Genomic DNA, 1,153,433 nt, shown 5'->3' on the forward strand with positions numbered 1-1,153,433 from the left:
TAAAACATGAATGTTTTACGTGGTCTGTCTTCTTGATGCCTGCTTGTCATTGGGAGATGGACGCCGAAACCTTCTGGAATTTCTTTGTTTAACTTTAGTTAGTTATGTTACAAAATATATATGTTAAACATATATATTGTTATATTGCTAAGCATCCTGGCTGCAACATACTTGTAGATACATCTTAACATTCAGTAAAGGTGTAAGCTTTTTACCAGAAGCTGGGAATGGGAGACAAGGAGTGGATCACTTGATAATTACACTGCTCTACAGCCAAAATGCTTCTGAAATAAATGTAGTCAAACTTTACTAATTCTGGATCTCTGAGAAGGAAAATGATGCTTAAAATTGTAGATTGGCTCTAGTTTTCAAGATATGCTATTGGGTCAGTATATACGACCCTTGACTTGGGAATGGCGGAGGATAAGTGAGTTATAAAGGGAAGGGATCTCAATTTAAACCAGAAATGACTAAAATACATCTTTGACTGGATCTATGAATAAATCTATGACTGGGTTTGGACAGTACTTGCTTTTTAGGCAAAACAATGAATGATGCAATCTGAAGCTGGTATTGCGTCATACATATGAATTGCATGATGTTATTCCTAGAAGTCATGGATGATGCAATCGTAATGAAGCTTACATCACTCTGCTGATTAAATTGCCCTATATCAGCTCTAGAAATCATACAGTGTTGTACTCTCTTATTTGTCAGTGTTTGATTTTGCAAAGGGACACATTTCTGTTTAGCCAAAGTGAGTGTACTTGTGTGAACAGTGCAGATAACTTCTGCTATGTTTGTGGTGAAGTGACTTTTGCAACACAAAAGCGCAGTATAACCACTATGGTTAAGAAAGCCTATCACCTTTATTTTGGCTGCAAAATTGGAGATCAGGACAAGAGGTGGGCCCCACACATATGCTGCAACACTTGTGCAACAAATCTTCGCCAGTGGTTGAACAGGAAAAGGAAATCTATGCCTTTTGCAGTGCCAATGATTTGGAGAGAGCCAACAGATCATACCAGCAATTGTTACTTCTGCATGGTGCCTCCAGTTGGGAAAGCTGTGTCAAAGAAGAAAAAGTGGACTGTGCATTATCCAAACATTCCATCAGCTATACGCCCAGTACCCCACGGAGAAGGACTGCCGGTTCCTGATGCACCAGAATCATTCTCACTTGAGTCAGACGAGGAAGAGGAAGAGGATGAAACTTCTGGTCCTGAACCATCAATGTCACAGGACCCACATTTTCTCCCATCCTCCTCCTCTAAACCACACCTCATAACACAAGGTGAACTGAATGACCTTGTCGGGGATTTGGATCTACCAAGAGAAAGGCAGAAATGTTGGGCTCCAGACTACAGCAGGGGAATCTCCTGGCAGGTGATGTTAGGGTTTCCATGTTCCGTGACTGTCAAAAGGATCTTGTCCCATTCTTCTTCATGGAAGGTGATCTTGTAGCCTGCAACAACATCGATGGTGTGATGGCAGCCCTCAACATCGTTCACGATCCAGATGAGTGGAGACTGTTCATTGATTCATCAAAGACGAGTCTTAAAGCTGTTTTACTGCATAATGGCAATGTTTTGCCATCAATTCCAGTTGGTCATGCAGTCCATATGAAGGAAACCTATGACAACATGAAACAACTTTTGAGGTGCATAAACTATGACCAACATCAGTGGCAGCTTTGTGGCAATTTGAAGGTTGTTGCTCTCTTGCTTGGTCTGCAGACTGGATACACAAAGTACTGCTGTTTTCTCTGCGAATGGGATAGTCACTACATCAAGAAAGATTGGCCACTCCCACAGTCATTGGAGCCTGGGAGGAAAAGTGTTCAGCATCCACCACTTGTTGAATCAAGGAAGATTTTATTACCACCCTTACACATCAAGCTGGGTCTGATGAAGAACTTTGTCAAGGCCATTGACAAAACACAAGCAGCTTTCAAGTACCTCCGTGGAAAATTTCCAAGGTTAAGTGAAGCTAAGATAAAGGAAGGTGTCTTTGTTGGTTCTCAGATTTGTGAACTTCTTCGAGATGATGTATTCGACCATGCACTGCGTGGCAAGGAAAAGACAGCACGGAAAGCCTTCCAGTTAGTGGCAATAAATTTTCTCAAAAACAACAAGGCAGACAACTACAGGTTGTTGGTAGAAAACCTCCTCAAGGCATACAAAAGCCTTGGTTGCAACATGTCACTAAAGATACATTGTTTGCACTCTCATCTAGATTTTTTTCCACCGAACTGCGGAGCAGTGAGCGACGAGCACGGCGAGCGATTTCACCAGGACATTGCAACAATGGAGAAACACTATCAGGGCAAATTGAGCCTATCAATGCTTGCAGACTATTGCTGGACAGTGACAAGAGATGCTCCATTTAATGAATACAAGAGACAAGCCAAGAAGTGCCGAGTAGACACTGAATAGGACTAAACTATGTACATAATAGTTTTTTGCCCTTTGTGTCATAATACATTTTATTTATATAACCCTTTTGCTGATTTTTAAAGTGTTACATAAACAGGACAGGTGAAATATTATCATGTAAAGCAACCAAACACACATGAAAAGACCTAGGTTTACAATTTATGATTAAAACTCTACTATCTACACAATATACATAGACATAAAGTGTAAAAACTTAAATATCTTAGAAACAGTAGCCAATCAGTTGTTTTAATTGTCATATTTAAATTCAGCACATCAAAATACATAATAAATAGCACATCTTATCTCTGAAGCAGACGACTTCTCAAAAATTGTAGACCAGTATTACCTGTTCTGTTCATTCCCTCTGGGCACCTGGCATTGGCCACTGTCGGAAGACTGGATAATGGGATAGATGGTCCTTTGTTCTGATCCAGTATGGCTGTTCTTATGAAAACAAGTTTGCAATCTCCCCTATAGTGGGGCCACAGATCTAAAATACTTTCTCTGTAAAGTGGTACCTGAGCACTTTCAAAGTTAAAATTAAATAAAGTGTAATATCAGACAAGTAGTAGGGTTTCCTTTCCCTTCTTTACTCAAAAGGAGACAGTGATATTTCTTGCTTTTGTTTTTAAAATGAGTAAGACTAAAATATTAGGAGAAAGCAAGTTTGAAGTGCATTTTGTCTTTGTATGGAAGGTAGTGATGTTATTGGTCTTTCATAGCCCTAGCGGGAAGAAACCGATTCCATAAATTTTGTCCCAGCCCCAAAGAAAGTACTGTCTTCTGCATTTGTGACATCAGAATCAGTGCTTTGCGTTGTGGGGGCATAACCCATTTTATGGTGTGCATTGGATGGGGAGCAAAGAAGGTTTTAGGCCATCCTCTCACCATCTTGATTCCAGGCTGTTGCAGGGACTGAAAAGGACTCCAGTGTAAAAATTAGACAACCCAAGATGATACTCTATGATATGGCAGCCTCCTATTTGCCACCTGTGGCTTGCAGCACACATCAGGATGGCCACAGCAGCAGGTAGTGATCCTGATCCCTCCCATCCCCTGCACGTTCCCCATGGCACAGCTTGTGGAGCAGTTTATGGCTGCCCAATACAGTGCCTGATCTGGGAAGGACCAGTGCTACCATTAAGGCAAACTATGGCGCCAAGATTTGGGGGCGCAAAAAAGCGGTGCTCCCCAATTTATTTTACAGTGTTCCTATGCCCCCTCCCTGCGCACGGTCGCCACTCCACTTCTCCTGCCTCCCAGGGTTGCAGCGCCAATCAGCTGTTTGACACTGCAAGCCTGGGAGGGGAGGAGAATTAGAGCGGGGGTGGTGTGCTCGGGGAGGAGGCAGAGCAGAGGTGAGCTGGGGTGGGAACCTGCCGCACGGCTCTCCAGGCCGGGGGGATGGGGAGCTCCCACGGGGGGGTGCCTCAAGGCTGGGGGGGGCGGGGAGCTGCCGCAGGGCTCGGGGGTGGGGGAAGCGCGAAACTTCCTTGCACCGGCCCTGGATCTGGGGATATTTCCCCCAAAGCCCTTTGTGGGCAGTGTACAGCCCCTCTGTGACATCAGAATGGGGGATATAGGGACTGGAGCACGTGCATAATATCCTTCCCCTGATTTTATCCTTGCAATAGTCAATTTCTTTGTTCCTGAGAAGCAGAGTTTGTGGGGAGTAGTTCAAGGTAAGCAGCTCATTGAAGTTGATAAATTTTCTTATACTGTATTTTATGGTTACAGTGAGACTAGTAATATCTGTAGGGATGTGAAATGCTGGGGACCTGTCAAAGATCCATAATTTTGGGTCAGGTGACAACCCCCCTACATTTGACAGCTTTCTCAAGGTAGGACAGGTCAGCAATACTTTGCAACTTAGTTAAGGAATCTCTGATTATATTTTAAAGTATTAATTTCCCTGGTAAAATCCTTTATTCATTTAAAAATTCTATTTTTAGCTTTGGTTTCACACTTATAACACAGCTGGATCCAGTAATATAACTTTCAAAAAGTTCAAGACTTAATTGAATATAAAACATTTTACAAATCAATAACAAAGTGATTGGGAACAAAAATTAATGCAACCATTTAATTAAAAGTTATGATGCTTTCAGTGCTTACTATGCTTTCATGTTTATTGATGTTTTGCCAGATCTTTTATACATCTATAATCATCAAGTTAGAAGAATAAGTAAAGAGAGCTTCCCCCCCCCACACCATTATTCCACTTAAAAAAAAAAAAATCTAGGCCCTATCAACACTAAGCAAAAAGGTGTAGTAACAAGTCGTGATGCCTTGAACTTGTTTGACACTTCAGGGTTTAAGCCAATCTCTGACTATTAGAGATTATGAGGAAACGTCTAAGGGGGTGGGGACAGGGAGGAGAAGGCGGAGGGGATTATCCCACATCTGGCTGTTGATGAGTATCTTTCACCTTCCTCTGAAATATCTGGTTCTGGCCTCTGTCAGAGAGCAGATACTGAGTTAGGTTCAGATCTGTGGTCCATCTAAGTACCTAAAATAGAATCATAGATCCAGCATAACAATTCCTATTCAAACCCTGCTTTTTAAATATTATTTATTAAATGAACAAGCAGTATTAAAATCAATTAAAAATGACATCTACATCCTTTGGTAAATTTCACCGCTAGCCTAAAGGGCCTAAGTAGCAGACAGCTAACTGGTGTAGTGAACCCTCCACTGCTGGAAGGAAGGTCAGATATAATAATGGATACAAGGACAGAGGAATTTCTAGTAAGACTTTCTTAATGACAAGATTTGCATATAGATGTCGTATGACATGATCATGGGTTGGATTCTAATATCCATACTCGTGAGAGTCTGTGAAAACACTTGAGGAGTAGTTTCATAGGATTTAAAGCTAAAAGGGACCATTATGATCTTCTAGTCTGACCTCCAGCCTTCATCAATCCTGGAGCTTCTGGTTGAGCTATAGCAGAGATTTTGTGGGGGAAAAAAGTCCAATCTTAATTTAAAGTCTTCAAATGATTGAGAAACCATCACATCCCTAGATAGTAAAGTGCTACTCAGTGAGAATAAGAGTATCAGAGCCTGCCCCAATATTAAAGAGGAAGGATACAGAACCTTGCTATTTGTAAGATTATAATTCAAGCTGCACATAAAGGGGTTTCATTGATTATGGACTATGATAAATACAGAGGTGAGATTCCTCAAAGAATAATCAGAATTATTACTAGAAATTAAATATGGATTCCACTTTTAATCATTAGAAAGCTTATAAAAAACATACTCGGGACTGTCACAGGGCGATGACTCATTGGCGCAGCACCTCCTGCTAGTCGTCCAGGGAATTAGCTCACCAGCCTCCAGAGCAACCTTTGAAGGCCAGTGTCTCACCTTGCTGCTGGACCCGGTGTCCCTCCTGGACCCTGATGCCCCTTCTCTTGGGTTTCTGCCCCCTGCAATACCCCGCAGTCTCGCAGGGACTCCCCTCCCCAGTGAACCCCCAACCTCCTATCCCCACCTCGCCTTAGTCTTTGGCTACTGCCAGTCACCGTCTAGCCCCCATTCACTGGGGCGGACTGCAGTATAATTGCCACTCATCATTGGCAAGGAGGGTTTGTACCTGCTGTCTCTGCCTACCCTGAGGCTGCCCCTCTGCAACCGCAGTACCTTTCTGGCCTTTATCAAGGCCTGCAGCCTGGGGAGTTTCCAGGCTGGAGCTCCCCAGCTCCTCTAGCCTTTCCCCAGCCCTGCTCCATTCAGGTACCCTGTTCAGCTCCCAAGCAGTCAGGCCGCAGCCAGCACATCCGTTGCCCACGTCGCTTCTCGCCACCCCCATTGGCCCGGGACAGCGAACTGCGGCCAGTGGGGGCCGCGATCGGCTGAACCTGCCGCATCAGCAGGTAAATAAAACTGGCCCGGCCTGCCAGGGTGCTTACCCTGGCGACCCACATGCCAAATGTTGCCGACCCCTGCTCTACAGCTAGAGAGAGACTCTATCTGAGCTCCAGGCCCAAAGCCTTTTATAGGGCCAGCTATGGCCTGATTGGGGCGTGGCCCCAGTTGAGCCTGTTTCCTCAATCAGCCTAGGTTTTTTTCTCTCAGCCCCACCCCTCTCCCAGGGCTGGCTGTAATCCTTTTAAAGCCGGAGCGGATGACCACCCTGCTATAGGGATATTATCAAGTGGTTGGGGGTCAATGAGAACTTTTTTTTATGCGGGAATTTCTGAGACAATCCATTGTATATATATTACCTAAAATACACAAAATCATTGACTACCCCACCAGGGAGCCCTGTAGTAGACACTCATACTTCCATACATGTTTTTAGAAAATAACCAATAATCCGGTTATTTTCTAACCAACTGGTTATTTTTAAGACAACTGGGGTATCATTTACCATAGCTTCTCAGTGATCTGTAGTATTACTGATATTCTTGATTAATGTTATTTGTTTACTTTGTGTGTAAGGAGTCTTTATGCCTACTTCATGCTGATGGCATTAATGTGATTAATCTTTTTTTAAAAAATATAATAAGCACTGTGCTATTCCATATCTTGAATACCTAACTTAGTTCATCCAAATGATGCTGAATATAATGATTTCTGGTGTTTATCTTCAGAAAGAGGTACTGCTATGAGCTCCAGCATAGCACTTTCATGTTCTAATCTATTTAGGGATTATTTATAATAGAATTGTTTATCCTATATAATTATGTTTAAAACCTGTGTTTAAATAGTTCCATTATACAGAGGATTGTTTTAATATGGAAATCAGAATTTGATTTTGTGCATGTTGTAGCTGCACTGACTAGTATTATCTCTATAATAGTAGCAAGATAGCATGCGAGTTGGATTATGGGATTCACATGTTGAAATGTCCACATCCTTTATTACATGTGGAAGAGTTCACCAGCCTTTGACTCTAGACATTACTGAACAAACTGTGATTAGGAAGGATGTATAAAATCACCAGTTGTGAGGCATTTTATAGATTCTATTAAAAAAGAAACACCATTGATGGAGAGCTAATATTTTTAGATCAAATAGATGAGATAGAATTAACAGACCTAATCAAAGAGAGGCTTTCTGAATTTTTTATTTGAAAACTTTGTCACCTCCTAGATTGAAAGGTTTTAATTAGAAGGAAAATATTAAATTTATATGATGCCATAGTACTCATTTTATAGCAATAGTCCAATGCAAAATATATTTAATTAGATTCTTGACCCTTCTCAAATCCCCCTTGTGCTGCTCCAGAGACACAAAGCATATTTAAAGTTGTCTGTGAGGCAATGCATCAGTGCAATGACACCCCCTCTGGCCAAGTGTGGCACAACCCCTAGGGCTCACATAGCCTAGTGGGACTGTCAGTCTCTTCCTGGTGCCCAGGATTCTGAAAACCCTTTCTTCACTCACATGTCCGTCAGGGGCTTAGTAGGGGAACCCAGGCCACTGGATTCCAGCTCCACTGGATTCCAGCTCAGGGCCCTCGAGCTCAATAAATAGGATCAGAATTCTACAACTCTGACAATGCCCTGAGATTCCCCTGGACCGCTGCAGGCTCTAAAGCCTATCGGTCAGTTTGTCACCTCCTGGGCTGTTGTCTTTGGGCAGCTCCTTAGTAGCTTGCTGGCAGGAGTTCTTTTCTCCAGCCTGCTCACTCCTCTGGTAGCCACCCCACCCTCTGCCTCTCAACTCTTTTATCCTCCCAGCTGCTGTTAAGCTTCCAATCAGCAGTGGCTGGCAGTGCCTGTATTAGCCTGTTGGTCACTGGGCCAACATGGGGTACATATACCCCATGACATTGCCTAAAAGCGGAAGTTGAGGATTCTTCTAACATGCTGAGTCATGTCATTGGCGGCAGAACACAAGTTAAATATTAGTGTTATACAAATCCTCATCTATTTAGGATGTTCTTTCAATTAAATATAGGCCAGGATTACATATGCCTCTCTTCATACTGAGATGACTATGCTAGTGAAGCATCATTGATATTACAGTGCAGTGAAAAATAGATAGAGTTCTTAAAACTCGCTGGGAATTAATTTAGTTTAACTTGGTAAAATAAACTCCTTTAATGTGATTTCATCATTCTGCAGCAAATTCAAGAACTCTGCTGTGGGTCCTACTCACTGTCACAATCTGTCATTAAAAATATACTGCCGTTTCAAAATCTTCCCATCTGATCCAACTTACCAAAAATGCTTTAGATTCTGTAACAATTAAGCCCCACTACACATAGAAAACGCAAAGTAAGTCACTCATCACCAAATCAATCTTTAGATTTGTTTTTGAAGAAAAATTATAAGAAACTTGCAAGGATTGTAGAAACATAAATCTGTGGGGAGTTAAATGTAGAAGAGGTTCTTGCCTGAGAAAATTCCTGCTCATAAAACACAAGTGATGTTGACAGCCGCCAGCACATGTTATTAGCTAAATCCAGTAGGTGGATTTGCACATGTAGGGAAAAGCTGTACATTGGTTTACAAGCAGTATTGAAAGAGATGTGAGTGATCAAATGGCCTCCTGCTTTGGTGCAAGAACTGCCCAGGCAAGCTATGTCGTCCTAAAACATAGCAAAGGAGTGTGTGGCTTTCTGGAAAGAGAGAAATGGCTGACCCAAATTCCAGTGTGCAGCTTCTGCTTTTATGGCAGCAAAAGCTTCACTTACCCTATAAGCTCCTTGGGATGGGGATCATCTTTTTGTTACTAGGGTGTATAGTGTCTTGCAGTATGGGGCCATGATCCCTGATGGGGGCTCCTAGACCAGTACCACACTACAAATAAATAGGTCTCCTGCTCCAAATATCAATCACACTCTGTACTGTTACCTCAACTGTACACAGACTTTTGCCAACAGGTCATGATACAGCAGTGTCTATGATAGTGAAGCATCATTGATATTTTGCACTAATTTTGCATGCACAATGCTGCCAACAAAGATTAACACATTTTTATACTGCAATAATATGCATAGCTCTCTAGAGATTTGGTTTGGACTGTGGCTCTACCTTCCTTTTTGTTACTACATCAGTCTTGCTTAGGACTAAAGAGGCATCACGTATTGCTAATGAAATCAAGAGGGATATCTGAAAATGACTATGGACAGTCCACCACTTATCATATATTTATTGTGACAGGGAGCTTAGCCAGGGATTGACAGCTATACATATTATCCAGTTCCACTGAAGATAAAGTAAAGGTGACTTTTTATAATTGAAGAACTATATTATATATATATATATATATATATATGTCATAACTATAAAGGGAAGGGTAACAGCTGTCCTGTGTACAGTACTATAAAATCCCTCCTGGCCAGAGACTCCAAAATCCTTTTCCCTGTAAAGGGTTAAGAAGCTCAGGTAACTTGGCTGGCATCTGACCTAAAGGACCAATAAGGGGACAAGATACTTTCAAATCTTGGGGGGGGGAGGCTGTTGTTTGTGTTCTTTGTTTGGGAGTGTGTTCGTTCTCGGGACTGAGAGGGACCAGACATCAATCCAGGTTCTCCACATCTTTCTAAACAAGTCTCTCCTATTTCAAACTTGTAAGTAAATAGCCAGGCAAGGCGTGTTAGTTTTCCTTTGTTTTTCTCAACTTGTAAATCTACCTTTTACTAGAGTGTTTATCTTTGTTTGCTGTACTTTGAACCTGAGACTAGAGGGGAGTCCTCTGAGCTCTTTAAGTTTGATTACCCTGTAAGGTTAATTTCCATACTGATTTTACAGAGATGATTTTTACTTTTTTTCTTTAATTAAAAGCCTTCTTTTTAAGAACCTGATTGATTTTTCCTTGTTTTAAGATCCAAGGGGTTTGGATCTTGATTCACCAGGAGTTGGTGGAAGGAAGGAGGGGGGATGGTTAATTTCTCCCTGTTGGTAGAGCCCAAGGGGTTTGGATCTGTACTCACCAGGGAATTGGTGAAAGGTTTCTCAGGGCTTCCCAGGGAGGGAAAAATTGGGAAATGGTGGCAGCGGAACCAGAGCTAAGCTGGTAGTTAAGCTTAGAAGTTTTCATGCAGACCCCTACATTTGTACCCTAAAGTTCAAAGTGGGGATCCAGCCTTGACAATATATAAAGGCAGAAATACTATATTGAGAAAGAGTGGCAAAGGCAAAATGAAAGTAAAAAGTATTGCTGTATAATGTACTGTAAGTGAACCAGACAAAGTAATTTTCTGAGTGAAACAATTACAGTTGCTGAAACTTAAACATATATAATTAAGTGGATAATCAAAAATATTTTCCCCTTTGTAACCCTGTTTCACATGTGACCAATTTTAATGTTAGCATTTATCAATTGCAAAAAAATGTTTTTTTTTTAATTTTTGTTTGATTTTGGAAAAAGAGCTTTAGCAAAATTATCCAAAAAGTTGTGACAAAATATGTAAGGTACCAATCTCGCAACTGATGGCATACAGGCAGACTGCAGCAACTCATTGTCAATACATGGTGGCTCATTGAAATTAGTGAGGCTTCCACGCAGTGTCATCACTTCAACCAAGCACAGTCACTCATCATCAAGGAAGGGGAGCTGTCTGAAACTCAGCTTGGGAAAGATCCAAGTGATGAAGTTGTTTTCAGACAACTAGTTCTATGAAGTTCTTGCAGCTACTAGAAGCACAAGTAGATAGTGGCAGCCAGTAGAAATTTTTTGCTGGCTAGGATGCTGCAACCAGTGCTAACCATTATAGACCTGGCTGCTGTGATCCATGCTTTCATAGTCTCTCACATTGCTCCAGCTAGTCCAGAATGCAACCACCAGCATGATAAGTAACACTCACAGGCAGAAACATGTATTTTGGTACTTACTCTGGCTCTTTGTTGAGCATCAAGTCCTGTACAAGACCACGGTGCCAATCTTCAAACCCTTCACCAATCAAGACATGAGCTACTTTAGGGACTGCCTTTTCATGACCTTGACAACTGCCATCCTCAGGAGCAGTGGAGTTAACCACATCTAAAAACTCAGACTCATGGAAGCTGGCAACAGAGGTCTTTCAAAAATAGTCACCAGGCTATGTAACTCTCTTCAAGAGATCAGCATGACCTCAAATCTTGCCACCTGCAGATGAAAGTACAAGTCCCATCTCTTCATCTTAGCTTTCCCAGAACAGTAGGTAAACATACACAAAAACCTTCATAGCTAAACACAGCACCTTACCTGCCACAGGGTAGAAAGGAGTGACTGCCAACAAATTACCTGTTTTGGGGTTTTGTAAGGTTCTATGATACCATAGTCCATGAAGGATAGAAACAATAAGACAGAGGGAGGGATAGAAATGATAAGACAGATCTGGCCTCTTGTTTTCAGTTTCTGAATGTACACTAGGACTATTAACAGTTATGTTCTCTGTAAAGGGCAAACAGCACACATCTAGACTTCACAATGAGTGATTTGGACAGTTACCTATTATCAAGCTACCCCACAGACAACCAAGGCATCCTATGTTCTATCTTTAGTCAGACATGATCTCAGATGAAATTAAGAATAGCGGTCATGCACCTGTGATAAGACACATTCCTATTACAAGACTGGGATAATGAGTTCTCATCATCTATGAAAAGCACCATTATCTGGTGACTAAACAGCACATTACCAGTGATATAAAAAATTACCCAAATGAACTCATGCTAATTTAGCCTGAAAAGGTTATTGTCAAGTGTATTTCAGATGGGAAGGCCTTTTAAAGGCTTTTAAAAGGAAACAAATTATATTTGTGAATTCTTACAAAGACCTGCTGCAATAATCTCTAACTAAGCTCTGGATAAAATGAGGCAGATTCTCCATCCTGCCCAAAATCTGCTCATGTGCAGCAGAGAGCTGAAGGCTGCAGGGTGTCACATACCCCACCTTGTCATCAGTTAAAGCTGCAGGGCAATACAATAGTTCCAACTTACATCACCACATTCCTCCAGGATATCATGATACACTCCTGGCACATTCCAGAGTACAACCCAGATCAGTGAGGGGTTATGTTGTCACCACCTATCCTGCAACCTGGGGTGCCTCACAATTCTTTGCTGTTGTAGCTCCCAACCTGGACCATTCATAAACAGCAAGCAGTTCACACCTTCAGTGTCTGAATATATTTGTAGTCCTGGTCTAGCAACTCTGACCCAAGCAGCCTGTCAGCATCACACAACCTTGGTTACTAATTGCAGGGTGACCCCAGGGCACTCCTAGTCCCAAATTTTCCCCTCAAAAGTGTGTCCTGCCCTGCCCAGTCCTCCCCTGGATAGTTCAGATATTACATGTCTGTTGCCCCTTTGAGGGCTCAATATCCAACAGCATGCTACTTTAAATGGAGTACCAAACAGCTCAGTTTAAAAAACACAACACTGGATTAGTTTAGATTAAAAAATAAAACATGTTTATTTAACTAGATTAATAGATTTTATAGATTTTAAGTCAGTTCAAATACACAGAAATGGCTACAAGAGAAAAAGATACAACTTTTTCTAGTAGCTAAAACTTAAAGTAGACTTGGTTCAAAGTAAAATCCTTACCACATGTTCCCAGCAACATGGCTAACCAAATTTGTATGTCAGGATCCCTACAAAAGTCAAAAGGCTTGTTCCTTTTTCTTCTCCAGGTGAAAGAGATAGGCACCTTGGAGTGTTTTGATCCTCACCTGTATAGTCCAGTCACCCTGCGAAGTGGATTCTTCTGAGGATTACCCCTCAAAGCAAAGTTTATTCAATCAGTAAAGAAGACAACATGAAGTCTGGTGGTGAAGGTGGCTCCACATACTTTCTTCTCCCATTTGTATGCTGAAAAGCAGGTTAGCCTTATCTCCAGCTCCTTCCCCCTCTTGCTGACCCAAGTGCCCTGTTTACTACTTATATGTAAACATACATTCCTTTGTTTAGGACAGATCTGTTTCACAACTTTTGCCCAGAAAAGGCTGTGTGGGTTTGAACATGTGCTAACATATTAAAGGATGAATTCATAACTTTACATATAATGTTGCTACATACATTTCTGCAAGATATATTTGATCAGCAAATTATTGGTTTTCAAAAGATACCTCACAAGACACATTTTGTACAATGATTATTAAAATGATGTGTAGGGTGCGAATATAGGGATGCTTTCTCTCACAACTCCCCATAGTAAAGTGGTCACAAAGGGGTTGTCTGAGTTACTCAGGGTATTCTGCGTTACAGCCATGCTCCACCCCTCCCTTACTTTCTGTTTTAGTAACCATGTGTGTCCCCTACACACATCCATTTGTATAAAATTGAATAAAGCACCACAGTCACAGCCTGCAGTACTCTAAGTAAAGTGTTAAAGAGACCACTCAGTGCACAAGAAACACAAACTCCCTCTTTCTCCTTACAGCAGAGATGTGAGGGCAGCTGGCCCAGGAGGCAATAATGCATCCTCTGCCAGCTTTCTACCAGTGAAGAATTTCCCTCTGCAAGGGGAATTATCCACTGGCATCTCCACCCACTCTAAAGCCACTTTGTTCTGCATACGAACAGAGTAAAATGGCCTTAGTGGACCTGAGAATCTAGGCTGAGAACTTTAACTTTCCATTATTTGTGATTCTCATAGGACCATATAAGAGTTTTGTTGTTTCAATTTATATTTATTCACCACCAATAAAACCCCCAGTATAGTCACAGGGTCAAATTCTGCCCTTATGTACATGCTTGCAAATCCCATTGTAGCACAACTAGGTTACCGTTTATCAAGCCCTGCACATCCTCCAATGTTTCTTACTGGAAAATATTTCTCTTAAATTAATTTTCCAACTGCTCTATGCATTTTTTTCAACATTTTTTCCCCAATAAAACACCACTTATCACAAGGAAGAAGCTAAGGAGTTGTGTCAGACAAGCTCTGCTCAGCAGCTCCAAACAATTCAGGCAATTAGCAGAGTTCCCATTATTCTTTGGGCCTGGGGCATGCACTTTAGCATAGCCGCCAGCTTTTGAAATGGGAAACTTGTACTGGTAGTATGCAGATGGCAGAAAGATGAGCTAAGTCTCACTCTGGCTAAGCCAGGGGCTGCTGTGCTGTAGTTTTCTCAATTAGAAGTTGCTGTTACACTACAGAGTAGTACTTCTACCTGTCCCAGGTATTTACAAAAATTAAGGAAGATTGGTATGAGGTGCATTGCTGAAAACACACACACACTACATGCCCACAGTGTATAATGAAAGTCCTGTGTCTCAAATGATGCCAATTCTGGTCATTACTAAAATAGGATTGAAAATGAAACTTATTCAGTAAGACAAAACTGTCACAATTCATAATTATTTCTTAGGTGCCAAGAGAGCACTTGATATGTATTGTCCTGTACCAAAAGACATTGCGATGGGCCCAAGGAAGATAAAGGAATACAGAACCCGGACTTCAGAAAAGCAGACTGACTCCCTCAGGGAATTGATGGGCAGGATCCCCTGGGAGAATAACATGATGGGGAAAGGAGTCCAGGAGAGCTGGCTGTATTTTAAAGAATCCTTATTGAGGTTGCAGGAACAAACCATCCCGATGTGTAGAAAGAATAGTAAATATGGCAGGCGACCAGCTTGGCTTAACAGTGAAATTCTTGCTGATCGTAAACATGCTCTAATAAATTTGTTAGTCTCTAAGGTGCCACAAGTACTCCTGTTCTTTTTGCGGATACAGACTAACACGGCTGCTACTCTGAAACAAAAAAGAAGATTACAAGAAGGGAAGAGTGGACAAATGACCAGGGAGGAGTATAAAAATATTGCTCAGGCAGGCAGGAGTGAAATCAGGAAGGCCAAATCATACTTTGCTAGCAAGAGATGTTTAGAATAACAAGAAGGGTTTCTTCAGGTATGTTAGCAACAAGAAGAAAGTCAAGGAAAGTGTGGGCTCCTTACTGAATGAGGAAGGCAACCTAGTGACAGAGGATGTGGAAAAAGCTAATGTACTCAATGCTTTTTTTGCCTCTGTCTTCACGAACAAGGTCAGCTCCCAGACTACTGCACTGGGCAGCACAGCATGGGGAGGAGGTGAACAGCCCTCTCTGAAGAAAGAAGTGGTTCAGGACTATTTAGAAAAGCTGGACGAGCACAAGTCCATGGGGCCGGATGCGCTGCATCCGAGGGTGCCTAAGGAGTTGGCAGATGTGATTGCAGAGCCATTGGCCATTATCTTTGAAAACTCATGGTGATCAGGGGAGGTCCTGGATGACTGGAAAAAGGCTAATGTAGTGCCCATCTTTAAAAAAGGGAAGAAGGAAAATCCGGAGAACTACAGGCCATTCAGCCTCACCTCAGTACCTGGAAAAATCATGGAGCAGGCTCTCAAGGAATCAATTCTGAAGCACTTAGAGGAGAGGAAAGTGATCAGGAACAGTCAGCATGGATTCACCAAGGGCAAGTCATGCCTGACTAACCTAATTGCCTTCTATGATGAGATAACTGGCTCTGTGGATGAGGGGAAAGCAGTGGAAGTGTTATTTCTTGACTTTAGCAAAGCTTTTGATACAGTCTCCCACAGTATTCTTGACGACAAGTTAAAGAAGTATGGGCTGGATGAATGGACTATAAGGTGGATAGAAAGCTGGCTAGATTGTCGGGCTCAATGGATAGTGATCAATGGCTCCATGTCTAGTTAGCAGCTAGTATCAAGCGGAATGCCCCAAGGGTCGGTCCTGGGGCCGGTTTTGTTCAATATCTTCATTAATGATCTGGAGGATGGTGTGGACTGCACCCTCCGTAGGTTTGAGGATGACACTAAACTGGGAGGAGTGGTAGATACGCTGGAGGGTAGGGATAGGATACAGAGGGACCTAGACATATTAGATGACTGGGCCAAAAGAAACCCGATGAGGTTCAACAAGGACAAGTGCAGAGTCCTGCACTTAGGACGGAAGAATCCCATGCACTGCTGCAAACTAGGGACTGAATGGCTAGACAGCAGTTCTGCAGAAAAGGACCTAGGTGTTACAGTGGACGAGAAGCTGGATATGAGTTGACAGTGTGCCTTTGTTCCCAAGAATGTTGATGGCATCTTGGGCTGTATAAGTAGAGGCATTACCAGCAGATCGAGGGACGTAATCATTCCCCTCTATTCGACATTGGTGAGGCCTCATCTGGAGTACTGTGTCCAGTTTTGGGTCCCACACTACAATAAGGATGTGGAAAAATTGGAAAGAGTCCAGTGGAGGGCAACAGAAATTATTAGAGGGCTGGAGCACATGACTTATGAGGAGAAGCTGAGGGAACTGGGATTGTTTAGTCTGCAGAAAGAAGAATGAGGGGGGATTAAAAAAAATTAATGGAGATATCCTATCTCCTAGAACTGGAAGGGACCTTGAAAGGTCATTGAGTCCAGCTCCCTGCCTTTACTAGCAGGAGCAAGTAGTGATTTTGCCCCAGATCCCTAAGTGGCCCCCTCAAGGATTGAACTCATAGCCCTGGGTTTAGCAGGCCAATACTCAAACCACTGAGCTCTCCCTGCCCCCAAATCCCCCCAGATTTGATAGCTGCTTTCAACTACCTGAAAGGGGGTTCCAAAGACGATGGATCTATACTGTTCTCAGTGGTACCAGATGACAGAACAAGGGAGGTTTAGGTTGGATATTAGGAAAAACTTTTTCACTAGGAGGGTGATGAAGCACTGGAATGGATTGCCTGAGGAGGTGGTTGAATCTCCTTCCTTAGAGGTTTTTAAGGTCAGGCTTGACAAAGCCCTGGCTGGGATGATTTAATTGGGGATTGGTCCTGCTTTGAGCAGGAGGTTGGATTAGATGACCTCCTGAGGTCCCTTCCAATCCTGATATTCTATGATTCCATGAAAGGCCCTCTCCCTAAACGGGAAGAAAAAGCAAAAGGAAAAAAAAAAGCCACTTGTCCTTTTTAGGCATCAATGCCATTGACTCTCTAGGTATGAAGAACAGCTGAATTACAAAGAGCAATTCAACACTACTTCCACTGCACAAATTCTCTAACAGTTTGTTTTCATTTTGGCAGGAAGTGTGTACACAGTGTCTGATATAAAGGGCGGGGGGGACTGGGATTTATTAAGGAATGTTACAAGACTTCACTACACTGAAATCTTGTTATATTCCATTGAATATCCTTTGAAAGAAAACATACCAAATTCAGATTTGGCCTAATTTCAGTGTTGTTACAACTAGGGTAAATTTTGTCCAATGTTTCCTCCTTGTGGAATCTAGTTCACACATTGTTCACATATCCCCAGTTAGTGAAGTGCTCTGAGTTTGTCCAGTTGCTGTAGGTGCATTTTTGATATGTAACTTAATGGCAGAGTAGGTGGAAAGCCATATATTTTGCCACAGAAATTATAAATACAGGATCAAGTCCTGCTCTCTTTACTTCCAGAAGTGAGCTTTTCGTTATCAAAGAAATTACTTTCATGAGTAAGGCAAGAGGATTTGACTGGCATTTAGAGTAGACCCTGCATTCTTTACACATTAGATTTTCCATAATTTTATCTGAGTAAGGACAGAAGAATCAAACCTTTATTAAGATGATTCTGGTTTTCATTTAGCTGCTTTTGCTGTTCAGATGTTTTATGATACCCTCTAAAAATGTCTTTTGCTGTTCACAGCTAAATAATTTAGGGGCACAAGAATTTGTGGTTTCAGAAGAATGTATTCTTTGCAAATATCTGGGAACATCTAATGATCAGATCCCAATTCGCCAAAGACAAATGAAGTGTGTTAGTCACATCTTCAGATACTGCTAAAAAGAATTCTGCCAGACTAGAACAAAATGTGCTATCCATTTTCATGAATTATACTAAAACTCATTGATTTTTAAACAAATAATGTATTTTATATTAAAATTGGCAGTTCTGATAGGGGTTGTTTTTATTTGAGAAAACATATTCTGTGCAAGGTTCATAAGACTCACATTTTAGTGATGTACATCCTGTACTTGGTAAAAGCTTTTTCAATTTCATCATTCCATAGACATCTACCATTCTTCTGTTACTATAAGTAAAATCCTGCCAAAAGTCAATCTTCTGAATTGCTTTTAAATTCACTGTAATGTAAATTTGGACATAACACTTTCTTCTCCCCACCACTACCACCAAAATAGTCGGTCTATATGGAATCTGATTGGCTTCACCTGAAGTCTGGCAGAATTTGAACAGGAAATAAATTGGAGGTGAGATGGATAGGGTTTTATCCAGTTACATGATTTTGTGCTCATCAATTGTCCACAAATTGTTTATTTGCTGCTGGAAATTACAGTAGCTGGGCTTGAAGCAGAGTCAGAGTCACAAGTGTCTGATGTCACTTTTTATGTCCAGATAAATAAAGTTGTTATACTGAAGAAAAATTATCAAGTGCTTTTGTACTGAAATTACTACTAGTTTACCTTAGGTAACTGACAATCAGAACACTGTCAGAACAGCAACAGATCCAAAATCATGGGCCCCTTTTTCTTAAAAATTCAGAAAAATGGCATTTGCGCTGGTGAATAGGGTAATCATAAGGTTATGAAAAGGCTTATGCCAAATCTTTTTTTATATATTTCCACATTTTAGAATACTAGCTGTTCTAGCAGATGCCTGAGTTCATTGCGATAATAGCCTGGCTTTGCAATTGGATACAGACCCACAGGAAGTTTGAGAGAAGCCATTTTCTCTGTATCTCCTGCATCAAGAAATCTCCCTAAATCCAAACATCTTTTAAACACCAAGGACCAAATTCTTACAATGTTAACTTCATTAAGAGTCCAACTCAAAATCCTTCTGAAATCAATGGAAAGAAACGCATTAACATCTCAAAAATAAGTATGTTTTTACTTTGGGACTTTTGTGAAGTAAGATGCTAAACAAGTTTTAATAAGAGATTTGCCCTGATTTAACAGTGTAGTTAGCACCTTGCTCTGTTTCTTCTAGTGCCTTAACAAGTAACATGCCAATGGATAGTCACTAGCATGATGTCTAGAAGAGTTTTAGCAGTTAAAAATGAAGAAAAAAGTGATGGTTAACCAGGAAATATCTTTATTATTATATATCAATATTGTTCATGTCTCTATGTGTTCATGGTTGACTATTTGCTAAGGTGTTATTAGCTCAAAAGGGGAACTAAGTAGGAGGAACCAATGGAACAAAATAGGAGAAGCAACACAATTGACTAGATAAGGAGAATTCCAAAAAACTCATCACAAGTCAATAGACATATGATACTAGTCAGCTCTGTGTTCTTGGGGAACCAGGGCACAGTATGCAGCCTGTCCAACTCATGAAGGAAACACCCCCTTCCCCCCAGCCTCTGATTGAACCAAAACCAATCAGAAGAAAGACTTACAGAAAGCAATGAAAAGGTAGTGGGAGACACCTAGACCCCTCTGGACAAGGGTGACAGGATTAAGGCAACTCCCCTAGCCTCATGTGCATCAAAGATGGGACAGGGAGGCATCTCCATTAGCATACAGAATGGAGAATAGAGATTCAAAGGCAAGAACCACATTGGACTCTGGGACCAGAAAAGCAGGGAAGCACTGCATGACAGGATCTCTGCTCCAGATGTTAATGAAACTATGCCTGCACACACCCAGCTCAGCAGTTATCAGACCAATCCTAGTAACGAATCCTTAATTGGTATGCAAAATACTGAAGCTGCCTAATTCCATTGTGAGCTCCCTTGAAGGAACTATCAAATGATCAGTTCCTATTGTCTAGCCTAAAGAAAACCCTTGAATCATCAAAAACAACAAGGAGTCTGGTGGCACCTTAAAGACTAACAGATTTATTTGGGCATAAGCTTTCGAGGGTAAAACCCTGAAGAAGTGAGGTTTTTACCCACGAAAGCTTATGCCCAAATAAATCTGTTAGTCTTTAAGGTGCCACCAGACTCCTTGTTGTTTTTGTAGATACAGACTAACATGGCTACCCCCGATCCTTGAATCATCAGTTTACCCATAAACAAATCTAGTGTTCTCCCTTGAACCATCGTTGTTTCCCTACCAAAAAAACCTCTACCCACGCACAAGTAAGTGTTCTGATGCATGGATCTAAACTCTGCATCAGTTCCACTGGGACTCCATCTTCTCCTGACTGATCATGCTGTGGGGGTCTGCAGCGCTCAGGACCCTGAGCTACCACCATCACCTGGGAATCCCAACCAGTTCAAGCTTCATGGAGTGGTGAGACCCCAGCTCGCTCTCTCTCTCTCTCTCTCTCTCTCTCTCTCTCTCTCTGGTTTCTTTTCTACCTCAGGTATAATTTTCTAACCCTGACTTGTTTGATAAGGTATAGTTTTCTACATATGACTTTTGTAACCTTTAATAATGTAACTTATGTTGGTTTAGGCTCTTCTTGTGTGGTTATCACTATTATTCAATAAATAACTTTTATGGTTAAGCTGGTTGCTTCCCTCCCTCCCTTTCTGATCTTTACTTTTTTGTGTTTTTGGTTTCCCCATTTACTCTGCAGCAACACTCCTCTTACCTAAGCTAAAGATCCCTGTAACGACCAAACTACTGTGGGGTTTTCTCATCAAGTGGGTTACTACAAACAATTGTAGCGTGAAAGTGGGAATAGGGACGTGCTGAACCTATGACATACGAGGGTGGCAGCTTGGTAGTGCTGCTTGATCCAGTCTGCTGAGTCCAGGGGCATATAAGGGTGGCAGCCCAGAGGTGCTGTTCGACCCAGCCTGCTCAGGCTTACTCAATTCCGGTGTGGTACCTGTGGCATACAAGTGTGGCAGCTTGGAAATACTGCTTGACGAAGCCCACTGAGCCCAGGGACATATAAGGGGTCAGCTTGAGAATGCTGATTGACCCGGTCCACTCAGACTTGCTGTGTGTGTGTGTGTGTGTGTGTGTGTGTGTACGTGGCATGTGCACATCTGATTCTGGGTCTGGGGGAACCCAGCCCTGGGGAACCTAGGTCCTGCAGGATAGCTCCATTGGGAGGGGACTTGAAGAAGAGAGAAGAGCTCCATATGAACACACAAGTGACACAAGCAGTACATTGATAGAATTACAGAACCCTCCCCCACCCAGAAGAGTAACCCTAATAAATGAGCATACCCCAAAATAACAGGCAAATCTGGTAACACATAGTAATAGTTGTGATGAGGGAACTTCTCTGTTGGAACCCTGGTCACATAGCTGTTTTGTCAAGGCTGAGAATGTGAGATCAGAAGAAACTGATCAGTTAAAAGATCCTCCCTGTAGAAAGGGAAGGAGAAAGTTGTCAGCAGCTGCAGGTTAACAGAGAGGCATGGTCTGCAGAAAGCAGGCTACAACTTTCCCCCCCAAGAGAATGGAAAGCACCAAGGCTAAGTCATGTGTTCTGAATTAATTCCATCCCACAGAGAAGTGGAGGCATGGGCCTCTCATTTTAAAAAGATGCACTGGAAGGACAGGAAAAGGGTGTCAGAAGGTGTAGCCTACTGCAGGACCATGACAACAGTTATCAGAATTTATCAAGAAAGTCCACAAATTATATAGAGAAAATAAATCCATTTAGTTGGAAGAATATTCCCAATTGATTAGTACAAATGGTACATTCTCTACATTAGTCATTTGAAAGCCTCTATTAAAAATATATAAACCTGAACAAATCGCCAAAGGAAATGCATGAAAGTACAGTGCACGATATGGGAACATTAATTTTCATATCTGAAAGCACAGATTTTCTATGCACTGCATTTTTATTAGACATGAACAATATGGTACATTGACTTTGGGAGTAATCTATTCTGCTTACTACAGTTCTTTCTGACATGAAAGTTTACCCTAAAACATTAGGGCATTATTTATTTTACTTCTTCATGTCCACATGTGTGTGCACGCGCATTCCCCTTCCCTGCCTCAAAACTAATATTAAGAATATGGCTGTCCATATAGTTGGGGCCTTTCGGCACATCCTCTCTAGCTGCTGCACAGATAAATTTTGCAGATTTGAAATTTGTTTTCATTCAAAATCAGAATGAAAAAAAATTGAAATTTCCCATGAAATTAACTTTTCAAAAGATTTAATTTGAGGCCAATCAAAACATTTAATTAAAAAAACACATTTAATTCTGAAAACATTTGAATTAAAAAAAAAACACATTTAATTCAATTTTGACTTTTGATGTTTAATTCTGACAGTCATTTTGTTTTCTTTTTCTAAATTAAATTTTGTCAAAATGGAAATATTCCCACAGAACATTTCAATTTTGATAAATCACGATTTTCCAACAAAAAATTGTTCCATCAGAAAATTTTCCAAGCACTTTAGTGCCAGCTCTTAATAAACTCTGGTTAGGGCCTTATCACCAAATCTATCTAGATACATATTTGGCCCACCGACATCATCACAGCTTGTAAGCACCTATCAAATACTGAAAAACACAAACAGCAATGTCTCTTGTACTTTCTTCCCAGTTTGTCGAAAGACTAACTTGGATTGGTTTATATTTTTTGTATGTTTCTTTTGTATGCGGGCACACAGAACTTATTGAGAGAAAGTTAAGTCAAGGAAGTGGTGTTTTGAAATTAATTCAGAAACTAGTTAGTTCCATGGCCATGCTTATCTCTTGCAAGACTGAGATCCATAGCTCAGATCTAGTTCCTGTGACAGTTTCTCTCATATTGGTTGAGATTCATTTTTTCAGTGAAATACAGTTGTTGTGAGAAGTCCTGGTAGAAGAGGAAAAGATGATTCTCAGGTAGCTACAGAAATTTCCATGGAAGGCTTTGAATACATTGCCAGAGATTTCAGTGAGCCCGTGCAGAGAGTGGGGTACTAGTGCTCTGCCTGCCTCTCTCCACACGAAAAAGAGGAGGGAAAAAAATCACTAAATCCATTTAATTAATTAATGGTTAGATTATGCATTTTTTTTTTTGCATCCCTGAGTAAGGGATTGTGCATAACTTCACTACCTCAGGAGCAGCTCTGGGAGTCACTGTGCCTCAGAGTGGATGACATGGTTGTGATGGTTTCTCCCAAGGTGTCACCAGGAACTGACGTACCACTGAGCCCTCTGACTCGCCAGCCTGGGCTCCCTCTCACACTGCACCGGTGTGACAAGCTGCAGACCCGCTCCCAGTCCTACACTTCCACTAGCATTCACACAGGTAGGAACACGACCAGCGGCAGGCTCTACATGCAGGCTCTCTGACCAGCCATTGCATGAACCAATAATAGAGAGGTTACAGCCAAGATAAACCCCAGCTCAACAGGCACGCACTCCAGAACTGTACCCCCGCCTCTTTCCTATGCAAAGTCCAGCTCCAAGATGGAGTTTTGGAGTCACATGGGCAAGTCACATTTCCATGCATGACTCAGAACTTACAGGGTAGCAGCCATGGTTCACATGCTTCCTTGAACGTCCTCATGTGGATTGGAGCATTCCAAGATTCATTGTTCCTTAAGTGCTTCTTGATTGGGCACTTAACTTTGCAAATTCCTTTCTAAAGAAGGTTTCAGAGTAACAGCCGTGTTAGTCTGTATCCGCAAAAAGAAGAACACCTTAGAGACTAACAAATTTATTAGAGCATAAGCTTTCGGGGACTACAGCCCACTTCTTCGGATGCATATGCATATGTTAGTCTCTAAGGTGCCACAAGTACTCCTGTTCTTCTTTTTTCTAAAGAAGCTGACCAAATGCCTTGCAAAGCTTACTTAGAAATCAAACAAGTATACAGCCAATATTCATAACTTCAAGTACAAAAATGATACATGCATGCAAATAGGAGGAAAGTATTCAGTAGATCATAACCTTTACAGAGATATGTTACATGGCATATGTAGCATAAAACAGATTCCAGTTATGTCATTTATACATTCATAAGCATATTTCCATAAAGCCTTGGGGGTGGGGGGGGGCACTGTCACAGCTCCTCACTCCTCTGCGTACCAGTCAGGCTTCTCCCCCCCAACCCTTTACTACCTGGGCTCCAAGAGGGGGAGTACTGAGAACATTGGAGAGAGTCTTTGTATTCTCAGATCTTTCCCACAGCAGCCCCTGGCAGCCAGGAGCAGCAATTGCAGGGGAAGTCCTGCTCAGTCCCAGGATGGAGAATGAACAGTTGCTCTGTGGGGATGTAACATATGCAGTCTGGCTGGCACTTAGGTGCTGTGAAGAGATGGAGTATCCTCAATGCAGATGGAACAGTCTGGCAAGGTTTTATTGTGCATATGTGAACTGAGATTTTTCAGAGGCTCATGACTTGGCTACATTTGATCAGATTTTCACAGGAATGGCGCATCCTTGACAGGACCACTCCTCTGACAAATTTCAAGTTCCTGGTTCAAAGTATAGAGATGCCAGCGTTTCTCAATAAGATGGCTGTACATTTTTTTTAAACAACAAACAAAACAATGTATTTTTCCCTAATCTCATTCTGAGAACTGGCTGAACCATTTTTGCTGAAATTTTAAAAAGAAAAATCATCCTGAGGAACATAACCATTGTGAAAAATTTCAGCCCAAACTATTAAGCGGGGATCGGCAACTTTCGGCCCGCGGCCCGCCAGGGTAAGCTCCCTGCCATGTTTACCTGCCATGTCCACAGGTTCGGCCAATTGCGGCTCCCATTGGCCACGGTTCGCTGCTCCTGGCCAATGGGGGCTGTGGGAAGCGGCGCGGGCTGAGTGATGTGCTGGCCGCCACTTCCCATATGCCCCATTGGCATACAGCGGCGAACCGCAGTCAGTGGGAGCTGCGATCAGCCGAACCTGTGGATGCAGCAGGTAAACAAACTGGTCCGGCCCACCAGGAGGCTTACCGTGGTGGGCCGCCGGCCAAAGGTTGCCGATCCCTGTGTTAGAGTTTGACAATGTTCTAGACAACCAAAAGTAGGGTCTGATAATAGAAAGTGGTGGGCAACCTTTATTGAATAATAATTTGGAATTACATAAAAGGATTTATTAATTAGTGGCAAATTCCATTTCCAGCATGTATTGTACTGTAATGCTTCACATCCAATTCTGGACTGCTCCCAGCTTTAACAAGTTCACTTTGGTCTTTGTTTCTTTTAAATAAATGTGTTTAAGTAGGGCATGTTTAGAAATCTGTCAGATTTCTAATTATTTCTCTGAAAACTCTACTTTTTGAATATACATATGTTTTTAAAATATTGTGAATATCAATATGAAAAAAATCTATGAGCAGTTGGTAGGAAGTGTTAAATTTAAGATCTAAATGGAAAAAAATGTTTGCTAGGAAGAGAGAACAGGCTCATCATTAATTCCACACTTATTTCCCTTAACTTCAACTCTAAATATCAATTTTAAAAAATGTTTTTGCCTTTTTAATTTTTCAGAACATCACTACATATTAAGAGCTAGGAAATGAGTATTCTAAGACAACCATCATAACAATAATAAATTATCAAATGCTTGGGTTTCTGAAGAACAGCTTTTAATATGAATGATTATAAGTAGTAGCTCGGCTTTTTCCAAGCCTTGATAATGACATCTGTTTAATGTATCTCCTAAACTTATCATTTCCTTATGAATGCAAAGTCTGTATTTAAAAAAGAGCAGGAAAAGGCTGCAAATCTTTATGGGCCTGATTCTGCTCTCTGACAAGTGTGTAAATGAGGAGTCACTCCACTGAAATCAACGCTTTACACTAGAGTAAAACTGATGTAAATAAAATTAGATTGAAGTTCTAAGGGCTTTTTAAGTGACTCAGTTAAAGTACATTGCATCTTCTGATTTACAGTATTCATCTATAGGAGAAAAACAGAAATATGTCACCAAGAGATTTCCCAAATCTTTATTGTGTGTGCCAAAATGCAGATTTTTTTTTTTTTTTAAATGGGGAGGAGAGTCATTTCTTCAGCACAAAATTGCCCTGTTATATGATTACACCTTTCTGCCAATTGCACTCAGCTAGAGTGATGCTTCTCAGAAAGCTACATCTTTTTTTTATTTTTAGTACATCATACCAGATCTCATCAATTGCAATCACATGATAAAACAGTAATAGCAGAATTTCCTGATAAATTTCCAATCTCACACTGGATTCAGGAATGACTATTTTGAGTATTCATGTGTTATTGTCAGGTGATTTTTTTGTGTATTAGAAATGTGTTACATCATCACACCTGGATTTCATCTGGTTCTAATATCCTTCAGACATTTAATTTTCACTGTGAGGAATCATCATCATAATTCAGCAAGATGATCACCTACAGCTCGGATGGCTCTATACATCACCAAAAGGAGCCAAGAGAAGGTCCAGAAATACAATGACCTACATTCATGAATTCAATCCAATCATAGGAACATAGCAATTGCCATACTGGATCAAGCCCAAGGTACAGTTAGTCCAGTATCCCATCTCTAACGGTAGCTAGAGCAAGATGCTTCAGAGGAAGGTGTAAAATCTCTACAGTGGCAGATGTGGGATAATCTCCCCACCCTCCAATCTCTAATAGTTAGAGATTGGTTTTAACCCTGCAGCACAAGGTTCAATCCCACAAGAATTCATGGAAGAATTGACTGCAATCATGTCCATTGTCTATGATTTTTCCTCCTGCCATTTCATGGTTGTAAAAGAGCAGAGGATGTCTAGGACCCCAATTAACACAGATTGTCAGATCTACTTTCTTGAGGGACACCTTACACCCATCTGAAAGAACTCAATCTGAGCAACACTAAAAAATTGACCACTTAATGCTACAATTGGCATAAACTAACAACCACGGTTTAACTTCCTTTTTCTAAGCAAGCTAATCACGAAGTTAATCACACACACACAAAAGGATGTCACTACTGGTCAGCTGCCACATCATGGATTCTGCTCACTCAGACTTCAAGCCAAAGCATGACACCAAGACAGCACTTGTTATTCTGGTAAACAACCTCCCTCTGCCCACTGAAAAACTCACATTGGAAGAAAACTCAGCCAACTGTGTGTTTAGCAAAACAGGTCAGAATGGATCCATCACTGTGGCGGCCCTACTCCAACAGTGCACTGAATATAGAGTTTAGCTCAGAGTCTCTATCCCGATAATCAAAATCCTCAACATGGGATTCACTGTAGCTACATTCATGAAAACATTCCATGTTTTCCAAGTTCTAAATGCAATGGCAATCCTCCTTTTTTGAGTGCGCAACTTGAGATATCTTAAAGGAACTTGATTTTCTAAAAGAGTGGAGTGCCTTCCCTCTACAGCTTGGGCCCATTTTAAGGAGTCTTGAGTTGGGCTCCCAAAATCAGTAGCCACTTTTGAAAATGTTGGCTGAAAGTTGATTTTATCCTGGGGAAAAACATAGCACACACAAAAGTTGGAGAGTTTCTTTTCCTCTAAGTTGATGGAACTATGTGTACATATTGTACTGTTGCCCTTTTGTGAACTGAGCAGCTAGTGAAAGTGTGAGACTCCAGGAATATTCCAGTCTGGTATTTTCTTTGATGCAGTCTTGAGTATTTACAAGGAATAGCCACTTCCTGCTTCTCTGAATGTATCAAGAGCCAGGAACAAAAGGAAGCAGTTTCTTGGGTCACAGCCACAAGACTCCTTAGCCAGCAAATCCGAAGGTGCGCTCGCAAACCTTTTCCAGGGACACACTGTGCTCACTGGCTTTCTTGGTATTTTGCCTCTGCTTCCCTCTCTGTTCTTGTCTGTTCTCACCTTCTGTCTGTTCTTTCTTCCCTCACACGCTTTACCTAAAATAATACTCAGAAAAAAGACCTTTCCTCCACACAGTGCAAAATTCCTGGGCAGCCTCTATTAGGCCTTACTTTAGGTAGGGCCACTTAATGGTCTCACAACTATCTTAAGTGAAGGGCACATTCACACACACCAATTTCAATGAAGTTTTAACTCAGCCCATAAAAAGGTTCAACCAACACAACTATGTATACCTGCTTTTTGCCCAGCGAGATCTTAATGCCAAAGTGTACAGAGAAAATAATGTAATTTAAAGGTAAAATAAAAAAGGAGTTAAACATTTATTTGCAGTATGAAACTACGGTATTAAACAAGTAGTTTTCACAAAAACAACAAGGAGTCTGGTGGCACCTTAAAGACTAACAGATTTATTTGGGCATACGTTTTCGTGTGTAAAAACCTCACTTCTTCGGATGCATAGAGTGAAAGTTACAGATGCAGGCATTATATACTGACACATGGAGAGCAGGGAGTTACTTCGCAAGTGGAGAACCAGTATTAACAGGGCCAATTCAATCAGGGTGGATGTAGTCCATTCCCAATAATGGATGAGGAGGTGTCAATTCCAGGAGAGGAAAAGCTGCTTCTGTAATGAGCCAGCCACTCCCAGTCCCTATTCAAGCCCAGATTAATGGTGTTAAATTTGCAAATGAATTTTAGTTCCGCTGTTTATCTTTGAAGTCTGTTTCTGAAGTTTTTTTGTTCAATGATAGTGACTTTTAAATCTGTAATAGAATGACCAGGGAGATTGAAGTGTTCACTTACTGGCTTTTGTATGTTACCATTCCTGGTGTCCGATTTGTGTCCATTTATTCTTTTGTGGAGGGCCTGTCCGGTTTGGCCAATGTACATGGCAGAGGGGCATTGCTGGCACATGATGGCATACATAACATTAGTGGATATGCAGGTGAATGAGCCCTTGATGGTGTGGCTGATGTGGTTGGGTCCTCTGATGGTGTCGCCAGAGTAGATATGGGGACAGAGTAGGCAACGAGGTTTGCTACAGGGATTGGTTCACGTGTTCTAAATAGTAATCCAAAAGTGTCTTATGTTTCTTCAAACTTTACCTTTTAATAGTACTTTAATAATATAAATATTAAACTTCCTACGCTTGAAGGTGGAGCTTAAGTGGTTCTAACAATGTGTGGAAGAAATAATCCATTATGGGTTTAACTAACAACCTTAGATTTTAAATCTCTTTACTGGGAGAGTTACCTGATTTATGAAAACTATGGAGTAGCATTAGTAAAAATGATAATGTTCTTATTGGTGATTATCTGAGTCAGGTACATCAATCATTAAGACAGTCTGGAGAGAGAGCGCACGCACATGTGCACTCTTAAGAGCAGGTATAATCATCGTCAGAGTGTTTCATGCTATATCATATCTCTCTCCCTCCCTCCATATATGTTATCCTTTTAAGAAAATTGTCTCTCACTCAACACAAGCTTTTCTGCTCCCCCTCAGTCCTTAATGTAAAGTAAATGAATACATTAGCTTGGGGAAAAGATAAACTATGGGCCCTTTTCTGAACAATCCACATTGGACTATTAGTCAGTGTATTAACAAGGTGGGCCTCTTTTAATAGAATATTTCTTTTGTTTTCATCATATTATTAAAAGGCAGCCAAAACTAGAACTGGGTAATTTTTCTCGTGCATTTTCACCCTCTTCCTGACAATGACTTCTCTGTCAATGGATTGTGAAAGATATTTAGATTATTTTCCAGATCCGCATGGAAGTGTACATACACTATAATTTTTAAACAATGTAGACATGTGTGCACAATGCCCTTTACCATGCACACCTCTGACAATGACCACTAGGTCTAAAGCGGGCAGGTGCAGGAGGCGAGAATGCATGATTGGTCTTATTGTGATGCAGGTGGATTTTTTGTTTGTTTTCCCTTTCCCTTGCAGGCACCTTGGTTTACAGTGTAGGTTACTCCATCTCAGAGTCTGAAGCAATTTTTCTGCACCCTCTGACCTGCTACACAGACAATGAAGCTTCTACAGAATAAGGAACAGCAGTCGCAGAGCAAGGGCATGCACTTTTTACCTCAGAACATCGCTTTGTTTCCTGGGCATGGATAAACTTTGGGAATTGTGCAAATGGTGCATGTGGTTCTCTGCATGCTTGCATAGAATGGATTTAGACTCACTCCATGGAGTGCAGCAAAAGCTAAATGGAAGTATTTTGACACTGACCAGCATCTGTGCATCAGCAGCTGAACAACTGTCTATAAAAGTAGCCCCTAAGTCACTTTTCTTGCAGTTTCCGGCACCAAATGTGCATCTGCATGGTTCTGTAACTAGCAAAGAAAATTATGTTGAAACAGTCTCTGTGATGTCAAACAGAGCTCAGATTTCAGTGTTGATATCTGAACTCTTTACCAGTGTGTCAGTTAAAACATCAATCATAGGATGAGAAATCTAAGTTGCTATTTTCCAAAGAAGAATTATAGCCATTTAACCCCAAGCACAAAGGGTAGTTAGGAACCCAGTTCCCATTTGTAGTGTTCAGCAATCACTTAGTAATTAATATTCTTGCCAGATACATGGTTTATTCTGAATCTTGTTCCAATTTGATAGATCTGAAAATCCCCCCAAGTGACTGACATGAGTTTCTAGCAGTGCTGGCATTCTTGTATTCCATGGAACACATCATCAGCAGCTGACAACCCATGCTTCACTATTGCCATTCTGTAATTTAACAGTGCTAAATACAGATCAGAGTCTGACTCTACAGACTTTCAGTAGGCGCTTATTAGTCTGACACAATCTTTCACTAACCCATTGGATTGGGGATAACGGAGACTAGAGGTTACATGTCTAAACCTATTCTTCACTGTAAACTACTGAAACTGTGACCTATTGTCAAACATTACTATGCCAGGTATACCTCGTCTAGAAAACATAGATTTACCAGGGATTGGCAACCTTTGGCCCGTGGCCTGCCAGGGTAAGCCCCCTGGTAGGCCGGGCCAGTTTGTTTACCTGCTGCATCCGCAGGTTCACCCGATTGCGGCTCCCACTGGCTGCGGTTCACCGCTCCAGGCCAATGGAGGCTGAGGGAAGCGGTGGCCAGCACATCCCTCGGCCTGCGCCGCTTCCTGCAGCCCCCATTGGCCTGGAGCGGTGAACCGCAGCCAGTGGGAGCCGCAATCGGGTGAACCTGCGGATGCAGCAGGTAAACAAACTGGCCCGGCCCGCCAGGGTGCTTACCCTAGTGGGCCGCGGGCCAAAGGTTGCCGATCCCTGGATTTACTATGCACAATCATCTGCTTAGCTGTATCATCTTCTAGGAAGGGTCTCAGGGAAGTGAGAAGTCCTTGGAGGCATCTGTGGACAACTTAGTTTTGTGCTTACTGTCATAGTACTTCAGGACAATGGTCTCTTAATCAGGGGCGTCGGAACAGGGAGGGCCACTTTTTACTGGCAATAAGGATGAGTGACAGAGAGAGTGGGCGGGAAGAGTCAGTGTGGGAGCGGGGCCTTGGGGGAAGGGATGGTACAGGGGCAGGGCCATGGTGGCTCCCTCACTGTTGAATGCTTCCACCACTCCTGCTCTTAATTAACTATTTCAGTTTCCCAAATTCTTCACTAAAATTTACAACATGTCCATTGGACATCTTTTAACTGTAATGTTCTCTGGGTGCTGGTTCAGACAGCTAGATTAGGCACAGATTTCTCTACATAATTCACCATTTCAAGGAATTTTTGAATCTCTTCCTTGTCTGTTGAGGCAGGTACACTGGTGATGGTTTCACCCTTCCTGTGATCTATCTATATACCTTTCTGTGTTAAACTTATCTGTCAGATATGTTATTTCCATTGCACATAAGTTTCATTTAGCTTTAACCCAGCAGCTTTGGTTCTTTCCAAAACTCCTTGGAGCCCCTGGTCACGCTCGCCTTGAGCTGGTCAGGGGAAGGGGGGAGTAGAAGTCAAATCTAAACCTTAGTACCCTCTAGACCATCAAACATTTGTTGCATTTTCCAGTGAAACATTTCAGGATCTGAACACAGCTCAAATGGCAGTCTACAAATTAAGTGTCTCCCAAAAGAGGTTGTTGAATGTGCACGGTGGTGTGGTCTGTTTTTGTAAGGGCGCCTGCCAGAACTCTACTGATGCTTCAAAAATAGAAAAATATTTGCCATCAGCCATGTCCCAAAAAATGTCTCCCCTATAGGTAGTAGAAAGTGTTCCCTTTTTATAGATTTGATTTTATGGGTCTATACATAAGCAAAGATTTCCATCTTTTTTTCCTACACTGTCCAAGTTTATCCACTTTGTCAGTTTTTCTACTCACTCACTATGATTCCTAGAGCAATGGGTCTATCTAGCTCCAATTTTAGTCTCTTCCTCAGGGCAAGTTTCCTAGAGGTGTGAATTGTGGGATAGTTGGGCTCTCTGTTCTATTCTGCACTGTGAGTTTCCCTATCTCCTGAAAGTCATCCTCAAACTCGCTCAGTTGCTTTGGTTCCCTATCCCTCCAGTGAGTGTATCTTCCTGATGGGATGAAGGACTTGACACACTTTTTTAAACACAATAATGGGCACTCTTTCTTTTACAAAATTATTTCTTTTCCAATATTTTTACCCCCTACATTTAGTTCACATGCTTCCTTAGTAGGGATTAACTCACCACTGTAAGCCCTGAGTTTTACCTATTTATTTTCTACCTGTGGCTTTTCTTTTAGTGTTACTAACAGCGTTTCTGGCAACATGTGTACTTGTGCACCTGTGTCCCATTTAAAGGAACAGATGTTCCATTGGCTTTCAGATTGATACTCCATTCACCTTGTGCTGAAATAATATCCATTGCACTAATGAAAAAGTAATCTGAGCTTGTGGTGCTGTCGTCTTCCTCTTTGTCCACACTCTGCTAGTGGTTGCATAGTCTTGCAAAAGGCAGTTCTTATATCTTTTCTCACATGCTGGGCATTGTCTTAGCTTGTGCTGGCTGCCACAGCAAGTGCAGCTCCAGGTGCTGTTTTTGCTGGACTCTGACTTTGAGCTCAATAGGTCTCTTTCTTCTGCCTCAGGTCTCTTTTCTTGTACTATTTTGGCTTCTCTATCATGTCTCCAGTATGAAAGCACTGTCTATCCTTCTTAGGGTTGCCAATTTTAGGTGGGCATATTCCTGGAGGTTTCATCACATGACAATCTTTAATTAAAGATTAATCTTAATTCCTGGAGATTCCAGGGCATTCTTGGGGGGTTGGCAACCCTAACCCTCCATAAGCTTCATTCTGGACTGGGTGACTTCCATTACTTGTTCCATAGTGATCTGGGTCATCATCAGGAACTTGCTCCCAAAATTGCAAGACTGGCTGTTCAGCCTCACCTCTGGCTCTGTTACAATCTCTTTTACCGTTTCATATTCCTTTTGTACCCGACAATTAAAACACACATTTTTCAGGAGTCTAATTTTTACATGGAGCGCTGTACTCCTCAAAATTTCTGTAATAGTTTCATAGTTAGCCTCCTCCGCATGAACTAACTAAAAACTATTAAACACATCAAGTGCTTCAAAACCAGCCACTATCCAAAAAAGGCCACCTTACTCTTACTGGCACACATTGCATGAAGTTTCAGAATAAAGCACTGTTTGAACTTCCTCCAGTTATCTTCCACATTTCCAGAGAGTTGCAGCTCTTGGAGCTCTTAACTTCTCTATTCTTCTGCTCGGGGTATTTTTCTCCAGTTCTTCTTGTTCCTGGTGCCATGCAGTGTTCTGTGACCACTCAGTGACTAAGGCACTCACAAGAGATCTACTTTATTTAGTATCTGGTTCCACATAGCTGTGCCTAATAACAAGAGCTTCACCTTCCCACCGATATTTTCTTGCTGGAAAGCTCAGCTCTTAAAGGCACAGCCCCCAACACCACACCATTGACTCTCAAAGTGAATTAGGTAATCAAATTCCATTTGTGCCTTTGAAAATGCCTCCCCCATACACTTTTTGTGACTCTACTCCTTAGACCAGTGTTTCTGAATCTGACAGTGCCAGACTAGTCTGGGAGAAGAAAAACAAGGAGAATGGGGTGAGCAGCATGCTACTATTCCCTACTGCAAATGTACTCCTGTGCAGGGGTGCTGGTCGCTGGAACAATTTGTATAGTGGGGGTGCTAAGAGCTATTGAACCAATGTTGTGTGAACCCAATATATAATGGAAACCACTTTAAGCCAGGTGGTGCAGCAGCACCCCCAACACCCATGCTCCTGTGAGCAGCTTGTAGAAATCCAGCAGTCTCTCTTGCGGTCACTAGTACAGCTGACCATAGGAGAAGCCATACATATAAGGGCTACAGGCTGCAACTCTAACCAGTTTTGAGTATCTGCTCTCACAACATGCATCTTGAGAGCATATAGGCAGTTGAGCATATAAAAAGGTTTTATAGCAAGACTAATGGGGTGGCAGCATTAAAGTACATGGAGGGGAATATAAGAGTCACCCCAGGCTAGGAAGCAAGTCTCTTGCCCCCCAACACACACATACTGTAATGACTGCCTGTATATGGCTCCAATAAGGACATAGTGAAGAGGGAATCTCTCTTAGGCCCAGAGGAAATTAAGGAGCTTCAGAGGAGACCCTGTAGGTAAACTCAGAGCAGTTAAACTCAGAGAAGGTGTTTAGGTTCAAGTTTTTGAGTTACCGATAAAGCCACACCCTATGAAGGGGGTGATTCTGCAGCTAACTCGACGTCTGAAAGTTCTCATGGATCTGGCATAGGGACTCAGACTGTTTACAAAGATCACCCATTTGGTTTTGTAATTGATATGTCCATTGGGTGGCTCTCTGAAAATGAAAATCATACCCTTTTAGAGACATGGGCAGATTCACTGTTTATATGCCAATGCAGACTCCCGGGGGCAGAAACTCCAGCTGGGAAAGCTTGAGGCACGGCAAAGCAGTTGCAGCGTCAGTTGCACTTGGCTGTGAGGAACATTCTAGAGAAGACAGGTACATGTCCAAAAGTTGGTAATGCAGGACACACAGAGGGCAGAACCAGTGGGGGATATAGTAGTCCAGTGCATTCCCTCTGTAGCCTTTACTGTGGCATTGCTGTGGGTCCCCACTGTAAGTGAAATCTTCTACCCCACCTGCCCCCCAAAACAAAATTCTATAGAGTATGGTAACAAAACTTTTCTTGCAGAAAATCCCCTATGGGGCACAGAGGGCCTCCATGATGTAGGGATGTATAGCTTTGACCAACCTACAAGCCCTAGGGAAACTAGTCCATCATGTGCAAGAAATGGCTCTGCAGATTGAAAAAGTTCTAAAACTTCCTCTCTGCTATATTCTAATGTAGGTCACCTGAGTAAATCTGGCGACATGACAAACAGAAAAGCTGGCAACGTGTGAAAAATCCTGTTATACCCTTGCAGGGGTATAAACACCTCAGTTATACCCCAGCAAAGTGGTACAAAACACAGACATTTATACTTGACATTTCTCCCTCCCTTTGCACAGGCATATTTGCCAGGTGCAAGGCAGTGGATAATCAGGCCCCGCAGTGTTTGCGAAGTAAGTTCACTATAGCAGATCATTAGACTGACTGAAATGAGTATCTTCTTAATCACTGAATGCAGTATGTTCTTCATTGTGTTGGCTCCTTAATTACATTACACCAAATAACCTCAAAAAGTAACACATGCTATCAGTACCCTGCTAATATACAAATCGGAGCAAGGAATTATTTCCACATAATGTTCAAGTGTTTTGTCCTCTGTTTGTGTGATGCACAAAAACATATCCCTCTCATCCTCCATTCCCATTTATTGATGGTGCCACACTCTCCCTTCATGAAGACAAAAATCCATCAGCACAGTTAGTAAGAACATTAGAGCACATAGGAGGTGCCAGGAATCTGGAAGCTGGTAAGTGAGTATAAAAGGTCCTCTTTGTCATGCCTCACAGCTGCCAAGATAGGTACTGGTAGGAGAGTGGCTATGGAAATAGGATATAATTAATATGGCAGTGACTATATCTTAGGTAAGCATCTGAGTATGCCCAGTGTGAATCACATGGTTCCAGAAGCATGACCCAAACAGTTATGCAGTTGAAATTACTACACCTTCTCTCCTGACAAACCTGACTCCTGAGTATGGACTTTACTCCAATTTCTCTAAATGTTGCCTAAATCAATTTTTTTTAAAACAACCCCTAACCCATGGGGTTGGTAATCACAGACCAGCACCATATGTTGTTAGAAGGCAACATTTGCATAGAATTTCTTCCAGTGATCATATAAATGTGTGATTTGAAATGTCACCCTCAAGGTGTAACTACCGGTATGTACAACCACTGCAAGGCAACAAAGTTCTGAAAATCTCTCTCTCACTCACACCCTTCCCTCCACCAGATGCTCGGGGTGGGGGGGAAGACACCTTTAGTAATGAAAATAATCACCACAGAGTAAGGAATAAAAAACAAACTCAAGATCAAGAAACAATATGCAAATCTAAATAAACCATCCAAACAAAAACAAATCTCCTGATAGAGATGTCACTATTCTAGCTCAGTTCATTTCATTACAACTATAAACAGGGAGAAAAACTGCACACACAAAGAGAGAGAGATTGAGATTAAAAGAAATACATATTAAAAGCAAGCAACCAAACCTACATCAAAGAAGAAAATTGCCATGCATTGCAGAGAATCTGAAAACTTGTACAACTTAAAGAAAGTTGGGGGTGAAGGGAAAAGCAATTCTTCCATTTGGCATTCCATCACAGATGCCAATTTTACTTTTTTTAAAAAAAATAATGAAATGAGATGTTCCTAGTGGAACAGCATATTAAATATCCAAAGACCTCAATAAAAAGCCAACATATTAAAAAACTCCAAATATTTTGAAATATGTTTACTATCTCTTTAAATTGTTAATAAAAATGTACCACTTTTGTTATGTGTGTTTTATTTAAAGCTTGTGTGTGCCAGCCAGTTTTGTGGGTACTACTTTACTCTCAATAGCCCTATTTAGTTCAGTGAGACCACTCACAGAGGAAGTTGAGGTTTTCTAAAGTGTGGTGTGTGCTCTTGATAAAAAAAGGGAATTTTCCAGCTGTTATGGTTGATATATATATATTGGAAGCGTGACCCTAGTGTGTAACTGATGAAGTGATTTTTGCCTGAGTTTTCAGAGAGCCTAAAACAATAGCTATGAAACATGTGAACTGCCTCATTTATTTCAATGGGTGGTGAATCAATTGCCAATTATGATATATTAAAAGTCAACATTGTTAACCATTTCACTGTTCAAAGCAGGTAAAACAGAAGGGTAAGTATTTTGTGAAGATCACACATATACATTAGGAACATAAGTATTACCATATTGGTTAAGGACTGTGGTCTAATCAGTCCAGGAACCTGTCTCAAATGGAAATCTTCTCTTACCCCCTAATAATTAGAGACCAATGTAAGCCTTGATGGAGGAGGTTTTATTTTCTAGACATTGGAAAATTTAGGACAGAGTCCAGGAACTTAAACTCATAACTCTGCTAGACACTAAAAATCATGGACTGAACAGAGACATTGGATTCATGGCTTATTACAACAATCTGTAACCCACTAACCCCTGGTTCTTGTCCTATGTCTGCAGAGGCATTAATGGGCCACTCTACCTGGAATAGTCCCTTAGAATATGTGCTAACTAATGGTAAACAATTTGTTCCACCTTACCTTTATCTGTGATGCTCCACATACCTTTCTCAGACCTGACAAAGAGCTTGCTGTGGCTCCAATGCTGGTCTCTCTCACCAACAGAAGTTGATCCAATAAAAGATATTACCTCACCCACCCTTTCTAATATCCGGGGACTGACACAAATTCAACTACACTATGTAAAGGGAACATAGAACACACATGGGAAATAAAAAAGGGTAAGCACCTACAAGACGATAGGCAGTAAGTGATAGACTGGTGGCCACATAAATGTTTGCATTCAATATAATATTCTACATACTGCATGGTCTCCACCCAATCATGGAGAAAATGTCAGTGGAAAATGTGAAGAGAGATTTCTGCACAGTGATGTTGGAGGACAAGCCACCAAGTAGGAAATTATTTTCATATTCTTGGGCTGTCATAGTTTCAGCTGGATGGAATTTCTGGATGGAAATTCAAGTGAAAATGACTGAAATGCATCAGTTACACATTTCTGCATCCACATGACAGTAGGAAAGTATCTTGACAGACTGAAGGAAATAGAAATGTCTAAAATAATGACAACTGCCACAAACAAGTCTGTTGTGTATTTTTATGTTTGGAAATGTTGTGCCCAGTCCTACAACCATTAAATCATACTAGGCTCATGTGATAGTTCCATTTACTGGCCAAGTTAAGTGAGGTCTTCCGTAACTAAATGACATTTCTGTTTCTCCATTAGTCAAGCTGAAAGGAGGAAATGGGGGTGGCAGGGCCATTCTTAGGCATACACAGCTGCGTAGGGCACCCGGAAATTTGGGGCACCCTGGGTCTTAATGTCCATGATCCTATCTCTTCCTATCCCTGCTCTGACCCTTCCTGCAGGCTCCCACCACAGCTGGCTGCTGCAGTCTGGGGAGTCTTCCTTGGAGGGGGGAGGGGGGGCGGGGAGAAATCTAGTACTTAAAAGTGAAAAAGCCTTCCAGACCCATTAGCACAACATTGAAACTGTTAAAGAGCCATTCAAGTGGTAACAAAGCCATTTAAACAGGCATTTGTCAACCCCCAGGTATATACTGTCAGTTACTGAATTTACCAACAGAAACAGTTGTGCATTACTGTAATATTTACTCAGAACATGTTAGTCTACATGTTAACATCTTCCAACATAATAATACCCCTCATTTTAGCTCTGCCCATCCTCCTAAAACAGTTAAAAATGTTAACACCCTGAGTGACTTGTCCTCCAGACAGAAGGAAGGGGGGAAGAAGGGGGGAGATAGAATGTGTGCACAAAAAGCCCCAGGCATGGGGTAGAGAATGGGGACTCTGGTAGAGAAGGAAGGGAGAGAGCAGAGCACAAGCACTGACTTTTGTTTTGCCAGTGAGTTCTTTTGAAGAGGTGTGTGTGTTTGGGGGCAAAGGGACTCCGCCACTTTTTGGGGGGGGAACGCTATTTTCAGCATATTTATACACTTCTTTCATATTCTAGTTATTGAATGTGTGTCTATCATTGGTATCTTTACTATTTTAATAATGATTACATTGTTATGAACTACAGAAATACATTATCATGAATTACAATATATTAAAATCATTGCAATCACCAATGTCTTCACTAACGGTACAGTTTAAAGACATTACGTCTCACTGTAGCTTTTTGGATAACTGTCAGCAATCTTATTTACATCTAGTTCCCTGGTATGGTCTTGATGCATTAAGGTTAAGGACAGCTACATTATTCAGTTGTGTCTGTCCCATTGATGACTGGAGATAATTTTTAAGTCTTCTGAACCTGGAGAATGAGTTACTCCTGAGGGCATTCTTCACCAAAACATTAAAAAATTCTGCAAATATTTATTTGTCAAATAGATGTGGCGGCTCCAGCATGGCACTGAGGAGCATAAGCCACTGTGGGCACAGAGGTGGGAGATCACTGTGCAGCTCCCCCTCCCCTTTCTGGGACATGGACTTAGCAGTGAGGCTGCACCCAACCCTGACACAGTGCAAGGAGTGGACCTGCCCCAGAAATACCCCAGGGCCCAGCCCCTCTGTGCCAGGTGCACCAGGTGTGGGCAGGTAGTCTCAGCCATGCAGGATCCAAATGTGGAGGGTCTTAGTGTGGGGGGATACAGGTGTGGGTTGAGAGGGTTCTGTTGGGGGCAATCTGGGTGTGGGTGGCTCAGTGGGGAAATCTGGATGCACAGAGGCTTGTTGGGGGGTTCTGGGTGCAATGTTAATGGCGCAAAGTAGAAGCCACCAACTGGGTCTTCCCCAGTCTCCTCCCCCACCCCACAGTGATTTCCCTTTCTGTTGGCTGCCCTGGGCACCCAAAACATACTGCCAGGCAGTGATTTCCCTACACCCCCCCTGAATTTTCCCAACACCCCCCCCAGTTTTGTGAACTAGTTACATGCTAATTTTAGTGACTGTTTGGAAATTTGAATTGAAATTGAAACATTAATACACACTTTAAAAGCATATACAGTGTATGATAAAATACATGTATCTGAAAAAGTATAATAGATTTGAAAAGTATGAACAGACTCAACAGTTGAAAAAGTGAAGAACTCTCTCACCACATTAAAAAACTTTGCATACGTGGCTGATGAATGCACCGATGCAAATGGGCATCAAGTATTAAGTCATTGTGTATGTTATCTTGATGTCAGGGGTAGGCCAGTAGATGCATTTCTAGATGTTCAAGTTATAGAAGACACATTGGCTGCATCTGTGACAACCTACATCTTAGAAGAGTTAAATGCTTGTCAATTGGACCCCAAACAGATGGCTGCTTGTGCATTTGATGGAGCTGCAAACTTCTCTCGAAGACCTGGTAGAGTACAAGCTTTGCTCAGAGAAAAGTGTAACCCTAATCTCTCCTATACACACTGCAGAGGCCATCTACTCCAACTAGCACTAGTATGAGTTGCAGAATCTTCAAAAAACATTAAAAAAGCTATACATTTAATGTCTTCATTATATTCTTTTTTCAGCAAGAGTCCAAAAAGACTGAATATCTTGGAAAATATAGAAGATACACTGGGACTGAAGTTCATATTAGTCCAACCTGGAAAAACCCACTGGCTTTCTCATGAGCGATCCTTGGCTGTTGTCTTAAAATTACTCCAGCCGTTATTACTGGCTTTGGAAAGTATCTACCAAGACGGGATAGATCTAAGTAGTGAGACTGGTGGATTACTTTTGCTACTACGTTCAGAGAAGACTATTGCCATTCTCTCTCTTGTAAGTCTACTGTTGAAACCACTTGGGTCACTAAACAATGCCATCCAGGCATCTGCTACAACAGTAGTAGATCTTTGTCCAACAATAGAAGCTACATTTGGATCAATCAGAGATCTATCAATTGAAAAAGTACTGGAAGAAGCAAAGACTTCAGCCCAGAAGTTGACTAATGAAGGCATTTATATTGAATCCTTAAGTGAAGGAGTGTTTGTTAAGATAACTGAAAAAGTACACAGACTTGATTCTTTAAAATCTGCAACAGTGACTTCTAGATTTTACTCAACCTCTCCATAGGTTTTACAGATGACTGTCCTATAAAACACCAACAGTTGAGTGGAGTGAGACACTACCAGCACTGGGGCTGCCATGTGATTAGGACAGAATGGAGAATTTGACTATCATACGACGAATGAATTAAGATTTGACTTCAACTTCTTTTTTATCATCACTAATGGCTCAACCCGATCTTTGTGTTCTGTTTCCTGGGATGAAAGAAGTAGGAATTCATCTCTTGCTACTCCCAGTCACAACAGCTACAGTTGAGCGTTCTTTTTCATCATTGAATAGAATTTTGTGTTCTGTAAGAAATCACCTTCTGTCTGATCATGTGAATGAACTAATGAGCATATCAACTGAAAGAATGGAAATACCGGACACATGAGAAGCCACCAAAGATGAACACTTTGCATTCAAGAAGTTAATTAACAGAGTTGTGCAAAATTATAACAAGAAACCAAGAAGGATGTAGACGTAGTGCTTCATAGAAGGTTTGAATAGCCAACTTTAATTTGTGTGATGATTTTAAAACGTGAGTTAAATCTAATAAATGCTCATGAAACATTTTCCAGCTTTTACTATGGTGCCATACAGCCCACTTTCACCCTCACAGTCTCACTCCTCATCGGTCCTGACACCCCCCAATTTCAATTCCTGGGGAAGCCACTGCTGCCGGGTAGGGTCACATGACCACTCTTGTGGCTTCCCTTTGCTTCCCCAGCAGAAAGTATTTTTTCTTCAGGGACGCAAAGAAATATGCATGGGACATAAACTCTGTGCATGTGTAGTGGCAGAGAATTCCTCCAGAAGTAATGAGTAAGGCTACATTTTAGTCATGGAAAAAGAAGAACAGGAGTACTTGTGGCACCTTAGAGACTAACAAATTTATTAGAGCATAAGCTTTCGTGGACTACAGCCCACTTCTTTGGATGCATATAGAATGGAACATATATTGAGGAGATATATATACACACATACAGAGAGCATAAACAGGTGGGAGTTGTCTTACCAACTCTGAGAGGCCAATTAATTAAGAGAAAAAAAACTTCTGAAGTGATAATCAAGCTAGCCCAGTACAGACAGTTTGATAAGAAGTGTGAGAATACTTACAAGGGGAGATAGATTCAATGTTTGTAATGGCTCAGCCATTCCCAGTCCAAGCTCTAAGATATAACCGCATTTGCTCCAATCCCTCGGATAGAGACAAGCTCCTACAAGATCTCTATCAAGCATTCTTAAAACTACAATACCCACCTGCTGAAGTGAAAAAACAGATTGACAGAGCCAGACGAGTACCCAGAAGTCACCTCCTACAAGACAGGCCCAACAAAGAAAATAACAGAACACCACTAGCTGTCACCTTCAGCCCCCAACTAAAACCTCTCCAGCGCATCATCAGAGATCTACAACCTATCCTGAAAGATGATCCTTTACTCTCACAGATCTTGGGAGACAGACCTGTCCTCGCTTACAGACAACCCCCCAACCTAAAGCAAATACTCACCAGCAACCACACATCACTGAACAAAACCACTAACCCAGGAACCTATCCTTGTAACAAACCCCGATGCCAACTCTGTCCACATATCTATTCAAGTGACATCATCATAGGACCTAATCACATCAGCCATACCATCAGGGGCTTGTTTACCTGCACATCTACCAATGTGATATATGCCATCATGTGCCAGCAATGCCCCTCTGCCATGTACATTGGCCAAACCGGACAGTCTCTACGCAAAAGATTAATGGACACAAATCTGACATCAGGAATCAAAATACTCAAAAATCAGTGGGAGAACACTTTAACCTGTCTGGTCATTCAGTGACAGACCTGCGGGTGGCTATATTACAACAGAAAAACTTCAAAAACAGACTCCAACGAGAGACTGCAGAGCTAGAATTGATATGCAAACTAGACACAATCAACTCCGCTTTGAATAAGGACTGGGAATGGCTGAGCCATTACAAACATTGAATCTATCTCCCCTTGTAAGTATTCTCACACTTCTTATCAAACTGTCTGTACTGGGCTAGCTTGATTATCACTTCAAAAGTTTTTTTTCTCTTAATTAATTGGCCTCTCAGAGTTGGTAAGACAACTCCCACCTGTTTTATGCTCTCTGTATGTGTGTATATATATCTCCTCAATATATGTTCCATTCTATATGCATCCGAAGAAGTGGGCTGTAGTCCACGAAAGCTTATGCTCTAATAAATTTGTTAGTCTCTAAGGTGCCACAAGTACTCCTGTTCTTCTTTTTGCAGATACAGACTAACACGGCTGCTACTCTGAAACCTGTCATTTTAGTCATGGGTATTTTTTGTAAGAGTCATGGACAGGTCATGGGCAGTAAACAAAAAATTATGGCCCGTGACCTGTCCATAACTTTTACAATATACCCCGACTAAAACTTGGCGGGGGAGAGGGACACAGCCCTGGGGGTGCCATGGGTACTGGGGGTGCGGAAGCCCGGGGAGGTGCTGAGATGTCGTTTGTGAGGGATGGCATGGCAGGGCTGGGGCAGGGTCCCTACTGGCTCCTAGGACGTGGCGACCTCCAGCTCCTCACTCTACCTACTGCCTCCACTCTGCCCCAAGTCCCAGTTCTGCAGCTCCCATTGGCTGGGAACCAAGGCCAATGGGAGCTGCGGGGGCGGCACCTGCAGGTGGAGGCGGCACATGGAGTTAGGAGCGGAGGGAGGGGAGCCTCTGTCGCCCTTCTAGGGAGGCCCCCCCAGGTAAGCATCTCCCCACAACCCAATCCCCAGCCCTAAGCCCCCCCCCCCCCCCAAACTCCTGCTGGGGGGGGTAGGAGGGCCTGAGACTGCCCCAGCAGCAGCCAGTGCGACTGGCCCAGGGGCTGCCTGAGCTGCTCCCGGGCCAGTCGCACGGGCTGCTACAGAAGTCACAGAATCCGTGACTTCTGTGAGAAAACACAGAGCCTTAGTATAATGAGTGTTCCACAGTTCAGGATTCTACAGGCACAGTGAGAAGGATTCTTATAAATTTGCAGTACTCTGGAACACTGCAAATGACTCCAAGTTCTCTTTCTTGATGGATAACAACGAATTTAGACCCCATCATTTTGTATGTATAGTTGAGATTGTATTTTGCTATGTGCATTATTTTGCATTAAACATTGAATTTCATCTCACACTTTGTTTTCAAGTCACCCAGTTTTAGGAGATCCCTTTGTCACATTGTGCAGTCAGCTTTGAACTTAACTATCTTAAACAATTTTGTATAATCTGTAAATTTTGACACCTCACTCTTTACCCCTTTTTCAAAAACATTTATGAATGTTGCACTGCACTGGTCCCAGTATGGGCCCCTAAGGGACACTACTATTTACTTATCTCCATTCTGAAAATGGACCAGTTATTCCTACCTTTGTTTCCTATCTTTCACCTGGAGTGCCTGGCAATACTTTCAGGATCATCTAACCATCCTTAATTTAATTTAATGACAAGACTTCTGCTATCTTAATCACCCTGCCTCTGTTTATAAACAAACTCCCTGCCCCAAAGGCAGAAGCTGTTAGCCGCACAGAACTTATCACATTCCACACTCAAGCTCTGTCTGGGACTAGGCCAACTTGGGATGGGGCCAGGAATCACTATGGCTCATGGGTGCTGAGCACCCCTATTTTTTTTCTGTGAGTCCTTGAGCCCTAGAGCACCCATGGAGTTGGCGCCTATGGAGCAGAGCCATTGGAATGAGGGAAGAATGGTATGGGGAACAAAGAACTCACATGATGGAGAAGGAAAGAATGGTAGAGATGAGAGGAAGTGAGGAATGAGAGGGAGCAACCCCTGGAAGTGGGGCATATGGGGGACCATGGAATGTGGTGGAAGGGGGAGCCTGGGTGGGCTGATGGGGCACACAGAGCCCTGCAATTGGGGAGAAATAGGGCATCCCAGAAGGTGGGGGGGATTGCAGGGAGATTTTGCATCCCCTGAAATAGGGGGAAATGGGAGGGTGGCATGCAGGGAGAGTGTTTGGAAGGGCAGATGGAATGGAGGAATGCAAGGAGCTCCTGACTGATTCAATTCACTCAATCTGCAGCAGCAGCAGCAACAAAAGCGTGACCATCTTTCAACTGGACAGTCACGTGAGTTAGGACTAATCACATGAGAAAGGGTTGCAGTATCCAGCTATAGTTTGTAAAAATGAAAATAGTGAAACATACGGAATAACAATGTGTGCAATAACTAATTTTTTTTGAGAGAGGGAGCTGTAACAGTATGGGCAGTGTACTGAAAAAAGAGAGCATTGGATGGACAAAAAGGATCATTCCATGAATATATGTATTCTTATCTCAATACCAGACATGTTATTTCCCATTCACAGTATGAGTCATTTGCACTCTATATACTGGAAACATGGCCAGTTGACTGCTCGCAGAAAAGAAAAAATGTTGGCTACCAATGACTGTTTATTACCTACAACAAAAATGCAGTAACAAAAATTTATTTGTTCACTGTTTAGAAGTTTGTATAAGCACACATTGGCTAATTATTATTTACATAGCATTAATGATGGCTCTTTACTGACAAATAAAGTCCCTGCCCAATAGTAATACACTAAAGTAAACATTATAACAAATGTGTTTCAGTGTGGATCGACAAAAACAACAACGTTTAAACATGAAACAATTGTACTTAGAACCAAATTCCATCATGGTATGTGGGGGGGAGCTACCATGGAAGCTGGCTTCAGGCTTCTGAGCACATTACTTCGGCGCAGATCCCCAGCATAGTTTTATCCAATGGTGCTATACCTGTTTACACCAGCTACTACTCTAGCTCTTTATTCCTTAAATTCTGCATCTAGATTTAAAAAAAAACAAAAACAAAAAACGTATTAAACCAAAGCCTACTTTGAGCTACAGAGCTCTGTTAATGTGACACTCATCCCTTTTGCAGGTGCTATAGAAATAATAAATAGTTATAACAGGTTCTATAAGCCTCTCTGAAGAAAGGATGACTAGTTATTCTATTTACGAAATCAGAATTCCTTGCTTCCCACTGCACTACTACATAACTATTAAGAAGGTTAAACCACTGTCAAAATGTTAGTGACATTAAAAAAATAAAAAGCCTCTTGAGACAGCAAGACCTATTTATAAAAATTCCATATGGTTGCTTGTGCTACATAACTGCACCCTAGTGGCTAGGTTTTGGCAGATTAGCTGAGTTACAGGGTAATCGCTTAGTGAGTCTGAAAGCAAAGTGAGGCTTGCACAGATTACTGTAAACAATGAAATACAGTATGCTTTCCTCTAGGTGTCCACTGTATGTATAACTCCATTAGCATTTACTCAGGTCAAGTATCTGATTAAGAATTACAATGAGATAATTTGCTTATTGCAAATATTGCTTGTTTTGTCTGACATCATTTAAATGTAAAATACAGTACTCTGTTTTACTGCACTGATTTGATTGTTCATGTTTATTGAAAAACTAAAAAGCAACTATTATGACGTAACCCACTCGTCAGTGTGTATTACCTTACTGGCACAGAGATTGATCCAAAGAGGATGGCAGTCTGTTACAGCTCTCACCTTGTAAGCTTAATTCTAACTCAAACTGTACTAACTTCTGCTCTTATTTCTGCAATTCAAAGTGTCAGTCAAGGTGGTGGCCATCACATAAGAAAGTGAATTACCAACTAGTATTCAAAGTGAAAAAAGAGTTTCTTACTTCAATAGCATGGTCCAAATCAAATTCCCTCAGATTAGTATTAAAACCATATTTGACATGATACATTTTCCCATACAAATATACCTTCAGTTTGAATAATTTCTTTTTGTTCTTTAATCTAAAAGAATGCATAAAAGTCTCCGTGAGAGAGAGAGAGAGAGAGAGAGAGAGAGAGAGAGAGAGAGAAAACACACATCTGTTTTCTGGCAGTCTGTATTGGCGTTCAACTAACAAAATGGCTGCTGAATTTTACTCACAGAAAGAGTGCAAGAAGTCTAGATTTGCAGCACAGCAAACACAAAAGAAATCCAGGTTCACAACTACATACTTGACTCTCCCTGCATTGTAAATGCAGGATGAAACTGTTAATGCCTAATTTTATCAGCAATTTTAGATCCCTTGCCCGCCCCCTCCCCATACCATGCACACACCCGTTGTTTGATTGTTTGCTTTATGGCATTGCTGTGTTTATTAACAGCCATTTGAAAGAGTGAGACCAACATTTTCAGAGGGGAGTCCCTAAAGTTAGGCATCTAAACCCATCATTAGGCATAAATAGATTACCTTAATTCCAGAGGTGCTGAGCTGTGTGTGCTCTGCGCCTCTGGAAATTAAGCCACCTATTTAGTGATTAAATATGGATTTTGGTTTCTAAATGTAGTTATGTTAATAAAATTAAACCTGAAATCATTACCAATTAGGGCACAAATCCCTCTGAGAGCCAGACAGTTTCAAATTTGTGAAGAATCACTCAATTGACAATAAAATATGTCAGTGTTTTATAAAACACTTAGATTTCATCAGAATGATTATGGTCATTTGTACTGCAGAAGGGCACAGATCTTGGCTACAAACCCACGTAACCTATTTATTCCCAAAAGCAGTAAGGCTGCTCAAACTCTTAGATGTGAAGTTCTAACACAGAAAGCTGAATGCAGGTGAAGATTTTGAGTAAATGGGTCTATCCACCCCAGTCACTTCTCCATCTAATTAATCAGACTGAAATAGCCTGGATTCCCTTCTGTGCCAGCCTCCAACTGGCAGCTGAATGCAGATAACCAGCTGGTAGAGTTTGTAAGTATGTGATTCTTTTCTATTAGAAAAGTCATTTGTAAAAATGTCTCTTTAAGAGGCTCAAGACATAGAGGTCAGAATTAAAAGCAACAAATTTCCCCTCCCTCATTTTAGTACTGTTAAATTCCAATCCAATGATCCAATCACAAAATCTTCTGCCACATCTGCATCTGGCAGAGCTACACTAATTTACACCAGAAAAGGATGTGACAGAAATTTTTGTGATTGGACCTTAACAGTACTGAGGCAGGGGACGGGAAAACTGCTGTCTTAATTCTGACTTCTACTCTTAGTTCTGGACCTTTCTGAAGATAGTACTAAGAGAGGAAAGCAGGAAGGGGAAGCTACATCTTTAATTCTGATCTGTACTCTTGTTAGTGAAACAGCTGAAATCAAGGTAGTTACTCTGAGGATCTGGCACCCCAGTACTATAATCTCCAATATCAAAACCTCGTTTTAATTAGAATCCCAGTGGGGTAAGCATCCAGCAAAATAGTTTTCAAAAAATGGCAAACAGAAAACCTTTAAAAAGAACAGGAGTACTTGTGGAACCTTAGAGACTAACAAATTTATTAGAGCATAAGCTTTCGTGGGCTACAACCCACTTCTTTGGATGCATATAGAATGGAACATATATTGAGGAGATATATATACACACATACAGAGATCATGAACAGGTGGGAGTTGTCTTACCAACTCTGAAAGGCCAATTAAGTAGGAGAAAAAAAACTTTTGAAGTGATAATCAAGATAGCTCAGTACAGACAGTCTGAAAAAATTTTTTTTCTCCTACTTAATTGGCCTCTGGAACCTAATGATCTCATGGAATCCTCCAGAGACAAGACTATGCCATCTGTGTGGTGGCCATGCTCCTACATGCTGCCATTTGACTCCCACCCGGTGCTCCCTCAGTAACTAGCCAATGGAGACTGAAACAGGACGGGGAGCACTCACTGCACAGGCCAAGCAGGGAACTCTTGCTCTACTTTTGGCAGAGAGGGGGAGCTAAGTTTTCTCCCATCTTTGTCATCAGTTCCCTATCAGTATGGCTCTGGAGCTATATTGGTAAGTAGAGCTGGGCTGACAAATGGGTGGGGGTGGGAAGAATAGACGGTGAAAAGGCAACACCTCAAGATATTTTGAAGTTCTTCTCAATCTACGCATTTCAAAAATGAATTATTTTTTTATTCATTTAAAAACTTACATAAATTTTATCAAACATTTTAGATTTTGAACATTTTTGCTAATCCAGTTCTCCCCACACGCTTGCCCCTAGATTCCACACATCCTTCTTTTGCTAGTGAAAAAAATAACTACAAATAACTATGTAAAGGGATCACTTCAGTCACCGTTGAAATGCAGACTCCACTAGGAAGAGCTGTAACTCAGCATCTGTTCACAGAAACAGAAGGTAGCAATTTAGAGGAAGTGAAAAAACACTTTATCCAGCTGAACTGGCACAGGGTATTTAGGGAGACAAAAATGGAGTAACCAATTATCCCTAATTGAATTTGGCCAAGCTACCAAGGGTTAACTAACATCTATACTCTTAGGAGAGAGCCATGAGAGCTTAAATGACTATGTGAGGCATATTTTCCATTTTGTGTGTCATTCAACTGGTGGCATCACCAAGTCCACAGTGCTCCTTAGCACAAGACTGGGGCAATGGTTCAGCAATGATTCAGAGAAGAGTGCCACCTACTGAATCACCAACACCACTTTCTACAGTACTCAGATGTTCCTTGGAATTAGTACTAGTAAGTCCTTTATCCTCACTGAAGACAGCCTCTAAAGGGGACATGAGTACACACAAATCAGCACGTTCATTAAACAAATAGCCCCATTGAGCTCACGTCATGGACTCAACATGGCTCCATTATAGTAACATGAGTAGGGCCCTATCAAATTCATGGTTGTGAAAAAAAACGTGTAATGGATTGTGAAATCGGTTATTGGAGAGGGGGGCACATCACCCCCTTAGGGGTCAGGATCCAATAGGTTACAACAGCATGGAATTTCAGATGTGAACATCTGAAACAGTGAAATTGACCATTTAAAAAATCTTATGACCGTGAAATTGACCAAAATGGTCAGTGAATTTGGTAGGGCCTTAAACATGACTCATGGATCTGAAAATGTGGGTTTATCTTCAGCACAAGTAGTCAGTGTGAAATATTTGACAAAGAAGTCTCAGTTCTGCAGGGACAGAAAGAGAACATTCAAAAGACCTGAATAACATTCCCAGACTCTGAAGTGATTGTATGGAACACTGGAGGTTTTGGTACATTTTATTTTCTGTCACCCCCTGGAGTTGCCTTGTCCTTTACCATTTTGCTCCTTATTGTGATTTCATTTCACTTATTCTTCTCTTTCCAAAATTCCCACATCACCTTTTCTTCCAAGAGGGGAGAACGGAGGGGGCGGAGTGGCACTTGCCTGTAAATAAAAACTACTCAAGAACTGATAGGTAATTTTCACCTAATTTAAGCAAAATTAATTTACAGAGACTACAGTAGGCCTTTACATCAGGGCAATGATCAAGATTAAATTAAACAGCCAAAAATATATATATGTCAAGTATGCCTTGAATTCAAACTCTCTGATGAACAGGAAATATTTTAATATTTTCCCTTCTTTAAAAATTAATGTCAATTTGATTGAAGTGAGACTGGTTGTAGCCAGATTCCACAAGTGTTATCCAAACCACTCATTCTGTCATTTCCCCTAAATTCTGACCTGTATGACCTCTATTCCCTTCGTAGGCCTCTCACAAGCAGAGAATGTTTTATGAATTGAATTATTTTCCCCAAGGAGAGCTTGTTTGAGAGACCCGCCTGCTCAGGAAGCAAACTGCAATCTGTTACCTTGCCTACTGGAGGATATTCCATTTATCAGTAGGCACAGCTAAGATCAACCAAAGTTGCACACAGCATTGAATTCATTGTCTGTTTGCAATCTGTAGGAAGTGTGACATCCATATCTTCAGCTTGTTAAATACCACAGATGAGTAGCTTATCCCTGTGCTTTGAACAGTTGTCTGACTGGCTATCTATCTATATAATGCCAAGGAATAAACAATGACTATTTCCTTCAAAAAAAGCTGGCTCCAGCTGAACAGCTACAAGGACATTCCTAGTAGAAAGAGCTGGCAGAAAAGTTCTCTACTTTAAACTGTAAGCGTCTGATGCCCAGGAAGAATATAGAACAGCTACACAGTGTGTGGAATTTAGTTCTTTTATATCTATGTTATCTACAAACACAAAATTCACTACATATGGAAGCCTCTATTTTGGGGTCTGACTGCGCTGCACTTGAGACAGGACCTAAGTGGTAGGGGTCAAAGGTGGCATTACACCACCTATGCATTCCTCTGATCCTGGATGTTTCTCTAAATTGTGATCAGTTGAGCATTGGGATACCCTTACTTGTCCTCTGCATTTGGGATTGCCATGTAAAGAGGTGGCATAGGATATAACCAGGGCCGCTCCAGGGTTTTGGCCGCCCCAAGCAGCCAAAACAAAACAAACAAAAAAACAAAAAAACCCCAAAAGCCGCAATCGCGATCTGCGGCGGCAATTCGGCGGGAGGTCCTTCGCTCCCAGGCAGAGTGAGGGACCATCCGCTGAATTGCCGCTGAATACCTGGACGTGCCCGCCCCGCTCCGGAGCGGCTGCCCCAAGCACCTGCTTGAGAAGCTGGTGCCTGGAGCCGGCCCTGGATATAACTAGCTATCACAACTCTATCTGAGGATACCCCTAATCCTTAGATAATCAGTTAAATTGGCTTTATAACTCCTTAGCATCAACTGAGTGGTTCAAATGGGCCACTGCATGGCCAAGGACATGATCACAGTTTTAAAATGAAAAGAGAAATGTAATTTTAATTTTTGTTGGATTTTTCAACTTTTTTTAATTCATTCTTTGAATATGTTAATTTCCCTATTACTTTTTTAATTTGAAACTGGAAAAAGCTGAAGTGTATTTAATACATAGACATACATACATACAGTGGGTAACTGAAAAAGTTCACTCAATTTTTAAATGTTACTGGTTTCAGCAATATTCCCTATACTTAATGAGGAATATCACTAGACCGAATAATCTCTAGAACTGGAGAAAACTGTTTAAGGGTGCTGATGCTGTAGATACAATAAATATACGTAGTATGCATACATTCTGAAAACAAACAAAAAAATTTTAACTGCTAGGTGCAGATTCTGAGGTGCATTGATTGCATTGTTAAAGAGTTACAAACGCCCACTCTATGCACACCATTAAATAAGGCAAGAATCTTGTGGGGGGAAAAATAGTATGTGATCATGAAATTAAGGATTGTATCATAATGCATACAAACCAGGGACCACTCTGTTGGCCTAGTAAGTAATATATCTTCGCTTGCATTGCACTATGATTATCGTTTGCCCTCATCTCAATATAGCAGACCCTAAATATCTTTTCCTTCTGTGTTAATCTGACCGTAAACCTTTATGTTCAGATGACCTCTGATAGGTAAAGCAAGAAGGGAGGAAGCTAGAGTTCTGGTGGCAGAAGTTATGACCAAGCTGATTGTGAACATAGCATAAAGTTTTCTGAAATCGTGTGTTATGTGCAGTATTGGGGACTGTGCCTTGAAGAGCTGAGTTTTTCAGAGGCAGTGTGTGTGTGTGTGTGTGTGTGTGTGTGTACAGAATAAAGCAAATCTGTTGCAAGAACCTTAAGCACCGAGTGATCACCCTCCACATGGCCATGATAGTTTTCTCATATGGTGGGAACAGTGAAGAACTAAACTGATCTGCATATTTGATAGCTTAGTGAGTCTGGGCTACCTCTGCTCAGATGCAAAGTTGAGTGTTTTCCAATGAGATTGGCACATACCTCAGACAAAACTGAGTCCATTTGGGTCAAACACCATCATCTCTTTATCGTGGCCAATTCCACTCACTCAGGTGCTGGAGAAAATGGAAAAATGTCAGACTATGATTCACAATTTAGACCAAAATCTTTCATGTTTGGGGAGACCCACCCAGTTTTAGTGGAAATGGTTCATGCTTCACTGAAGGAGAATAGGATGTCAGCAGATCTTAAGCAAGTTGTGGTAGGAACTTACTCAGGAAGTCCTCTCCTAGTGCTGCTAATTTTGCCATGTAGTGCTTTGAGGTAGCTTGTGCAGCCTTCACTATGTAGATGATATTCTTTAGGTCTCTTTCATCATATCTGCCTGAGTAATCTCTCAGTTTTTGTTGTGTCGATCTGAGGATCAATCCAAGTGAGACACAGGTGATGCTATAATATAGAGACGGAGATGGGGAGAGGGTATTACCTGCCTTTTTTCATTAAGTTTCACAACATCAAGGTTCTACTGCATTCATGGCTAATATCAGCAATGGTCAAGATTCCCACCCCTCATTTACATTACGCCAGTGTAGGAGATTGTGATGACCCTATCCTTTCCAATATAGATCACATCACAGTGAATGATACCTTTGTCATCACTTCCAGAGTATATCGGGGTATTCATTTGGAAAAACACTAGAAAGGTTCATCTAGCAAAGTTTGTAGCTGCCTGGTTATTTAAGGCTTCTCTACCTGGGGCTATCTGGGAAAATTAAATAAAGGAGATTATGACATCTGTTCGCAATAGTCTACAATGGCTTCCAATTCATTTCTGAATGCAATTCAGGGCATTGAACTCAGCCTATAACACATTCTATGGTTTGGATTCTAGTTACCATAGAGACAAATTCTCTTTCTGTGATGCTATGGAATGTGAAATAGGCTGCAGCATTCATATTAACAACAACCAGGTTTTAACAGAGAGGGAGCTAACTGAGAATTTTCATTAATTGAGTTCTTGATTCTGGAATTCTCTCCTCACTGGTTTGATAGAGTTTGAATCTGCTGACCTTGACGGTATTGACAAAGGTTTGTGTCTGAAGTAGACAGGTAGGAAAGTTTAAGTTCACTTTGTGAGGGGTTTGACAGAACCCAGAATTACAGCTAGTTGAAAGTCACAATTTCCCTTCTGCTGCAAGTTCTAAACTTGGGGGGAGGTGGAAGAGGGGGCGAGAAGAGGGAGATTCCATTTTGGAATGAAAAAAAGAAATTATGAAATTGCTCATGAAAGGGAAATTCCAAAAATATTTTCAAAAATTTCAAAGTAAAATTCCCCCTTGGGGCTCCAAGGCTCCTGGCTCCACTGCAGCCCCCAGGGCTTCCAGGCTCCCAACTCCATGGCAGGCTCCCTGTGGCAGACCTGGAAACTTGGACCCAGAAAGATTTCAGGCTCCTGAAACCCTGGGTCCCCAATCCTGAGAAAGTCTTCTGACAGGCTGCCCTGGAAACAGGGACACTGGAATCACTGAGTTCCCAACTTGAGTCAAGCTGCTGAGGAGCTGGGTGGGTAAGCTGACAAGAAACCAAGCAGGTTTCTGATGAAGATCTGCTTGGCAGGTAAGTTTTGAAACCTGTCTATGCTCCGTTGGAATATTAATCAAAATCAGCATGCTCCTGCAAAAATGTTTTGATTTCAATTACAGTAATTGGTATTTTTTGACAGAAATGTTCAGTCAGAAAGTTTCTGACCAGCTCTACCCAGAATTTACTGTCATTAGAATTGACCCCAATTAGAGGTTGATAGTGGATCTTCCACCAACTGTTTATACATAACCCTGATAATTAGCAGAGAGATTAAAAATAAAACTAGGAAATCAGCATTAAAGCCTAGCTTGCAAAAAAGAAAACCTTGATTAAATATAGAGAGGTAACAGATTTATAATGAATAGAAGGATATGCTTCTTTATACAACATATAATTATCCTGCAGAACTCACACTATTAATACAAACAAACAAGGGTACAACACATTAATGTATATGAATAAAAATAGAGTTTTATACTGCCTAGGATAAAGCTAAAAGTTATCAAAGCTCACACTTAAATCAGGAGCTACTTATGAACTATTTATTACTACAAAAAGGAGCTACAATGCCAATCCTGGGGGAAAAAAAAAAACAGGCATAATTTTGCTCATGTGAGTAGCCCAATTGACTTAAATGGACCTACTTACATGAGCAGTCCTAGCAGAATTGGGTCCTATTAATAAATAAAATAATAAAAAAAATCATTTCTAGCTCAGTCGTAGAATTCAATAGTATTTAATATGATCTATATCAGGAACTCCATCGTATTCCAAACCATCTCAACACAATAAGCCTATTCTTTGTAGATATACTACAAAAAACCTCAAAACCTTACCCATACTTATCCTTCATTAGAAATCAGCTTCCCATAATATTGGTTATATAGCCACCTCACAAAAATGATTTACTTATCTATTAAAATATAGTAATGTAAAAGTTTTCCATTTTCATGTTTAAAACATTGACAGACCTTAAATATATTAAAATGTATTGTGCAATGCCATCATTTAATATGAAAAAGCTCCAAGTTGAAAAAGAACAACTTTATACATTATAAATTAGGTGTGCAATAGTTTATATTAAATCTATAATCCTGGGTGAATTCGTTAGTTGATTCCTCCTTCCCTGTTGTACTTTTGGAAAACTGAGTCTCCTCTGTCCCAACAACAACAAAAAACTTTTGCTTTTTATATAGTTCACCTGTATATTTTGCTAAAAGAGTTCTAGCTTTTGCTGGAAGTTTCAATAAAATTCACAAAATAGCATCAAGAGTTTTCAAATTGTTGCTCTGAGTTTGTACATCTGTATGAGTATGTAACTTTAAGAGGTGGTGCACATAAAGGTACACTGGTTTAAGTAAAGGTGTGCTTTTCAACCAATTTAGTAATCTCATTATAGTCCACTGTGTGGATACTCAACCAGTATTGAGGTGTGATTTCTAAAACTAAACTAACGTGTATCAAATTAATTGGTCCATGAAGACCCTGCTGGTGCACAGTCTAGGTTCCCTGATATGCTTTAACATACATCACACTAGGGAACCTTTAGTGCACATCAGCAGGGTCTTCGTGGACCAATTAATGTGCAACACCTTAGTGAGCTTTAAAAATCATATCCCCAGAGTGTGCACTATCACATCATGTAGGCAAGCCCTATAAGCAGTTTTAAACCATTATAAGTGTGATCACACAGGGATTTGCATCAGTTTCACTAAATCTGTTTTTAAATTAACTTTAGTTAAACTGGAGCAACCTCTGTGCGTAGAAGACCCCTATGATGATTTAGTGAAAAGTGTTACATTGTTAGATGGAGTTTCACTGGCAAAGACAAGGGGAGAAATTTGCACTATGCCTGGCTCTAGTCCATAGTATTCATAACTCAATTTCATAAGCATTAAGAATTGGTTGGAAAACAAAACAAAAAATTGCCCAGGAGATCCTGAATAGCCCTCTCCTCCTCCTCCCAAGTTTATTCTAAACGTGGGAAGGCATGGAGGAGTGCCCTCCTAGACCATATTAGGGCTCCTTAGAGAAACCAATAGCACAGCCAGACACAAAGCTGGTTTATGATTGATCAGAAAGTTCAAATCTGCTGCAAAAATCTACCTCGACGCCTCAATGTGACGCAGCAGTGACCCTGGCTGTTCGAAAGCGATGGTAGCGGAGTGTATTCTCCAGCAGGTCTAACCATGCTATTAAGGTGTCGGACTGTCAGCCCAGCAAGAAGGTTGCTTCCTCCGTGGAGGGGCGTATAATCCCTCTTTCTGAGGCTGTAAGCTAGCTAAGTTGAGGAGGTAAACGCGCCACTGACAGCCCAGACAGCAGGTGGCTTAAAATAATGGCTAAAACAACACGGAAAACCAAGTCTCAGTTCTCCACACGTCCCTTGATCCCCACTCCAGAGGCAGTGATGCATTCGATCGACCAGAGGCTAAAAAGAATCTCAGGTGCCAGGTTGCCAAAAGGAAACCGGACAACTCTCTCAGTGTGCACTTATAACTGCAGAACATTGAGGAGGGAGGAATCGATAAACCATCTCATGGAGGAAAAGGCAAAGACAGCCTGCGATGTGCTGGGTGTTTTCCAAACACGACGAAAGATGGAGATGGAGGTCAGTTGGAGGGATGGAAGCATGGTCATTCTAGAGAAAGGACAAGGCACGAGGACAGTTGGAGGAGTCGGATTCATCATAAACAAGGAATGGTCTTCGAAATCATCTCATGCCATTTGAAGTCATCACGTTTCGGGGTGCTTTACCTCCGATTTAACCAAAACAGCACCCTCAAAATCATCCAGCTCTACGCTCCCACAAGTGCATGTGAAGGTGATGATGTGGAATAATTCTATCAGGAGCTGGAGGAAACCCTCACTCAGAGTTCCACATATACAATTGCAATGGGAGATTTTAACGACAAGGTTGGGAGAGGGAGAGAAGGCGAAAAGTTCATAGGAAGGTACGGTATTGGAGAACGAAACACGCGAGAACGACTAGCTATATTGGCAGAGACAAGGAGAATGTTCATTGGTAACACCTGGTTCCAAAAGAAGGCCAACAGAAGATGGACTTGGATTGCACCAAACATGAAGACAAAGAATGAAATTGATTACTTTCTGATCGATAGATGATGCATTGTGCAGGATATTTCAGTAGTACCATCATTTAACATCAGTAGTGATCATTGCCTACTGAGAGCCAGACTCACGTTCACTGTGAAGGTGGAGAAAAAGGCGCTGTGTATGGCAAACAGAAGGCACCAACCAGTAGCTTTCAACGAGGAAATCCTGAAGGAAAACATTTCCAGGGAAGACTGGAGCCTCCTAGATGACTGCGATGACGATTATGAGAACTTCAGCAAGAGAGTGGAATGGTGCGTGAAATCAGCTGAGTGTGAAAGACCAAAAAGAGCTAGTGGAAGAATCTCGGAGAATACAAAGACCTTATTGGAGAAGAGGAGGAAAATGAAAAGAAATGGCAGTGACAGGCTTGAGTACTCCCTTTTCTGCAAGCTCATATGAATGAGGCTGAAGGAAGACTTCGAGAATTTTCGAACCGAAAAGCTCCTAAAGGCTGCTGAAGATTGTAAAAGTCTCAAAAAATGCAAACAGGAACTGGCGCTGTACAGGTCATCATTATCGGCTTTGAAGAACAAGGATGGAGAATCAGTAACCGATCAAACAGAGATGGAGGCAATCTGCAGGGATTTCTATACCCAGCTCTTTGCATCCCGTATAGACATCCCAATGCCATCACTGCAACAAATCGATGAACACATACTCCCGGTTCTCATCAGCGAAGTCCATCACGCAGTCCATCAAATGAAAGAGGGGAAGGCTCCAGGAAAGATGGTCTGACAGCAGAAGTGCTTAAGGCGGGAGGTCAGGAACTCTGGAAAGCTCTCGCCCAAAGGTTCAGCTGTTACCTGGAAATCCAGAAGATACCGTCCAGTTGGAAAGAGTCCAATATCATCTTGCTGCATAAGAAAGGCGATCGAGAAAATCTAAAGAACTATCACCTGATCTGCCTGCTTTTGCATGTCTATAAGTTGTTCACCAAAATAATAACAAATTGACTGTCATGAAACCTGAATGAACAGCAACCTAGAGAGCAGGCTGATTTTCAAAGAAATTACAGCACGATAGACCACATCTTCACTCTAAACCAACTACTAGAGCGTTCAAGGGAACAAGCTGCCTTTATGCATTGCCTTTGTGGACTACAAGAAGGCGTTTGATAGCATGGAGACTAACGCCGTTCTTGAAGTTCTTTCAGAACAGGGCATCAACGCAAAATATATCACATTATTAAAGGAAGCAAACTCTGGCTGCAGCACGGATATATCACTGTTCGATACTCCTCTCCGAATCCCCATCGAGAAAGGTGTGAAACAAGGAGATACAGTTTCACCATAATTATTCACAGCATGGCTTGAATAGGTCTTTCGACGAGCAGACCTGAAAGGCAGGATTAATATCAACGGCGAGCGGCTAAACTATCTCAGATTTGCAGATGATGTAGTGCTGATAGCTGAAAATACAGTCCAGCTTGAGAGAATGCTTAAAGAACTGAACGCAAAAAGTAGTCAAGTCGGATTAAAAATGAACCAGTCAAAAACGAAATATGAGATCAGATGTTCTGCCAAGAACCCAAATAACTCTTGGAGGAGAGCAGATCCAAGAGGTCGACAAATACGTTTATTTGGGCCAGTAAGTCAACATGCGCCACGATCAAAAAGGCGAACTGTCACGCAGAAAAAAAGCTGGATGGTGCGCATTCAACAACATCAGGGACATCCTCCAAGGATGGATCAGCAAAACAGCTCATGCAAATCTTTTTAACTCGACTGGGCTTCCAGCGATGCTATATGGCAGCGAAACATGGTCGCTGACGAAGACTGAAGAACATCAACTGTCTGTCACACAGAGGGCAATGGAAAGAACATTTCTGGGCATTTCGCTCTGTGATCGCATCTCCAATGAAATAATTAGGCAGCAGTCTGGAGTCCAAGATGTTGTTGTTGAAAGCAGGCTCAGCAAAATGCAGTGGACGGGACATGTGGCCCGACTCAGTGACAACAGATGGACTGCAGCTATATCTGAGTGGTATCCGTGAGAACTGAAACGGCCACGTGGTCGGCCTCCAAAGAGGTGGGATGATTTCTTAACAATGAGATATGGACAAACATGGCGAAGGATGGCCAGAGCGAGAGAAGATTGGAAGACGTGTTGTGATCGGCTCAGTCTCAACTGATGAAGGACCGACAGTCTACACAGTCTACGCAGAAAGTTCAAAGAGGCCCTGGAACACAGCCAGGGAAATTCCTAGCAAACTCATTCAAAAGGCCACTTGTGACAATATGTATGTGACCACATTCGGTTACCTTGAGATGCTTTAAAAACACAAAGGCTGTCCAACAGCGTTATTCACTAAAATAAGATATCATACAGTGCATCCCATGGAGTCTTCTTATTTCTTTCACTTCAGTTCGAATACTCTTTCTTTATTCCCCTTCAAGCTAACTTCCCCAGCTGATGAGTAAGTCACTCTACTCACCACTGCTTACACACACTACTTGCCTCATAGAATAGAAATCATTGTTTACTTACAAAGCTGAAATAGCAAAACCTCTGCACCCGTAAGATAGCTCAACAGCTGACTAAATGCTCACATTTTTTATCTTGATTTTTTGCTTAATGAAAAAAAAAAAAAAAGATTAAAAAAAACAAAAACAATCAGTGTCTGGCTGGTAGTCGGCTTTTCTTCAAATGAGCTATAGGGAAAGAGAAAGCCACCTCTGTTGAGCTGAAGATACTCTGCCCATACTCAAGAGACGTCCGTGTAGGTGTCTGGACTAGATGATCTCTTTGAGGTCCCTTCCAGAAATACATTTCTATGAATAAGAGTGATTTATTGGGGAAAAAATGTATTTTTCCCCCTATTTTTATGCCACCAAGTATCCTGAGTATCAGTCAATGAACTGTTGCTGAGCATTAATACATACAGTTCAGTTCTGCTCTCCCCTTTTACTGTTTCACTGTTGATGAGTTGATGGTTCATTCTACTTCAGATGCTGTAAGGTTTATAATATAGGACTTGCAACATGGGATGGAATCTACAAATTTAAATTATTCCAGTGTTTTAGGATTGTGTATTTAATATATAAAATATTTAAAGTCTATCAGCCACAAAACCAAGAACTCTCTTTGCACAACTAAAAACTAATGCAGCGTCATAAGAGAAAAAAAAAATAGTGAACATACTTTCCCCTCAATCAAGTGCTGAGATATACTAATGAAGAGATATCAAGGCACCCAGGAAAGACACACAAGTCTTATCTCTCTCCAGTAGAAGATAGACAAACAATGAACATCTGCCCTTTATAATTAAAATGGTCTCATTTCTTAGAAATTATACATACACACACTATATATAAATCAATCAATCAATCACCAGACATGAAAGCTAAGGCCTGAGAAATGCAATTCCTCATAAATGTAGTACTTCAGGTACCGTATGATACCTATAGGGATAATTATTAAAATAACTAAAGATTTCTTAACCAAACTTAAGTTAACAATATATTTGTTCTATGGTTTGTGGCTAGTAAATAAAAGGTCCCAATCAGCAAGTAAAAGAAGGCCATGAGAATAAGTAGTATTACCTATGGTGTGGGAAGGATGTATGGTTCAAAAAGTAACTAATAAAGTAAAGAGCTACAGTAACAAGACAAAGAAAAGTTTCAGAGTAACAGCCGTGTTAGTCTGTATCCGCAAAAAGAAGAACAGGAGTACTTGTGGCACCTTAGAGACTAACAAATTTATTAGAGCATAAGCTTTCGTGGACTACAGCCCACATGCATCCGAAGAAGTGGGCTGTAGTCCACGAAAGCTTATGCTCTAATAAATTTGTTAGTCTCTAAGGTGCCACAAGTACTCCTGTTCTTCTTTTTTCTTAAGACAAAGAAAAATAGTCTTAAAAGAAACGAAGCACAAACCTTCCCACTTTTCTTCTGGGGGAGGAGATAGGGAGGAAAGGCCTTTGGGAAGAAAGGAGGTTATGAATCTCGCCTGGATTAAGACTGGAAATAAGAGTGAATCATCTCAAATTGTCTTTTTTAGCTGAAGACAGTAATTGTCAAAGACATAACTTGATTGTTAAAGGGTATAAAAAGCAAACTCTTAAAGATTCCTTGCTAATACCTGCCTGATCATGTTTGAGGCGACCAGTATGCATCTAAGCACCCCCTGGGTTTACCTGGTTTGTAAGTATCATCACTAAATACCCAGTACCTATAAATGTTGTATTACTGTTTGGATATAGTAAATTGCTTATTATTTCAGCTTTATAGGCATGTTTAGAGCAATTGTTTAAATACTATTTGGCTTTTGGATTTAATAAAAAATAATTATGATTAAATGAGTGTCTGGTGGTTTCCCATGTTAATAATGTGAAATATTAATAATTCCAACAGTAGACAATACCAGTTAAGCTTTACCTTTCAAAACTGCAGCGTGCATCTGGAGATTAAAATGAGTAAATTATAAAATTAGTAACACAATCTAACAATTTTATATCAAAACCCCACTTCAGGGACATATGTGCAATATTGGGGAATGCATAATTGGGCCTTAATATATTATGTACAAGAAAATACAGTAAAGTTATATTAAGATTGCAAAGTCAAGCACTAAAAAGTTAGGAAATGCCAGAATTAAGATTCCCTGTACATCCTATTCTGTGCACAGAGGAAAGTCTTTCCTGTTGATTTCAAAGGGCTTGGGATCAGAACATGAATGAGGCAGGGGTTCTGTGGAACAAATGTATGTGGTCCTGTAATTAAAGACAGTATCACATAACACAAGCACAAGGGGCTCAATTACCAGGCTGGGTGCTCAACACTTTCTGAACATACTTTAAACCAAGCCAAACTGGTCATCCAAAGTTAGAGGCACCAAAAATTAAAGCACACTTTTGAATATGTTGGCTAAATCACATTGGATCTATATCAGTATGAATGTGTCGATGCAGTATACAATTTATAATTTCAGCTGGTAAAATGTGAACTTATGACTAATACTGTTTTAGAACTCTAAATAAATTATATATTGAAACTGTTCCTACAGTCTTCATATATATGCAAGTCCAAATGAAGTTCATGTGAGTTTTAAAGATCAGCAGAATAAGATTTGATGGATAGCTAAAACCTGAAATTTCTTTTGACAGTATGTGCCATTGCTTGTATGGGTTACTTTATCTTCAGAGTCAGTGCTTATATTGATTGTAGAGTGTATAAAGCATATATAGGTTCAGAGAAGTAATTGACATTTAATAGCTAGATATTAAATACATAAAGCAAAGGAGAGAATTATATCCATACCCTGGATAGGCATAATGTAATTCCCAGACTGGATTTTAAAGATTACTTGACCTATAGAAGTCAAATGAAAGAATGTATTTTTTCCTGCAGAAACTGATATTTATACATTTAGAGAGGATAAAACATAATAAACTTAAAGGTTCATTGCATAACCTCCCAAAAGAATCTTTGTCCCTCTAAAATGCAGTGCAACTTGCAAACTGCTATTAACTGCAACTACATCAGTTTTAGGAGACACTTTGTTGCCCAGTGAACTTACCTCTATTATATTCACTGTTTTGCATTATATTCTGCTTTATTATATTCAGCAGTAACGTACGGAACTTACAGGCCTGTATCCTGTAAGACATTGGCTTCAGCGGTTAGCATGAAGCTTTGCCATAAATAAATTTAGGTAACCCATAAGTTTTGGGAAACTGGAATTAGAACGTAAGTGTAAATTTCGTCCATAAAGCGATCAGTCAAACACAGAAACACGAACACCAGATTCTTGAAGGTTTTGGACAGAACATCCAACCGCAAGAGTGCCATGGCAATGAACTGACATATGATAATGGGGTGAAATCATAAATATATAACCTATAGAAAAAGGACATCTTAAAATTGGTAAGGGGAGGAAATACAAATAAAGAGGACATGATAATTTCAGCATTATATATTATAAAAGTGGCATCCCAGGGTGGGGGAAGCAGGGGGAAGAGAGAGAGAGAGAGAGATGTAGCCCTTGTGAGGGGACAGAATGATGGCCCACTGGTGAAGATGAGGAAGGTGATGGTGATGAGGAAGATAATGGCTAACATTTCAGGTTGTTCTGCAAGGGATGGTGTCAGTATGGATGTTCAGACGTACTTTCTGTATTATCTCTATCTACCTTACTGAGTTAGAGTGTGTGTGACTTTGCTAAATGTATTAGCAAATTATTTATTTGTAAATATAAGAGTTCCTATAGCATGAGTATTGCACCTGTGCGCATCGGGGTTCCCAACTATATAATAATTTTAATTCTGGACCTCATCTTGGGACAAGAACCTTGTGATGGGTTTCCCCCCAGGGTCCCACCTGGAGCAGGGGTAACACTGATCCCCCTGATCCACCAGCCTGGGCTCCCTCTCACATTACTGCTGTGACAAGCTGCAAAGCCCTCCAGCTTGCACTTTCACCAGCATGAATACAGTTTGGAAGACACCCAGATGCAGTTACATGCAGGTTCTCTGACTAGCCCCTGCATAGGAAGGCTACAGCTAAGGCAACTCCCAAATCCTCAGGCACACACCCCGTCTGGAATATAAACCAAAAATTATGCCATTTTGTGCTGCACAGGGAACTGCACAGCATAAGCTCATAAAATTTGCCCCCTCCCTCAACGTGGAGAGGAATATGCAACAGTCTTTGCCCGAGTCGTGATTCCCACACACTTCACTTCACTCCAGCTCACTGGTTTAGATAAAGCAAAAACAAGTTTATTAACTAAGCTCAATATACCAAATAGGGTGAGAATCTGCTATTCATATCCAGCCTAAGAGATGATACAAGCATTCTTAAGGGGCAAGCTGCACTTGCTTTAGGCTTGGAATCCCCAGCTATTTCATTCACAGGTTAGAAATCCTCTTTGGCCTGGGTCCAGCACTTCCTCCGGTTCAGTCTTGTTCCTCAGGTGTTTCCAGGAGTCTTCTTGGGTGGGGAGTGAAGAACACCAGATGTCACTCCCTGACTTATATAGCTTTTGCAGATGGCGGGAATCCTTTGTTCTCAAAGTTTGGGCCCCAGACCAGTCTGTGGAAAAATACTGACATCCCAAGATCGAGTCCAGAGATGTGTGGTCTCATCACATGTCCTTGTAGAATCATAGCAGCCATTACTTGGAGGCTGTCTGTAGCATTTTCAGGAAGTCTCCTCATGTGGGAGATAAGCTTCTCCCAACGCCTACTGTTTTTTCTCCTAATGGCCCATTGCCTTGAATAGGTGCTTCCCCACCCACTATCTAGACTGAAAGCATCTTGTCTAGTGGGCATTACCCAGATGTAACTACATTTGAAATACAGATACATAGTCAATATTCATAACTTCAGATACAAAAATGATATATGCATACAAATAGGATAATCATTCAGCAAATCATAACTTTTCCAATGACACCTCACATGACTTATCTTGCATAAAATACATTATAATTATGATATAATTATATCATAATATCACTGGGAAGAATATGGGGTGCAGTGTCAAAAACCTGTCTACCCCTAAAGTGATAAGTGGGAATTCTTATTCATAAGCTATAGATCAGGTTACAACTTTTTAATGCAGTTCCAATGATGATAAGATTACATAAAGAAGGTGACCTTGGAAAGTCAGATTAATGCGTTTAGGGCAGAGATCCTGTCTTCTTTTGTATTCTTCCTCTCTACAGCACCTGATGCATTAATTAGAAACAAGCAAGTAAATATTAATTCTATAACGTTTTTCTTTAATCTAATAGCCAATGTTGCAGTTATATGGTAATGAAAGATATTAACCAAAGGAAAAAATATTGGGATGTGTCAAATCTCACGTCAGAGGGGAAAAAAAAGTTAGCTTCTCCTCAGGAAACAGACTGAAATGGTACTAAAAAGTATTTTCTTTAGAGAATGCATGCCAGATAGAATATATAGGAATTTGGGTTAGTACATTCAACATAAGTATTTTCAGTGAGTGTTATGGTTTGTGTGCCTGCATGAGTTTGATGATTTTGAGAATTTATTAGTTTATTATGTATGCATGCCTGTCCTATATTTTGTTTTTATCTCATCATGAGAGCTGGAGTCTATAATGTTTCACAGTGACTGGCTGATATCTTAAAAGCAATTGGAGAAAAGAAGCTTATTGTCACTCATGTTAGAGCCAAACACATAGCCAGCAGGCACAGCGAGACTAAAGCGATCAAGAATGACTTCAGAGACATGTTCTTTTATTCACTTCCTGGCACAAGTATGTGATCTTTCTGGAAAGTCTACCTCTGAGTTCCAAAAGAATAAGTGAGAAGTAAATGCAATAAGGTAAGATTCCTGGGTACAGCTGGACAAAGTTTTTTTTGGACATAGCTTATTCACCCAATAAAAATCCAGTTTCAGCCAACCCAGAATTATTCATGAATTCACCATGTGCATAAGTGTAACCCCCACACCTCCTGGGTGTAGTGTTCTGTCCCATCTAGTGGCTGGCTGGCTGGCGGGCGGGGAAAGAGACAGACAGACCCACCTTTTAGCTCATGTGGTAGCGGCTCACGTATTAAGCGCCAGAGGTCCCAGGTTCAATCCCCCCTGCCCATCAACAACTGGGGTCTGTCGGCATTACAAGTTGGGGTGCGTACAGGATTTCAACTGGGAAGTCTCTGAAGCTCAGGATGCACTTCCTTAGCTAGGGGAAGTGTGTAACCCACACACCTCCTGGGTGTGGTGTTCTGTCCCATCTAGTGGCACTGAGACCACAGAGAGAGAGAGAGAGAGAGAGAGAGTTAAATGAGTCTGCTCGACAGCCCTAGTTAAGAGCCAGTTGGCTTTTGGATCAAATTGTAGAGGCTCATGCACTAAACTCCAGAGGGCCCTAGTTTGATCCTGCCCATTGACGACTGGGGTCTGGTGGTGTTACACATGTACACACACAAAACACCCTTAGATTCACAAAGGGATTACATACTTTCACAAAATAGCAAAAGAAGCAACTACTGGTAGTGCCCTCCCCCCCTCCTTATAATCTCAAGGCACTCATCTGGGATGTAGGAGATCGACATTCTGGAACAGGGATTTGAATTTAGCTTTTTAGCTGAGTGCTCTAATCACTGGAATAAATGTTATAAGGAGCCACTACAACCACAATTCCCTCCTTCATTTTAAGATTCTAGTCCTTTAAAATGTTTTGTTCCAAGCACGTTTAGTTTAAGAAAAAAACATTTTAATTGACCCAAAATGGACTTTCTGAAAAAATTCAGATTTGATTAGAGTCAAGCTGAACATTTTGTTTTGATTTTTTTGGAACTGCCACCTAACTGAGAATGCAGCATAATTGTATCCATTTCGGTCCAGGATATTAGAGACACAAGGATGGGGAGGTAATGTTTTTTATTGGATCAACTTCTGTTGGTGAGACAGACAAGCTCTATATGGCTTGAAAGCTTGTCTCTAACCAACAGAAGTTGTTCCAATAAAAGATATTACCTCACCCACCTTATGTCTACCAAACTGAGAAGTCAGTTATTCACCCAGCTCTACTTTTGGCTGAAGGGCAGAATATGGATATGATTGGTTTCAAGGGGTCCTCTTCTCTTTGTGATCCAGGTCTCAATCCTACAACAGATCACATGGAGCGCCTTTGAATTCAATAGGACAATATAAGGGTTCCCAGCTATAATATACTGTAACATAAGCTCTCTTGCTTTAACCACTAACTGACTATGTTATGAAGAAGCTTCCTGTAAAAAGAATCACCATCACTTCCTCAGTGCCCCCTTGAAGCTCAGTGTGGCTCTGCTGAGGCTGCCTCAGTTTCCCCCTCAATGAGGTAACAATGAGGTAACATCCCCCCATTTCCTATAGCTGTCAAGTTGCATATGTAAGCAGAGGACTGGTCCCACTATTGTGGGGAACTTTCCTGGCTTACACACTACCCCGGTGAAGTGGGCTAGCGAAAGCATCTGAGTCCTTGCTTCCACTTCCTTTACCCAGAGACCTGCCTGACCTCAAGGGTTCCCCTTCCACTCTCTTGTGTGTCAAAGTCCTTGTAACCCCAACAAGGCTGGGCCCACGATTCCTGGGGGGGGATGTGGGGCTTGACCCCCCCCCAACCTTGTTGTGGTCACTTAGGGCAGGGGTTAGGGTGTCCCCACTCCGGGGTGCTCTCTCTGCACTGGTTGCTTTCCTGCCCCAATGATCATTACATACAGTTCAAAGCAAATACAATTTATTAAACAGTAATCAATTTAAAAAAACATGGACAAAAATGGGAAGTTAAAGGAAAACACATAACTCCGCTCTGTGGCATGGGGACGTCACAAACAGCATCTCTGGGATGTAAGGGTAGTTCAGTCTGTTCCTCACAAGTCCCAGGCCCTGGCTGTGCTGCCGGGATGCTGCGGGTTGGAGACGTGCTCTGGCGGTGGCCACACGCTCTCAGGCTCTAGGTTCCCAGCGTCGCCCCTGCCCAGGTTACGCGCCCCCCCCCCCCCCAAGTCTGGCCTGCAGAGCCTCTTGGCTGGGGGCATCTCCTTGTGCTGCGCGTGCCGCCCAGGACCTCCCTCACTCTCCCCAGCTGCTCACCACACCCGGCTCCAGCTCCACCACTCTGCCTCAGCATGGCTGCTGCTGCTGCTTTGCCTCCAGCTCCCTGGGCTGCTTCTCTGGCTCTGATTGCTACAGCTCTGCTCCCAGCACAGGTCTGCTCTGTGGGCTGCTTTTGTGACTCTGCTCCCAGCTCTGACCTGCTTCCTGGGCTGCTTTTCTGGCCCATCTGGCTGGCATAGCTCTGTTCCCCAGCTCAGTTTCGGCCCCTGCTCTCTCCTTAGCTCAGCCCCACTCTGTCCGATCCAGTCAATTCCAGCTTACATGGAGGATGGGACCCCCCCCCGGCCTCCTGACTCCCTGATTAGTCTGCCCGCCCTGTCAATCAGGCTGACCTGGAGCATTGACCTGTCCCCATTGTTCCTGGGGACTGTCACTCTCAGGATCCTGATTTCCCATCGACCCTTCCCCTTATTTTTGGTATTGGGAGCTAGCCAACACCCCCACTGAGTTTTAGTTAAGTGCCTGTTAGGAGTGGGTAATCTGTTTTATCTAAACAGTAAGTCCTATGCCAACTTTCACCTCATCTTTTGGTGGCAGAAACTCAACCTGCTGCCACCGCCAGCTGTAGTTTACCTTCCAAGAATGCCTGGGGGCCCTGGCCCTTCTGATAAGCTCCTAATATCACACTATCTGGGGTTGCCTAGGCCTGGACACTTCTGAGCAGAAACTTTAGATGTGCAGAATTCAAATGGGGCCACAAAGTAGTACTAACTCACTTTAGTACTGGTTGCTGATAAAAGCAGTGTGGAGGAAATTAGGGTAGTAGAGCCTGCTACTCAACTGTGTTGCATCTGTGTGTATTGAGGGCAGATAGGATGGTGCAAAACTTTCACCTCAAGTACTAAATGAGTCCTCTGGACAAGAATTATGGAACCTTCCACCCAGAACAGGACGGATGAGGGAAGTGAAGGACTGTGGTGACTCCCCTAAAGACCAAGTACCAAAAAGAACTGTTACACCTCTCTTGAATCCAGTTGGAGGACCAACACCTTGAACAACAGTGGCAGAGAGGGAAAAAGTAGGGGGGCACTAATAAAAATGTTCTGGTACTTCTCTGAGCCAAACCAAACCTAAAAGGCAAAGTTTGTTCCTGTGACAGTTTGGTAAAGGACTAAAACCCTATCTTTTATACAGTATGTCATAACAGAAGTTGACTGACCTAAAATAGTCCAAATCCAGCTGTGTCTGACATGTATACAAATCCCTTGATCTCCATGGAGCTGCATTAGTGTAAAAGAGCTGAATTTGGCACATTCTACGAACATAAAGCCATTTATCATTCCAGGCATGGCAAAATACTATTCCATCTGTAGCTATGCGGTGCTGAAACAAAACTCCATTCTTTTAAATGAGTTCACTTCTCTGAAGAAGCATCATGGAGGGCACCTTGAACTTAATGGCAGTTTGGTTGTGCTTGGAAAGTGTGAAGAAAGTGTGAGTCTCTGAGCTAATATAGCTCAAAGATTAATTTCTAGCACTAATGATTTTGTGAACCAGCCTTTAGAAATCATATCAATTAGTTGTGAAGTCGTCCCAACCATGCTCTCCCCTCCCCCTTTTGAGACTGTGTGAGGACTTATTTTTATTAATGTACATTCTAGTAAGTGGATCAATAAATTCTTTGTTAATAGTATATTTGTGTCAATTTCTCTACATTGCATCATTTTCAAGAGACTTAATCTTAACAGTAATACAGTGGTTAAGGACTTGTTCCATCTTTCAAAAAAATTGCTGAACCATTCAAACCTACACTCTTCCCTGCTTTTTGTTCGCTGGTGGGAAGGGAGCAGAGAACATTTTGATGGACTATATTTCATACAATATTGTCTACTGTACTTTTTATTTAGAATTACACTAGGGTTGGCCCTGCCTCAGCGCAGGGGATGGAGTGGGTTACCTATCACGGTCCTTTCAGCTTTACATTTTTGTGATTCTGAAGTGTTTTTAATTTTGTTTCTCATCTTAAACGTTTCCATAATGTAAATCTGTCCAGCTATGTAATGATACTTACATATGTGTTCATGTACATCTATGCAGAGTATATGCAACCTGAACATAATTCAGAAGTCACTCACATAAGCGCTAGGAGGCAGCGCTCATTGCCATGTACTAATAAAAATGGTTGAAGTATATATTTCACTCTCCTTAGGTTACAGTTAGCCAAGGATGTAATGTGGGCAGCATTTGGATGGTCAATACACTTTAGAAATCACAGGGTTATTGTGTGGTACTACCCATTTGGGAAACACCAGTAGTCACATTATCACTGAACCTTTTTTCCCCATATACAGTGGAATAGGTTTCAAGGGCTATTCTGGATTGGGTTCCTGCAGAAGTGGCCACTTTGCACCATTTCCTGGCTCATGAATGCCTTGATTAAGCTGGTGATGGATATTCATGGTTTCAGAAAATTAGGTATAGAACCTACAGGTCCAATAATAGCTAATCATCTTGAGACTGACTCAGTCATTCTGGCATTTTAAATGGAAAGTCCATGGGCCAACAGATCCTGCTGATGACAAACCACTTGCTCCTGTATGCTCTTATTCCATTTCTTTGGCATCTTGATTTATGGATCTCTAGACTAAAGGACAGGTTAATTTACTCCCCCTATAAGATGGGCAAGAGACTAACCCATAGTTGTGTCTGGTAAAAGTACATACTCAAAGGCAGAGCTGAACAGAACTTACCCTCATGTAGTGCAACCTAAAAATATATTATGGACTAATTCTCTCTGAGGAAGAAAAAGATGGAACAGCTGACCTCCAGGTAAATGCACAAATTCATGGGGAAACTAGACCAGGCAAGTTAGGGGTGCTGACCCAGTAAACGCAAAGGCTTGTGCCTTGTAACATTAATAATAAAAATAATAGCCACTTACAGTGAACTCAGGCTTACACTAGTGAAATACATTTTCTGCTGAAGTGTAAAGGAAATCCTCAAATATTGCAATATGCAATCACACAGTTATTGTGAATGTCTGCTTATAAAAAAATGGTCTGTGAAGAAAATCACTATTACGAATGAGTCCAATCGTACTTTCCAAATGAGAATATCTACAGCAGGAAAGAGGGTGGATACAGATGCTGCTGCTTATATATCACTTATCTAGTAACATCCCTCCGACCCCCCCCCCCTTCTTTTTGGAATTTGAAAATAAAATGAAAGACAGTGTTGTACTACCCTTTGGGGAGGAAAAAAAATAAAGTGCAGGGTGGATTGGGATTTTGGGCTTGGAGTATGAAACAACAAGAAAACATAAGAAAAAACAGGCCAAAGAGAAGGATTAAAAAGTGAATCACAGAAATGCAATGAATTTACCCAGTTTCAGATGCTGATGAATGGGATCTGTAATGAATGAGGCAGTTTTTCATACAGCTAATTTTCGCAAACACTCAAAAATGTTTAGGATTGGAGTAAATGGAGTTACATCAACTTACTCCAGCTGAAGCTCTGGTCCTACATTTTAGTTTTGCTATTACTAAAGGCCACTTGGATGACCATAAGCAATGGGGGACCTGGTTTTCTGGTCCACTAATGCCATTTTGCTCAAAGTAAGCAGCGCAAAGTGGTCTTAAACTGGCCAGAGATAGCCACTGGAGATTTATCCCTGTGCAGAGCAACTGATCACTGGCTTTGCCACCTCCTGCATCTGATGTCCACTGCCTACCTTGCCATAAGGGGAGTACTGGGGGCAAGCGTGGGTGGAACAGAGAAAAGAAGAGAGCACAACTATACCTGAACCTAAACTCACATAAATTAAGGATGCTCCTATGAAATTGGCACCCTGTAGCCCCCTTCCATTTGGAAAGATATGGTGGCCATTAATGCAGTTTGAATGCAGAGAGGTTAGGGGTTCAAATTTACAGTGGATCAAGGCTTGTATTTTCACATGAATTTTTACACCTGACGCCTTTGCCTTACCACAGTCACATGCACAAAGTTAGATTTCTAAATACCATTTATATAGGCATTTGCAGAAACTGCATGTAGAATGAAAACATATAAAAGCATATAGCTCTAGACTTTAAAAATTCCACCTCTCCATTGATGGTGAGTTTTTTGTTCACCCCCTTCCTGTATTTTAAGGCTTCAGGACTGTGTGCAAATGTAGCATCTTTTTGTACGTTGAACTCAGACCTCCTTCAAACATATTTTCCCCCCAGTCATTCTGTACTTGTATTTAGTTTTCTATTCAGAGAATTACTTTTTAACTACATTCTCTTTTTCCACAATGAACAAAAAATACTTTTGTCCCAAATCATTAGCAGTAATGGCATGGTTAAACCCCACAGATCTCTAAGTTCTGACAGAGTCACATCCTCTGCTCTGATCTTTCTGCAACAGCTTGATGACCTGGTATAAAATGTGATTTTTTTTGTTTGTTTTTTTTAATTTCCATAGACTGATGGGAAACAGAAATCAATCATTTAATACTATAAATTATTCTGTAATAAGTGAATATATTTCAATACATTTCAGCTGAATGCATTTCAAAGGAAAGAAAATTCCCTCTTTTTATTCAAGTTTGAAAGGGGAATAATGTGAAGAATTTGTGAGATACAGAAATTGGAAATGATGACCAAAAAAATCCAGAATAGGCAAATATTTATAAACTTAGGGTAGGTCTACACTACCCGGTAGTTCGGCAGCAAGCAAATCGAACTTCTGGGTTCGACTTATCACGTCTTGTCTGGACGAGATAAGTCGAACCCGGAAGTGCTCGCCATTGACTGCGGTACTCCAGCTCGGTGAGAAGAGTACTGCAAAGTCGACGGGGGAGCCTGCCTGCCGCATCTGGACCGGGGTTAATTCGAACTAAGTTACTTCAAACTTCAGCTACGTTATTCACGTAGCTGAAGTTGCGTACCTTAGTTCGAATTGGGGGGTTAGTGTAGACCAGGCCTTAGATAGCTTAGAAAATGTGCCAATTTTTTGCCATGAGTACTCTGTTGTTTCAGTACAGGCTTCCCCTGAGCAGATTATCAAATGATTTGTTTGTTAGGAGATGTGTACTAATGCCTAAAAAAGGCCTGATGAAATTACCAAAATGCACTTACATAGGCAGATGTGAATGCAAGTTTCTGAGCAAGGAGAGTGTAGGGACAGTGTGGCATCTAGCTTCCTTACTGAATTTCCATAAGCCACATTTGTATTTATTTATATAATCACTACTTTAATTCAAAACAAAGAAAAAAGGAAATACTATCATATGGTCTACCCTATTAGATACTGTTCCTGGTATATTCAAGCAAAACAGTTCCACTTGGCTAGACAAATGGAGGAAAAAAAGATTAAGTTGATGTGAAGATTTTAAGCCTCAGGGGGTGTCTTGTCCTGCTGATTGTGTATCACAGCAGTAAAGTAAAACTCTAGGCTTCACAGTATATAGTCGTAAAATAGCTTTGAGAAAACTGAATAAGGAATAATGAGTGGAGACATACACCTACTGTAAAAATAATAGACTAGATTCATTCATTGTCTGTCCATTGAGCTGAGTTACAATATCGATATGAATAAATACAAGCTGGAAATCATGACCTTCAACTCCATACAACGATGGCAAGTTAGATAAATAAAGATAAATTAGGGCTCTGCAGTGATTCAAGTTACTACCCATTCACCTCTGAAGGCCTGAATCAAGTTTCACTCAGTTTACAAATTGAATAAATCATGTGGACTCAATTCCAGTCCGTTTCCATAAAAGACATTTTCCCATTTCATAAGAATGTGTGTGTGTGAAAAGTTGGTACCCTCCATTTCCGATTAAATATCACTTTTCATACTCCTCACACCCTCCAATTCTATGTGCTGCCTCTGGCAAACATAGCTCTCATTCCTTGCTATTTATCTCCCTCTACTTCGTCCATTCTGTTTCTTCCATTCCAGCCCACTTCCCTCTCCCCACTTTGTTGCATTTTTATGTACTTCTTATGAAGTGAAACTTCCAGATCCCCATATTGAGGTGCCAGGGAGTAGCATTCAGAGATCAGGAAATTTGGCCATTTCATTTGGTTATCAAGAGTATTTCCACTTAGTTTAACTGCAGTGTTCCAACCTAGTGCTGAAAAACCGTTAACTAATTAACATTAAAATATTCCCCATATTAAAACAAAAGGCCAGATATGACAATGGGCATAACATATCACAAGAAATATTTTTTTTAAAAGATAGGTTGGACAGAAGTTTCTCCAAATGAATAGTTACTAGAGATGAACAAGCTTGGAAATGTTAATGTTTCCAAACTTTTGGGTCGACATGAAGCTCAATTAAAAAAATCAAACATCTCTTTAAAATTTAGGATTGGGATTTTAGCATCCAGAGCTCTTTTAAGCCAGCAGCAAATGTGATGTTTAGGAGAAGTTTCTAGTAAACATCTGCAAACCTAACTCATTATCCTCCCTCAAAACCCTCCTTAAAGCTTTCCTTTGCCAGGAAGTCTACAAAAAAACTTGACCTTGGATAGGGTGTTAGAGTGCTGAGACCACTGCCTATCATTCTGACCAGTATTGTCTCATTGTTTCCTTTTACTCCTTATGTGTCTGTACTCCTCTGTTGCCTTATACTTAGATTGTAACTCCTTGTGTCGGGGTCTGTCTTGCTCTGTGTTTGCATAGCACCTAGCACAATGGGAGTGCTGGTCCATGATTGGGGCTCGGCGGTGCATGATAATTCAAATTAATAATAATGACTTCATTAGTATGAAAGATGAAGTCACAATACAATGCTCTGACTACTGTTGATTGAATATTTTCCATTGTCAGACTCACCATCCTGGAGCATTTCCTTGTAAAAAGACGGTGTTACAGCCCCTGTGCTTCACTTTCTTCCCCCAGACTTCTAGGTAACAATGTCCAAACTCAAAGGAATGAAAACTCTCATCTTTCCCAGGCTTAATACTCCACTGATTATTTGCCTCTTTCCTGAGCTCTTCAGAGTTCTTCCTCATCCTGTTACAGAGTGTGGCCTCTCAGGGCTTTCTCCCTAGAGGCCCAGCTCCACCCAAGCTGCTAACCCTCAGAGCTTGTTCCCAGGAGTCTCTCTTCTCCCAGGTCTGCCTTAAGAGTCTCCTTCTAAGCATGGCCCTCTCCCTCCAGGGGCAGTTCCAGGATACAAGCTCCTTCCTACAGGCTTCTCTCCTCTGTGGCTCCTTTCCTACAGTGTGAAAACTCTCAGCTGACTCTCTCCTGTATTTCTTCCCACTATTGCCCTGCAGTCCTTTCTTGACAGGAATCATCCAGTCTTGTTCTCCCCAGCTGAATCAAAGCCTTAATTACCTCTCCCCCCTCCAGGTACCACAGAATGGGTTAATTGGGCTCACTGGCTCCCCTTTACCCTATCACTGCTACCATGGGGTGTAGTACACCCCATAACATCCATCTAAATGGGTTATTGAAAAAAAAACATTTTAAACTTTTTGGGGGGGCGAGGTGCAAATAGTGCCTGGACTCCCCAGAAAATTTCATGTATTTTCTCAAAAAAACCTGATCACCCTTTTGCTGAAAATTTTCAACCAAAAAGAAATCTGTTTTTGATTTTTCATTGAAAAGTCAATATGGATGACCCCCACACACACCCACCCTCACACACAAATATTCTGACCACGTATACCTCTGACATCACAGAGCTAACTGCATACTCATAAAATAAGGGAAGGTTTAGTGGACTAAAATGAGATTAGTCCCCCATCCCTCACAGAGCTAAGATTTTGGCAATATTTGAAACCCCCTCCCCCAACACCAAGTGAGCAGAATCCTCCACAGAATTTCCCCCAATGGGAATGGCCCTTGAACAAAGATCCAGTAACCAGGATGGAGAGACTCAGCAACAGAGGCTGCCAGAAGCACTCAGGGTCATTTAAAAAAAAAGTATTTAACTGCACTAGCTGGATTTTCAAGAGTACTTAGGCACCTAATTCATATTGTATTTAAGTACCTACATGCTTTTGAAAACCCCAGTAGATGCCTATATGTATCTTAAGGTGCCTATATACTTAAAAAAAAAAATCTGTCCTTCAGACACTTGATGATGAACAGCAGTATAAAATCCTCAGATAAAATAGATAGGGACATCAAGGGCTAGTTAACACATTCCCTCTGCCAAATCCTCCCAGGAATACCATGTGACCTGTAGCCCGCCACAGAAATTCCCAGAGCAAGTGATGCTTTAAAATTTCTCTTATCCCAACATCCACCAGACAGCAGAGACTCAGCTCTCTGGGATTTTAATGCATGAGACCCCAAAAAACAGAACCATCAGACAATGTCATTTAAAAATATTATTGTACTAATTTCTATGGTGCCTTTTGTTGTAGCAGCAAGGTTTAATTGCAGAGATTAAAACAGAAAGGAATAACACTGGAAATACTACTTACAGTCTGAGCTAATAGAGGAAGTGTAGGAACTAACATAACATTATATACATTATTTACCTAAAATAGTGGGCTGGATTTTAAAGATAAATCTGAAAGTTACAGAATTTACTTGGGATTCTTAAGCTTTGAACAACTGCACTAGTTTTATTTTTCTGAGTTATATAAACGATCATAGCAACTATATCTGAGAAAATGTAATTTTAAAAATTACATAATAGTCAATCATTGTAAACTGAAAATAATAGACTCCATCCAGAGATTTAAAAAAAGATAAAGGGAGTGAGCATGAGCCAAGAAATTCATTTCAGATAAAGTTTCACAGATTTTAAGACATTTCCCTCAGCCCCACTATTTTATCTGATTTCACCTGCCTGACTTTCAGGTATGTCCAAATTTTGAATGTATCAAAATTGCATATATTGAATGAAAAGATAGATATGGTTTTAAAAGATAGAGGCACACAAGATAATTTGATGTTTGTTTAAAATTAGCAAATGCTTACCCAAAAGAAGAAGAGTCCAAATATCATCCCAATCCCAACTGGTTATCCAAAATGCAGCTCAGCGCCACAGAATTTTGCTGTACCGTATCACCATCACTCCAGGTAAAAGCCTGACAAACAGATAATTTTACTTAGTGCTCTGAAGGTAAATTGATTTGGATTTTGTTGGACCAATTGGTGAAATTAATTCCAGAATAGAGGGCTCTATAGAAAATGCCAGAAAACAAGGGATAGGCAAATCTTATTAATGACATGGACAGACATCAAGCCCACCACATTCTCTGGCTGCTTCCCTGAACAACTGACACCATTATAGTCTTTCATGGATTGATCCTCAACTAGCTTGCTTAAAGTTCCTCTTTCTGCTAGGCACTTGGAAATAGATCACCACCACAGAGACAAGCACATTCTCTGTACACTATCCAGGTTTGAAGCCTAACTGAAAGGTGCCAAGGAATCCAAGGATTTTTGATAATGACTCAGTTACCTGACCGTTGCTTTTTTCAAGTTGGCAGGATAGCGACAGAGCTATTGTTAGCAAAATCAAAGTAGAGAGATTATTTCATCAGCAGTAGCTTAAAAGCAGTTACTGAATGAAACTAACATATTTTTTTTCCCCATAGGAAATCATTAATTACCTCCACCAACAATGGATTCAACATGAACATGGACCTGTGTTGCAGCTGTGAACTCAAAGCTCTCTCAGTCACTCTAGCACTTCAGTAAGTGAAACTGGCTAACACTCAGTGACAGTAAAGTCATTTCTCCCCTCCAGATACAGATTTGCCCCTCCAGAAACAGCCAATCAATTTAGAATCAGAATCACCTTATACATTAAATCTGACCAAAAGGAGCCCTCAGCAGGAAATACAAGATCTCTATACAAAGATAACCTGAGAGAAGATTATATGAGAGAACATTTGGGACTGTAATAATGGTCAAAGACAGTAAAAAAATCAAAATGGTCCCTTTGGTGCAGTGGCCCACTAGTAGTACAGTGCTATGAAACTGCCTTTAGAGCTATCAGTATCCTCAGGTAGACAGGTGAAACAAATACTCCATTTCAATAAGCACAATTATCTTACCACTCCTCTGCTATACCTGCTGCTAGTTTTTTTCATTCAAAGTGGATAGGTTTTAACACTTAATAATGCTCAGGTTGCTCCAAACCCTAGACTTATGTTTGCACAATGGGAACCATAGATGATATTTTGTTCATAAAATATTTGCCGTAAGGAAACTTCAAACCTACAGCTGTGATTTCTTAAAATACAATTCATTTCATGATGAAATTTAATTAGTTTTGGAAGGAAGAAGATGACGTTTATAAAAGGTTACATCAGCCAATCAGGGAACAAAGACAACAGCATGTGACTTAGGTGGCCAATCACAAAGCTTGCCTAGTGAATTCTGATGCCTCTGGCTCTTAGTAGTTCTGAAATGCAGGTAAACACCAAGCGGAGAAGCTTTCAAAAGTACAAAAGGCAGTCAGGGACCTATTTCCCACTGAAAGTTAGTGGCAATTGTGTATCCAACTCCCATTTGTGCCTGTGGAAATCTTCCCTCACCTCCATGTGTTTGCAAAAATCAGGGCTTTAGAATTTTAAACTGCAAGTGCTAATTGTTTAGTAATTAAAATGTTAGTTACTGGATGATTAGAACTTTAATTGCTAAGTGGCTGCTGGAGATCTAGTCCATAACAAGACGGATTATATATCTGTCAATTACAATTTCTAAGAAACTCAGAAATTAGTTTATACGTAAGTGTATGTGTATACTTGAGTGCAAATGTTTGTGAAATTTGGAGCGTTTGATATTCTGAGAACATATGGACCTATAGCTCATGAGAAGCAACATATAATTTTCAAACAAGGTAATTTCTGATTACTTACCATCTGAAAGTCTTTAATTGGAAATTTTAGAAAATCTGTTGTAAAATTATACCCTAATCTATTTTAAACACACAAATTTGGAAAGAAATCACTAGCTGCAAGCAATAGTTAGATAGCATTAAAAACAAGGCTTATAATGAAAGTCTAAATTCAGCTTCATCTAGTATCTCCATAGTTGGCATAACCCTGGATAATCCTTCCATCTTAATCCATACATTCACTGGCTACACTGTGAAAAACCAGCAAAATAAACATGATCTATTCACTCTGAAAACTGACCAAAAATACATCCTGTTTTATCCAATTGAAAGAGAAAAGTGAGGTCTTATTCCTACAAACTGTAAGTCTCAGATTCTGTCCTCAAAGTCAGAAATGAAAACATAAAAAAATGAATTATAATAAATACCTCTCACATAAAACAGCACTTTTGAGCTTCAAAGCACTGTACAAAGATTAAATTTCAGACTCAAGGGTTCAATGAAAGGCCACAAAGCTGCATGAGAAAATGGTGGCAAAGGCAAAGATAGTCAATAATTTAGTAAAGAGTTTAAACACTCTCTGGCAGGAGAACTAATTATTTGGAGAAATAGTTCTACTCCAAGATAAAAGAATTGTTTCAACTGAGTCTAAAATTTAAAGAGAAGCAAACGCGAAATGATGATGTATCTTCATTAGATTATTTTGATAGTTTAACCCTTTTATGAATTGGTGCCAGTTGGAGAAAAATATGTGGAAACATTTAAATCAGAAAAATACACTTTTAGCATGCACATGCACTTTTAGCACGCACTGCTGATATGCCCAGTATTTTTAAATAAGACTGGTATAGTTCATTTTGGTCATCTGAACTCATTTTGGATTGAAACAGATACACATCAGGATATTTTTAATTAATATTAATTAGAACTTGTATAGTTGTTGTGCCCAAATTCCCCAGTCAGGGATCAGAGGTGATGGGGAGGGCATTGTGCTAGGCACTATAGACACATGATTTAAAAGATGGTTCTTGCTCTCTAATCTAAATAATCATTCTTTAAAAATGTGTTTTAAAAGCTATGAAGTCCATAGGGCTAGCTGGTCTTTACTATATTCACTGCCTTGCCTTCATAATATTTATCTGCTTTCATTATATTCAGATGTAAGTCAAGAAACCTACAGTATGCTATATCCTGTAAGATATTAGATGAAGAGTAAGCTAGCATAAGTGTGGTTAGGTAGGCTGTAACTCTTGGCATAGGTCAGGGCTCCCCAAACTTGGTTCATGGCTTGTTCAGGGTAAGCCCCTGGTGGGCCATGAGATACTTCATTTACCTGCAGGTACGGCTGCTTGCAGCTTCCAGTGGCCACAGTTCTCCATTCCCAGTAACCAAATCTGTCCTTAGACCCTGAAGCTCAGACTGCTCACGTAAATAATTAGCATGGAGACATTCCTCTCTTAACAACCTTGTTTTCCCAACAAGCTGGTCAAGCACAGCCACTTGGTTATAGGGCTGTTCAACTTTCTTAACAGCTTTTACTCCATCTGAGACCTTCTCAAAGCAGTCCACACTGGATCTTCAAAAGGAAAGTCAGTGGATCCATTCACCACAGAAAATTTCTGGCTGTTAGGAACTGAAACTTTCTTGATTAAATCACTTCCACACCCTTCAGTTGCAGCAAACTTGATTTGCATACAGGACATCAGAATTCAATTCCTATCTCAGCTATAGGTTTCCTCTATGACCTCGGGCAAGTAATTTAGTTGGCCCTGTTCCTCAGTTCCCTACCTGCCAAATAGGAATGAGATTTCTCTACCTCAGAGGGATGTTGTGAGAATTAAACGTATTAGTGATTGTGAGGCATTAACATGCTATGGTGATGAGGGTCATCTAAGCACCTAGACAGAAGAGTTGGGGCATAGCTAATAGATCCAATGATATGTGTCCCCCCAGCCATTGCCCCACCAAAGAGCTGGGGTGCAGAAGTAGCAAGGGCTATTACAAGGCTGTAGTAGCAGCCAATGGCTAAACCGTTGTTACACTCTTGGAGGGAGTGTACTTCATTCTGCTCCTGGAAAATTCACAGCCTCTCTACCAGGTGCACATTTGGCTCTCCTTCCCTTTGCTATGTGTTTTGTTTGTTTTTTGAACACTGGACATTGACACAACTGGGGTATTTTATGACCTTTGTTAAGGTCAGCAAAGGACTCCAAACATACAGCAGAGGATTCTTTCTGTGGTTCTGAAGACTGTCATCCACAGCTTTTATAGGATGCAGCAGCTGTATTTTTTTCACTCTGGTACCTTTCTGAGACACCTTACCCAGGACAGAGGTAGAAACAGAACATGCAGACTACTGTTTGTGTGACTGAAGACTCATGGGCTGGAGTAAGTGAAGTCACTATACATTTATATTGTATTGCTGTATATCTTTTTCAGATTTGGTTACCTAAAATTTGACATTAAATCTATATTTAGACACCTAAATGGCCTGATTTTCAGAGTTGCTCAGCACTCACTGCACTGCTCCAGTTGACTGGATTGGAAACACAGCTTCTTTTATGTGTACCAGTGTAGCAGAGCTCCACCTGCTTCATAGTTCCTCTGTTTCCAACTCCTTCCTTTCAAATGAGCCAAGGAAGAGACTCAAGTTTCTCCACAGCTGCTTCTCCCCTTTCCCAGCGTGAATATAAACTGGTGGAACAGAAGGCAGTTGAGTAATGTGTTCAGCTCCCAGGAGGCAGAAAGGGAGAGGAAGCAGAGTTTAGAACAAGTTGGAATTCCATCATTCAAGGAGGGAGGTAAAACCAAAGAGCAGCTTGGACTCTGCTCCCCAGTTCATGTTGTAACTAGCTAAGAGTGAAAGAAGCAACTTGGACATCACTTTTCCCAGTCATGCTCCTTTCACATTGGCCAGCTGGACAACAAAGCTCAGCCCACTCCCCACTCCCCCTACACCAGAGAGCAGAGCAACTCCTTGGCTTCTTTCAGCTCCATGGGTAGCGATTCCTCAGTGTCCTGCCCGACTCTAGACATCATCAACAAGGCGCAAGCCAAAGAGCTGTTCTTCCTCGCCTCAATACAGAAATAGAAAGGTGGGGGAGGAGAGAGAAAAAAAGTGCTGAAAGGTATTGAGAAGGGAAGAACAAAGGGAAGAGGGTGATCAGAAGAGATTGAGTCAAACAAAAAATCACGGTTTAGTAGTTCCACTAAGGTGGGGAGGAGGCAGATTATTAAGCAATCCAATATGACAATTTTGACACCAGTTTCAGTATTTGGATACTGCACCCAAAGATGCACTGACCAGAAAACTAGACAAACATACATACTTTAAAAAGAAGTCAGCTTTAATATAGAGAAAAAAGAGAAGAAGAAGATGGATAATATTGACATACCATCCTCTATAGAAATCTTTATTCAGGATGGGGGGTGGGGGAGAAAATTCTTTCAGAGACACCAACTAACAAAAATGATCATCAACATGACAGAAACTTCATCAAAATATATATTTTAGTCAGAAAACGGAATTGATGTCTTCCTGAGAAAAAATGAAAAAGCTAATACAAAACAGAAATCCACTAAGTGGGATAAGATGTTTCTCTGAGTACCTTACAACAAATTTCAAGAAAAATAAATATAGAAAATAACCGCTTCAACAGAACTAGCATATAGCAGAAGCATATAGCTATCTCATTTCTTTATAATTAGAAAAAAAACATGTAAGCCTCTGACACGCCAATCATATTAAAAGATACTTTAAATTTAAAGACATAACCTCAATCTCTTCAGCAAGTAGTGCTTTCAATCTAACCAGAGAAACAGTGAAAGTTAGTCAAAAGGAATTAAAAAGTGGGGAAGAATGATTCTGATGAACACACAGAAAATACCAAAAAAAATGTTAAACAGCATGCTACGGAAAAAGAATTATCTTGTTGTTGACAAACAGGCCAAGAAAACAAGAGATTTAACTTTGAGTCTTGGGTCTATCACTTAAGGTTTTTGGGTGGATTTGGGCAAGTCACTTAATTTCTCTGGGCCTCAGTTTCCCATCTATAACATGAGGATAAGAAATAACACCTACATCTCAGGGAACTGCAAGATATAAATGACAGATGTATTTAAAATGATTTGCGATCATCAGCTGGGGCCATGGTTCCTACAGAAGTGCAAAGTGATTTTATTACTAATAATATAGTATGGTGAGCCATCCCATCAGAACAGAATGTGACAAACATTTATCATTTCTTTTTTGGAATAAATGTAAGATGAATAAAGATGACAAAAATGCTAAGATGTTCAGACTGAACAAGAGGATTTCTAGAACACTGCTATGACACACAAAATGCACGCCAGGAGTCAATACAATAAAGTTGCAACATGAAAGAAATGAGAACCCCACAAGATGTCTTGAAATCATAGAATATAGTAAATTGAGATGAGAAATCATGATACTACCAGACTTGCCCTTCTCAACAAACTACAAAAGAAAAAGTGAATACCAATAATGCAGATATAAGACATAACCCTTTAGGACTGAACACACATTCCAAAAATTGTGATGCTTACTTAAATCTCTCTATATAAACTAAAATAAGGGTAGTGGGAGGGCGAGGTGCACATACTACAACTCTAAGGACACGTCTTCACTACCCGCCGGATCGGCGGATAGTGATCGATCTATCGGGGATCGATTTATCGTGTCTAGTGTAGATGCGATAAAATCGATCCCCGATCGCTCTGCCGTGGACTGCGGAACTCCACTGCAGCGAGAGGCGGAAGCAGAGTTGACAGGGGAGTGGCAGCGGTTGACTCGCCGCCGTCCTCACAGCCAGGTATGTCGACCTAAAATACACAACTTCAGCTACGCGAATAGCGTAGCTGAAGTTGAGTATCTTAGGTTGACACTCCCCCCCCCCCCCTTAGTGTAGACCTAGCCATCGATAGGACAGCCAGAGTCAAATCTTCCTCTATATACTGGTAGCTTTGTGCCACTCTCGTGGTATAGAACTGCTACAATGGTTATATCCCAAACTCTCCCCAGGCTTTTATGCTAGGGGCATTCCCCAGGGTCTGGCTGGAGTGTCCCTACATCCCTATGATCCCCAGCTTAGGTACCCCAAACATATGGCAAAAGGCAAAACAGCCTTCAGACCCAGTATTGAGTGGTCCCAGAGCTAGTAGAGCAAAGGTTGATTAAAGTTAAATTTGCACCAAACAGCTCCTGAGGGCACGTCAAGACAGACAAGGGAATAATAAAGGCCTGTCCTGGAGCACTCCATCTGAGATGTAGGCCAATACTTCCTGTCCCCAGGAAGTGCTGCATATTGCTGGCTAAGGTCAGTACAAAAGGAAAGACTGAAGACCACTAAGGGGTTGGAGAAATTAAAAGCCAAAAGTTGCACTCTCCCAGTGGTCTGCACTTTTTTGGGACATTAGTATATTGCACATATTAGTACAGTTATGGTTTAATACTCAGCACCAATAGGGTTACCATACGTCCGGATTTTCCCGGACATGTCCGGCTTTTGGGGGCTCAAATCCCCGTCCGGGGGGAAATCCCCAAAAGCCGGGCATGTCCGGGAAAATCGGGAGGCTCGGCCGGGGCCTCTTTGTGCGGGGCCGGGGGCATGGTGCCGGGCCGGGCCCGCGGGGCCGGGAGCCGGCCCGTGGGGCTGGGAGCTGGGAACCAGCCCGCGGGGCTGGGAGCCGGGCCGGGGTCGGGGAGCCGGGCCCGCGGGGCTGGGAGCCGGGAGCCGCCGGCCCGCGGGGCGGGGAGCCGGGCCGGGGTCGGGGAGCCGGGAGCCGGCCCGCGGCGCTGGAAGCCGGGAGCCGGCCCGCGGTCGGGGAGCCGGCCCGCAGGGCTGGGAGCCGGGCCGGGGAGCTGGGAGCCGGGAGCCGGGAGCCGGCCCGCGGGGCTGGGAGCCGGGCCAGGCCCGCGGGGCTGGGAGCCGGGAGCCGCCGGCCCGCGGGGCGGGGAGCCGGGCCGGGGTCGGGGAGCCGGGAGCCGGCCCGCGGCGCTGGAAGCCGGGAGCCGGCCCGCGGTTGGGGAGCCGACCCGCGGGGCTGGGAGCCGGCCCGGGGTCGGGGAGCCGGGAGCCGGGCCGGGGTCGGGGAGCCGGGAGCCGGGCCGGGGTCGGGGAGCCGAGAGCCGGCCCGCGGGGCTGGGAGCCGGGCCGGGGTCGGGGAGCCGGGAGCCGGCCCGGGGTCGGGGAGCCAGGCCGGGGTCGGGGGGCTGGGAGCCAGGAGCCGGCCCGGGGGGCTGGGAGCCGGGCCGCGGGGCTGGGAGCCGGGAGCCGCCGGCCCGGGAGCCGGGAGCCGCCGGCCCGCGGGGCGGGGAGCCGGGCCGGGGTCGGGGAGCCGGGAGCCGGCCCGCGGCGCTGGAAGCCGGGAGCCGGCCCGCGGTTGGGGAGCCGGCCCGCGGGGCTGGGAGCCGGGCCGGGGTCGGGGGGCTGGGAGCCAGGAGCCGGCCCGGGGGGCTGGGAGCCGGGCCGCGGGGCTGGGAGCCGGGAGCCGCCGGCCCGCGGGGCGGGGAGCCGGCCCGGGGTCGGGGAGCCGGGAGCCGGCCCGCGGCGCTGGAAGCCGGGAGCCGGCCCGCGGTTGGGGAGCCGGCCCGCGGGGCTGGGAGCCGGCCCGGGGTCGGGGAGCCGGGAGCCGGGCCGGGGTCGGGGAGCCGAGAGCCGGGAGCCGGCCCGCGGGGCTGGGAGCCGGGCCGGGGTCGGGGAGCTGGGAGCCGGCCCGCGGCGCTGGGAGCCGGGCCGGGGTCAGGGGGCTGGGAGCCAGGAGCCGGCCCGGGGGGCTGGGAGCCGGGGGTGGTCGGCCAGGGCCCGAGCCGACCCAGGCTGGTGCCGCCGGGGGCCAGCCTGGGCCGCGCCTCCTCCCCCCCACACTCCCTCTTACCTGCTTCAGGCTTCAAGCAGGGGAGGGGGCGGAGACTTTGGGAGGGGGCGGAGTTGGGGCGTGGGCGTGGGCGGGGTTGGGGGCGGGGCCGGGGCCCCCGGGAGTGTCCTCCATTAGGAGGCACAAAATATGGTAACCCTAAGCACCAACTCTGGCCAGATTTTCAAATGGGTTTATCTGGCCATAGATGCAACATGGGAGCTGAGCTCTTTTGAAAATCTGTTTTGGTTGTTGGTGTTCAGTAATTGCAAATATAGCCTGAAGCTACTGTTAGTGAGAAAGGCATCACTGGTGTCCACTTATCCTCATTTACACTTTCAGGCAAATTCCGATCTATTGTAAGTACAGCTCCATTGACTACAAACAGAATGGTGCCCACTTCCATTACATCTGAACTTGGCTAATTGCTTGTATAATTTTTATTGCTCAAGGATAAGTGTACTTAAAAAGTTGAAAATATTTTTTTTAAATGTGAGCAAAGACCTTTGAGTAATTTGAATGAGAAAAATCAAACAGAACAATACAAGATATCTCAAATTTTCAATAGCGCATTACTGTGTGTTATTTCCTGCTATTATCTGAAAAGATTCATAATGAAATAATCATCATGAAAAATTGAAGGTCTATTTGTTTATCAGTTTGGAGAAATGTAACAAAAAAGTCTCTGGAGTTTTGCTTATAGTGAAAAGCCATCTTTTATCTGTGTACAATTGATCTTTGCTTAGGAAAAAAATGACTGTGTGTGTCGTGGCAGAGGGTGAGCTAAAAGGGCAGAGTATAAATTTCACTTTCTGTTTTGGCAATTTGAACCAACGTCTTTGTAATCAGCTCCACTCAGATTCTCAAACAGAGGCTATTGGGGAGGTGGGCCTTTGTAGACAAATCTGGCAAATGAAATCAGGGTATAAAGATACCATCTCTGGAAAAAGACATTGTTTTCTGTGGATAAGTGTTTTCCCCAGAGGTTTTTTTGTTTGTTTGTTTTGTTTTTCCATTTTGAAATTAGAAGTGAACTAAGATTCTCTTGCACTAGATCTTTCCTGTTAGTAGAGTCAAATGAAAAAGGTGAGACTAGGGAACTGTGACAGCAATACCATGCAAAAGTGTAAAAAGCAGAGCAGTAGTCCAACAAAGGAAGGGAGGGATCACAAGTACTTCTAACACCATTTAACAAGTCTCATGAGATTTTATGTTGAAGAAGTAGGAGCAATTGCAGTGGTAGTAGTAGAGGTGAGTCAGCTGATGTAGTGGCAGCATAAGTAGAGCAGACACACAGAATTAGATCTTGCCCAATTTTCCGTTCCTTTTTAATCAACTAATTTGAGTTTGTGCCAGGCGTCCTGTCAAGATAATAGGCTGTATTCTTACTAAACAGAAAGTTTGGCTCCTGGACTGGAGTTTTGTTAACTGTGAATACAACCTGTTTGGGAAGTTAATTAGATGCTCCATTCTTCTGCTAGAGAAAGGGAGACTGAGGACACAAGTATGTAGTTTTTTTCACAATTTAATTAAAGTTCTCCTTAATTCAAACAATTTACCACAGCTGCAATAACTAACTCTGGAGACAAACAAAAGAAAGGAGACAAGAGAAAAACAATTGGCAGGAGAAGGGGGAAAGGAAGCAAAACAAGAAGTAATTTGAATCTTATCTGGTTCTCCTCTGACCCTTTTCCCATCTCCCTTCCCCCCGCCCCGGGTTGTGGAATAGCCAAAAAGGTGTTAGGTCCTGAAAGGCATATAAGACATACTAAAAGAAATTCAGCATGTCCTTGTGACTTAGACTAACATCTTATAAAAATGAGTTGTTACAAGAAATATTATAAATCATCTTATTAAATAGATACCCATTTTGTCTGAGTCACACTGTGCTGAGAGAGCTTCATCCTCCCATCGCTTCCCCACCAACCCCTAGCTTGAATTTCTAAACTATTTTTCTAGTTCTGATTCTTTCTTCTTCTGGGAGTATCCATTTTCTCCCCTAATTGAAGGTTAAAACATTCTTTTAAACACTCTTTAACACCAATCAATTGGCTACCTGCTCTGCAAAGAGCCAGACTTCTGGGAATCAAGGAGTCTTTTCTCTGGAAGACAGGTCACTGCATTACCTGTAGACTTCTATTCCAAAGCAGTTCTTACTGACACTTTATAGTGTTTTGATGAAGATAGCCCATTCTCTCTTAAATCAAGAAAAGATTCCAGGAACTGGTTATTCCTATTTCAATATAGGGAAGTGGCTTCTTATGACAAATAACAGGGGGTAGCCATGTTAGTCTGTATCTACAAAAACAACAAGGAGTCTGGTGGCACCTTAAAGACTAACAGATTTATGTGGGCATAAGCTTTCGTGAGTAAAAACCTCACTTCTTCGGATGCATCCGAAGAAGTGAGGTTTTTACTCACGAAAGCTTATGACCACATAAATCTGTTAGTCTTTAAGGTGCCACCAGACTCCTTGTTGTTTATGACAAATAACACACCCTTTTTAATAATTGATATAGATAACAGACATAGGTACATATGCACACACAAATCCCTGTTGACACAAGGTCTAAGAAAATATCCAAAATGTTTTAATAAAGAAGAGCTCCACACAGTGAAGCTTCTAAAATTCTGTGGAGTCAAGCTCAGTGCTTAGAGAGGCCAAGTAAATTAATCAGTTCTACCAAGTCCCAGTGCAGTTCGGCACAACACTGACGCTAACCCCTTCCTGCTGAACAGCCATCACAACCCCCTCCCTCTTTGGCAGTTTCACTTGGGCATGACTGCGCAACCCATTGTTCAGTGTGTGTTACACATCCATTGGAAGTAAGAGTATTATAGTTCCCAGCTACAAGATCTAGTTAGTTAGTTCAAGTAGTAGATGCTAGTGTTTTCAGCTTTGGAGGTTCACAGTTCAATCCCAGTTACAAACAAGAGGGCTGTCTTCAAAAAGCACATTAAAACTGATATTTCAGCTTTTCTCTCAACCTACTCACTATCAATGGGTTACTTGTCTTGCCATTTACTGAATCTGGATTCCCAAATACAGCCCATTGTAATTCTAGCGAGGTTTGGAACGTGGCTCTTTTACAAACGTATTTAGCCCTGTTAACAAAATCCTCTTCTTTCAGTCAGTGCAAGCACTATCAGCAGAAGCTCATTCTGATTTCAGCCTAATACAATGACTTTCAGGTTATGACTAAGCCAAAAATCTTCCAGTAAATTTAGCTCATATTTAATTCTGAGAATCAACTCATATGCGTCCCTTACGTGCACCAATCCAGCACATACCTGTCCTATGGCATTTCCCAGTGCTAATTACCACCTGCCTCTCCATCTTTGTGTTGTATGGTAGTTTATTGAATTGCTTTCTACTGCTAGAACATCAGCCTTTGGACTATGAACTCTCAAGAGCAGAGAATCTGCTACATGTTTTGCACGGATTGCCCCAGAGCTCAAACAGTGCTAGGATCAATGTTCATGCTGCAACAGCTCTTTTGGCCAGTATAACAAAGCAGTCAATACTGGCACTATGTGCCTTGCTTTAATGCATTTGGGTCTGTTCCTGTTTTAATGCCAACACAAACCTAAAGCAAATCTCAGGGATGGCTTTAAGGGAATTACAGGAAGGAGAGCACTGTGCAGCACAAAGTTAATCTCACTGCTCTCTAGGCCTTCCACCTTTCTGCTCCAGGTAGGGACAATAACACAGGCTGGTGCTGGAAGAACCTTATTAATCCACTCTATCATTAGTCCATGTGAAGCAGCAAAAGGTCAAATACTCAGCCTCTATCCACTGCTCAGCATGGTCAAGAAGAGGAGAAATCAAATTGAATAAGTACCCCTCCCCGCCAGGACACTAGTGGCCGGATAAGCCAAATGTGAAAATGTTATCAATAGAATAATAAGATACTTGCCAAAAACAAAAGCAAATCAGACTGATAGTCCAGCTGTTGTTAGAGGTGTAAAATAATTGGGCACAAGCATTTTTCTTTCTCTGATGCAAACTCTGACAGCAATCCATACTGATAGGAAGTGACAAAATAATGCAGAATGAATACTGGGATGAAAAGGAATATTACCGCAAATTTTTTGAATTAATTTTATTTGTCTGCCACCTTGTGGTGGACTTTCTTCCCAAAAAAGCATCTGAGTGAAACAGAATATCAAGCTTATACTGTTTAATAATGGAGTACAGGTTTGCCCAGACAGTAAATTTAAAACTGATATGAAGAAAAGGTTTGAAAAAAACCAACAACCCACAATTAGCCGGTGGAATTCATTGCCACAAGACGTCATTGAGGACAAGAGTTTATTAGAATTTTTTAAAAATTGAATCATTAGAATGTCCACACTTATCAGAATCATAGAAATGTAGGGCTGAAAGGGAACTCAAGGGCTCATCTAGTCAGATCCTTGTACTAGGGTATGGCCAATATACCTAGGCCATCCTTATTCTTAAAAATTTCCACAGACAGAGATTCCACAACCTCCCTTGGAAGCCTATTCCAATGCTTGACTATCTTTATAGTTAGAATGTTGTTCCTAGTATTTAACTTAAATTGCCCTTGCTGCAGATTAAGCCCATTATTACATCTCCACCATCAATGGACATGGAGAACAATTGATTATTGTCCTCTTGCTAACAGTCTTCAAATCTGTCAAGAGGTGTTACAAGATCCTCCCTTAGTCTTCTTTTCTCAAGATTAAGACCAGTTTTTTTTAACCTTTTGTCATGTGTCAGGTTTTCTAAACTTTTTCTCAGATTTGTAGCTCTCCTCTAGTCCCTCTTCAATTTGTCGACATCTTTTTTGAAGCATGGAGCCCACAACTGGACCCAGTACTCCAGTTCAGGCCTCACCAGCACTGAGTGGGACAATTACCTGCCATGTCTTACATATAGCATTATAACCCCAGATCCTGTTCAACACTACTGCCTAGCCCAGGGGTCAGCAACGTTTGGCACGCGGCTCGCCAGGGTAAGCACCCTGGCAGGCCGGGCCAGTTTATTTACCTGCTGATGCGGCGGGTTCGGCTGATCGTGGCCCCCACTGGCCGCGGTTCACCGTCCCAGGCCAATGGGGGCTGCGAGAAGCGACGTGGGGGAGGGATGTGCTGGCCACGGCTTCCCGCCACCCCCATTGGCCCGGGACGGTGAACCGCAGCCATTGGGGGCCGCGATCGGCCGAACCCACCGCGTCAGCAGGTAAGTAAACTGGCCTGGCCTGCCAGGGTGCTTACCCTGGTGAGCCACATGCCAAACGTGGCCAACCCCTGACCTAGCCAGTCATTCCCCATTTTGTAGCTCTGCATTTGATTTTTACTTTGTAAGCGTAGTACTTTGCACTTGTCTTTACTGAATTCCATCTTGTTGATTTCAGACCAATTCTCCAATTAGTTAAGGTCATTTTGAATCCTTATCCTGTCCTCTAAAATGCTAGCAACCACAACCAGGTTGGTGTCATCCTCTAAGCATACTCTCCACTCCATTTTCAAGTCATTAATGAAAATATTGAATAGTACCAGAACCAGGACAGATCCCTGTAGAATCCACTATATATGTCCTCCCTGTTTCACAGTGAACCATTGATATTACTCCAAGTTTGATCTTTTAGTATGCACTCAACTTGTAATAATTTCATCTAGACCACATTTCTCTAGTTTTCTTATGAGAATGTCATGTGGGACTAGGTCAAAAGCCTTAATAAAGATATTATGTCTATAACTTCCCCCGATCCACTAGGTCAGTAATCCAGGCAAAAAACGAAATTAGGTGTTTGACAAATCCATGCTGGCTATTCCTTATAATCTATTACAAGTACTTACAAATTGATAGTTTAATACTTTGTTCCAATATCTTTCCCCATATCAAAGTTAAGATGACTGCTCTATGATTCCCAGCCTCCTCTTTGTTTTCAGTTTTAAAGATGGGTATTATGTTTGCCCTTCCCCAGTTTTCCAGGTTCTTACCCATCGAGTTCAAAGATAATCACTAACAGTTTTGAAATTGTTTCTGCTAGTTCCTTAAGTACCTAGGGTGAATTTCATCAGGCCACGTCAACTTCTAACTTATCTAAATATTCTTTAAACTGTTTTTTCCTCTATTCTGACTTTTTATTCCTTATGCCTCATCATTACTATTGTGTTGAGTACCTGGTTGGCATTACACTTTTCAGTGAAGACAAAAGCAAAATAGGCATTAAACACCTCTGTCTTCTGGTGTTGTCAGTTATTATCTCTCTTTCCCTACTACATAGAGGATCTACACTTTCCTTAGTCTATTTTTGTTATTAAAATATTTATAGAACTTCTTATTGCCTTTTATTTCCCTTGCTAGGTGTAACTTATTTTGTGCCTTAGCCTTTCTGATTTTGTCCCTACATACTTTTGCTAATCTTTTGTACTCATCCTTAGCAATTTCTCAATGTTTCCACATTTATAGAATCCTTTTTTTGATCTTCAGGTCATTAAAGAGCTACTGATGGAGCCATCTTAGACTCTTATTTTTCTTCCTATCTTTCCTTCAGATCAGTATAGTTTGCTGTTGCAACTTTAATATTGTCTCCTTGACAAACTGCCAGTTCTTCTGAAATCCTTTATCCCTTTCATTTTCTTCCCACAGGCTCTTACCTACCAGTTTTCTCTGACTTTGTTAAAAGTCTGCTTTTTTTGAAGTTCTTTCTCCTTATTCTGCTGCTCTCACCCCTTGTGTTCCTCACAGCCATGTAATCTATCATTTCATTATCACTTTTAACCAAACTGACTTCCACCTTCAGATTCACAACCAATTCCTCCTTTAGTCAATCTCAAATCTAAAATTGTTGTCACTTGATTATATCCTCCACCTTCTGAAACAAGAAATTGTCTCCAATACATTCCAAATACATATTGGACATTTTGCATTGTGCTGCATTACTTTTTGAACAAATGTCTGGGTAGTTAAAGTTCCCCATTATTACCTCTTGTGTTTTAGAAATTTCTGTTATTTGTTCCAGAAATGCCTCATCTTCCTGATTAGGTAGTCTATAGGAGACTGCTACCATTACATCACCCTTGTTCTTTTCCCCATGTATCTGTCAACTATCTGCCTCACACCTCCTTCTGGATCTCACAATAAGTGTATTTATTCTTGATGCAACGCTGCCTCCCTTTCCCCCCCCCCCACCTGTCTTTTCTGAACAAGGTTCTTGCATCTTTCTCTCAGGCATCTGGTATTGGCCACTATTGCAGACAGGATATCTGACTAAATGGATACTGATGTAGTCTAGCATGGCAATTTTTACATTCTCCTGTAGAAGCCCTCTCTCTCTAGGCCCAAGGCAGTCCAGTCAAACTAGTAGAGAGTAGTGTTGTGTTCTCTGGGGGGACTAATATTTAGCTTTGTAGGCTTATACTTTGATAGGAAACTGTGTCAAAGCTACTATCTATTTTAATGCTACCCTCTCCCCCACATCCTCTTTTCTGCATAACGGATATTATGTCAAAAAGGGAGACATTCACTTACTAATTGGGTTCAGATTATATAAACCCTCACCACTTTTCTGTGATTTAGAGTATACTATTAAATCTCTTTGGAGAGGGTATGATTGGGACAAAAAGTGGAGCGTGTTATTCTCATTTTTCCTGTGAATCTTAATTTAGTCTTTGGAATAAACTCTGGTTTTAACCACAGAGCTATGACCTTGGTTTATAGGACAAGATGGCTTTTCAGTCAATAGTGACTGTAACTCTCATTCTTTGGAGCATGTAATGGCAACTAAGAATGCCACATTTAGAGAAAGAAAGAAAAAAAGACTAATGCTCCTTTCAGTGGTTCAGTTGGTTTGTAAGCGAGGAGCTATTGGGCCATACTCTGACTCCAATTAGAATACTGTATCTTCAGTTGCCTTCACAAAAAATTCTTAGATGCCATTATGTTAACTAAGGGAATGAGATAGAGGCACTCTGTATTCAATAAAAGCCATACTGAACCATATATACAGCTAATAGTTCTATGTAGATAATCAAAATTTATTCCAAAATCTATGGGACCTTGGGCAAGTCATTTAGGCCTAGTCTATACACAGTTAAATCTGTGCAAATCCCAATGAAGGGGCTATTAAATCTATTTAAACCTAGCTTTATATCAATTTGTCTTAAGTCAATTCCTTACCAACTTAAGTTAAATTGATGCAAGGCACTCAATAGTATACACACATGGGGGTTGCACCAATTTAACTACATTAGTTTATAAATCAATTAAGTTGGTATATCCAAAAAGGCTGAAGAATGTGTCTACATTATGGATACTTCACAAGCATAGCAAGGAAGTATAGAGTCAAATATAGTAAAAATCTTAAATGAATGAAATTGTACCATACAATTTCTATGGTTAAAAAATCCATGTATGAATAAGAAGAAATTAGTAGCAAAATTATTACAGACCACCCACCCCAGGCCCTGACCCCACTCCAACCCTTCCCCCAAGCCCTCACCCCTACCCCACCTCCTCCCCCTGCCTCTTCCTGCCCCTGCTCATCCCCCTCTCTCCCCCCAGTGCCTCCTGCGTACTGCTGAACAGCTGATCGTAGCAAGCAGGAAGCACTAGGAGGAAGGAGGAGCAGCTGGTTGGTGGGGTCGCCGGCAGGAGGGAGGGTGGGCTTGAGGGGAGGAGCTGATCCACGGGGCTGCAGGAGGGTGCTGAGCACCCACTATTTTTTTCCATTAGTGCTCCAGCCCCAGAGTACCAATGGAGTTGGTGCCTATGGTGGTGGTGATTGTGAAATTCCCAGGGAGATTAGAGAGGCTATAAAAATAGAAAATTCAATAACAAAGAATTTCAACTATTGCCATATTGACTAGGTACATGTCACCTCAAGACAGGATGCAGAGGTAGCATTTCTAGATACCATAAATGACTGCTTCTTGGAGCAGCTAGTCCTGGAACCCACAAGGGGACAGGCAATTCTTGATTTAGTCCTAAGTGGAGCACAGAATTTGGTTCAAGAGGTGAATTAGCTGAACCACTCAGTAATAGCAACAATAATATAATTAAATTTGACATCCTGGGGGCGGGGTGGTGGTGGAGGAGAGAAACACCAAAAAAGCCCACCAGAGTAATATTTAACTTCCAAAAAGAGAACTACAAAAAAATAAGGAATCTAGTTAAATGGAAATTAAATGGTAGTCACAAAAGTGAAATGCCTGCAAGCTGTATGGGAACTTGTTTTTAAAAACACCATAATAGAGGCTCAAATCAAATGTTTACCCCAAATTAAAAAATGTAGTAAGAGGAACAAAGTGCCACTATGGCTAAACAACAAAAGTAAAAGTGGTTAGAGGCCAAAAGACATACTTTAAAAAGTGGACATCAAATCCTACTGAGAAAAATAGAAAGGAGCATAGATTTTGGCTAGTGATGTGTAAAAGTATAAGTAGACAGGTCAGAAAAGTATTTAAAGAGCAACTAGCAAAATACTCAAAAAAACTAACAAAACCTTTTTTAAGTACAACAGAAGCAGGAAGCCTGCAAACAATCAGTAGGGCCACTGAACAATCAAAATGCTAAAGGAGCACTCAAGGAAGTTAAAGCCATTGCAGAGATCCAAGTGAACTCTTTGCCTTGGTGTTCACTGCAAAGGATGTGAGGGAGATTCCCACACCTGAGCCATTCTTTATAGGTGACATATCTGAGGAACTGTGCCAGATTGAAGTGTTAATATAGGAGGTTTTGGAACAAATTGATATATTAAACAGTAATAAGTCACCAGGACCCGATGGTCTTCACCCAAGAGTTCTGAAATATGAAACTCAAATATGAAATTGCAGAACTACTAACTTTGGTATATAACCTATCACTTAAATCAGCCTTGGTACTGGATGACTGGAGGATAGCTAATGTGATGCCATTTTTTTTAAAAGGCCCCAGAAGTGATCCTGGCAATTACAGGCCAGTAAGCCTACCTTCAATACCAGCCAATTTGGTTGAAACTGTAGTAAAGAACATAATTATCAGACACATAGATGAACATGATTCATTGAGGAAGAGTCAACACAGCTTTTGTAAAGAGAAATCATGTCTTACCAATCTTTGAGGGTGTCAACAAACATGTGGACAAGTGTGATCCAGTGGATATAGTGTACGTGGACTTTCAGAAAGCCTTTGACAAGTTCCCTCACCAAAGGCTCTTAAGCAGTCATGGAATAAGAGGGAAGGTCCTCTCATGGACCAGTAACAGGTTAATAGGAAGGGAAACAAGGATAAGAATAAATTATCAGTTTTCAGATTGGAGAGGTAAATAGTGGTGTCCTCTAAGGATATGTACTGGGACTAATTCTGTTCAACACGTTCATGAATGATCTGGAAAAAATGGGTAAACAGTGAGGTGGAATATTTCAAGACAATACAAAATTACTCAAGAGAGTTAAGTCCAAAGCAGACTATGAAGAGTTATAACTCCATAGTGTAGATGTAGTCTATACTGAAGGAAGTGGTTTTTCTACTTTGTTGGAACACCGCCCCCGAACAAAATTAGCTATAGTGATAGAAGAAGTGTTCCATAGACACAGTTGGGTCTACACTGGGGATTTGCTCTGCATCGCTATGTTGGTCAGGGTGTGTTTATTTCAGACATCTGACCTATATCTACCTACACTGTATATGCAGATCAAGACATAGTAACTACTACAACTCAAGAAGAGTCCCAATACTCTTTTGCACATCTCCAAATGACCTATTACTAGAGGATGGCATCAAAATTTATATTTAGTTTTCCAAAAATATTTTTACAACAGATTTTCATGGGTTTATGCAACACATCTTCCCAGGATGGTGTTCTTTAAAGGTAGCTGAGTGTGAATGGTAAAGTAGAAAAGTTTATGCACTATATCGGACTTTCTACCTAAAGTTTGTGTGTTTAAAATGTTAATTTAAAATGGCAGAGTATCAGATAGGAGATAATGAAGAAAAAAAGCAACATTTTAACTGTTTCCCCACCAATTAAACCTAATGGGCATATACAAGTTCTCTATTTCTTTTTGTGGATGGAATTAATGAACTGCATTATTAGGAATGGATGTATGATTAGTGACATAGAAAAGTTCTGACTGGCCAGTCACAATGTGGCTTTGTTCTAGAGCTGCACAAATAACCTGCAACAAATAAAATATTCAACATCAGTCTTTTCTACTCACAGGACGTCTGAGAAAAAAATCACAATATCTTTACATTTCTTAATATATACTTATTCAAGGAATATGTTTGATTGTTTTACTCTTGTGATTTATCATGAATATTCAAAATTTAGTTTGTGTTGCTTAATTGTGGCTAGTCAAATAGTCACATAGTATTTATATTTCCAACTGAGAAATGTGCAGTGCAAATACTTGTACACAAATTTAAAATTTCCAGGTATACTCACTACTTTAATATTAGGTTTTCACACACATTTTAAAATAATCTGATCACACAAATGTTCATGGAAAGCAAGCTTAAGTAGGATAGTAACATGGGTGAAGCAATTTAGTGTAATATGTTTGTATTTTTCATCCAACACTACTTTGGGTAATCACCTTCCCCTTATATATACCACCATTAGGATTTCAATAGACCCTCAAAACATCAAAAAAATCCACCAAAACAAAATCTGGGATAATATCCAAATTAGCCATTAATTCTCCTCTAGTATGATGCTTACTTTTGGTTGTACAACTGTGTTCTGGGCATAAATTACTCAACTCTGCCTCTTAGTAACATCCTACAGATTCTGTTGAGATTCAAATTCTGTAGTGAGTGATATGAATATATTTAAATGGCAAATCTTGGAATGTTGAATAAATGCAATTGCTGATTTAACACCTGGTGCCTGCATTCCAGATGATGACTAGGACAATTTAAGAACTAAGTTTTATTGAACGGAAATGTTCACATCCTACATTAATTTCCTTCCATAAACAGTAACAGTGTCAGAAATACAAGGTAAGAAAATACAGCAGAGTCAACACAGGTCAGGATACAGGAGATAATAAACACACACATAGGGTGAAATCTTGACACTACTCAGGTCAATGGGAGTTTTCCCACTGATTTCAATGCAACCAAGATTTCACCTACTATTCTTACAAAAGTTATATCAATGATTTGTTTTTAAATCAATTCATTCCACTTGCTCAATGTGTTTTCCAAGAATTCAGCTATTTACCTGATGGAGGGTGCAAGTCTCGTTACTTCTAAATGCTGACAGAGATTGGCAAGGAGAGAGGCACCAACTCTTGGTGATCTCAAGGTAAAGGGTTTAATCATAGGAAATACTATGTGATAATTTGCATATACAGATGTTAATGTGGCAGGTTCTTTTACAGTTCTCTCAATTCATACTTCTAAAATGCTTCCAATGTAGCCTGTGCATACATCAGTGTCTTTGGAGGGCATGCTATTACGATAACTGGTTCATTGAGGTTTTTAAGTGAATCATTAAAAAAGATCTATAATTGCATAAGAATTTCAAAATTGAAACACAATGATGCTTACAAGCCCCTGGCCAAAGCACTGCCATCATATCCCTTCCTATCTTCCTTTCCTATCTTTGCATTCTGTCTTATTTGCATTCATTTGACTGTCCTGATTTGTGTTCATGTCTTCCTACTCTTTGTACCCCGGAAACCTTGTTGGTCACTGCTACATTAAGCAAGTGTATACCTTACAAAAGTAATATATGTGGGGCACATTAAGGCCAAAGTAATTTCTCCTGCTGTATCTGTGTATTAAAAGCAAGTATAAAAAAAGTGAACTGTACAATGATTTGATCTCATATGTGGGGGCAGTCATTGGTTACTGCAAGGTTTTGCCACATGATGTGAATTAACTTCTCTATAGTGTACTTAATGATTCATTCCAAACCCATCCTACTGGATCCTTAGCAGTACTCTCAGAGACAAATGTTTGCTTAATCATGCCTGCTATCTTTCCTAAGGCTTAACAGTTTTTAATGGTTTCTTTAACATGACGAATAATTTTTATTTTTCCCCGCAGGCTTTCCATTTTTATGCCTTTTCTCTTGGAGAAGATTTAAAGTTCGGTAAAAATCATTTGCATTAATTACTTCGTTTATCTATTACCTTATCTCTCCTAGCTCCAAGATGTTGTTTTGCAAGTATCAACTTTCAGTGTTAGCTTCAACTATAGCATGATTCTTTAGCATCAATTCAGATGCAGAAAAAGGTTATTAAAAATAAGATATGTAAATATGTTTGTGACCTTAGACATTTATATTTTCTAGTATTGTTTGTGCTCAATCCAAGTCCATGATACTCAGAGTAAAATATTGGTGATTTAGAGGCAAGGTCACTGGAACCATCAATAAGAGCAAAGCTACAGTAACAAAGAAAATGTATCAGATTATCTTAGCATAAGGATAAAATGAAAAAAGAAGAGCCGATGCTCTTATTGGAACTATACAGTTAAAATATTCCTTCTTTTGAAAGTTTCTAATAACTCAAACTATTTATATACTGTGGCAGAGCTCCGACCTTGTCCTTGTGGGTCCCTCGCTTCCAGGCAGCTTATGCTAGCCTCAGATGCTCAATGTAGCCCTTCTCTCTCTAGGGCCAGGGTTTCAGTCTACTGAGCCCTTTTCATCATAAGCCAGCAAGGAGGCTGGTGAGAGAACTCCCACAGTCTCTGTTGTCCCTACGGGCTTATTCAAGAACAGTTTAGCCTCCTGTCCTGACAGAAGCCTGACTTCCCCTCCCAGGATGTGTTTCTGTAGTGGCGGGTTGGGGGAAACCAGGGCCCGCTCTCTACTCCAGGTTCCAGCCCAGGGACCCTAGTGGCAGCAGCTGTTGGTAGCCGACCTTTCACCGCCAGAACTGCTACACTTCCCTGGGCCACTTCCCCACAGCTTTCCCACTTCTCTCTCTTAACATCTTCTTCACCCTTACCTTAGGGCTCCCTTTCCAGTGGCTTGAGGGTGTCTTCAATACTCTGCCCTTCAGCTGCACTTCCTCTCCTCTGGCTCCCTGGCTCTCCCTGACCTGACCAGAGTGAGCCCTTTTACAATATCAGAGGGGTCTTACTTAGAGTCAGTTGTTCACATTAGCTTAACGGCCTCACCTGACTCTTTGCATGCTAATTGGAATCATGTGTCCACCCTAGCCTGGAGCAGCCCCTGCTCTCGTCAGTCAGGGAACGGAAAACTGCTTATCCATTGGCCAGTATATCTGCCTTCTACTACTCTGCTGTACCCAACTGGCCTGGGTCTATCACAAAACATACTTAAAACAGAGATTCAGCTTCTATTTTGTATGAAGTGAAAATGCAACCTAACCTCAACGGTGGAGTCACAACCAGACACACACACAGAGATATCTAGGATGGGATTTCCTGAAGCACTCAGCATCGGTCTAACTCTGCCCCCACTGAAGCCAATGCGAGTTTTACAGTTATCTTCTAAGAGGAGAGATTAAGGCCTGTAACAGGAACTGGGAGTATTATTAGAACTAAGGAGAAGAGGTAATAAATGAACAGTCACCTCCCATTCTTAAAGCACAGCTAATTCTTGCAGCTTCCCTAACATTCAACAGGGAAAAACAGACATGTCCAAGTCTGTTGTGGCTGGATAGTTCAGCAACTCCATACTATGTGTAGAGATAGTGTGTTTGTGGGGTTTGGATTTTCCCAATGGGCAGTTTTTTTATCCTGGACAGATTAACTAGTTGAATTGCTAGTAGAGCTGTCAATTAATCAGTTAACTCACACGATTAACTCGAAAAAATTAATCACAATTTAAAAGATAATCATGATTAATCGCATTGTTAAACAATAGAATACCAATAGAAATTTATTAAATATTTTGGATACTTTTCTATGTTTTTATATATATTGTATTTTGTGTTTTAATTGAAATCAACGTGTATATTATTCTTGATTACAAATATTTGCACTGTGAAAGATAAACAAAAGAAATAGTATTTTTCAGTTCACCTCATACACGTATTGTAGTGCAATTTCTGTCATGATAGTGCAACTTACAAATATAGACTTTTTTTGTTACACAGTTGCACTCAAAAACAAAACAATGTAAAACTTCAGAGCCTACAAGTCCACTCAGTCCTACTTCTTGTTCAGCCAATCGCTAAGACAAACAAGTTTGTTTACATTTATAGGAGATAATGCTGCCCTCTTCTTATTTCCAGTGTCAACAGAAAGTGATAACAGGCACTTGCATGGCACTTTTGTAGCCAGCATTGCAAGATATTTATGTGCCAGATATGCTAAACATTCGTAGCCCCTTCATGCTTTGGCCACCATTCCAGAGGACATGCTTCCATGCTGATGACCCTCATTAAAAGAATATTGTGTTAATTAAATTTGTGACTGAAATCCTTGGGGGAGAATTTTATGTCTCCCGCTCTGTTTTACCTGCATTCTGCCATATATTTTATGTTATAGCAGTCTCGGATGATGACCCAGCACATGTTGTTCATGTTAAGAACACTTTCTCTGCAGATTTGACAAAAAAGGTACCAATGTGAGATTTCAAAAGATAGCTACAGAACTCAACCCAAGGTTTAAGAATCTGAAGTGCCTTCCAAAATCTAAGAGAGACGAGGTGTGGAGCATGCTTTCAAAAGTCTTAAAAGAGCAACACTCCGATGGGGAAACTATAGAACCTGAACCACCAATAAAGAAAATCAACCTTCTTCTGGTGGCATGTGACTCAGATAATGAAAATGAACATGTGTTGGTCCACTCTGCTTTGGATTGTTATCGATCAGAACCAGTCATCAGCATGGATGCATGTCCCCTGGAATGGTGCTTGAAACATGACAGGACATATGAATCTTTAGCGTATGTGGCACATAACTATTTTGTGACACCAGCTGCAACAGTGCCATGATAATGCCTGTTCTCATTTTCAGGTGACATTGTAAACAAGAAGAGGGCAGCATTATTTCCTGCAAATGTAAACAAACTTGTTTTGTCTGAGCGATTGGCTGAACAAGAAGTAAGACTGAGTGGACTGCAGGCTCTAAAGTTTTACATTGTTTTATTTTTGAATGCAGTTATTTTCTGTACATAATTCTACATTTGTAAGTTCAATTTTCATGATAAAGAGATTGCACTACAGTACTTGTATTAGGTAAATTGAAAAATACTATTTCTTTTGTTTTTTACAGTCCAAATACTTGTAATAAAAAATAAATAGAAAGTGAGTATTGTACACTTTGCATTCTGTGTTGTAATTGAAATCAATATATTTGAAAATGTAGAAAACATCCAAAATATTTATTATTGTTTAACAGTGTGATTAATCGTGATGCCTTTTTGTAATCACTTGACAGCCCTAATTGCTAGCATCCATGGAATAGACAGTCACAAAATATTTCAGCTGGATAAAACTCTAAACAGAAAAGTAATTGCATCTGGAAGTTTCACATATAATTGTCCCTGCTGTAATATTAATCCAAATTTCAAATACTAAAGAGGTTGATGTTTTACATGTTAAAGGCAAAACAGTAACCTGAGTAAACATGTCTTTAAAAAGTTTTATTTGTACAATGCTTACAGTGTGAAACTTTTAAAACTATATCAACCTTACTTGCAGTATAAGAAACATATTACTATCCCCAACACACATAGTTGGCTGTATGCTCAAGGAAAGAGTAAGGATGGTCCAGTGGTTAGGGTGCCATTCAGACTCAGGGAGACACAGCTACAATTCCATGTTCCACCTGGCTATGCTTACACAGCTGCTGGGAACAAGTCTCACCTTCTGGATCAATAGACCTCAGACTCAGACTTTAAGGCCAGAAGGGACAGTCATGATTATCTAGTCTGATCTCCTGCACATTGCAGATCACAGAACCTCACCCACCCACTCCTGCAGTAGGCCCATGATCTCTGGGCGAGTTACTGATGTCCTCAAATCTTGATTTAAAAGACTTCAACTTACAGAGAATTTACCATTTAGTCTAGCTCAAACCAGCAAGTGACTCATACCCCACACTGCAGAGGAAGTCAAAAAGAACCCAGGGTTTCTGCCCATCTGACCTGGGGGGAAATTCTTTCCCTGGGGTATCAGGGCTCACGCCAGCATGCTAAACATAGTAATGTGTATGTTCCAGCTTCAGAGCCTGAGCTCCAGCCCAAGCCAAACATGCATGTTGCTATTTTTAGTGCGCTAGCCTGAGCGCCAGTAGCATGAACCTGCCAAACCAAGCTGCAGCACTCACTCCCAGCAGCTGTGTAGACGTATCCACAAAGACTTCCTGGGTTACCTTGGTCTCTCTGTGCCTCAGTTCCCCATCTGTAAAATAGGGATAATAACACTTCCCTACCACAGAGGGGGTATTCTGAGAAATAAGATTGTAAGGCATGTGGCTACAACAGTAGTGGGGTAACTGGAGATAGCTAGCTATGCACAGAGATTTATCTTGGCTTTTTATTATTTTATTAAGGAACCTACTCTTGATAATAAGGGACTATTAGCACTGAGCTCACTCAGGCATATAGAAGCGCTAGGCATATTTTACAATGTACCTCTGTCTGGACCATTAACAATTCTAGTGTTGAAGCTCTAGGTGTCTCCTGAGCAGAGGTTAATTACCAACTAAATAGTGCCAAAGTTTGGGGGTTTTGTGACATGAAGAAATAAAGCCAAGAGAGAGAGAGAGAACAAGTGAAAATGATTTTGATTATCTGCAGTGCTGAAAGCTCCCCCCACACTCACTGCATTGCCTACTCAGTCTGTCTTAGGAGGGTTTCGAAGTCTCAGTTAAGATAAGATACAAAGTCAAAGCTTATTATGCAATGTATGCAAAAATCTCTGCATGTCACAGTATGGAAAGACTAAACACTTTTATGTTCAGTTTTCTTTACTGAGCACTTGTATTACAGTCATATGAGTGGGTTAGTGATCAATAGATATTTAAAAAGTATTTTTTCAGCATTTTTGAATATACAGTACAAGATCTAGTATCACTTCATCAGATAAACAACATCTAAGCAAAGAGCTAACAATTATTCAAGGAAACCTAAACTCCAAAAAATGTGTGGCATATGTGAGATCAAACACTGTTCATATTCTTTAAGTATTAAGTTCATGTAGGCATCCTGAAGTGTCTTTGGAGTGAAATTGTGCTGGAATTTCAATGTGTAGATATATGCACACTGATGGATGCATATAATAGGTGTGTATTTGACTGTGATAGAGTATGGAATGTATTTTTACTTAGACTGGAGATGTAACTTAATAGATTGGATTTATATAGTTCAAGAAGAGGTCCCAGATTTCCCTGAATTTCTCTACTATGTCTTGTAGATGGTGATGAAACATCACTGATTTTTTTTGTATATATTGTTGGATAACATTAATGTGCAATAGGCTTAATAGGATGAAATTTAGAAATGTAACAATAGGTAAAGATTTACACTGCACACAACTTCAAACCAGGGATATACCTCAGCAAGCTGGCATAATGAAAGATACATTGGATGATATATTTTAAGATGTTCTATCCAACAGAAATTATAATATGTATTTCCATTTATCTTGCAGTAGAGGGATGCCTTGAGTAGCAACTCTGAAGTCCCTTGGCTAATATGTAAGTTTATCATGACTGAAGAAATTTCTTTTCATAGGATTTAGAAGCAGTAGGAAATAAAAGAAAAAAGGAGGGAGTTTTGACTAAAGGCAAATAATTAGTGCAGTTGTATTTTCCAGCTCTACCTGTGAGGGAAAGGCTAGTGATTGTAATGCCGAGGAGATTGTTGTGAAAGTAAATAATAGAAGTGCTGGTAAAGATCAGGATTATAATGACTGTATATACAAAAGAATAAATCACCTTTAATAGTTACTTGTTGTAAGGTAACTATACATAATAAAAAGTAAAGTGGGCCAGAGAGGTACCTAGCCTGCCAGCATTTCAATGGGATGTGCTTGGTCATCCAGTTAGAGTTTTGTACATTTAGCATAATTTAAGTCTCATTTTTTGCATTTATAAATCCAAATATTTCCATTAAAAATAAAACATGCTTCATCAAAAAGTATAGCAGAATATGGAATTTAGAGAAAGATAATTAGTTTTCCAAGCACTTAAATTAACTTGCTAATCCTAACAGCCCTGAGGGGTAGATAAGCATCACAATCTCCTATTATATGGATGAGGTAACTAAGACTCAAGCGAAGTAAAGTAAAGTAACTTCCTGCAGAGGGAGCCTGAGTCAGAGCTGGAATTAGAACTGGAGCTCAGTGAACGCAGAAATAAGTATTTACATATTGTTGTTAATAAAATCAGCCAATTGACTTAGTCCGTTTTGGCAATCACTGCACATTTGGGAGTGTGATGTCTATTTGCAAGGATTTTTTCCCCTTTTTTTGGAAAGCAAAAGCTTCACAAACATTAGCACAAGATATATTTGCCTCAGAAGTGCTCCTACAACCATTTGGAAAGCTCTTTGTGGGCAAGGAGCTGGAATATAGGGAGTGATTGAGATTACTGAAGAGAAGGAAAATATTTTTGAGTTAAATAAATTAGCAACAGTACCAAGGAGGTGGTAGGAAACAGGATAGTGGGTAGTTTGCAATCATCACCACCACCACCAGGAGAGGAGGCAGCATTTTGATGGGTTATGCATGTGTGTCTGGAAGACATCTAAACAAGGAAAAGGGATAATGATCTCCCTAGGACCTACAGCCTCTAAAACATCTGGGAAGAGGTCAATGGGAAGGGGTTTGTGATGTACTGCACGCTGATGGGCCAGCATTGTCACCAACCTGAGCACAGAGGGCTGCTTGTGCCTCCAAATGACTATCATGGTGATGGTGAATGGAAAGCAGCAAAGTCAGTGGAGGGAAAGGCAGTAACAGCCAGGGCAGATCTACACTACTAAGGGCTGGTCCACACTAAGCCCCCAGTTCGAACTAAGATATGCAACTTCAGCTACATGAATAACGTAGCTGAAGTCGAAGCATCTTAGTTTGAACTTAAAGGTACTTACCATGGGTCCACACGCGGCAGGCAGGCTCCCCCATCAACTCCGCCTACTCCTCTCGCAGAGCAGGATTACCGGTGTCAACAGCGAGCACTTCCGGGATCGATTTATCGCGTCTAGACAAGACGCAATAAATCGATCCCAGAAGATCGATTGCTTGCCGCCGAACCAGTGGGTAAGTATAGACGTACCCTAATTTACAACGGCACAGTTACACTGATGCAGCTGTGCCACTGTAGCATGTCTGGTGAAGATGCTCTAAGCTAACGGGAGCTCTCTCATCAGCTTAACACCACCACCTCTGCGTGGTAGCTATGTCAGTGGGAGAAGCTCTCCTGCAAACATAGCACTGTCCACACTGGGGGTTAGGTCGATATAACTATGTCAGTCAGGGATATGGATTTTTCACACCCCTGAGCAACATAGTTATACAGAAGTAATGATATAGTGTGGACCAAGCCCAAGAAGAAGAATGGGGAGAAGTGCAGCAGCAAGAAATTAGAAGTTAGTCTAATAAAAGATAATACCTCATCTCATGGGGGGATGGGAGGGGTGTCCACTGAGATTGCTCAATCAGGGCAAACTACAAAGAATGGGGCAGATAATTCCCAAAACTGGTGGTTATTCAATAACTAGATTCACCAAAGCGGCAGCAAAATAGCTTCTATAATACCTTATTTGTTATCCAGAAGCCCAAAACACAGGTCCCTTAAAGCAAATCAACCTTGAGCCTCCACCCAGACAGCCAAGTCAAATACAAAGACGATTACCAAAACATCTACCAATCCCAAAAGATCAGACACATTACCCACCAGGTCAATTAATATTTCAAATCTTACCCAAGTGTACACATACAGCCAATTATTATTAACTAAACTAAAATGTGTTAAAAAGAAAAGAGCATTGTGGTTAAAAGATCACTATTCATACAGATATGAACAAAGTTCTTAGGTCAGTTTCATAGTAGAGATGGTCAGCTGCTGAGTTGCAAAAAGTTCCTTCAGAATCAATTCTGTAGGTGACAGCCCAAATAGGCAGTTCATATATATAGTTTGTTTTCATTCTTCCATGAGAATTAGAAGGCTCAATCAGGCTGGAGCGGGAGACCTAAGTCTTGTGACTCAAGCTTCCTCTGACCAAGTTTGAAGCAGATCTGAGATAACAAGATCAGGTCCTAGAGTTCTTTAATAGATCTTCTGCAGACTATCAGTGGCCTCTTGATATCATGTATTCCTTGGGTGAAGAATGGGTAATATACAGTGTGGCTTTGAAGTAAACCTATTTCCTACTTATATGCAGGTAATTAGTTGCATTCATCAGCATAAGGTAATTATCCATTAAGTAGTTCATAGAAATTGTAGTAAAAACTTCAAAGAGAAATTTAGACAATGATATTACACCCAAGTTTAGTCTAAAATGTTAATATTCCCTTTTGATCTCTGAATAAATCGAATATAGTAACAGACAGGAACCATCTGGTTACATTGTTACCCTCTAACAAGATATCAGTAAACACAGACAAATACAATCAGTATCTTCTTCTAATTCTCTAACAGTACAAGTTTACATTTCAAAGCTCTAGTCTATGTAACATGCCTTTGTTAGCTATTTAAAAGGAATGGCCCTAATTACCATGTATATACTTTTCTAATAGGTCTTTAAAGGTTGAATTTGAGTCATTTAGCCTGCTAGTTGCTTAAACCTTTCTGGCTCAGTGTCACAGCTTGTAGATTGATGCATACATTAAATCTCACTTATAACATCTGTATCCCATGTATTACAGTAATATTTAAGTGTTTGCTCTGTAACTGTAAAATCCCATCATCAGGAGAGAAGTATTACCAAGTGCAAAATGCTAGTTTGCCACAAGATGTGTTATCTCTTGCCCAACACAAGAAGACCCATAGACACCAGACAAACCATTGTGGAATATCAGAGGGCAAAAGACTTTGTTGATTGATTCCACACACACCTACTAAGAGAAGACATGCATGTGGACTTGTTCCATCAGCTTGAACTCTGGGGAAGGGGAATAAAAATCCCTAATGAGAAGAGACTATCTTTATGCTGCTTAGACGCTGATCAGCAAAACATCCTCAGTGCTTGGCCTAGGTTAGCCCTGAAGGACATAGAGCTTGCTTATTATAGAAACTTCTATTACCTTCTGAAATCTAACTCATTTATGTGTGTATATTTACTTGCTTTAACCTTGTAAACAACTCGTTTCTTTTTCTTAGTTAACAAATCTTTAGTTACTATATTATAGGATTGGCTACAAGTGTTGTCTGTGGTATAGGAGCTAAAATGCAATTGACCTGAAGTGAGACTGGTCCTTTGGGACTAGGACTAGTCTGAATATTGTTGTGATTTTCGGTGTAAGGGACCATATTTGACAAAGGCAAGCTTGCTAGGTGGCAAGATAGACTGGAGTATCCAAAGGGACTGTCTGTGACTCCATGGTTATGCTGTTCTAGTGCCCCAGGAGTTTACACTAGATACTTGGATGGTGGAATCTAAGTACAGCATTTACAACCAATTTGGGGGTTGGCCCTGTTCTCTACAGTCTGCCCTGAGGTTGGTACTTATGCTCTTGAGCCACTCCAGACAGATTAACAAATCATACTGAAACACTACAACTCCATATTCTTCATAGAGACATTGTTAAGATATGATTATGGCATAACTATGATGTATTTTATACAAGATAGGTCATGTGACATACCATTGAAAAAATATGATTTACTGACTATGATTATCCTATTGTATGCATGTATCAATTTTGTATCTGAAGTTAGGAATATTGTCTATGCATCTATTACAAATGTGTTTACACCTGGGAAAAGCCCAGTAGGCAAAATGCAATCAGTCTAGATGACTGGCTGGGCAGGGCCATTAGGGAGAACAATAGGTCTTGGAAGATGCTAATCTCCCACCAGGGAGCCTTCCTGGGCACCCTCAAACAGCCTCTGAGTCATGGCTGCGGTGGCCCTACAGGGACATATGACCAAGTCACCTGATACTGGACTCCATCACAATGCTAGTGTTTTTCCACTGACCAGGCCTGGGAATCAAACTGGGAGACAAAGGGTTCCCGCTAAAACTATTTAAGGCAGGGGAGTGACATCATCATGGTAGATTCTTCACTGACTCCCCACCAAAGAAAGAAGACTTCTGGAAACACTGGAAAAAACAAAGAAAGACTGAACTGAGGCTAGAGGGTTGTCTAGCCTGTGAAAAGAATAACTGGAGTTTTAAGCAACAAGCAAGTACAGCTTGCCTTCAAGAATCTCTGCAATCTGCCTAAAACAACATTTAGGGTGAGAATTTGCTACACATATCCAATTTTTTTAGTATATTAAGCTTAGATTGCATGTTTGTTTTATTTGCTAGGTAATGAGCTTTATTCTGTTTACTATCCCTTATAATCACTTGAAATCTTATGTAGTTAATAAACTTGTTTTTGTTTTGTCTAAAATCAGTGTGTGTGGAAATCATAACTTGGGGGCAGAAAACTGTATATATTCCTCTCCACATTGAGGGAGGGCGAGAATTCCCGTACAGTGCCAGCCATTATAATTTTGTGTTTACCCTCCAAAGGGGGGTATGAACTTGAGTACTGGGCAGTTCCTTAGCTGAATTTCTGCAGCCGGGTGGGTCCCTACCTGTATGTGTGCTGGTAAAGTGCAGTCTGAAGCCTGAAGGAGGGTCTTTGCAGGCTGCACAGTAGCACAGTATTAAGGGAACCGAGGCTGGTGAGTCAGGCGGGCTCAATGGCACTTCAGGGGGAACCCATCACACATACCCTTTGCAAATGGGCAGAGATTGTGGTGAAAGTGATAGATATTGAACAATGATAAATTCAATAAATACAAGAAATACACATGAAACATGTTTGTATATCAGGCAGACCACTTAAGATAGCAGTAAGAAACTATTCCAAAAGCCAAGGCAAGAGATCTGGCACTAACAGAGAGTGAACACAAGTAGGGATACAATATGTCAGCACATCTTTTGCATATAGCAGTGTGCATGCACCAATGAACCATTATTGTGATGACTTACAGTGACATGAGATGTAGACTAATGGGTCCAATCTACACACTTGACAAATACATGAAGTAATATGTAGTGCTGCACGTGGTTTGGGGAAAATGTACAACAGGTCCCTAAATCTCTTGGTCAGAGCCCTGCCATACAAGCAATTAAATGAGGAAGAAAAGTATCTGGCTGAAACCTTCACAATTAATATCACTTTTACTTACACACTCAATAGAATGTGACAAGAGAAGAGTGAACATATAGTCTGCTGGACAGACAATTAATTTACATTATACAGGCACTTTTAGGGGATAACTCAATATTATTAAATTTGGGATCTATGTACAGTACATGCCCAGAAGCCTCTTTGTGTAATAGAGGACAAGGCAAAGATTTAAAATGCTAGCCCTCTTAATCTTCCCATAATGTTCCCAGAGCTCTCTCTCCGCACTTCACCTTCTCCCTGAAGGAATCAGAGCCACAATGGTTTTCTCAAGGACCCCTTCTTATTTATCAGTTTACCTATTGCACTCATGAATTAGAAACAGTACCATGTGACTATACAGTACAAACACAAAGTTCACAAATGTGGACATTTCTGAAAGAATCTTTAAGCTTTTTTTTTCTTTTTTTAATAATACAAACAAGGGATTCACCAAATAGTTGTAAAGAAAGAACAAATTCATGAATATCATGAGTAGCTGGCAGCTAATTCATAAAACAGAAAAAGGCACAACAATTGCCAAACAAATAATTTGTTGCCAGTTGTTCACTCAGCACTAATTAGAACTCAAGTTCTTGGCTTCTGGTCCTGTGCTCAGACTTCTGCTCTCTCTTTACCACCCACAGGGGTCTATTATTCCCTTTAATGAATACCCATAAATCTCATCAGATTTAATGGGTTTTATACAGTACTGCATATGCATCAAGTGGAGGATAAATGTCTCTAGTTGCACTCTCTGATAACCATAATTGTTTAGTATCTTAATGAGCTAATGTTACTAAAAAGGCAAAAATCATTGGGTGTTTTTCCATGTCCTTCAGTGGGATTTTTCACTTGAAATGATAGATTTCAAATGTCATTTGTACATGATTGCTGGTAAATATTAAGGGCCAAATTCTGCCTATGTGCAGTAGGATTGGGGATGGCAACAAACTCACCTCCCCCACATTAACTGTGGAAGGGCCACACAGAACTGCAGTCCCTGTCTTCAGGCAAAAGCATGAACTGATCCACCTCATTCCTCCACCCACATCCACACCAGAGCACACAGACAGGGTGAGGGATGAAGATGAGCAAAGGTTATGCTTGGACTGCGGCACAGAGGGCAGGGGGAGAAGACTGAATCTAAGAAAAGGATTGAGATGCTGGCAGACCAGGTGCCAGCCCAAGCCAAAGCCTGGGCCTCACTGAATGTTGATAAATGCATAGTTGGACACCAATCTGGTTCACCTTAAAATAGATAGTGTTATAACAATGTGTTTAGACTATGGAATGCTTGTAAGTTGCTGCATGCATTAATTTCACTTATAACTTCTATATCCCCTGCTATAAGGTAACATAAGTGTTTGCTCTAACACTATAATGTTTGTTCTGAAACTATGTAACTCACCAACTGGGGATGGGGGTGGGGGCAACCTAATGCAAAGTGCTGGATTCCTACAAATGGTGTTCTCCTGCCCATGAGGAAGAGTTATTGAATCCAAATGGGCCATTGTGGAACAAAGCTTTTGTTAATTTCTTCCCCCACACCCAGGGGCGCCTCTATATTTTTTGCCGCCCCAAGCACGCTGGTCATTTTTTGCGGATGATCTGCTGGTACCCGCCGCCGAATTGTTGCCGAAACCGCGGGACCTCCCGCAGGCATGCAGCCAAAGGCTGCCTGACTGCCGCCCTCATGGTGATCTGCACGCCGCCCCCCGCGGCTTGCCGCCCCAGGCATGCGCTTGCTGTGCTGGTGCCTGGAGCCGCCCAGCCCACAGCCCTGAAGAGGGTATGTGCCCAAGCTCTTGTCTTATTACAGATTGAATGCTGGGGAAGGGAATAAAAATGCCTGTTAAGGAGAAATTATTCCTTTTGTGGTTGAACTCTGAGGGTTGAGAATTTGTAAGCATATGCAAAGACTTCCCAAGTGTTTTGCCTAGGTTAGCCTTAAAGGATCTATAGAGTCTCCTTGCTACAGAAGTTATTACCTTTGGAAACCTGACTGTACGTGTATGCTTACCTTAACCTTGTAAACAACTCATTTGTTTTTCCTAGTTAATAAATCCTAAATTTACTATAGGATTGTCTACAAACATTGGTTTCAGATCTGCATTTGACCTGGGATAAGTGACTGGTCCTTTGGGACCATCTGCCCTAAGGTTGGCACTCAGTTGTGAACCACCCCAGGAAACATGGCAAGGATGAAGTAGCAAGCACCTCCCTGCACGCTGGGGAGTTTAGGGAAGCAGATGTCTCCCTACATTCCCGCTGGGTCAGTACTGCTCCATGCTACCTGCACATTTCACAGTCTAGCCCTAGGAAAGAACATGAGTTGCCAGACATTATGCTTGGCTAAATCTTACATTTTGTAAAGTTTGCCTGAGTACAGCAATTGTTTACTGAGGGTGCAGATTCACTGTTAATAGGCAAGATATGAAAGCTTGGCTAACAGATGTTTTCTATTTCCATTTCAGTGGCCTTTTGGGCTTAAGGTGCACTATTCAGCACTTAAGCAAAAACTTTTCACAGTAAAAGAGCAGAACAAGTAGGAAACTCCACTCTCTCAATGTAATTTTAAACTCTTTCTGTCTGGAATGCCACTCTTTCCCCCAAGCTCATTGGATGTGTTTGTTTTAACTATTAGGTGAAGATTTTCAGAAATTGGGTGCCTAGTGGTAGGCTCTCAAGCCCATATTTAGGTACCTAAGTAAAACTCCAGTGATTTTCACAGGTTCTGAGCATCCACTAAATTAATGAGGAGTCTGGTGGCACCTTAAGGACTAACAGGTTATTTGGGCATAAACTTTTGTGGGGGAAAAAAACACTTCTTCAGACCCCGTATCTGTAATTTTCACTACATGCATCTGAAGAAGTTTTTTTTTTACCCGCAAAAGCCTATGCCCAAATAAATCTGTTAGTCTTTAAGGTGCCACCAGACTCCTCTTTGTTTTTGTGGATACAGACTAACACGGCTACCCCTTTGATACTTGGCACTAAATTAATGTAAATGTAAAATTGTGTCTGCTCAGTACATTGGGACAATTATTATGCCTAAAAATGGATTTAAAAGCATAGTTTTAGGCCTACAGTTTAAAACAAATATTGACCTTAACCTCATCTAAATCCTCATCAGTTGTAAATGGAAAGTTCATTCTGCCTCTGAAGAAGTGAATGTCTAATGCTGGCCATTATAAAGATGCATACAACTGATTTCTGGGATTCTCGTCAATACAGTGGAATTATTGTAGATTGGCTCCTAGGAGGAAGGCACTTAACCTTCATTAAGTACAATCCAGTAATCACATGTGATATTTTCAAAACTGTCTAGGAGATTTAGATATATGATTTCCATTAGAACTAGTAGCAGCTACTAAATGTCCTAGAACAGCTTTGAAATCTCATATCTCAGACACTCATCTAAATGGATGGTAGAGATGAGACAAACAGGATTATTTATATTATAACAGATAGCCACTATTTGGTAATCTAGGTTCTTCTACTGTGCCCATCACTGTGCTAACTGTCTATTTTTACAATATTCACATTCACTAATTAACAAGGAAAGAGAAAATAATGCAGAATAATTTTTATTTTAGAATTGTAGTTAAGTCAGAATCATAGGAAATTGTTAATTCACAGCAAACAATAGTTGCCAGTAAAATATCAAAACACTTACCAAATAGTTACTATAAATCAGAGCAACAGACTTTGCACCCTATCCTGTTGAGTATACCAGATACTACTGTGTGGTAACTGTTGGCAGGAGTTGACTTTTAATAGGGACTACTATCGTTATATACATAAATCTTTTAAATGTACAAAATTAGAAGTGTAGGCAACAATTTGTCATTTAAAGAGGTTAATAGCGGCTGACAAAAATAAACATTTGATGAGATGTTAGATTTGGCTATATAAATTATTGATTCTTGGCTGAGTGAAATGAAGTCCTACTCTCAACTCTATGTCAATTCTGTTTGTCTGTACATAATGCAATAACTGTTGAAAGCTGCATCCGATCACCTCCAAAAGTTCAGGAAATGTTCTAAATCTAAGTCCTATTCATTTTTGTGAAAAATTGAAAATGGGAAAACCCTGATTTCCACTGAAGTCATTCAAGAGGCTCATGTGAAGTAGTGACTTCAGGGTTAAAGTGAGATGTTTTAGTTGGGGTGAGGGTTAGTGGGACCCTCACTCCACCCCAGCTAGCTTCTCCCTTTAACTAGGCCCCCTCCTCCTTTCCCCACCCTTTGGTCATAACCTTATTGATTTTGGTGAAAGATATCAGAAAAGTCTTATTTTAAAGCATGTCAAGCTTTTCCGGGTTTTCACTACAGCCAAAGTTCAGATCAGAGTGGTGGTGTGGCTGCTGAGTGTTAAGCTTGGCCTACATAAGCAATGAAGTGTGTGACCATCTATCACAAATAATGCTTCCTATGCATCAAAAACAATGCTTCTGATGAGGTGATAGCTTTGGCTATGCAAATATTGGTTGTGTATTAAAAAAGATAAATCAATAATGAGCTTGATTCTGTAGCCCTTGTGGATCAGATTCTGTGGACACAGAGTTGGGAGTAGTGTACAAGGAACCTTCTGTCCCCACACTCTGAATAGCCTGCCTAAGGGCCAGAGGGACTGTATGCTTCCTTCCATACACCAGTTCCATTCCTGGACTAGTGTGGAAGAGGATGGATCTTGTCCCTACATACCAGGGGCACACAGCACCCCACAGAAAAGAGGAAAGTGAGTACAAGATAAAGCCATGGCCACCACTGGCCCATGGAGTGAGACCAGTGAACAGAAAGGAGCCCGTTGCACATGCAGGATGGAAGGTGAAGCAGCTGTCATGTTCCCCTTAGATGCTGACCAGGTCAGGGAGACACACTGCCTCTGAGACAGAATGCCTCCAGATGCTCTCTCCTGTGACTCTGCACTGCCCATCACTCTGGGCGGTGACTAATACTGCCTACCTTTGAGTAACTGGGAGATTTGCCTGACTGGGACTACAGGATCTGGCCCAATTTCATTGAAATAAGAACATGTGCTATTTTAATATATTCATTTATTTTACTACATTTCTCTGAGTAAACGCTCATCTACATTTATAAGCAAACAGTGCAGTAGTATACAGTGGCTGTCATTAAACTGTTGACATTTAACATTTGAAAGTCCCGAGCTTTACCATAATATTAAAAGGTATTCCTTAAGCGTTAAATGTCAGCTGTGTATTGTGATTGCTTAAAAATGCCCAAATACCATGAAAAACACTGATTGATTATTTCAAAATTACAACTGAATGTAAAACAATGCAAAAGTTAATTGACTTTGCATTTTCAACAAGTACTATGCCAAGTAATTATTATTTATCTAACAACGGTTTCAATGCAAATTGATCGTGAATATTTGCTATTAATTTGAAGTCATTGCAAAATCCAAACAACAATTACTTTGCACAATTACTACAGAAGATGCAAGGAAAATCATTTCAGTTTTGGTTTACACATTCAATTAGTGACAACACAAACATTGCTACTTGTAGTCTATCACTGGCAAATTGCCACGTTAAAAAAAAAGTTAGTATATGCACATTCTCACAAAACAGGCTGCATCAATAATCTGTATATAGGCTCTCACATGGAACACTGCTCTGTGGAACTCCCAGGAATTACCTTGTGAAAGCAGCCTGAACTGGGAGACCCAGGTGTGCTTCCCCCATTCAATAGGGCCACCAGACCATGGAGTACAAGTAGATTATGAGAAAATAAATCCTACTCAGAGATGAAGTACAAATAAAATATTCATCGTGTCCCTCTAGGGGAATGTATCCACTCAGTAATCTCTTATGCAGAGTCTCAGTGCATCTGTAATATGCTGTTTTTTAGACTAGCAGGCTTATGCCATTAGTTATTTTCCTCTATTTATAAATAAGAAATCAAACTCCCACTATATAAAAATATAGTTTCCTTGATTTTTTTTAAATAAAGTCTGATTTCTCTATTTTTAGAGAAAAAAACTGCAATTGAAGAATTTTAGGGAACATTAGACTATGTTTACTGAGAGACTGATTCAGAATAAAGGCATATTCTTCAGCAAAAATAGAGCAGTTTACAAGTGTGGTAGTTAATGGTTATAATCTTACATTTATTGTATTTACCAGTTTTCATCTCCAAGGATCTCTGAGTCATTCACAAAACTTAAATATATGAGAATCACTTCATCCACCGTTAAAGAGGAAAATCTATTGTGTGAAATGCAGCAACTAACACAGCACAGCTATACCAAATAGTAATTTACAGCAGGAAGTGAAAAATGCCTTATGCACTTGAAACTGCAGAGCATTTAGATGTACAGAACATAGTTACCCGGGTTGGCAGTTGACTAGGATACCAGGGCTAAGACCCTTACTCTTACAGGAAGTGCCACCTGGTTAGGACCTTTTCTCACCATGCTGTGATATCACTCCCTACAGTTCCTAAGTATTACTAGACTAGTTTCCTATCCCGCTGTCCCACTCTGACCCTGCTTAGCTTGAGGGAGCTGGCAGGATGAAAGTACATACCATAACTGCAATTTTCACATTAACTTCTTTAATGCCTCTGTTTACATCCTACCCACACTACAGTTAAGTCAATTTGAAAAAAAAGAAAAACCTCATAGACGCATGTTTTCTAACACCAACTTCCACATTCAACAGCAGTGAAGAGTTAGTTTTTTGTATATTGTATTCTAGCCATCACCTAAACTCCCCAAAGAAAGAAGAGAGTTAACCCCTTGTCTCCTGAATCACAAGAAAAGACAACCTTCTTGACACCTTTAGCGTTCTTCCAGTTCTGGACAATGCCTTTTGGTTTACAGGAACAGCTGCAATGTTCAGTGACCAAGTGCTCAAGCCACACATACAATGGCATACTGCCAATGTAGTGTTATATTGCAACCAACATGTGCCATCCTCCAGTCCCTGGCTGAGGTGGGCCTCATGACCAATCCAGCCAGATACAAGTTAACCAAACAAGGAGTTACTTACATGGAAGGAGGCCAACTTAGGCTGCTAATTAGTGAAGTGCAGGCATTAGAGACATGTCCAGTCTCTCAAATGAAGAATCAAGTAAGATGCTTTCTTGGACTACCTGACTATTACAAGCTGTTTTGCCACCATCACAGGCTCTCCAATGGACCTGAGAAACAGTGGTAGTCCAAAGAAGGTGCGCTGGAATGATAAGAAGGCCAGTCCTCTTCAATTCAGATTTTTCAAAGTAGTTTACATTATAAACATCTGAGATGTAGTCCTGAGTGCTATACTGCTAGAAGAGGTGAATGGTAAGGAGCACCCAGATATGTACCTTGGTAGGAGCTATTCCCCTGGAAGAAGGCCCATTATGTGATTGAAAAGGAACCAATAGCAGTCAAATGGGCCATAGAATCATTAAGATACTATTTGGTATGTAATGCCATTTCCCTCACTACAGACCATGTTCCCCTGAATGGCTAAACACAATGATAGAGACTCTTACGCCTTATGCTCCAACCCTATAATTTTATGTTACAACACAGGGACAGAGCAAAAGTAAAGGAGTTGGGATAGGGTGGGGAGATCCAAGCTCCATCTTGAGAGGCAGGTATGTGGTGGAGGAGATCCCCACCCCAGTCAGTGAGGGTTTAAAGAGCTCCTCTGGGCAAAATCTGCCCCAGCCTGGTGCACCTGTGAGGCCTGCCAAGCCTGAAGATGGGCAAGCACTTAAAAGGGAGGATCCCTGCTCAATGCAGGGCAGCATACTGAAGGAGCAGGAATGCAACTCAGAGTTTACTTGTCCCTGGAAGCAGGAGTTGCTGACTGGCTTAAAGGCCTTGGCTGCACAAGCCCTCTCAGAAACAAGAAGGTCTAGTACTTCCCCCTCCCATCTTGACTTCCTGAAGGCCTAGGAATCTACTTTTTATGGTCTGCACAAGCATATTTAATCTTTGGTTTGGATTGCTATGACTCCCATCCTCTCCCCCCTGCAAAGGGGCAGATGCCCTGAATGGCACAGATGTAAGGCTGTGCCTCTGACTACAAGACAGAAGTAGTGCCCACCATCTCCCCAAGGGGACACTAGAGACTTATCACCCACTACATGGCCAATGATCCCTACTGATTGGAGGTTACAGTAGGAGCTACCAGAGCTTCAGGGATTCAGTAACACTTATGAAATAGTTCTGCAACCTGAAAAAGGAAGAGTGGGAGGAGAATTCCCCCAACTCTCACATAATACCTCTTAACTGACCTTGGCTACTCAGGCTTGGTTAGGTGTGGGGCTGGGAAGTTTTGGCCCATAGAATTCTGCTTTAATAAAATATGAACAAGGTCCTGTTTCTCAGCTGATTTAATGCTGTTGATTACTTGGAAATTTTCTGAGATTTCTTGCTTTGTTATTCTTTAGCCAAGCTCAGTATGTCAAAAATATCTTTTTGAATGAGTTGCCTTTTTTCTTGCTGCTGTAATTCAAATGTGTTGAACTAACCAGAAGTGTTTGACAGCCTGTCCCCCAACTATTAGTAAATACAGTACTCATTTGGATGCAAGTTACTTTTTAATACAAAAACAAGGAGGAGTCTGGTGACACCTTAAAGACTAACAAATTTAAGGTGCCATTGGACTCCTCCTTGTTTTTGTGGATACAGACTAATATGGCTACCCCCTAATACTTTTTAATACTGTATGCTAAAGCAGGGGTCGGCAACGTTCCGCACGTGGCTCACCAGGGTAAGCACCCTAGCGGGCTGGGCCAGTTTATTTACCTGCTGACGCAGCAGGTTCAGCCGGTCGCAGCCCCCACTCGCCACAGTTCGCCATCCCGGGCCAATAGGGGCGGCGGGAAGCCATGGCCAGAACATCCCTCAGCCCGTGCTGCTTCCTGCCGCCCCCATTGGCCCAGGACAGTGAACCGCGGCCAGTGGGGGCTGCGACCGGCTGAACCTGCCGCGTCAGCAGGTAAATAAACTGGCCCAGTCTGCCAGGGTGCTTACCCTGGCGAGCCGCATGCCAAACGTTGCCGACCCCTGTGCTAAAGTCTCTTGCACACTGCAGCATATTAGGTTCTGTAGCTAATCTGAATCACATCATATCAGAGCAGCACTACCCCGCCCTTTTATAAGGACTAAGGGATGGGTAAATTCTCATTCTGACCTGAAACAAGCAAAACATTGGACAATGTCACATTAAAGTAACTTTTAAAGAGGGACAGTATCATATTAAGTAAAAGATCCGACATTGCCTGAATCTCCTTGTAGCTTGCAAGAAAGAAAGAAAGAAAGAAAGAAAGAAATCAGTTAATGCACTTACAGTATTGTGATCTGACTCACTCCATGCCATAATGAGAACTGACTTTTAATCATAATAGAAGGGGTGAAAGGCTGCATGCATATTTTATCAGATAGGGATTTAGTTCATTGGCAGCATTATGGGAAAAGATTTGACTTGGGGGTTGAATTCCTTCTGGTTGCCGCAAGTGAGGCCTACCAGACCAAGGAGAAAAGAAAGAAGCTTGTCAAGCTGAATCCATGTCTATATTCTATTCAGATCACTCACACTGTTTCTCTGAACCCTACATAAACAGTGTGCCAGTGTGGCTGTTCTTGTAAAATCTGAAGAGTACTAAAACCTGGAAGTCAAGCTAGACATGCTGTAAATAATGGATAGTTAAACATCTACTATTTTTTTAAAGCAGATATCCTAATAAAATGGAGATTTGATTTAAGTTAATCATGCCTACTTGAGTAGACAAATAGGCTCAGGGGCTTGTGATCATATTGACTTATTTTTCGATCTCTAACTTGTAACCTCTGACTATGTCTCAGGCACACACAAATTATTTATATTGTTGTAATACACAAAGGCTCCAATCAGATATTGAGGCCTCTAGTGATAAATGGGCCACATATACTCTAAACTGTGAGCACAATTTTAAGAAATATGTGAAAGTTCATAATCTATTGCAATAACCTATAGCAAGTATTGATGGAAAGCAGGTCAAGCTTTTTTCAAAAATAATGTTATAAACAGGTGCAAGAGAACCAGACAGAGACCAAATTAGTCCAAACAAAAAAAGGCCATATTGATATAATTCAAGGACTAAATTGAAATCATGCTTGGTATAAACAGAAGATGTGGAACTGGAAACTGATGAACCAAAACTGGTGTCGGATGACAGGCCTAATGGTGGACAAAATAATGTGGGCATGGGCTATTTCATCCATCGCTCCCTTCGCGGGTCTTATACAAAAGAATGGATGAAGGCTACGGGAGCAAACTTCATCATCATGGCTGCCACTCTCACCATTTCCTGGGATCCAGAGCCTTTGTCATTCTGCTCCTGAGAGATGTCTTACCAGACCAGGCCACAGAAAGGGACTCTGATAGCAATGCCACTTCTACCAGCTCCAGCTGAATTCTAAATGCCACCTGGCTGTGATGTTGTGCAGTCTATATGGTTTTATAAAAATATGATAATAAGTGAATATAATGTAACTGGAATATGCTTCATGCAAAAGGTCTGTTGTAAGGTATCATTACAAAGTTTATAATCTACTGAGTGTGATCATCCTATTTGTATAAATGTACCACTCTTGTATCTGGAACTAGAAATATGAAATATAACTCTGAGGGCCTATTGCAATTATGCAAAGTGTGGGCCATTAATGGTTTAGAATCTTGATGACTCCCATTAACCAGGACCATTGTCTGCAGATGGCTGGGTTTTACCTGTGACTCTTCCTGTATAAGTGTGTGCTGGCAAGTGGGTAATGAAGTCTTGCAGTGATATGTGATCATGTCACCGGAACTGGAATCCATCTTTAACCTAGTGCTTTTCTGATGAGGGGGGTGGGTGGAAACCCAGAGGGACAAAGGGTTCCTGCCTTATGCAAAAGATATATAAAGGGGTGGAACAGAACAAAGGTTGAAAGCCATCATGAAGAATCCCCTAGCTACCACCTGAGCTGGAACAAGAGCTGTACCACGGGAAGGAATTGTGCCCAAACCTAAAAGGTGTCCAGTCTGAGGAAAAAACTTACTGAAGCATCTCAGAGGGTGAGATTATCTGTATTCAGTTTGATTAGACATAGATTTGTTCATTTCATTTTATTTTGCTTGGTGACTTACTGTGTTCTGTCTTTTACTACTTGGAACAACTTAAATCCTACTTTCTGTTTTTAATAAAAGCACTTTTTACTTCTTAATTAACTCAGAGTATGTATTAATACCTGGGGGAGCAAACAACTGTGCATATCTCTCTATCAGTGTTATAGAGGGCGAACTATTTATGAGTTTACCCTCCATAAGCTTTATAAGGGTAAAACGGATTTATTTGGGTTTAGACCCCATTGGGAGTTGGGCATCTGAGTGCTAAAGACAAGCACACTTCTGTGAGCTGTTTTCAGGTAAACCTGCAGCTTTGGGGCAAGTAATTCAGACCCTGGGTCTTTGTTGGAGCAGACAGGAGTGTCTGGCTCAGCAAGACAGGATGCTGGAGTCCTGAGCTGGCAGGGAAAACAGGGATAGAAGTGGTCTTGGCACATCAGGTGGCAGCTCTCAAGGGGGTTTCTGTGATCCAACCCGTCACACTGGCATGAAATGAAATTGGACTTTAACAGCATCAGTAGTAAAAGCTCCAGCCCATCTCAACTAATATCTTCTCTTTTATCCAAAAAGACAGTTATTACCATGCTTGTTACCATCTAAGAGACTGTCAAACAAGGGTCCGGGGTGGGGGATCTCCATCTAAAACTCTCTCCAACTAAAGGGAAAGGGAACAAGAAATGTTGTTAAAACAAAGGCTTTATTTAATGCTTTAACTGTTTTCCCTTCTTTTCTGTATCTTTAATAAAAGGTTAATAAGATTTTTAAATTATGTTTATGCCATGGTACTAATCAGGCTGAGGTCTCTGTATACCAAACCTTGTTTAACATTTGACAGTGTCTGGGATATGTTAACACCTTTTGTCCCTTTATTTCATCTAAATTAACACAACATGCCTCAGTGTGCACATACATGGTCCCTGCTCCTTTCCCGTTTCATAAGCAAAAACAATGGGTGGGAAAGGACATACACTAGAATAAAGGGTTCCCTTCCTGTCATCCTTCCCTCAGAGAAATGAAGGAGGAAAGAGATGGATGCAGAACTGTGCTCTGAAGAACAAACGAGCTCTTTTGGACCCGTCAGAGGAGTGATTTTAGGAAACTAGAGCCTTAAGATCATCCAGCTTCCAGCTCAGACAATTAAATCTAAGTTGCCAGCTTGAGCCCCTTAGCTGACCTTAACTGTCATGCTAGTACATGATGGGTTTCAATGTAATAAACATGTGCCTGGGAGGCAATTAGATTTTCTCTCTATTGAAATCAAGCTCAAGATTAAACTTGCTTTACAGGCACTGATTTCCTGCTGTAGTCCATCAATCCAAATAAAGTATGCTAGCTCCATCTGTTTTTATGAGCACAGAGAAAGCGTTCTGTACTTAAGAAGAGGGCATTCTGTTTACCAGAAAATAGTCTGACAAAGCAGGTATCTTGACAACCTACACATCTCCAGCTGTTAGAGCATTTCATGGGGATTTGAATTATGACACCACCATTGATACCCCTTTTGACTTTCCTGTGAATCTGCGTCATGTCAAACGCTGTATCTGAACTGATTCTAATTCAAGCTGTCACACCACTGCTTAAGTTAATTCCAGGCATTGTACACTACCCATCACAGGAATGCTCTCAGCAACCAGGAATCAAAACAGAAAACAACATTCACCTGGTTTGTTATATTTCAGAACCAAATCTACACAGAGCCTCCCCCAGAGAGGTACCAGGAGGATGTTCAACCTTTAATCTTGTTTTATTCTACTTGGTTCCTCAGGTTTTTCCTATAAATTGAGTGATATATGAAAGTACATGAAATTGGACAGAAGACACACTTAAGTGGTGTTCAAGTTTCATTTCTTAATGGGGATTGTGCTCTTCTGTGAATCTGACAAATGAGAGTCAGTCAGTCTCCCTCTCACACGCACACCCCGTCCCTCCCAGTTTCATTTCCTCTAAGAAGGCTTGAAATCTTGGGAAACAGTTTCTACCATTCACTGTTGATATCACTAGAACACAGCAGGTCCGAAGGAAGCACCTGAGTATTTTAGTGGCTTTTACCAGAAGCGATGTGTCAAAGAACAAATGTACCAAAAACATTTATTAAAGTAACTGTCCAATTTCTACAACAGAAAGTTTAACATCCTTTTACCATACACCACCTGCAAATATCTTCTTATTCTCTCTCTCTCTCTCTCTCTCTCTCTCTCTCTGGATTCATATGTATAGGGAAGACATAATGACTTAGGTTTGATATGATATTTATCTTCACAAATGATGAGACTAATAAGTCACCAGTGACATTGCAAAAAGTGAATTCTAAAGTCTCTTCACAAGTGAAGATAAATGATATATCTGACCTAAACCAGTATATTTTACATAAAATACCTAATAAGTCTCACTCTCAACATAGCTAGATTTGAGGTCAATGACCAAGCCTACGTTACATTTGAAATCCACCAGCCTGGGGGGAAAAAAGTTAGATTCACCAGCCAAATAAGGTTATCACTCACAGTTGAAATAACCTTAGCATGTTGTCACACCATGTAACCACATGTCCTTATGAAACATGAGAGCAACAGAGTGAGTGAAATGGGAATGGTTTGTGGTGCTATAAGAAATAGAACATTATTTATAAAGCCTCATCTCTGTTTTACTCTGTTGTGGTCCATACCTATCAAATACACACAGAGGGCTGTCATAGTTTTGGGGTCACTGACCCTCTGGCCCCTTCAAGGCCTCCTCATGAGTACTCCCCCCCCAGGTCTAAGGCAGCCACCCCTGTCTGAGGTGTTCCTCTCTCTCCAAACCAGATAGGGCATGAGGGATTGCAACCTCCTTACACTGTGATCACCTTAGGAAGCCTGAGGATACTTCAGCACTTGCAGTCCTGTTATCTCCCAGGGTCATGGCAGGGTTAACCAGTGTTCAGTCAGCCTTCATCAAGCAAAGTATTTATTTAAAACAAAAGCATTACACAGGAAGAGCCACATATTTTGTCATATAAATCAATTATCAATACAAAAAAAATCAATAAATCAAAGTTTCTCACTTCACCATCCTGCCTTTCACATAGGACCTACAGGCAGATGCAGGGGAGCATTCGTTGCAACCTGTGCTCTCCCTTATCTACCTCTTATTCTATTTTGTTAGTTACTTTCCTGAAACTTTAAAAAAACTATCACAGATTTTGGGAAGTATATGTAATATCAGTTTAACGTTATAATCCACATTATGGAATCAGTTTAGTGTCTGTATAACTCAGGGAGTGGCAAACCGCGGCCAGTGGGAGCCGTGATCGGCTGAACTTGTGGACGTGGCAAGTAAACAAACCGGCCCTGCCCGCCAGGGGGCTTGCCAAAGGTTCCCGATCCTTGGTATAACTAAAACCCAAAGTTCAATTCCAGTCCTAGCCTCCTTTTGACACTTCCTCCAACTTTCTCAAGAGGGGTAGTAGGACTTCAGTTGAGTCTGAAATTTGTCACATTTAACATCTGCCCTCAGGAAAATTAGTTTTAGAAAATTTGAGGCCAATTGTGTTAAAAATGTCAATGTTATGTGAATGGACAATCCTAACTTCAGCCCCATATATGTGTGTGATCAGGGCCGGCTCCAGCATTTCTGCAGCCCCAAGCAAAAAAAAAAAAAAAAAAAATTCCAATTGCGATCAGCGGCGGCAATTGGGAAAAAAAAAAAGCTGCAATCAGCGGCGGCAGTTCAGTGGCAGGTCCTTCGCTCCTAGAAGGAGTGAGGGACCTGCCGCCCCGAATTGCCGCAGCTGCCGCCCCTCTCCCTGGCCACCCCAAGCAACTGCTTGTTAAGCTGGTGCCTGGAGCCGGCCCTGTGTGTGATATTACTATCTTTAAGTACAAGATCCCAGATTATTTCTCAGAAAAGATGAAACCAGGCAATATTTGCATGATAGTGAGTCCTCAATGCTTTATAAACATGCTGCCTCAGTGTTCTATGTACAATATCTTCTATGGAATTACACAGTATTTACTATTAACTTACCACATTACTTCTACAGAGAAATCCGCAAACAATAACTAATTCTTTATGATATCCCTTCAGTCTAAGTACTATCTTCATTACATAGATGAGAAACTGAAGCAGTGAGTGAGGGTAAGCAATTTGGCCAAGGTCAGAGAAGAACCATGGTTTTATTACCTGGATTAAAACTAGGAATGCTTGGCTTCCAGGCAAATGCTTCACTCACTAGAGCACATTGCCTCTCTTACAACTAAAAATCAGACTTTGTACATCATGAACTCAACAGGGTGTATTTAAGTGGCCTCTATGACTCTGTCAATAGTCCAGAATTTAAATTTTGTTCAAGTAAGCTTTTATAAGATTTAAGATCAATACAAATATGTGTCTTTAAGAAACATAAAAATCAAAAACAAAATATTGGCCCCACAGTATTTCCAAAAGACATGGCAGTACTGTCTTAGGGCAACAGAGGCAGAAAATGAAACCAGCTTTAAACTGACTGTAAACAACAATAAAAATTACTAGTTCATATTCCTTACCAAAGCTAAGAGAAATGAAAATAGTACAAAAATGAGAACGAAAGCAGACTTTAAAACATATATATTTCAGTTCTATTCACAGGGTACTGTTAACTTTCTTAATAAAAAAAAAAATTATAGTGGTCCTCCTAAGGGTCTCCCATTAAGTGCAGTTCTCCAGCTCATCGAGGGAAGGTGGTGGAAGAATTGCAAGGGTGGAGTTAAAATTGACATTGGAAATTCCATATTGCCACCCCCAGGTGTTCAAAACTCCTGTAATAGGCCCCTCAAAAATCATAGAATTCGTTAAAATAATTTGTCTTCTGTTTTTTGTGACTATTAGGATATGTTCTGGTCATGTTTTCATCCACAAGGGTAGAAACTCAATCATCTGATTATAGGAGCTAGGGCCATATTAAAAACACCAAAATATCACAAGACTCTTAATAAAACAACAAGAGGTGGCAACACTGGGCATTTATCTATGAATTTTGTAGATTTCTTTTGTTTAGCTTTCTTTCTAATTATCATAGGTCCCATCCTGCAGCAGCAACTCCTAACATGCACCTTGGTCTTCTGCAGAGTCAAGGAGATTCTGCACATGTGCCAGGGTCTATACTAGCAGATCCCATTGCACATCTATGTCTTTAACTATATTGATTTTTATGTTCTCTACTTTCACAAGGGAATCTCCTCTTTAGTCATGGCATTATTTCTAACTAATGTTTTATTTTATCCTTTTTATTTTATGCTAGGGGAACAAAACCTATCATGTTACCCCACCTCCTCTGGATAAGTAATACTTTGGAAGTATTTGAGGAGATTTTCAAGCTCGGAGCACTTATCTTGGATTCAGTTACTGGGAGAGCAAGGACCTAACTGATATATCTGACATTGTCAGGTAATTGATTTTCCTGGCTACCATACACTTCCCCAGTCTCTCACTGAAAACAAACATCTGAGAGCTTCAAGAACACCAGTAAGGACCTTCTAGCCTACTTCTTATTTTGAAGTGAAGTTAACACTCCTGAGACATACCAGATTTTCAGTACTAGAAAATGAAGCCTTTTTTTAATCCTCCAAATTGTTACATTATGAATATTCTCCATGTCCCACCAATATATTAAATACTGGAAGTTAGTTGTGTCTATGTTTCATTCCATGGACAGCTCTGAAGACTAAAGTTCTCTCTCTCTCCAAAGAGAAGGTAGAACATATGCCTCAACCCTGATCTTTAGGTACTACTTCTAGAGAGTAGTTAAGTCTTCACACTGATTCATTTTCTGACCTCTGACACTGCAGGTAATTATGCTATTTAGTAACAATTATGATTGTTTTTATGATCTGTGCACTTGTAGGAATTAGACTGAGACTACTTATATACAGTAACTCCTCACTTAACGTTGTAGTTATGTTCCTGGAAAATGCAACTTTAAGTGAAATGATGTTAAAGGAATCCAATTTTCCCATAAGATTTAATGTAAATGCGGGGGGTTAGGTTCCAAGGAATTTTTGGGAGGGCAGACAAAAGGCATTATATACTGTACAGTACTGTACTGTGGTGGGGAGGTGCCCCTGACTTACCCCTGGGGCTCAGGGCAGGGGGTGCAGGGTCTGGGAGGGAGTTAGGGTGCGGGAGGGCACTGCTTCTTTCCGGCCGCTGGCTGTGCGGCTGCCCCTGCTCCTCCTTAGTCCTCCAGCCTGTGCTCGCAGGGCCACATTCTGAAAGGAGCTTTAGAGCTGCAGGCCAGGGCCCCAGGGCCCCCTTAGCCCAGGGCCCTGCAGCCCCTAAAGCCCCTGTTTTTCCAGGCAGGGCCGGTGCAACCTATTAGGCGACCTAGGCAGTCACCTAGGATGCTAGCATTTGGGAGGCGGCATTTTCTTCAGCGGCGACCACGGCAGCCGGAGCTTCGGCCGCCCCGGTCGTCATCGGCATTTAGGCGGAGGGAGCTGGGCAGGGGGGCACAGGGAGGGCCGCCTGTAGCAAGTGGGGGGGGAGGTGGCACGCAGGGGAACTCCCCACCCCAGCTCACCTCTGCTCCACCTCCTCCCCTGAGCACGCCATCCCGCTCTGCTTCTCTCCCTCCCATGCTTGCAGCGCCAAACAGCTGATTGGCGCCGCAAGCCTGGGAGGCGGAAGAAGTGGAGCAGCAATGGCGTGCTTGGGGAGGGGGTGGAGCAGAGGTGAGCTGGGGTGGGGAGCTGCCGCATGGCTCCCCGGGCGAGGGGGGAGCTGCCAAGGGGAGAGGCGCCTCAGGGCAGAGGGGGGGTGGGGAGCTGCTGCAGGGGAGGTGCCTCAGGGCAGAGAAGGAGTGGGGAGCTGCCGCAGGGCTTGGGGAGGGGGTGGAGCAGAGGTGAGCTGGGGTGGGGAGCTGCCACACAGCTCCCCAGGCCGGGGGTGGGTGGGGAGCTGCCACGGGGGTGGAGGGGGGTGGGGAGCTGCCGCGGGGGGGGGGGGGGGGCACCTCAGGGTGGGAGGGGAGCTGCCGCAGGGCTCGGGGAGCGGGGAGGGCTCAAGGTGGAAGTTTCACCTAGAGCGCGAAACATCCTTGCACCAGCCCTGGTAGCCGTGCCTGCCGGGGGCGGGGGGGGCTTCCCCACTCGCTCGCTCGTTCCCTCCCTCCCAGGAAGTCCTAAGCACCGCCAAAACAGCTGTTTGGTGATAGGGGAAGTGCTGGGAGGGAGGGAAGAAGGGAGGGAGAGGAGGCAGAGAAGAGGAACTTGTGCAATGCTCCCTTGTAAAGTCAGCCAAACGACATTATAAGGGAACATGGCACAACTTTAAATGAGCAGTGATGTAACTTCGAAACAATGTTAAGCAGGAGGACGTTAAGTGAGGAGTTACTGTACGTCATATGGGCCACAAAACCTATAACTGTTTCATTAAATCTATCTTTGACTTTCTCTCTCCCCCGCCACCCCAAATCACCTATTACAGTTTATCTTATGGGGTTCTTTTGTGGCACTACTTTTTAATAAGTACTTTTGTTTGGGGGCAAACTTCACTTAATTACTTGCCTGAATAAATAGATTAAAAGAACAGTGGCAAAATATCTACTCTATTTTTTTTAAATTCTCATTATTTAAACTAATTCCTTAGAAAACTGAATCTAAAGTATATTTCTTTATATAGTCCTTTGTTTGCCCACTCATCATTGTATGCATACATTTGCTTTGCTACTGAAGGGTTGCTGATGAATGTGAGATTGCTGCTATGGATTAGAGTTTTCAGGGGGTCTTTTTAAGAGCTGAAGTACTTGGTGCATTTTACTGATGTTAATTAACAATAATTTCAGTTGCAAGTCTAGTGAGTCATTTAGTCCAGCCCCAGCACAGTAGTATGATTGATTTCATTGTTTCCACACAACCCTAATATGTGGGTGTTTAGTCTAGCCTTGAACAATTTTATTGTTGACAATTCCATAACCTTCCTTGGCAGCTTGTTCAATTGCCATACTTAGTCAAAGCTTTTTCCCTAATACTTAACCTAAAATTTCCCCGCTGAAGAGGAATTACATAGAATTTATAAACACTTAAAACAATCTATGTAAGTCATATCGTGACTCTAATAACCTTACCAGTAAGTAATTCTTTACTAGACATTTTTTGACTTGGAGTGATTTTTTCCTCCTACTGCTCCATAATAAAATAATTATGTAATTAGTAATATGTGTCATTTTTGTACTTATAAAATGCTTGTATCTGTACTTACAAAAGGCATTTAATTAGCTTTCAGCTAAATAGTTTTGACCCATATGGTCTCATGATTAGATGCCTCAATTCTTGTCAGCCACTTACACTTACAGTAGATTGTTTCAGTCTAACTCATTTCCAAAGTTTCTTATTGCTTGACTGCATTTAAAGAATAATTTTTATAGGTGAGAGATTACTGCAGTACATGTTACATCATATATTATTGGGCATCACAAAATGGCATTATATGGGGTCTTACAAGTTTTATTTATCTTAATATATACAGTTATTTCTTGATGAAATGCTCATGTGATTAACTTCTTTTTAGCTACTGAAGATGTCAGCAATAGTTTATTATATCTAAATTTCTCTGTGACCAAACTTATTTCACAATTGCACCGGCTGCAGACAGATCATACCAACAGACATTGATTAAAACATCACTCGCTACCGAAACATTACCCAGGGTCACAAATCCTGAAAAGGTAAAAAGAAGCAAATGACAGTGTAACATTACCCAGGTTACAATCAGGACAGTTGAATAGCTGTGTCCCCTCAGTTCTCCAACCTGGGGTGCCTTATATACAGCTTTGCTGTAAGAGCTACCAATCCTGGTCTGCTTACACACAGCCTCCAGCATGCAATTTACTCCCAGTTATGTGAGTGTTATAACCAGCCACTCATGTATTATATTGCAGAGTAACACCAGCAAGTTCCCAGTCACAGACTTTCATCCAGAAATATACATCTTGTACTGCCCAGCTGCTTCTTCGTCAAGATGTAGCTTTTCACCCACATCTTCTATCCTGACAAAGAATGGCCTTTTTAACCAGATGATAGTCCATTTGATTGTTCTGACACCTGGCTGAGGCGTTGACTAGACTTTTGTCTCTAGGGAATTGTTTTTTGGCTGTCTCCCTTCCTCCCCCAACTTGGAACGTGTCTTTAACATCATATAACTTTATCTGCAATGTTGCCTCACATTTTACCAGAATAATAATGATCAGCAAGTTATGAGTTTTCATAATGATATCTCACAAGGCATACTTTAAATAAAATTTATCATAGTCCTATAAAAGGGGTGAACATAGGGGTACAGACTGTCTCAGATAGGAACTGGACAAGATCCCAGAACAAACTGGAAACTGAAGCTCCCTAAGAAGTGGAAGTTCAAGGAGCAAAGAGAGATCATTCAGCTCCCCTGAAATCCAGTGGTTAGCAGATAAAAGCAACTTTCTTGCTCTGATCATTCTTTTGTCATGTGCAAATATCTGTGTAACTCATTGGCAAAGTATCCCATCCCCCTGTAGTGCTGGTCTCCACATAGGATGACAACCTGTTACTACTATCAGCTACTGAGCTCAAGTGGCAGCGGTCTGTGCAGTGGATCTAAAGATTCCAACCCTTCTGAAGACCCAGGGAGGCGTCAATATGGCATACGGTGAAATTTGTTTGTTTATTTATTTCAGTTTTCTTTTTAAAACACCCAGGGAAACAGGTTTTTGAAAATGTTAAAAACATTAAGGTTGCAAAGTCAAGCACTCCAAACTAAGAAAATGCCAGAATTAAGATTAAGTGTGCTGCCTTAATTCATCCCCCTGGTGCCTACGCATTGTGATACAGACTTTAATTACATCCTCATAGATTATTTCTCCTGCAGGACCCCTGGCTCAGTCAAGGGGATAATCAGGACTGTGTAGTGAAGGGTTGAGTGAATGATGTAAGGGTTGAGTTGGTTGGAAAATGGAATTTCCATCCTGTGGGCAATTCTGATAATTCAGAGTTTGTTTTTGTCCTAAATCAGTAGGAAAAGTAAAAACCTGAAATAATTTGATTCAGATTCAGACATTACTGAAATGAAACATTTCAATGTCAAAACATTGTTAAATTTATTTATATTATTCCATTATAAAAGTCTAAATGAAATTATACTCCATTACAGTTTTAAATTGTTAAGAAACTTTCTCATCAAAAATATTTTCAAAATAGACATGATCCCACAAAACATTTGGATTTCAGTGAAGCAGTATTTTCCAATAAAAAACTTTTCAGTTGGGGAAAAAAAAACATTCATTTTGTAGCTCTAGACAGGAGATTGCAGGGAAAAAAGCATGGCCTCATGCTTAAGGCAACTGAATGCTGGCCTGGATAAATGGATTCTATCCCAGCTTCTGCCACAGAGTTCCTTTGTGATGCTGGGCAAGTCACTTAAATTAAACTTGTCATAGGTGGCCAGCAACTGAGTGTTGCTCATTTTCTAGGTGACTGACTTGATACTTTGCAGAAGTTTTGAACACTCACAACTGCAACAGAAATCAATGGGAGCTGTGCTTTGAACAATAAATAACTTTATAACGCTAGTTACTCTGAAAAAATAGGTCTAGGCATCAAATTGGGCACTCGACATTTCTAGATACTTTTGACCTTAATTTATCTGTGCTTTGTTCTGCATGGGGATAATACCCACCCATCTCACAAGGGTGTTGTCAAAATAAAACATTTATATTTGTGAAGCACACAGACACTATAGTGATGAGCACCATTGAAAAGCCAATGAGGATACTAATAATTCTGTCGTCAGACCAGGGTTTGAATAGTGTGCAGTACATAAGGCCTGAGGCCAGACATTGAGCTAACAGAAAGCAAAGTATTGAACAGCTGCTCATTTAGTGAGCACCATCCATCCTGTTCACTAAATGAATGATGCTGGGGTCCTGTGGAAAAAAAAATTGTTTGTGATCATGTAATTATAGACTGTATCATAATGCATACACACAACGGGAGATAATTAAGTTTTCTCTGACAACCTAAATTCAGACATTTAACTTTCTGAGTGCTTGACTTTGCAACATTAATATACTGTTACATAATTTTTTGTGTATAATATGTTTTATGTGGAGAAGTATGATTTAATAAATTCACTAAGTTAAGTTTTGTGTCAATTTTTTCCACCTTCATTTTCTTCTCTCATTTCTTTAACTCTTCTTCTTCTTCAGTGTCCAGCCCAGTCTAGCCATCTTGATATTTCTCTCCTATTTCTTCTCATTTCTGTCTGTTTATGGTCACTCCCTCTCCTTACAAAAGCAGCATCACCTTATCTCATTCTCTTTCACACTAATTAGCCCCACTGCAGTGTGGTATACCAGTCCCCTGGGTGTTTGGTAGGGTGAACAGATTTTGTAGGGACAACATCTCCTTTGTTCTCTGAAGTCTCAGCTATGTCTCCCAATATTGCCCACCGCAATCACAAATCAGCCATCAAAAATTCATGAGATTGGCCTACAAATCATGACTTGTTCAAAAAGCTTTGGTTTCTCTATTTATTTGCCTTGCTATTTTTGAGTCTGTAGGTCATACTCTGGGGACAATTTCAAGTTTTTTTCCACAACTGTGAGAACTAGAAGATTACTTGACAAAAGAAGAGGAGGTAGGAATCTTACTTAATCACTTAAATCATGGAACTACGGCTTTAAGAAGATATCAAACACAACAAGACTTGAGATAAGACCGTGAGAGCTGGCAACATTGGTCTTTTTCCTCCTTCCTGTATTCCAGTTTTCTCTACATAGTCTCCCCATTTCTTTTGTTTATTTTGCTCAAACTCTGATATTTAGCACTTATGCAACACCTAACAAACGTTATCTAAGTAGCAAGTAAGTGTTATTAGATTCACTTTACAGATGGGAAGAACTGCGAAAAAAAGTTAACTGATTTACCAAGACCACATCTGTAATCAGTGTCAGTGCAAGATTAGAATGTAGGAATTACTAGCTTTCACTTCCTGTTTAGCCCTATACTGCTCATCAGTATTAGGTTTCTCGTCCTTGTGGCTAGAGGCTATATTAACTGCTCAGCATAGGATCTGGCTCAGTTGTAGAAAACTGGCTTGCAGCCAGAAGGGAGCAAGTATGTGGTGGCTCTAGTTTTATATGCGGCATGCCGTAGGGAACTGGATTCTACAAATTAATCAGGGGACTCACAGACATGAGTTCCACCCCGAGCCCTAAAGGCCAGCCTTGAACAGCTGTATGTGTGGAAAAGGAGGGTGGAGGAGACAAGCAGGACAAGAATAACCTATGATTTTTAAGGAGGGGGTGGAAAATATCACTGACAAGTTTCAATCCTAGAGACTGGTTTATATTTTCAAGTGACTGGTTGACATTAAGCATCAAGGCTCTCTTTGCAATACAAAAGGTCTAGAAACATACTTCAAAAAATAGAATCTGACTGAATATTAGAATAGAATATTTTATGAGCTCCTGAAATCTGGAGGTTCCATGGCCATAGTTTATAGGCCACAGAGGCTGCTGCTTACTTCTATGTGCAATTGCAGTTTTTACATGGACAGATGAGTTTGCACACACATAAAACTGAGTCCAGCTGACAGTTTGGCCCTAAAAGATGCCATTTGACCATCAAATGATTGAAGAGTAAGAATAACCTCCAACAGATTAAATACAAACCAAAATGTTACTTACTAGCATTCCGGCCTTGGACTAAAGAATATCTGAGACATTCAAAGGTAAGAATGGTGACATATTTAGATTATTAATATCATTAATATTTTGGATATTTGCTTAAGAGAGTGCATATAGGAGAAAAGGTAATAATGGGGGTGGGCATACAGTACCAGGATAATTACACTGGGACCAACGTGAATGGGAGTAAAATAAACATGAAGTATCAAGCAAGAATAGGGTTTGTACAACACTCAACAATAAACTGAATAACAGAGGCAGAGTGGGAAGTTATAAGTAATTCTTCCCAGGTTTTTGTCACACAGTGGGACAAATAGTAAAATCTTATATTCTTCCGCAGATTAGTCATAGGCCTAGATTTGTTCTAAGATTGTATGCATCAGTATTTTATAACTCTGATTTCCTGTATACAGTTATTTTGCCTCCTCGTTATTATTTCAGGTGCCTAAGGAACCCAATAAGATCTTCATTTTGCCAGTCATACAAACAAATAAAACAGAGATAGTCTGTGAGGTGGTGTAATCCCCACTGGTAGTGAAAGTGTTAACTGGAGCCAAAGAGCAATTTGTGTGCACCTGGACAGTGGTCTTCACTCAATTTAGGATTATCTAAAGAGGGGCTGGGTGGCTGAATTATGGATGAGTAGGGCTATAGGAAGGAGACAGGAGAGTGAAGGGAAGAGAGTAGGCCTTAGTATCAGTATCCTTTTCTGAGCAGAAAGCTCTGCTAGAGGGTTAGGAGAGATATAGGGAGATCATAGGGGCAGAGCAAACTCCTTTGGTTAGCCTTGGTAAAAGGGTAAGATCCTATGGAGGCAGACTGGGGATTGGGTTTCTGGAAGAGAGAGATACATGCAGAGAGAACTTAGGGTGAAGTAAGCAGGAACTGTGTCTCTAGGAAGAAAGCGTTTCTCAGTACAGGAGCTGGAAATAACTCTGACCAAGCTGGGAAGGGGTGAAGAGTCTGTGGTGGAATGAGTACCTCGGGAAAAGGGCCTAGAGGTAGGCTGATGTAGGTAGTGGCCTAAGAAGTCTGAAGGGATAGATCTTATCTGCTTGCTATGTGACTGCTGGGTTGGAACCTAGAGTAGAAGGAGGAAATGGGTTTCTCTACTGGCTTACTGAGGGAGATAGCATGAAAACATCCTGATAATGAGTCCAGGATTGGCTGAATGACCTGATGTTGGGTCATTGAACTGTTTTGTGGGACTTTATTATAGTATTGCCAACTTGAAGAGATAAAAAATCATGATTTTTTTATATTGTTTTTTAAGTTTGTTTCTTGATTTTTGAACTCCCTCTGCCCATCCCCAGGGTGTGTGCATGTGACAATTAGCGTTGCCCACTGTCTCACATATTCTGGAAAAGGTGATTTTGGCCCCTGCTGCAGGAGCATTCACCCCCACGTCTGCCCACCTCCTGCCCAGCAATTAAACTTGTCCTCTAGTCCCCCATCAGTTCTGTTCCCACCCAACCCTCCTCAGTTCATCCCCCTGTCAATTCAGTCCTATAGCTCCATCAGTTCAAGTCCCCTATCCCATCACCCCCAATGCCCTCAGTTCACCCTCCCAGCAGTCAGCCCATCTGCTCAGCACCCACCATCAATACACCCTCCCACCCCATCATCCCCCACTCTCCTCACTTCAGCCCTCCTGCAGCCCCCAGACCATAGTTCAGCCCTCCCAGCCTCACTTCTACTTCTCTTAGGGTTTTTTACCCTCTCCAGGCCTGGGGGGTAATGCAGTGGGGTCCCCTCTCGCACTTCCCAGGCTGGCAGGGGAGCAGCCATCCAGGGCTGAAAGCCAGATCCCCAATGTGCCCGGGGCTGACAGCCAAGCCCATGAAGAGGGGCTTCTGCTGTCAGTCCCAGGCAGCCAGGCTTGCACTGTCAGCCCCGTAAGGAGGAGACGGAGGAGGCTGACAGCAATTTCTAAGTAAAATTAAGCCTCACTCATAATAGAGCTCTCAAATGGCAGAGTTTGAGGTTTTTTTCAGCCCCTAATAGGCCAGGGGTTAATGCACTCATCTGGGGTGTGGGAGACCCAGGTTTGAATTCTCATTCTGCCTGATTTGAAGAAGTGACTTGAACCTGACTCTTCCACATCCTAGCTGAGTGGCCGGACAACCAGGTTACTGAGTCAAGCCCTGGCATGTTCTCTCTCCCCCAGTGAATATTTAGTTACTTATGCAAACTGGAACAGTTTCAACAGGAGCAATTGAGGAACACCCACCCAAGAATACCCAATACCCAGGTGGTTAGGGGCACTTACCTGCAATGTCGGAGACCTGGGTTAAAGTCCCTGCTTCAAATCAGGCAGAGCAGGGACTTGAAAACAGATCTACCACACTTCAGGTGAATACCCTAGCCACTGGGCTATTGGCCATAATGAGATGTGGGGGGTGTGTGTCATTTCTCTCTCTGGCTTCCAAGCCACCTTCACCCCATGAGATAGGGTTTCGTTGCCTAACTCCATGAGAGGATTCATGAATGAACCCTGAGTGAAGAGAAGTACCTGTGCCTAGAGGCCCAGATCAATGAGAGCTAGATGCCGAAATATCTTTGTGGATCTGGGCCCTGAGACCCACTCCTTTCTTCTGCATTTCACTCTTGGTTCGCTTAGATGGCTCCCTGGTCAGCATACTAGCTTTTGAAAATCCCCACCTAACTTTCCACCATACAATGCACAGGGTCCCTGGACATTTAACCTGCGGCTGTGAATTTCACTGGGCAGCGGAGTCCCTAGAAGTTAGGTTTTTCAACAGTTAATATTGACACGATTAAATCCTTTTGTGGTGTTAGTCCTGCATTGCAACGTCTTAATATCCTTTGTGAATCTATCCCTGAGTGCGTCCCAAGATTACTACCAGAAAAGAAGGTTAGTTATGCATGTAGTAGGTAATGCATGCTAATGTGTGTGAGAGAGTGGTTATATTTATCAGTTCATAGTCACTTATTCACATATCTAAACAGCCCTGTACCTTTGAGAGTTTTTGAGTTTAGGAAGAGGAATTTGATTTTTCTGGGCAAGAATTAATCAGCAAAGTTGACTATCTCATTCAACCCAGAGAGAATTGGTATATAGAGTTCTGTTTAAGGATGATTTGCTGTTTGTCACATAAAGAAACAATATAGCTTACAATGTGCCCAGTGAGAGCTAGGAAGGATTGTGGGGAAAAAATCAATAATCAAACAAGTAACTAAAGAGACATGTGCCAAACATCCCCCTGATAATCATCTTGTATGGGCTATATACCTTTCCTCTACATGTACATTTAGATCATAAACTTATTAGAGCATGGTCTGTATCTTCCTGAGTGCTTAGAAAGCATCTAGCACACTATTTCTACTGATTTTATCTAATCTATCTATCTATCTATCTATCTATATCACTACATCAAGAGAACATTAAGGCTATAAAAGTCAAGCACACAGAAGTTAGGAAATGCCAGAACTAAAGTTGCCTGTACAGCCTTAATTTGGCTTCCTTGTGCATATTCATTATAACTAGGATATGTGAATAAATGAATATTTTGTTTGGATTCATGCCCCAAAACATTTTTTTTTTTTCAATTTGTGGTCAACCTGAAACAAAAAATGTTTCAGAAAACAGAAATGTCACATTTTTGTTTTGATATCAAGGTTTTAAAAAACATTTATAGATGGTTTCTTAAATAAAATTAAGGGAAACTCCATAATCAAAGGTCAAAATGGCTTGGTTCAGCATTTCTAATTTTGTTTTTTGTACCAAAACAATTTGCTGAAATCGATCTGTATTCATGAATTGTTTTGGTCAATCCAACCTGCATTTTTGGCCCTCCAAAAAACTATCATGGATTTCACTCAGCTCTAATTATGATACTCTTTAATTACATGATCATAGTATCTTTTTCCACAGGACCCCTGTCTCATTGAGTGCTTGGGATGTTTGGTGCTCATTTAATGGGTAGATGTTTAATATTTCCTTTTAATGTGCTGCATCACCCATAAGATCTCTTGTCTTGAACAAGTGAACAAAGGGACTGCTTGGTAGAGAAGCAACTAGAATTAGGGGAAGGTGTTTTGTAGGCAGAGAGAATTGATCTTGAAAGAAGAAGGCAATTAAAGGATTATAGGCAGAAGCAAAAAAGAATAGCATCAGGAAGACAGATTAAAGATTAAGTGACAAAGTAGAAAAGAGACCACAGATTCAGAAAAAAACAGCAAAGGAGGAACTGAGGAGGGCTGTATGCATTGGCATGTCAGAACCATCATGCTGCCAAAATGAACTCCTAGTGGAGATAAACCTTGTTTGCATATCCAAAGCAGTCTTTACACCAGGGAACATCTGAGAAAAATAAATCTTTTAAAACAAAACAAAACAAAAAACAGAAGGTAGTGGGTATTGAGAAATGGAGGGGCTTGCTTAGAGTGTATATCCACCCCCCTCTAGCGGCAAACTAAGATGTTCAAAGTACAGGTATAGGATCTGGTTGCAGATGATAGGACTATTTATCATCCGCAAGGTGCTATCACAATTGCAGTCTACCAGTACTTTGGAGGCTTGGAAAAGAAAAGATTCCACTCCCCCACTGTCACCGTGCCTCAGTGGGTCACAGCTGAGAATACCAGATTCGGGAGAAACTGCTGAGAAATAGGGAAGACACACCCCAAAACTGGTGGTTATTCTTCATTAGTTATACTAAGCCAGTAACAAACATAAACTTATGTCTCACCACACCGGTTAACAAGAAGTCAAAAATGAAGTCTCAGGCATTCCAATACTCATTTCACCACCCAGACTCTAGAATTTATGATGAGTTGTTATTTAAAATCAATGTAATCAAACAAAGAGTTCTTCTGATCTCAAGAGATCAGCTGCATAGGTGGCTCAATATATAACTCAGATCTTACCCAATAATAACAGTGCTGTCACTCTTTCAGTATCTAATATCTAAAGGTTTATTTATAGGGTTAAAGAAATCATACACCTACAATCATTCCAAAGTTCTTGTATCAGGTTTGTAGCCATAATGGAATAAACAGTTACCTTGTAAAGTCTCTGGTAACTTCCAAAAGATTGGAAAGTCCTCGGTCCATTGTTTGGAATGCTCCGTTTAATGTAAGTCCATAGTCCAGAGATCAGAGCAGGAAAGAGGCTAAATGGAGATGTTTCCAGAGTCTTTTATACCTTTTCCCATCTGGAGGGGATGTCTCAGTCTTAGTTTGTGGAAAATTACAGGCACAAGATGGAGCCCAGTGTCACATGAGCAAGTCACATACACTTACATGCTTTGATGATTCAGAGGAGCAGCCATGTGAAGGCTAATTCCCCACTCTGGCACTTCAAGTGCAGAAGGTGGGAGCCCGCAAGGATTCTAAAAATGAATACTGGCAACTCCATAGAATCATAGAATATCAGGGTGGGAAGGGACCTCAGGAGGTCATCTAGTCCAACCGCTTGCTCAAAGCAGGACCAATCCCCAACTAAATCATCCCAGCCAGGGCTTTGTCAAGCCTGACCTTAAAAACCTCTAAGGAAGGCGATTCCACCATCTCTTTAGGTAACCCATTCCAGTGTTCACTACCCTCCCAGTGAAAAAGTTTTTCTTAATATCCAACCTAAACCTCCCCCACTGCAAATTGAGACCATTACTCCTTGTTCTGTCATCTGCTACCACTGAGAACAGCCTAGATCCATCCTTTTTGGAACCCCCTTTCAGGTAGTTGAAAGCAGCTATTAAATCCCCCCTAATTCTTCTCTTCTGCAGACTTAATAATCCCAGTTCCCTCAGCCTCTCCTCATAAGTCTTGTTGCCTTCTGCTGGACTCTTTCCAATTTTTCCACATCCTTATTGTAGTGTGGGGACCAAAACTGAACAAAGTACTCCAGATGAGGCCTCACCAATGTCGAATAGAGGGGAATGATCACGTCCCTCAATCTGCTGGCAATGTCCCTACTTATAGAGCCCAAAATGCCATTAGCCTTCTTGGCAACAAGGGCACACTGTCGACTCATATCCAGCTTCTTGTCCACTGTAACCCATAGGTCCTTTTCTGCAGAACTGCTGCCTAGCCATTCAGTCCCTAGTCTGTAGCAGTGCATGGGATTCTTCCGTCCTAAGTGCAGGACTCTGCACTTGTCTTTGTTGAACCTCATCAGATTTCTTTTGGCCCAATCCTCTAATTTGTCTAGGTCCTTCTGTATGCTATCCCTACCCTCCGTGTATCTACCTCTCCTCCCAGTTTAGTGTCATCTGCAAACTTGCTGAGGGTGCAGTCCACGCCATCCTCCAGATCATTAATGAAGATATTGAACAAAACCGGCCCCAGGACCAACCCTAGGGGCTCTCCGCTTGATACCATCTGCCAACTAGACATGGAGCCATTGATCACTACCCGTTGAGCCCGATGATCTATCCAGCTTTTGATCCAGCTTATAGTCCATTCATCCAGCCCATACTTCTTTAACTTGCCGGCAAGAATACTGTGGGAGACTGTATCAAAAGCTTTGCTAAAGTCAAGGAATAACACATCCACCGCTTTCCCCTCATCCACAGAGTCAGTTATCTCCACATAGAAGGCAATTAGGTTAGTCAGTCATGACATGCCCTTGGTAAATCCATGTTGACTGTTCCTGATCACTTTCCTCTCCTCTAAGTGTTTCAGAATTGATTCCTTGAGGACCTGCTCCATGATTTTTCTAGGAACTGAGGTGAGGCTGACTGGCCGGTAGTTCCCCGGATCCTCCTTCTTCCCTCTTTTAAAAATGTGCAGTAAATTAGCCTTTTTCCAGTCATCCGGGACCTCCTCCGATAGCCATGAGTTTTCAAAGATAATGGCCAATGGCTCTGCAATCACATCCGCCATCTCCTTTAGCACCCTCGGATGCAGCACATCCGGCCCCATGGACTTGTGCTCGTCCAGCTTTTCTAAATAGTCCTGAACCACTTCTTTCTTCAGAGAGGGTTGCCTTCCTCATTCAGTAAGGGGCCCACATTTTCCTTAACTTTCTTCTTGTTGCTAACGTACCTGAAGAAACCCTTCTTGTTACTCTTAACATCCCTTGCTAGCTGCAACTCCAAGTGTGATTTGGCCTTCATGATTTCACTCCTCTGAGCCTGAGCAATATTTTTATACTGCTCCCTGGTCATTTTCCAATCTTCCACTTCTTGTAAGCTTCTTTTTTGTGTTTATGATCAGCAAGGATTTCACTGTTAAGCCAAGCTGGTCGCCTGCCATATTTACTATTCTTTCTACACTTCGGGATGGTTTGTTCCTGCAACCTCAATAAGGATTCTTTAAAATACAGCCAGCTCTCCTGGATTCCTGGATTCCTTTCCCCCTCGTTGCTAGATTTTAAAAGAGCAACTACATGGATTAAGCACCAAAAATAGCTTTCTTGAGGTCCAGCTTAAAGGTTGCAAGCAAAGTAAAGCACCTGGGGTTAGCACAGAGGAATCCACAAGCCATAATGAAATAAAAGGGATAAACCTAATCGCGTCTTCCTAGACATTTCCTGATCTACTTACATATCTGGGGTTTTAAATTAGTAGTTTCTAGTTATGATACTGATGATTTTTTCATACCTGGCCCAAGCTTCTTACCACATAGCTGCTGCCCTGTCTGTCTCTCCCCAGAAGAACAACAACAGAGAAACAAAAGAGGAATCTTTTTTCAATTTTAAAAATTTTAAAAATTTCTAGCCTTCCCATTGGCTCTTTTGGCCAGGTACCCACTCACTTCTTTTTACCTATGCATGGCAGTGAGACTTTTTAAACCTTTACAGGTAGAGCAATTAGAGAACAGCTACTAAGAGGGATTTTATAGCTATTGACTGGCTGGGTGTCTATTAAAGGGAGCTACCCCCCTCCCTTCATTTATCACAATCCATTACCAATATTTTAGCTAAAGTGTCCACAGGAAAGCTCATCAGATGGGGACAAACTTCTTCTATGACCCATTGTGAGAGCTAAGTATTCTTTGATGGGCCACCAACTTGAACAGTTCATTCACAATGTGCTGTCTGGCTTCAATGTAGATTGTACCTGGTGGGTGTTACTAAGGAATATAGCACATATGTAGGATGCCAGTACATAGTCAATATCTATAACTTCAGATACAAATATGACACATGCATATACACAGGATAATCATACTCAGGAAATAATAACTTTTCCATTGACACCTTACATGATGTACTTTATACAAGGTTTGTTGCAATTATCTAAAATGGCAATATTAATTATATACATTTTCAATCCAATCATACAGCATCACACCCACCACCATGCCCAATGACAAAAATGCTAGTTCAGAACAAAGCTGGGTGAAGTGCCATCGTTCCTTATTGCAGCTCCTGTCTCTTTGCTTCCTTGCTTCTGCTGTGCTGCCATAGAATGTGTAGGTGTGCTAACAAAGCCTTATGGATCAGAATGTATCAGCAAGAGGAAACTCAGCAAAGGGTGCCTTTATTTAGAAACAAACATATCCAGACAGTGACCAGCTGGAACCCTGCCAGATTTGTTTTAATGAGTTATAACATTTTTCCTCTTCAAACTGGGAGGCTTTTGTTCCTACTTTATTACAAAGTGCTTTGACCCCATGATCCAATGCTGTTTAAGATCCAAAAGCAGTTTAGTGCTTAGTTTTCTCCAGAATTTATTGCAGAGTAGTTCCCTTGAAAGTACTTGCTACCAATATAGATGCAAGGTAAAAATGTTTAAGGTAACAACAGAGTCTTTCATCTGAAGAAGTGAGGTTCTTACCCACGAAAGCTTATGCTCCCAATACTTCTGTTAGTCTCAAAGGTGCCACAGGACCCTCTTGCTTTTTACAGAGTCTTTCAGAATATTTCCATTGAATTGAAAGCACTTGTAGAAAGATGCACTTGAGGTAACCAATAAAGTGTAAAGTCCGCTGGGCTAGGAAGATCTGGAAAATGGCCAAAAAGGAAATCTCTGTAGTGAAAAGTAAAGACTCAGTTAATCCAGAGATTAATTCATATATTTTGCTTTGCTACAATAAACTGTTGGCTTTGGACAATTTAAAACCTTAGTGTCTGAAGAGAAGAAAGCCCTAGAACAGGGGTCGGCAACGTTTGGCACGCGGCTCGCCAGGGTAAGCACCCTGGAGGGCCGGGCCAGTTTTAATTACCTGCTGACGTGGCAGGTTCGGCCGATCGCGGCCCCCACTGGCCGCGGTTTGCCGTCCCGGGCCAATGGGTGCGGTGGGAAGCGGCGCGGGCGAGCAATGTGCTGGCCACGGCTTCTCGCCGCCCCCATTGGCCCAGGACGGCAAACCGTGGCCAGTGGGGACCGCGATAGGCCGAACCTGCTGCGTCAGCAGGTAAATAAAACTGGCCCGGCCCGCTAGGGTGCTTACCCTGGCGAGCCGCTTGCCGAACGTTGCCAACCCCTGCTCTAGAAGAAAGGAAGCCTTGTGCAATACCTGCCTAATAAGCTTAAGAATTTTGCATAACACGTCTTCTAGTGTTAAAGCCCTGAAGTAGGAACCTCACTACACAATTCCCTTACATTTCATGTTCCATTAATTGCCCCTCTCACCTCTGGTTGTACCAATTTCTCATCCTCCCCCGTTTGCTAATTCTCTGACCACTACTTTTAGTCCCTTCCTCCTCCATTACTCCCTCAGCTCCCTTGTCTTGGTCCTTTAGTCCTTTTCTTCCTTTGTATCCGGGGCTGGCTGTATGGGTGGGAGATGTGAGTGCCATGGTCAGGGGGCACTGTGGTCAAGAGGCAAGGAGCAGGGTGGGCCTGGTGTACGAGGCCACAAAAGGGAACTTTGGATGTCCAGGAAGACAGGGGGATCAGGGGCAATGGGTGGGGAGTCCAGAGAGGCAGTGGGTGCCAGGGAGTGTTGGTAGGGAGGCAGCACGGCCTGGGGGAGATGAGGGTGGTGGATGGGGAGGCAGCAGGGGCAATGGGGGGATGGATGAAGAGGGAGGGGGGGAAGGAACACCAAAATACAAGTTAGCCCAGGGTGCCATTTTCCCTAAGGTCAGCCCTGTTCATATTCCTTCACATCTTCCCACAGTATCTCATTTCTGCAGCTCCCATCTCTTGGACTTTGCCCCCAGTTGGTCAGCCAAGAAATACAGATGATCAACAGTGGAGAACAGATCCAAGAAGCAAGTTTACCTCTATGGCCTTCTCATAGTAGTAATATTCACTACTCTTGGCATAGAGCAGAGAAAAATGAAAGTTTAGACACAGTTTATGAGACCTTCAGTGCGCCCTGCATATGTAACAGGAGATTCTAATCACTAAATCTAAATTACAAAGAACAGTCAATGTGTTAAAATAGCACTGAAATTCTTCTTTAATATAATAAAGAAGAATGAACGGTTAAGGAGCTGCCATTTTAACCTTTTGATGCAGAAAGTATCTCAGCAGAGGAAAGAATGGAAAATCAGACTGTACACATTTCACACTATTTTAGTTGGCTGTTAAATTAATCTTTTAAAAAAATACACTGGAAACAGAGCTTTCAACGGCTTTGAAAACTTCTATGTTCCTTCATAAGTCTATCTGCTGAGGAACAGTCCCAATCAAGCAGCTAATGCAAAGAGCTTTAGTTCAGAAGGTTAAATATTGCCGCACCTGGTATTGCACAGGCTCATATCCGGCCTCCACAATAGAATGAGGAAATCACTGCCTTTGCTGGAAGAAGTTGTTATTATCCTAAGCCATATCTCTGATATTAGACATTTTAACACATCCCCCGCCCCCCGCAGATAAGGTAGTCTTTCAAATAGAAAATTGTTCCGCTAACATAAATGTAATTGACTTGAATGGGACTGGGATTATTCAGGAATAGATACATTTTCCTTTAGGGTTGGAATGTACATTTAAAAAAATACAGATAGAGGTTTCTACCCTACTAAATGATAGCATGCAGAAATACTATATTTAATCACTTAATTTCTCACCACCTTTTCTAACCTGACTTCCTTATCAGAACTTTACTCCATCCACTTTGTAATTAATGAATTGCCTCCCAGACAAATTTGACCTGCAAGCTCTATCTTTCAAAATAGTTAAAGTTTTACAGAGCAGGCAATGGTTGCTGAATATATTCTTGCTTCTATTTTCTGATAGCATAGCAACCTAAGAAGTCATGTTACTGAACTTAAAGATGGGCTGATGCACCAGTGTCTGAACCAAGATCCTGATGCTGGCAAAATTAGTATGCAGGTTCAGCTTCATATCAAAACCTGAGAGTACCATGGATCCAAATTCAAACCCAGCATCCTATTCAAAATGGCAGAAACCTTATGATGAAATCAGTTCTCAAATGATTTCCACCAGTTCTTACTCTGAATCTTTTTGCAGCTCATACACCCATCCCCCATCAATTTCTTCCCCTGTTACTCAGTCTCATTACTGCTGTCTTCTAGAAGGGGGCCCACATACCTGTCCTCCCATACCTGTCAACATCAAAGCAAAAAAGCAGTAGATAGGCGGGGTACCCAGTTTATTGCCTTGAGTGCAGTGTTATTGATTACCTGCCTCATAGGCAGGTCGCATATATGTGCATATGGTGCAAGCAACGCATGGCCCTCAGAGATAGAGTACAGGCTCTTGAGGCCAGAGTGGCTGAACTAGAGATGCAAAGAAAGAGCAGTATATAGAGTGGAGACTTTCAGGGCATAGCAGAGCAGTCCCAGCACTTGGCCAACAGATCCTGGGCAATTAAGGAGGTTGAAAGTCTCAGGGCAGGAGACCATCAAGCTGGAACAGTGGGAAATAATCCCATAGTTGGGACCCACATTCCAGATGATGTCATGATATCCTGTTGTACTAACTATATTCCTCCAGGATCTGGAACCTCAGTTATTAGGAAGAGAAAGACAATAATCGTGGGGGATTCAACTGTCAGCCACTGATAGTTGGGTTTGTGATGACCAAGATCTCCATGTTTAGTGTCATCTGCAAACTTGCTGAGGGTGCAGTTCATGCCATCCTCCAGATCATTAATGAAGATATTGAACAAAACCGGCCCCAGAACCTACCCTTTGGGCACTCCACTTAATACCGGCTGCCAACTAGACATGGAGCCATTGATCACTATCCATTGAGCCCAACGATCTAGCCAGCTTTCTATCCACCTTATAGTCCATTCATCCAGCCCATACTTCTTTAATTTGCTGGAAAGAATTTAGTTGGTGTTGGTCCTGCTTTGAGCAGGGGATTGGACTAGATGACCACCTGAGGTCTCTTCCAACCCTAATATTCTATGATTCTATATCCATTTTGTCTTCATTCCTGCTTCTTACCTCCAGAATAACTTTTCTACAAACTGAAGCACTGAACAAAGGACTGAATGACCATCCAAGCTGTGGATGTGTTCCAGCAGGACTTTCAAGCCAGCAAACTCACCAATACTGCTAAAAGCCTCATATATGGACTTTGAAGTCTTTGTATATATGTGACTGCTTTGCTATTTAACAACTCTCTTCTTGTTCTTTCTTTTTTCTTTATGATAAACCTTTAGTTTTAGACTCTAAAGGATTGGCTGGCAGCGTGGTATTTTGGGTAAGATCCAACTAATATTGACCTGACAATGTGGCTGGCTCTTTGGGGTTCAGAAGAACATTTTGTATAGTAAGAAGAGTTTTTAAATAGCTCCTCACCTTAATGCAGCTAGGTACTGGTTGGGAGCCAGATAACTGGAATGCAATAAAGGGAGTTGTGTGACTTTCTTGATAACCAGTGTGGGGGATCAGGAGCACAGTTTGTGACTGGCTGAAGAGTGTAACTTGAGTGTTACCCACCAGTTTTGGGAGTGTCAGCTGATCACAGAATATCAGGATTAGAAGGGACCTGAGGAGGTCATCTAGTCCAACCCCCTGCTCAAAGTAGGACCAATCCCCAGATCCCTAAATGGTCCCCTGCAGGATTGAACTCACAACCTGGGGTTTAGCAAACCAATGCTCAAACCACTGAGCTATCCTCAGCCTGACCTTAGCATTTCCAGTGAGGGGTGCCCTAGGCACAGCAGGTCACAGAATGTCATTTGGGAGACAGGAAGGGCCCTGGGTGCAATTTGGGGTCAACCTGTTTTCACTCAAATTCTAGAGGTTCAGCATGTAGTACTCAGCATGCTCAGGGGCCTCTCTGCATGCTCAGTAAAGATCTTTCCTAATACTCTGCCTGCCTGCTGCATCACTTTCTGCTAACAAAAGAGGTGACTAACTTAACTCCAGTGGTGCCTCTTCTTTCCCCATCCCTTCCACATGTGGAGCTGAACCTCCATTAGGAACCTCTCAGTGTTATTCAGAAGTCTGGAGTTGCAGGAACAGAGAGGAAGTGGGCGGAACCAATGCCATTTTTCCACAGGAGGAAAAGCAGAAAGAGCCCCACAGGTTTAGGGTAGGATCTGCTCCTTCTTCTGTTCTCCCAACACTTATGTAAGCATACAGAAGTCCCCCATAAGTACCCCCCGCAGTTTCTCCCCCTCCCCCCACACACACATCATGGGTCAATCAGTTTTTTTAAAGGGTTCTTTTCATTTACCTTCTGGTTACTTAGTTTGCACTTGCTGCATGGATTTTCAAGCTTTTCTCTGCAATCATGAGGGCTAGAAGCTCTTTTAAAAATAAATAAAAGTTGAGATTCTCATGCAGTCTCTTGATTCAGAAGCTGGGGCTTTAAGAAATCCAATAACAATCATCAGTTGGCAACATGTGTGGCAATCTTTACCGAGGGTGTCTGCACCTTCAATCCCAGTGGGTAGCATCAGTCCTACTGAAAATTATGGGAAATGGTAGCTATTTTGAGCAAAAGAAATTCTTGAACATAATGGAAAAGATGGGGGGAGGAGGATGAATCAGTAATTACTTTGCTTAATTATAACCTAACTTATTCAAAAGCACATTCATCACTGGCTTACAATGAGTTTTAACCATATGGGAAGTGTGCAGGATAATGAACTAGCTATTTGTTAGCAAAAGGAGGCTGAAAAAGGTGAGATTCTAGCGGAAACAAAATTAAAAGTAGTAATGCCATGCCCTAATGTTAAAAATCACAAGTCTGACTTAAAATTCATGAGATTTAAAAAAAATAATGATTTGGGCATTATTTGCCTTTTTTCTTTTACTTGCCTGGTATCTGAGCATTTCAGATGCATTTGGGTCACATTTTCCAGTATTTCTCTGCAGTCATTTGGGCTAGGATTTTTTTTTAAATGAAAGCTGAAATTCCTCTCTTTGAGAGCTGGGTCTTTAAATAAAAACTCTAATATCACAAGACTCTCGACAAAATCGTGAGTTGGCCACACTATGGCTGTCACAATTTTTTAATGGTTTAAACTCATGAACTAATTAACAGACAAGCTTGCAAATTACAGAAAATTATATCTTTCCCCACAGATTATGTACTGTGAATTCATGGAAGAAGTATTGCCAACTAGAGCTTATTGGGACTTCTTGGTGAATTGTTTTTTGTCAAAAAATGCTGATTTCTTGAAATCAAAACTGTTTGTGAAATAAGGTCTGGCTTTTCTAATTTCCCAGCTTGAACAAATTTCAGGAAAAAGTTGACATTTTCAAAATGAAATATTCTGGCTTTCCAGTTTGAAACAATTTTTCATTTAGAAACTTAAGCTAATTAGATTGAAAAAGGTCAAAATCAAAATAAAACATTTTGCTCCAAAATGGAAAAATAAAACTGGTTTTGATGTGCAAATATTTTTGAAATTGTACTTTTCATTCTGATTCAAAATTTCAGGGGGGGTGGATGATTTTGAATTCATGAAAATAGTCACCAGATGAGAAAAGTTTCCCTCCTAGCTGTATTGCTAAGGAATTCCTATGTCGTGAGTCAGGCCCCCAAGGTCATGTGATTGCCTTAAATACTGAAAAACTAAAAAAATTGTACTCTTGGAGTTCTCTTTATTTGCTTTCTGGGGTTTGAACCTTTAGAGTTCATGTATTCAAGCTCTACTCTGCAACCAGGAGGGATGGAAACTTACTTTATTTTTAAATGAGAGCTGAGATTCTAGTGGTTCACATGATGATAGTCTCTAAGGCTTTAAAAAAAATACCACTATCTTAAGACTCATGCTCACGATAAAATCATGAAAGTTGGTAACAGTGCAGAAAATATACTTTATTCTTCATACAAAACAAAGAGGATGAATTCTTGCTTTAAGTGGAAAAATTGAGCCTAGCTTTAAAAGAGAAGCACTTATCATACCATTCTGGATTCCCTTAAATGTTGTCTGAATGAGTGCTTAAGGTTTTTTTTAGATAGATAGATAGATAGATAGATAGATATTCTCTACTTTGTATATAAATATATATTGGATTGTTTGAAAGTTATAAAGTAGAGAAAACTAACAATACTAATCAGAACACTCTTGAACAGTAGCACCCTGTAGCAAAAGAACAAACAGTATGTGCCAGAATGCTAGCTGAACATGAAGACCCTCTTTGAACTACATGTCCTAATGCCTAGTAATACTTACAGTAATAACATTAATGACATTCTTATCATTCTAAACATTACCATTGCTGTCTCCATTTTGCCTGCCACTAGTTCCTTGTACAAGTGACAGGTGCTGCCAGCAGCCTCTTACCATGGTATATTTGTTGGAAGCTATAACTGGTGTAGTTAAGTCTGCTAGGTATGCTGCTTTAGAGAAGACTTTGGAACAGAACGATGAAATAATTTTCTATTTAGCTTTCCTATTACAAATGGTAATGGAGACAACCAAATGTTTACTATATTATATACATAATGATCTGTCTCATTCATTAATGATTTGAATTTACCAAGAAATACTTGTGAATTTGCTGAGACACTAAGGCAATAAGAGTCTAATAACTACTTTGGTATATTGATAGATATTTAATGCATTTAAAATCAAAACAGCAAACTATTAAAATAACAGGTTTGCGACAGGCTTTTGAAGGGAACTGATACAATGGCACATGTTTTGAAGCATATAAAGAGTTACTGAGAGTTTTACAGCAGTACAAATAACATTTTTTTATCATATTTGAGTTGCTTGGCCTTGGGTACTATTGCATTAGGTGGTGCAATGAGCAAAGAAAACAGGTCAGTCTTTTGTTCTATTATGGTACATGTACTGTTCTGCTTGGCCTTTCAGGGTCTGTTACCTGTCTCCAACGTCTTTGAAACAAGAGGCATTGCAAATCTGGAGAGTTCATTTGCAGGGCATGTTGCAGGGTTGGAGAAGTACATAAACTTGTCAGTCTCTGGTCTCTGTATTATGAACATATCAATATTAAGCAGCTACAGTGCACATCCAAGTTAGTAACCATCTTGAACGAACAGAAAAAATGCACCTGTCTTCTCCCTGTGAGAGCACCAAATTGTCTGTACTTGCTTTCTAAAGCTATGTGGCCCCGATGATGCATTTTAAACAGAAAATAGGTTTGCAGTTACACAGTACCTTTTCCTATGTGGGGAATGTTGATCCCAGCAATAACCAGTGTTACATGGAGAGAGAAATGAAAACCAGTGCACTTCCTTGTTCACTGTGCAGACACCATAGTTCTGCTTTGTTCATAAGCTGCTGTATGGATGCTAGGCAGTTGAGGATGCTTTCTTCTGCTGTACTGATACTATTCTAAGCTTTAGATCCTCACATAGGAGTGTTTCTGACCTCAGGAACTGTCCATACAAGAGACATGCTATCTGAGCAACTCTGCGTCTGAGGATTTTCCCGTTGTGGAGTACAGCTGTCCTTGGTCCAACGCAAAATTTTTGTGTAATACTGAACTATTTGATGCTTGTTCCCAATGCCCCTAAAATGTGTTGTGTGTGTGTGTAACTTTATATTACTATAGCAGTGTCTCTCAAGCTGGGCGTGGGTAGCAGAGGCGAGGATCAGAGCCGGGGGAGAAAGCTGCAGGATTCACGCTTCAAACAGGTAAAATGGCAGGTGGCTCCTTGAAAGCCACATGCCTCTCCTCCCTGCTGCTGCTGTGGCATTTAATGTAGATGGCTACAGGAATAGTTCTCATCTATGGGGCTGCAGTCTCAGGCAGCAACCTGCTGGTCCCAGCTTCGGTTTTCAGCACTCAACTCAGCTGGAACTGTCATGGCTCCCCGTCAGTTTTTAGACTTCTAGTGGCTAATGGAACATGGAGGGGGACCCAGAGTTACCAGAGAGGGGATGAGGAGGAGTATGAAGAAGAAACTATAGAAACAAAAAGGAAAGGAGCAAATAGACCAAGAGAGAAGGGAAAAAAGACAAGAAGGTAAATCAAAAGAAGTGAGAAAATAGACAGGAAAAAAGGAGAGATCGTGACAACTGTCAGCACATAGCGCACACTGGTTTGGGAATGACCCATCTGCCACTCCAAACCAAGAGGGGATCCAGTAGAGTGAAAAATGTTGAAAACTACTACATTAGGGTAAACATTATAGGACCATTGTTATCATAGAATCTAGTACTGCAAACTTTTACTCATGAGTAGTTTTAACATAAAGGATTCCATTAAGGTAAGCAAGTACTATTCACATAAGTAAGGGTTGCGGCATAAGGTCTTGAAAGAAAAGCATCTCTGGGGGGGTAGCAGAGTGGTTCCCATTAAGAGAGAACCCATGATAGTGCTCACTTGCTTTTTTAAATAAGGTGCCAGGTTATTCCTGTTTCCATTGTCATCTCAGTCAGTGACTCCAAACCTTGACTTTCTGATCATTACAAGGGTACACTTCAAGGAAAAGGGCTCAAGCCTAGTTTATTGTAGTCCATATCAATGCCTAAGCTCTCATTGGAAGCCTGTGGAAGAAGAAAGTGGTGGTAGGAGATCTTATCTTTAAATGTTCTATATTGGAGTGATATGTTCGACTACAGTCCAATTTAACTCCTACATAAGTGACAAGCAGCTGGAGACAAAGTGTATCCTCAACACAAACTGTAAGGGGTCGATTGGCAAAGCAATTGTTCAGATGAACATTTGTGGCCACCATCTTAGACTCCTTTAATGTAAGTCTCCACTGACAAAGGTAAGTGGCCAGAGCATTCATCTCCTGGCTGATTGACCCTTTGATATAATGCAGATCATTACCCACATCAGCGAAACAGATGTCATCTACCTATACCTACTTATCAGCTTTAGTTGTTGAAAGGGAGAGGAGCTAGAATTGATCCTTGTGGGAGTCTGTTACAGAGACTTCTAAGCTAGAAGACTGTCTCCAGCTTGCAAGATGAAGCACCAATGTGTTACTATTTCCATAATGAATAACACCATGGGTATACAGGAAATAGTTGGCAACAACTTGGCAGTCAGCCCCACATGCGAAGCAGTGTCATATGCAGCTGACAGATCCAGCAGATGGGCGCCAACTTTCTTGCCATTCTCCAAGACATCTTCAATGTCTTCAGTTAGGCAAATGAGTTGATCTTAGGTACACCCATCCTTGTCTAAAACCAGCCTGAACAAAAGGCATTTGTGGTTTGATAACCTCATTGATGTATATCAGAATCAGTATCTCCATAAGCTTGGATGTGACACATTGGAAAAAGATGGGTTGATAGCTCTTGGGTACATGTAATGGTTTTCCTGGTATAGTAATGGCTACTACCTTAGCCCTGCATCAGATTTTTGGGGTGCAGTTGTCCTGGAAACATTGACTGAGGAAGTTAAACGGCCAGTTTTGGAGCCTGGGTGAAATAGGAACTCTATATGGATATAATCCAGGCCTGGAGCCTTTCCTGTTCTCTCAAATAAATAAAAACAATAGAACTCTGTAGAAGTAGAAGAAGGACATTGTGAAAGAATGACAACTTTGATACATTTCACATATTACATGTAGTTTATGCTAAAGGCACTACAGTAATAGAAGTACTCAGCATGTACTGTATCCTGCACGCTTATGTTCCTGTGATGTAGAAGTGACTTGGGAGTCATATTCACTGCTGGCATAAGCAGGTACAACCTAAGTGAAGTCAGCAGATCTGACTTCACACATTCTAGGCAGTAGTAAACGTGGCCTGTGTTTTGTTTTGGGGTTTTTTGTTTTTGTTTTTTCCCAGTAGCCAAAAGACAATGAAGGTTAGAAAAATGTACACATTAGTAACCTGGAATCTGTAAAGATGGGAAGATAGAGTACATAAGTTGGTAGTATACACAGAATATTATCCCTCCTGTAGTTTATTCCCTTTCTTAGATGATAAGCATAATAAATTTATGCAAAGAAATGTTACACTTGTTCTTAACAAAATTGCTTTCTAATGGAAGGAGGAGCTTGCTTTTTCTTTCAGGTGCAATAAACTCCCTGACTGAGTCAATGCACCTATTCCTTCCTTCCACAGCCATGATTTTAGTTAGTAGGAACAGTGAAAATATGATTGCAATATTTTCAAATGTTTTTATTTTTCTAAAAACTAATCAAAATTAGAGATTGTGAAACACACGATTAGCTCCAAATTGACTCAAACTTTAGTCATAAACTGTAAACTGGTAAGAATTTGGTTTGAGTTTTTTGAGTCAAGTAGCTATGCTTACGAAAACAGAAATCTGGTCTTCATGAAGCCATTAGAAAATATCAAACTATGGCAGGTATTATGTAAGATAGACATCACAAAGACTCAGAAGAATTTTGAAATGCAAATAGCCAAGGATACAACACCAAGAAATTCTTTAACAATACCAAGGCAGAAAGCCTGAGATAAATGCTGGGTCCAATACAGTGGTGTAGCCACAGGTGGGCCTGGGTGGGCTGCGGCCCACACCACTTAGCATCCAGGTCCACCAAAATCTGCGCAGGGGTGTAGTGCTGCCATGGTGGCCCAGAACATCACTCAGGCACCTGAAATCCAGGACAGAGCTATGTGCCCACCCTTCAGAAAGCTACACTCCAGCAGCTCTGCCTGGCCATTTTCTGAGCCACCCCATGCATGTGCCCCACTCGGCAGGTGAAGCCTTGTGTCTGGGGCAGCAGGGGTAGGAACAGAGCGTGGTGTCTGGGGAGAAGCTGAGCTAGCACAGTCTGTCATTGCCAGTCCACCCGAAAGTCGGGACCCACCCACATTTCCACTCGTAGCTACACTACTGCTCCGATGAACCATCAGGGAGAAAAGAGTGCCGATAAACAGGAAAAGGATGTTGCAGAGAAGCCAAATGACTGCTTTGTATCAATGGTAGAGATACTACCTTAGACCTAATCATTTCAAGCAAAGATGACACAGAATGGTCAGAGATGCTGGAACAAATTGGTAAACTAAAGTGTAAAAAGTCACCAGTATTAGCTGGTATTCTGCCCACGGTTCCGAAAGAGTTTCACAATCAGCTGAGCTGTTAACAAAGTATGCAATTTCTCATTAAAATCAACTCTAATACTGGCAGACTGATACATAGCAAATGTTGTACCTATCTTCAAAAGAGATTCTAGGATAATCCAAGGAATTATCTACCAATAGATCTTATTTCAGTACCAGGAATACTGGCTGAAACAAAATTTACAGTCAAAAGATATTAATCAGTAGTCTAAAGGACCAGGCTCTGGACTGGGCCTCAGGACACCCTTGATCTAGTCTCAGCTTTGCTACTGACTGATTGTATGATTTTGGGCAAGTCATTTTCTCTTAGTTTCTGTCTTGCTTATATAGATTGTAAATGCATCAGGGCAGGGACTGTCTCTTATGTATTGGAACTGTGCCTAGCACAATGGGGCCCCAATCTTGGTTGTGGCCTCTTGGTGCTTCTGTAATATAAATAATATCCCTTAGATTTGATACATCTTTATCCTTTATATAAGAGAACCATGAGTGAGAGTTCATAAAGAATAATGTTTGCTAAATGAACTTGATTGTTCTTCTTGACAGAATTACAAAATATGTGTGTGGAAGGAATGAAATAGATATAATAGACCAGATTTTCTAAGCTAGACAGCTGCAACTACATGAATACAAATTTGAAGGCTAAGCAACCATATGTGTGAAAATAGCAGATTTGCACGTGTATAAGTAGATAGTTGTATGCATAAATTAGGCCCACACGAAACTACAAGTACAAATACAAGCACCTAGGTTTGAAAGTCTAGCCCAGCGTAATTGGAATTTTATAAAGCATTTGATTCTAGGTCTTCAGAAAAACTCACTTGAAAAAATATTACAAAATAGCTTAGGTAAGAGAAGCATTGTTTAGGAGAACTGGGTAAAAGCAAAAACAATGAGTGCCTATTTCAATATCAAAATGGAGTGAGGTGTCTGGTTTTAGGGATTGATTCTGCATCCTTTGAAGTGAATGCTAAAGCCTTCAGTCGTATAGGACTAGGCACTTCCAAATCTATTAACAAAGGTGCTATGTAAAAGAGAATAAACATAATACTAATGAAATTCACGGGTATTAACTGAGAAGAGTTGCATATACTAATTACTACAAAAAAGATCAGACTGAAAGAACAGAGACGTAAGCAGCAAATAACAAATACAAGCTAATACACCTGAGGAAAAATTAGCTAAGACACGCATTCAATGGGAAGGAGAGAATAGGAAGGAGTAGCCTAACACAGATCCAGAATGATAGTGGACAGTACAGCTGGCTGCATAATCAAAATACTAATGATCAATCATTCCATAAGAAAATGTCAACATTTGCATCTATTGTTGTTCTAAATTAATTATTCGACCAGCTCTAGTGAACAGCAATTTTCATATGAATTTGTTATAGCAGCAAAAATGACCAACAAGATTGGGGGCTGCATACATAGCCCGTGCATCACAGAGCAGAGACTCTCTGTAGAGCTGTGGTTTGACTACACCTGGAAATACTGCATGACATTCTGGGTATGTATTACTTGCAGACTAAAATTCAGAGAAAAATGTTATCATAGATTGGGGGGTTAATTTCTGAGATGCGATTAGAGCTAAGGGCCTGATCCAGTGCCCATTGATGACAATAGAAAGGCTATCTCTCTCTCTCTCTCTCTCTCTCCCTCTGAGTGTGTGTGTGTGTGTGAGAGAGAGATATGCATTAAAATATTACTGCAAAAATAAGCAAAATATTTTGAAATACAGAATAATTAAACTTCCATTTGATTTGTTGATGACAACCCAGAAAGGCAGAAACATGGAGTTAAAACCTTCCATCCATCTATAACCTGCCCTATTCTGCCTATTCATTTTAGAACATACCAGACAGCACATGGCATCATGTCACACACTGAACACAGACAAGTGCAATAGTTAGGCAGAACAGAATAAGAGAGAACTCGATTTCTTTGCTTTCTGTGATTATAAATCTGCCCCTTACCTCTTCTTTCACAGTAATCTTTGTTTACGCATCTGTAGTGAAACTTGGAGTAACAGACGCTTGCTTCTTTTACAATGACATTCTCTTCACAAGCACAGCTCTGCATCACTGATACTTGAATGTGATTAACTGAATTAAACTGCCCAGGACTAAAACATGGTATAAAAGCATGCTTATGGAATTTTATTTTAAATATCAAAAGTCACGTAATATTAATAATTGTCTTGTGTGAGATATCACCATATGTTGAACAAATATGCTATGGACAAATGACAAATTAATAAGAAAAAGATTCTGTAAGAAACATATGTTGCTATTGTATTAATGTGTGGGATTTTTGTTGGAAAGTAATGTATATGAATTTCTAAAGTGAGTCAGATGCAGGCCCTCTCAGAGGTCCAGAGAGGCCAGGGCCACTTCCAGCTTTTGAGGCCTCTAGCTATAATAAAAATAAAAAATGACGATACATGAAAACAAAATAAGGCACCAAAAAAAAGAGTGATACATAATTTGAATATTTTTTTATTTAACAAATGCTTTTCTAGCCGTTTTCTGTGCAAAAGCACTAATTATTGAGGAAAAATCTAGCTTTTGTGCAATGTCACAGTTAATATTAAGCATGGCAAGCCCATTCAAATGCTCTTGTGCCATGAGAACCAATATATTTGTATTAATATTTATGAACATTTTTAACTCTTGAATATGACAAAAATCTATATCAGTTAACCAAAAAATTATGTCTTTTACCAAATCACATCTCTTTTTGCTTAAATTTAAGCTGAGAGTGTGTGTCACATTTTGGTCCGATGCGAATGTGCATAAAAACAAGTTGCAAAACTTATCAAATGCCAAAAAATTAACAAGTGTCTAAATTTGAGGCCCCCATTGAGCTTGAGGCCCAGGTTGAATAGCTCTCCTGCCCCTGCCTCTGATTGACCCTGGTCACAGGGGGATGGACGTATTCTTTATATATTGAATATGTGGGGGGAGGGGCAAAGAAAGGAGTCCTTGGTTTACAGTAACTCCTCACCCACAAAAGTCACAAACATTATGCAGAACATTCATAGGCAACAACCAGTGAAAAAAACATTCCCCCTTGGTTATCACAGAATCTCTAATACAATACCCTGCCTCACTGTAACAACTATCTTTAACCCTTCAGGATGTATTAGGTACAGCATGTTCAGCAACATTGTCAGCCATAGGCGCCAACTTTCCCACTTTCCCCTGGGTGTTCAACCCCCACTCTGCTCCCGGTACTGCCCCCACTCCACTCCTTCCCTGCGGCCCCGCCCATGCCCTGCTCCCATTGCAACCTCTTCCCCAAAGTCCCCGCCCCCTCCCTGGCCCTATTCCAACTCCTTCCCCAAATCCCTGCCCCTGCCCCACGTCTTCCTCCCCTAAGCGCGCCATGTTCCCACTCCTCTCCCCCATCCCAGCACACTGCCAAACAGCTGTTTGGCGGCAGCCAGGCAGAAAACACTGGGAGGTAGGCAGAGAAGCGGGGACATGGTGCACTCAGGGGGAAAGGGGGCTGTGGCGTGGGGGGTAAGGGGAGCTTGGCTGCCAGTGGGTGCAGAGCACCCACTAATTTTTCCCCGTGGGTGCTCCAGCCCCAGATCATATATGCCGACTCCTTGCCCCACCACCCAGCTCACCTCCGCCTCCTCCTCTGAGCGCGCTGTGTGCCCGCTTTTCCCCCTTAGCTCCCAGCGCTTGCTGCCACAGAACAGCTGGGAAGAGGCTGAGCCAGGGCAGGGATTTGGGGAAGGGGTCCAATATGGGCAAGGAGGGGGCAGAGTTCGGGCGGGGACTTTGGGGAAGGGGTAGGAATGGGGGTGGGGCAGGGGTAGGGCAGGGGTGGAGTTGGGATGGGTCCGGGGGCGGAGGGAGCATGAGCACCCACCTGTGCCAGGGAAAGTTGGCACCTATGCCCCGGAGCACCCACAGAGTCAGCGCCTATGCTGTCAGCCAGAAATATCCCATTGCTTTTGGCACATGGACTTTTAAATTCTTCCTACACTAGCTGATATGAAGATGTATACTGAATCCCTAAGCATCGTCCCCAAGTGTTTGATTGGTATGTATACCAATCAGTTATGGCAGGTCGGGCTACAAATCCTGTCTCAAGAAAAGCAATGACCATAGGCTGCTGTGAGGTACCTCAATCAGCAACCACTACCATGGGGGCTATTCCCATTTAGAATCAACAGCAGACCCTGGACATAAGCCTGGGAAGTTTATGGATCTTTTGCAGGTCCGTTGCTGAAGAAGCACATTAGAGCAGATAAAGAATTTAGAAGCGTTTCATGTCCTACCCCATTGCCTGAATTTTGCAGTCAACAAGATTAATTCTACAGGCCATTAGTATACATGTGGATTATTGCCATTGGGTATGTTGGAAATAAAAAACACTGTTTCATTTACAAATGCCCTTTTCTGTGCAATTAAAATTTCATAAAGATATTTAGCATATCATTTTAGTAACTGAATCACCATAAAAGACCTTAATATTTCCTTTAGACTATTTACTTTCTGGGATATACAATCTACAAAATGAAAAGAATTTAGACAATAGATGGAAGCTGTTATTGTCCATCTTGGTAAATGTACTTTTGTAATTAGTATGTTTACCAAATTCTGTGTACTCAATAGCCCATTTAAATAATACATCTGTTATAACTATAAAGGGAAGGGTAATAGCTGTCCTGTGTACAGTAGTATAAATCCCTCCTGGCCAGAGACTCCAAAATCCTTTTCCCTGTAAAGGGTTAAGAAGCTCAGGTAACCTGGCTGGCATCTGACCTAAAGGACCAATAAGGGGACAAGATACTTTCAAATCTTGGGGGGGGAAGGCTTTTGTTTGTGTTCTTTGTTTGGGAGTGTGTTCGTTCTCGGGGACTGAGAGGGACCAGACATCAATCCAGGTTCTCCACATCTTTCTAAGCAAGTCTCTCCTATTTCAAACTTGTAAGTAAATAGCCAGGCAAGGCGTGTTAGTTTTCCTTTGTTTTCTCAACTTGTAAATGTACCTTTTACTAGAGTGTTTCTCTTTGTTTGCTGTACTTTGAACCTGAGACTAGAGGGGAGTCCTCTGAGCTCTTTAAGTTTGATTACCCTGTAAGGTTGATTTCCATACTGATTTTACAGAGATGATTTTTACCTTTTTCTTTAATTAAAAACCTTCTTTTTAAGAACCTGATTGATTTTTCCTTGTTTTAGATCCAAAGGGGTTTTGGATCTTGATTCACCAGGAGTTGGTGGGAGGAAGGAGGGGGGATGGTTAATTTCTCCCTGTTGTAGATCCCAGGGGGGGGTTGGAACTGATTCACCAGGAGTTGGTGGGAGGAAGGAGGGGAATGGTTAATTTCTCCTTGTTTTAAGATCCAAGGGGTTTTGGATTTGTTTTCACCAGGGATTTGGTGAGGGTTTTTTCAAGGCTTCCCAGGGAGGGAATCCATTGAAATGGTGGCAGCCGAACCAGAGCTAAGCTGGTAGTTAAGCTTAGAAGTTTTTCACGCAGGCCCCTACATTTGTACCCTAAAGTTCAAAGTGGGGATCTCAGTCCTGACAACATCTAACAAAATTCATATTTAACCAGCTAAACAGACTTTTATAAATGGCTCCACATATATTCAGCCATTCTGAATCATGTATTTATTTTTCAGACATTAAGACTAGAATAGCTGCTATTGAATAATGTCTGTTGTATAACTGTGTGTGTGTAAGTTAATGTACTTTAATGTCAAGCAAAAGAGAGAAATACCATGCAAAACACTCAAACAAAACAAAACAATAACTGCAAGGTCATTAGACTTATATGTGAAGCTTGAAATCCTATAAATTTTGAATTTGCTGTTTTTTGTAGTATTCAACAAAGTTTTAATGCTATTGAAATGTAGGATTTTGTCTAGATTGGGTCAAGGTAAAATACTGTTTGACTTCATCAAGTACATTCATAGAGCATAAAAGCTATCACTCAGGTATATCAGGCTAGATTATTTTACCTTTAGAAAAGTCACAAGCTTTTAGGGATCATGGTTCAATGTACAGGTCTTCTGCGAAGGACAGAAAAGTTCTACTTATTTGGCAACGATAGCTTGAAAAGTGTCTTTCTTAGCAGCTAATTGTTTGATTTTTTTTTCTCAACGGTTTAGTTCCTGTCTTTTAATATTCTGAAGAAAGTGTAATGTAGCTGATTTGCCACTTAGTTATCAAAGGTGTGCATACAAATATCACTGTGCAAACACATACCAGAACTAAAACCTTCCTCTGAAAGTGGACCTATCTAGAAGACAACTCCCTTGCTATTTCCCCTGAGATATATCTTGTAAGTACTCTTGCCTCTTCTCTTGTAACATCCATTAATGTCATCAGGAATTACACACCTACACATATGGGGTAAAAGAACCTACTGCTACAGAACCATGGAAGCAAATCTCAATGCACGATCTTCCTTGTACACTGTATACTCAAAAGAGATAAAATCTAATTGAAAATATGATGAAAATCTTCAGTCTCGGTCCATTTTTCCCTTCAATGTCTTCTACCCTTGACCCTTCAAATTATAATCAACCCCTTATGTCTCCCATCCTCAAAAATTACCCTTGGTCCAACCTCTCCTCTTCTCCTTTCTTCCCTCCCCTTTTAAACTCACAGAACACACTATTAACAATTTTCGCCTCAAGCTCCTCTCCTCCATCTCCATTCTGGATCCCTTTCCTTCTAGCTTCTTCACTACAATGAAAGAGCTCCCCCCAATAGTTTCTAATAACCTTTTCTGAAGGTCTGTATTCCACTTCAGTCCTCCTTAATCTCTCTGCTTTTGACATCGTGGAGCAAATTCCTTCTTGAAATCTTGTACTCCCTTGACTCTGTAATTCTCACTTGGTTTTCCTCCAGCTTCTATGATCATTCTTTCATTGGGTCCTCCTCTTTCGTCCCTCTGGACTGTCCATGGAAGTCCGGCAGGGTTCTATCTTCAGGCCCCCTTTCTTCTCCCTTTATATCCTCTCTGGAAGATCTCATATGCTCACACAGTTTGAACTACCATCTCTTTTGCTGATAACTCAAGGATCTACTTTTTTTTTTCATTTCTAACCAGTCTACCTCTACTTGATTCCATCTGTCTGCCTGTCTTTCTGCCATTCCTCCTGGTGTCAGCTTAAACCCATCGAGGCTAAAAGTGAACACCTTACATTTGAGTTCATTAGGATTTGAAGGCACTTGGCACATCAAAGACATGTTCCCCCTGAAGTTGAAAACTTGGAGATGCACAAAACACAAGCTGGACTTAGCTACCATTTTGTGAGCTATACAAGAGAAATCTGATTCAGAGAGTGCTTGGAACCTCTCACAACTAGTATACAGTCACACTGAGAGCTGAGTAAATATTTTTTTTTTTTTGGTTCAGTGGCTGGTCCAAAAAATCTGTTTCAAAATTAAACTGAATTGCAAAACAAAAACAAATGTTTAGAATGTTAATTTGAAAGCAACATTTAAAAATGAAAATGTCAATTCAATTTGATGTTTTCAAAACCAATCACTGACATTTCTGAAATGTTTGGTTTTTTTTTTTTTCATGGCACTGAAACTACTTGTGAAATCTGACCTGAACCTGCAAAGTTTTGTACCCTGAAATATGCACTTTTCTGCAAATGTACTATACTCCAACAAAAGTTCACCTAGATCTACTCTCAAGTTATCTATTTTAAAATAAAGAGCAGAATTCAGCTATGTATTCCTTTTTGCTAAAGTCTCACAATTAAACACCATTGTTACAGAGTGGAAGAATTTTCCCATTGCTCAAGCCAGTTACCAGAATCTGGAATCCTGTAGCGAGCTGAAGGTTAATTACTGCTGAGAAGCTGAAGTAGGTATAGTGACATCCTTAACTACAAGGGAGGTGACAGCAGTGGGCATGGAGGCCCTGTGGGAATGTTACCGGAAGATTTAGTTTAATAATCCTATAACAATGATGTTGCCTAAAATCACTACTTTTAATTTAAAACCTTTCCTTTGTAACTATCTAAACTGGTAACCAAATTGTTGACCTACCCTAAAGGAGTTGACCGGAAAAACTGCAGCTAGCTAGCTTTCCCTTGAAAGGACACAGATACAGCCCTCCAACCAAGAATAGACAAGTAACTTTCAGCTAGCTCCGTTCCTGATGGGCAGCTCCTCCCACTCCATAGACTTCTATGGGGCTACAATGTATCTCTATGTGACTTTGCTGAATCATACCCAGAACTGGAGCAATCCTACCTCCCGATTGCATCATCCCCATACATTCCTATGGGCTCCCATGTATTCCTATGGGGTTTCTCTTAACTGACCTGTGAATGACCCCTAGCTACTTCCTGTCTGGAAACCCCTATGTATCTCTATGGGCTCCAATGTATTTCTATGGAGTTTTGCTTACTCATTCTCCATAGTAAGGCAAATTACCTTCCCATAGGGCGCCATTACTGAATTTTCTAATTTAAGCTATTACTAATTTCTTTTTAATTAAGGCTTTATTCTTAAAACTAATCACTACTCTAAGCATGTCAAAGGGTTCTGATACCATCACCACTCTTTTATGTCCAATTAAGCAAGTTATAAATTTCACAAATTTAAACCCCTTCATGAGGTTTTCTGCAGACCTTCAATTTAAAGTGTTATAAGACATTTCAGGCAACTGAGGCAAAATTTCTTGCCACCGGAAAGACCTTGAGGCAAGACTGGGAAGAAGGCTAAGATTGGGTTTTCCATAAGATTATTTTTAAATGCCCTTTCTGTTAATAAAAGTGTCTATTATAGGTGTGTAGATTTGGAAATAGGTGTGGATTCCACCTGCCTACACCTGCTTTCCGGAAACAACCTTCTTATCAGTCTTTCAAGTCCATTGAGGGCATTTGTCCAAGAGACATCTGAGATGGTAGTATGCAATTTTGTTTACATATCGTCTTAAAATAACACTTGCATCGGGATGTGGTTCAAGTGTGCTGAGTCATATTTTGCAAAAAGTAACTGAGACAGCTTTGATACACTCTTTGCACTGGATGCCCATTAATGTCTTGGACCTCTTTAGAGGCGTGGAATAATTAAGGGAAGATTCTAGAATGTTATCTGTTTCTAAATAGTTCTCAGTTTCAGCATCTCCTTAAATGCTATATTTGTTCCTCCTTTGTTGATTGTCAGTTTATTTGAAAATGTAAACAATGTTGGAGTGTTGGTATAAAAGTAGCTCATGTTTATACTTCACTTTTCTAATTCATATTATTTGTGGTCCCCCAGGATTATTTCAGGATAATCTTATAACATATGCAAAATAGTTATTTGTACTGGAAGAATTTTTTTAAAGGCTTTAAGTTTAAATCAGCAACAACATACACATGCTATTTTGAAGTTTTTTTAAAAAAATATAGGCTTTTAATATTTATCAATCTTTCTTGTTTCAAAGGATGCTAATAAGTAGGAAAAGTTGTTGTATATGTGCTTGCTGTGGCATAAGGGCTGCATAATTTATATACCACATAAATCATTCATTATATATTACTATGCCTATTTTGTGAATAGATCAGGTTTCTTGCAAGTATAGGGCTCAATTTTGCCACCTTTTACTACCACTCAGTAATGTCTTATTTTTCAGATAATCTCATTCATTCCCATGAGAATCTTACACAAAATTGATAACTGCAACTAAACTATCTTGGTCAGGTGCTATCATTGGCTTTCATGGTGACTTACTTAAGATTGTTGGTGACCCACATCACTGGCATGTGAAGGAAAATGGAAGATTAAACCGTGTTCCATGACTAAGTTGGTCATCACTCCTTCAGAGGAAAATGTATCATCGGAAGACACTATTCTGCCATCTCATCCCCGGATGTCCAACCATTGACAATCAGGGGCTCTGTGTAGGACCCCCTGAGAGGAGAGGGGAGTAACTAGTCATTTTACTTTGTTCTCTGGATAGGCCTTTCAGTATCTATAAAAGGAGAGGCACACACGGGCCAGTGACTTTTACCATATGGCCTTGGGACTCTAGAAAGGTTATTTTGGCCATTAAATGAATTCTTTGTCGTTTACAAATACAAAAAAGATCTTAGTGAGATTATTTGTGTCAGACAGGGTTGGTAGGATCAGACCCATGTTCGGTGTTATGATGAAAATAATCACCACAAATTGGCTACAAAGGAATAGAGTACAAAAGTGTGTTCTTTATATCTGCTCTTAGCTAAAGATACAAATATCATTGGAAAATCAGACAAAGCTTTGCATTGTTTTCTATTTAAGTTCTTTAAGTATTTTCACTAACTCCCCGACAGGATACTGTTGGAGACTATTTTGTATGTGTTGGGGCTAAGCAGGCATCACAAATGGCACAGCCATGGAAGGTTCTTGTACATTCATGCATGTTGTGGAATGTAAATGAGGACGGGCTAGGGATGGTGCCATGACTGCCAAATTTATGTTGATTAAGTAATCCCAACATATCAACCTAGATAAACATATCAATCTCAAAACAATTCCCAGAGCATTTATCAACATTCTAGAAGGGCATATCAAATGGGGTCCCGCAAATATCAGTTATGATCTGGTTCTGTTCGATATTTTCATTAATGATTTAGATAATGGCATAGAGCAGGGGTCGGCAACGTTTGGCATGCGGCTCGCCAGGGTAAGCACCCTGGCGGGCCGGGCCAGTTTATTTACCTGCTGACGCGGCAGGTTCGGCCAATCGGAGCCCCCACTGGCTGTGGTTCACCATCCCAGGCCAATGGGGGCGGCGAGAAGCCACGGCCAGCACATCGCTCGCCCGCGCTGCTTCCTGCCGCCCCCATTGGCCTGGGACGGCAAACCGTGGCCAGTGGGGGCTGCGATCGGCCGAACCTGCTGCGTCAGCAGGTAAATAAACTGGCACGGCCCGGTGCTTACCCTGGCGAGCCGCGTGCCAGACGTTGCCGATCCCTGGCATAGAGAATACACATAAATTTTGCAGACAATACCAAGCTGGGAGGGGCTGCAAGTGCTTTCGAGGATAGGATCAAAATTCAAAAAGCTCCAGATGAAGTGGAGAAATGGTCTGAAGTAAATAGGATGAAATTCAATAAGGACAAATGTAAAGTACTCCACTTAGGAAGAAACAATCAGTTACACACATACAAAATGGGAAAAAACTGCCTAGGAAGGAGTACTGGGAAAGGGATCAGGGGGTCATAATGGGTCACAATCTAAATATGAATCAACAGTGTAACACTGTTGCAAAAAAAGCAAACATCATTCCTGGATGTATTAGCAGGAGTGTTGTAAGCAAGACACAAGAAGTAATTCTTCCACTCTACTCCATGCTCAAAAGGCCTCAAAAGTAGTACTGTGTCCAGTTCTGGGCACCACATTTCCGGAAAGATGTCTACAAGTTGGAGAAGGTCCAGAAAAGAGCAACAGAAATGATTAAAGGTCTAGAAAACATGACCTATGAGGGAAGATTGAAAAAATTGGGTTTGTTTAGTCTGGAAAAGAGAAGACTGAGGGGGTCATGATAAAAGTTTTTATGTAAACATAAAAGGTTATTACAAGGAGGAGGGAGAAAAATTGTTCCCTTTAACCTCTGAGGATAGGAGAAGAAGCAATGGGCTTAAACTGCAGCAAGAGCAGTTTAGACTGGACATTAGAAAAAATTTCCTACCTATCAGGGTGGTTAAGCATAGGAATAAATTTGCCTAGGGAGGCTTTGAAATCTCCATCATTGGAGATTTTTAAGAGCAGGTTAGACAAACACCTGTTAGCGATGGTCTAGATAATACTTGGTCCTGCCTTTAGGGCAGGGGACTGGACTAGAAGACCTCTTGAAGTCCCTTCCAGTCCTTTGAACCTATGATCATGGAAATGCCATGAACAGGCATGACTACTATGTTGGACTATATATTGGGCAGCAGCCCCTCACTGTGGATTGTGGGACTGGATTTTGACCTCCCTCAACCCACCCACACTCAGGGTCCATATGAGGTCAGATGAATTGAACCCACACATAAATGTTACCATCAAGTCTCATACTGGAATGGCATTGCTGCCTCTAATCTTTTTTCAGTCTCCGACATGACTTACTTTGGCAATAATTATTAACACCCTGTCTTAGTCGCACTTTGCTACCAGTTGAATCATTGTGACGTGAAGAACAATTTATGTCTCTGGTATATTTAATACTGTATTGGTCAATGACAAATCAGAGCATTACACAGAATTTTAAATTAATAATGGTTGGTGGGACATTTAAAAGTTGTAAAATGTTTTAATTCTCTAAAATTTAAAGAGTATAAGGATGTTAATCTGCAAACAATAGGCATGGTTTTGTTGTTTTTTATCATTACATAGGAAGTACCCACATACATACATATGTGCACACAGAAACATACCATATACTTTGCTAGATAGGTTCACTTCCTTTCCTGGTCTATCTGTCCCCAGTTAACAGTGGTTAAGACTCTTGCAGAGATAAAGTGCACAACACCTGAAAAACAGTTTGCTTTGCTCAACAACAGTCCTGTCCAGATACACCATTGAGTCCAGTTAAGGGCTCCTTCACCTGAAGGACAATAATGGTAACACACTGTGTGGAAAGGTGGGTTCCAGATTAAGGAACAGATGATGTTGCTAAAATACAGAAAAAGGATTTCTTGGGACTTCTTGGGACTTGGGGTTTCTTCGAGGGATCACTACAGAGACAGAACCAACTTCTTGTGGGGGAAATGTAGTACTTTAGAACTCCACATTTTGTGAGTTTCTACAGGTTGATCTATGTTGTGCTTAACACTGTTTATTTTGTATTTTAATTTGCTTGCATTAGTCTTGCCTCATTAAAGGCTTTCAGCTTAAATTTTCATGGAAAGTGACCATCAGAGCCAATTTAAAAAAAAAAAATAACAACCTGTATCAGTTATCCTTTGAGATTATTAGAGTGCACTTCCTCCAGAGGAGGAGGGATGTGTGTGTTCATGCATAACTCACTAAGAAGGAATTTGTTTTGCATGAAACATACAGCTAAAAACTCAAAATTTCTCCCATGAACAGCAAAGGAATTTTTAACTCTCTAAAGCCCTGTGGGGAAAAAGCCATATTCCTCTATCAGTTACACACATGCACCCCATGAATTTCAATGGGGATATGCAGGCTTAACTAAGGACAAAATGTGGCCCACTGTGTAGATTCTGATATGATGCTAGACTCATCCTAGGATCTATACTGCTGAAAGCTGGTATAAGCTCTGACAGAGGTCTGTGGTAGTGGAAATATCTGCTGGGGGAGTTTGTGGTGTCAAAAAAGCTATCACAACCACACTTCAGAGACGTCACAGGGGAGCAAATGCCACCCAGAAAGTACACATCACTGGACAAGAAAGGGGTGTAGGTAGAGCAGCTAGGTGATGTGCTGATTTTAGCACTTCCTTCGGTAGCGTTCAATGGCTGTGCTCCTGTGAAGTCTGGCTGTAACTTCAATGTACATCCCCCATAGGTGAAACTCCAAGGGAGTGTGCTGACAGTACCATTATATTCCCTGTGTGAGGGGAAATTCCCCAAGGAGAGTTCAGGAAAAATCAGCTGTTACTAAATGTAAATTCCACCTCCTGACACCAACTTCAGAAGATCTGATTAGGAAAAAAAAATCGTTTTTTTTGTTTTTTTTTTAAGGTTATGTAAGGAAAGCATTTTGTATTAAAATAAAGGAAGGAAAATGACTTCTCAGACTTACACTGAAACTGGAGGGAATGAAAAAATGATTCAACTATATTCAACGTAATCTTGTTTATTTTTTTTTCATTACACTTTTTCATCAACTGCATATGTGTTAGCACTTACATTGACATACCTGTCAGTCTTGGCAGCCCATTACTAACGTTTCTTAGAATGAAACTCCCCAGTGCACCTAACAGGATATGCCACCCACATGTATCAAATGGTGGGGAAAATTGATCGGACCAGCACTGAAAGGGGGACAGTCCCAGTAGCAAGGGAGGGAGACGCTCACCAGTGAACAAGAGACAGCTCCTCCCCCTGGGAATCTGTGGCACCCATTGGTCAGCTATGAGAGACAGAAGCTGATTGGCCACTGATCCCCTGCTCCCAGGATTTAGCACAGTGCAGGAGCCATGTGCAGTCTTTTTTGGCTCCCTTCAATCAGCCCAGCCAGGTCCCCCCGCAACCTCAGAAAGGGAACCCATCCTGACAAATGCTGTAGGTCTGGCTGATTGCCTGTTTAAGGTGTCAGCAGGGATTTTTTTCTCCAATGGGCCAGCTGGCAGAGTACCAGGGAGACTTTTACTTTCCTCACAGCACCTTCAAGCCACAGTGGATTGAGTAGGAAGGTGCTTAGTGCCTAACTGAGGTACTGGGGTGGAGCTGTTTATTCGTCACGACTTGTGCCAGTTTCCAGTCTGCTTAAGAGAAGGGGCGGCTCCAGGCACTAGTGCAGCAAGCGTGTGCCTGGGGCAGCAAGCCGCGGGGGGGAGAGGGGTGGCGTGCCGGTCGCCATGAGGGCAGCAGTCAGGCTGCCTTCGGCGGCATGCCTGCGAGAGATCCGCCCGTCCCGCGGTTTCGGCGGCAATTTGGCGGTGGGGACGCCGAAGGCGCGGGACCGGTGGACCTCCAACAGGCATGCCACCAAAGACTGCCTGACTGCCGTGCTTGGGGTGGCAAACTACATAGAGCCACCCCTGCTTAAGAGAATAAAATGAAGAGTTCCCAGAGGTCAAACACTTGGGATTTTGTTGTTGAGACCTGGGCTGATGTGATAGGGTGAGACCTAATGGCTCTTGTGGGCCAAGGCCCCCACCCTGCTGCTCCCTCTGTCCCCCTCATGGGATGGGGTGGGAGAGAGCTAGGACTCAGAGAGAGCTGAGTCCTGGGTGGGTAGGCTGAGCAGAGCCTACCCCATGTTATGGGTTATCTGGTAAGGAACCCTGTAACCCTGGCACTAGTTATGGGTTATATGGTTAAGAGCTCTGCAACCTCTTCCCTCCCCCATGACCAATTACATGCCTGGTTGAGGAGAGTATGGGTGATGGGAGAGCAGAGACCCTTCCCATGTTAAATTTTAATAAAAGTTGCAGCCTGCCATTTAATTCCATGTGTGCATCTGACCTCATTTTGCTGCTATGTCCACATTAATCAGACTTGCAGCTGCTTCTCTTAAAGTTCATTTTCAGAACTTACCAAATAGGGTTTCGTTCTGTGTTGTGATGTTCCAGAAACATACAGTAACAACACCCTTCATTACACTCGTCTTTATCTAGTTTGCTAGTCTGTTAGCCTGCTGAGCTGTCACAGAGGCCCCCACTACGAAGATTTTGAAATGATACTTTTTCTGACAATGAAAGAACATTTTTTCTCATTACATGGAGCCATAACTACATATTACTCATGTCAATGCTGTCATTTATTGACAGTGTTGAACTGCTAGCAGTATGGTTAACACAGTGAGGTACAGTAACTACAGTAGCTAGACAGGATGACATTTTCCCCATGGAGATTTTATTGCATTCAGATTTTTATGGACTGGATTGGAAATAAGGCACATACTGTTACTTGGGTTTTTACTGAATCCAAAGCTCTTGGTAACTTTACTCTTTGAGAGGTGGTGTCAGGAAATAAATCAATGGGGACACAGAATGTCTGTCTGATAGATTGGTGGCACAAGCAGCACAACACAAGAGTGCTTTCACGTACAACTTCCACTTTAATTAGTCTCAAGCAAATACACACATAAGTAACAGATTAGAGCCCCCCCAAATCAACAGTTACCCCAAAAGTCTGGAAGGGTCTTCGAGTGAGTCATCAACAGATTTTCAGTTACCAGCCTTCCGTCTGCTGCTGGGGATCTTGAGAGGTGTCTACGAAGAGTCCACCCAACTCAGACCTTGTCCCCTTTTTATTCTTGTAAGTGCCACATAGCTTGTCAATCAAAAATAACCGCAGAGCAAGCAGTTTGTTAAGCAAGAAGTTTCAAGGCATTATACAGATGTGTTTTTGCAGGATCTGCAGTCTCATGAATCCTGACAAATGGGACCAGAAGTTAAATATAGCTAGACTTCCTGGCTTTCAAAACCGCAAACTTCAGCAGTTTAAAAGAAAACTCAACAGGATGGTGCAGGATAATCCTCAATTCTCATGGTCATTCCCCCTCCTCTTCTGGCCTGCCTAGCTATGCTAAGGTTGGTTCCAAGGCCTTCTAGCTTATCTGCTTGCGGCAATTAATAGTCTAGTTAATGGCAGTGGCCTAGGCACTTTACTAGGCTGTTAAAATATCCCCTTACAAAACTGATTTCCTAAAACTTCAGAGGTCAGCTAGTTGCATGATATCTCACAGAATTCACAACTTATTTAAACCCTGTAACAGTTGGGAAACTTTAATTCCTTATTGGTCTTTAACAGATTGTTACCACTATATATAGCATTCCACTATTCATGAATTTGAATTTCAATGGGATTGTTGGCTTAAATCAAGATCATTCTAGGCCACAAATTAGAATGAATGTCCATGATCATCAGAATAATATTATATCCTTTAGTCTGAATTCAGAAGATGAATCCCATGATCTGATGTTCCAGAAGGAGTAAGATTTTCTAAATCAAGAGGCCTTCTGGCAACCTTTTTTAGGATCATGAAATACTCATACATACGACAAAAGTACAGTTTTTCAATGCAGGTAAGTGTTGTATTTGCTAGTGTAAGCAGGGTATGAATGAGGTTTCCCCTGACATCTAGTGATGAGCTGAGGGAAAAGACTTTAGGAACAGACCATGTTTGCATAGACACACCTACTCTGCCTACATACACAGCATGATGGAGCTGCTTGGCCAAAATTATCATTGTTTGCTGGTGTTGGGTTACAAATCAGTTTAGTATTGATCACAGGTCTAATAAAATGTTGTTATTCTTATTGTATGAGTAAAGGGCAGCAGAAGTTTACATAGACAACCCTGATTGAGGGGGTCATCCTAAACTGAAATTTACTAACTAAGCAGAGGGTAGGGATGCCAAATCTGAGTGAAAGAGTTTCCCACCGGGGGCTTGGCCTAAAGAGTCTTAGACTCCATTTGACTTTCTCCTTTCCAGTGTTTAAAGACAGAGCTAATTAGACTGAATTGAGAGTCATTTTGTTTCTGTTCAGTGATTACCAGAATGAATCACTGATAAGCAGGTCAAGGGGCTACACATTAGACCTAGTTTCACGGCAGTGGTGAAAGAAAAGACAATGCAGAGGCAGTACCAGCAATGAGTTTCATTGCTACACAGTGAAATCACTAAAGACCTGTGGAGCCTCACGACATTGTATTGCAGAAGTGGCAGTGAATGTCCAGCAGCAGCAGTAGCACGTGACAAGCAGCCACAGAGAAAACCAGTGGTAACAATAGCAAACAGCCAGTTGCAGAAGTGGCTAGACTTTGCTTGGCACCCTCTCCCTTTTCTGGGGTAAGAGGTGAACCCCTTCGAACACATATCTGAACTCTCGGTCTTCGCTAACCAGTGACAGCCAACTGTGAGTGGGGTGCAATGGAGAGAGGGGACTGATGTGTTAAAGGGACTTTCCCACCACAGGGTGGGAAACAAAGGCAAAGGACACTGCCCAATGCACTGTGGGTCACGTTTTGGCTTATAGTTGCATGCTTTTGAAGTGGTTGTGGTGTTTTCACAAACTAATGCTTGGTTCCCTTTCCCTTTTATTAAAATTCCTTTTTTGTCATACAGAGATTCAGTGCTTGTGAGTGGGTAAGTATTGCCTCTTACGGGTGCCCAGAGGTGGGATTGAGTTTTCCCAGATACTAGGTGGGGGCTCAAGACATTTATGTTTTGTGCTGTTAAAAGCAACCCCTGAACTCGGACCTTGTTGCTGCCTACACCACCTGACAGAAGAATTACACTAGATTAGATAAACAGCAGAGTGGAGGATTCTTTCCCGTAACTGCATTCACTTTGAGAAAAAGAGCAGCAGTAATAGTTTCTTCACCTATTTGACTTTTTTAAAATCACTCTAGGCACTGTTTATCATATTGAACACTTGATCCATAGAACTGTACATTCCTGGTAAACACAGAACTACATTCATTAGCTATCTTTTTTTTTAATGAAACAAAAACAAAAACAAAACCCCTATGATATTCTAGCTGTCCCAGAAGAAATGGTCAGGGTACCAGAGCAATGTTTTGAAAAACAAGGCTCTCCTGTAAAATCAAGACCTATAGTATCTTTTGAGAAGGAACATACTGATTCTTTAACCTTTTTATAGCTGTGAGTAAGGCTGAAGAATAGCATTCATAGCCTCTTATCAATCACTTCCTCAATCTGCTGTTTAAGACAATGAACCAGAAGGAATACCTACTCAAGGGAACTCCAAAGATATCACACATCATCTCACTGTAAAATAAATGTTTAAAGCTAACACCTAATTGAAAAAATGATAAATTCAATAAAAATATATATTCAGGTATATTGATAGTGACCTTTAGGGATATGAACTATGTTTATTTATCGGAAAAAATGTAAGAGACAATTTTTTCTCAGGATAGAGTCCCCCATCCTATATGTATGGTCTGCATTATTTGTCCCAGCTGTATATATTTACATTTAGTTGTATTAAAATGTATAGTTTGTTTGCACCCAGTTCACCAAGTGATCCAGATCTCGCTGTATTAGTGTCCTGTCCTCTTCATTATTTCCAAGCTCCCAATTTTGTGTCATCTGCAAATTTTATCTGTGATAATTTTATACTTTCTTCCAGCCACTAATAAAAAAAGTTAAATAGCACAGGGCCTAAAATCAGTCCCTGTTAGACTCCACTATTAAAAAATGCCCCTCCAATCGATGATTCTGCATTTAGTTACAGTCTAAGACCTATCAGTTAGCTAGCTTAATGTGTGCTGTGTTAACTTTATATCTTTCTAGGTTTTTAATCAAAATGTCATGCAGTACCAAGTCAAATGCCTTACAGATGTCTATTACACCAACACCATTACCATTATCAACCAAACTTGTAACCTCATCAAAAAAAGATATCAGGTTAGTCTGACAGAATCTATTTTCCATAAACCCATGTTGATTGGCATAAATTATATTACCCTCCTTTAATTCTTTATTAATTGAATCCTGTATCAGCTACTCCAATATGGTAATAGTGGCCATAGACGGATACACATTTGAACAGTACTGAGTCCATTCAGTAGAGGGCACTGCTAGTACACAAATCTGTTAATTTACATTTTGAACCAGGAAAGGCCAGATTTTCAAAGATATTTAGGTGCCTAATTCCCATTGATTTCCATGGGAGTAAGTGCTTAAATAGCTGTGAAAGTCTGGCCTGCCATGCCTTGAAAAGGCTTGCAATGGAGCTAAAAGCATACATCCAACTTATGTTGTTGTTGCTTCACTTTTATATCCATTTTCTTCTTGTTGTACCTCTTTGCCGAAAGCTGAAGAGAGCACGCCAATTTTTGGAACCACTGTAATATTTTACTTTCAAAGAAAATAGAACTGCCACTGTATTTACAATGTAAAATGCTTAAATAGGAACAAATGCCCAACACATTTGTCACAAACTCAATAAAATAGAATGGCCAATTTCTGGGCTCACTCACATCCATCTCATCCCTACTGAAATCAATGGAGTTGCGCAGGTCCAATAAAAGGATAATGTGTGCCAATATATATCCACTCATACAAGGCCTCTCAGTCTCGGCACATGTTCTGCTTTTTCAGAGTTAGATAACCCAATTACAAACTAAATGGGCATGTCAAACAGAGTGCTGAGGTGGTACGGGCTCCTGCTGTTATTTGTGTCCCTCACGTAGCTGTCTGTCTTTCACATGCTGTTTCTCCAGCAGCAGAGTTATCAGCTCAGAGCACTGACAGCTTGACTCTGGCAGCTCTAGGACTGAAATACTGAGTCTTTAAAGATCTCTTTCTAGGGGCAGCATCTAGGTCATTTAGTAGCTTCAGTCTGAAGCCACACAAATGCCTCTGGCACCATGCTAAGTTATAGCAATGTACCTGTCTCTTCTCAGTTCTCACTGTCAGTCATTTACATCTAGTAATTTGTTTAAGAAATCCTGCTGAAATTGCATCTGAGGGCATTTTGAAAAGCTCTCTTAAACAGCTAAAAACAAATTAAATGCCTAGGATAGAGAGGAATTGTATTTGAGTAGTTGAACCCCTACAAAGATTCAGAAAGCATAAAAAAAATGGGCTTATAACAAGTTTAGTGATTCTGTGTTGTGTTCTTCATAACAGGTAAAGACTACTGTATACCATCAAGCTATTCACATTTTAAAGGGGATTGATAACCGTAACAGAATATTATGAGTATGTTGCAATGTCATCAGATCCCTAAGAGGTTGTATAGCCCTGCTCCCCTCAGATATCAATGATGGACTGGCTGCTTTGTGCTATTCTTTATGCTGCAGAGAGCTCGTGCATGGACATGCGTGATTTTTAAGCCTGCTTTCTGGTGTATGTCTGCCAGTGGATGGATGAGGATGTTCCAATTTGTAAATTATAAGAGAGAGGAAAAATAAAACAGGAATACTTAATAGCTGCAAAGTAGGGTGATGCAGCAAATAGCTGCCAAATGGCCACATATATGCATACCTTCAAATCCCACTTCTTGTACCTTGAGTGAATGTATCGTCTCACTTAAATGCAAGAGAGAAATGAAGTCAAGCTTATATCCTCATTTTAGTGCACAAACCCATCAGCAAAACAAGAGTTGTGGTCCTTCCCCTCCCCCAAATACTGAGCACCAAACTTAAAGACCTAAGGAGTATCTATCAAAGAGATCAGTTGTCCTCTTTTAAAAGTAGTAATTCAAGCCTTTTTTTCTCCTTTATAGCCACCTAGTTGCTATTATACTTCCTCAGTGTCAGGCCACCTTTTATAGGAACCTTTCCATTTAAATTTGCCAGGCAAAAAGGAGCAGTCCTATATTAGTTATTTGGTACCTGACTGCTGCATCTGCCTTCCTTTTAAAGCTGGCAGGTTGTTTCCCCTTTTCTTATAACTCAAGTTTTGCACATCCTCACAAGAGGAATCATGGCACAACTGTTCTTCCCCAGGTCAGTATCACAATCTATTCCAACATACTCCCACTTTTCTAAAAGTGCTTCTGGTCGCAGCAATGGGGTATATAGGGATGAGTATCTTCCATGTGTGAAGGAAGCAGCTTTATGCATCCAGGGTTCTCAAGAACAAATGTCACTTTGAACCCACTCATACTCTCATTGCAATCAATGGTAGTTTTGTCATTGATTTAAATGGAAGCATTCATACATTTTTGTCATTGATTTAAATGGAAGCAGAACTGGCCCCATTGTCTTCCACTGTATACACCTTTAAACACCAAGCCAATGTAGGATTAGCCCCTCAGTCCCTGAATAGTATCTAGAAAGGGCTAAGGTATGAAATTAAACACTAGTGAAGAGGGCCTTCATTGTTCACTCACTCTCCCATTACTCTTCTAGAAAATTAAATGTGAATGGGTGAAAGAGACATTAATTATTTTCTAAATAACTTTAAAACTGCACCTCTGGTTATTTTAACATGGTCAGTACATTTTTAGCAAACACACTTGTTTATCAACATTCCAGTTTTACATGTATAGATAAGTCTTATTTTTATATAAAATCTGATAATTAGTGAAGTTATAATTACAATGTTGGAGGGAAATTGTATAATAATTAAGGTTGAGCTGTCCTTTAAATTCATTTCCATAACATTTAAATGCATTCATTAATTCCAGACATAACTGGGAAGCAAGCCATTAATGCAACAGTTCTGAATGTTTATCAAATTACCTCCAATCATCACTGTATCTTGATGATGCCTGGCAATCCGGTGTATGGACATCAATGAAATACTAATTATGAATTACTAATTGTAATCACTCCACAAATCCTAAAAAAGAAGCATCACTGTTTAAATTAAATTAAGTTAATTTTATTGACTTAATTATTGAAGGATGAACTGTTTCAAGCCGTAAAAGTCTGAACTGACATTTTAAATTACTGCCACACATATAATTAATGCCAATTCTTCTAAAAGCAAAGACCACAAACAAATAGATGTTGAAGATAATAGGTCACACAAATTAACACATGCTTGCTCACCAGCTGTTGAAAAATAGGGAACTTGTTTTAAAAGTATTCATACATTTTTAATTTTTCTATATTAGTTACTTCTGAGTTTTCATATAAAAAATGTTCTCAAGTTGCTTTCTGGGCAAGCATGCCTTATTTTCTACATAGGTAAACAACCTATATTGTCAGTCAGAAGTTATATACATTAACAGTAAGGCAGTTCTCAGTGTCTTTAGTGACAGCTAACCCTAAGGTGATGCATTTGATCCTAAATCTTCTCATCCATAAAACCTAGATCATAATAATTTTAATGAGTATTTTGAGTTAAAAGAGGTATTTAAATAGCAAGTATAAAAATATTAATAAAGCACTACCAGTGCACATATCATCATATGGGGAGCATAGACTAACAAATGTTCGTGGCCACCTGCTCACCTTTATTTGAGAACATATGCTAATGATTTAAATATTGCAGGATTAGTGTGTTAATTGTTTCATCCCTTGCAATCCATCAAGAGAGCCCTATGTCTACATTAAGAACATTGAGGATATAACAGAAATATGTTGCTATCAGTTAGAATAAAAGGTACAGAGGCCAGATCGGTATTGGCCCACAGTGAGGACAATGCAGAACCACACTCTATGAGGCATGATTTCTCCTGGAGCTCACAAGCATGTATGATGAATGCACCACCTGTTCTCAGGGTAAATCATGCTCCCCCAGTTCTACTGGTCATTGCAGAGGGGAGCTGCGCCATAGCCCTGCCTCCTCCACAACTTTTGCTAGCCCATGTGCTGGGACCTGAGTCACCCACCCTATGCATTTGGCTAAGGAACGGCCACAATCTGATCCATGGAGTATACAGGATTAATCTATATGTATATAAGAGACACTGAAATGGAAAAGTGAGACTCAAACAGCCACAGCTATTGAAGCAACACTGACCAAAGTCCAGACAGAGTATATGTAAAATTCTGGTGCCACTGCATCACGGGTAGTTTTGTGATTGACTTCAGTAGGGCCAGAAATTTACCCTGAGTGCTGTTGCAGGATGAAATAATATATCCCATATGTAAATAATCACAGACAAACAGATATTTTCTCTAAAAGAACATTGTCAAGAGTTCTGCTGCTCTTATGTAAACTGGTGTAAATCTAGAATAATTCCAACACAATAGAGTTACAGTCACATAAAACTGGAATAAATGAGAAGAGTTCATTTTTGGAAAAAAAAAACCCTGTCATACTTGAACACTCTTGGGTCACAAATCCTTATTAAAAATAAATATTCTGACCTGCTATTGGTAATATATTTGTTTATTAAAATTGAAGTAACTTTAAATATCTAATTTACTTTTCACCATTCATGAAGTTTGAGACTCTTTATTGTAACTTTTTTCTTGGAACTTATTGTAATAATCTTCAAAATGTACTACTTGCTTCCTCCAGAAATGGCCTTCAGTCCATTCATAATTAGCTACTGGACTAATCTTCCATTGTCTTTCTTATTGCCACATCATACTCTGTTTTCACCTTCATTCTCTGCCAATGCATTTAGAGATCAAAGTGAAATGTTTCTGTCGTCTACAGTCTTCTTACCTCTATACCAGTTTAGTGACAATATTGGGTACAGAAGGACAATTAAAGTGAATGGAGTTATGCTAGGAGAGAATTTGGCCCCGAATGGATAATTAACAGATCACTGTGATCTATCCACAAGTTGTTACTGGTTTCCCAAACATTCCTTTGTTTTCTCTGTATTATGCATTTTTCTACCTGGTCAAATCCTGATGGATGAAGCTTTCAAGGGAAACTGAGTTTAGCTGATTCCAGAGTTTGTTTCAAACCCAACTGAAAACTACTTTTTTCAACTTTTATCAGTTTGTTTTGTTTCCATTCTGCAAATGGCTGTCTGCTTGACATTTCTTTTTTATGAAGTACCATAAAACATGGAAACAATGCTCTAAAAGTTAAGTAATACAATAAATTAGGAAAAATTACAAGACTGGATTACATCTATGGCCATTACTAGATGAAAAAAGAAAAGAAAAGAAAAGAAAAGAAAAGAAAAGAAAAGAAAAGAAAAGAAAAGAAAAGAAAAGAAAAGTACCATTCCAATTTAACTACCCTTATAGTTAGAAAGTTTTTCCTAATAGCTGACCTAAATCTCCCTTGCTGCAGATTAAGTCCATTACTTCTTCCACTACCCTTCAATGGACATAGAGAACAATTTATCACAGTCCTCTTTATCAGAGGGGTCCTCTTTATAACAGCCTTGAATATATTTGAAGACTGTTATCAGGTTCTTCCTCACTCTTCTTTTCTCAAGACTAAAATATGTGTTTTTTTAAATCTTTTCCTCATAGGGAAGACTATCTAAATCTTTTATCATTTTTGTTGCTCTCCTTTAGACTTTCTCCAATTTATCCACATCTTCCCTGAAGTGTGAGACCCAGTATTGGACACAGTACACCTGAGGCCTTCACCAGTGCTGAGTAGAGCGCAACGGTTACCTCCCGTGTCTTACATACAGCACTTCTGTTATTGCACGCCATTGATTGCATGGAGGTTTCGAACTGATAGGTACCTTGACAGCTCAGGAAAAAAAAAAAAAATGTCAGCTGCCAAGGTTGCTAATGGGTGGATTCTGGGTGATTCTTAATGTGACATGGAAGCCCAGTGTCAGCAACTACTTTGTGTCAGCAACTCATCAGGCCTGTCATACTCAGAACACTTAACGCACTGTGGTCATGATATGGACCAAAAAGTTGGCATGCATTGAAAAACTAATAACTTATTGATCATTTTCTTTTGTGATGTATGCACAGGATGTGTAAACAGAGTTATAAGTATGTGCTACAATTATGTATGTGTTTGGCAAGCAATGCATAAGTACAATCTGTCTTAGACAAAGGAATATATATTTACTTCTCTGACTAGCCTGGTCATCAGGCAGAGACAATGAAGGTATATTTATATAAAAGGCATCCAAAGCCATCAACCTAGCAAGTGGGGGAGATACCCTCTTCACTATAAAGACAGGAGGTCTAAACCCCAATGATAAGTAATTGAATCAGCTCATTCAATACATTACTGCATCATAAAAGTATATTGAGACAGGTCTTTATGAAAGCCTGTGACACAGTGGTGACTAATATCATTGTGAAATGTCTGTATTAACACTACATGACGAATTATGGATACTCAATTATATGCTTTTAAAGTCTGTGACCAATAACAAGGAGAAAGTGTTTCTCCCAGACAGGAGGAAGGCAACTATCTATCAGTATCCACTGTAAGTTAAGCAGTGTGGAATCAAAACAATGGAAGTCCTATTTACATACAAATCACAAGAGGGATTGAGACTGCACGCCCCGGAAATCTTCCTGCCTCTTGAAACAGGGTTAATGAACTTTGGGAAGACACCATGGCATCTATACCCCAGCAGGAGACAGAAGCTCTGGGCTTACATTTCAAAAAATACATTTCAAAGGTTTACTGGGCTATAAACACAAAGGAGAGAGAACCCCATCATTGTCTATCACTTGAGGGCTCCAAAAGGCCTCAGGTCTTGAAATCACAGAACATTGGGTCCCTCCGCCCAGGAGGTTGAAGTCTCTGGGAACTGAATTTGGTGAGAAACTTGCTTAGGCAAAGATTGTAACTTGATGATGTTAAGTTTTAGTCTCAGAAGTATGTTTTTTACTTTTGTTTGTTTGTAATCCTTTCTTTCTACCTTTACTCCTTATACTTGTTATCACTTAAACATGTGGCCTTTTGGTTAATAAACTTGTTTTACTTTTACTTATAAACCAATTCAGCACTGTGATTGAAATAAGAGTGTTTGTCAAACCCAGTTAAATTAATGAGTTGCAGAGTATTGTCTCTCAAAAGGATCAACAAACTTAATTATTCCTGTGTGTGTTCCAGGAGAGGGCTAGACACTGCAGAGACATGTCTCTGCAGAGCTTGGGAATAGTGGTTCACTGTTTGATACCTGCAAGACAAGATTGGGCCTGGCAGAGACCTGAAAATTTGTCTGGCAAGACGAACAAGCTGGAGTCAAGGAGTTGTCACACAGCTTAGCAGTAGCAAAATTCTCACTTGCTGAGGCTGAGAGAGGTGACACAATAACTCACAATTCTGGGAACCTCAGCAGATTGTCACAGGCAGATGATTTGGGGGAAGTTCAGGACTGGGAGGATGTTGGGGTGGGTCACCTGTAAAGAATAAATGGGCGGTAGAAGCTGGAGTGTGACCTGCATGCTGGCTGCTGTTTTCAGGGCTGCAAGGCACAGCAGCATAACATTTAACACACCCAGAGTTGCAGGGCAGGCAGTGACACAGCCTCTTACTGGTCTGGCTTAAACCCCAAAGCATCAGACCTGAGACCACAAGGTTTCATGGGAGAGCAAGGAGTACATTGTGACATGGGGATCGCTGATTACAAGCTAATTTGGAAGGAAAGAGGTGGCCTGCATTGGCATCCTGTATTGCCCAGTCTGTAGCACCTAACTGATGATTTAAGAGGCTGGGATGATTTAAGAGGTGGTGATTCATTCAGGAGGAAATGACATGGGTCATATACTGGTGTATAGCTCATACAATATGAGAGCAAATCTGGGGGTACCAGAGATTTATGTCCAGGACCTATGATAGTTTTCTGTGACTTGGCTGAGCATCTGAATAATTGCTACAGCACCAATATGAAATCTATTAATAAGTATTGGAAGAACATTAAGGGGGAAATTGGAAGGTTCATGGCTGGCTAGAAAATGTGTATGGCATAGAAACAATACATGCTCTGATACCTCACTGTTTCTTGGAGATGGGCACACCTCTTGGACTGAAGTCAGAAGATCTTTCAAACATAAAACTCTCAGTATTTTGGAACAGAAACCCTGTCTGTGATTTCTCTCACCAGTCCTGCCACAAACTCCATCCTCCAACCATTCTCAAACATGACCGGGAACACCATTCCATTGTAACATCATTGTCCCTTGCTCCAGGTACTGCCTGTGAGTTGGGTTATAGGAGGAGGCGAAGTTGCAGCAATATAAATGTTTGTATATCAGAGAGTGAAAACTTTATGGAGAAGTATTCCATAGTTAAAGGGGATGGGGGAACTGGTATAGTAGTGGGGAGTGGGCCAGGTTGGAGGGGAAATGCAGTGAATGGGTCAGGGGAATGGCTGGGTAGGTGTGATAAAGCAGGGCAGTTGGGTCCCAGCTTGTGTGGGGCAGGAGGAAACGGTGCGGGAGGCTGCCTGGATAGGTATACAAAATGTGGGACATGATAGGTACAACTACCTAAATGACTACAAAATCTTAACATATCTTTTGCTGTGGAAAAAAATAGGAAATTCAATGCCAAAAACTGTTAACTCAGAGTTAAAGTTGCTTGGTTGAATATCGTCCAACTGCAGAACACTGAGTTGAGCAAAACTCAAACTTTTGAAAAACAGCAAGTGCACAATTAAAGTTGCCCTGCAACCTGAACTCTGCCTTCTTTCAGCAGTGCCCCAATGTCTCATGTTTAGACTCGTAACTTGGCTCTGCCAACCCCACAGACCCTGAAATGTACAAGCTCTTCATCTCCTTTTACAAAACATTCACTCTCACCCACAAGATTCCATTTAACACTATTAAAGACCCAAAAAAGTAACCCACATCACTTTCCCTCTGTTCCTCTGGAGTTGGCAGTAGCCAAATGGAATTATTTGAATTAAATTCAGGTGTAGTCAATGTGATAGGTACATCTGCACTGAATGGTGGAGACACTAGTTGGGCCTGCTTCATAAATATATGTTTGATATGAGAACCTGTATGCATTACTTTGAGGTGCATGACAGCTGTGATTATGTTAGATCTGTTTTGCACGCTCTCATGTCATTTCTATGCAGAATTCTGTCAGGGTATAGGGCTTTCATTATAAAAAGTATAGTCAGCAGTGAGGTTGAATATGAAAGGATTCTAATACTTTAATGAAAGTGTAGGTAGAGATGGTATCCTGTGGGTATGAGTAAGGGAGTTGTAAAAGGCTGTGAAGTAGTTTAAATTGTACACATGGTTTTCTTTCAGGGGATTTGGCTAAGTGTGTGAATGTATACCAGGATTTGGAACCTCCTGAATATTATAGTGCCAAGGGCCAAGGTGAATATGTTCAACATTTTTGGACTCATTTAAGGTTTTCTTGTCTTTTGATTAGACGTTAGAATAATTTGAGATAAAGTTGCTTGAGATACAGAAGTTGTAAATCACTATGGAAAATGATGATGACTCTGCTGATGAAGAACAAATTGTTTTAATCAAAGCTGGTATTAAAAGCAAACAGCATTACATGAAGTTGTGCTCTGAACTTGGCCATATAAAAGTGGCATATAATTCATAAATCCACACTTGTGTTTAAATGTTAAACTGAGGCTACTAATATAGTCCTTTTTTTATGTTAGGAAGACTTTCCCCCTCCCCTTGTAATTGTTTTGGGTGAAATCCTGGCCCCACTGAAATCAGTGGGAATTTCACCATTGAGTACAATGGGGTCAGGATTTAACACTTTGTTTGTCTTTAAGGCAGTGGCTCGCAACCTTTCCAGACTAATATACCCCTTTCTGCAGTCTGATTTGTCTTGCGTACCCCAAATCTTCACCCCACTTAAAAACTACTTGCTTACAAAATCAGACATAAAAATACAAAAGTGTCACAGCACACTATTACTGAAACATTACTGACTTTCTCATTTTTACCATATAATTATAAAATAAATCAATTGGAATATAAATAATATACTTACATTTCAGGGTATAGTATATAGAGCAGTATAAACTGTAGTTTGTACTGAGTTTGCTAGTGCTTTCTAGGTAGCCTGTTGTAAAACTAGGCATATATCTAGATGAACTGATGTTGCCCCTGGAAGACCTCTGTGTACCCCTAAGGGTACGCGTATCCCTTGTTGAGAACCACTGCTTTAAGGAAACAGTTACTAGAAGAAATGAGAGAAATCTGAGAGATTTGCTGCAAGGAATAGGATTCAGTAAGCAAGATATGCGATTAACTGCACTTAATCTAGCTACTCTCTAGATTATTTTTGGGGGGTAACCTTGCCTGTTTTGTTGGCTTTTGTACTTCTTAAATCTGATTGTCAGCAAAAGGACTCAGAAATCTTTAAATCCGTTCTGATTGTATAAAGCTTTCTACTTTTCCATCAATAAATGTTAATAATTCATTGCAAGTAATGTCATTACTTTTCCAATACTTTGACATATTATTGTAAAAAATACTTTTCAAGGTTTAGGTGCAATTTGTTATATAGTTTTGTTAAAGTCATACAGAAATATTAATATGTATTTGCTTATTTGGACAGAAGGGGCACCAGCTAGAGAACAGCATAAGTCATTTATCACTCCAAAAAGAGTAGGTTCAAAAATTACAAGTTTGTGTATTTTGGATTGCAATTTATTTGATTTTTCATTAATTATAAAATATTACTTATGTGTTTTTATAAATCAATAATAATTTATTGATTTCTGGGGTCCGCAAACTGTGTTTACAATAAAACAGTGTTCCAGAAGCTACTGTCATTAAATTGAAGAATTGGTGGTAAGAGAGGCACACAACTCCTGCCCAAAATTCAAAAAGCAGAAATTTCCTTTGGGCCTAATCCAAATCCCAGTTTGTTTTTCCATTGGCGTCAGTGGACTTTGGATAAGGCCCTTACTTACTAAAAATCTGGTACCCGAAGGGAAAGCTACACTTAATTTTTATGACATCTCAACAGTGTTACTTCTAAAGCCATTAGACTATCAAAAGAAGTTACTTCTGCTTTTGAGTAACTAGTTACTTATCATAAGCAGTTGAAAGTTGTTGCCTTAAGGAACTTCTACTAATCTCTCAGCTCTGGTGAACAAGGTAGCTGAAAGAACAGGAGTACTTGTGGCACCTTAGAGACTAACAAATTTATTAGAGCATAAGCTTTCGTGGGCTACAGCCCATTTCTTCGGATGTACTTAGATCTACTCACTGCGGTATCTTCACTGTGGTGAGTTGACTGCTGACACTCCCCCGTCGACTCCACCTGCTCCTCTCAGCCTGGTGGAGTACATGAGTCTAAGGGAGAGCGCTCGGGGGTCAATTTATCGTGTTTAGACTAGACACGATAAATTGACCCCCGGTGGATCGATCGCGGCCTGCTGATTCAGCGGGTAGTATAGACATACCCTCAGTGAAGGAGACAATGCAGTCTTAGATGCTCCTGACTTCCTGCAAAATTACCCATCTCCTGGTGGTCTGTTGATTTCCCTGTTGTTGTAATATTTTATAATACCTCAAAATGTGTTAAAACAACAAGGAGTCTGGTGGTACCTTAAAGACTAACAGATTTATTTGGGCATAAGTTTTCATGGGTAAAAACTTTCTGAAGAAGTGAGGTTTTTACCCATGAAAGCTTATGCCCAAATAAATCTGTTAGTCTTTAAGGTACCACCAGACTCCTTGTTGTTTTTGCAGATACAGACTAACACAGCTACCCCCTGATAAAAAATGTGTTAGGTCATAGAGTTTAAGGCCAGAAGGGACCACCAGATCATCTAATCAGACCTCCTGTATATCACAGGCCAGGAAAACCACTCAGCATCCATGCACTAAACCCAACCATCGAAGGACAGGTTGCTTAAAATCTTAGAAATTCATGATCTTCCAAACGTTCCATTTGACTTTGTAAGGGAAAATATTGATAAATTAAATATAGAGTAGTACATGGAGTTTTTATTAACTTTAACATTCATCTCTAAATGTTTCTTTGAATATTTAACAGGAAAGAACATTTTCACAGTTTCTCTGTTCATTTCTTTTTTTTCCTTTTCTGTCTCTGCTTTTGATACTTCTATTTATTCTAATCTAAACCAACTGACATTAAAGGAATGTATACATTTTCCAAATGAAACTGAAGTAAGAAGGATTGATATCTATTGCAAACGCCTAGAAAAATATTTGAACAACTAGCTGATTTAATTTAAATTACCTTTCAATTGATTTAATTTAAATTAGATCTTAACAGCTTGATTTAGTATTGCCAATAAGTATAAATCATTTGTCATTGTCAGTGTGTGAGAGTTTATAGAAAAGTTTCCATCCTGCTTTAACAATCATAAACCACTTAAAGCTTTTAAAACTAAAATATGTTGCCTGATTAAGGATGAAGGATGGACCAGTGGCTAGCATACTAGCCAGGAATTTGAGATGTGGGTTCAGTTCCTTGCTGAGCATCAAAGCTTCCTGTGTGACCTTGGTCAAATCACTTAGTCTCTCTGTGCCTCGGTTCCCCACCTGTAAAATGGGAATAAAAGCACTTCCCTATCACACAGGGGTATTACAAGGAGAAATACATTGAAGATCGTGAGATGCTCAGATACTATGGTAATGGGAGTCATATTAGCACTGTAAAAATATTGAATTTTATTAATATATTAAAATTTTAGTGTGATTGATTACTCAATCTTAAAACAAGATGGAAAATGGTTTACAATCTCTGATTGCATTTAGAAATGTAGCTTTAATTTGTAGTCTCAATGAGTTCCTATGCTGCTATTATCCCAAATGAGATTTATTACCCTTTATGCCTAATGGTGGTCATTAGTAGTAGGCTCAGAAATGACAACTGAAATTAAATTTTATTTCCCAATACATTGCACAGTTATCATGGTGGAGATAGCTTTTCACTTTTTGGACTAGAGGACTGTCTCACAGAAGAAAATGGTAAAAGTTCAGTATTCTTTAAAAATGTCATTCATCCATTGAGGTGGACAACTCTAAAGTTGTTAAACCGTGGAGGTTCCCCCCATCTTAATAAGAGAAGTATTAGGAAACAAACTCTCTTTTCTACTATACAATAGCATGTACTTATTTTGTTGTTTGAATAATTTAAAGCTGGGGTACTGATCATTTGTGGTCATTAGATATCTTATGACACTTTTTGCAAGAGTAGTGTTGCTAGTTCTGCTGTCTCAGCCAGATTCCAGCTTCAGTAATCGCAATATGCCATTGCCTTCTTAAATTGTGCCTATAGTTTCTATTAGATATGGTATTCATAGAATCATAGAATATTAGGGTTAGAAGGGACCTCAGGAGGTCATCTAGTCCAACCCCCTGCTCAAAGCAGGACCAATTCCCAACTAAATCATCCCAGCCAGGGCTTTGTCAAGCCTGACCTTAAAAACCTCTAAGGAAGGAGATTCCACCACCTCCCTAGGTAACCCATTCCAGTGCTTCACCACCCTCCTAATGAAAAAGTTTTTCCTAATATCCAACCTAAACCTACCCAACTGCAACTTGAGACCATTACTCCTTGTTCTGTCATCAGGTACCACTGAGAACAGTCTAGATCCATCCTCTTTGGAACCCCCTTTCAGGTAGTTGAAAGCAGCTATCAAATCCCCCCTCATTCTTCTCTTCTGGAGACTAAACAATCCCAGTTCCCTCAGCCTCTCCTCATAAGTCATGTGCTCCAGACCCCTAATCATTTTTGTTGCCCTCCGCTGGACTCTTTCCAATTTTTCCACATCCTTCTTGTAGTGTTGGGCCCCAAACTGGACACAGTACTCCAGATGAGGCCTCACCAATGTCGAATAGAGGGGAACGATCATGTCCCTCGATCTGCTGGCAATGCCCCTACTTATACTACCCAGAATGCTGTTAGCCTTCTTGGCAACAAGGGCACACTGTTGATTCATATCCAGCTTCTCGTCCACTGTAACCCCTAGGTCCTCTTCTGCAGAACTACTTCCTAGCCATTCGGTCCCTAGTTTGTAACAGTGCATGGGATTCTTCCGTCCTAAGTGCAGGACTCTGCACTTGTCCTTGTTGAACCTCATCAGGTTTCTTTTGGCCCAATCCTCTAATTTGTCTAGGTCCCTCTGTATCCTGTCCCTACCCTCCAGCGTATCTACCAGTCCTCCCAGTTTAGTGTCATCTGCAAACTTGCTGAGAGTGCAGTCCACGCCATCCTCCAGATCATTTTTCCTCCTTCTCTGTCCAAAATTATGGTGTACTGAGAAACAGATTCCACATTTCAGTGCTTGGTGAAGTGATTCTTGAATGTATACACACTTTATGGTACCCTCCTATCCCCTTTGGGAATTTACCCATAAATCACTTGAATACACAGATTTATTACAACAGCATTATCAGCGTAGTCAGAACCATAGTGTCCTTAGAGAATAGAATTAATGAGCGTATGATGGCAAAAATCCTAGATACTAAACAAAAGAATGATAACTCCATCAGAAAATAAATAATCCCAACTGCCCATGGTCCCTTTGTCCATGATTAGGACACCTCTTTCCCTCCTTGTGTGCAGTACAAGCTCATAGAGGTCATGCACACAGGATTCTCCCAAGGTCTGTATCTAGGCTCTGGGCTCAGGTTCTATGTGGAATTGTTGCATCTCTGCTTGGCATGAACTGAGGGGCAGGGATACATGCTGCTACTGCAGTCTCCTATGAGATAGTGTTTCCATTTTCAAGTGGGATGAAAACTAGCAGCAAGAACTTTGGGGTAGGAGTTCCTACCTTCTTTCTCGCCATTCAGGGCTTTCGCTAGTGGAAAAAACAGTTACTTCACTGCTATGCTGCTGCCACTTGGAGTGGGAACTTCATTGTTTCTAAAGATAAACATTTAAATGTGTGACATTTAAAACTGGTGCTGCTGCCTTACCAGCCATGGTAACAGCCCTTGAATCCAGGTCAATGGTTGTGACATTCTGACCATTGCTCCATGTAAGGACACAACAGAGCGTGGAGACTCGACTGAATGTTTACAACTAAAAAAAAATTGTCTCTCTTTAAACGGGACCATGCCTTTTATGTCCCACTGAATGTTTTGAACTTTGGCTACAGCTTTATTCTATGGTCTCTTAAGCAGATGGCAAGCTTAAGGCCAGGCAGACAATACTGGCTTAATGCCATTAAGACCCGGGTGCACTGTTATGGTATCAGAGGGTGCTCTCTAAGAAGAGAAGGCACACAGTAGTATTGATTAGATGTACAGTATAGAAAGAATTGGCTCATTGAGATTATTTTTTTTTTATTTTACTATAACCAGTAAAATCAGCTTGTCATCCATTATCTTGAGTCCTAACATTTTGGTTAACCCCTAAGGTCATCCAACTGTTGTAGTAATAAAATCTTATCTTAGCTATACTTTGTTATTAAATGCCTGATACAACAATGTGCTGGGAAATTTCTTTTATTTGAAAGATGCAACGTACTTTTGGAAGAAACAGAAATGTCAAAACTGTCAAACACTGGATATATTTAGTTTTTATATGAATATTCTACATGAGGGGATTAAATCGAGGGGCCAGGTCTTACTGAGATTGAATGATGGAAATATTCTTATATGCTTGTCAATGATTAAGTGACGTAAGAATACTTTAGGTTCAAAATCTTTATCTTTAGAAACAAGGTGCAATAATATTATGGAGTCAAATGCTAAAGAGAAAAAAGGGGTTTTACATCATGAACAATTAGCTAAAATATACTCAATTGCCACAGAGACAAAGCAAATAGCTTTGTAATCTGGGGCAGTACTAATGAAAAACTAAAAATATTTGAAGTGTTTTAGAATGTTAACTATCAAAAGATTTAATGCCTGACTGCATACAGTAAGGAAGCAGTTATTTAGATTTTATAGTATTGAAAAGAGGGCAGTGGTTTAATTACAGATTTTACAAAAAAATCAATAAAAATATACATGGCCCTTAGCAAATAGTGATCATTCTAAATTTCTAAAAAAGAAGTGTACCTTTCTTTCACTTTGTGTACTGAGAGAAGCACAGTGGCATGTATTCGTCCCCTCCCCCCACTTGCAAAGTCACTTACATATGCTTTTGCCTGCATTGCCTTTGTGTAAACAAAGGCTTTGAGTCAGGAAAGCATCCCTATTCAGAATAGCACTTAAGCACATTTTAATCTTTAAGCATGTATTTATGTGATTTTCTTAATAAGGACGAACTCAAGTACATGCTTTAATGTTTTCCTGAATCTGGACCTAATACTTTTGGACTATTGAAAGTATATTCATGCAAATATAGGGCTGGGCATCCAAATGTAGAGCTATTTAAACAGCGTGCTCAAGTATCAGAAACATAAGTATTTGCACATGCAACATGTAGGCTCAAGGATGTATATGCAGAATTTGCACCAAGAAGAAACAGGTATAGGCCCAGAAGAAAATACATCCCATTATGTGATAAGAGATATCTAGTTATACAAAAACAATTTTTAGATAGAGTTTATAAGTGAAAAGAACTTATAATTTTTCAGGCAAGATGTAGGGCTAAATGTCTTGATAGAATGATTTAAAAATCAAAGTAGGAAAGATGACGCTAATAGGATAACATTTGTTTCAAGGTTTAATCATAATTCTGATAAGATTAAAATACTGCATTGAAAGACTGGTTAAATTAATGAAGTTAAAAGAAATGTCACTCTTTTTTCTTTTATAAGAAAGAGTTACTCAGAATGTATTGACATGCACACATTGCATGAAAGTCATTTTTTGTCAGCTATATAATGAGGACTTTATCCATAGGCAAAGAGTAATAAGTAAATTTCAGGGGATATGTTTTATCATCCTCAGATGCAGAAGCAATAACACATTATGTTTCCTTTGGATTATTATGGTGACTATTTATTTACTAAAATACCCATCTGATTTCAATTATACAAGAGAGATCTTCAGTATTCTAAAATTATGAATACCAGGGCATAAAAGTGCTACAAGTACTAATGACATGAAAATCAGTAGTAGTATGTCATTTTATCAGACTGAAGCATTGTGATTCCAAGTGATAGATCCTGTATCGAAAGCAGAGAGCGATGGTAATAGTGTATACATGTTTGGGGGATGGGAGGAATGACTAGAGCAGAAAGAGGCATTTTGGATTTAAAAGTAGAAATAAATATTCAATTTTAAATGAATGAAGACATGGAATTATACATATCTATACATATATAGCTAAAAAATAACTACTATGTGAACTAGGATCCAGTCCTGCAAGTTCCTCCATACACATGCAGTGCTGTGCCCATCTAGCAGAGCAGGGCCTAAGTTGTGATGTCAATATGGAAAATTGTAGTAGAGCTTCCATTCACAATATTGGTTGCCAATTTCTGGATTCCAAATGGCCCAGGAGTGAGTTGTAAGGCCCAATACATTATGGTTTAGGGCCAAATCCTTTTAAACTGTACAGGAGTTGTTCATGTGACATTGGAAACTTAATTTATTATGAGATTATGCCTGTGCTGCCACATAATTTTCCCCACCTACATGATATTTCTGAGTTAAAAATAGTTTCAAGGGAAAATATCATATGGATTAATATAAATTTACTGGTTGCCAAGTTAATGATTCTGAGACACTGGAAATGGAAAAAAGTGTCTAATATCACATATTGGGAAGGAACATTCTTGAGAATGTAACTTCATAGCTTTCAAGGCAATGAAGAGAAGTTTGAAAGCATTTTTAATACCTTTTTAGATTATATTAACTATGATTAAGTTTACAAATAATATTTGCTTCTTGCAATATTTCTGAGACTGTCAGGTGTTGGTATATAGAAATACCAAGACTGATGAAGAAAAGCAGCAAAGTACAAGCTAACAATACATATTAGAAAGTTAAAGAGTTGAACGTGAAAAAGATTAATTCAGCCTCTTAATTTGTCTGGTATTTTAGCATGAATTATGCAGCATTGATTCAAAACATCACAGCACTCAATGTGTTAATGTAACATATCCAGCAGTCTTGAGTTTATAATGAGCAGAATCCTCTATGTACACAAAAAGGTTAATGTGCATTGATATACACTGACTTATCTTTCTTTAAAGTTCTTTTTTTTTCTTTTTTTTCTTTTTTTACAGTCACAAAATCAAGTAAATGTTCTAGAATGCTTACTGGTATCTTCTTATACCAATTATCTGCAGTTCTAGCATTCACTATTTTTTCCTTCTCACTTTGCTATTGGTAAAATAGATGTGGTCTTCATCTACAGCAGAGATAAATTCAGTATAGTAAATAGTTAATAAACTTTGACTTGAATAAAATATTGATGATATTTTAGCTGAAAACATAACAAGTTGTTTTCAACCTCAGTGTACACTTTCCAAAACACTAAACATCTTTAATACACACACACACACAGCTAACTACAGAGATGTTCACATAACCTGCTGCTTACTCGCTACGGCTGTCCATCATATCCGACACTGACTTTTAGAAAAGAACACTGCTTACATAAATTTACATGGAACTATTACCCAGTGTGTGCAAAAATTCAGTTCTTAAAGGCCAAGTTCTGCCCTTGTCACACATGACTAAAATTAGTGGATTGAATTGTGTGTAACAAAGGAGAGAATTAGACCTGAAATTGCAGTGACAATGTTTTTTTAATGTAGATTTGCGCTTGTGTAACACAGCAGCTAAGTGTGTGTGTGTGTGTGTGTGTGTGTGTGAGTGTGTATGCGTGTGTGTGCTCACTTTCCCTGTCTAGTGGCTGGTCCACAAAAAAGCAAGGACACCCAGCTTGTGTAACATTCTCATAATGAGTCATACTTCCGTTCCCTCCTCAGGAGCTGCTGCTGTTCTACTGAGATCTCTCCCCTCCCTTGGGTGATGAGCTATTCCTTGTAGTCTCAAGACAAGAGGAAGAGAGCTGCACTGTATAACTCTGGGGACATAGAGGTTGTGAGAGTGAGAGAGCAGATGTAGAAGCAGCAGCGACTATATGAAGGAGGTGGCAATCATCTACAATGAGGCAGAAGTCCCAAAATGAAGTGGAGGAAAGAAGGTAGAAAGCACAGATGAGACAACATTTGAGTCGTGAAAGGAGATATTAGGGACAGAAAAGGGATTAGGAGGGAGATGGAATGGCCAATGGGGGCAGCGGGAAGCCACGGCCAGCACATCCCTCGGCCCGCGCCGCTTCCTGCATCCCCCATTGGCCTGGAGCGGCAAACCGCGGCTAGTGGGATCCGTGATTGGCTGAACCTGCAGACACAGTAGGTAAACAAACCGGCCCGGCCCGCCAAGGGGCTTACCCTGGCGAGCCATGTGCCAGAGGTTGCCGTCCCCTGACATAAACTAAGAAAACATTTTTTGCTTCAATGAATGAGATAATGTCATGATGGTACCAATAATCATTTCAGATGGGACATTAAATACTATGAATGGAAAGGAAAGACCTACAACTCTGAGTTATTAATTTGGTAACAGCCCATTCCAAGGTATAGCTATAAGAAAAAAAAACATGTTATTACAGTAAAAGATCCCCGTATAGGAGGTGATTAATCAAATATTCTTTAAGCATTGTGAAATATATGATATTTAAATCTTTCTGATGTCCTATGGCTTTCTATATCCTGATTCAATATCAGTAGATATTCCTCTATTTATTTCAAAGTATAAAAGTGGTCAGTAAATACAAAGCTATATATCCTGTACAAGTGCCTGGAGAAAATACAGAAGTATTTTCTATGTCTCAATATTCCATTAGTGTTGGTTGAAGCTGGTTCTATTTATCAAAAGGGAGACTTTATCCCTAATATCATAGCTAGCTTTTTTACCTTGAAGTCTTACTGTTAAACATAGCATCAGGGCTAGGTTGGGATTTTAACAAGAGTCTGTCTACATTGCATAGTAAATGTGGTCTGAGGGTCAGGCACCTGCAGACCTATTCTCTCCAAGTTCATGCTCCAGTATACACAAGTGCCTCATACCCGTTGTGACAGACTGACAATATCCTGGACAAACCTGATGAATTAAGATAAACATTACTGAATTAAGTTGAACCTTACAGAATTAGGGGCTTTACTTGAACAAGTGGTGGCCCTAGTTTGAGAACCACTGTCCTAGGGCAGAGTGTTGGAACTTAGGGATTTTTAACCCTGGCTCTGCCAATGACTTTTTAGATCTTAATTTAAAAAAAAAGTCAGTTGATAATTAATCTTTAATTTGGCAATATCAACTGTAGTTATTATGGGCTTAATCCTGAAGACCACACTTAAACTCTTCTCAGAAAATGGTAAAACAAACAGGTTTTTTTTTAAACCAACAAGCTTTCTCATTTTGTATTTAGTGAACATTGATTTTTCTTCCCTACCCATTCAATCTATATACCTGTGATAAATGAGGGGGAGAGGGGTAGCTCCCTTTTGTGGACAACCAATCAGCCAGTTAGCTATAGAATCCTTCTTAGTAGCTGTTCTCTACTTGCTTTACCTGTAAAGGGTTAAAAGTCTGACTGCATGCATAGGTAAAGGGAAGTGAGCAGGCACTTGACAAAAAGAGCCAATGGGAGGGCTAGAATTTTTTTAAATTGGAAAAAAAAATCCCTTTGTGTCTGTTGTTGTTCTCCGGGGAAGAAGGGAACAGGGCAGCAGTTATGGTGTGAGAAGCTGAAGGCTAGGTATGAAAATCATCAGAATCATACCTAGAAATTGCTTATTTGAAAACCCAGATATGTAAGTAGATCAAAAATGTCTAAAAAGACGTGATTAGGTTTATCTCTGTTTATTTCTTATTGGCTTGTGGACTCTTCTGTGCTAACGCCAAAATGCTTTTGTTTTGCTTGTAACCTTTAAGCTGGACCTCAAGAAGGATATTCTTGATGCTTAATTTTTGTAAGTGGGTTTTTTAAATATAGCAAGAGCCTGAGTTTCCAGATGTATTTCTTTCTCAGCTCTTCCATGGAGGGGGTGGTGAAAGGGCTTGAGGGTATCCCACAGGAAGGAATTCCCAAGTGTGCCTTCCTGGATACCAAAAAGGGGGGGTTGCATTTGGGTGGTGGCAGCATCTATCCATCCAAGATCAGAGGAAAGCTGTAACCTTGGGAGTTTAATACAAGCCTGCAGTGGCCAGTATTGATTTTTAGAATCCTTGCGGGCCCCCATCTTCTGCACTCGAAGTGCCAGAGTGGGGAATCATCCTTGACAATATCTTAGAAAACACAGGCCCTGTCCTGATGTCCTTACTGTATATCAAATCAAACCTACAACATCGGTTGATAAAGGCCTTTGTATGTTTTTTCAAGTTTCCCAGGATGTACACATTACAAAATCCAATGTAAATTGTGACAAAATCCCTATCCAGCAAACATTATATAATCATACAGATGTGAGATTTGGAATTTTAGAAGTCCCAATGTACTCAATACAGTGGAAGTCAAAATATAAAGCTACATTCAGTGCTGAAGCATGGCTAAATGGAAGAGATACTGGGTTGCTTCACCATGGCAGGTGCATCACTTAGCCCAGGGGTCGGCAACGTTCAGGATGCGGTTCGCCGTCCCGGGCCAATGGGGTTGGCGAGAAGCCACGGCCAGCACATCCCTTGGCCCGCGCCGCTTCCTGCCGCCCCCATTGGCCCAGGACAGCGAACCGCGGCGAGTGGGGGCTGCGATCGGCCGAACCTGCCGCGTCAGCAGGTAAATAAACTGGCCCAGCCCGCAAGGGTGCTTACCCTGGTGAGCCGCGTGCTGAACGTTGCCGACCCCTGACTTAGCCTATCCCCAAACCAAAACACACATCTGAAAATGAGAGATGTGTGTTCTCTCTGCACCTCTGATACTTTTATTCTCCATAACCCTTCTGTCTACATTTCTGCTTCGCCCATTCCCCAGAGTTGCGCACCCACTTGTGAATTATAAGCTGTTTTTTAGGGATAAATAACTTTTGGGTGGCTCAGGAGACAAAAGCAGAAGTTTGAATATTCAAACCACTTTTGCCTTATATTCATGCTGCACTGGTTACAGGGAACCCCTTCCCACGTCCCAGTACTGAAGAATTCATATACAAAGTGATTTATTTTAGGGTAAGTATTGAATACTTCTGGTGACAACATGTGTTATTTATGACTCAATAAAGTTACATAAACATTTGTTACCCCTTTGTGCTGAGTCATCTGGGATTATCTATCATGAGAGAAGACTTAAAGATGAAGGATGCATAGTTTGGATAATCAATGGCTAAGGAGGGCTAAGATAATTATTGGCAACTGTTCCCAAAAGGTTTAAGCTCATGAGAGACGAGAATTGTATAGAGTGAACCAAGCAGGGTGATTATAACTAGAAATAAGGATTTTAGTTTGAGAGGGACAAATTCAGGGCTGTGTTGTGCCTTAAAGGCACAATGGGGTGGGAGAGAGGAAGTAAGAGGTACAGTGGGACTGCCCTGCCACAGGAGTCCCACTGGAGTTGGGCTGATTCATCCAGAATTTCTGTTGGAGCTCCTAATATAACCTTTGATTTGTGTGTTTCCAGTTAAGTGGTTAAAGCAAAGAATAAAACCAAACAATTTTTTAAGTTTTGAGCCTCCAGGGCTGTTACAGATAATTTAATGTAGTGGAGGACTGTGAATAATGTGCCTTAATTAATATTAAATCCACCTTTTTACCATAGTTAAATATTTTCTCTTTTGCTATTGGCTAGTTAACATTAAGTGTCATCTTAATTAACATCTGTGTAAATGCCATACCAATAACTATCAAATAGAGATAAAGTGTTAGTGTTTTAAATAGCATTTCCCAAAACACATGTCAAAACCAGTTAGAACCAAAATATGGTTACAACATGACCTGGGGTGAAGTCCTAACCTATCTTCAGCTTGCCTCTGAGTTGTCTGACTTCTCTTTACTCATATTTTATTAGCCTTTCTTGACTATTGTCAAGCCTATTTTTAGGCAACAGTTTTGGGCATACTTACGTTTCAACATTTCTATATAATCATAAGCAAACTTCATCTCTATAGAATACACCAAGAAGCACATGTTACAACAGCAGCTTTAATACCCTTTAGGGATATAGTTTGATTTTCCACCTCGGCCCAGCCATCACTAGTCGTTGCTAGAGTCTGTGTATGTGGCCATGATCCTCACCCCACACAGCTTGTAAAGTCAACCATTGATGGTACTGGAATGGAGCTGGCATTTCACTCATAAGCCATGCTACACCTGGACCTTGAACAGGGGACTTTCCCTTATGCAACTATGCAGAGCTAGCAATAATTTGGCCTCAAGACCTGACATTCTAACAATTTAACCTAATAAGATAGAATAGTCTTAGGAGAAGTTGTGTTTGCAGTGTCATGGTGGTTGTCCTACAATAATAGGGAGCTAGTTAAAATAAGACTGTGACAGGGTGAACCAACCCCGCACTGGGCCAACAGGGACAGACCAATCACTGTGGGCCCAGGAGGCCACACACCCTTTTCTTCCTGCACATGCTCCAGGTGGAAGAGCCAGATAAAAGGAGGCAGCCCAGTTCAGTTGGGGCTGACTGAGGAGGAGGAAGGATGTGTACTGCAGGCTCCTCCAGAAGTGCCGGTGATGCTCCAGGCAGCAGAGTCTGAAAACCTGGACTACACTGCAGACGACTCGCCGACTGTGGAGACTGATGGGGACGCCGGGCCACCACCAGCCGAGAAGATGCCTGGGATGCAATCTGTGGTAGGAAATGACCTAGGGGATGTACTATAAGCTGATGCCTAAACCCTTAGCGGGGAAGTCCCTGGCTTCATAGGGCCCTGGTTCAGAATCCGGTGGACCAGGAGTGGATGGGTTCCCCCACCACACCCCACGTGCCAATAGGTGTGCTTGCTGTTTTCTCTTGGTCCTAGCCTAGAGGCTCAGGGACCATAGACTGTATGGCCTACCCTGCCCAGGAGTTACAGACTAATTTCAGTTCTGCTCCGCCCAAAGGGCCAATTCCCCAATTGCTACTGCCAGCCCCAGCCAGGAGGCTTAGGGGCCATAGACCATTTGTTTGCCCAGCTCCAGCCCAACCCTGGGGCTACAGGCTGATCAGTGCTCTGCTGTGCCCAGAGGTCTGGAACTCTAATTGCTGTTGTCAACCCCAGCCTGGAGGCTCAGGGGCTATGGACTGTTTGTTTGCTAGGCCCTGCCGGGGTCCGGAGCCCACCGTGCTGCAATTAGCTGCTCTAACAGGGAATCACAATGACAGGTGCTGGAGGGTACCCAGCCTTCACTGGGCCAATGGGGGAAGCCCAACTCACAAACAGTCCCGTCAACCCCCCCCCCCCCCCCCCCGCACCCGGTCACAAAGACACAAAGCACAACTACGCTGTAGGAGTAAAAAGTGCTGTGTGTATAATGTCTCAGGGTCTTGTCTCCATATATACGAAACACAGGGCAGAACTAGAGATGGATTCTATGGGAGCATCGGCCAGACTTTTCTTTAATTGTTCCAGTGTGCTGGTCAGGAAGGTTGAAAGAGAGGTCCTCACAGTATTATACCTCTTACTTGTGTATTTTTAGAAACCAATGAATTATACTAGAACATTCTATTATACTAGAAGAAGAATCCTCTTCTTGCAGGAGATTCTACTACACCAGTGAATAGGAAACCAACCTTTTTTTCTAGAAAACTTACCAGTTTTATATAATTCATTATGTATATTCATATATATTTTCACATACATAATTTAGTTAAATAAATCTGTTTCTGCACATAATTTCACTATGGAAGGAATACAGAAGTGATATATATCTTCTGGATAGATTCCTTTTCAAAGCTGAATTACCTGCAGAAACAGGTCTCATCTAATTAGAACTTGCACATCTCCTATAGATGATGAGCAGATTGTCTCAACAAAATTTTGCTAGAATTTATATTAAAACCAAAAAATGCAGCAGCGTCTCTCCATGAGCAACAGCTGTCTTTGAAGACCACATTGTTTCAAAAGTCTTCTGGTTATCTAAAAGAGGCAGGAATTATTCAACTAGAAACCATAGTCTGATGAACTGGGAAATCAGAAAAGGAAATCTTGCCAGAACCTTTGGTCAAAAGATAGGAGGACAATATTTCAAGTTGGATGCAGTAACAAAGTTTTGTTGGTAGCTGGGTTCACTCTATTAATAGTGCTAGAACATGACTGTCTGTAATACACACACACCTACCTGCTGTACATATTGGTACTGGCTTGAAGGGTGACAGCAATAAAATATTGCCCAAGATAGATCATGTGATTGCGGTGTATTGCCTGAAGCTGAAGACTTTAAGCAATATCCACAGCTGAAAGAACTATTTTTAAGCTTGGGGAGGATTTCAACAAGTTTTATTCAGCTGCTGCAAGCCTGTGTACACATTGGACATCACTGCTATCAGATGGCGTTTACTGGCCACAATAGAGGACATTAGCACAAATTTAATATTGTTTTAAATAAACATGTCTGCATGCGTGTGCACACACGCACATGTGCTCACATCTTTTGTAATTTTCCTTCTACTGTATCATGGAAATGTGCATTATCTGATTTATATCGGATTTATGGCAATGACCAATAAAAAGCTACATTATTAATAAATACAGTAACAACAAACTGAAATATTGGAGCAATTTATCAAACATCATAAGAATGGCCGTACTGGGTCAGACCAAAGGTCCATCTAGCCCAATATCCTGTCTTCCGACAGTGGCCAGTGCCAGGTGCCCCAGAGGGAATGAACAGAACAGGTAATCATCAAGTGATCCATCCACTGTCACCCATAGCCAGCTTCTGGCAAACAGAGGCTAGGGACACCATTCCTGCCCATCCTGGCTAATAGCCATTGATGGACCTATCCTCCATGAATTTATCTAGTTCTTTTTTGAACCCTGTTATGGTCTTGGCCTTCACAACATCCTCTGGCAAGGAGTTCCACAGGTTGACTGTGAGTTGTAGCTGTAATTTCAGTGTAATTAGCGTAATTTTAATTTTTATTTCACCCTTCCTCCCTTCCCCAGTCACTACTACTTTCAACAACACCTTAGAAGAAAGGAAGCACTTGCTACAAAAGTTTGGGAATGTCTGTAAAGCTTGTAAACAGCTACTTTTTGAAGGTATTTACTTTGTCGTCAAGTTGAAGCAGAATAATAGGACATTGAGTTATTACATCTTATATACTTTTTATGTAAATAGCTGTTTGTCTTGGATAAAATTGATCCAGTGAAGAGTATTTCCAAAATCCTTAGGTAACTTGCACTGAGAAAATGCTCCTTTTTCCATTTATTGTTTTTTTTACTCCTAGGTTGCAAAAAAATCTGGATGATAAGAAACTCTTGAAATGAAACATCCATAACTATTGTCCACTGGTCTGCACAGTAAAATGTACAGTTAGTTTATCAGTGCAGTCTATTAAATAGTAACACTAAATAGAATTCTCTTGCAGTTGCTTAGAAGCCATGTGTGTCCTATGAGTCCTGTTGCCACAAAAAGGGAAAGAAAAGTGGAGGGGAAAAAAGCCCTCCAGGCCATCCAGACCTACCTAGATAATCTTGGTAAATATACAGTTGTAAAATTATTTTTATAACTTCAGTTACATACTATTGTAAATTATTAAGCCTACATGTCGCACTGCATGCTGAGTCTGCTGATGGAACAAGTAGACCAAGGTTCATTTTTTTCCTTTAGTACTTATGACACAAGGGCTTAATTTATACAAATATGACTCTAATACAACTTTTGGAGGAGTGCAAAGTTGTCTCCAATGTTTCTATTTTTTTTAAACGACCATATTTCTGAAGGAAACAGATAAGGAGGAGAGTAGATTGCTCAGGGGTAATAGCATATGGAGCCTATTGCAACCTAATAGTCCTCTGAAGTTCACACGCTGTAGATCTTTCTTTTACAGCTTGTAATTCTGTTGCAAATCTTGCCCTCATTTTGTCAGAGCTCTGACTGGTGTGCAAGTTCTGCATGCAGAACTAACACAAAATATCACAGATTCACTACAGAGAAATTATCTGCTGCACAGATCAGAGAGAGTTTTACTCAGAGTGCAAATTCAGAAATCTAGTTTCAGCAGTAACCAAATCTACCATAGCTGTTTTGTAACATTTGTGGAACGATTTGATGGTCTCAATCCAGTTCCTCATGAAAAGGTGTCCAAAACCACATTAGCACTAAGTGGCAACCCTGTCAGCAGTCTCACGGGATTGAGGAGAGGAACAAATGGTTGTGAAATTGATTTACCATCTTGAACTCTCACCCCTCTTTCTAGGGCTGCTACCTCCTCATCAAGATTGAGAGGCAATCTGCATCACCAGTGCTTTGCTATACCTGTTCTGTAAATAGATGAAGAGTTTCATGTTTCCAAACTTTAATTTTGGAACCTTCACTAAACATGAAACAATAGGCTCTCAAAAAGAGCAGTTAGAGGAATGCAAATACAAAGCACTGTGTTGTGATATATAAATGCACACTGGGCAACACTGGGTTAATGAGCTAATATGGGCTGAGCTGGCCGTGCCCTGTCATAGCTGTGAGATGTCAGAATTGGAGGGAGGAGCTTAAAAAGAGAAACCCAGGTGTGTTGATTGGCACTCCAGGGAGGAAAGGAGATCTTCAGTCCTCAGCTACTGGAGGGAGGGCTGGCTGAAGAGCCTCAGATGACCACTGCCCAACACCCCCTTCTGGAAGGGAGAGAGGGCCTGATTCTGATGCACCTTGAGAGGGGACTATTTTTCTCTATTTACTTGTGAACTTAGTTTAGGGTTACAGCCCAATAAGCGTTCCCTGAAGTAAAAGAGCCATAACCTAGCTTTGGGATGAATCCTTTGTGTTAATCCCCCCTTTGTTCTGATTATTAACAACCGGAGAAGGGGCAGACTCTCTGGAGCCCAGCCAGAGGACTGATCTCTTAGGACGGGCACTGGTGAGGGAAAGTTACGGAACGTTGCCGAGCAGTGGCCTGGGTGACTGCTGGAGCCCTGCCCGGAGTCTAGAAGATGCCCCAGGAAATGAACTCTGATGCCTGTGTGCATTTTAAAGATAAGTTTTCTGGAAGAGACAATATAATACCAGGTGTTAAGCACACAAAGATACACTTGTGTGCAGTGTTTGACATGGAAAATAAGCAGCTTGTAGCAGTATTTGATTTATAGCAGCATTTATATTTGGAATATGTTTGAAGTTCCATGATTGTTTTTCCATGCACCATTGGCACAGGGTTTATGCTCTGAGGCCTTATATGTAAAGAAACACCTTATGCAGCAGTACAGTGTAAACGAGAAAGTGTTTGCACAGCAGAGAGTCTGTAGACACTACTCCTGACTCACAAGAAAATTTTTTGCACCCCAGTGGTCTTTATTTATGAAAGAGAGGCCTTAAGAATAGACATGTGGTGTTGGAATATAAGGCCCCACAAATCACATTGTGTGTGTGTAAATGAGGGGATTTATAAAACCTCTATTGGCCAACCCTAGAGAAGTACTGAGTATGATTCTTTGAAGTCAGTTTTTAGGTACCGAATATCTCTCAGGATATGGTCCTTTGCATGGTATACCTGAATGTGTATATAAATCCATGCAGTAAAAGTCCTATTGCAGTATGGCACCATTAAAGTTGTGAAATCGAGCTCTCCAAAAGTCAAGAAATTCAGCAATAAGACCAAAAGCTCAACGATAAACTCTGCCTCCTTGTGACTTGCCTTTTATATTTAGTCTAAAATTATCGGCTCAAACACTATTAGAACTGGTCACAACAATCACAATGCTGCATTTTTTAACGTTCAAAGATTCAAAATGTCAATGACTTAAAAATATTGTAGCCAGCTCTGTACATTACTACAGCCAAAGAATTCCCTTAAAAGAATGGAGTGCTTGACTTTGCGATCTGAAAATGAGGCAATGCCTGAACTAAAGTTACTCATGCAGAGACCCTGGGGTCCTTGGGCAGATGAGCCACAGCACAGGCTCACTGCTATTTTTAGAATGCAAACGAAAGGAGAGCTAGCATGTGTCTGTCCATCCATTCTGGGAAGCATAGAATCATCATAGAATATCAGGGTTGGAAGAGACCTCAGGAGGTCATCTAGTCCAACTCCCTGCTCAAAGCAGGACCAACACCAACTAAATCATCCCAGCCAGAGCTTTGTCAAGCCAGGCCTTAAAAACCTCTAAGGATGGAGATTCTACCACCTCCCTAAGTAACCTATTCCAGTGCTTCGTCACCCTCCTAGTGAAATAGTTTTTCCTAATATTAACCTAGACCTCCCCCAGTGCACTTGTTCTTGTTGAACCTCATCAGATTTCTTTTGGCCCAATCCTCCAATTTGTCTAGGTCACGCTATATCCTATCCCTACCCTCCAACGTATCTACCTCTCTCCCCAGCTTAGTGTCATCCGCAAACTTGCTGAGGGTGCAATCTATCTCATAATCCAGATCATTAATTAAGATGTTGAACAAAACCGGCCCCAGAACCGACCCCTGGGGCACTCCACATGATACCGCTGCCAGCTAGACATCGAGCCATTGGTCACTACCCGTTGAGCTGACAATCTAGCCAGCTTTCTATCCACCTTATAGTCCATTCATCAATCCATATTTTTTTTTAATTTGCTGGCAAGAATGCTGTGGGACACCATATCAAAAGCTTTGCTAAAGTCAAGATATATCATGTCCACCACTTTCCCCATATCCACAGAGCCAGTTATCTCATCATAGAAGGCAATCAGGTTGGTCAGGCATGACTTGCCCTTGGTGAATCCATGTTGACTGTTCCTGATCACATTCCTCTCCCCAAGTGCTTCAAAATGGTTTCCTTGAGGACCTCTACTTGATTTTTCCAGGGACTGAGGTGATGCTGACTGGTCTGTAGTTCTCTGGGTTCTCCTTCTACCCTTTTCTAAAGATGGTCCCTATATTTGCCTTTTTCCAATCATCCAGGACCTCCCCCAATCACCACGAGTTTTCAAAGATAATGGCCAATGGCTCTGAAATCACATCAGACAACTCCCTCAGCACCCTCAGATGCATTTGATCTGGACCCATGGATTTGAGCATGTCTAGCTTTTCTATATAGTCCTTAACCTGTTCTTTCACCACTGAGGGCTGCTCACCTCCTTCCCATTCTATGTTGCCAGGGCAGTAGTGTGGGAGTTGACCTTGTCTGTGAAGACCGAGACAAAAAAAGCATTGAGTACTTCTGCTTTTCCACAACATCTGTCACTAGGTTGCCTCCCCCATTCAGTAAGGGTCCCACATGTTCACATGTTCACTGACCTTTATTGTTGCTAACATACCTGCAGAAACCTTTCTTGTTACCCTTCACATCCCTTGCTAGCTGCAACTCCAGTGGTGTTTTGGCCTTCCTGATTACACCGCTGCATGCTCAAGCCATATTTTTATAGTCCTCCCTAGGCATCTTACCAAGTTTCCACTTCTTGTAAGTTTCCTTTTTGAGTTTAAGCTCACCAAGGAGTTCACTGTTAAGCCAAGCTGGTCGCCTGCCATATTTGCTATTCTTTCTGCACAATGGGATGGTTTGTTCCTGCGCCCTCAATAAGGCTTCTTTAAAATACAGCCAGCTCTCCTGACCAACTTTTGCCCTCATAGTAGCCCCCCAGGGGATCCTGCCCATCATTCCCTAAGGGAGTCAAAGTCTGCTTTTCTGAAGTCCAGGGTCCATATTTTGCTACTCTCTTTTCTTCCTTTTGTGAGGAATGTTCCCAGCTGCAGCGTAGACATACCAAGGGTCTGTTTCTGACAGCTGCTGAGTACCCCCAATTCCCACTGAAAACAATAGGCATTTGGTGTGACTCAGCATCTCTCAGGACCTGCGTCTACTGAACTGCAAGTAGCATTTACATCAACAAAAGCCAGTAGTGCCTTCCCTGCTTCTGACCTCTGTCATTCAACCAGTTATCATGATTATTAGGCATATTGGGCAAAGTTTTTGAGAGCATCCAAGTGACTTCAGTCTCATTCACTTAAGTGCTCTGGAACACTTTGCCCATTTTGACTTTTTGCAAAAACAGGAAGCTTCAAAAAAGTTATTTATAGTTCTCACCCTTTTCCAGGTGGAAGACAAATAAAGTAGCTACGGTACCTCATACACTCTAAATGTAGAAACAGCTCCAAGCCATTGTAGGAGCTCCAAGCCATTGTAGGTAAGAGTATACCAAAGATACAAACTATTAAAGTCCCTGTTATCTGTTGGTGAAGATGATAATCAGAAGGCAATTTCCTACATGTGAGTTGAATTACAAGGCATATAACATTTACAAATATGTATGATTGACTTAACAATACAGTCCTGCCATTCACTTATTCTATGCAGGATGAGAAGTTTCATTCCATCAACAACATAAACATGACACTACAATACTGGAAAAATTAAGAATGTAAACTATTCTAAACATTGTAGTAAAGTAATACAATACATGCAATGTAGGTGCTGGTCTGTAAAAAAATTGTATTTAGCAGTACAAAGAAAATACAAGTTAAATTCATTTATCTCCTATATAGCTTTTTTAAATTGTCAGAACCTCTCTTTGGATTGAAATATAACCTGCATATTATGGTCAATGGTTTCTGCCAGGGTGTGCAGCTTTCCTCCATGCATCTCTTTCAGCCAATACAAGAGTATTTATAATGAGAAGGTCAACATATTCTCGTTTGTTTTAAATCACCGCTTTTTGACGTGTAAAAGCCTGTCTGTGTTTACATGCCTGTGTGCTGTGCATTTAACCTAGACTGTTTAACTGAATAGTTTTGAAAAAAGGCAGATAACTTGAAAGCAAGAAAGACAAAATCTAGAGGTCTGCACACAGGACTAGGAGGCAAGACCACCTGATTCAGACTTCAGTTCTTATCAAAGCTCCAATATTCATGCTCTCTCTGACTGTGCAGTTGCTTACAGTCAAATTCTTCCCTGACGTACATCCTATGTAACCCCATTGAATATGGCAGCTAACCTCTCTGATTCTGTTTTCCTATCTCCTGTTTGCCTCTAAGGTCACATTCTTGCAGCAGAGGAACAAACTGTTTTATAACCGTTTTAAAATCAAGCTGCAATTTTAAAAATCTTCTTTATTTTGTGAATGTCTGTTTTGTTTTGTTTTCAATAGGAACGGCAGCATATTTCATGCTAACTAAGTTTTTAATATGTCTTCATTATTTCTAAAGTTTCCTTTTTACTGGTTCTATAACTTTCAATAAAGAAATTGTATTATAATTGGAAGTGGTAGCAAGCTCTATATCAGGGGTCGGCAACGTTCGGCACACGGCTCGCCAGGGTAAGCACCCTGGCGGGCCGGGCCAGTTTTATTTACCTGCTGATGCAGCAGGTTCGGCCGATCGCGGCCCCCACTGGCCGCGGTTCGCCGTCCCGGGACAATGTGGGTGGCGAGAAGCGGCGCGGGCGAGCGATGTGCTGGCTGTGGCTTCTCACCGCCCCCATTGGCCAGGGCCGGCGAACCGCGGCGAGTGGGGGCTGTGATCGGCCGAACCTGCTGCATCAGCAGGTAAATAAAACTGGCCCGGCCCGCCAGGGTGCTTACCCTGGCGAGCCGCGTGCCGAACATTGCCGATCCCTGCTCTATATTTACATTGTGCAATGCTTCCCATTAGAAAAGATTCTTGCAACTCTTTTGGGGGAAGTTCCAACTCTTCTATTGTCTGCAACAGGCCTTTGAAAGGTGACAGGGAAAAACCCTCAAGACCAGAAGTGTCTTTTTCTTTGGCCCACAACATTTTGTTAAGGTTTTTCCTGAGACATAAATTGCTGAGAAGTACCATTTTCTTTTCTCACTTGTACTGCAAGTGAAGTTGCTGTTTGGATGCACATGGGGGCAGAATTACAGTTATACTATCAATCATAAATCTGGCATTTTTATCACATGCTTGAATTTGTAACCTAAATATTCTTATTTAATGTTTTTTATGATATTTTTCTATGCAAGTATTTATATATATTTTCTTTTAGACCAGGCTTATTTTTTAAATCTGTACAGTGCCTAGTATAATAGGGCCAAACTTGGTGTACTGTAGTGCAAATCTTAAATATCAATAATAATATCTATGACTAAGTGCTATGGATCCTCCTCCAATGTAAAACCAACGTAAGGCTTCAGACCAACATGAAGGGAAGCCTGCAAATTCTGGTTTTAACATTCTGCCTACCATCTTCCAACCAGTCATTTGTATCATGCTGATTGCTGGGATTTCTGAGAGCCCTACAGAACTGCGAAACTCCAGCAAGGGCATAATTCCTGCCCCTGGACAAATAGGATTTAACTCACTTCTTTGACTTAGCTTCCCTGCACATCAACAAGAATCTTACATTTTATCCTTAATATGGCAAGAGCCTGGTTATTCTGTGGTCTTGTGGTAATGAGTTCCATTTACATGACTCCTCTATGGAGGAGGATACATATTGTATCCTAGGAACTCAGTGTAATAATTAAATTCAGCGTTTGGCCTAAAAAAGAAAAGTTGAAAAACCTGGAATAGTTTCTTTTGAGAATGAGCTCAAAAAAGGCTCAAAACAATATTCACATTGACTCAGTGCTTCATACCAAACAAAAATATAATTGGAAATTTACAGATGACCAAGTTTATTGTCCAGTAAGCTTTACATGAAAATTGCCTGAAATCTCTTTCTAGATTCAGACTACAAGCATCCAGATATGCCTCCAACAAGATGTAATGTAAAAGAAATGATGATTCATTGTCAGAACAAAGGAAATACAATTATTCTATCTACTTGCAATATCCAGCTAATATTTTCTCAGCCTACATAGTGTATTATTGAATTCTCACTATGTTAACTAATTGGAAGGAACTCAAGAATCTGAATAAGTATGAAGAGTATGTCAGCCATCTGAAAATGGTACCCCCTGAGTGAAAACAAGCAATATGGTTGGCAAGTTCTAGAATATAACTGTAATGGGGTTCACTCACTGCTAGGGCACCTAGCTGCTCAGGGATTTGCTCCAGCCACATCTGACACCCCCTTCCATCATTTCCTCTTGCTGCATTCCCTTTTACTTCCCAGGATACAGCATGCTCCCCCTTAGTGACTTGGCCCTCCAGCCATGTCCCTATCCACATTTCCTCTTCTGGGGGTAACAAAGTCACACTAGATCAGCTGTCCTCATGCCACTCCAGATACCCTTACAATCCAAGGCAAGGTCCTATGCCACTTTTCAAGGGGCTGCTAGAGGAAACCAGGCCTCCCCACTACTCCAGGCTCCAATCCAGGGACCCTATGTCTAGCAACTTTGGTCTGCTTCCTCCCAGACCTTATGACTATTACTCTGTACTCCTACCTACCACTCTCCTTTTCCTTCTGTCCCCCAGATTTTCCAGCCCAAACTCTCTCCTCCCAGTGAATGACTGTAGACTACTTCCCCTGTAGCCCTCCTCTGCTCCCAGTTTGCTAGCTCAGCCTGCCCCTGCCCAACTGGCCTCTATCATCAATTAGCCTTTCAAGCCCTGGCTCTCCCCCGAGCTGCAGTTTATCAAGCTAATTAGCCTAATTTAATCTGCTCTGCTTTGTGTGGGATGGTTACCCCATCACTATGACCAATAAAGGACTCCTCAAAAGTTTCTGTGAGCCTAACCCTTCCCTTTCCATTTTACAGCAAAAATTAAGACTGCTTTATTTCTGCTTTGGCTACAGTTTAAAATGAGTGTTTGCATGTGGGAACTTCCTGGGCTGATCTTTCAATTTTTTTAAGGGGGCCCACTGAGAGTGAATGGAAGGTGACAGAGCAATTTGGAACCAGGATCTGGAGAAAAGTAATGTGCTGAATGAAAGCCCACCAGTCTACTGTACAGCACTTAGTGTCTTGTTTAACGTTAAAGAAATTATTATCTGTCAGAGAAGAGCAGATGCTTTCTATTTTGTTGGATTTTTCAATTGTTTTTAAGGTTGATATAAGCCAGGAAGAAAATTTAGCATCCCTAGTTTTGTAACCTTTCCATTACAATATTGGAAGTCTGATGGGCAGTACCGAAACAGTCTTAATTGTAGCCCGTAACTTCTTGTTGCAGTTGCTATCCTTATCTGAACAAATTAATTATAGTAGCACCCATCTAATGCCATTATAATTAAGGTTCTGTCAACTTTCCCATTGTAAATCCCATTCTTCAGTTATTTGGAAATCAGCCATAAGAATGTGCTGCAGGCTGAAACTCGGTAGATACAATTGTAGACTAAAAGTGCTCCTCCCATCCCCCATTCATTCATACATATTTTAAATTAACCATTTTGGCCATTTATCAGTACGTGACAAGAAAATAAAACTATACTTTAAAAATAAGAGCTCTCAAACTGGCTCACTTAATTCTGTTTTATTTCTGAGCCTCTAAAAGAGAAATAGATGAGATAAGATTAATTTTCTTTCTTGCTTCTCATGTTTCTCACTCATATATGGGTGTATTTCATACTCCTACCATTCAGGCATCACTTATCTCTGTTCCTTCCTTACGTCTTGTCTATTTCTCATGTATTTTTAGCTTCTCTTATTTTCTCAACAGTTTTTGAAGACTTTCAAGTGTGTCTTCCAAGTGGTTCACTTATATTAACATTCAGTTAGGGCTGTACTGCTGTGGTAATGGAAAGCTTGACAGACCTTTAACTACCGCAATCCCACCTGTCTGCCTTACATATGTTCCTTTATTGCTCAAGCATTTCTCTTTTCATCTCACTTTTCTTTCTCACCTTTCTATTTTTCATTATTGCTGCTAAGTCTGCTGATTGAGACACCAATAAGAAATGCTAGAAGCATTAAAAAAGATATTTCAGCAATGAATAAGAATCTCTTTTATTTCTTGTGAGATATGGAAAGTATCAGTTTCCACCACTCCTAGTCTATATCTGAGTGTTTCTTCTCAGGAGTTTTGTGCTCCCTCTTACATTATAGAAAAGAAGCAGGGAAAGAGAGAGAGATAGACATTGATTTTGTTCAGATATAATCCTCTACTGGAGCTGATCGAAAAATTTCAAATTCCAACTTTTTGACAAAACATGACAATTGTTTTTGCAAACATTTTCATGAAAAATTCAATCTTTCAAATCAGTTATTGCATACACATCTACACTAGTGACCGTACACGTGTCCATGTGCCTGGTTGTGCCATAATCCCCTACTATTCACATTTAAACCGCAGAAGCATGTGTCTGAAAAAGAGTACAGGGCAAGTAAGCTAGCATGCCTGAGGGTTGCGGCATGGCCCCATGCCCATACCAGTGTACAGTGTGGAGGGGGTAAGGGGCATGCACCAGGTAACAAATTTCAATGCTCCTCCACCTCCATTCCCACAATGCACTAAACCCTTTTCTACCTGACCCTTAACCAATCTATAAAGGTCCCTGTCCACTCATTGTCACTGGTAGTAGCAAGCTGCCCTGACCACATCAGAACAGCTTTCCTCTGCACTCTTTTATTCAGTACAGGTGAATATGGATCCTACACTGAGAGCAGCCTCCTGACCCATCAACTACATCTAAGTGCTGATCAACTCCAAGACTTCACCTGGAACATCAGGGACATTCATCAGTTCTAGGAAACTTAACAGAGGTTGGAGCAGACGGCATTAAGTGGCTTCCAGCCCAGAGCCAGGAACATATCAAGCACCTGAGGCTCCTGTACTGTTTTCCTGTTGTCGGAGAAAAACAGAGTTCTCACTATTTGTTTAGGTATAGCAAGTCAGATGCTTTATTAACTCTCACAATTGCGCAGAGGGAGAGAGCTAAGCAGGTCTCTCAACAGGTAAACAATTACAGCAAGCATTTATACCTTTTGTTACAGACAATAATGAGCAACAGTTGCATTTTGTTTATACATAGGCCATCTTGATATCTCATTTCCTCACTTGTTTTGACTCTTGCCAACATACAATATTTTCTATACCTTATCTACACAAGGTCTTCTACACCTTATCTATACCAGGTCATAATGACTTCTTACACAGTTCTTTCTCACCCGCCTCACACAATCCTCGCTTCTACAAATCTCGCGTTATCAGGGTTACAGTTAGCCTGACTCTTGCTAACGAACTGTCATGTATTGCAATCCCCTTCCTGTCAGTTCTTTCTCTGCTTCCACACTGTACTGTAGCTTTATTGTACATGTCCCTTCTACAACGAGCTGGACTGGGGCCTGTCAAGGGGTCCCAGTACAGAGGCTAAAGAGCCTCATGACCCGCTCCTCAACCCTGCCGGCCTCATCATCTGATGAGATGCCAATGAGAGCCAGAGCTTGGAGACAGCAGGGACCATGGAGGATGCCCTGGAAGACCCAGAGGGTGAAGAGCATGTTATTTTGCACCTCTACTGGAGGAGCTAGTTGAGGAAGCCCTGCCACTAACCCCCTGACAAACCTGAGGAGGATCCCAAGCCAGAGCTGGAACCAGAACCTGAGGCTGGTATGTTACAATGGACCCTCCTGCTGCTCACCAATATCCCCTCTTGCTACATTCCTGATCTTAAATGCAGCCCCTGCTCTGGTCCACCCTGAAATGGTCCGTGAGCAAGACACAACTATAAATCAATGAGTTTATTGATTTCCCATGAATTCCTATTCACATTTGGCAGAAGCTATAAAACAGATTATTAAGGAACAATCATTGTGCCCCTGGGTCAATGCATTTCTCTGCCAGCACACAGGCAGCGATGGTCTTGGTGTCACACAGACTGGGAGAAGGGAGAAGACTGGTTTAGAAATTTCTTAAATAGGGATGGGAGAGTTGTACGAAAAAATTTGTTTGGTTGTCCAAGGTTAGTAACAGCTGGCTTTTCTTCCTTGGAAGATTACACAGTTTCAGTGCTTCCCCACCCCAACCCCCAACCATACTGTCCCTTTATAAATTAGAGCCCTGTGGAATGGGATGGAGGAGCATAAGATCCAGCAAGAGAATATTTTGATAGTCCAAAGAACATTACAGCAGTCCTTTCTCCACAGGAAGATTTCAAAAATTGTTCCCGTACCTCTGCCTGCTGTCTGCCTCTCCCTGCACCTAGCCATTCTGCGCAAGCCAGTGAAAATGGAGGTTGGGGATTGGAAAAGGATCCAGTCTGGTAGTTGGACAAATGCAGTGAAGTGTCGATTTGCTCTGGATAGCAAGTTACTTGTCATGCTGATCTGAAACTTCAGGGAATGAAATACAGTTGTGGAATGTCTTTCTTTCCCTGTCAACTTCACCACTGATAACAATCTACAAATACATAAAAGGTTGTTACAAGGAGGATGGAGAAAAAAATGTTCTCTTTAACCTCTGAGGATAGGACAAGAAGCAATGGGCTTAAATTGCAGCAAGGGTAGTTTAGTTTGGACATTAGGAAACATTTCCTAACCTTCAGGGTACTTAAGCACTGGAATAAATTGTCTAGGGAAGTTGTGGAATCTCCATCATTGGAGATTTTTAAGAGCAGGTTAGGCAAACACCTGCCAGGGATGGTCTAGATCAGTGTTTCCCAAACTTGGGACGCTGCTTGTGTAATGAGAGCCCCTGGTGGGCTGGGCCAGTTTGTTTACCTGCCACGTCCGCAGGTCCAGCCGATTGCGGCTCCCACTGGCCGCAGTTCACTGCTCCAGGCCAATGGGAGCTGCTGGAAGTGGCGACCAGTACGTCCTTCAGCCCATGCCGCTTCCCGCAGCTCCCATTGATCTGGAGCAGTGAACTGCGGCCAGTGGGAGCCCCAATCGGCCGGACCTGAGGACGGGGCATGTAAACAAACCAGCCCGGCCTACCAGGGGCTTTCCCTATACAAGCGGCGTCCCAAGTTTGGGAAACACTGGTCTAGATAATACTTAGTCTTCTTGAGGTCCCTTCACTCCTATGATGCTATGATTGTTAGACAGGCAGAAGGGCCAGATTTTCTGGTGATATCAGGTCGGGGGAGTGCATGGAGCTCATGGTTCACTTCTCTCTTTCCATGGAAACTCCATCTGCTAGCTGAGAATATAGTCAATTTTCATTCAAATTTCTTTCCAGTCCTGTAAGTATATTTCAGCAAATTTCTGGTGTGGTAGAAACTCCAGCTAGATCTTGAGGTTCAACAGCAGTGCAAATCTGCTTGGTCCACCTTCATAACAGACCAAACTCTTCCATTCATCAATATGCTGAGAGGTGAACATTAGCCAAAATATCTCTCTGACAGATTGTTGGATCTCCTCCACAGGACTGGAAAGCCAACTGTCTTTTCCATTCTGGTATCATGAAAATTGCTAGCCTCTTCAGACAAAATTACAAACTGGTAACATAGCCCCTGGAATTAACTGACCATCCCCCCACAATGTTCCTAAGGTTGTTAAGAGAGATTAAATGGTTCTGATAACAGAGTTTGGTAAACAAGTGAGGGCAATTAAGACAAAAGCATTGCATAATTATTGCATTGCAACTCACCTGCCATCATCCACAGCACAAACCGAACCCTAAGGTGTTAACCCAGTGGTTATATAGTTATAGTGCCCTCCTGTAATTATCTATAATGGGTGAATAGTCACAGAAACAAATAGCTAATGATCATTGACTACAGAAAACAAAACTGTGGCTTTAGTCCCACAGTGGTCACCAAAGTTTGAGGCTACAGCCTTTTGGGGTTGGGGGAGGAGGATGTCAGGGCTTAGGGCTTCAGCCCTGCAGCAGGCGCCATGGTTTGGGACTTCAGCCCTATGGCAAGCACTGGGGTTCAGGGCTTTAGCCCGGTCATGTGCACCAGGGCTCCCAAAGATTTGAAAATATTTTACCGGAGCTCTGTTCTGGTGGGCTCCAGCTGAATTTAAGCCCTGAATAAAATGTTATTCAGTGTTGAAACCTTTCTCAACCAGGATAATTCAATCAAGGTTTAGGTCAGGCCTTTCCAATTAATACACAAATCATACTGCTTTGTAAATATATAATAGATTGGGTAGAAATATTGTCAAACTGACAATAACTGAATATAGATCAGGAGTGTAAATAGATGCCACTGACGTCAATGGGACGTCTCTGAAGAGAAAGGAAAGTGTAGATGCTGGCCTTTCCGGGCAGTCTGGGTTGCTGGGAATATCATAAGGACGTCAATGGGAATCTTTCCATTCAATTCACTGAGTGGTTACCTTATTTACTGCTGGGATGAAATCCTGGCCTCACTGAAGACAATGGGAGATTTGTCATTGACTTATAATTTCATCCATTATGCATATATATTTTCATTGCTTCAGGTCACTAAGTCACAATTGATTGGTCTCATTGTAGGAGAAATCAAAGTTTAGTATGAAAAGTTTTGCTCTTTCTTACAGTTATAGCAATAAAACACAGTAACTTGACCATTGAGGGGACTAGCTATTAATCTCAGTTATAACTGAAAATATTTTACTAACTGAGATTTGAGTCAACTATCATAAAATTGGTATCTACAGCACAGTTAATTTAGCTTCATTTTGTTAACTAAATGCCCCCTGACCAGTGTGAATTGCTAGTAATTGTACAGTATGATTTCACTGCAAATTAATACCACCTGTCAACATAATACACATCAAGCTGAATTTCTCAAACAGGTCAGAAAATAAGGAAGTGATTTGTTGAAAATGAAGGGACGAACCCAGCCTCATCAACCCAGTTATAAGTAAACTGTGAATAAAACTGGAAGAACAAAATTTTGTCCCCAGCTAATAACACAATAGTACCACTAAATAATACAGTACTTCCAACTACTGAGCATGTGTTTGTGATTAATAAAGATCAGTTATGCAGCAAACAAGCTTGTTGTGGCTAGGGGCCAGTCTTTCAATGATTATATTTGGCTTCTTTCCCATTTTACTTGTTAACAGGAGAAAACTAGCTTCCAACAGCCATTCAGCTTACATGTTACACCACCCCATCAAACAATGCAGTAGAACTGGAAGCCTGTCTATTTATTTTATTTATTTGTCAATGGTGCAACAGAACTATACCACACTGAAATGCTGACCGTCATGTTGAGCCTACTCCGGCAACTGTTCTGTGCAATGATGCTTGCAATGGGACTTGCAATGATGTCCGGGGGGGATTCCATGCTGAGTAGGACTGGGTCCATTATTTGCAACCATTTGATATTTTTGCTGGGAATGAAGGCCTGGCATTTGCCTTGTCCAGTCCTAGCTTACTGAAGCTAGCAGCCAATGGTTCAGATAATAAGGATAATAATTAACACTTTTATCTTTGGAACCTTAAACGTTAACCCTCCCAACTTGCCTGTGTAGTAGGAAAGTGTTATTCCCCCACCTTATGAGGAAGACTTGGTTAGGGAGATTAACTGACACAGAGGAAGTACACTTACTTGTCAGGACTGGGAACAAAGCTAGGATCTCTTGTATTCAGGCAATCCCTGTTCTCTACACATGAGCTTCATTCTGAGAGGAAATGGGAGAAAGCTACATGAGCCACACACATTTGCTTGAGTGCTCTTATAAGGTGATTTTAGAAGAAATGTAATAACAATAATGCTGTTTCTGGGCAATAAGATATGCAATAACACAATAATTTCAACAGTGCCTTAAGTACATTCATAATATAAATAGGTAATATTGTACCCATTGGATCATTCTAGGATGGTAGTAATGGTCAAATATGGCTTGTTTAGATTTCCTGCTAAGGTGTATGACACAGAAAATTATTTCATTTTCTGTGTGTTGACAACTTTGTTATTTTAAAAATAGAAGGGGAAGGAAGCAAATTTCATTAGACTTCTCAATTTGTCCCAGTGGGACAAATTAAAATAGAAAAGAATGTGATATTATTTTCTCGTCACAAGGCTGTATTGTGTATTTGCATAACATGCAAGGGAGCTTGTCACTCAAATTAAGTGAGAGTGCTGCCAAAATGTGATCTCAAATTAGCTAAATATGGTATTCGCCTGTTGAGATGCACAAGCAAGCACCGATCTGCAAACATAATGTAAGGGAAGAATCACAGTGATAATGCAGAGAATGAAAACATTATTCTTCTAACCTCAAAGCATGTATAATCATTGAATTGTCATCCACAACCTGATACCATCTTTACTTAAAACAAAATATGCTAGAACATAGAAGGGCTTCTTTGTCCAGCTATTGGTGATATTGTGCAGCATTAAGTAAAAGGAACGTGTTTAAATCACAGGCATAGTGAGCCATATTAACAGTTGACTCTAGAGATAAATCTGACCCAGGGCTTTTCTATACTTCTGGCTAAATCAGCACTGTGCGATCAATGCAGAGGTGTCAATTTAGTGGGTCTGGTGAAGACAAGCTAAGTCGGTGGCAAAGCACTCTCCCGTAGGCATCTGGTACTCCACCTCCCTGAGAGGAAGAAGGTAAGTTGGTGGGAGAGTGTAGACACTGCTGTAAGTCAAACTAAGTTGCATCAACTTCCGTTACGTACCTTAGGTTGATTTATAGCTTTAGTGTAGACCAGCTCCCAGTGTCTCACTTCAGCTAGTAAGGGGCTGGGACTGCAGGGAGGTATTGCTTTTAGCTCCCAGAAGGACAGTGAATCTCTTGAAGCTCAACAGTATGACCTTCTGATTCCTCAAAAACAGTTTTGCGGGAGTTCAGTTCAGCTATTCAGTGAAGAAGATACTTTTGAGATGATGCTAATGGTCTGTCTGTTTAGGTATTTATAATATGTCCATCACCATTGTCTCTCAATTCCCTCTGTAACTAAAGAATAAAATCTTCCAGAAAGCTGTCCGTCACAGTTCAAGGCAACTGCACCTGTATTTTCCCTCTCAAGGTCCACCGAAGGCACTCTCTCTAGGCTCCCAGCTCTTCAGCCATCACCCCTCTTGAATAGAGACCTGCATCCATCTACCTCCTGACTGGGATTTTTCCATGCTGTGTGGTTCCTTATGATATTCCCAGCAACCCAGACTGCCCGGAAAGGCCATCATCTACACTTCCCTTTCTCTTCAGAGACAATGAACAGTGTAATGACCTACAGTTACAAGTTACCACACAGATCTTTATAAGCAAGCACATTTATTCTTAAGGTGAAAGCACTACAGAGAAAACTTATTAAAAACAATAGAAGACCCTACATGCATCCTAAAAAATCTTAGCAGAGATCACCCGAGCTCCAGTCTCAGGCTCTGGTAGGTGTCAGTCCTTCAGATCCCACAACTGCTTTTTCCTGTGGTTACAAGTTCATGTCTCAGATTCAAAACCAGAAATCCCATGAATAGGTCAGTCTTTCCTTTTTACATCTTGGGCCTTTGATCTTGGCCTCATGTAATAGGTGATCAGCAGACAATGACCCACTCCTCAGGGCATAGCTTCAAAAACCTGGGGTTTTTTAAGCCATAAAACCAGTGCCTTTAGTAAGACCATGATTTTTAATTTCTAACAAAACAAAATGAATGTAAGCTTCCAGGCTCATCTTTTGAAGGTCTTTGCAGATTTCCCTGGAGGACAAGGACTGAGAGGTCAGATATGGAGTGATCATTTTGTGAAAAGGATGATAAGTAAGGTTGCGAGTTTGTCATGGAGATCACGGAAATCACGGATACTATGACTTTCTGAGACATCTGTGATTTCTGCAGCAGCTGGTGCAGGGGATGCCTAAGCAGTTCAGGCAGCCCCTAGGCCAGCCACACCAGCTGCTGCTGGGGAAGTTTCAGGCCAACCCCCAACCCCCAGCAGCAGCAGGAGTTTGGGTGCATGTGGGAGGAAGCTCAGGGCTGGGGGTTGAGGTGCAGGAGGGGGTGAGGGCTCTGGGTGGCACTTACCTTAGGGAGCTCCTAGATAGTCCTGGAAGTGGTGACATGTCCCTCCCTCAGCTCCTAGCTCTGCATGCTGCCTCTGTCTGCAGGCACCACCCCTGCAGCTCCCATTGGCTGTGGTTCCCAGACAATAGTGGCTGTGGAGCCAGCACTTGGGGCAGGAGCAGTGCATGGAGCTAGGAGCTGAGGGAGGGAAATGTCACTTCTTCTGGGGTGCCGCGAGGAGCTGGGTAGGGAGCCTGCCAACCTCTCTCCCCCCAGCACCAGCAGGAACCCCAGGCCACATGCCACCATCCTCCCCCCCAGCACCAGTGGGGTTCCTGGGATGCCCCCCCAAGCACCTGCAGCACCCCCGGGCCATCCCAAGATTTAGTCATGGGTATATAGTACAAGTCATGGACAGGTCACGGGCCGTGAATTTTTGTTTACTGCCCATGACTGATCCATGACTTTTACTAAAAATACCCATGACTAAAATGACAGGTTTCAGAGTAGCAGCCGTGTTAGTCTGTATCCGCAAAAAGAAGAACAGGAGTACTTGTGGCACCTTAGAGACTAACAAATTTGGTGCCACAAGTACTCCTGTTCTTCTTTTTGCATGACTAAAATGTAGCCTTAGTGATAAGGTGTTCTTGTCTTTTTATCATTTTTCTGTATGAGTTTATTCAAGAACATATTGATTGTTTGGTTTCACCCACATAGTTATTATTGGGACATTTGGTGCACTGGATGAGGTACACCACATGTTGTGATAGGCATGTGTAGGAGCCATGGATCTTGAAAGATGTGCTGTGGAGAGTATTGATCATTGTAGTACTGCAGATATATCTGCAGATTTTGCATGTTCTGGCAGGGTCTGGTGTCACTTTGAGCTTGCTTCTAATGATGAACTTTCCAAGGTTATTTCTTTGAAGGCCAGAAGAGGGGGTTCAGGAAAGATTTATTTCAGGATATGATTCATATCAAGTTTGGGTTTTAATTGTTTAATGATACCCAATATGTGTTCTAGTGTGGGTGGTAAGTGACAACTAGGGGTGTGTGGTCAGAGGGTTTTTTTTTTCTTTTTTCTGTATTGAAGCAAGTTCTCTCAGGGTATATGAGTGGCTCTGGTGAGTGTCCTTGTTTGATGAAGGAGGTTTTAAGTGTGTTAAGGTTCTGTGGCATCTGAGTGACCCATGGGTTTCTTATATATAGTTGTCTGTAGGATTCCATTGTATTTAGTTGTGACACTCTGAATACCTTTCCCAGATCTTTAGTTTGAGAGCTTGTAGCTTTCACCAACAGAAGTTGATCTAATAAAATGTATTTCCTCACTCATCTTGTCCTCTAATATCCTGGTACCAACACAGTTACAACGCTGCAAACAAACTGTCATCACATTTAGAAAATATTTTAGATTTGAAAAATATCATTAAAGTTGTATGCTGATTTTGTTCACTGTTTAAGAAAATATTTGTACTTTGGATTTGCAAGCTGGGTTCATTGGTCATGGTTGATCACATCGTAGTTCTGGTTCACTGATTGTATGAGCTACATGTCAAAAGGGTTTGCAGACACCATATTTTTTGTTTCTCTAAAAAGGTCTGATTCTGAAAATACTTAGGCACTTAATGTGTGCAACTTTACTGATGGGAGTTTCGAGAAAGGGCCTAAGAAAAAGTAAGTAGTAAGAAAACTGTGCTTTTAAATTTTATAATACAACTAATTCTTCATTTTTACAATTTTTTGTTATTTGCAAAATATTCTGTGTGTGCACTGATTTCTTTCTATTTTGGCTGGGCCACTATGTTAGACTTCTGTCACTATAATCTGTTACTAGCTTTCTGGGTCACTATTTTAGACAGGCCTTTTAAGAGAGAGCAATGCAAGCGCACTTGTGACTCATCAGCTCATTTCAATTGGACTTAAAAGAAGACACCTGGGCTCACAGGAAAGACAGATACTTCATGAGTCAGAGCTGCCTACTTCAGTGAGGAGAAAGTGTAGTTGTGAGTACCTGGGAAGTGGGATATTGGAGGATATCTCTGGGGAAAGCTGCAGAGAGCAGAAGGCTCTCTGCCTCCCCTTTATGGAAAAAGACAGGAATTATCAAGAAGCCAGTCAGGAGCTACTATGCTCATATTTCTGAGCTAGAAAGTCCTGGCAGAAGGCAAGAGGTAGCTAAAGGTGAGAGGAAATAGCTGCTGGCTATCAAAGCTGGAAAGCTGAAATTGGAGAGACAGAGAGAAGGCTGAAAAGAGGTATGATGAGACTCTGGAGCTGGCATGTGGTGAGTGATACTGGGGCTGGTTGTTGATGGACTTCTGGGACTGGTTTAGTTATGGTTTATGAGCATAGGACATTACTATAAATGAACCCCACAAGGGCTATATTTATATTCAGAAAGATAGGTTGGAGTATTCCTGAGGATTCTAAGGAAGGGAAATGGAGGAAGCAAATCTGTCATGCTGATATCTGCTGCAGGAGGACACTTCAGGCAGCTCTGCCCTATGACAACCTAATTCCCAGAAATTAAAGACACTGTCCCATATGGACTCCCTCTTAAATAGCTAAATAAATAAATCTGATTAATGTATAAAATAATTGATTAAAAATAACATTCAATATACTAGCTCTTAACTGTGTTATCTTGATATTGCCTCTGCCTGTTCCTTCTTTCCTTCCTGTCTTGTTGTCCCTTTAGATGAGACCTAATATTCAGGTACAACCCTTTAAATGTTTGTAAGAGTAACTTTACTGACAGGAACAATTCCATTAACTCCAATGGAAACTTTGAGTGAAAACTTGGCTCCACTGAGTTGTCAAACTTTCAATGGGGCCAGGAGTTCATCCAATGTGTCTGCAGGACTGGCCCTTCATTCCTAAACTCCTTGGTGCAGGGATCCTATCCGTTGTCTATTTTTGGGAGGAGCCTACCACACCTTGAATGCTATTTAAAATATTAAATCATATTGAATAATATGTTAAAATGATTAGATATACATAAGATAGCAACTTGTATTAGAATTATGAAGGAACACATCACTTTATTTAATGATAAATCCTAATTTTTGGCCACTAGATTACCTTTGCCTAGAATCTATATTTCCATTTCTTTTTCATAAATTTCTTGAAGCTTAAAAATGTCTGTGCTTGCTTGCTTAGCACTTTAAATATTTAATCTTGTTGAGGGATTAATACATTGTAATAGTGTCCTGGGAAACTCTTTATAATTTTCAGTGAATAACTCCTATTAATGAAAGCAGAATCAATGAACTGCAGGCCCTTGTGTTGCTGATTTCAGCTGGCAAGTTGCTCCTAACATGAACAAGTGGATTCTTTTGTAACACACACATTTTTTAAAAATAAAATAACCATGAACACAATGTAGCAGCTTGTACCAGTTTCTCTATTATCATTGATGCATTATAGTAGTACTGACATTATGCTAGTCTATTTCCAAACCTAGACAAAGGCATCGTCCTTGCCCTCAAGAGTGCATAATCTAAAACATACCCAAGAGGTAGGAAAGGGATAAAACATGGAAGCAAAGTGATCTGGAACATCTCCAACATAGACAAATCATGTTGACCTAACACTCTGGCCAGCCTTACTTGGGGGAAGTTGAAGGAGGGTGATACTGGAAGGGGAGAGTGACTAATGGTTTTGGAGGGAAGAGGAATGGATGGATATGTAGGAGAGGGGAATAATAGACTGTGGAGAAGTCTATTAGTAATAGACTGTTGGGAAGAGAGATATATTTGTGCAGTGATAATTGACATATTGAGGTTCCTATTTGGGGGAGCCTTAAAATGCTGAACTGCACAAATGTAAATTTCTTGCACTTTTCCAGGCTTTTTGGTACCCCAATGCAGAGTTGGTCTGGTTACTAGTTACACTGAGATGGTACAGGAGTATCAACTGGTCTGGGGTGGGGTCTGAACCTCTTGCTTTTTCTACAGAAGAGCAAAACCTCCCCTGGTATGTACAAATGCTGCTAGCCCATGCTGCCACATCCTCAATGCTATTTTTAGCAAGCTAGCCAGAGTACAACTAGCACAGGTATGTCTACACATGATGCAAATTACACCTCCAGTTGCAGTTTAGATGTAGCTTTGGGCACTTACAACCCTAAATCCAGTAGGACTTAGGTTTCCAAGTACCTCAGTTAATTTTGAAAATGAAATTTGGGCAGTTCTGAAAATGTTACCCTAAATATCTTTGATAATTAGCTTCTCTTTGCCATTTTTGCTATGAAAAGTACAAAACAAATTTATTGTATAAGTAACATTATAAAAGTGTTTCTAAAACTTTGTAAGTTAGATCTTTGATTTTTGTCCACTTTAAATGTGATAGGTTTTGATTTATGTAAGCAATATATTAACAGTGTTTAAAATCAGTTTTAGCATAGGTGAACCTATATTGCCAATTCTGCAGGCTGGTTCATATTTTGTCATTTGTATTTATAACAATTATTGGTTTGCATTTGGAACAACAGGGCTTTAAAAATAATGCCTTAATGCCTTGAATCACTTAAATTTGCTAGTCTATGCTTTCTCTTGCCTTGTTTCTATCCCTCTAACCCTTTATCACAAAAAAGGAATACAAGCAAAATAATTACTCATAAAGATGGAGAAAAAGCATCACATAGGGTTTTTTTCTCTCCCATTCAGAATCACAGCATAAGTAACTCGGTCTAAGATAGAAAAATAATCCTACCAGTATTAATTATGTATATAAGATCAGCGTTGATGAGGAAGGTATTATTCCGACAATAGCTAGAATAGTAGAGGGTAGGATTGGATAGGGCACTAGAAAACTGGGGTTCAGTTTCTGCTGCACATAAAGACTTTCCAGTGTGACCTTTTTCCTGTGTGCCTCAGGGGATGTTAAATGGGGATGATACATGTAAGGCAGGAAAGTATGTTGAGAGTAAAATCTACTAATGATTTTGAGGTGCTCCCATTCTATGATACTGATGTTATATAAACCCAGGGGTTTATACAGCACTTAGTATAATGGGGTTCCTGTTCATTCCAAGGGCTCCTAGGTGCTGCTGCAATATAAATAACTAGTAATAATAAAGATAGATAGCGAGATGACACAGAATTCCCATTCTTGAATAAAGTTATGGGTACAAAACTGTCCATGTTTACCAGAGATTTTTGTGGGGTTCTTCATGATAATGAGCATAATGCAAAGTGTTTGCAAGTTTGATCCCAAAGTGTTGAACATGAAGTGATCTTTGACACAGATGTAAAATCTATTAAAGTATAATAAAAATATAACCCTACCCCAGGATTTACTCCTACATTTTTAAGCCCATTTTGGTCATCTAAAGCAGGCACTTTGTAACGACAGCTATTTAACTTGAGTAAAAAATGTGGTTCTTATCGTGTACTCAATTACATGTTTCCACTCAATAAAACAGAAGCAGCTTCACAGGTAGTAATTTAATAGAAAGCAAATAAGTTCTAAGGATACAAACAAAGCTTGTTCATTAGCATGCACACATCACAAAGTTTACTGTATTTCGCTATATCAGTTATAAAAAGATTTCCCCCCTCCTGTTAGCAATGCAATTTACCCATAACTAGAAAATCTATTACAGCATGTATTAGCATGATCAGGTATGTATAAACACACATCAGCCCATTTAAAAACAAAATAAAATCCAAAAACATGCAGTGCTTTTCATTTGGGCTGTCTTGATGAGGACAAGCTTTCTAATGATTTCTGATTGCCTACACTCTATCATATTTCTACAGTGGTAACTGAATAAAGGTAACAAAGAAGCTGATGGTTCTCCAGGCAGTCCTATGTGGTCAACAACAGTACTGGTACCCTCATAATATGCTCATTTTGAAATGCTAGGTGAATTCTGTTAACTGGTTAATCTCAATTTATTCTGTGGTTAAGCATTTCCATTTTTGTCCTTCTCTCATTTGTATACTATTCTATGCTGGTTTTCACCAGTAGACATGTCATAAGGAATGGACTTTTTATACTCAAATATAGAAGAGAGAAACAGCATGTGTGATAAAAGAAGGGAGGAAGGTAGCTCCCTTTTATGGACGCCCAGCCAGCCAGTAGCTATAAAATCCCTCTTAGTAGCTATTCTCTAATTGCTCTACTTATAAAGGGTTAAAAAGTCTCACTGCTATGCATAGATAAAAAGTGAGTGGGCACCTGGCCAAAAGAGCCAATGGGAAGGCTAGAATTTTTAAAAATTGAAACAACTCCCCTTTTGTCTGTCTATTGTTGTTCTCTGGGGGAGAGGCAGACAGGGCAGAGCTATGCTGTAAGAAGCTTGGGCCAGGTATGAAAAAGTCATCAGTCTCATACCTAGAAACTACTAATTTAAAACCACAGATATGTAAGTAGATCAGGAAATGTCTAGAAAGACATGATTAAGTTTATCCCTTTTATTTCTTTATGGCTTGTGGATTCCTCTGTGATAACCTCAAGTGCTTTGTTTTGCTTGTAACCTTTAAGCTGGACTTCAAGAAAGCTATTCTTGGTGCTTTAATTTTTGTAGTTGGTCTTTTAAAATCTAGAAGTAGCCTGAGTTCCCAGATGTATCTTCTTCTTTTTTTAAAAAATAAAATTTACCTTTTTTAAGAACAAAGTTGGATTTTTTTGTGTCAAGAGTTTTGTGCACGTGTTTAATTAGCTGGTGGCAACAGCTGATTTCTTTTTTCTTTCTCAGCTCTTCCCCGGAGGGGGGATGAAAGGGCTTGAGGGTACCGCACAGGAAGGAATTCCCAAGTGTGCCTTCTTGGGCTCTCAAAGGGGTTCTGCACTTGGGTGGTGGCAGCGTTTACCAATCCAAGGTCTGAGAAAAGCTGTAACCTTGGGTGTTTCATACAAGCCTGGAGTGGCTAGTATTAATTTTTTAGAATCCTTGCAGGCTCCTACCTTCTGCACTCGAAGTGCCAGAGTGGAGAATTAGCCTTGCCAGCATGGTTTAACAATAACAGACAAGAAAATTCAAACTAGAGCATCTGAGCTATGAAATAGTATTGAATGTAGGAGTACACCAGTTTCAACCACATATTTCAGTGCCCAATAACATTATAGTATTTTATATCCTCTGCATTTGTTTGAGCAGGAAACACTTCTCAGACACCAAAAATAAACAAAACAAATCCCTAGCTTCAATACTTATATACACTAAAACATCATGAATGTACTCACAATGCTGTTAAATTGTACAGTCCAAATACATAAATGCTTTTACTGTATTATGAGAAGGGACACCACCTGTCCCGAAGAGTTCCACTATTGTGGTTCAGCTTCAAAGATGATTGAGCTTTAGTAGAGGTGGCACCTGGGGTGGAGCTTATTCTCAGTTATCCTCACACACTCCCCCATACCTGCCACATTAACACTCCCCATTTTGAAAAGCCTTGTTTTGAGATGTGGTTGATCATTAGTCACTGACAGCTTCTGCATCAGATTCCCAACCCCTTTTTAAAATAAATTATAAATTAGCTAAATTTTTATTTATTCTTTGGTATTTGTGGTACCTAATTCTTTTTAAGATGAACTACCAGGCCAGGGCCCTAGGGGTTATGTCAGATCAGAAGAACTGTGTGTGTGAGAGCATGCACCGTTATTACTATTGATTTATGTATTATTTGTGCTACAGTGGTGTTCAGAGGCCCCAGTCAGGTTCACACTGCACACTGTATACTCACATAGGAAGAGAAGGTCTATGCCTCAAGCCAAGGGTTGCAGTTGCAACCATCCCTTAAGTGAATTACAATGAAGAATATTCCTTATTTCCTCTTATGCCTTTGTGTGGCCAGGACAGGGCACAATCTAAATTTATGGCAGTCCTCCCATATGCACCAATGAACGTTCTTGACCTTTTTTTCCTCCTCTTTCAGTCTCCCTGCTTAACTTTTCTCCTATCTCTTCTTATTACTCCTTTACATGAGAGATCAGGCTATCAACCAACTCCCTTCTCTCTAAATCTTATTCACTGACACAAAGTTCTTTCATCTCTCCCTACACCTCATTTCCCTCTCAATTTCCAATATCTTCTTTCGTGTGCTATTCACAATTCCTACCCTTTAGAGAAGACTTGGGTATCAATATGGGGATTTAGTGATTAAAGAAAGTCTGGAAAAACGAGTGGTTCTGAGTACCAGTCACTCACTGATTGGCTTTTGGTAAGTGATTCTGAAAGAGGATCGGTTGTTCCACACCTTTCAGGACAAGAACATGCACAGTGTTGGCTGGTGGTGACAATAATACACACCAGTAATGTGGTTCTGGAATCCAAGTCGGGCAAAGAATCATTGAGCTTTATTTTTAACTGTCTTCTCTGAGTGCTACTTGTATTCTCCCCTCAGCCCCCAATAAGAAGAGTAGCTTTCAAATAGGGACTCCATAGAGTCACTAGCCTCTCTTCTTGAATTCCCTTAGCTGTCTAAACAAATTGAGGTATGTAGCCAAGCTTATCCATCATTTCTACACAGATCAGGTAGGGACAAAACAAGTTCAATATGCCATGAAATGATTTGTGCTTGCAGCTTGTTAAAAATAACAGGACTTCTGTGCTTAATTCCGTAAGTGCCATCTTGAGAATGTACCTGAGGAGATGCATCTTATCTAATATTTTCTTTAGAAATCTCTCATTGTATGAGGGCTTTTGTTTTTACTGAAACATATAATTGCTTTATATATTCATGTGCAATGTGCATATGCACAGCAACTTTTTAGACTCTAATTATACTGACTAGGATAATCTCACACTGACACACTGTAGTCAACAAAAGGTAAATAAGTCATTAGCCCTGCAGAGATATTTAGAAGTAAATGATACTTTTCTTTTTGACTAGCATTCTTCAGAAATATAAATGCAAAGGAGGATGTTTGGGTTCACAATTCCTTTGCAGGCATTAGTGCTTGAATTTCCTGTTTGTGTGTTACAGTGCTTTACACTCGTTGAGCTATTTTCATCCACAGATGTTTCAGGAACAATCCAGCCACACACAACCCCTGTAAAATTTGCATTATACACACTTGAAAAAATGGATGGAATGAGGTACAGAAAAGTTGTAACAAGACTATACAGGTGATACAATACAATATCGATAGCAAGAACAGAACTGAAGTGATAGCATATTCGGCTCTATATCTCTTCTTCCCTGCTGTCTCACAGCTATCCTAGGGTTTGAGAGAAATTGGAGTCTTGATGAAAACCAATTAGATCAAGCTGTATCTGAAGATGAATGTTGATAGTTAAAAGGAAGGGAAAATATTTTGAGGAAGTGGTGGGAATTATGGCTTCATCTTGTATTGAGGACATCCACCTTCTGATGATCAAGGGAATGGCCCAGTGCATTCATTACAACACTTTGAACCAAGGCAATTGCAGTGGCTAGATATACTCTTTTTCTGTCTTCAATTGATCAAACCAATGTGCCCCTATTTCTCTGATGCATGTATGGTAATCTAGAATGATGCATTCATCGCAACCAGACAGGGCTTCAGCACCTACTATCGCCAGGGGTAGGCAACGTTTGGCACGCAGCTCGCAGAGTAAGCACCCTGGCGGGCCGGGCCAGTTTATTTACCTGCTGACATGGCAGGTTCTCCATCCCGGGCCAATGAGGGTGGTGGAAAGCCACGGCCAGCACATCCCTCAAGTGGGGGCCGCGATCAGCCGAACCTGCCAGGTCAGCAGGTAAATAAACTGGCTCTGGCAAGCCAAATGCCAAACATTGCCGACCCCTGCCATAGAGATTACTCAAAGACAACACTGCCCAAAGTTATATTGTCTTTTCTGTAGTCCCTCTCCACACTAGGTAAAATCCCTTTAGGGAGGCCTGCAGCAGGGAGAAGTCCTAGTTACACAGATCCATTGGAATTTTGCTGCCAGAGAATAAGGAAGGCTACCAGGGGGTCCAGCAAATAGTCTTTGATTCATGTAAATTCCTTGGGATCTGCATGTTTTGGGTGTGGAATTTTATGGAGACTGGGGGCACAAATTTTTCCCCCTTCAATGACTGAAGGCAACTCTGCAAGAGGATCCCTCCAAGTTTTTTCTGTCCTTTTACTCCCTCCCACAGTTTTTTACTTGGGAGGAAATTGATCTAACTGGCAGATGAAATTCAATGTTGATAAATGCAAAGTAATGCACATTGAAAAACATAATCCCAACTATACATATAAAACGATGGGGTCTAAATTTGCTATTACCACTCAAGAAAGAGAACTTGGAGTCATTGTGGATAGTTCTCTGAAAACATCCACTCAATGTGTAGCGGCAGTCAGATAGAAAATATCATATTGCCTCTATACAAATCCATAGTATGCCCACACTTTGAATGCTACATGCAGATGTGTTCCCCCATATCAAAAAAGATGTATTGGAAAAGGTACAGAAAAGGGCAACAAAAATGAATAGGGGTATGGAACAGCTTCCATATCAGAAGAGATTAATAAGATTAGGACTTTTCATCTTGGGAGGGTGGGGGGAAAAGACAACTAAAGGGAGATATGATAGAGGTCTATAAAATCATGACTGGTGTGGAGAAAGTAAATAAGGAAGTGTTATTTATTCCTTTCATAACACAAGAATTAGGGGTCACCAAATGAAATTAAGAGGCAGCAGATTTAAAACAAACAAAAGGAAATACTCACACAGCACACAGTCAACATGTGGAACTCTTTGCCAGAGGATGTTGTGAAGGCCAAGACTATAACAGGGTTCAAAACAGAAGTGGATAAATTAATGGAGGATAGATCCATCAGTGACTATTAGCCAGGATGGGCGGGGATGGTGTCCCTAGGCTCTGTTTGTCAGAAGCTGGGAATGGGTGACAGGGGATGGTTCACTTGATTACCTGTTCTGTTCATTCACTCTGATGCACCTGGCATTAGCCACTATTGGAAGGCAGGAACCCAGTATGACTGTTCTTATTTTCTTATGTTCATCATCATAGTATCTGAGCTCCTTCAACATAAAATTGAAATGGTTAAGTCAGTAGACTTCATGAAGTCTCTGCCTTTTCTTCTTTTTGGGAGTATAAGAAAGTTCTGCTTCCAGTAGGGTAGTGTAAGGGCTGTGACCAGATACACTCAGTGGTAGCCCTTACATGGTTGAACTCTACTAATCTTTAACCTGAGTTTTGCCATTTTTTGAAATTATTTAAGACCTATCCTTCTGAGTTAGCCTACTGCCAATAAAAAGCTGCACAATGAGTGCCAGTGACTTCCTGGGTGACAACCACCAAGACCAACACTGATCTCTCACACTGAAGTCAATGGGAGCTTTGCCATCAACTTGAGTCGAAGCAGAAAGCCCCAACTATTTAGCCTACTTGAAAAAGTGGCTAAACTGACGGGAGGGTTTGGGCCTTTTGGAGCAGAATGGATGTGGGTCACATTTTGGTACATAGGATCGAGCTACTATGATTCTAGATGTGTTAGTATTTCTCATTTCCATTCTTCATCCTTAACCACTAGACATTTTTTTTACATCCAGTAAAGAAACCCACACTTTTGGGTGCCATTAATGGTGAAAAGATTCAAGTTTGACTTGAGGACCTTACTCCTTCATTAAACTGGGGCAGCAAACTCTCAGATTGTGGAAATTGGGGGCAATATTCAGGGACTGCACATTTTGCCTTCCTGCTTCTTAATTTAAAGTTGTTGGTTATCACAATACTCGTTAGGGCAGTGGTTCTCAACCAGGCGTATATGTATCCCTCAGGGAACTCAGGTCTTCCAGGAAATACTTAACTCATCTAGGTCATTGTTTCTCAACCTTGGGGTTGCAGCCATTGGGGGAGGGGAAGTCATGTGATGGGTTTAGGGGGTTGCAAGTGCTGGGTCTGCATTAGGGGTTCACAAGCAGAGCAATTGCCTGGAGCCCCATGCCATAGGGGGCCATGCAAAGCTAAATTACATGCTTCAGCCCCAAGTGGCAGGGCTTGGGCTTCAGACAAGGCTCACAAGTGAAAAACTGCCTCAAGTATCACACTGAAATACAAGTACAATATTTATATTTGCATTGATTTATTTTATAATTCTATGGTAAATATGAGAAAATAAGCAAATTTTCAGTAGTAGTGTGCTGTGACAGTTTTTCTATTTTTATGTCTAATTTTGTAAGCAAGGAGTTTTTAAGTGAGTTGAAACTTGGAGTTTGCAAGACAACTCCTGAAAGGGGTACAGTGTTCTGGAAAGTTGAGAACCACTGCTTTAGGTTGACTGCACTTCCAGCCACATGGTGAATGCAATTATTGTAAACCACTGCTTAGGTGATAAAACAATATTGCTAGATATTAAATACAATGAAATACAATCTATTTTAGAGACCTATTGGTGCATGCATTTTAACTGGGATTACATTAAAATGGAAACACCCACAAGTCAAAATGCCAAGCTGCTGCCCTATAAATTCTTCTGCTAAATAAAATGACTGATCTGCTAAATAAAATATTGTGATAACATCATCACTGTTTCATCTTTGAGTTCCCTTCTACCCATTATAGAAGTGAATTGGCATGGCAGCTTCTGATTCACAGCATAATTTAACCCACTCACACTGATAACTGGGAAGATCCTTCACACAGTTTTGTGGTTTTTGTTATGACTGTCTAAAAGCATTGTTAGTAAGGGGTTTCATTGCTTCTTGATGTGAACAGTTTTGTACAACTTGTTTTCAGTCTATTGCTGTGAAGCATTTTCTCTTATTCTCTCTTTTTCTTTTCAGTGATGATTACCATTCTCAGCTGCAAGCTGTAACTTAGAGAAGTTCTTACAAATAGCTATTTCTAACCTAGCATTGGGTCTAATTTAATTATTCTGTGGGTAATGTGCAGCTGAAGGCAATGCTGCTAGTAATTTTAGGCAGCAGGACTGGGCTTAAACTGACTATATTAAAACAGGACTACAACTGCAATTATAAATGGTTTGATATTACTAGCCACATTGTATTTGTTTGATACATAATGTTCTGTGTATGTTTCTATTTTACTTTTCTGAGTGGGCGGAAGACTGGTTTCCTAGCAGCATTCAGAAAATTAGTAAATTCTGAAGACGAGCTTTATAGCTCCAGAGAGAGGAGGATGCTCAGTCATTCCTGGCTCCTGATCTGTGAAACTGCCAAATCCAATCAGGCTGCGGGAGGAGCCTCCAACGATGGGTGAAAGAAGGCGGTTCTGGCCTGAATGTTCTCGAGGAAGGTGTGCCTTTGAGAAGATTCTACATAGCTCTCTCCAAGGATGATATACAGTAAGTAGGAAATGAATGTTCAATGTTAACAAAGATGTGACTGCAAACAACTTAGTTGTCCATTTATGATCTATGTAAAAAAAGTTCAAATGTAAATTACATAATAAAGACACACATATATGTGATAAAGATACACACATTGCTTCAAGAGTGAAATGGTCAGTACATTTGCCAGTGAATGTGTCACCAATATGTTCTTGGGCTATTTACTTATTTCAACAAATAGCAAACCTTAATTTGGCAGGGAAGCCCCTAATCTGATCAATTCTGATTTCAAAACCTCAATTTTACTACTTTTTTGTTTTGTTGTGAATAAATTTAGGAACACATGAACATTTTCCTTGCTAAACCATTAATCTGTCCTTAATATGCACGAACACTTTGTTTCTGTTATTCAGGAACAAAAAGTGGTGTTTTAACAAAACTTATTATTTGATACATTGATTACACTTGTATAGCATGTGAAGACTTGCAATTATTTCCAGCCCCCTCTCCCCCAATATTTCAGATGAAACTTCTGGATGGAGGGGGAAGGAAGAGTTTTTCTTATAGTGTTCCATTTTGTTTTCAATAACGATCCATGTAAAAAATAAACATGTATAACAGGACATGTTACAAGTTATTAGAATTATTATTGGTTGTATTGCGTTAGCAGTGTGTTTGGGGCTCCATTGTGCTATGAGCTATAGTTTTTGCAAATTAAGAAACAATCCTGTCCTATAGAGCAAGATGGGAAAACTGTGAGAGAAATGACATATTATCTTCCATTAACAGATGGAGGCTTGGGGCACAGAGAGATTATGGGTCTCACTCAAGGTCACACAGAATAACTGTGGAAGACCTAGGAAACAAACAAATATTTCACAAGTCACAGTCCAATGAGTTTCATAAGGTCATGTATATGAGAACATGTCTTTACATGGGGTTTAAATTACTTCATAGTAACATATCTGTATGTTTTATTTTGTATATTTCATAGATCATATACTATTTTGCCAGGCAAAAGCAATATAGATATAGATCACATAGTTTGCCAAGTAAAAGTTACATGCATTAACAAAATGTTCTTGCCTGCTTCATATGGTGTATTATTGTTTGTGCATTAGGTCGTGGGATTAGTATTTACTAGGAATAGTAAAAAATTGAAAGATGTTATTTTTTACTATAGAAAATTGGGTTTTTGAGTAAACATTTTCACCAGAAGTGTCCATTTGTTAAGGAAAAATTAGATTTTTTTAAAATAAAAAATGGAAATATTTTGGCCCCAGAAGAAAATATTTCTATTCCGTTATATTGCCACAGTGCCTCATGGTAATTATAGTTCAGTTGCCTTTTATCCTCATTTTCTATAAACTGGGATCACCAGCCAGATGTCATATCCCATCGTTATAAATGATCTGGAGAAAGGGGTAAAAAGTGAGGTGGCAAAGTTTGCAGATGATACTAAACTGCTCAAGATAGTTAAGACCAAAGCAGACTGTGAAGAACTTCAAAAAGATCTCACAAAACTAAGTGATTGGGCAACAAAATGGCAACTGAAATTTAATGTGGATAAATATAAAGTAAGGCACATTGGAAAAAATAACCCCAACTATACATACAATATGATGGGGGCTAATTTAGCTGCAACGAATCAGGAAAAAGATCTTGGTGTCATCGTGGATAGTTCTCTGGAGACATCCACGCAGTGTGCAGAGGCAGTCAAAAAAGCAAACAGGATGTTAGAAATCATTAAAAAGGGGATAGAAAATAAGACAGAGAATATATTATTCTTATTAGTCCTATTGAATTGTTATTATATGAGAGCTAGGATAACTTCAACTTGAGAATTTTGGCTGTTTACAGACCACCCAACTTAACTGGGCTATCATAGGACTCAAGAGCTCTGAGTTAAATTTGCATAATTGCCACAGATCTCCTTTGTGATCCTGGGCAAGTAATTTAATTTCTTGGTTCCCCATCTGTAAAACATAATATAAATAATAATACCTCCCTACGTCACAGGAGAAACTGGGGGGAGGGGGAGAATAAAGTCAATGTTTGTGTAGTATTCATGGAGGCCATATAAGTAGGTCAATATCGGTGCATATTGAGCTCTTGTGTCTGGTTTTGGTGACATCAAGACTTCTTGTTCAGGTTGGCTCAGAATTGTCAAACATTTGTGACATTATGATTCAGTAACAGAATGTCAGAATTTTCCTGCTACATACTGTGTTAGCTGGTGGTGATGGAGCCCTGCAAGGAGCTACAAGCTAATTATCTGAAGTTTGGGAGACTGTGGAAAAAGGACAACATATATTGATGGCAAATGAATGTAAGTGGGTTAGGTGTATCACAGGGGACTCCGAGGCAGCATGGAAGGAAAACTTAATTGTGGCAGGATATTGGGCTGGGGTGGAGAGAAAAATCTATAGAAGAAGTGCAGGAGAATTGGAAGGAATGCAGGAGAGGAATGTGGTTAGAGTATGCATTGGAAAAGAATGACACCCGGGAGTTAGGAGAAAGTAAATGGCGCCCCTTTTTGACAACCGACATGGGGGCCCATATTTTGGTGTGAAGTTTAAGGTTGCGCTTCTAGATTGAAATAATCATACCTAAAGTAGGGGTGACCAGTGCTTCTTTTCCCCCCTCAGTTCCCCTAAATCTCATTATTTTTAAGCCAACTCCATGATTCTCTGTCTCTGATTCATGATTTTTTTTTTCAACATTTGAGTTTGGCAACACTGGTGAATTTAATATCTATACTGTGTCTTGTAAATATAGCTGGTTGAAAGAGTCCTTTTTTTATAAAAAAAAATAATCAAACTTTTTTTCCCACAAACCTTTTTATATCAGCCCCACTTGTGTGTTTGCTCAAGAGTCCATGGCTTCTTGGTAACCATAGGAGACTGCCAGCTGGCTTCTGGCTCAGCCCATCCTGGAACTGACATTTGGGTTAGGATGAGAAAGAAATAATGTTAAACACAGCTTCCCTGTGGTCCAATCTCCTCTGTACTGAGGTCATGGCCTTTGTCATAGGCCCAAGGACTCCCTCCCACACCTTCCCCCCCTTTCTGTGGCTGTATTTCCAAGATCTGTCCTTGGACACTGCTATAGCTTGCAAGGGTTCTAGAGTACTCTGAGAAAATGCACTACTCAGCCATTGTCCTGATCCTACCCTCTCCCACCTAGATATTCTAAATATCTGTATTCCATGATTATTACAATGTCACACTTACTGCACCTGATCACCTCCCCGCATCATCACTGCAGGTCACCATGGCATACAGATGACCTAAACCAGGGATAGCAAATTGTTTTTGTGAAAGTCCAAATGTCTTGATCAAGGTATAATAAAGGTCCAGACTCCAGAGAAAATAATAACAATTATAGGTAAGTAAAAAGATTTAAGTAGGAGACCTGTAGTGGTCACTTTGATCATTTGTAAATGGACAAACTACTGTGGCCCCATTTCTCTTATATTTTCCTCTATAAATCAGTCAACTTTCTTTATCTTAAGAACTGAAGCTCCAGTAGGAAGATATGCAACTCTTGGTAGTAAAGGCAGTGTGAATATATTGCACCTGTACTCAAGTCTCTGCACTGGCTTTCTGTTTGCATCTGACTGCAAATCAAGGTTATTCTGGTGACCTTTAAAGCCTGGATGGACCGCAACCCTGTCATAGCATTGAAATAAATTGGAGAAAGACTCCTGTTGTCTGTGCCTCAGTTTGAGTATGTCATTGAGAGCACTGCTTTTGGAACTTGTTTCCCTTAGCAGCCTATGGGAGCCCACATACAGCAACCTTAAAAGGACAATTTAAGACATGTTTATTATGTTTTGCATTGGATCTTTTTATTTGAATGCCATATCTAATTTGTATTTTTAATCTTTGTAATTCAGCTCTTAGATGACATGAGAATAGCCACCATATGTTAGTAATAAATAAATAAAGGATCTCTCTCTTTGAAACGTTTTTCCTACACATTCCTGTCAAAAATTGTATATATTTCACTAAAACAAAATGCTGTTTGTTGGCTAACTTATTTCCCTGGTACCTTCATACTTCTTCTAGTGGTTTGTTTATTCAGTCTATTTTCCCATAATCGAAATAGTATGCATTTAGCAATGCCTGCTGCTTTAAACCCCTGTGGAAGAACCTTTCTTCGATATTACTAGAACACTTGATCTTGCACTCTTTTCACATGCAAAACTCTCTTGAAGTCCAAAAGCAACTAAATCAATGAGAACTATGCAGGATTAAGGAATGCAGGATGAGTCTCACTCACTGTATAATTTGTAATATTTTGTTTCTTAACATTTTGTATTCTAATTTTTTTGTGAATTAAATATTGCCACAGCGTCCACATGGTTAGGGAGGTTTTGACTCCAGTAATAGAAGAAAAGAACTCTGTGTAAGGACATGGATGCAGGATGCTGAATCATAGTTTACATTCATATTATGTACAACTTTGAAGAGAGATTAGATAACAAAAACAGAAGACAGCATATAATTCCCAGGATTCTAGACAATTGGCCTTTACCAGTTCTCAGCTAGACTTAGCCTATCCAATTGCTGTGTGAGTCTGAGTTTCATTAGCTGTTGCCTTAAGACCTTTCAGGTCTTATACGTACAAAGGGATCTTTAAAAAAGCAGGTTTAGCTCATCAGGGTTTACCCCAATGTAAGGACTCTCCTAGCTAAAGAAGGACTCTACCCCAGCTTCCCTCACAGCCCTTCATCTAGGGTGTAAATAATGGGTTCTATTATATTATCGATTGACAAGACATCAGATGGTCAAGATCCAGCAGGTTTATTTATCAGAGATTAGATATTTAAGATTGAAGAGCACAAACAGAAAGATAATACATACTGAATTGGGATAACAGTCTGTCACTCAACAAGTTCCAAGTTTCAATAGTTTTCATGGACTTTTATAGACAAGATGTTTATTCCATATTACAATTTTTGGTTAATGATGTAACGGATACCATTTAATCATTGTCAGATGTTAATCTTGTTCATAACAGGGCTGACACATTTCACTATACCCCAAATTTTCATCTAAACAACTTGTTTTCAACAGCTCATTTATATTATGCTTTAAATTTACAAAGAACCCAGAAAGTTTGACCTATTAACAACAGAGCTTAGTATGGGTTCAAAACGAGAGTTTTAATCAATCAGACATTAATGTCACCTTTCTGACCAACATTTCTTATGCACATGCAAGATGAACTATGTTCACTGTATAATACTTTCTTTGAGGTATAATTAGAGCCAATTAAAAAAAACTCTTAAGCAGTCACAAAAATAGGCTTATAAAATCATATTTTTTCTGTATAAGGAAGGTATAAATTTATCTACTATTCATTTTCATAGTTTCTCTCTTACCTTTACTTCACAAAGTTCTTTGGGAACCCTGGCTAATATACTAATAATTCTTTTAACATAACTGTGAGGGAGAGTGGGAGTCCTAGAACCAAGGAACAAGGAGCATGCTAAGGGGAGGGAAGAAGCAAGGACCAGAGCACAACTGTATTCTGGCTTTTATTTACTGTCAGCAGCCACTACAAAGCCACGAGAGTGCCATCTTTTGGTATATAAAATATACAGCTTTGTTAACTAATGTGTAGATTCAATAAAGTTCTTCTTATGGTCTGCAACTGGTTTCCTGTATGCTGCTCTTAACACTGGGGGCACTGCTGCTGTTCCTCTCTGTGACGGAGAGAGTGCGGGATGAGAGAAGGAGTTTCTTCTTTTTTCCTTCGAGCTTTAAAGTAACCTTAAGGATAATATTTAAGAATATGAGGTCAAATCCTTAAATCTTATACATGCAAATCACCCGTTGACTTTACTGTATATGGGCTTTAAGATGGGACCTTTAAGACCCAATCCAATTCCCCCTGAATCAATTGAAAGCCTTTCATTCATTTCAGTGGGAATTGGATCAGACCCTTAAACTTCAAGTTATCCAGGTCCATGTTAACAACTAAAAATGCACATTTTATAAATCCTTTTGCCATTACAGAAACATACAGCATGTTAACAATATCAATCAATTAGTTGGATGAAGAATAAGTCACCCAACCCTCTCCAAATCCCTTAAATCAATATCTAACTCCCTTTTGTTGGTATGATAAATGGGCTGTTCATCTAAATTCACCCTGAACTTTTATCAGAATGTCCAAAGAGTATTAAATTGAACTATAATGAAGGCTAAAAGTCATGGACAAAAAGAATCCAGTTACAATGGGGAAAACTTCCAGATTGTCTTAAGTTTCTAGTGCAAAAACCAAACTGAAGTGTTATAGAAATTTCTTGTTGTGTGGATCAGGTCAGTCAGTCTCAGGTCAGGGTGCAGAGCAAGATTTTTGGGAAACATATGGTAAACATCTCTGCTAGAAATTTAACCTGTGTTTTGCTCATGTACTGCTGGTGTTAGAACTTTTTGCCAGAACCAGAGCTTCGGAGCGATGCACTTCCTGCCTGTTGAAGGCTAGTGGGGAAGTACCAGGTCCAGAGTCAGTAGAGATTGTGAACACCTTTCTTAGGAAGGGCAGACTGTCATTTGCTTTGAAGGAATCATTTTTGTGGTCCTTACTGAGGAAAACATTGTTTGATATTGATTATCTGGCTAATTTTTATCTCATAGCCATACCTCCCTATATTAATAAGATTGTTGAGAAGGCTATGACAAGACAAACCTCACAATATCTAGGTGCCTCTGAACATCTTGACTATGGTCAGTCTGAATTACAGACCTGTTTCTGACATAGAAATGGCATTGTTTGATGAAGATCAAATGTTTGTTGATATTGTTAGTACAGAAAATATAGTTCCTCACCTCTCCCTTCCGCACCCGCGCCCCCCCCGCCCCCCCCGCACCCGGTGAATCTTCACTTTTCAATGAAAAAATTGAAAAACCAAAATATCTCATCTGAAAACCAAAATACTTTTCATCTGAAATTCTACCTCATTGCCTCAGCTGCCTTATGCTCTCATTCTCCTCTACAGGCCAGGTTCCATGGTTACTCTACATCCCCTATGGTACACCAAGTACTTCCTTCTTGGGGATGCAACTCCGATGACGCACTCCTGCGGCATATCAGTGTCAATCTATTTTGTGTTTTGCCCAAAATTCTTCCACCTTTGGGCAAAAAATGAAAAACTTCTTGGTTTTCAGAGGTTTCATTGTTTTCAATGAAAACATCGAAGTTTCCTCTGGAAAGCAGGATACTTTTCACAAAAGAAGAAAAAAGCATTAGCTCCCCATTTTCTGTCAAACTGTTTCAACAGGAAATTTTCAAGCAGTATTAATCATTGGGTCTATTAGCTTTCTTCAATGTGATTGATACTCTGGACAGGTCTGAGGACCTTATTCAAAGTAAATAGGGCTGCCCTGCAGTGGCTTTGTTCTTTTTGCTCAGCTCAGAGATCACAAGAGGTAGCTGTGGGACATTGCTTCACTTCCCTAATGGCTCTAGAGTATGAGGTGTGGCAGAGTGTCATTCTGTCATCCCTTACACTCCAAGTGAATTATGGGATCATTAAGGGGTTAATAATTATGCATATGGTATTGCATTTTCATTATGGGGTAGAAATCCAGCTTTGTCTCTATTTGAGACACCTTTTCCAATGTCTGGTTGGGATTAGGGCATAATGAGGGAAAACAAAATCATCTTAATCTAAATATGTCAGTATGAAGTTGGCATTAGTCCTTTAGTCAAAGAAAATGCCATTAGTCCCTTTGATTAAGGGGCTTCATCCACCCTGGGTCCCCTGAGTTTGCAATTTATGGGTGGCTTTAGATCCATGGGTGGTTTTAAATGATCATATTACAGCAGAGACCTATGAGAACTTTGATCAACTGTGCCTGGCTAGGAGGTTGCAAATCTTTTATTTTGAACACAGATATGACTACTACCTTTGTCAACTCCAGATTAGACTACTGCAAGATGGTCTGCATGGGCCTACAATGTAAATCTCTCCAGAAACTGATGTTGGTTCCTAATATAGCTGATTTCTCATTGTCTTAAGATCTGTACTGGCTGCTGATGGGTTTCTGAGTGGAGTTGAGAGTGTTGTTTTGACCTCTGAAGTCCTAAATAGTTTGAGACCTTCTTTCCTGAGCAACTACCTTCTGCCTGATGTGATATTGTTGTAGCTCTTCTGCTAACCACAATATGAGTCGGAGCCCAGTTTGTGTAGAAGAAAGCAAGCTGCTGGGTTGGGATTCTCAGTGAGCCCCTGGACTCTGGAACTGTCTCCTCACTCTGATCAAAAATAGCTAGAATTAGTTGACCTACAGGGTATGCTGCAAAAAAAAAGCACCTATATGCTAGAGCTTTGGGGGGAAGCTGAGGGAATGGCATTTTGGGTGAGGTTTATTTTGCAGCTTCAAATTACTATCTGGTAAATTTAATTCAATGTTGTGTGCAAACACTGTTATGGTGTTGGGAGGTTATTTTGACCGTAAGTTTAAATAATTCTCAAGACACCCAGAGGTATGGATAGGCATCAGGCTGGGTATTTAAATCTAAATAAAATAAACAATCACAGCACACTGCAGTGAAATTTGTGTTGAAATAATGTTCTTCAAAAAATGGCTTATTATGGATTTTCCATGTCAAACAGCTAGCACACTTTGCTGGAAGTATAGAGTGATTATCCATATGGTTTTGTAGAAGGATATACCTCTCTAGCCTTACCTTGAGGAGAGGGTGGGAAATGCTCTTTTCTCAGCATCTGGGGCTGTGCTATCCAGGGCATCTGCTCTTGTAAAAGCTGTGGGGGCAGTAAAGTAAACCAAAAAAAGTGTCAGTATACTTCTGCAGTCCACAAAAGGCAGAGTCCTCCTGACTGCCCTACCAAGGAATTTATAATGAAAATCCATATTCCATCAATATTTTTCTATTGCACAGTAAAGAAAAGTTTATAATTTGTAAACACTCTTCTAAAATCAAACTTTGGTCAGTAGAAGTGGGTCATTTGTTTCCTTCAAACACATGCTCATTTATTGCCCATAAGTCATTGAGTGGCATAGTAGGTCAGTGAAGGTGTTTACAATTCCAGTCTTCTCTATATAGAACACAGTTTTCTCTTTTTTTATTTTACTTCAATTTCCCTGTATTTCATTATTGCATATTAAATTATTTATATTTTGATATAAACAAACAGAAATCCTTTATGTATATAGTCTGTTTACTCTGAAAAAGTCTGTTGTAATCTCCTTATTTGCATCAGTGGTCCTTGCTGCAACACAGCCTCCCTGTTTACTGTACTCTATCCTTTCATGATGTTCCTTTGATTTGATAGCAGCTTCTTAAAGTCAGAAGGTTCATAATATCTGTCTGATCTCTTTTAGTCACCAAATTGTCCCAGACTCCTTAAAGCAGAGGTGGTCACCCTGTGGCTCCGGAGCCACATGCGGCTCTTCAGAAGTTAATATGTGGCTCCTTGTATAGGCACCGACTCCGGGGCTGGAGCTACAGGTATCAACTTTCCAATGTGCCGGGACGTGCTCATTGCTCAACCCCTGTCTCTGCCCCAGGCCCTGCCCCCACTCCACCCCTTCCCGCCCCCTCCCCTGAGCCTGCTGTGCCCTTGCTCCTCCTCCCCCCCCCCCGAGCTTCCTGCACACCATGAAACAGCTGATTGGGAGGTGCGGGGAGGAAGGGGGAGGCGCTGATCAGCGGGGCTTCCGGTGGGCGGGAGGCACTGGGACCGCAGGGCGGGGGAGCTGATGGGGGGCTGCTGACATATTACTGGCTCTTTGGCAATGTACATTGGTAAATTCTGGCTTCTTCTCTGGCTCAGGTTGGCCGCTCCTGCCTTAAAGAACATGAGGGCCCTGCATAAAATCCATTTTGCAACCCATTTTGTTAACCAACGTTGCACTGTATGTAGTATTCTAGTTACATGTGTTTTTAGAAGTACTCCTCAATTGACATAATAAAGAATGAATATTTCCATGTCTTGGTGGGACAGGATGGCAGTATTTGACTGAAACACCTTACACTGTTGGGAGGTGTTGATTCTGCTGGGAAATGTTGAAGTTCATTTTGCAGACTCATAGAGGCAGGTGGCTCATTATCGCACCTTGATATTAGGGAGGGGAGAGTCATTCCCTAAAGAGAAAGGAGTGGGTTGAGGTAGGCGGAACAATCATTGCAGAAGGACTATGGAACAACCAAGCTTGGGGAGAAGGCTTGGATTTGTATGCTTAATTTTGAGTTACTCTTAGAAATAAAACCAAACCCTAAAAAGAAGGTAAGTTTAGACCAGCTAAAGCTTGTATGGCCTATTTTTGGAACAGATTGGCAAAGCCACCTGCTCATACTCAACTTACCTCCCCCATACTTACCACTCTGGACTTCATGTTATAAGAACGTAAGAAAGGCCGTACCAGGTCAGACCAAGATCCATCTAGCCCAGTATCCTGTCTATTGACCGTGGCCAATGCCAGGTGCCCCAGAGGGAGTGAACCTAACAGGCAATGATTAAGTGATCTCTCTCCTGCCATCCATCTCCACCCTCTGACAGACAGAGGCTAGGGACACCATTCCTTACCCGTCCTGGCTAATAGCCATTAATGGACTTAACCACCGTGAATTTATCCAGTTCTCTTTTAAACTCGGTTATAGTCCTAGCCTTCACAACCTCCTCAGGTAAGGAGTTCCACAAGTTGACTGTGCGCTGCGTGAAGAACTTCCTTTTATTTGTTTTAAACCTGCTGCCTATTAATTTCATTTAATGACCCCTAGTTCTTGTATTATGGGAATAAGTAACTAATTTTTCCTTATCCACTTTCTCCACATCACTCATGATTTTATATACCTCTATCATATCCCCCCTTAGTCTCTTCTTTTCCAAGCTGAAGAGTCCTAGCCTCTTTAATCTCTCCTCATATGGGACCCGTTCCAAACCCCTAATCATTTTAGTTGCCCTTTTCTGAACCTTTTCTAGTGCCAGTATATCTTTTTTGAGATGAGGAGACCACATCTGTGCGCAGTATTCGAGATGAGGGCATACCATCGATTTTATACAAGGGCAATAATATATTCTCTGTCTTATTCTCTATCCCCTTTTTAATGATTCCTAACATCCTGTTAGCTTTTTAGACCACCTCTGCACACTGCGTGGACATTTTCAGAGAACTATCCACGATGACTCCAAGATCTTTTTCCTGACTTCTTGTTGCTAAATTAGCCCCCATCATATTGTATGTATAGTTGGGGTTATTTTTTCCAATGTGCGTTACTTTACATTTATCCACATTAAATTTCAGTTGCCATTTTGTTGCCCAATCACTTAGTTTTGTGAGATCTTTTGGAAGTTCTTCACAGTCTGCTTTGGTCTTAACTATCTTTAGCAGTTTAGTATCATCTGCAAACTTTGTCACCTCACTGTTTACCCCTTTCTCCAGATCATTTATGAATAAGTTGAATAGGATTGGTCCATTTAGTTTCTCCGCAATGACTTTATCATCTTTAAGCGCTCCTTTTGTATCTCGATCATCAAGGGGCCCCACTGGTTGTTTAGCAGGCTTCCTGCTTCTGATGTACTTAAAAAACATTTTGTTATTACCTTTAGAGTTTTTACCTAGCCGTTCTTCAAACTCCTTTGGCTTTTCTTATTACATTCTTGCACTTAATTTGGCAGTGTTTATGCTCCTTTCTATTTGCCTCACTAGGATTTGACTTCCACTTTTTAAAGGAAGTCTTTTTATCTCTCACTGCTTCTTTTACATGGTTGTTAAACCACGGTGGCTCTTTTTTAGTTCTTTTACTGTGTTTCTTAATTTGGGGTATATATTGAAGTTGGGCCTCTATTATGGTGTCTTTAAAAAGCGCCCATGCAGCTTGCAGGGATTTCACTTTAGTCACTGTACCTTTTAACTTCAGTTTAACTAACCCCCTCATTTTTGCATAGTTCCCCCTTTTGAAATTAAATGCCACAGTGCTGGGCTGTTGAGATGTTCTTCCCACCACAGGGATGTTGAATGCTATTGTATTATGGTCACTATTTCCAAGCCGTCCTGCTATAGTTACCTCTTGGACCAGCTCCTGCGCTCCACTCAGGACTAAATCGAGAGTTGCCTCTCCCCTTGTGGGTTCCCGTACCAGCTGCTCCATGAAGCAGTCATTTAAAGTATCAAGAAATTTTATCTCTGCATTTCGTCCTGAAGTGAAATGTTCCCAGTCAATATGGGGATAATTGAAATCCCCCACTATTATTGAGTTCTTAATTTTGATAGCCTCTCTAATTTCCCTTAGCATTTCATCATCACTATCACCGTCCTGGTCAGGTGGTCGATAATAGATCCCTAATGTTATATTCTTATTAGAGCATGAAATTTCTATCCATAGAGATTCTATGGAACATGCGGATTTGCTTAAGATTTTTACTTCATTTGATTGTACATTTTCTTTCACATATAGTGCCACTCCCGCCCCCTGCACGACCTGTTCTGTTCTTCTGATATATTTTGTACCCCGGAATGATTGTGTCCCATTGATTGCTCTCAGTCCACCAGGTTTCTGTGATGCCTATTATATCAATATCCTCCTTTATCACAAGGCACTCTAGTTCACCCATCTTATTATTTAGACTTCTAGCATTTGTGTACAAGCACTTTAAAAACTTGTCACTGTTTATTTGTCTGCCCTTTTCTGATGTGTCAGATTCTTTTTTATGTGAATGTTTATCATCTGATCTGGCCCCTACTTTATCCTCTTCCATCCTCTGCTCCTGACTATAACCTGGAGATTCTCTATCATTAGACTCAACCCTAAGAGAAGTCTCTGTCCGATCCACATGCTCCTCTGCAGCAGTCGGCTTTCCCCCATCTCCTAGTTTAAAAACTGTACTACAATTTTTTTAAGTTTTAGTGCCAGCAGTCTGGTTCCACTTTGGTTTAGGTGGAGCCCATCCTTCCTGTATAGGCTCCCCCCATTCCAGAAGTTTCCCCAGTTCCTAATGAATGTAAACCCCTCCTCTCTACACCATTGTCTCATCCACACATTGAGACTCTGAAGCTCTGCCAGCCTACCTGGCTCTGTGTGTGGAACTGGGAGCATTTCTGAGAATGCCACCATAGAGGTCCTGGATTTCAGTCTCTTCCCTAGCAGCCTAAATTTGGCCTCCAGGACATCTCTCCCACCCTTCCCTATGTCATTGGTACCGACATATACCATGACCACCGGCTCCTCCCCAGCACTACACATAAGTCTGTCTAGATGCCTCGAGAGATCCGCAACCTTCGCACCAGGCAGGCAAGTCACCATACGGTTCTCCCGGTCATCACAAACCCAGCTATCTACGTTTCTAATGATGGAATCTCCCAATACTAATATCTGCCTTTTCCTAGCAACTGGAGTTCCCTCCCCCGGAAAGGTAACCTCCGTGCGAGAGGCAACCCCAGCACCGTCTGGAAGGAGGGTCCCAACTATGGGAAGGTTTCCCTCTGCTCCCCATTGACTGCTCTGCTACCCTGGGCCTTTCATCCTCCTCAACAGCGCAGGGCCTGTCTGACCGGAGGTGGGACAATTCTACAGTGTCCTGGAAAGCCTCATCAACATACCTCTCTGCCTCCCTTAGCTCCTCCAGTTTTGCCACCCTTGCCTCCAAAGTCGGTACGTGGTCTCTGAGGGCCAGGAGCTCCTTGCACTGAATGCACACATATGCCACCCGCCCACAGGGCAGGTAATCATACATGCTACACTCAGTGCAATAAACTGGATAGCCCCCACTCTGCAGCTGGGCGTCTGCCTGCATTGTCTCCTAGTTAATGAAGGGGTTGTTTAAAGCAAGAATGTAGTTTGAATGTAGTTTGGTTTATAGGTTTTAAGGGGAATAAAGGGTATAATATAAAATGGGCAAGGGACTCATGCTCCCTTCCTGCTCCCCTTCTAAACTCCCTTGTGAAACTCCCTGTTAGCAGCCCCTGGTCGCTTGTGCACTGCATTATAAAGCCCAGGCCTGGGTGAATGCCCCGCCCACTGATTAAGGCTCAGGCAATTACCAGAGGCTTCTAGCCTTCAGACCTTCCTTTGAAGCTCACAGCTTCCAACTGCCAGCCACAGCACACGGTCCTTCAAACCGTCCTTCATGATTTGTCTGTGGATATAGGTTATTGTCCTAACATTCTTAAAAGGACCTTGAGCCAAATTCACTATGCCTAGCCATTGAAAGGAAAGTAAAATCAGGATGTTATGAAAAGCACTGGAACTGATGCCATAGATTGAATGACACAAATAGAAACAGATTCATCCAATTTCTGTTAATCTTTGTCTGTGGTCAGAAAAAAAATTGCACATTAATACTACAGGAGTAGCTTATTGTGAACCTGAATTTTGACTGGCCATAGCCCAACACACAACCCCTTCTTCAAATTAATGCCACCAGGAATAGGCCAGTATGTGAATGTTCTAAAATATGTATCTCCTGACCTATGTTCTACCCAGAATGTTCCATTTCACCTCCACTCTCAAAGGGTATGGCTATACTTCAATAAAAGACTTGCAGCATCACAGCTAGACCCACTTAGCTGAATCAGGCTTGTGGGTCTCAAGCTGTGGGGCTAAAAATTGCAATGTAGAAGTTCAGGCATGGGCTAGAGCCCAGGATCTGAAACCCCGCAACAGATCCCAAGCTCCAGCCCAAATGTTTACGCTGAAATTTGTAGCCCTGCAGTCCAAACCCTACAAGCCCAAGTCAATTGGCATAGGTTCTGATACTCAGTGCTGCTGTTTTTTTATTGCAGGGTAGATATACACTAAGAATCCATAGAAGTCCTGCACTGTAGGAGCTTTCCAGGAGCCACAATTGGGGTGGCACACATCCTGCACTGGCCAATGATTCTTTCTGGGGGATCTGGATAGATATAAATGGCAGCCAGGATCGGTCTATTAGCTTTTCAAATTATGTAATCTTCAACTATTTTAACACGGGTTCCATTTATAAACTGATTTTGCTGCAGTTTGAATACGCTCACTTGGACAGCTTTTTGCTTCCTCTTTTTACATTCTGAGTTTTATTTCCATAGAGCTCAAGCAATGAAACTCAAGAGCTGAAAAAATGAAAACTTCAGCAAACATTCTCTTCTTTTAAATTGTCTTTCCAAATAAAGCATACGCTTTTTTCTTTTTTCACAAAAAGAAATTGCATTAACACACCAAATCTGATATTGTACCTGATCTTTTTTGCTTCCAAATTTATGTTAATTGAAATCTGAATCACAATAAAACTAAATAATAATATTTAAATTCATTTTAAAAAGTCCTGAATACATATTTACAAAAGAGATCCCACAGTAGCTCCGTGGCTATGGATATCTGTTTTATTGCAGCATCTTACTTCCAATGCCAGAGTTAAGGTTATGTCAGTATTTCCATTCTAAACAAGTTTTCAAAATAAAACAAAAAACCTTCAGGCTTAAATTATGTAAAAGGGTTCTAGACTGGATTTATTTATTTTTCAAAAATAATTGTAAAAATCAGACCACCTATTGGTTTTCTTTTTGGAATTAAGATGGTGGGGAAATAGACTTTGTGGTTTTCTCATGCCTTTTGATGAAGATTTTACTAAGAAAGTCTTGTTTAATAGTTGAGAGATTCACAACAATCCTACAGAGTTGCATCCCTTCCTCTAGGCTGTCTGGCATGGCTGCAGCAACTAAATGCCAGCAAGTCACAACTCAAAGTCCTCCTTTCTGCCTATTTTCCTTTGCTGCTGCTGCTTTCCCTCCTTCTGAACTTACACTCCAAGATGGTGCCCTAAGTAGTGCTTCACCCTAGACTTCATGCATTTATCAGTAAATATGGTACTGATTAAAATTAAGGGGGGAAATGCTTGGAAGAATGTTTCCAATCAAGTGAATTTACATAATTTGAAAAAAAAATATGCAGTGCTTAGATTGAGATTTTAATTGAACAAAAACAAGGCAATTCAAAATTGGGTTTCTATGATTGTGCAATACAGTAGGACATGCTAACTTTGCTATTTTAAAGTATTTCATAGCTTTATTTCAAAAGCAAACTGTTCTTTTAAACAAAGCAAAACACTCACTCCAGATTCTATACATACCAAGATAGAAGTTTTAAAGGAAATGCATTTCTGAATTATCTGCTCCCAGAAAGTGACTTAAAAAATGTCTTTACTGACAAAAGATGTCTTCACATGTGAATAACTCCAAAGCTGCTGAATGGAATTTGAGGAAATTTTCCAAAATTCTTTGCTTTGAGGGAATGAGAAGAAGCAGAAGTTCAAAACACACCAAAAAAATTGTTTTAGAAAGTTACACTGAAAAATAGTTTAGAATGGAAGTGTCATCTCTACTTCAAACACAGCTTCATAATGATGCTGTGATCCTACTGAGCTGTATCAGTAGCTTGCTTGGTGTGTCTCAGAATCTCCCAAAGAGCCCTAAATATCCTATACTTGTAGGTGATGTTCTCCCACAGACAAAAGACATAACACGGTCATTATAAATAATTATGATTATGATTGGCACTTGTGTGCAGGATGGGTTTGTGGTGTGTGTGTCTCTCTCTGTGTGTATACATATATATGTTTTTTCCCATATCTATATATAGCGAGAGATATATAGATATGAAAAAAACAATTTTTACTATTGTATTGATGTCTGGAAACTTTTCACTGAGTATTTTTGGAAAAGTTCACAACTACTTGAGGATTCTACCACAAATTTTGTTAAGTCATGCAAAATAGCCAGATAGTGGATAACCTTCAGCCATATATTGGCCAGTTTATCAGGGATTAACCTTAGATAGCAGGCCAAATCATCCAGAATGAGAGATGCTGTCATTGACTTTGTCTATTATTCATTTGTCAGTGATGAGCATTGTAATTAAAAGCTGAGAATGGCAATTGTTTTTCTTCTAGAGACAGAAAGAACATTACAACTTTGGGTCATTCTGTGATATTTGTTTAATTAACATCTTCACTATGCATTTTCTGAGCCAAATCAAAGCCCCTCCTTTAGAGCCAGAAAGGACCTCTTGCCAGTGAAATCATAATGTTTCCGCTGAGGTATACTGCCAGATGCAGTGTAGGACTGTGTCCTCCTCTGTAGCCTGGGACCTCAGAGCAAGCTCCTTCCACAACAGTAGAAGAGACCATTTGCAGATCCTTGTTCCTTGCCACTCTCAGGGAGTGAGCTGGTGATGGGGGCTGCATAATGGACTTCATTGGGCTGCAGTGTCTCCCAGGAAGCAGGTTTGCAGCCTGGGAGGAAGGAATTCTTCCATTTATCCCACTGCTCATCTGCCCACCATGCAGCCTGACTGCTTGACCTAGGCACTGGACAGAGGATTTGGCCTGTAATGCAGCTCTATATCTATCTAATCTAATGCATTTTTAGCAGGCTCTTTACTGTGGTACCTATCCTATGGATTCTTGAATGTGATTGGAGTAAGCCCTCAGAATCCATACCTGTTTTTCAAGCTGACCTGAAAGCATTTGCAGCTAAATGTGTAATTTTAAATATTTACGCCTGTTTCTTTTTATATTGATTTTGTTCAATGCCTTTCAGTTCTCCTAAGGACTCCTTGTGCAAATGTAAACTGGAGAGAGTGACTGATTGAGTGAAAAAATCCATAAATATGTATTTACATAAGTAAAGGATAGTGTCCGTGTGTTAACATTGCATTTCCTTGCTGTGGTTGCCTTCTGTATCAGAATCTTTGTTAAACAAGTAATAGTTCTTTTGTGATCATTCACAGGCTGGCAGAGTCTCATTTTATCACAAAACTATGCATGTCCTCTACTGGATGAAAATAAACACTCATATTACTGTTATCCTATCCTCCCTTCCATCCCCAGCCCTCTTTTAACAGTATTGTCCACCTGCTAGTTTTGTTTTGAACTAAGATTTCCAGCTCATGTACTGTATCTCAGTACAATGCCTAGTACCATGGGGCCCCGAAGCACTCCTGTAATAAAAATAATATTTTTTTTCAACCAGTGGAGTGAGCTTAAAATTATCTTGCTTTCTCTGGTTTGACTTTCATGTGAATGAAAGACAAATTTTTATAATGTATCTCTTCTTCGCTATATGCTGGCTGACTGTTGCTGCTCCACTCCTCTCTCCTTTACACTCCTGCAATGGGTTTGTGTTCTTCAAGTGGAGGAGAGGTGTGCACCCTTGGCTAGAAGTATCCTGCATACTAATACTCTGTCATTTACTGCTTGTAGTATTCCTTACTACAGAACAGGGGTCGGCAACGTTTGGCACGCGGCTCACCAGAGTAAGCACCAGGGTGGCTGGGCCAGTTTATTTACCTGCTGATGCAGCAGGTTCGGCCGATTGCGGCCCCCACTCGCTGCGGTTCACCATCCCGGGCAAATGGGGTGGTGAGAAGCGGCACAGGCAAGGGATGTGCTGGCTGCAGCTTCCTGCCACCCCCATTGGCCCGGGATGGCGAACCACAGCCAGTGGGGGCCGCGATCGGCCGAACCTGCCGCGTCAGCAGGTAAATAAACTGGCCTGGCCTGCCAGGGTGCTTACGCTGGCGAGCCACGTGCCAAACATTGCTAACCCCTGCTATAGAATGTTCTTTTTATGCTTCTGCTACCCAGAGCTAACCATGTTATACTAATTTATTCTTTCCTATATTCCATGTATTTTTCTTAGGAACAACTATGCAGTATATAGTAGTGCCACATGATGCTTAGGCCTAGAATGTCTTATGTGCACTGCGAATGAATTAACATATGGGTCCTTTGCTTCCCTTGCATTAGCAAAGAGGCCTCTGCTGATATCATGCACAGATGCAGCAAAATGTTTTAACAGATGGTAAAATCGAGGGTTACTCTCTAGTGTCACTGGGTATGATGGGGTACTTGGCTCTATCCTTGTATAACCCACACACTTTCTGGGTGTGGTGTTCTGTCCCATCTAGTGGCACCAAGACCACTTAGAAAGCAATTAATGAGTCTGCTTTCCGCCTTAGCTAAGAGTCAGTTGGCTTTTAGCTTGTGCAGCAGAGGCTCATGCAGTAAGTTCCAGAGGCCCCAGGTTCGATCCTACCAACCAATGACCGGGGTCTGTCAGCGTTGCAACACATAACAGATGTTCCAGAAATAGCCAGAAAGAATTAGCATAACAAAGAAAGATGTCACAGTGTTGCATAGCACATTCTTGATTAATAGAGATCTTAGACATGCAATATACAGACAATGATATGTATTTAAGCACAACATTTCAAAATAACAAAGAGTCTGGTGGCACCTTAAAGACTAACAGATTTATTTGGGCATAAGCTTTCGTGAGTAAAAACCTCACTTCTTCGGATGCATAGAGTGAAAGCTACAGATGCAGGCATTATATACAGACACATGGAGAGCAGGGAGTTACTTCACAAGTGGCGAACCAGTGTTGACAAGGCCAATTCAATCAGGGTGGATGTAGTCCACTCCCAATAATAGATGAGGAGGTGTCAATTCCAGGAGAGGAAAAGCTGCTTCTGTAGTGAGCCAGCCACTCCCAATCCCTATTCAAGCCCAGATTAATGGTGTTGAATTTGCAAATGAATTTTAGTTCTGCTGTTTCTCTTTGAAGTCTGTTTCTGAAGTTTTTTTGTTCAATGACAGTGACTTTTAAATCTGTGATAGAATGACCAGGGAGATTGAAGTGTTCACTTACTGGCTTGTGTATGTTACCATTCCTGATGTCCGATTTGTGTCCATTTATTCTTTTGCGGAGGGACTGTCCGGTTTGGCCAATGTACATGGCAGAGGGGCATTGCTGGCACATGATGGCATATATGACATTAGTGGATGTGCAGGTGAATGAGCCCCTGATGGTGTGGCTGATGTGGTTGGGTCCTCTGATGCTGTTGCCAGAGTAGATATGGGGACAGAGTAGGCAACGAGGTTTGCTACAGGGATAGGTTCCTGGGTTGGTGTTTCTGTGGTGTGGTGTGTAGTTGCTGGTGAGTATTTGCTTCAGGTTGGGGGGTTGTCTGTAAGCAAGGACTGGCCTGCCTCCCAAGGTCTGTGAGAGTGAGGGATCATTTTCCAGGATAGGTTGTAGGTCGTGGATAATGCGCTGGAGAGGTTTTAGCTGGGGGCTGTATGTGATGGCCAGTGGTGTTCTGTTATTGTCCTTGTTGGGCCTGTCCTGTAGTAGGTGATTTCTGGGTACCCGTCTTGCTCTGTCAATCTGTTTCCTCACTTCCCCAGGTGGGTATTGTAGTTTTACGAATGCTTGATAAAGATCTTGTAGGTGTTTGTCTCTGTCTGAGGGGTTGGAGCAAATTCGGTTGTATCTTAGGGCTTGGCTGTAGACAATGGATCGTATGATGTGTCTTGGATGGAAGCTGGAGGCATGTAGGTACGTATAGCGGTCAGTAGGTTTCCGGTATAGGGTGGTGTTTATGTGACCATCACTTATTTGTACTGTAGTGTCCAGGAAGTGGATCTCTTGTGTGGACTGGTCCAGGCTGAGGTTGATGGTGGGGTGGAAATTGTTGAAGTCCAGGTGGAATTCTTCAAGGGCCTCCTTTCCGTGGGTCCATATGATGAAGATGTCATCAATGTAGCGCAAGTAGAGGAGGGGCACTAGGGGACGAGAGCTGAGGAAGCGTTGTTCTAAGTCAGCCATAAAAATGTTGGCATACTGTGGGGCCATGCGGGTACCCATAGCAGTGCCACTGACTTGAAGGTATAAGTTGTCCCCAGATCTGAAGTGGTTGTGGGTGAGGACAAAGTCACAAAGCTCCGCCACCAGGCTTGCTGTGGCCTCATCAGGGATACTGTTCCTGACAGCTTGTAGTCCATCCTCATGTGGAATATTGGTATAAAGTGCTTCTACATCCATGGTGGCCAGGATGGTGTTTTCAGGAAGAACGTCAATGCACTGTAGTTTCCTCAGGAAGTCGGTGGTGTCTCGAAGATAGCTGGGAGTGCTGGTAGCATAGGGTCTGAGGAGAGTGTCCAAATAGCCAGATAATCCTGCTGTCAGAGTACCAATGCCTGAGATGATGGGGCGTCCAGGGTTTCCGGGTTTATGGATCTTTGGTAGTAGATAGAATACCCCTGGTCGGGGTTCTGGGGGTGTGTCCATGTAGATTTGTTCCCGTACTGTAGCTGGGAGTTTCTTGAGCAGATGGTGTAGTTTCTTTTGGTATTCCTCAGTAGGATCAGAGGATAGTGGCCTGTAGAATGTGGTCTTGGAGAGTTGCCTGGCAGCCTCCTGTTCATAATCTGACCTGTTCATTATGACTACAGCACCTCCTTTGTCAGCCCCTTTGATGATAATGTCAGAGTTGTTTCTGAGGCTGTGGATGGCATTGCGTTCTATACGGCTGAGGTTATGGGACAAGTGATGTTGTTTGTCCACAATTTCAGCCTGTGCACGTCTGCGGAAACACTCTATGTAGAGGTCCAGTCTGTCATTTCGACCATCAGGAGGAGTCCACGCAGAGTTCCTCTTCTTGTAGTGTTGGTAGGAAGGTTCCTGTGGGTCAGTGCACTGTTCAGTGGTGCGTTGAAAATATTCCTTGAGTCGGAGACGACGAAAGTAGGCTTCCAAATCACCGCAGAACTGTATCATGTTCGTGGGGATGGTGGGACAGAAAGAGAGTCCCCGAGATAGGACAGACTCTTCTGCTGGGCTAAGTGTGTGGTTGGAAAGATTGACAATGTTGTTAGATGAGTTGAGGGTACCATTGTTATAGCCCCCAGTGGCAGGTATTAGTTTAGATAGCTTACAGTCCTTTTTCCTCTGTAGAGAAGTGAAATGTGCATTGTAAATGGCTTGTCTCATTTTTGTAAAGTCCAGCCACGTTGAAGTTTGTGTAGAAGGCTGGTATTTTATGAGAGTCTCCAGTTCTGAGAGCTCATTCTTGATCTTCTCCTGTCTGCTGTATAGGATGCTGATCAGGTGGTTCCTCAGTTTCTTTGAGAGTGTGTGGCACAGTCTCTCACCATACTCAGTGTAGTATGTTGATTGCAATGGATTTTTTACCTTCAGTCCTTTTGGTATGATGTCCATCTGTTTGCATTTGGAGAGGAAGATGATGTCTGTCTGTATCTGTGCAAGTTTTTTGTTGAGGTTGATGGATTTCCACTCCATACGGCTAAATTTAGTGCCTTGCATGTTGTCAAGTATCAGGGGGTAGCCGTGTTAGTCTGTATCTACAAAAACAACAAAGAGTCTGGTGGCACCTTAAAGACTAACAGATTTATTTGGGCATAAGCTTTCGTGAGTAAAAACCTCACTTCTTCGGATGCATAGAGTGAAAGCTACAGAAAGCTTTCAAAATATGCATTCCAGACAGCATAAGGCCTTGCAGGACTCAGAGTGATACAGTTTCGCCTACTTCATTGCTTTGAAAATAGAACTAACATATGTTTTTTTGCTTTTTCATAAGATTAAAACTTAGAGGTACACAATGGCAAGTGTATTGCCTAGTGCTGTGCTTGATCTCTCTATTCAGAACAACAAAAATATTTGAACATAATTGGTACATCTAACAGGAAGGGCAGTGTTCACATTTTCCTCATGTGGTATGATGCAGTGGTCCAGGGGGAAAAGTAAGTTAGTTTATTTCTGCTTCCTGCTCAGTACTGACACCACTTAGTTCAGTTCTTTCCTCTGGTAGCCCACAAAAGAGATGGAAGGAACTTTAGTCAGATTTATATCCCTTAGGCATTCATGGCACAGGCTTTTCTCTTGTTGCCGGAGACAGCTGTTGAGGAAGATTATATGTTCTGTGAACCAGAAGAAAGAGTAGAAAATGAAGCAGTGAAACAACATGAATTCTAGCAAGAAAAAGTAGAAATTATCTTCCAATAAGAAGACCTTTAGGCCTGCCCTTATGTTTCTGTGAAGCCTTGGAAATTCAGTTGTTACCTAACTGCAGTTTTAACAAACTGAACCTGACACTGTACCAGCCTCTACCACTGAAGTGTAAGTGTTACTGACTTCCTAAGACAGAGAGTTGCTTCTCTACTGTGTAATATAGTTCAGACATACTGCTGCTTAGCACTGAATACAGAAGAACTTTCTACCCTATCCCAAATCAATAGTTCCTGACAAGGAATAAATGAAACCTGGAGTGGCAATGTTGTGTCAGCAACTACACAGATTGTGTTGCAGCATGGATTGTATAAGCTTTGTTACACATTTGTCTTGCATATTGCCTTCAAACTGGACTGTATTTTGTTCAGAAATTTTATGTGCAAGGGAAATAATGTGAGATAAAGATGAACAGGAAAATATTAAATTAATTTTCCTTCTTAGTATGTGGTATACCATACTTGGTGTTCATTATTTTCTACTTTATACATAACTTACTATAGAAATTTAACTTGAATACACTTTCTGCCCCCCAAAAAATACGATGCTGAAAGAATTTGAAGGCTGCAAAGTGAAGTACTCAAAAGTGAGGAAATGCAAACCGGCCTGGCCCACCGGGGGCTTACCCTGGTGAGCTGCGTACCAAAGGTTGCCGATCCCTGCTCTATCCCTCTCCTAATGGTTCCTAACATTCTGTTAGCGTGTTTGACTGTACAGTGAGCAAATGTTTCAGAGAACTATCCACAGTGACTCCAGTGATCTCTTTCTTGAGTGGTAACAGCTAATTTAGATACCATCATTTTGTCTGTGTAGTTGAGATTGCATCTTCCAATGTGCATTACTTTGTGTTTTATCAACATCTGCCATTTTGTTGTCCAGTCACCCAGTTTTCTGCAATTTCTTGTAATTCTTCACAGTCTGCTTTGGATTTAACTATCTTGAGTAATTTTGTATATTCTACACATTTTACTACCTCGCTGTTTACCTCTTTTTTGATTTAGGTCATGGTGTGGTGGGTAGGACCTTAAACGTAATTAGTGCATGCAGATCTAGGGTAACAGAACTAGTTTTAAGTGCTGGCATATAAAAGTTGTTTTTTTCGATGTTCAGATATTGTGATATAATATTCATCTTCACAGAGATCTTGAAACACATTCACAATATATACTGTGTTTTTAACAGAGTTAATTTTTAACAGCACTAAAAATCACCTGTTGTGAGCAGCAATCTAGGAAACAATTCTGCTTTGGCAGAGAGCTTGACAAAAAGCTCTAATAGGCTTTTTCAATCTCTAATTTCTATGATTCAGTTAACTGTGCTAATATGGCTAATTACATCATTTTAAACTGATTAAACCTGTAAACATTCCTTTATCACAGATCTTATGTGCTCTTGTATTTTCCTGACATATTAAACGGACCAGCAGAAACAGAAAAAGAATCATTACTTAAGTTAAATCTATCCTCATATCTTTTATTTAACCACTGGGCAATCATTTCTTGGAATTAGTTACAACTGCTTAATTTTTATATGCAAATTTCAAGTTTTGAACAGCAGGACATTTTCTTCTGCTTCTAAAATGTGACAGGGTCAACAGGGGTCAATCATCCTGCTAAGAGGAGAGGTATTGATGCCTTGAGGAGAGGAAAAGGATATTTTATGTAATATATATTGGCAGTGCATCTCAAAACTGATACAGCACATAATGTAATCTGCAGAATCGGGTCATTTTAGCTCCTATAGCATGAATAGAAAGTGTCGACATACAGATACAGATAGGGCCAGCTCTAGGCACCAGCTAAGGAAGCAGGTGCCTGGGACGGCAAATCTGAAAGGACGGCACTCCGGCCTTTTTTTTTTTCCCCCTTCTTCAGCAGCACTTTGGCGGCAGCTTTTTCTTTTTTCTTCTTTGGCAGCACTGCTGCGGCTGCTTTTTTTGTTTTGTTTTCTTTGCTTCGCCGCTTGGGGCGGCAAAAAAGGTAGAGCCGGCTCTGGATACAGATATAGCAATTATGACTTAGTGGAAATTAAGAGCAGTAATTCAGAAATCCCTCTTTACAGCTATGTATTGCTGTGGTATAAAGGTCTCCAGTCTAGAACAGACTGTAAATGAATTCTACTTGAGGTGGATTCATATGGATTCTAACACCCACAAAACCCTTTTGTATAAGTGCTGCTTGTCCTTGTCACTTCAGCCTAGCTGGCTGCTTTCTCAGCAGCAGCAGGAACAGCCAAGGAAAGGAGAGAACAGCCTGTTAAAATCCTCCCACCACCACCATCACTCAGCCCACCCAGATTGCAGGACTTCCCTTTGGGAAGGGAGGGGTATGTTTCTTTGGCTTTGATTTAGGTTATGATGTGGTGAGACATACGAAAAAATAGCCTGCTTCTCAAGTTAAGGTTTAGACATGGGATTGCTTGTGGGAAGGAGAGTCCTTCAAGAACTGTTCCCCCTATAGCCAAGGGGGAGATATTGCTGGTGCTGCTCTATTAATATGGCCCTGTATTATTTTGTCCCAATCTCAATATGACTTTGGTCTTAATGATTTTATTGATAAGTAGGGGGGAACAACCACAGAGGATCCTGTTTTTCAGCAACTGGAACTGACAGAACATGGTGGTTTGGTTTCGTTCTTGGTTTTAGATTTCATCATTTTAGGAGGAAGAAAGCATGGGATCCTTTCCCAGGCTATGTTACCTGACGAGATGTTTGCTGGAAACTGGAGTTGCCAATCCTGTGTCATGTACAAAATCCATGATAGCATGGTGTGGTGTAAAGGTTTTTTTAAGCAATCATTTCGGAAGATCTGTAATCATAGTTTAACCAAGAGGGAGTAAAGCAGCTATCCCAAGCTCATGCTGATTAAACCTATTTACAGCAAAAACATTAACATACATTCTCACGCTTTAGGTTCCTGATCTTACTCCCATAGACTTTAGTGGGAGCACGATTGGGTTTATAGCAGTTTAAATGTCTTGGGGGAAGGGGTGTATGTGTGTATGTAGAAATAAATAAATGTTTAAAGCTGAGTCTCTCAAATTTTAATCATGTCCTTTGAAATATTGAGATTATTTTAAATGGATGTGAAGCAGATGTATATTCAAAAGAAGCCAATCTGTAAATTTCATTTTACAAAATAACCTTTAAGCAAACCTATGCTGATTTGTAAACTTCAGAGTTAAATATGCAGGAACCCTTTAACAGGAAACTTGTGGTGATTTTTAAGTTTCAGAAAATGTCATACAGAATATTTTAAAAAGCAAATTTATGACTGGCAAATTCCAGACTCTTCTATGCAATGTCATTTAAGACTGTTCCCATAGTTCATGCTGATGTAGCGTATTGTGTGTCTTGAAATCCTATTTTCTTGAAAAATGCATCTGTAAAATATAATCTTGTTTTAAAGTAGTTCATGGTATCCTGGAATAAGAATCCTAGTCCACTTAATGCATCACTGTTAGTATCTCTTGTGTTCTTTTTCTCACCACACTTTCTCACACACTTGATGGAGACTCCCTTTCAAAGGAACAAAGAAACTAACAGAGACAGATAAGGACCAGACATTTAATATGGGGCAGTGGAATGCTAGAGGAGTTTCCAGGGGTCTATGATTAAAGTTATTCTAGCAAAGTGAAGGGAAAGTGGATGTGAATGTTCCCTGTCGCTCATGGGTTTTGACTCCTCTGGATTGTGTAAAGCCATGCATGCCAGAGAGCTTTCCAGCTAATAAAAATGCATTTGAAGAACCATTGTTTTGCTTTTGCAACAAATCAGATTGGACAATGTGGGACATATATTCAACAAAGGTTTGTGGGGGAGGAAAAAAAAGATTATGCCTAAAAAAGCATTTTACCACCCCAGCCTCCTTCACATGGTACACATTGGAATGTGCAATATACTGTCAGTATAAGTTTTTCTGGAATAACATTCCCAGCACATGAAACTCAATACTCTTGTTTCCCAAATCTATGGCCTTGTGAAAATGTTATTTAAGTGAATAGATTCTTCAGTCCTTCATTCCATCTCTGCCAGGACACGGACCCTTGACATGAGGACACCCCTATTTCAAATATTTGCAGCACATCCCTGACCTATAGTAAGATCAACCTGTCATACTAAATTAGCAATAATCTATTTTAAAAGATTTTTTTAACAAAACATTGTTTACATTATTTAAATATTTATGCCCAATTTGATAGTACTAATTTCTGTGGTCTATCCCATATAATAAATACACTTTTCCCTTTAGGCTGCAACCTTCCCTTCTGGTTCTTACGTTCATATAAAGTATATGACAGGAGGTCATCCTTGTTGTAGTAGAAAGGATCATTTAAAAATTGTGTATACTTCAAATACTGTATATCACTGCCTCTTTTCCAAGAAATGAGACCTAGTTTCTTTGTCTATACCTACATTTATTTTTAATAGTTATTTTTGTTTTCTTCTTTGGTGGACCTTCTCCATTTCAATTGTACTATAAAAGCTCCTAGCATACTGTGGATATTTCCGGGAATACATAATAATGTTTCCAATTTGAATTGCATCTAAGACACTTGTTTATTCAGGTAATTCTAAATATGGTTGTTCTTTTCTGTGTAGACTTTACATTTCTCTCTTCAGTCCAGATTTGGTCCATCTGTATATTTTGTATCTTTTTAAATATCCATTTTTCCTGGCAACAGATATATAAATATATAAAGTGAACACAATAGGACCCACTACCGATGTTTGTAGCATTGCACTTGTCACGTCTCTCCATTCTTCAGTGTTTTCTCTCATTGCTACTCTTTGTCTTCATTGTTGAAGACAGTTCTTTATCCTTATAAGCAGTTCACATCTCCTACAATACTTGCTGACCTTGTAGAATGTAGTCTTTTGTACAGTTCTGTATTAAAAGTTTTCTTGTAGTTTTTCTATGAGAGGTAAATTTATGTCCACAACTTTTCCCTGTCAATTCTTTGTATTATTTGCTCAACCAAAAGTCTATCAGGTTTGTCATGTATGGTCTTCTTTTTGTGAAATCATGCTGATAATCTTTAAACAATGCATGTCTCCCTTTGTGCTGGCCTAATCTATCTCTGATCAGAATTATCTGTACTTTTCCACAAAACTGCAGTCAAGCATACAGGTTTGTATGGGGTTTTATTATTATTATTTGATCTCCCCTCAAATCTATCTTAAAAATGTGGATAATAGTTACTTCTCTCTAGGCCTTAGCTTTCTTTCCTGTTACTTTTTTATGGATTTCTGTCAGTAGTGCCTGTGACAGATATGGCAATTTCCTGCAATGTCCTTGAAAGATCTGATTGTATTAAGTTTATGTATTATTGTGGGTCAGGATTGCATATAACCTCTCTAGGGCTGAGATGTGCCAGATATTTGCAACCCCACACACTATCTTTGGGGTCCATTGATTTAAATGAATAGATTATGTATGACTGTTCTACTCCATCTGGGAAGGCTATCACAGCTCCTCCAGGAACTAAACACATTGGGTGGGGAAGGACTGAGGTGACTAGGTAAATTCACGTAGGATGTGACACCCCCAGAGAAGTACCACGACCTGGGGAGGCTTGCATATATTAGTTCAAAACAGACCAGAGATCAAAAGACAAAGAAGAGACTTTTGGATAAATAGACTGAATTTAAACTGATCCAGAGCCTTTTGTCTGATGCAGCAAAGGGAAAGAACTATACATATAAAGTGATGGGGTCTAAATTAGCTATTACCACTCAAGAAAGAGATCTGGGAGTCATTGTGGATAGTTCTCTGAAAACATCCACTCCATGTGCAGCGGCAGTCAAAAAAGCAAACAATGTTTGAAATCATTAAGAAAAAGATAGATAATAAGACAGAAATATCATATTGCCTCTACAGAAATCCATGGTATTCCCACATCTTGAATATTGTGGGCAGATATGGTCTCCCCATCTCAAAAAAGATATATTGGAAAAGGTTGAGAAAAGGGCAACAAAAATGATTAGGGATATAGAACGGCTGACATATGAGGAGAGATTAATAAGACTGGGACTTTTCAGCTTGGAAAAGAGATGACTAAGGGGGGATATGATAGAGGTCTATAAAATCATGACTAGTGCGGAGAAAGTAAATAAGGAAGTGTTATTTACTCCTCATAACACAAGAACTAAGGTTTATTGAAATTAATGAAATTAATAGACAGCAGATTTAAAACAAACAAAAGGAAATATTTTTTCACACAATGCACAGTCAATCTTTGTCCGAGGATACTGTAAAGGCCAAGACTATAACAGGGTTCAAAAAAGAACTGGATAAGTTAATGGAGGATAGGTCCATCAATGGCTATTAGCCAGGATGGACAGGGATGGTGACCCTAGCCTCTGTTTGCCAGAAGCTGCGAATGGGTGACAGAGGATGGATCACTTGATCATTGCCTATTCTGTTCATTCCCTCTGGGGCACCTGGCATTGGACATTGTCAGAAGACAGGATACTGGGCTAGATGGATCTTTGGTCTGACCCACTATGGCCATTTTTATGTTCTTATTTTCTTAACCTTCTGTCCAGGGAAGCGTTGGAAGGACTTGACATACTAGGGGCCCATAAGACTGATTGGGTACCTCTAGTAGGCTCTATAGTATATGTGTAGGTTCCTTTATTTTAATATGTTTTATCTATAATGCTTTCATCTTAAAAATAAATGTACTTGATTAGAAAAGGCTGTGTGGTAACTTATAACTGAAGGCAATTGTGATGTTGCACTCCATAATGTTTTATGGAAATATGCCTATGACTGTGAATATGATGTAACTGGAATATGCTTTAGGCAAAAGGTCTCTTGTAAGGTATCATTACAAAGCTTATAATCTACTGAGTGTGTTTGTCCTATTTGTATGTATGTATCATACTTGTATCTGAAGCTAGAAATATAAAGTATAACGCTGAGGTCCTATTGTAATTATGCAAAGTGTGGGCCATTTATGGTGATTTAGAATCTTGATGGCTTCCATTGACATGGACAATTGGTTATAAATGGTCTGTTTACTTGCAAACCTTCCTGCATGTGTGCAGGCCAGCTCTAGAAGAATGAAAGCTGGGGTCTCACAGGACATGTGACCATGTCACCTGATACTGGAATCCATCTTAAATCTGGTGCTTTTCCATTTAGAAGGAGGGGTGGGGCCGGAGAGACAAAAGATTCACACCTTGTGCCAAAGCTATAAAAGGGGGTGGAACAGAACAAAGGAGGCTGCCAGTCATGAGAACACCCCTGTTTTCCACCTAAGATGTCTGCTGGAACTAACAAGAAATATACCAGAGGAAAGGACTGGGCCCAGATTAGGAAGGAGTCTAGTCTGTGGAAAAAAAGCTTATTGGAACATCTCTGAGGGTAAGATATTACCTGTAAACAGTTTCTTAATGTATTAGGTTTAGACTTGCATGTTTTTGCTTTATTTTGCTTGGTGACTTACTTTTTTCTGTCTGTAATTACTTGAAACCAGTTAAATCCTACTTGTTATACTTAATAAAATCACTTTTGTTTATTTTTAAACCCAGAGCAAGTGATTAATACCTGGGGGAGAAAACAGCTGTGCATATCTCTCTATCAGTGTTATAGAGGGCGGGCAATCTATGAGTTTACCCTGTATAAGCTTTATACAGAGTAAAACAGATTTATTTGGGGTTTGGATCCCATTGGGAACTGGGCGTCTGGGTGCCAGAGATAGGTAACCTGCTGAGCAGTTTTTGGTTAAAGTCTGCAGTTTTGGGGGCGTGGACCAGACCCTGGGTCTGGGTTGCAGCAGACTAACGTTTTTGCCTCAACAAGACAGGAGTCTGTCTGGAGTCCCAAGCTGGCAGGGAAAACTGGTTCAGAGGTAATCTCAGCATGTCAGGTGACAGTCCCAAGGGAGTCTTTGTGACCTAACCTGTCACAGCAATAGACTGGTCATATGCTTTGAAGAGAAAACAAAGCACAGATGCTGGAGCCTGTTTAGGTAGTCTGGCTTGCTGGGGATCTCACAATATCACATTATAAATCCAGGGAGCTGTGCAGCCTTAAAACCCTGGTCAGAAGGAGTATGATGTAGGTCTCTGCCCAAAAGAGGTGATGGCTAATAGCTGGGAGCCCAAGTGGGTGCTGTGGGAGGACCACAGAATGGGATACTGGTGCTGTTACCCTGAAACTGTGACAGCTCCCTCCACCTAATTTGCAAGATCTTTCCCAGCTCTAGGATGGAACTGGTTTGTTTACAATGCCTTAACATTTTCAGGTTCATGGGGGTAGTTATCTTTCTCATGTGATAGTGTGTTTCTTGATTTTTTTTTTTTTTTTTTTTGTGACCTGGTAAAAATGTGTTCCTGTCATCAATTTTCTCATCAACCTTCTTCCTTCTTTGAAAATACTGATGCAACAAATTCATTTAAATTGTGTGCATTGTCTCTTCTATCAATAAATTACCCCTGCTATCTCTTTAAGGTTTTAACCACTCCTCAGAAGCCTACTTTCTCCTATAATATTAATTTCACTGTCAGCTTCAACTTTCTTTAAAATTGTTTTTGGATTCTGTTAGCCACATTCTATAAACCTCCCATCCTTTTCTATGCCTGAAGTGTTTTATGTTTCACACTTTTTTCCTCCTATATTATAATACTCTGCACTTCAATCGTGCTTTCCATCTGAGGACCTACATGCTTTACCATAATTAATGAGTTAAGACTCTGAGTGCCCTTCTTAGAAGTAGTGTATTATCTCCATTTTACTGATGGGGAAACTGATGCACAGAAAGGTTAAATGACTTCCTGAAGGTCAAAGATCAAGTCTAAAAGGAAAGAACAGATTTCAGTTTAGGCTGGAATATTCTTTTCATTTCTGTTTTTTTCTCAATAGTCTTTTTTAATAATTATTCCTAGTGTAGACTTGCTGCAGAACATATGGAATTTCTTTCCCTTCTCTGGCAATAGCCAATGTGGACTATGATTTGCCCCTTAATCTTGATTAGAAACCTAACATAAAGGATTATTGCTATCGCTAAAAATGCTGTTCCACATTTACATCATCAGTTATTTAGTATTAGTCACTAAGAGCAAGAAGAGAATTGTTTTTCACGTGTTCTGCATAACTGGTTCTTGTACAAAACTACAGCTCAGTTTATATATTCGTATTTGTGGGTATGTTATATACATAATTTTTAAAACATTATTTGGTTTACAAAAGCAAGAACTCAGAAGTTAGGAAATGTGTGTTTTGACTTGAAATCTTGATTTTTTCCCCTTATGCATATGCATTAATACACAGTCTTTAATTACATGATCATATACTGTATTTTCTACAGGCAATTTAAATATAGGGGGTTTACTGTGTGTGTGCACAACACACACAACTGTTCCCTTAATTATGCCTGATTAATTGATATCTATCTCCAATGTAAATTCTTCAGAGCAGGAACTGGGTCTTGTTAAAGTGCTTGTACAGTGCCTAGGACAAGGAGACCTGATCCTGAATGTTATGTTTGGGCACTACTGCAATATATATGTATATGTCTTCTTTCCATTCCTTTTTACATTTCTGCTCTCTGTACCTTGATCTGCTGTGCTTTTTAGAATGGCTATTCTATAGCAAATTCTCATCAACAGCCTTCTCCCTTTATTATCAAATTCTGAGCCACAGAGATTCACACCACGGGTAGTTTCTCCTAAGATCCCCTATCTCTGTACTCTGAGAGGCCAGCTTTTTCCAATTTACAAACTCTGATTCCCTTTTCCTATGAATTCAGTAATGGAGAGCCGTGCTCCCTTGCTCTTAATGTAGGCAACGTATGGCTGCCTACATCTGCATCAGATGTAGTACAGGAAGCAAACAAGATGCACTGCTTTGTTCAGACCTGAACTGGCCTTCTCAATAATTTAGTTTATTTTGTTATTTATCATACAAAAACACTACCCTTCATTTGTGGCAAAGGATACTGCATTAGTGAAATGTGTTTCAACATGTTTCTCTAGTTGGAGGGATAGAGGAAAGGAAAGGAAGGAGTGCAGCTTATGTTAGGAAAGTTTGCTATTAATAGGACCTGATTCTGTCACTCTTACTCATGCTGAACAGTACATTACTCCATCAATAGTCTTATTGAAACCAATGTGACTACTCACTGCATAAAGTACTACTCGGTGAAAAAGGTTGACAGAATCTGGCTTATAACTCTTGCCTTTTTAGGCAAAATACTTCTGAAATGGAAAAAGATGAAGCAGAAGAGGCAAAAGTCACTCTCATAGTAGCTGGGGAGACAATTGGTTCTAGCCAGACCACTGAACTGCAAGTTTATTATGGGTCTCCTAATGAAGAAACAGCAGGATATATCTTGGGTAGTAGGACTGAGGCCTTGTTTACATTGGAATGTCATCCAGCACTGTAGCTGCACTGGTGTAGGACTCTGAAGTAGACATGATTGCAAATTGTGCTGTGCTGATGTAAACTGCACTAGAGGTTTGCCTTTGTACTACTACACCAGTGGCTGAAATCCCAGTGGAGATTGGTTAGGGGAAGTGCCATAGAAACAAGGAGAGAAATAGAAGCTACAGAACCTTTCCCCTCACACTGCAATCCTGGAAAAACTCCAAATCTCCTCCTTTGCCTAATGGAAATGTTTGCAACAAGCAGCATTTGCCATACAGCCAGTGGAAAGAGACTGAAAGTATGTCCAGCTTTTGATGATTGAGATTTCCTTTGTAGGAGAAAGGAATAAAGACACAGGGGTTAATAAATTTGAAATCATTGCCACTGTCAAAGAAACAGCCCCGGGTGCTGTCATCCCCCCTTCTCCAACTATGGTATTTCTGTATACCAGCAACCTTCACAAAGGTAACTTAGCAGTATTAGAGTTCAGCCTCTGGCTATAGCTCATATTCTACCTGTAGTGCACAGTACCCATTGGGTGTGTCCTGCAATGGTCACTCCACTGCTGCAGTGATCTGTCTCTTCCTGCGGCCAAGTCACTTTTAAAGTCCCTTCGATTCCAGGGGAGTCCATGAATAAAAACCAAAGGGAACTAATACAAATATATAAAGTGAACAGGAAAGAGAGGGGAATGATTCCCTCTCAGGGTGCATCAGAATCAAGCCCTCCCATCCCTCAGGGAGGGGCCATCAGGCAGCAGGCAACTGGGAAGCTCCTGCCTTCAGTCAGCCCTTTTTTCAGGAGCTGAGGGCTGATAATCTGCCCAAAAGTAAACTTTTCTGCTCCCATTTTAAAGTCCTCCTCCAGTCTGTGCATTCAATGCAGGTGAGGTGGGGTGGAGCTGGCTGAGCCCAGAGCCTCTCCTTAACCCATTGTTGCCCAGCATGGGTTTTATATACCCCTTCACACTGTTGACTTATCCAACAGGGAGACAACAGAGCTACTACCAGTCATGCAGAAAACAGTGATCAAGTTCTGCCGTTGTACATTAACTTATTTCACAGTGAAAAAATGACTTTGAGTGTATGTACTAAATTTTCCACTGTAACATATTGGTAGCATTCAAAACACAGAGGCAGCCTCTTCCCCAACAATACTTCCTTTGGTGAATTCCTGATCTTTATTAACTCTTCCCACTGCAGAGGTGCTTTCATTATAAACATTTCCTCCCAGCATGCCTTTTAGGGTCTGGCTGTTTCAATTTGGCAGAGACAAAAAGCTGCAACTCTAAAGTTATCATAAAAAAATACAAACTAATTGGACGTGCAACTGGCTGCTGTTTGTTACATCACTTTTCATTTCAGCTGGTTAGTATTCTTAATTTCCTTTTCCTTTTCTGGAGGGAAATTGCACATCCTCATACACATCTTTGATCAAAATTGTTCCTGACAAGCTCTTGATCTTTCTCTTTGTGGGCCAATGGGAAATTTTGTCTGTATTTTCAGAATGGTTTGTATAAGTGACTTGAGCTTTGAAGAGGAACACTGTAAAAATCTAAAGAAGTAATCACTGGCCATTAAGTAAGCATCTGCCAACCCTCACAAAGATGGTTGAGGCTCTGTGCAATAACTTCATAATAAATAAATTATAAAATCCACTGTAAAAACAATATAATAAACATCACCATATAAAACGATGGGTTTAATCTTACTCTTTTCCTGGGAGCTGCAGGTGGTGGGAGAAAAATTGGCTTTGTCTCTTTTGAGTCCCTGACTGTTGGGGGACATGCATGGCCTTGCTTGGACCCTGGTATATGTTACAGCAGCCCTGAGACTACTCTTATTATCTGCTTCCCATGTGCCTCTGTGGGCCCTAGAAAGCAGAGCAGCTGTAGTGCAGTGCACTCCAGCCAGCAAAGGCGCCGACTTTCCAATGTGCCTGGGGATGCTCAATTTTCAGCTCTGCCACAGGCCCCACTTCCATTCCAACCTTTCCCCCAAGGTCCCACCCCCACCCTGCCTCTTCCTACCGCTGCTCCACCCCACCCCACCTCTTCATGCCCCGTTCCACCCCCTCCCTTGAGTGCACCGTGCTCTCACTCCTCTGTCCTCCCTGTCAGCACCTCCTGCATGCTGCGAAACAGCTGATTGCAGCTGGTGGGAGGCGCAGGGAGGGAGGGGGAGGTGCTGATTTGTAGGGCCTGCCAGCAGGTGGAACACACTGGGGAGAAGGGGGAAGGCTGATATGTGGGCTGCTGGTGGGTACTCAGCACCCACCATTTTTTCCCTGTAGGTTCTCCAGCTCTGGAGCATCCACAGAGTCGGCACCTATGCCAGCCAGGACCCCAATTTTCCTCCTGTGCTGGGAGCGGGATGCAGGGTTGGTTTAGATACCCTATGCCAGCCCTACACTGTCTGAAGAATCCCTCTACACAGATGGTACTCTCAGGGGGCCATTTCTTCCTGTTATACAGCCCCCCTATGCTTCCAAAATGACCTAAAAAAGCCTTTAGAGACATGGTGGGTGGGGTAATATCTTTTATTGGACCAGCTTTTGTTGGTGAGAGAGACAAGCTTTTGAGCCACACAGAGCTCTTCTTCAGGCTTGTCTCTCTGTCACCTACTGAAGTTGGTCCAATAAAAGATATTACCTCACCCACCTTGTCTCTCTAATATGCTGGAACTGACACAGCTACAACTATAGTGCAAACTAAAAAAGCCTTGACATGAACGAGATTCAGGTCCAATGCACCAAAAAGACAAACACAGGGAGCAATCCATATCAGAAAAGGAGGAAGGATAAACATTTTGAATAGAGAGAAATAAATTATTCTCTCTTTTTTTTTTAAGGGGGACAGTTGGTGTGTTTTGGATAAGTTAACAAAGGGTTAAAAGCATCTCTTCTGAGATATGACAGGCTGTTTTACATATTTACTTATTTGTTCCTAATATTTTTCTGGTGTGGAGCTTGTGCAATATATGTGTGAGCAGAGAAAAAGAAATGATATTTCACAGTTCATGAATCACTCAGGAAATAATCATATTACTTTGCCAGCAAGCTTTTTTGATGGACAGCACCTTGTCACTCTCCTCTCTTCCCGACCAGGGAGTCCTCTTTTATTTTTTAAATATAATATAAACATGTGTACTTATAACATGATTTGTAGAGGCTAGACAATTTTTAAATGAATAATAATTTCTCAACCTCTGTGGTTGTAAAATGTTGCAAATATCGTATAAATAAGATAGTTGATAGGGTTTTTTGAAACCCAAGTAGCCCTATGCAACTAAAGGTTATCAAAAAACTTCAAAGGGGCCAATTCTGTCTCACTGAAGTCAGTGGCAAAGCTCCCACTGACTTCAGTGGGAGCAGGATTGGGTGCAAATTTACAGAAATCCACTTAAGGATTTCTGACCTCTTTCAATTGTATGTTTTGTAATCAAGCAATTCTTCAATAAGAAATAAAAGAGAATAGTTTGTTTCTAACTCAGTGTTAATTATTCTTATTCTGTGTCTTTGATGTAATGTTGATATGCTATTTAAAAATAACTGGCTAAGTGGTGCAGCTGATATGTACTGAGGGATATTTACATCTGTCTTCCTCTTCTCTCTCCCCAAGCGCACACATATACGCTCCTGCTGTCTTGCCTCTAGCCAGTTCCGACTCAGATTTTTGCTGCCCAAAAGAAATAAAAAAATATATACTTCTCACAGGCTGCAGTTACTCACCCAATCTACAGTCACTAAATGTTTTGCTTCTTTTAATATTTTGCTGCCTATGGCAACCACCTGTTCTACTTGTGTGCCAGAGCCTGAGAGGACTCGAAGGGGTAAACATTCAGCACAGTGCTCAGGGAATAGAGCACACAGATCCTGTCATGGGCAATCAGAGTTATGCCTATAAATCATGGTACTCAAGCTGTACCAAAAGTTGCTCATATGCGTAAGTGTTTTCTGGATCAGGCCCTAAATTTAAAAAAAAAAAAAAAAAAAAAGCCTGAAGCTGGTTTTTGTTTTTTGTTTAAATTTAGGGCCTGATCCAGAAAAAAATTATGTGTCTGAGTAACTTTGGGGTTTGTTGATATACCTACTTTAGTAAACTCACATGTGTATGTGTTTGTAAGGTCAGCCTCAGAATTATAGAACAGTCATTAGTGTTCCTGTTAAATGCACAACATACTACTGCCTGGTAAACAAACGAAGAGGATAACTCATCTTTAGTAATGATAGTTGTGACGGGTTGGATCACAGAAACCCCCTTGGAAGTTGCCACCCGATGTGCAAAGACTACCCCTGCTTCTGTTTTCCCTGCCAGCTCAGGACTCCAGCACCCTGTCTTGCTGAGCCAGACTCTCCTGTTTGGCTCCAGACACAGATCCAGGGTCTGAATCACTTGTTCCAAAGCTGCAAGTTTACCTGAAAACAGCTCACAGTAGCGTGCTTGTTTTTAGCACTCAGATGCCCAACTCCCAATGGGGTCTAAACCCAGATAAATCCGTTTTACCCTGTATAAAGCTTATGCAGGGCAAACTCATAAATTGTTCGCCCTCTATAACACTGATAGAGAGATATGCACAGCTGTTTGCTCCCCCAGGTATTAATACATACTCTGAGTGAATTACTAAATAAAAAGTGATTTTATTAAATACAGACGGTAATGATTTAAGTGGTTCAAAGTAGTAACAGACAGAACAAAGTAAGCCACCAAGCAAAATAAAATAAAATGCGCGAATCTATGCCTAATCAAACTGAATACAGATAATTTCCTCACCAGTTCCAGAGTGCTCCCTTTTACAGGCTAATCTCCTTTTAGCCTGGGTCCAGCAATCACTCACACCCCCTGCAGTTACTGTCCTTTGTTTCAGTCTCCTTCAAGTATCCTGGGGGGGGTGGAGAGGCTCCTTCTTTAGCCAGCTGAAGACCCAAAGGAGGGGTCTCCCCTGGGTTTAAATAGACTCTCTCTTGTGGGTGGAGACCCCCCTCCTCCCTCCTCTGCAAAGTCCAGCTCCAAGATGGAGTTTTGGAGTCACCTGGGCAAGTCACATGCCCCTGCATGACTCAGTCTTTGCAGGCCGACGCCATTGTCCACATGGCATCTTGCATGTCTCCAGGAAGACTTCTCATGTGGATTGGAGCATTCCAAGATGCATTGTTCCCCAAGTGTTTCCTGATCAGGTACTTAACCTGGTGAATTCCTTCCTAAAGAAGCTGACCAAATGCCTCACAGAGCTTACTTAGAAATCAAGCAAGCATACAGCCAGTTATATCATACATACATTTATAAACGTCCCCCCATAAAGCCTTATGGGGTACGCTGTCACAATAGTAACGTGCTCTTTTCTGTTTTATTCCTGTTTCAGAAACCATTGTTAAGGAATGAAAACAGTTCCTGAAAAAGTAGCCACCCTCTCTTGGCTGGTAGCGATGTGTACTGCAGGAGAGAAATTTTTTCATAATGTTCTTCAGCAAATAGTGTTATTTAAGCCCAAGGCCATTGAGTGTGCAACCTGAACTCCCACTAAGGTGTTTTGATGCCTAAGGAATTCTGGATTGCAAACTGTCTATTTACTTAAAAGAAATGGCCAAAATTTGCAAATTTGGGCACCTAAAGTTAGACTTCTAAATTCATATTTAGGTACTTAAGTGTCCTTATTTTTCAGAAGTGCTGAGCATCCACAAACACGATTGGAGTCAAAGGACAATATCATTAAATCAATGTAGAGTCAAATTCATTCTTGCAAATACTGGGTAGCTGTGCTTCATAATCTATGAAGCAATATGGCCCAGTGGAAGTTCCTGGTAAGGTGACCAGACAGCAAGTGTGAAAAATCGGGATGGGGTGGGGGGTAATAGGAGTCTATATAAGAAAAGTACCCAAAAATCAGGACTGTCCCTATACAATCGGGACATCTGGTTACCCTAGTTCCTGGTGCTCAATACTTTTTTTAAATGACAACCTTTTGCCTAAAAAAAAGGCTCAGGAGCCCACTTTAAACTATAGAGATTTGAAGATTTTGGCCAGTGTGTTTTTAGCAAATTGACTTTTGAAGTGACAGGTTTTCAAAAGTGGGAAAAAACTTTTATTTTTGATTCCGTTTTGTAATTCTTCTGTTGACCTAGCAACCACCTCTTGAGATGGAGGATTTCCTACACTGATGTTAGAAGCTCTCCCATCAGCATTGATAGTGTCTTTACTGAAGCGCTTCACAGCAGTGCAGCTCTGCTGGTGTAGCATGTCAAGGGTAGGCAAGCACTGAGCCTGATTATTATTATTTTTTGGGAAAGGCGGGGGAAGAAGAACACTAGCCAGAATTGACAATGTACAAGAGAAAAAGGACTCAAATTCAGAATGTAAAACAAACTATTGAATGGGCATAATCTTACAAAGATTACCACAGCTCCCCACCAGGCTAGATGACTATAATGGGCCCTATTTGAAGCTGTTCTTGAAATCCACACATTGAGCACAGAGTAGATCATGACAGCATGACGGTTCAAAGAGTCTTCCCTGTGAGAGCTGGTGACATTCAGTATGTCAGAGAGGCTGCCTGTTGCTCAGCAAGTGGAATTCCAAATTGTACTTCTAATATAAAAGCCTCCCATAATCCTGATGACTGTCTGATTTACCACCCATCAAGGCACTGGAAATTGGGGGAAGGGGGTTGGGATATGTACACCATCTTTCATTATAATATTGAGAAGGCTGGAGGAAGGTTTATTTCCTGTCTGAATTTGTCTAGCATCAGCTTCCAGCCACTGGATGTTGTTAAATTTTGTCTTCTAGATTGAGGAGCCAGTTATCAATTTTTTGTTCCCCAAGTAGGCACTTAAAAACTGTGACCAAGTCATCCCTTAACCTCCGCTTGGCAAAGATAAAAAGATTGAGCTACTTGAGTCTCAGGCCATGTATACACTACACAATTTTGCTGATGCAAGTTACATAGAATCATAGAATATCAGGGTTGAAAGGGACCTCAGGAGGTCATCTAGTCCAACCCCCTGCTCAAAGCAGGACCAATTCCCAACTAAATCATCCCAGCCAGGGCTTTGTCAAGCCGGGCCTTAAAAACCTCCAAGGAAGGAGATTCCACCATCTTCCTAGGTAACGCATTCCAGTGCTTCACCACCCTCCCAGTGAAATAGTGTTTCCTAATATCCAACCTAGACCTCCCCCACTGCTACTTGAGACCATTGCTCCTTGTTCTGTCATCTGCCACCACTGAGAACAGCCGAGCTCCATCCTCTTTGGAACCCCCCTTCAGATAGTTGAAAGCAGCTATCAAATCCCCCCTCATTCTTCTCTTCTGGAGACTAAACAATCCCAGTTCCCTCAGCCTCTCCTCATAAGTCATGTGCTCCAGACCCCTAATCATTTTTGTTGCCCTCCGCTGGACTCTTTCCAATTTTTCCACATCCTTCTTGTAGTGTGGGGCCCAAAACTGGACACTGTACTCCAGATGAGGCCTCATCAATGTCGAATAAAGGGGAATGATCACGTTCCTCGATCTGCTGGCAATGCCCCTACTTATACGGCCCAAAATGCCATTAGCCTTCTTGGCAACAAGGGCACACTGTTGACTCATATCCAGCTTCTCGTCCACTGTGACCCCTAGGTCATTTTCTGCAGATCTGCTACCTAACCATTCGGTCCGTAGTCTGTAGCTGTGCATGGGATTCTTCCGTCCTAATTGCAGGACTCTGCACTTGTCCTTGTTGAACCTCATCAGGTTTTTTTGGCTCAATCCTCTAATTTGTCTAGGTCCCTCTGTATCCGATCCCTACCCTCCAGCGTATCTACCATGCCTCCCAGTTTAGTGTCATCTGCAAACTTGCTGAGAGTGCAGTCCACACCATCCTCCAGATCATTAATAAAGATATTAAACAAAACCGGCCCCAGGACTGACCCTTGGGGCACTCCGCTTGAAACCGGCTGCCAAATAGACATGGAGCCCAACAATCTAGCCAGCTTTCTATCCACCTTACAGTCCATTCATCCAGCCCATACTTCTTTAACTTGGCGGCAAGAATACTGTGGGAGACCGTATCAAAAGCTTTGCTAAAGTCAAGGAATAACATATCCACTGCTTTCCCCTCATCCACAGAGCCAGTTATTTCATCATAGAAGGCAATTAGGTTAGTCAGGCACGACTTCCCCTTGGTGAATCCATGCTGACTGTTCCTGATCACTTTCCTCTCCTCTAAGTGTTTCATAAATGATTCCTTGAAGACCTGTTCCATGATTTTTCCAGGGACTGAGGTGAGGCTGACTGGCCTGTAGTTCCCCAGATCCTCCTTCTTCCCTTTTTTAAAGATGGGCACTACATTAGCCTTTTTCCAGTCATCCGGGACCTCCCCCGATCGCCATGAGTTTTCAAAAATAATGGCCAATGGCTCTGCAATCTCATCCGCCAACTTTTTTAGCACCCTCGGATGCAGCGCATCCGGCCCCATGGTCTTGTGCACATCCAGTTTTTCTAAATAGTCCCGAACCACTTCTTTCTCCACAGAGGGCTGGTCACCTTCTCCCCATACTGTGCTGCCCAGTGCAGCAGTCTGGGAGCTGACCTTGTTTGTGAAGACAGAGACAAAAAAATCATTGAGTACATTAGCTTTTTCCACACCCTCGGTCACTAGGTTGCTTCCCTCATTCAGTAAGGGGCCCACACGTTCCTTGACTTTCTTCTTGTTGCTAACATACCTGAAGAAACCCTTCTTGTTACTCTTAACATCTCTTGGTAGTTGCAACTCCAAGTGTGATTTGGCCTTCCTGATTTCACTCCTGCATGCCTGAGCAATATTTTTATACTCCTCCCTGCTCATTTGTCTAGTCTTCCACTTCTTGTAAGCTTCTTTTTTCCGTTTAAGATCAGCAAGGATTTCACTGTTTAGCCAAGCTGGTCGCCTGCCATATTTACTATTCTTTCTACACATCAGGATGGTTTGTTCCTACAACTGCAATAAGGATTCTTTAAAATCCTTTAAAATCCTCAGCCAACACAGTTAGTGCATAGTTGGCTTCTTGTGTTGACACAGTGCATGCTCACCAGCTGTGAGCACCGTGGGTAAGTGTCCCAGGGTGCAGCCCACCATGGTTCAGTGCACTGTCTTTTGCATAGTTTTGGCAATGCTTGGTGGTGCAGAAACGAGTCGTGCAGGGGTGAGTGGGAGAAAAGAGTCAACTTCCCATAAGTCAGTGTTCTCCATCCCATACTTTTTGTGCATATTTGCAATTTCCCATGAACCTGCTTGGGACTTGTTGCTGTCTGCCATCTCTGGCAGAAGCATGGAGCTGCACAGCTGTGCACTATTGCCATGAGTGTTATAAGCACAGGATGCATGATCCTCCGATATCTAAAGAGCTGCAAGAAAAACTGTCAGGAATATGATGATTTCCAGGTGGCCAGTTTGCTGAGGGATGTAGGGATAACCAATTCACAATTGTTTGTGGCATTCACAGAGGAGCTGCAAACAGAGGAGCACTGCTTCTGGGCCCGAGAAATGAGCACTGACTGGTGCGATCACATCTTAATGCAGGCTTGGGATGACAAGCTGTGGCTACTGAACTTTCAGATGTGAAAGGCCACATTGCTGGATCTGGGTGCTGAGCTTGCTCTGAAACATCCAGCACGGGGACATCAAAGTGAGAGCAGCACTGAGAGTGGAGAAGCGAGTGGTGATCACACAGTGCAAACTTGCAACGCCAGATTGCTACTGGTCAGTTGGAAGTCATTTCAGAGTGGGAAAATGCACTGTAGTGGCCGTTGTCATGCAAGCATTCAAGGCCACTAATTGTGTCCTACTGCGTAGAACTGTGACTCTCAGCAATGTGCAGGACATAGTGGATGGCTTTGCAGCCATGGGATTCCTGAACTGCACTGGAGCAATAGACAGCATGCTCATCGCCATTTTGACTGCAGGGCACCCTGCCACAGAGTACATCAACAGAAAGGGCTTCTTTTCCATGATTATGCAAGCACTGGTGGATCATCAGGGATGCTTCACTGACATCAATGTGGGCTGATCAGGGAAGGTACATGATACCCACATTTTTAAGAACACAGGGCTGTTCAAAAAGCTACAAGCAGGGACTTTTTTTCCCAACCGGTGGATTACTATTGGTGATGTTGAAATGCCAGTAGTGATCCTGGGGGACCCAGCCTACCTCTTACTCTCCTGGCTCATGAAGCCATACACTGGCCACCTTGACAGCAGCAAGAAACAGTTCAACTACAGGTTCAGCAGGTGCAGAATGACAGTCAAATGTGCTTTTGGTAGATTGAAGGGGTGCTGGCCCCAGATTTACTCACCAGTTTGGATCTCAGTGCGAAAAATAGTCGAATGGTTATAGCTGTCTATTGTGTCCTGCATAATATATATGAAACAAAGGGGGAAACCTTGGTGCATGGTTAGAAGGTGAAGGTGGAACAGCTGTCTGCTGAGTTAGAATAGCCAGACGCCAAGGTTATCAGACAAGATCAACAAGGATCTATATAGTTTAGGGAGGCTTTGAAAAGAGCACTTTAACAGTGAACCACAGTATTGTGGTGTACTGTGCTCAACCTGGAGGAGCAATCTGGGAGCCTGACAGAAACTGTGTAGTGCTTGTTGCTCATCTGTGGGTGTATCAATGACAGTGCACCTATTAATGTTGATGGGTTACTGTACAGTAACCCCAACTACGGTGTTTCACACTGATCTGATGGGTAGTGAGTGTACAAGAGCACTACTTTCACTGCTAGCAGTCACTGTACATTATGCTTGTTCACTAATGAAAACAGCTTGTGAAATAATCTAAAGAACTTAAAAGTAAATATAACTTCAAAAAAATTAAGAACCTTAATAAATGAACCCAAGGAAGGAACATTGATATCCATTGTAGCTACACATACATCAACCATGGCTCTCACAGGTCAGTTTATGTGAAGCTGTGGTTGTCCATGCTTTCCCCACCATGTGGAGTGGTAGGGGTAGGTGTGCTGGCCCTGAGACCATGTGGAATTATGACAGGGAGTGTAGAAAAGCGCTGTGCTGCATTCCTCCATCGAGTGCCATGGCAGTTGAGCCCAGCATTGAGCTTGGAGGTGCACAAGATTCTGCAGCATCTGCGTTTGCTGATGGAGAATCTCCATTATGTTCTGGTGCATCTCCCTCTCCTTTTCCTGTACCTTTCTCTTGTCTGCTCTTTCTTTCTTCATACAGTCTGCAATATTCACACTCCAGGTCCTCTGTTCAAGGTCTGATGCAGCACTGGCTTCAGGGATCTCCCAAAACATGTCCTCCCACATCCTCTTTTTTCTCCTCCTTATCTGGGTCAGTCATTCTGCTGGTGTGAAGGGAGTCTCCCTCAAAGCTGCAACAGCTGCACCTGCAGATAAAACACACACCAAAGTACCATTGTCAGGATTGTAGGAATAAAAAGTGAATTTTTTTAAGATCCAGAACTCCCCCCTTCCCTTGGGTCTTCTAAAGTGTTAAACAAGATAAGCTTATTGATACTTCTGCTTTGGAATTCCTGATCCCCGGTACCATTCTCAGCACAAGCTATGGTGAGTGGGACCTGCCTGGGGTATAGGAAATGACGGGGAATTGCTAGGTTTCTTGACGCTGTGTATAGGGCAATGGCATTGAATAATGACAACATTTTCCCACAGGTGGTGGTGTTAGTCAATACCTCACTCCTGAGAGTAACAAATGCAGTGAGAGCATAGGTGCTGCTGGCATCCTGAAGTTGCCCAGGCCCATATGCTAGCCTGCGTACTGCAATGGTGCCTCCCAAGCACTGGTTTGCTCTACCCCGGCATCAAGATCCCAGAGTTAATTGACTACTGGGTTTGCTCTGGCCCCAGCCTAACGCGTCCAGAGCCCACAGACTGCAGAATCTGCTTTGGCCCTTGCTAAAAGGGCTGAGGGACTATAGACTATTGGCTGCGCTGCCCCAGCCTAAGGGTCAGAGCATACAGACTCCTGGGAGCCCCTGTTCCTGCCTACGGGTCGCAGCCTGTTGACTATCTGGGATTCAGCCCTGCTGGACTGGCTGGGACACTAAGGCCTATTTGCTAATTCCCACCGACACCAGGCAGTGATCCCGACGGTGTAGTGAGGCAGTGTGGCTTCCCTCCGACCCAGAGGGGGAGGGACGACTGCCGCACCTACTACACCATGCTTCTATTTATTTTTAAATTCAATGTCATTCAAGTCTAGTAATCTGAAAAAGTTTCAGCTGACACAGAATGTGTGCCCAGTTACATAGATGGTCATGAACACATCACCCTAGAGCGCCTCTCTCTCCACTGGATACAGCGTCCAATTAAAGGTCTGTTTTAATATTAAAATCTCTCATTGGATCTGGCTCTGGCTACCTGAATCAATGTGCCTCACTCCACAACTCCATAACTGATAGCTATATTCCACTGGACTATTGACTGTTGATCAATATGGGAAGGCTCATGACTGCAGGAGATGGAACTTCATAAGAACTGGACTTAGACTATGAAATTCCTGTAGAAATAAAAATAATCACAGACCTTTCACGCATTCAGAACTAAATACAAAGTTCACCTCTTTGCCCTAGTTTTTTTTTTCCACAGTAGCTGCTCGCACATGCACACATATGCTTCAGCTACCTTTAAGCTATCCCTACATGCAGAAAAAGGAGAGAGAGATTTTCTTTCCTGATTGGGGCTGCTCAGACACTATGGGGATGATGACTTTATAAATACCTCAGTGTAGTAGACAGTCATTTCCCTTATTCTTAGAATATAACTAGCTGTACACTCACGGAAGTGAAATGCTTGGCTGGGATTGTAGGATCTTACAATGAAATATTGTGGGTAGAACAGACACATCTCTCATAACTGACCTCATGGACTCTGACTTTCTTTTTTTGCCAGAGCATTCATCTTTCTAGTTGAATATATATAAAGATACCTGATAGTTGTACCTATCTGATTTATAAATGTGATTTATTTATATAAATATTTTATAAAAATACAAAATTGTATAATTTCCTAAAAATCTCCAATCCACAAACAATCCAGCTTCCACATGACATACAAATATATTTAAGTATCTTTTTAATATCAAAAACAGCAAAGAGGGTAGATACATCATTTTGTACAAAGATGGGTTTGTTTTTACATGCACTTGTCTGTCTCTTATAGAAAGGGTACAATGAGGAGAAAAAAGATAGAAACTATATTCAAAAGAAAGAGACTGCATAAACCTGTATATGGACCCTTACTATAAAGTTCTGTTGATTCCCTTTACAAGGCTAACGTATGTTTGGAGCAATTATCTCAATGATTTAGACCACCTTTCAAAACAACAACATTAAATGTCTGGGTCTGCAACTTTTAATCACATTGAGAAGTACTTATGTGAATACAGTGCAATTTAAACAGCATTACCTTCTCCTGAGCCTGTCCCTGGCTTTTATGCCACAGAGGTATTGCAATGACAGCATAGCTCCTGAAGAAACCAGGCTGCTAGGACAATCAGGGAAACAAGGATTGCTGTATGAAATATAATAGACCGATGGCTCTCAACCTTTCCAAACTACTGTACCCCTTTCATGATTCTGATTTGTCTTGCCTACCCCGAAGTTTCACCTAACTTAAAAACTACTTGCTTGCAAAATCAGACATAATAATACAGAAGTGTCACAGCCTACTATTATTGAAAAATGGCTTACTTTCTCATTTTACCATATAATTATAAATCAATTGGAATATAAATATTGTACTTACATTTCAGTGTATAGTATATAGAGCAGTATAAACAAGTCAGTATGAAATTTTAGTTTGTACTGACTTCCCTAGTGCTTTTTATGTAGCCTGTTGTAAAAGTATGCAAATATTTAGATGAGTTGAGATACCCCCTGGAAGACCTCTGCATTCCCCCCAGAGGTACGTGTATTCCTGGTTGAGAACCACTGTAGACTGTCCATCACCAAAGAAGAAGACACAAAGGGCTCAGTTCTGCAACCCTCATTCACAATGAATAGTACTTAGGTAAGCAGTCCCACTGAGGACCATAGGGGGTTTACCCACACATGCAGGGCAGGATCTAGACCCATATTTCCAAATCACCTTATATCACAATGAAAAACTAAATCCTAAATAATATCGTTGAGTTGCCTCCCCTGTAGAATTGATGTAACAGCGGGAAATGAAAAGTTCAGTACCACTCTGGAACATATTACTTCCTGGCAGGTTTCTGGCTTTTTAGAGTTTTGAATAAATGAGGAGTGAGAAAAGAAGTGTTTGGCTTTGGCTTAGGTATTGTGTGAAACAAAATTCCTTCTGAACTTGTTCAAAGTCTGGAGCTACATTGAGCTATATACTGGGGAACTGTACTGGGATGAACAAGCCTCCATTTATACCCAGTAACTCACTGCTTGTCTGTTCTATTTATTACAAAAAGTAATCAAAAGTTTCTTACAACCCTGGGCCACCAGAAAGATTCAAAATGCAATGTGCTGGTGTTAGATAGAGTTCCTAACACTATAAGGTGATAATCAGAAAAAAAAATCCCATTGTGTGTTCCAAGTGTGACTGTGTATATGTTCACACCAAAAACTGATCTCTAGCAGCATACAGACAAGGAGCAAACACGGACTGAGACAATAATAGTAAGCAAATTACATCCTTATGGGTTTCGGAGGATGGTAAGTGACAAAAGTATCAATGGAACAGTGAAAGGAAGTGGGCATGGGCATAATTTATATATATATATATATTAAAAGCATCTGATAGAAGGATATAGTGAAATAGAGCTTAGACTAAAACCCAAAGGTCAAAAGAGTCCATTAGTCAGGAATTGCTGTGAGAGTTCCCTTGTTGATCCCTGCCCCAGAATCACCCTCAAAGGAAGGGTGATTATACTGTGCAGTAGCCTACACAGCCCAAGATAATGCTGACTTGGAGTCTTGATTGTCCTTTTCTCTTTTGCAAACTTGGCCCCGGCTCAGGTGGAGCTCTCTTTGTGGGAGCATATGCAGGGGGTTGCCATGGTTTTCTGGCATTGTATCATTCTTCCTGGGACCTTGGCATTTCAAGGGCAAAGCCAAGAGGAGAGAAGATGGGGACCAGATGTTCTCCATGGCATCATCTTTTTTCTGAGCCTGTAGATTTTCACCTGGAAAGTCAATAGGGAGTTAATGTGCTTGAAACACATTAAGTTGGTCCCTCCCCATGGCTGCTACAGCACAGAAACAGGAGTCTGGTCTGGCAAATGCCAGCATGACTCTGAAAGCAAACACACTGCTACAGGAAGGGGAAAGCCTTTCAGAGGGATTTGGAGAATCCCTCCCATTGCAGCTTTGGGAACCAAGACACTAAGGGTGTGTGTACACTGCAGAGTAAGCCCAGGGTGAGTGGGATTTGAGTCAGCTGACACACATTAGAGAACCCTGGGCTTGAGCTTCTGCAATGGTTCTTAACCCTATATTAAGACTTTTCTAACCCGGGCTTGAACCAGGGCTCTGGCATCCACACTGCATGCTAATGCAAGTCAAACCAATCACATCCCAGAGTCCCTGAAGTGTTCTCAAAATGTAGCCACTAGAGCTCTCTGAACATGATGCGCCGTGGGAAAACGTTATTGCCCACTCTGCACATTACAGGAAGTTTGAACAGCCTGCCAACACAGCCTGCCAGGAGTCTTTTTGGTCTGTGTGCTCCCAGCTACCAGAGCCAGCAACATGAAGGAGGCGCTGTTTGAAGAAATTATCTTGCTTGTACTTTCATAGCTGCGTCAGGAAACTGACAGAGCTTCTGCGAGGTGCTGGTGGACATTTCGGCAGTGTTTTCTGACCCACCAAAGGTACCTGATGGATTTCATGATGTAGGAGGCAGAGAAGGAGAAGCACCCTGGTATTGCAGACTTGCACTAGTAGATGTTGCTCTGTACAATCAGCATAGCTGCTGATGCCCGCTATCAAACCATCTAACTGACCTATGATGACCAGCAGTAGGTCCAGAACTTTCTCATGAAGAAAGCTACATTTCTGGAGCTTTGTGAGCACCTTGTCCCGACCCTTCAGTGTAAAGACACACACATGAGGGCACCCTTCAGTGCCCAGAAGCGGGTTGTTATATACGGCTGGAAGCTGGATACCCCACACTGCTACAGATCTGTTGCCAACCAAAAACTGCACAGTTTTGTGGGCATAAATTGGGCATGCAAACAGATAAATTGGACCAGAGACATTCTGAAAACTGACTCTTTATATGCCCTTATCCTGCAAGTTATTCCATGTGGGCAGAACCCTGCATCTGTGAAGAGCCTAACTGAAGCCAACTAGGCTCTGAGTGCGTGTAGTGGTCTACCTGCACAGAGAAATTTGCAAGATTGGGACCTTAATGACATTTTAAAGAATTGGCTGTCTCGCTGAATTTTCTTAAGGTCTCAAAGCTCTAGAACCAGGTTGGGAAGCAATTATTTGTATGATTAAAAACAAACAATCAAAAAACAAAATACACACATGCATATAAAGGGAAAAAAAGAATTATTTATGCAATTGTTACAAAGAATCTAGTAAATGTATTGGATAAATTCCTGGCCACGTTGAAGTCAATGGCAAAACTCACATTGGCTTCAAAGGAGTCAGGATTTTACCCTTTGTTATTTAATCACAACATTTTATCAATATTGCATTTAGAAAATATATCTGAACACAAAGTGCATAGGTCTTTTCCATTTTATGCTGATTCATTCTAAAAGCAGCAAATGGACTCAAATACTTTCTAGATTTTCTTCTGCCTTATTATTTATGCCACTTTTTATTTCTCCATTGGTTGTAGTCAAGTTCTGTAATCTAGTGTATGCTGTTTTTTTTTAAATTAATTATTTCAAGTGAGTTCGTGTATGCCAGACATCTCAAAGATTTAATGATAAATAGTTACTATTCTTGATACATCAGAAGTGCCTTAAGAGAAAACAAATTCTTCCTAAGGGTATCTAAATGAGCTCTGCAATGTGATATGTATCTGCAAGGGAAGAAACAATTTTACATGGAAAAGTACTTTGGATTATACACTTATCCTCTACAGTATAAGATATTTTCACCCTGACTCAGGATAATAGTCAGAACACCCTGACATTTGCTAACTCAACTGGTATTTACATTATTATAAAAGAAATACATTATTTACATAAATTCTGGAAAATTCTGGATAAATCTCTTGGCTCTAGTTAAGGACAATGAAAGTGTATTTTATGCGGGGGGGTTTCATAATGATATACTTGCCATAGTTTAGGTAACTTTACACAATACAGCAGATCCATATGGCCATGTAAACTGGCTGTGTACTGAGCTGACAGACGACCTGGTAAATGCACAGTGGTAAAAACAAACAGAATCTTGGGGTATATAAAAATTGAGTATATACAATTGTGTATATACAAAAGGATGCTGAAAATATTATAATCTCACATATAAATCAGTGATACACCCTCATCTGGAGTTTTGTGTTCAGTTCTGGTCTTTTTATCTCAAAAAGATATAACTAATTCAATAGACTCATGGATGGATAATAAAAAAAATGATTAGAGGCACAGAAAGACTTTCATGTAAAGACAGACAGAGATAGTGAAAATACCAGAACTGTCCAGTTTTGAAAGGAGGCAAACAAGCATGGTAGGCTATACAAGTAATGCAGTGTCTAGAGAAAGCAAATTGGGTTCTCTTATTTATCCTTCTACATAATACAAGAGCAAGAGATGAAATGTAAAGGCAACAAATTTAAATCTGCTATAAGGAAATAATTTTTCAACTAACACATAATTATCCTATGAATCCCTTTGCCACAAAATATCATTGAGGCAAGAGCTTAGAACAGAGGTCCTCAAACTGTGGACCGTGGACCACCAGTGGTCTGCAATCTCCATTCAGGTGGTCTGCGGATAGTTTCCTCTAAGGTGCGTGCCTGGGGGACCGCATGAAGGGCCACACAACTAATTAGTGGAGCAACACAGGTGTGGCTCCACTAATTAGGTGCCTGGACCCTGCAGAAGATGCACATGTAAGGTGATGTGGTGGCCTTGGGGGGAATAGGGGATAGGTGGGAGAGGGCAGTGGGGTGAGAATAGGGGGTGGGGGAAATTTGGGATGTGCAGGATTGTGACGGCTAGAGAAAGAGATGACTTTCTCCAGCTCTAGAGCTGTGGCTGTTGGGGAGAGATGGCCCTTCTTCCCAGACTCAACTCTGTGGCTGCTGTGGCAGGGCAGAGACCCCCCTTCTTCCCAGCCCCAGCTTGGGGGCCGCTGTGGCTGGGGAGAGAAGGCACATCCATTGCATTAGAAAGGTAAGACTACTGATATTAAATTATGAGTTGTGTGCTTTTATTTGTAGAACAAAAATGTTTATTATTAAGTTCGTTTTTTATATAGCACTTTTATCCAAAGCGCTTTACAATAGTTAGCTAATGGCACAAACAACATTTTGAAATATCATTAAGTGGTGCACTGAGACTCACCAATTTTCAAGGGGTCCGTGCAAAAAAAAGTTTGAGAACGACTGGCTTAGAAGATTTCAAAAAAGGATCAGACGTTGATATGAATAATGAGAACATCCACAATTATAGGATAAAAGCTAAAATTCAAATTAGGTATATAAACTCATGTTTCAGACCACAAGCCCCCATTAACTGATGGAGGTTAAAAACATCCTGAATAGTCAGGTAATTCCATAATTGTCAACTACGGATTTTTTTACACCTTCCTCTAAAACAGTGTTTCCCAAACTTGGTACGCTGCTTGGTAAGGGAAAGCCCCTGGTGGGCTGAGCCGGTTTGTTTACCTGCCCCGTCTGCAGGTTCCACCAATCGTGGCTCCCAATGGCCGCGGTTCGCTGCTCCATGCCAATGGGAGCTGCTGGAAGCAGCGGCCAGTACGTCCCTCGGCCCACGCCGCTTCCAGCAGCTCCCATTGGCCTGGAGCAGCGAACTGCAGCCAGTGGGAGCCACAATCGGTGGCACCTGCGGATGGTGCAGGTAAACAAATCGGCCCGGCCCGCCAGGGGCTTTCCCTACACAATGGGCATCCCAAGTTTGGGAAACACTGCTCTAAAACATATAGTAATGGCCTCTCTCAGAGAAAGAATACTGGACTAGATAGACCACTGCTTTCGCACAGCATGGCAACTTCTATGTTCCAGATGACATGCAAATGAACTCTACTATCCCAATCACACTAGGCAGTCTCTTGCCCTCTCTCTTGCTCCTCCCCCCCCACTTCCCCCGATCAACTCTAAGCACATTCTGAATTTTCCACGTCACATGACATAACAGTTTGAAAGTCCTCATTAATTGGAACTTCTTTTACTGCTTTTCGGCACCCTCTCTCAGAATTCACATATGATCTCACCTCCACCTTGAAAGATAAACCTAGGAAGATGACTCTTCCTGATTCCTCCAAATACCAATACTCTCCATCTGTGCTCTCCCCAGCCATAAAATCTTCCCCCAACAAATGAACAATCCCATTCATTTCTGGATGTTTATCGAAGTCCTCCATACAAGTTGCAGAAATTGTAGGACAAGACCTGGTCTCTCTGACCAGGTAGGACTATGGGAGTTAACATTTGCACAGGTTCCATCAGAAAAAAGGAAGGCAGAGACACAGGCCTATGATATACTTAAATTGAGCAGAATCCAAGAATACCTATCTAATCTCTCTAAATTCTTACACCATGTCTAGCACCAGGAAATCAGAGTGCCTTACTAATAAGAAATCAAGAAGGTTATCTTTTATATTCTGTAGGAAGTCTGTTGTTTTGTTCTGTGTTTTTATAACATGATTTGGATTTTGATCATTAAAGGAAGAGTGGAAGGGTGACTTTTTTTTTCTGAAGGCTCTGAAGTTTGTAGTGATTCTGAGCACTTCTGGAAGTAAGTTCTACAGTTGTAGACCATTTGGTCTAGTTCTTGCATACAAAAGTTTCACTCTTGAAGTTGACAATTCCATTGGGCTAGTGCAGCATAGGAGGTCATGATTAAGTTACCTGATGTAACATAGCTTATAATTTATGATTTCCATGATAACACCCAAAAAATGCTAGTTGATTTCGAAGTGCAGAAAAAGACACAGTCCCTGGCTCAAAGAGTATACAATCTAAAACATGGGCCAATCTCATGGAGAGCTTTGAATGTCATGACCAAAATCTTGAATTTCATTCTCTATTCAATGGCAAGCTAATGGAGAATGGACCACTGGGGTGATGTGAGTTGCTGAAGAAACAGACAGCTGTGTCTGAAAAAGTTGGTGCCATTTAAGGTTGGCACTTTCACTCCTAGGTACTGTATCTAAGCCTGGAAATCATAAATGAGTTGATAACCACATTAAGGTGTGACTCTGACAAGAAGAGATAAGACTACTGGTCAGCAGTATGTGGGAAAGAATGTCCATCTCCAGCCATGGTTATTTCGGTGACAAGGAATTGGGTGGCCATATAAGGGCAAAGCAGTCAACTTTGGGGATGTGAGGTTCATGTCACGATCCACTTAAATGTCTGGCTCTGTTCCCATGCCTCAGATGCTGCATGGGCTGTATTTGACCCATTAAAAGTACTGTCATGCTGAGAGGTACTGGTAACTGCATGAATCACAAATCTCCTTTGAGACTGGGTGTGAACACATCCTTAAATTAATATAACTGTTAGGATGAGTTAATCGCAAGCCCATACCCTAAGACAAAGGGGATTGTGAACAAAGGACTTTTGCTGAGGCTCTGTGTGTGTGTGTGTGTGTGTGTGTGTGTGTGAGAGAGAGAGAGAGAGAGAGAGAGAGTGAGTGTCACACAAACTGGAAACTGAGAGAAACTCAGAGGGGAAGAAAGTCAAGCAGCATCCTGTGAGCACAGCATGAGAGCAAGAGAGAGAGCTCTTGGTACTGGTGTTGGTTAGAGAGGCTTGTTGCTGTAAGCTAAAAAAACTATAAATTTTGTTCTTCGTTCCTCCTGCATTCAGAGAAGTGGGACTTTGTACGGCCCTTGTAAATAAAAAAGATTGCATGAAAGAAAATACCAGATTCTATCAATTTCTACTCCCAACTGAAAGGACTTTGACTAGTCACTCATGTCACAAGGAGTAACAGTAGTTTCTCATGCTATATAAATGCAGTATTTTATTGATTCTTGTGTGAGTACAGTGCTTTGTATTGTATCAGTTTTAATACAATCTACTTTAATATTTAATGACAGTGAGGCGGTTTAATCAGTATTTTAACTGGACAAAATTAAATATACCCCCTTTCCTTTGTTCCAATGCAGGAATAAAACAGGCAATTATCTCCATAATGGCAGCCTGTAAGTCTCTGCATGCATCAGAATAATTTCCAAACCATTTAAATTTCTCTAGCTGAAAGGAGAATCCTTTATTTAAGGAGAATTTAAATATAATGAAAACAATGTTATAATTTTAAGTGACTGTTATCCATAAAGTTTTAATCTAAATGGTGGTAATTTTAGATCTTTATGAAAATCTTTGTAAGATGTTAAGAACTTGAAACATAGCAGTAGTGCAAATACTTATGAAACTGTCTTTTGTTTATTGTATACCATTTCCTCACCATTGTAATGATATTGTTCACTGTTGAATAATTTATGTTAGTACTTCTTTAATTGTGTTTTTGGTATTCATAAGAAAGCATCATTTTTGGGATAATTGCTCACTTTGGTGAAGATCAGCAATTTGGCTCACATACACTTCAGAAAATTAGTCAAAATGTTTGAAGAAGACAGTTTCCTACAAAGATATTATGTGTTTAAAACAAAAACAAGAAAGAATTTATTTCATTTTCATCTATTGAAGTGCTAGGCAATTATTCTAGAACATTTTGACTTGTTTACCATTGTTCAACAGTGTTTCTAAATACAAGGATCTTTAGTACTATAAATGCCATGGTTTATTCTGAAATAATTGTCAGCCATGATCATATGTTCCCAGAGATACTGAACTGATTTTCAAGGTACTTCATGAAAATTTCAAACTGTAGAAGATAGTTAGACAAAGCTAGGTGGTGAATGGATTGTGAACAAGCTGGAATGTGGAATGTGAACAAGGAACCACATAATTCAATATACAACATTATCAGCAGAATTTGTTTTAGTATTTAATTATATTTGTGTAATATGTGCATGCATCAAATAATATTTTTTGAAATAATTGCTACTGTATTATTCAGATAGCAAATGAAAGCCTTTACAAATAATGTCTGTGTCTCATAGAGCTTACAAAGGAAGGGAAAATCTTCAGCTGACATAAATGTTCATAGCTCCAGTGACTTAAACAAAGCTATGACAATTTACACCAGTCAATGGAGCTATGACAATTTACACCAGCTGAGATTTTGCCACCATATGTTCAGGGCCTAATTTTGTCACTCTTACTTGTGCTGACTAGTAGTTTACAAGTAGTCCCACTGAAATTAATTGAAATTAATGGCACCACTTAAGTACTCACCCTGATTAAAGGTGGCAAAATTTAGCCCTTAATATTTCCCCCTATATTTCCTATACAATATTATAGTCAAACCATCCTTGTATGAAGCATCTAGCATATGACTTAATAAAGTTTTGAATATTCAAAATCCAAAGCTTTGCTGAACTCCCTTGCTGTTTTGTAATAAATAGTAATATGCATGTTTCAGGGACATGTTATTCGTTGTGCGTTGTGAAACTTATCACCTTCACTGCAAATTAGATTAATGTATTGGCTTGTTTTGTATTTGTCCAGCATTTAGCACAATGGGGCCATGGTCCATGACTGGAGCTCCTAGGTGCTATGATAACACAAATAATAAATAATAAAATATGGATCTAATAATGGCTACCCCTAAATTATGACATCCTTTTTCCTTCTCATTAATTTTTCCCAGTGACTGCTGTTTCGTCTTTAAATGTTGTGGTGACACATCAACATTGACTTTCAGTCTTTCACATTAAAGCCACTTCTGAGACTGATTATTACTCTGTTTCAGAACGTTATAGAGTTGGGCATTCTCTTCACCTTTTCGGGTGTTACATTTGATGGCAGTTACATTACAGGCCTCATGTAACAATGTGCATGTTGAGTAAGCAGCATGTAATCATGAACAATTGAACTTTTTTTTTTTATCAATGCACTTGTTATGCATGTGATCTTATTCAGAAAATAGGTCCTTACTGTTTAAGGAATGGTTATGTAAAAGACTCACAAATGACTGTTCCAGTATGGACCATTCTCTTGAAGGCACAGTGTCTATTTTATCCAAGGAATGGCAGATACTACAGTTATATTGATGTAGATTGGGATTAAAGTTTTACAGTGCTTCCAAATTCAAATCTTCTGTTCATTTAATATGCTGTCATGATCATCAAAAACCACCTACGTGGGGATTGTAGCAGGTATGATTATTTCTCCCATTGTCTTGTAGTCTTTATTTTCAAGTTCTGAGTGTCATATTCTGTCACATCTTACTTCATTGTTGACCTTTCTTCAATTAAAAAGAAAAAAGCCCATCCCTTTAGCTCTATTTGCTCAAACAGCCCATATCTCAGCTGTCTGCTGCTTCAGGAAAATGTATTTTAGAAACAGTGTCAGAATGAAGAATCAGAATTCTAATCCCAGTTCAGGGCAATAACATTTGTATACTTGGACACAGCACTGATGGAGAAACTCTTAGCAGGTTTATAACTGAAAATACAAAAAATCTGGGGTCATAAAGGACTACAATTTTATTTTTCCAATTGGGGTATTCTAACTGGAGTTTGTGACCACTGACCTCCTGACTCCTCTTGTACTGTAGTATCTTTTGAATATAATCATCAGCAAAATCTTGTAAATGACCAATATGAACTTCATATGTGATTTCTTGCCATTTACTGTAAGTTAAGATCATAGGCTGTGTTACATGAACCTCTGTTATATTATTTCAATCTCTATGTTAAACTGTGGATGTTAAGAAGCGCGTACTGTCTGTTTTGGTGTCTTAATTTCTGGTCTTGTTTTTTTAATGCTTTTTTTCCCCTAATATTGATAACCTACGTTCTGTTATATATCAAGTTGTTGCATGGTAGTGTTTTCAAAATAAAATTAAAACCAAAGATAAATTAATTTGGCAATGGAATCCAATCTGCTTAATGCAAAGGGGTTCTTGCCTTGTGCAGTAACTTTCCGCCCCCCTCTTTGTCTCAAAGTCTACTTTTCTAGCTGGGCACAAAGACTGTGTTTCAGGAAAACATTCCTATTCAGGAAGGTACATAAGTATGGATTTAGCATATGCTGAAGTGCTTTCCTAACTCAGGGCCCAAAGTCCATTGCAATCAATTGGAGTCTTCCCTTTTAGGCTTGGATTAGATCCATAGCCTATTAAAGTCACAGACTGCTGAACCTGCCATATATTGGTTTCACCAATATTTCATACAGAATGACAGTCACCAAGCTCATTTTCATTGTACAAGAAACTGCTTCTTTTTCATTTTGTAATGTATGCTCCAAAAATGTTTCCCTGTAAGAGCAGGGTGGCCTAGCATATCCTTGGAATAATTACACATTTGATTTATATTATAAAGATTAACCACTGACCACAAGTATCTCACTTTTTTCTCTATTAATATTATCTGAATATATTTCAGAGGATTCTAAATGTCATCCACTAAAGGCAACCATTCAGTTTTGTTAAATTTCTTGTTGTGTCCAGCAAGGTTTGGCTAAAGGTATGATCTTCCTTTCCTGTAGCTCCACTTTTTTATGAGTATTTCCCAGCAAGTGTCAGGCTGAAGATATGTATCACGTTACTTTAGGTTAGTTTTCTATAAAGTGTTCCCTTCCCCAAATAAGAGGATGGAGGGAAAAGGATCTCAAATATTATGGAAATATTAATTATGTTAATTGCATATCACAGCTCTCTGTCAAAATACATGCTTGGAGATAGACGCAGATTTATCAGAGAGGGGAAAAGGTGATGAGTTCCTACACGAGGCTCCTGAGTCCAAAGTTCAATGAAGAACAGGATGAATTTTACCTTTTCATAGTCATGCTGATTAAAAATTCCTATATTTTCTTCTTTTTTAAGAAAGTGGACTCTTTATAGAGCAAGATCTGTAATGAGACTGTACTGACCGTAGTATCAGGAAATGTAAAGAGTGCAAGCTGTATGCTTTAGTGTAGAATGGTTTCAAAATAGACTCCTATAAATCGTAGAGAATCTCCCCTCGCCCCCCCCCCTTTTTTCCTAATAAAAAGTCAAAACAGGAAATTTCCTAGACAAGTAAATGAATAGGTGTAAAGATCTGTGACATTTTTCAAACATAAATGAGACTCCTATATGTCTCATTGCCTAATAATATTACAGTATTGTCACACACAGAAAGGCTGACAAGACAGAGACAAACCACAGCATTATCCTCACAACACGGGGGAGAGAACAGGGACACTCCCCAGGCAAACGCCTTCACACCTGCCCTCAGGCGTGCTGGAACAATCTGTCTAGTGGGGGTGCTGAGAGCCATTGAACCAAACTGTAAACCCTGGATATGGTGGGAACCATTTCAAGCCAGGGGTGCAGGAGCACCCACCGCAGCAACCCATTGTGCCAAGAATGTCTGCCCCAAGAATGAAAGACCAAATGCACCCACCTCTGCCTCCCGCACCCTGCCCAAGGCACTTTGGCCCGACTCCGGCAGGTGACAGGCACAAGCCCTCCTACAAAGGCGAGCTCCGGCTGCGAGCCAAAAGCGAGCTGCAACCCCAGCGCTGCTCACCTCCCCGGCGTATAGTGAGCTCCCCGCAAAGCCCGGCTAGCGCCCCCGCTGCCGCACAGCCCTGCGCCCCTTGCCGGCAACGCCCCCGGCACCGGCAGCCCCCGCTTCTCCCGGGGAGAGGAGCAGCCTCGCAGCCCCGTGCAACCCCCAGGTAGCTTCCTCAGCCCAGCCGCCGCTGCTCCCGCGGGCTGCATCGGCCAGGCCAGACCGATGCCTCCCTCCCGCCAGGCTGCACCAGCCGCCGGGCCGGGCGGGGAAGGGCGCTCGGCAGCGGCAGCGAGCTGAGCGGCGGAGGAATCCCCGATCCTGCATGTGTGAGAGAGAGAGAGAGAGAGCGAGCACGCGCGGAGGGATACACGCTCTCTCCCCCTCCGCCTACTCGCCTCCTCCTCCGCTGCCTCCCTGATATAGTGCGGCGCGGAGCGGCGCTGGCAGTCACTTGGCGAGCGGCGCTGCCCGGGCTGTGCGTGCGAGCCGGGAGCTGCGGCCAGAGCGGCGGCGGCGGCTGGGTTTTCCTGTGCTCGGCATCTCTAACTTGGGAACTGTCCACCAGCGTGAGCTCCTGAACATGAGCCGCCTCTCTCTCTACCTGCTCGGATTGCTCCTCAGTAGCGGGCAAGGTAGGAGCGGGGCTTTCTTGCATTTCCTAGCTACCCTCCACACCAGAATGCGTCCTAATTACAGTAACCAAAAATAAGCAAAGATCTCACCCCAAAGGCCATCGGGAAAAAAGCCTGTTTAACCTCTCCACCCACCAAAGTTGTATTTTATTATCTCTTAAAAAAATGTCTACAAGAAAAAAAAATGTCATTTAGATGGAAAAGAAAAAAAAAAGCTGGAAGATGCTAACTGCACTTAGCTGCTTTGCTTGGGATCTTGTCTTTCTTTTAGTATTTTTTTCTAATAATTAATGTGTTTTCGGTTGTTGGTTTTGTGTGTGTGTGGTTTCTTTCTTTCTTTTTTCTTTTTTTTTTTCTTTTTGAAGAGTTTGTGTCAGTAAAAAAAAAGACAACCTCAAACCGAGGCATGTTTTGAAATACGGTCTGCTATTTTGTGTGCAGCCAAAGTGGGCTTTATTTTTAAGAAAAAGGATTTTGTGCCCCCCCCCCCCGCACTCCGTTGTCGGTGAGAAGTAATACTTGAAGCCTGCCTGTCAAGATCTTTCTCCTTCTGTAACAAGAAGTGGCTGACGATGGTTCATTTCAGTCTATTGGGAAGTGAAAAAGAATTGTTGTGATCAGTAAAGCAGGGTATCTGTGACAGTGAGGTGAATGTGTGAGTATCTATATGTCCGGATATAGGGATGAGTGTATAACATTGAAAATAAAATAATGCTAAAAAGGCAGGTGTTTGGAGAGAAGTGAAATATACTAAGATTTCACCTGTATGTACTGTTTGCTTTAATTTTCCTCACTACAAGTATACACATCGTACAGCAGTTGTCCCTAAGATATAGATTTGGTGTTTTGTATATTACCTGTATGTTTATTTAGGGATTTTTTCTACTTCTAGGGAGAGAGAAAGAAGAGGGGGACAGATAGGAGGGGTTGTGCTTGTGGTTATGACACATTGACAGTGCCCCTTTGTGTAAACTAATTACACTATTTCAAACTGTTCGGACAAGTTTTTGGCGTTAATTTAAAACTGAACTAGATTGCTACACCAGTCTCTTTCTTCCCTCCTAGTCCCCCGTGCAAGGATCTACAAATTACATCTGGAGTCACCACACTAAATTCCAGGACCTGGTGAAAAATGATTTTGTGTATGTGTGTCGCATGCAATTCCTTTTAGGGGGAAAAAGAAAAAAAATCAGTTAAGGGACGGTGTTGGAGCTGGTGCTCCAGACAGTTTCCCCCTCTGCTGCTTTTCTGCCAGCAGGGGGTGGTAGAGCTCCATTCAGGTGATTGTGCTTCTTAGTATCTGGCTGTATTAAGAAAAGAGAGAGAGAGAGTCTGTCTTCTATCATTCTTCAAGCACAGCTTGACATTTTGGATGTGAAGCCTTCATTTCCCCTCTCCCCTGCCCCCCGCCATAGGAGCTGAAGTGACACAATCAGATGCAGATTAGCAACACTCACACACAGACCAGGGAGCATTAGGAATGACTATCTATGGCAGAGAGATTTTATACACTAGCTTGTAAAGTGCCTGTGCGAACTGTTGCGCTTAAAACATTGGGGCTGTAGAGCACTGCAAATCCCCACGTAATTGCAGTTACTGTATGTTTAAAGCCCCTGGCACGTAGGACATTTTGTTTAAGAAGTGGTAAGTAGCAAAGAGCCATCAGATGCTCTTGAGCTATGCAGAAATGCCTCTGTGCTTTCACCATCTCCGAGTGAGCTCTGGAGCTATCACAGTTAACAATTCAGTAACAGTCTGGAGGATTTTCACCATAGCCATACACTGGGGTGGGGGAAGCATCCCTCAGAATTTGCATTGACCCAGCTAGGTGTAGAGGGTATACAGGTGGTGTTTGCAGTGCCTAGAAGGCCGAGAATGGAAGAAAGCAAGTTTGCAAATTGTGATTATTCTCTAGTTGCGCTTGAAAAGGATTGCATAGCCCGGAAATCTAGCATTACAAATGCCAGGAGTTACGCAGTGGGGGTAAAATTTACAAATACCATTAAGGGAGGCTGAACAAGAGTTTTAACAATGACAAATGACAGAGTTGTATGTATGTGTGTGTATTTGGTATATATATAATATCCGATGGCACTGTCAACAGACAACCACTATTTTTGTAGAGCAAGGGAACTGTATTAGAAAATAAGGGAGAATGAGACTGTCTAGATGTGGAAGGAACAAACAACCTCAATCGGCTGCAATAAATGGTGAATGGGAGTGAAAGAAGCATCTGTGTATAGAAAATCTCTTTATTTAGGTTGCTACGGGAGAAAAAAAATCAGGATTTCTGAAAAATAAACATTGTCTAGGCAAGGAATGTATAGATAAATGTTTACTCAAAGGAAATGACACAAAAACTGAAGGATTTCTTGAAATGCCTTTCACAATCTGAAAGGCTGCTCTGTAGACACTTGGGATTTATCTTCTACTCAGTCTGAATATTTGGGGATACTGTAGCAAAGACATTCACATCACCAGCACAAGTATTTTAAAAAAAATCTGAATCATCTGTACATTATATTTTTTTAATAGAGAAGGAGGCTGGATACAAAAATAAGCTAGTTAACCATCACTGGAGTCATTTGCTATAGAAATACTAAAAATCTAGGTTGAGGATTTATGTTTCCAGCAATATAGTTGCAGTGGATTTTATGAAGCATGATTGAAGCTATTTCGTTGGGAAGTGCTGTTAGATTGGGGAAAGGAAATTATGATGTATTCCCTTTTAAGCAGTCAAAACGTTTTGAAACTAAGCAGCTGACTGCAAGCAAATGACAGAAGTGAAAAACTGACTAACTTAAGTGCTTATCAATGTCATAATTAGCTAACGAGGCCAAATACTCCCACTCCTAACTTTCATCATAGAGGAGCAAGTTCCTTTTCACTGGCAATGTCATTAAACTGCAACTAAAAAAGATATTTTTTTTGTAACCTCTCATAGGTGCGAGAGAATCCTTCCAGTGTGGAAAGGTCCACATTAAATTAGCACTGGGGGAAAAAACAACCAAAACCCCCAAATACCCCCAACAATACTAGGCTATATATAAATTGATCTTTTATCAGGTGTGGAAATATGGGAACAAAAAAGAGTAGGCTTACTCAATCTTTACTAGTAACTAGGGACACTGATTGATAGTGAATGAACCATTCAAGATGTCAGTGTTCAAAATTTTACTGGTATGGGTAGGAGACTTTTCTCTGGGTTGCCACACTATAATCCTTCCCTTTCATTAAGCTGGAATACAAAAACTGCTACGGTCAAATTTCAGTTATTTTAAACCCACACATGATGCTGTGGTAAGAGATGCATCTGTGTGCTTATCAAATGGTTTTCCCTGCCATTCCCTGTGCTTGAAGTTTCATCCTTCCCTGATGTAATATGGGGAAAGAAGCATGTTTTTAGTTCTTACCTCTGTGTTGCCTATGCAGACATTAATCAGTTCTGCTGCTGTGTTTCCTGCTAGCCACATGCAGTGTTTCCTCCCAGGAAGTTCTAATAAGGGTTTATTCATCAATCAGGAACATCTCTCAAAATAGAGGCCAGGTGTGTCACATAGTCTGTTTTTGAGTGAAATTGCAGGGATGAAATACTGGCTCTACAGAAGTCAATGGGAATTGTGCCATTGACTTCAGTAGGGCCAGGATTTTACCCAGATGTCAACGTCTGGTTGGGCCAAGGTTTTGGGTGCCTTCTAGTACCTTGAAAATCTCCTTTCTCTCCCAGTTACACATTTATAAACACATCAGCAACAAAATAAAAATAAAATACACTTCTACCCTCATCTCCCCAAAAAGGAAGTGCATTGCAGCCAACCCAGAATGTCTGAGAGTCTACTGTTCACCAACTGATGGAAGAGTCCTATTTTGGGTGGATACAAGGATACCAAGAGTGATCTTTTACCAAGGAAGGGGTTGTTTCAGAAGCGTCACCTGAAGGTGGATGGTGAGGAAACTGAACATTTCTTACAAAGAAAGAAAGAAAGAAACAAACATCCCTGTATTTGGAGGATGGAGGCGTTTTAAGTTAGTTTGCAACAGCGCTATGAAGTGGAAAAAATGGAGAGAAACTCCCAGGAGCTCTTTTATAGAATAAAGCACCAGAGAGAAAGCACTGATTCTTCCTAATAGTTTGAATTAATGTTTTTGTTTTGTTTTTTTCTAGTGGAAGTTGTTTATTTATTTAAAAATACTTTTATCATGCTTGATGAGTGTTAACATAGAGAAATTACCAAATTATAAACGTCTTGCAAGAGAAAATGAACTTCCTGCTTTTTTTTAAAAAGACCTTGGAACATGAACACTCTATTTATTTCCCCTTTTTGTGACCTTTCCGCAGAGGTTGTCCAGCCCTGGTGATTGTATCATGTTTGTACATGGTTTTCTTAAATTACTGAAGGAAGTTTACATTCAGCTGATGCCACAGATTCCCATTCAAAAAGGTCAAGTTATTAAAATGATGACATTTTAGAAAATTATGACTTATAATTTTGTTTAAATTACAATTTGTGGCTAATTATGCTGTTGTACCTGCATTGTAAGGTACAGTATGAGAGACGAGGACACATATTTCAGTCAGTTATGGAATTCAGATAGACCTTTATATCCAAATATTAGGCAATGGAACTATTCCAAATTATTCCAGCTAAGGATCTGTCCCATCTAATCTTAAAGGACATTTTTGATTTTATAACATTTATTTATTTTATAAAATTAGGGTAATGTGGTTAATGAAGCATATCCTAGGGTTGCCCATATTATAAATTATGATTATTGGACTGGGCCAATTTAATGATTTTGAAGGTCACAAAGTGAAGTGACTTGGCAAGAAAAAATGTGGATATTATATTAAATTGCAGTAATTCAAGATTTTTGAAGGCACATTTAAGGCTGAAAGACTAAAATTATGCCTGTCATCTTAAAAATATCTTATTAATATCAAGCATTTTAAATTTGATCAATTATGATAGCTAAATCTAAAAAACAAGCAAACAAAAATAATACCCCACAACTCTATCCTCTAGGCTGTTGATAAAATAATTGAATTTTCAGTGGCTAAACTCAGAATAATTTCCAACTACAAGTTCAGCATTTAGAACACTATTTGGTATTACCTCAGTAATCTTGTGATGGCCAGCTTCAACAAGATAATGCTACATTCACTTCAACAAATTGATATTTTGAATAGTTTCCTTACACAGACCAAATGTCCATCAAGCCCAGTATCCTGTCTTCTGACAGAGGCCAATGCCAGGTGCTCCAGAGGGAATGAACAGAACAGGTAATCATCAAGTGATCCATCCCCGGTCTTCCATTTCCAGCTTCTGGCAAACAGAGGCTAGGGACACCATCTCTGCTCATACCAAAACCAAAACCCTGCCAAAACCAACACTGCCCCCTGAAAAAAAACATTACCAAGCAAAAATCACAGGGTGTTTTAGATATTCTGTTGGAAAAGTTTCTATTGTTTTGTAAAAAAGAAACAGTTACAAACATATACAGACAAATATAGTTTTATAAGCCGTTGCTCAGCCTGTGAGTAGTTCCACTGAAGTCTCATGGGCCTGATATACTGCGTAGAGCAGTTAATTGGAGTCTTTCTACTGATTTCAGTGGGCTTTGGATCAGGCCCTAGCACCTGTACAAGTACCTTTCTGATTTGGAGCCACAATGAACAGTTTGGATTTTGAAGAAATATAGATTGGGAAGATACCATCTAGTTGGATAACTTTTGATGTGGTTTATGGAACACACTTTCTTTAAGGACTTAATTAACAGAACATTCATAGTGATACACCTATGCTTGAGAATTTACAGCCTTAATGACCTGGCACCGAAGCAGTGTCTTGAACTTCTGAGTCTAAAGTAAGATCTACTGCAAAGTGAGATATGTGTACTGTAATTATTTCTAGAAAACTATTGGTGCCATGACCAAAACTTGTTCACTTTACTCAGATGAGTATTTCCATTGACTTCAATGAGACTGTATGTGTGAGGATAACAAACAGGATTTGGCCTTCTAACAGGAATTATTTCCTTCTTGTTTCCAATGTGATTAATTTCAGTAAGGAATGATTATGCATTGAAACGTGTTTCTATATGATGAATTTCGAGTTATCTGCAGTTGCGACACTCCAGATGAGACACCTATCCATAAACAAACTACTGTAAAATACTTTTGTAATGTTTTCCCTTATCCTTCATTTTTTTAGAATAGAAATATATTGTTTATTGATTTACAGTATGATATAATGGGATCTGTTGAGAAATAGGATTAAGAGAGGAACTTTGTTCTGAATATGTCTGTCAAATAATGCATTGATAGATCTTTCGGTGAGGCTGCAGCCATATTAAAGACAGGTTGTGATCTCCTCAGCTCTCACACTGAAAGCAGGGTCAGGTCTGATCTGGTCAGCACTTGAACAGAAAACATCCAAGGCAAATCTGGATGCTGCAGGAAGTGATTTTGATAATTCAGTAGGTTTGGGCATAATTCCTTCCCAGTCAGAACTGACAACTACCATCTTTTAGAGAAGATATAAAAATGGGATCCTGATTGTTCATGGTCATCAATAGTACCATAAATTTCTCTGAAAAATAGATCAGCCTTTTCCCTTTATATCCTGGCTAAAATAGTTTGTGTTTTGCCTACTTAAAATTCTCTATGTAATTTCAGCTGGGTAGATTATTTTTTATTTCTTGTTCTAAACAGTTGTACAATGTTGCTGAGCACTCATAAACAACTACTAAAGGTGGATGCATTTCAGCAGTTTGTGAAGTGGTTCTTTAATGATATATCATTTTGTAAAGTTCTTTAGAATTTTCTGGGTTGAAAAATGATACATAAATATAAGATATTAATAGTAATATATTCTGTTGCTGGCATCTGCAGTTTCCTTTTCTAATCAATGAAGTTTACACTGACTATTTACAGTGCAGCCCTAGTTTAAATACCAAGAAGAATGGCGTGGTTTTTGTGTAGACTGAAATTCTTAAATGGAAGTAGTTGGGCACTATACTAGACAAAATGATGGTGTCCTCAATGTTTTATTCAAATAGCATTCTTTGGAACGTATCATGGATTCTAAAGTTAAACAAATTTCCATTACTGTTCTCATTATTAAAACACACTGGACCATGTTCAGACCTGGTGTAGACAGTTTCAAATCCATTAATTTCAAGAGTGTTGCAGCAGGGCTGAATTCCGCCTACATTGTTTAGTGCTTTGTGAGGGTGGCTTTAAACCTGTCCTATGTTTCAAATGAGGAATTTCAAGCAGAGATGAAGTATTTGGAGAGAGAGGTATAGAGCAATGAGAAATAATAGCACTTCTAGCCAGATTGTATGCAGGTGTTTCCAAAGTACCTCCTGGATGGCCACCTTAATAAATCACAGAGAGGGGTGGTTCCATCCTTTGCTCATGAATAATGCAAACTCTAGAATTTCTCTTAAACTATAACATAAGAGATAAATACTGTCCTTTTTCTACTAAACAATCAAAGCAAAATTAACAAAAACCAATCAAGTACACCTTTACCCCGATATAATGCTGTACTGCGGAGCCAAAAAATCTTACTACGTTAGAGGTGAAACCGCGTTATATCGAACTTGCTTTAATCCGCCGGAGCGCGCAGCCCCGCCCTCCCCCCCCCGGAGCGCTGTTTACCACGTTATATCCGAAATTGTGTTATATCGGGTCACATTATATTGGGATAGAGGTGTATTTGTTTCTGTTTATGAAATGCTGAAGGATGATTGCTAGAAATAAAATAGTACCTACCATTTTCTTTGGAGTCACAGAACATTCACATATTGTTTATGAACTGGATATTAGGAGTATAGTTAGAATAGTGTTCAACCAGCAAAAGTATGGACTCTTGTGTTTTATGTTGATGCCCAGGGGGCTAATCATACATAAACTTTTTTGTTTCATAATTTTTGGGCATAGTGATCAGTGTTGTCAGTCATCTTTTTCCAAGCACTTCACATTCAAATAATGCTTCCTTAGATATGCAGAAAAAATCATTGTTGAATAGTACTTTCTGGCAAATAACATAATTACAATATTTCTTTTGCTCTAGCAGGTACTGTGTGTCAGACATAATAGATGAATACAGTCAGATATTACTGTATTCATCTATTATGATTATGGGGTCAAATTCTCCCCTCTGATACACATGTGCAATCCATACTGAAGTCACTGGGTGTTGCATCTGCATATACAAGTGGAGAATTTGAGGCCTGACCCTGCTACTGGTACTTATGTGAGGACTTCATTACTACAGACCCTTGGTTCTTAATGTTTCATGTTCCATTTGTAAAATACCTGCATGTTTTCAAGCAGTTTTCAACCTGTTAATTGTATTTATATTTTGATATAAATGAAAGGAATTTCCTTTTTTTGAAAATTCAACATTAAATTATTGATTTTCATATACAAAAATAATTGAAAATTACAAAGATGAAAGTCAGTTATATCAAGACGTTATTGCTGCTCAATGACTCTGTATGAGATATGCTCACTTTGTAAGTAAAAATGATTTTCCTCTCTAAATTTCAGTGTTTTATACTCAGCCTGGGATCTGAAAGTCAAGCTGGTCTCTTTTTTGAACATGAATAATCAGTAATAAAAGGTTTTACATAAAATACAATAATGCCCATACACACTCTGTATGAGTGTAAAGTTGTCAGTGTCAGCACCCTGCTTTCAGTGTTTGAAATTCATAATCCTAATTTTTCTCATGTGGCCAATCTATAGTAATATATTCTGAATGTACGCTGATTTTGGGAAATTGTTTAACACGAGGAACTCTGCTGACTAAATTTTGGGTATGAAACTGCAATATTTCCATGCACAGAACTCTCACTCTCAAAACTGAGTTTTGTTCTCAAGTGAGGCTTGCAGATTCAGGTGTTGTTTCAATTGCAGCTTTCAGGAGCTATTCACAGCTGTGAATAATATGCACCATAACAGCCTTATTCTGCAAGCCTTATTAAGTAAATAGGCAAACATCTCAAGTGAAGGATACAAGATCAAGATCAAGCTGTACCTTTATGGAATCTAAATAGTGGGTATACTTCTGCTTCTCAGGTGAGTGAGTATCTCAGGAACATTAGTGCTCTATAATAGTATAAGAGGACCAAAAGACATGCTGATGTAATAAACTGATTCTTTTTGAGATAAACCATGCTCACTGATTACAAGGAAGATGGTTTCTTTATGTTTATAAAATCAAAATAATATAGGTCTCGCAGGTATTATATGCAACTTTTGGAATAAATGAGAAAATTTTACCTTTGTGTCTTTTAATCATTAAACAGCTTTAGCTCGTCATTGCCCAGGTCAATGCTATGTTGAAAGTAGAATATTTTTGTAGAGGAATTTACCTTTCAATGCAAATGCACTGTTTGTGGTTTGTGTATGTCTCAGAGGTTGTTTTATTTTCTTTTTTGGTTTGGTCTATGGCTTTGTGACACCCGTCAAAATTGTTTTTAAGACATTCAGTATTCAGATCATGTTGCTAAGTCATTGAAGCATTGTGGCTGAATGATTGGATGTTAAATGGATTTGTGCCAATTTATGTGCCAGGCATTGAGTCCAACAGTTTCTTAGCACTTGGGTAAAATTCACTTCCTCTTCCCCCACCCATCCATGAGTTTGTATTAGAATTCTGTGAATATTTTTGATCATGTATGCTGTATGATTTATATGATTCTTTTTACAATTGTTCATTGTGCTTGTTGGACTTTTTTAGAGTGGAAATTTTTTACAGTTTTCCTAACTTCATTGTTGAAGTAGCCTGGTTTTACCATTCATAGCACGATGAGATTGCATAAATATCCTTTATTTTTGTCAGGAGTGAATTCCTGTCCTGTATATTATTTCTGTGCCGAGAGTATTAGCTGAAAATTCTATTTGCTGGCATGATGATGCTTTTAAAACTATTCTTTGTTATGTGTTTTTTATATATTTTGTTGAGTGTGTACTTTTTCTGTCATACTTCCAGACATCTGAGTGTAAGAAAAGACCTCTCTGGACTGACACCTGAGGAACTTCTTCCTTTATTCTATTCTCTCCTATGAGTACTCAAAAAGAACAGGAGTACTTGTGGCACCTTAGAGACTAACAAATTTATTAGAGCATAAGCTTTCGTGGACTACAGCCCTCCTGTTCTTTTTGCGGATACAGACTAACACGGCTGCTACTCTGAAACCAATGAGTACTCAGTTCGTGATACCTTCCATTAGCTGGGAGGGTGGTTGGATTCTCATTCTGCTTTGTATTATATGTTAACAGTAAAGCTGATTGGAGAAATTATTTTTTCCTGTGATAAGATTTGATGAAAACAATTTTGTTCTTGTAGAAAATTTTTTTGAATTTTTTCAAGTATAAAAAAAATGGAGGGGGGGGGGGGATTGGTTTCTCGATGAAAACCTAACATTTTATGGCAACCCAGACATTTTCCGACCTTTTTCTGTTTAAACAAAATGATTGCACCGCACCTGAAGGGGGGAATGTTGTCCGGGCTTCCCGAAGGAAGGTAGCAGTACTTTACGGTGGTGGTGGGAAGGAGGTCAGAAACTACTGCAAAAAGGTGGGTGGCAGTCAGCTTTGTGGAGGAAAGCCGACTGCTGCAGAGGAGCACATGGATCGGACAGTGACTTCTCTTAGAGGAGAGACTATTGATAGGGAGTCTCTAGGTTTTAGTCAGGAGGAGAGGATGGAAGAAGATAATCTAGGGGCCAGATCAGACGAGAAACATTCACATAAAAAAGAATTGGACACTTCAGAAAAGGGCAGACAATTTTTTACAGTGCTTGTATATAAATGCTAGAAGTCTAAATAATAAGATGGGTGAATTAGAGTGCCTCGTTATAAAGGATGATATTGATATAATAGGAATCACAGAAACCTGGTGGACTGAGGGCAATCAATGGGACACAATCATTCCGGAGTACAAAATATATCGGAAGGAAAGAACAGGTCGTGCGGGGGTGGAGGGTGGGGGCGGGGAAGTGGCAATATATGTGAAAGAAAATGTAGAATCAAATGAAGTAAAAATCTTAACTGAATCCACTTGTTCCATAGAATCTCTATGGATAGTAATTTCATGCTCTAATAAGAATATAACATTAGGGATCTATTATTGACCACATGACCAGGACAGTGATAGTGACGATGAAATGCTAAGGGAAGCTAGAGAGGCTATCAAAATTAAGAACTCAGTAATAGTGAGGGATTTCAATTAGCCCCGTATTGACGGGAACATGTCACCTCAGGACGAAATGAAGAGACAAAATTTCTTGATACTTTAAATGACTGCTTCTTGGAGCAGCTGGAACCCATACGGGAACCCACAAGGGGAGAGGCAACTCTCGATTTAGTCCTGAGTGGAGCGCAGGAGCTCGTCCAAGAGGTAACTGTAACAGTACTGCTTGGAAATAGTGACCATAATATAATAACATTAAACATCCCTGTGATGAGGAGAATGCCTCAACAGCCCGACACTGTGGCATTTAATTTCAGAAAGGGGAACTATGCAAAAATGAGGGGGTTAGTTAAACAGAAATTAAAAGGTACAGTGACTAAAGTGAAATCCCTGCAAGCTGCATGAACACTTTTCAAATACACCATAATAGAGGTCCAACTTAATTGTATACCCCAAATTCAAAAACACAGTAAAAGAACTAAAAAAGAGCCACCGTGGCTTAACAACCATGTAAAAGAAGCAGTGAGAGATAAAAAGGCATTTTTTTAAAAAGTGGAAGTCAAATCCTAGTGAGGTAAATAGAAAGGAACATAAACACTGCCTAATTAAGTGTAAAAAATGTAATAAGAAAAGCCAAAGAGGAGTTTGAAGAACGGCAGCAGGCAAGGCAGCACCCACCTTCCCTCCCATAGAGGTTCAAATGTCAGGTTTGGTTAGGATCTCTGCTGTGGGCATTGTGCTAGTTGCTCCTTTTTAGGGGGGCTGGGAATTTTTCCTCACAGCATATTGGCTTCAATGGAGTGGGGTTTTTTCACCTTCCCCACAGTGAGTGTGAGGGAGGACCTTTTTTGGTGAGGAGAAAAGGTGATTAGGTGATATGTCGCAACTTTTTTTGTAAGTGTGAAGCACGTGTCAGGGCAGGTATTCCCAGAGGGAAGGCATCCAGTGACCAGATAAATTGCCTAGGACTTAAAAAGATTTAAAAGGAGGTGTTGGTTAAAGGAATGGAATGGGGCGTGGTGGTTTGGGGCTCCTATGCTTGGTATGGCAGGGAGTCATTTGACTAAACATAGAGTTACCTGCACAGTACACTTTCATCTGCCAGGTAGTCCCACACATCTAATAATAAAGTTGCAACCTGATTAAATCCATATCAAGTGTCTCCTGCCCTTCTTTTGGTGTAGCCCGACAAAAGCTATTTTCCATTTCTTGTTTTGTTTGTGGTATTTTTCCCAGTTCTAATGAAAAAAAATTGACCAGATCTAGAAAATAGGCAGTTCTTATACATTTATTATTATTTATTTGTATTTCTGTAGTGCCTTGAGGGTCTAGTCATACACCAGTACCCCATTGAAGTAGGTACTTTACAAACACAGAACAAAAAGACCATCTCTGCATCAAGGTTGTCATCTCTCATTTTGCTTTAGTGCTGCTTTGTCAATCCTGACTTTTTGGGCAGGAGGAAATTTACATTTGCTCCTGACTTTTGCAAGATCTCACCTTCTGCAGTTGAGTTGGCAAGTCACCAGGCCATCTTTCAGATTTCAGTTTTTGTTTGTAATTTAAGTTTATACATCTCTACATAAATTATAAGAAGGGATTGTTTCCCCATTTGAGCCTTTTGTTTTTGAAAGTGGAATGTCTCCTTGCTTATACCCAATCTGGTCTAGGTCAGGCTAGATAGGAGTATTTTTTTGTGTGTGTTTGTTTTTAAAAGGAGAATACATCATGATGCTATCACTTTAGATACATTTATATATAAACCTTATTCAAAATGTCTTCTGTTTTATACTGAACAGTAATAATGCTTAATCACAACTTGAATGTCCTTGTGACTATTTTCAAGATTCTGAGTAGGGTGACCAGATAGCAACTGTGAAAAAACGGGACAGGGGGCGAGGGGCAAGAGGCGCCTATATAAGAAAAAGTCCCCCAAAATGGGACTGTCCCTTTAAAAATGGGTCATCTGGTCACTCTATGAATGTGAATGGGTCCAATTCTGAAGAGTGCAGAGTATCCTCCACTCAATTAAATTCAAGAGGAGCTGAAAATCTCTGGAGGTTGCTCAGCAACTCAAAGGACTTAGCTACAGGTTTTGGTGATCTAACACAAGGCTATATTAACCTATAGATGTGGACATTTATGGAGAGGTGTCCTATTTCTACTAATAAAAACATTGTTGGAAAAGCTGACAGTGCATAATGAATTTTACAACTTTATCTGTGAATATTTAATCTGAAAATCAGCAGCACATGAAAGAAATGTGAGGAAGAGCTCAAGGCACAGCTTGTGAGACCTTAGCATGTCTGAGGACATGAAGAGGTCTGCCAGAGAAGGAACAGATTGAACTTGGAAGGCAGAATCTTATTCTTACCATATGTGTACAGGTCAAGTGTACTTTGAGCACATAATGTTTTTCATTATGGTTCTGAAAGATTTAAGTATTAACACTGGAAGACCATAGTTAGCTTGATGTTTGGTATGCAAGACTGTCCTTCTGTGCTTAACTGTGGGTTGTGTTTTTGTCATAAGAACTTCTCTCCATTAAGGACTGAACAGAGATCAATAAGACTATTTCCTGGAGACAGAGTGAAGATTGTGGAGATGTCATTTTCTGTGATGTCAGTATCTATTAGGTGTCTGTTGTTCATAGGGTAACCTTTATTGCATCCAAAAAATAAGCTAAGATGAGAGATTGTCAAACTTTTATAAGAGTTGCAGTATCATGGCATTTCTCACATGTCTAACGTGATTTCACAAATATATGTTCTGTATCTTCAGTTCACATTCCTTTTACAACATTATGTATCTCTGTAAATATATACTGATGTTCCCAATTTTTCAGTGATTTGGTTTCATTACAGCATGTTTAGACAATTAGAGGCCACCTTTTCACATGCTTGTTTACTAAATTCACCGAAAGGTAACTCCAGAGAGAGTATAAGTTCCAGATATGTCCCTTTACTCTGTAAATGTAGATCACCAGGGTAAAGAATTACCAAACCAGCGAAAATGACAATTTCTAAGCAATTGTTAGCAAGATTGCAGAGCAAAGCAAAATGTTTTTTTAACACACACAAATATTCTTGTTACATACATCATCTAGGGTATCATTTACATATTTATTAAAAAGAGTAAGATATTGTGAATTAAATATTGTTGTGCCTTTTTAATATTTGTCTTGATTAATCATTTTGTCATGCACTTATTACATTATATTATATTATATATTACATTTGGGGACTAATGTCTCAGATCAAGTATGAACAGAGTGGGAATAAGTTAACTTTGACTATACTGAAAGAAGGACAGGAGACACTTGATATGGATTTTAATAAGGCTGCAACTTTATTATTAGATGTCTGGGACTACTCAGCAGATAAAGTGTACAGTGAAGGCAAATCCATGTTTATACAAATCATTACCCGGGGCTTCCACTCCCTTCATTTCCCATCCAGGTCCCCAGCCAGTCCATGGCTTAGACCTTACCATCCACTCCCCTCGTAGGAGGGTTAAGGTGGGCTATAAGAATGGGGAGTGGTTGGCTCCCTGCCGTACCAATTATACCGTCCCAGCCCCCGCTCCCCCCCATTCTGTTCCTTTATCCAGCACCTCCTTTTAAGTGCTTTAGCGGGCCATTTATCTGGTCACTGGATACCTTCCCTATGGAGTACCTGCACTGGACATCCGCCACCAGGAGGTGCCAGCAATTAGCTTGGCTGCCTCCCCCACAAACCCAGTCGGTTTTCCCTGACATCTCCCAATGTACTCTTTTATAGCAGCCCAAATAGGTGAAGCCCCATTCTCCCGAAGGAGCCCGTTGTACCTTGCACTATGCCAGGATCATCAAGGACGCCAGCAACTGGGTTGTCAATGATCAGGTACCGCAAAACACGTCCCTCTGTAGTGGGCAATATCTGTGACCAGCATTCCAGATCCTGAAATTGGAAGAATTCATTAAAACTTCCTTTATAGCTGAGCTGTGTGCCCGGAGCCAAGAATTTCCATGCCACTGACAACATCATATGCTGAGGCTCCATAAAGCCAGCGGCGTCTGCTCGGGTTCGTTGCTAGCTCCTGGTGCAAGCTCATGAAATCTGTCAAACTGAAAATGAGACCAGGCGTATGCTATGCCATTATTCATCCCATGCTTGGAAGGAAAACAGATGTTAAAGTTTAAACATTGTAGAACTCACTAACTTCATAACCCTGTGTGATCTGTAAATTTGGCAATTGATAACCTGTAGCACTGCCATGTTGTCGCACCAGAAACAAACCCTTTAATTAGCCAGCTCTGGTCCCCAAATAACCATTGCAACTAAAATGGGGAAGAATTCCAGGAAAGTCATATCACACACAACCCCATTTTGTGTCCAGATAGCAGGCCATTTTTGGGCACATCATCTGCCTTGATAAAACACCCCAAAACCTGTCTCCCCAGAAACATCCAAATGGATTTTTAAAACTCCCTGTAATAATCATTACTCCCTCCACAATGACACCCCATTAAATTGACTCAAAAAACGTTCCCACACCTTCAAGTCTTCCTTCATCTTTCTGTTAACTCGTATGGAATGGTGTGGCCTGGCTATGCCTGTTGTTGCCACCGCAAGCCTGGCACAAAATGCTCTCCACATGGCAACAACCATGCAGGCAAAGTTCAGGTGCCCCAGAATAGACTGCAGGTCTTGCAGTGTGAGTTTTTTGGCTCCTACAGCTCTCCTAAGCAATCTCAATAGCTTCAGAAGCTTATCCTGAGGGAGTCGCAATATGCCCGCCCTAGTGTCCAGCTCGATCCCCAGGTAGGTCAATGTAGTGGAAGGGCCCTCTGTTTTTGCTTCCACTAGGGTTACCCCCACTTGTTTAGACAGGACCTGAAATGTGTCCAACAGGTGAATACTCTCATCTGACCCGCAAACAAAAAGTCATCTAAATAATGCACCACTTGGCATAGTCCAGCTGCTCGCACCACTGCCCAGTACAACATAGTACTAAAATTTTCAGGATATCGAACAGCTCATGGGCATAGCCTTGTCACAATAAAATTGTCCCTCAAAAGAGAAACCCAAAAGGTCAAAGTTCAGTGGGTGCACCAGCAGCAGTCAAAAAAGCAGTCTTGATATCACACTTAGCCATTAGTGCCCCCGGGCCACAAGACCTAATCATACAAACAGCTTCATCAATGGAGGAATAGCACACGAATATAGCGCCGGGTCTATCCCATCATTAACAGAGCCATCTCATGGGTACGAGAGGTGATGAATTAATCGGTATGTCCCTGGACTCTTGGGGATCAAACCCAGGGGGGAAACCCTTAAGTTCTCTATAGGTAATTGATCAAATGGCCCTGCCACCCTCCCCTCATTTAATTCCTGTGTAATCTTTTCTTGAACAATATGTCCCATCCCAAACACTGACTTCAGATTTTTTGACTTCACATGAGTTCTACTCCCTGAAAAGGGGATCTCAAATCCCACAGTAAATCCCTCCCACAACTATGCTCCATCTGCTTTATTAGGGTAATCTCAGAGGAGAACCCTTAGAACCTCCGACCTAACTGGTATTGGTGCCCGTGCCCATTGCACTGCGCCCAGCTTGCCCCTCTCCCCTGCTTGTGTTCTGTGTCCCATAACCTGTTCCAACCGAGCCAAACCTGCTGTTGGCACTTGAGCCACCTGCAATCTGTTTCCCCCTTGTGACCGTCCCCTACCACTCTGGCAAGAACGGGCTGAATGTGTCCCAAAACATGTCCCGCAAGCAGGCCTAAATTTGCAGGTGCTGCGAAAACAACCACTGTCATTAAATGCCCGCAAATATAATTACGTGACTCAGGCCCCTCCCGAGCTTCCTGTGGGATGAACCAGCTACTGTCTGTGTGAACTCCTGGTACCCTCGGAGTCATCCACTCCAGTCACAGTGTGTGATGAGGTATGTCCCACCGGATCCCAGTTTATGTTGCTGCCTTCAATCGAAACTGCTCATCATAATTAAACCAGGACATGCCCCTAAACATATTGTACGCCTGCCTGATTATGTCCATACACTTAAACAAGGGAGGGCTTCTCTCCGGGTAAGCCTGTACTATCACACCTGCATAGATAAGGAAGGCAGCCTCCCAATTTTCTCATGTTCTAGTCATGCTTGGCGCTTGGGCAGCTCCCTATTCCACTTGCTCCGCCCAGGCTTACTCTCTGTCAACACCTCCCTGTGCAACAAGGATAATATGTTCATGTATTCCCCTTTCAGGATTTCATCTTAGTTGTACTGAGCAGGTGAACTCTCATTGGGTCAGCCACCCTGGCATAACCGTACTCGGGACTGACTTATGGGGTATCCTCAGTTCCCTGCACCTCCCCGGCCCCCCACAGGAACCTCTACTCTATCCCATGAAGTTGTATTTCCTAAAAGCCAGTGAGTCAAAATGTGCCCAGGGGCTTCATCCCCACCAGGGGCTCCCATACCCATGTGGGGGGATTGCCCCATCTGCCCATCTCCTGCCTTCCAAACTTGAGCCTATGCCGGGCCTATGCTGTCACCCCGTCCAGACCCCTCACTCAGATGCCTGAAGTTGTTGCAACAATTGCAAATTAATGTGAAGCAGCTGTGTAACACCATTAGTGTCCCCATCAGGGATGCGCCCCCCAGATGGGTTTGCCAGGGGTCTCTGAGACTTCTGCTCCCAGGCCCGGACTATTTATTACTCCACTAGCCCCACTCCTGTCCCCCACAGGTAAAACTCACAGTGGGACAGTTTGAGCCTAGACCCCACACCTCACCGAGGCCACTGCAAACGTCATGCATTGCCACACTGCAAGGCAGGATATCACCTGTGCCAACAGTCCCCCCCAAACCTCTGTCTGTTGCAGGTCATACTCACCCCTGGAATTAGCGTCACCCCCATCTCTTGAGTTCAGTGGAGAAGAACATCTTGGATCTGGGCGACCCCGTACACTTTGAAAGCTCGGCAGTGCTGTTGAAACAAACTCAGAAACAACTTCACTGACCACTTGCCACACAGCACTGCTGACTGTCCCACTAGCAAACACAGCCTGTCCAACTGCATGAGTGGATGCTTTCCCATGAGCATCTCCATCCCTCAGCCCATGAGTCCTGCTGCGTGGAAAAAAGGGCTTTCAATGCTCAGGGCTTACACCTTTATAGCCTTCCGAACTCACATTCCTGGGGGGGGGGTGAGTCAGCGCAAAAAACTGACCACCACTCGCCTTTTGCAGCTGATTCTGACCTCCTTTCACCCCCTCTCCCCTGCCATAAAGCATTGCTGCCTTCCTTCGGCAAGCCCAGACAATGTTCCCTCCGTTTCGGGGGTGTAGTGCGGTTATTCTCAAAAATTCACTGAGTTGACTTTGAGCTTTGCCCTCACCCATTTGACACAAATATCTCCTTTGAGCTGTGCTTCCATTCATGGACAGAATACAATGTAACTGCATTATCTGAGCTTTATTTTTCTGCAGTATTATTTTCTTTCTAATGGGTGTAAATTGTCTAGTTCAAAGCTGCTCACCTTTTAGATATAGGAGGGCTGGCTTGATGTTACAGTAGCACATTAGTGATCCACAAGCCCAAGTGGCATCAAAACAGCTAGTTTGACTGAGAAATTCAGTGCTTGATCTGCTGGTAATAATTACAATAAATAAATAAAAACACATTTTTCCACAGTACAGGAAAGATATAGAAGTCTATTTGAAAGTAGATGATCTCTATACAATTTTTAATGCATGGGTGTCCAGCTATTGAAATCATCACTCATAACTGACATTGTTGTTGTTAGTCTTAGGAGAGATGCCAAAGACTAAGCAAGCGTGGAATCTTTCCTTCCGTCTTAGCGCTAGAAGTGGTGTCTCAAGATCAATATTGCAGGATGGTGTGGGGAGCTTGCATTCCTCCAATAAGAAGTTGTACCTCTACTATATATAAATAAAGAAACACGAGAAATACTGTCCATCCAGTATCATTCATGAGGACTAAAATTATCTGTCTTAGGTATGACCCCCCTTATCACAGTATCTGAATGTCTCACAATCTTTAATGTATTTATCCACACAACACCTCTGGGAGGTAGGGAGATGAGAACTGAGGCACAGAGAGATATGTGACTTACCCAAGTCACACAGGAGATCTGTGACAGAAAAGGGACTTGAACCCAGGTCTCTCAAGTCTAGTCTAGTACCCTAACCACTGGACCATCTTTAAAAATACTAATTGTAGAGCCAGCCAGTCTCGACTCCCACATAGACCACATTTCTACTATTTTTATTAGAGTTACTTAATATATGACTTTTATCTGAGACTGTCCACATAATTTATTGTACCAAATTATTAGTATTCGTATATTAAGAGTCAAACAGTAACATTTTGGAAGGCAGTTTATGGTTGCAGCCCCGGACTGGATTTGACTTGGTATGACTGAGATATGAAAGGGTTGGGAGTGTATCACCAGTTCCCAAGCCACCAGGGCTGGTGCAACAATTTAGGCGACCTAGGCAATCGCCTAGGGTGCTAGGATTTGGGGGGCGCCATTTTCTTTGGCAGCGACCGTGGCAGCCGGATCTTCAGCTGCCCCGGTGGCCACCGGTATTTAGGCAGAGGGAGCTGGGGCAGTGGAGCACGGGGAGGGCCGCCTGCAGCAAGGGGGCGGGGGGCGGCACTTAGGGGAACTCCCCGCCCCAGCTCACCCCTGCCCCGCCTCCTCCCCAAGCACACCGTCACTGCTTCACTTCTCTCGCCTCCCAGGCTTGCAGTGCCTAAGCTGATTGGCGCCGCAAGCCTGGGAGGCGAGAGAAGTGAAGCAGTCACGATGTGCTCGGGGAGGAGGCGGAGCAGGTGTGAGCTGCTTCACTTCTCCCACCTCCCAGGTTTGCGGCGCCAATCAGCTTAGGCACCGCAAGCCTGGGAGGCGGGAGAAGTGAAGCAGTGACGGTGTGCTTGGGGAGGAGGTGGGGCAGGGGTGAGCTGGGGCGGGGGGGTGCCTCAGGGTGGGGGGTGGGGAGCTGCCGCAGGGGGGGGCGCCTCAGGACGGAGGGGCGCCTCAGGGCAGGGGTTCGGGGACGGGGGGGGCGCAAGGTGGAAGTTTTGCCTAGAGCGTGAAACATCCTTCCACCGGCCCTGCAGGCCACTCAGTCCTAGAGACACAAAGAAGTTATGAAATGGGGAAAACCACAGAGCTACCTAATACATCCTCTACTGAGGTCAGGCTTACACACCACCTTAGCCAGCAAATGTCACCTGGGGCTGTAGGTGCACCACTGCCAATCTAAACAATTCTCATAATTTCTGTCTAAAAGCAAAACAAAATTGGAATCTGTTGGATATCTAAGTCCAAAACTTACATTTAGGAAGGGATCGTTGTCTAATGAGTATAGCACAAGAATGGGCATCAGGAATTCTGGCTTTTGCCCCTGGCTCTTACTGTGAGTGACTATGTGACTTTTTTCACTTAGCCTCTCTATGCCACATTCTTCCTTTTAATAAATCGGGTCAGTAATACTTACACACAGGGATATTGTGAGGCTTTGTTCATGTTTGGCAAGTGTTTTGACATCCCTAACTGAAAGGCGCTATAAGTTCTAAGCGGTACAGTTAAAAGTGCTATATATATACATGTTATTTACTATTTGTCTTAGAATATATATGCTTGCCAGTTATGTGGTGAGTCAGTTAAGAAGTGATATTCTTTAGACCAGGGGTCGGCAACGTTTGGCATGCGGCTCGCCAGGGTAAGCACCCTGGTCGGCCGGGCTACTTTTATTTACCTGCTGACGTGGCAGGTTCGGCCGATCGCGGCCCCCACTGGCCGCGGTTCACCGTCCTCGGCCAATGGGGTCAGCGAGAAGCCGCGGCCAGCACATCGCTCACCCACACCGCTTCCCGCCGCCCCCATTGGCCCGGGACGGCGAACCGCGGCCAGTGGGGGCTGTGATCGGCCGAACCTGCCATGTCAGCAGGTAAATAAAACTGGCCCGGCCCACCAGGGTGCCAAACGTTGCCGACCCCTGCTTTAGACAGCAGAGAAAATGTACCATCTTATAAGAAATGATATCTCTGGTTTGTCAAATTAACAATTGTTGCATCATCTCTGGTCAAGATAACCATTGATGTTCTACATAATAACAGAGGAATAACATGATCTCTGATCCAGCTGTTGACATGAAAAGAGAGGAACTATTAATAGGGAGGAAATACTTCAAAAAGGAGGTAAAGGAGGCACCATTTTCTAGTGGTTGGAGCAGAGGAACTAGGAACTAGGAAACCTGAGCTCTGTTCCTAGTTACCCTAGGTCACAGGGCATGACAGTGGGAGAAGTTACTTCACCTGCCTGCCTCGGTTTTATAATCTATAAAATGGGAATACAAGTACTTAGCCACCTTTTGTAAGGTGGTTTGAAATTCTTACATAAAAGCCACGATAAGTGTGAAGTATTATGATATTAATGAAGAAAATCAAGCCTGGAGTTTCTTTTCTTAGCAGTCCTGAAAGATAACTATTTTTCTGCACATAAACTGTGATAGCATTTTACCAACTTAGAAGCAAATCAGCAACATTTGTGGCATAGTCAAATTAGTTGTTCCTGTGTTCATGGTCTATTCAGTTTATTGTATTATTATTTATTTATATTATGATGGCATTGAGAAGCTTCAGCTGAAATTGCTGGCTATTGTTGTAGGCGCTGTTCAAACACCTCTTGAGAGATAGTCCCTGTCTTGTAGAGTTTACAGTCTAAATAGACATGACACACAAAGGGTAGGAGAAAGGAACTATTAATCTTCCCATTTTACTAATGCAAAATGAAACAAAGAGAAACTAACTGCTTACCTAAGGTTACAGAGGAAATCCATGGCAGAGCCAGGATTTAAACCCAGGACTTCTGATTTTCACAATTATATCTTAACTATAAGATCATCCTGCCTCTGTTATATGACAAGACAAGGGTTCTCCACCTTTTTCTCTCTGAGGCCCCCCCAACATATTATAAAAAAACTCCACAGCCTATCTCTGCCACAGCAACTGTTTTTCTGCATATAAAAGCTAGGGCCAGCATTAGAGAGTAACAAGCAGGGCACTGTCCGGGCCCCATGCCAGATGGGGCCCCATAAAGCTAAATTAGACAGGCTTCAGCCCTGGGCACTGGTGCGGCTCAGGGCCCATAGCTTCAGCCCCATGTGGTAGGGCTTCAGCTTTCTGCCCTGGGCCCCACCCAATCTAATGCTGGCCCTGCTTGGTCCCCCCCCCCAGGGGGCCCCAGACCCCAGGTTGAGAACCACTGTGATAAGACATAGTAGCAAAACTGGCAACAAAGGTGATGATTAGTATACTAATCTCACTCCTTCAGTCTCTGGGAGCAAAGAATATCCTCCACCCCCTCAGCCCTCTGTCTCTGGGGACTTGAAACTTGCATGAGCGAGTTGGGGCCAGACTGGTTGGTCAATGTGGTGATTCAGCACACCTCCCGGGCCATCTGTGGAGACCCACCGGGAACCTAAATCTCCCCTCCCATTGCAGAGTGCCCAAGGGAGGACCCTGGCAGTATCACCATCTGCCCTGCCCTAGGGGATGAAGTCCTCTCCAGTGCAGCTACTCCCAGGACTGCAGTTGGCCCAAAATATGTGTATTAATGTCTGACTAAATGCTGTCTCTACATTAGTAAAAAGACTAAGCACAGGACATACAAAAGTGTATATCTGTTATATTCTGAAGCATATCCTCTTGAGTCTGTTCTGAGTAGTCATTGATTTAAAAAACAACTAAGCAAACACTCTCTTTGCTGGGAAATTTAAGAAAAATTGCCAGAGTTTTCATAAGACCTTGATACAAACGTTGCTTTATGCACTCAGCTCAGTACTCTGGCTCGGTAGCAGTAATTACAATAAAATATGAGACAGTCAAGACTGTTTTTCATAGTTTTGAAATAATCGCTCATGTTTATCTCTTTGAAGGATGAAAGCAAATTCTGTCTCCTTACCAAATTGTTTTCCCTCTGTGGAAAAACAGACCATTTTGTTATTACAGGTTGGTCTTGAGTGTTGGACTGCTAATGTTTTATCATTGTTTTGGAATAGGATATATGAGGAAAAGGGAGGTCATACTTTGAGCCTACCAGTACTTTTGTCTCTCTCCAGGGCTGGCCTTAGGGAAAATGGCACCCGGTGAACTTTCTTTGGCACCTTTTAAGAACAGCTCCCTGAGCAGTGGGCGGCTGCTCCACCGGCAGAGCAGCAGCAGGTGGCGTGGTGGCGGCAATGTAGGAGTCATGCTGCTGGGAGGGTGGAGAGGAGACACGTCTAAGCCCCTGGCTCCCGCTCCGCAGCCCCATTTACCTCTTCCTCCTGCCTCCCTGGTGGACTCGTCCCTTCTGCCGCCTATTTACCCCGGTGACCCCTCTGACCCCGGCAATCCGGGTGTTGTATCTCTCTCTAACAATCCTTATTACTAAAGTTGCTGGACTAGGAATCCGTATACTTGGGTTCTGTTCCCTACTCTGTACTGAATTTTTGAATCGGTCATTTTGGAGCCACTTTTGCACTATGGAGTACTGTTTCTCTTTATTTAAAACAGGGATGATGATGCATGGCCATCTTTGTATTTTGCTTTGAGGCCTATGGGTTTTTTTAAAAAATGTACACATTATGTAATTGCTAGATTTTTGTCATAATGGTAATATTAGTTCAAGAATTAAACAAACAATAAAGCCATAACAATTTTGATTAGAAAAATCAAGGAAATACTGAAAGTAACTGATAGGGAATACTTTTATTTACCAAATAGTGAATATTTGCCTACAAAAGTGGAAGTTACTATGCAGGTGGATGCTCTCACCCACGTTTTATGATACAGAGAGAGTTTTGGAATACCAGCTCCGACACATATTTCCAAAATATCTCCTTACACAAAGGAGATGAAGGAGCAATCCGAGAGAAAATGGGTGTGTTCCATCTATAGCTATATTCACATGATACTGAACATCCACTGCAACAAACTGGAGAAGCTCTGTAAATATCAATATAACCTATTTCAGGTCAGGTCTTGGAGATAGGAGAAGAGGAATTATTAGGAGGAACAGGAACAAGAGGTAGATTGCCAAGAAAGGTTCATTATGGGACCCTGGTGTCACGGTAGTTTTCAGAACAGCCTGTATTGCATATTAGGTAAGTTTGGGGTGGCTGGCAGAGGCTCCAGTCTCTTTGCTTTGTGGAGCACATACGTTGTTCATGCTTATAACTGGGGACATTTAGAGATAACCGTCCTTCCTTCAGCATGTTCTGCCAATTCCCAGCTTCACAAACTCATGGCTTTGAGTCCCAGCTAAGTTTTTTCACCTCAATTTATGTGCTATTTGGAATTAGCCATATAACAACAATCATAAATATATTACTTACCTAGGAACTTTCAACTGAGGTTTGCAAAATAATAAGGGCTGATTTATGCTTCTTGTTCAGATGAGCTGCACTGAAGAAGATGATGTGCCACCTAAAAGGAGGTGGTTGGAGACACAATGGGTGACATATTGACTCCACTGATGTTAATAACAAAACTTCCAGTGACTTCAGTGGGGCAGGGATTTCACTAATGCCTCCTGTGTTTTGAGGGGAGTATTTTGGGATGTGTCCCCTGCTATAGCCATGCTAGTGCCCACCAGTGTGTGTCCCTGCCTTTGTCCCACACAGAGACACCTATTCCAGGGCCTCTAGAGCTTCCAGAAGTAATACCAGTCACCCCTGTCATGTGCTGAGTACTACTGGGAAGCAAAGAGACTATGCCTCCATTCTCTTCTCCTCTTCTCCCCACACCACATAGGTGCACTGGGGCAGAATAACTCCCTGCCTCTACACTGTTAGGGAGACATAATCTCTCTCCCACCTCTAACTTTAATGGTGACTATTGACATTGTTTTCAACCAGAGTAATATGATTGCACAGAAAGGTAATCGGACATGACCATGGATACAAAGCAATTCAGGGGTAGAACCAGGAAGAGCACTCACCTGCTATATGTCCCTAGACCACACAGCCTTGTAGATAGTACGGTAATCCCCAAAAATGCAAGTTTGAATTTTGGAAAGATTTTTAACTTTAACACTACATTTGAAAGTCTTTAAGCTTTGCAGTTATACGTTCCATAACCTGTATCCACCATAGGCAGAACCAGGAGTTTTCATGAACATTGTTAGGGAATGGGGGTGGTGGGTGTTTGTTAGCGTTGTATATTGAGTAAACATTTTCTGCAAATGAGAGAAATCTGAGTAAAATTAAACTTTCTTTGTTCTGTTTGAACTTAAATACAGTTGCTTCTGCTTTAAGATGGCTTGCTCAACAAGGACAGCCCTATTTGTATTACAAACTATGATTTGTCACATGCAAAATATATATCTTTTTTTCTAATCTTAATTGTTAACTTTTCCAGAGCAAATCTGTCACTTTGACAAGGTGGATTTCTTATTTAATCTCCAGCCCTTAATGCAATCCTGTGAAAAAGATCCTTTCTGAGTCCAAGTTCTTCATTGTCATGTTGCTAGTGTGCGTTTCTGACCAGAATGCAAAGTAGTTTTAATCCATACATCCCTTTTTCTGTACTGGGATAGATGCCAAATCTATGCCAGTGATTAACTTTTGAATGTCAGCTGTAACAAATACAGTTTCAGTGTAATTTTGACCAGTTAACTAGTTAGACAAAGGAACTGTTTTCATGAAATAGTGCTAGGGTATATTTTCAATTCACAGAAATATTCAAGCTGTTTAACATCTCGAAAGAGAGGGAGAGAGAAGGTCAGAGTGCAAGAATATTCAATTTGTAGAATTTTTTTTAAGATTAATTTTTAAGAAACAGCTTTGATTAATTTCTCAAATAATAGCATGCTGGATTGCTGACTGATAAAAGTGACATATAAAACTGTAGTAGTTTTCAGGTACTCTTTACAGAAAGTGTATTGAATGATTATTCCAATTCTTCTGCATTCTTGCAAAAGGGAAAGAAAACAAAAATATTCCTCCCTCCTCCTCCCCACATGCCTGGCTGTAATCATTAGGATAATATTGTCTGAGACTCTGGGTAGAAAAAGTATTGTAAAAATAGAAAAATACTTAAAATATCAGAAAAATCTGATCAAGCAGCAGCTGTCAATCAAGAACAAAGTACATGACCCCATTAGATGGAGCTGAGTGAATAATACACAACAAATAATTTATTCAGATTAGTGGTATATTTTCTGTTTGCAAATTGTCAAACAAATCAACATTTAAAAATGTATTTGTCATTCATAATTAACTCATTATTTCTTCAGCAAATAAGTTTTAGTCTGCAGATGGCATGGGAACAATTTGTATTTCCAGTTTATAGTGTGTTGATTAGTTGAATAATGTTTTTGTGTTTTAGATTTGATGACATGCAATGAAATACTACAAATTATGAATTTTGTGATGAAATATATACGTCATAATTCACTTAAGGTGAATTTTCTACCGTGAGATCTTAAAAATGCACTTTTGTGAGTATTCTTGCTAATAAAACTCAAACACTGGAATAATAGTAAGCAGACACAAAAGGATCATTGTAAAACGGTGTCATTTTTAGGATCTTGCATATGACTTCAGAGTAGTTTGTCTTTGTCACACTGATGTCAGGTGCTAGAAGTCTTTGCAGACTCACTCTGATATTAGATTAGCTGAACCCTATTAATTCCAATCTGGGAGCAATAAAAGTTTTGAGCATCAGGCAGCGGAGGCCTTGCAAAGAAAATGTGCAGGAAATGTGCAGAGGAGGAAGCTAATTCTGATGTTTATATTGCACTGTGTAAGTCAACAATAAAAAGCAAACTCCAGGAGAGGGGTTTTGAACTATAGTTCAAACTATAGTTTGTGTATGTAAATTTGAACTATAGTTTGTGTATGTAAAATCTGTTCGGGTGAGAGTAGGAACTCTACCTCTTTACAGTTACGAATGCTGATGAAAGTTGCCTTTTCATTCTGGAGAAGACTGATGGAAATTTCCACTGTTTGCTGTTAGAATGCACAACATTTACTATATTCAGCTGATTCAGTTTGACCAGGAGAAATAGACACATGGAATAGGCTTAAACAGCAATCTGCAACTTTATTAATTATATCATGGGGAGGGGCACTAAATTGCCTGCCCACCTATCATGTGCCATGCATTTAAGTGGTTGCAGTTACTCCTGGGGTAATTCTGGGCCAATGCATATGTGCAGAATTCATGTCCCCACAGTTTTCTTTTCTCCACAGAAAATAAATTCTGCGGGAGATGTGCTGCAGTTGCATCTTTCAACCAGCAGGGGCAGATGTGGTGCTAGAACAGAAGGCAACCAATTCATGGGCCAGAAAAGCCACCTTCAGATAGGGAGGAGGAGAGGTTGCTTTTCTCACAGCGCCCTGACTATGGGGCCAAGTGAGGAGGCACTGGATATAGGGGTATGGACTGAGCAGGGCACATGGGGCTGCTGGGGGGTCACATAGACTGGGGGTCAGAAGGCCTAGTGGAGTGGAGAAACTGGGGTGGGGGTATAGGAGCCAGTGGGTGACTGCATTGAGCAAGGGGCTAAATGGGAGTGGGGGTGCAGAACCACATGGGGAAAGGGGAAGGAGTTTAGGGACACATGGGGAAGCAGGCAGTACCCATACCCAACAACCCTCCAAGTTCATTCCCAGGCTCCTTCCCAGCAATTACTTCTCTCTCCCTCAGCATCTTCATTACCCCTGACTCCCCCAAGCCTTTGCACTGCTTTTGAGGGGTGCAAGAAATACATTTCTGTATCGTAGTTTAAATGAATTATTACTCAAAGTTCTGTATTAATATGCCTAGTAAGAATCTATTTTTCATAAAACATTTTCTAAATCTTTGTTGTTGTCTGTATTGTTACAGACATACTTACTGACAGGTATTTTGAAATAAATTAATAAAATAATTGAAACTGGCATGATTACTTTGTTATTTTGACAAAGGAAATATGTTGAATTTTGCAGAATTTTAAAATACTGTGTGCAGAATTAATTTTTTTGGCACCAAATTCTTCCAGGAGGAGGCCTCTCAATCTGCAAAGACTTCAAGCTTCTCTACTCCCATGAGTATAAGGTTCAACTGCACAATCCTGGGTCTCATTTACCTCTAGGAGCTGTCCCGTTTAGCATTTCCCCACACTGGACACAGGCCTCAAGTTGTGATAAGTCAGTAGTTATAACAGCATTCTGAAAGCCATAAATCCTCTTGTTTCTAACCCAACTGTTATACCTGGAGGCTGCAAGGAAGGTGGAAAAAACCCACTTGGCTACGTGAAATTTGGCCCAGCGGGAAGAAATCCTTTCTGACTTTTAAAAATAGGTGATGAGTCAGACCTGTAGCATCATATGTGGCACAGCTCCTAATCTACAACTAAAGGAAAGGAGAGCAGGAGAGCTAACCAGAGATAAGAGACTTTTGCAAAACCCAGGCTTGGCTCAGATTGGCTGTTGCATGTACATCGTTGCCTATTAGCTCGCCTCATCCCCATTTACCCACGCCATGGCTAAGGAGAAAACCAAAGGGAGATGGGCTGCGAGGGAGCATCCCCCCATCCAGTCACACATGTGTTTGGACTTCCCTTGTTGCCCAAAGTTCCTTTATCCCTGCTAAAGGCAGTAAGAGTGTATTGGGTATGAAATAAGTCACACTTCTGAAACACATTCAGTTATTCAAGGTTAGTTAATATGGTTACAGATGAAAGAATGGACAATGTGGGTAAAAGGAAGGTTTTTGCACAGTAATGTCACCAGAGAGGACGTCCTCCAGTTTACAGAAATCAATGAGATGACTGGAAGAAGCATAGCAAAGATTATATTGATTGAGCCACAAACCATAGAAATGTATCACAGTTGACTTGTGGTTTTGGGTTTGATGGAGCTTGTGAAATGAGAGGAAGCTTTTCTGGAACTTGGGCACTCATTTGCAGTGAATACTCAGTGGTACCTTCTGTCCATTGTCCAAGTGACTGTCTAATCTTGGCAATTAATAAATAAGATTAAAATACTGCAGTTCATAATTGTTGAGGTATAATTGCCAGGAAAAAAAAAAACTTTCATCATTAACCTCAGCCTAAAGAGTGACCTGTTTGGAACCTCATATCAAGAGAGTTTCTAAAGACAAACCAAGTCAACGGCTCTTAACTGCACTGACAGTTGATTTGTTCACTTATATGACACTGTGAATACTTTCCTTAAATTTGAATCCATATATTGTGGACACTCAAGAGATCACAAAGATTGGAACACACCAAGAAATGCAAATATTCTTCTAGGTGTTTTACATTTATAATCTTACTCAACATTCTAGAAGCTGCTTTGCTTGAGACAAGAAGTGAAATATGGTGTCCTGAAATTGACTTGTGGTCAACAACCATAGCAAAATGAAGTTCAGGAGTTTCGTATCAAAATGAAGATTAAGTCAACAATCTTTTTTTCAAGAGAATGACTTATGGAAAGTGATGTTGGCCTAGAATTTTCAATGCACAATTTTGTCAAGCAACAGCAACAATAACAGAATATATCATCAGACTCCGCACTGCAATAGTATAAACCAGAGGTAGGCAACCTATGGCACACGTGCCGAAGGTGGCACGTGAGCTGATTTTCAGTGGCACTCACACTGCCCTGGTCCTGGCCACCGGTCTGGGGGGCTCTTCATTTTAATTTAATTTTAAATGAAGCTTCTTAAACATTTTAAAAACCTTATTTACTTTACATACAACAATAGTTTAATTATATATTATAGACTTATAGAAAGAGACCTTCTAAAAAAGTTAAAATGTATTACTGACACACGTCTTGCGACTGATAAAGTGGGCATTCACCCATGAAAGCTTATGCTCCAATACGTCTGTTAGTCTTAAAGGTGCCACAGGACCCTCTGTTGCTTTTTACAGATTCAGACTAACACGGCTACCCCTCTGATTACTGACACACGAAACTTTAAATTAGAGTGAATAAATGAAGACTTGGCACACCACTTATGAAAGGTTGCCCACCCCTGGTATAAACATTCACTATTTCTTCCATTTATGGTTGCTTTACTCATGCAGATCAGTGACAGTTTTGGAGCTTACAGTAAAACTACAGAATGTAGATAATCGGTTAGCCACTACTTGTTAAATTGATCACATGAGAAACATCTGGTTTCTGTGGAGTACCATCAGTGCAGGAAATATTCACAAAGAAAAGAGTTTCTGTTTGACACGGTTATTGAAATTCTATTTAAGTATGACTTAGTAAACTTTTTCAATATCCACATATTGCTAAAGATATTTAATACTCTGTAATTACAAGTGTAGGAAACACTTTTTTTCCAGTTTTGCTTATCTAAAAAGTTTGACCCACTGCAGTGTCTAATAACTGTTTGAATGGACTAGCCTCCGTGTTTATTTTTGAGATGACCTGACATACAAACAAATTGACAGAAAATACAGTTGACTGCTTTGTAAGACAGCTAGGTTCTTGAAGACTGTTTCTTTTGTAAAGCATTGGATACACCGCAGTTCTAATTTACATAACACTCATTTGCATACTGATTCCACCCACCTGTTTTTCCCATTGCGAAAATTTTACAATCATTACTGCCGTGAGCATTTAACTTGGACTAAGGCCTTGGCTACACTTGCGGATTCACTTGCTGTGAAGCGCGAGTGTAGTTGCACCGCCAGCGCTGCGAGTAGGGTGACCAGATGTCCCAATTTTATAGGGACAGTCCCGATTTTTGGGTCTTTTTCTTATATAGGCTCCTATTACCCCCCACCCCCTGTCCCGATTTTTCACATTTGCTGTCTGGTCACCCTAGCTGCGAGAGCTGTCTCACAGCGCTGCAAGTACTCCACCTCTCCGAGGGGAATAGCTTGCAGTGCTGCGAGTGAGCGTGCAGCGCTGCAGGCGCTGATTACACTGGCGTTTTACAGTGCTGCACTCGCTGCGCTCAGGGGGGTGTTTTTTCACACCCCTGAGCGCAGCAAGTGCAGCGCTGTGAATTGCCAGTGTAGCCAAGGCCTAAGTCTTCTCAGGATTCTGGAAACATCTAGCGCACAGTAGGCATGCTCATATGCTTAGCACAATCTATTCCATACCATATCATCCCTTAGTATAATCACTCCAATATTATTAAGAGAATACCCCTTTGCTGTATGTAGATGTAAGTGTTGGCTTTTTAAAAATCACACACTATAAAAAGCTGTATGTGTATGGTCCTAAACACAGGTTAGACAGGTGGGAGCTTTAAATCACACATAAGTTGTCTTGTGACTTTTTTATTGATTTTTTTTTTTATAGAAACAATAAAAAATACAAAAAAAGATAAATGACTTAGAGCTTCCATATGTTTCTGAATACTGCATGCATCACAGGATCTCCAAGAGAATTATGCAATTTTACAACTCATAAAAGCTGCAAGACCTGACAATACAAAACCAAGTAATACTACATAGACATAACACATTAGGGTGGGGAGTTACAGTTGTAAAATAAGAGAAAATATACATAAATGGGAAGGAGGGCACTAGAGAGGGAATGGCAAAGAAAGTAGATGTAGGTGACTGGTGAAAATATTCTGGGGGAGTGTAGGGACTGAGCCTGCCCCGCACTCCCCTGCAGCAGTGGCTCGTGTTTTGCAAAGCTGGGCCTGGCTCCCTGCTCAGCCCATTGGCTCTCACTGGCTATAGAGTTTGAGGAGCTTGCCACAGCGTCATTTGATGAGCACATCTGCACACAGGCAGGACCCTCTCCTCATGATGTCTGGTCCCTGACCCCAACTTTCTTCCTGACTGTTGTCATCAGATGCAGGGCCCCAGGGTTTCTCCCCTGTCCCCTCCTTCTGCTGGCCGTAACCTCACCAATCACAGGGCATCTCTCACCAAATTGGACAGGTGCCAAGGCAGCCACGTGGTTCAGATAATAGATTTAGGAAATCTAAGCTCCCTCTATCCCTAGTTACCTGCCACTTGTGAGATTATATGGAACGTAGAGGTTCAGAATTCTTTGAGCAGTCTGAACATTGTTTATCTAAATGTGTCTAAAAATTTCTTTGGATTAATATAATTGATCCAAAGGGGAGGGGGCAGGAGAGTGAGGGATAGATAAGTGGTTTGAGCATTGGCTTGCTAAACCCAGAGTTGTGAGTTCAATCCTTGAGGGGGCCACATAGGGATCTGGGGCAAAAATCTTTCTGGGAATTGGTCCTCCTTTGAGCAGGGGGTTAGACTAGATGACCTCCTGAGGTCCTTGATATTCTATGAATTTCTATGTCAGTAAGCTATTCTTTTAAAAACACTTATGAGCATAATCTTCATTGGCTGAATTTTTCTTTCTCTTTATTACCTCGCACATACAGTGTTGTATTTGTGTGAAAAAAAGATTCTTCTTCCTTTAAATTAATTTGGTCCTGCTTATTCTCCATGTACAGTCATCGTAATGCTGTGTTTTATTTTAGTAGCATGTTGAAATGTAACAGGGTCCTGCGACAGATCAGTGTATAACATATCCTACTTATTTCAGTAGGGAGTTTTATTTAAAAAAAAAACGCAAGATAGGAACAAAGGAAGGATTAATTTTAGGGAAGAGGAGCATATAAGAGTAAGACACAAAAATCCCATATTCATACTATCATCATTCAAAAGACAACAACAACAACAAAAAGCAAAAAATACTGATATCCCATGACTCCAGACTTGGCCTTATATGACATCACAAGAAATATTGTAAGCAGTATTAAATACTTAGAAATCTGCTTAATCCAACTATGGGGGAGTTGACCAAACCCCTCCACTTCCCCTTCACACTGGAGAGGGAGACCCATATAAAGGGGATCCCCCTCCATGTGTAAATCTGAGGAAGAGGGTGGAACAATCCCACAACATAAGTACATCACATTCAGAAAGTGTTATTTATTCATTTAAAGTTGACGGTGTCCCTGTTATGTTTCCATTACATTTTAAAGACACAGGTAGTAGAGCTGACTGAGGAGAATAGCATATTCTTTCCATTTTATACTGCGGTCCTGTGGTCTGAGGAAATAGCTAGGCATACTTTTTTCAAATCCTGTTTTTCTTGCAGCTTCTTCTTTTTGTTTTGTTTGTTTGTTTTTGTTAAAAAAGAACTTGCATCATTCCTATTTTCTACATAGGTAAGAAGCAATAATTCTGTTGACTTTGGTTGGTAGTGTACTGCATATTAGGAGAAAAAAAGATGTCATACACTAAGTCTTTTCTTCCCCATGATTCAAACAAAGGAGTGCTAACGGTCTGCAGAGAAGATTTTCAAGGGATGTGTATATTTCAGCATTGCTTACCAAACTGGATTATTTTAAATACATTTCAGTACAATCTGAATTTTTATGGTCTATGATGGTCAGATTCTTTTTTTGTCACGTTTCTGTGCTCAGTTTAAATGTACATCAGACATAGAAGAAAGTAGAATGTGATTTCAATAATTTATTATTGTATTTCCATTAACAATTTTATGTTGTTACATTATTTTTTTTATACCTCTGTAGATAAATAGGTAGTTTCTCATTAAGCAATCTCCACCTGGTGGCAGCATGTCATAGCCAGCAACTAAATAGATAGATCTAGTGCACTCAGATAAGGTCCTTTTTTCCTTTAAACAAATAGGATGTCAGAGTTTTAGTCAGATAAGTTGTCGTTTAATGTTTAAAACATCTCCTCATATAGGTGAAATATATTTAATTTTAAGATGCTTTTACTCATCTTGTATCTCATGTCACATAAGTGCCAGGATGGGTGTGCAACTTACAAGGATCCAATGCATAAGCACCTTCTAATGGTGAAGCAATTGCCAAATTCTCCATTAGCATATCTGTATTAATGGCTGCATTACTTCCGTTTATAAAGAACCATGAGTGTTGACTTTAGCCATCAAAATACCGCTAAAGTGTTTCAGATTCATATTCTGCATATTGCTTTAGTTATAAAATATGTATTTGGAAGCTCAAAGTTAGCATAATGTACTTTCTTCAAGCATAATTTTGTAGCCCATTGCAAAGAAATGTTCCTTGAATTGCCAATTTGCCACAGGAAAGAAAGGAAGCTTTTCCAGACAGTAGGCACAAGAATCAACCTATCTCATCAAATGAATGTGTGTTCTTCTAACTACAAAGCTATCCATATCAGTTATGTCTGAAGTGGAAGATATGAATATAAAGTTATATATTATATGATTTGAGAAAAGGATCACAGATGGTTAAGCTTTATGAAGAAAAAATAATTCCTTCTATGTCTATTTTGAGTGTTGATTATGTTTCAAAAATAAAACCACCTTGGCAGCCGTTAGGATGGCATATATATGCCTAAATTTTCAAAGATATATGTATTAAAACTCTATGGTGGGGGAGCTCATCTTTCAGGAAGAAAGATCAACTTCTTGCTGTGTTTGTGTGACCCCTTCAGACGAACTGAAGCTGCAGTGTCAATTAACATAGTAGAATGCTTTGTCTAGCTTTCCTGATTATACACAAATGTTACTGCAATGTTGGGGAGAGATGGATGGAAAATGGACTTTTTTCCATGGAAAATCTAGACTTTTCATCAAAAGAAGCAAAAACACAAAGCAACACCCCCCAAAAAAATTGTGTTTGTTTTTGACAAATGAAAACAAAACAAAAAAAATGGCTGAATACTGAAGAAAAAAAACTTCAACATTTCTTCCCAAAACTCAACTGTGACAAACCAATTTTTGGGGTCAAAAACTGCCAAAATCCACACAAAATCTGATGGGTTTTTTTGAGGAAAGCAACTGTGACAACTTTCATTTTTTGGAAAACCCAACTTTTCATCAAAAGAGTTTTGATGGAAAATTATTGACCAGACCTAATATCGGGCTTTGGAGTGTTGTGGTAGAGCAGGGGTCTCAAACACGCGGCCCGGGGGCCGCATGTGGTCCGCGGGGTTATTTTCTGCGGCCCGCAAGCCCCTCGCAGCTCCCCCCCCCCAGTGTTTACCTAGAGCGGCTCCGGTCGGACGTGGGCAGGCTCCCTGCCTGCCTGCCTGCCCTGCCCGGCGCCACTCTGGGAAGAGAAGGGGGGGCAAAGGGGCTGTGTGTTGCTGTTGCTTCAGGCAGCGCCCCCAGCAGCTCCAATTGGCCAGGAATGGGGAACCGTGGCCCCCCCCTTCCCCACGTTCCAGCCTATTCCCGGAACAGCGTGGGGGCAGGGCAGGCAGGCAGGGATCCTGCCCTGCCCCCGGTACGTGCCAGGCCAGATCCTGCCCCCCGAACCCCTCCTGCAGCCGAACCCCCTGCCCTGAGCCCTCTGCCACACCCTGTACCCCGAACCCCTGCCCTGAACCCCCTGCCGCACCCCACACTCCTCTTGCACCCCAACCCCCTGCCCTGAGCTCCCTGCCGCACCCTGACCCCCTGCTGTACCTCACCTCTCCTGCACCCCACACCCCAACTCCCTGCCCTGAGCCTCCGTCACACCCCACACCCCTCCTGTGCCCCCTGGGGGTAGGGAGGGGGCAGAGTTGGGGTAGGGATTTCAGGGAAGGGGTTGGAATGGGGGCAGGGAAGAGGTGGGAAGAGGCGGGGTAGGGGCGGGGCCTCATGGAAGGGGTGGAGTGGGGGCCGGGCCGAGGGCGGCGGGGGGGAGGTGTCAGTTAATGCGGCCCTTGGGCCAATGTACTAGTCCTCATGTGGCCCTCGTGGTCATTTGAGTTTGAGACCCCTGTGGTAGAGGGTGAAGGTGAACACTCACCCACAGTGCCACCTAGTGGTCAGGTTCGGGTGTGGCAACTTGTCTTCCTCCTGGGTGTTACCTTTTCTCACTATAGATCCACTTTATGTGGATCTTTCCTTTTAGCAACTCAGCCTTCTGGCCTTGCACTTTCAGGATCTTCCCCAACTATGTACAGACTCCTATCATTGTCCCCTTTTTAGAGGTTGGTAGGGTACCCCCTGCCCACCCTCTCCACAGGGCTCCAATCCAGGGCCCAATGGCAGGCAGCTACAATATGCACCTTGTGGTGCTATTTGGCTGCCTCCCTGGATCACTTCCAACTAGTGTACCTGTCATGCTGTCTAGAGTGGCTCACAACTCTGGCAAACTGTCAGAAAACAAGGACAGATACCCCAAACTGATGGTGTGTTCTATAATTAGATTTCACCAAGTCAGTAACAAATGTGAATTCCTGTACCACTATACCAGTCTTACTATGGAGTCACAGACAGCCCCTTAGTATCTCCAGTCTATCTTGCTGCTCAGACAAAGTGAACTTTGTGATATCAGGTTACTTAAACCAAAAATCACACCACATCAAGTTTCTCCCAATCCCAAGAGACTAGTCGGTCACCCCAGATCAACTGGTAGTCCAGATCTTACTCCAAAGACAATGCTGGCAGCCAATTCTATAGTAGGGAGTAAAAAGAACGAGAATTAAAGCAGGTAAAATATAATAGCAGATAAATCACTGTTTGTAACGCAGTGATATAATAGTTTGTCAGTTTCCCAAAAGTCTTTTCTAGGGCTACCCTGAATAATTTCTGACTTTCCGTTCAGTTATTATGCCCTGTTAGAATCCAAATAGTCCAGTGATAAAGGATTTTTCTTTTAATCCATATTATATCTTCTTCTCACAGAAGACAAGCTGACAGTCTCTCTACCCAAGTGGGCCTTTCCTCTGATGATGGTGTGAGAGGAATGCACTTAGTCTTTTGACCTCTGATCACATACATAAAGGCCACTTGATTGAAATTAGCATTTTCTGTTAAAAATCCTTAAGCCCTTCATTATCATTTCACAAGATTTATTTTATGGGTAATTTAGTTGCAAGGGTATTTATCATGTAAATGTTTGCTATTACACTATGACAGGAACAGATAAGTCAAAACAATAAAAGAAACATCCAATTAGTTTTATGAATTTTGAACACCCAAACCACTTATACATTAACAATCACTTAGATCTACACTAACACAAGTGAATTGGCCTGTGGCCCTGGACTGATCTGGTTTGTGAGCATCACAATCCCCTCTTACTGCACGGTAAAATAAAGATCTGAACACACAAAAAATAAAGTTTCTAACTTTCAGAAGTCACCAGTTCTTCCTTTGCAGGTTTGGACTGATCACACTCTTCAAGCATCAGGCAGCAAGAGCTCCTGGGATACTCCTTCCCAAAAGCTCAGAGCATAGGTCTGCTCCCTTCCATCGACAGTGTAGGATCAATTTGTATAGTGGGGGTAATGAAGGAAGAAACGATGCACTTGGGTTGCTATTACTAATTCAAGCCAGGGGATGGTTTGCAGCACCCTTCATTCAGCACCTATGCCTTCCACTGTCTGCCTCCTTCTGAGCTGCTCTGCTTCCCCTTTTAAGCCTTCCATCCTGCTTGTGCAGGCTTTGCAGGTGCGGCATGGTAGGGCTGCCTTGGACCAGAGGTGCTCCTTAACCCCTTCTTCTATAGAGTGGAATTACACCCTATTACAGGGAGAGGTGGGAAGTCTTGGCAAAACCTGCAGAGCTATTTAAACTTCTTTAAAGCCTTGTATACATGTATGTCTGAATTGCTTTTCTGATCTGCGCTCATTATTGGGAGAAATATTTGCTGTACACAATTTTTCTATTGTCTGTTCAATCTATTATTCTTTTTTTTTATTTGTTTGGTCTTGTGGCATATTTGTATTCTTGATGATTTCTGATACATCTGGTGATTTTGGCTTATTTAGTCATTTATTTATTTATTTATTTGCAAAGTAGCATATCTACTGTCCTGAGTAAGGGATATCTTTTTAATCCTGGCACTTAGGTTGAGGCTATATATTTCTGCAATAAAAGCAGGATTTATATTTTAATATTGCTATTTTCACAATACAGCGGAATGGGAGGACTTTTTACAGCAAAATTAAAATTGATAAATGTTACAAATCAGGGTTGATGATGAAAGTGCAGACAAAAGCTAATTATGATTGTTTTAATTTCTTGGATTGTAAAGGCAGGCACTATGTCTACCTCTATGGCCCAAACCTGTTTCATGTGCCTGCATGGAGACCTATTGAAGTCAATGGTCCTGTACAAGGGTACTAGAGTCCACACTTGCTGATTTGATTTTAGGATTCTGCCTGTTTGCAGTCCACCAAGCACAGCAGCACCCAGACCCTGACCGAGGCCTCTGGGAATTAAATATAAAAAGTAAAGGGCACAATCTAGTAATATTTCCATTAAAATAAATGTTGCTCTTATGTATTGAAAGTTAAAACATTAAGTTGTTTGTTACACTGTCCCTGAATTACGGTGCAGAGAGATACAAAAAACATGAACAAAGAAAAGAAGGGGGAAAGAGAAGTAACCTAAAGCAAAAAAATGGAGCTTACATACCAAAGCAATGGATCTCCCTTACAAAGCATGAAATGTAGTACTGCTAGCATGATTTGCAGAAGATAAACTTGCCCAAAAGGATAAATTGTGTATTACTGAGGGTGAAACTAACAGAAAGTAAGGACTCTTTTCCTTTAAATTTAGCATTAAGAAAAATGAGACCTCCATCCTTCTAAGTGATATCTTAGAAAGGAAATAGATCTAACCACTTCACTAATTATCTTCCCAGCTCAATGCATTTGATTATGACATAAGCATGTGCCCACATGGCATCTGACTCAATTAGGTGATCCAAGAAATAGGTTCTGCATTGATGTAGCTGGCCAAGGTTTTTCCTTTTCTTTGAGTGCTGTAGAGATTATGTGCAATTATTACGTGGCGTGGATCCACTTCTTTGCTCTGTTTCATCCAACAATATCTCACATTCTCAAGTTGATCAGTTAGCAGCTAAAACTCAATAGATAAGTGGTATTTTATGGCTGATACCATTATTAAATAGAACTATTTTTCATTTATGGAAGTTCAGTTTAAGTGGCAAGGAATGTGTTGCATAAAAGGGAACTGCTGCAGACAGTTTTGTTATGATGTGTTTAATCTTCAGCATTTGTTGTTGTATTGTCTTTTCAAAACTAGTAACTAATGACAAATTGAAAATACACTACAAATGCATCCTGAATGAGAGCTGGGTCTGTTGTTTGCTCTGCAAAGTTCTGATACCTGGGAGATATGTAAGAGTATATTGTGGCTTTGTCATAAACCCTAAATAAGTGGCCCTGTACAGTTGCACTGCTCCAGGACAAGGTCAGATCAAATCTGGTCCTTGGTTCTCGCCTTATATCTGGTGCAGGATATTGCTGCCTCAGCTGAGCTGGCTGATGTGCTGGGTAAAGGAGCCAAGACCTCCTGTCAACACCTGCACACACCCTGCCCACCTGTACAGGAGAGAGAATAGTAGCTGCTCTCTTCCTTTTTCCATGACTTGTAAAATGAATGGCCAATACAGAGAAGTAATGGTATGCCATATGTCTACTAACTCCCCTGTACAGATACAGATACAGATAGTGGCTCACACTCTGGCCTTTAAAAAGTGGATTTTTATTGAGTAGCAGCAGTGAACAGAAGAGCTTTTGATTTCACATTGCCAGAGGTACACATTTGATTTCAAACACTAATATTGAAACAAAATGAAAAAAGAAAGGGAAATTTTAACGAGGAAATTGTGTCACAGTGGGTGCACCGGAGAAGAAGATTGAAAACCTTAGTTCAAGATAGAAGTTCTATGTATTATTATTATTATTTATTTCTATTATTATTATTAGATTACAGTAGGCTGAGGGATAATGGGATAACTGATTAATAAGGCTCTAGTCTAATAACACATAATAGACTAACATTTTATGAGAAATTGACCTAGTGTTATAGCAAGTAATCTGTGACTTGAAAATAGTTTAAGAAAGTAATATTCATGGTTATGTTTAATTTTCTATACAATATATAGACAACTCCACTGAGACAGTACTCCCTCCAAAAGTGGGGAATTTATATGATCTGTTGACATAAGAAACAACAAATGAAAACTGGCATAATATTCTGGATGTTGGAATCTGGGAATAGTACTGAAATATGAATTTTAACTCAGTAAGTTTGGCACTGTCTGGTTACTTGTATGCCTTTCTCAGGTCTGTTTCCTCACTAATAATTCTATGTTGCTGTTATTTTCTGTGCTTCCTTCCCCTCTGTGTATAAGGAAAGTTCTACGTTTTGCAAGGACTTATATAGACTTATTTATTCTTTCTTGCAGAAGATGGCAAGCGCCTCCCATCTACCTTATACTCTTGAAAGCAATTGACTTTTGAGAAATAACCAAAATAAATATAACTTAGGTGTTAGAGAACTTGAGCTCACATTCTAAGTCCACTATTGAGGATATATTTCATGCCAAAGAAAAAAATGAAAAGCTTGTGTTACTCATGCATCAGATAAAGGAAAATGTTGTATAAGTTTATGGAAGTCCTGGAGGATTAAAGGTCCCCCCACATAACCTGAATAAATAAGTCTGATCCTGCAAGTAGACATTAATCTAATTGGACTCTGTAGATAAATGTGTGGAAACACCCTTAATTAAGAAGCTGGTGCTTTTGCTTGAATCTTGACCCACTTTCCCCCATTATTATTTTGCCATAGTTTAATAATTTCTCTCTTGCATTAAAGAGTAAATCTAATGAGACCAAACCGATTAAGAATAATATTAAAGTGGGTTTTTTTTGTCCCTTTCTGTTACATACATGATGTCTACAGTGACTAAAAAAAGGTTCAACTTTTGAAGATTTATGTGTTACAAGTTAGCATGAAGGAATTTATGACTGCATTGAGAATATGGGAAATAGTATGACTTCCAAAAGTCAGTTGATCCAATCTTCCTTTGAAGAGGTTAAACACTACAGCCAATGTGCTGGTAAAACTATGGAAGAGGAAGCAGATACTAATAGCTTATATCTTCATTGAGAGAAAAAACTAAAATATAGCTGCCCAAGTAAATTTGGAGATGCAAGGAATCCCAGGCATATCTGAGTAAAGTATATATAGTACATGCAGCCCACATTTCTTTATGGTTCCTTTACATATGCACTTTTGATTGTCCTTTCTTAGCATTATATAATTGAATCCTGTGGCAATATCTTATGATATTGAAGTGCCATGTGCTTAGGCCTAGTGTACAACACATCTCCATTGAAATCAATGAAGTTTTGCTTTGCCCAGTTACACCAGAGAAGAGTTGGTTCATAGTTTAAGTTACGTCTATTGAGATAAAGTACGTTTCTCCTGGATTCAGCATCGTAGCAGACCCTTCTTATTTCTTCCAATCACAAGAGAGCATCAGGAGTTGCAGCATTTTTCCAATAGCAGTATTAGCTAACTGAAACTGTTGAGGCATGTCCTTGACTACCACTTTTCATACAAATGTGTATTTAGTATTTTCTAGCACAAAACCACTTACATTATATATGAATTTAATCCTTTCTTTATATTAATCATATTGTTAGCCAGAAACATAATGATTATAATAATCTATGCAGACATTTCATCCCCTTCCTTGCTCCTGCAAAAGATAAGGTATAATTTTGAATTGACATTATTCTTTATTAAAAGAAGAAATAATGTGATTGACAGTTTATGGTTGCCAGGGTGCTGCTTTTTATTTTATTTTTTTGGGAAGACTTACTTCAGACTGTCAGAAAGACAGACAAAATAGCCATTATTCACTCAGTCACATTTCCTTAGAATCTTGGATGCTGGAGATCATCCCAATATATTTCTGTGTGTCTGTCAGTGTTGTGCATGTGTGTGGTTATTGAAACTCATGGGAGAAGTGGCTTTCCAACTTGGCTTTGAAACAAAGATTTTCAGAAAACCCAGCATCTTGGGCTAAAGAAAACCTTTCAGATCTCTCACACGACTAAATGCAATAATATGAAACGTGTCATTTAGAGTTTTTGTAACATTGTCGTTTTTAAAAGCTATATGTAAATCAAACTTTTTAGGAATTAAATGTGAAATTAACAGAGAATATAACTAAAGTGTTGAAGTGAATTTGTCATTACTATGTAAGGGAAGTATTCCTTTGTTTAATTAGATCATGCAGTCTTTTAAAATGATTTTTTTTCACTCGTGGTTTATTTACAACTCTTGCTACTAGCAGTTCCCTAGGGATAATTGCATGAAAATTGCCTGAAACATTTACATTTTTAATTAGCTGAACTCAGGTGTTCTAGTAAGTATGCAACTAAGCTTACCTACTATAAATAATGAATGTAAAGGAAAAATCTAGGGGGAGAAGTTTTGAACACCTCTGCTGGCACACATTGCTGGGAAAAAATGAAAACAATGACTTAGTTTTATTTCAGGTAAACTATGATTAAAATGAACTTCAGAACTTCATTTCTGACCTGACTTTCAAATCCTGTTAAAAGTCAGTAGGAGGCAGAGGTGGTCATTGGAAATCAGGCTGGTGTGGATATTTATGCTCTAATGTATAGGACTGGTCTCTGAGTCCCAGAGCATTCTGAAAGTGTATATCTGTATCATTATTAGACACAGATCAACATTCCCTTGCCACTTTTGCCGCTGTATACCAATTATACAGATATTTGTGTGCTTAATATAATTAACAGTGGTTTAAATATAAAAACTGAGGCTTGGTCTAGATTTGATTAGCACCTCAGAGCCCAGTACTGTACTGATGGCCTGATTTTCAGAGGAGCTGAGTGCTCACAAATGAAACTGAAGTCAGAGGGCCAGATTGTGTACAGCTGCGAAGGTGAAGAGGGAGGGGTAAGGTGCTTCCCCCCCTCGTGTGGCTCTGCAGAAATCCCCAGAGCACAGGGACCCGTGAAGGCCTCTCACAATCGCAGTCCCTGTGTTCTGACAAGTACTGGGACGTCTTGCTCCTGTTCTTTCTTTCCCTGAGAGGCAAGACTCCTAGGGTATATCTACAGTGCAGTTTGAGGGGTGATTATAACTCAGGCAGACATATCTGCACTAACTTTATCTTCTCTACCATTGTTAAAAATTAGCAGTGTAGACAGTGTTGCGTGGGCTTCAGCATGGGCTGTACAAGTATGTTGCTAGCCTGCACTGAAGCCTGTGCTGTCACATCTACACTGCTATTTTTACTAATACTAACACAAATATAGCTAGCTTGGGTATGCCTACCTATGCTGCAATCAATTGTGAGATTGCAGTGTAGATATGCCCCTAGAAGGGTTGGCGAGGAGATGAGGTCATGGCTGAACTGGGCTGGCACACTAGATTGAGCAATATGCTCCCTTGTAATGAATGGAGCAAATGCACTGCGGCATGTGCAAGGGGCAGCCCTGGCAGAGATTGAGGTACAGTGTCCCTGGTGTGCCTATTGGGGCAGTATAGCTCCATATTGACCAATGCAATGGCTGTTGCATAAATGCTGAGATTTATCCTAAAGGCTGTATGAGTATTCAACACCATTGAGAATCAGCTTGTTTGTATGTATAGCTTCACAGCCTCATCTTTAATTGGCAGCCAACAAAAAAGGTGAAAAAAATCTAAAACCAAATCTTTAAATGAAAAAATAAATAAGGGCCTAGTTTTTGTTGTTTTTGTTTTTTTAAAAGGTTCACTACATTGCATGCTGAGCTCTTCTGAAAATCTGGCCACTTATGTCAGTGTCTAAATGGGAAATGACCTCTTGTGAAAATTCTGGTGTATATGCATGTACTGTAATACTCAAGATGGGCCGTGTTTGTAGTTGTTTATATGAGTCACTCAACATACAATCTCATCTGCATCCAATAACTAAACATATGCTACTTGTATAGAGCAGCAATTGTCTAAGATATTTATTCTTTTGTTCCAGGTGGGAAAACCTATATTACTGAGATCCAGCTGTTTCTGAATTTTCCCTTCATACAAAGGGAGTCAGAGAAAGAAACTTGTCTATGCAAATGGCCAGGAGTTAAACATGGAATCTGTATGCTTACTTTTGGGATAAAAATGGAGCTGATACCCAGCTCCAGCTTGGAGCTGAAAACAATTGTTAGTCATTTTCCAGCAAAATCTTTCTCTAATGGAGAGCTAGTGACTCAGATGCCCTGTCAGCACCAGTCTTTGACCAGTCAAAATAACTAGGACCCTAAGAAATTCATGGCCATGAAAAACGCATCACTGATCGTGAAATCTGGTCTCCCCCGTGAAATCTGGTCTTTTGTGTGCTTTTACACTATACTATACAGATTTCATGGGGGAGACTAGCATTTCTCAAATTGAGGATCCTGCCCAAAAGGGAATTGTGGGGCGGGGGTGGGGTCACCAGGTTATTTTAAGGGTGTCACAGTATTGCCACCCTTACTTCTGTGCTGCCTTCAGAGCTCGGTGGCCAGAGAGTGGTGGCTGTTGGCCGAGCGCCCAGCTCTGAAGTCAGCGTCCCACCAGTAACAGTGCAGAAATAAGATTGGCAATACCATACCATGCCACCCTTCCTTCTGCGCTGCTGCCGGCACAGCTGGGCAGCCAGAGAGTGGCGGCTATTGACTGAGGCCTCAGCTCTGCCGGCAGCAGCACAGAAATAAGGGTGGCAATACCATACCATGGCATCCTTACTTCTATGCTGCTGCTGCGAGCGGCTCTGCCTTCAGAGCTGGGCACCCGGCCAGCAGCCACCACTCAGCTCTGAAGACAGCACTGCTGCCAGAAGCAGTGCAGAAGTAAGGGTAGCAGTACCACAACCCCCCTTACAATGACCTTGCAACCCCACCACAACTCCTTTTTGGGTCAGGACCTCTACAATTACAACACTGTGAAATTTCAGACTTAAATAGCTGAAATAATCAAATTTACTATTTTTAAAATCCTACGACTGTGAAATTAACCAAAATGGACCGTGAATTTGGTAGGGCCCTACTGATAACTTTAAGAGGGAAAGCCAGTGCAAGTTTTTTTTTTTACTGGTGGGATTCAAAGAAATGTATCTGCAAGAGGGGATTTGAAATTGTGCTAGGGGAGCAGAGGACAGGGCCGGCTCCAGCATTTCTTCCGCCCCAAGCAAAAAAAAAAAAAAAAAGCCACGATCGGCGGCGGCAGTTCAGCGGCAGATCCTTCGCTCCTAGAGGGAGTGAGGGACCTGCCGCCCCCGAATTGCCGCAGGTTGCGCCCCTCTCCCTTGGCCGCCCCAAGCACCTGCTTGTTAAGCTGGTGCCTGGAGCCGGCCCTGGCAGAGGACATCTGGGCACAATGGGAAGCCTTGTCAGAGTGGAAATATATGACTGGTGGTGGACCATCCTTGAGTATATACACTATATATTCTCAGCCAACTAAATTCCACTGCAGTTGTTCTGCTGAAACCTATTGTGAATAATCACATGAATAATTACCAGTTCAGTCCCTGCTGAATGAAGGGAAGAGAGACAAATAAAGCTACATTATCTAAATACTTCATAACCAGGATCCTAGTTTTCCATGATAAAAAAACAAAATTCTCCAATAAAAAAAACCATAAAAATTTCCTTTTTTCCATGATTAAAATGAAATGCTGAACATTAGGTTCCCTAGCTACAATGTATTTAGCCATCAGTTGAACACATTTAATTGATATACAGTAGATCCCCATTTATCCGATCTTCCATTATCTGGCTCTTCTCATTAACTAAACTACCAGCAGGACCAATGGGAGGGGGGTGGGGGAAACTGATACAAATTACCGGGGCCCGGCGGTCCGGAAGGGTGCCCGGAGCCCAACTATGTTGCATATGTTTTTGTCTTTCTCGGTAGTATCATTATTTGTCGATTGTTTTCCAAGTATTTCTGAGTTCTATACAAACATTTGCTTCTGTGCTTTGACAGTATGACCGTGCAGTCTCATGATGGGGGGCCCCGAAAATTTTTTTCACCGGGGCCTGAACCCACTGTCAGCGGCCCTGACCACCAGATGTCCAGGGCTGATTGCCTGAGCCCGAGCTGCTGTCAGTCCTCAGCAGCTGGTGATTTGGTTAATATGGAGAGCTGGTTAATGGAGGCTTGGATAACTGGACTTCTACTTTATATCTTTTTATTTTTTCAGAAAATGTAAAAACTAAAGATTCTCTGTAAGAACACAAACTCCAGATTTTCCATGGCAAATGGCTTTCTAGGATACCTGTTCAAAACTTTGGTTGATTCCTGCAGTATTTGGATATTTTCTTAATAGTTAGAATAAAGTAAGGGTTTCTTGATGAAGCCTGTATCTGCAAACTTTGAAAAGATTCGGTTGGAATTTACTAAAAAAAAAAAAAAAAAAGGAACTAAACAAGCATCCTTTTAAAACTGATGGGGATGCTGGTATGTTCCTTGAAAATAGGAATGTTCTTTGGGATTTCAGGGCCACGTGGTTGCAGGCATACTTAGAGCCTTTGTAGCTGAAGTATACATCTGCCTATCGAACTGCTTACAGTAGTTGCTTAGAAATACTGTAACAGAAATAATTCTAAAAAGATACCATTCTTACCTAGGCATGACTGAACATGGAGGTCAGTACATAAGTCTCTCACAAAAGAGACACTATTTCCCAGTTCAGACTCAGCTTCTTCAAACAGATTAAAGTCATCCTACTAACAAAAGCAGATTGATTACAACATTAAATTGTGACCAAAGGATAGCCACAATATTAAGTCCTTTTTTGGACATTCATTATCGTACTCAGATGCCTGTTATAATTGCATTTCCTGCCATTGCTGGGAAAATATCCAGCCTGCTAGAGTAATTTGTACTTCAGAATTAAAATAACCCACACAAAGATTGAAATTACTTTAAAGTTTCTCTTTTTGATTTTTATAGCTTGCAAAAGTTATAAAAGCAAGTATAATTAAGTTCCAGGAAGTGTGGTGGTTCTGATTTTGTCTTGGATTTTACTGAGAGCCAATGGGAAATCAATTATCTCCAATCCCTCCTGAAAATGCTCTCTCCATAATTAAATATATTTCTCCCTCACCTCGCCTTTGAACAAGAATCATTTATGGTGGTCCAGGATAGACTGTACTCCAAATATTCCAGTAAAAACCCAATGCAAAAAAACAAATGTAGAATGCCTGATTCTGTATTGCACTGAATAATCTAACATTTCAATGCAAATGATAAGCCTAACAGAAAATAGGTTGGATGAACTGATAGTAGGGTTTTTTTTTTGGCCATTAATATTTGTGTACTCTTAAGTGTATTAATAGACTTATCCAAAGATGGATAATAAAAAGAGCAAAACCGGGGAGCTGGGAAGTGTAAGTCAGATCATTTAATCTGGGAATAATAATAAAAAACCTTACTATGTCTTGCTGTCTTTTAAAATAATTTTATTGGATTTTAAACTATTTGATTACAGCCTGGATCTGAGATTAATTTATTAGATGAATTTAGTCTATTTTCCTCCCCACAGAATAAATGTGAATAGATCACCAGTTCTTTGCATTTATTTATTATTTAAATTCAGTTAATAAGTGGTATATAAATAAAATTACTTTTTGGATTGATTGCAAATATTTGAAATCCAAGCAGTGTTGTGATTGGGTAGATGGTTAGCCCTTAATTGATTGGTTAGATTGGTTAGTCCTTAATTAATTTTTTTGAAGTGATTTTTAAAAAATACAGCCCTTTCAGCAAGTTAGGTAAGTGCTAGACACATGAGTAGTTCGCTTAGTTAAGCATTTGAGTAGTTCCACTGAATTGGGTTATGTACCTTACTGGATTTTGGCTTGTGATGGGGTCGCAAGCTAGGAAGAGTTAAAAGAAAGTTAGTCACATCTATCACACCTGTGCTCTAATTGCTTCTCAGCCAGAGGTAGGTGGGACTAAGAGGTGTCAGGTAATAACTGAATGGACTTCTGGGCCTCATAAAAGGGAGAGAGCTCAGCCTGAGTCTGGAATCAGAAGGACTAGAGCGGGTTTGTTGAAGGGGCCTGAGCTTGCAGGATAAGAGACGCCTCAGGAAGATTCAGTTTGATGGTATGTCTACACCAGGGGCTTTCTAACTTTTTCTTTCTGAGGCCCCCCCACCATGCTATAAAAACACCTCACTTGTACCACGACAATTGTTTTTCTCCATATAAAAGCTAGAGCTGGCGTTAAAGGGTAGGAAGTGGGGCAATTGCCTGGGGTCCCATGCCACAAGGGGCACCTGAAACTGGGACTATGTTTACACTAGCAACTGAATGATAAAACTTTTGTCTTTCAGCTATGTTAACCCCCCCTCCTCCCCAAAAGACAAATGTTTTGCTGATGACAAGTGCCAGTGTGAACAGCACTTTGTCAGCAGGAGTGCTCTCCTGCCGACAACGCTTACGCCGCTTATTGAGGGTGAAAGTTTTCTGTTGGCCGGCGAGGCGATAAACAGCAGCTACGCTGTGCACCTTTTAGTGGCACAACTGTAGTGACACTGCTGTGTTGCTAAAAACTGCTTAGTGTAGACATAGCCTAAGTTGCTCAGGCTTCAGCTTCAGTCCCTGGTGCTGGAGCTCAGGGCCCCAGGCTGCAGTCCTGCATGTGGGGCTTTAGTTTTCTGCCCTGGGCCCTAGAAAGTCTAACACCAGAAAAGCTTGGTGGACCCCCTGAAACCAGCTCGCGGTCCCTAGGGGGCCCTGGACCCCTGGTTGAGAACCACTAGTCTACACTATAATTAGAAACCTGTGGCTGGCCCAGGCATTCTGGCTTGGGCTCTTGAGGCATGGTGGTTATTGAATTGCAGCATAGACATTTGGGCTTGGGATGCAGCTGGCTGTCCCTAAACCTCTGACTGCCAGAAGCTGGGATTGGATGAGAGGGTGGATCAGTTGACAATTGCCCTGTTCTGTGTATTCTCTCTGAAGTAGCTGGTACTGACCATTGGTCTAACCCAGTATGGCTGTTCTTAAAGACAAGGAGCTGGATTCGTCCTTCATAGCTCCAGTTTTAACTAGTACTGTAATTTGACTTTTGGTCACCTGTACAAATTCTCCAGATATTTCTGAAGTATTAAGAAAAAGTTCTCCATCTAACTTAATGTCTAACATTCAGTACATAGCTACTGATACAATGGAAAGCCACCATCTTGTTATGAAGAATCTGCTTTCAGATCCATGTGTAAATTGAAGTGTGAGTATAACACACATTAGCGTTAATGTGAAACATCCTTTCCCCTCCCTCAAAAGCATGGGCAATTAGACCCTAAGTGCCTTCTAAAAAGCAAAACAATTGGCAGGGAATTTAGCCTTTGCCACATTCTCAATTCTATCATTTAGAAGCTGCAAACTGAGAACAGTGTGTGTATTCGGATGCTCTTAGATGACTAAATGTGTTACCCATCAGCATTAGATGTTTTGTGTAATTAAATAAACTAATTGTAGTTAATATGACATACACATTATTCATTGTTGTGCTAGATTGATATTTAGCTATGGATGATGAAATTACTATACATTTCATGACCTATACAACTTGTAAACTGGAGGCTAGTAAAATGTAATGAGGGGAATGGTTGTTGTATAACATTGTCTTTATTTTCAGATTTTTTTTTATATAAGGTCATATAAGTAACAAACATAACATTGTCTATAGTATGTTATTTACATTATCTGATCAGCTCGCTATTATTTTTCATGGTATAGAGAAGTATGTACTCGTGCCCATTCTGCATGCCTTTATATTTGGCAGTGACTAAAATGAATAATGATCAAATGTACTTGGTGGTTAGGTTATTGTAACTGGTTTTAATTGTTTCCTTTTTGGAGACATGGAATTAAAAGAATAAAGCATTTAATATTTTAAAACCTCTTCCTCCTCCGCTGCCATTCTCTACACAGGGGACACCTTTCTCTAAACAGGTTTCAGAGTAGCAGCCGTGTTAGTCTGTATCCGCAAAAAGAACAGGAGTACTTGTGGTACCTTAGAGACTAACAAATTTATTAGAGCATAAGCTTTCGTGGACTACAGCCCACTTCTTCGGATGCATCCGAAGTCTCTAAGGTGCCACAAGTACTCCTGTTCTTTTTTCTCTAAACAGATGTCATTGACAGTTTAGTTATATGGAAGTGACACCACTTCAGAGCATGGGAAAAGTCCTGCTCAATACCAACCTTTAGCATTTGAAGATCCAGAGCTTGAATCACTAATGCATTAGACCAATTTGATACAGTGTAATTCCATTAAAGTTAGAAGTGAAGTTCTATCACCACTTCATAGGAGTCACTAACACACCTTCCGAGGAATCAGATCCTAACCAGAGTAATAAAAAACAATAGATAGGGCAGATAACAAAAGTGATGCCCAATAAAACGTAATGGGACAATTCCCTGTACTTTTTAATTTGAGAGGAATTCCTTTTTTAACCTATGGCAGCTAACAGGAATTCAGGATGAGGCTTACAGTACTCAAGCAAAACGTCCACTTGCCGTTATCAGCCATAATTCCACTACATTGGCATAAAGATGGTGTAATACTGTAGTGAATCAGGACCTCGATTCTAACTGGCATTAGGTTGCTTGTGTGTTTATCTGATTTATGTCAAGTTTAATTCAAAGAGTCTTCAAATCCTATCCTAACCCATCTGAAGACAATGCAGTGTATATGAAGGGATATGAATAGTTATTTATTATTTGTACAGTGCTCTGTATGTGCTGAGCACCTCACAGACAATGAAATCTCTACTCTGAAGTGATTTACAACACATGATTTTGTACTCAGGCAGAAAGGTATCTGAGAACCAACTTAGGACATAAAATATTTGTCTCCTGATGTCTGGGTGAGAGAACGTAATTTTGTACAGTATGTACTTTATCTACCTTCTGTAGCTTTAATAGTGTGTTGACCGCAATCAACTATCACTTCCTGTTTTGTGGAAGGGCACTGGCTTATACTGAGGTATATTTTCCTGTGGTTGTGCAAGACAATCCTCAGTTTTGTTTCAGCCTTTCCTGTTACAGGTCCAGCATTAGGTGCACACTGAATTTTTTTCAAAAGCACCTAAAACTTACGGAGTGCAAGTCATTGACTTTTGATGAGAGTTAGGTTCCTAAGGACCAGATTTATAAAGGCATTTAGGCCTCAAAAGATGCAGGGAAGTGCTTAGTGGGATTTTCAAAAGTGCCTAATCAGGTTGTATGTCTACCTCCCATTGAAAGTCAATGGGAACTAGGTATGTAACTCACTTAGACATCTTTGTCAATCCAACTAGGTGTCGCTCTGCATCTTCAGATACCTAAACATATTTGAGAATCTGTTCTTAAGTGCCTATGTCCCTTTAAAAATTATCCACAAGAAATATTTTTTTTCTACAAGCTTTAACTAGTCAGTCCAAGAGGTCTGCCTTTTTCCATCACTTGTCCTTATTTTTTTTTTTAAATGATAGTTTCAGAAATTAATTTATTCTATAGGGGCAACCACTGAATCATTTGTCTTCACCTGCATTTACTGCATAGTTGTATATGAAAAATTAGAGCCCTTGCAAATGGAAGTATAGGAACAACTGTTGAATTCCAATAACAAGTGGGCTTTTATCCTGGCAGGGGCGTGACAATGGTGGGGGACATGATCACAAACAGTAAATTTAGTAAGCATCTTTTAGTGTGTTGAGTGCCTTCAACTCCTCTTGAAGACAAATGAAGGGAGGAGAGAATAGCTGGCAAGAAGCTGTGCAGGAGGATTGAAAGGTGGAAGCACTAATAGTGTGAAGGGGAGCAATAATGGCGTGAGATTTGAGCTTTTTTCCATTCTAGTTTCTGACTTCTGGTTTGGGCTGTATCCGAGTTATATTTTCAAGATATTTCTCTATAACCATCATGGCTAGAACCTTAAAAAAAAAAAAAAAAAAAAAGGCAAACTGAGAGTCTCCTGTAATCACAAGAATCCAGGAGGTGGATCCCTTCCCCCAGCACACACCTGGGATTTGTCATTAAATTGTGAGTGTTGTTTGCAACAGTGTTGAAGCTCCCTAGGTAAAGGCTGAGTTGCAGCAGGAGTGAACACCTTCCTGTGTGCAGAGAGGGGAAAGAGGGATATCAGAAGGAGGTAATATTCTGTGAGAGAAAGTGAGTGGAGGGGATAGTGGGTGAGAAGGAAGGTGACATCAGTTCTACAGTTTTCTCTGATCAAAGGGTTTGCATTTTTCAGCTCTCCTGTACTGTTGCAAGATGCAAACTTTTTGATCGGAGCAAGTTACAGACAGAGGTAATGATCTGTTCCATCTCCAGTCCTTCAGTGGTAGGGAGAGTCCATGTATCTGGCTTCTCCCTGCACCTAGTGCTCTGTGCCCTGGAAGGGAAAGCTAGCAATCTGCAGCGGAGTCCTGTCTACATTGGTGGGACGTTGATCCCTCTGCCTGCCCCCATATTACTGGGCTTGGGCACAGAAAAAATCCTCTACCTGCTTAAGGGGGCTCTCTCGCACGCACACACAGCTAAAATTGCATTGGGTGAGTTCCTTGTTGATTTTTTTTTTTGTCTCACTGGTTATTTTTACATGCATGGGACCCCATTGACTTAATTGGGGTACATGTCTGTACCTAATTAGACCTTGAATTAGAATTTGACCTAATTTATTTAGGAAGATGTGAATGATAGAAACATATGGAACTATTTTGACCATATATGGTAATTCTGTAGCACCCAAAAGTGATACTGTGCACTTTAATGTTCTTTCCTTATATAGGTAGTCTGTGGTTTGTTTGTTTGTTCTGTAGTACTACAACTACAAAATGGGTAAAATGTTAAGAGCTCTATATTTGAATGAACCCCACGGTATCTCTCAGTCTGTGAGGGTCACTCAGCAAGGCTCTGGAGAGCAGGAAGTATTTTGAGCTCTCATGTAATACGAGTGAGCTGTGCTTTTAATTTGCAGGTATTCTATATTTTTTCAGATGAAATGTTGTGATTTGTAGGCATAATATAAAGTTTAAATAATCACAGAGGTAATACTTACAAATTGTAACTTTGTGAAGCTGTAAATTTGTGTTAGTGTCAGCAAAAACTTGCTGCATGCAGTTGCTTAGGAGGGTGGGTATATGGTTACAGAGACAGCCATGTTCTGGTTGAGTTTAGAACCCTGAAGAATTGCTATTTCATGAATCAAATACCAAAAGCAATCTAAACTGCGTTTTATTTATAAAGTTTGATAGTAGTTTTAGACTAAATCTTAGGGAAGAATTTTGATATATTTTTTTTTAACAGATAACACTGAAGCTGGTATGAACAATAGCTCTGGATAATGCGGAAGAGATTGTGATTTTTTTGAATGTATTTATTCATTACTTGCCTCTTATTTTATGTTAAAGTTCCATGTAGTTTAGAATGTAGAAAATATCTGTTTAAAATTATGCAAAACAGTACATTGCTGCATGGGTTTGTGTGTCCTATAACACTTCCATAGTGAGCTGTCACCTTTAAATTTTTAGGTATAATAAAATGTAGCTAATCAGACTGCACTCTCATCTGTAAGCCTAACAAGCTCAGCAGGTAGCAGATCAGCTCAATTAAAGTATGCTATACTGCATTCTATAAAGCAGATGCTAAAGCAGAAATGTTTTTAGACCGTTATTAACATCTGTGGCTTGTATGACTGTCTTTTATACCAGTTCTCCCTCCTAAAATCCTCAGCTACTGCAGGCAACGTTTTTCAGGTTAAAAATTGTAATCCTGAATGCATGTACTATTGTTCTTTCTCACATTCAGTCAAATGTCTAAAATAACTATTATTTATAAATTACTTACTTTTGTCAAAACAAGTTAGATTAAATTCAGATGTATTTATTTTTATCAGATTGGCTTCACATGCTATGGTCACCTGAGGTTACCCAGTTACTAAGAACTTTGTTCTTTTGTCATTCTAGTATCTAGTGCCTGCTAACTCCATCTTGATTTAGCTCATGGACATGTTTTAGGTGCTTTGATTACTCGTAAATGTGACTAGGAAAATAAGATTATATTCATTTTATAATAGATAATATGAACCTTCTCAACTTTATTACCACTTTCAACTTACTTTAAAAGCTACCACCAGGTTTATGAACTCACCACTTATTCCTAAAAATATCATTTTTTGGCAGAGTGGGGATATAATTTCAATTTTTAATAAGCCTAATTCATTCACTCTCTGGTATTTCAGTTTCCCAGCAGTGTCATCTGATCTTTCTCTTATGCAGCACTGTCAGTGGTTTTGCAAAAACAAATGGGTTTTCTTATTAGCTGCTTTAATTCATTATTTCTCACATTTTGAACTTTCTGGTACTTTTATGGAGATACACCTATCTCATAGAACTGGAAGGGACCTTGAAAGGCCATTGTGTCCAGTCCCCTGCCTTCACAGCAGGACCAAGTACCGTCCCTACTCTATCTTTAATACTTAGCTTCAGTAACATTCATCTGTTATGCTGATGTGGATTTTTCCAAACAAGATTAGATAAAATTGCAAGTGTTCTAAAGTATTAATAGTCTCTCTGTTAATAGACCAGAGCTGCTATTGCTTGATAATAAACTGGAAACTGTTTCCAGCTTACTTTCTGCTTTAAGATGGCATTGTTTTTCAGTACCATTAAATTCAAGGTTTGCCATTCAGGTGATCACTCAGGCAATCTTGCAGATTTGGTCCTCAAGAATAATCATCTTAACTTTTTGGGGCATAACAACCTGAGCGTTGTCCTGTGGATTGTTACATAAGCATAAGAAATTATTTCTCTGGAAGCACGGTGAAAGGGAAGTGAATAGAGAGTTGGCCTTAATTTTACAAGGAAGAAATCTATGGTGAAAGTCAGGAAATAATCTGTGTCCATAAAGTTAATGATATGTCAGTCTAATTGAATGCAATAGAATTGCATAGGACATGGCAGCACAAGACAAAGAGGTATAAATTAAATCAATCTTTGCAGTTCCTAGGAATTTACTACCTTTTCAATCAAAAGTATATTGGCATGAAAGAAAGGCAGTGCCACTGGCATGGTGTTGGTAAACTGATGTTGCAATGAAAAGTGGAGACTCAGTATTGTGAATGTTGTACGGAGGCTGGACAAACAAGTATGGATCATCTTAGCAATTAATGGTCTGAGAAAGGCAGGATGCAAGCTAACTAGTTCTGCTGTAAGGTAATTTACTCTAGAGAATGACAACTGAATGCAAGTATGCTTCCATTCATTTGGAGCATACGGGTTGTCCTGCTTGTCCGCTTGCTCACAAATAAGAAGGTGAGTCTGTGAAAGAATGAATAGGGTCTTCATGGTTCCTATGTTTAAGCTTCTAAACGACCATATCATCAAAGAGGATCAGGTAATAGAGTATAAAGTAAAGGTCCAAGTCCTACTCTTGAATTTTCACACGGACTTCATTGGGAATCCCAGATTCTTGTCAGAGTAAAAAACTGACCTAAAACAGGGACTATTTAAGAAACCATACATATGAAAATTTGAATTGAACATGTGCATATTGACTCTTACACAAGGAAACAGAAAATAGAGTAACTTCTGATAATGGTAAGATTTCTTCAATGTTAAACTGAGGAAAATGGAGGAGGGTGATAATAGGGAAAGTATTTTGATATTGATGTGATGAAGTAATCAACAAAGTTGCATTCCATTTGTCATTGTCACTGCTGCCCCTCCTGTACCTGTATTGTGATTAAACTGATGAAACAACAACACAGTTACTCCTAGAGAATGTGATTCTGTTTTGCTCTTTCTGAGGAGGGTAGTTTTACATGAACTGCTTCTATATTATGTACTCTAATAGGAGCTCAGAAATGATGGCTCTAAATAATGCATAATCCTCCTTTTTGCTGAGATGTATTTCCCTACATAAATGAAGTGATGATGGAAATAAATTGTTTTCTAGTGTTTTGTAATCTGAATGTACATAAGTGCATTAATGTGAACTGAAATATATTTTGTTGTGGTGGCAAGAGTGCACAAATATTCCTTTATAGATCTGACTTTTTGTTTGGTCGGGGAGCATGGGATTAAGGAAGTGGTTAAAAAAATATTTCCCCCAGGACATATTTGCAGAGGCCCTGATAGGGTTATTGCCTTCCACTGAAGTTTGTTCTCCATTGGGATTAGGAAGGTGTAGCCCTCATTAGCCGTTTCCTGCAGAAAAGGAGTAGCAAATGTCTTTTTTTCCCCCTATCTTCTTTTGTTTTAGGTTGATATATAATGTAGTCTTGAAACTCTAGGCCCCTAATATTCATCAGGCCCAGGCTGACTGACCGTAAGAAGGTGTCAGTTCAGTGGCCTGTGTAAATTGACATGATCATCACAGCCCACATTCTGGTGGGCACAAGTCCTCATCACAAAGAATTACTATTGCTCTTGGCACTAATTTTCATTGTTGAATGGGTATTTATTGCAGAGGATAAAGACTGAGTAGGCATGGATGAACTGAGTGTTCCTCTATGTCAGGATTGAGACATTGACGGGGCAGTATGGGGAGGTTTTCACTACTGCTGCCCCTCCTGTACCTGTATTGTGACTAAACTGATGATTACTTCAGTCTGCATGGGTGCTGATATGGACAAGGACACCTCTCACAGGCACTGAATTTGCTTAACTCAAATTTAAAAAGAATGCAGTGGATATACATACACCTCTACCCCGATATAACACTGTCCTCGGGAGCCAAAAAATCTTACCGCGTTATAGGTGAAACTGCGTTATATCGAACTTGCTTTGATCCACCGGAGTGCGCAGCCCCCTCTCCCCCGGAGCACTGCTTTACCACGTTATATCCAGATTTGTGTTATATCAGGTCGTGTTATATCGGGGTAGAAGTGTACATGATGAATGCCAGTCAGCATTATTCTTGAGGTGCTATCTGAAAGAGTACGGTGACAAATGCAATTTTATATTGCTGTGCCTTGTAGAAATATTGGACATAGCCTCAAGTCTCTGTTGCTAGTGCTTGGAACAATTATTATACCCTTAGCGAAGTGTGAGACTGTTTAAGGTGTGATAAAAGACAGTATGTTGAAGTACAGTTTGTATTTACAATACCTGCAACATTGATTTACACCAGTGTGGGTGAGAGTAGAATCTAGTCTGTAAGAAAAGTATCTAGTTACAATGAACATTTTTTTTTTTTTGGCTATCCTATGAAGGAATTATTGCCAATGGAAATATTTTAAGTTGGGCACTAAAAAATATGATTTCCTCCCTAATGATAACCTTCCAGAGAGGTGTCCTTTACCAGCTTGTCACTGTAATGACTTACATATAGGTGTCCTGTGCAACCTCGCTTTAGGTAATCCCAAGATTTCCAGTATAATTATGTTAATTTTCAACTTTAAGATCATCTGTTTTATGCAGCTGGATTTGCCTGGGATCTTGAATGCCCACAAAGGGCCAGTTTCTCTACACTATTTGTTAAAGGAAAAATATTAGTGCTAAGTTTTTTATAATCATATGGTTGGAAATATAATATATTTGTTATGAATTAGGCAGAATTGCTAGCATAATTTGTGATGAATTCCAGTCTAATTGTGGATACTTACCTGAACTCTTCCATTTGTTTGACAGAAATGTCTTGTCTCAGGTTGCATAATATACATTGATGCTCCACTAACCAATACTACAATGACGAGAATAACCTTGTGGTGATGCAATCAAAATGTACTCTTCCTCTCTAGGGGTGTTTACAGAGATCACCAGTAGTGCAAGTCTGGAAGCCTCTATCTTCTAAGTAAATGAGCAAAGCTACCTTTACATATCAACACTAAACAGTAGAAATGGAAAAATGCCTTACAGGAAATAAAATGAATTAATTGTTCTGAAAAATAGTCAAGGGCAGAAGGTTCAGTTGGTAAGAATATATCTTTTTTGAAAAACAAGCCATTACCATACTGCTGACTATTGTGAAAGTCAACAGATTAACACATTTTTGTGCACCTTTGCCATTACATATCAAAGATTAAAATTATTCTGATTTTCTTCCTGAACATAAATAAAACTAGGTGTATCATATTGAATGTTGCGGGACCTGGCTCATTGGCTAGAATGATGTCTCAGCTCATCATTATTGTTTCAATATGAAGTGGCTCCTGCTCCCAGGATGGAGTGTTCTGCCAGGATGAGAGCAGGGTGGATTGATTTTAATCGCAGATTTTAAATCACGATTTAAGTCAGCTTCAAGAACGCTTGATTTAAATTACTGATTTTAATCGTTTTGCATTTGTAGTTTTTAGTTATTTTCCTAAAGAGAGATTAACTCTCATAAGTTGGTAGCCATTAAAACTTGTTATTTGCACCGAAGTATAGCCTTTACACTAAATTTGGAGTTTCTTTTTGCTAACCAGGAGGATATGCTATCTCTCTATATATTTATTTAAGCAATCACGTAGCTTAACTTTACATTTATTCAGATGATTAATTTCTACATGTTTATTATATTAAAATGATGAATCATGGGTTTCTTATTTGCTGGATGATGATTAATTTTTTACTTGTGACTTGTGCCAAGCTCTATTCGGTTGGAAATTAAATTGAAAAACACAAACAGCATTTTAAATGCTTTTATTAAATAAAACCTTAAATACTTGTTTGATCAAAATATGTTTTGCATTTCAAACTAAATGATTTATTAAGTAGTTTTGTGTAGTATAGTTGGTGAATTGAATTGGGTCACCGGGCCATTCAAGATTTTAGAATGGGTAGATTTCACCCTCTCATATATAGTTTTTATTGATAGATTGAAAGAGGAAAAACAAGTTTTCCTGTTTTTTCAACTCCCAATTAGTTTCTTAACTTTGCCTCAACTAGGCACTGAACTGAACTAGCTGAGTAAAGTAAAAGAAAGAAAGAAAATATTGTCTCAGCACCTGCAGACGGGGCTACTGCTGTCAAAAGCTGGTTTAGTGATTCAAGAAAACCTGATTCCAGGTGCTTAGCCAGTGACTTCTAGCAGTGGTTTGCTTTTCTTTAAAACTTAGCAGCAAACATGTATTGCTTAATATTTGTTTTTGAATTTAATTTAAATGATTTTAATAGATTAAAGTGTAGGCCTTAACATAGGCTGTCAATATCAAATTTAGCTTTAAATAAGCTTATTTAAAAAAAAACAACCCTACATTTAATTTAAATAAATAGAAAGAGATTTTTTTAAAAGGTGAAAAACTATTTACTTTATCAAACCTGGATATTAGCCCTGTGTAACAGACGTATCAGAAGTTTCCATGAAAGTTTATTGTGAATGGGAAACAGGTTAATTTTGAAATAAAGTCTGTAGTGACATACTGCACATGGATGCCAAAATGCCCCATCAAAACCTCCTTTGTTCAGTCTATCTGTACAGCACTTTGAATGAGTAAAGTGCTATATACAATGCTAAGTAGTAGTATATCTAATGAAAAGATGTTTTAAGACTTTGCATTTTAGGCAAATTATATCTTTGGACAAACTGCAACATAGTAATCCATTGATTTTTTTTTATATTAATATTTGTGTAATTAAAGCTGCTGAACAGATGCATTGGGCCTGGTTTCTGTTTGGAGACTAATGGAGCTGGTATGTAACACAAACCAGGATTACCATTTCTTACACAATTGGTGGCAGTATTGAGTAGTCATGGGTATTTTCTTGTTTTATGTATTAATTAAAACAACAGACTTGCAGGAAAAGTCTTGTACTCATTTGGTCGCTGATCCATGAAGGTGGCCCTCTGTGCTCAAAGCCGAGCTGAATGAAATTCAGTGAGGCTCAGAACAGAATGAGCCTGTGTGATCCAATTACAGGAGTGGGCCCTTTAGTTGTTTTTTGTGTAGGTTGCAGAAAGGAGGAGTTGTTTTGGCAGAGTAAATTTTCAACTTTGTCCATAGATAATTGTCATAATGTTTGCCATTAAGTGTAATGTTTTAGCTATAGTTTCCTTCAGATATAAGGCCCTGATTCATCAAACCATCCCTGTCCAGTGTTTAATCACATGCTTAACTTTCACTGACTTTAATGCGACTTGAGCATGTACTTAAAGTTGAACATATAAATGAATGTTGGGCTGACCAAGGATGAATTTAAGCAAATATGTAATTGTTGTTTGAATTGGGGCCTAAATCCCCAGGGAAAGAGAGAGTACTAATAAGAGAAAGCACATTTGATTCTCTCAGTATATTTATTAATTGAAATCTATTTAAAATTAAATATATAATAGCAGCCCAAAACAACTACGAGTTTGTGTGGAGGAGGAGGGAGACACCCAATTTTTTCTTTTACACATGATTAAATTTAAACTAAGCTATGAGAAGAATATTTGGTTTATTAATCTCTTAAAGTGCCATTTTGTCTTTGTCTGATTTGAGTGGCTTTAAGCCAAGATGCAATTGCTTCACAGGCTTCAAACTGAAGACTTTGATTGCATCTAAAAGTAGACAAAATGGTGTCTTAAAGATCTTTAGTCTTTAGTGTTTTGTTCATTGTAAGTGGGATATGAAAAAAAGAGGGAGGAAAAATAAATCATAATATATAAAGGACTTTGTTTCTTTAAGAGTACAGTAATTCTTCCACATTTGTTGTTAATTATATTAACACCATAAAATGCTACTAATACAGAAGAAAAAGTAAAATTTCAGGGTTTTTAAAGTCGAATACTAAAACACTAATAAATATCTTTACGATTCGGGCATAAAGTTCAAGAGAATTTGAACATCTGTGTCACTTAAACTTAACTTCGGATGGGCTCTCTACATCTGGGTGAAATTTCACCCTAGCTATGCAGGACCTGATCCAGAGCTAAATGAAGTTAATGGAAGCTGGACAAGGTGCTCAGTCAGGTTTGAGGCTGAAAGGTGGCTTGCACCCTGCTGAATATTACTTCATAGCAGATAGTTCCAACAGTTTGAACATCACACTTCATAGATTCTTTAGAGCATTCTAACGCAAAGAAGTTTGTTTCTTATGGTAGTTTTAGTTCTGGATACACGATCAATGTTATTGGGGGAAAATAAACTTCCCATTTTTGAGTGTACTACATTAATTGTTCTTTTTGTTTGGTTTGTTTGTTTGTTTGTTTGTTTTTTTCCATAACTTCACAACTGGCTCTGACTGGAATTTATTAGTGGGAAGCTGTGGTGCATTTTAAGATGCTTACAGCAGTTTAGGAAATATTCTTCTTGGAGTCCAAAATATAAAGCATTTTTGAACTTTAGTCTTTGCTGTCAAGACAAAGTGGTATATAATTAGTTACTTCAGTAATCTTTGCACTTAAATAGATTTTACTATTTACTTGCTCAATAAAGAGCTGCTGATGCCTCATGGAAATTTTTTTTTAACATAGTAATCTATAAAATACTCTGTTTCTCTACCATATATATTCTGATTGCTCTTTGCTGCTAAGGATATTTGCATGATCTTTGTTTTGTGAAGTGCTCATCTGCTGTTTTTTGCTGGTCCCATGCCTTCTTGCTCCTCTTCCTCTTCCACCTTTATCCAATTATATTTCTAAAGCGGTGGTTCCCAAACTCCCCCCCCCTTATCCCTATCCACCCCCTCCACGTAGCTGGGAGTGGGGGGACAGGGGAAAGGGAGCAAAGCTGGGGGTGGGGGCAGGAACAGACCCTTGGCCAGGGGCCCCGAGGCCGGGGACTTGGGCTGGCAGCCGAGGCCCCCAGGCATGGGATGTGCAGTGCTCCTCCCCACCCCCTGTCCAGACACCGGCCATGCCCTCCTGAATGTTACTCTGTGTCCTCCTAGAAAGGTGCACCCCACAGATTAAGGATCTCTGTTCTAAAGCAACTGACTGTGATGGACTGCTGTCAAGACACTCACCAGATGCAAGAGTTACCCATGTTGAGAAGTTTAGTCCCATGTCCTTCCCTGCCTCCTTTCTAGAGCTTCAGTACACATGCCCTGTTCATGAGGTACTGCTGAAATCCACAGCTGGCCAACAAAATAAACTTCACACTTTAAATTCACTACTTGCGAAGGTCAATGGAGTTCTGCTGAATCAGGCCATAATTTGTCAACACATAATTTGGTGAGCCGTGTGTCCATCCATGTTTCCAGTATGTTTCTTTTTGAAATCTGTTGTGCAGCCATTGTCCTGTATACTGCCACCTTTCCAGGGCTCAGAAGGTCTGGGTTCAGTTCCTGGTTCTGACATGGACTTCTTATGTGACTTTGGGCAAGTCACTCAATCTGTGTCTAAATTCCCTATCTGTAAAATGGGTATAGCAACACTTCAGCTCCTTGATGAAACAGTGGTGGGAGTTGAAGGTTACATAAGTATCTAGACAGATATTTAGATGGACAATAGAGGGCAAGGACAGAAAAAGGCAAAGAAGAATAAGAGCAGGAAGAAGCAATGCAAGAGGTACCTTAACAAAGAGATAAATGCAAGGAGTTAGGGATAAAAGACCATATAAATCAGGAATGCCTCATATTGTCAGTGTACTCAAGTCATTCCAATCAAGAGCACTGCTGCTTTCTCTGAAGCACAGGGCAGAGTGAGGCACCAATTGGTAATTGGGACAGTACTTTATTTAAATTGTGCAACTGATTGTCTGCTTGGCTCCCCAGTCTGACAGGTGGATCAAAGTGAATTGTTGAGAGGCGTGTACAATAAGTATCTCTACCACGCTGCTGACTACACCAGTAAAGCAGAGGAGACTATTCAAATCTCCTGAAAATGAGGAAGTGTCTGTTGAGCTTTGTGGCTCTCGTGGTGTCATACACAAGGATAATGACTATGACCCTTATCCTCTTTATGCATGGTAAAATGGTAGGAGTGGCAAAAAGGGTCTCTAAAAGCCCCATTTCTAGCTGGGGAAAGGATTCCCTGGTGTAGGAACTATGCATTTGGTAAGGCTGCATTCCAAGGTGCCCTAGCAAATCATGGCATAGGAGTGGGAGACCTCATGGCAGGGGCAGCAGGGGGCAGAGCCAGAGTCCTCAGAGAAGCCCAGGATCAGTAGACTGCAAAGGTGGCTTAAAGACTCCATAGTCTCCCCTCTCCTCCCCTGGGATGTGAGTTCAGTATTGGACCTCTAAGAGATGCAGCACAGAATCTCGCCCTATGACATTAAGTGGAGATAAATGGCGAGAGCAGGAAAGAGGAACAAGACAATGTAGAGGGTCAAATTCACAATGTGCCTAATTGGATGCAACTCCATAGACTTGGATTTGAGTGGCTTCTGCTTTCGGCAGTGGTTAACTTCCCCTAAAGTGAATAGAAATGTTTCAAAATATTTCTTGTTATTTAATATTTAAGGACAATTATTTTCTTTGGGTTAAGCTTGATAAATATATTACTGAAATCATTGTTTAACACAATTTTGATTTAAAATAAAATACACTTCTGCTAGATTACTGCTCTTTTGCTCTAGAAGATTTATTGATTTTTGAACACAAACAGTAACCTTATATTCATTGCTAAAGGCTGAGATCTAATTACTGGCCAAGATTAAGCAGGTCCATGATTGCTGAACTGGTGATTCATATGCTAACATGTCTGCTTATCACATAAGTGATATTTCCAGAGATACAAGGCCAATAAACACTGACTAATACCATATATGCAGTTTAGATATGAGAAAATAATTTCTTTTCCATTAGACCAGGGGTCGGCAACGTTCGGCATGCAGCTTGCCAGGGTAAGCACCCTGGCAGGCCGGGCCAGTTTTATTTACCTGCTGACGTGGCAGGTTCGGCCGATCACGGCCCCCACTGGCTGCAGTTCGCCGTCCCGGGCCAATGGGGGTGGCGAGAAGCCGCCGCCAGCACATCGCTCACCCGCGCCGCTTCTCGCCACCCCCATTGGCCCAGGACGGCGAACCGCGGCCAGTGGGGGCCGCGATCGGCCGAACCTGCCGCGTAAGGAGGTAAATAAAACTGGCCTGGCCCGCCAGGGTGCTTACCCTGGCGAGCCGCGTGCCGAACGTTGCCGACCCCTGCATTAGACTTTCGGCTTGCTAAATTTTACTGAGATTCTTTCTGTTAATAAAAATTAAGTCCTCCCAAAAGCTAAGTATTTGTGTCAAATGACCTTACTCACTAGTCATATGCAGAGAAGATGTTTGATCTGCTTCAAGATTTACTGAACTGTGAGTTTCTTTGCTCCAGTGCCCCGCATAATCAGTAAGGGATTTTAAATTGGAACTGCTGTTGTGGAGAGAATTTATTGGCTTTTTTTTTTTTTTTTCAATTAAGGTTTCGTGCACTATAGATGTTTCACAAGTTAGCATACAAGACAATAAGTACCTGAGTGTTTAAGCCTTTGATATGTCATGTTCCTAGACAGATATGCACTACTTAAACCATAAAGGCCAACATACATTGGCTAATAAGGACCAATAAGTGTAGTTCAGAACTCCTAATGGTACTAGGAAAATACCTCTATTTAAGGTCTTATAAAAATAATACTTTTGTTCCTTGGCTAGAAGGTCAAATGATTATATAAATTAAGATGAAAGATGACTAATACAATGGGATTTGTAGAAAGAAAGAGTAGATTTTGTCGTGTAAGAGAGGAAGAAATATCTGATTGTTGTGGTCACGTGTGGCCTTAAAATCTCTGAATCCATGAAGAAGATAACAGAATTAACATGAAACAGGTTATGGGTTTAGAAAGAAGGAAAGAGAAGAATCAAAAGAAATATGAAACACTGAAATTACGAATCTGGAAGACAGGAATGACACTAATAGAATGCGTCTGATGAAGTGGGCATTCACCCACGAAAGCTTATGCTCCAATACTTCTGTTAGTCTTAAAGGTGCCACAGGACCCTCTGTTGCTTTTTACAGATTCAGACTAACACGGCTACCCCTCTGTTACTTGACACTAATAGAATAGTTGACTGACTATATTGCTACTTAATATATGTCCTTTCTAACTTGCTACGTGGTTTGTCAATCATGGCAAGTCGTAGTATCCTTGCCAATATGATATCATACTACATAATCAGAAAATTATACTAGGAAATGTATATTCATCCAGCCTGAAGTCCTCAGACTTATCCATAATGTATTCAAATGCATTTCTGAGATAAATACTGTTTCAGTCATATCTGCTGGTGACTGTGACTTTTAATCAAGTGATTGACCTCCTGCTAGAGCAGGGGTCGGCAACGTTCGGCATGCGGCTCGCCAGGGTAAGCACCCTGGCGGGCCGGGCCAGTTTATTTACCTGCTGACACGGCAGGTTCGGCTGATCGTGGCCCCCACTGGCCGCGGTTCGCTGTCCCGGGACAATGGGGGCGGCGAGAAGCTGCGGCCAGCACATCGCTTACCCGTGCCGCTTCTCGCTGCCCCTATTGGCGCAGGACGGCAAATGCCAGTGGGGGCCGCGATTGGCCGAACCTGCCGCGTCAGCAGGTAAATAAACTGGCCTGGCCCGCCAGGGTGCTTACCCTGGCGAGCCGCGTGCCGAACGTTGCCAACACCTGTGCTAGAGAGTCAAAGAGTAATGAAGGTAAGTCGGGGATAAAACAGAGTTAAAATGTTTTTAAAGATCTATGGTTAGTAGACATTAGGAGGTTAGTTAACACATATAGAATGGATTTAAGAATAAGATTTCTTATCCCAAAACATCTGATAATATATACATAGTAGACCTGTTAACATACATTTTAATACATATGAGTGTATATGTACATATACTGTATATCTGATAATGCTCAAATTACACAAGCTATTGCTAATCTAGACATGCCCAAAAGGCAATTCTGAATGTAGTTCTCATATTAGAGAAATCTTTTTATGGTTTCTTATGAGTATAAACAGAATCAGTTTTAGAATTCAATGAACAAGGAGCCCCAAGCTATTCTGTGTGGTGGGGATGCCTGGAAGGGAGACATTAGAGGAATAATTATCTTTTATTCTTCCAAAAGAAAAAGAATTCTGAGGGGGAAAAAAACTGGGGAGGCCGGGTTGGTGGCTTTGCATAATTAATATTCAGAATACCTCAATTCAAATGAAAAGTGAATGCAAGCTAGATAGCAAACTGATATATTTATAACTACAAAGAATGAATATGCTTTGTGTTAAGCAATAGCTAAAAAACTTTTGGGAACCATCAGAAAAGAGAGGCAATTTTTGGTCTGTTTATATACACATCAACACATGAAAATACTAATTGAGGGCCCAGTTCAAGAAAGTATCCTGATCTAGGAAAGTGCTCCAGTGTGTGCTTAAAATTAAGCACATATATATGTACTGTTCCTGAATAAGAATGCTTTCCTGAATTGGAAGTCACTAGAAGTTAATTATTAAACTGATAATAAGGGCAAAAATAATAATTTAGTTCATAAAAATAATTAATCCGCACATTCATTTAGAAATATTTGTAAAATATGTATACCTCCCCATTATATCCATAGAGGATACCTTAAAGCTTACCCATTCTGGTAGTATTCCTAATACTAAAAATGGGGAATATCTGTAGAACTGGAAAGAATTTTTGAAATGCACCCATTACACATGCCAACCAAAAATGAATCAAGATATTAAGAAAAAAATCAAAATAAATTGCAATATTTGTCTGGATAACTGATTCAGCCAGGTTCAGTAGAAATCTAATTTGTCTGTATGCAAAGATCACTCCTGGAAGAAAAATTGCTATTGTCCTTATGTATTGGTCTGTTGACCATAATATTAAAAGGACCAAAAAATCCAGTGAATATACAAACTGCAGTCCAATCTTATTGATAAATGCAGACATCATTCTAGAAAAAAAATGGCTAAAACACTATTAGGAAAAATAATTCCCCAAATTGTCCACAAATCAAAGAGAATATATTCAGGAAAAAAAAATGCCTTAACCAATGTGTCAGTTTCACAGATTAAGGCCAAAAGGGACCACTGTTCTCTAGTCTGACCATAACTTTTGGTTGAGCTAGACAATAAAGACATTCAGTCTTAATTTAAAGATTTCAAGTGACAAAGAATCCACCACATCCTTAGTTAAGTTGTTGGAATGTGAATTTACTGTCCCTATTAAGGATGTACACTTTATTTATTTAAGTGGAAACGTGGACAGATGACTAGGGAGGAGTATAAAAATATTGCTCGAGCATGCAGGGGTGTAATCAGGAAGGCCAAAGCACAACTGGAGTTGCAGTTAGCAAGGACGTGAAGGGTAACAAGAAGGGTTTCTACAGGTATGTTAGCAACAAGAAGGAGGTCAGAGAAAGTGTGGCACCCTTCCTCAATGGGGGAGGCAATTTAGTGATAGATAATGTGGAAAAAGCTGAACTACTCAATGCTTTTTTTGCCTTGGTCTTCACAGACAAGGTCAGCTCCCAGACTGCTCCGCTGGACAGCACAGTATGGGGAGGAGGTGAGCAGCCCTCACTGGTGAAAGAACAGGTTAAGGACTATTTAGAAAAGCTGAACATTCACAAGTCCATGGGGCCAGGTCTAATGCAGCCGCGGGTGCTGAGGGAGTTGGCTGATGTGACTGCAGAGCCATTGGCCATTATCTTTGAAAACTCTTGGCGATTGAGGGAGGTGGAAAAGGCAAATATTGGGCTCATCCTTAAAAATGGAAAGTAGGAGAATCCAGGGAACTACAGACCAGTCAGCCTCACCTCAGTCCCTGGAAAAATCATGGAGCAGATCCTCAAGGAAATCATTTTGAAGCATTTGGATGATGATCAGGAACAGTCAACATGGATTCACCAAGAGCAAGTTATGCCTGACCAACCTGATTGCCTTCTACAATGAGATAACTGACTCTGAGGATATGGGGAAAGTGGTGGATGTGATATATTTTTGACTTTAGCAAAGCTTTTGATACGGTCTCTCACAATATTCTTGCTAGCAAGTAAAAAAAGAATGGATTGGATGAATGGACTATAAGGTCGATAGAAAGCTGGCTAAATTGTTGGTCTCAACAGGTAGCGATCAATGTCTCGATGTCTAGTTGGCAGCCGGTATCAAGTGGAGTGTCCCAGGGGTCGGTCCTCGGTCCGGTTTTGTTCAGCATCTTCATTGATGATCTGGATGATGGGATGGATTGCACCCTCAGCAAGTTTGTGGATGACACTAAGCTGGGGGAGAGATAGGGTCCAGAGTGACCTAGACACGTTGGAGGATTGGGCCAAAGGAAATCTGAGGTTCAACAAGGACAAATGCAGAGTCCTGCACTTAGGACAGAAGAATCCCATGCACTGCTGCAGGGTGGGAACCGACTTGCTAAGCAGAAGTTCTGCAGAAAATGACTTGGGGATTACAGTTGACGGGAAGCTGGATATGAATCAGTGTGCCCTTCTTGCTAAGAAGGCTAACAGCATATTGGGCTGCATTAGTAGAAGTGCTGCCAGCAGATTGAGGGAAGTGATTATTTCTCTCTATTTGGCACTGGTGAGGCCACATCTGGAGTATTGCATCGAGTTTTGGGCCCCTATCCACAACCACTACACATTCCTGCATCACTTTGTCTAAAACTATACCAACTACATTTTTCTTCTTCAACATGCCATACTATAGTAAGTTTTAGCCTTTCCCAGTATCTTGTGCCTTTGCTGCTTCCTGTTTAGTTTCTTGAACGCAGGCAATCTGTACTTTCCTTTTCTTCAGTGTCTGAGCCAGCTCTGCACTTTTTCCAGATAATGTCCCTATATTCCAAGCTACACATCTTATTTTCTGGACCTTCTTCTTTGACCCCCTGTGTCCAGAATGCACAACCAGAGCACTATGCTTTCTTCCAGGGAACACCCCAGTTCCATATAGGGTGTATAAAGGCCACATTATTGTGTTTCTTTGGCAAAGTTTTATGGCATGCTGCCAGCCTGATGCCAACCTCCCTTCTTTTTTTAACTTGGTTTGGGACTGGCTGCAGTGGAGTTTGTTCTCAATTCTGCAAGTCACCGAATGAAAGCACTCTATCAGCAACTCTGCCTCTCTTTTAACTAATAAAATTGTCTCTATTAGCGCTAAAGAAGTAGACAATACAGATTTCCATTTAAAAATTGTTGGAGGGAGGAGGGGGGAGGGTGTTTTCTGTTGCCACAGAGGACAGGGCAAGAGGCAATAGGTTCAAATGATGGCATTCTAACCCTATGTTTCTACTTCTTATGTTATATATTTTAGACTTAGAGCTAATGACCAAAACTTTTTCTAAGCGACTAACGACTTTTGGATACCCACTAAATGGGACCTGATTTAGAGAGGGCAAGTGTTTGGCATTTTCTGAAAATGAGATATCTTTAAGGTGTGTCAAATCGGGCATACAAAATCAGCAGTGTCTCTTGAAAACCTTAACCTCTACTCATGGACTTTGCTCTCCTCCATGAAGCAAGCAGAGAAGGAAAAGGCCGCTAGAGAACTCCTCTTTTATCAAGGGGGAAAATCCAATAGCATAGAACTATAAAAGAGACGTCTATACTACTCACCCATACACGAGACCAGTGTCAACATAGAGGGCAAGCAAAGGCAAAGCTTCCTAAATCCCCTCTCCTCTACCCCACATGCCCTCTGCCCTTTTTACTCCTTTTCACTGTTGGAAGCCATGGTAACTTGTGGTAACCTTCAGGCTGCTCTTATGCTTGTGCTCTAGGTGGTACGGAGCTGTCCAGGACAAGGGAATGCAAAGGTGAGCTTTCACTGCATTTGCACTCCCTAGTCTGTATTCGGTGCTGTTTGCTTGTAGCCAAAGCTCTGCATAGGAGGGAGGATAGAAATCTCTTGTACAGTTCTTGAGAGCACTGTAAAAATATTAGCTAATTAATAAATTAGGGTAGCGGGAAGTTACTCATGTATTAGCTTGACTTTAAAATTCATTTCCTACGAGTGTTCATATGAGCAAAATCATCACTGAGCTTTCAAAAAGTGAAGACAAGAGCATGGAAGCATGGCTGAAACTCATTTATTTTTAAAGTCACATAATCAAGGAGTTGAGGACAGTGAGTTTTAAACTTGAATTAATACATGTGATACTGAACGGGGTACTGCTTGGCACAGCAGGCAGACAAAGTTCCTAGAGACCACCCTAGCCTCCATTCTTTTTTTTCTTGGACCACAAATGCCATTACATGGTGACCTGATTAGGTGAGAGAATTACATATAGTAAATGCTGTAAAACGGACAGGATACCTAAAAAAACATCCCACCAGAGCCTTAATGAAGAGGTTATCAAGCCAGAAAAGCAGCTTACAGCACCATTTTTGCCTAGGACTGTTCATGCACCTGCAGTTATTTAGGGTGAATGTGACAAGAGAATATTAAACTTTCTGCACTGAAATAATAAATTGTTCTTTGGTATATAGAATAATGATTAGCTGAAGAGTGTGTGGGAGGGGAATCAATCAGTTGTATTCAATCCCAATTCTGGTTCTGTACCAGCTCTTTTAAATTATGAAGTTTCCCTGAGACATTTTAAGCCATGGTAGTGTCTTCAAACTCTCCTCCTGATTAAAAGAATGTCACTCAACTAATTAGGGAATAGAAACATTACTATATGATCTGTCACAACTAACCAGTTTTGAGTATTTGGTATTACATACATATTTTAAACTAATAAAGAAAATATCTAAAAAGTTCAAGTGCATTTGAATAGTGAATAATTTAAGGAAATTAAATAGACATTCTGTGAGCAGGAAGACCAGTGAATTATTCAACTAGCTCTGGTTAATACTCAAAATGTTCTTTTGTGAGCTAACTAACAAGTATCCCCATTTTAGTGACAGAATCTGAGTTACAGAGAGTCAGATTCATGGTCTGCAGAAGTGAATGCACCACTGTTGACACTGCATGAACTAAAGTAAACTCTGTTAAACTGTAAATCTGAACCAGAGTGCAGCACTACCTAGTCCAAGGCAAGTGGTGTACAGTCTCTATTAGATTATGTGGTTTTAAATACCTTGTAAATGCATGTGGATTATACTTTATGATTTGTGACTTTGCCTCAAACCATCAAACAGTTCCAGAAATAATTGAATTTGTTAATGAATATATTGGAGTATGTTTGTTGTTTGTACCTGTCTTGGGAGAAGGTGGGGGGAATCTTCAAGTTCAAAGTTAAACTGGTATCTTCAGAGTATCAGACTTTGAGGTTTAGATTTCCTCATAATTACATTAAATCTGTTCTCAAAAACTGACAAAATTAAGTTTGATTTGTTTAGATGAAGCCATTTTTATCATTGATCTGGGTCAGATTCATATAAAAGTTTAGGTAATACTTCATTATATGAAATCATTTTTTCTATGCATAATAACTAATCATAAATACTGCAGTAAACAAATGGGGCTAGCCCCTTAGCTGGTGGAAATTGGCATAACTCCATTGACTCAATTTACAGCAGCTGAGGGTCTAGCCCAGGGGTTGGCAACGTTTGGCTCTCCAGGGTAAGCACCTTGGTGGGCCGGGCCAGTTTATTTACCTGCTGACGCGGCAGGTTCGGCCGATCGCGGCCCCCACTGGTCGCAGTTTGCCGTCCCAGGCCAATGGGGGCGGCAAGAAGCGGCGCGGGCGAGCAATGTGCTGGCCGTGGCTTCTTGCAGCTCCCATTGGCCCGGGATGGCGAACCGTGGCCAGTGGGGGCCGCGATCGGCCGAACCTGCCGCCTCAGCAGGTAAATAAACTGGCCCAGCCCGCCAGGGTGTTTACCCTGGTGAGCCGCGTGCCGAACATTGCCGACCCGTGGTCTAGCCCATAGTTTAGTAGAGACTTGGGTTCTGAGGTGGGGGAGGGGAGGGATAAGCTGCCAAAAGTACTTATGTAAAAAATAATAAAGTTTTGCCCAAGTGAGGTACAACTGAACAGGGTGGATAAAAGAATCAATGTTTAAAAAAGAATACATAAAAAGTGGCTTTTTATTTAAATTAAATTCATGTTTATTTGTTAAAAAATTAACTTATTTGAAATTATGACCTCCTGTGTTAAGGCCTAAATTTACCATAATCTACTGAATCATTGAAATTAAATAAATAAAACAAATATTAAGCAGTAGATGTTTCTGGTGAAGTCAGACCACTGAACTGCTGGAAGTTATTGGCAAGTACATGGAATCAGAGTTTGTTGAAGTGGTAAACTGATTTTTGACAGCAGTAGCCTCTAATGCATGTGCAAAAGAGTATTTTCTTCATTTAGTTCATATAAATAGTTCAGTTCAATGATTAGTTGATTCAGTGTTGAGACACCAGTTGGGAGTTGAAAAAGCAAGTAACAGGAAAGCTATTCTGATGTGGGTCTCCCTAAAGCTCTGCTGTTGAAGTTGCTACACTGGAGATGATGATGAAACAGGGGTTGGAACAGAGAGACTGGACTAGCATCTCCCAGGGGGGTGCCACTGGATTACAGAATCATTCTCGTGCTCTCGTGCGCGCGCGCGCTCTCTCTCTCTCTCTCTCTCTCTCTCTCTCTGGCCTAGTGACTAGTTTATGTATTTATTCACAGCAGAACAGTCATGGAGCCATAGACAGTGAGATTGAGAATGACTTTGTATGCCTAGGGGTTAGGGCACCCACCTGGAAAGTGAGCGATCCTGTGTCTGGTCCAGCCCCCTGCTCCAATCACTTTCTTTATTTATCCAAACTGGAACAGCTTCAATAGGAGAGACTGAGGGAGCCCCGACATCTGAATAGCCCATAGCACAGTGGTTAGGGAACTCTCTATAAAAAGGAGTCATATAAAAAATGGAAACTAGGACAGATTACAAAGGATGAATATAGGCAAACAACACAGGAATGCAGGGGCAAGATTAGAAAGGCAAAGGCACAAAATGAGCTCAAACTAGCTACAGGAATAAAGGGAAACAAGAAGACTTTTTATCAATACATTAGAAGCAAGAGGAAGACAGGGTAGGCCCACTGCTCAGTGAAGAGAGAGAAACAGTAACTGGAAACTTGGAAATGGCAGAGATGCTTAATGACTTCTTTGTTTCGGTCTTCACTGAGAAGTCTGAAGAAATGCCTAACATAGTGAATGCTAATGGGAAGGGGGTAGGTTTAGCAGATAAAATAAAAAAGAACAAGTTAAAACTCACTTAGAAAAGTTAGATGCCTGCAAGTCACCAGGGCCTGATGAAATGCATCCTAGAATACTCAAGAAGCTAATAGAGGAGGTATCTGAGCCTCTAGCTATTATCTTTGGAAAATCATGGGAGACGGGAGAGATTCCAGAAGACTGGAAAAGGGCAAATATAGTGCCCATCTATAAAAAGGGAAATAAAAACAACCCAGGAAACTACAGACCGGTTAGTTTAACTTCTGTGCCAGGGAAGATAATGGAGCAAGTAATTAAGGAAATCATCTGCAAATACTTGGAAGGTGATAGGGAGTAGCCAGCATGGATTTGTAAAGAACAAATCGTGTCAAACCAATCTAATAGCTTTCTTTGATAGGATAACGAATCTTGTGGATAAAGGAGAAGCTGTGGCTATGGTATACCTAGACTTTAGTAAGGCATTTGATACGGTCTAGCATGATATTCTTATTGATAAACTAGGCAAATACAATTTAGATGGGGCTACTATAAGGTGGGTGCATAACTGGCTGGATAACCGTACTCAGAGTTGTTATTAATGGTTCCCAATCCTGCTGGAAAGGCATAACAAGTGGGGTTCCGCAGGGGTCTGTTTTGGGACCGGCTCTGTTCAATATCTTCATTAACTACTTAGATATTGGCATAGAAAGTACGCTTATTAAGTTTGCGGATGATACCAAACTGGGAGGGATTGCAACTGCTTTGGAGGACAGGGTCATAATTCAAAATGATCTGGACAAATTGGAGAAATGGTCTGAGTTAAACAGGATGAAGTTTAACAAAGACAAATGCAAAGTGCTCCACTTCGGATGAAAAAATCAGTTTCACACATACAGAATGGGAAGAGACTGTCTAGGAAGGAGTACGGCAGAAAGGGATCTAGGGGTTATAGTGGACCATGAGCTAAATATGAGTCAACAGTGTGATGTGGTTGCAAAAAAGCAAACATGATTTTGGGATGTATTAACAGCTGTGTTGTGAGCAAGACACGAGAAGTCATTCTTCCACTCTACTCTGCTCTGGTTAGGCCTCAGCTGGAGTATTGTGTCCAGTTCTGGGCACCGCATTTTAAAAAAGATGTGGAGAAATTGGAAAGGGTCCAGAGAAGAGCAACAAGAATGATTAAAGGTCTTGAGAACATGATCTGTGAAGGAAGGCTGAAAGAACTGGGTTTGTTTAATTTGGAAAAGAGAAGACTGAGAGGGGACATAATAGCAGTTTTCAGGTATCTAAAAGGGTGTCATAAGGAGGAGGGAGAGAACTTGTTTACCTTAGCCTCTAAGGATAGAACAAGAAGCAGTGGGCTTAAACTGCAGCAAGGGAGGTCTAGGTTGGACATTAGGAAAAAGTTCCTAACTGTCAGGGTGGTTGTGGAATCTCCATGTCTGGAGATATTTAAGAGTAGGTTAGATAAATGTCTATCAGGGATGGTCTAGACAGTATTTGGTCCTGCCATGCGGGCAGGGGACTGGACTCAATGACCTCTCGAGTTCCCTTCCAGTCCTAGAATCTATGAATCTATGGTGAGGTGAGAGGATTTGAACAGGGGTCTTTCTCCCCCTTTGGTAGAGATGGGAGGGGAGGGTTAAACCTTGGTCTCTCACATCCCAAGTGAATGCTCTAATCACTTGTCAAAAAATTATAAGATGGGCAGCAGCACCTGCTCCTTAGGTTAGATTTTGAATGGCCTCTGAGCACACATACAGTTTTGGACCCCACATGCAACTTAGATGGCTGGATGTCTATCTTCCCACCCCACCCATTTGTTAATTGGTCTGGGGTTAGGTGTGAGATAGGCATTGGGAGGCAGCAGTGTGCATGATGAAAGGAAGAAACTTACAAAATTGTTACCCTTAAAATTTAGGTGCTGAATACTTTTAGGTGCTTACACGGTTTGGCAGGAGTTTTGTGGATTGAAGTGGAGTCAAACCTGGGATTTAAGTGCCTAAATTTAGACATCTGAGTTTGAGGTTTCTGGATCTGGGCCATGGTGCCTAGAAACAATCAATTACATTCACTAACCACAGGTACTATTTCCTTTGTTTTAAATGGAAAATGTTTTGATAAACTTATTTTTTTTTTCTTGTCCAGCATATTTTAACAGGGTGGCCTTCCTTGTCAATTGCCATACCCAGCTGAAAAGGAAGTAAGTGATTATAAAAGCCAGTAAGAGGTTTAATTGAGGGAGAGAAACCAGAAGCTGCAGCAGAGAGAAGTCAGGTTAGGCCTTACATCTTCTCCAGTGGCTCAGAGAGCAGGAAAAGACAGTACTTCAGGTAGGAAGGACTGAAACTGGGACTAGTCTGAGAACAGGGTGAAAAAGGTTCCTCACTAGGAACCTGTGTGAATCTGCACAGCCCAAAGAAGGAGGACTGTGACATTCCTTGGTGAGGAGAGATGGTGGAAAACTACAGACAACAGATCATCAGGGAGGACCTGGGACACCTGAAGTCTGGTTGGAAGAAACTTTAGTTTAAGTCTGGGTGGAAAAAAAACTTTGTTTATTTGGCCTTAAAGTAGAACACCAGCAGTGGAATTGTGTTATACCTTTTGGACTCTGTGCAGTTCTTAAGGGGTCTTGAGGGAAGAAGAAACTGAGGCAGGGGGATGCAGAGTGGTGCCCCATACCATTCTATGCCCTTTACATACCTCCATATGTTTCCCTCTGTCTTAATCCACATCTTGGCAGCTTATTTGAATTGTTAACATTTTTTAAATATATATTTTTTTTCAACGATATCAGTGATTATTTTCGTTTGTTTTTACATAAATCAGAAATATGTTAATGTTATATTAACTCTTCATTTTAAAGTCCTGATATGGGACAAACCAACCATGGAACTGGACACACCGACATTATAGTTCTCTTAGCTTCAGAAAGGTGTCCTGCCAGTTGATCACTGTCTGTAAGATGACATTGTCATATTGCTTAGGAACTGATCCTGCCCTCAGTAAGTCAGAGGAAGCGGGATTAGACCCTTATGAGTTAACCTAATCAATCCTTCCAGATTCCGTAGAACTGACACCCCTCTGTTATGTGAGGGTGCAACTTCAGGACCTCATGTAGGGGGTGCCAGTACTTTTACATACGCCGAGGCCAGCTCTGTGAGGGCTTTGTGTGGTGGTCACATGCAGCAGCTCTTCTGGGCAGACAGAGTGTGTGGGGGGAAAGGGAAGGGAGGGGGGGGAGAAAAGGGGGGAAAGAACAGAAGAAAGTTGTGGGGAACAAGTGAATCTGTTTCTGTATAAATCTGCCAGTTGTTGTCCCCTGCAGAGTGGCAGGGACAACATAAGGTATTTTAGCCCTATAGATGTTTGTATGGGTGCTCTCTCCTGGGGGTTCAACCAAAGGAGGGCAGTTTCACATTGCATCTGAGGCCACAAGGGCCTAGCTGGAAGAGGTGTCTTAAAAGATACATCAATTCAGGTCACCTCCTTGTTGCCCTGATTGAGCATCCCTCCCATGCCAGCATTGATTACTTAAGGCTGATTTAACCAGAGCCAATCCTAATGTTGGAAAGTAGGTGAGGACGCTTTGAGTGCCTGCAGACTCCTCCAGATGGTTTCACTAAGTGCTTCCTGTCTGAAGTTTTATGATTCTGGTTTATTTCTCATAGTTCTAATAAATCCTTCAAACCACTGTTTCCTTTTAGTTTTAAATAACACTTGTGTTGTATTTCAAAAGTTACTTATACTGTATTATATTATAGTTCATGAGTCTTTTCTAATGTGCCTAAAACTTATTTTGCATTACAACTACAGGACACAGTGACATATGGCTTGTAATTTATTTGAAAAGTAAACTTTATTCAATTCTGTACCTCCCAATTTGTACCAACTGATAAGCCAAGTAACCTGTGGGGAGAGGAGAGGTAGTAGATCATTACTGTGATAGTCTGTATATAAACCCATTAAAATCAATATAGTAAAAATGAGTACAATTTTTAAAGGCAAACCAACCACAGTGGTCTTCACAGGGGAAAGTGAACCCTTATTTCTTTGTATTTTGTGTGTTCAACCTTGTAAAACTCCTGGTATTCTGGGGGGGAATTTTTGCAGTTTTGCACCCCTGACTCACATTGGTGAGCACTTACATGTGTGCTCCTGTAAACTTTGGCTTCAGTGCAGCTACTTGTGTCAATAATTGCTTACCAATGTGAGTAAATAGTTCATGATTGGGTGCTATTTCTGGCCTCCTCCATGCCCCCTCTGAATTCTTTGGGTCATAGCATAAAGGGAATTTTTGTTTCCATAAAACTGTCATGCAGAGCACATGTTTACCAACAGTCACCATATCAGAGTGTACTTAACAATGGCGGCAATTTTTCAAGTTGAAAGTTAAATTGGTATCTTCACAGGATCAGACTTCAGATGTTATTTAAAGAGGAATTACTAATTTGTTTACTGAACAGGAAACCACTGTGCTATCTCAGATACTGTGACATAATAAATCTTGGTTTATTTATATATTTTTTATAAAAACAACAAGGAGTCCAGTGATACCTTAAAGACTAACAGATTTATTTGGGCATAAACTTTCATGGGTAAAAAAAACCTCACTTCTTTGAGGTTTTTTACCCATGAAAGCTTATGCCCAAATAAATCTGTTAGTTTTTAAGGTGCCACCGGACTCCTTGTTGTTTTTGTGGATACAAACTAACATGGCTACCCCCTGATACTTATATATTTTTATAAAGCAACAGAGGGTCCTGAGGCACCTTTAAGACTAACAGAAGTATTGGGAGCATAAGCTTTCGTGGGTAAGAACCTCACTTCTTCAGATGCAAGTAATGGAAATCTCCAGAGGCAGGTATAAATCAGTATGGAGATAACGAGGTTAGTTCAATCAGGGAGGATGAGGTGCTCTGCTAGCAGCTGAGGTGTGAACACCAAGGGAGGAGAAACTGCTTCTGTAGTTGGATAGCCATTCACAGTCTTTGTTTAATCCTGATCTGATGGTGTCAAATTTGCAAATGAACTGGAGCTCAGCAGTTTCTCTTTGGAGTCTGGTGCCATTTTACAGCAAAAAAACTTCAGGACCAGACTCCAAAGAGAAACTGCTGAGCTCCAGTTCATTTGCAAATTTGACACCATCAGATCAGGATTAAACAAAGACTGTGAATGGCTATCCAACTACAGAAGCAGTTTCTCCTTTTCACTGTTGGAAGCCATGGTAACTTGTGGTAACCTTCAGGCTGCTCCCCATGTATGAAGAACTGATCTTATTAGAGAGACCTCAGCAGATAATGCTTGCTTGGGATGGAATCCTCATGACATTCTACTGATAGTGTGCCCCGTTTTTTGTAAAAAGTATATTGTGTAAACTGCAGTCATGTTAATTACTTACAAATATGAACTGTAAAGATCTTAATGGCAACAGTACCATACAAGAAATGTATTCTTTTCATGTTGTTAGCTTGACGCCCTTGGATTGACATCTTTCTTGGCAGTAGCGAGTATTTGTTAGGACAGAAATAGTTAAAATGAGCTTATGAGCTAACCTTGAACCATTTAAAGTGTCTAATACTTGAGTGTGGCATGTAAGATCTGCTTGAAAGATGCACATGTTGGATGTCTTGAAGGGAAATGTTTTTCTACCAGTCTTCCTTGCTTCCAGTCTCTTAGAGCAGTAGGAGGGTAACAAACCTTAAGATTGTAAGGCTTTAAATCATTATAACTATTCTCTCAGGAAATCTTGATACATTCTCTCTCTTGGCATTGATTTCTTCTCATATAAACTGCTGACAGAGACAAACAACTTTTCTATTATCCAGATGATGTTTGGCCAAATTTATCCCAGATGTAATGTCATTGATATAACGAGCTGGACTATGGAAATCTTTCATCTGTTTGCTTTTTAGAAAGATTACACTTCTAATTCAGTTGTGTTGTTTCGACATGACTCTTTTAGAATTGACTGTCACCATTAATACAACAGTGGCTTCACATTCTAGGGGAGAAAATACTTTCTATGCTCAGGGGACAAAATTCAACTGTGAATTTCATTACTGTAACCCCACAGAAATTGCAAGTGTAACTCTGAATGGATTTTTTAAAGATATTTGGTTCATGTAGATTTCCTTTTGACTGGTCTGGCTTCACCTCCAGGCTGGAAAAAATAGGTTAGACACTTGAGCTTTTTCTGGTGTCTTAAAATACAAAGGTGTATTCAGAATATATGTATGCAGTATTATTGTAGCTGTGTTGATCCCTGGATATTAGAGAGACAAGATGGATGAGGTAACATCTTTTATTGGGCCGACAGAAATTGGTCTGAATAGAGATGCTAGATTTATGGTTTATTACAAACAGTCTATAACCACTAACAACTCCCCTTCCTTTCCTCCCTGTGACTAGAGGGGTGTTCACAGGTCACTTCTACTTGAATGGTCCCTTGAAATATGTGTTAACTACTTATGTTAAACGATCTCTTCCACCTTTCATTTAATAGTGACAGTCAGAGATAATTTCCCAGATGTGAAGAGGAGTTTTGAGCTCAAAAGCTTGTCTCTTTCCCCCAACAGAACCTAGTCTTGTCTCTCTAATATTCTGGGACCAACACGGCTACAACTACACTGCATATATCTTTTTAAAAACACTTGTATAGTGAACTTTTTGGGGATTAATGAACTCTTGTCTCACCCTTGAATTGTGCATCTATTACAATCCCAAGATCTATTTTAGTCTATTTCCCAAAATGTTTTAGGCATAAGTACTTAATTCTTTAAAGTACCATCTTCCCCACTATAACGTGCTCTTTGCTTGTTTCAAATATGTTCTTACTCTATTTTTAATCACAGTAAATGCAGTCCCAAGAGCTACTGCACATGAAGAGATGAAGCTTCACCACAGAACACAAAACTCAATTCCTTGATCAAGGAATTGAACAAACATGCTCATCTACTATGTTATTTTGTTTATATCACATTCATGTTAGTTCAGGCAGGTCATCTGCTCTATTGCCAAAACCTATGTGGTAAATAACAGACCAGGGATCGGCAACGTTTGGCACGCGGCTTGCCAGGGTAAGCACCCTGGCAGGCCGGGCCAGTTTATTTACCTGCTGACATGGCAGGTTCGGCTGATCGCGGCCCCCACTGGCACATCGCTTGCCCGCGCCGCTTCCCACCGCCCCCATTGGCCCGGGACGGCGAACTGCAGCCAGTGGGGGCCGCGATCGGCCGAACCTGCTGCCTCAGCAAGTAAATAAAACTGCCCCGGCCCGCCAGGGTGCTTACCCTGGCGAGCCGCGTGCCAAACATTGCTGACCCCTGTAATAGACCATTAGTTGTTGGATCTGCATTGTATTTTGAAATCCCCATGGCTTAAAGCTGGAGTTTTGGTCTGTGCCTCTAAATACTCTGGTCTGCTCATTGATATGGCTACTGTTTGTCAGGAATGAGTTTAATATTTAATTTGGGAGGCCATGCTTCCCTGATCACATTCATAGACCTCCTCACTGCAGATATTTATACATAGGATGTTATTTAAAGGGAAGTTATTAATTTGTTCAGTCAAATTGTAATCTGTTGGAAAGTCTGCAGGTGATGAGAAAGGAAGTTTCAACCTTACCTTAGTTTAATATGAGTAATAAATATAGTGATAAATATAAAGCGGGAAAATGATCTGGGAATACAGATTTTCTGTACTGATTTGGGCTAACCTGTGTAACCGAATAAATGCCATATAAACAAATGCTAGTTCCTAGACTGACGTTTTAAACCAACTTTATCCACAGAATATAACTGGCCCTGGAAAGAATGTATAAAGGAAGATGATAGATGTGATGAGATTCGGGTTTAATCGTAATTAGCTGACACAATGCTGAATGCTTGCTGAGAAGAATGGTGGCTTGTCAGGTGTCATCAGTACCATTTTGTCTAAACCTGCTCATCACATTAGTGGTTTTTTTTTGTTTTTTTCTTTGTGTGAAGACCGGTCCAGAGGTATATATTGGAAACAGGTCATTCCCAGAAACCAGTTTTTCCTTGTTGTTTTTTTTCTAAGAAGGACATAAGTCTCTGTTCTGAATGTTCAAACCACAGTTGAAGCAGAATTTATACAGCACTAATGAGGCAGTTTGAAAATATCAATATTACAATACAAAGTTAGCTATTTTAAGAAATACAGCAAATACTGTTTTATAGTTGGTGTTCTTTCCACATTCTTTTAAAATACTTTTTATCTTTAGAAGTTTAAGAAAACCTGGTAGAAAGAGTCTGTGCAGATTGGATGATTGGCTGGCTGAAGAAGAGGTAGTCGGGTAGATGTATGCCTAGTAGTATGTGTAATAACTAAAACAACAAGGTTGATACTCTCTTACTCCTTATGTGCTCATTTTCATCTTTATAATATTGCAATAAAATGCTATCATTCTGATATGCTATACACAGGTATAAATTAATACATAAAGGTGTGAGGTGACAGAGTCAGGCTGTATATCTTTCCTTTAGTGCTTGAATTGCAGCCTTTCCCCTGGATGTGTAGGAGAAAACTGACAGATGGGCTTGGCTGTCTGCTTATAGTAATACTCTCAATGTTAGGGTCAGAGATGACAGTCCAGTTGTGATAAAGCACCTTAACATAAAAGGGTTTGTGTAAAATAGAAGCCAATGATCCAATGGCATCTTTGGGCTGTGCACCGAACAGCATGCCAGAGCCTGCAAGTTATGACCTAATGTGCTGATATGAGAATATATCTTATTAGAATTTCATCTTGTGGTAAGTGGTGGTGTAGTAGGTTTCAAAGTTGTAATGGAACAAAATATCAAGGTCGCTGTGCTGATCTATGACTTTATATAAATGCTTGGTTAGTAAGATATGACTCTGTAACTGTCTGCTTTCTCTTATATTAGATGACTCGTTTTTTTTCACTCTTCCATTTATTGGCTTTTTCCTTTTTCTTTTAAACTTATCTGGATTTTTCATCTGAATTTAGTGTTTGAGAAAGGTGACTTATTGATAACTCTGGAGCCTGCAGTCCTCTATCCACAGAAAAGGCAAAAGAATTGCAAGTTTCCATTCAGTTATTGGCCTCTTTGCTGAAACTGTCAGTGGTGCCAGTTGTACAGATCACAAAACCATCACATCTGTCCATTGGGGATTGGACTGAAAATACCAGACTAATTTCACATATGTCACTTGTTGGATAGTCTGACTTTCTTGATGTGTGATGCCATTGCTGCATTCAGTTTTTCATTTCCTTATGATGCTGGAAACAAATAGAGTAGTTAGTAGTTCCAAATTTCTCTTAGTATTCCCGTATTTGCCATTTGTTCCTTGTGATCAGTCAGAGGTAGATCCTGGATTATATCTACTCTAGTTGGTGTCTCAGCTTATTATCTAGAAAGTCATTGTTCGTTATTCCTCTTAACCTGACAAGGTGCAGATGTAAGACGCAATGGATCACAAACACACAAAATGAAGGTGGTTTTTTTCATTCAGTAAACTTGAAATGCAGTAGGATTACTTCAATCAGTGTAAAGAACTCTTTCTATAACTGCAATTTCATGATTGTGTATTTCTAATGCAAATCCACAATAAAAATGAGGGGATTCCAAATAGTATGGAGCATAAGTAGCCTTGTGATTAACATGAGTGATCTCCCTTGAAATGAGACACTTAAAAGATAAGTGTCTTCTATGTAATTTAAGAAGCTCTTTCAATGTTGCCTGGTTGTTTAACTGTTTGGTACTTAAAATACCCCATGAACATAGTAAGCTGTGGTTTTTAGAATTCGTTGAGAGTTGGTCCCAGGATTTGTTGTTGTTGTTGTTGTTCTCTCTCTCTCCTGGTGGTCTATGACAACTCCATTTTTTTTTCACCTTTATTTTCCAACATATTTCTCCACCATTTTGTGGTCAAAATGTAGCTCTCTAAGAACTTCTTTGATATCTAGGCTGTCTACACAACAGAACAGAAACATCCTTTGATTGAACCACTGAGATGGTACCAATTTTTAGCACAAATCATTCATTCTGACATTTAGTTATATTGATTTGTGCCTTGAAACATTGCAGTTTTGCACTGTGTCCACACTGGAATACTCTAAACCACTGCAATTTGAACACTCTCTGGGAACCTATCCTAGAGTTCCCAGCAGAGCTTCCACATATGGTGAATTCCAGGAGACCGCAAAAGCAAAATATGCATCACACATGGAATGAGTATCTGAACTCGTTCAATGAAACCTATTTACTGAAGTCCACTCTGGCAATAAACTCAAACTGAACCAGTATTTAACACAGCCGAGAGCAAATATTATTTGGCACAAACATAAATTGTTTGGAGTTCTTTTAAGCGTGATATAAGGATCACAAAGCCATTTTTAAAATGTTGACAAGGTTATAAAACCATTTACTAATTATTTGTATTATAGTGAGTAGAGGGCTCAATTATGACAAGGGCCCCATTGATCTATGAAGAGTATAAATACATCCCTCTCCAAACAACTTAAAATCTAAATAGAAAAGACAGAACAGGTTGAGGGTGGGGGGAGTTCATCCTCCACCTATTTACTTTGTCTACCTCTTGTACATTTTAACCTTCTGATTATGTCACCAAGTTTTTATTTTGTTTTAGACTATAATTTCCATCATTTAAGGGGATTTCTTATTTCCCATCCTCTTTGAATGTATATATTTTAGTATATTTGCTCTTATTTAGAAGAACACATCTCTTTTTAATTAAAGAGTTATTCCATAGAGCCTCACCAGTTTGCATCTCGCTAATCGGTATGTCCCATTAATTGCACACCTATTCTGACCGCCTCCGCCAGCTTGTAAGCAGAGATTTAATAGCAGAGTGCACTGTTGAAATTTCATTATCAAGGAACAACCACTTCTTACTAAATACAGAAAAAAATAACCGTTGCATTATCTTTATTTTATCAAAATGTATTGTTTAGCCACCATATTGTGATGAGGTTATTCAGAATGTCAGTCATTCATCCAAATTACTGAGGTACTGTTGTATTAGTATTTCTAGTCAAATCTCCAATTTTCTAGCACAGTTTAATTAAAGTTGTGTTTTAATGAAAAATGAAGTATGCTTTTAAGAGAGAATTGGATTTTTTACACACTTCTGTTAAATAAAATGTGAGCTTAATGCTTGTTAAGTTTCACTGCAACTGCCTTAAAACTTTGGTTGTTCCCTTCCGTCATATAAAATACCTTTTCAAAAAGTGTTTTGAATTTCCACTCTTAACGTAAGAGGAAAATGTACAAAATTAAACACTTAATAATGAATAGTGAAGTTGGAGTGGAAACATCTGCTGGCAGTTAGGTCCTAGCTGATAGCCTGCTATGGTTATATCAGGATCAGCATGATCAAGCAAATGATCATTTCAACTGTTTAAAAAAAAAAAAGCGAGAAAGAGAAGATTAAATATACTTGTTTATCTACTTCTAAAATTACTACGTACTAGGAATGGGTGAATCCATTGGAATTTATCCAGAGTTATTTCTGTATGGGCTGGTTCCAGTTAAAACCATTACAGTTGTCAGACAGAATCCAAAAATATTCTTCTGTATTTAGGATGCTCCTTGTTACTCTGCTCTTCTTACCATCAAGGGCTAACATTATAATGCAGGGGTCGTCAACGTTTGGCACGCGGCTCGCCAGGGTAAGAACCCTGGCCAGCACATCGCTCGCCCGCGCCGCTTCCCGCCACCCCCATTGGCCCAGGACGGTGAACCGTGGCCAGTGGGGGCCGCAATCAGCCGAACCTGCCACATCAGGAGGTAAATAAAACCGGCCCGGCCCGCCAGGGTGCTTACCCTGGCGAGCCGCGTGCCAAATGTTGCCGACCCCTGTTATAATGCTTATTCTTGAGTTAATCCTGCCCCGAATAGAAGTGTGAGAATGCCTTTTCTTTCTCCCTGATGCATTGCAGCCATGAAGCAACAGAGATGTCCAACAGTGAACAAAGCAAGATATCAGTAGGCAGAGCTGTCCCTTGGGTACGGCGAATCTAGGTGACCGTTCTGGGCCCTGTGCTTTTGGGGACCCCACGGGCGGGGAAGTGCGATGGGAGGAGTGTGAGCGAGGGGGTGAGGAGGTGAACAGGGAGGTGACAGGTAGGTGGGGGGGGGGCGAGAAAGAGCCCCCCTACCAGAACCTCCCCCTCCCCGCAGCGCCTGCTGCAGTTCAGATATTTCGTGGCATAAGTAGGCATGGGGAGGGGAAGGGAGAGCAGTGAGGGTGCAGCGCACTTGGGGAAGGGGGAGAGGAACTGGGCAGGAAAGAGACGGGGCGGAAAGAAGCAGGGGGGCCTAGGGGGAAGGGATGGAATGGGAGCAGGGCCTGAGCAGAGCGGGGGAGAGCACCCCCCAGCAGATAGGTGCTGAGTTTCTGATGGCCCAGGCCCCAGACCCCCCTAGCGACGGCCCTGTCAGTAGGTGCTTTTTTTTTTTTTTCAATTAAACACTGATATCAAGAAGGGGAGGAAGAAGAGAAAGATACAGTAGATGTCACATGGGACAAGGACCAAGAGGGTAAGAGTAGTCAATCCTGGAAGACCATATAACTTGCTTTAGCTGTTACCCAGTTCATTAGACTCAGTGCTTCTATCAGGGCTACACTCATGTCTGTAAATCAACTGGGGTTCACTTTCAAAAATGATATACTCTCTGCTTCTTTGGATACCAACCTGTTTTTTTATGACTGCAAAGTCATCTTCTGATATGTTAGACTCATTCAGAACATTTGCTTGTTGGTAGAGAATTTAAGAATTCAAAAAGTGAACTGGCAAGATCAGGTCAATATGACTCCTTCCAGTAATAAAATGAATAGCTCACGTTATATTGAAGCTATTCATGACAGGAACAGCAAAGCATTTTGAGAACAAAACACTTTGAGAACAAATTGCTCATTTTGTTGCTGGCATACCATTGAAGAAGCTTGTGAAAATCATCTCCGAAGGCTGACGTGTGAACTCTTAAATTAGGAATTGCTCCTACTAGTGCTTCTGGGAAATCTTAAGCAGAGAAAGGAACTGAAAGCTGTTGGAGGAGTTGCTGCTGATGCTGTGCACAGTTCCTCAAAAGATTATTCTTTACTTAGTAGTTTTTTGATCCTGCCTAAGTGTCTGAAGATTCCTAACTTTCACAATGCAATGTATGTCTTTCAATTCAAATGCAAGCTGTGCAAACATAAGCCATTAGTGTGACTAGCACATAAAATAAGGGTTTTGATCAACCTTGCTAAACTAGAACTTACCCTACATCTGATCAGTCACATTCTGAAAGCTAGTGCTGGGATCTCTAATGAATATTTGTGCTTCAGGTAAATTAATTGATCAAAATCAATTTGAGGTTCCAGAAGCTTATTGTGTTAAGTGACTCAAGGAAGCTGACTTAGAAGGTATCTCTCTTCAAGGCAAATGACTATACCTATATGTTGAATCAAATTCCATTGAAGAAGGGATACATACTTTTTTTTTTAAACAATAATCATACATTTTTATTTCTGTTCAGAAAGGTGTAATTCCACTTTGTATTCACATCCCGTTACAGTTTGTTTTGCCTCTACGTTAAACTATATTCAGCCCGAAGAAGACTCTTTCTTGGCAGTTGAGACTGCCAGACATTTTTCACAAACTAAATACAAGATATGAAACTTGCTACCTGTAAGTCCGCCATCCTTAACAACTTTAGCAATGTCTGCACCATTGCCTCTAACACTGTACTCTGACATACTTGAATAAAAGAACGGATTTCTTCTTCATCGTGGCTGATGCTCTTGCAGGTTGAAACCTCTTGACCTTTTTAAAAATGGACTTTGAGATGTAGCAATGCCATTGTCCAGCCACGTGGAAGACACAGACACATGAGGCAATGCATGTGGTTTAAATAGGCCATAGTTTTATTCACCTAAAATATTTGGGAATACCTAGCAATTAACTGTAAAGTGCAGGTCATCATTATTTACTTTATCATTTCCAGCTATTTTGGAGGTCTGCTGTCAGTCCTTTCCCCTCCCAACATGGTGTCAGCCAGCCCATTTATGGCCCCTTGCCACCCTTCCCTTGTATAGGTGTTAAGGGGGCTGAAGAGGAAGGAAGGAAGTGGCTCCCTGCGGTACCAGACATTAGGAGCTCAGGGCCCTCCTCTAGCTTCCTCAAGGGCTGTTTTCCTCTAAATCCCCTTCCAATCCATTTTATCTGGTCAGTGTCCCTTCCATAATCCTGCACTGGACATCGGTCACATTTTTGGTTAAGTTGTAACATTTTGACCAAATGACTCTGAAGCACTGAGGGGGAGACAACTTCCCCCTCACCTCCCATACACACACATTGGCCAACCTGGCTGTGAGGGAAAAATTCCTAACACAACCCCAAGGAAAGAGGATGATCAGTATAATACCCCCATAAATCATGAAGAAACCAGTTCTACCCTGACTACATAGATGAGAGAGTGAGTATTGCCAGCCTGATCCCAGTGTGAGAGGGCTCCTCCAGAACTGCCCCATTGTAGAAATACCACCCTGCCTCTGGTCACCTGGAAGGGCAGTGTCCCTCCATCTGGTCCGGCCACTTCCTGTTTCTCCTTGCTCCATCCAGGTAAACCTTTCCCTCTGCCACTAGTTCTAAAAGGAGCCATTATCAGGCAGCAAACCCTTTTTATTTGGCCAGCCAGTCAAAGGATCCACCACATACAGCTGCGGTGAGCACATTTTCAGTGGGTCAAATGTTAACACTAGATAAAGACAAAAATGGGCGACAAGCAATGATAGATAATCAAGTGTCCATACAATCAAATGTAAACTCTTCCCTCAGCCCTTTTGTGTGCCTACATGAACATGTGACCTGATTGAGAATGGGATATATAAAAATAAGGAATTGTATTGGAAGAGAAGTGACCTAAGGAATTAATTAGACTGACTCTTCATGTTGTTGATGCTAACAAAGGGTTGACGACCATAGCTCTACTTTTTTACTTTTTTCATAATGTATCTCTTTCTGTGATGTTTACTTATCGTCAGAAATCCATGGTGAGTGGCTTAATGGTTTTTTGAGTAACACTCCAAGAATATAAAGAATCTTTACCTCTGTTTTATTTATTTAATTTTTTTAGCTGTAATGATTCAGCAAAGGCTAACTTTGCTAACCAAGAAGACCTACCACACGTGACTTTTTGTGTGTGTGTGGTGGTGGTAGTTGCTGTAGGTTCACATGAATGCAGAGTTGTCAACTCTTGTTACTTTTAAAGCCCCTACTTCTTAAGTCAGGTGAGTGTGGGAGAATCTCACTTTGTATTTTAAAAGATACAATTCTAGCCCTTGTGGTTCCAGAAGAAAGCTTGACAACATGATTGAAAGCATTAATATAACATAAAAGCTGAAAAAAACAGTAGGCAAAGAGCACAGCATTTTAAAATATAAATTTTAAGCCAATCTCATAATTGTTTGGGCCCTAACTTGTGATTTGGGTTTGGTAATACCGTAAACTAAGGGTTCTGCTTCAACTGATTGAAAAGACTCTGTAACTGCAAGTGTAGCCAGGGCCAAACTACTCCAGCACTTTTTCAGTAACTATGGTTGAATCTGCAAGGGCTAGACTAAATGGCATCTATTTTTTTCTAAACTTTCTCACCTTACTACCATTATTGGTGCAGCTCCATAGGTGGTAGGATTGGTTGGAGCTCTGGTGTAGTCAAAGCACAAGAAGCCTCTGGTCTTTTAATCATGAACAGGTTTAATTGGCACATAGTTAAGATGCCAGCAGCCTGACTAAATGGGAGCTTCCACTATTGCTACCACAGAAGGTGGTGAAACATTTTGAAGAAATATGCTAGTATAGTGAAGCAGTCAGAATGAGTCTCAGCCTCACTTTCTGAAATATTGCTAAACGTTGTTTGGTCTTGCCTCCACTTGCAGTTAAACAAGCTTCTGCATTAGCTGTCAGAAAAGGGTCAATTTCCTAGTATAGAGAAGGCTTAACTATGTAGGCCACATCATGAAGAGACAATGCAATTGGTGTGACAGGCAGAATGATAGTGTGGGTAGAATTTGTTCAGCTTCATATACTCATCTAAAACTGATATAATAGAGGCTTCAGAGAAGGGTATACTGTTAGTTGATTCTGGTCTTTACTTGCAGATACGAAAGTGCTCCTCTATGAATTACTAGTAATACAACCATATCTTGTAAGGGGCAAACATTTTGTTATTTTTAGTACTTCTAGTTTTATCTTGTACCGAGAGCAGTAACAGGCAAATCTCCTGTTTTTTGGCGGGGGTTTTCCAAATCATTGGCTTTCAGATTTAGAAGTTGATTTGATACGAGTGTTCCTATCTCTTTTCAGTATAAACAACCACCTTAGCACCCTACTGCACTACATTATCATATTTTTCCTACCTGGAATACTGATACCTGTAGCAATAGCCAACCTTTCCTTTTGTACAAAAACCTGAATGGAATAAATAATTTGTGCGCCCACATAGAATTTCTGGTTTTGTCCATCAACAAATAATGCAGTAGAGTTTCTTGGATGTGGAAAACTGACATATTCTGTTTTGGGGAGGTTGATTCTCTCAAAAGCCCTGTGACAAGCATAATCTGTCAAGACTCCCTCAAAAGGAAGTGATAGCATAAGGAGGTCACCTCTGAATTGAGCAGCCCTGTAATGTTAATAGTAGCTTTGTAACACAGCATAGCAGTAAATAGAAGTATGAAGTAGGTGGCACAGCAATTATGTAGCCTTAGGTATAGCAAAAGAGGTATACCCCACACTTTCCTTTCCACAGCCTTCCACCCTGAAAAAGTAGTGGTGGCCCAAGTGATTGCCATTATTAATGGTGTAACTTTTTATAAATTTATCAGTAGGGGTAGCATTGACTTGCTGGAAATGTATTCTAGACATCACAGCTAGTGTATGCAGTATTATGACATGGTATGCAGAATGATAAGCAACATATAGTAGAGAAAAAAAAATAAGTGGAAAAGCACATGTAATACTGGTCTTATGGGATAGAGGAACATAGGCAGGTATATCGTTTGGGCCAAATACAGGTCACCTAATTTAAGGGAAATACAGTATATAACTTTTGAAACCAGAAATTGTCTATCCAAAGCAGAAGCACAGGACATGTCTGTTTTAGGTTGGGAGATAAGAATACAACCACACAAAATAAAAAGCAATAGGTGCAACTGCTGGAAGAAAATGTGCAATAGGTGATAATACTAGTGTGTAGATGATCATAGTTTGAAGCTGTGACTCTTTTCAAAGACTTGGATTTATACATGTGGGTACTGTATACCCTTTGGAACGTATTTTGAGCTCCCTCACATTAGAGTAACTTCACTTATCCATGGGGTTACACTGGATTTACACTTGTATAATATCAGAATATGTTCTTCTTATATAGCTAATATTTTACTGCACACTTACAGCTGCAGCCCAGCAGATTATCAACAACAGCATAACAGTGTAATTGATAGCACTATAAGTGCCTCATTGTGTTTCATAGTACAGTATTGAGGAGAGACCGAAAGAAAACTCAGCCAATAAGTTAGAGTGAAACAAATGGCAGCTCTGTATAGACCAGGGGTCAGCAACCTTTCAGAAGTGGTGTGCCAAGACTTCAGGTGGGAGGGATAGCTCAGTGGTTTGAGCATTGTCTTGCTAAACCCAGGGTTGTGAGTTCAGTCCTTGAGGGGGCCACTTGAGGATCTGGGGCAAAATCAGTACTTGGTCCTGCTAGTAAAGGCAGTGGGCTGGACTCAATGACCTTTCAAGGTCCCTTCCAGTTCTAGGAGTTGGGATATCTCCATTAATTATTATATATATTATTATTTATTCACTCTAATTTAAGGTTTCGCATGTCAGTAATACATATTAACGTTTTTAGAAGGTCTCTTTCGATGTCTATAATAAATAACTAAATTATTGTTGTATGTAAAGTAAATAAGGTTTTTTAAATGTTTAAGAAGCTTCATTTAAAATTAAATTAAAATGCAGAGTCCCCCGGACCTGTGGCCAGGACCTGGGCAGTGAGAGTGCTACTGAAAATCAGCTCGTGTGCCGCCTTTGGCACATGTGCCATAGGTTGTTTACCCCTGGTGTAGACACTCAATTTTTTGGGGGGGAGAGTGCATATAATATACTTTAAGTTTAGATTTGTTTCATATCCTTTGAAATGTTTTTCTTAGTTTCTTCTATCCTGTGTTTTTGGTTTGAATAAATATTTTTGTCCTCCTGTGTTCCTTTTATACAAACTCCACATCTAAGAAATATTGTCTCCTTTCTTTTCTCTCCCTCCCACCAACATCAGCATCTATTTTTTCAAAAAGTCTTCTATTTTCTGTTTCTTTCTTTCAGGTTTTTTTTTGTTTTTGTTTTTTTTACTGGAGCCCTTCTAATTTTATTTGGGACAAAAATATTGAGAGCCCAAAAATACACATTTGCAGCCCATTAAGGGTTTTTATCATCAAGAGAACTTGATTTTGAATCAGAACATAAACCCAACTTACCCACCAGGCAGAGCACCGTTTTTTGTCAAATCTAGGTGTGGAATGCAAACTCAGGAAAGCATGAGTACACAGTCTCACTTCAAAATGAGCCTGAATAAGTGGAAAATTTAGGCAAAGTGGATACAGTTGTTCCTAGTAGTAATTCCAAAGAAATAACTAAAATCATTATATGCTTCAGTTATTTTCTTTCCATTAGAAGAAGATAGCTATAGTACTGCTAAAGGACATGATTACAAGTACTGCCAAGCAATATTAGAAATTATATAATTATGTAACCTGCAGCTATTGTGCATCAGGGAAAACTTAGTGGTTTCCTTTTAACATCTATTTTTTCTAGATATCTTGCAGAACTATTTCTTCTTGTAGAATACCACATTTCATTTTTAGATGTTCTCTACCTTCATGGATTTTTGTTTTGTTTTGAAAAGATTAAGCTTCTGTCAAATGACTTCACATTGGAGAGCTGTCTTCTGAGATTTTTAAACTCAGCGAGTGGCTATGGAATATGTCAACTGACTACTGTGTTTTTATTTTTATTACATTTTGATTAAACATTCAACTCAGAGACTTCACTGACCGTTCACTTGGAAATAGTTATGGCTACAGACCTTCAGGTGTGATTTCTCCCGCTTCCCCCCCCCCACACCCTTTACCTGAAGGACCCTTAAACCATTCTGGCAGTGTAAAGGGTCTTGGATGTGAGTTGGCTCCTTTATGGCTGCCAAAGTTTTGTCCAGGTACAGATGTTTTTGTGTAAACAAGGAACTGGGTATGGTCTTGAACTTTTTTTGTCAAGCCAGTCTCTGGTTGGGCTATCTGTGTGAAACTGAAGATATAATTTTTTTTCCCATGGATTGAGCCATTTAAACGAACATGGCAAAGCCTAAATGGTTCAATTTTGAGTTGATTCCAACTGACTTTACTCTTGTCACTTCATTACAAATATCCTTTATTGACATTCCTCAAGATTCACTTCTCACTGAGGCCTGGTCTACACTGATGCTGGGATCAATATAACTATTTTGGTTATACATGTGATTTGTGGGTTTGAGGTGGCATTTTTTTTAACTTGGTGTACAAGCAGTTACAGCAATGTGTAGATAGTGAGTACCCTACGGCAACTGAAGGTGGTGCCTTCTCTTGATTATTCTGGGGACTAGCTTCTACGTCAGACACCTCCTTTTGCAGTCTCTTCCCCTCCTTTGTCCTCACACTCTGCGACCCCCTCTCTTGCTACAGGAGCTGCAGCTTCCTCTTCAGGACTCAGTCCTCTGTCCAGGTCACTATGTGGTTTCCGATTCCAGGATTTAGAGTTTCTCTGGACCTGCATCCAGGTTTGCCATGCTGTCAGTGGGTGGTAGGGGAACCCAGGCCCACCCACTCCCCCAGATTCCAGCCCAGGAACCCTACAATGCAGCCAAGATCTGCTCAGTCCCCCACCTTGCTGCTCTCTCCCTGGACTACTTCTTACTTGCCTACAACACGCTTTTTCCTCCATCCTGCTCTCTTCAGGGTATGCCCTACCCTCAGGGCCGGGTTCCCAGCATTCTGCTCTTTCCCTAGGTTCCCTCTAATGCATAGTGGGTGGCTGCAGACTTCTTCACTGCAGCCATTTTTGTTGCCAGCTTCCTGGCTTTATACTAGCCTAGTCCCAATTTGCTTATCTGAGCTCCATCTTCCAGTCAGGGATTGCTTCTCCAGCCTAAACCCTTCTTGTGTGGCCTGTCTCACTAACTGACCCCTTTCTCGGCTTCCTTCACTCTTTCAGGGCTGGTCTGGGGTGAACATCCTATGAAAAAATATATATAAAATATGCTTTTGTCAGGTGTGTATAATATACATTCACATGTACAAGCAATTTCACATCTGCATCCACACTGGATTTGAGGCTGGGCAGGGGTTCTACTGCTAGAACAATATGGTATAGTTTACAGTATTGCAATTTTCGTGTGTAGACCAGGCTTTTGTTTTTCCTGAATGCTAGAACATATTCTGCTAAAAGAATAAAGTATTCTGAGAATTTCAGATACTCTTTGTAACTCAGATCACAGTAATAACTGATATTTCAAGTTAAGTGTAGATGATAATTTCCATTTTATGGTAATCATTTTCCACTATCATGAGAAGACTTTTCAGAAGCCATCTGCCATGATCCCTGGAGATTCCAGGAAGAATTCAGTAGAATAAAACATGTGAACCCCATGGCAACTGAATGTTCAGAGCCATTTGATTCCAGTAATGGCCTTGCCCTGGAAATGCCTTAATTTGAAGTATTTTCACTGCATGTCCAACAGGATACGTGAATCAGTTACAGTACAACCATTTATTATATTTTTCACTCAAAGTACATGGTACTGGGCACTGAGCCAATACCCCTGCAAAACTTAAGCACAGTGGAGAGAATTAATCTTTATGGTTAGGCAAAAAATTCCCAAACCAAAACAATAATAAAATATTTGACACTGACAATTTATTTCATGTGCATGAATTTCTGACACCATCCAGGTAGACGGGCTATAGCTACTTCATACTTAAATCTGAATCTAACTTCCCAGAATAAGCCTCAATTTCAAGCATACTTGAGCCATCTTCCCAAAAAGAAATCACTCCCTCTGAAATTTCAGATGCTGGAATTTCACAGTTATGGGAAATGATAGGACAGGTGATTAGCCATTAATTATTTCATATTAGTATATGATATTCAATAAGTTAAAGCTTTATCACCAGTAAAACGCACGTTGTCAACATCACATGTCCAAATATACAGAATAATCAGCCTTAAATCAAACTTTTATGTCCTCAAGCAGCATTTTTTGAACTTTGCCTATCTCTAAGTTTTGATTATTATTAGTAGAAGCTTTTGTTTTGGTCAGTTTGTGTGCTTATGGTGAAATCAATGCTTGCTAACATTTACCTATTAAAAATATAATTCTTCCACACCTAATTATGAACCAGGATCATATCCTATATACCGAATCAGTTGGCCTACACATTTTACATTTTTGGTTGGCCTTGAGAAAAAGTATCTTAGGGATGTAATATATTTGGAAGCAGAAAAGGTTAGAGATTTTATTTAAAAATATATGCATGTATATATAGATTTTGCAATAAGATAGGCAAGGAAAATATTAACTAGAGCAGCAATATAAATAGAAAGCACAGGAAAACTGGAAGGAGGGCCGTGAGGGGAAGAGGAAGTGGACTTGTGTAAGTTTAAGAACTATTTGGCATTTTGCTATCCTTGTGTCTTTAGTCCAGGCTGAAAAATGCCACCGTCCTTGTTCCTTATATATTAGGAAAGTGCAGAGAAATGCTCTGTGCAGAACTGCATGGCATGATGCGTGATGCATTATTTTCCCCCTCCTCCCACTATTTCTATGACTCCTATTTTTCCTTGTGTCCTTAAACCTTTGTTCTAAAGAAATAAGGTTGAAATCATGTTTCAGTGAGATCTACTAAACACACAGGAGGAAAAGCATTTAGTCATTTAAAAGTGGACTGGACAAAGTGTTTAATACTACTGAAGGGAGCAATCTTGCACTGGCAAAAGGAGGGATCAAATAACAGGGCCGGCTCCAGGCACCAGCTTAACAAGGAGTGAAGGACCTGCTGCTGAACTGCCGTTGCCGATCACGGCTCTTTTTTTTTTTTTTTTTGCTTGAGGCGGCAGAAATGCTGGAGCCGGCCCTGTCAAACAAACAAACCTATTTTGGTTCCAGTATTTTGGGGATGAGGAGCTTTTTAAATCACAGGACTTAATTGTTTCCTAAGCATCACCCTGCAATATATAAAATCAATTATTATGTGTGCATAAGTGTATTTGCATATTTTACAAGTTATCTGGGAATCCCCAGTAGCATAGGGTTACCATATTTCAACACTGAAAAAAGAGGACACTCCACGGGGGCCCTGGCCCTGCCCCAACTCCACTCCTTCCCCACCCCCGGCTCTGGCCCAACCCCGCCCCTCCCCCAAAGTCCCTGCCCCAACTCTGCCTGCTCCTCTGAGCACCCTGCATTCCCCCTCCTCCCTCCCACTCTGATCTTCGTTGGGGGTTGCTAAGTGCTTCCCTGCTCCCCACTCGCCCTGCAGCCCCTGCACCCCCCCTACCCTGCAGCCTCTGTGACCCCTGCTCCCCATTCACCCTTCAGCCCCTGCACTCCCCCACCCCTGCAGCCTCTGCGCCCCCCCGCCTGCCCTGCCCCTGCAGCCTCTATGCCCCCGCCTGCCTAGCTCCCCCGCCCTCCCCAGCAGCCTCTACCTGGTGCGGGCTTCAGACGCTCGGCGGCATGGGTCCCTGCAGCCCCGGCCACAGCTTCCTTCCTGCTGCCAAGCATGTTCCCCGGCCTGTCTGTCCCCACCAGAAACAGCTCCCACGGCGCCGGGTTCCGAGCTGCGCGGGGGCAGTGGGGCCACAGGAAGGGTTCCCCAGTGGCCGGGGTGCCCCCCGTCCCCCGCGGATCGTTCTGGGGCTGGGCGGACCCTGGCTTATGCCTCCCTATTTCCCTGGACACGTCCGGCTCTCCCGAAATTCCCCCCGGACGGGGATTTGAGCACCAAAAAGCCGGACATGTCCAGGGAAATCTGGACGTATGGTAACCCTACAGTAGCATATCAAAGGTGAGATGTCAGCCCTTAAAATCTAATTTATCTCCTTGCACTGGGAACTGGAGATTTCATGCTTACTTGTTTCAAAATGGATGAATAGAGAGGTAGCTATGACAAAAAGGAGATGCCATCATTCATCCAGTGATATGCCTCACTTCCCTGCTCCTTCCCCCACGTCCAGCATTAGATAGATCATAAGTGCTGCTGCTAAGTGTAGGTGATACATGTGTAAGACAAACTGGTTATTAGCTAAGTGCCTTGTACAAAAAAACATCAGAGTAAACCTTTTTCTGTAGTCTTGAGTCTGTTAAAACCTCTATTTGTGTTAGTGGGAGTTTTGCCTCAGTTAAAAACTGTGGGAGATGGCCCAAGGTGAGGAGGTAACATGTCTACTCTGAAACTTTGATAGTACTTCTACTCACATGGCAGTATTTTTCAGTGGCTCATGGTGACCCCTGTCGAATATAAAAGTCAGTTAAACTTTAGGTTAGTTTGAAGCAAAGTCATGACACTTGTTGAAGGCCCATTTTCTTTTATCATTGGAACTTTTACTGCCTGGATTTAGATAGACTTAAAGTAAAATTAATTTTTAAAAGCTACAGTACAAGACTTAGCTATTGAAGTACCTCCTCTTTCCCCTTATGCATGTATGATGTTTTTAATTTTTCTGCAGACTAGCTTGTATGTCGGGATCTCAACAGATTGAGCTTTGTCAGTTGAGAAATGTTTTTACTCCTGTACTTCCTACTTGAATCCTCCCATCATTCCTGCTCTAGTTTTCTCTGTGCCTCTGGGCCATCATCAGCAATTACTTTTTTATACAAACATTGTGTTGGGTTGGTAGGACAAAATTGGTGGAACTTGTATATTAAAAGGAATTTCTGTGGTGGAAGAGAGAAATTATTGGTGGGGAAGGTTGAAAGAAAGTGATGTATATTAATCACACTCCATCTTCAGCTTCCTTGTACATGTTCCTTGTATCCATCATTTTGCATATTTGTCTCACATTGTGGCCACCATTTAGAACATGCTAGCTGAAGCAATACATTTCTGAGATAGTGTGTGAGCAAAGAACCAAAGTGCTGTATGTGTCTGTATTGAACAGTATTTCCCAGCTGTTGGCTCAGTCACTTGAATGATGCAAATTCTTCATTTTCTAACTCGTAGTTTGATGCTTCTGGAATTTGCACCCTCTCATTAGAGGTCTGAATTGGACTTGTTGTTTTCAGACTTCAAATTGCTCATTTTCTGATAATTGACCTTTGGGACAATCTAGTTGTAATAGTTTTTTTTTTTAATCTGAGAAGTCTTCTACGGATTTCCTTTCTCTTACTTTTTAAGACAACTTCATATTTAGAACACTGTTTTACCATTGATTGTATGGCTGTAAACTTGGCCATTAATCTCTGAGGAGCCTTGTCAAATGCTCTTTGCAAGCCTAAATATAGTATATCCACTGACTTTTTCCCCCCCTCCCCACCCTCCACTCCCGTTATTTATTATGGCAGTAATGTTTTCAAAGAACTACAGAAGGTTAGTTAAGCATGACCTCTCCTGTCTGAATCCATGCTGGCTATCATTAATCAAACTGTGCTTAACCACATGTTGTTCTACCTCATCCCTAAAGATAACTTTAAAATTCATCCCCCCAGTGGATGGTAAGTTTACTGGTTTGCATTAGTTACCTAAGGCTTTTTAAAAAACATCTGTGGTGATGCGGTCTGAAGAGTCCACCCTTCCCCTTCTTTTTTCCCTATGACAAAAATGATATCCTTACCTCTCTTCCAAAAGAAAAAGGAGTCTGCCTGGTGGACTCATTTCAACACTCACTATCAGTTATACGTCTCACCCAGATATGTGCTTTCTCAAACTAAAATGATTCTACTGAGTCCATCTGGTGCTACATTTAAATTAATCAAAATATGTGTAATAAAATGAAATTAATACGGAAGTATATTCTGATTCATTATAGAACTAGAAGTTTCAAGGGAGTCTAAAAGAAGGACACCTTGTCACACTGAAAATTGCCAAAGTTTAACAAAAATGTTTACTGTGGTTTTTGATGGACCATCTATATTTACATTTTTTTCTCTCTCCTTGTATATCCATAACTCAAAGCACTCATAACATTTGAAGGTTTCTTATATAATCAGTCAGGAGAACCTTTGTGTTTGTATCTGAGGGAGAAAGTATTTTGGTGCACAGCACTTCAGTGAAATACTGAAAAAAAGCTGAGGGAGGAGGGAGAGAGAAAGGGGGGACAATGCTCTCCAAGGATGGCTTAAACAACTAGTGCAGGGGTCGGCAACGTTCAGCACGTGGCTCGCCAGGGTAAACACCCTAGCGGGCCGGGCCACTTTATTTACCTGCTGACACGGCAGGTTCGGCCGATCGCGGCCCCCACTGGCCGCTGTTCTCCGTCCCGGGCCAATGGGGGCGGCAAGAAACCGCAGCCAGCACATTGCTCGTCTGCGCCACTTCTCACCGCCCCCATTGGCCCGGGACGGAGAACAGCGGCCAGTGGGGGCCGCGATCGGCCGAACCTGCCGTGTCAGCAGGTAAATAAACTGGCCCGGCCCGCCATGGTGCTTACCCAGGCTTACCCTGGCGAGCCACGTGCCAAACGTTGCCGACCCCAGAACTAGTGTCTGGTTAGTATATTTTGCAGTAATAGTGCTTTTTCATAGCAGGAACTTGCTGAGTCTCTTGAGGCTATTTATATCATCTTGGTGCAGTGAAGTCAGTGTGTCATTTCCACCATTTTATTCTTATGGGTGTGGCTCTACATCCCTGTAGATACTTTGGTTTAACACATATGTTAATGATGTGTACAGTGAATTGTGTGGACAAGGAAGGAAGGAAGATAAAGAAGAAATAAGACCGTACATAGTTAAACTATAAAATTCTCTGCAGATGTTTTTGACCTAATATGGTATTCTCCCCATTTAGGGAGGATATTATGTAAGTATCTGTCAAGAGACATGGATGGAATGAAACAAGGCTCGTATAAATTAGAAGTGACTTTCAGAATATTATCAATGCCCAAATTATTCAAGTGGCAAATTCTTGTGTGCCCAACTTTGAAGAACCTGATTTTCAGACAGTTCTGAGCACTTGCCTTCTGAAAAATCAGTTGCCTACAAGGTGTTTCATGTTGAGCACCAAAAGTCACATGCCACTTCTAAAAAGTTTGGTCTTACTCTTTAAGACAGATGTATAGAAAATCAGCTCATGATCACAAAAGGGATAGATTCAAATGGTAAATATTTAACAAGGGATATTCATACCAAAGAACAGGAAAAATGCTGATATTAATGATAAATTCCTATAAAACATTAGAATCTGTTAGGTTTTTTAATTTTTATGTTTTTAGTGTAGTGGTAGATGAACTTAAATTAAGACTGCTTCATACATACTAAAGAATATTGTTGGCAGAACAAAGCTGTTTCTGGTGCTTTTACGTTTTGCTGATTTGCTGTTAATTGCTCTTGCCTCTCTGAATCTGCCAACCCACTCTGCTGCAGGACTTCATTTCCTCCCCAGTGCCACTTCACTATTACATCCTGCTTTCCCCATTCCATTTCCCCCTTTAGTAAACTGTATTATAACTGGATTATATTGTGCATCATCAACAGCATTGTTTCGGGCTCTATAATGAGCCCGCTTCTCACCCTTGCAGAGGGGAGGGGGGCTTCAAGGAGACCCTTTACTTTCCCGCACAGGCTATCCTATCACCAGTGGCTGCGTGGGGAGAAGCAGCTGTCTTTGGATTGTGATTCTTCCACACAGGGAGCGGGTGTGTGAGAGGGAGTGGCAAGAGGGGAGTAGGCAGAGCACGTTGGAGTTGGTATGAAAAATGAAGAAATCTATGCCCTTCCTCCAAAAAAAAAAAAAAAAAAAATCATGTGGGTGAGTGTTTGAAGATGACTTCCCATTGAAGCAAGAATGAAGCAGGGACCAGTTTGTGAATAATGAGTCACAATCTGGTTCCTGCCCCTACTACAGTGCACCCATAGTCAGGCTAGATTGTAGTGTTACAATCCAGATCTTGGTGAGTTTAAAGTAGTTATACCAGTGGAACTCATTTAGAAGCAAGTTGACCAACAGAGGCTTTTATTAATAGTGGCTATGTGAGAAAAGGAAAGAACCTTGCTTGACTCTTAGGTTGAGTTTCAGGAATAGCAGTTTATAAAACTACCCCTCACATTGATTTTATAAATTGAGAACACTTTGTTTTGAAAGTTTGAGACACACATAGTGAACATCACAAGGTCATTTTTAGATTCTGTTTTTAGAGTATACAACTATAATCTAAGAAGAATTAATAAAAATCGTAAGTATGGATCTGTTTTCAACTCTAAATATTTTTGCTGTAGATTATGACTATAGCTTTTCAAAATCAATGATACTTGCTACTCCCTAAGAGTTAGTTATTAATTTATTCTGTGCACACACCCAGTGCATGTGTGTGTATGTAAAATCATAGGACAATATTTAGCAACTAGCAAATAATCTTTTTAGCTTTTTGGCAGTTCCTATTTCAAAGTTGGTAAAATGAGCCAAAAAGGGAGATCTGGATCTAGAGTATTTTAATGTCTGCACTTAGAAAAAAAAATCTTTTGTCAATTTCTGCATTTGAGTTCTGCCAAATGGTGATGTGTATCACAATATCAGGCGATAACAGTATTTCATTAAAACTTTATTGGGGATGAGGAACATTATTTTAATGTTTTCTCTATTGTATTTCTGGAGCTGTTTACCAATCAGATTTATATGTTTCTCCAGATCTTCACAGATTAGTGAGGATTATACTGATCCATTGTACACCCATTTTATGTGCAACACAAAATTATTCTTGTGCTAAGATAATTAAGAAACTTTTCCTGTCATTCCTTTTTCAATTTCAGATTTGTGTAATGCTACAGTATATTGGGGTGGGCAGATGTCTGCTGGTTTCTTTGTATTTACCAAGATCTAATAAAATAATATCCTTTAAAATAATAATTGTAAATCTAGCTGCTGATCCAGTAGGATATTTATTCCTTAATAAAGGTTCAATTAATATACTTCCATTCACTCATAGGTCACAAGGGTTATAGAGGATGGCAAAGAAAATCAGTTCATTCTTAATATGAATGAGTAGAGACAAAAATGACAGAGCAGTGCAAAAGGCCACAAACTGATTACAACTGATGTAATTTTAACATAGCGTCAATGAATTTCATAGAGCTATGACAGTTTACACCAGCTGATGACAGGGGTACACAACCTAATAATTATAAAGCAATATTTTTAAAAAAGGGATTAATGAATCCTGGGTACATCAATTACTGAGTGTCCAACTCCAGGCCCCTTAAAGAGGTCTGATTTTCAGAAGGTGGGTGCTTAGAAGTTTTTGAAATCTGGTCCTTTTAAGGTGCATCAAGTTTGGCAACTGGTAACTGAGGCACCCAAAATTCATTAGTCACATTTTAAAACACATTGGTGATTGTGTTTAGAATCAAAGAATCAAACACTAGAAAGTTGACATAGCATGAAACTTTAAGAGCTGAAAATCAACAAGCAAGCAATACACTGCCATTTCTTCTTTCCTCTCTGAAACCCATAATTCAGGTTAAATAGGATGAAATAAGGTTGATTTATTCACTATAAATTAATGAAAGGAACAAACAAGGAATTCTAGGTTAACCTTCAATTTTAGAGCAGATACTCATGTAGGAGAAATTCATTTAAAGTTTCCTCAAGCCTATGAAATACTACTAGTATCATTTGACTAGCTTTTAAGAAATACAGCCTGTTCTAATAACAGACCCCCATTAAAGAAAACATCTGCACCAACATGGTTCTTTAATTAGAAAATGGGATTCTCTGATAACTTGGAAACACAGAATTATACAGCTGCCAAAATTTTGTATTGAAGCAGAGGCCATTGGTCCTGATGAAGCAACCTGGATAATTTCATCTTAATTTAAAACACAGTCCAGGGATATGAAAATAGACTCCTCAGCCTTTAGCAGAAGGAAACAAAAATTGGATGTGATCCATATTTTGGTTGAAGGGAACTGAAATTCCGCATTGTGAGCCTGAACAAAACACTTATTGTATGGGAGGAAATAGTGGATAGACAAAGACCAAAAAATTAGGCTTTTTACAAGATGAGAGAATCATTAATGAGGGACAATAAGAATATCCAATTAGGAAGAAAGATAGAAAAAAATCTGGAGAACTCTCCTAAGTACTTAAACTAGTGGTTAGGAAGCTTCTTCGATGACTGCTATTTAATAATAAAAATATATCTGAGTGAAGATATGCAGGAAGTTTTAATGAACTGTTTCTATCCTGTTGCAAAAGGTTTTTTTTGGTTTGTTTTGTTATTCCCCTCCTGTCTAGTTGGAAATTCATCTGTGAAAGAGAACTTAACAAAATGTCTGTTGCAACCAGTTAGTTAATTCAGTAGCAAACTATAGAGAGCTAAAGTTTACATCCTGAGGGAAGCACAGCACTAGTGACTGATAAAAAATGGAGGCTCACTTTAGTAGGGTTACCATATTTTGAGTGTCCAAAAAGAGGACACTCCACGGGGCCCCGGCAATGCCCCCACCCCAACTCCACCCCCTCCCCAAAGTCCCCGCCCCAACTGCGCGCCCTCCCCTGCTTCCCGCGAACATTTTGATTCGCGGGAAGCCTGAAGCAGGCAACAGGTAAGCTGGGAGGGCTGGGGGGAGGAGGCGCCGCCCAGTCTGGCCCCCCCAACCGAGCGGCTCCCTCTGGCGGCCGGCCCAGGCCCCAGCGTCTCCAGCCTGGCTCGGCTTCTGGGGTGCCGGCCCCCGGCCCCGCACCGCCAGGCCCGGCCCCGCACTCCTGGGCCAGCCCCCGGCCCAGCACCCAGCGGTGCCGGCCCCTCCCTATTTTCCCAGACATGTTCGACTTTTTGGGATTTCCCCCCGGATGGGGATTTGAGGCCCAAAAAGCCAGACATGTCCGGGAAAATCCGGTCATATGGTAACCCTAACTTTAGTTGTGAGGTTATTTATTTTCATGTTTCAAAAATAGAGTGCATCTGCTACACTGCCTCTCTTCTTGTCATTTTCTGCACCTGTGAAAAGTGACTGTAAACAAATTACCAGTGCAGGTCCCACACCCTTTGCACTCACTTTACCCAAATGTCAATGACTATACAAGGGGCCAGATGAGGGATAATCAGGCGAATTGATTTTAGAGGGTATTGAAATTTTTATCATTTTGGAGCAGAAAGTTTGACTCGTGGATGTTTGTTGAAATACAGCCTCCAGTAATCTTATTATATTGACTAATCTGTAAACTTTTGTGTAATAAGGGTAAATATAACAAGTTAGATTCTTTACCCTCAGGCTTGTGCTGGAGTGATGGATGCAGAGAAGGAATCTGGAGAAAATCAATAGCAGAGCTCCCTTTTACATCACAAAATTAAGGACGTGATTCGGCATCATCACACTGCGTTTCCGGATAATACCAAGCTGGGCGGGATTGCAAGCGCTTTGGAGGATAGGGTTAAAATTCAAAATGATCTGTACAAACTGGAGAAGTAAATAATTGGATGAAATTCAAGAAGGACAAATGCAAAGTACTCAACTTAAGAAGGAACAATTGGTTGCACACATACAAAAATGGGAAATGACTGCCTAGGAAGGAGTACTGCGGGAAGGGATCTGGGGATCATAGTGGGTCATAAGCTAAATATGAGTCAACAGTGTAACACTGTTGCAAAAAAAGCAAACATCATTCTGGGATGTATTAGCAGGAGTGTTGTAAGCAAGACAGGAGAAGTAATTCTTCTGCCCTACTCTGTGCTGATTAGGCTTCAACTGGAGTCTTGTGTCCAGTTCTGGGTGCCACATTTCAGGAAAGATGTGGACAAATTGGAGAAAGTCCAGAGGAGATCAACAAAAATGATTAAAGGTCTAGAAAACATGAGCTATGTGGGAAGATTGAAAAAAAATGGATTTGTTGAGTCTGGAAAAAAAACTGAGAGGGGACAGGATATCAATTTTCAAGTACATAAAGGTTGCAACGAGGGGGAAGGAGAAGAACTATTCCTCTTAACCTCTGAGGGTAGGATAAGAAGCAATGGGCTTAAATTGCAGCAAGGCAGGTTTAGGTTGGACATTAGGAAAAACTTCCTAACTGTCAGAGTGGTTAAGTTGTGGAATAAATTGCCTAGGGAGGTTGTGAAATCTCCATCATTGGAGATTTTTAAGAACAGGTTAGACAAACACCTGTCAAAGATGGTCTAGATCAGGGGTCGGCAACCTCTGGCACGCAGCTCGCCAGGGTAAGCACCCTGGCGGGCCGGGCCAGTTTATTTACCTGGCCGTCCCGGGCCAATGGGGGCGGCGGGAAGTGGCGTGGGCAAGGGATGTGCTGGCCGTGGTTTCCTGCCGCCCCCATTGACCTGGGACGGCGAACCGCGGCCAGTGGGGGCCAGGATTGGCCGAACCTGCCATGTCAGCAGGTAAATAAACTGGCCCGGCCCGCCAGGATGCTTACCTGGGCGAGCCGCGTGCCAAACATTGCCGACCCCTGGTCTAGATAATACTTAGTCCTGCCATGATTGCAGGGGACTGGACTAGATGACCTCTCATGGTCCCTTCCAGTCCTATGATTCTAGGAAACTGCCTAATTTAAGTGGTTAAAAATATATTATTTTTAATAACTTCATTGTTGCCTACATTTTTTTGGTCTATCACAGGATTTTATGCTGCCTCACGTCATTGTTATCTCTGAGAACTGTTCATTTAAGAACAATAGCAATAGCAAAATCCATTAAAGTGGTATTAGAAGCTGAATGGGAGCCAGCGCAGAGACTTGAACACAGGATTGATGTGCTCACTGTGGCCTGAGCCATGAAGGTGGGTAGCCATGTTCTGTACCATCTGGGGCTTGCGCATATTCTTCACTCTCAGCGTCAGATATGATGGGTTACAGTAACCCAGCCAGGAGGTGATAAATGCATAGATTACTGTGGCCAGACCTTTTTATGGGAGGAAGGGGCAAGGTTTCCTGGTAAGATGGAGATGAAAGAATGCATTTTTTGAAGCTGATGCCACTGTTGCACCTTTGGAAACTAAGCTTAGTGAGGAGTCAAATAAGACCCTGTCCTGAGGCTTCACATTGCTTAGACTAATGGGGTGGTGTATGCCTTTGATGGAAGGTGTCGACCAGTGGCTCTCAAACTTTTGTACTGGTGACCCCTTTCACAAAGCAAGCCTCTGAGAGCAACCACCTCTAATAAATTAAAAATACTTTTTTATATATTTAACACCGTTATAAATGCTGAAGGCAAAGCAGGGCTTGGGGTGGAGGTTGACAGCTCGCAAGCCCCCATGTAATAACCTTGTGACCCCCTGAGGGGTCCCGTCTGACTCCCAGTTTGAGAACCCCTGGTGTAGGCAATGCCTTGGGCAGCTCTTCAGAGCACTTCTCCTTTTTGACCAGCATCACTCTCATCTTCCGTGGTTCAGCTTGAGCCAGCTGCTGGTCGTCCAACAGCTTCATTCCCTATGAGCATTCTGACATCTTAGTAGTGATTTAATCAGTTGAGAATGAGATATGTAGTTGAGTGTCATTGACATACTGTTGGCAGCTAGATGACCTGTTGGACTAGATGACCTCCTGAGGTCTCTTCCAACCCTAATCTTCTATGATTCTATGAACCCCATGGAGTCTCATTATCTCTCACAGTGATCACATGTAGATATTGAAAAGAAGTGGGGATAGTGTATGGATCACTTCTGGAGAGGAGAGACTGGAGCTGCTCTAGTTCTGGGCCATTTATTCCTGTTATATTATGTAGGTATGTTAGGACCTTGTGGTCCTGTGCCAACAGCTGAGAAGGGGTCCATCAGTGTGAGTATGGAGATTTTACCTGAGTCCATAGCTCCAGGTTCACCCTCCCCGCCACCCTGATTAATTTTGGTATGAATAAATGTTATGAATTTTTGGGCTGCACAGAGCCTCTCTCTCTCTGTATGTGTATATGTATATGTAAACTGATTAGATGAACAATTCCCTATAATTACACTATGTGATATTATTTTTCTTCTATTTATCTTGTCTTAGAGTTGTCTTCTGGGTGCTCATGCTGTCATTAGAGGTGAGGAAGATTATAGGATTAGATATTATTGAGTGGAACAATATACTGACATGTAAATGTGGGCCAAATACTTGCAATGTGTATAGTGGTGGCCAGTTAGGTAGGCCATGAAATATATGCAACACAAGATGCAGGCTTCCATCTCAGGGCAGGTTGCCATTTGCCAAGCTCGCTGAGTGATGCAACACATTTTACTGCTCCTCTCAGCATAAGAACATAAGAAGGGCCATACTGGGTCAGAACAAAGGTCCATCCAGCCCAGTATCCTGTCTACCAATGCCAGGTGCCCCAGAGGGAGTGAACCTAACAGGCAATTATCAAGTGATCTCTCTCCTGCAATCCATCTCCACCCTCTGACAAACAGAGGCTAGGGACACCATTCCTTACCCATCCTGGCTAATAGCCATTAATGGACTTAACCTCCATGAATTTATCTAGTTCTCTTTTAAACCCTGTTATAGTCCTAGCCTTCACAATCTCCTCCGGCAAGGAGTTCCACAGTTTTTTATATATGGAGGTATATCTATCTCATTGAACTGAAAGGGACCCCAAAAGGTCATCAAATCCAGCGCCCTGACTTCACTAGCAGGACAAAGTACTGATTTTTGCCCCAGATCCCTAAGTGCCCCCCTCAAGGATTGAACTCACAACCCTGGGTTTAGCAGGCCAATGCTCAAATCACTGAGCTATCCCTCCCCCCAACTAGCCTACTGCCCATTAATTTCATTTGGTGGCCCCTAGTTCTTATATTATGGGAACAAGTAAATAATTTTTCCTTATTCACTTTCTCCACACCATTCATGCTTTTATATACCTCTATCATATCCCTCCTTAGTCTCCTCTTTTCCAAGCTGAAAAGTCCTAGCCTCTTTAATCTCTCCTCATATGGGACGCGTTCCAAACCCCTAATCATTTTAGTTGCCCTTCTCTGACCCTTTTCTAATGTCAGTATATCTTTTTTGAGATGAGGAGACCACATCTGTACACAGTATTCTAGATGTGGGCGTATCACAGCAGGGATAACCTCCTCATTAAAACTATAGTAACACTGCCAATGGTAGTGTGTGCGCAGTGGATTATGTCTGCCTTACTTAGTATCTCTTTATATGTCACCAATATGTATTTAGGTATTTGAGGCGAAATAGGTCTTTCTTTCAGCCACCCATGTCCCCTTTTATTATGATATGTGACCATCTATTAGTGCCAGGACACACAGGTCCAACGAGGGGGTTGGGAGGGGAAGCCGGTACAAATTTCCGGGGCCGGCGGTCCGGAAGGGGGCCCAGCTTCCCCGGCTTCTTCCCCTACCCTCGTTGGCCCTGTTTAACCAGTCCACCCTTGCTGGGGGGCCCGAAAATTTTTTTTCACCAGGGCCTGAACCCGCTCTCAGCGGCCCTGCATGCTATTGTGCCATAATAGGATACCATCTGTCTTTTTCACACTCTAGGGCTTCTATGCTCATGTATTATTTTAGCACTGTTTTCTTCATGTATTCCATGGTAAATAAGTACAATATTTGCATGGTGATTAATGCTATTAAAAGAAACTGGTAGTAGTTTTAAAAATTGTGCATATTTTTCATGCTATCATGAGGTGGAAAAGCACAATGTTAAGGAAAATCGTCGTATCTCAGATAGAACAGTATGGTAACTGTTGGTTAATGTTAATCTTTAACTGTATAGAACAGGATCACTTAATAACAAGACAATCAAGAGTGAGAGTTATACTATGCTGTTTGCTTGTTTAACTGCATTCACCCTATAACTGTGCCAAAATTGGCCTGGTTATCAATTATTACACTATAACTAGCATATTAGCATGTTTAACTGCTCAAAAATATCACAAAGGAAAGTGAGTGGAACCTGTTTAATTCCCAAAGATTATGTAAATTGAACAGCATAAACATAATGCATGGAGGTTCATGACGCAATATACATAATCTAATACAGGGAAATCCTGGATTTGTTTAAACTCAAAGAAATAAATGATCACTATACATAATCAGGCTTTAAGAAGCAGGAAATTCAAAGCAATATGTGCCCCATTTTTAATATACAGTAAGAAATAATGATTGTTATTGCTACATTTTAACTTTTTTTTCCTGGATTTCCTTTATGTAAAGTGATACAATTCAATTTAAAAAGGAGCCAAACAAATCCTTTATGAAAATGCCAAATCACAATAAGAATGTCACCTGGTTTCCTTCTGTCTGCTCAAATACTGGAAGACTGGGCACTACTAATGTAACACCAAGTCCTGTGGGGAATGAAGCTATAGAAATGTAATCCTCTGATGCCTGCGGTGTAATTTCTGAAACATGAATGAAAATAATATGAAAGTGCCTTTGCAAACTTACCTAGAGCATTCACTGCTGGCAGACACTATAATATGACTCTCTAAAGTCTATTAAAGTAAATGCAGTGTTTCCCCTTGTGATGTTCCCCTGGTGTTATCTGGACCAGTGATCTGCTAGGTCACTCCAATTCTTGACTCTGGGAGCCAGCCTTACCCTCCTCTGCAGTGAGAACCCTCACCCATGGGCTGCTCACGTACAGCCTCTGGCATGTAAGCTGCTCCTTGGATTATGCAACTGAATGACACTAGACAATATCTCCGGTCCCAGACACAACCCTAGGAACCTCCATCTTGCAGTGTCCCGTTATGCCCGCTGGACACTGCAAGCTTATATGCATTTTTCAATTTAACAAAGAAATTGATATGTACCAGGCTTGTTATCCCAAGGGGAGTCTCTGACATGCTTCAAACCAAACACACTGCTAGAATAAACAAACAAGTTTATTAACTACAAAGATAGATTTTAAGTGATTATAAGTCAAAGCACAAGATGTCAGATTTGGTCAAATGAAATAAAAGCAAAACACATTGTAAGCTGATCTTAAGAATTTCAATATCCTTACAAACTTAGATGCTTCTCAACACAGGCTGGCTGGTTGCTGTTCAGCCAGGCTCTCCCCTTTGATCAGCGCTTCAGTTGCTTGGTGGTGTTGTCTATAGATGGAGATGGAAGAGAGAGGAAGAACATGGCAAATGTCTCTCCCTTTTATCATGTTATTTCTTCCCTCTTGTCACCATTCCCCCCCACCCCCCCTTCAGGGTCAGGTAAAGATTATCGCATCGTAGTCCCAAATTGACCAGAGGAAGAGGGGTGACTCACTTGAGAGTCCAGTAGATCCTTTGTTGCTCTCTAGGCCAGTGTCCTTTGTTCCTGTGAGGCTGGGCTGGGTTTGCCCCATACATGCCCTAATGAGATGTGAACTGCCCCTCTGCTCTTGGAGGGTTTTTGCCTGGGCTTGTTTTAAGCCATGAGGACACATTTTCAGCCTCATAAATATATAAGTGAAATTAGAACCTATACAATAGTATAGCAAGGCTCAGTGCATCATGAGCCTTCCGAAGACACCCGACATGAGAAACTTTTAATTGGCCTTCTCTCTACTAGAGTCTTTGGGTGGGGATCAGACTAAAGGTTTGGGAAGACCAGAAAGGAGTAAAGAACATGACCTCATCTCTCTTCCCAACTAGTCAGCAGCAATGGCTGTGTGCACAGTGGCTTTGGGGTGGGGCTGTGGAGAAGTCATTCTTCAGGCTCTGAAATGTGGTTAACAACAAACATACTACCTCCTGAGTATTGGGCAACTCAGTGGAATTCTGCCTGCCAAAATTCCTCCTGGGGTAGTGCAACTTTACATCTCTCAAAAGCTGGTAAGCAAACCCTTAACTTGAGTGAAGGTTTACAAAAAAACAAAACAAAAAAAACCAACCAAACAAAAAAACAGAAAGCCCAGCTGTCTCATGACCTGTTGGGAAAAGCATCTGTACAGGAGCAGAATCACAGCTTTCTTGTGAAGTTCAACCAGTTCTGAACTTCTTGTTGGCCCCAAGCTGCCAAATTTCAACGGGAAATGATTTTCTCCCTCTTTAGGCCATTGCATGCTGTAGCACTTCAGATACAGGTAGACTTCTTTTAACATAAAAAGGAACTTTTAGAAATCCAAATTAGGAGAATTGTTCAGCATCAGATTTCTGTTTCTAAACACAGACTTGAAAGTAGCTTAGTTCTGGCTCCTCCATTTCCTTCCCATCACACTATGGCCAGCATTTTGAGCAGCTGAGCATCTTTCAGTTTGTGTGGTTTGTGTGTGAGGTGGTCAAATTAAATTCCAGAATGGATTTAAGACCTGATCCTGATCCCACTAAAAATTCATTGTTAGGGGAAGCAGAGCTGGGCCCATAAAATGCTGATAGAAATGGGTAGGGGGTGGGAATGGGGGAAATCATCTTGCCAGAAGGCCCGATACCAGAAAGGGCTCAGAACACACAACTTCCATCAAAGTCAGTGGAAGCTGAGTTCTTCAGCCCCTCACAAGATCAACTCTCAAGTGACTATCCAAGGAAAACAAGGAAAAAGGGCTGCTAAAACTAAAATACCTGGAGCTGTAAGTTTACAGAGCAAGCATGACAATTAGTAAATAGGAAATTAGTGTGCTGATGATATTCAGAGTAAAGCTAAAAGTGCTGGGTAGCAGTTCTCTTAGCTAGAGTACTCAAACTCTCCTTGCTATCTCAGAATGGGTATATTTTAGAAGTAGACCTCTACCTCGATATAACGCTGTCCTCAGGAGCAAAAAAACCTTACCGCGTTATAGGTGAAACCGCGTTATATCGAACTTGCTTTGATTCACCGGAGTGCGCAGCCCCGCCCGCCCGGAGCACTGCATTACCATGTTATATCCGAATTAGTGTTATATTGGGTCGCATTATATTGGGGTAGGGGTGTATTGACTGACAGTACACTCGCAATATGGCAAACAAATCTTATAGTATTTTCCTCCAAAGTAAGTTGTAGTGTAACTTTTTTTATTATTATTATTATTTTTATTTTGTTCAGTTAAGCAAGATGCTGTAACTAGCCTTGGAATACTTTAGTTTCAGTGCTGCTTATATTTGAGAAATAATTACAGTTTACAATGGTTCAGTGGAAATACACTTCTACCCCAATATAACGCGGTTGTGGGGAGCCAAAAATCCCTACTGCGTTCTAGGTGAAACGTCCTTATATATATATAAATGTCTTTAAATTGCCGGCGGAGCCCCGGGGTAGCGGCAGCAGGGCTCTGGCGGTGATTTAAAGGGCCCAGGGCTCCCCGCAGCAGCCGGAGCCCCAGACCCTTTAAAGCGCTGCCGGAGCCCCGCTGCTACCACGCTATATGCAAACCCATGTTATATCGGGTCGCGTTATAGCGGGGTAGAAGTGTATTATCTTGTAATGAATTACATCTTGAGATCTAGAGCTTAATCGTGCACTTATTGAATCTGTGGCAAAACTCACATTGATGTCCTCATCCTGATGCAAGACCTTAGTCTAATTGAAAAAAACAATAGAACATATTAAACTTAATCTGCTAGTATTACCATAATTGTACAAGGTAAAGATGATTTTGTCATGTTAGTAGTTGTATCTCTCTCTCTGTCGCTGTTCTTTATGGATTTTGCACTTGTATTCTAAAAATCATTTTTTCCTGCACTCTTATCAGTTTGGTTATTATTCTAAATCTACAAGGCAAAATATACTTCAGTCATCTATTCTTATGACTTAATGATTGTAATTTAAGAGAATGCAATATACAGAAAGGATTCAAATACTTATTTGAAATTGTATTGTACTCAATAGCAACAAAAAGTATAATATCTGAAAACAAATGCTTTGATTTGCATAATGCTCTAACAAAATAATGTAGATAATGGTCCAAATTAATGTTGCTTATTATCAATTTATGACTTAATTGTCAAATTCACTTGATAGCCATAATGAACTCCTTGAAGCAATGCCCTTCAGGTTACTCAGATGGGCAGCGTTAGCTCATGCTAGAACTTTAATAAGTCATTGTATTGCGCTAAACTTGTTCTGACTTTTTATTTACAAAGGATATTAATATATCATGTAGTAAATAAAGATCTTTTGGTGGGATTTTTAGTTTTCAGCAAAAGCACAATGTTACCTGAACAAATATAAAAAGTGTGCTTAAAAAAAACCACAACTGAAACAGGATCTGTTTATACAATAGGTTGTTACAGATATGATGAAAGATGTCGACAGAACACTCAGGAAAGGATTTACACCAAAGAGTTCTTTTGTTAAGATGACTTTTAAAAACAAATCTGGAAAACAATTGTCATTGCTTGAAGGTCTGAGTATGCAGAGCCCTGCAAATCTGCGGATATCTTCTTATATCTTTGGATATGGATGCGGATATCCGTGGATCATTTTTGCAGATCGGATGCAGATAAAAAAATTGTATCTGCAGGGCTCTGAGTATGGCTGCGTCTGAATCTATCTACTGACTTACATCATAAAAAAGAACCAAACCTGACCCCATATGGTTCAATAGTTAACTACCAAAACATTAAATTCTGTAGTATAAAATGGTTCATAGTTTCATACTTTTTGATATTATTGATATTTATAAAGCCCTGTTGAATGTATTCTACTGAATAACTTTTTGATTAATGCTATTGATCACTTTTCTATTTACAGTGTAAACATGCAAAAAGGTTCTAGCTCTGCAGCTCAGGTTTTGATGAAGAATGAACAGCTAAATCCCCATACCCAGTTCTGGAGGGGGGGAAAATGTACGCCTGGAATGTCAATATCTAGAATTTTTTTTCATTCCTCAATCTGAAATACTAGTTTAGTTGTCAGGGAATATCATCACATAAAGGTTTCAGGTTTTATTTTTGGTGGTAAATATCAGCTAGACTCTATAGTGTAGCATAATTAATGTGCATGAAGTGTTAATTACAAGTAAAACTGCATGGGGAAATCAGCATGGCAACAGAAGAGCAGCTATAACTCTGGATGCAATTCAAATATGTCTGGGTAGTAACACAAGGCTAGAATCACAGAGGATTACTTCTCATAAAATGAAACAAACAGCATCTGGCTGGCATATAACAAACAGAATTTTTTTTGTTTTCTCTGACACTGCAGATCCTCCTACATTATGTATATATTTCAACAAGGTGCTATATGAAGTCAACAGTTCTGCTCTTTATTGTAATTCCTAAGAAAGAAATGAAATCACTTATTTTGCCATTATTAGATATATATCACCAGCATATCTTGGACACAAACAGATTGAAGGTCTATTTTGTTTTGTATCAAATAAACAGTTTACATTTATTTTGAGAATTTTTTTCATTCCTCAGTCTGTATTTGGCATTACTTTGTAAACTAATTACAGATAGTTGATGGTTACAAATTGTGGTTCAATATTGTTCTTGCTAGAGAAGTGCTCACATTTTTCCTGGGTAATGTTGAGAGCTCGCACATCATGCTCAACCAAGGGCTACCTTACAATGCAGATAAGACAGGAAAAGGACCAAGGTTTGTTTTGTTTTGTTTTCTGCTAGGTAATATTTAAGCATATACAGCTGTCTTCAAATCAGGCTTGATTAGACAAGAAATGTTGTTGTGTAATATTTGTAGTGAACACACCATATTCAACTTCTTCAATATTCAAAGATTAACTGGTCCTTTTCTTTCAGTATAATAAATAATGCTAGTAAGTGCATAAAAAATGAGGCATCTATATTCATAATGTTACTGAAGATTCTTTGAATCTCCCCACTAATTGCCAGTAAAGCGGTCTTTAATTTGAGTGAGTCTCATGAACGATTGGTTTCACTCAATCTTACTTGCGCATTTAAGCAGCCCAAAACATATCAAAAGTGAGTGTACATTCCTTTGCATGCACATGCTTGTACTCTCTCGTTATTGGCTTTCAACCTGTCTCAATGGATATGCAGTTGCACAATCACTTCCAAATCATTTAAACCATATGCTAAAAGTCAGCTGTATGCTTAAGTGCTGTGCTGAAATAAAGGATGCTTTCTTGACCTGGGTGTGTAGGCCTCTCCTCTCTTTCCAATTTTTCATGAGTGATTGAAAGCCTCACTTTCCCTTTCTGATTAACAAACATATGTACTGAAGCCCAATGGAACCATGTTGTAAAAGGGCACTAGGGGGGTGCTCCACTCACTCTTCTGCTCTTCTCTTCTCTTTGTAAGGTTTTTAGCCTTCAAACTTTCTTCTCAAACTCAGCATCATTATTTTAAATACCAGGAAAGGGTGCTTTTCTTCAGCTGCCAAAATTAATCATTTTGTATTCATTAATCTTTCACCCATTTTGTCTCTTGCATTCATCCTGTCAACAGTAGATTGACATAAAGTATACAATACAACAAATTCCAAATTTAGCTGAGACCACTTCAGGAAAATGAAACCAATCACATCACCCTTCAGCATCTGTCTTATGAAAGACCTATCCATAATGAGCAGTCCCTCAAAATAGATTTTGAAGATCTTCCCACATCATCTTACATGCTTCTATAAGCGATGAAATGGCTAACAATGTTGATAGTTAAAGTATCATAATTGGCATGTGGGTTAGAACCGACTGAGGATGGAAAAGCAGTACACACCTCAGAGCTACTGTTTCAGGTTCTCTGCAAACTCACTGTCATCTGTTACATTTAGTCATATTTTCAGTGTCTTCTTTGCAACCATATAGCCAGAGACTTATTTTTAATAACATAAATACACCATAAAAAAACTGAGATTCTGGGAAGCATTTTTCCACCTTTGTGTCTTCCCAGATAGTCCTTCACACTCTCCTCCCCTCTCTTTCCGCCCCCCAGGAGGATATCCCCACACTTGTAGAACTGTACTGCGCCACTTCAAATAACTGATTAATATATAACATAACTTGGGAATTTAGAGCACACTATGCACAACTTTCATATAAAGATGGTGCAGTAATAAACAGCTAAAAGTTTGCACACTCTAAAAATCAGTTTTTTAGGAAGTTTTGATATTCAGCAATGTTTAGTTTTGTTGAAATCTCTACAGTGGAGAGCTTCATTGGAAAATATATCATTAGTGAAATTCCACTTTGAAGGCTATTTCCTCTGAGTATGGGCTCTGTTTTGTCTACTTTGTTCAAAAACAGTAGACAAGACTTTTTGTGGGGTTTTTTTTGTTTTGTTTTTGTCCGGCCCCCCCTCCGTGCTTTTGAATATAGAAAGGAATCAATGTTGATTTCTTTTAATGTATGCGTTTGGAGATTTCAGCCTACTATTTGTATAAATATATATATATATACACATTCTACTAAAATAGCTCACATTAAGAGTATTTAAGTTGCAAAGTAAAGCTATCAGATTCCCCTGGAATTCTAAATATTTACAGAGATAGAGATGAAGAACTTATGTAAAAAACCCCCAAAAACCTAATTAACTCTGTTTGCTCATAATCCTGCTAATGCTTCTAATTTTATTGTTAGACTGTCCTCTTCTACACATACATGATCTGTTTCGAGTTTTTCCATACCAACCTCCTAAAATAAGGGATTCTGAAAAAAGGTGGTCTTGCAACATAAATTGAGTGGTCACAGGTTTGTTTTACACATTGGCATTATGCTTTCTACATGACATCTTGTGACAAAATAGTCAATAGTAGAATATTCTAGACTTCGAGAATTCAGTGGCAAGTCATTAGACCCATTATTTATGAGAGCTGTTAATACCTCCCTATAGGAGGGGAAACTACCAGCACCAGTCACTGATGGTTTTTTTCCTTCAGTTAAGTCTTTCAATATTAACTTTGACAAATACCATCTGATTTCAAACTTCTCATTTTTAGCAAAGGTAATGGGTGTGAACTAGTTCCTACTACATCTGGATCCTCCTCTTCTTTTTTTTTTTTTTTTTTTTTTAATCTGTACTAGTGTGGGCAGTCTTGAGTATAGATGTAAGACAACATTTCATCAGAAAGATTTCCTTACAGTTTTGACTGACCTGTTGTCAGTTTTTGAACCAAATGACCATGCAACATTGCTGCCCCACAAAGTGCCAGCACAGGTCCTCGTTAGGCGGCTGCACGTTTCAGAAAGATGAATGGGGCAGTTTGCACCTCTCACAGCTGATATCTCAGGCGATCTGCAAACTCAGACAAGCATTGACTCCTGAGTCATGTTTTCAAGCCTTTCTTAACATCCAGGAGGACAAAATACATATTTTAGAATGGAAAGCTGAGATTCTGATCTCATCATGTGACTCCAGGAGATCTGGCTCTAGGCACAAGTCTATAGTGCCTATGCCTTAATCTTGCCCTTCCTGTGCAGGGCAATAGGCACTTTTCTCTCAGCCACAGCTGTCCAAACCAATTTTCAGTAACCTTTTTTCATTACTTTTTTCAATACATAGCTAATTTAGCCAAACATGCACGCTCAGGAAATCCTCCCTTAGATAAGTACTTCTCAAGCTTAGGGGAAAAAATGTAGTGTGCATGTTCAGTCGGCAATTTTTTTGGAAGGCTCATAATTCATAAAACTAATTTTCATGAGAACAACGAAGGACACTTCTCTTCATAGACAGCTATTTTCCCGCTAAATTTCAGCTTTCAAAACACTAACTCGGCTGTTTCAAAATGGAACCCCAGCTGTTTCAGCTGCAGAGGTTGGATAAGGGTGGTCTTTTTTTCTTTTTTTTCTTTTTACTCTATTAATGCTCAAAAATAGCTGAACCAGTGTTCAGACTTCCAAAAAGATCACCTTCAAGCAGATACATAGTATGAACATTATCAGCTGAAAAGAGAATTCTGAATGTCTAAAAAATGGAATGGGAACTTTAACGTTGCTGCCCCTTTTTATATTGTGTTGTGCCACCTGATGCATACCCAAATATGTCTCTACATGGGTGTGTGGTTTTTTTTTTTTTTTGTATCTACCATATTCCTTGTGGAAGAAAGAAATGTCTTGTTAAGAGAGCCTCTTGTTAAGGCTCTGGACTGGGATTGGGAGATCAGGATTCTATTTCCAGTTCTGCCAGAAGAATTCCTCTGTGAACATTAGAAGTCCTCTGTCCATGTTTTTTTTTTTTTAGTAAAAGGAGAGTGACCTACCACTGCCCTATCACGCTGAGGTGTTATTAGGAAACATTAATTCATTAACAGGTGTCTGGCGCTTTGATAGTATGATAATGAGAGATACAAAGAAGCCAATTAAATCAGTTTTTTTTTGTATACAACTTAAGACCAGCTTCCTAACCTTTAATAAGGTGAAATTCTGGCCCTACTGAAGTTAATGGGAGTTTGTTCATTGATTCCAATGGGGTGAGAATTTCTCATGTTGTATATAATTGCCTACAATAGCGATGAACAATAATAGCTAAACTCTGCCTTTAATTTTACCCCTGCAGCCAAAATGATTCTTTTGGGTATAAATGGGTGCAACCGAGAATATAATATCTATGACAAATATAAAATGATAGATTTTCCGTTGGCATAATTCCAGTGGAATCTTAGTCTAAATCTCTATGCTGCTAAAAGTATTGTTTAGCTAAACCGGAAATGAAATAAAATATATAGCATGTTCTGGAAACAGTAATTCAATCTGTTAAAAAACAAAACAAAATAAAGCACAGTTTAAAAAAAAAACCCTAAAAGCCAAGTTTTTAACTGGAAACAATCTGTGATGTGCCACTTCTGTTGTAGCATGGTAGACAACCCAGAATGTGGTGTGTCATTTGCTTCATTCAAAAGGATGCAACGTGTCACATCACTTTTGGTGCCCTCGCATTTTTAGAAACAACTTACATACATTTATTTTTATTCTGTATTAGTCACAATGGCTTGTATTTATACATCTTTGTAATGGAGATTGGGGAATAAACTAATATACGTAGGCATTTAATCCATTCACTGTTTTTGAGTGTCAAACACAGAGTTCTTGTGTGTCAAAAATCCATGTGGTGTCTCTGAAAGCTAAGTCTTACATTTAGATCTGAGTCAGTGGGAAGATGTTTAAAACCACAGCTAGTCAGAGAGCTCTCTGACTATAGATCATGAGACTCTTGTGCTTTGTCCCTGAAAGTACGTGAAATCGTTTTCAAACATGAAATGTAGCACACATACTTACCTTGGGTGGGAGTATGCCCACAACTTGTGTACAGGGCCAACAGGCACCTCCTGCTTTTGGGAAGATCATGCCTACCTCTTTCAGGGACAGGCCTGTTCTATTAGGAAAGCTGTGTGTGACTAACTTTTGGAACAGCAGGATGCCCTACTAGCACTTTGAGCAGATGCTTCAGCTGTTGCATCAGTTGGGTCCCTCTTGGACTTATGAATGGCCCCATCTCCAGTTCAGAATGGGAAACAAGTGTTGTAATGCACTTACTTTGGTGTTTTGAAATGTTAAATGGAAAATGTAATGCATCATTTTAGCTTCTTTAAGTTTATGCTATTGATAAGGAAGAGTGTCTAATTTATGGTGTACTTAAAAGGCCTGAACACTCAAAACCTCCACTGCCTTTGGATTTGTGAGCATATCAGTTGTTATGGCAAATGTTGATTAAATCATGGATTGTGATTTGACATTGTGACTCAGGGGGCTTTATTCTTTTCCTCTTCCTCCCAGGTGACGTCTTGCTTATGGTTTTAAGTTAAACAAATGTCTGCATCAAAAACTGCTGTTTTTTCCCTTCTTACAACTGAAATGGGGACTATTCTATAAATGTCTAAAAATTAAATGATTCCTGTGCAGAGATATTCTAAACTAGATATTTGAAACTTGTGTGTGTTTGTATAATGTATATAGCTGTAGCTCTGGCTTATGCAAGGGAGTTAAGACATAAATAAAACTTCTTTGTTTTGAAACCGACCTGAACCCTGGCACAGATTGCAGTCAGAAGCCAGAAAGGTGTGGGAGAACACAAAATATTAAAAGAAGATGAAGTTTAGGAGAGCATATAGACTCTACATCTAGCCTGCTCACCTTCTAAAGAAGACAATAAATCAAAATGTCACTAAGTCACTTCCACAGGTATGTGGACATCTCAAAACTCCCTGTCATAGTGATTAGACTAGCAGGGGCAGCGCTCTGTTATTTGCCACCCCAAGCACGGCAGTCAGGCGGGCTTTGGCGGCATGCCTGCGGGCAGTCCGCAATCACTCAGATTCGGCGGCGTTTCTGTGGGTGATCTGCCGGTCCCGCAGTTTCGGTGTAGCCACCGCTGGATTACCACCGAAACCGCGGGACCGGCGGACCTTCCGCAGGCATACCGTCGAAGGCCGCCTGACTGCCGCCCTCACAGTGACCAACACGCCACCCCCCACAGCTTGCTGCGCTGGTGCCTGGAGCCGCCCCTGTAGACTAGAGCATCAGCTTTTCTATTTGTTGACCATGGCATAGTAGAACACTAGTGGAAGCAATGAGGCTGGCTTGCCACTTTCACTGAGTGCAGATTCTATGCTAAACCTATCAACACTCAAACAGGTATAAGAAGATGTAGAGAAGAATTGCATAATTACACCTAGAAGGGGGAAATGTAAGAGCTGTCTGTTGACTGAGTCAGAGGAGTGAAATGTGAATTATCTATCCTGCAAAAGGAGATGGATTAGTTTACAGCAGTATTTTCACTTAAAATATTTTATTTTCTGTAAGTATTTTAACTCCTCCCCCCCCCCCGTGTTCTGAAGATCTGTAAGCCTTCAATTACTTAATTTGTTTTTTGAACTTGTAAAACCTTCTACTTATAACAGGAACAGCAGTGGCCACTTAAGTTTGCATGATGATTTCCATTCTAACCCAGTGTTTTCAGTTGTTCATAACTGCTAACTCTTTCATCTTTTGGGGTGATGGTTTTATATACTGTGTCCAGTGGTGCATATTTTCTGATAGTGAGCATCAGCCACAAGATCTTTTGTTCTCACCCTCATAAGTTTGTTCTTCTCGCTTGATAAAGCTCACTGGGCCAAACAATCTTGTTTTGCTAGAAGTGACATCACAAGTACACTTTGGAATTTGCATTTGTTTTTGAAGTTTCCTGTGACTTGGTCCATAAAGCCTAGTTCCCCTTAACCTACTTGTGCAGAAGATTGTTGTTTTTACAAGATATAGAAGTGCTATGCACTTTATAGCATACACTGAAGAGTGCCTCTCACCCCACTCCCCCAAAAACAAAACAAAAACACTTATGGTACAATTATTATCTGACATGACATAATGATTGGAAATAACAAGGATTAGGGAGGTAAGTAAAAACAACAATAAGTTCACACAGTTTAGTTGTGAGCAAATCCTTGTAATACAATTAAAATTTGTTTAACATAAAACACATTTCAAATACACACTTGAGCAGGGGTGAAAGTAAGGCAGTACAGGTCAGTACGGTGTACCGGTAAAAAGTAGTTGCCGATACCGGCCTGTACTGCTGACTTTAAAGTGCTGCACGGCAGTGCTTTAACGTCGTTGCCCACCCCCCGCCACCGCTGGGGGGAGGGGGTGGCGGCAATGAAGTAGCTGCCCCGGGGCCGCGATTTAAAGGGCCCCGGGCTCCGGTCGCCTCTGCTGCCTTTAAATCACCGCTGGAGCCCCAGGCGGTGCAGGCCAGGAAACACAGATGGGCTGGCTGGGGGACGCTGACCCTCCAGCCCAGACCCGCCCCTTCTGCCTGAGGTTCTGCCCCTTCGGGGGGTGGGGGGGGGCGCAGCAGAACTGGCCCCGTACAGGTAAGAGCTTCATTTTATTTTCATCCCTGCACTGGAGTTATGGTTGAGAGAATATATCAGTAATGTAAGGGTAAAAACATTGTAATTATCCCCAACGTGAGCATTACAAACTTAGTAAATTAAGAGTTAGGGCCAAATTTAATAGGTCCAGACATGTTAGAGTAGGACAACACACTGACCATGCAATAAACATACAGTTTTGATTAGTGCATAACAGTGTTTATAGTTCTGTGTTAAATATGTCTGATTTTAAAGAGATTTTTTTTCCATTTTCCCCCCTTCTTGATGTCACTAAAGGGCAGAATTGAACCAAATTGCTGTCTCCCTATGCTGTAAGGGGCCATCTCAGTAGAGGGCAGTCTGGATTGACTGCTGTTGGGAACAATACAAGACAATAACCATTTTGAAACAGGGCTGTTCTTTGTGGAAATCTATCCTATTAATTATCCCAAGCTGAAGCAGAAATTTTCAGCTATGAGGAATATCTGCAAAAAATGACTATTCATCCAAAACAAAGTTTTTATGTGTAGCTTATACATAGTATATCAATGAGTTTTAATTGTATAGGACGTTTGAAGAGCCTATATCTTATTCATGAGATCATTTAGGACAAAAATGGTCTATGGTAAATTTCGTAAAGGACCCATTTTAGACTATTTTTTACTCTACTAATAACATGTATTTGCAAATTCTCTGAATGAATAAAATGAAATCCTTCTGTGACCAAACAGTAAGTACGGTGCTATGTATTCCTTGTGTGTAATAAATGGTTGAATCTCTGCTTTTACGTGAAGAACACAACTCAATTTTTAACTATACAGAGACAGAAATTCTTTGTGAAGAGGTATCTTGCTTCTTTGTCTTACTTTGGATTTTTATTTCTTTGAGTTTCTCACAACGTGGATTGATTTTTTTTTTTTTAAATCAAGGCAATGTAAATTATATATTTTTCACTTGATTTTCTTTAAATGACTGTAAATCTGATTCTGTGTAAAACTTAATTGAAAATATTTTGTTTTTACAACTTTGAATTATAAATGCTATTTTTATTTAGTCATTCTTAATGTTAATGTCACTATAGGTAAGATATATTTGAGTTGTACAAAGTTGTTATGCAAATTATATATACAGATACTCCCATCAGACAGCCGTGATGACATCATGAGTCTCTCTCCTTAAGTCTAAGATTATATCAGGTTCAAGCTGTTGGAACAGGAAAGCAACAAGGGAAAATACCAATTTTCATGCACACAACAATGTTAATAAGGAAACGTGCTGTGCATTTTCAGCTGGATAGTGAGGCTTCCTGCAATGTGATTCCTCAGAGGAAATTGGGCTTGAGCACATCCATTACAAAGAGCAGGCACATTCTAATAATGTACAGTGAGAGCATAATGCAGCCCATAACAAAATGTGACCTTATAGTAACTAACTCCCCAAAATAAGAGATGGTACCAACTGAAGCTTGTGGTGTTAGTGGATGGCAAGCACCACAGATCCCTCTTGGGGGAATACAGCCATGCATACCATAAATTTGGTAGGGTGCAGTGTTAGAAATGCATAGGTGCAGTGCAAGAAGCAAAAGGGAAAGTCCCGTGGATAATGGAGAGAATTTTAAAAGCATATGCCAATGTTTTAAAAGCATATGCCTCCAATGAAAGCTGTGATTGGAAGTAGACCCTACAGTGGAAACTGCTTCTCATGAAGGAAAATTCCAGTGGCCTATGTAATTCAATGTGCAAGAAGGCAGTCTGCAGAGCAGGGGTATCATGTAGCTCTGCCTCATGCATAAATAAGACATCTTTGTTTTGAAACTGAACTCAGACCTGGCACAGATTGCAGTCAGAAGCCAGAAAGGTATACGTTAACACAGAATAGTAAAAGGCAGCAACATTTGGGAGAGAGTATGCACCCTATATCTAGCCTGCTCACCTTTCAAAGGAGACAGTAAATCATAACGTACCATCTGGAAAAAGTAGCATGGTGGTGGTTAAGATGCCACCAGGCAAATTACACATTTACATAGATCCAAAGCAACTGAACTGGGCTTTGAAAAGATGCTACTATCCACAGCCCACAATTGATGATCTGTGACAGGGTTTTCTGCTTAGCCAACCCTCTGTCACTCCAGCTCCAATTAAGGGAGGTGAATTGGAGCTGGGTAGACCACCTGGCCCTGATTGGGGAAGCTTGAACAGCTGCTGCCTCATCAGGCTGGGGCTGGATAAGAGCCCCAGGGGAAAGAAGGCGGCAGGGGGAGGGGGGCGTTGGAAAGAGAAAAGCTGCAGGAGAGGAAAGGCAGTGAGGGGAAGCAGAGAGAGATAGCTTGCCCACTCTCCCCTGCTGGTGGACTGCAAGAAGGGGACTACTTGTATGGTGCAAAGGCAGTGGGAGCACAGCCTGTAAATAAAAGCACCAGGTGAGCATTACACCAAAAGGTTTCTGTGTGACTTTCTCAGCCCAGCGGGGCAAGAGCCAGGAGGGCCCTGCGGGGATGCTGCTACGTGATCTCTTGTCAGAACTTCCCAAATCCAGAATCTTTATGGTCTGTGATGTGAGGAATGGGTCTTGCAACATAAGCCTGGATGAAGGGTCCAGCATTGTGACAAATTTTGAAATGCCATTTGGTTGCTACAGATGTGCCTGCCAAATGGTATAAGCCCAGCCCCCAGAGGTCTTCCAGAGAAGACTCTCCCAAGCACTGGAAGGACTTGCTGATGTGAAAATAATTGCAGATTATATCCTCATTGTAGATGAAGGAAGCATTGATACAGAAGCTGAACAAGATCATCACAGAGAACTACAAGCTCTTTCTACAGTGATGCAGGAATAAGAACATAAAACTCAACCCAGAAAAAATGCAACTCAAACAGCCTGAGATGAGATATGTTGGACAGCTAATCACAGCAGAAATACTAAAAGCAGATCCCAACAAGATCAAGTGAGTCAGACATGCCAGCTTTAATTGATGTAAAAGGAGGTACAGCACATCATAGGATTGATCAATTTTCTGTCTACACCTGGCTGCATTAGCAGAACCCATTCGTCATCTGATAGGGCAGAAAGTGGAGTGGGACTTTGCAGGTTCCCAATAGCAAAAATTTGACACAATGGAACAAATAACTGATGCCCTTGTCCTGAAGTACTGTGAGCCAGGAGAGCCCCTGAAACTCTAGTATGATCTATGAGTGAAAGAATTGGGTATAACTCTTTTGCAGGAGAAACTGGTCACTTGTGCCAGCATGGTCTTGTGAGAGACTGAACAGGGGTATGTTCAAATAGTGAAAGAGCTTGATATTTGGAATGGAACGAGTCCATCAGTACACTACCACTATGACTACTCAGTAACAGTGTAATCAGACCACAAACCCATAGAGGCAATCATAGCAAAGCCCCTTCTTAGTGCTCCAAAGAGATTGCAGCACATGTTGATGAGCCTCCAGTGCTATCAGATTGAGATCAACTATTGTCAAGGATGTTTCCTGGTGTTAGCTGACTCTCTGAGCAGGACATATGTAGCCAGCATCAGCAAGTTGGGGGAAGGAGATCAGGACATAGTGAATCCATTAACATGCCTCAATCTCCTAATTACAGCAGTGAAGCTGATGGAAATCAAAGAGGCTAGAGAAAATAACATCCAACAACATTAGTCAAGACAGCAATACTAGCAGAGTGACCAGAAGACCAAAGCTAAGTAATAGTAGGAGCAGAATCATCTTTTCAGATTAAAGATGAGCTCAAGAATGCAGGATAGAATCATATTTTGAAGACTGAGAACTGTTTCACTGCCTGATTATGTAAGAACCCCATGCAAAAAAAAATGCATGCCTCACACCTGCACATTGACCGCTCTCTAAGATGGGCTTGTGTTATGTTTACTGGCTAGGAACGGATGCACAACTCTTTTCCCTGATAGAAGGATGTGATGGGGGGGAGGGATAGCTCAGGGGTTTGAGCATTGGCCTGCTAAACCCAGGATTGAGAATTCAATCCTTGAGGGGGCCATTTAGGGATCTGGGGCAAAAATCTGTCTGGGGATTGGTCCTGCGTTGAGCAGGGGGTTGGACTAGATGACCTCCTGAGGTCCCTTCCATCCCTGATATTCTATGATTCTATATGTGCCAGCTGTCTGATAACTGCTAGCAGAAGAGACAGTTATTATACGAGGTGCCTGACCATAATAAAAGGTGGGAGAGGACTTCAAGGAAAAGCAGTATTTGATAACAGTCCAGTGTAATTGGGAGGTCAGTGCCCTGCCTGATACAACAAACAAGTTGGTGATTGGCAAATTGAAGGCCAGCTTTGCAAGATATGGCATTCCAGATGGTGTATTCACCAACAAAATACCCAATTTACCTGGGAAGAATTCAATGAATTTGCACTCAAATAGGACTTTGATCACCACACCACCTGGTCAGCATAGCCACAGAGTAATGTTAAAGTGGAATCATTTGTGAAAATTGCCAACAGACTGAGGATCTAGCCAATAAAGAGATTGCAGAAGGAGTGGACTAAAGGAGTCATGTTGCACTCAGTGGAGATAACTATGCAAGGTGGAAAAGTGATGTGAAGGAACAGGAGGGGAGGGATAGCTCAGTGGTTTGAGCATTGGCCTGCTAAACCCAGGGTTGTGAGTTCAATTCTTGAGGGGGCCACTTAGGGATCTGGGGCAAAATCAGTACTTGGTCCTGCTAGTGAAGGCAGGGGGCTGGACTTGATGACCTCTCAAGGTCCCTTCCAGTTCTAGGAGATAGGATATCTCCATTAAATAAATAAATGAGACACTTAAACTATGTCTACACTACACACCTTTTAGCAACATGGCTGTGCTGCTACAGCCATGGCGCTAAAGACCGTGCAGTGTAGCCACGGTTTGTCAGCTCTCCTGCCGACATAAAACTTACATCCCCAACGAGTGGGGTTAAGCTCCTGCCAACAAAGCGCTGTTCACACCAGCGCTTGTCGTTGGCAAACCTTTTGTCTTTCTGGAGTTTGGAGGGTTGGGGGGGGAGTTTATCATTCAATTGCCAGTGTAGACATAGCCTTACTTACATGTAAGGAGACTCAACACCTAGAGAGAAATAATCACAGAGTGGAGAGACCGAGAACCATTAGGAGACCAACCCCAGAGGGAGGGAGGAGACTCCACAGAGAAAGTTTGCTAGGCTTGGAGACGGGTGATAGGGAGACAGAGATCGATCACTCCCAGTGTGATTGCCTGTTGAGCAGACCAGAATATCTCAGATTATGGAGCCATCTGAGTCGGTAAAGATGAGATTCCAATTTGGCTATGTGCTAGCAACCTGTGTCCAAGGGGACACAGTGTAGGAGTTCTGGGCATTAATTATTTATTTTTAATGTATAATAGGGAAGATGAATCATGATCAATAGAACTGGACACAGAGAACACCTGTTCCCTGGAGGGTGAGTGGACACCAGAGGAACAAGGAATGCAGGGAGTTAGGCTGGAAGCAACTCAGACACACAAATAGAACGGTACTCAGTGTTTGATAAAGCTCTACTTGTTCAACTTAACCTGCTTTCAGTATCTCTCTTTGCCAGTTATACAGAGGTTTGCATGAAGAGCCCAGGAACAAGGGGGTTGGTTCAGAGGGAGGGTCCCCTGAGTGTTACTAGGATTCACAGGTGAGGAAAACTGGAGGAGAGAAACTCTGAAAAGAGCCCTGTTGTGTGACATCAGATTTGGGGAGGAAAAAGCTGGTCTTGGAACTTCTAGGCAAGAAGGCCTGGAGAGTGAGACCCAGGAACAGGGCCTAAAGGAACGGAGATAGAATGGTTAATGTTTTGTGGTTGGCTGACCTTTGAATAGAATTGAAATGCTGCTGCATATTTACTTTGGGGTTTTGAGGAACTGTTTTTACTATGAAGGATCTCCAGATTGTGGCACATATGAATAAAAGGGTTTGCTTTTTTTTGATGCTGCAAAACAGCATTCCTTTACATGAATGAATAAAGGTGACTCTAAGGCAGGTGCACCCTAGAGGCACTCCAGCCAGCAATTGCCTTATTGCAGTCCAATTTGACTTCTGTTCGGCTAATCACAAACTTAAAGTAACCATATGCATGTGTGTATGTGCATGTATCAGAGGCCAAAACTATTTTTTCTTAGTGGCATAAAAGCGTTGTCACTTCAATATAAAATTGCTTCAGTGTTAATGAAGTGATTTGGACTTTCAGTACATTGACAAAGTTATTGTGAAGTTTTTATACACACAGGCCAATGTTTTCAGAAATAAGAGCCTAAATTTAGGTTCTGATTTAGGGGGCACAAATGACACAAATTGCATTGACTTCAAACCGCAAACAGATGGAGGAGCATAGCCTATTTGAAGCTTTTCAGCTTTCTTATGGAACTCAATATATTGGAAGGTGGTGGTGGTAGTGTCTGCAGATGTAGCACTAGCTATATCCTTATCACTTTTTTGTGTTTGTTCTCACAGTAAGCATGGACTTTTTTATTAAAGCATAAATGAGTTTGTGTGAAATATTAGTAGCAAAAAATCCTGTATAAAATCTGAAATTCTACTACTAGTTAGAAAACTAAAGTAACAAATAAACATCCACTCGAGTAATTTAAGACTATACGATGGAAAGAATGTAAAGAACTAGCATTATGTACATTTAAAAAATCCATTCAAATATAAAAAAAATTACATTTACTCCCTTTTCAGATGGTGAATGAAACTGCAAAGAAGTAACTGTTTGATTTAACTTTCCTTCTAAATATTGGTGGAGAGTTAGTCCAGTAGACTTAATGCTCAAAAGCAGCTTGTATTTTTATTCATTTTAAGATAGTCATTCTGAAATCCTTATGACACTTAGAGCCAGATTTTCTAAATTAGGCATGCTCAATTGCACATGTAATTTGAGCCCACAAATACTGTAATTGTGCACACAGACTGGTAACTGTGAATGCAAATAGCCAGTTAAATATGAAAAATAACGTGAAAAATACTTACATTTATGATTGGATGTCTTATTATGAAAATCCAGTCAGGAGAGCAGATGTATATGCTCTCTCTGTGAGAACAGGATAATGTCTAAAACTAGACAGTTTTTTCAAGTTGCATGGGTTTTCTACTTTTTCTGTTATACATTTTGTTTTCCTGTAAATTATTCCTTTAAAAAATACACAGAATAAAAACATGTATCATGATGCCATTGATTAGCACATCCAAGGAATACTTTGCCTTTAAATCCAAATACAAAAACAGTATTGTGGTACACAGAGCGCTATGCGGAAATAAGACATAATGTCAATAGCAATAAGGATTTCCTTATCTATTCCTCTGAGTTTTACATTTTGTGGCATAATAAAATAATTCAAATTAAACAGATTTTTATATTACAAAAGGGAAAAAATCAGACTGCATGAATAATGGGCTCTTCTATTCAACTGAAATTCAAAGGTCAAATTTTACCACAGAAGCAGTTAACCTTCCTCTCTAGTGAAAATGAAATTAATATATGCTGTATGCATCAAGTTTTAATAACACGTTTGGTTACATAAACTTAATAAACCCCATTTACAATGGTTGTACAAAATGAGCAGCACAGGACAACAAAAATGGCCTTTAACATTCCGTATCACAGTTTCTTAATCAGAGTTTAGGTGTACTTGAAAAGAAAACTGTCATACTTTTCCTGTCAGCTGTCAAAGTCCTCATTAAAGCCAAAATCATAAATTACACATGCAAGATGGATTTTGGTCTTTCAGGAGTGAAAAGAACATGCTATAGACTGCATCTAAATTATGTTATTTGCATTTGCCTTTATCACAAGGACACTGCAAGAATATATCTATAAAATGTACACTATCCATAATCCTGTTGTGTTCTAAAATATACTTGTACATGATTAAGGTAAGATTATGAATCAGTGAGCTATGCATATGAATGATGGTGGTTATAGTATTTAATCAATTTAACCCATGAAAATAAGCTTCAAAATGAAGATACCTTGGGGTATGAGTAAAAGAAAATATTAATTAGTACTACACCCAGTGTAAAATACAAAAACTTGTCTTCATTAACTGTAAAAAGGATCTATAAAATATTCATGAAATAGATAATGATTTTTACCTTTAGAACAATAGTGAGTTATTACATTTGCAATACTGTTTGTAAGTACAGGCCCTTGACATAAGGAGTAACAATTTGTGGAGATTTGCCTAGTTACTACTAAGCCATGCAAATATTAAATATATCAGAATTATTAATATGTGGAATTAGGATCAAGAGCTGGAATATCTTTTCTTTGTAGCTATGGATTTCACATTCATGTTGTATATTTAGGAGGTCATTGGTGTACACTAGTAGTTGAACTGAATCATAGAATATCAGAGTTGTAAGGGACCTCAGGAAGTCATCTAGTCCAACCCCCTGCTCAAAGCTTTCAGAGGCTGTTGGTAACAATGGAATAAATCTTTAATTCATTCTCAAGCAAAACCCTCATTTATTTCAATGGGAGTTTTGCCAGAGAGAAGAATTCAGCATTTGGCCCTATGTGATTGACTGATCAGACTGGGAGTAGATGGGAGTTTGTTTGGATGTAGTATTTTATAATATGTTTCACTGATTGAATGTGTAGGCTCTTGGTATCCTTCTGAGGAGTTTTATAAATTAATAATTTTCTACCATTCTAAGCTCTTTATTGTCTTCTCTCCCCTCCCCCCACCTCAATCTTCAGTGCTGGGGTGGAGTGAAGGGGAACTTGTGCAGGCTGGTATTAAATTGTGTACTTGAACCTTGCTGTAAGGCTCATTTTAGAAATCTAAAATTAATTTGAATTCAATGGGAATTTTCCTTACATCAGGATTTGTTGTTTGTTTTTGTCACAAAGGTAATTATCTTCCAATATTTTAAATAAGATGTCTGTTGGCATGAATCAGTAATAATTGAAAAATAGGTGTCCAAACTGGTTACCTCAAATTAAAAATATTGAACTTGGCTTCTACAAGGGAAAAAAGTATATGCTGTCTGTAGAAGATTCATTTTAACGCACAGAATGCTGACATAGAAACACTTCCACCCATATGAATTATTTTGAGGCTATTCACTTTATATGTACATAGTCTCTCAGAAGATGTCATTAAAGTGGTACAACTGTTAGTCATTCAAAAGGACTTGTAAAGTTATAAACTCATTGGCACCCACTTTTAAGGCACTACATGTGGGGATTTATTTATGTGAATCCTATTAATGGAATTTTCACAGCTAAAAATCCCTATGCGTCACATTGTAAATGTCCTTTTGTGTGTGTTTACTGGTAAGTGACTGGTATTCCTACTTAGCATTAGCTTGTGCATATAAAAATCGTGAAATAAGGTAATGCAGTTCCCATGTTGTGATGCTGGAGGCACACCTCGATGTCCCAGGTCAAGAAAACCTCAACCTGAGGAAAAAAACAAACAAAAAACCTGTTTAAGTGTTAGAACAGATGGTGAATTTTAGCCATAATAGTGGAATGATGGTCCTACAGAAAAGGTTTGCCCTTCGCTTGTAGTTATTCATTGTTTCCCCCAGTGGTTGTAACTAGCAACCAGAGTTACATTCAAGAACAGCTGTTTTGCACAGATTGTAACAAACTTGACATCTGTCTCTTACTTTCATGAGAAATCCCTTACATGTTGTTGAGAACTCAGATGAGTTCAGCAGTAATGCAGGCAACACTTAACAAGTTAAACAAATCCAAAATACTTACTGGTACCGGATAAACATTTTCATTATTTTTTTTTTATCACCATTTCCTATTTTTACCATTTAAGTGGAACTATTGTTGAATTGTGCCAGAAATCTGTTAGATATATGGTGGTAGGCAAAAACTTAAAAGAAAGTTTTCTTTTATTATTTTTATCATTTCTGTGGAGGGGAGACACACAATGAAATCATTAGAATGACTGCTAGTATCATCCAGAAACAGGCAATATAGAAAAGCACTGTGCAACCTTACTCATGTAGTTATGCCAGTGCAACTCATCCAAATATTAAGTTAGCCATGATAGTCTGGGTTGCCTCTGAGAAAAGACTGAATCACCATTTCAGTCCTTGTGACAATATATCATGTTATAGGGAAAAAAAATTCAAAAGACCACCAACCTCATTTTTACCTAAGCATTTTGTGTGTAACAACCAAACATATTGATAGCCATTAAAAAGTCAAGATTTACTACCAGTTACTTCACAGTGGCATCTGAATTATTACATAATTTCCCAATTGTAAGTAAAATGAAATACTGAAATGTTTTCTATCGGATCATAGCAAGGAAGGGTTGAAAGGGTCCCTAAGGGGTCATCTAGTCCATCCCCCTGCACTGAAGCAGGACCAGGTATAACAAGACCATCCTGACAGTTGTTTCTCTAACCTGTTCTTAAGAACCTCCAATGACAGGGATTTCAAAACCTCCCTTGGTAATCTATTCCAGTATTTAACTATCCTTATAATTAGAAAGATTTTTCCTGATATCTAACCTAAGCCTCCCTTGCTACAGATTAAGCTGATTACTTCTTGTTCTGCCTTCAGTGGAAATGGAGAATTGATCACCCTCCTCTTTGTAACAGCCCCTAACATATTTGAAGACTGTTATCAGGTCCCCCATCTGTCTTCTTTTCTCTCTAGACTAAACATGCCCAGCTTTTTTCACCTTTCCTCATAGGTCATGTTTTCTAACGCTTTTATCATTTTTGTTGTTATCATCTGGACTCTCTCCTAAATTTATCCTAAAGTGTGGTGCTCAAACTGGACACTGTACTCCAGTAGAAGCCTCACCAGTGCCCAGTAGAGGAAGACAATTGCCTCCCGTGTCTTACATAAGACATTCCAGTTAACATTCCCCAGAATATTAGTCTTTTTTGCAACTGCATCACACTGTTGATTTATATTCAGTTTTTGATCCACTATATCCCCCAAATCCTTTTCAGGAGTACTACTACTTAGCCAGTTATTCTCCATTTGATAGTTGCGTATTGGATTGTTTTTTTTCCCTTTCCTAAGTGCAGTACTTTACACTTGAATTTAATGTTGTTGATTTCAGACCAGTTCTGAAGTTTACCAAGATTGTTTGGAAGACAAGCTTAAAATTAAAAAGTGCCTGTCACCCAGTCCAGCTTGGTGTCATCTGCAAACTTCATACATGTACTCTCCACTCCATGTCCAAGTCATTAGGGAAAATACTGACTAGTATTAGACCCAGGACAGACCCCTGCAGGATGCCACTACATGCATCCTGCCAGTTGGACAGAAATCCATTGGTAACTACTCTCTGAGTACGGTCTTTCAATCAGTTCTGCACTCATCTTGCACAGGCCGAGGGATATGCTGGCCGCGGCTTCCCGCAGCCCCCATTGGCCTGCAGCGGCTAACCGCGGCCAGTGGGAACCATGATCGGCCAAACCTGCGGATGCAGCAGGTAAACAAACCGGCCCGGCCTGCCAGGGGCTTTCCCTGAACAAGCGGCGGACCAGCTTTGAGAACCACTGATCTAGACCACATTTCACTAGTTTGTTTGAGAATTTCATACTAAAATCAAGATAACACATTTGTTGCTTCTCCCTTATTCATTAAGAAAGTAACGCTGTCAAAGGAAATTAGATTCATTTGGCACGATAGACACCATATGGAATCTTTAGGGAAATTCTTGCTTATTTATGGTGATCAATGTATGTGCGTGTATGAGAGAGGCCTCAGTTTCATAGATCAAATCCAAAGTTTACAGTGTCTTCAGATTCAGCATTGTTTTTTTGGCTCATGGTCTGTCATTTATAATAGCCAACATGTTTGAACATATTATGTATAATTGCACATTGATACCAAATAATGTTTGTTTGTTTTTTTAAAGACAAACAGGAACATTATGTAAGAGTGACGGGACCCTATTACAACATGTATGAAAAGCACTTAACAAGCCCATGACTATTCCAGGGTGAATCTGTAGATTTCCAGTAACGTTTATCATATCTGACTTCCTTTATTTATAGGTAATTGTAGGGTGGGTTTCTTTGTTTTTTGTGTTGTTGGATCTTCTTTGTTAGGATAAAAGGCTTAACACACTGAGTAAAACAGAATGGAAGGTTTTGAAGTTGATTAGTAGATGTTGCAAGCAGTTGCTCTCAACTGATGTAATCAAAAATGTGTTGTATAAACTTTTTCCCCCTCATTTTGATAAATGATTAAATACAGCTCTGGACATAGCTTTTATTTTTTTCAACATCATGACTTGCTAGGGTTTTTGTTTGTCTTTGGTCTTGATATCTAACTTTGAAGAACAGTACTGCTGAGGACGTCTTTTGAAATTCATGGAGGTCCTTAATATACCTAGTGGCTTTTATCAAACATCAGTTGTTTAAAACAACAAATCCTAATTATACCAGCCCCGAAATAAGGAAAAGGAATATAATTGTTTTTCATATTCTTCCACCAAGAGGGAGGGACTGGGTTTCCTGATGACCTCAATGAAGGTCAAATATACTAGGCAGTTTTAATAAATGATATATAGACTAAACTCAAACATATGATTATTTCACACGAGAATAGGTTAAGAGAACTTTAAGGTCAAAAAGGCAAGCTCTAAGAAGTTAAGAAATGCAAGAATTTAAAATTGCAATGCAAGCTTTATTTGACCCACATGTGTATCATAACATAGCCTAATTATATGGTCACATATTTTTCCACAGGAGTTCATTAATATTGTATATAATAGTGGCATACATTCCTATCACTATATAAATATTGAAGAATAATCTTGGTAGTAAAATGGCTAAAGCTTTATTTGGTGATAGGTGCTTACTTGCAGTTAGAGCTGGCTGGGAATTTTTTATTTTGAAACTTTGGAAAATGCTGATTTGTCAAATCTAAAAATATTTGCAAAAAATGGTCAGTTTCAACAATTTTTTCATTTTTTGCAGTGGAGGAATTAAAAGATTTCAAAATTGTCAATCCTGTGTTTTGACACTTTCAAAATGAAAATATGTTCAGTTTTTTGAGATGTGTGAAATCCCCCAACACATTTTTGGTTCAACTTTTTTTTGGTTCAAAAATTGAGAGATTTCACTTTTGGGGATAGCAAAAAAAAGTGAGATAGGAAAATTATTTCCTGCCCAACCCTACTGGCAGTTAATGACATTTCTTCAATCGTTGCTCTTTCTAGCTATATATCCATCTGCCTAGTCCAGTTCACTGGTTCCTGTGTGGCTCTCAGATGTAACAATTCAAAAGCTGAGATTTGAACAAGTGTAAATCACATCTCTTGAGACTCCTTTATCATGGAAAAATAATTTATTTTCCATCAGTTTGCCACTAGAATCTGTTTGCACCCCTGTTTTTTTCTGCTTACTTAGCTCTCCAAAGACTATTGTAGTTGAAGGCTGTTGTGTATTTTCAGGGTCATTGTCATTTTCATTCTTTAGTGCTGTGTGTCCGGTAAGTTGTTCTGGAGTGAAAGTCTATCTTCAGATCTGTCTGAATAACTCATAAGTCAGTGGAAGTTGTCTGATATCAACTGGCCGTCAACAGGCTTAGGTGTGAAATTAGATATAGCTTTCTAACCATCAGAGGAGTGAAATTCTGTAACAGCCTTCCAAGGGGAACAGTGGGGGCAAAAGAATGAATTAGCTTCAAGACTGAGCTTAATAAGCTTATGGAATGGATGGTATGATGAGTGCATACATGGTATATAGCTGAGCTGTGACTGCTAGTAGCACATATCCCCAGTGGCCAGTGATGGGATTCTTGAGTTACTACTGAGAATTATTTCCTTGCTGAAAAGCTTAGGGTCCAACTGACAGCCATATTTGGAGTCAGAAAGGAATTTTCCCTTAGGTCAGATTGGCAGAGACCTTGGGGGAGGAGTTTGCGTTCCTCTGCAACATGGGACATAGGTCACTTGCAGGTTTAAACTGGTGTACATGGTAGATTCTCTGTAATTTGGAGTCTTTTTAAATTATGATTTGAGGATTTCAGTAACTCACCAGAAGGTGTTGGCTCTATTAAAAGAGTGGGTGGATGAGGCCCTGTGGCCTGCAACGTGCAAGAGGTCAGACTAGATGATTATGATGGTCCCTTCTGGCCTTAAAGTCAGAGTAAGAACCTCTCCATTAGATGAAAGCAGCCTAAGTGTTCCTGGAGGTGGTCACCAAATTTGAATGTCTTTGGCTTGCAGGTTAGATATGTCTGGAATTCACTTACTCATTGGTCTGTGTAGGGCTGCTGGTCTGTTTTCCCTGTCACAAAAGGGACTCGCCACAGCCAGAGTCTCAGTCCCTTTCTCCAGGACACCATTTATTTTTCAAACATGAAACTTAAGCAAAACATGAAAATACAGAAACTTCTCTGCCAGCCAAGGGCTACAGTTCCCAGAGGCTTTTCCCCATGCCTCTTTGAATGCTGAAAGGAGGGCACACTTTTCTCTTTGATCTCCCTGCTTCAAGCCCTGCTGAAAGAACCTGTCCACGTCCTGCAGGTGCTCTCCAATTCAGATGTTTATAGAAAGCACCTGACCCCTTCCCAGCTTTGCCTGATGATTGAACACGGCTGGTTGGCTCCAGGACCTTCTGGCCCTTAAGGGGCAGATGACCTCTGTTACAGTCTAAAAGATCTAAAATAAGTTGCCTTTCAGAAAATACTACAAGGTTTTAAAATTCGCTCAGGAATTTTACTGAAGGGGGTGGTGGTGATGGGCTGTATTCTGGAGTTGAATCTCAGATGAAGTGGTTATATAGTACTTTGTTTGCTCTAATGGGAATAGGCAAGCATACACCATGTATACCATGGCATATAGCTTGTTTTTTAATTTAATGAGTGCAATGCTTATGATGACTGGTATGCTTTTAGGTTCTCTGTCAAGCAAGCCTTTTGTTAACACACCTCTTTATCTGGCCCCACCATGTTGGAGGTGCTATTCTGTGGAAAAGCTTGGTGGGAGATAATGGTTATCCTGGTTGGAGGAACTCATTGCTCTGTTAGTGTGTATATACATTTGAAATTACTAGCAACACCTTTGTGTGTTTTAGGTCTCCCTGCATGGCTTCTATTTCATTCTTAACTTTCCTTGTTTCTTTAAGTAATAAGTTTAGTATTTTAGTGACTGTCCAGAACTAAGTCAATAACGTAGAAAGAGAAACATTTATGGTGTTTTATTAAAAAGATGGATGATTATTTCTGTATCCAGGAACTGTGGGATAACAGCTAATGTACACTTTCCAAAAAACAAACAAACAAAAAAAACCTTTGTCCCTGAAATACTTTTAAATAAGGCTTTTCAAAACTGTAGAATTAATAAGTCACTAACGATCTGGATGCTTTGAGACTTCTTACTATATGAACAACAAATGATAGAACTCTTCATGGTGACTTTGCAAAGGAGTTAGAAGTATAGAGAAACAGTTTCATTGTTTAATGGGATTAGGATTGCCAACTTTCTAATTGCACAAAATCGATCATGCCTGCTCCATCCCTTCTCCGGGGCCCTGCCCTGCTTGCTCCATCCCCCCCCTCCCTCCGTCACTTCTCTCCCTCACCCTCACTCACTTTCAACGGAAGGGGGGCTGGGGTGTGGAAGAGGGGGGTGAGGGCTCTGGCTAGGGATGCAGGCTCTGGAGTGGGGCCAGGGATGAGGGGTTTGGGGTGCAGTAGAGGAATCTGGGTTGAGGCAGGGGGTTGGGGTGCAGGGGGCATGAAGGCTCTGGGGATGAGGGGTTTCAGGTGAAGGAAGGGGTTCCGGGCTGGGGCAGGGGGCTGGGGTGCAGAGGAGGATGGGGACTCTGGCTGGTGGTGTGGGCTCTGGGTGAGGTTGGGAATGAGGGGTTTGGGGGTGCAGGAGGGGCTCCAGGCCGGGGCCGAGGAATTCGGCGTGTGTGTGTGTGTGGAGTGAGGGCTCCAGCTGGGGGTGTGGGCTTTGGGGTGGGGTTGGGGTGCTGGAGAGGGTTCAGGGTGCAGGATCCCGGAAGCACTTACACGGCTCCTGGGAAGTGGCCGCCAGGTCCCTGCAGGCCTTACATGCATGGGCAGCCAGTGAGGCTCCGCAGGTGCTGTCCCCGCAGCTCCCATTGGTTACGGTTCCCAGCCAATGGGAGCTGCAGCGCGGGCCCTCGGGGCAGGGGGCAGCACACGGAGCCTCCCTTGTGTTTACGGGCTGCAGGGACCTGGTGACCACTTCCAGGAGCTGTGTGCAGCTAGGGCAGGCAGGAAGCCTGCCTTAGCCCCGGCCCTCCGCTGTGCCACTGACCAGAATTTTAACAGCGCCAACCAGGGCCACCAGGGTCCCTTTTGACTGGGTGTCAGGAAAGTCTGCTAGCTATAAATATTTGAACATGAATTAGGAGTTGGGCAGGTAATATCCTTCAAGAAATCCTTACAACTCAAACCTTACGCTTGCTCCATCTGTGCTGTGTCTCATCACAAGTCTACATGTGAAACACTTGTAACTCATTTCTTTTTTTTTCTCATTTATTTGATAAAGCAATGTGGAAGTACTCTCATTTTCATGTTTAATACTTCTGTGATATTACACTAATCAACACAATTCACCTAAGACTGCGTTCCTTTTTAAAAGCTGTTTGCTCATTGTACTACTTGGGTTATACCTAGCAGTGAGATTAATATATAAACAACTTGTTCCAGTAGGTAGGGTATTTTTCCTATTTTTTAAAAGTTGCATGATTTGCATACAGTAGCTACCCATATGCAGCCCAGTCTCTATCAATTTTATTCCAGAGTGGAATAATTTAAAACTCACAAATTTTTCAACTCTGTAGGAGGGGAAGCAACTTGAAATGGACACAAAGCTGATATACTGTAGTGCTATTTTTAGAATCTTTCACTTAAAAGCACATGCCATACACATGCTGTACACGGTAGAAAAGTTGAAGTGAAACCAACTCTATGGACAAACTTTTGTTTGAACGTCTTTGGCTAGTGATTTCAATGTCTTCATACTTTGCTTCTGTGTCATAATCAGGGGCGGCTCCAGGCACCAGCGCACCAAGTGTGTGCCTGGGATGGCAAGCCGCGGTGGGGCGGCCTGCCAGTCGCCGTGAGGGCAGCAGACAGGCAGTCTTCGTCGGCGTGCCTGCAGGAGGCAAAAAACATAGAGCCGTCCCTGGTCATAATACAATATCTTGTATTCACTGCTAGAACTTGCCTTTGATATTCAATAGGACTCGTGCTCCTAAATAATTTAGAAACTTTGAAATATCCAGCTCAGGTACCTAAATGAAGACTTGGGTATCTAAGGGTTTGTCTATACAGAGAGTTAGTGGATGACCAGCTGGGGTGTAAATCTACAGCTCTAGCCTGCCATGCACTAAGGTGCTGCATCAAGTGGATCGATTAAAATCAAGGCGATTTTAAATCACCAGCCTCAATTTAAATAATTGATTTTAATAAACTTTTCCATTTGTACTTCAGTTATTTTCTAAAAAATGTGCATTCCCATTGGTTGATATAATTATTAATAAAACATGTTGATTTACATTTTACAACTAAATAGAACCTTTATATAAAGGTATATTAAGCTACATAATTCCTTAAATAAAATGTATATAATATTTTCAGATTCTTAATTGTACATTTTTAGTGTTAGAAAATGGTGCATGATTATATTTTTTACTACATAATTAACTTTTTTCCTCCTGATCTGTGTCAAACTGCACTAAGATGGTGACTGGAATTTTAATTAAACACCCAAAGCAGCATATAACATTTATTTTTATTAAAACAATCTTACATATTTTGGATGCATAAACTTCTCTTATGAAATTATTTCACATTTATAAACAATGATTTCTTAAAGGAACAGAAGGATTAACTGTAGTCAGTAAATTAAACTGATTATTTCAGGAGGGCCGGGGAAAAAATTCAAATATGCCTAAGTGAAAGTGACTGGAGCTTAAGTTCATATTTGCCTAAATCTCTTGACAGTGACACAACAATCTGCTATATTACTTATGCTATCTTTCAAACTTTTCAAACTAGTAGAGCTCATCCCCTTTCTCCTTCTCTCCTTCCATCCCTCATTTTTATTCGTGGGTTCAGCTCGTGGTTAATTTCTCAACTTTGAATGGAGTCCAACTGAATAAAAAATTCTGTGCCTGTATGTGATGTTATCTGATTAAAAGATGAATATGTAGATCATTGTTGCTACCACTATTATATAATCGCAACAAATCTTGTACAAAATGTATCAAGTAAAGTGTCTGTGGAGAAGTTATGATGTGCTGAATATGATTATCCTATTTGTATGCATGTATCATTTTTGTTTCTGAAGTTATGAATATTGACTATGTACCTGCATTTCAAATGTGTATGCTCGTGGTTATACACGCAGGATATTTAGCCAGCACATTGTGAAGGGACTATTCAAGCTGCATGACCAGTCAAGGAACACTTAACTCACAATGGACCATGGAAGACACCCATCCACATCTGATGGACTTTCATGTAAATGTTCTAATATGGGTAATGGCCTCTGCTATGACTAAGCAAAGCAGGCATAGACATGTGACTTGCCCATGTGACTCCAAACTCTATTTTGTTACCTGTATTTTTTCACAAGCTGTGTGGAGGGCTTTGTTTAAAATAATGGGTTTCCTTCCACATGGCAGAAGCTATACCAGGCCTTGGAAGCATCTCCATTTTGCCTCTTTCCTGCTCAAACCTCTGGACTATGGACTTATAGTAATGGGAACATTCTAACCAAAGGACTGAGGATCTTCCAATGATTTGGAAGCTGCCCGAGACTAAACAAGCCATCAGTTTATTCCATCACTGCTAGAAGCCTGATCCAAGAGCTTTGCAATTATTGTATGTATTTGATTCCTTTAACCAATTTTAATCCTCACCTTTCTTTCTTTTTATAAATAAACATTTAGATATTAGATACTAAAGGATTGGCAGCAGTGTGATTATTGGGTAAGATCTGAGCTATATAATGACCTGGGTGTGTGGCTGGTCCTTTGGGATCAGAAAAACCCTTTAGTTGATGAAATTGGTTTTAAATAACCAGTTGTCTAGTGTTTTTGGTGATGATACAAGGACTGGAATACCTAAGGAGACTGCTTTTTCTGACTTCTTGTTAGTCAGTTGGTGAAATAGAAGTTTACTTTTGTTGCTGGGCTGATATATTTTATGAGAGAATAACCACCAGTTTTCGGGGTGTGTTTGCCCTATTTCTCAGAAGTTTGTCCTGAATTTGGTATTCTCAGTTGTGACTGAGACACGGTGACACTGTAGAAGAAGTTATTGCTGTCAAAAGTTGGTTTAGCACTTAAACAATCTCTGGTCCCATGTGCTTAGCTAGTGACCTCCCCCAGTTCAGTGATGTGACTTTCTTTAAAACATCATCACCAAACATGGTATTGCTTGAATGGGTTACTTCTAGTCCTCAAATGTATTATGATTGGCATGATTTCTGGATGATTATTAGTTGTCCATATCATAACAGCAGCAGCATCTTCAGCAGTTAAACATTGTTATAAGCCTGGGGAGGCATCACTTGGAAGTAACAGAGGAGGAGAAGGACCTTGGAGTATTGGTTGATCACAGGATGACTATGAGCCACCAATGTGATATGGCCGTGAAAAAGCTAATGCGATCTTGGGATGCATCAGGCGAGGTATTTCCAGTAGAGATAAGGAGGTGTTAGTACCGTTATACAAGGCACTAGTGAGACCTCATCTGGAATACTGTGTGCAGTTCTGGTCTCCCATGTTTAAGAAGGTTGAATTCAAACTGGAACAGGTTCAGAGAAGGGCAACTAGGATGATCCGAGGAATGGAAAACCTGTCATATGAAAGGAGACTCAAAGACCTTGGCTTGTTTAGCCTAACCAAAAGAAGGCTGAGGGGAGATATGATTGCTCTCTATAAATATATCAGAGGAATAAATACCAGGGAGGGAGAGGAATTATTTAAGCTCAGTACCAATGTGGACACAAGAACAAATGGATATAAACTGGACATTAGGAAGTTTAGACTTGAAATTAGATGAAGGTTTCTAACCATCAGAGGAGTGAAGTTCTGGAACAGCCTTCCAAGGGGAGTAGTGGGGGCAAAAGATATATCTGGCTTCAAGACTAAGCTTGATACGTTTATGCAGGGGATGGTGTAATGGGATAGCCTAATTTTGGCAATTCGTCTTTGACTACTAGCGGTAAATATGCCCAATGGCTTGTGATGGGATGTTAGATGGGGTGGGATCTGAGTTACTACAGAGAATTCTTTCCTGGGTGTCTGGCTGTGGAGTCTTGCCCATATGCTCAGGGTTTAGCTGATGGCCATATTTGGGGTCAGGAAGGAATTTTCCTCCACAGCAGATTGGCAGAAGCCCTGGGGGGGGGGTTCGCCTTCCTCTGCAGTGTGGGGCACGGGTCACTTGCTGGAAGATTCTCTGCATCTTGAAGTCTTTAAACCATGATTTGAGGACTTCAATGGCTCAGACACAGGTTTGATACAGGAGTGGGTGGGTGAGATTCTGTGGCCTGCATTGTGCAGGAGGTCAGACTAGATGATCACAATGGTCCCTTCTGACCTTAAAGTCTATGATTCTAAGATTTACCCTGGTTCTTTGGGTTAAGAATATTGGCAAGAAAATAAGTACTTGATCCATCTGCTTTACTGTCTGCCAACTTCGTTGTCAGGTATTTCTTTCTTCAGTGTCTCTTGAAGTTCTTTCCAAATGTCAATAGCATCAGTCTTTCTGCAGTTTGTCCAAGTGTACAGAAATACATTTCAATACATTCAGCATATTTTCTATATTTCACTTTAGTCCAATGTTGACTTCTTTGGCTGTGATAGTTCAATCTATTCTGTCACAATATTCTTCAGAAGTTGCCATCAACATAGGTTACTTCTTAATAAATAGCACAAAACAACCAACCACCAAATTTTGTCATACATCTTGGGGGAGAATTAGATTGGATCTGCCTTCTCTTTTCACTGAAGCTGAAGCAAAGTGGTGGTTGTGGGAGTATTTTGCAATTCTAAAATTTGTTTTTTATTCCTGGAGTTTTAGTCTTTGGCCAAAAGATTCACTGAATGAACACTGCATTCATATGTTATAAGTTTCAGGTTTCCTTCACTATCTTCATCTAGAGTTCTCTTTACTGCATATGGAGTATTGTCTGAGACAAACCCACATACTTTTTTTTTCTTCAGTTTGCTATATATTTTATTGCTGCTGCTTTGGCATTCTGCGGTATGGTCATTTCCTGATGTATCAGTTGTTTCTGTAAAATGGGGTTGTCTATCTTCTATTGTCACACAAGCACATATTACTGAATCATTATCTACATTGCTCCACTCATCAAGACTCAGATTAACACATCTCCTGTCAGTTTTTTGCACACTGTTCAGTTTGCTTCTCACACTGTACCCAGCAACCTTCCAACAATGTCTTCTCTGCCAGGTGGAGTGTAGCCTGGTTGTAATGATTGAACTATGTCAATGAAATGTTTGTTCTGAACAAAGTGAAACAGAGAATTTATTGCCTAAATGAACCAAGCTATTTTTTCATCTGTGGAGTTTTGCTGGTCCTGGTTATGAACTCATCCATGGTTTTACTGACCGATGAAGCAAGTCTTTTTCTCGTTGTTTGTTTTGTTTTTTAATATACATAATTTACTGGCTGATGTATGTCTAGTTGCAGCACTGCTGGTGGTATCAGCAGATGACTCTGAAGAAACTGCAGATGCTGGACATTCATAACCTTCTATATCTAAACTGGACCCAGAAACAAAACGATAAACTAGTTACTCTCAATCACTATTATTATGTGTAGTGCTTTAAAACACTGTAACTTTGTGCCACTGTTTACATTTAATAATTTATGCTTAACCCAGTGTTCTAGGAATAACAATTGATAAACCATAATGATTATCTAAATCTATTTAAACCCTTGTCTCTAGCAACATATCAAACATCTTGAGGGGAAAAATATTTTTAAATGTTAAAATTCATAAATGCATAAATAACACTTTATTTTTAAGTAGGAAATCTTCACCTAGGATGTTTGTTGATATTAAGTAATAAAAATCATTTCAGAAGTCCAATAATAAAAGTAAAAATATAATTAATAACTACTCCTACAACAAACTAACATGCAAATTCTATTTTGAATGCAAACATTTTGAAATTCATAAGAAATCCACCAAAACACTAATGTAAATCTAAATTATTTACTAGCATGCTAGGTCCTGGTAGGGAATCCATAAGAATGGTGCAAAAATAAATGTACTAACCTGTTGATCCAGATTGTTCAGACATATTCATGTCCACATCATCATCTTCAAAGTCCTTGCCTTCTGAGTAGCATTTTGCATAAGGTTTCATTCTGACAACTAGCCAGGCCTTCCATCTTTGTTGCACTGTTTACATTTGGCACATGTTCCTTATTTTTTAACCCAGAGGTACAGGAATACAAAAATATATATTTCCAAATGGGGTCATTTTTATGACCTGAAGCCATGGCAGTTTTTCCTCCAATTCCCAGGTGTTGGAATCAACATTAGAGGCTGTGCTCTGAACAATGTTGTCAATTTTCCTCAGTGTCCTGTTTTGACACCACTGTTGCTCATTTCTGGTTCCACACGTGGCTCCTTCACCCTTGTTAAATCCACCCCACCTGCACCCCAAGAAAAATAGAAGAACATACAACAATACAAAACTTCTGCTAATGTAACCCACTGCCTTTTGCACTGAAGGGAGAACCCTGAGAAAGTAATGGATTTCTGTTTGCTGGTATCTGTCTGTGTAACCTGGAAAAGGACAGCACAAGGCCATTTACATGAAGTGCCCAGAACTGTCCATAAGCAAGGGCTATGGACGCTGAGCAGATGAGTATATTTCCATCAGCTGGAAAGTAAGTTGCTGTGACGGGAGGAGTCCTAAATGGCTCAGTTCTCAAATTATGAATAATCAGAGCTCTGGTAGGGAGAAGCTATAAAATAGGGGTATGAGACCATACAAGTGGGCTCAGTGGATGATCCTTATGATATGCATGGTGGTGTCTTTTGGTATCTGAGAAAAAGTGGTGCTCAGAGGTAGTAAAAAGAACCACTTAATTTCTAGCTATACTCTAGAACAGGGGTCTGCAACCTTTCAGAAGTGGTGTGCCGAGTCTTCATTTAATCACTCTAATTTAAGCTTTCACATGCCAGTAATACATTTTAATGTTTTTAGAAGGTCTCTTTCTATAAGTGTATAATATATCACTAAACTGTTGTTGTATGTAAAGTAAATAAGGTTTTTAAAATGTTTAAGAAGCTTCATTTAAAATTAAATTAAAATGCAAAGCCCCAAGGACCGGTGGCCAGGATCCAGGCAGTGTGAGTGCCACTGAAAATCAGCTTGCGTGTCGCCTTTGGCACGCGTGCCATAGGTTGCCTACCCCTGCTCTAGAATAACATAGTGGTTTGCGCCTTTTAAGAAGCCTAGAAGCAATTCTCATAAGGAAGTGTAGTCTACTGAATCTAGTTGAGCCAGAGGGAAATGCGTGAAAGACATGTTTGTTGTAACATTGTGTGCTATTTCTCTGTGTTAGCTGCCTCCATATCTATAAGGAGAGAGATTAAAACCATGGATATTAAACATAGGATATTGAGGCCCTAGCTCATGGGTAGACAATGTTTGGCACGTGGCTCGCCAGGGTAAGCACCCTGGTGGGCCGGGCCAGTTTTATTTACCTGCTGACGTGGCAGGTTCGGCCGATCGCGGGCCCCACTGGCCACGATTTGCCGTCCCGGGCCAATGGGGGTGGTGGGAAGCGGCGCGGGCGAGCGATGTGCTAGCTGCGGCTTCTCGCCGCCCCCATTGGCCCGGGACGGTGAACCACGGCCAGTGGGGGCCGCGATCAGCCGAACCTGCCGCGTCAGCAGGTAAATAAAACTGGCCCAGCCTGCCAGGGTGCTTACCCTGGTGAGCCGCGTGCCGATCCCTGCCCTACCTAATGCTTCTCTCTTTGATGTTAGCTGACTAAATGGTGCTGTCATTCTGTTTGTGAATTGAGAATTTATCTGCATGAAAGATTGATTAATAATGGTGTGATATAGTTCTAGCATAGTTTAATTTGTGTCTGATGTAGTGACAACTAAATTTACAATACTAGATCAAAGCTAATTCTGAACTTCTTGACCTGAACAGAACTGGACACAAGGGAATTGTGACTTGACGGATAAATCACTTAGTTTTATCCTAATTGCTATTGTGGTTTGAAGAATTCAGTCTTGTGAAGGAGGTGAAATAAGCTGAGTTCCCAGTAGGCAGTAGTCTGTGTAACAAAACGAAGAAAGTAATCATACGTAATTTGGTGTGCTTGACAGTTATTTGCTGAGAAAAATCCCCGAACTGAGCTAGTGTGGAAACTGAATTTTTCTTCTATCCCTAGAGGCTACCAGTGGAGGTCACTGGCAGAACAATGTTTGGAATCTGCAATGCAAGCTTCCTGACTTATGTATGAACTTTAAGAGAAAATGAAGATACAATTTTAAGCAGTGGCAGTTGGAAAAACAACTTGTCTAACTCTAGGAATTCTAATCCCAACACAACTCAAGATATATTTCTAGATTGCAAAAACTTGTATCAATTTTGCCTGAATCTTAAGATGACTGTACATTTATTGGGGAACATATTTTATTTTAATGCCAACTCAGTGTGAAGATTGCTGAAATGTGCAACTGCTGATATACCGCATCCCTGAATTTTCAGAATGTTTCACAAGGTTGCTTGACTCTAACGGAATCAGATTTAAGGAGAGCTGCATAGTTAAAACTTTTTGTAACTTCTTGATAATCTAAGACTTTAAAGAACTTTTGTACATTTGGAAGATTTAGTGCTGACAGAAGGTATTAGGAAAACAATGCCTTCTCTTCAGTTGTCACTTAGAAAGTATGGCCCAGATTATTTCATGTGCCAAGACTCACTTGGTGCAAGAGATGGGAAGTGGAACCGTCATAATTTCCACATTGCGTCTGGACCTGGGTCATCTGCATAACTTAGAGAATCTTGCGGTATAGTTAGACTGCAATTAGACACCTGCGGCTGGCCCATGCTAGTTGACTCTGTCTTTTGGGGCTCAGGGTAAGGGGCTGTTAAAGTGCAGTGTAGACTTTTGGGCTTGGGCTGGGAGTAGGACGCTGTGAGGTGGGGGGAGGGTCCCAGAACTCGGGCAGTAGCCTGAGCCCAAATGCCTACCCGCAGTTAAACAGCCCCTTAACCCGAGCCCCTTCAGCCAGCTGGCATGGGCCAGATGTGGATTTTTAATTGCCATGTAGACATACCCTTAGAGCAGTGATGGGCAACCAGTCACCTGACGTGCTGGCCACTGCTTCCCATAGCTCCCATTGGCAGGGAACAGCAAACCACGGCAAACCTGTCAAACCTGTGCAAATGTAAACTGTCTGGTGGCCCGCCAGTTGATTACCTTGACAGGCCACAGGTTGCCCACCTTAGAGTCTGGTCAGAATTTCAGAAGAGCTCTGTCCAACCCTTGTATGGCTGTTGAGAGCTCTCATTTGCAGAGATAATAATCACCTGGTTAGTTAAGACCAGACTCTTCAGTTTAGTGTGACCTCTCTTAGATTTACAGAGTTGCCAAAAGAGGGAAGGATAATCTAGCCTAATAACTTCCTTTGCTTAGACACTGGTAAACAATTAACACAGAATGCCATAAGATTGTTCACATAGTCTGCTGAACTGAAGAATAGATCTTGTGCTTCTTGGGTTGGTATGTTTGTGGTGGTATACACAAATCACACACTTATATCTCAGTGGCTGAACAGAATACAATATGCTAGTATTTTGTGTATATTGGATAATCCGGTGGCACTTTGCTTTATCTTCCACGTGCGTTTTTAGGGAAGATATGTTGGCATATTGGAAAGATATCTTTTTAATGAACATGATGTTAGGAAGGAAATACTTGACTGTAGTGTGGTGGTAGTTTGGGTATGCTACGAGTGCAGAAATGGGTCAACAATCCAAATGTTTTATTTTTTGGAACCATTTACTTTGTAAAATTCAGGTGCAGGGATGAAGATGTTCCCAAGCATCTTTAAATTAGGTGCTGGACAGTGCATGAGGAATCACTTGACATTTTAATGATCAGTAGTTCTTTGTAGATGGCTCAATAATCAGTGGAAAGGACATTCTCATAATCAACCATTCATATTGGAGAGGGGAAGGGAAGTGTTGTATGTATTTTTATTCCTTTTTATAAAGAATATACTCATTGTAAAATAATATTTATTTTTATAAACCTCTAAGATAAAGGAGCAGTAATCGATCTCATAGCTACTTGTTTTACTAAACATACTTTATACTGCTTTATCCTGCATACTATGCTGTTTCTATTAGAGATTTAAAATAAATTGTATTATATTTATTTAAAACCTATTTTTAAATAGGCAAATGTTGAATTATATTCCTTAATAAAGAGTCCGAGATCAGCAAGACTCTAGATTCATATGGTTACACATTGGATTGGAAAATGGGCAACAGTGTTCTGACTGAAAGAAGCTTGGGAAACCATATGAATCTAAAAAGGAAGCAGAGATGGGAATAGACATGAAAGAGAAGATGATCATTATTTTTTAGGTGGAAATAGGTATTGAAAACTGAAGATCAGGGTTTCAATAACCAATAATAATAAATAATTAAAATCCATAAATTGATAAATAATTCAGTAATTGATATCTATATATCTTGTCTAATTTATAATGGTTGAGTGATCTGAATTTATTAAACAGAGACTACAAATAAATCAATGATGAGTTTCATTAGAAAATTATACAGTTAGCACACAGCAGAAAAGGAAATTGTTTCCACAATTTCTGTGAGAACGCAATCCTGTAGCGATGACCAGCTAATCCCAGCCTTGTCCTGGTTCTGATAATTGCTTAATGCTTGCTAATACTTACAATAAGGTTGTGTATAATCCCATTAGTTCCTCTTTCTATATCATAGATAAAAATACATATTTGTCTGGCACATTTTATAAATTTTCAAGCACCTGATTGGATGTCTGTTAGTTAATGCATTATTTATACATATCCGTGTCTATTGTGATTGAAACATTGCTGGCTAAGGAAAACCACAGGGAATGTGTTAAAGGTCACTATACCTTTCTCCTAATGATTTTAGCAAGTTGGTATTTTTTCCACTTTTTAGCATAACTCTCAAAGCATAGTTGGGGAAGTCTGTCTCCTAGGCAACAAAACACAGCTGATAAGATAAAGAATAGGTAGTTTGGAATCAGTGACCTTCCCGACTTCTTTGATTCCTGTCAAAAGCAGGGGATATATGACTTGTAGAGGAGAGGGAATTGTGACTTGGAATGCTTCAAAGTGAACACTTCCTTCTGTTGAATGATTTATATGTACCTAGGTAACTTTAAAAAGTTGCAATTCAAAATGTTCTGATAGATTAACCTACAGACCTACCCAGGCAAATAACCAGAACCTCATAAATGTTACAGGAATTAATGCTAATCTGAAATAATCTTTTTCATAAAGGAGCATGTACAGCATGTAAGCTGTCAGAACGAATCACCAGCAGGAAGATGCTGCTGCTGCCGCTTTTAGACAGTGCGGTTGTAAGGGAGAATGCATGGAATTGTTTTTTTTTTGGAGGATTATGCCATTGGCTGGGGTGCCATCATATATTTTATAAGAAAAAGATTACAAAATTATCAAGGTAATATTTTTAATACTTTCAATGTTATAAGTACTAGTAACCTTCTGGTAGTTAGATTAAGATCAGGGTTGCCTTACTTTTGCTAAATGGGGTCCTTCTCATTAGGGCTCTAATCAAAACCTCCTTAAGTCAATGAACAGACTCCCATTGACCACAGTGGGCTTTGGATCAGGACTGCACTCTCAAAACAGGACTTCATCTTTCTCCAGCTTAATGTTTATTTGCTAGACACATACCATACAAATAATAATGTCTACATGAAAAGGAACACTTCATATATTCAGAGAAAAAGGAAATACATTTTCATGATGACTTAAAGTGGGTATATGTAGTATATGCCCATTAAAATTGTGGGCCCAGATCTTTAGCAGTGGCTGGGGAGTGCAAAGTGCAAGTCTGTAGAGCTTATATACTACTGAGAATACAGTTCTTGGACTAAACTGAATGTGGCAAGGAATATTGGAACAAGGCAGCACAACTTTAGAATTTACACTTAAAAAACTTCCATAGGGACTTTTAGCAAAGATTAACAATTCATATTTGGCATTCATACATTGTTACTTTATATGGGACAGAAAATGTAACAAACTACATATTGAGATACACAAGACCTTACACTGGCATTATTGGTATAAAAATGAAACTAAGCTTACCAGAATTCACCCTAACAAGGATTCTAGCAGGAACAGTCTTTCAACCACCCCCTTTACCCCTCTAGGGGATCCCTTGTTGTTACAAGTGCATCAGAGTTTCAGCTCAGAATGAACACCTAGTCCCTCTGAGGACTTAGTAGGCCCAGTCCTTCCAACCCTACCCTCTGTGGACCAGGAGTCCTGTTGGCTTGCTGGAACAGGAAGAAGGCCATGAGACCATTTAAAATAAGACTTATTATCCAAATCCCCTCACTTTGTGTGCTGGTCCCTGGAGAATCCAGTTTGAACTAGCATAGGCAAACTTCTCCAGGGAGCAGCTTCAAAAGGCTGATGATAAAGGAATTACATGAGCATCCCACTCCCTACTAGAGAAGGTACATACAATGCCAGAACAACATATACACTGGGGTCGGCAACGTTCGGCTCGCCAGGGTAAGCACCCTGGCAGGCTGGGCCAGTTTTATTTACCTGCTGACGTGGCAGGTTCGGCCGATCGTGGCCCCCACTGGCTGTGGTTCGCCGTCCTGGGCCAATGGGGGCGTCGGGAAGTGGCACAGGCGAGCCATGTGCTGTCTGCGGCTTCTCGCCGCCCCCATTGGCCCGGGACGGCGAACCGCAGCCAGTGGGGGCCGCGATTGGCCGAACCTGCCGCGTCAGCAGGTAAATAAAACTGGCCCGGCCCGTCAGGGTGCTTACCCTGGCGAGCCACGTGCCGAACATTGCTGACCCCTGATATATACATTTGCATTTTTAATATAACGGACCCCAAAGGTATTAACCCTAATTTATTAAGATTTAATTTATTTCAGTAAACTTTATCTTAATTCTATGAGGTCTGTTCAGAATATTGTTTCCCTCAAAGGACTTGGTGAACGACTGTTTAACCTTCAATGAGGAGGTGTAACTGCAGCATGTTTAAGCTTTGATTGAGCTAGCTCACTGAAAATAGCAGTGTAGTTGTGGGGACATGGGTTGGCAGCATAGGTAGCCGCCCTGAGTACATACCCAGTATTCTGCTTGGGCTTGTTCTCAGGCAGCTAGCTCGTGCTGCTGCCTGCACCACCACAATTACACTGCTATTTTTAGCAAGCTAGCTCAATGTCTAGGTGTGGTGCAGTTGCACCTCCCAAATGCAGTTCAACAGAGTGAGAGAAACCTTGGGAGTAGCCAAATTTGGGAAGAAGGCTATCACAAAGCTTATATTCTATCTACTTAAATTACTTAAGCCCTAGTTTGGAGACTGAAATGGTGCATAGACCTTGTGCTGGCCTTCTGCAGAAGGGTGAATTTTGCTACAAAGCCTGGTCTCTGGAAGGATGCTTAATGTCAGAAGAAAGAAAAGGGAAAAACTTAACCCATACAGAAACTGAGATATTAATGATTGCCTATTAAACATAGGATTGATTTCTCTTTTCACTTTACAGTACATTTATGCCAACATAGTTCTTTGCAGTGAGAGAGATCAACATTTTGGAGGTGGGAGAGAGAAAAAGCTGGGGCTTGATTTCTTGTGTCCTTGAGTATAAAATAATGCATGTAATTAGCAATTGTCCTTTCTCTCTCTTAATGGTACTGAGAGAGACATAACATGAGCAATTGTAGTATTTTGACTTCATGTTGAAAAATAATTTTAACTCTTTTTGAGTCATCACTGTTCATAGAGTGGACAGTATTCTGAATCAACGAATGGTGTTATAAAAGTTAGTATAGATTGAAATGTGACTGCTTCTATTATTGACAGTGTTTTCCAAAATTTACCTTCATATTTAGGCAACTGTACTTTATCTTGTTGGCAATCTGAGTTTGACCGCATCGCACCTTTTAAGCGGGGTGCTGGAGTGGGGGGATTTGGCTTGCCGGCCTAATCAAGGGAATGGTGCTTTATGGCTGGGGATGGGGAAAGATGAAAACTGCTGCAAAAGGGTGTCAGCATGGTCGCTGACTCATCCCTGCGAATGCAGGGTTTAAAAGAGGCAGCTCTGCGCCTGAAGCATCCCTTTTACATGGAGCAGGCTGAGGCAGCACCCACCCTCCTTCCCCTTTTGTGGTAAAATACCAGGTTTGGTCAACATCTGCTTGGGCATTACTCTAGCCGCCCCTTTTTTAGGGGGTCTGGGAAGGAATTTGTCCCTTACCACCATATTGGCTTAGGTGCAGTTGGATTTTTTTTTTGCCTTCCCCACAGCAGGTTCAGCAAGGGCTCTGTTCATGCATGGCATTACAGGCGGTAGGCCATATGTCACAACTCATTGTTTAAGTGTAGGGCTGATGTCCAGTGCAGGTACTCCATAGGAAAGGCATACAGTGACTGGATAAATGGCTTGGAAAGGACTTAAAAAGAGGTGTTAGTTAAAGGAACGAACAGGAGGTGGTTGGGGACTTCTATGATTGGTACGGCAGGGAGTCAACCCCATTGTTATAGCCCACCTTACCCCTCCTACGAGGGGGTGGATAGTAATGTCCCGGCAATGCTGGAGGGCCCTGGATGGAAAAAGAGGGGTAACTGATAAAAGACTCTCAGGTAATTATGCAATAAACATGGGGTTACCTGCATTGTACACTGTTATCTGCTGCGTAGTCCCAGACATCTAATAATAAAGTTGTGGTCTGATTTAAAACCATGTCAAATGTCTCCTGTCCTTCTTTCAGTATGGCCAGAAAATGACTCTTTGTAAAGAGAGAACACATGAGAAAAAACATATTGCTTGTATGGTTGTGTTTTAGGAAGTAGTAAGCTTTTGTTTTGCTATCTTTTTTTTAAGGTGTTTGGGTGGGAGCTTCTTTGTTGATGGTTGTATTGCCACATATCCTATTACTGTCAAGGAGTGCCCGGCACAGCTAAGGAGAGGTGTATATAAAAGTGGCCTTTGCATTCCACTGAACCTGGGCCAGCTATGTACCTGCCTGGTCTGCTAGTATAATTTAGACTAGCCTTCATCCAGCTGGAGTGCAGGAATTGCATAACTGAGAAATAGCTCTGCAGATGTGGGCAAGTAAGTACATGCTGGTTGTCTGAGACAATTAATTCTTTTGCCTTCAGGTGGCTCTAAATGACCCTGATCCTGAGAAGCTAAAAATGCACCCAGATCAGCTGCACATAAAGCATTCTCTTACAATGGCAACGCAGAGTGAGGTTGGTATAGGAGTTGCTAAAAGGACTATACAACACCAAGGGATATTCTGTGCAGGAGTGATCCATCCGTAGCCAGCCAATATGCTTTTAAGTAAGGGTTACCATCAGTGCAGTGACAAAGCTGCTGTACCACATCCTATCCTCTGGGTTTTTATTTCCCCTTGACTCTCATTGTTCCAAGCTTGAAGTCATTCTTGGGGGGAAAAACAAATATTGGCATTTGTGAAACTAGTTTGTCCAAGGAAATGTTTTGAGATCTTTCTGAAAACTTAGCCATTTACTTAAGTACCCATTTTGTTTCTCCTTACTGGTAGGTTTGCAGATATGTAAAACAGGCAAACAGTAAGGTGACCTGACAGATAACCAGATATGAAAGATCATTATGCTTCTTTTGAAGACTCTTTTGTAACAAAATGACTTCTTCATCTATAACCAGCCACTCATTTTTGTTTAACTTGAAGGGATCGGGCAATGCAGGTCCTGATAGTCCACCTACATTGTTATTGTCGGCAGAAACCAAACAAGAAAAATGGATCAGTTGCTGTGTCATGTGCACACTTTGAAATTGGATTCAGTTATCCACTGTACTAGGATTGTCTAATGGCCAAGAAATTAATGATTCTGGAATCTGACTGCCATATCCATACCTGTAATGGATGTAGCTTAATTGGGTAATTTCTAGCACTGAATAACTCATCTGTAAAGTAGAGAAAACTGAGCCACAGTTCAGAATGTTAGACACATAACAACTCTCATACTTGCTCCCATATTCCAGGAAAGAACATGCCTCTGAACTGTTCAATTGTATTTGCATAAGTTCAGAAGTTGGTGCTCTAGGCAAACTGAATGACTTGTCCACGAAAGAATCAATTTTTCCCCTGATAAAGTTATACTTTGGCGGGTACTTGCTTTTTCTTTTCAAAATTATTCCTCCGTATCACATTATCTAAGTCATTTGCATACCATTGTTATGTCTAAAATCATCTCCACTAAAGGAGGTTATATAACCTCACCTTGATATAAGGCTGACAAACAAAAGCTATTTGGACAGAACAAACATATTCAGAAAGATGAATGCTGTATTTGTGCCATATGCAGGAAAGAACAAGGGAGCTAAAATATCAGAGCCCATCATTTCAAGCTTTGTCTGAACAGCCATCTTTGAGGTCTTTAGCAGATGGGGTGAAACTCCTTCAGGTTAGAAACTCACTTGTAGGTCAATTTCCACTTAATGAGGATAAAGTAGAATGTTACATGTGGAGTTCTGCAAACTTTGAAGGTCTTTTCACTCATTACAAGGTAGCCATCTCATTGACTGAAGCATTTGGTCATCAAGTCTTGAAAGCCACTATCATCCTTCTTTGAGTCTTCTTTTCCTGTCTCGTCCTCTCCCACCCTTCCTCATTTGTGGATTGCTTGTTAATTCACAATAGTCTGTCTTGAGATGGACAGACTCTGGGCATGTGAACAGGCCAATTTTGCTCCTAATTGTAAATTTGTCGTCTTGTAGTAGGGAATTCAACAGTCTAGAGAAGGAGGAATTAATGTTATGTAATAGAGTTATATTTGCTTCAGAAGATATCATTCTGGAGTTCTTCTGCAGTTCTGTACATTCTGCACAAACAAGTGCCCTCTTGAGCTCTCTCTGTGAATGTTCTTGTTTGAAACTACACAATAGACTGACTCTGGCCTGATGGATCCCCTGCTATTGGAAGACCACAAGAACAAAATGTGTGCTATTTTCATCATTAATTCTTCCCCCTTGAGGCCTTTGAAATACGTCAAGTATTTTGGCAATTTGAGTGAGATAGAATTTAGGTGAGTCAAGTGCATCTAGGATCCTTGCTTTCCTAGTTTGCAGAGGCTCATTCTGTATATGTTGAGAACATGGCAAGAGGTACTGTGTGCACCAAATATAGCTTAGAGCAGCTCTGATTTGCTGCACGTTAACTTGAGTTTTATCCTTAGATTTAATTGAGTGGTAAACTGCCAAATCAGCATCCAGCTGTCCCTACAATCCAACATAAGGTCTTAAAGGTCTCAATAAAACAGAATTTAAATGCTTTTCAAGTAATCAGCTCGTGGCCACTCATCCCAGTTAAGCTGACAACCCTATTTTCTGGGTCCTTATTAAGTGATGCCAACTCTAATACTCTGCATTTGCACAAAACCCAAACCTCTTGATGCTAGCAATCTGGATTTCCTGATAATGACTGCTGACACATTCCTCACTGGCGCTCCAAAATGGGTCAATTCTAAGGACGTGAAAGAATGATGAAGACACTTTAAATGAATCCTGGAGACTTTGCCCCAGCAAAACTTCAGTAGATCACTTGCTAGAGTAAAGACTGCAGGAGTACACCCAATATCTTTTTAGCATAATAATTATGTCAGAAGGATGAGTTAGCAGAATTCAGGAAGGAGAAAAAGAAAATAGTGTATTAAAACTGTAATCGCTTCTGAGCAGAGACGTATCTTCCTTTGTCTTGCACTGTATGTTGCTGAGCACAGTATTGGTGCTTAACACAGAGTCTGGGGGGGGATGGGAGAGAGATTGATTTTTCTTTTTATTAAGGAGTATATGGTGTCTGGTAAGTGAATAAGATTTCTGTGCACCAAATAGTCTCTTCCTATTTCCATTGGCCGTTTACATGTACATTTTATCCTCCAAGATGATTAATTTAATTCTACTCCTGGTGTATGTAGCTGTGATTCTGTTTTTTATACACTGCAATGCTAAATATAAGATGACTCATCCTGGATATTTTTAAATTTGTTCGTTCTTTACTGCTTTTTCATAATCCAAAATAAAAGTAATCTAGGATGTAGATACTTTTTGCTCTGTGTAGAAAACAACAAAGAAAACAGAGAATTATATACTTACATGTTCCACATTACTATATAGAGAGAATTAAAAATATACTGAACTGATCAGAATTTGAAGGTAGAATATCCTTATTTCTTTTTTTTTTCATAATTGAATCATTTTCAGTTACTAGAGCAGGAGCTACTACATAGCTGTATATTTGGGTTGACTTTGAAATCACAAATATATTTTAAAGCGACATATTATTTCAGCTGTCTAGTTTGTAGTTGATTGGGGTTTTTCCCCAGAGTTATGATATGTCTTCTTTTATGTGGAGAAATTTACTGTCCCTTTGTATTTCCACTTATCCTTTCAGATTTTTTTTTTTTAAATATAATAACTGTATTGCTGTTGTTGTACTAGCAAACTTGGAAATTAATATGTGTGTGTGTGTGTGTGTGTGTATGTATATATATATAGAGAGAGAGAGAGAGAGAGAGAGAGATAGTGGAAAATACTTTTTTTAGTACCTTCCAATACCTGCATTTAGGATTCTGTTGACAACTTAATGGCAGTGTAAACCCAGTACTGCGATACCATGTGGTTCCTGTCAGGTAAAATAAAGAGAGAATTGTTTTTTTAATTCTGTACATTGGTAATTTAATCACAGCTATATTTGACAAATGATTTAAGAGCTTCAGCCTTTTCTGTGCATCTATGGAATTGTTCGTTTTGAGTGTTATTTTCTAAAAAAGTGTGAGAATTCAAAATTACACTAATATGTGGGAGGGCACATGTCACTGGCAGCTGATAGCCCCAAGTTTGGAAGTGACCTCGGCACACTAACTTTTCAAACTGTTAAGTGACAATAAGATTATAGTAATACCCCATTTTGCAGTTTGGGTGGAAGACTGATGGCTGCTTTGCTTTTGTGACATCCCTTGATACCTGATACATTGAAAAGCAGTGACTTCAAAAGAAATATTTCCCTTTTCTATTTGCGGCATCAGCAGCTGATTGAGGAGATGGGAGATTGGCATGGGGAAAAGCTAAAGCTGTCTAGAGCCAATTTGTCTACATTTTTTTTTCCATCTTGCAACTAAGAAGTTTTCAAAGTAGTGTTTTTTTGATTAATAAAAAGTTAATAGGAATAGTTTGTTCTGTTAGGGGTTCAATGGTAGCAAAGTCAGCTTTAAATATGATGTATCTTTTCTTAAATGTCACAGACCTGAGTAATTGCTGAACAGAACATATTAAATATATAACACTGCTTATAACTGGGCATAATGCCATTTATTTCAACAAATAAGTCACAGAGACTTAGAAAGTGTAATAAGGTTTTCACATGATTCCTCAGCTGAGGCGGTTTGTAAAAGTACTAGTGATACAGTACAAAGGGAGTGAAGCTGAGAATAAATTTAAAATTAATAACTTGCAGATCTGAGGCATTTTATAGACTGTCTGAAAAGGAGATTTGACTGTATTTCTGAATAACTGGCTAGCAGGGTCCCTAGGAAATGTGATCTTCATTAAGTTAGTGTAGCTTCCACCAGGTGTAATTTCCCCAGATATAACCAAACTTATATTTATTGATTTCTAAATCTGAGAAATGTGATGATTCTGAAGGAAATACAATGTGACTGAATGTGTATGGAATTTAGCATGTAACTTCTATCCTGACTCTAATAGGCTTACAGAAAAAAGTTACAAAAGCTAAGTTATGGTAAAAGTAGCACGAAAAATCTAAAGTTTTTTCATGCAAATGCCTTGACTTCAGCAAGGCTGTCAGGAAAATGGAGTTGTCAGTTATACATCTGCAGCCCTGAGAATAACACTTTTGTTGGCTAGAAAATTGGCTGAAAAGGATGGTCTTGTAATTAGGGCCTTGGACTGAGGATATTCCTGAGGGTTCTATTCCTGGCCCTTCAAAAGACTTCCTTTGTGCCATTGGGAAAATTGCCTAATCTCTCTCTGAATGGGGAGGATACTTCCTTCCACCCCTTGTCTGTCTTGGTCAATTTATGTATAGTTCCCCCTTCTGAGAGCTTACAGTGTTACCACGTACCTGGTACAGCTCCTAGTAAAATGAGGCCTTGATCATAGATGGAGTTACTAGTGCTACCTTAATGCAAGTAATAATGAAATAGCATTTGAAAATGTGAATAATTCACAGCTCTACCAAATTACATTATTTCTTTCTGTAAAGTTTGAGGGAAGAAAGGGAAGAGAATAAACTGTTTCTCAGGACAACTTTCTGGAGTCTTGCCTACCTGAGTATACCCATTGTTGAATAATGGGTGCAGCGAAACTGCTAATGAACATGGTTTAGATTAAAATATGTGCAAGGACAAACTGTGTTTAGAAAATGCAGTTAGCAGGAATGTTTAGCCACAGCTTCTGAAGTAGTGCTGATGGGCAAACAACCTAACTAGTTTTAAAATAGAACATGATTGGTTCAGTTCATGAATGGGATTATATGACAGGTTTGCCTGCGATAGCAAGGGATTTGTCTTGATGAGATCCCTTCCAGTCCTATATTCCTATGTAACCATGCTTGTTGCTGGCACCCATCATCTTCCTTCCAATTAGTTAAATTGAAACTTGGTTTTAACATATACACCCTGCAAGGTCCTGTGTGCCTGAAATACTGCCTTCCTTTTCATGTTATATAATAGATGGGATGCTCTTGGTGAAAACAGGGTAGATTTAAAAAAAAGTAAATACACCTGTAATGTAAAAATAAATTTGAAATTATGACATGTAAGGTTTTAATTTATTATAATCTTCTAAAATTTCCTAAATTAGGTATAACAATAATATTAAGCAATACATGTTTGCTGCCAAGTTTTAACAAAAGTTAAGCCAGTGAAGCGGTGCAAGTCACTGGGCAAGCATCTGGAACCGGAGCTGTGGAAGTGCTAAAGCAGCTTTTGACAGCTGTAGCCTCTTCTGCAGGTGCAAAGAATATTTTTTTTCATTTCAGCTTATTCAACTAAATGATTCGTTCATTCAAAAGTAAGAAATCAATTGGGAGGAAAGCTTGCTTTCTTTTTTCAATCTATGAATAAAAGCTAGGTGTGGGAGGATGAGATCTATACGCTCTAAAATGGTAACTAGAAACAATTAGTTTAGTAAGTAACTACAGATAATGCTTGGTTGAACAAATCACTTAGTTTTAAATGCAAAATGTGTTCTGATAAATTTTGATACTTTTTTTCTTGTGTGTCCAACACTTTTCAGGTAGTTTTAATTTAATAAAAATAAATGTTTTTGTGTGTATTTTATATTAATTTGGATTTCCATCCAATTAGTGCTTGACACACATCACAAGTAAAAAGTTAGTCATGAGCTAGTGAATAAGAAATTCATCTTTCAACGTTTTCTAACATAAAAAATTAAAAATTAAGAATCTGAATAAAGGTAATTTAAGCTACCTAATTTCTTAAATCATTGCTTACAGCGTATACTTCTGGTTAGCAAGAAGAAGCATCAAATTTACTCTGAAGGCTGTATTCAGTTGCAAATGTGTTTTAATGAGAACCCACCTTTCTTTAGGGAAATATCTAAAAATATAAATTCAAAACACAATTAAAATGGATTATATCCTGCTTGCTGATTTAAATCATGAATGAAATTGGTGATTTAAATCACTTTGATTTAAATCAATCCACCTGGGATGAAAGTGTCTAGATTTATACATCTGAGATCAGACAACAGAGTGATAAAGAAGAGTTCTTTCTCTGGAATCTTTCTCCAGCTGGGTCTACACTACCCGCCTGAATCGGCGGGTAGAAATCGACCTCTTGGGGATCGATTTATCGCGTCCTATCGGGATGCGACAATCGATCCCCGAATTGACGCTCTTACTCCACCAATGGAGGTGGGAGTAAGCGCCGTCAACGTGAAGCCGCGGAGGTCGATTTTGCCACCATCCTCACAGCGGGGTAAATCGGCTGCGATACGTCGAATTCAGCTACGCTATTCACGTAGCTGAATTTGCATATCTTAAATCGACTCCCCCCTGTAGTGTAGATGTAGCCTTCATCTGGTCTGGAACAATGTACAGCGTGTGCTGAAGGAGAACAAGTCCAAATTCCACATTTACTTTCCCTAACCCACATTTAACCATGTGGCGTAAGGGAAGAAAGGATTAATAGAGAAAAGGGATTTATTTCAGTTTTTGTAGACTAGCTTTGCTGTTGCTGCAGTTGACAGATTAGATTTTATATTACTGTTTTATTATAAATTCTACATATGCCTAGAACATTTTATAGTTATTAATATTATAATATTAACACAAAGAAATTAGTAAAGTGGTATTGAGAGGAATCAGGAGGTTATAGTATACAATAAATAAAATGAGAGTTAAACTATTTTATAAAGACTGTGTATGTGTGTGAGAGAGAGAGAGATGTTGTATTAGGTGTCATTAAGTGGAGTATCAGTATAAAACAAGCAAGGAAATAATTCTGTTGCTCTTGACCCTGACTAGGCGGCATTTGGAGTGCAGTGTTTATTTAGGGCAGCAATTTAAAAAGACAAATTAGAGTTCAGTGGAGAGAAACTCAAATGATAAATGTGGTTTGGTAAATGAGACCTCTGAGGACAGAATAGAGAAAATTGTGCACATTTAGCCTACATAAAAGAAGAGTGAAGGGAGAGAGAATAATTGTCCACACGTACAAAAGGATATGTTAAAGTGGACGGGGACAATAATGCATTAGTTAGTAAAGAATAGACGAGTAGTAGTAGGATTAAAAGGCAGCATGGTGGATTAAAAATTGGGTGGATGGTGGGAAATATACAGAACAACTTCGTGGTAGAATGAGCTGTGAAAGGGGAATTACAGAATCAGTTTAACTGGATATGTTCAAGGCTAGACTTGACATCATCCTATCAGGGAGAGTTGTTAATGAACTTGAAATCAGTCCTGCCATCAACCAGGACTAAATGACCACAAGGAGTGCTTTCTAACCAAATTAATTCAATGGTAGTGAGTTCTTATTTTAAGAGGATGATATATTCCTTATCACAACATGGAAGCACTGAAAAGCTATTAAACAACTATCCATTTTGAGAGGCTTTTTTAAAATCCAAAATTTTGTAAAATTTTATTTCAGACATTAGACCCTCTGGAGAATTTAAAATGTGTTTCATTTCCTGGTATGTTGGTTGTTTTCCATGGCTTGATGTGGTTTCTTAGGAGCTTGAAAGTTTTATTTTTACATGGCAAACTATACATTTTTCCTCATATTAAATGTTAGTTTCAAATCCAGCCATTTTTATCTTGCCTAACCTTCTGCTGGTGCCCCAACATTTTCAATGAGTACCGCACAGCTTTGGTAATAGCGTTTAACAGAGCAAACCTACACAGCTACACTACAATAAACAACTATTTTTAAAATGGCATAGTGACTTGTAAAAAATAATTAATTAGACCAAAATAAAGCCCTAGATATCTTGAATCTCAGTCTTCCCTTAAACATGTATTTTTTAGATGGCATGCTTTAAGACTCATATTTGTTCCTGGGCCTAGTGCAGGGGCCAAGGTGTGACCGTTTGCAATTTCCCCTCTGTTCAAGAACTGCTGGAGGCCAGCATAGCTTCTCCTACAGGTGGAGCAGACTGGCGGACTGTTCTAACTTGGATGCCGGCTGCAGGAGTCCTTGTGACACAAAGCATTCTAACCACTCCCACGCTGCCAATGAGAAATGTTCTCCCTGCCCATCAACATTCCCAGACTCTACCTTGTGCTTAGGGAGGAGAGAGGGAAGTGGAGCAGGCAGCACAGAGTTGGCTCTGCAGCTCTCAAAGAGGGACACCTATACCTGGGGTACTTCATGGGGGTGGGGGGTGTTGGCCCTTTTACACCTACTATTCCAGTGCAAAGGTGGTGAAACACACCAGTGAATTCCACCTAAAAACATCCTTTGATTACACTGCTCTACAGCCAAAATGCTTCTGAAATAAATGTAGTCAAATTTACTAATTCTGGGTCACTGAGAACGAAAATGATGCTTAAAATTGTTGATTGGCTCTAGTTTTCAAGATATGCTGTTGGGTCAGTATATACGACCCTTGACTTGGGAATGGTGGAGGATAAGTGAGTTACAAAGGGAAGGGATCTCAATTTAAACCAGAAATGACTAAAATACATCTTTGATTGGATCTATGAATAAATCTATGACTGGGTTTGGACAGTACTTGCTTTTTAGGCAAAACAATGAATGATGCAATCTGAAGCTGGTATTGCGTCATACATGATATGAATTGCATCATGTTATTCCTAGAAGTCATGGATGATGCAATCATAACGACGCTTACATCACTCTGCTGAACAAATTGCCCTATATCAGCTCTAGAAATCATACAGTGTTGTGCTCTCTTATTTGTCAGTGTTTGATTTTGCAAAGGGACACATTTCTGTTTAGCCAAAGTGAGCAGAGATGCCTCGTACTTGTGTGAACAGTGCAGATAACTTCTGCTATGTTTGTGGTGAAGTGACTTTTGCTTCACAAAAGAGCAGTATAACCACTATGGTTAAGAAAGCCTATCACCTTTATTTTGGCTGCAAAATTGGAGATCAGGACAAGAGGTGGGCCCCACACATATGCTGCAACACTTGTGCAACAAATCTTCGCCAGTGGTTGAACAGGAAAAGGAAATCTATGCCTTTTGCAGTGCCAATGATTTGGAGAGAGCCAACAGATCATACCAGCAATTGTTACTTCTGCATGGTGCCTCCAGTTGGGAAAGGTGTGTCAAAGAAGAAAAAGTGGACTGTGCATTATCCAAACATTCCATCAGCTATACACCCAGTACCCCATGGAGAAGGACTGCCGGTTCCTGATGCACCAGAATCATTCTCACTTGAGTCAGACAAGGAAGAGGATGAAACTTCTGGCCCTGAACCATCAGTGTCACAGGACCCACATTTTCTCCCATCCTCCTCTGAACCACACCTCATAACATAAGGTGAACTGAATGACCTTGTCAGGGATTTGGAACTACCCAAGAGTAAGGAAGAGCTGTTGGGCTCCAGACTACAGCAATGAAATCTCCTGGCAGGTAATGTTAGGGTTTCCATGTTCCGTGACCGTCAAAAGGATCTTGTCCCATTCTTCTTCGTGGAAGGTGATCTTGTAGCCTGCAACAACATCGATGGTGTGATGGCAGCCCTCAACATCATTCACGATCCAGATGAGTGGAGGCTGTTCATTGATTCATCGAAGACGAGTCTTAAAGCTGTTTTACTGCATAATGGCAATGTTTTGCCATCAATTCCAGTTGGTCATGCAGTCCATATGAAGGAAACCTATGACAACATGAAACAACTTTTGAGGTGCATAAACTATGACCAACATCAGTGGCAGCTTTGTGGCGATTTGAAGGTTGTTGGTCTGCAGACTGCATACACAAAGTACTGCTGCTTTCTCTGCGAATGGGATAGTCGTGCAAGAGATTCCCACTACATCAAGAAAGATTGGCCACTCCGACAGTCATTGGAGCCTGGGAGGAAAAGTGTTCAGCATCCACCACTTGTTGAATCAAGGAAGATTTTGTTACCACCCTTACACATCAAGCTGGGTCTGATGAAGAACTTTGTCAAGGCCATTGACAAAACACAAGCAGCTTTCAAGTACCTCCGTGGAAAATTTCCAAGGTTAAGTGAAGCTAAGATAAAGGAAGGTGTCTTTCTTGGTCCTCAGATTCGTGAACTTCTTCGAGATGATGCATTTGACCATGCACTGCGTGGCAAGGAAAAGACGGCATGGAAAGCCTTCCAGTTAGTGGCAATAAATTTTCTCAGAAACAACAAGGCAGACAACTACAGGTTGTTGGTGGAAAACCTCCTCAAGGCATACAAAAGCCTTGGTTGCAACATGTCACTAAAGATAAATATTTTGCACTCTCATCTAGATTTTTTTTTTTCCACCGAACTGCAGAGCAGTGAGCGACAAGCACGGCGAGTGATTTCACCAGGACATTGCAACAATGGAGAAACGCTATCAGGGCAAATGGAGCCCATCAATGCTTGCAGACTATTGCTGGACAGGGACAAGAGATGCTCCATTTAATGAATACAAGAGACAAGCCAAGAAGCGCAGAGTAGACACTGAATAGGACTAAACTATGTACATAATAGTTTTTTGCCTTTTTGTTTCATAATAAATTTTATTTATATAACCCTTTCGCTGATTTTTAAAGTGTAACATAAACTGGACAGGTGAAATATTATCATGTAAAGCAACCATAAACACATGAAAAGACCTAGGTTTAAAATTTTTGATTAAAACAATATACATAGAAATAAAATGTAAAAACTTAAATATCTTAGAAACAGTAGCCAATCAGTTGTTTTAATTGTCATATTTGAATTCAGCACATCAAAATACATAATAAATAGCACATTTTATCTCTGAAGCAGACGACTTCTCAAAAATTGTAGACCAGTGTTATTTGTGTCTTAAGTTACTGGGTGAGAATCTTAAACAATTGTTTTCTGTGTCCACTGAAGGTGAAAACAGTTACCCAGGAAACACACAACCTTTACTGCAGCTTGCTGCAGGTAGTGTCCAAGGCAGCATATCTTCAGAATATTTAGTTTCCAATAGTATTTTAGTTAAACCTGTTACAAAGTGAAACAGGATATTGTTCAAGGAATATAAGGTCATATTTTTTAATACTACTTCTAGGATGAGTACACAAGTTGCTGCAATATACTCAGAAGATCCATGGAACCAAGCTATCTGCTGGTATTCTGTTAGGTTTAAGGGTATGGCGAGAGTTTGTCGTCAAGTAAACCAGAATGTTCATGCTATCTGGTCTCTCAAGAAATTAGTGTACAAGTTTGTTTTGTTTTTTATGTAAAACTTAAACTTAACTTAAAAATGACATTGTTTCAATGACTATTCTTCCCAAAGTATTAAATTCTGTATCATTACAGTACAGTATTATGGAAATTAATATACAATAGCTCTCTAGATGTCTGAAACAACAATGGAAATGCATTGCTTTAGGGTTTCTGTTTTTTGCAATAGCCTTTTTCAATTTTGCCAGCCTGCGAAAGCTTTGTAAGCACAGATGTAATAGAGGAGGTGATTTTGAATCAGTGTAATTAATGTAAATTACCTCTTTTGATTATATCTGTTTTTCTGTCCATTGTATCTTGCATATTAACTGTACCCATTAATGTGGATGCCTTTCTCTTTAAGTCTTATTGAAGGTAGGGTGCTGTTTAACAGAAGAAATGCCTACCACATTCCAGCTGTGGTTGTGACCTTGTCTGCTCTTGCAACCTAAGAAGGGCTGATTTGTATTAGATTGGAGACATTTGTATTAAACAAATGGTGCCAGAATGAGTGGTTTTTGAAACTCAGTAGTTGCATTCTTCCTTCTGTATGAGAGATACCTTTTCGGTATCATACTTGGAAGCTGTTTAAAGCTCACAGGGACATTGCCCAAAAAAATAGAGGAGTAAATAATACATGTTCCCTTTGATATTGCAGTTGAAATTGTAGGTATCGTAGATAAAGTATATTATAATTATCCAAACTAGATAATTTGCTCAGGCCACCAAACTCAACTCCCCCCCAAAAGAGCCATGATAGTTCTAACAACCACTGTGTTTTAGTTTTGGGGTGAAGAGATGTCTGTGGGACGGGTGTGGGGGGGAGGGCACACAGAAGAAGAGGAGCACACAATTAGTGACCAACCATGAAAAGAGTATTTTAAGTCTGTATACTCCAAACAGTGGATTGTGCAAGGGAAGCTTGTAGGTGGGTTGCAGGCCCTATATGAGTTGCAGCTCAGGTGCTGGGGGTGAGGGGTTGGAGAGTGAGCTGGGCTTGGTTCCTCCCTCAGAGTGTTGCAACCTCATGCATGGGGTTGCAGGGTGACTCGGGTTTGACTTGTTTGCCCCTCCATTGTGATGGCAGGGTGGCTGGGCCAAATTCGAGTGGCCAAACCCGAGTGTCACTGCCATGCACCAGGTTGCAATCCCCAGAGTGGGGAGCAGGGCCTACCCTGCGGGACAGAAACGATTGCTGCAGAAGAAGTACAGACCTTCACACCAGGCCAGGATTAGGGTTGCCATGCCAGGATGGAGGGGGTTGCTGAAGGTAGTCAACACCCCCTCAGCATGGCAAGGAGGACAACATAGCAGCGGTGGAGGAAGACACTGGCCTATGATTTGGCTCTCCCTGTCACCTGCAAATTTGGATCCTGGATGAGACACACAAAAAAATGCTGTTGATGGGTCACCTTACTGAAAAGTTTGGGAGACACTGCTTTACATGACTTCTCTTGAATTACATAGGACTTGTGTGGCAGAGGCAAAGACAGAAACCAATTCTCCAGGACGGTATTCCACCTAGCCACAAGACTGACCTCTTCTTCTGCAATCCCCAGCTTCATTCATTACAAAGCTTCCAACTTCTGCAACAAATGAGGCAGGGCTCTTATAGACAGGGCCGGCTCCAGGTTTTCTGCCGCCCCAAGTGGCAAAAAAAAAAAAAAAAAAAAAAAAGCCGCAGCATCACGATCGCGCCGCTCCACTCTTCGGCGGCAATTCGGTGGCAGCGGCAGGTCCTTCACTCCAAGAGGGACTGAGGGACTTGCCGCCAAAGACCCCAGACGTGCCGCCCCAATAGCGGCCGGAGTGCCACCCCTTGGTACTGGCTGCTCCAAGCACCTGCTTCTTTAGCTGGTGCCTGGAGCTGGCCCTGCTTATAGCCTCTTTCTCTATACAACCCTGAGATCCCCAGAGCAGATCTACCTTGTGCACTGAATGAGGCAGAGATCTCCTGTGCGGAAAAATATAGTACATAGTCATGTAATTAAAGACTGTATTATAATGCATAGCCACAAAGGGCTCAATTAAGCACAGGCAACCTTAATACTGATATTTCCTGACTTTCAAGTGCTTGAGTTTGCAATGTTAATAATGTTCTTTTAATGTGTAGGGTGTATCTCTGTAATTTCTTAATTTAAAAAAAAGGAGAAAAAAATGTCATCATGTGGCATCATATGGCCATTAACAGGGATGGAACATTTCCAAGTGCTGCACAGACTGCTACCTCAATCGCCTTGCCCACTCAGTCTCATTTCCCCTTCACCTATTGACTCCCAGTACTGCCCATTTCCTTATGTCTCCCAATCACATTCTCCGCTCCAGTCCTCTCTGTTAGTCCTCGTTCAACACCAAGGCTTCCTGTCCCCTCAGAATTCAAATGACTGGTTACTTTCCATGCTGCCTGGACTCAGCAAGGGGACCATTGAGAGCACTGAGAACACAGAATAAAGAACCTCTGCTCTTAGTTAAAGTACCCAGACCTGGACCCAGTATGTCCCACTGTAACGGAAGGCAAGTCTTGCTCAGACCCAGGCTGGAGCATGCTTAGGTGGAATCTTTTGGGGATATTGAGCTGCTAAAATCTAAGTAGTCTCTACTAAGGATGTGCAAACTGAGATTGTTTTTCAAAGGTCAAATTTGGATGGATTTTCACAGGGATGGCAAAAGGTATATCCCAGAGAAAAAGGCTGTCACTCAGCCAGATTTCAGCTCTCTCCCCCAAGGAATTGGACTAGAGCTTTTTAAAAAAATTGCCAGCATATTTTAATATGGACAAAACAGCAAAGCTTTCCTGAGCCTTGTTCTTAGAAATGGCTCAATCCTTTTGGGTGACGTTTTCCAAAAGAATTCAGCCTGGGGCCCACACCCAACTTGGTCTGAACTGTTGAAATTTGACAAAGTTATAACCCATCTGAAAACAAGATCTTATAATGGGAAGTGTCAGGCAGGCAGCCTTAATAATAGGTTTTACTATAAGCCTTGCTTATAATAATATAGTTTGTAAAGTGTTTTGAGAACCTTTGATGAAAGGTGCTGTGTGTGTGATTTTATTTTTATTTCCTTTGTTTAATATTACATTGTTATATTAGACAGTTACAGATAGGCAGAAAATATTAATTACCACTCTAATAACAATTTGCAAATGCACATTTTAGAGAAATTCAGCAGTTCATGCCAGCATAATGGAGATTTGAATCAAACCTAACATTTTATTATGAACATCTTTGGTTCTAGTTTCAGTATATTTTACACTGCTTTTGATTTTTCTGCATATCATTTTTACTAGGCAAAGATGAAAATGGAGAAGTAGTAGAGCCAAATCCTACAAATACTTGCTCTTGTGAGTAACTCTGTTGCAGTCAAGGGTGCTGCTAATTTGAGCAATGATTTGTGGACCCAGGCTGTTAAGTGACTCATTAGGGACTGCATTCTGCTTCCATATCTATGCTTTCTATCAGACTACTCACCGCATGGGTGAAATCTGGATTTAGATTGGGCAAACTAATAAATTATTTATTGTATTGTATTGGCATTGTGGTAGCGTAATTAGCTTTCACCAAGCCAGTAACGAAAGTGAGCTCATGTGTCATCACACTGGTTAACAAGAAGCCAACACACAAGAAAGCCTTAGGAATCCCAGCCCCTGGCTTACCACCCAGGCAACTGGACTTCTGTGATAAATGATTATTAAAACCAGAAATCACATAAAAAGTTCTTTCGATCCCAAAGGACCAGCCACTTCTCCAGGTCAAAATATGCCTTCAGGATTTCAACAAATATCATGCTGCAGCCAATTCCTGTAGTAAAATAAAAAGTAGAGGTTTATCACTAAAAACAAAAAGGAGACATTAAAAAGTTAAAGGAATCATATACATTACAATTGATTTCAGAGTCTGTAGATCAGGACAATAGCATGAAATAAGTCTCCCTGGATCACCTAAAAGATTGGGGGTCATCAGTCCTTCATTCAAAGCTTCCTTGTTAGAAATCACAGTCTAGAGAAGTAGAACAGGATTGAAGACAAAGCAGTGATGTCAGAGTCTCCTCTTTTATATCTTCAGCCCAATGGGTTTGGAAAGTTAATGGCAAAAAAAGAGGGAGTCTTAGATCACATGCCCTTACATTCCTTGCTGAGTCATGGGACAGCCATTGCCTCAGTGTTCTCTGAAACGTCTCCAGGAGAGTCTCACTGGGTGAGCTGAGTCTCCAATAGCCCATCAACACATGAATGGCTAGTCTGGATGTAAATATGTCTTGTGGGTGTCATCCAAGAACAAAACACATTTGAGATGCAAACACATAGCTAGTATTCATAACTTCAGATACATGGATTTAAACAGGATAATCATACCTAACAGATTATAACTTTTCTATTGATACCTTACATGACATACTTTGTATAAGATTTATTGCAATTTTGTAACAGGGGTAACTGTATTAGCATAACTAATTATCTTTCTTTTTATACAGCATCACACCTAGACATAGAGTTGGATGAAGAAAATGAATACTGTTTTGTGGAGGACTTTGCTATATTGAAATCTGGGTTTGTTCCGATTTGGAACAAACCCCAAAACTTTCACTATTCTCTGCAAAAGGAAACCAACCAGGTTCTTGGGCAGTCTTCCTGGTGGACTGTCATGGACACTGGAGTCCTGGGAACTTGAAATGCCAAGGAGCTGCAAGCCTGGGATCTGAGGCTTCCATGGTCTCTGCTCCTCATCAGCCCACCAGGCAGGCAAACTGGCAGGACACCAGGCAGTGTTCTGTCAGAAGCCTGACTTGAAATGTTTCAATTTTGATGAAATGGACAAATTCCAAAGAAAAATATTTTGTTGGAATTTTTCTGACCGGCTCTACCAAGTCATGGGACCAAGACTGCATGGTGTTGGACTTTAGTACAAACACAGAACAAAAAGTCAGTCCCACCCCCCAAAGAATTTACAATCTAAATGTAAAGTATAATCAAAGTCAGTGATGTGCAAACTTTTCCTGTTGTGTCCTTTTCTTACCATTCACAGAATTTGTTGTGCCTCCCTTACTTCTGCGCTGCAGCGGCTGCTGGCCAGGGCTTTCATGTTGTTTGTGTCCCAGAGGACTATTACTTTTAATTCTGCTCCCACCCCGCAATATCCACTCTATTTTTATCCCACTCCTACTATTATGCCAGCTGCAGGACCAGCGGGTTCCCAGTTTCTTCGCACCTTCCCAGAGAACCTCTGGGACCTCCCCATGCAGCTGTGCCCCCATGTTGTGCACCACTGATCTAAGTATAAATTTTATGGACTTTGGTCTTAATCCCACTAAAATCAGTACCAACATTTCCATTGAACTTTAGTGGTTATGGGATAGGGCCCCTGTGTTTGTCTGTTGGTTTCAGTTTTTGCCACCACATAATATGTGCCTTGTGTTTATATCTTTTTAGATTAATTCTAAATGTTGCCATTTGTGGTTGCAGTCTTACAACCCATGGGATAAATATTAATAGCTGTTTATAAAACTGCAACATAATAAATTATTAGACTACTTTTTTGCAGAAATAGCTGGTATATCCTTTTATAGGATATAAGCATATGGATCATTCTGGTTTGCCTTTGTCCCTGCTGTTGTGTTTTTTTTTTTTTTTTTTTTTTAACCGCACCACAAATTAAAACAAATAAAAATCCTAACTGTTAAGATGAGGTAAAATAAGAGACACTTCACCAAGGAAAATGATGTTGAATCTTAATATGCATATTTGCTCTAGAAATTTATAAATTTCCTTTTTTATTTATTTCTTTTAACCAAATGAACTGGCTTTGGTCAATCTAACAACTGTATTTCCTTCAACTGGAATGTGATCTCTTTTGTGGCTTGACTAATACTGCAAATAGGTAAGTTAGTGATTTTTTTCTCTGAAATTGTATGTGCAGTATTATTTGACACGTAGCATGAATAAATAATTTAACCATTCTAATATTTTTAAAAAATGTTTAAAGTTTGTGTCTATTAATCAATGCAGATTATCTATACTAATTGGAAATTTCTCTGTACTTAATATATATTTTTCCTTGCACAGCAGTCAGCATGTTCACCTCATTTCTGCTCCTTAGATGATCCACTAATCTGGACTGATAGGTTTTCCCTTCTTCATTTGTATTGGCATGCAGAAGGACCAATCACGTTAAAGTTATGTTTTTTTCCTCTGTTGGGAGATGAGTGCTACAAGTCCACTTCAGTAGGATTGCAGTTTATTTTCCCTATATTTTTACAGATGATCGATTTGTAATGTGTAGGGCCCTACCAAATTAATGGCCATGAAAAACACATCATGGACTGTGAAATCTGGTCTCCCTCCTGTGAAATCTGGTCTTTTGTGTGCTTTTACCCTATACTATTCAGATTTCATGGGGGAGACCAGCGTTTCTCAAATTGGGGGTCCTGACCCAAAAGGGAGTTGCAAGCAGGGGGGGTCGCAAGGTTATTCTAGGGGGGTTGCGGTATTGCCACCTTTACTTCTGCGCTCACTTCAGAGCTGGGCGACTGAAGAGCGGTGGCTGTTGGCTGGGCCCCCAGCTCTGAAGGCAGCACAGAAGTAAGGGTGTCAATATCATTCCATGCCATTCTTATATCTGTGCTGCTGATGGCGGTGGCTCTGCCTTCTGGGCTCCCGGCCTGCAGTTGCTGCTCTCCAGCTGCCCAGCTCTGATTGCAGCACTGCCACCAGCAGCAGCGCAGAAGTAAGAGCAGCAGTATCACAACCTCCCCTACGATAACCTTGCCCCCCCCCAACTCCTTTTTGGGTCAGGCCCCTACAATTACAACACCCTGAAATTTCAGATTTAAATAGCTGAAATCATGAAATTTACAATTTTTAAAATCCTATGGCTGTGAAATTGACCAAAATGGACCATGAATTTGGTAGGGCCCTAGTAATGTGGCAGACTTTGGGGACAAGAGTAGGAAGTGGCAGAAAATGCTTGGGTTCTACTCCCTCCCACTTGCCATAGCAGGAATCTTATTTCTCTCTAATGAAAATGTATCGGGCTCACCTTACTCATTGCTGTTTTGGCCTCCCAACTCTTTCATTATAAAGATCCAAACCTCATGTACAAAAAGTTCCCAAGTATATATGTGTGTATAAATATATAGCTTGTGAGGGTTGATTGGAATCTGAATAAACTTTTACCAACCTTTGTGACAACAGACTCACCAAAACACTTTGTTTACTCTCAAAGCAGCTGCTTAATTGCTACTAATTTTTATATCCAATTCACATGATGTTTTCTTTTTTCTACCTTCAAGAAGCCACCCATTGTCTTTACTGTATGGTCCACATATACCCTGAGAGGCTGAATGTCCTGTTTATGACTACTGTTGTATACTGCTGCAATCTGTGCACTCTGGCCAGAATGTTTATTATAGATAGGATTACATGGCTAGAGGTATCAAGGTCATCCTCCCATAGCTAACTCTTCAAAGGCCAAAAAGCATTGGGATCATGGAAAGCACTTCTTGATTTGTGGAAATAGGTCTGTTTGTAATCCTGGACATATATGCAGATGTTTTAAATTAGAGATAGTACTGGCCCTCCTAGGACATTTCCATCTGCTCTCCCCAAACTTGCAATATTTTTGATAAGCCCTGCTGTTACAATAGCTTCAAGATTTGTAGGCTTTTGGATTTGGTATTGCTATTGGGAAAACCTGAATTTGATTTGGAATTTGAATTTGAAACAAACCTATTCCTATTTCTCAGATAGAGAAAGTAAAGATTTTTCTTCCTCATTTCCTGCAGTTATGTCAAAAATATCTCAATAAACAAATGCAACTTCTATGCATCTAAATACTGAATCCACTTCAAAAAATGTAATTCCTGAACAAACTCCCCTCTCCCCCCCCCTTTTTGCCCTTTACTTGCAAGATAAAATGGTTCAAGATATGTGGTTAACCCACACCTCATGATTTTCCCTTTGCTATTTTTTAAAACATATTATTTACCTCATGGCAAAATAGATTAATGTGATAACTTAAGAGTACTGTACTGTTTGATTTATCTTCTCTACTTCAGGAGGCTATACTTCTTTGATTTCTGATGACAGAAAGAAAGGATACATTGCTACACAAATCAGTGATTCAACCAAGTATTAAAGATCAGAGTTTTCACAGTGCTTGAAAAAATGTCCTATGAACAGTTTTAGTAGAGCTACCCCACATGGGGATGAAGTAACTAATAAACACCAGGTAGGAGAAACAAAAGCAGTCAGTTTCTTAGGATGTAGGATTTTAATCCCATGAAAATCTAGATCTATTAAGAATCCTTGCAAACGTGATGCCCACGAACACCTGCTAAAGGAGAACCCGTCCTCCTACCACTGTTTCCCTGGCTAGAGGGTTTTCTATCCAAAATATATTTGACTTTGATTTTTCAAAAGTGTAACCATATATTTGGTGGTAGACTAAAGAGTTTAACTAGTCTTGACATTTCTTTACCATCTTCTAAGAAGAACAAAGCATTGTCGTCTCTGCTATAGTGACAAATAAAGTTGTTCTTTGATGTATCATCTTCATGGACAACAGAGAATCCATCTCTAATACCTTAAGTATGATATCAGTAACACATTTCCCATCATCCTTTTCTCTGTGAAGATCACATTTATTCCCTGTTCTAACTACATGGGGAAATTGATATCTCAGCTGCCACTCTGTGGCGGATAATGGCCAATGCTGATTTGTCTCCCCGGGTTTGTGTTCACCTGATTTTATTCTGCATCAGAGTCAAAACGTAAATCAGGATCCAGAAGATACAACACCTACTGGAGGTACATGCCATTTTACCAGAACCAACGCAAGAGGGGGTGAAGATTTAATTCCTCCAAATATATAGTGTTAGTGTTTCATAACACCTTTTTTGTTAGGTGTTTCATACAGTAACAAGATAGAGATTCAAGTGTCAAAATACTATCTCTTTGAATTATTGTTCAGGGCAGAGCTACGCAAACGTGCACTATGTTACAGGAAAATAATAATGCGCCTTATCAAATTGGTGGCTTCCACCTCTTCAGATGGATGATAGTCTAAATGAGCAATGGTGCACTTATGATGCAACTAAATAGAGAGCATGTGTACCCAGTGAGATGTTATTAATGTCAATTCTCTGGAACAAAGAAAGGTAAATATCAGTGGTGAAAGTAATGGGGCACTGTTTGGCAAAGAGGCCCTTTTTCAATGAGAATGTGGCTGTTTATATTCTATGCCTACTGCCCATTCATCTGATTGTTAAAAACTGTGAACAAGATGATTGCATGCCACCAAGGCACAAGCAAGATGCAGGGGTCAGCAACATACTCTCTTCACCTTCTTCCAGTTTGACAGGAACAGGTTCATCTCTCTCTCTCTCTCCTCTTTGACTTGCACCATCCCCTGGCTATAATTGCTATGGATGACAATGGTAGGCGCACTCACCCTTTCAACAAAATTAGTAGCGATTCTGAGTGAGCTGCCTCTCTTCTTTGAACCATACCCTTGTTAGTATAGTGAAACCTCTACCGACCAGAAGAGAATATAGGGTAGCACTCTCGTTGAAAGATTTAGAGCTAGTCAAGATACAGCCTTGCTCAGAAGGAAGGATGTTTTTATCTGACAACATGCATCCCCTTTTACCACCCGATGGAGCAAATGTTTTGTTTTGTTGTTATGGTGGGGAAAATCCATGTATGTTTCAAATTTTGTCTGGATTTTAGTTCAAAATAGGACACACAAATATTTTCATTTAAATGGTAGACTTTTTCATGAAAACTTCCACATCATCAGGTCTTCTTTTTTTAAACACATTTTTTTAAACACAGATCTATTTCAGTGGCTCTTATAAGTCCAATTTTGAGGCAGTTATATATAATTCTCAGTATTCCAGAAAGTTTGAATAGAAAGTTTGAAGGCCTCTGTTTGAATGAATGTGATTGCACTAACTTGTACAGAAGGAAAAAAAAAATCAGTATTAGCTTCTGTAGAACCAAAATACTTTGACTTGGAAAGCTTCCAAGGTACATAACAGGCCTTGTTACGGCAATTATAGAAGAATCCTCATATTTAGCTGCACTTCCCTCTTAATGAAAGCATTTCCATTTAAATTATACTTTATTTCTTTGTTGACTAAATCTAGAACTTTTTTTCAAAAGCATTTTGTGTGGATGGGAAGTTTTCTTATACACAAGACTTTTTTAAAAAAATAGCAATTGTTTTTACTAGAAGTATTGTTGAAATCACGTACTGCACCTAAATCGGGGGTGGGGTGGATGTTGTCGAGGCTTGCTGGAGGAAGGCAGTAGTGCTTTATGGTTGGAGGAAGGGAGAACAAAAGGTCAGAAACTGCTCTAAAAAGGTGGGTGGGGGTCAGCTTTGCAGTGCTGGCTCAACCCCTGGGAATGTAAGGGCAGAAGGCTTTAAAGCTTCAAGCCCTGGAGTTTCTCCATGCAGCTGGCAAGGCAGCATCCACCCTCACTCCCCTTGATGGAAAAAAAGGGGGAGCTGGAGGAAGCCCCTGGGTATGGAAAGGTCCCAGCAATAGATTTGCTGAAGGAACCTGGATGGAAAAATGACGGGCAGCTGGTGGAAGCCTCCCAAGTATTTATGGAATAAACATGGGTTGTACACTTTTATCTGCCCGGTAGTCCCAGACATCTAATAATAAAATTGTGGCCTGATTAAATCCATATCCAATGTCTCCTGTCCTTCTCTCGGAATAGGTGGACAATGTGAGTCTTCCCCTACAATCATTTTTTTTTATCCTTCCATAAGGATAATGCTATTTCTATTGCCTCATAATCAGACTCACCTATATCTGTCTTATTATTCATATAGCCTTTATGGTAGCATCTATTTTTTTGTGTGAGATGAAAACAAAACAAACAAATCTGTTCAGACTAGCCAAAATGATCCCTTTCCAGATAATATAGAGATAAGCTGTTATCTGTCTTCCAATCACTTTTTTTTTTTAAAACTTTTATGGGCTAGTGTTCTGCTTTGGAGTAGTAGATTCAGCAGCAAAGAATTTGTGAGGTCACTATTCCACTCATTTAATTGCTCTCCACAGTAATTTTTATTTTAATGTACAAAACTCTATATTTGTTCTCTGCATCAGACTTCTTATAGAAAGTGTACTGAAAAATTGATAGATGTATCTCTATAGATTTCAGTGGGCTTTGGGCTAGGTCCAAAATATCTTTTCTTGACTGAGAATATTTGATAGTACTCTTTACAAGCACCAAATTGACAATAAAAAATGAAGTTCAAAGATGTGCAGTTTTGATATGTTTACAGTTAATCTACCAATTCAACTTTGAACTACTAAAAAAAGCTGAGAATAGCTAAATATATTGGGGGGGGGGGGAATAACTACCGGTATATCTTTGCATCTGCTGTCCTTGGAGAAACTCCACTGTAACTTGATTACTCAGCCTGGGTGACAGATTTTTTTCCATGTAGAAGCATACATTTAACATCTCATGTTCTAAGATTTTTTTAGAGATCTGATACCTAAGAAGCCTATAAAGCAAAACTTCTTTACACTAAATCACACACTTTCTGTGTTCTGTCCATCCTCCTGAGATGAAAAGACGTACTCTGTCTTCTGGATATTTGCCTTTTAATGACCTGTCAGTTTGTTGAATATTGAACTCATTAGAATATCACAATACATGTTTAGATGCCAAGTCTTTTCATCTGACAGTGCTTCTCTGTCTTCACTAAGTACTAATCAGAACTAATCATTCCTGATTGGCTCATCTGATGAGCAGAAAATGACATTTCTCTAGTAGTAAATTGGTTTTCAGTGACTCAGATATACCAATCTGGAGACTGTCCTATAATTAGGTCTATGTATATTTCCTCTTTCTAATGTTTTGTTTTATTTAGAGGAGATCTCTGTAGAAATCCACTGAACCAGAACATTAATTTTCATGTCTCACTTCTCAGTGGAAAATGCTTTAATATGACTGGTCCATCTGTTTGTTGATAAGATAAAAGGGGCAAGTCCATCAGGGCAGAATGGTGTATATAAATCCCAGAGATTCAATTTAGAGGTAAGAAAATGGCCTGTTTTTTGTTTTTAATTAGTTCAGATACAAGACTGATAGTAGCACAATGAGATCTATTTAAAGGTTAATGCTCCGATTTTAGCTGGATTAACACTTTATATGTAATCTAAATGCTTTGGGCCAAATGTTGTTGTCCTGAAATACATCTGTACAATTTCACCGAAGTCTGTAGAGTTACACCGCTATAATTCTCAGTAAAATCTGTTCTTGAATTGTTATGTCTTTAACTTATTCCTGCTGTATGCCACTGTGGAAGTCTAATGTTTGCTTGATAGGCTCCATAAAGCTTGGTGTCTTAAAGATTTTAATTTAAAACAGTTGGTTTCTGATGCTTATATCAAGTGTCAGTGATTTTTAACTTATTTTACATAATTCCTGTCATACCTCTTTTTATTTCACTTTGTGAAATCAAACCTAACTATTTTTCATATTTATCAAATAAATTTCCTGTATTTATTGACTGTAATGAAACCCAAACAATAACACTTCTTGACCAGAATAAAGTTAACATTTTATTTTGCTTCTCTATGTATTTTATACTTTATATATGAATGTAGAAATGTTGTTCCAATATGTATAATATTGTGCAGGAATCCAAGTTCTCTTCTGAAGCACTGAACTGTCATCTAAAGATCTCCTGTAGAACAGTTTATAATTTAACATAAAGCCATGTGGAGGGAGGGGTGTGTGTGTTCAAAAGCACATAATTACCATAGAAGGTCACTGAAATATTTTAATTCTTGTTGGCAAAGAGTTTATTTTTTCCAGTAGCAATTCTTTTTGATTCCTGAGGATTGTGTTATGTAGTTGGAGCTTCTAGCTTACATTTGATTGTAAATTTTGAAATCTAGTAACATAAAATACTAAGGTGATAAAATGTTCAACCTTTATAATATTTAATATTTCTTTTTCATTCACTGTATGGTATCAAAATGATGCCATAGTTGTCAGATAATTTTGACTCATATTATACTGAATTAGGTTAGGTTGTTACAATATTGGAAAAACTGATGGCAAATATAAACAAAAAATAATATACTCAATATAAAATATAACTCAGTTATAATTTACTCTATAACCAGTGGCTTCTGTTTTCCTCTTATGAAAAAGAGTTATGAATTTAAGTAAATGCATTACTTAGAGGATTCATTGCTAATTTTTTTCTCAGACAAAACTCCCAATGAACTCAATAGTGGTCTTTCCTGAGTTAAGGTATGCAGATCAAGAACTAACACATCCCTAGCTTCTCAGCTGGTCTATCTTCTATTAAAGTTTCTTAGGATGTACTCAGCATCTTATGATATTAGACATTTGTATGTGGAAATTGTCACTTCTGCTAGTAATTTTTTGATATCAGTAAGTAATCAGTTACTAAAGTCTGATGCTGCTGACCACTAGAGTAATTTCTGAACAGCCTTCTTATTTGACAGCACTCTTTTAAAATTCCAGCTTCAGAAATAGTGTAGGGCTGAAACTTCAAAGTCCAAAGAATATACTCAACATATACATGTTAGTAGGCTATATTATTAGGAGATACAAGACATCGAAAATATTTTCTTCCATTTCTCTCTCCATGTTCATAAGTATTGCTGTCACAAATTACACACAGCTATCGGTTCTCTGTGTGCTTGCATGCGTACACACACATTATATAAATGAATAAAATGATGGTTACAGCCTTTTGTTGCACATGCAACATGAAGTGAAAGGCCTATTATAGAATGGCTTATTGGTATTAACATGCCCAAACCAAACAAAAACAATCCCCTCCCCACCAACCAAACAAAAAAAACCTGACATGCCCTGGGTCAGAAAACAGAAAATTCTGCTGTAAATTAATAAGGAGGTCTTACTCATTTGTGCTCTGAAACAGCTAAATAAATTCAATAGTACTTTGAACATAATTGCAAATTATGCAAATTATACTTGGATTATTTATTAATACTTTTTTGTATAAGACATTGAAAGATGTATACATACTATAATGATATAGTGCGGGGGTTCTCAACGTTTTTCTTTCTGAGCCCCCCCAACATGCTATAAAAACTCTATGGACCAACTGTGCCACAACAACTGGTTTTCTGCATATAAAAACCAGGGCTGGCATTCGGGGGCTAACAAGCAGGGCAATTGCCTGGGGCCCCATCCACAGCCCTCCCCCTCCCCCCCCCGTGAAGCTACATTGCTCAGCCTTTGGCTTCCACCCCGGGTGACATGGCTCGGGGCCCCAGGCTTCAGCCCCATGCAGTGAGGCTTCGCCTGTCTGCCCTGGGCCCCAGCGAGTCTAACACTGACCATGCTTGGCAGACCCCTTGAAACCTGCCCCAGACACCTGGTTGAGGACCACTGATATAGTTAACTGGAATATTGAACTTTAATTCCCCAAAGAGAACCACAATTCCATATGGTGTCCCTGGGTGAGAGAATTTATGTATAGGACTCTGTAGCTGAAAGATATGTAATGTCATCTTCTACCCCCATGGAGAAACTGGAGCCAGATATATTTATCAGAAATTGTTCTGACCTCCAGTTAGTTTCCCCCTGCTTTGGCTAAAAGAATTCCTTTTGGGGCGGGGGAGGTTTATGGGAGAATCCAAATGTTAGTTACTGAAAGGTTTGTTTTACTGTTCTGCCCTAACGAGACTATCTACAAAACTTTAATCTTTAATAAATACATGAATTTAATGAGAATAACAATAGATACTAAACTTGAACTGTCTAATTTAGAGAAGATGGCCTATTTTCTCATTTGTCCGCCAATGACTGGGGTGTATTTTTATAACCATTGGTGACTTTAAGAAACGATAAACACATACTCTTCTTATAGATGATTTAAAACATTGAGCAACTTGACTTCATACAAGCACTGTTTGAGACGTTTAGAAGACAGGCCATGGACACTGAAGTGGTAGAAACTGAAATTTTTGGATTTCCTTTCTCTCTTCCCTCAGTTGGATAGTGAACATGCATATGACAGAAAGGCTGCATCATTTTCTTGGTGTATGTAACCCTGAGGAGATGTTTATTTCCTAAATCCATGTTTTAGTGCATAAAATGGTAGCCCAAAGTTCAGAAGTGCAGAGCATGCACAAATCCTTCAGGGCTAAGTTACAACTTTATAATCTATCCTGAGTAAGGGACAACATAAAGCTGCTTACATCCTCCACAAGGCCACGGTTGTAAAGTGAGCAGGACCAACTTTTTCTCCACTATGCAGACAAATAAAGGCTGTGACTGTCAAGAAGTTGGCAGGCGTTCAGCACTCTTGAAAATTAAGCCTTTTTTAAAGTGTCCAAATATGGATTTAGGATAGTATTAAGACTTCAGGCACTTAGGTTGAAACTTTTGGATAGGCCTTTAAGTTTAAAGGCCTCCTCCTGACTGCTGACTAGGACATTGCCTGTGAAGTAATGTGAAATGGTGGATGATACAGGATGAATTGCCCAGTGCAATGGTTCTCAATCAGGGGTCTGCAGAGGTCTTCCAGCTCATCTAGATATTTGCCTACTTTTACACCAGGCAGCATAAACAGTCAGTATAAACTAAAATTTCATACAGACAATGACTTGTTTATACTGCTCTATATACTATACACTGAAATGTAAGTACAATATTTGTATTCCAATTGATTTATTTTATAATTGTATGGTTAAAAAGGAGAAAATAAGCAATTTTTCAGTAATAGTGTGCTGTGACACTTTTTTGTATTTTTATGTCTGATTTTGTAAGCAAGTCTTTTTTAAGTGAGGTGAAATAGGCAGGGGGTACGCAAGAAAAATCAGACTCCTGAAAGGGGAACAGTAGTCTGGAACGGTTGAGAGCCACTGGCCCAGTGCACTTCATGTCTTTCAGCATCTGAGAAAAGACCAGTTCTTTTAAAAAAAAAATTGGACGAAGGGGAAACTACATTAGAGAAATACTGTATGTTACAAATCAAGCCAAGTAAACATAATTTGTAAATGACACAAACTAGAGAAGGTTTGCACTGTAGGTGTGGTGATTAGAGTTCTCCACGGTCAAACATACCATTTTCAAATTGCCATTTTCAATAATAACAAAGAAAATTAAATGTTTCACATTTCAGGTCTAAAAGCTACGTGAGGAGTTAGATGGCAATTTTTTCAGGAAATGACTTAGTGTGTGCACAGTATTAAAAATGGCTATTATGCTCTACTTTTGTGTATCTATTTTTTAGTGCCTATTAATCCCATTATCTTAACAATGTGCCTTATTTCAAGGAATATATAATGCAAATATAACTGAAAAGCTTGGGGCCTTCTGCTTCCAGTAATTCAATTTCAAATCCAGGCAAATTACGATTTAAAAATACATTTGTCTGTCATTGTGCCAATAACTGGGTTGACCTTTTCCATGGCCTGACTCTGTTTCTTTTTCTATTGGTGTGCTCCCCATATGAATGTGTGAGACTTTATAAAAGAAAAATTATTCAAGCTGAGGTGCGGGCCCTCCTGGATAGGGGCAGGGTTAGTACAAAATAGGGGTGCAGAGTGTAACAGTGGGATTGGAAAAAGACACATGCCCTGTATCCATCAAAACTCCCACTGCAAATATATAGCAGCAGGCAACTCATTGGAAATCTTATACCTGCTATTTCTTCTCCTCCTGGGGCTCATAACCAAGCAGTCTCAGCAGGACCTCAGGCAGCATTCTACCTCTTCAAATGTACTCCCTTTCTTCCCAAACATTAAGCTATTCTAATTACCTGATACTGAACTTCAGGATTAGGGAGGAGGAAGATGTAGCAGTAGAATATGGACCCTGAACTTCAGAAAAGCTGACTTTGACTCCCTCAGGGAACTGATGGTCAGGATCTCCTGGGAGGCTAATGTGAGGGGGAAAGGAGTCCAGGAGAGCTGGCTGAATTTTTAAGAAGTCATATTGAGAGCACAGAAACAAACCATCCCGATGTGCAGAAAGAATAGCAAATATGGCAGGTGACTCGCTTGGCTTAACAGAGAAATCTTTAGTGAGTTTAAACACAAAAAGGAAGCTTACGAGAAGTGGAAACTTGTATAGATGACTAGGGATATGAAAATATTGCTCGAACATTTGGGGTGTAATCAGGAAGGCCAAAGCACAATTGGAGTTGCAGCTAGCAAGGGATGTGAAGGGTAACAAGAAGGGTTTCTACTCAACGGGGGAGGCAACCTCGTGACAAATGATATGGAAAAAGCTGAAGTATTCAATGCTTTTTTTTGCCTCTGTCTTCACAGACAAGGTCAGCCTGCTGCACTGGGCAGCACAGTATGGGGAGGAGGTGAGCAGCCCTCAGTGGTGGAAGAACAGGTTAAGGACTATTTAGAAAAGCTGAACTTGCACAAGTCTATGGGCCCAGATCTAATGCATCCGCAGGTGCTGAGGGAGTTGGCTGATATGATTGCAGAGCCATTGGCCATTATCTTTGAAAACTCGTGGTGATCAGGGGAGGTCCCGGGTGATTGGAAAAAGGCAAAAATAGTGCCCATCTTTAGAAAAGGGAAGAAGGAAAACCCGGGGAACTACAGACTGGTCAGCCTCACCTCAGTCCCTGGAAAAAATCATGGAGCAGGTCCTCAAGGAAACCATTTTGAAGCACTTGGAGGAGAGGAAGGTGATCAGGAGCAGTCAACATGGATTCACCAAGGGCAAGTCCTGCCTGACCAACCTGATTGTCTTCTATGATGAAATAACTGGCTCCGTGGATATGGGGAAAGCAGTGAACGGGATATATTTTGACTTTAGCAAAGCTTTTGATATAGTCTCCCCCAGTATTCTTGCCAGCAAGTAAAAAAAGTATGGATTGGATGAATGGACTATAAGGTGGATAGGAACTGGCTAGATCGTCGGGCTCAATATGTAGTGATCAATGGCTCGATGTCTAGTTGGCAGCCGGTATCAAATGGAGTGCCCCAGGGGTTGGTCCTGGGGCCTGTTTTGTTCAACGTCTTTTTTTAATGATTTGGATGATAGGATGTATTGCACCCTCAGCAAGTTTGCGAATGACACTAAGCTGAGGGGAGAGGTAGATATGCTAGAGGGTAGGGATAGCGTCCAGAGTGACCTAGACACATTGGATTGGGCCAAAAGAAATATGATGAGGTTCAACAAGGACAACTTCAGAGTCCTGCACTTAGGATGGAAGAATCCCATGCAATGCTAGAGGCTGGGTACCGATTGGCTAAAAGGCAGTTCTGCAGAAAAGGACCTGGGGATTATAGTGGATGCGAAGCTGGATATGAGTCAGTGTGCCCTTGTTGCCAAGAAGGCTAACGGAATATTGGTCTGCATTAGTAAGAGCATGGCCAGCAGATTGAGGGAAGTGATGATTCACCTGTATTCAGCACTAGTGAGGCCACATATGGAGTATTGTGTCCAGTTTTGGGCCCGCCACTACAGAAAGATGTGGCCAAATTGTAGAGAGTTCAGCAGAGGACAACGAAAATGATTAGGGGTCTGTAGCACATGAGGAGAGGCTGAAGGAACTGGTCTTATTTAGTCTGCAGAAGAGAAGAGTGAGGGGGGATTTGATAGCAGCCTTCAACTACCTGAAGGGGGAATTCCAAAGAGAATGGAGCTAGGCTGTTCTTAGTGGTGCCAGATGACAAAACAAGGAGCAGTGGTCTTAAGTTGCAGTACAAGAGGTCTAGGTTGAATATTATGAAAAACTCTTTCTCTAGGAGGGTGGTGAAGCACTAGAATGGGTTACCTAGTGAGGTGGTGGAATCTCCATCCTTAGCGGTTGTTAAGGCCTGGCTTGACAAAGCCCTGGCTAGGATGATTTAGTTAGGGTTGGTCCTGCTTTGTGCAGGGAGTTGGATTAGATGAACTCCTGAGGTCTCTTCCAACCCTAATCTTCTATGATTCTATGTAGTCAGTCTACCAGGATCATAACATGTTTGGGCCTGCTTACAGAACGTTTGTTGGAGACAATGGACCAGATAACAACACAGCAGTAGCAGGAAAGATTAATTTCCCTGTATGTGAAATTCCTATCTGGAAAAGAGAGAGAGATACACTTTCTGAGAGGTCAGAGTGACCTTTTTTTAGGGAGCCTACTACAAATTGGGAGAGGGAGAAAAAAACAAAGCAAAAGACCCAGATGTGCACTTGATGTGAGGTTACTCCTTCAAACCTCTAACTTTGGTAACTTGTTTCATAAAAAAGTTTTTAGCCCCAGAAATATTCCTCGAACTGGGGAGGACTCTGGTTCTATATCTTTTTGACAAATCTTGACATTCAAAGACTTTTTTTTTCTTCATAAGGCTCATGTGAAAGAGTTCAGAGTGAAGGAATGCATATTTAGTCCTTAGTAATTGTTCTCAGATTTTGCTTTGTTTCTCCCCCTCTCCCCTCCCTTCATGGTACTCCAGGAGGTTTTGACAAACGTAATAGCCAGGATGGTCTGGATTGACTCTACCACATTGACTATCTAAACCACGGTGCCACTCAATTCTTAAATTCCTGATACGCTTCCCTGTAGCTCAGAAAATGGGGCATAGCCATCAAAATTAATGGGGATCATAGAGACAATACCTCATTGAAGGATTCTCCTGAAGACCATCTTGCTGTCACAGGATCTTCATGTGGAATTTCGTGAACAAGCTGTCAGCTCTTGTTTTCAGTTTGGACAGTGCACTATATAACATTCTTACAAGTGGCTCCATAAGGACTTTGTTTTATTGGAAAAATTTAAATGTAGAAATAATTATCTTTGCAGAGTTAAGTCTTTAATTCTGGATCATTTGGCGAAACAGCAGATGATGAATCTACTTCAAGGATTAAGTGTGTATTCCTGTATTGGTTTGTTTTCTTTAGAGTAACTGGAATAAGGAGCTTGGCATGATAGACAGAGCTGCCTTCCTGGCCAAATCAGTAAAGTCTAAATATGACTTTTTTTAGCTAAACCTCTTAACCTCAGCTGACAACTCTTGCAGCATTAGGGAGCTAGGTATTAAATGCTATGACCCTTTTGCCTAGACCCCTGATGTATTGAAATTGGTTATTTTAAATACCAATAAAACCTGGCTAAATGAAGATTTTAAAGGGTCTGAATTTCTCTTGCCTAGGACAAACTGCAGCTCACTCTGCTCTATACAGCATAGCTAAGCAAAATTCATGAGTCCTTCCCCTCCTGTTCACAAAATGTTTTGAGGATTGAAGGGAAGTATCTATATATTTTCATTGTGACAGCTGAATTTCTCTGTATGTATCTTAACTTTAATGCCCTAAGGATCTGGATTAAATTTTTCATGAGAAACACTGTTTTAGAAGTGTCCAAGTTGGGGTATGTCCCATGAGAGGGGCATCTGCAGTAGTAGAAAACAAGGAATAGTGTTGGTTTTTTTAGAGTATAGTACTAGCTGAAGCCTGATGACAAGACTTCTATAAAATATTATTAGAGGCCTGCATATGAGATATACCATCTGCAAGTCTTGTGAATATAGTACCTCTCAGTTGTAGAAATATAATGTGGAATCATGCCCTGAAGAATTAGAACAAAGTATCTTTCAAGAAAATGTAATTTTGTTTAATTTTAGGGACTCACTTATTTTTTCCTCCTGTCTTTGTATTACACTATACAAATAGTCTAGATATATGTCTTTCCCATTCACATACACTAAATATTTTTATCTTATGTTGTTCGTGTCAAGGTAAATTTCCACCCTATCCTTTCTTCCCTTGTAAGAAGACCATAAAAAATAACCCAAACCCTAAGATCTAATGAAGACAAGAGTCCTTTCTACTTCAGTAATGCCTAATTGGATTCTTCATATTATGGATTTGAATTTTGGGCATAAAATATCTTGTGATACCTTACAATCTCAGATAACATGGTCAGTGTATGGTAGGAAAATATCCATTTCTTGGTAATGTTTACTATTCAAAATACACACACACACACACACACACAGTTTTTTTCTCTTTAATATTAACTAAATTTTCTTGCCTGCTGGGGATAATAAATGTATTTCTTTAGAGATGCCTTAGTCTTGTTTTCTACTCATGTCTAGTTCTGATTTATGTGATTTGAAAATAAGTTACATTATAGATGTGGATCAAATATTTAGCATGACATATTTTTGGTCTGCACTTGACATCATTCTAAAGAGAAATCATAAATGTTTGTCTGCTGAAAGACAAACTTTAGCAAGTTGTATGCAACAGAAGCATTAATGCAATGCAAATTAAATTGGCAGATACATAGAAGCAATCTATTGGCATACAGTATGCTTTATTTACACTATGCATACGTTAAAATTAAATGCAGAAGAATTGAGCAGACATCTTGAAATATCCTTTAAACAGCTCTAAAGACGAGGAAATATTTGCAAACATGAACAAATCTCAGAGGAATAGGAAATTGTCTTTCAATAATTATGCAGCTATCAAATACAATTTTCTATAATTAGTGGGTAAGCAGAAGATGTTGACTTTCTAATTACATGACAATTCCAAAGGCAGTTCCCCTTTAATTTGTCTTAGTAAATATTTCCAGTGTATTCAGAATTGAAATGCACTACAGCTACAAATTTAAGGTTCATCATATGTGTAGCCAGCTAAATAAAATCAAGGAGGCGGAGGGAATGAATGAATGGAATGTGTTCGCTCCCTGAGAAAGGGTGGGGGGTACATGAAAAGCCACGTATATCATCCTGAAAGTGAGATTTTCATAAATTACCAACAAAAAAAATATATGCCAAAATGTAAATTTGGTAGAAATTTGTCTGGAACTCTGTCTTAGGAGCACTTGCCAGTAGCAACTGGACTGAATTCATTTCAGAAAGTGAGGCACCAAAACTGCGGATAGGGAATTAAGGAGAAAAGAAGAGTAATCAGTCAAATTGTAATGTGGGGGAGGAGAAGGTGAATGGTAGTTAAATTGGAGAGAGAGGAGCTATAAAATACAATGGACTTCAAAGGAGGAAAATATGTGGGGCTGAAAAGGGACTGTAAACGATAGGGGGTGACAAGGAGTCCAGTTGCAGTGAAGTAGCTGTGGATCTGGGGGGAAGAGAGTGAGAGAAGAGACCACTGAAAGCAAGAACATCAGCAGAATCTGTGTTGCTGAGAGTCTGATAGGTGAGCTCAAGGAGATGGAATGTGTAAGATAAAGATGTGGATGAACAGATAAAGTGGACCTGAATCGGGAAGAGTTTCCTGTGGGTGGAACAGAAGAAGGGTATATGGGAGCTTGCAGGAGTGGAGGCTGATGGATGGGTGTGGGAAAGAGGGAAGCAGAGGAGAATGAGATCCATTAAAAGGAGGACTAATTTTCCAGTAGAATCTGTGGAAAATCATCTGTGGATCATTTGAAAGTAGACTGGGCAGAGTACTAGCCAATATAGTGCAAGAAACAATCCTGCAATAGCAGGGCAGGCTATTTTCTTTTACATATCTACTTTCTATGAACTTTCCTTTCTATGTGGACTTAACAAGATGTAGGGAACAGAAAGGGAGGCCAGCACCTCTTCACACTTTGTGGACTTTCTCTGCTAAACTGAGAAATGAATATATCTGTTGGTACTAAGTCCTGTTTGTTAAGGAGCTAATTTTTAATAATGGAAAAAATTCTTGTATGTGTGTCTGAATATATTCTAAATGTATAAAAAGAAACCAGAATGTGATTGCAAACATTGACAAGGCCAGTAGGTTAATTTCTTCATGTTGTGATGCAGAAAAAAACTTCTGATCTCAATTTTTGTATTACATTAGATTAATTTTGGTGATTAGAATGGATAGATATCATGTAAATTAGTGAGTGCTGATAATGCTGCTTTCCATATGGCAATGAACTGCCACGTTGAGACATTTTCAACATCTTGGGGCCGGGGAGGAGTGAATTGTGGGGCTGAGTGAGGGCTGCAGGTTGTCAGAGTGGACCTTGTGATGGGACAGCGTTGCATCAAGAATAGACCCTTGCAAAATTGCATGGCCTCACATCAAGGTGGATTTTTTTTTCCACAATGGTGAGTAACATTTGTTATATCATCCTATGTCATAGCTGTTGGCAAGTAGTGTACATTATAAATGAAGCATTCAGATAACACAAAAAATAAAACACCAGAATGTCTAGACAAAATATAAAACTCCACTGTGTTTGATGTCACTCCATTTTCAATTAGGGCAGAGAATTTGTACATCAGATTAGTGTGCTTGATTAATAACCATAAATTCACTGGTCTTGAATTAGCCTCTTGTTGGCTCCCCTATTGTTACCTAGAAACATGGTGATAATTACAAGGAAAACATTAGCACTAGTATAATATATTCAGTATAAAATGTATATTAGTTCAAAATTAAACTATTCCCTAGTTTACACCATTACCCAAAATAGTTCTGTATCATTAATAAAACATTGTTTTTTTTTTTCTTTTTGTGGTGACCTATAGCCAAATGCATGTACAAGGCACAGTCTCATTATTCTGTTATCTTGTTATAATCTGGCCACTGAAATACCCTAAAACTTCTCCCTGAAGGCCTAAGAAATCATTAATGGTGTCTAATGCACTGCTGTGCTTGCTCATAAGAATATAGCAGATTGGGAAGAACAGATGAATGGTGCAGGATTTGAGTGTGCCCCCAAATCATTAGGGAGCAAGAAGCTTTAATTTTAGTCCTCAGAGCGTTTTTAGTTGTCTTCTTAGATCAAGACCACCCTCCTTTGTAAGTCACACCCTAGCTATCATGTTTGACATTTAATTCTAAAAACATTATAGCACCTTCTTAAAGGGACAGTGTTTTGGCATCCAAAGATGTTATGAGGCTGGAATGCATTTCAAGTATTCCATTGTGACAGTAACTCTTGAAAGGTAACCTGTAAATCTATAAAGAAAATTAATTAAACCAAGAACGTCTGACTAGTTAGTCTGTAAATGGTATTTGGCATAGATATAAGATTTAATTAACTGTTGAAAAATATTTTGCTTTTCTAAGAAATACAGTGTCAATTTCTGGTTCACTAAATTTTGTGACTTCACTCTAGTACTAAATGTGCCATAACCCATTCAGTAAAGGAATTCAACACAGCATCTGTTCGTGTCCATAATACATCTTACTGTATCTCCTTTCAGCTAACCCAGCCATTCAGTCTGTGACAGATATGTTGATATATTATGGTAATTAGGTGCATTGTGTTGTAGAACAAACAAATGAAATTTAGAGATGCAACTATTACTTACTCCTGGGGGAATTCTGTGTCAAACATGAAAAAGGGATCTCAACCCTGGCCAGGAGGCTGGGTGCTGATCAGCTAGGTAAAAGAGGGCTTTAGCAAATGCTAATGAGAACTTTGGGTGGACTTTAGACAGGAGGATAACTTGTTAGTTAAGATTAGGCTTTAGAATGTGTGTTATGATGTATGTGTAACCATTTGGTCCCGTATTTCACACCATTTTTATTTGAATCTCTATTATTTCTTAATTTTTTTGTTTTCCAGTAGAACTCAGATGTTGTGTTTACTGTACAACCAATGGTCTAAGCGGTAAAACTGGCAAATTGTGGTACACTGTTTCTGTGGGCCCAGAGCAGCTGGAATTTCTGTGGCTATCTGGGGATCAGGGGCTGGATTCCACAGGGGGCACATTGAAGGGAATTGGGTCTGGGTGCATCTGCTGCAATCTGCAAGGCAAACTCAGGGATGGTTAGCCCAGAGGAGAGTGCTTGAGTGGCTAAGAGTGGCTGGTCATGTTAGGAAGCTGACACCCACAGTCAAGACTCCCTGTGGGCACAGTAGCCTGTAAAGCCTGTGTGGAGTGGCTCTACTGATGGTCCATGGTCTACGTTTAGAGGGAGGATTCCATTCCCTCCAAATCTCATGAAGATCCTTACTAAGGCTTTGTGCAGAAGATTAGGATTTGATCCTTCTGGAAGAAGCTTCTGCTCTGCCAAACTCCTCATCTAGGGCAGCCTCTAAGTCTTCCTCTGATTTAAAAACAAACAAACAAAAAAACCTTCAGTAACTACCCTAAACATTGAAGGCTTTTTATTTTGTTTCTTAATATGGTGATGGAGATGTGCTAGTATCTGTAAAGAGTCTGTATGATGGGTATATAAAATATTTTAAAACAATATTTGAAGAGTTTAAAAAATAAGATGGAATAGGAAAGAATGTGACCTAGAAGCTGGTGGCTTTTTTTCTTAAATATGAGAGCTAAATTTGCCATCTGGGAAAACATGTCATTCAGAGACATAGTGGCTCAAGCCTGTTGGAAAAAATTGGTCAACAAAAATAGGTGGCTGGATTTTTCAATAACAAATGCTACTGCAGCTGTCTAAGCTTGAGATGATAAACACGTAAATTTGTTCCACAGAGCCATAGTTAACATGAAAAATTAAAGTTTTAACAACTATTTATCTAAAAGAAAAAAAATGGCCAAATTTTATTTATTTTGTGAGTTTTTGTTCATTTGTTTTGATTAAAAAGCTTGATATTGCAACAGTCTTTCTTCAATATCTAACTTTTTTATTGTTACACAGGTGCTGGCAAAGTTGAAAGGAATAGCTTCTTATATCAGCCATAAATCAAAGACCTTGAAAATGCATGAGTTTAATGTACAAATGTTGATCATATTGGGGGTGTTGATATTTAACCTTAATTCATGAACTCCTGCACATTTTGGGCTCTCAGAACTCACACTGACTTGAATGGAATTTCTGGGTGCACAAGAAGTGGAATATTTGGCACTGAATGAGCTTATCTTATATTTAATGTGTCAGCACAGTGACAGTAAGGTTATGTTTTGTGTGTGTGTGTATTTGTGATAGTGCATACCAGATGGTGGCTTTAGTTAATGTTTTCAAAAGTTTCTCACACCCACACAGAGACATATTTTGTTCTTCAGTATACTGATGTAAGTCCAAAGTAACTCAATTTACTTAAATTGATTAATTTCAGATTTACTCCAGTGTAACTGATGGCAGAATTTGGCAGAGTCTCTTATTTTTCCGCGACTAAACAGTATGTAGTATCCTATACGACACATTTAACTTGAAGTATATTAAAGCTGTTACTGCTTTACTACCAGATTTAAGGTAGGATTTCTGGTTCTGCAAAACTTTTAAATTAACTCCTATATCTTTAAATTATAATAATACTAGAGTGAATAACTGTGCTGTAATCATTTTGGTTGCAGTTGTTCTGGAATAAGTTAAACTGGGAATCCTGCATCACAGTGTTTCATTAACATCAGAGATTTTCAGCTGGATTGAACCCTCTAAACTGTAGAGTTGATTTGTGTAATAATTATAACTCAGAACAAACCATCCTCTTCTCCCCCACCCCCGTTTTAAATTTATGAGGTGAAATCTGCTCTTTTTTTAACATACTTTTTACAGAAAAATTGTAAGATATATCAACTTTTAAGGGAAGCAGGACTGACAAGTGAACAGAGGACTAGACTGGGAATCAGGTGGCAAAGATTCTGGTCCTGACCCTGCAATTGACTTGTGTAATTTAACATCTGAGCCTCAATTTCCCAGTCATAAAATGTGGATGATAATATTTCACCCATCTTTGTAAAATATTTTTAGATCTACTCATGAGAAGTACTATAGAGGTACAAGGTAGTAGTAAGATAATTGTATAAAGAGAAAAATAGAAATTTAGCAGAAAATCCAACTGTTAATTAGCAAATTATCATTACAGCATCTTTAAAGAAGCTGTCATACTTGGGAATTCTCCGCCCCCTTCAGTGCTTCATATGTAGTTTAAAAAGCCATTGTGGCTTCTACTTGTACTCTAATGCAGCATACTGTAAGAGCTAATCACAAAAGATGGGACTCAATAATTGAAAATCATGAGACCACTAAGTTAATATAAAACTAGGAACATTATCCAGTGAATGTGCAATAATTAAAATATTTTAATAAAAAGATGCTTATTTAGGCTCTGCAACATCTTACCATGCAATCTGATTAATTTAAGGGAATTGCAGTACAATCTAAAAATAGCAACCTGACTGCCCTTTTGCAGACATATTAATGAAGAAAAGATTTAAGACCTGTATTAAACACGCCTTACTCAATGACTTCAATAGGAGCTTTGCCTGACTAGGCAGTGAGTATACATTGAAGAAAATGGCAATAAGAAATTGGTGTCTTTCAGTTAAAACTAGATTTCATTTTCTAAAATCTCAGTGTAGTGATGGAATTGCTGAGTTCAGGTTTTAACGAATTACTAAGAAAAAACAGGTATTGGTCTCAACTTGAAATTAGAGCTTTAAAAAAAAAAAAGCAGCCAGTGGAACCAAAAAACTCAATACTGCAGGCTATTATGGAAGCAAATGGCCTAACTCGTTTTTAAATTCCAATGTTTAAAGAAGTAAAAAATAGCGACCTACAGTCATATTAGATACGATAAAATCACTAGAATTGGAAATGCTTATTTGTGAGTGCTTAAGCTGATTACAGACCGGAGTCTGTGACAGTGTTCACTAGCAATACATTGTTCAGCCAGTAGTTGTACCTGTGCTGTATTTTGTTCCAAACAACAAGGGCGTGAAAGCTAGTATTGAAGCTCTATGGAAGTCTTTTTTTGTATCTACAGTTTAGTTGTTTCTTAAATGCCTCCTGTTTAGGATGGACTGTGAGTCTCTGTGTCACGACAGAGTCTAAAAGAAACTTCTCTCCATGTTGTATTGCATGATTAGTTTGGCACTGGACAATACATAGAGAAAAGCGAAATACTAGAAAAGCGACTGAATTTAAGTGAACCATTGGTTGGTTCTGCTATTTTAATTCCTGTGTTCTTGTACAAAATGTGATGGGACTCAAGCTGCTCTCCTTTTATGAACATTGCATCATACAAGCTTTAGAGTAAAACATATCAATTTTTTGTTTTGTTTTAACTCCATCTTTCTTGCTTACTACTGGGTTATCTGATATTAAAACAATAACTTGTAGGTATACTGTATTCCCAGGACTCTTATAAACTCCAAAGCTACAAAGCATATTGACATTTCATTTTGACTGCTTTTTCATGTTAATAACTTCTTTGTGTTAGCTTAGTGTCACTCTTTTCTTTCTTTTCTTTACCTTCTTGCTTTTTTGTTCCGAAAGAACGAAAAGGAATAACATCAGTCCTCCCTACTGCTGCAGCACAGACAGACTTGCATTTGTTTAAGCAGCAGTGTCACTGGATGTCCCATTCTGTCTAACTGTATGTAATTGAAATTTTCTGCCTCATCATGTCAATTTCCTGGAGTATCTGTAACATACAGAAGACGGGACTAGGGCATGCCAGAATTATTATTGGAGATTTGAGGCCAGATTCCTGAGCCTGAGCAGTGCTTTGCCCAAGACAGGAGCAGATTGGGTAAAAATGGCATTAAAACCCCTTTTATGGTCTACCTGGGACTACCAGGCTGCTCCCCAGAGTAAATTGGAACAGCCTGAATGTTAAATGTGGTATTAAAACAAGTGAAATTAGCAAGTATGCCCACATTAATGTAACCAGTTCACTTTAAAGTCAGGTAGTGTGAAAAGATTGGCCATGAAAAGGATTGTTACATATTTAAGGCAAGCCTAAGTACCTAATGAGAGCCCCTCGTGCATTTCAGAAGATGCTGTGACACCAGCCTGCGTAGGTACAAGGTGAAACCCCACAGTCCTTTGTTTAAATCTGGACAGTTAAGTAAAAGAATGGGAGTTTAGCTATTGAATATGTAATGGAGACTATGAAATGCACAGGAATTGTGAGCACAGGCTCAGTATAGAAATTATTAGACTGGACTTGCTGAAAGTCCTAGGAGAGCCTGGCTGGTCTCAAATGGAGACAGGAAATTGAGAATATGAGCCTGTTCAAAAATGGGGAAAACGGATGCCTGGAACTTGAGCAAGAGGTCTGGAGAGCTGAGATAGTGGATGAGTTCACAGTTCGCTTGGATTTCATTATGGCTAATAACCATATAATAGATGCCAGTAAATGTGCTCTGCAAATTCTGTCTGTGAAAATTCCCATTAAAGAAGTGAGCCAGGTGAAACAAATGCTTTGTAGGTGACTGTTCTGCAGGGAGTATGTTATCCTAGCCCCGGAGTCTGAAACCGTAATTACCACCAAATTACTGGGTAGCTTTCCAGTAAAGGAAAAGGAGGAATTGAACAGCTGCTAAAATTTATGTGTGTATATATAGAACAGAAACAGGCACCTGATCCCTTGTTGAATCTTTCTAACAAAGCCAAAAATTGTAAAAAAGTTACCAGTCACTTGAGTAAATGTTGGCACAGGGAGAAAGAGGTGAGGGTGAGCTCCCAGAATTTCCTTACACTTAAATGAGAAGCAGTAATGTTTGAAAATGATTCTGGTACAAAGTTGTTCCCCTAATTCAATAAATATAATTCACTATAACAGCACAAGAGTGGGATGCCAACCTATTATACAAGGACCTCACCAGTTATCAATTTCAAAGAAAAGAGATTTAAAAGCCATTGGTGAAAGGCACATCAAGAAGGCAGATATGAGCCTTCATCCTGCTTTTGGGCTTCACCCATAATTCTGGTTAAGAATAAAGATGGCAGCACTACATTCTGTGTGGACTATATAAATCTGAAGTAGTTTAAAATAATTGTTTACCCTTTGAATTGAATAGATGATATTCTGTGTATTGTAGTTGGGTTCAGTCTGACTTTCCACAATAGATCTTAACAGTGGGTTGAGTGGAAGTGGATCCAAAAGACAGGTTTCTGGAATGTCACTGCCACCTTTGAGAGACTTATGGAAAGAGTATTTCATGGCACGTTCCACTCAGCCTGTCTAGCGTACATGAAGGGGTTCCTGGAACATGCTTATATTTTCCAACAGTGTCATGGATGGTCTAATTGGCTTAAGTTTCTACTTTAGTCTATTATATATACATATTCTTTTGCACACTTATCACCATAGAATGCCTTCCAGTAGTACCTTAGGCAGTGTGACTAATATCTGTCACATGTTTGTTCTTTCGTCCTCTCCCCAGTTGAAGAAGTGCACGTAGTTGTGTTTTTGTTTGGGATATTTTATCCACACACATTGCTATGTTTGTCAGAGAAGACATGGTCAAAAAATGCATCTTACACTTAGAGTGGAAAGCAGTGGGGTTTGTAATGGTCTCCTGTTCATACCATTGTCTTGGGCCAGCCCTCAAGAAAGCAAGCATGCGTTCTCTCTCTCGCACTGATAAGCTTTACCTTTAGTGTAGAATATTCTGTTGTGCTTGAAAAGTGTTAACCATGGTCTTTGTCCTGGAGCCTTATCAATGTTCTAGTTTGTAAATTTGAAACTGGTTTCAAATAAATGGAGACATGCCTCACGCACACAGTTAATAAGGAGGGAATTTCCATTGACAAAAAGTCTAGATACAGAATTTAACAGATTTCGCACATACGTACTTGCATATGTTCAAAGCTTTTTTAAAGTCCCACTCTTACTACAAAAGGTTCTTTGCCAAGGTAATCACCGTAGCAAAACTATTGCATAGGTCGGTTGTGAAAGAGAAACAATTTCAGTGTAACTAGCGTATGATTTGGCATTTACAGAGTTAAAAATATTTAACTACTGTTGTCTTAACATATGCATGTTTCCTTAATTCCTTTCATATTAGAACCAGATATTCGTGCTTATGGAGGGAATGCTATATTGGCACAAAAATATGAAGGATTTGAAAGATTGGTATCTAATTACAGTGGAAGTCTAAGTTGTGCTGAGGACAAAAAAAAAAGAAAAAAAATCTTCACTAGGAATGTGGAGGCCATTATGAGTATGGGGGAAAACTTGTAGTCAGGATGGATACTCCATTTTTACAATGCCTCTTTAAAGTCACGTATCCAAGGCAACTGGCTCGGTAGCTGGAGAAACTACAGGACATGATTTACAGAGGCCTGGGGACAAGGGTAGAACTGCTGATGCTTTGTCTAAATGACCATTTTGGGACAACAGTTGAAAATATGTGCCCTGAGGAAAAGAACAAGGAATTGATTGCACTAGGGAAGGAGTGTGCTTCCTGGAGAAAGTGGTCTCCTCAAACCTCAAGATTTGCTAAAGTGCAAATGTTCTTGGTTTTACTGCTGGAGTGGTGAGTTTAGGATTGCATGACTAGTTAAAGACTATGGCCAGGTTTATGCTACAAGTTTTGTTGTCATAGCTATGTCAAACAGGGGTGTGAAAAAATCCACACCCCCGACTGTACTAAATATGCTGGCAAAGAACCCTGTGTAGATGCAACTATATCAGCAAAAGAGTTCTTTCACCAGTATCATATGTTCTTCAAAAAGGTAGTTTAACTATCCTGGCAAAAGATCTTATTGTGGTCTAAGCTGTGTCTCCACTAGGGGGCTCTGTCAGTCTAGCTGTATTAACAAAGCCTTTCTAGTGTAAACTAGCCTTAAGAGAGAAGAATCCTGAAATTAAGATGGTGTGATTGGAAACTTGCAATCACATTCACCCTGGTGTGTAGTATCCCTTCAAAATACAAATGTAGGCTTTTAGGCCATAATTAGTGATTAATTATTGTATAGTACATGGGAAGGATCCACCCTGTGATGGCTTTCCCCAGGTTACAACACAACAAGCTAGCATGATTTAAAATGTATTAAATTTGCTTTCAGTTGAACTTGTGCTCCTGAGTTCTTTTGTAACCCTCTGAAGGCACGGAAGTGTTTTGTTTGTTTGTTTGTTTTTTGTTTTTGTTTTTGGAAAGCAGTCATCACTACTGAACTCTGGCCCTGGTGGAGCAAGTGATTCCATTGACTTCCACAGTAATCGAGTTCTACTAGCACTGTGAGCATTTGTGAAAATTCCATGCCTTGATTTGAAGTTAAGCCCTCATTCTTCAAAAGTAGCAAGAGCATCAATGTACATGGAAGGGATGCTGTGAGTAACTGTAGTAGTATTTTGATGCTGTGTTCCTGATCCTACCCATTCAACATCTATTTTGAGAGTATGGGTAATATAGATACTGTTGTTGCCCTCTGTGAAGTGCACTAATGGAGGTGCTAAAACTTGAATTTATCGGACTTGTTTGCAGTGGAACTGGGGTAATCCACATGTTTTTCATCACTTCTCTTCCCTACTCCCCCCTTCTTCAAGCCCCAAGGAAGGGAGAGATGCAATGGGAAAGATCAACGAATTTCAATTTGGAATAGTCTGTATCTCTGCAGAGGTGCAGGGTAATTCCAGTTTTACTTACTAGGGAATCCCTCTCTAAGGATAATGTTTTGTCTACAGTGTGTTGCAGGGACCTAGAAGAGTTGTGAGGGAAGCAATTATTGCCTCTAGAGGCAACTGAGTATATGGAACTTGCATTTAGTAGCAGCTCACTGCTCTAAACTGAGATTCTGTCTCAATCAAAGAAAGAACAGGAGCAGAACTGATTGAGGTGAGGGCTTGTACATTTTTACCTCACTTATCTTCCCCTCATGGGGAAAATACAGTGCCCTGCTGAATGAGAGCTTAGAGTAATCCAGGGAATATGTGATTTAAATGCTGATCCTAACACCTGTACACTCTGGATACAGACTATAGATTTGTTTTTGTTTGTTTCAACAGCAACTGAGAGGGCCAACCAACTATTAGCATAAAGGGTTGGAGTGCAGCTGATTGTGTAGATCCCAGATTGTTGGTTTGCTGACAGCATTCTGAAATGTTTGGAAAAGTGAGTTACAGCCTTTCTTAAACTTTGAAAAGTCCTGGTGACACACATTACATGTTATGGCCAGTGTATAAAATCTGAGAAATTATCTCTGACAGAAGGTCAGAGGGGGTTGTGTTTTGTGTGTGCAAAGGTATAGAAATGTAAACGTTATGCTGAAACCTTGTGTTTAAATTTAAATATGCAACAGTCACAAAAGGGTGTGTGGAGTTTTTATAAGGAACACTTTTATTAGACTTAGGGTACATCTACACTACAGCGGGGAGTCGATTTAAGATACGCAAATTCAGCTACGTGAATAGCGTAGCTGAATTCGACGTATTGCAGCTGACTTACCCCGTTGTGAGGACGGCGGCAAAATCGACTTCTGCCGCTTTTTGTCGGCGGCGCTTACTACCACCTCCGCTGGTGGAGTTAGAGCGCCGATTTGGGGATCGATTGTCGCGTCCCAACGGGACGCGATAAATCGATCCCCGAGAGGTCGATTTCTACCCGCCGATTCAGGCGGGTAGTATAGACCAGACCTTACTGTCTATTAGCTCTAGTTTAAAAAGTTATTCATAGTATTTCAAATACTATTTACCCCATCTTGGGTGCTTTAGTCATCTGTTTGTTAAGGAACTTTATGGTACTCTCTTTGGAGTTAACCAGGAATTAACACCTCATTATCAGGATTTTACATAGAATAGCCTTGGTGTTTAACATTGTGTAATGCTTTCTAGAAAGTCCTGAAAAGACACAACTCAGGGCTCTGCTTCAGGAAGGAGTTAAGCTGAGGTTCAGGGACAAGGAGAGTGTTAGAGTTATATATAACATTACTTCAGCATCTCACTGGCCTGTTACATCAGCACAGTATAAATCTTGTAAATATGAATTAGAAATGGAAGGCCAGTTACTGATGGAGAAGGTTAAATGAACAATGGGGTAGGGGAGGTGTTGCCCCCCCAAACTGCAAATCTCACACAGGCATGGAATTTGCCCCCACATGTACCCCGTTGGCCTGTCTGGAGCTGCCCTATCATCCCCCCAATATAGAAGTCAAACTATGTCTATGATTTGGGGATGTAAAAACAATTCTGAAAGTTTTTATAATAGTCAATGGTCAATTGTAATGTGTAAATATCAGTATCAAGGAGTCATCTAGTCGAATCTCTCCCCCCCAACACACACACACACACACACACACACACACACACACACACACTGTGTGCAGGACCAAGTATATCTAGACAGTTGTTCATAAAATATATATTCCTGACAGTTGTTCATAAAAACCTCCAGAGGCAGAATTCCACCACATAGAAGTGGTGCATCTACAGCCCCTTGCTGCAGAAAAAAACTGTTACTTCTTGTCCTACCTTCAGTAGATATGTCCTCTTCATAACAACCCTTAACCTATTTGAAGACTGTTATCAAGTCTCCCTTCAGTCTTTCTCTACACTAAACAAGCCCATTTTTTAAAACCTTTCCTCGTAGATTATATTTTCTAAACCTTTAATTATGTTTGTTGCTCTCTTCTGGACTATGCCCAATTTGTCCGCATCTTTCCTCAGGTATGGTGCCCAGAACTAGACACAATATCCCAACTGATGTCTCACCAGTGCTGATTAGAGCAGAACAGTTATGATGCTCCTGGTAATACACCTCAGAATATTAGCTATTTTCTGCAGCTGCATCACATTGTTGGCACATGTTCAATTTGTGATACACTCTAATCCCCAGCAATATTACTGTCTAGCCGGTTACTCCCCATTTTGTGTTTATGGTGGGACAGTTTGCTGTTGTGCCTTTAATATTGTTCCTTAGAGAAATAACCCACTTTCCTGCACTCCTTTTTCCCTTAGATTTTCTTCCCCCGGGAAGAAATAAGATATATTTCAGAATGAAAAATTGGGGGTATTGAAAAGAACGCTGGTATAAAATAAAATAATGGCTAAAAATAGGGAAGCTTAAGTTTAGTTGTCATTTAAATTAAATCTAAGGACATGGAAGCTGGAAGTAGGATAAAAATCAATATTAGAACAAATGTGACTTCAGCTGAACAGCAAAGGACATAGAAGCTTGGAATAAGAATAAGATTGATTTATGTACGGATGGGATTTATACTGAAAAGCTAAGGAAATGTAAGACCTTCAAATAGATTTGTATATAGGATTTACATACTATTATGAACACATTTTTAAAGGGCTAGATCCTACACTTCCTACACAAGCAAAAAGCCCAATACCAACAACAAAAATTGGGCCTGATTCTTAATTGCCTTGCAACTTATGCACTCGATTACTCATTTGCAAAGTGGGAGTAAAATACTACTCCCATTATAAGAAAAGTTCTGATTTAATGGCATTTTACACCCAGTTTGAACAGTATAAATGTCTACAAAAGAAGCAAAAAATGAATGACAAATTAAATAAAGAAAATCTGAATTGGAGTTCCACAATCAACTTTACATAATTTAGAATATTACCTAGGATATATTATTCAACATAATAATGCCCAGGTTTTTGATGTAGATAATTTTTGAGTGAGAACAACACTCACTATATTTTTTTAACCAGTATATTCAACAGGAGAATTTCAACCTAATAACTGGTGCAAACAACAAAACTAAATAACCTAAATCTGTCACGTTCATAACTTGTATTCACAACAGTGGGAGAATAGAGGCCTGATTTTTTTGTGCAAAAATAAACAAGTTGATGTAAATAAAAAATATCAGTTCACTTGTTCAAATGATTAATTTTATATTGTACATTTCTAATGTTTTCTCAAAATACAAAAATTGAATGAATCTGGGAATCTGAACCATCAGAACTTATTTCAGCACCAAGTTGTTTAGGTGATGCAGATAGTGCAGAAGTAGATACAAGGTAACATTTACAAATGTGCATAAGTGACTTAGGCTCTTGTCTCATTAACTTCTAAGGCTATCTAGGTTTCTCAGTCCTTTAGGTGCCTTGGAAAATTTTACCCCAATAAATGAAAAATGTATCGGTAGTGTACGCTTATTTTACTGTGCTTTTTTATCATGTATTTTACTGTTTTTTTAATTCTTAGATTTTCTTCTTTCTCCTTATAAAGGTTTGAAGTTTTAATAAAATCTCATACAAAATCAGAAATGATTTATGATTACAACATTATTATTGAAAAAATAAGTGACTATATGGTGGTGCCTGAGAGAGAGGGAGAGTGCTCTCTAGAGACTACTTGCTCCCTACAGAAGGTAAAAACCCAAGAACTACTATCAGGTAATAGAGATTGTCCTTCATTTCAAGTGATAAAGGCCCATAATTTTGGAGCAAAAGGTCCTAGGATTTATTTCTGATGTGACTTAATATAGATTTAGTGTCTTCAATATGCAAAATAGTTATCTATTTACACAAATTATGTTCCAAACCACCTTCATAATTAAGATTCAGTAACAATATGGAGAAATCCTGGCAGTATTTCAAATAGTGGTTCAACTTATATATGATTGAAGGATGCTGGCAGAATGGATGGTGATGACATAGAAGTGTCCTTATTGTTAACTGTGGCTGATGCAGAGGCCCTAGATTTCAACATATTTTAATTTTGATAAGGTCCTAGCAAAATTAAAAGCTGATTGTGTATCCAAGAAGAATGAAATCCAAGAAAGAATCCTCTTCTACAGGAAAATCCAGAAGGAATAAGAAAGTATTAAAAATATTAGATATGAAGCCTGTGAGCTACTCTTAAGAGATTCACAGATTACAGACAAACTGGTGGTGGAATGCAGAGATGGGAAGGTAAATGAGCATTTGTTCAGAGACCTAGCTGACTTCTTAAGTTATACAAATCTGCAAAGTGGTGGAATAGGTAAAATTGCAGGTGCGAGTGTAAGTAAAGAGAAAAATAAAAAAGTGCATATGGGTTTACTGGAATATGAAGGACGGATGTGAGAGGAAAACATGAGGAAATCAAGAAGCACAAGAGAGGATGACAAACCCAACCACCAGCCAGCTAACAGACTATGTGGGAGGAGTGGACACGAACATGCATATAGAGATTGCCCAGCATTTGTGCCAACGTACAGATTTTACCATTAGTATATAACCATTTTACTGGCAAAGCAAGCAAAGTAAAACTGAATGCAATGAAGGAATCCAGTGATGAGATATTGTACGTTGATTTCATACAACTGCCATTGGCCCTGGTCGGTGGAGAGGAGATATAAGCAGAAAATAGATGATTGCCCAGGCTCCAGTGAACCAAGTTCCATTGATAACAAATACTGAGAGTGAATGTGTGATTTCAGACTGAAGACCAATACCGTTTGGAAATATGTTGGCATGATGCCTGTTCTGAGAAATAGATTTTACTCCTCTTCCCCAAGAAGATAGATGATTAAATTCTGGATGTTCCGCTTCTTTCTGGTATCCTACTACTCCTAGAAACAGAGGGACTGGAGATCATCCACGAGACTTTTTGGTGTGTGTGTGGGGGGGAAGGATTCCAAGCCTTTCAGTACAAGAAGTTTTACTCAGAGCAATATTGACCATTAAATCTCCAGAGTAGCCAGAACCAGAATAAGACTGATAGTGTCATTTCTGACAGCAAAATGATGATTCCTTAACCAAGTGTCATGTTATTGCAAATGACCTCACCACACATTAAGAGGTGGAGCCCTTTCTGTAGCTTGTCAGAGAAGATGTGTTGTTCCTTTTAAGGGCTAGAGAGCCAGAGCAAGTCCATAGCTGATCCCACTGACCCATTCCTCCCCCACCAGGTGACTGGAAGAAAGGGGGACTATTTAGGTCCACGTTAGTGCAGTAAAAGCTCTCTTCTTTTCATCTGGACCAGGCTGAGGAGCATCCACTGTCCCTCCAGTTGAAGTAATTAAAATACTAGATTTTGTCATGATACACTGTGGTCACTCCTTTTTCAGGTCACTAAGAAGTAATTTTCTTTCCTCACCTGATTGGCCCAAGCAAGGTGTTTGCGTTTTTTTGCCTTCTCCACACAGCAGTTGGGGTCTTAGTGGATGCAAAAAAACAAAAGGGGGGTTAGTTTATGATATGATATAAGTGTGGGGCAGATGTCCGGTGGCCCCCCGATCCCTACCTGACTCAGTACTCAGGATGGATGCACAAACGGATGCATTTAAGCATTCATCTGACATTTCCTAACTTTGCAGCCTTAATAACATATTTTAATATCTGGGGGTTGTATGTTTATGGATATAAATTATCTATATTAATTATTTTGGAACAAGGGTTATTCTGGGGAGGTGAGGAAATTCGCCATATAAAGTTTTGTAGAAGAAGCCCAAGTGCTTGTAGATTAATACGTTACTGAGTTTATGAATGAAATTGATGACCTAAAGTTTTAGGATGTGGAATTAGATCTGATGTATAGAAATTTGAAAAATCATAATTCTGTTCAGATCCTCAGTTATAAATAGATGAATAACCTTCAGGTTTGTGAGGTGGCAGGAATGGGGTTCAGAAATTGTCCCTCATTATTCCTACTTGGATTCAATACTTCTGGTCAGTGTGACATGTTTAGAATGCTTTAGAGAGTTTGGCTTGATATTCAAAAATACTTCTGGTTCTTGAGTTCTTCTAAATTCTCCCTAGCTATTTTTTTCTTTAGCCTTTTAGGGCATTGTGGGGCAGGTTGGGGTGGGATGGGAGAGGAAAATGTACACAATTGTATCTTCCATGTCATTTCAGTCAACTGTCATTATTGTCTTATATGATTATCACATTGGAGGAAATCAAACTATATGATCTGACCTCCATCCCTCCAAGGAGAGGAGCTGCTGTAGAATATCAAATGCAGTATTTTGATCCTGATAGAGGAGATGTCTCACCTCTGGAGCCTTCTCATGGCTATGAAGTGCTGAGGTGCTTATGTCGGCTAAGTGCTATGGATCCTTTTCCTGCCTTTAACAGTCCCAAAGCATGCCAAAATAAATAAATAAATAGATAAAAAGCCAATGAATGCAAAACTAAGAATTTCTTTTATGCTGACTCCTGCTGAGATGTAATTTAAATTCGCAAATAGAAATTTCTGATATGCTCAATCTTTCTTCCTACTTGACCTTTTATGCATGGAATTTCTAAAATATTGCAATAAACCTTATTTGTAACTTTATTTAATCTGTTCCTCAAAAATGTTTAACTGTCACTTAAAACAAAAGTGAAACACTTCGAGCAGAAGCAGTGCCTGTGAGTTATGAAATAATTCTGCTTAAACCATTTATTAGGCTGTCGTGACTATTAGCTTGCTTCGCCAAATTGATAACAATGCGGCAGTAGTTCATAAGTCCCTTTGCAGTTAATTACACTTAGTTGCTAGGTAGCATTTTCTGAGGTATACTGCAAACACATAAAAGACAAACCAATTAAGTGAAAATATGTAGCACTGGACAAATAATATGACCTTGAATCAGTGTAATGATGAGTAAAATGGGGGGAAAAATAGAGAACATTTTAATTAGCACTTCAAATAAATTTCATTGACTTCAGACTAACAAAACACAATGTTTTCTAGTCAGCACAGGGAGTCAGTGTCACCACTGTAGTCTTAGATATGAAGTAAAAAATGGTGCATGGAACAGCAGCTTTTCTGAAAAGCCCTGGGAAAGCAATCTAGATGTTTACATAATGTAAAAATGTTTATAAAAATTAGGTAATAGCACATTAATTGATCAATTTGATCACATTAATTGTTTCATCAAAACAAAGTCCTTGTTTATCCAGGTCAAACAATACTAAAATAAAACTTGATGGTAGGTCCCATTTATTGGAAGAAATATGAAATGTCAAGGATAGTTTCTCTTGGGGATTTATAGCCCCAATAGGGTGACCAGATGGCAAGTGTGAAAAATTGGGACGGGGTGGGGGGTAATAAGTACCTATTTAAAACAAATCCCCAAACATCGGGACTGTCCCTATAAAATCAGGACATCTCGTCACCCTAAGCCCCAATTCAGCAAATTGCTTAAAGTCCCATTTACTTCAGTGTGCAGCGGCATTCAAAAAAGCTAACAGAATGTTAGTAACTATAAGGAAAGGTATAGCTAATAAGACAGAAAATATCATAATGCCACTATATAAATCTATTGTAGACCTGCAACTTGAATACTGCCTGGAGTTCTGGTCATCCCATCTCAAAAAATGGTATATTTACAATTGGAAAAAGTACAGAGAAGGGCATCAAAAATGAATGATAAGGGGTATGCAACTGCTTCTATCAAGACTGTTTAGCATAGAAAAGAGACTAATTGGGGGAGGGGGGGCACTCAATGAAATTAATAGGCAGGTCTCCATATTTAGACTTACAAAAGTAATTATCTCTGAAAGCTGCAATACTATTATAGTAGGAGGATTTTCCTAAGTATGCAAACTGCAAGAAGCATATTACATCACTACCCATGATGCTCAATCTACAACATTTGGGCTTCAACCTTATTTTGTATTTATATATGAAAATATCTACACTGAATGATCAGATCCAGAACATTGTGTATATACATCAACTCTGATTGGACTTGCATCAGAAGAAGCCTGCAAAATTTTTAACAGGCTAAGGGCCTGCTTCTGCTTTTGTCTCATGATTCTGTTGTGGTTTTGAGACAAGCTAAAACTGAAATATTTCCTTTCATAGTTAGATTGTGAGACTTAGCACAAATCTATTAAAAAGGAGAAAGGGTATTTTTATGTTAAGTAACTTTTTTTTGGTTCTGAATTATGTGCCTGTTGTAGGGGAAGGGGATAAGCTTAGGATTTGGCTGACATATCACTAATGTTATAGTGTAACTGCCTAGGGGCAAGAGATTACTAGGGGCTGGCTGAAAAAATGAAAAATATTTTATTTTTGTCTGATCCCTTAAAGCTTTGTGCTTTTGATTTTTATTTGTGTATTTGAGGTGAGGGATGGCGTTTGCATCTGTGCATGAGCAAAATGTGGTTCATGTAGCTCTTGCTAGTGGTCCACAGGTCACAAGCACCCTCCTTGCTTTAGGTTGCTTTTGCAGGCATTCAAATTCAGGAGAAGGAGCCATCTAGCTGCCTCCACTAGGGACTACTGCTGTACAAGGAGAGGAGGGGAAACATGCAGGTGACAGAGACATGTATAATGGAAAAGGTTGAGAACAAATGGAGGGGGGGATGAAAAGGAACAGCTAAAGCAGACAGTGTGGTTAACATTTAAAAAAAAAAGGACAAAATGCTTGTTTGACAGATGAAAATACATTAAATACTCTCCTAATATGACTGTTCCATTGTAAGTTATTGCTTAGTTGCCACACAGTTGCATGATGACAAATGGAAATAGAGGTGATATCCCATGACAGTACAAGGGAAGGGAGACTGGTCCACACTGAAAGAATTGTAGAACCTTTAAGCTATATATAACCATAGAGAGAAGAGAACAGAATTGATTGACAAGCTCAGATAAGAAGAAATCCACCCCTCTCCCACCCCCACACAAGTATTTAGTACATAGGTTAGGAGCACGTTGAACTGCTGAGCACAATGGATTTCTTTTTCATAGAGCTGCACTGACAACCAAAGTCATTGATCTTTAAAAGAGCAAAGAACAAGAAAAGAGCATTTTTAAATCAAACATCCTATATAGCATCTAGGCATATTGATGCATCTGTTTCATTTCTCATCATCACAAGCTGCTTCAGTACAGATTTGTGATTCCAATTGTGCATATATTGCTTGTGTGATCTATAATCAGGTGAAGAGTCAGCTCGACAATATACTTCCATAAGTCAGTAGCAGTTTGTGTTGAAAAATCGCTTGACCTCAACATCATCAAATGAAAATGGGGAAATCTGCAATCACAAAAGATGAGCACAGTACATCTACTCTAACAGACCTCATTCTTATGGGTTTTTCTATGTCATCACTCAAGCTAAAGTTAGAAGAGAGTGTTACCATCACTACTTCTATGACTGATCTTCTGCCAACAAGAATGTAACAGCTTACAATGGTGGTATCACCAGTGCTATCCATCTATGTCTAGCCTGAAAATGGTGACAGCCAGTTATGTACAAGGTTGCATATTTTGATAGTGACTTAAGGACAAATAGATCCCTGGTGTATCTAATAATGTGCCCCTTTGCTGAACACTAAGAGACTCTGACATTTTGCAATACTGATGTCATAACTATAAAGGGAAGGGTAACAGCTGTCCTGTGTACAGTACTATAAAATCCCTCCTGGCCAGAGACTCCAAAATCCTTTTCCCTGTAAAGGGTTAAGAAGCTCAGGTAACCTGGCTGGCATCTGACCTAAAGGACCAATAAGGGGACAAGATACTTTCAAATCTTGGGGGGGGGGAAGGCTTTTGTTTGTGTTCTTTGTTTGGGAGTGCGTTCGCTCTCGGGACTGAGAGGAACCAGACATCAATCCAGGTTCTCCCCATCTTTCTAAACAAGTCTCTATTTCAAACTTGTAAGTAAAAAGCCAGGCAAGGCGTCTTAGTTTTACTTTGTTTTCTCAACTTGTAAATGTACCCTTTACTAGAGTGTTTATCTTTGTTTGCTGTACTTTGAACCTAAGACTAGAGGGGAGTCCTCTGAGCTCTTTAAGTTTGATTACCCTGTAAGGTTAATTTCCATACTGATTTTACAGAGATGATTTTTACCTTTTTCTTTAATTAAAAGCCTTCTTTTTAAGAACCTGATTGATTTTTCCTTGTTTTAAGATCCAAGGGGTTTGGATCTGTATTCACCAGGAGTTGGTGAAAGGAAGGAGGGGGAATGGTTAATTTCTCCTTGTTTTAGCTCCAAGGGGGTTGGATCTGTATTCATCAGGAGTTGGTGGGAGGAAGGAGGGGGGATGGTTAATTTCTCCTTGTTTTAGATCCAAGGGGGTTGGATCTGTATTCACCAGGAGTTGGTGAAAGGAAGGAGGGGGAATGGTTAATTTCTCCTTGTTTTAGCTCCAAGGGGGTTGGATCTGTATTCATCAGGAGTTGGTGGGAGGAAGGAGGGGGGATGGTTAATTTCTGCTTGTTTTAAGATCCAAGGGGTTTGGATCTGTATTCACCAGGGAATTGGTGAAAGGTTTCTCAAGGCTTCCCAGGGAGGGAATCCATTGGGAATGGCGGCAGCGGGACCAGAGCTAAGCTGGTAGTTAAGCTTAGAAGTTTTCATGCAGGCCCCTACATTTGTACCCTAAAGTTCAAAGTGGGGATCCAGCCTTGACAACCGACAACTGACTTCAGTAAAGTTGTACATGTTATTCCAGTATCAGGGGGTAGCCGTGTTAGTCTGTATCTACAAAAACAACAAGGAGTCTGGTGGCAAAGTCTGTAACTTTCAGTCTATGCATCCGAAGAAGTGAGGTTTTTACCCACGAAAGCTTATGCCCAAATAAATCTGTTAGTCTTTAAGGTGCCACCAGAATCCTTGTTGTTGATGTTATTCCCTGTAGTTCTCAAAACCCAGGAAGGTGTAGTCACAAGGAGGCTGGCCCCCGTAAATGATGTATGCCTGCTCTGCTGTGTTAGAACAGGTGCTCCCATTTGTCCATTTAAAAGGGTGATGCAGTGCCTCGGGCTATAGAGGATCAGAGACAATCAAGGGAGAGAGACCTGATGAGTATTCACAGCCAAAGTGATCTCCTGCCCATTCTGACTGGGCCAAAACAAGAGCCATGGAAAATTTGCTATTTGGAATGCTCACAAAAGCTTGCTTAACTCTAAGGGCTCAATCCTGATCTCATTCAAGTCAATAGGGGGGTGGGTTGGAACGTACCATTTACTTTAATGACACAGCATCAAGCCCTAATTTCTCAGCCATGTTCCAACTCTTGCTATGCTGCACTTCACATAGTCAATTGGCTAAGTAAAGGGATGATTTGGGAAACATATCATAGAGCCTCACTAATTCACCGTAATGACTAGGAGACCAAATGTTGAAATTTGCAATGGTAATGAATCATAAAATGTTCTATATTAGTTTGTTTGACACGTGCGGTGTCATTTAAATTATGGTATTTTCAATGCTACTAAATGTACTGTATTTTATTTTGTAAAAAGTGATATTTTAGTTGCAAGTAATATAAGACCGTGTGGCAGCACATTGTTTAAGCTTAGGTGAGATGTTGAAGGAGACCACAATTGTTTGTCTGTAAATGATAGGATGGGACAGTTAACACATTTGTAATTAGTGAATCTGTTAATTTTGATTTAGTAAAATTGCTCAGTCATAAATTTGAAGTGATAGATCATCCATAACTGCTTCAATGTTGCATAATAAGGTCTGATGTAAACTCGTTTGGAATCAGCAGAAATTCTCCCATTATTAATAACCAATAATTAGGTGCCTGCGACAAAATTAAGTTCTATGTTTTTGCTGAAGTGGAATAAAATTTTGGCCCTTGAAGATTGCTGCTGCAAGATTTCACTGCAGCACAGACACTGACATTTAGCATTACAGTGAAGTAGTTCATGTATTTTTGAACTATCTGTTCTCCAAAATCTGAATGGACCGGAATTCTTCCTCTCAATTTAACTTATAGGCAGAAACGATCCATCCCGTCAAAAAAACACATTCACAACTAAGACTGCATTTCATTTCTTGCTATTTGACTTTGGTATTCTTTCAGTCTCTCTTCTAGGCTTCAGAACTGGAAAAGTAAAGAAAACCAAGGAGGAATTTTTTTGTTGATTTCTTTCCTATATTGACAATTGTAGATTGCTTATGTAGGCAAAACCATTCCATTAAAGCTTTGATTCTTTCCTTGCTTTTAAAGGCAGCATGCTAAATTTCAGTAAGAGTGTAGCCCAAGGGAAAACTGACAAGGGCTACTAAAAACCTTATAGACTTGCTGCCTCCCATTGTGAATATGTCTTTGTAAGTAAAATATTTCTCTTTAATCATCCATGATTTGGTCTAGACAAAAACTTCTGAAGTCATATTATTACCTCACATATGCCAAAAAAAAAAACCCACTATGTTTTGAGATGGAGAAATGTAGCATTTCTCGAGATTTACAACAAAACTTAAAAAGATAGATTTATATAATGATACATTTATATAACAGGATTTCAAGAGCATACTTTTCTTTATTATTCTGAAAAAGCCACTATTACCATTACTCACGTACTTCAAATTAATTTGTTTGTACACAAGCTCAAATGAGATGATCAGCTAAATGAAAATGTGCTTTACTTTATTTCCAGTTATACCTAAAAACAAAACTGCATCACAGGGGAAAATTAGGTTTATTACGTTTAAAGGGTGGGATTTTTGTTACTGAAGCAGATTCCAAGTTATTGGTTGCCCCGTTCCATGAGATGATCTTCTTCTCTGGTGGAGTGTCCTTGTTTGAATAAGGCACTTTTGAGTGTGTTAAGATATATATCCTGGACTTTCTCCTCGGAGAATATTCTGTGGTATGTGAGTGCCTGGCTGTAGATAACAGATTTTGTGGTGTGTTTGGGGTGGCTGCTGGATCTGTGAAGGTAAGTGGTGTGTTCCATGGATTTCTTGTATATAGTTGTCTGGAGAGTTCCATTGTTGAAGCTGATTGTGGTGTCCAGGGAGTTGATGGTAGTGTGGAACTTTTCCAGAAAGAGTTAAATGGACAAGTGGTAGTTGTTGAAGTTGTGGTGGAAATCTATGAGAGAGTTAAGTCGTGTTAAGTCATCTGTACAGAGGATGAAAATATCATCAATATATGTCAGGTATATCATTGGTTTTGTAGTGCATTTGCCCAAAAATTCTTCCTCAAGGTGGCCCATGAATAGGTTGGCATATTGTGGAGCCATCCTAGTGCCCATGGCTGTTCCGTAATTTGGACAAAGTGTGTGTTTGTTGAATATAAAATTGTTATGGGTAAGGATAAAATGGATGAGTTTGACAATGGATTGTCCATTGTGTTGTAAATATTTGAGGCAGACAGCAGTTCTATCATTGTGAGGGATGTTGGTGTAGAAGGAAGTGACATCAGTAGTGGCAAGGATGGGGTCCTGAGGGAGGCGGTTAATGTTGTAGAGTTTGTGGATGAAGTTGGTTGTGTCCTGGAGGAAACTGACCCTTTGTGTGGTGAGTGGTTTGAGGGTGGGTTCTATGAGTCCCGATATTTCTTCAGTAAGAGATGTCATAGCCAGATATGATGGGTCTGCCTGGGTTCCCTTGTTTGTGTATCTTGGGAAACATGTAGAAGGTCCCCCCAGGTTGGATTCTTGGGGGATGAGTTTGGAGTTATTTGGGGAATGATTTGATGATATCCTTACATTTTTGGGTAAGTTGTGGTGTGGAGTCTTTGAGTTCTTTATAGTGGGTGGTGTTGAACAGTTGATTGGCTTCATTAATGTAGTCCTCATGATTGGGGGACTACAATGGTGCCCCCAATTGCTGTATGTTACAAACCTCCCCCTGCCCAATATTCTATTTGAAATCCATTTGCAATGGAACAATATTACTAGGGTTAGAAATTACATTCAAGCAAATATAAAGGTAATTTTGTGCACTTTGAAATCTTCTCCTTTCTGATATTCTTTCATCAGATCTTCATTCTGGAAAATATTTTTTGAGGTTTAAACTAAATTTGTTTAAGTAGATTAATATACAGAGAAAATTAAATGAGTGACCCAGTAACGATTTAATAATGTGCCTGTATAATATTTACATTACTGCATTTCATCTCTAACTCGGAGAATTATGAAAAATTACATATTTCTTTCCTACTATTTATATACATGTTAATGTAATAATCTCATCTTATACATTCAAACAATATACAGCATTATTTCCCATGATTACACATCAATGATTATTAATCTGTCTTTGTAATGAGGTAATGAAAATACCTTTTGCATATTTTGACTGCAGCTTATATCAGAGTAGTACATTATCATCACATTGTTCTGGATCTATGCTACAAAGCTCTGAAGTTTCATCATAGCAGACTGCAGGGACAGCTATTAGGAGAAGGAAATGTGGTCAGAGCATGACAGTACTGGGGTAGCCGCAATCCTCTGTTTGTGAATCGCTTCTTAAGTGCCATAGTTAACTGATATGATGATAGCAGGCCAAGGCTCCTTTAAATTGCATCAAGACCCAGATCAGGAGGACACAACTGACTCATTGGTGATCCAATTCCACTTGTTCCCAGCAGACATTGAACAAAACAGAGCCCAAAGCTTTGCCAAGGTATAGGCCACAGTTTTGTATAGAGTTGTATTGTCCATTTTCTGATAGATCGGATGCTACACAGTCAAGAGGCACCAACCAGCTTAACCAAAAAAGACAAAATATGTATATCATGAATCAATAGTGTGGCAGTCTAAAGCTGGCCATCCAGCATAATTGTAGTTGTTGTGCATAAAATATAATGAGGTTATGATCAGGTCTATTAAATAATGTACTAAACTGACAAGTTAGTCAAGGAAAAATTCATTTCCTGGGGTGAGGAAGCTATTAAAAAGTGACTAGACCAGGGGTAGGCAACCTTTCAGAAGTGGTGTGCCGAGTCTTCATTTATTCAGTTTAATTTAATGTTTTGCATGCCAGTAATACATTTTAATGTTTTTAGAAGGTCTCTCTTTATAAGTCTATATTATATAACTAAACTATTGTTGTATGTAAAGTAAACAAGGTTTTCAAAATGTTTAAGAAGCTTCATTTAAAATTAAATTAAAACGCTGCCACCCTGCTCAGTCCACTGCCAGCCTGGGGTTCTGTTCACCTAGGACAGCAGCGAGCTGAGCGGGGCCTGCAGCCAGGATGCCAGCTGGCAAGGGGCCGGCAGCCAGGACCCCAGACCTGGGGGGGCGTTCAGAGGTCAGGGCAGAAGGCTGGGGGTGTGGGGGTGCAGGGGTCAGGGCAGAGGGCCGGGGTGTGTCGAGGGTGTGGGGTTCAGGGGTCAGGGCAGAGGGCAGTGGGGGTGGCGGGAGTTCAGGGGTCATGGCAGAGGGCCGGGGTGTGTGTGGGGGTGTAGGGCAGAAGGTTGGGTGTGTGTGTGTGGGGGGTCAGGGGTCAGGGCAGAGGGCTGGGGGGTGTGGGGGGTGGGTTCAGGAGTCAGGGCAGAGGGCCGGGGTGTGTGGGAGGTGTAGGGCAGAAGGCTGGATGTGTGTGGGGGGGGTTCAGGGATCAGGGCAGAGGACTGTGGTGTAGGGGGGTTCAGGGCAGAAGACAGGGTGTGGGGTGGACTTCAGGGGTCAGGGCAGAGGGCTGAGGGTGTGTAGAGGTGCAGGGCAGAAGGTTGGGTGTGTGGGGGGGGGGGTTCAGAGACAGAGGGCTGGGGTGCTCGGCTCGTGGGGGTGCTCCCAGTCCCCTGCCCTGAGCAGCTCATGGCAGGGGGATGGAAGGGGATATGCCCTGTTCCACCCCCATTCCGCAAGGCCCCCTCCCTACCTCTTCTCTGCCTCATCTACAGAGCAGCGAGCATGCTGCCACTCTTGTCCCTCCCCCTTGCAAGGGCCATCTGCTGATCGGTGCAGGGAAGGAGAGGAGGAGGGGCAGGAAAGCACCTCGCTAGGGGAAGAAGCGGAGGAGGGGGGAAGCTTGGCTGCCTTAGAACCAAGCTTCTGCCTCCTATCCCCACAGGGGAGAGAGGTGGAGGGGGCGGGGGGAGAGGGCTGCTAAGTGGGGCTGGGGGCCAGGATCGCGGCAGGCAGCAGCATGCTACTCAAAATCGGCTTGCGTGCCATGTTTGGCATGCGTGCCATAGGTTGCCGACCCCTGGAATAGGCCATATCCTAACAGGGATGTTTGTTCAAACAACAGACGGGAGGGTCTCTCCTTTGAAAAGATCCAATGTATGTATTATCCATTTCAGTTTTGTCATACACAGGATCTAAAGAAACCTTGAAATGAGCAAAAACCTTTTAAATACTTTTTATGCAACCGTGCAAATAGGATCTGGGTAGGAGACTACATTACTGTATAGCAAGGGATAAATAACAATCAAATGCCCTGTAGCATAGAGATACAGTTGTGCGTTACATGTCTACTGTTGTCTGAGATAAGCGGATGAAATACATTTAACAAACTCATGACAGAGTTTAACACCTGGCTGGAAACAGTAGATCTAAAGGCCTATAAACATCACCCCCTTCCATGGAAAAACCTGTGCAAGGTGATTTTTGGGGAGGAAATTTGGGACATTGTCTATGTTGGTGACACTTGCCTCCCCCATCCCATTCAGAAAAGGTCCTCATTCCTACCCCAAACCTGATAGATCCTCTGAATGATTCACAGAAGGTCAGGGTCTTGGGTGCATTATTTTGACCACCTATGTATGACAGTCTGCAAGGGGATGATGTGTATCCCTTGACCTGCCTACTGTTTTCCCCCATGTTACCCATGCTCTTCCCCTTCACACATCATGGACCACCCACTCCATGGAGAACATATGAACAACCATACTGGGACAGACCAATTGACCATCTAGTTAAGTGTCCTGTCTTCAGCCAGTGGCCAATGCCAGAGGATGAACAGGACAATTATCAAATCATCTTTTCCCTGAAATAACCATCTCCATGGTGTCTAGAAGCTTATGTGAAAGAAGGGGAAGAATGTGACATAGGTGGATTGGCCACCTTTCCATGTGGAGAGAGGAAATTGGTGTGTTCTTTTAGCTACAATCTGTACCACATCTCTTTAGTTACACAGGGAATCTGAAAGGAAGGCATGACTGTGATCAGTGAAGCTAGAGAAAGATGCAAGAGCAGAGACAGCTAGAATGCTGCTGCTGCTTGTGAGAGAAATAGATCTTGCTACAATATAAGGCTTTATATCTCTTTGGCTTAATAAACTGTAAGTAAAAAATCTGACCTGTGTAGCTAAGCACATCAATGATTAGGCTACATGTCTGGTAGACTTTTATTTTTACTCTTGATTATCTGTGTATTCCCTGTCAAATAAACCTTAATATAATTAAACTAATTAGAAATGGCAACTCTCACCTTAAGGGATTATTTTTGTTGGGCACTTCGGAGGTAAAAGGTTTCTCTTTGACCTGAAGGAAAGTGCAAAGTCAGAGGAAGTCACTGTCTAAGCACTCATTCAAAGCCATGGGACCACAGAAATATGTCCTGAAATATGCCTTTGATCTTGCTGGCTTTCTTTGTGTGAGCATAGAAAAATTCTAACTGCCAGGAAGAGTGCTAGGTGACAGATAGGAATTGCCATAATGGATCAGGTCAAGGATCCATCTGGCTCAATATCCAGTCTTTGAGAGTGGCCAAGACCAAGTGCTTCAGAGAAAGATGCAAGAAACACTGTTATGTAGGATGTTATGGAATAACCTGCTGCAAGAGAGAGTTTTCTTCTAACCCCCGATAGAGATTTGCTAATGCTTTGAAGCGTGAGGACATCCCTTCCAAAACTTTTGTTGTTGTTGCTGTTATGCTGTTATAGCTCTGGGTATCCTTGTTATCCATATAAAAGTCTAATCCCTCTTTGAGTCCTGTTAAAGTCTTAACCTCAGTGTTATCTTGTGGCAGTCAGTTCCACAGACTAATTTTGCATTGTATGAAAAATGTATTTATAAGTTTTGAATGTTCCGCCTTCCACTTTTGTTGACTGTTCTCTCTCTAATTACACATAAACAACTACATAAATACTAAGGTTTCAGGGGAAGACTAAGAAAGGCAGGCAGAGGAATAGACAGGTTAGTGAAGGGAGTGTGTGGTGTTCTGGCATTGTTTTGGTGCTCATTGGGGGTTTGTTTTGCTGTGGGTGGCAGTGTTTTGGTATCGTTTGTGTTTCCCGGACTAACAGGATTTAGGTGGGAAGGCTATGACAAATACAGAGGCAGCAGTGGTAGTGACCCAAGCAGTGGAAGACACAATGAAGATGACTGGATGTGGAAGCTGTGTCATGTACATGATCCTGGAGGGGGTACATGAAGAGTTTCATCTGCACGAAGTGACGCCTGATAGAGCTGATGGAAGAAAAGATTCAAGGACTGGAGATGCAGATGGAAACTCTGGTTGAGTTTAGAAGGGGGTTTGAGCAGATGATGGAGCAAAGACACGAGGAGGCTGAAGGGAAAAGCTCAGACTTGCAGATGGAAGCAGGACCAAAGAACTCTGAGGGGAGACTGCTGGGTGAGGAAAGTGGACAGTGGAAGCCTGTGACTAAGAGAACCATGCAGAGGAAAAGACGGGCTAGTGAAGGAGAAATAGAGCTCAGGAACAGGCTTGTGGAATTGGAAAATGAAGAAGGGGCACAGTAGGTGGTCACTGAAGGTGAGAGGGCAAGGAAGAAGAGAAGAGCAGCTAGTCCTATAGGAAGAGGGAAAGAGTCAATGGAGATAACAACATCAAATATGAGCCCCGGGAGGATATGGGATGGGTTGCAGAGGATTGCAAGGGAGAATAGGAATCAAGAGGACTTGCAGCCAGAGGGAACAGGGGATAGACCAGAGAATCGCACCATCACCAGGAAAAGGCAGGTCTACATGATTGGGGACTCCTTACTGAGAAAAATAGACAGGCCTGTAACCGGAGCTGATCCAGAGAACAGAAGGGTGTGCTGTCTGCCGAGTGCTAAGATACGGGATGTAGACCTGAGGCTGAAGAGGATCCTAACGGGAGTGGGAAAGAATCCACTGATTGTCCTTCATGTGGGAACAAATGATACGGCTAGATTCTTGCTGGAACTTATCAGGGGAGACTATGCCAGACTGCAGAAGACACTTAAGGAATTCGAGGCTCAGGTGAACTTCAGTGGGATTCTGCCAGTTCCTAGAGAAGGGCAACAAAGGTGTGACAAGATTATAATGATTAACAGATGGCTCAGGCAGTGGTGCTATAAGGAGGACTTTGGGATGTATGGCTATTGGGAGGCATTCATGGACAGAGGACTGTTTTCTCGGAATGGACTTCACCTGAGTAGGGAGGGAAATAGACTTCTAGGATGGAGGCTGGCACAACTGATTAAGAGAGCTTTAAACTAGGAATTTGGGAGAGATGGTTGGGAGATGTCCAGGTAATCTCCATGCTGAATTTTAACATTGAGAGGGAAGAAAATGAAGTAAGAAAGGATATAGCCATGGGTAGGAGGATAGACATAAGGAGGAAGGATAGTGTAGATACCAGTCTAATAGGTGATACTGGCAGTAGAATGTCTGTGCCTAATTGGGTAAAGAATGTGAGCGAAGCCAAACAGCAAAAAATAAGATGTTTGTACACCAATGCGAGGAACCTAGGTAATAAAATGAAGGAACTAGAGTTACTGGTGCAGGAAGTGAAACCAGATATTATAAGGATAACAGAAACATGGTGGAACAGTAGTCATGACTAGAGTACAGGTATTGAAGGGTATGTGCTGTTTAGGAAAGACACAAATAAAGGCAAAGGTGTTGGAGTAGCATTGTATATCAATGATGAAGTAGACTGTAAAGAAATAAGTGATGGAATGGATAAGACAGAGTCTGTCTGGGCAAAAATCACATTGGGGAAGAAAGCTACTAGAGCCTCCCCTGGGATAGAGCTTGGGGTGTGCTATAGACCACCAGGATCTGATCTGGAGATGGATAGAGACCTCTTTAATGTTTTTAAAGAAGTAGATACTAATGGGAATTGTGTGATCATGGGAGACTTTAACTTAGGGTGACCAGACAGCAAGTGTGAAAAATCGGGACAGGTGGTGGGGGGTAATAGGAGCCTATATTAAAAAAAAAGACCCAAAAATCGGGGCTGTCCCTATAAAATCAGGACATCTGGTCACCCTACTTTAACTTCCCATATATAGACTGGAGGAAATGTGCTAGTAATAATAATAGGGCTCAGATTTTTCTGAATGCGATAGCTGATGGATTCCTTCACCAAGTAGTTGCTGAACCAACAAGAGGGGATGCCATTTTAGATTTGGTTTTGGTGAGTAGTGAGGACCTCATAGAAGAAATGGTTGTAGGGGACAAGCTTGGTTCGAGCGATCATGAGCTAATTCAGTTCAAACTAAATGGAAGGAAAAACAAAAATAGATCAGTGACTAGGGTTTTTGATTTCAAAGGGGCTAACTTTAAAAAATTAAGGAAATTAGTTAGGGACGTGGATTGGACTGAAGAACTTGAGGATCTAAAGGCGGAGGAGGCCTGGAACTACTTCAAGTCAAAGTTGCAGAAACTATCAGAAGCCTGCATTCCAAGAAAGGGGAAAAAAATCATAGGCAGGAGTTGTAGACCAAGCTGGATGAGCAAGCATCTCAGAGAGGTGATTAAGAAAAAGCAGAAAGCCTACAAGGAGTGGAAGATGGGAGGGATCAGCAAGGAAAGCAACCTTATTGGGGATAAAGTGAGAAAGGCCAAAAGCTGTGTAGAGTTGGACCTTGCAAAGGGAATTAAAACCAATAGTAAAAGGTTCTATAGCCATATAAATAAGAGAACAAAGAAAGAAGAAGTGGGACCGCTAAACACTGAGGATGGAGTGGAGGTTGAGGATAATGTAGGTATGGCCCAATATCTATACAAATTCTTTGCCTCAGTCTTTAATGAGGCTAATGAGGAGCTTAGGGACAATGGCAGGATGACAAATGGGAATGAGGATATGGAGGTAGATATTACCACATCCGAGGTAGAAGCCAAACTCGAACAGCTTAATGGGACTAAATCGGGGGGCCCAGCTAATCTTCATCCAAGGATATTAAAGGAACTGGCACATGAAATTGCAAGCCCATTAGCAAGAATTTGCAATGAATCTGTAAACTCAGGGGTTGTACCGTATGACTGGAGAATTGCTAACATAGTTCCTATTTTTAAGAAAGGGAAAAAAGTGATCCGGATAACTACAGACCTGTTAGTTTGACGTCTGTAGTATGCAAGGTCTTGGAACAAAAATTGATCGAGAAAGTAGTTAAGGACATGGTTTTACAAAAGGTAAATCATGCCAAACCAACCTGATCTCCTTCTTTGAGAAGGTAACAGATCTTTTAGACAAAGAAACACAGTGGATCTAATTTACCTCGATTTCAGTAAGGCATTTGATACTGTTCCACATGGGGAATTATTAGCTAAATTGGAAAAGATGGGGATCAATATAAAAATTGAAAGGTGGATAAGGAACTAGCTAAAGGGGAGACTACAGTGGGTCATACTGAAAGGTGAACTGTCAGGCTGGAGAAAGGCTAGTAGTGGAGTTCCTCAGGGATTGGTTTTGGGACCAATCTTATTTAATCTTTTTATTACAAACCTTGGGACAAAAAAAATGGGGATGTGCTAATAAAGTTTGCAGATGGCACAAAGCTGGGAGGTATTGCCAGTACAGAAAAGGACCGGGATATCAAACAGGAAGATCTGGATGACCTTGTAAACTGGAATAATAGTAATAGGATGAAATTTAATAGTGAAAAGTGCAAGGTCATGCATTTAGGGATTAATAACAAGAATTTTTGTTATAAGATGGGGACGCATTAGTTGGAAGTAACAGAGGAGGAGAAGGACCTTGGAGTATTTATTAATCACAGGATGACTGTGAGCCGCCAATGTGATATGGCTGTGAAAAAAGCTAATGCGGTCTTGGGATGCTTCAGGTGAGGTATTTCCAGTAGAGATAAGTCGGTGTTAGTACAGTTATACGAGGCACCGGTGAAACCTCATCTGGAATACTGTGTACAGTTCTGGTCTCCCATGTTTAGGAAGAATGAGTTCAAACTGGAACAGATACATAGAAGGACTACTAGGATGATCCGAGGAAAGGAAAACCTGTCTTATGAAAGGAGACTCAAAGAGCTTGGATTGTTTAGCCTAACCAAAAGAAGGCTCAGGGGAGATATGATTGCTCTCTAAATATATCAGAGGGATAAATACCAGGGAGGGAGAGGAATTATTTAAGCTCAGTACCAATGTGGACACAAGAACAAATGGATATAAACTGGTCATCAGAAAGTTTAGACTTGAAATTAGACAAAGGTTTCTAACCATCAGAGGAGTGAAGTTCTGGAACAGCCTTCCAAGGGGAGCAGTGGGGGCAAAAGACATATCTGGCTTCAAGACTAAGATTGAGAAGTTCATGGAGGGGATGGTATGATGGGATAGACTAATTTTAGCAATTAATTGATCTTTGACTATTAGCGGTAAATATGCCCAATGGCCTATGATGGGATGTTAGGTGAGGTGGGATCTGAGTTACTACAGAGAATTCTTTCCTGGGTGTCTAGCTGGTGAGTCTTGCCCACATGCTCAAGGTTTAGCTGATCACCATATTTGGGGTCGGGAAGGAATTGTCCTCCAGGGCAGATTGGCAGAGGCCCTGTGGGTTTTTCACCTTCCTCTGCAGCGTGTGGCGAGGGTCACTTGCTGGAGGATTCTCTGCACCTTGAAGTCTTTAAACCATGAGTTGAGGACTTCAGTAGCTCAGGTTGGGAGGTTGATACAGGAGTGGGTAGGTGAGATTCTGTGTTGGAGGTCAGACTAGACGATCATAATGGTTACTTCTGATCTTAAAGTCTAGGTTGCAAAGTCAAGCACTGAAAAGTTTGGAAATGAGCACTATATAGCATTGTATAATGTGTTTAAAACACCTCTCATTGATTTCAGTTGCAGCTGTGAGTGCTCGGCACTTCTGCAAATCAGGCCTCAGGTTGGGCAACCAGAAAATAGGAAAAACACATGTACAGTAGTGACCATCTGTGAAAAGTTTGGCTTAAGTGACTTGCCCAACACCTAGGAACTCTGTGGCAGAGCCAAGGATAGAATCCAGATGCCTGTCTGGAATATCAGTTGGGAGCTCCTGCATGGTTCATGGATTCCCCAGATACCTGTCCTTTCTGCAGCAAAAGGGAGATCCTGGTGCATATCTATTTAGAGTGCGTCAGGCTGCAGACCCTCTTCTGGCTCCTCCAGAACTTCTTACTGATATCCTTTTGTACTTTTCCCCATACCTCCTGATTTTTGCACACCCCATCTGTGGCCACACAAAGTCATGAAACCTCCTTGTCAATCTCCTCCTATCACAGGCCATCACAACCAGCCATCACACCAGGAGTAGGAAGCTGGATGCTTGGGAGAGCTCTGCAATTGTAGGGGATATTTCTGATCCCTTGTTTGATCATGTATCTGGGCAGTGTCCATTGCCTCCTTAAATGCCTTTGAGGAGCAGTGGGTGCTGCGGGGGGCTCTCTGCTCAGTGCCTCCTTCTGATTCCCTAATTGTCACCCTATGACCCTCAATCCTGTCTCTGTTGTTTGTTTTGTTTTGTTTTTCTTCTTATGTTGTACCCAGTAGTCATTTGTAGACTGGTACACTGGCTGGTCCCTACGCCAGCTAAGAGAGAGGGCCTTTGGCTATGGCCAGGTTTAGCGCCTCCCCCGCAATCTCCCAGCAACCATAATAGGTACACACCACCTAATTTCTTCAATAAATGAGACAGGGCTTCTACAGACAACAGCCTTCTTTGCTATATAGCTCTGATTAATTCCAGAGTAGGCCCATCCTATGCACTGAACATAGGTGGTTTTGTGAGGGGGAAAAACCATCACTGTGCTTATGTAATTAAAGATTATATCATAATACATATGCACAAGGAGACTGCATTTTAGGTTGTACAGGCAACCTTAATTCTGGCATGTCCTAACTTTTGAGTGTTTGACTTTGCAACCTTAATAATTTCTTTGTGTGTGTGCGTGTGTGTGTGCATGTGTGTGTGCATGTGTGTGTGCGTGTATAAATAAATGAAAAATCCATAAATTCAATCATTTAGCATCATATTGACACTCACTTAGGTCATCAGGTTGGAACCTTTAGATCTGACTCATAAGCCCCTGCCACTTGAGCTAATGGAGTAACTAATAGCAATAGTAAGTTGTCGTCCATTATGTGAACCAGCACTATGAGGGGAAGGGCACTTTGCCAGTGGGCATCACCAGTAATTACTGACAGCAGAGGAATGGTGGAACTTGGGAACCTTGGTTTCCATTTCAGACTCTGGAGGGAGTGTGCTTTAGTGATCAGACCTTTCTACCCATTTTCCCCAGGCTCAATCTCTTCTGCCTTGTCTCCTCCAACATGTCCTGTCCTGTGTCTTTCCCAGTGGTGCAGGTAGATTTTAACTCCTACCAATACGGTACCGACCCCTTGACCCTCACCCCCCTCACAAAAAATGTTCCGTGACTAGAGCCCTGCACAGATACAAATTTACACCCGTGGATGCAGATATCTGTGGATAGAAATCGGTATCTTTGGAACTGCAGGGCTCTCCCAGGAACTGCAGCGGCGACCTGGACTCAACCCAGCCCAACACACAGAAGTCAAGGGAAAGGCCTGCTGAGCTGCCTAAAGCCCTCAGCTGGAATATGTTCTGTATACATGGCCTCTTCTGGAAATTTAGCTCCAAGACTCTGCACATACTCAGAAGAGATTTGCTAAACTGATTCCCCCCTCCCTCCCAAAATCCAAATTAGGGTGGATTTTCATAGGGGTGACAAAAGTCACATCCCTGACTCAAAGGCCAGCCCCAGACAAATCTCAAGCCTCTGCTTCAGCACATGTGCATGCTAGAGCTTTTCAAAAATGGTCACAAGAATTTTTTAACTTGGGCAAAACAATGTTTTCTCTAAATTCATTCTTGGCAAAATCTCAACCATTTTTGGCTGAAATTTACTGAAACAATTCAGCCTAATTTCAGCCCAAACAGTTTTAAAGTTATAAGAAACTGAAAACGTGGTCTTAATCTATGAAGTATTCGAGAACCTTAACAATAGGTGACGCTACCCACCTCACCTATAGTATGCGTGCAATCTCTCTCATGCAGCATTTCTCATATTCTACCTATGTCTATTATAGAGAAGGCATGATTAAGAATATAGATTGCAATATTTCAACATTTTGCAGTTAGAATTTTTTGTATTTTGTGACACTTGGAGTACCTCCGAATTAAGTGTAAAGCACTCCATCAAGTAGCTTTTTGGCTGTGACAGGCCACCTACGCTATGTCATAGCTCCACAGAAAGCAAGAGCATGACATTCATTCATTTCACCATGAGGTGTGCTACCTGTCATAAAGAGACTTCAGCATTTCTTCACATTTTGTATAAGCTGTTTCCATTCAGTTGTGTTCTCCCACTCGTTCTATTCTTCCGGAAGAGTTGAACAAAATTATTTCTAAATTATACTAATATGGCATTGAATAATACTTGGATTACTTGGATTAAAGTCAGATCCTCTCCCTGCACCCACTGACCAAGCCCAAGTAACCACATTTATCATAGGGGACAGAGAATCATGCCCCTGGCCAGGAACGCCGCTAGCTTTTCTGCCGCCCTAGGCAGCGGAAGGCCCTGCCCCAAAATGCCGCTCCCCACAGAGGTGGTGGAAGGTCCCACCAACGAAATACCGCCGCGGTCGCCACCCCAGAAATTGTAGTGCCCTAGGCGACCGGCTAGGTCGGATAATGGGTTGCGCCGGCCCTGCCCCTGGCTAGAGAGCTGCTATCTAGCCAAAACTGTGTAAACCAAGCTGTTCTGTACCTCTTTTGGGAAAGTCTGAGTCAGTGGATCTTCTATTATGTTAGGTCAATCCTAATGCACCCCCTTCTTTTCCCACCCCAAATCCAACTGTTCAGGTTCATAGAGAAAGACACCCCCCCCCCAAAGGGTAAGGCTCTGCTGCATACAGAAGATCTGCATACTTTAAATGTTTTCCCAAAATCATGCCTCCCTGGCAGCAGAATCACCCATGTTCCATTGCAGTTAGTGATTCTGTGCTTGTGAGGAAAGAGACAAGAATTAGACCCAAATTAATATTACAATGAATATATTTCTCTCAGATGAAAAGTAGTCACAATAATACTATCCCTTTTGTTTGTTTGTTTATGAACTCAAAGCACGCATCATCTGTTAAAATTCTACATAATGTCCCTCAGTGCTTAATTTTAAATGCAGATCTTTAAGTTAGGTGAAGCATAGGTAAAATTACATTTTGGCAATGGTCTAAATAGTAGAGAAGGAAAAGTAATAATATGCTAAAAACATGTCCAGCATTTGGGATTGGAATGTGCTTTTGCCCCCTTTTTATTTATTTTCTTCAACTTTAGATTTATTTTACACTTTTTTCCTCCAGTCTTTCTAACCAGTTTTCTGCTGATGCATCAGGAAATTAAGTTTTAGAAACTGAATACAAGATTTTAAAATGTTGAAAGAAGGGAGGAATTGTTTGGAAAACAAATAACTTCAGCCTTGTTTTGAGTTTTTTAAAAAAACAAAAAAGAAACAACCAACCGACCAGACAATTCCCTCCCCGCCAAGATGTAGAGAAGGCTCCATAAACAATTTCAGCTCCTGTACATCAGAATTGATCCAGACTCTGGTCTTCTAAATGCTGGAGTTGCAAATAAATTTATATAGCTTCTGTGCAAATCTCTCCAGTTTCAGCTCTCATATTAATCTGAAATAGCATTAGAACCAGGATAATGCCACAATATGTAGAAAGGAGGCCAGGCCGCCACAATACAGCAGCTACACCACCACGGTGCTTATATGTGTCATCTGCTTGTCCCTATTCCTTTCCACCATCGACCTTTGTTAAGGAAAAGTACTGGTATGGACCAATATGAAGCAAAGAATGGCTGAGATGTACCTGACTTGAGCATCAAATGTAGGTCAACAGTTCCTAAATAACTAAATATCTGGAGCTAGATTGACAAAGGAACTTAGACAGGGTCATGCTCAGCATCACCCCACCTAACTTTAGGTGCCTAGGCAATTGCTGGAATTAAAACCTGAGTTAGGTCCCTAGGCTTCCAATGTAATGAATGGGGAGAGATAGGCACCTCAGAGTGAGATTCACCAATTTGGTGGCTCCCTGCATAGAGAGATACAGCACCACATAGGGGAAGTCATTTTCAAGAGCCAATCACCCTGATGGCCTGATCTAGCATGCAGCATGCATGCAAGATTACGCCAGTTGGGGTGAAGCAGCGTGCTGTTCAAAATGGCTTCCTCTGTACAGTACTGAGCAAAATCACATCTGGTTTTGTCGCGGTACTGGACAGGGGCAAACCTCTCAAAAAGAGGACTGTTCAGTATAAAACCAGACAAGTGGCCTCTCTATGCCAAGATGAGGGATGTGTCCTAAACCATGCCCCTCTCAGGGGACCACCTCCTTCTCTTGGGATTCTGAGTGGCTAGGGCACTCACCTGCCAGATGGTAGATACCTCATTCCCCTCAGGGGAAGGAGGGCTTTAACCACAGATCTCCCCGGTGAGTACCCTAACCACTGGGCTAAAAGTTATGAGGGAGCTCCTTCTTGTCCCCTCAACCTCTGTTTGGTATAAGCTTGTCTATTTTGGCCCAATCTGGTAGGTGAGCACTGAATATGCTTACCAAATTGGGCCACACAGGTGAGCTAGGTGGAGGAACACCTCTCTTCCCTCAGTTCATGCATCACATTGGGGCTTAAACATCTGGATGTCTAGAGTAAGGCTGTAGTGACCACACACACAGGCAGACATATAGGCACTTAGGAGACTTTTACTGCAAAAATTTAGGTGGTGAATGAATGTAGGCACCTACAGGGTTTGGCAGCAGTTGAATGGAGGTTGTGTGAATCCCAGTGCGTCCTGATTCTGGGATTTAAGTGCCTAAAATGGCAGTTAAGCACCTAAATCCTTTTGTGAATCTAGCCCCTGATGAGGTTTGTGTGTTTATTATATATTGTGCTCATGAAATCTGCTCCTGAATGATGCACTAGTTTCAGACTGGGGTGTGTGGTTATTTGGTACATAAGGTTTCCGCTTCTTACTTTCCATCAAACTCTGATGCATTTTTTATCACCTTGGTGCAGAAGCACATCAGACATGCTTGCCTGATTTAATACACCTTTTGGGAAGAGGGCAGTATCTTGGCCCAGCAACATTTTTCACGGTGTGCTACTTGTTTCTCAGATGCATAGATTATTCCCATTTCTAGTGCTGTGCATGTGCAGAGATAAAATCAGATTCAAAGCTTTAGTTTGAGGAGGATAAATAATTATTCAGAAAAAGAGGAAATGTATATGGTGTCCAGTACTCCTTCACAAGTTATGCACTGTGCTATTTGTTATTAAATCTAAGGGTTTTCTGTCGCACCTGTCTAGATCCTCTAAGCACTTAGATTATTAAATCAGATGCAAAAATACACAACTGCCCCAATTGCCCTAGGACCTTTCCAGCTCCAGTTGTTGTCAGGACATAACTCTGGTGACACCTTGCTAACCAAATTAAATTCTGAAATCAATACACATGTGAAGAGGTAGCAAAACAGAACTTTTTTTTTTAAGATGTGTGGGTTTAAAAGTCTATTAAAATTCAAATAGGACATTCACCCATACAATATTGATACTCCAAGATTGCTACAGGACAATCTATAGACATACCTAGTACATTGTAGTGAATCCATGCATTGCTAATGTAATCTGTTGATGGAAAAAGTAGAACTTCAAATTATAATTGTGGGAGCATATTTAGTAGTTTTTTGCACTGCCAGTAGAGAGAAAGAAAAGGTGCTATAAATTATACCTGTTAATATGCATAAAAATAGATAGGGTTCCAGCTAGTGTTTATTCTTCTATAGTTTGTTTTGAATATTTCAAGATGAAATACTAGTTAGTGACTGCAGTTGTCACTGTTTTTAGGATCCTTCTTGGATAGATGTATTATAAAGTTAAAATGACTCATTACAAGCTGGAAAGTGCTGGAGAATGATTGGGTAAAGTTGAATGTTAGAAGAACTAGTTAAACTCTGATATGATTAAATCTTGTTTGTATTACATTAGTGCCTACAGGCTACACTTAGAGTGAGGTCCAGTTATGCTAGATGGGGTACAAACATAGGGCCTAATTCTGCACCTTGCAGTGCTTGAGCAGAATAATGCCTATTTGGAGCTCCGTTGTCAGTGAAACTGTGAGGGCAAAGTAATCTGTGCAGTAGAACTAGAGCTTGGCAAATGATTGACTTTTTTCAGTTTGTGGGCCGAATGGAAAAATATGAAAAATTGTTGGTTAGAAACTAAACATTTTTATTTTACCATAACAAAAAACAAACAAATATTGTTTCAGGTCAAATGAAACGTGTCTCTCAACCCAAAATTTTTGTTGTTATTTTGTTTTGTGTTTGTTTGGGGTGTAGTTCACCTGTTTTGTTTGGGGTTTTTTTGTTGGTAAGTGAAATTTCTACATTAAACTCTGTGTTAGTTGTATTTAGTTATGTGGTTCCCTGTGATGCCCTCACCATGGTTTAAACATTGTCTGTCATGTCATGGAGCAATCAGTGCTTTCTGTGCTTGGGTGAGGCCCATGTCAAGGAGCGGTGTTCAACCTGTAGGTTGTTCACAAAACAGACACAAGTGGCTAGGGACCTCCATCTAATGCAGCACTTTCTTGAACAAGCCATTCAGCCTGCTTCATCATCAAGACAGTTGTTGGATTGGCGGTTTCCCGTTGATTCCATGAGTGCTACCTCCTCATGGCCAGGAGAATCTCTCTGAAGAGACAGAGGAGCCATTCCCCTTCTAGTGGACCAAAGAAAAGGTCGCTTAAGACCAATCAAGACCACTCTCAATCTCGTGGGGACTCTCCCGCCTCCCCTAAGGAAGAGTGTGGACTGGCACAGGGTTAGTGCTGGTGTACGGGATGCATGGGTGCCTCTACCTGCACCCTGGTACTGAGTGTGGGGGGGTTAGAGACCCTGTAACATCAACGCTCGTTCTGCCCCAGGGTCCTGGTTGAGTCCAATACTGATGAGGATGATGGCAACACCAACTGTTTCCTCATTGGCAGCATACCATGTGGCTACAGACCTCTTTCCTACCATCCTGACTTCCTTTGGTCTAGGACTTGACCAAGGCTCCATTGTTTATAGCCCTGTTGTCTGGATAGGCCACTGAACCTTTGGGTCTGTCAGCAACGGACCCCAATGTTCCATTTCCATAGTCTGTGGAAGCAGGGCCAGTAAAAGGTTCGGTACAAAGGACCTCAGCACCATTGCAATCGGCCCTACAGATGTTACCATGGCACCTTTCACTGCCATTCACTTTGGCACAGTCAGCTTTTTCGGTATTGCTGCTGACTTCTGGGTCAACACTGCTTCCAGTACTGGCGTACTTGGTGCCGGTGGTACCACTTCCTTCATCGGTGCTGGTCCCCCCCTCATTCTGGCTGATGAATGAGTGAGACCATTTACTCACTCCCTCAAGACTGTCTCCTCTTTTATCCCCAGATACACCTTGGTGTCAAGGTTGGGATCTTCTCTCCGCCCCCCCAATCACCCGACACACACTGGGGACTGTTTATGGAGCACTTTGTGGTGAGTGTGAGGATTGCCACTCATCTCATGGTTGGGATGGGGGCCCTGGCCCACCAATTCCCTATCCTTTTCAGTGCACTCTGTGGAATCCATGGGACGTCCCTCGGTCATGGAGTTCACACTCCTCCACTTGTTCTAAGGTGAGGTCATTTTTGTCCAAGAATGGCTCTGTAAATTGTACAGCTATGTCTAAATTTGCAGACTAGCTGCTTGAAACCTCCAGAGAGGAGTTTCAGGTGTATGTCCATTAAGGCTGTTTAGTGGCCAAGATGTCACTGCAGTCTGCGCTGGATGTTGCAGACACTTTGGCTAGAGTTATGTCCTCTGGTGACCATGAGAAGGACATTCTGACTGTAGATTTCAGGCAATGCTCTCAACGTATAACAGGCCTTAGAAAATTTGCACTGTGATGGCTGGGTGGTGTTTTTGAACAAGATGGATGAGACCCTGCACTCCTTCAAGGATTCTAGGGATGCCCTAGGTTCCTTGGGGGTGTATACACCACTGCAGAGGTGCCACTTCAGTGGCCAACAGCAGCAATAATACCATCTGCAATACATCTTTAGAGAGCCTTTTCCTCCCCTGAGACAGCAGGATTACAGAACAGGGCATAGATCCCATAGGAGGAGGCAGTTGGGTCCAAGGTTTGGCCAGTCGACACGCCCTTCCCCAGGACCCCAAGCACCTATTTTGACTCCTTATGCTTTGTTTATCCCAAGGTCTGAATGCAGCCATTTCACAGCTAGTCAACCTCCCTTCCCTTGATCAGAAACAAATGTCCATGGCAGTTCATTAGTGACATCATTGGCTCTCTGCCCCTGGTGTTCTCTGCCTCACAGAGATGGCCCAGTATTCACTGTCACTCCCTAGTCCTGCCAAAAAATTGTGGGACATAAAGGGACCACTTCCCTTATTCCATCGGAGTGCTATTTAGATCCACAAAGGGATTCACAACATTGTAAATAGAGCTAAATTTAAAAACAGACCATGAAGAAAAAAGTGCGTCCCAGTAACTTCTACTTTTGGAATCACAAAACTGTACATGAGACTGACTAGCTGTTTCAAGAGGAATATTCTTGAATAAGGGAGCAATGGAGGAATCTATTTTTGATTTTTCAAATTTTTGAATTGTCATTATTGAATGAACATGGAGTTACCTGCCTTGTACACTTTTATCTTCTTGGTAGTCCCAGGCATCTAAAGTTGCGGCCTGATTAATAAAACCATATCAAGTGTCTCCTGTCCTCCTTCAATCAGTATAGCCGGACAATAGTGAGCATTCCCTATCTGAACTTGTCTGACAGCTACATATGAACATAGCTGGTGTTTACCAATATATTTGTGTGCTGAGATTATGAGAATTAGATGCATTATAGACTGCAGTATACAGGTTCTAATGCTCACTAATAAAGACATCCACAGTTTCACTTATGAATACTAATGGCTCTTTCTCTGTGTGCAGCTCTGAGTTTTCGGTAGGTCAGATTTTCATGATTAAGATAACAAAACAAATTGAATTCATTTTCTAAAAGAGATGAATGTGAGTAGTGCACAGCAATGGGAGTCCCAAGCAGGCTTTCCCTGGCAAGTTGATGTATAACTTAATGAGAGCAAACCATTAGACAATGAACAAAAGAGGAGACAATGAGCACTGGGAGCTTTATTATGAAATCATTCCTGAGATACTGAAAGAAGTCGCCACCCAGGTGAGCAAGCTGACTGCTAATTCAGAAGAGGATACTGCAGTATGTGCTCAAAAGACTAGACAACTGCAGAACTCAATTTCTAACTTCTAATCACTTCTTTGTCACCTAAGTACTTGGATTGCTTTATAGTGTGTTCCCCTGACTCCTGAAACCTTGGATTTCTTCCTTCTTTCTCAAATACTGCTGCCAAGAAAAAAATCTCTTTAATTAGCTGTTTATAATTTTGGACTCCTACTATATGCTTCATACTGAGACATAAAATCTACTCTTTTTAAGAGCACAGGTTCCAATTTTCAGGTCCATCTAGACTTTAGGGGAAAAGAGTAAAGGTATCTTGATGCTGTTTTTGCAGCTCACTGTTTCTGGGGACCAGCAGAGGGCTACCTCAGCTGTGAGTATGGGTTAGTGTAGCATGATGAGTGATCTACCCAATGTTTGATTATGCATGCCCCCAAGGGTGGTGGCTTTCTCTCCATTAATGCAAGGAGCGCTTGTTTTACAGAATTAGGTTCCATTATAACTGTGTATCCACCTAACACAAGACAGACCAGAGCTGCCTCCTAGCTGCAGCAGATAGCTCAATGTGCTAATTAGCATTCTCAGCCTTTCATTACTATGTGAATGGTAGCCCTTTGCACTCGCTCTCCAGTTACATCCTATACCTCTACGTAACCATAGCAGTTGCTCCACCCACAGAGGGGTCACAGCACACTGCAGTAGACTGGCCAGCCACTAGGAGCATACCTACTGGCGGGGCCTGGTGGTTCTGACTGGGGGTGGATTAAAAAAAAAGTCTATCTATTCATTTGGGGTTGGCCCATATGCTCTACCACCTGCTCACTCTGAACACCTACTTGTCTAAAGGAGCAGTATGGAAAACTGAATGTACTGACTCAAAAGGTGCAAAGTTTTTGTGCTGATTTGCTTTCTGATCATGTTTTCAAAGGAGAGGGAGCATGAGGTGTCTCATTAATAGATCATGGAACAAGAATGAACCAAATGACTCTAGTGGATAAGGCAGTATAGTTCACTAATTTACATTCTGTGTATGTTCTGAGAAGGAACACATGCATTTTAAATCTTGAAGAGAAAATCCTCTCCTTTTTTACATATTTGAACTTCAATGGTAGCACATAATTTTAGTTTCATTGAATCACAACAAGGTGCATGGTGATAACTGCCATAAACCAACAGGAAACGACCAAGGTAGTACTGTGTCTGTACACTACAGTCAACAGCTAGGTCACCACGATAGGAATGGCCCTTTGTTCTGATCACTCTTTTCACACTTATATGTATTTAAGACCTGCAAATGAGAGGAAAAGGCTAACTGCAGAGTGAAAATAGAGGCACTGGAGTTTCAGTATGTAGTATTGCATACAGAAATAAAAAGTGCCAAGCTTAATACATGGTAAACAAAGAGCAGGAGAAAGAATCACATTTGAAAAGATAACAAACAAATTCCAGCAACTGGAGGGAGAGGAGGAGCAGGACTAGCTAAAGCATTCAGAATAATCCTATTTCAAATATAATCAAGAAAATAAACCAGAGTGTGGAAAACAATCACTTCAGCACAGTGGCATGTCAAGGGGAGAGACAGAAACGCACATTAGAATAGCAATGCTTTATGCCACTACTTCCATTTTGAGAATCTATTTTCAAGGGTTTAAAACTCAGCCATACGCATTTGCTTCAGGCTGAAACGTGGCATAAGTGGAACTAGCCTGAGAGCACACTTTTTTTACCAGTGCTTCAAAACAATACATTATACAATTTTTTACCTCTTTACTGCAGTGTAATTGAGAAAATAGCCTCTCTAGCCTAACAAACATTGCTGGCCTGGAACAGTCTTCTTACCTTCCACCCCCCGTCAAAGCGCCTGTGTTTCAACAGTGAGTGAAATAATCTCAGTACATACAGTTTGTAAAGGACAAGAAGAGGAATGGTTCTGTGTAAGTGTCAGGTATTATTATTATTATCGCTGATGTACTTGTGTTCCATACATATGAAATTAGGGTTACCATTCGTCCGGATTTACCCGGACATGTCCTCCTTTTTGTGCTAAAAATAGCGTCCGGGGGGAATTTGTAAAGCACTCACAATGTCCGGGATTTCCCCCTCCCCCGGAGCGGCTGGGAGGGCTGCAGGAAAGTCCCGGGCTGGATTCAGGAGCAGCTGGAGAGGAGCTCCGCCCTGCATTCTGAGCAAGTGTCTCAGCACAAAGTGCAGCCCTCCCCTTTTGCAACTGGGAGCGGTTACTGCCATGCAGCGTAGCAAAACGGGAGCGAGAGCACTTTGTGCTGATACAAGGGCAGCTCTCCCCTGCAACCCGGTCCGGGCCAGGGACCGGGTTTTGTTGTGCAGGGCCAGGGACCGGGTTTTGTTGTGCTGGGGAGCTCAGCCACGTGTCCGGCTCGCACAGAGCCCAACACCCTGTTCTGAGCAGCAGGGTAAGGGGGGCAGGAGAAGGGGCAGGGAGGTTCTGGAGGGGGCAGTCAAGAAACGGGGGGGGGGCTTTTTGGGGGGAGTGGAGAAAGTTTTGGGCAGTCAGGGTACAGGTAGGGGGTAGGGTCCTGGTGGGCAGTTGGGGGGGGGTCTTAGGAGGGGGCAGTTAGGGGACAAGGAACAGGGAGTCTTAGGTAGGGGGTGGGGTTCTGGAGGGAAGTTAGGAGCAGGGGTCCCAGGAGGGGGCAGTCAGGGGACAAGGAGCGGGGGGGTAGGGGGCTGGGAGTTCTGGGGGGGAGCTGTCAGGGGGCAGGAGTGGGGAGAGGGATCGGAGCAGTCAGGGGACAGGGAGCAGAGGGGTTTAGATGGGTTGGGAGTTCTGGGGGGGGCTGTCAGGGGGCAGGAGTGCGGAGAGGGATCGGAGCAGTCAGGGGACAGGGAGCAGAGGGGTTTAGATGGGTCGGGAGTTCTGGGGGGGGCTGTCAGGGGGCAGGAGTGGGGAGAGGGATCGGAGCAGTCAGGGGACAGGGAGCAGAGGGGTTTAGATGGGTTGGGAGTTCTGGGGGGGGCTGTCAGGGGGCAGGAGTGCGGAGAGGGATCGGAGCAGTCAGGGGACAGGGAGCAGAGGGGTTTAGATGGGTTGGGAGTTCTGGGGGGGAGCTGTCAGGGGGCAGGAGTGGGGAGAGGGATCGGAGCAGTCGGGACAGGGAGCAGAGGGGTTTAGATGGGTTCGGAGTTCTGGGGGGGGCTGTCAGGGGGTGGGGAGTGGTTGGATGGGGCGTGGGAGTCCCAGGGGTCTGTCTGGGGGTGGGGGTGTGGATAAAGTTTGGGGCAGTCAGGGGACAAGAGGCAGGGAGGCTTAGATAGTCCTGGGGGGCAGTTAGGGGCAGGGGTCCCAGGAGGGGGTAGTCAGGGGACAAGGAACGGGGGGAGGGTTGGGAGGTCAGGGGGGGCGGGAAGTGGGAGGGGCAGGGGCGGGGCTTCTCCCGTCCTCTTTTTTGCTCGCTGAAATATGGTAACCCTAATGAAATAGGTATTCTGCTGATAGCTACTGTGGGGGACAAATGCTTATTACAGCAGCGGTAAAGGAACTGAGGAACAGGGTTATGGCTCTAATAAATAAACATTTAAAGAAATGCATAAAATTCTCAGTTCAATTAAGTGTTTTAATTTTACACACATCCAATATAGCAGTGTCTAATTCCCTCCCTCCACATGCAGCACTCCTATTAACAGTAACAGGAGTCACACAGAAATAAAAGGCCAGAATTGTGAAGTCATCCATCTGGTGCAAATCTGGCATAACACCATTAACTTATGCATTATACACTAGAATAAGCTTATTCAGGCAGTGACTATCTTTTTATTATGTGTATGTACTGCACCTAACTCAATGAAACCTTGGTCCCTAATCGGGGGCACTGGATACTACTTCCATAGAAATAACACAGGACAATAAGGTACGGAATTTAGAATTTAGTCCATTACTCTTGGGAGAATTCTGCACCACTGTGCAATGCAGAATTTTGCAGAAATTAATTATTTTTGCGCAGAATTTCCTTTCCCTCACAGAAATGGGCTGCAGTGCTGCTGGCTGCTACTAGGAGCCTGTGGATCCAGCAGAGCCCAGCTTGCACTTAGAAGACACTGCTGGGGGGTGGGGGAATGGGATGAGGAGCTGGAGTGTTTCCAGCAGCTGCAGTTCACCGTGCACCCAGAGGGAAGGAGGTGGCAGCGTGCAGGAAACTCCACGCAAGCCTGGGACCAGGCTGTTTCTCCCTCTGGATCACTGGGCTCTGGGGGATAGGGGTGGGTGTCTGGGCTAGAGGGGCTCTGTGGCTATGCTCTGGGGGGTAGGGGATGCAGGTGTCTGGGCCTGGGGGACCCTGCAGCTAGGCTCTAGAGGGAGGGGATGCTGGTGTCTGGCAAGGTAGGGTTCGTGGCTGGGCTGTGGGGGGAAGGGGTGTGGGTATCTGTGCTGTTGGGGCATGCAGGGCTTTGGGGGTTGGCTGTATTGTCTGGGGGGGGACTCCACTGCTGAGCTCTGGTGGGGGGAGGGGCAGAGAAACAGGAACTATGTTGTCATAGGGGTTTCTTTATCTCTCTAAACCTGGGGGAATTTTTGTGTGTGTCTGTATTGTTAGACATACCAGCTTACAGGTATTTTGAAATAAATTATCAAAATAATCAAAACTTGTGTGATTATGTAGTGTTATTTTGACAAAATTTGTAGAATTTTAGAATGTATACATTTTCTTTATTTTTTTGGTGCAGAATTTTTTGGCCCGGAATTCCCCATGGAAAAAAATAATCTCATATTTTTATTATGAATTTGGCTTTTGTGTTATTTTAATGTTTTATCAAATACCTGCATGAGAACATCTTAAACCCCCACAATTTTCAAGTAAACTATTTTCATCCAACCCAAAACATTTAATTTTGCATCACCAATATGAGTGACCATTCTGTGGATGATGAATACATTGCTAAAAATGTTCTGCCAAGTTGCTAAAACATTTCATTATGTATGTATCCAAAATAATGTAATGGTTGAGTCTTGGTCTAGAAGAGAGGTGGGCAAACTTTTTGGCCTGAGGGACATATCAGGGTATGGAAATTGTATGGCGGACCATGAATTGTCACCAAATTGGGGGTAGGGGAGTGGGAAGGGGTGAGGGACTCCGCCTGGGGGTGCGGGCTTTGGGGTGGGGCCAGAAATTAGGAGTTCAGGGTGTGGGAGGGGTGAGGGTTGGGGATGAGGGTTTTGGGGTGCAGGAGGGGGCTCTGGGCTGGGATTGAGGGGTTTGGAGGGTGGGAGGGGGATCGGGGCTGAGGCAAGGGATTGGGGCGTGGAGGTGGGTCTCAGGGGTGCAGGCTCTGGGTGGTGCCTACCGGAAGCAGCTCCCAGAAGCATGTCCTTCCTCTGTCTCCGAGGCGCGGCCAGGCAGCTCTGTGCACTGCCCCGTCCACAGGCACCACCCCTGCAGCTCCCATTGACTGGGAACCGTGGCCAATGGGTAACAGGGGCGGTGCCTGCGGACAGGGAAGTGCGCAGAGCCGCCTGGTCACGCCTCCACATATTATGTAGGAGCCGGAGGGGAGTCATGCCAGCTGCTTCCTGGGAGCTGTGCAGAGCAGGGTAAGCCTCTGACCCCACTCCCCAGCTAGCACATCAGATCAGGGCAAACCCCTGACCCCGCTCCCCGGCAGGAGCTGACGGCTAGATCAAAAGGTCTGATGGGCCGGATGTGGGCCGTGGGCCGTAGTTTGCCCACCCCAGGTCTAGAAAGTAAATGCTTGTTTTATATAATGCATATGAAAAAGCACATGTTGTACAGAGGATTTAACTGATAGACTGAAAGGACTCCCTTGGAACATTTCTGACCTTTCAGGATGGATAACACGTCTTAAAAACTTGCCTGAATATAGGCCAGTGTCTATAAAAGCTCTAGCTGGCTTCCCCAGTATAAAATATGGATGAAGTATGGAAGCAAGACAGAGTTTTCACCAAATCTGGCCCTATGATAAAGTCAAATTCTGGGAAAATATTTGGATACTTGCTCCTGCTTTGAGGTATGCCATATACCGAGCAATAGAAATATGCTACTAAATTCCTGCACTATTGTATATTAGCACACACTGCATTTCAGTATATGAAAAAAAAATGTTTCTAACAGTAAAAATAAGACCTTTGTGTTAGAACATTACTTTTTTTCTTCCTTTTATATAGTCCAATTTAGCATTCATTACATTTCCTTGCTTTTGCTGGATTGTGTCAGAGATTTCATTTTAATATACTTTCTGTATAGGTGTACTGAATTGCAGGGGTGGGGGCTCATTTTTAAAGTGCGAAATTATTTTTTGCAAAGAAACAAACTTTGAAGGTGACTCATGGTAGCAATCACGCACTGCTCAAGAGAAGCTGCCAATCTTTCTATCTTGCACTAATGTGTGGCCTGATTCTGCATGCTTTAAATGTAGCACTACCACTGTGTCGATGGCAGTCTTGTGTGGTAAATATCGATGGCTAGAGTCCATGGAGCAAGCTATAAACTAAGGGTCAGATTTTCAAACGTGTCTACTTGAGGTAAGAGCACAAATCCTATAGACTTTCAATATGTGTTCCTTGTGTTCCTGAATCACTTAGGTGGTTTTAAGAATCCCACCCTGAAGCCTTGATTCCAAGATTGTATTGTTCCGTTTGAAGTCAATGGAACTATTCATGTGTTTAAAGCTAGGCATGTGTTTAAATAACTTGCTGAATCAGAGTCAAAAATGCAGATATAAATTAGAAGTAACTACTACTCAGTGGAAGTTGCATATTTCTTGGCGGGTGCTCATAGACTCATTGGTATAGCAAAGACAATCTTCTTTGCTTAGGTACTGTGGCAATCCTGATTATCCTTTAAGACCCTGTTCCTGCCATTGCATCCATGGGGAAGGATGCATAATCAGGACTCAGTTTAATTTTTAGATGAAAAACTATGAAATTTACCTTAAGAAAGTTGGAAAGGGGCTGGAGCCCTATAGACAGTGTGGGTATAGGTCCTTTCAGAAAAAACATTTGAACTTAATGTGAGCTGAATGAGTGAAGGTCATGCCTACTAGAGCTGAGAAAAGAATTCATGATGATGAATTTATTTAGTCACTTTAGCCTTACTTTTCTGCTTCTGGAATTATCCATGAGCTGATCGAACCTTCTTCAAATGTATTCATTATTTGACAGTGGATAAGTAGTGAACAATTTTTGGACGAGTACACAATCACTTCTGGGACACAAACCTCATACATACACATTTAACATTTCTTTTTCATGAGTATTCATGGAATGCAACTTTGAATTTTTCTTTCTGCAAATATTTGTTCCAGTAAAACTAAACCCTGTTAACATTTATTGAAAGCAAACTAAAAAAGGAGGGGAAACTTGGCCAAAATTAATTCATATAGAGTTAGATTGTGCCTCTAGGTAAAATCCTTAGTGGAACAAGCTGCGCTGGATAATACATAGAGCACTTCTAGCCCACTCCTTTTCTACTTGTTGGAGACACCATTGGAGAACTCAGCGCCCACATGTTCTTCTCCTTGCCAGAGCCACAATATGGGTGGATACTAGACAGCAGTGCAGATGGGTGGATTTGGGAGCCTTATTAGCCTGTGCAGCCACACAGATACAGAACACAATCCATTAAGTGTTCAAGTAAATATTCAGGAAAGTTGCACTACTCTACTTACCCAGCACCTAGTCCCCATTAGCCAAGCAATGGATGTTACAAACTAGAAGATAAAAACTACTAAATAAGAAGAATGTCAATGCCTGGGTTCTGAATTTAATTGCACAATGAAGTAGACTTTTTAGCATTTGTAGCACTCTTTTATAACACATAACATCACAAATGCATTTTTGTGCATTAAAAGAACTTGCCAGAATCCCTTTCTGAAATTGACAGGTTTCAGAGTAACAGCCGTGTTAGTCTGTATCTGCAAAAAGAAGAACAGGAGTACTTGTGGCACCTTAGAGACTAACAAATTTATTAGAGCATAAGCTTTCGTGGACTACAGCCCACTTCTTCGGATGCATATAGAATGGAACATATATTGAGGAGATATATATACACACATACAGAGAGCATAAACAGGTGGGAGTTGTCTTACCAACTCTGAGAGGCCAATTAATTAAGAGAAAAAAAACTTTTGAAGTGATAATCAAGCTAGCCCAGTACAGACAGTTTGATAATAAGTGTGAGAGTACTTACAAGGGGAGATAGAGTCAATGTTTGTAATGGCTCAGCCATTCCCAGTCCTTATTCAAACCGGAGTTGATTGTGTCTAGTTTGCATATCAATTCTAGCTCAGCAGTCTCTCTTTGGAGTCTGTTTTTGAAGTTTTTCTGTTGTAATATAGCCACCCGCAGGTCTGTCACTGAATGACCAGACAGGTTAAAGTGTTCTCCCACTGGTTTTTGAGTATTCTGATTCCTGATGTCAGATTTGTGTCCATTAATTCTTTTGCATAGAGACTGTCCGGTTTGGCCAATGTACATGGCAGAGGGGCATTGCTGGCACATGATGGCATATATCACATTGGTAGATGTGCAGGTGAACGAGCCCCTGATGGTATGGCTGATGTGATTAGGTCCTATGATGATGTCACTTGAATAGATATGTGGACAGAGTTGGCATCGGGGTTTGTTACAAGGATAGGTTCCTGGGTTAGTGGTTTTGTTCAGTGATGTGTGGTTGCTGGTGAGTACTGTCTGTACTGGGCTAGCTTGATTATCACTTCAAAAGTTTTTTTTCACTTACTTAATTGGCCTCTCAGAGTTGGTAAGACAACTCCCACCTGTTTATGCTCTCTGTATGTGTGTATATATATCTCCTCAATATATGTTCCATTCTATATGCATCCGAAGAAGTGGGCTGTAGTCCACGAAAGCTTATGCTCTAATAAATTTGTTAGTCTCTAAGGTGCCACAAGTACTCCTGTTCTTCTTTTTTCTGAAATTGGTTTGTTTATAAGTGGCTTCATACACCGTTTTCTGGCTTGTAGAAAAAGGTGTGTGGCACCTTAAAGGGCTCCATAGCGTGAAGGAGACTTGCTGCAGCAGCTTCAGACCAGGTCAGCAGGGGGATGTTGACTCATGCCCCTCAGGTGACCAGAAGAGAAGAGCGGACTATTTAGGTCCATGCTCATGCAGGAAAAGCCCTCTTTTACCTGGACCAGGCAGAGGTTTGCAGAATAGTGAATTTATGGGGCTGTGCAAATGGCTTCATAATTTTCCTTCTTTTAAAGTTGCTGTCTCAAAAATATATTCATGCTACAGAAACTGAAAAATATTTTGTTGCCCAGCTGGGGGGCATAGGGCAGCATTGGAGCAGAAAGAGGATTGCAAAGGTAGGCAGCTATCCTCCACAGCAAGCCTCCTTCCATAGCTGTGGACCTTCTTAGTGGCATAGGAATGAATGTATTCTATGGACATGTTCTAAGCATTTGATGGCATGACTGGTAATCTGGAAAATTCCAGCAAAGATTAAAAACAAAATATTATTATATAGAAACTGCTGTAGAGGGTTAGGTAAATGTTCCAAATAGAGCAATACCCTGTCTCCAACAGTTGCTCATACCAGCTGCTTCCAAGGAAGATTGTAAAACCCTATCATAGACAGTTATCTTTTGCACAGTGTATAATATACTTGTGGAATTCATTGCCATTGATATAACTGAAACAAATAATTTGGTAAGGTTTATCATTTATTTGAATATGGATAGTATTTCTTGTAACATTAGCTAGCTTGAAAAAGGATATGAATCATCATGTCTCAGGGCATATGCCAATTTTTCAACTGGAACAGCAAAGAATGGTTTATCTTGTGATCTAACTCAGACTTTTGGCAAGGAGCATTCGGGATGGAATTTGCCTTCTCTAAAGCAATAGGTAGGGTACTGGCAAGGTGTGATATTGTTTGGGTGGAGGGATTCATGTGTTTCTTGTGACTCTAGTGAGTCTTCATGTTAGGGATTCTGTATGTTCTTTGTGAATTACAGGAGATCAGAGTGTGGAGAATGCATTTTGGGGGGTTATTTTGCTTTTGCTTTAGGAGAAGCCCCTGAGAATGCAAGGTTTAAATAAGTGGGGTGGGGGCCAACAAAAAAGAAGCAAACAGCAGAGTTCTAGACCTGAGACCTCCTCAAAGGCAGATAACATTTTGTGGCACAGAAGACATTGTGGAGTTATGGACATTAAGATGTGGGTAGAGGAGTTGACAGCCAATCAACTTGTTTGGCATTTCAGTGGGTGAATGATGCAGGGGGTAGACATCCTTTAGGGGATGAGGAAGAAATTGAGCATTAGGGTTATGGAAGGATGAGGAAAGAATCTGGTTGGGTTGGAACCTGAGAGTAAGATGAAAAGCAGAGAAAGGAGACATCCACAGGATCAGATAAACTTTGAACAAAATCCACATAATGTTCTTGTGATGAAATCATTGGCCTCATAGTCAGTGTTCTTGGTAGGGCCGGCTCCAGGCACCAGCCGAGCAAGCTGGTGCTTGGGGCGGCAGCTTGTAGGAGGCGGCATTCCACCCAATCCTAGGGCAGCACGGCCACTTTTTTTTTTTTTTTGGTGGTGGTGTTCCACTCCGGCCGCCCTGTAGGCGGAGGATGGCAGTGCCCTGCAGCAAGTCCGGCAGGGCAGCCCTCCCAGCTGACCGGAGCAGCATAGATCCCTCCCGACAGGTGGTGGGGCCGCATGGCAGCGCCCTGCTGAAGCCCTGACCTCCCCCCTTCTCGCTCTCTCTCCCCCCCGCTCCCTCCCCCTCCCCCCGCTAGCTGGGGCACATCTGCAGCGCAGGGAGTCCCCCTGCACCCTGGCTCTGGTCGCACTGCAGGTTTTTTTCTTTTTTTTTTGCTTTGCCATTCTGGCCGCCCTGTTTTTTGTTTTTTTGTTTTTTTGCTCGGGGCGGCCAAAAAGCCAGAGCTGGCCCTAGTTCTTGGAAAAGTCACTTCACTATTCTCTTCCTCCATTCCCTCATCTGTAAAACATTGATAATCGTGCTTATCCATATTTGTAAGGTACTTTAAGAGCTTAAATGAAAAATGCTATATAAGTGCAAAGTAATATTATTAAAATGAAGATAATACTTATCTCACAGTGGTCTTGAGGCTTAATCATTAACATTTGTAAAGCATTTCTTAAATTAGATGGAAGGCTCTGCAGTAATGAGTAGTACTTTATATGTGCAAGTGTCTTCAGCTAATGTTAACAGACAGAATTTCAGAAGAACACAGGGCATGTGGGAACCCATAAAGACCTTATTTATTAGTAGAATTTGGCATGTTATGGTATCTGGACACCTTTAGAGAAATTCCCTCCTTGTCTTCAGGTTTCAGATGTTTTAATACCATCACTAAATCAAGGGAGATACCAAGAGCAATTGCAAAATTAGCTGCCAGTCTTTTTGAATGATTAGGTAAACAAATCATCGCTAATAATCTGAAGTCTGTTTATTGATCTGCACTAAAATAAAATAAATGTCAGGAATAGTCTGTTGTCTCATTTTTGTAGGGAGATAGAGTTGATTCAGTAGCTTAAAGTGCCGTAAATTTAGCTGCATATTGCAAAGTAGCCAGAATAACTAGTCTGCTACACCAGAGGGATTTAATCAATAATCCTTTTATATAGATTCTTCACTATAATTTTTTAGCTTTTGTAGACAACTTGTAGGAACACATTCATTTTATCTTCAATATTTTGCATCTTTTGTATTATTGTACAATGATAAGAAATGTGTATTTATTTTCTTTCTAAGAACTAAACTCAAAAATGTATATTTAATAGGCAAAATAATCTCTGATATTCTGTTAAAAATTCTGGAATGTGATACAAAATGAATCTGTTAAATGTAAATCTGCACAGGGCAGTAATGGTGTAAAATTGGAAAGATTATTAAATTATTTATCACCCGTACTGTTTAGATTTGTTTCAGAACTGATTATTTGCACTTCCAAACCATAAAGTAAATGTCATGTAAAGCTGTATTTTGCTGGAGATAAGCTACTGTATGCACAGGTGTGGCTAGTCTAGTTTATATACTGCCTTTTCTTTTCCTAAATCTTCTCAGGCGCCTTGCCTGGTTGAGATTAGGAAGCAGATATTGCAGATAATAGTTTAAGATTTAAAATATTCTCAGATTCCAGTTCTGGTTCCAAGGTTAAATCAATGTCATACAAGAAGCCTTTAAGAATCTTAGTGTCTACACTTCCAAATTATATAAGCATTAAGAAGTCAGGTTTGCCAGGAGAGAAAAAACAGTTCTTTTATTAACTGCAGAAATGCTCGACACTTATTCAGCTCAGGCTTCTGGAAGTATCTAGGCTTGGACAAAAAAATTAATGTATGTATTAGCAGTCATTCCCAAGGTAATATAACATTATCTCATTAACATAGTCACACCCTACCAGGAACATGATATTTTTCCTTGCTATCATCTGTGTATGAAGCAATCTTATTTTAAGCAAGGACGTGGCAGTACTTAAAATTATTCTTCTCTCAAGAGTGACTGTAAAATTGCACCTTCTTACTGTGAATATATCTGTTCCTGATGTGTACTCAGAGACTTATCTGCTTTTACAGATTAAGGCAAGTTTAATGTTTTTATTTTCACTTTTTACTTCCCTTAGAACTGAAGAACCAACACAGGTAAGACAGAATAGAAGCCAGGTCCTTCTTTTTTGAACATCCATCACCTTGTTTGGTCTTGCACTTCGAATGTAATAATCATTTACACCTGTGCAAACTCATCGAATGAAATGGGATTTCACAATGTCACCAAAGGCATAATTTAGGGACAATGGAATTTCACATTTGTAGCTGACTATGCCCTGGAGTTGCTTTATTATAAATGATGGATGAGAAGAAAGAACCCAGCTTGACTGCCAGGTCCCACATAGAGTTTGAAGGGCTGCCAATTTGAAAGAAAACACCTTTTTACTTGGAAATGGACTTACATTTTACATAGGCTTTGAGACAAAAAAAATGCCACTTTTACTGAGTCACTTTTTAACTTAAAACATGGTTTTATTGTATCGTGGGCTCCTTTTGAGGATAGTGTAAAGTACTTAACAAAGAAGACATTCAGCACCAAATATGCACAAAATAAATCTGTAGGCATGGATATTTCTCACATTTTGAAGTCATCTGCTGCACAGTGTTTGCACCAGTGCAATCCCTTGCACACTGACTTTAATTGATCTAACACTTTTACCCCCCACCCCCAAACAAACCATGAATCAGTTTTTAGTACAAATTGTGCCACACAAACTGTTGCAATGGTCCAAAAATGCTAATCAATTTTCAGAATCTAATTAATTTCCTTCATTTTGTAATATTAGTACTAGCTTGCAGACACAAACAACATCAGCAGTTAATATGTTCCATTGTAGTTTTCAGTGTTCTTGTAGCCCTGTTGGTCCCAAGGTGGGTGAGGTGATATATTTTTATTAGATCAAATTCTGTTGGTGAAAAGAGGCAAACTTTTGAACTTACCCAGAGATCTTCTTCTGATCTCAGCAGTTTAAGTTTTTTGAACCTCCAGAGCACAAACCTAATTCAATTTAGATAAATACTGATCAAATATAGTATTTTGTGTTATAAAAACGAATTAGCTTGACGTGATAACTGTCTGCCTTGTGGTGTTTTCTCAAATAGTAATAGTTTCAGAATAGGCCTTTCCCTTAGTCAAATAGAACAATTCAGTAAAGAACATATGCATATTGTCTTATCTCCAGGAATGTATTTTATGGAAATAGACTTCACATTTTTATCAGAGAAGTAAATTGTATGTTGAATAGAAAACAAAACAATACTTCAGTTCTGTATCACATCCTTTGTACATTTTTTTCTTAAATTTGTCAGACATCTGCCTTTTAGCAGATTCACACTTACAAACATCAAAAGAAATATTTCTAACAAACTAAGCATTAGCAGCAAAGATACACTACCAAAGGGCTTGAATTTTAACAAACCCCAATAGTCTATGTGAGTTCAAAAATATAATTGCTCTTAAGTTTTATTTAGGTTTAACTACTTGATGTTTCTCATGTGCGTAGGTGAGACTGGATAATTATTTCAGGAAGATGAACACCTGCTGTTTATTCAAGTGGTAATATTTTAGTGAAGATATACGGTTAAAAGGATTCAATTTTATTATATTAACTTTTTAGTACATTACAGTAGGAAAGAAAACAGTATGGTCATATTTTTAATAAAATATTTTTACATAAACATAAGCTTAAATGAAAGTGCCATATTGATATAACATTTTGGATGACTTTAGACATCTTGGACCATAGTACCAGTTGGAGCCAAACCACTGATTTAATTAGCATACAATTCCTAGACTTTAAATCATACCATATTTATAGGCCATCTTTATTTTGTATGCATTTACTTGTGTAAGTTTGCTGTCACAATGAATAACAATTGTTGTCTACATACCCTTATGCATATGTATTTTCAGTTACATAATCAAGGAATGCAATGACAAATCGGATTTTTCATGACAATAACTGGAAAGTTGGGAGTCTTTAAATAGACATTGAGAGTGAGAGATTAAATATAGTAAGAAGATTACTTACCATTTTATCAGCAATATTGAATAGGCATCAGTCCTTCTCATCAGAGGAGCTGAACCTAAGATGTGTTGTGTCAGTGGGAATTGCAGGTGCTTAAAATGAAGCCAAAAGTTATCCTAAGTAGTGATATAGTGAAAGCCAGTCATTTAGGAATAGGAAGTTGTACACCAGCTGTTAATGTTTTTCACTCAAGCATTGCATGCCCACTGAGGGTCACTTGCCTATTCCGTTAAAAAAACAATAAATATCAAATTAATCATGTTAATATTTACATCTGATATAAACTGAACCGTTTGTAGTGTAAAGAATAATCTGGGCATGGAACTCATTTCAGTAATTGATACATGACTCTTCTGATTAGTGGAGAAGGAATGACTATGTATCTATTTAGCTCTCACTGGACTTCACCGAGCAATGGGTTGAAAAAATGCAATGCAGTTGCACACAATCATTGTACTAAATATAATGGTTAGGACAAATTACATAAAACCAGTAATTAGTTATTAATTTGTTAGTTCAAGAAACAAAATATATGTTCATGAAAATTAGAGAGAAGGTGGTTGAGGCAATATCTTTTATTGGACTAACTTCTGTCATAGACCAGAAACCAGACATGAAGAAGAGCTCTGTGTATCTTGAAAGCTTGTGCCTTTCACCAAAAAAAGTGGGTCCAATAAAAGATATTGCCTCACCCACCTTGAGTCTCTAATATTCTGGGACCAACCTGGCTATAACAACACTGCAAATTAGACACATGTTTTTGGCCATACTTTAACTTTCTGGAAAATCAATTAAAATTAACATAAGTCTGTGGTTTTAGTTTTTGTGGGGAGTTGTTTGTTTTGATTTTAACTATATAAGCTTTTAAATTTTCTTGAGCAGACTGGAGAGGTAAAACTGAATAGGTAACAATCCCCTGCTTGTATCCTCAGTGAGTTTTATATCCAGGAGCCTTATTTCTAAATACATTGGCCTCTACCACTTAATTTCATCAGCTGGTAACAGTAGTAGGCTCTTATTCTTTTATGTATACCAGATATTAGAGGAGGATGTGACACATATTGCATCAGTGTGTTACATATACAGCTATAATTTAGCATCTAGCAGAAACCTGCATCCCATGGAATGAATACCGGACTGATCTTTTCTCTCACGTCCTTTGCAGTAATATGCAAACAACTCAGAGACAGAAAGTAAGTTGTAGTGAGGTCAGAACTGTGAAGTAAAGACAACATGAACTGGGAACCATAAGAAATCTAGCCAGCCAATTGAGAAATAGATGGAAAACAGGAAAGAAATCTATTAGCCAATACCAATAATATGAATGCAGTTCTATGTGTGGGTGTATGGTAAACCATTCCTTTCCTCATACTCAGATTCCCAGGAATGATGTGGAAACTCCATGCTCTACATTTCCAAAAGTGATTAGCAATTTTTGATGGCCAACATAAGACCATCTTTAGAGGTGTTTGGCTTTCAGAGGGTGGGTTCTCAGCATTTTCTGAAAATTAAGTCCTTTTAAGGTATATCAAGTTGGGTACCCAAAAGGTAAGGCACCAGAATCACTAATCACTTTTGAAAATGTAAGCACGGGAGTTCACACTCATGGTGTTTCTAGTCCTCTATAGTGGAATACTGCATGTAGGGGATCATTTGGCACATAGGTAGTGTGACAGAAGTTGGTAGTGATCCAAAGGGCTATAAAGCTCACACTAAAAGGCAAAATGTTAGCATATTTATCTGACCACATGAGCTGTTAAAATGACACCATTTTAAAACAAGCAAAAGAGAAAAGTTATGAGTAACTCATCCTTTTATTTCATCCAAATTCCAGTCACATCTTAAATTCTATCTCTGGTGTATTTTTGGAAACTCCATCGGGTCATCTACTATTCTAGTCCCTAACCTTGTATTATGGCAGGATTGATTTGATTAGAGGTAGAGAACAGTAATCTTTTTTTAGTGTTGTGATAGTTCCAGTGTGTTGATGCCAGGAGCTCTGAGAGTAGGGTCAGTTTAAAGTACACAGCATGGATCAAATTATATTATTAATCAAAATATTATTAATATAAATTACAGACCTTATAAATTCCTAACAGTGAACACTTGTAGAAGAGGATGCCAAATTTATGACTGTCTCTATTGCATCAAGGGATGTCTCATTGTCCTTTAAAACTGCCTATTTTCTTTGGGAACAAATAGATAAATTATGGGTGTAGGTCCTATCCCTGTCTTCCAGCATTAATATTTACTGGCATTAGTGTAGGATTATATAGTTGATTGCTTTTGAGAGTGTTTTACTGTAGCAGTTAAAAGATCAGTAGTATAAGGAGACAAACTTCTTTGAAAATAGGTCACATTTCAAATTCATCAACAATTCTCATACAACTTTCATACCTGTCCCTGCAAATGGCTCCATTCCTTTCTGGTCTCCAACTGCCTTACTTCTATCTTTTAAAATAACTTTTATTTCAGAGTTCATTACTTGTGAAATACCTTGTTTTCTTCTACTATGGCCTGCAGAAATTCAATATTGAGTCTTTTTTTATTGTACAACTTGTAATTCTAGAAGAAAATGACTTTCACTTTTCAGTTTAACCTATTGATGACAAAGTTTTCAAAATATGCCTTGGCATCATTAGACGTTGAGATAACAAATGGTCACATCCAGTTGAAATGATTCTGTTAGCCAAAGCAGCTGATTTAAAAAAAATCTGACTTTTTTTTTTTTGCCATTTTGCATATGAGTTAGTAACTGTTTAACTTATTTACATAAAGCTTTCCAAAACTAGTTGCATGTGGGTTTGCTACAGTATATTAATTGTATTTGAGCCGTAATTGATTTGAAAGGAATAAGAAGAACTTTCTCACCTGGAAAACTGAGTTTTATGTGTTGGCCACCTATTAAGCAACAGGAGTGAGATTTTTTTGCATTAAAAATACCATGAAAACTTTGATCTGGTGCATACTTACACTAGCTGCTTTTCAAAGATAAAGTGCAAGACTTTAACATGTTTTTCTTTCAGAATAACAAAGCAATTAATTTACTTTTAGGGAATGGCTACACACAGTGCTCTAAATCCTCCAACATCAGAGCATGAAACACACTAGCTAAGGCGTAGGCAACCTATGGCACGTGTGCCAAAGGCGGCATATGAGCTGATTTTCAGTGGCACTCACGCTGCCCGGGTCCTGGCCACTGGTCCGGAGGGCTCTGCATTTTAATTTAATTTTAAATGAAGCTTCTTAAACATTTTACTTTACATGCATACATATTTACTTTACATACAACAATAGTTTAGTTATATATGGTAGACTTATAGAAAGAGACCTTCTAACAATGTTAAAATGTATGTCTGGCACGTGGAACCTTAAATTAGAGTGAATAAATGAAGACTCGGCACACCACTTCTGAAAGGTTGCCAACCCCTGCACTAGCTGCTGGTATCAGTTCTGTGGCTCAGCACCTACAATTGGTGCCAGATATTCAGAGGGCTTCATTTCTCATAGAGGTGCTCATATAAGGGTCAGATTTTCAAGAGTGCTCAGAGCTCAGCAGCTGCTTTTGTGACACAACTGATTACCCAAAGAACTCAACACCCGATGTTATGAGCCCTTTTGAAAGACTGGCCCACAGAGACTGAAGTGCCACATAGGTTAGATGGCTGTTGGCAGTGTTCACTTATTCCTCCTAAATATGGTCTGAGTTTTCAGAGCAAAATGTTGGACTCAAAACAACTTTGAAGTATTGATTTTATTAACATTATTTTACTTGTTTGATATTTTTTCAGCAAGTAACAGATTTAATCTAGTTTAAAAGGTGTAACACTAACACATACAAGAGTATACAGATGTATTAATGCATGTTTGTGTTCCCTACTCCAGGTGCTACCCTAGTTACCAATAAAGAATTGATCAGTTACCACTTGGTCCATCTCTGAATCTTGGCTTGTATCGGCCAAGATCATGACTATCTTGTAATGTGTAACCTAAATCACTCTAAATTAGCTGGTGGAATTCTGAAAAGAGGCAGTAGTCTCAGCGGCTGAATAACCTGATCACAACAACATCCTATATCTTTAGGTCTGTTTGGGCCTAAGGTTTCATATACACACATTAGGTTAATTGAACATGTGTCTGACAGTTCATTCCTGAAACTAATTTTCTTCCTACTAGAGTGATTGGATTGGGGAAAAGTTTTTTAAGGATGACTGGGCATGAATATTTTAGGAAAAGTTAAGAAAAATGTGAGGAAAGTAAGTTTTAAAATCCACCAGCATTTGTACCACATTCAAAGACATCCAGAACTACAGCTCACATTGCTCTGAATAAAAATTAAATTAATGCAGAGAAATATTAAAAACTAAGGAAGATTTTTAATTTGATGTATGCTGATTCAAAACATTTCTCCCTTTTCTGTGTGTCACTGTACGCAAGATTGGACAAGCTTCAGCAGAGAGTGATGGAAGAAGCAATGGTATACAACCATTAGCATGAAAAAGAACATTTTATCAGCAGTAACCACACCACAATATCTCAGTTGCATTTTTTATTATTATTATTTTATTCTAAGTATTGTAAAGTAACAGGAGTGAATTGTTAAATGTTGTATTTTTAATGGCAGCCATTGTATTAAGGTGAAAAGAGTATTTCTAAAGGATATAAGAAAAGCTGGCACAGACTGGAGTTTTAAGTTTACATGGAAACTTTTAGTCCCATGGTTGCCAACATGACCTACAGTAGACAGTAAATCTCTCAGCTTCTGGGAGTATTATATCCCATTCTTTGCCAGTTTGTCAATAGATAAATAGCTTTCCTTAGCAGCTCTGGTTAATTGCCGGAGCAAAGCAAGGCCCTACACTCAACTTGATGGATTTTCCCTGTTTGCTCTCAGTCTGGATGTAACACGATAACTTTTCAGTGCCACAACTGATCAATTCCAAAATTTCAGGGAATTTTCTTGGTATCAAAAGGAAGAATCTTATTGATTTGATGGGAAATTGGAATACTGGAAGGGAGAATTGAGGGCGCACCCAACCTCTAGCACATGGAGGGGGAATGTGGGGAAGAGGTGAATGGAAAGGAAGTAGAAAATCAGGAGGCCACAGAACCCATGGCATGGGGAGACAATGGGAACCCTGGTGTGGGAGGAGGAGGGAGAATGGGGGCATATAGAGTCCTTGGCATGGGAAGGCGGGGGAGAATGGAGGGACACAGTGCCCCTGGCATGGGGGAGGAGAATAAAGGACCTGGTTATGGAAGAAGAGGGGAATGCAGGAGTACACAAAACCCCTGTAATGGGGGTAGGGGAGAATGAGGGGCAATGGCATTTGAGGAGGAGGGCATGGGTCACATATAGCCCCTGGCATAAGGGAAGTGGTGAAGTGGGCTGCAGGGAGTCTGTGAAAGGGGGGGGGGATTATTAGACTTATTAGATGCTCTCATGTCTTGTAACATGAGGAAACCCAGTGTTTCCAACACTGTCTGTTTAATACCACATTTCTTGCTGCATTATAGTCCGTTTCCATGACAGTATCTTTCTCAATGGTTTTCTTATGTGTCATCTGTTATCCTCCTTTTTTCTGTCTTCCACTAGGTGATATCCATTTAAGGGCTTGTGTAGGAACATGTACAAATCACTTCATCTTGCTTTCTTGAATCGTCGTTTCTACAGTCTGTTCGCCAGCCCTTTGTAGTACATTAGCACTGATTACTTTGTACCACCAATGGACACCAAGTATTCTTCACAAACATCTCTAATAGAATGTGTTAATTTTCCTGTTGTGGGCTTCTAGCATTTGCCAAGTTTCAGAAGCATATAACAATGTGGAAATTACAATGACATTGCATAACTTTATCTTGGTTCTTGTGTGAATCTCCTTATTTTTCCAGATATTTGTCAGTCATTAAAAACCTCCACTTGCCTTCCAAGTTCTTGCTTCCATTTCTTTATGGAGTTGTCCATCAGCACTGACTGTGCTTCCAAGATATACAGACTCATTAACCATGACATATTCTCCACTATCAGTCACATACTGACTTCTCTTTCAATGATGAGCATTTTTTTTTCCGATTCCTAATCCTATTTGATAGCCTCACATTTGACATTGGCAATGCTCTTTTTTCAGGGCATCATTGTTTGTATTCAACAGAAAAATGTCAAGTTCTTGAAATTTCCCTATACTCGTATCTTCATTTGATGTTGCCTTTCACACACCAAAAATCTTTCACAATACGGGAAATGATCGGTGACAAAATGTAACCCTGCTGCACTAAAGTGATGATCTCAAACCAATCAGTCTTTCCACTTTCTGTCCTCACGCAGCATTCTGAACCTTCATACAGAATCTGGCCAGTAACACTATCCTTCTAGAAAGCCTAAATAGTTGCAGGAACTTCCATAGGAAATCTCAATGAATGCAGTTGAAAGCTTTGGTGAAATCTATGAATTTCAAGCTTAATCTTCTCGGGTAAGCAACCTCATTCTCAATCAATCATCTCATGGTAAAGATGTGATGTACACTGTCTTTTTAGTCTAAAGCCTGTTTTCTCAGTACACAGTTTTTCATCAAGGACCAATCTGATTCTCTTCAATAGTACACTGCAGAACACTTGTCCAGGTACATAAAGTAGTGTTGTTCCTCGCCAATTATCATAAACCAGTTGGTTACCTTTCTTTGGTAATTTACACATAACATCTTTCTTCCAAACTATCACAACTTTCTTCCTCTGGGCAGAATTCTTTCTTCCCAATTATATTACAAAGTTTATGTATTTCATGTACTACTACAACATTTCAGCAGTGATCTTATCTTGACCAGGAACTTTGCCATTTTTTTAGTTGTTTAATTGCTTTCTCAGTTTCTGCTTCTGAAATTCCTAGCAGTGAGATGTTTAATTCTTCATCTTCTTCACATCCATCAGTTGGAATTGTTAGCTCTGGTTGGGTGAGTACTTGTTCTCATCATCATTCCTTTTGTTCTGCTTCCTTTAACTATCTTCCATCTTTCAATTTTATGATACCACTGTGACTGTGAAACTGTGATGACAATTGCTTACCCACCTGAAATAGTGTCTTGGTGTCACCGCTTAGTGATTCATCTTCAGCTTCTCTCACTATTTTTGTGGAGCTATTCTCTAATCTTTCTTTCTCTTTTTCTACATAGTCTCATTGTAGCATGAGTTCTTCTGGTTGTGGCACTTGTGCTTGTCTCATTTTTTTAAAGGCTTTTCTTTCCTCAATCATTTCCATGTGTGTGTGGCTGTATTTACTCTTCTCTTCTTTGTCCTCCTGGTCCAAGTGAAGTTGTGGCTGCTTCCCAGCAAATATCTCAAAGAAAGCCCATTGTTCTTCTGTATCATCATTCTTACCCATCATTGCTGATATCCATTTGAGAGCTGGATTTTAAAATTCCTCTTGCTTCTTGGGTCAGACAATTTCTTCACATCAAATACCATATTTCTTTTCTTATTTGAGTGGCACGGCATATGGGAGGATGGAATACAAGGAGTATGTGGGGAGGAAAGCAGGAATGCAAGGAGCTCGGTAAACAAACACAATGAAGACTGCATATACTTAGTTATAAACATATGCATGGCTGATAACTCATGTGCCAAATTTACCATTTCAAATTATATTGTGAATTTGAGAGATGTGAACCCTTAGAGGTAGGGCACTGTGGTGGAAGGATGGAATCTTTGCCCAATCTTTCCTAGATAGTTGCATCCTGCACAACTTACCCTGTTACAAAGCCCCTCTTCTTCTACCTGTGTCTTCCTCCCTTTCATTGCTGAGTCCTACCTAATCTCCTAGGACAAGAAATAATAAGGTAGAAAAGTCCTGGATCAGAATTGTAAGCGAAAGAGGAGGGAATCTGACGCAAAGTTTAACGTGGTTCCTCAGTGAGAAGCAAGTGGGGAATCAGATGAGCAGGCCTGTGGCATAATGCTGGGAGGGTATTGGTAGTCCTTTGCATATTGCTGGAGAAGATGGAAAGGACTTAGAATGGGAGCAGAGGCAGAAATAGAGTGGGGAGGTGGTAGAGTAGGAGAGGGACAAATTCAGCTCCTAATCCTCTCGTTTCTGAGCAGAGCATACTTGGCCCTAGAGTTTTAAGATATAACCTAACAATTAGGGATTTATAATAGTGGAAACTACATAGATTTTATCAGCTCATATGCAAGTAAGACACAGGGCCTTTAGCAACCTTCTGTAACAAATGTAATCGACTTAGGGGGATAAAACACCAAACACCATGTATAGCCCTCTCCTGTGGAGATAACACTTGTCTCTGATGTGTACCCAGAGGGACTGTCTCATATTTATACTTAAGGAACACTTGCAAGTAAAGTCCCACTGAACTGAATTGTACTATAATTGTAGCACATTTAAAGGACTATCCTTGTTACATTTTATAAAGTGATATTGATATTCCTGACTTTAATCAGCCAAAGTTTGTGCTTATTTTGCTTTTCTACAAAGTTCTGCAAATAGTTTGTTCCTTGTTTGCAGCATAATTTCCCCTTTGAAAAGAGACTGTCATTTGTAGTTAATTATGTGATGTAAATAAAAATAAGTGTTGGAACTAAGCCAGCATCTGAAGTAATCTACATTTGCTTGTGAAATAAGCCAGATTGAAAGCCAGTTTTTTTATAGGTTGGTGCATTAACCTATTGAACTGTCTCCCCCCTATTCCTTCCCCCAGTATTTATCTACATTTTATGGTTTTCAAACAACTGGCCAAAATAGAAAAAGGAATTTAACTACATATAATAATGCAACCAGGATATCTTTGAAGCATGAAGGACCGTAATTTTAAATAAAGCTATTTATGTATTTATTTATTTTTAAAGGGCCACAGAAAACCGCTAAAATCTACTAAACTTCCCTTGTCTCTATCCATAATAATTTTCCTTTATGGTGGTGCTTGATATTTAATCCCATTTTTTCTCCAGGAATATGTATTTTTTTTTTTTGTAGGGGAATGAACTAAAGAATATAATTTGTAATAAGTATGACTACCTAATTCCTTAATCCTCTTCATTAGTCAATCTTATTACTCTTTAAAATTTTGGATCATGTAGAGAGTCTTAAGGGATCAGCTTGCACTGTCTCCTCCCACTCCTCCCCAATTTTAAATGAGCCCTGAAAATGCTATTTAAACTTGTGAGAAAGGATAGGACCACAACCTCCCTTCCTTTTATGTGGCGTGGAAAGGAGTAGAAGGTTCCTAATCGTCTGCAAAAAAATTAGGCAAAGGGGTAGTGTGGGGAGGGAAAATGTGACTTAATGGTATTGTTTCCATCCACCATCACTCCCTCTGCATTTGGGTCTGATCCAAATGTCCATAGAAATCAAATGGGAAATACTCCCACTGATTTCACTGGACACTGGATCTGGCTCCATGAAGGTGGCAGTGCCTCTGTAACAGCAGAAACAGGTATATCCTGATTGTTTGGGAAGATGTACTATATGCAGATTATGCCCCATGGAATTCAGTTTTGGGAAGTGCAATGTGAGAAATATTTGCATGAGTAAATAAGTTAAGACATTGCAGTATTCAGTGATTACAGCAAAGCAGATCCCAAAGTGGATTGTGATAGGTCATTCCTACCTAATGAAAATATAATTTGTATCCTCATGCTGGTTACCATCCTATGTTTAGTCAATTGACTTATTTCCTGTTGGTTGGTGTTTCACTTTTAAAAGCAAATTGATGGTTGCCATTTCTCTATATCCACAGAAGGGCTTTTCAGATGTAATTTACTTCTGTGTTGGGGAGTGGTTCTGGTTTTAGAAAATAAGAGTACATGCAAATTGCTGCTAAAAGTGTGAAAAGGTTCTGATAGGATTAAATGTTTGTTTTCTTCCATTTTTGGAACTACTCATTTTTTGGAGATGTCTGTCACAGAATGTACGATTCTAGACGCCTGACTCCATAATTTAATATATAACATTGTGATTCAAAATGTGATATACTGGACAAAAATATCACCCTTCATTCAGATGTTAAGAGCAGTTCAGTGACTTGAATAACATCACAAATGATGAGTCAGTAGCAGAGGCTGGAATAAAACCTAAGAATCCTGACTCCAAAATGACTACCCAACCACTAGAAAATTCTCCTTTGCCTAGGTCAGACCTGTCCCCCTATTTTTAATTATAATATCAGTGGAATGTTTTTTTTATTTATTTATATGGACTTGGATTTATTTTGCATAGTATAAGAAAAGGACATTTGAACTGGATTATTACTAGTTTGCATATCTGAAATTAGGGCATGATGAGAGTAAAACTCACGGTTATTTGTGAAAAAGTTCAGTTGACAAGCATAAATGGAAATTGAAACTTAACATTCTTCTAATAGTCTACTGAGAAACAGAAACAGGATGGTCTCCATAAAGCCTTTATAATTCATAATAATGCAATTGTGTTCAGTCTGAGATTATCAGATGAAGAGACATTTTCAGTCTCAGATCCAGAGCTTATTTGTTCTTGTTCATGGAAAAGCATCATTTTCTAAGTTTCTATGTATTTATTTATTTTATTTTATTTTAAGCTACTTATAATTTGAACAGATAAATATCTAATTAAAGAAACTATAGCAGCACTGATAAATACATATTCAGTCCCGGGAAGGTGATTTTTAACACTATGGTTGTCTGGAACCACAGGTTATTTGCTTATTAATGTGTATAGCTAATTTCATATCAGTTGCATGCCGGTTCTCTACTTAATTAAGAAAACCTTCAAAACAATCCTTTGCAAGGAAATTAATTTCCTAAACCATGATGAAAAGTTAGAAATGGAAACTTGTTAGCACCCATACAATAGCACTAGAAGATCAAAGGGCTTTAGGGGTTAAATGAAAGGGGTTTCAAAGCCAGTCTGTTTCATTATGATTGCAGGCAGGTTATTTCTCATGAGTGTTTCATGGAACCTTTAATTTTTAGAAGCATAAACTGAAATGAAAGAATATTTGTGCCTGAAACAATGTTGTTGTTTTTATAATTCCTAAAAGGATTCGTGAGGACTGTTTGGCTGTTCCGCTAAAATTTAAAACGCTGACTGTTTTTTTTTTTTATTGGATGAGTTACATTAACTTGAGTTTATATAGTATTTTAATAAACAAATAGTTCAGTGAAATACTATATTTCCTTTTTAATAGGTTTTGGGGGTTGAGACGGTAAAGATTAGTTTATCTTCTTTATAATTTGTTAATAAAAATAGATACATGGATATATACTGCTTACTGGTAATTAGAAAACCATTCTGGAGAGCTGAGTTTGCTACTCAGTTCACTTTGGCAGTTAGACCAGTCACAAGATTTCAGAATTGGTTACCACCACTCACCGTACTGAGTTAGTTGCTCATTCTGGGCTGGATCCAAAGAGCTAACTTTAGAAGTGGATAGAAAATAGACAGTGTGACAGATAAGTCAGTTTCTTGCAATATTCTTGAAAAACCTTGCTGCACTGAGTTTAATTAAGCCTCGTCCCTGGTTCTCTCCACAGTGTTGGTTACAGGATTTCCTCTGCCATTGGCTGGATGTTCCCTGCAAACATGAACTATCCTCTTCTGGTCATCAGAATAAAGCAAGTCAACTAGCTGAGTCTTTGTCTGTCCTCAGTGTCACACTACTTTTCTTTGCATCGCTGGAGCAGCTGACTTTTCTTCAGCTGTTCAAAACTCATTTCCCCTGTTTTTCTTTTTGCTATTCCTTTCCTGAAAGGACTGAGACTTTCCTCTGTGTTTTTCCCTTCTGTGGTACTTGTTTCCATTGTTTTTGGCACTTATGTCAATTCACACTGTCATAGATCCCACCCATTCCACCATTTAAGGGCAACTGCACCTGTGTTCCCCCTCTGTGGTCCCTTGAGGGCACCCACTGTAGTCCGTATCTCCTCAATCATCACATCTCTTGGGTAGAGATCCAGGTCTCTCTTCGTTCTGACCAGAGACTCTCCAGTTTGCAGTTCCTTGCCTACTCTGTGATATCCCCAGCAAGTCAGACAGTCTAAAGGTGCCAGCATCTGCATTTTGCTTTGTCTTTCAAGTCTATGAACAACTAAATTGTCAGCAGTTATGAGTTATCATGCAGCCTTTATAAGCATGCAAATTTATTGTTAAAGTGAAAGTGTTACAGAGAAAACATACTAAAACAATGAAAGAACCTACATGCATGCTAATAAAGTTACCAGAGATCACCCCCAACTCCAACAAGGGCTCTGGTAGAAGTCAGTCCTTCACACTCCACAAAGGAGTTTGTCTGTGGTGACCAATTCGTAACAGCCTTAGCTCAGAACTAGCACAACCATTAATAGTTCAGTTGTTCTTTCATGCAGCTGGGCCTTTCAGCTTGAGATTCCAGGAACAAGTAATCAGACAGTGGTCTTCTCCTCAGTGCATAGTTTCAAATGTCTGGGTTTTGCATAACTGGGGGTGGGGAATTTGCATTCACCTCCTGATAGATATTCCTCAGGAAATCTACTTCATGTTCCATTCTTATCAGCCACACTACTCATCATAGTCCTTTAATCATTCGGGCCCACATTAACACTTAATCTTTCATTTAATACAATGAGGACTCCAAAGATACCTAAACATAGTTCAATAGAGTTTTTCAAGGATATTGCAGGAAATTGTCATCTCTGTCACAGTGAGCGAGAAGGCAGAGAGAAAAGAGCAATAGGCCAAATATTAATCCATACAGATAGGTTCTTTAGGTGTAAGAAAAAACAACAGAGAAAGAATGAACATGATAGGTGGGAGCAGACAGGAGGAAATAAGTGATGCCTAGGTATGAAAGCAGAATGGAGGGGTCCATAGTGCTGCAGGCTGGGATGTGGCCAAGGAGAATAAGAATGGAGAAGGAACACATTTCAATGTAAAGAAGATTAACCATGTGGAAAAAAGACATTTGAAACAGAAGTGAAATACATTTTAAATTGTCAAAGAAATCTTTCAGTAATTATAGAAATTATAAGCCATATGGCACTTATAAAAAAAAGTGCTTGGGTTGAATCAAGTAATTACCTCCTGGCAGCAGGTGGCGGCAATGAAGGGGGAAGCCCAGGGAACTGTGGCAGAGTCTGCAGAGAGTGAGGAAAAGTTTCTGCAGGGAAAACCTTGAGACCAAGGGAGTTGCCTCAGGCAGGGATACGTGGAAGAGAAATCTTGTGTTGTATGGCCTTAGGAATGGATTTTGGGAATTTCGAGTTGCATGGGCAATTTATTTTACATTAATAAAACTAATCCCCAAGAAGGGTTATTTTTTACAACAGTGCAAGGGGGAAACTGACGAAGGATGCCTGTAGCATCACCGTAAACCGGGAGGTGTCTGGCCTGGTTACAAGCTCCAATTTCAGGGTAAAGTTCCTATAAAGGTACTACTCATAGAATAATGGATGCTGACCTGAGTTTTCTTTGGGGCGCTTAGCGTTTCCTTTCACTCACCCAAGTTGAAGGCCAAAGAAGCCTACTTTAGGGAACTGCTCACACACAAGCTATGTGAAAAGGGAAATCTGTCCAGAGAAATGCAGAAATCTTTACATTTCACTGCACTTGGGACAATTTTCTTTGTGATATCTCATAGATGACATATTATTTTTATCCAATATCTATTTTACGACTTAGGGCTTGTCTACACTACTGCTTAAGTTGATGCAAATTACGTCGCTCGGTGGTGTGAAAAAACTGCCCCCCTAAGCAATGTAAGTTACATTGACTTAAAGTGGTGTCTACATTTCGCTATGTCGCTGAGAGATGCTCTCCCGCCGACATAGTTTCTGCCTCTCATTGAGGTGGAGTAATTATGTTGACAGAAGAGCACTCTCCCATTGAAATAATGCATCTTCACCCGATGTGCTACATCAGCGCCACTGCATCAATGAAGTGGTGTCAATTTAGCATGGTAGAGAAGAAGAGCCCTTAGGAGAGGTCTGTGACTTAAAAAGCGACTGGTGTTTTTTGTATCTCAATGAAGACTTGTCTTCCTGTTAGAGGTCAGACTTTATTTTTTACAGAATATCTGGATATTGCCTTGAAAGTTGTTTTTAAATTATTTTTTCTACAATTCAAAAAAAGAGAAGCAGCTATGCTAGACCTATTCCACAGAGATGTGTAGTCAGATGAACTCTGGTCACAAATTGAAGTGATGTGGGGCCAATTCAGGGTAACAGATCTATTTAAATAAGAGATCCACCACTCCCTCTTGGCCCTTCTGTTGTGCTGGAGGTCAGTCTGAGAATTGAAGAGGGATCATAGTTACCACTCAGGACAGAATTTCCAAAGCAGCAGGAGGACTGCTTTATTTTATAAGATTATCATGCTGCTGAGACAGCTTTCCCTGGTAGATGCTACTGTACATTAACACTTTCTGCCAGGTCCTAACTCACAAGGTTCTTATTGTGGATGTTCACTGAGGAACACTACACAAATTTCATAATCAGTACAAGCCTTGTTTTACATAGCAGACATAAGAAAATATACTGAAAGTGCTCCCCGAGCTTCAGTTAGTCCTTGGAAATAGTGGAACTGTCTCTTAAATATTTTTTACCAATTGAACCCAGAATAAGTGGGTGCAGTTCCTGTAAAAGCCAATGGGAGTTCTGCTTGATCACACCAGATGCCCAGACTATTTGCTTAGGGCAAACTTGTTTTATCCTGAATCTGCTTCTGAATGGTGTCATCTCTGTGAAGTTTCTTGTAATAGGAGCTAAAATTCTTTGGAATTCTGCCTTGTGCTTTATTCTGGATAGCTCTCTGTTATGTGAGTACAGTAATTGCTTATTATATTTAATTGCTGATTTTGAAGGCAGTATATACTGGGAGAGATTGAATAGTTCAGAAAGTGGATTAATGGTGCCCAGCATTAAAGTCTTGCATCTGGTCTTTCTGCCTGTCCAGGTAAGCCAAGTTGGAATCCTACCTTCCAGATTCATCTAATGAGCAAAAACCCAATGTACCTGTAAGCACAACATTTCCCTACTATGCTGCCCTTAAAAAATATTGAATTTTCAATAAAATCACCAGTAGGATGGAAAAAGCAATTTAATAATAATTAGAAGTGAAGGTTTTGAGGATTAAGAGACTTTTATGTGTTTCATACCCACTATGTGCATTTCACTTCATGAAGTAACTTTTAAAAAGAATATTCCTAACAGTCCTATGTCTCATTTTCAGAAGGGTCCTGGGAAAGCAAGAATGACAGCAGATGTAAAAAGATGATAAATATAAAATGTACATATACATATACGGCTATAAACCAGCTCATATATACAAGCAGTATGTTGTCTTAAAACATGCTGAAGTGGTTACTAAACATTAAGAGGTGCAGTCTTACAAACAGAGAATGTTTGTGGGATTTATATAGACAGCTCTATTTTTTCCTAGATGATTCTACAGCTCTTTAGAGGCAATATTGCATTGGGAAGAATTGTTTTGCTAATTCACAGGACAGGTTCCTGCAAAGGAAATAAGGAGTGAGCTTTTTGTGTAATAGAAATATTTTGTACTGCTCAAAAGATCTGAAATATTATGTTAAAGTTTTCAACCGAACAATGTGCAATGACTTATTTTGTGGCTGTGAAACATGCTACATTGACAAAATCCAATCTTTATTTCATTAGCTTACAAAATTACTATTTACCTCATGGGCTAGATCAGGGGTCTCAGACTCAAATGACCACGAGGGCCACATGAGGACTAGTACATTGGCACAAAGGCTGAATTTACTGACACCTCCCCCCCCGCCACCCTCGGCCCCGCCTCTTCCCACCCCTTCCCTGCCCCCATTCCAACGCTGTCCCTGAAATTGCCACCCCAACTCCGCCCCCTCCCTGCCCCTGGGGGGGCAGGAGGGGTGTGGGGTGTGGCGGGGGCTCAGGGCAAGGAGTTGGGGTGTGGGGTGCAGCAGGGGGTCAGGGTGCAGGGTGTGGCAGGGGGCTCAGGGCAGGGGCTTGGGGTGTGGGGTGCAAGGCGCAGCAAGGGGCTCAGGGCAGGGAGTTGGGGTGCAGGACGGGTGCGGGGTGCAGCAGTGGGCTCAGGGCAGGGGGTTGGGTGCAGGAGAGGTGCAGCAGGGGACTCAGGGCAGTGGGTTGGGGTGCGGCAGGGGGCTCAGGGCAGGGGGTTTGGCTGCAGGAGGGGTTCAGGGGGTGGGCTCTGGCCCGATGCGCACCGGGAGCAAGGCAGGCTGCCTGCCTGCCTGCCTGCCCTGCCCCCGCGCTGCTCTGGGAAGTGGACGGAACCTGGGGAAGGGCGGGTGCAGGGGTGTGCGTGGCTGTTGCTTCAGGCACCGCCCCCAGCAGATCCCATTGGCCATGGTTCCCCATTCCTGGCCAATGGGAGCTGCTGGGGGCGGTGCCTGAAGCAACAGCCACGCACACCCCTGCGACCCCCCTTCCCCAGGTTCCGTCCACTTCCCGGTGCGGCACGGGGGCAGGGCAGGCAGGCAGCGTGCCCTGCCCCCGGTGCGCGTCGGCCCGGAGCCACTTTAGGTAAACGCTGGGGGAGGGGGGAGGGCCTTGAGGAGCTCGCGGGCTGCAGAACATAACCCCGCGGGTTATGTATTTGAGACCCCTGGGCTAGATCATCACCAAGTGTAAATGATTTATGGCCATTCACATCAGCAGAGATTCTGGTCCATATGTCCCATATGTTTTCGTGCATGATAATGTTGTGGGAGGTGGGGGAGGGGCAAAAAAACCCAAACATACAAATAAGAACTTTGACTTGTTCCCTTTATTCCTCCCAACTCTACTTTATTAGTTTACCCTCCCCCCCAAAACAATGTTTAGGTTCCAAACAATAATAATACGGGGAAACAAGATACACTCATTATTCTAGCTACTCCATTCCTTTTAGTGACCTTCTGTGTACCAAAAATTGCATGCATCTTTGTCTTATAGATAGAAGGAAAAGCATCTTCTGCAAAAGGGAGAAAAGGCAAGATTGATGTTAATACTTAGTTTAAAAGACCCTGATGATGTAGAATATCAAGTGTACTGTGAAATACACTCTTTAAAAAAAGGAATCTGGACCCGTTAAATCTTACTCATAATATTATTTTCCAGTTTAAATTAGTGTGTGGGTCTTTGATCTGCATTAGGAAATGACTTAAGGGATAGATTTTAACAGAAATGCATAAGGTCCTTTGGAATATTAGGCTTGGTAAGCTTTTCCTATGAGTTTATTTAAGCATATTTCAGAGAGCTGCCTGCTAAACTATTTATTATGAATGCTGTGCAATAAAAAAAATATTTTTTCTCCATCAAACATAAGTTTTCTATGTATTTTTAAAATTAGGTTTGTAGTTTAAGCAATGCTACTCTGGAGTCTTTCCTAAGCTCTCTTCTAAACATCATTGGGGAAGAACCATTATACTTTTAAAGAGACTTTAAAATAAATCAGAACATGCTATTTATAATAGATTTTTTTTAAAGAGTCAGTTTTCTGTTGCATAAATGTACAATTAAACTTGATCCCAGCCAATAAGATCACCAAATATGTTTATCTGTAATTTCTCGGGCAAGTCCTAACTCAAGTGGCTTGAAGAGGAAAAACTTTTAAACATCCCGAAAATTCTCATATCCAGTCACCCTAACTCCTTCTAATGTCATTATTTCTATCCTTTTCCTTTTGAGAATCAAATGTCCAGTGACTTGATAGTTTCTTCCGCCTCTTTGCTACATATACATGCATTCAATTAATAAACAAAAATAGTGCCATGTGACTGAGGTGACCCAATCCCACAATGATAGTAAAGAAAAGAACATAGATCACAAACAACCCAAAAGCTGGACTGTATTAGCATAGGTGCTGTCTGATCCTGAAAATATGTATGCATATGCTTAATATTAGGCTAAATAGAATTATTTGTACATAAAGTTACTCATCTGCATATGATCAAGGTCACAGATCGTTCATGGAACAATTACAAATAAAGAATAAAGTTGGAACAAACAAAACTGAACAAATCTATTGAATACATTGGTAATTTGTGAATAGTTCTCCCAGCTCTTCTTTTGACAGCTGATCTTGTATCCTTAACTTTTTTAAACATAGTGATTCCTATGAGTGTTCCTTTTTTTTTCAAAAAGGCCTATGGCTGCTTTATTCTCCCTAAGCCATTGAGAATGCTCTGCACCTTTCAGGATCAGTGTTGAAGAGCATCATATCTTTTCAAGTGTTGGATTGGCAGTCCTGGTTACTGAAGTTCTCTGCTTATCCACAAAACGTGCAACATTTGAGGTAGCAGTGCAAGTTCCTCACACTTCCCCCTCTGCATGTCTCAAGCCTCTTTTCAGTTGACGAGCATTAGATCAGTTTCCATATTCATTCAGTCCTGACCTCTGTGTTAGGGCTGTCACAAAAGTTGTCCATTTTGACTATGACAGAGCTGGTGTTTGTGATGGAAGAATATTGTTTTAAAATATGATTACTCTTTTGGAATGACAGGGGTCTTGAATTTGTATTTTCTTCTATGTAGTAAGAGTCAGGTGCTCTCAATCTGGCACCTTTCAGTATCACTAAAACTAGCTTTTTAAAAAATAGTCTATTTTTTTTCTATGCAGACAAGTAGGCACCAAGATCAGTACTCATTTATGCAAATGAGTTGCCCATAGGGTTTGTGCCTCTGAGAGCTGATATTGGACAGATAGAAGAAGATACTGGGGGCTCTCAAAACCAGATTAAGACAATCCAGAAGCCTACTAGCACTACTTAAACGAGAAACTATGGGTCCTTATGTACATTAGGGTTGCCAGGTGCCCAGTTTTCGATTGGAACACCTGGTTGCAAAGGGACCCTGGCGGTGCCAGTCAGTACCACTGACCAAGCCATTAAAAGTCTGGTCAGTGGTGCAATGGGGCTAAGGCAGGCTCCCTGCCTGCCCTGGCTCCGCATGGCTCCCAGACGCACCCAGCATGTCCGGCACCTAGTCCATGCTAGGAACCGCAGCCAATGGGAGCTGCTGAGCCAGCGCTCAGGATGGGGGCAGCGCGCAGAGCCCCCTGGCCTCTCCGCCTAGGAGCCAGACATGCCAGACACTTCTGGGAGCCACCTGAGGTAAGCTCCACCTGGCCAGAGCCTGCACCCCAAATCCCCTCCCATACCCCAGGTCAGAACCCCCTCCAACACCCTAACATCCTCCCAGAGCCTGCACCCCTGGGCCCTGCTCTGAGCCCCCTCCCGCACCCAAACTCTCTCCTAGATCTCACACCTCAGCCTGTGCCCCAACCCTCTGGCCCAGCCCTGAGTCCCCTCATGCACTCCCAACCCCTCATTCCCAGCCCTACCCCAGAGCCCGCACTCCCAGCTGGAGCCCTCCTGCACTCCAACACCTGTGCCAGCCCGGACCCCCCTGGAAGGCGGGGCAAGGGTGTTCAGTTTTGTGTAGTTAGAAATTTGGCAGCCCTAATGTACATTCCTGTATTCTGTGGCACTATGCCATTTTAATGGGGCGGGAGGGAGCTGCAGGCTTCAAAATTAAGATGAATGGGGCAGTTCACATCTCTTGCAGATATTATTTCCATCACTCTGCAGACTCATGCTGACATCAGTTACACTTGGGTCACATTTTCAAAATATTCTGAGTTGTAAGAGTGGCAACTTTTTTTTCTCCTCCCAATGAAAACTGAGATTCTGATTTCAGGCTGAGACCCAAGGAGTTTGGGCCTACAATGCCATTTAATATAACCCTGTGCACTCTGGATTGGTTCAAGGAGCTCTACTAAACTGGCTTAAAAAGGAGCCAGCCAAATAGAGAGCTTATCTGTTCCTTTGCTGTCAGAAACCTTTCCTGTTCCTTGCTTCTTTTCTCTAAATTTCTAAAACAGGTCAGTTTGGTATAGGCTATATTTGGGGAAGAAAAATAAATTACTCCATGTGCAAAGCTGCTTCTGTATGACTGATGTTTTAGGGGCACTTGGAGGTTGAATTAAAATAATCCTCATTCAATTGTGCAGGGCTTGGTCAATCACCAGACATGGGTTCAAAAAGTAATTCAGTAGACTGGCAATGTGTTGGGGTTATTGTGGTAATGGTGGTGTTTTATGCCTCTAGTGCATCTTATAGAGTTCACTGTATTTTCAAGAGGGATGAATAGTGAGGTCTTATTTGCTTGTTAGGTAAATAACACACCTTTTTTTTTTTTTTTTGGAAACTGATAACAAAGTTTTTAGGCAGACTGAAAATGAAGTTTTTGACACGTGAGATTTGAAAAAAAAAATCACTTTGCTTCAATGAAACTATTTCATGTCAATTTTGATCCTTTAAAATGTTTAATTTAAAAAAAAATGAAATTACGGTAAATTTTGAAATGAAAAAGTTCAAACCAAGAATAACAAAATTATTTTGAAATTTTTGAAACAAAACATTTCTATTTTTTGGATATTTTTTTTCAAAATTAACATGAATTCACGAAATTTTGCAATGTCACTGAAGTTGCATTTTTTCTTGCCTCCCCTTCTACAATATCTGTGAAAATGCATCAGCTATGTGAGAAGTTTTGTACTATACAATAACTATTACATGCAAAAAACTATTTTTTGTTCCAAAAAAAAATTGCCCGGGTTTACTTACTTGTTGTAGTTGTATGCTGAGATAGTTGTAGGCAATTACTTAGTGTAGCGCCTTGTGTTATGAAGATACAGTTTGTTTTGAAGAAAATGGAACTATTGTGATTTTCACCAGCAGAGGATCTGATCCACAATTCTGCTCATTCTTTATTAGAAGGCCACTTTCTTTATACAACCACATTTTGTCTTTCAAATGGTCACTTAAAATAGGATTTAAATAGGTTACTTAAAAATATAAACGTAGGAAATAAAATAGATAGTTGGAAAGGAGTACTATACACCGCTCTGGTGAAACAGACTAGAAACGCAGGTTACGGTGCCTATAAAAATAGAAAATCTCTGTCTCTTTCTCCCTGTTTACAAGATAAATATGTGGTAGTCCTTTCTTCACAGTAATGTCAAGAGAACCTATTCTACCACAGGTTGCCCTAATAACCATACCTCGGTATCCTTTGTATAAAAGCTGAAGTATCTTCTCTTTGATATGTAAGAAAGCTAATTATATTACACAAAACATTATTGAAGTGCAGATTGCCTTCTCTTAACCACCTGGCACTGTACAACAAGGAAAGATATTTTTTATTTGCATTTATGATAATTATGGGTTATATGTGCTTCACTTTAAGCTAATAAAAAAGGTCTAATTTCCCATTATGTTTAGTAAATTAATCATTATAACTGGGATCTATTCCAGTCTGTCTTCCTCCTTCCCTCCTACCTTATCTGTGAAACTGCATCGACTATGTTAGAATTTTTGCAGCAACCAGCACATCCCTCCGCCCGCGCTGCTTCCTGCAGCCCCCATTGGCCTGGAGCGGCGAACCGTGGCCAGTGGGAGCCACAATCGGCCAAACTTGAGGATGCAGCAGGTAAACAAAGTGGCCTGGCCCACCAGGGGGCTTACCCTTGCAGGCCACTTGCCAAACATTGCCGATTCCTGTACTATACAATAACTATTACATGCACAAACCTAAGTTTGAAAAACATTATTTAGGTTACAAAGTCAAGCACTTGAAAGGAGCTCCTTCCCAGTGTGCCCCCTAAACAAGAGGACGGGTCACTGGTCCATATGCTGAGTTTGGAAGAAGGATGTAGGAAAGGGGCAGGATCTTGACCTGGCGTGCTCTTTCCCCAACTTCCTACAGAAGCTGTCTACTGCTAGGGTTTCCAGTGCAATGTTGTCTGCTGCTTCTTTGGAGACTGTGTGGGTTCAGCCTTGGGTTACAATATTCATGTTCAGTTATTGATGTAATATGCTTAGACTTCTGGAAGGCATTTGACTTGGTAGTGCATGAGATTTTGATGGGGGGGAAAAAACGAAATGATATAAAATTAACACAACACACCATGCATTGATTAAAAACTGGCTAACTGAGTTTCCAATGTACACCTCTACCCCAATATAACGCTGTCCTCGGGAGCCAAAAACATCTTACCACGTTATAGGTGAAACCACGTTATATCGAACTTGCTTTGATCCGCCGGAGTGTGCAGCCCCGCCCCCCTGGAGCACTGCTTTACCGTGGTATATTGGGTCGTGTTATATCTGGGTAGAAGTGTAATTGTAAATGGGGAATAAACACTGAGCAGGAGTGTTTCTAATGCAGCCCTGCAGGAATCGGGTCTTGGCTCTACAGTGACCTGGACAGATGTATAAAATCATCTCTGATAAAGTTTTCAGCTTACATAAAACTTGTGGGGAGTGATAAATGAGAGGACAAGTCACTCACCAAGAGCGACCTGGATCACTTGGTAAACTAAGCACAAGCAAATAATTTGAGTTTTAATATGGCAAAGTGTAAAATGTATACATTGTTGAACAAATGTTGTAGGCCATGCTTAGAGTTTGGGGGGCTCCTATTCTGGGAAACCTTGACTAAAAAATATGTCTGATCATAAGCTACCAGTGTGATGCTGTAGCCAAAAGGACTAATGCAATCCTTGGACACATAAACGGGAATCTCAGGTAGGAGCAGAGAGATATTTTTTAATTTCTCTGATTGGCATTGGTGTGATTGCTACTGAAATATTGTGTCCTGAACTGGTGTCCACACTTCAAGAAGAATGTTGATAAATTGGAGAGGGTTTAGAGAAGAGTCACAAGAATGATTAAAGCATTTGAAAATCTGCCTTATAGTGATAAACTCCATGAGCTCAATCTGTTTAGCTTAACAAGGAGAAAATGGGTGTCTTGATTACAGTGCACAAGTACCTACATGGGGAACTAATATTCAAAAGTGGGCTCTTCAATCTATCTGAGAAAGGTATAACATGATCCAATAGCTAGAAGTTTTAAACTAGACAAATTCTTTGGAAATAAGGTGTAAATTTTTAGCAGTGAGGGTAATATAATACCAAGGGTTGTGGTCTACGCTCCATACTGACAATTTTTAAATCAAGATTGGATGCTTTTCTAAAAGATATGCTCTAAGAATTAAGTTTGAGAAGTTCTACGGTCTGTGCTTTGTATGAGGTCAGGCTAGATGATCACAATGGTCCCTTTTGGCCTCTGAGTCTCTGAATTATTTTGGTATACACTCAAAGTTTTCCTGGCTACACAAGTGACAAATGAAAAATAGTGATTTTCAAAATTTTATCTTAGCTTAACCTGCACTACATTTAACAGGATAAAGAAAAGGCACTTTTCTGACCCCCAAGCATTTTTTTCTTCTGGGTTTCCAAAGTCTCCTGGAAAATAATGAGGAAATTGGTGGGGATGGGCAGGATTGGAGGAGTTTTTTCTTCCCCTACTCTTCCTGCCATTTTGTGGTCAACAATAATAAATTGCTATCCTTCAGGAGAAAGGGGGAAACAGAGGAGCAGCTGTGTGTCATAAGTTTGTCAATAGCTAACAGGTGGTGCAGTTTATGCATTATCCCTTGCTCATCCTTGTGCCTACAATCACAATTTAACCCTACATCATACAATTACTAACATTTTATTATTTGTTTATGCTCAGAAATCATTAAAATACTTTTAAATATAACCCAACAATTCTAGCATGTGGTATCCTTTCCATCGGCCTTGCCCTCAGTGCTTGTAACAATGGACAGACTTTGAAGTATTTGGTTTTGGCGCCACTATAAGTACTCTTATAGTGTTCATCACTATGCAATTATCTCAGTTGTTTTGAGGTTCTAACTTATACTGGTGATCATTGATTGTAATGTATGAAACAAGTTGTTACTGGAACAATGCTGATTTGAAAATGGTGCTTAATCCAGTTTCGGTATTGGCAGGCATAAAAATGGGAGGTGGAGGCTGTTTTGACTTTTCTTTCTTAAGTCTCCTTTATAATTCTTTTCTGTTTTATTTGGTCATATTTTGATTCATGTGAATATATTCTGATTGGTAACCAATTTATAATTAATTATGAATATCATAGTTCATCATTTATATTGATCATCGTAGAGACTGGGCCAAATTTAGACTTGGGTTAGAGGTGCTTACTTTTATTGACTTCGATGGAGGTTTGCTTGTTCATTTTAGTCAGCACTGAATTTGTCCCAGGGTCTAATTCACTGGGATCTGTCACTCTTAAACTTAATTCCGTTTAACTTTGGAGAGAAAGCACCAAGCTGAGTCCATATCATATACTCCAACTATTAAACTTAATTGTAAAACATAAATGAAAACACTTTTTTAATCAAATTAGTCCTACATCAAAAGATATTTCTGATAACTTCTTTCTATATTTTACTCTAAAATAAAACTTTTAAAGCTCATTTGGAAACTAAAGAAGTTCAGAGAATGTCTTCAGGGTATGAAATCTCCTTGTAGTTTGGTATGCTATAGATAACTCATTTCCAACTCTTTTTTTCCCCCTTGAATTGGACTCCTAGCTGTTTCAGATATTTATTCTAGATAATTGTCTAGCTTTGAAGCCTACTATGCTCTTAAATCTAATTCATTTTTTCTTATCCACACTTAAATTTGCTGAATTATTTTTTCAGCAAAATTGTATATAGTGGGGTTATGCAGTGCCTGAGCATTTGAATTGATTGAACATGTTTCAGTGTGTCTTAGGCTGCTGGAAATAATATGATTGTAAACTGATATTGAACCTGGTCCAATGGAATTCTTTCCATTTACTGTAATGGGCATTGAATCAGGCCCATATTTTACATTTTGAATCTATTTTCCTTGAATGCCAAGGAATTGTAAACTGTGAAGTCTCCTAAAGCTCTGTAGTGGGCCCAGTTTTATTTTGCATGAATGTGTTTTCTTTGGGTGATATCATCCATAAGTCTATACTCAATATTCCACAGGTTATAGTCAATCTTTCAATTTGCCTCATAACCCTTCCTGAAGTTCTGCAAATGATTTGAAATCCTTAGAAAAGTAAACAGAAAGAGTTTGGGTTTGTTCTTGTTGCCTAGGGTTACCATTCGTCCGGATTCCCCCGGACATGTCCGGCTTTTTCGGGTTAAAAATAGCGTCCGGGGGGAATTTGTCAATGTCCGGACTTCCCCTCCTCCCCCCTCCCATGCAGAGCGTGCGCGCGGCTTACAGACCAGCCGGGGCTCGGACAGCCAGAGCCAGAGCCCTTCCTGCACTCTCTCCTGAAACTTGACACCACTCCCCTCCTCTCTCTCCCTCCCCCTCCCTGCACTCACAGATCGCCGGGCTGTTCCTCTGGAGCTCCGACCCTGCTGCCCTCCCCCGCTGTACTCTGCAGCACAGTAAGGGGGCCGGGGGTCAGAGAAGCGGCAGGGAGGTTCGGGGGGGGGGGTAGTCAAGAGACAGGGAGCAGGGGGAGGGTTGAATGGGTCAGGGAGTTCGGGGGGGGCTGTCTGGGGGTTGGGGGTGTAAGGTTTTGGGCAGTCAGGGTACAGGTGTGGGGGGGTCTTAGGTGGGGGCAGTTAGGGGACAAGGCACAGGGAGGCTTAGGTAGGGGGTGGGGTTCTGGAGGGCAGTTAGGAGCAGGGGTCCCAGGAGGGGGCAGTCAGGGGACAAGGAGCGGGGGGGGGAATCGGGAGTTCGGGGCGGGCTTTCTGGGGGAGGGTGGATAAGGTTTTGGGCAGTCAGGGTACAGATAGAGTCCAGGGGGACAGTTGGGGGGGGTCTTAGGAAGGGGCAGTTAGGGGACAAGAAACAGGGAGGCTTAGGTAGGGGGTGGGGTTCTGGGGGGCAGTTAGGAGCAGGGGTCCCAGGAGGGGGCAGTCAGGGGACAAGGAGTGGGGGGGGAGGGTTGGGGGTTCTGAGGGGGCAGGAAGTGGGAGGGAGTGGAAGGGGCAGGGGCGGGGCTAGGACAGGACGGGGGCGGGGCTGGGGCAGGGGCGGGGCTCCTCCCGTCCTCTTTTTTGATTGTTGAAATATGGTAACCCTATTGTTGCCTGCTTACAATACATTTTGATGACTGCACGTTTTTCTGCCTGGGCAGACCTCTCACTTCAATAAGGCTTTTGCATGGACATGGAACAACTTGCGGGATCAGGGCCTTAATCATTGCCTACATCATGTGACATTTTTTGCAATATTCTTCTGTTAAATAACACAATTTTTTAAGACTCTATTCCTTTCCCCTGCTCTTGAGACTTGTTTGTTTTTCCAGTGTAGTGTTCAGCTGACTATTCATTTATTTTCTCTGCCTAAATGTGTTTAATCCTGTGCTATCTGGTGATTATTCCACATTGTCTGCAGTGTTTGCAAAGTCAATTTTTAACATTAAATCAAAGATTAAGATTTCCCATCATATTTCTCCACAATTAATAAATTCAATGAGATCCTACTAAGCAGTTTATTGTATTTTAAACCTCACCTGCTTTCTATTTATATATCTTACAGTGTTTTATAATTCCAACTAAAATGCCTTAAATAGAATTAAGTATCTACATTTAGTTTAAATAGCTGCCTTGAAAGGGTCCTTTCTGTAGCTAGGAATGGATGAAGTCCTCTACAATTTATTACACTCCATCTGTTGAAAATCTTTGTCATCCCACATGGGCTTTCCCATATCAATTAGGCTGGTTAAATCAAAACTCATATCAGACCTCTCAGATCTGGCTTTTCTTCTTGCTTTGTAAGTTGCTTTCAGCTGCTTTGACTGAAGGATGCTACAGTAGATAAGATTAAAATATTGGTTGAATATGGTTTTTTAACAAGTGCCTAAATTAAGGCTTCTAAATCCATATTTAGGCATTTAAATCAGTGGCCAGGTTATCAGCGGTGTTATGAAGTGCTAAGCTTCCAGCTGCAACCATTAAAGTTAATGAATGCGGCTGGATGCTCAGCCTCTCTGAAAATCAGGTGATGTATAGAAATGCCTAAATAGAACCTAGATGTAGGCATTTAAAAAAAAAAAAAAGGTCTTGCCACTAAAAATAGTTTTAGTGAGTTACTCTTTATATTAAACTACAGCATTTTCCCTGCCTGATATATATTTGTACAATTGAAAATGGGCCTCTCACATCAACCTTTTCACACCTGAGCCATCTGTAATGTCCCATGGAGCAAAATGAACTTTGTGTGACTTCTAGCTCTTTCATCAGGGAAAACTAGCTTATTTTAACAGATGTAGAAGTTGTAGATGCTATGACACAAAACCTCCCATGTTTACCTGCAAATCATGCACTCTTTATTCCACAAGGCACCAGGTATAATGAACTAATAATCTTTATTGATCAAGTAAAAATTGCTCTTAGGAACTTCATATCAGGACTCTGTTTCTTGCTGATAAATCCAAAGCAAATGCCCTTAATGACCCTTAATGATAAAATGGTGAAGTGGAAATTTATCCTGTACTCTTTAATTAATCCTGAAACTTGATGTCAAGCAATTAAAAATGTAGCAAACCTCTCTCAGTACTTTAACACTCTAGAGAAGCAACTCATAATGAACCAGTAGTCCTGCCAATATGCAGTTAAAAACTAACCAACCTCAATAGAGTTTAAATTTGTTTATTGAGACTGCAGGTGCAGTTTATGGGATATTTGCACAAACCAAATTGCAAGCAGATGATCAAGTCACTTACACACTTGTATGGATGACATAAATTATCATTAGCCCAATTGAGACTTCATTCACTGAATACAATACTGAGGAATATGGTGCTACATCACTCCATGGGACATTAGACGTGTCAAAGAACTTTTTTTAAACTTTGAAAAATTCAGATAATTGTTATATAATGCTATATGTATATGACAGAAGTATAAGAGAGAAGATTCTGAAAATATTATTAATTAGTTAACACAATGCTGAGTTAAAAAAAAATGGAGAAAACCACACTCCAACTAAGATGAAATGTGCTCTGAATTTCTTACAGGATAGCTAAGTCAGATAGGCCATCAATTCTGCTAGCATTACGTAGCAAGAAAGCTAAACCCATCCAGCTCTTAGAAGAAAAAGGCCCTATGGAATCTATCAAACACCTTTTCGATGTCCAGGGGAATAACTTATTTCCAATGAAGCCCCTCTGAAAGTGCTGAATGAAATGTCATAGTGCTGGCAAGATGAGGATGTTTTTCAACTGATTTAAAAATATATATTTATTAGGAGTGAAACTGGATAATAGAAAAAGCAATTATCTGGGCCTTTATCTAACAGGAAGAGATTACTTGTTTTTAACTCAGACTTTTGGGTCAACCGTGCCACCCTACCTCATGCTGATTAGACCTTTACTCAACAAAATTTTGACTAATGATGATGCAAGGTGTCTATCTACTTAGGATGGGTAAAATAGGCACAATCAGGATTTTAGTGATTCCTCTTTTTATGAAGTATTGACACAAATTTTAGCTAGAAGCAGATAACACGCTTTTGGATTAAATTCTAGTGTGGGCCTTTTTCCTGGGCCTTTGTGCATTCATTCCTTTAATAACTTTTTATTTATATAGTGCCAAAATTGTGTTAGGTGCTTTAAAAACATGTAGGAAGACAGATCCCTGCCCCGAAGAGATTGCAATTATGGAAGATAAAAAGGAGGTCTGGTGGTATGCAGCAAAATACTTCTTTACTGATTTGTTTGTTGTTTTGTTTTTTGTTTGGTACTCTATAATAATGATGGCATTAGTCTCCCTTTGTGACTATTATATTAATTGCTGTGTGATGCAGCTGATATATTGCCCACCAGCATGGCAGGGGTGTTAAAGAGAGCCTTTGGGCCCATCTCGCTCTGCTCCATTATATCTGTAGCCAATGCCAGGCCTGGAGGTGGGAGAAAAAGGGAGAGCTGGGCCCACTTCAGGGTTGACTGGTAAAGAGGCAACAGCTAGCTACCGCGCTACCTGAAAGGAAGGATCACTAGTCTGCTGACCAAGACAGCCATCAGGAAGCATTTTCTGTCTCCCAGCCAAAGGAGACTATGGAGGAGACCTCAGAACAGTGGTGGGCAACCTGTGGCCTGCGGGCCACACATGGCCCATGAGGGTAATCCTCTGGCGGGCCACTGGACGGTTTGTTTACATTTGCACGGCCGCCTGCAGCTCACAGTGGCTGGGAATGGCAAACTGCTGGGTGATGCAGGCGGCCGTGCAATTGTAAACAAATTGTTGCCCACCACTGCCTCAGAGCTTCTGGTAACTGGGTGACTGCAGCCCAGAGAAATAGGCACTTTGACTTCACCAAACTCATGGTTGCCTCACCTGAAGGAGCCTACAACCACAGCAGGGTGCTGCCCAAGATCCTCAAGAGGGCACCACAGGAGGCAAGCCATTCCAGCAAATGGAATCATAACGAGCATGCCCCAAACTGAAGGGAGTCTGGTAGGAATAAGCCCAGGGCAGTGGATTTAGACTCCCTGCTCTGAGTGCCTCCTGTTCAGGGATCAACTTACACTGGACCCTGGGTGAGTTGACCCAGTGAAGTGGGAGGGTCTAGATCCCCCTACCCCCACTGCCTGAAAAACGGAGATACCTTGACCAGAGAAACAAGGGGGCAGAAGTCAGGCATGCCAACCACTAGGCCACCTGGCCCTCCAAGCAGCCTGTTACAAGCAGACAGTACTGCCATCTCCAAAGTGGGGAAATGCTGGGGGCTTGCTAATGACATTATAGAAGGAAGCCTACAACCATGGCTAACTTATCTTTGAACTAAATAAGTTACTTCCTGTTTTTCTCTAAGGCTCACTTACCATCTTGCATCCAGAAGGCCTTTCTTTAATTCACCTCTGTTTTGGACTGGAACTTTTAAAATAGAATTCTTCAGCATACATATATGTGCTTCCTAGCTGTTTGATCTGATACAGAAACTGCTCTGTTCATATCTTCTCTTTTTCTCCAACCTATAACCTTGATAGGACATTTGTATAACATCTTTGCAATTCTATCTCTGCTGAATTAATCCTAGAAATGAGTCAATGGTTCAGATAAAAATCAGAACCAACTAGAAGATTTGCCCTAAATTCAAAGTTATTTTGAAACATCTCATGTACAAAAACCTGAGTTAACATTTAACAATTCCTTTCTACTTCCTAGTTTAACCCAGGATACAGAATGGAAATAAAATATCCCCAAAAAAACCAAAACAGCTATCAACCACATATTCTTTTTATGTTCCTAACTATAGTAAAACCAGGAAGCAATAGAAATCTCAGGGAGCGCCTGATTTTTTACAACAATCACCAAATTATTATTTTTTTTATAGTTTAAACATCTGAATTTTGTTTACTTTACTTAAACTCAGAGTCCTTAAAGATTTTTCCATTGCTACATGGAGTATCACAGGATTGAAAAAGGATTGAAAAAGCCAGGGACAATAAGAAGAAAGAAACTTAAAATATCAATGAAGGGAATGAAGCCTGATACTTAAATTAAAATGTTATCATTAACTTCTTCATACTCCAGCATAAAAGAAACAAGTCCTATCGGGATGAAAAGTTGTGATGTAATAGTTTCCTAAAAGCAAAATCATACCATTTATATAAGCCCTAGTTAATTTTTAAGACCAAGCTGAGATCAATGGACTTATGCCATCAGGGAATTTGACTTATATGCATGCTTAAAGGGGACATTCCTCCTTTTGACTGATATCTCATAGTCACTGTAATAATGTGTGGCTGTCCCTCCCCAATCTCAGAGGGAGGCCACACTCACTTGCTCTCGGGTCCCTCTCTAGGCAAGGCTTATTGGGGGATTAGCGGTCTAATGCCCTGGCCCTTTAGTCAGGACAAAGCAGCAAGTAGTCCAGGGCTCTGGCCTCCGGCCAGTCAGAGCACTAGTCTATTGAGCTCAGGCTCTCAGGCTGGGCAGAGCAGCAACAGGTCTATACGCTCAGGCCTTCGGGCAGGGCAGAGTACCAAACAGTCTAGGGGCTCAGGGCAGTCTGACATCCTAGTTCTGGCAGACAGCAGACAAACAGGCCTGATGGAATGAAACTTTCTTTCAGGTTGTGGAGTGGCCTTAGGGGTGAATGGCCAGAGGATCTATGTAGTTATAGATTCACCAACCTTGCCTCTTCATCAATCTACCCCCACCATTCCCAACAAAACCCTCTGAAAGGATCCCCTGATAATATGCGCTCTGATGGGCAAACTTCCCAAATCCTGCCCCCTCCCTTGCCTGGTGGAGCTGCATTACTTCTGCTGGCCTACTTATGTGGGTCTGGGGTATTGAAGTATTCTTAATGGAGATCCTGCAATCGGACCATATCATGACTCTGAAGATAGAGAAGATTTAGGACTCTGTTGTACTGAATAGAACAGAAATTCTTTATTCAGGCCACTGAACTCAGAGACCTGCTCTTTCGCAAACAGACTAATTAAAAACACAGCCTTTGCTGCCTATTGAAATAGCTAGGGTCTCCCATCAGTCCTGGCCTGGATCTTGTAGTCATGAAAGGGACTACTGAATAGTTATTCAGTGGTACAGATGAGCTTAACCTCTCCCCGTACTTAACAGAACACACAGACCCACTGTCAGTCTTCAAACTCTTCCTTGGGTGCCACTGTATAATTAAAACCAAAACAAAATCCTCCGAAAACTTAATGTAAACTTCATCTCAAGCTTCCTTCTGGAGTTTGACTAGGAATGCCCTTCAGATCTTCCTCTCTTAGTTTTCTCTTGCATTAGTATCACCCTGGATGTTTTCCAAACCAGTTAAGCAGGTAGCTCAACATCAGAATCCTGCTACCCCATTACAACTCTTCATCACTACTGACAGCATTGTACAGGAGAGAGATTGTATATCCCATCCAGTTTCCTCTCAAATTCTACTTTATTCACTGCTGTACAATGACACCTCCCTATGGCTGAGTGGGTATTTCCCCACAGCAGTTGATGTTATGGTAGCAGTGTTTTTCACAGCGTGTTCTCCTGAAAGTGGTGTGCCTAGGAATGCACTGTAAATGTTCATTGGCTTAGACTGTAATATCCTTGGAAACGTGGGAAGAAGCAGTATTTTCTCAGAACCTGCAAGTAGCAAATGTTTGAATTCTGGTTTCTCTGTAACACAGTTATAAACATACCCTCTGCTGGCTTGAGTCTGTGGAACAGCTTAATTGACCTGATGGGCAAAGCATTCACTCATGCATCCAGAGACCTTGAAACCAGTCTTGATACGAACTGTTGCCTGTAATTTAATTTATTAGTTGTTGATGTACAGCAATAACTTAAAAATATGCATGCTGCTGTATATTGGCATCATCAGGTTACCTAATACCTTACATGTCTAAGTGGTTTCCACTGAAATAAATGTGGATGAAATGTAAAACTTTTTGTGTTGTGCAGTCTCTTCACAATATTTTAGTTTTAATTAAATGTCACACTTCAAATAAATGATGAGCGAGCTTCTGTTAGCCTTATAATGGACTCTCTGCTTGACTACCTCATAAGCACAGATTGCTAGACTAATCACTTAGACAATATTTTCCTGTTCTAATTTACATAAAGGAATATTTTTCTATTCCTGTTTACATAAAGCAATGCCAGTAAAGGGCAATGTTGGCTAGGCTGTAAAAATGGGGCAGATGGTCTGATATTTTCCTATTTTGTAAATATTAAAGTACCATATGTAGAAACTGTGATTTCATTTTGATTTCATGGATGTAGATACTATATCTTTAGAGAGTTTATTATTGGGTTTATGCTTAGAATTATAAATGCGGTTGAACATTTTTGCTAAAGCTCTTAAGATAGAGAAGAGAGGACTATTTCAGAAGTATATTTAATTCTTGGAGGAAAAGCGTCCCCTATTTTTGCTTTGACTTTTCATAGCACAGTGTTATTTTCAAAACCTATCTAGAACATATTACTTAATATACTGAATGTGCATAGTTCCATCAGTTTATTAAATGCAAGGGTATGCTGTGTAACTAAACTCTCCAAACAGTGTTATTGAGATGCTAAGATACTTAATTCCCTGTAGAAAATCGGCAAGATTGGAAGAATGCCATACCATTAAATGTATATGGGGCTTGTGTGGGGGTAGAGGAGCGCTATACGTTTCTTCATATTTGGGATATTCATCCAGACTCCGAGTTTTTGAGATCCCTCAATCACCAGATTTATTTGTAGTGTAACTTAAGTGTGAGACTAGCTAACTGGCTTTTATACAGAGTTTGGCTAAACTGACCCTAGGATTTACTTCCCATCCCCTCTTGTAGTTATTATGGACAGGTTAATATAAAGAGGAATGCTTTGGGTACATCATGGCCTTCTGGATGATTTATTGCTTCCGAATACTATAACAAAAATACACATCCTACACTTGGTTTCAAACTCTTTTCCTTTGCTCCAGAATGCGTTTGTCAGATCACACAGCTTCTCAACTGTCCATCTCAGGGGGCCTGCCTCATCTCCATGGACTGCAGGGATGAAGGGTAAAATTAGATCACAGTTCTAGGATTGATAGTGGTGTCAGAGCAAGAATCTGCTATTGGCAATGGAGCAGAAGATGTGTCTGTGTTTGTGTCCTGTTCCTGGTTCCATGAGCATCAGCACCATCTGCAAACCAGAACGTTATTCTTTGGCTTAATAGCCGTGGTATGGAACTTTTGTCACAGGCGCAGCAGGTAAGCCTCGTGGTCATACAGGACCACTCCTGAGGTCTGGGTGAGAGCATCTACACAGCCATTGCCTGATCCCACTCAGCAGAAAATGAGTACCGTATATACTCGATCATTTATAAGCCGACCTCCCACCCCAGATGGATACATAAAAATGGAAAACTTTTATAACCCATTCATAAGCCGACCCTATAATTCAGGGGTCAGCAAACTTTGGCTCCCGGGCCATCAGGATAAGCTGCTGGACCGAGATGGTTTGTTTACCTCAAGTGTCCGCAGGCATAGAGGTAAACCTAAGTAAACAAAGTGTCCTGGTGCCCCAGCTGCTTACCCTGATGGGCCGGGACAGGAATTGGTGGGGAAATTTTTTTGGGGGGGAGAAGCTGGGGGTCAGGGGAGTAACTCCTGTGATCACCCCACACATGACCCCAACCCTAGCCCGGGACCCCCACACTCTCCCCATCCCATCCTTTCCCACCTTATCTGGGAAGGGCCAGGGGAGGATGTCTCTGACCTGGCTGGAGCTGCTCTGGCAGGCTGGGCAACACGGCTGCAGCCTGCTTCGTCGGGCCAGACCGGGCAGCGTGGCCGCAGCATGTGCCAGTGGGCTGGGCCAGGCGGCATGGTCGCAGCGTGCTCCGGCGCTCAGGCGGCGCAGCCACAGCCTGCTCTGGGGGGTGGGGCTGAACGGCACGGCTGTAGCCTGCCAGCCCCAGAGCTGCAGCTGCTTTGGAAGCTGGGGGGAGAGCCGCGTGGCCAGAAGCGGAGAGACTCTGGCTCCGCCTCTTCCCTTCTGTCTCTTGCTGTGCTGCCTCTCCTTGCTGCCTCTGTTGGGGAGAGGGGTTGTGTCTCACCTCTCCCTGTCTATACCCATTCATAAGCCGACCCCCATCTCTGGTGCTTCCCTTTTACACTAAAAACATTTAGCTTATGAATGAGTATATATGGTAACTCTTCAGGCCTTGCACGATTCGCATTTCCTTTAGCTGCACAAGAGAGTGGTCAATGGAAGCAGCTGCATCCTGAGAACTTTGGAAAATATAGTCACTTTATTTAGGTGCCTCATTAGAAGCTGAACTCTTTTGCAAATCTGTTTGCAAAGGTCTATCCACACCACAGCCGACTGGGTGCCCCCTAGCCCAGAAAGACCAGCATGATCAAACTAGAAATAGCAGCGTGGATATTGTGGCACAAGCGGTGGCATGGTCTAGATACCTGAGTGCAAGCCTGTCCAATACCCTGAGTCTATACTTGGGCAGCTAGCCCATCCTGCTACAACCTCCACATGACTATTTTTAGTGCACTATCTTGAGCAGAATTAGAGCATATCTGTTTACCCAGGCTGAGAGGCATGTTCCCAGCTGCAGTGTAGACATATGCAAAAGTAGGCATTGGTGACCCTTTTTTGGAATAAATGTATTCAAATGTTTCCTTCAGTTTCTTCCAGATGTATTACTTGCTTCTTAGTCTCAGAAGACAAACGTTCCTAGTGAAATGGTTTATTTATGATCTTTTCAACTGACATTTTTAACAGTTTACTTCATTTTATTTCATGCTATGCCATAGAAACTTAGTTTCATGTATAGAGAGAAACTTCCTTTCCTTGTTAATAACTATGAGCTGGAATGTATGGGTCTTCTGGCATATGAACCTGTATGTCTGTGATCCCTCTGGACAAACTTTCAGATGTGCAGTAACTGGGGAATTAAGCACATGTATTCCCATTTGGCAGATTAGATTTGTTCCAATCCAATTTTCATTTTATCATATTGAAAATGTGTTATACTGAATATCACTTACTGGGCTTGTGTATTTTGGTGGATAGGCAGGAGGAGGGAGGCATTTGTTTGCTGTAACTTGAGTTAGTCTACTATGAAAATTCTTGTGTATACACAACACAATTCCTTAGAATGCACCAACTCCACATTTATATTAAGGACTGTGGAGTCCTCTTACAAAGTGTACTAAGTTTGATGCAAATTGAGTTAGTTCAGTCCATTGTTTGTGTGCATGCAACGCTGCCATAACACTACTTTGGCAGCCCTCCGGCTGCTATTCCACACTGTTTTGTGAGTGTCCCTTACTGACCGGTCTGTTTACCTGCGTCCCCGCCACTTCTCTAATGTCAAGTTGACTGAATGTCCCCTCCTTCATTTCAAAACTGGCATGGAGCCAGAATTTGCCCATTTGCTCCTGGATTCAACTGTATCAGTATTGCTATACCATTACTCCAGAAGCCTCTACACCATGTCTCGAGTACCCACTTGTAGTCACACTGAGACTCTAGATCTCTCCATCTGGGATGAAGTGTCAGTGCAGCAAGCTCTTGAGGCCAGTCACTGGAATAAATATGTATCGTTGAAACCTCAGCATGTAAGTGTCTATCCTCACAATTTTTTTCTTATACTATACAGCTGTACTAACTTCTGTTCTGGCTGCTGCACACCTGCAGTTATTTTGTGAACTAGGAGCCTTTCGAAGTCTCCACCCCCATCTGCCTCCTTCCCTCCCTTCCTCCCTCAGCCACACTCTCTGTTCGCTCCTCCCTGTACACGCTCCCGCCTGGCAATCTGCTTCTCTCTCATTCTAAAGCACTGACTGTCAACTATTTACAAGTCAATGCCATGGAGGGCACACACACATCTATCTATTTTCCTTTTCCTCTCCCCTGCCCAGCAAATGTTCCCCCCCAAACCCATTCACTTACTCAAAATGGCAGATGGCAGCATGGTGCAACTGCAATCTGTACCCCCCCACACACAGCATATTCAACTAGTGAAAACATTCACTTGTGTGAAATTCACACAGTTTATTGATTTAATTGTTCCAGGAAAAGGAGTTTGGTTAGTATAATCAATTTACATGATATAAACAAGGGCATTGCATGCCCGTAAAGGTACTAAGGCTGCTGCTCTCTGCTGAAGTATATATGCCCAGTAACAAGCATTCATATGGGAAAATAAGTTTACCTTAGGGATATCGTAGCTCTATAGCTCTTAATGGGTTTTCACAGACCTACATAGAGAGAGACTGGGAACTGGCTTCAATCAATCAGTGGAGAATCCAGTCTGTTTTTCTCTGCGCCTTCAGCATGTCTGCAGGGGAGATAAGCAGAATTTAAGACAGATACGTTGTTTTCATTTGGTGTGGACATCCTGGGGGATAACAGAATGGTCATTGACTCCAGTATACCTTGCAATTCTCTTCCTCTCCTACAGCTCTTCTGTGGGGCAGGGGGACCATTCTGGTGAATAGTTTCCCTGCATATCTCACTGGACTGCCTTAGCCTTTTTGAAAAGGGTTATTCTTTGCATCCTAGTCACCTGCCTCAATATAATGTCATCGAGAGTCAGGACAGCATAAAGGGGATGTCGAGGGGATTATTATCCAGCTTGCTCCCCAGCTGCCCCCCGCTAATCCCTTTGGCCCCACAGAAGCACTTCTAAGACACAGCAAAGCCAAACTGGGAACATAATTCCCAGCTTCCCCACACCCAGCTTCCAAGGCACAATTGCAAACCCAAACAGTATATATTGCCAGCCCCAAAATCCTATTCTAGCTCCCTCCTCCACACCCTATCTCTGAGGTTTCTCCAAGACTGGCAATAATCTCAGGAAGGGAAAATCAGAAATGCATGTTAAAAAAATGCTATCATAGCCTCCCTGGAATATGAGCAAACAACTGCTTGTTGTTGTTGTTTTTCCTACTCCCCCAGCCACAGTACCTGCAGCACTCAGACCCTCATGGACAGGGCCTTTCTCAATGGCTGAAATGGCTGGCTAACCTGAGGGGGAAGGAATGGAGAATTCAGAATGCAATGTTCACAGATCTCACTGCAGACTCCCTTCTCCCCCAAATTGAATACAAGAGAGAAGTGGAGGTTGTATTTGAGGCTGAAGAGGGGGAAAGATAGGCAGTTCTCCAGAGAGAGTGTTGCCATGGCAAAGACACTGTAGAGAAATACAGGAACATGCAGAGGCGATTCCGGAGGCAGTACCGAAGAAGAATATTCTTCTGCAGAGCGTACAGCTAGTGGACCCACAGACAATCCTGTGCCCTCAACCAGGATCCAGCCATGTTTTTCAGCTCCTACACAATGCAAGGTACTGGAAATACCAGCATATGTTCCCTGCTGTACCTCCACAGTTGTGTTTCCAGAGGCCATTCCCCTCCCTGGCCCCAGCTCAGGGCAGTGAGAACAATTGCAACTGGGATCCCAACTCTTTCAAGCTATTTTGTTCCCCTGATAACTTTGAGACCCGACACTCAATTCTAGAAGGGCTAAGAACAAGACAAGGCAGAGCCTTAGATGTTTTCTTGCCTGTGAATTTGAGCTTCACTTCCCACATTGTTATGTGCTGCTCTCCACGGCACTGTGTCACTTCAAAGCTGTGTTTCTTTGTTGTTTGAATTAAATGTGTGATTCTGGTTGTTATATAATTGTTTATGAATGATTGTAACAGTTTTTTAAATTAAATTGTCAGAAAAAAACATAAGTTTTGCATAAATCATAGGATTTACAAAAGGACAACGGTATAAGCACAGGATAAAATAAGGATTGCCACAATGTGCCACTTTCAACATGCATAAGAGCCAGTATTGCCCATAATACATTCCCCCCATCACCTCCAGGATAACAGTTGGATATACAGCTTCTTTGTTGCAGGGCTGAGATTGAAAGAGTGAGCAATAGGCATTAATGACAGTATTGCCCTGGTTGTTTCTGTTTTCTAGTGGATGCTTTGCTGGCAGCTCAAACCTCTGAAAAAGTTTCTTCACCTCAGCTCCCACCCATTGTTAACGCTTTCTCTCTTACTCTCGTTATACGCTGCAAAATTCAACCTGCCGATATAATCTTGGGCACAACTTTCAGCCTATTCCATAAACTGTGCCACTTTCCTTTCAGACAGCAAATTGGACACACCACCGTCATTCTGCATCTACTGAGGTAATAGTAAAACAGTTCCTTCCTCCTGCCCAAATGGCCTGTGAATGGCTTCATTAACCAAGGAAGCACAGGATAAGCTAGGTCTCCCAGGATAACCAGGGCAATCTCCATATCATGAATGTCCATAGTGATCCTGGGGGCAAATTTCTTTATTCATTAAGGCAAATTGAGATGTTTTGTGAAAGATCCTAGCACTGTGTACCTTTTTAGACCACCCAATATTTATGGAGGGGCACCATGGAGAAATATTCCTTTCTATTTATATACACTGAACCCTGATTCCGGGAGGAGGCAAATTGTAGGCATATGGGTCTCATCGGTTGCCCCAGTGCAGTTTGTGAACCCCAGGCATTCAAAGCCATCAATAATCTCCTGAGCATTAAGTTTTATAACCTACTGCAAAAGTACCTTATGCATGACATCATGCACCTGCGTGACAATGGCCCCAGCAGACCTGAGGATTAAGTGTCAGGACCCCAGTATTGAAAGCAGGCCCACCACAGCTGGGGAAGAGCTCTGTTTACCTTGAAAGCTTGTCTCTCTCACCAACAGAAGTTGGTTTAATAAAAGGCGTTACCTCACCCACCTTGTCTCTAATATCTTGGGACTGATTGGTCCTGCTTTGAGCAGGGGGTTGGACTAGATGACCTCCTGAGGTCCCTTCCAACCCTGAGATTCTATGATTCTATGATATCGCTACAACAACACTGCACACAGTAATGGCCCTAACAGTCAATCTCCGTGGGCTGATTTAGTTGACTATAGGCTGCTAATGTTCAAGGGTGACCAACTTCCAGATGGCAATGACAACCCACTTCTCAACACATAGACCGTATGGCATGTTCGTACACTGCCACTATAGCCCTGGGGCAAGCCCAAGCAATGGCACTGCACTGCATGGAACTGATCCAGGAACAGCTTCCGTAGTAGCAGTTGCTTAGTATCATCCTCCTTTCTCCATTGTTGCTGCTGCTGCTGCTGGAGAAGCCACTGCTGCAGTCACAGCATCTGCTCGGTGCAATTAGCGAAATTCAAAAACTGCTTCAAGAGCTCAGATAAAGGCCAAACAGCCTCTGAGTATTCACAGTTACTGGCATAGTGCTGCAGATCATTGCTGGGTCCATGCTGGCTGACAGCAATCCCAGGAAAAAAAAAAAAAAAAAGGAAATAGGGATAAGATAGCAGAATCATGAGATTTTCTTTTTTACTTTGACCCCAAGTTCCAGAATTTCACTGGCTTCCACATGGCTTCTCCTATGCATCCCATAATATGTAGTGAGAAAAATCCCGGAATACACATTGCTCAGCAGCGAAGCAAAGGACTATGGAATACTCCCCCAGAATATCATACCCTTAGTGTGCCCCAAACCCCTGATGTGTGTACACAATGATACAAATTGAAAGGGAGAACAATCATCCCATGTGCATGTTATTAGCATGGCCTAAGTATAGATCACCAACTAGTGCATGTCAACTCAGTGCAAACTAAGTGCCCGGTGTAGACAAGTCCATTATTAGCATTGCCTCATATATTTAAGACCTCATCCAGTAGACAGTATTTGACTATATGTCTACAGAAGGTCACAGAACCTGCCTTTAAGGGAGGCCACCTGTTCATTATAGAGGTTATCTTATTGTTAGCAAAAGGCAAGGGATCCGGGGGCAGGGAAGGGGAAGGAAAAAACAATGCAGTGCCATTTGCAACTGGAAGCTGCACTCACCATTAGGAAACACATTCTCTTCATTCTGCAGACCAAAATGCTGGATTCTGGCTTTGCATAAACCTCCTCCCTTACCACTGTCCTACATTAAACAGAAGTTATTCAAGCTATAAACAAGAGTAATGTATGCATTTTGGTAGTGCATAAGAGCCAACCAAGAACTGGATCCCATTGTACTAGGCACTGTGCAAACACACAATAAAAGACAGTCCATTCCATGAAGAGCTGATTGCTTAATGTATGACAGCAAGTAGTATGACAGTCATTCTGTCCTTGATAGTTTAATTTTATTTGGCTCTGATAATACAACAACCAATAAAGTGGCCTGTCCTTGATAGTTTAATTTTATTTGGCTCTGATAATACAATGACCAATAAAACCTGTTAGCCAAGGAAAAGGATGACAACTTTGAACTACAACCTCTTTGGTGATCTCTGACTGATGTTTGGTCTTCTGAGTAAGAACCTTTCCTTAACTGTGTAGGGTGTTGGCTGCTTCTGGAAACTACTCAAAGGAGTCCACCCAGTCTATTCTCAAGGGTCAGCTGCTCTATTCTGGAGACGGAGGGGAAATAGAATATCTAATGAAGAATTATGTGCTGCAACAACAGGGCATTTTCCACATTGAATTGCAATATAGTCATCCCAGCAATGAGCAAAGTAAGTGTTTAGTTTCTTTGGAGCAGCAGACATGGAGTTTAATTTTGAAAATGCACAAGAGAGCACGCTTATAAAGTTTGCGGACGATACAAGCTGGGAGGAGTTGCAAGTGATTTGGAGGATAGGATTACAATTTAAAATGATCTGTATAAACTGGAGAGATTTTCTGAAGTAAATTGGATGAAATTCCCCAATAAGGACAAATGCAGGGATCAGCAACCTTTGGCACGCGTCCTGCCAGGGTAAGCCCCCCAGCGGGCCAGGCTGGTTTGTTTACCTGCTGTGTCCACAGGTTCAGCTGATCACGGCTCCCACTGGCCGCAGTTTGCTGCTCCAGGCCAATGGGGGTTGCGGGAAGCGGCATGGGACGAGGGATGTGCTGGTCACTGCTTCCTGCCGCCCCCATTGGCCCGGAGTGGTGAACCGCGGCCAGTGGGAGCCGCAATCAACTGAACCTGCAGATGTGGCAGGTAAACAAACCGGCCCGGCCCACCAGAGGGCTTACCCTGGCGGGCCGCATGCCAAAAGTTGCCAATCCCTGGACAAATGCAAAGTACTCCACTTAGGAAGGAACAATCAGCCGTACACATACAAAATGGGAAATGACTGTCTAGTAGGGAGTACTGCGGAAAGGGATCTGGGAGTCATAGTGGATCACAAGCTAAATATGACTCAACAGTATAATGCTGTTGCAAAAAAAGCAAACATCGTTCTGGGATGTATTAGCAGGAGTATTGTAAGCAAGACATGAGAATTATGTCTCTACTCCACACTTATTAGGCCTCAACTGGAGTATTGTGTCCAATTCTGGGTGCCACATTTTAGAAAAGATGTGGACAAATTGGAGAAAGTCCAGAGAAGATCAACAAAAATGATTAAAGGTCTGGAAAACATGACTTGTGAGGGAAGATTGAAAAAAAATTGGGTTTGCTTAGTCTGGAGAAGAGAGGTCTGAGAGAGGACATAACAGTTTTCAAGTACATAAAAGGTTGTTACAAGGAGGAGGGAGAAAAATTGTTCTTTTTATCCTCTAAGGATAGGACAAGAAGCAATGGGCTTACATTGTCCCAGCCTTAAAGGGGAAGCTTGTGTATTAAGAACTGCAACATCCAGTGGGGTGAGAAAACTGCTTGTTTCAAATACTGCCAAGTCAAATGAGGTTTAGAGATTTAGACTGTGCACTTATCTTTTATTTTCTTTGGTAACTATCTTTGACCTTTTGGGCCTAAGAGTTATAATCACTTAAAATCTATCTTTCTGTAACTAAGAAATCTGTTTTATATTTTACCTAAAACAGTGTGTTTTGCTTGAAGTGCTTGGGAAATCTCAGCTCAATTTACAAAGGCTAGTGATCATCCTCTCCACATAGAAGGACGGATGGACTGGGTAATAAACATACACTGGTCTGGCTTCTGACCAGGGCATGGAATATTCCAGGGGTGCAAGGCTGGGGAGTTGACAGATTTGCTGGTGCCTTTCTCTGTTTTGTAAGTGGCTCAGGGAGCATTCATGCAATCTATCTGGGTTTGGGGTTGCACATGCTGTTGTACTGAGTGATAACAGTTCCCAGAGGGGTTTTCTGCATGTCACTAACATAGCATTCTGAGTGACAGCCCATGCTAGAGAGTTACGGGGAAGCAGCATTGCCCTAGTTCCAGGTTGCATCCTGGGGATCCTGTCACAATGGGTTTGGCATCAGTCTCTGAAAATGGGCAGTCTTGAGCTCATTCTGATGCCCTTAACAAAGATCCATAGTTGAGGATCCCTCACAGAGAATACCCAAAGTCCAGCACTCAAGCATTTAATTCTTGTTCAGAACAACTGAATAAATTAAAAGTAATTAAGTAGATAATGACTTAAATCATGCCAACTTGTTACTCATTAAAAGTTTAGGGTGGGTTTTAGAAGAACTTTTGATTTGTAAGTGTTTTAGGCCATTACTGCTGTTCTACGAAGAGGACCACTTTCTCTTACATTACATGGGTTATTAGTCTATAAATTCACGTGTGGTCTGTGTCTTCCCTTTCCCAAGCTGTTTATGTAGAGATAGAACAGGTATTGCATAATTGTTTGGATTGTCTTTTATTGATGGTAGTAATTGCCATATGGAGCTATATTATGTATGAAATACTCTTTCAAATCTGTTTTTGGTCTTCTGCTTTCATTTTTTATCCTGTAGTTAACAGCAGTACAGTCAGTACTGTACAAGGAGTTTTTCAAAGTGTTCTAAAATGTAACATATTCATGGAAGAAAGAGGTTTTGTCATATACAATAATTTTGATAGTAATTCTGCCCACCCCCAACTGTCCTCTCACTGCAAACAAGAACCTTCAGCTTGTCTGTGCCAGCTGACTCAGACTTGCCGGACTCAGATTGAAGGATAGTTTAATTGTAGTGTAGGTGTTTGGGCTCGGGTTGGAGCCTGGGTTCTAGGACCCTGCGAGTGGGGAAGGTCCCAGAGCTCGGACTTCAGCCCACACCCAAATGTCTATGCCATAGTGTAACAACCCCTTAGCCCTAGACCTGCAAGCCCAAGTCAGTTGGCACAGGCCAGCCATGGGTGTTTAGTTCTAGTGTACACATATCCTCAGACTCCCATGATAATGGTGGGTCAAGGAGCTGACGAGGTGAAATCTTTAGTCTATTTGGCCATCTTTAGCATTCACTGGACACAATTGTACTGATCATGGTTTTAAAGGCGTTCAGTCACTTCTACACACCTGTGAGATAGATGAATCAATCATGTGTTTCAAGACAAAAAAGAAGTTGAAAGGACACTATCTAATATTTTTAGAGCCCCAATCACCCTATAATTCTTTTTTATAACATTCTCAGAACTTTGTAAATAAAATTTCATTCCTTAAAACTTTGGTTCTTTTCCATCTGGCAGGTATTTTACTTGTTTCTGTTTCTAGTAGAACTTGCAATTAGTATGACTTTTTTTTAGTATTCCATTTTGGTGTGTGTGCATATGTAAGCCAAATTCTGTGTGCCAAATTGACTTATGCAGATGCACCTACTTACTCTAGGATTCAGTAAGGCCCTGTGTTAATTGAATTACATCTCTGGAAAAAAGGGTTTCTTAGTTCATTTGTGCTTTCGGTGCTGCATCTGCAATAAGCAGCGTGTAAAGTATCGGTATTGCTTAGGTTCTTCATACAGAGTGGCTATGTATTTGAGAGAGTTTTTTATTGTGTGTGAATGTGTGTGTGTGAGAGAGAGAGAGAGAGAGAGAGAGAGAGAGAAACTGAATACTTAGGATCTCCAAGACATTCCGCATCAAGTTAACTTTACTGAGATGTTATAGTTTGTATCTAAAACATGATCTCTAGCTTACTCTTAGATTTCTCCCCCCACCCCCGCTATAAATACTCTGTTTTCTCCCCCCACCCCCGCTATAAATACTATGTTTAGCTGGCACTCAATCTTTTTTGTGCAGTTTGTACAGTATATATCATACTGTGTATAGGCATCTTTTAACTCATATATGCGAAATGTATTCATGCTGAATTTACATTGTATTTTTCAGCTCTTCTTCAAGTGACGATTTCACTTAGCAAGGTAGAGCTTAGTGTGGGCGAATCCAAATTCTTCACGTGCACAGGTATGTATTTCATTATATCTCCAGGTATGTTTTGCTAAATTTTCAGATCAACCTTTTGTATAATTTGAATGCTATTAATTGGCTTAGAAATATTTTTATATATAAAATATATTGTTTCAATCTTTGCATTGAATTCTGACTGCTTGCATGTTGTGATAAATACCAAGTCCTGCTTAGCTTCACATAATGTATGCTTTCAGTCTACAGACTGTTGATTTCAGATGCCAAACAGACTAAATCACTTATTTTGAAATTGATTTCCATTAGTATAAATTATTTATGTATGTTAATTTTTTTTGCTTTATTAAAATAATTGTACTTGTCTAAACACTAATATTAGAATGAATATGTAAGATCATAATTGAATCATTTTTGGTAAATAGCTAATGAATAAATTAGACATAGCATACTGCTCTGAAGTTGCACCTGAGTGACTGTTTCAGTATCCAACAGAGCATATGTAACCTGAAAAGTTAGAATTATTTTTTCTCATAAAATCAACTTTTTAGCCAGGGAAAGTTTCAGCAGTACTTTACTAAACTTTGTCAAATAGTTTATGTCTCAAACATAGGACCTGAACCTGAAAGGTACTGAAAAAAAATTGTGCATCAAAGATGCTCTCATATGTGCTTTGACAGGGGTCTGTTTTATCATATCTAATTGGATGTGTATGGAGATGTTAAGAGGGTTAGTGTGGAGATGGCGATGAAATACTGACCCATTTTAAGTCAACAGGAGTTTTGCCAGGTTTCATTCTGAGGCATTGAGGTAGTTTTAGTTTCCTGCTGACATCCAGCCCTAAGAGTTGAATTCCGGCCCCACTGAAGTCAGTGGAAAATTATTACTGACTTAAAAAGGGTCAGGATTTCCCTTTGTATCTTTGTCTTATCTTGTTCAATTAGTGAGGTCCAAGGTCTTGACCAATGTCAGGTTGAGACCTGCATAGGTGAGACTGTTGCTTTATTGTTATGGATGGGACTGATTTACCTGCTGGAGTCAAGGTTCTGCTAATAACTGACCGTGTTTAAAAAAAATCAGGGAACCTGGAGTTTGTGTTTTATAAATCAAATTAGTGACTGGAGTGTTCAGCTTCTCTCAAGATGAGGCCAATAATTTTTCTTAGAGATAATTTTATATAGGATGTGCATTTAGAGTTATGCCGTCATTGTGGTCAAAATTATCCATACATTGAGATGAGAATATTCATACTTGTATTGTCAACATGCTTACTCAGTAGTCTGTAAACAATGTTTCAGTTTTGTTGCGGTAACAATGGAACTGCTGGATCTTTTAAATGTTATTAGGTAAGAGTTAATTATTCTTTTCAAATGACTCATCAGCGGATGACTCATACTGTGCAAAATACATGTCCTCATAAGCCTTGTTAACAACTACCTAAAACTCCAAACAGCCAAAAGCTGAGGGCCACATCAGGATCTTGTGTTGGTTCAGACTGATCCTGTGTCCTTCCCCGCTCCTGTCTCACTGGGGGACGTCTTAGGTTTTCAGGCATATCCTCCTGTCCAGTTAAACAAGTCAACTGAACCTTTGTGGAACTCTCAGCTGTCACTGCTCATTGGGGCATGCAGCCTCTTTGAGCTCTCCACAGCTGACTGTCAATCACCTGCAGAAACCAATCCCCACAGCCACAGGGTCAGGAGGCTTTTCACATACTTGGGAGCCTCGCCGATGTCATTCTCATAATCCATCGGGGCAAGAAGGGTTCCAGGCTCTCCTCCCTTGGCAGAGATGTGATCTGATGTCACATAGCTGCTATACAACAACCTCTGCAGAGAAGTAAACCTCTCTGCCTTGAGATTTTAGTTTTATTCCAAGTCGGGGGAAGGTGTATGTAATTCTGTGATGCAGAAGGTGGTAATACCAGGATTTGATATTGAATCTGGCCCAATGTTATCTGAATATCTAACATATAGTTATATCTGAGGGGATTTATGCCAACCACTCAGGCAGTTGGATGGGTTACAGTTTATTCATTGTGTGTTAAAAAAAGAAAAAGAGCAAAAAACAACTTCTACCAGCTGCAAATCAGAATTTCTGAAAAGTATGATACAGTTTTAAGGACTGTTCTTTGAATATAGGTGAGTGGTTGCTCACCAATTCTTGGCTCACTTAAAAACTTTAGTCCAATGGCAACTTAAAGCTATACGGTAACCATTAAACATGGCAAAATGCACATATTTACTCTTAAATACAAACATGTGAACATGTATCTGATTGCATCTATAATGTTGTGTAATGTTCTTAGTTTTTGTTTTTGTTTTTTTGCCAAAATGCTTTTGTTCCATAGACAATTATTAAAAAGAAAACTTTTTTCTAAAAAACTGGCCAAATGAAGTTGTAATCCTGGTTCAAAATATGTTTCTTTCTACAAATGTGATTATTACCATGTCTGTACTCCATGGTAATTTGATACATAACCAAAAACTTGCTTTTGGTTCAGATAGAATATAGTGAAAACACATCTGTGAGAGAAAAATCAGTAGAGCAGGTCAAAAAAAATGTGACAGTTTGTTTTTTTAATCTTTTTTGAAATTTGAACATAGGCTGGGACCAAGAGGGACAAATTTGCTAGTACTTGAACATTAGATTATGTCATGGAGGAGGGAAAGTTCTCTGATTTTGGTCTTTGAATCTTGTAAAAGGTTGTTTGGATTTTGGGCAAAGGTTTGATCGAAATCAATTTTTCTAAAATACCCATAGATGTCCCAAATAATTACTGGACAATGTGGACATTTTGGTGATATCTGGCTCAGCTGGATATATAAACATTTTCCTAATTCTTATTAATATCTCAAAATAGTTAAATTATGGCCATCATACTTGCTGGCTTCTCTTTTCTCTTTCTTATAACTTGTGTTCCTCCTACAGACAAGGCAAGCTGGATATTGCAAAGAAAGAACTCAACTGAATGTTACTTAGGGTCTAGCTGAACTTTTCTTTTAACATTGCTTTTTGTAGCGATTGGTGAGCCAGAGAGTATAGACTGGTACAATCCACAAGGAGAGAAGATTGCGTCGAGTCAAAGAGTGGTCATTCAAAAAGAAGGTGTTAGATCACGGCTAACTATTTACAATGCAAATATAGAAGATGCTGGGATATATCGATGTCAAGCAACTGATGCAAAAGGACAGACTCAAGAAGCTACTGTTGTTTTGGAAATTTATCGTAAGTGAAACATAAAGGAAAAACTAACCATAAAAAAGAGGATCTATTTTGAATTCCATTTGCTATACAGAAAATTAACATTAAATAAATATATACCCCTTCTCTATATATCTCATTTTAGGAGCAATAGATTGTATCTGTTGCAGTCAAGCATATCTACTGTGAAAAAGACTTGAATGGAATTGATATCCAGAGTACATTAATCCAGTATGGTATAGCATCACTTATCATCAAGATGCACTATATATACCTCTCTTATGGAAAGGACAAAATGTGTTTGTATGAGAGAGAGAGAGAGAGAGAGAGAGATGCACCAAAATAAATCCTCTTACAATAGTCAAATTGTGCATTGATTTGGAGTGCAAGAGACACAACATATACGTTTAAACCAGTTTGCAATGGCTTTTATGTTAATCTTTTCCTGTTCTTGCCTGCATAAGGGACTTATATGACATAAAATCCTATATGTGTTGAGATATAAATCTGTATAAGCCACCAAAGTACTATTATTTTTAAAATTGAGTTAAACAATTAATGGAGGATTATTTCTTCAAATGTAAATATAATGCGTTATGCAAAATGAATATGTAAAAGCATCTTACAGAAACTTTGTCAAATTGTAATTGACATCACTTTAAAAAGTACAGAATATTGAACTGAATTCTTTACATCAATTAGAAAAATATAATATGCAAAATGCATTATACAGAAGAGGCTTAAAGCTAACACAAAACCAAAAAGAGGAGCCATATTGTGCCATTAGTATTTAGGCAGAATTCCTTATTGATTTGAATGGTGACATTTTCTTAAATATTCATGACAGGATATGGTTCATGGTCAGGCCAAGACTTATGAACTGAAATATGACAGGTAAATGCAAGATAAAATAATAAAGTACTGCAGCTTTAAAGGTACAGCAGATATCCAATGATAGATAATTTTAAAAATAAATGTAATTGATAAAACCACCATTCAGGCTGTTGATGACAGTTAACAAGCAATTACATGATGGTTGCAAAGTTGGTAGTTCCAAGAAAGGATTTCATATTCTGTAAGTCATCATTTTTATGCTTAAAGCTGCCAATCACTATACAGGTTGACTGCTGTGCAAGATAGAAATCCTTTGAAATCTGTCAGGAAGAGACATAGTAGTTCTTTACAAAAAATAGTTCTCAGGATGGAACAAAAAAAAAAAAAAAAAACATAGAAAGCCAGACACAAGGTGTGAAGTTTGACAGAAATTTTGCCTGAAAGCTAGCACATTTAGGGCTACATGATATGTTGCAGAGGATCAGCAAGATGATTTCCTTTTGGGTCTGAACCTAAGCTCATTGATTTCAATGGATATTGGATCAGTTTGTTAGTATCATCTTCAGAAGCGGTGATAGCAGTCTATGCTCTGGGTAGCACATGAACTGTTTACTCCAGCTCTCACATCTCTGAAAAGGGAATAAGGAGCGATAGGGGGCAGAAATGCAGGGATGCCTTCTCCTTATCTTTTATGGCAGCCATGAACTGGAATTGATGGATTGGAGGAAAGCAAAGCAATCTGCTCTGACTAAAGGAGGCACATGTTTCTGCACTACCCATATGCAGTGAGTTGAATAGAGAGAGGATGTGTCACGGAGAAGCAGTTCCTCCAGAGCTCTTCTTAGGTCTGTACAATTCCACAGTGGTGCCTAAAGAAGGTTGTGGAGTAAAAGCCATTTTGCAATAACAGCTAAAATTATGCAACCCTTACTCACAAAACTGAGTACTTACTTATGGTATTACCAACCCCTAGCATTCAAAAATCAGACCTCCAGAAAATAGTCATATTGGCTAAAAATCACATGATTTAAAAATAATTGGGTTTCTTATTATTTGCCTTTTGGGTTTTGAACCAGTTGATGATGTCAGGCTTTTCCCACAACCATGATAGCTAGAAAGTCCTCCCCACACTACTCCTCCCCCATGAAAACTGAAATTCTCACAATCACTTGCCTTCAACAGCCGGGACTTGAAGAAAAACGCCAAATAATGGAGTCAATAGAGCTACTCACTGGAGTAATTAATGCTCACAATATGAGTAAGAGTTCCACAGTTGGGCCCAAAAATGTTGAAAGCAAGAAGAAAGTAAGAAATTATTTTGTATATTCAAACTGAAGAGATTACTTCAAAGACTCTGATGACACTGTCCCACGTGACATTCTCATAAATGAACTAGGGACATGTGGTCTAGATTAAATTACTATAAGGTGGATGCATAACTGTTTGAAATACCATACACAAAGGCTAGGTATTAATGGGTTGCTATCAAACTGGGAGGGCATATCTAGTGGGGCCCCCTATGTGTCTGACACTAATCAATATTTTAATTAATGACATGGATAATGGAGTGGACAGTGTGCATATACAATTTCTGGATGACACCAAGATGGAAGGGATTGGAAGTACTTTGGAGGACAGGGTTAGAATTCAAAATGATCTTGATTAATTGGAGAATCAGTCTGAAATTAACAAGATGCAATTCAATAAAGACAAGTGCAAAACACTACACTGAGGAAGGAGAAATCAAATGCACAAATAGAAACTGGGGAATAACTAGCTAGGCAGTAGAACTATGAGACAACAATACGATGCATTTTAAAAAAAAAGCTAATATCATTCTATGATATATTAACAGGAGTGTTATACTTAACACAAGGGAGATAATTATACCACTCTACTCAGCTCTGGTGGGGCCTCAACTGGACTATTATGTCCAATTTTGGACACCATGCTTTAAGGAAAAGGGACAAATTGGAGAAAGTCTACAGGAGAACAAAAAACATTTTGAAAGGGGGGTTAGAAAACCTGGCCTGTGAAGGGTTAACAAACCTGGGAAAAGAACACTGATGGGGGACCTGATAAGTCTTCAAATAGGTTAAGGGCTGTTGTAAAAGGGATGGTAACCAATTGTTCTTCAAGTCCACAGAAGGTAGGAGAAGTAGTAATGGGCTTAGTTTGCAGCAAGGGAGATTTAGGTTAAATATTAGGATAATCTTTCTAACTGTAAGGATAGTTCAGTACTGGAATTGGTTATCAAGGGAGGTTGTGTAACACCTTTCATTGGTGGTTTTAAAGAAAAGGTTGGACAAACACCAGTAAGGGATGATCTTACTTGGTGCTGCCTAACAGGGAGTAGTGGTGGAATGGACTAGATAACCTCTTGAGGTCCCTTGAGCTCCCTTCCAGCCCTACTTTTCTATGATTCTATGATATTATGCAGTCATTTCTCAAGGGAAATAGTGGAATTCTCATTACCAGGAACATTTATGCCTAGGCTGGCCAAAGCTATAGAAAATACACTGTAAACAGTCCTCTACTGCACTCACTGAAAAAACAAACTATCTTTCACATCTCTAATTTTCTATGATTTGATGCTGTGTTCAGAGTAACTGTGCATGTATCTTGGACTGCTAAAGAAAACAGGAAAAGCTTGTTAAATTCAGTTTTCTTTCTTTTTAGAAAAGCTCACTTTCCGAGACATAATAACCCCACAAGAATTCAGACAAGGAGAAGATGCTGAAGTGGTTTGCCATGTTACTAGTTCACCTGCACCTGTTGTCAGCTGGTTGTATCGAAATGAGGAAGTCACAGCTATTGCTGACAGTTAGTATTTTGGTAACTCTTTAAGTTATATGTTCTATTTATAGATTAAAATATTATTTTAAAAGAAGATATATCAAAACTGCAATGTAGGATAGCAGTGAGTAGTTCCTAAACGTAAACTTTAATTTTACCTATGGATGTGGTGAATTCTCCATCACTTGAAGCTTTAAATCAAGACTAGGTATCTTATTAAAGGATGTACCTTCAATTTCACTTTGGTTTCATATTAACCCAATAATTTTAAAGCAAAATTCAGCCAAGGACTGTTAGCCCATTTGTAAGCAGTTACTCACATGAGTAGTCCCACGGAAGCCAATAGAGGTACTTGAGTGAGTGAGTTCTCACCAACATGTTTAAGGATTGTACAGCTGGGTCTATAGAGTTGTGTATGATTTTCAATCCAAACCATAAACTCTGGATCATCTTCTCTCCCCCATACCTGTTGTTCTCATGGGATGTGGGGTACTAGTGGCTTTCAGTGTCCACTACACACACCTGTGATGTCTTTAGGAAGCAGTTGACTGCCCCAATACTACTTTTTCTGCCTTTCTGGGGCAACAAAATAATTATGTACCTCACAATGCACAGAAAACCTCTTTGGAGAGCTACCTGCTTATTCTCCCACAGCTTTGGCATGAAATGTATTAAAATGCAAGGTTGAGTTTGTACATCCCTCATGCTGGTCATTAATATATGTTTTTTTTCATATTTTTAATTCAAAATTAAATTAAAGTTTATTTAGTGGCGTGAAAGTATGGAACTGTAGAGTCACTAAGGAATGATTACAGCCAAAGAAGAGAGGATTTAATAAACCTATTAGGTTTCTTATTGTAAAGCTGAAAAATCACTTATTTGGGTGCTTTCAGATTCTTGTGTGAACCTCCATGGTACAAAAGCCAGACAGAGTTTTAATTGGATTTGCTACTTACATATTGTGTTTAATCTCTGTCATTACCCACATAGTCACATGTGCAGAATTCATGGTGAAAGAGTTACCTGTAGAAGAGATATGCAACTTTTATATATGTTTCAATTGTAAAAGAAGGTAAGGGTTGCAGGATTTTGGAACTAAACAGTAGCTGAACAATTAAGCAAGCAGCATTTGCTCAAGGTTACAGTTTAAAGTCTACAAATGTGAGATTTTCTCCAAAAGATCAGGGATACGCTACAGTTTGTTAATTTAATTTGATTATGCACTTCTGTTATTCCAGTCAACCCTGTTTTAAAAGACTTAATCATAAAAAGAAAATCTTGAGAATTTTTTTCTTAAGATCATGCATTTTAAATTAATCTGAGTTTTTGAAATATTTCCAGTGTGCCATGCTGCATTTCATTATGTAATTTTGAGTTTGTTTCATTTTCTTTTAAGATGTGACAGGACATAAAGCAGTTTAGCTGTTTGAGCCAGATAGATACAAAGTGTTCGGATTTTAAACAGTATATTGTTGAAAAACAGATTTAAAAAAAACAACAAAAAATGTTTTCTTTTGTCCCCTGATCTTGCATTGGGATCTCCTAGCACAGACTGCTATGCCCATACAAATCCCCATTAAAATTCAAGGGGATTCTGCATGGACCAAAGATAGCAGCTCCTGCTGTTGAAATTGGTGCTTTAAATAGTATATAACTAGAAGAGTTTGAGCTGCATGAGTGTTCACAGTATCACCTGGACATACCACCTTGGATGGTGGAGAAGAGATTATTCGCTAGTAACCAATTGATTATTATTCCTATGGTATATAATACTTAAATTCATTAAATGTTACGTATACTAAAAGATGAGTTTATTAGAGATAATTAAAATAATGCATATTTGTCTTCTTAATTTTTTTGTTCATAGAAAGCTTAAAATGTAAAATAATTTGACATCTGCAGTTGAAAGGATAATTTCCAGTTATATTATTTAGCTTTTTATTGTGCATTGGAAAGCAGCTTCCATTTAAAACCTTTTTTAGCACCTGCATTGTGGAGAGATACACAGTGATTGGCTTTTTAGTTATAACGTGAAAATATTTCTGCTATATGTGGCAAAGTGAATAAACCTCTAGGATATGATTTAGCACAATTAACTATTACTATTCAGGCTGTACAAAGTCTTGGCAGTTCCTAATGCTTGTATGTGCTATCCACACAGAGCTATCTGCTCACCAGAAAGGAAGTTTGTTCACGGAATCAGAAGCGAACATTTAAAGAATTGTTCCACAGGGAAGTGTAGAGCTGACTGGGAATGGCAACTCCTCATTCTAAAGTAGCTTTACTTCTTCCCCCAGAGCCAAACTCCTAGACATCTGTTCAGTCCCAAGACCTATAGTCCTTCTCCTGTTCATCTATGAGGGGAGGGAAAGAGGGACAGAGGGGTCAGCTGTCCATCATCCTTTGACCAGGGAAATTAAATACAATGACTGGGGAGACCATGACCTCAGGAAAGAGCCCACACTCTGTTAAAAGATTCTATCTTGACTTGATGTTGTATCTTTAAAGTTGGATGTAAGAGCTCAATAGCTCAATGGAATGTAGAACTCTCTGAGCATGTTCTGTCCTCAAAAGTTTAATTGTCACAATCCCATTGTGCAGGCAGCAAGGGCCTGGTACTAGAGATGAAGGTGGCCTGCAACATTTTTTTTTATAGATCAAACCTTATTCTATTCACCAAGTCAGTGATTTACTCTTTATTTTTGCACAGCAGTATTGCTGCATAAGGAATTAAACACACTGCCTACACCATAGTGCCTATCACAAATACAGCAAGGTTATATGGAGACATTCAGGTTTCTGGGACTGATTGGAGTCAGCCACAAGAGGAACTAGCTACCGAGGGCTAGTCTGAACATCACCTGCAGAAAACTTTTCTATTCACCAGTCCAGTGCTCAAATTGCAAAGGTTTGTCGTACATGCAGTTACAACTTGCTGGATATAGCACAGTTGTAAGGTTCAGGATTACTGTATGTAAATGTTGTTTTGGTCTACATCATAGCTGATTGCAGAGATATTGTACTGAAGACTGGTGTATCCTTCACCCCTGTCATGTATTATGTTGTGATATTATATTATATATTTTCCTTTTTGTCTGGTTCCTTTCTGGGGGGTTTCTGATCATTTCAATATGGAGTGTGACTCTCTTCAACACCATCACATTTTAGGTCTGTAAGAGATTCTGCTAGGGTGACCAGACAGCAAGTATGAAAAATCGGGACAGAGTGTGGGGGGTAATAGGTGACCATATAAGAAAAAGACCTGAATATCAGGACTGTCCCTATAAAATCAGGACATCTGGTCATTCTACATTCTGCAGACTGTTAGAATTACAGGTGTGCAAACCATTCCAAGTTCAGTTCAAAAAGAGTTTGCAGGATTTTTGGTGGAAACTGGTTTGTATGGCTTTTCAGGTCCTCAAATTCATACTTCTTCATATGGGATCACTGCTTCACAAAACATGAAACAGGAAGTAGGCCTGCGTCCTGATGTTACAACAGAACTCTTATTTCAGAGAGGAAAACTTCTCCTTTTAAAACATGATACATGAGCCAAAATATAAAATAATGCCTAATAACAGGGCAATTACAGGAGAAATATAAGGGCATGCTCCAGGAACGTATTCTAAGGGACTAGGCCTGATACAACAAGACAACTTTGATTTCAAGAGATTTTCCCAATCAGAAATCTAGATCTAAATATGGGAGCCAATATATAAAATATAAGGACAAATTTCCAATAACAGTGGAATTACAAGTATGCTACGACTCTGCCTTCTAGGGTTTTCTCCCTGACATTTCAAGATAGATTATGATGACTTTTATTTTTTTTATCAAAAAGCTTAAACAAACTACAGGCTCTCTCAATCTGAGATTACAAATGAAAAAGACTTCTATTGAACTGGGCTGACCCTATTGGACTGATCATATTGGATAGGCTCAACCAATTTAGAGCCACTGAAGAAATGCCACGTGATTTGCACCGATGACTTATCTCGGTGATTTTGGCTCAAATTACATTATGAATGCCATAAAGTGAATCAATAACCGGGGAGAGGAGAGTTGAGGTTATAAAAAGCTTCTGCTGATAGCTTGAAGAAACAACATTTATGAAAGCCATTGCTGCTTCCTGGAAACAAGCTGAACACAAAACCAGGATGGTTTTGCATATTTTTCTGCTTTAGATCAAGAGTTTACACACCTCTAATTAGAACTGTGCAGCTATGCGAAGGAGAATGGGACACGTTGGGTGAAATTCATCCTGATACAGAGAGCCTGCATAAGTTCTTGTCAGTGGGAGTTTAGTGGTGCATATAGCTTGTGTTGGCTGCCATCACAGAAGTAAATTTCACCCTTTCTCTGGAAAACTACTGTACCCAGGACTGACTGCGGCTTTTAGGCCCTGCCTCTAAAAGTAAATTTTAGGGGGGCAGTGGGACCATAAAACACTCAGACTCTCATTATTTCAGCTGCATCAGTGGCAGAACGGGTGGAAGCCTTAATGGTTTCAAGTACTTCCAGCATTTTGTCCTCAGCAAGTCTTTGGTGGGGGTGCCTTGCTAGGTCTCCAGCACGTTTTTGTGTGGGCCTCATGCTTGTCTACCATTTAGCTATGGGTGTTCACATCCTACTTTGGGTATGTCTACATTGCAGTAAAAGACCTATGGCTGCCCCAGGTCAGCTGACTCAGGCACAAGGGGATAAGTCTGTGGGGCTATAAAATTACAATGTAGACATTTGGGATCAGGCTAGACTTTGTGTTCTGGGATCTTGTGAGTGGGGAGAGTCTGAGAGCCCAGGCTCCAGCCTGAGTCTGAACATCTATACTGCACTTTTATAGCCCATTAGCCTGAGCCCTGTGAGCTGAAGTCAGCTGTCCTGGGGCAGCTTCAGGTTTTTAATTGCAGTATAGACATACCCTTAGTGTCTTAGGCTATGGTGAACGTTGTTGACTATGTGTGATGAGCTGGCAGTGTCTGGTGGCTGTTAACTGCCCACATCGATTGACTGTGATCCCCTTACAAAAGCATGCAGTTTATATATCAGTGTATCTATGGATATATCATAAAGTACTACTTGTATAAACATGGAGTCCGCTAGAGAGGTTGGATGCTCTCAACTTTGCTCTGAGCATACTTTTATGTGAATCACATTATCCAGGCTTAATGCATGACTGCAAAGGTTCAGGTGAGTTTGCTGTTTCAGTCTGACTTTACATAATTACTATGCAAGGTAGAAACAATTCTTTAAAATATTTGCTATTATGTCTTGAAAGGCAGTAATTCCCTCCAGCTCTATCAGTGGATAAGTCATACAGAGTTGTGTGTGGCTTCTCTGAGAAATCAATTCAATTCACTTTCCACTCTTTTTCAACTTTCGGATAGATATTGTGTGTGCTCTGTATTAATCTGTCTGTCTAAATGCCAGGTAGTATGGGATGTAGAAACATCTTGGTTCATCTGATCAACCTAATTTAATCATAAGCATTTCTCCTGTTTTTATACACACATTTCTCCAGTATATCCCATGACAAGATTAGGGTGTTTATGGTGTTCTGCAGTCACCCAACATTAGAGTTCATTTTCATTTCATTTTCTTTGATGAACTCGAAATAGCCTCCTTAGCTGAAAAGGCCTGGTGGTTGACAGAACATCCAGCCAGCAGGGATGAAGCTTTTCTTGTATTAAATTAATCCTCTAAACAGCATTTTCCAAATGTTTGAAAATATACATTTTTTTATGATCTAAGAATTTAGTTTCAACAGCAACAACAATAACAACAACAACAAAAGCTAGCAGAAGTTTAAAGAGAGAGAAATGACACCCCCCCCACGTTTTGAAAGAGAGAACATTTTGAAGTGTGACTGTCAGAGGATCACACCAGGAAATGGGTTTTACTTCTAGGTGTTTTGGATTGTGACTCTTATTGATTTGAAAATCAGCGATTAGATCTTAATGGCCAGTGTCTGTCTTCATGATCTTGACAAAGGGAGTGGAGCACCAGGACCCCAGTTCAGCAAATCCCTTAAGCACATGCTTAAATTTAAACACCTGGTTAAGTGTTTGCTGAGTTGAGGCACATGTATACAGATAGCACAAGAACCACATATAGTGATCTAAGGAGCAATATGTCTCTCAAAAGGCATGAGCTGATAATGGCTGATTTAGACTGAGGGGCTTGAAAAATTAAATCCATCTGCCTTTTCTATCTGCAGGGTGATAAGTGTGCTGACTCTGATCCAAGAAAACACTTAAGTGCATGCTTAGGCCCGATTCAGCAAAGCACTTAAGCTATGTAACTTGGAAGTCAATGAGACTTAACCACTTGCTTAAGGTTCAACATGTGCTTAAGTGCTTTGCTGGATTAGGGTTGGTGTACTCAGCATCTTGAAATGCCAAGCTCACGGTGAGACACATGATCGGGGTCATAATATGTAAGAAAAATAGTTTATATATAATTTTTGACTGAAACTGAAAGATCCTGTACAAACAGGAATAAGAACAGTTGTTCACTAAGAACAGAGACAACTAGTACATAAAACAACATTATCTAGTTCCATCTGTACAATTGTAAGGTCTGATGTGTGACATTTCTATGTTTCTCTAATCCTTTTACCAGTCAAGGTAGATAAGCATCTCATTCACTTTGTAATAATTTGAGTCAGATTCTTAGTTTTACAAAAGACATTAAATGAGCTAAGGATTCTACTTCTGGGCTAACCTATTACAATATTTTGTTTTTGGCAACAGGAAAAATGCACATTTTTTCACGATGTTATCACAATATCATCTGCAATAAGATCCCAGTCCTGCAACTTGTTTCATATTGGTAGACACCTATTGAAATCAGCAAGGTTCTATGAGGTCTGGCTGCACAAAATGAGTTGCAGAATTGGGACATAAATGATGTCATATTGGGTGAAATCCTAGCCATATTGAAGCCAGTGCGAGTTTTATCATTGATTTAAATAGACCCAAGATTTCACCCATTAACTTTAATTTGGAAAAGCAAGGTTCTCAGGATAGTTGGTCCTTGGCAAGAACTGAATAGGGTGTGAGGGAGGATGCATGTAATATATCTTATTTAAAAAATATAGCACAGCATTTAATATTTGGTTGAATGTACTGTATTTATATTATGCTTCTATTGGCACTGCAGTGACAAGTCGGGAATAAAAATGTACAGAAAAACATCTGCATTTCCATTTTATATAGAAAAAAACCCGAACTGAATTTAAACAAAAGATAAACCAGTGTGTTTTTGGGGTGAAATAACTTAACTTATAATATTACATTTTAATTTTAAATTGAAAGTGTTTTGTTGATGAACTATTTGATCTCATTAGACAAGTTCATTAATCTTAATAATTTAAATTAATATTCCCAACATTGTCTTAATTTACTGATAACACTTTATTCCTTACATGGCTTTCTAGATCGATTTGTGATGTTATCAAACAACAATCTCCAAATTCTTAATATCAATAAAAGTGATGAAGGAATATATAGATGTGAAGGAAGAGTGGAAGCTAGAGGAGAAATCGACTTTCGGGATATCACAGTTATTGTCAACGGTAAGGTGTACAGTGATTTTTCTGAAGTTGAAATTAGGTCTTGCTTTCATTGATTATAACATTATATAAACAAGGTTTATCATCTTCTACAAAATCTTAATTAGGCCACTTATTGCAGTATCAACTACATAATATAGAAGTTACATTGTTTTTCTTTCAATAGAAATTGAGTTGTTTACTGTTTACAATTTGTACATTGTGAGGTTTAACTTATGTGGGTTTTTATGTTTAATTTAATTAATATAATTATGTAGTTAAGGAAATTTCATATCTCCTTTAATGGTATAAACGTATGTAAATGTTATGTATAAATGTAGGGGTTTAAAAAAACATATCCTTCACAGGAAATAGCCAACCACACCAAGCTCAGAGTTCAGACTATAACATGCAATAATTTAGCTTGGTGTATATCTTTCAGTGCGTGACATTTTTTGTTATAAACCACTTCATTTTATGCAGTTATTAAGTTTCACAGTAGCACAGTTATTTTATAAATTGCCAGTATTTAAAACCTGGTTAAACACCATGGACATAATTTGTAACTGTAGGACTACAGCTGAATTAACTAGATATGCCATTGAACATTGCCACTATTATTTAAGTCATTATAAATTTTAACAATTTATTATAAACCCTTTTAACAAGGAATATGAAAGTGCAAGCATAAAATTGAATATGTAGGTTGCCCTCGCTGTTAAAGTCAGTGTCAGCACAATAAAACATAAGTGAGTGGATTTCTATTCACTTATTGGCCAGCAAGGTTATCTCTAACTTAGGTATTTCTATGATACTAGCTCCTTATTATCTAAGTGCCATTTCTAATATCTAATGTCTTGTTTCTGAATGGCCCTGTCATGCAAACCTTTACTCCCTTTAGTAATAATGAAACTATTGAAGTCTGGACTGCTTGTGTGAGTAAAGGTTACTCATTGCATGGGTATTCCTTAAATCCATAGCGATAAAGAATAGCTGTGTATTAAAGCAATACATCTTCAGGTTGCTATCAATAGTGCATGGAAAGGGATTGGGAGTGAGGGCAGAAGATTGTGCTGTGCACAATTAAAGAGTATAGGAGTATGCATGCTTTGTGTATACTGGGGAGTTCCCAAGGGAAAATGTTTCCCTCTGCTTCCTTGGTGTGCAATACTCCTCAGTTCTGGCTATGTGCAATTCCCATAGTCTAGTCTGTAATATTTACTATATCACAGTATTTCTATCTGTAATCCATATTTGAGCTGGGACGTGTGGTTCTCCACACAGATAGACTTATCTATGCTAGTTCGGCTCGAATTAGTGCACTAAAAATAACAGTGTAGCTGGGGTTGCAAGGGCTGTGGCTTGAGCTGGCTGCCTGAGTACATATAGACCCAGCCCCATCACATATACAGGGAGCTAGCCTGGCCACCACCCCTGTTACCTGTCTACGCTGCAGCGCTAGCATAGGTAAGTCTATATGAGCTGGGAAGCACACACCCCCACCTCAAATGTAGACATACCCTATATAGCTGGGTGTCTCTTACTTAAAACAAAAATCGTTGACTATAATATATAATAAAGGGATTTGAAGAGAATAAAAAAGCTTTACAGCCTGTAATGCATTGAATGCTCCAGGTATCCTTGAGTGTTTCACAAAGTAAATGAGATAAATGCCATTAGTCCCATCACTGGGTACAGAAAAAGAGCAACCATTACGCAGTGAGTTCACTCACAGTTTGGATATTGGAACATAATTTATCAAGGCAGGTAATTGTTGGCCTGAACACTGGAGTTATATCCTTCCCATTTTGAAGAATGCTATGAAATCTTTCACTTCAGACTGGACTTTTAAAAAGAGATGGAGAGGATGGCTGTGTCTGGCACAATGTATTGCATTAAAAATGGTGGGCCAAATTCTAACCTTGTGTGATTGAATGATGTCAGTAGAGTTGTACTTCTTTGCACTCAGTCTGAATCTGGCCCAACATCTTTATCAGTGAACACATCTAGCTTTGAACTCAGTGTTATGATCTAGAGGCAAAAAAGTTACCAACTGAGCAACGCTAAAAGCATTTCACATTGTAGAGTGATATTGATTAAGGCCATCTCCTGCTTGATTTATCGGGATGACTGGCTTCTGCAAGAGGAAGCTAAGTGTACTAAATCTGGTCTGTAAAGTAACAAATAAATAATTAAATTGCAATGACACCTAACAAGAAAGGGAAATGTCTATTAATCTGTTTCAGCAAAAATGCATCAATTTTCTTTGCCTGTAATACCTTCACGAGTGCAGCCCCACAGTACCTTCCCCTCTTCCATAAAATAAAAATGACTTGGAGGATAGTCATATAATTAAAATAATAATAAAAAGGGTAGGAGAGCTATGCAAGAGGTTTTTTTGTGCACAGATACTGTCCAGCTTTGGAGCTTTGTGAAATCTTCAATTTTATTTTTAATTCTGTTTTAATTGAGTTCTTCAGGGAAAGGTCAGTGTGCAGGACCTTGGGGAGCAGAGTGTGCAGAAATGGCTGATGCTGTCTTCAACTCATCTTTTCCCCCCTTCTTCTTAATCATCCTGGCCTCCAGCATCTCTCTGTTCCACCTATATAGCGTCCCTCCCCATCCTTCACTGCAAGAGCCCCCTCATTGTTTTCTAGATCCTTCTCTTGCCCTACCCTTCCAGTGGCTCCTTGGACATTTGAATTCTTGCTACTAGGGAAGTGCCAGAATGGAAAGTGAATAGGTAAAAAAGCAAGTTTTAAAAGGGAACATATTGCACATATATGAATCTCTCTAAGGGATAATTCTTAGAGTACTTTAAAAATTTTTGGAGAGTTAGAGCAACTCTTCAAGTGTTAAAGCACCTATCAAATATATAAGTACTGTAGTATTAATTCACTCTAGTAGGAGATATTAGGAGCAAAAATAAATAACATATATTGAAGTACTAGATACCAATATGAATGCCACCTCATAAATACCTAAGATGGACAGACATATCCTTCATCATTTTAATGGTGGTTATAGTATCAGTCTTATACTGTTAGGCTGAAGTATAGCACTTGGTCATATTTACCTATTTTAAAAAAATAGACATATCTTCAGAATATAGAATTTCCCTCATTTAGGTTTCAGAGTAGCAGCCGTGTTAGTCTGTATCCACAAAAAGAAGAACAGGAGTACTTGTGGCACCTTAGAGACTAACAAATTTATTAGAGCATAAGCTTTCGTGGACTACAGCCCACTTCGTGTAGTCCACGAAAGCTTATGCTCTAATAAATTTGTTAGTCTCTAAGGTGCCACAAGTACTCCTGTTCTTCTTTTTCCTCATTTAGGTGGCTGTTTCCATGCCACTTTCCAAGCTATCCTGAGAAATTACATACACTAAGAAGGATTTGACTGTGTTGGTACTGGATAGCCATTAGGGAAACCCAGAAAGCTACTTGAAGTATTTGTATTAGGAGATGGCACTGTTGTTATCACATATTCAGTTCTTTGCGTATGCATAGCTCATTACAGACAAATAAACGTGTGGTCAATAATGAACAATGTCCGAACATAGGATTAGAATTTACTGTAGTATTAAGTTTCAGAGTAGCAGCTGTGTTAGTCTGTATCTGCAAAAAGAACAGGAGTACCTGTGGCACCTTAGAGACTAACAAATTTATTTGAGCATAAGCTTTTGTGGGCTACAGCATCTGATGCTCAAATTTATGCTCAAATTTGTTAGTCTCTAAGGTGTCACAAGTACTCCTGTTCTTTTTGTAATTTTAAGAAAACTGTCTTTCAGAGGAGGTTCAGGTCCAGGTGCAGGTCCCTTGGTACCTTTAAAGATTCCACAGTGCTTTTCTTAAGAGCAGAGTTATTAAATTAAGTGTCCCTAATGAAATATTGACCCAGGAAGCAATTACATCCCACCTACCTAAATTCTCCCTGCAATTTCACTTGGAAAGTATTTTCTTCTTCACGTACTGGTCTAAAATCTTGTGTAGTGTTGCTGAGTGCTGTTAAATCATTGATGAATTTCAACAGGGAGGTGGATAAATATCAGTCGTATGTTATTTGAAGGCATCACAGTGTAAAGATTGTCTGTAAAGTGCTTTGGATTCCTTTTGGGACAAAAAAGTACTATATAAATGGAAGATCATTCTCATTGTGAGACAGTAACACTCACACTGATTTGAATTATATAAAGAGTCAAATCAAACTTTAAAATTAACAATCTGAAAAAATAGTTTCACCTTTTAAAGTTACATTCGAATAAGGAAAATATTTAGATGTTGACAATAAATTGAAAAAAATATACTGAGGTTGCAGGGATGAGGTCTGCTATTAAAAGTGGAGCTTAAAAGTTTTTGCTCTGAAGAGTGTTTAACAGTCTTACTTTTATACTCAGAGGACTGGATTAAGTGCTAGTCTGGAGTGGAGATATAATAGTTGAGTCATGCAGCTAGCAGGTTAGGACTAGATATTTGTAGGGAATGGGATAACAGTAGAGTTTGGCAAATGGGAAGAGGTGATGTGGGCCATAGAGGTAACTGGCTTGAGGTAGAGATATACTGGGGATTGTGGTTTGACTCATGGGAAGCAGAGAAGACAAGATTATGTACAGGTAACAGGAGCAGGGCAGACAGTAGTGTTTGATAGTGGAGAAAGGAGTCTTTAGGAGGCACTTACCATACAGGGTAGGGAAGTTGAGAAGATGAAGGGGGGTAAGAGGTATGATGTGTGTGAATGAGAAGGAGGTAAAAGGATGCTTTGGCAGAAGGGCTTGTGATCAGGTGTTGGATGGCCAACTGAAAGTGGGTCATTGATAGGGCTTAGCATACAACACAATACCTGTTTGTTTAAACACTTTCATAGCTTGGCACTGTAGATGAAAAACAAACCTTCAGGGCTTTAAGGTTAGTCCTTCTGGTTGTTGGAAGTGCAATATTCTATTGTGATTTTTTAATTTAATTTTAATTAAATAATTTTTATATATATATATATATATATATATATATATATATATATATATATATATATATATATATATATATATATATATATATATATATATTACTTATTTATGGGAACTACAAGTTCTTTTGGACCGGAAGAGGTTTAACCTGGGCATCTTTCAAGAGCTGACAGTGGATTTTTCAGACCATAAAAAATATGTGGATCCTATGCATTACCACTAGAGTAGCCTGAGATATGGATTTGTATCTCATTGAATATCCAACCACTACATAGATTAGAAATGCAGATGATAATATTGATTAACCCCTCACCCCCTTTACTATTTTATATAACTGTAATACCTGTGGGTCCAATCCTGCAAGGCAGTGAGCACCCTGAGCTGACATTGGCTTCTGTAAAAGCTTTCTGAACAAAAGCTCAGTCTCTCGTAGGATTTGGTCCTTTGCTGAAATATAGGGATCATTGGACCAGATCCTCGGCTTGTGTAAATCAATGAATTCCCATTAGGTCAATGGTGCTTGGACAATTTACACCAGCTATGGATAAAACCGTCTGTTTAAAAATGGATTCTGGGCTCTTAGTTTAAAATGTTTTGGAGATATAAACTATCCATATAGAAGTCTGCTGTCATGTTTGAGACTGGTAGAGTGAAGGAAATATCGAGGATAATTTGTCAAGTTAAAAATATACAGCATGTCATTTCACTTCATTTCTCAACTCCCATTCCTATCTATATGGGGTTGGAGTGCCAAAAATTCTTCACCGCTCCTTCTGGTCAATAGCACAGGTTCGTAGATCTTGCAGTTCCAGTCCTTTTCTCTTCAAACTTAACTTGACAAAGTCGTTCATGTATCCTTGGTCTTCCACATCCTTTCCTGATGTTCTCTTTCTCCCATGCTTTCTTCTTCTCCTGTTTCCACTTGCATAACTTCATGTTTTTTTGGGTTTACCTTCAAACCATGGTCTTTGAAAACAGATGCCTGCTCTGATACCATATTTACCAATCTCTCTTTGCTGCCAATCAGAAGGGCCAGATCTTCAGCATACATTTGTTTTCTATGTGTCTCCACAGTCTTGATTCTCCTACTAATTAACTCCATAATTAGAATGAAGAGAAGTGGACTCCGCACACTGCTCTGTCTCAATCCCACTGTCATGTTAAAACTCTTTGAAATTCCATGTATTGTTACCACTGTAACTCTTGAGGCTCTATACACTTCCTTTATCATATCCACTTCTTGAAGCCCCCCTTCCATCCACCTCAAGAGTCCAAATACTAACTCCCACAAAACCAAGTCATATGCTTTCTCAAGATTAATAATTGCTACATAGCAGTTATGCCCTCCATTTATCATTCTTTCAGACTTCGGTCTCATTGCAAATATGAACAAATGTACCAAGTAAAGAAACTATTTTAGAAAATGTCATTGTGAATACAATAGAAAGACTTTGCATTCTGATTCTGTTGTGCAGTCAAGACGAATGATATGCTTATTACTATTTCAGGCTTGGTAATGGAGGAACAAGCAACTTACAGAGAGAATGAAAATTGCATGATAGTGTCATTTTTGCACAGATCCTGGGGCAACACAAGGGAGCCTTAAAACAAACCAAGAGGACTACTTCATGATTCCTGCTTGGTTGTGGCCATGTCATCTCTACCCACCTGGATGATTCATGGCAGCCAGAAATGTCTCTTGAGACTGTTGGCAGCTATTGCAATGTAGAACATCCACTGTAAACTGGAGGACCAGGCTAGTGCCTGGCATCCATAGAATAATGGGGAAAGTAAAGTGGTTTAAGTCATCCCTTCAGCTGTTCCAGAGACACACAGCCGTTTTAGCCCAAATGGTCAAACCTGTATGACTAAAATTAGGCATCAGCCTCCATATTTAGGCACCCAGATGCATAGCCTAATTTTCACAGTTGCTGAGCACCTGCAGTTGTCATTGACTTTAACAGGAGTTAAACACTGAAATTTGGATATCCAGATTTGAAATATGTGGCCCTTTTGTTTCGTAGAAGTATTTTGTAAATACATATGTCTTTAAATAAATAAAACACCCAACAAACCAACCAAAGTTATATATGAAGGCACGCCAGAGCTGTGTTGTGTGGATAAAACAGTGATATTTACCTGCTCAGTAATTGAGGCCTTACAGACTGAAAAAGGCTTCTTAAACCAAAATGACGGAATTTGGGGGGGGAGTGGGGAAATGAACAGGGGATCAGAACATGACTTTTTTTTTATTTTACACTGTGCATTTTGCATCATTGAAAATACAGAATTCTTGCTTTGTAACTATGACAGAAGGGGAAAAATAATCCAGAGCTAGAATATAAATATTAGGCTCTCATAGCTTGGGTTGATTGTGTTGTAGAGATGATTCCCTCCATTTTGGGGAGAGGACGAATGGTGTATCTGTTGGAAGACCCTTCCTCCTCCCCGGCACCCCTTAGAGGTTAGTGGAGAGAGGGATTGCAGTCATAGAGGAGACTAATTCGAGTGTTAGGCTGGTTTTCTTAACGTTGCCTTACTCACAGGTAGAATAGATTCAAATGGAAAACTAAAATGAAGGAATGAGTTGAAACCCAACAGTATCTCTTCATACGTGTGGATGTCAGGTCAATTCCTTATGGAAAAAATTATTTAGTAATCAATGTTCTGGTCACAGTCGGATGACAGAGAGACTCTGCTGAATACCTTGATAGCTTGGTTCTCAAACTACATTAAAAATAAATAAAAATCCTCCCTTCTAATTTGTGAGGAGAGGAAAATGCAGTGAATGTCCTGAAAAAAAGGTTTGTAATATATCTGTCTAGATAATTGACAGTCAACTGTGGAGGTTCCTTGTTCTGGGAATACAATATTTCTATGTCCAATCATACATATGCTACAATAATAAGTATAACTTATTGGCATATTATTATTGCACCATTTGAATATCTCATTTCAGGAAACAGTGCTCAGAAAAATAATGCAGTACTTTGTGATGGAAAGAGCTGAAGTTATTGTGCTCTTGTAGTTTGTATCTATGACCAGGAAGACAGTATAATTGGAGCTATCTATCTGAAGACAAAATCTTCATTATCATCTTCCTGTCTTCAGTCATTACATTCAAATATTTGATTATGCATGCATACCTTTTCTCCAGAATTTTCTCACAGCAAGTCCCTTGCATTGTCTGAAATATATTAAAAATAGAACATCTGAAATGTACATTTGCACATCAGCACCTGATTTCACTTTGATTTATGAAAAGAGAGGTTCCCTCAGAGCATAGTGCACCCGGTTTGGTTGGTGTCATAGAATAAGTTTGGAGCTTGCTTTTTCCCCCAGATTATTCTAATATCTGAAATGGTGCTTATGTACTTTTTGCCATTTATGCCCACTGTATATTGTACAGACATGATGGAGCAAGAAGTAAATGTATCTTCACTTCAGTGATGATACAAGCAACTGAATTACAGTTGACAGAAGACACGAATACTAGTACAGAAGGGCAGTAAGGGCCTCAGACTTTTCTCATTAAAGTAAATGACAACAGGCTTGTTGACTTCAATGGGAGAAGAAGCAGGCCTAATGTATTGCCACTTGTTCTGTGTCATTAGATATAGGGTGTGGGAAACATGTAGAACCCTATTATACATATTTTAAGATTTTATATTGTCACCCATCAGTGTAGTATCTCAACACAATTCTCTGCTGAACCTGTACCTTACATTAGTGTTAGAATATTTTAGTGGTCATTTATTTCAGCCTGATTACTGAGATATTTCTCATTTCTCCGGGTGTCCTTGAAAGCAGGACTGGAATTTAGAATTTCTGGTTAATGAGAAGTCATAGGACGTGTTGATCTTACATCATTTTCCATCCTTCAGTTCATTTATTTGTCTAGTTTTGAAGTCAAAATTGTATAGAATATATATATACTGACATTATCCGATTAAAAACGAATCCTTCCAAGCCTAATTATAAGGTATGTGTTTCCTGATGATCTCTCTTCCACAAATTATTCTCTCTAATTAGTTTTCATGGATGACATGGGAAAGATGTATTCTGAACCCTCCAAGAGCTGATTTAGCATCGAATGACTATTCCGTGGATTGGTTATCTTGACTTTATTGTACTATAGGTAAAATGCTAACAAAATCCAGGTCAACAAACAAAAGTTTAAAAGTTTTTTTTTTTTTTAAGAAAATGTGTTTGATATGTAAATGTTAGTTTCTGGAGTTTTCAGTTCATCGTTTCTCTCTTAAGCTCCCTCTTTATTACCATCTTGTCTTAATGGTACCTAATAGACTTGAACCACAAATAAAATTACAGGTAAATCAAGATGGATGGGAAACTCAAATGTTTGGAAGCCTTGGGCCTACAAAGAAAGAATGAGGCTTAGAATAAAATTACTTCATTATATCTCTTTTTTATCATTTGAAATTATTAAGCAAGTTGCTGAATTGAGTCCATAATCTTGAAATTCTTAACTTCAGCGGAGTTTGTGGTCAATGGAGAACTTGCTGTTGGTCCACAAAGAGCTGTCTGATTACCTGGAGTTGGTTCCTGCTCAGGTCCAGGAGCTAGAGCAAATCACAAAATAGCTACAAATTCATTAAACACATTCCTAATATTTTGCCATATAAGAAATTGCTGTAATTGCCAGAGAGATGTTTTGAAATTGAAAGAGGGAGGCAGTGATCTGTCAGTGAAAAAGGGCTTGATTCTCTCCTCTGGCCAAGCAGAGCTTGGGTACAGTGGAGGGAGGAGACTGACAGAGAGCTGTTTTTGGTTTCCTGATCCTCACCCAACAGCCACCACATAAGTTAAAGCTGCACAGGGGCACCTCTAAGTTATCCTGCTGACAGGATATCCTTGCCAGCAGAGAATTGGACTTGGTAGAAAATAGATCTCCACTTCTCCCTGTTCTGTCCTCTTCCAATACACCCTCTTTCTTTCCTTATTCTGGGGAGTGGCATTCCAGCACAGGTAGTGTGGAAGTCAGGCAGCAGAGCAAAGTGAACTTGATGGCAGAAAATTCAGGTCAAAGTCCTTGAGCTTCTCTCTTTGGTACAGTACAAGCAAAGAACACATGTGATTTTAAATCTGCTTGGCCGCAGAGGAATTGGGATTTTTGCTTACCTATCAAAGATGTCTAACTATGACGTCTCTAATAATATAATAGATGCTTTTAGTTCATCTTGAGTAGGAATCTTGTGGAAATTAAGATTCATACCATCCATCTTAAGCCCATTCCAGTAGAATAACAAAATTAGTATCATGAATGGAGATATTAAATTACATCTTCTGCTTTATTGGTTCTTGAAACTGCTTGTTATTATGAAAGTTGGTGAGGTGTTCAGTGCAAATTACTGTTGTTTTACTAATAACTGCATTATATCAAAAATGCAAACTATGCAATTACCAGGACACAATAATTAGTTGGAATTTTTGGAAATGTAATTTTAGATATGGACTGTATATGGAGAACTCTATCACAATGTATCATTTTAAGCTGATGATATTCCTGTCCAGAAAATATACTGTAGTTTGTTTAGAAGAATTAAATATGTTTAATCAAGAAGAACATTAAGGGTTGACACCTAATTTGAAAGTGCCGTCTCACATCAGTGCATGGTTGTCTGTCAGCTGCACGATTGTGTCAAAGAGGGAAGAGAAAAGAGAGACATTTTCATTTCAGGTAGTTTAATTAACACTAATCAGTCTCTTTGCACTGACATGCACCCAGTAGCTATCGTCCTTCAGCTACTTTAAAATCTTATTTAATAAAGCAGATCAGGAGAAAAACATGCTTATATTCATTTTGTTGTTAGTTTAGTTCAAAAGAAACCATACACAAGTGGTTTGATAACATTAAAATGGAATAATCATGATTAATGTTGTCTGAAGGAAATACAAGAATGCAAATATAGTGTTATCTGATATTATAGGCTGACTTCATTTTGTATTTGTAAATTGAATGCTTAATAAGGATTGCTCTGCTCAAAGTTTCCACAGAAGCAATTGAAACTTTATATTTTTTTCAATTATTTTACCTCACATGTATTTTTTTACATTTCCTTCAGTTCCTCCAGCAATTACGTTGCTACAGAAGTCCTTTAATGCTACAGCAGATCGGGGAGAGGCAATTACTTTATTCTGTAGAGCCACTGGCTCTCCTGAACCTGAAATCAGCTGGCATAGGTAAGTTCAGTTTAGATCTGTATATCAGAAAGATTTGAAATATGTTACAAGTTTGTATCATACTGAAATAAACTATCTCCATTGTGTTTATGGCTGTTTATAGGGAATTGCTAAACAAATTAAATAACACACATTTGATCAAACTATGTTTATCATCAAGAAAGAGAAATTGGAAAATATCTAACATTTTAACGTGCCTCACATTAAAGGAGAAACAAATAAAGCTGAAGAACCTATGACTTTAAAAAAGGCTATGGATGTATTTTTCAATTTCTCCATGAAATTTTCACACTCCAATCCCATATACAACTACCTAAAATAACACAGAATACAGATTAAAGCTATAAATACATGCCCAACACACAGAGTAACAGTATCCTATTATACATCAATACAATGTAAAAAAATATCTATCTTAAGCTGATTTTAGTCATCTGATATTTCAGTGCAGCCAGATATTCAGTAACAGGTATGGGTTCTGTGTGTTGTGTTAGTTTGTCTGGATAATTGATTCCATTAATTACAGACAGGTTGTGGATACTCTTGCAAATCTGATTCTCTTAAAAACAGAAAACTGTTTGGGGGATAGGGGGTATATCTTCCAGGTGAAGTCAGTGAGATTTATATGGTTAAAACTGTGCAGTTTTGAAAATTTGCCACATAACGTCTCTAAGGATCTCAGCTTTTGCATGCATATTTATGGAACGGACTTGTATGCCTTTTGTTTCAACACCTGATCTATTCACGAAGGATGCAGTCCAATATCAGGGTGTGAAATAGCTCAGATTCCTTGTATGGACATGTATTTCTATTTGGGGCTTGAATGAATTGTCCCCCTATGTGCTCTTTCAAAGCGATCAAGAGATTAGTGAATATCTTTCAGCGTGCACTGGACTCTGTAGTGATTCTCCTCAGCTATCTTCTCTCATTGTTACTCAGCATTTGAAACTTAAGAGAGTCTGTTAGATTCATCTTAGATGTTGGTTTCCCTTGACTGATACCTGCTTTATGACACATATTGTGTCAAATGGTATGCTGACTTTTTCTGACATGAATTCATTTGGATTGCAGAAGATGCAAATAAGTGCCATCTTTGCCCCACTCACTAATATAGATGAGAATTCAGTTTCTCTCAGATGAAACAAAAATAACAAATCATTCAAAGCCCAAATTATTTGAAGCAGTAATTTGAAATTCACAAACAAAAGTTTCACACTTTGGGAACTTGGTATCCCTTTGAGGTCATGTTATAAAATGTAGCTCCCAGCTGGGCAGAAGTCTCTTAAGTTTATCAGAAATCTGATAACCTCATTTACCTCACTGCAAGAAGACAATTGAACATGGTGTTTTACATGTTCAAGATGAAAAAAATGGACACAGTCATCTTGTGTCTTGGGGAGCTATATGTTTAGAATTGCCAGTCTTCAGTGCCATATCTTTAGTATACTTTAATTTGAAAGTATCACAGTAAAATATACAAACAAATGAAACACCTTACAGAAGGCCCTATACAAATAGTCTGTGGATCAGATACTAGTGAACCAGATCTTCCTTCAGTAGCAATAATGACTCTTCACTAAGAAAAATGATTGTTGTAGACCTTCCTATACCTCTAGTCAATAAAGCCTTACTCAGGCCCTGAGCCACTGTGTGGTCTAGTGAATGTGGTAAAGGCTTGTGAGCCAGTGGACTTGGGTTTTATTCCTAGCTCTGCCTCTGACCTGTGCTATGAGACCTTAGGGAAATCAATTCACTTCTCTGTTTCTCCTCCTGCCCTTCATTTGTTTTGTCTATTTACAATATAAGCTCTCAGGGGAAGCAGGACTGTCTTTGATTATGTGTTATTACAATGCCTGCTACAATGGGGCTTTGATCTTGGTGACCAGGGCCGGCTCCAGGCACCAGCCGAGCAAGCGGCAGATTCTAAGAAGTGGTTTCCCTCCAATCCTTTTTTTTTTTTTTTTTTGCTTCGCTGCTCCGGCCGCCCTGTAGGGGGCAGCGGCGCAGAGGAGGGGAGCACCCTGCTCGGAGCGAGCTGCGTGCTCCATCTGCCCTAGCCAGTGCCAGGTCTGCAGCAAGCCCACGTCCTTCCCTCCCCGCCGACCGGAGTGGTGCAAAGCCCTCCCAGCAAGCGGCGCAGCGGGAGGAGCTGCATGGCAAGCGCCCCAGCTGAAGGAAGCCTTGGCCGCCCCTCTTCTCTCTCCCCCCCCCTCCACTCCCTCCCACTAGCCGGGGTGCGTACTCTGTTGCCCGGGGCACGACTGCAGCGCAGCGAGTCCCCCTGCACCTTGGCTCCGTCCGCCTCACACGTTTTTGTTTTTGTTTTGCTTGGGGCGGCAAAAAAGCCAGACCCAGCCCTGTTGGTGACAGCACCTAGATGCTCCTGAAATACAAATAAGTAATAATAATAGATGGTGGGACTTCAACTGTTTCCTCATTGGATGGAGAAAACTTGATTACATGTGTTATTCCAGATGCCTGCAGCCAATTTCATTTCTGATTTCACTTCCATTGACTAATCATTCACACCTTGGTTTTGAACTGATGTAGCTCAAAATCTGATGATATATTTCTGCTTGCTCTCATGCTCATCTCAAAGACATCTCAAGATGTGTTTTAAGTAGAGCTGGGCAAAATTTTCAGCTGAATTATTTTTTTCAACAGAAAAAATCCAGATTGAGGACCAAAATAGTTAATAAATTCATAGTATCAGAGGGGTAGCCATGTTAGTCTGAATCTGTAAAAAGCAACAGAGGGTCCTGTGGCATCTGAAGAAGTGAGGTTCTTCCCCACGAAAGCTTATGCTCCCAATACTTCTGTTAGTCTCAAAGGTGCCACAGGACCCTCTGTTGCTTAATAAATTCATACTGATTTACCCACATTATTTTGGTTTGAAAAAATGTTTAAAAAATATGTGAAAAAATCAAAACACTTCATTTTCACATTTTCAGATTCAAATCAACTTTTTGTTTTGAAATATTTAATTTTATTTTTATTAAATAAAAATGTGAAAAAATGTTTAAAATAAAAATTAACCTTTTTTTTTTAGATTAAACAAAACATTGATTTTTTATCACTTCAATTAGCCCAAAACAAATAAAAAATCTTTTCAGGTTGACCCCAAATTATTTTATTTTATTTATTTTTGGAATTGCCAGTGAAGCAAAAAAATCCATTCAGATTTTGTTTCTTCTGTAATTAATAGAGCAGGTTTGGGGAAAAAAACAGATCAAAATATTTACCTTTCTTATTATTTCTGATAAGTTAATTTAAAAGTTTACTCCACCAAAATCTTGCCACTTGTAGCCAACATGAGGATGCTTTTACAAGAGATTGATCTATAGGTCTATATTTGGAACCTAATTCAAAATGTTTCCTCAGCATTACTGCTTCATTGATATTATAGAAATATGGTCGATGAGGTAATATATTTTATTGAATCAAATTCTGTTGGTGAAAGAGACAAGCTTTGACCTACACAGAGCTTTTGTTCAGGTATGGGGTTAGAATGTTATTTTGTCTTGTTTAGTATTGTATGCTATTTATGTTATTGGTGAAACAATGTTATTTTGGCCTTTGTTTTCCAAAGCTATCAGAAAAATCCTATTTAGATTCATCTTCACTCCCCCACTAGAGTTTGATTGTGTTAGATTTTAAAGAAGACTATGAGAAGAAATGTGATCTGTTGTTTGAGAGCCATGACTTTGCATTCTGTTTCCAACTATGCCATTGAGTTCTGTGTCCTTGGGCAAGTCTCTTATCATCTCTGTGTCTCAGTTTACTTATCTGTAAAATGGGTACTATATAAAAAGCACATAGAGATCTTAAGGTGGAAAGTGCTAGAAATATGCAGAGTACTATTATTGTAATTTATTTACCACTTACGTCAAAAGGAATAGAAGATTTGCGTTTATGCCAAGATATCTACACGCTTATGCTACATGCTAGGGCGGGGTCGGCAACCTACGGCACACGTGCCAAAGGCGCCACGCGAGCCGATTTTCGATGTCAGGCAGCGGCGGGCTGAGCTTACTAGGATTACATTCTAGTAGAAAAAGTGCACAATATAATTGAGTATATGCCAGGGTGCTGAAGTGAGTTGCTCAAGTACTGATCAACCATCAGAGTATTCACAGGTTTCATTATTTCTAAACCATCTGCACTGCACATATCCCAGTGACTAGAGGTTTGTTTGTTTACTGTTGTGTGGCTAGCCAACAACAGCTGAGAAGAAAAAACTGACACAAGTTGTTTATGTGCCAGTGTACTATATGTGTAAGTAGTATAAAACTATTTTTATACATTATTGCACTAATGTCAATAGTAGTGTCATTAAATCAATGTTAAAACTTATTGGAATGAAAATGTTATATTGTTTCTAATTAATTTGTATTTTAGAACATGGTAATAAAAATCATATGACAAGGAGTTCTGAGCATCAAGAGACAATCCAGAATGATTCCCTTATGCCCAGAGTTTGGACACATTTATAAAGACACGCAATTACCCACTCCAACAATTTACATCAGAGTGAAATCAACTGCTTTCCAAATATAATGCCAGTCTCTACCACACATTTTTGGGTGTGCTTTTTAAGATAGCAAAATAGTCACTTCCACCAGTGGAAATAACTGAAGTGACTGACACTTCTAAATCAGATTATGAAATACACTGTGTGATTATAAATCCCTTTTATTCTTCAGGAATGGCAAACTTATTGATGAAAGTGAAAAATATATTTTGAGAGGAAGCAATACAGAATTAACAATCAGAGATATCAAAAATATTGATGCAGGTCCTTATGTTTGTGGAGCAAAAAATAAAGCAGGAAATGATAAAAAGCAGACATTCCTCCAAGTTTTTGGTAAGTATTTCACGGCATATACTATCATGATATTTTGTTTCTTTGTTTTTTGTTTTGTCACAGTTATCTGATTGCAGCTGGTTGTAATATTTGATATAAAAAGACATATTGTGACAGATCCTCACTGGGTATAAAATGAAGTCAGTGGAACACTGGCAATTTATGCCATTTGAGGATTAGGCCCATATTGAGGTCACAATTTTATTTGTAGACATCAAAACATGGAGGAAAATAAAGTATCAAGGAGCCGAGTGAGGTTATAAAGTATGGACTTTTAAGGTCCAAATGCCAGCTTAGTTTATGTATTTATTTATTTATTAAATACACGCAACAGTTACTGAGGAACAGTAGTAACTTAAATTATAATTCACGAGTTTATGTGGAATCGTGCCCCCCCGGAGGTGCCTATTGATGCAGCAGCCAACTTTTGGCATTGGGTTACAAGGAAAGCTTTCCCGGCTGTTGGCCACTTTAACCTTTACTCCTAAATTTGACTTTGAAATTCTTTTATCTTCAGCATCTGCTGTTCTACAATTCAGATACAGAACACTGAACTGGTAAATTGTTAATTTTCTCTGGATTCCTTTTCAAAGTTGGTTGTTGGACTGTGAGAAAAAGAAGAGGAAACCTTGTGGGTCAAAAACAGGATATTTAGCCTTCTAAATACAGAATTTTTAAGCCAGATAAAACCATACAAAAGCAGGGTTTTTATTATTTATTTTATTCATTTTTTTAAATGTATTGGTTGATCTTAATATACTTTTTTTTTTTTTACGTGAGAAAGTCGAAAAATCTTATTGCTGTTTATGAACCCTGTTCCTCCAAGCCAACCTATGTGGGTGGACCCTTCTGCTTACACAGGTGTAATACTGTTAGCTTTAATGGAGTTCCATGTAGATGGAGCCCAATTGCAGACACTAAGGCTCTGTGTGGGTGAAGAGGTCAAGACTGCAGAATCAGACTGCAGGAACAAGGCTATAATTTTTTCACTAAAGCCCTAAAGTAAAGAAACATCCCAGGTGCACAATGTCAGATAAAGAAAGAAGGGGAGAAAATAAACCCCAGAGAAGACAAAAAAAAATTCTCACATTTATGTCAGCACACATAATGTTGCCACCATAAAATAATGTCTCCTAAATTGTTAAATTAAAAATATAGTATAGTAGAGCAAAGCTGCTATTTACATTGGCAGTGTGTGTGGGGGGAATCTGAAATATGAAAGAACTTGACAATTATAATTCTGAAAATACATAATTAAAACAAAAAGTATACATAAATATTCATTGAAATTAACACTAAATATTAACAATTGAAATGACTGATGCAACAATGTTGAAAGCAAATATACTACTATATTTTTTCAATTTATCTATTAAGTCCAGGTTTGTTTGTTTGTTTTTTCAAAAGGGCTAATTTCTACCTTTTTATAGAAGTAATACTAAGGATTAAATCCACTCCATCTGTATAAAGTTGTCTCTAAGAGGATGGCATGAGAAGGGTCTTGGGAAAGTGGAATCCACATCCCAACCAATCATCAACCATGACCCCTCTGCACCACTTCTGCAGGATGTTGGGAACATTAGTCTGTGTAAATGACATATCTATAACCCTAACCTTCAGCCTAAACTTTCCCTGTCCTATCTAATGGCTTTCTACATCAGCCTGTATACAGTATTAGGGTGACCAGACAGCAAGTGTGAAAAATCGGGATGGGGGTGGGGGGTAATAGGAGCCTATATAAGAAAAAGACCCAAAAATCGGGACTGTCCCTATAAAATCGGGACATCTGGTCACCCTAATACAGTATTGGCATGACTTGTGAACAGACCATCCTATATGGAAACTGAGACCGATCGAGGAAGGAAGCTGGGACTTAGATGAGAAGCCTGAGAATTGGTGATTAGGAGTAGTTAGGCAAGGAGAATGGGACTGGGACGAGGATCCTGGTGTAAGGAAGAGAGAGAACTGGAAGTAAGATAGACTGGAAGGGGCAGGACAGAAGGGGTTAAGTTTGGGAAGAATGGGCAAGAGAGTCTGTGTTCACTCGATCACACTCATCTGCAGAGTCTGGAAGGGAACTCATGATTCCTAACTCTCACCAGTCCTGTGGTGTAAGCAAATATCAGTGAAACTCACTAGCAGAGTGCTGTGTTACAAAGAGGATGTCAGCCAAGTGCATTATGTTCTCTGATAGCTGAAGTGGCAGAGGTCTGTACAGTGGATCTAAGGGTTTCAGCCCTGTTGATGACCCATGTGAGCATTAGTATGATGCTATATGATGGAGTTTGTTTAAGTTGTGTTGTTGTTGGTTTTTTAAAGAACCCTAAGAAATTATACACCAAAAACTGTTATAAATGAACACAGTGGTCACAAATGAACACAATGGTCCATGGAGGAGCTGCCAGCTAATATCCCTAGTGGGCTATGGAACCAGAGTAGAGCACGGACTGGCCCTACATGGTTTCTCATGGTTATCAAAGATGGTTCTGCCCACGATGATGTAGGTCCGATTTTGGTGTGCCATGTCTAGCACAGACCCCAGCCCCAGCAAGATGGCTTTCGCTATGACCTTGTAGTCTGTGTTGAGGAGTTGAGGAGTGAGACACAGACTAAGATGCCATTTCCTTAGGTCATGAAGGTAACCCTTCTTAGGCGGCAGTTCAAACACAGCCCACCAAGACGACATGGGGAGCTCCCTGATTCCTAAGGACTTGGCCCAGATGGTGAAGAGGTCCAGACAGGAATGTCTTAGAACTAGTGGTACAACTCCAGGGTCAGCACGTTAATGCATGGAGATTCGTTGGTAGATATCAGATGGAGGGCTTCCAAGAACTCAGCCAGAGTGAGAGGGTGCTCTAGCCAGTCCCAGTCTCCTATACTGACCATAAGGAGTTTGTCCCACAGGACCCCCCACAGGTATTGGCATCAGTCAGTTCCGGGGAGAAGAGGCTGGCATAGAAGGCCCTAACTTTTCCCCACTTCTCCACTGGGTCCATGAGAGGGATACTGTCCTCTGCCAGGAGGCAGGTGATGTGCTTTTTGGCCCTCTCTTTTTCTCCAGGTGTAGAAGAAGTGGGAGCCACAATCCATCTCCCAAAGAAGCTGGATGCAGGATCAAATGAAAGGACCACAGGCCAGATGGTCATTGAAGGCCCAAAGTTCATCCCACTTCTCCTGACATTCTCTGCAGAGGGACAGGTCCCACCACCTCCGTGCCAAGGCAAAGATGTGCCTCTGCTTCTGCCTTTGCCAGGCCAGCCAGAACTCCTGGAATGATGCTACAAAGCACACATGCTCAAAAAGACTGTTATTGAAATGCCTGTAGGCCAGCTCAAGCCTCTCAGATGTCATTGAGGCTGTCATGCCCCCATGTGGTGGTGCAAGAATGGGGCCAGCCTAATGCTGGAAGAGTTCTCCTACAAGATGTTAAATCAGGAAATATAAATTAGGTCCAACTCTGAGGGGCATGACCAAGTGTCCTCCATCTGGACATAAGCGAAGATGGTGGAGTCATCCAGGTGGTGGTTGCACCAGATATCTACCAGGGAGTTGTCGTCAGTGGTGTTCCTGAGAATGTTCATTTCTGTCTCCCAAGGTGGTCCTGTGGTTCAGGGTGGTGTTGAAGTCCCCACCTAGGACTAGGAACTCATGCCTGCTGCACCGCCGGGCCCAGTATCAGGGCATAGATGTTAACCAGCTTGAGAATCAGCCCCTCCACACAGTCCTGGAGGTGCAGAAGGTGTCCCAGTATGACCTTAGCAAGCCCCAGTATCTTGGACAATAGGTGTGGGGAAAATAGGGTTGCCACCCCACCTGAGAGCTTGGTGAAGTGGCTGAAGTACTCCTCATCCCCTTTGACAGCTGAATCAGTGCAAGTCTCCTCCAGAAACATCACAGAAAACTCCCACCCACCCACCTGCCCAAAGAAAAGAGAGTACCTGGCACCTGTGGAGACTCACCCTACAGCCGCTGCCCACCCCTGCGGAGCCACGCAGCCAACTGTGGTTGATCCCAAATGCAATCAAAGAATTGCAGAAACTGCAGGCCCACTGGTAGGCTGCATCATCCTGTTTCCTGGTCCTTTTGCCTTCCCCTATCACAGCTCTCACAGCCTGGAGTAAAAGATTAAAATCTCCCCCACCGCTGCAGAGTGAGCTGCACCTTCCCCGTGGAGCCATGTGTGTCTGCCAACAACAGGCGCAGCTTGTTCCAGAGCATGGTAGAGTCTGAGAGCTCTGCAGCCTCAACTGAGCCCACAGACTCCCGATCATCCTCCAGCTGGGCACCATCAGTGGCCCTGCAGCCTTTGGGCAGAGGCATGAGCAGTCCTCCCTCAATGGTATCAGAATGCTGGTGCAGCACCATGTGCACTGCATTGTCACTGAATGGGAGTGAGTGGCAGAGGGAGCACAGCAGCACACAGTGGAGCAAGGAAGAGGAATACAAATACCACCTCCTGAGGGTCATCCCCCAAGAAAGGGATGAAGAAAAGGGTGACAGTAGCATGGGACAGACAAGGGGAGAGGTGAGGAGTAGAATTAAGGTCCCCAGTGGCCAAGCCACCAGAGTGCAGCAGCACCTCACCAGAGGTAGGGATTGAATGGGCAGGTGTAGGAGGCTCCTGTCTGACATGGGCTCACACAATAGCTATATGATCTACTGGGTATATTTCAGTTATAATAATCTAATAATCCTTCTACTGTTTCCAAGAAATGAGGGAAAATAAGAGAGAATCATTGCACCCAACACTAATTCCTTATCATATCCTACAAATATCTGCACAATCTTTATCATACTACTTTTTCACAATACCTTGCATTCACCCTAACAATGCCAGCTTTGATTGCCTGATATTCCTTTTCTCCCCCAAGACTCTTTCTTCCATGTTGTCCCTTACACAAAGAGAAAACTCCTAGTCATAATCTGTAAAGACAACACCTTCTCCTTCAAATCCCTCCTTAAATGACATAGTTCATTCAGAAACCTGCGGTCTGATAATGATTAGGAAGATAACGTCTGATTACTGCTCAGAATTCTGCACACGGCCAATCTATGCTAAAACATCCTATCAGGTTTTTTTTATTGTCCTTGAAACCCTACTTCCTGCTTGTCTCTCTCATCCACCTGTTATTTATTTTTTTCTTTAGAATGCAAGATCTTTGGGGCAGGGACTCTCATTTACTATATGTTTGTAGGGTATGCAACACAATGAAGCCCTGATCTGTCAATGCTTCAATATAAAGGTTAAGTAGTAATATAATAAGTTACAACTCCACACTTTTAAACTCCAGACGATGTAGCTGAGAGGGTAGTAAAGGTTTTAGAATGCTGTGTTTTCTGAGTTAATATGCCTACTACGTCTGTGCTTATCAATATCATTGTTTGGATTTGTTATATGGGCTACAGTTTTTATTTTATTCAATAATTAGTTTGCTATTTTCCACTCCCCCAAAAGATGTTTTCTCCTTATATAAAATCCTAACGTTGGAAGATTACAGAACTTCTACCTCTATTTTCTGGAACACAATATTTTTTGATCTTTGCTAGGATTTTATATCTGTTCTCTGTGATGAGGTTTATATCAGGAAGATATCAGAAACATGCTATTTCCCTCATAGAGGATCTGATCATGAGCCAGTCTTGGTAATCTCTCTCTGTCATTCTGTTTTCCTGCCATAGTGTTGCTCCGTATTGATATTCAATGCCATTCAGGGGATCTCGTCCAAATTAATGTTTAAGACTTGTGCCAAGGTTTTTGCTATAAATTCATTTCTATTTGATCCTTCCACACCTGCTGGGAAACATGGGTGTTAACTGATTTTTTTTTCTTCTGTTTTTGTCATTTCCACTATTTCTGCTATCTGGACATTCCTACTTACATACTGATTTAAAATATTCTATTTTTCTGTTTGTCTCCTTTCTGGTCATAAGCTAGGCCTCATTCTTTTCAATCTTACCTTATAGTTCTACTTTTTATTTCTCTAGGCCATTATCTCTGTCTCTGTGTGGTGTATTTATATATATTGTGACAGACTCAGGCCAGAAGGATATAAGAGGGTAGTGGAAGGCAGATATGAGCAGGTCCCTGTTCCCTGGGTAGCCAAACAAGGGCTACTCCAGGCCAATCAAGACACCTGACACCAATTTAACCAGTAAGGTCATTAGGCTAATACCGGCACCTGACCTCAATTAACTGACAAAGGGTCTGCTAAGGCTGTTAGGCTAATGGAGCCAGCTGGAACCAATTAAGGTCCCACTTATACTGCTTTAAAAGCTCTCCTTTCCAGTTCTCTTGAGAGGAGCCCAGGTGAAAGGAGCTAGAGAAGAAGCATTACTGAACGCTGAGGTAAGGGTGAAGCTTGGAAAAGGGGACCACGGGGAAGTCGCCCAGGGAATCAAAGCAGCATCAGTGGAGGAGGGAAGCCGCCAACAGCTGCTATCATTAGGGTCCCTGGGCTGAAATCCCTTGGAGAGGGGGAACGGACTTTGGTACAGGCAGGAGACCAAACTGTGCCTACGGGGCTCTAAGGAGCAACAGAGACTGTGGGTATTCCACCTTCCCACCTCCCATACCGGCCTATGATGAAAGTAGCTCAATAAGCTGTAACCTTTGCCACCATTCTGGGAAAGGGAGGTCATATTGAGGGCCTTAGCAAGCTTCTGAGGCCACTGTATCCTCCAGGAAGCGCGGGACCCAGCAATACAGGCTCGGAACTTTGTCACAATATATATCTGGAGGTGACTACCCAAAAGCTGTAGGTGCCCTGATATATATTACAAGAGCACAAGTACTGTACTAATTACCTGCTAAACCCTGTGTCAGCCAACAAAGCTCAACCCCCTAGAGCACTCCCGCAAAACTCTCCATCATCTCATTATAGACCTAAGCCCCTTCTCTGAATCATTAATTCTCAAATTTGGAGACTCCAATATTTGCTTACCTAAAGTAAGTTTATTAATGGGACCAGATTAAAAAAACAACTAATTCTAATTACATATGTGCCTATGCTTTGTATCAGTTATGCTTATTTCCTCTCTGGGTACAGGACTTAAATTTTGTTTCTATTATTTCTTCTTTTGTTGCTCACCGACATCACTGCTGTTACCTCACTGGGTCACTTGGCATTTTGATTCTGCCATTCTGCATGTTTGCAATTCCCTCCATTTTTGCCATTGTCAACAGATTTTATCAGAATTCCATTTACACCAAAGTCTTGGGAAAGAAAGAGAGTTGATTATAGACTTCAATTTCTGTTCTCCAATAAAAACAGACACTAGAATCCAAAGGAGTTCTGTTTTCAATGATTGGTTCCATTCATTTCAAAACTTTTTAAGATAGAACTTCTTTTTGCCAACTCTATCATTTTTTAACAAAGCACTGCTTAAAAGTTATACCTGAAAGGAAGATTAAATAGCCAGTGTTTATCAATTCAATGTGCAAGAGACTTAGCAAAGCTTTCATTGCCATTACACAGTTCCTGGCAATTGCCCTCTAGCAGAAGAGATGCATGGCAGTGTTGGAGAGAATATATTACTGCTATTGCTTTCTCCCCATTTCTTCAGGCAAGTGAGCCAATGCAACTACCATCTCCTTTTCTACCTTAGTTAGACATAACCCAACATATTCCAAACCCATTGCACTGAAGGCATTTTGCAAGAAGGAGACTCAGCTACCATGGGTTTCAAGACTAAATAGATATGCTACAGTAGCTCTAAAATGGGACGTGCCCTTTGGAACATGATTCTTCCCCCCCACTTCCTTCATTATCTCCAGATTTACCATCCATGCTGATTGAAGCCTTTATAGTGGATACAAATGGATAATGTTTTTGCTGTATGTATTAAATTGGTTAATAAACTTCAGAAAAGGAGGCCTATCAATACCCAATGGAAGTTCCCTGATTAAACACTACAAATCTACCCAGAGGAAGAATTCCATGCATTCTACAGAGGAGAAAAGTGAACTCTGCACACCAAGGAGTTATCAATATCCTAAATATAATTTCAAGTATTTATCATTCCCACAAAGCAAAAGTGTTCTGTACCCGAGGCAGGGGGACCAGTGGCTAAGCCTGTGTGTGCTGTAAGAAGCATCTTTCTAACTACCACTGACCCAATTCATTCCACTCAGCATCAAGGCCACCTGCTACACAACCTGTCTAATTCCATGAGCTGGCTAAGATCTTTTGTCACCTATAGTTAGTTTATACATTTTCTAAATTTACCTCTTGCCTTCCCTATTACTCCTCTGCCTCCCTCTCTCTCTCGCGCGCGCTCTCCTAGAAAAGAGATAAAAAATGTTACAGTCCAGTATGCCTTGCTATAAAGACAGTGATACCAGTGCTCTCAGAAGAGGAAGTCTTAGATTCCTACTGTTTTAATTTGATATTGAAGAATTGCTCAGAAGGAGACTTCTACCTCATGGCCCATGGGTTCAAGATAGATTTGTCCAAGTCAGTCCTTCCTTACAAGTGTATCTGTAAGTCCTGATTACCTCAGAACCTACAATGCTGTCTCAGGAACCTGCATCTGAAGTAGTTCTGTCTCTTCTTTGGCTTCTCATTGGCCTGCAGCATATTTACCAAATTCATGTCCATTCTGGAAGCAGAAGGGGTTGCAGTTTTGCTATATCTTTATGATTAGCTAGCTTGAGGTAGTTCTTTCCAGAAGCAGCAATGTCTCTGCTCTTAAACTTTTTCCTAGTCCTGAGTCTTATTAACCCCTTGTCCGAAGATCCTACAGGAACTTTCTGACCCTGGGTAAAACTGTGGGCTCTTTTGAAGACATTAAAGAAAAGGACAATCAACAACATTACAGTATTACTAAGTCTTGTGACTTTTATTACGAATCTTGCAATATTTGGTATTTTTCTTAAAGTGCTACCTCTTCGAGTTATTTGATTATGTGAGAATCTCATCTTAAAAATAAATAAAGTTTCTAACCCTCATTCTTTTGCAGAGAAAAGCTTGAAAACCTGAATCCTAAAAGCTGATAAAAACAAAGCAAACAAAAACAAACCCAGCATTTTATTTAAATGGGAAGATATGGAACTAGTGTCACAGATTAGAAAAGCTTCTGTATAATCTTCCATGAATACTTCTGACGGACACTTATCGTTCTGTAGATTACTCTTTATGTTCTGAAGAAATAATATCACCTTTATGTATTGATAAAATACTACATAGAGCTTATCTAGTGACTGACCTTGACTGCTCAGACAACAGACATTTTTTCTTACCTTTAAAGGTTGTTTCTCTGATGGATGTTTAGTCTCTTTGTTAGTGTCCCATTTGTGATTTTTTTTTTTTTCTTATAGGGGACTGTCCATTTTGTTTTCTGCATAACAATTTTCACTTTAACTAAGCTTGAGTGCAAGTCCTTTCTTTCCTGAATCTTCTTTCATTCCAGACAGATATCTCAGCAAGATCACAGCTTGTTAGTACATTTTATTGTAAGTGCTTTACTTACAATAAAAGCATTTATGTTTATGTTAACATAAACCTTCAACCTTTCTGGATTGGCATCCCAAGATTCCATAATTTCATTAGTGGCATGCCTGGATTGGCAGCACAATTCTTTAATTCCATTGGTTGCTTGTCTGATCAATAGTACTGTAAGCAAGTATCAATTTAATTTGAGAATGGCCTTGTCCAATCAGAGAAAGAACATTTACAGATTTAAAAGTCTGTTCTAGTTTTCCTATCCACAGAAGTCTTGGTACCTCACTGTGGCATAGATGCATAGTTCTCATTTTTTTGTATAATTAAAAGTTAACCAACTAACATAATACATTGCAGACCTTTAGGTCAATAGTGAATTATGATTTTCTGGCCTATAAAAACAAGGCAATGAGATAGTATCTTTTTCTCCCTTTCAAGCTTTTCTCCTTCCTCTTAATAATAATTGTCAGCTAGGAATATTAATCAGTGTTAAGTCTATTAAATGTCAGCTCCTTGTGTCTAAAATGTCAAACTGAATGTTTTCCTCCTAAAGTGACCCACTAGAAGAAGGTGTTTATGAAATTTAGAATAGTAGAACCTGTAAAGATCAAGGCTTTTTACATGTAAGGTTTAGAACATGCATCCCTTTGGGGAAATTGAATTGTTTGTCGTGCATAAATTTAGGGAAATATTCTTGTGCTAATCCGAATAACTTCTACAAAAGGCGGGCACACAAAATTTGTAAGAGGGTCCTGTGGCACCTTAAAGACTAACAGAAGTATTGGGAGCATAAGCTTTTGTGGGTAAGAACCTCACTTCTTCAGATGCAAGTAATGGAAATTTCCAGAGGCAGGTATAAATCAGTATGGAGAGGTTAGTTCAATCAGGGAGGGTGAGGTGCTCTGCTAGCAGTTGAGGTGTGAACACCAAGGGAGGAGAAACTGCTTCTGTAGTTGGATAGCCATTCACAGTCATTGTTTAATCCTGATCTGATGGTGTCAAATTTGCAAATGAACTGGAGCTCAGCAGTTTCTCTTTGGAGTCTGGTCCTGAAGTTTTTTTGCTGTAAGATGGCTACCTTTACATCTGCTATTGTGTGGCCAGGGAGGTTGAAGTGTTCTCCTACAGGTTTTTGTATATTGCCATTCCTGATATCTGACTTGTGTCCATTTATCCTCTTGCGTAGTGACTGTCCAGTTTGGCCAATGTACATAGCAGAGGGGCATTGCTGGCACATGATGGCATATATAACATTGGTGGACGTGCAGGTGAATGAGCCGGTGATGTTGTAGCTGATCTGGTTAGGTCCTGTGATGGTGTTGCTGATGTAGATATGTGGGCAGAGTTGGCATCGAGGTTTGTTGCATGGGTTGGTTCCTGAGTTAGAGTTGTTATGCTGTGGTGCGTGGTTGCTGGTGAGAATATGCTTAAGGTTGGCGGGTTGTCTGTGGACGAGGACTGGCCTGCCTCCCAAGGTCTGTGAAAGTGAGGGATCATTGTCCAGGATGGGTTGTAGATCACTGCTGATGCGTTGAAGAGGTTTAAGCTGAGGACTGTAGGTGATGGCCAGTGGAGTTCTGTTGGTTTCTTTTTTGGGCCTGTCTTGTAGCAGGAGGCTTCTAGGTACTCATCTGGCTCTGTTGATTTGTTTCTCTATTTCCTTGTGTGGGTATCGTAGTTTTGAGAATGCTTCGTGAAGATCTTGTAGGTGTTGGTCTGTGTCTGAGGGTTGGAGCAGATGCGGTTGTACCTCAGCGCTTGGCTGTAGATGATGGATCGTGTGGTGTGTCTGGGGTGGAAGCTGGAGGCATGAAGGTAGGCGTAGCGGTCGGTGGGTTTTCGGTATAGGCTGGTATTAATGTGGCCATCGCTTATTTGTACTGTGGTGTCTAGGAAGCGGACCTCCCGTGTAGATTGGTCCAGGCTGAGGTTTTTGTTGTGTTGGAAGCTGTTGAAATCATGGTGGAATTCTTCCAGGGTCTCCTTTCCCATGGGTCCAGATGATGAAGATGTCATCAATGTAGCGTAGGTAGAGAAGGGGCATGAGTGGATGAGAGCTGAGGAAGCGTTGTTCCAGGTCAGCCACAAAAATGTTGGCATATTGTGGGGCCATGTGGGTGCCCATAGCGGTGCCACTGGTCTGGAGGTATATATTGTCACCAAATTTGAAATAATTGTGTGTGAGGATAAAGTCACAGAGCTCAGCAACAAGCTGTGCTGTGTCATCATCAGGGATACTGTTCCTGACAGCTTGTATTCCATCTGTGTGTGGGATGTTTGTGTAGAGAGCCTCTACATCCATGGTGGCTAGGATGCTGTTTTCTGGGAGGTCATCAATGCATTGTAGTTTTCTCAGGAAATCAGTGGTGTCACGGAGATAGCTGGGAGTGCTGGTGGCGTAGGGTCTGAGTAGGGAGTCAACATATCCAGACAGTCCTTCAGTGAGAGTACCAATGCCCGAGATGATGGGGCATCCAGGATTTCCAGGTTTGTGGATCTTGGGTAATAGATGGAATAACCCCGGTCAGGGCTCTAAGGGTATGTTGATTTGTTCCTGTGTTAGTGTAGGGAGAGTCCTGAGTAGATGGTGCAGTTTCCTAGTGTATTCCTCAGTGGGATCTGAGGAAAGTGGCCTGTAGAATTTGGCATTGGAGAATTGTCTGGCGGCCTCCTTCTGGTAGTCAGACCTATTCAGGATGACAACAGCACCTCCTTTATCAGCCTCTTTGATGATAATGTCAGGGTGGTTTCTGAGGCTGTGGATGGCATTGCGTTCTGCACGACTTAGGTTATGAGGCAAGCGATGTTGTTTTTCCACAATTTCTGCCTGTGCACGTCAGCGGAAGCATTCTATGTATAGGTCCAGACTGTCATTTCGACCCTCAGGAGGAGTCCATGTGGAGTTCTTCTTCCTGTGTTGTTGGTGGGAGGGTATCTATGTATCAGTGCTCTGTTCAGTATTATCTTGAAAGTATTCTTTGAGTCAGAGGTGGCAAAAGTAGGCTTCCAGATCACCGCAGAACTGTATCATGTTTGTGGGGGTGCTGGGGCAAAAAGAGAGTCCCCGAGATAGGACAGACTCTTCTGCTGGGTTGAGTGTGTAGCTGGATAAATTGATGATATTGCTGGGTGAGTTAGGGGTACCCCTGTTTTGGCCCCATGTGGCAGGTAGGATTTTAGACAGCTTACGATCCTTTTTCCTTTGTAGAGAGGTGAAGTGTGTAATGTAGATCTCCTGTCTTATTTTAGTAAAGTCCATTTGTGTGGAGGGTTGATTATTTATGAAAGTCTCCAGGTTGGAGAGCTCTTTGTTGATGTTTTCCTGTTTGCTGTATAGGATGCTGATCAGGTGGTTCCTCAGTTTCTATGATAGTGTATGGCATAATCTCTCACTGTGGTCAGTGCAGTATGTAGATAGCAATTGATTTTTCACCTTCAGTCCATTTGGTATGATGTCCATCCATTTGCATTTGGAAAGGAAGATGATATCTGTCTGTATTTGTGCAAGTTTCTTCATGAGGTTGATAGATTTCCATTCCATACGGCTAAATGCAGTGCCTTGCATGGTGTCAAGTATTAGAGGGGTAGCCGTGTTAGTCTGAGTCTGTAAAAAGCAACAGAGGGTCTTGTGGCATCTTGAAGACTTTAAGTCTTTAAGGTGCCACAGGACCCTCTGTTGCTTTTTACAGATTCAGACTAACACAGCTACCCCTCTGATACTTGACAAAATTTGTAAGGTTAGCTCTGTGGTCGATGAACATCAAGCTTTATATCTTTCCTATAGAAAAGGAATAGGAGAGTGGTAGATGGGGATTATTTTGAGATTTAACATGATTTTCTTCTATCTTCAAAGATGCAGTTTTGCCCTTAGCCAAAATGAACATCATCTCTCATTCTTGTCAATGGGAATGAAGCCACAGGCTGCCCTCAGCCAAGATGGCCACCATTTCCCTACACTGTTAGCTGATAAAAGCGAGGATTCCTTTAGTAAAGGTTTCAGAGTAGCAGCCGTGTTAGTCTGTATCCGCAAAAAGAAGAACAGGAGTACTTGTGGCACCTTAGAGACTAACAAATTTATTAGAGCATAAGCTTTCGTGGACTACAGCCCACTTCTTTGGATGCATATAGAATGGAACATATATTGAGGAGGTATATATACACACATACAGAGAGCATAAACAGGTGGGAGTTGTCTTACCAACTCTGAGAGGCCAATTAATTAAGAGAAAAAAAACTTTTGAAGTGATAATCAAGCTAGCCCAGTACAGACAGTTTGATAAGAAGTGTGAGAATACTTACAAGGGGAGATAGATTCAATGTTTGTAATGGCTCAGCCATTCCCAGTCCTTATTCAAACCGGAGTTGATTGGGTCTAGTTTGCATATCAATTCTAGCTCAACAGTCTCTCATTGGAGTCTGTTTTTGAAGTTTTTCTGTTGTAATATAGCCACCCGCAGGTCTGTCACTGAATGACCAGACAGGTTAAAGTGTTCTCCCACTGGTTTTTGAGTATTTTGATTCCTGATGTCAGATTTGTGTCCATTAATTCTTTTGCGTAGAGACTGTCCGGTTAGTAAAGGTGGCCACCACGTCCCATTGTTTCCAATGAGGCAAAAGCCAGCCTGCCATTCAGAAAGAGTGTGGCCCTTTAGTCACTATACAGGTGATTCAGGTGTACGAAAGGGGAATGTTCAAATGCAGGACATGAAACTGAGGTGGGGATCTGGAAGATGAGGCACAGCAGGGGTGGTGGATGTGGAGGGTATAAGGAATGTGAGTAGAGATCGTGATAGGGAATGTAGAAGGATCAGGAATGGAGACTGGGGCATAAAGAGGGACAGGGGGATGTGGTGGGATGGTAAAGAGTCTGTTGGATGCAAGAAAATGAAGCCTTGTTTGAACCCAGTTTTTTGAAATGATACTGGACATGCCTGGCAGCTAGACCATGTTTATCACTTGATCAGGTACTTTTAGACATAAAGAGAGCACGTTTGGAAAATGTGGAAGAATAAGAGATTGTGATGGGAAGGGGCTGGTGGGTGGGGAAGGAGGCAGGAGGGTGACAGAGCCAGAATTTTGAGAGCAATAGAATGGCATGTCTCCTGCCATAGAAGTTAGAAGAGAGTAACTCCCGACCCTCTCAGTAGTATTGTGGGGCAGGAGGGCATATTTGTGTATACACTTAAGGTTGAATTTTCAACCAGAAAGGAAATATAGATATTGGCAGTGGGAACTTCACCTAAAAAGTAAAAAGTCCAGAGACAGGAGTCGAAAAAAGTCCCCCACTTCAGTTTATAATTTTTTACAATCTCTCATTTTTGGCTTTGACTCATAAGTTTTGAACTCTTACGACTGGCAGTATTGGGCTAGCCAAGATGCACTGTGTCAGTGGCCAAGAGGAAATTATGAGTTCTAGTCTCAGTTCTTCCACTGATTGGTGTTACTTCTGTGCGCTTCATGGTTCTTGTTATTGGCCAAGGCCTCCTAGTGCTTACTTTAAGAAGCAGGTAAGTATTATCCACCCACTTAGTGGCACGGCTTTGCTGAAGTAGTTCTGGGTACTTGGCTTAGCTATTTGTAACCACTGGACAGCATTCCCCTCCTAAGCCAGTAATACAATCTGATATATTTCTCCTGTCTAACAAATACTTTTGCAGACCAATAGTAAAATGTGTCACATAGTGACTGGTTTATACTGAAGATAACAGCATATTGCTGCTGTTGGTTATTCCTTTAGTTCAATTGGTAAAGGTCTGTGCTGTGGACCGATGGGAGGGTCATTATGGTTCTACAGGATGCAATTTGAGTTTTGTTTAATAACAACAGCAAAAAAAAACCTAGGAAAAGACTACATGCAAGATACTACAATCTCTTAAAAGAATGTTAAAGTTGCAAAGTCTAATATTCAAACATAAAAGAGGCCAAAATTAAGGTGACTAGGACAACCATAAATTTGCCTGCTGTTCCATATGCATGAAGGCACAACCTTTAGTTATATGATCACACACTATTTTTCCAACAGAACCCCTGCCTTATTCAATATATAAGATTGATGGAGTTGTGAGAATGAACCAGGATTGTGTAGTGAATAAGGCTAGAGGACCCCATCTCATTTACTTTGGAAGTTGGAATGTGGGAAGAGAATGAACCAAAGGACTGTAAGAAGAGAAAGGATAGTCTTGTAATTAAGGTAGTTGATTTCCATCCAAGAGAACTTCTTTTGGTCCCTAGATCTGCAGCAGAATTCCCTTATGATGCTATATGGGCAAGTTGTCTAAAGCAGAATCACAATTGCAACCAAAGTTAATGGGAGCTGTGGAGGTTCAGCACCTCAGGCAGTGTGGTCTGAAGGAATGAGCCTAAGCTTGGAATCAGAGCTCATCCTGAGTTCTTATCCTGGCTTTGTCACATATTTACTTGGTGGCATTAGATAAAATACTGTGTTTTAGTTTTCCCATCTGTAAAATGGGAATATTAATACTCTCCTATCTCTCAGGCAAGTTGTGAAAGTAAATTAATTAATGTTTGATGCACTCAAGTACTTCTGAACATAAGCCTTTCTGGAGCTATGATGAGACAGAAAAATTAGGGGGATCTTCAATTTTTTACTGGCATAGAAAGTTTTTAAACATTGTAATTTTACAACTCACTTTAATTATTTTCTTAACTTAAAAATAATCCCTGTTCTGGGGATGAGAGGTACCATGTAAAATTTTGGTGTAATTTGTTTCTTTTGGAGGGGGATTTGGTTTGTGCGTGAATATGTGAGTTAGAAATCAGGATTTTATTATGGGAAACTGACTTAAGCCCTGACTTTACAGCAGCTACTAATACTGTAGAATGTATGACATGCAGTTCAGTGGTTCTCACATAGATACCACATTTTGAATTGAGAACCAAATTGAGAAAATCTGGATAAAAATGAAGTAATATTAGAGATCTGCTCCTATTTTATGCCCCTAAACTTTTGACCATGTCTTATCTTCTTCCTGCATGGATGCAAATATCCTTAGTAGAAACAAAATGTATTTATTTATTAATTTATTTATGAGTAGTTCCATATCTAAAATTTTAACATGAAACAGTCTTGTATTGTTCCAGTGGTCACTGAATTTAATAAACAGGAAAGAGAGATAATGGGTGAAATTCTTCACCGATTTGTTCCACATGAAATCACATTTACTTCATTGGGGTTACACCAAGGGTAAGACTATAGACTTTGTCCCAAAATAATAAGTAAATGTTTAGAGCAGGGGTCAGCAACGTTTGGCATGTGGCTCACCAGGGTAAGCACCCTGGCGGGCCGGGCCAGTTTATTTACTTGCTGATGCGTCAGGTTCAGCCAATCGCGGCCCCCACTGGCCATGATTTGCCGTCCCAGGCCAATGGGGGCGGCAGGAAGCGGCGCGGGCGAGGGATGTGCTGGCTGCGGCTTCCCGCCGCCCCCATTGGCCTGGGACGTCGAACTGCAGCCAGTGGGGGCCGCGATCAGCCGAACCTGCCGCATTAGTAGGTAAATAAATTGTCCCGGCCCGCCAGGGTGCTTATCCTGGTGAGCCGCGTGCCAAACGTTGCCAGCCCCTGGTTTAGAGTATTGAAATTTGTTAGCTTTGTCAAATATACTTGACACAGCGGTGTATGTCACCACTATAACCACTTGTGTTTGTCTTAAAAGAGTCTGTTTGGGATGGTCGCAATAGACAGCAGGGGCCACTATAGTTAGGGGAAATCATGGAAATAATTTTGGAAACAATTTTCTCACACATTTCTTTCTAAACTATTCAACTATCAGGCTAAAATTTTTCATGCTTTAGTCTTTGCTTCAAGATGATTTGTGTGTGGAAGACTGAGCAAAAGCCTAATAATAGTATAAATATATAGAAAAAAAATGGAAATAAGATGTTTGACCATCTTTATCTTAATCATTTTGCTCATATGTTCTTTCCCCCAACCTTTGTCTATTTTTGTATGTTTGTTTTTTATCTTTTTAAAATGTGTTCTTTGGGCCAGGAACTTTGTTTTTACAGCACCAAGCACAATGGGACTTGTATTCTGACTGAGGCTTTAGCACACAATAATTTAGCATTAGTAAATGCTGGTTCTGTAATGTTATCCGTGCATATGGACCCTGGCATCCATGTGGATTACCAGTTGTCAAGAGTCCACCTGCATAGATCTCTTCAGGATCAGGGCACCAGTTTGGAGAAAATTGTTTCAATAGTTTTGCAGTTACGAAAGGTTAAATTCAGCAGGCTAAAAGGTTTAGACTGATTCAAAGTTAATGTAGTATAGGGGCATTGGTCTGTCTTAATATCTGAGCCATCTCAGGGTATGGTTACACTACAGGTACTACCATGGCACAGCCACACTCCCATAGGTAGATTCTTCCTACGGCAATAGAATGGCTTTTTCTGTCAATAAAGGTAATTAATCTCCCTAAGTTGCAGTAACTAGGTCAGTGAAATAATTATTCCATTGACCTAGCCATGTCTATCCTGGAGGCTAAGTTGACTTAACTGTGGCATTCAAGCATGTGAATTTTTGAGCGACACTGCTAGTTCAATTTAAATTTTAAGTGTAGAGCAGGCCTCAAACTCGGGATCATTTCAATATCAGTGTTTTAAGGCATAAGTACAAAGGAGCAGAAGTAAAGTTGAGATTTCAACTTGAACATTTCATGTCTGCACACCTGAGTGCTTGATTTCTCTGCCTTAATATTATGTTAATGCTATTTGTTGGTTAGTTTTTTTCATAGGATGTATTTAACTTGTTAATAATGCAAGGTCTGTGTTCAATTTTGACCTACATTGTTTTAAAAAATAAGTCCCACTATGCAGTTCATTTTGCTGTGTTGTCTCATGGATTTTGAAATAGTGCTGCTGATAATCCCAATGGACTAAACATGAATGAACTTTTAAAACAAAAAGGACATTTAAAAATATACTGCTATTTAATGTTTCTGATGCACAATGAGTAATATAATTTATACTTTTAACAGTACAGCCTCAGATAATACATCTTAAAAATGAAACCACATTTGAAAACGGTCAAACAACACTAATATGTGAGGCAGAAGGAGAACCTGTCCCAGAAATTACTTGGAAAAGAGCCATCGATGGAATAACTTTTTCTGAAGGTGACAAGGTAAACCAGCATTTCATGTATGTTTCTACAGGATTAGAGATAAGTCTAAATATGTATTGTCATTTGTTTTGTTGTTTTTTTTAATTGAAAACTAATGTAGAAAACAATTAACAGGCATATGTTAGAACTGGAGGATGCCCTTATGTTTACAAGGTCATAGCACTGTGGTATAAAAATCCTAAAAAAATAAATGAAAATATGAAACAAAATATGCTGTCAAATTATTAAAAGTCCAACTGTCAAAAATTAGAGTTAAACTTTTAAAGGTGTCCTCTTATTTTGGGTTCTTTAATTTCTTGGTGCCCATCTTGAGACATGTGGAACCCAATTTTTAGAGGTGCGGCACTCCCACAGCTCCCATTCACTTTAGCTGGAGCTTTAGGTGCTCAGCACTTCTGAAAATCGATCTGTAGGTGTCCAAAGTTGGGGACCCAAAAAGTGAAGCAGCCAAAATGAAGAACATTTTCGGAAACTTCGGTCTAAACCTTCTGCACCTTTTCTTTACTCCTCTTATCTATTCTTTTCTCCTCATTTTTTTTTCTTTTGCTCCCAACTTTCCTTCTTACAGCTCAGAGAGACTCTTCACCCCACTATAACTACAATACATTTGTTTCTACCATGTTTTCTTTCATAACTGAATGGGATGGGAAAGGATAAGATTCTTCCGATATAAACAAAAACATAAATAGATGACAGTTATTGTGGGAACAAAGAACTGTGCAGGAGGGGAGTGGTGAAGGGCAGACAGGTATTAGAAAAAAGGCATAATTTTACCCCTAATCAAGTCAACAGCAAGACTTCAGCTGATTGCAATAGGAGCAGGGCTACAGGAGGGGACTGAGTCAAATATTCAAAAATGTCCCTTTCAGTGGTTTCACAATGCTATTTGCTTGCTGGTATTTTTTTTCTTTTTTCATGTACATTTTGGAGTTTCTCTGCTTCATTTGAAGGGAGTGAGATGGCATCTTGATTGGTGGCAAAAATGAGAATATTGAGTACAGGAAGCAGAGCAGATGGATTGTAGTAGCCACTCAAGTTAGAGATATTTCCGTATCCATAATACCATTACTGAAAAATAACCGTACAGTGATTCTGCCAGTCAGATTCTCCCAGAGCCAAACAGTGTACAGGGAATTAGTGAATGGAAGAAAAATGCACATTTTTGCCTCCTCAAGGGTCTGATCTAAAGTGAAAAGAAAATAATGGAATTACCTTCATTGATGTCAAGTGGGCTTTGCTTGAGGCCCTTCCTTTACTCCCTGCACTCTGATTGGATGAGATGTTCCCATTTCAATAAAACAATATAGATGAATATTTGCAATTTTATATCATAATCTTTCCAAGAAATAGAAATTAAAACAGAAGCAAAAGACCAACTGAAATATTTTGAGTTAAATTTTGCCAATGGTAGCATCCTTCTATTGCATGTACAAAGGGCAAAATTTCTGGTGTTGGAATGTACCTTAGGATAGCTTTGCCATATCAACCAGTGAACTCAAATAAATTCCATTAATAGTTTGATAACTTTTTGTGCAATCTGGCCCTAAGTATTTCCCTATATTTCATACAGTATTATGCTTTCCATACATTGTGTGGAAAGTTAAAACTCTGTGTGTCAGTATTAATCCATGTTGCACCTCTTTCTTTTTAGATTGATGCACAATCTAAAAAGGTAGTTATGAACAAACTCAGTTCAGCTACCTTTTGTATGCTTGACACACTGCACATAAAAGGTCAAAAGAAATGGGATTCAAGAGGGTTGTACAATTGCCTTTTGCTTTTACCATTGAATGTCCCTCTTACTTCATTCATTGCTCATCCGGACAATATTTGATGGGGCAGAGATTAAGTTACCGGCTTGGAAACTTGGCTATTCAGTTTGGAGTTTACTTATACCTTCCCCAACTCACTTGTATTTGAACCTTATTACAGTGGCATGGTGGAAATTTCGTAACCAATGGTGTGTCCTCTCTGTATCTGTTTACATTTACATTTACATTTAGATTGTATCCTAAAAAAGGAGTTTATTTTTAAAAAAGAGCTTTTATAGATACGGTACTTGTAACACCCAAATGAAACATTATGATCAACAATTCTGACCTGCATAGCATAGACTATAAAATGTCTCCAATAATTCCTGCATTGAGCCCAATAATTTATTGTTCAGCTTTGTGGGTAGTATTTATTTAGTCTGTTCAGGGAGCTACCTGCACTGTAAGTGAGGTGAGCCTACTCTGTCACTGATCTTTACTGGCTAAAAACTAATATTGGAATACATTGCAACAATGCATATTATGACTTTACTTCAAAAGTTCTAATTCCTTTGAAAAATATTAGCACATATAAATAGAGGACACTTATGTGATTGTCACTAGTTTTAAATTTAGCACATTTTTTGGCCTAGACTGCTGTGGTATAATCACTAGCTTAGCTTTAAGCACATCAGCTCCACATTCACAAACTGTGGGCACAAGTATGTATCCCAATTAGATTTCTCTCTCATTGAAAGACTCTAGCTAAATTGTCTCAATTGTCTCGTATTGCTAGCAAGTAGGACATTGTGGCTGTTAGCTAACTTTAAATAAATAAAGCTATTTCCTTCCTTTGGAAATGATAGGAGTATTATATCACTAGCCAGTTTAGCCTGTACCAGAAAAGAAGTACATTTAGCTACATATTAAAGTCTCTCAATAGACAGTATCATTTTTCCATTTGTAATATTTGTCAGACTAGTCATCTGTTTCTCATTAAAAAAAGAATGGAAAGATGCCACCGTTTTTAGCATTTGTTTTCACCAAGTTTATTTGTCAACAAACATGTATAATGAGATTACAGGGCTTCTGGGCTACAAAATCAACCCAATATATGCTAGAATGTGACTCTTGGGCAGTAGTTCTTAACTTGTTCTGCTTGTTCCACTTCATGCTATTAGATGAGCTGAACGTGAATGAGAAAATAAAGTTTTTCAGTAATGACTCTTATACTATTTCTTCTCAATAATAGTAAGAAGAAGAATACTGGTGCATGCCATATATTTTTGGTTGTTTCTGGATGTGGTACCCTCCTCTTTGGCAGAACCTAATCTTAAAATAAAAAAAGTTACTAAGTGGAGTTTTTTTAATTTGATCCACTATTCTGCCCAAAATAGAGTTTTGACTGTTGTGCAGTAGTTTTTTTCCAATCTGATTGAATTATCTGTAATTGAGAATGAATAACCGAGAATAAATTTAAAATATGAAGGTTGCTCAGCATTTTTTATTTAGATGAATCATTTATTTGAAAATAAATATTAAAACTTCTTGTTCAGCATTTGCAAATCAAATCTAGGTCCTAAAAATTTCATGGGGAACATTACAACTGTAGATTCCATCAGTAATATTTAGAACCCAGAGTATAAAAATGTTTTAAAGTGTGAAACATATTGATATTAAAATTGCCAATAGCACAAGTGGTGTGTGTGTGTATGTGTATATATATATGTATATGTATATGTGTATATATATGTATATAATTAAAAAAACAATTATTTAACACACTACACAGACACTTAGGACCTAATCCAAAGCCGATGGAAGTTAATGTAAAGAACTCATATTGAGCTGAATGGGCTTTGAATAAAGCTCTTGTTTAAGTAGATAAGCCTATATTATTACAAATGTATGTCATTAAACATATTTGTGTTCAAACTATCGAAAGTAGTTCTTTAAAATATTAGAGCTGATAATGAATTTGGTCTTCATATATAGATTCTTAAGCTGCAAATGTTGTTAAGAGTATAATATCTAGTTCCTCAGCCTTTATTGCAAGCTTTTGCTGCCCCTTTTACTCAGTCCAGTTTTGTAATTACAGTGCAAAAGCCTTATCAAGTAAGTAGCTTACACTTGTGATAACTTTTTTATTTTACATTAAAATATTTAATTGTTTTTTTTTCAAAATATATAAATAGACCACTACAATTACTATGAAACTGAATTGATATGTATGTTATACAGTACAATTAAAATATACTGAGAAACCAAATGTGGTCCCTTTTTAACTCCTCAGCTTGTATAGCCATTCAAGAGGCCCCTTGAAGGTATGTGTGGAAAACCAGTAGACTGGCCTGTGATGCCCACAAAGCCTTTAGTTTTCCACCTACCCAAGGAGTCTCTTTAGGTGTAACCCCATTAGTGCACTACGGCCGTGGTGGAAGGGTAGCCAGGACAGAATCCAGTCATGACAAGGAAATATAATGGGTATATCCTATATCGGGGATTGGCAACCTCTGGCACATGGCTCGCCAGGGTAAGCACCCTGGTGGGTTGGGCCAGTTTGTTTACCTGCCGCGTCGGCAGGTTTGGCTGATCGCGGCTCCCACTGGCTGCAGTTCGCCGTCCCAGGCCAATGGGGGCCCAGCCTACCAGGGGGCTTACCCTGGCGAGCTGCGTGCCAGAGGTTGCCGACCCCTGTCCTATATAAACAAACCAACCAAAACTGTACCTGCATTATAGGTGTTGTCATAAATATAAAGGGAAGGGTAACAACCTTCCTGTATACAGTACTATAAAATCCCTCTTGGCCAGGTAACATGGCTGGCACCTAACCAAAAGGACCGATAAGGGGACAAGATACTTTCAAATCTTGGGGAGGAGGGAGAAGGCTTTGTTTTGTCTGTTCTTTGTCTGTCTGTTTTGTGTGCTTGCCGGAGACAGATCAGGAAAGCAAGCAATCCAACTCCATTAGTATTAGTAAGTACTAGTGAAGGAATGCGTTAGCATACTTTTATTTTGGCTTGTGATTTCCTTTGTGTAAGAGGGAGGTTTATACCTGGTTTTGTAACTTTAATGTTTTGCCTAGAGGGGAGATCCTCTGTGTTCTTGAGTCTTTTGTTATTCTGTAAAGTACTTACCATCCTGATTTTACAGAGGTAATTCTTTTACCTTTTCTTTAATTAAAATTCTTCTTTTAAGAACCTGATTGATTTTTTTCATTGTTGTAAGATCCAAGAGTTTGGGTCTGTGTTCACCTGTACCAATTGGTGAGGATATATTTTCAAGCCTCCCCAGGAAAGGGGGTGTAGAGGCTTTGGGGATTATTCTCAAGCCTGCCCAGGAAAAGGGGTGTAGGGACTGGGGGGGATATTTGGGGAAGGTAGGGCTTCAAGTGGCCCTCCCTAAATGTTTGTTTAAATCACTTGGTGGTGGCAGCGTTACTTAATCCAAGGAATAGAGGAGTTTTTAACCTAAGCTGGTAGAAATAAACTTAGGGGGTCTTCATGCGGGTCCCCACGTCTGTACCCTAAAGTTCAGATTTGGGAGGAAACCCTGACGGTGGACTAGAATGCATCATTAGGCTATAAATAAAGGAACATAATTGTTCATGATTAAGTTGTTTTAAGATCTTCTGATAAAATGTGTGCTACAGTAGGCAGGCACAACAGGGGTTATTTAAGAGTGCTTGTGGCAGGCTTAGATATTCCTTGCTTTTGATTTTGTTTGTTTGACAGACTCTGTTATTTCCACTGTTTGACCCACACAGTTCTTCATAGATTTTTAAGGACACAAGGGAACCATTATAGTTATTTAATCCAACATCCTGCTAATACAAGCCATAGAATTTCACCCAGTGAATCCTTAATCTAGCCCAACAGCCTGCAGTTGAATTAGAACATTTTTTTTAAAGAAAAAACATCACATATTTCAAAGAAAGACTCCATTTGATGGAAAATGTATCATATCCCTTGGTAATCTGTTGCCAATGATTAATTGTCCCCATCTTATTTCCAGTTTGAACTTGGCTGACTTGAACTTCTAGCCATTAAATCGAGTTATGTCTTTATCTGCTAAAAGAAAGAGCTCTCTAAAATCAGGTGTCTCCTCTCTTTGTAAATAACTGATCAAGTTGCCTCTTTACCTTCTTTTTAATAAGCTATATAAATGAAGCATAGTGTAAGGCATATTTTGCAGACAACAAATTATTCTAGTAACTCTTTTCCAAACACTCTACAGTGTTTCAACATCCTTTTTTAAAGAGTGGACACAGAACTGGGCACACTATTCCAGTAGTGGTCGCCCCAATGCCATATACAAATATAGTGTCTCCATATTTCAGTTTGATCGTCTCCTCTTTATCCAAGGAACATATTAGCCCCCTTTGCCACATCACCACTCTGGGAGCTCATGTTCAGTTGGTTTAATAAATTTAGCTAAGAGCTCTTTAGACACACACACACACACACACGCGCGCGCACAAAAAAAGACTCACCAACCTATTACAAAACAATACTATTTGTATTTACTCACAGAATCTGCCAGACATCACAGACATGGATACAGTACAAACAATATCCCTCAGTCTTGAATTAACTAGCTTGAATATCCTAGTGATTTGTCATTTGAAAACTTATATTTATAGTTAAAGGAGGTTTATTTCCAAAAATTTGTAAATTTGAAATTAAACCATGTTTTATGCATACAAAAAGGATTACATAAAACTCCAAAAGAGGAGTTTGAAGAACGGCTAGCCAAAAACTCCAAAGGTAATAACAAAATGTTTTTTAAGTATATCAGAAGCAGGAAGCCTGCTAAACAACCAGTGGGGCCCCTTGATGATCGAGATACAAAAGGAGCACTTAAAGATGATAAAGTCATTGCGGAGAAACTAAATGGATTCTTTGCTTCAGTCTTCACGGCTGAGGATGTTAGAAAGATTCCCAAACCTGAGCCGGCTTTTGTAGGTGACAAATCTGAGGAACTGTCATGGATTGAAGTGTCACGAGAGGAGGTTTTGGAATTAATTGATAAACTTAACATTAACAAGTCACCGGGACCAGATGGCATTCACCCAAGAGTTCTGAAAGAACTCAAATGTGAAGTTGCGGAACTGTTAACTAAGGTTTGTAACCTGTCCTTTAAATCAGCTTCTGTACCCAATGTCTGGAAGTTAGCTAATGTAATGCCAATATTTAAAAAGGGCTCTAGAGGTGATTCTGGCAATTACAGACCGGTAAGTCTAACATCTGTACCAGGCAAATTAGTCGAAACAGTAGTTAAGAATAAAATTGTCTGACACATAGAAAAACATAAACTGTTGAGCAATAGTCAACATGGTTTCTGTAAAGGGAAATCGTGTCTTACTAATCTATTAGAATTTTTTGAAGGGGTCAATAAACATGTGGACAAGGGGGATCCAGTGGACATAGTGTACTTAGATTTCCAGAAAGCTTTGACAAGGTCCCTCACCAAAGGCTCTTATGTAAATTAAGCTGCCATGGGATAAAAGGGAAGGTCCTTTCATGGATTGAGAACTGGTTAAAAGGCAGGGAACAAAGGGTAGGAATTAATGGTAAATTCTCAGAATGGAGAGGGGAAACTAGTGGTGTTCCTCGGATCGATCCTATTCAACTTATTCATAAATGATCTGGAGAAAGGGGTAAACAGTGAGGTGGCAAAGTTTGCAGATGATACTAAACTGCTAAAGATAGTTAAGACCAAAGCAGACTGTGAAGAACTTCCAAAAGATCTCACAAAACTAAGTGATTGGGCAACAAAATGGCAAATGAAATTTAATGTGGATAAATGTAAAGTAATGCACATTGGAAAAAATAACCCCAACTATGCATACAATATGATGGGGGCTAATTTAGCTACAACAAGTCAGAAAAAGATCTTGGAGTCATCGTGGATAGTTCTCTAAAAATGTCCACGCAGTGTGCAGAGGCAATCAAAAAAGCAAACAGGATGTTAGGAATCATTAAAAAGGGGATAGAGAATAAGACTGAGAATATATTATTGCCCTTATACAAATTGATGGTACGCCCTCATCTCGAATACTGCGTACAGATGTGGTCTCCTAGAAAAGGTTCAGAAAAGGGCAACTAAAATGATTAAGGGTTTGGAACGGGTCCCATATGAGGAGAGATTAAAGAGGCTAGGATTCTTCAGCTTGGAAAAGAGGAGACTAAGGGGGGATATGATAGAGGTATATAAAATCATGAATGATGTGGAGAAAGTGGATAAGGAAAAGTTATTTACTTATTCCCATAATACAAGAACTAGGGGTCATCAAATGAAATTAATAGGCAGCAGGTTTAAAACAAATAAAAGGAAGTTCTTCTTCACGCAGTGCACAGTCAACTTGTGGAACTCCTTACCTGAGGAGGTTGTGAAGGCTAGGACTATTACCGAGTTTAAAAGAGAACTGGATAAATCCATGGTGGTTAAGTCCATTAATGGCTATTAGCCAGGACATGTAAGGAATGGTGTCCCTAGCCTCTGTCTGTCAGAGGGTGGAGATGGATGGCAGGAGAGAGATCACTTGATCATTGCCTGTTAGGTTCACTCCCTCTGGGGTACCTGGCATTGGCCACTGTCAGTAGACAGGATACTGGGCCAGATGGACCTTTGGTCTGACCCGATACGACCTTTCTTATGTTCTTATGAGTTTGATGGGTCATTGAACTTCCGGGCAACCTGGAGAGGAAGAGGATTGAAATACCACTGATTTTGTTTTGTTAGAACTTGATACAAATCTTTTATCCCCAACTGTCAACATATAGTGGTGCCTGAATCCCTTCTGTGAGATTTGTTCTCATAGATCACCTTACTTTATAAAAGATCTTTGACAAAAGAAGTGATAGAAATATGCTACAGCATTGGTTGGAAATGTTTAATGTTGAGTTAAAACAATTGTGATGTAAAGAGTTTTGAAGTTTTATGCTATGCCTATGCAGAAGGTGAGGATAGATTATGTTGCCTTTACCATCATAGCATCTGTGAAGCACAGTTTCAGCTGGTGCATAGTTTAGTTTAATCTGGGTTCCTGACACTCAGTTACTGGATTGCATTTTTTCTCTCTAAAGAGTTTTCCTGCTACATTATACATCATATTGCTCAGATCTAGACTGAGCAGTCAACTATCAGAAAGGCAAGTCAATATCTTGAGGAGTAAAGGCTGAGTTTATTGTAGCAGTGGCTAATTTGACTGTCTAAGCTTCTGAAAGTTTCAGGAGTGCCCCTATCATGACCTATGAATAGTATCATATTCTTCCTGGCTAGCCAACAGTAGTAGTGGAGTGTGAGTTTATTGATGTTTGAAATGAACAGTTCCTTCTGAGATTGCAGGGTCCTAGTTTCTTTTAAGAAAGCTAGTGTGTGATGTCTGCTTAAAATTGTCTCTTGGTGCTGACAATCTTGCTAATTTTGATATGTCCAAAATGTTTTTTGGGGGAAAAATCATAGAAAAGATTGTAGCTGGCTGCTCTAGGGTTTCTGTGGTCCTCATACTTTCTTGACCCTAGTTAATCATGTTAATGTGACTGGTCAGTGGTCTACCGCAAATGATAGATGAAGATCAAGATCTTTGTGCATTGGTGGTTCTTCTAGGGCCTGTCTGCTCCATACCCACTTAGCTGCACAGCAGCTCGTTGTCGGATTTATAGACCTGTCCCAATCACTGCACACCAGACAGCTCCTTTTCCAGCCTCTAGGCCTCCATTCAGTCATTCCGGACTCTGGCAGCCTCCAGAAATCTTATGAGGTTGAGTTATCTGGGTAGATAACAGTTGAGGGATAACTGATGAGTTTTAACAGAGCTGGATGAGGTGCTTTCTGGACTGTCAGTGTTGATTTGAAATAAGTCTTGTAACACTGAAGAAATTCCAGAGGAGAGTAAGCAAGCTAATGTGCCGACCTTTTAAAAGGGTAAATATACCTGTCACCCTGACATTGAGCTTGGGAAATATAATGGAATGAATGATGGGGGACTTGATTAATAAAGAATTTAAAAAGGGAATATAATTAATGCTAATCAACATGGGTTTATAAAAAACAGATCTTGTCAAATTTGTGGAGAACTGGGAAACATCTGATTTAATTTTATGAATGAAATGTGAGTCAGTTTTCCTTCTTATCCTGCATTGTTGCCCACTGAAGGGGTTAACATCTTTCTTGAAATATGATAAGCAATGCAGCAACTGAGAGGAAGTCACCTAATGTGAATGAACTATCAGAAACTAGCTAACTAGGGGGCAATTACTGTAAATCCACAGATGCATAAATAAGACTGCAGAAATAGCACCTCCTTGTGGAAAGTTACATATACTGGTTTTGAGTGGGTTCAGGAGTCCCAGCAGACAAAGAATTGAGAATGCATAAAATGGGAAGATTGCTATAGAAAAGCATTCACATTCACTCAGCCTTAGAACTGACATGAGACTTTCACCAAGAGGAAATAGTCTTGAAATCACGATTTGAGGACTTCAGTAACTCAACCAGGTGTTATGGGTCTTTTACAGGAGTGGGTGGGTGAGGTTTTATGGCGTACTATGTGCAGGAAGTTGAGACTAGATTATCATGATGGTCCCATCTGGCCTTAATATCTGTGAGTCTAACCTTGCTGGAAAGGTTGAAAGGCTTTGAAATCTACCAGAATCTCCATATAGAAGATGGGTGACAACTGGTAAGGCAGGCATGCATATAAGCTGTTCATTGTTTTCAAGTTATATTTTATCTTTAATGCTTGTGTTCTAAATAAATACTTTGCTTTATGAAGTCTGGCTGGTCACTGGTAAAACCTGTCATAGCCCTTGGAAGATAACAGGACCACAAGTGCTGGAGTAACCTCAGGCTTGCTAAAGTGATAACAGTGAAGGGCAGGAGAAATTGCAGCCTACATCCCCATTCTAGAGGAAGAGGAATGTTGGTTCCCACCCCAAGAGAGGTGACAACTGGAGGCCAGAGATTTAGTGGGGGTGCTTCCAAGGAAGCCACAAAAGGGTCAGAGTTGCAGTGACCCCAAAACTTTGCCAAAACTAACTTGATATTTATTTCTGATGATATTACAGGTTTGGTAGATAAAGGTAATAGTGTAATGTAAGGATTGGTTGTAGACCGTATGCTATTTAACATTTTTTATCAATCACTTGGAAGGAAATAAAATCATTACTGATAAAGTCTGCAGATAACACAAAGATTTGGGAAGTGTTAAATAATAGGTTACTGATACAGACTGCTTAGTAAAGTGGGTGCAACCAAACAATATGCATTTTAATATAGACAAATATAAATGTATGCACTTAGGAACAATGAATATAGGCCATACTTACAGGATATGGGACTTTATCCAGGAAAGCAGTGGCTCTGAAAAAGACTTGGGGGTCATGGTAGATATTCAGCTGAACATCAGCTCACTGTGGCCAAAAAGGCTAATGTGATCCTTGGATGAATAAATAGGAATAAACAGGAGTAGAAAGGTCATATTACCTATGTATTTGGCATTGGTGTGGAATACGGTGTCCAGTTCTGGTGTCCATCATTCAAGAAGGATGTTAAAACATTAGACAGTTTGGAGAAGATTAAATGATTAGAAAACATGCCTTGAGGTGAAAGATTCATGGCGCTCAATGTATTTAGCTTATTGAGGGAAAGTTAAGGACTGTTTCATCACTATTTATAAATACTAACATGGGGAATACATATTTCGTAATAGAGGGCTCTTCAATCTTGCAGACAAAGGTATAATAAGATCCAGTGACTGGAAGTTGAAGTTAGACAAATTCAGACTTGAAATAAGCCTCCCCCCCACCTTTTTTTTTTTTTTTTTTTTTTTTTTTTACGGTAAGAGCTGGTTGAGAATTTTTCGACTGAACATTTTTCATTGTAAAATACTGATTTATTGAAACCAACTTTTTCTAGAAATACAAGTTTCCACAAAAAATTTGTCAGGAAAGGATTGTAAGGTCCAAGATGGAATTTAGAGAGAAAAAGGCAACCCAGTCCTATGGTTAGGGCACTCACCTGAACTCTGGGAAACCCAAGTTTAAGTCCTGTGCTGCCCACTTTGGAGCAGAGATGTGATCCTGGGTCTCCCACAGCCCAGGTGACTGTGCTGACCACAGAGCTGTAGAGTTAATGTGTCTCTCTGTGTCTCAATGAATATTTACACATAGGAATGGCTCCAGCAGGAGACATTGAGACAGACTAGATCAGACAGAGCAGGGACTTGAACCTGAGGCTCCCATACCTCCAGGGAGCTGGGCTATTTTCTGAGGTTTGTGGGTCTCTTTCTTTTCATAAAAAGTTATTTGTTTGGACCAAGCCCTAATTTAATGTATTGTTTGGCCTGATCTCTAAACTTACTTAAATACAAAGTTTACATTTTGTTAATACATTATGCAAATGAATGGATATATCCTGTCTAGTTGAATTTCAAGTTTAGAAATATCAGCCATTTAATCCTTCTGCTAATGCGCTAAATACACATGAAATGGATGCTGTCAAGTACTTTATGGGTTGTAATATTTCATGTAATGTTTTCAATAAAGTTCTAGAAGCTTGTAAATGACATTTCTTTCTCTGTGTTATATGCAGTTTTTCTGTGTTTATGTTGATCCCAGGATATTGGAGAGACAAGGTGGGTAAAGTAATGTCTTTTATTGGACCAATTTCTGTTGCTGAGAGAAACGAGCTTTCAAACTTACACAAAACTCTTCCTTAGGGTATGTTTACATTACAAAATTAGGTAGACCTAAATTATGTTGCTGTACAGCCACCAGAGTAATTAGATTGCTTTTGCCATGTCTACAGTATGCTCCGTGTGTCAGCAGTTCATGTCAGCACCAGGAGCACTTGCACTGATTTAACTGTCAGCATGGGGCATTGTAGGACACCTTCTGAAAGGCAGCAATAGTTGATGTAAGCAATGCAGTGTCTACACTGACATTATGTCAACCTAACTACGTCGACCGAAACACTATGCCTCTCAAAAAGATGGAATTATTAAGTTGGCATAGCAGGCAAATTGCATCAGTGGGAGTGACATATTGGTATAGATGCTTACACAGTTAGGTTAACGTAAGCTGCTTTGTGGTGTAACAGTTAAATATATGGGGACACAGAAGGCTAAAGAACAAAACATAGCTGGGGGAGGTAGGGGCTAGTGGATTATAGATTGTTGTAATAAACCATAAATCCAGTGCGTGTCCAGGACTTTGGAGCGGAGCCCAGATCTGGAGCGCAGAACAGCTCCGGAGCAGTGGAGCTGCAGGTTTTTGCCTGGAGCTGGAGCGGAGCCGGAGCACAGCTCCAAAGCCCTGGACACAATAAACACCCCCACCAGCTTTTGCCTTGAATATGTTTTAACTGCTCATGATAAACAATCTGTTCCACCTTGTATTTAGCTGTGACACTCTGTGTATGTCTACACTGCAATTAGATTCCTACGGCTGGCCCGCACCAGCTCACTCCAACTTGCCGGGCTCAGACTAAGGGGCTATTTAATTGCAGTGTAGACATTTGGGCTCAGTCTGCAGCACAAGCTCTGGGACCCTCCTACCTCACAGGACCCTAGAGCCTGGGCTACAGCCCAGACTCAGACATCGAAACGGCAGTTAACAGCTCCTTAGCTCAAGCCCCCCAAGCCCAAATCAGCTGGGACAGGCCGCCATGGATTTTTAATTGAAATGTAGACATACCCTCTGAGTACATTTTCCAGACCTGAAGAAGAGCTCTGTGTAAGCTTGAAAGCTTGTCTCTCTCCCCAGCAGAAGTTGCTCCAATAAAAGATATTACCTTACCCACCTTTAATTTCTTTCCCTACAAATATAGGTTTTTTTCCCCCCATTTACCCTTCACTGATTTTCCCTGTTACACTGACAGAGAATGAAATTAATATGTTTTAATTTTTAAGCTTTTTTTATGCACCAGCATCTCCTGTCAGTAAAGCTTGGAAATGAATGTTAATTAACTGCTGCTACAGCAAAAAACATCATAACACAAAGTATTGGTTTGTGGACTTCTGTATAAGCAGCAGCTATTTTATGTTTCAGTGATTTTCATATAGTTTTTCAATAGCTATTGTTTCTTTAACTAAGAATGGATATTGTTTCTGAAAATGCATTCAGTTGTTACAGTCATACAATGAGCATAGGATAGGAGACATGAAGTAGTGTACTGTAAGGTATCACCCAGAAATTTCTGAAATATGTAGCCTTTCAGGGTTTTATCTACTGTAGGAGTCTCTTTTCCAAAATCTGCTGTCACCATGGGAACTGTGATATAGTGGACCAAGAGCAGCATTGGAAGTGAGGGAACTTAGTTACATTCCTGACTCTGCCACTGTTTTGCTATGTGGCCCTTAGTGAGTCACTTAAACATTTTGTGCATCAGTTACCTTGTTAATAACATATCAATAATTGTTACCTAACCTTTGTGAAACAGTTTGAAATTTAGAATAAAATAGCGCTAGATAAGAGATGAGTGGTCCCTTATTAAGCATTATCTTTGCTTAGTATACTGACTACTTATAAAGCTTGTTCTGCTGTTGTTTAAAAAAACACAGTATAATGGGGAGGAATCTGTCTTTGTTTGAGACCTCCTTGTTGAACCTCATCTTATAAGGTGAATCTGCGCTCGAATGCCATCAATGTTTTAGCGGTCCCAGCTTCGTTTTGGGTCATTCTATGACCAAGTTTTTATTTCAGTGGTCTTTGGATATAGAATTCCCTACACATGTACATATACAGGAGTGTACATATACACATGGTGAGGAGTTATTCATGATACAAGAGGGTGTAGGAGTAATAAAGTGACATTTAAAACATAGGTAAATTAACCTACATTTGAAGAAAAACTCCCTGAAACAGAGACTGGTTACATTCTAGAACATTATTTAAAGGCAAATATTTGAAGCCTCATTCCTTAAAACATTTAAAATTAAATTAGGCAAAGAACTAGAACATGTACTGTGAGGAATTATCTTGCATTGGCCGGAAGGTGGGGCAGGTGACCTAACAGGCTTTTTTTTAAATTTCATCTTCAATTTATGTAATTCTCTGGTTCTACAAACAAAGTGCAAGTACTTGCAAGGATGTGACACACATGTCAAAGGTGAGGGAATTAATACTATAAAGTACTCTTTAATTTATTGCTGCTACAGCTTAACCTACTTCACTGTACATTACAGGCAGCTGATATAATTTATTGTGTTAAGGCCCACACAGAAAGGATTGTAATACTCAGGCAAAACAGGATGAGTTAAGGATGGAATTACGATCTACAGACAGAGATTCAGCCTTAATACCAGGTACATTTCTGGTTTTCACAGTTTAAGAAGGATTTTGATAAACTGGAGAAGGTTCAGAGAAGAACCCCAAGAACAATTAAAGGACTGGAAAATATGCTTTGTAGTGACAAACTCAAGGAACTCAATCTATTTAGCTTAACAAAGAGAAGGTGAAGGGGTGACTTGATCACAGTCAATAAGTACCTATACAGGAAACAGAAATTTGATAATAGAGGACTCTTCAATCTGGCAGACAAAGGTACAAGATTCAATAGATGGAAATTGAAGCTAGACAAATTCAAACTGGAAATAAGATGTACTTTTTTTAACAGTGAAGGTAATTAACAACTTACCAAGTGTTGTGGTTACCATCACTGGAAAATTTTAAATCAAGATTGATTTTTCTCCTCTAAAAGATAAGCTCTAGTTCGAAGAGGAATTAATTTATAGAAATGTCCTATGGCCTGTCTTATAACAGGAGGTCAGACTAGATGTTTGCAGTGGTCACTTCTGGTTTTATAATCTATGAATCTTAACTTATAATTTATTTGGTTTCCCATTATTTATCATAATCTTAATATTTCTTTGAACATAACATTCACTTTTTAAAGTAATAAAAAAGAGGAAATCTTTAGTGTAGAAGTTTGCATTAAAAAAACCATAATAGCCCAATAACATTGCTATGAATATGTGTAGACTAATTTTATGTGAAGGAGTATTGTTTAACCAATATATTTCAGTAGCTCCATTTGGAGTTCTGGTCTGTTGATCAAATACATATTTTTAATGTCTGTTAATTTTGGAAACATGCAAATGCATAAGCAGAAACTATAATGACTCTGTTTATGAGCTTTTATTCTTTAGCAAGTAAACAGTAGTTTAGTATGTGTGTTGATTCTGAAAACATATTTCCAGTATGAAATATATCCAGTTACTTAAGTCCAGATGTTCCAACACTTATTTTGAGTAGTATCTTACAGGTTCCGACTAACTTCAATAAGACTATGCATATTGTAAGTGTCTACTCAATGTGAGTTATAGCAGAATCTGGTCCTTAAAATTATTGTAGATATTTGATATGCTCAATTGAAATAATTCTGAGACTCATGGAAATTCTGTGTTCAAGAATTACTGAACTTATTCAACAAAAGTACTCTGCTCACATTGTGAACATTTCTGATTTTTTTTAAAATTACTGTATATACATTGGACATTAATAATTTATTAATTGTCACTATTTTTGGCTATTTTATTTGTTAAAATACCCAAAGCAATCAAACCGTATTACAGAGGAGTCATTTACCAAAGTGGGGTGCAAAAGTGTTTCTTAAACTTTTTTTTTTGCTTTAGCAACACTCATGTCATTTATATTTGAACAAACACATTCTTTTGAGAGTTGTTTGAGTAACTACGTTTCTGGACTTTGGGAAGTTGTAGTACAAAAGAAGTTTTATTCTAAGACGTAAACCACAAAGAAGAATGGCATATAATGGGAACACTGCATAAACTTAACTATAGCAATATTATCTGACACTGAAATTAATTTCAGAATGGTGAAACTTGGCAGTTTCACATAGAGAAGGACACATGCAAACATTCTCTTCAGTTCACTTGTTGTTTTTCCAGTTCCTAGGCTGAATACATGATGATTGCTTCTTTGAACTCAATTCAATAATAAAAAGCCTCAGTGCATCTAATGGGTTCTGGTGCTTTAATCAGGTCGATCAGAGAAAATTGTAAAGATGTTTGTTTATTTACACCAGAAGAATTCCACCTCAGTTTTCTGTGCTGCTAGGCTGCAACCTCCCCCTTTCAACATGGGATAACATTCACTCGTGGTGCAATCAGAGCTGACTTCTGTTTACATGAGTGGGAGGTGCATCCACTTATACCAATGCTGAATCTTGCCCATGGACTCCGTTACCCAGGGTTATCAGAACCCCCAACAGGAACAACTTAAGTATTTCACTCCAGGTGGTGTAAGGAAGAAATCAACAGGAACTCAGCAATTCTGTCTGATCAAGGAACAATGCAAGTAAGCATGCTCTTGCCTAACACTGCAGGTTATTAGATTTAAGCACACACAGACATAAGCAATAGGCTTAGAACATCCCAGATATTTACATATATTCTGAGACGGTATTGAGTAATCGACAAAAGGTCAGTGCTGACCAAATGCCACCCTGCCGGGGAGTAAATATCTCAGGAAAATGTCTCTCCCAGGATAGCTCCCGAGGACTGCTCCCAAATACACTCTGTTATCTGAACTTTTTATAGCTAACTTCTACTAAACACAAAGGTCAGACTGACCCTAATAAATCATCACTTTTCCTAACTTTCAATAAACTTTTCCTATCAGAGGCGTCTAGACTCAAGGTTGTCCATCCACATATCTTCTTTCATTCTCAGTTAATTACTTTTTCCTCCCCTCCTCCCATACTGATTAAAACTGCCAGTAATTATGACCTTGCTTCTGAAACCCTCTCTCCAAATTAACCCTTAACTATTTGGTGTTCTATTTCATTAATTCATGGTGTCTGATTGCACATAATATGGTTGCAATTAGCTTTATCACATTCCGGGATATATGCCTCAAATCTAGAGTAACAACTTGACCAATCTGATTATCATATATAGCACATAGGGTCTTTACAGTGATGTTAACTACACTCAGTTGAGCATGTTCAGGAAATCTCCCTCAGTGTTCTTATATGGGTTATGACTTTTCTGTGATGGGCCCTTTGCTGTTGTCAGCCGGGAGGTGGAGTGTTGCAAGTCTCACAAATGTGTTATGAGTAATGTGAGTTTGGCCCCTGCTGCAGGAGGTCTCATGACAACATGTTAAGGTCCTCTATATATGATTTAGGAGAAACTTAGAGAAATGGTGCACTGCACTATAAAATGGAAAACAGAGTTCTAGTCCCAGTACTTTTTTTGACATTTTGTTAACATTGATGTGCCCTTCACAACACTTCTATTAACTAAAACCTCATACTGGTGCCTTTAAGTAAGTAATTTTCATTCAGACATTTTACAGGTAGGATAATGCAGAGTTTTCACTGGGAAGCTAAAGATAGATCTGTGAATAGAACCCAAGCTTTTAACATAAGAGAGCCAAGTCTCATCTGCTTTGCCACATTGCCCTTTAGAAGGATCATGACAAAGGCACTAACACAGTTTGGCACTGTGTTATGTTCTAATGGCTAGATGACTTTCAGAGGTTTATGACTATTACTGTCTCCAGGCTTGCATATGTAGGTCTTTACCTCAAGTGGTATCAGCTCAAGCTTTTACATCCAGAGGTCATGGGTTCAAACCCTGGAAATGATCCAAACAGGAGTGAGATTGTATGTGGCTGCTGTCCATTATCACTGGAACACACTTTGATCCCAGAGTCAGGAATAGACATCAGGAATCCTGATGTCCAACATTTCATTGCTGTCTAGAGATAATTGTGTAACCCACAAGCCACAACCCACAAAGGAGGTTGATGGGTCTCCCAACATGAACTGATCCACATAGCAGATAACAGCATGCTTTCTCCCACACAAGTTATTCCTACATGTCACGGGGTCAACACATCACTGGTAGAGCCTGAGGCCTTGTCACTCTGGGGATTAGCTCTTTCCAGGTGCTGTGCCCTCCTCTGGCGGCCTCTTGATGCATCATCCCTCTCGCTCCAGGAGCTGCAGTTTCCATTTTGTGACTTGGCCCTCCAGGTCACTGCATGTTTTCCCCTTCTGGGGCATCAGATTATTTCACGGTAACTGGTCCAGGCAGTCTGCTCTCCTTTACCCGGTCTGCACCACTTCCCCAGTGGGTGGGAGGGAAACCTGGGCCTGCCCTCTGCTCCAGATTCCAGCTCAGGGGCCCTCTCCTCAGCAGCCAAGAATCTGCCCTGTCCCACACCTTGCTGCCTTTCCCCTGAGCCTTTCTGGTTCTCCTCCTTCTCTGGGTTTGCCAGGCTCCCAACTTCCTCCTCCCAGGGAGTAACTGTGGGCTATCTATCCTAGACCCAAACACACCTCCCTTCTCCCATGGAGTGACTACAAAGTAGCCCCCTTCTGCTCTCAGCTCTTGGACTTTATACAGGCCCCTTCTGTTCCTCCCCAGCTGAGCCTCATTTAATCAATTCCTGCTCCCTGGCTTCTCCTCCAGGTGCAGTCTGGGAAGTTAATTGGCCCACCGGGCCACCTTAACCCATTCAAACCTTGTATGGGGTGGACACCCTATCACACACTGCAGCTGACGTCAGTCTGAAAGTTATGGGTTCAAACTTGTGTGTGTGTGTGTGTGTGTGTATGTAATATATACACACACACAAGTTTGAACCCTTAACTTGCAAATTTATGTATATGGAATATATAAAAATCAGACTAAGGACCCTGGAATAATTGAAATGGTGGGGTGACTTTATATTGCAAAACACTGTGGTTAGAAGTGAGTTTGGAGATTTTGTTAATATTTGTCTTAATTTATTTTCAGTAAATGCATTTTGGTTAATAGGAGGTGTTTGTTCAAGAAGAGGGTGAGGTGCTTTAATGTAAGGTATGTTTGGGGCTGAGTGCCAGGTGTAAGAGATTTTTCTTGTGTGTCCAGAAAGTGGAAGATCTTGTCTGCATAAACTTCAAAAGGTCTGAACTTGATTTAATAAATTTATTCATTCTTGACAGTCTAGCTTTAGCATTTATAAATGACTGGATGCCTTAGTGCATTGCTAATGCACAGCAGAGCCTTTGACTGTAGGACAGCAGTGAGAATCAACAGAGATTAAAAACTGTTCCAATCCAATGGATGTTTGATGGCTTTATATGGGATGAGTTTGGTTGGTCCAGTTCCAGCTCTCTCATCACAAACTTAGCACTTTTATTTGCATTAGATTGTAAACTGCTCAGGTTGGGATGTCCCTTACTATGTGGCTGTCCAATGCCTAGTGCAATGGGGACAAAATCTTGTTTGGTCCCTAGAGTGAAACCTCCTATAGCAGGAGGCAAAATCTCTCTGCTCACAGTAAAATTGCAAAATTTGGTAACATGGTAATTGACACACACAGAGACACACACTGGGGATATGTCTTTGTCCAAACTGTGTGCTCTTCCATATCCATCACCTTTCCCCAATCTCTTAGTTTATAAGATCAACTATGACCTTTATAATTTTACATGCCAGCAATCTGGTTCTGTTATAGGCTGTTCATTTCCAAAAAGGTTCCTGGTTCCTAGTAAACCTAACTCTCTCCTTCCAACACCATTGTCCCATCCACTCATTGAGACCCTGCACTTCTGCCTGTCTAACTGGTCCTGTGCATGGATTTGGAAGCATTTCAGAAAATGCTGACATGGAGGTCCTGGAATTTAATGTATTAGATAGCAGTCTAGGTTTGGCCTCCAGGAACTTTCTCCTATCTTTTCTTATGTCACTGGTATCTATATGTACTGTCACCACTGACTCCTGTTCAACACTGTAGATAAGTCTGTGTAGATGTCTCATGAAGTCTGCACCTTCTCACCCAGCAGGCAATTCACCATGCAGTTCTCCTGGTCATCACAAAGCCAACTATCCTTGTGTCTAATAATTGAATCACCCATTACTATTACCTGTCTCTTCCTAATGTTGGGGTCCCCCAGTGCGAGAGGATACCATGACCTCATCTGGAAGGGGAGTCTCAATTGTGGGATTGTTTCCTTGTGCTCCAGCTTGATGTTCTGATTCCCCAAGACTTTTGTTGTCTTCAACAGCACAGAGACTGACAGAATGGGGGTAGGACCACTCTACCATGCCCCTGAAAGTTTCCTCTGTGTGCCTCTCTGTTTCCCTTAGCTCTTTCAGTTCAACCACTCTGGTCTAAAGCGCCAATATTTGGTTTCTGAGGGCCATGAACTGCTTGCACCAAATACACACATATGCCACCTGCCCACAAGGCAAGTAATCATACATACTTCAATGAGTGCAGTAAACTGGATTGCCCCAATTCTGCTGCTGGAGTTCTACCTGCATTATTTTTATTCTTGTGGGTGTTTTTAGCTGTTTGGTTGGGGTGTTTTTGGGAGGAGTTATTGGCCTAAGTTTAAAGTAAGTTTGCTAGATAAGTTTGTCTTTCACACATCCTCTCTAAACTCCCTTGCAAATCTCCCATGTTGACTAGCACATCTGGTTGTTTAGGACCCTAGAGAGAGAGAGAGAGAGAGAGAGAGAGATAGTAAGAGAAAGTCATCAAATCCATGAGATTTCCAAGAGATGCACTGAATGTGCTTTTATTTCTTCACACAATGCATTCTTGCCACAGGATGTGTTGAGGCCAAGAATTTAGCAAGATTCAAAGAGGAATTGGACACTTATTTGGATAAAAAATATTCAGAGTTACAATTGTTAATGCTTGCAATTTTTGAAGGGGTATAAAACATCAGGTTTCAGGGTTCAAACCAATCTCTAACAGTTAGGGATTAGGATAAAACCTTCCTGGAGACAGATTGTCCCACATTTGTCCACTGGGGAGTTGTATGCACCTATCCCTGAAGCCTCTGTTGCTTGCCACTGTCAGATAGGATACAGGACCACAATTTCAATATGTAACTAAAACTAAGTGTGATGTGGTGTGCATTAACAAAACAGTTTTAAACATAGAAAATGCCTTACACTGGGATTAACTAGTTTTTCCCTTGGTGGTAAAAAAACATGATTTTACCTGATATAAAAACTCCTCTGTAGATACCATGACATACCTGGTTTGTGCCCCTCCAACTCTGTGGCAAGAGGAAAGAGGAGTGGAGGAAGAGTTTGCTGAGGCTGCAGCACTCAGCAGCAATAGGTCCTGCTTTCTGTTATCTGTCAGCCAGTTGAAAGTTCAGAGGAGAAAAACATTGTTGGCCCGCAGGCTGAAAGATGGAGAGGGATTTGTCCCTTCACCCACTCATAATTGCACCAATGTTCCACAGCTCTCAGCATTTCCAAGTATTTTATTAGCTTATCTGTGGGGTGAGGAGAAGTGCCTAGCAGAAGATGGCCTGCCTAGCCCATCTCCATCCCTGTTCTGTTGTCTCAATCCTGCAGGACGCTTTGCACTCCTGTGAGGTAGTGTGTGTTCTCATCTACTAGTGACTTGAATGGGAATTGAGGGAACTCAGCAACTCATGGGAGTGCTCAGTGCTTTGTAGAATTGTGCCTAGGAGAGTTGCCAGAATGAGTGAAGCTGCTGTGGGTGCCTTTGCAATATATAGTTATAAATGTACAGTGCCTCTGTGAATGATGAGCAAGGTTTTAAAGTTTAAGTGAACTCAGAGTTATCTTCCCCAAGAGAAGGAGATCTTTTCCCCTGGCTCTCCACTTCTCAGTTCGCCTTACAATTTCCCAAAGTGTAATACATTAAAAATAAATAAAATAAAAAAAATAAGCTCATATGGCATTTTGACCTTTTTGCTGCTGGGTCTCACCACAGATCCAGGATCCACAATCTGCTGGCCCATTCATATCTTTCCTCAGTGTGGAAGACTGATGACATTTACTGTTGAGTTTTGAATTCATTATGACAGCCTTCAAAAATCCTGTGTGGCGATCATCAGCATATGTGTCATCTCGAAAATATTTGTATGAGTTAAAAAAGAAAAAAAAAATCCACTGAATCAAACAGAGGAGGGCTGGGAGGTGGAATACATATGTCCACAGTTAAATGTTGCTCTGAGTGTATGGTTTAAAAAAGGATCCCATAGATAAGTGAAGTGATGAAATAGCTGTATAGTGTTTCTGTAATATCACTGTAGCAAGCAGAAAACTTATCTAGAGCCATGTTATCACCACTTTCTGTGAGTCAACATACAGAATTGTACCCCCATATTATGATTTTTTTAAAAGTGATGGAGCCCGACACGCTGTTCTGAGTGGCACGGTAAGGGGGCCAGGGGGTTAGAGAAGGGGTAGGGGGCTTCTGGAGGGAGCAGTCAAGAGACAGGGATCAGGAGGAGGGTTGGATGGGTCAGGAGTTCTGGGGGGGCTGTCAGGGGGTAGGGGTGTGGATAAGGTTTTGGGCAGTCAGGGGACAGGGGGGTAGGGTTCTAAGGGGGCAGTTAGGATGGGGGGGTCTCAGGAGGGGGCAGTCAGGGACAAGGAGCAGGGGGGTTGGGAGTTCTGGGGGCGGTCTGTCAAAGGGCAGGGGTGGGGAGAGGGATTGGAGCTGTCAGGGGTCAGGGAGCAGGGGGGTTTAGATGGGTCAAGAGTTCTGGGGAGGGGGCCTGTCAGGGGGCAGGGAATGATTGGATGGGGTGTGGGAGTTCCGGGGGTCTGTCAGGGGGCAGGGGTGTGGATAAGGTTTTGGGCAGTCAGGGGACAGGTAGGGGTAGGGTCCTAGAGGGGCAGTTAGGATGGGGGGGTCTCAGGAGGGGGCAGTCAGGGGACAAGGAGCGGGGGGGTTGGAAGTTCTGAGGGGGGCAGTCAGGGGGCAGGAAGTGGGAGGGACAGGGGTGGGACTAGGGCGGGGCTCCCACCATCCTCTTTTTTGATTATTGAAATATGGTAAACCTAGGTAAGTGAAGGTATTAGAATCTAAACAGGATCAGACCTCATATCTGCACATGCTTTGGGACTGTGTGCGTTCTGGCAGTCTCCCACTAGCATAATGGATTCTCTGGCTACTCCAATTTATGCTGGAGTCTGAACTGTGGCTCAGCAGTTCCAAAGGGAGCACAAAGGTGTAATATAGCCACCTGTGGCTGATCCTCTTGTAGCCGGAGTATCTTATCCCAGTAACTGCCTTTAAGATTAGATGCGGTTCTGTGGTAAAACTATTATTTTTGATGGCTGTACTAAATAAGGTCTATATTATATAAGACTTATGTTTTATGATCTTTTTCCTGTAAATTGTGCTCATCCTCCTCTGTAGAACTAACATCTATCTGAATAAAATTGTTTTTTCAGGAATGGAGCCTCTAATAACAAAGTGCAGATGATCGAAAAAAATATTAAATTCTTTATTTTTATTTTTTCCCTTTTTATTACCACAGAGGCATGTTTTGCCCAGCTTCTCTGTAAGATTCTATCACATACTGCTAATATACTCATCATTATTAGTCATCAACCATTTCTCCTTAGTGATTTGCACCTTGTAGGCGATGATTTTGAATGACCAGATACAATGTTCTTTCTTCATCATTTCTCTTTCACATGCCTTCATGATTAGAAGCAAACCAAAGTGAGCTCTTCCAAGAACAGCAGCCTGACCTTCTGTTTTATGCTGTAGTGTTTGATTTTGATATGTGGAGTGTGCTCTGTCACCTGACTACTCACCAGCTAAAATGTTGCAAGTAAGCACCAGCATGAAGCAATAAAGGTTTATATAGTTTATATAGTGTTGTCATTTTTTAAATGCCATCTGGAGCTCTCAAGAATATAATTTTCCTGAATTATAAAAATCTGCATAGTACCTGCTTGCATTTCCACTTTGAATTCTTTGAAAGTAGCCACTATGTCTGCAGATGGAAAGAAAGTCAAAGCAACAAAATGCCTTTACTTCAAGACTAGTTTTTCATGACTTCCTATGTATTACACTGTAGACCTTCAGTTAATGGCTTAGTCTGAATAAGTTCTCCCATGTGGAATAAGCAGCTTTCAACCCCTTCAGAAATTTGTAGCATGCGGCAATGATTGCTACCTGCTTGAAATCTGTAATAAACCAGATGCTGTTCTAGATGACTCCCAAGGTCTTACATAACAATAATTCAAGTCCAAGACTCTGCTGTAGCATTATTCTGATTCACTGGACATTAAGGCATAAACACGTAGCAATACTCTGGAATTTTCTGCTGTTTTCAACAGGTGCATGGATAGAATACATTTACCTGACGAGTATGGGGAATGTTGTGAATATACCATCCAGAAGGGAGCTTCCATCAGCTTCTGCACGTTGATGGCTGTTGTGAATGACAGCCCTTTCTCATCGTCAAAGGTAGATTCTCAGACTAGGAATTGTTTGTCACCTATTTTTGTTGGACTTCTGGAATTTTATCCTAATCCAGTACCTTCAACTCAGTTGGCAACTCTTCTCTTCTACCTTGTTACTTCAAGGACCAGTTTATTGGGCCATTCTATATCTGCTGGTTGAAATGCTTCAGATTGAATGACTCACAAGTGTCTGGTTTGAAGTTCTTGCTCTTTCACGGATGACAATTCAACAGCAACTGAAAGCAGCAAGTTTCCTGACAATGGTTGTGAAATTCCAAAGATAATTCTGTTCATCAGCTTCAATTACTGTGCCTCTTCTTGAAAATTCAATATCATGTGTTCAAAATATCAGTAGACCATATAATAATGGATCCTTGTTTTTATAGTTAGGAACCATCTGACTGCAGAAAATGAAAGAATGAAGAACTAAGTATAAAGTTAAAGTGTCTTCTTGTTTGGGCTCTGCTACTGTTGACATCTGTGACCTCTACTTTGGAAGAATTCAAACCACAAATATTGCAAGTGCTGTAAATTTTGTGTGTTTTCAGGACAATTATGGGAATGTATTTAAGAAAAAAAAACAAGTTTAAATACTAGACCCTTGTTCCTTTATCATTTTGGTAGCTGAAACGTGACATTCTTTGTATAAAAAAAAAACACTGAAGCATATCACAGAAGGTGCAAGTTGTCAGTGAGAAATGCCTGATGTCTCTATACAGTGACAGGCACTGAACTCTAATAGAGTGATATGGGGAGTCATGATACTTTAGTCATAAAAACAAGTTTAAAACTCTAATATGAGAACAAATAAAGTAATTTCAACCTGTCTAGATGTTAAATGTGAGGATTTTATTAGAGATCTTGTACTTGGCCTTCAATAATATAAAATAGATCATTTCACAGCCAAACACACAATCACTGAGCTCTATAGGAGAGAAGATAATCAACACAATGTCACAGCTGCTCTCACCAGACAAACGATACTATCAAAAACCAGCCACAATCCAGTCACTATTTCATGCAGCTGTTCTCACCTGCCACACTACTCCCAGCCAACTCAAAATGCACATTCTGGCAAATGTACAATGCCATCTCATTTGGTCCAGTAATCCCACAGTTGGAGTCAGAGAAGGGTTTGATCAAACTCAACCAATAACTACGCCCCCAAGTCATACCAGTTGCAGCCTGCTACAATTGTGAAGCAAGAAGAAAAGAAAAGAGTTTCCAACCATCATCTAATTGTGCACTATCCACCAACACAAAACAACTGAAAAGTTATACACTTGAATCTGTAACATCACTGGACTCATGCCCCTGGAGACATTCTCAGTATCAGAGCACATGATTAGTCCTAAAAGTTGGTTTACACCAAAAGCTGCTATTTTCTCTCCCTGGATACTATTCTCTTAGCAATTTCCTCAAGACTCCTGAAAGAGGCATGTCTTCTCTGGAACCCTTAGATATGAGGTTCTCATCAACCCCATTGCTCTCTTGGGAGCCCTGGAAGATGTTTTCAACCCAGCAGCCTGCCAATAATTGCATACATGGGACACCAAATGTCAGGAGGAAATTCCAGGGATCACAGCAGGAAAATTCAGGTAACAGGTGATATATAAAGCAATACAAGTAATAAATAAATTGCAGAGCCCACAGATAAGCAGGTAACCACACTGATGTCATCATCTTAAAGTATTTGATAAAATTCACTAGAGGTGAACTGAATTTTGGGGTAGGGGTGTTGTATTTATGTAAAGAACCTCTCAACTGGATTTGTGTTTGGAAAGATTTTTATTTTTTATCATGGCTCTACACAGTTATTAACTTTGAGCTCACTTCAGCATCTATAAAGAACAATCTCATTTTGTTCTTGACAGTTTATTGTACCTTGAATATTTAATCTTTAGGTCTTTGTAAATACGGCTGATGGAATTAGATTGCTATCACTATTCAAAATGCTAGGCTGTCATGCTGTGAGAGGTTAAACTTTCCAGTTCACTGAATAGGTTTTACGTGTTTCAGTCAGATTTCTTGGGATGGATTGCTTCGTTGAACTCTCATTTATCAGATCATTAGCTTCTAGTCCTACTTGACTACATTTTGAAAGTGTCATAGATCAAGATTTTAGAAATATAGTCAGCATTATTGTATGAGGTCATAGGGCCATACTGAGACCTCCCATAAGTGGGTGAAACTCCAGTGTAGCCAATGCCACAGAATGTGTTCCCTTGTCTAGATTATCCCAGTTTTTACTACATCAATTTTAAAATTACTTTTGTTACGCTGGTGTATTTTTGAAGTATACAGTGCTCCAAATTTAGCTTGTTTTTCTGACATTTTTTATTGTCTCTTAATGTACTACTTTTTAAATTTCTGTGGCACTGTGCTCTCCTATGTGTGCATGACTTAAACAGAATAAGCCAGAGTAGTCCACATGGAGGGAAAAGGCAGCTATGCATAACACTCTCCCATCTGTATAATAGCCTCACTTTCTTCCAGAAAAAAATGGGCCAGGTAGAAAAAAGGGGTTCTGGCCTGGAGTAAAGGAGAAGAGACTGGGAGGAGCTACACTAGAAAGTACATTCCCATCCAAGAACTGTAGAACAACACATTAAAAGAGGTTATACAGTAAACTTAATGCTGCTTGAATCAGCATTCCTCTCCTGTGTGTTCTTGGTGACATCCTCCCACAGGCTGAGCGCCCACATTTGGGTTGTCAACCTACACTTGTGCATCACCATGTGTATTGACTAATCCAGCCATGCTGCAGTGGCTGTGTATGGGTATTGGGGTCAGACAAGCCCAGCAGGATAGTACCTCTACATAGCTACCTGGGGGTCTGAAGTGTTCAAGCCCTGGAAACCATCCAGAAAGATAACACAGTGATGGGCATCTGTATAAAAACCTAAATAGATAATGGGATTGTCTGAACTGTTTTTTCTGGGATCGCTTGCCCTCTATGCTCCTCTGGTGATCCCAGAGAACTGGAATGAATGCAATTTTTTTTTAAAATACATATATTAGGTGTTTTTTCCCCCCCATCTACCAAGTTTTACATGGGAGAAGAACTTTGGATAACAATTAAATTTTATGCTACTTTTATGAAAGAGGCTATACAAAAAGCAATTATAATTATCATTTACATATTGGCTCTCCTGAGAAGAGAACCTACCATTTTCAGCAACCGGAAATGTTACTGCTATGCCGTAATCTATTGCTGATCATTATGAACAACTTACAGCTGGCATTTGCTTCCTGGAAAGTGCCAGACTGAGTTTATGTTCATCTATTGGCTAATTAATAAGTTGTGGTTTAGCATCTCGCTGATTTTGATAATGTGTGCCACAGTTTAGCTTTTAAGACCCGCTGGATAAGAGTTTACTATTACAGCATTGAATTGTAGAACTGATTGCTTTTGTCCACAGTATTAATTCAAATGGGGATGACTTTCACCCTCATATGTTTAAGAAATACAAAAAGTACAGTGGTCATATTAAAGTTATAATTTGACAACAATTACTGCATGATGATCTCAGCCACCTCATAGATTTTCTCTATACTGAATATAGGAGATAGCTGTGGTATTAATGTTGTATCTCTGGACAAATTCTGACTATTTTAATAAGAGACACTGTATTTTATATGTACATTAAAACATCAATAAACTGAGAGTAAATGAGTAAACTAATTTTGGTTGGTAGCAGTGACATAAAAGCATCTTCAACCACTATTCTAGGCCTAAAGAGTTGGCAGTTAATTTCCTGAGAAACCAAATGGAATTGAAATAACAATGAACAAGACACTATAATACATCTCTACCCCAATATAACGCAACCTGATATAACACGAATTCCGATATAACGCGGTAAAGCAGTGCTCCAGGGGGGGCGGGGGGGGGGGAAGAGACGGGGCTGCGCACTCCGGCGGATCAAAGCAAGTTCGATGTAACGCGGTTGCACCTATAACGCGGTAAGATTTTTTGGCTCCCGAGGACAGAGTTATAGCTGGGTAGAGGTGTATATATTTTCTAATTATCAAATTATGTCAATGAATATTAATAAATAGAAATGTTTATATGTAGATACATCAGTTTATTCATGAAATACTATATATTCCCATAGCATTTTTATTTCCTCCACCTATATCCTTTTTAAATCTAATAAAGGCATACTGATGACTTATAAAGGAAAAGTAAATAAAGTAATCCCTGATAAAGCCCACTAAGGTGAAAAAAAAGCATTTCATTATTATTCAAATGGTCTTATGCTTCTCATTGCATACAGTAGAGGGCCTGAATATCAGAGCAGTAGAGTATCAGAGTAGAATATTCACTTTTATAGGTAGTTAGTTTTTATGACCCTGTTGCTAGTCCTAGCATTGCAAAATGTTGCAATATCTTGATTAGTTATACATATTTGGGTATATTCTGCTCTCAGTTGTACCTATTGACTATTTTTTTTTCTTTTCCCTCATTTTGGATCTTTGTTACACACCTTTTCCCTAATTTCAGCTTTGGCAGGTTGAAAGGAGTGGCACTACTACTTAATAAAGCTATTGTGCTGCTACTTAATAAAAACATCTTCAATTTTATTTGTGATCATAAATAAACAAAAGGGATTGGCTGGGACACATGACTTACAAGGAGAGGTTTATAGAACTGGGCTTGTTTAGTCTGCAAAAGAGAAGAGTGACAGGGGGGATTTGATAGGAGCCTTCAACTACATGAAGGGGGATTCCAAAGAGGATAGAGCTCGGCTGTTCTTGGTGTTGGCAGATGACAGAACAAGGAGCAATGTTCTTAAGTTACAGTGGGGGAGTTCTAGGTTGGATATTAGGAAACACTATTTCACTAAGAGGTTGGTGATGCACTGGCATTGGTTACCTGAGGTGTGGAATCTCCATCTTGAGAGGTTTTTAAGGCCCGGCTTGACAAAGCCCTGGCTGGGATGATTTGGTTGGTGTTGGACTTGCTTTGAACAGGGGATTGGACTAGATGACCTCCTGAGGTCTCTTCCAACCCTAATCTTCTATGATTCTATGATTTATATGAATAATGGAAACATTCACAGTCCCATTAGATAGTATTATAAATACAATAAACCCCCCAAGAATTAGAAGGGATGACCTCAATGAGACAAACCCTCATCCTTCAGGGCATAAACCAACTGATGGATGAACTTCTGCGCTAAACATTTTAATTCTGTAATTGTTTACTTAGACTTTTTTGCACCTTTTCCCCAAAAGATGTGGTAATGACCATTTTTGGAAACAGGAAACCATTGCCCCAATCTGTTTGTAAAAGTCAGACAGTAAAATAATTTCAGCAGATATATTTGTATAGAGATAATATAACACATTACAATTTATCAGGGAGAATTTATTGCACAGTACAATAGAAAGGTCCTTCATCATAGTTTAAGTAGGCCTTTTTTTTTAAAAAAATGTGTTATTTTTGCAGGGCTTCACTAAACCAACAGTCCAAAGGCAATGTTTTTCTTATGTCATCTCTCATTACTCTGTATTGCTGTCTTTGAAAGGATAGATTTAGATTCTTCCAAGGAACAAATGTATTACTGTATGTTTATCAGAACTAAGTAGGTACATGTTTAATGATAAGACCTATATTTCAATCGGAGCTGCATGGTCTTGAACGAGAATGTTGCCCCCTGGTATTAACCCTAACATCAGGTCTTACATCCTGTGCATCCATCAGATCATATTTTTCCTTTCTGTTCAACTACCTTACTCCTGTATGATGATAGTTGTTAATGAATGGATAGTGCTGTTAACTACTGCCTATTGTATCTCTGACTTTTTTAACTTAAAGTTACATTCACAAGTCATAAGATCATTTCAGTATAGGAAGTCTCTGATAGTAATATTAAATGTTACCCAATATGATCCAATTGCAGTTCTCAAGGTAAAATTAGAAAGAGTAGTCACTGAATGTATTGTAAAACTGCTAAAACACTTTTGCTTCAATTTATTTTTTAAACAGGAACAAACTTGATGTAGAATTATCCATTTGTTTATTTCACTTTTTAAAATAGAACCAGTTAAGCAGCATCCAGACAAGTATCAACAGTCATCAGTTTTAACAAATATTAAAACAAAAATTGAAAACATGCCAGACCTGCAAATAAATAAATAAAATAATTTTAAAAGCAAAATTTAAAAAAGATTACAACAAATGAATAAACAAAAAAATCTACGTGAAACGTGATGTATCAGGATCTTTTACTCTAGTAGTTGTTCACTAGTGACTGTAAATTCTGACATTTGTATGAATGTCCTGATGACTTGAGGATATGTATTTGTTTAATATAATTTGCAGCATTAAAAATGGACATAGTAGGAGATAGTGATCTTGTTTTATTTCTATCAGTTTGAGGGATTTAGGACATATTCTTGCGGTGGCATCTACTATTGCAAACCCCTGCACCCATGCAGAATCCTATTGAGTTTGTTGGGACTGTGCACAGGAAATGAGGTCTGTGCTATTGGATTCTGAGGTGGGATCAGGGCCACAGGTTTCTCTATATAATGATTCCGACATGTACATTGCTGATATTGTGTTGATGTGAACAATTCTGTGAACTGATTTGTATGTCAATTTCCTTCATTAATTCAGAAACTAATCATATAGACATGAGGTAAAATCCTTCAAACACTAGCAGCCACAATAGGAATCCTTATGGTAATAAGCAGTAGAGCCAGGCAGCTAGGGTTTACAGGATAGGACCTCAGAGTGCTTTAGATGTTTAAAGTATTGTACAAGCATTAACTAATTACTCCTGACAACACTCCTGAGAGGTAGGTATCATGTCCCCATCCCCCATCGTACAGCTGAAAGAACTGAGGCAAAGAGGTGAAGTGAGTTGCTGAAGGCTGGAAAGCAAATAAACTGCAGAGCGAGGATTAGAATTCAGATGTTCCAAACTCCTAACCCTTTGCTCATTCCTCTGGACCATTTACTTCACAGAAGTTAAAGTGCCACTCTCAAGTACTTAAAAACTTTTTTTCAATGTCTATTTTATTTTTCATACTCGTATAGGCTTGTAAATTATATTTTTTTCCTACCTGTTATGCCCACCATCAATATATCCACCCCCACCCCCAAGCTGGCAAATATTGAACTTTTTTTCCCGGTAAAGCAGAAGCCAATAAGTATGTATGTATGTTTGTTTGTTTGTTTATCACAGTTTACTCCTATGTTATATTTCTGTGTTGTCATAAGTATCACCAGTGAAGTCCAGTGGTTCCAGGAGTGTTTCCGGACTGTGGTTTCTTAGTTAATTTATGTTTCTAGCAGAAAAATAAAAATAATAAAGCTGTCAATAGCTGCTTTTTCATTTTTGGATTTTTCAACTTCTCACTGATATGAAAGAGAACAGAGAGAGACACTGTAATCTTATTTACAATGATGTTAAACCAATATAATTCCATTGACTTGATCAGAGTTACTCCTAATTTACAACAGTGTGAGATCAGAATCAGGCCCTTTAGAATTGACAGACAGATTATATCAATCTTAAAATGATAATTTTGGTGATCTAGCTACCTGACAGTGTTCCTTTAAGCATGTACTTATTCCCTTGACCTTGGAGTCTAGAATCAGAACTTCTCTTTTCTTTAGATTTTTTTAAATTGTATATTTGACAGATTTTGAAATTGCTCAGTCATTAATATTTATTTCACCATACATTATGAGATGTTTTCACAACAAATACTGTACATTCAGTCATAATTATTAATGGTGTTTTATATATAAAACAAATACACATATACGTATATATCTATATATGAAACCCTTTCTCTTTCTTGAATCAATGTAAACAGAGCCCAGATGGCCGTATAGAAGTCAAAGGGCAGCATGGAAAATCGTCACTGCATATTAAAGATGTGAAGTTGTCAGATTCAGGGAGATATGACTGTGAAGCTGCAAGTAGAATTGGTGGGCATCAAAAGAGCATGTACCTTGATATTGAATGTAAGTTCTAACATTTTGTTTTCTCTTTAAATTTGTTTTAAAAGAAAAAAAAAAGTACATTCTTAATGGAAGATCAAATTTTACTGGCAATTCATGCTTAAACTCAAATAATTTAAGAAAAAGTGCCCTTCCAAAGTTAGCAATTCTGAACACACCAGATGAAATCCTGGCCCCAGTGAAGCCAATGAGATTTTTGCCAATAACTTCATGAGGGTCAGAGTTTCACCCATAATGATATTTTGGTGGCTTCCCTCACTGCCACACCTTATGACTGAACTTGGTAACTTTTTCAAGACTTTCAGGCTGCTGGAGACTAGCTATGGGTGCAAATGTTTTGGGGAATAAAGTAATAACTCATCTGAGCTGCATCTCAGTCTTGAATTGAAGTTTCTAAAAATGTCTGGAATACTCTCTCCCTCTCTTTCCATTACCTCTTCTCCCCCCCCCCCCAACTATACTCCTACTTTTGTTATAACCATACTTGGAGTTCAAACATGTGACAAATCCCCCTGCCCCTGCTGATCTTGTCACTTCCAATCAAAATTTTGTTTGGTGGAAACTTCACAAGCAACAGTAGTGATATTTGTTCATTGGTATCTGAGACTGATTGGTATATTAGACTTCATCCGAAATCCATTGAACTTGATGGGAATCTTTCTGTTGACTTCAGTAGCAATTGGATTGACTCTATAGTGGAGAGGAAGGAAAGATGAGTAATGATTGTTTTGCTTTTGCTGAATCCCAGTTGGGTGACTCCTAAAGTAGCATTGACAGAGATCTCACAGTAGGCTGCATGTGCCACCTTTTTGATAGGAAGTGAGTCTAAAAAGACAAATGAAAAATATTCAGACTGAAGAATTGGAGCAAGTAATTTATGCTGGATGAAGGAGATGGAGAGATTTGCCAACACAAATAGAACTAAACAAATACAGTAGAAGCTGTTAAACTGAATTATGAAAAATAGCTTTAATGCAGTTATTCATGAACAATATTCATTTGGAGACTTTGGAGGTTTGTGAAATACTTTTATGTTTTTGAGTGTACTCTCTTAAAAGATGCATTCCTTGAACATCTCAGTGTTACCCCTCAGTGCACAGAAAATATATTCCTTTGTGTACATTTTAATTTAAAATACTTTTGCTGTGTCGCTGGTGTAAGGAACAAAAAATGAATACTCTGATGTGTTCCTTTAAAATCCTGTTGTTAAGATCTGTTTTCCTGTAATACAGATCTAAGGTGACGTGAGATATATTATTCAATTGAGATTTTAAAATGGCTACTCTTTTTAAAAATAATCAATTTTACTTCTGCTTTTATATTCTGTGTCCAGTGTAGGGTTATCCAATTACAGAAGTGGTTCATGGGCCACATTATGTGAAACATATGAGCTACAGAAACTTAAGAGCACATTAGAAGCACAAAATTAATACTGAAGGGCACAATAACATAATCTCTAGATGAATACAATGGAATAATATAGTCAAAGGTCTCTGTCAAAGTAAGAGTTTTAGTATGATAGCAGATGTCCTAAATTGAATTGTAGTACCATCTTCCTTCTCAATGCGAGGCAGTTGTATGGTAGATTTACTTTTAACACTTAAATAGAACTAATCAGATGGTATTAAAATCGAAAATTTATTAGCATTTGCTGTTAAATCTGGGTGTGGTTAACTGCTCAAACTAATTTGAAATGCCAAAAAAACTTTCTACAGTTCAAATTGAAAAATCTTTGAACCCATTAGCAGGTAATTGGTGGGTTTGTTTGTTTGTTTGCTGGGTAGTTTTTTTTTTTTTTTTTTTTTGACATTTAATATGTTAGTACCATTTAAGATGACAACATTTCAAATGTATAATGCATGACTTGTTGTTTTGACCTCACATAGCATTATATGATTAGACCTGATGAAAATGCTATCATGTTGCCTGTTTTATTGATTCTTTACACTTTTTATATTACTTTTTGAATCTTTGTAAGGGACTCAAATACTTAAGAATGGTTCTGTGAGACTGATAACTGAAGTACAATATTTATTTTCAAAGCAAGTGCTCTCTGGTAGCAGGAGTGCAAGTTTCTCCACATTGCCTAAACAGTGAAACTTATTCATGACATGAAGGGAACACCTCTAGTGATGAGAGAATAGTTCTGTCTTCATGCCCATTCTGATTAGACTGCCATTCATAGTGGAGATTTTTATCATCGGAACACTTGTCCACGAGCAAATGAACTGAGACCACAACTTAATTTGCCCAAACCACAGAGATCTTGTCAAGTGATAATGACTTCTACTGACCTTACCCATATTTAAATTAGTGTCCTACAGATTAAAGCTTCTTTATATCAATAATATCAATCTCCCAAGTCATCCGGTTCCCATAATAAAACTATTTTTAACAAAATGATCTCTTCACAGGACACTCTTGCTATTTTTACATACAACAATCTTGTCAAAATCATCAAGAACAAAATGTATTTCTCTCATCCACAAATAAATTCCTTCTCTGTAGCTGATGTAACATATCCAATAGCTGCCTCTTGTTTCCAGTCACTTTCTTGATGATATTTGGGCTGGAGATCTCCTCTGACAACCCTACTGTTCCACCAGTAAATTATGCTGTACTCCTACAGCAAAATGGTGAAAAGGAGTGATTCTTTATGAGATTCTGTGAAGTCTGTATAGAACCAATTCTTTGTACAGGTCTGTCTCATCTTACGCGAGGGTTCCATTCCATGGTTAGCGCGTAAAGTGAAAACCGTGTATAGTCAAAATTACATTGAGTTCAATGGCGGGCGGAATCGCCCGCAATACAGGTACAGTATTGAAGTTGTTATTTTTCTCTTTTTTTTGTTTTTGTCGACCGCGTAAAGCTGAAATCACGCATGTTAAGTGCACGTAAGATGTGACAGACCTGTAGAATTTTGTGATTTTCCAGATTACTTAAATTGATCGCCTTTTTCAGCAGTTCAATAGTAATAACAACAACGTCCTTTACACCTTCTAAATATTTTTAAAAACAAATTTACTAATCCCCATGCAGTTCTTGGAAATAGGTATTATAGTTATAGTATTGCACACTTTACTGAAAACATAGTATTCCCCATTTTACATATGAAGAAAGTCAGATACAGAGAAGTTAAGTGACTTGCTGAAGGCTACAGAGGGAATCCCCAAGTCAATGTTCTAATCTACCAATGTCACACTGGGATTATCCCAGAGTTTTGAATTCCTTGGTTTATATACTAGAATAGCATATGCCATTAAATTTTTTCATTAAAGCCAGAGACATAAATGTATACTACACTGTAATTCATAATTAATACTAGTGTTGTTCCTAATAGTAATTCATAACCATGCCTAATGCCATTCCATAAATTAATGTTCTTAACAGTGTTTCCTCATGTTCTTTTTTCATTGATTTGAGTAGTTTGTACAGTCACAAAGAACGTGTCCGTGTCACATTTTTCCAGTATATTACATTCAGACGTAATGGAAATTCATAGTTTCATAGTGTCTCTATCTCATCACTCATCAATTCTCAGTGACCATCAGCAGAGACTTAACTATCAGCATGATTGGTGGGAGATTCTACATTTTATCCATGCTTTCTCTTGGAGTTGCTTTTGATGATAAGAGCAATTGCTCTTGAGGAGCGGAAAAGATGACTAGGTCTGATACCATCCTGGCATGATTAATTCTGCTCCTGCCATTTATCTGAAGTGCTCACTGCGTAGACAGAAATCATAGTGGAGTCTAGAGCCATTCCAAACCCAGGCTTTCCTGCAAGTGTCACCTTCATAACAAAGCACCTCAAGGAAGTTTAGGTTGAGGTAAACTTAGTAAGGTAAAATAAACCGATTATAGAATAAAAAAATTCAAAAGAAAGATATATTGACTTCATTGGCTGTAACATTTTATTCTTTGTACAATATCTATTACTTACTAAGCATCAAGAGAGTCTCCCTTGTGGTTACTAATATGTTTCCAATAAAATAAAATATTCCATGGAAAACTTAACAAAAATATAGAAAGCATAAGAAAGAGATTCTTTTTTCAAAAGAGTAGTAAGGGAATTAGGTATGCAAATCCCATTGAATTTCCATGGGATTTGGGCATCTAACACCATTAGGCTCCTTTTAAAATTCCAAGATTACTGCACAACTAACACTTTAGTGTTTCTAATTAATATTTTGAATCTCTTTATTTAAGAGCTGTTTGTTTGCCCATGTTGCATCCTGAGTCCCTGCCCTCCCCTTTCCCCCACACCCCTCCATCTACCTGAAGCCAGTAGGGACTCAGCTCCAGACAGCAGCCCTGAGCTCTGGCCTACCAGCTGCCAGGTGTGGCCCATGGGATTTGGGCATCTAATACCATTAGGCTCCTTTTAAAATTCCAAGATTACTGCACAACTAACACTTTAGTGTTTCTAATTAATATTTTGAATCTCTTTATTTAAGAGCTGTTTGTTCTCATGGGTGATGGGTATCATAGGCCAGGGCAGGTTAAGCCTCCCCTGCCCATGTTGCATCCTGAGTCCCTGCCCTCCCCTTTCCCCCACACCCCTCCATCTACCTGAAGCCAGTAGGGACTCAGCTCCAGACAGCAGCCCTGAGCTCTGGCCCACCAGCTGCCAGGTGTGGCCCAGGGTGGCGCTGGGGCCACCGGGCAGCTGTTGGTGGAGCCAGCAGCTTGGTCTGGCGCGCGGGGGAGCCGGGGCTCCTTCAGCCATGGGGGGGCACTCAAGGCTCCAGTGCGTGGGAGGGCAGGGCCTCGGGCAGAAGAGGTGAGGGGCAGTCTAGCCTGCCTGATGGTGGGTGTTCACCTGCCACCCATGTTTGTTCTGAAACCAAAAAACAAAGACTAGAAAAATAAAGAAATCCTAAAAAAATAACAGAATCATGGAAATCTTCCCCGCTCTAGTAATGGCACACACTGATTTCTTGAAACTATTCAGCAGAATAATTAACATTTTTTGTACTGGGTTGTCATCAGTGGGGTGGGTTGGAGAGCAATGAAGCCAACATAGAATTTGGTCAACCCCAAATGACCCTTTAAATAGTCTATTCGTGCCTCTGAAGCTTCTTCTGTCCTCACTGTAGTCAAAATGATGCACTGATAACATAGATAAGGGAGATTACAGATGTATGATGTGCTGGCATCTCCAAACAACCAGGACTCTCTCTGCAAAACAGAGGTTTTTGTTTTGTTTTGATTTGTTTTTTACCTAGCACCATAAACTTTAATACCAAGGTGTTGAATGCAATGTGGTATATTTTTCATGCAGCAATGAGATCTGACAATGATTTCCAGACATATGTGCTTTCATAGCAAAATATTACTTTGTGGAGAAAAAAAAGAAATCATCATTAAAGCATTACGATACTTTGCAACAAAGAGAACCTTCTTCATTATGCACTGCTGCTTTTCTTCCAAATTACGTTAAACATCATCATTGCATAGTTCGTCTCTCGTCTTGCTGACATTGTGTTCAGTGCTACAGAATAAATAAAGAAATGGTATTATAACACACTACAAAATTTATCTGTAAAGATTCCTATACAGTGCCTGTGATGATTTTGTCATTAACACATTCTTTATTTCTTATTGGCAATAGAGTCATTGTTTTTGTTTGCAAGCTGAAGTCAACTTCATTAATGTAAGAGCACTAAATTTAAGATGCTGAGCAGATTATCCTCTTGGACCTTTCCACTTTCTTTTATGTTAGTGAACTGTATTTTGTTGCAGTTTATGCAAATTCATTGGCTCAATGCCATTTCACTTTAAAGCTTTTCAAAGGCATTGCATTACTTAAAGGCAAGTTGAACTACAAATGAGGTCCAGCCTAGAGAACTGATTGAAAAGCAGTTCAGATAAACTGAGACATTCAGGGTTTAATGTAATAAGAACAAATGACCTACCATGTTTGATTCCAATTGATATTCCATTTAAGTTATGTTTGTACTGTTATATATTACTAATGAGAGTAGAAATGTATTGTTCAAATTCACCTTCTTTTCATAGAAGCTGATACAAGAATTTCTTGTTAGTAATTAGTCTCCAAGTCAAAGTTATGGTAGGCTGTCTCTATCCCCTTATATGTTAATGATGGTTATGCATCACATCAATCAACATCAATCATATATCAGGTTCCTCAAAAGCTTCTATATATTGACATACTATTACCTAGAATTATAGGATTTACTATGTTCTAGGCTCACTTGTGTTCCTCTTTCTTTTCATTCATGAATAATTCTAATCTTATACATCATATGATAATCTTGCAAAATCTTAATACTACTGGGTCACTTTAGTGACATTGCAATGAAGTGAAGTGAAGAAGGATTGTTAACAACCTGAATGAAGACAAAATAGCCAACATGCTCATGCTGACAAGGCATACCATTTTTAAAAGAACTTAAGTGACAGAGGAGTCTCAGTCCATTTTCAAAAGTGTCTTAGGAACTTAGGAGCCTAACTTCCATTGAAAAAAGCCTATTGGGATAGATCTTTAAAGGTATTCAGCCATTGAATTGAAATATGATTGAAATATGCAGATAGGAGTCTAGTGGGATTGACATTAAGGGGAATAAACACATAAGCAGTTTTTAAAATCCCATGTGGCTCCTATCTGTATCTTTAGGCACCTAAACGCCTTTACAAATTTGTCCCTATCAGCCTAAGCCACTTGTGAACAAGGGATTTAAGATGTCTAGGATGAGCTGGGGGGAGGAGGAAGAATACATAAGTATCCTATGATTAGAGATTACATCGATTAGGTTAGGAGTTAGGTCGAGGTTGATAAAATAAACTACTTAATTAAAAAGAAAGAAAAAGGTCAGGATTAATCACAGTTTAGTCTTAATGGTGTAAACCATGCAGGACTAGAGAATAGGATGTTAAACCCAGAGATATGGCATAGGAGACATTTAAATGATATCGGCTGCATCCAAGAGGACACAAGTATCAAAACATTTTCAAATATTTTCAAAGCATCCTGTCAAACCAGGTACAGTAACGCCTCGCTTAACATTGTAATCATGTTCCTGAAAAATGTGACTTTAAGCAAAATGATGTTAAGCGAATCCAATTTCCCCATAAGAATTAATGTAAATAGGAGAGGTTAGGTTCCAGGGAAATTTTTTTCACCATACACAGCAATGATGATTGAGAAGCTTGGTTGAGATGGTGAAGTCAGAGGGTGAGATATTTCCCAGGGAATGCCTTACTGCAAAATGATGAACAAGCACTCAGCTGTGCCGTGAAGGGTTAACACAGGGTTCGGCAACGTTTGGCACGCGGCTCACCAAGGTAAGAACCCTGGTGGGCTGGGCCAGTTTATTTACCTGCTGACACGGCAGGTTCGGCCCATCCCAGGCCAATGGGGGCGGCGGGAAGCCGCGGTCAGCACGTCCCTCGCCAGTGCCTTGTAGTCTACAAGGCAGCACAAATGGAGGGAGGGGAGACAGCATGGCAGACAGAGACACACACCCTGAGTGTGAGAGAGAGATGTGCATTGCCCCTTTAAGTACACTGATCCCACTCTTAAGTACATTGCCTTTTAAGTAGATCAGCAAGTTGAGACAGCAGCTGCTCCCTCCTTCCTGAGCCCTGTCGTGCTCTGTCTCCCTGTTCTGTGGAGCTGAGGTTAGTGGGGGGCAGGCAGGTGCGGCGCCAGGGTTTTTGGCACCCTAGGCGGGTGTCCTCCCGCGCTCCCGGTTGTCGTCGGCAATTCTGCGGCAGGGGGGTCCTTCCACGCTCCCGGTCTTCAGGGAACTTCGGCGGCAGGTCCCGGAGCTAGTGAAGGACCCGCTGCAGAATTGCCATTGAAGACCCGGAGCGTGGAAGGACCCCCTGCCGCCAATTTGCCGCCCACCCAAATCCTGGTGCCCTAGGCGACCGCCTAGGTCACCTAAATGGAAGCGCCGGCCCTGAGGGCAGGAGCAGGGGGAGGAGGACACCCTGATATTAGTCTCCCTTCTCCCCCCTCCACTGCACAGCAAGCAGGAGGCTCCTAGGAGCAGCTCTAAGGCAGAGGGCAGGAGCAGCACATGGCAGTGTGGGGAGGGACAGCTGAACTGCCAGTAATTGATATCCTGCTGGGCGGCTGCTGCAAGGGAACTTAGGGGAGCGGGGAGCTGATAGGGGGGCTGCCAGTCCACCCTGGTTCCAAGCCTGCACCAGCTACCTCCAATGGGCTGCTCTTCCTGCAAGCAGTGGATAAAGCAGGTGGCTGCCAAGCAACGGGAGCATGGTGCAACTTTTAACGACCATGTTCTCTAATTGATCAGCAATGTAACAACAAAACAATGTTAACCATGACGACTTTAAGTGAGGAGTTACTGTACTGTTGAAATAAAATCAATTTTGGTTACACAGATCCTTGTCAAATTATGCTCATAATTGTTTAATATACAATATAAATTTTAACTTTTACATTAAAGAAATGTTGAGGTTTTAACATGACAACAAAACCCAGGAAATCGATTAAGACTTGCAACTTTTACTTTAATCTTGACCATTATGCACAGATATAGGAGCAAAAGAGACCTAAAGAGAATTAAAAGTTTTAGGTGTATGAGGAAAGGATCAGGCACATTACACAGAATCTATAAAAACACTACTCCAAGACTCCTTTAGTACCTAAGCAGAGAGGAAGTATGGTCTTGTGGTTAAGGCATGGGTCTGAGTGTCAAGAGATGTGTTCTTGATTCTTCCACAGACTCCTTGTGTTATCTTGGGGAAGTAAGTGGCTCAACCTTTCCATTCTTCTATTTCCCCATCTGTAAAATGTAGCTATCTCTTCCCAAGCTCAGGGGTTCCCAAACTTTTTTTCCTTGAGGCCCACCTGTGCAGCCGCATCAGGCACTGTGGCGCACTATTAACACTTATTAAGGAAAATTGTTAATTTTAACTTTTACATACATATAAACTGTATATAAACTGTAAATGAACAATGTATATGTTTCCTTTTCATTGTAATGAAAACAATTCTAACGTCAGAAATCCCTAGCAATATGCACTCAAAGAAATGCCTCAAGATCTTTGAAACCAAACAGTTTTAGAAAAACTACACTTTAAAAAAATGTTGAGAGCAAAATGTGGCGTTCAAACACAGAAACACAATTTTGTATAAAACTGAGCAAGATTACATGAGTCACATGGAGTTAAAGATGTACTAAGAACTTGACTGAAGAATGCAGTTGTGCCAGCAGATCACCCAGGACTGAGTCACAGCCCATAGTTTGGTAACCACTGTCCTAGCTCATGTGGGTGTTCTAAGACAATCCTTTAAATATAAGCACAAGGTTAAAATGTGAACTTTAGTTATGGAGTATGTTGGCTTTTTCTCGCAAGCATAATGTAATTTTTAAAGTGTAGTTTTAATAACGTGACATTTTTTCTTTTTACAAAAAGAACATAGTTTGGCAGGATTAAAGAAAAAAGGATTAATTTTAGCTATGCTTGTTTAAGTTGCTATTGTGTTTCCCTCCAGATGAAATGTATTTGTTTGTGTGTTTGCCTCCACAATGCTGCCTGGTCGTCTACTAGTTTTAAATTCAGTATTCTCTAAGCAAAAAAACCTATTTCCTTACAGTAGTTTGTTCTATTCTATGGATTCATGTTATATCTAATGGGCTAAAATCAACTCCTGATGATGGTCTTTAAATAGCACAATTTAACTTTGAAGTGCAAAGGTATCATTATAATCGAATACTTTTTTTCAAAAATGTAATAAGAATGTTGCAGGTCATTTCCTTTGTCACTGTAACTGCGTGTGTGTGGTGCTTACATTTCATGATATTAAAATTAATTCAGCTGACCTGAGTGATACTTTTAAATATTACAATACAATCTTTTTCATAAGAGTCAGAAATTAATACATGTGACTGAGTTCTCTCTGAATTTATGAAGAATAAATCTTAGATCAACTCATTTGGATGTATATTCTACTAAATAGCAGGAGTTTTGTATTCTAGAAGCCTTTTAGATACCATTCAGATTTTAAAATGTTCCAGAATAAACATTGAGCCATTTGAAAGTATGTCCTATTAAATTATACTTATTACCCAAAGTCAATATAAAATTAACCTACACACTAAAAGTCATTATAAGTAATAACCGAAATATCCTGTATAATGAATAGATGTTTGCGGATTTCAGGATTAAATGTAACTGCACATATATATAATATTACTAGTTAGATTAAATTTAATCTTGACACATTTCAGTGTCTGAAATGAATCAGCATTTTGGAGATACTCAAAAGTTTCAGATTTAAATTTAAGGCTTAAGTTTAGGTTTAAGTTTAAGCTTAAACTAGCTGGAAATCCCAAACGAAAACATTAGATATAACCTCAATATCAGAAAATAAATTGCATTTAATTCTGATAGGTTTCCCCTCACAGCCCCAAATATGCTCACTATGACAAACTAATGCTAAATAATATTGGAGCAAATTCTATTTTCTATTATATATGTGCAAACTCAATTACTTTGAGGTTGCCTTGGTGTAACTGAAGGTAGAATTTAACCTACTGTAAAGTATCATCTTCTAGAAAATATTAAATTTTCTGCAGTAAAAGAGCAGCTAATAAAGTAATAAAAATTTCCTGTAAAACAATCTTTGAAAAAAGGAAAAGCTATTTTTCCATCACACGTCTTCCTTTGCATTTCAGAAAATACCAGGGTTACAAATATCAATTTAAATTACTTTGTTCCGTTCTGTTCACATTTTAAGACCACACTTTTCACCATGGTATCTGACTCTTTTATGCGTAATTCTTAGATTTTTCTCTAAGACGATATTATGGGTTGCCAGAACATGGTACTTAGCTACCTCATGTGGTGGTAGCTATTTCACATCATATTGAGAAATCTACTTCTACCTTGAAGTTTATAATTTCACAATTTTACACATTTCAATTTTTTTACAAAAATATCAAGACAGCTATCTTGGGCAATTTGATTCATGGAGAGAAGATAAATAAGAAAACAAAAAACAAACCATGGAGACACACATGAATGCATAGTGTTATAAACACAATCATACAGGGTAAAAGAAGCCTGGGACATACTGCTCTCTGATTTTACTACCACAAACAGTACAAGTATCTGCATCAGATTTTCTTTGTCAGATTCCCTATCTCATGGTCTGATCAAGACAGATCACCAGGAGCACTGACTCCAACTGCAAGAGAGAGTTAAAGGGCATGTCTACACTTACCTCCAGAGTGATCGATCCAGCAGGAGTTGATTTATTGCGTCTAGTGAAGATGCGATAAATCGACCGCCGAGCTCTCTCCCGTCGACTCCGGTACTCCACCGGAGTGAGAAGCGTAGGCGGAGTCAATGGGGGTGTGGCAGCAGTCGACCTACCACAGTGAAGACACCGTGGTAAGTAGCTCTAAGTATGTCGACTTCAGCTATGCTATTTTCATAGCTGAAGTTGCGTAACTCAGCATGGCCATGCTTTGCTGGAGAACCATGAGAAAGCCCTGGATTACTAGGAGTTAGACTCCTTGTAAGCGAGGGCAAAATTGTGATATTGACACTAGTTCCTCTCACATGCCTCTTAGAAGGTTCTCTAAACATGTAAAGAGAGAAATCATTCATCTTCATTCAGTTCTGTCTGACTCCTCCCTGAACTCTTTAAAGGCTTCCTCAACCATCCTAAAACATATAAACTAAAAGAGCCTTAGTTTAGTACCTCACCAATACTTTTCTGGGTCTTCAGCTCCTGATGCTTCATCACCTGTCTGAGGTGCCCTGCCAAAGAAGGCTGGAGGATGTGCCATTTCTCAATGATAGCTACATTATCTGCATACTATATTTGTGCCCAGCATAACAACTGAATTGTGATTATATATTCTGGCTATCCAAAGAATCTATGTATGACACATGGCCCAATGACTGGGACACAGCGTCCCATTATTGTTGAAAATAAACAAAGAAAAAAATTACAGAATTATATGCAGAAAAAAAGTAGAACTTTCTGTACCTTTATACTATAGGCAGGCTTGAAAATCCAGTAGGGTTCAATGGTATGTGTGACATCACTATCAGGATTCCAGCTGTGGCATCTCACCGGATGAGGGCTTGTGAGGACTTTGTGACCTAGAGAATCAACTAATGAGCAATAGCAATATGTAGTATGTTTAAGTGGAACATTCAGCATATAACCTTTAGAGTTGTAACTTTTGAATATGCTTGAGTTCACTGTCATTTCTTTCTCCTCTCCAATCCCGCCTTCATTTTGCAACAAAATGACTTAGAATGACTGGACACCTACATTATACTATGATCTGAAAGAAAAAACAAACTACATTATTCACAATGTACAGTTGCAAGCCAAAGTAGTTTTTGTTTTGTTTGTTTTATATTTATTTCTACGTTTATTTCACTTTGATTCCTGGTGCTTGAGTTTTCAGGAAAAAACAAAACCCAAACCACACCAATATCACTAGACTGGAGATAAAATCCACAAGAGTTGGCAACACTGCTTCCGTGTGAGGGCTCTGGTTGCATTAAAGGACTGTTTCAGTCTACATGGTCTTACCTCTGTCATCCAGATATCTCTGATGCTATTTCATGATGAAGGGAAGATGGTGGTCGCAGGGTCGGTTTGTCAACCAGTGGCTTTTCTGCTTAAATTTGTAGAAAAAGTAGTTGATCCCAAAATATTGCATCTTACAAAATAGGTATGAAGGGCAACAAAGTAGAGAAGATAGAGGCTGTTATTTCAGGTGGTGTGTCGCCTTCCCATACTATACAATTCTAATTTTTCAGGAAGGGATAGAGGAGTTGTTATAGGAGGAAGCTGTTTAGAATTACTGCAGGGTAGGTGCCTTCCCTGGCTGCAGACCTCTTAAGGGTCTGTAGGAAAAAGTATGTGAACTTCCCCCCACCCCTCTGAGTTCTAGTGATCTCCAGTGCAACACATCCTAGTCCTCTCTGATAACTATGGAGGACCAGGGGCTCTATAACCATACGAGCAGCCTTACTGGGTCAGACCAATGGTCCTTCTAGCCCACTTTCCTGTCTTCTGACTGTGGCCAATGCCAGGTGCTTCAAAGGAAATGAACAGAACAGAACAGGGCAATTATTGAGTGAAACATCCCGTGTTGTTCACTCCCAGATTCTGATAGAGACTAGGGACGCCCAGAGAATGGGGTCACATCCCTGACCATCTTGATTAATACCCATTGATGGACCTGTCCTCCATTAACATACCTCATTCTTTTTTAAACCCAGTTATAGTTTTGGCCTTCACAACATCCCCTGGCAATGAGTTCCACGGGTTGACTGTGTGTTGTGTGAAGAAATACTTGCTTTTGTTTGTTTTAAACCTGCTGCCTATTAATTTCATTGCATGACCCCTAATTCTTGCGTTATGTGATGGAGTAAATAAGACTTCCTTATTCACTTTCTCTACACCATTCATGATTTTATAGACCTCTATGATATCCCCCCTTAGTTGTCTCTTTTCTGAGCTGAACAGGCCCACTCTTTTTAATCTCTCCACATATGGAAGGTGTTCCATAGACTTAATCAGTTTTGGTGCTCTTCTCTATGTCTTTTCCAAATCTAATATACAGTTTTTAGAGATGCCTGGGGGACATCGCTATTTTCCTCTTTCCATTTTGAAAACTGATCATTTATTCCTATCCTTGTTTCCTGTCTTTTAACCAGTTACTGATCCATGAGGGAATCTTTTCTCTTATCCCATGACTGCTTTCTTTACTTAGGAGCCTTTGCTGAGGGACCATGTTAAAGGTTTTCTTAAAGTCCAGGTACACTATATTCACTGAATAACCCTTCTCCACTCACTCATTGACCCTCTCAAAGAATTCTGATAGCTTGGTGAGGCATGATTTGCCTTTACAAAAATCACGTTGACTCTTCCCCAACAAATCATGTTCATCTATGTGTCTGATAATTCTCAAAAAGAACAGGAATACTTGTGGCACCTTAGAGACTAACAAATTTATTAGAGCATAAGCTTTCGTGGACTACAGCCCACTTCTTCGGATGCATACTGTAGTTTCAACCAATTTACCTGAAGTTAGGCTTACTATACCATAATGGCCAGGATCATTTTTGGAGCCTCTTTTAAAAATTGGTGTCACATTAGCTATCCTCTAGTCATCAGGAGGATAGCTAATGCAATTCAATTCTACCACTCCACAGGGTAGCTGCCTGGGCATAAAGCCAACATCAATTTAGGCTAAATCTGGTCCACTGTATCTATAGTGTCATCCTGCTGTGCTGAATATTTTTTCCTTGGGAAAAAAAATAGTCAAAAGTTTGAAAACCTCTGGTCGTCTATTAACAAGCAAAAATGTGATTCAGTGTACCACTTGGCTGCTATAGGTCCCTCGGCACACATGCTGAATCAGGTAATTTGCCATATCCAATTCTGCATATGACTCTGAACATACACTAGGGTTGGATATGAAATCATTAATTGAATTACCTTCTGGATGTGACAAGTGATGTATTAGTCTGTGCTCCCCTTGCGATTTCTGAGGCATTAAGCCTAATGGGGATAATCAAATGTATGGAGACAGATTTGAGCCAAGGTTTTCCTGCTCTACATAATTTATGCAGATCAACTTCTTCTAGTTGCAGTGCTGACTTGAGACTATTTTTTTCCTATTTGAAAAGAACAAGAACAATATGAATTTACTTTTCACCCTATCTGAACTCCTCTCCTAAAATGTCACTGTAAGATTGAAATAGTTTTATTAAAGGATCCTAGTATAATAGGTGACTTTAGCTTAATTACATGCCTTTACTATGCTGTGCTGTGTATTCTTGTTCTCTGTATGTTGAATTGCCTCCTCATTGTACCATTCAGATTTATAAGCTTTTTAATCCATCTGTACTAACTATCAATAGTGGCTTTTCTACAGCTCTCTTTTCAGTAGAAATCCACAAAATTGAAAGCTAAGCTGTTTCCAACCTTCCCCAGAGTCCTTGGAGACTGCATCTAGGTTTTGTGGTTCAGTCTGTGATAGTGTTATGGACCAGCCATTAAGCTTGGCCCCTGATCTGAGCTTAACCAAAGTTCAGTGTATTCAGATCTGGAATTTAGGTTCTTGATCATCTGTATTTTAAAAAGAACAGGAGTACTTGTGGCACCTTAATATTATTCCACTCTGTATGCATCCGAAGAAGTGGGCTGTAGTGCACGAAAGCTTATGCTCTAATAAATTTGTTAGTCTCTAAGGTGCCACAAGTACTCCTGTTCTTTTTGCGGATACAGACTAACATGGCTGCTACTCTGAAACCTGTATTTTAAAGTACACTAAGTCCAGTTTTTACTTTTTTACTGACTGCTTGCTTTGCTTTGGAACCAGCTCACTGTCTGTCTAGGGAAGCATATCTTGCAGAAAAGGTGTAATAATATATTTAAGGTCAGTTCTTGATCTGTTTTCTGGAAGGCTCAAATGAAACCTATGTTCCACATTCGCTCAATCTCTGGTTTGTAATGCATCCATGCTATACCTGTATAAGAAGTGCATAGCCATAAACTTTATTCCAAATATTTTAACTTTCTAATATATCTGTGAACTATTCTTTATGTGTGACAAGACAATAGGTATTCTAAATACTAGTATATTTCAAATCCTCTGTAAATTCTGCATAATGGATTTAGGTAAAATATTCAACAAAGAAAATGTAGCAATTAGTTGAACTTTCCTAATCATCTCTGTGCCTGCTTAAGGAGATATTTACATATGAGAAGGCCTTTCTATTTAATTCTACGTGGATATGTTTTATTATTCAATTGATGGATATTCTCCTTTGCCACCAGAATTTTGGGGCATTTAACTTATTCCTCAGTTTCCTAGAATACTGTAGTTTTTACCAAAATTGATTTTGCAGTAGTTTATAGTTTATATGCTCCAGCCTCAGTAATTTCAAAAATATGCTTCTATTTTCATGATTACCATTTTTCTGAAACACATACAATATTTCTGTAAGAAACAGAGTGTGTATTTTTGTGAGGCAGATGCTAACTACTGAACCTTCATCAGGACATAATACAATACAATAAGCAATTAACAACAATACAGGCCATACAAAAGCACACATATATACACCAGGGCTTTTTCCATTAAAATGTGATCCTTAATTTTGTTGTAAAAAAGCAACTTATTGGGGTTATATTCTCCATGTGATATCTAGTCCCACTTAAATGAATCTGTGCTTGACTCGGGTGTCAACATTATTTTGTTGTGAATGTGGATTTTTCCACAGTGGTCACTACCATTGTCACCTGGAGACAGAATTGCTGTAATGCCCTCTCCTTTGGGATGAACCTTAGGATCACTGGAAAACTTCAGCTTCTGCAGAATAAGGGAGCCCATTTGAGGAGCATTTCTTGAAGCAAATGCATAGTACACCTTCTGCTCTTCAATCTGCACGAGATTTTTATTTGCTTCCTGATGCAATTTATTGGTTATAGTCTTTTAAGATCTTAAGTGGTTGGGTCCTGCTTATCTCAGAGACCACCGCTCTCTTCTCATGATTCCATACCCTAGTTAAATTATAGAATCACAGAAATGTAGGACTAGAAAAGACCTTGAGGAGTTATCAATTTCAATCCCCTGTGCCAAGGCAGGACCTAGTAAACTGAGACTATCCCTGACATGTGTTTGTATAATTTATTGTTAAAATCCTTCAATAATGGGGATTCCACAACCTCCCTTTGAAGCCTGTTCCAGAGCTTAACTACCCTCATAGCTAGAAAGTTTTCCCTAATATGACGGGTTGGATCACAGAACCCACCTTGGGAGCTGCCACCTGATGTGCCAAGACTACTTCTGCCCCTGCTTTCCCTGCCAGCTCAGGACTCCAGCACCCTGTCTTGTTGAGCCAGACACGCCCGTCTGCTCCAACACAGACCCTGGGTCTGAATTACTTGCCCCAAAGCTGAAGACTTAACTGAAAACTGCTTACAGAAGTATTCCTATCTTTAACACTCAGATGCCCAACTCCCAATGGGGTCTAAACCCAAATAAATCTGTTTTACCCTGTATAAAGCTTATACCGGGTAAACTCATAAATTGTTTGCCCTCTATAACACTGATAGAGAGATATGCACAGCTGTTTGCCTTCCCGAGGTATTAACACATACTCTGGGTTAATTAATAAGTAAAAAGTGATGTTATTAAATACAGAAAGTAGGATTTAAGTTGTTCCAAGTAGTAAAAGACAGAATAAAGTGAATTACCAAGCAAAATAAAATAAAACACACAAATCTAAGCCTAATACAGTAATACAATTGAGTACAGATAATATCTCACCCTGAAAGATGTTTCAATACATTTCTTTCACAGACTGGACATCTTCCAAGTCTGGGCACAGTCCTTTCCCCTGGTACAGCCCTTGTTCCAGCTCAGGTGGTAGCTAGGGGATTCCTCATAATGGCTCTCCACTTTGTTCTGTTCCACCCATTTATATATCTTTTGCATAAGGCGGGAATCCTTTGTCCCTCTCTGGGTTCCCACCCCCTCATTCTCAATGGAAAGACACATGGATTACAGTTCATGTGACATGATCACATGTCACTGTAAGACTTCATTACCCACTTGCCAGCACACACACATACAGGAAGACTTACAGGTAAAACAGAGCAATCTGCAGTCAATTGTCCTGGTTCATGGGAGTCATCAAGATTCCAAACCACACTTTGCATAATTACAATAGGCCCTCAGAGTTATATTTCATATTCCTATTTTCAGATACAAGAGTGGTACATTTATACAAATAAGATGATCACACTCAGTAGATTATATGCTTTGTAATGATACCTTACAAGAGATCTTTTGCATGAAGCATATTCCAATTACATTAGCATATTTTCATAAAATCATATAAAGTGCAACATCACACCTAATATCTAACCTAAATCTCCCTTGCTGCAGTTTAAGTCCATTATTTCTTGTCATAGCTTCATAGAGAACAATTGATTACAGTCCTCATTATAGCAGCCCTTAACAGTCTTCAAATATGTTGTTAGGTCCTCCCTCAGTTATCTTTTCTCAACACTAAACATGCCCAGTTTTGTTAACTCTATTATCCAAGCCATTAATGAAAATGTTGAATAGTATCGGACACAGGACTGATCCCTGTGAGACCCCACTAAATACATCCTCCCAGTTTGACAGTAAATCATTGATAACTACTCTCTGAGTATTGTCTTTCAACCAGTTGTGCCACTCACCTTATAGTAATTTCTCCTAGACCACATTTCCTTAGTTTCTTTGCGAGAATGTCATGTGGGATTGTGTCAAAAACATTAGAATAATCAAGTTATATCACATCTATTACTTCCCCTCTAGCCACTAGGCCAGTAACCCAGTCAAGGAAGGAAATTAGCATGGTTTGTTCTTGACAAATCCATGCTGGCTATTCCTTATAATCCTGTTATCCTCTAGGTGCTTACAAATTGATTGTTTAATCGTTTGTTCCAGTATCTTTCCAGTGAAGTTAAGTACACTGGTCTAGAATTCCCTAGGTCCTCTTTGTTCCCAGTTTTAAAGACAGGTACTATGCTTACCCTTCTTCAGTCATCTGAATCCTCACCTATCCTCCATGAGTTCAGATTTGCAACCAATTCCTCCCTGTTGGTAAGAGTGAAGGGGCTCGGGAAGGGTCTTACAGCAGGTAATTAACCATGAAGGGCCATGGACTTTGGAATTGGATTCCAACATCGCTTTGCTAAAGCCCAGATCTGTTGACCTGCAATTCATGCTGTGAGGCTCATCCCTTTTTCCAGGGCTTCTGGGAGGTTGGGAAAACTGAGACACCTTTTTTTGTTTAGAAGTGCCAAGTGTTTTTGAGCTGTTGATTTCAGAAGCAACTTTGTTTGAGGACATTTGGTCCTATTTGTGATTTGTTTCTGCTATTCTCTATGGCACCCTAGTCCCATAACAGCTTAAGAATGAGTGTATGTGCCCTGAACATAAGATTCAGTCCATTTTTAAAAACATAATTGAATAAATAATGTAGGTCTCAGAAACCTGGATTTGCCTTTGATTCTAAGACTACGTCTTCACTACCCGCCTGAATCGGTGGGTAGAAATCAATCTCTCGGGGATCGAATTATCGCGTCTCGTTGGGACGCGACAATCGATCCACGAATTAACGCTTGTACTCCACCAGTGTAGGTAGGAGTAAGCGCCATCGACGGGGGAGCTCCGAAGGTTGATTTGCCGCCGTCCTCACAGCCGGGTAAGTCAGCTCGGATACATCGAATTCAGCTACGCTATTCGCGTATCTTAAATTGACACCCTCCCCACCCCCATAGTGAGGACGTAGCCTAAGAGGTTGATAGATGTCTCCCCTGGTAGTCTTCTGTTCTCCAAGATATGTGTATCTACAGAAATTCACAACCTCCTCATTTGCCTTAAGGTCCTGTGGCACCTTTAAGACTAACAGAAGTATTGGGAGCATAAGCTTTCGTGGGTAAGAACCTCACTTCTTCAGATGCAAGATGTCTTAAAAGTGCCAGAGGACCCTCTGTTGCTTTTTACAGATTCAGACTAACATGGCTACCCCTCTGATACTCATTTGTCTTATAAGACTTCCCATACAGGGGATGTGATTTGATCAAAAGTGAGTTAGATACAGCACAGAACACCAGCCTGGATTATATCATTATCAAAAATCAGATCTTGAGGGGGAAAAGTTAGTGCTGACCAGATAGAACAACTTGCCACCTTCTGCATCCACGCTAATGTCCACTAGTTCAGGAATATCAAGTAATTTTGAGAAATTATGTTCTATGTAATAAAATCTGCATATCTAAAATGCATGATGGGATTGCTGCATTTTGTGGCACATGTTACTGTGGTCAGACATGCACACATACTTTCTTGGCTCTAGTATGCAGTGTCACGCTTACATATATTTAGAGGCATGCGAAAATTGCCTGCTGGGGAAGTGCCAGTTTTTCAGTTACCCTCCCGACCATTCTCTCTAATCAGCCCATCATCCCAGGAGTCGCCATTGCACTCAGGTTTAGTGCTGTAAGAGTGCTGAACATATCTAATCATAATGCAGGGAGATGCTATGGCAAGCTTTCCTGTTCACAAATCTCTGTTAATATGAAATATCAAATTCTACAGCTTCTCTGCTATTCCATCCTTCATACAAAAGTATTTTCAGGCCAAAATCTGCCCTTTAGATGTTACATATAAGTACCATAGCTCTGACTTAAGTATTTAAGTATTGCATGAACCTAGGTGTGATTAAATTACTCAGTATTATAACCTTTGGAAGAGTAAGATGAGCTCCTGCTTATAGTACAAAACTCAAATATGGCCATGAGAACACATCTCTTTCACTCCTTATTCAATTAGAGCCAGCTGCTGCCTTTTGGAAGAGGAAAAAACTGAATACTTCTGAAAATCTTTGCTTACTCTCAGTAATATATATCATCCTTGATCTACTGCATTCAGAACTCCCAGTGATATCAATCAAGGCCAGTATATACACCTGTAACAGTAAGAGAATTATACCAAAAGTTGATGCTCTTTCACAAAGACAAATATCGAAGGAATTTGCAGATTTGCATTTAAAAAAAAACACATAGTTAAACCATTCCTGAGGCTAGACTTCAGCATTCGTTTCAGTATTCATGCTTTGTTCTGGTCTCAAAGCTCCTAACACTCCCCTTAATTTTCTGATGTAAATATAAACTGATTGTTTTAGTCTTTTCACGGACTTACAGTTTTCCCTCCTGATCCACCATTTTCTCTAATAGTGTAATACATTTTAGTATTGATTTCAGGTAATTTTACCCATATTTAGTCAAGCTACACTCTTGTGGATGAGACTTCAAGCACACATGCTGAAGATACGTGGATATACCATCTCTGCTTTTTCAGGGTGACAGTGTATTATTGGATCTTCAAATATTATTTATTGGATTACTGTCATGTTTAGAGACCTGAGTCAAGATTGGAGCCCTGTTCTGCTAGGTGCTGTACATATACATAGGAAAAGGCTATTCCTGCTCCAAAGACCTTACAATCTAAATAGAAATCTAAATCTAAACAGAAAAAGGATGGGGGACAGGAATATTAAATGTCCAATTTTACACACCAGGAACTGAGAGAGTAAGTAACTTGCTGAAGGTCACATATGAAGTCTTTGACAGAGTCTTTGACTGAACCCAGTGCTCATAGGTCTCAGTTCAGTTGTAAACACAAGACCATCTTCTCTCATTCAATTAGTTATAGAGGCTTTAGTCTGATCTATAGATTATGAGTAAAAAATCCCAGTTATCACTTTGAGGGTTGACAGGTTTTTGTCCCAAGATCAGGCCCATTATTATTAAAAATTATTATATAGTTGGGAACCCTGATGTGCACAGTGCAACACTCACACTATAGGAACTCTTTTATATTTACAAATACATATTTTATTCATACATTTATCAAAGTCACACACACGCTAATTCAGTAAGGTATATCTGAACATCCACACTCACACCATCCTTTGCAGAACAACCTGAAATATTAGCCATCATCTTCCTCATCACCATCACCTTCCTCGTCTTCACCAGTAGCCATCATTCTGGCCCCTCCTAAGGGTAGGGTGACCAGACAGCAAATGTGAAAAATTGGGACAGGTGTTGGGGGGTAATAGGAGCCTATATAAGAAAAAGACCCCCAAATTGGCCAATACATCCCTCGGCCTGTGCACATCCCGCCGCCCCCATTGGCCTGGAGCGGCGAAACGTAGCCAGTGGGAGCCACGATTGGCCAAACTTGCAGATGCGGCAGGTAAACAAACCGGCCCGGCCCTGCAGGGTGCTTACCCTGATGGGCCGCGTGCCAAAGGTTGCAGATCCCTGAACTAGGGCATCATCTAATACAGTATTACCAGATGAGAATTCTTCCAAAATAAGAGATCCAGAATCCAACATGAACATAAGAATGGTCATATTAGGTGAGACCAAAGGTCCATCAAGCCTAGTATCCTGTGTTCTGACAGTGGCCAGTACCAGATACTTCAGAGGGAATGAACAGAACAAGACAATTTATCCAGTGATCTATCCCCTGTCGTCCAGTCCCAGCTTCTGGCAGACAGTGGTTCAGGGACACCTAGAGCATGGGGATGCGTCTTCACTAATAGCCATTGGACCTATCCTCCAAGAACGTATCTAATTCTGTTTTGAAGCCACTAATACTTTTGGCCTTCTTAACATCCCCTAGCAATGAGTTCCACAGGTTGACTGTGCACTGTGTGAAGAACTGCTTCCTTATGTTTATTTTAACTCCGCTGCCTATTAATTTAATTGGGTTATCCCTGATTCTTATGTTGTGGGAATGGGTAAATAAGGCTTCCTTAGTCATTTTCGCCACACCAGTCATGATTTTATAGACATCTATGACATCACCCCTTAGTTGTCTCTTTTCTAAGATGAATACTCCCAGTCCTTTTAATCTCTCCTTATACTGCTCTATCCCTCTGATTTTTTTTTCCGTTCTCTTCAACTTTTCCAGTTCATATATAGATAGATATAGAGTTGATATAGATTTATAGATGGGACAACAAGAATGACTGCCCTGCACTGAAAGCAGGGGGGGCATTGCCCAGGCTTGTTGGAGGAAGACAGTAGTGCTTTGTGGTTAATGGGGGCAGGGAGGGAGAACAAGATGAGAAACTGCTGCAAAAAGGTGGTGTTGGTCAGCTTTGCAGCCCTGACTCACCCCCTTGGAATGTAAGGGTGGAAGTTTTTAAAGGTGCAAGCTCTGGCGTTGGAAACCCCATTCTCCATGCAGCAGGCAAGGCAGCTCCCACCCTCCCTCCCCTTAAGGTGTGATTATCAGGTGGGTTTGAACTTGCTGTGAACATTCTGCTATTCCCTCCTTTTTAAGGGGGCTGGGAAGGAATTTTTTCCCTCACCACCATATTGGCTTCGGTGGAGTGGTTTTTTTCACCTTCCCCACAGCAGGTGTTAGGGAACACCTATTATGATGAGCACAAAAGGTGTGGTAGGCTATATGTTGCAACTTATTTGGTAAGTGTGGGGCGGATGTCCAGTGCAGGTACTCCACTGGGAAGGCATCCAGTGACCAGATAAATGGCCTGGTAAAGGACTTAAAAAAGTGGTGCTGGATAAATGAACGGAACATTAGAGGGGTTGGGCTCCAATGGTTGGAACGGCATGGAGCCAAACCCCTTTTCTTATTGCCCATCTTATCCCTCCTCTGGGGAGGAAAGGGGGTGGATAGTAAGGTCCCGACAATGGATTTGCTGGAGGGACCTGGATGGAAAAAGAGGGGGAGCTGGTAGAAGTCCCCCGCTCAGTTAGTTACAAAACAAACAGGGTTTATATGTACTGTACAATATACACTTATCTGCCAGGTAGTCCCAGACATCTAATAATAAAGTTGCAGCCTGATTAAATCCATATCAAGTGTATCCTGTCCTTTTTTCAGTATAGCTGGACAACTGCATACAGTATTCAATGGTATTCAAGGTCTCGGCATACAATGGATTTATATAATGGCATTACGATATTTTCTGTCTTATTATCTATTCCTTTACTAATGGTTCCTAAAATTCTGTTAGCTTTTTTGATTACCACTGCATATTGGTGAGATGGTTTCAGAGAACTATCCAAGATGACTACATGAGAAACTCATAGATGAGAACTGACATTGTAGCAGTCCATATTATGAAGTGACACATTTGTAAATTCAAATTTCCATGATAACCTTAGTAGTATATACAATACTTGAATAAAAATGTGTTGCATATTTTATGGAAACAGAGGCAGATAACGTATTTGTTTAATACTCTCTTTTTTTGCAGATGCTCCAACGTTTGTGTCAAATCAAACCTTGTATTATTCTTGGGAAGGCAATCCTATCAATATAAGTTGTGAAGTATTATCTAATCCTATAGCTTCAGTTCACTGGAGAAGAGGAAAATTAGTTTTACCTGCAAAAAATACTACCCATTTAAAGACCTACAGTGCAGGAAGAAAGCTGATATTAGAGGTAAGGCTTTAAATATAAATTAGCAAATTACATTTATCAGTTGGGAGTCATTTAATTTTTTCACTGTTCAAGAATTATTACTGGAGTTGTATAAAACACTTACAGATCAGATCTGTGATGTAATGAAGAAAAAATCTTATGAGCTATTTATCTCCATATTCCTTGTGATCAGCTAAAAAGAAGTCTTTGGTTCCAATCAATTGTCTTGCCTTCAGTTCACCACTCTCAGTGAACATTAATATAATCTGAGTTGTTTGCAAAGTAGTAAATAAAACATGAACATTTAAAAATATTAAAACTGATTCAGTAGATTCATATTATCAATGATTTAGTGTCTGCATGAAAAGAATTTGGCCATTTCAGTCCAGCTCAAAGCAGACATGTATATGCAGTACAAAACTAATTGGCTTTCTTGTTGGCAGTCTCCATAACAAGGCTGTTGTATAGAGACTAAAGTCCTTTCTTATCTCTTAGGCTACATCTTCACTACCCGCCTGAATCGGCGGGTAGAAATCGATCTCTTGGGGATCGAATTATCGCGTCTCGTCTGGACGCGACAATCGATCCACGAATCAACGCTTGTACTCCACCAGCACAGGTAGGAGTTAGCGCTGTTGATGGGGGAGCTGTGGAGGTCGATTTGCCGCCATCCTCACAGCGGGGTAAGTCGGCTCGGATACGTAGAATTCAGCTACGCTATTCGCGTAGCTGAATTTGTGTATCTTAAATCGACCCCCCCCAGTGAAGACGTAGCCTTAGAGCCTGTCCCAATAAGTCAGGAACAAGCTATGTTGACTGGAACACATGAGGGAAAAACAAAATGCCAAGGATGGGATTTAATTAGGCTCCAACAACTTTATTAATTTAACTCATCTGGGAACTATCTTGCAATAACTCATACTGTGCAGGTCATGATTCCTTCCTTAATCATTTTCACCTGGGGCAGGGCTGATGTCAGCCCCTCCCCCCTCAACAGCTGGTCCCTAGCCCATTGCTTGGACTCCAGCACCTCCTCCTCATATGAGGATTGAGGAGGTGGGGAAGAGGGGATCATATCCTCACTGTACCAGACACTTGGAGTCCGAGTCCTGTTTCTGGCCTTTTTTAGGGGATGCCTTTCCCTAAGTCAATTTCCAGTTCTGGTTTATCAGGGAAATGGACCCCAGTGAAGTTAGTAAATATGGAAATAAAGATTATATACTGACATTCTGATTCAGTATAACAAAATACATCAAAATATGTAAAATTAAAGGAATGAAGTAACATTGCTAACATGTACATTACACCTCTATCCCGATATAACGTGATCTGATATAACACGAATTCGGATATAACGCGGTAAAGCAGTGCTCCGGGAAGGGAGGGAGGGCTGCGCACTCCGGCAGATCAAAGCAAGTTCGATATAACGCAGTTTCACCTATAACGCGGTAAGATTTTTTTGGCTCCCAAGGACAGCATTCTATTGGGATAGAGGTGTATTTCAAATAAGTATCTGATCTAGTTATTCTACTGAAGTTATAAAGACAATAGAAAACAGAAAGTTTTAACATATATTTGGCTCAGAGTTACAGTAGGGCAGCCCCTAAAGAGTCAGAAAGAGCCTTCCTCAGAAGAGTGTTGTGAAGGTAAATTAATTAATGTATATAAAGTGCTTTGGTGTTGTTGAATGAAAAGTGCTCTAAAAGTGAAAAAGAATATTAACATTACTGGGGAGGGATAATTTCTCAGTATTACGTATATAAAATTACCCAAGACGTAATATTTTAGATCTTCCATTTGTGTGAGTAAAATAAATGTATTTTATTGCTAATATATCTTTACATTAAATCTAATCTTAATGAGTTGCTTTATTCTAATTCTTTGATAATTTAGTGCTGAAAAGATTGTGGGAAAGTTTTCTGTGTAATTTCAGCAAATCAGTGTAGTCTATAAAATACAGTGCAGTGCTTACTGTTGACACATGTGCTTCTAAGTTGTCAGTGGGCCTTATCATTTTTCCCTTGAGGTCAGTGAAAACCCTGTCATTGATTTCATAGGGAGCAGGATAGTATCTGCTTACTATCATGCAAACAAGATTTTAAGAGACTATAAGAGAAATGGGTTCAAAGTCACTGTGAATTTGACACAAACAAACACTACTGGCTAGCTAGCAATTCTATGTCACTATCTTTATACTGTCTGCTTTTTAATTCAGTTTGTAGTTATGTCACATGAAAAGGAGGTTCACAGATGAAGTGTGATTTTTAAAGCATGAATCCGCTGACTCTTTGTTTAAGGCTCCTGAGCTGTGAGAACTCCAAGTGGGTGACTGAAAAATGCATCACTGCGGTGTCTTAGAATATCTGTTTTAAACAAATAAGAGCTGCACAACTTAAAAAATAATGCCAGGAAAGAAATCCCTCCTGACTATTCTTCTTATTTATGTACCTGCTTATTCTCCCTATTGGATCTTTCTTCCCTTTCCAGTGTATCAATAATGACAATGAATGATTGAAAAGTCCTTGAAGAGGTAATGAGAAATGTTCTGAATATGATATCTTGAGTTTAGCAAATCTGTTTCTAGTTGTTATAACCATTACTGGTGCTAATAGTATATATATATATATATATATAGTTAGGGGAGTGAAGTGTTGAAACCAATGGTGTACTGCAAAAATAAGTTAGCAATCAGGAAAATGAGCAATGGTTTACATAATGGCGACTATAAATTTGCCTGAATTCTGAATCTGAGTCCTTCATTCAGGCAAAAATCCCATTAACACCAATGGGAGTTTTGCTTAAAAGAGGAGGTCAGGATTGGGCCCCTACATTATACATAGGAGATAGAGATCATAAACCTCAATATTCATACAAATTGTAATGTCACAACTTCTGTTAAAAGAATGACCACTAAGGGCATGTCTCTATGGAGAGTTAGTGTATAGCAATCTGTGGTGTACATCTACAGTGCTGTAGCATGCCACATGCTAGCTGGCCATTTGGACACTGCTACCACACACTGAAAGTTCCATAGTGCTCTTTGACCCATTGATGTTTCAGACAACAGCAGATCAAAGTGCTCTGTGGAACTTTTAATGCACAGTCGCTATGTCCACACTGCAATTTATTATGTGACTGCTAGTATGCTGCAGATTTATACCCCAGCTTGTCATGCACTAACTCTCTATATGGACAAGTTCTAAGTATCTAGTGTTTTAAATCAGGGGTTCTCAGGACAAATTATTTGGTGGCCTCATAGTGCAGCCACCAACTCTTGCTGGTGACCGCTCTCACACTTTTTCCTAAAATACTTTATTAGCTGCAGGAAAAACAAATACATGTCCAAATCATTGTAACTGATTTAGTGCTAGCCAAGAAGTCTGTTGTGAAAAGGCTGCTGCCTCACTACCCCGGGGCTGAATCCAAAACCTGACCCTTCCCCCCGCCCCCCAGGAAGGTGGGGAATTCACTGGCTGCCTGGTCCTCCTGCATTGTGCCCCAGGTGTCTCCATAGCAACCAATACCAATGTGGTGCATCCAGGAGCAACAGGGAGAGGGAGAGGGGCAGCTGCTTTGCCCTCCCCCCACACCTTCATCACAGCCCAAGAGGGTGTGGCCGCAAGGAAAGCTCCTGGTGGCCGCATTTGAGAAACACTGTTTTAAATTAAAGTAGTATTACTCAAATACATTTGAACAAATACATTTAACACCTTTCCCCTACCAATATTTCACAGCCACGCTACTTTCCAGTGATCACAGATAAAGCTATGCATACCCTGGATCTTGCAGTGTCCATTTTTAAGGACCCAGATATCCTGGAAGAAAGCTCACCTACCTCTTTCAGTCACCACCTACCCTTAATGTTAGGTTAAATATTTCTAGAGGGCTCGTAGCCTGGTCCCTTCCTCTTTCCTAGGACAAAGTAGCCTCATTTACCTATTATGGACAGAAGGAGGGGTCATGTTGCCTTTAACTTCCCTAGAGGATGTTTTCCATTCAGTGTTGAAACTCTGGATTTGAAATATTTCAACTTATCCTTCTGTTGTTTCATGAATATTTTTTCATACAAGCCTTGAAAAAGAGAGAATTTGTCACAGATCCATCACATTTATGTCACCATTTTGTGCAATGTATTTGGCAAGGTAAAATAAGGGGACATCCTAATACTGTTTAAGCAGAATGAATTTAAATTTTGAGAAGGTCAATGACATTTTTTGTAATTAATTATTAGAAAATAATATTTAAAATTTTGTTTATGCTTATTTTCAAGATTGCTCCCACATCTGACAATGATTTTGGGCGATATAATTGCACAGCTACTAACAGAATAGGAACAAGACATCAGGAATATACCCTTGGGCAAGCTGGTGAGTATATTGTGTCCAAGTTACTATAACTATACCCTTGTATTTTCACCAGTGTGAAGTACAATTGGACTTTTCCGTTCACTTAATTCCACTGGAGCTTTTAGAACTGTCTTTTTTAGCCCTCAGAAAATGTGACATTGTGTAGGTAAAACAAACTAGTTCTCACAAAATAAGCTCTCCCCAAAATTTTTGCCCTGAACTTTAAACATTTACTGAAACTTAAGAAAATGCTGTTAACTTTTTAAAAACAATGGGCCTGATTCTTCTTTCACTTATACTGATTTCATGCCAGTGAGACTCCATTAACTTTAATACGGTTACTCTTGTTTTATGCCAATGTAAGAAAAGGAGAATCAGGTCCATTTCTTTCATTTTTGCATCCAATGTTTCCTTCTGAGGAAACAAAAGTGCTGAAATACTGCAGCAAAGCCTATTTTTAAGAGATGTATAGTCCAGGTTTGCCAAATAAAAGTGTGGAATTTTGCCTTCATTTTAGATGTCCAGTTAAATCCATGGGTTGCACAGGTGTAATTTAGAGCAGGATTTGGCCCAAGGATTTAGGATTAAATTCATTCAAGCTGTCAGACTTTTGGGTGCTAATTGCAATAGAACTTTTGAATATGTTTAAGTTCATCTAGAGGATTGTAGATTAATTTAAAAATAAGTTTTTATAATCACCCTCTGGCAGTGATGAAAAGTATGCTTGGTTTTGCAGAGTACTGATTATATGGAAGGATTTTGTTGTTGTTGAATGACTAAAGAAACACGCCAGAGTTGGTTTCATAGCATTTTTTCATTTCTCACATGTCAAATGCCAAAACAGAGCAGTGAACCTTCACCAAGTTTACAGGTTCAAAAAACATTAGGGGCCAGTTCTTTAGATGATATAAATCAGCATTGTTCTGCTGTACTCGTTCCAATTTACAACCACTGAGGAGCTGGTCATAGATCATTTTTCTACTTTAGCTAACTAGAGTTATATAAAGGAGGTCTTGGTGTTTTTGTTTTGTCTTTTAGTAGAGTAAGGAGTTATTTTATACAATATTTTTCTACAATCCACTTTGTTGCAACTGTAATAAAACGTAAGGCTAAAGAATAAGATATACTCTTTACAATCCTAGTGGTAATATATATTTGGTATTATTGCTACTGTATGCATTTTCAGACTTAAGGGAGACTGTCTGATGTTTCCTTTACCTTTAAACTTTTATAACACATTGCACAATAGACTACACTTTTATTTCAGTATTTCAAGAGTTGCAGAAGAAAATTGTGTTATTTATTAAGGGGATTTATTGTGTAGAAACCATGCACAGCTTTGAAAGTTTATCCCATTACCTCTAAAGAAAAGACGATTTTAAACATCTTTTATCTTTTTTGTTGTGGTATATCCCTCCTTTGTAACAATTATCAAAACAGTTGTGCTGCCAACGGTAGCCGAAAGTATTATTTATCAGAAACCAAGCAGATTTTCCATCCAACATTAAGTGAGCCTAGTAAACATTTGAGAAAAACATTTTTGATCCTACTTTGGTTTGCCTTTGCCCTCTGCCATTGACTCAAAATAAATATTCTTTTAACCTCCTCATCTGCCTTTTGCATAGAAACACCCTCAGGCTCCAAGCATTATCCATAAAGAGAATTCCTTGCCCTACCTCCACACTCAGCCTCTCCACAACTCAGAAACTCCCACAGCTTAGAATCCACTCCCAGAAAACTAAAATATTTTTCTGGTTGTGGATCATGTTGGTGAGTATTTACTGAAGTGGTCACATATAATGGGAGTACTTGTGTGAGTAAGCTTCCACAACTAGGCCAAAAACACACATTTAGCAACTTATCTGATTATCTTCTAGTGTCCCCACTCATTTGGTTTTAAGTCTTTAGACTAGTCCTCAGTTAAAATAGTACATTTGATATGTTAAAAGTTTAGTTCATAACTAAGAAAGTTCTGTTCTTCTGAAAATTAGAAAATACTTGCACAGTAAATCTATTTTCTTAAGTTCTTTCAAAGACTAGGTCTCCAAAAATTTTTACATTTCTAGAGATATAAAATAGTAAAAGAGAGAAATCCAACTCCAGGACCAAATCTCTGAAATAATAGAGAAAAACAACACTTCCCAGTTGAAGAGGGTGTGACTCCAGGATAGGGAATAAAGAAACACTGGTTGTCCAGTGTTATGTCATATGCATACCAATGAAATGTGAATCTGACAAGATAAATATTGCTTCCTGCCTCCCCCCCCAACACACACACACACACTAGTGTCCAACTCTCCTCTTGACTCCTAATACTTCCTCTATTGTAATAACAAACCAGTTACACCCTCCCAGCTGTTAAGCACTCTTATTTCCTCCTCCCCAATGGCAAGACATTGATTCCCTCCTTTCAAACCTTTCTCCCCATTTACAGGTCAGCAACCTCCCCAAATCAGTGATAGTAGTACCTACAGTAATAGTCCACATCCCCACAGCTTATAATAATGTAATGAAGTCATTTGAACTTTACTGTAAAATACTGCAGTTTTTCATAAAAGTCAAAGTTAAAGTTGGTGTTAAAGGCTTGACAGAAAATTACTGACTTTTTACCTCTTCAGTTCTCGTTTCCAAAGCTAAGTGTGGAAGATATAATTTCTCAAACTGAGCCTTAAAATTCATAAAGTTTCCCCAATCTAGTTCTCCAACCTATGTAGTTAGAGATACTCTGCCAAGCAAATTCTCTTAGAATTATTTTTTAAATCATGGCATATATACCATTTCCCAAAAATCAGTTTATCGTTTCCCTGCTGTTTATGCAGAAGCAGACATCTCTCATATATAGTGTTTCCTAAAGTAGTGTTTTGTACATTACTCCAAAAGGAAGGCATAAAGAAGAGGCTAATATCTTGCATAGGGTGAACTTGCATTAGATTTATCACAGACATATGGTCAGGAAAAGTGATGAAATCCAATGGTACATAAATTATAGCAGCCCAAAAAAATAATCACATGTGTACTTCAGATTATAGTATTTTGTATTAAAAACATGTTGCAGTTCCCTTTGCCACTGCTGCGTCACCTGCTTCAGTTAATGCTGCTGCAGTACATATGTCTACTTAATTTCAAAATACACAATATGGACCAAATCCTGAAAAATCTTCCTAAAGACAATGTTTGCTTTGCTCTGTAGCATTGGTCCTTAAGTGATATAATTTTAATAACTAGTTCCTCTGCAAACTGATCTGTTTCTGTTTAAAATCAATCAATCAATCAAGCAAAACTAATATTAAGAATTATGCTTGCAGGAAGATATGCAGGTTTGTTGTAGCCATGTCAGTCCCTTAGAGAGACAAGGTGCATGAGGTAATATCTTTTATTGGATCAACTTCTCTTGGTGAGCAAGACAAGCTTTCGAGCTCTTCAAGTCTTCCAGGAAGACATCATAGATTGTAATAGGTAAACTATGTATACTCCTCCACGTATTTCTTCTGCCCCTATTTGATATGTGAGTCAAATTCTTCTTTAGTCATTCAACACTAGACCCCAGTCTTGTGAACATTCACTACTAGTCAAAGTCCATTCTACATTGAAGAGTCTCATTGAAGTCCATGAGACTTTTCACAGCATTAAGCAACATACCAGCATCCTATGTTAAGTCAGTGATACTCAACCTATGACCCTATGACTCTTCCTCAGAGTGTATATCTTCAGGGCCACAACGCAGCTTTTGATTCTACAGTCCTACTGGCTATGCCTGTGTTTCTGGTAGACTAAGTTGAACACTGATCTCGGGTGTATTTTCACAGGGAGAGCAGGGCAGTTGAAATGGCAGTATGTAAGCTGTCAGAACCACTTTCCCTGTACTGTGATATGCAAAAAGACTTGTTGCTAGAATTTTTCTTTCACTCCATGAATCCAGGAGGTAAGGAGAAAGAGAGGAGAGAAAAAGTACCTCGAGTCTCCTTCCTAGCATTCAGGAGGGGAAAAGAGGGAAAGAGAGAAAAATTCCAGCTAGCGGAATCATAAAGAGTTTCAACGTAATCAGTGTCATGTCACAGAACTGCTTTGTGATGTTTTCCTTGTAATGTTGTGCCAATATGTGATTACACTGTATTATCACCACACATAGGTCCAAAGCTTCAGCTGGTGTAAACTGGAAGCCAATGGAGATTCACCAGTTCAGACCAGCTGAGGGTTTTGGCCCAAAGTCATAAAACAATATCACAACACAAACCCAGAATGTTGCGTGATGAGTGATTATTTTATGGCTCTCTCTCCAATTTCACTTGCTGTTACAATGGCTCATCAGCTCTTAAAGGCTGACTATATTGGCTACAAGTCATTCTTATGCCGTCATAAGCAATTAACATTTGTTTTATCATTAACTTTATTAATTTTTTGAAGAATGACCCTTAATATCAGCTTCAAAATATTAGTTAGGAAAGATTTTGAGTATATAAGTATGCACTTATTGCAGTGAATTCTTACTTGACAGACATAGGAAATTCAGTATAATAAACTTACTCAAGTCAAGGGCAAGAATATTTGCAAAGCAAATATTGCACAAATGCTTTACTTCCACCACTGATTTATTTCTACTTGTTTATTCATCTATATTGCAGATAAGACTGATGTCAATTTTTAAGATTAGCACCTTTCCACTGTGGCAGTAATTTGTTTCAATCACTTCTGTACAGTCATTGATCAGCACTTATTGAAAAAGATGTAGCAAAGTTCTGTTCAAATCAAGATAAATCAAGCCACATTTAGTAAGGAATAAAATATGAAAAAAGAATTATTATTAGTTTTATAAAATGTTGTATTCGGTTACATTATTAATCATATACTGTATTTGGCCTTTGCAAATGGCAAAACAAACAATAAAATGTGAAATTCACATTGTATTAGATCCCCACTTTCTGCCAATAGCTCTAATTACAGTGCTATTATTAATTAATTAGTATTTATTTAGCAATTATATTGCAGTCGTATCTACAGGCTTTAGCCAAGTCAGGGCTCCAGTGTACTAAGTACTGTACAAAGATACAGTAAATGTCAGTCCTATGCCTCAAAGAGTTTCAATCCCAGGTCCTGTCTACACACAGCATGCTCCAGTTTAACTAAATTGATTTAAAAAAAATATATGTTGAACTTGTGCAACTTAACATATGGATGAGAAGTAGGTGAGAAGGAGGAGGGGAAAATCCAGGAATAATGAAAACAGAGCACTCAGAGAATTCAGATCATTGACAGCTGGTTGGTTGTTAGTTTTACTGTCCAGACTGCTTTACTTTTGGTTGATTAGGGAGTCCTTTTAACAATGCTCATTCTAGGTGAAATCCTGGCCATTTAAACTCCATGGGAGCTGTAACATTGACTTCAGTACAGCCATGATTTCACTCTCTGGTTTTAATTTTTAATTGGAAGCACTAATCTTGGGGTTCTCTCTCTCTCTCTGTATGTGTGTGTGTGTGTATATGCATGTATATGTACACACAAAAAGAACAGGAGTACTTGTGGCACCTTAGAGACTAACAAATTTATTAGAGTATAAGCTTTCGTGGACTACAGCCCACTTCTTCGGATGCATACAGAGTGGAATAAATATTGAGGAGATCTATATACACACATACAGAGAGCATAAACAGGTGGGAGTTGTCTTACCAACTCTGAGAGGCCAGTTAAGTAAGAGAAAAAAAACTTTTGAAGTGATAATCAAGCTAGCCCAGTACAGACAGTTTGATAAGAAGTGTGAGAATACTTACAAGGGGAGATAGATTCAATATTTGTAATGGCTCAGCCATTCCCAGTCCTTATTCAATCCTGAGTTGATTGTGTCTAGTTTGCATATCAATTCCAGCTCAGCAGTCTCTCATTGGAGTCTGTTTTTGAAGTTTTTCTGTTGTAATATAGCCACCCGCAGGTCTGTCATTGAATGACCTGACAGGTTAAAGTGTTCTCCCACTGGTTTTTGAGTATTATGATTCCCGATGTCAGATTTGTGTCCATTAATTCTTTTGCGGAGAGACTGTCCGGTTTGGCCAATGTACATGGCAGAGGGGCATTGCTGGCACATGATGGCATATATCACATTGGTAGATGTGCAGGTGAATGAGCCCCTGATGGTATGGCTGATGTGATTCGGTCCTATGATGATGTCACTTGAATAGATATGTGGACAGAGTTGGCATCGGGCTTTGTTACAAGGATAGGTTCCTGGGTCAGTGTTTTTGTTCAGTGATGTGTGGTTGCTGGTGAGTATTTGCTTTAGGTTGGGGGGTTGTCTGTAAGCGAGGACAGGTCTGTCTCCCAAGATCTGTGAGAGTAAAGGATCATCTTTCAGGATAGGTTGTAGATCTCTGATGATGCGCTGGAGAGGTTTTAGTTGGGGGCTGAAGGTGACAGCTAGTGGTGTTCTGTTATTTTCTTTGTTGGGCCTGTCTTGTAGGAGGTGACTTCTGGGTACTCGTCTGGCACACACACACACACACACACATACAGAGAGAGAGAGTATTAGATATAATATAAACTTCCTTAGGCAGACAGCATTAAACAAAGTTTCCTCCTATGGTAAATGTCCCAAACACTTATTGTTTTCTGTTAAAGCACTACAGGATTCACTTGCTCCTTTGAGTGCTTTTCTGGGGCAGTTCCCCTCCCCCCCCAGCAAGTCAGATAATATTATTTTATTTGTCTTGTACTTACTGTAAATTGGAAAGTGCTTCTGAGCCAAAATGCCATTGTCTTTTTCTGCTGCCAAACTTTAAATATTAGACTCAGTGATGACACAAAAAGTTCCTCTTCTAAAGAGGAATACAATTTGCAGCTGTACCGTTTCTTATGGTTAACCCTAGTTATACAGAGCTGTGGATTGTTTTAGCTTATTTTTAGGGTATGATCCTGCAAGGTGCTGAGGAGCCTCAATTCCCATTAAATCACTCTAATTTGGAATTGCCCAGTGCCTCCCAGGAGGTGTTCAACTCCTGGCAATACCGGGCCCTTGGTATCTTCTCCTTCTTCATTGCTTGAGTACTTGAATAGCTGAACAAACAACTTTTAGAATGCAAAAATCACATTATTTTTCATCTCTTTTCACTCTGAATACATTATTTCACATCATAGCCTCAGCTTTTAATACAGAAGTCTACTAAAACTGTGTGTTTTTTTTCTAGGACAGGCTTAGGCTTGACAAGCCAGGTGAGCTTGGCAGATTGTCCCAATGGCTTTCAGAGCCTGAGGTGAGCACAGCCATTCCTGGATTTGCCCAGGTCCAGTTGAAGCATAATATTATGTGAAACCTTAGTGTGCAGGAAGAAGACATTGGTTATTAAACACATATTCTACCTTTTTGTTGAGATTTTAGTAGTAGTATTTCAAAGGGTTGTGAAACATGAATAGAAAGTTGCATTGCCAACAGTGATCTTGAAATTTATCATTTGAATCAATATTTTATTTAAAACAAACATGGTTTATGTGAAGTTTGTGATGGGAAGAGACAAACATAAGGATTTTGTAAGAAAGATCAGTATGAATTTGGTGCTTATCAGCATGATGCTGGACTGAATTAAGGCAATCCAGGAAAAAACCGCGTGGGGCTCCCCAGCCACACTCCCACACAAAGCGACAAAGAGTCCTGTGGCACCTTATAGACTAACAGATGTATTGGAGCATAAGCCTTCGTGGGTGAATACCCACTTCATCGGTTGCATGTGACAAACGCGGCTATCCCTCTGATACTTGACTCCTACACAAGACCTCCTAGTTCTCTTGGTGTAGCAGCAGGGTTCACAATTCAGATGAATGGGTCAGTTCACCCCTCTTGGAGCTGTTGGTTCAGTCTGTTTGCAGATTGAGACAGGCACGAGTTACATTCATTTCATGTTTTCAGTCTTTTCTTTGTATCCATGAGGGCTAATTTTTATTTTAAAAAAAAGGCAGCTGAAAGTCTGATCTTATCACATGACTCCAGGAGCTGCAGCTCCATAGATAGGCTTATTGCGCCTATACTTTAATCTGTCCCTGACACGAGGAACATGGCAGTAGCTGCAGCAGTGAATAGTGCACATAGGATACTTACAAGTTAGGCTACCTCATACAGCTCTGCCAGTGAATTTCAGACTTGTCTTGCCAAATTCTTGTCATTATGCAAAACCAAACAGGACACTGATATTCAGCAAAACATTTAACAGTATTTAGAGAGGGAGCGAGGGTTGTCTTTTCAAATCTGCTTCTATTGGGTCAAGGTTGAAGATCTTTCTTGCAGGGAAGTTGGTAGGCATTTGAAGTAGTTGTCCATACCACCTTAGAGTGTGTTGGGAAACAGTTTGAGAGAGAGAGCAGGACTGTTTGGTTGGAAAACAGATCTCTTCATTCCACTTGAATTTGTACCATTTGATGTTTTTGATCATTCAGAGTGAATTTATTAAAGTAAATGGAGTTTTACTAGGGAAAAACTAGTGAGGGGAGAATGAAGCTATAGGAAAAGAAAGAAAAAAATGGAATGTCACTATCTAAATACCTATACCTGACTCCCCATTCTATTTTTGCACGAAGGTTCAATAAAACTGTTAGAGCCAGATTTGGCCGCATTTATTCATGGTGAGTTGTTCCTTATCCTCTGAGGAATCCTGCTGAAATAAATGAGATTTCTGAGTCAGGCTCTTTACTGAGATGGATTGTGGAGTTTAACATTGCTGTTGATAGTTACAACCCTCACTATTTTTTGAGAGAGAAAGAGAGACCCTCTCACCAAAGATTGATCCTGCAAAGTGTTGAGAACTGTGACCCCAATCCTACAAAGCAGTTAATAAACACATTCTGAACGTTGAACAATGGCTTGATTCTTCTTTCATAGAAATTCATGGCAAAACTCCCACTGATTTAAGTGCTGTAGGATCAGACCCCAAGTGAGTTGTCCCATTGGAAGATTATTCACATGCTTAAAGTTAATATGCATATAAATGTGTAGGTAGATCAGGGCCAGAATGCTCAGTGTTTTTCAGGATTGAGTTCATATTTGTTAACTAACTGCAAAACTGGACTCAGTTCATTAGTCTGCTAATGCTTTATTATTTTTTTTTTTTTGCTCTCCACTGGGAAAAAATGCTATATTTACCCATTCTGAAGAAGATACTAGATATTTTAATGTGTATTATTTAAAGAAAAATAATACTCTGGTTTTCTTGGTGGTGTCCAGTAACAGTCTCCTGTTCTACTTTCTTTGAGTGACTCACTTTTTTTTATCTAAAGTGTATTGCACTTCTTTATACTTCCATATTCTGTAACGGAATATATCTTTGCTACTCTTTGAAATGCATGGATGGCATTCTTTGAAGGATGTGCTTTTAATGTGCATTATGAGTAAGTGTTTGAGTGTGTTTCACATTTTCTTAAGTAGTTCTCCTTTAAAAAAATTGGCACGTTGTTAGCTATCATGCAAAATATTTTGCTAGGAAAAAAAATTCTTTCTGCACCTATGATGTTTCCTCCCATATGCCATGTTTATCATAATGAATCATATACAAAACTAAAAGAATAGGACAGCGGAACCCACTGGATAGTTTTGGGAATTAGCAGCAGGCTCTATTGGTCAACAGTCTCTTTAAGAGGAAAAACAGCATGGCTAACAGAGTTTGGAGGAGAGGAATGCAGGAACGCCTGTTGGAGAGTGGAATTATGGGTTTCCTACAGCCAACAAAAGGATAAAGGGAAGGGAAGGTACCTATTTTACAAATGTATATGGCCCCTATCATGATAATACCTGAGCGCCTCACAAACTTTTTATTGTATTTCACAGCACCTCTGTGAGGTAGGGAAGTGCTTTTCCCACTGTTTTACAGATGAGGTACTGAGGCAAAGAGAGACTAAGGCCATATCTACACTACCACTTATGCCAGAAAAACTAATGTCGCTGAAGGGCGTGAAAAACATGACTTACGAGGAGAGGCTGAGGGAATTGGAGTTATTTAGTCTGCAGAAGAGAAGAATGAGGGGGGATTTGATAGCAGCCTTCAACTACCTGAAGGGGGGTTCCAAAGAGCTAGGCTGTTCTCAGTGGTGGCAAATGACAGAACAAAAAGCAATGGTCTCAAGTTGCAGTGGAGGAGGTCTAGGTTGGATATTAGGAAACACTATTTCACTAGGAGGGTGTGAAGCACTGGAATGGGTTACTTGGGAGGTGGTGGAATCTCCTTCCTTAGAGGTTTTCAAGGCCCGGCTTGATAAAGCCCTGGCTGGGATGATTTAGTTGGTGTTGGTCCTGATTTGAGCAGGGGGTTGGACTAGATGACTTTCTGCGGTCTCTCCCAACCCTAATATTCTATGATTCTATGATTCTAAACACATACCATAAGTGGTAGCGTCCACATCACTATGTCAGCAGGAGAGCGTCTCCTGCTGACATAGCTACCGCTGCTCATTGAGGTGGTTTTATGATGTCGTCTGGAGAGCTCTATGACATTGGCATAGATCGGCTACATGAGTGATCTTATAGTGGTGCAGCTGCATCGGTACAGCTGTGCCACTCTAAGCTCACTAGTGTAGACATAACCTAAGCCAGTGGTTCTCAAAACTGGTCCGACGCTTGTTCAGGGAAAGCCCCTGGAAGCCCAGGCCGGTTTGTTTACCTGCCACGTCTGCAGGTTTGGCTGATCATGGCTCCCACTGGCTGCGGTTCGCTGTTCCAGGCCAATGGGGCCTGCGGGAAGCCGCGGCGAGCACATCCCTCGGCCCGCGACGCTTCTCGCAGCCCCCATTGGCCTGGAGCGGCGAACCGTGGCTGGTGGGAGCCGCGATCGGCCGAACCTGCAGACGTGGCAGGTAAACAAACCGGCCCGGCCCTCCAAGGGCTTTCCCTGAACAAGTGGCGGACCGGCTCTGAGAACCACTGATCTAAGTAATGTGCCCAAGGTCTGACAGGAATTCTGTGGTGGAGCATGGAATTGTACCCATGTCCCAAGCTAGTACCTTCACCACTGGGTCATCCTTTGTCTCCACAGAGGTACAGTAGTCACTTATGGTCTCCTCCATCTCCCCATTTTCAATGAGAGTTAGGAAGATGGATGTGTCTTTAAACAGTTTTTTGAATCTTGTGTCAAAATGAACTGAAAATTGTATTAAGTACTGACAAAAGTTCAGATTGATTCTTACTTCATCCCAGATGGTTTGATCATTCGTAGATAAAGACTTCACTTTATGTGAATAGTTTAGTACATGGATAAGTTTTAGTTATCTTCAGAAATCTGCACATCTTTGTACATGTCTCTGACATACCACTCTGAAACAGAGGAATAATTTCTTCTTATATTGTAAGATAATGAATAGTAGAATGTCAAATATGCAAGTAGGAAGCAAATTGCATAGAGGCCAGTTTCAAATATATAAAAAGAGACTCTCTAATCACATCTGAATTTTTTGTCTTCTGCATATACAACAAAAAATGCTTGCCAGTACTTGTCATACACTACCATGTATATAAAATGCCCATGCACAGTACTCATCTGCTGAACCACATGAAAAACCTACAGGACCAGGAGAGTTTACAAAAAGAAATACTCTTTAGTTAGTTGAGCCATGTTGTATAAAGCCAAGTTTCTGCTTCTGAAAATGTAGACACTCTGAAATACATTTCTCACTTTTATTTAATGTCATAGAATCTCAAAAGAAACACCTATGTTTAATATTTTTATTTTTTTTTCTGCTTTGAAAACTGTGCACTAGTTTTTGATTACAGAGAAAATATTTCATCTCCAAGTTAGACTGCAAATTAATCCTTAAAATGCAAATAGAACAGAAACCTTTCATAAAGATCCTTAACAATACTTTGGAGTCCAATCCAGCAAAAAGAAATGTGTATATGTTTGACTGCACTGCAGAATTTTATAAAAATGGCTAAATAGTTTTGTATGAACATTTTTATATGTTTCTTTAATATTTTATTTATTATGACAATTAATCTTTTTATAGAAATACAGAATCTGAATTCTTCATTTAGGTAGAAGGCACAGCTGATTTAAGTTGGATTTAAAGGCTGCTATTCTCCTTTACATAGTTATATAGTAAATAGGGTTGTCAAGCAATCAAAAAATTAATCATCATTAATCATGTGATTAATCACACTGTTAAAGAATAATAGAATACTATTTATTTAAATATTTTTGGATGTTTTCTACATTTTCAAATATATTGATTTCAGTTACCATACAGAATACAAAGTGTACAGTGCTCACTTTATATTATTATTTTGGATTATAAATATTTGCATAGTAAAACAAAATAAATAATATTTTTTCAATTCACCTAATGCAAATAATGTAATGCAATCTCTTTATCATGAACGTTTAACTTACAAATGTAGAATTATGTACAAAAACTAACCGCACTCAAAAATAAAATAATGTAAAACTTTAGAACCTACAAGTCCACTCAGTCCTACTTCTTGTTCAGCCAATCGCTCAGACAAACAAGTTTGTTTACTTTTGCAGGAGATAATGCTGCCTGGCTGCTTCTTATTTACAACGTCACCCGAAAGTGAGAACAGGCATTTGGCTGGCACTGTTGTAGTAGCTGGCATCGCAAGATATTTATGTGCCAGATGAGCTAAAGATTCATATGTTCCTTCATGCTTCAACCACCATTCCAGAGGACATGCGTCCATGCCGATGATGGGTTCTGCTTGATAATGATCTAAAGCAGTGTGGACCAACGCATATTGATTTTCATCGTCTGAGTCAGATGCCACCAGCAGAAGGTTGATTTTCTTTTTTGGTGGTTCGGTTCTGTAGTTTCCACATCGGAGTGTTGCTCTTTTAAGACTTCTGAAAGCTTGCACCACACCTCGTGTCTCTCAGATTTTGGAAGGCACTTCAGATTCTTAAACCTTAGGTCGAGTGCTGTAGTTATCTTTAGAAATCTCACATTGTTTGGCAAATCTGTAGTGAAAGTGTTCTTAAAACGAACAACATGTGCTGGGTCATCATCCAAGATTGCTATAATATGAACTATATGGCAGAATGCGGGTAAAACAGAGCAGGAGGCATACAATTCTTCCCCAAGGAGTTCAGTCTCAAATTTAATTAACTTTTTTTTTTTTTTTAACGAGTGTCATCAGCATGGAAGCATGTCCTCTGGAATGGTGGCCGAAGCATAAAGGGTCATATGAATGTTTAGCATATCTGGCATGTAAATACCTTGCAATGCCGGCTACAAAATGCCATGAAAATGCCCGTTCTCACCTTCAGGTGCCATTGTAAATAAGAAGCGGGCAGCATTATGTCTTGTTTGTCTTAGCAATTGGCTGAACAAGAAGTAGGACTGAGTGGACTTTTAGGCTCTGAAGTTTTTGTTTTTGAGTGCAGTTATGTAACAAAAAAACTACATTTGTAAGTTGCACTTTCACAATAAAGAGATTGCATTACAGTACTTGTATGAGGTGAATTTAAAAATACTATTTCTTTTGTTTATAATTTTACAGTGCAAATATTTGTAATAAAATTAATAATATAAAGTGAGCACTGTACACTTTGTATTCTGTGTTGTAATTGAAATCAATATATTTGAAAATGTAGAAAAACATCCAATAATATTTAGTAAATTTCAATTGGTATTGTATTCTTTAACAGTGCAATTAAAAGTGTGATTAATCGCAATTATTTTTTTAATCATGATTATTTTTTGAAGTAATTGCATTAGTTAACTGTGATTAATCGAAGCCCTGATAGTGAACAAAAAATATCAATCAACTCTTGTTTTCCTCTAAATTAGCTGGACTGTACTATGAAAGAAAGACAGAAGAGAACCATTTCCTTGGTGAAATGGAGTATGCTTATATTCACTTTAACGCTCTTTAATTGTCCATACAAGAAAGTTTTTTTCTTTTACTTGTGGTTTCATATCACTGGACTGTAGTGTAGACTTAACTGTTTAAGACAGAACCTGAAGTCATATGCATTAAAATAGTTTATAACCTATGTTTTCTAAGCAGGCTGTTTGAGATGGATTATCAACTGCTTTCTGTAGATTATCTGATTACCACAGTTGAATTAAATTGATGTTTGTTATTTTTTAGATGTGCCATCCAGTCCCTACGGAGTAAGAATTATAGAGTTGTCACAGACTATTGCCAAGGTCTCTTTCAATAAGCCAGATTCACATGGAGGTGTGCCCATTCATCATTACCAAGTGGATGTGAAAGAAGTTGCTTCAGAAACTTGGAAAGTAGTGCGCTCCCATGGAGTTCAAAGTGAGTCTGTTAAAAAGTGTATATGTGTGTATATATATATATATATATATATATATATATATGAGACTATCAAGGAGTAATAATATCAATTCTTGTTAACTGAGTCTGCCTCACCTATCAATATTACTTCTTGGGCCATATCCTCAGTTACTGTGGATAGTTCTATTGACCTCAGTGGAACTAAACCTATTTACACAAGCTGAGAATCTGGCCTTTTATAGTCTTTTAAAAGTTCATTGATATTATTTCTTGGTTTTACAGAAGTCTGGTAAACAAACTCAAAGTTATTCAAAAAGTAGTGATTTAGATTTGTTTATTATGCCAGTTATGCAATATGAAGAACACAGTTTGCAAAGTGATCAATCACAAAGAAGTGAAATCATAGAAGAGTTAAATTAAGAGTTTTGAATATGCTTCACTGTTTATTTAATTAAGAAATATTAAGAGGGCTACAGTATGCTATTTAAGTCCTGATGATGAATTATTGATTTTGAGCTACTCTATAACCTTTTATATATTTGTTTATCTTTGTTACGTATGTTTTAAAACATATTTATAAAATATTAATAACTAGTGCTAAAATAAATGTCTTGAGATATTGAATGGTTGAGATGCTGGACAGATGGGCCAGAACTTGGCCAACCCTGTGGCCACTTTGTACCACTCTGAAGACACAAAATATCTATAAGCCTCATCTAAATAGAGTCACCTGAGGATTCCCCTGGCATCAGTGAGTCAGGTGAATGCCTAAAGGAGACAGAGGGGTGTTGGCCAGAAGGTGTTGCAGTACAGCAACCCCTGTCAGGCCCTGCCCTGCCCTTGGGTGTTGTTCTCAGCTGGTATAGGTTAGAGTAGCCCTGAGACTCCTAATTTACACAGGGGCTGAACTAACTTCAGTTGCCTACAGAATTAGGGGAACACAAATGTGTCCAATCTCTCTGACTCTCACGCACATGTTCTGTGTTAAGCATAGTCAAGTCAAATCAAGAGGACAGGACTATCAAATCATCTCGTTTTAATCTTTAGTATGATATTATTATAGCTGAACACAATCTTTTTGACAATTTTCCAGATATGTTCCCATTGTGTGTGTGGTGTGTATATATATATATATGTTCACCTTTTTCAAATGGGAATATCTTAAAATTAAAACTTTCTGAATTTGAAATGAAACAGATACTAAGGATTTAAGGATGAGATTTTGACAGCTGGAAACAATTCGCAGACCTGGTTTGGAAATTTTCTGATGGAATATTTTTCTGTTGGAACATGCCAATTTGTCTATAGTAGACATATTCGCAGAAATATGTCAATATTGATGAAAGTTTGTTAAAAAGAAAAAACTGGAAAAAAGTTTTCTGATGTCATTGAAATGTTCCATTTTGCCCATTTCAGAGTTGGGCATTTCAATTTTCCATTTTGAAATTATATTTGTTTCAAAGTTTTATGTTATATAATCTAAAATAATAAAGGAAAATTGGAACAAAACATTTCAATTATATCTAAGTGAAATCTTTTGATCACCCCCCGATATATATTCTAAAAACATTATCAACTGTTTGTGTAAGTTGGATAGTGTCTTGGCCATAGTGCATCTTACCACAGCAGTAATATTTAGCCTCCAGAACTCAGAATTTTTGCAGGGAAAACAGGATGTATTAAGAGAATCCATTTCCTCCAGTAGCATGGCATGTGTGTGGATGGTCTTCCTTCTCTCTCCATCCCATTTTTCCTTTTGCCTTAGAGCAAGAATGATGCAATGAACCGAGACTAGGAACCTGCACTGAGAATTACAACATACTAAACACTTAATGATGAAAAAAATTAAGTTGCATTGCTATGTAGCAGATTGTGATATAGTGCAATGTAATCTGGACCCTGTTACCATAGACAATACAGTTGGCATCTGGGTGCGATATTAGCAAAATGCTTAATTTAAGCTGAGAGATAGGCTAAAGAAGAGAATGCCTTAGCATTAACTGTGTATCACAGTATGTTAAGACAACTCACCAGTAGACTTTCTTTGAATTTTATTCTTTGTTTTTAATGTTGGGAGTGTACAGAGATGAACTGATTACATAAAAAAGTAATTGCATCGACCGATTCTGTTATCAGTACTTCCTGGAGTTGTCTTTTTGCCATGTTTTCCACTGTTTGATTTTGAAAGATTTTTTTTTTTGGCATTACACTATATAGCTGATTCATGTGTTTTGAGTTAGGGGAACAAGGCTTATTGATTGCTGGGATTGCTTCAAATTGAGAGTACCCTGGTGAGCCACAAGTACTTGCTGTTTGTGATCAGCACCTCTGTGAACAAGACTGTGAAACTCCTTGGATCTGCATAGCCATACCACTCAACTGGTGCAATGTGGTACACAGCCCCTCAGAATGAGTGGCAATATGGGACACTAAACCTCATAATGCCCCCCATTGTTTCTTGCTGTCCCCTTTTTTCCTCTGTATTCCTTTTTAAAATTCCCTTTTCTCCACAATTTCCCCTCTCTTTCCCTTACTGTCACACTCTATCTCCTTTCAACTATCCAGCTCCACTTCCCTTGAGTCTCTTACTTTGCACTCCAAAAAAAATCAGATTATCCTCAGATGTCTCAGAAGTAGATAATATTTGTGACTACTTCTGCTAGTAGTAACCGTTAGGAGCCCCACTCTCCAAAACCTGAAGAATCATTTTTCAACTTCAGAGAGTCTCTGTGCTTTGTAAATAGATGAAAAATTGAATGGCTGACCATCTGAGGGAGCGTTGAGTGTGCAATTGATTCCAGTAAAAAATTCATCAAGTATCCATAGTTAACACAGGATGATATAGTAAATTGTTGTTTCTGCTAGTATACCGAAGACTTTAATAAAGATTTGTAAAATATTTTATGGATACAGTGCAGTCCTTGAAACTATTGTAAATATAAGAAACTACTGCAATATCTCTGAGACCACTGGAGGAAAACATTCATTTTTAACAGCCCACAACATACACAGATTGGTAATCCTATACTATACTGTCTGACAGAGCAATAAAATGTGCCTGATTTATTTTAATTGTAAAATGGTGCAGATATTGCAAGTGTATTGCATTTCAGTTTTGTTTGGCTGTTCTTAATGATGTACTGTAGTCACAAAACAAAAATCCCTTTATTGACTATCCCTCCATTACAGAGACAGAGAAAAAGAAGTTCACCAAGCCAAAACTATCATAAAATAGTCTTTTTGATCTTCTATGACAAGCAACCACTAACGTTGCAGGACTGCTTCAGCATGTTTTCTAAAAGTCTTTCTAAACTCCACTTCGTTACTTTTTATCCCATTTGCAATGTCATTGTAGTTAACATTGGGATAGCACTTCCATATTAATTCTCTATTTTTAGTTGTTTAGAACTTTTCCAAAAAAGTATCTTTGAGATCGGTTGCAGTTTCTCCTGCTTTTCTCAGCCTACAACCGCTGCTGCTGCTGCTTTTTCCCCTCCCTTATTGAAAATACTTTCCCCCATTTTTGACTTTTTGAATAAGAAAAAAGTCTTCAAATGTAATAAATCTTGAGACTGTTTGTTTCTGTGTGCTTAGATAATTCATAACAAGTGTCCTTTTAAGCCTTTACCCCTGCTATCTTGCCTGCTCCTCAATGGAGGATAGATCCATAGACTTTAAGATCAGAATGGACCATCATGACCTACCCACTCTTGTAATAGATGCCTAACCTCTGGCTGTGTTACTGAAGTACATAAATCATGATTTAAAGACTTCAAGTTATGGTGAATCCACAATTTATACTAGTTTAAACCTGCAAGTGGCCCATGCTCCATGCTGAAGGTGAAAAACCCCAGGCTCTCTGCCAACCTGATCTGGGGGAGATTCCTTCCTGACCTCAAATATGGCAATCAGTTGGACCCTGAGCATGTGGGCAAGATGTACCGGCCAGACACCTGGGAAAGAATTCTCTGTAGTAACTCAAGTCCTCCCCATCTAGTGTATCATTATGGGCCATTGGAGATATTTGCTACTAGCAGTTACAGATCGGCCACATGCCATTGTCTGTGTGTACCACATGTCTGCAAACTTTCCTTACTATTTATAAGAAGGTAAAAGTCAAAAAGTCATGGTATGATTTTCTATTGCCTTTCACCTTCTACAGTCATTTAGATCTGTGAAAACTTGGTATTGAATGCTATGAAAGCAGAATGGTAGAGTTTCACACTCTTTTGACCTCTGGTGCAAATGATGGCATTAGGTGCAAAGTAAAGGTGAACCAGGCCCTCAAATGTAGTGTTTCACAATCCCTCCCCACACACTTTGCACGAGTATAAATGACTGCACAATGTACAAGGCAGAGGAGAATCAAACCTCAACTATCTTGCCCTAGTTATGAAATGTAAACCATACTATTTATGTTCTGCTAGGATAGATTGCTAAATATACACTTTCCCAAAGGGAATACAGATTAACATATCATCATTCATAACTAAATTTCATTCATTTTAATATATTCTGTGGGTCAATACTGAACAGCACAGTCTGTAAGAAGGGTATGTTCTCCTAATTTCTATGCTTTTCTTGCTGTGCTTCATTATAATGTAAACTAGGAGGAATAATATGTTTATTTTCATAAAAATGCTTGGTTCCATGTTTCATTATTACAAAAGGATTTTTTTGTCAGTATGTGGGCTACAAATGGTACAACCATTTAAACAGAGACAGAAAGACACACACACATAAAGAAATGTAAAACTTATTAGGTTTCAACCATGTTTTCTTTAGGAACAATTTGTAAGGGAAAATAAATATATAAATATGTAGCATTTTACAGATTGCTCCCAAATAGTTCTCAAGTTATAAGTACCGGCTCTAGGATTTTTGCTGCCCCAAGCAAAAAAAAAAAAAAACCTCCGGAAGCACAACTGCCGAAGCGCAGGAAAAAAAAAAGTGTCTGGAATGCTGCCCCTGAAATTGTACCGCCTCGAGCACATGCTTAGTTTGCTGGTGCCTAGAGCCAGCCTTGCTAACTTTATTATCTATCCCAGGGGTAGGCTACCTATGTCATGCATGCAAAAGGCGGCATGCAAGCTGGTTTTCAGTGGCATTCACGCTGCCTAGGTCCTGGCCACCAGTCCAGGGGGCTCTGTGTTTTAATTTAATTTTAAATGAAGCTTCTTAAACATTTTAAAAACCTTATTTACTTGACATAAAACAATAGTTTAGTTATATATTATAGACTTATAGAAAGAGATCTTCTAAAAACGTTATAATGTATTACTGGCATGCGAAACCTTAAATTAGAGTGAATAAATGAAGACTCGGCACACCACTTCTGAAAGGTTGCCGATCTCTGATCTATCTTGAGAATGCATTTAAAATAATATCAGTCCTTCTTTAGGCTCTTGAGGCTATGCATCTCAGGCTTGAAATATCTAAATTCCCAAGTTCAAATGCCAGTAGGGTCAATTCCTCATGCATCCTTCCTAAATTGGTACCTTGAATTCCATCCCCTTTATTGTGAGAACAGTTTCTCATGAGATTTTAAAAATAAAGGTCCTGTCAGGTCTGGGCACATTTATTAAACTTTCCTATACACATTTTAATAGAGTAGAGGTTTGCCCTTACCCAAATATTGTTCTGTGTTCCGTGCCTGGGGCTGATCTTCCCATTAAATCCTATTAAAGTGAATGGGAGTTGTGTATGTGCGACTGATGAGATAGCTGAAGCCCTGAAGTTATACACGTGGGTGTTGCTTCTCCTCCCTGGAGGTGGCTGTATCAGAGAGAGAAAGAATGTATATAATTTGTAAATCTCTTTAGGATCCTTCAGGATAAAAGGTGGTCTATCAATTTATTATGATGTTATTCTGTTTTACTTTTCATAATATATGGTGTTCCAAGAGTACCTCTAGTAAAATTGTAGTAATGTTTATGTGCAGTTCAAGCTTCAGGATAAAACTACTCAGCTTCACTTTGCTGTCTCCAAACAAATGCTTAGACTTATTTGACAGGTGCCTCATAATTCAAATAAATATACCCTCAAGAGACTTCATACATTTATATGATGTGATCTTCCATGGAGGTCTCATCCACATCTCTATGTGAAAAACCCATTATGATAAGGTGTCCTTTCTTGTGCTGAAATCTAATCTTTGTATTATCATGGCATTTCCATAGCGAGGTCATCCAATGTCTGATTGTTTATAGTTATTGCTTCTTGGATTGTATGTTCTGTATTAGCCATTTCTTCGTTTCTGAACCATATTGAAAAAAGACTATACAATTGATCTCTGGCCGGGACATTCATGGCAAGAGATCTGTAACTCAGGAGCCCATTCCAATGAGAACAAATTATAAATAAATGCCTGGTACAGTGCAAGCCACTTAGAACAATCCAAAATCTATGAAAACTTGGTTACTCTGATATAGCCAGATGCCTGTTCCAAGATAACACTGTTTTAGTTTAGTTTTGTTGTTTTTATTTTTTTCCTTAAGTGAGAACTATGTATCCAGTTGTAGAATATTGTGGGAATTTAAAAAATATCAGAAGTCATCGTGGTGGTATTTTTTGTGTTTACGTTTTAAATGATACTCCAAGCGACACAAAAGACACGTCTGACTTTAGAGTCTAGCTTTTATGACTTGACTTTCCCATTGGGCAGTCTTTTATACCAATTCAAAATGAGTGAAGAATTGTGTGTCAAATACTAACAAATCACTATGGTGGCATTTTGTAAATGGCTGCACAAGATGCAGGGTAATGGAGAATCAGACCCTTTATTTTTAAAATCCCAGGTAGATATTTTACTTTAAATTAACAAATGGGTGCTTTAGAAAGTATCAGTCTTCATGGTAGCACTAATTCCTGGGATCACAAAGCCATGACATGTGCAGGTAGTGAGCTTTTGATATTACCACTAATCAGTATGGGCACTCTGGTCTACTTGCCAAAGCACCTACCAGCTATCCATGAATTCTTAAACAGTAGACTTACCTGCCTTGTATGTGAGTTATTTCAGTGCAAACCATAGAAATTTCCACAAGTTATAACTATAAACTTGCATTGTGGGAGGAAAACATTCATACTTGATTAAGGATATGTAGTAGAAGCAGAATTGGTTTGTTATCCTAATACGAAAACAGTTACTTTGATTTTAACTTACTATTACACGTGTTACAAGATGAACTTTTATTACCTGTGCACTTTAATTGTGACACTAGAACTAGTATTTTGGGACCTTCCTGACCCTCCATTGTAGGTCTGCTGGAAAGAGAGAGGTTTCAATAATGCCATCATATTTAAGGATGTCATGGGTGCCATGGTCTTTGAGGGGGCAATGCAGACCAGTGAGGGGTTGTGTCACAATCTGTCCTGTAATCCTGGTTGCCTCACAGTGCTTTGTGGCTGTAGTTCCTAACCTGGCTCCCTCACAAACAGCTTACCAGCATGAAGGTCACATCCTGAAATGATTGTATATAGCTGCAGCCCTGGTCCATTAGACTGACCCCAGCAACCTGTCAGCAACACACCAGTCACACTCTGGCTTCCACTAGCCTTGGTTACAATGAATAAATAATCCCAATAAATTCCCAGTCCCAGATTTCCCCAAAACTGTGTACCCTGAACAGTCCAGTCCTCTCCTGGTCAGTTCGGAGAAATAATAAGGTTTGTTGTTCCTGTAAACTGGGGGTAAATACCTCCTTCCCTCTAGGGTTGGTTTATGGCAAAACTGAAATAAATTTATTAACAAAATATACACAGGATTATGTGAGTTCAAATATAAGGAATGAAGAAAGAGAGAGTTACAAGTAAAAGAAAACAAAATACACTTCTAAAAGTCTAAAATTAAATCTAGCAAGGTATAGGCTTTGTTCAAGATAGTTTCTTTCACCAGTCAGTCTTCTTCCCAGCCATGGCTGACTTTAGATCAGTCAGGACATTCCACAAAAGTTCAGGGTGCTGGCTTCCTTTGCTACCTTAGGTGAAAAATCTTTACCTAAGTTGGATTCTTACTTGTATTCATCTCCAGATACTTGAATACCACCCCCCCACACACACACACACCCTTAGTTGAAGGACCATCTTTTTCAGCTTGCAAGAGCTCTAGCCTCTTGCGTCTGTCTGATGGATACCAAAGATGGCTTCTGTCTTTGCTTATATCTTCCAAAGTTCAGTAACTTCTTTTCAAGAGGAAGGATGCCCCCATTCTGTTCTTCCATTCCTGTGGGCTTCCCAAACTCCTGTATGATTTCTATGTAAATGGGGCTTCCATTGTTTCTGATTCCACCATGCTTAATTTACATAGGAGACAGGTAGATAGCAAAAAGAACAGGAGTACTTGTGGCACCTTAGAGACTAACAAATTTATTTGAGCATAAGCTTTCATGGGCTACAGCCCACTTCTTCGGATGCATAGAATGGAACATATATTGAGGAGATATATATACACACTGTGACATTCCCTCCTGTCTGGGCAAACTTTAGAGCCTAATATCAGTGAGTCTTGATAATTCCTTATATAGTGCTAATACATACATTTCGCAGTGATATGAGTCACCAATGTGTAATTAGCTTTCATAAAAGCCTTCACTCTATATATTTGTTAATACAGTAATATTGTATACAATCATATGATTCGGGTACTTATCACTTGAAGTTCAGCCAGTAGACCAGTAAACTCTTGAAAAAGATTCTTCTCTCCTGCTGGGTGTAGATGCCATGCTGTCTTCTCCCACACTAGTTAATGTAAGGTTTGCCCTCACCTGTTGTTAACTTGATAGGTGTGTTTACGTGATATGTAAATACATTCTCATTGTCTTTCAAAGTACTTTGGAAGTAACTCCCAGGTGGGGAAAACACATTCCTTTGTCTGGGGCAGACCTGTTTACCAACCTTCCAGCATGCCTGGTTTAAATACGCTTTAGTAATCATTCCAGCATATGTCATAACTCTTAATTCACACCACACACATACATCACGCAAGAATATTAATGATCAGTGTGTTATTAGTTTTCAAATGATACCTCACAACACATATTTTATACAAAGATTATTACAACAGCATTTGGGGTGTAAATACTGGTGTGCTTAGTGTCATAATGGGTTTAATCCATCTTGGCGGGGGGGGAGGTTAATAAGTAGTTAAATGTTTTTACTCAGTTATGACTGTATAATAAAGGGTTATAATAATCAAAACTGAAATTAAGAAAATAGAAGCCAGCCATAAAATATTACATTTAGAATTAAAATATGCCGGTATGACTCTGGTGCCAGAGTGTTTAACTGAGTTTGGTTATGGGAGGCATATTAGTCAGATCTTATACATTTTCAAAACTGATTAGGTGATTGGAGTACCACTGTTTTGAGTGTCCAACTTGAGGGGGTTTTAAAGGATTTCACAGAGTGAGTATATAGTACTTTCTGAACATCAGAACCACTTAAGTGTCTGAAATTGGGCACCAAATCTCCCAAAATCACTGATCAGTTTTGAAAAAGTAGACCCCATAATACCAGGCTTAGCAGTATTATCATCAGTTCATTGTCTGAGCATTTGAGTTTCCTACATAGTTTTGTACGATCAGTAGCCAGTGGTCTTTTATAGGCAACTTTAAGAATAGAAATTACAACTATAATCTCCACTCTCATGAATTGAAGTTCTGTGGATAAAAGCAACCAGATAACAGTATATTATACACGAAGTACTAAAAAACCTGGTACAACTGCAAATAATTACCAAAAGGGAGGGGTATGTGTGTGAGTGTGTGTGTGTGTGTGTACGTGTGTGTATTAGAAACTTCCTTTTTTAACCTTCTTTCCAAATAAGCAAAACCCTCATATTCATGTAAATGTCTTATATGGCAGAGAAAGGTTCATTTTGTTTCTGATTTGCAAATACATATTTTAAAATAAAAGACATGGGTAGATTAAGGCCATTTAAGGCCAGTCGGTACATTTATACAGAAGATATGTGAGTATAAAGGGAATGCTAAGTCTGAATATTTCAGGAGGTTTTTATACAGAACCTAATCCTCAAGTGCATGGAAGTGTATATACTTCTGACTATCAAAGGTGAATAAAATGACTTGAGAAGTAAAGAAAACCCAGAGAATAATTTCACAGCCTGAGTGCACACCTAAAATTAACTCAGTGTTATGCCGATATAACCACTGGCAATTCTTGATGTTCTTATTCTCCCGTAGCTTGTAATTTTGTGTCTTATTGCCTTCAATAGTGGAGTGAAAGCACATTGTAAAACGTATGCCATTCTTTCTGATTTATATTTTGCTGCTCTTTAAGAATAAGGACACAAATATTTGAAAGCCTCTAGAAACAAAAGAGTTCTTTTTTTCATAAGAAATATATGTGTAACAAATATGTTTGAAGAAAGAACAGGAGTACTGTTCAGGATGCATCCGAAGAAGTGGGCTGTAGTCCACGAAAGCTTATGCTCTAATAAATTTGTTAGTCTCTAAGGTGCCACAAGTACTCCTGTTCTTTTTGCGGATACAGACTAACATGGCTGCTACTCTGAAACCGGAAATATGTTTGACTAAGCAAAGTATCACTATTCAAAACAAATTTCACTATATATGGTACACTATTACCACTTGTGTTTCTCAGATTTTCCCACTACACTTTTGCTAATGCACATTTAGACCTGTTTTAAGGTCTGTTTCATTATATAATCTAAAGTAAGCTCCTGATATTTAGAAATTCACAGTGTACATGCTGATCATCTATGACAGACTTGCTGATTTGCCTCATATGAATTAACCTTGTTAAGAAAGAGGGTCATGTAATGCAATATTGGATATGAATAACTGATAAATGGAAACCATGGTGCATCTGCAGATTTTGCCTTTCACAGCAGTATTGCATCTATTTTATATTTCCACTTTGTTTATAAACTGTAAAGTACACATTGAATATTTATGCTTAGATAAACTTCAGCTGTATTTTCTAATATAAAACAACATGTTTTCTGGCAGGTGTAATATCGTGCAAGCAAATACTTCTTACTGCTGCGCGGGGCAGTAAACAAACTGGAGAGGATGGAATGGATAGTCTAACCTTTCCTCCATTACAATTCCCAACATAATTACATGAACCAACATTTTCTCAGTTCTTATCTCCTCCCCGTTTCTTTCTTCCAACTGGCAGCAGTAAGAAATGGGAGCCTAGTATAACTATAAAAAGCAACAGAGGTCCTGTGGCACCTTTAAGACTAACAGAAGTATTGGAGCATAAGCTTTCATGGGTGAATGCCCACTTCATCAGATGCAAGTAATGGAAATTTCCAGAGGCAGGTATAAATCAGTATGGAGATAAAGAGGTTAGTTCAATGAGGGAGGGTGAGGTGTTCTGCTAGCAGTTGAGGTGTGAACACCAAGGGAGGAGAAACTGCTTCTGTAGTTGGATAGCCATTCACAGTCTTTGAACTGGAATGAACTGGAGCTCAGCTGTTTCTCTTTGGAGTCTGGTCCTGAAGTTTTTTTGCTGTAAGATGGCTACGTTTACATCTGCTATTGTGTGGCCAGGGAGGTTGAAGTGTTCTCCTACAGGTTTTTGTATATTGCCATTCCTGATATCTGATATCTGATTTGACACCTCAACTGCTAGCAGAGCACCTCACCTTCCCTCATTGAACTAACCTCGTTATCTCCATACTGATTTATACCTGCCTCTGGAAATTTCCATTACTTGCGTCTGATGAAGTGGGCATTCACCCACGAAAGCTTATGCTCCAATACTTCTGTTAGTCTTAAAGGTGCCACAGGACCCTCTGTTGCTTTTTTACAGATTCAGACTAACATGGCTACCCCTCTGATAGTATAACTATACAAACCACCACCTTGTATAGCAGCATTGCAATGCAGTGGGGATGTAGAAGGAATGTTATGAATGAAATTCATCCCTGTGCAAAGGGTTAGCACAAGGTCTTTGTGTCACTTAAGTGCCATTGAAGCTGTATTTTGAGGTTTTAAGTGCCACAGAGGCCTTCTCTTGGCCCTTTGCATAATCATAGAATCATAGAAATGTAGGGTTGGAAGAGACCATGAGAAGTCAAGTCCAGCCTCCGGCACTATGGCAGGACAAAATAAACCTAAACCATACCCTAAGATGGGGATTCTACAACCTACTTTGGAAGCCTATTGTAGAGTTTAACTACTCTTATAGTTAGCAAGTTTTTCCTCATATCTCATCTATATCTCCCTTGCTGCAGATTAAGCTCATAACTATTTCTCTGACCTTCACTGGACATGGAGAACAATTAATCACAATTCTTTTTATACCAGTTCTCCCAGTTTGACAACAAGTCGTTGATAATTAGTTTTTTTCTGAATACAGTCTTTCAAAAAGTTGTGTACCCACCTTATAATAATTTCATCTAGACCACAGTTCCCTACTGTGCTTCTGAGAATGTCATATGGGACTGTGTCAAAAGCCTTACTAAAATCAATACATGTCATGTCTCCTGTTTCTCCACATCAAGTAGGCAAGTAACCCTGTCAAAGAAGGAAATTAAGTTCATTTGGCATGATTTGTTCTTGACAAATCCATGCTGGCTATTCCTTATAACCCTATTTTCCTCCAGGTGCTTACACATTCAATAATTTGTTCCAGTGTCTTTCCAGGTATCTAAATTAGGCTGAGTGGTCTATAATTCCCTGGGTCCTCTCCCTTCCCATTTTTTAAGATAAGTACTATGTTTGCCCTCTTGCAGTCTTCTGGAACTCACCCATCCTCCAGGAGTTCTGAAAGATAATTGCTAACAGTTTCCAGATTGCTTTTGCTAATTCTGTAAGTTCCCTAAGCATGAATTTCTTCAGGCCTTGTTGATTTGAATATATCTAACTTATCAAAATATTGTTTAACCTGTTCTTTTGCTGATTTTTGACTTCTGTTGCTTCTCCCTTGTTATTAATATTAATTGCATTGAGTCACCATTAGCCTTTTTAGTAAAGACTGAAACAAAATGAGCTTTAAACACCTCACTTTTCTTAATGTCAGTTATTAGCGCTCCTTCCTCACTAAGTAGAGGACCTACTATTTCCTTTAATTTTCTCTAGCTCCTCATGTATTTTAAAGGATCTCTTTTTACTGCCTTTGATGTCCCTTGACATACAATTCAATGGTGAATTTCATCCTACTGGCTAGATTATGGGACATTTTGTATACCTGCACAGGAGAGCAAGAGAGCTCAAGTCAACCCCATACTCCCTTCTGCTGTGGATAGCTGGATGAAGCAACTCCTAGGGGATTACTACATCCTCCATCATTCCCACAAGTGGGGACTTCTACATCCTTGCCTTCTCCTGTGTGAGGGTCAAGAATGGGTGGAGTCTCACTTCACTCTCATCTCAACCCCCTTCAATGTGCCAGAATGTAGAGATATGTATGCTGCACCAGGCAGTGGACGGGCACAGGGTATGTAATCCCCTGGATGAAGGAAGGAAATGGAAAGCAGATTGTGACATAGACACTCTAAGTCACAGTCTGCTTCTTAGGCTGCTCCTGGGGCAGTACAACTATGCCTCATAAAAGGGACATCATTAGTCTATTAGTGTTTAGTCAGAGATGCACATTTAGGAGTCTGATAACAAGATGGAAAAACCCAGAGAAGTGAAATTTATAACTTTTATTGTCTTTCAAATTAACTGCATGATTTAAGAATATGTGCCTATTTTGGAGATTGGGCAATTTTAATAAATCAACCACGATCATGGATAAAAGTGAATACAGCTGTGCATTATAATACACAGTTCTCCAAAAAAAAAAAAAAAAAACAGGTGAAAATACATTGGGATTTTATACATGTTGTTTTGTTTATTCCCGCTCCTATATGCAGAGTTTTAGCCAAATTGAAAGGTGTCAGAATTTTAAGCAGCAGTTTCAGTAGAGGTGTGGGACTTGATAAAATAAATTAATTTGTCTTGAATTCTTCAATACACTGAACAGTGATGGAAATTTGCATATCTTTGTGCCATGCAGCATTTTCTTTGGCTTAAAATTGTGAATTTTAAAGTTTTACATGAGTTGTGAAGTAGCTATGATAGAACATTTTTTCTTGGGCAATCCTGGGCTAGCTGATTAAGGAAGTGGCTCCCCTATTTGGGGTTTTGTGTCTTCAAGAAAGTGGCAATCCTGTAACATCATAAGAAAATTATAGAATTGTATAGCCTGTTGAACAAAAATCATTGTAAGGTCTCAAAAGAAAAAAAAATTGTGAAAGAATCATCTAATTTGTAATCTTGCATCTTGTAGCACATTGTGACTTGCAAAAAAGAAAAGATAGGTGTGCTAAAACTGTATTGTTGCCAGTGTTTTTTTTTAGTTGAGGTGCAAGCAGGAAAGTTCCAGTGTGAAACCCATTAAGGACAGTTGTTCCAGTGGTTAGGGTGTTAGGTTGGGGACCTGGGAGACCTGGGTTCAGTTCTCTGCTTTGTTATAGGTGTCTTGTGGGACCAAAGTCACTTTTTCTCTCATGCATCAGGTCTCCACCTGTAAAATGGTGATAATAGCACTTCCCTACCTCACAGAGACATTGTGAGATGTTCAAGTGCTGTAGTAATGGGTGCCTCATGGGGGACGTAGATACTGTGGGAGATTTTTGATGTAACACTTACAAAAGTGACTAGTTCCTAATGATTGGGCGGAGGGTTGGGGAGAAACGAGTGTAGGCTCCCTATTCAGATTTGAAATAATAGTTTTGTCTGCTGGAAGATTAGGTCAGGCAAAACTCTCCCTTCCCTTAAGAGCCTCACTACACCTCCCCTCTTCTCTTGTCACCTTTCCATAGCATATAACAGGGATCTGCAACAGTTGGCACGCAGCTCACCAGGGTAAGCCCCCTGGCGGGCCGGGCCCGTTTGTTTACCTGCCTCGTTCGCAGGTCCGGCCGATCGTGGCTCCCACTGGCCATGGTTTGCCGCTCCAGGCCAATGGGGGTGGCGGGAAGCAGCATGTGCTGAGGGATGTGCTAGCCGCGGCTTCCCGCAGCCCGCATTGGCCTGGAGCAGCGAAACGCAGTCAGTGGGAGCTGCTATTGGCCAAACCTGCAGACGCGGCAGGTAAACAAACTGGCCCGGCCCACCAGAGGGCTTACCCTGGCGTGCCGCATGCCGAAGGTTGCTGATCCCTGTCCAAATATATGACCCACCTTGTTATCTGTTCTCAACCACACTCTTGGACTGGACTAGAAATGTGGAGGTAGTTCACATCAGGAGCTCAGTTTGGGGGCACAAGAATAACTGGTAAAAAACCAGGAGCCCGGCTCTGCAGTTAACAGTAGTGCGATAGGGCAGGAAGCTTTGTATTCTGGCACACAACAGATGGACTGAGAATGGGTAAAGCTTTGATACATTTGATGGAAGGATGAGAGGGATCTGTAGTTTTGGGGGGCATGGGTGAGAGGAAAGGAGTTCTAAAGGCATACTCATCTTCATTACCTCAGGACTGAATGGTACTGTGGGTTACATACTGTATTTAAAAAAAAATATTAAAGTTAATGTTAACATTATATAATACACAGGTTGAGAAAAGTGTCTGTACATCTGGGTAGAGTTATTATGTGCAACTATTTGCTGTAAGTCATACAGTGTTTGTTCATTACAATTCAGGAGCATTAAGTGAAACAAATTCCATGCGAGTGGTTAGGTTTTGAGCATTAGAAGTATCAGAAAGAAAGTACAATGATTTTAAATATCTGAAAGGGCTGTATGAAATGAAAAAAATTAATAATATGAGTTTTAATGTTTCTTGGCTTCAGAATTCACTGATTTTTTGTAATGAATAAATAATCTCATTTTCCACTCCCAGAGGCTACATTTCTCGGAACAGATGTTTAATACAAGCTTTATACTGGTTGCACATCTACTTAAATAATATATATAATTTTATCTGCCAGATCTAGTAAATTTTCATGATAATCATGGGGACTTTTTTCCCCTTTGAAGGGAAAATAATTTCTCTTCACAAATAAAATACTGTACATGAGACCTGAAAGTAACAGCATCCATATAATGAAGGAAATACTTAAATGTATATTTGAAGACTTAGATGACACTTTTTATATCATTAGTGTGATCACTGAGAGAGAAAACTCAGTAAGTATGGTTTTGCTCCTGTATATATAGAATATCCTTTGCAGAGACAAAATCATATTACAGTAAGTTTGATGTATTTAAACTGAACTCTTTTTTTGATGGGGGGGGGAGGGTTAGGATATTTGGCGGGGGGGACCTTCAGAAAATGTAAAAATGTGTCCGTGCACTCTTTGCAGTAGATTGCATCCATGCTGATTGTATTAGATCTGTCAGCAGCCTCTGATACCATTGATTACAAGATGTTGTTGACATGACAATGGCCTTCTCGCAGTACACTCATTAACCCCTTGAGTGCCTTCACTCCTTTCTAGTATGAGGAATACAGCAGATATTTTTGTGCAGTTACTAAGATATTGGAATAAATTACAGCTTGGATGAGGGCTACCTGATAGGTCACACTGAATCTGGATGAAGCAAAGGTATTATTAGACGGGAGGGACATCAGCAGCACTGGCAGTATAATTTCAACAGCCTTGCTGGAAGGTATGCAAATCTTATTTTGCACAAGTTCTCCGTTTAGGAGTCTTGCTTGATCCCTGTCTACTCATGGAGAGCTGGATGGCACCTACAGCAAACAGTGCATCATTCCAGATTAATTTGGTAAGGGGGGCAAGTGCAATTATTTTTGTCAGATGCTGAATTTGCTACAGTGATTCATGCTTCTGTCCCCTCAGGGTTAGGCATTATTGCAATGATCTCTCTGAACCTGATCCAAAGACCAGTGATGCTAATGGAAAGCTAACCATTGACTTCAATTGGGCTTTTGATCAAGCCCTTATGTGAGGCAACATCTTGAGGTCTCCTGAAAGTGTAAGATAATAAGAAAGCAATTGCATTCTGCACTAAGTGGAATAACACAAGTGGTCCATGAATTGTACTGGCTCCTCTTGGCTTCCATGTGGAGCTCAAGGTATTAGTTTTGAATATGACCATCTGCCGTTGGGGATTTTGCTTCCTAAGAACCCATCTTTCCTGACCCTGTACTATTTTGTCACAGCTGAAATTGCCAGTTACGCTCAAACTGGACCTTCCCCTTAAAGTTCCCTCAATTTAGGAATTGGCTCCACTCAAACCTTGATCTGTTAAACTTTTGACATGTTGCAAAGCTCAACTATTTTTTTCAAGAGTTTGGGGAGTGTGGATGGTGGTCATGGATTGGGTCTCGGAGCTGATAAAGGTAAAATACTGGCTGTGTTAGGCAGTTGATTTTATTTATGCTAGTGGAATTTGTAATAGTGTGAATTTATCATTTAGATTGTAAACTCTTCAGAGGAGAGACCATCTACAACTCTGTGTTTGTACAGTGCCTAGCACAATGAGGCCTCATTCTTGGTTGGTCCTTACACACTGCTCTAATAAAATTGATTAATAATACATTTTATATTCTATATTTTTCTAGAACATCTATATAAAGAGACATATGAGTATATTTTATATACATTTATACAAATATTGTATATAGCTACAATAGATAGTTTTAATAATATTTTTAAGTTAATAGATAAATATTTACAACCTTAATTTTATTCTTATGACTTTTTGTTGCTGTTTTGTTTAGGAATTGTCAAAGGTTTTTGCATTGTATAGTCTCAGATGACCTCTTAGGGTGAAATACATAATAATAATGCACAAAATATTACTAGCATGTCTTCATATTATTTTGGAAGTGAACATGTTAAAAGATCATCTTGCTTGCTACCCCATCATATGCCCAGCCAGCTCTAGCTTCCCCTCACTCTGTACCTCTGGAGTAATCACACACAACACAACTGGAGTCCCAAAATAAAATCTCCCCTTTTCACTTCCAGTTTATTACTATGCAAGTTATATTCCAATACTTGCATAGGATTCCGTCTCCCATCCATCTCTGGCCTCAGGTGCTTTACCCCATGTTACAGGGAAAAACAGGGATCATACAGGCCTTCGACCTGGCTATTATACCTATTCTGCCTGCAGGAGTTCTCTACAGCCTGCCACTAAGGTCTGTGAATAGTCCTTTTTACCACTCTTAGCTGCAGAGGTCTACACCTGTTTCAGACATTTCTTGGCCTTCTCACTAGCTTCTGGCCACTTGGGATATGTCTACACTTCAATAAAACACCTGTAGCCAGGGCCGGCTCCAGCATTTCTGCCGCCCCAAGCCAAAAAACAAAAAAGTCGCTATCGGCGGCAGCAATTGGAAAAAAAAAAAAGCCGCGATCGGCGGCGGCAGTTCAGCGGCAGGTTCTTCGCTCCTACAGGGAGTGAGGGACCCGCTGCCCCCGAATTGCCGCAGGTGCCGCCCCTCTCCCTTGGCCGTCCCAAGCACCTGCTTGTTAAGCTGGTGCCTGGAGCCGGCCCTGCCTGTAGCTGGCCCATGGCAGCTGACTCAGGCTCACAGAGCTCAAACCGCAGGGGGTATAAAATTGTAGCATAGAAGTCCCAGACACTCACAAGAAGGGGGAGGGTCTGAGACCCCTGGCTCTAGCCCAAGCCCCGATGTCTGCACTGCAGTTTTATAGCCCCTTAATCTGAGTCCCATGAGTCCAAGTCAGCTGACACAGGCCAGCCACAAGTGTTTTATTGCAGTGTAGACATATCCTCAAACTCCTTCAGCAGGTCCTTACCTGGACAGACCGAACAGCTACACCATTTCCCTTCAGATCTCCTAGTGGAGAGAATTCTTCTTCTTCTCCAATATCTGTCTTTTATTTCTTGTCTCTTCTCCCAGCAGGCATTACTGTCTGCCACATGATCAGTCACATGCTCCATAAAACCAACAAGGAATGGAATGCCTTGCCTTAAGGGAGATGAGACATCATAACAGGGGTAATGGCAATGCTGTTTCCTTAAAGGGCCAGTGCCTTGTTATAGTAAGATAATATGGTTTGTTCCTATTCTTTATCACTCATTATTGCATAGTACATTCATTAAGTAAAATGTTGATTTACAAATAGAAATCCCAGCTCTGCAGCTCTTATGTGCTCATATCGCCAATGAAAGTTAAGAGTTTTCATGAGCACAACAGCTGCATGATTTGCCCCAGAATTTTTTGTTACATCAAAGTTTTTAAAAAAATTAAACCATGATCTGAACTTGATTTACAAAAAGGGTTTAACCTTCTCAGATTATATATATAGTAATAATTTTATCCTGCCATAACATTGGTTCTATTAAAAGTATAGCAACGACAATCAAAGCTATATTAAGATTAAAGTTAATTATCCATTGTGAATACTCGTCATGTCCCCAGAAGGAACCATATGTAAGAATGCCTGTTTTCCCCTTCCCAACATGGCTTGGGAGTCTTTTTCTTGGACATTTCTGGGAACAGTGGGACTCTCCATCCATTTCTGGCTTCACTGTCCTACTCACAAGGTTCTGCAGTGGGAGAATTGTGCTTCTGACTGAGGGTTGGATGCAGCTTCCTTCAGATCCTACACCAGCCAGAGAAGGAAGAACAGAAATATTTGCATTCACATAACTGAAAACAGAACTGGGTTCTATGGACCCAATTCTCCAAAGACCATTGATCTCAGTCAGAGTTTTTCTGACTCTGACTTCCATGGGCTTTGGATCAGGGTCTTCATTCCTGGGACCATGAATGATAAGCAATCAAAGGAGATAAGTTTAAAAGTAAGAAATCATTTCAACTTGAACACATTCCGAATACAGAAAACCCTATGCACAGAAAAATTCAACCCAGCTAACTCTCTCATGAAGACTACACAAAATGATATGTAGAAATACCAAGAGAGAATGAAAGGCTAGTGATTGTTGGAAAGGAACATTTGGAAAGGAGTTTCTGCACCAGAGAACACGAGATCACATGATGCAAAGGATCTGAAATTGTTTGCAACATGTATTTCTATTTTAGTATGTACTCGTCTATACATACTCAGCTTTATCAAGTATGTCCTTGTTTCACTTACCACTCCTGTTCCTGTGGAATGATACATTAACAGTTGAGGATGTTTGGCTCTAAAATGTATGGACTGCTCCTGCTGTACTTGAGAAATGTGTTCTATATTGTTCTGTCCATGTTTTTGTTGTATGTGTTGGATATTAAAAGGCACCAGTATCAGTTAGTAAATATAATTATTGTACTGGTGAACATTTATGTCACTGATCACCAAACTTTGGTCATCAGGAAGTTTATAGAGGCATACTGAAAATTTAAAAAAAAAAAAGAGAGAGCGGGAGAAGAAAAGAAAGTGAATCCGTTTAGACAGGTACCTTTCAGCTATTCAATAAGGCGAAAAGATGGATTGATGTGCTTATGCACATGTTGTTGCTTCAACTGAGGAGAAGAATAGGAATATCTTGTAATCATGATAAAAATAGCCTAGTTTCTGTCCTTGTTGCAGAAAAGTATAATTTTGTAAGTAAAATACATCTTGTGAAAAATAAGGCAACATCTCTGAGTACCTAAGTGGACGATGGAAACTGCTATAAAATAGGAAGAGTGTTGCCAAGCCAGCAAATTATGAGACTTACTGAGCTACAGAATTGTGTGAAAGAATAGTATAGAAATAGTTGAAGAAATCAGGAGGGTGTAAAGCCTGAGAAGTTGCAAAATTGCTTAAGGAGCAAAATCCTGCTAATATCAGTTCAAAAACTGTGAGTAAAGTGATAAGGAGAAAGGAATTGAATGTGAGACTAGCCTGTTGAAACTAACACTAAGTACCAAGCAATTTAATTAAAATTTACTCGAGTGATGTGGGACATAGTGAAAGTTATGGAACAAAGTTTTATTGTCTTAGGAAATATCAATATACATGTTCCACACGGTTGGAAAAGTTTCCATATGGAAAGGGGATGGAAAAGTCCTAAAAGAAGGATGATTGGGTCCATGCTGTTAAGCATGGTGGAGATAATTTTATGACATAGATCTATATGTCTTTTGAAAGTGTTGGCAAGCTGTGTTTCCTGATGCGGCTCCTTGTATAGGCACCGACTCCGGGGCTGGAGCTACAGGCGCCAACTTTCCAATGTGCCAGGCAGGGGGAGGGAGAGGACTCACTGCTCAACCCCTGGCTCTGCCAAAGGTCCTGGCCCCACTCCACCCCTTCCTGCCCCCTTCCCTGAGCCTGCCATGCCCTTGCTCCTCCCCCTCCCCCCAGAGCCTCCTGCATGCCATGAAACTGCTGATCGGGAGGTGCGGGAAGGAAGGGGGAGGCACTGATCCGTGGAGCAGCCACTGGGCGGGAGGTGCTGGGAGCAGGGGCAGGGAGTGGAGCTGATGGGGGGCTGCTGACATATTACTGTGTCTTTGGCAATGTACATTGGTAAATCCTGGCTCCTTCTCAGGCTCAGGTTGCCCACCCCTGCACTGAGGGGTGAATGCAGTGCTTCTCTGCTCCTCCCCTCCATTCCTCTGGCGTAAGGAGAGATGTTTGGCCCCAAGAGACCCATTATCCTTTGGTGATGGCTCAGTTTCCAAACTTACAGCTGGTTCCCATCTCTCTTCACACCACTTGCCTGTCCCTCAGCTAAATAACAACCTGAGAAATTCTGACCCCAGGCTTACATGTCCAGGGAGGCAGTAAGGGAGTGGGCAGTGGCAGTAGCACAACCTAGAGAGGGGCAGCTGCAGAAGAGGGGGCCCCTCTCAAGATTTACTTAGTATGTGCAGATACAGAGTCAAGTCAGGTCAGGGAAAGCTGGCTGGCTCTATTCATGTGTTTTTCCCTACTGTTATCACAGTCAAGTGATTTGAATCAAGTACAGTGATAAGAAGAAAACAGTAGCTAAGAAAACCTACACCAACAAACAACTGAAGCAGTGAACTGTGGATACCTAGAAGGGACTGTTTCCTATTTGCAAGAAATATTTTAACAGTCCTCCAAAAAGATTTCACTAAGGATGAAAGCAACGGGGAACTGCAAAACATGAAAGGCAGTGACTGAAAGGAAACCTCAAGATGTTTGTTTGGTGTTTAAATTTGGAATATGTATCTAAATGTTCTTGGAAAACTAAAGTCAGATGCCTCAGTTACATGATTCTTGACAATCACAATTAAGAGCCAGGTTCTACTAAGCTTACTCTGAGTTAGTCTCTGACAACAGAAATAATCCCATCGATGTCTATAGGATTGTTCACCAAGTAAACTACTATTCAGTGTAAGGGTGGCAGAATCAAGTTCTAAACCAGGGGTCGGCAACATTTGGCATGCAGCTCGCCAGGGTAAGCACTCTGGCGGGCCGGGCCAGTTTATTTACCTGCTGACGTGGCAGGTTCGGCCGATCGCGGACCCCACTCACCGCGGTTCACCGTCCCGGGCCAATGGGGGTGACGGGAAGCCACGGCCAGCACATCCCTCGCCCACGCCGCTTCTCGCCGCCCCCATTGGCCTGGGACGGCGAACCGCGGCCAGTGGGGACCGTGATCGGCCGAACCTGCCACGTCAGCAGGTAAATAAACAGGCCCGGCCCGCCAGGGTGCTTACCCTGGGAGAGCGTGCCAAACGTTGCCGACCGCTGTTATAAACCATTAATTGATTTTACTGTCCTTTATTATCTGATGCAACAATTTGAAAAAAAAAAAAAGAAAGACCTGATAACAATATGAGACATCACTAATAAGGAACATTAGCAGCTTTTTATGTTTAGTCCATATTCTATAAACCTTTGGTGCAATTGTATGTTTCCTCATTTTTCTTATTATTGGCTTTTACAAACACATAATCTGAAATGCAGCTCATGAACATATGTTTTGTATTTCATCCAGGTTAGCTGAACAATTCACTGACAACATATAACACAGATCCATCTAAATAGGTTTGTTTCTGTTCTCAGATTATGGTTCTGTTTATGTCTCCAGGTTCAGAATATTTCACTGAATTGTTTGCTGAGCCATAATTTGGATTTAATGTAGTTGAAAGTTGCTCTTTGAACAAAATGAAATGGAAAATGAAAATGTGACTATAAATAAGTCTCCTCATGCAAATCTAATCCTTGCTAATGAAAAACTATATCCTAAAGAATGTTTTAAGGACAGCACAATTGCTTTCTTGATACTAATGTTGACTCAGTTGTGATGAATGAACCAGACATGCCAAACCCGCAAAAAAACCTGCAGAAATTCGGGTTGTGAGTTGCTTGTTGGCCAGTTTTTGGCTTATAGCTTGTTGCTTGTTTGGCTTGCAACCTGTTGCTTCTTTTCTTTTTTTTTTTTTTTTTTTTTTTTGATTGGCTTCCGGCAAGGGGGGACAAGCAGGGATAAGTGGGGGAGAGAGTCAGGGGTGCACAACGGGCCCACCACAGTCCTCGACTGCACACCAGGAGGATCTAGTCACATAGAGTGTTGGGGCTCTTAGGGATTGGCTTGTTTTGGCCTTGTTTTAAAATGGGATTAGCTTGATTTTTGGTTTATTTTGAAAGTCGGGGTGCTTATTTACTGCATGAAAGTTGGCAAGGGTGGAATGAACCCCTGTTTTCAATTCCATTTGAAGTCCTGATAAGTCTGGATTGACATCTGGACTACTGCATGTGTTTGCTTCTCAATATATGGAGGGTGTCCTTGAATGGTATATAGGGAAAAACAGATAAATGCTAGAATTGAGTAAAAATCTACTGTTTCCGGAATTCAGTGTTGTGATTTTTAAATAAAGATTGGGCCCTCTCTAAATAAAGCATATTACTGTAGTTTAAATACAAGTTAAACTGCAGCATCTATAGAACCAGCCACTTGTGTTCATTAAACATTATTAGCTATTGTGTATATTGAGTTTGTTCCAGTGCCCGTCAAAGTCAATGTAAAGATTTACCCTTACTTTTTTGTTTTGGATCAGGGCCTAACATTGTTTTTTAATTTCTGGCACGTCAAATTTTATAACAGTAATTGTTCCACCTGTGTATTATTAGCATTTCTTATTAGATTTAATTCAATGAAAAGATGTATCAAAGATGATCCCTGAGGTATCTTCAGGCATGAGGTTCCTGCAGTTTCTTTAGATTCATTTTGTGTACCTGACATCTAGGAATCCTTAAATTACCTAATAAAAATGAAAATTAAATATGTGGAGGAAGAAAATATTTAAGGGTAATTGTGTTTTGGTGACTGTGTACAAAACATTTAATATGCTTTTGCCAAGTATAGTTTTTTAATCTGTTACAGAAAATTATATTTTAAAATGAAATGATCCATGTAACAGCATATTTGATTCACAGGTAATTAAGCTGTCACTTTTTTTATTTCAACACTGTAATAATTTTATATTATAGTCTACAGACTGGTGCAACTTTCTGACAGAGCCATTATCTCACTGATTTTTAGAAGATCTGCATTTAGTTTTGAATTTTTATTAAACAGACACAACATATGGTCCAAACCTGTTTCCATAAAAGTGAATGGGAGTTGTGCCATTGATTTCAATAGGATAAGGATTGGACCCTTAGTTTTGTTTTTTCTACCAATCTAGTATGCAGCTTGAAATATTTTCATTATTAAAGTGCATCACATAGTCTTAGTCAAATTCTGACATTTACAGCCAAATGCTTGAATCATCATTTATGAAATTAGTTGTTATTTGGGTAAGGCAGACATATGGAATTGGGACAATGAGACTGTTTCTGAATATGAATCAACACAATTCCTACTATGAAGCAAAATCCCTACATTTCTTTTCTTTCTAATTTATTTCCATTCAGAATACATCCCCTCTCTGTTTCACAAAACTTCTGTGGCCTAGATCAGAAGATCAAACTTCTGAGGGCTAATTTGTTAGAACTTCTGTGGATCAGTGGTAGAGAGAGGGGGTTTGAGCCTTTCTCTCTCATATACACACATAGATCAGACAGGGGACATAATTTTCTAAACCCATAATATCCAAGGATTGCAGAGAAATTCCTCAAATCTCTTGACTTCCAGAGAAGGCAGGGACATTTTTACAGACTGCCAGTACTTCAACACTATCCCCCCAGACCCATTCTTAATGCTGGCAAAGTTTGCTTCCTTTTCTTCTCCAGTTGCTTCCCTAGATCTCTCACCCTCAGGGGGTTTCACAGCATAGAACCAGTTTACAATTATATGAGTCAGCATAATCTTACAAAAAGGAGGCCACACAGGTTTCAAGGGAGATGATGCAGTGGAGGGAAGCCTTCCCTTCTTCCTTCCCCATCATTGTGGAGCTTGAGAAAAGCAATTGTGTCAGAAGTCAGCGGTCCTGTTTCCCTATTGCCTTGCACCATGTGTAGTCACTTACCAGGTGAGAGCAAACAGGCTGTAAAACACTACTAAATGAGAACTTTCCATGTACTGGCACTGGTGGTAGTTTTCTTATGCTTGCTCACTACAAGGTGCAACATAATGGAGAAGCATACCTGGAGATAGGAGAGATGATGTGTCCTAGTATCAACCATCCTCGTTGTGACAGAAATTTCTCCCATTTAATAGAAATTCTGCAGTGCTCCCACTTTCCAAGATATGCATCTGAGAGCATGGACTGACTGGTTTTGTAGCTAGCGATAGGTTCCACTTGCTTCTGGAAGTTATCAAAACCAAAGATTAATTTCACATAGCAGTTATTCAACCTTTATCTAGGATTTTTTATGATATTTACTTCTTCAGTGAATTAGAAACAGAGACAAAAAGAAATCTGTTCTGTGCAACAGCTAAGTCCACAATCTTCTCAGTGTATTAATGTATACAATATTTCTATTAACTGTCCTCATAAAAGTATCTACTGTGGGATTAAATGTACTATAACTGTATTATTTGTACCCTAGCTTTCCTTTGTTGGGTGATGATTTATGTTGTCTGTGGCAATCACAAGGGTGTCATGATGCTATGCAGTCTTGTTGGGGGGGAGTCAATTTAATATGACTATAAAACCTAAATAATTCCATTCTCATATCCTACTATGATAACCAAGCAATATAAACAACCTAATCTTGGTACCAGAAAATCCTTTTTAAAAATGTGGTTAGATTTATGACACCATTTGTTTCACTGCGAACCTTGCAGTAGCAATCTTTGCACTTTATATAAATGCACTATTCTGCTTGATAGCCGTTAAAATCCTGTGATAATGAACGAGACTTCTCAAGCTGAAACATTTATGGACTGCAGCTGAAATACTGTTTGATTTTTACATGCAGAGACTGATTATTTTTTCTTTTCCTTTCTTGCTTTCTCTCTTTCTTTTAAGTGTTCTGTCCCTTGCAGCTTTTCTCCTACAATTTTGGGTCACACTCCTCTTACACAAGGCCTTTCTAATCCTTCAGAACTATTGTCTGGCACCATATGACTTGCACACCAATAGCTAGCTCCTTACCAGTGGGAAGCATAAGGCCTGGGCAGTTTAGGGTGTCTGTACCATATTTATAGGTCCAATAATGCCTTCAAAACCTGAGAACCTCTTCTTCCCCAGCAGCGTAATTGCTCAACATGTATGACTTGACATAAGTAAGTCCTAGCCATGTTGAGCAATTAGTCTGTTAGTAATCCCGGCAAAGTGAAGGAGTCAGCCTGCAGAGCAGAGTAAGGTACTATTTAATGCATCACACTATTTGAGAGTCATATATGACAAATGCTAGTCATATCACTTAGTGCACTTTTGAATAATGCTCAGAGGCTATAGGGAGGTGGGCAACATGAGAACCTTCAAAAGAATAGAATAGAATGTAAGTAAGAGTGGCAGAAGATGGTCCTAAATTACTGCTGCTCCTCGGGACATGATACTGTTGCCAACAGTATCATGCATGTATATGGTAAATGATGCACACATTAGTAAACCTTCTGGGTTTATTTTAGTTTGTGGAGATGCTTTGCAAATGTAAACCTTATAACTGCAGTGATGCCTGTGAAAGTTTGCCCTGGTGACCATTGATAAAAATCCTGAGTCATTCACAGTCACTTAGGACTGGCTGTTGGAGACTGTAACCCCTGTTTAGGAAGAGAACGAGATCAATTTGAAGTTGGAGAGAGAGGAACTGGGCATTATTTTACTCAAATTCCATTGCAATGGGTGCATACATTACACATTTTTGATAATTACTGTATTTAATAATGCACTCCCATCCCCAACATTTCATTACAATGCAATAAATTGCATTATCTGGCAATGAAAAGTCTATCGTTTCTTTGAGATCCTGTTAGGCCCTGGTCATTCTACCCTTCAGTAGTTGGATAGTTCCTGTACTTACCACCGCCTGGCTATTACTCTAGTGCTTTTTTTCTGCTTGAAGAAAGAAAGGGATTCTACGTAGTATTATGGTTTGTCCTAATTTCTTCCTTGTATTCTTAGAAAAAATCATAAAACAATCAAGGGCTACATCATACCCTCAGATTTTTAAGCAGAACTTTCCATTGATGCCAATGCTTGGGGCAGATTATGCTGTCAGATTTCAAGCATATTGTTTTCATAAAGCTGTTTTTCAGATCAAGGTATCTGATGCACAGTGATATCTAGGGGATTCAAATATAGGCCATGGTCCTTTAAGCACTGAAGACATGAGTAATTTTGCTAATTTAAGTAGTCCCATAGACTCAATCATGTGTATAAGTGTTTGAAGGCTTGGGCCCTTAGATTTTTATGGGGTTGTTAACACATTAGGATTTTATGAAGGGAAGACTCATAGCCACAGTTTGATGCTGTTTAAATTTTAAAAGCATTTGCTGTGCCACTAATTTTTTGTAGGCTCGAAGGTTTATTTTGAATGCCATTATTCAGATGTGGAAAGCAGTCATGGCTCAAAGGCACATCAAACAGGGCTGCTGCTTATTCTACTTTTTTCATTTCATCTTGCTATAGTTGAATGCTAAATATTTTAAAATTTCTCTTCTTCTGAAAATATGAATATTCTCAAGTGACTTTATTTTTCAATAGATAATTGCTAATCATTTATAGTTGTTGTTTTTTTTAAATATGAAAGAATGATAAAACTAAGGAATGCTGTCAGACATAACTCTGCAGGTTTGTTTGTGAGGAAATGATCACCATATGTCAATGACTAATTCATATAATATGCTCATAATAAAGTGTGAAATGTTTAAATTCCTGTTTTCCAAAACTCATTACACTTATTTAGCTCCACTTGTAATGGGGCTTCTATCTACTACAGAGGCATCCAAAATAGACAGGATAATACATATGGAGTCAATAAAATAACAAAAGTAATAACAGAAACAATATGTATTCTGTAAAAAATAAAACTTAAAAAATGATACTAAATCGACCATTGAAATACTTCACCATTGCAAAAAAAAAAAAAAGGCTCCCTCGCACAGCGACTCCAATGGAGTTGCACTACCAAAGATTTGCGGTTGCCCCTCGAAGGTGGCTGCACAGTAAAGAGAATACAGCCCTAGCTCTACAGGGCAGGTGAGGGTTGATGTGCTTCCCCTGCAGCACATCCAATCTCCATCCTTTTTCCCCATGTGGATCTGAACCCAGGGGCCTGGGAGGGAAAAGGGAACTTTATTGTCGAGGCAGCTGAGTACCCCTTCAATGTAGGAGCAGGGAAATCATGTTCTGTGGATCCCCATTGTGTTCAGATCTCAAGGCGCATATGTGACATCAATAACATTTGCATCGATCATGCCAAGTCTTTTCATAATATACTGTACTGTGTTTCCAGAGAGAATCTGAAATCAAACTCTTTTGTAGATTATATTGTTCATTTGTTGTACCTTGTCTGTATATTTGTATTATTAGGAGTACAGTTCATTTCATGCAACTTTTTTTACTGTTCTAAGCATGTGCTTATAACTTCATCCTGAAGTACAGCTACAGTTCTAGAACCACGCTTGATTTGCATGGAATGCTCAGGCTAGGGTTTGATTTTCCCTTCTAATACATGGCACTTACTGATGTGCATCTTGGGAAATCAACTCTTGCTCTTTTAAGTGCTCTTTAACAGCTTGCTGAAGATATTAGGTGATGTATTTATGTCTCTAAGGTTAAGGTGCCAACCTTCTTTTCTGAATCATTTGTTGAGGATGTCCCTGAGTGCTTTGGCTTGTAGGCATTCCATAGACCTCTCTTTAAGGATCTACGGATGGGATCAGTTAACTTTTAGATTCTTGATATTAGGACTTAGAAAATTTCTTTTGCTCTTGTCAAGAATCTTCTCTCTTTATAGATTTGTTAGTAAAACATTGTGCAATTTCCACAGCATGGCAAATGAATAATTTACATACAGTGGGCAAGGGCGGACGCTGTGCTCTGTCTGAGGAGCACATGGTTCAGCTCACATTGTGGGGGAGCTGGTGATGGATGCACACATGTCTGAAAAACTTCTCTAATACTCTTAGTCGGGAAGGACCTGGTGTGGACAGCAGGCAATGAGGGAAGCCCAAAACACATGCATCACAGGAAGGGAGGTGCTATCCCCCCGCCCAACTTTGGTGCTTTGCTTAGCCATTGGCTGGGCAAGGGGGAATGGGGTCAGGTGCCTGGTTGCCAGGTGCCTCCCCCCTTTGCCTCTTTAAATTATCTCAGGCTTTTCAAAAGCCTCTTACTCTCCAGTTCATTCCCTGCCCTCTCCTCTCCCCACTTGTAGGTTAGAGGCTGTACTGCTTGTGATGCTGTGGCCTGATTGATCACCCACTTTTAGGAATCGGGAAGGAATTTTTCTCATAGGACCAAATTGCCATTTGGTTCGGTGGGTTGTTTTGTCCTTCTGCAGTCTCCTGGAGTCACAGTTGGATTGGGAACAATAGGATTCAAAGTTCATACAGTGTTGTTAAGACTACTGACTTGTTGCAACTTGTAGCCAGTGTCCAGTGTGGGTACGGGCTAAATGGGCCAGATCTCAGACGTAAATGAGACCTTGGATTTCATTGCTGGATCTTGCACATGTGGGGAGGAGGAGCCTGAAGTCTTTGCAGAATGAAGTCCTCCCCCCACCCCCCGCCTTGTGGCCTCTGTTTCTCCATCCTCCTCATTATGTGGGGTGGTGGTGAGAGGTTTCACAGTTGTGCTGAGTCTATGGGATAGACCAGGAGGGTCCACCCCAAGTTGTTGTTTGGTTTGTGGCCAAAGCCCTGTAACTAGCTTTAATCAAATAACTCCCTGTTATGTTGGAGCTAGGGGTGAGCAGGGTAGTACCTCTCCCTAAGGTATAATTAATAAACTTGCAGCCTGCCATTTAAACCCATTCCATGTGTTTGTCATTCACTTGCTTACTTGTCCCGCTCAATTTACAGCAGCTGATAATGGCCCCAAGGAAGGCGCTATTGCATCCAGTTTTCAACTCGATTTAAGGGAGCCCATGACCTCTTTTCCAGATCTGCATCTTCCATACAGGTGGCCTGGAGGGTGAGGATGCCAGAATAACCACTGAAGCAGCCCCACGCCACCTGAGGGTATGTCTACACAGCTAACACACAGGGCTTATGTTGCAGGGCTGTAAAATAGCTGTGTAGACATTTAGGCTGGAGGCCAAGCTCTGGGACACCACACTGGCAGAAGCTCCTAGAGCCCAGTATCCAGCCCAAGTGTCTACACAGCAATTTTTAGCTTTGCAGCACAAGCCTGAGTCAGCTGATGTGGGCCAACCATGGATATGTCGGGGTCTTTTATTCCAGTGTTGACATAGCCTGAGTGTCCCTTCAGTGGGGACATCATCCAATGGTGTCCAGGGCAACTGTTTGTTAATGGAGTGGGGCAAAAGTGCCCCAATCTTACTGGGGAATCAGGCACGCCATCTCATAGAAATGTGAAGCGCTACCAAGCTCTTTATATTTGCACTTGACTTCTGTAACTCCTACACTAATGTCCGCAGATGATATAACTTATTTAATTGCAGCAAAATTTGTATAGTAACAAAACCATTTGAAACTATTAGCATTGAACCAGATGAATATTTTTCACTTTTGTAAATAAAACATTGTAAAATTAGACTCCTAATTTCAAAGCAAATGAATTATAAAATGGCCTTGGAAATGTTATTATCTTAATCTATCATTTTGTCAATTTTTGTTTCATCGCTTTCTTTCCTTTCCTTTTAGCAACGGTTGTTCTTAGCAATCTGGAACCGAACACAACATATGAAATCAAGGTTGCAGCTGTAAATGGAAAAGGACAAGGAGAGTATAGCAAAATTGAGATCTTTCAGACTTTACCCGTTCGTGAGTAATGTCTTTGTTTTTAAATGAAAAGTTAGTTTATTTGTACTCTTGTCAGCCTATTTTACCTCTAGTTCAGCTCATCATTTCAAAAACGATTCACTCTGAGTAAAATGCACAGTTTACAATACCACATTCCCCTAGATTATGATGATCCCTGAAATCTCATTTTCAGGTCATTTGGATGACCCTATATTGGATAATTTCCAATATTTATTTATATTTATCAGAATATTAGAATAATCTTTAAAATTTTTATCCTAGAGAACATGATATTAAAGTTTATGAGCATGAATTCTGCTCTCATTTATACCCATGCAGTACCACTGATTTTAATGAGAACAGAATGTGGCCATTTCAGTAGACATTTTCCCCAGCAAATTATCCCTTGCCCCTGTTCACTGAAATCCAGATCTCCTTTGTCCCCTGACTTTATTTATAGTATATATGTAAATTTCATGTAAACACATCCCTTTATTTAAGACCTGCTTGATCCGTTTTGGCTAATTGTTGCTACGTGAGTTTGAACATGCCCCACCAATGTCATCAGGGGGGAAGTCATAACTTTACATAAAATGATGCCACACACATTTCATCACGACATTATTGATCAATGAATTATGAGTTTTAAAATGATACTTGTAGGCATACTTTGTGCAAAAATTATTACGATAGTGTGTAGGATGTGAATACAGGATCAATTTGGTCATACTAGGTCATTCTTAGTCCATGTTCCACACCTGAGTCCAGTGTTCACCTCCACCCAGGCTCTTCCTCCAGGATTCTCTTAGTTCCAGTCTCTGCCCCAAGTGTTAGGGCTCTTACCCATATTGAAATATGTCCTCTGGAATCTGGAGAGATCTGCCACTGCGACTCTTCTCCAGACACAGCAGGTGATCCTTACCAGGCCGAGATTCTGGCCTGTGTCTGTGGGACCCCTGGCTGAGACCAGGTCCTCTTGAAGGTCTTGTGGCAGCAACCCTCCATCTAGGAGGCTCCCCTCTCCAGGAGCGTCTCTTACAGGCTGCCTGTGTTGGTAGGTTCCCCAGAGAGCTCTCTTCTTGGCTCCCTGCTCAGCCCTCTAGCTCAGGCTTCCCTTGGGGGTTCCCCTCTACAGGCTTCTCCTGTCTCCCTTTGGAGTTCACTCTGGCTGAGTTTGGGTAACCTTTATCAGGTCCAATTGTTTGTTTACTAATCAGCCAACTGTCAATTACCCCCAGAGAGGGACTTTGTATAGCAGTCACAGGCAGACTGGGCCCTAGACGCTACCCAGTGATAGATGGCTATGTATAGTGTTTGTTCCTTGACAGATAGTTATAGCAAAAGGCATATACTGTTGCCATTAGGCCAATTTTTGCCATGCTTATTCACACCGAGTAGGATTATCACAACCTGTCAAGGGGTTACAGCACCTAGGATACATAAAATCATGTATGGTTTGCAAACTCGCAAACATTTCAAAATACATTTAAAGTTAAAGTAGTTCTGAATAGCAGCAGCTTTTATATGACTGTTTATAATTATCTGGGGCCTGGTCCAAAGCTCATTGATAAAATTGGAAAGATTTCCATTGATCTCAGTGGGTTTTGGATCAGGCCTTTAGTTTGGAAATATTAATCCCTGTAGTTTAAGGTATGTTAAATGCAGTCTGATGCCACAGTGATGGGTGCACTTTTGTTTGCAAAGCTATGGGGAAAAAGGTTAAATAGATTTGTTAGTACTTTGATACATTTGTCTTTTCACTGCTAGTGAAGTCAGGATTGGTTTTGGTTGCAGTTTGATAGAGAGCTTTTCAAATTCAGGGTTGTGTGGTTAAGTTATATCGTGCAACTGTTCACAGCAAGTATGACTAATTATCAGTGCATTCATTTCTATATCAAAGTAAATGAAGCTTTTGTTTAATACAATATATTAGAATACCAAACAGAATTAAACAACTGAATTCAAATTTAAATATATGATGCTAAAGGGCAAGAACTGAATAATCTAACATACCATTTTTGACTCCTTTTTCTGTTGTCCCATCATGTGCATATGTCTATTTCTTTTAAAAAATACTACTGTACCTACCTCACTACCCCAGGGTAGGTTCATATGCTTAATGTTTAATAAGTTTTTACAACAGTTATCTACATATTCAGAATAATAATTATTTTACGGATACACTTCCCCATTTTATTACTTTGCTCTAACGCTATCTTTAAACAGAGGCACTCTCGAAGTTGAGTGACCTGAACTATAATCTGCATTAAAAGTACTTTTAAAAAAATACTGGCCTCTTGAGAATGACTTTACCACATGTTAAGCATTGGGGCCCTTTCTCTGGCTTGTCGGAGAAGGTGTGTTGCCCCTTTAAGGGCTAGAGAGCTACCTGCTTGGGAGTCAGGCAGCTCCATAACAGGTCAATGTGGGGACACTGACCCATGACCCCCACCAGGTGACTGGAAGAGAAGGGAACTATTTATGTCCAAGTCTGTGCAGCAAAAGGTCCAGTGGTGAGCTGGAGCCGGTTCGCACTGGTTCACGAAAACCGGTTGTTAAATTTAGAAGCCGGTGTAGAACCGGTTCCTAAAGGGGTGGACAGGTGAGCAAACTCCGGTCCGTGGGCCACATCCGGCCCGCGGGACCGTCCTGCCCAGCCCGCCTGAGGTCCCAGCTGGGGATGCTCCCCCAACTCCTCCCCTGCTTCCCCCCCCCCTCGCAGAGCGCCAGCGCTCTGGGCAGCTCTGCAGCTCCTGCTGCTTTGAGCGGCATGGTAAGGGGTTGGGGCTGCGAGCTCCAGCGGCCGCGCGGCATCCTTACACAGCAGCATGGTAAGGGGGCCGGGCCGGGGCTGGGAGCAGAGGTTGGATAAGGGGCAGGGAGCGGTTGGAGGGGGCAGAGGCTCTGGGCGGAGTGGTCAGGGGACGGGGAATGGGGGGGGTTGGGTAGGTGCGGGAGTTCCGGGGATCTGTCGGGGTGGTGGTGGATGGGGTCGGGGCAGTCAGGGGACAGGGAGTTGGGTAGGAGGTGGGGTCCTGGGGGGCAGTTAGGGTGGGGGGTCTTGGGAGTTGGTGGTCAGGGGCCAAGGAGCAGGGAGGGTTGATGTGTTGCGGGTTCTGAGGGAGGCAGTCGGGGGAGGATGTGGGTTGGGGTCGGATGGGGAGGGAGACGGGCACCGCGTGGTTCGCTACTGGGTCTTCGGTGGCACTTTGGCAGCGGGGGGGGGGTCTTCACTCGCTGCAGGTGAAGTATCTGCCGCCGAAATGCCACCAAAAACCTGGAGCGAGTGAAGACCCTCCTCCTCCCCCCCGTCGCCAAAGTGCCGCCGAGGACCCAGTAGGGAACCGGTTCTTAGGATTTTGAGAGCTCATCACTGAAAAGGTCCCCTTTTTACCTGGACCATTCTGAGCAGCTCCCACCCGTGGCAGTAGTTAAAATACCAGGTTTCTTGAGCACCTGCTGTGTGAGCATTACACTAGTTGCTTCTTTCTTGGTGGGCTGGGAAGGAATTTTGCCCTCACCAAGTGGGTTTTTCACCTGCCCCACAGCAAGTTGGAGGCTTAGTGGGGGCAGAAAATGAAAGAGGGTTAGGCTATGAAGTCACAACTCATTATTTAAACTGGGGAGATATCCAGCGCAGGAACTCTGTGACAGGGCACTCTACTCATTGCTGGATGGCGCCTCCTCCTGGCCACTCTGGGAATTAGCAATGCGAGGTAGAAGTCCCTTCCTGCGGTTGCACCCCCTCTCTCCGTCACTTTCTCTTGGTCTGCAGCTCCTCTCTCACTCCAGGAGCTGCTGCTGCTTCTTTGTGACTCAGCCCTCTGGCCATGTTAGTAATTGGGTTCCCTTTTTGGGAACCCTTTAAAAGTCACTTCTGTCCACGTGGCATCAGATAGTCCTCATGCCTGCTGCTCTGACCCTGTCACTCCCACAGTGACTCAAGCAGTCTTCCTGATCACTATCGTTCTGCAGTGGTTGGTAGAGGAACTCAGGCCCACCCTCTACTCTGGGTTCCAGTCCAGGGCCCTGTAGTGAACAATTAAGGTGTGCAGCTCCACCACCTTACTGGATTCCTTCCTAATGGCTTCTTCTCCCCTTCCTTCTTCCTTATCTCAGGGAGGAGGACAGCAGGCTTCCTCCCTGATGCCTTCCACACTGTTGCTAGCCTTGTGGCTTTGTAGAAGCCCCACCTGTTGTCTCATAGATGACCGATCTTCGAATTAGCTTCCTCCAGCTTAAGTCTCCCCCATTTGCATCTAATTGATTGATTGGGCGCACTTGGCCCCATTCAGCCCTCTCAGGGGCAGTGTGGGAATATGTCTCATCACAAATTCCATAGGGAATGGATATGGTGCTCAGACAGAATGAATTGGAAAAGAATTTAAAGGAGGTATTCTTTAAAGGAGCAAAAACAGAGGGGTGGTCCTGGGCTCCTATGATTGATATATCAGGAGTCAACCCCCCTCCTTTTTTAGCCCCTCTTACTCCTCATCCAATGGGGTGTGGTGAGTTTGCAGCAGCAAGTTGGCTGGGGACCAGGATGGGTAAGAGGAAGAGCTGCCAGCAGACCTCTGGGTATATGTAAATAATTATGGAATTACCTGCACTGTACAATTTTATCAGTTGGATACTCCCAGACATTTAGGAATAAAGTTTCAGCCTAATTAAACTACATCCAGTGTCTCTAGTTCTTTTTCACAGCAGGCTCTCAAGAAAGCCCCAACACATTTCTAGCCTCTCTTCTTGATGAAATCTCTGAGAAAATCAGGCCTAAGACACTGGTTTTATTTTTACAATCACAATTGCACAACAATCATCCCACCCTTTTGCTCAGACAACCAGCTCCATTCTGTGGTGCAGAAAAGATATTGAGTAGAGGTAGTTAATAAATGCTAATAGTTTTTTTTGGGGGGGGGGATTTTGAAAGAAAATATTTCCCCCAAATTTCCTGTGATCTTTTTTTTTCAATTTTTCAATGAGAAACCCAGAGTTTAAAAAGTATTTTGAGTTCAGTTTTAGAAAACAGGTTTTCTTTCCCTTTTCTTTGTAGAAAAATCCAAAAAATTTGAAAGAAAAAATTGATTACTTTAAAAAACAAAAATAATTTGAAAAACAGCTTTCAGACAAAACTTTCAACAGATCTAGTATTGAAATATACAAGAATCCTGCCCTCTGAAGCATTCCAGGAGTAAGTTTCTTTTACATGGCAGTGGCATGTTTTTTTCCTAGGAAGGGATCAGGTACTCAGAGTAAAGATATGATGGAACATGCATCTGAGCTCCAGCAGACGAAAACACAGCTCTCTCCTTTTAGCAATGGCAGTACACTTGAGCCCTGTATTCAAGCTCCGGTTTAAAATGTACTCTGATCAAAATTTCAGCATAAATATTCCTGTTATAGTAGAACCTCCTTGTAAGAAACAACAGGGTCAACATCAAAGGATGGGTTTATTATAAAAATAGAGTGTGTTTGAAGTAAAATTTCATACTTTTCAAGATCTTATAAAATGCTTTTCTTTAAATTCATTCTTAATAAAATGATAGTATTGTATAATCTAAAAGAGCCTCAGGTTTGCTTTGGGACAGTTTATTGCTGCTGTTTATGACAGTTTAATGTCCGTTAATAATGATTTAGATTCCACCGATGGGACTTAAGCACATGCTTTAAGTTAAGGATTTGTTTAACGATTTGCTGAATAGCATGGGATTACTTACGTGCTTAAAATTAACCAGCTGCTTTTCTAAATTAGTGCCTGCATAAGGAGTCATTTCTTAAACAAGCTAAATTTGAAAGGATAAGACGATATCAAATCACAGAGACTGAGACTATTTTTATTCTAAATCCCTTTTATTTTTAATGTACAAAACTTTGATATGTTTTGTAACAAACGTGACAGCATTGATGCCAAGATGATCATTAAGTATCATGAAGTATGTCGCAGAAAGCTTGAAAACATCCTGTTTGATTATGAAGGTTTTGATTAATATTAATTAATCAAACCGTAGAAATAATACATATAAAAATAGAAATATTGAATTTCTCTTCTTCTCTCCCCCCCCTCCCCCAATGCTCAGGTGAGCCAAGTCCTCCATCAATTCACGGACAACCAGGGAGTGGAAAGAGCTTTAAACTTAGTATAACTAAACAGGATGATGGAGGAGCCCCCATATTGGAATATATCGTGAAATACAGAAGTGTAAGTATTCCATTAATCACTGGGGAATGTTTTGATATATATTATTTGTTTTGAATGTTGAGAAGCGGTTTCATGGAAAACATCAATACTTGGTTTTAAAATAGATTGCTTATTACACAGCTGAAGAAAAAGAAATTTGTAACAGTTGTATATTTGAAATGTATACTAGTTATTGTTATTCCTTTTGATCTTGTTTTTAATGCCAGATTAGTATACTAAATGTGTGACTGAAAAGTCAGAACTGACAAGAAAACTTTCTGAGATTTTGTTTTATTATATAGTAAGTAAAAATGTTTGTTTTGTTTTCAAATCTAAAAAGTTTAATAAGATAGTATACTAAGTAAATGAGAGAGCTGGTATTAGATTCCACAGTATGTGATTAAAGAATATTCTGAAACAAAATAATTAGCCTTTTATGGTTGTGTTTATTTGTGGTGTTATACATGTATAAGGACATCCTAATGTGCAAATGCAACTTAAATCAGCTTAATTGTTCTCTAGGTTACTAGAACTACAGTTGGAAGTTGTCTTGCCAATGTGTATTTTCTACCTTTTCTACCTTTTCTACGCATTTAAAGTTTAGTTTAGAAATTCTGATCCACAGATAGATTGCAATGAGGAAGGACTTTTATATATCATAGTAAATGTACCAGCTCTTTAATAAGTAATTATATGATTCTGTTGGGTGGATGTCTGATTTGTAGTATTTCTTCTCAAATCTAGCAGGTTTAAACAATTTACTCCTCTTTGCCACACAGATCAACTCCTTTTTAATGATGTTTCAGTTTCGTTTATGACCATCCCAATATCTTTTACTAAGTAGGTTCTACCACTTATTACTTATTAAGTCATTTTACAAGCCATTTATCCAGTCACTGTATACCTTTCCTATGGAGGACTGGACATCTGCCACAAGGAGGCGCCAGCAATTAGCTTGACTGCCGCCTCCCCATACCCAGTCGGATTCCCAGACATCTCCTAATGCCATCTTTTATATCAGTTAAAAACATGACAGCACCTAAGTCGGACAGGTGAACCCCATGCTTCCGAAACAACGCTGCTGCCCCATATACTATACCAGGATGTGAAATTACTGTCCCTTCTATGGTCCCAAGGAATTTGGCCACCTCCCTGTTCACATACCTCCTTGCCTTGTCCACCCTGTGGGGACTCACAGCTCCCCGCCAGACCCTGCGCTGAAGCATGTCTGGCCAAATCATGTTAACTCCTGGAAAAAGTTCAAGGATTAGCCCCAAGTCCTCCTTGCTCTGAGCATTAGTTCCACCCCTTTAAGGATTTCCAAATCATTTCCCCAAGATGCACCACAATTATATCTGGGGGCTACTGATGGACGCACAGCATATAGCATCGGTATTAGCTGATCTTGTAACATGCCCTTCCTTGCATGCCAACTGAGTATCGCCTCATCACCGAAGGCCAGCTGCGAACCTTCGGGCAACTTGGACATATGCCTATTGGCCCAAAAGACAATACTATGCCCACTGATCCACACCACCATCTGCATGACTGGTTGTCCAATATCTGTAATGAGATTACAACAAATTAATGCTGACTTACCACCTGAGGTTTTACATACGTTCGGTAAGCAACTGAATGTCAACGCCTGATTGCCTGGATTGCCTCTGATCCCATACCTGCATAAAAAGGAGACCTTTCCCCTTTGGCCATATAACCCTGTATGCCTTCTAAGCCTGAACTGGGCAGATCCAGGCTCACCACCCTGCTGGAGGATCACAGATTCACCCGGGCCGAGTTAATCTGTCTTTGACCTTCGCAAGTGTTATATTATTGAATGCTCATGCCATTGTATATCCCGCAGTTGCAAAGCCCTTCCTATTGAGTCCCTACCGGACCCAGGTACTCGCTCACTGATCCTAAAAGTACCAAAGAATGCTGTCAAGAATGCAGCCCTGAACAAGTCTGCCTCCTGTCCATTATGACATAGCCAAGGATTTGCACAAGATCCCTAAGCATGTAAACCACGATGGGACGACAGGAATCCACCCTGGGGCCACCAGTATGCGACCATCCAGCCAAAAACCTTTGAACTAAAAAACCACTGCAAGGATCAGGATAACCATTTAGCTTAATGACGAATGTAATGGCAGAGAGGTGATTCGAGATTGTGAAGGATGCCAGTTGACAGTTTGCCAACGACAGCATGTACCGCAGAACTTTTTCATCTCTAATGGGCCATATTGCTTACTGGCTTTCCTGATCCTGAAATTGCATGAAATCATTAAAACTTCTCTCACAGCCCTGCCACGTGCACTGAGCAATTGATCTTCACACCACACTGACAACCATTCTATGCCAAGGTTCCATAGCACTAGTGGCACCTGCCTGGGTTCCCCGCTAGCTCCTGGTGCCAGCTCCAGAAATCTGTGGACCTGAAAATGAGACAAGGTGTGTGCTGTGCCATTGTCAACCTCAGAGAGATTATGAAGCAATGTAATTCCCTGGAGCCTTTCCAGGGGCCAAGCCTCAAGGCAAAACACATAAGTTGTGCACAGGCAATTGAATGGGTGGCCCTGCACTGTACCCCCGAATTCCTCCTTGTGGAATTATAATCTTAACAACATGGCCAAACCTCACCCCTGACTTTAATTATTATTATTGTACATAAAAAAGATAATCATTAAACCCAGCCCACAAATTTGACCCAACAGCCTTACTGAGGTAGTTCCACTGGAGGCCATAGCCTATTCTTCTGCTGCTTGAAGCTAGCCTTGGGGGAAACTCACAAGTTGTCCACAGGCAATTGGCTGGATGGCCCTGCCCCTGTACCCCAAATTAATTCTTGTGGAATTATTGCCTTAACAACATGGCCAAACCCCACCCTTGACTTTAATCATTATTATTGCATATAAAGGGGATAAGAACCCCCATTAAAAGAAACCCAACACATACATTTGACCCATTGGCTTTGCTGGGGTAGTCCCACAGGAAGCCTTAGACCATTCCAATGCTTGAAGCTGTCCCCTTGCACTGGCCTGCCTTCTGCCACCCACACGCTGTTCAAACAGGGCCTACCTGCAGAAGGCATTTGTTCTACCCTGCGTCCTGTACCTCCCCTCACCATTGTGGCAGTAATGTGCTGTATGAGACCCAAAACATGGTTTGCATGCATGCCTGAACGTACAGATGCTGCAAAAGTCACTGCATAAAGAAATGTATGCCTGTGAATGTATTGCATGCCCGCCCGATTATATTTATATATCTAACAAGCCGGGCTTCTCTGGGTAAGCTTCAGTTGTAACACAAGCATAGCTAAAGAATGCAGCCTTAGCAAGACACCTCTCCCATGGCTGTCCCCATGTTGGAGGAACTTAATTAGCCTGCATCTGCTTACACTCTGCATCTGCTTATAGGCCCAGACAAATTGAGACAGTTTCTGGCTAGCCCATGTGATTATCCCCCCAAAACCCAACCAAATGATGGGGTAAGCCTCAGAGGAACCACTAGTGCCCACAATCCTCACCTTTGCCACATCATTTTCGTATTGGACCCTAAACCACCTCATGTACCTCTCCCCAAAGCAGATCCAAACACCTTTGCAATTGGGAACCTTTATCCATTGTTGATTTAACTCACTCCTGCCCTCTGTGTCTGCCTCATCTCCTGCAATCACCTGAGTAGAATGTCCTAGATCTGGGCGAGCCATTATACCTTGTAGGGCCTGCAAAGCTTTGGAAACAATCTCAGACACAATAACCCTGATTACTTGTATCAAATCCCGGCTGACTGCCCCACCATCAAACGCAGCCAGCTCAGTTGCCTGCGTGAGTGCTTCACCTTGAGCCCCCCCTTGCCCAAGCCTGATAGGCTGCCCTTTTATATGAAAGGCACTATCCCAGGCTCCCCAGTCCCTCACCCTTATTGCAAGGATCCTCCTGTCATTGGCTCACACTGGCCCAAATCACTGTACTCCGTCTGCCCTGTGCAGGGTTTGATTCCTCCCCAATTCCCTGTCCCATCGACACTAATTGGGAGGGAGAAGCAAAATTCCACCCCCTGTTGTACAGCAGGTAAAACCAGAAACCCTATTCCCTAAACCTCTGTGCACTGCACAGCTGCTCTGAGAGGGGACTACACTTCCCCTCCCTCTCCTCGTCTGTATACCTAGGGACAGAATCTGACTCTGAGCTGCCTCCCTACTCACCTCCCTTTGTGATTTCACTCTGCTATGCTTGCCTCGCCCGCCTGAACCAGGAGAAAGGGAGAATTAATCCTCCCCCTGTTTCTCCCCGCTCTCATTTTTCTGTGTCTGCCTGCAGGGCCAGCCCTAAGGCAATTCCACCAATTCCCTGGAATTGGTCCCCGTGCCTTAGGGGGGCCCCGCGTCGTCCCGAAGGAGCTGCCACTGAAGTCCCGGTGCTGTCTTTGGCGGCAGCTCAATCTCTGCCGGGGAGGAAGATCCCTCTGCTGTAGTGCCACCGACGGCACTGGCATCTGTTTGAACTGCTGCAGAAGTCCCAGCACTGTCGGCGGCAGCAGCTCAATTGTTGCTGCCGAAGACAGCGGTGGGATTTCGGCGGCAGCTCCTTCGAATAGGGCCCCGCAGTGACTAAAGCCGGCCCTGTCTGCCTGGAGCCATGCTGGGACAAGAGCCTGCTTCTCCATTCCTCCTCCCTCTTCCTGCTCACTGCTCTGCTTCCACCTGGAGTGGAGCCGAGTTAAGCTGTAGTACCCCAGAGGACTCCTTCTGAGACTTGCTGTTAGTTCCTGCCTTTTTCCGTGGAATGAAGGCGGAGGAAGGGCTTTGGTCTGTGTAAAAAGGAAGGCTTTCGGCACAGTGCTGCTCCTTTTCAAACCCTGCATTCCTAAGGGATTTGCTGCAGCAGTTTTCATCTCCTCACACCCCACCACCTCCAGCCATAAAGCACTGTTCCCTTCACTGGGCCAGCCCAACTCAAAAAACCCTGCTTATAGGTGCAGGGCGGTCATTCATTTTGTTAGCGACATTACAGTGGTCATTCATTTCCTGAGATCTTCATTTAAAGGGAAAAGGATTTGAAAATGTGTGTTTATTTTCTTATTACAACAGCAGGATACTTAAAACTGTATTTCCTTTCCCAACATATAGTGTAGCATACCTAAACATGGTGGGGAGACAAATTTACCACCAGCAAAAGTAGTGAATTTGACTCAACGAGTGTAAGTTTTATCATTGCACTTGTCTTAACTTCTGCATATGCTATGAGTGACCATACCATCTGCCATCCGCCCAGTATTACCTTACTAGGTGTAACCAGGAGGTCATTTTACCAGCACTGGTGTATAAAAGGAGAGGTACAAGTCCAGATAGACTGTCAGTGTGAAAGAAACCAGGGGCATGAAATTGTGTATTTGGATACATTAAACAGCTGATAGCTAGGACCTTACATTATATAGAAACTAGCAAGCTGCAAGACATTATTTTAAGTGCTATTTTTTATTTACCTTTAGTGTTAGCTCTGTCAATGGGCAAACATATTCTATTATAAATAGTTTTTGTCATGCATATTTCTCATTATGTAATTTCTAGTTTGATGATAGCCGTGGAATTATAGTTGTAAACTTGGTATGTGAAGTGATTTTCCTGGACTAACCAAAGCCAAAGAAGATTGGTTGTTCAAAATCAATTGAGAGTGAGGTGGCAGATCTTGCAGTAATAGCCTGAGGGACTAACAGCAGTGTTTATATCACAAATCCCTAAATCTTAATTGACCTATTTAAGTGACTTGCAGTCCAGTAGGTTACAGAATATCTCAGTGGAGATGAGAGGGGGGAAAAAAGCAATTGACATGCTAGTAAAATGAGACATGCTAGTAAAATGAGCAAAGGACTGTTAAGCTATAACACAATTGTGTGAAGTTGAGTTTCCAGTTAAATATGTTATGTCTAGATATTTATGTACAGAAAGATATAAAATACATGTTAAAAGTCTCAGGTCAAGATATGGATTTAATGCATGTACACACTATAGAGACCTTAATTCTTCTCACTTATATGTTCTGAGATGTTCCTATGTTACTTAATTCTAGGCCTATATCGGATAAGTTTGGAACTTTAAGTTTGTGTGTTGTATGTTCTTTGGTCTGCCCTTTGGCCAAAATATAATACATTCACTTAAAACATCTGTTTTATGTAATTTGTGACTAGTAAGTGTACAATATACAAAGTCCATATAAACTTTTTGATTTAAATAACAATTCCAAGCTGCCACAAAACATCATTCCTACATTATTCCTGTATACTGAATACTATATATATATATAGTATATATCCATCCATCCCCAGAGAATATTTGATATTGTCCATATTATTATGTGTATGTGTCTCTACATTTTTATTTTATGAAATGTCATGAAATTGTGACATACCAGGTTTTAAAAAAATCAGTGAGTCAAGAAAACATTTTTTCCCCCTCATAGTTATCCAAGAATGAATGAATGTTCGTAAAGAAAAAACTGCATGAAATTGTATTTAATATAAGAACATAAGAATGGCCTTACTGGGTCAGACCAAAGGTCCATGCAGCCCAGTATCCTGTCTACCACCAGTGACCAATGCCAGGTGTCCCAGAGGGAGTGAACCTAACGGGTAATGATCAAATGATCTCTCTCCTGCCATCCGTCTCCACCCTCTGACAAACAGAGGCTAGGGACACCACTCCTTACCCATCCTCCTGGCTAATAGCTATTAATGGACTTAACTTCCATGAATGTATCTAGTTCTCTTTTAAACCCTGTTACAGTCCTAGCCTTCACAACCTCCTCAGGCAAGGAGTTCCACAGATTGACTGTGCACTGTACGAAGAAGAACTTCCTTTTATTTGTTTTAAATCTGCTGCCCATTAATTTCATTTGGTGGCCCCTAGTCCTTATATTATGGGAACAAATAAATAACTTTTCTAATGCCAGTATTATATCTTTTTTGAGATGAAGAGACCACATCTGTATGCAGTATTCAAGATGTGGGCGTAACATGGATTTATATAAGGGCAATAAGATATTCTCTGGCTTATTCTCTATCCTTTTTTTAATGATTCCTAACATCCTGTTTGCTTTTTTGACTGCCACTGCACACTGCGTGGGTGTATTCAGAGAACTATTCACGATGACTCCAAGATCTCTTCCCTGATTAGTTGTAGCTAAATTATCCCCCATCATATTGTATGTATAGTTGGGCTTATTTTTTCCAATGTGCATTACTTTACATTTATCCACATTAAATTTCATTTGCCAGTTTGTCACTTAGTTTTGTGAGATATTTTTGAAGTTCTTCACAGTCTGCTTTGGTCTTAACTATCTTGAGCAGTTTAGTATCGTCTGCAAACTTTGCCACCTCACTGTTTACCCCTTTCTCCAGATCATTTATGAATAAGTTGAATAGGACTGGTCCTAGGACTGACCCTTGGGGAACACCACTAGTTACCCCTCTCCAGTCTGAAAATTTACCATTTATTCCTACCCTTTGTTCCCTGTCTTTTAACCAATTCTTAATCCATGAAAGGATCTTCCCTCTTATCCCAGGGCAACTTAATTTACGTAAGAGCCTTTGGTGAGGGACCTTGTCAAAGGCTTTCTGGAAATCTAAGTATACTATGTCTACTGGATCCCCCTTGTCCACATGTTTGTTGACCCCTTCAATGAACTCTAATAGATTAGTAAGACATGATTTCTCTTTACAGAAACCAAGCTGACTTTTGCCCAACAATTTATGTTCTTCTATGTGTCTGACAATTTTATTCTTTACTATTGTTTCAACTAATTTGCCGGGTACTGACGTTAGACTTACTGGTCTGTAATTGCCAGGATCACCTCTAGAGCTTTTTAAATATTGGCGTTACATGAACTATCTTCCAGTCTACCTGGTTTTGACCATCTCAATTTTTCTTTTCTTATTTTCTTCCATTACTTCTAGGACTTGAAGTGAGCCTTTATGGAAAGGGTAAAGAGAGACAACAGCAATCTGGTAAACGAGAAGGAGATGAAATGAGGAAGAGAGAAATGAGGGAAAAGCTACCAAGAAAGGGGAAATGCAACATGCGCTAGGGAGAATGGAAGAGGGGGAACAACTAGGGGAGGTAGCCTTGAGAACATGACCAGTGTGTAGTGCAACTGCTTTTTCCCCACGGCAATCTCCTCCTCCATTAAAGCAGTACCTTGGAGCATTATAACCATAGATAGATATTGCTTTTGTTTGGCTAAAGTCCATATTTCTCCAATTGAGTTAAATTATTTTTTCCAATTGGATGCCTAAAGAAATACAATCATATGTTCATGATGCTTTCATCAGAATGAATGGATGCTATTTAAAGTTCTTAGTTATCTGTTAACTGCTTCCCCTCTCTGATCCCTTTTGGTCCCATTTAATTAGCTTTCCTATAACTCCCTCCAGCCTCATTACCAGCCTCTTGATCAACATCTTTGCTTGTGTGTTTAACAAGTATATTAGATAATAAGCTGAACATCAATCAACAGGTTTTCCTTCTTTGGGAGCAGTGTTTTACAATCGCTTATTTGATACTAGGGATCAGTTCCTTCATTATTAATATTTCTACAAGACTCTTGCTAAGACTGAGGAAAGTCTTCATAAAAGATCACAGCAAAGCCATCTGGTCTAGGGCATTTTTCAGTTTGTATTATGTAAATTGCCTGTTCTACTCCTGTCAGTTTTTGCATCTGAGAATTGTTCTGTTTCATAGACTTTCATAAACTTAACCAAGTAATTCTGAAGCACAGATCTTTCTGTTATATACTGCAGAGTATAAAATTGTGAATACAAATTTTTCAACACTTCTGGGTTATTGTTTTAGGCCCAAATCCTCACCTACTGCTTTAAGCCTAAGTAGGGAGGCTTAGTGTAAGGGGGGGTTCCATAGATTTGGAAGGGAGAAATCCTCCTTCAGGCCACAGAATGCCAGTGGATTTGAAAAGAAAAAATATGTTCAGCTAAGAAAACTTTCCCCTGACACCCCTGGTACCATTGTATCCAGAATCAAATAATGACATACCCAACTTCCTTTGGGGTCCTTTGAATTTTCCCCTGGTTTTTGAGCTTTTATGGTGCATTCAGATCACATTTCTGAGCTTTTCTCTGTAACCATGAGGACCAGGAACTTTTTATTTTTTGTCCACTGAAAGCTGAGATTCTTACATAATCACCAGGAGGTGGGGCTATATGAAGAGCATCAAATATTGCGAGACACAATAAAAACGTCCAAGTTGGCAAACAGTGCAGCTCCCCTGACTTCAATGGAGCTTTGTCCATTCCCACCAGCAGCGAATTTGGCATATTGCATTTTTGAGCCATCTCCAGTAAGTAACAGCCTACATAGCTGCTGGTCCAATAACCATAGGCCTCTCATCCCTATTCTGCAAGGCTTGTTCCTAATGAGTTCTCAGACCCTGCTTCCTTGGTGGCATATTGTCTTGCCAGTTCCCAACCAGAGCAAGAAAATGATAGAAGAAACTAATACATCAATATTAAAACAGGAATTGTTTACATCTCTTTGTAGAGCATTACTGCCTACCTGCAGTCCCCAGCTCCTTAAAAAACAAGTGTGAGTCGCCCACCAACAGTAGTTTCAAAGTTGCTGCTAACCAAATATTGACTAACTTGTTTTTCTTCACTTTTTGGGGAATCAAGGGGAGTCTACATCTTTTAATATTCACCATGCATTTTTCTTTCTTCTTTCGTGAAGATTTCTGGTATTTCCTATTCCCATCTCTCTACTTCACACTGGTTATCTGCTTAGTTCCCAAGGTGATTTTAAAGACTCACCTAAGGTCTCTTTGAAGTCTAAAATATCCATCAGTTCCACTGGAGTACCGTACATTTTTGGCTTCCCTTTGTAAATTATTTGAAGTTTGACTGGATACCACAATGAAAAATTAAAGTCTTTTGTCTTTTTTCCCCAAAGGCTTACATCCTTTTGTGCAGTGTATCCATAAAGCTATCTCAGGATTAGAGGAAGTTGTTTCCTTTTGAGGATTGGTCCCTATTTTCACTTGTCACAATGTTGATATTAAGGCTCTGAGCTTTTGCATTGGCAAGACTTTGGATTGGAGGCTGTGGTGGGATTCAGTTCAATTTGGTTCTTTTTTTTTTATCTGCACTAGGAAATATTTGTTTACTTATATGGATATTTTAGAAGACAGCAGTTGTTCTTTCTTCCTTCTTTGGGACACCTACCACATGGCAGTTGAGTACTGGATCTGGTTTCTCAGAGTTCTACTTTGGCTGCCAAGTTTCTTGAATTTGCTTTGTATTTTACTAACGTGTATGGTGTCATCTGTCTCTACATCCCAATTGACCAGTAAGTTCTTAGAAGTCTCAGGGATAGTCTATACCGGGGATCAACGAGTGGTGATGGATGCATTGGTGGTTGATTTAACGGGTCTAGTGAAGACCCACTAAATCGACCGCAGATCACTCTCCCATCGACTCTTGTACTCTACCGGATCCAGAAGAATAGGGGGAATCAACGGGAGAACGTCTCCCCTCAACATCTCGTAGCGTGGACCCCCTGGTAAGTAGATCTAAACTAAGTCAATTTGAGTTACGCTATTTATGTAGCTCAAATTGCATAGCTTAGATTGAATTTCCTCTGTAATGCAGACAAGGCCTAAGTCAGTCAATTAGATTTAGATACCTAGTTGTTTTTCATAAATCCATTAGGAGCTTATCTGTAGGCACCAAAATACCTTTAAAAATATGACCTTTACACATTTTTGAAAAATTTACCATTTGGCTTCATACCTTCTGTAAAGCACTTAGCAAGGAGTTGGCATTATACATATAGTGAATCATATTCTTTGGTCTATGATTTTGTGTGAGGTTTGTTTCAGCAAAGAGATTATACTTTGAAAAAAAAACTCGTTCCCTAAGCCTTAAAATTAATGGAAATTGGCATTCAGTTCTCCTAGTCAGCTTTGAAAATCTCAGTCATAATAGTGCCCAGTGACCAGGCTTACAACATCTGTGATCTACTTAATAAGCAGTGCTACAGAAAACAAAACAAAAAACACAGTGCAATCTCTGAAGCTAATGCTGTTCTAACTGTAACATCTGAAGATTTACATTTCTTGATGTATATTAGAGACGAAACTGCTAATAGTAGTACTAATAGGAGGCCTTTGTACCTAAAGGAACAGATTTTAGATTGCAAGTGCTTGCTTTAAAGGAGCTTCTTGTTTTTTATGTGTTGGTAAAGCACTGTGTACAGCATTCTATAAATAATAATTAGCATTATAATAACAAGAAAGGCCTAATGAGGTAGAAATCTTTCTTTATGGTTCTGTTTTTCTGCTTCTAAAGTAATCAATTAAAGGGGCTTAGCATAAACAGGGAGATTTATAGAAACAGTGAGTGGATTTCCCACATACATGCGCACACACACACTAGCAAATAAATTAGCCTGAGCATATTGCTCAGTACTATCCTGAGTAAAGGACTCTTGAAAATTCATATGAGATATCAGTGATAATAAAGGAATTTTCTGCTCTTCTTTTTATCTGTTTACCTAAGATGCCATTGGTGGGCTCTGAAAAAAGGGTTTATCCTGGTTTAGGGAAAGATGAGGTAGCAAAGCTTGATGGAATCCCAGGCAGCTCACTCTCCCAATTTTGCCTTTATTCTAATCGATTGCAATTTGTGTTAGCAACATACTGCTAAACCTTTCTCACATAATGTTGTCGTTGAATTCAGGCCTTGGATTTCATCTTTTGAAAAGAATATGCCTGTCATGGGGTACATTCACTACTGGGATGCCTCCTTGTGACCACATCTGGGGATTTGCTTCACTTAGATCTGATGCCCTTTTCCTCGCCCTGTGGTCTCTCTGTTTCTCTGAGACTCAGGGTGCTCCTTCTTTGTGACACAGCCCTCTGGCCAGGTCACTATAGTCCTCCCCTTCCAGGGTATCAAAGTCCCACTGGATCAGCAGCCAAACTGCCGTTCCAGTCAGCCTTCCAGTCCAAGGCCAGGTTCGTTGCTGCTTTTCTAGTGGCTGGTAGGGGAATCCAAGCCTGTCCACTACTCTGTGTTCTAGTCCAGGGACCCTATATCTGGTAACTGTGGTCTGCCAGCTCCTTCTGCTACCTTCCTGGACTCCTTGCAAGTTTCTTCTTGATCTTCTGGACCTCCTCTGAGTTTACCGACCCAGACTCCCTCATCACAGGAAGTAACTGTGGACTACTGAACTCTGTAGCTCAAACACACATCTTTACTTTCATTACTGAAGTATACCAATACAGTGTGTTTATATATTTATTTTTTATTTATTTTTTTGTGTGTGTACCTTAAGATCTCAAAAAAATATTTTATATATCCATCTTTTATATGTAATATAATTTCTGTCAAATAACTTGTGCTACTTTCACTGATGAGGGCCTTACATATATGTTTAGCTTCAATAAAAATAAGGCAGTTTTAACTGATTATTTAATTACATGTAATTAAATTAGCTGCTCCGTGTGAAAGTTAATAATCATGAAAGGTTTGAATTCAGAAAACTGTAAAATATACTGTATATGATATTATATATCCTACAGGATGTTATAAATGAGTTCATAACCTACTTGAGTGGGATATCCCGTTAACATAGGGCCAATGAATTTCCATTATTGTTCAGAGTTCTGCACTGAGACTAAGGACAGATGCAGTCACAACTATGTTTTTATGAGCATTTATTTATTGCATTCAGTAACTGATCAACTTTGTTTATATTGGGAATTTTCTTTAAAAAAAAAACTGATTATAATAAAAATCACTGAAACTTCATTTATTCTAAATGAAGCAGTTTTGTACCTTTACAAGAACATATAAATTGTGATTCTTCTATGCTTTGAAATGGGCATCAGTACTTGAACAAAATACAAATTTATAACAAAATTTTCAAACTCAGGTGCCTAATGATATGTTCTTAAATCATATTTAGGGACCAAAGTAAAAAATGTCCTAATTTCAGAGGAGCTCATTACCTACAACTCATATTGAAGGCAAAATGGACTGTGAGAACTTTGAAAAAGATTTGGGGCTTAATTTAGGTTATGCAACCTTAACAATTGTGGCTTTAGTATATGAATTTGTGATTATTTAAACTAATATTTGCATCTTTACAGAAAGATAAGGAAGACCATTGGCTAGAGAAAAAAGTACAGGGTAGTAGAGACCACATAATCTTAGAGCATCTGCAATGGACCATGGGTTATGAAGTGCAAATTACTGCTGCCAATAGACTGGGTTATTCCGAACCAACATTGTATGAGTTCAGCATGCCACCAAAGCCCAACATTATTACTGGTAAGTTAATTTTAAAATATAGTCTAATATTGAACTGGTTGTTTTCTGCTGATAGTATTTAACATGTGTGCTCTTTGATTCTTGCTGCAGTCTCTGAACTTAAGCTTATTGAGAACTGAAAATCTTTTTAACTGCCTAGACTTGACATCCCAGTACTCTTTATTGTCAGCAAAGATTGGATGTATAACCACTAAACTGGAGGAGTTTGTTGTTGTTATTTATATTACCTAGGGCCTAGGATCTCTAGTCATGGGCTAGGACCCCATTGTGCTATGCATTGTACACACACAACAGAAAGATGGTCCCTGCCCCAAAGGCCTTTCAGTCAAAGTTCCTTTCCTTTCACTACTATTGGTATTAGTGAAGTCATCCATAATTGCAGAAGAAACACAGAACCCCAACCTCAGTTACTGGCAGTTAATAAGAGAGATTGTTATTCAGAAATGCACTTGCTGTATCCTTGTAAGTTTTTTGTTTTTAATGGTTTTTGTTGTCTGTTGTAAATCTATTCATGTGTTGGTATCCTGGGGTTCAGTCCAAGTCAATGGGACTACTCATGCTTTAAATTAAGCATGGTATTAAGGGCTCTGCTTGAGCAGGTTGCATACTCAGCACCTTGCAAGATCAAGCCTTTAAATAGGTCTGTTTTGATTTAATCTCTTTAGTTCCTCTTTAAGGAACTTTAAGTGTATAAAGTCCTAAAGTTCCAACTCTTCAAATGTGACTATTCCTATAAATAAAGTTGCTCATGTGCATAAGTGCTTCTGTAATTTGGTGTTAACAGTTTAAAAAAGCAAAAATACACAGTAGTTCAGGGCTAGTAGTGTTTCAGTTATTAACTTCTTGAGGGTTAAAATGTAACCTTTAAAAAATATTTCAAACTGAAATTTGAGGCACAACTTACCGATTCCCATGCATCATTTTCAGCAAAGGTCTAATTTGATTAATTTAATTTACGCAATGAACATAAATTAGTTTTTTAGGATTTTCAGATGTTTTCTAATCTGCTATAACTAAAACATCTTAATTTTAGAACTATGAGTTTTCAAGGTTTTAGTTCAGGTTATGGCAGTAACATTTAAATTTAAAAATCAGTGCTAAACTTTTGCAGCGTCTAATTTTCACAGAGGTTTTATGTATGCTATAAATTACACAGATAATGTATTACACTAAAATTTAAAACTTGCCAAATATATATCAAGGCCAATGGAAAAAAGGAGAAAAGTAATACCATATCAATTCTTGTGTTTCCTATGGGGTCTGAATGTATGAACAGCTCTGGTTTCACTAGTGTTGATTCCAAATGACCTATAGCCTTGATGTATCACTGGAAATATTTCAGATAATTAAAACATTATTTTTTTCTCCTGTTATCTTATCAGCTGCTAAAGAACAATCAACCCACTACATTGTTAGCGGATTTTTTTAGAAAACATATTTTAAAGAGAAATGTCTTAGGCATCTATGTGAATGGCTTTTCCCATCTATGTGAATGGCTTTTCCCGGTGAAACACTGGAATGCGTTACCTAGGGAGGTGGTGGAGTCTCCTTCCTTGGAGGTTTTTAAGGCCCGGCTTGACAAAGCCCTGGCTGGGATGATTTAGCTGGGAATTGGTCCTGCTTTGAGCAGGGGGTTGGACTAGATGACCTCTTGAGGTCCCTTCCAACTCTGATATTCTATGATTCTATGATTCTATATCATCAGAAACAATCCGTTGATATTAAAAGTACTATTTCTGGAATTTATATACAGTTAAGAAGCATGCCACATAACTTAGTAAGAATAGTTTAGGATCAGATCAAGCCCTGGTGTAAGAAGGGTGTTGGTTTGTGCCTTTGGTTGGTGTAAATCGGTGGAAATTTGTTTGGATCTTGACAGGGGCTCAGTTCCCTCACAGTCCAGTCTACTTCTGTTTGATCCTGCAGTGAAAGGGGATGTCTTATGACATCAATCTGTTTGCCACAGAAACATTGTGGTGTCACAGTTCAGCATTAAGATTTTACCTCAGGACAAAATGGAAATGGAGATGTGGGCTGTAAGGAAAAAAGATTTGCTCTAGCAATTATTGTGGGGAAGTTCTATGCAGAAGGTCAGACTAGATGATCACAATAGTCCCTTCTGGCCTTGCTCATATGACTCTATGAAAAAGCTTTCATCTCAATGAAAAAACTTTTGCAAGTAGAAAATGTGATAAAACCTTGTGAAAAACAGAAGAAAGGCAAACCAATTTCCTTTATATGTTTGATATATTTGGAATTGTTTAACAGTATGAAAGTTTCACCTTAATGCTTCTTAGATATAGATATATCTAATGAAATATAAGCGTACCCATTTACAATTGTTTATAATTTTTTAAAATCATAAATAATTGCAACAACTGACACAAACACAAAATACCTGCACGTGTGGTAACAAAGCTCTATACTTGTGTATAAAAGGCAATTCAGGTAACCAACATCTAAATGGAGATGGAGCATTTTTCATTTTATGCACATGCTTTTCCAACTATTTGAACATGTAGCATATAGTCCCTTAGATACAGGTAATTACTGCAATTATGATTATGCAACTAATTAGTTTCCTTGACAACTACTTTTGCAAAGCATAAAGTGGGTGTGAAATTAACATCCTATGGGAATTCTGTAGAACTTTTTTTAAATGATCTGAATATTTTGCCAGAAGATTCTCAGAAACTCTCTACAGAATTCACTGTAGCTATCTGGGAGCCCATCCTCCAGTACAAGGTGCTACCTAGTTTTGAAATGTGTGTCGGGTGTATGTGTTTTGTTTTTAATCCCTGTGACACTAATAGTAAAGCAACGTTTTGGAACTTCAACCCTGATCCCTACACAAACTTACATGCATCCTTAACTTCAAGCAGATGAGTAATCCTTAACTTCAGTGGATCTGCTCACATCTAGGAGAAAAATGACTGGCAGCTTTGTCAGCTTTTTTTTTTTTTTTTTCATACATCAGTTTCAGGAGCAATTTTTATTTTAAATGCTGCCCCCAATGTTGATGTGTTGTATTAACAGCCTTGGAACAGTCAGAATCTCTGTGCAGTTCCCACAAACAGAATGACCTTTTCTGTCAGTGTTGAGCATTTTGCTTACCCTTTTGAACAAATGGCTGTCAGTTGTGCTAAAGTACCTTCACTCATCCTGACCAAAGTCATTTAGTGATGGGCAAAGATGGACAATCTATTTAATATGTGATATTTTCTCTGATTTTCACACTGTGCCTGATAGCAGCAAAGATGTCAGTGTTCATCATGCCAAACAGATTCTTTATATCATCAGTATTGACTAGAAATGACAGCTTTATGAGATCTAAAGGTTCATCTCGAAGGGAATGTATTACAACATATTTTTCTATTGATGCAACAGTTTTCTTTATATTAACAGAGTTAGGAAGTCAATATGAATATAATAGCCCCTTTTTCCATCTGCGTCCAAGACATTTGTGTTGGCACTTTCCTGGCCCCACAGATAAGCGTGTCTTGAGGTTTTCTGCTTCAGATGTGGTTTAAAACTCTTAATAAAACATAAAAAAATCACAGAAATAATTCCCCCAAGTGGATGCTGACAATCTTGGGAACTTCTCATATCCATTAAAGCCTTCTCTTCAGATTTCTAGCAGATTTGAACTCACTCCTTCCATTTAACACCACAGTGTCAAAAGTCACAAATGTAATGTCATACAGGGACTCAACCTACAGAAAAGCCCAAGAAAGTGATTTTGAGGGGAAGAAAATATTTAAAATACAAAAAATGGTAGGTGGTTATTGATTTTGCTTTACTCAGTTTTTTTAAACATCTGTTTTATTTTTTTGCCAAGGAAGTTGACAGTGTTCATGGGAGGATTTCCATTCTCCAGTGATGCCTACCTGACTTAGTTACCCTCCTGGCCTTTCTTCTAGGTTCCCAGTTACAGGCCTTAATCTGCCTCCATGAAAACCATGGTACAGTCCTATCTCCTTTTATATCATTGCCAGTAACAAATATTTTTCAGGCCACGTTAGGCCCTCAGCTATTTATTTATTCATGCATTTAACCTCATTTTCTTTCAGTTATGTGCTCAGTGATCTACATGCAAACACACTACCCTCACTGGGTTTGTTCCTGTGGTCCAGTAGCTAAATCCTATTAAACAATTCTGTAGATAATGAACATGAAGGAACAGAATCCAGTTCAGCCTTTCTGAATTGTATTGGGTCTTCAGTACTACAAGCAACCAAAAAGTAGTAAAAACTTACTTTAGTCAATAGTGAGCATGTGTAACTCAAGATACACTGAGGAAGGAGATCTGTTGAATGAAACTATATTATTTTCAGAATGGGACCACTTTTTAAGCAATACATTCAGCTAAGAAGTAGTATCAATGTCAGCTGCTGGCTTCTAGTTCTTATTCTTGTTTCCAGGGAAATGTATGTTTCATCAGTAAAAATAAAGTAATAAGTTTTTAAATACTTATGTGTTTTTGCCCCACCTGTCCCTTCCCATGGAACTAAGCTGGAAAGGATATCAGTGACAACATTGGCTAAGAATAAGAGTCCTTACTTGTAGCTATCAAGTAATAGCTGCCTGCTTATAACTTCAGTAAAAGGACAGTAGAATTCTATAGTATTTCAATTTGAAGAGAATTTTTTTAATGCGAAAATATTTTAACAGGATGTCTTCAACCATTATTTTTTCTCCCCAGAATGAGCACAGTGATCTTTTGGAGGGCAATTTGCTAAAACGTTCTGACCATTGCATGTAGGCCAACAGATACACACATCATCAAATCTTTTGATAACAAATCAGATCTCTCTTCATATAATGCTGATTTGATAAAGAAAGTTGAAATTTAAGAAGACTTTAGTTATGATTGCTGATGTATATTTTGGTCCCAGATGCTATATTTTTAATGTTTTACTAAGAATTTATTTAAATGGAGCAAAGTGCATTGGTGTCAGCCAGTTCAAAATGTTTGAGGAGAGAAAAATAAATTATTTACCTGTAATTCAACTCCATTTGGCTGGATTTCTACACTTAGGTTTCATGCTTCTAGCCCAAGACAGGTGGGAACTCTCATAATTCTCAAAAGTTTTTAGACCTGCCTATTCCCCCAAACCAACTGCCTGTGCCTCATTGCCACCTGGAACATAGTACTGTATTGTACAGGAAGACACTTGTTCCTTAATCTCTAAGAAAAATGTATGTCATATATTGTGGAGATGCTGGTTGTGGCTCCATGTTTGAATTGAGATTTGCATTTGAAGCAGGGATTCAACTACTTTGGTACCTATAAAGAATAGAGTATCTTCCTCAAAATTACAGTACCTACTGTTTGGCCCTTTGAGTGTAGAATAAATTAATAGAATAAATTAATAAATTAATAGAATAAATTATCTGAAAATTTAGAAGTAAATCTGTTAACCAGTTTGAGTAAATATTAATTTTAAAATGGGTCATGTATGAAATTTAGTGCCCTGAACCTGACCTTTCTTTGTCCATTATGATCTTAATAATGAGATCATACAGAATTTGTAAACTTCCCAGACATTTAAAACTCATTGAAAAATTGTGCATATGCTATGTTTGATTATTTTTTTTAGTGCCAATAACTTCAACCTCACTTCATCAGCCCTAGTTGCAAGGCTGCAACTTTTCTGAATGCTGGGCCTGAGAATCTGTTTCTGGTCAGAGGCCCACAAAGCATGTTGAACTAGCTAGTGTCTCATGTGGAGGCCTCAATTGAACTAAGGTGCTCCAGTGCTAATTAGAACCCTTGGGTGATATTTCCAAGATAGAAAGATTCTCCAGTGCATCCATGAAGGTCTTTTCAGCCCTTACTCATTTGTCTTCAGTCATATCTAGAAGAAAGAACAAAAGACAAGTCATCCTAAAGAAAGAATTGAAGGTATCAGTGCTCTCTGAAACAATAAATCTGTAAGCAACAATCCATATTGGTGTATCTAATACAAGGCAGAACAAACTCCCCAGCTTTACCAAGTTACCTAAAACCAATTATCAGTAGTTTGATAGATGATTTGATCCCAAAGTCAGAAGGCTAGGAAAAAAAACTAGTTCCTCTAAAAACTTGCACTAGGTTCCTGAGAATCTTTCAGAGAACATGGCACACACATACAGAGGACAGTGAGACATTAAAGAGCTAGGTGAATTCATACCTGTTTTATGCTGTGAGTATATAATTGACAGCTAGGAATCCAATCAATATTGTATTCTTAGAGAAATGCTTATCCAAAGTGGCAACAGGAAATATATTTAAGTTAACAGCCCCCTCAAATCAGTGATGTAATAGCCATAGCAACCATGCCATGTTTTGCACTTAAGGGAATCCTACAATGGAATACTAAAAATATGTTGAATAAGAATATTATCTAGTTGCAGACAGGATTTACATATTGTTCTCACTGAAATGGCAAGCTCTCAGTGCAGTTTGGGAATAACTCTGTATACTCCATTCCCTGAGGAAACTCTAATGGTTTTATACTGGGTAGGCTAGAAATCATTAACAGACTTTGACAGAACAGCACTTGATGTGACTCTAGAGAGACAAATTTACAAACAACCTCATGCTATTACTATTGCCACACTCACAGCCAGAGAAAGTAGGACATTTGAGAGAAATGTCAAAAAAGGCCTGCACATCTTTACCAAAGGAATTCAATTCTTCCCATATTGTGGCTCATGACAATGTTAAATTAAGTGAAGATTACAGTAATGGAAAACAATAGAGAAATAATGAAAATACACCCATATCTTCCCTATCCCTGTACAGTGAGAAAGTTAGATGAGTAGTGGAGTGACTAGGTTCAATAAAATGAAAAGCCACTTGAAACTGAAATTAACATTTTTTGATCTGTGAAAAAGTTTTCTCTGTTATTTTCATTTTTGTGCATCTTTACTTCTGTTCGTCCAAGTCTGAAAGTAGAAATGTTGAAATAGAATCATAGAATCATAGAATATCAGAGTTGGAAGGGACCTCAAGAGGTCATCTAGTCCAACCCCCTGTTCAAAGCAGGACCAATTCCCAGCTAAATCATCCCAGCCAGGGCTTTGTCAAGCCGGGCCTTAAAAACCTCCAAGGAAGGAGACTCCACCACCTCCCTAGGTAACGCATTCCAGTGTTTCACCACCCTCCTAGTGAAATAGTTTTTCCTGATATCCAACCTGGACCTCCCCCACTGCAGCTTGAGACCATTGCTCCTTGTTCTGACATCTGCCACCACTGAGAACAGCCGAGCTCCATCCTCTTTGGAACCCCCCTTCAGGTAGTTGAAGGCTGCTATCAAATCCCCCCTCATTCTTCTCTTCTGGAGACTAAACAATCCCAGTTCTCTCAGCCTCTCCTCATAAGTCATGTGCTCCAGACCCCTAATCATTTTTGTTGCCCTCCGCTGGACTCTTTCCAATTTTTCCACATCCTTCTTGTAGTGTGGGGACCAAAACTGGACACAGTATTCCAGATGAGGCCTCACCAATGTTGAATAAAGGGGAACGATCACGTTCCTCGATCTGCTGGCAATGCCCCTACTTATACAGCCCAAAATGCCGTTAGCCTTCTTGGCAACAAGAGCACACTGTTGACTCATATCCAGCTTCTCGTCCACTGTGACCCCTAGGTCCTTTTCAGCAGAACTGCTACCTAGCCATTCGGTCCCTAGTCTGTAGCAGTGCATGGGATTCTTCCGTCCTAAGTGCAGGACTCTGCACTTGTCCTTGTTGAACCTCATCAGGTTTTTTTCTGCCCAATCCTCTAATTTGTCTAGGTCCCTCTGTATCCGATCCCTACCCTCTAGTGTATCTACCACGCCTCCTAGTTTAGTGTCATCTGCAAACTTGCTGAGAGTGCAGTCCACACCATCCTCCAGATCATTAATAAAGATATTAAACAAAACCGGCCCCAGGACCGACCCTTGGGGCACTCCACTTGAAACCGGCTGCCAACTAGACATGGAGCCATTGATCACTACCCGTTGAGCCCGACGATCTAGCCAGCTTTCTATCCACCTTACAGTCCATTCATCCAGCCCATACTTCTTTAACTTGGTGGCAAGAATACTGTGGGAGACAGTATCAAAAGCTTTGCTAAAGTCAAGAAATAACACATCCACTGCTTTCCCCTCATCCACAGAGCCAGTTATCTCATCATAGAAGGCAATTAGGTTAGTCAGGCACGACTTCCCCTTCGTGAATCCATGCTGACTGTTCCTGATCACTTTCCTCTCCTCTAAATGTTTCATAATTGATTCCTTGAGGACCTGCTCCATGATTTTTCCAGGGACTGAGGTGAGGCTGACTGGCCTGTAGTTCCCCGGATCCTCCTTCTTCCCTTTTTTAAAGATGGGCACTACATTAGCCTTTTTCCAGTCATCTGGGACCTCCCCCGATCGCCATGAGTTTTCAAAAATAATGGCTAATGGCTCTGCAATCTCACCCGCCAACTCCTTTAGCACCCTCGGATGCAGCGCATCCGGCCCCATGGACTTGTGCACGTCCAGTTTTTCTAAATAGTCCCGAACCACTTCTTTCTCCACAGAGGGTTGGCCACCTTCTCCCCATGCTGTACTGCCCAGTGCAGCAATCTGGGAGCTGACCTTGTGCGTGAAGACAGAGGCAAAAAAATCATTGAGTACATTAGCTTTTTCCACATCCTCGGTCACTAGGTTGCCTCCCTCATTCAGTAAGGGGCCCACACTTTCCTTGATTTTCTTCTTGTTGCTAACATACCTGAAGAAACCCTTCTTGTTACTCTTAACATCTCTTGCTAACTGCAACTCCAAGAGTGATTTGGCCTTCCTGATTTCACTCCTGCACGCCTGAGCAATATTTTTATACTCCTCCCTGGTCATTTGTCCAATCTTCCACTCCTTATAAGCCTCTTTTTTGCGTTTAAGATCAGCAAGGATTACACTGTTTAGCCAAGCTGGTCGCCTGCCATATTTACTATTCTTTCTACACATCGGGATGGTTTGTTCCTGCAACCTCAATAAGGATTCTTTAAAATACAGCCAGCTCTCCTGGACCCCTTTGCCCTTCATGTTGTTCTCCCAGGGGATCCTGCCCATCTGTTCCCTGAGGGAGTCAAAGTCTGCTTTTCTGAAGTCCAGGGTCCGTATTCTGCTGCTCTCCTTTCTTCCTTGTGTCAGGATCCTGAACTCGACCATCTCATGGTCACTGCCTCCCAGGTTCCCATCCACTTTTGCTTCCCCTACTAGTTCTTCCCTGTTTGTGAGCAGCAGGTCAAGAAAAGCTTTGCCCCTAGTTGGTTCCTCCAGCACTTGCACCAGGAAATTGTCCCCTACACTTTCCAAAAATTTCCTGGATTGCCTGTGCACCGCTGTATTGCTCTCCCAGCAGATATCAGGGTGATTAAAGTCTCCCATGAGAACCAGGGCCTGTGATCTAGCAACTTCTGCTAGTTGCCAGAAGAAAGCCTCGTCCACCTCGTCCCCCTGGTCTGGTGGTCTATAGCAGACTCCAACCACGACATCACCCTTGTTGCTCACACTTCTCAACTTTATCCAGAGACTCTCAGGTTTTTCTGCAGTATCATACCGGAGCTCTGAGCAGTCATACTCCTCTCTTACATACAACGCAACTCCCCCACCTTTTCTGCCCTGCCTGTCCTTCCTGAACAGTTTATATCCATCCATGACAGTACTCCAGTCATGTGAGTTATCCCACCAAGTCTCTGTTATTCCAATCACATCATAGTTCCCTGACTGTGCCAGGACTTCCAGTTCTCCCTGCTTGTTTCCCAGGCTTCTTGCATTTGTGTATAGGCACTTAAGATAACTCAACGATCGTCCCTCTTTCTCAGCATGAGACAGGAGTCCTCCCCTGTTGCGCTCTCCTGCTTGTGCTTCCTCCCAGGATCCCATTTCCCCACTTACCTCAGGGCTTTGGTCTCCTTCCCCCGGTGAACCTAGTTTAAAGCCCTCCTCACTAGGTTAGCCAGCCTGCTGGCGAAGATGCTCTTCCCTCTCTTCGTTAGGTGGAGCCCGTCTCTGCCTAGCACTCCTTCTTGGAAGACCATCCCATGGTCGAAGAATCCAAAGCCTTCTCTCCGACACCACCTGCGTAGCCATTCATTGACTTCCACGATTCGACGGTCTCTACCCCGGCCTTTTCCTTGCACAGGGAGGATGGACGAGAACACCACTTGCGCCTCAAACTCCTTTATCCTTCTTCCCAGAGCCACGTAGTCTGCAGTGATCCGCTCAAGGTCATTCTTGGCAGTATCATTGGTGCCCACGTGGAGAAGCAGGAAGGGGTAGCGATCCGAGGGCTTGATGAGTCTCGGCAGTCTCTCCGTCACATCGTGTATCCTAGCTCCTGGCAAGCAGCAGACCTCTCGGTTTTCCCGGTCAGGGCGGCAGATAGATGACTCAGTCCCCCTGAGGAGGGAGTCCCCGACCACCACCACCCTCCTCCTCCTCTTGGGAGTGGTGGTCGTGGAACCCCCATCCCTAGGACAGTGCATCTTTTGCCTTCCAATCGGTGGAGTCTCCTTCTGCTCCCTTCCCTCAGATGGGCCATCTAGTCTACTCTCCGCATTAGCACCTGTAGAGAGAACATGGAAACGATTCCTCACCTGTATCTCCATTGCTGGTGCATGGACGCTCCTCTTTCTTCTTCTGGAGGTCACATGCTGCCAAACCTCCTCACAATCCTTCTGTCCCTGCTGCGCCTGCTCTGAATCTTCAGAACATTGTGGCCGTAGAAGCATCTCCTGACGTCTGTCCAGGAAATCTTCATTTTCCCTTATGCAACGCAGAGTTGATACTTGTTTCTCCAGCCCTCGAACCTTCTCCTCCAATATGGAGACCAGCTTGCATTTTGTGCAGACAAAGTCTAGTGCTAGTATTAGCAGATTTCCAGCACATAGACCCCAAAGGTTCGGATAGGCCAGTTGTTTAGTTGTTTAATCACACCAAATCGCCAAGCATCTTGAGGTTTGTCTGTCAGTAAGATCACAATTCTGCCTACTTTAATCACATAGAGTAGCAAATTATTTGGTGAGTAGTGTCATTGATTTCTGTGAGCCAGATTCCATCATTCTTACTCACATCAAGTAGTATTTTAATTGCAATGGGGATATTTACAGGATAAAATATTACTCACTTTGAGTGAGCATGGCATAATCCAACTCCAGGTAAGTACATAGAAAAAAAATGCATAGTAATGTGATCACAATGATATCTAATCACAATAATAAAAATACAGCATTATCTAATAAGAACTTTGCATTCAAGGTTACTAATCTCCTTTTTGAGGTGAACCAAATGTCTGATAACACACCATAATAGCATACTAACCCCTCACTGGTACTCATAAATGGAGGGCCTTTAAATCTGAACATTAACTAAACAAGATAAAGAATACTCAGCCCTAGGTTGTCAAAAGTTGCTAATGATTTTAGGTGCACCATTTTGGGTGCCTGACATTTGTGGAGAGGCTTGATTTTCAGAAAGTGCTATGTCCCCACCCTTTTTGGTGTCTCAGACAGAACTCTGAAAAATTCAGTACTCTGTATCTCTAGTCACTTTTTGAAATATAGGCATCCAGATACCTATGGAGCCAGAAGAACTACACATCACTAAAGACAAGAAAAGCTCTCAACTATTGAAAAATTATATTCTGTGGCTGGGATGGGGTGGATAAACCCTGCAGTGGAGAGACAGGGGGACAGTAACAACTCTGGGTCCAGGAAGCCCCACCCTGACAGGCCTGCTGGGCATGCTTCAGGTGGAGGAGGAGCTTAAAAGGGAGTCTCTTCAGCACAGCACGGTGGCAGGCATAGATAGACAGACTTGCACTAACTGCTACAGAGGGATTATGCCAGGAAAGTAATTCCAAGGGGAGGGATTTATGCATGAAGCCAGGACTCCCCACTCATGGGCCATGTTGCAAGGAACAACTGCAGGCCATGACACATGCCAAGGAGGACAGAGCGGTATGAAGAGACCCAAGGGATGATATGGACCTCAGATAGCAGATGCCTTCCTTATGGCAACCAAGAGGGCCCCTGGATCAGTACTTGGTGAAGTGGGAGGCCCTGGTTCCCCTACCTAGATGGAGCTGTCGCCACAGTCTCTTATCAATAGATAAGGAGGCTCGCCCCCGCTCACAGCTGGTAGAGAATGTGTGCTTGACAGCCCAGTCCTGATGAAGGACATAATACAAACAAAGAGAGAAAAATACAAACAAAAAAAGCCTACAACAAGACAACATAGATGTGGAGAAGCTGCTGAAATGGATCGTGGAAAGCCAACGTCAAAAGGCAATTACTACAACAGATGGCTGCACAACACCAGCAGCAAGCAGCTCAACAGCCACAGGAGCAGTAGCAGCAATTCATTTGAGACCTGACCACACAACATCAAGAGTAGCAAGAACACTTGGTCCAGCAGATGGCAACACTCCTACAACGTTCTGGAGCCACCACTAATCAGAGGCCAGAGTCCTCTGGGAAGGTCCTGATGTCACGGATCCTGGTCAAGCTAACAAATATGGGCACAGAGGATAACCACAAAGCCTTCTTAGTGACATTTGAACATGTGGCTACTGTGGTGGAGTGGCCGCCAGATCACTGGGCCACACTTCTGGCCCTCATACCTGACCAGGCCAGCCCAAGGATCCCATGGATGCTTGAGACTACCATCTGATTGTGACTGTTCTTTTAGACTATTTTGATATCTCCCCAGAAATGTACTGCCAATGCTTCCAGAGAGAAAGGTACCCACCAGGGGCCCACTCCCAGGTCATGGCCCAGTGCTTGAAATATTATTGCTGGCATTGGCTAATCCCAGATGGGTGAACTGGGGTACAAGTGACAGAGGATAATGTACTTAAGTAATTTATCCAGTTTTTTTTTTTTTTTGGTTGGGAGATAAGAGTGGGTGCAGAGACACCAGCCAGATGATCTGTCAGAGGCAGTAGGCCTCACTGAAAATTTTGTGACAGCTTAACAGCCACCTCCCCCCCTCAGCCCTCAAGGGTGGGAGCCCTGAGGTTAGGCCATCACTGAATGTGAAAGACCAAGTGCAGTGGAGGGAACTAAGGTGGCATCCCCAATGTAGTGGGGAAAGACAGCAGCCCTGCAGGCAGGCAGTCGTTTCAAGTGTGAGCAGCATAGTCTTTTTCAACGCTACTACCCCTTCATGGATTGTAGCTAAGGGCAAGCCTGGACAGCTGCCCCCCAGAGCCTGCAAGAAGGGTCCAACCAAGATGGTAGCCCACTGAGGGTCTATGGGTCTGAAGTGATAGGCTTAATAGATTCAAGATATAGACAGGCCCTCATAAGGGAAAAGCTGGCTGAGGTCATTGGGATGTTAACTGCCACTATTTTCCTTCACTGTATACACAGAGACATGCACCCATACCCCACAAAGAAGTTACAGCTTATCTTGGGAAACCACACCAAAACTCTCTGTGATGTGGGGGTTGGCATCTCTGGACTACCCAGTGGTCTGGGGCTGTGAATGCAAGTTCAGGAGAATGATTTGACTGTGGGGGGTGACTGTACTTCCAATGTCAGAGAAGGCTGGATCATGGAACTGGTCTTGCAGGAGTGCAAGAAGCTCCAGGGGAGGGGACCCCTGAGGGACCAGCAGGACCAGCTAACTCAAGACCACTTGAGTAGGGAATGGCTGACCCAAAACAGGGATTCCATAGGGGAACAGAAGGGAGACCCAACCTTGTCCCGGACATATGAACAGCTGTCAATAGAGAAGTAAACAATTGACATAAACTTAAACAATGGCCATATATTGAGTTGAGAGAGAAATGACTGTACTGGATTCTACACGACCACGAGGCCAAGGTTTGGGCCCAACTTCCGGTACCTTGTCCCTTTCAGAGGGAACTATTTTGACGTGTGCATTTGTTTTTGTGCACTGGTTACCAGTGGAGGGAGAAAACCCTGGAGAGAATTATCTACCAATTCTATTGGACAGGCATCTAGAAAGAAGTAAGGGATTACTTCATGGCCTGTCCAGAGTGTCAGTTCACAGGACCCAAGAACACTCCAAGGGCCCTCCCAATAATGATAGTAGACATCCCCTTTGAAAGGATTGGCATGGATTTGATAGGACTGTTTAGAAAAAAGCATGAATGGACACCAACACGTGCTGATAATCATGGATTATGTGACATATATTACCAGGCCATTCCACTTTGAATGACCTACATAGCAATCATAGCAACAGAACTCAAAAAGGTTTGCCTGGGTGGAAATCCCAAATGAAATAATTGCAGACCAGGAGATGAATTTCATGTCACGACTAATTAATCTATGTTATCTAGCTATGTTAGCTACTGAAAATCAAATCTCAGAGAATATCAGTTTACCACCCACCAACGGATGGGCAACTAAAATGCTTCAGTGGGACCCTGAAGGGAATCCTGAGAAAGTTCATGGCTGAAGACTCTTGCCACTGGGATTGTTTGTTATGGCGGCTCCTATTTGCAGAACCTAAGGCTCCCCAGGCCTCAACAAGGTTCTCACCCGTCAAGTGATTATATAGGAGACAACCCCAGGGGACCCTAGACCTAGTTCAGGAAACCTGGAGGAGAAAGAGCCCAGAGGCTCCAGGTAAGTACAATACATGCTACAGGTATGAGAAAAGCTGAAGTCTCGAAAGGCTTTAGAAAAGGAAAAACACTTAGTCCCAAGAGTATCAAGAGCAAGCCTACAACAGGGTCACTGCCCATGTGAATTCTTTCCCAGTGACAGGGTACTGCTGTTGTTGCCCAGCTCAGAATCAAAATGAATGGCTAGGTGCCAACGGCTCTTTGAGGTGGTATGCCGGATAGGATTATGAGATCTGGCAAACCAGAAAAGAAAGAGACCCAGATTTATCCCATAAACCTTCTGAAGGCATGGCGAGGCTGCACAAGCTTATTCATAACACCCTTCCCCCCAAATCTAGAGTCTCTTACTGCAGGTCTCAGACACAATTCTCTTGGGGGAAGGGCTCTTGCCCAATGGGTTCAGATAGATGGTCTGATATTTCTTTTCTGTGTTCTCGTCACAAACTGGACAAACCTGGCTGATTTGTCACCAAATCACTCTGGGGCCCAGCTGAAAGATCCACCAAAACCACTGACCCCCTACCCAGGAAGATGTGGGATGCTGTTTATCAGGAGCTGCCAGTGATGTTGCACCTCTGGATGGTAGAAGAATCTCACAGCAGGTGGCAAAGCCCCATTCTGTTGGTGCTCAAGGCAGACAGGACAAATCTGTTTTGTATCAACTTTAGAAAAGTGAACATGATATTCACATTTGATGCATAACCCATGCATCAAGTCGAGGAGTTGTTGGAGTGATTGGGGGACACAAAGTATAGCTTGAAGTTGGATCTGGCCAAGTGCCACTGGTAGATCCCCCCCCCCAACAAAGGGATCTCAAGAGAAAATGGCCTTCACAAGTCCTTTTGGCCAGACTGTACCATTTTAAGACCATTCCCTTTGGCCTTCATGAGGCAGTGGCCACCTTCCAATGTCTGATGGACATAGTCCTGCGACCATGAGGCCAGCACATGGCAGCTGACATAGACAATATAGTCACTACAGTTACGAATAGAAGAAACACCTCGAGTGAATATCAGCGGCCCTACAAGCCCTTGAGAAAGATGGCCTCATGGCAAATCCATCCAAGAGTTGGTTGGGGTTTCATGAAGTAATGAAATGGGATACTGGGATACTCCGTTAGAAGGGGCAAACTTATACCTTTGATTAGGAAGGTCTAAATCCCTTGATCAATTGCCCTATACTAATAACAAAGAAACAGGTTAGAGGATTTGGGGGTCTGGCTGGCTTCTATAGATGACTCATACACAGCTTTATCATACTAATGGCTCCCCTCATTCACTTAGTGAAGAACTCTAGCCTCAAGAGGGTTGCCTGGTCCAAAGTCTACGATACAGCCTTTAGGACCTTGAAAGACGTTCTAAGCAAAGAATCAGTCCTCTGCCACCCTGACTTCACATGATGGTTCATACTCCACACAAATGCTTCAGACATGGGGTTAGTGGCAGTGTAGTCCTGAAATTTGGGTGAGGAAGAGTATCCAATCATCTATATCAGCTAGAAAATATTTCACAGAGAGAAGGCCTATTTGACTATAGAAGAAGAAACCTTGATGGTGAAGTGGGCCATAGAAGCATTGTGGTATTACCTACTGAGAAACCTCAATCTTTTTGATAACCGACCACACATCCTGCCACTGTCTAAATTGCATGAAAGACACCGATCCCTGGATTATGAAATGGTATTTAGCCTTACAACCCTACACGTTCTAGGTAGCCCATAGGCCAGGGAATAAACATCAGAATGCAGATTTCTTTCCTTGGGGTGGGGGAATGCAAGCCTTAGACTTGGACACCCCAGCGCTGAACTTAAGGGGAGAGGTCCATGGGGTAGATAGACCCCACAGTGGCGAGAGAGGGGGACAGGAACAACTGTGGACCCAGGCAGACCTACCCTGGAAGGCCTGCTGGGTATGCTTCAGTTGGAAGAGGGGCTCAAAAGGGAGTCTGTTCAGCACAGCGAGGTGGCAGGCAGAGAGAAACAGACCTGCACTCGCTGCTATGGAGGGGTTACACCAGGACAGTATCCCCAGAAGGATGACTGCAGCATGAAGCCAGGATGGACAGAGAAGTAGTAAGAAACCCAGAGAAGTGTGTTAGCTGGACTTCAGGTAGTAGATGCCTTCCTTACAGTGCCCAAGAGGCCCCTTGGTCAGAATCTGGTGCAGTGGGAGGGCCCGTGTTCCCCTACTACTAGGCATGACTGCTGCCACAGACTCTTACCACTAATAGAGGGCCCATCCCTACTCAAATTGCACAAAACTTCCACTTCAACAAAAATATGCATAATAGTTTTCACATTTTTTTCCTTGTAAATGGGGCAATTTTTAAACGTTATCTTATAATTTGAATAAAAATAGGCTTTTTAGGCATAGCAGAACATTGAAATGCTTAACCACCATTTAAATATACAATACTTTCATTCACAAAAGTTAGCTGTCATATTAAATGTAATTGCTAGCATGTTGCTTTACAATTTTAAAAGTCCACTAGTGTATCGAATTAGAGATGACATTTTAAAGAATATTTCTGATGTAAATGTATGTCTGAAAGATTTATATGAAAAAGCTGTCAGAAATCAATTAAGCTGGTGAAAAATTTTCTTAGATATTAAAATTTTAGCAAAGTAACTTCCACGAGTCTCAAGAAAAAACAACCTGTTTCTTTCCAGGTTGATTTCTTTTATATTTCATAAAGAAAAATGTTGCTTTTGAAAAGGTCTGATAGTTTTGACTATTGGGAAAAAAGTATTCTGTGTAAAATAAAATACTGCAGACCCAGTCTCATGAACATCTGCACACATTCCCAGTAACTGGTTGGTTTTATCACATTATGTCTTTTCAACTCATTATTACAAGAATTCTCATGGAAATAGGTTTTTGATTGTATGAATATTTGAAGAATGTCCGTTGTTTCTGTAAAAATCATATGCACACAAGAGCAAAGTTATGAATGTTGTAAGCAAAGTTTAAAGTGTATTGATAACCGTTGATGCAGGTTCAAGCCCTGGCTCTTTCACAGATTTCCTGTGTGACCTTGGGCAAGTTATTTATACTTCCTGTGCTTCAGTTCTACATCTGCAAAAGGGGGGAGAGGGGAAATACTTCCTATCTCCCACCCTCTGTCTTTTTTGTCTGTTTAGACTGCAAGCTCTTCACAACAGGGACTATCTCCTACTATGTGTTTGTCCAGTCCCTTGCACAATGAGGCCCCATCTTGGTTGTGGCCTGTATGTGCTACTATCATTGAAATAATGACAATAATAATTTTAATAAGGAATGTAAACAGTATGGTTTGGACTATATTTGATTCTTGTGGTTTCTTCCTACTTTCACGATTACCAGTCTTGAAAATTCACATTTTTAAGTCAGTTGAATTCAATGTCTCCAGTGATATTGCTGTCTCTAGACCAGATTTTCTACACTTGAATTGTTTTCGATAAATCCACCTACCTTTCTTATTTTGGTCAATATCCATAACCCTATATTAATTGCTGTTTCATCATATTTTCTCAGAAATCTTAATGTGCAGTTTTGTAAATTCAAATATATAAACATTTTGTATTTCCAGACAAAATTACATAATTGGGGTATAGATTACATGCCAGAAAAGTAAATATTCAACATAATATACTGAAATTAGCTCTGCCACAGCCATAAATACCAATGGGGACTGTACACATAATGCTTCACACAATACACTGAAATAGTCATCGAAAGTGGCATTTGTGATGAGTAACAGTCTCAGAGGATGGGTAATTGGACATGGAACATTTTCCCACTAGTCTGGAAGGCTATAGCCTCCGACATTAATTCAGTGGCCTGTTTGAAATGAGTTCAACAGTCTCATTCAAATTCCAAGTAAACAATATTGCAAAGACCAGCCACACACAGTGGCACTCTTGTGGCAGTCTGAACATAAGAGCTGGGTGAATTTGCACAACAATTTATTTAGCAAACCTAGTTTTGCTTTGTGTGCATGAATGAGCCATGAACAGACACTTCATTTTTATGAATTTGTTCATTTTTCACAATTGTTCGACAATTAATGTAAGTGAAAATATTTTAGCTTATGGGTTACTCTTCACAACTGCTTCAAGTATCCACTGTTTGTAAATCATGCTGGGTGTTTCATTTCCTGAATCAGGTGACTGTTTCCTGATTTAGGATGTTTGTCAAACACTGCACCATAAGTACTCAGATAAATTCATCTTTTCTTGAGCATTTATAACCCTTTCTCTTTCCACATTCTTCCAAACAAAGATGAGCTTATTTGAATTTTTGTGGCAGTGAATAAAAGGGGTCATGAATATATTGAAGTGAAAGGTTTCAGTCCCCTCCATCCCCAATGTTCACTAAGCTCTTGCTCAGTATAGAGACGATAGATTGAGGACCTAATTCAACAAAACACTTAGGCTTGCTTAATGAGACTGCTCCTATGCTTAAAACCAAGAATGTCCATAAGTACTGTGCTGGATTAGGTCCTGAAGCAAGGAGAGTAAATATCCCTCATGCCCATGAAAGTGTTTCCTCCAGAGTAATGTTGACACAGATTATTGGGCCATTGTGGGGAAGCATGTGTTGCTACATAGAGATGCTACTTATTGTGTGGATTAAACATTTTGGTATCCAGTTTTGTCATTCCTGCAACTTCAAAGGAACTCATTTTTCACTTTAAAAAATACAACTTTTGTCAATATTTTCAACATAATTTGTTTTTACTGTTAGAGAGACTGTTTTAGAGTGACTGTCTTTGACATTGTGTAAATATTGCATTAATTATTTTTTCTCTTTTTCTTTCCCACTCTTGCTTTTTTTCTTTTAATTTTTACTTTATCTCACATATTTTACAACCTTTCCACTTTTTTCTCAAATTTACTTTTTTCTTACACTCCTCATTTTCTATAACAATCTTCATCAATGCAGATAGATGCTGTGAAGCCACTAAAGGTGAAAATGGAAGCCAATCATGGCAGCAAAATGCTGCTAGTTTTTCTTTCATTGTAGCCATAAGTCTGTTGTGCATGTTTTGATATTATTAATAAGACAAGCAGCATGTTCTCTTCTTTTCCCTGGGAATGTTATTTTTAAGAGATAAATAAATGAAGACCTGGATAAAAATTTGACTTTCTGGAGCTCTTCTAAAGTATACATTTCCAATTAATATCATAATGGAAGTAATTGATCAATCTATGCACGAAAAATTCTCACAAATGGCTTTTTTATCAACACAGAAACCATATATCTCATAACAAACACAAGCTGACAATGATTGGCTGTTCTATGTTCATGATTTTATTCATTTTTTTCTCAGTTATAGTTCGTTTACTTAAGAGACATGTGCATAGACTTGTATATGTCATTGTGGGTGTAGTGGGTTCTCATGTTTGTCATGTTTGATCCCATATCTGCCCCTCTGAATTTTAAAATGTATTTATATATGATTTGTTCTATCAAATATTCCACTTCATTAGTTACTTTTGCGGTATTTAGTACTATTTTTATGCATATTACAAGTTTTTATGCTTTACAATATAGGATAGTTTTAAAGTATTCATCACTATCTCAGTTAAGCTTTGTAAATTTCCCTATTTAATCTATTTTACTTTCTTTTTTCCTCTCTACCAAAATACCTCTGTCCACATAATAGGTCCTTCACCGTTATATCCCAAGGTGATGACCACTTACGGCCCCTGTGCCTGCTTTTTGAAAAAAGAAAGCTGCCATTCCCAACCCTTATTTCCATAGCATGTGTCGGTCATGAAAGACAAGTTCAGAGTTCTTTATCTTGAACTTTAACAAAGAACAGTTAACATAGTTATGGCTCATCTGAACTGTTTATTGCACAGTTGGTATACTTAAAAAAGTAGGCCAGATCATGCCGTTAGATCTATGTCGGCAGACCTTTCTTTGTGCATAGAGATTCATTCATGGTGAGGATCCACATGGATGTAAAGGTTCACCCATATGGATCTGATCATGGTATCAGAAACTAAAGGAGTGGAACTCATAATCCTATTACATATTTAATAATCCTAGAAAGCAATGCGGTTCCAGAGTATGGCAGAAACTTGAGCTTTATGTTAAGAACTCTTTTCAAAAAGTAAAATTACTGCTGTGAAATTGTGCTATTCTTCAGTACGGTATGATCTTGTGACAAAACATCGAGATATTGAACAAAATTATACAATATTTTTAAATGTTTTTCTTTGTTTTCATTCTGTGCTTTTTAATTTTTTTAAAAGGTTATAAATATACCTTATATTTGAAGAAAGATTGGCCAAAATCAGTGTATCTGCTAAAGAAAAACTGAGCATCTTCACCAATGTAAAGGAATGTTTTCACATATTTAAAAACTGGTAAATGACAATTTTTACCAGTTTCAAATTATTCCTGAAAGCTTTCACTTTAGAAGATAATTGGTAAATCCATTTGTTGTATATCATATCAGATATGGCCTTTTGGAAAATGATCTTGCATGGCTGATCTCTCATCCAAGAGGGTATCCTTTTCCCAAAATGCATATATGTAACTCCCAAGACTGATTTACATGCATTTATAGAAAGACATCCCTCTCTATAAACTGAAATATCTAGTACAACTAGGAAACTTAAGCTCTGATCCAGAAACCACTTTGTGTGAAATCCTGGCCCCACTGAAATCAATGGCAAAAATCCTACTGATTTACATGGAGCCATGGTTTCATCCCTTGGCTCCCCCCCCCCACTCCGACTATATTACATCCTTTTTATATCAATGTAATTCCATTAATTTGAATTAAGCTACACCAGCATAAAATTTGGGTGAAAGAGTGGAGAATCAGATTTTCTCGTCAATATACCTACTCGTGCTAATTCAGCATTTTGGCCGCAATTCAGTAAGACACTTCAGATTCCCCCTAACTTAAGCGAAACATGTGCTTAAGTATTGTACTGTGTTGGAACCCAAAGCCAGAAACGACTGTTTGATCTGACCCTGAAAAAACAGATTATTTTTCATAGAAACTATTGTATTTATATATAATATAAATACATTATATATATAATAAATAAATGGATTATAGGTGGAGTTGTTATCGCCAATTGTAGTTCAGGTTGTCTAATACACTACAGTCGAAGAACCTGTTTTCAGTTGCTTATAACTGCCAGATTCTAACAGTTTGTTCTAAAATTTTAAATGAGTGTCTGGCTCAGGCTTTGGGCATGCGGGGTGGGGGCAGTTTCATGTTTTCTTCAGCCATTTCTGAAAACAAGATTCGGGAAAATATATTGTTTTTCCCATGCTAAAAAAAATATTGTACACACTTTTTTGTTGAGAAATTCTAGTGCCTCCTTGCTTTGGGGCAAATATTGGAAATTTGCCCCAAAGACATGTTGCCTTTGTATAAGAAATGTGGCTTTTGCTGTCCCCATGAAGAAATGCCCAAATTTGGTCTAGTTATAAACGTATGAAAATCTCAGTCCACACATGTTCAGTAGAGATTTATTGAGTTTGGCACCTAAATTTTCAGAGTCTGTTTCTGCTGATCATACTTCAGCCCAAGGATACAGGCTCTGAACTGGAATTTCCCTGCAAATATTATTTCCTGCTGCCAGTGGCCTCTTTGGTCCTGGGGACTGTTGTGCTTTCAGTGCTCCCCCTGCGGAAGAGAAAGCAAACTGACTGGAAGGCAGAGAGCAAAAGCTGCATGAACAGTGTCAGAGGAAGTAGATTGGAACAAGGAGAATGGGGCTGCGAGCTGGTGGGGAGGAGAGCACTGGGACTGAAAACTAGGAGAGGATGGGGGACTGGGACTGGCTAGGCATGGGAAATGGGACTTGCAGCAGAGGAAAACAGGAGCACCAGGGTTCTGGAAGACCTAATGAGATGTGAGTGGACACTAAGATTGATAAGGATCCTGGGTGAGTGTGATGATAGGACTTATTAGGCAAGGTGCCTAGAGAGTTCTTGGCTGAGGAGCCCAGTTGAGGGAGACTGGGCCTGGAAACCACATTGGAGGGAAGACTGTGATTCAGAAGGGGAGCCTGGAATTGCCTACGGAAAGCGATTAGGACTGGGAAAGGGAAATGGCATGGAGGGGACTCAGATGAAGAGCTAGGGGTGGGAGAGACAGGACAAAGACAGGCAGGAGGGCACCAGGCAGAAGGGATCCGGTTTGGTGGGGAGAAAGGGCAGAGAGATCTGTGACCACTAGAGCATGCTTATCCCAGATGAAGCCCGAGATGCCTGAGTTTCAACTTTCCTCTTCTGTCAGCAAACAGTTATGAAACACACTGGCAAAAAGTGTCCCTTTAGTGACAGTCTACATAGACAATAGCAACCTGCCTTAATCTTTCTATACCTCTGTTCCCCATATGTAATATGGAAATAATACCACACATTGTGAAGCATTCAAATATTATATTAATGAGCACCATAGAATAGCCCATGAGGAAATTAATATTTCTGTCCTCAGAGCAGGACTGAAATAGTGTGCAGTAAATAAGTCCTGGGGCCACATATTGAACAGGGAAGAGAAAACAAAAATTTGAATAGCTGCTTATTTAGTGAGCACCAGCCATTCTCTCTACCAGGGGTTGGCAACGTTTGGCACGTGGCTCGCCAGGGTAAGCACCCAGGCCAATGGGGGCGGCGGGAAGCCGCGGGCAGCACATCCCTTGCCTGCGCTGCTTCTCGCCTCCCCCATTGGCCTGGAACGGTGAACCGCGGCCAGTGGGGGCCACGGTCAGCCGAACCTGCCGCGTCAGCAGGTAAATAAACTGGCCCGGCCCACCAGGGTGCTTATCCTGGCAAGCCACGTGCCAAATGTTGCCAACCCCTGCTCTATACTGAATGAGGCAAGGGTCCTGTTCAAAAAATAGTATGTTATCATATTATTAAAAATTATTATAGTGCATGCACACAAGGACAGGCCTCGGCAACCTTAATTCTGCATCTGACGAAGTGGGTATTCACCCACGAAAGCTCATGCTCTGATACGTCTGTTAGTCTATAAGGTGCCACAGGACTCTTTGCTGCTTTTACAGATCCAGGCTAACATGGCTACCCCTCTGATAAATGAAAGATAATGAGCAGGCACACAGAATCTGATGAAGCTATTTAAAGACCCACTGAAGCTTCATGGAAAACTTAGTAAAACCTTAATGGGAGTTAAATCTGTGTCTTAGGAGGCAAGCTGGATTCCCTTTTCCCCAAGGGAGCATATTTATGTCATAGTTCCCATAGGGAATGGAGACAATGAGAAAGCTTTATGTCACTTGTACTTCTTCCCCTGATCTTGGGACTAGGGTCTGGCTTTAGGGGCCTGCAATCAGGGCAGACACCCCGGACACCAACATTCCTGGGCACCAAATCATCACATTCGGTTACCAAATCCCCATTTTTGTTTCTTTTTGATAATAGAGTTTTGGGTGGGTTTGTTTTGTCGCTTACTCCATTTGAGTGGTGGGTGGGCACTGAAAACATTTTTCACCCTGGAAAATAAAGGGCCCTGGGATCAACAAGATACTGGACCAATCACTAGGTTAAATTAGAGACATCTCAGGGCTACTGGTAAATTACAGCTAGCTGCCTAGTACAGCTGGGGATTCATGGGGCATAAGGACATCTGACCCCACCCCTTTTCCCCTGGTCATACCTTCTACAGCAGGGATAAATAAGGGTGAGTTAAGCTGTTTGTACAGCTGCTCTGTATCACTAGAGTAGGCTCAAAGATCTGACCTAATGAGGTTACATTGTCTTTCAGCTAGTGCAAGTAAGAGGAGAATCAAGCCCAGTATGTTCTTGGTCTATAACTCAGACTGTGTCACACAGCAGTTTCCTGGGATAATATAGAGATGTATGTATTGGTCTGTAATATAGTTTGAGATGCCTGTCCTTAAAATATTAGTAAAGTAGGATTATTGTACAGGAAATTGTAATATCATGCCTTCTCACAAGAAAGAGCAGGGAAGTAGAGAGAATGGAAGTGCTTACAGATGAAATAATAATTGCTAGATATATACTTACCAGCTTTTGGATTATAACTCAAACTAAAGTTAAGTGATACCCTCTACCCCGATATAACGCTGTCCTCGGGAGCCAAAAAATCTTACCATGTTATAGGTGAAACCGCGTTAAATCAAACTTGCTTTGATCCGCTGGAGTGCGCAGCCCCGCCCCCACGGAGCATTGCTTTACTGCATTATATCCGAATTCGTGTTATATCGGGTCACATTATATCGGGGTAGAGGTGTATATAGATGTGCACAGATATAATTTGATACATTGCTGTCATTAAGGCGTAAATGTTAGGTAAGTAAAGTTATTCTTGAAATATAGTAATTCTAAAAAGGCTTTTAGCTTTTATGATTGAAAATGTAGCATTTTCCCAGCGTTGTCATGTACCTAGACATTGTTTCATTTAACATAATTTTAAAGTCCTAAATTACACTGAATTTGAGCCTGAAATCCTAATTAGTGACCCAGAGAACTTAAAAATAAGCCTCCCCAATATTGTGATGCAACTCAAAGCAACAATAGTTTTAGTATTCTTCACTGTGCTACAATTTAAAAACTTTTAAAATCTAGGACTGTATTCTTCCCCAAAGAGGTTTCCTTTGTATCTTTTTCGTTTCCTGAATTTTGACAAGTTACAAACAGGTACAAATAATTTATCAGCCAAATGATTTACATAATAGGAGTACAAGCCAGTGTACAATGGTTTATTTATAACAATAGAGATATTGGAATATAAAACACTGGGCTAAAAAGAGAAATAAAAACAACATAATACTATACACTAAAAGCTACCTATATTTTATACATTAGCAATAAAATGTGTTTATTTGTATTTTTGTATGTTTACATTTTTGAATGTATAATGGACATACCTAAATTCTGTTGCTAGATAAATATAAACAAACACCAAGTACTGTCCAATTTCAAAGCTATAATGGATTTAGAGAGCTGACCACATTGAAGTAAAACCCAGAAAATGTGAACTTTATACGTAAAAACAGAAAATGACATTTACAACATTTAAACTAATGGAATAACATAATAGATATATAGTATGCAAATAACCAAATTCAACTGCATGATAATTTCCTGAGCCAAATCCAGAATCATGCTCCTATCACCCAATGTCCTCCTGTCATTGTTCACAATGTGTTGAAATACAACTTTAAGTGTACAACCAGCTAATGAGAGGGCTAATACAATAGAACCTCAGAGTTATGAACACCTCAGGAATGGAGGTTGTTCATAACTGAAATGTTTGTAACTCTGAACAAAACACAAAACATTATGGTTCTTTCGAAAGTTTACAACTGAACATCGACTTAATACAGCTTTGAAACATTACTGCAGAAGAAATATGCTGCTTTTAACCATCTTAATTTAAATTAAACAAGCACAGAATCAGTTTCCTTACCATGTCAAATAGTTTTTTAAAACTTTTTTTTAGTAATTTACGTTTAACACAGTACTGTAGAGTATTTGCTTTTTTTTTTCTTTTTTGGTCTCTGCTGCTGCCTTCTGCATACTTCTCATTCCAAATGAGGTGTGTGGTTGACTGGTCAGTTCATAACTCTGGTGTTTCTAACTCTGAGGTTCTACTGGATAATCATCTTAAATAAACAAGAATGAGAGGGCAAAAGGGAATCTTATACTGTAATGATTTATGTGATACGGGCTCCAATCTCCTGCACAGGAACCACAATAGGTGGAGTTGACTATATGCTATTTTTTTGAACTTCTTCAATCCTCTGTATTGTTGCGGGACAGTTTGGCCTTTGGAAGTAATTAGAACAGCCTCAGTGCTGCTATGTCTTGTGGAATCTACAATGACCTCCTAGGGACCGCTATGGCTTCTGGGGAACATCGGAGTACACTGTGCTCACACCATGGCCACTCCCACCCCATTTGCAGGGGCAGTGGGGGAATCTCCAGCTTGCCATTAAGGCAATATAAGGCTGCTTTATCCTTCTGTGGGGTCTATGTGTTTTCCTTGTTAAAGTCTTGCCACATTTTTCAAATGTACAAAGCAAAATAGAGGGAAAACAATAAATAAGCCTGCACTTACATGACTGCATTCTCATGACATTGTTTATTGCAATTAAACATGGTTTATTGTGTCTACCAGAATGTTCTCCCAATCCTTGATAAGCTGTGTTCATTATGCATAGAACAGTTCTATTCACTACAGTAGGAAATGCACATATAATATCTGCAGAATTGGACACTTAGCATATGTAGTCTTATATGCTAACCCAGGGACTGGCAACCCTGGGATGGTTTGTTTACCTGCAGCGTCCGCAGGTTCGGCTGATCGTGGCTCCCACTGGCCGCGGTTCACCATTCCAGGCCAATGGGGGCTGTGGAAAGTGGCACGAGCCGAGGGATGTGCTGGCCGCTGCTTCCCGCAGCCCCCATTGGCCTGGAACAGCGAACCGCGCCCAGTGAGAGCTGCGATCAGCCGAACCTGTGGATGCTGAAGGTAAACAAACTGTCCTGGCCTGCCAACGGATTTCCCTGATGGGCTGCATGCCAAAGGTTGCCGATCCCTGTGCTAACCTCTGAATCTACAGTATTATCTATCAAGAAGCTACACAAATGTGAGAACTAAATGGTTTATTACCTGTTTGACAAAGGTTGTCATGAAAGGGTAACCATGAGGAGACTGCAAGTGATCAAAATGTTGAGATTGCTCTCTGGGTTTTCTCATGCTTTGCCTCTGTACTGGATATTCATTGCACAATGATTCACAGAAGGAAAATACTTCTCAGAATCACATTCAGAATGTGCTTCCACCCTCCAGGATGTTTAACATCTACATTTTGGTTCTAAATAAGTTTTTTCCTCAGTTTACCATCCCAACTTGCATGCTTCCTTTTCCTGACACCAGTGGCATAGTCAGCATGTACCCTCTTGACAGCAGTCAGACATCTTTTGAGGCTCGATGGTCAACTGTTAGAATTGTGCTTCCTTCTTGCATAGTTGCATCACATCTTCCTTTCAGCTCCTAATAAATCTCAGAAGAGCTAGCATAATGTAATCCAGGGGTTGGCAACATTCGGCATGCGGCTCGCCAGGGTAAGTACCCTGACGGGCTGGGCCAATTTATTTACCTGCTGACTTGGCAGGTTCGGCCAATTGCGGCCCCCACTCTCCGCGGTTCACCGTCCTGGGCCAATGGGGGCGGCGAGAAGCCGCGGCCAGCACATCGCTCGCCCACGCCGCTTCTCGCCGCCCCCATTGGCCAGGGACGGCGAACCGCGACCAGTGGGGGCCGCGATCGGCCGAACCTGCCACATCAGCAGGTAAATAAAACTGGCCCGGCCCGCCAGGATGCTTGCCCTGGCAAGCCGCGTGCCAAACGTTGCCGACCCCTGATGTAATCTATTATTGTCTGGTCCTTGCCTTCCCCAGGGAAGTATCTAATGCAGCCAGTGCTGTTATTCCCCAGATGTACACTTTAAATTACATATTGGGTGAAATCCTGGCCCCACTGGAGTCAATGGAAATTTTGCTATTGATTTTGAAGGGACCAGGATTTTACCCATAGAAAACCTGTATATTTTGTAACTATTGTCTAATAATAAATGTTAGCTGTATTTAGATAATAAAAACAGGCCATTAAGACAAATATTTCTTCATAACCGTAAACCTATTCTATAGAAGTACATTTCTTTGGAACACATAATTCATTTGTGTAGAATATACCCCATGCTTGGGTACTATGAACAAAGATGTATTTCACCTTTGCAGGAGTCACTTTAATGGTGCAAGGCCAAATGTCCCTCCAAAGCCATCCATTTAACCACCATTTTCCAAATAGTCTGTTTTTAAGAAATAGTCCAACTATTTTTGACTTCCAATCATATCACTCCAGAGAAAACTAGTAGAAACTCTAATACCATATATGAGACCATTCAGTGGTGTAGATGTGTCTCCATAGATTTCTATATGGGGGGGGGGAGTTTTTTTTCCATAAAATAAAGAGTAAAATTACTTTATTAAATTAAGTGTAATTATGTTAATCTGTAGGAGATGAGCATGACATTATTATCCTGACAGAATCTGAATTGAGAGGATACGAGTTTAGCAGACAATAGTATATATACCTCTGATTTCAAGCTGAGCATTTGATATAAATTAGCAAATGAATGAGTCTTCTTTTGATGGGTACCAGTTTACTATTCATATGCTATATGTAATAGCTGAAAGTTCAGGCATTTTAAGGTTTGAGAAATTAACACATGAATAGCACGGTTATTTTAGGACTCTACTTGGTAAACATCAGCAGATTATAAACTAGTATCTATCATATTCTATATTTCTAAAAACAATTTATACAATTAAATAAAAGTGTGTAGGCAAGGAGCAGTTGTATCAGGCCCAAATCCTGCAAAGACTTCTGCATGTTCTTAACTTTAAGAAGTCAATGGGACTACTCATATGTTTAAATTCAGCACATATGTAAATGTTTGCAGGAATAGGGCCTGAGCGACTTACCTACAGATAATTAACAGTTTTTTCAGGCACTGGGTTTGAAAATTGTTCTTAGTTACACCCGTTTTCATACATCTTTATTTTATACAGTATATATAGTACATTATCCTGAGCAAAACTATAATTGGCATCATTATGTGGCATTGTGGACACACTGCATTTTATGCTATTACAGTGAATGGTATCGAATATTTATTTTACAAATCCAACATGCAGTAAAATGGGGAAATAGTTATTTTTATCAAGCATGACATTTTTATCAGGATGCACATTGACTGAATTGTAACACAAGCTAAGCAAACCAGATCAGTTGTGTATTTTCAGTATTATTTCATTGAAAATGTTACACACTATGTGTTCACTCTGCTACTATGAAACATATTTTACGTGCTACAATCTCTGTGAATTTCTGTTTTCTAAAAAAACACTCTAAATACAAAAAGTTTCTGGGTTTTTAATAATTAATTTGTGAAACATTAACTTTTAATTTTTTTTCTCATTCCTTTCTTGTTTCACTGACATTCTGCTCCATTGGCTTTTCCTGCCACCTCAGCTTTTTCCCTGAAGAATGTGTGCATAGTGTACATGTAATGTCCCTCAGCATCATTACAAACATAATGTCCATATATATATATGTAACCTTATGCATGTCTTCCATTTGTTGTTCAATGTCCATTTTATTTTATGTAACCTTTCTATCTCCATTTTTGTAATAAAGAAAATTGAATGAAAGCATCTTTATCTGTATTTTCTTTATTACTGGTGAAACCACTTGTCCTCGTCCTGTATTTCCGTTATATCATATTTGGCTGACTAGAATTCTGAACTTCATGGACAACATTTTTGTTTCAACAGTTAACACTGATATTTTATCACTAAAGTGCATATATACCATTTCCCCCATTCTCATTTTGGCTTATGTTAGGTGGCTGCTATATTATACTAGAAAAGCAATTATGTAGCTACTACTGGTCTCTTCCTTGAAATGGTTTTAGTGGCCCTGGAAACAGAAATAATTGTATCTTCTCTTAGGGCTTGGCCACACACTCACGCGAGTTGTACCACTTTATACAGTATAAAAGTGCATTATACAGTATAACTTATTGCCATATGGAAAGGGGAACAAGCTAAATATGTAGAAGTCACCTTTATACTGGTATAACTGCATTCACATTAAGAGTTCTACCCATGTACTTATTTGTATAAAAAGAAAATCACACTCTGTAGCCAAAATAGTTATACAGTACAAAAACTGTATAGATTAGTTTTACAGTAATTATGCAATAGTATTTAGAGTTTAAATTGTGCTGATGAGCTCACAACTACTGTATTTGTGTTTGCCCCAACTTTAGTGAACAGGCAGAAAATCCCACTGAACCTGTAAATAGGTTGTCAGTCCAAATATAGTGACTAATTAACATAGGTCATCTTCACCTTTCAGGCCTCTGACTGTGATCTCTCTGAATAATACTGTCGGCTGGTACAATGTTGCTAATCAAAATTGCATGGAGTGCACACACCGTGATTTGAGTTCAACAGTTGGCAAGACAAAGGCATTTTCCTTTTTCTTCACTTAATAGTAATGCAACACTTATATAAAACCATACCTTTTCTAAGCCCTCCACAAACATTGGCTGATACTTACAACACTTCCATGAGATAGGTAGGTAAATGGTATTGTTCCCAATTTAAAATTAGGAAGCCAAGCACAGAAGTTAAGTCACTTACCCAAGGCTATATAATGAGTCAGTGGGAGAGCTCATGACACAAAAACTACCCTAGTTGGACACAGTGTGGAGGAATTCTGGGCTGGTTCTAGGCTATCTCCTCTTAGCTTCCCCGTGGAGGAAGCATGTAGGAAGGAGAAGGCGGCATTCTGAGAGCTGGGTGTGTTCTAAAGATCCCCAGCTGAAGAATGGCCCTTGTTGCAGCTGGGTGTAACTCAGGGCAGCCTCCAGTGATCATGAGATCATGTTGGTGGCTTAGAGCCATCTTTGCCCCTTCATGTGCTGAGTGCAGTTCTGGTGCATCTGAGAATCCAGGCCTAAAACTCAAGTCTTTGTGTTAGTGACTGAATTCATGTTCGTCCTCATCCAGCATGAGCTGCATTGAAGAGACATCAATATTAAATGCCAGATCCTGCAAGCCCTGCATAACTGAAACTCCCATTGAAGTGAAGGGGACATGAACACATACAGGGCTTGAAGATGCTGTTTCTGTGTTAGCATTTAACACTGATGACCTGTCCCTATTTCTTTAAGACCCTAGTACCCTTCTTTAATGCGATTTTCTGCCATCCAGTCTTTTTTCCTGCTTTTTCAGGTTATGAAATCAATTGGGACAAGCCAGAAATCTTTACTCTTAATAAATGTTGCTATGGTACCATGCCCATTTGTAAATTATCACCTGAAATGAAAACCACAAAGATCAAAAATTTGGAAGTATGTTTAATGACCAATTTCAATTCCACCTTATATTTAAAAAACTGTCTAGGTTATGGGTGTCACTTCCTAATGGTAAAGAGAGTAAAAACTGTGAAGAAACTTATTAATACCTCAGCTAAGCTACACTCTCAGAATACTTCTACCTCTTTATTTTGCATTATCTTTAGATGGAGCAGTATTGTGTCATTGCTACTTGAGTAAATGTATGATTGAAGTCAATGGGGAGGTCTGTTTAAAGATTGATGGCATGATATTGCCCATCAGATTATCTCCTCTCGCCTCAGTAAATGCTTGTGCACTCATATAGATGCACTTGTCAAAAAATGTTGTTTTCCCAGGATAGATGGTGTGAATTTTACCCAATATACAGTTGTTGTTTTTTTAATCTGGCTTTTCCCCCACTAAAACGGGATGTTCTGAGAAAGAATGTAAATGATGAATTCCTCCTGTGTGTGTGTGTGTGTGTGTGTTTATTTTAAGGAGAGATATGCAGCATTACCTTACACATAATTAATATTATGCATACATGTCTGTCTCACTAGCCCTAATAAGTCTTTCAAGTTCTGTAATGGCAGTGGAGATACAGAGTTGAATATCCAACTAGACCAGTGGTATCAACCTTTTCAGCCATATTATATTCAGCCAAATTATTATTTCAGGAAGGCCAAGGAGCCACAATCAGCACTCTGAAGGATGCGGTGATCAGGCTTTTCCTGCTAGTATATAGTCAGCTGGCATAAATTAGAAGCAACCTGCTCTGGGGCAGATAATCAGAGAGTTGGTTGTTGGGTTTTTAGTTTCTTCTCCTTTCCACCTCTCCTGAGCTGCCCCAGATAGCTGTGTGCAAAAGGAGAGCCAGTCTTTGCTAGGCACTAGGCCCAGGCAGAACTAATCGATTGTCTATCTGGCTCTTTCTGTTACACTCACAATCTAGCAAGGAAGCAGGTAGCTGAGCAATCCAGGGTATGTGTACAGTACAACAAAAGCCCAGGGTTAGAAGAACACAAGTTAGCATATCCTGGGTTTGGTAACCTGAAGCTTGAGTGTTTACACTCACTTGTAACCCCAGTTCTATTGGACTTGTGCTCTGGAAATCTGTCAAAAGTATCCCACAATTGCACTGGCCAAATTTCTATGTCCTCTGGAAAGTCAAGTTTGGTGGACAGTGAAGTTTTCCCACACTGCACTACAAACAAAGGGCATCTACACTGTATTATGCAGGCCAAAATTTAACCACCCATAGCCCAGACTGCCTAGTGATCTTCCAATATGTGGCCACTGTAGCCCTTTGTTTGTGGTGCAGTATGGGAAATGTTGACTGTACACCCAACTTGACTTTCCAGGGGACAAAGTAATTCAGTCTGTGCGATTGTGGGATACTTTTGGTGGACTCCTATAGCACAAGTCCAGTAGCACTGCATCTACACTGCAAAGCAATAGGGCTCAACCTGACTCAGATTTGGACCCTCCAACACAGTGATGTCTTGGACCAAGCCCTGGTTTAGCACAATTTATATGTAGTCAGAAGAGGGTTAAGCCTGAGTTTGACCCCTGGACTTGCATTGTGGTTTAGATATACCCTTACTTCTTCCTCCCGTGACACAGCAGGTATCCACTGGGGGAGCTGCTGAGCAGCTGCAGAAAGGAAAGACCCAGAGCTGCATGACGTACCCCGGGTCATAGCAGAAGTGCTCCTGGAACTGCAGGGGAGGCATTTGAGGTGCCAGGGATAATTCAAAGCCTTCTTTTTAAATATCAAAAGCCATGGCCCCAGGAATGCATTTAAATTAACAATAAAATATATATTTTCTTGTTAGCACATTCATCCTCAAGAGCTATCAGTTGGACACCCCTGAACTGGACTCTGAATTCCCTGTACGCCATTCTGGCTATTTCATTTACATCCACTTTTAGATCCTTTTACATTGCCAGAATGGTGTAAAAGGACTTTAGTGTAAAGGAGAATTAAGCCCTAATAACTCATTTGGCTAAAAGAGTCATTAAGGACAATCCTTGCCTAAAAAATAGAGGAAAAATACATTTGGAATGACTGCTTTTCTGCAAGAGCTAATTACGGTATATATAATTCAAAGGAAGGCCTCTCTTGGATTTACAAGAAAAGCATAACATTCTTGATAAGCATCATTTCTGATGCTGACAGCTCCGAAACTGTATCAGCTCTAAAACTGACACTCTCAACTATGAAACTGAAAATATCAACCCCTCTTTCACCCACATTGTCTGTCATTTACAACACATACTTCCATATCTGATCATTGAAGTCAATAGGAGTTATGCGACTGACTTCAGTGTTAGCTGGCTTATGGACATAACTAGCAATAAGGTAATGTATTACTGGGTTTATCTAAGATGGTAGGCATTTGACTTTCTGTGGGTTAACATTTACAATATATCTACAGCAGGAGGAGTTATATGGTCCTCTTATTTCACAAAGACCGTCAGAATCAGAGTGTTGCTGAACGTATCAAGCAACACAGGGCATAATTCTTCATTGTGACAGGGTGTACTAGGCTCAGAGGGCCCCTGCTGGAGTGCTCACGGTCCTAACACACCCTGCCCCAGGAAAGAGCAAGAGAGGTGGGCCCTCTAGGCTGCCTAGAGAGGCTGTGAGAAAGCAGCCAATTGGAGAAGAGGCAGCAGGGAGTGGCCAATCAGAGTCCTGTAGGCTCACATGAAAGGAGCTGCTGGACAGAGTAGATTAATTTGCTGGCAAGGACTAGGGGAGTAAGGAAGGTGCTCCTGGCTGGCTGAAGGAGTAAGCAGGACTTCACCCCTGGTGTAAGGGTGAGGGTGAAGGTTCTGGGGCCGCAGGGAAGTGGCGCAGGGAACAGCAGAAACAGTAACAGAGTAAAAAGGGATGCAGCACGTGGCTGCTATTTGTAGGGTCCCGGGGCTGGGACCTGGAGTTGTGGGCTGGTCCAGGTTCTTCCCACCAGCCACTAGGGAAGTGGCTTAAGCCCTGATCAAGGGAATAGTCCATGGGTGACCTGGCAGTGGGTCAGCTTTTGTGGGACTGATATTTCCTGGAAGGGAAGAGAACTGAACTTCAAGTAATGAACTTCAGCTGGAGAGTGGGGATCAGTTGAGTCTTGCCAGGAGGCAAAGAATCTCCAAGGAGGAAGGCTGGGGACACTGCTCCATTCCAGAGCAGAAACCATTTGAGTGCTAGCCCAGAAGGGGCTGAGGAATAAGCCTAGGAAGGGATGCAGGAAGAGACCAACTGAGGGACTGGGATAGGCCCCGTTGGACTTCTACCCTGGAAGGGGTTTGTTTTGTTCACATACAGACTGTTAGCAAAGATCCACTTGACGAGGGCGATAGCCAGTAGAAGGCACGGCCAGCAGCGCAAAGCTGAAAAAAGAGCAGGCACGCAAATACCGGACAGCGGGCGCTCATGAGAGACATGGACCCCATCACAGTCATACTCTACTATGCTGCCTTTCACCTATGTGTTCTAGGAGACAGTTATAGGTGATTTCAAAAAAAGAAAATCAAACAGACTCCACTAACATTCAATATGTCTTTGTTAGAATCCAGATCTGTTTCTGTAAGGAAACAAATTGAGAAGAACATTGTGGATTGTCACTAACTTTCCCCTTCATCCTGACACATGCTCATAAAAAAATGCTTGCTATGACTTAAAGACTAGTGGCTACAACTTTTAATGCAATTTTCATTAAATCTGAGGGTAGACCTATGAACTGTTGGACACTTACCCGGCTCTGTGGTTACATTGCTAAATACAGACCCCTGTGCCTGTGCAACACACCCATGCCAGGCAAACTAATGGCAGACAGTATAGCCTCATTGAAATACTCCCATCGTCTTTTCTCAGTGAAAGAAGTGATTGGTCCTAAAGAAGAGTTCTCATACTACTGCTGAGAACTTAGGTTCCCGCCCATAAACACACATTCACTTAAACTCTTACCATGATCAGTTTAGCCATCAGCTTTCCCCTTATCAAATCTAAGTATGGGCCAAAGGAACTCTTCTCGTTATCAGAGATCTTACTTACATTTTCAATGTAGGAAAATATTTACCAATCCAAAAATGTGACAAGAAAAAAGTGCGTACAAAGACTATGAAAAGACTGATAACAGATATGAAACTATTTTGTAAAACCATAAATATGCCTTTTAGCTGCTTATCAATTGAGAAATATTTTATTATGTAAAAATGTGAAAGTACTTAAATTTCAAAGATGAGCCTTTTTAATATTTGAATCAGTGACTAATTACTTTGCTTAAAATGAAGGACAGGCCCTTCAATTTGTTTTTGAATTTGAATTGTATTATATTCATCAAAGTTATGTCCATTACAAACACCTCTGGCATTTTCTGCTTTTCTCTTTCATTATAAGGTGTCCATGTAACTATTTTTATTTTTATTTTCTCTCCCTAGTTCTATTTTACAAAACAATTACAACTGTGCAAGTCCTCAGATTGTCTTGATTCTCAGCACTGTTCTCAAATATTAAATGTTATAGTTTACTTTTTATGTGTATATCCAAAAATAATGCAGCAATAATTAATTATTGATAAAATGTACAAAATAGAAACATAGAGCAAAGAAGAAATATGATAAAAATGCACAATATAAGTTTGTCATGCTGAAGTCATCATCAACATCTTAGGTGACAACTGCCCCAAAAAGACAGCTAGGACAGGAATGCCTCTTGTGCTAGCCTATAATGGATCACCAGTAAACAAGAGGTATGCTCTAGTAAAATGACAGATTTGCATGAACTCACACAGGAAAATGATAAAAGAAAAAAAATACCATATCACCTGTGGATGAACACTTTTCACAAAGCGATCACTCCATATCTGACCTATCAGTCCTCATCCTCAAAGGAAACCTGCACAACACTTTCAAAAGACGAGCCTGGGATCTTAAATTCATAAATTTGCTTGACACTAAAAATCATGGTCTTAATAAAGACACTGGTTTCATGGCTTATTAAAACAATCTGTAACCCACTAACCCCCTTCTTTGTCCTATGACTACAGTGGTGTTAATGGGCCACTGCACCTTGAATGGGCCCACAGAATATGTGTTGACTACTTACCCTAAACAATCTGCTCCACCTTATATTTAGCTGTGCCACTGAGTATGTGTCCCAAACCTGAAGAAAAATCTGGGTAAGCTGAAGAAAATGTCTGGGTAAGCCTCCCACCAACAGAAGTTGATCCAATAAAAGATATTACCTCACCCACCTTGTCTCTCTAGATTTGCTCATGAAAGTTATACATAACAAAACTGTATGACTGTGAAAGGAAAGAGTAAATTGTTATAAATGTCCAATTACTGGCCTTTCAGATTCCAAAATATTCATATTCATGAAGTATTGAGTAAGAAATAATCTCACTATCTGAGCCATTCAAATTAAACTCAGCCACATCATTATTTTCTTTTGATTTGCATGTCAAAATGTCACAGCATTGGCAAATTCATATATACGTTTCCATCAACAATAACATAGAATTTGACCAGAAAAAAAGAAGTATTGATGCTTTAATGCCCAATAGAAGAAACTGAAGATTCAAAACCATTTTCTTATTTGACAGACTGGACCTGGACAAATGTTATTTCCTTCTTAGCCCATCATTAGAATACTTTTGCACTTCTCTACACACTGTATACTTCTGTCTCTATCAGTATTGGACATAGGAGACACAGGAAAATCCAATTTACGTTGGTAAGGAATGATAATGAAGTATAGTAACTCAGAGACTAGATAGCTAGACAGTAGTTGCTTTATTCTTTAATGGAAATATAAGGTACGGTATTTAAGAATCTAGTCCCCAATCCTACATAACTAAGTTTTGTTACTGACTGCAATGAGGGCAGGAGCAGGCCCCTAGAGAGGAGGAATAAATGGAATATGTAATCAATTCTAAAAAAAGGTAATAATTTATAATAATCTAATGTAAAAGATTAAGTTCTATAAGGCTTCCTCACTTTGCTGAACACTTTATCACACAAATACCAACTGAATTCCATTGTACTACTCAGTAATTACTCACAACATGAGTAAGAGTTGCACTGCTTAGCCCTAAACTGCTAAATCCTAACACATGAATCTTATAAGGTCTGATACTATTTTCCAGTTTTACAGTCTAGAAAAGGATTATATTCAGCATTATCCTTGTGTGTTTGAAATAATGCAATACTACATTCTAGCTATTTGAATGCCTGTCAAAAGGTACTATTTTTTAATCAAAAGCAAGAGTTTTTAATGAACTAAATAAGACTTGGAAGCTATTAAATCAAAGCAAAGTCCCAGAGCCTTTACAGTTGCAATAACAATGTGTAGTGTGACTTTAGATACTGTTTTTAAGGATATTTGATGTAGGGATGCAAGACATTTGGCATCATGGACAACCTCTATTGAAGGGGTCGGCAACCTTTCACTTTAATTTAAGGTTTTGCGTGCCAGTAATACATTTTAATGTTTTTAGAAGGTCTCTTTCTATAAGTCTATCATATATAACTAAACTATTGTTGTACGTAAAGTAAATAAGGTTTTTAAAATGTTTAAGAAGCTTCATTTAAAATTAAATTAAAATCAAAGCCCCCCGGACCAGTGGCCAGGACCCGGGCAGTGTGAGTGCCACTGAAAATCAGCTTGCGTGCTGCCTTTGGCACGTGTGCCCAGGGCCGGCTCCAGGCACCAGCCAACCAAGCACGTGCTTGGGGTGGCACCTTAGAAGGGGCGGCCAATCTTGGGGTTGCGGGGGCACTCGGGGTTTTTTGTTTGGTTTGGTGGGGCAGTGCTCGAGGTTTTTTGTTCGTTTGTTTTTGTTTCAGCAGTGCGGCACGGGGAGGGGTGGGGGCTTCGGTGGCGCGGCGCTGAGGGGGCGCGGGGGTTGGCGCAGCGCTCAGGGTTTGGGCGGCCTGGCGCGGCCCAGCGTCGGGGTTTGGGAGGTGTGGTGCAGCGCGGCGCTCGGGGGGGGGGGGGAGAGGGTTGGTGCGCGGCGCTTGGGGCGCCGGTATTACGGCGGGGCGGCGCTCTTTTTTTTTTTTGCCTGGGGTGGCAAAAAAGTTAGAGCTGGCCCTGCATGTGCCATAGGTTGCCTACCCCTGCTCTATTGCAATGAGTACAAGAGGGCAGTGTGAAAGAGAGAGCAAACAAGGTAATTCCTTCCACCTGCCACCTTCTTTGGTAGTATTTTCAGAATATATCTCCATATAGTTATCAGTTCCTTTAGCTTCCTGACTCTTCAATGATTTTGTGGGTGGGGGGGAAGGTGTATTTTGAAGGAATTCATGGACTCTAGGCATAACCCAATGGTCCTTACTCTCCACTGCCCTACATCTTCTGCAGTCATTTACATAGTTCAAAATGGGTGTAAAATTGTAAAATGCTACAGCAGAATAATAGGCTTTTACACCATTGCACTCACTTTGCATTGGTATAAATAACTTCAAGGTTCAGGGCAATGGAGAATCAGCTGCAATATTTTTTAATCTGCAATTGAGGAAAAAATAATAAAAACACATGTAAGTGCAAAGGTAGCTTTTCCTATGGGGGGGGGGTCTCAAGTATCACTTGTGTATGTATAATTTTTGCACATACACCTCTACCCTGATATAACGCTGTCCTCGGGAGCCAAAAAATCTTACCGTGTTATAGATGAAACCGGGTTATATCGAACTTGCTTTGATCCGTCGGAGTGCGCACCCCTCCCCTCCCCCCCCGAGTACTGCTTTACTATGTTATATCCGAATTCGTGTTATATCGGGGTAGAGGTGTAAATACCTGCATGTGTACTTTTTGTGCTCTGTCACAGAAGGCATGATACATGGGTGATACATGGACATGCAAGCAATAGAATTTACACACACAAAAGCTATTTCACTACACAAGTTTTGCATGTAAGAATGCTATCCCCTTTGTGGACAGACAATAGATTCTATGTTCTGGATGTAGAGGACTGTATATGAATTGTGCTTGTACAGCTGTGTGTGCATATGCAAGTGAAAACAACCTTCAGAATACCAGTAGTAACTACTTACAGGGGTGGATAAAGCACAAGTTTTGGAATCAATAAATATCCCATCTCCTAGAACTGGAAGGGACCTTGAAAGGTCATCAAGTCCAGCCCCCTGCCTTCACTAGCAGGACCAAGTACTGATTTTGCCCCAGATTCCCAAGTGGCCCCCTCAAGGATTGAACTCACAACCCTGGGTTTAGCAGGCCAATGCTCAAACCATTGAGCTATCCCTCCCCCCCAATACTCAGTTGGAGTCTACAAAATTAAATATTTCCACTCATTTCTTCCCAGTTAAGAGGAGGTTCTGAATTAATTGCCAAATTCCTCTGTTTCCCTCCCACCTACTTTATTTAAAACTCTTTACTCTGATGCTAAACTAAAGTATTAGTAGACATTGAAAATACGGTTCAGTATTGAAGAGTTTAGAGATTGCCAAAACTTCCCACCATTTATTTTAAGAACTTGCACCACTTTTATTATTAAAATCCTGAAAGTTTCATGAATTATTGTACTCTGATAAGTACTTATTTGAAGAAGTGGATGCACGTGGTGCTTTTTTGAAGCAGGCAGTTCCTTTCATTATCATGACGTTAATGTATATCATATTCTTTATGCCACATTCTGTGCAATTAAAAGCATATTATACTAAAAGCTGCATTGGTTTGACAAATGACAATCAAAACGCATGGCAAATATAGATTTTTTTTTCAGATAAGTGTTTTAAAAGGTATGGTTATGATTCGATTACTAAAGATGGGTATATAATAAACCTTTCAAGGAATATGTTCAGACTCAATTCACTCAAAATTAACATAGAATTAATAGGATGTGTATTAAGTGTGCAATATACTAGGGGAGCCATGCACATAATGAATGTAAAAATATATTACCATTGTAGCTCGTCAAAGACGGCAGCTAGCACTTTAAGTCCATGTGATACATTATGGAACATTTTGAAAAGTGTCCCGTTGATTTCAATGGAAGCTGAGTTAGGCTAACGCTGAGTCCCACTGACTTCAATGGGAGCAGAGTTAAACTAGTGATGGTCACTTTTGAAAAATAAAATCCTTAAACTATATTTCAGAAACAAACAAACAAACAAAAAATAAGCAGCAAAAACAAATGCACTTTTAGGAATAAGCATTACATTATTGCAAATGTCCATAGTAAGGAATGGCAGGATGGGATAATGGATCCATCAGTATTAGAAAACCAATGATGGCAAACCTATGGCATCAGAACCATCAAGTCCAGCCTCAGACTTTGGTGGAGTTGGTGTCACTATCCTCAGGGTAAGCCAGGGAGACAGGTGTGGAGAAGCAAAATGAGGAAAATTGTCAACTGGGGCAAGGATTAGACCCTCACATGCAAGTATAAAAGTAAGTCTGCATGAAGGAATAAAAGGGGCAGAAAAGACACAGATATCAGGAAAACCAAGGACAGAAGAGGGATCACATAGTTGCTGTGGTAAGAGGAAGAAAAGATCAGATAGAATGAATGGAAGAGAAAGGGGGAGGCAGTCAGAAAAGCAGGGGTCAGAAGTGAGGGAAGGAAAGGAAAGGCTCAAAACAAAGAGAAACTAAGGAATGGCCAGAAGGAAACAAAACAGGAAAGATTTACTGTATGGAGCAAATTTTGAACTAATGAATGGAAATACTGCATATACAATTCATAATTAACCCATGGAACTCATTGCTACATGATAATGCTGAATCCAAAATTTTCAAACTAAAGTTAGGTTCTTATATATTGAGCAGCTAGCAGCTAAGGTTGAAACACTGGGCCCAAGATCTTAATGGAGTCACAAAAATATTAGAGATTTATACGTGGAAAGCTAACCTCCACAGGCACTTTAGATTATAAAAAAAACAAACCTTATACCTAAAGATATCAGCTGAACACTAACAGATGGGTCAGAAGAGGAAAATTCTGCAGACAGGTTACAACATAATTATTCCCTACAGAGTTTCATTTTCCTTTCTCTGAGGCATCTGGTGCTGACAACTGTCAGAGTCAGGATACTTGGCTAGATGGAAGTTAGGTCTGAACCAGTATGCCACATTTTATGGGCCACATCATCATCTTCTGCAGTAAATCATTTGGCAGAGACTTGAGAGGATGAACTTACTTTGAGGATTATTTCATGCAGATTCCCCCTCATTGTTCCATTGAGGGGAAGGGAGTGGGCTTGCCTGGTTCCCGTAGCGCAGACTACAAAGCCTGCCTCCTAAGCTTGGGGGATCCTGTTGGAATCCAGAAACCATCACAGAGGGAGTCACAGCACCCCTCGCTCTTGGTTCCCATTGGAGCATCACTACTAGACTCTCTTTGGCTGTGGCTGCTCTGGGGCCATAGGGGTTAAACAGAAAGATAATGCAGCCACAGAGTGTATTATTTCTAAGTTTCATGAGCTGCAGGGGACAATGAATGTGAATCCCTTCTCCCAGCTTTGGCCTGTCACTTCTCCTTCAACTGAACAGGTCTTTCGGCACCCGCCCCCCCGAGCAGTCCCCAGAGCCTTCTTGGGTTCCAGAATTGGTTGGGGCAGTGAAGTTCAGCCTGTGTTTGCATGGGTTGAGGGAGATCCATGTCTGGAAAGTTCCCTTCAGTCTCTTGTGCTAATGCGCCTATAATCTGTTATGTGGATGAATCATTTCAATTCTGAAATAGGAAATAGTGCGATAAAAATGTTCTTGTTAGTAGTAGCAGTAATACTGTGGTAGCACCTGTGGGCCCCAGCTGAGGTCTGAGCCCCATTGTGCAGGGTGCTGTACGAGCTCACAGTAAGAGTAAAGCAGTGGGGAAGCAGACTGCTACTGGCCATGTGGTTTGTCCCTGAGCCATCTTGCTAATGGAGCATATGATGGCTCCAGTAGGTGCCATGTTGTGGGTACATCTTACTGTCCCTCCAAAACTAAGCAATGTGTGCCTCGTCCTAACAAGCATACATGTAGAAGATTGGATCTTGGCCATATCTTCCAACCAACACCTCACACCAGAACACTGCTCTTGGAACCATGTACTGCTGTCGGGCATGTAACATATTTCCCATCCCTGCCAACAGTCAACTACATTCGTTATTGATTCTGCTGTGCTGTTCTGTAGGTACACGGGAAGGAAGAAGCTCCTCCCAGGAGATTCAGGACATAGTCATAAAAAAAAAAAAGACCTTGATTTCAGCATGCATCTTTTTCTGAAAACTGTTGATATCAGATGAGACTGCAGTGATACATTGATTAATATACAGTATCTTTCGTTCCTTTGCATACATACCTATTCAGATCCTTTGCATCTGCATAATTTACTTACAAACATTCAAATGGGGGGAAGGGAGAGGCAGCTGAAAATGAAAGGGAAACTTCTCTAACACAAAGAGGCAGACAAATATACATCAAGCAAATGTTAATGACTCAGAAGATGTCTCAGCCAATCCTGAATCATAAACAATTGCCAGACTCTCGTTGTGCAAGACACCAATGCTGCTGTAATAGGCATTTCCCTGAGATGGCTGGGTTTTTGTGATCAGGAAGAATTAATTATGCAGCCTCCTCCTTTTCTTGCTGGCTGAAAGTTTGACACATTATCCTCTGTTGACATAATAATGATACTTGGTTGAGATTTAAAAATAAAGTTGTGTGGGAGTTTTAGCTCCTTATGAAAAAGACCTATAAAATGAAACTCTTTCCAGAGATGGGTGGATGTTTTCTTTTTTTTTATAGGGCACAATTTCTGCTCCACAAAATTCTATAGGATGGTTCAAAACTGTATAGAAATGATCTCTTTTAATATTAAATTCTGTAGGTATTTAGAGGCATTTCTCTAGAACCTCATTACATTTTATAGGACTTTGCTGGTTTCATTACTATTAACATCTATATTTTCCCATAAAGTGAGTGTACATTTCAGTCTTTTTGACAATCTTGATTAAATTATTAATTCAAAATATATTTGTATGTAAGTTACCCATTGACTGTATAGGCATTTCAGGGTTACAGGGGTACTGTAAGTCAGGGCATGTCAGTCTTTATCTAATGTGTTCAGGTATCAGAAGTCACGCTTGGCAACATTTAACTTGGAAATTTTACATCAAAAATAAATAAACTAATTCATCTCAAATGTCAGGATTCCAAGACTGCTGGCAGGGACATTGCATAAATGATGCATTATTTTCATTTGGGCTATGCAGTGTAGCTGTTATCTAGTGTTTTCCTTTATACGTTAAGCTTTTTGGGAAAAGACTTCAAAGGGAAAAATACTGAATTCTGTTTTATTACATGATAAACTTCTAAATAATGGTGTTATAATAAAATAACCCATGCAAAATGGCATGACATTGATTGCAACAGAATAAGAAAAACCTAGCTCCCTTTAAAACAGGGGTTTCCACTTTTCCTTTTTAGAGCTCCATAACATGCATTAATCAAGCATATATTTCTGTTAAAATTATGCATTGATTTAGTATATATAAGCAACATCAACTTATTATAAAGGCCAGATACATTGTATCTTAGTTAAGGAATTTAATTAAGCAAAACATAGAAATCCATCTAAAAATTATGTGCTTTAACTAAAATTGGTCCAAAGTATATTGGCAGTGCTGGTGGGGGTAGAGGAGTGGAGAGAGAAAGATAAAAGCACTGTCAAAATCTTTGCCAGTTTGTGATTATACATTTTGCTCTCTGTCATCGCAGCGCTTGTTTATACTACTGTCGAACAAAATCCTGCCCTTAGTCTAGCAGCTGGGAGGGTACCAGTACTTTGCTGACTGGATAACTGGAACATCATCGCTAGGCAAGCTAGCAAGCAACAACACACTGTTGTGTGCTATTTAGTACTCCCTTGTGTAATTTACTTATGGATTCTATCATGAGAAGCATAGCAATAGTCAATTTATGTATGGAATCTGTCACTGGCTAGAATACCACTACCCATTTTTTGATCTATATCCCTTAGCCCTCATGTCGTGAGCTCTAGTGGAGGTGCTTTCCAACCTCAGAGGTCAGACACAATTCCTCTTCTGCATGACGGAGGGATACTTCTTCTGTACACAGATAAAACTTTCATTATGAGCTTCCTAAACAACCTTCCCCACCCCCCCACACACACACACCACCACCACCTGGTGGGTTTTAGTCTAAAATTAGATTTATCCTGCATTTCCATTAAAAAGCCATTCTCCAGAGATGTGTGCATCCAGAAATTAGCTTTGGACTCTAGAACATAAGCATTCAGATCCACTGCAAAATACTTTTTTCACAATTATTTTTTAAAGTGTTTTTTTAAGGTGCAGGTGAGAACAAGACAAAGCCCTGATCCTGCAAATATTTAAGACCATACATACCTTTCCTCATAGGAGTAGTCCTACTGACTTCTCTTAGACTACTCATGTGTGTAAGTGTTTGCAGGATTAGAGCCCATGTTTACTTCTTTTAACACATTTCTTTCCATTTTAATTCAAACCTGGATTTTTAAGGGCAAAATACAGGTTTTGAAGCCTCCTTCTCAATGTAAAATAATCCTATTTAAGTAACTTTGCAATGTATGTGTTTTATTAAATGTTCAGTTTAAAGACTGAGTTTTGTATAATGTTTAAAATGTGTTTCCATGTTAACATTGTGATTCCTTGGTGTTGTGAATGATATGATATAATGAATTATCAGTTAGATAACACATGTTCTAAAAAGCTTCTTTATTTTTCAGCTAAGCATGTTCTCAAACACCTGAATGTAATCTCAAAATCATCTATATTTCGGGGCTAAACTTTTTAATCCTCTAAACTTCTAATCTCTACTTTCATTTGCACATAAGCAACTCCCCTTTAAATCAAGGGGAGTTACACATGTGTAGAATTTGGTTCACAGGAAAACATTATAAGCTAAAGCAATTATATATTTAGGATCATGCTCCTGCAGCAACTTATGTGCATGCTTAATTTTAGGTGCCTGATTAGTTGCATTGATTTAAAATTGGTTCCTTAGTGAGACTGGGGTTTCCTTTTTTTTTTTAAGTCCAAGACTTCCTTAAATTGTTGTGAAAAAATGTTATTTTCCGATAGAGACTTTATTTACAAAATCTAATCTTTTCTTTGTTTTAAAGATACCCTTTTTAATGGCCTTGGGCTCGGTGCAGTTATTGGCCTAGGAGTAGCAGCCCTATTGTTAATCCTTGTTGTGACTGACGTCAGCTGCTTCTTCGTACGGCAATGTGGATTGCTAATGTGCATCACTAGGAGAATTTGTGGGAAAAAGAGTGGCTCCAGTGGAAAAAGTAAAGAACTAGAAGAAGGAAAAGCTGCATACCTGTGAGTATCAATAATATACCTTGGGAAAATGCTTAAAACAAATTTTTTGTCTTTCCAACACGTGTATATTGCCTTGGTGTTAAGTTTGTGATATGACAAAAATCATACTTCACAAGTTATTTCTACTACATGGGACAATCAATGAATCTTGAAGTTATCTTGATGTTTGCACTGTAAGGCAACAATGGTGGTATATCAGATGTATGGTAACTGATGGCAAATGTTGCTTTTTTAAAGGATTTTAAGAGTCCCCGTTTTGGCTATTTAAACTATTCTGCCATAAGAGGGACAGTGTTCCTGAGTGAGTAATATGCACAGGAACACGTGGGAACAAATGATAGAGCCATTGTAGCTCCACACACACTCTGCTCGTCCTGAAGCTCCTAATGCGGTGACCTGTGATGCCAAAATTCTGACTCCTGTGCATCCTCCAATATTGGTGCCAATGACTAGCCCCAGGAAAAGAGACAAGGGCACACTGGCTTGTTGTGAAGTATGTGAAGCAACATTCTATCTTAACAAGTAGAACTAATTCTAGACAAGCTGAACAGCTGCTACCACTGACGTTTGACATTATGCCTTTTGTGGGCATTTAAAAAAAATAGAAAGGAGAAAAGGTTAGACGTTATAAGAAGGACATGGTGGAACTATAAATTAATACAAAGTGGGATTTTACTGTAATGGCTACAGCAAATACTTGCTAAAAATAAAATAAGTGACTAAGAAAAAAACGCATGCCGGGGGGGAAAAAGCCATATTAATTGGAGGTATATGAAGGAACAGTTCATTTATGTGGAAGGAAATGTCCTTAAATGGTGAGAGATCCATGAGAGCTATGGAAGTCATCCATGTATGTCCTGGTCATATAAGTCAAGGTTACTTTGTGTTCCCAATTTTTACAGTTTCCAAAGCATTTGAAGGAGATAATACCCATAACTTACCTTCCTCCCGTTTTTGAAATGTTTTCCTCCCTTGAATTTTAGATCTGAAAACATTCCTTCTCACCTATGTCCACCTAGCATAATTGAGTAGAGATGTAACAAATTCTACAAGTATACTATCTTTATGTGGCTTACAATAAGAGACAGTAATAGCATCGCTTTTTCTATGAATAACACCAAATCTTCAGATTCAATAGATAGAACATCTAAAGACAGAACAGAGCTCTGATTTAGCAATTCATCCCTATTCAGCAAAGCTTTAGGCTTGGGGATAAGTACTTGGCTAAATGTGGATGGATTAAAGTATGTGCTTAGGTAATTTCCTGAATCAGGACCTTAATGTGCTGAAGTTTCAAATGTCACTGATAAGCATTTTATATCTAAGTAGCAAATCCAGATTCATTTTGATCAGTCAATATCTGATTTACCAACAATATGTAGCTTCCAGAAAATACAAAGCTGACCAGTAAGCCCATATAAAAGAGATTTCTGATAGGATTTCTTCAAGACACTTTTCTGGTAGGCGTGATGTCTTATTTATTTACATTTCTTTTTCTCTTGCGATGGTCTTGTGAGATGTAAATCTTGTCTTGTTGTCTTATGATCCCCAGTCCTACATCCTTATTTCAGCATGTTTCAACACATCATATATAATGTAATCCAGGACAATCTAACATTTCCAGACAATCTTGAGCAGTCTCAATTTTCTTTTATTTCACATCAACTAGGCATCTTAAAATAAGGCATTGGATGTTTGAATATTTTTCAGTGGGGCAGGTATCTTTTTTAATTATGTTTGATTTCTGAGAAATGTATTGCCAAGAACTATGTTCCATATGTACTGATTGTAGAAATATAGCCCATGCAGAATTTACTAGGCAACTAAGATAGAACTAAAGTAAGGTGTTTCCTGCAACCTGTATTTTTTTCTGCATAGTGTATGTACATTATTTCTTTATAAATGAAGAGCACATTCTAAATGCATTTTGCTTTCTAATAAAATCATATTTTCTAGGATTTGGATATATATATTTTGTTCATTGGGAATAAGATTCTAAATATATAGAATAAAATCAGTAGAAATTATAAGACCCTTCATCCATCTCATTATGATCCATAATTGTTGCATGTACTTGAAGTAGGCCTCATTCTAACGTGTGCCTGTATGAAAAGGTTGGCAGTTAGATAGCTCCTAATTAGCACTCAAATGTATCCTAAATTGATCACTTCCAGTTGATACCTTAAAAAATAAATGTTTGACTAATTTAAATGCATTGCAAATTGAATGTCATTTTCACAAGTATATGAACACTGGTTAAGCATCATTTTTACAGAATGTAAAGGGCTGTTGAGTATTATTGTAACACAGAGATCCCTAGCTGGTCAATATGGTTACACTTTTTCTACACTCCCATTTCCTGTCTCTCCAGCAGTCTGCATAGCTGGTAGGAAAGAAGGACTCTTTCTGAGACTATCTAGTCACTAAGTGTTAGTTAGAGCTCTCTATCCATGTTGCAGATAGATAGATAAGAGCATATGTAAAGTCTCTGTGTAAGAATTATATTATTTTTTTGGCAACAATATAGAAATATAAGACATGAGGTAAGCTAAGACATATCCCTTGTAATGGGACCCAGGCTAAGCTCAGGGAGCTAGTAACCAGGGTGATTTCTGGACTGCAACAGGTCTAGAAATCAGATTGCTAAAGATGAGGGATTCCCCACTTATATATTAGTTGTCCTGGGTTTTCTGCATTAAAATGATTACAGTTTCTAGGAACCTGATTCAGGATGTGATCTCAAGGAGAGGAAAGGCATGTTTGTTCTTTCAGTATTGGAAGATCACAACATTTTTGGGTACACAATGATTTGCACTTCTAACATAGAAAATTTTATTAGTTATTAATTTGCATTATTTTCTGTATTGCTGTAGCGATTCAATGCTTTGGCCCAGATTTGGGCCACGTTATATTGGACACTGTTAGAGTGCATAGCGAGCAACCACCCCTGCTCACAGATTGCTTAGAATTCATTGTCTGATTTTATGGGGGGGCGGGAAATCAGTAGTTTAAGGGTGGGGAGTCTTCATCTGTTCATAAACAAGGGAAGTGTAAGATAGATAGATAGATAGATATTTCAAATTGATTTAAATGTTTGGTGGGAGCTATTCAGGTCTGATGAGTAAGGGCCAGATTTTCATTTTGCACTAAGCCTTCTTTACATTGCTACAGCAGTTGAGTGAAGCCATAAAATGCCCATAGCTTTATATTTATACCCACTTTAAGGCTCAGTACCCTGCCAGAGTGTTGTAAAGGGGCCATAGTGCAAATAACAATCAAGCCCTATGTTTTACTTATTGCTTCTGCTGAGGCCAGTAAAGGTTTTTTGCCAGCGAGAAGCTGTCCATTTATTATGTACTCATAAACAAATGCTCTTTTGAGATTTTATGGTACGCATACGTGCTTTTAGGCCAGATAAGCAGCTGCAGCGACTGAATGCTTTGAAGGTTGTAAGAAATTAGGAGCAAAACTGTTGAATGTGTTCCAGTGTTAATCGTTGCTAATTGGTTTTGCTTTTTCTTCAGTGGCTTTTTGAAAGGAGGGATCATGGTAATTAATAAAGTGTAATGCATTCTGATACCATAATGATGGAGGTTAAGACTCTTTTAATATTTTTTAGGAAAGATGGATCAAAAGAGCCAATAGTGGAAATGAGAACAGAGGATGAAAGAATTACCAATCATGAAGACGGGAGTCCAGTAAATGAGCCAAATGAAACAACACCACTCACAGAACCTGAGTATGTAGCCTGGTATTTCTAACAGCTTTTCACTAACTATGCACTGCCTGTTTAGAATGAATAGACTTTCAGCTATGTGCAAGAAAAAAAAGAAGCATGGATAGCATTGTGGGATATGCTGGTACGCTCTGTTTATCAGTGTATTTTGTTTTAGCAGCAACAGTTTCAGGAAGGAGTGAGCCTCTCCATCCCTTTACCACTCACTTGCCTAACCCACAGCACAACATAAGTTGTGGGTTGTCCAGCTCTTCCCTGCTGCTGTGAGATGGGAGGGGGCAGTGGTAATTTCAGACCCCTGCCTTTCTTTTCATTGCTTCTGGCATTGAGGGTAGAAAGAACTAGGAAAATTGCATGCCACATTCCCTTTCCTGTTACCCAGTGGTCCTAGAGATACACTCCAAATGAATGCTGTCCTGCCCAAGCTGCATCCTAATGCTGCTTCTGTGCCCTCTGTGAATGTAGGTCTTCTTTGGTTATCCCCATCATCCCACCCCACATATATTCTACAGTTGTGTAACTTGGAGACTAGCTGTCTGTGCAAGGCCATTTGGTATAGCTGGTGGAACTGTGCTCAGATATTGGCTCCTCTGCTGAGTTGCTCACTTCCCACCCCTCAGCTTTATTGCTGGAAGATGCATGCTGAGGAGCAGCTGAAGGAGCTTTCCAGGATGGTTACAAGGATCTCACAGTCTGTGGTGGGTTCAAGAATCAAGGGGATGTCCCAGGGTTGCTGGCCCTTTGAAGGGGAAATGGGGCCTCAGTGCACCTGTGTCAAGATTCGCTCAGTTCCCCAGAAGGGCAGGTAGCAATGAATGAGTTAATTAAGTCAGGCCAGGTTTGGGGATGTAAGGGAGGAATAGAGAGACACATGGTGTAGTCTCTAGGGAAGGGAGCTGGAGTATGAGCCTAATATTTGAGCTAGGAGTGTTAGGCGGAACAAAAGCCTGGGGAGTTGTAGCTGCCTGGAAAAAAGCAGTGAGTGCTGCAGGGGGTAAGAATGGCTCCTGCAGGAAGTAAAAGGGTCTGTTTGATTATACGCTAGCTCTGGGGATGAGGACTAGGGACTCCTAATTCTAGGAGAGAGACTGAACCCAGCTCCAGGGAAGAAGATTAATGAGCTCCTGACTCAAAGAGAGAGGAGAGTGAGGAGTTTTAGTGAGAGTCAGAGGCTGGAGCAGGGAGAAGGTACAGAGAGGCCTTGCATCTTCTCCAGTTGCTCAGAGAGCAGGACAAGATAGTCCCTTAGGGAGGAGGGGCAGAAGACACTTTATTTTGAATGTATTTGAACTCATATAAAGTAGAACTTCAGCAGGGTGCTTTTGTCGCATACCTTCTAGATTGTATGGAATTCTTTAAGGGGCTCTGCCCAGAAGGGGAAACTGAGGCAGGGCATTGCAGAGCTATGCTTCGCCTGCAGGAGGTTCTCTGGAGGCAATTGTCCCATTACAGAGGGGAAGAGCTATTGGCTCCATAGGATCCAAAAGTCTGAATTCTGATGGGCACCAGATTCTGGCCTCTGTTCTACCTATTATAGCCAATAGAGCAAATTCAGTGGAGCAGCACTGTTGCTATTACCATTTTCAATAATCTCTTCAAGATGTGTGTAGAGTGTGTGACTTGTTTTATGGTAGATCACAAATGAATGTGAACTATTCAAAGTCAGCCACTGAGTTTTCATTGTGATGAGTATTTGTGATGTGCATATCTTTTTCTTCTCTTGAAAATTGGGTTTACTTGTGAAAATTGACTGATATTTAAACAGCTATAATGGCAGCATAATTACTGGTACTGGGGCCCTAACCATGTGAACCTAAGGAAGACTGATCAATTACTAAAGAAATTCATCCAGAAAGTAATGGCCCATGAGTCTCAAAGATGGATTTATATTTATGGAAGAAGAGGGTGAGCCAAAGCCTCTGTGATCTTTGGGTGAATGAGAGCAAAAAAATCTCTCACTGCTATGCAAAGACCCTTAAATAGTAAATTGTATAGAGACAGAAACCAGCAAACTGTATATTTCTATAGAAAATAAAATAACTTTTGTAAAGGAAAGCAAGTTCTTAATCGCTGTCTGTTTCTGAAAATACAGAAAAGGCTTCTTACTTGCCATCAAGTAGAACTGCAAAATGTAAGAGTCCCTACACAATCAGGGAAGATCCGGTGCTACTGACTGCCATAGATGTTTGTGGGGAAATGCTAGGGGATTCTAATGAGAATTGATGTATGTTTCTTTTTTAAATAACATGTGTCTGAAGAGTTCAAGCTTCAGTTAATAGGCCAACTATAAAAAAGAGTGTATAGTTGGCATTCAGCTGGATAACTTAACTGATATATTCAGCAATACTAGTTTATTGGTCCACTGCAATACAGATTAAATTTTTGGGGAAGAGCTGAGATACTACAGTGAGGAGTGCTATAGAAAACCCATACCTATCTAGATAGTCAGTTTCTGTTGGAAATACATCAGTGAAAAGCTTTCGACACAAAACAACTGCAGCAGAATTTATCACTGGATAATTCTGTGTTCCTGAATCGTGTTATGGCATAACTGTGTAACTATATAATATTACTGCAGTTGTTACTGTGATGAGCATTATAGAAATGCTTAAGATAGAACACAATTGATGGGACTTCATCAACGATATGCTGACAGTGTAAACTAATGTGGAGAGTACATACTGTTACCCAAAAACAGTCATATAGGCTTAGTATACTGGGACGTACTAGCAGCCATTAATGACAGAAGAGCCAAATTGCAGAACATCCTGAAGACTACAGTAAAAATTGTTTGACTAGATCTTTGAGCCCAGCTGAGCTGCACTCTGCACAAAACTTGACGTGAAAGAGGCGAAGGTTACTTCATGCCCATCCCCGATCCTGGGATTGATTGGGAGCTGGTTTGGTTTCTGGCCCAAGTTAGAGCACCCATAAGGCAGCTCTAACCTCCTCTGGCTGCAATGACCCCCAGTGGGTCATTTGGTAGCCTGGAATAGCTGTAGCAAAGGGACACTCTAGGCACAGCCCTGTCCTCTTGCCATTATCTCCTACACAAAGGGTGGGGTTCAGGAGAGTGGCATAGATCCAGCTGCACTGTACCAACCTGCCTGGAACTTGGAGGGAGGAGCACATATTGCAGGAGGGAATAGTTTAAAAGGGGAGCCAGAAGTCAGTCCGTGCCCATGGCTAGGATGCTAGCTGCAGTAGCTGCAATATCTCTGTAAATACTTCCCTTTATAAAGAGCTGTTTAGTTGTAGAAACATGGATTTCTCTCATATATTACACAGCACATGGTGTGTGAAACATAGTGGCAGTCAGTCTAATGAGACCCACAGCAAGTAAGAGAGTGATTGAGAGGTAAACAACACAGTGTCTAGAAATAGAGCTAACAGGCAGCGTGGAGAGACTCAGGCCAGACTTGCATAAACATGTGGCAGCAGGAATTGTGTCTTTATACAGAGCTGACCATGAGGGACAAAGATGAGAAATGAAGGTAAAGCTGTTTTTACTTTCTCATTGCAGGGGGTGGGGAGGGGAAGGATGGAGAGTTAGTACACAGTAAGCTGCACACTGACTGACTGTGTCGATCCTGCTACTGCAAAGGAAAAGTTTCATACTGTGCTTTGGTCTAGACCTGCCTCAAACAGAACTAGATCAAACAGGATAGATCTCAAACAGGAGTAGATCAAATCACACTAGGGAACTTTCAGTGTGCGGTACCAGGGTCCACACAGCCAGCTAGTGGACTGTAGACTTGTACCCTGGCTTGCTGTTCACTAACTCTCCATCTAGACTAGTGGTTCTAAACCAGGGGTATGTGTACCCCTGGGGTACACAGTGCTCTTCCAGGGGGTATACAATTCTTCTAGATATTTGCCTAGTTTTACAACAGGCTACATAAAAAGCACTAGCAAAGTCAGTACAAACTAAAATTTCATAGACAATTGTTTATTTATACTTCTCTATATACTATACATTGAAATGTAAGTACAATATTTATATTCCAGGTGGTTTATTTTATAATTATATGGTAAAATGAGAAAGTAAGCAATGTTTCAGTAACCGTGTGCTGTGACAACTTTGTATTTTTATGTCTGATTTTGTAAGTATTTCAGTGAGGTGAAACTTGGGGGTACACAAGACCAGTCAGACTCTTGAAAGGGGTACAGCAGTTTGGAAAGGTTGAAAGCCACTGATCTAAACAAGATCATTGTTCATTGCTGCAAAGAATAATGCCTGAAACACTGGGATAGCTGATAAAGGTGTCTTGAGTACTCTGATCCCAGACAGAATGAAACTGTGAAGAGAAATTGTTTGAGATTATTACTCCAGTTTCTGAGAAATGGATTGTCTGGAGGACTAGAACTCTGAAAGGTGCATTTTGTAAGGTAGAACATACCTCACACTTGCCCCAGACACCATGCCTTATAATGCAGCAGAATTCAAATGATTCAGCACCAAATGGGAATTTGAGCACAAGAGGTCTTCCCCCTGAGTACCCACAAACCAATAGGAAAGCAGAGTCAGCAAGAAAGACAACCAAGAGCCTGATAGCAAAGGCAAAGAGGCAGGAAGGGATCCATACCTGGCAATGTTAAATCATTGAAATACACACTTCCAGGGACTACATAATAGCCAAGCACAGATGCTGATGGGTTGGAGAATCAAGACTCTGCTTCCGATGAGGGGTGCCCTGCTGCAGCCGCGTGGAGGAACAATCACAGTACACTGAAGCAGTTAAGAGAATGATAAGCTAAGCAGGCAGCCTGCTACTACAAAGTCACCTGAAGTCACTATGCAAAGATGAACAGGTCTGGGTCCAACCATCAAATAGCCACTCAAAGTAATAGTGCAAAGCAACAGTCCAGACTACAGTGGGACACCAATCATATGCGGTAGCTACAGACTCAGGATAGCGATGGAGCCAAAACCGATGATAATTGCAGAGTAGCAGCAGACAGCCAGCACATCCAGAGAGAGCCTGGGTCACAGCCAGGACAAAAAGTATATAGAAGAGCCTCAGCCATCAGCTCACTTCATGCAGGAGAATCATAAGAATTGTTATAAGAGTTATATGAATAACAGGACCAACAGGACACAATCCAACAGAATGCAAGCAGCTTCAGGGTGGAAGCAAGTCCCCTGCCAACAGCAGTAACGCAAACTAGTGGGAGACTGGTTTGAAAACCAGTCAACTTAAAGGACTATGAAGCCTAACAGGCTGCAATGGACTGGCAGTAAAGCACATGTCCCTAGCGTGGGTTCTGTACTAATAACCTTTGGTCCAAGCAAATCAGCACATGCTTGCACAAAAGCACAACAACAAATCTTAAAGAAAAGATGTAGCAACCTACATGGAGCTTGAAGGAAGGAGCCCAGGTTGTAGAAAGGAAGAGTTTGGAGGGACCACCTGGAACTCAGTCAGTCGTGGTTATAATGCTAGATTCAGTTACAATATCCCTGTAAATAGTTATCTCAGTAAAGAGCCAGTTTAATTTTAGAAACATGCAGTCCTTTCATATTATTACCCAGCACAGAGCACATGAAATATGCACCAGCCCTATGCTAACTTGTATTTCCTAATCCTCAGGTAGTCAGCTAATCAGGCTTTCCAACCACTTTGTGATTACAGACCAGCACAAAGCAATCATAGAGGCGTCTAGGATAAAAGTGTTTAATGCTAGGCAGTTCAAAGTCTAGTGTATAGTGATGGAGGAGGCTCAGATTACACTCTTCTTTGTACACAGTACCCTGGTTATCAAGGAGGAAAGTGTTGCAAATAGAGTTTGAGCTGCACAAAGGAATCAAAGTCTTGTTCTAGTTAAATCACTTTATAGAAGGGCAAAAGCTAGTTGTCGAAGCCAGAGTACTTGGCAGATGTTTTCTCCGAATGATCTTAATATAAGTATGCAGGGCAAATGCTTCACAATTTTTGACTGGGTGGAGGGGAAACAACATTTAAACCTTGTGGGGAGAATGGGCTGAGAATCACAACCTAGTTTCATTTTGTCTTGAAACCATTTTTTCCAAAGATTATAAAGATGTAATTTGTCATCTCCAAAAGAAATCCTAATTGAATATTGAACCAAGCTGAAATTAAAATTTGCAGAGTACTTTGTACACAGTGAGAGGGATAAGAAATGTTTGAGCACAGTTAGCATTGAGACACCCTTTGCCTTGGATATTGCAGATCCTGATATCCTCATGGGATTTGAGATCAAATGTATTGAATTTAATATGTGATACCAGCGGTAAAAACCCAGTTGCGCTGTCTTCTATTGGTTGATTTTGGAGTTGTGCCAGGGTTGACCTCTCTCACTAATAAGGCAAGGAACTACTTACTTCCACGCACAATCATATGTCTTTGTGAGCTAGTATTGTCATCAGTCACATGAAAAGTTATTAAGCGATGGTATTTGAATAGGTTTGGTATTGAAAATAGACCACATATGACTCTTAGTTCAGTTATGCCCCACCAGGATAGAGAAATAGCAATGGCCATACTAGGTCAAACCAATGGTCTATCTAGCCCAGTATCGTGTCTTCTGACAGTTATCAGTGCCAGATGTTTCAGAGGGAATGAACAGAACAGGGCAATTATTGAGTGAAACATCGCCTGTTGTCTGGTCCCAGCTTCTTGAAGTCAGAGGATTAGGGATAGACAGAGCTTGGGGTTGCATCCCTGAGCATCTTGGCTAATAGTCATTGATGAACCTTACCTCCATGAACTTACCTAATTCTTTTTTAAACCAAATTGTACTTTTGGTTTGCACAATATTCCCTGGCAATGAGTTCCACAGGTTGACTGTGTATTGTGTGAAGAAGTACTTCCTTTTCTTTGTTTTAAATCTGCTACCTATTACTTTCATCCAGTGACCCCTGGTTCTTGTGTTATGTGAAGGGGTAAATAACACTTCCTTATTAATTTTCTCTGCACCCATCATGATTTTATTGACTTCTATCATATCCCCCCTTTGTTGTCTCTTTTCCAAGCTGAACAGTCCCACTCTTTTAAATCTCTCCTCATAGGGAAGCTGTTCCATATCCCTAATAATTTTTGTTGCCCCGATCTGTACTTTTTTCCAGTTCTAATATCTCTTTTTTGAGATGGGGTGACTAGAACTGCATGCAATATTCAATATCGTGTGTGTGTTTATATATATACATTGGCATTATGGTATTCACTGTCTTATTATCTATCCTATTCATAATGGTTCGTAACATTCTGTTAGCATTTTTTACTGCCAATACACATTGAGCGGGTGTTTTCAGAGAACTATCTACAATGACTCCAAGATCTCTTTCTTGAATGGTAACAGCTAATTTAGACACCATCTTTCTGTAGCTATTGTTGGTATTTATGTTTTTTAATGTGCACTACTTAGCATTTATCATCACTGAATTTCTTCTGCCATTTTGCTGCCCAGTCACCCAGTTTTGTGTGACCCCTTTATAACTCTTCACAGTTAGCTTTGGACTTAACTGTCTTGAGCAATTTTGTATCATCTGCAAACTTTGCCACCTCACTGTTGAACCCATTTTCCAGATCATTTATGATTATGTTAAACAGCACAGGTCCTAGTACAGATCTTTGGGAGACCCACTACTTACCTCTCTACACTGTGAAAACTGACCATTTATTCCTACCCTTTGTTTCCTGTCTTTTAACCAGTTACTGATCCATGAGAGAACCTTTCCTCTTATCCCATGGCTGCTTACTTTGCTTAAGAGCCTTTGGTGAGGGACCTTTTTAAAGGCTTTCTGAAATATTCGAAAATAAGCAAGAGCAAACTTCTCTCTAATTCAAGAACTAACTATTTAAATGTTACAATTGTAGTTACTTTGTGAAAAGTGAAGTGAAGTGAAGATTTTTTTATATAAATGCAATAACACATGCAGCATGACTATATTTGTATATTAATAATATTGGAAGAGTTCTAATATAATTTGTCATACCAATGGGTCATTTGTGATGCATGGATTACAGTCCTGAAATAGTTGAAAACGATTAATACCTTGGGAATTACACAGTTAAGGCCTGATCCAAAGCCCAATGAAGTAAATGAGTCTTTTTATGACTGTTACGCAGGTAACATTATTTAGTTACCTTAGGAAACTGAAAAACTATCACAGATAGCCATGATAGTCTTTTTGTCATTACAATAGGTTGCAAGCCTAGAAAAAAAGTTAATGATTGTTTTGCAAGTAAAAGCATTTGAATTCCAATGGGAAAAATATTAATTCTGGAAACTACAAATTAACATTTGAAAGTAATTTAAGGCATACAGGAAAACTCCAAATCAACAAAAAATTTTGCATGCACTTAAAATAAAATTAAACATTGTCAAAATCTTGTGAGATTTTATTTTTTTATTAAATTGATTACAACTGGAGTTGTGGATTTTTAAAGTATATATCAAACCTAAAAAACAAGCTTGTGAAGATGTTGAAGTCAAAGAAGGGATTCTTTAGATTTGTCAGATGTCCTATGTTTCTTTCTTTCTCCTTTGTAATTAAAACCATTCTATAATCTTCTCAGACTGATCTTTAAAAACATGGATATCTGAGTTCATTTCCCTACATTCATGGGGGTCACAGGAACTTTTCTATTTGAAATAGTTTGCAATTGTTAGTGACATACTCCAAGTCTACTACTTGTGCATAATCAGTTTCTATTTAATATCTCACCTAATCCACCCGTCTGTTGCCCAATCATTTGTGTGTTGAGGCATTTCCTTTCCTTCAGCTTCTCAAAAATTATTTTCAAATTATCTTCATCTTCAAACTCACAAATCCCCTCCTTGTCTTGTCTTTGTTGTATTTTAGGTAATTTGTGTTCATTTTTTAACCTTTTGATCAATTGTTTTTTCCTTGTTCATTTCAGCAAGTCTAAATTTCATAAAACCAGGGATTGGGGGATTAGTTTGTCTTTATTGATATTAGATACTGTGATTATAAGGTTTTCCGAATAGGTTCTTCAAACAGGCTTTGAAGATTACCTTGATACTCCTAGAACAATGCAATCTAAACTAAAGGATTTAGCAATTTTCTTGAATACAATCAGATGTCTCATGTTCTCCATTTAAAAATATTCTTCAAAACAGAACCATGATTTGCAACCAATATGCTTGCAACCACCGGCAGCCCCCCTATCAGAACCCTCCCCCCCAGTGCCTCCTGCCTGCCAGCGAGCCCTGCCGATCAGTGCCTCCTCCTCCCTCCCTGACACAATCAGCTGTTTTGCAGCATGTAAGAGGCTCTGGGGGGGGGGGGGAGGGAGAGGAGTGAGGACGCAATGCGCTCAGGGGAGAAAGCGGAATGATGGTGGAAGAGGTGGGGCGGGGGCGGGACGGGGTGGGAAGAGGAGTGGTGGAGGGGGTGGAGCGGGGGCGGGGTCTGGGGTAGAGCTGGGGGTGAGCACCCTCCCAGCACATTGTAAAGTCAGTGCCTGTGCCAACGTGCACTAGCTACCTGCATTGCAGTGTGATGCAGGGAGCAGACTCCACAATTTTAGCCCTTAGAGGCTTTATATGAATGGATACTGCACTTACATTTTCTTTAAAAAACAGTTTGGTGCTTATAATATAGTTCTTTATATGTATATAACTATACATATAACAGAAATAACTGTTCTTTAAAAAAACAGTTTGGTTCATTATTTTAAGTGAATCATAGCTTTTTCTCATTTCTCACAGGAAACTGCCACTAAAAGAAGAAAATGGAAAAGAAGCTTTAAATCCAGAAACTATAGAAATCAAAGTTTCTAATGATATCATCCAGTCAAAAGAAGATGATAGCAAAGCATAAAATGATGACTACAGCTGTCCAAAAAAAGTATTTGGATTGGAGTAACCCCGTGACCAAAACTCTACAGCTGACCTTAATTTCTTGGGCAATTTAAGCTTGGAATAGTTAGTACACGTGTACATATGATCAAACAACTTCTGTCTACAGTACCTCTCTATTTTGTTTTGTTAACGTTTTAGTATGTAGTCCTGGCTGACCACAGTCCCTTGGTATCAATTTGAATCTGCAGAAAAGTACTGTAATTTATTATATTACAAAGGTGATCTATTTATAAAACCACTTTTACCAAGCTACCCCCAGCCACAGACAATACAACAAATAGCTCCACATCCTACAATGCAAGCTAAACACATGAAAGAAAGTGCCATATACTCCTGTATTTGTTTCCATTGGTAATAGAGCAAAAGATTTAGGTGGCCTTTAAAAGAAGAAGGGGGAAAAAAATCAATCTCAGTATGAAACTTGAGACAGAGGGCTGGCAAAGGTTGAATAGCCACCGCGGCTGTGTTTTGCCATTTGACAGAAAATAGAAAGACTGACTATTAGATGGTTACAGACCTGCACATTGGTTTTAAAATATAGTACAAGGTTAATAAACATGATGTACAGATTTAAAACAAAAATGATTGAATATTTTGCAGAAAAAAAAATGGTCTCGTCTGAACTATATGAGTGTTTGACTTTGAAAGGCAACTAGATTTTCAAATATTCTGTGTTAATGTTTGGGAGATCGTGTGTGAACTAAAATGTGGAAAAATGTTTTTTTGTGTGAAAAGAAAACTGATTTATGATAATAGCTTTTGGCTTCAAGTGAAATCTTAAAATAAACATGAGCTCAAATTAGTTGCCTCCATGTACTTATAGATATATATCATTCCTTCTTAGTTTTAACCACCTAGTCAAGGAATAAAGTGTTGCATATCAGTATAACAAAGGAGTTGTTCACCCCAACCCAGTAGGCATGTTGTTAAACAGTTGTCCTTAACACAGCACTTGTTTTGTAGCATAGAAATAATAATTGCATATCCTTTGTATTATAAAAAAAACATATCAAGAAAGGAGGAAGAGAAGAACTTTGACTAAATGGTTAAGAACATTATCAATTTATTAAATTTGCAGTATCCAATAGTCTAAATATTTTAAGCTGCATAGTCTCCAAGACAATCACTTTTACTTATGCTGAGTGTGATAGCTATAAACTATTATGATCAAATAATCTACTTCCTTTGGTGAAAAATTAATTGTCCTCTATTGACAATTGATTTTACATTATTACTAATTGGAGGAATAACATTTTGTGCCCAGTCCAGCCCTCAGTATCCATCATCTTCTATAATAATCAAGCCCTGACTTTGGAAAAGGCAGACATAGCAAATGACCACTAACTAAAATATCTACTCTTCAGGGGCAAGTTGTGGATCCTCCCATGGTAGAACTGCTCCATATCTGAATGCAGACCTGTTATATGAAGGTTTAACTCTACTCAATGGAGTGACACCCACATCTAAATTTGGTTCATAGTCATAGTATGCAACTTTTAATTGATATGGGGTTGTCATGGCCAGGCAGATGACTTTGTGGTTAACTTGGATAAAAAAAAATGTGGGAAATTACCTGTAAGTTGGGAGAATGATTATTTAGCCTCCCTACTGGTCTAATCACTAATGTGTTTAGTGGAGCTCCTGCTGCAGATGTGTTGAAATTCATGGCCCCTGGCTTCCTTTTCTTGGGTTGCTTCTAAAATTGACACATTAGTCAAGAAGAACCCAACAATTTTGAAATGTTTTTTCTTTAAAATCCTTCTTGGCCATCACTTAGGGAAGAATGCACAATGAGTCAAGATGTCAGGGCAGATGGTTGATATGGTCCGGGAAATAGGTTAAAACAGAATCGTGAGACGAGAATGGGGTAGTGGAGGTAGCACTGGAATATGGAGGCTGTGAAAGATGATCTATGATTCTGCTGCAAGTCTGTCACTTATAATGTTCAGCCAATGCCTCTGGGTCAAGGTAAGCTGAAGAGGTGGCTCCTCAGAAGTCTGCCTTGTTGCTCCCATGCACTGAGCAGGTAGCAGCACAATCAGCCTGCTAATTTTCTCCTTCGTTTCTTTCTGGAACTGAGTAGTCACTGAGAATGCTTAGTAAAGTGAATGGGACTGGCCCCTAGTCTGTAACTGACAGAGCCACTCCCCATACAGAATACATACTTCTCCCACTGGCAAAAATGCTCAGAGCCAGAGTTCTTTTCAACTGAAGCCCTTTTTTGTGTGAGTGTGTAACCAAGCAGTGTCCTGGACCGTTCAGATAGCTTGAGGTAAAGGGAGGGGAAACACAAGGTTCGAGCAATTGTAGGAGAATAGGCTGGTGGGGCTCAAGCATTGAGGGCTGGGGCAGGGAGGAAAATAGTTAGTTAATCCTCTTGGTGGGACATCATCTGTGTATTCCATCTTTTCTACTGTCACCTTCCCCAACAGTAGTTTCTTCAAGCTCATCAAGGAAGTAGGGAACTCCATTCCCTTCATGCTTCTGCCATTAGAGTGCCAGATCTCGTCACTCTTACTCATGCTAAGTAAAACCTCACTATGCAAATAATCCAGTGTGAAACCAATGGGATGATTCACACAATAAGGTACCTTTGCACTGTAAGCAAGGGTGGCAGAATCCAGGCCAGACTATAGTTGCATGCCAAGGGGTTATTTCCCCCTGAATCTTGTAAGTGGCTTCTGTGGCTGTGAAGCCCCAGACATTTCCTTGGTCCTTCATCTGTGGAGACAAATTTTGCTTGGATATGGATCTAAATTGGGGGGAGAGAAGTAAGGGGGGAAAAATAAGTGCAAAGGGATTTGAAAATCTAAAAGGCCTATACAGCATGTTTATTATTACTACGATTGTACAACTCTTTAAAAGTAAAAAAAAACAACCCTACAAATATATTTTGTTATTCAATATATTAATGGGAGCAAAAGCATGTCTGAGTACACTACATTACACAACTGGTATTCCCAGAAGTATTTATTTTTCCTGAAGTTATTTCTCTTGCCCGGGGTGCTGTGTGATGGTCTGAGAATCAGATGGAGCTAAATGAGTGATGGACTATTCCAAGTGTACTCTTTGATTTGAAGATTAATAGGTTTTCTCTTGCTCTTGTCACTGATGCCATGCAGGAGAAATGCAAAATTATAACTGTTTTTTTTACATTATGAAAGAATGAGCTGAAATATCTCTTTACTAATGTTTCCAAATGAGGGACAGCTTGTAGTTTAAATTGTAAGATATGTGTAGAACTGGAATAACAGCCTTTCTTTGATTTTCTTTCTTATTATAGACTGAAAACATATCTGTATAAATGTCACTTTTACTGTCTGAAAGTAATTTTAAGTGTTAGTATGAAATGTCAGAAGAGTTGACTGAATATAACTATTGGTAAAAGTAACCTGAATCGTTACACTGCTTTAGATTGGGGAAGGAGGCCAAGAAGTCATTTAATTTTTGACAGTTCTTGGCAGGTTACATGAAACATGGCAAAGACAATCTCTATTCAACAACAGAAAAAGAGAAAAAGAGTTAAAACTGCTTAGATTTTTTTTTTAAGTAGGAGATTCATTTTGATTTAACACAATATTTTTTTTTAAAAATTATTTGCAATTAAATTTTTGCAATTTATTCTAAAAATATATTATGGAGAGTATTTTTGTTGTCCCTTCCCCCATTCCCCCAGTGATTTATTGTTTTTCGTGGGGCCCCCAGAAATATTTACTATTCTGTTGATGCTAATGCCTGATGTGACAAAGCTTAATTTATTTAGGCCCTAACCTTGCAAGCTATTTTGCAGGGTGGGCTCAGAGCCTCCACCCATGCGGCACCTCATTGACTTCAGTGGGGATGGGCATAGGAGAAGGTTCTACTTGCTTGGAACAGTTTGTGGGATCAGGGCCTAGTTTTTATCTTCTTCATAGATATGTAGAACTTTAGCATACAGTGACAGTCATGTAGACAGGCTGTTTTGACAACAGTTCATAGCATAGTAAATTCCACTTGACATCTTCAATCTTTGAACTGATGTTTATCTGAAAAGTGGCTTTCTTTTCATGATGGTAATGAAATCGATTGAGTCCTTATTCATTTAAGTGCCAATCATTGAACTGTAGTATTACAATCATGTTATTTTTTCCGTTTCTTAGAGCAGATAATCAAGATGTATTTGTGCCTTTGAATAGCATGCCACTCTACTTTATTTAAAAAAAAAAAAAAAACTTCTTCAATAATTTACCTACTAATCCTGTTTAGAAGATGTGAAATCTTTACATCATTTCCTCCTCAGAAATGTAAAATATATCTGTGTTAAGCTGGCAATCATATTTTTGAATTCACTTTAATATTTAAAATCCCAAACCTGTAAAAGATTTGGAGAGGTAGCACTTTTGTTCCAATTTCCGGGAGCCATTGTTAAATGCTTTTGCTGTAGGTAGAGAATGGTATGTTCAGGATTTAGGTAGGGAAAGGCATTGCCTTGCGTGGGGGTACTTGGACCCGCTTTTTTTTGAGATTCATCTAGGGATCCTCCACGCTGTTATTAGTCCTCCATTCCCTCTAAAATGTTCACAACCACTTTCAGATCTGAAAGGAACCCTGGAATCTCTTCCCACCATTTTACTTTGAGTAAAACCTTTGTGAATGTTACCTGCAGAAATATTCATGGCTTCACTGTCTCTGGTATAGCTGTCCCTGGAACTAACTTATTTATTTAGAGTATTTGCTACAGGTATTGGGTGAAATTCACTCCTGTGTAGAAAACCACCATGAGGCCTATGTACTATATATGCCCACAGACCCAAATATTGCAAGTTGACCTGGAGGGATGTGGAGGGGAATCCCTGTGTAGAAACCCATTGAGTGAAATTGTGGCTTTATTGAAGTTAATGATAAAAATCCAATTGACTTCAGTGGAGGTCAGGATTTTATCTATTGACTTCAATGGGTTCCACGTGTGTTCAAGGATCTTCCCACTTTAATCACCTTGGAGAATCAGAAGTGAGGGTATGTCTATACTGCAATTAATAACCCCCGTGGCTGGCCTATGCCAGCTGACTCAGGCTTGCAGGACTTGGGGTAAGGGACTGTTTAATGGCAGTGTAGATCATAGAATCATAGGACTGGAAGGGACCTTGAGAGGTCATCTAGTCCAGTCCCCTGACTATGCAGGACTAAGTATTATCTAGACCAACCCTGGCAGATGTTTGTCTAACCTGCTTTTAAAAATCTCTAATGAGATTCCACAACCTCACTGGGCAGTTTATTCTAGTGCTTAACCATCCTGAGAGAAAGTTTTTCCTAATGTCCAACCTAAACCTCCCTTGCTTTAATTTAAGCCCATTGCTTCTTGTCCTTGTCAGATGTTAAGGAGAACAATTTTTCTCCCTCCTCCTTGTAACCACCTTTTATGTTCTTGAAAACTGTTATCATGTCCCCTCTCAGTCTTCTCTTGTTCGGGCTTGAGCTGGAGGCCAGACACTAGGACCCTGAGAAAGGGGAGAGTCCCAGAACTCGGGCTGCAGCTCAGGCCCGAATGTCTACATTGCAAGCTCCTTAGCCTGAGCCCTGTGAGACAGAGTCAGTTGGCACAGGCCAGCCACAGGTATCTGATTACAGTGTAGAAGTACCATTAGGACACACATGGGATTTGTGGTATATCAGCTTTATACTGGCTCTCTTCGTAGGGAATATTTTCCTTATTAGGGTTTAGTACTGATCTCAAAATTGCATCGCAATTTTATCCCATACCTTAGCATGTTTTCAAAGTTAGTAAGGAGATGAAGAAATGTTTCCCTCTAAGTAACAAATGGTGATTACCTGACCTTTGAATAAAGGTAAAAGATTGTATTCTGTGGGGGAGAGGGGGGGTTAAACTCAATTTGGTTTGCTGCAGACAGCAGCAGTGCTAGGTGGAAAACTACCATGGTTAAGTCAATATTTCTGTTTTGGTTTTGGTTTTTAACAGCCCTATAAAGAAAAAGAAAAGTCCCTTCACACTTCACTGCAACATTTTTCAGATAATAATATAATTTTAAGGAAGCAACTAATCAAATTGATTGATTTTGGAAAATCACCAAGTTTTAAAGGATTTGCAGAATTTCCACCGTACATGTAAATGAACAATTGATACAAGATTTGATTTGGGCTTGATACAAACTGGAGTCTTTCCACTTACTGCAATGGGCTTTGGATCAGGCCTTTTAAAGATCATACTTTACCAATGTATTTTTCCTCTTAAAAGACATTGTGAGCCCAATGTTGTTTGACTTTCAAACTTAGATTGGCCTTTTCTAGCCCAGGATAATGAAATCAATATGGTCTGCCAAATTTGTATTGGCAGATTTTAAATCACAGTTCAGATTGGAGACATGGCAGGATGACCTGATGCAGTGCAAGAAAGCTGACAAAAATAAGGAAAGCCAGAAAAAGAGACAACGGGTGTAAAAATTGAGCAATCTAGAAGAGGGAGCAGCTGTTAAGATGAGAGGTTGCAGCTAGATAGGGTGGTGGCAGAGAAACTGACCTGCTAAACCAGAAGAGGCCTCTGAAGAGGTTAGCCCAGATCAGGGGAGTTTTGAACTGTGAAAGCTACCAAAGGGAGAACATTAGCCTAGATAGACCCTATGATTCTGCCATGTAATTAGGCTACATTTAAAAAATAAAGAAAACTATGGGTGAGAATGGGGGAGAATAACCCCTCAGAATGTATATAAGTCAGTATAAAAAATAAAGCAAAACAGTTTACTCCTTCAGGAAATGTTATTGCTAATGGTATAGAGTTCTCGTTACAAATATGTACGTTATTTAGACAAGACGTAAAAAAAAAAGCTTTCCTGCTACAATGAGCACTTGGTATGTATTTTGTATGCTGTGTACAGTATAAGCTAAGGGATACCATATATTGTTTTTGTTATTCCACACGTTGTCAACAGCCCATTTATGGTATATACCACCTGAATTATATATTGATGCGTTAGCTACCACTGGGGCTAGTTTGTTTATTGTTTCAAAATCTTATGTCCCTCTGAAATGCTGTATATATATCTAAACTGTAAAAATAATAATAATAATAATAATAATGCAAATGCTGAAGTTTTGTATTTATGAAAGACATAGAAAGTATGGCTTAAAGTATATCAATTATTTGTCACTCTTCACCATTTGTATATTAATAGTAAAGATACTTTTACTTTCATGAAGTGTTGCCTTTTACATTTACTTTTTTGCTAAGTATCTATCTGCTAGCAAGGGGCTGATTCTGTAGGCAGGATTAATTCAAGGGCATTCACCTTTTCAGAACATTTTAAAGTGTTACAGTATTTTTGAAATGAAACAAAATTGTGTGCTATTGCCAAAAAATCAGATACATGATTTATTCCTCCTTGTTATGGTGCCTTCATATGGTGCTGAGAAATGCTCAAGTAAACTTAGGTGTATGATACTCCTTTATCTCAAATATAACATTGATTAGTATTATTACAGTAACATCAAGAATGGGACTCCTTTGTGTTCTAGGCACATGATAAGAAAAGCCCTGTCCCAAAGAGCATGGGGACAGATTTTTAAAAGTACTTAGGCACCTAAAGAGGCAGATAGGTGCCGAAGTCTACCAGTTAGACATCACAGGCATTTTCAAACCTGCCGCTAAGCTGCTGCCTAACCCCTGGTGCCTGTGATCCCATGAGTGGCTGCTTTTTGGCCTATTGGCACCTAAACGTCAGCATCCTAAGCACCATTGGATCCTAAGCATTGCTGCTACCCTACCATGAATGACCATATCCGCAGTAGTTGGAGGTCATACTTGGGAAGAGCCATGGACTCAGGCAGCAGTACAGCTTTATCCACCCCCCCCCCCCCCCCCCCAGCCAGGCTCTGATCGTGCAAACACTTAAGCATGTGCTGACTTAATAAATCAATGAGACCATCAACATATCCAAAGCTAAGCATCTCTGTGTTTGCAGGAACAGGGCCCAAATAGACAAGACAGACAAAGGGGAAAGTATTATTATCTGCATTGCACACATGAGAAAGCTGAGGCCCAGAGTCAACAACATATAAGGAGATGCCTAACTTTAAAAAAAAAAAAGTGTTTAAAACATTGCTTAATTACCCCCTGATCTGGGAACAGAGAAAATATATGATTTGACAAAGTAATAGAGGAAGTTTGTAACCCAGCCAGAAATTGAGCCCAAATATCCTACATCTAAGTCAGTTTAGTGCCTTAACCACAAGACAAGCCTTCCCCTCCCCTGTAGCCAAAAAGAAAACATAACATCGCTTTCTATTATTAATATTCTATTGCTACTGTATGGCTGTATAACCAACTTTAGCTTTTCAGTTCTGCTTTCATATTTCTTGCTTTTGTGGCTCTCAAACCTTTTACACATGTTAAAAAGGTGGGGGTAGAGGAGAATGGATGGCTTCTTTCATGAATGACTGAGTGCTACGTAGGAGAACACTCAGATATTCTGACAAGAACAATTTCCTCAACAGTGTTACTAATGACACTCTAATAAAACTTGCAAGCACAATAAAATATAATTTCTTTTTTGTATTTAGAGACTGGTCAGTTTCATCTTTGGAATGACATGGAATTGGGTCCTCCTGGCACAGGAAGACACATATGTACATGTGTAAGTCCATCCCTGTTCAGGACAGCACTTAAACACATGTGTAACTGTAAGCATGTGCTTAAGACCCATTGAAGGTTACGTCTTTCACACTGAAGGGAAGCCTTTCACTGAGCCTTTCCACTATACTGTAAGGGCAGACATACCCAGAGTCTCATTGAAGCAGACACTTAGAGTTATACACGCATCTAAGTGCTCAGCTTGTTAAAGATGCTTTCCTGAACTGTGCTCTAGCACAGTACTGCAGTCTTTGGATTTCATTCATTGTAGGAGAATAATCTTTTGTTAAACAAAAAAGAGTCTTTTACTGGAATTAAAAAACATCATCATAGCACTAATTCTGCTAAAGAGACAGAATGAACCACATGTGGCAGAAGTTAGTTATGGGATAAGGCAGCAAAAGAAGCTGCAGCGAGTAGAATGGGGTAGAATCTTAGCATTGTAAAATTTGTTTTGACGTGATGAAAATTTGGACCAGACAGGACCTGACAATGTTCCTTTAATGAATCTACCAGAAGTCAGTTGTTCTGTTGTGGGATACTTTATTTCTTAATAATCTCAGACCAAATAGGGAATTTCTTTGAGGTGTTCAATGGGCTAGCTCAGTAACAAACAAGTCTTGTGTTTGAACATCCTCGTTCACCTCTGGAAGGAAAGCACTCACTCACATTGTATAAGACCAAGTTATCATACAGCACTTTACAGAAGGACAATATTATGTACTGCTAGGACACTTTCCAATACAATAAAAGAAATAAACATGACTACTATTGAAAAAAACTCTTGTAAACGGACTCAAGACCTACAGCTTCTTTTAAAAAGAAAGTAAAAGCTTGTCTGGTCTGAAAAGGCTTCTTGCACATGAGATAGAGCAAGTTTAATTAAAAGGCCACTTGCAATGAATTGCAAAATATGTTGTGATAAGTAGGCCAGAAGTAAACCTCTGATAGATGATGGAGCTTTACAATGCACAGCTCTTTATGGCTTCAGCAAAATTTTGTAATCAATTCATTCCCTAATGGGAAGTCTGTGTTAATTGGGAGACTGGCATAGTGTGCTTGGATTTCTTGGTATGCATGACATGTCTGGCTGCAGTATTTTGTACTGCCTATATTTTTAAAAGGGCATGTGCGGTAGACAGGTTATAATGTGCTGAAAGTGTAGACAGTTATCTTGACTCCCAAGTGTAGGGTGAGAAATATTTTCTTATGCTGTTGATCACAACATCATCTTATGAGAGAGAGGAGAGGGAGAGGGAGAGAGGGAGAGAGAGTAAAACTCCCTAGTTAATTTAATTTCTGTTAATGGATAACTTGGCAGTGTTAAATGGCCACACTTGTATTTGCTGAAACAGTTTAAGGCCTTGATCCTGACACACAATCTGCTTCTGCAGACACCTGCACCATGTGGAGTGCCAAAGCACTGTCCATGCTAGTAACCTTCACTGAAGAATTGGGGCTAAGGGTTTCAAAAATGTGACTTAGGCTTGGTCTACACTAAACCCCCAAATCGAACTAAGGTACGCAACTTCAGCTACGTGAATAACGTAGCTGAAGTCGACGTACCTTAGTTCGAACTTACCGTGGTCCAGACCCGGCAGGCAGGCTCCCCCGTCGACTCCACGTACTCCTCGCGGCGAGCAGGATTACCGGAGTCGACGGGGAGCACTTCTGAGTTCGATTTATCGCCTCCAGACAAGACGCGATAAATCGAACCCAGAAGTTCGATTGCCTGCCGCCGAACCAGCGCGTAAGTATAGACAAGCCCTTAGGAACACAAGCCCGATTGAGTTTCAATGAGAGTTGTACTCCTAACTCATGTGGTTGCCTTTGAAAATCTCATCCTAAATCTGCAGAATCAAAATGAAAGGGGGGTACTAGAAGTGAAATATGAACCACTTTTAATTTGATGTTAATATTGCCTATTATTGCTTAGTGAGGGGAGGGATAGCTCAGTGGTTTGAGAATTAGCCTGCTTAAACCCAGCGTTGTGAGATCAATCCTTGAGGGGGCCACTTAGGGCTTGTCTATACTTACGCGCTGGTTCGGCGGCAGGCAATCGAACTTCTGGGTTCGATTTATCGCGTCTTGTCTGGAGGCGATAAATCGAACTCAGAAGTGCTCCCCGTCGACTCCGGTAATCCTGCTCGCCGCGAGGAGTACGCGGAGTCGACGGGGGAGCCTGCCTGCTGGGTCTGGACCACGGTAAGTTCGAACTAAGGTACGTCGACTTCAGCTACGTTATTCACGTAGCTGAAGTTGCGTACCTTAGTTCGATTTGGGGGTTTAGTGTAGACCAAGCCTTAGGGATATGGGACAAAATCAGTAATTGGTCCTGCTAGTGAAGGCAGGGGGCTGGATTCAATGATCTTTCAGGGTTCCTTCCAGTTCTATGAGATAGGTATAGCTCCATTTATTATTATAAAAAGAAGAGAGGGGATGCTAAAAATAATCATCAAGGCTTTGATGGAATTGAAAGACAGCCAGGGAGAAGATTTGTTTTCAGCTGAGAAGTGTATATATTGTTAGAACTCAAGTAAAAGAGTTGAACTGCTTCTTGAAAATATCTTTATTCCAACTTTCTGTGACTGAGATGAAGATTATCTTTTCACCACCACCATTTTAAGGTTATGTCCTTGGCATTCACCAATACAAGCCCACACAATGCTATGAAGACTTATTTGGTGAAGTTTATCACTCAAACACTTTGTCTTATGTTTGTTTTCTCGCTAAAGCTATATTACCATGTACACTTAAAAGGGGAACCAGGTCCTAATTCCTAATTTGCTAGCAAATAGAGGGATATCAAATCAACAAAAAAGGAGGATGGTCCTGTGGTTAAGACACTGGACTGAGACTTGGGAAATCCAGGCTCCAGTTCTGGTGCTGTCACAGAATCCCTTAATCTCTCTATGGCCCAATTCTCCATTTGTAAAGTGGGGATAGTAATGCTTCCTTACTCACACCTTTTGTCTGGCATGGCTACTTTGGCCCTCATCCTGCAAACACTTATTTGCATGCTTAACTTTACTACCATGAGTGGCCCTATTGATTTTAAAGAGACTACTCACAGTATTAAAGTTAAGCACGTGTATAAGGGTTTGCAGGGTTGAAGCCTTAGAATGTCTTTTACTATATGTATGTATGTACAGCACCTAACTGAATATGGCAGTGATCTCTGCTGGAGCCTCTAAACATTTCTGCAGTATAAAGAATCACAAAAGAGTTAACTAGCTCGCTGTATCCTTTGAAAGTGAGGACTCTTAACTAGAAGGATGAAAAAAGCATACCCTGAATCTGGGTCTAACCATCAGTCTTGATTTTTGGAGCCACAGTAAATAAGAGTCCATTGATAAGTTTGGAAAAGTCAAACCAGACTATTTTTAGTAATAATAATGACTTTTATATAACACCTTTCTTGAACTATTAACCTCAATTGAAGATTTACCATTAACTTCAAGAACAGCAGGATTATTCTCTCTATACATAGTACATCCCTGAAATGCTGCCACCTCTAGTATGAAGGACAACAACCAGCCAACAGGCTGAACAGAGAAACACATATGTTTTTCCCCAGAGAACACCGCCCACCTATGGCCCTAGCAACCTGTCAAATGACACAACAAATACCCAGTGAAACACCAATTGAGAAGCAGCAGTTCCTTCCCCAGAAACACCTTTCTTGGCAACTACCTGATTCCTTCTAGATGTCCCTAGTGCAGGATTACACTCTTATTAGAACTACTTTTCCTGCAGGGAGTTTCTGGGGCTGGCTGTTCACATTTGGCAGAGCCAAAGAATGGCAGCCCTAAAGGGGCCATTTTGTAAACAGTTGCTGCCTGCTGGGTCTCCCTGCCTTTCAGCTGGTAAGTACTCTCGGCTCCTGCTAGGTTTTCCTCTCCTGTCCCTAAGGTGAATGGAGCATGATTAGAGGTACATACAGAGGAACAAAACTATTATTATGTGTAGCAATTTAACACCTATGGGGTTTGTTCAGCATTGAGACTCCATTGTGTTAGGAATTTTCCTTCCACATAGAAAGACATGGTGTCTGACCCTAACATTTTGTAATGGGAAAAGATTAAACAAACAAGCAAACAAACAAAGGCTATGGAGAAAAGGACATACCATGCAAGCACAGCAAACGGTAATAATTATGTTGGGGACTAAACCTGTTAATTTCTTTTTGGTTCATTAATTTATTTTGGGGAGAAGTGGAAGTGGTGGAGGTTGTCAAGAAGGGATGAATGAATACAAGGGCAAGGGAGTTTGGAAGAGGGGCAGTGAGGATGAAGGCTGAAATAGGAAATAAAGAAAGGAAGGGAGGAGGCTGAGGCAAACAGCAGGCAAAAAATAACGTAAAACAATCTGCTGTGATTACCAGGGGCTGTGGAATTGGGTGAAATAGAAGGAATGATATTTTAACAAACCCTGGCTTACCATGCTGCTGAATTAATTGTGTGTAGATTCAAGATAAATTCTTATTGGGTACAAACTTTTTATTGCAAAACTTTACTGCAGGAAATTGCTCTGGATACTTCATACATTCCTGGGGGACCTCTCCATTGATTTTTTTCATGCCTGTTTGCAATTTCTCACCCTGTCCCTGTTTCCTGCTTGATTAGAGGCAGGGCTGCTCAAAGAGAGGAGTATTCTATGGTTTTCCCTAGCAGACTTTCAGCTCAGTACTGGTCCTACTCATCCCGGTTTCCTTGGTGAGCGCTGACAGGATCATATAGGGAGCTATCGTTTGATTTATTAAAAACCATCTCGGGGGAGGGAGGAATTCCTCTACACACACCTCTTCCATGCTGCAACCCTGATGAATGGTGAAGCTACTCAAATATTGCATTTAATAATGGCAAAGCTGCCCTTTGTCTCCTCTTTTATTTAACATTATCTCTGAACCACTGATTCATCTAATCAGGACTCATCCTACTATTGCTGGTATTAAAACTGTGAGTGAAATGTGATCTGTATTCCTTTATAGAGTTAGCACAATTTTTTTCCTCTCAGGTGCAAAGAAGGTTGTTTAAAATTTGGTAGACCTGTGGTAGTATGGTCTAGCTGTTGGTGCACTTGACTGGGACTCAGGAGAGCTGGTTTCTATTCCTGACACTGCCACTGACCTGTGGGGTGACCTTGGACAAATCACTTCACAATATTGCTAGCCCACCCCATGCATTCAAAAATCCTGAGTCAGGCCTCCCAAACAAGAGAGTGGCTTAAAATCGTGGTATTTTACAAATAATAATCATGGGGTCCTTGCCCTCTGGCTTTTGAGTCTTTCTCTGCCCCCATGAGGGCTAGAAATGACCTTTTTTTTTTTCATGAAAGTTTCTCTCCAGGAGCCTGTGGCTTTAAGAAAAACATGGGGTGGTCGGGGGCGGGGGTGTGGATAGCGGTTGGGGGGAACAGGGGGTTGAATGGGGGCAGGGGTTCCGGGGGGCAGTCAGGGGACAAGGAACGGGGGTGTGTGTGGATGGGGCAGGGGTCCCGGGAGGGCAGTCAGGGAACAGGGGGGTTGGATGGGGCAGGAGTCCCGCAGGGGTCAGATAGGAGGTGGGGGCCGGGCCACAACCTCCTCCCCTAACCGGCCTTCCATACAATTTATGAAACCCAATGCGTCCCTCGGGCCAAAACGTTTGCCCGCCCCTGATCTAATATGTTGGTAGATGTTCTCATTTTGTGTGTAAATAACTAATCCATTTTTGACTCCTCCTGGTAAAATTGTGGTTTCCCTTTTGTACTGGATCAATGAGTTCCACATGATTCATTGTGTTTAAAAAATGTCCTTTTATCATTTCTGAATGTGTTGCCTTTCGTTTTCATTGGCTATTCCCTTATGAGAAATAGTAAGTAGGAGCACCTGGATTACCTTCTCCATACCATTAATCAATTTGTATATTTCTAGCATGACTCCTTCACTAAACTAAAAATCTTTCCGATTTTTCATCATGTTCCATGTGTGGAAGCAGAGGGTCCTCTGAATGCAGGGACAGCAGTTGTGATTGGCTCTTACAGGGCCAGTAAGAGCATACAGTAGATAGAGGGGAAAGCCTCTTTCTGGTTTCTTCTTCCTTCCTCCAACAACCAGATAACAACTTGCCCTGGTGCCTGGATGGGGAATGTCTAGAAAATTCTCCCTCCCAGCTCTGTATATGATCAAAGAATTCTTGTAGACTGGAGAGAGAAGATTTTTGTGTATCTGGAAATTTTTGCAGGAGGCAAGCTTTCCTTCAGTAAAATTGGATTTAAAAATGAGAGGCTAAAATATTGCTGCTTTAACTGTGTATCTAAGTTATTTTTATGGCCTCCATCAACTGTAGTACCTCAGCACCTCACAGTCTTTAATGTATTTATTCCAACAACATCCCTCTGAGGTAGGGAAGTGATATTATCCCCATTTTACAAATGCTAATTGAAGCACAGGGAGGCTAAGTAACTTGCCCAAGGTTGTACAAGAAGTCTGCAGCAGAATATTGAACCCCATGTTTCCTAAGTTCCTGGATGGGGCCCTAACCACTGGACCAGGGCTCAGCAACCTTTGGTGGCACGCGGCCCATCAGGGAAATCCGCTGGTGGACCGGGCCGGTTTGTTTAACTGATGTGTCTGCAGGTTTGGCCAATCGCAGCTCCCACTGGCTGCAGTTTGCCATTCCAGGCCAATGGAGGTTGTGGGAAGCGACGCGAGCCGAGGGATGTGCTGGCTACCGCTTCCCGCAGCCCCCATTGGCCTGGAATGGCGAACCACGGCCAGTTGGACCTGTGTTCGGCCGAACCTGCGGACACTGCGGGTAAACAAACTGGCCCGGCCCACCAGTGGATTTCCCTGTTGGGACACGTGCCAAAGGTTGCCGATCCCTGCACTAGACCATGCACTCTATCTTCTAGCATATATCAATCATAGACTATACCTTAATGTAAAGGACCACATTTTCAGGGCAGACTTCTGAAATGTAGGGTTTTGTGCAGAAAAACAGATATGCATGATGCTTTTAAGGTGTGTTTTATAGGCCTCCTTTAAAAATCTGGCTGTAATAGCATGCAGATTATAGCAACATTCAGTACAATAGAGTGAATCTATCATGAAGTAAAGTTGTCTAGGACTGTCTTGTGCATTTTTGAGCAGCTTCTACTTCTGGCAGACTCTCCTTGTCATGATGACTGAAATGTATTTGATGGTGAACTGCCAGACTTCATGTTCTCTTCAGCTGGAATTTTTAGGGATGCAGATTAAGACTGCAATATAGTGAACTACTGTGTACTGCCTGTCTGAGAAGCTCTCTAAGTTATTTATTTCAATTTGCTATTTTATTGGAACAAACCTTTTCCATGCAGAGAAATGGTATTCAGCAAGCTTTCTTTTTATTCAGCTACTACCAGACACCCTTAAAGGAGTGAACATTTGATGTGATTCTTTTCAAAATCTATTTAGTAAATGAAGCCAGTTGATCCTGTTTCCCAAGACATTGAGTTCATCTGGGCCATACATAGCCTCCTGCGTACTCATGTTGACTTTACACCTGTTTTACACTTCCTAATTTACACCGGTGTAAATGAGTCTAGATTCAGGCCCCAATTAGCTCCTTAAGAAACACTCTCTTAATAACACCCCATTAATTAGCCACACCGTAACCATTCAATTATTAACGGAAGCTACCTACATTTGGTAGCCACAAAAGGTAAAAACTCAAAAAAAAAAAGAAAAGAAATACCTCATCCTTTTGACAAGTATAAATACCTTTTAAGAATCATTCCCTACACGCATTCCAAATAAAGTTAATTTCTCAATAACATCTCCATTGCAGCCAGGTTGGCCATCATTTATTCTCATCATTTTAGGAGGCTGTTAGCAAGTGATTGTCTGCCTCGTCAGAGGGTTTGGTGTGTGCTAGTCGGAGATATACAATAATGCAGTAGAATAATGCAGCAGTTGTAGCAAGGAAGCTGAGATTACCTTTATTCTATTGTGCTGATACAGAAGTTGCCTTCATTTTGAAACCTCCCAAAATGGGGGGGGGGGAATAATTTTCTCTAATAGACGCTGCAGTTTGTAAATGAAGATATGCCATATATATGGATTTTATATGTTAATTCTGGTTTGGTTTAAATGACAATGAAAGTATAATTTAAGTACTGGTTACATCTACATAGTCTGCATCTAGAGATGTTAGATTAGTGTTTGTACAGTCTTTCCCCTGCACTTTGTGTAGGGTCCATGTTAAAATGCAGAAAGATCAGATACCACTGTATTATAGAGAAACACATCATCACTCCACTGATGTTAGATACAGTACCATAAGACATTTGCTGTATTTTCCCCACTTCTCAGGATAGAAAATACACACTTGCATATGAATAAACACAGATGTGCCATTGTTAGAAAATATTCCAGAAGTGTACATCACAGTCGCATCCCTTTGATCAGAATATTGTACCCACTTGAAAGTCTTTGCCAGGCAAACGCCCCATCCCAGCCAGTGCTGCCAAAACAGCTGAGATGATACACATACAAATAAATCATTGTAAGGATGGACCATCTGTGATATGTATCCCAGTGTTGTGCAGGAACGGAAATGGCAACATGTGAAGTCCCAGCTGGGGTTTCAGTATTTTTCACATGATAAAGTGACTTAAGGAGCCACAGTCTCTAATACAACTAAAGCGAACTAGTGATTAAGACATCACACGCTATAATCTTGGTGATTAAAACCAATATCTGACAAAAATATTCAATAGACACAGTGGGACCCATTGAGAGTGAGTTGGAATGAAAGCCCTGAATGGCTTGAATGTATTCCAAAGGAACCTTCATCCTATTTTTAGCAAAGCTTCCCTTCACTCAGGGTGTGGCTGCACTGCAGCTGGCAGTGAGCCTCCTAGCCTGGGTAGACAAATTCAAGCTAGCTTCACTTAAGTTAACATTGCTAAAAATAACAGTGTTAGCACTGCGGCAAAGATGGCGGCTGAGACCAGCAAACCTAGCATGAATCTGTGGGCCTGGGCTGGGTGGCACTCTTCCAGCTGAGGTGCAGACGTACTCTTACAGGGCCAAATCTAATTCCAAGCTTTATTTTTCCAAAGAACATGGGAAATTAGCAGCTTCTCTTGCTGCTGTGGCTTCACCATGCAGGGGCATGAAGGGAAATGGTCAGTAGATCTTCCGCATGCTGATCCACCATCCTAAACCCTGCTCATCTCCTGTCCTGAACCTCTGTGGAGCTGTACTTAAAGCACAGTCAGTGGTAATCCCTTACAAACCCCACCCAAATCCTGCTACCCCTGTGCAGTGGAACCCCACCAGTTTAACAATGTGAAGGGCCTCTGAAAATGAGGGGACAGAATATGTGACTTGTTTCTTGGGACAGAGAGAATGACTCTATAACCAGTAGTTAGGGCATTCATGTAGGAGGTGGGAGACTCAGGTTCCCATCCCTCTCTCCAAAGACTATTTAAATTTAACTGTTTAATTATACTCTAGAATGTCTTCAGCAGGAGAGATTGAGGCCTGGTCTACACTGTGGGGAGGGCGGATCGATTTAAGTTACCCAACTTCAGCTACGTGAATAACGTAGCTGAAATTGACGTACTTAGACCTACTCACCACAGTGTCTTCACTGCAGTGAGTCGACTGCTGCTGCTGTTCCCCCTTCGACTCTGCCTGTGCCTCTCGTGGCAGTGGAGTACAGGAGTCGACGGGAGAGCGCTCAAGGGTTGATTTATTGCGTCTAGACTAGACATGATAAATCGACCCCCGCTGGATCGATTGCTGCCCGCCAATCCAGTGGGTAGTGTAGACATACCTTGAGAGACATATAGTCCAGTGGTTAGGGCACTCTCCTGGGAGGTGGGAGACTGAATCCCTGCTCCACATCAGACAGAGGGGGGATATGAAGCCAGGTCTCCCACAGCCTGGGTGAGTGCTCTAACCACTTGACTATTGGATAAAAGGGTTGTACCTCTCCCCTCCTTGGTTTTCTATGAAAAACACTCACCTGGCTTATGTGTCTAACTTCAGGAGAAGGTTCATTCTATTAATCCCAAATGGAGGGAGGCACCAAACTCCCTTTGAGGGGTGGGACTTAGGCATTTCCTGTTGGCTAGCTTAGACAGTTACCCACTCAGTGGGCTGGCTTTTATGAGTCCCATTTATAGGCACCTACTCTCCATGTGTATTGTATAGAGGGCTTGGGCACATAACTCAGGTTTGGGAGGTGGCATTTGGTGGCAGGGCACCTAAAAGTTGTGAATTCCACCCATAGTATAAGCTTGATTTTCATTGTTCATTTTTAGACTTTTATTGGAAAGAAAACTACAGAAGGCTATTTAGACTGCAGTCTGTCTAATCACCTGAAGAGTAATTACTTTAATTAAGAAATTATTACTGATCTCCGGACAAGCTACTCAAATCAGTGCAGAATAATAGATACATTAATTTGACAATAGAATGACACTGTTTGCTTAGACAAGTGCATCAAGCCTTCTTAAAAGAAATGCTTTTGATTATTTTTGTTATTTCAAAGACCCACAAATAAACCAAAAAGTATTTACAGTTTAAGGACCCAGTCCTGCAACACTTATGTGAGTCAGTAGGACCAGCACCACTGGATTTCCCTCTGTTCTAACCTTCCCCCTCAATCCTAGCCAAGCTCATACAAATGAGCTGGAGAGCACCAGGGTAACATTGCTGTACGCTAGTATTAGGAAGGAAAAGGACAAGAAGCATGTACAGAACATTTCTGTGATACTAGCTCTGAGCACTAAGAAGCAGATTTTTAAAGGTATTTATGCACGTAAAGTTGCAAATTGATGCCTTGTGGGGTTTTAAAAAAATACCTATGTGCCTAACTCCGATAAACAAGTTTGAAAAGGTTATTTAACGTGAGTTTAGTATTGATGGAAGGTGCTGGCCTTTTTGACCTCAGACCCTGGATAAAGCTCCTGAAAGAGATGTTAACTGGTACTCAGTGGACCTCCCTTAGGTCAAGTGGACAGTGCCAAAAATGAATGGGCTAATCACAATAGTTCCTGGTGATGGGTAAGGGTGGGAAGTGCTATACTGACAGCCTGGAGACTGAAGTCCTCTATTTATCTGCAAAACAAATGCAGCTCATGCAGAAGCAGCTTCTCCACACTGCCACAGAGACATGTCAAGCTGACTTGGAGGAACCACCTCAAGGGATGAAGTAGGTCACTCAATTATTCCGCCATTAAATTTCCTCCTTTGTTTCTCTATTGAGATGGCCAACAATGGAACCAGTTGTGGTGGGTTTTTGATGCTGACACTTACCTTGGTACAATTCCTAGTTAACCACCAACTCATTTCACACAGGTTGGCCAACTGCCAGGCACCAACATTCACTTGTTGTTGATGGTATAAAGAACAGTGACCGGGGAGCAAAAAGCTTTGCATCCTATTACCACTCACACCCTAAGCTGGTACCCTAAATGGCTCTCTTTTAAAAAAAATACCAATTATGTATCCTGAGGTACATAATTCTTAATTCACATCAGTTCTTTTCAAACTTAAATCTAGAGCTTCATTATGCTAATGTAATTTAAATGCTACAGGTGAGGAACTATTGAACCGCTTTGCTGGATTGACTCAAATTATACAAAATAAAACCGGTTTTATAGATAAATGATTTAAATTCCCCCTGAAGTTTCTGTTTACCCTCAAGGTCACATGTTCACCCCAGCCAACCTATGGCACAGAGATATCTGAGCCCATTTTGTAATTCATCATCAGTGTGAGATGACAGGAAAGATGTCCTTTTGACTAAAGCAGTGCACTGGGACTCAGAATAGCTAGGTTCCATTCCCAACTCTGACGCAGACATTTTGTGTGATGGAGGGTAAGATGTTTAATTGCTTTGTGTCTCAGTTCCCCATCTGTACAATGGAAAAAGATCAATTCCTTCCTCCCAACTTGTCTATGTAGATTGGGCCAGGGACTGTCACTTACTGTGTGTATATATGGCACCTAGCACCATGAAGTCCAGACTTTGTTTGAGGTCTACAGGTACTAGATGTTCTGATCTCTTCCTCCAGCTATTGGCTTGTAGAGTTTCCAGATCTGTAACTATAAATGTAAAAGTAGAAAGATATTTGAAAGATGACATGTCCCTAAAGAGTTCAGTAAAATGCATTTAAAATATCATAGTTTTTTTTTAAAAAAAAAAAGACCCAGGAACCGAATGCAGATCTAACACGATATGATAGTTCTGGCTAATGGGTCAAATTCATCACTGCTGTATCTCCATTGGTTTCAGTGGAGGTGTCCACATTGGTGAAACTGTTATCTTTAAAGTAGTGTGCATGCTCTATGCCAAAACACCAGTGTGGAAAAACTTTGCATAGCTAGGAATTTGAATGTGTAGAATGATAGCTTTTCTTGAAATTTTGGGTCTTCATTTGCACTCTGCTGATCCTTAAATATGTAGACAAAGAAACATTCTGTAAATGTTGTTATATTATCATATATATTTTATTTACACTCTAAAGTTGGGCATGGTTGTCTTTTTTCATTACTAGAGTTGGGAAAATAAGTGGCAGCAAATACTTTATTTAACAAATCTTTTGTGTTGAAAATTGTTCTCTTTTCAGTTGCAAATTGTTCATGAGCACATAGTAGTTTCTATTCATTTGTTAATATCTGCATGTATGTACAGAAAAGTTGTGAGGACCAGGGAGTTATTTTTTCTTCATCCACATGTTGCAGGGCACAGAGAGCCAGCTTTAAAGATGAACTCCTCCCACCAAACCCATATAGCTCCATGTTGCTGTTCAGCAAAGCACATAAGCATGAACAGAATACCATTTATGTCATCGGTACATAGGTGTGTTCTTAAATTAAAGCATGTGTTAAGTGCTTTCCTGAAATCAAAATCCACAAATGCAAGGGAATTATGCTAACCAATATTACAAGATGGTTGAGACAGTTAAGATATACATTAGCTTTTTGGCTTATAAAAATGGGGCCTGATTCACCATTGAATTACTCCAGTCCTGTGCTGGTTAGTGCTAATAGTTATGTTGGTAAATGCTATCCGTGAGAGAGGAGATAAATGCATCCTTCTTTCACTGCTCTTAAAATGGTCAGTGAACAATCCAATTTTTACTTGGATACTGCTGATTTCTGTTTAGCATCATAAATATCTTAATATTTTTCTTAACAGGGTAGAATGAAAAGTTATTTTTAATACTATGGTTATGCATTTTATAATTAAAGATCATTGAGAAAATATTAAGGTTTATGATCCATTTAAATGTGAGATAGAGAAGAAATTACTAATTTCTTAAAAACATTTTTTCTTGAATATTCTAAAACTTATGTTTTGTACAACATCTGTGGTAGAACTTTCAAAACTTTCAGTGTTCATGAAATTGAAATCTTCTCCATATTTTTCTGGATGAATAATTAACACTTGTCATTTGTTATGACAGAACTAATGCAATCAGAGGAATAACAATACATCATTTTATGCAATTCAGATCAACTACACACTATGTGGCTTTGTTTACTAATCAGGTTGATTTATTCTAAGTCGCATCCAAATTGCTGGAAGAAAAGACAGTTTAAATTTTTTTTTCTTGACTGATTAAATCTTGAATTGCTCAGTAAGCTCAAGTTCCATGGCCAAGATTTTCAAAAATGATAGCAACTTTGGGTGCTGTAGAGTTTGTCCAACTTGTGATACCTGAAAGGGGCCTAATTTTCAGACCAAAAGTGCTCAGTAGGACTGGTTTAGCATTTTTTCTTAAACTTTTTTTTTCAACATAAAAATGTTTTTTAACCAAAGAAAAATGTTAGCAGAAAGTATCGGCTTTCATTTTAAAAAAATAAATATTTTGTTGGAAAAATCAAAATTTGGGGCAATTTTTTTAAAATTAGTGTTTGTATTTTTTGACAAAAAAGTAACATTTTCCATGGAAAAACATCCCATTTTCTGACTAGGTTTAGTTGTCAGCTCTCTGAAAATTAGGCCCCTTTAAGATGTCTCGAGCAGAACATTCAAAAATTGTCACTAGTCACTTTGGAAACTCTTGGCCCATATCTCTCAAATTCAATAAAACATTATACCATAGATGGTTTTCAGTTTTCTTCTAAACACGGGACATGGAAGTAGAAACAAAAATCCCCTTCATGTTTTCAGTGGGTTCCAGTATGTAAGGCAGCATGTTAACAGAACACCAACATCTTTAATAGAACACATGGGAGAAAAGTTAGAACTCCAGGCTCATGTGCTTTCTTTGACCTAGTTTAGTTCCTGGCATTGTCTGGGGAAATTAGGATTGCCAGGCGTCTGTTTTTTGACCGGAACGCCCGGTTGATAAGGGACCCTGGCAGCTCTGATCAGCACCAACGACCAAGCAATTAAAGGTCTGGTAAGCAGTACAGCAGGGCTAAGGCAGGCACCTTGCATACCGTAGCTCTGTGCGGCTCCCAGAAGCAGCAGCATGTCCCCTCTCTGGCTCCTAGGCTTAGGGGCAGCCGGGGGCTCCGTGTGCTGCCTCTGCCCCAAGCACCACTCTGCAGCTCCCATTGGCTGGAAACCATGGCCAATGGGAGCTGTAGGGGCGGTGCCTGCGGATCGGGCACTCCTGCATAGAGCCTCCTGGCCACACCTTCATGTAGCAGCTGGACGGTGGACATGCCACTGCTTCTGGGAGTTGTTTAAGGTAAGCGCTGCCCGGAGCCTGCACCACTGACCCCACACCCCCAACCCCAGCCCTGATCCCCCTCCCCCCTCCGAACCCCTCATCCCAGCCCGGAGCACCCTCCTGCACCCCAAACCGCTCATCCCCAGAGCCCACACCACCTCATGCCCCAAACCCCCTACCCCAGCCCTGATCCCCCTCCCACCCTCCTGCACTCAAATCCCTCATCCCGAGCCCCACACCAGAGCCTGCACCACAAGCTGGAACCCTCACCCCCTGCCCCAGCCCGGAGGCCCCTCCTGCACCTTGAACCCCTAATTTCTGGTCCCACCCTAGAACCCACACCAACAGCTTAGAGCCCATACCCCCTCCCACAACCCACTCCCCTGCCTCAGCCCAGAGCCCTCTCTCATATGCTGAACCTCTCGGCTCCACACCCCCAGCCTGGAGCCCCCTCCTGCACCCCAACCTCCTATACCTGGCCCCACCCCACAGCTCACACCCACAGCTGGAGCCCTCACTCACCCTCCGAGCCAGCCTGGTGAAAGTGAGTGAGGTTGGGGAAAGCAAGCGACTGGGGGGGGGGGGGATTGGAGTTAGTGGAGGGCGGGCCCTCGGATAAGGGGTGGGGCAGGAGCGGGGCCTGAGAGGAAGGGTGGGGCAGGGGCAGGGGCGGGACAAGGGTGTTTGGTTTTGTGCAAGTAGAAAGTTGGCAACCCTAGGTGAAATGTTCAGGTAAGGTTAAAAAAGAGCTGTTTATTTTAAGCTTTTATTCCACTGAAAGAGTGAAGAGGGAGAAATGCAGAACAAAATCGGCTTTATATACAGGAATGCCAAACTGGGTTTTCTTCAGGAATGGATAACCAGATAGACAGCAGTTTTTCTGCCCCCATATGTAGAGGGAGATAGGTAATTAGGCCGACTGTACTCTGGTAACTGTGTTTTGTGTGAACCTCCAAGAATGTTGTGGGACAAAGAGGTCAGTGAATCCTTGTACATTGTGTACAATGGGTGGGCTAGCCTGAGTTACTAAAATCTCTTGCCTAATTTATTCTTAATTACACCACTGTAAATAAGGAATAATTCCACTGAAATCATAGATGTTACATTGGTGTGAGTGGAACAGGCCTTGTAGATGGAAATAAAAATCCCCCTATCCTTTGCCATAACCAATCCCTGTGTTTCGATTACATATTCTTTTTAAAATAGTTCTGCACTGCTGCAATATCATGCAGTGTATACCAGGTTGAGGCATAATACAGACTTGTTTGGGGAATTAAATCGGAATTAGCCACGTATAATGAATCCTAGAGCAAATAGCCAGAGGGCAAGTTACAGCTGCTTCCAGGCAGATTTAAATTATGCACTTTTAATTTAGAAGGTGTGTGGGCTTTTTCATTACAATTATTTTGAAATAAGCTTTTGTTTGATGTTTTGGTCAGATAATCTTTTGTTTGCCTTTTTATTGTTGCTGATTTCATTTAATAGTTTCTTACTGGTTTCGAATAGGTTTTATTGGTTGCTAATATATCTCCTGCTCATAAGATTCTCCACTGGGCCATACCCTGCTGGACTAATTGCCACTGGCAGCATGGTCAGCTGTCCTGACTTTTGTTCAGGACAGATCAGGAGCTAAGGCTGTGTCTACACTATGGGGACAATAGTACCATAGCTGTGGAGTCATGGCTATGCTGGCAGAAGGCCATAATGTGGAGTCTAGACACAAACCCGCAGTAATTGAAGGTTTTTTTTCTCCCATCACTGCAGGCACACCACCTCCCCAAACGACTGTAGCTAGGTTGGTGAAAGCATTCTACCGTTGATCTAACTGCATCTAAACTGGAGGTTACGTCGGCATAACTACAGCGCTCAGGGGGGTGGATGTTTCACACTCCTGGATGGAATGTTGTAGTTAGGTTGATCTCAGTTCTAAGCGTAGACCAGACCTAAGTGTTAGTGCAGATAATAAGAGAGGACAGGGTGATCATAGTGTAACTGACTGAATTCCTGTTGGGTAGTTACATTAAGTCAGATACATCAGCAGTGCTAAGGAAATTTTCAAATCAGGCCAGCTATGGCTTGCCCAAATTTCCTGTCTAGTTTCTTTTGGAGAAGGCAGTTTTCACGTTCTCTTGCTGGCCTCTCATTTGACACAGTGTGTGTCGTGACAGGGGCTTGAGCAGTCATGCCTAGTGGTTACAACCAATGGCCTTGGTCAGGAGTCACCTTCATCAACCTCGGGAACCCCCTTCCCCCCCCGCCTGCCATCTCCCTCCTGCCCACTCCTCCCTTGTGCAAACCCCTTCCTGCCACCTTCACCCCCCTGCAACAACCCCGGGTGCAGACACCCCCCACCTGCCAGCCCGTTGCAACAACCCCCTCCTGCCCACTTCTCCCTTGTGCCACTCCCTCCCTGCCACTGAACCCCCTGCAACGAGCCCCTTTTGCCTCTGTGCAATCTCTTCCCTGCCACTACACCCCCGCCCCCTCCACCTCTTGGCCATCTCCACCCCCTGCAACAATCCCGTGCACCCCCCCTCTCTACCACCTTCACCCCCTGGAAGAGCTCCCATACGATCACCCTCTTTGCAGCCTCCCATACCTCCTGCACTGTGTGAACATCTGGGCCCCTGGGGGAAACTTGGCCATAGGAAGGTGGGAGCTGGACATCAGATGGGGTGGGGGGTGCGCAAGGTGGAAGTTTTGCCTAGGGGGCAAAATATCCTTGCACTGTCCCTGGGTAAGTATAGTGTCACTGCTACTAAATTATAAGCAGTATAATTTTGAAACATGGGTCTCTCTTTTAAGCTGCAATATTAGGAAAAATTAAATGAGCGTTCATATTGTACTGGCAGCTCAGTTTTCTATCTAATGGGAAAGTTCTCCTCTCCAGTCCCCGTTAAAGATCTCTACAGCTTAGTTAGCTCTTGTTCTGCATGCAGAATATTCAACAGAGCTATGTTGTGCAGATAGAAGAATTCTACTGCTAATCAGAGTTTTTTCTTTTTCTTTTTTTTTTAATTTAACATTAAATACCACCAAAATACATGAATACATTATGAATGATGCTTTATCCTTTTGTTTTTCTGGTGGCTTCACATTAACCAATAACAAGCTTTAGAAAAAGAAAACCTTACAATAAACTCATCATCATAAAAATAAGCACATCCAGCCATATGACTACTTAAAGTCCATCCTCCAATTATGGGGTAAATGAAGGTGCCTTGTTACTTTAATATATCAAATTGAAAGAGTCTCCAGAGACAGATTGCAGGGCGCACACATAGAGGAAGATGAAAAAGAAACATTATACCATATGTTCTTAGACTAGAGCTTGGTGACTAATTTGTATTGAATACTTTATTTGATTAATGTTGCCTATTTCTGTCTGTGAATTGATCACAAAGTGATAACCATTTTCTTGAATGGTTTTTGTTCAGGAATATTGACCTAATGATTTCTGCAAATAATTCTTGCTGTGTAACAATATGCTTGCAAACAAGTCACAGATATTTGATGCTCACTGTTAGAGCAGGATTTGGTAGTACTGACTGGACATATGGGCCATATAGCATTAGAGCTGTGTGAAACATACCAATAGTTCTTCAATGACATCTAGACCTAGTATGTGTACATGAGCAAGCAAAACATGCTCCTAGTCTGTAGTGTAGATTTAGCCACTTTGATCTTCAAGCTCTCAGCTCTTCTATATTTTTACTATGATTCATAGATTTCAACGCCAGATGGGACCACTATGATCATCTAGTCTGACCTCCTGTATAACGAGGGTGACCAGATGTCCCGATATTTACTTGTTTGTCCTGCGTCCCGACCAATGTTCGGTCAGGACGTGAACTGTCCTGATATTTTAACCCCCGGCGCACAGGCGGAGGGGGCTTGTGCTCCCCTGCCCAAACTCCGTCCCAGTCCCGCTCCAACTCCACCCCGTCCCTCCTCCATTGGATCCCTCCCCACATTCCCACCCTTGCCCCACCCCCACCCCCACCCCCTCACTGCCCCATCGAATCCCTCCCCAAATCCCCGCCCTGGCCCCACCTCTTCCCCATGCATGCCGCATTCCTCCTCCTCACCCTTCCCTTCCAGGCTTGCGCTAATCAGCTGTATGGCGGCGCAAGCACTGGAGGGAGGGGGGAGAAGCAGGACGTGGCACCCACTTCAAGGGAGGTGGAGGCGGAGCGAAGGCGAGCTGGTGCAGGGGGGTGGGGCATGGAGCTGCCGGTGGGTGCTCAGCCCCCACCAATTTTTCCTATGATCCGGCGGCTCTTGGTTTTTTTGTTTTGTTTTATTTTGTTTTTTTGCTTTTTGTTTTTGTTTTTTCGTCCGCCGGATCTTGGTTTGTTTGGCTTTTTTTGCTCTGCTGTTACCCCCCTCTCCCTCCTGCATCCCGATATTTCACATCTCTCAACTGGTCACCCTATGTAAAACACAGGTTATAGAGCCTCCCCAAAATAGTGCCTATAATATGTCTTTTAGGGAAAAAAAACATCCCAAAACGTTGAGAACTGACTCTTGCTGAAAGTTGTTCAGTTGGATCGGTAGCCTAATAAATACATTTTGTTTTCCCATAGTATATACTTAGTTTTGACAGATTGAGTCACGATGCTTGCTTGACTTATTAAGTTGTGCACTATACGTTCTTATCAATATTACCCTCACTTTCCTTGCCTCTTCTCTGTCCTATTGTTTAAGACCATTTACTGTGTCTTGCTCTTACAATCAAATGTAAGCTTTCTGAGCAAATTTGCACTGTACTTAGAACAATGAGAGCTGAATTCGAATTGGGAATTCTAGGTGTTATAATAAGTTAACCTGGATCACCTGGATCGATCAGTCTTCAGCTGTCATTAAGACTGCGCCGATCACAACACATCCACCATCTTCTCACGTTCTTGCCTTTCTTCTCCATGTTCATCCGAAACGTTTAACAATGTCATCTTCCCATCTTCTTGGAGGCCGACTAGTGGTCTTTTCTGTTCTCGCGGGTACCACTCAGTAATGATTGTGGTCCACCTATTGTCCGTGAACCCTGCTATGTGGCCCGCCCATCATATCTTATTATATCTGCTTTCCATGACAATATCTTTCACACCGCTGCGTTCTCTAATCATTTCATTTGGGATATGATCCAGAAGAGAAATTCCCAATATAGCTCATTCCATTGCCTTTCAGCTACCGACAACCGCTGTTCTTCTCTCTTCGTCAGTGCCCAGGTTTCACTGCCATAGAGCGTGGCTGGCAGCACTGTTGAATTGAAGATATTTGTACGTGTGATCTTGTCGATTTTTCCTTTGAGGACGTCCTTGATGGAATTAAATGCACACCATCCTCCCCGAATCCTTTGCGAGAGTTCTCTGTCATGTCTTGGCGCATATTAACTTCTTGGCCCAAATATACGTACTGTTCCACTTCTTCAATTTCCTCTCCTGTTACCATTATTCTGGCTTTTCTTAAGATGTCTGATCGCATGTATTTCGTTTTGCAACAGTTCATTTTCAGACCAACCGGACTGGTTTTCTTGTTGAGTCTTCGTAGCATGCTCTGCAGTTGGTTGGTGCTTTCAGCAATTAGTACAATGTCATCTGCAAATCTGATCTTGTTCATAACCATTTCAAGGCAGGCGGTAAATAGTTTTGGTGAAATCGCATCTCCTTGCTTTACACCTTCCTCGATTGCGATGCAGAGGGGAGTTTCAAGGAGAGTAATGTCTGTTGTACATCCAGTATTTGCTTCCTTCAACAAACTGATGTACTGCATATTAATGCCCTGCTCTGCGAGCGCCTTTAATATTGCGTTGAACTCGATGCTATCGAAGGCCTTTTCATAGTCGAAGAAAGCAATGCACAGCGGGCATTTGCATGCCCTTGCTCTTTCTAGAAGTTGGCTAAGGATAAATATATGGTCAATCGTGCTGAAATTTCTTCGAAATCCTGCCTGCTCTCTCAGCTGTTGTTCATCCAGACTCTGCAAGAGTTGGTTCATTATCACCTTTGTAAAGAGTTTATAGATACGAGAGAGCAGGCATATAGACCGATAGTTCTTAAGATTTTCTCGATCCCCCTTCTTGTACAGCAAGATGGTGTTTGACTCCTTCCAGTTTGATGGTATTTTTCCTTCTTCGAGATATTGACTGAATCTTAAAGCGAGGGCCTTCCAAAGTTTTTCACCTCCTGTGGAAATTCCATCTTTGCCTGGAGCTTTTTCCTTCTTCATCTGGTGTAGTGCACTTCGGACTTCGCTGATGATTATCAGGGGGACGCATTCTTCTGACTCTTGGGGCACGTCTTCACTACCCACCAGATCGGCGGGTAGCGATTGATCTATCAGGGATCGATTTTTCACATCTAGTGCAGACGCGATAAAATTGATCCCTGATCGCTCTGCCGTCGACTCCAGAACTCCACCTCAGTGAGAGGCAGAAGCGGAGTCGACAGGGGAGTGGCAGTGGTTGACTTGCCGCCGTCCTCACAGCCAGGTAAGTTGACCTAAAATACGCAACTTCAGCTACACTATTTGTGTAGCCGAAGTTGCGTATCTTAGGTCGACCCCTCCCATAGTGTAGACCTAGCCTTGGAGCGTTGGGAGAGGGACATTGATTCTTGATTTGATAAGTTCTGTATAGAAGTCCTTGCAGACCTCCTCCATCCCTGCTCTGTCAATTACTGTCTCTCTATCCTTGTTCTTCAATGCTGTTACGCTCAATCTATACTGTGCCAATTCCCGCTTGCATGTCCTGAGGCTTTTGCATGATTCAGCTGTTTTAAGGAGCTTTTCTTTCCAGAAGTTCTCAAAGTTGTCCTTCAGTTTTTGCCATATAAGTTTGCACAGAATGGAGTACTCAAGGTTGTTATCCAAGCTCCTTTTCATATTTCTCCACTTCTCTAACAAGCTTTTTGTTTCATTGGAGATTCTTCCCTTAGCCTTCTTCATCTTTTCAATTTCAACTGCTTTTATGCAACGTCTCAGCTTGTCAGCAAAGATACCATAGTCCTCATCACACTTTTCCGTCTGGCTACAGTCAAACCCAGAAATCACTTTCTTCAGCTTTGCTTCAACAAATGTCTTTGGGCACTATTTCCTGTTTGCCATCTGTAAAGCTTTCTTTTCCACTACTTTGTCGAAAATCAACTTCGCTCTAAGCAGGCGATGGTCACTGCCGGTGTTGAAGAGCTGGGTTGGGAATGAAAGAAAGGAGTTCAGAAATTGTATGTGACATTATATTACTTGTTAGCTTATTTACTCATGTTGTTTAAATAAGTTAACGAGTAATATAATGTCACATACAATTTCTGAACTCCTTTCTTGCATTCCCAAGCTGAGATGTGGGAAGATCATTTTTTCCCCTGGAATTCTTTGTCATTATCCCTTCCCCTCCTGCTTTGTTGACCCACTTCTAGCTTATGGTTGGCAGTATTGTTGTAGCCACGTTGGTCCCAGATATGAAAAAGATAAGCTTGTCTCTTTCAACAACAGAAGTTGGTCCAATAAAAGATATTACCTCACCCATCTTGTCTCTCTCCTAGCTTATGGGGCATTAATGGGAAATGATGCAATTGATGGGTAAATCGATACTTGTTTGTTTTGCTTCCAAACAACAGAGAATTAAATCTGCTTGGAATTCACTCTTGAAAACAAACAAGGAAGACGAGCTAGGCATGCTAGGGAGAATTTGAAAAATATTTGTCTTCTACATCAATTTGTGATTCTACCATGGCTAAAGTACATTATTTGACACAGCCACCTTGAATCACTTACAAGATTTTTGACATTCCCAGCCCTTTGCCAAAAATCTTTATTTTTACACAACTTCTGGCTGTCCTTGTAGGATACATTAGTGTCAAACTGAGGAAGGATGATTAGGAGTGACAAGTTATGTAGTGTAAACAGTCTATTCTACTAAAATCTCTTCTAAAGATGATTGCACAATGTCTTGGCAAAATGGAACAGACGTGAATTTGTTCTAGATGTGTTCTGCTGCCTCTCTCAACTACTACTTTGGTGAACAATATTTTGATTAATCAAAATGTAACAGTATAATTTAAGTGTCTGTCTAGGTTTAAAAATTAAAAAAAAAAAATCTGTACAATTAGAGTTGGACCCAAACCAAGTCAGAAACTATCTTTGTTTTGCACATGATCCCTGTCCTTAAGATAAGTTGAACCATAAGTTAAGATCTGAACAAGCCCTGACTTTGAGGTTTTTGAGAGAGAGTGGTATGTCTCTTAGATAGATTAAGCCCATCTCCCCTTAGAATATGTGAATCTATTAATTCTTTGCCTTGAAAATCCACATACAAATCTGGTAAATTGCTCTTAAGTTGAGTCAATCAGTAAGATTGCTTTTGAAAGCATATACACGATAGATAAAATAATAAATTTTACTTACATCCTGTCTTTTGCCTAAGATTTAATTATGCCATATAAATACTAGTACCTTTGTGAGGTATATCCATTTCATAGGTGGGTAAGTAGAGATACAGAGAGAGTGAACGAAAGAGCACCTATAGTGTTACTATCTGCTCCTGTGGTTTCACCATGTGCTCTCTCTAGACAGGCTACTGTTAAAGATAGGTGCCTTTGTTTTTGCTTGTGCAACTTCACCATCTGGGTATCTCAAGTTGGGCACCCAAAATCAGAGGCCACTTTTCAGAATTTGGGCTGTAGAGACACTCTCTTTCTGTGTGGTTCCTATATTCAGGATGTAGGAAGAAAAACAGCTTGCTATGCAAGTTTACCTCAGATGAAACCTCGGTCTCCAGCATAGATAACTTCTGTTTTTCCAGTGCCACAGAGATATTAATTAAATAACACTCTGTTATCCACAAAAAGTGTGAGCTTCTTGTTGCCAATAAAACTGTGTGAGAGTCAGGTGTGAGTGAGATAGAGTAAGGACATTGTCTCCCACAAACACACACAAAATGAACATATAACAGGGAATTTTTATTTCAGGAGACCAGGAATGAGGCTCATGATGTTAGGTTAAATGCATAGAATGTGGAAACAAGGTTAGCCATAATCCTGGGCCACACATAGGGTTCATAACAATAAGGGTTCACCTCAAGTCTGCACAAAAAGAGGTGTGTTTGGCCTTGCAAATGGGTGCCCTGTCTCATGCTCCATGCATAGAGCAGGTATGCCAGTGTGAATGCTGGCAGGTGTGTGTATTTATTGATGAAGTATTGGCAGAGTCAGATGGTATTCACTGCACTAGTCTCCAACCAAGAAGCCCTTCTACTGCTTTTAGAATAAACTTGACCCCAGTGCAGAGGGTCTGTTCTGAACATCCTCCTGGTCTGTGATCCTGGTGTCTATGATGCTGTCCCTCTTTAGTCTGGTGACTAACTTCCCTTCTCTACCACATTAATGACATGTATATGGTTTTACCTTCAGGGTCCTTTGCAACTTAGCCCCTCATTTATATACTTTATTTTATTGTGTCCCCCGCCATCCACTCTGCTCCACCCCTGAAGTCAGCCTCCATTGCCTATATTTATTCTTCTCTCTCTCAAAAAAAGGGGGGGGTTCTTCTGTGCCGCCTCTTGTACAATATAATCCTTCTCAAGTTAATCTGTGGAGACACCAAACCTGCACTACTTCAATTCCTCCTTCAGGATGCTTCTGTTATAATGCAAGAGGGAAACCATTAGCTGATAACAGATGTGTGGCCAAAAGGACCTTGGGTATTTATCTTTTGGTTTATATCTTTTTTAAAATATATTTGTTTTAAAATCAACCAACTGAAAACCATCTAGCTGTGTACATATCTGGCCTATGCAGAAGCGTGTTTTAATTATTGTTTTTCTTGTCTCCTACCCTTACTCCTTGTGATTCTTTTATATGCGCTTGTTCTTAATTAGACTAAGATTTTTGGGGAAGACATATCTAGATGTTATCCTTACACTACTAATGAATATTATCATTTATTATTTGTGTTGCAGTAGAATCTAAGAGCTCCAGTCACAGACCAGGGTCCCATTGTGATAGGCACTTAAAAAACAGAACAAAGAGACAGTTTCTGTCCCAGAGCGCTGACAATCTACGGATAAGACAAGGTGTAATTGCAGATGTTTATTGTTGAACTCAAACAAGCAATTTGTATTCATTTGAGAGATACCAGAACAAGCAAATTGTGTGTGGTTATTTTTTTATTTAAAAGTATAAGTACATTAACTTGAAATTGAGGTACTGCCCTTACTCTCCTGGCAAGTAGGCAATGTAGACTTCAGTGTTCGAGAGGTTGGGGCCCCCTTGCAGTAATTTTATTAGAAACTATGGTAATTACACAGTGTGGGGTGACTAGCACTATTGGAGCCATGTTATCTCTTGATAACTGTATAATTAGCTTGTGTCATTACAACGGTAAATAAGGCTGTATGAGACCCAGCATGAGAGAGAGAGAGAGATTATCTTTTATTTTTGTTCTCTTGAGCGTTCATGTCTTATCATTCTGATTGTGTAACTCTCTCTCCAAAGTAACATTTTCATTCCTTCTCCCTGCTGTTTTCAAACTGTGATTTCATAGTTATTTATCCATATTTTAAAAATATACGTCTGGGGCCCATCCAGTGCTCTGGGTGCCTACCCTAAAATTAAAAATCATAACATAAGCAAAAGGCTGACACCCCTCTCCCCCCGCCCTCCCCTACAAAGATAGTCACTTCTGGCTTCAGCAGTCTGAACAACAAGGGAATAAAAATGGACTTTGCAGGGAAACCTGAACACTCACAAATCTGATCTCTGGCAGACCAAGGTGGGGAGTAGGTCCCCAAATCAAGAACCCTTCACGGAAAACACTCTTTGCTTTTTCAACACTTTCTATAAATAGATCTTATTTTTCCTTACTGCTCCACTTCTACGTGTTTTCAGTAACTTTCATCTGACTTTCATCTCTATTAAAGTAGTTCATCCTGATAATAACATTTTATTGTCCTTCTATGTTTTCATTTTCACCTTTTTTATGAACACCTTCATAGCAACTTAAAGGTCTTTCCTTTTATGCCAATATGCTAATCAAATTTCTCTTCTATTACTAATCAGAAAGAGTAGGGATTTTTTTTTAAATATTATGACTATAGTATGTGTATTTTGTGACTTGAATCTCAGGAAAAAGAAAAAAAATGCTTACCATATGTGTTCTACTGGCTTATTACTTTAATATTATAGAGAATTTAAGACCAATTCAGCAAAGCACATAAGCACGTACTTAAATTTAAGCATGTGCTTAAATGCTCTCCTGAACTGAGCCGTAAAGAGAGCATTTAAGCACTTGCTTAAGTCCCTCTCTATTCAGGACTGAGTCTAAGCATATACTTAACTTGAAACAAGTGCTTAGGGATTTAAATATGTGCTTCAGCACTCTGAGTGGGCATGCCTTTGTGAATCTGCAACATAATCTTTAAGTCTCCAATTCAGCAAAGTACTTAAGCACCTACCTAACTTTAAGCCGTAAGTCTCATTAAAGTCAATGGGACTATGTTCATTTAAGTACTTTTCTGAATTGGGACAGTAATGTTGAAAGTGAGAGACTGATAGGCCAAGGCAAAATCCAAATGTAGTCCAAGCAGACACTGAACTTAGCTCTGCCAATGCAACCCGACTTGGAACTCCTCCTCCCCAGCTAATCATGCTTTGAGCCTTTCAAACAGACTTCAAATGGTGCCTATCTTTTTATTTCTCACACACACACACACACACACACACACATACATTCAGACCAGGTCTGCAGCAGTGAAAGGCTGCATAAACCTACTGAGCCAGCCAGCTATTTGTAAAATCAACAGCAAAAAGCCGCTATCCTAATTTAATCCCAAAACTACATCTACCATATGCCTTCTCCCCTGCACTCACATTTTTTATTCCCTATAGTTTCTACTTAAACACAATTATTTCCATAAATACTTAGGGGAAAAATAAAGGCGGTGTTGTATGAACTATAATGCATCCCCCAAAACTCCAAACAAACAATAATAACATACAATGTGCCTTTTCCATGCAGGGCAAAATCCTTTCACTTGCACCCAACTCAGTTTAAAGCCAAATCGCGTGTGGCCTTTGTGCAGACATGTACAGGTATTTAAAGAAACAAGGAACATCCAACTTGCATGAAACCTGATGAGGAGCCTTCATGGAGAGTGCAGGTGGGGAGAATTAAACTTCTCCTGGTCAAGTTTTCAAAAACACCTACCTCACTTAGGAGTCAGAATCCCATAGACATTTGAAAGTCAATGAAACGGAAGCTTTTTTTTTACTTAGACACTTTTGAAAATGTTACCATCTGTGCTTCAGTTCTGCATCTCTAGTATGGAAACAATATTACTTAAAGACATTATTATTTATTTGTATGGTGGTACCGCATAGGAGCCTCAGTCATGGACCTAGACCCTACTGTGCTAGGTGATAGACAAACAAGCACATGGGTCCCTGCCCCAAATCACTTGCAGGACTGTGAGGAACCATAGTATATTAATGCTTTGAGAATCTCATGGAAGATGTTATTGTTTGATCTATTACTGATGAAGGGGAACCAGACAGCATTTGAGAATATAACAATACTAAAAAGGCTTTTCAATGAGAAACACACAGTCGTGCAAATCCTGAGACCCTTTCCAGTTTTTACGTGGTCTTTATTCAGGCAAATTCTCATTGAATTCCATGAGAGTTCAGTGTAGTAAGGACTGGGTACATAGGCCATGGAACTGGTAGGGGGCACCCGGGCCATTGCCTGACCACTTTTTGGCTGGGCCACACCTGAGTGGTGCCGCGACTCTGTGTGGCCTGGCCACCTCCGTGTAAGTGAGTGTTGTTGTGATCTGGCTTGCAGGGTCACAGCATTATTCAAGTTTGGTCCAGCTGCCCCTCTGTCACAATGGAGAGGCAGGTGAGCCAAATTTGAGTGAGTGACATTGCAACATATCGCAACACCACACACTCACATTTGGAGGGGGTGTAAACATAAGAATGGCCCTACTGGGTCAGAAAAAAGATCTATCTAGCTAGTATCCTGTTTCCCAACAGTGGCCAATGTCAGGGGCCCCAAAGAAAATGAACAGAACAGGTAACCATCAAGTGATCCATCCCTGGTCACTCATTCCCAGCTTCTGGCAAACAGAGGCTAGGGACAGTATCCCTACCTATCCTGGCTAATAGCCATTGATGGACCTATCCTCCATGAATTTATCTAGTTCTTTTTTGAACCCTGTTATAGTCTTGGCCTTTACAACATCCTTTGGCAAAGAGTTCCACAGGTTGTCTGTGCATTGTGTGAAGAAATACTTCCTTTTGCTCATTTTAAACCTGCTGCCTTATTAATTTCATTTGGTGATCCCTAGTTCTTGTGTTATGGGAAGGAGTATATAACACTTCCTTGTTTACTTTCTCCACACCAGACATGATGTTATAGGCCTCTATCATATCCCCCCTTAGTCATCTCTTTTCTAAGCTGAAAAGTCCCAGTCTTATTAATCTCGCCTCATAGGGAAGCTGTTCCATACCCTTCATAATTATTGTTGCCCTTTTCTGCACCTTTTCCAGTTCAAAGAGAAGTGGTGAGAGCTTTCTTATATATTCTGTCTGGTGATTGATGTGTAGTGATAGGGTGGAAAATGTGTTGCTGTTTTGGCCTTAATTATTTTTGCTACTCTGACTTGAAGAGATGGCAACTGTCTGTAGAGTATTAGCTATTCATTCCCTTATCATGTATTTAAATAAAAGCAATGGATGGTCTGGGACCCATACATTTAAGAGACTGCCTTCTTCCTTATATCCTGCCCTGAAACGTGAGGTCTGATAGTCTCTTGAAGGGCTGTGGTTGATGCTCTGCTTTCTGAGGTTGTGTATGGGTGTTCTCAGTTGAAGACCTCCTTGATGGCACTTTTTCTGTGATCTCCATCAGAGCCTGAAATTAGTGAACTTCAGGCTTCTTCTTTTTGTTCCTCCTTTCCCCCTCCCCCACGCAAGCTCTTAGATCAGGGGTCGGCAACCTCTGTCACGCTGCTCGCCAGGATAAGCCCCATGGCATGCCGGGCCGGTTTGTTTACCTGCCGCGTCCGCAGGTTCAGTCGATCGTGGCTCCCACTGGCCGTGGTTCGCCGCTCCAGGCCAATGGGAGCTGCAGGAAGTGGCACGGGCCAAGGGATGTGCTGGCCGCCACTTCCCGCAGCCCCCATTGGCCTGGAGCGGCGAACCATGGCCAGTGGGAGCCGCGATCGGCCGAACCTGCGGATGCGGCAGGTAAACAAACTGGCCCGGCCCGCCAGGGTGCTTACCCTGGCGAGCTGCATGCCAGAGGTTGCCGACCCCTGTCTTAGATGATCATTATTTTAGTGTTGTACTGGTTTGTTTTTTGTTCTTTCTGATTAATTGGAAGTCTCCAGCCGGGGAGGTTTATGAAGGGCTGGACTGTGTGAGGTTTAAGCTGTGTATGGTTTTAATAATTATTGTCAGGGCCGGCTCCAGGCACCAGCGAAGGAAGAAGGTGCCTGGGGAGGCCAATAGAAAGGTGCGGCACTCTATTATTGGGACAGCACATCCGGGTCTTCAGTGGCACTTTGGCCACAGCTCAATCGGGTTTTTCTTTTTCTTCTTTTTTTTCTTCGCCGCTTGGGGCGGCAAAAAAGCTGGAGCCAACCCTGATTATTGTACAGCACTTTTTGAAGTTATTGGCATAACAGTAGACAGCAAATTAAGAAATTAACATAAAGGTTATGTAAATAATAAAAAATGGTGTGAAAAATGGGGGAACAAGACAAGAGGCATCAGATGGCATTGTTACATATAGTGGTGTTTTCTTAGAGTGCAAGTAGGTTGTTAATTTTGGAAGAAATGCTGTGGCTTTTTTTCTTGTACAGTTTCTACGTGGGGAGCTCAGACAATCAGCAAGAGCATTTGCTCGCTCTCGAGAATTTACTCTGGTTAGTGAGATCAGAGTTGCTCCTAGGAACGGATGCTGGAAGATGGTGTGCTGTCTGTGATCCTCTCATTTTCAGGACTGTATATAGGATAAAATAAACAAGTGACACTAAGTGTAGAACTAGACACAGATTCTCCTCCAATGCAAAGCTGACCTGTGAGGCCCCAACATCTGCTATTTCTTGGCAGAAGGGTAACAAGTGAGATCAGAAGAAGGGAATTAGGGAACTCTGAGACACTGGAAAAAGCAGCAGCGGTGCTGTATGTGAGATAAAAAGAAAAAGAACAGTTGGCAAGTTAGTTGAGACATTTTTAATTGGGCCGATAATTAGATGAGAAAATATATACGGAGACTACACTCTTTCGATTGTAACAGCATCAGACTATATGATAGAAAATGTCACTAAGTCCGGCTCTCGATGAAGAAAACATGTCCTATACCAGCAAACTCCCCTAGTGTAGATGCAGCTTATACTAGCACCCCCCCCCCAAAATCTGTTTTGGTGGTGTACCTTGTACCAGTTAGTGAGTGAAATAAGTTATCCAGACAAAAGCTATTTTATGCTGGTATTCCTATGTTTACACCAATGTCAAATATATATACCTCTAACTGGCATAGCTATATCAGCAAAAGTTTCTAGTATAGACCAGGCTTGATTGTGTTCTATTCTTCTGATGTGCACGATGTGAAAAGGCAAGTAAAGAACTAACCTGTAAAACCATAGAGTCCTGTTCATGCATTTCTGGTATGGCGGAATACACCTTGAAGCAACAATCCAAAGGAAACAATATATTTCATTCCTAATCGAAGAGAGAATGCTCACCATTTAATCATATTCACTGTTTTCATGCTGTCTCAAGAGTGTTTCTAGAACCTAACAATGTAAAATATATACTTGTTTTAGGTTGAAATATACATATACCATAGATTTTTTTAAGTTGAAATTAGAGTTTTTCTGTTTGCTTCCCCTATTTGTGCTCTATTTTGTAGCAAAATAAAACAAATATTGTGACCTCAGCTCTTATTGGGGGCTTTAAATTTTGATGTTTCATGCTGTTTTTGTTTTCTTTGTGTCCCATGAAATCAGATATAATTTCCCAATTACAGCAGCAAGAGAACAGCTGAGCTACTGCAGGCTTTTCCTCTTGCTGGATTTAGTAAACAAGGTACTCGGTGATTCTAGCAGATGTCTTTGATTTGAGCCATTTTACCTCTTTCCATGGAGCAAATACTAGGGATGATCAAGACCTGGATATGTTCCCATCGACACCAGGAACAATGTGTTAACATGGCCAGCAGCACTAGGATTTCAGCCATTATTCCCAGCAGCTTAATTTTCTGATCAACCATGCTGATCATATGCTCCTTTTAAATAGAATATTCTGCCATTCTCTCTCCTGGGTCACTACACACCACTCAGAATATTATTTATTTATATGTTAATCCACATCTCCCTCAGTTTATCTTATGTTGCCTATTGTCCCCGAGACAGCTCTACATCATACGCACATCTGTTGGTTGAGACTTGCCAGTACCCCCATTACTCTGATGCCTCTTTCCTTTAAGTCCACAGAATGTGTGGCTTCTTTCTGCATAACAAACTGGGATGGCAGTATTCAGTAGCACATTTCCAGAAGTAAGAAATTGGGTGATGCATTAACATCAGGAAAAGTGTGTGCTGGTGGGCATGGTAGGAGTGGCCCAGTATTTACACTGTATTTATCAGTGCTGTGTTTTATTGAGGGTGATCATTTATTTAATATATGCAATATGCCTTATATTTGCTTGGTGTTTTATAATAATCGAAAAGGACAAAGGATTTTTTTTTAAACCCACATGATTTAGAAACTGAAGTTCCATTTTAAAAATGACTTAGGAGTTAAGGGGCAGATCTTCAGCTGATGTAAATTGTCACAGCTCCATTGTCTATGATAATTTATACCAGCTCTGGATCTGCAATGGGATTTGAGGCCCAAAGTCTTCTGAATTTTTTACCCAAAGCCTCTACCTTAAAGAGGTCACAATTGAAGTACCTGATCGAACAACAAGCTGAGCTCCCTGACCTACCACCAATAGTAGGAGCATTCAGCCACTTGCAAGAGGGGCTCAGTACCTTACAGGATTGTGGCCTAAATTAGATGAAGAGCAAACATGATTACAACAAAGAGAGCACATGCAGGTGCTGGTGGGAAAAGGGACCTACCAGAGAAGAAGAGTGGGCAGAGCACAGGATGGAAGACGGTGAGTTGACAGGAGGAAAGGTCTGAGAATAAGGCTGGCTGGAATTGTGCAGAGTCTTGAAAGTGAGGATGAAGAGTTTGAATTTGATGCAAAAAAATTCAAGGAACAACTGAGGAGATGTGATACTGTGGGGTTGGGGAGGGTGTCATGGTCAGGATGAAATATGTTAGCTTTCACCTTGAGGCTCAATAATTCTAAGGGAGAGAGACAAAATCTAACATTATTAAAATCTTCCTTGTAGGCACCTAGACAAAGAAGAATTGGTTATCTAATCCCAATCCATCTCCGTTGTCTTTATTGACGTTTCACTTGCACATATTTCCAGCAGCATAAAACCAGAGCATTTATAGTTTGATGATTCAATTGACATTTGTCTTGTAAACCATTTTTTAAAATGTCATGTTTCAGGTCTGAAAAGATGTATAATTATGGCCTTGATCCTGCTCCCTTTGAAGCCAATGAGAGCTTTGCTTTCAGGTTCTAGAAAGTGTATTTTAGTTTTGTTGAAATGCTACCAAACATAAATGCAATTTTCCTTTCAAAGCAGGAAAAATATATCGAGAAGCAAGCTGAATTTATATGAAAGATAATATAACTCTATGGGCTGGGCTTGACATCCACCAGTATTAAGAAAGGCCTCCAGCAACAGAGAGTAGAGCCAGGGGGTGTTGCAAGTTGCAGCTGGCCAGCTCAGCTTCAGAAATGTCCAGTGGTGGTGGGTCAGGGGACATAACCTGAACGATGCAATGATTCAACACATCCTGTGGGTGTCTTTCAGTGACAGCTTTCTATTTAAGCTTCAACTTCACTTTACGGCTGTCATCCCCCAGCAGAGCCCTAAGGGAAAGGGAATGGTGTACATCTCTAACTGCACTATCTATAAATAAATACAGCATACAGGCATCCTCAGTTCTGGCAAGGTAAATTTCATTATGTCAAATAGCAGACTTAGTACAGAAGTGGACTGCAGGATGCTTTGGGTTCTAATCTTGGCTCTGTCACTGGCTCTCTGTCTGCTCCTGGGCAATTCACTTCATCTCTTGTGACTCCATTTTGACAACTGTGAAAAGGGAATAATAATGTTAATCCACCTTTTTGACAGGTGCTTTGAAATGTATGGACAAAAAGCACTATATAAGTGCTAAATATTGTTTGTTGCTATTATAGCTAATGTTGCTCCAGATGTCTGCTTGCTTATCCAATGTGTTTGACTATATGAAATTCTTCATTGTAGTGAATGGTAAATTACAAGCAAAGATCCTAGTATCTATTCCACAAGATGATGTATTTAGAGGGAGATGTTAGAGTTCAAATGTGTAACATAAAGACCATGCAAGGTAGATTGTTTTATTAAAATTATGTTATAAGTATAAGAGTATGTTCTTGTGACGATTACTTCCAAGTTGGAACTGTCTGGCTCACAGACCTAACTAAAAAAAAAAAAAAAAATCTTTCCAGCCAGGCTGCTTCCTAATGTTCAAACTTCAAATATCAGACTTTGGAATCAATAGTTATAACTTGCCTTGAGGGATTTCAATAAAAATACTTTTCATTAAGTTTGTAAACTTCTGAGGAAATCAGGACTCCAAGGGCTTGTTGTGGGTCACAATACCATAAATTTAGTATCGTTGTGTTCTTAGTGAATTTCAGCAGTAATGAAAAATTGACATCTTATTCTTTGGTCTCTTTTATCTTCTGTTTTCCCAGTTCTTATCTTCCTTTCTCAGCTTGTCAGACATGCATCTACTGCCTGGTTTCCAGTAAATTTGGGGAAATCAAAATAGTAGAGAAAATCGCGTATAAAACTTTTGATCAGGTGTTTTTGCTTACGTTAATTCCCCAAAAATGCATATTTTTTAAAATATTTTTAAAATGTGATATTACATTGTGGCATTGAGTTAAAAGGAAGAAAACAGCAACTCTATGTGAGGCAACATTAAGGTTCTAACTAAAGTCCATAGAAACAAAGTTATGCTGAATCAAAGATCCCACAGCCTACCTAATTCATCCTTCTTGTGGCTAGTTGCAAATCTTTAGTCTTCTGCATTTCAGCCCAATGGAGACAATGGTAAGAGAAGTCCAACAGAGCTGGCCAACTTGAACCAACTTGTTCCTTTTTTTGGATACTCCTTTTGTTGTTAGATGCTATAACACTGAATCTTGTTTCATCAGCAGTAGCATGTCAAATCCCAAAGTGACGTGGCCTCCTTGCAGATCTAGCACTAACCAGATCAATCTCTGGCTAGGTCCTTAAGGTGGTCAGGCTGTAAATTCAGTTTATGTCCATCACACACAATCTTATCATGCCACCAGAGTTTCTAATGCCCATGTGATTGCCGGCCATGTACCGTGCTTTGGAATTCGTTGGTCTTCCTTTTTAATAATATGACCATACCAAGAAAACAGCGGAAACTGAACAAGTGTTGGTGGAGACAGTGTCTGGGATTGGCTTTGAATATCTTTGTATCTGCTGATGCTGCATAATATACCACAATTTATCACATTCATATTGCCACCAGTGGTAGTTGTATCTATATAGTATAACACACTTTAATTATACCCTATTTTTGTTATTACAATGCTACTTTTTTCTTCCTACCTACCTAATGTAACTATTTTAGGAATCTCACTGCACAGGTAAATCAGATATGCTTTGTGAGCTCTTTAGTGGAATCTACATTCCTAGGCTCTGCCTGCAATATAATATATATTGTCATTATTCCAGTTGTGAAGAAAATGCTTACGAGATAGTGAGTGTGCCCTAAAATTAGTCCATTTCTGGATCAGTCTAATGTTGATTTCACAGCTGAATCTCTTTACCTAAAAATGCTTTATCTCTGGCTCTTGTCTTCTTTCATCCTGGGCTTTTTAAGATTTAGTCCCAGAGGTGTAGAGCTATCATGGTAGATGAGGGATTGAGATGAGGTCATGGATGTAGCCAATGATGTTAACAGATCATTTAGCTTAAGTGCTAAGTGAACCCTGAGGCTTCACATCACTTTGCCAAATGAGGGCAGGGTAGAAAACTTTGTCAAAGAGGGAGAAGAGAGTGTGCTTCATTCCTTGACATATTTCTCCTTTCTTTCCTGCATCACTTTGGTCTTGTCCAGTCTGAGCCAATCTTTTGGAGGCATTGTGACAACCTTATGATGGTGTTGGTTGTATCTATGAAAAAATGAGAGATGCAGATAGGGGTCAGCAGATTATTGACAATAGAGCTATCCTATCATCACTTTTCTAAGTGATCTTATATGGATGTTGAACGTATAGGGTACACAGGATGGATCCCTGGCAAACACTATAGATTGAGAGGACCTTTTGGAGGAGAGGACCAATTACCCATGACCACTTGCTGGGTCAGATAGATGGGGATAGATTGGGGATCATCTGTTTCACTAGGTCAGGGGTCGGCAACGTTTGGCATGCGGCTCGCCAGGGTAAGCACCATGGCGGGCCGGGCCAGTTTTATTTACCTGCTGACATGGCAGGTTTGGCCGATCGCGGCCCCCACTCGCCATGATTCGCCGTCCCGGGCCAATGGGGGCGGCAAGAAGCGGCGTGCACGAGCGATGTGCTGGCCGCGGCTTCTCACCGCCCCCATTGGCCCGGGATGGCGAACCGCGGCCAGTGGGGGCCGCGATCGGCCGAACGTGCTGCATCAGCAGGTAAATAAAACTGGCCCGGCCCGCCAGGGTGCTTACCCTGGCAAGCCACATGCCGAATGTTGCCAACCCCTGCACTAGGTTATACAAGTGGAACTGCAGCATATGTGGTAAACTGCCTCAAAAGATGAGAAAGGGTTGAGCAGTGTGACCACTTACACATGATCTCTGTCTGTTGAAATGAGGAGAACATGGCAATGGATAGAACATCATTGGGAGCAAAGAATGTAGGCCGTATTTACATGTTAGGGGACTCTGAAAAAGATTGGGGATCATGGTGGATAATCAGCTGAACATGAGTTCCTAGTGTGCAACTCTGTGGCCAAAAGAATTAATGCAATCCTGGGATGCATAAACACAGAGGAATCTCAAGTAGGGTAGGGAGGTTATTATAACTCTATTTGGCACTGGTATGGCCACTGATTGGATACTGTGTCCAGTTCTCGTGTCCACAATTCAAGAAGGATGTTGATAAATTGGACTCCAGAGAATATGCCTTATAGTATAGACTCAAAGAGCTCAATCTATTTAGCTTAACAAAGAGAAGATTTAAGTGTGACTTGATTACAACTCATAAGTATTTACCTGGAGAACAAATATTTAATAATTGGTTCTTCAGTCTAACAGAGAAAGGTGTAACAGGAGCCAATGGATAGAAGTTGAAGCCAGACAAGTTCAGAATTGAAATAAGGTGTAGATTTTTAACAGTAAGAGTAATTAACCATTGAAACAATTTACTAAGGGTTATGGGCAATGCTCCACCACTGACAATTTTTAAATCAAGATTGGATTTTTTTTTTTCTAAAAGATATGCTCTAGGAACTATTTTGGGGAAGTTACAGGAGGTCAGGCTAAATGATCACAATGGCCCTTCTGGCCGTGGAATCTGTGAATCTATTAATCATATTTTAGTGCTACCAAAGCTGTTGCAATGCTGTTCCCCTGTCAGAAATCCACTTGCAAAGCATCCAGGATGTTGACAGATGTCACACATTTTTGGAGCTTGGTTGTTACTATATTCTCAATTATTTTGGCTTAGGAATGTGAGGTTCAAGACAGAGTGATAGTTCTGCATGGATGGTTGACTTTGAGGATTGAGAGGATTATACTACTGTTCAGAGAGGTTGGCAGGTTTGTTCTTGTGAAATAGGTGCTGATAGTTTCCACAAGTAGTGGGTTGTTTTTCCCTGGCTCTCACCGGACAAGAGATAAGGCTCTTTCTTGCAAGAAGTGGTTCGAATATTTCTTAGGGCTCCAGCTTGTATGATATGCTATTTGTTGTGATATTTGGTCAAGAGGAAAAATATGTGGCAGCCCTCTCTGAAAGAGTTCGACTTTTCATTTGGACCCCCTCAACAAACGTTGAAGTGTTTTGCTATTCTAGCAGTGCATTGTGACTTTCATTAGTTCAGAAAGATGAATACAATTTAAGGAATTGGTTAAAAAGGGAATCCTTTTCAGAAGTACATGGTTTATAACAAAAGAGGCTTCTCACACCATGTTGTAAAAAGTGTAACTAAAGATTTGATGATGTTGAAAATATAATTATATGGAAATGAATCGTTCAAGATATCATGCAAAAGATGAAGAAGACATTTCTAATTTTCAGAATTCAATGATGGAGCCCAGGAAAAGATGGAAGATAGTAAAAATATAGCAATTATAAAAGGCAGAGAAAATGAATTAGGCCTTATCTAACTGTGGCATGTTTGAAAAGGGCAAAATAGGAACTGAGGATAAAATATAATAATGGCTGATATAAAAATGCCTGATTATCTTTGTATAATACTAAAACGTTTTTTCTCTCTAGAATGAGAGAGTAACTGTTTATAATAAAATGCACATTTGCCCTGAAACTTTACAGGGTTTTTTTTTTTGTTTTAAATCCAGTTTATAGAGGTTTCAGGATATTTTTCCTTATGATTTCAAGTAAAATTGCATGCTTTCAAATGTCTCCGCAGACAGAATGCAGTGTAACATGACATGTTAAACTACCACAAGACACTATCGTCTGAAAAATACAATAAGCCAAACATAATTACATGATTTCTCAAATCTTTGGTCACAGAATGGAATTACAGTTTGAAGAAAGGACAGATTGATAAATGATTTCCTGAAGAAAAAAAAAAAGGGGGGGGGGGAGCTGACAAAAAATCTGGACTGAAAAAATAGAGGGTTCACAATCCCAACATTTAAGGGGAAACATGTATGCACATTCCGGAGTCAGGAGTATGAGGTGTGTGTTTGAAAGCGTGAGAACAAAAAGTGGGGAGATGTTTGGTTTATATTTGAAAAGGAAAGAAACCAGTAAGTTTTATGGTTCCCTCACATAGTGATCTTTAGAAAGACATCAAGCAAACTGAGTATTTTCACAGGGAATTTTACCTCTTGCTGGCATTAAATATTTGTAAAGAGGCTTCAGATTTTCCCTTTGGAAACATTTCTGACTCTAATCACTGATGGTAAGTGTTTTATTTCTTACATTGGCTTTATTTCAGTGCTCTTCCTGAGTTCAAACATTCTCTTCTTATGAGAGTCTTGCTTGAGTGAGAAAAGCAGAATTGGGCCTTAAAACACCACAGCATTCAGTTTAATCAGGTTTTTAATCTTATAATAAAAGCAGTTAGGGGTCTAGTCTCCCCATGGCATGCATGTGTAACTCCTGTAAACATTAATGGCAGTTCTTACATTACTTTCAAGGTTAAAATTTAGGGACACGTTAAGGGCTGATTTGTAGCCCTTAACGCCACAATTACATTAGTGGGGTGCAGAGCTGCAGGATACCACTGTTTTATGCCTGCAGAAGACACAGGCAGGCAGAATATTTCTGAAAGTTGTGTGGGAGCACACTCAGATAAATCAGCCATTAATGCTAGTGAAAAGGGTTCTGTGTATATTTTCCCTCACCGAGAACAACCCTAAAGACACTACTGGATATAGCAGAGTAGGGAGTAGCTATGGCTATACCTAGCCACATCATATTCCCTTTGGACAAGTCTAGTGCTTCTGGCGCTGCTAATGTTCCTGGGATGTTGTGTTTAGGTAGCAGAAGCTCCAGTATCCTGGCTGCCCTGTAGAGGTAACACAAGTTGTGTGAGGTTCCTACTGCCCAACCCTTTGTGCAAATAACAAGAATCAATGACTGAGCATTATACCTGTGGAGATAATAGCTCCTAAGGTCAGTGGGGCAGCCATATTCCTCAGTGGCTCCTGCTGCACCTTTTGAAAAAGCGTAGCATGCGTTCTCCCCAGTGCTAGCCCTCCCAGCAATATGCAGGGGTTCAGTATCCTGGGCACATCAAGACTCTTGAAATCAGTGGGCATTGTTGGATGGTCAGAAGCAGGGCCGGCTCTAGGCACCAGCAAAACAAGCTGGTGCTTGGGGCGGCACATTTTTAGGGGCGGCATGGCCGGCACCAGAATGCCGCCCCTGCCGCCCCTAAAAATGTGCCCCGGCCACCCTAGTTCACCTCCGCTGCTGCCGCCGCTCGCGTGCCACAGCACGCAAAACAGCTGATTCGCACGCTGCTGCTCGCCCTCCCTCCCAGGTTCTCAAACCTGGAAGGGAGGGGGAGATCCCGAGCGGCCGCGGCGTGCGAAACAGCTGATTCGCGCACCGCTGCTCACCCTCCCTCCCAGGCTTGAGAGCCTGGGGGGAGGAGGCAGGGCTGGGGATTTGGGGAAACGGTGGAGTTGAGGTGGGGCCGGGGAGTGGGGTAAGAAAAAAACGGGGGGGCGGCCAAAATTGATTTTGCTTGGGGCGGCAAAAGTCCTAGAACCGGCTCTGGTCAGAAGGACTAAAAATCAGCTTCATATAGGTGCCTAAATTTTGGCAACAAAATTTGACAATGCTGGCTTATTGTTTAACTACTGTCTATTGTCAGTGATATCATTCATTTGTAAATGCCTCATGTTATATAACAATTCTAATGTACGTTGTATTTCCCCTTTGGCTCCTCATGCTGATGCCACAATCCACAGTGACATACGTAATCTGTACCTATGCTGTCAGAGCACCTTAAAACCAGTCTGCTGAAGGTAAGGAACTGGAGGAAAAAAAGTAGTTTTATGCTGTCTATAAATGCTTCAACTTGAACAATATTAAAAATATGACTCACCTCCACTGCCACCCTGCCAGCAAAGAAAACCCTAAAGCAACGAAGTCTGCTTCATAGTTTGTTTTCATATTACTGCAGATAAATGACACCATCCGTACTAAGTAATTTGTAAGGGTTTTGTGTTGTTGCTGCTGCTCCTAATTAAGAGTTTGGTGATGGGGGGAGGAGGAAAGTAGCTATTAGTAGTAATCTCAGTGTGTCCCAACAGCCAGTTGGGAAATCTAGGCATAGTACCACAGCTATTGTATGTGCAATTAATCATAACGTGTTAAATTATAAAACTGGAAGGGTACATTTTATATGGAATTCAAAAAGATCTTACTTGGCTTCTGTATTTAATTTTACTAATGAATTTTAGCATGGAATTAAGGCACATAATATGCCTCTGGCAAAAATAAAGGATGTAGGATCGTGTGTAATTACAAAAAGAAGAGGCTGAATTATGTTTTACTCAAGGAAAGGAAGAGCACATTACCAGCTTCAAGCTACCTGCTTACAAATCCTTGAAAGAAATGAAAATAAATATGATGAGGTAAAGCATAAATGTCTTGCTTATCACACAGTATTAGATGCTATACATCGATGATCTAGAGGCTGATCCTGCAGCCTCAATGCAGGCAGCATTGCCACTGAAATCATTGGCAGGTCTGCCTTTGTAAGAGCAGCAGAAATCTGGACCGTGAATTTATTTCCTATCTGTTAGAGTTAAGCCATGAGTCAATGGCAGCATGAAAGGTGCTGCACACCTCCAGGGAGATGCATTGTTCTCATCCCATTGAGTGACTGGGAGGTGAGAATGTTTCACACCAGTGATCGAACCTTTCACCCGGCACAGTACCAGGAAACATGTTTGCTTTTGCAGAGTAGGAATATTAACAGCATACAAGTTTGACCCGTTCCGTACTTAAAACAAACAAACAACAAAATACTGTTTTGAGTTTCCCATTCTGATGCATCATGCTTGCCATGAATAACATGAAAAGGTTTAATGGGTGTTGTATGCACCTATGAAATTATGAGGTCTTTAGTTTTTTCATATAAAACACATTTAAAATTTTAATCACATTCAGCAGTCATTTTTCTTAATGTTAAGCACAGACTCTAAAGACTTTTCTATCACTAAGTGAATTTTTTTTGCTAGATTTCCCATTATTAATGCTGTTTCACCTCCACTAGTGATAGCAACATTGAGACTTAGTATAGATAGGTCATCAGCTTCCGCCAGCATTTTATGCTTACAATGTCAGCTGAAGCCAGCACAGCATATGTACTTTGACTGCAATGTTGCTAATGTTGCTGGAGCTGAAACACTATTGGTAACCCTGAGAAGTGTTGCAAAACTCTTCCCTAATGTAGACAAGGCTTCAGAGGAGACAAACACAGTGCTCTTTCTTGCAGACTTTACTTTTGTTTGTTTTTTCTCATTCTAAAATAAAGATCAAACAGGCCCAAAGTATTTATTTGGTCTTAATGTTTGAAGAAATCTAACAATATGTTAAACACAATACATACAAAAAATTGAAAGTAAATTACAGATACAAATATTGTCTGCAGTAATTTTGCAAGTTAGAATAATGACTTATATATAACTTTAATGGTTTAAAAATAAATAAACCTGAAGGAAGACCAGGACATTAACTGGAGTATATCACCTTATGCTGAGCACTCAACAAAACTAAAATGTTCTGATTATGTTTCCTAGATTCCTGACCAATATTTTTAAGACATTGGTAAAATGAAAATATCCAGGCCTTATGTAAGAGAGTTGGGAAAACTCTCCGACTGTTAGGGAACATGTTTTTAAACATCAGAAGTGGCCTGATTAATTTAATAATTGAAAGACCAGCTCAATCTGATTCATGGTTGCTGAATGATCTGCTTTCCTGGTACATCTGATGGAGAATCTCTAAACTATAAAATCACATTTTTTATAAAAAGAGTTCAGTTCTGTCATCTGATTCATTAGTGTCTATAAATGTGTTCCTTGCTCATTTCAGTTAGAGATCCAGAATGGATATTGCTTTGAGGTCATGGAGTAGGAACAGGTTTGGTCTTATAGTTTTTCCTCAAAGCTTCCATCCATTGCAACAGTTGTTCTGCTGAAAATTAGAGCAGCAAACGCAAAAAACAAACAAAAAAGTGACATGAATTTCATGCTAAATTTCTAAGGAAGTATTACACAATGAGTGCTCTTTAAAGACACATCAAATTCTCAAAAGAATGGCAGCATTACTGTAGTTGGGTTCTTTTCAGATGCTTTGTTGTGCTGTGAAATATAGCTATCTCATCATAGAAGTCAAGGAGAGTAATGGCTATGTCCTGGCTTGAGATAATATTAATTTGTGTGTGACTCAGTCACTTTTCTGCCTAGTAACAATGTAATTAATTGTGCAGCGCAACTGGCGGTGTTAGCTGACATTGAATACTCTGTCAGTTGTGTGCAAGCGAGATTTTTTGGGAGACAAAAAAACAAACACAAACTTCATAAGCACCCTTTTAAAAAAAATTGTTTCATGTCAGAAATAACTGGGTTTCTTATGTATCTGATTTTCAATGTCTTTTATTTGCATTTTACAGTACAATGCAAATGTTTACAAAGAAGTAAACACGAAGCCTCTAACACAGCAGAGCCAAAGAAATTCTCATTCTCATATAAGGAAATGCTTCCTGCTGAACATGACAGGCAAGGCTCATTCTCTTTCAAAACTAGCATTAATTCAGATTATTTAAATGCTATACTGAAATGAAGGTGTCTCAGACAGTCAAAGAGTAGGGATGGTCTTGTGTTACTGAGGCATAGCTGTACAGTGTATTTTTCCCACACATGTGCAATTGCCTGTAGTCTGGTTCTGCATGCCTGATTTAAATAATTACTACATAGCTATTTCTCAGTATCTATGTATTATGCAGATCCCTATACACTAACAGGCCAATAACATTTAAACAGTCAGAGATCAGGTGTTTGTATAATCACCTTAGTGTTATTTCTCAATAGACACACATGCGCACACAAATACTCTACAATAGGTCTTCGGGAACATTGCTGTGAAGCTGGGAATAGTATGACAACTCAGAAAGGAAACCAGTCTATTCTGGAACCTTTTTATTTGGCCTCCCTTGTATGACATTCATGAAGATCTCAACTTGATCTTATTTTAGTGTAACTTTTATGCAAAAAAATTGCTCTTGTGTATTCAGAGGTTTAATACTCCTGGGGGAATTCTGCACCACTGCGTACATAATTAATAAGCCACACATATTTTTAATATTTTGCGCAGAAAAGGGCTTCTGCTGAAAAGTTGCTGCAGTTCCACAATTTGCCCACCAGAGGGTACTGTGGCCATAGACCACAGCAGCAGCTCCCAGCAAGCTAAGGAAGAGAAAGAGCCTGCCTTCTTCACAGCACCTGTCAGGGCAGGTCAGGAGGCAGACAGCGTGAGGTGCTGGGGGGTTACATGGACTCATAAGGGCTAGTGAGGGAGGACAAATGGGCAGGGGATGAATGGGAGAGGAAATGCAGGGCCACAGAGGGGAGGGAGGTGCAGGGTCACATGGTGACAGGGGAGGGGGTTCAGGGCCACATAGGGATGGGGGAGTGGCTGAGTGGGGGCACAGAGGCACATGGGGACGGGGGAGGGGGTACAGGGCCATATGGGGATAAGAGGAATGGATGTCTGTGTGGAGAGGGAGGGACATGTGCCTGAATGAATGGGGGAGGCTAGGGGTCAGCCAGGTCTGCATGGGGGAAGCTCCCTAACAGTCCCTAACCACCCCCCCCCCCAAAAAAAAAAAAACCTGTTCCATACTTTTCATACCCAACAACCCTCAAAGATCACACCTGGCTCCTTCCCAGTAATTATTTCCCTCTCCCTCAGCTCCTCTGTTACCCCTGATGCCCCCCCCCAGCCTTTGCACTGCTTCTGGGGGGTGTGGGAAATACAGTTCTGTGTTGTAGTTTAAATGAATTGTTAATCAGAATTCCATATTAATATGCCTAGTAAGGAATCTATTTGTCAAAAATATTTTCTGAATCTTTTTTATTGTATGTATTGTTACAGACATACTTGCTGACAGGTATTTTGGAATAAATTACCAAAAATAATTGACACTGGTGTGATTATATTGTGTTATTTTGACAAATAAAATATGCAGAATTTTGCAAAATGTGAAAATTTTGTGTGAAGAATTTTTATTTTTTGATGCAGAATTCCCGCTAACTTTAATGCTATATATTGCTGTGCTAGGGGTTTGGAAAAACCTGGTTAAAGCTGGTGGGTGTAACATCTGTCCTTTGTTCACGATAAAGGATAAAAAGTTCCTTTGTGGAATGGCTCCATTTGCTTCAGCTATCTACCACTCAAAAAAAACCTGCCATGTGCAAGGCTGGAGTAGATGTTGAGCTGTGCAGGGGCAAGGTATTTCCCAAAAAAGAGTAGGGATAGGAGATTAATTAAATTGAAGTTGTATGTGAGAGAGAGACAGAAATGGACAGTGTAGCTTCGTGAGTCAATCAGTGCATTATACTAAATTCTAGTGTAAATGTGGGGTGAGACCCAAAATCATAGGTCTGCATCCTTTGTTTGCTGCTGCTTCCTCTTACCCCTGTCAAGGGGGCACTGACCACACACAACAGCATCCTCTGCTATGACATCAAAACCCTAAAACCAATGTGGGGGGAATGCCCGGGGAGGGAGGGTCAGGGCTGGAACGTGGGCCTGCCCCACACTGCCCCCGCAGCAGTGGCTGGTTTCCTATAGGGCCAGGCATGGCTCCCCACTCCAGGCATTGTGATCTGGTACATGGGGTGACACTACCACTCAGATTTGGCCTGGCTACTACTCCATCATGATGGAGGGTTGACTGGGCCAAATGTGAGATGGAAGCCCTGTGAAAATGTGCCCAGTCCTGATTTCGGTGGCTGTAATTGCACCTATGGACCCGCACTAAAGCCAGTGCCTGAGGGCCCAGTGCCCTGTTACACTGCAATATTGAATATTGTGCCATAGTTGGACATTAGTGTCTAAAAATCCTACAACTGTACCAACTCCCTGACCTCTCCCAATTTTGGAATCCTAGAAGTATATAAATATAAGATTTAATCTCTTTTTTTTTCTTTTTCTTGATTATAATTTTGAAAATGTAAACTAATTCATAGTGAGGATGGAAATTAGTAATTTCCCCCCTTAACAATCACAGATTATTCACCATCATACCTACAGCCGGGTTGAACTGGCAGTTTGGCTCCCTATAGGGACAGGCCTTTCAAATCTGGGAACATGCCAGATTATTCCCTGGCATTGAGAGGTGTCTGTCAGTGGTGATTTGCTGATGGTATTAGAGCTGCCAAAACTCCTCCCCCATTTAATGTCAGAGGAAAGGCGGCCCAATAAACTAAGCATGAGAGAAGAAGGGACTGCAGTGATGATCCCCACACTGACACTGTTAAATCGCTCAACTTTTCTGTTCCCAAAGAGGTAGGTTTTTAGTCAGTTCTTGATATTTCTAAAAGCAAAAAGTAAAATGTGTTTGGGCCTGGACCAGTGTGGACAAGTACCATGTGAACGGAGAGATGAATATTAAAAAAAGTATTTTAAAACATAGCATGCAAACCATGTTCAGGTCAATGGAAACACATCGCTCACCTGTCAGATGTAGTGTACGGGCTTCCTTTTTGAAGACTGGCAGAAAAAAGAAGTGTTTGCTTCTGATTTGATAAGGCATACTGCAGAGCTGTAGCTAGAGGAAACCTCCGCTGACCTAAAAGAAGAAAGGCTTTTCCAGACTCATTGAATGCCCAAGTGACAGACTGACAATATCCTGTAATAACCTGAACAAACCTTGTGGAATTAAAATAAACTATTGAATTGCGGTTAATATCTTTGGGGAACATTGATTTCAAAATGCAATTGTGTATGTGTTGTTGTGGCATTGTATGTACCTTCTCTAGTAAAGGGGGGATGCCAATGTTATCAGCCCTTTGAACTCCCCAGATCCCCACGCCTGAGAGGTGCACATATATCTGTTTTTACTAGATTCTTCAGGGATCAACAGACAAAAAGAGTTTTTGGATAAATATCCCAGTTTTAAACTGGTCCAGGGCCTTTTTATTATATAGCAAACGGACAAGACCCCTGGCCCATGGAGGACTCCAGTCCTTAGGGAAGGGTTGGAAGGATTAGGTGCTAACTCTGAACTGAGGCTGTGATAAACTTGTGGCCACAAAGGAAACACTGAGTGTGGGATGTTTGAAGGACTGCTGCTGCCAGAGCCCAAGTTAGAGCTGGGGTTAACTCTGGGAAGCCTATGTGTGTAGATTCTTTTATTGTCTTTAATGTTTTCTCTGCACTGCTTTTACCTTATGAATAAAACAGGCTTGCTTAGAAAGAGCTGTGTGGTAACATATAACTGTAGCAATTATACCGGTTAATTGTCTCTGAAGAGAAAGCAAGCAGGTGTCATTGAGCAACCTGTCTGTGCTGAGAAATGCACAATGAAGGCAGTGAACTGTGTAGCCTGGAAATACCCCAGTCTGGAGGGAAAGGGATGCATGTCTCTACCCAAGAGAAGCAACAGCTGGGGAGCTGGGAGCTTGAGTGTTGGTGCCCTAGCTAGACCACTAAGGGGAAATACAGGTGCAGCTGCCATGAACAGTGACAGCCCATGCTAGCATATGTTAAGTGACAAGTACCTTTAAAAGAAACAGTAGAGAGACTGCTTTTAGTCATTTTTAATGAGCATTATAACCTCTGTATGAAACTTCCATTATCCCTCCCCCAAGTCTCCTTTTTCAGATTTTGTTGTGGGAATTTGTCTGACTGCTCTATTGCTTCATTCTCTGCTTGTTTAACTCTTTCTTCCTCCAGAAGCATTCTCTGGAGAGGTGCCAAGACACATACAATTTTTCATAGCTGAGCCACGTTTTTCTTAAAGATAAAAGGGCCAGTATACTTTACTTTATTTAGTGTGCAACAACAATGATGTTCAATGGCAAAGTAGGAGGTCTTCATGTCCTTCAGATGTCTCTGGGGACAAATCCCTGGCCCTTTTCTCCAGTTAAACAGTTTCTTTTGAATTCACATCAGCTATCGATGACTGACTGTACTTGTCATGGTTTTTGCATCTTTCACAAATTTATTTTAAAACCAAATCCTGTAGCATGCATTGCAATGAAACAAGTTGTATGTATTCCCAGTATTGGTTGAAAAGTGTCACTAAATTTAGAACAACAAAGAAAATTATTTAAAATGGCTTAAGTGCAGTCACTGACAAATCTGAATGTTTAAAGAAGTGTTCCTCAACCCTATCAGGTGTATGCAAAGTCAAAACTTTACATTTACTGAAAGAATACAAAATTATTGATAACTGTGTGTGTGTGTGTGTGTGATTGTGTGTGTGTACGCTGAACATAATTTAGAGTAGCAGTGTGGCTGCTTTAGATTGCATGGGTTGGAAGGGGGGTCTCATATTTTTCTGTTGGCAAATCAGAAATGCATTATAGAGGTTATTGAGAGAAAGCTGTGGAGGGCCTGGCAGCGAGGTAGAGGACAGCTGTGGCTTCAGGCATTGGATCAGGAATAGGAGTTTGTTTGGAACAGTAGAGTAGGCAGATTAGCTGATGTTCTCCTAAAACAATCAATGGTGAAATAGTTTAGTAGTATTAGATCTTCCCACTGATGTCAATGGGCTTTAGATCAGGGCTTTTCTCAGGGTAAAATTTGTGTGTTTAAGGATTACAGCAGGTCACACTGAAACAAAAGGAGAAGCCTATTGATTAGCAAAATGGGAGTGGGGTAGGAAATGACACTACACACCTATTTGTTTACATACATGCCCCCCACATGCTCTGACCATGCTTCCTGTTGCATGTATCTCTCCCAACATATCCAGACAGTTATTACACCATAGTTATAAGAAGCCTTTAAATCCAAATAAATACAAGAAAGGTGGCTAGTTAGAGGGAGTCCATGCTCCACATGGAGTGAACAAAACCAAAAAAAAAAAAAAAAAAGGAAGAGCACCTCTTAATAAGTTAATCCATTTATTTTCATAGTTGCGAATCTCAAAGGGGGCATAAATATCCTATATTTTGTGGCTCTATTGCTCTCTGTCATAATCAGTGAAAAGCTTCTCATCCTGATCTCTATTATGAACCATGGCTCTGTTGGAATTCTACATTTTTGCCTTTACAAGTTTACTTCTCTTTGTCCTAGTTTCCCTTACACACACACTCATTTCCCCATCCACAAGTTTAATTTCTTCCTATGTTCTGTTAGTCCAAATAGTTTACTTCCTTTTACATGGAGATAAATAATGGGTGAATGTATTCCAGTGTGTGCTTCTGTGAAATATGATGTTTTAAATCATTTTCATTCATTAATCTGAATGAAAAGAATTGTGACTGTGGCTTGTCGTGTTCTTGAACTAAATAAAACTGACTTGAAAATTACTGTGCTCTGAAATATAAATTAAAATTTTGTTATGTTTAATTATGGAAAGACACAAAACAATTCAATTGTGCTATTCTGAGTTTTATATTACAGTGTGAGAAGGTGGTGACAATGTAGATGATCTGGTGGTCCCTTCCTGCCTTACACTCTATGACTAATTTATGACCCAGATCCTCTGCTGCGTTAAGTCTGTGTAGCTGTATTGACTTAAATGGATTTATGTGTCTTCATATCAGCAGTAGTTTGTGTCTGTCTATTTAACTACTGTAGGGCCAAATCTTGTTTCTCCTTTATTACCCACCACCACACACTAAACAACATCAGAAGGTGGGACGTATAGCAGTTGTGCTATTTGCCTCTGCATACATGGTTGCTTGATATTAGGAGGTTGGGAGACTGAATCAGCATAGTTGCCCCGTCACTTCCCACTATGTCCCCCAGACAGGCTTCAAGCAGAGTGCCCCAAGGGTCGGTCCTGGGGCCGGTTTTGTTCAATATCTTCATTAATGATCTGGAGGATGGCGTGGACTGCACTCTCAGCAAGTTTGCAGATGACACTAAACTAGGAAGAGTGGTAGATACGCTGGAGGGTAGGGATAGGATACAGAGGGACCTAGACAAATTAGAGGATTGGGCCAAAAGAAACCTGATGAGGTTCAACAAGGACAAGTGCAGAGTCCTGCATTTAGGACGGAAGAATCCCATTCACTGTTACAGACTAGGGACTGAATGGCTAGGAAGCAGTTCTGCAGAAAAGGACCTAGGGGTTACAGTAGACGAGAAGCTGGGTATGAGTCAACAGTGTGCCCTTGTTGCCAAGAAGGCTAATGGCATTTTGGGCTGTATAAGTAGGGGCATTGCGAGCAGATCGAGGGATGTGATCGTTCCCCTCTATTCAACATTGGTGAGGTCTCACCTGGAGTACTTTGTCCAGTTTTGGGCCCCACACTACAAGGATGTGGAAAAATTGGAAAGAGTCCAGCAGAGGGCAACAAAAATGATTAGGGGGCTGGAGCACATGACTTATGAGGAGAGGCTGAGGGAACTGGGATTGTTTAGTCTGCAGAAGAGAAGAATGAGGGGGGATTTTTCATAGATTCATAGATTATAGGACTGGAAGGGACCTCGAGAGGTCATCGAGTCCAGTCCCCTGCCCGCATGGCAGGACCAAATACTGTCTAGACCATCCCTGATAGACATTTATCTAACCTACTCTTAAATATCTCCAGAGACGGAGATTCCACAACCTCCCTAGGCAATTTGTTCCAGTGTTTAACCACCCTGACAGTTAGGAACCTTTTCCTAATGTCCAACCTAGACCTCCCTTGCTGCAGTTTAAACCCATTGTTTCTGGTTCTATCCTTAGAGGCTAAGGTGAACAAGTTCTCTCCCTCCTCCTTATGACACCCTTTTAGATACCTGAAAACTGCTATCATGTCCCCTCTCAGTCTTCTCTTTTCCAAACTAAACAAACCCAGTTCTTTCAGCCTTCCTTCATAGGTCATGTTCTCAAGACCTTTAATCATTCTTGTTGCTCTTCTTTGGACCCTTTCCAATTTCTCCACATCTTTTTTAAAATGCGGTGCCCAGAACTGGACACAATACTCCAGCTGAGGCCTAACCAGAGCAGAGTAGAGCGGAAGAATGACTTCTCGTGTCTTGCTCACAACACACCTGTTAATGCATCCCAGAATCATGTTTGCTTTTTTTGCAACAGCATCACACTGTTGACTCATATTTAGCTTGTGGTCCACTATAACCCCTAGATTCCTTTCTGCCGTACTCCTTCCTAGACAGTCTTTTCCCATTCTGTATGTGTGAAATTGATTTTTCCTTCCTAAGTGGAGCACTTTGCATTTGTCTTTGTTAAACTTCATCCTGTTTACCTCAGCCCATTTCTCCAATTTGTCCAGATCATTTTGAATTATGACCCTGTCCTCCAAAGTAGTTGCAATCCCTCCCAGTTTGGTGTCATCCGCAAACTTAATAAGCGTACTTTCTATGCCAATATCTAAGTCGTTGATGAAGATATTGAACAGAGCCGGTCCCAAAACAGACCCCTGCGGAACCCCACTCGTTACGCCTTTCCAGCAGGATTGGGAACCATTAACAACAACTCTCTGAGTACGGTTATCCAGCCAGTTATGCACCCACCTTATAGTAGCCCCATCTAATTTGTATTTGCCTAGTTTATCGATAAGAATATCATGGGAGACCGTATCAAATGCCTTACTAAAGTCTAGGTATACCACATCCACCGCTTCACCCTTATCCACAAGGCTCGTTATCCTATCAAAGAAAGCTATCAGATTGGTTTGACATGATTTGTTCTTCACAAATCCATGCTGGCTGTTCCCTATCACCTTACCACCTTCCAAGTGTTTGCAGATGATTTGATAGCTGCTTTCAACTACCTGGAAGGGGGTTACAAAGAGGATGGATCTAGACTGTTCTCAGTGGTGGCAGATGACATAACAAGAAGCAATGGTCTCAAGTTGCAGTGGGGGTGGTCTAGGTTGGATATTAGGAAACACTATTTCACTAGGAGGGTGGTGAAGCACTGTAATGGGTTACCTAGGGAGGTGGTGGAATCTCCTTCCTTAGAGGTTTTTAAGGTCAGGCTTGACAAAGCCCTGGCTGGGATGATTTAGTTGGGAATTGGTCCTGCTTTGAGCAGAGGGTTGGACTAGATGACCTCCTGAAGTCCCTTCCAACCCTGATATTCTATGATTCTATGACAGGGCCTGTGCAACCACTAGGTGGACTAGGCAGGTGCCAAGTGGTTGGGGGTGCCAAAAAGCGGTGCCCCCCAAAATTTTTTAAACAGCGGAGCACAAGGCTGCCACTGCTCCCTGCCTCCTGGTGCCAGAGCGGCCCCCCGTGGCATGGCCAGTCCCTCCCTGCGGGGGAGCAGCTGGCGGCGGAGCGGGGAAGGGGAGGGTCTAGCGCTAGCAGCTGCACCTTCTTCCCTGCATCGTGGGTCAAGCCTGGCTCCAAGCTACCCCCGGGGCTTTTAGCGGTGGCGGCAGCAGGCTCGGGCATGGGGGGGCTGGCTGCCTGTGCCACCGCTGAGAGCCCTGGGGGCGGCGGGGAGCCCGGCTCAGCCCGTGGCGCGGGGAAGAAGGCTCAACTGCGCTCTGTTCTTCAGACGGAGAAGCTGGGTGTCTACTCCGCCTGCAAGGTACCTAGCAGGGCTGCGGGAAGCCGCATGGGCCCACGGAGCACCAGAGGGTGAGCAGGTCCAGTCCCTGGCCTGAGGAATGGGGTATGTGGAAGCAACCTGGGCACCTCTCCCCCAGCCAGTGCCACCCCCTCCAACATCCATCGACCAGCTACCTTCTCCCCTATACACCCCCCGCCCCAACAACCCACCCTGTCCTGCCACTTTTGCCTCTGTGCAATCTCTTCCCTGCCACTATACTCCCGCCCCCTCCACCTCTTGGCCACCTCCACCCCCTGCAACAATCCCGTGCACCCCTCTCTCTGCCACCTTCACCCCCTGGAAGAGCCCCCATACGATCACCCTCTTTGCAGCCCCCCCATACCTCCTGCACTTTGAGAACATCTGGGCCCCTGGGGGAAACTTGGCCGTAGGAAGGTGGGGGCTGGACATCGGAGGGAGGGCGCAAGTTTTGCCTAGGGCGCAAAATATCCTTGCACAGTCCCTGTTAAAGCTTCTATTGCCACTACATATGCTCTTCTATCTCTGAATAGAGGACTGAAGTTCCCAAGGCTGTCACCTGGTACATGATATGAACAATAAAATCTTAAACAAACTGAGTACGGTTAAAATGAGCAAGAATTGTTGATGTGTAGGCAGAATTAAAATATATTTTTCTAATGGCTACGTTAGTAACTGAGCAGGACTCTTATCTATTAACTGCATTATAGAACCAAAATGACAATGCCTTTCATTAGAAACGTATTTTGAGCAAGTTATTTAATGTACAGTATTGGATACTTCTTCCAACAACATGCAAACATATCTTTTTATGTCACTACTACCTTTATATTTGGGCATATTTTCTATGGTATGTATGGAGAATTAGACTTTTCAATTGTTTTAAGGGGTTCCCTTGTCTCTGTATGTACTGTCAGAAGCCACAGAATTTTGTTCCCAATCCATAACTGTGTGTTGGACCACTCCACACATCAGTATTGCATTGCCAAAGAGCAATTGCCAGTGTTTCATAACCTTCTGTTTTTCTCATATAAAAATTCACCATGTGCCCTTTGTCCCACTGCCAAAATATGTATCATAGCACTGACAGAAAACTTAAAGGCAGCCAGTTTTAGGACATCAGCTATGGCAGTATCAGAATTATCAACATGAGCAGCAAGTGTTCTGAAAGTCTCTCTGTTGTGTGCCACGAACAAAACAGTCTGTCACTACCAAATACTTCTCTGCAGAAGATGAAGGAAGTTTATAGTCTGTGTTGACTTGCACAGTTAGTAACATTTCATGAGCAGCGAAAAAGGAATTTCCCTCTGTCCATGTTGCAATTTATGCTTGGCTGCATATTTGGCCAAATCTTGCCGAGGCTTTCAATCAACATTGTGAATTTATGGATTTTTTACAAATGAATATTAAAGCTGAGTGAATAATGCAAAATACTATCTGTTCGTATTCATCTGGATTTTTTTAAATGCATTCATGTCAGCCATTTTGTACTGTTTTACATTCTCTTTCCATCATGCATTCAAGTGATTGCTATTTAATAATGCAAATGTTAATGGAAAACAAAGTTCAAAGTCACATGCACTAGGATTTGTAGAAACCAAAATTTTAAATTCACATACATTCAGATTAGAAGTGCTTGCACTGTTATCTAATTTAGGAACCCAATCTATGTGTTTTATCTGTCCAAGGAACAGAGTTTGAATTTTGAACATGTATGCTTAATCCACAGAGTAAAAAAAACAAAATGATATTAAAAACCCTTCAAATGAAAAATTCAAGGAAATTGTGATCTGCTATTGGCTATTCCCCAAGCAGAAGTAGAGGCTTCATTAGCCAAATAATTTATTAATGGTGAATTATTCATTCAGCTCTAATGAATACAATGCAAACAATGCACCAATTTAACCACACAGAGAACTCATGGAAAATACAGCTAACTGCTTTATGCATAAATTAAATACAGTGCCTAGCCCTACATAATTAGACACAACAGCTCTTCTGTTTAGGATTTATTTTTTGAAAGCTGTTAGATAAAGCTGACTTATTACTTGAAGTACAGTTATACTTCAGTGGCTGGATGCTGCCTTACTTGGTAACTGACTCTTACCTGATCATATGACTTAATCCTGCTTGGCCTATGTAATATAGGAGAACATAATCATAATTGCTTCTTCTGGGCTTTAGAGTATGTTTTTTTGGTTTGTTTGTTTTTTAATTTTCTAAGTACATAGACATTATTTAATAAATGTAAGTCTTGGACATTCACTATTGAACAAAACTTTGCTGGGGACAACATTTTAAATAGTCTTGGACATGCTTTCTCTCAAATCATCAGGAGAAAGGCATTAGCTTCATGCAGATTCAGGTGGATAAATCAATTTCATGGCATTTTGAGGACAGAAGCAGAGGGCTTTTTCAGGGTATGTGTTGTGCTGAGGCATAGGATAGAACTAATTTCAGATAATAAAAAATACTTTTCCTAAAGTTATATAAAATTATTGGATTGTGGTAGTTCTAAATCTACAAATTATATGCTCTCCGTTATAGTCATATCAGAGCGCCTTGCAAACTAATGGATTTATCCTCATAACATCCTTGTGAGGAAGGGAAGTGCTATTATTCTCATTTTATGAATTGGGAACTGAGGCACAGAGAGACAAAATATCTTGTTCTAGGTCATGCAGGCAGTCTCAGGGGTAGCAGGGAATTGAACCAAAGTTTCTAGCATTAGAGATGAGCACCCTAACCACTGAGTAATCATTCCTCATAGTTAAGTCCCTTGTCTCTGTTCTGTGTTATCTATTATGGATATGTTTGTGTTATCTATTATGGATATTTATTAAGGGTGAGTTGATCATGGAGTTTCATTCTGTTGTGCAGAAGAGTCTCCCATATGGTATCTTAATTTCATTGTATAGGTATCAAAGAGACTAATCACACTCTCCTGAAGGAAACACCCTAAGAGGGGGTTAAAGGGAAAAAGGAAAGTCTCTGCAAGCTTCTCAAAATTTTTTCTCCCCACTTGTTCCCTTATGCTGGGATGGGTTCTTTCAACCTAAAGAACTAGGCTTGGGCCCAGCCCTGAAAACCTACCTATTAGAGAATCTGTGGCAGTCCACGGACATTTGTACAGAGAACCTGTGATTGCAAATTCATCCCCACAGTGGCCCCTTTGCACCATAGAGAAAGACCAGAATTGTATAGGGGCGCTCTAAAAGCACTGATTCTGACTGTGGGTAGGATTTCCACAGTGTAGAGCACTGTGGAGATTCCAGGCAACACTGTGACCCACAGGGCAGCCCAGGAAAGGTTCCATAACTTAGGCCCCCGGGGTACCACATGTCTCTCTCTCTAGCCTTTAAAGCAGCTCAGAATCAGGAGAGCACAAAGGTAGCTTAGGAGTTAAACATAGAATCTCACGCTGTGTGTGTCTCCCCTGTCCCATAATTACTCTCTGGGTTCCCAACAATGGAGCAAAGTGGCAGAAAGATAATATCTCAGGAGAACCCCTGTGGGACTGGTGGGTGAACGTGTCTCTCCCCTCAGCCCATTCACTGCCATCACCCTCTCCTGTACAGACCACAGACCATGGGAGAGCACTCTACTTACTCTGCCACCTCCACAGCATTTCCATCTTCCTCCAGAGTCCCCCTTCGTCACTGGGCTGGGGTAGCTAGGGGGATTCCTCATGTCTCTATGCACTGTGCCCCAATAAGACTCTAAGTATTTTCAGGGCTGGGCCTTAAATAAGCTGTAATTGCACTTTTATTATAGTGCATTTTTAATTGTCATTTAATAAAATAGAATTAATTGATATTTTATTAAGAGACAATAACTACCTTATTAAATCTAAAGGAGTTACTTATGTGAAGCAAAGTATTATCTCATTGACTTACTGGGTTACAATAAAGCTCTCTCTGATTCTGGCACACTCTCTCTCTGCACATCTCAGTTGTGTTCATTCTCAAGTACTGGCAGGTCTTGTCCTCACTCTCAAATTTTCTTTTCTTCCTTGATGAGATCATTGTTAATTACTCACTGTGCCAGGGAGCTATCTCCCTTCCATTTCAGAGGGGATTCACCCAAAGAGAAGGTAGGCAGAGGTTCCGTTTTCTGACAGCGTTTCTGCCTGTTGGGAGCAGTTTAAACTCTTACCAGTGGCTCCAAAGAGCCCTGCTGATGTGTGCTGCTGAGGGGAAACACTGAATCTACACAGTCCTTGGTCACCTTTGGCCCCCTTCTTAATCACATTGCTCACTTTCTGGGTTGCATTAGCTTCCTATGGCTGCATGGCAAAAGAGGCTGCAGTTATCACAGTCTAGTCTCCTGACAGACTTTCCTCCCTAAGTCTGTTGACAGCCTTCAAGTTCTAGAAACATTTTGTAATGCTGATAGCAATGTATTTTCTGCCACATTCCAACTGCAAATATGGCTGTATCGTTGTGGAGGTGAATGGATACTGGTATATGGCAGGTGAGATTTTTCTAAAGCATCCAAGTGTGGTTTAGAAAAATCCCAGCATCCATGTACTAGGAGCACAAATCCTGTTCAAAGTTAACGGGACTTATGCTCCTATGTTACTTAGATGCCTTGGGACATTTCACCCTTAAAGCACATTCATACCATTCAGAATGAAATATGCTACATATGGTGTTTGCCATTAAAAATTCAATCTTTACCAAATCTTTCCATGCCCTATCGTTTTTAAGATATGTCCTGTTTCTGAGAATACCAGCTTGCCTTATGTGAGATAGCATAGTAACATTACAAAGGGCTAGATCATGGCCCAGCCATACAAAGGCATAATGTCCAGTAAGACATTTCCTCCCCTCTCACCCCATGTGCCCTGTGTGGCTTTCCCAGTTAGCCAATGCAGGCCATATGGAAAATATTTAACGAGATCAATGGCTGTTACCTCCCTTCTCACTGAACACATTGGTGGAGAGGTGAAGGCAGTGGGTGGAGTCTTAGTAGCCAGCCTGATGCAGGAGTAAACTGTGACTAGTATGGACCAAAAGCAGATTATAGTCTCCCAGGATTTTGCCTAGAGAACATGGCCCTTGAGAGGCTCCTAGGACTGCAAAGCTGCAAAGCCCTGGTACACAGGGCTGGTTGTAGAGGCACAGTTTGACCCTATATGTTGACTGTTTAATGGTGACCTCTGTAAATGTCAGCTATTATATGACTCTTTGTAGTTGTTGTAACTAACTAGGCTGCTGGGATCAAATTTAGCAAACAGCTGAAAATTCAAATGTATGTGGGAATGGATGGAATAGAGCAATCAGGTGTCCAGAGAGTCATAGTGAAATATGTGAGTGGATGAAATTGAAATGGCCATGAGAACATTTAATGAAAATAACTGTTTACATTTTCTCTTTGGTTTGACTACTGATGGATGGCTCTCACTTATAGGTGCCATAGTCCTTAGGTTCCTTTTCTGCGGTGACAAGTTTTTGAAAGAGGCCAGGAAGGAATATGATCCATTAAAAATACAATTATTCTGGATTAGTTTATGGATTTGTATTTCTGGCTTTCTGTGTCATTACTATATTTTTGTGAATATCTAGACCAGGGATCGGCAACCTTGGGCACGTGGCTTGCCAGGGTAAGCCCTCTGGCAGGCCGGGCCGGTTTGTTTACCTGCCGCATCCACGGGTTCGGCTGATGGCGGCTCCGACTGGCCGCAGTTCGCCACTCCAGACCAATGGGAGAAGTGGCACAGGCCGAGGGATGTGCTGGCTGCCGCTTCCCACCACTCCCATTGGCCTAGAGCGGCGAATTACGGCCAGTGGTAGCTGCCATCTGCTGAACCTGCAGATGCAGCAGGTAAACAACTGGCCCGGCCCGCCAGGGGCCTTACCCTGGCGAACCGCGTGCCAAAGGTTGTCGATCCCTGCTCTAGACATTAAGGTTATTAATAGGGAATAACTTTTCCATTCCATGTGTTCCTACGGTATCCAGGGTTTTTTTTGTTTGTTTGGTTTTTTTGTTTTTTAACATTTTAGAGCTGGGCAAGAAGCAGTTCTCTGATCCCACAAACATTTTTGAGATTTCATAAATGTTTCTGTTCCATACGGGGATGAAACCACAATCTTTTAAATTTATTTTGTAAACAAGACAGAGCTCCACCCCCCAGTAAACCAATAGTCTGGTGATTAGAGCACTTATCTGGCATATGGGAGATGCAGTTCAAGTTCTTGTGCCGCCATTCTCCCACATCCCAGGGGAGTGCCCTAATCACCAGACTACCAGGATGGATTTCTCTCAGTCTCTAATGTTGGAGCTGTTCCACTTCATATAAATAATTAAATAGTAATTGGAGCTGAGATGGAACTTGGGGCTGCCTCATCCCAGTTGAGTGACATGCCCCTGGGCTTCTGGAGCTCTCTCTCTCTTTCTCCCCCTTCCTTCCTCTGGTTTTGACAAGAAAATCCACTCTGGTCCTGAGAAACCTTTCCTAACAAAAGTTTTAATGAAACTCATACATTCTGGTTTTGGTTCTGATGAATAGTCATTTTCTGACCCCCTCCCCCACTTCCCCCCCTCCAAAAAAAAAAAAAAAAAAAAAAGTTTGGTCAAATTCCCAGCCAATTCCATTTTTAATAATAATTCTTTAGCAAAAAATTTGAGTAATGGCTTCTTTTAGAGCCTTAAGGTTGTTGCAGCTCAGTGGAACTATGCTGATTTATAGCAGCAGAGGATTTGTCTAGTAGGAGCAAGTTCATCCCTTGTGTCACTCTTTTGAGTGAGGAGATAGACCAGGGGTAGATTTGACTCTTTACACTTAGGTCCCATGTTTATATTTTGTTCAGATACTTAAAGGCCTTTTATCCTTTCCATAATCATTACTTAATTAATCTCCACTTTCAAGAACTATTTTGAGAGAGATTTGCATTGAGGTTTCCCAAGAATTAGCTGTTGGACAACAATGTCAGAGCTAGAAATGCCACTGTGAGAAGTAGCAGATATTTTCTTTGACGGTGAGTCACACTCATGACTCAGAAAAAAGAGATTGTGTTAATAAATACCCCTAATGATTTTTTAGACCAAAGAACTCCTCTATCAGACTGTGCCAGCACCTATTGTTTCATCTTATTCCTTCAATCCTGCTGGGTGGGCTGCTCAACAGTTGTGTAAACCTGTAAAATCCCACTTCAGTGAGTATTTTCCAGAAAGTCTTTCTAATCTTTGAGGTAATTAGTACATGTTTTCTAACTGATCCTGGTTTTATTTCTTTCTTTTCTCCCAAAAAATCACGGTAGGGTTTTGACATATATTAATAAACCTGCCCCAGGAAATTTAAAGTCAAGATTGACAAATTGTCATAACTCATAGCATTGCTCTTCTTATTTGTTGTACTCTGTCTTTCAGACTATCTACCATTTTCTGCAGTTGAACTTTTCTTCTTTCAACCGTTCACACTACAGTTATGCTGCAAACAACTCTGGGGTTGTTGTTCACAGGATATTACTAAACATATGTTTCACTGTCAAGAGTGTTCCTGAGCATATGGATGACAGAAAACAATTGGATATAAAACACAGACGATTCTCTAGGTCTCAGAAGAGATGGTGATTATTTCTGTTCTACTCTCTTGCTGATAACTTTGGCATCTTTTCCACATAGGGCATCCTGATTTCTTTGCTCTTTGATATCTGGAACCAATGTGTCCTCTCAGAACTCTGGTGTGGCAATGAAACTCTGTTAGCTGATTCATTTATAAACACAGTTTAAATATAGCACATGCCAACACGTTTTAAATAAATTATGGCCGGCCAGCATAGACAGTTGTAACTATTTCACTAACCATTTCCAGAACATATTCTATACTAGCACTCAGTGGAGTTTGTTATTGCTTCTCATTCCCTCAAGACAAATGAGCAAATGGTTCAGTGTTTATTTCGTGAAACAATTTAAAACACCTGCCAGATTTCTAAATTCTTTACTCTTGTGTTCTGTGGCATCAATAGCTCATGAGAGAGTGACACTGCTTTGTAAAAGAGACCAAACTTTTCTACACAACAGTAACTTTAGTATATCCAATATTTCATTTTCTCTTTGTTGCCTTGCCTAATCCTATTAGGAATCTTCGTGGAGTATCTTCGTAATGAGAACACTACAGCATTTTCCCCTTCTTCTAGGGTTGGTGATGGAATCCATATGGTCTTTACTGCTGTGAGTCTTGGCGACTATAGGATTTATCTTTCTCTACAGCAGGGGTCGGCAACCTTTGGCACGCGGCTCGCCAGCGTAAGCCCCCTTGCGGGCCCAGCAGGTTTGTTTACCTGCTGTGTCCACAGGTTCGGCCGATTGCGGCTCCTACTAGCTGCGGTTCACCGTCTCAGGCCAACGAGGGCTGCAGGAAGCAGCAGCCAGAACATCTCTTGGCCCACGCCACTTCCCGCAGCGCCCATTGACCCTGGATTGTGAACCGCGGCCAGTGGCAGCTGTGATTGGCCAAACCTGCGGACGCGGCCCGTAAACAAACTGGCCCAGCCACCAGTGTGCTTACCGTAGTGAGCTGGGTGCCAAACGTTGCCGACCCCTGCTCTACAGCTAAGTGGGAGGTTTTATTTTTGGCTCAGTTTAAGTGGAGTTACCATAGTGCTTAGTGCCTCTTTGTGTGTAATGTGCATGCATGAATATGAAGATGTGAATATGCTGTATAGCTATAGCTGTGTCTAAGGTTGTCTCTCTCACCACTAGAAGCTGGTCCAATAAAAGATATCTCACCTACCTTGTCTCTCGAGGTATGAATATATATTTTAAATATCCTTAGTTTTGGGAAGGATCAGTGAAATTTTTGACAAGTGGGTTGAGTGTTGGTGTTTTTAATAACATTTGAAACCACACAATTTTCATGTGTTTCATGTTTTATAATGGAAGGTTCTAGAACTGAAGCAAGGGAATACGATTATAAAGGTTTCTCCATGGTATATCTTCTGGTCTGATTTGCTTAATCAGTCTGTACTATGTAGGTTGCACATGAAATGAATGATCTATCTAGAGGCACCTACTGAGACAGCTCTGAACTTTTTAAGTTAAGCTTTTAATATGTGAAGTGTGTGTATAAGATGCATTATAGTAGGTATATGCACACAATATAATGTATAGTTTTTATCTAAAATGTTCATCTTCTATATGTTGAACAGTATTTTTTCTCATTAAAAAGGAGACCTGAAATGGTTCCCCATTCCTACATTCATGAACTTCAGCTGCATTTAAGTTTTCTTTGTGGACTTTGAAATACGTCATTTTCATGTCTAATAAACTAAGAAAGGAAATTAGGTAATTCATTAAATATGCAGCCTTATGAGATTATTTTCAAACTGACCTTTTACCAGCTGCCTAATTGAAATGGTATTATTTTGAAGATTCCTGCAGCTTTTTTTTATTATAGAAAAATGTCAGCACATTCTATATCAGGGGTCGGCAATGTTTGGCACGCGGCTCACCAGGGTAAGCACCCTGGCGGGCCGGGCCAGTTTATTTACCCGCTGACACGGCAGGTTCGGCTGATCGCGGCCCGCACTGGCTGCGGTTCACCATCCCAGGCCAATGGGGGCAGCAAGATGCTGCGGCCAGCATATCGCTTGCCCGCGCCGCTTCTCGCCGCCCTCATTGGCCCGGGACAGTGAACCGCGACCACTGGGGGCTGCTATCAGCCGAACCTGCCATGTCAGCGGGTAAATAAATTGGCCCGGCCCGCCAGGGTGCTTACGCTGGCGAGCCATGTGCCAAACGTTGCCGACCCCTGTTCTATACTTAAAGCCTCTCGTGGCCCTTTTATGTTTTAAATACAAATAATTGTTTTTTGTGTGATTGTAACCAAATGAAGTTCCAATCCTGCAGCCCTTACTTGCATGAGTGGTCCCTCTGAGGTCAGCTGGATCTGGTCATAATAGGTTTTGGGTATAAGACTCTATGTTATGAACAGTGTCAGTTTTGCTAACATAATTAAGGTTGAGTTGAAATTTCCACCTAAAAAGAGGGATTTGGACTGTGTTATGTCTGAAGAAAACAAACAAACAAACAAACAAAAACAAACAGTGTATGTTTGCCAAATGTATTGAGCTTACTGTTTGAATATAAAATTAACTTTCTGAAATTTCACAAGTAAATTTGTTAATTAGTTTACAAGTCAAAATTAATTAAAATTGATCTCTTAAGAAATTTAGTACCTTGTCAGTTGTGGGTTTTTGTTGTGTCATAAATGATCTTAGTAATGCAATAATTCAGACTCTTCCATCTTCCCATATAGTGAAAACTCACTTAAATCTTATATATAAAAATAAATTTCTTCAAATGTAATTTAGGAGTAATGATCAGAGTCAGGCCCTAAGATATCCCATAAGTGATAGAACAAGCTTTCTTTATAAGTAGGTTTCAAGAAGCAATTACTAATAACACATGTAAAACAATGGCTAACCATACATTGAAGAATGATGACATTGTACTTAATAGTGTGAACTTTTCGTTGATATTATTAAAAATGTGAGATTTTAATAGTTGGATAAAAAATCCTGAGGAAAAAATTCTGGTTCCAGAATCCAGGGAAATGGAGGGAAAAATTGGAGCTAGGATAGTAAATGCCTGGCTCAAATGGAGAGAGAGAGAGAGAGACAGACACTGACTATATGGTGCTGGATGTTGGGCAACAAAGAAGAAACATGAGCAGATGACCTATTCCACAGAAGTGTGAACATTGTGATGGATGAATAGTGTAAGCAAGAAAGACCACATGAGGAATGTGTATGTTAGACACATGCTTAAAGTAACACCCATAAATAAGAAAAGGAAGGTCTGCTCATGTGTGGCACAGTCCTGACTATTATGCATATAAGAGAGTCCAACAGATTAAAATGGAAGGAAAAAGACAGGGAGGCCAACCCAAGAAGAACTGATGGGATGTCATCATAAAAGAAATGTTAGCATGTGTTGTGATAGAGGATATGGCACTGCATAGAGCATGTTGGAGGGAGAGAACTCATACAGCAGACCCCATTTGATGGGACTGACACAAGGCAGAAAATGTCTGTTTTCAAATGTCTTGATTTTTTTTTATGAAAATTTTCCGTGAAAAGCAGACATCATGAAAAATTAATATAATTGAAAACCTAATTTTCCATTGAAAAATAGTTTCAGTAAAAATTTGACCAGTCCTATGATAATGCCTCCCCTCCCTTTCCCCACTTTTAGATAATACAGATTTCCTGATCTTTTTGTTTGTTGGGCATGCCCAGATTGCTTGACAGATATCTTGTTTTAGACCTTCCCATTTAAGAATAATAGACAAAAAAACCTTTACATACATATAGAAAGGTGTGTATTACTGTCCTGCTATACTTAAAGCAACATTTCGTGCAGGTTCCATGGCTCGGTAATTCACAGTGCAGCAACCCAAGTGGAACATTGGTGGGACTTCAGCAACTGATGAGGACTTGGGAAAAATTTCCTTGTTGGAACCACAGCACTATGCAGATGGGGTAGAGTCCTACCCAGGAATGGGCAAAGAGGTGATTATAGTCCCTCAAACCCAAGTAAAATGTGAACAGAGCTTTGGAAACTTTTCTCATGGCTCAGAGAAGGGAGGGGAGAATGCTGCTTTGTGAATTGCACATATCCAAGCAAGTGGGGTGAATGCATCAGTTAGTTTAGAGAATAATGATCTAAATCAGATTGATTATTTTTATTTCACTGGTTCAAAGGTTTAAGAATCATATTCTATGATAAATGTCACAAAAGACTGAATACATACTGTGCATCATCAATTATCTTTGGAAGGCAGCAGGAGGTGCTACGTGGATGATGAAATACCTGTAAAAATAAAATAAGCAAGCATGAATCAACACACACTCTTGTAATAACTGTTGTGACAGACCCAGACCAGTGGGGTACCGGAATCTGGCCCTATTGGGATCCAGGAAGTGGGCGGGTGAAGCCCGCCCACTTCTAAAGGATCCCCCCCAGCCTAAGGGGGGGTCCACAGGACCTGGAGACCAAAAAATTACAGGGGACAACTAATAAAAGAACAGGGACAGGAGTGAGGTCAAAGGGTCAAACGAAGCGAACCAGACGGGGTTACCGAGCAGAGAACCCCAGACAGCGCCCACTGCTCCTCGAAGGCGTCAAGGGAGCCAGTGGACGCCGCCCAGAGGAACTCTGCCTGGATACGTGAAAGAATGGAGGACCTGAAATACGCCCCACAGTCACAGGAAACTCCATCGGCCAACCTCCTTACTCTGGTTTTATAGATGGCCAGTTTCGCTAGGGCCAGAAGGAGGTTGACCAGGAGGTCCCGCGACTTTGTGGGGCGACTGATAGGGAGTGCATAAATAAAAAGGTGAGGAGAAAAGTGCAACCAAAATCTTAACAGAATATCCGTGAGGAGCCGGAATAGGGGCTGCAGCCTGGCGCACTCCAGGTAAACATGCGCCAGGGTCTCCCTCACGCCGCAAAAGGGGCAGGTGTCTGGGATAGGGGTAAACCACGCCAAGTACACGCCCGTGCTCACGGCTCCGTGAAGAAGCCACCAACTGATGTCCCCGGTGGGCTTCGGAATCAGAGCAGAATAAAGGCTGGCCCACCGGGGCTCCTCACCCTCCAGAGGTGGCAGAAGGTCCCTCCACTTCGTATCGGGGCGGGACGCAAGGGTGAGGACATGAAGAACATGGAGCACGAGTGTGTATAGGTGTTTCCTTGGCGCAGTCCGGAACAGAACCGGCTGCAGATGGTGCAGCCGGCTCATGGTGAATGGACGGGGACGGGGCTGGTTTGGTCCACGGGGCAGGGGTCCGATGAAAAAGTCTGGAGGGGTCGGAGTGGAGGGTGGGTGGGGCGTGCCCTCTCGCAGGACCCGGTCGAGATAGTCCCGAGCAGCGGGCGGCAAAGCGGCCCTCACCTCCTGAAGTACGCGCCGTGGAGTACGAGGTCTGGAGAGCCCCATGCGCTGAGCGAGTGTCAGGGGATCCAGCCAGTCTCCCCGGTCGTAGTCCAGGAGGTCTCCGACTTTGGTGACTTCTGCTAGGACCAACCTCTGGCGCACCATGGGGGACTCCGCCACCTGCACATGAAGCTGGGGGTTGTGTAGCAGGGGCTCCGCGAGGAGATCTGCCCCTACAGTGGCCGCCACGGACCTGGTCACTGAGAACAGTTTCCAGGTCCGGAGGAGGTCCTGGTAGAAGACCGGCAGCTCGGAGAGGCCTCGCGGAAGACCTCTCGGATGGAGACAAAGGAGCTGCCGGTCATATCGGAGCCCTCGGAAGCAGCGCAGGAAGGCGTGCGCCAATACACTCCATGCCGGGCTACCTGCACCATAAAGGAGCCTCTGCAGGGCCTGGAGGTGGAAGACATGGACCTGAGCGTGCAGACACTTCAGGCCCTGCCCTCCCTCCTCCAGGGGTAGATGGAGAACCCCCGCAGAGACCCAGTGCAGTCCTGACCAAAAGAACTCCAGAATCAACGTCCGGAGGGTGGTCAGGAAGCCCGGGGCCGGGACCAGGGTGTTGAGCCGGTACCAGAGCATGGACAGGACTAGTTGATTGAGCACCAGTGCTCTCCCTCGAAGGGAGAGACACCGGAGCAGTCCCGTCCATTTCCGGATCCGCTCCGACACTCTGCCCTCTAAACCTAGCCAGATCTCCGGTGGAGACGGATGCGTGGCAGAAAGGTAAACGCCGAGATAGAGCAGCGGACCCGCGCTCCACCAGATGGCCTGAAGCGAGGGTGGGAGGGAGCTCGCCTGCCACCCGTCCCCTACCACCAGGCCAGGGCTCTTGACCCAGTTAACCCGGGCAGAGGAAGCCGCCGAATAGATGGTCTGGCAAGCCTCCACCCGCACCAAGTCGCCCGGGTCCTGGACCACGAGGAGCACATCGTCGGCGTACGCCGACAGGACCAGACGCAGCTCCGGCTCCCGCAGCACCAACCCTGCCAACCTCCTACGGAGGAGACAGAGGAAGGGCTCGATCGCCAGAGCATACAGCTGGCCCGAGAGGGGGCACCCTTGACGTACTCCTTGCCCAAAGCTGACTGGTTCGGTCAGGGTCCAGTTGAGCCTGACCAAACACTCTGTGGAGGCGTACAGCACCTGGAGAAAACCCACAAACTGGGGCCCGAAGCCAAACGCTCGCAGAGTGCCCAGGAGATATCCGTGGTCCACCCTGTCGAACGCCTTCTCCTGATCCAGGGACAGGAGGGCGAACGACAGACCATCCCTACACCCGAGTTCCAAGAGGTCCCGGACCAGATACAAGTTGTCGAAGATGGCACGGCCCGGGACGGTGTAGGTCTGGTCTGGGTGGATCACGTCCACCAACACAGACCCTAGCCGCAGCAAGATGGCCTTTGCTACGATTTTATAGTCCGTGCTGAGGAGCGAGATGGGACACCAATTCCGTAAATCGTGGAGGTCCCCCTTCTTCGGCAATAAGGTCAGCACAGCTCGCCTGCACAAAAGAGGGAGGACCCCGCCCTGCAAGGACTCTGCCCAGACGGTGACAAGGTCCGGGCCGAGGACGTCCCAAAACACGCGGTAGAACTCCACGGTCAGCCCTTCCATGCCTGGAGATTTATTGGTGGGCATGCGGCGGAGGGCTTCCGAGAACTCGGCCAGAGTGAGAGGCAGCTCCAGCCGGTCTCAGTCGCCCGCGCTGACCGTCGGGAGTTCATCCCAGAGCATTCTGCAAACGTTAGGATCGGTCGGATCCGGGGAGAAAAGGCCTGCGTAGAAGGCCCTGGCCCTCCCGCACATTTCCGCCGGATCCGTGAGGGGGGTGCCGTCCTCTGCTAGAAGGCAGGTGACGTGCTTTTTAGCCCCCCTCTTTTTCTCCAGGGCGTAGAAGAAGCGGGAACCTCGATCCATCTCCTGAAGGAGGCGGATGCGGGATCAAACAAAGGCACCTCGGGCCCGATGGTCCTCGAGGGTCCACAGCTCTTCCCGCTTCTCTCGGCACGCTCTGCAGAGGGATGGATCACCGGGGCTGGCGGCCAGACGCCTCTCCAGCTCTAAGACCTCCCGTTCCAACTGCCCTATCGCCGCATCCCTCCGTCGGCTGGCGCCCTGGGTGTAGTCACGGCAGAAGAGCCGGGCGCACACCTTCCCCAGGTCCCACCACCGCCGCGCCGAGGGAAAGGCACGTCGCTGCCCTCACCAGGCTAGCCAGAACTCCTGGAAGGACGCCACGAAGCCCACATCCTCCAACAAGCTATTATTAAAGTGCCAATAGGCCGGCCCCGGCCTCTCCGCGCAGAGAGAGGCTGTCACGGTGGCTAGATGGTGATCTGAAAAAGGGGCCGGACGGATGCTGGAGGAGTGGGCCCGGGAAAGATGGAAGCGTGACATATAGATGCGGTCCAACCGGGAGTGGTACGACCGATGGACCTCCACCCAGACAAAAGTGAATGTTGAAACATCATCCGGGTGGTGGTCGCGCCAGATGTCCACCAGGGAGTGATGTTTGACGATCTCCCGGAGGACATCCGCGGCGGCCTGGTGCTGCTTGGTCCCCGAGCGGTCCCGTTCCTCAAGGGTGGCGTTAAAGTCCCCGCCCAGGACCAGGCACTCGCGAGGATCCAAGGTGCCGAGGAAGGCAGACGCCTGTTGATAAAAACACAACCTCTCTGGGCCCAATGTCGGGGCGTAAACGTTGACGAGATTAACCACAAGCCCCTCCATGCGGACCCGGAGGTGCAGCAGGCGGCCCGGCACAGCCTTGGTGACCCCCAGCACCTCGGGCCGTAGGTCGGGGGAGAACAGGGTCGCCACTCCAGCCGTACGAACTGTGAGGTGGCTAAAATAGACCCTGTCCTCCCACTCCAGCCGCCAGTTAGCTTCAGCGGCCGGATCCGTATGGGTCTCCTGCAAGAAAATCACAGAGTATCGCCCCTCCCGAAGGAAGGAGAGCACCTGGCTCCTGCGGAGACCCATCCTACAGCCCCGGGTGTTTAATGTTGTGAAGATGATCGGTGCCATGAGGAGGGCTGGGGGGGATCCTTGCTAGCAGAGACACCCACGGCCTCCGTCGGGCCGCGCAACAATCCGTGACCTACCCCATAAGCAATTAAGGAATCACGGAAGAGGTGGACCCGTTGGTAGGCCGCGGCGGCCTGCCTCCCAGTCCTCTTACCCTCCCCCATGAGGGCCCTCGCGGCCCGGAGGATCTGATGAAAATCCCCCCATCGCTGGAGTGCAAGCTGTACCTTGTTGCGGGAGCCACGGACATCCTCAAGGAAGTCCCATAGCTCCTCTCTCAGCGTATGGGGGGGTGGGGTTATTGATCAACGGCTATCCCCTAGCGGGGCCCCTGTCACAGCCCCGTGGCCCACCGAGATGGGCAAGCAGGGAGCAGACCCTTGACGTGGCGTCCGATGGGCTGGCGCCACGTGGCCCGCCTCAGACCCTGGCTCAATGGGGGGCGGCGGAGGGAAAATAGCAGCCCCTGGTGGGTCGGAACAGGGAAAAACAAAGGCCACTCCTTGGGGGTCATCCTCTGGGATATGGAAGGAGACAACCCCAGGGGCGGCAATAGCATCATGGGAAGTGGAGGAGACAGGGACGGGGTCGGTGACAGGGGCAGGGTCGGAGTCAGGAATAGGGACAGGGGAAGGGGCGATAGTGGGATCGGGGGTCTCAGCAGCCCGGCCACTGGGCGGGGGAGTGACACCCCACAAAGGGGCTCAGGGATTTGCAGGGAGGGAGGTGGGCCCTCGGCGATGCCGGACTCGTGCTCCAAGGCAGATGGTAAGGCCACGGCATCCATAGGTGGAGAATCAACGATGTGGCCCCCACCCGGAAAGGAGGTCGGCTGTCCCTCAGCCATGAGGGAGTCCCCTGGCGACTCGGGTCCCGGTTGCGTGGCACTGGCCGTTGCCTCAAGAGGCTCGGCGGCCACTAGCAGGGTGCCATCTGCAGCTGGGATGGTGGAAGAGTCCAGGGGCTCCTCGGAGGCGGGAGTGGAAGCAGTGGGTAAGGGGACGGAATACGGGGAAAGGGGGGCTGAGGCGAGGTCACTCAGATCGAGGCCTGCTGGCAGAGGGTCCTCCTCCCCCTGGGTAACCAGGGTCAGACCCAGGGCCTCGATCTCCTCATAAATGGAAGGAAGATCACCTTCCACCACCCCAGGGCTCTCCTCTCCTGCACCCGAAGCGACACTCACCTTGGTGCGTGCAGGGGCTTCAGATTGTAAGGAGGCGAGAGGGGCTCCCTCAGGGGTTTCTATAGGAAGGGACACCGGAGGAGGGGTAGTGATTTCCTCCGATGCTCCCACGTCTTCCCTGGCCGGCAATGGTGGACAAAATCCACGCGGGGGCAAAGTGGAAGGCTCAGCATCGGTTCCCCCCTTCCTGGTCTTCCGGGGGGCTACCGCATCAAATGGAAGAAGCGGAGCTCGAGCCTTCCGCTTGCCCCGCTTCCCCTGTATGAAGGGTCAGCCCTCCATGGCATCATCCGGGGGCTGGCTAACAGGAGTTGGGTCAGGGAACAAGAGCGAAGGCTTAGGGACTCGGGGAGGCAATGGTGGGGCAGCATGTAGGAGGGAGGATTCTCTCTGGGGCATGCCCTCTTCTATGTCCGGTGATATCCCTACCTCACCCTCCTCCACAGGCCCTGCCAGATCACAAGCGGCCGAGGCGGGGCCCTCTCGCTCATCTAGGTGCACTGGGGGAGATACCCCTTGGGCCCGAGCGGGAGCGTTGGTGGGAAGGAAAGGAGGAGGGGCGGCTTCGGGTGCCGGGCAGCTAGGGGCGCCGGCGATGACGGGGCCAGCGCCCTGCCGGGGCTCGGTGGTCCCGGATGTCCCTCCATGCCCGGCCAAGGGGCAGTCCCTCCAGACGTGTCCTATCGCCCGGCAGAGGTAGCACCGGGCCTCCCCCGTTGAATAATGCACCCGGTAGCGGGCCCCCTGGTAGGGGACCAAGAAGGACCCCTCGATTGCCGCCGGTGGCAGTTGTAACTGTACCTGCTGGCGGAATGAGAGAACGTGACGGAGGGCGGGGTCTTTGCAGCCCAATGGGAGAGGGCTGACCACAGAGATCGGCCTCCCCAGGGTAGAGAGGGCGGGTAACAGGGCAGCATTTGGAAGGAAGGGAGGGACAGAAGTCAGGACCAGTCGGGCGCCCAGGTCTTCTAGCGGCTCCAGGGGGACGAACACGCCTCCCACTGTCAGGTTCTTCACCGCCTCCTGGGCAGTGGCCTCCGATGCTAGGAAGAAGACGACCTTGCCGTACATCTTGGAGGCCGCCACAATGGCCGTGGGCCCCACCACCCTCGCCAACGCCCGCACGTAGGTCTCCACGTGGGGCGAGGTGGGTACTAGGAGGCAACGGACGCCGTGCTTCCTGGTCAAGGTGGGGAAGGGGCCCCGGCAGCTATAGATGGTAGCAGAGGCGGTGGAAGAGGGAGATGACGTAGCGGCAGGCGGGGGGGCCACCGCTACCCGGGCGTATGCCCTGGGAGCTGGGGGTGGGACACCCATAGAGCTGGTGGAGGGAACAGCAGGGAGGAACGCCGCGGCTTGTTGCGGGGCCGCGGCAGTGGGGGCACCTGGCTTTTTTAGCAGGGCCTTTACCCTTCTTTGTGCCCTGGCCCTTCCTGCCGGCTGAGGGGACTCCCCCAGAGTCAGAGGGGGCGAGGGACGTGGCAGCAGCGGAGGTCACCTCGTTACCCACCGCTGCCGGCGCTCCAGCAGGGGTGGTAGTAGGTGGCTCGGCAGCGGCGGTTGAGGTAGAGGCTAGGGGGGATGATGGTGGGGCAGGTGGAGGAGGGGCAGCAGGGTCTGCCTGAGGGGTCTCACTCTCCTCATCCCCTGCCATAATGAGGACAGGGGGGATAGCAAACACTGGAGGGGGGGTAGGGAAGGGGGAAGTACGTCGACCTCTCCTCCCCACTAGGCTGTAGGCAGGGGAGGAGGGCGCCAAAAAAAAAAGGGGGAGGGGTTGATGGGGAGGGTTATCAAGGCTAGGGGTCAGTCACCGACTCGGGGAGGGTTTCCAGCTCCTCTAGTCGCACCAAGAAAGGGGGAATATAACAGAATTGGGGGGGTGCAGTGAGACAAGGTCAAACTAAAATGGGGAGGGGCACAAGCGCAAGGGAGGGGACATGGGCGCACGAAGGGAGAGGCTAATCAATGCAAGGGGACTGCAGGGGAAGGGGAACAATCAGGCTGGGAGTCGGGCAGAGGAACCATGAGGCTAGCTTCAGAGGCTGGGGCGGGTCAAACAGACAAAGGTTGTAGAGGGAAAGGGCGTGGCAGGCAAACAGACTTGAGCTAGCAAGGGGCTGGGGCAAGGGAAAGGGGCAAAAGGCTGCAAGGGGCAAATGGGTAGGTAGCAGGGGCAAAGCTGGGGGCTTGCTGTAGGGGGGAGGGGGTCAGTCCAAAGGAGGGGGGGGCACGTGCACCCACGTGCGCTTGCAACAAAAAAGAAAGTCCTTGTAAGCTGGCTGCTGTATCAGGCCCAATGGTGGCAACAGGGCGTGGCAAGCCTTGTCCCTGGAGCAGCTGAGTCCCAGAGGCAGGAGCCCAAGGCAGATGGTGAGTAGTCAGTGGGGGTGGTGGAGGGGGCAACAATGATGTTGGTGGTGGGGGTTGGGGGGGACACAGATGGACCAGGGGGCAGGCTCCACGCCACACCCCCTGTGTCTCCACAAACACAGTCTAGATCCCCACCACAAGAGCACAGTTCAAAAGTTACTCAGTCCGGGAGGGCCCCCTCCATAGTGGTCTGTAGAATTCCTACGCGCTCCCCCACTGGCAGATGGTCCTCTTCTTCTCCTCAGGGCTCCAGCAGCTCCCCAGCAGCAAACGTAGCAGCTCCAGGCAGCAGTCTGGTGGCCAGCAGGAAGGACCTTTCTCAGGTGGAGGTGGTGGTGGCATTCCCAGCAGCAGGAGCAATGGTTGGGGTCTCTCCCTCCTCTTCTCTGGGGAATGGGCCAGTAGCCCCCCCCCCCAAGGGGCTGTAGCTGGAGCAGCAGCACCCAAGGGTATGGGTGGGTCTAGCAGCCAGCAAGCAGGTAGCAGAGAAAAAGGAGGAGCAGTCCCCTACCTCCCTTCTTCCCTCCAGGGCAGAGGGCTACAGGAGAGTGATGTATTAGTCCCAGGTCAGACAGGGTTTCTGTTCCCTGAGTGACCAGGGCAGGGGCTGCATTAGAGTAATCAGGAACCTGCTAGAACCAGTTAAGGCAGGCAGGCTAATTAGGACACCTGGAGCCAATTAAGAAGAAACTTCTAGAATTAATTAAGGCAGGCTAATCAGGGCACCTGGATTTTAAAAAGGAGCTCATTTCAGTTTGTGGGGTGAGTGTGAGGAGCTGGGATCAAGAGGCTCAAGGGAGTGGCTGGAGGACTGAGGAGCACAAGCATTATTAGACACCAGGAGGAAGGTCCTGTGGTGAGAATAAGGAAGGTGTTTGGAGGAGGCTATGGGGAGTTAGCTCAGGGAGTTGTAGCTGTCATGCAGCTGTTACAGGAGGCACTATAGACAGCTGCAGTCCACAGGGCCCTGAGCTGGAACCTGGAGTAGAGGGTGGGCCCAGGTTCCCCCTAAACCTCCCAATTGACCTGGACTGTGGGTTCTTCCAGAGGGGAAGGTCTCTGGGTTGTTCCCCAACCCACATGGTGAATCTCTGAGGCAAGAAAATCTGCCAATAAGTGCAGGACCCACCAATATAGAGAAGGAACTTTGTCACACTGTTTGGTATTAGTTTATTTTTGCAATCTCTATAAAGCTGATATTGTACTGTATGTCCTGCCATATGCTACTGCACTCTCTTACCTCACTTGCTTTACTGTTCTTCCAAATGGTAGCAGAGATGTAAGTTGCAAGAAGTACTTTACAAGATGAAGTTTATAGAGATTGAAAAATAAAATAGATACACCAAGAGTGAGTGGGCTTTATAGCACTAACTGAATAAGGAAAACTTTTCTAATCTATTTTATATATTTATCAATTTTGTTGCTTACTGTGAACTTCTCCCACTTCTCAAACAGCATTCTACATCTCCTGATAATGGCAGAGCTTGAAAATAATCTCTTAAAATCCTAAAATGAATTGAAAAAAATATATAAAAACTATACTTAATATTAGACTGTGTGCCACTAGAAATACATTTGCTCTTACCAATTCATTCAAAGACTTTTAATCTACATCTCAAATGCAAATAAAATACAGTATTTTGGGGGAAAAAATGCTCTACTTTTTTCTTTCCATTTCTTGCCTCTGTGTCTGTGTGCATTTGTCATTGCAACAATTGTTTGATTCACATATAATTTATCTGACCAAAATTACAGAAACAAGGAAATGATATAATAAGCCACCTACCAGATTGTACTCTATGTTGCCACCCACAGGCACAGACCTTACCATTATCATAACTACTGAGCACTACAGACATGCACTGCAATCTTTACTCTGGCTGTACAGAGTTACCTGTCTGTATTATCCATTGGGCCCTGCGGATATTTTTGCCAACAAGTTTATGATAATTTGGTTTGCTTGTCCATTTCTATGGATTGTGGGAGGCATTTCTGAGCTGAACAAGCTTGTGAGATGCAATCAGTTGTCATTTAATTTTCTTATGCTTACCTATAAGTTCTATGAAAATTAAGCGACAGAGTCCTGTGGCACCTTATAGACTAACAGATGTATTGGAGCATAAGCGTTTGTGTGTGAATACCCACATGCGTCTGATGAAGTGGGTACTCACCCACGAAAGCTTATGCTCCAATATGTCTGTTAGTCTATAAGGTGCCACAGGACTCTTTGTTGTTTTTTACAGATCCAGACCAATATGAAAATTAAGAATATTATTCCCCCTGATATCTTTATTGGTGGTACACTTTTCCTGTCAGCTCCATCAAAAATCTTTGTGTCCTCTTGGTTTAGAAATTGAATTAGATGACTTACATTCAGCATATTATCAAAGCTATCCTGTTATCAGGTTAGGAATTTGACTGCTTTTTTTTACACAAATGCAAGGTGCTCGGTCATGCTTTATCAGGTTAAGATGTGACTACTGGTAAAAATTTTAAAACTGCCTAAATTTCCAAAACTCCCACTTGAGGCTGCTAAGGAACAGATGTTCAAAGGTCTTTAGGTAGCCAAAAATGCAGATAGACCTCTAAGTCCCATTGGTTCTTAATGGGAATTAGGCACCTAACCTGCTTAGATGCTCTTGAAAATCCAATTTAGGCTCCTCAATTACTTAGGTATCTTTGAAATTTTTACCCTGAACCTTGCACTACTCTGCTGTAGACAGACAGGCAAGGGTCTGTATATGTTGTTCACTCCTAATTTCAGGGTGCAGAGGCCAGCATCCCTACATGAGCAGATTACTAAAATGCCCTGTGTGTTTGCGTCAGTCTGTCTCTCGGTCTGACATTAAGATCATCCAAATATCAGTCTTAATTGTTATCTACCAATAATTTGAAAAAAAGGCATATATTTGAAACATTGATTCATAGGTAAGAGCATATTGTCAAACAAATACAACTGATACCAAAAATCTACATCATGTTTCAAAAATAAATAAATACATAAATAAAAGCATCATGTCACAAAAGTTGTGAGCAGCACCATGAACTGAGCTGGGGTGTTTTGAAAACTAATATTTGACTGGAAACACAATATTACTCAGAAGGGATTTCACTTTATGGGGATTTCAGTGAAATATCCAATGTGTCAGTTGTCTGGAATCCAGTCTCTTTTTTTCTTCCTTGACTTAGTGATGTGAGATCAAGGAGATACAAGATTTCCTAAAAGAAGCATCGACTGTGCATCGACTTTTCTGCTCATGAAAATCCCCCTAATTGAGTAACAGAGAAGTAATGATTTTCATTGGCTTTTCCCAAATAACCTGCTTTTTTATCTTCTTAACATAGCTTCATTCAGGGATATCTACTGAAAGCACACTATTGAGGTCCTGTGGCTGTCTCAAGTCCTCTAGGTCAAAGTTATTAGTCGGACATATTAATTATGCATGGTTTGTGATCTTTTTTATTTCACTGCATTATATAAAATGCATTCTTCATGATTCAAATTATTTGTCATTCAGCCATTTGAGAAGGCTGATTGGAATACGAAGTAGGCTTGTCTCACGATCTGCATTTATTTCTTAAAATGACTGCTTCCAAGCTGCCAGTTACAATATTAAGAATTGGCTTACTTTGCTCTCCGAATGCTAGCTTGCAAGATGATTTAATAACAACCCTCCTCCCACAAATAAACTGCCTTTGAGGGAACTTCAGTGTTCATATATAGACAGTGAGTAAGTATTACTTGCTTTCTAGTTCCTGTTCTGTCAGGAAAGAAAGTTGAATATCTTAATATAAGGTAATATGTGAATGAAACACAAATGGTTTTATAAACAAACAAAGCAGAACAATAAATGCCTTACAATAAGTGGTTAGTTTCCAGAAGTTTTTGAAGGAAAAGTATTTTGTAGGTTCAATAAGATCAATGTGGCAGGATAAATAATGATTAGCAATATTCACATGACTAAAGCTTTTCCTGGGAATTTTGTATTTTTTATCATTTTAAATATGTTGGACCTAGAGAAGGATATTCCTATTAGTGCATAGTCCTCACACCTAATACATTATGATCCATGTTTGCATTGTAAGCCTCTTAGGGATGGGGCTGTCTCATCATATTTCACTGCCCAGCACAAATCAGTTCCACCATGTTGGTAAGTATTGTTGTTCCTGTTTTACATATGGGTAAACTGAGGTATGGAGGTGGGGACAAGTAAGGTATCCAAGGTCACATAAAATGTGTGGTTGTTATAGCCCCATCTCCAGAGGAGCCATCTTGGTATATGTTTTAAAGTAGGGGAGTAATCATGTGACCTGTGGACTGAATCTGACCTTCCTGATGTGTATATGTTTCATTTAAGTAAAAAAAAACAAGTTATTAACACTTATGGTTGCAGGGAGCCTTCCAAATGTGAACAGAATGTAACCAATGCAATATTGTCCTGCTGAGTCTGCAGGCAGCCTGAAAGAGTGAACCTGAGAGCTATGAACCTGCCCCCATTGTCTCTTATTCTCACTGCAGTGGGGTTAACTCATGTAACTGGTGTTGAAAATAAAATCCAGTTCCTCACAGCTGCTCCATTGTGCCAGACCCTTACAGAAAAAGGAAGGGGAGAGAAGTTTAAGTTTTAGCCCCACTATGTGACCAAAGATGCACTGCCAGCTTCCTCCTAAAACATGTAAGATTTCCATTGTAGAGGGCACTCCACATAAGGCCTGACCCAAAGACTGTTGACATCCGTGGGAGTCTTTCCACTGACTTCAATGGGCTTTGGATAGAGGCCCGTTGGTAAGCCAAGGGACAGGCATTTAGTTTGAGCAAGCTTTGTAGTTGCCCTCAAACCAATGAAGAGATTATCAATAAGTGTTTAGCATAAAATAGAATATGAGTGAATGTTGTATATCATTGCCGATTCCTCAAGGCACTTCAGCGCATGCTTAACTTTAAGCACATGAACAATCCTGTTGAAGTCAATTCGGTTGTTCACCTGCCTAAATGTAGTCCCCTAAGTGTCTTTGTTACCTGGCACCTAAATGACTAATACATACTGCACTGTATGGTCTACATAGTAACTATAATAATAAAATAGTAATGAAAATATTGTAATTCAGTAATGTTTAAATGAATGGTATTGAATACAATATTCCGTGTCAATGTGATGAATATTCTCAACCATATCCAGTTAATGTTAGACAAGTAAAACAAGAGTATTTTTACTGATAGGTAATGTTGTTACATATTTCAATTTATACTTTTTCCCCATTGTTTTGAAGTGCAAGTATGGAAAGTCTTAACCAAGATAATTTTCTGTTTTAAAGCCTACATCCCACAGGGTTTAATGGTCAAATCTTGCAACTGGCTATAGATTGTGTGGCACAGTGCCATCTTGTGGATACTGCAGGTACTTAGCAACCAGAAACAGGTGCTGGAAAAGGTCATGGGGTGTGTCTACACTGCAAAGAAAAACCCACGGCACTGAGTCTGAGTCAACTGACTTGGGCTCATGCTGCAATGGCAAAAATAACAGTATAGTCGTTCCTGCTTGGGCTGGAGCCTGGGCTCTGACAACTAGTGACAGGAGAGGTCTCGGAGCCCAGGTTCCAGCTGAGCAGGAGCATCTATGCTGCTATTTTTAGACCTGATGCCCTACCCATGGCCGGCTCTAGGCACCAGCAAAACAAGCTGGTGCTTGAGGCGGCACATTTTTAGGGGCGGCATGGCCAGCGCCAGAATGCCGCCCCTGCTGCCCCTAAAAATGTGCCCTGGCCGCCCTAGCTCTAGCTCACCTCCGCTGCTCACCGCTGCTCACCACTGCTCACCCTCCCTCCCAGGTTCTCAAACCTGGGAGGTAGGGGGAGATTCCGAGTGGCCACGGCGCGCAAAACAGCTGATTCGCACGCCGCTGCTCACCCTCCCTCCCAGGTTTGAGAGCCTGGGGGGAGGAGGCAGGCCTGGGGATTTGGAGAAGGGGCGGAGTTGAGGCGTGGCCGGGGGTGGAGTAAGAAAAAAACAGGGGTAGGGGAGTCGGCCAAAATTGTTTTTGCTTGGGGCGGCAAAAATCCTAGAGCCAGCCCTGGCCCTACCTCTATGAGCCTGCATCAGTTGACCAAGGCTCTGAGGCTCAGTGCTGCAGGTTTTTCTTTGCAACGTAGACATACCAATAGAGACTGATGGAGTTTAGCAGTTCTCTGCTTAAGATACTGTTCTGGTTTTGTATATAAACTTGTTTATGTAGTTGCTAAAACCATTTCACTGAAACCTAAGACTTCTTTCTTCCTCAAATAATACAGGTTTGTTCATATGCAAGACAAGGAAACAACAAGACATCTGAAAATTGGAAAGTAAATCCCTCTTATTTTGGAAATAATTCCTGTTGCCAAACTGCTGAATTGACAGATTAATACATTTTAAATGGTCATTTTATATATTTAAATTAACCTGAGACAATTAGGGTTAATATGCATGTGCACCTCTGTATGTGTTTGAGTGCACATGTGTGCACGCACACACACGGTCTGTAAATCAGTCAGAACCCACTCCCTACAAAAACAAACAAACAAAACACTGTGTTTTTATAGCCACAAGAAAAAGTAATAGAATATTGATTTTTTTTCTCCCTTGAAAATCAGAAATTCCATTCTTAGCCATAAGTAGCTGGTAGTTTCTACAGTGGTAATAATGAGGGATTTTACCATTTAAGAGAGATTTTCTTGTATGAACCTATCAAAGGTTGATTTCTGTTACATCAGGGTGAGTTAATAAAACCTTTTACAAACAGTTGTAAGTTTGTGGTTGCTACCACCATCTTAAATCAATTAAAGTGACTTTAAATTACATTATTTAAACTAGTCCTATAAAGCATTCTATAAATGTATTCACAAGATATTATAAGTTATCTATTAAACTAATTTATTCGCTGTGTTAGAATATGCTCAGTAACCACTAGGGAACTACACTACCATGGATAATGAGAATGCAAAAAAGCACCCAAACAACCATACCAGAGAGAAACACAAAACAAGCAGTTCCCTCAGTTTGATTTACTGCACCAGGGCTACTTACTTCACACCTGCCACACTCAATAAGATCAATGCTAGTGAAAATGACATTTGTGAGAAGTGTAATGTTGCTCGCGGGTAGTTTATGCATATGATTTGAAATTGTATCAAATGTTTACCTTCGGAGAGCACAGTTGTGAAGTCATTTCACATTGGAATCTATAGCAAATAAAGCCTTTCAGCAGGATATGCTGCACGCAGGCAGTGGGGACTGTACCTCAGATATTAATTCTAAGTTTTATTAGAGTGGTTTATGCCAGAACTGAAATTATGAAGAAATGTAAAAGGGAGGAGAGTGGAAAGCAAAGCAGAAGAACAAAAAAAATTAAATGCTTTACAATTTAGCCCAATGATGTCAAATTCTCTCCCCAGCTGTGTACCCCACATCTTTACCCAACATCCGCTACTTCATCTAGAAAAAAACTTGGAAAACATGCCCAAACATCCCTTTGGGTAATCAAATCTGGGCACTAGCAGATGAAGGCAGATGGAGATTGAATTCCAAAGTCAGGGACCCCAATTAGAATACAACCTGCTACCAACCCTCTTTCATTTAATCCAAAGGACTGCTCACTTGAGAATTTTGGTTGATCACAGATGCCACAGAATTATATTGGGAGACAGTTGAGCTCTAGACACGTCCATTTAGGACTTGATATCAAATCAAGAACTTTAGCCTTTACTCAGAAATGAATTGACATTGAATACTGTAGTATTGAATAGCCTCAGCCAGGTCCAGAAAGATATGGGTCAATATTTTCAAATATGGGTGCCTACATTTAGACTTCTAAATCCATATTTTTCTTCAGAATATATTTTCTGGAACTTTTATGATCATCATTATTTACATAGCACTCCAAGGCCACGTCTACACTACCATTGTTGTCAGTATAATGTATGTCACTCAGAGGTGTGGAAAAAAACCCATTCCTGAGCAACGTAAGTTACACCAACAGAACTGCTGGTGTGGACAGCACTAAGTCACAGGAGAGCTACTCCCACTGACATAGCTACCGCTGCTTGTGGATGTGGTTTAATTATGTTGACAGGAGAGCTCTCTTCCTGCGGGTATAGAGCAGCTACACAAGCAATTTTACAGCAGCTCAGCTATGTAAGCATGCTAATGTAGACATGGCCTAAGTGGCCCTGGCTCTTTAAAATAGTTAGAATGTGTCAGATAAAAGAGAGAAATCTGTGCCTCAGAGAGCTCCTAGGTAACACCACAAGCTCCTAAAGACTGAGCAGGTTCAATACAGAACAGGGAGTAGCTTTCATTACAGCCACAATGCTTCATGTTCCAGGTTTTGAAGGGAATAAGGGAAGGAAGGCTTATTTTATTTCACAGGCAGTTCCAAGGTAAGGCCTATCCTGACCAGCCTTTGCTAGGGAGTCTAAAGAGGGGCAAGAGGAAAATAATGTTTTTCTTTCCTTATACATACCTGCTGTTCAAGAGCAAGGCATAATCACAGTCCTTATGTTTTCTGGTTACAGAAATCACCTAAAAAGAACAAGGAAGGGCTGGGCAGAGGCTAGGTCATAATCTTATTCCCTTTGTATGATCCAAGGCCTGTTCAAATGCTCATTTAGTGTCAATGGGAGTCTACTGACTTCAAGAACCAGCTGAGCTGTCCAGGTTCACAGTGGGGAAAGCCTATTGCACCAATCAAAGGGATAGTGCATTATGCACACTCACTGTCAGTGCCTGGGAATTCTGAGAGCCTTTGTTTTCAAATCTGAAATTCAAAAGTAAAACTCACAGATAGAAGCTCCCATCAACTGAAATTTGGAACTATGGTTCATGTTACACACAGCTTTGCTTATATTAAACAGCAGAGGGTAAAGAGAACTAAATCTCTTAGATCTACACATATGCAAGAGCAGGAAAAAAATCACTTATTTCTCCTGTACGTAGGTGTGTATTAGTCCATTGGAACTCACAAAGGCACTCCTGAGAGAAAGGTTTAATATGCTATAAAAAATATGTCCTTGACAGAGAGGATTTCTAAAATAAGATGTTAATTCCATTTTTAATTAAATGGCTTAATGTCTAACTAAACCTTTTAAAATTCATGCAGTACAAATTAAGTATTTAATGTTATGACAAAGTGACCCGACACCCATCACTGAGCAAAAACTTGCAATGATATTTGACTAGTTCCAGAAAACAAGCAGCTTTGTCTGAATGTAAAACGTTGTGCCAAAAAAGAGGAAAGGCATAAAGAGTATTCAAAGGTTATAGTTAAACAAAATTCAATATAATTACATTATCATTAAATCAGATAATTCAGACCAGGTGATCTAAACTGGGAAAGTTCTGTTTTGGGAGAAAACTCATGAAAGAACTCTCATTATTTTCTTATATTATTATTTAATATTGCAGCAGTTCCTGGAGGCTACATCCAGATCAGGGCCTCACTATGTTAGGCACTGCACAAATTTCCAATTAAGAAGGTTGATAACAAGATTTATCAAGAAACTCTGTTTAAGTACCTTTATGCTGAAGGCAGAACATCCTCAAACGAGATCACTCTCTCTGAGGAAAACATGACATGGTACATGATATGTTGTGTTTGCAATATGGAATTGCTTGTTTTTAGTGCTGCTGGGTTTGTTGTATGTTTTGCATTTGCATGCTTTCCCTGTCTGTAAATGTATTACTGTTCACATTGTTTTATGACATTCCTTGTGAGGGAACTTTGGCTGGGTCACTGACCAGCCTTCTTCTTCACAGGTAGAGGATAAACAATAGTATGATCCTAATAATGCATTTTTAAATTCTGATATCGCAGACTACCAAAGCTGGACAGCGCTGACAGCACACCTTGGAAATCTAGAATTCAGCACTTTCCAGTGGTGGATATCATTACATTCTATCCCTGCTGGTTCACAAGACGTAATACCTTGAAATGATCATGCAGGAAAAATAACTGCCATCAAGTCATTTATGAAACAGGATGTTTTCAGCTATTTGCCTTCTCTTCTGTGAGACATTTATAGCTGGATCCTGCATTACTGATGTCTATGGGAGTTTGGTTGCTGATTTGAATGGGAAAAGGATCAGGTCCTTAGTTTCTGAAAACAAGCACAGCTCCTGGTTTTCTCAACTGAAGTACGTACAAGGCTGGCACATTTCTGTTAGGTATGAACCTTAAAAATTCCTGTGATTTTTAAGCTTCTGTAGTGAACTAAATACTACATTTATTCACAAAATAATAGATTTTTCTGGAGAAACCTGTCCTAGAAAACAAGAAAGGATTCGGAGATGACCTCATTTAAACATGGGGCAGGACAGTACAGTACAGTACAGAACGAACATAAATTACTGTATTCAGTAAAGAAACTCAATTAAAAAACCACTGTGCAATCACAGATGAGGTTGTTTTTTTCTAATAGGAAACAGGCAGCTTTAAGAGCTGAGAGCATATACTGCCTACAGAAAAACATTTGCAACTCCAGTATCATACTATGCACAGGCAAGCTTCAATGTGTATTTGTATATACAATGTAAGAGGTTAATAGGGGATTTCTGTAATAATTTTTTGGGGAAAATACATAGATCAGTAATAGGAGCATGTGATAGTAGATTCCCTATAGTTGGTCACATTTTATAAAACCCCTTTCCCAAGGGTTTTGCAACTAGGTTATATATATAGTTATAAAATCACTCCTGTCTGAAACTCAACATAGAAGCTCTTAGCCTAAGGAGCATATTTAGTAAATTATGCAGCTATGGGGGAAAAAAAAAGAACTTAAACTGGTAAAGATTGTTTTTGACTCTCAGTAACTCCCATCCAACATCAGTTTACAAATAGCTTAGTCTAATTGCTTGTGGAACTTGGGGAGGGGCTGGGAAATTATGTTTAACTGAGCATAGTCACAGTAACTCTTGACATTTATTTTTATTATACAAGTTCTAAATGCATTCTCTCCTGAAGCATTGTGCAATTACATTCTATAAGGTAATTCAGTAGCTGTTGTTAAAAGTGTATATAACATATAAACTGCAGATAAACCAACTTTTGCAGAAGCCAGCTAGTGGAATGAACAATTATTGTTTTTAAAAGAGAAGCTGGGCATAATCCAGCCTGAAACTTATCACTAGCTTAATAATCACAATAATAAAAGGGGACATATATTGCCATAAATGTGCAGTACCCATCTGAGAACATGAATGTGTAACAAACATCAAAGATCTTTATGAATTATGTGCTTGTTCTAGGATGTTTTCATGTCAACTATCATCCTTATTGTAGTATGAGTATTCTATATTGCTATCTATCACCTTCATAGTGTTGATCATTCATTGCCCCATGCTTTCCTTTAGGTAGTAGATGGAATGTAATTCATTTTAACCCTCACCCATACACAGGTCTGTATTTAGAGACTAATTATCTAAATTATACAGTACTCCTTTTCTTGCTAGAATCTATTGATGTAATCAGACCCAGTTAGTGGGCTATTTTAAGTAAATTTGTGTGATCCCACATAGCTCAGAAATGGCATACCTTCATCATCTGAAATTTTCCAGGTTGCCTGTCCTTACTCAGAAAAAGGACATTTCATTTTCATGTGCCCCACCCTTCTTGAGTTACACCATGCACTCCTCTGCTAGTAGTTAAGACTGGCTGGATCTGGCCTAAAGTTTCAGTTTTAATTCTGAATTTCCTGATTCATGTTGATTTCAGAGGGATCCTTTGGCTCAAGCCAGGTCTCAGGTGCACATGATGCATATCATGAACAATCAGTTCCTAGGGATGTGTAGGAAGGCATGACAGTTCTTTGTTTATAAGATAATAATTAGCAGCAGCATATCTGAGAGCTGGATTAAGTCCTCTTTGTTATTTTTTACAATAACTATTGCTACAATGTGGATCTGTGAAAAAAGAAAGAATTAATAGCAAAAGCCAAATTACATTCCCTGTAAGAACCCCAAGAAAACATTGGTTCTGAAAAAGTCATTTTATTTATTAAGTATATAGCAATAATAAAATTATCAGTAGTAGTCTGCTCTGAATGGTTGCAAGTTATTATGCATACTCCCCCACTTACCTGGACATTTTTATTACATTTTGTAAGAACATAGTGAGAATAATAAAATCCAAATGCTACATGATTATGCTTAAATATTTAATAGCTAATCATTAAAAAGTCATTCAATGTGTTTGCATTAAATATTTTCTCATAAATTTAATCTTATAATAGCAATGCCTTTTTGGCGATTGCTCCAAACTGAGACCTGATGTAAGCAAATGTAACCCTGTTGACTTCCACAAAGCTGGATCCATACATTTGATTGTGAATTCCATTCTTTCAGTTTAAAGGACTATAGCAGAAGATAGTTCATAGTGGAACAGAAACTTTATGAGAAAGGGGATCCCTTAGGGTTGCCAGGCATCCGGTTTTTGACCGGAACGCCTGGTCGAAAAGGGACCCTGGTGGCTTTGCTCAGCCGTTAAAAGTTTGGTTGGTGGCGCAGTAGGGCTAAGGCAGGCTTCCTGCCTCCACACGGCTCCTGGAAGCAGCCAGCATGTCTGGCCCCTAGGTGAAGGGGCAATCAGGGAAGTTCGGCATGCTACCCCCGCCCTCCAGCACTGCCCCTGCAGCTCCCAATGGGACATGCCGGCTGCTTCCAGAAGCTGCACAGAACTAGGGCAGGCAGGGAGCCAACCGTAGCCCCACTGTGCTGCTGACCGGGAGCCGCCTGAGGTAAGCACTGCACAGCCGGAGCCCGCACCCCAACCCCCTGCCCCAGGTTGGAACCCCTTCCTGCACCCCAACCTAACTCTCTTCCAGAATCTTCATCCCAACCACCTGCCCCAGCCCTAAGCCCCCTCCTGCACTCTGAACCCCTTGGCTCCAGCCTGGAACCCCCTCCTGCACCCCAAATTCCTAATCCCTGGCCCCACCCCAGACCCTGCACCCCCAGCTGGAGACTGCAGCCCCTCCCACATCCTAGCCTCCTGCCCCTGAGCCCCCTCCTGTGAGCCCAGTGAAAGTGAGTGAGGGTGGGGGAGAGCTAGTGACCGAGGTAGGAGGAATGGAGTGAATGGGGGAGGGGCTTTGGGGAAAGGGCGGGCAGGGGTGTTCGGTTTTGTGTGATTAGAAAGTTGGCAACCCAAGGCTCCCACTTGTCAACAGAAAAATCGGTCTTATTCTATACTGAGCTGAATGCTGAAGGGGGACAAACTTTTTCTGTCTCTGGTCTTTGCTTCAGCAGAATGTCTGCCCTTTTGGAGTCCATCTTTACTCCAAAAAACTGCTGCTGTTGGTAAACCTAGGAAACCCCTCCCTGAAGGTTAATATCCCTCCAACAACTGAAGAGGGCATCAACTAAAAACAAAGAAAAGTTGGCTGAAAACTGAGAAGGAAAGAATATGTCTTGGTCTGTAGAAGTGAAGCAGGTTGGAGCACAACTTGTGAGCCTGCCTAGAGGCAGAACTAATTTGCAATGCTATGGTAGGGGAGTTGTAAGGAAGTCTTGTTCCAGTAACTGAGAAGTCATATCCTACCTCCATTCAGAATAGTGGATATAGCTAGAAAGAGAACTTTGGTTATTTAAGGGAGCAGCAGATAATATGGGCAGAGGTTGTTTTTTTTATTTAAATACAGTTTCAAAATATCTTCACTTTGTGACCAACTCTATCTGATCACTGTAGGTGGTAGTTTGTAGGGTTTGGGGAAGGAGAGAAAATAGACAATGTAGCCAGTCCTAAGTGTTCAAAAATTCTGAACTGGGCTTTCCAAAACCATGATATTGGCTGCCAGAAGTTGGTTCTGGGTGACAGGGGATGGGTCACTTAATAATTGCCTTGTGGTTTTCATTCACTCTGAAACATCTGGCATTGGCTACTGGCATAGGACCAGATACTGGGCTAGGTAGACCATTGGTTTGACCCAGTATGGCTGTTCTAAATTGGTTTTGAAAAATAGTACATTAGAAACTTTTCAGCTGAAACTTTTTTTCACTGAAAATTGGGTAGACCTAAACATTTAGCAAATGTGTGTAAAATTCAGCAAATTGTTTTGGTTAGAAAAAAATAGAAATGTCAATGAACCATTTTGACATTTCTGAAATGAAACATTTCAATTGTTCAGGTTCAAGTCACAGGGGAACTTAGATGCCATTCACAAAATGAGGTGAGTAGAAGTGTTGCTGCATATATATTCAATAGTCCAGTGCTGGAACAAAAACTTGAACCCAGGTCTCCCATATATCAGGCAAGTGCCCTAATCACGATGCTCTAAAGTCATTGTCACTGTCATGCTGAGGCCCAATGAATATTTAATTATTTATACACAGTGGAACAGTTTCAACGGGAGAGACCGAGACACATCCCATAACAGTCTATAGTCCAGTGGTTAAGGACTCTTCTGTGAGACTTGACTTCAAGACCCTGCTCCATATCAAGCAAAGTGAGGACTTGAATACACACCTCTCACATCCTAGGTGAGTGCTATAACCACTGGAATATTGCATGTAAAGAGGTAGCAGGCGCCACTACCAGTTTGTGAATGGCACCTAAATTACCTTTTGAATCTAGCCTTCATTGCTAAATTTCGCTTCCTTTTTTTTAAGCTTGAAATCGAAACGTTTTGCTTTGGATAAAATAAAGTGCATCATTTGACCCAAAACAAATATTTGTATAATGTCACAAAGGGGGTGAACTGTCTTTCCCTAATTTAGCTTATTATTGTGTCCATCACAATTAAAAGATGTGATCAATTGGGTTATCACTAGACGATCCAAACACTGGGTAAAACTCAAACAAACCTGGATCTCAAATATAGCTTTCCCTCCCCCCAAAAGTAATTGTAAGGGTTAAAAAGATGTTTAGATCACCAAAAATAAAATACCCACCATTCATGCAGATCACTTTAGCAGCTTTGGGCATTTTTTTTTTTAATTCATGCTAAACCTTCTCCCTTAGCTACTTTAATTGATAAGCAGGAATTTATCCCTAGGAAATGTAAAAGTGATTATTTATTATGGGTAAGGACTGAGATTACTCAGTTTGGACAGCTCTTCCTGGTTCCTGATTTAAAATCATGCCAAGAAACATGTAATAATGTAAATATTATAAGGATACTGTATTTTTAATATTTACAAGTCAAACATTTTATTGTGAAATCTAGATAAAAGATTGCTCTGTCTAGACATTTAATCACATTTGAGTAGTTGAGCCAGAAGCAAGCTGGAACACAAAATTTAATTTTTTCAGATCTATACAATTTGGCTGATAAAAAAGCAACCCAGATGAAAGATTTGGGTTTGGGACGGATTTGGAGAAAGAAATTGAGTTGGACCTGTGAGTTGGTCTCTATATTGGAAAGAGGATATACATCTTCAGTTTGTGTACTTCATAAAGAACTTTTTGTATAAATTACTGTATCAATGGCATTTGAGTTCAGTTAAGATCCACCATATTTTTCTACTAGGTGAGGCAGTGTGGAGGAGGGATTGTGGGGAAAGGGGAACATACTTGCACATGCGGTGGTTGTATCCAGGGATTAGATGGTTTCGGGAGGAAATTATTAAATGATTCATTTTTATGACATAATACCACCTTTCCAGACATTCCATGGCCTGCTTACTTAATGATCAACTAAAGGATCTACATTTTAAATGGAATGATAAATCAATTTATTTTTTTAAAGTAAGCAGCAAGACTTTGTATTGCACATTATTGGAAAAATGTGACTTTTCTTCCTATGGAACTGTGTTAGAGTAAAACATGGGCTGTCCTCGTAATGGAATGTAGAAGCAGCAAAAAGAGGTATTTAGAAATGTGGTCACATTTGAGACTATTTGGAGGAGGAAGGCTCCCTAGACTGCAAGCCAGAATCTTTAGCCAGGTTCATTGAATATTAACTTGATCCTGAATAATAAGTAATGCATGATGTAGCTTGTTAACATTTCATTGTAATTTTGCTTTAATAAAACAAAAAATTGAGGTGCACAGATATGATAGTAATGGAGTCCATGTAAGTACTTTAGATACTCATCATCCATGTGTTCTGTCAATCTGAAGTCACTTTCAAATTTCACCAGTTTTTTTCCAAAGGAAACAACATTTTGTCCATCTTTGTTATTGTAATATGTTATAAGACGTTGTGAGATTCAGGCAAATCAGGGAGGAAACTGAGAAACTACTGTGAGTTATTACTTCATGCAGAATTTGATTAAGGTGTCAGCAGTTCAACTAAGTAATTGCTGTAATATATTATGCATCCTCCTTTTGATTGTATTTCAAAATAATACAATAAATAACATTAATTATAAGTGCTCATTTGCTCATTATTATTGTTATATATTGTTTGTATTGCAGTGGCACTTAAGAGACCCATTCAAGATCAGGGTCCCATTGTACTTGTTTGTTTCTGTGAATACTGCTAATGTAACCAGAGGTAAACTACATTTCCTGTTTTATATCAACTAAGATTTTTCTACCTGTTTTAATTTTTTTATTAGCGGATTAGAGAGCAAGACTAGTGATTCTGTGGCTGCAAGTCCGTATCCATGAATTTGCAAAAGTCAGATCACTAAGGAGCCAAACAGATATCTTCAGTAACTGAGATATTAGCACAGAAAATTATAGAGTAAGTGACTGATACAAGTTTGTTTAACACCAGCATTGTGCTATTATCAATATACTTGTTTAGATATTGCTGAAATCACCAATATATATTCAGCACATTTGCCAGATAGTCGTCCTGTACAAATAAAGACTCAGCTCATATGTAGTTTAGCAGTGTTCCATATTTCTCTCTAGTCTCTGTCAAGCAGACATCAGGGATAATATTCATAAAATGAAGGAACATTTTCTGAAAAGGAGTAATTAGGACTGTGCATTTAGGTGACTGTGTGTGTGTGTGTGGGGGGACTTTGAAAAGGAAACCCCACACCTGTTACTTCAACGTTTGACATTATTTTTTGCTTTATAAATTGCAGACATCAGATGGAGGAGGAACAAGGAGTATTTTTTGTGCCAAATTAGAGACAGTTGAAAGGCATGCCTCCTTCCAGGAGTGATGATATGTAATTAGTGCCAATCATTATGAGGAACACCAATTATGTACTATATACAGCAGCCTGAAGGAAAAAAATATATGTGATTGCTCTCTACTATTTTCATAAAGAGAAAATGTCTTTAAATTCCAGTATTACCTAAAGAACTTTTTTGATGATGATGGCTCATATGGTATTGCAACACTTGTTTTAAAGAACAATGAGAAAAATTGTGTAGCAGTGAAGTAGGTATTCTAGTATTTTCTAGATAAATCTTTTCTGGTGTTGTTACCTTAGTTTCTGTCTTGTCTTTTTAATAATTTTCTTTTTTAAGAAGAAGTCAGAAAATATTCAACAGAATACTGTTAGTAGCAACAGTGTAGCAAAATGAATATTCAAATGAGGTTTTGATTTGTATACATTGGCATAAGCATTACCTCTAATATTTGGATATTAACATCTTTTTACCCTTAGTATATTGTTCTTTTGCAGGAAGATGATGTCTGGCATTAACTGGAATGGTATTTCAGGTGTGGCAACCATGCAAATAAGATCTGTAGGAGTAAGAGAGTGCATTTTCAGTAGGTGTTACATTACAAGGATTGCTTGCTGTAAGTTACTAACAGTGTCAAATTACTTCTAAAGTAATTTTAAGCTGTATTTTTAAGATAAACTACAAAGTGACCAGGTTTTGCATCATGTGATGCCCAAGAATCTCTTCCAGTCTCACAATTAGTCAATAGTAAACCAATCAAACAAAAACTCTACATATTCTGGATGATAATCAGTTTCTTGTTCTGAACTACCAGTATTGAATATGAACTACTTCTGAAGCACCAGTATTGAATATGAATCTCTAGGGAACTATAGGATACCATTAAACCTGATACCATTTCTGTACTCTGTTAAACTGCTGCTAAGTACTAACTCAGAGGTGAATGCTCTGTGTTGGATGTATATATGCATAATTTTAAAGTGCTTTAAGATTAATGGCATTATATACATTAATGTAAAATATTATGTTCGCTACAATATTACGAAGAAAGTTTAAAATGCTGATGTTCACACCTGGATTTGTACTAGCTTTAAGAGTCAGGTTCCAAGACTGAATCAAGGATAATAGGTTTGGAATCAGTGGTACTAATATCTTGTGAGCTGTTGTCATAGGATTTCAGTTGCATCTGGAAGAGGGTCATAAAATAACTCCCTTCTGGTTTTGGATTCAACATGGAACCCAAAGCAGAGGAGTGGGCTTAGATTCAAGATCCAAATCAAATGCCTCACGCCAACCTTGATTTTTCACAGGGATTGAGGTTCAAGTTTCTGAATGTGGTCTGACTCTTGTGAGTATATTAAATTGAAACTTTTTTTTAGAGAAATACAAATATATATAATAGTATCAGAGGGGTAGCCGTGTTAGTCTGAATCTGTAAAAAGCAACAGCGGGTCCTGTGGCACCTTTAAGACTAACAGAAATATTGGAGCATAAACTTTTGTGGGTGAATGCCCACTTCATCAGACACAAGATGCATCTGATGAAGTGGGCATTCACCCACGATAGCTTATGCTCCAATCCTTCTGTTAGTCTTAAAGGTGCCACAGGACCCTCTGTCGCTTTTTACAAATATATAATACTTTATTTAATCCTTTGTGGGCAGAGTGTTGCTTTGGGGCCTTGTTGGGCTTGTATTTGCTTGCTTCAGAACTAAATATTACAGGAAATAGCACAGTGCATCACTAATTCCTAGAACTTCCTAGAAAAAAAGGAATTTATTTTGCTAAAATCTTTGATATTTTGAAATTTGTTGTCATTCTACATTGGAATGAAAATGAGTCTTTTTGAAAATTATTGTGGGAAAAAAATCTAACATTCCCTCCCCTCCCAAATAGCCAATAACTCAGTGGAACCTGATTCACAGTAGACACTTGAACCTGGGTCTTTCACATCCCCAGTGAGTGCCCTAACCACTGGGTTATTCTGGTCTGTTTCTTTTTCTGTCTCCAATCAAAATTTCATCCTGGACCTTGGAAACATTCCAGACCAAAGTTTCATCAAAACTGATAGATTTCTGACTAGAAATAATCCCAACCAACTCTTCTGATTACAAATAACTATCTAAACCCTCTGTGCATGGGAAAATCATTTGACAGTGTGTGGACTGTTTTGCAATGTATATTACTGGATACAACACATTAGTTTTTTTCAATCAAGCATGTTTCCCCTGTTTTTGATGTAATTTTTCCTTCCTAATATTTTTATATATCTTAATGGAACTTTTTGGTGATCAAATAACTTATCATGGCTGCTTTTTTTGAATGTGTCATTTTTTTTTCATATGTTAATTCTCTGTACTTATGCTCCTAAACTAGATGACAGTGAATTTGCCTTGTGTTTTTTTTAACTCTGATTCTTTTCATACGATTTACAGATACTTTTATTTTTACATCTATTACACATTTCTGAAGTGATTTAAGATAATCAGTGCACATCCTTCCCACAAAGAAAAGGAAAAAAAGAAAAATATATTTTGCAAAAGTTAGGCGCACACATTTCTCTGGCACATTGAAGTTGCATTGATAGGAAAGAGTTCAAAGCAGTCACAGATTGTTTTTGAGCCACTCTTAGCTTTACAGCAAGTTCAAGTGGTGGGAGTGAGAAAGACAATAGAGATGGTCATGTTCACCTTCCCATATATATTTCATCAGATGGGAATTTTACGTCTGCATATACTGTGTTGCTTGAAATCCCACTCCTCTGTTCCATCCTGCTCCGTTCTACTAAATCATATGCTAACAGAGGTTTGATCCAGCTGTGGACAGCTACCTGTAGAAGTTGCAGCATTGAAATAGATTTGCTTAGCTCCTTAGTCTCTGAGCTCCAGATGTTGAGTCATTTTACCATGTTGCCAACACTGGTTATATAGTACAGTGCAAGATAGCAACTGCACAGTGTTTTAAACTTGCTTCTTAGTGTCTTCATGCAGGAATACTAAGAAATGAAAATACAGAAGGTGTAACAAGCTGTCCTTCTCTCCAGCTCCCAAAGAAACAATTGCCATGCCCAGAGTCTCTTTCCAGGTAGCTTTATTTCTCCAAACATAAGCACATACAACAAAAACATTTCCTCAGCCCACCCTGGGCTACAGCTCCCAGGGATCTTTCCCCTTTACCTTTCAATCCTTCCAGCTTTAGGGCTTCCTGCAGGAATACTCCTTGCTCTGTTCATTGAGCACCACCACCTAGGGCTTTCCCCAGCATGTTCCCACTTCCTTCCCTCCTAATCACTTGCAGGGAGTATTCTGCTCCTGGCCTGTCTCCCTGTTTCCAGGGTGCTGGTAGTGAGAGCCCTATATCTGCTTTCTCTGCCTCTTTCCTAACTGATTCTTAGGCCTGATTTGCCCAGGTACCTATTCTTATAGCCCATTTGGTGTCAGGTGACCAGGCACAGGTACAGTCTAAAAGGGACAGTACCACCCTGTGACAGAAGGATTGTGATAAAGGACACACTGGAGTGCTAGTAAGAAACTAATCTTGAATTAGTTCTAGTTGGAAACATGGGGAAAGCCAAAATAATGTGATGGAGCTTTGTATCTTCCGATAATTGTGCTCCCTGTGTGCCTTCAGTGTGCATAGCTAGCCTTTCTGTTCAGCGATTTAGAAAGGATGATCATAGCCTCCTGCCATAGCCCTTGTACCTACTGCTGACTCTATCTTCTATAAGATCACAGATCAGTTTTTGTCTCTGAAGGCACCAATCAGAGACTGCCCAAGCTAAGTTGTAAGACTGAGCTCAGGCCGTTTAAAATAAATTGGGTGAAAAAGTTGTATAGTTAATATTATAGAATTACAGAATTGACTTTTTATTCTGAAATGACCTGACGAAGAGCTCTGTGTAGTCGAAACTTATCCTTTCCACCAACAGAAGCAGAAGTTGGTCTTATAAAAGATGTTGTCTCACCTACCTTGTCTCCCTCATTAGCTTCAATAGACATATTTATGTATATATATACACACACACACATTTCAGTGTGAAATTGAAATTTGGGTTTTTTTGTGCATTTTAATATAAAATGTTTCAAGGTTTCATGTTTATGTCACCGTGTATTTTTTTAGAAACCTGTGTATTTACATAGAAATGTGAATGAATTTACATAGAAATGAGGTGAATCTCAAGTAGTTCTGATAATTTTTGAAATTAAATATTTAGGATTAATCATTTGCCTTTCTTCGTAAATGAAAGATTACCCTTAAGCACAGCAATAATATGCTTAGACAACAGAGATCTGTAGCACCAAGTGTCTATGACTCTACTGGACAACTTTATTCCAGGTGTCTAGGAGCGCCACAGAGTTGTTACTGAGCTGGTGCAGCCATGTGAATAGTGGGTGACCATGTGACCACGGCCAGTCAGTAATCGGGCAGTGTCTCCTCCTGATCTCAAGTCTGACCTTCAAAGCTGTTTGTGTGGGGACTTTGTTTCCAAGGCACGCAACATGACCAAGAAGGGCCAGCCAGCTGTGTCCAATCATAACTTCAATCCCCTCAAAGCCAGTTTTCAATTATATATCCCAATTAATGATAAAGTCAAACATGTTGTATCCAGTAGTTGCCAGTGGCTATGTATATGAAATGCCTCCAGCCTTCTGATGTCTTTTAAGCAATGTCCATGTTTCAGATCCATTTAAGAGGACTGGAAATATTTGAGTTTGATAAATCTGTACTTTTGTATATAGTTCCACCGACTTTTGGCTCCAGACCCTATGCTGGTTTTTCATGGCTGAGGCTACTAAACCAGATCTCCTCAGGATGTCTGTCTGACTGAGCTCATTTGATGATGCTTTATGCCTAAGTAGCTGAAGTCATCCTCTACTTCCATGTTTTGTCCAGAAGGACAGGTATCTTGTATCACAACTTTTGTGTTGATACTCTAGATTTTTATTTTTGCCGAAGAAACCCTTAACCCAAGGACAGCTGTCTTGTGCTGGAAACTCTCTAGTGCATCTTTGAGATCATATGCATCCTGACCAAAGAGAGCAACATCATCCGCATAATCCAGGTTGGTAAAAGAGTTTGAACTGACAGTTATACTGGTATGTGTGGAGATATGTTCAAGGAGCCAATCCATTGTGCAGCAGAACAGGGTTGGGGCCAGGACACATCCCTGCTTCACCCTGGAACTAGTGTAAAACCTCTGGGACCCCCATTGCATTCATGCCCCTGAGTCATTATGTAGATCTAGAGTTAACTTCTGGAGGATATTTGAAACACTGATGCCTCATGTAGCCCATAGAGCTAGCTTACCTTTATTATATTCACTGATTTGCCTTCATTATATTTTGCCTGTATTATATTCAGCAGTAATGCAAGGAACCTACAGGCCTGTATCCTGTAAGACACTGGCTTCAGCAGTTAGAACGAGGCTTGAGGCACAGATAAACAGCCTAACAGTAACCCCTAAGTTTTGGGGAACTGGAAGTAGAGTGTGTAAAGGGGAACTTTGTCCATAATGACATCAGCCAACCACAGAAACATGAGTTAACAGCAGCTTTTGGAAAGTTTTGGGAAGAACATCCAACCACAAGAGTGCCATGGCAACGAATTGATGTATATGATAATAAGTTAATACCATTAATATACTAGACTATAGAAGAAAAGACACCTCAATATTAGTAGGATGAGGTGATGCAAATAAGGAAGAGGGGAGAAGCGTCTACTGAATATGCATTAGACATAATGGTATCAGTGTATATTATAAAAGTTACATTCTAGCCAATGGGCAGAGGGAGAGAGAGATATGTAGCTCCTGGGAGGTGCCAGAATGATGGCCACTGGTGATGAGGAGGAAGGTGATGATGATGAGGAAGATGATGGCTCACATTTCAGGTCGTTCTGCAAGGGACGGTGTGAGGATGTGCAGATGTACATTCTGTAGTCTCTATCTACCTTACTGAGTTAGTGTTTGTGACTTTGCTAAATATATTAATAAACTATTTGTAAATATAGAAGAGTTCCTATGGTGTGAACGTTGCAACTGTGCACATTGGGGTTCCCAACTATATAGTAATTTTAATAATATTGGGCCTGATCTGGGGACTGAAGTGATAACTATCCTCAAAGTGATAACTGGGAATTCTTAAGTTATCAATATAATTAATACATATTCTATAGATCAGGCTATACTCATAGGGCTTTCTACGAGGCAGCTCTGTTGCCTTTGGATCTACGAATGCTGCTATCAAAGACAAGTTAAATTCATGACGGATCTCAGATAAAAGATGGAGAGTAAGTATAGTGTCCATTTTAGACTGTATAGCAGTGACGTGTTATTGCTCTGGGTGATGGCATTTCACAAGCTGACACTGGAGTTGTGCCGGTAGACACATTTAAAGTCTTTTCCAGGACAGAGAGCAGAATTATTGGCCTATAGTTACCACACAGTGTATGGGCCTTTCCCCTTATAGAGAAGTATAATGATCTCTTCCTTCCACTCTGCTGGTACCTTCCCAATGGTCCAGGCCCAGACAAATAGTTGGGGTAATGCTATGCTTATGGGATTCATGGCACTCTGAGAAATTAAGGTGGTGTGCCATTGGGTCTGGCTTTTCAGTTTCTTTATGGCAGTGTGAACCTTTTCCAGTGTAGATGCATCTACACAAGTTTCAGGTTTAGGGATTGCATCTTCTGCTAATGCATCCAGATCTGGACATTAATGTCTTCAGGATGGTTAAATGTGCACTCAAAATATTCATTCCATCTTTGCACGACTACTTCTTGTGTTTTACCATCAGTCTTGTTTATCGGCCTAGATCAGGGGTCGGCAACGTTCGGCACACGGCTCTCCAGGGTAAGCACCCTAGCAGGCCGGGCCAGTTTATTTACCTGCTGACGCGGCAGGTTGAGCCGATCACGGCCCCCACTCGATGCGGTTTGCTGTCCCAGGCCAATGGGGAGGCGGGAAGCTGCGGCCAGCACATCCCTCGGCCCGCGCCGCTTCCTGCCACCCCCGTTGGCCCGGGACGGCAAACCACGGCCAGTGGGGGCCGCGATCGGTCGAACCTGCCGCGTCAGCAGGTAAATAAACTGGCCCGGACCGCTCGAGTGCTTACCCTGGCGAGCTGCATGCCGAATGTTGCCGACCCCTGGCCTAGATATTGTGCAAAGTCCACTTTTGACTGTAAAGTGAGTAAATAGCTTTGAATGCTGTTAGTAATTTATTAGATCTTATTGCCTCTTCTGCCTCTTTTGTCATGTTCTCAAAAGAAGCTTCACTATCCACTTTTGTTCTCACTTGAAAAATACCTTGTAAACATTTACATTCATCATCATCATGGCATTGTCTATCCTCAGACTTGTTTTTCAAATATGAAATGTCTCTTTGGATAGCCAACGGTGACACTTGTAGCATTTTGCTTCTGGGGTGGCATCTACAGCTTCTTGGATGCTTGTGCATTTGCTATCCCAGCTAATTCTACGTGATCCAGGAAGGTACCAAGTGCTTCAAATGTGTTTTTCACTGTGACAGAGTACTTGTTACCAAGTACTGAATTTTCACAGGTGTGTTGTTCCTTATGTACCATAATAGGTGAATTCTTGTGTTGAAATCAGAGCAATTGACACTTTAGTAGTAAGGAAACTATGCTCGGTATTTACCAGCATTTGCACCTCTATAGACCATGTATGAGCTTGCTATATTATGATTCTGGACCAATATACAGTCCATCTCCTTCCTGATCTGGTCATCCTTGGATATCCAGGTTTCCCAATAGGTTTCTAACGTGCCTGAATCAACTGCCAGTGATGGTAATGTTGTGAGAAGCACAAAGGGAGAGTAATGTCTTCAGAGTTGCCATTTATTGTTCCAGAATAAAATGGGGCCTGAGAATAGTTTTTAAGCCAGTTTTGGGACAATTTAGTGCTGCATTCATATCTCTGAGTATAATAAATTAATTGTGTGGCAGAACAGATTGCATTGCTGCTGCTAGCTGCTAATAGAATTCATCTTTATTGGTATCTATAGCTTCCTCAGTGGGAGCATAGGATACAGTGATGGATAGCTGCCCATGGTGATGCTTCAACCTGGCGTATACTACAGGTTGAAACATAAAACTCTTTCCCTGTAGAGGAATTCATCAAGCATTGCTCTTTTTCAAAATGGCCATCATAGCCCATTATTGTCAGGGGGGATGAGTGCACTAACTCCTTTGTGCTATTAGGAGACAATGTGACACTGTGAGGAGCAAGTGAATATAGGGGAGGATAGGGAGAGAAGGTAAAAAATGCTGTGAAGGGCAATGGGGACATTGGGAGTGAATCTGGGGGCAGAGGAATTTCAGGAAGGTAGCAGGAAGTATAATGAGGGGTTTTCCCCAGTGTTTATTTGCTTCCATTGTCCTCACTTATGTCTTGTCTGTGTTTAGCTTCAGGAAACTTGATCTTGGCTCAATTCCCTATTCTGCCAAAGACTTTATGTGTGACCTTGGTGTAGTCACTTACTTTCTCTGTGCCTCAGTTCTCCATCTGTAAAAGGGATAATAGTAGATCCGTGTCTTACAGTGGTGTCATGAGGATACATATAAGTACTGAGAAAAATAGACATAGGTTTGATCCTGAGTATTATAAACTGAGGTAAAATAGGTTTTTAAATTTAATTTATATGTTTTAATTGCGGGAAGAATGTGCATAAGTGCAGTCTTAAGAGCTTTCTGGCACAAAGTGGCTATCTGGACTTACCTTTGCCTAGTTACCTATTTACCCAATACTGGGTAATCAGGATTATTTTTGCTCTGTTTTGTATTCTAGAGGGTGGTGTGAGTAGCTGAAAGTCTCCTTGTAGGTGTTACTTCAGTCTCCTAAAGATAATGTCCTCAGATGCTGGTGGGGGAAGGGAGGAAAATGCAGCTGCAATGAAGGGGTTCCAGTCTTGTAAGCCTGGTGCTCTCGGCATCAGGTACTCCTGAGCACTAGATCCACTCTTTTGCCTGGGATAGCTCTGCTCCTGCACTGAATTTTAACTAAAACAGAGGATGATTGGATGGAATGTTTTCCATGGAATGTTTTTATTTTTTCAGTAGTATTTAGCTTTGTCAAGGCCAAAGCTTTAGAGAGCAATTTTCTCCAATATCACACAGATTAGGAACGTCTCTGTGTGATTTAAAAGTTGCAACTTGGGAGAACATGCAGCTATTATGTTGACATCAAAGCTTAGAACAAACACTTCAAAAATATGTAAAAATGAGTTCAGATACGAGAGTATTAGATGATATTAAACTTGATCTGTTCTCGTCTGATCACATACTGGTAGGCAACAGAGATTTGCACATGAAGTAACACCTGCTCCATTTCCACCCACAAGCTATGAATTAAATATTGTTCCTTACCCCTGAGCAGATTGATGGGGAGAGCATTTAAGAAAAAAGAACTGAAAATATGTTGAACAAGTTTCACAGACAGTTTTACTGATTTCCCTCCCCCTGCTCTGATATTAAATTTACTAGGTTGACATCTCTTTCTCCTTGCTGGAGATTTTCATAGGCCACCATAGCAGAATACATAAGAAAATGTATTCTGTGTGTATGTCTGTCCAATATCGGACCGGAGTTCTGTCCCCTGCAGGCAGTGAAGTCTAATGGACAGGGCAATTGACAGGGAGTCAGGAGCCTCTGGTGCTATTCTGAACTCTGCCACTGATTTGCTGTATGGTCTTGGGCAAATCCCCTCACCTCTTTGTGCCTTTTCTTCCTTTCACATGCTGTCTGTCTTGTCTGTTTATATTGTAAGCTTTTATGGGCCAGAGCTTGTCTCTCATGTTTGTACAGCAACTTGCACAATGGGGTCCCAGCCTTGGTTGGGTCAGTTAGGCAGCACTGCAAAATGAGTAATAAATAATATGATGCTCTGGGACTCAGAAGAGCTGAGTCTCAATTCCTGACTCAGCCATAGCCTTATTGAATGACCATAAGTAATCATGCAGGGCCAAATTCTCCACTGCTATTCTAATGCAAACAATAAATAATAACTGTACACAAAGCCAAGAAAATGTGGACTCTCAGAGTTGTGTGATTATCTAAAATGACCTTTTAAATCTTTGAGCACAGAGGGCATGATTTGTAAGATGGCCTTGTGTGCAGTGATTGGTTGAGTGCTATTGTATCCTTTGTCTCGGTGGAAGCAGATCCATTCAGTAGAAATATTCCTTTCTAAGCAGTAAACTATTGACAACTTCTGTTTCTTAAGGAACAACTTTATTTATTATTTCCTTGTCAAGGGATTTTTTATCTTTTGTTACAGTTGGAGATTCTGACAGAGTATAACTGTCTTGGTGCAAAATCTATCTGGATTTGCTTAATCACAAGTACATTCTTTTGTTCTCACAATAGGACTTAAGTGCTAAAGAGAGAAACGAGTGTTGTACTGGCCCTCTGAACAGAAGAGAATTTCACCTTTTGTGATTCTGGCAAGACTACTCCTGGAATACTGTGTTTATTTCATGAGTACCACATTACCAGAAAGATGTAGAGAAGATGGAGGGAGTACAGGAAAGGGCATCAAATAGTCCTTTGATGACTGGAAGGACTGAGTTATGATGAAAAGACTAAAAGAAATAGGTCCAATTTAAGTAACTGATAATTCAGGAAGGCTCTGATATTTGTCTATAAATATTTGAAGGTCATTAATAACTATCAAGAATGGGTAGGAAGAGTTGGGGGAGGGGAATGGAACTATTAGGAATAATAGGATGTGCTTTTAAAGAGTACTAGAAATTATATTGTAAGGGACAGTCTAGCACTGGCAAACACATAGTTCTAAGCAACTTAGGGCTTGATCCTGCAGTATTGACTTCCATGGGAGTATGATAGTCAACCTTTCCTATTTTCTGTAATTATTGTTTAAGATAATCTGGGAACTGAGACTTCCCCACTAGCAAAACACTAAATTCTCACTTATTTATTCAGCAGACGTTGCAAAACAGTAACTTTCAGAAGGGGGGGGGGAGTAAACAGCTGTGCAACCATCAAGTGTTAAGGCATAGCTGTTATCAAAGTAACAGTTCGTTAATTTTAAATATGGCATATATTCTTTTGGGTAGGCTATACCAGTGTCAGCAGTTAAAAGTAAGATTCCTGCAAAAGAAAATAATGTGTGCTGGATAGATGACAACAAGAAAGAAAATAAGAAATATAAATATAAATCAGTGCTATGTAGGAATTTATCATATAACAGGAATATTGAATGTTCAAATTTAGTAATTTAATGTGAAGGAGGCACTTAATCTTACAAAAGCAGCATGAAACTAGCTGAAGATGCAAGATGAATTTGGGATGGAATTTTCAAAAACCTTCGTCATTGGTCAAACTTTGTTCCCAGTGAAGTCACTGGGAACTGCACCATTGACTTTAATGTAAGTTGAGTTAGGCCCATGCTGGGCATTTCTGAAAACCCAAGGCTTAAAATTAAACAGTCTATCCTTTGAAGTAAGAAAATACCCATAAACACTTCAGTTTCCTTATGAAAAAAATAGTTTGGAATGAGGAAACAAAATTTTTGAACCATGAATATGTGTTATCTCATCTTACTCCATTCTTCAGCTCTTTAATTGGGGTCTTATCCTGCACCCACTAAAGTCAGTGGGAAAGCTCCCATTTAGTTTAATTGTGTAAGATCAGGTCCTAGTATTTTTTCTGAAACAGAGCTCAATTCTGTGAACACTTATGCACACAAGTTACCTAATTCATGAAAATAAAATTACTTACATGAATAAGTAGTTGCAGGATTGGAGTCTTGGGTTGTAAGTTCCTGGCTGATAGGTTTCTGGTCATTAGAGCTGGTTGGGAATTTGTTTGCAAAGGATAGGTCAACACAGCATTTTGGTGCTTTCACAAGCAAGTCTCCCAGCCTTGGTCATTAGAGTTGGGTTAGTGGGTCTCACACTACCACTCTAAATAGCTGTGTTAATAGTGCTTTGAAGTGTGGTTTGTGCTCTGAAGCCTAGGGAGGGGAAAGGATGGGTCAGTCTTTGCATGTCCAATTCTACTGGCCATTTTTTTTTCTTAAATACTGTTACTATTTATAATGCTACACTGAGGTAGAGAAAGTTGAGGAGTTTTTTTAATATCCTGAAAAGGTAGAGGAAATAAACATTTGATTAGATGTGTTTTCTCCAGCACAAAGCATGTTGTTGATGCTTTACAACCTAAACAGGCATTATAAATAGTTGTTTTTTGACAGCCAACCTTTTCAGTGATTTTGTTAAAACAACCTTGTTCCCTACAGCAGTGGTTCTCAAACTTGGGCCGTCGCTTGTTCAGGGAAAGCCCCTGGTGGGCCAGGCTGGTTTGTTTACCTGCCGCGTCGCAGGTTCGGTCAATCAGTGCTCCCCATGGCCGCGGTTCGCCGCTCCAGGTCAATAGGGGCTGGGGGAAGCGGTGTGGGCCGAGGGATGTGCTGGCTGCCCTTCCTGCAGCCCTCATTGGCCTGGAACGGTGAACCGCGGCCAGTGGGAGCTGCGATCAGCTGAACCTGCGGACGCAGCAGGTAAACAAACCGGCCCGGCCCGCCAGGGGCTTTCCCTGAACAAGCGGCAGCCCAAGTTTGAGAACCACTGATCTACAGTGTATTGGCTTTCCTATGGCATTCATCACCATCCTGTCTCAGACCCTCCCAGATATTAACACATTTATATTCAAAACTCGCCTGTGAAGGGGAGAAGTAATATTAATTTAACAGATGGAGAAATGAGGCACACAAGGTGAAATTTAGCACTGGTTTTATGTGTCAATCCACACAGACAGATTAATGAGTGATTTAGCCAAGTTCACCCAGGAAGTGGGTGACAGAATAATGAAGATGATTTGCATATACTGTGTTATAGTGCGGTGCCTTAATCGTAAGACCATGTTTCCACCAGACGAATTAGAGATGCATATTGGTGAATCTGGAAAATTTTCAAGTTTGTGAGATTAATAAAAACAGTGAAATATTTTCTACCTCTCCATATGCATTTTGCTAAATACAAAAGAACCTTGAGCTCCCCATTTGTCTGTCTGTATCTGCCTGTTGTCTCTTGTCTTATACTTAGATTGCAAACCCATTGGGGCAGGAACCCTCTTTTTTGTTCTGTTTGTGAAGTCTTTCTATGACTGGGGCTTTTAGGTATAAATAAAAATAACTTCCCCCACCTCCAAAAATACAACGGCCTATCACTTCCCCCACACAATGCTCTGTTTACCATTATAAGGGAGAAAAAAATTGTGAAAGCAATGAAGAAGGCAAATTCATTATTTGCCCATTGCACATCAAGTCATTACTTTTCTGCTCAGTACTCTGGTCACTGGCAACAACAGCAAAAAGTTCACCTTATACCCAGTTTGCCAAGCCTTGAACTGAAAAATGGTAACTTGTCACTTCACAGAGCTCTAATTATCACTGATATTCATCAGTATTGATCAATCGAGTAGCTTTGGTTTTGCATTATCAAATTAAATGTGATACATTTTATGTACTGTATGTCCTTTCTGCAGCCCAGTGTCTCCCACAGTTCTGGACATCTGAGCTGGTCTCCTCTCTCTGCCAATTAGGGAGGCAGATCATTGCTTGGCTCCACATGGTCTGACCACACACCCATCTGGTGCCAAATTGTCTGCCATAGCAGAAAGTGATGGTTTCTTTTGCTCCTGCCATCACTCCTATTTTAATTTTTCTGCCTAATTTTTTTGGGCAGTGGGAACGGTATTCTCCATCCTAGGCGTTCCTCCCCCTCTTTGGGTCAGTTAATCTCTTGTGGGTTTAACCCTCCCTGAGCTCCATTTCAGTGTCTCTCTGCCAAGTTCTCTGTCCCATACTGGCATGGAAGAGCAGCCAAGAAAGCACAGACTCAAATCCAAGTGGTGCTGTATATGTGAGGCAGCCTTTCCAAGCTTGGCAGACAGCAAGTTGTGCCCAGCCTGCACCCAGCCTTCCATCCCTAACTCCATTAGATCCTGGGGCCATGAGTGAAACAGGCATGTAGGATCCCCAGCTCACCAAGGCAACCATGACTCCAATGGGGGAAAATGGATGAGAAACCCCAGTACAGAGCATGGAAAGGCTCCAAAAGTGAGGAGGACTCTGATCACTTGATTTGGGGGTAAATACTAGGGGATCCCTGCAGAGCAAAGAGGGGAGGCTTGTGAGGCTACTAGTTCCCCCTCCCCATCTTAAAGTGTGTCCTCAGCATCCTGGAGAAAGAGGCAGGGCTTCTGTGCATCCTCCCCGCCCCTCCCAAACCAACCAAGAGGGCTGTGATGAGTTCCCCCCGCCTCAGAGGGGGGAATGGAAGCCAATGGGGCAGGATTCTGAGACTGACCTCTAGAGAGGGCTACAGGCCCTAAGGAAAGCAAGCCACAAAAGGCCTTGCCTAAGTTTCAGCAAAGCTTCCATACTCGCAAACTGTATTAAAAAGGTTAAGAAAGCTAAAAAGGCTAAAAAGAGGCAGGGGGTGGGGGGAGGAAGGATCACAAAAAAATCCAAGAGATATGACTCTTCCTTTCCCTCCTCCACACAGGAAGGTGATCTGTCTACCTCTGTAACCTGAGCAGGCTCCTGTGAGCAAACCTCAAAGTAAATTTCTTCCCTCAAAAGCCTCCCCTGGGGCTGCAATACACCTTCACTCCTCCATTGAGGGTGTGATTAGGGGTAATAGAACAAGCCTGATAAAGCTAAGCATATTAACCAGAGCGACCTCAGGCTCTGTAACATTCAAGAACCAAAAGGCTCTATTGCTGAGCTACCATAGGTTGGTGCCACTATAGCGTCCCTCACCAGAGATACGGTTATTTCCTCAGAAGGAGAGTTCGATCCTGAGGAACCTATGGATAGAAAGATGGAGGATGCTCTCAGAGAGGGATTTGAAGCCTCCTCTGTCACCCTCAGAGTGTCCTGGCAGCTTCCTTTGCTATGCTTTGCAGGGACATCTCTTTCCTACTGAAGAATCTCCAAGTCCTTAGGGAAAGATATAACCCTGATTTTGGCTCCACTTTGAAGAGGGTCTACCTAGCCAACAGCATTTGTAGCTGATGCCTCAATGGATGCAATAAAGTTCCCAGCCCAATGTTCTCCTTCCCTCCCTGCCTCCCCCACACCCGAATCCACTTTATGTAAAAGATTGGATAGGCCTCCGTCCAGAGCTGAAGATAAGGGATAGGTTTTCCCATGTCCTAAAGAAATGGTTTCATCAACTACAGACAAGTGGTTCAGGGAAACAGTGAGCCACGGATACTCCCTAGAGCTGAGGGCTCCACCCCATCCATTTTTCATCTAGTTATCCATCTCCAATGACTGCATAAAACATAATCTGATCCAAAAATGAAAATATCTCTCATTCTGGGTATGGGTATGATAGAGAGTGTTCCCTCAGTAGAAAGAGTAGAACTTAGAGAACCTATCTTCCTCATTGTACAGAAGCACAATGGAAGGGGGGAATCAGAGCCATTCTCAACCCCAAAAGGCTCAACAAATGGATGAAGAAAATAAAGTTTCAGATGGCGTCCCTGGCCTCTGTGGTGTCATTCCTGTCCCATGGGGACTTGTGACTTCAGTAGATGTAGAGGCTGCATACCCATCTGTCTTCCAGATCCCCCACAACCAACTCTAGCCTGGAGGACTGGGGAGTTTACTTGGAGCCCCAAAAAGCCCAGGGACTCTGGAGCAAGGAGAAGAAGGCTCACTGCATAAACCACCTAGAGTTGAGAGCAGTCAAGCTAGCTCTGAGAAGGTTCTAGACTACTGTAAGGCATGTCTTGTTTCAATCAGATAATACAACGCAATCATGTTTGTATATTTAAACAACCAAAGAGGAACAAGGAGTCCAGCACTACACTTGGAAGCATGGGACCTTTTGCTAGTTTGGAGGGCCCTGATCAGCTATCCTTTCGAGCCTCTGACTTCCGTGTCAGCCTTTTATTTATCCTTTAAGACTTGGTTCTTTGTGGCTGTCCTATTTACCAGCTGAGGATTGTAGCTGGTGACTTAGGCAAAATTGGTAGAAAATCATACAATATGCAACATCCTTGGGAAGATATGTGGAAAACTATTGATTTTTCCATTTGGGAGATAGTGGCTATTTTTTGTTTAATTTATTTTTAGGCAGCACTTTAATAAATACTGTAATTCAAGATACACCTTTAATGCTGAAAAACATAGAATTGAACAAATAAATAAAAAATGTATTTGACAAGTGTAGCCTTTTTTTCTTCTCAACCAATATCAACAAACAGATCATGAATTCCTTAGCATTATATGTTGTTCAAATCTATTTTAATATTATTTGTAATATATGGATTTATCATGATTAGGGTTTCTCAATTCTGCTAGATTAAAATCGCATGGTTATTGTTTTGATCAATTTCCTGACTAGCTGCATATACAAGCACTCTTGCATGACTTGAGTGTATGTTTTAAACATTTTTTTCCTCTAATATTTTTTTCATACAATTTCACTATGTACAATGAGAAAGTGTACTTCTATTTATCCTAACTTCACTGTACCATTCCTTATTTTGTATACCTTTATCATATTCTTTCCAATGCATCTGCTCAAAATTAAGTCTCAACTTTTCAATCTCTCTTCATATGGATATTATGGAATGCCTCTAGTCATTTTAAATGAGTCTCTGATCCACCTTTTTCTGTTATATAATTTTATAAGATAGGATAACCATAACAAAATACAGTATTCCAGAAGAGGGCATGCCATTGATTTATACAAAGGCATCTCCTTGCTTATGCATCCCAAAGAGCTGCATTGATTTTTAGCCACAAAATGCGGGTTGCGTGGCCAAATATCACTCAGCTCTCTTAACTATTTAAGTTAAAAGAACAGTAACAAGGAATCTGCAAGGATCCTGGTAATGTCATGGGTTGGCATAATGAGCTGAAAAATTCTAGAAATTGAACAGTTAAACGGGATTCCCTATAAAAGACTATATACAGCTAAAACATATGAGGAATAATGTTAACATAAAAGCCTTATTTTAAGCTCCTAATGCTTTAACTATTTTTTCCTTCTTTTTTGTATGTCTTTTAATAAAAGGTTTAAAAGATTTTGAATGGTGGTTGTTATAATGGGAATCAGCAGTGAAAACTTGACATGAAACCCTAGCTTATGTTGTGCCAGTGAACAAGGGTTTTATTAAAATCTTGACCAAGATTTTCAAAAGTAATCTGTGACTTTAGATGCTGCAATTTGGGGGTGACACCTTAATGGGCTGAGCACCTGTCCTCCAAAAATCAGGCTGCTGCTTTTTTTAAGGCATTTCAACTTGGGCAGTCACAATCTAGGACAGCAGGATTCCTAGTAATTTTTGAAATCATGGCACTTATCCCTTGTTGGGCTTGCGACGCTGCATTATCAACATAAATGTTGGGGTTAGCTGAAATGTGATAACTAACCCTGAGCTAACCTCAACCACTTTTCCAAGTCTAGAGCAATCTTATGACAGTGGAAATTGACTGTCCTACTTGGTGCAAGCCTTTGTATTTGCACTAGTGGTAGGGGACGGGGGAAGCAGTTTTCACAAAGAAGTTATAAATAAATGTTTCCCTTTTTACCTGACTAGCAACACTTCTCAACCACCTGAAGCTGAAATTAACATAATTGCTTCTTGCTACTTCTGTTAACCTCTTCGAAAGGTCTCTGGATATAAACACTCTAAACATAAGACTCATCTGAACAGGTGTCAGACATTGAGTGTCCCCTTGACTCCTATCACCTTCTGATTAATTATTTCACATAGAATCATTCAAGTCTAGCGAGAGTTATATTCCACCTCGTTGGTAGCTCATTGTGACCTGTGCAGAGATAGATTGTATTGCAACTCAATGGCCATCCTTATGAGGTTTGGTGGACAACACAGGGCAGGTGAAGTGAGCTAGTTACTACATGGTTTATGTTCATGGGCTAAGCATGCTTTACTCACTCCGTGATTCTGGTGTTTGTTTGAGAGATCAGAGTCAATCAAATCAAAGTGGAAAACATGACACATGGCTAAATTACTCATCTCACAGCATGCATTGTTTTTCTCATCTGAGATTTCCTAAAGCTAGGACAGAGAGAGAGAGTGCGAAAAGGGCAAGTGGGTAATCTTGTATTGTGTCTCCCTCAGGAACTTCATTAACACCCTTGCTTTTCCCCTCTAGGCTGTACCTACTATTGTTGGAGAGTAAACCTTCATACATAAATCCTTTGTCTGTTGCTAATAATTAATAATTATATAACTCAATAATTAATGTGCATGTTGCACAGAGACTATAGTGATGGGCCCCAGAAGCCTGCCTGCCTGTAAAAAAAAAAAGGAGAGAATTATATATAATAGCACCATTCATCTGAGAGTCTAAAACACTTAAACATTTTTGAACTAAGTCTGTGTCAACACCCTTCCTCATTAAAATGCTATCACCAGTTTACTGATCCATACTCTGCTTTATGGAACCAAAAATCTGCTTTATGGAACCAAGGGTTTATATCTTCCCACTGCATTCACTAGAGCTTCACTCTGTGGTCTTGTTGCTGTATGTCATGTTACCATGGTCCTCGACCCTTTCTCTCTTAGAATTCCAAGCGCACCACAGGGTGTGCCTAGTCGGGCCAGGAGCCCACCTTCCCATCCCTGGGGATGGTGTTTTAGTCTCTAGCTGTGTCTTCTACATCCTCTGAAATAATCACTGTTTCTTTTTTCGTCATAAATTAACTTCCAGCTCAGCTGACCGACTGAAACTATAACCACCTCATTTGTGACTCACTGACTGATCTTGCCAGCTGTTAGATTTGATCTTATGCATATTTAAGTAACTCAGTCATTTGCTTCATATTTAATTGATTTACTACTCATTTGGATCTCTGACTAGCCTCCATGCTCCTCAGACTTCTGTTGCCTAACTCTTATCTTCCTCTTCCTTCCACCATCTACCTCATCCCTCCCTATATCTTAATTTCCCCTTCCATTCTACATTCCACTTTTCATTTCTTCTATCTTTTTCATCCTCTCTCCCCTTACCCTACACCGTATTGCCACATGTTCCTATTGTAACATCTCCCACACCCCTGGCCCTCCCTTTCTCCATCACCAATCTTACCACCCCCCTCATCCATCTCTGTCACCATCTCTACCTTTTAAGCCTTACCCCCATTCCCATCCTTTCTCTTCCCTTCTTTTCTTTCTTCTGTTCCCTCTGGAATGCCCACCCCATCTCAGAGAAGATCACTACCCTTCAAAACTTCTTCACTTTTCACTCACAGCATATCCGGGCACTCAATGAGACCTGGGTCCCCACCTCTGAATCTGCCTGTACAGCCACTCTCTTACAAAAGTCACTCTTTGTTATGCATTTCCCATCAAATGTTAACCCTCAGGAATGTGATGAGGTGTCTGACTTTAGCCCCTCACTTTTTTTCTTGCTCTTCTTCATCTTCTTCCAGCAACATTCCCTTTGCTTCTTCTCTTATGTAAACATCAGCTCCCCGCAACCCTCCTTCCTGACTGATCACCTTCCTTTTTCTCATTTAATTTTGTCTCCTGGCTGGTCTTCTCTTCACAAACTCTCACCCTTAGCCTTATCCTTTCAACTTCTATGTGGATATCCCTTTCACAGTTACAGAGTAACCACACCTATATCCCCTCTTTATGGTCCACTCCAGGAGTGCCAAGTCAGATCTCAGGCCTTCAGCCATCACCTGTCTCTGGGCAGGGATCCAAGTCCTACTGACTTCTGACTGGGGATTGCAAGGCTGAATAGTCTTCTCCAATACAGTGTGATATCCCTAACAAGCCAGTCTGCCTAAAGACCAATACTTGTGTGTTGCTTTCTGTCTGAGATCTATGAACAACGTGTGCCAGGACTTATAAGTCACCACACAACTCTCTTTCAGCAGAGTACATTTATTTTAAGGAAGAAAGCATCACATGAAAAACCTTATAAAAACAATTAAAATCCCTACACACTTACTAAACATACCAGAATTTATCCAACCCACCACAAAGTCTCCAAGGGGCAACTATTGCAATCCCAGGGAATTCAAAGTAACAGCCCTAGAAAGGGCCCTAAAAGACAGAGCAGTGATGTCCCATGCCCCAGGCACTGAGATGGCTGTAATGGTGGGAGTTCTTGAAAGTGATGTAAGAGACACCTCTTTGTACGTTTCTAGGCAACATCATTCTTCCAATGTAGTTACTCCCTCTGCTGAGAATGGTGCTGCCTCTGCTGAAGCATATTTGAATCCTTTGAACTGATTAATATTCCACTGATTACGGTGACTTATTTTCTGTTGCAATCAGGGCTAAGCAACAACACTGTGTTTGTACAGTCTCAAAAAGGACAGATTCAGGAAATGGCGTATAGGTAGCAGAAGGTATAATTAGCTTAGTACGACATTTCATCCTATATTTATGGCAGACAGTTGCGAGCACTAGGTTGTACTGAGATTTCAAACATTTGCAAAAGAAACAAGGTAACATAAATAATTCAGACATCCCTGGAAAGGAAGAGGAAATGGGAGACATCACAGAGGAAATTGCATAATTTAATTTTTATCAAATGCAGCAATTTGTGCTTTGGGATATAATTGTTATTGATATCACCTTAATTTGGAATTATAGTAATAGGTAAAAGAGAAAATGTGGTGGCTTTTATTTCTCAGGGGCCCATGTGGTGATAAACATTTCCTGCATAAAGCAGATAATTTAAAAATGTTGACAGGTAAACGTAATTTTGTGAAAAGTAGAAACGGATTAGATGAGGGATGGTATTTCAACACAAAAGCTATAGTTACTATTTAACCTATCAATGCTTTAACTTGCCACTGAAAGTTCAATCTCCAAGAGTAATGGATACATTATTTCAATAAAGGCTAGATATATGCTGCAGGGGAAATATAGTAAGTACATTCCAACTTTATTTTGTATTTGATGTTTGTAAAATGCTGATAAAGTACTTAGTGGTAAATAAATGCCATGGGGAAAAGGCAGATTACTTTCAAAAATTGTCATTTTCCCTATGCCTAAGATAGTCTTGAGTGTCTCTATAAGTTCTGGATCTCCTGGAGGCATTGTAGTACGCACATGCATAATGCCTCCTGGAATGCAGGAAGAGCATGGCTGCTGTGTTAGATTTTGAAAAGGCACAGAATGTGTTCCGTTCCAGTGAGAAGCCATCTCTATTGATAGGCTTGGCAGAATTCAATTTTTATGTTTTTTTTTAATAAGTTGATGCATAATATTGGTGTTTATTTTTAATCATTTTTTTTCTTTTTTATCGACTGAAATTTCACAATTGTGGGAAATTATGGGATGAGGGGGTCAGATAATAATTATCTAATGACAGTAGATGTTGAAATTCAAAAAGTTAAAGTTTTATAACTGTTAAAACACAAATTGTCAACATCATGTCAAAATATACAAAATAAATATCCTTACATCAAACTCTGATAAATTCTCAAGTAGCATTTTTCTCACCTTGACTGTCTGTAAAGTTTGATTATTACTGATAGAAATATTTTCCATTGGTTTGTGTGCTAACAGTGAAATTGATTTTAACCGACATTTACCAATAATCCAGTGCTTCCAAGCCTATCTACTGATTATTACAAGGAGATGGGGGGAGGAGGAGCCATCCATGGACCCACCTCCAAGCGAGGGTCTAACTGGGTGAGCCCAAGGCAGGCTGTAGGTTCGTAGTGAAAGCAGCCACTCCTGTCTGTTTAATGTCACTACCTTTCAGGGGATATACCCAGCTGCCTGGTAGGTCTGAGAAACTGCTCCTGCCCCAATCTGCTCTTGCCCCTGCTGTCCTCACAGTCCTTCACATTCCTTTGAGTAGGCAAGCAAACCAGGCAAATGCTAGCTTCCCATATAGTCATTGAAGTCAGGGAAGGGGAACAAAAAGGCTGTAATTATGCATGACCTCTGCACAGGAATACAACCTGGTGAAAGATTCCACATGCCCTTTCCTCCCATTGTGCATCCTGAGGGGGGCCAGCACAAACTTGCGGTTAACACAGAGGAACCATTGAAGGTGTATTGACTGGAGCATCAGCAAAATGAAAACACAGCCTAATGTATATGTTCAATCAAAGCGGGTGACAGCTACAAAGTGTTTTTTTTTCCCCTTTAGCTTCCATTAAAACAAGTCAGAAGGTGACAGTTGAATTAGAAGATACACAGAAAATACATGTTTAATTTGAACTTGCTCACATTTCTAGTTTATGGATGAGGGCTACATCTGACACAATGAAAAACATAAAAAACACACTGCAGGCATTGTGACAGATTTTTTTATTAATGTCCAGAGGATGATTCCATAACACTTTTTTTATTCTTGTTATAATTGTAGGGTGTTCATAATTTATTTGTTTTCCATAACCTCTCAGACGTTCTGTATTATTCCAACAGCTTCTCAGACAGAGGAACAAGAATTACTCAAAACAAATTTCACTGCCTTTGGATTTACAGTACAAAGAATCTGGCTCTTATGCAGTGCTCTATCTGTCAAGCTGTAAATCTCCTGACTACTTTTGAAAATAAACATAATTCATTTTAAAGTTAGTCTGGAAAAGAGAAGGGAACAAAAACAAAACACAACCCCCCCCCACACACACACACAACCAAAGGTCTTAGTTCGAGGTGGGACTCAGCAGGAACTGGAATTTCAATGTATGCTGATGCAAGAGCTGTATTGATCTTCCTTGTAAATGACATCACACTTCCTGTCCTTGTGTTCAGAGCAGGAACCAGGTGAGTTGCTTGAACTGGTATGCTTCTCTGAAATGCTGGATTATCAGTGATCTTGAGCTGGTCACTGGCTTTCTCTCTTGGATTTCTGGAGCCAGTCTTTGGATTTGAGAATCATTTCTGTATTATTTCTAAGATGCTTTTGGCAAAGTCATTGGAACATCTGACTAAGCTGACACACTTTGTTCTACTGGGTTTAAAACATGGTGTTTAACTAATTGTGACAGAGTCTCCTTCCTTTAGAAGAGTCTTAAGTCAAATTTATCTGCACTTGCCTTTAGGGTGATGTATTCACAAGAAGAACTAGACTTCATGGAATGGCTCTCCCTGAAGCATTGAAGAGAATGGACACAATTGTCTCTGAAACCTACATCTTGCTGCCATAAGAAGCATGGTGCTGAAACCCTGACTGGGGAGGGAACTTATATCCATGAAGCAGAACAAGCCATTTGGCATCATAAGGAACTGGAAATGACTGGATACTATTTCCATATGGAACTCTAACTAATAGACCTGGTCTAAAAACCCAGGGACAAACTGCTTGTGAAAAAATCATTTCAATATTTTTTCTCATAGTACATCTCTACCCCGATATAACGCTGTCCTTGGGAGCCAAAAAATCTTACCGTATTATAGTTGAAACCGCATTATATTGAACTTGCTTTGATCCGCCAGAGCGCACAACCCCCCCTCTCCCCCTGGAGTGCTGCTTTACCGCGTTATATCCAAATTCATATTCTATCGGGTCACGTTATATCGGGGTAGAGGTGTATATATTTTTTTCAAAATTTTAACTTCAAACTTTCACAATTCAAAACATTTCAACTAGCTCTATTCTTGGTCAAATCACAAAAATCTTGTTGAATATGTTCCTTTGACCAATTTTCAAAATTTCAACCAGCTCTGTAAACTAATAAGTATGGAAAGTTATTGTGTGTGTGTAAGTGACTATAGTATCAGGAAAATATTTAGAGAAAAATGAAAAGTAGTGACAAGATGGGGCCAATTCTTTATAAAAACAGAAGAACTTTATAAAACAGAAGAACCACAGAAAGTGGTCCTTTTTCACCAAAATAGTCTTCTTCAAAAAAATTTCAACTAGCTCTGGATGGAACATTCAGTTCCACAAGGAGCAAGCATGTAGCACCAATGGTTATTGCTTTCCAGACGCACCTGGACATTCATATGGGTGGCCCCAAAGGGGACTGCTTTCTGACCTGTCCTAACAACAGGACAAAAGTGGGGATCTAAGCTGACAATGCTTGGAGGAGAAAAGTAAATGCTACAGGTGGAATACTCTCATTTCAGTGAAAAATTAATACATTTTTACTACAAAAGGTAAATTTTCCACCAGAGGAAAATTCATAATTCATAAAATGTTAGATGCAAAAAGCTATTTATGGCACTGTATGTGCCTCACCTTTATGTATGTGTGTATGTGTACTTGCTTATTATGCATATGTATGCTGTCCTAAGACATAAATGCAGGAAGAAAAACCCTTGAATATAGCTTAGTTTATGAATCATCACTGCTTGCTAATCTTTTGTTTCCATGTGCATGGAAAAATTTCTCCTCACATAATGACGATAGTCTTCACTTTGCAGTTATTGATGGCATATTTAGAACTTGGAATCAGCTGATGCATCCCTTCTTTAAGATGATGGTAAAAGTCTCACTTGTCTAATTTAATAGATTGAAACAGGTCTGTGCAAGTGCTGTTGTAAAAATATTCATTAACATTGATGGAGAGTGTTACACAGAACAGCAGACTCCCTCTGTAAAACCTTATAAGGATTCACAGCAGAGAAGGTATGTCAGGAACAGGGTCCAAAGCATCAGCGATATTCAGCTGTCTTGCTACACAGGCCTATCACAGATGCACTACACAAATTAGGGGCAATTGTGATTGATTTTTGAGTATAAACTGAAATGCTGTGGTAGTGCTTAACTGAGAAAGAAGAGTATACACTTGATATATTATTTTCCTCTATTTTAATTTCTTGATGGAGAATGCCCAACTTTTTATGCAAGCACAAATGTTAAGGGTCATATTGGAGCAGCTCTTCTGACTATTCGTGCTGAAAGGGAGGGGGGCAGAGGGAAACTCTTTGCTATCACTTGCACGCCTGTGTAGGACCCAGGGCAAATGCTCCTGCCAGCACTATTTGAGCATGAAAGAAGACTGGCTACCATGGCTGGTGGTGGCACTCTGTGTCCCAAAGGGAAGGTGTGTAGTGGATTAGGAGCAAGGCTAGGGATTTACTCCTCCAAAAATGCTAGCATTTTGACAGAAGGTATGCTGGGAACATCAGATATATCTGTTAATGGGTCTTACCTTGTGAGGCACTGTGTTTCTTATCAGAGATACGGAGTGCCCTCAACTCCCTGAAGTTATTGGGAGTTCTAGATGCTCTAGCACTTCACAGGGTCAAGAGCTCGTCCATGATCCTGCAGACTCTTCCAGAGGAGCTCTGATTTAAATGGGACTCCCCTTGGATACAAGAGTCTGCCCATACTGATCAGCTTGCAGGATTGGGGCTCTAGAGGTGGCTGATGATATCGACCCACAACTCTCCCAAATCATTCTGCCTGCATCTACCCATCTCTCTCTCTCTCTCTCTCTCTCTCTCACACCCACACACACACACACACACAGAGTCTCAAGCTACCAGCACTTAATCCCTATAGCTGTGCACCCTCCATGTCCACTGTGGATAACAGGCACAGTTTAGCCTGAAAGACTCATCAAGTGGAAAAAGAAAATAGTCAAGGAGAAATGCTGGAGATGTCAGGGCTTGGGAGTAACATTTCTTACAGCAACTGACAGGTTTTCTTCATCAGGGCTTTTATTCACAGGGCTAGAGTCTGTATCTTTCTAGAGCCGCACAGCAGGGATTATATGTGTAAATCTGAGCTATAATGTGAATACTGTAAAATGCAATAGTTCTACCAGTGTGTGCACAGACTTCAAGTTGCTAACTAAATCAGTGGTTCACCAAATGCAAAAATAGGGGCTAGTGCTATATACAGGGCATGTGTTAAATGTTTTTTTCAGTGCAGCATTTGCATGTTGAGGAACGGTTTGCCACTTTGAAACTACACATGCACAATTAAAATCGAGGCATAGTAATGATATTTTATGTAAGGAGATCAGAGTCTTTGTTCATATGCTGAGTTCTGCATGAAAAATTGACAAACTTTCCAGAGAAAGGAAGATTTTTCAATTAATCCTAATGAAAAAATAAGCCACAAAAGCAAGACAATGCACTGAATAGCTCTGAATTCTGTTGTCACAAACAGAATAATCCATTTAATGTGTTATATGAAATAGAAGTGTGTGTGTGTATATAAATATAATTTATTTACTTGAACACTAAATTTAGAAGTATAATATTTTTAGCATTGGGCTTTCTAACTGACTTAACTGGTGTTTAATCCGTTTATCAGTTATTTGAAGTGGATTATGAAGAGAAGCACATTAGAGACCAGAGTTTATGCTGGCTGTTTGACTGAAAATCACAGTTAAGCTATTTTTCCTCTAAAAATTAAGTTTCATAGCAATATTTGTAATACACTTATACTGATAAGAAGTATAAGTTCTTTTTTATTATATTTTAAATAAATTGAATTCTTCTGAATCACAGATATTGCTTCCTTTTTAAATAAAGAATTTATATAAAATTCTGAACCCTACAATGATTTCAGTAATGTTGTTTGGCAATTCTGCATTCTTATTAGACCATTGGCCTGGCAAAATCCTAGCACAATGCCACAGGTCAAGTTTTGACCTAATTTTAGTGAGTTTAATAAGCAAACGTATCTATGCACCTGAACTAGCAAATGGACTGTTGTATAATAGAGTTTGTGACTGTTCCAGAACAGGGAAATGATCTCATTTTCAGTGAAGTCAATGGGACAACTAATGTGACCAAAGGCTGCAGCATGTGGTAAATAGTGTGTGTTTAACTGTCTGGAGTGTCTCAAGAGCGAGAGTTCCAACTCCAGGGCATACTGTTAAGAAGCAGGGCACAAACCCCAAACTGGCTGCAAATTCCATATTTAGATTTTACCAACCAAGTAACAAGTGTACATTCTTCAGGCACTATAACAGTCTAACTATGGAGTCACAAACAGTACCCTTGGATACTCCAGTCTATCTTTCCACCCAGGCAATCTTGCCTTTGTGAAAGAGGTCCCCTTACATCAAAGATCACGGCAATACTCAGGTTACTCCCAGTTACAAAGGACCAGTCACTTACCCCAGAGTCAATTGTACCTTAAATATCACACAAAAGACAATGCTTATAGCTAATCCTATAATAAACTACCTAAATATTGATTAACTAGGAAAAGCAAACAAAAGAGTAATTTACAAGTTTAGCATGTAAACATATACACAAATGAGTTACAGTCTTAGGTTCCAAAAAGTGATAGAAGCTGCAATAATATGCAAATCCCATGTCCTTTAGGGATAACCCAGGTTAAGAATCTGGGGATCCCTTGCTTATGTTTACAAATCTTGCCTTCCCAAAGTCCAAGCACCATAGAGATACAGTTTCTTCTTGTTAGGAATTTTTATTCTTTTCCCACAGAGTTCAAGCTGATGGGAGACGCATGTCTCCTCTTCAGGAGGGAGTGGGAAGGAATGCAATTAACAAAGTCTTTGTTCTTTGATGTTTCACAATGGCTCATTTGGTTTCAATGGGCCTTCTGTAGGATGTCAGCATTTTACATTGACTAATGCTTATTTTTTGTTTGAAGACTTACATGATTGCAGAGGATTCCAAGCAAACACTTGATATCACCTTTTGACATGGGAAACAGATGTTGTAAATTAGATTAATATATGCAGCATCCTACAAATGTTTCATAAAGTCTAAGCACTAAACACATTCTTATAAGCATTACATCTGTTTTAACAATACTGACATACTAATTCCATCTACATATTTGTCAGTGTTCAGTTGAGAGATAGGGTCCCTGTCATGAGCTGACATTTGGTTTGGCAGCATCACTGTGTGTATATTTACAGAATCATCATTAAGGAGTATAAAGATATAAATCCCACTAATTTAATTTAAAAAAATTAGTTGTTGAAATATGTGGTGTTTATAACAAATCCTTTTGTTTTAAGCTAAACATTCAGTATATTTCTCTGGAGCTATGGTAAAAAGAGGGTCAACTGATGGATTTGACTGTGGCATACTGAGAACTGTAGTTCATAGGCAATGAGGCTGCTGGGTGTGGTATTTCAAACATTTAAAATATATAATGGCTGCCTACTGTCACATGTACTTATAGTTCATTTTCTTGGTGCCAGAGGCATCCATTTGTTTATATTTTGAACAATAAATTGCTGCAGGGTTATCCAGTACCTCAGTTCTGGCCTTTGGAAAGTAGTTTAAGCAAAAGGAAATTTGAATGAGCTTTAGGGAAAGCTACATTTCCTTTCATTGGAGCCTGTCAATGGATGGCAATAATACACAGAGGGCCATCTCTCTGAATATATAAGCAGTTGGCTCTCAGAGACATTATTATGCCTATTGTCTTCTATATTGCACTTTTTTATTTGCTGTGCCAATCGTAACTAAAGTCCTGCATAAGTCCTGTGCGTCTCGGTGTCTCCCTCTCAATTATTGAATCAATATTTTTTGGTGTGGCTGCTGTCTCCAGGCTATACTCACCCAAGCAAACAAAATATTACATGTTTCTCAATATCAGCAATTAGATGGTGAAAGGTGCACAAACAATACCTAAAATAGACAGAAAATACACTGCAAGTGTCTCTCTGATGGTATCACAATAAAATTTTGGTCTGTAGCATTTTAAGACCATGGTCAGGAAAGCCCGTATGCATGTGCTTAAGTCCATCCGTCTTCAGTACAACAGTTAAGCATGTGTTTAAATCCATTTGACTTCACTAGATATTCTTAAAGTTAGGCATATGATTAAGTACTTTCCTGAACTGAGCTGCTTTTCTGAAATGGGGCCCTAATCAATAGCCTATGCTAAGTTATATCGGTTAATACTGCAATGATGATTTTTGTTACATAGATATGTTCACTAGAAACTGGACTGACTACCAACTTGTTTCACATATTGAAGATGAATGAACAGATATCAGAAGGAGGTAACTTCCATTTATTACTGGTCTAGGCTGGCTTCAAGCCAGTGACCTAAAGGAAAAGGTTCTGTATTCCATCATCAATCCCATAAACTTTCTAGGACTTCAGAAATATTGTCTTCATACCCTCTTTAGTAAATTAATGTGTATATTTCTGTAATTCTTATGGTTTTTGAAATTGTTCCCCAGTGCGATTAGTTTGTTGTTTACTTAAAAGGCTATAGTTTAATTGAGACTAATGTTTTGGTCTGCACCCCTCTCTCTCTCATAAATAATTTATATTTTGTTCTGTTCTAATAGTTGCATATTTTGAGTTCAGTGCTTTTGAAAAGATTCAGACACAGTTGGTTGTTGACTATTTTAATTGTTCAAGGCTGAAAGGGTTTCTCATTACTTAAATGTGATATTAATTTAGCTTAATTGAACTTGTTTGTGGTAACTCTTTGCTTATTAATGCTTGCTTTAATCATATTTTTTCTTGTTGCATCCAGTGTGCTTAAAAGTATAGTTTTGTTCAAGTCTAGTACTAGTTTTCATAAAATCCCAAGCAGAGTTGTACGGCAATGTGCATGTTCATTTTGAAAGCCATCTTGGCACATCAGTGGTACTCCTAAATCAGAGTGTTAGGTGTGGTGCTTTAACTTACCTTAATTCTTTCATGCACTCATTTTTGAAAGTACCTATCAATGGTATTGAGGAATCCAGTGGCACCTTAAAGATTAACAGATTTATTTGGGTGTAAGCTTTTGTGGATAAAAAAACACTTCTTCAGATGCATGGAGTGAAAATGACAGATACATGCATAAATGTATATTGGCACATAAAGATTAATAGATTCTAGGACTGGAAGGGACCTCGAGAGGTCATCGAGTCCAGTCCCCTGCCTGCATGGCAGGACCAAATACTGTCTAGACCATCCCTGATAGACATTTATCTAACCTACTCTTAAATATCTCCAGAGATGGAGATTCCACAACCTCCCTAGGCAATTTATTCCAGTGTTTAACCACCCTGACAGTTAGGAACTTTTTCCTAATGTCCAACCTAGACCGCCCTTGCTGCAGTTTAAACCCATTGCTTCTGGTTCTATCCTTAGAGGCTAAGGTGAACAAGAGAAGGGAGTTATCTTACAAGTGGAGAACCAATGTTGAAGGCCAGTTCAGTCAGGGTGGATGTGGTCCACTCCCACTAATTGATGAGGAGGTGTCAATACCAAGAGAGGGAAAATTGCTTTTGTAGTGAGCCAGCCACTCCCAGTCCCTATTCAAGCCCCAAATTGATGGTGTTAAGTTTGCAAATGAATTGTAGCTCTGCAGTTTCTCTTTGAAGTCTGTTTTTGACATTTTTTTTGTTGAAGAATGGCTACTTGAAATCTGTTATTGAATGTCCCGGGAAATTGAAGTGTTCTCCTACTGGCTTTTGTATGTTACCATTCCTGATGTCTGATTTGTGTCCATTTATCCTTTTGCGTAAAGACTGTCCAGTTTGGCCAAAGTACATGGCAGAGGGGCATTACTGGCACATGATGGCATATATCACATTAGTAGATGTGCAGGTGAATGAGCCCCTGATGGTGTGGCTGATGTGGTTGGGTCCTATGATGGTGTCACTAGAGTAGATATGGGGAGAGAGAAGGCAATGGGGTTTGCTACAGGGATTGGTTCCTGTGTTGGTGTTTCTGTGGTGTGGTGTGTAGTTGCTGGTGAATATTTGCTTCCGGTTGCGGGGTTGTCTGTAAGGGCTACCGCTCTGATACTTGGTATTAATGGTATGTAGTAACTACCATAGCCATTCAGTGACATCTTCGACTTGTTGCTGCTTTGAAATTAACTATATACTGTGGGACACTGAAACATCTGTCTCATGAGGCCTTCATTTGAAAGTATTTGTGTTAAATGCATAACTGTGAAAAGCACAGAGAATTTGGGATGAGAGCAAATGTATTTTATTCTAATTTTATTTTGTCATTTATGTGAATGGAACGGTTGAGAATTACATATGAAGGGTTGGGACTGGCTGCTCATCAGAAGGTTCATGGAGTTTGTTATACAACTGACGTACAATATAATGTGATACGAAGAATAATGCATTCCATATTTATTTTCTGTAATTTTTGCCATAGGTGCTGAAATTAGGGAGCTGGGGGTGCTGCAGCTCCCTCTGGCTTGAAGTGGTTTCCATTATAAACAAGGTTTACAGTTTGGATCAATGGTTCTCAGCACCCCCACTATACAAATTTTTCCATCACCACTGATTTCTGCACTCCTATTAGCTACTTATATCGCCAAATTAAACACAGTTCTGTTTTTGGTACAATTCTGTTCATATATTTAATCATCATTTCCTAAGCTTTTGAAAGCTGAGCTTTTCTCTGGGTCAATGAAACCAACCACACGCAACAGTCAGTCTGCCATTTGTTGTTAAAAGCCAACCCCAAATGAGGCAGTCACTCAACGTAGATTGTGTAGATCTTCATGAGTTCTTTGGGGCAAGGACCATGTTTATTTGTGCTCGGTGTTTGTACTGTGCCTAGCATGATTGGGTCGTGGTCCACAGCTGGGGCTCCTAGGCACAACGAAAATACAAAAGTAAAAGTGCATTACTATTAGACCTGGTCAGAATTTTTTTCCACTGAAAATTTAGAGTTTTCACCAAAAAATCTAAATTTTAAATATTTTGTCCAAAAACCAAACTATTTTGATTCTGAAATGTCACCATGGTGCCTCATGGGAGCTGAGTTCAAATGATGCGTCCACCTATTCTAAAGAGGCTGGGCTCCCAGGCCAGATTAAATTTCTCCTGATGCTCCATATTGTCCTTTCTTGGTGAGGAGAGGTAATGGTACATCATAGCAGTTGCATGGTGCATTATGTGAGATGAAGAGCAGCCCCTAAAGAAGAATAGGCACATGAAGCACCTGAGCAATATCTCTCATGGGGTATGCAGCAGCGATTCAGAATAGTTTTTTTTTTCATTTTTGGAATGAAAAATTGTGTTTTGCAGATGAAAACTAAACAAACAAACAGATTTTCAAATGTTCATTTTTTTACCAAAAATAGAAATTGTTAAGGAAAAGCATTTTTTTCATAGATTTTTTTCAATTATTTTTTCAAAAATCATTTAGTCAAAACCCAAATTTTCCATGGAAAATCATTTTTGACAGAACATTTTTGACTGTCTCCAGTAGTATACTTACAGTATGGGCTTTTCCTTATTCACTAGCAATTTGGCAAACTCTGGTTTCAGGTAAATCTGCACTGTGATCTTCCAAAATTTAATTTCTTCTTTTTTTTTTATTTACTTACTTTTCCCACCAAGACATCTTACGCTCTTCAATTGAACTTGTCTTTAAAGATAAAACCCTGGATATAAAGTTCAATGTCCAATCTGACCTATTACATGATCAGTAATTAATATCTAATCTCTGACAACTTTAAGAGGTCAGTGTGTCTAACTGAAACACTATATTATAATAGAAAGTGTGTTAAGTATGGTCAGAGTATTGGCAAAATTTGTTTTGTGCAGAGGTGAGCTGCATTGTTAATGGGAAGAGTGAGTAATGAAAAATGTGTTGTCATGACATTTCTTGCGTCTGCACAGGGTCATAAATCTTTCTTTTTGCTACTGTTTAACGACAGATAGATGGCCAGATATTCCAGAGACCTCAGCTCTAATGGAAGTGCCTCAATAAGTGGCCAGAGTTGAGCACTGACTCTCATTCTTCTCAGTGGTAGCTTCTGAATGCTGAGCTCTTGCCACTTATTTAGGTTCCTAAATGGGAGTTAAGGTCTCTTGAGAATCTGTCCCATAGGTCTTAACTATTGGGCCTTGTGCATGAAATGCTAATGTGCAAAGTCCATTGTAGGCAATGAGACTACTTATCTGAAGTTAATCACATCTGTAAAATAATTTGCACCACACCTTTGATTACTAAACTATATCATGTTCAGTGCATCTTGCACCCATGGAATTTATTTTTTAATTATATATTATGGGCTGCTATTGGAAGGGACTGGAAAGTTTAGCTTTTGGATCAACTTAGAAAATTTGTCTTCTTATGTATTTTTACTGATCAGTGCACTACACTACACTACAATACACTAAACTAGCACTACAATAATATAATCAAAATTTAAATGTAAGTAATTCTTGATTTTAGTGGGTGCTGTAGTGAATTCTATGGTACCCACTACATATATACCCACCTTTCTTTCAACTGCCTGCTCCACCGAAGAGTACTAATAATCAATAGTAATTTCTTCCCTAGAATCAATTATAATTAAGTGTGACTATAAAAATAATGGCTGGCAGTCGTTAAAGGTGACTGCTATATAAGGTCTCTCCATTATGCTGTCCCTGATAGTGAAATGGTGAAGGTGATGTATAAAATAGAAAAATGACCTTTTGCTATATGTCATTATTAAGTTTACATCTTGCTGCTTCTCACTTCATTTTCAAGAAGACAAAATTTTGTTGCTAGATTTTGAGGCCAATCCTGCTTCCAATGAAAGCAATATGAAAAATTCTCATTGAGAGCAGGATCCCTTTATTGGGTGCCCAACAGGCTATATAAAACTGATTTTAAAGTCTGACTGGTGTGCTGAAAGGCTAATCTAGATAGACAGCCAGACATGAAAGGTCTGACTTACTAGAAATGCTTTCATTTTGCCTGGTTCTAACACGTTATTGGAAAAGATTTGAGTAACCCTATTGGGCAATTTTAAGGTCTACCCTCAGATTAATCCTGAACTTCATTGATTATTATTCTGGCTGATGTATTTTCTTTGCTAAAAACAGGCTACTTTACATTGCCATGGCAACAGCCCCTGAGATTGGGAAGGCTACGGATGTAACCTTGATTAACGGACATCTCCATTGCTCAACTAGAAAAGTTGACATAGCAAGCCAGATAAAATAACTGACTATAAGTACTATCCAAAGCCTCTTCGAGTCAATGGAAAAATTAAATTTTGCCAGAAAATTTCTGACCAACTCTAGTCCTATTCCTTCTAATGGAGGTGGATTCAAATTGCTTCCTTTGTCTGATGCACCATGTGCATGACTGCCAGACACTGGAAAAGGAAGGGCTTCCTGATGATGGCAATGGCAGGGAAGAGGGGGCTTTACAGACTGAGCTGTTGTTTGCATCAGTAGAAGAAATATACTGGAGCTAATCCATACAAAGAAAAAGCAAATCAGTCCTGCTAAGCTTGTTACAATCTGCATTTGCACCATAACTAAGTAAACACATCCATGAGGCTGTATTTTTATTAATGTGGTTTTCACTTTTTAAGGCAGAGTAATTATGATAAATTTGAAATTAGCAGAGGTTCCTTTGGCACTACCATTTAAAAAATGGCTTTTGCCATGAAAAATATTTAGGAAAGCACTGACCACATTAGAAACACATTGCTCAAGAACGGTAACAGAGGAGAAGGCCAAATCTCACGCTATGCCATCCTTAAATGCTACTGCTAACCTGATTATTTGGAATGCAGTTCTTTAGAGGCATATATTAACTAGAATCTCATAATAAACCTTTTATAGGCCATTTCTATGAGACATTAAATTTTTGTGCATGTGGCTTTTTGGAGGGGCCATTTGAAGCTGGTGCAGTTCTTGTGCAGCTGAAGGGGAATGACAGCACCATCTCTGTCTTGTGATAAATGCAGACAAGTATGTCTAAGGATATCAAATAGCTCACTTTTCAGAATTCCTTAGCTATGACATGAGATACAGATATAAATAGATACAAATGCTAAAGATTTTAGCTACTCATGGGTACTAAATAAATTACCAGCTTTTTATGAGCAAATCTAGCTCATGCAACAGATCTACCTGTCCTGGTCACAAAGACTGCTATAATAACTTTTAGTGCACTACCTATATCAGACATGAAGACTCCTATAAATCTGTCTATGCCTTTTGTTCCTCACTGCTGAATAGGCATTTTGGAAATAGTCAGTGTCTATTCTCATCTATTTGAATTTAAATAATTTGATTAAACATGTCCTTTTTTATTATGAGCTCATATTAGGTGAGGGGTTAGGCTAGCCAGTTCAGAGCACTCATTGTCCCCTGTCCAATATGTAGAATCAGCACTTCTGGAATAAATGCCTCCTTGGAGGCAGTGCATTTAGATTAATGAATTAATTTAAATAATTTAAACTCCTATAACCTTGTTGCTAATAACAATGAACACATGAAATAGGCATTTCTTTAAAAAAAGCTCTATTCTTTTATGACGTAGACCAGGGATCGGCAACCTTTGGCACGTGGCCTGCCAGGGTGAGCCCCTGGCGGTCCGAGCTGGTTTGTTTACCTGCCGCATCTGGTTTGCCGCTCCAGGCCAGTGGGGGCTGCGGGAAGCGGCGCGGGCCAAGGGCTGATGTGGTGTATCTAATGCTGTAGAAACAATACATTATTATGGGTGAAACTGGCAATGAGGCCTATCATTTCCATTATAAGCAGAGTAGGTGCAGAAAATTGGGCCCAACAAGAAGAGTGAGGAAAGTCCTTTTGTGCTGGTGGTGGTGGTGGTGGGTTCGCAGCCTCAAACTCGCCTTCTGTTAGGTCTGTTGCTATTATGACTGGATCCATACAAGATATAAAGCAAATTCTGTTCATGAGTCATTATTCAGGTCTGAAGTCCAGATCCTTAACTGAGCCAAAGTTCTGCTCAGCACAGCTGAAGAGAGTGGAGACAAACAAATGTTTATGCATCATGATCCTAGTTAGAGCAATTTGGAAGTCCAAGTGGGTGCTGCCACAGCTGAAGATTGCTGGAGCATACAGCACTCAGGCCACTCCACCTCCTTATCCCCCATAACTTTCTAGGCACACCCCTCACCATGGAGTGTGGCAAGGGATGGTGTAGAATCTGCTATGCGGGCTTTACACACAGGAGGTCCTTTCCCATGCCTGAAGATGGGGGAGGAGATCTCCCTTTGAGTGGACAATGTGAAGGCACTCAGGCATAGGAGACTTGGTTACCCTGCTGCAGCTGAGACAAAACTATGCAGACACATTTTATTGCATGGTATGAGGGAGCCTAGAAAATGAAAAGCAGAGAGGGTCATTGGAACCATTCTTCACCATGCAGTCACTGTTACACTCTTGTTTGATGGGGATCTTTCGGCAGACTTTGAGTTGGGAAGCATTTCAAAATTTAAGGTAGCAAACCACAGAACAAAATTCAAAGTACTATGAAAAGGAATAATCTAATTTTATTTTTAAAAAAGTTTTGATTCACTGCCATTAGGAATAAACACAGGAAATTCAGATCAGGAATTCTGAAAATATTTGTCTTGAATATTAGGTAAGACATTTTACCTTAGATGTATTCCATCAGGATATGTAGGGCAGATGTTGATTTTTCAAGTCTTTAACAAGTTGTTTCTGTGCCTGAAGGAATTCAAACAGGGCCCTTCTGTTTGTTTGTAAATTGGTGTTTCTCCGTTCTTCACTGCTCTGTTGTTAAATGTCACAAATTTACATTTAACATAGAAACCTAGGGAAAGCCACAACAAGAGGTATAATGAGCTGAACTAGAACCTTTCCAGAGCAATAAATCCAATAGATCAATCTCAAACCTATTATGTGCAAGTTAGTTGGTCAATTTTTCATCTCACCAGTTTTCTTTGTAAAAGGGCATAATCTCAGTAGAACTACAGCATGTGCAGCCACTACAGCATCTTTCTAGGACCTACACCTATATTGCAACTATCAGTACAATGCATTAGTGCAAATGAACAAAGCTATTTCACTAGGCACTTGCTGTGATATGTGCCTTAGTTGGTTTCTGATACCGGCCATAGTTCTGAACAATATTAGATAATCCTGGCACATATCGTGGGGTCTTACTCAGAACAATCTTATTGAGTTGCTGAACCTTGTTTCCAAAATGCAGGCAGATTCCATTTAAAAACAAATGTGAGTCATATTTGAACTTTCTATCTAGACATTTCTACATTAAAATCATCCTGCACAAGTTAGTGCATTCGGTGTTAAAGGTCAAGCTAAATCATCAAGTGTTCATCTTTTAATTCTGTACAGATTACAGAAAAGTGTGTGTGGGGGGGACGCACAGAGCCCAATTTGTGGGTCCAACCAAGCTATGTCTACTGCAGATCTTGATGTATAACACCTAAGCAGTCCCCTCTAGTGCACTGTGAAGATGCCCAAAGGGTCCTCTCATCACCTAGCAACTTACTGAGAGCAGCAGCATTCCAGATATGACCCCTCCCCAGGCCAATATCTAACATCCTTTCTATTCTAGGGGAGCAAGAGGAAGACTATGAAGCAGACTATGCTACTTCTGATACCATGGGGAGATACTCAGTTGCCCAGTTGGGAAACTTTATGGGGGCACAATGTGGCTCTTAGAGGTGAGGATTTGGTTCATTAAATCTTCTACAGTCAGATTTTTGCCATGATAATCTTATATATTTTACCTATCTTTGCCATCCCCAGATCTCTCCCAGCTGATTTTCAGAGATCCAGCCCCAGGGATCTTCCATAGAGTGGTATATACAGTACCCAGAGGCAGCAGGCAGCATACAACAGGGATATTGCTGTCCATTTATTGCAGACCTATGGTTAAAGGCAATGTCACGAAGCAGATGTGACTGTGCCACAGGACTGCCCAATGTGTGACAGCCAAGTCACACATTGGGCAGCCCCATGGCACAGTCACATCTGGACTCTCATGCACCAGGCTGCAGAGTTTCTGGAAGGCAGCAAGCGTTTACCAGCAGTTTTGCATTTTGGTTAAATGAGAAGCCACCAAACTTCACTTCTCCCTGCTGGATCAGGGCCAGGAACAAGGAGTGAGGAGGTGGTAGCAAAGGTCCATGTAGCAGCACAAGGTGAGGAATTCCACACTTGTCCCAGACTCCCTTCCCCTTTTCTCTGCAGCCAACTATACCAGGCTTCCCACAGCTGTCTGATCACCCTCTTACCTCCCGGCCAAGAGACCCCGGTTCCCTGCAACAACTTATACCTCAGGAATCCCAGCCCATGTATTCCCCCATCAAGGGCCTCAGGTTCCTTCCAACAACCTCTACCCCCAATACCTGCCCTCCAGAAGCCCTAGCACCAGCCTAACCCCCAGCAATATCAACAGCCCCATCAGCCACTCACCTAGCTACCGGTCAAATTTCTATTCAGATTCCCCCACCCAGCTATCTTCACCAGAGCTACCAACTTTGTGCAATTCCTAATTTTACTCTCACCATTGTTTGGAACAGAGTGTGTTGACCATTAACTTATGAGACCATTTGCACAGTATCTCATACATGGAACACACTAGAATTTGGCACCTACTTGGCTCACTATTTGTGCATGTTTTTCCCCCCTGTATTTAGATATTCATATCAGGCTTTTCACGTTCTGCAGCATTGCTCAACATCTCTGCAGGTTTTTTTTTATAATTGGATTGAGGATATTCAAAAGCAAATCAGGAAAAAGTCTCTTTTAATATAAGTCATAAACCTTGGGCAAATTGAAAACAGATTGTATAATTATTGTTTAAAAAAAACCTGTTGCACAACACCATATGTAGTTTTACATGCCCCAGAAAATAGAAAGTATAAACAACAATGAAAAACACACTGTAAAGACACATTTCTTTCAGCTATTTAATATGAGTAAATCAGGTTGCCATATTATTTTCAGCAAAACTTCAGGAAGCTAATTGCAAATATGGTAGTGATATGCTTAATAAAGAAGGATGCAAGTTGAAGAACTGACAAGGGGCTCAGAACTACAGCTGCCACCACACTGTGCAGAGAGACAAAGGCAGAGTATTGGAGAGAACTTGTTTTGTCTGAGAAGCTGAGACGCTCAGATCATATTTACTTCTTTTGTGTGGAGAACTTTTCTTTAATTGCTACATACACAGGCCACTTCAACACACACACACATACACACACATACACCAAAAAATAGAGATCTGTACTATTGTAATAGCCAACTAAACTAAAAATGAAAAGTAGCACCACAATGAACATTTAGTCTATTTTACTCTCAGTACATGTATACCCAACTGCTAGAAAAATAGACTCAACAAACCCTCTGTACCATTCTTATATTATGAAGTCTTTAAGTTCATTGCTGCTATTTTGTGTTACTATAACTTTTTAACAGCAGTGCAGTGCTTAATGTTAGTTGGTTAAAAAGTGGGTTGTTTAGAGCTTATTTTGAAAGCCCAGAGGGCTAGTTGTTGAAAAACCTGGCATCCGTGATTTTGTAATATGTCAGCAAATAAAGAATCATAGCAAAGTTATCACAGCTCATCTGTGTATTTTGACAAGAGGATTCTAACCACTAATGCATGGTACTTCCACACATTCCAGTATAGTAGTATATGCATGTAAATCAATCATTGCATTGTCTTATTCATTAAAACTGAAAACAGGTAGTATAATTTCTCATTCCTTGTATATTTGCAGTGTTGCATAAAAATAACTGACACACACCTGCATAAACCTGAATCATTTTAAATTATAACCAGATTCTACTGCATGAAATGCAATAATTCCAAGATTATTATTACACAGTAGTACATTGCAGTTGGTGGAGTTTGTGTGATAGTGATTGCACAGAAAATTAGAAGGTACGGTGTGCATCTGCTGTTTAGATATTAAGGAAAGGTGAGCTTTAGTATCTGTCAGAGGCTATATTCTGCACTGTAATCTGCATCGTTCTACTAGTAATTTATTCTGAAAATAGTTTTTTATTGATAATACAATAACTACATTGTAGTATATTTTGTACAAGTAATGCAGTATAAAGATTATAAGAACTCATTAAAGCTAATACATCTGGATATGATCCTGTTGAAGTTTATGGTAATTTTGCTATCAACCTCAAAGGGAGCAGAATTAGGCCACCTTTGCTGAAAACTGGTATGTTGTTCTACCCATTATTTCACAGCATTTATATTACAAGTAGCAGCTAAGATGTTACAGAGCTACGAATGCCCCCATGCGAATTACACAGCACCATCTGGCTGCAGATTATTACTTTTCTTTAATTTCACCTTCATTTTCATTTGGAGAGAGAAGAAATCTGTTTGATAATTTCTACACTGTGTTGACATTTCTGTGGAGCTTGAAGTGATACTTTGTTAGCCTCAGGTGAAATGACACCATCTAGCCAGTGCACCTCTCTGCCTAGAAATTGAAAATAGTTTTAAAATGCAGTTAGTTCTCAGTACATTGGTGAAGCATGTGAGCTCAGACTGCTCTACGTGATTTCACTCCAACTTGTCTTGCAATTGTGAAACAAACAGACCAAGTTCTAGATCCTTAACAAAACAAGCTGCTGAGCTTTAATTTGATGTGTGGAGTTACAGAGTGTGTGGTGTGTTGCTGTAGTTGTAAACCTAGGTTCAGTATTTACCAAGCTCCAAAGGGTTGTGTAGAAATCCTGGCAGTGCTGCTGTAATTTCTAATAACAATAGTATCTTGAAATTTGATGGGCAATATGTGAACAGGAAAAAAAAGTCAAAATGTACCAAATTATTCCTTTTAAATTATTTGCTCAGATCCTGCGGTGACGATTATGGCATAAGAACCAGCATAGATTAGAACCGAATCCAATATATATATTTAGGAAATGAAATCTGTAATCTTATAGTGATGTTGCTTTGATTAAGAAGAGGTGACTTGGGCTCAACTGAGATAAGGTATTTTTAAAATCCTTGCTAACTCTGGTTTCCTTCCATTTTAACAGCCGTTAGGAGGGAACAGGAGACAAAAACTCATAAACCTTTTATTAAACACACAGATGAAAGTAAGTGAAACTTTAAAAAAAGTTAATAAAAACTTCATTTTATCACTTTTCTTTATTCTGTAATGAGGTGGTGTGGCTCCCCTCTGCCATGGAGGGGGACGGGCCCATCCAGAGACCAGAGTGGGCGGAGCTAGGAAGCTCGTAGCCCGCCCCTCAGAGGGTCAGGTGGCGACCTGGAAGTATAAAGGCTCGCCCTCAGAGCTCACTAGGAAGCAAGCTGCCGGGCAGGCCAGACATCTCCAGCATAGCCCACAACTGGGAAACCCCTGCAGACCAAGGTGCACGCCAGGACTGGCCTGACTTGCCCTGCGCACCCTACACGGAGGAGGTGCCGGACCTGCCCTGCGCCTGCTACCCAGAGGAGTCGCCGGGCCTGCCGCTTCTCCACTACCCTGAGGAACCCATGGTGCTGAACCCCCCGGAGGATAACACCATGACTCAGGTACCACCAGAGGGGGAGTCTGGAAGTAGCCTGGGGGCAGCCGACCCTAGTCTGGCCGCAGCACTGCCAGAGCCCATGTCAGTGTGTTGCGGCCAGGATCCCCACTGACAGCAGCGAGTCGTCTACCGCTGCTAGGGCCCCGGGCTGGGACTCAATGGAGTGGGAGGGCCTGCGTCCCCCCCCTGCCACCCAACCCGTGGGTGGCAGTCTCCCCCTCTCCCAGGCCTTGGAGGCTTGGGCCTACTGTTGTTACTCAGTCCTGCCTGAGCTCCTGACTCCATATTGCCCCGCCCTGACCCAGGGCCTGGGCTTATTTCTATTGTACTGTTGTTGCTCAGACCTGCCTGAGGGCCTGAGCACCTGACTCATTGTTGCCCCACTCTGACCCAGGGCCTGGGCTTATGGTGCTTATTCCAGTTACCACAAGGGCCACCAGGAAAGACTCCCATGGACAGACTAATTCCCCAAACCTCAGCAGTGCGCAGTGAGCTGGTTTGGCTCCCCTCTACCCCAGATAGGGTTGAGCCCCGGCCAGCACCCCTACAATTCCTTTTAGGAGGGATGCTAAGGAGGAGGTAGCATCAGGAATGTCCACTTCATATTCCCAGTATTGCTCAGGAATGCAGCCAAACCTGATGAAGGTGGTCTTTTCATGTGGGACAATGAAGGTGATGATAAGTCTTGTGCTCTGAGCAACTTGTGGGGAGGTATCAGCCATAAAGGTAAAACTGTCCTTCAAACTATTCCACTAGCTAGATTAAGCTAATTACCAAGTTACTCCCAGAAAAGCAATGTCCAGAAAGAGGTGGCAATCTCCTCCCATCAGAATTACCCAGTTAACTGGTGATTCCAATTATGGCTTCATCTGTCTGTTTTTAGCACTGCTTCTATCTGTTGCTATAGCAATTTTGTGACCTCACCAGGAGCCTAGAAGATCTCTAATTAGTTTTTAGCTTAAATACATCCATTTTGTACCATGTTTTTGCTTATTTTTATAAACAGTTTTATATAACTTGTCAAGCTTTTGTTAATTTGGACTTTTGTTAATTTTAACCTGCTTTGGACAGCTTAAAATACAGGCCATTGAACAATAGCAATCACTCCTAAAAAAACAACTATTCAATAATTACATTAGGTAACTGGATAATGTCTCAGTATTTCCTGTAGCTAAGGGATATTATCGTCATCATTGGCGATCCCTTGAGGTCGAGGATGATCTCTTTCACAGCTTTTATTTTTCATGGGTCATTTGTTGACTGAGGAGTCCGATCCTTGAGCCACAGGTGGTGTTGGAAGACAGGGTTGGGCCACGATTGCTGCGTGACAGTTGTCTTTCCTTTGTTTTCTGCGACCAGGGCAAGTCAATTTTCCTCAAATTGGACGTTCTGTCTCTGACAAGTCTTCGCTAGTCAGGGTTTCTCTCCCCACTTTCAGTATTTCAGCTGGTATGCCATCAGGACCTGGTGCTTTATTGTTCTTCATTTGTTTAATTGCTTTGAAGACCTCCTCAAGTGTTGGTGGGTTGGCAAGAGTTTCCCAGATTGGGTGTTGAGGGATGGAGTCGCAGGTGTCGTCAGTGACAGTCAATTCTCTATTTAGAAGCTTTTGGTAGTGTTTCTTCCAGTTCTCTTTGATGGATTCATTATCTTTAAGAAGGGTTCTACCATCTTCGGATCTCAGTGTGTGAGGCCACATGAGCTTTGTCTGTACAGGGTCTTTGTCTCACAAGAAAAGCTCTACATATCATGTCTGTCAGCAAATGTTCGTATTTCTTTTGCTTTGTCCTCCCACCAGTTGTTTTTGATTTCTCAAACTTTAACACAACAACTCTTGTGTTAAAGTTCCCTTTGAACTTCAGCTTTGAGTTGATACAAGCAGAGCCCTTTCCGACTGGATAGTGGTTGGTTTTGCCAGTTGCAGAAATCTTTTCTCTTCTGTTCCAAAAGGGATGTAATCTCAATGTTGTCATTGTCAAACCATTCCTGATGGCAGCAGGTAGCAAGGCTGATGGATTCCCCACAAGCCTCATGGATGGTCTGGTTTAGGGCTTCCCAATCTTCTTCAACAGTTGTGTTTTCATTTCCAGGTGTGCACATGGTCAGTTTTTCACTGAGGAGTGTTTGGAAGTTCTCTTGATGCACTTTGGATGTTGTATTGCCGTCTGTGTGATTTGGATTGCTTTCTATGTTTCGGTGCAATCCTGATGGAAATGATTGACCTCACTAGGCAGTGGTCAGTCCAGCAATCATCGGCTCCTCTCATGACCTTTCATGGTGATTTAGACATCTCTTAGATCCTGTGTTCTTACAATGACATAGTTTAGGAGGTGCCACAGTTTTAAGTGGGGGTATTGCCAAGTTGTTTTGTACTTGTTGCTTTTTCTGAAGAGTGTGTTTGTGATAACAAGGTCATGCTCTGCACATTTGCTGAGTAGAAGGATGCCACTGGAATTTGTCTTGCCCACTCCTTCCTTTCCATCAGTGCTACTCCATATGTTAGCGTCTTGGCCAACTCTTGTGTTAAAGTTCCCTAAGGGGATTATCTTATCTGTTTTTGGAATGGATGACAAAATTTCATCAAGGTCAGTGTAGAAGGATTTTTTCTGTTCCTCAGTGTCAAGTGTTGGTGCATATGTACCGATGATGGTGGCAAATGACTTATTGATCAGTTGGATGGGGAGGGTCATAAGGTGCTCGTTGATGCTGACAGGGAGCTCAGGCAGGCAGTTGACTTGAAGGTTTTTGATTGCAAAGCCAACACTGTGTATTTGCCTGTCACTTGCTGGTTTTCCTTTCCAGAAGAAAGTGTAACTGCTGCCCTCTTCCCTCAAGTGGCCTTCATCTGCACACCTTGTTGCACTGAAAGCAGTGATGTCGATGTTATAGAATCATAGAATCATAGAATATCAGGGTTGGAAGGGACCTCAAGAGGTCATCTAGTCCAACCCCCTGCTCAAAGCAGGACCAATTCCCAACTAAATCATCCCAGCCAGGACTTTGTCAAGACGGGCCTTAAAAATCTCCAAGGAAGGAGACTCCATCACCTCCCTAGGTAACGCATTCCAGTGCTTCACCACCCTCCTAGTGAAATAGTGTTTCCTAATATCCAACCTGGACCTCCCCCACTGCAACTTGAGACCATTGCTCCTTGTTCTATCATCTGCCACCACTGAGAACAGCCGAGCTCCATCCTCTTTGGAACCTCCCATCAGGTAGTTGAAGGCTGCTATCAAATCCCCCCTCATTCTTCTCTTCTGGAGACTAAACAATCCCAGTTCCCTCAGCCTTTCCTCATAAGTCATGTGCTCTAGACCCCTAATCATTTTTGTTGCCCTCTGCTGGACTCTTTCCAATTTTTCCACATCCTTCTTATAGTGTGGGGCCCAAAACCAGACACAGTATTCTAGATGAGGCCTCACCAATGTCGAATAAAGGGAAACGATCACGTTCCTCGAACTGCTGGCAATGCCCCTACTTATACAGCCCAAAATGCCGTTAGCCTTCTTGGCAACAAGAGCACACTGTTGACTCATATCCAGCTTCTCATCCACTGTGACCCCTAGGTCCTTTTCTGCAGAACTGCTACCTAGCCATTCGGTCCCTAGTCTGTAGCAGTGCATGGGATTCTTCTGTCCTAAGTGCAGGACTCGGCACTTGTCCTTGTTGAACCTCATCAGGTTTTTTTTGGCCCAATCCTCTAATTTGTCTAGGTTCCTCTGTATCTGATCCCTACCCTCTAGTGTATCTACCACGCCTCCTAGTTTAGTGTCATCTGTAAACTTGCTGAGAGTGCAGTCCACACCATCCTCCAGATCATTAATAAAGATATTAAACAAAACCGGCCCCAGGACCGACCCTTGGGGCGCTCCGCTTGAAACTGGCTGCCAACTATACATGGAGCCATTGATCACTACCCGTTGAGCCCGACGATCTAGCCAGCTTTCTATCCACTTTACAGTCCATCCATCCAGCCCATACTTCTTTAACTTGCTGGCAAGAATACTGTAGGAGACCGTATCAAAAGCTTTGCTAAAGTCAAGGAATAACACATCCACTGCTTTCCCCTCATCCACAGAGCCAGTTATCTCATCGTAGAAGGCAATTAGGTTAGTCAGGCACCACTTCCCCTTGGTGAATCCATGCTGACTGTTCCTGATCACTTTCCTCTCCTCTAAGTGTTTCATAATTGATTCCTTGAGGACCTGCTCCATGATTTTTCCAGGGACTGAGGTGAGGCTGACTGGCCTGTAGTTCCCCGGATCCTCCTTCTTCCCTTTTTTAAGAACTCGAGAGTTCTCGGACAACAATTGCTGTTCTGCATTTGGGTCTTTCACTTTTTGATCCTTCTATTAGGGTATGGACATTCCAAGTTGCAAGAAACATTTTGGTTTTACGACCGCATTGGGAGTGATCCCTCTGGATGTGGTTATGCAGTCAGATATGATGGGATAGCCTATGTTTGGGGCACCTTTTCTAGCCCCTTTCCCATATGGGGTGAATAGAGGGGTTCCTAAAAAGGCCTGCTCAGTCATGACCACTACTGCTGAAAATGCCCCCGTATCCCAGTCCACGGGCACATGAAAACCATCTTACGGTCACTGCCTGCGTCTGGGTCTCTGACTAGGGACTCCTGGTGATCATTTCACCTATCCCTGTGGCCACTCGCCCATCGCCGCAGGACTTTTATGGGTACGGGTGGGGAAGAAATTCTTCCTGTGAAAGAAGCCTGTGCATGAGTAATTTAATGTGGGGGAGCTGTTGTGCACCAGCAGCAACACAAATCTTGGCGGAAGAGGCACCTATGTCCAGTGGCAAGGAGGTCCAAGATGACTGGGAGTTTCTCCTCCATTGCAGAACTTCATCTGCCTTCACAGCCATTGAGAGATGATCCTGCTTCATCCGTCTGTTCTGCTGTTGAGGTCTAATATTGGGTTGTGTTGGGCTGCACTTTTTCTGGTACCTCGCCTTTGACCCTACTGCCATTGGTGACCCTGCCAGGAGTAAAGGACTCCTGATGGCATCACTTTTAGGGTCTTAAGTATGTGCAAGCTTCTCCACCATGTCAAGGTGGCAGCCCAAGAAGAAGAAGGAATACTGTGAACTCTTGGGTAACTGAAAACTATTTTAAGGTTGATCACTGGACCTGTATCAGGGTAAAAAATACAGTTTCAGTGCACAATTTCCAGCTATCCCTTAGCAGAGATATTGAAATGTTATTTTCATTCTTTCATCTCCAGTATCCTGTTATAATAACATTAAAGTATATTTTCCTGCAATTATTACATTTCATTTTGAATGTGCCTTGTGACATTTTCCCCTGTCAAAATAAAACAAGTGCACTTCATCTATTTCATTCGCTGACTTGAAGTACACAGCAAATATATTGAATTTTCTTATCTGAACTTTGTTGTTTATTTGCACATCAAAGAAAGCACCTTAAAAAATACAATTCACATATTCCTGTCCATTGAAGTGGGCAACAAAAGTTTGACAGCATTTGATGGGGAATGAAGAATTATATATCAAATGTCTAATTTAAATATTTCTAATGCTGGTATTTCTGATACCCTGCCGTTTAAAAGTTATTTGTTATTATTTGCAACCATGCTAACAGGAAACAAAGTATGACGTGAAATGGAGTTTTCAGGATACAATAGTTTAGTCTTGGATGTATTTTAAAAACAAGTAAAGAATGCAAACTTTCACTAGTCCCCTCAAGTAAAAATGACAAAAACCCACAAATGACATTTTAATGGGTTTAGGCCCAAAGATGGGGCTATATAATATAAAGATAGCTTATGTTGAATTCTGTGGATAGATTCAGTTACTGACTCTACAGATCAACAATGGCAATCATGATGGTGACTGACTGTTAGGGAAACATATTTTGGTAGTACCAAGATCTTATCCAACAATGCATATTCCCAAGATAGATTGAATGCCCAGAAATGTTAACCTTTGCAGTTAAAATGTTAGTGCATTTTTTTACATGCATTATGCTATGTAATTTTTGCTCTTCCCCCTTTCAGAATTATTTGCTTCATTCAAAATATTTAGTTAACTTGGATGCACATTGGATCCTTTTACAGGAAAACTATGAAAACAGAAAGTAAATTAAAAATGTTTTGAACATGTATCTGATATCTAAATGCCATTCTTTGAGGGCTTAAAAAAAATGGTTTCACTTCAGTGTAACACAGAACATGTGAATAAAAATAAAGGACTTACATCATAGCCAGGGTGTTAGGCTCAGAAATAGCATTAGTCTCCTTAGCAGCCTGCAGCTACCGGGGGCCCACTCCGTGAAGTCCCTCCCCTGTGATAAATTGGAAGAACACTTTATTTTCAAGATATGAGTCTGAGGCACTGCAATCTTTAATATAAGAAAAAGGACTTTTGAAGGGTACGCACATCAAAATGGCAGCACTCTGCAAACAGCAGTGCTTGCTGAGTCATCATATTGCTTCAGAGGGAATGAACAGAACAGGGCAATTATCGAGTGATCCATCCCCTGTTGTCCACTCCCAGATTCTGGCAGTCAGAGGCTTAGGAACATCTGTCTAGTCCATCTGTAATATTTTACCTAGCCATTTGTCTTAAAGTAAGGTGGCTGGTGAAAGGGTTTTTTCTACAAAGCTCTGAAATCCACTTCTCCCATTCACCCGCTAGAGCCCTGCTTTTTTTTTTTTTTTTTTTTTTTAAATCTTCAGTGGATACTGCAAAGCTCATGATTGTTCCCTAAAATGTTTGTAGAAGTTGCATTCTGAGTGGTTGAAGGCAAAGAGTTTTTCAATGTGTGCTTAGGACTTTTATGAGTGAGTATTGTTGTGGGTTTTTTATGGGCAGTCCAGCATCTATTTGAATTTTGAATCATCTTTATTTTTTAATTATATATATTAATTGCTGGAAAAGTGCCTAGAGTTGGGGGTAAGCACTTCATATATAACACTGATTGAATATCATATAGTTGAAGGAAAAATAATATACTGTATTAGATGAGAAACAGTATGTGATCTGCAGTTCGCACAGGGAGACAGAGCTAAGGTTGTACATGGAATCTTAAATTCTGGTATTCCCTGAGTTTTGAATGCTAACCCATGCAAGCCGAAACTTCTCTTAGTATAGGGTGGGTTTTTTGAAGGAGAGTGTTTTTTGCCTTTTTTTAATGGAATAAGAGATCACTTGTATTTTTTGACTTAGCCTTCAGTATTTCTCATTACCCTAAAGAAGAGATTTGTGTGTCCTGAGAAATTAAACAAAGCAAAGGGGAAAAAAATACTTTTCAATGAAAATGTTCTACTTTGTAATAAACTCAAAAGGATGTTATTGAACAACTATCTTTGATCTTCTAACAAGATTTTGATTGGAAAATATAAAGGATACTGGTGAATGTACATTTAATCCTATTCATTTTTGGACCAATCTCCTATATTGCTCCTAAGTGAAGTAGATGTTAAAATTAGTCCTTGAGTAGGAATTAGGTAAAAGATAAAAAATAGTAAAATGTTTATGTTGGATTACAAGAAGTGTCATAGATCAATTAACCTTAATTCTGGGAGAAAGTGATGAATTGTTTTTAGCCATTTATGGGTTGCTCTTGGGACAGAAATGGATTTTTTCAGTATAAAACTAAGAACTGAATTTAAATCTCTTTCCAAAATATGATGTTATGGGTAATCTGCCAGGATGAGAAATATTTCTTGAAAGAAACCAGGTGAGCTAAAATTTGAAACATACAAATTGAATAATATGGCTCGCTGGGAGCTAATTTTTACATGTATAAAGATATACCCTATATGCCATTCTTATTCTTTTTAGTACATTTGACATTAAGCATTTGGTAAATCAGAGGTGGCACTTCCAGAAGTAAAACTGTTGCCTTCTGTGACAGTTCTGGGAACCAAACACTGAGCCAGCACTCAGGTTGCTTAAATACAAATTAATTCCCCCTAGGATGGACCTGACTCATCCTAATTAGTGGATTAGTATGGGCTGTGGGAGGTCTAATGAGCAAATTGGTCCATTAACACAGACAGTATAAGAAGGCATAGGAAGAAAGTGCAGGTAAGAGAGACTAACTAGCAGAGCCAGAACAAATTGAATTTCTGGGTAGAGAGAACTCTTCCCTCTCCTCTCCTTGGCAGAGAACAGGAGATAAACTGAAACTAAAATATCTGAGATGCTGAGACAAGTGAAGATGCTTTATCTTATACGTTTCAAATCACTATGAAGCATCAGTCGCACCTCCATAGTTAAGCACAAACTGAATTTTGTGCTTAAAGCAGGGATTCAGTCATTTTGCTGCGTGTGAAAAATATGCTCCCCCAAATTACAGCTCTCACTCTTTGAGTACAGAATATATTTTATGAGAATTTACAGGTAAATCTGTTAATTCATGAAGGATTTTGTTTTTAAGGAATCCTTTAAGAAATGTACCATTCAAAATTCGAGATTGTTATCCTTCCCCTTAAACCCTTCCACCTTACAAGTGATCTCAGTAACAGTAAAACACACTCTTCCAACTTCCCATATAGTTAAAACTAGATGAAATCTTGACTACATTTGAATTATTTTTTAAGGATGAATGGTCATTTTCCCCTATTCTTCATAACTAAAAGTTTCTCCTACAGCAGTGGTTGACGTTCCACTACAGAGAATTCCATGAAGTACTTCCCTTTTCAAAATGAGTGCCATTTCCCAGTGTTTTCAGGTGAGTGGGGAGCAGGCCACAGGTAGAATAGAAGTGCTTGAAGTCCCCTTTCTACTCCACAGCTTGGAAGAGGATATGTGTGTGTGGGAGTAAGACCTAGAGCTCCCTCTCTTTGCTACCCATTAGGAGCAGAGGCCACTGAAGAGGATGGTTGGGCCGGGGATGGGAAGGAGAAAGTGCAGTACAGACTATTAGGTCAGAAGGGACCATCATGTTCATCGAGTCTGACCTCCTGTACATTGCAGGCCCTAGAACCTCACCCTAGGGGGTTACTGTAATACACACCTAACCTCTGGCTAAGTCACTGAAGTCCTCAATTCATGATTTAAAGACTTCAAGTTACAGAGACTTGTAACTATTTTAAACCTGTAAGTGACTTGGGCCACATGCTGCAGAAGAAGGCAAAAAAACAAAACAAAAAACAGGGTCTCTGCCAATGTGACCTGGGCGAAAATTCCTTCCAGACCTTCAATATGATGATCATTAGATCCTGAGTATGTGGGCAAGATGCACCAACCAGACCCTGGGAAACAATTCTCTATAGTAATTCAGACCCCACCTCATCTAGTGTCCCATCACCAGCTGTTGGAGACATTTGCTATTAGCAGTTGCAGATTGGCTACATGCCATTTTAGGCAGTCTCATCATACCATCCCCTCCATAAACTTATCAAGCTCAGTCATGATGCCAATTAGGTTTTTTGCCCCCACTGCTCCCCTTGGAACATCCTTCCCCCATCCAGAAGGTGGATGCCTCCAGTGAAGGAACAACTCTCTGCAGTAGATTCTGCTCCTTGCCAAGGAAGAACCTTCTTTTGGCTATTAAGACAATACTCTGCATGCACAATGGGCAATTGTCTGGACAAAATAACCCTTCACTGGTAACTGTTTAAATAAACTATTTATAGGCAACTACTCTTATTTTAACTCATGGCTTTCAACATTTTTGTGGAAAAAAGAATTAAGCCTAGATACACATCACAGTTATATCATTAACTCTGTGGAAGTCAGTAGAGATACTCCAGGGTTATGCTGGTGTAACTGTGATGAGAATTCAACCCTATATATTTGTGGGGGGGTTTTTTTTTATATATATATTTTTTTTTTACAGAAATCTGAGGAAGAGGAGAGAGTAGAAATATATAGAACCACTAACCTGTTTAACTTAAAAAATATTCAAAAAAATATTTTTCCTAATTTGATAATATGCCTAGACTCCGCCTGCTGGGAATTTCTGTGATAAAAATATCATCTCCTGATAAATAATCATTTAGCTGCAAACTGAACCAATGTGGTAAGTACAACAATTAATTTATATCAGAGAATGAGATCAACTCTCAAATGGTAATTTGTATTTCAGCAAGGAATCAGACTATGTTAATTAGGTTGCAGTCCTTACTTGCATGAAGGACTATTCGTGTGAATAAAGATTGCAGCATTGGGCCGTTAATTTGCAATTGATTTAAAACACGAGTTCTTTAGATTACAACTACTTCCTCCACAGATAAGCAGATGGAATAAATATAAAGGCATCTCCAGTTAGATATCTAATACTGTGTTTGCATTCAGTGCTATACAGACAAACTTCTAAAAGAGCTGTCTCTAAACCTCCGTAGTATGTGAAATGTCTTATGAATCTCATGTGGATGCAATGCATTAATTTTCCTACACTGGGATTACATTTGCATTTCAACAATCTTTTTTTAAAGAATCACGTAGAAACAAGATTGAGGAGCCTGGAGGGCTTTCAGCTGAACATAGTATTTGATTATATGATGCATGAAAAAGAAATGTATTGATACACTGGGAAGGATCTAGTGAGTATCTGTAAAAGGAAGCCTGTGGTTACTGAACCAATTCTCTATAAATTAAGGGGAAAAATAGACAAGTATCTAATGCTGCTTAATGTAGGGGTGACAGCAGGGCCGGCTCCAGGGTTTTGGCCGCCCCAAGCAGTCACAAAAAAAAAAAAAAGCCGCTATCGCGATCTGCGGCGGCAATTCGGCGGAAGGTCCTTCGCTCCTAGTGGGAGTGAGGGACCGTCCGCCGAATTGCCACCGAATAGCTGGACCTGCCGCCCCTCTCCAGAGTGGCTGCCCCAAGCACCAGCTTGCCAAGCTGGTGCCTGGAGCCGGCCCTGGGTGACAGGGGTGTGTAATGATTAATACATATTAATACATATTAGGGTGCCAGTTGATTTTGATTGATGTAATATTTTAATTCATTAGTAATTTATTACAGGCTTATTATTAATTTTTATAAGCGCTTTTGGATTTGTAGCCAGAGAATGTTGCCTACTATTTCAACACCTGGTTCGTTCAGTAAAGTATTTCTTACTCAGGCAGTAATCTTAGATCAGACCACTTAATATTAATATCCTAGTCAATTAATAACCATTCATTTATTCACAAACAATAGTATTTCTCAGTTCTGTTAAAAGAATATGTATTTTAAATGGGCACAAAAGCTGGGAATATAATAGTAGAAGAATATACAGTTCAGAGGAAAAAAGAAAACAAATATGGCTTCTTTGATTACACAGGATTAAAAAATAGTTGCAACAAAATACAAACATGTATCCTGTTATTTATGGTCAATTAATATAACTTCTCAGATGAGGTATGTTAATAAGAACTAGGGACAAACAGGCCAGCTGGTAATTCATGCACACTTTACGCACACATCTAATGCTTTTCAGAATGATACTTTTGGGTCTCAGTGCAATAGAGGATTCTATCAACAGATAAAGGAAATTATTTAAGAGGAATTGCTATTTTTCTAGTCAATGCCAGGTTCCTCAAGCTCACAAGGTAGGTAGATCAATATATGAAGAGGCCTTCTAACTGGACCCCAAGCACTTATCAACTTAACCTACACAGATGAAAAAAGGAAGAGTAAAGGAGTCAGGGGGGTGGTGAGAGAAGAGCTGAGGAAAGATGTGTTTGAAGTTATTAGAGGAAGTGACAGACTGCTGGTGTATGAGCCAAGTTAAAGTGTGTCATGTGTGTGACATCAGTGCATGCATCTTAACGAGGATGTGATGAAGAGGAGAAGGAGAGTTTCCACCAAGACTTGTAGGCACTAGTGGACACAGCAGCTTCCGAGGAGCCTGCTGTTGGTGCTGGGTGATCTGAATGCGCACAGAGGCTAAAACAGAATGGGATAAGAAATGTGTTTAGGAAAATGCAGCATATGCACTATGAATAAGGAAGGGAAAACACTATCAGAAGTGTATATTGTTGACAATGGAGGATAGCCAATACAGGGCTGCAAAAGATTGTGAGTCATTTGGTTACATACGTCAGTGATGGAAACAAAAGCCAGACTGATATGATGTTGGAGAGGAAATCTTAGTGGGGTTCAGTTATGGACTGCAAATTGAGACTAGTAAAGCGTAGTGATGCAACACAATTCCCCTGCTGATCCCAATTTAGGTTACCTGAGGAGTCCTCATTTTACCAGCTGGTAAATAAGCAGCAGGCGGGCTATTCTGATGGAGTTGAGCTCCCCCTAGCCCAGCAGTATCATTGCATGTGGCTCCTGTTGACGTCAGTGGGAGACACATGCAATGGAAAAATCTGTCCAGTATAGTTTATTGGTTCTCTCAGGGCCGGCGCTTCCACTAGGCGACCGATTTGGGGGGTGGCATTTTGCCGTCCTTGGAGGAAATTCGGCGGCGGGGGATCCTTCTGCTCCAGGTCTTCGGCGGAAATTCAGTGGCGGGTTCTTCACTCACTCCGGGACCTGCCACCAAAGTGCCCTGAAGACGCAGAAGGACCCTCACCGCTGATTACTGAGGAGGAGCACTGCCGCCTAGGGTGGCAAAAACCCTGACGCCGCTCCTGGGTTCTCTATAAGATGACTTCTGCAGGTCACTTACAGGGCTAGCTACTCAAAATCAATATTTTAATGGTTACCTCCATTGCTCTGTAAATGGAAGAACTGGTAGTTTTGAAGTCTGTGTTCAAAGTTGGGAGACTCCAGAATGGGCTCAACTCATTATCTAAAAGTTATGTGTATTCTTCAAAAGATTACTGGATTATTGGGATTGTACTGTAGCATGTCAAATAATGTAAGTGTTCATATTCATCAGGGCCATATAAAAAGACAAGCAATTGAGATAGGAAATAACATAACTGGGTACCAACACTAAACATATAGGACACTGGTCATGGATGAGCTGCTGATGCTCCTTTCATTCTGAGATGTTATTATAGTCTGTATCTATTTTGCCCTTTCATGTGCACTATAAGCACAGTGAAGCGGTGTAAAGGAAAGATCTGAAAAGGCAAAATCCACTTTTTTATTACACAGTTGAAATAGCTAGATTTCCATGTATTCTAAGAATCCGATACAAATTATATGACCACGGGTTATACAGAATTTAAGAAAACTGGTAAGAAGGGTTTTCAAATTCTGGAGAAATCAAAGAACAATATGACAAACTTTAAAGCATTTTTCTAGTGAAAAATCTTTTTAATCTACAATCTGTCTAATTGATATATATTATGCGGCTTTTAAAAAATACAAACAGTTAAATCTTTTTTTATTATTATTTTCTCTTAGATCATAGATTCTGCCACTGGAGATATAGTGACTTTAAAATATTTTTTGTGCAACTTTGTAGTTCTTCCTCTAGCAGCTGTTATGGCCTTGCACCTTAGTGAATTGAAACACACTTTGTAAAGCTACTTCAGTCCTTCAGTGATTTTTGTTTTTAAGTAAAGCATTTCCATGAAACATTAAGGTCTAATGACTATATATAATATTTTCAAATGTTAATAATTCAAGTAATGACAAATATTTTCTTCCAGAAGTTTGGGCTGAGTATTAGCATTAGGAACCTGTGTGAAATGATACTGTTAAGAATTATTCATAGAGGCCCCTATCCTGAGAGCTGCTCCACATAGATGGATGCCTATATAAAATCAATGGGACTCTGTGTGGCTGCATGGACACATCTGCACAACTTGTGGGATGGGGGCCAGAGTGTATATTTGCATATTCAAATACAATGCAAATGTTTAAAAATTCAGTGAGTCAAGAACTTGATGAGTTAGGGCTCAGTTGCATATTTTAGCTCCAATTTAGGAAAGCATCTCTATTCAAGATAGCAGTTAAGCATGTGCTTGAGTCTACTTGAAGTCCATGGCCCATTTCCTTTCCAGAAGAAGCATGTAGCCCCTGTGCTCCCCAAGGGCCCAGAGCTAATATCCTGGAAGCCTTAATATGGACATTCAATGAAATGTCAAGGAATCCTTACATCCCTGCACACCTGTCAGGTCTAATCACAGTCTGGCCTTTAAAACAAGCCAGATGCACCAAGGTCTAGACTCAGATGTGGTTCATTAATGCAAGCATAAAGTTTCACCACAACACATGGACAGTGTTTTTTTTTCCTTGCACACACACCTTAAAAATGACTCAGCCAGTATATCTGCTGAATAATACACACATGTCTAAGATCAAACATGGAAAATTTCAGCTCAAAAAGGAAGTTATGAGCAAATGAAAATAGGGGGAAAATTAGTATGGAAGCTGTAATACAATCTTGTTTATAAATAACATTGGCTGCTGGAGATGAGAATGTTAGAAGTGAAAAAAAAGAGAACAGGGAGGTCAGTAAACAAATTAAAAACTCTGGAAATGACCTGTACTTGAGATACAGTATTCTGTGCTCGGACATCTTTCTCCTCAGTAACTGTGTTCACTAGTAGTTTTTTGAAAACTCATGATCTAATTAAAAGAGGAATGAAAAATTTAGGATCCTCCCATTTTACTTATGTACCATAGTGAATTAAATAACTTGGCCCAAAACCGTGACCTCTGTCTATGACAAATTCTATGTCATATCTTTGAATAATCTAGCTTGAGTTTTATTAACTGTTAGGAAAAAGGCATTTTTTCCAAAATGGCAGTCAAATGATTTCATAGGAGGATACTTAAAATCCCTGTAGAGAATAAATTGCACTGGGCACAATGCAGCAGAAATGCCAATATGGCTCTGTCACGGACAACTTCCTTTAGTACTGCCTGAGTCTGTAACAAATTGTATTGGTGGGTCTTTTCTTTTGATTTATATGCAGTCTCTGCCACTTAATTGTTTTACCTTACATAGTGGAGCTTCTTGATATCTTTCCTGTATCTCTCACCGATCATTTAACAGGCCCTGAATGCAGACAGAATAGGTTATAAGTATCTTTTTAGCCTTTTTCTCTTCCTCAATTAAGCATCTCACTCCTAGGGCAAGAAACAAAGAAGATGTATTTACACCAGTATACACAAAGGCATGAAAACCTTAACAGAAAATTATTTAAAAAAACCAGCAAATACAGTAATATAAGCTTTGACCCTCACTAACTAGATATTGTGGAGGGGCTGGTCAAGGTTCCATATTCAAGGTGACACTGAGTTTTTCACTTAAAGCAGAGATTCTCTTGTGGAGAATATACTTTATCATCCCCAAATTGACAGTGCAAGATCTGTAAATACAGGTTGAATTTTCAAGCAAATAAAGTTTAAAGTTAATTAAAAATGGGTCCTTTAGGATTTTCTTCCTGTGTCAACTCTTGTTTTGTATCTCTTTAACTAGCCAAGAGCTTATTACTAAATCTTCAAAACAGCACATGCACAGTGTGTGTGTGTGTGGGGGGGGGGGGGGGGGAGGTGGCACTGTGGAGAAGGAACTGATCCGGTTTCCACTGGATTCTGTCTAGAAAATAATCCAATGTCAGGGCCTCTTTTTTCCCTGTGGGTGACAGGCTTCTCCTCTTTCCCCTTTCTCTTAAGGGATGAGAGGACCAGCAAAGGGACAGATCTGCCTGTAGATAAAAGGGAGACAGAGGCAGATAGGGAACACCCAGCTTGGACAATTCTTCTTTCATCAGATGCTTGTGCAACCCCACTTAATGGTGGGTAGAGTTGGAGCCCTATAAACTCCCCAGCCAACTGCCCACTGTTGATACCAGTTTAGATTACCTGATGAATCCTCATTTTACCAGCAAGGGAAAAATCAGCAAGAGGACTACACTGGTAGAGATGACATCCCCTATGACATCAGAAGAAGAGAGAAGGGAAACTCTCCTGATTTTAGCAGATGAGGGGCAACTGCATTTCCACCTTGCTCCCCCTTATTTTAAGCCATGATTAGCATGTTGAGCTGAAAGTCAAGGGAATCTGTGAGCTAGTGCTGCAGTATCTTTAGTTACTTGGCAGATGCCAGGACGCTTGTGAATTTGCTGGTTCAGCACCTCTAGCTTTCTGGGCTGATGATACAAGTCAAGGCACAAGTCTTTGTGATGTCACTGGCTCAGTTCCTCTATCTTGCTAAGGCATAGACTTTTATGAGGTCACTGGCTCAGCAATCCTAATTTGATGGGCTGATATGAAGACCAGGTACCTCTGTGACCACTGGTTCATCAAGATAAAAATATACAAATTAACATCACTAAATTAAAGATTGCAAGCAGGAATAACCAGTTTGGGTGCTACTGGGTGCTTCATCATACTGGGTGCTTCATCATAGGATACAAAGTCAGCTCTGGCATAGGAACCCTTGGAAAGCAAAAATCAGCAGTTTCATGGGACTCCAATGTCCCAAGGAGAATTTTGGTGCTCACCTTTAAATTCAAACTCTGGCATTTTTTAAAAAGGGGTTTCCCAGCTGAGCCACTGGACTTTAATTTTATCAAGCTGCTTTGTAAAACAAAGCAAGAAAAAATGAGAAAATAATATAGAATAATATAGTTTTACCTGACACAAAAGGCTACAAATAACTGCCAAATTTTTCAATCACAGTTTATGGCAATCCTAGGAGAATTTTGAGGAATTTGTGCTCTAATATTATGGTAACTCTTTAGCAGCAGATAAACGGAGCAATAATTCCCTTAGGAAAGTATTTAGTTAAGCTATATCTACACTAAAGCTTATATTGGCATAACTTATGTTGCTCAGGCGTGTGAATAAATCACCAACCCGAGCGACAGAAGTTACACTTACATAATTTCTGGAGTGGACAGCACTATGTTGGTGGGAGAGCTTCTCCTGCTGACATAGCTACTGTGGCTCGCAGGGGCTGGAGTAGTTAAGCCAATAGGAGAGCTCTCTCCCATCAGCTTATAGCAGCTACATTAGAGATCTTGATGCAGCTGCGCCGCTGTAAACTCTCTAGTGTAACCATGCCCTAAGAAATTACTTCTTACTTTGAATGTTCATTTTCCCATGTGGGATAATATGTTACCTGAGGCCAGGAAAATATTTCTCATACTTTCTAATAAAATCACCAGTGTCTGTCATATTTCAGAAATAATAACTGCAGTGACTGTAATTAATTCACTGTTAAAGTCTTGACAAATGTCAATCACATAATAACATTCTAACCTCGCGTATTTAGGTGACTGTCTCTGTCTTTCTTATTGATATGGGTGATAACAGTCAGATGTAAAAAATACTTCTCTCTCCTAATTGATTGTATTAATGGATATTTGATATTCTGTGGGGTATACAGTAATGTTTTGTTGAGGGTTAGAACCTGTTTTGGCATGAAGGAATTAACATAATATAGCTTAGTTTTAGTTTAGTCAGAACATTCAGACATCAACAGAATTGGATGAGATGCTGCTTTGATGACTCTTTCTAAATACAATTCTTTGAACAAAGTCTGTGCAGCCATGAACATGTGTTTTCTCTTTCATTTTCCTGTCATCTGCAGCCCTGGAGACAGCTGTCTTCATGGGTGCAGTACATGCAGAAGTACTCCAAGACACCTCCCCACTCTAGTCAGTGGTTGAAATCCTGATCCCTTTGAAATAAATGGCAAAACTCCCATTGACTTCAGTGGAGTCAGAATTTCACCCTGAAACTTGTATGATGGTCATAGCAATGAGATTTTTTATTTTATTTTCTGCATAATGCATTTAACACTCATGGCCAAAGTTCACTATCAAATAAGAATGAACAACTTCCATTGCTTTCAGCATACTTACCTGAGAACAGACTTTAACTCATTGCCTTCACTATTGATCGGCTTGGCTTTTCCTCAGTATTTATCTTTCTTTTCTATACACTTCGGTGCTCATTTCCAAAGAAATTTTTTATTTGTTTAATATTTTATGTTATTACCCAGTATCCATGAATATAAGATGAATGATCTATATTGTACTGCATATACCCTATGAGGCAGTGTTAAAGTGTAATTCTATTCAGGAAAAGTGACTATATAAGTATGGCAACAGATGTGCTCTCTCTATGTATTCAGAGTTATAGATGTTTACTTTGGTGATAAAAATATGGTTGTATTTCTTTTCTTTATTTCTATCAGTCCTACAGAGCCAACAAAGCTCAGAGAGAGTAAATTGGATTCTCTTCTAGCTCATCATGGGTAACAGAATTATTAACCATATTCTAATTACAAATACTGTGTCTCCCCTCAAATATATGTATTCAATCTCTCTGGAGAAAATGGGGTTGCAGAGGTGTAACTAAGATTTAACATTGATTTTGGTCCAGCTACAATCCTTTTGCACAGCTTTGGTGCAACAAAGGAGTGCTCAAGCCAGTTTAGCAAGCCTCTTGAAGATGCTGACAAAGTTTATTGAGCAAAATGCTCTCAGAAACTGTCAGCTTCAAGTAGATATTGGTGAATATTTACAGACAGTGAATTTTAAAATGATTTTGTCCAAATGTTTGAAGAAACATGGGTCCAAACAAATATAATAAGGGAGAAGAAATATGCTGGGTAACTTAGGTGACCAATCATAAAGCTCTGATTTTGAACACTGAATCCTTACAACAACCTGAGCTGCAGACCAAGAATTATGTGCTGAATATTGTTCAGTAAATATTTTTAATGCGAAGAATGATAGACTATCCTTCTTCCTTCATGAAGCAACTGAGTATTTCATCTCAGGGATTGTTGGACAAATTCCTAGAAATGTGAGTTTAGATCTAGCTATTGGCCACTCAGAATCATTCTCATGATTTTCATTTAATAAAGACAATAGAGTGTTAGTCGATCTAAATACACTTTTTAAGCTAGTTGGGATCATGTTGCAGTTCATTGTTAGAAGTGGGCAAGATAACTTTTAATTTAGGCAGATATCCAACAAAATGGAAATGTCCATCTATTTATGAGTAGGGTGGATGTTATTTTTATCCTACTCACCTCTGAACCACTGTCGCTGCTGCAATCTCAGTTTTGGCCTTTAATTCTCAGTGCTACCACTGAAAGTAGTACATTTCAAAGTGAAAGCAGACATTCAAATAAAAGCTTCTTGTTTCATGTTGTGCATTCCACCCCGGATCCCATTTCTTGTGGAAGATTCTAGAACTGAAGTCACAGGCAGGATGGTTTACTGACCTGCAGTGTCTGCAAGCTGGTTGGGTACTATGGGGTACCCAGGATTTTTAATATTTTTGGTTCTTGTATTATTATAGTGCCTGGAGGCTAACTCAGGAATGGGGCAGTGGTCCATTGAGCCAGGTGATATATAAACACAGTGGTAGAGATGGTCACTGTTAATCTAAGAAGACAGATGAGGGGAGAAGGGAATGTGCATTAATATGCATATATAAAAATCAGTATTATTTGTAGTAGTATATATTAGTTATTTATGGTAGCACCCACTACATGCTAGGAACGTTCCCAACACTCAAGGAAAATGATCCCTTCTCCAAGGAGCTCCCAGTCTAAGGTTTTTTCCCTTTTTTCCCCACCACCAAACCCTGAATCTTATCACTATATGCATAAGGTTAGGAAGGACATTCCTAACAGGGACACTTTGGTGAGAAGCAGATAAATGGTTGGTCAAAGCCAGCATTGTTAATGGCATTCAAGAGGCGGGGGGTAATGGGATGAGACTAAACTCACACAGAACAACCACAGGTCAGAGTGTCGCTGCATTATGAAGTACTTGCACAGGAAACTGGAAACTCAGAGGAACATTTGCTGGCATTGTTCTCTCTGAGGGTGAGGTTTACGTCCAGCTGTGGAATGAGCAGAGGGTATGCCCCCACCAACCAGGTGATTATTCTCAAGGCATTCACAGAGGACAGAGCCATTCACACAGACGTCCTATGGTTCTGCATTGGCTCTGCCCCCTGCAACTCTCTTCTCTGGCTTTATGATAGCATGACTCAGTCAGAATCATGTTGCCAGGGACTGCAATGCTAGCCAGTGCTTTCAGAATTCCCCTGGAGGGGTTTCCAAGCATGATGGAGAGGTAATGTGGGCTTAGGGTTTTAACCGCAGGGCTTATGTGGGGACATGTGGATGGTACCTTTGCCCCTATCCACTCCCCTGCCACATGTCCTGATCCCTACAAACCCCTGGGGACAGGCTTCTGTGGGGTGGAGGTGCCTCACAGGTGGCACTGCCCTTTCTTCGGTCCTCCCCAGCCGTAATTGACAGGATTTTTGTTGTCTCAATATACAAAGGCAGAGATAATGCTCTATCCCGCGTTCTTCTCCCAATTCAGACAATAGGTTCATTACATAGGTTTTACTTCAGAAAACACTTCATCACCATAAATTACAGGTGATGTGATGATATTTTATAAGAAACATTATTTTTATTTTATTTTAAAATATCAATGAGAAATGCAGTTAACTAAAGATGAGGCAGAGTTGTCATACCACATTAAATACCTTTCCAAATTGAAATTTCTTTCTATGTAATTAGCAATTGGAGTATTTTTAGTTATCTGTTTGGGTTTGTCATCACTTAAAGACAGTTCGATCTATTTATCACTACATTAATCTCATGCTAATGAACTTAATCTAATGAGTAACTGAGCATTTCATTATATTACATTTATTTGAATACCCATCTTGAGTACATCATATTTAATTGAAACAGTAATTGAGAAAAGGCTATAGGTTAGAAATGAGAATGGAAATAGAGCTTCCACGACATTATATGTTCAGTCTATATTTTCCAATCACAGAAAAAAGACAACCAAAATTCTTAGTTTTGCTGGGTTTACTCTCAATTCTAAACATGAGAATCTCAAGGTAGTAATAACCTCCTCCCCTTCGACACACCCTGTCTATTCTTCTAAAAATCTAAATCCTGGGTTGTAATTTACTAACATGCAACAGAAGTCAATATCCACTAAGATTCTAGCCCAATTGCTAATTTTGAAAGGAAATAAAAAATGCTTTGATAATGCACTTTGTGTGGATTATTGGTATTTAAAAAAAAAATTGAATTCCATCCAAGTCCTGTCTTTTAATGTCTCTAAAGTGACAGTAAATTGTTTCACTGATGTTTGAAAAATGTTAAATTGAATTTTTCTGCTTCTCTCTCTCTCCATACATATATGTTTAAATAGCTAACATTTTAAGTGTCACAAACTAATGAATTCATTGAGTTTTCATGTACATTTTACATGTATTTCTGTAAATGTTTCATTTTTATTTAGCTTTAGTTAAGCACTGGATAATGGACACTTAGGATAAGCTGTTACCAAAAATGTACTGCATGCATTAAATGTGAAGGTTGAACTTTTTATCACATTGTTAGTGCATTTGGTCCACATAACTCTCATATGGGAAAAAAAACTACCCTTTGCTGTATTATAAATTTTAAGTAAGCAAAACAATATCAATACACAGATCAATTCTGGTCAGGTTGAAAGCTCCATATTATTTTTTAAGGGTTCGATTTAACAAAAATAGAATAACCTTTTGCACTGCTGAAGCCTGTACACAAGATGAAGAAACCAAAGTTTCAAGGCATCTGCAGCCTTATGTAGGTTTCTACAATATGGAAGGCCACCTGGAGTATGTCTCCACTGAGACTTGGCACCAAGGGTTTTTCTTTGCAGTGTAGATATGCCCTAAGTGTCCTTCCAGATTGTAGAAAGCATCAGAGAAAAGAATTAATTTGGAGAATCAATACACAAATGTGTTATCAGAAATGCAAATATTTTCTGATTGGAAATTCAAAATGAGCAATTTCTCCTTTTATGTAGGCTAACTGGGTTGGGTATTTTCCCAGGCATTGATCCTGCCATAAATTCCACACAGGGATTCTCCTGCACAGAGCTCTGTTCAAGATTGAGGCCTTGTCATTCTCATTTTTCCCGTGTGCCCATAATCATACGGTGAAGTTTTGCAGTGTTAATATTGGTTGATGGGGAGAAGTACATTGGGTCAGATAATGACGTTTGCACTGGCTGCCATTAAAAAGTCAGCACCAAGTGACAGCTCATCGTCCCATATCTATTTGGTACTGTTTAGAACTGGAGGTATCTATAGTCACCATCTGGTCATGGTTGGCAAATATTGCATTTTAATTGGTTCTTCTTCACATCCTATTGTTAAGAAGGACAACAGAAAAAATAAGAATACTTTGCACTTTCCATTCCAGGCTTTCTCAGTACTTTACAAACACTAATTACTTTTCACACCACCTCTGTAAAATAGGAAAGCGCTATGATCCTCATTTTATAAATGGGAAAATTGTAGCACAGAGAAGTTAAATGATTTGCCCAAGGTTGCTCAACAAGTCAATAGCAAAATGAGAAACAGAAGTCAGAGTCTAAATTTTCAAAAGTGACTAGCGACTTTGATTTTGGGTGCCCAACTTGAGACACCTTAATGAGGCCTAGTTTAGAGAGGGTGGCCGCTCAGCACTTTCTGGAAATCAAACCCTAAATGGTGTCAGTTTGGGCACACAAAAAATGAGGCATCCAAAATCATGTAACTATTAAAACTTTAGGCCAAGGTCTCATGATGTGCTGTAACACACAGCCATTCTCCCCCCTTAAAGTGCACATCAGCATTACATAGACTAAGAATAAAAATACCAATTTTAATGAGGGTTCACTTAGTAATAAAACATGGGAAAAATAAAATGCCATTTAGCACAACAAAACTCTAAATTACGTATTACCACACTGAAAATGCAATCATGGCAGCAGCACTAGAAGGAGGGATGAATTCTGTAATCATGGGTGAAAGATAATTGAAGCAATCAAGGCACCAGCAACAGAGGCAGGTTTGGAGAAAGTCTTAATGAAATAGAGTTGGAAGAGGGCTTGGTATTTGTTTTCTCTCAGGGAAACCCACTAAGATAAGAGGTGGATCGTGGGGGGGGGGGTCTTCCTGTTGTAGATTGCTAAATTTGTTTTAGGGTTCCAGGAAGGGGATCTTAACATGTTGGGTAGATGTGAATGCTTATCAACAGGTAGGACAGGAGTTTGCCTGCACTTTGAACTTGTGTACGGTTTTTATTTTTCCATTCTAAACTGTCAGGATAATATAATGTGAGCCATGGCAAATTAGGGTCCTAAAGGAAGCTGATTGTGTGCAGCATAAAGTTGAGCTGAGGAAAAATAACATGACTGATTAAGAACTGCTTGACTTTTATTTATTTTTTAAAGCATTTCTTGCCTTCCTTTGACTAAATAAACTGGGCTGGTGCAGGCTGAGTTGACTATGAGGGTGGCCTGGGAGTGAGAATCTACTTATTCAGAGCTCTGAGAGGAAAAATATTACATATGTGAGAGCACATCTGCAGGCATGTCTATATGTGCGCGCACACACACATGCACCCCACCCCTTTATTTCTTTATTTTCAGGACCATGACTTTGATGTGGCTTTTATGGAGGGGTTATCCTTACTAGAAAACATAACAAGGGATTAGAATGCTCACCTAATTCCATTTTTTGAGTTATGCATAATGTCCATAAAAGGTATGGATTTATGTATTATATTAGCTTAACATTATGTGTTCCAATCCCTCCAGAAACCAAGTCAGACCATGACACAAGTAAGGATGAAGTGGCTGTCTGGAGCTTCCTAGTCCCTTCACACTGAAAGTGGTGGAACAGCATACTGGCACAAGGGGAAAATGAGGCACCTTACAATCCTTTGCACCCTTCTATTAGTGCATAGGACAGGCTATAATCTAGCCCATATGAGCAAATGTCCAGAAAGTTGCTTAGCAATTTTACTTATGTCTTTATTATTTTTATTTTACAATTTTAGTTTCACTTTGTTGCTTGTTTTTACTGTTTGTGCTTTGTTGAACCATTTGAAGAACATGGCCATCAAACATCTTCTATATACATCTCAGACTCCTGCCTTACATTAGTGTGCACACCTTGTAGACAAAGATATGTTAGGGGCATAGACTGGCTGAGCCTGTAATTGTGGTGCTAATCGAACACATTTATGTATTTGTTTATTTGAGAAAAAAACCTACGGAAAAAGTGCCCTAGATTTGGGGGGAAGGGAATGATTTGGTCGTGTTGTTTATTAAATTAGCTGTTTACTGCTGAAGTAAAATAAGTCAGTTTGCTACTCAGTTTAATAAAGTTTATGTAAAGAAAGAAAAGTTTGTTCTGTGGCAGCCCCAAAGCTGAAACCCATCCTTATCTGTTTCATCAGCTACCAATTATCTTGCATTTTCTATTGCTACGTTTATTATAATACATGGAGGATGGGGGGAGGTTGTCCATCCCTTTTCTGTTCCTTTTTGGATTTCTGAATTTAAATGGTGTCTCAGATTCTTCTTATTGTGGAGGAAAGGAAGAAAGAACTGTCCTGTGGTGGAAGAAAACATGGGGAAATCTCTAATGTCTCTACTGGAGTACTAGGAACTTATGAGGGAAAGTGTTATCCAGAGAGCACATGGGGAATAGGGTGTCCAAATTCTGTCTTGACTTACATTCCATGCATATCTGTCTATTTAAGTGGGGCTGCAAGCCAACTGTAGAAGGAATGAATTTAGAGGAAGTGGTAATCTTATGGAGAAAAAGAGAACATAAGGACATAGGTATTTCAGGGGTTTTACACTTGTTAGGAAAACATTGGGGATATCAACATAGGTAACTGGCCAATTGCAGCCTCTATCCAATCAAGATCCTGCTGTTAAATAACTGATTTTTCAGTTCACTGACAATTCAGGGGGCGGGGGGCAGGGACTTTCAGGTAAACTTGAAAATGAAATTTTTCAAAAATAATATATATGAGTCAAATAAAATGTTTCATTGGAAATACATTTTTGTTTTCATTTTGAGCATTTTTAAAGTATTTTTTAGTTTATTGAAAGACATTTTGAAACAAAAAGTTGTTTAACTGAAAATGTCAAAGCAGAATATTTTAACTTTTGGATTTTGCTTTTTGATGAACACTTTGGTGAAATGGACATGAATTCATACAATTTTTCAGTGTTGCTGAGTCAGCATTTTTAGCCAAAAATGGTTTGGGCCAAAAAAATTCACACAACTCTAGACAGGAGAGCAATTTACCAGCAGCCTGCTCATAAAATTCTTTGTTATATCAGAGAGTTGTGGAACAGACCACCTCATGTGTATCTGTCAGCTTTGCTTTGAGACACTTTCAAAAACAGTTTTCATCATAGTGATGGAAGAGCATGCAGCCCTGGAGGTCCTTGTCCCTGAAGAATGGCCACCAATATTTTTTTCTCTTTCCATCACAACTGGTCATTCTTATTTTTGTCAGTGAGAAGTAGAGTGCACCTCTGGGTGTTATTAACCTTTTTAAAAAGTCAGTCTTATCCATTTAGCTTTGGGGGATAAAACTTGCTTGTTTGCTTGAAATGTTTGAACACCCTAGAGTGAGGTGTTTGACAGTTAACTTCTGCTTTCTCTTTACACTACCAGAAAACTTAGTTTAAATACCTTGCATTTGTTATATTGCATTTGTTATATAGTCAAGAATTGTTACATGATGTTAAACTTATTAAATGCCACACCTTGAAATATACTGGTTGTGGAACAAAATGCACAAGTTTGTCCCCTCTGAAGCCTCATTTACTTGCACATCAAATTTCGTACTTTCCATTTCCTTTATATTACTGAGACACAAATTGCTTGTGTTAAATGGAAATCAATTGTTAATAGCAAATTAGGTGTGAAAGGCTAGTTCAAAATGTGAAGTCATTGATTTTCTATAAGATAAACTTAATTAAGTGTTTCAGGGATACTAAAGTAATATTTAACATATGCTTTACTATCCTAATTCCTTTACATTGTCAGATATTGATATTGAAATCAAGTACTTAATTTAACAGGGCATCTTGTTTTTAATCTTGGCTTTAGTTTCATATATTTGGTTACATTCTGAGGAGTTCTTTGACTGGAGATGCTAGGAATGTGTTCTGGTAAATTTCACACCCCTTCACTTGAACACTTGGGCTTTGAAATACCCTGCTTGCTAAAATCCTTTTTCCTCTTAAGACAAACCCTAAAGGCTAGAAGGAAGTGCTGTGTGTCTAACTGGAGTCAAGGAACATCCTCATTCCAATGGTATAAAGCTCCCAGTAGATCAAAAGACAGCATACTTTAAACTTCCCACTAGTTCAGCAATGAATATTGCCTATCCTCTGCCTCAGGCCAGTGTAACTTTTGTGGAAAAGAAGACAAACTTCTTTGGATGGTGGATTTAAAAAGTAGCTGTTTGAGTCCTCTCATATACTGTGAATATTAAAAGTAGACCCAGTCTTAGTGGACAGAGTGCAGGTGAGGCTGTCAAGAATGCAGTTGATGCCAAATGCAGTATATCCATGGATATATTAGCTCCAAATACCATGCTATGGACCAGAGACCCATGAAAACACAGATCTGGATAAAATGATTTTAACTGTAAAGTTAACAGGACCTACATTATTTTCTGCAAAAGGTGGGATTAGGATAAATCAATAAAGCTAGATCCCACAATTTCTGTTATAGAAATATCGATAGATAGATATAGATGAAATCTACAGGATTGTGATGAGAAGCTGCAGAGATTTCAAAGCAATCTCAGAAAACATGTAACACCTGGAATCTATGCCCACTATACTAAGTATCGGATCTTATATATATATATATATATAATATATAAGGGTGTATATAATATATATAAGGCTGACTATGCTTTCCATGGTGACTTTAAGATTGCACAACAATACAGTGGAAAGTGAAGACATTTTGAATATTTCAACAATATCATGCAGATGCTGCTTTTCTAAATGCACATATAGCATGGATCGGGTCCCAAAATGGTGAATAACAACATAAAAATAAAGTTTTGCATTTACAGTGTGCCCTTTATTTGATTATCTCAAAATGCACTACACATTAGAAAATCATTATTAGCTCAATTTTTACAGTTGGGGTAGTAAGGCACCGAAAGGTCTCAGGTGTCTTGTACAAAGTCATATAAAGATCCATATCAAAACCAGGGAATAAAACCCAAGTCTCCAGACTTCCAGCTTGTGTTTTCATCAGAGAAAGAAGTTATACAGAAGTTTACATTGCTGTAAAATCCCAAACTAACTCCTCTTTCAAAATTACAGATGACATTTCCTGAGATCTAAAACAAAGCTGCTGAAATGAGGGTACATAGAATCATACAATGGGGTTTTTATTCAACAATATTTTCTTTGAGCAAGATATGCATTTGAAGATGTTTCTTTTTGAAATGCATCAATGCTAAGGCTCTTTTATAGAATTAAATGATGTATTTTATCTAATTACTCCAAGCCAAAGCTTGCTTTAGGTGGCTGATGGTAACTTTTATTAGATTAAGATACTTAGGAAAACTCTTTACAAGCAAAAGTGCTGTCAGCTGGCTTTTTTATCCATTCTATGAAGCAATTACTCCTGGGATTGCTGATTCTTAATCCGAAGAACTAAGAGAGATCTATGATGTGTTGCTTCTGTAGTAAATAAGATATTACATATGTTGCTTTTAATACTAGGGATGCAGAATATGTATTAAATTTGAAAATATATGGTTATAATCGTTACTTTGATATACCGAACCAGGTAGCAACAGATTCTTTGTTATATATAAATATTCTTCTTACATAGAACCATAAACATTAGCTATGGAAAAGATCTACCAGGGTCATCTAAGGTATCCTCTTGTCTGTAGAGAGCTGAGCTCAACAATATATTTTCCAGTGCTTTGTTCAGCCTACTTTTAAATGACTCAAGCAATAATGTTTCCTCCTCTTCACTAAGAAGAATATTATGCAGCCTACAGCTTTGTCTGCACTAGACCTTTTTTCTCCCACAATTGCTTTCATTACAGCTGCTCCACTAGTGGCGGCATCAGTGGGAGCAGTGATATAGACAAGCCACCACTTGCTGCCAGCAATTTAATTGCCATGTTGCCTAGACCTCTGCAGTTCCCTTGGAATAGGAGAGAGCGAGCGGTTGCCAGGCAATTCTCCACAAGATCCCCATAACTTTAGAATACAATCTTTCTGCTGCCTTGCACCAAAATCGCCGGAATTTATTTACTTCCAGGTATGGTGCAAAATCATTGTTTGCTGTACACACTGGTGGAGTGCCAAGTTAACCGGGGAAAGGATTTCTTCTGGAAATTTGAACGGAAGGGGAGATTTTGATTTGGTTTGTAAATGTCTTGCTGGCTGTTGCTTGAATGTATTGGGGACAGAATAGAGAGGTCTTTGCAGCTGTTCTGGTTCTATATGATTTTTAACAGATGTTAAAGTGTCTAAAGCTCAGGAAAATGTGTTCTTTTATGAGCATCTGAATAAATCTATATAAAGAAATAAAAAAGGCATACAATTGAAACTAGAGTAAAATATAACTAAACAGAGAAATGTGCTCATTATGGCACCAATTCAGCAAGGTACTTACGCACATGAGCAATTGAGCAGTTCCACTGACTACACTGGAGCTATACATGCACTTTACAGTTGGGCACGTCTTTAAGTACCTTGCTGATTCAGGACTAATAGTACAAGAACATTTAGTTTGTCACAAGAACTATAAGGCTTTCTTGTAGTATCTTGCAACTGACATGAATGGTGAGGGCTTTTTTGGTTTTTATGACCTGCCTAATTTATTTGTTGCTTTGTAGATTATATCTAATAAGGAACATGTTGTTGTAAATAATAATTTGTTTACTGAGTCATGATGATTTGAGCATGAATTATCACATTGAAATTTATTGCAATTCACTCTGGGTTATTGGCATTAGAAATATATATTGAGAACTACTGTCAGTTTCTTATGTGCCCCAAAATAACACAAGAAAGATATGCTGAGAATTTAAAATGTAAAAAATAAAACTAACTAATTAAAAATGGGTAGTCAGAAAGGCTGCATGATCCAGAAGAATAAATATGGAACTAAGAATCAGAAAATCTTTTATTCTAATTTGGACTTACTGAGTATGGCTGTGCATTGTGTCCAACAATGACATCAAGCATCACGTGTGTTCCTGTGTGCCTATGTAGCCTAATCTATAAGGAACAAAATTGCATATCGATTCTGAAGTATTGGCATCATGTTGGGCCTTTTTTCAATGAGTTTTTCACTTCTTTCCCCTTTTGCAACTCTGTTGTTCGAATGCCGTTGGGATATGGCTACATTAGAATTTTTTGTATTTAGTTAATAGATTGCTAGTTAACTCAAGGTACTTAATTTGTTTGTAAAGACTAGTGTGGACACTCCACAAGCATTTGTTCTAGGCTTTACAAACTTTTGTGATTTACCCTAGGGCAAAGAACAAACGCTTGCAGTCTGGAACAAAAGGTTCAGAAAGGTCCATGCCAGTCTTTGCACACATGTTAACTGTCAATCAGTTAACTCAAAGTAAAACACTCCAGTGAAGACAAATCCTTACAGCCTCCTATAAAAATACAGCTTGGCAATGTCTACATTACAACAGAACAGTTATGGTGCTGCAGCTGTGCCAATGTAGCCCTGTAGTGTAGATGCTTCCTGCACTGAAAGTAGAGTTTTTTCCGTTGATGCAGTTAATCCATCTGTCTGAGAGATGATATCTAGGCTGATGGAAGAATTCTTCAGTCAATTTAACTGCACTTACACCAGTGGTTAAGTCAACTTAACTATGGTGCTCAAGGCACAGATTTTTTTCACAGCCCTGAGCAATGTAGCTAGGCCAATCTAATTTTTAAGTGTAGACCAGGACTTAGTATCACTGTGCCAATATCACTCCAGTGGCAGAGGGGTTATGCTGCTCCAAAAAGGTGTATAATATGCTGCAAAATTTGGAGGTTTTCATCTCAAGGAGGTAGACTTGTGTATGGAAACATGCCAACCTGTGCTAAAAACCACTGAACTCTGTCGGTACAGCTTTTGAGTATACATCAGGCCTAATTCAGATTCATATTAGTAAGACATGGCATGCATGGGAAGGATTGCTTATGCCTCTCCATATCACTTTACTAATATGCCCCTGTGCTGACTTTACATTTTGAGACTTCTTCTGAGAGGAACAGCAAAACCTGCTGAATAGAGAGGTAGGTTTATGATGTGCATAACAGGGGATGGGATGTGAACTACCAGTCCCATTTCACTTCTTGTTACCTAAAATAAGTTTTAAACCGGCAGTGATGGGCTAGCAAACTAATCCACACCTCACCTCACCAAGTTCTGCTTATGGTCAGATTGTCTTTTCTTCTATGTTTGTACAGTGCAGAACAAGGTGAGGTCCTGGTCTATGACTAGGGCTCCTAGTTGCTATGGCAATACACCTCAATAATAAATAAATAATGAATTAAGTCATATCTCAGTGTTGTCTGAACAATAATATTTTCATACTTATTATCTGAAACAATCTGTAAACAATGTAAGGTTCCACTAATATTAGTTTTTTATTTATAGTTTCACAAATCTAAGACTGATTGGCTGCATACTTTTTTTATTTAGTTTTGCATTGTATGACCTGTCACTGAAACTCACTTTATTCCCTGGACTAGATTTGGTACCCTACTGTAAGAGAAGGATAGTGCTGCTCCAACTGCTGCTGCTCTTCCCTGATATTCTATTATTCAATTTTAATTTGGCTAAAATTCAGTACCATGCTTGCCTATGTGCTCTACCCATATCAGAATTAGATGTGACTTTGAAGCCAGTGGGACTCCTTGTGGAATAAGATAGTACTTTATGTGAGTAAGGGAATCAGAATGTGGCCAAGAGGAAGAAGATCTGGCCTTTGATGGATCATGAGATAGAGATCAGTTAGTTGAAACATGCATTGTCTTAGTTAGTAGAATTGAAAGGAAAGCCTTTGTCTCAATAATGCAAAAATATTTTTATAAATATTAAAACACTAGCAAATTCCATTAAACAAATCATATCAGTTGAGAACTTGCAGGATATAAATAAAAATGTGAAGTGTTCATTGTTCCTACATTTTTTTGGAATTGGGAAAAGATAAAGTATTTTATTTCTTAAGGAGAAAGACAGACATTTATTTTCACAAGAAGAGGAAAAGTTCCTTAATTTCTGCTGAGTGATACCAGCCATGGAGGAAGCAGGCTATTAACAAGAGGATAACTTTTACGGTGACTTACACAAACACTTTTATAACTGGCACAGATTAGGGTCAATTTCCAAGCTAAAACACATCAATGGGGAAACAGCTGAAGTTAAGACTTTTTCTTTGAAGCATACGTGTAGGATGCAAACAATTTAGAGGTAACAGAAGGGAACAGAGAAGATGAGAGACAGAGATGACAATAGATGTTCCAGTGTCTCTCTGTGGGAGATGAAATGAAATAAAGGTTATTTGGATGTTTATTTGCTTCTTGGTAATCTTATAATTGCTGAAAGGGTGGACTTTTTTAAAGAACAGATGTTTATGAGAGAGTTCAAAATTAAGTTTGGTTCTGTTATGTTATGGTAGCTTATAGGGTTTTATATCTAACTGCTTTTTTCTCATTTGCTAAACTCAGCAGGGAAATGTGAGCTATAAGGACAAGTATTTGTTTGATTACTTTAAAACTGTCAGTGTATATATATATGAGCATTTATAGAAGGTTAGCATTAGAGAAGTCAAGACAGAAAATTTTAGATTTTGTGCACCTCAAAATGCACCTCATATCCTGGCCCCTAGGACAAAATGGGGATCTGAACCAGGTGTTTCATCCAAATTAATTTTTCACAAATAAAGGTAACAGGAAGTTGCTCAGCAAGGCCCTGGTCCTGCAAACCTTATGCATCTGTTTCATACACTGCAAGTAGTCCCTCATAGCATAGCTCCATTGAAGTCACAAGGATGTGGCCCCATATCATGACATGATAGCCGTCTTGACACTTTCCATATTTTCTAAGCAGATAACTAGTCTTGTTTTGTAAAGAATATGGTGGCTGGACAACTATCCCTAAAGTGTTCTTATTGAAGATCCTCTAGTAGAGTGTTGTAGCACAGTTTCAACCCCCTCATCACAAAACTGCTTCTTGAGCACCTCAGAGTTCCACCTTTTAGCTTGTGTAGCTGAACACCGAATGGATATGAATGGAATCTTGGATCCTTTTATCTGTATCTAATTTTTAGGAAGCTTTGTAGTGCTCCTGTGTGTCTCAGACCCTTCTAAAACTAAGATGTATGAATCTCAAAATGCTTTCCTGATAAAATAATTTCAAAAATATATAAATTAAGAGAGAAAAATAGATGTACCTGACACAAATACAGCAGGTTCAAGTTGAAACCAAGTTGAAGGGATATTATTTTAAAAAAACTGAGATAATCTAAAAATTGAACTATAAAAATCATAATATACTGTTTTAACATATAAGTAGTTAGAGACTATTGCATTTCTGCAGATGAAATGTAACATTTTTAGAGCTCTGACCTCTACAATCATATTATGACTGGGTGGACTAGGCCCCGAGGCTTCCTGCTGGAGGCCTCAGGGTCCTGCCACACCTGTCCCAGGAAGAGAGTAGTAGAGGAATCTTCCAAACTGGCCACATCCCATGCAGCCTCTTCTATGCAATCAAGGGGAGACTGCAAGGGGCTAGCCAATCAGAGGGTTTAAGGCTAGTGTAAAAGGAGCTTCTGTGCAGACCACAGTCATTTGCTGCTTGAAGCCTGAGGAATAAAGGTGGTGCTCCTAGTGGGCTGAAGGACTGCAGCACCTTGGACAGCTCAGTGCTGGCAGGGTCTGGGGAAGTGAGAAAGAGCTCCTGGCATCTTCTTGTGCCTGAAAGTAGAAGAGCCCTATGGTAAGGGTGAAGCATTGGTGAAAGCTGGGGCCATGGGGAAGTGGTCCAGAGAACTGAAAGCAGTTTTGTTAAAGTGACATGGTGATGTGTGGCTGCTATTCTTAGGGTCCCTGTGCTGGGATCTGGAAAAGTGTGTGGGCCCGGGTCTGCTACATAAACCACAGGGAAGTGCCCTACAATTGGACAGTGATAAACCCCCAGAAGGGGATCTGAACTGTTAACAGGCCCATCTGGAGATCTGGGGCCAGAACAGACTAGAGTGGGTGAAGAGTCTCCAGGGAATGCTTAAAGCAGTGGTGGGCAACTTGCAGCCCATGGGTCGCAAGCGGCCCATCAGGGTAATCTGATTGTGAGCTGTGAGACATTTTGCTGACATTGACTGTCTGCAGGCATGGCCGCCCACAGCTCCCAGTGGTTCTCCGTTCCCGACCAATGGGAGCTGTGGGAATTGGTGGGTCCGCAGGCATGTGCTGGCCACCCCTTCCCACAGCTCCCATTGGCCAGGAACAGAGAACCGCGCCCACTGGGAGCTGTGGGGGGTGGTGCCTGTGGACAGTCAATGTCAGCAAAATGTCTCGTGGCCCACAGTCAGATTACCCTGATGGGCCGCCTGCGCCTCGTGGGCTGCAGGTTGCCCACCACTTAATGACTTTGTTGGATTAATACCCCAGCCAGAGGGCTGAGTCACTAGAAACTACCAGAGAAACTGTCAGAAAGGGTCACCATGGACTAAAATACATGCAGACACATACCCGAACAGGGGGGCGTTCGCAAGAGGTGGGTGTGCCAACCTGATATACATATGTATAAAAGACAGACCTTCTTATTAGCTACTGGGAATCGCGAGCTGGGATTGATAATGTATATTGGCTTCTATAAAAGCATGTAAGAAATCTAGTTATTTCATCACGCATACTTGTATTGAATTAAAATTCTTTATAATAAAAGTCAATAACTAGAAAAGTCTTCTATTGGGTGATGCTATAAAAGTCTGAAAGTATGGACAAATATGTACCATGTTGGGTGGAAGGGGATGAAAAACCTAGGGCGCTCCACATTATATAATGCAAAATAAAATATTTTAATATAGTAATAAAGCTGTAGTTTTACAAATCAACACTAATGGTCATGATAAAAAGGATGTCTGCATAACTCAAAGACATTTAATTTTTTCTGCGTATTTAGCTGCCTGGTGATAATACTATATGTTACAGTTTAGTCTCATGAACTGTACATTACTAAAGAGCTTGGACGAAAATGTATTTTAATTAAGTTATGATTATTGTCAATTAAAAAAATCTGAAAAGATAAAATGAAAACATTGAGTCATTGACTGACTCCTGCATTGTGATCATAAAAAATGTTTCTTTCAGCTTTTATTTGACAAATTATGGAAAGCTTTCCAATGTGAATTTGTATACTAATGGTAAGATGTACATGCTTGGCACCTAGTCTTACAGAACAGGATTCAGAATGCCATTCACATGGGTTACCTATGAACCTAGGTTCATTACTTGGAACTTCAGTAATGATGATCTGTGACTGTTTGCTAAATTGCTAGGATTCAAAATATCAGCCTTGAATTGTGAAAAAAAACAGTGAAAGGAGATGTAGTTATTTTGCTTTCCATGACAATAAAAATATTTTAAAATCTAGTAAATGTGTCTGTAGGTATTAGCTTCCCAGAATTGACTTTAATAAGTAACTTCCAAAATAAGAGCAGGAGGCAATTTTTCCCTCTGCTTACATAAATTGTTAGGTTGAGTCACACTTAGAGTTATTGGTCTTCCAGTTACAAGAGTGCTGTAGGAGGGACTTAATAATGTGAGAGAGTTCCAGGTGGAAAGTCACCCTGGAGTTCTCTATGTTAGTACGTTTGTAAATCCCATTTCATATGCTTAATAACTTTTTGTGAATCCCACTCTGGGAGTCTGATTGCTCTTGGCTTATGCTGCAGCTTCTCAGCTAATACTACAGAGATGACTGGTCTTTCTTCCTGGAACAAGGTGCCCTATGGCTCAACATTCAAAATTAAACTTCAATACTGATATAATATCTTAATTTTAAATTTGAGGGAGAATCCATCTATCTTCTTTAGGCTGATGTTACTCTTAAGAGTAATTCTCAAATCCTCAGGGCCCAGGTTCAGTAATATACTTAAGGATATGTCTAATTTAAGCATTCGTGGAGTCCCACTGAAATCTGCATCTACTTACTAGCTTAATGTTAGACATCTGGGTGAATGTTCTCTAAGTACAGACCCATTCTCCATCCTAGCCCTGCCTTGAAAACTTGTCAGGAAACTTTCCTTTGGGCACAATGGAAAAGGCAAAGTCATATTGCTACTAGATCTTGGATAATGATTTTCCAATTTAAAAACATTGAGCTGAAAAATATGTATGTCACTCACTACATTGTCCACACACAGTTTTTATACCAATTTAAATTTATCAGTTCAGAAACATATAGTTTGTGATACAACCCCGAAGTGTGGAAAATGCAACTATACCACTATAACAATGCTATCTTGGCAAAGTTTATTGCCCTTAATTTAGGTTAATAAGCTATACCAATATAAGCACCTTTATACTGGGATAACTATGCCTACACTTAGGTTGTTGCACCACTTTAACTATAACTGTTTCTGAACCGACATAGTTAAGAGTACAAAACCTGTGAATAATCACTAGAAATTTCAGCCTTGGGTCTTTTTAAAAGCATATTGTAAGTGGACTGGATTGGAAAAATGGACACTTTTTCATGAAAATTTCCACTTTTCTCACTTTCATTTAAAAAGAAGGTTACAAAATGCAATGTTTTGATCAGCTCTAAGCTTTTAAAATAAGAGACTTTAATGGAAAATCTCAGTTGTATTGTATATTCCTGGATAATAATCCTTATTAATATTTTTTGTTACAGTTGCTAAATTATATCACAATTTGTCTCTTGCAGATCTTTCCCCAAATTGGATACGTTACCATAGATAGAACTTCCACTTGGGAGCCCATTTTCAGCTTGACTACAGTGTCTATCTCCATCAACATAGGATATGAGGGATTATTGCCATGCTGCAGAGGCTGTGTGAAGCAAGATGCCTCAAATAAAGTTAGGATGTTACTGAGCATGTCTTGTGCATGTACAAGGCTTCTAATATAACATGCTGAATTATAAGCTGTTGCTTTGCAATTCTGTTGCCTATGTATGAATTATTTGTGTAGCGTGACTGTGCTTTAACAACAGTTTCTCCATAAAAACTAAGTTTTTTTTCTCTCAATTGTATAAAATGATGGAATAGTAGGATACAACTGCACTATGGAATGTGACACAGACAACATGGCATGTCAGTTAAAATATTAATAATTTTGTTAAATATACCAGCATAAATGCATTAATGTGGGACAATATGTTATCAAATTCAAAACATACCTTCAGCTAATATAGGCATCAAATTTACTCATTTAGGGACACATTCTACCACATTTACACAAATTGAGTTGTAGTTTACTTCATGAGTAGCTCCAAGAAAACCAATAGGACTTCTACTTGTAAAATACTAGTCACTGTAATGGTGGCAGAATCTTGCCACAAATGTTATGCTAATTAGTTTTGCATTGCCCTAAGAGAAATTATACATACACTTCAAAATAACAGCCTTTAAAAATTGTATTTACTTTAGATGATTTGAATAATTCTATATTCTCTGTTTGCATAGTAGGTCTACATGTTTGAACATTTAATTATGACAGTCTGGTTTTGAGAGATATAAAATGATCCTTATGGGTCTGGCTGTTACAATCCAGAATTGAAAGGAAACTTTTGGTTATATCATTTTGGCCATTGTTGCTAGGAAACAAACACTCCTAAAGTCTGCATGCCTTAGTTACCATAGCTGCTGGTAATTTTTTGTACATGTAAGCAATAATAGTTCTGTAAGAGGGTGAAATCTGAATCTGCAGTCATAATTATTGAAGACTTTTATAATTCATAGAAATAATTAAGAGATTGATGTATGAAAGTGAGTTTAAGAAGTGTTCAAGTAATATCCCAGAACAGTTGGGTTTTTGTTTTGTTTTTTACAAAAATTAGACACTCTTTAAAAATTCCAAAGATTAGAATGTCTGCAATGAACAATAAAGAGATTGGCTTGTTCGCCACTGCCATATAATCCTTCATTTCTCACTGGCACACCACCCAATTTACTCTGCCTTCTGACATTTAACTAACACCCCCTCCCTTAACCTTTGCTAAAAATATACTCAAAGGTCAAAATAACAAATGAATTGATTTTTTGGAAATGGATTCCTTGAATAGAAAATGGGACTTTATATTACCAGAAGGTTATAGATTCATGGGGCAAAAGCCACTTAAAGCATTGCTAGCAGATTTTATTGACCACATTCTTAGCAGCTGTAAATTGGTATAGCTCAACTGAAGAATTGTTGTGATATACCACACGAGGAATATAGAGTCTAAGGTTATGTCTGCACTTTGAGCTACAGGTGTAATTCCCAGCTCAGGGAGACATACCTGCGCTCACTCTGATTGAGCTACCATGCTAGAAATAGTATGTATCCTTGGTGTTGTGAGCAACGGGAGGGAGTAGTTGCCCCCAGTATGTGCCTAGTGTCTCAGATGGGTGCACAATCAGGGCAGCTAGCCCCTTCTGCCTCTTATACTACTATGGCTACACTCTATTTCTAGCACACTAGCTGAATCAAAGCTAATCCTGTTAAGATTCCTTGAACTGTGAATTACACCCCCCAGTTCTAAGTATAGACCTACCCTGAGGCAGAAGTGGCCTTATGAGCCTAATCTTGCTTCCACTGCCACTAATGTGAGTTTTGCTGTTGATGTCAGTGGGAGTAGGAGCAGACCCTCAGCCTGATTCACCACCGTGTTAATTTGATTTTACTCTGGGGTAACTCTGTTAATGTGGAGTTAAACTAGTTTGAAATTGGCGCAACTCAGTGGAGAATCAAGCCCACTATATTTTCAGATTGCAGTCATAAATACAGGAAGAGAAAACCCACTGCAAACTTTAAGCCTGCATTTCCTCTCTTGTATATCAGTTTTTATGTCAGTGTAATGAAGTAAGATTGAGCCTAATTCTCATCTTGTAATCTCACACTATGTAAAGTTGGTGGGAGATTTTTGAGGCACATCCAGTTTTTTGACCAAAAATAATGTTCATCCCCTTAGTATTCTGGTACTTTCTCAACTTCCACAATGTTAAACAAATCTAATTTGTGATATGCTGTCAGAAATAAATATTTATTATTACTTTTACACTCAGATACTATGTCTTATGTACTATGTTTTATACGTCTGAAGCACATTCTTGTTCACTGACTTCCTCCTAAGAGAGAGAAATCATATCAACCTTAGAGTTTTTTTTATTTTCACTAACTTTCCATGATTCTGGGAAGGCTTATATATTTCAGCATTACAGGGCCAATTTGCAGGAATTTTCTAGACCTCAGATATGGCCTTGCAATGATGATAAGTCATGAGAGGAAAGAGTGATAAATTACAGAAGATAAGGTAATCAGACCTTTGACGTTTTAATATAATGTTTCACAGTCCTACTAGATCCCTCATTTGTCACAGTTCTCTGCATTCTGTTGATCTCAAAGGAAATAAATCATCAGTTTATCATGTTGCTTTTTTTCATCCACCACTGTATCAGCATGCCTTGCACATTGCAATAACAAGCATGTCAGGAATTCTGAATCAAGAAACTTAGGATGTTATACTTTCCTGGCTAGCACTCAGATTGATGACACCATGCGTAACATAAACTTTGTGTTGGCACCCATCAAACTCAATAATTTTAGAGCAAGCACCTGCAGTTTAAACTGATAAACAAGTATCTCACACCCCCACATCCTTCTCAAAAAGTGTCTCCTTAAAAATATTCAACTCTGCCGTAAGATTAAGTTGTGTGGTGTTACACCAAGGGTTTTACTAATAGTACATTGTACCATTACAATATATAAGCAATGGGATATTTTTCCAAACCAGATGTTTAGAATTTGCACAAAACAATGACAATCAGCTATAGTTTCTGTATTGAAATCTATTAATCCATTTATTTTCCTTCAGCCCATTTCTTATATTAAAACTTTTTTTTAGGTGTGTGGTTTAAGAGAATGATTGAAGGACCAAGAGCAGGTAATTTAGAAATTAAGCTTAAAAAGTATGATATTAATTTACCTGTTGTCTTGAGTAAGCGCAGCATGTAAAGTGTATGAAAGATCACCTTAGGTTTAAGGATCTTTAAACATCTGGTTGTGTCTAGATGAAATATGGACTTTTAGATTTAATTATGAATTGATATGCTTTTTTGAGTATAATATACACAATATTATTTTAAATACTGAGAGTTTTGCCATTGACTTCAATGGGATCATGATTGCACTTTGTGTCTCTTCATTGCATTTTAAAATGTAAAAAGAAAAATCTAAGTCTTCTGTACATTCTGAGTTTCCTTTGTGGTTTTAGGCTAAGATATGTTTTTTGGGTTCTTTGGCTCATTGAAAACTGTGTTTTGCAGAGACCAAGAGACACAGAACAAACTCGGAGCATATAAAAACTGAGTTTAAACTTACTCTGTCTTCCTTTTGTTTTAGAAAAAAAAAAAAAACCCAAACTCTGCTGAAAGATTAGAAGGGACATTTTGAAAATGGGTGATTTCTGGTTTGTTTAGTAAGTATGTAGGAACTTTTATTGTTTATGTAGCTTTTCTATTTGATATTTTTATCCTAAGAGAACAGGTACTGTGCTGAGAAAGAGCCACATTGTAACTTGTAACTGCTGGCACATTCTATTCATAGTCCTCGGGAAGGAGGCAACACACAGGTGACACTAAACTAGGAGGCGTGGTAGATACACTAAAAGGTAGGGATCAGATACAGAGGGACCTAAACAAATTAGAGGATTGGGCCAAAAAAAACCTGATGAGGTTCAACAAGGACAAGTGCAGAGTCCTGCACTTAGGACGGAAGAATCCCATGCACTGCTACAGACTAGGGACCGAATGGCTAGGTAGCAGTAACAAAAATGATTAGGGGTCTGGAGCACATGACTTATGAGGAGAGGCTGAGGGAACTGGGATTGTTTAGTCTCCAGCAGAGAAGAATGAGGGGGGATTTGATAGCAGCCTTCAACTACCTGAAGGGGGGGTTCCAAAGCGGATGGAGCTCGGCTGTTCTCAGTGGTGGCAGATGACAGAACAAGGAGCAATGGTCTCAAGTTGCAGTGGGAGAGGTCTAGGTTGGATATTAGGAAACACTATTTCACTAGGAGGGTGGTGAAGCACTGGAATGCGTTACCTAGGGAGGTGGTGGAGTCTCCTTCCTTGGAGGTTTTTAAGGCCGGCTTGACAAAGCCCTGGCTGGGATGGTTTAGTTGGGAATTGGTCCTGCTTTGAGCAGGGGGTTGGACTAGATGACCTCCTGAAGTCCCTTCCAACCCTGATATTCTATGATTCTAGGTGCTGGCCTTTAGGATATCACAATGTATGACAATAGGTTATGCAGCCTTAAACCCCTGATGGGAAGGGTTCCTTCCCCAGAGACAGGTAATGGTTGGAGGCCTGAGAACTTACTCGGCACTTCTGGATTGGACCATAGAGGGGGAATACAGATGCAGTTCCCCTGAACATAGGACATTTCAGATAAAAAGTGCTCTTATCCCCATTTTACATATGGGGAAATGAGTCTCAATGTGGTAGCTCAACTCTGAGCCTATCTTTCGTCTCTATCATCATATCCCCATAAGGTCTTCTGGTTTTCTGCTATTTCCAGATATACTTACTCCTCAAGTCTGTTTCTTTAGGAACAATGCTACAGCAGTTTCTTCTTCTTGTTTGATCACCATTTTTCATCTCAGCAGTGGTGATGGGGCTGAATGATGCCTTTCCGCCTCCTTGTGTCTTATACTATCTTCACAGCTTTGTTAATTTTTTAAACATTTTGTGCTATGCCATTGTTCACCATGTCAATCCAACACATCCTTGGTCTTCCTCTGTTTCTAGTTCCTTGCACTGTATTATGTATTGCCATGTATGACACTTTCGGGGTCTGTTCTTGACATGTGTCCGAACCACTGAAGTTTTCTTTCTCAAATCTTCAATAACAACATTATTTCTTGTCCTAGCCATTTTCTTATCACTTCATTTCTTCATATTCTGCTGTCTTGAAACGTTGTGTTCCCCTCAGCCTATTCATTTCTGCAGTAAATATCTTACATTCATCAGCTTTCCTTATACTCCAGTGTCACAACCTGTAGTCAGTATCAGCATGATGATTGTTTCATTTATGGTGATTTTAATTTTTGTATTGAAATGTTAACCTTCCAAAACTTGCAGATTTTCCTGAATGCAGTAGTGACTAGTCCGATTCTTCTTTTTTATGTCATCTTCACAATTCCCATTCTTCAATACTAGTCCTCCAAAGTACACAAATTCTTCTACTTGTTCCAGTTTTGTCTCTGACTTTGCTGTTTACATCTTCCCCTTGTCTTGCAATTGCCAAAGTTTTGGTCTTCTCCATGCTGATCTTCCATCCAGATTTTCTGCTTCCCTGGTCTACCTTGTCAGTTATTCCCTACTTGGTCAATCCTCTGAGGTCAATATACTCTACAAATCTAAAATTATTCACATACCTCTGACGTAACATGATTCCTCTCATTTCATCTCTCAGTGCTACAGCCATGACTTCTGAAGAATACTTCCAGTACCAAGTTGAACAGATCTGTCCAATAGCGTGTATCCTTGTCTGCTTGTCCTGAGCCATGTCATCATTTTCTTGTCTACACTCATTGCACTCATCATCAACTTGTTGTAGATGTTTCTATAAACTTGATCAATTTCTTGGAGTTGCCATGCATTGCCTTTGCCATGTGTTCCTCACCTACTTGCAATACTTGGTCACTTCCCTGCAGCTTTTCCTTTTTCAAACTTTCTATTGAGATCTTTACTTTTCCTTCTAAGAATCCTGGAATCTGCTTGCCCTCATTTGTACTGGAAAGCTTCTCCAAGACCATTTCATTTACTGTGTTGTGCACATTGTACACCTCTTCAAATATTTCTTCTATTGCTTATTCTTGTTCACCCTCAGTTATTTGCTGTTGCTTGTCTGTCTTTCACTGTTGATATCTTTAACTCAATACAACCCATGTTGCATTTCTCTTCACATCTTCTTCTTTACATTTTTCACTTATCCAATTGTGTCTGTCTCTCTTCACTTTCTGATTTATCTTTCTGGTCCATCTATTATACTCAGCTCTTAGACTTGCATCTTCCTTTGTATTCTTCTTCAACTTCTTACACTTGTCACTCAGCAGCAGCACTTTATCCATTATCTACATTGGTTTCTTCGTTTTGGCTTTGTAGCCCAATACTTGTTCAGCTGCTCTTGTAATCCCATATTTTATACCATTTCCTGTCTCTTAATTGTTCTTTTCTTCTTTCACAAGAGCCATGATTTTTTTCCACGTGATTTCTTTGTATCCTTTCCTGACATCTGTCTCTTTCAGTTTGTCCACATCATAAATCTAAGTTATCAGCACTCTTTCAGTTGGCCTCAGCCTCATCCTGATTGATGCACGAACTTATGATCTGATCTAATATTGGCTGCAAATGATTTGCACGACAACACACTTGATGTCCATCTTTCATTCACAAGTACAAAGTCTGTCATGGTCTTTCTTTGCCCATCAGGACCACATCTTCTGCAGCTTTCTTTGTTGAAATAGTGTGTTCATCATCACCAGATTGTTACTTCAGCAGAAATTCAGTAACCTTTTGAATTTTTCATTTTCTTCATGGAGTCTGAATCTGCTTATTGCTCCAATCCAAAAATTCCAGTCTGGTTCTTCTTTCATATTAAATCTCCCATCAGCAACAGCATGTCTGGTCTTGAAACTTCTTGTATTGCTTTCTGTAGATTGTTACAAAATTATTTTTCTTCCTTCTGCACATATACTTATACTATGATGGCTGCACCAGATTTGATTTTCCTTCAGCATACAAAGAGATATCTGTTTAAATGTCATAAGAGTCTGGCTTGCCTTCAGCTTTAGCATCAATGTGACTCCATGTTGGTGTCCACCATCTTCTCTTCCCAGTGTCAATATCCTGTGATCATCATGGTGGAATTCTCCTTTGTCTACCCAACTCATTTTGCTTTAAACCAATGTTTCCCTACTCATCTTTTCAAGATGTGCATTGTTATCAGAAATGTTCCAGCCTGGTAGAATGTTCTTATGATCTGATAAATGTCTTATCCTTTGTGTTTGTGTGATAATTAAATTTATCATTTAATTCCTTGTTCTGCTTATTGTTATGTTTGCACCAATCACATACTTTTTTTTTTTTTTTTTTTTTTTTGCTTCTGCCTTGGTTTCTGAGCGATGAATAGAGTCTTTGTTTGTCTTGGCAATGACTGAGCTGGTATACTTTTGTTTCTCTTTCCAGTCTTCATTAAGTTTCTATGGTTCAGTATTTGCCACGTTTGACCATGACTCCCTAGCTTTCGCCTTGAACAATGTATCATAATCCATCTGCAACATTGTTCTAAACTATCCATTAGCTTTTTTTTTTTTAATAATTTAATGAAGATATCCTATTTCCTAGAACTGGAAGGGACCTTGAAAGGTCATTGAGTCCAGCTCCCTGCCTTCACTAGAGGACCAACTACTGATTTTTGCCCCAGATCCCTAAGTGGCCCCCTCAAGGGCTGAATTCACAACCCTGGGTTTAGGAGGCCAATGCTCAAACCACTGAGCTATGCACTGGGTCCACCAATGTTATATTTTGGAAGTTGTTGTGTTAGCTTCACCACAGGACACTTTATACAGTTGGAGTACCAGGCATGCCCTTTCACTAGTGGTCACAGCTTGCTACGCCTCCTTAGGTTTAGCATGCCAGCTCAGGCAAGGTCTTGGGGTCTGGCGCTCTGATGCACACACAGCTTGGAGCCATTAGTGAGAGCTGAGTGAGGCATCAGGACCAACTTCAGGCAAAACTCCCTTTGTGGGTGTGGCTGTCAACTGTGCAGAGGCACTGCTTTTTTACCTCACTCCATACGCTCCATCAATTAGCCAGGCAGTACTCCCAAAACGTTACAGCTGAAGCTATCAATGCTGGAGAAAACCTGATCTACAAGAACAATGCTATCTAATTGTCCCTATGTCAAAGTACTAAGTTTGAGCAAGTGATCACTGAGCATCTAAAAGTTTGAAGGTTTAGCTCCTTTCCAACAAATACAGACATTTTTTCAGATGCTTGTCCAAAATGTTTTTGTATGAAACTACTAAGTCTGAAAAAGTGGGCTGAATACTTTATACAGACAGGCTTTTTTGTTTTCCTCAGGATTTCCCGTACTGCCAATCTTAGGCCAGGCCGGAAATATTATAAGAAGATTCTGTTTCTCAGTATTATGACACTGATGCTTTTTGCCCTAGTCATAACTTGGAAGTTCAGAGCATCAAGCAAACTGAAACTTGGGTTAGTTAAACTTTTTCAGAACTCATTTTTGATTTTGAGTTGAGCTCAAGTTTATCAAGGGCTGTATTTAGTTCTTATTGTATTCTATAAAAACTGTTGCCCCATCACTAGAGAGCAAAAGGCTCAGATAAACAGGCTGTGGAGCACTATTTTTTTCCACGGGTTTAACACTGTAAAGTAACTCTTTGTTTTATAGCATGTTTGCACCATTATTGCCCAGCTTCATTTGAGCAAAATGTGCAGTGGGGTAAGTCTTTAATTAAAATATGTAATAGTTGTTTTTGTGTGAAACCACTATTTCTATTGATATAAAAGCAGAGAAAATAAGGGCATGGCTAAGAGTAATTAAGAACTACAGGCATTCCATAAAGCTTTTGTTTGTAATTGTTTGTTTTGCCTTAGTAAACTTTGTATATAATCAATCCTATAGGAAGGGTAATGAAGAACAGCCATTTGGATCCATAAATTTTGATATCATGCTTTAAGGCAGCACAACTTCATATCTGAAAAATTAGGACAGCTTTAGAATATAGGCTGAAGGGGATCTGGAATGTCAAACAAGCACAACTCCCATTTGTTTAACTGTTATCGCCTTAAACCATAAAATGTCAACTAAAAACAGAAACTCTTCTTCTCATCAAATGTTCCACACTGATGCAACCTCAGTCTTATACAGCACACTAATCTTTAAACATGAGTTCATTTGTTGAAATTAACTCTGAAAAGCTAATGAAAAAAGCTGGTCATAATCACAAATGATACATCACATCTTAACAATTACAAATCGTAAATTATTCAAACAACATTTTAATATGTTTCTGACTGGTTCTCTACAGAAATTCCTTTAGCTCAATTTACTTCTAGCATTTTACAACCGCAGGAGTCTGGAATACAGAACCCATTTATACAACTAAAAGGCCAATGGGTTTTGGCAGTATAACAGTCCACTGCACCATCTAGCCCCATCAGCTAAGCTTATAGCTATTCTTCTAATGGCAATGTCTCAGAAAGACTATCAGATTAAGCTGTGGAATAATGTAATTATTTGTGGCTGTGATTTCTATTTTGCTTCTGCTTTATTAATTAACTATACCCTGGTGACATAAAATATATGCTTATCCTGATGGATTTTGTTTGTATTAAGAATTAGCTATTGCTATTCAATGATTTATCCACTATTAATTGAGAAGTGCTCTTACAGTAAATGACAATGAGTTTAAAATATTTTACATAAATGTTCACAAACACAATTATTTAAACTTACAAAAAAACTCAGAAGAAATAATTTGACAATATCATTTATTCCCGGTATATCCAGATTATGAAGAGACTTTCATATTTTGAGATGAAAGAACCCATCTCTGGCTTTTCATTTTTAAAATAGATGAGAATAAATTAAGTATCTGTTTTGTATAGAGGTATCTTTGCAAAGAATGTTAAGTACCATTTCACTATAAGAAAATGATAGCTTTTTCTTCAAGTTATTAGTATCTCAATTAAAAATAACATCTGAAGCCAAATCCTCAACTGGTGTAGATCAGCATATCTCCATGGACTTTAATAGAGCTGTGCTGATTTACTCCAGCTGATTTTGTTGTGTATTTTTGGCCCCTGGTATTTTAGTTAGGCTTTCTTACGCTATGTATATCGCTTTTGAATAAAAGCTGTATTTTACTATCTGATCTGTACTGTGTACTCATGAAATCTTTTTAGGTCTTTCATTCTGCAGGAACTGTTGTCAAAGTAGGTATGATATTGGATATATTAATCAATGCAAGTTTGGATCTGCAGATTTCACACATGTGATGGTTATGACCTCAAAACTGGGAGTATGGTATGAGTGAAATAATGTGAGCAGTCCTTGGGGGAGAAAAGAGGAAGATAAGTTTTATAATATTCTACAAAGCTTGCACAGCAGCTGTTAAGAAGTAGACTTCTGCAGCAATAATTCCTTTTCTGCGGCTTATGCTAGTGCTAAACAGAAAAACTATCACAATGTTTTTCCTCCAAAGTTGGTAAATGTTTTTATACACACAGTTTGAGGAGGGCCAAATGTTACTTAATCTAATGTTCGCATATACTGTTAATTCACAATATGAAACAATATTTCCAGGTTAACATTTATGACAAAGTTTGACTTCTTGTGCCCATACACACAGAGGGCCTGATTTTTCAGAAAATTGAGTCCTTACTAGCGCATCTATATTCAGATCAAGTGACCTATAGGAAAGCGAATATAAGAAGGAATGCAACTACTGCTCCAATGTTGTATTTTTTTTAAAAAAGAGGCCCTAATTGTGCAATCTAACCTTGCACCTATACAGCAGTATAGGTTGCACAATCATGGCATATAGAAGTAAGGTGCACAGAAATAACTATGCTAATGTTTGTCACTTCCCCCTGCCCTTTTAGCTGTAATGTAAACTCAGGAATATGTGTATGATCCCTTGTAAAGGTTAAGGACTATGCACTTATTGCTTTAATGTGTGGACTACAATAGAAATTCTATGGCTTCATTTGAAAACTGGAGCAGATCTTGTATTGTAGAGTATGAAGAGCTGATCTTTTTTTTCATTGAAGTAATGTGAGTTTTGCTACTGACCTCAATCTGAGTAGGATAGGGTTTTGAATGTTTATTTTAATGAAAGCATCTTATAACAGATTTATTTTATAGTTCTACACCACAGACCTGATCTTGTTCTCATTGAAGTCAGTGAGAGCTTTGTCACTGACTTTGAAAGGAACATTTTGGACTGCCACCCGCTTCCTTAAAGTACAATTCTTTCTGTATTCCAATTTATTGTAAAAAGTGGCAATATGTACTAATCCAATGTGGGTTTTTTTTCATATATAGATAAAAAAAATCCATTTGACAGAAAATTAGGCACTGTCATTTTTTAGTTCCCCAGTAAATAATCCTGTGTTGACCTAATATAATGTAAGTACTCTTGCCCTAGTTAGAAGATATAAACTAAATGCTTGTGAAGATCATATTCATATTCTGCTGCTAGAAGAAGACATTTAATAAATGAAGTATTATCCCATCATTGTTCAACAATGGCTCAAATGAGTCATTATACATTTAAATATTTGAATTATGCCTTCCTCTGTCAAGATTCATTCAAATGTATTTGCAGCAGCTGGTTTATGTTTATGATTCAGAATTTCACTAATAAATAGCTCTTTTGGTACTGTTAAAGTTTAGGAATGTTCATAAAGTAATTACCAATTTGCCTTTCTTGTATCCATGGCTAACTTTCTCCCAGAGTGGCTAATTACTGAAGAATAAATGTTCGTTAAATATTCTTCCCACAAGCCATCTCCTCCTCCCGCTGATTTGTACTAAAAGGCTATTTTTGTTATAATCCTCTGTTTGCTCTATCACAGTTTGTTGCTGTGGAAATAGTTATGATGATTAGAACTTCTTAGGATTGAGAAATAGGATGGAAAGGTCAGTTGTTGTCAGAACAAAGCATTCCCTCCTGCTAAATTAATACAGTAGCAAATGGCTTATCAAAAGTTAGAAAAACCTAAACAAGAGGATATCCATTCAGTTATTAGTCTGCAAAGAATATCCATCTTTGAAATTAATTTGGTAATATTCAAAACTTGTGTGGGTGTATAAAGGGTTACTGGGCTCATAGTTGAGGGGAAGTAGTAAACATGATATATCTTGATGTTAATAAAGCTTTTGACATAGTCCCTCATGACATCTTATAAGGAAACTAGGAAAATGTGCTATACATGAAATTACTATAAGGTGGGTCCAGAACTAGTTCAAAGACTGTACTCAAAGAGCACTTATCTTTCAGAATGGAGTGGGTTCCACAGGGCTCTGTTCTGGGTCTGATACTTTTCAACATTTTTATTAACATCTTGGATAATGGAGTGGAGAGTAGGCTTATAAAAGTAGTGGATGATACCAAGGTGGGGAGGGGTTGTTAGCACTTTGGGGGAGAGTATTAGAATTCAAAATTACTTTGAAAGGATTGGTTTTAAATCAACTAGATGAAATTCAATAAAGAAAAATACAAAGTCCTACTCTTAAGAGGGAAAAAAATCATGTGCACAATTACAAAATGGGGAATAACTGGCTAGGTAGTGTTATTACTGAAAAGGACCTGGGGATTATAGTGAATCACAAACTGAATATGGGTCACCAATACGATGCAGTTGGGGGAAAAAAGGCTAATATTCCAGGCTGTATTTACAGGAATGTTGTATGTAAGACATGGGAGGTAATTATCCCACTCTACTCAACATTGGTCAGGCCTCAGCTGGATATTGTGTCCAGTTTTGGGCACCACTCTCAAAAGAAAGTGGTGGAGAAACTTGAGATAGTACAGAGGAGAGCAAAAAAGGAGGTTTTGGAAACCTAACTTATGAGGAAAAGTAAAAAAAAAAAAATTGATACGTTTAGTTAGAAGAAAAGACTCATGGGGAACATGGTAACAGTCTTCAAATGTGTTGTTACAAAGATCACAGTCATCAGTTGTTCTCCATGTCTACTGAAAGTAGTGTGACAGACTGACAATATTCTGTAATGTCCTGAACAAACCTTATGGAATAAAGATACATTTTGTTGAATTAAGTTGAACTTTTTTTAATTAGAGTTACTAATTTTGAGGTACATTGTATTAAAAATGCCATTGTGTATGTGTTGTGTTGGCATTGTATATACCTTCTCTATTGGGAAGCGGGATGCTAATGTGCTTGCTCCATTATCAACCCTTTGAAGCCTTCCCCCAGAGATGTTTGCATATACTAGTTCAAACTGGATTCTCCAGGGACAAAGAGAGATTTTGGATAAATAGCCTGGTTTTAAACTGGCTCATTGACTCTTCCTGATGCAGCAAATGGACAGGATCCCGCGAGCCCAATCCTTTGGAAAGGATTGGAAGGACTGGGCTTACTGTGGCCACATAATGGAGTGCTTGTTCTGAACCAAATCTATCATGAACTTGTATCCACAAGGAATACCCTTTGAGTTGGGGTTTGAAGGACTGCTCCTGCCAAAGCCCATGTTAGGGTTGAGGTTAACTTTGGCAAACTTAGTAGCATGTATGTAGGTTCTTAATTTTTTTAAATATGTTTTTTCTGTAATTCTTTTTTACTTTAGGAATAAAGTAGGCTTGCACAGAAAGTGCTGTGTGGGTAACTTGCAATGGTAGCAATTACAGCTCTGATCATTGAAGAAAAAGCAAGCCGGTGTCCTGGGGTAAACTGTCTGTGCTGGGAATAACACAATGAAGGAAGGGAACTATGCAGCCTGGAAATACCCAGGGTCAGAAGAGAGAGATGTGCTGATCTCCACCCAGAAAAGCAATGACTGGGGAGTTGGAAATCTGAAAGCGGGTGCCCTTGGCTGGACTTGAGGTCCTGAGGTCCCTTCCAACACTGATATTCTATGATTCTATCACCATTAAGGAGAAATACAGGAACACGTGCCCTGAACTGTGACAGTAGGACAAGAATTAATGGGCTTAACATGATTTAAATTAGGTATTAGGAAAAGCTTTCCAACTATAAGGATGGTTAAGATCTGGAATAGGATCTTAAGGAAACTGTGGAATCCCCATCACTGAAGATTATTAAGAACAAGTTGGAAAAATACCTATCAGGGATGGTCTATATATACTTGGGCCTGCCTGACCACAGGCAGATGGACCAGATGTCCTCTTGAGGTCCCCTCCAGACCTACTTTTTTATGATTCTAAGATTCTATATATGTATGTATGCAACAAAATGCATTGATTAAAATTCAAACTCTTTTGTAAAAAAAAATCTCAAAATAAAACCACCATGATTATTTCAGTATTTTAAAATATGCTTCATATACCATTTACATTCAAACTGTAAAATTCATGAGATAAATATTTTAAAACTTCTATGCATCATTTCTCTGGACATTAATTGTTAAATGTTATTTTGCAATACACTGATTTCATGGGTGATATATTGGAGTACTACACTAACAGCCTGGAGGCTGCTGTAGTTAAGGGATAGTTGTCATTTACATTATAAACCAAATTTTTCATGAATTTATGCTTCAATTTTATTAATTTGCACTAAACTCAAACTTGGCATATAATTTGTCAACCAATATGAAAAAAATATCTGAAAGAAAAACTTACTTATATCAGTTAAGCAATATTTAAATATAGAACATTCAAAAGGGAATGTCTGTTGTGCTTTCAGTCAAGTACAATTTGTCACTTAGTGAAACTGCAAATGGTTTATTTAAAGAACAGACATTCAGGTATTTTACATAGTCTTTGATGCTGGAACGGTCTTGATTTTAAAATAGATATATGTATCGGGTTTAGGGTTTTTTGTTTTTGTTTATTTTATTTTATTTTGCTTGTTTGTATATTTTCAGAAAAGTCAGATTATTTACATTTGAAAAGAATTTATTGCATGTATGCAAAAATTCCTTTCTGGTGCCACTCTGAATAATACAGAAGGAAAGCATAACAATTGGATTAAAGGCCAATGCTACAGGTTTTCTTGAAATACACTTCTACCTCGATATAATGCTGTCCTCAGGAGCCAAAAAATCTTACCGCGTTATAGGTGAAACTGATATATTGAACTTGCTTTGATCCACCGGAGTGCGCAGTCCCACCTCCCACCCCCCCCCGGAGCACTGCTTTACCATGTTATATCCGAATTCATGTTATATCGGGTCGCGTTATATTGAGGTAGCGGTGTACAATAATTCATATTGCAGTGTTTGTCCCGCAGCCAGTAGTCCCTAATCATAGTAAGTAATTATAAATGTGAGGGCACCTGCCACGTGTCGTGGATTTTAAGGAGATACAATACCCAATCTACTATAATAGTGGGAGGAAAAATATTTTCCTACCAGGATCTTGTACCTAGTCATGGTAATAAGGCCTGCTTGTGTGTTTCTTGTGTCCTTAACACAACTGCACCAAAACCTGCAAATAAATTATGGGAAAGGTGGCCACAACAACCAACTTTTACAGCAAAGGATCCATACCATAAGAATGTCTGCGAACTGCTTGATTGTTCCCAGCCAAAGCCTGCTGGGAAATAGACAGCTATTTAACAGAGAACCAATGCCTTTCAGAAAATATCAGCCCAGTTAACAATCAGTGAACATCATCCTCACAATGGCTTGGTCAGCATCATCACCTGTTCAAGGCTGGTTTCTGACGCTGTGGTCTCAGATCATGCCATCTGCCATGGAACAAAACATTGGTAAAGGCACCACCAGTCCCAGGCATGTGCAAAGTCACAAAATGAGTACTTAGTTGGAAAAGCTCATATTCTTGGAGATTGATTTGTCTGTTGGCTGATGATCTGGAATGCAAAATTAACACACGCAAAAGATATATTTTGACAGCCTCTACCAGAGATAACTGTTACTATGGCTATATTACAATTAATGGCCCCTTTCCATTGTGTGTAACTGACAATCAAGAGATTTTAATGTAATTCAGGATTGAATAGTTAATTTATTGAGCTACCGTTGGGGTGGTCCATTAACATGAATCCCCTGGGGCTTGTGGTTTCTTTGGGGTGTATTTGTTTTTTTTTGTGTGTGTTTAGGAGGCACTCACAGAAGAGAAATTGGTTGACAGGCACTATTGCTAAAAGGGACCCCCTTTAGATGACATATTCACATGACCTAAAAGACCAGCTATCCTGACAATGATATCATGTCTGAAATACCACATGTGGCGTGGTCTTCATGTTTTTGTGGAATAAGAAGGAAAGAACAGATCCTCTATGGTGCTGAGGACTGGAGTCAGAAGATAAGCAGAGACTTGGCCAGGACTAGTATGCTATTGATCAATTGTGCACAGAATCAATTTAATTTTGAGTGAAACCTTTATGTGGTGAATCAATTATATGCAATAATAATGCAGGGAATGAACAGTAAAATGAATAAATTATGTAGACAAACAGTTATGCAGTGAATCAATTAAGGAATGAATTTATTGCAGAACTAATCAATTATGCAGATAAATAGGTGGAGAAAATTAAACATTATCTGATTTAGCTAGCTTTTTTCTGTTTGTGAATAAATCATGATGTCTGCTAATATATTTGTTGAATGGTTTGTGGAGAAAAATGGTTCATGTACTGTTCTAATTGACTATTCCTTTTCCATGGGGTGTGATTGGTCCTCTAAGTTACACAGCAGTGTTTCTGATCAGATGACTGAAACTTTGTAAGCAGGAGAATGAATAATAGGAGCAATGAATAATGCACTGATAGTACCAATTTTCAGTGAATAATCATTCTAGCTAAAATATCATTAAACGTTTAGGATGTTTGATCATTTCACGAATAAACTGAAGGTTGTCCCAATATTTGTGAGCAATGGATAATATGGCTCCTTGAATAGTAGCAGAGTGAACTTGACACACTGATTCACAACAATATTTGAAAATAACGAGTTTGCCTTATTCAACAGCTCTACTGGTTAGGCCATTGAGACTGTGTTGTGGGTGGATAAGACCCGCATGATGGCTGAGGCTAAGTAAATAATAAATAATGATGATGAAGATGAATTCATGTGTCAGCTCAGAGGAAGGGAAGGGCAGCATTATATAGGAGTTCCCTATGTGGAAAAACACCAATTAGTCAGCCACACCACAAGGCATGTAGACCTGGACAGGAAACAGTTATACCATCTCATGGAAGTTTTCAAAATAATATGGAAAAAAGTCAACATCTTGAACATTTTTGTGACCTAATAATCTGGAAATCGTTTGGGTCAATTGAAAGAGTTCATTTCAATAATTTCAAAATGTTTTGTGTTGATTTTGCCTTTTAAAATTTTAAATCTTCTTTAGTATAAATTAACTAAAATTTCATAATTAAGTCATTTTGACACAATTTGTTTTTCATTTTGAAAATGTTGAAACTTTGTTTTTCAAAAAAAAAATTGAATTGGGATTTTTTCTAAACCAACCCTTTAAGTTTCCCCATGATTAGTTTCAAGTTAGACTAAAAGTATTTCATTAGAAAACTCCCAACTATCTCTAACTATATGCCAGACATGTTTCTGTTGGGAGCAGCAGATCTGCCCCCAAAAGGACAGAATCCAGTTGGGGAGCAATTAGGAAGGGCTGGGAAACTCCTGGTAGCCACAGTATGGCCATGAAAAAAGCTAATGTGGTCTTGGGATGCATCAGGCGAGGTATTTCCAATAGAGATAAGGAGGTGTTAGTACCATTATACAAGGCACTGGTGAGACCTCATCTGGAATACTGTGTGCAGTTCTGTTCTCCCATGTTTAAGAAGAATGAATTCAAACTGGAACATGTACAGAGAAGGGCTACTAGGATGATCTGAGGAATGGAAAACCTGTCATATGAAAGGAGACTCAAAGAGCTTGGCTTGTTTAGCCTAACCAAAAGAAGGCTGAGGGGAGATATGATTGCTCTCTATAAATATAATCACAAGACTAAATACCAGTGAGGGAGAGGAATTATTTAATCTCAGTACCAATGTGGACACAAGAACAAATGGATATAATCTGGCCATCAGGAAGTTTAGACTTGAAATTGGATGGTTTCTAACCATCAGAGGAGTGAAGTTCTGGAACAGCCTTCCAAGGGGAGTAATGGGAGCAAAAGACATATCTGGCTTCAAGATTAAGCTTGATAAGTTTATGGCGGGGATGGTATAATGGAATACCCTAATTTTGGCAATTAATTGGTCTTTGACTATTAGCGGTAAATATACCCAATGGCTTGTGATGGGATGGTAAATGGTGTGGGATCTGAGTTACTACAGAGAATGCTTTCCTGGGTGTCTGGCTGGTGAATCTTGCCCATATGCTGAGGGTTTAGCTGATCGCCATATTTGGGGGTCAGGAAGGAATTTTCCTCCAGGGCAGATTGGCAGAGGCCCTGGGGGGTTTTTGCCTTCCTCTACAGCATGGGGCACGGGTCACTTGCTGGAAGATTCTCTGCACCTTGAAGTCTTTAAACCATGATTTGAGGGCTTCAGTGGCTCAGACACAGGTTTGATACAGGAGTGGGTGGGTGAGATTCTGTTGCCTGCGTTGTGCAGGAGGTCAGACTAGATGATCAATAATGGTCCCTTCTGACCTTCAAGTCTATGATTCTATGAATAGATCTGCCCTAGAGGGACAGAATCCAGTTGGGGAGCAATTAGGAAGGGCTGGGAAACTCCTGGTAACCACAGTAGACTAGTATTGCATTAAAAATAGCAGGCAATGCAGATTCAGCCAGGGAGACCAATATCCTGAGGGATACATAATTGGAGTAGTAACCTGATAGAATAATTGCAGATGGAGTTATGCTGTTCCTGATTCCAGTTTCTCCACCATTGAGGACAGTTTTTTTTTTTTTTTTTTTAAACCAGACCAGCACTCAAATACAGAAACACTACCTGTAATTCTGTTTGAGGACTTTAAGGAATTAAACCCCATTGAGATACTTTGGCATAAAAGAACTTAACTTTCTTTACCAAAACTGTATGGTTTATAGTTGTTGTAGTTACTTAGTTTGATAGATTTGGGGATATTAGTACTGATGTTTGGAATCTCAGTTTTGTCCCTATATAAATGGCATAAACTGAAATTCAATTCATAGTTTAAATGTTGGGAATTTTCCTCATAATGTAGTTAGATTGGAAACAGTTAGAATACAATCTATGTATGTGTATAATTTATTATGGCTTTCTTAAATGAGGACCTGATCGGTGCTTATTCTTGTGCAATGCAACATCTGCTGAAGAAGTTTTACTAGATTCTATTTTATGTGAAGTCCTGTGGCAGTACAGTCCATTATAGCATGATAAGCAGTGAATTGAACCCTTCTATTGCAAATTGTGGAAAAGAGAGAGCTGTGTCATTTCTACTTGGTATGAGTATTTGCAAGGAAAGGTTACGCTTGCACATTCATCTGCATTATTTACCTTACTTTACCTACCAAAACTACTCCAAATTAGTTAACTAGATTCTTGATTAAAATGTTGAGGCTTTGAGTCAAAATGTTATTGAGCAATAGTTTTCTGGGGTACCATGGAGGACAATTCCTGCCCCTTGAGTCTGACAAAATGGTGAGCATGTTGAAGAAAGGCTAATGAAAGTGGGGGAAGGCCTCTACTCTGTCTTTCTCCTCCACAGCCTTCCAGAGAAGAAGTGACATGTTTATTCTGCAGAGGAGACTTACAATATTCTAAAGACTTTCCAGGCAGAAGAGAGCAGGTGGAGTCCTCTTTCATTATTCTGGAGCCCGAGCTCAGTGTGAGGTCTGTGAAGCAGCTTGTAAGAGCCACCACTATGATCTCCTTCCCCTCTATTTGTGCCTGAGAAGATCAAACTCACCAGGTAGAACTGTGACTTTGACAGAGCCTGCAAAGCAGTGAGGGAAGTATCCCATTTTTATCTACCCTCAGACAGCACTTCTAGAAATGGCATGTGACAGGGCAGCAAAAGGCACAGGCAGGCTTGGCCCCAGTGGCGGATTAATGATTTTGCCATCCCTAGGCCCTGAAATAATTGCCGCCCCCGGTGGCTGGTCCCATATGAACTTGTTTTTTATTTTTAGTCTGTCTAACATGATTTCGATTACCGTGCGGGACCACACACATGGATTCAAAACGCCGCGTCCAAGCGTGGGTCCAGTGTATATCAAATATTTATTTTATGTAGATACTTTTATTTCTTTCATTGTAAGTAATTACATTTGTTTACGCCTACACCTTTGAGCGGCAAACTTATTAATTAATTCTGTATAATCCAGAGAAGTTGTTAGATCCTTTTCAATTGTCAGGAAAGAAAGGGAGTTTAATTTTTCTTCACTGATATTAGCCCTCAAGTAGTTTTTCCACCCTTTTTAAAGCCGAAAATGATTGTTCTGCTGAACAGTTTGTAGCAGGTGTGCAAACGAACATTCAGAAGGCAATATCAAGATTTGGAGATACTGAATGAATGTTTCGATTTCAAAGAAGGCTGCAATATCTTATAATTGACTTCTTTTCATTTTCAGGAATTTTGACACCTTCCAAATACGATCAAAAATGTAGACACTCATTCACAAATGATTCTTCTAAATCTCCTTGGTAGCATAGCTGAAATTTTTTAGCATGAACTGTTATATCTGCTGTTGAAGTATTGGTAATGTTAGAGAGAAACTGAAATCTGCTATAAATTTCTTGATACACATTACTTCTGCGTTTCAATTCAGAACACACACGGTCTAGTATTGTTAAAAAAGGTATCTACTTTAAATTTATCTCTAACACACATTTCCACTTCAACTTCGCACCTCTCCTCAGCTTGCAGTTTACGCTTTCTTTTTCCCTTGTGTCAAATTCATAGTCTTCAATTTCAGATTTTTCTTTGGCTTTCTCTTCGTACATATCAAACAAGTCCCGTATAGAGTTAATGTATCCTATTAGTGAGTTGTAGGGTTCTACAACTGTCTGTATATCAATATAAACATTTTGCAGTTTTTGGCTAGTTACATAAAATCTTTCCAAGAGTGAGCTCCAAAATACATCCAGAAAAGCTGCCTCAAGTCGATCGAGTTTTCGCTGCAGGCCTGCAGCTTCATTAAGTGCAACAGGTTTCTCAGTAGCATCTTCCTTCATTGATTAAGGCTTTAATTATAGCATTCCAGTTTTCACTCAAATTATGACAAGCTTCCACTCGAGATGACCAGCGAGTCTCAGAAAGTTATTTCTTTACTGCCTGGCTTCAAATTAGATAGTAAAATCTCCCACTAGTGAGTAGAGGCAGAAAAAAATGAATAAAGATGTTGGACAGTTAAGAAAAATGAACATGCTTCTTGACAAGTTTCTGCTGCACATACTCCAACCAGATTTAAAGAATGCACAGAACAAGACATATACACAGCATAAGGATTTATATTCTTAATTCTTGCTTGCAACCCACTATATACACCAGACATGTTAGTGGCATTGTCGTACGACTGGCCACGGCAGTTTGTGATATCTAATCCATAACAATTCAAAGTTGAAAGTACAGCATCAGCTAACTGTTCTGATTTGTGGCCAGTATTTGGTAAAAAACAAAGAAACCTCTCTACTGGTATGCCATCATTGTTTACATCTCAGTATAAAAGCCAATTGATCAACATGAGATATGTCAGGAGTTGAGTCAACGCTTATCGAGAAATATTTGGCTTCTTTTACTTCTTTAAGAATAAAAGAGATCACATTTGAAGCCATCAATTTTATAAATTCATTACATGTATAGGATGAAATATAAGATATGTTACCTTGACCTTCATTTCCATAACGTGCAATGTGACTTGCTAAAAATGGGTCGAATTCTGCAAGAAGCTCAAGGGCCATCATGTAATTGCCATTATAAGGTGATCCAAATTTTTCAACCTTACCTCTAAATGCAAGTCCTCTGCTTGAAAGTTTCTTTACCACTGCTACAATCTTTTTCAACACATTTCTCCAATACATAATGTCTTCTTCCATTTGAAATTTTAAATTCATTTCAATTCTTCCGGATATCTCGCCTCTCCTCACCATTGTCAGTACACACGTTTTATGTTCAGTTGAATTTTCATGTTCACGTAGTCGAGTTGATATGTTTTTCCAATCATGGTATCCACTCACTCATCGCCAGACTAGAGATCCCTCCAAATAATCAACATGGGGCACAAAACACGGCTCCTTTGCTCTCTGAATATACAAGATATTTCCGTGGCTTTACTTCACTGTTTAAAAGATGTCATTCAAACTCTTTTGTTAGAACACGCATTTTATCAGTATATTGCCTTTTTGAGTTACTAAAATCACTATTGATATTTTGTTTAATACCATGCATTGATAAATACTCAATTGTAGCATCATTCAATATGCATTGGGCCGGGTCGTCACTTATGGTAGATATTCCAATATCAGATTGAATTTCTGATTGACGTGATTTGCAAATCTCTGCAGTATTGTCAAAGATACCCAGATCAACATGATTCCTGGTAGTCTCTGATACACTAGTATTTGGAACATTTTCTTCAACACTAACCGCAGCTGGAATTTCTTCAGTAGTTTTAATATGTACTTTATACACATCAATATTTTCACTTTTTACTTCACTACTTCTTTCAACTTTTTTTTTCCTGTCTCACTGTCGGTACTAACTGATACAACAAAGGAATCAATTTTCGCATTTTTGCTATCATTTCATTTTCCCTTTCTTTCCTCTGTATAGCATTTTTTTTAAACTGAGCACCGCTTAATTTCTTCTTTCCAGTCATATTGTTAATTAACGCTTAAGATTGTCATCATGACTCCAGTCCCGAGTATGTTGCTTACTAAATTGCATCTCTGTCGCGCCACCATTGGTGGTTTCAATAAGCGCCATCATGATTGGTAGAATCGCGGCACACAATGCTGCGATTACAAAAATGCTGGGCTGCTATTTTAAATTTGCCACCCCTGAAAGTTTGCCACCCTAGGCCTAGGCCTTGTTGGCCTAGGTGATGATATGCCGCTGCTTTGCCCAGGTAGGTAAGAAATAGGCAAGTTGTTTTCTCCAGGTTCTCCTAGAAGCACCTGTATCTGAATGCTCTTGAGGAATTCCTCAAGACATGCTTAGATTGATTTATTTTTTTTCCTGTAGGGAAGCAATTTGGATTCCTGTGTTTTAATCAAAGTTTAAATCATTTCCTTTCTTTTATGTCAAGGCTCTACCCTTACTTGTGTCACCAGTTTAATGGTTGTAATGAAGAGAGACAGGAATAAGCCTTAAGAATGACAGTATCTAGTATAGGTGAGTTCCTAGCACAAAATACTTCAGTGCACTGCAACACAGTATCCTTACAATTGGGACAGGGGGGTAGTGTATTGTTTCTCATCTTCCTTACCTCCTCATCCTCAGCTCACAGCCATTGTCATGTCAGTTTTGGGCACAAGGGGTCTCCTCAAACACTCCTGAAGTAAAGCCAGATCAGCCTGAGAATTCATCATCTGGTGCTACAGCTAAACCTGAAAATCGCATGGCTAAACACTCATTTCTAAGGATCCTGAAACCATAGAATTCTTCCTTTCTGTGAGCTAGTTTGAGGCTTTTTGCATCAGCCCTGAGAAAGGGACAGGCTGTAAAATACACCAATCCAGCAGGAGCCTCTCATTCTTATTGGCTATCTTGTCACAGCTTTTGCTCTGCCCTTGCCCTTTACGCTGCTGCTTGGCCATGTGCAGATTGATTCCAGTCATGAGGGTAGAGACAACTCAGTTGCTACTCCCCTCTACGGTAAAGGGACAGAAAGTGGGAGGAGCTCGGGTTCCACTCCTCCTTGAGTAGCTGGCTAGATCACCAGGTGGGAGTGTTTCAGAAAAAGAGATTAAATAAATTACCCTCCATCCATACAGCAAGATGGTAACATGGGAGGAACTGTGATGCTGAGTTGCAATTTATTCCATCTCATCCCTTAGTCGGGGGCAGGGTGTAAAGTTACAATCTTAGCCTATATGAGGAGTCAGAGTTAAGAAATAGGATCAAATTCAGCACTATCACAATCAGGTGCCACTCCTATTAAAGTTAATGGAAGTGTCCCCTTTTGACCCCAGGGCTAAACTTGGCTTTTAGGAGCTAATTAGATACTCTAGACTAGCTTTGCAATGATGTTGACCCACTTTGGGCCAGAGACTTATGATCTTCCTTTTATTAAATAGTACCTTACTCTACAACCAGTTCCACTGAAGCCAGTTGGAACACTCATGGCATAAGATGCTACCCAAGACAAGTATGGGTATTGGAATCTGGCCCTTTGTTTGGACAAGTATTGCTTGTTATTTCAAGCAGCAAATAGCATTAGAGTCTTGCTTCAAATCATTACAATGCATGTCTTCTCTTCTGCTCTTATATTAAGACATATTGCACGCAACAACAGATCTTGCATCTTAAACAAGAATGACATGAGCTTTAGTAACCATTCCTATCAAGCTTGCTTGAAAGATGGGAAGAGTAGAGGAAAATAGTAAGTAAAAATGCAAATAAATAAATGTTGAGCATGTCAGTGTATTGCTATACTTTGTTGTTATACAAACCTGTCAGAAAAGGTGTTTTTCTTCTCAGTCTTATCTGTGAGAATTTATGCAAATAGAGAGAAAGACATGGTGACATATAATTAAACCAGTTTCTCTCCGAAAAAATTGTCCATGACCTTTAATTCAAAACCAAGGCTATTTTCTTCCTATATGATACTGATTTTTATGGAAAATTAAAGAAATCAAGGGCCTGATTCTCATGTACAGTAAAAGGCCCCTTTACACTACTCTGGCAGTGAAAAGAGATGTAAATCACAGCTGCACCCCTACCTTAAGACCAGCCCTAAACACAGTTTTTGTACTGGTATAACTAAGTCAGTTAGGTGTGTGCTTTCTCACTGAAATTGTTATACAGGTACAAGCATTCATGTCAATTCAGTCATACAGGTATAAAGGTGCATTATACCAGTATAGCTTATTTCCTTACCCGTATTGGAATAGCTATACCAGTATTGAACACCTTCATACTGAGTTAGCTGCATCTACACGAGGGGTGTGCAGGTGGTGTTGGTGATGAGGAAAGGGGTTGTATTCTTTAAGTATACTGGTGTAGTCAAAGTGGTACCATTTCTGTAGGTCAACCAGCCTTAAGATCCCTTTACACTGCCAGAATGTTGTAAAGAAGTCTTACTGTAAATGGGAATGAGGCCCCAAATGTTTACAAGCAATAAATATTTTAAAATCTCTCTTCTTCAGTTCAGTTTCACTAACTTTATTGGAATGACAAGGTATGAAAGTGTTGCCAAAGTTAATACATCAGGTATACATACAGGGCAAGGTTTTACAGTACGGGGCTTGAGTCATGCTGGAACACACTGAAGTGACGTTCTGGCACTTTTTGTGGGAGACAGAGCAGCATTCCAGTATTCCTGGGAAGTGTGTCCCGTTTCTTAGGGGGTTTTTTAGGACTCGAGCACTCTTTTACAAAGATAATGGTGTTTTAAACAATTGTCCACTGTATATTACTTCCCATGTCTGCTCCAGTGACAGCTTGCCACACACTGAAATGTTCTTCCTGACTTCTTATTTTTTCCCTCTTTCTCTCCAAGTTCCCAGGTTTTTCTTCTTCCCTTTTTATCAGGAATTCTTTTATTATTTCTTATAGCTTGAAGTATCTTTCTTGCACTAATTTGTATTTTGTGCAGTGAAGTAGAAAGTGGCTTTCAGTTACAATTTCTCTTCTGTCACAATGATTATAGTTTGTCCTCCCTGGGTTTCCAGTGTACTATGTCTCCCAGTCTCAATTTTCAGTTCTATAATACTGACACGTCTGCTGGTATTATGGACATTTGACTATTGTATTTCTATTAGCAGTACTGTCATTGTTAGTTTACCAAAGTCCTTGGTCAGGACAATGTGATGTTAGGTGCTACACAAAAACATAGAAGGACCCCAATTCTTGCCCCAAAGATTTAACAGTCTAAGGTCCAGATGTTGCTGCTATTATTGTTGTTGTTATTATTTATATGTTGAGATCTGAGCCCCATTGTGTTAAGCATTATATAAACAGAGTGATAGATGGTCCCTGCCCTGAAGCACCATCCTTACTTATTTTAAACAACTCCTAATGCCACAAGTAATCCCATTTTCAATTCAGCTGTAAGATACGTTTGTCAAGTGTCTCCTTTTCCACAGTCTAACAATAAATCTGAGTGAGGTGTGTCTCTGCCTATCATGAAGCCACGAGATAGAAAAAAAATATTCCATTTCAATGCTCTATCCATTGGACTATATTTCCCATACAGATCTTAATTCACATTTTTCAGATCTAAGCACTAGCTCACTACAGTATGAATAATTTACATATTCTTTTTAAATCTAGGAATAAGGATCAATGTATATAGATGTATGTCAATTTGAGATTAAGTGAGCATTTAAATTGTATGGTATGTCACTGTAGTGAAGTGATGACTCACTGGTGCAGCACCTCCTTCTGGTCATCCTGGGAATTAGCTCTTCACCAGGTTCAGAGCGCCTCTACTGGCCGGTGTCTCACCTGCCGCTGGCTCTGTGTCCCTCCCAGACCACAGTACCCTTTACCTTGGGGTGCTGCCCCAGCAGTACCCCACCATGCTCTGGGTCTCCTCTCCCAGGGGAACCCCCAACTCTCTATCCCCACCTTGCCTCAGTGGCTACTGCCAGTCGTCATCTACCTCCCACTCACTGGGGCAGACTGCAGTCTGGAAGCCACTCATCACTGGTAAGGGGGATTTGGACCAACTGCCTCTGCCTAACCCCTGGCTACACCTCTGCAGCCCTAGTGCCTCTGCAGGCCTTGTAGCCTGCGGAGTTACCGGCTGGAGCTCCCCAGCACTATTCTACTCAGGTACCCTTCTCTCCCAAGCAGCCCAGTCCTTCTCTCTCTACAGCTAGAGAGAGACTGAACTAGCTCCTGGCTCACAGCCCTTTTATAGGGCTAGCTGTGTCCTGATTGGGGCATAGCCCCAGCTGTGGCTGCTTCCCCAATCAGCCTAGCCTTTTTTATGAGTGGGGCAACTGCCCCACTACAGTCACATATTTCTGTTTTTTAACAGGTAAATAGTGAGATGACACAATCTGTGAAAATAGAGCCACAGCCTTCTCCACTACCTGTCATAAATAAAGTACGGCATAAATAAAGGGTCGATACCATATTATGATTTGCATTCTTAGCATCCATTAAAGAGATTAATAATAAAAAGAAGTTAATGGCAGTTAAGCATACAGACCACTTTGCAGAAGCAGCTGAATTGGGCTGGTCCATGGTGGTCTGTCAAATCTGACGGAATTCAGAGTCCTATTTGCTACTGTTTTAAACTGATAGTGCTCTTTAAGGTTCTGTAGACACTCCTGAAAATGTGGGTTGAATATAAATAGATAGACAGCCTGAAACAATAGCAGTGTTAGAAGTGTGATCTGCCCACAGTCTCTTTAAAAAGATCGCTAAACCCTGAAATCCAGTGATGAGCATTTCAATGTCACCACTGTGCCCAATTTCACTGCTGACCAAAGCATCCAAAAAAGGAGGTGGACAATCACATTATTAAGATCTACTGGTGAGTAGAATCTTCTTTTGGCATCCCAGGTGATTAGAGCTTGTTTTATGAATGGAGTATGGGAACGTACCAAGTTTTATTTCTTCCCAATTTGACTCCTATATATATGGTAGATTCTTAAAGGTGCTTAACTTTCCATGTGAAATTTCATAGCTTTGGGGGGGCTGGTGCTGGCTATAGTGTGATGTGTGTACAGAACATCCTATGAAGCCTTCACGTACCAGCAGAAACCAGTGAAGGATTCCAGTACAGACTGTCCGTGGTTTAACCCAGTCACAGCAACACAGTGAGCTTTCCTGTATGCTTCAGCTTTTAACTGTTTTATTTGTGTCGTGGGAGAATGGTGGTGTAACTGGGTCTCTTTTTTTAATGACAATTGTAGATGAGGTGTCAGTTGTCTGATTTACTTTATGAACATTTGCAGTGTCTCTCGCCCCCCCCCCTCTTTTTTTATGTTCATTTTGGTTTTTGATGCCTCATCAACAAATATGACCTTATTTTTAAAAACAGCCCATTTAAAATGTATGTGAATGTGTTGGTAAACAAAATTCCCAGGGTGAGGAGAGAAACAGCTGGAAATCTACAAATAACATGTTGAGGATTGTTCAGGGATTCTCCCTTCTTGGGTTTATAAATTGGAAATCTGGTCAGCTCATTAAAAATACAGGAGTACTTGAATAAATAAAATATATAATTGTGTCTCTGGTATGGTGAAGTGCTTATTACAACCACAGATCTCCGTTTTGAAGTTTTCACTTGAAGGTCACCTAAATATTCCAATCCACTACATCAAAATACTTGCTTTCTAGGCATCATCAGTTTAGAAGTGCTGAAAGGAACAAATGCAGCTATTAAGTGAATTCTGATTAGTCCTGCTGCTACAGAATTTTCAAAATGATAGCAATCAAATGAGCAAAATGTATGGGATGGTGTAATTTTATTCTTAAGTGATTTTTTTTTTTTTAAGGGAAAGGGGGAATTCAGCAAATAAATTAACACCAGCAGGAAGGCACGAGAATAAATTATGAAAAATGACTATAAAAGTCAAACTTCTATGCTGTATAATTATGATAGGAAGAGCAGAATGCAATGTAAACTTTGATAATGTGTAAAGATTGCAAAGCCTGAGTCTCTGCAAAACCAACTTGTCTGCATCTATTAACATTTTATGTTTCTATGCAGACTTTTAGACAAGATCTAGCAGTGTTTCCTTTCAGTTGCTAGTGTGAAAGTTTTACAATATGTTGCTTCTGAGGTTGTAAATTTGCAATTTTGTGTTTTGCCTGTGTTCACTAATTTGAATTTCATCTGCCTAAATTCAGTGCGTCTCCAAATAGTACATTTTGAATGGATCTCAGCCATATGGGCCTGATGCTTTCTCCCATTCCAGCTCCTTTGTGCACCTCTTGAACTGTTTTTTGGACCTCATAGCAGCATGGCTTAGTCAGGGTCTATACTGCCAATGCCTCCTGTTGGCTAGGGACCTCAAAGCCTTTCCACTCAGTTGTTACTTAAAACAATATCAAATACCTACCGGTGAAGTGAAGTCATTTGAATTAATCATATCAAGGTCCTTATGAGTTCATTGAATTGCTCAAACTAAACTGAGAGAAGCAGCTGTCAGGGAATAGGGGAGAGTGTCCTCTGAGTAACTGCTTTTGATACAGTCCTGGGACATTGTCTGGGACAGCTGGGCCTGGAAAAGGTTCAAAGCCCAGGCTTAAACAAGGAGATATACTGTTGACTTCTCTTTTCTCCTCATTCCCCACTAACTGGAGGAATCCAAACTAGAAGCAAAGGAGCCAAGATCCCCTCTAGCAACTCTGAGCTGCCCGTGTGTTCTGGGAGAGCAAATAATGGACAGTTTGGGGAAGGATGAGAAGTTAGGGAGGTGGCTTTAAAAGAAGCACTTTTACGCTCCCTGGTTTCTGCCTCCTAGCTAAAGCAGTGCTTCTCCAGCAATAAAAGGTAGGGTTGGTGTTTTTGTTTTGTTTTAAACAGCAGGCTAACATGTGTAGTTATCCTCATGTAATATCCTAGTAGAAACAAGGTCTCTAGTTTTTACTGCAAGGTAGCTAGGCAAGGTCAACACTATATCACCTGCCTGTAGTGTACCTCACCTTATTTGATAGCAGTAAAACTTCAGTGTCTTGTCTCCACTAGATTTCACAGTGAGATTGCTAGCACACATTATTTAGCCTGAGGTAAAACACACCATTTGGGACAGTGAAAACAAACCTTCCTGAGGGTGCAAAGATTTGATAGTGTCCCCTAACCTCACCAGCTGTCACACTGACTCCCAGTCACAGGGTGACCAATCAGAGACAGAAGCAAGGAAAGAAGCTGTGAGCCTTTCTTTAGATTTCTGCACCCCTGTCCTGCAGGCAGAGTGGTGTCACTGGTCAAATGAAACTGAACATGCTAGGTCTCCCCTAGAGTGACCTATCCACAGGTTGGAAGCACTGAGGGAACACTTTTAACCAAATTTATATTAAAATCTCAAATACAGTTTGCTCTTAATCTTGACCCAATTTTGTCTATTACTGACGTTTGAAAACAGGTTGCTGGCCACTAAGCCTTAGTGCTTCCCCCTTTTCACAAGTCTCATTGGCTAGATAACAGTTTCACCATGGATGAATCTACTAGTCATTATCCACCAATGTAATATGCAACAACAGATTTGCTAGCAGTTCATGAGCCGGCTTGGTCTCTATGCAAGTATGCAGTGACTGGAGGGAAGGCACAGACTGACTCCTGGTGCTCTTCTGCTGAAGAAGTGCAATGGTAAAAAGGGCTAGTGAAACCAAAACCAGGAAGTGAGGGAGAGAAAGAGGGAAGAAAAGAGACCAAATAGGGACAAATAGAGGGTATGAGAAGATCAAAAGGGAGAGAAGAATGGAGGAGGAGGGGAAAGGGATAGCCTGAGTGAGAAAAGGAGACCAGTCGAAAATAAAAATATATAATGGTTCTTCCAGTAAAGAAGGTCGTCACAGTGATAAGTTTTAAAGGAAAGATATCAAAGCTGACTAGCTGTCAGCAGTATCATCTGCTGTGGCTGAAATTGGAATGCAGTTCTTGCCCGTGATTGTTCAGGTGTGTATGAGTGGAAATGTATTCTGTCACAGATGTAGAGCTACAGAAAATGTGAGAGGGTAACATCCTCAATAACATTTTTAGGTGGCAGGAAGGAGTTTCAAAGTTTTAAGAAGGCTATTTCTTTCTGTATCCTAAAGATACCTTTCATCTCTCACTGGAACCATGATGTTAAATGAATGAAATAATAGCTTTAAACTTTTTTAAATGACATATCTTATTTATTTTTCTCATTCTGTTTCCCCCCCCTGCTGTAAACTCCCTTGTATTGCAGTTTGTTTCCCAATGTAAGAAGGTCCAGACTCACCCCTGCGGCACCTCCTGTTGGTCATCCAGGGAATTAGCTCTCCAGCCTCTGGAGCACCCTCTGTAGGCTGGTGATCCACCTGTCCCCTCCTTCTCAGCTGCCGTGTCCCTCCCAGGACCCCAGTGTTCCTTGCTCTGGGTGCTGCCCCCTGGCAATTCCCACACACTAGGTCTCCCCTCCCAGGGGAACTCCCATCCACTATTGCCACCTTGCCTCAGCACTAGGCCACTGCCAGTCACCAACTAGCCCCCGCTCCCTGGGGCAGACTGCAGTATAGGCCACTCATCACTGGCAAGGGGGGGTTGGACCTGCTGCCTTGGCCTAGCCCTGGGCTGCTCTCTGCAACCCCCAGTACCCCTTGGCCTTCCACTAGGCCACAGCCTGGAGCTATCCAGGCTGGAGCTCCCCACCTCCTCAGCCTGTTCCCAGCCCTGCTCCACTCAGGTACGCTATCCTAGCTTGCTGCAGCCAGGCCCTTCTCTCTCTGTACTCAGAGAGAGACTGGTGAGCTTCTGGCTGCCCTGGCCTCTATATGGCCAGTTGTTTGGGGCATGGCCCCAGCTGCAGCCACTTCCCCCAATCAGCTCAGCCTAAAAGCTGCTTCCTCCAGCCACAGCCCCCTGTGGACCGGAGGGGGGTTACTACCCCGCTACACCCAAAAAACCAATATGGTGATATTGTGTTGTGGAAATCGTTCCAAAGATCAAATATCAATTTTCATGTCATGTTTTCACAGGAGACCATTAAAAAGCAAAACAAAAAGGTACACTAACCTGTATTTTTTAGACTCCATACAAAATTCATAGTGCATACAACCTATTTGGACTTGTTCCTTTACATTCATCAAATTCTGTCCTTGGTTAGGTACTGGAAGCTAGATCTTTATCCTTTCCCCCAAAAGTATTCAAGAAAAAAGAAGCTAAAGTCAAATGGCAAATATCTATGGTACTTCAAGAGTAAAACTAGAATAACTTTCAGTTAAATCCCTTGTCATTTCTAGCAAAACTTTAAAAACCGTTGTTTTCACAAAAGGAAAATATTGAAATGATAATATTGGGAAACTGCCAGATAAGGGAAGATAGAGTAGTTGGTCATACATGCTAACCGTTCACATATAGTAATTCTAGATATCCAACTAGTTAGGGGACCATTAAAAATACAGTAAATTAAATGTATAGGTGTTGCATAAGCCAATGAAAGTAAAAAAGTTCTAGTTTTCATATGTAGCCAGGCAAATCACATGTGGAAATACCACATTTTGGCAAGCAAATGAGCAATTGCAGTAAGCATTCAAATGATCAGTTATCCCTTAAGTGCTCATTTGTGAATGTAAACACAGGATTCACACACGCATTAGAGATGGCTGCTTGCAGAAATTTGTCTCCCCCACATTTTATACAAGTCATTCAGTGTTGTATATGTGCACTCCAGTAGTCCAATGTAACTGATCTAATTAGAATTGTGGACAAATTTTGTTTGTGTGTGAAAATTTCACTAGTGTTATATAAAAAGTTAGAAAATTGCCCTGCAGGAATGAATTTTACTGTCGCTTGTTGGAAAAAAATCATATTACAATTTTCTATTTTCTGGCTGCAGTGATTTTTTGTTTAAATCAAATATATGTGAAACTGTGCTTATAAAAATGAATTCTGTCTTGTAGTACATATGAAAAGCTAACATTTACTCAGTTATTTTTGTTTTTGTTTCTTTTTTGTCCCACAATGTTTTGCACAGATCTCTATAGATCAGACCCAAAGTCCACTGAAGTCAATGAAAAGACCCTCATTGACCTTAATGGGCTTTGGATCAGGCCACTCAAGACAATCTGCCCCCCAGGCAAAACTTCACCCAATAGGCCTAGGATGATTAATTTGCTGCCCCTTCATCATGGCAGAAGCCACCCTAGCCAAATAAGCCACCCTAGGCAACTGCCCAGAAATCTGCTGCCCTAGTTCACCTAGAGCTAGAGTGGCCCTTGCCTACAACTCCGTGTGTTGGGATGAGAGGAAGATAGAGATACATTGCATTAAGGATCTAGTTTCAGAGTTAAACCACTGACTTGATTCTTTTCTTTCTGATTAGATGGTTGGAATTCTCTGAATTTTGATGTTTCAATAAAATAAAATAAAATAAAATGGGAATTATTTCTGAATAAATCATCCTATATTTTGATTAACTATAGAGCTGGTTGAACATTTTGAAAAAAAAAAAGTAAAACAAAAAAACAAATACAATGGTGGTGGTGGGGATATGTTGTGATTTCCCCTCCCCCCCCCCTTTTTTTTTCAACTAGCTCTGCTCAGACCTAGTTATTACAGGCATATATGTAGAGAGGAAGGCTGGTCTTGTGATTAAGACACTGGACTGGGGCTTAGGAGAGTTGGGTTTACCGCTTAGTTCTCTCACAGACTTCCCCTATGACCTTTTGCAAATCACTGTATCTCAGTTCCCCATCTGTAACCTGAGGATAGTAATACTTCCTTTCTCCCATTCTTTACCTGCCTTGGCTATACAGACTATAAACCCTTTGAAGAAGCTATCTTACTGTGTGTGTGTATAATACAATCTAGCCCTAGCATAATAGGCCTTGATCTCAGTTGTGGCCTCTGGCCATTAGTATGATATGAATAATAAAAATATGTAGTTAAGTGCCAGCAATATACTGCAATATGTGAACATTCTCAGATTAACTTGTCATATTGTTCAAAAGACACAATTACAAAAGTAAGTGACGGCTAAGTCTGGTGATTTGTGCATTGCTACCCACATGGTATGTAAAACTGGTATGCTGCATCCTGAAGAAGGTGAGTTGCTAACAGCCTATCAGGTAAATATATTTTTATTATCTGCACTAATGCTGACAGATTTGTATTATTTACATGGTATTTGGTAATGATGCATTCAAACTTGGTATTAAGATGACTTTCTTCAGCTGCTCCTCCTGAATCCCTTGTTTTTCATCTGTGTCTGTGGGTCATGGACTCGTCCGTTTTCATCAAGATTCTTGCTTGGAGAAACTGTTACTCATGAACAGTTGCAGTCTGGAAGCCATGTCAGGGAAATAGTGCATCACCTAGAGAATTTCTAGCAGGATGACATAAATCAAGTTTAGGCCTCTGGGGTTTTTCGAGAAGCAACTGAATCACATTCCTTTGAAGCATCATCTTCCTTTTCATTCAGTGCTTGGGGCTGTCTTCTGAGTTTTCCTGTCTCTCAAGTGTGATTGGAATACCCATATCATTTGTAAAAGTGATCTGTTTTGTATTGTGTGAAGATGCGGCAATGGCTCTGATGTCTTGTTCAGTTATAGTGGAGCTAAATACAGGGCCGAAGAAAACACTAGAATCAATTCTTTAGCAACAAAGAACATAATAATAATAATGTGTACCTTTTAAAGGCAGAATTATATATACCTGCCTCATCTACAATGTAGGTATTTTTGTGATCATTCTGAACCTTGGCCTGGGATATTTATGTCCGTGTTTGCTTCTGTGAGAATTCTTTCTCTTCCACAGCTCTTATATGGTGTTATATGCAGTCAAGAAACAAAGCCTCTGTTTTTGTAGTGAACAAAACTGACCTCTTTAATTAATGAAGATTACACAGAAACTAGCATACAACCTCAATTAGCTGAATGTAATCGGGGGCAATGAATAATTTCAGATAATTGGGAGAATTTTCAATACAATTAATGGACATCAGGATCATGACCCTGTTACAGTTAACTCAGTTATCCAAACTCCTTTTTAAGTGCACAGCTTTCTAATCTGGTTATAACAGGCATACACAAAACAAGAAGCTCTGCCTCCCGCAATGGAATGAAGTTACCTTAAATAAAATAAAAGGTTATGTTTCTTTAACAATGGATACATCTGGTATTTCCTTAACAGTCATCTCCTCTCCCCCACAACCCGCCATCCCGTTCTCAATGTTCTTACTGCTTTACAAATTCCAAGAACTCAATCCCTGTTTTTGTCTAACATGGTTATGTGTGGAGATATGATGAATAGCTGTTAGCAACCAGAAATATGGAGAAAAATTTTCATCTGAAAATAATTGTGCCAACCAGGCTTTAGAGTAACATAACTTCAGGGCCTAGCACATGTCTATTTGTGCACAGGCATTAAATCCATTATTTACTGGGCTTTAGAGCTTCATTTGTGCCAGGGCTTGCCAGGGCTGAGCCCTGGCACCTCTAGGCTTGGCAGTACCTAGCTCCGGCATCTGTAGCCTTGCTGCATCACTTATGAATTTTTTAAAAATTGCTTGAGCCCTGGCACCTCTTTCATTACAAATTAAGCACTGCTGGGCATTGGCAAAGACTAAATCAATGATTAGGCTTATAAAAAGACCTTGAAAGTACAGTTGTTAATGGACATGGCCCAGGATAAACAAATCTGGAAATACTACCCTCTTTCTTGCATGCTTTAAAATCCGTCAATGTCTTAAGTATGGGATACATATGCACTAAAGCAGGGGTCGGCAACGTTCGGCACGTGGCTCGGCAGGGTAAGCACCCTAGCGGGCCAGGCCAGTTTATTTACCTGCTGACGCGGCAGGTTCAGCTGATCGCGGCCCCCACTTGCCGCAGTTCTCTGTCCCGGGCCAATGGGGGCGGCGGGAAGCGGCGTGGGCTGAGCGATGTGCTGCCTGCGGCTTCCCGCCGCCCCCATTGGCCCGGGACGGCGAACCGCGGACAGTGGGGGCCGCGATTGGCTGAACCTGCTGCGTCAGCAGGTAAATAAAGTGGCTCGGCCCACTAGGGTGATTACCCTGGCGAGCCGCGTGCTGAACATTGCCGACTTAGGGATCGGATACAGAGGGACCTAGACAAATTAGAGGATTGGGCCAAAAAAAACCTGATGAGGTTCAACAAGGACAAGTGCAGAGTCCTGCACTTAGGACAGAAGAATCCCATGCACTGCTACAGACTAGGGACCAAATGGCTAGGTAGCAGTTCTGCAGAAAAGGACCTAGGGGTCACAGTGGACGAGAAGCTGGATATGAGTCAACAGTGTGCTCTTGTTGCCAAGAAGGCTAACGGCATTTTGGGCTGTATAAGTAGGGGCATTGCCAGTAGATCGAGGAACGTGATCGTTCCCCTTTATTCGACATTGGTGAGGCCTCATCTGGAATACTGTGTCCAGTTTTGGTCCCCACACTACAAGAAGGATGTGGAAAAATTGGAAAGAGTCCAGCGGAGGGCAACAAAAATGATTAGGGGTCTGGAGCACATGACTTATGAGGAGAGGCTTAGATAACTGGGATTGTTTAGTCTCCAGCAGAGAAGAATGAGGGGGGATTTGATAGCAGCCTTCAACTACCTGAAGGGGGGTTCGAAAGAGGATGGAGCTCGGCTGTTCTCAGTGGTGGCAGATGACAGAACAAGGAGCAATGGTCTCAAGTTGCAGTGGGGGAGGTCCAGGTTGGATATCAGGAAAAACTATTTCACTAGAAGGGGGTTGAATCACTGGAATGCATTCCCTAGGGAGGTTTTGGAGTCTCCTTCCTTGGAGGTTTTTAAGGCCCGGCTTGACAAAGCCCTGGCTGGGATGATTTAGCTGGGAATTGGTCCTGCTTTGAACAGGGGGTTGGTCTAGATGACCTCTTGAGGTCTCTTCCAACCCTGATATTCTATGATTCTATGACTCCTGCACTAGAGTTATACTGAAAAAAACTGGGAGAAATGTTGAATCCTAGGAAAAACCAATTGTTTTAGGCAATATTCTTGCATTATGTAATCTGTTATAAATTTGTTTTTTAATCTTCAGTATCTCAACATACTTTATTGTATATAGAATAGGAGTGTAGCAAGGAAGAGCAAGGCAAGATCAGATTGGTGTGGGGTTTACCTGTCCCCAAGTGTATATGCTGTTCCCATGACACTCCTAGGTCTTACAAACATGGGAAGTAGGAGACTTCAACTTAGGATCAAATACAGTTTTTTTTAAATATCATTAAACTAGTGGGACAGCCTATGATTTGTATTTTGATTTAAACCCCAATTTGAGCACCATTTCCCTTCTTACTGTAACACGAGGCTATATATTTGCTGTAGTAGACCTTGAATCATAAGGTTTCTGACTTCCCCTGCTTTCACTCATACCTGAATGCTCTAAATGGAATGAAAAGGTGTATGTTCATTACCTAGTAATGAAACTTCCTCAGTCCTGCCACGAAGAGTAAACATTCTGAAGTGGCTCAGAAGGTCAAGTCCTCCATGTACAGGAAGAGTACAATTTTATACTAAACCTATTTGTAAGCTATGGAGATACATTTTGACCTTCAAAATACTGTATCTTTTCTTGAACTTTTTTAGTTTTACTTTGTCTTCCCTAGGCTGCCCAGAAGGCAAAACTGTCAATGTTTGAGATCCTCTAAGGCAGTGGTCCCCAAACTTGTTCCGCTGCTTGTGCAGGGAAAGCCCCTGGTGGGCTGGGCCTGTTTGTGTACCTGCCGCGTCCGCAGGTTCGGCTGATCATGGCTCCCAGTGGCCGCAGTTTGCTGTTCCGGGTCAATGGGAGCTGCTGGAAGCAGCACGGGCCGAGCCGCCGCTTCCCACAGCCCCCATTGGCCGGGAGCAGCGAACCGCGGCCAGTGGAATCCGGGATCGGCTGAACCTGTGGACGCAGCAGGAAAACAAACCGGCCCAGCCCACCAGGGGCTTTCCCTGTACAAGCAGTGGAACAAGTTTGGAAACCACTGCTGTAAGGCATTGTGCCTTAATAATTCAGCTTGTTCCATACTTTTATTTCTTTCACGTTTGTTTTATGTGCATCTTGCAGCTTCCTTGGCCATACTGTCTCTTTAGGGAAAAGAAAATTGGATAATGAACTTCCCATACTAGTCTTTAACTTACTACATATGAAACTGCCACACAGTTTTAACATATTGGAGGGTGAATGTTTGTAATTTTCTGAAGTTATTTAAATAAGAAATACCAACTCATCTCCCAGAAATATTAAATTGCATAATTATTGCTAGAATTTGTTTGAAAACAGCAAAAAATTATCCATGAACACAGATTTAAAAACAAACAAACCATTTACTCAGTGGTATTTTTGAATATTTTAAAATTATTTCCCTCAAATATGTGTAAAGGTTTGGGTTTCTTTACAAGAATGGTAGTGGAAAGTGGAAGTCTCATGAATATTTATTCAGGTGGGTTCACACCAGAATTGTGCAAGTGGCCACCTTAAAATATTAGTATTCCCTCCTGTTTTTAACAGTTTGACATCCAATCAGGGACGCTGGAACAATTTTTATAGTGGGGGTGCTGAGAGCCATTGAACAAAACTGTAAACCCTGTATATAATGGAAACCACTTCAAGCCGGGAGGGGTGGGGGTGGGGGGACGGTATCTAGTTTCCCCTAGTTCCAGCACTTATGCATCCAATCAAAGAGCAGAAACAAATGCTGTGTGTTGTAGATATTAAGACACCATGGTCCATTGAGGAGCCAAAGACATACTAAATAGTTGTAATACAGACAGAAAGGAATTGGAGATTCTTATTAACCAAGCTAGCATTTAACAAGAGCCAAACACTTTCTTTGAGACTTGCTGTGGCTGTCAAAAAAGTGAATCACGTAGAGAATAAAATTGCCAAAGTTGTTAGCATTTTTTTATTTTCAGAAAAGTATTATTTTTGATTTGTTTATTTTATTTTACTCTTACGATGTTCGCCACTAAATTATAAGAATGCTAGAATGTTTAAGGGAATTTTACAAAAACTAAATTTTATCTCTTATTGGTGCAGGGCAGACATGAAAATAGGAGTTAGAGAAAAGACTAGATTATTATTTAGAGAGAGAGAGAGAGGAGACCGATTAAGATGATGTCGAATTTTAGGAAGGTACTTTGAAAAAAGAAAGATTGAGTTTAGGAATCTTTGGCTCTTGTCCTGCAAAGACTCTTGGATTATGGGTATGTCTACACTGCAATTAATAATCCCTGGCTGGCCCATGCCAGTTGACTTGGGCTCACAGGGCTTGGGTTTGTGGGTCTGTTTAATTGTGGTGTAGACGTTCAGGCTCGGGCTGGAGCCCACATTCAAGCTGCAGCTTGAGCCCCAATATCCATACCACAATTAAGCAGCTCCTTACCTTAAGCCCCACAAGCCCATGCCAGCTGTCAGGGGCTAGCAGCACGTTTCTAATTGCAATGTAGACATACTCATTGTGTCTTTTGCTGTTTATGCAACATGCATAATATGAGGGAACCGACGGTTCTGGTGGCTTCTGCAGCGTAGAAGACAGTAAGGCCATTAGAGGGCTTACATATTTAAAGAGGTACTATCCAATTCCTATGTACTGTAGATATGTATGCTTGCTCATGTGAATAGTCCCATAAAAGTCAATGCACATATGTAAATATTTTCAGGATTAGGACCTATGTTTGAAATGTTTGTAGCTTCTTTGACAGCACTTCCTTCTTTCTCTTTTGTTTGAGTGTGTGGCGTTTTATTTTTTAGATTCAATATCTAATTAAAGTGTCTTCAGCAACCACTCAAGTTAACAACAAAAAACCTGGTTGCTTAAGTGAGTTGATCTTCTAACCTATTGTACTCACCCAAAGTGTCCCCAAATGGATTATGTCTACATTGCCTATGGAAGCGAGCCTTCTAGCCTGGGTAAAGAATTGCACTAGTGGAGCTTGAGCTAGTGCCTTAAGAAGAACATTGTGAATGTTCCAACTCAGGCTGGAACTTGGGCTTTCAAGGTTAGGGAGTCCCAAAGGCTTGAGAGCCCAAACTTCGGTCCAAGCTATTTTTTAAGCTCGCTAGCTCAAGCCCTGATAGCTTGAGTCTATCTACCTGGGCTTGAGCCCAGCTGCAGTATAGGCATACCCTTAGGGACAATTTCCTAAGAATAGATGATGCTTAATAAGACTGGTCTCTGTTAGGTTTATTTAGTGTCTGCAAGCAGCAGCAAAGAGAAACAAATAAAACAAAATGAAATTAGAATAAAATAGAAGGAAAAGTATATGTGCTGTAATGTAAAGTGGATAGAAAAGAAGATTAACATTGGTACACGGCATGGTAAGCTAAGAGTGATAGGTGAAGCATCCCTTACTACTTAAAGGAGGGTCTCATCAAAATCAGCAAGACAACAGAGCCAAGTTTTCAAAAAATAATCTAATATTAGGACAGTCTGGCTATTTATTTAGGAGCTTGAATATGGATTTAAGAGACTAACCTGCAGCTGCTGTTTTTGAGAATGTTGTTGGCCTAGATGTTTGCAGTTTAGAGAAATAGGTCAATTAAAACATATTTATCACCAAAAAGATATTGAGCCTTTTTTTGCATTAGTAGGTTTGCTTGTAAGTGTCAACTAATATATTTTTTAACAATTTTAGTGTTTCGGCTCTCTGTAAAGCACGGGATATCTAACAGATTAAATAAAGAAAGTAAACCCTTTCATTTATATTAAAAAAACCTTACAATTTACTTTCAGCAAAAGAAAAAAACATATAAAGCAGCAAAGTTCCTCTTTCTCCTTGTTAGCTTACCAAACTGGTGCATTAAATCTTCCCTCGCTCTGTGGAATCTCATTCCACTTACAGTCTTTGGGTAACAAATTCTCTTCATTAAGAAAATGAAAAGTGTTCCTCCAGGATTCAGATAATAAATTATTTAAAAATTGCAAGAGCAGTCAGTGTTTTTTACTCTACTTCAGCTTTCTGACAATGTCAATTGCCTAAAATTAGGACATAAAATAAAAAAGTAGTGTTGACACTATGTTTTTATATGGAACCATCAATCAGTTTGCCTTTTATAGTGCCCTTTCTGCAAAAAAAAAAAAAAAAAAGACAATATGATGTACTGAAACCATACTAATATTCAAACCAAACCAAACTACTGCTGAGAATATGGATGATCAGACAGATGGAAAATCCAGTTGAGTATTGCTGAAAACATTTGCAATTTCCACACTTTTATCTTGTTGGTGTGAGGAGTCGCACACGCAAAAATGGTAGTAACTACTTGAGTGTTTTAGAGAATTTTTTCATGTAATCACTGATGCATTTTGTAATCTTCCTTACAATTGGCACTTGATGTCAGGGGAAAGCATTATTAGAAACAAAATAATGATACTTTCAAATGAACCAATTTCTTTTTAAGGGATATTCTTAAATCCTAGAGATGCAGATTACTTAGAGATACTTGGTTTATGAGAAGAATAGCTCATTGATGTAATTAGAAATATGAGCAGGGCTATTTATTGACTTCAGCCAAGTGCAGCAATCAGTATACTAGTGTTGCATACTGTCAGATGATTAGGGTTGTAAAAGCAAAGGTAACGTAGAGGTTATGAATAGAGCTAGTTGGAAAAACTGGTTAGACTCCGGTGTCGATCTCATATCTAACAATATAAGCACCCAGCTGCAGTTGGGATGTTTGAACCTGCCAATAGTTCCGAGTAAAATACAGAGAAGGGCAATAAAAATGATCAGGGGAAAGGAGCAGCTTCCTTATGAGGAGAGATTAACAAGACTGGGACTATATAGGTTAGAAAAGAGACAACTATATGGGAACAGAAAATGAAGTTCTGTCAAAAGGAAAAAGCTTCATGAAATTGTGTCAATTTTGCTGAAATTTAATTTTAGACTGAAAAAAAATCAGACAATGTTGAAATGTTTTGACATTTTTGGAATGAAGCCTTTCATGCTCTCCTTTCAAAATGACTTTTCAGTTAGACTTTATTATTTGTATTATATATTATAGTATAAAACATATTTCAAAATTTAAACAGAACAAACCCATTTAAAAATTTTCTTTTGAGAATTTCAAACTATTGGGTTTTTGTTCCAAAACAGAATTAAAACTAATTTTGAAATCTGTTCTCTTTTTAAGCTCTAATTAGAAGGCCTTCTACAAAGGAAATGTAGCATCCTACAGGACTCAGTCTGAGAGATACCATATCAGACTACAGGGAATCCTTTAGTGACACAAAGTAATCACAGAGACTCCTGCATTGTTGTCCCCCCACCTTTTGATGTCCATTGTGCTGGAAGTACAAATTTTCAGTATCACTTGAAGACTGTGTTTGAGGGATGTTTCCTGGTCTTGCTTGCACTGTAGGGGGCTCTCAAGGAAAATGAAATCAGAGTTAGTATGGAAAATCACATTAAAGCAATGTGGGGTCAGCTATCCTTTCCTACCTTAAAATTGGGGGGAGGGATAGCTCAGTGGTTTGAGCATTGGCCTGCTAAACCCAGGGTTGTGAGTTCAATCCTTGAGGGGGCCACTTAGGGATCTGGGGCAAAATCAGTACTTAGTCCTGCTAGTGAAGGCAGGGGGCTGGACTCGATGACCTTTCAAGGTCCCTTCCAGTTCTAGGAGATGGGATATCTCCATTAATTTAATTTAATTTAATTTAATTTAATGAGCAGCCTGTTTTTTCTGTGTGTTTTGGGGTTCTTGTGTGTAATCGTTCTAAAGTCTAAGAAATAAAATAATGTTACATTGCTACCTGCCAGCAAGAGAGATGGGTTTTTTTTTAAATCTAACTTGTCTGTGTGTATGCTGTGAACATACCATCATACCAGTTTCAAGCTCTTTTGGACTGTGAAAGGCTCTATTGTGAACATGGTAACTCTAGAATCAGGAGATAGCAAAGGTGAGTTTTAATGCCCTAATAGCACAACTTGTACTACCATCATCTATGGTGTGTGCAATTGAGCCAGACTGCAAGATCTGGTCCTCTGTTTTAATCAAGGTGTATTTATGTATTTTGTTTTCTTTGTACTTGCAGAAGAGGAATAAATACCCCTTTTTGTTTACTAATATGTCACTTACACAGCATTTTTTCAGGAATGGGTTTTAAAGTTTTTTACAGAGGCAACTAAGTAATATCCTGATTTTTAAAATATTCATGCAGAATTAGGGTGACCAGATGTCCGATTTTATAGGGACAGTCCCAATTTTTGGGTCTTTTTCTTGTATAGGCTCCTATTGCCCCCCACCCCCATCCCAATTTTTCATAATTGCTGCCTGGTCAACCTATGCAGAATTGGGTTATTGACTGTTATCTAGTAACACTGCTCCACTGGCTCTCTTATGAGAACTAGAAATCAGTCAGGGATTGTAGAGAAAAGTGAATATGAAAGCCAATGCACCATGCCATTCAAGGGCATGGAGCAGTGTGTGGCCTCAACCAGAGCACGACTGTAGAACAGGATGAGAGTGCCAGTCAGAACCCCTAAGGTATCAGAAATTCTAAGGATATACATGGATCTGTCACACACACGTAACCCAACCTCCTCACACTTCTCCTTTCCAATCCATAATGCTTGTTATATTGCACATTCAAATACTAGTTTCCTTCATAAAGCACGTCAGGGTTAATCCGTTTTAAGTCCTGGGTCTTTTCTAGATAAAAACATTCAGATGGTGTTGAATTAAGTCACGGTTATAAGACTGGACCAGATCAATTTAGGACTAAGTTAAGAGATCACCAAGTGAGACATTTCTTTACGCTATTCAGAAAACTGTATCAATTACTTGTATGGAAGAGGTTTCCTATATTCAAGTAGCAGCATATGTGAAGCTCCTCTTGAAGTAAGGCTGTTCAAAATACAATGTCAATTCAAATGGAAACTTCTACAGAAGAACATTTTGCATTATTAATGGGATGTTTCAAAGACACTTTTTCACAAAGGTACCAGTATTCAGTTAAACCTACTGCTGCTCCTGGAATTTAACTACTACACTACAGAGTTAAGTGCTTTTTTAATTACAGCTATCAACGTTCCAACTAGAGAGACCTAGAAACAGGGAAGTTTGATTTGTCTGATCAGTTAGGTGTCATCATTCCAGACAAGGTTTTAAAAACAAGTTTTAAGATTTGATCTTTGTGTACGGTTTTATTTCCAGGCAGTCCAAAATTGAAACTAAACTCTCAAAGGTATTTTTTAAAATGGATCTTTTATGTGAAACAAAATGTTCTTTCCTCTTGGAGAAAATTCACATCAGAATAAATCATTTAAACGATGATCTACTTTTAACTTCTTGTTTGCTTGAATTCTAAACACTTCCAATGATTCATACCTCTAACAGAAGGAGTTTTGTAGGTGTGTGTGTGGTATATAATAAAATAACAAAGATAATGCTCAAAATTAATTAAATCAGGGTTGGGTATAATACTTAGTGTGGTCAGTGGTGTTATATTAGTGAGGGAAAATACAAATTAAACTATTAATAGAAATATTTTTATAATTAAAAAGCTTAAAAATGTAAACATTTATCTAAAGTGCTACAAAGCTAATCCCCTCCATCCCCCATCCTAAAAATAGGATTCATATCTTCTCAATGGACCTGATCCAAAGCCCATTGAAATCAGTTGAAAGACTCTCTTTGATTTCTATAGTCTTTGAATCAGGGCCATTGTCTCCACATCCATCATCATAGGGAGTACCGGCCCTTTGTGATTCAATGAGGAACTGTCTTGGATCAGAAACACCATGCCTTCCTTTAATTGCTATGTACCCAAAGGTAGATGGAGAAAAAGAAATAACCAGTCCAGGTCATCCAAGCACAATAGTTTCTCTCCCACTGCTCCATTTGTGGGAAGAGGTAAGGCAGCTGTAGTTCACTGTCCCCTACAAAAAAGCCTTGTCTACACTAGAGATATTTATGAAAAAATTCTCTCTATCTTTAAAACATTAGGAGTCCTAATGTAAGGCCTTTCTGCCATTAGACATTAGATAATATAGTGCTGAAATCAATAAGCCAGATCCTGAGCATCTGTAACTTGGGGAAGAATTTTGTGTTTTGTTTTAGTTTAATCTCACCCAAACATCATCCCTCCTACCTGAATGTTTTCAATGTTTCATAGCTACCATCTTTGGTTTTTGCAGCTTGAGTCCTTGTATTATTATAAACACATCTACACTAAATAGGTTACAGACAGTAATAGGAATGGTTGAAACATTTTCTGAAAAAAAAAAAAATCAAAGAATTAAGTACCAGGGGATATAATTAAACACAAGGTGAGATAATGGGACTCAATATATCACTATGCATAAAAGAAGATGAAGTGGAAGAGGGCAATGACACAGGGAAAAATCATGAAGTATTAAATAATGAGAACTATTATGAAAGTTTGACACAGTCTTAAAGTTTAATTAAAGATATTCTCTAAGCGAACAGATGTTATAAACTTCAAAATCTAGACTGTTTGACTGAAGAAACCTACACTCTATAATCACGGTGGATTAAAGAACAATGACTCTCTAAAAATGCTTCCTTATTTTATTTACTCAGATAGTCAAGGTTGGAGTTCCTGACTTGGTCTGTAGGCTGTTGTCAACAATACAATTATATTTGTGTCACTGCGGAATTTGTGGATTTGCATCTATAAAAGGATTTTTAGGTAGATAACTAGGTGAGAGTTAGACTAACAGCAAGATAACAATTCAAAACATGTTTAATTCTCAGTATTATTAAAACGGTAGGTTCAGTGCTTCCTTCCTTTGAAAATGGATACAGATAATGGGACAATGAAAGCTAATAGATTACTCTGTATTGTAAAAACTACATGGTTTGGTAATAATCTGAGATCTGACTGATTAAAATAACTGAAAATCACCCATTTGCAAAAGAAACAGGGCCGGCTCCAGGCACCAGCCCACCCGCCGGGGCTCGCCGCCCTCCTCCCAGGGCTCCGGCCGCCCTCCCCACCCCGCGCCCTCTCCCCAGCCGCTGGGGGGAGAGCAGCGAGCCCTGGCTGGGGCTCTCCCCCCTGCGCTCTGGCCGCCGGGGCTCCGGCCGCCCTCCCCCCCCCCCCCCGTGCGGGGGGCGGCGGGGGGTGGAGGCCGGCGGCTTTTTTGCCTGGGGTGACAAAAAAGCCAGAGCCGCCCCTGAATAGAAATCTCATCTTTCTTTGTAGAACAGTAGAGTCTTTGGGGTGTGCATGATCTTGAAAGGCAGCTGTCCTTAGAGAGTGAAACTTGGGTCTGGTCTACACTACGACTTTAATTAGGATTTAGCAGCCTTAATTCGAATTAACCCTGCACCCGTCCACACAACGACACCATTTAATTCGAAATAAAGGGCTCTTTAAATCGATTTCTGTACTCCACCCCGACGAGCGGAGTAGCGCCAAAATCGATTTTAGCATTTCGAATTAGGGTTAGTGTGGCCGCAATTCGATGGTATTGGCCTCTGGGAGCTATCCCACAGTGCACCATTGTGACCGCTCTGGACAGCAATCTGAACTCGGATGCACTGGCCAGGTAGACAGGAAAAGCCCCGGGAATATTTGAATTTTATTTCCTGTTTGCCCAGCGTGGAGAGCACAGGTGACCACAGATAGCTCATCAGCACAGGTAACCATGCAGGCCGATAATCGAAAAAGAACACCAGCATGGACCATACAGGAGGTACTGGATCTGATCGCTATATGGGGAGAGGATTCAGTGCTAGTAGAACTTCGTTCTAAAAGTCGAAATGCAAAAACTTTTGAAAAAATCTCCAAGGGCATGATGGAGAGAGGTCACAATAGGGACTCAGATCAGTGCTGCGTGAAAGTCAAGGAGCTCAGACAAGCCTATCAAAAAACAAAGGAGGCAAACGGTCGCTCCGGGTCAGAGCCGCGGACATGCCGCTTCTATGCCGAGCTGCATGCAATTCTAGGGGGGGGCGCCACCACTACCCCACCTGTGACCGTGGATTCCGGGTCGAGGATAGTCTCATCAGCTACACCTGAGGGTTCTGCGGATGGGGAAGAGGAGGAGGAGGAGGAGGAGGAGCTTGTAGAGAGCACCCAGCACTCCGTTCTCCCCAACAGCCAGGATCTTTTTTCTCAGCCTGAGTGAAGTATCCTCCCAACCCTCCCAAGCCAGTATCAAAGACCATGACCCCATGGAAGGGACCTCAGGTGAGTTTACCTTTTAAAATATAAAACTTGTTTTAAAAGCAAGCGTTTTTTAATGATTACTTTGCCCTGAGGACTTGGGATGCATTCGCGGCCAGTTCAGCTACTGGAAAAGTCTGTTAACATGTCTGGGGATGGAGCGGAAATCCTCCAGGGACATCTCCATGAAGCTCTCCTGGAGGTACCCCAAAAGCCTTGCCACAAGGTTTCTGGGCAGTGCAGCCTTATTCCGTCCTCCATGGTAGGACACTTGACCACGCCATGCTTGCAGCAAGTAATCTGGTATCATTGCCTGACAAAGCCTGGCAGCGTATGGTCCCGGTGTTTGCTGGCATTCAAGCAACATCTGTCCTTTATCTTGCTGTGTAATCCTCAGGAGAGTGATATCGCTCATGGTAACCTGGTTGAAATACGGGAACTTAATTAAGGGGACAGAGGTGGCCATTCCTACTGGGCTGTTTGCCTGTGGCTGAAAAGAAATCCTTCCCTGCAGTTAGCCAAGCGCAGGGGGGGAAATTGGCCCTGAGCTTTTCGCGTTTGGCTAGCAGGGATCTTCCCTGTTACCAGCCACGCGGTGGGGGGAGGGGTACAGCGATCATCCCAGAGAATTCATGGCGGGAGGGAGGGGGCGGGGGGGGTTAGTTTGGTTCCTGCAGGGAACTTCCCTGATACCAGCCACGTGGTGGGGGGAGGGGTACAGCGATCATCCCAGAGAATTCATGGCGGGAGGGTGCGGGGGGGTTAGTTTGGTTTCTGCAGGGATCTTCCCTGATATCAGCCACGCGGTGGGGGGAGGGATAAAGCGATCATCCAGAGAATTGGATGGGGTGGGTGGTTAGTTTGTTTTCTGCTGCTGCTGAATGTTAACAGAAAACCACAGCACTCAATGGGCTTTGCTTGGTATGTGAGAAAGGAGGGCGCAGAAGCCAAAAGACAATGGCTTACCATGGCCGCATGCAAGCCGAATTCTGTTGCCCGGACCTGTGATCTCTAGCAGCAAAGCCACAGGCACTCAGTATTAAGAGGCAAAATGCGACCTTACACAGAAATCACATGTGCTATGTAATGTGAATAGTGTTGGTCACCATGAAAGAGTATAAGCATTGTTCTGCAAAATGTATCTTTTTAAAAAATTCTCTCTTTTTTTCCCCTCTCTCCAGCAGCTGCAAATTCTTCAAGCCTCCCTCCTCCGTCCTGAAGGCTATCACAGATAAGGCGTCGGAGAAAGAAGACGCGAGACGAGATGTTCGCAGAAATCATGGAATCCACCCACAGTGACAGAGCTCATCTGAATGAGTGGAAGGAAACGGTTTCAAAGTATAGGAAAGAAGCCAGTGAACGTGAGGACAGGAGGGACCAACGTGAGGAGAGGAGAGACGCTCGAGATGAGAGGTGGCGGCAGGAAGATCAGAGGAGGCAGGGTGCAACGCTGGGGCTGCTGCGTGAGCAAACAGACATGCTCCGGCATCTGGTGGAGCTTCAGGAACGGCTGCAGGAAAACAAAGTGCCGCTACAGCCCCTGTACCCACCTCCCCCTCCCCACGTTCCATATCCTCCTCACCCAGACGTGTAAGAATGCGGGGGAGGGGGAGGCTCCGTACACCTTCCCATTCCACCCCAGCGGACAGCCCAAGCAAAAGGCTGTCATTTTTTTAACCTTTTTTTAGTGGCCTTTTCCTTCCCACTGATCCTCCTCCCAAACCCCACCCGGGTTCCCTCCCTCTTTTTATAATCTATTAATAAAGAATAAATGATTTTTAAATGATAGTGACTTTATTTGGTTTGAAAGCAAGCTGGGGGAAGGGGGTGGGTGGGTTCCTTACAGAAAATGAGTCAATAAAGGGGGCGGGTTTTCATGAAGGAGAAACAAACAGATATTTCACACTGTAGCCTGGCCAGTCATGAAACTGGTTTTCAAAGCTTCTTTGATGCACAGCGCTTCCTGGTGTGCTCTTCTAATCGCCCTGGTGTCTGGCTGCACGTAATCAGCAGCCAGGCGATTTGCCTCAGCCTCCCACCCCACCATAAAGGTCTCCCCCTTACTTTCACAGAGATTGTGGAGCACACAGCAAGCAGAAATAACAATGGGGAGATTGGTTTGGCTGAGTTCTGAGCGAGTCAATAATGAATGCCAGCGACCTTTTAAACGGCCAAATGCACATTCTACCACCATTCTGCACTTGCTCAGCCTGTAGTTGAACAGCTCCTGACTCCTGTCCAGGCTGCCTGTGTATGGCTTCATGAGCCATGGCATTAAGGGGTAGGCTGGGTCCCCAAGAATAACTATGGGCATTTCAACATCCCCAACGGTTATTTTCTGGTCCGGAAAGTAAGTCCCTTGCTGCAGCCCTTTAAACAGAGTAGTGTTCCTGAAGATCCGAGCGTCATGAACCCTTCCCGGCCAGCCCACGTTGATGTTGGTGAAACGTCCCTTGTGATCCACAAGTGCTTGCAGCACCATTGAAAAGTACCCCTTGCGGTTTATGTACTGGGTACCCTGGTGCTCCAGTGCCAAGATAGGGATATGGGTTCCATCTATCACCCCACCACAGTTAGGGAATCCCATTGCAGCAAAGCCATCCACTATGGCCTGCACATTTCCCAGAGTCACTACCTTTAGTAGCAGCACCTGAGTGATTGCTTTGGCCACTTGCATCACAGCAGCCCCCACAGTAGATTTGCCCACTCCAAATTGATTCCCGACTGACCGATAGCTGTCTGGCATTGCAAGCTTCCACAGGGCTATCGCCACGCACTTCTCAACTGTGAGGGCTGCTCTCATCTTGGTATTCTGGCGTTTCAGGGCAGGGGACAGCAAGTCACAAAGTTCCATGAAAGTGCCCTTACGCATGCGAAAATTCTGCAGCCACTGGGAATCGTCCCAGACCTGCAACACTATGCGGTCCCACCAGTCTGTGCTTGTTTCCCTTGCCCAGAATCGGCGTTCCATGGATAGAACCTGCCCCATTAACAACATGATCTCCAAAGCACCGGGGCCCGCGGTTTGACAGAATTCTGTGTCCGTGTCCGTGTCCGTGTCCATGTCCATGTCCTCATCACGCTTGTCGCTGCGCTGCCGCCACCGCTGCCTCCTCGCCTCATTTTTCTGGTCCTGGCTCAGCATAAACTCCACGAGAACGCGCGAGGTGTTTACAATGTTCATGACTGCTGTCTTGAGCTGAGCAGGTTCCATGCTTGCCGGGGTATGGAGTCTGCAGTGTTCACCCAGGAAAAAAGGCGCAAAATGGTTGTCTGCCGTCCGTTGCTTTCATGCAGGGAGGGAGAGAGGGGTGAGGCTGTACCCAGAACCACCTGCGACAATGTTTTTTGTCCCATCAGGCATTGGGATCTCAACCCAGAATTCCAATGGGCGCGGGAGACTGCGGGAACTATGGGATAGCTATGGGATAGCTACCCACAGTGCAAAGCTCCAGAAATCGACACTAGCCCCGGTACTTGGACGCACACCGCCAAATTAATATGCTTACTGGCCGCATACATTCGACTTTATACAATCTGTTTCCCAAATTCGAATTATATAAATTCGGATTAATCCCATAGTGTAGACATACCCTTGGATGAAGGGCAAACAGAGTCATTGGTGAAAAACAAGGAGTTGCATGTGATTTTTGGAGAGAGGAGTGACTGTTGATAGAATATATTGGTGTCTCAATGAGGTCATTTGTGGTAGGAGGATTTGTTCTAGAGGAAAGCAAACATAAAAGCTGGTGATGATGGTAAGAATCCATCAAAATGAATTTATTTTTTTCCAGTGGAGAAGCTGTTGGAGAGAGGGGAAAGACAAATATTTGTTGGATAATTATCTCCTGTGTGTGTCTCTTTTAGGATTGTTCCTTGAGTTTGTCAAACACATGACAATGTTCTAATTTGATGTCAGATTTGTAAATAAATACAGAATTATCTCTGTAATCCATTATGACAATGTTGTATAGAATAGTGATAAAATCAATCAGATTCTATAAAAAGGAATTCTTAAAAAAATCTTCTAAATCCTATGAAATTTAGTATAATATATATATTTCTATAGAATCCTAGAGAAAAAAATTATATTAAATTCTAAAGTACAGTTTTAAAAAAAATAAAGAGTATCATTTGTACTGCATTCTGTAGAACAAGTTTGTAGAACAAATTCTGTAGAAATCCTTTTGATTTCTATAAAAACCTATTGATTTAATTCCAATTCAATTATATCCCTGATTTAAAATTCCAAACTGGAAAAATCCTATTGCCCAGAAACCCAGGACAAGTAGAAGTGTTGTTTGGGAAATTAAAAGTATCAGATGTCCTATCCACTGGATAACTGGGGAATCTAGGGATAACTGTGTGACATCAGAAACAACAGTGTTGAGCTGACAACTAGAAGTAAGGGTAGCTAGATGGGCTGAGTGGAGCTGGAGACAAAAAATGGGGCCTAGTGAGGGGAAAAGTCAGGTTGAACAACTGAACTGAGTGACCAGCCAGGAAGGGACTGGGTAGATGGTAGACCTGGAAATGTCTCAATTTTCTTTTCTTTTTTTAAGTGTTTTATATATGTTATACAAAACAAAAGAAAAAAGAATTGTATGGAGTGGAATACAGTCTATGAAAAAAAAAGCATATTTGTTCATATTTACATGTTACTCTACATATTTTTGTGCCTATAAAGACAAGCTTGTTCAAAATTAGTTGATGACGTTTTGTTACTGGTGTGTTAAGTAGTACTTAAGTGTATGTTAATTATAGCAATCAAGATTTATGATTATGGAGACTTAGGAATAAGCAAGTACAACCAAGGCCAAAACCCATTTTAAGAGTGGAAGAAGTACTTATACTAGAGAGATTTGCTGTCAAAATTATTTTTTCTTGGTGAAGAACCTCAATAAATTGTTTTAATATTTTACCATGTAGCATGAAAAACACAGCTTATATTATTGTAGCATATTTCCCCAGTCCCGAAATACCAGCGGTTTTTAACAGTTCATAAATGTTGCAAGTTTACTTTTGTGTTACCTCAGTGCCTGATTGATTGCACAATTTTAGACTGTGAGTTTGCCACTCGATAAATATTTTTCCAAGAACTCTATGAAAGTAATTATAGCTTTTTTTGCCTAAAATATGGAAATACTAACCCTTTAATTAGGGTTACATGCTGGGATAGTGGCATGGAACTTTAGTACTTATTTTCGGAAAGACTAAAGACGCAGAATTGTTAGCTAAGCGCTGTTAGTATGGCGCTGTTAGCATCAGCTGTGTGTCCCTGAGAAATACTGAAGAAAAGCAAGCAGACATGAGGCTCAATAAACATACAAGGTCTTGTCAACCCCATGGAGGATTTTTTTTTCCAGAGCTGATAGAAAAAATTTAGAATTTCAGAATTTTCTGATGAAGAATCCACCGCCTTCCATGGTAGTTTGTTCCAATGGTTAATCAAACCTCATTATTAAAAAACTTGAGCCTAACTTCTAGTGTATATTTTTCAGGCTTTTACTTCTAGTCATTGATTCTTGTTATGTCTTTCTAGATTAAAGAGCCCTTTAGTACCTGGTATTTTCTCCCTCTGGAGGTACTTTATACACTGTAATCAAGTCATCTCTTAATCTAATTTTTGATATACTAAACAGATTGAGCTCTTTAAGTCTCTCACTGTAATACATTTTCTCCAGACCTTCAATCATATTTGTGGCTCTTTTCTGCACCCTCTCCGAGTTTTTAACATAAAATGTGGAAAACAGAACTGGGTGCAGTATTCCAGTATCCATCTCACCAGTGCTGCATACAGTTGTAAAATAATCTCCCTATTCCTATGCTCTAACCCCCTATTTTTACATGCAAGAATAACACCAGCCCTTTTTGCCACAGCATTGCACTACGAACTCAGGTCAATTTGTTTTTTCCATTACGACGCCTACATCCATTTCAGAGTCACTGCTTTCTAGGATACAGTCCCCTATTTTAGGAATAGACTGCATTCCTTGTTCCTAGAAGTATTACTTTGTATTTGGCTATATTAAAACACATTTTGTTTGAATGGGTCCAGAGTGAGATCACTCTGTATGACTGCCCGGTCTACCCTTTCCTCATCATTATTTACCACTCGGCCAATCTTTGTGTTACCTGCAAATTTTATAAGCAGTGTTTCTGTATTTATTTCCATATCATTGATGAAAACATTGAATAGTATCAGGCCTAGCGCAGAGTTGCGTCTGTCCTTAGATCCTGCCGTATACCTAGCTGCCATGGGGGCGTTTTTGGCCCAGTGGTATTTAGCAGGCCATAGAGAAAGAAGCCATAACAGGGAATTCAGGCAACTGTGATGCTAGCCATGGATATGCTACCTGCATTTGCTCTTAATTTTCCATATCCGGCAACAAGATAGGAGATAAATATTAAAAGGAAGTATTTTTAGCCTGGAAACTGATTGGCTGAGCCTAGAGAGTTCTGGGTGTGATGAATTATAAATATTTTCTAAGAAAAACATGCCATTCCCCAAGATTATGAATTGGTATGCAATTTTTTGGATGAATGAAATTTAGCAGGTACGTGAAAATAAGATGTAAGGCAGCTGAACTCTAGTACTGCCTGTGACTAGTGCAAACTCCTCACACTCCGTAAAGCTGGAGCTTGTTTAATAAAAATCAACAACAAATAAAACAAAGCAAAAAACAAACAACTGTGGCCATCTGCTTTCTGCTTTACTTTTCGTGTACCACTGATTGGTTAGTGGGAGAAAAAGAAGGAACTCTAATTTCAAATTCACAGCACTTTCCCAGATGGCTTTAAAAAAACAGCATCAAAGATACTGTGCTCCAGCTTCAGTTCTGTTGGGAAATTTCAAGCCCACGTCATTGAAGTGAATTTAAAATTTCCCTCCCATTACCATTCTGTGATGGTAGTAAATCACAAGTGAAGTGAGTTTTTCATACCATCATCTGTGCTGTATCAAATTACACAGCTGAAGTAAAATCCTTTCTAAAGGTACATGTCTTACTTACAAATTACCTAAAAAAGTCCTTGTTTGTCTCCATCCTTTGTGTTGTTGTTTGACCTGCTGATGTGGGTAGCCAGTGCAGAGGAGTAAAAGGGTCTTTTGTCTTCTTATGCCCCCTTAATCCCCTGCATGTACATGCAAGGAGGTTCATGACTGAATGCCAAATAATTTTAACTACTAACTGTAAGTAAAGTGTCAATTCAAATACATTAGCTATACATAATAACAAAAACAAATAAAGTAAAAAATCACCTAAAATGCCCCACATTTGCCTAAGGAGAAGGAATGATTGCAACATAACATAATAGCCTGGCAGATATGTTAGACTGAATTAATCCTACACTGATCTACTGGTAGTCTCACATGTATCTGTATTGTGAACTGAGCTCTTGAGTGACAAGTTGAATAGATGAGCTGACACTGTAAACAAATTTTGCCAGCAGCAGCACTAGTCTTGCTGTGGTTTGCTTCTGTTGCCTCATTGGTTAACTTTGGGGAATCAGACATGCTGTGATGGACCTCAGCTCCATCTTCAGAGGTCAGTTTGGTCTAAACTGAGATGGAGTCAATCAGGTGATTTACTAGGTTGTGTAAGTATTAAAGTTCCTTGTACTGTTGCATAGTAATGTGCTAATCTACTGCCTTTTTTTAAAACAAACAAACACTGGATAAGAGTTTGGTCTGTGCCTCTTGAAGCAGTGAACTCATAGAAATGAGATTGGGAGGGCTAAGCTTGCTTTAAGTCCCCTTTATGCCCTCCCAGTTCTGGCCTGCTCCAGGAGATCTAAATGGCCTCCAGTGGAACTTCGATAACTTAAATTTCCCATTGACTTCATTGGGCAGGACGAAGCCCTTAAGGTGAAATTCATTCCTGATTGAAGCCTTCAGGGCGAGACCCTAAAGCCTGGGTTCTGCATCCTACAGTGAGCTTGAGCTGGTGTTCACCTGCACAGTAGAGCTGGACAGGAAATGGCTTTCCCATCCTGTGCAAATTTCTGAGATTTCAGAAAAATTCCCCAATCTGAATCAGGCCAAAACAGAGACCTTTTGGTGTTTTTTGTGAAGGGAGAGAGACAGAGATCCACCCCCCTCCCACATAGCCCGAGGGTTATGGTGCTCACCTGGAAATTGGGAGACCCACATTCAAGTCCTCACTCTGCCTGATTCAGAGCAAGGACTTGAACCCATGTCTCCCACATGAGTGTATAACCCATGTGCCTAATAGAGAGATATCTCCTTAAAACATCTATGGGGGGGGGTGTAATGAGTTGTGGCTGGGTCATTGTTGCTAGACAAGACACAACTAGCCCTCCACACTCAGAATTTTCTGGAATTGGGTGTGATAGTTTTGGGTATGCTCAGTAAGTCCTCTGTTGCTGGACTCAGATGCCATGAGGGCAAATAATCAGGGCAGCTGCTTTACAGGTGGCCATTTGCACTGTGTGAGGTGGGAGAAGCTAAGCCACAGGAACAGAAAGCAGGCTGTTTCCTCCTAACTCTGAAACATTTTGCAGCAGGTTAGTGATGTTGCTACGCCCTCCAACAGAGAAGCCTTGGCAGTGTTCATTATAGAACAGGGGTCAGCAACGTTCATTATAGAACAGGGGTCGGCAACATTCGGCATATGGCTCGCCAGGGTAAGCATTTCTCGCTGCCCCCATTGGCCCGGGACGGTGAACCGCGGTGAGTGGGGGCTGCGATCGGCTGAACCTGCCGCGTCAGCAGGTAAATAAACTGGCCCGGCCCGCCAGAGTGCTTACCCTGGCGAGCCATGTGCCAAACGTTGCCGACCCCTGTTATAGAAAGTGGAAATAGGAAGGGGAAAATAGTTATTTTAATTCTATACTTTGAATGTTTGATTGCCAATCCATTTTTGTTAAATGAGTGTGATTCACCAACTTTTCTCTTATTTAAATGTCATGATGGGGAAAGAGTTATTTATTTTTCTATTCTCTGTTTTGTATTTTTCTTGTAACAGGTTTTTTGGTTGGTTAACTAGTTAGCTGACCAGCTAACTGAGTGACTTCAGCAGAGGAGGAGAAAGAGTCTGCGTGGATTCAAACTGAAAATTTCTACAAGCAAGTGGAGGGAAGATGTTTCTTTTGACTCAGCACACTATATTTTGGTGATCAAAGACTGTCGCTGGGACTGAGGTGAACTCAATCTAAGCTTTTGGATACTCTGAGTTTCTTTCCACTGTTTCTGTAGGGACTGATCTGTTTAGATTTAATTTGTTTTCTTTGTTTTTTTGTACAATTTTAATGTATGTAGCTTATCGAGTAGCAATGTTGTATTGTAAAAATTAAGTTATTACTATAATTTGTTTCTTTATACTAAGATTTTTTTAAAGTTGGTACTTAAGAATTAAATTATTTTGGACTAGATTGTGGAGAGGTTGACCCTGTTCAGTCCTTTTTGAAAATTGTCAATGACTGAATTCTGGGTCTTCAGGTGCTTTTTCCTACCTCATAGAGCTGGAAGGGACCCTGAAAGGTCATTGAGTCCAGCTCCCTGTCTTCACTAGCAGGACCAACTACTGATTTTGCCCCAGATCCCTAAGTGGCCCCCTCAAGGATTGAACTCACAATCCTGGGTTTAGGAGGCCAGTGCTCAAACTACTGAGCTATCCTTCCCTCCTATGGAAATTGGGTTTATTATGCACTGGAGAAGGGCAATGAAGTAAACTCAAGTCCACCCGAAGTTTACAAGTGCACTAACTGTTGGTTCTGTTGATTCAGTCTCTGTTCTCTACCCAATCTCCCCTACTGGAGTTATTCTATTTTTTATTAAATATTAATTGGGCTAAAGACAGAGACTTACTCTATTGGCTACTGGTTGTGATATGTCATTGGGACATGAGAGCTCCAGGCACAAGTCTCAGCTTTGAATCAGACCAGATCTGCCACATCCCAGCTGAGTCTCATAATTGCTGGGCTTTCAGGTACTACAGGATAGAATGAGCTCTCATATTGAGAGGAATTCTATCTTGGACCTGAGAAAGCTTTCCTAGCACAAATTTCACCTAAATTGGTACATCTCCTCCCCCCAAAAAAGATGAATCAATATTTTTTTTTCAAAAAATCCTGACCACCTCTATTGCACAGAGCTCATTGCAGGAGTGGGACCCAAGTGAGTACTGTTACGCAATGTGTATAATAACTGTAACTTGGTTCACAGACCTAGCCTTACAACATTAAGGTTTGCTCCATTTCCTTAATTAGTTCTCTTAGTACTCCCAGTTGTCAAAAATATGTTTTCAGCTAGCTTCAAAAAGTCTTTGAAATATTTTCATTAATGAATCAGTAATAATTGCACACTTCAGTTTTAATTAGAAAAAAATACATCACATTAAATGGGAGAAATGTTTTAGAAAAAATGACAATGGCAACATGATTTTGAAACTGCATAAATGCAACTCACAAAGGAAAGGACCTTTTATAGGCTTGCCTAATACTTACTTAATGAAGCCTGTGCTGGGCTCCACAGGTGTGACACTACTGAATCTGAGAAGGAAATTCACCTTCAGAAGCTATCAGGTCAAGCCACTTTGACTACTCCTTCTCTCTTTACAGGAACATAGAAGGTGACAGCCCAAATACTGTTTAACTGAGCACTAACTATGGAATGCAACTAATATGTGGCAACTGTTGTCATGCTGTCTGGAGTGGCTCACAACCATGAGTACTTGCCTCAGGCAGACACCTGAAACTGGTGGTATGTTCTATAATTAGTTTTCACCAACTCCGTAACAAATATGAATTCCTGGATCACTATAACAGTCTAACCATGGAGTCACAGACAGTTCCCTTAGGCTCTCCAGTGTATCTTGCCTCCCAGGAAAATTGGACTTAGTGGTGAATGGTGATTTACACCAAAAATCACAAAATATTCATGTTGATTCCAGTCCTAAGAAACCAGTCACTTATTCCAGATCAATTGGTACCTTAGATTTCACACCAAAGACAGTGACTAGAGCCAATTCTGTAACAAACTAACTAAAGATTTATTAACTAGGAAAAAATAAGAAAGTTTATTTACAGGTTAAAGCATGCAAACATATACACACAAATGAATTACCATCAGTGATTCCTAAAGTGATACAGTAATCTGTCAATTCAAAATGTCTTTCAGGAGGGACTCGGGGCAACCAATGGCAATCTCTGCCTTAGTTTAGTGTCTCTGGCTCTGTAAGAGTTCAAACAGCAATGAGATGAGATGAGATGTCACTGTTTCATCTTTAAATTTAGCTTTCCCATCCATGAGATGAGCTCCCCTGCATGTAGCATTTCCAAGATGTGATAGGGTCTTTCACCAATCCTTTGTATTGTGATGTTACTTAATGACATGTTTAATCTTGATCGGCCTCCTTAATGGGTGGGGGGAATGATCCCTGTGCCTGGGTTCACAAGTTCAGAGCAAATATTTTCAAAGTTACGTAAGTTTTGCTTTATATTTCTTTATAGCATGGAATACAGGCATTACAAGTGAGACTAATGATTACATCAACTTACAAGCATTTCATGGAATCTACACATTACATACATTCTTATAAAACTCATAGTTATTCTGAATGGAACCAACATCCAGGTGAGCTGGCTTGGTTTCCAGCTTTGAGTTTGTCAGTTCATAACTAATGCGTTTGGCCTTGGCCAGAGCTGGCACTTGGTTTACCAGCATCACAACTATGCTCTAGGAAATGATGGTGGATGCATTTGGAATAGTCAGGCTGGGCTGTACAGTATAAATGGGATGAAATGAAGTTTAACAACCAACAAAAAATAGACAGGAATTAGGCTACAATTTTACACAGCACCACCACAACAATTGGGAAGAGGATGGGATGTAGAAGGACTTCTGAGCCTGATGAAGGCCTCTTGTGGGAGGAGAGAATTCGGAGACTAGAGAGAGGTTTCTGAGTCACAAAGAGATGGGGGTGGCCAGGGGTGAAGTTTGTGTCCTGAGTCTGGAAGTTTGAAATGTGAGTGGGTCCAGAGCTGGGTGAGGTGGCTTTGAAGAGAGAAGATGGGAAGAGAATGATTCTGTGTTGGGCCAGCCAGAAAAATAAATCCCATTGCACAAATAAATAAAACTCGGTTTCAAAATTAATTTTTGTTCTGATGTGAAATGAAAATGAGACCTTTTGATTTCTTTTAAAGAATAGCCAATAGCCCATCAGATAGGATACTTACATGGGATGTGGGAGTCTCAGCCATGTAGAGCAGGCACTTAAACCCAGGTTTCCATGTGAGTGCCTTACCCAGTGGGTTATTGATGGGTAGATGGCTCTTTCTGTGGCTTTGATCAGAAATACCTGAGAAGTCTTCCCAGTGAAATTTTCATCAAAACAGATAAATTTCTGAAAAACATTTTTGGTTTAATTAAAATAGCATTTTTCTATAAGTTTTGTTGATTTCTTTTTTCCCATTATCATCATTACATTTGCCACCAACATGCTGGATACCAGAATGGCTACTTTAGGAAGGTGCCCATTTGATCATACTCACTTCAGTGGCAGGGAGACTCTTGGCTATTTCAGCTGCAAGGACAATAGATGAGATTGTCACAGGTGGTTGGCTTCAGTATAGACACCCTCACAAGATAAAAGTACTGACCCCAGAGGAAATTTTTCAGCCAGCTCTAACTCTAAGCATCCAAAGGTGTTTCAGAGGAATTGAGGAAGTTTTCAACCAGGAGGGGGAAAGGGTGGTTTCATATATTGGTATATCTCCATATATATCTCATAGAACTGGAAGGAATCTTGAAAGGTCATCAAGTCCAGCCCCCGCCTTCACTAGACCAAGTACTGATTTTGCCCCAGATCCCTAAGTGGCCCCCTCAAGGAGTGAACTCACAACCTTGGGTGTAGGAGGCCAATGCTCAAACCATATAGGGATAGTGAGCTATCCCTCCCTCCACTTGTTTTAGTTTAGTAACCCTCCTATTTGAGGGCTAGGGGGGAGGGTGGGGAGCAAAGTCAATTGCTGAATAAGCAAGGGGTGTGGTGTTCGGAAACAAAACAGGAAAGGGATTACCAAGTGATTCCCCCAGTTACCACTCTGCCTTTTACTGTTAAGTGTCCCTCCCAATTTCTCATTCCGAAAGAAGGTAGCAGAAGAGAGGGTCCCTCTTTTTAATTCACACTTCTACTTCAACCACCTTAATCACTCAGCAAAAAGCTTCCCTATGACACTCCTCCTCCTGACCACAGTGTCCCAGTTTGATCAATCTGTATGTATGTGTGCTCATGCATTTGCACAGATTGCAATTTGCAACTCTACTGCTTCTTTTGGGCACCAGCATCCACCCCCATTCCCTTAACATATACAGCTGTGGAATTCTTCTGCCTCCAATCTCTCCTGAGTCTCTCACAGGAAGAATGGAGATTTGCAGTGGTGACATTATCTGCTATTTGTCACTTATTTTGTATTCACTACTTTTTATAAAGTTTCATCTGGTCAAGGAGGAGAAACAATACTAAATGGTAGGTATTAACCATATCTCTGAAACAGTGCTGTACACTGTTTGTTCTTTGCTGCACTAGCAGTTCACATTTGTTCAGCACTGCTTCAGGAGCACAAGTTGCAGATAGCATTGGATATTTTTCCTAGAGTAGGCAAGGTCTGGATGGCTAAATTCTTCTGTTGAGCCACTCAGCAGATTAGTTGGAACTGGCTGGGCTAGTAGAGCCCTGCTGGCTCACTGGGACATGTGCAGTTTTGAACTTGTGGAGCAGGGGTCGGCAACGTTCGGCACGCGGCTCACCAGGGTAAGCACCCTGGCGGGCCGGGCCAGTTTTATTTACCTGCTGACACGGCAGGTTCGGCCAATCGCGACCCCCACTGGCCGCGGTTCTTCCGTCCCGGGCCAATGGGGGCGGCGAGAAGCGGGGCGGGCGAGCGATGTGCTGGCCTCGGCTGCTCGCCACCCCCATTGGCCCGGGACAGCGAACTGCAGCCAGTGGGGGCCGCGATCGGCCGAACCTGCTGCATCAGCAGGTAAATAAAACTGGCTCGGCCCGCCAGGGTGCTCACCCTGGTGAGCCGCGTGCCAAACGTTGCCGCCCCCTGCTGTGGAGTATATGCTAACTATTCTGGAAGCACCACCTGCTCACACCTTCAAAGAGGATAAATGATTTTCCAGTGTTGCACAGTAATTGGCAAGCCATGATTAGAACCTGAAAAGTCCAGGCTCTGAGACACATACTCAAAACACTATGTTATGCTACTTATGTTAGTGTACCAACAAACTGCACAAAAGGTAGAAACATTGACTTCTGTTCCATTAGAAATTAGGAGGAGGTGCAAGTATTTGTTGAAGGGAGGCCAAAATGCATAAGGGGAGAAGTGTCATTTTCAAGCTTATTAAAGGGAATTATAAAACTAATTATGTGTGGAAATTAAAATAATTGAAAATAAATCATCATTAATTGACAGCTGCCACTCTGTTCTGAATTTACTTTGTTGCATCTGACTGTTGCAAGGGTTAAAAACAGAAGCAGACAGGATGTATCACACAGGTTGTATTGCCTAGGCAGAGTCAGATCAGAAAAGAATAGAATAGCAATTCTCTCTGTGAATACCCTGGCTTTTGTCAGTTCCTTTGTCAGTCAGACTGTTATTATGACTTCTCTGAACTTAAGATTTTGTGCAGTGCCCTCTCCTTCCCCTGTGACAATTCACAAAGGGCTGTTTCAATAAACTTGTTTTAAGGTTGTTATGTCTTTGTTTTCCAGCTGCAGTCTTACTGACCTGGAACATAACGAAATGTAGAAATGACATTCACACCATTTAATTGGTATAATTAACAGTTTTTTTTTTCACCCCACAGTTGGAGTGATAACAGCTCTTTGAGAGTACAATGCTCCTGGGAACAGGGAAACCAACATCTAATTGAGAATAGAATTTTGTTTCTCCTGAGACAGGACAGTCAGAATTGAAGGCATCTGGTTATAAATAGCTTATTCTGAATGAAGAAATAGATTCTTCCTTTTGTGGGCCCTAAGTAGTTTTAGGTTTCACCGAAGCTTAAAGATGTCAGAAAAGTCAAAACACATGTTAAAACAATTTATAGTGAATGCAGACGTGAACCAAATTCTTCTGGGCTTTTCCACAGCATGAGGCTTCTCAGGTGCCTAAGGAAAGCCCTTTGGATGACTGCAGTGTGTTCAAATGTAAAAGCCAGGCCTTGACTGATCACCCAGGGTAAAAATGCTAGGTGTTTGGAAAGGCACTTGAATCTGAACTGACTCATGCAAATTAAAAATTGGCTGTTTTTATAATACCAATGTACATTCTATGGAAGCAGCAAAGGGTATCAACTGTTAACTTCTGCAATTATTTTGAATACAAATGTCTTAATGAGTGAGGATCTCATTATGATGTGCATACTGATTTTAAAAGTGACATTTTAGTTAGAAATGTGCAAAACAAACTGAAGGTCTAGTTGACCTGTTTTCGCTAAAAGGTCATTATTTTATCTGCTAGACAAAGACTCTCTGATGGATTTGTTAATAGATTGGAAAAACCTTTATGTCTCTTACTGAAGGTCTTAACAGAGTCCTTAATTCTAATCAAGTAAGCCTCACACCAATTAGAGCCATTATACAGGTAAGGAAATCGAGGTACAGAGCAGTTAAGTGATCATGCAAGGTTATGCAGCACTTCCTTGGCAGTGTTCAGAAAACAGCCCAGAATTCTTGACTCCTAGCCCCATATTCTAAAAATTAGACTATATCTCCTCCTTCAAATTTACATAAGAAAATGATTTCTGAATATTTGTGGTAATAAACACATGGGATAGCCTGGTGGTATGTGTCCTGTTTTCTTTTTTAAAAATGGTCATCAGGTGGTGAACTAGCATATGCCAAAACTGGATTGGATCCAGTGTCTCAAGCTCCTTCCTTCTCTGGATCTCTAAGGGTATGTCTACACTTCAGCTGGGAGCAAGCCTCCTTGCCTGGATGGATGGACTTATGCCAGTGGGGCTTGAATTAGTGCACTAAAAATAGCAGTGTAGATGTTGCAGTTCGAGCTCTCAAGCCTAGTGGATTTCGGGCGGGAGGTCTGCTAGACAGTCTCCGAAGCACCTACCAGACTGCAGGCAACATAGGCAAAGGAACACCTAGTTTGAGGATCCCTCCAGGCTTAGATGTGCTGGGTGTCAGGATTTAGGCAGCCGTTTGCATGTCCACTGGCAAATTTTCAGGCATGTAGGGAACTTTATCAGTGGGAATTTAGGCACCTATAGGGTTAGATAGTAGCTGAGTGGGGGTTTTGAGGAATTAAATATTGGTCTTAGGTTCCTAAATTGATAGGGGCCTAAATCCCTTTGGTCTAGCCTTTAGTGTTTTTCTTCAAACCCCAGCTCTGGAAATAAGTGATTACAGGAGAATTTCAGGTTTATTTAAAAAAATATATATATATATTCTAACCCTCTTGTTTTCAGGCCGAAACCTGAAAATGTGACTCAAGCATACCATAAAAACTGAAAAACCAGAAGGCAAATAAAATAACCCGAAATACATTTTTTCATAATATCATTGTTTTTAAGGGCCTGACTCATGTTTACTGAAGATCTGAGTTTGATAATACTGCTATAGCTAAGGCACATTTTGTGTAGATTGTGTAGAAAATATTCACGTCAGATGTTTTACTTTTAATTATCAAGTTGAGAAACATAATTGCTTATTCTGATTTTACATAATTGTAGAGATCTCAAAAAATCTAGAATACATGCTGGAATAGGAAGTTGTATAGTGAGTTGTTTCAAATATATTTTGAACATTTTTATTAACCAAGTTTTAAACAGCATTACGCAGAGCTGCATACTGTGGTATCTAACATGGTCTGATGTTTGACACTTGAATATGCAAATTGGATAGGCTTTTACTTAGAAGTTATAATGTAATGATGCAATGAAAAAACACACACTTGAATCATGTATTGTTGCAATAAAGCCTAAACAAGGCTTGATTGTAGACCAAATTAGCAACATCTGAAACTTGGGATGCTTTAAAAGGTTTTATTATACTTGTCCTTGGCTAAAAGACATTTCTAACTATATGAATGTTCTCTTGTGACCTTTAAGGGAAATAACTGATTCTAAGGGATTTACTAAACAAAGGTATATTAATGTCGCCACATTTCAGACCCTAAAAAGAGTGACCTGTCGTCCTTCCCCCTCTCTTTGATTAGATTTCTCTTTAACATTTTGAATAACCTTGTATTAAACCAGAATGCTAATACATCTTATTTCTGACTTTAAGACACTACAAATATACTTAGTATCAAAACGGATTTTTCAACACGTCTCCTATTAAGTGACACAGAAACCTACATAAAGGATGGTACACTCTGTTTTCTCTGTGTCAATACAGACAGTACTTCACAACCAAAAAATATCAAGGTTCCACGTAGATAAATGATAAAATTATCACTTAGCCAATAACGTGAGGCATAAACCAGAGTGTCTATAATAAATATCACAGTTGAGAGGAACAGCACCTGTATTCTTCCTCTACAGTCCATCAGGGGCATGCACTCTCAGAATTTTGGCTCCTCAGACATCACCCCCCCTGAGTAGAGACTCATGTCTTTTGTGGCCATTTCTAGGCTGCACAGTTCCTTCTGAATTCCCCTGCAAAACAGACTGCCTCAGCAGGACCCCTTTGCCTACTCAGAGGCTATAAACAGCATAATTACCCAGTAAAACTCTTTTTAAGCAAACATTTATTCTTAAGGTAAACTCATTATAGAGAAAACATACAGAAACAATAAAAGAACCTATACATACGCTAATAAGCTTAGCTGAGATCACCCCCTCACTCTCACAGGGGCTCTGGTAGATGATTAGCTCTTACAATCCCACCAAGGGGTATTACTGTGATCACAAGTTCCTAACAACTGTTAGCTCAGAACAAGCACACCCTTGAATTTGTGAGTTACTCTTTTATCCAGTTTGGGACTCCTTTCCCATCAATGCATGCTGGTTTCCATGAAATGGTACTGCATGATGTAAAGATGCTCCAGGAAGTCCTCCACTAGTATCCATTGCTCAGTGTTTTCCTTTTCTTCCGCATACTTGTCTCACTTCCTCCACTGCTGAAACTCCTCTAATCCTGGAGAACCGCGACTTCTATCGTCTCACCTAATTGGCTCGATGGTGGGCAGAGTCCAAAGCTAAATTCTTCCTCCCTTGAGTGTTGAAATACATCCTAAGCAGCCTCTGAGTATTTGAGGATCCCAGCATAGTGGCATGGTGCACTGGCAGACCCATTCTGGCTGACAGCAATTTGAAAATGGCACTAGTCCACCCAGAAAGGAAGCATGGGGTAGGACAATGGAAATGTGGTATTTAAAAAAAAAAAAAAAAAAAACCTGCCTTGCTTCAGCTATGAATCCCACACTTCACAGCAAGAAAAATCCCAGGATGCATAGTGCTCAGCAGAGAAGCAAAGGACTAGGGGATACCCTCTGAGAACACCACACACTTATGGCAGCAGCTTGTTGCATACTGTGTACATATAATGCTATGTACATATAGTCCTGTGTGTACATGTTAGTATGGCTTGGGTATTGCGTGTTATCTGATTGCCATAAAGAGCTGTAGATCAAACCCTCTGTGTAGACAAACATTAAATTATCTGGCTTACTGCTTAAAAGAACTAACTTAAAAATCTCTGGTTTGATGAGTACATAAGTAAATCTCAACTGTGTTATCATATCTTTATCGAAATTCATTGTTTGAAATTAAATTTTGCTTTGTTGTCTTATTTCAACTCAATTCCTCCCTTTAAGCCTGACTGAGAACTAGTAACTTTGTAACTGTTCTGCTCTGCAACTTACACTCACTCACCCCCACCCCAGCCGCAAGCTCTCAGACCCCATCCCCCTTTTTTTCTTCTTTTTCTTTTTCAGCTGTGCTGTCTTTGCATGTGTGAGTGAGAATTACCTGCCTGGAGAGAAGCACCTTTTCATCTCTCTCTCTTTTGTAACAGTAATAAAATATGTGTGAATGATTAAAGCTGCCTTCTAACTCCAAAATCTCACTTCAACCCCTATTTTTGTGTTAGAAACTTTAGATTACTTTTACGCTAATTTCACTTGTGTTAGGTTATTCTGTAGTTGGCAACACAACATGTTAATGCCTTACACCCAAACTGGCCTGATTCTGATCTTAGTGTGGTAATGCAACTAGTTACTATTTTGTATTGGTCTATTTTAAATAACAAAAGCTGTGTGGCTTTGTGATATTTCTCTTTTGTATTTGAACATTACAGTGTTGATGGTTGGTGTGCAGTATTTTCTTTGATAATCTCCCAGAGAGAGGTCTCTCTTTCATTTATGATAATAAACTCAAATGTTGGTGTTTTTAGAGCCCTGCATGGATACAAAATTGGTATCCGCATCTGATCCGCGATCCGCAAACATGGTCCACAGATATACAGCAGATATCTGCAGATCTGCAGGATTCTTAAGTATCTTCTGCAGAACACTGTCAAACTATCAGCTCTCTAAAGACTGACTCCCTCAACCTACTTGATTCAACTTTCATTCTACACACTGGTTAATTAAACTGCTTTTTGAACTTTCACACTTGTAAAATTGCATATTAACGCCATCAGACCCAAAGCTATTTTATTCATGCTGCACTGTTACTGTAACAGTCACTGTGTATGTAATTATTATATCTTTGCTTTCCATGTTGTCAGTAACACATGACAGTAACTAACATTCAGTTAGGCACATGTATCTAAAAACTACTTAATTTTGAGGTATAGTCATCATATGACTATGAATTTGCCTAAAAATTCAGAATAATATTTACTAAGACAGAAGTAAAAATTATAGTGGTCTTGTTAGTTTTTCTTGACAGCACTTTCAACTATGTTGCTCTATCCAACCTATGTAGTTTCATCCTAATTCATTCTTTAGTTTGAGGGGTTTTGATATCAAGTTGAATTTTAGTTGTTGTAATCTGGTTACTTTATTTAGTTTATGCCTGATACTATTTCTTTGACTTTAGCTGTAGAATTATGCAAATAATGCTTTGGTACTAAGAACAGGAATACTTATGGCACCTTACAGACTAACACATTTATTTGAGCATAAGCTTTCATGGGCTACAGCCCACTTCTTCGGATGCATAGAATGGAACACACAGAAAGAAGATATTTATACATACAGAGAACATGAAAAGGTGGAAGTAGCCGTACCAACTGTAAGAGGCCAATCAATTGAGATGAGCTATCATCAGCAGGAGAAAAAAAACCTTTGAAACGAGATGACCTATAGAAGGTGTGAGGATACTTAACATGGGGAAATAGATTCAATTAGTGTAATGACCCAACCATTCCCAGTCTCTGTTTAGACCTAAGTTAATTGTATCTAATTTGCATATTAATTCAAGTTCAGTAGTCTCTCTTTGGAGTCTGTTTTTGAAGTATTTTTGTTGCAAAATTGCCACCTTCAGGTCTGTCACTGAGTGGTTAGAGAGGTTTAAGTGTTCTCCCACTGGTTTTTGAATGTTATGATTCCGGGTGTCAGCTTTGTGTCCATTTATTCTTTTGCGTAGAGACTGTCTAGTTTGGCCAATGTATATGGCAGAGGGGCATTGCTGGCACATGATGGCATATATCACGTTGGTAGATGTGCAGGTGAATGAGCCCCTGATGGTGTGGCTGATGTGATTAGGTCCTATGATGGTGTCACTTGAATAGATTTGTGGACAGAGTTGGCAGCGGGGTTTGTTGCAAGGATAGGTTCCTGGGTTAGTGTTTATGTTGTATGGTGTGCGTTTGCTGGTGAGTATTTGCTTCAGGTTGGGGGGTTGTCTGTAAGCGAGGACTGGTCTGTCTCCCAAGATCTGTGACAGTGAGGGATCATCTTTCAGGATAGGTTGTAGATCTTTGATGATGCGCTGGAGAGGTTTTAGTTGGGGGCTGAAGGTGACGGCTAGTGGCGTTCTATTATTTTCTTTGTTGGGCCTGTCCTGTAGTAGGTGACTTCTGGGTACTCTTCTGGCTCTGTCAATCTGTTTTTTCACTTCAGCAGGTGGGTATTGTAGTTTTAAGAATGCTTGATAGAGATCTTGTAGGTGCTTGTCTCTATCTGAGGGATTGGAGCAAATGCGGTTATATCTTAGAGCTTGGCTATAGACAATGGATCGTGTGATGTGTCCTGGATGGAAGCTGGAGGCATGTAAGTAAGTATAGCGGTCAGCAGGTTTCCAGTATAGGGTGGTGTTTATGTGACCATCACTTATTAGTACAGTAGTGTCTAGGAAATGGACCGCTTGTGTGGATTGGTCTAGGCTGAGGTTGATGGTGGAATGGAAATTGTTAAAATCATGGTGGAATTCCTCGAGGGCTTCTTTTCCATGGGTCCAGATGATGAAAATGTCACCAATGTAGCGCAAGTAGAGTAAGGGTGTTAGGGGACGAGAGCTAAGGAAGCGTTGTTCTAAGTCAGCCATAAAAATGTTGGCATACTGTAGGGCCATCTGGGTACCCATAGCAGTGCCGCTGACTTGAAGATATATATTATCCCCAAATGTGAAATAGTTGTGGGTGAGGACAAAGTCACAAAGTTCAGCCACCAGGTTTGCCGTGATATTATCGGGGATACTATTCCTGATGGCTTGTATTCCATCTTTGTGTGGAATGTTGGTGTAGAGGGCTTCTACATCCATAGTGGCCAGGATGGTGTTTTCTGGAAGATCACCAATGGATTGTAGTTTCCTCAGGAAGTCAGTGGTGTCTCGAAGATAGCTGGGAGTGCTGATAATGTAGGGCATGAGGAGAGAGTCCACATAGCCAGACAATCCTGCTGTTAGGGTGCCAATGCTTTAGATGATGGGGCGTCCAGGATTTCCAGGTTTATGGATCTTGGGTAGCAAATAGAATACACCTGGTCGGGGTTCTAGGCATGTGTCTGTACAGATCTGTTCCTGTGCTTTTTCAGGGAGTTTCTTGAGCAGATGGTGTAGTTTCTTTTGGTAATCATCAGTGGGATCAGAGGATAATGGCCTATAGAATGTGGAGTTAGAGAGCTGCTTTGGTACTAGGTAATCTTAGTTAGGATAAACAACCTGTTGATGCCTTTAGCATCCTAAATAATTAAGTAAATTTATGCTCATAGCTCTTTGAATTTTATACTCATTTGTACAATACTAGTCCGTTCTTGCTTTAATTTGCTTTATATTTTAGAATTTCATGTTTTAGTTGAGGCTGTTTTTAAGAGTTGATACATTGTATTACTCATTTTATTTACCTTTTTTAATCTGGTGGATCTCATTTGCATAATCCTTGTTGGTTTAATGGTGTATTAGCTTCATTTATCATTTTTTATTGCTTTAATGTTTTCTTTAATTCAAAGTCAAGTTTGGTTGTTTCTTTTTGGGCATTCTTTAATGTATAGGAAAAAATATCCTTTGTAAAATTTATGTGGTTACCCCCTGAGTGCACTCTCATTAATAACAATAATCAATAATTCCAACTTTTGATTTGGTTTCCCTGAAATACTTATTGGAGAAGTAATTAATAATTCCATCTAATGTATTGTTGTTTCACCCAATTATCAATTCTTCTTTTTTGGTAATTTTACTTTGACAATTACCTGGGCCCAACTCCTTTCTACCTCATAATAGTATGTGCAAAATACTGTGGGAAAATGTAAGGCTTCTAAGGTTATTTACTGAAAGGACTGGACAGGGGGAAAGAAGACTGACGGAAACTCTATTGAGATAACTGAGTGCATTAGTTAAGTTCTTTCTATCAGTCAATATACTTGCTGTTTTTCTTCAAATACTCTGTATTCATGGGGAGAATCAGAACTGCACAATTTTAAGTCGAAGATATTGGGAGTTTTTTCTTAAGTGTATTTCTGAACTGTATATTTTATGCAAGATTTACAATTGCTGATAAGTGTCTCCTGGCATTTCTTTTGCTATTAAGAAACTTTGAGATTTCATATATAGATTTCATGATATGAAATGACTTTCAAATAAGAAAGAACTCTTTATATTGCAGAAAGCTCATATTACTAAACAGTATGCCAAACTTCCTGTGAGGTTAATATCTGCTCAGACTTATTCACTTTTCTGCCTCAAAAGGTACAGATATCTATCATTAATATAAAAAATTTAATTTTAAGTGCTAAGCATCTGTTTTGACAACTCATAGTCCCTATCTTATGTTGAAGACTGCATTCTTCATTCTATGTTGTGCATGTATTTAAAAAAACGGCACAGACGAATGGACAGTGAATAAAATCCCATAAGACCACCAGTTTTAATTGGAAAGTACTATCCTGGAACACAGCAGTAGCCATAATATTGTGGGGTCAGTCTTGCCAATGCTATCTCAGTTTTGGAAAAAAATATTACTTACACTGTAGTCACCCACTACCTAAATTGGTTTTACAAAAGACCTGCATCACTGAAATATGCAAAGGACCCCATCTACAAAAAATTAGCCAAAAATATGAATATTCTAAAATATAAATGCACCATATAAATCATACAAACACATTTGTTACAAAATTCATTTTATATTTCTCCCTAATTTTTTAACTCTGACTACAGATATTATAGGACAGTGAGGTCTGACTAATATGTAGGTCATGTATCAATTATGCTTAGTAGAGCTGGTTAAAAAAGACCATTTGTAGTTCATGGGAATTTTTACAGCATTTTTTTAAAGAAAAATGTCCATGAACACTTTTCACTTTTATAATATAATATAATTAATTAATATATGTGTGCATATATTTACCTATATGTTTGTGTATACACACACACACACACACGGACAGACAGAATTACCTGTGAAAAATAAGAGTGAAATAGTATTAATATTAAAATATCTGTAACAGTTGAAGTTATAAACTATCCAGCTCTCAGCAATTTCAGCATGAACACTCCAACACTCAGCATTTTCATTTAAAAATGAGCTACAGAATGAGCCAGGGATTGATCTATGTCAAATATACTTTAACAAAACTATGGATTTTATTCCATACTTGAAGAACAGCAGAGATCTTGAAAGCATGGTGGCTCTATGTAAAGACAATTGTTCTAGTTTAAGTTGGAAAATTAATCCATTAGGGACATGCTCTTACACTCTTACATGCTCTTACATTCATTCAGACCACTTCTCCTGGCTTCACTCAAGTTCCTGGGTTTTACTTCACGCTCAGCTGCCCTGTTTACATTTTCTATTTCAGTTTCTTTCTCTCCCTTTTTATTTGTTGATAAGTACTTGAATTGGATGGTAACTAATCCAAAAACCTTTGGTGACAATGGAAGTCACCTGAAGTGAAGAGAAGTGAGACAAAAGCTGATGGTCAAGGTCTAGGTAATATGCCAATTTTTCTGCTTGCCTACTCCATCTAAGATCTGGTCTACACTGGGGGGGGGGGTCGATCTAAGTTATGCAACTTCAGCTACGTGACTAACGTAGCTGAAGTCGACGTACTTAGATTGACTTACCATGGTGTCTTCACTGCGGTGAGTTGACTGCTGCTGCTCCCCCGTCAACTCTGCCAGCACGTCTCACCGAACTGTAGTACAGGAGTCGACGGGAGAACACTCGGGGATTGATTTATCGCATCTAGATTAGACGCGATAAATCAATCTCTGCTGGATCGATTGCTGCCTGCCGATCCGACCAGTAGTGAAGACATACTCTAAGAAAGCAGGGAGCCTTGGAGATGTTCTTAATTTGGCTGGGAAGACATCTAGAGAGAATGTTTTTGCTGAGCTGAGAGTTTCTGGTAATAGTCCTTAGATAACTATATTTATTTAAGGACTAGTGAGAATATTTGGTTTACTAAGATATATTTTGAATGCTTTTTTCTGGCTAGTGTAGCATTTGCTTAAGAATAAATGATGTGTAGTTCAGGTTGCAAGATAGTTTTATTTGCACTCTTCAGTCTCCTGCCAGTGCTTAATTTGTAATGAAAGAGGTATCGGGGCTCAAGCAATTTTTTTTTACTTTCATAACTGATGTGGCAAGCCCAGAGTGCTGGGGCTATGAACTACCATGCCTAGATGAGCTGGGGCTCAACCCCGGCACAAATTAAGCACTGCCTCCTCCCCAATCCTACACGTAATTTGCCTACAAATTCTCCTTCTTAGGCTGAAATTTTCCTTTCTTGATCTCTACTCAAAACATTATTTTTAAATAAATGGTTTAAGATCTCCCACTGGAAGAGAAAAAAAATCCTCTATTTTCAACTGTCCATGTTCAACAGTTTTTGGATTGTCACAATGAAGAGAACTTCCAGGACCATATTATAAAGGATTGCTGTTAACAAGTTTGAACATTTGAAAATTGCATGCCACTCAATAGCAATGGCAATTCATAGTATAAAATGTCAGTAAACTGGAGTTCACATTTCTAGATGTATGCACTAGGCATGTATGTTCTCTTCCACTACATGTAATGAGTCACTGACTTAGGCAGGTCAGTGTGCATTTCAACAAGGGATTCAGCAGGTGCCACTTTGTCAAAGGCTTACATTAAGGACGCGACTTTCAAAATTTGTTGTGAGTATGATTTTGAGCACATATTGTATACTGGTTAGTTAGCTTTCCATTTGCATGCACAAATACACAATTTGTCCACTCAGTTGCAGAACTATATGTGCAAGATAGTCATTCTCTTGTGCGTGTATTAATAGTTGCAACTGCACATGCATAATTGTAAAAATCAGATCAGTCGTTATGTTTTTCTTTCAATGTACTGTATATATAATAGCTTAACAGTTGCAAAATGCCCTTATATTTATGCATACCGAGGAGCAGGGCTGGCTCCAGGCAGCAGCTTAACAAGCAGGTGCTTGGGGCGGCCAACGGAGAGGGGCGGCACCTGCGGCAATTCGGGGGCGGCAGGTCCCTCACTCCCTCTAGGAGCGAAGGACCTGCCACTGAACTGCTTTTTTTTTTCGATAGCGGCTTTTTTTTTTTTTTTTTTTTTCTTGCTTGGGGTGGCAGAAATGCTGGAGCCAGCCCTGCTGAGGAGGATTTCAGGACTTACCAAATTCCCGTTTATTTTTAGGGTTAGGCCAAGAGTAACCTACCACTGTGTTTTGGGGCTTTAGTGTCCAGGATTTCATTTTGCACTGGACGAGTTATCTGCAAGTTTGTTTGATTTCTTCCCTTTACAGGTTATGTTCTGCAAAAGTTGTGACCAATACATTAATCACATCACTTAGTGGCTGTTTCTCATTTAACATTCTTATCTGAACAATGGTTGTTAGTTCAAATACCACAGATAGTCTTAATTCTTTATTTGCTATTCCTCCTTCTCCTGTTTAACATTTCAGTCCTCCAGTCTGAGAGTAGAAACATCATGTGCTTTAGCAGTACTGTCAAGACTGGATCCCCACTTTGAACTTTAGGGTACAAATGTAGGGGCCTGCATGAAAACTTCTAAGCTTAACTACCAGCTTAGCTCTGGTTCTGCTGCCACCATTTCAATGGATTCCATTCCTGGGAAACCTTGAAAAACCTTCACCAAATCCCTGGTGAAAACAGATCCAAACCCCTTGGATCTTAAAACAAGGGGAAATTAACCATTCCCCTCCTTCCTCCCACCAACTCCTGGTGAATCAAGATCCAAACCCCTTGGATCTTAAAACAAGGAGAAATTAACCATTCCCCTCCTTCCTCTCACCAACTCCTGGTGAATCAAGATCCAAACCCCTTGGATCTTGAACAAGGAAAAATCAATCAGGTTCTTAAAAAGAAGGTTTTTAATTAAAGAAAAAGGTAAAAATCATCTCTGTAAAATCAGTATGGAAATTAACCTTACAGGGTAATCAAACTTAAAGAGCTCAGAGGACTCCCCTCTAGTCTCAGGTTCAAAGTACAGCAAACAAAGATAAACACTCTAGTAAAAGGTACATTTACAAGTTGAGAAAACAAAGGAAAACTAACACGCCTTGCCTGGCTATTTACTTACAAGTTTGAAATAGGAGAGACTTGTTTAGAAAGATGTGGAGAACCTGGATTGATGTCTGGTCCCTCTCAGTCCCAAGAACGAACACACTCCCAAACAAAGAACACAAACAACAGCCTCCCCCCCAAGATTTGAAAGTATCTTGTCCCCTTATTGGTCCTTTAGGTCAGATGCCAGCCAGGTTACCTGAGCTTCTTAACCCTTTACAGGGAAAAGGATTTTGGAGTCTCTGGCCAGGAGGGATTTTAATAGTACTGTACACAGGACAGCTATTACCCTTCCCTTTATAGTTATGACAAGTACAAATAGCAAATAGTTAAAGTGAACACTTCATGAACAGTCCACAGGCTGAAATTTGTTCACGTGAAGTATAAATTGAACACAAGTGAATGTCAAGTTCATTCGCAGAGAAAAGGTTTGGAGTGTGACCAAAAAAAGGACTCTGGCAAATGAAATTATGTGGCTATTCTACTAACCACTCTTTTGTTGTTGTTTAAAAGAATCATGTTTTCAAACAGAAAGTGAACCTCCAAAGTTCTCTCCACTGAAAAAAATAAGTATCCTATTTTAGTGGTTTCAAAATGTGAATGTCCTTATAATAATTCTTTCTTCTTGTAAGAGCTAGCAACATCTGAGATTTTTTTTTTCTTCTAAAGACATTTTGTATTCTCACATTGGCTGAATTTAGCAAATCAGTAATGTGGTTTTAGGAGTATCACAATCAGGTTTTTAATAACATAAATTCTATGCCAAGAAACTTCCTTCAGCATGATAATTGAACAGTGTCTTGAATGAAAACAAAAAACAAAAGATGAGTCATCATATAGCATGACATCACTGAAACTTATAATAGCTTTCATTTTACATTGCTTTCCAGCTTGTTTCTCATGCACAGACTGCCTCAGAAGATGGTCAATGCAGTCACAGATTTGAAGAAAAGTTTGAAACTCTGTTTAGAAGGAAAGAACATGAACATTTAGGTTAAAAAAAATATGTGCAAATGGGGCAGTCTCATGGAGTGCTTGCCCTCACCAGCTGCGAGAATTGTTAGGAGCTGAAGTAAAGAGCTAAACAGAGGAAGCTCTTTGCATTGCCAAACAAGAAGATGTTTCATTGGTGTTACAAAATCTAGGAATTATGCCATGTATTCTTGAGAACCATTCAGTGTCACTTTAATTATTTACAATATGCAGATAGAAAGCGCTCTTGTGATGAGAATAACTCACCAGATCAATAAGCAGACAAAAAATAAAAACCTTCAGCTTGTCCCTTTCCAGGCCTTAATCTTAAATAAAAAAGTTTCTCCCTCTTTCAGGATATAAACCAGAAAACCAAAGCCATAATGTTCTCCAGGGGGGCAGGGAAAATCAGGTACAAAGTACCTCCCCCTTGCTGGGGGGGATCAGAATGTTGTGTTTGGTCTTCTGCCAGGCTGAGAACAGCTTTTCATACCATCAGCCCCTTTATTCCTATTTATCCCTTTTACCTCTGATGTTTAGGCTCTGAAGTCCCCAGGAACCCTAGTTGCATCGGTTCTCCAGCCATTTAACCACTTTATAGTTGCCTTAAACTAAGATGATGTCTTATTTCTGTAACCCTTCTGCCCCTCTTAGTTGGCAGCAACAAGGACCAGGTTCAGTATCTTGGAGTTCCGTTTCAATAACACAATGCAACACCGGCTCGAGCCCCCACCCAGTGACCTGGGACAATTACATACCACCCCCCGGGTGCCTCTAGGAGGCAATACTTCCCCTCTCGCAAGCACGGAGTCTGAGTGTAACAAAAGCCTTTCAATAAAGGAGGGAAACAATGCGGCATTATGTTGGGGAAACACCACAAACAGGGTTCATAACACAAACCATGAGCAAAAGACCCACCTCCAAGTAAATTTGGCAGTGTCCTTTTCCCCTCAGGGTCTTAAGTCCAATCACCCCAAAGTACAAGAACCCAAAAGTCTCTGTCCCTGGTCAGTGCCGCCCCAGAGTTCAAAAGTTTATCTGCAGAGTTTTACCCTCCCCCCCCGCCTGGGTGGAAATGGGGGGGGGGCGCACACGGGGTGTTAAAGGGCACCTTACGTGGTCCAGGGCTGACTGCCCCACCTCTCCATGGAATTCTGCTGCAGCCTTCACTACGAATGGCTCCGCTCTACCAGCCGCTCCTCCAGCCGTCCCATGAGCCGCTCCAGCCATCCCCGCAAACTGCTCCGCTCTACTCCGCTCCACTCACTGTTCCGTGGGCCACTCCAACCGTCCCACAAACTGCTCTGCTCTGCCAGCTGCTCCACTCCACCAGCTGTCCCGTGAACCGCTCCAGCTGTCCCCGCAAACTGCTCAGCTCCGCTCCATGTTCCGCTCCAACTGTCCTGCAAATGGCTCCGCTCTGCCAGCCGCTTAGCAATATATCTTCAGGCTCCCCCACTAGTTAACACAGCACTCAGTGATCTCAGCTCAGTAATTTTAACTCTTTCAGTAATTTCAGCTTGTAGTAGGGGAGTCCCAGTGCTGGTGCACCATTGGCCCAAAGTGAATTCAGTTCAGCAGTCTCTAGCTAGACTCTTAATGGAATCAAAATTAGCTCTGCTATTCAACAGTGGAGAGAGGAGATGGTGCCCATACTATCTAGTACACATACCTGTCCCCAACTTCTCTCTATTCACTGGGTTTTGGAACCCATGTCCCTTGTCTAGCGAGTGCTACTTAGGTGATGGTGAGACCCTCTGTCATAAAACAGTTTCATTGTCCTTGATTCACATAATCAGGGTAACAACGCTTTATTCTTCCTGCCCCAATAACAGAGAAACTGGGGATCCCACAGCTGCCAAAGTGACCATCTTGGGCTGCCATGGGCTCATGCTAGGCGGGGTGGGTGTGCCTATGCAAACAAGATCAGCCCCTGAAGTTCTTTTCCACACTCGCCATATTTCACCACCAGATGTCAGGGTAGAGCTCATCCTGAATCTGCTTACATCACCTTAAAATGTAGGATAAGTGTACAAAAATACATAGCAAAGCTTATTTTTCATGGATACAACCCCACAATAAATGTTTGTATCATTGTGTATGATCCTTTCTTGAAAACATACCTTCTAAATCTCACTTAATCCTCTAATGCAGTGGTTTTCAACCAGTGATCTGTGGACCACTGGAATTTGTAGATTAGGTCTAGATTTCCAAAGGGGTCCGCACCTCCACTGAAAATTTGTTAGGGCCCTGCACATGAAAAAAGGTTGAAAACCACTGCCTTAATTGTTCTTTATTGGATGTAGGTCATGGAATTTTAGGCTCAAAATAAGGGATTCTCTTTTCAAATAGAGGATAGGTGGTCACCCTTCCATACTCAGACTCAGCAGCTCACCATTATACCGTATCTCATAGAAATGACATTAGTTTAAAAAGATCCCAAATAATATTTATAAATAGTATCAGCAAACATAGCATGCAGTAAGCATGACCACCAAAATATTGGACTGTGTAAGATAGAACTGAGGTCAAAGATCAAAGTTACGTGCTTAGAAGACAAAATGCCTAGCTTTCTGTGATATTGTCCTTCTTAGAGGAGGCAATAGTAATAAAGAGGGGTACCCAGGAATATAGCAGGCCTCCTGTGAAGATATTTTCCTTAAAACTGTAGCAGAAAGTCAGGCAGAAGGGAGGCTGGGGAAAGTTCTAGGTAGAAGCTATACAGTGAAACAAATGGAGAAAGAGAAAGGAAGAGACTGAAATGAACAGTTTTCAGGAGACTATTCTACTTAAACTATGCTTGTTCAGTGTTAGAAGAATGTAACTTTTGTGATTCTAAGGACTAAACAACTTGCCCCCACAGTCTACAATGGTTTTGTACAGAGAAACTTGCATTAGAAAACAAATATGATTAAAATATGTTGTGAGGACAGTGAAAATAGGGAGTGTGGAAAACATGTTTGCCCATTTTTACATGGTTGAGGATACTTGTTTGTTTCCTTGTGCCAGCAATGGGTCTCTGTGCATGGATCCGAGAAGAAAATGGGCAAAATTCATTTTCTGTAATCTGTTCCTTTTGTACTGCCCTTGTGGTTCAAAGGGGCCAGAAAGCTGCTGGTATAGATTTTAACAGCTGTAGATTCACCCAGTGTGTCTCAGCAGGCATAAGGCTTGCATTGTCCCCTATGTGTGGGGCATATTGGTGATACTAGGGAGCTATGACTGGAGTTTCACTGTACTCCAGCAATCTCCATCTGACATATGATCCTTGGGGGCCAGAGCCAGCTGCTGTATTTTAGAACAAACTCATGGCTACTCTACTGTGCCAGTATGGGACCAGCCCCAGACTCAGGGAGCCACAACCCATTCCTTTGTGCCCCATAGACAATGGGTACAGCTGAGAATATTGCACAACATATCTTAATGTTTTTCTGCAAAATAAAAAAACTGGGAAAGCTTTGACCAAAAGTCATATTTTGTCTTTTACATAGTCCCGGGAAATAGCACTGTGTGCATAATATAATCATGCACAAACCTGTTCATTTCTGGTAGTTCTAAAATTCTTCCTGTCCTCTGATTTTACCACTTGGGTGATAAAATTGTTAATGCTAAAATGTCTTAAATTGATTGAAATGCAGTAACAACAAATAAAAATAGCTATATATTGAAGAACTGCAGGAAACTAAGTTGCTACCTGCCTTAAAAATGGACTGATGACATTAAATTTAAATGCCACTATAGCAGTCATGTAAAGAAGCGAATTGCTCATCATAAAGATTAAATCTTCATTGTACTGTGGCAAGTGGCAATGAACTGCAATCCATCTGTACTAGCTTTCTTCAAATATTAGGATTTATCACTGCAGAAAATAATAGCTGCTAATTTTCCAACCAACCACCTGTAAAGAACAAGTCATTGAATAGATGAGAAGTGAGGCTCTCTCCCCCTCCCCCACCACGTACTGCACCTTCAGCTAACTTCATTACCTCTATTTGAAAGAGAGCATATTTCAAGTGTAGAGCAATTATATGGTTCCGTGCCTTGTATACCTTGTTAAAAACTGTAATTTGCTGACATAAAATTAATCCTGTGCTCAGTTTACAGATATAACTAGCTTAGACAATATTTATCTTTTCAAAAGCTCTAAGTACTGGGATCTTGCTTTAGACGAATTTCTTTTCAGCTTGTGCTGTGCTTTAGTTGCATCTTGGTACTAAAGCAAATTCACAGTGATTGATATAGTGTTCTAATGATACATTGCCATACAGTACAATGCAATTTATTTTTGTATGGGCTTATTTATACAAAATCACTGTTTATACTCCATATGGGTGAAATTCACTCTACCTGCATGGTAGTCGGCTCTATGTGAGTGAAATTTGGAGGTGACATCAACCCTCTAGTCAGAGTTCAAGGTTCAGACCTTCTGTTCCCCAAATCAACTATTCCAAACTATGATTAGCAGCCATAGCACCTGTGCATCAGTGGTGTGAGGTGTTGGGACCACTGGACCTACATATATGTGAATCTGTGGCCAGACCATTGTGTGGTCTTCCATGCCAGTATAGCAGCTCTACCTGTTGGACCTTGTTCCAATGCAGCACCAATGTGGGCCTTTCATAGGAAAAGAACCTTGCATGCTCTTCCAGATAACAGGTGAATTTCACTATATATGTGGCCTATGGATAATGTGTATGTGCACTGAAAATACACACTCACACACCAGCATTATACCCCATGAGAAAGGGAGATACTTATGTGGCACATTTAGAGCTATGTGATACTTATGTATCATTGACAATCTCACCTGCTCACTTTGCAGAAAAACTGAGACACAAAAGATTGAATGATTTATTTGGGCAGTATTTTGGTATAGTGTCATAGGCCTAAACCTGTGAACCAGAGGACATGTATTCTGCTCTTTGGCTTGACATGTAGTTGCTGTATGACATTAGGCAAGTTGACTTGCTTTCCTACTTCCCCATCTAGAAAATGTGGTTATGAACACATCTATTTACTTCATCTGGGGGTTATGAAGGCTTTTTTCAGAATGTTCATAGAGTATTCTAGTAGCGCACAGGACACCCATGGAAAAAAATTAGTGTGTGTTTAGCACCCACCAGCAGCCAGCGCCTCCCATCCACCAGTGGCCCCACCAATCAATTCCTCCCCCACCCTCCCAGTCCATCCCACCTGCAGCAATCAGCTGTTCTGTGGCATTCAGGAGGTGCTATGGGGGAGGGAGAGGAGTAGGGATTGGGTGCACTCAGGGGAGGGGGCAGAACTGTGTGGGAAGAGGCAGGGTGGGAGTGGAGTGAGGGCGGGAAAAGGCAGGGCAGGGATGGGGGGTTGGGAGATGGGGTGGGATGGGGTAGGGCCTGGGGTGGAGCTGGGGCAGGAAGGGGCAGGGCGGGTGTGGGGGGCTGAGGGAAGTGGTCAGGTGGTGGGTGGGACCCGGGGCAGAGCGCGGGGGTTGAGCACCTCCGGGGCCTGAATGAAACCAGCCCGTGTGTAGTAGTGTGTATGGAAGATCTATCAGTAAGTGAATGAAATGAACAGACAGTGAACACATTACTCAAGAGTGCTGAAGACACAAGTGTTCTATGCAGATCTTTCTATATATGAGTGCTAGTCAGTAACAAACCACCAACTTTGTGAGGCAGTCTTGTTAATTTTGTATGCAGTTTTGAGATTTATCTTCCAAAATCTGAACCATAATTCAACTCACCTGAGCTCATCCAAATGCTTAATGATCATCATAAGATTTGACAGTAACACTGTTCGTTTCTTCTTTAGCTACCATAATTCACAGAGTGTGATGTGTACTTTTAACTCAGTTCATGATACGATTTCAAGAATGAGGTTAACTTTCTTGAAGAATAAGTTTATTAACTCGAGTTCTGACTTAGAGCTCATACAAACTGAGTCTTCCACAGTCTGGGACTACAAGCAGATCTTGTGAATGCATACTGTGTTCAAGGACACCTGCAAGCATACCCTACCATCTAGTGCCCCACCCTGTTCTTAAAGGGACAGCTCCCTTGTTGATATTTTAACAATATATCCAATAACAAATATATATCATGTATATGCAATTATAAATCACAACAGTAAATGTGAATGTTGTTTTACTAAATACTATGTCTTATAAGAAGTTTTCAACAACTACATTTATTCTAGGTTCTTCACATTGACATACATTTACTTATGAGCTGACAAGAAGCTGTCTTTTAACCTTGATGAAAAAAAAATAAACTTGTGTGAGCATTATGAATGTCATCATACAGTTAATTCTAAGTGACATATTCATACTATAGCATGAGCACCTCTTTAACACTTTAATATCAACCCTGTTTCATACTGTCCATACCGTGAACTCTGTAATCTAATACCTCTTCATTAATTTCTTTGTTCCCAAATTTTCTGAACTTCCCTGTTATACCCTGTTTCCCCGAAAATAAGACATCCTCCGAAAATAAGGCCTACTTACAGTTTTGCCTCTCGTTGTAATATAAGGCATCCCCCCGATAATAAGACCTCCCCGATAATAAGGCATCCACCGATAATAAGGCATTTTTCATTTCTGAAAAATAAGACATCCCCTGAAAATAAGACCTAGCGCATCTTTGGGAGCAAAAATTAATATAAGACACTGTCTTATTTTCGGGGAAACAGGGTATTTCGTACTTATGTGTTTAGAATTGGTTGCTTTTGAATCAGCATTTTTATGATGAAAGCTGTAAAACATCTATTTTGCTGAATTGGAGAACCCACCTTTGAAGTAATACATAAGGGAAATTATGTAAGGTTTTGCCAAATGGGAAAAAGTGTTATTCCAGTTTTGCAAAAGAGGAACACGTGTTGCTTTTTAAAAAGATATAAAACAGGCAAGTATTTCTATTTTGCAGAACAGGTAGTGGAGTATGTATGCATTTATATATGCACACATAATTACATACATAATTTTCATTTGGATGAAAGAGGCTTTTTAAAAATAATTTTTCTGTCTGCTGTACAAGGCACTACAATTGTTGAATCATCCATATATTATATGAAATCCTTTAAAGGGAAAAAAGAGAAGACTGTGTTGCCTGGCAGATTTATTATAAGTGGCAAGAGAATGTTGATAGTAAAACTAAAGAGAAATAGTGTGGGCAAGAAATTCTATGAGACAATAGATTCCCCACCTCTTCTTCACTGGGCTCTGTTCTGGAACTTTCTCTGTTTTCTGTGAGCTAGAATAAAGTTCTCCTCTTTCTTGTCCTCACATGGCATTTTGGACTGAGATTATTTGGTGGCCCTTGTTTTGTTCTGTTTTTCTTATTGACAGAAAAAAGGATTTCAAAGTCTTCGGGGCAAATTCTCAGAATGGGGAATAGAACTGGCTGAAAATTGTGATATTCAGTTTGTGAGAAATTTCGGATTTTTGGAATTTTCAAATTTGCTGAAATTTCTCAGCAAATTAAAATCTTGTTTCAGAAAGTGGGCAGCTCTAGGAGCCATCTTTTCTGGGAATCTGGAAGCATCTGGGATCCCTGCCCCAGACGAATTCACATGGTGGAGCTCCCCCAGAGCTGCAGATCCTGTAAGCTGGTCACAGGACTTCCAGGGTTCCAGCTCCATGGAAGGAACCCTGGAAGTCCTGAGATACCTGACTTCAGCCTCTGCTGCAGAGCTGAGAGTTGAGCCTGAGCTGGAGCTGGGGCTCCCAAGGCTTTCAGGTGCTCAGCCCAAAATGTGGAGCTGCTCTGGAGCCCTGGATGGAGCTGGAGGCTCTAAAGCATCTAGGCTTTCCACTCCATGGCAGGGAGACTGGAAGAGCAGGGAGCTCAGAAGCCTCTCAGGGCTGGCTTGGAGCCAAGGGAGTCTGGTAGCCTTGGAGTCCCCAGCCCCAGGGCAGACCCCATGACGAGGCTGCCCTGGAGTTGTGGACCCTGGAACCTGGAGTGCTTGCAGCCCACTAGGAAACTAGCAAATCTTTTGCCTCTTTGAACTGGCATTTTCCAGCAACACTGAGGCCTTGTTTACACTACACAGTTTTGTTCACAAAAGTCAGCTTTCATCGACAAAACAATTGAGGTGTACACACAGAAATGCTCCTCCTTCTGATGTAGCTCCCCTGCTACGCCAATATAATAAAACCACTTCGACAAATGGCATAGAGCTTTTAGCAACATAGTTAGAGTGACGCTGTGTCGATGTAGACACTGTGCTTGGTTATGTCACCCTAATCGGCCTCCAAGAGGTATCTCACAATGCCCCTTGGTTTGTATTCCACTGAAGGTACAGAGGTATGAGACCCTCCCCTCCTGGGAATTTTTGAAATTCCTCTTCCTGTTTGCTCAACATGAACAATTCACACAGCATCTTCCCAGATGACCATGCTGGCTTTCCGCAGCAGATGCTCGCCTGTATGTAGCACACCAGAGCTGTTGGATCTGCTGAGTCTATGGAAAGAGGAAGCTGTGCAGCTGCAGCTCTGCTCCAGCCATAGGAACTTTGATCCCTACAGGCTGATTGCTAATGCCATGCAGGAGAGGGAGCATGAGAAGGACACGCAGCAGGGCTGGGCTAAGATCAAGGAGCTGAGGCAGGCATACTAGAAGGCAAGAGAGGCTAATCGTCGCTCTGGTACAGTGCTGAAGACATGATGCTTCTATGAGGAGCTGCATGGCAGCATCGGCGGTGACCCCACCTCCACCATCACCAACTTCATGGATACTTTGGGGGAACCAGAGGCAGCTGCCAGTGGACTCAACCCTAATGATGAAGTGATAGATGAGAAAGTGGGGCTGGAGGACAATGTGGAGCACGCAGCAAGGTCAGCTGGTGGCATGGCAAGTCAGGACCTCTTTTCCACTCCAGAGGGTTCTAGTCAGTCCAAGTCCTCCAGCTCTGGTGTGAATGATGTAGGAAAGGGGAGCTCCGATAAGTACTAGTTTTGCTTTGATGCTGCATTGTGGGAGCAGATTGAGGTCTCATGTACTTAGTTATATGGTAGAGGGGGAGTAAGGGATAGAAATTAACAACAGAGCCTGTCCATCTATGCAGTGGAGCCACGACGAAAAAGTTTGTTAAGGTACACGGGGATGTCCCAGGAATCCTCCATAGAAATCTCTAGGAAAATTTCCTGTAGGTAGACTGCAATGCTCTGCCGAAGGTTACTTGGCAGAGCTACTGTACCAACTGGCAATTATTTCCGCAGGGAACAAAGCGAGACACAGGCAAGCAATATATGGAGTTGGTCTGACGCTGCACTCATGCATGAGATGTTCCTTTGCATCCTGGGTTACCCTTAGGAGTGAGATGTTGGGATCGACTGCCCTCCCCAAACTCCCCAGCACATTCCTTGAGTATTCCTGGTTCCTCACAGTACCCTGTGCAATTCACACCTAGGCACAGGGAGTGAGGGATAGTTCAGTGGTTTGAGCATTAGCCTGCTAAACCCAGGGTTATGAGTTCAATCCTTGAGGGGGCCACTTTGGGTTCTGGGGCAAAATCAGTACTTGGTCCTGCTAGTGAAGGCAGGGGGCTGGACTCAATGACCTTTCAGGGTCCGTTCCAGCTCTGTGAGAGAGGTATATCTCCATATATAACTGGTTTCCCAACAAAACTTGGAGTTATACACGGCTGTAAGAGCCCTAACTGTTCCTTCCCTTATTGCCATATCCTCTGTTTGACCAAAAATTTATGTTTTTTCCTGTTATAAAACTTGAGTCTTTGAAATAAAATGAGTCTTTTTTGGTGACATACACACATCGGTCAGTACTGATATTGAAACACAGGGGCTATAGGTAGGAATATTTGCTTACTACAATTAATGCTCAGGAAGCAAGTAGTACGGGGTAATTTAAGGTGGCAAGTAAACATTGCTTGGCTGAATGCATCACATAAAGACACATTACTGGGAATCATTATCAAAATGATCTTTCAAAGCCTCCCTGATTTGAATATCCTCCCCCTGCATCCCTCCAATTGCACTTGTATCTCAAAATCAGCAGCCAGTCAATCAGCCTCAGCCATAAGCACTGACTTCCCCTCTTTCCTGTGGGTGCTCGACCCCCACTCTGCCCCTGGCCCTGCCCCACTCCACCCCTTCCATGAGGCCCTGCCCCTGCCCTGCCTCTCCCCACCCCTTTCCCTCCCTCTCAGAGCGTTCTGCCGGTGGCTGCAGAGTACCCACTAATTTTTCCCCATGAGTGCTCCAACACCGGAGCATCCACAGAGTCGGCGCCTATGGCCATCAGCTTTTCATTGGAGGAGAGAGCCTCTGTATAGGGCAAATATCCTCACACACCCACTCCCCACACTTATGCTTTATGTAGGGTGGCAGTTGGTGCATAGCTGCCAACATCAGCTTTTCATTGGAGGAGAGAGCCTCTGTAGAGGGTAAATTCTCTGAAGGCCATCTCCAGCTTTAAGTGCTTCAAATCCACTTTGCACTCATGCACAGGTGCCGACTCTGTGGGTGCTCCGGGGCTGGAGCACCCATGAGGAAAAATTGGTGGGTGCTCTGCACCCAACGGCAGCTCCCTACCCCAGCTCACCTCCTCCTCCACTCTGCCACCTCCCCTGAGCATGCTGCTGCATCCTGCTTCTCCCCCATCCCTCCCAGCGCTTGGCACCGCGAAACAGTTGTTTCTCATGGCAAGCCTGGGAGGGATGGGGGAGGAGAGGGAACACGGCGTGCTTGGGAGAGGAGGCGGGGCCGGGGCAGGGATTTGGGAAGGGATCCAATAGGGTCAGGGAGGGGCAGAGTTGGGGCAGGGACTTTGAGGCAGGGGTGGGGCCAGAAGTGGGGGGGCAAGGGAGCGCGAGCACCCACCAGTGCTGAAAAAAGTTGTCGCATGTGCACTCATGAGGTGCAAAGTGGAGTTCATTGATCAGATAATTTGGCTCCTCATATTCAAGATATCAGTTTGATAACTCCCTACTCTTGTTCAGAATGGAAATTTACCATCTAGAAACTTCTAACTAAAAAAACTGGGTACTGTTAGTCAGTTCCCCAGCTGATGAAAATTGTCATTGCTTCATTGACTTCAATTGAGCTATGACAATTTTCACATGTTGAGTGTCTGTCCCATGATTTTTGACAGTATATGCAGTCAAAGTAATATGCATCAAATTCAGTAGGTCAAATCAGGGAAACTGAGAGCAGCTTGGCCTGATTCTCCCTTGTCTCATACCAGCTTTACATCGTTACTGTAACTCCATTGACTTCAATTGTATCACTTCTGCTTATCACCAGTGTAAGAGAATCTCGGGTAACTATACTAACTTATGTGGGAGTAAGTGAGGGCAGAATTTGGGCCTGATTCTCTCTCCTCTTACATTGGTTTTACAATGATATAACCCCATTTACTTCAGTGGCAGAATTACTCTTCTGTAAGTAATATATAAAACCATCTAAGAAAGGACAATCTACATGTCTGTAAATGCATTACTCGTTAATCATTATATGTTAGCTTCAGAAAGGCGGCCATGGCCGCCTATCTGTAATGCTGCAGCCTTAGAGAGACAAGGTAGGTGAGGTAATATCTTTTCTTGGACCAACTTCTGGTGGTAAGAGAGACAAGCTTTCGAGCTTACACAGAGCTCTTTAGACTTGATATTTTTCCAGAGATTCAATACTGAGTTGTCCTGCTATTATTTGTTTAAAGATTTAAGTGGTCCTTGAATGTCATACAATTTGTTTAGGCTTATGTGTCCAGGAACAATGCAATGTGGATTGCTTGCAAAGTGAACATAAAATTTCTACTGAAAATCCGTTTCTTTACTTCTTACATGAAGAATAAAATTGCACAGAATACAGAACTTACTGGATAGCTGGGGTGCAGATTACCTTAATTACGTAGGAAACATGATCTGTATTGTATCATCTGCAATATCCTTAGGGAATATTCACCTGTAATTTATTTTGATGGGACAATTAATGTCATTATAGCTCTCCTTCACTACAGCTGATGGAACATTTTACTTTAACGGGAACGAATATGACTCCTAAATATGGTAGTTTGTGTTGATTTGAGGTAGTTTGTCACATCTATATTCTAAATAGTTTCTTTTCTTGAGATAACACATTAACACTGAAATATTAGACTTCATCAGCAGTAACAAACTGAGAATCTGGCATGACATCAATTAAACTTGCTGAGGTGAGGAGAAAGAACCCAATGTGTTCCTTGTTAATATGGCAACACAAAACACTGAAAAAATTACTTTGGATAACATATCATCATCTATAAGGCATGCTGCAGCATCTTTGAAAAGATTAATGTCTTGCACACAGGCAATTTATGGTATTGTCCATGTTATGATTCTATCATTATCTGCTTCTTTGGTTCTTCCTATTAGTTCTGGGTCTCCTACCCTTTCCAATAACACGGTGCTTTCATGACTCCTGCTACAATATATCCACCCCCCTACCTTCGTCTCTTTAAGGATTTATAGGAATAGGAATAACTGCTATCCCATACTGTAGAACTGGGCATTTTGGGGACATATTTATTACTTCTGGAAACATCACTTGAGTGATGTCGATGTATATTTACTTACTCATTTATTGGCTGACACTGAAATACCATCCTGGAAAGCCATGTTTACAGGACTGACTCTGGGCACCAGCAAACCAAGCACGTGCTTAGGGTGGCATAAATTTCAGGGGCGGCACTCCAGGCACCTATTTTTTTTGCTTCAACAGTTGTGCTCTCAGAGTTTTGTTTTTTTTTTTTTTTGCCTGGGGGGGCAAAAAACCTAGAGCCGGCCCTGCATGTTTAAAAAGCAGTACTGTTAACTATATTCCTTGAAGAGTATGTGACTTATTTGGAACTTTAAATGGTGTTAACAGAGGTTGCTGAACTATGCTGTATGAACAACTAGTATTCTGCAGGTAACTTGCTGGTGGTCGGAGGAGAGCTGGCTAGACATGTGATGATGGCTTCCCCTCTTTGTTTCCTGCTGTTAAATTCAATTAAAACACAGCTACATACAGTACATTATTTTCGAATATTGTTTTATTTCCTAGTGCTATCCATGTAAGGATGTCCTGGATCATAGAAGAGATAGAAAGCCCCTTTGGGAGGAAGGGTGGTCTGGTGGTTAAGGTATTGCTGTGGGACTCTGGAGAACAGGGTTGATTTCCCTGCTTTGCTACAAACTCTCTGCATGACCGTGGGCAAGTCACTTGATTTCTCTGTTTCCCAGCTATAAAATGAGAATAATAGTATTTCCCTAGCTCACAGAGGTGTAGTGGGGTGAAAAACACATTAAGTTAATTTAAAAAATGTGAAGTAATCATATACTGTGGGAGCCATATATGTTCCTAAAATTGATAGATGGCCCATTAAAATGTGGTCCCCGTTAGGAAAAATTCTAAGAATTCCTGAGGCAGACTGGTGATATGTAAAGACCTGCAAGATTACTTTATAGCTCCCTCTTCCCCATTAATACCAAGGATTTAGCATTTAATGTCAAATCCATGGGTCAAAGCTGGAGAGGGGCTGAGCACCTGCACTTCCACAGACTTCAGTGGGGGTTGCAGATATTCAGCACCCTATTGATTTTTTGGAGGGGAAATCTGAAAACTGAAAGGGGATGTGGGCACATGAAGCCCTGACAGCTCTTTAGTATAGCCACAGCTTCAAGTACCTCTGCAAGTGTCCATAGATCAAACAATTGGTTGATGGTGCTCATTAACGCCTTCCAGCAAAACAATACCCCATCTTTGCTCACCCTCTAAGGAGTGTAACATGTTGATACTGTGAATGACTTATCTCCTAGAGATAAAGCAGAATAATTGAGGAGGAAGAGGGGGTGAGGGCCATGAGGGTAGGAGGGGAGAATACAGGTATGTACACAGGTTCTGGCATAGAGGGACAGGAAGAACTGGGGATCCTGGTATGGGGGTAGAGGGAAATCAGGGACACAGAATCCCTGGTGGGGAAGAGATTAGGGGATTCTTGTATTTGAAAATGGGAGAACAGGGTACACAGAACCCTTATCTTGGGTGGAAGAGGGAATGGGGGGACCAACAGAGCCCTTGTCATAGGAAAGAAGGGAAAAAATGAGGGTTCACACAGAGCCCTTGTCATGGGGGGAAAATGAGAGACCCTGGAATGGGTGGAGGGGGAGCCATGGGGGACACAGATCACCTGGAATGGGGGGGGGGAAGGAAATGGGGCATACAGAGCCCCTGGCAGGGGTAAGATGGATGACTCTGGTATGGGGCAGAGAGTGGCATGGAGGAAAGAGGGAAACGGAGTACAGACAGAACTCCTGGGATGGGGGAAAATGGGTGGCACACAGCCCCTGCCATGAAGGGGAATGGAGGACCTGGGGGAAGAGGGAAGGGAGTGAACACAGAGCTGCTGGTATGGGACAGGGAGAATGAGGGGCACACAGAGTGCTCTGAAAATTGGGGAAAATCCTATGTTTTGTTCTATGCTTTAGGCAGTATGAGCAGAATTGACAATTCATGGTAAGCGAAGGTAGGACTTTCCTTGTTGATAAATAATTGTGTGGGCTATATTTGAGAATCCAGATCTCATTATGTCTTTACGGGGATTTATTTTCAGAGGAGATGGATTATCCAGGAAGTCTCAGCACAGGAAGAAAATATACTTTTCAGTAATTTTTTACAGGCACAAAATGAGGCACAAAGAAAAGAAGGGAAGCTCAAGCTGGATGTAAGAACAAGGGACTCTTGGTTCTTTGCTGTCATGTCATGATCACATTAGCTTTTTTGCAAATTACAGTTCATTTATGAAATTAAATAAAGACACAAGGCCTAAAAAAATTGAACTCTCCTTGAATGTCAAAATTAGAGACATATTATACCAAATGTTTAGGCCTGGGATGTTAAATATATGTATTGCATTTCAATTGGATAGCTTTAACAGTGAAAGAGCTCCCATTTGAAATTGACATTTTCACTAACTGCTAAACTCCTCACAGAATCACATTCAAACTGCACCATACTGGTTTTCAAGTTACTTTGTGAATACTATTTGACTGATTTTTTTCATGCAATCACACTCTACTGAATCATGTCCTTTTGCAAATTATCCCAAACGGAGTGCCTGAAGCTTCTCTGATGAATACTGAGTGGAGCTTGACAGTTTCAACCTATTGCACATTTTCTACTCATTTTTCCAGGTATTCTTAAAGTGAAAAACAAATTACAAACAGGGTTTTTTGTTTGCCTGTTTTTTTGAAGTTTCCCGTAAATTTAGCATTTTATAAACCTTTGCACTGTCATTTGTTGTAAATATTTACAAAATTCAGTGTTATGGAAAGGCATTTTATGTAATTTAATAAACACTCAAATTTGTTTGGAAATGTGAAGTGTACTCAGTTGGTATTCTGCTGGCACAAGACTGAGAAAAATGGAGCAGGAAAAAATAGGATGGAAATTGGATGAGAGAGTGGGCAGAATGAAAAACAAGAACAAGGAGAGGGACAGAAATTCTGAATAAACATGTATATTTTATATCTATCCTTATACAAAACAGCCACTTGTATTAGCTTACCTTTTTATCCCTTTCAAAGGCTAGGAAAACATTTTAAAATTGTATTTCTAATTTTTAATTATTATTTACATAGCACCCAGAGGGTGGGATGTCCCATAGAGACAAAAAAGAGAGAGACACTTATGCATGCTTGTAATTCTTGTGAATAATCCTCTTTCCCAAAGAAAAATTGACCTGAGGTAGAGGCCTGAAGACCAGAACCTCCCAGAATCATGGCACTCTTAATTATACACTTCTAAGATGACACCCTCAAGGAATTTAGGGTGGGATCCAGAAATCACTAGAATAACACTAGAGCGTCCTGTGGCACCTTTAAGACTAACAGAAGTATTGGGAGCATAAGCTTTCGTGGGTAAGAACCTCACTTCTTCAGATGCAAGCCCCCCCGATACTAGAATAACACTGTGATCCACAAAGCCTATGGCCTGGTCTATACCCAAAACTTATGTCAACTTAGCTACATTACTCAGTCACACCCATGGCAGATTTCAGTAAGTTGACCTAAGTCCCACTGTAGACACCACTAGCTTGACAGAATTCTTTTGTTGAGCTAATTACTGTCTCTCGAGGGGATGGATTTACTCAGCAATGGGGAAAACAAACAACCCTTCTATCATTGTAATAAGTGTCTGCACTAGAATGCTTGTAGTGTAGAATACCTGAGTTAGGCACCTAGGCTCCCTATACAAAACATGGGAAAACATAGGCACCTTAGAATATGATTCATAAAGCCAATATGCTAGGTGGGGAGCCATCTAATTTAGCCTGAGGAGATGTGTGCTAAGCCCTGCCTTTATCACAGAGATATGCACCTATGTCCAGGCTGTAGTATCTTTGCTAGTGATCCAGGAACCAGAGGAAGTGAATACTAATGGAAAGGGGGTAGGTTTAGCGGATAAAATAAAAAAAGAACAAGTTAAAAATCACTTAGAAAAGTTAGATGCCTGCAAGTCACCCGGGCCTGATGAAATGCATCCTAGAATACTCAAGGAGCTAATAGAGGAGGTATCTGAGCCTCTAGCTATTATCTTTGGAAAGTCATGGGAGACGGGAGAGATTCCAGAAGACTGGAAAAGGGCAAATATAGTGCCCATCTATAAAAAGGGAAATAAAAACAACCCAGGTAACTACAGACCAGTTAGTTTAACTTCTGTGCCAGGGAAGATAATGGAGCAAGTAATTAAGGAAATCATCTGCAAACACTTGGAAGGTGGTAAGGTGATAGGGAACAGCCAGCATGGATTTGTGAAGAACAAATCATGTCAAACCAATCTGATAGCTTTCTTTGATAGGATAACGAGCCTTGTGGATAAGGGTGAAGCGGTGGATGTGGTATACCTAGACTTTAGTAAGGCATTTGATACGGTCTCGCATGATATTCTTATCGATAAACTAGGCAAATACAAATTAGATGGGGCTACTATAAGGTGGGTGCATAACTGGCTGGATAACCGTACTCAGAGAGTTGTTATTAATGGTTCCCAATCCTGCTGGAAAGGCGTAACGAGTGGGGTACCGCAGGGGTCTGTTTTGGGACCGGCTCTGTTCAATATCTTCATCAACAACTTAGATATTGGCATAGAAAGTACGCTTATTAAGTTTGCGGATGATACCAAACTGGGAGGGATTGCAACTGCTTTGGAGGACAGGGTCATAATTCAAAATGATCTGGACAAATTGGAGAAATGGTCTGAGTTAAACAGGATGAAGTTTAACAAAGACAAATGCAAAGTGCTCCACTTAGGAAGGAAAAATCTATTTCACACATACAGAATGGGAAAAGACTGTCTAGGAAGGAGTACGGCAGAAAGGGATCTAGGGGTTATAGTGGACCACAAGCTAAATATGAGTCAACAGTGTGATGCTGTTGCAAAAAAAGCAAACATGATTCTGGGATGCATTAACAGGTGTGTTGTGAGCAAGACACGAGAAGTCATTCTTCCGCTCTACTCTGCTCTGGTTAGGCCTCAGCTGGAGTATTGTGTCCAGTTCTGGGCGCCGCATTTTTAAAAAGATGTGGAGAAATTGGAAAGGGTCCAAAGAAGAGCAACAAGAATGATTAAAGGTCTTGAGAACATGACCTATGAAGGAAGGCTGAAAGAACTGGGTTTGTTTAGTTTGGAAAAGAGAAGACTGAGAGGGGACATGATAGCAGTTTTCAGGTATCTAAAAGGGTGCCATAAGGAGGAGGGAGAGAACTTGTTCACCTTAGCCTCTAAGGATAGAACCAGAAACAATGGGTTTAAACTGCAGCAAGGGAGGTCTAGGTTGGACATTAGGAAAAAGTTCCTAACTGTCAGGGTGGTTAAACACTGGAACAAATTGCCTAGGGAGGTTGTGGAATCTCCGTCTCTGGAGATATTTAAGAGTAGGTTAGATAAATGTCTATCAGGGATGGTCTAGACAGTATTTGGTCCTGCCATGCGGGCAGGGGACTGGACTCGATGACCTCTCGAGGTCCCTTCCAGTCCTATAATCTATGAATCTATGAATCTATGAAGTTAGATGTTTGGCTGCCCAAGTCATGGTTAGGGCTTTAAAGAGAATGGGGGCGGGGGAGGGAGGAGGAGGAGTTGATCGGTGGGGCTGCCAGTGAATGGGAGGCGCTGCAGGGGGACAGGGAGAGCATGTTTAGAGTTTTAAAACTCTTGATGCTTTTAATATTCAAAGAAACTTTATTATTTTTAAAATAATTGTGTATTTTTAGAAGATGGGAGTGTGTATGGCCAAAAGAATGCTGAAATGCTCAACATGCTTTTCATCAGATAGGGGATATTCATATTTTTTTATGAAGACATTTAAAGCAAGATGAGGGATTGAACAAAAGCTGCTTAACTAGTCTGTTCTTTCTAGACAACACTGATGTTTGTTGTGTGTATATTTTCCCTCTATTTTTCTTTAAGATATAAATAAAGCTTTTCCACTTCTCCTAAAGCTTCCTACTTTAAGAGGCTAAATAGATTTTTTTTCTGCTGTTACTCAACCACAGAGGCTTCACCAGTTATTTGAGTCACTAGATGAAGCAGGTGGGGCCTCTGTTATCTCAGCTGCTTCTAATGCCATGCCAGAGACAGCACAATAGACTTTGCAGCTTCAGTGGTAGAAGAGGGAGCTTTCCTTTCCATTCCTGGCAGGACAGGGTCGGGTCTGGAAGGTGCCCTTTCAAGTAAGTTAGAATGTTACATTTGTCTGAAGACTGTAGAAGATACTGGCTGAAACGTATAAAAGGATATACAGGAAATTAGAACGTGTTCTGCAGGTTCTGCTCAAGTGTTTAACTTGGGGAAATGCTCAGGATGAATGAGATCCTGGAAAACTTTGTTAAACCTGAAAGTTTTGTATTTGCCTAATCATATGGGGATTGAGCCTCAATTTATTGTAAGGAAAAGAATGAGCTACTGCTATCTAGCTAGTGTGTTCCCTCTGGTAGATAAAGACTAAACATCACTTGAACTCCAATCCTACAAACATCAAATTCCTGATCTTGTAAATGATTGCACATAGGTAGACACTGTGCCTGCCCAGAGCCACTTTGAAGTCAGTTGCAAGACTGGGGCCTTATGCAGGTGCTTAACTTTAGTCATATGAATGGTCCCATAAGGTTCAGTGAAATGGCCATATTAGTAAAATTACTCATGTGTATATGAAATTGCAGAGCTGGGGCTTTGGGCCCTGATTCTTCAACAGAGTCAGTATAGAAAGACACAACAGGGTCAGTATAGAGGCCCATGAGTGGGTGCACAGGTCTACCCACTGAGAGCATGTTGCAGGTATCAGGGGGTTGGTTAGGAGTGGCAGCTTTTCTCCTTCTTTTGGAATCCAAAAATGCCAGTAAAGCTGCTTTCATGTGGTGCAATTTTCTTTTGGCCTTTAAACTTTCCAATGGCTGGGTCTCCATTCTAAAATAATTGGTGAAGTTTTTCTAATATTACTCTACAAGCAAGAAATGTTAGGCTTGCAGAATGAAGCACCCACTCTCTTTTCCTTACAAACATAAAGTCAAATTTCAGGGAAAGCATCACCTCCTGCTTGCAAGTGTAAGGGTAACTTTTTGTTGTTTTAATGTTACAGATAAACTTTCTATATTTAATACAGTATAATCAGATGGAATCTGATTTGAAGACAATGATGATTCTAATTTTCATGAAAGCTGATACCAGACTGGATCAGAAGCTTGAAGAAAATGTGAATGAAGGTATGGTGCCTGTGTCGAATTCACTAATTGAATTTTGATTTGTACATTTTCTGTGAATTCTATTGCTATCATTACACTCATTACACTTTTTCGTAACAAGATCATATATGATTCAAACTGTGTACTTCTAAATTCTTGTCACTGGAATATTTATAGGAGATTCTTACAGAAATTTTTATGAGAACATTTGGCTGTTTTCATGTGGTACTGTGTTGTTGTTTTATTTGTGGGCATTTTAACACTGATTTCCCTCCTCCCGCAACACTTGTGGAGTTACACACAAGATTTCCCAGTGTAAAGGAGCAGTTCTACAAACCCTTAAGCTCCAATCCTACCACTTGTTATATTCAGGTGGATAATAGAGAGACCATTTAAAAATAACAGCCACTATTTAGCATGAGAATATGAAAATGTAGAGAAGGCCTTCTAGAGTGTGCAAAGACATTTGTTAGAATTATCCTGTCTATACTGAAGTCACATTACCAGTCCATTCCTGAAACAAACAAAAGGAAGAGAAAAAAAGCGAGACAGACACAATCTCCTACTCTAGGGAGATTTTCAAATCTATTTTAGTACAATGCCTCTAAGGAAATTTTCCAAGCAATAGAGAAATTCACCAAAAACAAGTTTTAGATCAAAAGTATGGTGATATTATATCCTTTTGATATCACAAGTCTATCAAAGGAATATTGTATTTCCAGACTTCTTGAAACTTATTCTAATACTGGTGCCAGTTACTTTTCCATGCTTCAAAAAGCATACTATGCTCTTATTCTCAAGTTCACAATGTGTGTAAATAATATACATATGTAGTCAGGAATATGGAAAGAATAGCTGTCCTTGTAATAAAAAAAGGTTGAATGGGGTATATTAACATCTCTTCTTCATAAGCATTTAGACTATTAAATGTTTATAGCTACTTATTAATGGCTTCTATATTCCAATTCCTTTTACTTAAATGAATAAATAAAAACTGCAGTGTCAATAAATCCAAGTACAATACATATATTAATAACTTTTTCTCTCAAATACTAATGCTTTTCTGCACAGGAAGGTTCCTTATAATCAAATGAAATATATAAAAGACCATCCCCCTGGTCCTGCAAACTCTTGCACACGTTTGACCTCAGTGGCATTCCTCACATGAGTATAGTTAACGTGATTACTCATATGCCTAAGGGTATGTCTACATAAAATGCTGCACCAGTGCCGCTGTGCCGCTGTAGTGCTTTAATGAAGATGCTCTAAACTGATAGGAGATAGCTTTCCTGTCAGTGTAGTTAATCCACCTCTCCAAGAGGCGGTAGCTATGTCAGCATGAAAAGCACTCCTGCCAACACAGCACTGTCTACATGGAGGTTAGGTCGGTATAACTACGTCGCTCAAAGGGTTTGGATTTTTTACACCCCTGAATGACATAGTTATACTGATATAGGTCTATAGTGTAGACCAGACGTGTGTTTGCAGATTTGAGGCTTAAACCCTCTGGACCATACCCTGCAGCCATTATGTAAGCACAACATTGAAACTAATGAAAGTTCTGAGTGTGACAGAACAGCATGGTGGGTTTTCAGTTTGCTGTTTAAAGGCACACAAATAGAAAGGTACTATAAAATGATTTAACTACTTCAATATGTTGCACAGAAATGAAAGTTTTAAAAAAAGGCAAAATGGGAAAGGTGTTAAATACTTCCAGAAATCAGCTTTGACTTATCCTGTGAACACTGACTTAAGAATGTGCTTGGGTACCATAGTCCAATGCTTTCTGTGTTTATGATTATTCAGTCCGATGGCTCATCAACACAGGGGACACAGTAACTTTTAAATCCAAAAAGACTTTAAACAATCTTTTGTGTAAAAGTAATACAGCTGTATTATTTTTCCCCTGAGAGATTCCTTAAATAGCCACTGGAGGATTTTTAATTGCTTCCACAAGACAGAAAAACTGTACTTGGACGAGAGCAGCCCATACCACATTATTATCGGGCCCTTTCTAACTAACTGACCTCATTTATTACACTCTCTGGGGCAGATGCCTCAGGCATTCAATATTTAATTCATTACTTTTCAAGTCATGCTTCAGTCTCTTGTCTCTTAATACTATGCATGCACAGTACACAACACTCATCTCTTCCTCGCAGTACCCAACTATATCCAGAGAGACCTCTACTGGATTTGTTTTTAGTTCAATTATATGTCCCTTCTAAGCCAGTGGTTCCCAAACTTGTTCCGCTGCTTGAGCAGGGAAAGCCCCTGGCGGGCCGGGCTAGGCCGGTTTGTGTACCTGCCGTGTCCGCAGGTTCGGCCGATCGCGGCTCCCAGTGGCCACTGTTCGCTGCTCCAGGCCAATGGGAGCTGCTGGAAGCTGCGTGGGCCGAGGGATGTCCTGTCCCTCCTGACAGGAGATGCTTAGGGGGGAGGGATAGCTCAGTGGTTTGAGCATTGGCCTACTAAACCCAGGGTTGTGAGTTCAATCCTTGAGGGGGCCACTTAGGGATCTGGGGCAAAATCAGTACTTGATTCTGCTAGTAAAGGCAGGGGGCTGGACTCAATGACCTTTCGAGGTCCCTTCCAGTTCTAGGAGATAGGATATCTTCATTAATTTCCAGCAGCTCCCATTGGCCTAGAGCAGCGGACTGCGGCCCCTGGGAGCTGCGATTGGCCGAACCTATGGACGTGGCAGGTAAACAAAACGGCCCTGCCCACCTGGCACTTTCCCTGCACAAGCAGCTGAACTAGTTTGGGAACCACTGTTCTAGGCAAATACAGTTGCCCTGAGCACACATCTCATCTCTGATCAAGAACAGATCATTGTGTCCTGACTTTCCTCCCTATATGTGGGGAAAGTCTTGAAAGTCTTTCCTATGGAATGACCTCTACATTATATTTAGAAAAACATTTTTCTACATGGGATTATAATATATTATGACAAAAATGTAATGGACCCATTACACCGCTGGTGAAATTACACCTCTGTTACCCCAGAGATCTATGGAACCTGATACATTTATGGTAACAAATACCTTTGTTCTCAGAGTTGAAGAAAGCCCTTATTCTACGTGTGTTGAATACTTTTGGATTAAAAATGTCTGCCTAACAAAGCTAACGTTAACTATGTCTTTTCCTTGTGATCAAAATTGCATACACATTCAAATAAGAAACATATGACCTGAAAACTTGATAATGTTTGTACTTGTTTAATTCTTGAGAAGTCAGGCCTCTCTAAACAATATCCTTCTATTTGCTTATTACAGTCAATAATTTTTAAGTGGGATCATTTGTTCACTGAATATTGAACTGTGGACAGTAGATACCTTTAAGCTGAAAGTTCACTTTCATTCACCTATTGGTCATCATCTAACTTGCCCTTATAATGAAAAGATAAATGTCCTTATCTTGCTCTCATTTCAAAAGGGCACAAATACATCACCTCAAAATGCCTATTGATTTCATGTACATGTAGAGTAAGGTTTTGGGGTTGGACCAGGTGTCGGAGAAAAACAGAGTTCTCACTCTCTTTTTTGGGTGCAGCAAATCAGATACTTTATTCTCAAGCAATTGCATGGAGGGAGAGAGTGCACTAGGACATAGGGTTTCCCCCTCCTAGGCAGGTCTCTCTACAGGTAAACAATTACAGCAAGCATTTATACCTTTTGTTACATATAATAATAAGCAACAGCTGCATTTTGTTTATACATAAACAAAAGTCATCCTGATGTCTTATTTTTCTCATTTATTTAGACTCTAGTCTACATTCCATATTTATCTACACAAGGTCGCAACAACTTCTCACACAGTTCTTTCCCACTCGCCTCACACAATCCTCGCTTCTACAAATCTCGCGTTATTAGGGTTACAGCTAGCCTGACTCTTGCTCACAGAAGAGACTGTATGCATTGAAATCCCCTTCAAATCCCTGTCAGTTCTTGCTGTACTTCCACACACACCCCTTTTGCACTTCTAGTACAACTAACATCCTTAAACCTCCATTTGCATTAAGCCTTGGATTTCAGATTCTATATCAAATGCTTCAACCTTAGGGGTTTTGATTGGATGCAATGACAATACATCATTAGCATGGGCATGAAAGGTATTACTATTATCACATTCTTTACAACAAAAATAACATAATCCTAAACCAAATAACAACAATAAAAGCAGTAACATTCCCACAGTAATAATATGATGGGGTTGTTGTACAATTTAAGTCACAAAGCACAATACATCATACTTAGTACATAAAGTAGACACTCTATAATCATCTGTATGAAAGGCATTCTTTTCAACTTGATATATATTTGAAGCATATGAATTTGCCCTTGTAATTCAGAGATTCTTTGAAGCTCTGGTAACAGTGAATGTAAATTTTGAAATCGATCAGGCATTAAACTAGTCCAATTAAAGGGTATCTGAAACCTAAGAGCTACTTGTAAGATTCTATCCACAGGCCAGTAAATAATATGATTGCCTGCAGCAGTAGTGAGATTAAAATGTATATCTTGCAACATGGTGGTTTTAACATATACACAGCTATCATTAGCTAGAAAAAGTAGGTGTCCTGTCAGGGTAGTTCCTTGTCCCCTACCCTCCCAGCAAACGTAGTCAAGCACAGTGACAACTTCTCCTGGCTTCAGTTTACATATACACTGAAACTGTGGGGATTCTAACAGCCAAAATGTCCATTGACTCGCCAGTCTCATCCAAATGTCAGGTGTTATTCCAGGAGCACTAACAACAAATCGGCTAGGCATACCAGGTGGTCTAATCTTCCAGATATCATGGTGAATAATCCAGTCCCACATGCATCCTCCCCAATGGACCCGGCAGGGTTTGGTATGTGGGAGCCCACACCCCTCCTACCGGCCCATATCCTTGGGAGGAGCACTGTGAGTATATACAAACAGCAATTTTTTAATCTCACAGATGCAAGCCATTCTTGGGGATCTCTGTTATAATTGTTTAATAACGCCATGAATCATTTTCATATTCCGTAGATGCTTAGACTAGACTTAAATTCTGCCCCTTCCAACAGCAACTGTTGGGCCGTAATTGGTAAATTTCTTTCAATTATTCAGGTTTTGCTGCTTCTAAATAAGTACAGGAAGCAAACAGAGGCTAATGGAACATGTTGACTTGAACACAGAATTATGTACAGACAGGACCAACAGCAAAATTACCTTGCTCCATTTAACCTGCAATAACCTCCAATTCTTATGTTTTTCCTTCTTGCTCATCTTTCAGTTGCCCTTTATTGAGCGGTTTTTTTGTGCAAATATCTACCAGAAAAAACATGGGCATCTTTTACAGAGCTAAACAAACACCACCTCCAGATAGTCGGTATGCCAACAGCTTTCAAAGAGAGTTGTGCTAAAGATTGCAACACAGCAGAGAGAGACAGACCATGTGATTTGGAGGACTTAATGTATGGTTGGGAATGGCTAAATTCTAATCCCAGTTTAACAACTGAGTTGCTATTTGCCTGTGGGCAAGTTACTTCATTTCTCTGCCTCAGTATTGAAGATGGTCAGTGTTTGTAGAGCAGAGCCGGCTCCAGCATTTTGGCCGCCCCAAGCAGCCAAAAAAAAAAAAAAAAAAAGCTACGATCGCGATCTGCAGCGGCAATTCGGCGGGAGGTCCTTTGCTTCTTTGCTCCGAGGCGGAGTGAGGGATCGTCCTCCGAATTGCCGCCGAATACCTGGACGTGCCGCCCCTCTCCGGAGCGGCTGCCCCAAGCACCTGCTTGACAAGCTGGTGCCTGGAGCCGGCCCTGTTGTAGAGAGCTTTAACCATGTAAAGAACTATATAAGTGCTAATTTTTTTTATAAACTGAATCCAACAAAATGTGGGGCCCCTCAGGGTATGTCTACCCTGAAATTAGACATCAGCATCTGGCTCATGCTAATTGACTCAGGATCTCAGTGCTTGGGCTAAGGGGCTGTTTAATAGCCATATAGACATTCAGACTCAGGCTGCAGCCTGAGCTCTGGGACTTTCCCACCTTGCAAGGTCCTAGAGCCCAGTTTCCAGCCCAAGCGTGGACATCTATGCCACAATTGAACAACCCCTTAGCCTGAGCCTTGCAAGCCTGAGTCAGTTGGCATGGCCAGCTATTGGTTTTATAATTGCAGTAGAGACATACTGTCAATTTAACCTTGCATCAGTTCTTGGGTAGAGGAAGTTGGTGTTATTAGCTCTGCTGCCTTTCTTGAGGAAGGTACTCTCTCCTCCATAAGCTTCTGGGGGCACTGCCTGGCCATTCCCTCAGCATGTTTTCAGTGGGCTTGCCACTGCATATAGACTGCTTTCTGTAATCCGCACAAGTCTTTTCTCAGGGTGAGGCAGGAAGCAATAACCCATACTCCTACTAATGCAATTGGGCAGGAGAAACCCTCCCTCTTCTGCTTCTATCTGCAAATAGCTGTTTGCACATATAATTACTCATGCTTACACAAACATTGTGTTTGCAGGTGCACTTATCTGGGCATGTGTGTGTGTGATTGGAACCCATAAAGGCCCCTATTTGGTTGGAACATTCATGGACTCTTTTTCAGTGTCCCTTTAGGTCATTTTCTTTCAATCACTCATTTTTTATGACCTAGGTCTCCCTTAGTATAAAAAATCAATGTATCATTAGTATCTAGGGTACCACAGTTATTTATGTGAGCAAAAGTCTATAAGCTTCATTTGGACCGGTTAATTTATTCCACAGTGCCGATATTGTCTTCTGCTGGGGTGGACTCTTCTCTGCAGTTGAGACTATCCATATTAAAGTCTTGATTCAGGATGGAACTTAAACATAGTATCAAGGCTGATTCCCCACTCTGGCACTTCGAGTGCAGAAGGTGGGGGCCCGCAAAGATTCTAAAAATTAAAACTGGCCACTCCAGGCTTGTATTAAACTCCCAAGGTTACAGCTTCTCTCTGACCTTGACTGAGTAGATGCTGCCACCACCCAAGTGCAGAACCCCTTTGAGAACCCAGGAAGGCACACTTGGGAATTCCTTCCTGTGGGGTACCCTCAAGCCCTCCCTCCCCCCAGGAAGAGCCGAGGAAGAAAAAAAAAAAGAAATCAGCCGTTGCCTTCTGCTAACTAAACAACATGTGCAAAAGCCTCTTAAGACACAAAAATCAAAAATCCAATTTTGTTCTTAAAAGAGTAAATTTTATTAATAATAAAAAAGAAAGAAAATACATCTGGGAACTTGGACATTTGCTAGATTTAAAAAAAAACAAACACTACAACAATTAAGCATCAATAATAGCTTTCTTGAGGTCCAGTTTAAAGGTTTCAGGCAAAACAAAAAGCACCTGGGATTAGCACAGAGGAATTCACAAGCCATAACGAAATAAAAGGAATAAACCTAATCGCGACTTCCTATACATTTCCTGATCTACTTACATACCTGGGATTTTTAAATGAGTAGTTTCTAGGTATGATACCAATGATTTTTTCATACCTGGCCCCAAGCTCTTACAGCATATCTCTGCCCTGTCTGCCTTCCCCCACCCCAGAGAAGAAGAAGAGACAGACAAAAGGGTAGTTGTTTCAATTTTAACAAGTTCTAGCCTTCCCAATGGCTCTTTTGGCCAGGTGCCCCCGCACTTCCTTTTACCTATGCATAGCAGTGAGATTTTTTAACCCTTTACAGGTAGAGCAATTAGAGAACAGCTACTAAGAGGGATTTTATAACTACTGGCTTTCTGGGTGTTCATAAAAGGGAGCCACTCCCCCCCTCCCCCCTTCATTTATCACACATGGGCTTAATTGTAAGCACCTGAAGTCAATGAAACTTAAGCAGATGCGTAAGTGCTGTTTGGACCTGGCATCGTGATTAACCAGCCTCAATACTAAGAATATAATAACTAGCAGGACCAGGCTAAAATAAAAAGTGACCTCAAACTTTGCCAGCACCCTGGGCTGTGCTAAAACAGTTTATGAGGTTTGGATAGGTTCTGTCTCTCTTATCCCTGTCTTGTCTCTGGTGATGAGATTTGGCAGCCTTTTGGCTGGGGTCTGCTACTGTTAAGTTTAAATCTTGAGTGTTGCTGCTCCTAAGAAGAACCATTTGTTCAGCTGGGGAAGTCTATGAACCTGGAATGCTTTACACATGCAGCATTGTCAGGAAGCTGTGCAGAGAGGTCACTAGGGCTTTTTGAGGGAAGGAAATGACACTTCCCCAGAAGAGAGAGAACTCCATCGGGGAAGGCTCGGTCATGCTTTTGAAGGCAGTGGTGATGGAATTTGGTGATGTGGGCCTCACAGGCTTGGAAGCAAACGGAACTGCTGAGTGTTTCGATGTTTGCCCATCCCTTGTATAGATGAGACTTTTCATCCGGAAAAATAGTACCATGCCACTGCTTGCAGATACCAAATGTGTGTAGCTGCTTTTGTTTTGTCGTAGATGTTTTGTTACTCTCAGTTTAGGGTTAGAATCTGCAATAAAAGTGAAAAGGAATCCTTTGACTCTGGCTCCAGTCTCATTACAGTAGCACTTCAGGGAGCTGATTTTTCTTGACTGGGAGATGACTAAGAGAGAAGGTATGGAATTAATGCATTGCCAAATTCATAGACTGCTGTTTTGTGGTGTTTTTGTGTGTGTTCCTCCCTGCCCTAACAAAGTTAATTCTTCTGAAAGCAATATTGTACGTGGCTAAACTTTAAGAGTGGTGAGAAATATTGAGGTGGGAGCACCAAGCTAATAAAAGTGTTCTTACCAGTGCTGCTAGGGTGAGAAGTGAGTGCCGCTTTATAGTTATACTATGGTTATAGCTGGATGGCCAGAGAGTGGTGGTTGCTGACTGAGGGCCCAGCTCTGCAGGCAGCAGCACAGAAGTAAGGGTGGCAATACCAGACCATGCCATTCTTACTTCTGCATTGCTGCTGGTGGTGGCTCTGCCTTCAGAGCTAGGATGCTGGCCAGCAGCTGCCGCTCTCCAGCTGCTCAGCTCTGAAGATAATGTCGCCACCAGCAGCTGCACAGAAGGGTAGCAGTACCACAATCCCCACTACAATAACCTTGCAACCCCCACCACTACTTTTTGGGTGAGGACCCTACAATTACAAATCCCATGACCGTGAAATTGACCAAGATGGACCATGAATTTGGTAGGGCCCTAGCTATGGTGTCAGCTGTTAGTGAGCACCCCCAATCACAATTCATTTTGTCTCAATTAAGTTCCCATGTCAACTGAGTAACTTTGACATTTGTTCCATGTGTTGTTGTTCTTTCTCGTGGATGTATGCAAAATATAGTAATTATTAATTTTATTCCAATTGTTGTTTTACTTCATAAATATTTAAGTGTATTCTTAGACACGTGAGCTTGACAAGCTTTTTAAAAAGTTTTTGGACCCTTAGAACTAGTTGAGATTTTTCTGTTTTAAATTCTTGGAAAATTTGAAAGATGCAGGGTTCAAAATGGACACATTTCTTATCTTTTAAAACTGTCTTAATCAAACTTTGTGTTTAACATTATGAAAAGGACTCCGAGGAGTGGGGTTTTGGTACATGGCAATCTTCTCTAACTTTTCCAATAAAGTCACAAATTTCACGTGTAATAAATGTTTTGAAAAAGTCAACAGTTGCTCATGACTTTTCATTTTTGGAGCTAATTTTTTCAATAGTAAAAATGTTTAAATTATTTGTTTTAGCTTATTTGAGTCACAAAATAGCAGAATATTCCCAAGTCCTTAGGCAAGGATTTTTCAAAATCTAATTTCACTATAATTCTATTAAAGTAGCAGGATCCCAGTAATGGCCACTAGTGAAGACTCAGTGTTTTTACTATCTGTTATTATAAACAGTTGTATTGGAAGTAAAATAATTATTTCCTCCCCTAATTAGAGGGTAATAGTATTTAATTATTTGTATTACCACAGTGCCCAGGACCCCTAGGCACTACTTTGGGAACCTACTGTGTGAGGCGCTGTACCAACACAGAACCGAAAGAAGGTTCCTGCCCCAGGAGTTTACAATGGACGTATAAGACGATAGACAGCAGATGGAAGTATAAAGAATAAAGTATAAAGAAATAATGAGACATAATTGGATAGTATGATAAGCAGTTGTCTCAGCACACTGACAGCCTAACTGTTGTCAAGCTGTTTGTAGGCAATACAACAAAGGGGTTTTGAGTCGTGATGAGAAGTTGGGTAATGATTACATTTACCCATAATAATTGTACACTGCTAACTTCTGTTGGCAAGCACTATTATATATATAATAGTGATTGCCATTAAAAGTTGCCATTATATATATACCATTATAACTGTCTTCAGATTTGGTTAACTTGGTGTACAAAGTGGGTGTGTGGTAAAGGTCAAGACAGGCTTAACCAAAAATGAGTTGCCTGACTTACTGTGTATTATTTGTGTTTCAATGAAGTCAATAGGAGGTACTTGGCTCTTAGAGGGCTTCTCCTGTCAGCATAGTTAATCCACTTCCACGAAAGATGGTAGCTATGTTGGCGGAAGAAGCGTTCTCATCGACATAGCACTGTCTACATCAGGGGTTAGGTCAAAATAATTGTATCACTCAGGGTGTGGATTTTTCACATCACTGAGTGACATAATTATTCCAATTTTAAGTTGGCCAAAGTCAGGGTCTCAAGGAGCACTCAACAGTGAAATAGCTTAGTAGCTATTGCCACTCTTACTTGCATTTGCACTGAAAAATAAAATGGCATTCTGAACCGTAACTGGGACATTTAGGTATTGCTGTAAGACATATACTGTAGCAGGTTTCAGAGGGGTAGCCATATTAGTCTGTACAGCAAAAACGTAAATACTTAAAAGTGGCCATTCTTCACCAAAAAACTTCAAAAACAGACTTCAACAAGAAACTGCAGAACTGGAATTAATTTGCAAACTTGACACCATAAAATTAGGCCTGAATAAAGATTGGGAGTGGCTGGGTCACCACAAAAAATAATTTTCCCTCTGTTGATACTCATATCTTCTTGTCAACTGTTGGGAATGGGCCTCATCCACCCTAATTGAATTGGCCTCATTAGCACTGACCCCCCCCACTTGATAAGGCAACTCCCATCTTTTCTTGTGCTGTATATTGATAGCTGCCTACTTTTTTTCACTCCATGAAAGCTTATACCCAAATAAATTTGTTAGGCCTTGGCTACACTTGGGGATTCACAGCGCTGCCGCCAGCACTGCGAGAGAGCTCTCACAGCGCTGCAAGTACTCCACCTCTCCGAGGGGAATAGCTTGTAGTGCTGCGAGCGAGCGTGCAGTGCTGCAGGCGCTGATTACACTGGCGCTTTTCAGTGCTGCACTCGCTGCGCTCAGGGGGGTGCGTTTTCACACCCCTGAGCGCAGCAAGCTGCAGCACTGTACAGCACCAGTGTAGCCAAGGCCTTAGTTTCTAAGGTGCCACAAGGACTTCTCATTGTATATACTGTAGCATTGTCCCTTATCACTGTAAAATTTTCTGTAAGGTAATAGAATCCCCCCGGTGAGTGGGTTGTTTGTTTATTTTTCAAGGTGTGGTCCCAACTAAACCATAAATTACATCTGTCCAAGAAACAATATTATGGTGTTTCTGCAAATACAGCAATTTAAAGAATATTCTTGCGCACTCTCCCTTCTGTTTGTTGCCTATTAATATATTTAGTTTGAGACTGTCTTTGAATGTATGGGCCTTCCATTGCAGCTTCTCCCTGATAAAGCCTGAAGAGGCTGCAACCCCCTGCAAAAAATTACTAATTGGTAGTTGTAAAATCCAAACTCAGACTATTTTGTTCTATTTATTTACAGCTCTATAATGGTTCTTCTGTAGTATTCTCTATGTGACAATTTCCCTAGCATGGACTGGGATTAATATGATTCTGATTTTGGATGGTGACTTTAATCAATTCAAACCTATTTCAATTTCCAAATAATTAAGCTACCAAATATCCATCCCAGAATTATTTAAGTAATCATTTGGGCATCATTCATCTGCCTAGGAGGGCATATTAGGCACCTCACACAAATACTCAGGTATGATATAACTCCACTTGCTCTTGACTAGGAGTAGCAAGTAGACTAGCTGCTGTAACAATGGACCCAACTTGGATGTGTTTACTTTTCCAGAAGAGATGGTTCCAAGTTACCAAGTGCAAAAGAAGTTGATTCTATGAAGGATGAATGCCTCAGTCTATCACCCTTGATACTGAAAGGAAGATAGGCTGTACAAGAATATTTTAAGCTGTAATGTACTGGGAAGTAGTTGTCTGTCTCTTTAAAAGACTCAGAATATGTTACATGTTTGGTGTAACTCCCTTATTCTCAGTGGATTTACACTGGTCATGAATTTGGTGAATTTTTGTCTATACATTTGAGAAAGAAGCATTTAACATTAAAAAAAGATTAGATTAGAACAGTGTTTTTGAGACTGGGGTACTCCAGGGGATCAGCCAGCCCTGCTGATCAATTCCTCCTCCTCCTCCTGCATGTCCTCCCCCTCCCTCCCAGTGCTTCCTGCATGCTGCTGAACAGCTGTTCAGTAGCATGCAGGGGGCTCTTCGAGGTGGGGGGGGAGTGTAGACGGGACACTCTCGGGGGAAGGGGTGGAAAGAGGCAGGGAAGAGGAGGCAGGTAGAGGTTGGGGGGTGGAGGTCTTGGGGAAGGGAATGGGGGGGGGGGGCTGGGCCTGGTGCTGAGTGAGGGGTTGCGGGTCCGCAATAAATTTTTAAATCAAAATTGGGGTCCTGGGGTTGCTAACGTTTGGAAACTGATGGATTAGAAGATCACCACAAATATGCAGCCTATGCTGCTGTGTATCTTGAAAAGTTTGCTATTGAAATTGAGCACTCACATAGTGATGGATTTTCTGAGATACACCCAGCTGCCACTCATACATGTAAGATGAGAAGCTAGAATATAGCGAATCAGTGCTGTAAGAAAAGTGGTGTTTAAAAAAAAACAAATGGGTTCTCTTTTCTTTCAGATTTTTGAAGAGACAGTCTTAATTTTCAAGTTAAAAATCACAGAAAAACATGCATAGAGAGAAATCTGCTCAAGGTGTGTCTGTATTTATATACTAAAAACAAGAACAAACATTTGAATCGTGTAGAATGTTGTAATCTCTTGTATTTAGAGTGTGTTTAAAATATATAATATACTCTCACATTGTAGAAGCCCTTTCATTTTTCACAGGACTCCATACACCCTCATTTATTGTTTTCCCTGTTTCTTCCAGCACTCTTTCATATAAAAGGTTTTCATTTCATCAGAGGTTTTGGATTTGTTGCAGTTCTTCAGAATATCAGCCTGAAGTCCTATCAAAGCAACTTGAACCTTATATTCAAACATACAGCAATTATGAAGCTTTGCAGTGCATGAATTTTCTTTAGCAAAATGCTATTCAAACTATAAGTAAAACAAATCACTTTAGTTTGAGTGGCCCGCTTATACTTAAATTGCTCAGTTTTTGTTCATAAATTAAACAAGGAAAACAGTACAAAAATGATATGCAAGTGATACAATTAATCATTTTTCTTTGCAAAACAAAACCAACATTCATAGTGACCAATACCCTGCTCTAATATTATTGAGATAAGAAAACAAATTAAAGATTTATATTTTAGTATTGTTCATAGGGTGGTGGTGGTTAGGTTTAGCTCCTGTTATTTCTATCCAAAAGTGTGTCATGAATTCCCATGCAGCATACTGAAAATGGCTTTGGACTTTTGTGTTGCATTGTCCTACAATTATGTCTTGCTCCTTTCCTGTGAAGTTTGGCACAGGGATAAAATTTAACCCTTTCTACATAATAACCTTTACCTTCATTACCTCTCCAAACTATTACTCTGAAGTCAGTGATACATTGATAGCCTCAGGTTAGTTTGTTCTTAACATTCTTTTATAAAACACTTCATAATAAAATTTAGTTACTGAAAGGGTTTAAAATATTTTATATATTTAGATTGAAGTCCTCATCCTCCGTTAGCTCATGGGATTCCTGTTTCCTACTTATCCTCTGTATCTGCTGACATATCTTTCACTCTCATGGATCAGCTATATCCTCTATGCCAGTGGCTTTCAACATGCCAAGACTACTGTACCCTTTCAGTAGTCTGATTTGTCTTGCGTACCCCCAAGTTTCACCTCACATAAAAACTACTTGCTTACAGAATCAGACATAAAAATACAAAAGTATCCCAGCCCACTATTACTGGAAAATTGCTGACTTTCTCATTTTTATCATATAATTATCAAATAAATCAATTTGAATATAGATATTGTACCTCAGGGTATAGTATCTAGAGCAGTATAAACAAGTCATTGTCTGTATGAAATTTTAGTTTGTACTGACTTTGCTAGTGCTTTTTATGTAGCCTGTTATAAAACTAGGCAACTATCTAGATGAGTTAATGTACCCCCGGGAAGACCTTTGTGTACCCCCTGGGGTACACGTACTCCTGGTTGAGAACCATTGTTCTATGCCAACAGCTCTAGAAGCTGCCTCTTTACCTTTCACCATTTGTTCAGTTGTCACCTGACTTTCAAACATCATGACCTCAAATGAAAATGCACATGCTCATTATCTCTCTCTTCCCCATCCATTAAACATCAGTATATGCAGCATTGTTAGCCTACCTACCTGTATTATGAGTTTCCTGCACTTCCTCTTATAAGACCCTGTTTTCAGTTGCTCATAAATTAGCCAAACTTAAACCATTTGGGATAAACTTTTCCATATCAAGTATGTACTGTCAAACTTTTCTGTGAGAAGCCTGAGTGGCCCCATGCTTTGGAGCAGGAACTTGAAATTTGGCAGGGGTGCCCTTTCTGTCAGAGAAGTGCTTTGGTTGTTCCCATGAAAATCTGCCCAGATTTGGCCACATTATAAGCCTCTGAAAAATCACAGTTCACACAAGCTCAGGTAGAGACTTGCTAGATCCCTGTAGCTAAATTTCCCAAAGATTTGTTTCTCATTGGGCATGCTTCAGCCCAGGGTTCCCAGCTTCTGTAGGTCATTCCAGGTTCACGTACCAGAATAGCAGGTACCCTATCTCTTCCATGCCCCTTCTAATGCCCAGTCAGCATGGCAGTGGAAGCTGCCTAATTTGAATGCAGAGAGGACAAGAGCCAGATTAAAGAAGTGCATAGAGGTGGGGGGAATAGATTGAGACAAAGAGGCTAGTGAGGGAGACTGGGCCTGGAGAGGGGAGACTGGACTGGCTGAGCAAGTAGACAGGGACTAGGGGCTATGAGAAGGCACAGAGGAGATGGGGACTGGTTGGGTGGGAGTGGGGTTTGATAACTAGATGTTAGTGGGGAGAATTATATTAAGTTTAGAAGCTGGGGAGAAGACTAGGACTGAAAGCCTAAGGAGTGAAGATCAGGGTGGGTAAGTAAGGAGAATGGTGCTGGGATGAGGAGTCAGAAGTGGGAAAGAGACAGGACTGGGTCAGGGATAGATTGGAGAAGGGGTAGAGGCATTAAACTTGCGGGGGGGAAGGGTTGGCAATGGGCAAAAGAGTCCTGTGTCACTCCCCCCCCACTCCCTCTGGAGCACACTCCCCTGCTGAGCCTGGAATGGAACCTGAGATTCCTTAGTCTCACCCTTCCTCTGCTGTGAGCAAATATCTGTAAAACCCATTGGCAGAGTGTGTCTCTCCTCCCTCTCTAGTGCTTGTCTGCATAGAGGATTGCAACCTAGTGCTGCTATCAATTACTCTGTTAGCTCAAGTGGCAGAGGTCTGTGTTGTGTATCTAAAGATTCCATCCTTTCAGAAGACCCAAGACTTTTGGTGTCAGGGCAAGTCTTAGAAGGTGGCTAATGAATGAGGCTGGGGTCGGTCCTGGGGTCGGTCCAGTTTTGTTCAACATCTTTATTAATGATCTGGATGATGGGATGGATTGCACCCTCAGCAAGTTCGCAGATGATACTAAGCTGGGGGGTGGTAGATAAGCTGGAGGGTAGGGATAGGATCCAGAGTGACCTAGACAAATTGGAGGATTGGGCCAAAAGAAATCTGATGAGGTTCAACAAGGACAAGTGCAGAGTCTTGAACTTAGGATGGAAGAATCCCATGCACCGCTACAGGCTGGGGACTGACCTGCTAAGCAGCAATTCTCCAGAAAAGGACCTGAGGATTATATTGGAAGAGAAGCTGGATATAAGTCAGCACTGTGCCCTTGTTGCCATGAAGGCTAATGGCATATTGTGCTGCATTAGTAGGAGCATTGCCAGCAGATTGAGGGAAGTGATTATTCCCCTCTATTTGGCACTTGTGAGGCCACATCTGGAGTATCTGGACCCCCACTACAGAAAGGATGTAGACAAATTGCAACGAAAATGATCAGGGAACTGGGGCACATGACTTATGAGGAGAAGACGAGGGAACTGGGCTTGTTCAGTCTGCAGAAGAGAAGAGGGGGGATTTGATAGCAGCCTTCAACTACCTGAAGGGGGCGCTCCATAGAGGATGGACTGAGGCTGTTCTCAGTAGTGGCAGATGACAAAACAAGGAGCAATGGTCTCAAGTGGCAGTGGGGAAGGTCTAGATTGGATTTTAGAAAACATTGTTTCACTAGGAGGGTGGTGAAGCACTGGAACGGTTTACCTAGGGAGGTGGTGGAAACTCCATCCTGAGAGGTTTTTTAAGGCCCGGCTTGACAAAGCCCTGGCTGAGATGATTTGGTTGGTGTTGGTCCTGCTTTGAGCAAGAGGTTGGACTAGATGACCTCCTGAGGTCTCTTCCACAGGGCCGGCTCTAGGCACCAGCGTCCCAAGCATGTGCTTGGGGCAGCACTTTTCAAGGGGCGGCATTCCAGCCCTTTGGGGCAGCATTCCAGCCCTTTTTTTGTTTTGCTTTGTTTCAGCGGTGGCAAAAAACCTGGAGCTGGCCCTGCTCTTCCAACCCTAATCTTCTATGATGCTATGTATTATTTTTCTCCCTCATTAAGCAGTAGCCAATCCAAAGGAACTGAGGAGGGCATCTGAGGCTACATTTAAATATACTACTCATAACATACAATTTAAAGTTAAAATGTCTGAGATTTTTTCCTATGTGTGTTCACTACTTTAATTAGATCCAATTTATTGGTGAGGGGAGCCAAGCCCAAAGAAAACACACAGTTTGGAACATCTACAAAGAACAGTGTCTTATTTTGAAATTTCAAGTGGGTTTAGAAGAGTACCACTACCTTTCCTCCCCGAATTTAATTCATGCTCTCATACCTTTACACACCATCATTTTGCTGCCATAGTCCTTAATGGGATTTATAATTTGAGTGTTTTATTCTCTATTTCTCTCTATTGGCTAGGTTCCCTAGCTGAGCTACATTTCCCCTGGTGTACTGCAGTGGTTCTGCAGCAGGGGAAACTGTGGTGCCCGGCCAATGAGGCACGTGCTATGAGGCACTGTGTAGTATTGCAAATCAATATTTTTGGATTTAATTTGGTTCACCAAATATTAACAATTTTTATTTGGTGGGAGGGTGTGGGATCCATTTCCTGACCAACTCTTTATTTCCATACTATACACAGTTCATAAATGTAGTTTGCAAAGTAGCTAGGAGTATGTATATTATTATTTTGAAATATACATGGAATGTTACATCTTATGGTAATCTCTCTTATTAGAGCATTAGAATTTTAACTAACTGGGAGAAGCCAAAAAAGGGTTAAAGGGTAATATCAAAACAAATGAATGCATACCTGCTTCACTGTAGTAATGCTTCTGCACGTTAATTTTAGGCAGTACATATTTCCTCTTTGTAAATAGATTATTTTCCTTGTTCAATGCCATATGGTACTTTCTCATTGGAAAAGATCATCTTCACATACTTGATGAAACACATAGGGAAGCTTGGGTGTCTTTCATTTGTCCTGTATCAGAGTGTTATTCCACCTGGTTGTATTAGCTTTGCATGGTTTGGTTCACTTTCACAGTGGGAACTATAAATCCATCAGAACGCAAAGGAAGATGATGACACTGCAATTAAAGTTTAGATTTATAACAGAGCAGTGTATTCTCAGGGAAACTCTTCATGCAGAAGTGCAGTACAGTAAGAATTGTTCTTTATAAGCTATATAGCCTCTTACGGACTAAAAAGAAAGAATGGAGATGGTTCCATTTGCCAGTTTTTCATAGTATTCTAGGGAGTTTTTGAAAATATTTATGCATGAGAGTTCAAATCCAGAAATATTATAGATGGTGTATCAAAGAGAACTGAAGAATAGTGTGTGTAATCCCAAAGAGTCCAAGCCTCCATTTCTTTTCCAGACCAAACTCCAGATGAAATCTAATGGAGTTTTGCCTCACTGATGCAGGAACAAACCTTGGCTCAGTGCTACAGACAGCAATGATGATAGCCATAAGAATACTACAGCGTTATTCTTACTAGCTACTCCTATAATTTTGAGTCAACCTGGAGAAAAAGACTTTATTTATTTAATTGACATATGTAACTGAGATGTCTAAAGAAAATAAAACCAAATCCTCAACTATTGGTATTGCTCCCTGATTTTAATGGAACCATTCTGATTTAAACCAAGTGAGGATTTGGCCCCTTACATGTTGGAATATGGTACAGTTTGTGCCCTCAAAGGTTAGATAATTGAGTTCAAAATTCTATACTAGAAAGCATTAATGTGTTTCCCATTGAAATTAATGATAAACACATGAAACTGCAGGCAATTTTTTTGTTCTTCAAAACAAACAAACAAAAACCATAGTATGGAAAAATATAAATTTTTTTCATTAAATTACTTTACTTTTACAACAGAAAAACTTTAAAAACAGACTCCAATGAGAGACTGCTGAGCTGGAATTGATATGCAAACTAGATACAATCAATCCAAGATTGAATAAGGACTGGGAATGGCTGAGCCATTACAAACATTGAATCTATCTCCCCTTGTAAGTATTCTCACACTTCTTATCAAACTGTCTGTACTGAGCTATCTTGATTATCACTTCAAAAGTTTTTTTTCACTTACTTAATTGGCCTCTCAGAGTTGGTAAGACAACTCCCACCTGTTCATGCTTTCTTTATGTGTGTATATATATATATATCCTCAATATATGTTCCATTCTATGCATCTGAAGAAGTGGGCTGTAGCCCACGAAAGCTTATTCTCTAATAAATTTGTTAGTCTCTAAGGTGCCACAAGTACTCCTGTTTTTTTACGTAACTAAACATTTGCTGATATCACTGCTCTAGAGCCAAAATGCTTCTGAAATAAATGTAGTAAAAATTTACTAATTCTGGGTCACTGAGAACGAAAATGATGCTTAAAATTGTTGATTGGCTCTAGTTTTCAAGATATGCTATTGGGTCAGTATATACGACCCTTGACTTGGGAATGGTGGAGGATAAGTGAGTTATAAAGGGAAGGGATCTCAATTTAAACCAGAAATGACTAAAATACATCTTTGACTGGATCTATGAATAAATCTATGACTGGGTTTGGACAGTACTTGCTTTTAGGCAAAATAATGAATGATGCAATCTGAAGCTGGTATTGCGTCATACATGATATGAATTGCATGATGTTATTCCTAGAAGTCATGGATGATGCAATCATAATGAAGCTTACATCACTCTGCTGAACAAATTGCCCTATATCAGCTCTAGAAATCATACAGTGTCGTGCTCTCTTATTTGTCAGTGTTTGATTTTGCAAAGGGACACATTTCTGTTTAGCCAAAGTGAGTAGAGCTGCCTCGTACTTGTGTGAACAGTGCAGATAACTTCTGCTATGTTTGTGGTGAAGTGACTTTTGCATCACAAAAGCGCAGTATAACCACTATGGTTAAGAAAGACTATCACCTTTATTTTGGCTGCAAAATTGGAGATCAGGACAAGAGGTGGGCCCAACACATATGCTGCAACACTTGTGCAACAAATCTTCGCCAGTGGTTGAATAGGAAAAGGAAATCTATGCCTTTTGCGGTGCCAATGATTTGGAGAGAGCCAACAGATCATACCAGCAATTGTTACTTCGGCATGGTGCCTCCAGTTGGGAAAGCTGTGTCAAAAGAAGAAAAAGTGGACTGTGCATTACCCAAACATTCCATCGGCTATACGCCCAGTACCCCACGGAGGAGGACTGCCGGTTCCTGATGCACCAGAATCATTCTCACTTGAGTCAGACGAGGAAGAGGAAGAGGATGAAACTTCTGGTACTGAACCATCAATGTCACAGGGCCCACATTTTCTCCCATCCTCCTCCTCTGAACCACACCTCATAACACAAGGTGAACTGAATGACCTTGTCAGGGATTTGGAACTACCCAAGAGTAAGGCAGAGCTGTTGGGCTCCAGACTACAGCAGTGGAATCTCCTGGCAGGTGATGTTAGGGTTTCCATGTTCTGTGACCGTCAAAAGGATCTTGTCCCATTCTTCTTCATGGAAGGTGATGTTGTAGCCTGCAACAACATCGATGGTGTGATGGCAGCCCTCAACATCGTTCAAGATCCAGATGAGTGGAGACTGTTCATTGATTCATCGAAGACGAGTCTTAAAGCTGTTTTACTGCATAATGGCAATGTTTTGCCATCAATTCCAGTTGGTCATGCAGTCCATATGAAGGAAACCTATGACAACATGAAACAACTTTTGAGGTGCATAAACTATGACCCACATCAGTGGCAGCTTTGTGGCGATTTGAAGGTTGTTGCTCTCTTGCTTAGTCTGCAGACTGGATACACAAAGTACTGCAGTTTTCTCTGCGAATGGGATAGTCGTGCAAGAGATTCCCACTGCATCAAGAAAGATTGGCCACTCCGACAGTCATTGGAGCCTGGGAGGAAAGTGTTCAGCATCCACCACTTGTTGAATCAAGGAAGATTTTGTTACCACCCTTCCACATCAAGCTGGGTCTGATGAAGAACTTTGTCAAGGCCATTGACAAAACACAAGCAGCTTTCAAGTACCTCCATGGAAAATTTCCAAGGTTAAGTGAAGCTAAGATAAAGGAAGGTGTCTTTGTTGGTCCTCAGATTTGTGAACTTCTTCAAGATGATGCATTTGACCATGCACTGCATGGCAAGGAAAAGATGGCATGGAAAGCCTTCCAGTTAGTGGCAATAAATTTTCTCGGAAACAACAAAGCAGACAACTACAGGTTGTTGGTGGAAAACCTCCTCCAGGCATACAAAAGCCTTGGTTGCAACATGTCACTAAAGATGCATTTTTTGCACTCTCATCTAGATTTTTTTCCACCGAACTGCGGAGCAGTGAGCAACGAGCACGGCGAGTGATTTCACCAGGACATTGCAACAATGGAGAAACGCTATCAGGGCAAATGGAGCCCATCAGTGCTTGCAGACTATTGCTGGACAGTGACAAGAGATGCTCCATTTAATCAATACAAGAGAAAAGCCAAGAAGCGCCGAGTAGACACTGAATAGGACTAAATTATGTACATAATAGTTTTTTGCCTTTTGTTTCATAATAAATTTTATTTATATAACCCTTTTGCTGATTTTTGAAGTGTTACATGAACAGGACAGGTGAAATATTATCATGTAAAGCAACCATAAACACATGAAAAGACCTACGTTTACAATTTATGATTAAAACTCTACTATCTACACAATATACATAGACATAAAATGTAAAAACTTAAATATCTTAGAAACAGTAGCCAATTAGTTGTTTTAATTGTCATATTTGAATTCAGCACATCAAAATACATAATAAATAGCACATTTTATCTCTGAAGCAGATGACTTCTCAAAAATTGTAGACCAGTGTATTAAATGAATCACAAAATACTTTATTCTGAAATATGACTTTTACTTCATATCAAGTTTTGGTGTATGTGGAATTCTAAATTAAAAGCAAAATCATCTAGGTGTACACTATAGATGATGTTTTTTTAATGGTATTTTACTACTGTGAGAGACTAACATTATTTGTTGTAGATAAGCAGGAAGAAATATTATAGAGCCCAGGACCCAAGAGATATAACATAGGTTATCTCACTTTAAATACAGCTCTCTCTCAAGTGGGAATGAAAAAAAGACATTGGTACCAAATTTTGGCTCCAGATTGACACGGTCTGTGGTGTTAGTTAAAATTCACTGTACCTTTTACTTTGACTTTCCCCTCTGCACAAAGGGTTCATAATCCTTACCTTTCTCCCATGTATCTAGGCATTTATATCACACTCATCACCATAATATCTGAGCTACCTCAGAGAGGTGTTTGTAAAAATTAGTAAGTTAATGATTGAACAAAGTAGTGTATGAGTGTTATTGTTGGAAGGATTATAGCTGTACTGGGAAAGACAGATGGCCTTAACAGGAGTTGTAGCATGTGGTCCACAAGATACACTCTATAGTCAACCACACTTTAATATAAACATTTTGAAAAATTCCTATAACACATCACCTTAAAACAACATAAAAATTAGATTGATGTTGTTGGCCTCCTTTCACTTAGATCTCTGGATGTACTGGCACTCCTTCCTTTAAAACTTCTGATGTATGCCCTCCTCACTCTCTGTAGGGCCATGTGTCACTTCATAGATGTATGATACCTTCTGAGGTCAATCTCCCCTCCCATTTGTAATTGCTGGAGTTGCTAACAAGATGTTATGAAATTGATTGAGTGGAAAAGAAATGTTTAAGCAGCAATACAGCAGGGAAAAAATGAGGAGGAACAATGTGACCGACTAGCTCCCTGCAAACCACTAGTGGGCCGCAGACCTCACTTTGAGAACCTCTTGACTAGATTATGTAGACTAGAACATGGAACACACCAGCCAACCAGCCTAGTCAGGAATCTCAGACTGATGTTTGTTTTGTTTTTATAATTTTTCACACTAGGTAGGCTTTGTCAGTGAGAGAACCATAAGAACAGTGCTTTTGTTCTAGAATCACATAGACTCTTTCCTTAATCGGGCTGATTCTCAGATAAATCACCAAATCTCCCATTATATTAAAAACAAAACAAAATCCAGGATGTTAAAATCCTTAAACTGATGTAAGCAAGGAAATTCTGAATGAACACTAACACCCACTCCCTCCTTCATTCATCCCAAAGTTTTGTAGGGCTCTCTGAAAAGTCCATGATGTTGTTTACCACTTGTACTGCAGTATGTAGACATTACAGAGAAATATAAGGATGTAGTGCGGCATTAACTTGTTGTCCTTCCTGTGATCAGTTTAATCCAGATATGCTCTTTTGTTATTTTGATGTAGTCCATTGCATTACATTCCTTTGAGATATGTTTGATGAAAAATACAAAACAAAACAAAAATAGTAGCCTGTATTGAATTTTTTTCTCCCAGGGTCTTCAGAATGACTCCAATTTATGGAAAATTTGCCTCAAGAAGTCTGGTTCTCCAGCAGTCTGGAACAGCTATACAGTACAAGTCTTCTGTTTCTATTCTTCTAGTTTTAATAACAATGGAGGGACTTGTAGGTATGACAGAGCTTAGTGTGTTCATTATTAACCAGTTACAGTTACATTTACATATTACAAACAGTTACATTTCTGATTGTTCCACTCTGTGGTCAAGTGTCTTCATAAACGTGCTATTTGGTTTCAATTTCTTTTATATTCTGCCTCTCTCATCACAGACGTGCATTTCACTAACTTGTTATCATAAGAATGGTTGATTTCAAACATTAGCTTTACTTCTCTTTATCACTTAAATTAAAATAAATTGGTATGAATGCAATCCCTTTCTTTTCCTAACAGGATTGCTCATGAGGTAAATAAATCCTGTCATTTAAGTTTACAAAAATTTTGCCTGAAACTGTATTACTTATCGTTGACTTCCCTTTTCAAACACATTTTACTTATAATATCATAAAGTTCCCTATTTTACTACACTATCTGGTAATCATATAATCTCTTAATATTTTGATTTTAATTTAATGTGATTTTTAATTCATTTACGTATTCAGAGGCAGGGAAAAAGGGGAAGTCTCTTTAAGCTGCAACAACTCATGAAAGGCTGCAACAATGCAGTTTTCTCAGGTTATTGAAGAAATCTAGCTATTAGACCAATGGTTTTATTCTCTTGGCCCTCAATTCTATCTTTTCTAAAAAAACAACAACAACAACTTAATGCCTTGGTAATTAATTAATAGTAATAACTCCTAATTTTAGGGCCTCATTTACTACAATGTCCTAATAGATCTCTTCTGCCTTTAATTTTCTTCTATTTTTATTGTTTCTCTGGTATAATTCAATTGGTGTCAGAGGAGTTACAACTGACTTAAAAATGCTGTAAGTGAAACCTGATTTGAGCAATAATATTTTATTAAAGCAAGGTCATTACAACAGATTTGATTTGCCATAGTACCTACAATGTACGTATTCATAGTTTGCAATTAAATATATTTAAAAAAAATTCGGCTGAGAAGATTGTTCGTTTGATGTATTTTTCTAATGCATATAACCCTTTAAATAAAGAAAACATCAGATTGTTCTAGAGCACATTATGAACTTCTATCCCTAAAAATACCATTGACTTATTCTATCTGCTGGAAGAGTTTAAATCAGGGGTCGGCAACGTTCGGCACGCAGCTCGCTAGGGTAAGCACCCTGGTGGGCCGGGCCAGTTTATTTACCTGCTGATGCAGCAGGTTCGGCCGATCGCGGCTCCCCACTGGCCGTGGTTCGCCGTCCCGGGCCAACGGGGGCGGTGAGAAGCCACGGTCAGCACATCGCTCGCCCGCGCTGCTTCCCGCTGCCCCCATTGGCCCGGGATGACGAACCGCGGCCAGTGGGGGCCGCGATCGGCCGAACCTGCCGCATCAGCAGGTAAATAAACTGGCCCGGCCCGCCAGCGTGCTTACCCTGGTGAGCCGCATGCCGAACGTTGCCGACCCCTGGTTTAAATCAAACAATTGGAATTGGAAAAGATTCAGAAAAGGGCAACAAAAATGATTAGGGGTATGGAATGGCTTCTGTATGAAATGAGATTAATAAGACTGGGACTTTTCAGCTTGGAAAAAAGACAACTAAGGGGGGATATGATAGAGGTCTATAAAATCATGACTGGTGTGGAGAAAGTAATCAAGGAAGTGTTATTTACTCCTCATAACACAATAACCGATGTCATAAAAAAGAAATTAATAGTCAGCAGGTTTAAAACAAACAAAAGGAAGTATTTTTTTTACATATCACACTGTCAACCTGTGGAACTCTTTGCCAGAGGATGTTGTGAAGGACAAGACTATAACAAGGTTCAAAACAGAACTAGATAAGTTCATGGAGGATAGGTCCATCAATGGCTATTAGCCAGGATTGGCAGGGATAGTGTCCCTAGCCTCTGTTTGCCAGAAGCTGGGAATGGGCAATAGGGAATTGATCACTTGATGATTACCTGTTCTGTCCATTCCTTCTGGGGCACCTGGCATTGGCCAGTGTCGGAAGACAGGATACTGGGCTAGATGGACCTTTGGTCTGACCCAATATGGCTGTTCCTATTTTCTTATGTTCTTATGTTAAACAAAAAGTAAAATTGAAGTAGTAAAATGGTAAATCAGATCATAAAGCCCTCATCCATCCATTTCATGATATGCTGATGAAGTTCAGTAATTAATTACATTATAGATGCAACTTTAGGCCCTGATTTTGCAAATATGAGTAATGTTAACCATATGAGTAATTCCACTGATTTCATAGGTTCCCTTTCTAAAATGTTGGTTGGCAGAGATGTGAGCATTAAATGGAAAAATTTCAGAATGGCATGAATACTGGAAATAAATAACCATCATTATTACAACAAAGAATCATTACTAACTGAAACAGTACTGTTGATTCTTGCAGCTAAACGTTAAGTTGAATAATGCATCTATATCCATTTTTATTTATAATGGGTAACATTCAGTTTAAAGAAGACATACATTGATATAACTTTTCAAAATTAAAGGTGAAAAGTCATGCCCCAGAAAGGCAGCTATCAGCCTCTGCATCCTATGCAGAGACATACAGAGTTTGTTAGAAGGATAGATTCCCCACATTAAAATGTTGATGTTCTTCTACAGGATATTATGTTAAGCATCCTCTTGCAAGTAGGCAGCAATTTGCTGTACATGGCCACCATAGGTGAAGATATTCCCTTTTCTGTTAAAAAGCTGACATTTACTAAATCACCTAGCTTTGGTGGTTTTCTTTTGAGCTTTATGCTTAAATCCCTGAGATGTTTGCACCATTTAGGACCTATATGTGAGGCAATTATATCTCATATGTAGAGACAGCTCATTGAATCTTATGGTTTGTCTCTGGTCTTTGCACTTTTAGGAGGGTATAACAATCTATTTCCTTGTAGCCCTTTACTTAATACAGATATTAAGTGATTGGTAATTGACATATTTGAAATATTGAGGCCAAAGATGAAAAGCATTAAGTGGATGGGGCTTATTTTAAAAAAGACACACTAATTAAAACATCTGAGGCTTTTAGCCATCATAAATAACTCTTAAAGAGAGGAGATGGACTAAATTACCATTTCATTCAATATTGAAAAGAGCTTTGATTGGGTCAGATAGGAAGAAGGCGGTTTATTAAAAAAAAGTTTTTGTTTACATCAAACTCAGAGCCAGTGGTCTCTGCGCAAACTGAATCTTCCATTGGGTCTATGTGGAAAAGCCAAAGGGGGAGAGTCTGTGATCCTGCAGGTATCCTGCGGATGTGATGCATGCCATTGCAGATGTCTTTGCATTGAACTCAAATAGGACACCATGAATGGCTGCAATATGGATAATCTGGGAGAGTGCTCGGGTGAGGGGTTGTGTGATCTATGTTTATGCAGATACAGTTGGTGGTCTGTGATGTGCACGGGCTGTAGCTACTGCTTCAACTATGGAGTAGAAGTCATGGTGATGTGGGAAAGGCTGAATAGCAAATCTATATACAGACTGTAGTTGAGAGGTTAGATTTCACTTCCCCAATCCACCTACACATATCTCTATCTACCCTTATTACTCTCTTTCTACAGAGAAATGACCAGGGCCTTATACTCAAATATACAACTCAACACATGTGGTTAATGCTCACGTTCTCATCAGCCTACCTTATGTTCTTATTGTATCCTGATGCAAAACAGCCCATTAATGGAACCCATAGTCACTGAAAGGAAAATGCACAAAGATTCACATAACATTATTTCATGTAGATTTGATTATCATGTGTCACTATTGTATCTGAGGTTTACATTCCTTGCAATCCACCATGAGCTTCTTAATCATTTGTAAGGATAGATGAAAACTGGAAACACTAGTATTGCGCACACACACACACAAAAGAAGTTGTAATTGTTTCAGAATGCACTCATTCTTTAATTTATTTGGAAAATTCTTGAATTTTTTACTGAAAACATTATCAAAATGTTTATTTTCATTAGTTAACTCTTTAGGAAGATTGAAGCATGTTGTGGAATGGTATCAGGTTCTATAATGACATCTCATTGAAACAATGACCTTTTCCATTTTGCCAAATTTTTTCAGAATTTTTGAATTCAGTTTGACACAAATTGAAGATGTTTTTTTGGGGGGGGTGGGGGGGTACTGCAGGTGAATCAGAAAAATCTACTGTGCAGCTTCTCCTCTGCCAAAACTCTCCTGAGTTTATTAAAGTTATGTATTCACCTGCACAAAATCCTTCCATCCTAGCCATTCTCAGTATTGTCTCTGGACATTTAAAAAAAAAACATATTATGGAAAGGAAATACTTTATTTGTTATAATGGAGAGCAAACAATCTCTCCTGGAGATATTGACTATCTTTTAAGCTTTAAGTGATGGATCCTTTAAGATGTGTAACCTTCATTGGGAGGACTGGAGGATTAGCAACTGACATCAATAATTCTCTAGAAGACAGGGTGAGGTCCACTCATACAGGATGAGCTTAAATCTTGTCTCTTAGTAAAAGCATTTTCTTGTTAGCCATGAATCATAGTAAGAATCTGATCCTGGGGTGTGCTTATTGCATATGACTCCAATAGATGTCAAAGGAAAATACAAGTGGAACACATCTCTTAGCTAAACATAACAGAAACCCTGTAGAAGACATAAAGTACAAGATGTAATAAATGTTCTACCCTTTATAACCCACAGGAATATAACCTTTAACTTTCTCAATTTCATTATACTGTTATGTCATATCAGTAGTCACAGAATGGTGCTGTCACACATATTCTTGCACTTTTTTTTCTTGGCGTCTGAGGTCTGTTCAGTCTTTGAAGAAATACAGTTGTTAATTTTGTGATGCAGTTCATTGTGGAAGCTGTTACAACTTAATCTAACTGGAGTCAATTCTATGGCCAGAATTACTCCTTGGGACTTGGCAAAATGCTTGGGTTGAGATTTCTGAAAGAAAGAGCTGCCTGTGCTCCATTTGTGACCACGACTGGTAAATACGGTGTATATTAATTACATTAAGGCCATAAAGATACTTCATGTAACTGATTTCTTCTTCAATGGGAAACCAACTTCTGAGAGCTCAGCATTTGCTTCTGCTTGGCAGAGGGGTGAGATAGCCTTTTGTATAGATGGTATATCCAATCAGAGAAGTAATGATATGTTAATGTTAGAATTCTATTTGTGGAGGTCTATATAATCTGATATATTTTCATTTGCTGTGTTGATTTTACATATATCTGCCTATATTTAAGGGCAAGTTTTCACATCCCTTCTTTTTGATGATAGAGAAATTCTGTCTTTAAATACTTAAACTACATTTATGTGTAGTCTTAATCTCCTACAGCCACAAAATATTATTCTATTTTAAAAAGTAATGTGGGTAATTTGAAACTTACAGATGTTAAGGTTTCTGGATTTTAAGTGTATTATATCTTGTGTATATTTAACATTCTATAATTGATAAAACAAATATTTAAAACAGATGATCCAGGCATTGGGAATTAAGTTGAATGAATCTAGATAGGTTCATCTCATACCAAACAAATTACTAAACCTCTTAATCAGTCTGAATATACAAAGTGAGAATGAAATTTGTGAATGTTAAATTCTTAAATTAATTTCCATTAGTATTACAGCTGAGGCAAACAAAAAATCACATTTTAAAATTGCTTTCTAACTTTGGAGCAGACAGGCAATTATCATTAATGATCCAAGGACTAATATTCTATAACTCCCAACAAATGGCAGGGGAAAACAAAAATGATTAGCAATAACAGTACAATCCTTCCTGAGAGTTCCATAAAATGTTCAAGTACAATACAAGCTTCTTAACTGTAAATGCATACTAGTAAGTGTAAATAGTAAGTGTCTATAATAACAATTGGGATCCACTTTAAACTTTTGCATCTGAAGAAGTGATGTTCTTACCCATGAAAGCTTATGCTCCAATACTTCTGTTAGTCTTAAAGGTGCCACAGGACCCTCTGTTGCTTTTTACAGATTCAGACTAACACGGTAGTCTGATACTTTAAACTTTGTATGTTTTAATTTTTGTTGTCCTAAGAGTAATCTGAATAAATCTTGTTGAATAGGAAACTAGCCTGTTTCTAGAAAAATCTCAAAAAGATATGCCATCTTTTGTCTCAGGTATTTTAAAAAAAAATCCTTGGTTTTATTATAATTAGTGAAAAGATCCCCTCTGTTCTCAAATTTCTAGATATACTATATAAAAGAGGTAAAATCCTTATGTAAGGTTCCTCCTTTCTACCTAAATATGCATCTTGAAATAAATCTGTCTTTGACTGTGACTGCAGTTTTTTTTGTACCAGGCCATTAAAAAATTAACTAATCATTAGCAGAATCAGTAGTTTCTTGCTCCATCTTAACATCAGCTATGATTGACTGAACTTTTGGGGAGTGGAGACTTGAACCCAAACTTGGCAGTAAACACCAACTCTTGCATTCCAGACCCATAAACAGTTTTCAGATACTGATCTTTCTTTTTCTTATGTTTATTCATTTTCTCTTTAATAAAACTAACTTTCTATGGGAAAAAAAAAACATGCAAAATGTGGAATTTCGCTCCTCAAATTACACTGGTCTGAGGTGTGACTGATAACCTTCACTCCCGGACCAGTGTCACTTTTAAAACCCTTTATAAAGTTGGTTGTGATCTATTCCCAACAAAAAAAGATAAAAATTGAGCTTCTTTCAGCTCACATATTATTCACAAATAAACGTTTTAGGACCTTATCTTTTCAATTTATTTCAGCCTAACTAATTAGAGCCGGGGGGAAGGGCTACCCAGTTGATTGCAGAGAAGAAAGAACATATGACTCCCTGCTTTGTGGCCAGTGATTGGTGCCACTGTATCCACTGGGATAAATGGATACTGACCCATGCTATCTGACAGGAACAAGAAAATAAAAATCCATCTCTTGCCACCACGCCTGTCTGTTTCACCTTTAATTATGTGGTTTCAAAAGTAAATTATATCTTTGGCAAAAATAGAGCAAGTGAAGCCACATGAATTGCTCGGGTTAGAAAGGAACCTGTCAGAGAATTAGAGAAAGTTGTTTCCATTGTTTCCATCTCTTGTGATATTTAGTGCATATGTTAAAACTCTGGTGCCTGGAGGCATGTGATTAGGTGAGAATCTCAGCTTTCTTTTTTTTCAGTAAGTTTCTAGCCTTCATGGTTGTAGAGGAAAAGCTTGAAAATGTGATCCAAGAGTATCCTGAAGGCTCAGAATTTGACTAATAAGACCCCGCACACACACCCTTCAAAAATAATCTCATGATATTTGAATGCTTGGAATTGACAATACTGCATTCCAATGGAGGGGTCTGCAAACTGCTAGACAAAATTATTCCAGAATGCTGCTTGGGAAAGGCACATTTTGTTATGAAGAAATGAGTGGCCATTATGTTACACCTATATAATAAAGATAACCCATGTTATTTTAACAGTTAACTGCTGGACAATAGAAACCAAAGTATGTGTGGTATAACTGATAACCAGATCAAAGTAAGGACCTTAGAATACAAGTCTTGGCCTCTATACACTAAGGTGATTTTCACCCATGGAGACCACTGAAAGTAGGGTAAAAATAAGTCCTATTATTTCTTGTAAATATTATAATTTGTTCTGATCTGATAAAGAGCCTTCTCTTCTTCTAAAAGCAGGCTGAAGTTCAATCCCCTTGCCCTTTAGAAAGTCAGTTCTTTCAGATTCCATATAATTCCAAAATGTTTTCAAGCATTTATTTCGACAGCTGCTGTTATTGTCATTCCATATGCATCAAAGCCATGTTTACTGCACATTTTACTGTTTTAATAGGTAACAAAATGTGTTTCTAGAACTCTTTCCTTCCTCTCCTAAGGAGTAGCAACATAAAATAGATGAGGCAAAAGCCTATTGGACCAAAAAGACCAAAGATCTTATTGGGTAAGAGATGAAAGTGTCTCAAGCATCTCATATAATTGCTACTCATGGATTCTTTGCCCAAAGGCATAAAATAGTGTATTTGAAAATATACTCACTGATGTCTCTGCTATCTTGTACTCAAGTGCAGATATCCAAAGTAAAATTATTTGGGACGTAACATTCACTGTATCAGGAAACCAATTAGATGTCATTCAGAGAAGTGAAGATGCAGATCTTCCAAACTCTTACTTAGGAAAAAGTGGATGACAAGGAGGACCATTTCCAAAATCAATTTAAGATACAAGAATTGAATTAGATGATGATTATGGTATTCCTGTGTTGGAGGGCTAAGAACAGTAGATATTTGCAGGATTAATGATATGTGAATTTCCCAAATGGAAAATGTTAGCAAGCAGTGAAAGAACTGATGTATCTAATTAAATACAGACATTAGGACCTAGACAGAATACCAGAGTAAGCAAACAGCAGAAACCAGAGTCATATATAATAAATATAGAAGCAATGCCTGTCAACACAAGGCAAAGGGGTACACTATTGTGAATGTTATAAAGACAACCATTTTTGAAAGTGTGTCACACTTAGGAAAAAGTGTAAAGATAAGCACAATACATTCAGAACCAAACAGCTGGAGGTCAAAACTCTAATTATGATATTATAGAAATGGATTTCTTTACTGGATCTCAAATTTACAAAGCAAGGGCCTATAACAGATTGGTTTGTAACAACAGAATAAAATAAAAAGTAAATTTCAAAATAAGGTACTGCTCCTGAGTGCAACATAATCACAGGAAACATATTCCAAAAAAGACTAGTGCCCAATTTATGTTAAATTAAAATAATCATAATTTTTTTAAAAAGCTCATTTTCCAGAACTGTGCACAAAATGAACCTCCTATAGCAAAGCTACATTGGCATATCCATAAATACAGATCCCACTCAACAAGGCTTGAAACAGGGGAGCAGGAAATTTTGTGTTTTTGGAGTATTAAAGAATTGGCAAATGCAGATGACCAAGTGAGTGCATTATTTCTCTATAGTCAGGATACAAAATATCAGATTGAATTTGATGAGGTGTTTAATGGACTGGGATGCACTATGGATACAATACATTACATTACAGTCCAGTATGCTACCATGTAAAGTCCTGCCCTTGCTGTAATAGGGCCACTTGGAAGAGAGCAGAGACAGCTAAGGCATAAGATACTTGGAGAAAGAAGGAGGAGAAGGATGTTAGTGAATTGGCTGAGTTAAGTCACACATCAATTTTTGGACACTCAGTGAGGCTGAAACCAGGAAGCAACCTACAAGGAGTGAGTCCTTATTTTTCTGTCTTTTGGAATTGCTAGGGTAAAAACATACACTTTCCTTCGTACTATAACTGGGAAAATGCTGGTGGTCGCATGCTGCCAGTACTAAAACATCCTTGGAATTTCTAAATATTATCCCTGACATTTCTTAACTCAAAAAGTGTCACAACTAACATAGGGAAATTCTATATTAAGCTCAGTCCTGCCAGATAAAGAGGAACTGATCAGCAAACTGACAAAAATTAATGGTTGCGTAGTGATCATGACTTGGTCCCATTTATAATGTATGGACAGAATAAAGTCCAAAGCAGTAATATACAGATATAAATCACTTAGTGATTTAGAAGGGTCAGTTTCACAACGCTGAAAATAATTATGAGCCACATCAGTTGCAAGGAAGAGTTTTATAAAAAAAAAAGGTTGAAGGCCATATTGGGTAAAAAAAAAAATGACTTGGCTTAGAGGAGAAAGGAAGGCTGGTATAAATACAAGTATATGTAACAAATGGAAGATAGGAGAAGTTAGTAGTAATGAATATAAATAAGAAGCTACACATTTTTTGAGAAACACTGTGGAGAAATCACACATTTTTCGTGGGTTGGTCATGACATAAATAGCAAATTTAGTGGATGTGTTACATATCTGCGAAATTTGCTATTTATGCTGTGACCAACCCATGAAAAATGTGTGATTTCTCCACAATTCAAGTAAACCCCTATCTATAAGTACCTAAGTGGGAAACAAATATTTAAAAATGGGCTCTTCAATCTAGCAGAGAAAAGTGTAATGTGATCCAATGGCTGGAAGTTGCAGCTAGACAAATTCAGATTGGAAATATGATATAATTTTTTTAACGGTGAGTAATTAACTATTTGAACTATTTGTCAAGGGTTGTGGTGGATTCTCCATCACTTACAATTTCAAAATTAATATTGGATGTTTTTCTAAAAGATATGCTCTGGGAATTATTCTGGGGAAGTTCTAGACCTGTGCAATATAGGAGGTCAGAATAGATTATCAAAGTATTCCCTTCTGGCATAGGAATCTATGAAAATATGGGAAGATTTTTTTTGTGTTTGGCCCATAAAGGGATAAAAACATTGGATCCTATATAGTATGTAGCTGCAATAAATGCTTACATTCCCTGAGCTATGGAATAATTATGAATTCAGCAGTGTATTGAAGCATGGGCTTAAGTCCATACTTATTCAGCAAAGCACTTAAAACAAAAGCTTAATTTTAGGCATATGCTTATTGATATCAATGGGACTTATGCACATACTTAAAATTGAAAATATGTGTAAGTACCTTGTTGAATCAGGGCTCTAGTCTATTCATATATTGACTCCCATATCACATCATACCAACACAGAGATTCCCTCTCTCTCAAATTCTGTTCTGTTCACTCTTCATTGTTAATATGCATCTTTTGTGTTTCTTGTCCATTTTTTTTACTAGCATTCATTTCCCCTAACCATAGAATACTCTTCCTTATAAAAAAATAAGAGTCTAGCATGGAGTGACAGAGTACTGGGCAACAGCACTCTGGTCACTGCAACTTTATTTAATTACTCTGGAGCAGGCCTTAAGAAGAGCTGTGTCTAATTGATGAGCTGAGGAAAACTGAGGGTTTGTCTACGCTACAAAATTAAGTTGACTTTATCTATTTCGACCTTGAGCCTCCGTAATAAAGTCAATTGTGTGTGGCCACACCATACCCATTGTCTTGATGGAGTGAGTCCTCACTAGCAGTGCCTGTATCAATGCACAAAGCAGTGCATCATGTGTAGCTATCCCAAAGTGCAACTTGCCGTAGTGTGTTTTGGGAAGTTTGTGCAATGCCTCATGGGACCAAAACATTGTCGAAAGGGAGAATGGGAACATTGCATAGGCATCCCATGATGCACTGTGCTCAACGACAAACAGCCCAGTGGTTTTTGTGTCGTAAAACCACTGCGTGCATGCCATAACCCCAGAAGCATGGCGCCTGCTCAGTTGTGCACTCTTCCTGTGATCATCTCAAACACCTGGCGCCTTCTCCTCCAATATTTCCAGAGCTGAAGTAGGGACTGCTGCACAGAACATAGCAATGTCCTGCAAGCAGCCCTGCTGCAAGCCATTGAAAAAAACAATTCACAGTTGCTGCTGGCAGTCACAGAGCAGCTGCATTCTGTTGAGTGCTGTTTCTGGTCCCATGAAACAAGCAGTGACTGGTAGGACTGAATCATTTTGCAGGTATGGGATGATGAGCCGTGGCTGCATAACTTTTGAATGCAGAAGGCCACCTTCCAGAAACTTTGTGCAGAGCTTTCCCCTGCTTTGCAGTTCAGCAAAAATGAGAGCTGCTCTGACAGTGGAGAAGCGAGTGGAGAGTGCTATTTGGAAGCTTGCAATGCCAGACAATTACCGGTCAGTGGGGAATCAATTTGGAGTAGGTAAACCAGCTGTGGGATCTGCTGTGCTCCAAGTGTGCAGGGCCATTAATCGACTTCTTCTACATAGGGTCATGAGTGTGGGAAACGTGCAGGACATAGTGGATGGTTTTGCCGTGATGGGGTTTCCTAATTGTGGTGGGGCAATAGATGGCACACATATCCCCATCTTGGCCCCAGATCATCTTGCCAAAGAGTACATGAACTGAAAGGGATAATTTTCAATGGTGTTGCAAGGGCTGGTGGATCACAGGGCATTTCAGAGGGTGGCGTTTCACCACCATCAACGTAGGATGGTCAGGAAAGGTTCATGATGCATGCGTCTTTAGGAACTCGGGTCTGTTAAAAAAGCCTCAATCCAGAACTTTCTTTCCAGACCACAAAATGAACATTGACGACATTGAGATGCCTATACTTATCCTGGGGATCCAGCCTACCTCTTGCTCCCATGGCTCATGAAGCCATACACTGCCTGTCTGGACAGCTGTAAGGAACGGTTCAACTATAGGCTCAACAAGTGCAGAACAGTGGTTGAATGTGCCTTTGGTCATTTGAAAGGGTGCTGGAGATATTTACTAACAAGGTTGGATGTTAGTGAAGAGAACATCCCCATGGTTATAGCTGCCTGCTGTGCGGTCCATAATATCTGTGAAAAAGGGGGGGAAATTTTCCACAGGGGTGGGCAGCTGAGACAGATCACATGGCAGCTGTTTTTGAGCAGTCAGACACCAGGGCAATAAGAAGAGCACAGCAGGGGGCACTGCGTATCTGCAAGGCTTTCTTTAAAAAGCCATTTCAATAATGAGTCACGGTAATGTGAGCTGCTTGTCTGCATTGTGCTTTCCCAAACCTTCAGCTGCCTTGTATCACTGTCCCTGTAAAGTGAACCCCCACACCCAAGCCCAGTGCTTCTACTCAATAAAGAACATTTATTTCTCAAATCCATTTACTTTATTTAACAAACATAAGTAAAGAGGGAGAACAGAAAAAAAAGGTAACCTTGGGGAAAGGGGTTGTAAAGTTCGAATGGGGAAAACATTTTCAGCTGTGTAACATAATACCACATTCCAGACCATCAAAGGTCTGTGAGTGGGCACCTTCTGTTCCTTGTACCCTCCTCCCATGTGTTAAGTGAAAGGGATAATGGACTTTTTGCCCACGCCTTAGGGAATGCTTGGGGGAGGGTGATTCTGCACCAGGCGATGTTGGCTGGCTTTTTACCAAGGTCGGCAGAGGGTCTCTACCCTTCTGCTTCTGTTCCTGCAGTTCCACCAGATGCCTCAACATGTCTCCTTGGTCCCTCATAATCCGAAGCATCTCATCCTGAGCCACACTCTCTTCCTCATTGGAAGCTTTCCTGCTCTCCATGTCCATGTGTCAGCTGTCCCAGAAGCATTCATTATCTCGGTGAACATGTCCTCCCGCGTTCTCTTTCTCCTCCTTCTAATCAGCAAATGTCTGCTTTCAGGTGTTGATGACATGCCGAAGGACACATTTCCAGCTGCCAGTCATGGGGAAAAAATAAAGGAAAATTAAAAAAAAAAATTCATAGCAAGGCCGTTTTCATTAAAAAAAAGCACCTTATTACACTAGGTGCAAGCCATAACATAATCAGAATCTGTAACCTTTCGCTGTGCCATTTTGCTGCTCCAGCCATGGCAAGCAGGTTCCTCCAGGTATTGGGGGGGCACACTTTAATGAAGTTTATGTCAGGCTCATGTCGGGAACAGAGGTAGCTAGTCGAACAATGGCCCTTCCCCATAGCACCACGGGAAGCTGCTTATGAACGGGGTCGGGAACATTTTCACTCCCAAATTGTGGAATCTTTCATGTGGGGCCCCAGTCTCCTATCAGCCACTTTAAACTACTTGCTGACCAAAGCCGAGCACAGTAAAGGCACATTAGTGGCTGTGTGGTTTAGTGATCCAGAATATGGGGGCTCTACATGCCCTTTTTTTTCTTGTAAGAGCCCTTTTAATAAGAACTTCCCCTGCTTCCCCTGGGCAACCCTATGTGATATCAGTCTCCTGAGGATAACAGAGGCGGAAAGGAAGGAGATGCTGCAAGCGTCTGGATATAGACCCAGTCCTTACGCTGCTATGCTGTGTACCCCAGTGATGCCAGCAGAATTAATTCAGGAGTTGCATGGGAAAGTGTCCTACCACGGTGGAAGAAATAAAACTTTCCTGCCCAGAAACCTTCTGCAAAGAATTGCAGAGGGCCTCCATGAAAGTTTCCAAGAGATATTCCTGGAGGATTCCTGGGCTATCCCAGTTCCCACAAACAGTCTTTTCTGGGGGCCACCTTCTCCATAGCTGGAGCGGCCTCTTGTAAGCAGAGAACCACAGCACCTCGCTTTTTCCTCACAGTAAATGTGCAATACTACCAAATGTGTGTGCCCACTAAAGTTTAACTGGACTTTCATTGTAATTGTATACTCACCGGAGGTGCCTTCCCTGGCATCATGGTCAGCCACCGGGATGTCCTGCGACCCACACTGCTCCAGGTTTAAAAATATTTCCTGTCTCTCAGGGAGAATGGATCCACCACTCACCAGTCTCCTCCTCCTCCTCCTCTTTCTCCTCCACCATATCGTCCTCCTTGTTGTCCCTAGATCAGGGATCAGCAACCTTTGGCACGCGGTCCGCCAGGGTAAGCACCCTGGTGGGCCGGGCCGGTTTGTTTACCTGCCGCATCTGCAGGTTTGGCTGATCGCGGCTCCAACTGGCCACGGTTCACTGCTCCAGGCCCATGGGGGCTGCGGGAAGCAGCGGCCAGCGCATCTCTTGGCCCGTGCTGCTTCCCACAGCCCCCATTGGCCTGGAGCAGCAAACTGCAGCCAGTGGGAGCCGCGATCAGCCACACCTGCAGACACGACAGGTAAACAAACTGGCCCGGCCCGCCAGAGGGCTTACCCTGGCGGACCGCATGCCAAAGGTTGCCAACCCCTGCCTTAGACTCACACACTTGTGAAGTATCCATGTTGCTTGTGTGGGTGCTGGTAGGGTCACCCCCAAGAATTGCATGCAGCTCGTTGTAGAACTGGCATGTGTGGGGTTCAGCACCAGCATGACTGTTCGCCTCCCTTGCCTTCTGGTATGCTTGGTGAAGTTATTTTATTTTCACATGGCACTGCTGTATGTCTCTCATGTAGCCTTTCTCTCCCATTCCATGATCAATCTTTGCATAGATGTCAGCATTTCTTCTGCTGTATCCGAGATCTGCATGCACAGACGCTCCTCCCCACACAGTGATGAGATCCACCATTTCCTGTGCAGACCAGGCTGGAGTGCGTTTGGAGGGTGTGGTCTTCATGATCAGCTGTCATCAATCTGGCATGATTCCAATGCTGATCAAACAGGAAATGGGAAATCAAAAATTCCCGGGGCTTTAGCAGGGGAGGGGCAGTTTCCTGTGTACCTGGCTGCAGTGCAGCAGAGTTGAGAATGATCTCCAAAGCGGTCACAGATGAGCATTATGGGACCTCGCCTGGAGGCCAATTAAGTTGAATTACACAACACCTTTCACAGAGGTGGATTACCTAAGGTCTGGTCTATACTACCCGCCTGAATCGGCGGGTAGAAATCGACCTCTCGGGGATCGATTTATCGAGTCCCGTCGGGACGCGACAATCGATCCCCGAATCGGCGCTCTAACTCCACCAGCGGAGGTGGTAGTAAGCGCCGCCGACAAAAAGCCGCAGAAGTCGATTTTGCCGCCGTCCTCACAACGGGGTAAGTCGGCTGCAATACGTCGAATTCAGCTACACTATTCACGTAACTGAATTTGCGTATCTTAAATCGACTCCCCGCTGTAGTGTAGATGTACCCTAAGTCAACATTAGGGGTGACTTAGGTTAGCATAAAGGACCCGGTAGTGTTGACACATACATTAACAGGTCGACTTAAGGCGGCTTCCTTCAACCTAAATTTTTAGTGTAGACCAGGCCTAAGAGGCTAATTAGGCCATTAGGCAAATGATACAAAAGGCACAGGAAGGAGATGGGAAGGGAGGAAGGAGAGGGAGAGAAACTTGCCTCAGAAACTGAGGGCTCCCTAGGACATTAGGGGTGAGGTTATATAGTCTATAAGGGTGGAGGAAATTAATATTGTACATAATCTGCACCAAGTGTTTTACTAGTAAGAAAGGTCTCTGAGCAGTTTGTGGACTTGAGGATAAGCAGAAGCAAGTGAGCCCTGCCACATAGGGAAACACAGAGGCCCATGGCATTCAAACCTGCTCCGAGAGCCTATATGTGTGTTGCACATATAAGTACTAAGTAGTTCAGCCTTAAAAAAAAAAATAGACTGGTCAATATTGTACTGCTCATCTTGTAAAAGAAGGACCTTTTGCTGATAAAGTAGAACAGGGAAGTGTCCTGGAATAGTGGTAGACATGAAAAGCCTGTCAGTGTTCTTGGCTTTTAAATACAATACCTGAAAAGGAATGACTTCTAATTTGGATTGCAACTTCCTGAAACTATTGTAGCTACTCAGAAGCAAATCTTTATTATCGCACCTTTGCACAATACAATAAAGTTACACAGTACAAAAACGCAGATATTCCAATATTGTGGCGCCTACAACATAAGCTGCTATATTGACAATAAAAAATGTGTCGGCCACCCTTGACATAATTTATACTTCATTCCAATCACTCATGTGCTCCTTTCTCAGCTTTCTTTCCACTAGAGTTGAGCCAAATTCCTTCTGTTTGTAGTCACGTTTAATCTGTGAATAGCTGAGACTTATCTGTTGTAAACATTTGGTTAGTACTGTATAGTTTGCTATAATCTTTCACTGGGGAAATAAGCAATATGAAGTATTAGCACAGCCTTTCCAACGGAAATTTAATTTTCTACAGTTCTTCCAACAGGAGCCAGCATTTTATCATTTAGACATTTTGTGGTGTTGCCCAGTCTTTTTAAATATCAAGAGAATGACTTATTTGATTAAAAGGTAATATTTAACTATTTAAAATGGCATATATACTTTCATTTTCTAATCCAATTTACAGCCCTGCCATTTCTGAAGAATTTCATTGCACACATTTCAGAAGCTCCATCACCATGCTACGTGTTTTAATGAAATCTATAAGTATGTATAGATATTTTACATTATTTTTAATATGGTGACTTTTAATACCCATGAATCTATTGGACTAATGGTCAAATGGGAGACCTAATGAGTATACCTAACACACTACCTGCAAGCTTGCAAACATGGTATTTTCAATTTGGCATCTAGTGAGGTGAAATGGACTAATTCATCCACGGAAAACAAGTACTGTGTACCTAATTCATTAAGAACATAAGAATGGCCATACGGGGTCAGACTAATGGTCCATCTAGCCCAGTATGCTGTCTTGTAACAGTGGCTTGTGCCAGATGTTTCAGAAAGAACGAACAGGAAAATGTATCAAGTTCTCCATCCTGTGTCATGCAGTCCCAGCTTCTGGCAGACAGAGTTTTGGGGACACTCAGATTGTGGGGTTGTATCCCTGACCATCTTGGCTAATAGCCATTGATGGATCTATCCACCATGAACTTATCTAATTCTATTTTGATCCCCCTATAGTTTTAGCCTTCACAACATCCCCTGGCTCGAGTTCCACAGATTGACTGTGCATTGTCTGAAGAAGTACTTCCTTATCTTTGTTTTTTTAAACCTGCTGCCTATTGATTTCATTGTGTGACTTCTGGTTCTTTTGTTAAGTGAAGGAGTAAATAACTAGGGCTGTCAAGTGATTAAAAAAATTAATTGTGATTAATCGTGCTGTTAAACAATAATAGAATACCATTTATTTAAATAGTTTGGATGTTTTTTCTACATTTTAAAATATATTGATTTCAAATACAACACAGAATACAAAGTGTACAGTGCTCACTTTATATTTATTTTTATTACAAATATTTTCACTGTAAAAAAGAAAAGAAATAATATTTTTCAATTCACCTAATACAAGTACTGTAGTGCAATCTCTTTATTATGAAAGTTGAACTTACAAAAAAACTGCATTCAGAAATAAAACAATGTATAACTTTAGAGTCTACAAGTCCACTCAGTCCTACTTCAGCCAATCACTCAGACAGACAAGTTTGGTTACAATTTGCAGGAAACAATGCTGCCCACTTCTTGTTTACAATGTCACCTGAAAGTGAGGACAGGCATTCGCATGGCACTATTGTAGCTGGCGTCACAAGACATTTACATGCCAGATGCCCTAAATATTCATATGTCCCTTCATGCTTCAACCACCTTTCCAAAGGACATGCATCCATGCTGATAATGGGTTCTGCTTGATAATGATACAAAGCAGAACAGACCGATGCATGTTCATTTTCATCATTTGAGTCAGATGCCACCAGCAAAAGGTTGATTTTCTTTTTTGGTGGTTCAGGTTCTGTAGTTTCCACATCTGAGTGTTGCTCTTTTAAGACTTCTGAAAGCATGCTTCACACCTCGGCCCTCTCAGATTTTTGATGGCACTTCAGATTCTTAAACCTTGGGTTGATGCTGTAGCTATTTTTAGAATTTCACATCAGTACCTTCTTTGCATTTTGTCAAATCTTCTGTGAAAGTATTCTTAAAACAAACATGTGCTGGGTCATCATCCGAGACTGCTATAACATGAAATATATGGCAGAATGCAGGTAAAACAGAACAGGAGACATACAATTCTCCCCCAAGGAGTTCAGTCACAAATGTAATTAACGCATTATTTTTTAATGAGCATCATCAGCATGGAAGCATGTCCTCTGGAATTGTGGCTGCAACATGAAGGGGCATATGAACGTTTAACATATCTGGGACATAAATATCTTGCAACCCCGGCTACAAAAGTGCCATGTGAATGCCTGTTCTCACTTTCTTGTGACATTGTAAATAAGAATCAGGCAACAGTATCTTCCGTAAATGTAAACAAGCTTGTTTGTCTTAGTGATTGGCTGAACAAGAAGTAGGACTGAGTGGATTTGTAGGTTCTAAAGCAGGAGTCGGCAATGTTTGGCACGCAGCTCACCAGGATAAGCACGCTGGTGGGCCTGGCCAGTTTATTTACCAGTTAATGTGGCAGGTTTGGCCGATTGCGGCCCCCACTGGCCGTGGTTCGCTGTCCTGGACCAATGGGGATGGCGGGAAGCCGCAGCCAGCACATCCCTCGCCCACGCCGCTTTCCGCCGCCCCCATTGGCCTGGGACAGCAAACCACAGCCAGTGGGGGCCGCGATTGGCCGAACCTGCCGCGTCAGCAGGTAAATAAACTGGCCCGGCCCGCCAGGGTGCTTACCTTTTCCCCTTGTTCCATGACTGCCTACTTTGGTTAAGAGCCATTGGCACCTAGTCAAAGGCATTCTACAAGTTCAAGTACAGCTATCATGTCAGAATTCAGATATGAGTTATGAGCCTGAAATTGATTTCATTTACTCAGGAGGAAATTGGGAGCAACTCCACATGTGAGATCAGTATTTGGGGAAATTCAGCCCTGTACAGAGAATCCAAAGAACCCCAGTTAAATTCCACTTAAACCCTATTTTGATAGCAATCTGAGTAGGGTGACCAGATGTCCTGATTTCATAGGGACAGTCCCGATATTCAGAGCTTTTCCTTAAATAGGTGCTTATTACTCCCCAACCCCTGTTCTGATTTTTCACACTTGTCATCTGGTGTCCTTAAATCTGGGAGACAGGTTTGACCATCGATTTTACGGCTAAAGTGAGACTTAAATGCTGCATAAACTTCTTGCTGAACTCTGCAAAGGTGGGGAAAAAGTCATATTCTGATCATTGCCATATACATTACAAGAGGAATATTGCTTTAATATCAGCAGATAACGTTTTATTTCTTTTTCCTGTTTGCTTGCTTCTTGGCATAAGATTAAAAAGAGTTAAAATAATGCACTTGTTCATCTGAGGAATGACAACAGAGGGTGGGAACACCTTTACAATGAGTTTCTTCCTCCCCTATGATGGACTGAAAAATCAGCATTGAGAACTGAAGAAGGTGCAAGATACAATCTTATTAGCCGTAGGGAGTCAACTGTTATACAGGAATGACCACTGATTAGGTGGAAATTAGGGGTGTTCTATGGAGTACATGTGTATGCGTGTGCACATGCCCATGACACGCAAACACACACACACAGTGTTAACTATTCAACATATTAGCTCAGAAATTGAAATTTGGGAGCTTTATTGAGGGAACCAGTTCACAGAGTTCTCTGTATTTCAGCTATATTCACTCTATATGCCAAAAGCTATTTATAGCACACAATTTGTACATGAAAACTGTATTACTTCTGCATAACCTATTTCTGCAGAGAATTGGGAATTTTAAGTGCTTATAAACCATTTCTAACATTTAAAATCCAGTCCATTGCAAATGTTAATCTACATATCTCAGCAATGCAATCTGAATATGTTATTAAAATACTACATATATGCAGCTAAGAAAAAAGTAAAAGCACAATGAAAATATAAAATTATAAAACTAGTTCACTACAAGCTCAGAATATAATTAAATCAATGGTTTACAGAAGGCTTTTTTATTATACACAGTTACATTTTATTACTTTTACTGCAAGATAAACTGCCTTTTAAATTACAATGAAAAAGCAATTATTAAATAGACTAATGGCATTAATGCAATTTAAAAACCTCAGCTTCCAAATATTTATTCTCATGGTTAATAGCACACTCGGTTTATGCTGAGTTTAGCAATAAAATTATTTAATCTAAACAAACTAAAATACTATAACTATGCAACTCCAAGTACAAGAAATTAATTAAAAATAACTAATTACTATGGTATACTCAAGCTAAGATATTATTTTGCTTTTTGTCAAACAAAATTAAAATATGCAGTACATTCGTGTGTGTGTGTGTGTGTGTAATATTCCTGGCATCTGAAGTTATAGCTGCAATTTTTAAAAAAATAACTCCAAATACTTTTGGAAGAAATCTGAGCACATCTAAACAGCTCTACACCACAAGGTTGTGTCTGCACACAATTTTTGTATATCAGTTTCCATTACTATCCTGGATCTCAACACAACTTTGTCCTGCAACATTCACATTTGACAAAGCTGCATTCAAACAATGATAGGGTGGTTTAAAATAAACCTTCAATGGTCAAAGCCACAAACACATCTAGATATCATTGTGATTGATAAGTTATCAGGACCTGGTTCACCACTGCGATACTCCAGCTTTATGCCAGTCAAACATCATTGTGGAGTTACACCATAAAACTAGAGAACATTGTGGTGAATCGGGTCCTAAATGCAGAGTAGAAATGCATGATTAGCCCTCTGAGCACCACCCTTGGGCCCTTCATTGGGGTAGATTTGCACCACAGGATCTCACTTTATCCAGCCACTGACTAATTCCTCCAGCATTAGGAAATACTGACATGGTGGTAAGATACTGTACTACCTTCTGCACTACTCCTCCACCCAACTGCCAGTGCAGAGGGCATGACTTGGGAAAAGCAGCATGGTTGAGGTATCACTGCACCTGGCCAGCTCTGCCAGAATGGGCCCTGGCTATTAGCAGCCCACATATATTAGAGCAAACCTAAGGCTGCTCCTATTTAAGCTGGTAGTCAACCCAGGATTTTGGAAGAATGGCTTGAAGTTACCCTGGACTTTTATCTTCTTTCCCCAAGCTGTGCTCTTCATACTAAGCCCCATGCATCAGTATTGTATTACACAAATAAGTAGTTATAACAGTATCTCTGCTTTCCAGGACCTCAGCCGTCTGCTGGCAGTGACCCTGGATAAATCAGGAAATGCTGACAAGCCTAATTGCCTGCAGATATTAGGTACCTAGCAATCCAAGCTAGAGATTTGAACCCTGATGTGATGGGGTTTTTAAGCCCACACTTGCCCTGAAGGGGTTAATGGAGGCCACATGGGCCAATTAACCTGTTAAAATACAAACTGGGAGAATTAAGGTTGAGAGGAAATCCCTAATTAGGAGAAGCTCACTTGTGTGGGAACAGGTGGGGCTTCTATAAAGTGAGGGAGCTGCTAGCAGAAGGGGTTGTAGGGAAATAGGCTGCAGTCATTCTCTGAGCAAAGAGAGGTGTGTTTGGCACTACAGAGGCAAGTAGCCTACAGTTTCCTCCTAGTAGGTGGGAGTTGTGAGGCTCACAAACCTGGGGAGGGGTGAGGGGAGTGTCAGAAGGTGTAGGAGAGGACTCAGGGAAAGGCAGTAAGGTTCACAAAGGAACAGACCTTGGCTGCTGACTAACAGGTCCCTGAGCTGGAACCCAGAAGAGAGGGTGCACCTGGATTCTTCTGCTACTCCCTGGGGAAGTGGCACCATAGAGACAGTGAATGGGAAGACTACTAGTGAGGAAAGATATTCATATCCTTGAAGGGGGAAATACATTTAATGAACTGGCTGGATAGCCAAAAAAATTAAGGAGCATGTGCTGTTGGAGAGACTGAGAGAGTGCAGCAGCAGCAGGGCATGCAACAGAAGAGGGCTATGGACCTGGAAGGAGCTAATCCACAGAGTGTCTAGGAGGAAGCACCCCTTAGCAGTGAGTGGACCCCATGAGACCTGACTTGATATATCATGCTGTAATAATGAAGGAAAATTAACTAACAATATCCAGTATTAATCAAACACCCTATATAGGTTCCTCTGCTTTGTTTTAAAAATACTGGTGAGAATGAGAAGTGCAATTAATACTAAATTCCTTCTATGCTTATTCAATAGTGCTTATTATTATCATGACTGCAAATCAAAATACTACACTTACTAAATATTAAGGGCAAGGAACCAGTGGAGCAACTTTATTCAGTCGATTTATTTGGTCATTATTATGGCAGGCAAGAAATCTCTCTCTTTCTGAATAGGTGGAAAATGCTTTTAGACCAGATCCTGCAAACATTTATACACACTTCTTCCATGAGACTCACTTATGTGAGTAAACTTACGCACACCCAAGTCTGCAGGATTGGCATCTGTGTTGTTTCACTCTGTTGTCGTCATTTGTTAGAGTGTTTTTTTTCTACTAATGGGTAAGAGCTGTTCCTTATTCAGTAATGCCATGACTAATTTATATAAATGAATATATAAATAATTAATGTGCTAGCTTGAGTTATGGTGTAGACATCAGCCAACTGATCAGCAAAATACATCACAACAACTAATGCAGTAAGCAGTGACTGCTGCTCTTTTTGGTAATTTCTTTAGTGGAGCTGGTTGGGAGATGGTGTGTGTGTGTGTGTGTGTGTGTGTGTGTGTGTTTTTGGGGTTTTTTTTCCCAAAAAGTCAAATGAAAATTTTTAGTTTTTGTGAAAATTATATTTGGCCAAAAATGATGTTTTTTGTAGAAAAACTTAATACTATGTTTTTTTGTTTTCCAACCCAACGTGCCCCACCCCCAATCAGCTGAATGACAAAAAAGTTTTCTTTGTTTGACATTCACAAATGTTTGTGAAACTAAACTTTAAAAAAAAAAATGTAAAACCCTATTTTTCAACTAACAACTTTTCAGTGCTTTTGAAAATCCCACTGTTTTTTTCCCCCCTAAATGCAAATAAATCAATCAGACTTTTAAAAAAAAAGTTAACCAAAATGGTTTAAATGGAGTGAAAACAATATAAAGGAAAAATCAAAATAACTGCAAGAAAGAAATAGAGTAAGTGGGTTAGTCCAGTCAATGTGTACTTATTTAGAAGCAAATAGCTAACTCATTCCATTCTGGGGTCCAGTGTCCAACTACAAATGACTGTCAACTAATGAATCTTCTGGAATGTGCCGCACAGAAAATTCCAGGCCTTAAAAGCCCATCAACCACACATCAAAACAGTTCTTGAAACACCATTCACTGAAGCCTTAAAGCATAGATCCCCTTTGAGTTTTGCGAGTGCAAACTAACCTGGCAGAGTATTGTTCGGCATCTTTTGTCTTTATATTACTCCGTAAAAATGGAATTCATTTCTTTATTAAATTTATTTTATTGAAGATATTTTTAAAGTAGCTCTCAAAATGTAACTCATACCAACTACTTGTTCAGAAAGGTATGAGAGAGATTGTACTTTTTTTGTGAACATTAGTGTCATCTCAGCTTCACACCAAAATGTTAAATTAAAAAGAGCAGCTGTTATCAGTTCTTTAGGGCCAGTTTTACATTATTATAGTTGATTTCCCCCTTAAAACATTAAAAATTGTCCATGTGAAGAAAGGGAAGTCAAATGTGTCTGCATCAAACCATTATTCATACAATTAAGGAAACTTGTATTGACTCCAAGCTTGGCAGCACAAGCCACCCACGACATAGGATGGCCAGACTGGTGTCAAAGCTACTGGCAGTCATGCTTAGAGCTACCCACATTTAAGTGTCCACTAATAGTTTTTGCCATGAGAGTAACTGAATGCCAATGCAACCCACAGGGTAAGGAAGTGACCAGCTCCCATTTAAAGAATGGACATAGGTGCATTAACCAGGTGGGATGTCACAAGTCCAAACCCACTTAAGGGGACCCTGTACTAAGGTACTATCACTGACATCAGTTCCATCAGTCTAACTTTATGACAACTTTATTGGACTGGTACCTGCCAAGGGTCCAGCATGTTTAACCCTGGGACAAAAGAGCCCTGTGAAGAGAAGACTAGGAAAAGAGAATGGGCCTGGGTACAAGGCCCCAGTGGATGATTTCCAAACCTACTTTCCTTTTCCTTGACTGGCTACGGTGCAGCTGGAAGTCTGTGCCTTATCTAAGCTTCTCCTGAAGTCTCTGAATGCTGCGGATGGTGGAAACATAGGAGGTGTCAGAAAGTGAGACCTGAGAAGAGGAGATGAAAGGAGGGAAATGAGTAATAGGTGTCAATAAGAGAAGTAGACATGGTGGGATGGGGAAGGGGAAGATAAATGAGGAAAGAGGGAGAGACAAGAAAAAGGATGGAAAATTGGTGTGAGGAAGGTGGGAAAAAAAGGGAACCTTGGGAGAAGGCCTGAGGACTTCCCACATGCTCACCCCATCACTGATCTTGAGATCATTGCTCTGTTTTCCACTTCCACCTTAAACTGCCCCTGCCCAACTGCTATCCCCTCTCTCTCTTATCCTGAACTCCTTCCACTCTGCCTCAGACTCTCTCTCAAATCCATGCTAAATTAGATTCCAGCATTGCTACCATTCATAGTTACATGAGTTTTTAATGGCACTCTGTAGACTGTTATATCAACATAGACTAGCCAATTAAGGACTTACACTTGAGCTAACTTGGTGTAACATTTTCAAAAGTGCCTAAGTGACTTAGGAGCCTAATCCAGCATGGAGAGAGTTATTACAAATTTGTTGTAAACATATATATGTCATTGTGTGTGTCTCAGTCTTCAGTAATTCTCCCGTGAAGCGCTAGTGCTGCTCCACTTACTGGGAGGAAGGCTTGGAGCCCCATACATTCCCCAGCCTGGCACTAACTCCTTCTCCAGCTCCCACTGTAGATTCTCTTGTCTGACCTGTTCTCATTTCACCAAGCAATATGACGCAAAAAGAAGGGGTGCTATCCCTCTGTTTTGGAGCAGAGGAGATGGAAAAGTGCTCTCACACCTGTCCTTTACCTTATCTCTTGTGTTTGAGAAATCGATAGGTTAGAATATATTTTTGGATCTCTCATTGTATGATTCTGAACATCATACCAATTTGTAACAATCAAAAGTTTACTCTTGGATAATTCATAACGAGAAAAAGGGTAGCCTTTAGACTTTGTCTACAAAACTGCTGCTGCACATATTTCACCCTGTTATGGTCCAGAACTTTAAATGCAAATCAGCTTGAATCAAGTACTTACTAAATACTGGGCAAAAAAAATGAGGAAAAGCTCCTTATGCTAGGCATGAGAAACGGAATGGATTTTATATAAAATCATACCATTCAAAGATCTTTATTGGGCTGAGTTTTCCAGCAACCTGTGATGGAGATAGATGGGGATTTTTTAAAAAATATTGGCATAAGATGTGATTTTTTTCTTGTTTGTTTGTTCTTCCCCTCCCCCCTTTTTCTTTTATTTACTATATTACCTGTTTGATGTCTGATCATTCCAATGTAGCTTTTGCATCTTACTCTGGTATGTGCATTTTGGGTTATTAAAGGAAGTTATAGATGAGTGATTGGATATTATTGATTATTCAATGGGTTCTGCATTATATACTTTAATGTGTGTGCTGTGTGTGTTTGTAGCAATCTGAACTTAAATAAATAACTTTTTTTATATAAATGAGACTGCATAGCTTACATTCCAGGCTTGTATAGATCAAAATGAAGAGAGCATATATATACTCACAATATTAATAAGTACTTTTAGAGACAAGAAGAGGCTTACAGTCTATCAACTTGTGTTGTAAATCCAGGGATGCCTTCAGACATGCTGGGAAAGGTTGATAATTTCCAGCTGGCACATAGACTCTCTTAGTATCTAGACTTACAGGTCTGAGGAAGCTGAGGTTAATTAAAGGCAGTGAAGTTCTTAAATGTCACAAAAGAAAAATTAGGCCAAAGAAAGTAAGAATCATGTCTCTTGAGTAGTCATTGGAGCGTCTCTTCAATGGAGACTTCTTCCAACTCAGCTGCAACTGGCATATGGTGCGGCTTGTGCAGATGGAACAGCAATGGCACACATACTGCTGTGCATAATTGGCATAGATGTTTAGGCTTTTGTACTTGATAGCTAGCCAGATTTTGTCAAGGGACAATGTTGGCATATGTGAGACAGCATTGTCAATGGCCATTGGCATTAGAATAATAATCCTTCATTATAGCAAGTTTATAGTACATTTAAGGCTAAAGCAATACCCTCACTATCCCTTAAATAGCCCCCTCACCTCCAATCAGAACTCTGAGACCATAATTCTCATATGATGTGATGAACTCCTTTGATCCCAGTGGAGTTGCTCCAAATTTACCTCAGTGTAAGGCCCTGATCCAGTCCCCATTGAAATCCAGCAGGATTATTTTCATTAACTTTCACGGGAAATGGATCAGGCGCTAAGTTACTAATGGCTTCTTTACCATTTTTCTTTCCTAGGCATATTGGGAAAGAGATGGCATGAGCTTGCATTAAACTGGCATATGAAAAGTAGCCTGAGTTCTAAAGAACCCTAAAGTTTGACGAAGTTACAGCTGGGATCTAAACTTCACAGCCCAGGCTTATTTTTTGAATAATATTTTCTTCAGCATAAATATAAGGATGCACTTGTTAATTCCTAAATGCCACACAATGAAAATACAGAGATTCCTGAGGTAAGATTCTTTTACAAACTTTAGACATCGTTTCCTTTTTCATATAATATTTCAACCAATGCACTCTCATACGAGAAAGAATAAGGAAGCCACATGGCAACCTTGTGAATTCAGCATGGTAACCGCAACAAATATGAAATTAATTTTAACATGAAATTAATTATAGATTTTGACCTAAAAAAAAACTTGACACCCAAGCGTACCCATCCAAAGCTCTGAGGGCCCTTGACCGATTTATATCCACAGTACTAGAGGAGTTACTATATTGTCCATAATATCAGCACATGCGCCTGCTCTTTGTTACCTTAGCCCTTCACTAATATCCATTCAAACAGACAGGCTTTCTGGCATGCAATGAAAGAGAGAGGAAAATATGGGGCAGGAGAAAGGGAGGAAACTAAAGTTAAGAGGAAGGGGGGATGCTTTCTGTGTGTCGTCTTATGGCTCTGTAGTTCAAGAACGGATCCCATAAAGAAGTCCTGATTTGTCATGTGCCCTAAAGCACTTGTTCTCAAACTAGGGCCGCCGCTTCTTCAGGGAAAGCCCCTGGCAGGCCGGGCCGGTTTGTTTACCTACCACATCTGCAGGTTCAGCCGATCACGGCTCCCACTGGCTGCGGTTCGCTGCTCCAGGCCAATGGGGGCTGCTGGAAGTGGCGCGGCCCGAGGGATGTGCTGGCTGCCATTCCTGCAGCCCCTGTTGGCCTGGAGCGGCGAACCACGGCCAGTGGGAGCCATGATCGGCTGAACCTGTGAACGTGGTAGGTAAACAAACCGGCCTGGCCCACCAGGGACTTTCATTGAACAAGCCGATGCCCTTGTTTGAGAACCACTTCCCTAAAGCGAAGTGTCCTGAAAGGAAGATTTTTGCTTTTTGACCTTTTTTGGGGGGGTGGAGTGGGGGGGAGAATAAATAGCAAAAGTAAATAAATAAATTCAATAAGATACATAGATCTTTGCCTGATGCAGTGTTGCAAATTTCAGCTTGATGAAAAATCAAATCTTGATAACAGAATAAATCTCAGAATCAAAAATGTAGATCAAGCAAGGGTTTTCAAAAATGACTAGTGACAGTGAGTGCCCAACTTGAAATGACTTACAGGGGTCTGGTTCTTAGAGAATGGTTTACCTGCATTTTCTGAAAATCTAAGGTGACCCTAAAATTGAGGTACCCAGAAACCTTTGTCCCTTTTGAAAATCTTAGCTGTAAAATCTGGTGGTAAACAAAATTCAATTTTACACATCACTACATAATGCAATTGTGAAATAGCACTATATAGTTTCATTATTTCTAGGCTAGTGATCACTCTTAAAGGACACTGGGCTGGTACAGATTAGTGGATTTACTCATGAATCTTTCTGTTGGGATAGCAGAATCAGGCTTATTCAGTAATGCTGCTTCACTTTCTCTCCCAAGTTGTATTTCAGTGTGCTTGACAGCTGCTGTATTCCACCATACAGGAGGAAGCTTTTCAATGATGGGATTAATAATCGCTTTCATAGTCTGCATATCCATTTATGGACTCATCCCAAAACTGTGTAGGTGGATCCAGGTACAAATACATAACTGTACTGAAAACACAGGGTCACAAGGTTCTTCCTGTACAAACCAGCTATATAATCAGGATCTTAGTTTGTTTAAAACATGTCGGGAACCTACAGGACCACGGAGTATGTAAATGTAAAATGGACCCAAATAAAAAAAAACAACCTCTGACCCTAAACCCCCTCTCCTTGAAACTTTGAGGAATTCCGAGTTGAAATTTTGAATCTGGATTTTTCAGCTAATACCTATAGCCTAATAGGCTGAACCAACCCTCACGATCCAAACAGCTTCAAACTAAAATGTGGGGTACGTACTTCTAGATCCAAATCCAATCACTAGACTTGGGACCCAGCTCTAACATTTTTTATTATTTTTCCTTCTCTGTGCATACCTTCAGCAGAGCTTCTAAGCCCCATTGTAGTGAAACAATCACTTTGTGTCTTGAGGCCCACCTTGCAGTCACACATGCCTAATCATGTGCAGTCTTCATTAGATTACTTTTTCATGTGCATTCATGAATTTTCTCTATATTTTAAAATGTGTGACAAAAATAAAGACAAACACCTTGGCCACCTCTCCAGTGATTCCCTGTCAGAAGAATTGTTGTTCCTTTAGACGACACTCCTCCTCCTGCAACAAGATCTTCCTCCGCTTTGCAATATTCAACACCAAATTGTTAAAGCTCATAGAGCTTGTTTTACCTATAGTACAGCTGCTATATTTTAAGGGCTAAATGGTGTTTTAGTACCTAAGGCAAACAGTCACTATAGTGGAACATTTATTACTACCATTTGTGTGAGTATTGACAGTTATCCTTACCTCCACTTTAGTCCTACTAAAAAGAAAGTTGTGTTTAATTATAAGCTTTATAACATAATTGATATTAAAAAGGAAACCAAACAAAGTTCACATTAAGACCTTCAGCTAAGACAATTAATTCACACAAGCATGATTGTTAAGCCAGCACAATGGGCAGCCTACAGGGACCACTCCATCAGTCATCTGATAGTTGGTGGCTTCAGGAAGATGTTTATTTCGCTCAAAGGTGGATGAAGAAGTTGTAAATCTTAAGTTGTAAAAGTGGAACAAGAAATACAGGAACCGAAGCTTTTATCCGAAGTAATTATTGCAATCCTTATAGGATTTGGTAACAAAATGGGAATCTTCAGCAGAGTCTGTAGGTGATAATTTACACTGGATTGGGGCCTTATAGTTCTTGTGTCCCTTATGTAATTGACTTTTATTGAGTTATTCCTGAATTACACTGCTGTGAGAGGAGAACTAAGCCATACAATGTTAAGGAAATGCTAAAACAGTGGGTGAAATATTTATTATCAAAACATATTGGCATGGCTTCCTCGTAGGTGTGATGCCTGCCAAGGGCCTATATCAGAGATGTTACAGAGAGATTGTCGAGGATCATCTGGCCCTTTGACTACTACCCTATGCTACTCATCCAAGTGAGCACTAATGATATTTTTAGGTATGACCCTAAGCAGATCAGCAGTGACTTCAGGGCTCTGGGAGTAAGGGTGAAAGAGTTGGGGGCAGAGGTGGTGTTCTCTTCAAACCTTCTGGTCAAGTGTAGGGGCCCAGACATAGACAGATGCATCTTGGAGGTGAATGCCTGGCTGCAAGGAGGTTGTAGCCAGGAGGGCTTCAGCTTCCTTGACCAAGGGATGCTGTTCTGGGAAGAAGGACTGGTAATCAGAGATGGGGTCCACCAACCGAGGAAGAGGAAGAGCATATATTCATATAGACTGGCTTACCTAGTGAGGAGAGCTTTAAACTAGGTAAGACAGGGGCAGGAGACAAAAGCCCACACATAAGTCAAAAACATGGAGTCCTGGGAGAAGCGTCAAACTCTGGGGGGAGCATGGGCCATTATAGCAGGGATAAGGGAGAGACAAGAAAGAACATAGGAGGAAAATCAAATCAGTATATTAGATGTCTGTATACTAATGAGAGAAATATAGGGAATAAGCAGGAAGAACTTAAATGCTAGTTAACAAACACAACGATGACATAGTTGGCATCATAGGTGCGGGACAATACGTATGATTGGAATATTGATATAGAAGGGTACAGCTTGCTCAGAAAGGACAGGCAGGGAAAAAGGGTGTTCCCTTATATATTAAAAATGTATATGCTTGGATTAAGGTTGACATAGAAATAAGGGAGAGACTTGTTGAAAGTCTCTGGCTAAGGATAAAAGGGGTGGAAAACAAGGGTGATGTTATGGTAGGGGTCTAATACAGACCATCAAATCAAAGAAGAGGTTGATGAGGCTTTTTTTTAAACAAACAAAATCATCCAAAGCACAGGACTTGGTGGTGATGAGGGACTTCAACTACCCAGACGTCGGTTGGGAAAATAACGGAGTAGGGCACAAATTATCCAACAATATATTGGAATATATTGGAGATACTGCTTTATTTCAGGAGGTGGAGAAAGCTACTAAGGGAGAAGCTGTTCTAGATTTGATTTTGACAAATAGGGAGGAACTGGTTGAGAATTTGAATGTGGAAGGCAGTTTAGGTGAAAGTGATTATGAAATGGTAGAATTCATGAGTCTAAGGAATGGTAGGAGGGAAAACAGCACAATAAAGATAATGGATTTCAAGAAGGCAGACCTTAGCAAACTCAGGGCGTTTGTAAGTAAGATCCCATGGGAAGCAAATCTAAAGGAAAAAAACAGTTCAAGAGAGGTGACAGTTTTTCAAAGAGACATTATTGAGGGCACAAGAGCAAACTATCCCACTGTGTAGGAAATATAGGAAGTATGACAACAGACCACCCTGGATTAACCAGGAGATGTTCAATAATCTGAAAGTCAAAAAAGAGTCCTACAAAAAGTGGAAACTAGTTCAAATTACAAAGGATGAATATAAGCAAACAACACAAGTATGTAGGGACAAAATTAAAAAGGCCAAAGCACAAAATAAGATCAAACTAGCTAGAGACATAAAGGGTAACAAGAAAACATTATACAAATACATTAGGTTCAAGAAGAAAACCAAGGATAGGGTAGGCTCATTACTCAATGATGGGGGGAAATAATAATGTGGAAATGGCAGAAAATGTGGAAATGGCAGAAGTGCTAAATGACTGTTTTGTTTCATTTTTCACCAGAAATGTTAGTTAGACATTTGATCACTACTAAGTGAATGCCAGTGAAAACGAGGTAAGATAGAAGCTGAAATAGGGAAAGAACAAGTTAAACGTTACTTAGACAAATTAGATGTCTTCAAGTAACCAGGGCCTGATGAAATATGTCCTAGAATACTCAAGAAGCTGACTGAGCTATTAGTGATTATCTTTGAAAAGTTATGGAAGATGGGAGAGGTTCCAAAAGACTGCAAAAGGGCAAATATAGTACCAATCTATAAAAAAGGGGAACTATAGACAGTCACCATAATTTCAGTACCCAGAAAGATTATGGAGCAAATAATTAAACAATCAATTTGTAAACACCTAGAAAGTAATAAGGTGATAAGTAACAGTCAGCATGGATTTGTCAAGAACCAACCTAATAGTTTTCTTTGAAAGGGTAAAAAGTCTTGCAGATAGTGGGGAAGCAGTAGCCATGGTATATCTTGACTTCAGTAAGGCTTTTGATACTGTTTTGCATGACCTTCTCATAAACAAACTAGGGAAATGCAACCTAAATGAAACTATAATAAGGTGGATGCATAACAGATTGGAAAATAGTTCCCAGCGAGTAGTTATCAGCGGATCACAATCAAGCTGGAAGGGCATATCAAGTGGAATCCTGCAGGGATCATTTCTGGGTCGGATTCTATTCAATATCTTCATCAATGGTTTAGATAATGGCATAGAGAGTTCACTTATAAAGTTTGTGGATGATATCAAGCTGGGAGGGGTTGAAGTGCTTTGGAGGACAGGATTATAATTCAAAATGATCTGGAGAAATGGTCTGAAGTAAATAGGATGAAATTCAGTAAGGACAAATTCAAAGTACTCCACTTAGGAAAGAACAATCAGTTACACACATCAAAATGGGAAATGACTGCCTAGGAAGCAGTACTGCAGAGAGAGATCAGGGGATCAGAGTAGTTCACAAGCTAAGACAACAGTGCAACACTGTTGACCAAAAAAAAAAAAAAAAAGGCAAACATCATTCTGGAATGTATTAGACAGGGTGTTGTAAGCAAGACACAAGAAGTAATTCTTCTGCTCTACTCTGCACTGATTAGGCCTCCAATGGAGTATTGTGTCCAGTTCTGGATGGCACATTTCAGGAAAGATGTGGACAAATTGGTGAAAGTCCTGAGAAGAGCTACAAAAATGATTAAAGATCTAGAAAATATGGCCTATGGGGGACCGTTAAAAAAATTGGGTTTGTTTAGGCAGGACAAGAGAAGACTAAGAGGGGACATGATAACAGTTTTCAAGTACATAAAAGATTGTTACAGGGAGGAGGGAGAAAAATTGTACTCCTTAATCTGTGAGGACAGGACAAGACACAATGGGCTTAAATTGCAGCAAGGGCAGTTTAGGTTGGACATTAGGAAAATCTTCCCGTCAGGCTAGTTAAGCACTGGAATAAATTGCCTAGGGGGAGGTTGTGGAATCTCCATCATTGAAGATTTTAAGAGCAGGTGAGATTAATACCCATCAGGGATGCTCTAGATAATATTTAGTCCTGTCATGAGTGCAGGGGACAGGACTAGATGACCTCTCGAGGTCCCTTCCAGTCCTACGATTCTGCGTTTCTGTGAAGTATAAGTTGGGAAACTTTTGTAAAAATACAGGACTTTAAAAAAAAAATCCTTTTGAAATTAATGAATTTTGGCGGAGGTGGAAGTGGAGATGTTGTTCCCTTGGGATATGTCTACACCAGGGGTCAGCAACGTTTGGCACGCGGCTCACCGGAGTAAGCTCCCTGGCAGGCCGGGCCGGTTCATTTACCTGCTGACGTGGCAGGTTCGGCCGATCGCGACCCCCACTCGCCGCAGTTCACCGTCCCGGGCCAATGGGGGCTGCGGGAAAGGCAGCCAACACATCCCTCGGCCCACGCCGCTTCCTGCCGCCCCCATTGGCCCGGGACGGCAAGCCGTGGAGAGCGGGGGCCGCGATCGGCCGAACCTGCCGCGTCAGCAGGTAAATAAACTGGCCCGGCCAGCCAGGGTGCTTGCCCTGGCGAGCTGCGTGCCGAACATTGCTGACCACTGGTCTACACTGATAAAACTCCTGCGGCATGGCTGTGGCTGGCCTATGGCAGTTGACTTGGACTCACAGGGGTCAGGCTCTAGGGCTATACAATTGCAGTGTAGACATTTGGGATCAGGCTGAAGAAAGAGCACTAGCTATAAGACCGTGCAAGGGGGTGGGTCGCAGAGTCTGGAGTCGAGCCTGAGCATGAAATTCTACACTCAGTTTTTAGCCCCGCTGCCCAAACTGTGCAAGGCTGAGTCAGGTGAGCTGGCCTCAGACTTAGTGCTGTGGGTTTTTTATCACAGTGTAGACATACCCTTGGAGGCCACAGTTAGAGCTGGTTAAATTTTTTCATAAGAACAGTAGTGGGTTTTTTGTTGTTGTTTTTGAAAATTGTCAACATTAACAACAATTTTCTATTATTACCAAGTGGCTTGAGGGAAGGGCAACAGCTGGGGCCCAAATGCTCTGAACCACTCTTACTCCCATTCCCATCCGAGCCTCAGCTCCAGTCCCATGCTGCAGAGGCAGCCAATTTTGAAGCAGGTGAAGAGATCTCTGTGGAGATCCTCTGCTATTTCTACCTTGAGGGAGTGATTACCAGTCCTTAAACCTTAGCACCTTAGTTGTCAAATTTGGATTCATACTTTGCCATCCCACTCTGACTCTATTGCTTTTGTTTTTCTGTGCAATTTTGTGTGACCTACCCTTTCAGATAGAATCAAATAACACACAAACATTACCAGTGCAGAGTGCCTATTTTCTTTTAGCAGACATATGACCATTCACAATATATGTTATCAGGAACAGTTCTTATTTCTTAAACTTCTCAGTATTCAGATCTTAAATAGAACAACCAATTATTATACAACAAATCAACTATTCACAAGTGTCCTTATTACATTAAATGCATGGAAAATATTTACCCTTTTTGTTTTTCACAGGATTAATTAATTTGGAATGTTAGAATTTACTTAAACTAATCCTAGGATTTTAGCAGTTTACAGTCAATAATGTCTCCTTGTCACTTGACTATTTAACCAACTCAGTTGTTTCAGTAAAGGTGTTAAGAGCAGCTGTGTATTAACATTAATAATGCTTCCATGTTGACATGAAAGCTTGCTTGTTATCCCCAATTAATTAACCCCTCAGAAAGTGTCCTTCTTCCTAGAATAAATTGTACTGATTTTATTAGTTTTTTGTTGTTGTCTGAAGACTCCATGTGAAGCAGGATTTGTGATGGTAATATGTGGGGAAATTTCTTTCATTTTATTTTGCTGCTAAGGTTGGGGTTTAGGGTAATCTTAAAACACTGTAATTCAGTTAATGGCTTTCCAAATCCTCTGATGGAGTTTTTCCAATATTAATTAAGTGTTTCCTGGTAACTTCTTAGATGGTAAGTGTTTGGGCCAGGGACCATCTTTTGGTTCTGTTTGCACAGTGCCTGGCACAATAGAGTCCTGGTCCAGGACTAGAACTCTTGGGCATTACCGCATTATTAATATTCTATTATTTATTTATTTTATTTGTACAACTAGTCCAGAACGTTGGCCTTATTAAATTCATGTTGCATTACTCCAACAATGCAAAGCTTCTTTAAGTGGCCAGCTGATAATTATTCTTATGTATGGGAATCTCCTCAAGCGCTTTTGAGCTGGCAGATCTGACTGTCAGCCAGGCATAGCACACAGCACAGGGGACATGACTGAGGAAAAGCAGTGTGGTTAGAATGCTCATGCACTATCACAATCTCCAATTGCTGTAACTACCCTTTGGATGCTGTTTTAGTTGCTGCAATTTAGAGCAGCCCCCAGACTGCTTGAAGTTGATGCTTGAAACCAGACTGGTGGCTAGCAGCTGAAGAATAAGGGAACTGCAAAGGTGGCATACAACCACTTCCGGCCTGTGCTGTGCTGGGCAACAAATAGATGATCCTGAGGATCATGCCTTGAGGTGTGCATATTAAATGCACAAAATAAAACCTTATAGGGGGTCTCTTAGCTCTTCTAATCTCTCAATCTGAAATTCTGTATCTCATCCATCTCCACGTGGTCACTGTCAGAAGTACTTAAAACCCTTTTGTAGCATCTCTTGGGTGGCCTCCAGGGTTTCTAATTTTTTCTGGACATTTTCCCCCACACTCATACCCTATTCACTGGTAATCTCTGGTAGTGCTCCCAGGCCTCTATGTCACACTCTTCCCTGAATTCCACTTCCAGAATGCCTCTTCCCACCTTTGTACCGCTACAAATAGCTAGTGTCTGGTTCTTCTGGTTGGATTACATGATTAGGTGTTTCCCTTATCAGTTTGGGACTATCTGGAACCACACCCATTGCACCTCAGTCTCCTTTATTTTTGCTCTTTCTCTCAAACAGATACCACTTCAGTGAATGTCCAATACTTAGATTGCTATTAATCTGAGTTGATGTTACAGGATCAGCTGATGCAATTTATTTACCATGGTTACAAAAACATAGATGAATGGTAATGTATACTTGGTAATATTTATTCTATAGAAAGTGTAGATAGCTTCTTCCTTCTAAGTATGGATTTGGCTAACAGTCTAAAAAGCATTAGCAATCTAGTATCAATTTTTCTGCTTTGTTAGGTTCGCTTGTTCTATTTGGGTCTCGATACTTCCAAAATTAAAATAAGATACTTTACACCTGTTACTGTTTGCATACATACAGCAGTAGACTGTCTTGAATAAAATGGAGTTATGTAGTAAATATGTCCACTGTTGAACCGAAATGTAATCTAGAAGGGAGATGATTGTTTAAGCGGGGAAGTTTGCAAAAACATTCATAGAGAGAAACAACTACTAATGAATTTTAACTTATCTTACTGTGCTAATGGGCTCTGATTACCTTCCAATACTGATTGCTAAAAGGAGATGAGGCTTCAGAACAGAAGAGTCATGGGGACTTAATTTAGGAAAATAGTAATGCAAAAATGGAGCTTCTTTCACTTCAAAGTGTAAAATGAGGATTCCTAGAGAGATAACAAATTACCTGAGAATAATTGGACTAATCAGTGAACCATTTTAAAAACTCTCTTTGAAGTTAGCATTCTTGGGGCTTCTATGCATGAGTGTATTTTTTTCATCTGAAAAATACAGTTTTGTCACCTTGTGTTTACTTGCTGCTCATCAATGGGCTAGACATCTATTGTAATGTAAACTAATAAATAATCTAAATAGCAACAATGCTGTGTGCAAAAACAGGCATTACTTGGGCGGATCCCTACTTCCTTCCCTTCTCACAGGATTATCTGCATTTAAAAATCTCACTAAATTATCTGTCTCCTATGCAGGCACTGACCATTTAGGCCTGGTCTACACTACAGAGTTAGGCTGACATAAGGCAGTTAATGTTGACCTAACTCTGTAAGTATCTAAATTACATCATTGCTCCCACCAATGTGTCACCCACTATACTGATCTAATAACTCCACCTTCCTGAGAGGCATAGTGCTTAGGTTGATGTAGTTAGGGCAGTGCAATGTCTGTAAGACACTGCATTACTTACATTGCCAACTGGTTGTCAGCCTCGCATGGGGACCGACAGCTGGAGCTTCAGTTGTCAGCTGGGCACTGTGCTCACAGCTGGAGCCCTCCTCCTGCCCCCTCCCCCGGCCCCAACACTGACAAGCCGAGCTAACAACTCCCACACTGGTTTTATCAACTCTGATTGATTCCCCACTGACTGGTAGCAGTCTGGCATTGCAAGCTTTCACAGAGTGATCACCACTTGCTTCTCCAAAGGTCTCATTTTAGTGTTGCTGTGCTTCAAAATTGTGGAAAGCTCTGCACAAAGTTCCTGGAAAGTGGCCTTCCGCTATCAAAAGTTCTGCAGCCGCAGCTAGTCATAACACAGAACGATGCGATCCCAGCAGTGCTTGTTTCCTAGGATGAGAAATGGTGCTCCACCATGTTCAACTGCTGTGCGGATGCTAGCAGCAACCAGGAACTGTTTTGTTCTATGGCTTGCAGTAGGGCTGCTTGTAGGACACCTAGGGGTTACAGTGGACGAGAAGCTGGATATAAGTCAACAGTGTGCTCTTGTTGCCAAGAAGGCTAACGGCATTTGGGGCTGTATAAGTAGGGGCATTGCCAACAGATCGAGGGACATGATCATTCCCCTCTATTCAACATTGGTGAGGCCTCATCTGGAGTACTGTGTCCAGTTTTGGGCCTCACACTACAAGAAGGATGTGGAAAAATTGGTAAGAGTCCAGTGGAAGGCAACAAAAATGATTAGGGGTCTGGAGCACATGACTTATAAGGAGAGGCTGAGGGAACTGGGATTGTTTAGTCTGCAGAAGAGAAGAATGAGGGGGGATTTAATAGCTGCTTTCAACTACCTGAAAGGGAGTTCCAAAGAGGATGGATCTAGACTGTCCTCAGTAGTAGCAGATGACAGAACAAGGAGTAATGGTCTCAAGTTGCAATGAGGGAGGTTTAGGTTGGATATTAGGAAAAACTTTGTCACTAGGTGGGTGATGAGGCACTGGAATGGGTTACCTAGGGAGGTGGTGGAATCTCCTTCCTTAGAGGTTTTTAAGGTCAGGATTGATTTAGTTGGGAATTGGTCCTGCTTTGAGCAGGGGGTTGGACTAGATGACCTCCTAGGTCCCTTCCAACCCTGATATTCTATGATTCTATGATTCTATGACATCACTATGTTCCGTGCAGCTGCTTCTGTCTCTGCTCTGGAAATAGTGCAGGATAAGGCATGAGGTGTTTGTAATGCTCACAATAATAGTGCACAGCTGAGCAGCATCCATGCTTCTTGGGCTATGGAGTACACACGGCTAAGCCAGGTTTTTGAAAAAAAAAAAAAAAAAAGCCTGGGTTGTTTGTCATTTATATCAGAGTGGGTGGTAGGAAACTGCATTATGGGAAGTCAAAGCCATGGGCCCATGACAATCTTTTGGTTCCACAAGGCATTGCAAGCCCTTTCTAAAACCCCATGTGGCTAGTTGCACTATGGAATAGCTTCCCTCGGTGCACTGCTTTCTGCAAGTGCTGCTACTGAGAGCACACTCCACTGACACAATGAGTGTGGTGTGGACATGCCCAAATGACTTAATTATTGTGGTGGCTGAATATCGACTTCAATTAAGTAGATTTAACTGCCTAGTGTAGATTTGCCCCTAGATTTAGGCAACAACAACAGTTATCAGATGGTGATGCTCATGATAAATGGTAAAAGATTGAAATGGGAGGGAGAGCTCTCACTGCACCAGACCTGGAGGAGGCAATGCTGGGGGGGCTACACAGCAAAACTAGGAGAAAAGGGGTGTGCTCTCCATTTTTAGCAAATGAGGAGGAACTGTATTACCTCCCCACAAAGAATCCTCCTTATTTAACACTGATGATGTTTGCATTGGATCTGGAAATGTATCCCCATCACCCATTACCATCTACCCAATTTAATTTCTAAAATACGTTTGGTTTAAAAATCAAGGACAAGGTTTGGCACAGCACAAGAGGTGCAGTCCACATGGTGAGAGGGCAAAAGTGCCACCTTTCCATCCTCTGAATTCTGGATCTGGTCGAGGACTTATTTGGTCCTAGTGTGAATTAGAATAAAAAAACAGGAATTGCTCCAAGTTAATGCATGGCCACCCGTGGCTCACTTTGTGGACCAGAATAGAGCAAACACAGTACACCCTTGTGCAAGGGGGTGACATAGTGATACTCTGCAAACCCTATACAAGGAAGAAAAATCTTTTATGTAAGGCATATTACCCAGGGAGCCTTTCTGCCCTCCTTGCAGCTGCTTATGTTGCCAGAGTGGTGTAAAGGTGGCAAAGTGAGGTATAGATTGGTGTCCAAGAAACAAGCTGGAGCAGAATGGGACCACTGTTTGTACACCTCAAACAAACATTCAGCAATCTGATATCATTCAGCCTCTGACCAAGATAATTAAAAGTTCAAAGGATTAGAATAACACGGATGTCAGATATGCGGTAGATGGGCACAGGACTGTGCTGTAAGATTACAAAGGTACACATTGTACATGGCTCCAGTCAGTGCTACTGTGCTAATTCATTATTTTAGTAAGTCCTGGGAATTCGTACCTTTTCATTTAAATAAACCATTGTTGATAAAGTTCCATTTCCACAGTTCATGACAAAGTGTAATATAAAATGAGCATAGAATAATTGTCCATTTTTGTGATAAATGAAGCACAAAGAGTAAGAAACAAAAGTGAGTGCAATGTGTGTCATAAATGGATGACAGAGGAACTGTAATAATAAGAAGAAAGAATTCAGTTAAATTATATGCATGAAAAGACATGGCTAATAGATGGGGAAAGATACATCAGTTACATTAATGGGGATCAATAATCACTCTTTACAAAGAAGGATAGCAGACAAGTGTGTGCCATTAATGATAAGGAATTAAGTACAGTCAAAAAGTCAAGAGCATGTATCATAAAATATGAATAATGAGATTGAGCGATAAAACAAATCTGAGTTCTATTGAATATGATGTTTTGTGGCAGTGCTAATGGTGATTTTCACCTTTACCAGGAAACTGGGCCAGCATTAGTGAAGAAATAAGTGATTGAAAATAAATGTGGAAAATGTATAGCTTTTAAAACTTTCAGTAATTATTATCTTTTAAACCTGTCATTATACATAGAAAATTATGAACAGTTTTCATATTTTGTTTTGGATGCTTAAAAGTGTAAGGATGATTAATACAGAACTTACTCAGAAAAGGAGTGCTAGAGCAGCCGTAAATAATGAAGTAATAGATAGTTTAAGAAGAAAAGGGGGTGATGGCGGTGGAAAAAATATTTAAACCATTTGAAGACTAATAGATAGCAAAGACAGCTCAGTGCAGATAATGTTAGAATAATGATGACTTTGTCTCTTTATCATGAATCTTTGTATTTCATAAAATATGAGGAATGGAGGAGTAGACGAGTCAAATGGAAGTCATAGCTGCGTCATTAATAAATTATGAGGAATAGAAAGGCAAAGAAAACCTTAATACATAGAATAATGAGGAGTTTTTTAAAGTGCAGTCTCTCTGTAAGAACAAAAGAAAACAAAATAGTGAGAGAAAGAGAGGTAATTTTGTGTGCTTTACCAAATTAAGCAGAAGAAAAGGCTGTGACAAAACAGGCAAGAAAAATGTTGTTAATGTATGATGAGGAATAGAAAGCTATATCTCATTTCCTAGAATAACAGTGTTTCAAAATTCTGTACTATAAAATGTACTGTATATGATACAGTTGACTAAAGGCACAATACTGCTATGATACAAAATTAGAGGGCCTAGTTTTCAAGTGAGTTATGGGCTCTCTTTGTATGGCTCAAAAAGGAGCCAAAACTGGCTGCAAATTTCCAGCAGAGAATTCCCCTGATGTAGGAATTCTGCCCTGCTAGGCAAAGAGGCGATGGAAATGGGCATGCACCTCTGTTTCCCCCTGCTATTGGGGTTGGAAAGACGGTGTGCTAGAGCTTCACTGTGCCAATCCTCCACTGGTGCAGGGTTCATTAAAGGTCCTACCTATAACTACATTGCAGTACCTCTACGTGTCTCAGGAGCTGAGGCCAAGCCCTTAGAATTAGGGAGCTGAACAAGTTCCTTTATGTGACACTCCCTTCTCTCCCCAGTGTCATGTGGTGCTGTGTTGCATCATAGAAATACCACTTACCCACTTCAATGGGTGGGGGAAGCTGACTAGGCCAGCAGCCAAGAGGTACTGCCCCAGAGCAAGTAGAGTTACCACCTTTGAAATGCAAAAACCCCAGCACCCTCCCCCCCACAAGGCAAGCCCACCACAACCCCAATCTGTAATCACAAGGCAACTCTGCAACACCCTCTCTCTTCAACAGCCACTTACAGTATCTAGAAAGATAACATATAAAGATACGATTGATAACATCATTTTCTTACTTAAACTGCAGAAGTGGGAACACTGCAACATCTTTAGTTGGACACAGAAACTTTTAACATTAGATATCCCCGTGTATTGTGATAATAATGCAAATCTTTAGATCCACATTAAAAAAAATGGCAGATTAAATTATTTTTCTGGCAACTGGCAAATCCATAACAAAAAAACCCCAACCAGGTGGGTCAAATATTGGCCAGGTATTAACCCTAGCTGCAAGGCAGGGAGACACTTGATGAGAGACACTGGGTAGTTCCTCCCCCAGACTTGGAATCTCTGGCACCCATTGGCAAGTTGGAGAGGAGAGGTACTGATTGGTTGACATCCCCCAGCTCTGATGAATTAACCTGGAGCATGGGACAGGAGGAGCCTCTTGCAGTGCTGTTTCAGCAACTTTGAGCAATGGAAGCAGCTAACAGCCAGGATGCAGAGAAGGACAGGTGAGGATCCTGGGGCTCCTCACCGTAGGGGCAGAGGATTTGGTCCAGTGGGCGAAGTCTCTGCTCTCCAGCATGGAGAGCTCTGTCTGCTATCAGCACAAGGAAAGATTCCATGCTGGCCCCACACTCACACCAACTTCCCAGCATGAGGGGAGGGCAGAGTCCAGGGTCCATCTGAGGAGGCAGATGATGGAATGCTTCTGGAGCTGTTGGTGCATCACCCTACCTGCTTGTGAGAGGGGGTAGGGAGGGTGGTAGCCACATGGACACACTACTGCAGACAGGGGTGGAGCTGGTCCCCAGGGGCTGACGTGTGTGTGTGTGCATGCATGTAGACGAAGAAGGGCCTGTGTTGCAGCTGCTATGGAAGCACATGCTCTTTTTGTCCCGTTGTCCCCTGCCCTTGTTGCTTTGGGAAGGTGGGGAGGGCTCCAGCCAAGTGTATGCTGGCAGGCCTATTGGTACCCACTCTATGAGCTGTTCTGAAGGAGCCTGGCAGACTGCTTAGTCGCTCCCTGGCCCCCGGATGAGATGTTAGGAGCAGGGTGCACCTCAATTTTGTGTGACTAGTGGTGGCCCCTGGTCTGACAGTCTGTACCAGTCTGGCATCGGCCTCTGCTGAAGTTCATAAACCTAACCTAGCTTTATTGGAATGACAAGGGAAATGGAGGAAGATTTAGAAGTGTGGGGAAGACTTCTGGAGGAATTTCATGTGGTGTTCAAAACGGCATTTGGACTGGGTGGTCAAGACCAAGCTGTAGGTACAATCCAATGCTCAGGAGAGGCAGATTGTGGGGTTTACTTTCAAGATGAGGGGTGTGTAGAGGTGGCCAGAAAGCTGGGTGGCTCAGGTCATTTATAGGGATTTCACCTTCCTAAAGATTTTTCCCTGTACTGGTGGCACTAACTATTTGGGGAGAAAACATTTGGAACAAAAATTTCAGTTTCTGAGGTGACAATCTATCCATACTCTAAACAGAAAGCTAAGACTGCTTCAGTTATGAAGTGGGTGATGGTCTTCATTTTATACTGTCTGCTGTTTAGCATAATTTGTTATGAAATGCACATATCGGTAGGGGATAGAGCACTGGCAGTATCATTATCTTGATTTCAAGACAACAGATTCTTGGAACTCACCCTCCCTGCATCAGAGATATGCTGGTGATGCCACAACAAATTTGGAACCTTGGTGCCTGACAGCTGTGGGACTAGCCAAGGACTTGCTTGCTCTGTGTGGGGTGGTGGTTGTTGTTGTTTTTGGTGAGAGATCTAGAAGGCCAGATTTACTGAATACTCAAATTTTAGGGCACAGGAAGGGATTTGTCACAAGTGGTCCATACCTACACACTAGATGGTGTGATATGTGGTGTCTTTGGCCCAGTGCAGATTGGATCCCCCCTGTTACTACCAGTGACTAGAAGGCCTGTCCTACTAGTGTAGGCTGGCAGGTTTCTCAGACCCATGAATGTGCTTTGTAGTACAGAAGTTCTTACAAGAGTATTCCAAAAGGGGTGAGTGGAGGAGGAATGACAGGTTACCCATAACAGTGGAAACCTGACAGGGCTATTGTGAGCTGTGGGAGGGCAGCATTTGTTTTTGCCTTTTTTGCACTTTTGGAGTCAGTGAGCTGGGCCTTTGGCAGCCATGGCCAGGTCCCAGCAGGCATTGAACTTAATGATATATGGTTATCTACAGGAATAGTGACCTGACCTTAAATTACTCTTAAAATGAAGGGATGGTAGGCTTATGTGGTGTTGAAGGAAAAACATGTGCAGATGAATGTGTGTTCCCCATAAAGATGGTAAAAACCTTACTAGAAATCTGAGGCCAGCAGCTGGGCCCACTGCTCATACATAGTGATGGCAGCCTCATGATGAGGTACCAGTTTGCTATGGTATGGAGAAAGACCTTGGAACACTGCATCATGACCTGAATACATTTGGTACCCATTCTTTCAGGATCAGGGCAGCAACATCAGTGACCACAGGTGGGTTTGGCCTGTGGAAGGTGAAGGTGATAGGGTGAAGGAAATCAGCGTTAGTGTATTTACATCAGCACCCAGGAAAGGATGGTGGGGAACAGTAAAATGTAGCTAACCTGATGTGGCGTTTTTGTTTTTTTTCCAAGAGGGTATCCAATTTTTGGATTTGTGGGCATTCTATAGTTATTGGGCCCACAAATGGGCAGCCAAGATAACAGACAAATCCCAGATGGGCTTCAGAGATGAAACTATTTGCATACAATGGTTCAGCGGAAGAGGCATGCAGTGAGATCAGCTCATGCCACTTCCACACTTGTTGATCAACAATATGAACCAGGTGCTGCATGGGACAGAATCCAGAAGGTTGTTGACTTGATTAGGCAGTTTGGCCAGAGGCTAGGTTGCTATGGTCAGAAATGCTCACGAGGCAGGTTTTGGTGGGGAGCCGCAGATCCAACCTTCATGGAGAAAGCTCAGAAGAAAATGAATCAGGTATATTCCTGAAGACAGAGGGTTTGCTGGTACAGCACGGGGAAGTCTATTACAATTGGCCTGAATTTTTCAGGGATGATGGTGTATGTTTATCAGGTGGAGGTGCCAACATATTGCTACAGAACATGAGGTAATGGGTGGAGCAGGAGTTGTCATACTAGTTGGCATGGTTGGTGTGTGTGTGTGTGTGTGTGTGTGTGAGAGAGAGAGAGAGAGACCAAGCTAGTCATGGGGCTCTCTGTGGCAGGTTTCCAGTGCAATTAAAAGATTTGCAGAGGTAAAATAATTGGAAATTTGGTGATAGGCCTTGGGCTCAGGGGATAGGATCAGATCTTACGGCCCTCGCAAGCCAAGTTGCCCACCTTTCTGCACTCTCTGTCCCCCTCATGAGGGATGGGTAGTGGGATTTAGAGCAAGCTAAGTTCTGGGGGGTAGGCTGAGGAGAGCCTACTCTGAGATACTGGTTACATGGGAGAACCCCTGTAACTGCTGCACTGGAACCACTTAAATGTCAGGTATAGGAGAGTATGGGCATTGGACAGGTAAAGTCCTACTCCAATATTTAAGTTAACAAAAGTTGTGGCCTGCCACTTAAAATCCATGCATGTATGTGGCCTCATTTTGCTGCTGTTTTCCATCTCAAGATGTTCAAGGGAGTTTTATCATTGATGTCAGTGGGAGCCGGAATTGGCTGTCAGGAGCTGATCCAAAGCCTATTGAAGTCAATGAAGAATACCACAGACTTCACTGGATTTTGGATCAGAGCCTAATTTAGCACTTCATTTAGGCGTGACCAATATCTGAATCTCTTGTCTAAAAGATAGACAATGGATAACTACAAAAAATATAATAGTCAAAGATTTCTGTGATATTTTTTGTTTTGAAGGTTAATTTAGTGCTTATGAAAAGTCCCATATTGATGGCTTTAGAAACTGAAGTTCTCTCTTTATTTTTTGAGGCCCAAATCCCGCTCTCCTTATTCCACAAGAGTGAGTAGGATATTTTCATGCAAGTAGGACTATCAATCACAGCACAGGCACTAATAGTGCAAGTTTCCCAACATTGTTTAATCATGTTCCTCAACACTTCTGAGTGTGAGATGACAGAGCAATAATTAATGTCAGTTATAATAGTTTATTTTATGATGTGGACATCTGTCCACTAGAAACTTGGACTAACAGAAACATCTCTTTTCACATGGGTCACAGAACAGATGTCAAACTATAATGATTTCCATTAGCTTCTGACCTGGACTGGACTTCAGCCAGTGACTTGGAGCTGGTTCTCCAAAGTCCAATGCTAATTAGTTTATTTGTGTATTATTTTTTAACTGAGGTTTTCACTAGATTGTAGCATCAGGATTGTATTGTCAAGTGCTATCCTTATATATTTTTAAATAAAAATTTGCTTTGAAAAGGAGAAAAAGTGAAAGTTTGAATAACAAGCTAAATTTAAAGAGTTTCCAGTGAAGGACTGGGCAGAGAAAGAGCTTAAAACACCTACATAACTTGCTTTATAGGTTCTTCTTAATTTTTAGAACAATATATATTTTTAAAATGCCCTACATATAATAACACATTTTTAAAAATGTGAATAAACTTTTAGATTTAAGATATACCTAGGAGCGGAGTCATGCTGAAGTAAATGTGATTCTCTGGTCCCAATGACAGGTTTTTGGAGGGTATTTTTTACATTTTTGGGCTGGAGCAGCCTAAACTTTCCAAATAAATGCCCTTCTAAATTCAGTTAGAAATTACCCTTGATGAATATCAGTGGAGAGTAATTGTCCTCCCCTGTGCAAGGCAAATGAACTATTCAAGATTTCACTGAAACAAGGGTATATTTATCTTGTTATAGTATGCAGAGTGAGCACAGTAGAAATTTTCTAGGTGTGCAGGAGGCACACATGGTACCAAATTGGAATAAAAGAATGAATGTTAAGACATTTACAAATATTTATAGCTGATAATATTGAAATCCTATTTCTGTAGATGCTTCTAGTGAAAGGCATAATTAGAAATAATCAGGGAGTACAAGTAGGTGTGTGATTTTACTGTGATGTATTTCTCTGGAGTTTAATTTTTACTCTTGTTTAATTGGGCCCGTTTATAAGGCAGGCATGTCAGCATGAAAACAACTATCTTAACATTGTAGCTTTTCTTTCTATAACTAGCTGGTATTATAATGTACAGTCAGTAGCATGTATCTAGCTGTGTTATCCAGCACATCTCATGCAAGAGAAATCCTTCAATGACAAGAGAATTCCTGCCATGTAAGAGAAATCCTGCAGAGTTGGCTAGAAGCAGAAGTTGACATTTAGCACAAAAGCAGCCCTGATTGAAGAGAAGTGATTTTGAATGTTCTGATGAAGACTTTTTTTAATCTGTGTTATGAGCTTTGAAAATTGTACTCTGCACATGCATAGTGATTTTTTTCCTGAGAGCACTATACTTGTAATAAGCATAACTAAGGAAGGTCACACGGCACATAGACCTATGGCTAACATAACTGTGCAGTAGAAAATTTAATGAAGGTGAGCAGTGAAGAAGCAGCACAGCTTTTACCTTACAGGATATTAATAAATAGAAGCTGCACAGCTTCTATTGTGTATATTTTATATATTTAGATTTATTTGTGTATAAAACACTGGAGGGGCTTCCTCCTGCAGGTTTTGTAAGGTGCTTGAGATAGGTGCTCCAATGGTTCCAAATTGTTCAGCATTAAGGATTTTTTTTTCTTTTACCCTACAAAAATTCCATGAAAAGCCCTTCTAAATTAAGGGAATGGTAAGGCTGCATGGTTAACCACCCAAAAGTCAGGAAATGACATAGTCATAGTTATAGAAATGACATATATATGGACACATGACTTGTTCATGCCCATAAAAATATGGTCTTCAATTACTTGATAGGATGTTAACTATCAAATAATACCATTTAATATACTTTTTTTTTCTAGAATTTTAGACATGTAGTATGTTTTAGCACTGAGTATATGCTAGTCTTTTTATGCAAAGTCTAAGAAAGACATTTTTATGAAAAGCACACAAACAGTATTTAAACAACATACCATAGATTGAATATAACAAAGAAAAGCAATAGCAAAAAATGTGTTAACACATTTAGAGGCCACCTACGTGTTTTGTTAATTACCTTTGTATTTAACAGCTTTATTCCTGGAATTGCACCTAAGTTAGTAGTACTGCTAGTTGAAAAATAAACATAAATCACATGAAACTTGACTAAGGGTTCACATTTAAAAAAAATATATATTACTGGGTGTAGTGATTATCACTGGGCCTTTTGCTATTAACTGTGTCTGATAATATGAACCACCCCCCAGTAGTAAGTGTTTATTGGAACAAGCACTAAATTATTTAAATCTAAGCTTACAGAGAAGGCCACAATTTTGTAAAGAAATGGATACATGAAGTCAGACTTCTAAATCTCATTTTAAATACTGTACCAAATAAATGGCCTGATTTTTCATAAGTGCTGAGACCCCAGTGGCTCCCATGGACTTCAATGGGATTACTCATGTGGGTGAAGTTATGCTAGGTCAGGGTCTTAATCAGTAAAACTTTCCTTATAATTAGCACAGACCATATTATTTTGTGCCATTGTAATCTCAGACTCAGTAACATGGGTAGTTTATACAAAAGAATAAAAATGTTAAGTCTGTTTTATTCATCCTGTGGACTTTGTCTTTAGCCACATATTAGGTCGTATTTGTGAACATAAATTAAAGCAGAACATCTTCTGAGGATTCTTTACAAATTAGATTACCCTGGACTTTTAACTGTATCTTCAGTTTCATTGGATTTTAATTGTGAGTATGAGCCTATTTTTATGAAACCATAATTTGCTTAAATGTGTACTGGTGGATATTCTACAGAGCACTTTTAAAAATGTCATGTTATATATTCTGTTAAATTCTTACTAATACCTTAATACTTTTCTACTTCCCTCCCAAACATTTTACTTGATTTATAATTTCTGTTCTTTGGCACCTCTGACAGTCCAAACCAGATTAAGGTAACATGGGCTCCCCTGTGACTCTGCTTTGGGACCTTGCATGGCAGTGGCAATCTCCCTCACCTTCATCCCCCACAAAGATTCATTGTCATGGGTTTACTTTCTCCTCCCATAAATGGCAATAGGGATTATAAGGATTATAAACTCAATTTAGTATCAGAAGCAGGGATCTATCTAATCCTTCCCCCAAACAGAAAGGGAAGGCATACCATCAGGCTAACTTCTCAGTACTTACCCCTGAAGCAGCTGGTCTGTTTGTGATCGATGGGTAGGCAGGAAGCCTGGGTCCACTGTACTCTAGTCTTCTTCCTACACTCACAGCCCTTTGACGGGGTGCTGATGATAGGGATCCCAGAGCAGTGGAGTTGAGTTAACACTTTACTGAAATAAGTGGAGCCCCTACCAGGTCAATTGTTTCAGGCTGTCTACAGGCATTTGGGTCATGTTGTCAAGCTTTTCTTCGCAACCATAAGGCTGGAACCTTTTTTTAATGAAAGCTAATGTTTTGATGTAATCACATGACTCCAGAAACTGGGGTCATGAACACAGGCCTATAATGCCTCTGCTTTAATCTGATCCAGCTGTCACTTATACCCTTACTATGTGGCAAATCAAAATGTGATTATTTATTTATTTATTTTGTTTCATCTGATTCCATCAGTATCCAAGTAATAGTTAAGCATTTCATACATGTTAATTAACAGTAAAGACGTATGGCTAGTTACAGTTTTACTACAAAAGGATGACTATGGTGAAAAGGAAATCGACACTTACTGTAGCTTTTCTTCCATTTTTTTTATACATTTAAACAAGAGCTTAAACAAATTTAGATGTATAAATGCATAAATAGCTTCCCATGTGCCTCAGCCCTAATCTGGAGAGAACACTTCTGGGGCACGAGCATAATCTCCACGTGTTATTCTACCCCATTTTATTCAATATAAAGTTCTTATACCACCCTCTTCACTTAGTGCCTGAGCACCTTCCAGTAGTGCACTAACAATATGAATAACCTTTGTTACATATATGTGATGTCATAGATAGTTAATCTTCAGCTTCTTTGTAATTGCAAAGAAGTGTGTCATTATGGTGTTTTTACCCAGGAGCACCAAGGGTGCAACTACCCACCATTTCATATTGGCCACGAAAAAGTCAGCAGATGGTAACAATTTTGTATTGCTACTGTCCTGGACTGACTTTGAACTGCCAACCTATACATGTAAAGTCTAATATTATTGATAGTTTCTTTAAAGAGGGGAAAGATCTCTGACTTCTCCCAGTTCTCTTTCACAGATAAACTCTCTGATGTGTGTGGGACTATGATGGCAGTGGAAGCTTGATGGCATTGTAGTATCTTTGAACGTTACTTTTGGTTAGGATTTTTTATAATTTTTGTAAAGCTTGTACCACCTATTGACATGGCAAGTAAGTGTTCTAAATTCAGCGATTAAAGCATAAAAGCAAGAACAGTTTGTGATGATATCACATTTCACTTGTCTGAATTTTGTTTAGTAAGGCTAACACGCAATCCCAGCCTTGGGGCTGTATGTGTATTTTTGATATAATTTTATTCTCATTCCTGTGTAATGTTTCTGCCTTGCACAATTGTGGTGAAAAACATGATAGTCAAGGGCTTTTATTCATCCACTTCACACTGCACTGCAGGTGCAAACTGGCTCTAAAGCCACCATGGCTGGTCAAAGCAGAATCACCCAAATATGGGGGGAGTTTCCCAGTGGCATACAGCTGCCACAACACTCTTCCCGCAATAGGAGGACTGTACCTGGGGGGAAAGGGATGTTTGCTGATCCTTGGGGTAGTGTATTTGAAGACCTCAGGACTCTTGGCAGCCATTGTAACTTAAGAGCAGTATTCATCAAAGGCTCTCTCAAAGCTGCCTCCTGACATTACACTGTGTACACTTGCTGTAGCATTCATTTAGAAATGTTTTGTTGCAGATTTTGGTACCTAAGGGAATGCTGATTTTTACATTGGCTATACATATTAGTACTACAACAGACTGAATGAATGGAATCCATTTTTTTGATAGAGATGCTCACCATTTTCCATCTAAACATTTGTTTTTGATGGGCAATGTGGTTTGGGAAAACTGAACTTTCTCCTAAGAACATGTTGTCAAGTTTATTTGCTTTCCATTGGGAAATTGTTACAATTTCAGATGACCTGACATAGTGATAAATATTTTGTTTCATTTTGGTTTGTCAAACTTAAACAAGCCTTTTTTGTTTCAGAAAAGTTCCATATTGTGTCTGCCTGAGCTGCCAGGGTGTTTCAGGAGAGTGATAATTTGGATGTCTCATTCTCCCCTATGGGATGGGCTCCCTCCCTGGCTAAACTACATCTCTCATGATATGCTGCAGTTTCTCTTATGGCAGCCTGTAGTTTTA

The 1,153,433-nt window shown here is 40.6% G+C and overlaps 1 protein-coding gene and 1 long non-coding RNA gene across 4 annotated transcripts; one reads left to right on the forward strand and one right to left on the reverse strand.

Annotated features, from left to right (window-relative positions):
• Window positions 1–45,685: 45,685 nt before the first annotated feature.
• LOC128847762 (uncharacterized) lies at window positions 45,686–89,064 on the reverse strand. Of its 2 annotated transcripts, XR_008446948.1 has the most exons (6): window positions 88,981–89,064; window positions 76,944–77,053; window positions 53,071–53,246; window positions 52,839–52,912; window positions 50,292–50,400; window positions 45,686–46,018 (listed from the first exon to the last, which is right to left on the reverse strand). It is a non-coding gene; the product is annotated as an uncharacterized LOC128847762 (long non-coding RNA). The 2 variants fall into 2 exon arrangements; XR_008446947.1 differs by lacking the exon at window positions 45,686–46,018 and having other exon boundaries at window positions 49,958–50,400.
• Window positions 89,065–289,129: 200,065 nt separating this feature from the next.
• Window positions 289,130–818,613, forward strand: NCAM2 (neural cell adhesion molecule 2). Of its 2 annotated transcripts, XM_054047466.1 has the most exons (18): window positions 289,130–289,293; window positions 576,781–576,855; window positions 579,835–580,041; window positions 583,531–583,674; window positions 591,083–591,220; window positions 602,243–602,360; window positions 607,064–607,224; window positions 625,663–625,808; window positions 658,614–658,764; window positions 682,599–682,786; window positions 687,036–687,132; window positions 701,177–701,350; window positions 732,373–732,492; window positions 738,549–738,670; window positions 751,804–751,984; window positions 797,638–797,842; window positions 801,462–801,581; window positions 811,275–818,613. In XM_054047466.1, exons 1-18 carry the CDS (start codon window positions 289,242–289,244, stop codon window positions 811,384–811,386), a joined length of 2,511 nt encoding a protein of 836 aa, XP_053903441.1. In that variant the 5' UTR covers window positions 289,130–289,241; the 3' UTR covers window positions 811,387–818,613. The 2 variants fall into 2 exon arrangements, with proteins under 2 accessions (XP_053903441.1, XP_053903449.1); XM_054047474.1 differs by lacking the exons at window positions 797,638–797,842; window positions 801,462–801,581; window positions 811,275–818,613 and adding an exon at window positions 771,513–771,837.
• Window positions 818,614–1,153,433: the final 334,820 nt, after the last annotated feature.

The sequence above is a fragment of the Malaclemys terrapin genome, chromosome 1 (genome assembly GCF_027887155.1).
Source record: "Malaclemys terrapin pileata isolate rMalTer1 chromosome 1, rMalTer1.hap1, whole genome shotgun sequence".
NCBI lineage: Eukaryota > Metazoa > Chordata > Testudines > Emydidae > Malaclemys > Malaclemys terrapin.

Coding starts and splice junctions, on each gene's coding strand:
- NCAM2 (XM_054047466.1), top strand. CDS start 289,242: ATGAGCCGCCTCTCTCTCTACCTGCTCGGATTGCTCCTCAGTAGCGGG. Junction 602,361..607,063: donor CCTGAAATCAGCTGGCATAG/GTAAGTTCAGTT, acceptor TTTATTCTTCAG/GAATGGCAAACTTATTGATG. Junction 607,225..625,662: donor GACATTCCTCCAAGTTTTTG/GTAAGTATTTCA, acceptor TACTTTTAACAG/TACAGCCTCAGATAATACAT.